We start from the raw sequence: 1,089,970 nt of genomic DNA, 5'->3' as shown, positions 1-1,089,970 counted from the left end.
GCCATTTGAAATTTTATCAGACTTTATAGAAGTGTACAGTCCAAAATGTAAAACATAATGTAAACCATTGACCATGGTCAATAGCAATGCTTCAACATTTTTATATCAATTGTAACAAATGTACCATCCATATGTAAAATGTTATTACTAGAGGAGAGAGGAAAGGAGGGAGGGCATTGGGTATATGGGAAGCCCTTATATTCTCTACATGAGTTTTCTATAACTTAAAATTTCTTTGAAGATAAAATGGGGGAAAAAAGACACTGGGGGAATATATGGAAGAAAAATCTCGCTGTACATACAAGACAACAGATCTTATAGTGATGAAAGACATATTGTCCAAAAAAGGTTTTTTAATTAAAATTTTTTAATTCTTTTTTATTTTTTGTGTTTTATATGTTATTTTAAAAATGGTCATTATTATTCCATTTTCTTATTATTTTTATCTGGTTACTTTCTTGGCTTCATCTTTTTTTAGATCACAGAAGGATCACAACTTCGGCAGGGGAGGAACATTGGTACAGGGTACAGGGGATGAGGGGATGCATGGGAGGGGGTTCATCTGGGGCAAGCTTCTAAAGCATATGAATGTATTCAAATGTTCATGGAGCATTGCCACAGTGAGTGGAGATCCACACAATAACCAAAAAAATATCAAATTCCCATTCTGGGGAGTTCTGCTACATTCTCTAATGGGACAGCAGAATCCCCTGAGTACAGGGGCAGTGCCTAGTGAAGGAGGACAGACCATTGCACCACATCCTTGATATTGATAATTGTACTTATGAACCTTTTCTTTTGAAATTGAAACTTAGCCTAGTATTATATGTTGCCTAAAAGTTACCTCCTGACGGCCTCCTTGTTGCTCAAATGTGGACTCTCTCTAAGCCAAACTCATCACATAAATGCACTACCTTCCTCCTTGGCATAGGACATGACTTCCAGGGATAAGCATCCCTGGCACCAAGGGATTAATACCAAGTACCAAATAGCAATGCACCTGGAAAAAAAACTTGATCATAAAAGGGAATGGTAAATACAAATGAGTTTTATGGCTAAGAGATTTCAAAATAAGTTGAGAGGTCATTCCGGAGGTTATGCTTGTGCACTTCTCAGCAGAACCTCATTGGCTGCCATAGTAAATATTGTCTCAAATAGCAGGGCTCCTGAGGGCTCTAGAGACATCCGGACACTATAGGCAGGGCAGACATTTCAGGAGATTGGCACCCTGCCAGTGGGCCTTACCTTGGCACTTATGCTCTCCAGTATATAACAGGGGTGGACTCATTTGTGGTTTCCCTACACATGACTCTTCTGCCCCTTCTATTTGAATCTATAGTTAGTACTATACTTGATAGGTATATGTTCAAGAGACTTAAATCTTTGGTGTGTCCATGTGCCAGTTGGGCCCTGAATCTCAGTAGAGTTGCAACACCTACTCTCCAGTTCATTGGACTTACCTAGGACAATTAAAAAGTTTATGATGGTGAACAGAGCCCATCCCAAGGAACAGAGAGAGTCTGCAACTAAAAGCAAGAGAGTTCCATCCATCTGCCCCATGGTCTCTAAGCCCCCTCTCAATTAGAGGCAGAGTGGTCATCACCATCCCCAAATCCTCAAGATTGGGGAATGAACAATGGACAAAAGTAAACTTATTATTCTACTGTAGACTCATTGCTATTCTAGAACTGGATGAACTTATATCATCATTGTGGAGGCGGTGGCCACCAGAGATTATGAGGGGAGGGAGAGGGAAAAATAGTATAATATGAGGACATTTTGAGGACATTGGGATTGCCCTGCATAACACTGCAATGATAGATACAGGCCATTATATATTTTGTAATAACTTACAAAATTGCATGGGACAGAGTATAAACTATAATGTAAATTATAATCCATTGTTAGTGGCAATGCTTCAATATGTGTTCATCAATTTTAACAAATGTGCCACAATAATGAAGGATGTTGGTACTGTGGTAAAGTGTGGGAGTGGGAAGGAGTAGGGCATATGGGAATCCCCTTTATTTTTAATGTAACATTTATGTAATCTAAAGTTTCTTTAAAATAAACTTTTAAAAAGCATTATATAAGATAAAGATATTTTAGAAAGCTAAAATGGGGCAGTTCACAATTAGGACATAAAATTTATAAATATTTATTTACTAAATAACATTCATAAAGCAAAAATTAGGTGAACTGGACAGAAATACACCATTAATGGGAGATGCTAAATCACCAACACAGGTCAAATAGATGAAAAATAAGAACATAGTTTTAAATAACATAATTAGTAAGGTAGCTTCAATATATTTTAAACTCATAAACTCTGAAAATAGAGAATAGAATATATCTTCTTTTCAAATGCCCATGAACATTCACAGAAATTGACTAAAGAAAACTTTAGTAAACTCCAGAAATTAACACAATAGACAATATATTCTGGTCATAATACAAAACAGAAATCTAAAGTTTAAGAGGCTCTTTCACCTGAAAATGTGAGACACTCAAGTAGTGTTTTAGCAAAAGAAGAAATACAAACCCAAATTGCAACTTTTCTAGGAAAAGAAGAAAAGATTTACAAAACTAAATAAAAGGCTATTGTATGTAGCTAAAGCAATACTGAAAGGCAAATTTATACCCTCAAATGCTTATGACACAAAAGGGTGAAATGATAACCTACTAATAGATATATGACCCCAAAATTTAGAAAAAGAACAGCATAGGAAAGCATAATGAAAGAATAGATAAAGTTAAAAGCAGAAATTAATTATTAGAAACATTATAACAAATTTACAAAGGATTTATACACCAAATCACCAACAAACTACAGACTGATCTCACTGATGAAAGGTGAGGCAAATCCACAAATAATATATTAATAAACAGAATCTAGCAACACATTAAAAGAATAATTCATCCTGATAAAGTAGGATTTCTTCCAAAAAACTGAGAAAGGTCCAATAACAGGAAATCTTTTAATATAATTCATCATGTTAATATTAATAAATTAACAAAGAAAATTGTAAGATCATCTCCATAGATGCTGAAAAAGGGTATTTGTCAAAATCAGCAACTATTTTTATTCTAAAATAACAATAATAATACGGTATTCAAAAAAATGATTTCTTAACATAATATAATGTACTGCAGCCTGAAAGCCATCATCATGTTTAATGAGGAAACACCAGAGGCATTCCTATCAAAACAGTCACAATAGAGATGCCAACTAGCTCTTGCATCATTTAGCATAATTTTAATGTACTATCCAAAGCAATTTGAAAAGAAAGAAAAAGAAAAGAAAATTAAAGTCATCAAAATTGGAAAGGGGGAGTAAAACTACCATAATTTGAAGATGATATAATTAATTTTGCATTTGGAAAATCAAAGAGATAAACAGAAAAATTAATGAAAGCACAGAAAGGTATTGGAGTATCAAATTAATACACAGAAATTAGTAGCTTCCATATATATTAATACCCCATATAATATAGTTACAAGAATGATAAAATGCCTAGGTACAAACTTAAAACAAATGTATTACAAAACTTTAAAATACCATTGAAGGATAGAAAAGGTTTGAATAAAAGGAAAGTTATGTCAACATCTTAGATAATATCTAAATAATATCAGTTATATCTTAATTTATAATTTAATATAATTTAGTAAAAATTACCAATGAGATTGTTTTAAAACACAAGTTGATTCTAAATTTCATATGGAAAAACAAACAAATTCTGAAAAAGTGCAGTAAAGGAAAATTAGACCTACCAAATATTAAAATAAATTTTAAAGCCTCAATAATTAACCATTGTGGTACTGTTAAATGAACAGATAGTTAGACCAATAAGAAAGCATAAAAGATTCTGAAATAAATCCAATACCTATCAAATAGGCATTTAATATATGATAAAGGAGAATTTCAATGAAAGGGGAAGAAAACAACTAGTCTATAGTTAGTGTTGAGACAACTGTATACCTCTCCGGAAAAAAACCCATACCATGCTTCAGGATAATATCAACTGGATCTAAGATTTAAATATAAAAAGTAAAACAATTACCTATCCCCAGTAAACATACCAAGAAGAAAATATGAAAGGCTTCCCTTATAAATTTAGAGTGAGATAGACCTGCTAACTATGACTCAAAATCCAGAAGTCATAAAAAGTTACACTACATAGAAAAGTTTGAACTACTTAGAGTATGTTTAATTAAAAATATTTTAAGCTAAGTCAAATAACAAATGGCAGATTTCCACTTCCAGTTAGGATGATAGAACATTGCAAAAGACCACTGTCACCTTAAAATTGAGAACAAGTTGGAGAACCTACAGAAAAACATCTATCTTTGTTTGCCAGGATTGCTATGACAAATACTATGGAATGGATTGGCTTAAGCAACAGTAATTTATTGGCTTACAGTTTTAAGGCTAGAAGTCTGAAATCAAGGCATCAGCAAGGCAATGCTTTCTCCCTGAAGACTATGGCATTTTATGGTTGGCTGTGGGCTTGCATAGTTTTTCTGTCCAATGGCAATGTCATCTTCCTTCTGTTTTGGATTCCATTCTAGTTCCATCTCCTCCACATGACTTTCTCTCACTATTCATGAATTTCTTCTGTTTATAAAGGATTGCAGTAATCCAGGTTAAGACCCACCCTGTTTCAGTTGATCATACTTTAACTAAAACCACATCTTCAAAAGGTCCTGTTTACAATAGGTATATACCCACAGGAATGGATTAAGATTAAGAAAATGTTTTTCTGGGGTCTATAATTCAACCTACAGCAGGGCTATTATGAACAACTTTATGGCCATCTGATTCAGCAACCTGAATTAAATGGACAAAATCCTTGATAAAAACTTCACACAAAACTGACACAAGAAAAAACAGAAAATCTAAAAGTCCTGTAATTATCAAATTAAATCACACTTTTGATTAAAAAAAATAAACCCTCCAAGTAAGTGAGTGAATTCTATGAAATATTTAACAAAGAAATAATCCCAGGGAAGCAGACTTGACCCAGTGGCTAGAGTGTCCATTTACCACACGGGAGGTCCACGGTTCAAACCCCGGGCCTCCTTGACCCATGTGGAGCTGGCCCATGTGCAGTGCTGATGTGCGCAAGGAGTGCTGTGCCACACAGGGGTGTCCCCCTCGTAGGGGAGCCCCACGCGCAAGGAGTGCGCCCCATAAGGAGAGCCACCCAGCGCCAAAGAAAGTGCAGCCTGCCCAGGAATGGCGCCGCACCCATGTAGAGCTGACACAACAAGATCACGCAACAAAAATAAACAGATGCCATGCCACTGACAACAACAGAACCAGACAAAAAAAAAAAGAAGACGCAGTAAATGGACACAGAAAACAGACAACCATGGCAGAGGGGAAAGGAGAGAGAAATTAAAAAAATAAAATAAATCTTAAAAAAAAAAAATCCCAGTCACTAACACTCAGAAAATAGAGTAGGTGGGAACAATTCCCATCTCATTTTTTGAGACCAGCATAACCCTGATACCCAAACTTGATAAGGTCATTATAAGAAAAGATCGATATCCCTCACAAGCATAGATGCAAAAATCTTTTAACAAAATATTAGCAAGTTGAATCCAGCAACATATAAAAAAAAGTAAAACATCATAACCAAGGCAGGTTTATCCCAGGAATGCAAGGTGTTAACAATCAAACAATGTAATTCACCACAATAACAGAATAAAGGAAAAAAGGCAAACACGTGATCCTCTCAATAGAAGCAATTTCTTTTTTTACAAATTCAACACGTTTTAAGATTTAAACATAATTCTAGAAACTAGGAATAGAACAGAACTTCCTCAATTTGAACAAGGCCATGTACCTAAAAAATCGACAAATCACATCAAAGTGTGACCCATGAGGAAATACACTATACTCCAAAAGAACTGCATGTATTTTCCAATTTATATAGACAGAAATCAGGGGAATATGTGTGGGAATGGATATTGAGGGTGGTGGAAGGAATATAAAGTTGTATCAGGCTGAATTTATTGATATGGACCAACTAAGCAGCGATTCTGGATTCAATGCTATAGCTTGAGATACTAGAAAGGGCTCAACAGTTTGTTCTGGTGTTTGGCTGAAATAAGGACCAAAAGATGACCAACAGTATCTGAGGTCAAATTGCCAGAACTACCCTGGTATAACGTAGATGATGGGATCCAAAAGTTTAGAAAGATTGGAACACTAGAGTGGATCTATCATGTAAGACCTGCTCACCCACCTCAGGAATGAGCAGAGGACATACCCTTTACGAGGACTGTAAGGAATAAATTTGTGAGATTAACTCCATCTTCCCTAAAGAGCTCAATGGTTGCTCTTCTCTGTAGGTCAGATATTACTGTGGTAACTGCTGTCACTGAACTGGGATCCTTAAACGCAATGGGGATGATCAGATCCCTGGTTGGCAGAAGCCAAGTGCCAGCAGTTAATCACCAAAGACAAGGTGGGCATGACTACCACAAAGCACAGCAGACTCAAAGCAGTAATCAAAATAGTCTGAGTCACAGAGACCTACGGCATTGGCTAGTAGATCGTGGGGTACCTAGAAATAAAGGGATGGGCAGACTCTTAACTTCCTACTTGATCTCTATAAGCAGATGAATTCTAGGTCAAGTGAACAAAAGTCTAACATGAATTATAAAAACAGAGAGTCAAGGCCCCTTAAGCAGTTCCCAAGCCTGAGACAATTTACTGTCCCAGAGACCCTTGAAGGAGGGGAAATGTGGTCGCCTAGGGGAAGGACCCTGTTATACTGCCAAAAATTTATACTGTTAATCTTCCTCCCAGCCTTCCCCAACAAGACCTATGGCCTTTTACCAGGGTAACTATGCACTGGGAAAAAGGAAATGATCAGACATTTTGGGAATTATTAGACAGTGGCTCAAAAGTGACATTAATTCTAAGAGACCCAAAACATCACTGTGGTCACAAGTCAGAGTAGGAGCTTATGGAGGTCAGTGTAATCTATGGAGTTTTAGCTCAGGTTCATCTCACAATGACTCCATTGGGTCCCCATTTCTGGAATGCGTAAGTATACTAGACATACTCACCAACATTGGTTCCCTGACTTACGGAGTGGAAGTTATTATGATAGGAAAGGCCATATGGAAGCCATTAGAACTGCCCCTACCTAGCAAAATAGTAAACCAAAAGCAATACTGGGTTCCTGAAGGGATTGCTGTTGTCTGTGCCACAATCAAGGACTTGAAGATGCAGGGGTGGTAATTCCCACCACATCCCCATTCAACTCTCCAATTTGGCCTGTGCAGCAAATAGATGGATCTTCAGGGATAACAGAGGATTATTGTAAACTTAACCAGGTAGTGACTCTAATTGAAGTTGCTATTCCAGATGTGATATTATTGATTGAGCAAATCAACACAGCCTCTGGTACCTGGTACACAGTAATTGATCTGGCAAATGCTTTTTTCTCAGTTGCTATTAGTAAAGAACACCAGAAGCAGTTTATTTTCAGCTGGCAAGGCCAGCAATATACCTTCACTGTCCTATCTCAAGGGTATAGCAACTCTCTACCCTTCTGTCATAATATTGTCCACAGAGACCTTGATCGTCTTTCCCTCCCACAAAACTATCACATTGGTCCATTATATTGATGATACCATGCTGATTGGACCTAGTGATCAAGAAGTAGCAACTACCCTTACCTTAACTTTTGGTAAGGCATTTGCATGTCAAAGGTTGGGAGATAAATCCAACAAAAATGCAAGGACCTTCCACCTCAGTGAAATTTCTAGATGTCCTATGCTGTGGGGGTCAAGATCCCTTCTAAAGTGAAGGATATGCTTTTGCATCTGGCGCCTCCTATGACCGAAATGGCACAATGCCTAGTTGACCTCTTTGGATTTTGGAGACAACATATTCCTCATTTGGGCATATTACTCCAGCCCATTTACCAAGTGACCAGAAAAGCTGCTAGTTTTGAGTGGGAACCTGAACAAGAGGAGGCTCTGTGACAGATCCGGGCTGCTGTGCAAGCTGCACTGCCACTTGAGCCATATGATCCAGCAGATCCTATGGTGCTGGATGTGTCAGTGGCAAATAGAGATGCCCTCTGGAGCCTTTGGCAGGGCCCTATAGGGGAATCTCAATGCGGATCCTTAAGATTTTGGAGCAAAAATCCTTTGCAGGTAACTACTCTCCATTTGAGAAACAGCTTTTGGCCTGCTACTGGGCCTTAGTAGAGACTGAACACTTAACCATGGGCCACCAAGTTCCATGAGACACCTGAGTTGCCTATCACGAGCTGGGTATTGTTTGACCCACCAAACCATAACGTTGGGTATGCATAGCAGCACTCCATCATAAAAAGAAAGTGGTATATATGAGAGAGGGCTCAACCAGGACCGGAAGGCACTAAGTTACATGAAGAAGTAGTCCAAATGCCCTTGTTCATCACTCCTGCCCCATTACCTTCTCTTTCCCAGCCCACAGCTATAGCCTCTTGGGCAGTTTCTTATAATCAGTTGACTGAGGGGGGACTGGGGGGGACGGACAAAAACTTGGGCCTGGTTTACAAGTGGTTCTGCATGATATGCAGGTACCACCCAAAAGTGGACAGCTTCAGCACTGTAGCCCCTTTCTGGGATATCCCTGAAGGACAGTGGTGAGGGGAAATCCTCCCAGTGGGCAGAACTTTGAGCAGTATACATGGCTGTTAATTTCACTTGGAAGAAGAAATGGCCAGAGATGTGTTTCCATAATGATTCATGGGCTGTTGCCAATGGTTTGACTGGATGGACAGGAACTTGGAAGGAGCATGATTGGAAAATTGTTCATCAAGAGGTCTGGGGAAGAGGTATGTGAATAGACCTTTCTGAATGGGCAGAAAAACATGAGGGATTTGTGTTCCATGCGAATGCTTACCAGAGGTGACTTCAACAGAGGAAGATTTTAATAACCAAGTGGATAAGATGACTCCTTCTGTGGATACCCATTCAGGCTCTTTCCCTAGTCCTTCCCATCACTGTCCAGTGGGCTCATGAACAAAGTCGCCATGGTAAGAAGGACTTTTTATGCATGGGCTCTGCAGCATAGATTTCCCTTCAATAAGGCTGAGTTGGCTACAGCCACTGCTGAGTGTCCATTCTGCCAGCAGCAGAGATTCACACTCAGTCCCCAATATGGTACTATTTCCCAAGGTGACCAGCCTGTTACCTGGTGGCAGATTAATTACATTGGACCACTTCCATCATGGAAGTGGCAGTGATTTATTCTAACTTGAATAGACAAATACTCTGGATATGGGTTTGCCTTCCCTGCATACAATGCTTCTGCCAAAACTACCATCTGTGGACTTATAGAATGCCTTATCCACCATCATGATATTCCACACAGCATTGTGTAATCGAATTTTGTCTAGGTTCTTGACTATGCTGCAGAAATGAATTTCAAGGGCACATTGAGTTATTTAGGCCAATAAATTATTAAGGTAGGGAGGGAAGAGAAATAGGATAAAATAATAGATCATGGGTCCCAGGTAGAGAAGAAGGGACTGAAAAGGGATAAAGGGGGCTGAAAAATGGATAAAGTGGGCTGATTTACAGACTACAATTCCCCAGTATAGATTATAAACCCCTGGGTTTACCTGCGTATTGACCAGGCAGGGGTGAAAAAACCAGAATAAGGCATGAATAGGCACTGGGACAGGGCAAAGGCAAGAGAGCACAAGAGCAAGAGCGATTCAACCTTTGTGCTTTTTAAACCATTAGTTATTCTGCTCCTTTGTTAATGGCCCAGCAAACAGCTGTTTGCTGTTTTGACTGATTACCACACCTATCAATCCCACAGGAGGGCCCAATAATAAGGTCCCTGGAGAACACCCAGGGCTTCTCCTGGTTTCCAGAGGAAATCTCATTCCAAAATGGATTTCTCATGAGTGCCTTCCAGTAGCCATCTTAGGGTTATTTATGTCCACGTGGACTTCTTGCCAAGTTCCAGATCCATCCATTGATTCCCCATCTTACTAGCCTGCTTCAGTTGCTTCTGATCAACTTACCCAATTTATAGCAAATGATGTGCAGGAATGGAATTCACTGGTCCGACCATGTAACCCATCATTTTGAAGCATCTGGATTGAAAGAATAGTCAAATGGCCTTTTGAAGATTCAATTACAGTGCCAAATAGGTGGCAATGCCTCACAGGGTTGAAGCAATGTTCTCCAGGAGGCTGTGTATGCTCTAAATTAGCATCCACTCTATGGCACTGTTTCTCCCATAGCCAGGATTCACAGGTCCAAGAATTAAAGAGTGGAAGTGGAAGAGGCACCACTCACTATTACCCCTAGTGATCCATTAGAAAAATATTTGTTTCCTGTCCCTGCAATCTTAAGTTCTGTTGATCTACAGGCTTCGTTCCAGAAGGAGGAGTCCTTTCACCAGGAGACCCAACAATGATTCCATTGAACTGGAAGTTAAGACTGCCACCCAGCCACTTTGGGTTCCTCATGCTTCTGAATCAACAGACAAGGGGATTACTGTACTGGCTGGGGTGATTGACCCTGACTATCAAGTGGAAATAACATTGCAACTAAACAATGGAGATAAAGAAGAGTTTTTCTAGCATACAGGAGATCCCCTAAGGGTATTTCTTAATACTACCATGCCCTGTGATTAAAGTTAATAGAAAACTGCAACAACCCAGTCCAGACAGGACTAACTATGGCCCAGAAACTTCAGGAATAAAGGTTTGGGTCACCCCATCAGGCAAAGAAACATGACCAGCTGAGGTGCTTGCTAAGGGAAAAGGAATATGGAATGTGTAGTAGGAGAAGGTAATGACAAATATGAGCTTTGACCACATGACCAGTTACAGAAACAAGGACTGTATTGATTATGAATATTTCTTCCTTATTTTGTTATGAGTGTGTTTATATATGCACATAAATCAAATATCTTTTTTTCTTCCCTATCTTAACCCCTTATCATATGACATAAGTTTTTTTAGTTTCATGTAGAAATATTTAAGTTATAGAATATCAAGTTTAAGAGTAACTATTACCCAAGGATTTACACAGTATTCTGGAGTGATTTATTGTGTTTCTGGTTATATGCAGGGCAGTTGAATATTGCTGGCAAAAAAATATGTTATTGTTTTTATTTAAAGATTAAGTATGGTTTAAGATGATGTATATGGCTATCAAAGTTGATAAGGGATGGTCTGTGATGGTTAGGCTCTTGTGTCAACTTGGCCAGGTAATAGTGCCAGGTTGTTTGGTTAAGCAAACACTAACCTAGTTGTTACTGTGAGGATAATTCATTGATTTAAATCATTAATAAGTTGATTGCATCTATAGCTGATTACATCTACAATCAACTGAGGAGATTGCCTTCAGCAATAAGAGACCTCTCATCCACGCAGTTGAAGACCTTAAAAGGAGCAGTGATGATTTCAGCAGTCAGAGGAGACAATTTCCATCTCTGTTTCAGCCAGCCATCTTCTCCTAGAGAATTCATTGAAAATCTTCATCAGAATTCCCAGCTTGCAGCCTGCTCTATAGAATTTGGACTTTTGTATCCCCATAGTCACATGAGACAATTTTATAAAATCTCATAATAGTCACAAATATCTCATCAGTTCTCTTTCCTTAGAGAACTCTGACTAGTACCTAAAAACTACAAATAATATCATATTAATGACAAAATGTTTCATACTTTCCCCCTAAGACCTAGAATAAGGCAAAGATGTCCCTGCTCAGCACTTCTATTTAATGTTATATGAGAATTCTTAGCCAGTGAGTAGGCATGAAAAAGATTACAAAGGAAGAAGTAAATTTTTTCATTCTTTGCAGATGACATGGTTGTTTACATAGAAAACCCTATAGAATCCACAATATATATAATAGAAACATTAGAATAAGTAAAGTTAGCAAGATCACAGATACGAAGTTAATATATTAGGTTGGTGCAAAAGTAATTGCGGTTTTGCATTGTTGAAATTCGCCATTTGACATTGGAATACATTCTTAAATGTGGTTATGTAATACATCATTTTAATGTGCATTTCTCACTTTATGTCTTTTTGTTAATGACTTATTACTTGCTGTTTATTTTATATTTATTTTAGACTATGGAAACGATGTTAGACAAAAAGCCAATTTGAGCGATTTTCTTATTTGAGTTCAAAATGGGTCATAAAGCAGTGGAGACAACTCACAACATCAACAACGCATTTGGCCAGGAACTGCTAACAAACATACAGTGCAGTGGTGGTTCAAGAAGTTTCGCAAGGGAGATGAGAGCCTTGAAGATGAGGAGGGAAGTGGCTGGCCATTGGACGTTGACAACGACTAATTGAGAGCAAGCATCAAAACTGATACTCTTACAACTACACGAGAAGTTGCCAAAGAACTCAACGTCGACCATTCTATGGTTGTTTGGCATTTGAAGCAAATTGGAAAAGTGAAAAAGCTCAATAAGTGGGTGCCTCATGAGCTGACCGAAAATTTTTTAAAAATCAATGTTTTGAAGTGTCTTCTCTTATTCTATACAACAACAAACCATTTCTCCATCAGATTGTGACATGCAATGAAAAGTGGATTTTAAATGACAACCAGTGATGACCATCTCAGTGGTTGGACTGAGAAGAAGCTCCAAAGCATTTCCCAAAGCCAAACTTGTACCTAAAAAAGGTCATGGTCACTGTTTGGTGGTCTGGTGCCAGTCTAATCCACTACAGCTTTCTGAATCCCAGCAAAACCTTTACAGCTGAGAAGTATACTCAGCAAACCGATGAGATGCACTAAAAACTGCAACACCTGCAGCTGGCATTGGTCAACAGAAAGGGCCCAATTCTTCTCCACAACAATGCCCAACTGCACATCGTACAACACTTCAAAAGTTGAACAAATTGGGCTACGAAGTTTTGCCTCGTCCACCATATACACCTGATCTCTTGCCAACCGACTACCACTTCTTTAAGCATCTTGACGACTTTTTGCAGGGAAAACACTTTCACAACCATCAGGATACAGAAAATGCTTTCCAAGAGTTCGTCAAATCCTGAAGCATGAATTTTTATGCTACAGGAATAAAGAAACTTATTTCTCATTGGCAAAAATGTGTTCATTGTAACGATTCCTATTTTGATTAATAAAGATGTGTTTGACCTAGTTATAATGATTTAAAATTCACGGTCCAAAGTCACAATTCCTTTTACATCAACCTAATAAAAAAACAATTGAATTTCTATATATTAGGATTAACAGTTGAAAATGAAATAAAAAGGACATTTACAATAGCATTAAAATATATAGCTGGGGAAGCAGACTTGGTCCAATGGATAGGGCATCCGCCTACCACATGGGAGGTCTGCAGTTCAAACCCTGGGCCTCCTTGACCCATGTGGAGCTGACCCATGTGCAGTGCTGATGCGCGCAAGGAGTGCTGTGCCACGCAGGGGTGTCTCCCGCATAGGGGAGCCCCATGTGCAAGACGTGCGCCCTGTAAGGAAAGCTGCCCAGCACAAAAGAAAGTGCAGCCTGCCCAAGAATGGCGTTGCATACACAGAGAGCTGACATGGCAAGAAGACGCAACAAAAAGAAACACAGATTCCTGGTGCCACTGATAAGGATAGAAGGGGTCACAGAAGAACACACAGTGAATGGACACAGAGAGCAGACAACTATGGGGGGGATGGGGAGAGAAAGAAATGAAAAATAAATCTTATAAAAAACATATCCTATAGCTAGGAATAAATCTAAGAAAATATGTGTTTATACTGAAAACAACAAAATTCTGTTGAGAGAAATTAGAGAAGGCCTAATAAATATATACCATCATTATTGTTAAATGTCCACTTTCCCCAAACTGATCTCCAAATTCAGAATTGGCTCAATCAAAATCCCAGAAGATATTTTTATAGAAGTTGACAAGCTGGTTCTAAAATTTATATAGACATACAAAGAACCTAGAATAGACAAAATGATCCTGAAAAAGAATTTGGAGGACTTACACCATCTGACTTTAAAATTTACTATAAACCTACAATAATCAAGGCAATGATGCATGGTGTAGGCATAGATATAAAGATAAATAGAATGAATAGAGTCCAGAAATAGACCTACACTTAGGTGGCTAATTGATTTGCAACAAATATTCCAAGATAATTCAATGTGGAAAGAATAGTTTTTTTTAAACAGGTGTATTAGTCAGCCAAAGAGGTTGTAGCAGTTTAATATTACTGATGAATTCCAAAAAGAAATATTGGATTATACTTATAATCCGATCTGTACCTGGGCATGATTGAGTTATGATTAGAGGAAAGAGAAGCCACCCCAGGAAGAATGAAACATTGAACCCAGAGAAAAGCAAGCCCTAGAAACATAGGAACCCAGGAAGTCTGAACCCTCACAGACATTGGCAGCCAACTTGCTCCAACACATGGCAATAGACTTTGGTAAGGGAAGTAACTAACTCTTTATGGTCTGGTAACTGTAAGCTTCTACCCCAAATAAATACCCTTTATAGAAACCAACTAATTTCTGGCATTTTGTCTGCCAGGGTTCAGGTTTCCTGGGTTCCTCTCTTCCTGGGGTTCATTTCCTTCCAGGCTCAGCTCCTGTTTCCTCCACAAGGTCAGCTGCAGACTATCCAGTGACCAGCTCTGTCTCTTTTCCCTGCGCTCCATTCTTTCTAGGCTCAGCTGTTCTGCTCCTTTGTGTGCTGAATTCCCAGGCTCCAGCTCAAAACTCCCAACTCTGTCTTTTGCCATGTCTTTTATCTGTGGGGACTCAATGACCCAATCAAAGCCCTAATCATAATTTAATTAAGTAAAAGTGAAACTTCAGACAGACCAGTTTACAAACATAATCCAATATCTAGTTATGGAATTCATAAACAATATCAAACTGCTACAACAGGATATCTGTATGGGGGAAAAAATGAACCTCCCCCAACCCCTGCCTACCTGTACACAAAAATTAAAAAACTTCTAGAAGAAAACACAAGATATTATTTTTATTACTCTGATTTTGGCAAAGAATTCTTAGGACATAGTTAACATGAACCATAAAAGAAAATACTGACAGTATGGACTTCATCAAAATTAAAAGTATCTTCTCTTTGAAAGACACTTTAAGAGCATAACAAAGAACTTATGTCTAGAATAGATAAAGAATACCTATCAACTCAATATTAAGAAGATAATTTAAAAATGGGCAAAAAATTTGAACATATTTCACAAATAAAATATTTACAGATAGCAAATAAACACATGAAAAGATGCTCATCATTAAAAAAGGAAATTACAAATTTAAAACCACAATGAGGTGCCAGTACACATCCACTATAACGGTTAAAATTTAAAAGCTAGGCAAAATCAAGCGTTGGTGAGAATGTGGAGCAATTGAAACACTCATGTGTTACTGATTGAGTGTAAAAGAGTACAATCATTTTGAAAAACAGTTTGGCAATTTCTTACACATAGGCCTATTCCATAACCAAGCAATAGCACTGATAGGTATTTACTCAAGAAAAATGAAAACAAATGGCCACAATTGTACATGACTGTTGTTCATAGACCCAAACTGGAAACAACCTAAGTTTCCATCAACAGGTCACTGGCTAAACAAATAGTAGTTTATTCATATAAAGAAATGCTATTCAACACTAAAAATAAACTACTGATACTTTCAGCAAACATTCGTGACTTTCAAAAACATGCCCGAGTGAAAGAAGCTAGACACAAAAGAATATATACTGTAATGATTCTAAAATATGTGAAGTCCAAAAACAAGCAAAAACTCATCTATGGTAAAGTCAGAAAATGCTTGCCTGGGGAGGGGGTGTGGGGAGTGGGTTAATTAAATAGAACTACAAGGACACTTTCTGGGTTGACACAAATGTTCCAAATCTCATTTTGAGAGTTATTTGCACAGGTGAATAGTCTTGTCAAAACTCATAAGATTGAACATTTATGATCTGTGCATTTTATTGCATACAAATTATACCTCAATTTTTTAAAATGATGGGCATTAGATTTACCAGTACAGTATTAGTACCCAGCAATCATAATGTCATTTTCAAGAGGTGGTAATGGACTATCCTTCACTGTGATAATTGCCTTTTGTCTTATAACTCTTAGTTACTTTATTAAGTGCTGATAAATGTGGTCAACTGAAATAAAGTTGTGAAACATTTTTAAAATGACAACTGACAGAGTGGGAAAATATTTGCAACTCATCTCTCAGAGAAAGGGCTAATCACCCTTATATGTAAGAATTCTAAGAAACAGTTCTTAAAAATATCCTCAATTATCAAAGTAAAGACAGCTTTATTCTAGGGGTTGAGTGTTTTTGTCATAAGTGGATTCCATACTCGGGTGTAGTCACTTGTTTCTGGTTTCACTTCCATCTCTGTAATGGTAATTTGGAAGGAGGGAGGAAAGCAGGAAGGGGAGGGGAGTGGGGGAAGGGGAGAGAAGGAAGGGAGAAGACAGATACAGATACGCTCAGAAAAAGTACTGGATATAAATATACCAACATATTAATAACAAGGGCTGGAATTAAGAGAGTTTTTTTTCTTATAGATTATCTGTGTATTGTACAATGAACATGTATTACTTTCTACTCATTTATAGGAAATGCTATCATGCAAATGAAAATTATTTCTGGCAAATCTATTATACATACAAGTACTTTAAATAATTTTCATGGAGTTCAATTTATGAGTTGAAATTTTATTCCTTGAACAGGCAATGCTTTTATTATTCATTTATCCCCACCCACAGAACAAGGATAAATTAAGAGAGCTTCATGAACTTTTTACTTATAAATGCTGCATAATTTTATATTCCAATAGCAAAGAATATTTTTTTAAGTTCATGTAAATCTACCTAACTTACAGTTGGAGTTTTCTTCCATACTTTTCACCAGAAATGGTACCCATATTATTTCTTTAAAATAGATATAAAAATGGAATCCACTGACTATTTATTTGGCTTTTTAAAAAAAGTCTTTATACTGTACGTTATTTAAAACTTGCAGGAATATAGAGACTTGCTTAGTGAACCCCATGTTACCATCACCTAGATTTAACAAATATTTTGCCATATTTTTTTCATCTTTAAAAAAAAAACATTACATTTCACCCCTGAATACTTTAACATGCATTTATAAAATTTCTTACGTAACCACAAAACCATTTTTATACCTGATAAAATTATAATAATTTCTTAATGTCATCTAATACTTGGATCATATCCAAATATACCCCATTTATCCTCAAAATGCATTTTTCACCTAAGGTCCAACTAACCATTTCATTTCTAAGATCTAGTTTTTTAAAAATCTAGAACAGTTCTTACCAGCAATACCACTTTTTAAAATATTATTGACTTGAAGAAATCTGATCAGTCATTCCATAAAATGTTCCCTGGCAATTTAAAGAATGATTTGAGAATACCACCAAAGAACATCAGATTCCTATTTTAACACCTAAATCTAGCAAAATCTTGGTCTTGGACATTAAGATTTTATTGGGGAGTTGGGGGGGAGCAGGACTTAGGAAAAATATTGTAAAACCAGCTTACAAGTACAATGATCTAGATCTTATTTTTGTTATTAAAGCTCTGATTATAGGAAGAAAGCTGCCTTGTCTTTGGGGTCTCTCAACAAGGAAGAGATACTGCTATTTCCCTTCTGGCCTGGAGCAACACAAACTTATTGCAGCTTGCAGGGGGCCTGACTTCAGCTAGCTTTCGCCTCCTAGAAGGAGTTAAAATGGGAAAGAATAGCACTTTCCTTTTTAGGAGGCTTACCTTGTCACAAGCAACACGGGTAAGAGAAAACATTTTAAGCTGATCTTTATAGCAAACCAGACCTGGTTAAAACAATCCAGTGGACTCCAGTGTGCAAGACTCTTTATTATAAGGCTCATTTATCTTAGAAGGCTCAACCACTAAAAATACACCAACTTCACATTTCTCTGAGTATTAAGCTGGAAGATGAACTCTTCTCCCAGCTGGTTAACTATCTTTAACCCCCAGGCTGCTACAATGTTGTGTGTGTTAATTCAACTCCATTACAAATTCTTTAATATTCAACACAAGAACAACAAGACAAATATTAAATAAAATGGAAGACCACTGTTAGGAACATATTTATATGATGCAACCAAGAACGTCTTCCATGAATAGAAGGAAGAATCCTTAAATCATCCAACATGCAATTATTGAGCATCTACTGACTGGGTCATGCAACTATCTCTAAACTGGTCAGAGGTGCCTAGTAGAGGGTGTCCTTTCTTGCCAGGCCTGGGTCACTTGCTGACCCCTAAGGTCAGCGGTAGAGTCAAAACCTAATGCTGAGAGTGGTAGACAGAGCATTCCCCAAGAAAAGCCAGGGAGGGCTCCCAGCAGAAGGGTTAAATGCAATCAGAGCTCCAAAAACATAGAGAAGAGATCATTGTTGGTTTGTGTCCCCTCTTTTCATATGACTGCTTGGGTCCCTAGTCTTTTTAGCTAACTAGCCTCTGCCCTTCTCCAAATGGTAGATCACTCTCTTAGGACCTGTGTCCCTTAGGTTAGTTGGCCTATTAGGCAAGCTTTTCTAATGTAGCTCCTCTTCAAGGCAGAGAAAAACTTTACCACAAACTAAGCACAGTTTATAAGATCCTTAATGAAATGACCTTAATGGAGAGAGTTTGTAGGTTCCAATCTCTGGAAACATAGCATAGTCAGCCATGTAGGCTGGTGAGTCTAGCCTTATTGGGAGAAATCATGTATTTCTTGATTTGTTCATTCTAGATGTCAGGAGGCAACATAAGAAAAGTCATCTGATATTTCAGTGACAGGTTAAACAAAGGCAGGGAGTTTTCAAATGACTGGAAACTTGTCTTTCCAGAAAAAAGGAGATCCCTTGGAGTAGATATAGCTCAAGTGGTTGAGCACCTGCTTATCTGCTTCCCATGTATGAGGTCGTGGGTTCAATCCCTGGTACCTCCTTTAAAAAAAATAAAATAAAGGAGATCCCTCTCAGACCCTCTCAGAGCTCTTCCACCTCTGTTGAGTGTGCTTGCTTGGTCCTCGCCTTCTCCTTCTCTCCAGCAAGCAGCTCAGAAGCAGCAGAAACACTCTGTAAACAGACATAAGACAACACAAAGATTCCTCGGATGCTCCAGACATAAGACACCACAAAGATTCCTCGGATGCTCCAGGATCACCCATCAGGGCCTTCCAGTGAGGGCTACGTTGTGCTGAAATGTGCATGGCAAAAACTAAGAAGGAAAGTGAGGATCATTTGCAAGTATATGTTTATGCAAAATATTTGTGGAAACATGCCTTTCCACTTTGGAGATTCTACTAATCCATCACCATGACACTAATGTTGTAAGAAACAAATCCGTTAGGCGGCGACCATTACTTTTTAACAGATCATTCCATTTTCAGTGATTACACTAACAAAATCAGGATACAGCCCAGTCTGCTTGCAGAAGATGCAGACTCACAAAGGTTTTGCAAATACTCCCCATACATTTGGGGCTTGCTCACAGGTAGTCAAGATGCAGAGCAGGAGGAGAGATGTCAGGGAATATCCAATATGCAGATTCTTCCAGAGCCTGGCTAACATCTGCATGGGACCTGAATAGCAGGTGCCAAGTTGGCCTTTGTTTTTCATAAAGCTGTTCTCATTTTGCCCAGAAAGGCTCTGCTCAAGGGCTGAGTATATGGCCATAGATTTCAGGTTATTTAAGATACTAAAACACATGATCTGGATCACGTAGGCCAGAGGCTGATTTTAAACCTACTAACTAAAGAACACTAAGAGAGAGAGAGCTACAGAGCTCTTTTTTTAAAGTCTCTGCTGTATTTTGATCACACCAGGATATAATTCATTCATTCACTCATTTGATGGTTACCTCCTAAGTGAGGGGAACTGTGTAATGGAATATGAATATTCATAAGTTCTGGTCCCTGCTCTCAAATGAAAGGGAAAGACACAAACAATTGGCTATTATAAGCATCACAATTAATTAATATAAAACCAGAAGTATAAGTAAGGAGCTATGGGAGCATAAAGAAATAAATTATTATAAAGCTTTGTGTGAATCCAGAAAAACTTCAGGGAGGATGTTTTTTGGACCTTGACCTTGAAGGATCACTAGGAGTTGTTATTTTCTTTTGCTGTCTTTTTATTTCAAAAGTAATATTGCAGTACTAGATAGTCGGTCATTAAAAAAAAAAAAAGAAAAATGAAGAATAAGTTAGGCTCGAGTTTAAAACAAAAAATGCCCGAGTCCGGCCAGCAAAAAAAAAGAATAAGTTAACATGAGAAATCATCAAATCTGATAACAACTAATAACTGAAAAATCTTAAAAACAAATTGCTGCCATTCTGGTGCAGGGCATGGTCTCTTCTGGGAGTGTGTGTACGCTGTCAGTATTCTGACACAAGTCATCATTATGTAAAGTTTCTAGTTTCAAATTCTTGAGCATGGAGGAAGAATTTAGAGATACTACAGAGCAATCCAGGTGCAAACCTTGCTAGATCTTTACAATTTATTTCTGGTCTTCTAGACCTAATTTCATAGCATATTTTTGGTGTGTGTGACTACCATTTATCCAGCCTTTACAAAGCATTCAACCACATTTTTGTAGAAAGATCAGTTCTTTTCATTTTCACTCTCTTAATTCCCCAATTTACCTAATATTTAAATACACAATTAAATGCATAATTATAATAACCAATACAACTAACCTTCAATAAGTTTTAGAGTATATGATTCAATTGGCCAAAGCAGCAAAGTCAAGTCACCAGCAGTAATATTAATAAAACATTCAGGCTACTGTGGAGTTAGGTCAACAGTTTTTACACATGAAATCTGTCAATTCTAGCAAGTTGATTAAAAGCAGTTTTTACTAAATATGACAAACCTTGTCCCATGCCATTATTTTCTAATCCTGCTATAACAAACTTAACAGCTCAAAACAATACTCATTTATTATCTCATTGTTCTGTAGGTCAAAAGTCCAGTGGACTCAACTGGGTTCTCTGCTTAGGGTCTCACAAGACCAAAATCAAGGTGATCAAGGTGTCAGCCAGCTGAGCTCTTATCTCTGGAGGCTCTAAGGGAAGAATCCACTTCCAGTCTCTTTCAGGTGTTGACCAGATGCTGTTCCTTGTGCTTGCAGTCCTAAGGACCCTGCTGGCTATTAGCTGAGGATCCCCTGAGCTCCTAAAGACCATCCAAATTTCTTGGCATGTGGCCCTTCCATCTTCAAGCTGTCAATGGTGTGTCAATTTCCTCTCAAGCTTCACCTCCATGGCTTCCTCTTCAGTGACCACAAAAGAAAACTCTCAGCTTCTAAAAGGGCTAATGATCAGGCCCACTTGGATAATCCCATAAGGTCATCTGCCAAAACACAATGATGGGAGAGATATTGCAACATATCCTCAGGTTCTAGGGGTTAGAATGTGGAATCTTGGAGGCCATTTTTAGAAATCTGCCTATCATTGTCATTAAAATGGGGAAGGAAGGGAAGAATTTTCCAGGCTAAAGGAAGAGTAGATGTAAAGACACAGGAAAGATATGTCATGAACTAACTTGGGGAACAGCAGCACTGTTACCCCCTTCAGTCCCAGCTTTGATGTCCCTCTCTACTTCTATCTTCCCAGCTAAAAACTGGCAAGAGAAAGTGAGGTTATATGAGAAATTCAATTAAGCTAAATTTCTAAACAATATTTCCATGGGTTTCCTTGTGATCTATTAACTTCAATAAAAAAATTAAAATATATATATATATATATTTCCATGGGTCACATCCTATTATTAGTTTAAGAAATGATGAGCTAAGAATCTAAGGAAGTGCCATCACATTGTTTTCACAGAAAACAAGAGCAAAGACTTGGAAACAACATCCAGGTAAGGGACATAGCCAAATCATCTTTTCTATTGAAAAAAAAAAAAGATATAATGGTATTAAAATGCACCCACTTCCAAGCCATCGAAGTAGAAAAAAATTTAATGATAATTTCAATGCTAATATATGGTGGTCAAATGGATATAGTAAAAAATCGCTGGGGCCAATTTAAATAAGTATGATCTATTAAGGATGCAAGTTTTCAATATGCAAAATAGGATAAAGTATGCACACCCTCTGTTGCTACTTTGGGGACTTTATATCAAGGATATAACTCCAAAGAAAAATTTAAAAAAAGCTATGCCCTGGAAATATATTTCGCAGCGATATTTTGCAGAAAATATACTTATGCAGCAATTGTCATAAAACCTTAAGTTTAAAAGTCAAATACAAAATTTTATCTGCCCTACTATTACAACTGTATAAAAATTACTTTGGTGCATAAAGAAGATTTGAGAGAGAATTTTTTAAAATGAAAATAACTGATTGAACAAGATCGTAGGTAAACTTTTTCCTTCATTATGATTTATATTAATAGTGCTATAAGGTTATTTGTGCAATAAATAATAATGATAGTAAGTTTTAAAAAATCATATATGAACTTCTAAAGACTCTGACTACTGTGAATGTCACTGCACTCTCACTGGCTTTAAAAAAACCAGAGACAGTTAATCAAATAAAATGTAGATTATAAGTCAGGGCCATTGTAAAATGAGCCCTCACCTCTGCAAGCCATGTCTCGAAGCAGCCCAACAAAGCGAAATCATAAGACCATTTCCCTTCTATGTCTTTTGCATGTTATTCCAGGGAAATAAGCACATGTAGTATTGAAAATTGTATCGCCTGCCATGTGGAGCAATAAGGACTATGAGGAGGTAAAGAGAAACATTGTAATTCACAATTCCTGGAAAGAGTAAAATGTGGCTATTTGCAAGACTGTGTTACAATGAACAGGGACTAAAGCCTCCTTAATCAGATACATCATCTAGAGAGTTACTAATTACAACAAGCTTTGTTTTCATTATTTGGGAATTCTGGCTAAATACATCTCTTAAATTCACATATCTAATCTGGACTGGGCAGATGTTAAATACAACTATTGGGAAGCAAGTTAAAAAGCAAACAAACTAAAAAATCATGACAATAAGCCAAAAGCTGAAACAAGCTGACCTCCTGTTATTTAGATTTCATTATCTGTAAATACACAATAATGTCTACCTCTTCTGTTCAGAGATGAAAATTGTTTTTATTCTGTTTTCTTCTGGAAACTGACTTTTTTTATAGTGCTACTTGTGCTGCAGTGCCCTGAATCCCGTGTCTGGCAATCCTCGAGCCGACAGCTTATGGTGGAGACGTCACAGTGCCCAGTAAGGTCAGAGACTGACCTACCTCACCCCGATTGATTTCTAATTCCCTCTGTTTTATTTCCATCTCAGAGGCAAACATCGTGAGGAAATAGTTCTATTACCATATTTAAAATTCCTCCACTAGTCAGCAGCACTCAGAACATTCATGTCTCCTCCAGTTCTAGGGGATCTATTGCAAATCCTTTAAATTGTCATATTATCCTCTCATTTGCCTCTATTTTAGAAGGGCAAATGATTAAAAATTAAACTTTCATTTAGAAGCATAATTATTTTAAAGGATGTCAGGGATTTGTGTTAAACAAATTTATCTCAGCAAATAGAATGAGAACTTGGAATTCCGATTGGAGAGTTAATGAAATAACTATAATTTGGTTAGGTGAAGCAACCTACATCACCTTATTTATTTAAACAGTTTTCTCTCATTTGTTCAGTTGCCAGGTTGGTAGCTGTGTTATTTATTCCATCAGTAAATGTCTTAGTTTCAGAGTGAATTAGAAACATTTTTGTGTTAAAACAGGTTGAGGATTTTCCATATACATGAAAATGAAAACTAATTAACGTGATTTCCCTCAAAGAGAGCAGGAATTTATAAATTACAAATGTGCCAATAATACTAATCTGAATTTCTAATCCTTAAGAATTTCCCATGTGATTGAGGCATGATGGCATTTTTTTAAGTGGGCACTCACCACCTCTTTTGCAAAAAAAGCAGCTGAGAAGGGGCAAGATTCTGCATGAGTGAACTGTTTTGGGAACCCCTAGAACAGGAGGCTTCAGGGCATTGATATGCAGGAAACAGGACAAAAAGATAAAAGCCCAAGGAAAACCATGAGTTTCTCAACCAGTGGCTGGAAATGGTGGGTGGCTAAGCCCCACCCTCAAGGCAAAAAGCCACCACAAACCCCCTGACTCCCACCAGTCACCGAGCAGGAGGGAGCATTCTCCAGGAGTAAGAGGGGTCTGGCGAAGGGTGGAGAGGGGTTTCCTTTCTGTGGGTTTGGTTACCTGGATCCCCTTTGAACTTTAGGGAGCATGCCAGCTGGCAAGAGGTGGCCCCAGGAAGAGGGGAGAAGTGAATCTCCTCAAGCAGCCTGTTTTACCTGGCCGACCTGGGAGAGAGGAACTCAGGCTGGGAGAAGGTGGAGTCAGGCAACTGACTGTTCTGGTGCTGAAAACTGTTAAAATTCCAACTCCCCTAAGGGAGGCGGGCTGTAAGAAATGCTTAATAACCGTCCAAGGGCCTATTTAGGGCCCCCTGGGAGAGGGGGAGGTCTGGAAAAGGGTTGAGAGTCATTTCTCTGCGATGAATTTGGAGACCTGGGTCCCATTTGAATTTCAGAAGGGAACTCAACCTGAACAGAAGAGGTAAGGGGGATTCGGATCATACAGGCTATCATGTCTCACTGTCCCGGGAGAGGTGGCTGTCCTGGGAGAGAATGTAGGGAGAATAAAAAGGGAGCAGGGATAGACAGGCTCCTAATCAGCAGGAATCTACCCAACTGCAAGGAATCAACCTGCCCTAGAGAAGGTGACTGGATAGCTCTCTAGCTAACTGACCCAATGGGAAAGTTTAGCTCAGTGAAGGAGTCTCCACTTTGAATATACAAGGTTCCTGGCTCAGTTCCCAGTTCTCCTTAGAGTAGTGATCCACAGGTTATCAAACCTGCAGAAGGTACTTTAGGACAGGGAAACATAGACAGTATTTTTGTATTAGCTTCTATTTTGGTCTCTTATTTCTCTTTTTTTAAAAAGGTTCCTTTTTTAAAATTTAACTTAGTTTATTTGCTAAAACCCAATTTAAAACCTGCAGAGGGCAGGCTGCAGGATAATTCATTGACTAACACTGGAAACCTGAGCGGCTCCTCAGGGGCCGAAGAGGGAAGGCTGGTTTTCCTAAGTTTTTGTTTGATTGCTTGCTTGTTTGTTTTTTGTTCTTTTTATTTTTCTCTCTTTCTCCCCTCCTACGCTGTTTTATTTTTTTAATTAGGTGCTGCTGGCTTGTTTCTTGTTTGCTGTGTGTTCCCCTTCCTGTTTCCCCATTTTGTTTTGTTTTTTCTTTGTATAACAAGTTTGTCTACCTATGCAACTTCTTTTCCTTCCTTCATCTTCCTATCTTCTGTTTTCTGTTTTTGTTTTTACATTCCAACTTCCTTTGTTTAGTCTTCAATTTTTCTTGTTTTTATTTCTATCCCCTCTATTCTCTATTTTCTTTCTTTGTTTTTAACTGTTTTTCTTATTGTCTTTTCTCCTTCCTTCTCTTCTTATCATTCTGGTCTTTCAATTCATTCTAAATATTTTTCTCTATTCAATTTTTCATCTCATTGTTTGTACCCCACTTTTTTATTCTTATTCCTCTGCACTTCTTACATGAGTTAATTATTCATTTTCCTAGGTCTTATATGGTTCCTCTTCTACCTTTTACTATTATTATTACAATTATCCTTTTTCTCTTCTTATCTTTTTCCCTTTCTCTGGCCCTGATATTTTTCTAGATGACAACAAGGAAATAGAATAAGAGGAACAAAGCATCAAAGAGAAAACTTATCACATACACAAAAACAGCAACTAAATAAAGCCCTAGAGTAGAGAGAGAAACTAACCAACTGAAAAAGCCCGTCAAGATAAAGAGATGCTTAAACACCAACAAAAAATTATAAACCATATGTCCAAACAAATATCATGAACCAACTTAATGAAGTGAAGGACGAGATTAAGGATATTAAGAAGACACTAGGAGAAGCAGACTTGGCCCAATGGATTGGGCGTTCATCTACCACATGGGAGGTCCTCGGTTCAAACCCTGGGCCTCTTTGACCCGTGCAGAGCTGGCCCATGTGCAGTGCTGATGCGCGCAAGGAGTGCCATGCCACCCAGGGGTGTCCCCTGTGTAGGGGAGCCCCACATGCAAGGAGTGCGCCCCATAAGGAGAGCCACCCAGCACGAAAGAAAGTGCAGCCTGCCCAAGAATGGCACTGCACACACGGAGAGCTGGCACAACAAGATGATGCAACAAAAAGAAACACAGATTCCCGGTGCCACTGATAAGGATAGAAGAGGCCACAGAAGAACACACAGTGAATGGACACAAAGAGCAGACTACTGGGGGGGAGGGGGGCAGAAGAGGAGAGGAATAAATTAAAAAAATAAATCTTAAAAAAAAAAAGAAGACACTAGGAGAACATACTGAAGATATTGTAAACATACATAAAAAAATAATGGATATGATGGTGATAAAAGGCTCAATCCAGGAAATCAAAAAACACACTGAAAAAACATAACAGCAGATTTGAACAGGCAGAGAAAAGAATCAACAATGTGGAAGGCAGTACGTCTGAAATCAAACAGATAGTAGAACAGATAGATAAAAAGATGGGAAAAAAACCAGCAGGGATTTAGAGATCTGAATGACAACACAAAACACTCAAACATACGCATTATTGGCATCCCAGAGGGAAAAGAGAAGGGAAAGGGGACAGAAGGAGTGTTGGAGGAAATAATAGCGAAAACTTCCCAACCCTTTTGAGGGAGATGGATGTACATGTCCAGGAAGCATAGCACACCTCAAACAGTATGAATCCTAACAGCCCTACTCCAAGACATATATTTGTCAAATTGTCCAATGCTCAAGATAAAGAGAGAATATTGAAAGCAGCAAGAGAAAAAAGTCATCATGTATAAGAGAAGCTCAATAAGATTAAATGCTGATCTCTCACCTGAAACCATGGAGGCAAGAAGGCAGTGGTATGACATAGTTAAGCCACTAAAATAATAAACCTTCCAGCCAAGAATTCTCTATCCAGCAAAACTGGCATTCAAAAATGATGGAGAATTCAAAATATTCACAGATAAACAGAAATTAAGAGAGTATGCGAATTAGAAACCTGCCTGTCAAGAAATACTAAATGGAGTGCTGCAGGTTGAAAGGAAAAAACAGGAGAGAGAATTGGAGAAGAGTGTAAGAAAAAATTAAAAACCAAAAAGAGAAATAAAAACAATATATCACATACATGAATCCAAAGAAAATATGGCTAATGTAAGTAATTCCTTGATGATAATAACACTGAATGTTAATGGATTAAACTCACCAGTCAAGAGATGCAGATTGGCAGAATGGGTAAGGAAATATGATCCATCTATATGCTGTCTACAAGAAACCCACCTTAGATGCAGGAATTCAAGGAGGCTGAAAGAAAATGGCTGGAAAACAATTTTACAAGCAAAAAACAGCCAAAAAAGGGCAGGAGTAGCTATATTAATATTGGGCAAAATAGACTTTATATGCAAAACTAATGGGACAAAGACGGGCACTATATATTAATAAAAGGGGTAATCTTTCAAGAAGAAAGAACAATCATAAACATTTATGCACCTAACCAGGGTACGTCAAAATAGATGCGGCAAACACTGGAAAAACTAGGTGGAGAAATAGATGCCTCTATAATTATATTGGGGGACTTTAATACATAATTATCACCATTAAACAGAGAATCTAAACAGAATCAATAAAGAAACAAAGACTTTGAATAATACAGTAGAGGATCTGGACCTAATAGACATATACAGAATGCTACACCCAAATACAGAGGGATATACTTTCCACTCGAGTGCATATGGATCAGTCTCTAAGATAGACCACATGCTAGGCCACAGAACAATTCTCAATGAATTCAGAAAGATTGAAATTATACAAAGTCAATTTTCTGACCACAATGGAATAAAGCTTGAAATCAGTAAGGACCAGAGAACCAGATTAGGCACAAAGATATGGAAATTAAACAACACACTCTTAGACAAACAGTGGGTCAAGAGGAAATTACAAAAGAGATCAGTAACTATCTTGAAATGAATGAAAATGACAACACAACATATCAAAACATATGGGATGCAGCAAAAGCTATACTGAGAGGAAAATTCATAGCCATAAACACATACATCAAAAAAGAAAAAAGAGCTAAAATCAAAGACCTAACTGCACACTTAGAGGAATTAGAAAAAGAACAGCAAACTAGAAGTAGAAAGAAGGAAATAGTAAAGATTAGAGCAGAAATATATGAAACAGGATAAAAAAAGCACTAGAAAAAATAAATAAAACCAAAAGCTGATTCTTTGAGTAGATCAATAAAATTGACAAACCCTTAGTTAGACTAACAAATAGAAAGAAAGAGAGGATACAAATAAAATAGGAAACAAGGAAGGGAGTATCACTACTGACCCCACAGAAATAAGGAGTATCATAAGAGGATACTTTGAAAAATTATATGCCAACAAGAAGGATAATTTAGAGGAAAAGGACACATTTCTAGAAACACACAAGCAGCCTACATAGATGAAAAAAGAAAAATTGATGAACTCAACAGACCAATCACAAGTAACAAGACTGCATTAATCTTCCCAACTAAGAAGAGACCAGGACCAGATGGCTTCATAGGTGAATTCTACCAAACATTCTGAAAAGAACTAACACCAATCCTGTTTGAACTTCTTCCAAAAAACAGAAGTAGAACATTGCTTAACTCATTCTATGATGCCAACATTACCCTAATACCAAAGCCAAACAAAGACACCACAAGAAAGGAAAATTACAAAACAGTGCCTCTAATGAACCTAGAGGCTAAAATCCTCAACAAAATACTTGCTAATCATATTCAACAACACATCAAACCAATTATACACCATGACTAAGTAGGTTTCATCCCTGGTATGCAAGGATGGTTCAACAAAAGAAAATTAATCAATGTAATACAGCACATAAACAGATTGAAAGAAAAAATCACATGATCATCTCTATAGATGCAGAAAAAGTATTTGACAAAATACAGCACCCTTTCCTGATAAAAAACACTGCAAAAGGGAAGCAGATGTGGCACAAGCAATTGCACTCCCATCTACTATATGGGAGGTCCAGGCTTTGATTCCTGGGACCTCCTGGTAAAGGTGAGCTGGCCCATATGGTGAGCTGGCCTGAGTGGAGAGCTGGCCAATGCAAAGTGCTGGCCTGTGCAGTCAGCTGGCCCAAACAGAGAGCTGGCACAGCAAGAAAATGCAACAAAGAGAGACACAGAGGAGAGACAATAAGAGACGCAGCAGACCTGGTAGTTGAGATGGCATAAGAGATTGAGCACCTCTCTCCTCCAGAGAGCAGACAATGACAGGGGTGGGGAGAAATACATACATACATACATATGTACATACAAATAAATCTTAAAAAAAAAAAAAAAAGAACTGCAAAGGATAGGAATAGAAGGAAACTTCCTCAACATGGTAAAGGGTATATATGAAAAACTCACAGCTAACATCATATACAATGATGAAATCCTAAAAGTTTTCCCTCTAAAATCTGGAACAAGACAAGGATGCCCACTGTCACTGCTCTTATTTAACATTGTGTTAGAAGTACTTCCTTGAGCACTAGGCAAGAAAAATATATAAAAGGCATCCAAATTGGAAAGGAAGAAGTAAAAATTTCACTATTTGCAGATGACATGATCCTATACATAGAAAGCCCTGAGAAATCTACAACAAAGCTTCTAGAACTTATAAATGAGTTCAGTAAAGTAGCAAGTTATAAGACCAATGTATATGGGAATCCCTTATATTTTGTGTGTGTAACATTTTGTGTAGTCTAAGTATCTTTTTAAAAAATAAAAAAATATATTTTAAAAAAGAATTTGCATATAATGTGAAATTTTGTTATTAATAACTGAGAGAAACCAGTTTAGAGTTATGAACTGAAGAAAGCCAATGCCTGGTAGGCTCTAGGTTGAATGAATGAATGAACAAATGAACTAATGAACCAATTAATTGTGGTAGGCAGCCTTCTAAGATGGCCCCTGCTTTTCACGTGCTTGTGTAATCCTCTCCTCTTGAGTGTGGGCTGGCTCTAGCAACTACATAGAGTGTGGCAAAAGTGATGGGCTGCCACTTCTGAGATTAGGTTACAAAAGGCTCTGACTTCAGCTTTACTCATACACTCTCTCTTGCCTTCTCACTTGCTCTCATAAAGCAATCCTCTATGTTCTGAGCTGCCCTATGGAGAGGCCTACATGGCAAAGAATCTATGACAAAGGGGCTACATTACTGTCCAAAACCTCCTTAAAAAGTTGATAGTTGAGCTCTAATTCTGCCTGGCATCTAGTAGGCATGGATAAACATAGTTCCTCAGTCAATATCCAGGGAGGAGCAAGGGCCCTCTGTCCAATAGTCCTCAAAAAACAGAATCCTCCCAGCCACTATGTAGGTGGGCTTGGGAAGTGGCTCCTTGCCCAGTTGAGCCTTGAGATGACAGCAGCCCCAGCACCTGATTGCAGCCTGTGAGGGACCCTGGAGCAATGGATCCAGTTAAGATGCACCTGATTCCTGATCTACAGAAACTATGAGATGATAAATGTTGCTTTTATAAGCCACTAATTTGAGAGTAATTTATTATGCAGCAGTTGATAACTAATATACTCACCAAATAAATTTGTGCATGGCAGATCATCTTTCCCATGGACACATTCATATTGAAATCCCTGGGCTCTACCCAGCAGCTAAATCAGAATTATATCAAGTCAGCTAATCCAGTCAGGACTGTCTAAGCAGTCTGCTACCAGGGTGGTGAGTCCAAGAGCTAGCGGGGAGGGAGGCCACTATGGCAATCACAACTAACACACAACAGAAGTGCCAGCTCTTTCTCTCCTCTCCTTTAAAAGTGTACCCCCACCACTAGTCCAACAGGCCTTTTAGATTTACGTTCATCCCTAAATATATGGTAATGGACCAAGAATACAGATGTTTACATATGTAAAAGTTAAAATCAAGCTATACCTACAGCAAGATATATATTCATTCTCATTGGGGGCTCCCCCAGTCCCCACCTTCTGCCCTCAAAGTTCTCTTCTGGCAAGTCCGCAGGAGTCTGCTCCATTCTGCAGGACCAGTCTTTACCTGTGAGCTTGAGTGGGGTCATAGACAAGCTGGGTCAGGGCAGGTTGGAAGCCAAGCTGATCTCCAGAGCCATGAGTGGACTGGCCCAATTTAGGGCTGAGAAATGTCCCAGTCAAGTTACCCTGGGAGCCAGGTCTGGCCACACAGCTAGTGATAGCTCTTATGCTGAAAGTGCAACCAACTGAGGGCTATCCCACCTGCCAGCCAATAGGGAGAATGTATATAAAATCTCCTCAGTCCTTAGCTAGAGCAAAACAGGTTAACTGAGCTCAGCTCATCCTGCATACTTACCTCACATCACTGCACAACCACCACCCACAATTAGAAGCCCACACCTGCAAGGAGAGCCTGAGGGAGGATTTTACTAAGCAGCAACTGGTTGCTTCATTAGGCAGAGTAGAGTGTCCTGTGGTTTGCAGCCTATGGTGTCTTTCTGCACCTATCAGGTTAAGTTTTTGAAGAACCCATGATTCAAGCCTCAAAAGCAGCATGCACAAAAGTCTACTTTTACTCAAGATGAAATTAATTTTAAAAAATAATAGCAATAATAGTAATAGCTAATGTCCTCTGAGCACTTACTACATGCCTAGCGCTGTGCTGCCAGCTTTCCCAGATGACCTCAGTGACACTTGGGTATACCTCTGCTCCATGGGGAGAACTGTAAGAGAAGGGAGTGAAGTTTCTGCAGGGTTAGCTCCCTGCCTGAGCGAGTGGTAGAGCAGGGAGGACAGCATGACTCAAAAGTGTACCCCCTTAGCCATCCACAGACCCCCTCATCACACTGCATTTCAGAAGAACAAACTGTCCTGTAGGGTCTTCTCCTTGAAGGGAAGAACCTAAGCCCTAAGAGACAGGTGACCTGTCCTAGGCCCATGCCTCCCTAGCCACTGCTCTCTACTCCCTCCACCTACCCCTACTCCAGCCAAGGAGACAGAGCAGAGATAAAGCGAGACCACACAAAGCCTGCTCTATCTCCAGCTGGCCGAGACCTTGGCTTGATTTCCATATCCATCAAATAGGCATGATGAAATTATTGGCTCATTCATCTAAAAGGCAAGTGCACTTAGTCTTTTCACAAATGTACATTCTTCTTTAAAAGAATTACTTACTTCACACTGGAGTACCAAATATGTACAAATCCCATACAAGATATGGGTTTATACAGTTTCCCCATAAAGTCCAGTGTTCAGCAAAGTTAGTCCATCATCCATAATATACAGAAAAAGGATCTATGACAAAGGGGCTAAATCACTGTTCAAAACCTCCTTAAAAAGTTAACAGTTGAGCTCTAGTTCTGACTGGCATCTAGTAGGGGTGGATAAACACTTGAATGAAAATATTTTTAAAGCTTACATTATATATATGTTCTAGCTAATTAGATTGCATACAATATAATTAATATATAAAATTTAATTAATGCTAATACTTATGTAGTATTTGATTAATACCTCTCACCCCTACTAAACTCTAAGTTCATAGGGCAGGCCTATGTCTGTTTTATACACCAGGACCTAGAACAGCGCCAGGCATGTAAAACCTCAGTAAATACGTACTCAGATATTTACACGCACACCTCCTGTTGGGGCTGAATCATGTCACCCTTAAAGATATGTTCAGGCCTTAATCTGTGTCCCGCTGGGTGTGAACCCATTTGTAAAGAGGACCTTTGACGATGTCAGAGCTTCTGCACTAGCTCTGTCTCTGAGCCGTAGTGTTCTCATCAGCAGCACAGTTTAATAATACTGCACTGGCTATTTCATAAGGGTGCTGTGAGGACAAAAGCAGTATAATATCATAGTAATTAACTTAAGATGCTAATGGTTTCTTGTCTGTGTTCCCCCTTTCCCTCACTAGAATACAGGTTTCATGAGGGCAGAGATTCTTGTCTATTTTGTCCACTGAGGAATCTCAAGCACCTGGAACAGTGCCTGACACTTTGTAGACATTAAATAAATACTTCCTGAATGAATTAAATGACATCCCGTGTCAAACCCACCAGAACATGGGTGGCCACTTCCAAAATTGCCAGAGGTACAAAAATGCTTATTTCTAATAGATTCTTCACAGAATGGTCTTTCTGAAACTTCCCATGTTTAAAGTGCTTTTACCACCTCTACCAAGTACAAATGCATTGCCCCATGAATGAGACATATACTATGGGTGACCTGTGAGATGATTTCAGTGGAGATTCTCTTTCAATTCTTCACATTACTCAAGGAAAGCTTCATTTGGGGATAGTAAGTCTTTGACACCTCTCTAATAACTTGCTGGAAATCCAGTTTTAAGAAATTGAAAGCAAGCCTTAGGCTTAAAAATTTTAGCTGGCAGCAGAATCTAGCCAGACTTTAATAATATTGTTTTATTTTCAAAATAATCATCTATGGTAAGCCATACTGTTTTTCCACTAATGATTAAGCTATAAAACTCCTTTCAATTAAAAAAAATGAGTAGCTTTAAACAAAATTAAGCCATCATATATGAAAAACCCACAGATCAAATCATACTCAATGGTGAAAGCTGAAAACTTTCCCTCTAAGACCAGGAACAAGACAAGGATGTCCACTGTCACCACTGCTAGTCACCATTGTACTGAAAGTTCTAGTCAAAGCAAGAAGGCAAGAAAAAGAAATAAATAGCATCCAAAATTGGAAAGGAAGAAATGAAACATACCTTTTTTGTAGATGACATGATCCTATATATAGAAGATTCTGAAAAATCCAACAAAAAATCTACTGGAATAAACAAATTAAGCAATGTGGCAGGATAGAAGATCAACAAGCAAAAATCAGTACTAGTAATGAATAATCATTTACAATAACAACTCAAAGAATAAAATATCTAGGAATAAATAAATATAACCAGTGATGTAAAGGATTAGTATGCAGAAAATTATAAAACATTGCTAAAAGAAATCAAAGAACACCTAAATAAATGAGAAGATATTCTGTGTTCATGAGCTGGTAGACTAAATATTTCTAAGATGTCAATTCTGCCCAAAGTGATTTACAGACTCAGTGCAATCCCAATCAAAATTCCAACAGCCTTCTTTGTAAAAATGGAGCCAATCGTCAAATTTATATGGAGGGAAATTGATTTGGCCTAACGGATAGGGCATCCGCCTACCACATGGGAGGTCCACGGTTCAAACCCAGGGCCTCCTTGACCCATGTGGGCCTGGCCCACATGCAGTGCTCATGCACACAAGGAGTGCTATGCCATGCAGGGGTGTCCCCCTCATAGGGAAGCCCCATGCACAAGGAGTGTGCCCTGTAAGGAGAGCTGCCCCACATGAAAAAAGTGCAACATGCCCAGGAGTGGCGACGCACACAGGGAGAGCTGACACAGCAAGATGATGCAACAGAATGAGACACAGATTCCGGGTGATGCTGACAAGAATATAAGCAGACACAGAACACACAGCGAATGGACACAGAGAGCAGACAACAGGGGCTGGGGGAAGGGAAGAGAAATAAAAAATAAATCTTAAAAAAAAAAAATTTATATAGAAGCATAAAGGCCCTGGAATAGCCAAAGCCATCTTGAAAGAACAACAAAGTTGAAGGACTTCTTGATCTTAAAACTTATTACAAAATCACAGTGATCAAAACAGCATGGTACTGATGTAAGGATAGACATGCAGACCAATGGGATTGAACTGAGAGTTCAGAAAGCAACCCTCATGTTTATGACCAACTGATTTTGACAAGGGTGCAAGTCCATTCAATTGGGAAAGAACAGTCTCTTTAACAAATGGTGTTGGGAAAACGGGATGTCCATATACAAAACAAAAAATGAAAGAGGACCCTTACCTCACACCATACAAAAAAAATCAACTCAAAATGTATCGAAGACCTAACTGTTAAGAACTAGGACTGTAAAATCCTAGAAGAAAACATAGGGAAGCATCTTCAGGACCTCGTGCTAGAAAATGGTTTCTTAGACTTTACACCCAAAGCACAAGCAACAGAAGGAAAAAAATAGATAAATGGGGTCTCATTAAATGAAAAACATTTGTGCACCAAAGAACTTTATCATGAAAGCAAAAAGACAACCTATACAATGGTAGAAAATATTTGGTAACCATATGTGTGATAAGGATTTAACATCTAGAATATATAAAGAAATCCTATGACTCAACAACAAAAAGACAAACCACCCAACTAAAAAATGTGAAAAATTCGAATAGACATTTCCCCAAAGAAGACACACAAATGGCTAAAAAAGCACAGAAATGGATACTTAAAATCACTAGCTATCAGGGAAATGCAAATTAAAAACACAGTGAGATACAATTTCACATCTGCTAGAATGTCTATGATTCAAAAACTAGAAAATTTCAAGTGTTGGAGAGGATGTGGAAAAGCAGGAAAACTCATTCATTGTTAGTGGGAATGTAAAATGGTGCAGCCCTAGAGAAGGCAGTTTGGGGGTCCCCAGAAAGTTAGGTATAGAACTACCGTATGACCTGACAATCCCATTCCTAGGTATATACCCAAAAGAACTGAAAGGAAGGATCAAAACTGACATTTGCACACTGATGTTCATAGTAGCATTACTCATAATTGCCAAAAGATGGAAGCAACCCTAGTGTCCATCAACTGATGAATGGTGGTATATCCATGCAATGGAGCATTATGCAGGGGCAAAAAGGAATGAAGTTCTGATACATGCAACAATATGAATGAACCTTGAAGACATCACATTGAACAAAATAAGCCAGACACAAAAGGACAATATTGAATGATCTCACTGATACAAAATAATTAGAATTAGCAAATCCATAGATTGAGAAGCTAGAATATAGGTAACCGGGGGCTGGATTGGGGGTAGGGAATGGGGAGTTAATGATTAATTCACACAGAAGTTCTGTTTGGTACGATGGAAAAATTTTGGTAACAGATGGCAGTGATGTTAGCACAACATTGTGAGTGCAACACCACTGAATTCTATATCTGAATGTGGTCAAAAGGGAAAATTTTAGGTTGTAAATATGCTACTAGAATAAAAATTAACAAAAAAAAATCCCCACATAGGAGTGTACAACACAAACAGCGAACCCTAATGTAAACCATGGACTGAGGTTAATAATACAATTATTAAAATGTTCTTTCCTCAACTGTAACAAATGCACCACACTAAAGCAAGGTGTAAATAATAGGGTGGTATATGGGAAATTTATATTTTATGCATGATTTTTCTGTAAACCTACAATCCTTCTCTAATAAAAATAAATTAATAAAAATAAACTCTGGGGGGGAAATGAGCTAGTAAAAAAATGTTAAGCCTTGGGTCTGCCTCCTAGCATCCCCTCCTGGCCCTCTCCCCAGCCTCATCACTACATCCAACTGGACCAAAGAAAATTCTCCTCCAACCTTGGGGCCTTAAGCCTGGCTCTGGAGCTGATTGGCCCATGCTAGGTCACTTACTTGCCTTCCCTGCCCCAGTGCTCGAGCCAGGGGTAAGACTTGTTGAAGGGCTTAAATCAATAGAGGCCCCCACCCCCACCCCCACCTCAGAATTAGGTCTCCCCCAACCAAACCATGCTGCGTGGGAGAAAGGGAAGCAAGTCCCCCAAAGAGAAAATCTGGGTGATGGCCAATGAGCACCCCATATTTGGTGTGTGACCAGGGCTACTCCTGGCCTCTAGGTGCCCAGGCATTTTCTCTCAAACCCCAAAGTCTAAACGGGGTTGGGGAGAAGGATTGGGAGCCACACGGAGTAACAGCTCAGCAATCTGAAGCGGGTCGGAGCCTGGTACACAGTGTTGCTCGGGAACAAAGCATGTACAGTCCGAGAGCAAATAATGTTCCGAACAGGTGGATGTCCCCTGCATCCTGTCTGGGCATTTTGTGGGATCTTGACAGCTCTACCTCCCTCATTTTATAAGACCAGGGATAGCACTTCCAAACCTCCTAGAGCTGCAGGGAGATTTATTTCACACACATGGAGAGGGGAGGGCGCTAACCTGAAGGTACTGCTGCCCTCGAGGGGCGCTCTGCGCATCCAGTCGCCCAGGATGTCCCCTGAACTCCAGGCCCCCCTCACCCCACCCCTCACGCCGGTGGTCTAAGCTGTGGCCACTTTTCCACGTGTTGGACGCTTCGGTGTTTTGCTTGACAGGAATGTCGGGTTTATAATACCCAATGGGATGGGCTGCAGAAGTGCAGGAGAGAGTGACGCATGGTGCCCTGGCAGGGGAGGGGGATCCCAGATGGCGTGGGGAAGAAAAGCCCTTAACGAGGAAATAAAGAAAGCAGCAGGTCCGTTTGCAGGCCTGTGACTTCGAGAGGGAGCGGCCGTCGAGGGTCCGCAGGGGCAGACCCAGCTGTGGGGTGGCCGGCCGGCACCTGGAGGAGCCGATGGAGCGCCACCACCAGGGGGCAGCTGGGGCCGCGTAGGGCCGCCCCTGGCGCAGTCCTTAGGGTGCCCCCACCCCCGCAGCTTGGACGCCCTGACTCGCGGCTGCCGTGACGCGCTTCCTGTCTGAGCTGCCTAGTACCGAGAGTTAGACGCAAAGCAGTAAGAGCTCACCAGTCCAGGGCTAGTGGGAACCTGGCACACAGCGGCTTTCCTTTCTTTTCAGTATTTTTCTCATTGCAGCCTTTACCCCTGACTCCACGCTCTCTTAAGTGCATTTAGCTTCAGGAAAAATTGACCTGCAGAAGCCTCTTTACACTGCACCCAAGACAGTATTTGAACTTCCTAATGGCCCTAGAAATCCCCTCAGGGCCCTGCTTCTAATAAACCAAACCTGGGAAGAAAGCGCAGTCTTCGACCCTGCGAACCCTCTTCAAAATTGATATTCAACGAGACTGGCCCGCCTGGGACCTGTGAGCTCTCAGCCACCCCTAGCCCATACCCCCTTCCATCAGTGGAGCATCTGCCAGGGCCAGATCCTTGGCCTAAAGACTAGGGATAAGCCCTTTTCACAAAGAGGAAAGTGGGCCCCAAGGAGGTGAGCGACTTGCCTAAGGTCCACTGCCTAGTAAGATGTAGAATTGGTCTGTGGGTCTCCAGATGCTCTTACCCCTGCTCCATGTCCCCAAAAGATTTGCTGGGTTATCAGCAATTTTAGTCACCACTCACTTTAATGAAATCAGCTATAAACAGAGTGGCTTTTGTTTTCAGTCAGTGGCCGGGTTAATCATTCACCTTTTGTAGGCCACTTGCAGGCAGCTGCAATTTCTGGAAGGCTGCCTTAAAGAAGGCCCTATTTCATTTAGTTGACGCTCCATGGTAGATGGTAAATTTTCCTGCAGACTAGTACATCTCGGTGTTATCTGGCACTTAAGTGTGTGCGCTTTACATAGAAATGCATCTGCCCACACTGACGTCAGTACCGCAGAAAAGTTTAGAACCATGAAAGCATGTTTCCTTGCTTACATTTTCTGGTGCAGATTTTCTCTCTTTAAATGTCCTTGGGCTTAAAGCCATCATAAAGCATTGTAATCTACAGTCACAATGACAATATAGATTTCCTTTTCAAATGTGAGAAATGAGAAAAGCCTTAATCATAGATTAGTACTATAGAGTTTTAAATGGAGCATCTGTCCAAATCTGAGAGTTAGAGCAACGTCTTTCCCAATTCTCCAGTTTTTTCTTTAAAGAAAATTTTCCATTCTTGCAAGACCTGCTTATTGTGTCAGAAAAAATTGCCTCTTTCTTTAGCTGCACTTTTTTTTTGCCTTAATGATGTGGGTAAAAACTAAATGCACTAATAGAGAAATACCAAGGTGCTTAGAAGCAGGAATAAAAGGACTGACAATCTAAGGTAAAAATTAACCTAAATTAAAACAATGACATTAGGCTGTGAAGAGCAAACCTTTTCCCTTGCTCCTTCCCTTAAGGAGCATCTACCATGTGCCAGGTCCAGAACTAGGCATTGGTAAACAAAACAGACACAGTCCCTGCCTTAATGGCCCCTGTCTGTCCTGTGCCACAGGGACCTACTTCAATGATGTAGACCACAGAAGCCAAGCTCCATGAGATCAGGGACCACATCTACTTTTGCTCACCAAATATTCCCAGTGCCAGCACATAATAGGTTCTCACTAAACATTAGCTATTTCTACATTGTTGTCATAAATCTTCATGTTTAATAATCCCCGTTCTCTCCATTTCCTTCCACCTTCTAACTAAATCCCACTTTTCTCTCCCAGATGTGAAGGTCATGGATTCATATGGTTTCTCTAACATATTCTTCCCTGTTCTTTCTTCCCACTTTGCCATAAAATGTATTTAACAATTCTTTGCAGTGCCAAAAAGAAAAGGGAAACCATCCAACCAGAATATAAAGGGAGGAAAACACCAGAACACACATGTCTCTTAAATAAATACCACTCACTCCTGGACTGCTCAAATCTGGGTAGGGCTAGAGGTTATTTACACAACCAACTAGCAAAATTAGGAGGACTTTCTTGTGTGTTTTAAGTGACAGGTAATTTATACCCAAAGGAAGTGATCTAATTCATTACTGAACTCCTCTTCACTGATTGTGATGCCAAAGCTTGAGGTGCCATGCAGATAATGCTGGGCACCCCCAGTGCCAAATTGGTCCCTCTGGGGCTGGAAAATCATTTGGACCCATGGTCAAGGTTGATATACATGCAATTTTGAGTCATCAAAGCTCAACTTTCCACTCTGGCAAAAATCACCAATAGCCTTGACTTCTCAAAGAAAAAAAAGATTGGCATGACATACTCTCCAGATACTCATGCATATGTTGCTTTTTGTTTTGTTTTGCTTTCACATACTGTGGATTCCAGGAGATCATCCTGGAAATCTCCTTAAGAAGCACCTTGTCTTGAAGGTTTATTTTTAAAGACTGAATTGCCCGAGTTCCTCAACCATCTAGGACAATCACCCTTTCTTTAATACCCAGGTAAGATGACTTACATTGTTATCCCACAGTTGGCAGCAAGTCCAAAGACTTCCCCAAGAGGTCAAGGGCACAGGTATTGTCCCCTATTGCTCTGAGTTCCTGCTCAGAGCTCAAGTTTCCAGTCCCTTCTCAAGCTTGAGCAAAGCCATCTCCCTTTCATTTTTCTAAGCACCACCAACCCAAGGCTCAGTGTATAACAGACTTTATAAAATCTGGAGTGAACAGAGGGTAATTATATCACAGGATGGGAAAAAAATTTCAAACTGAAAGCTTGATGCTGACAGTTGCTGAAAATCCATCCAACGTCCCCTAATGAAGAATCTCTCTTTCTGGTTGTATTCTTCTGGGGCCACTGGGTCACTGGCCCTGGCCCGGTTCCTTTCACCTCCTGAGAGCTTTTCTCCCTTCTCTTCTTTCCTCCAGATGAATTCTGCTGCTCCCCTATAATTCAGAAAGCAACTATAGATATTTTCTCAAATTGCAATATTTTCCTCCCTGTTGCTCGTTTACTGAAAGCCCTTCAAGAAGAGGAGCCTGCTTTTAAGTCAAAACCTACAACTTCTGTTTCAAAAATTCAATAGCTTCCTACGCCTTCAGACTTTCTGCCCCTCCACATCTCTCTCCACTTGAAATATTTCTAATGTCGATAAATGGCTCTAAAATGGCCATTTATGAGAACTTTCTAGGTAACAGGCACTCAGTAAGCCTAATCTTATTTAATCTGTATAAAACAGCCCTACATAATTGGCATTATTCTCTCCATTTTACATGTTAATTATAACAGAGCTAAGATTTGTTAAGTGCTTCCTGTAATCACGCTCTATGTGAAGCATTTTGCATGGATCGCCTCACTGAATCCTCACAACTCTACGAGGTTGGGGCTATTACCATTCCCATTTCACAGATGAGGAAAACTACGGCTCAGAAAGGTGAAATGATGGGTTGGCGCCCAGGTCCTCAAGACACCAAGACTGTAATTTCTCTGTCCACTGTCAGGCTTTGGTATGACTGAGCTACTACAATTTCAGAGAATCATAAGCAATGATCTTCCTCAGCTAGCCCTGAGTGCTTACAGGGGTGTCACAGAGGAGGCAGCTGTCGAATGGATAAGATTCTGGTTCAGGTCCAGAGACCACTCATTTCAGAATCTTTCTGTGCAGATGCCCAGGAGGACACGCCTGGTTAAGTGGGCTTGTCCCTCACACTGGGCCTTTCCTGGCTATCAGCCCACATCCCCTGAGATGGTCCAGTTGAGGGAATGCCCATCAATTAAGGAGAAACCTCCTTGCTGAGAGTGCAGCATTAAATTTTCATGGGGAGAAAAAGGGAAGAATTGTGGCTAGCATAAACCAGACTTTTTTTCCTAACAAAACTTGTACCGTTAGATTTTCTTAGATCTGTTTAAAGTGGGTTGGGCAGAAGCAGGATGAAAACACTCTATTGTTCTTGAGAGAGGTGAGAGTTCTCTGTTTTCTCCTGGAAACAGAAACTGGAAAAAATGAAGTTCCTGGCCCCTCCGAACCCAGGGGCTGCGTTCCTGGTGGAGCACCTGCTCTTCTGGTCAGAGCCAGGAGAAGGCTCCCCTTGTCACGGAGCCACTCTCAGCAAAGCTACACCTCCCTGCCCTGCGGATGGGCAAAAGGAATGGAAATGGCAATGCCCAAGATTGGGAAGAGTCTAGAGGAAGGGGTCTTTTGGAGACCACAAGTCAGACTGGCACAGTCCTGATTTCATTTGACCTAGCAATGTAATTTCAAGGAACTTATCCAAAAGAAATGATTCAGAACATGCAAAATTTTAGCTATAAGGATGTTCAATGCACAGTAGTATTTTTATAATAGTATAAAACTAGAAACAACCTAAATGTCCAGCAGCAGAAAATTGGTTCAATTTATTTGGCTTCATCCCTATAGTGGAATACTCAGCACCCATTAAAGCAGTAATGTATGGCCCCATTGGTTGATGTAGAAAGATGTGACATAATGTGAAGTGGATTGATTCAGTATGGTTCTATTTCATGTGGATGTGTGTGTCTTAGCAGTAGTTTATTTCTTAGTAGTATGGTTATGAGGATTTTCTTTTTACTTTTATGTGTTTCATGAAAATTTTACATGCGTGAAAGAATTATAATCATGAAAAAAATCAATAATCTATCTATATATATATTTTAAAGGCTATTTATGAAGAAACCCAAGGACAAAGACTATTTCCAGGAGGGTCCCATACAAGGGTTGTCTGTGGCATTTTAAACCTGAGACTTCACCTGCCAAAATGATAGAAATCAGATCGCTGCTGAACATCCAGATGGAACTGAGTTCACCTCTCTACTCTTACAATAGTAAAGTACTCCCTCTTCCATCAGACTGTGCAGTCAGCATGAACTATGGGTAGGGGGTCTGTGATTTCTCACCCTTCTTCCTGGAGGCCGGCGGAGGGGTTCTGCTGCCCTGTTCTTCAGTGTCCCACCCTCTGGGAAGCCATTCATCCCTTAAGAATTTACTGGGCACTTGCTCAGTGCCAGGCACTGAGATGAGTACTTGGGGGACGGGAAGGTGGTCTCCTGATCAGGAGAGAAGCCTTTCTAAGCCTGCTCCTTGGAATGAGCATTCCCTCCCTGAAGTCCCACTAGCATATGATCTACATCTCTTAGAGCACCTGCCCTTCCCACCTTGTTTTACCTTGTCTTCTGCTTCAAGTCCTCCTCCAATCAGGCCATCTGTCCCTTGAGGGCTCTTTCTGACTCTCCCACAGCATGGCGCATAGCAGAAGCTCAATAAATATTTATGGATTGAATGACTAAATGTAATAACTACCAGAAAAGCATATTTTATTTCCTTTATTTAGATTCATATGAGTCTGATGTCTGATACTTGCTGCCAGTTGGAACTTTTGTTTGGATGCAAATGAAAAAAAAAAAATGCAACCCAAACCATCTAGCAAAAAGGGGAATGTAACTTCTCCCACAGCTATAAAAGCTGTCAGTATAGCTTCAGGCATATCTGCATCCAGGGGCTCAGACAAGGCAGGACTTGGTCTCTTTCTCTTAGCCCTGCCATATCCATGTTAACTCAGTTCTCAGACAGTCTCTTCTCTTATGATACCAACAAAGCTTTTGGTAGGTTCAGGGTTTTACAGATCCAAGACAAGCAGGGGGTAAGGAGAGCACCTCTTTTGAAGTCTAAGCAAAACTCTCCAGAGTGACTGATTGGACCTATTTCTTAGCTTGGGTCAAGGACCCTTCCTGGAACCAGTCACGAGCCGGCCATGCTGTGTCCGGACCGGCCAGGCCTGGGTCAGGAGCCTGCAGCAGCTCAGGCACTCAGAGTGGGTGAGGGGTGATGGCTCCCTGAGCCACACTCAGTGTGCTGGTACCAGGAGGGAGGATGGAATTGGGGAATAAACCCAATAATACCTACTAAGCCTAGATTCCTTGGGCTGAAACAAAACCCGTTCCCCTTGAGCATAAGGATCTTTCGTTTCTCCCCCGTGCAAGCAGCAGAACTGCTCCTGAGTCCACATGGGAAGCTATGCCTGTCTCAAGCTGAACCTCTTCACTTTGGCCAAATGCCACCCATGAATTTGTGTTTGCATCTTCCAGGGTTTAAAGTGCCTGTACATCTGAAGCAGTAATTCTCTACCAGCCCCAGCATTTGAAAAGCACGTGCCTGGGCGCACCCACCCCCATTCTGATTCAGGTGCTTTGGGGGGCTCCTCAGGTCACACAAACCCTTCTGCGGTGAATGTGGAACAGCAAAGAGGAGACAGCCTTGCCTTGCATTCAGACAGTGCTGAAGGCAGGACCCTGTTCTGCCATTTACTAGTGCTGAAACAGCAGGCAAATTTACCTGTGTCTCTGAGCCTCAATTTCTTCATCTGTAAAATGGGAATGATAACCCAACTTTGCAGGGATGCAGTGAGGATTAAATGAAATATGGCAAATATCATTCTTAGGCCAGTGCCGGGCACTGATAAATGATCAACAATACTAATATGAAGATTCCAAACAAAATTGTCAGGAGCATCTATTACTCATACATTGCTTTGTTCCCAGCAAACTTGTTTTTCAAATGTGAGCCACTCATTCCGTGCTTCACCAAGGAAGAACCGTTTGTCAGGATGCTTCATTTAAGAAATCCCTCTTAATATTATCATAATGTAAAGGAATATTTTTAAAAAAGATAGTGTGTGCCAGGCTCGATAGCATGAAGTACAAGAAAGGCATGCATATGCAAATTAACCTTATAAAAAAGGTACTCCAAAGACACTTTCTGAATAATGAATGTGAATAATGGTGAGGATGTTGGTTACCCAAGCCCCAAAATCTTGCTCAGAAACTTTGAACATTTGTTTTATGTATTGTTGACATTATATAAAAGAAAAGGTCACAGGTGAAATGTAAAGAGATTTTACGATTTGAGAGTGGGTTGCAAGCACAGCCTCCCTCTAGCACAGGGATATCTAGAAAGGTTTAAATGTCACTAACAGTCTCAAAATGATTGCAGTGGAGCTGTAGAAAAAGGGATATGAAGGGCCTTTTCCATTAAAAATGTTCTTTGATTTTCATTTGTGGCTTTGGTGGTGTTATTGGCAAGGGAACGATTGAAGGCCAACGTTGATCAGATGGTGGCGGGAGAAAAGGCTGAGAAGGCATTGGCAGTTTACACATGAAAGGAGTTTCACCTCAAAGAGAAGTGCAGACCAGCCAGCTGGGCTCTCAGTGTAGTCATTCTGCTAATTTCCAGAAAGAAAAGAGATTGAGAAGAATTCTTTGGAGCACTCTCCCCTACAAGGAAATCAGTTTTTAAAAATGCTGGTGGCAGTCAGGGCAGCGTCACAGGTTCCTCCCTGCTCGTTAGTCCCACCAGCACTGATGGATGCTTGCCTAAACTCACCCGCAGGCTTGGGCTGAGGCAGGACTCTCAAGGAGCCCAGGGTGTAGTGGGCGCCTCACAGACCGCCACCTTCAGGGAGCGTAACTGACCACGCACCCTCCATGCTGCCTCTGAAATCTTACCCCAAGTTTGCAGTAAGGCTGGGCCTCCCACGGGCTACTCCCAGCCGGTAACTCAGTGCGGCAGGAATACTCATGCAGGCCCATTCCTGGGAGAGGCAGGGACTCCTCTAAGGCCAGGTTTGGCCTGAGAAAGATTTCACTTAGCAGTGCCAAGTAACTGCCTTCCCAGGAGGGCTGAGAAACAAGGCAACACATTAAAAAAAGAGATGGCTGCTCCACCCCTGAAGGCCCTTATGTGGCATCCTTTATATAAATCACCTGACCCAGTGCTGTGCCTGAAAGAGGTGCTTGATCAGGCATGTTACTTTACCTTTCTAAATCAAACTAAATCTTACTACAAGTCCACTCACCCGGATGGTGAGAAAATACAGTAAATTCGATCTCAGTCCTAACTGAGGCTTCCTCCCAGCACTCCCCTCTGTCCAGCAAGGCCATTTGGGGGGTCCAGGTCATATCTGGTCTAGAATGTTCAGAGAAAGCCTTCTGGCCTTCAGTCATCACTGGTCACTGCTGCTACACTCAGGTCCAAGGCAGCACAGCAGAGGCACCTCTGCTCAGGGGTCAGGTCTGGGGACAGGGGTCTCGGGGGAATCCCAGTGCCTCAGGTCCAGCCCTCCAGGACCGCCATGCAGCCATTCCCCTCTGCAGCTCTGTCATCGCCACGTGTCTCTAAGGGAACTGGGAACACCCCACACTGACACATGAGGGAACAATTCTAGGAAACAGACCCAAACCACCAGGACCAAAGAACCAGACTGAAGGAAAACCCAGAAGGCTTTGGGACACGGTTCGGGATAACCTGCCATTAACTCCTGACTCTCTGGTCTGGCCCATGTAGTGGATGCCACTTTGTTTCCAGCAATAACCCCTTTATCCTTCTCTGGCTGATGGCACTCCTATTTCCTTCCGGAGCTCTCCTTTCCCACTCAAGTCCATGAGTTTTAGGTGGAGTTGAATCAATCCCTGATCAGGCTGGTGTCAATGCCCCTGGCAAGGATGGTTGGTTGAGCAATGGGCTTGGAATGAGATATGGCCCTCCTTTCCCATTGGACTTGAGCCTTTAGGGGTACAGACCTGGAGCCATGGGCAGCTATCTTGCCTGAGGAGGAGGCCAACAAAAGTTTACATTGTTCGAGTCCCTGAGTCCAACTAAGCCTGAGTTTGGATACGGCAATAAATCCCATTTTATGCTTCAGGCAGGTTGAGGCTGGTTTCCTGCAATCTGCCCCTTTCAATTGTCCAACCCTGCCAACCCACATATTGTCCTTGCCTTAACTTCCCTGCTGGACCTCAAGGCCCTGCCACACTAGAAGATCGCAGAGCTCCCTTTGTCCTCCTAAAATCCCTCATCCTTGCCTGTAAGTAACCAGAGTCAGAACAAGCCAACAGCACCTCTGGACCCTCCCAGCTGGAAACACTGGTGGCTTTGGCCATCCTGCCCATCTGTGTCCCTCTGCTCAGACTCAGCACTAAGGCCAAGGTTCCAGCTGGGGCCAGTTGCAGGGGTTCCCCTGGCAAGGTGCCCATGTGCTGGAGATGAGGAAGGCAGATCTAAGGCCAGAGCAGCAGGTTGTATGAAGGGTTCCAAGGCCAGGGACTTTTCATCAAAGGTACATTTAGGGGGCAATGAGCACATGCCAGGCAGTGGGCTGAGTCCTGAGCCCCACAAACTCCCCATGATGTGAGCACTATGATTACCCCACTTTACAGGTGAGGAAACCAGATTCAGAGAGGAGGGAGATTTTCAGACCTTTCTCTGTCTTTACCTAACCTATTAAAACTGTGTGGCATGTTAATTTTTATCTTTAAAAAAGTAAGCAGTATAAATGTGTAATTTTAAAATATCATACCATACTAAAGAGTTTAGAGTGAAATGTCTCCCTCCCACCCCTGTGCCCCAGTATTTATTGAATGCTTGCTGGACGCCAGAGCCTCTGCTAAGCTTTTTACATTCTTCATGTCATTTAATTCTCATTATAACCCTATGTGGCAATTATCATTATCATCATCATTGGGGCTAAGGAAGATGAGACAACTTTGCCAAGGTCCCACGGCTGGTGAGGACAGAGCTGGGCTAACTCTGCCTGCCTCCAAAGCTCCTGCTCTCCACCCCACCTGTACACAGAGGCCCCTCCCAGTCGGGCCAGACTTTTCCACTGCAGATTCTATTTGCAAAAGATACTCCCATGCCTCAAGGTCACTTGGCTTCTCTGGGTTGATTTCAGAAATCAAAGCAAATTTCTTTCCACTGCATCAGAAAGACCTCTGTGTATCGCCTGCCAGTCCCAGCTCTTCACTCCATGCCTGTCTGTGCCCTTCTGCTGTCCAGGTCAGCACCACAGAGAGCCCGCTCAGGGGTAACTGGACTCCTGGTGGCAGCCTCAGGCTTCCTTCCTTCGTTGCTTGGAGGAAGAGAACGGTCTTCAGTGATAACCGGGCCTTACTTTAAAGGCAGCCTGGCACTCTGCCATCTGCATCTCCGCCCACTCCAGCAGCCCAGGTGTGGATATGGAAGATCGGAACAGGCCAGGTAATTAATATTCCCCATGGCATCGTAATTCCAGCCTTCCCCTCCGAGTAGAGGGGGCCAGTGGGCAGAACGCCCGGCATCCCTAGCATTCACTGTCAGAGGGGCAGGGACGGGGCCTCAGTGCAGTCTACTCAGTAAGGGCGAGGAAAAGCACGGGATTGCTTCCCCTGGAAGCCCAGTTGGGCGGCATGCCATAGGCACTTAGCATCAAGTGGCCAAAGCACTGAAGACTTCTCTCGTTTCCACCTAGACAGGGCCCCAGGCGAGTGGGGGGGGGCTGGGGAGAGAAAGTGTCTCCTGGCTGCTCCACATTAATTAAATTGTAGTCAGACAAGAACGCGGGAATGATCATATGCCCGTGGGTGGTGAACCCAGGGTACCTGACTCTTAGGAATAGACTGATAAACCCTTGCTGTGAGGAAATGATATTAAAAAATGGGTGACAAATACAGAGCGGGCCATGCTGACTAGCTCGCTGGTGGAACTGAGCTCCAGAAACATGTTCTCTGACAATGCACCTTCAGGAAGCCCATCCTCCCCCACCGCCGAAAGGCAGTGTGGGCTGATAAATGTTTAACAACCAGCTCTCAGGGGAGAAAGCTTCGATTTGTAGCACTGCTGATTTCCACCTACTTTTACCATGGTCAATTTCAGGCTACTCCAACTGGAGTTGGGAAGAGAAGCATAAGAGCACACTATTATATGGTATTTCCACCATCGTGATACAGCAGCCGTAACTAACCTCAAGAGCATAGATTCTAAGCAAATATAAAATAACTAGAAAGTTACGTGTTTTGAGTTTTTATTTCCTTTGTTTTTAATATAATTTATGAGTATATCGAATTTAAGGTTTACTGATGATTTTGCTTAACAACTGGGTCACAAAAATCCAAAGAATTTAGCAACCAGCTCTTGTGAGCCAGTATAAGACAGTCCACACATTACACAGGAAACAAAATTGTTTTTGACTCATCTAGGAGAATCCTAGTGATGAGGGGTTAGCATAATGATGTGCCAGGGAGTGAAGTAGCCACAGACATAGTCGCCACAGGCCACTTGGGTTTCTAGTAGTGGAATGGATACCTAGCTTGGTGAGGAGGTGGAACGATAAGCCTGGCAAGGTTGTGGAGTCAGCCTGAGCCTCAGGGACCCAACTCAGAACATCTAATACTATGGAGCACCACTGTTGTAGGGTTTTGTGCCAAGGATCCTCAGGGGTAAGCTGGTCTTGAGACCATTCTATATCTGGATGCCCACAGCTCAGGCATACTCACTGGTTCAGCTGGTCACACCAGGAGTTGCGAGGATGATCCCAAGGGTCATGCACCGCTGAGCACTTAACAACCCAGAACAGAGCACACCTCTTGGGGCCCTTTCCTCAGAACAGGCTGTGGGCCCTTGAAGCATCACAAATCCTCTGCCACCTCAAAGGCTCCTTCACCTCATCACACTGGGGTAGCGCCATGTGGGACCACTTGAGGGAAGGTTCTGGCTCATTTGGTTCCTGAACTAAGTTCGTTTTATTGCTACATAAATACAGGGCCAGTTGCTCTTCACTCTACACCCTGAAGTTCAGGCACCTAGAGGTAAACACATTGTTTCCAGCCACTACTGGGCTGTGTTTAGGAGGGAAATGCACCATCTAAGCTAAAGTTGCTACTTCCCATGCCATCCCCTCTGTCTGAACTGTTGCCCAGCGTCTTCTCCTCCCTTCCCTGCTTGCCTCCAAACTAACTCCCGTTCCCACTCTGCGTATTTTGCTAAAATTTAAAACAGATGACAACATAGTATACAAAGCCCAATCTCAATTTTGGTATGTACTCATACCACTCATGAAAAAAATAAACATGCACCAAAATGGGAGTGGACAGGGGATTTGTTTTTCTGTATTTTTCGTATTTTTTCTACTGAACATGCATTGATTTTATGAACGAGGAAATGAGCTATTTTGAATGCTCTCCCTAATTTTCTCTGGGAAGTCTTATCCTGCACCCTGCAGCAAGTAAAACTGTCTGTCTTCTGCACACTCTATCTTATGCATCCATCCATAACTGCATGTACCAGAGTGGGTTGTAATTATCCATGTAAACAACGATCTCTTCCACTAGAGCTGAGTGACCTCCCCCAAAAGGGCAGTGGCTTGGCCCCTTGTTCCCACCCCACCCTCAGCATCTGGCTCTGTGCCTGATACAAATAGACCTCAATGAATGACTAGAATCAAACTGGATCTTGACAAAGTCCAACATGGTGCAGTCCGCTTTGACCTGCACCAAAGGGAAGAGATGATTAATGCTGACTTTCCCAGAGTATCAGTGTTGGAATATAGATAATCATGATTCTACTGCCACCATATACTTCATTTATTTCGACCTTCCATCTGTGCAACCATTTCAGATATGAGGAAAATGAGGCCAGAGAGGTCTAGGAATTTTTTCCAAGTCACACGGCAAGTAAGTGATGGAACCAAGAAGATATTCAGGTTCTTTAAGTCGTAATCTTTCCTATCTCACAAGCTAAGAGTATATAGAGAAAATACAGGGTGACAAATAACGTTAACAACAGTTCGCATGTATTGAGGATTTTCTGTCCTCAATAAGCCAAACGACAACACAATGAGACAGGTATTATTATCACTCTCATTTCATTGGTGGAAACACTGAGGTTGGGTAACTCTCCCAAGTTTGCATGGCTGCTCAGTCTTAATGTATCCTGGGTCAAAGCCCCTGTGCTCTTCATCGTAAATAAAACTGAAAGGCCAGAGCTGGGCAACATAGGAGTGCTGTCTTCAAGGGCCTCTAGGGAGCTATGTTAGGATTTGGTTAATGACAATTAGATCCGGGGAGCAAGAGACAGTCACACCAAACCAGATGGGTCAGAATCACATTTTTCTCTACAGAAAAGCTGAGAGGAGCCAATAAAGCTCAGCCACATCTCATGTTCCCTTCTTGGTGTGTTTCTCCTCTGCTTCGTTATTTTGCTTTCCTTTCCTATAAGTTCTGCTCCTTTGGCTTCTCTCCTTCCCTCCCCCCAGTGCCACAGACCTGAAGATCTGCTGGGCCCCCTCACCCCTGAGCCAAAATGGTGGTCTCGCACAGTGTGTGTTACTCACCCCTTCCTAAGATGCTGGCTCATTTACCTTCCATTTTTTACTTCTTCACACTTAGTCCATGACTCCTTTTTTCTTCCACCTTAGACTTAAATCCTGATCTGAGCAACCATCATCACATTTCCCATTCATACATCCCATCTCCCATTCGAACAGCTTCGTGTCTCTGATGTGGGCTCCCAGGCCCTTCTATCTTTGGCTTAACTGGCCCTCTCTTTGCATCCTTGTCATTGTAAGCTCAAGATTCCAACAGCCTTTCTCAGCTCATCTTCAAATCCTTACCATTTAGGAAACTTAATGATTTTTCAGTACAATGGCCAAAACAGAAGCATTTCTAGCCTTTCATAAAATACAAAGTCGGGAAACCGACCTGGCCCAGTGGTTAGGGCATCCGTCTACCACATGGGAGGTCCGCGGTTCAAACCCCAGGCCTCCTTGACCAGTGTGGAGCTGGCCATGCGCAGTGCTGATGTGCGCAAGGAGTGCCGTGCCATGCAGGGGTGTCCCCCGTGTAGGGGAGCCCCACGCGCAAGGAGTGCGCCCCATAAGGAGAGCTGCCCCGTGCCAAAGAAAGTGCAGCCTGGCCAGGAATGGCGCCGTCCACACTTCCCGTGCTACTGACGACAACAGAAGCGGACAAAGAAACAAGATGCAGCAAATAGACACAGAGAACAGACAACCGGGGGAGGGGGGAATTAAATAAATAAATCTTAAAAAATAAATAAATAAAATAAAATACAAAGTCACCAAACTTTCCAACTCGTGTAAGAGCTAAGATGCTCCCCAGAGATATTTCCTTAGCAGAAAAATCACTTTTCTTGTGTCCAAGAATGAGGTGGCATGATGTGCAGACCTGGTTCAAACTTGTGTGCTCTACCCCTTTTCAGCTGTGTGATCTTAAGCAAGAAGCAGCCTCTCTGTGCTTTAATTCCCTCAACTATGCAATGGGGTACTCATGGCTGCTCTTCAGAATGGCCTGGCACACAGCAGTTAGCTAAGAACTGCTGCTCTTGGGAAATTCTTATTCCCTAGAAAACCAGCAGTTTTATGTTGAGGGTACTGCTTTATGTTTATAGGGCACTTCCCCTTCCCTTATCTAACCTAGACCCATATACTCATCATAGTTCAGCTGTACAGAGTATAGAAGGAATTCATTTCGGGATATTAAGTGACTTGCAGGGTCATTGGAAACTGGAAGAAAATGACCCTAGCTCAGGTTTTCTAGTTAGTATAGGACCACTCAGGGCACTTCTGCCTCTTCTATGACAAGGATGCACTGGCTGACCAGGAAACTTCCATTACAACTGCTGGCCCTTTAACCATGCAACCACTACCTTGATCAGATTGCCCCACAGTCAGGAAGTCTCCACCTGGGCTGCCAACCCCATTGCTACATTGCCTGCTACCATCTGCAGCCCCAAAATGGATGCCTCTTAATATAGACAAAGCCAGTGCTAATCCTGCCACAGACACACACACATGCACACACATACCTTCATGCCAGAAGCTGCAGAGATATAGCTGCCACCTCATTTCCACTTTCTAAATCCCACCTGAGTGTATGTGCTTGGCTGAAGGTGGATCATATCTGGAAACCCAGCAGCAAGGGAGTCTGGGAAGAACCATCCTCACTCTTCCAACCCCTGCAGTATAGAAAGGTGCACTGCAAGGATGTCGGAAAGTCAGAATTTGTGCTGATGGCCAATCTTCCATTTCTGCAACAGCCCGACAAATGATCTTCTGGTAGAAATCCTCTGGCATGGCTCCTTGGGCAATCACTCTTTCCCTGGTGGCAGAATTACCTGCTCTGGGAGCTAATGGGGCCCTCAGAGCACTGCCTACTTTGAAACCTCACTGTCTCGAAGAACACAGCTTTCCTACACCTCTCTCAGGTGGAAGCTGCTTTATCTACCAAATGTGAGAAAGATAAATTCCTTGCTCCTCATTTCCACTTCCAGATCACTTCTCCTCACCCGCTCCAGAACCCCCATTCCCATGAAGCCCAGGCCTGCTCTGTATTAGCAGTTTTAGCACCTTGCCCACTGTCTTCTCTCCAAATCTACTCTTTTCATAATTCTGGGTGACTTCTACCCCTACACAAATGATCATCTAGCACCCTAGTCACTAAAGTTCCTTGACCTCTTCACTTTCTGCTGATCTTTCCTTCACCCCAACTCAGCCACCATCCATTCTGTATACCTTATCATTTCCAATATCTGCACTGCACTTCCTCAAGATCTCCACTTCATCCATCCTACTTTCTTAACATGACTTCCTGTGTTTCCAACTCAGTCACTCAAAGATACCCACATTCTTTGAACCCACCAGAACCTCCAGTCCACTGACCCTATGACTTTTGCATTGGTCACCATGGCCTTTCCATTTTCACTGCCCTGCTTAGTAGATACCATAGCCCATCACCACACTAAATCCTTCACTCTATCCCTAACCTCCTGACTCCCTATCCCTTTTATCAAATATCTTTAGCAAAACCCCAATCTTAGTTATTCCCAACTCACCTCCCACTCTGCACCTGAGCAGCTGAATTTGGTCATAGGGAAATACACCATACCAACAGGTCTCTCTGTAACTATGGGACAACTTATCTTAGCACTGCCAAGCAATTTCTGGAGTAAATTTGTTTCCCACCCCTTGAAGATATTTTCAGAAGTTCTCCTTTCCAGTTAAACATCCCAATTCTTTACCCTGTCTCTCTTTCTCAGCTCATGATTATGTTCAGAAGAGCATTTAAAAGAACAGGACCCTGTCATCCCTACACCTAGAAGAACATTGCTAGCTGGATCGATGGGTGCTGCCTTCCCCTTATTAAATGGCTGACCCATCTCTCCTCCTATTGGAATTATTTTCACATCTTCATCTTCTATTATTTCCTATCTAACTCACTCCAGTCAATTGCATTGAATTGCATTGAATTCACTCTTGTCAATGTCACTAGGGACCTCCATCTTGTGCTCATCTTACCATTCTAGGAATGGAATGCCTGACCACTACCCGTACCCCAAAGAGCCACTTGTCTGCCCTGGAGGGTGCTGCCCTTGTTGCCATACCTTCGGAATACCATTTCCTCCTAAAGGCATTTCAGATTAAATTGAATATCCTGGCCTATAGGGCCACACCCACACAAGCACCCAATGGGCCCCGGTCTCTCAGGAGTACCCTATAATAGGAATAGGAAGAAAGGGACAAAAGTATGTTTACACTCTCAGAGTATTCCTACCATGGGCAAACTGCCAAGCTGAAAGTCCCTCTTTGGGCACAGCCATAAAGCTAGCTACAAACAGATGGATTTTTGGAAGTGGAAACTTCAGTGGCTTCCAAGACCAGAAAGTCTAGGGACCATACAATCTAGCCCCCTTGTTTTGCAGAGAAAGAACATGTGTCCCTGAGATGTCAGGGACTTACCCAAGGTCATATAGACAAGGCAGGGTAGTCCTGTTTCAATGGGAAGGATTCCTTCAGCAAATCAAAGTTGATTATTTTTCCTGGGGAGCCAATGTAGCATAGGGGTTGTCTTTGTTCAAGTTTCCTAGAAGCAGAGGTTGAGGGGGATTTGCATAAAAGTCATTTATTAAGGGAATGATCTCAGGAGAAATCTGTATGGGAGGGAAGGAGGTAGGAGAGGGAAGGCGAAGAAGTTAAACCAGGATATAGTTTAGGGAAAATCTAGCCAACCTGATTCTGCAGGGAATTCTGGAGCATAAATTACATCACTGAGCTTAAAACACCTTAAAGCGAAGGAACTGGCTTTAGACTTCTACTCAATCTACTCATTGCTATGACTGTTCCAGGTTTGGGGCAGGTGGCCCAAAATACCTCCAAGTATGGTGGCTTTAGTCTCTGAAGGTCAATATTTCCAAGAAAGTTTCAGTTGTGAGCAGTTAGCAGCAATACTGGCAGCAAGTGTGGGATGGGTGCATGGAATAGAAAAATGGACCCCAGGGAATCTGGATAGGGCACAGATGCTGCAGTGATTAAGAGAAAATTCTTTGGAAACCAGCACAGCTGGAATCAATGTCAACTGTGTGACTTTGAGCAAGTCACTTAACTCTATAAGATTCAGTTCCCAAATCTGAAAATTAGAAAAATATTCCCTCTTAGGGTTGTTGTGAGCATTTAGTGAGCTAATGTATATGAGATGCTTAGCCCAGCAACTGTGTTCAGTAAGTGATATTGTAATTATTAGTAATTACTATTACTATATTACTATAATTATAAGTAATTATAATGACAGTAAAATTTGGTGACCCAAAAAATGGAACCTCTGTGAAGTCATCCTTCATTCTTACCATCCAAGGGTATGTATCTGTCCACATCTCTACAATGAAATTAGGATCATCCAAGGAGTGAGTGGCATTATTTTTATCCACAACGTGGATGTAAATGTGTGCCTTTGGTGCTCCCAGCTCACCACTGAGATAATTAACCGGCAGCAATTACAGTGCACTTGGCAAATTGCAGCTTTGCCCTCTTTGCAAGGGACGTGTTTTATTTATACTTCCTCCCTTGTGGCTTGCTGATTGATCACATTCCAAGTCCAATATTTAAAGGTGAGCTGCTGACACAGACTTTACCTGGGTTTCCCTCAGGGTTCTCACACACTGGGGTCTGAACCAGAAATTTCCCCAGGCCTTTATGAACGCAGCCATCCCTTGGACAGTCAACACACCTGGGTGGACCACAATGCCCCCATCCCAGGCACACATGTGGAGGCTCCCTTGTCGCATATCCATATGCAGTGATCTGGTGCAATGCCTGGAGCTAGATACCTCCTTTCCTCTGCCTAGTCTTTTCCAATTTCAGAACTGCAGTAAGCCAGTGCACTTTTAGAATTTTGTATTTGCAGAAGGCTTTCAAATCTGGACTTTAAAACTGGAGATCCCAGTAATTCTATTTTTGGAAATCTATCTGGAGGACATAACCTGGACTGTGGTTTTATGTCGAGATTTATGTGCAAGATGATCAACTAAGTATTACTCATAATAGCAAGAGATAGGGAAAAAATCTAACAATTTAAGATTAGATGTAATATGCCCAGACAGTGAGAGAGCAGGCAGAATTAAAATAATATAAACAAAGAATGTTTAACATTAACTACTGGCTTTTCTGTACAAAATGAATTTCCTCTATATATTACCCCCAGACCATTTGTATAAGTATTTTTTATTGAAAGAAGTCTGATATCGGTTCTTTGAAACTTAGTGCACTATTAGCATTTTAATAAATAACACTCTCCATATGTACTAAAGGTTCAAAATATTGAAACATTGATTTCTTAACACCTGTATTTGTTCATTAAATGAAATATAAAAATATGAGAACTACCACACCTTGCCTATATTCTCATTTCACTCAATAATTCACAAAAAAAGATAGTTGTATCTTTTTTCCTTACAAAGGGAGATGTATCTTCATCAGTTGCCAAAGTAAGAAAGAGAAAAGGGACACGAGATTACCTTTTGTCCCCAAAAATAATCCCATGAGATCCTCCACAATAATGTGGTAAATTATCATTTAATCACATGGTATTACAAACTAATAATTACCACATCCCATGTTGCCCCTGCCTCCACATTCTGATTACGTCCCCTAGAGGTGTTCGCTATAAAATAACATCTCTTTTACTCTATGAGAAAATACTTAAAACTAACATGGGTAACACTTTCAATTTTGAGTGTTAAATTTCATCTTTGCATGCTAGCAACTAACCTCTATTTAAAATGAGCTTCAGTTACTCATTTTGATTTTAGAAATTATTTATTGAGCACCTTACACGTTCTAGAAATGTATCAGGCCCAGGAAATAAAATGGTGAGCTAATCTCTGCCCAAAAGGAGCCAAAGTTAGTGACAAAAAAAACCAAACAATGTTATTCTAAAAAAATGCTCTTAAAGAAGAATGAACACTAACAGGTGGTAGATAGGAGAGAGATAAAGGAGTTGACCCAGCAAGGGAAATGAGGGTTGAGCTGACATTTGAAAGTTGAGGCATTACCTAAGAGAGGGGACAAGAGGAGAAGAGAAGACCCCAAGAAGATGAAACAGCATGGGCTAAGGCCTAAGGTAGAGAATACAGTCAATAGAAACTAGAATCAAGAAAGCAGGGTGGAGGGGAGGCTGTACAAGAGATGGATAAGGCGGGTAGGGGCAACACTGTGAAGCGCCCTTTTGCTGGACAATGTTAGTTGTCTATTCAGCCTCCATCCCCATCTTTTCCAAGAAAATTACAATGTTGTTTAGGTATCTAACAACCCACCCCATACAGCCTACGTGATGCAGAACTACCCTCAACTCCAGGGATGAGTTCTAATAGATCTAAGTCAAGCATATGGTTCCTTCCAGATCCCAGGTTGAAGAACAGCATGGGACAACTGCTAATGGTGCCAAGGTAGCTATGTGCCTGAACTGGACCAATCGGATCCTTGAATGGCAGAAAGGCCTTTTATTCCATAGATGGTGAAGAGACCTTTTTATCTCCCTCTAGGCATAAATAAGGAAGCCTGTTGTTCTGGTTTCTACTGTCAGCCTTGGAATGACACCAACTGGGTGGACTGCAAAGAGAGAAGGAAAGAACCTGGGACCTTGAAGATATGGTTGTGTTACTAAATCAAGCAATCCTGAATCCTGCATTACCTCTGGACTTCTTGTAATGTGGGATACAATTGTTCAAGCCAGTTTGATCCAGGTTTTCTGACAATTGCCTCCAAAAGCACCCTGCTGAACACAACCCTGTGGATGAGGATTGCTGCCTCTATCACAGGAAGAACAATGCTCTGGAATTTGGGTGCCAGGTTGCATAATTCTAAGAATAAGGTTGGTACATTCTGCACACCACCACCCAAAACACACTAATGTATTTTAGTTTTGCAGGACTGCTATGACAAATACCACACACTGGTTGACTTGAACAACAGAAATTTGTTGTTTCACAGATTTGGAGGCTAGAGATCCAAAATGAAAGTCTCAACAGGTCATGATTTTTCCAAAGTCTGTAGCATTCTGGTGCTGGCTTACCACAATCCTGGGGACTCCTTGGCTTGTATCCTTGCCATCACATGTCAGTCTGCCTCATTCTCTGGCTTCTTACTTCTGGTTATGTCTCTGTCCAATTTCCTTTGCTAATAAGGACTGCAGTCATGTGAATTAAGGCCTGTTCTGATTCAATCTGGCTTCATCTAAATAGGATCTTCAAAGATCCTGTTCACAAATGAGTCCATGCTTTACAAATAACATCTTCAAAGGTCTGGGTACAAATGGGTTCATACCCACAGAACCAGGGGTTAGGACTTGAACTTGTCTTCTGTGGTAGACACAATTCAACCAATGAAAATGTGAAAGATAAAATTCCTTATACATGATCTCATTTGTGTTATAAAGAAAATGCATATAAAGAAAGACTGGTAAGAAAAATACCATGTTAAGTGATAGTGCCTAGGTAGTGAAATTAATACTAGGCTTTTCAGTCTGTTTGGTTTGGTTTGGTTCTTTATGTTCTTCAGTACTTTCTGATTTTTCTACAATGAATATACTTTACCTCTGTAATTGGATATCAAAGGCAATAACTGTTTTCCATCTAAATTTATACTTCCTATCCCAAAATAGGCCACTTTTCTTTTAAAAGGCAATGGCCAAAAGAAAACCAGAAGGTAGCATACCTAAACTCATTTATTGGTAACAAAAACATTTCTACTCTTTATATGGCCATATCCAAACTCATTTATTGGTAACAAAGAAACATTTCTACTCTTTATATACTATATTTAGGCAATTTAGGATTTGAAATCATGAGTACATCCAATTTTCATTTTAAATCCACCACTTATAAAATAGTTACTTTTGCTCATTTTAAAGTTCCATTATATAAAACAGAAAGTTGAAAATTTTGAGACCCTCAGGAAATATCACTTAGCATCTTTGGAAAACAAAATATTTAATTATCATAGCATGAGGTGCTTTTAATGGCACATTCCAACATCGGGATTGAAAACTGATTTCTGTGAGGCAAATTAAGTGACATTTCCGCTCACATGCCTTATTTAAATACAAACTACATGCATAATTATCCTTGATCCCCACTGTCACTTACAAATACAAAAGTGAAAATATAAGATACTGATGGATTTTCTTCTCCTCAGTAACTACAGTCACCAAAAAAGTGATCATTACCAAGTACCCCTAAATGATTCAAGTCTGGTTTGGGGGCCCCGTTTGCTGACTAATGTCTATTCCAAGATTCAACTTCCAAAGCTAACCTTCCCGCTGTCAAAGCCACCCAGGTAAGCTTTATTCCAGGAACGAAAATGGTACTTTTTATTAATTATCTTTAAACAGAAAATTCGCATCTTTGTCCAATCTTTGTTCAATTATGCACTCCTTCCTTTTTTTCTAACAGCAATCAATTGAAGTTATTTTACATCGCGCTTTTGCTCTCTAAGACAGCAGGGACAGGTCTAGAAAGACAACAAAGCCAGCCAGGCAGACAGCCTAACAGAGCCCTCCCGGGCAGGATCTCCCCCTGCTTGCGTCTGCAATGATAGTGGGGAGGCAAGGGACAGCAATAAAGGAAGTGGTGATGGGAATTAGGGCCACTCACAAACATTCCGGTTCTCTGCCTTTCTGTGCACATAGTAGGATTTTATCCCCCCATCTCCTCTAAAATTAGGATGGCCATAGAACATTTCTATGGCCAGTGGTTTGTGTAGAGAAGTGATGGGGGTAACTTCCAGACTGAAGCTTAGCAAACCAAGGCATGAGTCATCACGTCCCCGTCCCTTGTCAGGGAGGCAGAATGAACATGTCAAGGCTGAGTCTCCATCAGCCAGGGTCCTTAAGCGACCACAAGGAGCAAAGTCCCCCTCCCAATCAGCCTGGCAGAAATGCACCTGTGTTGAGGTAAGCCACCGAGATTTGGAGGTTGGTTGTTACTGTATCACCATTAAGCCTATACTGATTGTACAGAAGGAAAAAAAAAAGAATTCCTTCACAGGCCTTCTATGCTCCTGTTGAAACATTCATTTCCCATTTGGACTTGTGATGAATTTATGGGCACCCACACAATTTCCAAGGGGAGTTTTTAACTTGGGCTTTCATGTTGATGATTAAAAATGACTAATAGGAGAGTATGCTGAATCAATTGGATGATCACCCTAAATCAGGCAATGCCAAAGCCCAGGTGTCTTTTTGCATTTACATTTATGTTGATACCCAAGAGTAATAGTTTGTCAAGGGCTCCTTAGAGAAGAACTGAGATGGCTGTAATACAAAAGTACCACAATTGTGTCAACAGAGCTCACAAAAAGCCTAGATGGCCAGTGCCTTGTCTCGAGCAGTGATTTAGTTTCAAAGAAAAACATAACATCTTTCACACAAAATCAGTCTTGTTAATTTTAATTTTCTTGGTTGGATTGTTTGGTTTTTAATTTCACTTGTAATTTTGTGGGGTTTGTTTTATAAAACCTGCAAACATAAAAAGTTCATTTCTGTTTCTCTGTAACATATGTTAAAGTAATATAATACAGAGACTAAAAATCCACACTTTGGTGATGGTAAGGGTCTGAGATAAATTTGGCTTTTAAAAGGGCTGTAACATTGTTCATTTTAGACCACTCTCAAAGTCATTTTGTTTCTTTAAAGGGGTATATTGTTAAGTTATTTTAATTTATTCACCCAAAGTTTATCTAAAAGAAATATCCGAACACAAGAGCAATAGCTCTAGGGCTCCATGAATCTCCACCCTGTGTTTCTGACAGAGGAAGCCAGAGAGAAAAGGCAGAAAGAGACAGGATGCTGTGCAAATGAAGACAGAAGCAGAAATAACTAGAGAAAGGTATTTGTGGTTCTTTTCAAAGACAGGACCTATTGAAGCAAAATATATCATTCTTTGCAGTGACATTAATGGGAAAGGTGGCTCTCACCGTCCTTACATACATGACTCTTCATTATATTGTTAACAGCAATAAAAGATTAATGTGACAGTTAAGAACTGGCTCATTATCTGCTGAAAATATTGGTCGAAACAGCGTATTTTTTTGTTCTTGTAACTTTGCTTTTAGAATTCTTTTCTGTTTAGCTTTTTTTCTATTAGATATTGTTTAAGTTATTTATTTTTGCTAAGTAATTTAGCTAATTTCTTATACTATAATAAACACTAATTTTATTTCTTGAGGCATGTTTCCTCCTTGTACCTTAAATTGTTCATGCTTAACGATGTGCCTGTAGAACAAACAGAACCGGAGGCAGCTCACAGAACCTTGTAGCAGGTTTCAGAGAAAACAGATCCATAGGACCATTCCTCAGATCCCAAACACGTCAGATGAAGAACACAAGCATATACCTGAGATAGGATCATGCCCATGAAAGTACTTAGAAATCTGCACAATGCTTTCACAACATAAGAAGAGATCAATAAATGAGGAGAAAAAGATGATGATGATGAAGGTGATGAAGATGCTGATTATGTGGAGTTTTCATGGGATCCGGTTCATGCACCAGTCACTCTACCTGGGAAAAATGAGGAAGACATGTATCCTGCCATCAGTGAGCTTCCAGGCCAGCAAGGGAGGCAAAAGCAAGGAGATACATGCGTTGTAGCAGAAAACTAACAAAAAGACAGGGATTACTCCTGCTTAGAACAAAGGTGCTCAGCCTTTTTGTTTTTTATCCTAGTTTGAAAGTAGCTTTCATTCCGAGTCTAGTCCCTCAGACACTCTTTTGCTGCTGTGCAACTGGTTCATTCATTCATTCATTCATTCACCCATGCATTCCTTAACAGTTAACAATTTGGTGTTGTGCCAGGCCAGTGCTAGGCGATAAGCACCCAGTGCTAGAGGAAATACTGCATTTCAGCAAAGCTGTTAGAGTAGAACTGCCTCCTATCCTGACCACACAGTCTTATATGCTCATGAAGCAAAATCCTCACGCATTTCCTAGATGACACTACTGTTCTTGGGGGCCAGTTTACTATGGAATTATGCCTTTTACTTCCCTCTTGCAGCACGTGGTAGCTGTGCCACTCATCTCTATATTGTCTGCTAAAATTTCCTCATTATATAGCAAATTAACTTCACACATTGATCAAAATTTGGCGGGTCACTTGTAAAGGATTGAAGCCATGCTCCCCAGTTGCAAACCACTGTCCTGCAAGTACAGGAAGGCATTGCTGCCCATGCCCAGGGTTCCGGATTTGCAGAGCAAAAACACATCTTCCACCTTCTTAAATCCTTTCAACTCTGTATTTTAAAGGTAAAATGTAATTCATCTGACCCTGATTTGTTTGCACTTAGCTCATCACAATGTTGTTTTGAAAAGCTGAAGTACAAAAAGCCTTTTCATCAGCTTTTTGAAGAGCTTTTTCTCTTCAAGGGAAATGAAAAAAAAATGAATCAGACCATGTTTCCCAATGGTAAACAAACTAAAGCCTTAAAAAAAAAATTCAGGTTTTGGTCTAAAGCCTGAACTCACCAGAGCTCAAGGCGGGTTGAAACCTACAGTCGCTGCCTCCTCTCCCGGAAACAGAGTGTGGCCCAGCACCACCTGCCTGGCCTTGCAGACTGGAGCCCGCGAGGTCAGCGCTCATTGAGCAAACCCTACCAAATGCTTCAGAGCTGAGATGTGTGCTTGCTGCAGCCAATAAACACTCCTAATTATGCTCTCCATGAAAGCCCGTGTTTTGAGCCTTGTTTTCTCTTTTCTTTTCATGTTGTTTCTCTCCATGAAAAGATCAAAGCAATGAGGCTACTTTTCCTCCACTCAATCAGGCAAGAGTTCTTTGAAGTAAATATGGTTTTTCCTTTGGTATATTTTTCCTTTTCTCCTTAGAAAAGAACCTTTATAATCAGAGACTGACTTTGTATATTTCCCTAATACTAGTCTCTTAAGAGGTGCACATGTGTCTGAGAAAGCAGAGCCTGCAATATCTCTTTCCTTGGATTTCCCCTTCTTGTTTTACACTTGATGAGAGCCACCGGGTGGATTTTAATGTGCCTGGGATGGATGAGAACATCTAAAGACATCATCCATTCATCAAAAACACATGAAATAGAAGACACAAGGGTTCAGCTGAAAAGAAAACTAAATCAGGGAATTTTGAAAAGGCATTTGTAGTTACTGCTTAAGGCTGTCTTAGGGAAAAAAATCAAAATAACTCCATTAATGATCATCTCAGAAGCAAAATGAAGCTGAAAGCTTGTTACTATGGTTCTTGCTTCCACAGGGAATTCAAAATTTCTTATAAAATATAATAGGATGGTGAATGAAAAAAACGTTGCAAAAGTCAAGTTGAACATGATTTTTTCAGAAGTCTTTCAGTGGCATATACTGAATACAATCAGACATTCCCCAAGAATGGGTACTTTTCTAATGGGTGATAAGTAATTAATAATAGCAGCTAAAGCATATTGAGCACCTACTCTGTGCCGGTCATTGTACTAAGTGCTTTTGTCCATGATCTCATTTATTCTTCACATGAACCCTGTCAGATAGGTGCTTTTATTAGTCCCATTTTGCACAAGAGGAAACCGAGGCTCAGAATACCCAAAGTTAACACAACTCAAAAGTAGCAGAGCTAGAACCCAACCCCACATTTATTTGACTACAACAGCCCAAGCTCTTAACCACTTTTAACAGGAATCTCTCACATATACTCCTTATAGGCCCTAGAACTGCTCTGCTTACTTAAAGGCTGAAGTCACATCTGTGCTGGTTAAAAACCTGAATCAATAATCTAACTTGGACAAAATTCCATTTCACTTCTGATTAACTCAGAGAAAGCAGAATTGTTTTACAGAAGTTTCCTGATATTGCCTCAACACCTTTTTGTATAGTGGTATAAACCTACTTCCGTGTACTTTTTCTCCATCAAGAAGTTAATATAGTTGTCAAAACCTATCAATGCCAGCTTTTAATCATATGTACAAATACCTCAAAAACTTTATTCAAAAATAAAGATCCAAGAATGTTCACTGGGCAGTGCCCCCAATATGATTTTGGCTTCACCATTTCCTAGATTTTATGTTAAATTTTTATTGGGTTGAATGATGTGAAATTGCCATTTGTGTGTGTCAGGACCTTAAGGATCAACTTTAAAAGGTTTTTAAAATAGGGCTAACACACTTGTCCCATGTAATCTGCAGTTATTCTTACCTATTGATTTAGTAATACATTCTGATTTAAATATTTTCTTTTACAGCAAAATCACTAGATCAATGCACTTTCTTTCATTTTCTTCCTTCCATTTGTCCTTCTAGCTTTTTCCTTGAGACACTCAGCTGAACTACATTTCCCAGCCTCCATTGCAGTTAGGGCATGGCCTTGTGGCTGAGTTCTGACCAATAGAATGTGAGCAGAAGTAAAGCTGACCACAAAACCTCCCACAGGCTCTGCTCCACACTTTTTCCCATTCCCCATCTATAGCAGAAGTTAAGCATTCTGACACCTTTGGCCGAGGCACAAGATGGGAAGACCTGGGTCTCTGATAAGAGCAGGGGAAATCATGCGTCAAACCAGCATGTTTAAAGGAGCAAAAACTAAGCTTCTGTTGTCTCTAGCCACTGAAGTCCAGGGATTTATTATTGCAGCCAGCATTGCTTTTACTAACAGTTTTTCTTTCAATAATATTTATTGCAGATTTTCTGTGTCTTTTAGAGAACAGTGAAAGCACCAAAAGTAAGCAAGTGACTCTTCAAGGAAATGCTACAGAACTTTGAGAAATGGATTATTCAGGGTCACTGCAACAAATAAACTTCACATTTGTATTGGATATCTGTTTTCTGCTGCCTGTTATTCATTAACCCATTTCCCAGGAGCAGTTTCCCCATATTTCCTTTGGGAAACCATCCCTTCTCCATTCCCAGGCCTGTGATATAGTCGAAACTCCCATCGATGGAAGTGCTGATCGGTTTAGGCCAACCAAAACATCCTGTCCTTCTGGCTGCAATGGTTGCCCAGTGAATCAAGAGTTGATGAGGAAACATTGCTAAATCCTTCCGGCAAAGAAAAGATTTCTCTTCCTCTGCAAAAGCTAGTGTGAGACACTATTTCAACCTATAGAGTGTGTTGCAATGATGTCAAAGCCTGAAATTCTACAGCCATTTTGCTGCTGCCAAAGAGAACTGATCTGCTGGGATCACTGTGTAAAATCAAAAATGCAGGTGCTACTGCATGAGGAAAATCAGAGAAATTGGGAGAAGTAGGTCTTGGGAAACCTCTTCTCATAATCTGGATCAATCCCAACCTGACTTTCTAATTGTCTGGATTCTCAGTTTTATGAGGCTCTTATTCCCTTATTATTCAAACAGAGTTGAGTTTTCAGTACTAAATTATGCAATTTTGCTATTCATGAAGTCATTCATTCACTCATTCATTCATTCTGAGTTTGGCTGAGTAAGGACAGATACCAGTTTGTATGACTTTGAAAATGGGCCAAAGAAATCACAATACTGAACATACTTTAGAAATATGTGCATATTATTTTCTGCATTATGAAGACTTTTTCTCCTCTCACAATTACTAAAGCTTCCAAACAGAGACTAACTATAGTGATCCAATCACTCCTGCAGTGATAATTGAACCTCAACACTCAGGAAGAATTCAAGCTAGGCAACTGGTAATTGTCAAAGAAATCCATCTTTACAGGTATTGCATTAATTTGTGCATCCTTTATTGTGATACATACTCATTATGTAAGTTAGAGTTATAATCATTTATTCTAACATATTACATTTCAAATTTTACATAGAAAACAACATGTAGCTATAGCTAAGATGGTGTTGCAACCCTAAAATCTTTCACCATCTGCTATTATATTTTCACAGATCATGGTTCATTCAGCCCAGAACTCTGGCCTCCATGGCCATTCATTTATTCATTCATTCTGGAAATGGGTGGATAACTATTGATGGCTTAGAAAAATTAGAAAATTTAACTGCAAAAGGAACATATGATATTGAGCATACCATTTATGTTAGGTTGAATTATATATCCCATTAAAAGACATGTTCTTAATCTTAATCTGAATTCCTGAGGGTGTGAATTTATTTGTTAATAGGATCTTTTGAAGATGTTAGTTTTAGTTAAGGTATGGCCCAACTAAATCAGGGTGGGCCTTAATCCATATTACTGAAATCCTTTATAAGCAGCAGAAATTTAGATACAGTCAGGGAAGACCACATAGGACGAAGCTGGAAGGCAGCAGAAACCAGGAAACCAGAAGAGCATACATGAGGAGAGAGTCCATCATATGACAGAACCAGAGATGCGAGCCAAGGAATCCCAAGGATTGCAGCAAACCAGCACACTGAAGTCTTCAGAGAGAAAGGATGGTCATGCTGATCCTTTGATTTTGAACTTACAGCTTCCAAAATTATGAGCTAATAAACCATCAACTTGTTGTTTAAGCCAACCCATTGTGTACAGCCTGGCAAACTAAGATAGCGTTGAATCTACATCTGCTTTCATTTTATTTTCATTCAATTCTTCATCATTACTCCCTATATAAGTCAATACTCTTTGACAGGGGGCCAAAAAATGCAAAATGACTTGATCAAAAGAGAGAGAAAAAGAGAGAATTTAATGGCTCAGGTGACCAAAATATCCTAGGGTAGATTTGACTTCAAGGATAACTGAACCCAGGGACTTAAGAAGTGCCATTGAATCATCCCTGTCTCACTCTCTATTGGCTCTGCTCTCTTCTGTGGCTGCTCGCAGGCATGTTATCCTCATGTGATGGTACTCAGCTGTTTGCATTCTGATCACAGCTTCAAATCCAGTAAAAAAGTGAGCAGCCCCTTCCCCAAAGGCCTGGCTTGGCTCCAATTTCCATTTCTAAACCAATCACTGTGGCTGGGTGGATGCAATGCTCTGATTGGCCAGGCCTCTGTTATTTATATATCTTCTGGAACATATGGACTTAGAACAACGCTGTTTCCCTCCGACATGGGAATGGACACTGGATGGCTTTATTAGAGTAATTAACATTAGCTGCCATAACAAGCAACCCCAAATATCTGTGCCTTAACATTACATTGCATTTTTACTCATACAAAGTCTGATATGGAGATTTTTCTGGCCAGGCAGCTGCCCTTGGCAGCTCTCTACCAAGCAATGATGTAGGAATCCAAGCCTCCTCCATTTTCAAAATGCTCTTCTCCTTATCACTGTCTCCAAGGTTGTGTGGAAGGGAAAAGTAGGCTGGAAAAGGCCTAAGTGTTCTCAACTGCCTTGACCTAAAAGTGACACAACAACCTATTCTTGCATTCACTGGTGAGAACTTGGTCACATAGCCCACACAGATGCAAGGAAACTGGGAAATACACTTTAGCTGTGTGCCTAAGGAAGATAAAACACCTCCCTGCCCTTCCCCCACCACGACCACCAACTGTGGAAACTTGTTCTTATCAAGCATGATAGCATGGAAAAAATGGTGGGTTTTATAGCCAGGTAGACTTGATTTCAAACCCTAACACCATCCCTTTTTAGATTGGGCAAGAAGTTAAGCTCTCTGAGTCTCAGTTTACTCATCTGCCCAGCCTAGAATAGACACTCAACAAGCATTAGTTTTCTACTTTTTCTCTCATGATTCCCAACTGCAATACCAGTGATACCTGGAGCTTTCCAAAAGCGACTGATAATTAGCCATCTGAGGCCACAGGGGTATATTTTCCCAATTTTTGTGGTTAGGGTACTAAAACAAAATGCATATCCAGTGAAAACTGTATAAGCTCTAAGAGTGAGAGAAAGTGTCTCTTTCTAGAGGAAAATTCACCTTCATATGGTAAATTTTTTATTCCCAGAAAGTACTTTCCTGATTTAATAATTACTGTTCCTATTTAAACTTGGCTAGCTAAGCTAAAAATGGAGAAATAGAGTTAGACTAGCTCCTCTCCCTGTCTTGAGGAAAGATAATAATCTCTTCCTAGGAGGAAGTGGCTCCATTTTTGCAAATCCTGGCCTGATGGACTGCCACCTAGTGGAAGGCCTCAACTTTGTCATTTGAACAAGTAAGACCCTAACTACTCAAGTCTTAAACATAGTGCCTGAAGTTTTAAGCAAACTGTTTAGGTCTAAGCTTCCATTTCCTGGCAAAGGAAACTAAGCTATTTGCAAAGGCAAAGCCTTAACCCATCCCACTAGGGTCAGACCAGGAGACCAGCTCGGTTTCCAACACCCCAAATAGTCATTCTAGTGTTCCTAGCTGCAGAAGCTTTCCTACTCCTGGCAACCCCCAAACTCGAGATTTTTCTTCCCTTCCTTAATTCATCAAAACATATCCGTTATATGGCTCATTTTCTTAGATCTTTGTCAAGCATTTAATCAACCAATCAACTTAATAGTGTGATTCATGGTTGCCCATAATAACTTCCAAACAACATATGTTCCTTTAAACAAAATAACTGCCTCAACATAAAAGAGTACATCTTACAATTCTAGTGAATTAAGTTTGGTTGAGGAAACATTTCTGTACTAGAAATTCTATGAGTTGGTCTTTGGCTAAAAGTATACCATCTAAGGATAAATTGGCAAATGACAACTGCCTTTACAGTTGGCCTTGGGACTTAGAGCTGATAATAATTCCTCAAAGAGTGTTACTACAGATCCTAAATTCCCACAACATTACAGTAAGGTAAAGGAAAAGCCCACTGGCATCATAACTGTATACTTTTTTAAAAATTTGATCACCAGACTACATAAAAGATCATTATAAAGTTTTTATTTGATTTGAAAATTTCAGAGAAGTAGTCTTTATTTTATCTATACATACTTAAAAAAACATTATGGTTTTATCTTCCTAATTCAAGATTTTTGTTAGGAGCTCCTTTATCGCCTCCTCTTTCCTTTAACTGACCTTCAGAGACCCATAAAAGCACGCAGGAAGTATAGAAAGCCAAAACTGAAAAGAAGCATGTATTCAGTCCACATTGGTTTACTCTCATACTCTTAACTTCTGCTTTTAAAAGGTGCATAGCAGTATTACTACATCGGTGAAATTTCTATTCAAGATCTTGTTTGATAGACCATAATTTTAGACTTCAAAAAAAAAAATCTAAGGCAACATTTCCTGGAGGAGCTTACCACCCTCCCACGGGTCCCAAACCTTGGTGATTTGCACCCCAAAATAGATTAACACACATACCTCACTGCTGCCTAATTTCAGTTCCAGTCACACCTGGATCTTACTTGCATTCATAGATACTTGAATATTAGGGACAGTTCTTAGAAACAGACCTGCTTAAACTTCTATTGGCTGGTAAGAGAGAAGACACTGGAATGACTGGAGCTGCTACCAATTCTGAGAACTGACCTCTAAAAAGCAAGAGCCCTCGCTTTTGTCCGAGTTCTTAGGGATGAAATCCCTGTCTGTTAAAGTCTCTGCCTCAGCTCCTACGGTGGAAAGAGCCCTGGCTGAGGAATCAAGAGACCCAGGTTCAAGTGTGTCTTCTGCTACAAACCGGATGCACTGTAACCGTCTCCAGATTGCTCCCTATGCCTCAGTTTCCCTGCTTTAAAAATGAGGTAGGGTAGGGAGAATTTGGCCTAGATCAGACTCAACCTTTTTGTTGGTGAGGGCTTGTGGGAGAGTTTCCTTTCCAAGAAACAGATGAGAAGCATGAATCCTCTCACTAGAAAAATATACAAAGACCCAAAAGTTACAGAGAATTGATGGCACAGTAATACAGAATTGCTTACAAACTCCAAGCAAACTACCTTCCAAACTTTCCTTCTCCTAGCATTATTACAATAAAACAAATCATGATTCTTCTTTCCAAAAATCTGACGATATCCTGAGTCTTCTCTTTCTCTTACCTCTGTCCCTCACAGCCCCACATCTACTCCACCATGATTTCCTATCAGCACTAATAACAAAAGATAGACCCCAAGTGTCCTTTTCTCTCCACCTCCACCACCACCACCAGAATCCAAGCTAGTGCAGAATCTCTCACCTGGATGTCTCTCACTCGGGCCTCTTACAATCCGTTACTCCCCAGCAGCTACGGGGAGCTCCTCCAAACATGTGAGTCCTCTGCACAGTGGCTTTCCACTGCCCTGCTTGATGAGGTGCCAGGCTGATGCACCTGATCTAGCACTCTCCACTATCCAGCCTCACCCTCCTGCTATCAGTTCCTTGTATTTGCCAAATTCAGTCCTGTCTTTTTTTTTTTAAAGATTTATTTATTTATTCCTACCCCCTTGTTTGTGCTCACTGTGTGCTCTCTGTGTCCATTTGCTGTGCACTCTCTGTGTCTGCTTGTCTTCTCTTTAAGAGGCACCAGGAACTGAACCTGGGACCTCCCATGTGGGAGAGAGGTGCCCAATCACTTGAGCTACCTCAGCTCCTAGTCCTGTCTTAATGTCCTTCTTCCTGGACCACTCTGTCCCATAGCTTCACTCAGTTTTAATGTTTCAGCTTAAATGCCTGTCTCCTCCTCTTCGGAACTCCCTCCACTCACTAACTTCCCCATCCACGTGACCTGTCTTAGAGTCTTTACAGCTTGTATCGATGGACTGGAATGATCCTGTTTTTATATCACTTCCTTGTTTATACTTGGTAAGTTCTACCAGGAAAGTGTCCTTGCCTGTCTTGTTCACCTGTACCCTGGCCATTGTAGCTGCTTAATATACATTTGCTAAACTGATTAATTCAATAATAGTAAAATCATTTCTTTCATATTATATAATAAAACTAGTGATCTGGCTCCTGTTTTTAAAATATTTTATTTTATTTTCATAAAGACATCAATAGAATGCCATTAATTTAGCCCCTAGAATTATTTCTCAAGATTAAATTACTCTTATTCCTTTGAGCTTTCTCATGAGTTTTCCTCTCATCCTCTTAATTACCTTCCAGGACCTTCCCTGGAGGTTCTCCAGTTTCTTCTGTCCTCCTGAGAAGTTGCATAACCTTGTTGTTAGCTGGACACACTGTGAACTTACAGCGGAGGTAGGGCAATTATTCTGAATGGCAGAAGGGTTAAGAATTTGGGTTTTTAAACAGATACCTTTCATATTTCACCATTCTCCAGCTCATTAGCCTTGGGTGAGCCCCCTTTCTCAGGCTTGATTACCTCATCTATAAAATGGAGATGACAAAAAGATCTCACAATGTTATGATGAAGTTTCTGTGAGCTTTCTCCTGCAAAATATTTAGCACAGGGCCTGTGTACCCTAAAACTCCAATAAATAACTACTAGTACTACTAATAATTAAGCTAAAAACCATAACCACTTTCAACAAATAAGAGAGCTGATGAGAGGAACAGAGAGAGATACATAGAAGTTGTACAGTATGATTTCAGATTATGTAGGGAAGTAAGGGTAAATGAAAGAAATGGTTATTTATTAAAACAGGAGAATTCCTAAGACCAAGACTGAGAGCAAGCCCAGGACAAGACATGAGCTCAGAAAAGATGGAAAGGACCCTGTATTTTGCATTTGCCTTGGGCTGATCTTCTTAATAGAAGGGCTAAACTATGAAGGAGAGCACCAGCTGAGGCAAAGCCAGTTTTTAAAGAATGTGAAAGATATTTTTTGCCTTGGTTTGTCTGTTTTTGTTACCTCCTGGCATGCAAGGAAATCTCTGTCATATTGCTAACTGGACACAAACTTAAGGTACAGACAGCTCAAAGTTAACACTTAAAAATATTGAAACATACAGTGTACAACAAAAGATTACAAGACAAACAGTGAAACAGAAAATGATGACCTATCCAAAGGAAAAAGACAAAAATCCAGAATCCATGAGCCTTCAAAGACCAGGCCTTGTACATACAGGAAAGACATTTAAAAGTGATCTTCAATATTCTTAACGAGATAAAGGAAAATACAGAGAAAGATCTAAAGGATATCAGGAAAACAATGAATGAACAATAAGAGAATCTCAAAAAGAGATAGAAAGTTTAAAAAGGAACCAAAACAAATACTGGAGTTGAAGACTACAATGACTGAAATGAAAATTTTCCCAAGACAGTCTCAGTAGCAGATTGGAGATGGCAAAAGAAAGAATCAGTGATCTTTTACACAAAACAATTGAAATTATTCAGGCAGAGAAGAAGAAAGGAAAAAGAGTTTTTAAAAAATGAACAGAGCTGAAGAGACCTGTAGGACACCATCAGGCATTACAATATAAACATTATGGGAGTCCCAGAAGAAGGCAGAAAAGGAAAGATGGAATATTCAAAGAAATGATGGCAGAAAATTTCCCAGATTTAATGGAAGACCTGACTATGCACATTCAAGCATTACAATGAACCCCAAACAGGATAAACTTGAAGATAATCATGCCTAGATGCATAGTAGTTAAACTGGCAAATGCAAAGACCAAGGAGAGTTCAGAAAACAGCAGGAGAAAGGCAACATATTATATACAAGAGAGACCTAATAAAATTAAGTGGCCATTTCACTTCAAACACCACTGAGGCAAGAAGAGTGAGGATGGAATATTTAAAGTGCTGAAAGAAAATAATTGCCAATCAAGAATTTTTAATCTAGGGAAGCAGACTTGGCTCAATGGGTAGAGCATCTGCTTAGCGCATGGGAGGTCCAGGGTTCAAACCCAGGGCCTCCTGACCCATGTGGTGAGCTGGCCCATGCGCAATGCTGATGCGGGCAAGGAGTGCCGTGCCATGCAGGGGCATCCCCCGCATAGGGGAGCCCCACGCACAAGGAGTGCGCCCCATAAGGAGAGCCGCCCAGCGCAAAAGAAAGTCCAGCCTGCCCAGGAGTAGCGCTGCACACACGGAGAGCTGATGCAGCAAGATGATGCAACAAAAAAGACACACAGATTCCTGGTGCCGCTGACAAGAATAGAAGCGGACACAGAAGAACACACAGCGAATGGACACAGAGAGCAGACAGCTGGGGTGGGGGAAGGGGAGAGAAATAAATAAATCTTTAAAAAAAAAGAATTTTTAATTCACTGGATTCTCTTGCAAAAATGATGGAGAAATTAAGACACTCACCGTTAAACAAAAGGTGAGGAAGTTCATCACCACTAGACCTTCCCTACAAGTAATACTAAAATCAGTTCTTCATTGAAACAAAAGGCCACTAGACAGTGGATCAAAATGGCCTGAAGAAATAAAGACCTCAGGTAAGGCAACCATATGGATAATGATAAACACCAGTACTATTTGTATTGTATTTTTTTGGTATGTTACTCCACTTATCACTCCTTCTAGGTTTTAAAATGCAAATGCATGAAACATAATGATAAATCTACGGTTTGGGACACACAACGTATAAAGATATAAATTTATAACAAGTACAATAAAAAGTAGGGGGGAGGAAAAGGTATAAAACAGTATATATAAGGTAGATGCAATTACAGTTATATTAGTATCAAATCAAAGGAGAGGGTTATAGATTTAGGATGTCAAGTTTAAGCCCCATGATAACCACAAAGAAAATACATGAAAAATATATACAGACTGAAATGGGAAGGGTGTCAAAATGGTACAATACAAAAAAATCAAATAGATGTGGAAGTAGACATTAACAGAAGAACTGAGGGCCAAAAAGTATAAGATTTACAAGGACCAAATAGCAAAATGCCAGAAGAAAGCTGTACATTATCAGTAGTGACTTTATATGTAAATGGCTTAAACTCCCAGTCAAAAGGCAGAGAATGGCAGAAAGGATTTTTAAAAAGCATGACCTTTTTGTGTGATCTATTAACTTTTAAAAAAAGATAATTAAAAAATTAAATTAAATTTTAAAAATTTGAAAACACATGACCTAACTATATGCTGTTTAAAGAAGACTTGCCTTGAATTCATAAACACAAGAAGCTTGAAAGTGAAAGGATGAAAAAAATATGCTATGAAAATAGTATCCACAAGAGAGCTGGGATAGCTATATTAATATCAGATAAAATGGACTTGAAGTCAAACACTTAAAGAAATTCCCAGATTTAAAGAATCTTTTTAAAGATTTCAAAAAGAAATCCTACAATTCAACAACAAAGAGAGAAACAACCTATGGCACTTTGAAGTTCTTTTTGAATCCCCCAAAAAAAGATTATGCTTTTGAATTAATCCATTCCTGTGGATCTGGAGCCTTTTGACTGGACTATGTCAGTGAAGTATGAACCAGCTTGGGTCTCTGCCCTACTGGTGGGTCTGATATAAACAGAGACATAAGGAGAAAGGAAGCTGCCATATTTGATCCTGCCATGTGAAAAAGAGGACTACAGGGAAACAACAACCCCCAAGATGTTGAGAGGGGTCCCAGAGTCTGGAACTCACAGAGCACAGAGGTGTGGAAAGAGGTCCCTGGTAGACTGGCCCCTAGAGCAGCTCAGGCCCTGCCATGTGCCTGATCACCAAGTGACAGGACATCAGAATCAACAATAGCTGACTTTGGTGAGAAAGCATTTCTGCTGGTGTCTAAATTTGGACATTTCATGACCTCAGACCTATAAGCTTATACCCCAAATAAATCTCCTTTATAAAAGCCAATACATTGGCAGTACTTTGCATCACCAGCCTTTTGGCAAACTAAGACACAGCCAAATTTTAAAATGGGCAAAAGACTTGAATGGACATTTCTCCAAAAAAGAAATAGAAATAGCCAAAAAGTACATGAAAAGATGCTCAACATCATCAGGCATTAGGGAAATGTAGTGTAAGTGAAAACCACAATGAGATACGATTTCACATCCACTAGAATGGCTACTATTAAAAAATAAAAACAGAAAATAACTAGAGGTTGTGGAAAAATAGAAACAGTTTTTTATCATTGTTGGGAATGTAAAATGGTGCAGCCCCCATGGAAAACAGTTTGGAAGTTCCTCAGAAAGTTAAGTATAGAATTACCATAGGACCTGGCAATCCCACTTCTAAGTATACACGCAAAAGAAATGAAATAACTAACAGATATTTGCATGGTGATGTTGATAGCATTATTCACAATTGCCAAAACATTGAAGCAACCCAAGTGTTGTCCATCAACAGATGAATTGGGAAAAAATGCGATATATTAATACAATGGAACATTACTCAACCATAAAAAGGAATGAAGTTCTGATATACACATGACGACATGAATGAACCTTATAGACACCATGTTGCGTGAAATAAGCCAGAGTCAGAAGGACAAATACTGTATGATTTCACTGATGAAATAATTCAAATAATCAAATTTCTATAGTCAGAAATTAGAATACAGGTTACCAGGGGCTGGGGGAGTTAATGCTTAATTTGTACAGAATTTCTGTTTTAGGTGACAGAAGAGTTTTGGTAATGGATTGTGGCTATGGTAGTAACATTGTGAATGTAATTAACACCACTGAAGTATATATTTGATGTTGTTAAAAGGGGAAATTTTAGGTTGTATATGTTACTAGAATTTTAAAAAATAAAGCACTGTACAACACAAACAATGAGTGCTAATGTAAATATGGGTTATAATTAAAAGTATAATTACAAAAATATTCTTTCATCATGTGTAACAAAAGTACCACACTAATGAAAAGTGTTAATAATAGGGAAAAACTGTGAGGGAAGTACATGGGAACTCTTTATTTTCTGTACTTTCTGTAAACTTACTACAGCTTCTCTAATTTAACAACAACAACAACAAAACCTTTAGTAAAGCAAAGGTTAGGACTATGTAAGCCTGTTAGAGAGGAACATATGAAACAGAAATCACTAACGCAGTGTGCACAGTGAAAGTGCAAGCTGGACATGAAATGGGAGCTTGTGAAAGGAACAGAAAGTGAGCTGCTTGAAAGAAAATAACGACTCCTTTCATTTGGTGGAAGATCAGCTAACACAGGAATGTCAACCAGGGTTTCCCACACCTGCCTTTTCAAATGCATAGAACTGCTCAGCCCACTGAGCAATGGCCACAGGATTTCTTTAAAGACATGCCGGGAGCCATCCTTGTTAATGCAAGGCCTTGCAGCCCCCATTTGGCACAGAGATTCCATGAGGGTTACACAAGCACTAAATTCTGAAAGACTATTTACAGCACAGACTTATATTTACAGCACAGACTTCCATTATGACGGCACTTCTAGGCCATCTCAAGGGTCTTCCAGAAATTGTGCACTTCAAACAGAGGTGGGTAGGTCTCAGAAGACATGAGAGATCAAATTCCATCAGGGCAGTGAAATACAAAGCAACCCTGGGCAAAAAAAAAAAAAAAATGATGAGTTGTGAATTGGATTTCTATGTTCTGGCATGGGAAGGTGTCCAAGTACATATTTTTTTAATGACGAAAGCAAGGTGCAAAACTCTCTGTAGGGTTAAGGAGAACCTTACTGTGGCTGTTTGAAGTTTCTGATAAATCCCAGGAAAGATCATGTTCTTGGAGTTAATCCATTCCTGTGGGTGTGGGACCTTTTAATTGGATTGGATTCAGTTGGGGGAGCTTTAATTGGACTACGTCAATGAGGCATGACTCAGGGTGGGTCTTGGCGCTCTTGCTGCAGACTTATATAAACAGAGAACTGAAATCATAGACACACTGAGAAAGAGAGCAGCCATTTTTTAGCCTGCTATATGAGAGAGGACTCCAGGATCACCGAAACCGCTGAGAGTCAGAGAAACCCCAAGAGTCTGAGAAAGAGGCTGGAGGCTGGAATCAGAGGAGCAGCTGGAAGCTGATGAAAGAAACCATGTGCCTGGTTCTCCACAGCTGAGCTCAGGGAGAAAGTGAGCTTGGAGGAGAAAGCAGAGGTTGTCTTTTTGCCTTGCCATGTGGCAGAAGTCCAGAATTGCCAGCCGCTAAACCTTGGTGAGACAGCATCTCTGATGATGCCTTGATCTGGACTTCTTCACAGCCCTGAAACTGTAAGATTTTATCCTAATAAATTCCCATTATAAAAGCCAATCCATTTCTAGTATTTTACAATGGCAGCCTTTAGCAAATGAAAACACAACTTTTCCTTCCTCCTCTTCACTCTGCACACAGTGGAGAGGGGAACAGGAGCAAATATCTCCAGTCTGTCACTCAACCCCTGACTTACTCCTCCCCAGGAGAGATGGCCATCTCCTGGGCCATGTGTCCTGAAGGGAAAGACTTCAAGACCTCCTAGGTCTCAACTGCCTGCTTCCAGGTGTGGCAGATGCTCATGCCATCTCTCAGAGCTGTCCCTGGGCTTCCTGGCTCCAGATGGGGAACAAGTGGGATAGAGAAGACCCATGATTCTCTCTCTCTCTGGTCCAGCTACTCCTCTTGCATCAGGGAGAGGGTTTAGTTATTTCCTATGCTATAGCGTGACTATCTCCATTTCAAGGTGCTATTTGCCCTTACCCTAAGCCAACTGCCCCAATAGAGTTATTACTAGAAAGTTATCAAAATGTAAGAGTATGGTAGACTGACCCCAAAGAATGGCCTTTAGTGATCCCTGCCTCCTGGTACTTGTGCCCTTTTGTAATCTGCTCCCTCTGAGTGTATGCTGGCCCACTGACTGGTTTCTAACCAATGGAACATGCCAAAAGTGATGGATGTCACTTTGCAATTAGGTGACATCAGGTCGTAGCTTCCATCTTGCCAGAAGACTCTCCCTTGTTCACTCTGATGGAAGCCAGCTGCCAGACATTGAGTCCTGCTTTATGGAAAGGCCCACATGATGAGGACCAGAAGGCAGCCTCTGGCCACAGCCAGTAAGGATCTGAGGCCCTGAGTCCAAGAGCCCACAAAGTTTTGGAAGTAGATCCTTCCTCATTCAAATGTCAGAGGAGTCCTCAGTTCTGGCCAACATCTTGATTACAGATTTGTAAAAGACCCTGAGTCAGAGCACATAGCTAAACTGTGCATAAACTCCTAACCCACAGAAACCATGAGATAACAAATCTCATGTTTTCTCATATGATGTTTTAAGTCCCTAAGTTTGTGCTAATTTGTTTTGCAGCAATAGGTAACAAAACAAGTAGCAACAGTAATAGAATAAGAGACTATACAGTATGGTGAAGAACCCAGCTCTGGAGCTTACTGCCTACATTTAAATCCTACCTCCCCCCCTTAACCTCTCTGTGTCTACACAGGGATAGCAATAGCCCTACCTCATGTCCTCATTTTAATGAGTAAGTGAATTCATACAGGTAAACGGCTTAGAACAATGTCTGATCTATGGTAAGAGCCCAAGAAATGTCAGTGCTTGCTGGTGTGGGCCGGCTCTTATTCACTCCTCTCTCTCACCTCTAAAGTGTTTGGAGCAGTTATCTTTAAGGAGGATTATTGTGGGAATTTTCACTTTCTAAGACATACATTTCTATATTGCCTTTTTTTTTTTTACAATGGGCGTTTATCATTTTATATTTGGGGAAAAAATGAAGTTCTTTTAAAAATTCATACTAGCTTTCTGCTAGACACTTCTAAGAATGGGATCTCTCTCAGGTTCCAATAAATTTTAAAAATCCATAAAAACCCATTTAAACAACACGCGGTATGGACTCTGGGGTACAGCAAAGAAAAGGAGAATAGGAAACATCCAGGGGCCTTGGGAGGATGTGGGTATTGAGCCAGGGAGGATGGCCCAGAACCTCCGCCTCTATGACCACACGGTCTCTCTTGACACCTCTCCTTTACCTGCCTTCTTGGTTTCTCTGAACCCACAATAGAAGGTGGCAACCTACACTGTTTACATGACCAGGCATCAGGCAGAAAATGATTAGTTCCTCCAAGTCCCAATTCCAAATTCCCTGAGGAGAGAATCTAAATGGTCAGATCAACGTTGATGCTCGCACAAGCAATGGCTTATAGGTGGGTCCCCTAGAATAAACTGGACTGCTGGGGCTACCCCAGGTAATGGCAGCAAAGGTTACAAATAAGAGTGTTATTTATTCAAAGCCTGCTCCCCCTTTCTTATTAACCAATGGCAAGGAGATTGAGAATAATATTCCAAGAGCTTCCAGGACTTTAGATAAGAGATTGAGTCTACCAAGAACACTGAAACCCACTAGAATTCTCTTATTTGGAAAGAAATTGAGCAAGTTCTTTTACTCAGTTGGATTCACCCTTTCTCCTTGATAATCCGTGATTCATAAGGAATTGCTGCTATTTTATCAGGCATAAAATATCAAAGGCGTAGGAGAATGGCTCTGCCCAGTCAATACCCTGTTGCAGTGTGGTATGTCTAACAAAGATTCATGGGGCCATAGGAATCAGTTCTTTTGAGATGCAAGCTAGTGGGTCAGGGTGCACATTATCTATAACATAACTTAGGGAAGAATGTGTCCAATCCTTGCTTTGTTCTTGTAAAAGTAACAGTTATAAACAGGCCCAGGTCCAAGGCAAAATCTGTATCTTATACAATGATCCCGAAGATAAAAATAATGTTCAACTTGCAATTATACCTTACTTAGTAGAAACATTACCTCCAATTAGCATAATTATCTAATGAGCATTCAAAGAAGAAAAACTAATTACTAGAATCATAGGCTCTCTGATTTGGAAGTAACCTCACAGGTCAGATGTAAAAGCCTCCCCTATTTTCCCCATCCCACTGGTACAGGAATCCCCTTTATTACAATCCTACCAGATGGATGCTAATTCTGCTTGCACATCTGCATTGAAATAGCACCTTCCATTTCTGGATAACTACAATCATCAGGAAACATTGATTAAAGGAGGACCAAAAATTGACCTTCTTATAACTTCTACTCCATAGCACAATGTTTGTCCAAATTTGGCCTCAGGAGCCTCATAAATGAACCCTCTTCTGTATAACAAGCCTTCTCATATTTGAAAGGTGAGGTTATGCCCAGTGGCAAACACACTTGGGTGCCCACCCAACAGCTATTCTTTGTACCCACTTGTTCCAGGTTAAAAGAACATTGATTTTGTTTTGTTATGAGGTGAGGCAGTAATGTTCTTAAGGGAATAAGTCCCCTTCCCCAGCCTTAGGGATGAGAGCTAGTTAGTCTTTGATATTAAAGAGACTAAGAGGAGTGACATCATCAATATGACAATGTAAGACATTCCCTGGATAAATCTCTCTTCAGAATCAGCTAATAAAAGGACAAATCCCACTTGCTTATAACTCTGGAGGATGGTAGAGACTGGAAACAACTCCACAAATGCAGAAAAGAAGAAAAAGAAAACTAATCTCCAAGAACAAGTAGGAAATTTCCATTACAGACCCACCAGTCTCTACCTCTCCCCCTCACTTGGTCCCATGTAGCTTGGGACTCATGCAGAGGCAGCACTGCTTGGGTTTCTCCAGGTACAGAAGCTACTCATAGTGGTGAGTTAGGACCCCAAGCATGTCCTGGCACAGGGACCCAAGTCTGCAGAGAAGCAAGGCAGAACACAAGCTACTGTATGAGCTACAGAGAGGAAGAGTGAGAGAGACTGAGACCACAGCAAAAGTATTGGCAAGAGGTGTGTGCATTCAATTCTGTTTCTGTTATCTGGACCACCTAAATGCAAAACAGACTTTTCTGGAATGACCCACTTTTCTGGATTGACCCCATCTGGCTCCCCAGGGTGGGATACCTAACAGGGAAGAAACCAGAGGCATAAAAGCCTTACATTTTTTAAAAAAGGGAGGAGTTGAACTGCTGTAAGACAGTGCAGGTCCCAGAACTGAAAAGTGTAAGGAAAAGGAGGCACTGAGTGAGAGAGAGAGTTTAAGCAAATCATAGGAGGTGGGAAGAAAATGCACAAAAACAAACAGAACAGATCAAGATTCCTGAAGAAGGAACAGAGGAAAGGAAGCTTTCTCATGGAGGTGAAACAATTGCACAAAAAATACAATCTTGAAAATTGTGCTGCATAATCTTAAAAATTGTACAGCAAGAATCAGATAAAGAAGAGCTGAGGAAATTTGAACAGTTAAACATGGGCTACTCTAAAGGTCCAGAATAATTTGGACCAAATGTCAAAGGAGAGCTTTAACACAAAGCCAATCAACAATATAACCCTAGAAAAGAGGGAGAAACTGACATTCAGAGTTAACTGATCAAAATAATTAGATACCCAGAGAACAAGAAATTACAAGCCATATTAAGAAACATAAAGATATGGCTTAGTCAAGAGAACAAATGGACACTTCAGAGGAGACACAGAATATGGAACAACTAATCAAAGGAGTTCAAACAAATCTCTGCAATCAACTCAAGGAGATAAAGGAAAATAGGGATATAGAGGTAAAGGATATTAAGAAGACAATATGGGAAGTGGATGTGGCTCAAGTGATAAGGCCTTCACCTACCATATGGGAAGACCCAGGTTTGATCCCTGGAGTCTCCTGGTGAAAAAGAAGAAGAGAAAGTGTGCCTGTGCAGCAAGCTGAGTGCCCGTGCAATGAGCCAAGTGCCTGCATGGCGAGCAGAGTGTCCATGTGGGTGTCTGTGTGGCAAGCTAAGTGCCCACATGGTGATCCAGTGCCTGTACAAGTGAATCACACAGCAAGATGGTGACACAGGAAAAAAGAGATGAAGGGGAGAGTCCAGGTGAAGCACAAGAAAGACCAGGAACTGAGGTAGTGCAATTGACAGGGAACCTCTCTCCACATCAGAAGTCCCAGGAGTGAATCCCAGTGAATACTAGAGGAGAAAGATGGGAAGAGAAGACAAAAAGAGAAATAGATACAGAAGATCACACAGTGAATGGACAAAAACAGCAGGGTGGGGGAGGGAGGGGAAGAAAAAAGAATATGAAAGCATAAAAAGAAACTTAACAGAAATTATGCAGATGAAGTCACAATAATAAAGATTAAAAATACACTATAGGCTTAAAAAATTATTTAACCAGGCAGAAGAATCTGAACTAGAAGATAGGACAATAGAAGTCATACAGTCAGAAGAACAGATAGAGAAAAGAATAGGAAAAAATGAGCAGTGTCTCAGGGATTTGAGAGACAGCATGAAGTGCAAAAACATAGTGATATGGGTGTCCCAGAAGGAGAAGAGAAGGGAAAGAGGGCAGAAAGAATACTTGAGGAAATAATGGCCAAAACTTTCCCAACTCTTATTAAAGATATAAATATACATGCCCATAAAGCACAACATACTCCAAACAATAAATCCCAATAGACCTTATATAAGGCACATTCTAATAAGAACATCAAATGCCAAAGGTAAAAGAATTCCAAAAGCAACAATAAAAGCAATTCATCCCATACAAGGGATCTTCAGTAAGATTCAGTGTGGATTTCTCATCAGAAACCATGGAAGTGAGAAGACAGTTCTATGATATATTTAAGGTACTGAAAAGGAAAACTGCCTGCCCAAAATTCTTTATCTGGAAAACTGTCCTTCAATAATGAGAGAGAGTTTGAAATATTCACAGATAAACAGAAATTGAGAGAGTTCATCAACAAAAGACCTGCCCTACAAGAATTCCTAAAGGGAGTTCTGCAGGCTAAAAGGAAAAGACATGAGAGAATGGTTTGGAGTAGTGTGAAGAAATGAAGATCTTCAGTAAAGGTAACTAAAGGATAAGTGCAAAACTCAATAGTACTGTATCCTCAATACACAACTCTACTCTTTAATTCCTATAAAATTCAGAGCAAGTGACCAAGAAAAAGGCATATTTCCTGATAATGGACTTGAAATATAAAGGTAAAGTGGGAAAAAAAGAGGGGAATCAAAGAGATAGGGAATCAGAGAACATTTATGCTATTGAAACTAAATTGGTATCTTTTCAGATTAGTCGGCTATAGATGTCGGCTGTATAATATAAACCACAGGGTAACCACAAAAATGTATTTAAAATATACACAGAAACATAAATGAGAAAGGGATCAGTCAGATATATCAAGAAAGATACACAATACAGAAAAGGAGGTTGCAATAAAGGAAAATAGAGACAAAAGGAGATATAACATAAAAACCAAAAGACAAAATGGCTGAAGTAAATACTAGCTTTACAATAATAACACTGAATGCTAATGGATTAAATTCCCCAATCAAAAGCACAGCTTGGCCAAATGGATATAAAAGCATGATCTGACTATGTTGTTTACAATAAAGCCACCTTGGACCCAAAGACACAAATAGCTTGAAAGTAAAAGGATGGAAAAAGATATTCCATGCAAATAGTAACCAAAAAAGAGCTGGGATAGCTAGCTCTACTAATACCAGATAAAATAGACTTTCAGACGAAAGCTGTCTTAAGGGAAGCAGACTTGGCTCAATAGAGCGTCTGCCTACCCCATGGGAGGTCCACGGTTCAAAATCAGGGCCTCCTTGAACCGTGTGGAGCTGGCCCATGTGCAGTGCTGATGTGTGCAAGCAGTGCCATGCCACGCAGGGGTGTCCCCCGTGTAGGAGAGCCCCATGCACAAGGAGTACACCCTGTAAGGAGAGCCACCCAGCGCGAAAGAAAGTTCAGCCTGCCCAGGAGTGGTGCCACACTCATAGAGAGCTGATGCAGCAAAATGATGCAACAAAAAGAGACACAGATTCGTGGTGCCACTGACAAGAATAGAAGTGGACACAGAAGAACACACAGTGAATGGACACAGAGAGCAGACAACTGAGGGGGAGGGAGAAGGGGAAAGAAATAAAAAATTTTAAAAGCTGCTATAAGACACAAAGAAGGCTACTATATATTAATAAAAGGGGAAATCCACCAAGAAAAAATAACCATCATAAATATGTATGCATCTTAACACAGTGCCCCAAAATACATAAGGCAAACACTGGCAAAATGGAAGGCAGAAATAGACACCTCTACAATAATAGTTGGAGACTTCAATACACCACTCTCATCAACAGATAGAATATCTAAACAGAAGATCAATAACAAAACAGAGAACTTGAATAATATGATAAATGAACTAGACTTAGACATAAACAGAACATTTCACCTGAAAACAGCAGGATATATAATCTTCTCAAGTGCACATGGATCATTCTCCATGATAGACCACTTTTCAGGCCACAAAACAAGTCCCAATAAATTTTAAAAGATTGAAATTATATGAAGTATCTTCTCTGATCATAATGGAATAAAGCTGGAAATCAATGATAGGCAGAGAACTGGAAAATCCACAAATATATGGAAGTTAAATAACACACTCAATCAGTGGGTCAAAGAAGAAATTGCAAGGAAAATCAGTAAATATCTTGGATGGATAAAAAAAGAACATAACATAGCAAAACTTATGGGATATGGGATGCAGTGAAGGCAGTGCTGAGGGGGAAATTTATATTATAGCCCTAAACACTTACATTAAAAAAAGAAAAAGGAACTAAAATCAAAGACTCAACTGCATACCTGGAGGAACTAGAAAAATAACAGCAAATAGCAAGCAGAAGGAAAGATGTTACAAATATTAGAGTAGAAATAAATGAAATTGAGAGTTAAAAAAAACATTAAAGAGCATTAACAGAACCAAAAGCTTTTTAAAAAAAAAAAAACAGATCAATGAAATTGGCAAACCTTACCTAGACTGACAAAGAAAAAAGGAGAGAAGACACTAACAAATAAGAGATGGTGACATTACTACTGACACCACAGAATTAAAAAAGGATCATTAGAGGATGCTATGACAATTGTATGCCAATAAATTAGACAATCTAGATGAAATAGACAAATTCCTAGAAGCACAGGAACAACCAACACTGACTCTAGAAGAAACAAAAGATCTCAACAGACCATTTACAAGCAAATTGATTTAGTCATCATAAACATCCAAAAAAGAAAATCACAGGACAAAATGGCTTCACAGGTGAATTCTACCAATCATTTCAAGAAGAATTAATACCTATCTTGCTCAAATTTTCTAAAAAATTGAACAGGAGGACTACTACCTAACTCTATGAGGCTATTCTTTCAACCAGCCCTGGACAAAGACAGCAGCAGTCATGTTTCAACCCTATCCAGACAAGAGTGGAGGTGGTGGAGATTTAAGAATGCAGTACTTCCTCAGGGCTATGGGAAATAGTTAGATGAAGGGCTTCATTTGCTGGGCAGACTAGGAAAGTTCAGCTTTGTGGAGCCATTGGAGAAGATTTTGGCCCTTCCTGGCCCCCTCCACAGGGCACTTTGAAGGTGATCTGTGCCCCTTTCATGGGTCCCTTGCCCTGTTTTGCCAGGGAAAGATCAAGTTGGGAAAACCCTCCCCAGGATGACAATCCTCCCACAATTTTCTCTCCAGGCAAAAGTAGTGTGAGACAATGAAAGAAGAGTAAAAAATCTATCAAGGCAGGCAGTGTGAGACAAAGACCTGCTGACTTCAGATACCTAGGAGAGGGAGGTTTGTCCCCTGGGAAACAGAGGGAACAACCAAACTCCTATAAACAGGGGAACTACAAAACAACAAATAAGTAAAAGCCCAGGACAACACAGAGGCCTAGAAAGACAGGGAAAGCCTTGCATACTACATTCACCTCGTGAAGACCTTCTGCAGAAGGGAAGCTCAAGAAACCTCTGTCTTAATGCCAGCTGGTTACAAAACCATGAAACACCCATACCAGAGAGTAAATCCAAGAAATAGTGTTTTAAAAATTGTAAATGTGCAGTGTGCAACAAACTAGTAACAAGAAAAGATGGCCAACCCAAAGAAAGAGGATAAAAATAAGAAAATACCAAGGAAGAAGATGAGAATGTGGGCATAGCAAAAAAATCTTTTTTTAGAAAAAGATCTTAAAAATGCTCAAGGAGATGAAGGAAGTACAGAGAAAGAACTCAAGGATATCAGGAAAACAATGAATGAATAATGTGAGAATCTAAGTAAAGAGAGAGAATTTTTAAAACGGAATGAAACAGAACTAACTGGAGTTTAAGACCACAATAATTGGAAGGAAAAATGGCCAGGAGGATGTCAAGAGCAAATTAGAGCTGGCAGAAGAAAGAATCAGTGGACTCAAACACTGGACACCTGCAATGAGCCAGGCTGAGAAGAAGGAAAAAAGAAAAATGAAAATAGCTTAAGACAGCTGTGGGACACCATGAAACACACCAATATATGCATTATGGGAATCTCAGAAGGATAAGAATGAGAAAAAGGGACTAAAGGAATAGTCAAATAAATAATGACAGAGAACTTCCCGAACTTAGCATAAGACATGAATATGCACATCCAAGAAGCTCAGAGAACACCAACCAGAAAACATGAAGAAAAATATACCCTGTCATATATTGATTATACTATGAAATGCAAAGGACAAGGAAAAAGTTCTGAATTCTGCAAGAGAAAAGCAACATGTTATGTATAAGCTAGTTCCAAATAGACTGAGTGTTGGTTTCTCATCAGAAACCATGCAAACAAGAAGGCAGTGGGTTGAAATACTTAAAGTGCTAAAGGAAAGTAGGTGTGAACCAAGAATTTTATATCTGGCAAGACCATTTCAAAAGAGATTAAGACATTCTCAGAAAAACAAAAGTTGAACTTCTTCAACTACCAATAAACCTGTAATACAAGCAATTCTAAAGGGAGTTCTTCAGGCTGAAAGGAAAGAACACTAGAGAGTGATTCAAAGCAGCATAAAGGAATAAAGACCTATGGTAAAGATAACCACTTGGATAATTTATAAGTGCCAGTATTATTGTAGTGTATTGTTTGGTATGTAACTCCACTTTTTCCTAGGGGTGCTAAAATGCAAATACATAAAAAGTAATGCTAAATCTATATTTTTGGAATATAATGTACAAAGATATATAGTAGCAGTAAATACAAAAAATGGAGGGGTTTAGGAAAAGTTTATGTGCATGCTATTGAAGTTAAGTTGGTATCAAACCAAATGTGATTGTTATATTTAGGATGTTAACTTTTAACCCTATGGTAACCACAAGGAATACAGATGAAAAATATATCCAGACAGAAATGCGAAGGCACTCAATATGGTATAACAAAGGAGCGCAAATAAATATAAAGTAGGCTGTAACAGAGGAGAGGAACAAAAAAAAATGTTGAAGACTTACAAAGACTAAATAGTAAAATGACAGAAGAAAATCCTGTACTATCAGTAGTGACCTTAAATGTAAACGGATTAAACTCTTTAGTCAAAAGGCAGGAATTGGCAGTATGGATAAAAACCCTCACCCAAATGTATACTATCTGCAAGATACTCACCTAAAGGTCAAAGAAACAAATAAGTGGAGGGTGAAAGGATGAAAAAATAAATAAACCACAAAAGCAACAACCAAAGGAGAAATGGGGTGGCTATGTTAATAGTGGATAAAATAGACTTTAAGTCAGTAACAGTTATGAGGGCAAAGTTGGTCATTACATACTGATAAAGGGGTCAATTCAACAGGAAGATATAACATTTATAAATATATGTATATACCAAACAGGAGAGCCCCAAAATATTTGAAACAAATACTGACAGATTTGAAGGGAGAAATTGGTGGTTCTACATTAATAGTAAGAAACTTTAACATTCCACTCTCAATAATGAATAGAACATCTAGCCAGAGGATCAATAAGGAAGTATAGGACTTGAATGACACCTTATCCAACTGGACTTAATAGATATACAAAGAACACTGCACCAAACAAACACAGAATACACACTCTTCTCAAATGCACATGGATTATTCTCCAGGAGAGACTACATGCTGAATCAGAAAACAAGTCTCAATAAATCAAAAAATATTTAAATCATACAATATATACACTCTGACCACAACAGAATGAAGTTAGAAATCAGTAACAGAGAAATGGAAAATTCACAAATGTTTGGAAATTAACAACATAGTCTAAAATAAACAATGGGTTAAAGAAGAAATCAAAAGTGCAATCAGGAACCTCAAAACTGGAACAGTGAGGAAAAGAAGAGCAAACTAAATCCAATGTGAGCAGAAGGAAGGAAATAACATTAGAGCAAAGATAAATGAAACAGAAAAATACAACAACAATAGACTCGATCAATAAAACCAAAAATTGGTTCTTTGAAAAGATCAACAAAACTGACAAACTTTTAGCTAGACTGGCAAAAAATAAAAGAGAGAGGATATAAATAATGAAAATCAAATTGAAAAGGGGGACAGTACTACTGACCCTGCTGAAATAAAAAGGAATATAAGTGGATAGTATGAACAACTGTATGCCAGAAAATTATTAACCTAGATGAAATGGACAGATTCTTAGAAACACACAAACTACCTACATTGTCTCAAAAAGAGACAGATCTCAACAAACCAGTCACTAGTAAAGAGATTTAATCAGTCATTAAAAACCTCCCAACAAAGAAAAACCCAGGACCGCATGGCTTCACAGGGGAATTCTAAAAACATTCCCAGAAGACTTAATTACAATTCTGCTCAAACACTTCCAAAATAATGAAGAGGAGGGAACACTATCTAATCATTCTACAAGGCCAACAACACCTTCATACCAAAGCCAGATAAAAATACCACAAGAAAAGTAAACTACAGACCAGTATCTTTTATGAATAGAGATACAAATATCATAAAAAATACTAGCAATTCAAATCCAACAGCATATTAAAAGAATTGTACATCATGATCAAGTAGGATTTATCTCTGGGATGCAAGATTATTTCAGCATAAGAAAATAAGTTAATATAATCACTGTATTAACAGAATGAAAGGAAAAATTGCATGATCATCTCAATCAATGCAGAAAAGGCATTTGACAACATATAGCACCCTTTCTTGATAAAAAGCTTTCAGTCTTTCACCATGAAGGAGGATGTTAGCTGTGGGCTTTTCATATATGATAAAGGGCACATATGAAAAGCCCACAGCTAACATCCTCCTTCATGGTGAAAGACTGAAAGCTTTCCCTTGAAAATGAGGAACAGGACAAGGATGCCCACCATCACCACTCTTATTCAACATTGAACTAGAAGTTCTTGCCAGAGAAATTAGGCAGGAAAAAAAAGTCATCTAGTTTGGAAAGAAAGAAAGAAAACTTCCCCTATGTGCAGATGATATGATCCTATATATGGAAAATCCCGAAAAATCCACAACAAAACTCCTAGAGTCAATAGATGACTACAGCAAAGCGATGGGGTACAAGACCAACACCCAAAAATCAGTAGTGTTTCTATACAAAAGCAGTGAACAATTGGAAGCGTCAGTATTATTGTTTTGTATTGTTAGTACAATCAAATGTTTAGGAATAATTCTAAACAGGGATGTAAAGGACTTCTACAAAGAAAACTGTAAAACATTGCTAAAAGAAATTAAAGAAGACCTGAATAAATGGATGGATATTCCATGTTCATGGAATGGAAGACTAAATATTATTAAGTTGTCAATTCTACCCAAATATATTTAAAGATTCAATGCAATCTCAATCAAAATTACCTTCTTTATAGAAATAGAATAGCCAATCATCAAATTTATATGGAAGGATAAGGGGCCCCAAATAACTAAAGCCATTTTTAAAAAGAAGAATGAAGTTGGAAGACTCACATTTCCTGATCTTAAAACTTGTAGCAAATCACAGGAATTAATAAAGTGTGATATTAATGAAATAGAATTGAGAGCTCAGAAATCAACCCTTACATTTATGGCCAACTGATTTTTGAAAAGTGGCAAAGACCACTCAATTGGGAAAGAATAATCTCTTCCACAAATAGTGCTGGGAAAACTGGACCTCCATTTGTACAAAATGAAGTATGACCCCTAACTCACACCATATACAAAAATTAACTCAAAATAGATCAAAGACCTAAATATAAGAACTAGAACTATCAAACTCCTAGAAAAACTGTGGGAAAAAGCATTAGGACCTTATATTAGGCAATGGTTTCTTAGACTTTATACCTGCAACACAAGCAACAAAAGAAAAAATAGATAAATAGGACCTCATCAAAATTAAAATCTTTTGTTCCTCAAAGGACTTTATCATGAAAGTAAAAAGACAACCTACAAAATGGGCAGAAATATTTGGAAACCACATATCTTATAAAGGATTGATATCCAGTATATAATAAAGACTTCAAGTGAACAACTAAGACACACGACCCAATTAAAAAATGGGCTAAAGGGAAGCAGATGTGGCTCAAGCAACTGAGCTCCCGCCTACCACGTGGAAGGTCTATGGTTCAGTTTCCGGTGCCTCCTAAAGAAGACAGCAAGCTGATGTGATGGGCAATTGCAGCAAGCTGACACAACAAGATGATGCAGCAAGAGACACAAGAAGGAAAAAAAACATGAGAGACACAACAAAGCAGTGAGCAGAGGTTCCCAATGCCTCCTAAAGAAGACAAGCAAGACAGTGAGCTGCAGGTGGCAGACTTGGCCCAGTGGTTAGGGCATCCATCTACCACATGGGAGGTCCGTGGTTCAAACCCCAAGCCTCCTTGACCCGTGTGGAGCTGGCCCACGTGCAGTGCTGATGCACGCAAGGAGTGCCAAGCCATGCAGGGGTGTCCCCCGCGTAGGGAAGCCCCACTCGCAAGGAGTGTGCCCCATAAGGAGAGCCACCCAGAGTGAAAGAAAGTGCAGCCTGTCCAGAAATGGCGCTGCATACACGGAGAGCTGACACAGCAAGATGATGCAACAAAAAGAGACACAGATTCCTGTGCAGTTCACAACAAAAGAAGCGGACAAAGAAGATGCAGCAAATAGACACAAAGAACAGACAACCGTGGTTGGGGGGAAGGGGAGAGAAACAAATAAATAAATAAATCTTAAAAAAAAAAAAAGACAGTGAGCTGATGCAATGGACAGGCATAACGAGCTGATGTGATGGCCAGGTGTGGCAAGCTGATGTAAACAGATGATGCAACAAGAGACACAAGAAGAAAAAACATAATGAGAGACACAACAAAGCAGGGAATAGAGGTGGCTTGAGTGATTTGGCACCTCCCTCTCACATCAGAGGTCCTGGGTTCAGTTCCTGGTGCCTCCTAAAGAAACAAGGAAGACAATAGACACCACAAATGCAAACGAAGAGGGAATGCAGAGAAATAAATAAATAAAATAAACCTGTTTTAAAACATGGGCTAAAGACATGAACAAACATCTCTCCAAAGAAGATATAGTCAGAAAGCACAAAAGGAAATGCTCAATATCATTAGCCACCAGGGAAATGCAAATCAAAACCACAATGAAATACCATTTCACACCCATTATAATGGTGACTTAAAAAAAAAAGGAAAAAAAGCAAGTATTGGATAGGATGCGGAGAAATAGGAACATTAATTCATTGCTGATACAATGTAAAATGGTGTTACCTCTGTGGAAGACAGTTTGGTGGTTCCTCAGAAAGTTATGTATAGAATTTCCAAATGACCCAGCAATCCCACTACTAGGTATATACGCAAAAGACTTGGAGGCAGGCACTTGAACAGACATTTGCACATGGATGTTCACAACAGTATTATTCACAACTACCAAAAGATGGAAGCAACCCAGGTGTCCATCAACTGATGAATGCATAAATAAAATGGAATATTACTCAGCCATGAAAAGGAATGAAGCCCTGAAAAAACAACCTTGAAGACATCATGTTCACTAAAATAAGCCAGACACAAAGGAGAAACACTGTATGATCTCACTGATTTGAAACAATTAGAATAAGCAAACTCATAGAGTCAGAATCTAGAATAAAGGCTACCAGCAGACAGGATGGGAATAGGGAACAGGAAGTTAAGGCTTAAAATATACAGGATTCCTCTTTTGAATGATGGAGATGTTTTGATAATGGGTGGTAGTGATCATAGCACAACATTGTTAATGCAATTCAAAGCACTGAGATATATAAGTGAAAATTATTAAAAGGGGAAATATTAGATTGCATATATGGTAACAGAATAACATTTTTAAAAAATCTATGGAACTACACTACACAGTGAACTCTAAGTTAAACCATGGACTTTAATTAATAGTACAATTATAAAAATGTGCTATCATCAATTATAACAAATATTCCACACCAATGCAAGGTGTTTACGGTAGAGTGGTATATGGGAATCCTGTATTTTATGGTGATTGTTCTTTAAACCCACAACTTCTCTAATAAGGAAAAAATCCATAGTGTTTCTAAATACTAGTGATGAGCAATCTGAAGAGGAAATCAACAAAAAAGAATTCCATTTACAATAGCAACTAAAGGTATCAAATATCTCAGAATAAATTTAACCAAAGATATAAAGGACTTGTACACAGAAAACTACAAAACATTGCTAAAAAGAAATCAAAGAAAATCTAAACAAATGGAAGGATATTCCATGTTCATGGATTGGAAGAGTTCATATCATTAAGATGTCAATTCTACCCATAGTGATTTACAGATTCAGTGTAATCACAACCAAAATTCCAACAGCCTACTTTGCAGAAATGGAAAAGCCAATTATCAAATTTTTGAAAGGGTAAGTGGCCCTGAATAGCCAAAAAAAAATCTTGAAAAATAAGAATAAAGTCACAATTTCCTGACTTTCAGGCTTATTACAAAGTACAGTGGTCAAAACAGCATGGTATTGGCACAAGGATAGATATATGGACCAATGGAATCAATTGGAAAGTTCAGAAATAGACCCTCACATCCATAGCCAACTGATTTTAGACATGGCTGCTAAGTCCACTCAATTGCGAAAAGAAAGTCTCTTCAACAAATGGTGCTGGGAGAACTGGATTTCCTTATGCAAAAGAATGGAAGGCTACTATCTCACACCATATACAAAAATTAACTCAGCATGAACAAAAGACCTAAACATAAGAACCAGGACCATAAAACTCATAAGAAAATGTAGGGAAGCATCTTTAGAATCTTGTGTCAGGCAATGGTTTCTTATACTTCACACCCAATGTACAAGCAACAAAAGAAACAATAGCTAAATAGGACCTCATCAAAATTAAAAACTTTTGTGCACCAAAGGACCTTATCACAAAAGTGAAATGACAACATACTCAATGGGAGAAAATATTTAGAATCCACATATCCAATAAGGGTTTAATATCCAGAATGTATAAAGAAAGCCTATAACTCAACAATAAAAAGACAAACAACACAATTTTAAAATGGGCAAAAGACTTGAATAGACATTTCTCCAAAGAAGATATACAAATGGCTAAAAAGTACATAAAAATATGCTCAACATCACTAGCTATTAGGGAAATGCAAATCAAAACCAGCAAATCAAAACCACAATGAGTTACCATTTCATACCCACTAGAATGGCTAATATTAAAAAAAGAAACAGAAAATTACAAGTGTTGGAGCGGATGTGGAGGAACAGGAATACTCATTTATTGCTGGTGGCAATATAAAATGGTGTAGCCTCTCTAGAAGACAGTTTGGCAGTTTCTCAGACAGCTAAGTATAGAATTTTCCATATGACCCAGCAATCCTTCTAGTAGGTGTATACCCAAAAGAATTGAAAACAGGGACTTGAGCAGATATTTGCACACTGATGTTTACAGCAGTATTATTTATGATTGCCAAAAGACGACAGCAACCCGTGTCCCTCAACCAATTAATGGATAAACAAAATGTGGTATAAACATACAATGGAATATTATTCAGCTGTAAAAAGGAATCAAGTCCTGATACGTGCAAAAATATGGATGAACCTTGAAGACATCATGTTGAGTGAAATAAGCCAGATGCAAAATGACAAATATTGTATGACCTCACTGATATGAATTACTTAAAATAAGCAAATTCATGGAGTTATAATCTAGCATATAGGTTACTAGGGGTTGGGTTGAGGGTAGAAAAGGGGAGTTAATATTGAATTTGTACAGAATGTCTGTTTAGGTTGATTGTAAATTTTCAGAAATGGATGGTAGAGATGGCAGCACAGTATTGTATTGTGACTATAATTAACAGCATGAATTATATATGTGAATGTGGTTAAGGGGGAAATTTTAGGTTCTATATATGTTTTACTAGAATAAAAATTAAAAGATTTTTTTTTAAAGGGCCAAAAGGATAACCATATGCCATAATATGGCTGCTGAGGTATAATGGGAAGCCTACTAAGAAATTTCGGAAAAATTTTTGCTTCCTGACCAAAGAGTAACATGTTTGAGAAGAGTTCCCTGGCTCTTGAATGTGATTGTGTGAAAGTGTGATGACTGGAGCTATGACACTTACTTTGGTACTAAGAGGTGACAAACTAAAGGATGAAAAAGCAATATACTGAGGATGCAGAAACATAAATTTAGAAGGAGCTGGGTCCTGGATATTATCATTAAGCCATTTCCACTTCACTTGGAATGGCCTGCCTCCAGAAATCTTGTTCCATGTGATAATCATATTTTTATCACCTAGGCATCTCAGATTGAGCTTTCTGTATGGTATCATTGAACATGTTTTTGTTTGTTTTGTTTAGTTTAGTTTTCACCAAAACAAATTTTATTTCCAGTGTTTAATTGGATATGCACACAGGTATGACAGGTTTGGATTCATGAAGTCCTTATGCAAAATTATATTCTTCTCAGTAAAGAAGCCAGTTCCATCCAGGATCTGCTATTAACACACCTATGTTACAACACTTATATCAAATCTGGTATCTGAAGAAAAGAAACATATATAATATGTTCATTTAAGTTACATACTTTACAGAAAGATTAAACTTTTGTCACACAAAACTCAAAAACTGTATTAAAAGTCTGAATGTAAAACATATTTTAACCAATAATAAGACTCACAAGAGCTTCAGTACACTAGACTGCCTCCACTGAGATTTACATGACATTTCAGCACCAGCATCCCAGCCTTTCTCCTCAGCACTATCCCTGTTTGTCAAGTGTGGTGAAATAAACTAAACACAAGTGCCCAGTGATGGCCACCCAGAACAGGGCAGTGTCCTACTCATTCTAACGACAGCCCAAATTTCACTAGCTTTCGTGGAAGCCATCTCACACCTTAACGATGTAATTTACTACAACTTATGAATCTTTCCCAGCCTCAGGCTGTGTCCCCTTTCTCCTTCCTGGTGCAACTTAATGTTTGGACCCAAATGCTGGACTTTGTATTTATCTGTTATGGTCCAGGTTGCTTGATTTGACCTGGTTTCCCAGACGGTTGATATTGTTTTGGCTCATCATTCTTTCACCTAGTCTGTTAGTTCCACTTATGACCCCATGGCAGCCTTGAAATGTGATCAACATGCCATCAATATACCCACCCTCACAGCTCTCAAAACAAAAACAAAAAAAAGTACTGAATAAGACAGCAACCAGAGGTTATATCCAAATACAACAGTGGTCTGACAATGAAAACAGCCCCATCAGTGTCTCCAAAAACTCACCAACTTGATATCCATTTGGACTGAAACTTTTCTGGTATTACTGAAGGCAGAAGAAGAAGGCAGAATCCATCTCACAGGAGTTAACACTTCTGAGGGAGGAATGATGCAGGGAGGTCAGCACCTCCCGTGGGTCATTAATATGGCAATGATCAGTCTCTCCATTCTGGTATCCTATTATTGCAACTTATTAAATCATGTGCAACAAAACACAAGTTGAACAGAACTCCCAGAGATTTAAGAGCCATGCTCCAAAAAGACTGCAGTTTATAGGAAATACGGATTTGTTCCATAACAATGGGACACAGTAATAATTTATAAAGCAAAAGAAAAAAAAAGATATATGACCTGCCATTGTATTAATAAGTATTTTTATTCTATACACAATAAGCTGACCCCAAAGTAAAAAAAAAATTCCTAGATGAAAGCAAATATCCCATCAAGACTGTGGGGGATAAAGAAAGAAAAAATAAAATTCCAGAAAAATAACCAGAATAACTGCTTTTGCATCTCCAAAATCTGATTTTCAGTCAGACCTACTTTTGGAGATTGAATCATGTCCACCATAAAAACATATTCAAATTTTAATCACATTCCTGTGGGTGTGAACCCACTTATAAATAGGACCTTGGAAGATGCTATTGGTTAAGGTGTGGTGTCATTTGTGAATACAGTCTTCAAAAGATCCTATTATGAATGAGTCCAAGTTGATTCAGGGTGGGTTTTAATCCATATGACTGGAGGCCTTATAAGAAGAGGAAATTCAGGTGTGGTCAGTCAGAGAAAGCCTTAGAAGCCTAAAGTCAGTAGAAACAGAAAAGAAGACACGAAGAGAGAAAGATCACCATGTGATGGGAGGCAGAGATGTGAGCCAAGGATTGTGGCAAGGCAGCACGAGAATGCTAAGGCCTTACGGAGAAGCCATGGTCTTGCCAATGCCTTCCTGTTGGATTTTTAGCCTCTGAAACCTTGAGACAATAGATGCTTGTTGTTTAAGCTAACCAACACATTATACAGTAAAAAGACTGTCTTAGTCTGCTAGAGCTGCTGACATCCAGCATGTTCAGATTCATCTCCAACACCTTTCCTCCACGCTGTCACAACTCCCACCGCCACTAGCCCGATCACTTCATTATTACCAAAAACCCACCATCACTGGCTCTCCACCACCAACACCATCACTGCCACTATCAACAACAACGCTATTACTCTCTCCCATTTATCACCAACCCCATCAGCAAAATGTATTATCTGCCCTGAACATTTCCTCAGATTCCCTGGAGGACAGAGACTGGGGTTATAGTTCTTGTTCAGCAAATAATTGAACTGATGACCTTGGGCCAAACTAGCTGCCAACTGCCCCTCCTCTCTCCTTCCTCCCCTGGGCATCGATGCCAAGGTCTAACACGATGGGTGTGGTCAGGAATTCATTTACTTTTATCACGAAGCCAAGGGAGAGTTAGACTTTGCCTCAAGCAGGGAATCTTCCTCACACAGGCTTCAAAATGGATTATTTGGGGAAGGGGGGGTGAACCTTCAAAGCAAAACTGGTAAAGTGTTCAGTGAAACCACTCATGGTAGATTCTGATGACTTCTCAGAGCCTTTACTGAAAGTACTAATTCTACACGAAGTGAGAGTTCATTCCAGGCACAGGTTCATGGAAGAACCGAGTAGGGGGTGGACTGTTAGTGAGAGGAAACCATCCCTCCTCCCTGGCTCCCATCAGAATGTGATGGAGCCAGCAGGGGAGCCAGGTCCCAGACTCTCACTGGTTCTGCTGCAGAGGGTGGTTGAGCCAGGTCCACCTCCATGCAGGGCAAATGAGCCTTTCCTGGGCCCACTGGGAAAGGGAGGCTTTCTCCTGGACCAGTGAAATAGCCTCCCCCCACTTCACATGGCAACACTGGATTCAAAGTCAAAGCCTTCAGATGGTCTCAGAGATGCTCTCACCCCTTTCTCTTCTCTCCATTAACCGGATTCCCACCAGGTTATTCTCAGTAATTTAGGAAGACTGCAAATTTCAACCTTATTCATTGTTCATTGCACATTTTCCACCTGACATGGCTCTACGCCCTTTACACATATTAAATTCATTAAATGCGTGGTCGGTAGGTGTTATGACAACCGCCAGGTGTTTGAGGACGCTGAAGCCCAGGGAGGCCAGGAAGTCGATAGTCTGAGCTCTCTTGAAAACACAGGTGACCATCCCGAGCTGGGCCCCTCTCCTTTCGGAGCCAGTGTTCTAGAGTGCACGTCCAGAAAATAAAGAGAATAAATGAGATAATTCGGGAATAAGTAAGAGCGATGAAGAAAACAAATGGAAGAGACTTGCCCAAGCTCGCCCAAGGTCACGTAATAGTTGATAAGAGGTGGGGCAGGCCTGGAACCCAGGCTGTCTGATGAGGCACTGACCTCTGGGCACACACGTTGTTCTTCTCAAAGAAAGAACTTATCTAGCATTCCCAACATGTCTCCTTTGGGGGAATTAAAGTGAATCATTATATATGAAACAACATAGTAAATAACAATATAATAAAGAAGAATGTATAAAAGTTTCTTTTTAAAAACCTTTAGGGGAATGGATGTAGCTTAGTGGTTAAGCACCTGCTTCCCATGTAGAAGGTCCTGGGTTCAATATCTAATACCTCCAAAATAAATTTTTTTTTAGCAAAGAACTGGATGAATGAAAACCCTCTTGCCTAAATATTTGCATCAGATCCATATCTCGTCAAGATGCAATTCAGACGAGGATTTCTGGCTCAAAGTTTCCAAAATCCACAAAAAAAGTTATCTAAAATACAGATGCTTGATACCAACTGTTAAATTATTTCACAAACATTGTACCACCGCACAATTCTGCCAGCACTAAGTATCAGTCATTCATATAAATCTTTGACATTTGATGGTGGAAAAAGGGCATACTTTTTGTTGCTTTAATTTGAATTTCTATAATTATTAATAGAGTTTTTAAAATACTGATTTGAAATAATTTCTCTCTGACATTAAGATATAATTTGTAAACTCAGTGAGGAGAGCATTTGCGAAGGGGATAAGCACCACAAATTTCTAACTTAATTACAACACCATTAAAATGAGCTCTGCACCATGTATCAGGAAATGAGCTTTTGTCTGAAAGACAGATCACGGTCCTTGTGTCTTCTTTTCCAGATCAAATAGCTGAAGGCCCAAGCATTGGCCTCTAAGAGATGAGCCTCCACGCTCACTTCCAAGGCTACTCACCAGTCCTGGTTGAAGACCATGTCCATGGCTCATTCCCAGCTCACAGGAATGCCCATCTTAGTTCTTCAAAGCATGGTAAAGTTTTTAAGAAGAAAGAAACAAGAACTATGTCTCCACTTTTCTGTGTGGATAATTTAATTTGTAGTAATGCAATGATATTTTTCACCTGAATATCCTTTAAGATTAATTTTGAAACAGCAGTAGCCACCTGGAGACATATTTATTGTGAGTTTTCAACACTACACCAGTAGGGGTAAAAAGAAAAATTCTAAAATAACTTCTTATAAAGCTTAAATGAATTTAATTAGACTGCTAACAATGAAAAAAATACTAAATTATAAACCATTGTAGACATGATTAATTACATTTGCATTATGCAGACAGCACAGGAATGAAACTACCCCCACAGCTTTTTCCTTCCATTTTCAGAGGTATATATATTGTTGCCAGCAAGACAGCTTCTAATAGAGGCAAATCTAGACCCAGTGTCTGCAATCAAATCAGTAAGGATTTTGAACAAAAAGAGCCCCTGCCTGCCTCTTCAGCCTCCTGCCCACTGAGGCACCCCTCCTACCTTGGGCTGTATCCTCAGCCTGAAATCCCTTTCCGGCTGAGTTCTGCAGTTGGATCCCAAGCTTTCCCCAATGCCAGGCCTGGCCTGTCATCGTACCCAGTGGCCCCTCTCAACTCAGGATACACCACTGCTTTTGATCTATTCAATAAATATGTGCCCCTTATATTTTCAGGCATTCATTCAACCAATATTTATTGAGCACCTATTATACTCCAGATACTATTCTGGATAAAGGGGATACAACAATGATCAAGACAGACAAAATCTCAGCACTTGAGAAGCTTACATTCTAATAAAACAGCCAGATAATAAATGTAATAAAATAGTAAATCACACAGTGTTAGAAGGCAATGAAGGATAAAAGTAATACAATAAAGGGAGAATGTAATGAGAGGACCAGGTGGGTGTGAGGCTGTAATTCTAAACAGAGTAGCCAGGAAAGGCCTCCATGGCAAGTGGCTCGACAGACATGAGAGAGCACTCCAGGAGGGAACTTCTCCAGCAGAGGAAACAGCCAGTGCCAAGGCCCCGAGGTGAAGTGTGCCTGGCACATCTTGGGAAGAGTGATGAGGCCGTATGGAGCAGAGTGAGGATCCAGGTCACCCAAGGCCTTAGAGGGCATCATGGGGATGTGGGTCTTACTCTGATGAAAGCAGGGTACCTCTGGAGGATTCAGAGCACAGCAATGACAGGATTTAACTTATTTTCAACTGCTTTATTGAAATATAATTCACATATGATACAGTTCACCCATTTAAAGTGTAAAATTCAATGGCTTTTAGTATATTACAGGGTTATGCAGCCATCACCACTATCTAACTCTAGAACATTCACCAACCCAAAAAGTAACCCTGTACCCATTAACAGTCACTCCTCATAGCCCCCCTGCCCCTGGCAACTGCCTGTCTACTTTCTGTCCCTGTGGATTTGCTTATTCTGAGCATTTGATATAAATGTCCTTTTATGTCTTGCTTCTTTCATCTACCATAAAGTATTCAAGGTTCACTCATGTTGTAGCATCAGAACCCCATTCCTTTTTATGGTTGAATAATATTCTATTGCATGGATATAACATATTTTATCCATTTATCAGGTGATGGACCTTTGGAATTGCTTCCACCTTTTGGCTATTACAAATTATGCTGCTGTTAATATTAATACATGATTTTTCGTGTGGACCTGTTTTCAGTTCCTTCGGGCTTTATGATAGCTCTATGTTTAACATTTGGAGGAGCTGCCAACCTGTTTTCCACAGCAGCTGTACCATTTTACATTCCCACCAGCAATGTATGAGTTTCCAATTACTCCACACCTTTGCCAGCACTTATTTTCCATGTTTAACAGTAGTCATCCCAGAAGGTGTGAAGTGATATCTCAGTATGGTTTTGATTTGCATTTCCCTAGTGACTAATGATGTTAAACATCTTTTCATACAGATGTCTATTCAAATCCTTTGCCCATTTTGATTTGATTAATTATCTTTTTATGACATATTTTATATGGCTTATTCTGACTGCTATGTTGAAGTAGTATATATTAGGGATACATATTACTTTTTAAAAGGTAAGAAAAAACTATGAAAGTTAATTTTAGAAATTGGAATCTATTCCAAATTTAGAAATTGGAATCTATTCCAAATTTAGAAATTTGGAATCAAAGGCCCCCACTATGTCTCAGTGCATCCTTGACCAGGTGTGGATTCTCAACCATGTGTGGGGCCCAGAGAACTAGGTCCTCTCTGATCCTCAGTGTCCTCATCTATGAAATAGAAATTCTGAACCCAATTAGGAGATAATGATGATGGAAGGCTCCAGATGAGGAAACTGGGATAACTAGGCCTTGTATACCATAGCACAAGATACAAGGGCAAGGAAGCCAATCTTAAGAACTTTAGCTATTTTGATGGTTTTATGGGAACTAAATTCTGCCTACCAAGTGCCTAAGATCAAAGGTCTTTTCAAACCAAAGAAGTATAGAATGGGAACTTTGTAGTTTGATCATCATGCTTGACTAATATTGTTCTGGAATTAGATGGTAAGTTTGGACTCACCAATCCTGATGGAGAATCATAAAATATAAGAAAAAGCACAAATACCTAAGGAGAGGATGGCTATGTAAAAATGACTGTACACATACCCATAGGAAAGGAAACTAGAAGGAAATACATGTAGTAGTTAGAGAAAGTTGCATAATAAAGAGATGTTAAAATACAATAGCGTGAAGAACAAAGAAATTCATTTCTCTTTCACATAGCGGTTTCAAAGTAAATGGCCCAGGAGACAGGCAAATTTCCCGATGCAGCCTTTCCTTCCATTCTGTGCTTTCCCCTGCTAAGCTCTGTCCTCATGAGCATGGTGCTGGGTGGCAGCACATGCAGGTTCCAGCCATAAGGAAGGGGAAAGAGACTGTGGAGGAGCCCCTTCTACTGTCTCCACTCCAGATCCATAGAGCATCCACAGATCCTCCTCTCCTTTCCATGGGTGAGAAACATGGCTCCTGTTCACTCCTAGCTGTAAGGGAGGCTGGAAAAGGCCATCCAGCTGGGCAGCCATGGCCCAGCTACAGTTCTCTTTCTATGGGGAAAGGAAAGAATGGATTATGGTGAACATCCATAGTCTCTGCCTCAGATGCCAAAATGTTCATGTGGCTATGACTGTGAGGGGGGCTGGCAAGTATTTTTATTTTCTTCTTTACATTAGTGGTAGTTTGAGGCTTTTATGGACCCCAGAAAATGATGTCCTTAAGGCTAACCCATTCCTGTGGGTATAAACCTATTGTAGGTGGGACCTTTTGGTTAGACTACTTCAGTGGGGCATGACCCAGGATGGGTCTTAATCCTCTTACTTTATCAAGAGGATGAATATGGAGAGATAGAAAGAAATCCCCAGAAGCTAAGAAAGAAGGTCCCAGAAGCCAGAAGCTGAAATCAATGGAACATAGAAGCAGAGAAAAAGCCATGGACTAGGATGCTGAAGACAAGGAAGCTCAGAGGAGGAGGGAGAGCTCCAGCAAATACCACCACGTGCCTTGCCATGTAAGAGAGGAGTCCAGGATTGCCAGCAGCTGGTCTTCAGGGAGAAAAGCATCACCTGATCGAAGCCTTGATTTGGACTTTTTCATGACCTCAGAACTGTAAGTTTGTAAGCCAATAAAAACCCCATTGTAAAAGCCAATCCATTGCTGGTATATTGCTTCCGGCAGATTTTCACAAACTAAAACAACAGGTATCTGGATTTTCCTAAAATTTTCATGTGGCCCTCAAGTGATGTACAAAATAACAGTTGTGGTTATAATCACAGGTTCTGGATGCAAATCAGCCTTACTAACTAGGTGACCTTAGACCAAAGGCTTATCCTGGCTGACTCTCTGTTTCCCTCTGTATGGTGAGTAGCATTGGGGTCTAACTAGCATTACCATAATTACAATGGTGATTATTAGTATGAGGTCCTGGTTGTGTTGGGAGCCCCACTCCCCATGAGTGGCCACCTCCTTTTACTTCTCTCTTCTTCCTTCTCCTCATTCCCTTCAACAAATTCATTGATTCTGTAAACACTCAAGAGCCCTCCCTCTGATTTCTTCCACTGACACTCTAACCTCACTCTCCAACCCCCCTTTCTCCTTCACTTCCCTGCAGGTTTCCAAGGTAGAGGGTGCACCCATGGGCCTGCTTGGAGGTAGACATGGTGACCTACACTCATATCCCTGAGGCTATTTAGATCTGATCTCGGAGGGTGAAACAGGGCTCCCACTCGCATCCCTGGGACATTACAGGGAGAAACTAACTCCAGAGCTCATCCCCTTCCTGCACCCGTTACTAGGGCTGAACCCAGCTCTTCTGTCAGCTCCCCGTTCCCCTCTCTTCCTCTCCTTTCATTCCTACACTCAAACATGTGCAAGCTTGGATGAGGACAAATTGAGGAGCCTTTCAAACAATTCATTTAAACTATTAAAAGCTGATAATTGACCTTGGGAAATGACTGTGCAATAGCTTTATTAGATCGCTTGTGGGGAAAAAAAGTAGTTCAAAATTCTGGCTGTCTTACTACTGATTTCTCAGAGCGCTCCATATAAACTTCTAAATTTGGATCTCAAGAATTATTGAGCTTGTACTGGAAAAATAAAACCAGAATCTGAAGTCCTGCCAAAACCCAGAATGACTCTCCAGCTCCTTCTCCCAAAGCCCTTGGTTGCTAGATTTGGGGGAAGGGAAGTGGTCGTCGTCATTGTTGTTCAGTTTTTGTGATAGAAGGTGCATGAGGGAGTCGAGGATCCCTACTAAACTGACGTCTCTCATTACAACCCCAGACAGAATTTCTACAGGCATTCTTGATTGATGGGGGAGTGGAGGGTGTACAAAACACCTAAAACGCATTTGCTAAAGAAAAGCAAATGGTCTAAAACATATTTCAAAGACAAGAGCCCAGAAGCAGTCTTTTGTGGTTTTCTAATAGGTCTATGTGGTGGGGGTGGGGGTGGGAGCTGGGCCCTTGTAGAAAGGAAATGGGAGTGAATGGAGGACACACACACAAAAGCCCCTGTGTGTTCCAAGGGCCCGGGCTGCTTGATCTGGTGTGGCAATCAGGGTCTGAACCAGGGGTCAGAAGGCTGCTCCTCACCCACTCCTCCCGAGGACAATAAGAGTGAACCCTGGACCTCCAAGGCGGCTCGCACTCGGTGACGGTGACGTTTAGCACGGGTTCTCTCAGCGTTTGCTGAGCTCCTTCCCGCAGGGGCGCTGCATTAACCGTGCCCTCGGGCCCTCTGTACTCTTCTCGGTCCTCACATCACCCCCTCCACAGAAGGATCTTCAGAGGAGACTGAGGTGCAAGGAGAGAAAGGCACTTCCCCACACTCCACAGCTCTGACGTAAGGGCGCCAGGGCTCGAACCCAGCGTGAGGTGTGGCCATGTGCGTGCGCACGCGCGCCTGTCAATGGGGAAGAGTTGGATGGGTGACTTTCGTTCGTTTCCTGCCACCCAGTTGCCTGCCTCCCTCATTGCTCCCTCAACTTCTTTTCTCTAATATTCAAACTTCGACCATGCTCCTCTTTGCAGAGGATCCTGGCTAACGTTCCCTAATGGGGACCAGACAAATTGCAGTCTGGGTCTTGAGCCTTTGTCAAGATGCATGGGCCTCAGAGAGTCCCCAAAATAATGTCCTGTTTCCTCCTCTGAAGAATGGCTAGAATGAGAGCTGACACACTCATTGGAGTAATGTTGTAAGAATAAAATCAGATATTTTATGTAGAAGGTAAAGTGTGCAAATAATATGTCAGTAAAGTCAAAGGTGTTTTGGAGAACACTCATTTAGAAGTCTAAATCTGACAGGTTCACATGGGTTAGCTCCTCTTTTCCAAAGCCCATTCCTGTCTTATTTTCACCTTTTCTTCAAAAAACAGGAGGGGGAAAGGAAGGGAAAACACATTTTCTGATAACATACAATTAGGGGGTCCAAATTATGCAATAGAACCACTTGCAGGTGTGACTCCTCTGGAACTCAGGCTTTGTGTCCCATCACGCAGACTGCATCCTTCCAGGCCTGAGTCCCCAGACCACTGGCTTGCTCAGATTGCCAGGGGACCAGGAACAGCCTGTAATGTCCCTCTCCTTGCCCTCAAAACCAAGGAGAGACAAATTGCCATTTCCAGAAGTTCTATTAGTAGGCTCTAAGTAAGAAAGAAAGAACGGATCTAGGAGGGTGCTCACATTCCAGTTTTGGGATGCTTTCCAGATTCGGCAGCTCAGGTTAGCAGGACAGCCCAGAAGCAGTTTCTGAACACAGACCACTGAGGTTCAAATCCTGGCTCCTCCACATTCTTGCTATGTGACCTTAGACAAATTCACTCAGCCCTACTGTGCCTCAGTTTCCCCCCTTTAAAACATGATATAATGCTACTTTCTTAGTAGGATTGTTTGAGGATTAAGTAAAATAAGTAAAATATGTGCTGAATGTTAGCTGGCAATATTATTTCTATGCAAATTGCTTCTTTCCTCTATAGACTCAGACTCAGAAATGGAAACTACAATGAGACACCATTTACACTCTACCAAGTTGTAAAAATTTAATAGTACAGTCTGTTGGGGAGGCTGTGAAGAAACGGGCATTCTCACTCACTGCCTGTGGGAATGCAAAATGGTACAACCCATTGGAAGGGAATTTGATAACATTTAGTAAAATGACAGGTGCCCTTATCCTTTGACACAACAAAATCACATCTAATGATCTCAGAGATCACTGGCAAAAATACACAAAAAGACATGAGACGTATCAACCAATTACAATGCATGGACATTATTTGGAGCCAGATTTGAACAAACAAACTGTTATTTACAAGCCAATCAAAGGAATGTGATGATCCTAAGGAATATTATTACTACTTTTAGATATGATATTGTGGTTACATTTTTAAGAGTCCTTATCTTTTAGAGATACTTAATTGAAATATTTTTGAATGGAATGGAATGTCTGAGATGTGCTTCAAATAATGCAGGAGGAAAGAGTGAGGAAGTAACCAGGACTTGGGGGTTTATGACCCTGTCCTATTTTTGTATAGATTTTAAAGTTTCCATTATAAAATTAAGACGTTATACAAGAAACTGAAAGCCCCCTTGACCCTGCCCTAATCCCAAGACCTTCCTTTCTCCCCAGATAACCACTGTTTTCAGTTTGCTCTAAAGCCCTCCTTTCTTTGTTCTGGGCATTTAAGTATTACAAAAGTAAACCCACATGGGTGAGAGGATAGTTTTTTGTTTTTTTTCAGGACTGCTTTTTCCCATATATGGCAACAATACCATCCTGTACGTATTCTCCTGCCTGGTGCTTTTTCCCCAGCTATATGTCTTGGAGAACTTCCATGTCAGCACACAGAAATCTAGTGCATTCTCCCAACTCTGCACAGTGTTCCACGTTAAGAGTATACCACAGATTTTCTACCCATTCCCATAACCATAGGCATTAATGTTATTTCAATTTTTTGCAATTACAAGCACTGCTGCAAAGAACATTCTTGTGTGTATCTCCTCATATGCAAGAAAGTAGATAGGGTAGATAGTAAGAAATAGCCTATTTTCTGCTCTGCTTAGCTACTAACCCTGCCTTCCCATTACCCCGTCTTCTATCACTAAGGTCTCTGAGCCTTGGTTGCCTCGTTGGCCAAATGGGGCACTCAGTGAATAAGAATGCTATTTTTATTATTTCCAGCATTCCTATCATTTCATTATTTTGTCCCCAGCTCACCTCCAGCTTCTTCCATCTCTTAAAATAGTTGCTCTGGGTTCACGGTTCTCCACCCACTCACCTCTTCTCCCTGCCTCTCTGGAAGACCCCCTGCCATGGCCTGTGCTGGGCTCCTGCCCACCTCTCCAGCCTCACTGTGTGTCATGAACATTTCCCCTGCTCTCTGCCCTCCAGCCACACTGGCTTGCTACTCCTCTGATGTACCCCGACCCCTCCCAGCTTGAGGTTTTGCACAGGCTCTTCCCTCTGCCTGGAATACTCCTGGCCTGTCCCATCTAGTGATCCCAACTTTTTCTTCTGCTCTCAGCTTAATATCACTTCCTCAAGGCAATCAACCCTGACCTCCTGCTCTGCAAGTGCTGGGAAACTTTCATTATAGCACTTAGAGCATTTTCAATAATACATGTATTTTTCAATTAATTTGATCAAGGTCTGTATTTTTGCTTACACTGTATACCTAGAATCCAGCAGAGTACAAAGAACATTCTAGAGCCTCAATAATATTTGGTGAATATGTAAATAAGTAAAGGAACCATGGAATAGCTATTAACATATGGACAACTGCCTTCATTTGCATATTCTTATTTGTCACTACTTCTTTCAGATGGCAATCACCAAGTGGTAGAAAAGACTCAAGCATCCAGTGGGGCTGCTGGCCCAGATTCCCTTCAAGGCCCTTTTGCAGATCTGAAGTTCCATGATTTTATAAAGTAGCATCTTCTTCATGAAAACCTCCTTCAGCTAAACAAAATGCCTTGCCATTGTCTCTCAATTCCTATAGCACCTCTCAAAGAATATTTAGTATTTTATCTGGTTTACCATTTATTCATAGTCATGCCTCCTTGACTACCAGACCTGGCAATTCAAGGTCTGGATCCGAATCATCTTTGCCTCCCCTGGGCCTGGTGGGTGCATGGTTCCTAGTAAGTATTCAATAACATATCACTGAATGAGAAAGGAATAAGTGAAGGAACGATTGGGGCCCTTAAGTACCAGTTTCAAGAAAAACAATTCTGGCCTTCCGATTCCTCTCTGCAGCTAAGTCTACTTCTGATGGGCTGGAATGCCAGGCTGGAAAGACTCTTTATTCCCACAATACCATATGAGCCCTGTTCCTTGCTGGGCCTGTCTGTGCCAGCAATTCAGAGTCCCTGAAGGTGTTCTGTAAGCATGGGCATCTTCTCCCTGTGAAGTTCCCTCTTTAATTTGGCTGCTAGAATGCTGAATGCCAAGTTTTTCTGGGCAAGCCCAACAATTTTCTTGGCTGGCATATCAGTTTTCCTCTTTAAGAAGGAAATTTTTCCCATTTTCCCCTTTGAAAATTCATAGTCCCTAAATTTTATTGTATGACTTTTTAAATAAATTACTTCAGATTCATTTTTTTAAAGCTAGATAAATAAATATACTTAATAAAATTTTACACCTGAGGTCTCCACTTTCTGATTCTAGACTCATGAATTTAGAAAGAATCTCAAGGTTGAAATGACATCAAAGGACATGTCATTCATTCCCCCCCTCCAGAAAACTGCACCATTCTTTGGAGAAATGGGTGAGTCTGGGGCTGGGGCACAGAAAGTACAGGACGAACCTGGAACATCTTGTTGTGCCAGAAAGTAAGGAAGTACTCAAAGAATGGTAAGGACAAAATTTGGTCCAGTTTGAAAGGGATAAAGCTGCAACAATTTGAACATCAAAATAATTGATGAGGGGAACAGATGTAGCTGAGTGGTTTGAGCACCCGCTTCCCATGTAAGAGGTCCCAGGATCCTTGGTACTGCCTAAATAATGATAATAATAACTGATGATAACAAGTGCATATAACCTACTAAATAAAATAATGAATAAGTCTATACTCAATTAATTAGATGGGGGGTTGTCTTTCTAGTGGTAGGAAGACAAATAACAAATGTAATAGGAATGATAGAAGTAGAAAATCATCATTTGGTAAATACCATATTTCAGGCAAGATTCATGATTCATCAGTGGATGAAAAAAATGGTGGGCGAAAGTTTGTAGAGTAACAATATTTAAACAATTTCAAAGTATCTCCGCATAAGATGTATATAAATTACCAAAGGAAAAACAGAGGAATTTCACACTAGAAAAACCTGGCAGAAAGTATCTTAAGGAAGGGATCACAGTTATTTTTACTAGAAATGGGACAAATCAATATCATGTGCTGCCTGATACGATGCTCTGAGAAGAATGTAAAATCCCTTTTGTGATATTTCTGCCAAAGAAGCAAAACCTGAATCTAATCATGAGGGAAACTCAGACAGACCCAAATTGAGGGCCATTCTACAAAGTAACTGACTTGAAAACTGTACATCTAAAAAAGGGTATGTAGATTATATCTTAATAGATATAATTTTGAAAAAATAACTGGCCTACAATTTTTTAAAAAATCAACATAATGAAAAACTTAGAAAGACTAGAAACTGTTCCAGATTAAAGGAGACTAAATAGATATGACAACTAAATACAACATAAGATGCTTGACTTTCTTTTCTTATAACATACAGTATTGGGACAAAGAATGAATAAGATCTGTAGATTAGACAATAATAGTTATAGTATAAATGTTAATTTCATGATTTTGATAACTGTACTATGTTTATGAAAGTGAATAATCTTGTTTTTAGGAAATAAACTCAGATCATTTAATGGCAAAAGGCCTTCATATGTCTGCAACTTAAAATAGAAAGATAGATCAGAGGGAGGGAGGGAAGGAGAGAGAGAGGGAGCAAGGGGGAAAACATTAAAATGTGGTACAATGAAACATGTGGGGAATCTTGGTGAAGACTATGTGGGAAACTTTGTTCTATTTTCTCTAAGTCTGCAGTTATGTCAGAGTTAAAAGAGGCCCCATGCCAATCAAGATAGTATAGTGAGACACTCCAGGGCCTGGTTTCCCTATAGAAACAATTAAGCAACAAAAAGAGCTGGCAGAAATATCTTTCTTAAAATTCTAGTAAACAGTTAAAGGATCACAGTAATAGGGTGAGTACCAAATCAAGAAAAAGACAACTTAAAAATAGTAGACTCTTACAGCGCACTTGCTGGCCCCTCCCCCTACCCTATACCAACTTGACACAGAACTGGCTTGTGCCCCCAGTGTGGGTCCTTGGTCCCAATTCTGTAGGAAGCAGACTAACCTTTATGCACATACTAGGGTGTATATATGTCTGGGTCAATCTGTCTGGTGGCAGTCCAAAGGAATAAACCAGAACACCTGTCAGGCTCACCATCCCAGAATTTACCAGTGTATAGAGGTGGTTCTTAGAGCTCTCCTAATAAATGCTATAGGAAAAGAGTCAGATCACAGCTGTTTGGGCCAAAAGGCTACCAGCTGTGGGGCATACAGCGTGGCACTTGGGACCATGGGGAAACACTGTTTCCTTGGGGAATGAGAACATTTACATCCATGTAAATGGGGAAATTGTTAGGGGCACATATACAGGCCCAGGAAAGGCACACGTACAGAAAAGACCAGGTAAGACCTTAAGCTTTAAACATAGGCTATTCTCTAAAATCCATTACTCGGATGGGTAACTTCTGAAGAAGAGCACTCACACAGGTCAATTTGCAAAGACAGAAATATGTTTCCTTTGCTGTTTTGCAGGGTTTTTAATTTACTTCCTGACATTCAAGGAAATCTCTATAATTAGAGTAGTGGGATACAAGTTTAAGGAACAGATACCTCAGTATCTAAATTCCAGAGATAACACATTAAAGTATCAAATGTCCAGATTTCAACAAAAGATTGCAAAGCATACAAAGAAAGAGGAAACAATGGCCCATGCAGGGAAGCAGGATAAAGCATTATAAACCAGTTAACTAGAAGTACCAGATATACCCTGGGACAAACCAACCAAAAACTTCTTTAAAAAATGGTTCTAAACATGTTCAAAGAGATAAAGGAAATCAGGAAAATGATAAATGAAGACAAAGAGATTATTAATAAAGAGATAGAAATTATGAAAAGGAACCTACCATAGTAGGAGAAATAAGAAATTTCCTAGAAAGGTTCAATAGTAGATGGGAACTAGCTGAAGAAGGAAGGAATCAGTGAATTTGAAGATAAAACAATTGAAATCATTTATCCTGAGGAGCAAAAAAAAAAAAAATCCATTGGATAAAAGCAAATAGAGTCTGATTGATGAATGTATAGTATATCATCAAGCCTAACAATATATTCATTGTGGGAATTCCAGAAGAAGAAGAAAGAGTGAAAGGCACAGAGAGAATATTCAAAGAAATAATGGCTAAAAACCTGTCAAATTTAATGAAAGACATGAATATATATATCCAAGATGCTCAACAAATTCCAAACACAATAAACCCAAATAGACCCAAACCAAGACCGACATTTCTCAGTGTCAAATGCCAAAGATAGAGAATTCTGAAAGCTACAAGAGAGAAGGAAGGCACATGTTCAAGGAAGCTACAATAAGATTAAGGATCAATTTCTCATCAGAAATCATGGATGCAAAAAGGCAATGGGAATGCATATTAAAATGCAGAAAGGAAAAAATTGCCAATCAGCAATTTTATATCTGGCAAAACTGTCTTCCCAAAAAGAGGGAGAGATAAACAAAAGCTGAGGGAGTTCATCACCACTAGACCAGCAATACAAGAAATGCTAAAGCGAGTTCTTCAGGTTGAAAGGAAAGGACACTAGATAATAGATCAAAGGTTTATAAAGAAATAAAAATCTCTGGTAATGATATCAAAATAGGAGAATATAATGCTGGTACAATTATATTTTTGGTTTGTAGCTTCACTTTTTCTTTCTACAGCATCTAAAAGGCAAATGCAAAAAAGTAAAGATAAACCAATGATTTGGGTCTTATAATGAATAATATGTAATCTGTGACAAGAACTACATAAAGGTGAGGGAACAGAGGATTATAGAAACAGAGTTTGTGTATGCTATTGAAGTTAAATTGATATCAAACCAAACAAGATTATAAAAGATATAGGATATTAAATTTAAGCACCATGGTAACCATGAAGAAAATAGAATAATACACACTGAAGAAAATGAGAAGGGATTCTAAAGGGTTCACTGCAAAGGGTCAACTAAATAATAAAATAGGCAGTAATGGATGACATGAGGGACCAAAAAAGAAAAATAAAAGGAAAAGACTTATAAAATCCAATGATTAAAATGGCGGAGAAAAACATTGCATTATCAGTAGTTACTTTAAATGCAAATGGCTCAAACTTTCCAGTCAAAAATCAGAGGTTGGCAGAATGGATTAAAATGCATGACCCAACTATATTCTGTTTATAAGAGATTCAATTTAAATTCAAAGAAACAAGTAGGCTGAAAGTGAAAAGATGGGAAAATAGTCCATGTAAATAATAATCAAAAAAGACTGGGAATAGTTATACTAATAACAGACTTAAGTCAAAAATGATAAAAAGGGACAAAAATGGGCACTATATATATTGATGAAATGGTTAATTCATCAAGAATATATAATGACTATGACCAAAATACATGAGGCAAACATTGACAGATAAGAATGGAAAAACAGAAGGTTCTACATTAATAGTAGGAAACTTCAATACACCATGTCCAATACTCAATAGAATATAAATAATGAAATAGAGGACTGGAACAACACTATAAACTAATTAGACCTAGCAGATCTATATAGGACACTTCATCCAATAACAACAGAGTACAAATTACTCTCAAGTGCATACAATCATTTTCTAAGATAGACCATATGTTAGGTCGCAAAACAAGTCTCAATAAATTTTAAAAGATTAAAATCATACAAAATATCTTCTCTAATCACAAAGGAGGGAAGCTAAAAATTGATAATAGAGGAAGAACTAGAAAATGCACAAATATGTAGAAACCAAACAATATACTTTTAAACAATTAATCAGTCAAAGAAAAAATTCTCAAGGGAAATTAAAAATATCTTGAGGCAATACAAAATAAGAACAAAACATACTGAAAATTATGGGATGCAACAAAGGCAGTGACAGAGGGAAATTTTTACCACTAAATGCTCATGTTAAAAAAAAGATCTCAAATCAGGAATCTAATCTCACTCCAGGAGGATCTAAAAAGAAGAGCAAATGAAGCCCAAAGTGAGCATCAGGAAGGAAATACTAAAGATGAGAGTACAGATAGATAAATGAAATAGAGAATAGAAAAACAATGGAGAGAATCAATGAAACCAAATGTTGACTCTTTAAAAATGACCAATAAAATTGATAAACCTTTAGCTAGACTAACAAAAAAAAGGGGGGGGGGGAGGTCTGCCCAAATAAAAAGAAATAAGAAACGAAAGGGGGACATGACTACTGACCTTTCAGAAAAAAATAATTATAAGAGGATTTTTTTAAGATTTATTTTTCATTTATTTCTCTCCCCTTCCCCCCACCCCTCCGCCCAGTTATCTGCTCTCTGTGTCTATCTGCTTTGTGTTCTTCTGTGTCCACTTGTTTTCTTGTCAGTGGCATTGGGAATCTGTGTCTCTTTTTGTTGCGTCATGTTGCTGCATCAGCTCTCCACGTGTGCGGCACCACTCCTGAGCAGGCTACACATTTTTCCCATGGTGCGGCTCTCCTTACAGGGCTCATTCCCTGAGCGTGGGATTCCCTATGGGGTGGACAGCCCTGTGTGGCACGGCACTCCTCGCACACCTCAGCACTGTATGTGGGCCAGCTCACCACACAGGTCAGAAGGCCCTGGGTTTGAAGCCTGGACCTCCAATGTGGTAGGCAAATGCTCTATCAGTTGAGCCAAATCTGCTTCCCTATAAGAGGATATTATGAACAACTGCCACAAATAAACTGCACAAGCTAAATGAAATGGACAAATTCCTAAAAACACACAAACTTCCTAAGCTGATACAAAAAGAAATAGAAGATTTTCACAGACAAATAATAAAAGAAGAGATTGAAACAGTAATGACATCCTCCCAAAAAAGGAAAATCCAGGAAAAGATGACTTCACCGGTGGAATTTTAACAAACATTTAAAGAACTAACACTAATTCCCTCAAACTCTTCCAAACAAACTGAACAGAAGAGAAGACTTCCTAATTCATGCCATGAGGTCAACATTACCCTAATACCAAAGCCAGGCATATTACAAGAAAAGAAAACTACAGCCCAATATCTCCTATGAATATAGATGCAAAAATCTTTGACAAAATACTAGCAAACTGAACCCAGCTTCACAGCAAAAGGATTACGCACCATGATGAAGGATTTATTCCAGGAATGCCAGTGTGACCAACATAAGAAAATCAATCAATGCAATAATATACCACATTAATAGAATGAGAAAACAAAAACGTGATCATCTCAATTGATTCAGAAAATGCATTTGACAAAATGCAGCATCCTTTCTTGATAAAAATATTCAGAAAAATAGGAAGCTGTATTACTCAGCCAAAAAGGTGCTGATGCAAAATACCAGAAATGGGTTGGTTTTTTAAAAATTTAATTTAATTTTTTAAGATTTATTTATTTATTTATTTATTTATTTTCCCTCCCCCCCCCGCCCCCACCCTCAGTTGTCTGTTCTCTGTGTCTATTTGCTGCGTCTTCTTCTTTGTCCACTTCTGTTGTTGTCAGCGGCACGGGAATCTGTGTTTCTTTATGTTGCATCATCTTGTTGTGTCAGCTCTCTGTGTGGGTGGCACATTCTTAGGCAGGCTGCACTTTCTTTCGGGCTGGTGGCTCTCCTTACAGGGTGCACTCCTTGCACGTGGGACTCCCCTACATGGGGGACACCCCTGCGTGGCATGGCACTCCTTGCACGCATCAGCACTGCACATGGGCCAGCTCCACACGAGTCAAGGAGGCCCGGGGTTTGAACCGCGGATCTCCCATGTGGTAGATGGATGCCCTAACCACTGGGCCAAGTCCACTTCCCAGGGTTGGTTTTTATAAAGGGTATTTATTTGGGGTAGGAGCTTACAGATATCAGGCTATAAAGCATAAGTTACTTCCTTTACCAAAGTCTATTTCCACTTGTTGGAGCAAGATGGCTGCCAATGGCTGTGAAGGTTCAGGTTTCCTGGGTTCCCCCTTCCAGAGTCTGGCTTCTCTCTGAGTTCAAGGTTCCTTTCTTCCCAGGGCTTGCATCTTCCTGTGGCTGGCTTCTCTTTCCTCTGTGAGCTTACTTTCTAGGGCTCCAGCTTAAGACTTCAGCATCAAACTCCAACATCAATACTCCAACATCAGAAAACCCTGAACGCTGTTCTTTGCCATGCCTTTTATCTATGCCCTAATCATAACCCAGTCATGCCCAGGTACAGATCAGATTACAAATATAATCCAATATCTATTTTGGGAATTCATAGCCATATCAAACTGCTACAGAAGCAAAGGGAACTTCCTTAATATGATAAAGTACATATAACAGATAACATCATACTCAATAGTGAAAGACTGAAATCTTTCTCCCTCAGATCAGGAACAAGACAAGGATGCTATTCAACATTGTGCTGGAAGTGCTAGCCAGAGCAATTAGGCAAGAAAAAAGAAATAACAGGATCCACATTGGAAAAGAAGTAAAATTATTCTTATTCACAAATGACATGATCCTATATATAGAAAAGCCAGAAGAATCTGCAAGAAAGCTGCTAGAACTAAAAAATGATTTCAGCAAAGTGGCAGGGTACAACACTAATATGCAAACATCAGTGGCATTTCTATATACCAGCAGTGAACAATCCAAAAAGGAAATCAAGAAAACAATTCCATTTATAATAGCAACTAAAAGAATAAAATATCTAGGAGTATATTTTACTAAGGATATAAGGAACTTGTATGCAGAAAACCACAAATCATTACCAAAAGAAATTAAAGAAGACCTCAACAAATGGAAAGACATTCAATGCTTTATGGATTAGAACACTCAGTATCATTAAGGTATCAATTCTATCCCAAATGGTTTACAGATTTAATACAATTCAACCAAAATCCCAAGAACTTTCCCTACAGAAATGGAAAAACTGATCATCAAATTCATGTGGAGTGTGAAGAGACCCTGTAAAAGAAGAACAAAGTTGGAGGAATCATACTTCCCAATTTAAAAACTTATTACAAAGCTACAGTAATCAAAGTAATATGTTATTAGTGCAAGAACTGACAAATACGCTGATGGAATAGAATTGAGAGCACAGAAATAAACACCTATAACCAACTGATATTTTGAAAAGGGAGCCAAGTCCACTAAATGAGGAAAGAATAATCTCTTCAACAAATGAATGGTGCTGTGAAAACTGGATAACCTTATGCAAAAGTATGAAGGTACATTCCTACCTCAGACCATATCAAAAAATTAATTCAAGGGATCAGCAAGATGGTGGCAGAGTAAGGAGCTCCTAGACTCAGCTCCTGCTACAGGGCAGTTAGCAAATACCCAGAGCTCTCTGGAGCTAGCTCTCTGAAGCACCTGTTTGGGGGCTCCAGGAGATCAGAAGAGCATCTTGCAATATCCTTGAAGGAGTGGAAGGAGGAGACTGCCCATCTGCAGAGAAGACTCATAAGTAGAGCACTCCACACCCTGGAGGCTGGTGCCCATCCTCCACTGGAGGCACAAGCCACCTTGGGAGCTGTTCCATGGCTGGAATTGAAAGCTCCACTTCCCCGAAACAGGGGAGGAAGAGACGGTTGGTTGGGCACCAATTTCAGCTACTGATGAGTAAATTCAGTGGGCTACAGTATAATCCTGAGAACAGCTAAAGTTTGAGCATGTCCAAGTCAGAAAGAGGCTAGGAGCCACCATCTTAACTCCACACCTGGCATGAGGGGAAGCAGGGTGGACTCAAAATTCCAGTGCTGGTTGGGACTGGTTTCTTTCCATCCAGGTCAAACTACAGCTCTAACCTAGGCCCCAGTGCCACCTCTAGCAGGGAGGAAGCTGCAGAGACCTGCACTAGCCTCTCTGGGAAATTACCAGTCAAGCCATGGAGGCTGGTGATTATCCTACTCTGGTGGCATGAGCTGCCCCAAGAGCTATTCTATGGCTGGAATTGAAAGCTCCATTTCCCAGAAACAGGGGAGGAGGAGACGGTTGGCAGCCGATTTCAGCTACTGACTGGTAGAATTGGCTGGCTAAGATATAACCTTGGGAACAGCTGGGGTGTGAGTCAGCCCAAGTGAGAGAGAAGCCGGTAGCCACCATTTTTGACTCCACCCCCAGCCTGAGGGGAAGCTGGACTGACTGAGATTCTCAGTGTCAGCAGGAACCAGTTTCTTTCTTGTAGATCAGCATGCAGCCCTAGCCTAGGCTTCAACCCTGCCTCTGGCAGGGAGGAGGCTGAGGAGCCCTGCACCAGCCTATACAGGTAACTGCAGGTACCTTTGGTTGGCATAGACTGAAATTCAGAAGTCTACCAGGTCAACTGCAGTCATCTTGGACCCGCACTGCATAGACTGCTGCCCACACCTACAGCTCCACCTCCACCCTAGGCAGGGAAGGAAGGGGCATGAATCTTCATCAGTCTCTCTGGGCAACTAAAGTCTAGGCCTGCACTTGGATTATTCCACACAACTGTGACTCTATCCCTACCCCTGGCAAAGGAGAAGGTTGGAAGAAGCCTCATTGGTCCCTGGTGCAGTGAGGGCAGCTTGAGCCTCCACAGCTTACAGCACCAACTACATCCTTGACTCCTACTGCACAGCCAGCAAGGAAGAAAGGATAGGAATTCCTAAACTAAAGAGAAAACTGCACCCAGAAAAAATACTCTAGTAAGCCAGATGCAAAGACACCAACAAAAAATTACAATCCACACCAAGAAACAGGAAGCTATGGCCCAGTTTAAAGGAACAAGATAAGCCTCCAGATGACATAAAGGAGTTGAGACAACTAATCATATATATTCAAACAAATCTCCTTAATAAATTCAATGAAATGGCTAAAGAGATTAAAGATATTAAGAAGACATTAGATGAACACAAATAAGAATTTGAAAGCATACATAGAAAAATAGCAGATCTTATGGGAATGAAAGGTGAAATCAATGAAATTAAAAAACATTGGAATCATATAATAACAGATTTGAGGAGGCAGAAGAAAGGATTGGTAAGCTTAAAGAAATGGCCTCTGAAAATGAACATACAAAAGAACAAATAAAGAAAAGAAAGGAAAAAATTGAACAAGGTCTCAGGGAACTAAATGACAGCAAAAGGCATGCAAGCATACATATCACAGGTGTTCCAGAAGAAGAGAAGGGAAAAGGGGCAGAAGGAATATTTGAAGAAATAATGGTAGAAAATTTCCCACTCCTATTGAAAAACATAGATATCCCTGTCCAAGAAGCACAATGTACTCCCATCCAAAAAAAAACAAATAGACCAACTCCAAGACACATACTCGTCAGAATGTCAAATGCCAAAGACAAAGAGAGAATTCTAAGAACAGCATGAGAAAAGCAATGCATAACATATAAGGGATATCCAATAAGATTAAGTGCTGACTTCTCACCACAAACCATGGAGGCAAAGAAGACAGTAGTCTGATATATTTAAGATGCTACAAGAGAAAAACTTCCAGCCAATAATCTTATATCCAGCAAGACTATCTTTCAAAAATGAGGGTGAAATTAGTATATTCACAGATAAACAGAAACTGAAGAGAATTTCTAAGCAAGAGACCAGATTTTCAGGAAATACTAAAGGGTGTGCCAGAGCCTGAAAAGAAAAGACAGGAGAGAGGGGCCTGGAAGGGAGTGTAGAAATGACGATTATATCAATAAAAGTAAAAGTATCAAAAGAGTGGTGAAAATAAAATATGACAGATAAAACTCAAGTAGTCAGGAATAAACTTAACCAATGACGTAAAGCACTTGTATTCAGAAAACTGCAACACAGTGTTAAAACAAATCAAAAAGCCCTAAATAACTGGAAGAACATTCCATGCTCATGGATCGGAAGACAAAGTATCATTAAGATGTCAATTCTACTCAAATTGACATACAGATTAAATGCAAACCTGATAAAAATTCCACCAGCATTAAAGAAAAAATTGAAAACATGATCATTAAATTTATTTGGAAGAGTAAGGAGTCTTGAATAGCCAGAAACATCATAAAAAGGAAAAGTGAACCCTCTCTCCAGACTTGAAATCATAATTCCTACCTATAGTGTTAAAAACAGCATGGTACTGTCCTAAAGACAGACACAATAGACCAATGGAACCAAATTGATGGTTCAAAAACAGACCCTCACAGGTATGGTCAAGTGAATTTTGACTAGCCTGTCAAACACACAGCTCGGGCAGAACAATCTATTCAACAAATGGTACTGAAAGAATTGGATATCCATAGCTGAAAGAAGGAAAGAGGACCCTGATCTCACATCTTATCCAAAAATTAACTCAAAATGGATCAAAAACCTAAAAATAAAAGCAAGAACCATAAAACTTCTAGGGACATTTTCAGGATTTGGAGTTGTCTTAGGTGGTGCTGCAGGGATGAATGCTGGACATTGTATGTCCTGTTGTGGCCCACTGGGTGGACTGGGGGAGAGTGTAGACTGTCCCTGTGCTGCAGCGGTTCTCCAGAATGTATTCGCCGGGTGCAGTGGATGTGCCACAATGATGGAAGAGTTTGTTTATGTGGGAGGGGTGGCGTGGGTGGTATGGGGGGCACATGGGGACCTCAAATTTCCTGAATGTAACATTTAAAAGAAAAGAAAGAAGAAGAAGAAGAAGAAGAAGAAAGAATCACAAAAATAAAGCTCTTTAAAGCTTAAAAAAAAAAAAACTTCTAGAAGAAATTATTGGAAAATATCTTCAAGACCTGGTGGTAGGTGGTGGATTCTTAAAGGAGAGAAGAGGAGGACTGAGTGAACTACTGATGTTTAATATATGTAGAAGTTTTAATTAGCTTTACTCTAAAAGTGTGGCAATGTATAGAGTAGATGGTAACGCATAGTGAGTAACAGCTAGTTCCTAAATGGGAATGTGGCTGAAAATGGGAATGTGGCTGAAAATGGTCTAGGTATGTAAATGCCAACTGACAGAATGCTACAGAATAATCTAGGAATTGGACAGCACAGTAAACCAAGAGGTGGATGAGAATTGTGGTTGATGGTACAGATGCAAGAGTGTTCTTTGTTAGCTAGAGCAAATGTGTATCACTACTGCAGGATGCTGGGAATGTGGAGAAGCATGGGAAAAATACAGCTGGAGTGACCTATGGACTGTGGTTAGTAGTAATAATATAATATTATTGCATCTGTGCAAAAGATGTACTGCGTTGATACCGAGACAGTATGGAAAATTTGAGTAAATGTACACTATGGACATGGTAACAATCAGATGATACTATTTTATCTGTAGCAAATGACACACCACATTGTGGTGTGTTGATGGAGGGGTGTTGTTTGGGAATTTTGCACATGTGCATGATTGTTTTATAAGTTTACAATCTCTGTCATAAAAAAATATTTTTAAAAAATAATATATTAATAGGGTGGGTTGGGGGAAAAAACACCAACTGTAAGCTAAGTACTATGATTAGTAGTAAGATTTTGACAATATTCTTTCATAATTTTAACAAATGTCTCATGACAATGCAAGGTGTTGGTGGAGGGTTGATGTATGGGACCCCTGTATGATGTTATGCATGTTTACTTTGTAAGTTCACAACTTTCACTATACACTTAATTGCTGATGTTTGTTCATATATATATATGATATAAAGATAATAATAATAGGATTGGTTGGGGAAAATACTTTGTTTAGTAGTAATATTTTAACAATGCTCTTTAATCAGTTAAAAAAGTTTAACAACAATGCAAGTTATTGGTGGTAGGGTGAGTTATGAGAGTCCTGTATGATGTTATATATGTTTGTTTTGTAAGTTCACAACTATTATTATACACTTACTGTTTATGTATGAGTAATATACTTCAATAAATATTTTAAATGATAAAAAAATTAATTCCAAATGAGTCAAAGACCTAAATGTAGGAAACAAAACCATAAAACTCCAAGAAGAAACATCTTTAGGACCTTGTGTTAGGCAGTTGTTTTTTAGACTTTATACCAAAAGCACAAGCAAAAGAAAAAATTAGATAAATGGGACTTCATCAAAATTAAAAATGTTTGTGCATCAAAAGACTTTATCATGAAAGTAAAAATGTAACCTACAGAACGAGAGAATATGTTTGGAAAGCAAATATCAGATAAGTGTTTAATATACAGAATATATAAAGTCCTCCTACAACGATAACAACAAAAAGACAAAAAAAAAAAAAAAAAAAGCAATGGACAAAAGACTTGAATGAATGGAAATTTCTCCAAAGAAGATCTACAAATGGCCAAAAATCAAATGAAAAGCTGCTCAACACTATTAGCCATTAGGAAAATGCAAATCAAAACTACAGTGAGATAACCATTTCACACCCATTAGAATGGCTAATAAAAAATAAAGAAAAATAAGTGCTAGCAAGGATGCAAATAAATAGGAACCCTTGTACATTTATTGCTAGGAGTGTAAAATGGTGGTGTCCCTATGGAAAAATTTGGTGGTTCCTCAGAAAGTTAAGTTTAGAATTACCATGTGACCTGGAAATCCCTCTTCTTCAAAAGAATTGAAAGCAGGGACTCAAACAGACATTTGTACATATGATATTTATATATATGTTCATAGCAGCATTCTTCACAATAGCCAAATGGTAGAAGACACCCAAATGTCTATCAGCAGGTGAATGGATAAACAAAATGTGGTATATACATACAACAAAATATTACTCAACTTTAAAAAGGAACGAAGTTCTGATTCATACTATGTGATGCTTTGATACTGTATGTACCACAGAAAATCATGTCCTTAAAACGAATCCATTCCTGTGGGAGTAAACCTATTGTAAGTTGGTTATCATGAGGTTACTTCAGTTAAGGTGTGGCCCAGGGTGGATCTTAATCCTCTTACTGAATTCCTGTATAAACAGGATGTATACAGAAAGAGAAAGCCAGGGAAACAAGATGCTAAAAGCAACAAAATCCAGAAGAAAAAGGAGAGACCAGCAGATGACACTAGGTGCCTTGTCATGTGGCAGAGGACCCAAGGATCTCTGATAGCCAGTCTTTGGGAAGAAATCATGACCTTGATGATGCCTTGATTTGGGCATTTTCATAGACTCAAAACTGTAAACTTGTAAGCTAATGAATTTCCAATTGTTAAAAGCAAATGCATTTCATGGTATCTGCTTTCAGTAACCTAGCAAACTAAAACATGCTACCATGTGGATGAACCTTGAAGATATCATTTTGAGTTAAATAAGTCAAATACAAAGGGACAAATATTGTATGATTCCATTTATATGAGATAACTAGAAATGAAAATTCATAGAGACACAAAATAAAGTACAGGTTACCAGGAATGGGGATGATGGGTAATGGGAAGTTAATGTACAATGGGTATACGGTTTCTGTTTGGGGTGATGGGAAAGTTCTGGTAATGGATGGTGATGAGGGTAGCACAATATTGTGAATATGATCAATTCTACTGAATGGTATGTTGGGAGAGGTTGAGATGGGAACGTTTATGTTGTATATATGTTTTCACAATTAAAAGAAAGAACAACTAAAGAGACAATGAAAATTAAATGCGATATGTGATCCTGGACTAGATCTAATAATGGCAGAGAAAAGACCAAAATAACATTATTGGGACAATTTTTTTAAATTGTATAGTTTATATCAATGTTAACTTTCTTGAACTTGATAACCATACTTAAGGTGGTTACATAAGCAAATATCCTTGTTCTTAGGAAATGTACTTTATGTATTAAGCATTGAAGGAGTACAATATATTCAACCTATTTTCAGGTGTTCTGAAAATAGATAAGTAGACAGAGGTAATTAGATTCAAGTATAGATGGATAGATAAAATTATATGGCAAATGCAGCAAAATGTTAAAATTTGTGGTAATACATGATTCTAAACTGGAACTAATAATGGAGGAGAAAACACCCAAGAACATATGAAAAATACTTAATATAGACTGTAATCTTTATGTTAAATTTCTTGAACTTAAAACTATACTTAAGGAAATGTACATGAAAATACTATATGTCTTTAAAAATACACATGTAAGTATTATATGTTTATGGAGCATGGTGTATACAACCTACACTCAAAGGTTTATAAGAGATATTAGACAGACAGATAGATAGATAGATAGATAGATAGATAGATAGATAGATAGATAGATAGATAGATAGATGCAGGCAGACAGGCAAATGGATAGATAGATAAAATGTTGCAACAAATGTGGCAAAATTTTAAAAGTTGGAAGATCTGGGTATTTTGGTAGAGGGTATGTTGTAGTTCTTTGTAGGGGGTTTGTATTATGTTTGCAACTGTCTTTTAAGTTTGGAATTATTTCAAAATAAAAAGTTTTTAGAAAAAGAAAAAAAATCCCTGGAAAATGTTAACAGAAACTGGTATCATCAATTGCTTGATTGTCACCACGGAAAACTTGATGCTGGTAGAGAGACAGGTTAAGAGGGAGACTTTTTCACAGTACAGCCTTTTCTATCTTTTGAATTTTGAATCATGTGGATGACTTACCTATTCTAAAAGTAAATAAATTAAATCTAAAAGAGATGTAAGAACAAACTGAAAATGACAGGTGGACATACTACTAAACTTTACTTCTTCTCTTGGAAGGCTACATGATTTCCCACAGCACGCATTTTCAGTGAACACAAACTTAAACCCCTTCCACTGTAATGTGAACTCATCTCCACTATCTTTTCCTCTCTTCACATAATATGCCTCTCCTTCACGGCACAGATCAAGGTTGTAATTTTACATTGACTGGTGTCATTGGGGCTCAGGGCCATCTCTCCTACTTCAGGGAGGCAGAGATTGTATATGGCTTTCACATCCAATGCAAACAAAAATGCGGAGGCCTTGTTCAAAAATTATTAAGTTCAAGCTGGTGCCAGCAGAGCATTAAACCAAGCTCAAGTCCTTCTGTCCACAGGGTTCTATGCAATCGCACGGGTCCCATGCACAGGAAGCCAGTCTGGCCAGCAGAGTAAATGCTTGTTACGCAAATGAATCAATGAGTGAATGACTGAGTGAAAACTACTTAAACACATTTCCAGGGTTTATGTAAAATTGAGGTCTCCTGCAGACAAAACTTTCATATTGGTAATTGATGTAACCCTTCACGAACTGTCTCTGGATGGATTCGGGATGCAGGGGGTGCCTCCAGCGTTCCACATGCCCTCAGCCGCGACCTGGATAGGCCATCCTGGGCACTCAGGCCTGAATCCTTATTCGGGGGCACAGCTTCTGCCAGCCTCCTCTCACAGATCCACTCTTCCTGCCTCCCGCTCCTCTGCGTCTCCTCTTCCAACTCAGTCTCAGCACAGAACTTTCTAACTGAGGAAGGAGACCCCACAGCATTAGCAATGCAAGCTGTTTCAACTGGGTGCTGAGGTGAAGCCACCAAACCCCTCTTGCCTTGTGACCTACATTACCACTGGTTCTGCGGACCGCTCATTCTGCAATTCCAGGGGGAAATGTTACTATGACAACAGCTGTGGGAGCTGCCAGGATGCAAAACACCTACTGAAAAAAGTTCACTTACCCATATGGCAAATGGACTTCATTAGTTGTTTCTAAATCAAATATTCAAACAAGGTCCAAACAAGGTAGGCTGAGAAGAGAATATTCTTATAGGACTAATTCAGATTGCAGCACGAGAAGTACCCATTGAGATGTCCAAGAGTGGAGATGGGGTACCACAGTTTTGTTGTTTTGTTTTATAAAGGCAAATATTATCAAAATTAGGGTGCTCACTGGCTAGTGTGAACTCATCCATATGAAAAGGAAACAGAAATTTATGAGCAAGGACTGATTCTCTCTCTTCTGAAAATTACAACTTTCGTTCCAATAACATTCTCCTCAAGGCTGCCTGGTGTTTCTAGCTCTTTCTACCGCACCATCCAGCAAAGTCCCAGTATGTGATAGAGAGAGAACAGGGTTTTTAGGTCTGAATTCCAGCTTTTTAGTCATGTGACCTCAGGCAAGTTATTTCCTCTGTAAGCCCCAGTTTCTTTTCACTGGAGACACTTACTTATTCGTTCATCCAAACATTCACAAATGTTTCTTGAGCATCTGCTATGTGTTCAAGACTGATGCTAGAGCCTTAAAATAAATATAGAAATCATGATCATTTGATCAGACCTTCTCCAATCCACTACCTAACCAAAATTAATGACAGCCTCCTTTGGCTTCCCACAGCACCACCCTAATTGGGTGCGGTTAGAGTCGTTTCCTCCGTGTCTGAGTGGGCTCCTCAAAGGCAGGGATCGGCTCCTTATCCAGCCCTGGTTCCCCAGGGCCTGGCAGCAGATCAGGTACACCACAAGCTGAACTCTGTATAATTAAGGTAGCTGTAGAGTCAGCATCGGTATGTGCTTTTGTCCTTTTTCTCCTGTTCCTAGTATAATCCCCGAACTCAAATCACACTCATCTTCCAGTGGTGGCTCCAGAATTCCCAATGAGGTTTCTTAGGAGGGGCATCTGGCTGAAGTCTAGAGTACACATGGAGAGCAGCACTCTTGTTTTAAGTAGGTGGCACAATATGTCTGCTTGGGAACACTTGAAGCCACGTTTGCATGCTGAGCACTCTGCTTTTTGCTTGGATTATTTGTATATAGGTTGACTTGGGTGAAGGGTGCAAGGAGATTACGAATGAGCTTAAAACCTAACCCCCTTTGTGGCCCCCAGTCCTTGCCATCTCCCACCTGGGTTTCTATTATCTGAATACTCAGCAAGATTCTATATACTCCAGATGGTGAAACCAGCTAGTAAGATAGGGAATCAATAAATGAATCTGGAACCTGGCAAAGAGTCAGAGTCCACATGGACATCAATATCCCCAAGATGGCTGCTGGAAGACCCCTCCCCACCCCCCCATCCTGCCATCCAGAACAAAGACTTCCTCTGGAAGCCAGGAGAAGTCCCAGATATTCCCCAAGGACTTTATCATTGGGCCCTCAAGGGGAATTGATGGGTGGAGTAACCAATCAAAACAGCAAACAGCTGGAACTCCTCCCCTGCCATTAATAATTAACAAATTTAAAAAGCCAGGCACAAGTCCTGAATGAGTGCTCTCGTGCTTTCTCGCCTGTAGACTCGTGCTGCCCTCTGTGCACTGCTCTTGCAGTTTTTCCTCTACCACGTGGCCACACAAGTAAAACCTGGGCATCTGTAACCTATAATGGGGAATTGTAGTCCATAAATCAGCCCTTTTATCACTTTTCAGCCCCTTCCTCTCTACCCGGGACCCCTGATCTGTTATTTTCTTCCATTTCTCTTCCCTTCCTACCTGAATAAATTACTGGCCTAACTCACCCGACATGCTCTTGAAATTCATTTCTGCAGCAAAGTTAAGAACCTAGTCAAAATCCATTAACAATAGTGAACTGGGACTCTCTTGCCACCTTCTTCCAAAAGCACAAATCTCTTTCACTTCCTTACTTAGCTGAAAGCTCAATCCCACATAAACTCTGTAGAGAAGAAAAAAATCTAAGCAAAACAGGGCATCAAAATTCTGGGGACATGAGTCCAAAACCATGTTATCCTTCCTTAATTTCAGAGTCTCCCTCCCTAGCAAGGCTTGGAGAGAAATGTGAAACATCATTCTGGCAATCCCTTCTGGACACAATTATGTTCTAGTTATTGCCGACAACGACTTATTTGTTATTTCTCATCTTACCCTGATTGCATTCAAAACTTGATTAGATTCTATTGATTCTGTCATAAAAAAATATAAAGTCAGCCTGCTTTCCCCCCTGTAGTCTTTCACTTGCTTAATATAAAAATCCCACCTGTGCCTCATAGGCTTAAACCTACATTTCTTTGCTCCGCTCCATTGCTGGTCCTTTCTCTTTCCCTTCTCAGAGCTGACATCTCCCTCAACATTAGCCTCGTTCAGGGACTTTAGTTTTTATTGCTGTTATTTGCTTCTCTGTTAGGACTATTTGCTCCCTTAGCTGCTAGAAAGAGAAGGAGAAATATTTCTCCATTTCCCAGATAGTATCATTGACCAGTTTTTCAATGATTTCCCCTATATTTGTTGGTTCTAAGTACCTTCCCATTATAAGCACATTCCTTGGATAAAGGAAGGTCTGACTGTGACCTGCTCTTGGGGCCAGGCACCTGGAGGATCTCTCTATTCCCATTCTTTATTATGAGGCAAATGCTTCTAAGATCCAACTAAATGCCCCTACTGTGTGAAGTTGAAAGCAGATGAGAAAGAAGAAAGAAAATCGAGCTGAGAACCCAAAACGGAGCCATGAATGAGGATCAAGGTTACAGCTATAAAGAGCTCATACTGGTGAATGATACCTGGGTTAACCCACTTTTTCCTAAATTTCAGTTATTGTTATTTTTACATCATCTCATGATTTTTTGCCATATCCAAGTACACTTGTACTCTAATTACAATTTTTCTTAAAATCTACTTGTTTTTTTCAACTTTCTTTACATAAAAACACTTTCAAAGAAATCTTAAAATCACTACCAGGATCTCTTGCCATAAACAGAAGGTAACTAGGTAGTTAAATATTCATATGAATAATGAAAACATATCAATGGGATTACATTTTAGCCTACTGAGATGTATTTTTTTAAGATTTATTTTTATTTATTTCTCTCCCCATGTTCCCCTCCCCCCCATTGTCTGCTCTCTATGTCCATTCACTGTGTGTTGTGTCCACTTCTATTCTTGTCAGCGGCCCTGGGAATCTGTATCTTTTTTTTTGTTGTTGTGTCATCTTGTGTCAGCTCTCCATGTGGGCGGCCCCACTCCTAGGCAGGCTGAACTTTCCTTCATGCTGGGCGGCTCTCCTTACGGGGCGCACCCCTTGCGGGTGGGGCTCCCCTACACAGGGGATGCCCCTGCGTGGCACGGCACTCCTTGTGCTCATCAGCACTGTGCATGGGCCAGCTCCACAGGGGTCAAGGAGGTCCTGGGTTTGAACTGTGGACCTCCCATGTGGTAGACGGACGCTCTATCCATTGAGTCAAGTCCGCTTTCCTGAAAGGTGTGTTTTGCATTGGTTTGCTTGTTTCTGTTAGCTCCTCACACTCAAGGAAATCTCTGCTAGATACAAACTTAAGGAACAGATAGCTCAGGGATTACATCTCAGAGTTAACACACTAAAATGTTAAAATGTGTGGCATCTAGACACTATGCGCAGGGCAAACAATCTTGGGAATTTGGCACCCTGTCAGTGGCCTTACCTTGAAATATATGTTCCCCCAATGTAGCAGAGTTAGACATATTTATAATTTCCCTATACATGACTCTTCTGCCCCTCTTATTTGAACCTATAATTAGCACTATACTCATTAAATATATGTACCAGAGACTTAACTCTTCAATCTGTTCATATGCTGGTTGAGCCCTGAATCTCAGCAGAGTTGCAACAACTACTCTCCAGTTCATCAGACTCACCCAGGACAACTAACGAAATGATGATGATGGACAATGCCCATCCCAAAAAACAGAGTGTCTACATCTGCAAGCAAGACAGTTCCTTCCTTCTGCCCCATGGGATCTAAGCCCTCTCTCAATCAAAAGTGTGGACATCACCATCATAAAATCCTCAAGATTGGAGAATGAACAAACATAAGGAGGAATGCAACTATTGACTCAAATAGACATTATTATTCTAGCAAGTGAAGATCTTATAACATTGATATAAAGGCAGCGGTCACCAAAGGTTCTGAGGGGGGGAGAGGGAAGAATAGGTGTAATATGGGGCATTATTGGGCACTGGAGTTGTTCTGCATGATATTGCAGTGATGGATACAGGCCATTATATGTACTGTGAAAACCTATAAAAATGTGCGGTGCAAAGTGTACTATAAAGTAAACTATTGACCATGTTTAGTAGCAATGCTTCAATACATGTTCATCAATTGTAACAAATGTTCCACACTAATGAAAGATGTTGTTAATGGTGAAAAGTGGGAGGGGGGCGTGTTATATGGGAATCCCCTTATATTTTCTATGTATCATTTATGGAATCTAAAGCTTCTTTAAAAATAAATAATTAAAATGTCCATGTGCAACAAAAGATAACAAGGCAAACAAAGAAACAGGAAATGATGGCCCAAAAAAAGGAACAAGATAAAAATCCAAAAATTATCAGTGAAGAAGACCAGACTTTGGACATACCAAAGACCTTACAAAACTGATCTCAATATGCTCAAACAGTGTTTCAACAATGGCAATGGAAGGATACTGGTATGGGATACCAATGACAGGTGATATATGGCTGACAGGGAGCTGTACAGAACATATGTCCAGGGTGCATGGTAATGTTTGGATATACTCATAGTGGCAACAATTAAAAACCACAGCAGGGGGGGTACTGGGTTCCTGGCCAGTGGTGCTCTGTCGTGGTCCCTAGGGGAGCAGCGACAGTCTCCCAGGTACAGTGGCGGGGACCAGGAGGGAGTGAGGGTTCAACAGTGAGCCCCTGATGCTAATGACTATGCTTGTGAGCTGATAAACCTAAAATAAGAACAAGGCCTAGAGCAACATTGTGCCTGGGAATTTCCTCCTGTCAGCCTTCATGTTACTCAAATGTGGCCAGTCTCGAAGCCAAACTCAGCATGTAAATGCAATGCCTTCCCCCCAGCGTGGGACATGACACCCGGGGATGAGCCTCCCTGGCAACAAGGGACCACTATCAACTACCAACTGATGATGCAACTGGAAAATGACCTTATAAGGAAGGTTCAATGCGGATCAGCAGAATATCCACGTCTACATAAAATACCATGACTTTAAAATGCTGTTTGACCTAAAGTAAGGGGGAAATGGAAAGGAGAAATGAGTTTATATGGCTACGAGTTTCTAAAAAAGAGTCTGGAGGCTGGCAGAAGGATTGCCCTCATGCACAACTGAGCAGAGTCAGAGAGACAGATAAAGCAGATACAACCCCCAGATATTGGTTCCTTTGAGGGCTAAAGAGACCCATGGGAGTTATGGTCATGGCCAATGGGGTTAACTACCAGGGCAGATGGCCCCTCTTTGGAAATGGTGTTTATGTGTGATGAATCTGGACTCAGATGGGATCTCTCTTCATAAGACTTTCATGCTAATGTGCTGGAGGTGCAGTTAATGTTGGGGTTTAAGATATATTTAGGGGATTTGAATCTCTGGACTGACAATGTGATAGCCAGGTCCTGAGCCTCAACAGACTCCAGCACCTACAATCTGATCTATTGGACTTACCACACTCAGCTAAGATGGAGTTGAAGAAGGACAACCACCACACCATGGAGCCTAGAGTGATTACAACTGAAAATGGGAGGATTGCATCCAGCATCCATGTGGAATCTGAGCCTCCTCTTGACATAGAGGTGCAATGGACACAACCAATCCAATGTCCACATAGAAGAGGTGGCACTGGATTGGGAAAAGTGGACATGGTGGACGATGGGTATGGGGAAAGGCAGGAAGAGATGAGAGGTGGAGGCGTCTTTGGGACATGGAGCTGCCCTGGATGGTGCTTCAGAGGTAATCACCGGACATTGTAAATCCTCACAGGGCCCACTGGATGGAATGGGGGAGAGTATGGGCCATGATGTGGACCATTGTCTATGAGGTGCAGAGGTACCCAAAGATGTACTTACCAAATCCAATGGATGTGTCATGATGATGGGAACGAGTGTTGTTGGGGGGGGGGAGAGGGGGGGTTGGGGGGTGGGGTTGAATGGGACCTCACATATATATTTTTAATGTAATATTATTACAAAGTCAATAAAAAAATAAAAATTAAAAAAAAAATATGCTCAAACACCTGAAGAAAAACACAGAGAAAGAATCAAAGACTATCAGGAAAACAATGAATGAACAATATGAAAATCTCAGTAAAGAGATAGAAATTTTAAAAAGAAATCAACCAGAAACACTGGAGTTGAAGACCACAATAACTGAAATTTAAAATTTCCCTGGAAGGTTTCAATAGCATATTAGAGCTAGCAGAAGAAATAATCATTGAACTCAAAGATAAGAGAATTGAAATACTTCAGGCTGAGGATCAGAAAGAAAAAAAGAATGAAAAAATAAATGAATGTAGTCTAAGAGACCTGTGAGATACCATCAAGTGTACCAATAAATGCACTATGGGAATCTCAGAGAAGAAAGAGAGAAAGGATCTGAAGGAATATTCAAAGAAATAATGGCAGAAAACTTCCAAATTTTCTCCAAAGACATGAATTTGCACATTCTAAAAGCATGATAAACACTAAACAGGATAAAGTTGGACAGAGCCATGCCCAGACACATTGTACTCAAACTGTCAAATGTCAAGAATAAGGAAAGGTTCTGAAAGCTGCAAGAGAAAAGCAACATGGCACATTCAAGGGATTCCCAATATGATTAACTCCAATTTCTCATCAAAATCCATGGAAACAAAAAGGCAAGGGAACGAAATATTTAAAGTGCTGAAAGAGAATAATTGCCAACTAAGAATTTTATAATCTGCAAAACTGTTGTTCAGAAATGAGGGAAAGATTAAGACATTCCCAGATACACAAGAGCTGGGGCGGGGGCAGGGGAGGGAACAAAAAAATTGAGGGAGTTCCTCAACACTAGACCTGCCGTACAAGCCATACTAAAGAGAGTCCTTCAGACTGAAGAGAAAGGATACTAGACAGTGGACTAAAGCAGCATAAAGAAATAAAAAGCTCCAGTAAAGGAAACTATATGGGTAATCATAAATACCAGTTCTACTGTATTGTATTTTTCTGTATGTAACTCCATTTTTTACTTCTTAAAGATTCTAAAATGTGAATGTATTTTAAATCAGAAACGTCTGACTTTTGGACATACAATGTATAAAGGTATAATTATAAAAAGTACACAAAAATGATGTATAAAGGAAATAAGAAGGGACTCAAAATGATATAGTACAAAAAAATCAAATAAATATGAAAGTAGGCATTAACCCTAATGTAAACTATGAAATATAGTAAATAATATAATTATAATAATGTTGTTCCATCAGTTTTAACAAAAGTACTACACTAATGCAAACTGTTAATAATAGGGAAAACTATATATGTGGGGGAGAGGGTTGTATGAGAAATTTGTACTTTCTGCAGATTTTTCTGTAGACATACAACTTCTCTAATAAAAATATAAAAATAAAATAGATAAGTCAATACTAAACTGAGACTGGCTCCTAAAAACACTGAAAGGACTGAACCAGAATTGAAAAGGGAATTCCTTTCCTATCAAGTGAGCCATGCTCATAGACCACCACCTAAAAACCATCTCGTGAGCCATTTGAAATCCTCCACACACCACTGGTGTTCATACTTTGAGAAACAATGAGCTAGGTGCTCACAGAAGGATACTCCAGAGCAACACAATTACTCTTAATTCTATACTACTCAGAAATTGCTCCCATATTCAATACGTTTCCCCAACTCTAACTTGGGGCTGCATTCCTACAAACCATGGAAGGTACGTCAGTGCTCAGCAGTCCCAGAACATCAAGCTCCTCCAGTAGTAGCCAGAAACTGAGCTAAAATTCTGGTAATACGCATCCAAGATAAAAAATAATTGAATTCAGCTACAAATCATCCCTTCTACACTCACTGAGTGTCTGTCCTTTCTCCCTCTCCAGAGTGTTCTTGATTCAACTTAAACTGGAGAATAAAATCCCTCATGGAGCATCTGTGCAGATTCTACTCCCCAAGAAAACCAAGCTTCACATAAGAGGATCTTTTACGGCATGTGCAATGCCTTCGTTAGTCATAATAATTTCATTATGAGAGCCAAAAATGGCTTGCCTAGCAATAGGATATTTATTTGTCCTGTAATCTGTACAACATCCATACAAGAGAATGTGATGCAGCCATTAAAACTTATATTTTAGGACTATGTAATTGACATGGGGATGTGTACACTGTAGAATCAATTCAAGCAGTCAATACAGCTATGACTATAAAACTTAAGAACAAGTAATTCTCAGTAAAACATTCCATTAGTTCCTTGGGTTATAGAAAATAAGGATCCCATGCTCCAGGACATTTAAAAACTCGAAATTAATCACAGTGAAATTAGCTTCTTCCTACTAGATTTCCTAAACACTTTAATATGCTAATGCACATCATGAATCTCCAAGAGGAGATACTAGAGTGACCTGTTTTCTAAATTTATTTAACCATGATACTGGTATTCTGGAGACCACACTCTGGAGAAGTCAGATAGATGAGTGAGTGCAAGCATCAGTGGATCAATATAGAACTCTAAAAAGTACAGACAAAATATTAATAGTTTTTCTATCTGATTATCAAAATTACATATCATTTTATGGACTTCTTATTTTATTTTGCTGATTTTCCACAATGTACACTTCTATTTATGTGACTTAAAAATAAGAAAGCTGTTTTGGATAAAGTAGATACAACCTCAGATATCGGTTCTTCTGAGGGCTACAGAGACCCACAGGTTCTATGGTCATGGCAGATGGAGTTCAGTGCCATGTCAGTTGGCCCTACTTTGGAGTTTGTGTTTCTGTGTGATGGAGCTGGACTCAGATGTGATCTTTGTCCACAAGCCTCTCCTGTTACTTTTACCAGATCTGTAGTTGGTGCTGGGGTTTAGTGTATATCCAGGGGACCTGAATCTCTGGACTAACCATGTGATAGCCAGGCCCTGAGCCTCAACAGACTTGCAACTCCTACACTCTGGTTTATTGGACTTACCCCACTCAGCTAACATGGAGGTGAAGAAGGTCAACCACCACACCAAGGAGCCAAGAGTGCCTACAACTGAAAGCAGGAGAATTGCATCCAGCATCCATGTGGAATCTAAGCCCCCTCTTGATGTAGATGTGGAGTGGACACAATCATTCCAGGGCCTCAGGATGGAGGAATAGAGTATGGATTAGAGTGGACTTATTGATATTCTATTCATGAACTATTGTGATTAGTTAAAGAAGAAAATGTGGCATTGGTGTGGAGACTGTGGCCATGGTGGCTGCTGAGGGTAGGGAGTAGGAGGAAGATATGTGATGTGGGGGCGTTTTTGGGACTTGGAGTTGTCCTGGGTGGTGCTGTAAGGACAGTTACCGGACATTGTATGTCCTCCCATGGCCACTGGGTGGACTGTGGGACAGTGTGGGCTATGGTGTGGACCATTGACCATGAGGTGCAGCGGTACTCAGAGATGTATTCACCAAGTGCAATGAATGTCTCATGATGATGGAGGAGGTTGTTGTTATGGGGGGAGGAGTGGGGTGATGGGGGTGAGGGGTATATGGGGACCTCATATTTTTTTAATGTTACATTAAAAAAATAAAGACAAAAAAAAAAGCTGTTTTGTTTTTGTTTTTAAAGGTGGCAGGAGAAGGGATGGAGATGGGAATAAGAGTTCTCAGAGCTGGATGCATGATTGCCTTGAACATATGCCAACGTAGATTATTGCTTTTCTAGAGTAATGAAGCCATTTCCCTGGAAGGCTTTCCTATGGTTCCTACAGACCATCAGAGAAAACACTGGATCTTCTATTAGAGTCTAGTAATTGCCTTCATCATTATCATCATCAAAGTAACTGGGTCGTTGATGAGCATTTTTTTTCTTTAAACTTTTAATTTTGAAATAATTTCAGACTTACAAGACAGTTACAAAAATTATACAAACCCCATACAGAGAACTTCAGCATACCCCAATTCCTCCATTTCCCCAGAGCCCCAAATTTTAACATTTTGTCACATTTGCCATATCATTTCATTTATCCATCTATACTTGCATCTACATATCTGTCTTTCTATTTTCAGAACATCTGAGAAAGGATTGTATACATCATGCTCCTTCAACAGTCAATACTAACAATACATTTCCTAAGAACAAGGATGGTCACTTATATAACCACCTTAAGTACGGTTATCAAGTTTAAGAAATTTGACATTGATATAAAACATACAATGTTTTTCAATTGTTCCAGTAATGTCTTTTTGGGCCCTTTCTCCTTCATTATTAGATCCATCCAGGATCACATATTGCGCTGAATTGCCACTATCTCTTTAATTGCTTTCTTTTATTTTTAAGTTGTGAAATCATATATACAACATAAACTTCCCCATCTCATCCCCTCCCAAACATACCATTCAGTGGGATTAACCATATTCACATTGTTGTGGTATCCTTAACACCTTCCATTAGCAAACTTTCCCATCACCTGAGTAACAGAAACCCTACATCCATTATGCACTAACTTCCCATCCCGCCTGCCCCTACGGCTGGTAACTAGTACTCTGCTTTCTGTCTTTAAGAGTTTACATATTCACCAATATTTTCTTCAGTTACCATGGGGCTTAAATTTAATTCTAAATCTATAAAAATCTCCTTTGCTTTGATATCAATTTAACTTCAACAATATACACAAACTTTGTTCCTGTAACCCTCCATTTCCCCACCTTTATAGAGTCCTTGTCACAAATTAAATTTTTTAATGTTATGAGTCCAAAATCAGTGATTTAGCATTACTTGTTTTTTTAACACACTTTTTTTTTTTAAAAGAAACTTTGCTTACATAAACGTAACACAAAAAATATAGGGGATTCCCATATGCCCCACTCCCCAGCCCTCCTACATTTTCCCACATCAACAACATCCTTCATTAGCATGGTACATTTGCCACAATTGATGGACATATCTTGGAGCATTGCTACTAAGCATTGATTATATATTACATTATCATTTACACTCTCTCTCGCACAGTTTTGCAAGTTATTACAAGATATACAATGGCCTGTGTCTGTCATTGCAATGTCATTCAGGATAACTCCCCAAGTCCCAAAAATGCCCCCAAATTACACCTATTTTTCCCTCTCTCATCCCTCAGAACCTCCAGTGGCCACTGCCTTCACATCCATGATAAAAGTTCTTACATTGCTAGGATCACAACAAGTCTACAGTAGAACAACTGTAAGTCTGCTCTAGTTCATCATCCATTCCCCAATCCTGTGATGGTGATGCCCATTCCACCTCTAATTGAGAGAGGGCTTAGATCCTATGGGGCAATGGTTAGAACTGTCTTGCTTGCAGTTGTGGACTCTCTCTGTTCCTTGAGATGGTCGTTGTCAGTCATTATCTCCCTGTTAGTTGTCCTGGGTGAGTCCAATGAACTGGAGAGTGGGTATTGCAAGACTTGAGATTCAGGGCCCAACTGGCACATGAACAACCCAAAGATTTAAGTCTCTTGGACATATAATATCAACTCTACTACTAATATAGGTTCAAATAGAGGGGCAACAGAACCATGTGTAGGGAAAACACAACTGAGTCCAAGTCTATCACACTGGGGACCGTAAATTTCAAAGTAGAGTCCACTGGCAGGGCGCCAAACTCCTAAGCTGTCTGCCTTGCCTATAGTGTCTGGATGTCTCCAGAGCCCTCAAGAGCCCCACTATTTGAGGTAATATTTACTTTGGCAGTCAATGAATTCCTGCTGAGATATGCATTAAGTGTAACCTGTGAAACGACCCCCGACTCACTTTGAAGTCTCTTAGCCATATAAACCCATTTGTCTTTGCCCTTTCCCCATTTTGGTCAAGGTCTTTTCCAGTTGCATTAGCATTACTTTTTATGCATTTATCTTTTAGAACCTGTAGGAAATAAAAAGTGGCGATATGAACAAAAATACAATAGTCCTGTTTATATTTACCCATTTTATTACCCAGATCAGAAATCTTTATTTCTTCATGCAGTGTTTATCTATTGTCTACTATTCTTTCCTTTTTTTGGTGAAGATTTATTTACTTACTTTATTTTTCTTCATTTATCCCCGCCCCTCCCCCTGATGGTTCTCTCATCTGTCTGCTATTGTTCACTCACCTTCTCCAGGAGGCACTGGAAACCAAATCCAGCACATCCCACATGAGAGGCAAGTGCCCAACAGGCTGTAGCATCTGCTAGTTGCAACAAGAGGCAGCGTCTAGCTCATTGCAGCAAGAGGCAGTGTGGAGAGAGGTGGCATCTAGCTCACTGTGGCAGGAAGAAGAGTCTAGTTTGTTGCAGTGGGAGGCGGCATCTTTGCATCTTCTTTTAGGAGGCACCAGGACCTGAACCCAGGACCTCCCATGTGGTAGTTGGGTGACCAACTGGTTGAGCCACATCTGCTTGCCTGTCCTTTCCTTTTAAACTTTTCCTTTTCTTGTAGAGCTGGCCTAGGGGCAACAAATTCTGTCAACTTTTGTTTATCTGGGAGTATCTTAATCTCGTTCTCATTTTCAAAAGACCATTTTGCCAGGTATAGAATTCTTGTTTGGCAATTTTTGCTTTCAGCACTTTAAATATGTCATCCCACTCCCTTCTTGCTTCCATAGTTTCAGGTGAGAAAATGGCACTTAATCTTATTGGAGCCCCCTTGTGTGTGACATATTGCTTCTCTCTTGTGGTTTTCAGAATTCTCTCTTTATCTTTGGCATTTGACAGTTCTATTATAATATATCATATAGTAAGTCTATTTGGGTTTATCCTGTTTGGAATTTTTTTGGTGTTTTAGATGTACATATTCATGTCTTTCATTAAATTTGGGAAGTTTTCAGCCATTATTTCTTCAAATATTCTCTCTGTCCCTTTCTCTCTTCCTTCTCCTCTGGGCCTCCAACAATGTGAATATTTGCATGCTTGATGGTGTCCCACAGATTCCTCAGGTTTTATTCTTTATTCTTTGTTCTTTCTAACTCTCAGACCAAATGATTTCAACTGTCTTATCTTCAAGTTCAGAGTCTTTCTTCTGCCAGCTCCAATCTGCTATTGAATCCCTCTAGGGAACTTTTTCTTTCTGTTTTTGTGTTCTCCAGCTCTATTTGTTTCCTTTTCATAATCTCTCTTTATTGATATTCTTTTTGTGTTCATGTATTGTTTTCCTAATGTCCTTTAGTTCTTTATTCATATTTTCCTTTAGTTTTCTGAGCATATTTAGTACCATTTTTTAAAAAGCCTTTGTCTGGTATGTCCCTGGTCTGATCTCCTCATTGATGGTTTCTAATGCTTTAGTCTTCTCTTCCTGCCTGGGTCATCACTTACTGTTTCATTGTATGTTTGTAATCTTTTGTTGCAACCTGGAAATTGTGGTATTTCAATACATTATCACTGGAATTTAGACTCTAAGGTGTCTATTTCTTAAGCCAGTATCCAGCTAGTGTTATGACAGAGATTTCCTCCAATGCCAGGAGCTAACAAAAAGAAAAAAAGAAAATGAAGGGAAAAACATGAAAACATCTTTCTCTGTTTGCAGATTGACCACAGTGAGTGCTCTTCTTCAGAGCTTAACCATACAACGAGTTTAGAGACTAGCTGGAGACAAAAGCATAGTGTCTCCCCTGATCCTTTCAGTGCATGCATCTTGCCCTGGGAATGCACAAATGACCCTAGGAATTATCCCATTTACTTAGATTCAAATATACCCTCTCACCTGGGAAACTGTTTCTTCATAGTCCCAGGTACTGCACTGTATGCCCTACAGCCATCAATCCTTTGTTCCAGGTATCGGTCATTTGACTCTTCTCCTACAGTGTTCTGCAGGAGAGCTATGTGATCTGCCTTCTATGTGCAAGGCAATTTCTGGACAACAAGCCTACAAGTGTTCTGGTTCAGTCTTTCAGGCTGCCATCAGACAGACTGGTCCAGACCTACATGTTCCCAGTATGTGTACAAGGGTTATTCTGCTCCTCCAGAACTAGGACCAGAGACTCACATGGGTGCCTCTGCACAAAGCCATTCAGTGTATGGGGCATAGATCAGCCAGGGTTCCAGAAGAACCTACCTTTTTTAAGTTTCCTTTCTCTTGATTTGGTGCTTCCCTGTTATGCAGTCCTTTAACTGTTTACTGGAACGTTGAGAAATGTGTGCCTGCTGGTTCTTGCTTGTTGTTCAAAGCTTTGCTGGGGGATGAAGCCCCAGAGTTTCTTATTCTGCCATCTTGTTCAGGGTGGGCAGGCTTTTTTTTATTCAACTTTTTTTTAATTGAGGTAAAATTCACATATCCTCTTTAAAATAAAATTAACCATTTTAAAGTATAATTCAGTGGGATTTAGTACATTCATAGTGTTGAAAAACCATCGCCTCTACTGTTGTGACTGATAGGTTTTGATAAGGATAGCTAGTACTTGAATTTTTGCCCCTTACCTTTTTCCAAAAGGAATTAATATGAGCTTCCAAAAGAAACAAACATATAACAAGGTTAATAAAGAAGAAAAGCTGGGCCATAAGAAGAGAAAGAGATAAATATTCCAACCATGAAGTTAATATCATGTTTGTGATCAAGCATCAAGGGTGTCTCTAAGCTTCCTGGCAGCCAGGGAAAAATGGGAAACTCAACAATAAAAGGCTATTATCAAAAAGGGAAAAGCTTGATATAACTTAAGAGAACTAGTTTTTTAGTGTGAAGTTAATTCTAAAAGAAATGTTTCACTTGGATTTCATATATAGAATATTGATATACATAATAGGCAATGTTCTTGACAATAAGTTTATAACAAATGTACAAGGAAGGATTTTCAAATGCTTGTTTTTCAATAACTATTTACTAAATGAATTAAGAAGTATATGAATGAATAAAAGATAAATCTCCTACCAGCTCAGATGCATTCTCATCACACAAACTTTTATTAATTAAGCCAGCATTCTACAAATAAATGTCCAATGAGAATTGCAACCACTGCTAAACTCGTAGGGAAAGACTTTTAAAATAAAATCTAAAATATATTGCATTTAGTAGGGATTTTAATAAAATGATATTAGGGATGTCTGTAGTATCTCCTAATAGTACTAATATTTGTTGGAAATTCTTGAGTCTTTTAGTACAAAATTGCTTTATAATTTCATGGAGCTTTTACAAAGTGGTTGCCATTCTTCCTCCAAGATATTCACAAAATATTTAATGCTTTTTAGCTAAAGAAGATTCCCAAGTGTTCCTGGAATATTCTTCTCCCCAGACAATCAAACTATGAGAGTTACAACAGTCACCTGGCATAACATCACCCTTTAACCAGTCTAATTCGGTCAGCTGAGCTAACTCATTCTGTTCCACATTCCCAATTTCTCAGTCATTATCTTATATTTCAAGGGAAGAAACTCTCTAGGCCAACAGCAGTTTCATGATCTTTCTAGACTCTAGTCTCAAGACTAAGGCTTAAGAACAAATATTCCTTATCCTCCTGCATTTCCCACCCTAAGGGAGAGATGCACAAGAGTATCTTTCACCCAGACCATGAACGGGAAAAGCCTCGAAGACAGGTCCAAAAAGCTAGCAATAGTTCTCTCCAGGTGTTGACATTACTTTTTATTTTAGAAGTGTTTTTTTTTTCCTTTCCTGCATTCTCCAATTTTTCTATAATAAAAAAATGACTCAGAAAAGTTGTTTGATTTTGTTTTAAGAAGAAATAAGCAGTGGTTGAAAGAATGGGTTAAAGTGAAAGGAGTCATAGATCACAGCTCCTCCCCTCAGCAGCTGCCCCACTTTGGAGAACTCCTTTATTCTCTCACCCCTAAACCCAAGATAATCATTCCTACCTCACAGACGAGCTATGAGGATTAAATGAGATGAGGCAGCACCCAGTGGCTCAGGTTTAGCACGGGTTTATATTATAAAGTGAATATATCACAAATGGTAGCTATTAACATTAATCGATGCTTTTTTTTTTGTATTATAGCAGAATCATTAACACAACAAGAATAGAAGGAAGAAAAATTGTCTATAATCCCATTTCCCCAACAAATCAGTTTTCATTTGCCTACAGCTTCTTCTAGTCCTTGCCAGTACTTCTCACCTGCTTAATCATATTGTAAATATGATATTACGTTCCGGGTTTTGTCTTCTAACCTTATAACATAAGCATTTTCTGCTACATATGAAATGGTGATTTAAAAAGCTATATGTATTCAGGGACAAGATGCAGTGACCCTATCTATGGCATAAGCAGTTTCCTTCATATTTTGTAAATTAAAATCTCTCAAGATGACTGATGCTGGCCCTTGAAGTAAACAAACTTGGTGTAAGAAGACTGGTGGGAAGCAGATGTGGCTCAAGCAATTGAGCGCCGGCTTCCCACATATGAGATTCAGGTTCAATTCCCAGCCTGGTACCTCAAAAAAACACAAAAAACAATGTCACAAGGAGGCAAGCAGATCAGAGCACTTTGGGTGATAATGGAGCCTTAACCCTTTATGATCTTTATAACTGCTAAGTTTCAGTATGCTACAATGAACAAATGTTCCTTGGAATGTGATATTAGGAGCGTACTGCCTTTCTGAATGTCAATGTAGAATGTAACCCCTAGAACCAAGCCAAGAGTATTTGAAACCTACAGATGCAGGCAGGCCACCTCTGGCAGGCTAGTTGCTGCTCTTCCTTCTCCATTTGCAGAGGTTTGGGCAGGCAGAGGTGGGGGAAGAACAAGGCTATAGGAGGCAGCCAGGGCAGAGGTGAGAGAGCACAGAACCCAATTAGGGAGGAAGGTAGAGCTCCTTTAAGCAAGAATATCAGGCATAAATCAGGAGGTAGAGAGGAAAATAAGTGGTCAAATTGGTTGGCCTGGAAAATGGAAAGGCTTGAATTCTGCTAAGGGGCTTGTATGTAATTAGGTGGATACTAGGGAGCCCCTCAAAACTGTTGAATAAGGGAGTGGGCCAGCCTCAGTGCACAGTTGGAAAGAAACAAGAATGAAGTGGTGTGGTAGTAGCAAGAAGAAATCAACTTGGATAGGGGTACAGAAGAGACAGGAATTACCATCTTGGTGATGGCTGATATGTACTGAGTGCTGTGTCCCAGGTTCTGTTCCATGTTCTTTAGGTGTTTTCACTAATTCAATTCTTTTAACACTACTCTGATTTGGGTACTATTATTATAATCCCTATTTTCCAGGTGAAAAGCCAAGGTCCAGAATTATTAGGTGACTTGAGTAACTTGCCAAGGTTGCAAGTAATAAGTGGCAACGCAGGATGGGAATCCAGGCAGCCTGGATCCTGGGCCTGAGGACAACACCCATACCAGACTGTCCAGACAGAAGAATGAGATCCATGATTGCAGGCTAAGGAGAGTCCACCAGGAGGACAGAGGAAGCATTCCAGGAAGATGTGACTGATAAGAAAAACAATGTGCTACGCTGGGGGAAGGGAAAGTGTCAAAGAAGGAATTCCTGGAGAATAAAAATGGACAGGCCAGGGAAGAAAATCTACTTCTTCAAATTTCTATGACTTAAAATGTGAGGGGGCCCATGACAAAGGCCGAGAAGGTCCTGTGCCCCCCCACCCCACCCCATCCCGTGGTTTCCTAGGAGAGCTGTTCCCCAGAAATCTGCACCAGAATTTGGTTTAACTTACTGTGTTGTTTACAGGTGGTAATGATTATAGCACCTGTATGGCGATACTTCCTTCCAACCAGCACATAAATAGCTTGAGTCAAGTGTCTCTGTGTACTGTTGTATTAGTCAGCTAAAGGGGTGCTGATGCAAAATACCAGAAATCTGTTGGCTTTTAGAAAGGGTATTTATTTGGGGTAGAAGCTTACAGTTACCAGGCCATAAAGTGTAAGTTACTTCCCTCACCACTCTATTGCCAATGTCTGCCAGAGTTCAGGCTTCCTGGGTTTCCTCTCTTCCTGGGGCTTGCCTCTCTCCAGGATCAGTTACTCTGGTAACTCCACAAGGCCAGCTGTAGACCATTAGGCAAACATCTTCTTTCTCTTCCTGGGGCCTTATCTCTTTCTTCACCACCAAGCTCCTCTGTGTGCTTACTTCCCAGGGCTCCAGCTCAAGGCTCCAACTAACTCCTCTGCTCTGCCATGGAGTTTTCTCTGTGAGTCCCTGACCACCAAGGTGACAGGTACTCGACATCCTACTGACATGGCCCAATCAAAGCCTTAATCATTATTTAATCAAGTAAAAGCAAAACCACTGAATTCAACATACTCTAATATGCCCAGAGGGTCAGACCAGTTTACAAACACAATCCAATATCTAATTTTGAAATTCATGAACAATATCAAACTGCTACAACTGTACATTAAAACTCTTTGTTTTGTCTTGGGAAAATTTCATCCTACAAAGAAGTGAGCTAATTTAAGCTGCTTCACGCCAGAAAGGATCAGGTTTTACTCACTTGATGCTAATAAAATAAACAGCTAGAATAAGCAATTTCTCCTTGATTAGTGCTGCATAGGAAGCAGAGGATCCAAGCTGATCTTTTCCTTGTTACACTCAGAATTCCATAATCCAAAGCATAGCCAAGAAGCCAGCCCCTCTTCCCTCCACGTTCTTGATCTAAAGGCCATTAAAGGGGGAAGCAGATTTGGCTCACCTGGTAGGGCGTCTGCCTACCATATGGGAGGTCCAGGGTTCAAACCCAGGACCTCTTGACCCATGTGGAGCTGGCCCATGTGCAACACTGATGTGCACACGGAGTACCGCAGGGGTGTCCCCTGTGTATGGGAGCCCCATGTGCAAGGAGTGTACCCCATAAGGAGAGCCGCCCAGCACGAAAAAAGTACAGCCTACCCGGGAGTGGCGCTGCACACACAGAGAGCTGATGCAGCAAGATGACACAACAAAGAGACACAGTTTCCCACTGCTGCTGACAAGAATGCAAGCAGACGCAGAAGAACACACAGTGAATGGACACAGAGAGCAGACAACTGGTGGGGGTAAGGGGAAGGGGAGAGAAATAAAAGGAAAAATAAATAAAGGCCATTAAAGGTGGTTTCCATCATGAGATCTGAAGATGGAGATGCTGCAACCCCAGTTCCTCTAAATCTCAAGGGTGCTTATTCTGAGAGACCTTGTAAGTTCTCTCAGTGGTGGACTCTAACAGGGAAGATATTCAGAGCACAATAGGTTCCATGAAGTCAGGGCATCCACTGGGGTATATCTTGAAAACCAGTGTTAAAAACTTTTGTTCTGCGAAGTGGACATGGCTCAACTGATAGAGCATCCATCTATCATATGGAGGGTACAGGGTTCGATATCCATGGCCTCCTGATCTGTGTGGTAAGCTGGTCCACGTGCAGTGCTGCCATGCGCAAGGAGTGCCGTGCCACACAGGGGTGCCCCCACATAGGGGAGCTCCACACACAAGTAGCGCGTCCAACAAGAAGAGCCGCCCCATGTGAAAAAAAGCACAGCCCACCCAGGAGTGGTGCTGCACACATGGAGAGCTGACGCAGCAAGATGACGCAACAACAACAAAGAAGAGACGCAGTTTCCCGGTGCTGCCGAGAGTGCAAGTGGACACAGAAGAATACACAGTGAATGGACACAGAGAGCAGACAATGGGGGGAAGGGGAGAGAAATAAATAAAATAAATCTTTAAAAAAAGACAAAACTTTTGTTCAATCTTCCCAATGCCCCACACTGTAAACATCAACTGGCCATTTCTCAAAAAGACTGCTTAATTTAGGACTTCAGGTGGCATCAGCAGGACTGGGCTTAGCCTGCCCTGAGGGGAATGCTGAGAATGGCTGAGCCTTTGTATAACCAACAAATGGCCCAAGGCACAACACGATGAGCAGTGATCATGGAAATAGAGGGGCATTTAGAAAAGAAGCAGTGGTAGCAGCAAAGATTTAAGTAGCACAGGTTTGCAAAAGGACCTACATCTCGACTCAAGAAAGAATGCCTCTTATGCAATTAAAATGAGTCTCCCATCTGTCTAAAAACCACTTACATAAAGCAGTCCCTTTCTCCACCACCCACATGGGTTTCTCATCTGTGCTCCGGGTCATGCTTTCTGGCCAGCACACACCAGGCCAATCGCTAATGTGTTCGTAGGGATGCACAGCCCAGAGTGAACTGCTGGGAGAGAAGCCCCTTAGTAGATGACTTGTGTTAAACATACAGAGGAGCAATCCTTATTTGGGGAGCATGCTTCCCCCACATTCATTAGCATATAGTTCCATCTGCACCCCTGCCTCGAGCAGTTTGAAAGTATGATAAAGTCTGAAAATATTACATATGTATGTCTGTACACACACTCACACAGAGCATGTCTGAGCAGAATGGATGAAGAGGTGGCTTTACTGGAAAGGAATCAAATCCTCCCTCTCTCTACCTACACACAGGCATGCACTCATTTGTCTCTTTAAGATGAGAATACTGAGAGGGCTGTTTCCCAAGATGGACTTTCAGATTCCAGGTAAGGTTGGTGGCCTCTATTTGCCACCCACGTCCCAGAGGCTCAGGAACCAGCAAAGCAAACCAGTTGTCAGGGGTGAGAGGGCACTTTTGTCTCACAGAGAGCTGAAGAGATGTTCTCCTAAGCCTCCCTGATGGTCCGCCTAGGTTGGCCTCAGGCTCCCACCAGAGCCCCCTTCTCCCCACTCTCCCATCTGTGAGAAGCCACAGTGCAAGGGTATAAGTGAGACAGTGAAGCAGTGAAGAGATGAACAGCCTGCTCCTGGCAGCCAGGTAGGTAAGAACTCCATACCAAATCTACCAGTTACTAGCTGTTGGATCTCAAAATTGCTCACAACCTCTTCAAATTTCATTTTCCTCCTCTATGAAATAAGAATTAATAATACCTACTTAACAGGTTTGTTATGCATGCAAAAAGTTTACTTCCCTAAATAAGTAAATTCCACAAATGATAGTTCCCACAACATTGAGCAAGCTCTGCTGTCACTGCCTATGTAACTGTCACTTACTAGACTGTAGATTCCTAGTAAGCAGGGTTAAAAGCTGATTAATTGCTGTATCCCAATGGAGAAGCATAGCACCAGTCACAGAGCAGGTGCTCAATAAATGTTTATTGAATTAATATCTAATAATCAATTAAAGACCTGAGCCCCATCATGACAGGACTAGGTCCCATCACTAGCCCCCAATCCGAATAACAGCTACTTGCCAAAGTATTGCTACTTGCAATACTTTGTAAAATATTGTGCAAGTAAAGCTACTTGCAAGTTTATTATTAACCTGCCTCATTGTGGAAGAGCAACCAGCTGTTTACTCAGAAGGAGCCACATCCCATGATATAGAAAAGCCCCCCATCCTGAGCCTGTGTCCAGATACAGTTCATTTCCTCACAATAATAAACAAAAAAGCCACATGACCCCACCAACCCCTCCCACATCCCTAGAATTCACTACCCCTAGCCCACCACCCCTAGCCATCCCTATACATCCTCAGGTCTTACCCAAGCCCCAGCCCACTCCCACTGACTAAGCATGTTCCCACCTATAGATGTACTGTATAAATTCATGACAGCCTCTGCCAGGGGTGGGCTGAAGTTTCTATCTTCAGACCCCTTCCTGTTGGATTTTCTCAATAAATCCTTGCCTGTAATCGCTGGTCTCTGTGTCCCAATGGTCTCACTCTGACATCTAACATTTGGTGGCAAAACCTGGGACTGGGAAAAGGAGACCCCTGCCACCATACCTCACAACCTGGGAAGCAGTGAGCAGTGGTAGTTCACTCTGGCTTACTCCCAGATCCTGGTTGGTGAGCTTGTTACCTGATCTTGGAAAGAGGAAGCAATGGGCAGTGGCAGCTCACCCAGGCTTACTCCTCGATCCTGATCATGCAACTCTGGGTCCTATCCTCCTTTTCACCCTCTCCCGAAATTCCCCAGAGTAAACCCCAGAAACTCTTAGGATTGTGTTGAGACCAGCAGATTGGTGAGAGACCTACACTTGCTGCGGCTGTAGTTCCATCCAACACCAGACTCTGATTACCAGCTGGATGAGTTAAGGGATGTCGCCTCTGGAAGATCCTGTTCTTTCTCCCATTGTCTTAGACAACTCCACAAATCTGAGCTAGGTTAGTGATCCTCTCCATTTGGGGGGACCACAGCAGGTGCCTGCCCTGCATCCCCAGAAGCCCCTCAGGAATCAGGGATGTCTGGTCCTGGGTGTGGACTTCCTGCTGATAAGTTTCTCTGACTAACTTGGGGATGCCTGACTTGCTCATTTAACCTCTGAGAGTCCCTTACATCATCCCAGCTTCCACAAATGGGAAACACTCCTTCAGCTCCTCTGAAAACTACACCGCTGGGCTGCCTCCTTCAGAACCTTAAAACTTTATATACTGAAGGAAATAACAGGCCCGAGAAACTTATCTATTACTCCACTACAATTTGGTTTCAGTACAAATTAGAACATGAAAGTCAATGGCTGGAGCATGGTACCTTTGACATATGGATTCTTAGAGATCTGGAAAACTTCATCTAACACAATGGCAAGTGGCTAGAGGTCCCTTGCGTTCAGGCCTTCCTATTTCTCTGGAACTGTCCTTCTCTCTGTCAGTCGTGTTCCTCTTAATAAATCCTATTGCTCAATCAGAAACCTTCTTATAAGACACCCCCACCTAAAGACTCTTCTGATTTTGATCCATCGGAAATGCTCCCCCTTCTCCATATTATCCACCAGCATCCCCTTCCAAGCCTCCAACCTCACCAGACTCAGGTTCTCCACCTCCATCCCTCCCTCTGCTCCTACCTCCTTTTCTTCCCCTCATACTCATTCCTGCAGAATGCCTCCCTCCACTCCGCAAGCTGAGCCACTCTCAACCCCCCTACTTTCCCTTAGGGAAGTGGCGGGAGCTGAAGGAATCATCCGAGTACATGTTCCTTTCTCACTCTCAGATCTTAGACAGAAGAATGATTAGGCTCCTTCTCAGAAAACCCTGCTATAAACATTAAAGAATTCCAACTCCTCACTTGCTCCTATGATCTCACATATTAGGATATCTATGCCATAGTAACTTCTACAGTCCCCTAAGAAAAAAAGCCGCATTTGAGTTGCAGCCACTGGCTTTGCCGATTCCCTCCACACACAGGACACTCACCAACATGCCCCTGGCACTGATGCAGTTCCTGCAGCCTCCGCTCCATGGGAATATCAAATGCCTCTAGTCATTTAGATTGTATGGCACACTTTCTAACCTACATAATAGAAGGCATGAAAAAGGCAGCCCTCAAAGCAGTAAATTATGACAAAATTCAAGAAATTTCCTAAAAATCAGATGAAAACCCTGCTGCCTTTATGAATAAATTAACTGAATCACTCCTGAAATATACCAATTCAGACCTGGATTCTGAATCCATATGACTACTTTATCACTCAGGCATACCCAGATATCAGAAAAAACTGCAGAAATTAGAGGGGGGCCCTCCAACCCCTCAGAATGACCTAATTAAAGCAATCTTCAAGTTCTTTAACAATACAGAGGAGGAAGCCAAATTAGAACAACATAAACGAGATAAGCTAAAGCCTCCCTCCTTGCTGCTGCCCTCAGAGTTGATTTTCGAAAACCCCAAACCCCTACTTCCCTGCGGCCACCACCCAGACCCAGCTTTAAATGTGAGAAGGAAGGACACTGGGCATGTGCATGCTCTAATCCAAGACTCCCCCTGGGGCTTTGTCTGGTGTGCCCATGTAAAGGCCATTGGAAGTCAGATTGCCCCAAAAACCCAGTTTCAAGGAAAACACCTCCAAAACACCTTATGAGCCTAGAACCGGAATCATCTTCCCTTCCTGACCTACTTGAAATAACACACAGAAGACTGACAGGTCCCAGGTTCAGAGAAACCCCACATCCCCATCAGTAAGTCCAAACTGAGGGTTATCATCAAAGTTGGAGGTAAGCCAATCTTCTTTTTAGTTAACACAGGAACCATGCATTCAGGCCACATATTCAGTCCTTTCAAAACCTTCAGGACCTTTAACATCTTCCTCAGTCTCTATTGTGGAGGTTGACGGTATTCCTTCCTCTCCCTTAATTACATGCCCCCTTCCTTGGACTATACAAAATCTCACATTCTCACACCAAGTCCTAGTTATACCTTCATGCCCCTCCCCACTGTTAGGATGAGACATTCTATCCAAATTGCCCTCCTCTATCTCTTTTTCACTACCTTCCCCCCAAGCTAGCTTCCTTCTTCTTTCCTCCCCAGGCCCAGCCTTAACTCCTCCTGACATCCTCCTATCTTACAACAGGAAGTAAAACTCCCAAGTCTGGAACACTGACTCTCCCTCAATAGCCTCACACCTCTCCCCCGTAAGAATCCCCCTAAAAGACAGCTCTTCCTTCATCAACATTCCCCAATATCCTCTCTCCTTCAGTGCCAAGTGTGGACTTAAACCCACCATCAACAAACTCTTACACCCCACCAACTCCCCATTCAATACACCTATCCTAATGGTGGGAAGCAGACTTGGCCCAGTAGTTAGGGTGTCCGTCTACCACATGGGAGGTCCACGGTTCAAACCCCGGGCCTCCTTGACCCGTGTGGAGCTGGGCCATGCGCAGTGCTGATGCACGCAAGGAGAGCCATGCCACGCAGGGGTGTCCCCCGCATAGGGGAGCCCCACACGCAAGGAGTGCACCCTGTAAGGAGAGCCGCCCAGCACAAAAGAAAGTGCAGCCTGCCCAGGAATGGCACCACACACGCAGAGAGCTGACACAACAAGATGACGCAACAAAAAAAAGAAAACACAGATTCCCATGTCGCTGACAACAACAGAAGTGGACAAAGAAGACGGCGCAGCAAATAGACACAAAGAACAGACAACTGGGGTGGGGGGGAAAGGAGAGAGAAATAAATAAATAAATCTAAAAAAAAACAAAAAACAGAAAACAAAAAAACCTAATGGCAGTTATCGTCTAGTACAAGACCTAAGAGCTATCAACCAGGCAACCCAGCCTATAGGCCCTAGTCCCTAATCCCTATAGCCTCTTATCACATATCCCTCCCCAAACCATACATTACATAGTAAGAGACCTCAAAGATGCCTTTTTCATAATCCTCCTAGACCAAAACTCTCAAAACATCTTTGCTTTTACATGGCTCTCATATTTTTCTTCACCTTTAAAAGCTATGCTAATACCCCTAATAACACCACTAATAACCAATTTTCTCCTTCTCACGTGTGGCCCTTGTTCCCTATAGCTCCTCTCCCAATTCATCCACTGAGTTGTTCAAACAACCACCCAAGAATATGTAAATGGGACCTTCCTGTCATGAGAACAACAATCAATAACCACCTCAGAATGCCAAACCCCACCAGCCTAGCCGCACAAGAAGGAAACCCTCTACGCCCCCTAATAGCAGGAAGCAGCCAGAACGAGTGGACGCCCCCCTTTCCTCCACCCTTCACGTGCAAGCCTGGCTGTCCACTCTTAGACCTACTTTATTTTTTTATTATTATAATAAAACCAGAGAATGACAGGACTAGGCCCCATCCCTAGACCCTAACCCAAATAACAGCCATGACTTGCAGAAATTGCAAGTTTATCATTAATCTGCCCCATTGTGGAAGTGTAACCAGCCCAGCCATTTACCCAGAAGGAGCCATATCCTACAGAACAGTTCCCCACCCAGAGCCTACATGTCCAAATAGAGTTCATTTCCTGACAAGAAGATATAAAAGCCACATGGCCCCACCAACCCCTCCCGCATCCCTAGAATTCACTGCCCCTAGCCCAACACTCACTCCCCCTAGCCCACAACCCCCAGCCATCCCTATCGGCCCTCGGGTCTTACCCAAGCCCCAACCCACTCCCACTGACTAAGCATGTTCCCACCTATAGATGTACTATATAAATTCATGACTGCCTCTGCCAGGGGTGGGCTGAAGTTTCTCTTCAGACCCCTTTCTGTTGGATTTTCTCAATAAATCCTTACCTGCAATTGCTGGTCTCTGTGTCCCAATTGTCTCACTCTGACATCTAAAGCATAATACCTAATCTGCCAATGGAGAAATGTGCCAGAGGGATAGGCATTTGTTTTCCTTAGCTTGGAAACATAGATAATACCAGTGACAGAACTTTTGTAAGCTTAAATAGCCATGAGTCTCACCCATTTACTCAAGTCCTCTCATTTCATGTTCACGCAGGCTTGATGGCTAGGGATCATAGGCCCTATTTCAAGAGATGGGAAATGTAGGGTTCTGAGAAGTCAGGTCACACCATATGGGAGATTGCCAAAAAAAAAAAAAAAGGTTCTAATTCTTAACCCCTCTCTTTTTTCAAGCCCTTTGCTATGTAACACTGTGGTATCCACTGTTAGGCTTTTTGTTTAGTTTGGTCCGGTTTAGTTTTCACTTCCTATTCACCCCTTGGTGAGGAAGGGATCCCTGCCCTGGGGTTACAGAGATGGCCAAACTCAGGACACCTGACCCTGGGCAGATGAGCTTAAGAGCAGTTTATTACTCACCACTGCAGGGAGAAAGACACTGCAGGCCATGAAGGGCCACACAGGCTTGTGCTTGGGAACAGAGTGAAGAGCCAGGGGCTGCGGGAAGCAGGTTTTGTAATAACTAGAGTAAGGTTGCTGTGGTTCACAGGTTTCCATGGGAGGATTTGTTTGGCTTGCTTGAATAATCCCATAGGCTGGCAGGGAACTGAAGACTTCCTCACTACTTGGGGATAAGTTCCTGGTCCCCATGATAAGGATAGGGGACATTATCTGCAAGAGCAAAGGGAATGGGGAGTGTGTGACTAGCCCATTCCAGGTTCTCTCAGTTTTACCACAGATCAAAGCAACACTTAATATTGAACCTTAATTTCAGGCTTTACACGACATCCATCCAACTCTGGGTTCAGCCATGTGACTAGCTTTAGCTAATGGGATGTCAGCAAATGTGCTGCCAGCAGAAGCTTGAAAAGTGCTTGTGGGACTTGGCCTTCCCCACTGTTAGTTTGCTGTTGCCATGAGAACATGCCCAGGTCGGCCAGCTGAAGGATGGAAGCTACATGGCACAGTCAAGTGACCCATCACCCCAGCCTACCCATTCTAGATAATTGAAAGCTAGTCCCCAAGATATGAGCATAAGCTCAGTCAAGTCAACAGAGCTGCTTAGCTGACCACACCAAAGCATGAGAAATAAATTATTTGCATGCTATGGGAGTTTTTGCGGGTTTTGTGACATGGCACTATTGTCACAATACATAATGGATCCTCAATGCCACTGAGCTACCTAACAGAGCCTGCCTAACCCCGCAATCTGAGCTCTTCCAAATGCATCGAAGAGTGTTGGATGTCACCTGAAGGCAGTCTCTGGATTTGGACAAAACTTTTTAAAAGTTGAGAAAAGGGTCCTTTGCAGTTTAGCCTTAAGAGAACAGCAGCAGCAACAGAAAAATGAGAAACGTTTTTTAAAGAACTTGATATTTCAAAAAATAAGCATTGAAGTAGTCATCATAGCTTTTTTAGAATTCCTTCTGCTATTTTATGGTTTGGGACTTTTTTTTTTGGTTTTTTGTTTTTTGGTGAGGATTGCATCTTGGGAGATGGGTGTGTCCCCACAGTCTGTTGTGGTTTAGAGCCCACAAAGGGCCAATGTGCCCACATGTTCTGCACTGTGAAGGCCAAGGACTGTACTTACCTGGGATAGCCACTGTAGGACGTGTAGAGTAGCATATGAAGCAGCTAAGTGTGTATGTGTGTGTGTGTGCATGTGTGTGTAAGGGGGGCCATCCAAGTAAGAGGAGATGGGCTTCTGCAATCTGTTTCCAACTGCTTCTGCCTATGAATCATCTACATCCACACTCCCTCACAACCTTCATGTTACATAAATAACGTACAAAAATGAGCAAAAAAAAAAAAAAATCAAGCTAACACCACAGATGAGTTTGACCTTGAATTGTCATGGAGGAGCTAGGGGAAAGGGCTGCTTTAGAGAGCTGTGAGCTCTCTCCAGAAGGGCAGGTTTTGCTTGGCTTCTTTCTCTACATCACTCATAGATTCTAAATAATCAGTCACCTTCAAGGACCAAGCCCCTAGGAAGCAGTCCTCAATGTCAATTACTTACACAGTGAAATCTCTAAAAAGGAAAATAAAAGTCGGCTTGAATTCCAAGAAGAAAAAGGGGCACAGAGAATCCCAGAGGATTTGGAACGCTAGTGAAATCCAGCTTAGCATGAGGAAATGTGGGAAGCAATGAACACTAAGTAAAAGGGCAAAAATGTAAATACTAGATTCTTTTGTGAATTTGGGGGATAAGACTGATCTCTTCTCTGGACAGTCAAAAGCTATGCAAGAATGTTACTGTCAGGTTGTGTTGAACGTGGTCTACAGAAAGTTTTCCCAGCCATTCCCACACTCTAACTTGCTTACTGGAAATCATGTAAGGAAGTGAGCAGGGAAGACTGCCAATGTCCAGGTTAATTAGAATTATGAGGAGAGAAAGAAGGAGGAAGAGGAAGGTGAAGAGGGGGAAAAAGGGGGAGAAATTTTTATTGAGCATTTACTCTATCCCAAGCATTATCTCATTCAATCTTTCCAACAATCCTATGAAGTCATTATTATCATCATTCTTAGTTTATAGATGAGAATACTGATGCTCATGGAGCTTAAGTAATTTACCAGCTTAAGTTACTAACTCCTAACAAACACCTTAGCTTAAACTCTTACCTTGATATATATGTAAATGTTTCCTGTTTGGAGAAATAAAATTAGAGTTGTAAACCACTTTACTCTGTATCAGGAAATGGTTTATTCTCAAAACATAATGTTTATTTTTGAAGTAAACCTTATTTAACAGTCTTCCTTGGCATGCCTTAAATGAAGACTATATGAACTCATTTTGGTAGAGGAGGCCTCCATCACCATTTTGGGAATCCTATTAACTTATATGGTCCACTCTTCCCTTCTTTCCTCCATCCCTCCCTGCCTCCCTGCCTCCCTGCCTGCCTGCTTCCTTCCCTGCCTGCCTGCCTGCTTCCTTCCCTGCCTGCCTGCCTGCCTGCCTGCCTGCCTCCCTGCCTGCCTTTCTCCCTGCCTCCCTGCCTCCCTGCCTGCCTGCCTCCCTCCCTGCCTCCCTGCCTGCCTGCCTCCCTGCCTGCCTGCCTCCCTGCCTCCCTCCCTGCCTGCCTGCCTGCCTGCCTGCCTCCCTGCCTCCCTCCCTGCCTGCCTGCCTGCCTACCTGCCTCCCTGCCTGCCTGCCTCCCTGCCTCCCTCCCTGCCTGCCTGCCTGCCTGCCTCCCTCCCTGCCTGCCTGCCTGCCTCCCTGCCTGCCTTCCTCCCTGCCTCCCTCCCTGCCTGCCTGCCTCCCTGCCTGCCTTTCTCCCTGCCTCCCTGCCTCCCTGCCTGCCTGCCTCCCTGCCTCCCTCCCTGCCTGCCTGCCTTCCAGCCTCCCTGCCTGCCTGCCTCCCTGCCTCCCTCCCTGCCTGCCTGCCTGCCTGCCTCCCTGCCTCCCTCCCTGCCTGCCTGCCTGCCTGCCTGCCTCCCTGCCTCCCTCCCTGCCTGCCTGCCTGCCTACCTGCCTCCCTGCCTGCCTGCCTCCCTGCCTCCCTCCCTGCCTGCCTGCCTGCCTGCCTCCCTCCCTGCCTGCCTGCCTGCCTCCCTGCCTGCCTTCCTCCCTGCCTCCCTCCCTGCCTGCCTGCCTCCCTGCCTGCCTTTCTCCCTGCCTCCCTGCCTCCCTGCCTGTCTGCCTCCCTGCCTCCCTCCCTGCCTCCCTGCCTGCCTCCCTGCCTGCCTGCCTGCCTCCCTGCCTCCCTCCCTGCCTGCCTGCCTGCCTGCCTGCCTTTCTCCCTACCTCCCTGCCTCCCTGCCTGCCTGCCTCCCTGCCTCCCTCCCTGCCTGCCTGCCTGCCTTCCAGCCTGCCTGCCTCCCTGCCTCCCTGCCTGCCTGCCTTCCTGCCTCCCTGCCTCCCTGCCTCCCTGCCTGCCTGCCTCCCTGCCTCCCTGCCTCCCTGCCTGCCTGCCTTCCAGCCTACCTTCCAACCTGCCTTCTGCCTCCCTGCCTGCCTGCTTCCTTTTCTTCCTTCCTCAAATACTTGTTAAGCACCTACTCAGTGCCAGGCACTGGGCTCATTCTTGGGATGCAACAGATGAGGTTTCTGCCCTGAAGGGGCTCACAGTCTGTACCTGGGACTTTTCAGGAACTCACAGTCTATTGGTGGAACTCGACATGTCAAAAACAGGTTCACAGCACAAGAATAGTAGACCTGGGCTTTTAATAACCAAATGTAGTTGTCACTATATAAACAAATGATTGTCAGACCTCCTACCAAGTCACTCAAAAAATAAAAAAATAAAATAAAATAGCATTGTGCTCACAACTGGCTGCTTCCTCATTTAATTCCACATTACAGCATACTCCTAAAATAAAACAAAAAGAGTCAAATGTTTCAGCTTTCCAAAACTGGCCTAAAGCCAGTACACTGGGCTTCTGCTGTAGAATAACCAAGACCCTTTCTGTAAACCTATAAATAAATCTGAGCAGATGCTTGAAATCAAAGGGTCCAAAATGGAAAACCAACCCACTGCTCCTCAGAACCCTGAGTGCAGCCTCCTTTCCTGACTCCTTTCCAGCTTCAGAAAGCTATGCTTTAGAAGGCTATTAGTGCAGAAAGCAGTATTTCTAAAATGATGGGTTACCCCAGAAAACCCTACTGAAGATGGGTAGCCCCACAGAGAAATGAGTAAGCACTGCATCCTAGCTCCAAGGTCTCTTCTTTTCTGGAGTTATAAAGAAAGCGAGAGGTGAGCGCCCTAGCAAGCCCTTTCAAGATACTACGGTGAGCTCCCTGCAGCTGCTCCATCCCTGGCACTGGCCACTCAGAATGTCAAATTACAAACTGTTAATGCCAACCTCACCCTATCACAGGGTAAGAATGGGCACTGAGTCATCAGCTTCCAGCTCCAGTTTTGCAATGTCACTGGGATTAATGCATATTTAAAAGGTAGCACATAATTTTCAAAACAAATTAATTTTAATTCATTTAATTGGAAAAACTAAGGAATCAGCAACTCTTTCAGGAAGAGTGGGAGCACACAGAGACCCAATAAGAATTAGAATAATAATAGTAATTAGAACAATAATAATTGGGATAAGCTAGAATGTAAACTTCTTAAGGACGGGGACATTTTTTTCATCTTGTTCCCTGCTGAATCTGCAGTGCCTGAACATATAAGTGCTTAATACATGTTCCCTGAATGAAAAAGTAGATGATACTAATCAGGAGTATGTGCCACGGATCAGACTCTGGGCTAAACGCTTCACCCTCGTTATCTCTTTTAAACCCAACCCAATAACCAGGAATCTGTAAATCACCAGTCTGTCATGAGGAAACTGAGATTCAGAACAGGTGTCATTTGTTCAGGGTCACCCAGCTGCAGGGCCGATCCAGATTTTGTGAAACCTAAAACATACAATTTGAGGATGCCCATTTTGAGGTAAAGAATGCAAAAGCACAAATAAAAATTCAGGTGGGTTTAAGTTTCCCGACTGCTAAAACAAATACCATACAATGGTTGGTTTAACGACAAGACTTTATTGGCTCACAGTTTCAGAGGTTGGAAGGCTTGCTCTCTCCCAGGGTGGGTGTCTCCTGGCTGGCCAGCAATCTTAGGGTTCCTTGACTTTTCTGTCACATGGCAATGAACACGGTGGCATTTTCTCCTTTCTCTTCTGGGTTCCCTTAACTTCCAGCTTTTGGCTGCTCCCTGTGGCTTCTCTCTCTCTCTCTCGCTGCCTGAATTTCAGTCTGCTTGTAAAGAACTCCATTAGTGCAGATAAAAGGCGAACTTGATGCAGTTAGGACACACCTTAACTGAAGCAACACCTCCAAGGGGCCTATTTACAGTGAGTCCACACCCATAGGACCAGGGGTTGGGACCTGAATATGCCTTTTGACAGGGACATGACTCAATCACTAACAGTATGTAAGTGAACATTTATTTAGAATGGGAAAAGAAATTACAACAAATTCTAAATGTAAAAGTATTACAAATATAAAATTCAGAAGCTATAATGTTTATCATGTCAACACACTTCTATTTTTTTTTTCTTATGTTTGTTGACTGCAGAGTTCTTCTAAACAGAAAACAGAAAGATAATTTATCTTTCCTCTAGCCTAATTGTTCAAAATTTGTTTATATTATTATTGGAAGTTGAGAAAATTTCTTTCACCTTCATGACATTATTGATGATATTGGATGAATTCTTAGGATTGTTATCAAATTCAAGGAAAGCGCTACTAAGTAGCTTTCACATCTGAGTTGTAAGAGTTTAGGATGTTTCAAACTTTCCTGTCAATAAACAATCTTGAATTAACCTTGCTGAGTTGGCAACACACACCAGTCTGCTGTCAGATATCCTCACTACAGTGATTTATTATGAATTTCATATTATCTTTGTTCCCTGTGAAATCTACAAGAAATTTAAATCTTTTCTCAATATGCTCATATGGTTCACTCCTCTTCATTACTGATTTATCACAAATCCAAGAGCTTTCTCATTATTTCTGGTCACTATTTCTCTCTTGGTGTACAAGAATAAAATTTCTTTCTGTTAATTAATGAGTGTTTGATATGATCTGAAAATAATCTGTTAAAATTTGCCTTTATTGATTTTGATTATATTTGTCACTGTTTCACTTTTCTATCTTTATATAAATTTTCTTTCTATACTTTAATAAGCTTAATAAAGAGGTAAAAAAATAAAGTGCCATTCACATTCATCTAAATCAGACATCTTTAAATTTTCACTTGTTTTATTGAAACATTCCAAAGTGACTTTTCAAATTGCAGTTAAAATGGCATATTCCCCACCCAACTTCCTCTTAGCCAGATTCCCCAAATGCCCTTTTTTCACCCTAGACAAGGAATAGGGAGAATGAGAGAAAGTCAGAGTAGAAAGTATGACCATGTTGGCCACATGGCTAGGGTCCCTTCCAAGGTCTTGGAAGGGGCCTGTGGAGGAGGGACCCTGGAATTTAATCAGCAGCAGCTTCACACTAAACTGACCCCCACATAGCTGGTATATGGTAGAGCCCAATCCAAAGTTGGTCTGAACCACCTGAGCACCTGACTGCTGTTCTACATACTGCCTGTCAGAGAAATTAACAAAACAGAGTGGGAAACTCCAAGAAAGTTAGTCACACTCATCTAGCAAGGGTCTTCCATGAAGTGCAAAGGAATACCCAAGATACACAAAATTTTCAGAAAATACTGGGGCCCAAAGAGCTAAGCTAAAATCCAAGTGAAGAGTCCTCAGACAAATTTAAACTCATCAGACACCAAAAAATAAATACAGAAAGGAAATAGAAATCATTTCTTCATTCCCTTGGGCACTTTGTTTGAAGAAGAGCAGCTGGAAGGGCTTGCCGGTCAACCAGGGCCACAGCCAGTCCTCCCCGCTCCCAGATGGTTCCTGCCTCTAAGCAGCAAACCTCTGTCACAAAACTGGTCTCCTGAGAGTGGAGACCCCCAGCCCTCTGGGAATTGTAAACCTTCCATTCAGTGCTAGAATTGGGGCACATCCGATCCCCTCCAACAAGGACACATAGGAGGCCCACCCCTTTCAGGTATGTGTGTGTTTGTGTGTGTTATAATGAGACTCTTTAAATTTTACATGTACCCTGAGAACCATAAATTAATACAATTAACTAAAAAACTTGTTCTATACCTGAAACATCATTCTTCCCCTCCTACAATTTATTAAAGATATAAAGGGAGCATATAGTCTCCATCTCAGAATCACCAAAATATGCATTGTGTGTGAAAATTCTCATTATAAATTATTTTGTGTCTCAGTTTTTTAAATCATATTCTTAAAATAAGAACTCCACCTACTCATGTCACTAAGGAAATTTCACTGTTGATAAAGCAGACATGTCTACTTTCAGTATATTCACAAGTAAGTAAGGAAGCGAAGATATGTACACAAATACCTATAACCCAATACAGAAAGTGAGCAGTGGCTAAAGAGTTAGCCTGACACAGAACTATGGGAGTTCAGAAGAAACATTTCCAAAAAGGGAATGCCAGAGGCATTTGCAGTCATCTAAATCAAAATTGTATTTTTTAAATGAAAAATTAATACAGTTCAGAGAACTTGAAAATACCTTTAAAATTGAAATTAAAAGAAAAGACGACAAAGCACCCTGTTTTTTCCCTTCTGTGGATTACTTTTATACAAAAATCGATACTGTATTTATTCCGTGTAATTGTGCTTCACTAATCAGAGATCCTCTCCTATCATCCTCTCAATTATCTTGTTTTCCTGCCTCATTTGCTTTCTGCTTCCAAACTCTGGCAATATTATTCCACAACACTATCTCAAAGTAAATTTTAACTGAATTTGCAATTCGAAATCATTGATTTTTTTAAAGTTTAAACAAACGGAAGTAACTGCCAGATATTTCATAAGGATAATCTTCTGAAAGGGGCTGTTAGATTGTTTCAGGGAATTCCAGCCTTAAAAGAGAATTGCTTAAGAATTAGGAATGTGAAATTTTGAAATGAATGTGGAAAACAGGCAACAAGCAGAAGGGTAGGAGCAGGGAATTCTCCCATAGTTGGAGGAATTTGAGATGATCCTCAAATTCCCAGGAAACATTTTGCAAAGACATTCATTTGGCCTGCAACCCCACTTGTCAGAAACTTGTTCTTAAGTTCACTGAATGGGAAGGTTGTAAGAAAATTATGGTGCAAAAGATTATATTTTGAAATTAAAAGTTAAATAAAAGTTGAACTCGATGGAGAGAGGCTCCCACCTAAACAGAAATGGGCTGGGCATCAAGAAGCACCAGCATCTTTTTGAGAGACTGGAGTCAGTGCAATGGAAAAGAACAGAGGGGAGGGGAGGGAACTTCCCCAGGCACCGAGCAGCCGTATTATTAGGACCCCAGTTTCACTGACTCTTACCCAAAGTCCTACTCAGTTACTTCTAAGAGACGGTGTGGTGTCTTACTAGAAACCCTACAGGGACCACTATCAACTACCAACTGATGATGCAACTGGAAAATGACCTTATATGGAAGGTTCAATGCGGATCAGCAGAATATCCCTGTCTACATAAAATAACATGACTTTAAAATGCTGTTTGACCTAATGTAAGGGGGAAATGGAAAGGAGAAATGAGTTTATATGGCTACGAGTCTCTAAAAAAGAGTCTGGAGGCTGTCAGAAGGATTGCCCTTATGCACAACTGAGCAGAGTCTGAGAGACAGATAAAGCAGATACAACCCCCAGGTACTGGTTCCTTTGAGGGCTAAAGAGACCCATGGGAGTTATGGTCATGGCCAATGGGGTTAACTACCAGGTCAGATGGCCCCTCTTTGGAAATGGTGTTTATGTGTGATGAATCTGGACTCAGATGTGATCTCTCTTCATAAGACTTTCATGCTAATGTGCTGGAGGTGCAGTTAGTGTTGGGGTTTAAGATATATTTAGGGGATTTGAATCTCTGGAATGACAATGTGATAGCCAGGTCCTGAGCCTCAACAGACTCCAGCACCTACAATCTGATTCATTGGACTCACCACACTCAGCTAAGATGGAGTTGAAGAAGGACAACCACCACACCATGGAGCCTAGAGTGATTACAACTGAAAGTGGGAGGATTGCATCCAGCATCCATGTGGAATCTGAGCCTCCTCTTGACATAGAGGTGCAATGGACACTACCAATCCAATGTCCACATAGAAGAGGTGGCATTGGATTGGGAAAAGTGGACATGGTGGCTGATGGGTATGGGGAAAGGCAGGAAGAGATGAGAGGTGGAGGCGTCTTTGGGACATGGAGCTGCCCTGGATGGTGCTTCAGGGGCAATCACCGGACATTGTAAATCCTCACAGGGCCCACTGGATGGAATGGGGGAGAGTATGGGCCATGATGTGGACCATTGACCATGAGGTGCAGAGGTGCCCAAAGATGTACTTACCAAATGCAATGGATGTGTCATGATGGTGGGAATGAGTGTTGCTGGGGGGGGGGGAGAAGTGGGGTGGGGGTGGTGGGGTTGAATAGGACCTCATATATATATATATTTTTTAATGTAATATTATTACAAAATCAATTAAAAAAAAAAAAAAAGAAACCCTACAAACAGCCCTTTAATGTTCTTAGACCCCTAGTTGACATCCACTCTCTGCAAAGCCAAGTGAGGGCTGGGACTCACCCCTTCCACTGCTGCTGGTGCCCTCCATGGAAATGCTGGTATCTATGCCTGGGGTACTAGCTGCAGACATCCTCAGATGATACCCCTCTGGTGTCAGGGAGGGCCACATTCCCTGGAGACTTTACTGCATCAGAGCAGCTCTCTGTGCATCCCTGAGGGTCCAACCAGTGCCATTCCTAGGTCCCTGGATAGCTTGTGTTCCCGTAAGCCTCAGCCGCTGTCAAAAATTACTCCTCGGCCTATACCTGCAGCCCTCTCCAAAGGGCTCAAGCATGGCCCAGGGGCTGGTGGGGAAACTCAGACCTGAAACATATAGCATGCTGTTCTCCTGGCCTCCCCTGCCCCTACCTCATCCCTGATGTTCAACTTTCTCTCCAAGCAAGTCTCTCTTCTGCATGTAAAATTAACTCCTGCAAATAGACACAGATGGGCCATCTGCCCCACCGACTCATCAGGCACACCCAGAACTGTCAGAATCCCCACCACAGGCCCAGCCTGGGCCTTCTGTGGTGGGGAGGGGGATCATCAGCATGACGCCTAGCTGCTCGGGTGAAATGTGGGACAAGGAGAGAGGGTTTCAGAAGGCCCCTGTCTGAAATACAGAGAGTGGACATGAGCTCTGGCCATCTCAAAGCTAGGGATGGGGCGTCAGAGCCAGGAAGAACTGAACCAACTAAATGGCTTGGATATTCCAAAAGGATGAAGGAATCAGAGCAACTCTTGTTTTGGGTCAAAGCACAGGTTCCTTTCATGCACTAGATCCACCCACTTCTCACACAATTGTGCATTATATGAACTTCCCGGAGAGTAAACAAAAGCTCTAGATCAGTGATTTCCAGAGATGAAATTAATAATGCTCTTTTGCTTGTAAGTGCATGGCACCTGCCAGGCCCAGGTAGATAATTGGTAATTGATATTTATAAACAGTCCTCTCCACAGCTGGGGGATCTGGCTGGCTGCAGATGGGTCACCAACACACTCCCTCCAAGCCCATCTCTGCAGTCAGAGCCCCTGAAAGGTTTTCCTGAGTCTCTTGGGCTGTTTGGCTATTCAACAGCCCATTTGCCTGGAAGCGGATGTAGATTTTAGGGCCTGAGGAGCTCACCACCCGCTCCTGTTCCACTCTATATCACCCAGATTCTGTTGATGCTTGTCAAAATCTTAATTCACAGGAACACCCTGAACCAGATTCTTTGGAGTTCTCAGAGATCTGGGATGGAGAGTCAGCTCTGCTGCCAAGACCTCAGAAATAGCACAGAATGAAATCTGCCAGCTTGCAGCTTAAAAAAATCAGCTCACCTTTCTCCAGAGAAATTAGCACATAGTAAATGAAAATCATTAATGTTCCTATTCATCTGGCATATTGTTCCCCTTGGATACTAAATGGCTCTTCTCGAGGCTGCGGCTAATGGATATCTTGACCTCCGACCAACTTGTGAGCAACTCACCATGTCAGGTCATCAGCTCTGAAGGACTGGGGAGCCCAGAGCCGCAGCACTGGCTTCAGCTCTCCTGCTGACCACTCTGCCTTTGCAAGCCTGCTCTTTGTCCAGGCCTCCATTTCCCCAGTTCCAGTCAGAGCATAACAAGAACTCCTGGCCCTCCTCTCCCACAAGATGTTAAGTTGCTATGTGGTCTGAGATCTGAACAAATTTTGGTCCTTTAAAGGCAGAAGAAGGAATAGAACAGGGTTGGTTCCTGACTGAATCTCATCAGCTGCCCCACCACACATACGCACACACACATACACAATAAATGGAGACTTCAGTTTAAAAATTCTATCTAGATTCTGACCCTATGAGTTGACCAGGGAATGGGGTAGTAATAGGGAATAAGGAGTCAATGTCTCAATTGTATAAAGTTTCTATTTGGGTTGATGGTAAAGTTTTGGTAATGGGTCCTGGTGATGGTAGCATAACATTGTGAATGTAATTAACAGCACTGAATAATAGATGTGTTAGAGGTTTGCAATAATTAACAAGCTGTAGCTCAGTTTCCCCTGATATGCACTGGGGAAAGGCTAACTTCATGCCCCATAAGCCTACATGTCCAAGGGCACGGCACTTCCTCACAGGTTAAATAAAGAAACCACCTAGAGACGGGAGTAAAGGGAAATGGAAACCTTCCCTACCTACATATCGGAGGGAGATAAAATTCCTACAGAACCAAAAAACATCTGCTCCTGCAGCATTCCAGGAAACCGTAACTCCCTAACCCACTGTCTTCTAGTCACCGTAAGGGAAAGTTTTCACTTCCAGGGCTTGCTATTGGCCCCTGCACTTCACTCAAACCCTCAACCCCCTCCCACAACTATCATTCCCCCGCCTAAAAAAGTTCTGAATAAATTCAAGCCCCCCCCTTCCAGAAGTGGGCTGAAGTCTCTCTTCAAACCCCCACCATGCTGGTGGGGGTCTGAAGTCTGTTCTTCAGACCCCTTCCATTGGGAGAGCTTCTCAATAAATCTTTCTTTGTCTATAGTCATTTCAGTCTCCGTGTCCCAGTAAGTGCCGTATTTTCTCCAACAATATGTGAATGTGGTTTAAAGGATAAAAGTTTTAAAAAGCATAGGACTGCCCAATACAGTGAACCTTATTGTAAAAAATGGACTATCGTTAACAGCAGAGTTATGAAAATGTTCTTTCATGAATAGTAACAAATGTACCACACTAATGCAAGGTGTTAATAATAGGGTAGTGTAATAGTGAGCCAAAGGGGTGCTGATGCAAAATCCTGAAATTGGTTGTTTTTTATAAATGGTATTTATTTGGGGTAGGAGCTTACAGATACCAGACCATAAAGCATAAGTTACTTCCCTCACCAAAGTCTATCTCCACGTGTTGGAGCAAGATGGCTGCCAACGCCTGCGAGGGTTCAGGCTTCCTGGGTTCCTCCCTCCCAAGTTCTTGCTTCTCTTTCCTCTGTGAGCTTACTTCCTGGGGCTCCAGCTTAAGGCATCAGCATCAAATTTGAACATCAAAAACCGTCAACTCGGCCCTTTGCCATGCCTTTTACCTGTGAGTCCCCACCCACCAAAGGGTGGGGACTCAATGCCCTACTGGATAAGAGGTTTACATAATTACTTAATCAAGTAAACCTATGAATCTGATATAATCTAATATGCCCAGAGGAAAAGATCAGTTTACAAATATAATCCAGTATTTCTTTTTGGAATTCATCAATAGTATCAAATTGCTACAGGTGGTATATGGAAACTCTGTATTTTATGTCTGATTTTTCTGTAAACTTACAACTTCTCTTGTAAAAAAAAAAAAACCATCATTGGTTTTGGAGTTGATTTTAATTTGGGGGTGGGAAAGGATGTTCCAGGACATATGAAACTGGCCTCAAGGCAGAGGGCAGGAGCAGGGCTGGCCAGGGAGATCTGCTCTATTTAGGCTACCCTAGTATTTGGAAAAACGTGATCATTTGCATAGCAAAAGGATTCTCTGTAGCACAAAGGAGATTATCAAGCACCTATACACAGCGTTTCAGAGTAGCAGTATGTATTAAAGGGGAATGTATTAAAAGAGTTGATATTTTTATGTTTGAATTTTTTAACAAGAATATGTTGCTTGCTTTTGCAATATCAAAAAATAGATAATATGTTTAAATGTGCTCACCTTTGACCTAGTACAATTATGTCCTCAGGACAAATTCTAAGGAAATTATCATGAATGTGTAAAAATGTTTAGCTAGAAGAAATACATGACAGCACTGATTTTAAGGGCAAAATTGGTGTGACAGAAATCACGAGTTGCTCCACAGTAGTCACTCTCCCCTTTTTCCCTTAGCAATAGAACTTTGAGTCCCTTTCACAGCCTACCTTGCTGCTGAGTATGGACCATTAAAGGAAAGCAGAATTGTTGTGTGGGACTTCCAGGGAGTCTACATAAAGGCAACTGATTTGGCTGAGGAGGACCCTTTGGATCTTTCCTTCCTTTCTCCTCCCCACTGCCTAGAATTTGAATGTTTTGTCCAGAGCGCCTGCAGCCATCTTGGACCAAAAAAGTGATCGCAAGAATGGAGACTATATGAAGAAGCAAAAAGGTAAAAAGAGCCTGAGTCCCTGATGACTGCCATACCAGGCCAGGACTGCGCAAGGCTGCCCATCATATAATGATTCTCTTTACATTAAGGAGAAATAAACATCCAAATTATTTAAGCAACCATTATTTGGAGTTTTCTGTAAATACAGCTGAACCTTACTCTAACTAATACATAGGATTAACAATCTAAAATCTAATTGTAGAAAACGAGTTATATAAATCATATGGAATCAACATGGTAATACTTAAGTGGCCATTTAAAATTATATTATAAGGAAAGATCTTCAAGGTATGTTGGAATTTGATAAAGACAGGTCTGAAAACAATATGATCCCATTTCTGGGAGGAAGAAAAGAAAACTGGTATTCATGGATAGAAAAAAGTCTGAAGAGTTATACACCAAAATATAGCAATCACTACCTATGAATGGTTGGATTATGGTGATTAGTCTATGCTTTTATGCAAATTATCTAATTTCATAAAATGAACATGTATTGGGCATGTAGTATGCTTATGTACCTGAAAACCAATTCACTTCCATTTGGAAAAAAAACACACACACAAAGTAATATTTAGTCACTATTCAAGGTAGTCCTGCCACATGGCACAAGAAGGATGTAGAGGGAGCCACTGTTAAGTTTTTGAAGGTGTAACCATTCTAGCAGGTCATTAGGGAACCACTATAGAATTTTTTTCCTCTCCCCTCCCCCCTTTCCCCACCCCTTATCTACTTTTCCGCCTTTCCGCCCTGCCCCAGTTGTCTGCTCTCTGTGTCCATTCCCTGTGTGTTCTTCTGTGACTGCTTCTATCCTTATCAGTGGCACTGGAAATCTGTATTTCTTTTTGCTGCATCATCTTGTTGTGTCAGCTCTCCGTGTGTGCAGTGCCATTCCTGGGCAGGCTGCACTTTGTTTCGCGCTGGGCGGCTCTCCTTACGGGGCACACTCCTTGCGTGTGGGGCTCCCCTACGTGGGGGACACCCCTGCATGGCAGGGCACTCCTTGCACCCATCAGCACTGCGCATGGACCAGCTCCACACAGGTCAAGGAGGCCCAGGGTTTGAACTGTGGACCTCCCATGTGGTAGGCGGACGCCCTATCCATTGGGCCAAGTCCACTTCCCCACTATAGAATTTAAAGCTCAGCTCCATAAAACAGTTCCTTTAAAGACCTGAAGGGTTAAATACAAAGGCACATTACTTTTCAGCAGCCATATGTGTCTCAAGCAAAGGAAAGAGCCTGCAGACTTGCTCCCAAATGATCAAAGGACAAGTTTCCAGGTCTACAGCTGCGATTTATTAGGGGGCTACATTCAATACCCATACGAATTGGCATACTTATTCTAGAAAACATTGCATTGAAAGCAGATTTAACTTCTAAGGGGAAGAGGGATCATCTACTTTGGAGCACAAAAGAAAAGTCTAAACATGTTTTTTCATCTTGGTAGATCACCTCAGTAAGTCTTCTTCAACTTGGTAAGTATCGTCCACCTCTCTCACCATGGAACTCAATTGCCAGATACACCAGGCAAGGATGACTCTGCTCAGTTGAAGGGAATTGTCCAAGAGCCCTGTAATTAGCATGTCACCTCAGCAATGCCATATAATTAAAGGACTTTGCAGAGGCTTCTACCATAAGTCTCCTATTTTCAAGGGTTATGAGTTTTTCTCTAGCATCTCTTCTTTCACAAATAGCAGCAACAGAGCTGGTAGCAAGAACATTTCAGCAGCTCCTCTGTGCTAGGGTCAAATCATTTTTCAGTCATTTGAAAATCAAGAAGGAAAGACCGCCTGGGTTTCAAAACAGTTTTATGCTCCCATCTGGAGTCCAAAAAAGGCTCATTTAACATAACACAGCCACATTTTTCAAACACCTGGTACTTCCCTGGCATTCTGTTGTAAAAAGTTCTTCCAAAACTAGAGCAAAATCTCAGTTATCATTTAACTGTGTGTGTGTGGTGAGAAATACTCACTATCCCCATGTTTAAACACTTCCGATATGGAACCTCAGACGTTACAATAATCACACTTTACTGCCTCTCAACCCCTACCACCACCGCCACCATCAGCAGCACCATATACTGAGTGCTCACACTTTGTGCTGGGTACTGGCTGGATGCCTAATAAGTTAGGCATTACCATCTCCATTTTAAAAAGGAGAAAGCAGAGATCCAGAGATGTTAAGTTGCTTGCCCAATTTGAACAAGCGGGAGATGACAGAGCTAGGATTCATCTCCACATCTGCTTGACTCTTCATTGCCCAGATTTCCTCCATACTCAAAGTACAGTCCCAATTTGATATAGATGTAGATATAGATGCAGATATAGATTTAGATATAGATGTAAGATATAGATATAGATCTTACAACCACACACAGCCTTTTGTTGACTCAGAATGGAAAGAGAATGTCCATTGAATCAGACAGACCCAGGCTTAAATCCTAATTGCACCACTTATTAAATCTTGTGCAATCACTTCACCTCTCTGAGTTTCAAGTTCCTCATCTGTAAAATGGGAACACTTAAATCCACCTTGAATACATGAGGATTTGAGTTCAAGTGGGCAAAATGACTAGTATGCCTGGCCAGAATGGGCAGTGGATAAATAGCAACTACTTTCCTCCACGTTAACAAATAGAAGAAGCCTGTAGTTTTGATGGGCAAAACATTATGCCTTCTTAGGCTCAATTTATAGATGATAAGCAAAAGCAAAGTCACATTTTTTGGGACAAGTCTGGAAACTTTGGATGCCTCAGAGAGAGAGATCCATAGTCCCAGTTTCTGCCCTGTGCAGTTATGAGTGGAATGGACTTGCTTGACTTGCCATCATTGGCTCTCCCTTGTGCCTTTTCTATAGCCAAGGGACCATGAATCAATCAACCTATTATTTAATAAAGCTTCCTGACTGCACATGGCTCAAAGCACTAAACAACTAAATTCAATTTACCTGGAGTACAAAGAAATGCTACATCTCCCCAGAAGAGTATGAGAGCCTTTAAATACAGAGATTATTTGTTAATCTAGCTGTGGGTCCAAATTGGCTGGAGCCAGTGGAACCACTAATGACTTCAATAGCATAAATGGAATCTATGTGGCCAAAGGTTCTCTTCCTCCTCTCCTCCTCCCCAACCAGAGACCAAGACTGCTCGCTGGGGAGCCGGTGCAGGTCAGTGGCTGAGTGCCGGCTTCATGTGTACAATGTCTTGGGTTCAATCCCTGATACTTCCTTTAAAAAAAAAAAAAAGACTGCTCCCTGCCTTGAGGAGTCTGATGTCCGTGAAGAGATGAACAGGCAGAGTCCAAGAGCTGTGATAACTTGTACCCAGAGGGGCACTTCAAGAAATGTGACTTGATGAGGGTGATTAACTTTCCTGATCAACTTTGCTTCGACAAATGACATTTATTCCATTTAATAATAATAAGGCTACTTAACACCATCACTTGTTCCTCAATGTCATTTTTGCAATTTTGATCTTTGTCAGTAAGTGAAGTAAGTGAAGACTGCTACGGACAGATCTTCACTTTCTTTTGGTAAACTATGAATGCATATTGAGAGGTAGATATACTTTAAAGTTGACTGTAATCAAAGAGTATCCAATCCATGAACCACAACCGCAGGTAGAAACCATCTTCCAAGAATCCTACTCCAACCTGAAGTCTAGAGAAGATTTTTGTTTATATTTCTAATTATAGCAGTAATCAGACACTCTGATTAATGAATTATTCTGATAATTTCCTCTATAAGCAGCATCCCTATCTTGGCTACTTTTCCATGAACGAGGCCATGAGAAGGATGAAGGCATACCCACAGAAGTTGGATGTCCATGTTTTGGGTCCCATAACAAAGTTCAGAGCATCATGTTTGGCTTTTGTGTCCATCTAATAAGTCTAAAGAATCAGACTGACATTTAGAGCATGTGAATTCAATTCCAACCTCCATCTGTAAGTGGAAAATAGTTCATTAAATAAATGTTTGTCAGTAGTACAGTTTGAACATCAAGTCTGGTGTTTTTTCAACCCTGAAGTTTTCTCCAACGATAATAAGCTGGTTCATGATCACCCTCATTATGTGAATCCAGTTTCCTTCAGCAGCAGCTAGGATAAAAGCTGGCGCTGACAGAACCTATTGGTGGGTGAACAGAAGTCCCGGCCTTCATCGTCTGAAGCGCATATTGGTGTGACTGAAAGACTTTGCTCCTAATCTTTTGACCTATTCCCTCATTAGACATGGACAGCTTGCCCTGACTTAATTTGGCTGGAAACAGCATGCAGATAGTTTATATTTTAGGAGGGCAATGAGCACCCAGGAATGTGACTGAAATATTATTGCTGAGCTGATTAGAGAAGTTACAAAACTGCCTGTGTCTGCTTTGGACAGTGTAATATAGTGATTGTTGTCCTCATACTTGATGATTGACAGCTTGTAATCATGAAGAAGAGATCAGAGCTTTTATGGCACCTTAATAATGATTTCCCTACCCAGTCTTTTAGGACAATACCAAGTAAATATTGTTATTTGCAGGGAGGTTTTTAACTCTTAAAATTCTTAAAAAGAATCTTGATTTGAGGATTTCATTAGTCACATATATGCAAACCAAACTATTATCAGAGGTCTTTTCATTCATTCATTCACTCAACAAATATTATTTTAATTCAAAATTTGTATACACTTAAGATGTATCAGGCACCATTAGTTACTAATAATAATACAATAAGGAGATCATATCCTCTATCCACAGAGCATTGGCAATTTTGTGGATGAGAAAGATAAAAATAAGCAACTAGACAGGAAGCAGACTTGGTCCAGTGGATAGGGCGTCCGCCTATCGAATGGGAGGTCCTCGGTTCAAACCCCAGGCCTCCTTGACCCATGTGGAGCTGGTCCACATGCAGTGCTGATGTGCGCAGGGAGTGCTGTGCCACACAGGGGTGTCCCCCACGTAGGGGAGCCCCACACGCAAAGAGTGCGCCCCGTAAGGAGAGCCGCCCAGCGCGAAAGAAAGTGCAGCCTGCCCAGGAATGGCGCCATGCACATGGAGAGCTGACACAACAAGATGATGCAACAAAAAAAGAAAACACAGATTCCCATGCTGCTGACAAAAATAGAAGTGCACAAAGAAGAAGACGCAGCAAATGGACACAGAGAACAGACAACTGGGGCGGAGGGTGGGGGAAGGGGAGAGAAATAAATAAAATAAATCTTAAAAAAAAAAAAGCAACTAGAATAGAGAGTGATAAATGCTGTGACAGAGGTATATTTGTACAGGGTGTGATGGAGCACATAAGACATTCACCCAGTATGGGCATGGAAAGCAAGGTAGGGGTTGGGGTTCAGGAAAAGCTTCCAGAAAAGGGTGAAAACTGAACTGAGCCTTGAAGAAAGAGCAGGATTGGCTCTGGGTTCTGCAGGGCTGGCAGAGGAAAATTTGACGGAGAAGGAAGGAAGCAAGTGTTTGGAGCCTATGAGTCACATGTGAGGGGGGCAATGTGGCTAGAGATACAGGTAGACACCTTGACATATTGCTCACTTGACCCTCATCATGTAGGCTCTAGGACATGCAATGATAGCTTCATTTTGGAGAGAGGACTCTGACTTCTCTGAGGAGAACAGCTAAAACCAATAAATGAATCTCTGGGCAGCCACCACAGACGCCACATGGAGCTTGCTCTCCTACATCTTACTCCCATGGGTCTTACTTCAGGCTAACTTGTAGGGCAATTCAATTGTCTGGTCCACAGACAATCTGCAGTGGGGAGGAGGTAGGGGGACAGGTCAAGCCTCTAGCAGTGGGAGCAGTAAGAGCTACCATATATGGAGAAGTGACAATGTACTAAGTACTATCTCTTCTATCCTTACCACAATTTCATAGGGTAGATATTATTCTCCCCATAAGATCGATGAGGAATCTGAATTTTTAAGAGGTGAAATGCTTGCTCAAAGTCAGATATTTAGTCAGTGGTTGTCAATGGGGCTGAAACTGAGGCCTTTAGAAGCCAACAGCCATGACCTCAACCATTATGGTGCCTGCTGGAGGGAAGAGACTGTTGGCAGCATGACCACAGTAGAAGGCAGACACCAAGTACAGGGTAAAGATGGCAGGCTGAACATACCTAACTAATTTTGCTCCTTCCTGAAATCCCATTAAAATTACCATTAAGAATTCATAAGCCCACAGGAAAGGAGATAATATAAGTAATTTTGGAACCTAAAAGGGCAGGTGATTTAGCAGCCTCAAGGACATTCATTTCTAAGTCAGCAGAGGAGAAAGCAGAGAACCAAATCAATTTACACAGAATCTTCATTGAGAGACAATACAGCAGCATCAATGTCCAATTAATAGGATTTCCAGGAAGAGAAAACAGAAAAAATGAAGGGGTGAAAACGAAAGAAATCATTCAAGGACATTTCCTAGAACTAAGAGGTCTCATCAAGTACTCAGCTTAATGGAGGAAAATAAATTCACATCATGTGAAATATCAGAACACTGGACTCAAAGAAAAACTCTTAAAAGTTCCAGAAATAGAATCAGAGCATACATAAGGGTTCTAAAACCAGAATGGCTTTACACTTCTCAAGAGCAGCACTGGAAACTGGAAGATGATGAAACATTCTGAAGAAAAAATTAGTTCAACAAAGAATTTCATATTCAGTCAAACAAGCAGTCAAGTGTGAGCATAAATAAAAACATTTTCATGTTTAGACATTCAGAGACAAAAAAATTTTTTTCCACACATCCTTCTTTTTTCAGGAGGCTACTGGAAGAGGTGCTCCATCAAAACAAGGAAATAAATTAAGAAAGAGAAAGACATGGGTACAGGAAATAGGTGAACTAGAATAAGAGGAAAGCAGAGAAGCCCTAGGCTGAAGAAGGAGAACCCGGGCCCAGCTGGACAACAGCCGTGCACCCAGTATCAAAGGCAACCAGTTCAAAGGGGCATGGCAGAAGTCTCTGAAAAGCCTTCAAGAAGATAAACTGTTAGAATAGCTAGTGCATTTATATGTACTGAAAGGAGATTTAGAATTGTGCTGCACCATGTATGGTCAGTGAACTGGTGCTGTCCATGAACTCTTTGTTCTAGGAGTTTATTTTTATTGTATTTTATAAAAGTATCCATCTGTAACAGATTAGAATTTTTTTAAAAAGCTGCTCCTTCATCACAGATAGCTTGAGAATAACTTATTTGTATAATAAGTTGAATCAAATATTTAAAAACACAGAAAACTGAAGCTTGTTTAAAAAGAAAAAGACAATTACTAACTTAAGAGAAAATTTTAAAATTGTGCAGGAAAGAAAAATAATTATAGTTTTCTACATGGCTGAGCTTTAAAGAACAGATAGCGTCATAACAATGTAAACACTGAATAGATAACTAAAATGATTGATTAGATTGGGGGGATAGAAAGTGAATATGTCACTGGATTTTATTTAGGTTCTTGGCTGTGCTGCAGAAATGAATTTCAAGAATACTCTGGGTTAGTTAGGTCAGTAATTTATTCAGGTAGGGAGGGATGAGAAAGGGGAGAAAATAACAGATCAGGGGTCCCAGGTAGATTAGAAGAGGGTGAAAAGTGATAAAGAGGGCTGATTTACAAGCTACAATTCCCCATTAGAGATTAATAAATGCCCTGGTTTACTTGTGTGACCATGTGGCAGAGGAAAACTGGCAAGAGCAAAGCACAGAGGGCAGGAATGAGTCCAGAGACAAGCGAGCAGAGAGTGTGCGCACTTAGGCTCTGTGCCTGCCTTTTTAAACTGTTAATTATTCCACCCCTTTGCTAATGGCAGGGAAGGGGTTCCAGCTGTTTGTTGCTTTGATTGATTTTCCCACCCATCAATTCCCATGAAGGCCCAATGATAAAGTCCTTGGGGAATATCTGGGGCTTCTCCTGGCTTCCAGAAGACGTCTTTGTTCTGAACAGCAGAATCTTGGGGGCAGGGGTCTTCCAACAGCCATCTTGGGGGCTATTGATGTCCACGTGGACTCTCTGCCAGGTTCCAGATCTATTGATTCCCTGTCTTACTAGCTTGCTTCAAACCTGTGTGGTGGGGATGGGAAAAGGCAAGAATTAAACCCTCATCTTCCATAGTGGGAAATCAATAGATAAAACCTAGAAAAGAAAACAAACAAGTAGCAACAACACAAGCACATTATTTTCAGATAGGGAAGTAAATTTTGAAAGCCAGCTAAAAAAATGTAAAAGCGGCTGCCTCTAGGGAAAGGAAATACTAATAGGACCAAGGCAGACTGGGGTATACTGTTTTTCTTAACAAACCTTGAAGAACTTATCTCTTTAAACTATGTGCCTGCATAACTCTAATAAAAATTAAAATCTGTAGCCTGGGACCAATTAATGCTGGGGCCAACAATTCTGCATACTTCAATAGGCAATAAGATTGCCTAGGCCTAGAGATTATTGAAAACCATTACATAACACAATGTGATCATCAGTGCGCATAGGGGGCTATGTTCCAGATAATCTGTTTAAGAAGCAGCTAAGTGTAGATCACATAATACCTCTCCAAAACAATGAAAGGAAAAGATTTAGTGCTTCAAAGGGTAAATTTTCAGCCAAATGGAAAAACATCACTATCCAAGCCAAATCATTCCATAAGGGTTCGAGTAGTATATAGAAAATTAACCTTGAGTATCAGGCCAAATGAAAGGTTTAAATAACAGAGTAGATATAGTGATCAGTTTTGACAACTTCTAACAATTCTTGAATAGACACATATATAGTATCTATGAGATGTGGGTTCTTAGAGATAAACTTCAGGGGATATTTAATTAACCCTGTATTGTAAGTTGGAAGCACAGGGTCCCTGGTATAGTCTCTTAAATGTTATCCACCTAATGCTTTGTACACATTTTTAAAATACTGTGAATCTTTCTAAACTTATCAAGATTTACAGATGGCCTTATATCATAGTCCATAGTATTAAATTAGGCATTGTAAAGCATCTCATTGCATTCTGGCCACTGGGAAAAACACAAAGAAACAGCCTTTGCCCAGGACTGAATACTCAAAATAGATGGTGGGGTAATTCAAAGGGGAAAAAAAAAACAAAAGAAACAGCAGCTGAAAAAGGCAGATCCTTGTTCTTTGGATCAGATAAGGTGATTTTAAATACTGAAAAAGGCAAATCTGCTGGAGCTCCAGTAGCGCAATCAGTTAGCACACAGTATTTATACGAAAAAGGCAAATCTTTGTTCACAGAATCATGAAATCACAGAACTTTTGAGCAAGAAAGAGCTTTGGAGACCACCTAACCCATGAGTGTTGGGGGGTAGGAGGGAGGAGTGAAACCCATGGAAAGGTATGTAAATGTTTCACAAATTTTTCTAGGGAGAGGATTCTTGGTCTTCATCAGATTATCAAAGAAATTTGTGAATTTTTGTCTAATCTAACATCTCAGTTGACAGATGTATACATTTTAGAACTAAGGGGACTTAGCCTTCCAGTGTACGCCCTTAGTTACAGGTCAGAAAGGAAGGCCAGGGGAGAAGACAGGCCCTGTCAGAGACACCTGCCTTCCTAAAGCCAGTAGCAGACCTGGGGAGAGAACCTGGCTCCACATTCCCAGTTCTGCATCTCTTCATCCCATCAAGATTGCCTCTAACAGAGAGGCATTGTAGCATATGTCTGTTGACAAATTAGCACATGTTTAACTAATTAAACTAAATGTAAGGAGTTCATTTTCAATAAATGGTCAATGATTTTTTTTTTTTTTTTTTTTTTAAAACCTATTTCTACCCAGTTATCCTAGCCAGAAGCCTGAGCAGGGTCTCTGACTCCCTTCCTCTTTCAACACTTCCTCCTCCACCATCTAAGCCATCATGCAATCTTATCTGTTCTCTGTCCTAGTGAGGCAGGATAGAATAGGGACCTAAGGAGGAAAGGTACATAAAACCTAATAAGCCACACAAACTGACACTAAGGCAATGGCCTGCTGACTTGCATCAGCCTGCTGAGACACACAGGCAAGCTACATACAGCACACACCCAAGGGCTGTGTTATTGAAGGCAGCCAGCAACATCATTACATGGTGGGAAAGAGGGAAGGGGCAGGAAGGGCTCCCCCACTACCCCCAACCCACTTCCAGGTTACTTCACGTCTAGTGGACAGTGACCAGAGACCAGTTACCGCCGACCAACACACACTGCAGAGCTTGTGGACAGCAGCCAGAAGCTAATCATCACTGGACAGCAACACCCACACCCCTAAGCAAATCAAACCACCCAACAGATTTCCCTTGCTTAGTCTCAAATATGCCAATCAACATGGATCCTGGAGTCCTGTACCCCTGTAAAGCAGGGGACCCCAGGGCAGAACTCAGGGCAGAACTTTGCATTTTTCTCCCTTGAGGATGACTGCATTCCAGTCTGAAGGTACATTTCTGTTCTCTTATTTTAGCCCCAAATAAATTGTTTATTTGCTTAATTAATTTGGGGCTTGTCCTTGAATTCTTTCTCGTGATGAAGCCAAGAACCCAGACACCGACTCCAATAACACTAGGTAGCTCTGAAATCATGTCAACCCCCACAACCAAGCCACCAGCGCCTCCACTCCTGACTATAACTGCCTCCTAACCTGACTCCTTAGAAAAGTTGTCTAGAAAAATAGATAAGGAATTCAGAATCCAATTAGACAATAAAGAGATTAAGTTAATCCAATCAAGTGGTGATGGGATTAGCCATAATGCTGGTGACGAGAGTTGAAGGAGGTTAAGGGGAAGTATGTTAAGTGGCGAAAGCCTTCCAAGAGAAATGGAAAGCGTTGGAATAACTCCTGTGGAAGGAATGGTGTGGAGGGCACCCAGCAACAATGGGAGACAGAACCTGGTTCAAAGACAGGGCCCAGCAAGTTCCCCAGTGCTTTGGGAAGAATCATCCAGGAAAGAGGTAATTCCAGGCAGGGCCATACTGCCAATGTCTAATTGATAAGTAACCATATTGTGACCCTAATTTTTGGACCCAGTAAACTTAGCCTGACTAAAGTGGTAAAACTACTCCTCTTATTTAGATAAGTGACTTTAAAACTGAGAAGGTTTAAAAATAAGTACATTGGGAAACGGACTTTGGCCCAGTGGTTAGGGCGTCCGTCTACCATATGGGAGGTCCGCGGTTCAAACCCCGGGCCTCCTCGACCCGTGTGGAGCTGGCCATGCGCGTGCTGATGCGCGCAAGGAGTGCCGTGCCACGCAAGGGTGTCCCCCGCGTGGGGGAGCCCCACGCGCAAGGAGTGCGCCCATGAGGAAAGCCGCCCAGCGTGAAAAGAAAGAGCAGCCTGCCCAGGAATGGCGCCGCCCACACTTCCCGTGCCGCTGACGACAACAGAAGCGGACAAAGAAACAAGACGCAGCAAATAGACACCAAGAACAGACAACCAGGGGAGTTAAATAAATAAATCTTTAAAAAAAAAAAAAAAAAAATAAGTACATTAAGACTACAATTTAATGCTGTTAACTCAAAGATCAAATTTGTAATCATAAAACAATCTGTGTACTTTAAATATTTAAAAGGCATTAGTTAATATGACATATTGGTGAATCTGTGTAATTCATCTTAGATTTCTGATTTTTTAAAAATGTTGTTAAAGAGGTACTAACATTTGATAAGGTTCGTAAAGGATTTTGGAATGTTTAACACAATATGGTTTGTGACATTAAAATTTTTTTCTTTTTTTTTTTTTAATGTTATATTCAAAAATAAGAGGTTCCCATATACCCCCCACCCCACCTCACCCCAATCCTCCCACATCAACAACCCCCACCACTACCACGGCACACTCATTGCACTTGGCGAACACATCCTGGAGCACTGCCACACCACATGGATAACAGTCCACACTGTAGTTTACACTTTCCCCCAGTCCACCCAGTGGGTTATGACAGGATATATAATGCCCAACACCTGTTCCTGCAACATCATTCAGGTCCCGAAAATGCCCCCACGTCACATCTCTTCTTCCCTCTCCCTGCCCCCAGCAACTACCGTGGCCACTTTCTCCACATCAATGCTAAAATTTCTTCCATTACTAGTCACAATAGTTCCATAGTAGAATACCAGTAAGTCCATTCTAATCCATATTTTATTCCTCCATCCTGTGGGCCCTAGGATGGTGATGTCCCCTCCACCTCTATATCGAGAGGGGGCTTAGATCCCACATGGTCAATGGATATGATTCTCCTGCTTTCAGTTGTAGGCACTCTCAGTCCCCTGATGTGGTGGTTAGCCATCTTTGCCTCTCTGTTAGCTAGCCTGGGTGAGTCCAATGAACTGGAGAGTAGGAGTTGCAAGACTGCTGAGGCTCAGGGTCCAGCTGGCACATGGACAGTCCAGAGATTCAAGTCTCCTGAGTATACACCAACCCCAGCGCCAACCACAGGTTCAGTAAAAATGACAGAAGAGGCATGTGTAGAAAGGTCACATCTGAGTCCAACTCCATCATACTCAGGAACACAAATTCCAAAGTAGGGCCAACTGACATGGCACTGAATTCCAGAGCCATTTGCCAAGACCATAGAACCTGCGGGTCTCCATAGCCCTCAAGAGCACCAGTACCTGGAGTTGTATCTACTTTGGCTGTCTCTGGGGTCCTGCTGAGGCATGCATTAAGTGCAACCCCTCTGATGACCTCCGACTCTTTTTCGAAGACTCTTAGCCATTTGTCTTTGTTATTTCCCCCTTTTATTCAAGGTCAAAAAGCAGTTTTTAACACATGATCCTACATGTAGGCTGAAATATTCTGCTGGTCTGAGTTGACCCTTTTATTCAAGGTCTTTTTCTAGTTACATTACCAGCTGGTGCTTGGTAGCAATTCCTTGGTGCCAGGGAGGCTCAACCCCAAGAGCCATGCCCCACTCTGGAGGAAGGCAATACATTTATATGCTGAGTTTGGCTTAGAGAATGACCACATTTGAGCAGCATGTAGGTTCTCAGGAGGAAACTCTTAGGCACCCCACAGCTCTAGGCCTAGTTCATATTTCAGGCACACAGACTCATAAGCATAGTCATAAGTATCAAGGGCTCATTGTTGGACCACTCTTCTTTGCTGGTCTTTGCCATTGCACTTGGGGGATTTTTATTGTTCCATTGGGGAATGTGATAGAGATTTATTACAGTTATAAGAAATGCTTCAATGCTTATGAAGCTGTTGCCAGTTAGGGTTGAAAGTCTTCCCAATCAGGCATTTGGAGTGCTTGAAAAAAGTCAAATATATTAAATAAAGTTATAAATGTAGTATAATGTGTTTAAGGTAATTTAACTAGCTGATTGTTATAATTAGGAATAGTTGTTTAGGGGAATTTAATACATATTAATGAAAGTGATTGCTTTTATTTGCAACTCTAATTTAAATCCCTGCTATTATAAGTAGTTCTTCTTGATGATAAAAATCTTCATTTTAAAACATTAACATTAAAAATCAAACTGTCCCAAGTGCTGGCCTCTCAGCTTCTCCCTGCATTCTGTGGCCAGAGCACATTTCATGCTTTCCCCTCACCATCGGAATCTACTTCAAACTCTTTCATGCAGCCTCTCACCAGCTGCCTTGGCCATCTCTGCCGCATGTCTCTTCACTTTCTGTGCCTCCCTGTCTATACTCTGGCTGTGCCTATACTCTACATGCCTTTCAATTCTTTGCACAAAGAACCTCTTTCGAATCCCCATTGCTGGACTAACTCTTCCTTGTCCTTCACATCAGAGTTTAAATATCCCTTCCCTGAGAGAAGCCTTCCTGAGGGCCAGGCTGGCATAGATGCTCCTGAGGTATGCTCTAGACTTACCATACTACTTTTATTTCTCATTTCCCTGCCTTTCCCCCAACCCCATCCCAGCCCATCCCTGACAGGCAACCCCAACTACTAGATCAGAGTCAGGCACACAATAGGCATTCAAAAATGAACCCATCAGTGGGGAAGCCAGAGTTCCTACAGATGGCATATGTTTGGGAACATTAATAGGGTTATACAAATGAAAGAGTTTTTACAACTGTAAGAATCCACACTACTTCCAAAGAGGGAAAATTAGGGGGAGCTATTTCCATTGAAAAAACATTTTCTGAGTGCCCCCCAAATGCCAGACCATAAATCAGGTGCCAAGGATAGAAAGAAAAATAAGCTATGAGTGAACCCAGCTGTCAACAACCCTGCTGGATATTGAAAACACAAAGCATGACTAAACCATTACTATAATGGCAATACACGTGAAAACAAATGATTACAACCTATAGAGTAGGATTGATCTAATAATAGAAACAAGTTCAAGGCTCAGAAGCAGCACACGTGCTATGCCCACACAAATCACACCTTCTTTACATGTTATATGTTCCTGAAAGTGTGTGCAAATTAAATATTTGTAAATCAAATCATTTCAAATGCCCCCAAGGTACCTCTCTGTTTAAAGAATCCTTGCAGTGACTCTTTTTAAAATCAATCCCTAATTTAATTCTTTTGTAAATCTGACACTTAAATAGAACAATCTTTTTTCGAAAAGCAGATCACAAATTGGATTACATTCTAAGGAGCCAGAATGGCCAGGTCTGGAGGAACACGGTACATTTTAAGAGGATGATTTTTCACTCTAGAGCAGGGGTTTTTAGCAAGGGGTCCATGAGCTTGAACTGAGATTCAAAAAACATTATTACGGTGGGGACGTGTTGGTGTGGGTTTGATATATTTAATAAATAATACACAGTATAGTGTGGACTTAGTAAGGGGCCCATGGTTTTCACCTGACTAGCAAAGAGGTCCGTGGAACAAAAAAGATTAAGAACCCCTGCTCTACAGTTCCCTTATCTGCATTTTTAAAAATACTCCATTAGAACAGCCTGGGTGGGCGGGGAGGGGCGGGCAGAAAGGAGGGGGGGAATTTGGAGGCTCAATGCCTGCCATCTTAGTGCCAGTTCTGGCCCTTGCTTGTTCAGCCACCTTAGGGAGAACACTTGCCCCTCCTGATGTTGCCTCCCCTCCCTCGCTGGGCTGCTGTGAGAGCTCTGTCAACTAGGAAGTGCTCCAAAAGCACAAGGGAGTTCTCCCCTTACACCTTTCAGGGAGAATTTAAATACAAATCTTGTGGTCAAAACAGGCTGTAATCCCTCCTAGGGTCCTAAAAGCAAATAGTCATCCTCTCTAGTCCTCTAGCATATTTACTCACAGAAACATTTCATAGGAGAAAGAATGGACTGGAGAAAAATTACCCTTGAGATGTGAGCTCCCTGGGCAGGACTCAATCAAGGAGGCTCTGTTCCTACTCAAAACAGGGACTTTTGGGAGAACAGGAGAGCAGCTCTTTTTTTTTTTTTTTTTTTACCATATATCCCAGTTTCCTTTATTATTAACATTGCCTGGTACATTTGTTACAATTAATGAGCCTATATTGATATATTTTTTTAGTTGCCTGCTATGGGTTAGCCTTTTTTTAAATTAATTAATTTTCTAAATTGTATTTTTTTGAAGATACATAGATCACAAAAAAATGTTACATTAAAAAATATATATAGGGAAAAGGACTTTGGCCCAGTGGTTAGGGCGTCCGTCTACCATATGGGAGGTCCGCGGTTCAAACCCCGGGCCTCCTTGACCCGTGTGGAGCTGGCCATGCGCAGCGCTGATGCGCGCAAGGAGTGCCGTGCCACGCAGGGGTGTCCCCCGCGTGGGGGAGCCCCACGCGCAAGGAGTGCGCCCATGAGGAAAGCCGCCCAGCGTGAAAAGAAAGAGCAGCCTGCCCAGGAATGGCGCCGCCCACACTTCCCGTGCCGCTGACGACAACAGAAGCGGACAAAGAAACAAGACGCAGCAAACAGACACCAAGAACAGACAACCAGGGGAGGGGGGGAGATTAAATAAATAAATAAATCTTTAAAAATATATATATATATATATATATATATATATATATATATATATATATAAAATGTTCCCATATACCCCACACCCCATTCCTCCCATATCAACAACTTCTTTCATCATCATGGGACATTCACTGCATTTGGTGAATACATTTTGGGGCACTGCTACACCACATGGATAATGGTTTACATTGTAGTTTACACTCTCCCCCAGTCCACCCAGTGGGCCATGGCAGGACATACAATGTCCAGCATCTGTCCCAGCAGTACCACCCAGGACAACTCCAAGTCCTGAAAATGCCCCACATTATATCTCTTCTTCCCTCTACCTACCCTCAGAAGCTCCCTTGCTGCTTTCTCCATATCAATGCTACAATTACTTCCATTACTAATCACAATAGTTCCACAGTAGAATATCAGTAAGTCCATTCTAATGAATACACTATTTCTCCATCCTGTGGACCCTGGGATAGTGATGTCCCCTCCACCTCTATATCAAGAGGGGGCTTAAATCCCACATGGTTGATGGATGTGATTCTCCTGCTTGCAGTTGTAGGCACTCTCGGTTCCCTGATGTGGTGGTTAACCATCTTCACCTCCCTGTTAGCTGACCTGGGTAAGTCCAATGAACTAGAGAGTAGGAGTTGCAACTCTGCTGAAGCTCAGGGTCCAGTTGGCACATGGACAGTCCAGAGATTCAAGTCTCCTGAGTAGACACCAACCCCAGCGCCAACCACAGGTTCAGTAAAAGTGACAGAAGAGGCATGTGTAGAAAGGTCACCTCTGATTCCAACTCCATCACACTCAGTAACACAAATTCCAAAGTAGGGCCCACCGACAAGGCACTGAACTCCAGAGCCATTTGCCATGACCATAAAACCTGTGTGTCTCCATAGCCCTCAGGAGCACTAGTACCTGGGATTGTATCTACTTTGGCTGTCTCTGGAGTCCTGCTGAGGCATGTGTAAGTGCAACCCCTGTGATGACCTCCCAACTCTTTTTTGAAAACTCTTAGCCATATAAACTCATTTGTCTTTACCATTTCCCCCTTTTATTCAAGGTCTTTTTCTAGTTGCATCACCAGTTAGTGATTGGTAATAATCCCTTGGCGCCAGGGAGACTCATCCCCGAGCATTATGTCACATGCTGGAAGGAAGGTAATACATTTACATGCTGTTTGGCTTAGAGAGTGGCCACATTTGAGCAACATGGAGGCTCTCAGGAGGTAACTCTTAGGCACCCTGCAACGCTAGGCCTAGTTGAAAGTTCAGGCACATAGTCTCATAATTGTATCAAGGCTCATCATTTGACCATCCGTCTCCACTGGTCTTTGCCATTGCACTTGGGGGACTGTTGCTGTTCCATTGGGGAATGTGACAGAGCTCCCCTGGCGAGGATATCAGCACTCCCTCAATTCTTGTTTTTAACTATAACTACTATGAAAATATCCAACGAATATTCAAATATTTTTATATACCCTATATACATGCCCTGGAGAACTCCCTCCCAGCCACGTGTCCCCCATCAATAACACCCCACACCAGTGTTCCTCCCCTGCCATAGCTGAACCCCTCTGTGGTCCAAAACTTCTGCAAAACTGAAACCTAATATATTGCCAAATTCAATCAGTAGGAAAATGAAATAGTAATGATAGTTTAAAAGATTAGAAATAGAATACATATTAATTCAAAAAAATGAAAATAAAGTAAAAAATAAATTGGGGTATTAAAAAATGAAAAAATCATAAAACTTTGTTTTTGACATTTTGCCTTTCATCACTGTAATAAGTGTTGCCTTGTATGTACAGTGGCAAGTTAATTTTTTTCATGCCTTCCTCAGTGTCTACTTTTTGTTTTTTAATTTTGTCTTCAAAAAAGTTTTAGATCACAGTAAAGTCACATATAGAATATAGGGGTCTCTCATATATCCAACATCAAACCCTTTTCTCCCTTTCCCAACAATGATCTTTTTACAAGCTCATGTGATATTTCCTGTAGCTGATGTACAGATGTTGAAACATAGCTATCAAACACGGTTCCATTTTGGTTTACATTATGGTTTATATTTCAGACCGTACAATTTTCTAAATTTTTTACTACATTATGGTTTATATTTTAGCCTATAGACTGTTATACATTTCTGGTGAAATTTAACATGTTGTATATCCATCATTGCACAATCTTGTAGAACACTTCCATTGCTCCCCAGTTACCCTGCTTCCATCTATTCTATTCCTCTCTCTCACGTCCCTCGGTGCCCACAGTGACAACCAAGCTTCACTGCTCTCTAGGACCAGATTCACAGGTACTTGCAACAATGCTGAGGGCTTGACACACTAGACTGCCTACTGCATTGGGAGCCACCAATTCTCTCAAGAGACACAATTCCCTATGTTTGAGAACATTAGGCTTCCCCAGGATGGGGGTACAACTTGCCACACATTGTATGGATCTCCACCTAATGATGTAACATACTATGACAAGATGAGCACTCACACACTCCCTAGAAGCCTGTCCCTGTGCCAGATGCCCCCCATTAAGCACCTTAAACAGGAAACTCTTCCTTATTATATTTTCTAAAGAGTTTCCTCAACATTACAGTTTCAACCACATATCCGACAATCTCCCATGTTCATCTGTTCTCCCCAACCCTCCCCCCAATTCCTTGGGCCATCTAACCCATCCTCCAACCCTAGCCCCCCTCAAACCTGCAAAGCCCCACCCAATATCATCTCTATGCCCCCGCCTTATCCCTTCCCTGTACAACTACTTATCTCCACTTTATCATAGATTTCACCTATGTAGGAGGAAAGTAGCTTTTTTAGTCTAATGCAGTGTCTTCCATACTATGTTCCAGCTGCAAGATACCCTGTGCTTCATTACAATGGCATGCAGAGCCCACGAAATGAAGAAAAAGCAAAATCCTTCTCTAGCCTGCTCAATGGCAGAAAATATTTGGAAACCACATATCCAATAAGGGTTTGATATCCATGTTATATAAAGAGATCATACAACTCAACGATAAAAAGATAAGCAACCCAATTTTTTAAAATGGGCAAAAGACTTGAGTAGATATTTTTCCAAAGTAGAAATACCAACGGCTAAAATGCACATCAAAAAATGTTCAACATCACTTGCTGTTAGGGAAATGCAGATCAAAACTACAAAAAGATACCATTTCACACCTTACAGAATGGCCATTATTTAAAAACAAAAAAACAGAAAACTATTAGTGCTGGAGAGGATGTGGAGAAATAGGAACACTCCTTTGCTGTTGGTGGGATATAGAATGGTGCAGCCTCTGGAAGACAGTTTGGCCGTACCTCAAGAAGCTAAATATAGAACTGCCGAATGATCCAGCAATCCCATTACTAGGAATATATTCAAAAGAACTGAAAGCAAGGACATGAACTGACATTTGCACACTGACATTCATAGCAGCATTACTCACAATTGCTAAAATATGAAAACAGCATGCGTTCCATCAACCAATGAATGGTTAAATGAAATGTGGTATATACTTGCAATGGAATACTATTCAGCTGTAAGACGAAATGAAATCAGGATGCATATGACAACACAGATGAACCTTGAGGACAATAAATCAGACACAAAAGGACAAATATTGTACAGTGTCACTAATATGAACTAAGTAGCATGAGTAGACTCACAGAGGTAAACTCTAGAGTATAGGTTACTAGGAGATATAGAATGTGGGTTGAGAATAGGAGCTGATGCTTAATGTATGCAGAATTTTAATAAGGTTTATTGTAAATGTGTATAAATGAATAGAGTTGATGGTAACACATTATAGTGAGTATAACTAACACTGATAATTTATAAATTAGCAAAAGTGATTGTGGTTGAAAGGGGTAGTCCATGGACAAAAATGTCAATTGAAGGAAACTAGAGAATAATCTAGTGATCTGACATAGTTTAACATAGTAATTCAGGTGGTGGATGAAGATTGTGGTTAATAATATAAGAATGTTCTTCTTTCACAAAGTGTAAAGAATATGATGATACATGGGAAAATTACAACTAATGTAACTTATGGACAACTGTTAACAATAATATTGTAATATTTTTGCAGCAATGGCAAAGAAGTTATTATATTAATTCTAAGGGCTAATCATATGGCGTGTAAAGGGGTATGGGATTTTTCCTTTTTGAGTAACGAAATGTTCTAAAATTGGCTGAGGTAATGACAGCACAACTCAGTGAAGAAAATGAGAGCCACTGAGTATACACTTCGAATGGACTGTGCAAAGCATGGGACTGTATAACACAAGCGTATCCAGTGGTGGAAGATGGACTGTAGTTAACAGGACAAATATGAGAACATTCTCTCATGAACTATAACAAGTGTAAAATACTAATACAGGGTGTTAATAATTGAGTGGATTGGGGAAAAAATACAACAAATACATTTTTGTTGGGTTATAGTTAGTAGTAATATTTTGAGAATGGTCTATCATAGTTTATAACAAATGTTTCACAATAATGCAAAATGTTTGTGATGGGGAATGTATGGGAGCCCTGTATGATGATATGAGTATTTGTTTTGTAAGTTCACAACTTTTACTACACACTTATTGTTTATGTAAGTTCATATATGAATGATATATTTCAATAAATTTTTAAAAAAATAATTCTCTAATTACAACATACTCAGAGGCACATGAGAACCCTGTTGATTTCCCTTCCTTCAGATGGACATGTTACAGCAAACCCTCTCAAGCTTCTTTAATGGTATGCAACATCAAATATTGAAAACAGAAAGTACATTTCAACTTTCCAGTGTTCACAGCCTGTCATGAAAGACACTCCACCCATTCATTTATTCATTAATTCAATAAAACTCTTTAAGTACCTACTGTATGCCAGAACTTGCAAGGTAGAGATGCTGGTGATAGAATGGAAGAGAAGAGAGTCACAGCCTCCCCCTCCTGGAGTTTACTTCTAGAGAGATAACAATTAGCTGCATAGGTCAGAAAATCCCAAATAAAAGTGATTTTGTTTATTTCTGTCACACCTGAGAAGTCCAAAGGCAAGAAGTCCAATATGGTATCTTTATAATTCAATCATCAAGGACCCAAGGCTCCTTTTTTTTTTTTTGAGGTACCAGGGAATGAAGCCAGGACCTCATATATGAGAAGCCACACTCAACCACTAAGATACATTGACTTCCCTGAGTTAGCTTTTATGTTTTCTTGTTATTGTTTGCTTTTGTTTTTTTCAGGAGGCACTGGGAACCAAACCCAGGACCTCCCATGTGGCAGGCTGAGCCACATCTGCTCCCCCAAGTCTCCTTTAAAGTTCCTGTTCTACCATCCTGATATGGGGTTTCTATCCAAAATAGCTGCCAAAGCTCCAACCAACATATCTGCATTCCAGATAGAAAAAGGAAGGGAAGAAGGGTGAAAAACAGCATTCCTTTTGGATAAACCAGCTTCTTTGGGTCCCCTCTGGCTGTCACCTAATACTTCTGTTTATATCCCATTGACCAAAACTTAAGTCAAATGGCCTCACCTAGCTGCAAAGGAAGCTAGAAAATATACTTTGTGTTCCAGGGGTAAAGTGCCCAGATAAAACTCAGGACTGTGATACTAAGGAAGAAAGAGAGAACAGACATGGGATAGGCAAGTTGGAATCTCTGTTACAAGTGGTTCCCATAATAAAAAGGGAAAATGGATGTGGGAAGGGACTACTGTGTATACTTATGTCCCTTAGACTCCTACTTTCCTAAATGACACTGGGAAAAAGGGACCAGTTGTGAGTACCCCTGGAGTGAGCAGAAGTAAGGGTGACAGCATCTGGGATATGGAAAGCTCAGTCTATGTGCTCCAAGTTGTCTGCCCTTGAGCCAAGTCTTTTTCCCCGAACCGCTCTGATGAGATCTTTGCTTAACACAAACTAGCTCCCTATATCAAAACCCTGAGCTTCACATCTATATTGTGCAACAAAGTTTTATTTGAAATGGGATTTTAAAACTCCCAAATTGACAAAGAATTTAGCAAAGAAATGTTATTTGTTATGCCCTATTTCCTGAGTCACATGTCTGCCACCCACAGTCTGTCCTTAGGGTTTTCCAAAAGATATTGCTTGTCTCCCAAGCAACAATTCAGGGTCCAGAATGAAAGATTTAATGGAAATAAGGAAACTCATGCAGATTGTGTAAAGCAGAGCCTAACCACAAAGGGTAAGATTAGTATGCCTAGCAATACCAAGAAAAATCTATCTTTGGCAGCATCTTATCTTAATAATTAGATAATATTTGACAACTGCTAGAAAAAGGACAAAGAAAGGAGTGTTGGAGGAGTCCGGTAGAAGGCCAGATGTCAGTGGCCTGGATTGCTCCAGGGAAGAAGGAATAACACCTGAGTTGTGCCATGAGGGACAGCTAAGAGTCTACCTCTGGGGGTGGTAGAGGGTAGGAGCAGATTAGGTATGGGTGTGAAGGTGGTAGTCAGGCCATCCCACACAGACAGCCTACCTGTGGGTTTGTTCAAAAGAACAGTAGGAGAGAAATTTCCCACAGTTTCTCCTGGGATCCCTGGAGCTTGGGTATAAGTTTGTGACGATAAGCTTGACTTAACATTGAAGATGTTCATTAATTTTCCTCAAAGAATAATATTTTTTTAAAGCATGAGTTTTGGAGTCAGATCTGGTTGGGTAAGATTAGTCAAATGATGTAACCCCTGGAAGCCTCAGTCTTTTTGGCTTGCAGATAATAAAACCTCTTCATAGGACTCTGCTTGCATGTGTCACGTACAAAGTATAGTGAGTAGAATGGTTTTAGCCACCTTCCAATCACACCATTTGTGAGGGAGGGGTTCCCACCGTAGGGTTGTGCTGATGGCCAAACACATGGCACCCAAGACTGGAAAGGTGTGATCAAGAGCATTTTATTATTCACATGTACTCATAGCCTGGGGAAGGGGGCAGAGTATACTATGCAAAGCCTCACAGGTGTTGCACAAGCAGGGGCTGTGGAAGGCAGGCTTTGTACCAAAAGGGTGGGGTGCCCCCTGGTTCCTGTAGGAGGATGTGATTGTCTTGTTTGAATAAACCCACAGACTGGCAGGGAACTGAAGCCCACTACTGCAGGATAAGCAGGAACTATGTCTGGTCCCTTAAACAAGGAGGGATGTTTGGCTAGGGGACCTTGTTGGCAGGTGCAGAGTAGGAAGGGGAACATACAGTTAGACCATTTTAGGGCCTCCTGATTTTACCATTTGTCAGGACAGCACTTAATCTTGAGCCTTAACTAGAGGCCTTACACCACAGGCAAATAGTTGGTTCTCAATAAAGAGTGACTATTTTTCTGTACTTTTTATCATTAGTGCTACTCACTGATCACCACGGCTCTCCACCAGTACATAGTAAGACTGTACTTCCTACATCTGCAGTTGGGAACACATGACCAGTTTGACCAATGAATTGTGGGCAGAAGTGATATACGCATCACTCTCAGACCAAGCATTTGCTTGCTAATGCAAGACCCTCCAGAGCTCTCTGCCCCAGCAACTGGCAACTTCCATTAGCCTATATTCCAGAGTAAGAACCATAGTGATGTGGAACAGAGAATCCAGGCCATGTACCACTGATACCTAAGACAAGGGAGAAAAACATCTTTTAAGCCACTGATATTTGAGTTATTTGCCTGCTCTACATTTATGGTCAGGATATCAGAGTAAAGAGAGAAAAGAGTAACTAATGGAAAATCCTAAATCAAATATCACTTGATACTTTTCCTTATGTCAAAGAGGCGATAACTCTTCTGTACAGATTACCTAGTGTGTACCAGGCACTGCCCTGGCATCTTTATATACATGATCTCATTTAGTCTCCCTGAAAAAGAGAGTATCATTATCCTACTTTACAGAGAGGATTCTGAGTTCAAAAACACCTGAAATGTACCCAACACATTGTCATTGTTTTTAATGGAAAGGTCAGACTACAAACCTAAGTCTGTCTGATACCAAATCCTTTGTCCCTTGCTCTGTGCCCCATCACTGCACATAGAACTTGGTAGCCTTCTTTTTCCATCTCTGGCCAATTTTATTCTGGAAAAAGAATGAAGACAGAAAAATTTTATTTCTTGAAGTAAAAGTTCTTTTCATCTCTGCCTGAAAATTTCAAGAGTTTAGTGCAACTTAAAGTTAATATTAATTGTGGGAAGCAGATTTGGGTCAACTATAGAGCGTCCGCCTACCATATAGGAGGTCCAGGGTTCAAACCCAGGGCCTTCTGACCCATGTGGTGAGCTGGCCCACGCACAGTGCTGGTGTACGCAAGGAGTGCTGTGCCATGCAGGGGTGTCCCCTGTGTGAACTCATAGGCATAACCAAGCAGGCAACTGGGAGGGTGATTGTTCTTTGGGGATGTTTGTGAGACGTACTTCTTCTCTTTTCTATCCACAACGAATGGAGATCTGTATACTGTGAGGGTACTTGATGCTTTACTGAGCCTCCGTCTGGGCCAGAAATTGTTCTGCGCACCGGGGAGCACAGGGGAGACAATAGTGAAACAAGCCAAAGCTACTGTCCTCAGGACACTTACAACCCAAAGAACAATTGACAGTACGTAAATAGACACTTAAAACAATTACCAATCAGGAGAAGGGCTAAAAAGATATAGCAAACCTGCCTAACCAATTCCTGCTCAAGTTTCTTTTGGGAATAGCAGCAGCCTTTGATGGTTAAAAGCAGGAAGGAGGGGAAATCAGTTTGGCAGTTGCTCAGAGTTAAACGTAGAACTACCATATGACTCAGCAGTCCCACTCCTAGGTATATAACCAAAAGAACTGAAAGCTGGGACCTGAACAGATATTTGTACACCAGTGTTCATAGTAGTAGTATTCATAACAACCAAAAGGTAAAAGCAACCCAAGTGACCATCAACAGATGGATGGAGCAACAAAATGAGGAGTAGGCATGTGTATTAGTCAGCCAAAGGGATGCTGATGCAAAATACCAGAAATCTGTTGGCTTTTTAAAAGGGTATTTATTTGGGGTAGAAGCTTACAGTTGCCATACCATAAAGCATTAAGTTACTTCCCTCACCAAAGTCTGTTGCCACGTGTTGGAGCAAGATGGCTGCCAACATTCAGCCTTCCCCTCCCTCTTAAGATTCTGTGATATTGGCTTCTTCCAATATCAGCTGTAGGCTGGGATAAATCTCATCTCTCTCCAAGGGCTAGTTTCTCTCTGGGCTCAGCTGCTCTGTTCTCTCCACAAGGTCAACTGTAGACGATCAGGCTCTCTCTCTTCTCAGGGCCTCTGCTGTATCGATGGATCTGTCTCTATATCTCTGTGTTCTTCTCCTGTGTGTTTACTTCCTGAGGCTCCAGCTGAAAACTCCAACCTCCCTTTTCTACAGTGTCATTTCTCATCCTACTGACGTGGCCCAATCAAAGCCTTAATCATTATTTAATCAAGTGAAAGTAAAACCAGTATAATCTATATGCCCAGAGGAACACACCAGTTCACAAACATAATCCAGTATCTATTTTTAGAATAGATAATATCATATTCCAATAGATATTTTGGAATAAACAATATCAATCTGCTGCAGCATGCAATAGAATATTATTTGGCCATAAACAGGAATGAAGTTCTGCTGCAGGCTACAACCTACAACAGGGATGAACCTTGAAGACCTCATGGTGAAGGAAATAAGACAGACCTAAAGGGACAAATATATTGTGTGATTTCGTTTACATGAAATACCTAGAATAAGCAAATTCATAATGACAGATAGTGGAGTGTGGATTACCAGGCACAGGTAGGACAGGTGGTAGGGAGGGAATGGGAGGTTAATGCCAGTGGGTAGAGATTCTGTCTGGGGTGATGAAAATGTTTTGGTATTGGTTGGTGGTGATGGTGGCACGATATTGTGAATATACTTAACACCACTAAATTGTACACATGAAAGTGGTTAAAATGGGAAATTTTATGTCATATATATATGTTACCACAATAAAATTTTTTTAAAAAAAGCAGCTAGAACTCTGCATAACCCCACAGTTATGACTTTGCCTCCAAGTCACTGTGATCAAATCTAGACCAAATTCCTACAAGTGAACAGATATTGTCTTAACAAAGCAGGAAAAAGTCCCCAGCATGTCCACAGCCAGGGAGAGGCCCCCTCTACCCTCTGGTATGCAGACCAGTACCTCACAGTGAAACCCAGTGTGGTTAGACAAGATGCACACACTTGGCAGTAGGATGGCATGAATGGTGGGGCTGCGGGGCATGGACCCAGGAGCCCTGCACTGCTTCCAGCTGTTGGGCTCCTGTTTCCCACACCTCCTCCTGCCAAGGTGGGAATCTCTTTAATGATCACACTCTCATGCAGCTTCATGGGCCTGCGGCCTGTGCAGTCACACAGAGAAGGGTGGGTGTGTCGGTTTATTGCTCTGCAGTCACCATCTTGAAATTCTTAGTTTTATCTTTGAATTTGTGTTTCTAAGTGAAGTTCCATGGAAAATGGAATAGGTACTGGGCCTGCGGCCTTGGCTCACCTATGGTCCTGCCTCCTGCTGACTCCCAGGGACAGGTTCTCAGCCTTCTGCTCCCCACACTCTTGGTGTCCTCTGGCCCAACTGGCCTCCCTGACTTACCCTACTCCTTGCCCCACCCCATGGCTGCTGCCCGCTGCCTCCACAGGGGACCCAGGCATGAGCAGGAGGGCTGCTGGGGTTGGGCACCAGCATCCTGCAGCATTTCTGAGCAGGGCGTGTTGATGGTCTTCCCTGTTCCAGCTGTCAGAACCACAGAGCATTTAGCTGGACTCTGAGCAGAGGTGAGCCTCTAGCTCACACTAATCCAGGTAGTTAGAGTGTCCTGGTGCTGAGATTGTGATAGTCCTGAGGTCAGCTGTCCCCCATGGGCTGGGATGGTGGGCCTGTGGGAAAAGGAAATGCCTGGCTCGATTTATCCTCCCCACTGAGAGTCGGAAGCTAAGAGATTTCAAAGTGAGGCAGGAGGTCATTCCAGAGGCTATACTTATGCACATCTCGGGTGGGTCCCTCTAACTGCCACAGTAAACAGTGCCTCAAACAGGGGTGCTCCTGAGGGCTCTAATCTGGACACTCTAGGCTAGGCACACAACCCCATGAAATCAGCACCCCATCATTAGGTCTTACCTTGGAATATATGACAACCTATTTCCCCAATGTAACAGAGTTAGACTCATTTATAATTTCCCTACACATGATTCTTCTACCCCTTTCATTTGAACCTATAATTAACACTACATGTCCCAGAGATTTAAATCTTTGGTTTGTTCACATGCCTGTTGAGCCCTGAATCTCAGCAGAGTTGAAGCTAACACCTACTCTCCAGTTCATCAGACTAGCCCAGGACAACTAACAAAATGATGATGATAGATAAACCCCATCTCAAAAAGCAAAGAGTATCAACAACTGCAAGCAAAACAGTTTCTTCCATCTGCCCCATAAGAGCTAAGCCCCCTCTCAATCTGAAGCAAAGTAGGCATCGCCATGCCAAAATGCTCAAGATTGAGCAATGAACAAACATAAGGAAGGGAATGCAACTGTGGACCAAAGTAGACTTATTATTATAGTAACGGAAGAACTTGTAACATTGATTTAAAGATACTGGTTTCCAGAGGTTCTGAGAGGAAGAGGAGGGAAGAATAGGTGGAACATATGGCATTTTAGGGCATTGGAAATGTTCTGCATGATACTGAAAGGACAGATACAGGCCATTTTATATTTTGTCAAAACCTATAAAATTGTGTGGTGCAAAGAGCAAACCATAATGAAAACTATAGACCGTGGTTAGTAGCAATGCTTCAGTATTTGTTTATCAATTTTTAAAATATATTTTTATTAAAGTATATCATTCATACATGAACATGCATAAACAGTAAGTGCATAGTAAAGGTTATGAACTTACAAAATAAACATGCATAACATCATACAGGGGTCTGATATATCACCCCTCCACTAACACCTTGCATTGTTGTGAAACATTTCTTACAAAATATGCAAGAGCATTGTCAAAATATTACCACTAACTATAGTCCCTATCTTACATTTCGTGCATTTTCCCCCAACCCACCCTATTTTTAAAAAAATATATTTTTATTACAGAGGTTATAAACTTACAAACACAATCATGCACATGTGTAGAATTCCCATACAACACCCCTTCACCAACACACCACACCGTGGTGGAATATTTGTTACAGATTATGAAATAGTATCATCAGAGGATTATGTTTATGAATTTTAACAAGTGTAACACACTATTGTAAGATGTTATTAGCAGGGGGATATAGGAAAGAGGGAAGGGGTAGAGTGGGCTAGGGATGGAGACAATTAGCTTGACCTTGAGGGCCCACAGAACCCAGTCCAGTGGGCTGGCTCTTGGCCCATGAGCAGAATGGACAAAAAGTGAGGCTCTTCTGGGCCCTTGAAGCTGCTCTGCCCTGGCTCTCCTAGAGATGGAACTTTCACCACCTGGGGCCTGACCACCTCACTAGAAAGCTGTTACCTGGCTACCCTTGGCTCAGCCTGCAGTGCCCAGGGCTGCATGGACCACTGGGAAGGAAGATGGGAGGCTTCTTCCTTTCCTCCAAACGCTGAGAACCCTTGCAAGGCTAGGGTCCTTGGCCCCTACAAGGTCCCCTGCACTGGATGGGGGCTGTACAGGACTGCCGGACTCCCTCTGTCCTAGAGTAGCCCAGGCGTAGTGATGGAAACAGAAGAGAAGAATGAATGCTGGCCCCTCAGACTGAATCAGCCCCGGCGTTCTTAGACTTACTAGAAGAGGGAGGCCTTGGGGAGAGGAAGACCAGACTCTATGTTAACATTAGGGCAGCGGGGATGGGATGCTTAAATGTTACCATTTGAGTCACTACTTTAGGTCACTTTTTGGGCCTCAAATTATGAAACAGAAGGCTCAAATTTCACATGTCAAGGCACTATCATCCTACTTAGAAATTTTCAGAAAGAGAACCACATGGCTTAAGATAGTGAATTATATTTCTCCACTTTCATAAGTCAATTTCACATCACATCTATTCATTCCTTCTTTTCTACCCAGACAATCTGATAGGTGATTGCCTTCTTACTATTATATACTCACATCAACATACACACAAAAATTGATTTGCAGAGAGACACTTTAAAGACAGACCTGATTTAGAAAGAGAAAAAAATTGCATTCACCACTCTCCTCCTTGGACTCAGAGGCAGGTGCCAGATGTGCTATGGAGCTGCAATGTCAGCACTGAAAACAGCATGCTTTCTCTCTGCCTCATAAAGTACCAAAAACAAGTCTTTAATCAGAAGGCCTCATCATCCGAAAGGAGGCTCACGCCTTATAGGCACCTGTGCCTACGAAACCCCTCTGCTCACAATGAATGCCTCTTTCTGTGAAGCAAATTGGAGATTTTTAGAGGGGTTTGCCTGGCAGCAGCAGCAAGGAAGCTCTGCTCTCTGGCTCCAGTGAGCCCTATCTCTTGTACAGGGTTGGGGAGGAGCTTCAAGGAGATGCCCTGTCTATGAGACCCACTCTCTCCTCCAGCCAAGTACTGACTGCTCTTCTCATTGGACAATCCCTGCATCTATTAAGTGCTTGCAAAGGGGATATAGCAGTGGGCAAGACCATCGCAGTTTTCTCCTCACAGAGCTCAGAGTCTAGTTGAGTCACAGGCAATTACAGTAAGGAGTTTTAGGAGCTGTGTGACCATCAAAATCCACACTCCTCCTTCCATATTATAACAATGTCACCAGACAGCAGCTGCCCCTGACAACTAGGTGGCACCATGTTCAGGCCAGTGGAAGGAGAGTGAAAGGAACATGTGACACCTCTATGCCAAGGCAGTAAGAGGCAGATATGCCTTCCAGCCTTCTCTCCCCTGCCCCAGCTGGATGCTGAGGACTGAGGATCCAGAGGATGCCAGAGCTTGGGTCTTTGGATCACCGTGTGCAGAGAACCATCCACCAGCCAAGAGCACCTGCACTGGATGGTTTAGGTGAGTGAGAAATAGAATTCCGTTGCATCAAGTCACTAAAATGTTTGGATTTGTCTCTGCAGCTGGCATTTTCCTAACAAATACAGTACTATCGTTGGAGAAAACAAAGGGTGCTATGGACCACCTCTCAGAGGCACCTAATCTAGTATATGGGTCCCAGAGGGATTCACTTCAGGGCTATCAACTGAAATCCAAGTAGGCATAGGTCAGCCTGATGGATGGAAGGGTAAAAAGAGTTTTCCAGAAGGAAAGAATAGCATGTGCCAGGGCCTGAGGGAAGAAAGGGAGAAAATGGAAAGTTCAAGGAACTTAAACTTAAGGGTAGGGCAGTAGTGGCCAGAGGGGAAGAGGAGAAAACGGGAAGGATGAGGCTGTACAGATAAGCTGAGGGCCTTGTAAACAATACTACAAACTTGCAGTTTTATCCTGAGGGGTATGGAAAGCTATTGATAGCTTTTCAGCAGGGAAGTGACACGATGAGATTTATGTCTTAGAAAGGTCACTGTGACTGCAGTGTGGAGAATGAATTGGAGTGTTCTTCGAAGAACACGTGTTCATTATTTCCTCTCCGTGCCAAACACTTACTAGGGCAATGCCACTGGAAAAATGAGAGTGGCCTACTACTGGAGCCTGGAGGGGTTCCCATGGCCCTCTGAGGCCTCGGGATCATTGGCAAAGCAGGTGCTGGGCTACTGGAGGACAGCATCAGTGATCTTTGTTACAAGATGTCAGGGGGCCAGGTGCAGCAATCAGAGCTGAGATGAGGACCTCCAATTCTCACTGAGGCTCAGAGGTCCCAGTCAACTAAGCTCATGGGGCATCCACCCACCAAGATGCGCTCAGCTCCCACAGGGGAACCTCCTCTTGCCCACCAGCTTGCCTGGCTCAGGCACCTGGACAGCAATAACCCTAAAAGCTGAACTGCTCGTGCACTGGGAGAGGATTGTTCCCACACATGAAAACCAACACCACACCACACCCTCCTCCCTTGCAGTACATCACACAAGCTCAGGCACCTTCCTTCCTCCCAGTCTCCTCTGCCAGGCCTGAGACGTTCTCCTGTTAGAGGAACCAAACCCAAAAAGTAAGAGAGCACCCTCTTTCCTAGACTGTGATGCTCTGCAAAGGTCATGGACCTTTCTGGCACCCTTTCACTAAAGAACAGGGAAAAACACATCAACCTTAACCTCTGCAGGGGCTCAGTTGAGAGGAAACAATATTTATGGAAGATGGCTTGTTCATCCATTTTCTCCCGATACTCTTAATCTATCCTTTGGTTCAACCAGCAATGCCTGAAGAACTGAAATGCATGCTTGTGATCTCCTGTGGAATGTTTCTACTGAATAATGCTGGGGTATGATGCCACAGGCCTCCACTGAAGGATGTGACAAGACACAGCCTAAGGAATTTGTCATAGGTTCAGGAAGGGTATTATTGATGACTTCACTTGCTAAATTGCACAGGGGTCCTCTTTATTGAAGATCCATGGTAGAAATTGCCCTCTGGTCTAAGTTCCAGGAAGTATTGTGCTACTTCTGACCAAGTGACTTGTGACTCATGATGCTGATTATTACCCCTTTTGAGCTAGTTGTTAGAAAGCTAGGGTCAAATTTGTGACCGCCTCTGGCAAGGGCCCTGAGCCTCAGGAAGTACATTTTGTGCTCCCAGTTTCTTATATCTCTCTTCTTTACTTTCTCTTTGCCACAATTTCCTCACTTGCTAGTCTTTGTTTCATCTTGTTATATTACATGTATTTTGCGGCCTACCTTAAATCCTTTTTGGAACAAGGTGGGAGTGAAAATAAATAAATAATAGAGTTATTAGATATTTTTTGCCACCATTATTGAAAAGCAGCTACTAATGTCCAAAATATATCTCTCATGAGCAGAGCATGGCTCCTGGTAATTAAGAATGGGAAGGAGGGAAGAGTATAATGACACGTAGCATAGGTTAGTATAGACAGAAAAGATCATTAGGGGTATTTTATAATTCTCTTCAGTGCACAATTTTAGCAAGTGGAATAGAAAGGATGTTTATCTATTGGGATTGGTAAAAGATAAGTGATCATGGTCCATTTGGGTGTCTACAGTTGGTGTTCTTTGTGTCCTCCCACTGAACCTACAATTGTTAGCTTACAAGTGTTCTTTTTTATTCTGGATCATAGTCTTGCCTCTCTGTATGTTCCAGCCACTAATTATCCTAAATACAACTTTATTGTATTTTACTTGGGAATCTTTTCAGGGGAGTGAACACACACATCCGTAATACATACTAAGTCTTGCATTAATGCTTCATGCAAAGATCGTTTTCATAATGGCACACACAGTCTTCCTTGGAAACTAGGACTTTGCTTCTTACCTTAGCTATCCTCTAGATTCAAGCTGGACAGGTTGTGTGCATTATCCATAATCCTAATCTTTTTATTTTCTAAGCAAATAAAGGCTTGCCCACAAAGTTATTTTCGACCACATCAACCTCAGCTCTCACCAGTTCCAAGTCCATTCTTCTGAATACTTGGAAAGTTTTAGCCATGAATTCCTAGCTCTAATGCCACATGAAATTCTCCTATAAGGGTTGTTTTCCATTTTCTTCTTCTCCCATTGTTCTGCATAAGTTTCTCAACAGATTGACAAGCCCACTTCTGAATAGAATACAAGAGATGCTTCTTCACAATTTTCCCAGAAAATGTGTCCTTTATAGCTTCTCTCTTCCCTCCAGTAACTTTTCAGACTATTTGGAAGAATATTAACAAGAAGAGTATATAATTCCATATTTTTCAAACATGTCTTTCCAAGAAGTGCCAGTCTTCTCCCCTTCTTCTAAAGAAGTTATGGTTCATATATTCAGTTCCTATAGCTGCTGTAACAAATTACTACAATCTGAGTGACTTAAAACAACACAAATTTATCATCTCACCATTCCAGAAGTCCAAAATCAGTTTCCATGGACTAAATCAAGGTGCTGACAGGGCTGCATTCCTTCTGGAGGCTCTAGGGATGAATCTGTTTTCTTGCCTTTGCCAGTTTCTAAAAGCTCCCACTTTCCTTGGCTCTTAGCCCCTTTTCTTCATCTTCAAAGCCCGCAATGTTAGGCTGAGTCTTCCTCTTGCCAACATCTCACTGGTTCTGACCTCTTCTGCCTCCTTCTTCCACTCCAAAGATCCTTTATGATGCTATTGAGCCCATATAGATAATCCAGGATATTCTCCTTTTCTTAAAGTCTGCTGGTGATTTGGGCCCGAAGGGTATTGGGAATGAAAGAAAGAGAAAAAGGAGAGTGAAAGAAAGAGAGAGAGAAAGAAAGAGAGAAAGGGAGGAAGGAAGGGAGGGAGTGAGGGAGGGAGGGAGGGAGAAAGGAAGGAAGGAAGGGAGAGAGGGATCAAGGGGTCTGCGAGTAAAGACTCATCAGACAACTTTATTGTTCACAAGGGATGCTACATATACCCCAGTCTATGAGAGAACAAGCATGCAGTTAATGATTAGCATTACTAAGGAACTCAAAAAATCATATCTCAAGATACAAAATCTAAGTGTTCTATTTACTGCAAAAGGTGTGTGCTCATCTTTTCTTTCAGCCTTTAACAGCTTCATCCTGTTTGCCGGGAATTCTTAATTACTGCATTCCTTAGGGTACAAGCATAGCTGTGGAAACAGCACGTCTCTCCTTGCGAGACCACTGTGCCTCAGTTTCCAGCAAAAGTCAGCTGATTAGTTCTACCTGCAACCATAATTCCCTCTTGTTATATAAAATAACATATTCACAGATTCTGAGGAGGATGTGGGCATCTTTGGGGGCCATTACTCTACCTACTTCAGCCCCTGAGTCCTCAAAGAGAAAGTCCCAGTATAGTCTTCTTTATGCATTTAACAAGTTCATACTTCTGAAGCAACTAAACTATAGAAATTATCAGTAGTTACTTTGACTTGTGGCACAGTTATTTCAATAATCCAGAAGCATCTCCCACATTTATTTCATCACTGTCACACTAAAAAGAATACTATTCAGGGACGTTCATCCATTTTTCCAGTTCGCTAATCAAAGGCAAGAACAAAGGCCTCCTGGATTTCCTAGCTAGTCAACAGATAAGCATCTTGTTTTTCCAATTTTATTGTTGCTTATTAATAAAGCATAAATCCATCCAAAGAGTACAATCAGTGGTATTCAATATAATCACATATTTGTGCATTCATTATCCCAATCATTCCCAAAGCACTTTCATTATTCCAATAATAACAATAAACAAAAAACAAACAAAACGCATCACCTCTCAATCTCTCTATGCCTCTCCTGCTGTACATAGCTGCTATTCTTTTTCCTTCTCTCTAGTATTTATATTTTGTAAAACCAGTCTTATATATGCAATATCCCCCATAATTGTGTTTTATGTGAGGTTTTACTAGCTTATACAGTCCCATGTTACAGTTTTTAGCTTTCCTTCTAGTAATATACATGACCTTAGACTTTCCCTTTCAACCACTGTCATGCCCATGCAATAGCATTGGGAGTCACTAACACAATTATATGTTTTAACTATTTCTATCATTTCCAAAGATTTACAAACAATGTTTTATCAATTCTGCACAGATTAACCCTCAGCTTTCCATTCTCTACACCTCCTATTTTTCTGGTGACCTATATTCTAATTATTAACTCCATGAGTTTTCACAATATATTTAGTTCATAATACTGCAATTATACAGTATTTGTCCTTTTGTGTCTGGCTTGCTTCACTCGACATAATGTCCTCCAGGTTTATCCATATTGTCATATGGACAAGCATCTTTTTCATCAATATCCATTTCTCCTCAATTTCTAGACATCTTAGTCCCTTAAAGGTGAACATGGCCCAGGGACTTGTAATATAACTATGAGCTATAAAATGGCACTCATCGCCTCTACTACATTTCATTGATGGAAGCATTTGTCATTGCTCCACTCTCCAGTCCTCTCTTCCTCTGCCACAGTGATCTCAGAAGAGCATGTTAACATAGATGTGGCATTTAAGATGGACACCTCTTGGAATGACACAGCAACACATGGAGCACAACTGCTCTGAAGAAGCTTTGATTTACAAGAGATTTTGCATGAGTGAGAAACTCTTGTGTGCTAAGCCAGTGATATTTGAGGTTATCTGTTATCATAACATAACCTTGCCTACCTTGACTGATACATGGCCTATGAACTAGAAATATCCTCCTCAGCACCACACTAAAAGGAGGGAAATAATAACTACATCATTTAAAGTAAATTACTGCCATAACACCCAAATGGGAGTTTATCTGACACAATTCCTAAGTCAACAGATTCTGCTCAAAACATTTATGAAAGGAAGCCCTGTCAACCCTGAGGTGTTGTTTGACGTCAGCATTGGCGGCCAGGAAGTTGGCTGCATGAAGATTAACTCTTTGCAGATGTGCCCAAGACGGCTGAGAACTTCAGGCAGTTCTGCACGGGAGAATTCAGAAAAGATGGGGTTCCAACAGGATACAAGGAAGCACCTTTCACAGGGTTTTATGATACAGGGTGGAGATTTTGTTAATGGAGATGGTACTGGAGTTGCCAGTATTTACCAAGGGCCATTAGCAAATGAAAATTTTAAACTTTGACACTCCGCTCCAGGCCTACTTTCCATGGCAAACAGTGGTCCCAGTACAAATGGCTGCCAGTTCTTTATCACCTGCTCTAAATCTGACTGGCCGGATGGAAAACATGTAGTGTTTGCAAAACTCATTGATGAACTTACAAACTGAAGATTCAAAGGAAAGCCCCTTTGGCTAGATGGCTTCTTGCCAAATGCAAGTAAGGGGTTTCAAAGCATTGACAATGGGCTGTGCTTTGAATCTAGAAATCAATTTCATATTAAAGTCCAGTTAAAGTTTTATTTTCTTCACTGCATTCCAAGCAGCCATCAGAAGTACCTAACACAGGTGTTCTGGGCATGGCTGGAATCTAATAAATATTCGTTGAATGTCAGAATGAACTTCATGGCAGCTGATACTCAGAATAATTCTGATACTGCAAAGATACCACCAGAAAATGGAAATTTTGCCCTTGTTGAATGAGTCTAACACTGGTCATGAGAGCAGGTACTCGTAGTGAAAGTCTGCCCTTTCATTTGTGTTTTATGGACTCAGTGGTTTATGCCATTTGCAACCCAAACTTCTGCTCAAATCGACATGCCTCCTCCTGTTGGCTTAGGTCTAAATGATTGCATTAACCATATGGAATATTAACTGCATATGCAAATGAGACATTAGTAATCATTGACTAGTGCACGCAACACTTTTGGTGAGCAGTGAGCTGTTAATTATTTATCAAACGCAAGATTAAGAGACAGTCTGGATCAAAAGTTCTGTTGTAAGGAATTTACTTCAATAAAAACTACTCTAATTTTCAAAATAAAAGAGAATGAATTAGTCAGTCATTACATGACCTTTTCTGCCTGAGGAGTTGAAGTGTCCTGGAGATTGCAAATTGAGGTGCCTGCTTTAAGCCTCAGGCTGCCAGGGTACCTTAGGGGGCAACGAACAAGAGAGAAGTAGCTGGCAGCACTTGCAGAAGGACACAGACCGCATACCGAGTATACTCATACACACATCTGTTGGGCCACATTTATACCTGCAGCATATCTCAAGTTCACGAATAGGCAAGGCACGCACACTCACACAAAGAAGCCAATCTGAGGCCTGTGGGGCCCAATGGGTACAGGGACAGATGGACGGTAAGGAAGCAAGCATCTAAAAATGAAGCTTTTTTGACCACCTTCTCTCTATATTTCATGTGTTGATTTCATAGTTTCTTTTAATGTCTTTTCCTCATAGTCTAAATATAATCTTATCAACATTGGTACCAAGAACATTGCTAATTAAAAAAATAGCCTTTGAGAATGTTCTTAGGGGAAAGGTGCCCCATGCCCTGCTCCTTCCCAGGTCTGTTTCTGTACCTATAAAAGGAGACAGAAGAGCACAGCAAAAGGGACACAGGAGTCCTATATCCCTGTAAGTCTAGGAGGTTGCAGTGTCTTCAGAGTGTAAGGAGAAAAGGAACAAACACATTCCATAGCTCCCAGGCACCATTTACCTTGGTCCTGCTGTTAGAGATGAGCTGTGATTGGTTTATGGCATGAGGGCAAGATTTATTTCTCCTTCCCTATTAAATGAACCCAAGTTGCAGAACTACTCAGCGGTAATGAATAGGCATGGAAGAGCTCCAAGGATTCCCAGACACAGATCTCTCCATCTGCCATAAGGCTGGGATATGGTGATGAATTTTCATGGGGCAGAAAACAACTATACTATATGCTGGGAGGACAGCAAAGAATGAAGGTCATGAGAAATCTGTTTCGAAACAAGAGAAGCTTTGAACACGTTCACACTTAACTGGTATGATCCTGCATAAGCATCAGCCCTTTCTCAAATTAAGTTTACTTCAAGTAATACTGCTGCACATATTTAATTAAAGAGTTAGTTGTTCAGACTTTGCCAATGTCATGCTGAAACAATGGTTTAAAAAAGCAAAACCCAGGGAGTGGACGTGGCTCAAGTAGAACATGGGAGGTCCCAGGTTCAGTTCCCAGTATCTCCTAAACAACAAAAAAATCAAACAAAAAAGCAAAACAAACAAAAAAACCAACTCAGGGCAGCTGTTGTGGCTCAGCAATTGAGCACCAGTTTGCCACATATGAGGTCCCAGGTTCAATCCCCACACCCAGGCACCTCAACAAAAAAAAGTAAAAACCTTTGCCAAAAATTAACTTTTCACTGACATGGTGCCCAAAACTGATTTGGCTGATTTTTAAAACTTGAACTCGCTGATATGGGAGCAGAACTGGCTAAACTGGCTAGATGGGTTGGCAATGTATTGATAAATCTTGGAAGTCTGATAGGTTTCTTTCTCTATAGCAATTGACAGGAAAGACTATCTGGAGCTCAGTATATAAAGGAATTCAGAGATCATGTCCAGTGGAGAAATGTTTGCTAAATAATGAACAATGCCCATCACGGATCGGGGATCAAGGGGTTAAGTGGGTCAGGGGGTGAGGAGCAGCACTTGTCCCATACATGGTGTCATGTTTCCCTGTCAGAGGCAATAAACCAATGATAATGCATCTGGGGCCCCCAGTATTGACAGAGGATACTAAATTATTTTTACACTTAAGGGAATCCTTGAACACTTGGTCCTTCATTTTTTAAAAAAATTGCTTCAAAAATGCATATGGACTGCTTAAATTTCTCCACTGAAGAGCAACTTTTAAGTACATATTTTCCTCAATTATTAAATAAATAAGTCCCGGGACACAACAGCCTTATTCCTGCCATGCAACGGTAACCATGTGCAAATGCTGTATGGCTTTCTTAACTTCTACAGCTGATCTGGCTGTTTGTGTAACTTGACCTTTTTTACTCCACAAGCTGCTGAAGCTGAGGCATTAAGGAACTAGCAAAATTCATAAAAACTGCAAGTCAGAGTCACTCTTCTTTTTGAGAAGTCAACCCATTTAAAAAGCATCACTTGTAATTATGAAGCTATTATAAAAACATTTTAAGACTGTGGAAGTACATTAAATCTACTCAAGAGAAAAGACTCAAGAACATGGCTTAATGTCATCTCTTGGAATAAATTTAATATGTCTAAAGTTGCTTCATTTAAAAATAATGTAAAAAGTCCAAAAATTACATAAGGCATTTTAAAATTACAAGTCCATACTCAGGATATGAACAGATATCTTTTTTTTTTTTTTGGATGCCTTAATAATTAATGCAAATTGTCAAGTAAGTAATTGAAGTGTCTTGAGAGAGGAGTCAAAATGAACGAAAGAAAGGCAGTTCTTCATACTGGTATATAGTATAAGCTGCAGTGGCCTAGCATGAAATCTCAAGTATTTTTGTCTACTTCCAGTTTCATGTATCAGATTTCTTAAAGTGCTACAAGCGTAGGAAGTACAAACAAAGAAAATAAAGGATTAGAAAAATGGGAATTTGATCCTGAAGTTCTCCAAAATATTAATAAAAACAAAGGCTACCATTTATGAATCCTGACCATGTCCGAGGCATTTTATATTTGTTATTGCAGTTAACACTTGAAGTTATTATTACCAAATCCTCAAATTATAGATGAGCAAGTCCCTGTTCTTCAGAGGCATACCCCAAAATCCCACAATTATAATGAAAATTGACTATTAATATCAAGGACAGACTACAAGGATCTGGGCTCTGTTGGCAACCACTAAAGATGGGAAACAAAAACCCACAGGCTTGATTTAGACCTAAACTGCATTTTGCTTGGGCTCCTGCTGAGACTCAGAATAATTTAATTCCCATTGTGAAATCTCTTCTCAATACATATGAACACATTAGTTATTCTCATTTTCAACTTCTCAAAGACTAGTAAATGTCTTTGCAACCATTCAAATATTCCCACCCAAAACTACAGTTTAGTATATATTCGCCCAGACTACCTTTCAATGTACACATATACACACACCTTTTCTTTTTACAAAATTGAAATCAGATTATACATAAAGTTCAGCAATATGCTTTTTGCACTTAACCACATATGTATATTTTTGTACATCAGCAAACACAACTCTACGTTATTTTTTTTTATTTGGTGGGGGGGCAGTATAGGGGTTAGGGATTGATCCCAGGACCTCATATGTGTGAAGCCAGCACTCAGCCACTGAGCTCCACTGGCTCCCCTGACTTGGTTTTTCCATTTCTTTGCTTGTTTTGTTTTTTTGTTTTTAGAAGGTACCAGAGATCAAACCCGAGACCATGTATGAGGGAAGCAGGTGCTCAACACTTGAGCTATATCTGCTCCCCTACCTTATTCCTTCTAATGGCTGTCTAGAATTCCCCTGAATGGATGTACTGTTAGACACTAAAGTTGTCTATAGTTTTTTGCTGCTATAAATATGCTGCAATAAACATCCTTGCAACACCTACATGAGTATTTCTATGGTATAGCAATCTAGAAGTACCAATGATAGATTAAAGAGTTAGCAAACTTGCATTTTGGACAGTTACTGTCAAATTGCTCTCTAAACGACTGCCATAACCAATTTCCTCTCTTTTTCTGCACATGTTCCTCTTCCACGCCAGAGATGGACGTTAGGTTCTGTCTCCCCACCCTCTGCCTTCTCATCTGTCTTCTTCCTTTCACTTCTGTCTCCTTTCCTCCTTCCTTTCACTTCTGTCTCCTTTTCTCCTTCCTGGTCTACTCTCCACTACTGTCTACTTATACCCTATCTTCCTTTACCACCCTATCAAATATATGATATAGAAACATATTTTATATTTTAACTTATTGCCAATCAAATTTCCTCTTTTCACTTGTTAAATAATCAGGTAAATTTAGCCTTCATATGTCTCAAAAAAAAAACTCTAGTAAAACAAATCACAGTAATTAAGGATTTATTTTTTATTTATTTTTCCCTTCACCCCGGTTGTCTGCTCTCTGTGTCCATTCACGGTGTGTTCTGTGTCTGCTTGCATTCTTGTCAGTGGCACCAGGTATCTGTGTCTCTTTTGGTTGTGTCATCTCGCTGCATCAGCTCTCCATGTATGTGGCACCACTCCTGGGCAGGCTGCGCTTTTTACACATGGTGCAGCTCTCCTTATGGGGTGCACTCCTTGCATGTGGGGCTCCCCTATGCAGGGAACACCCCTGCATGGCACAGCACTCCTTGTGCTTATCAGCACTGTGCATGGGCCAGCTCACCACATGGGTCAGGAGGCCCTGGATTTGAACCCTGGACCTCCCATAAGGTAGGCAGATGCTCTATCAGTTGAGCCACGTCCATTTCCCAAATCACAATAATTAAATTGCTTCCATGTAGTCCTTGATCCCAATGACCAATGCAGGGGGAAAAAATGTCCTCCACAGCCCCAGATATATAAATTCAGTATGCAAAATGTCAAAATCGCTTCACAGAGAAAAGTAAGAATTTAGTTGGTGATGAAGTGATTTTGGTACATGGTGCTAAAGCATCCAGATATTTAAACTTTTCATGTTTTAATTAGGGATTCTGTGTTGGTAGTTGTAATAGTAAAAAATATAGGCAACCATGATCACAGAAAGCACTTGGAAGAAATATTTTTTCCAAAAAAACTTTGAGTAGTAGAACAATGATTGCAGAGAATCTGGGAGAATTTCATTTCTGCATAACCAATCTCTGTATAAGAACATGTCTCCACCTGGTCTTACATACCTATCTATCTTTAGGACTTGTTAAACATCCTCTGGGTAAACACACAAAGGATAGTGCAAGTTCTTAGAAGACTATGAAAATCAAATGTGAGGGGTTTTCAATTTAATTATCAGGAAAAGGAAAACTTGACCTTTCTTAAGGTTAACAGTACAGAGAGAAATATACATAGCTAATTTGAGGGGGGACATCCATACATCTATATGGTATATTAAGTAAACAGCAAAGTTAAAGGATAGACCTAGTAAACGGAAAAGATAAATTTCCCTTTAACAACATACAAGGTTAAGAGACGAAGAAGTTACATATGCATGTATGTTGTGAGAAGATGTTTACATTCATTGAAAAATTCTAGAAGGACATACATCCAAATGCTACTATTGGTTATCTCTGAACCGAGATTATAGGTACTTTTTTTCATTCTACTTGTCTGAAATTCCTAATTTTTCCCCAGCAAACCAGAAATAACGTGTGTAAAAAAAAAATCAATAAAATTTTACAATACAAAAGTTTGTAAAAGAGTCAAGCCATGTTTTGCAAAATATATCTAGAACTCTGTCAAATTCCAAATACATATCAATTTGATAAACCTTGTTAGACGCCAAACTTCCACACTTTAACATTAAAGTGAAAGAGTATTCACAGAGCTTATATCTAGTACAATGAACTGTAAAAACAGAAATGCTAATTAAAGATGATGCTGGTTAAAGAATTTGATTGTAGCTAAGTAGTCAATATTTATATTAAATGGTTAATAAGAAATGGTATTTACTCTCAAAGACTTATTTCCAAAATATTTTAGTAGCTCAGAAAAATGAATTATTTCAAAGAGATTCAAACTAATAGGTGCTCCAAATGGAATTTCTTCACAAACAGTATTGGATCAGTTATAATTAGCCATAGCTAGCTTGGATTGCCAAAGGACAAACTTATTCACCTACCAAAAAGGTTCATAGTTTGTACCCTAAATTTACTGCAATTTCAGGGCGACACATTGCAGCATTATGTATAATAACAAAAGACTGGAAACAACCCAGATGAATATCATCAGGAAAATGGTTGCACAAACCGTGATGCATCTACACAATGGAGTACCATGCCACTGGAAAAAAGGGAAGACTTTTACCACTATCCCTGGAATGACCACCAGGATAAATTATTAAGCAGAAAAAACAATAAGCAGGAGAATAAGGTTTATAGTATGGTACTTTTTTGGTAAGAAAGGGTAGGGAAATATGCAAAAATATACATATTTGCTTATATTTGTAAAAAAGGAAAAAATGGCAGAATATAAAAACAAGAACAAATGGTTAGATATAGAGGAAGGGAGGGGGAAAAGTAGAGGGAAAAGGGATAGAAGTTAGACTTCCCTAAATGTTCTTTGTGCAGTTTTGACTTTAGAACCCATTTAAATGTTTTGCATACTTAAACATTTTGAGTAAAAAGGAAAGAAAAGCATCTATTGCATCTTGATTGAGTTTACTTAGGCTAATAAAATCACTTTTACTAAGTTGGGGTTGAATAAGTAGAAATGATAAAGCTCCCTAATTTCATTATCTCTTAAACTGAATATTTTGCCTATTTGACCTGTAAGGTCAAGTTTTATGTTCTTGCTACAAGGTTTTTTTCCTTTACTACCCATTTTTCTGTGCTACTGAGAGTGGACTCAGCATAAAATGGCATCCATAAAGAGGTTAATTCACTCTGATTCTCAGGAGTAGCAATGACATAACCCACTAATCAGGGACATGATTTTCAAAATAAACTGGATTATGTATTTTACAAATGGAGCCTCCTGATTTTAAAACACTTCATAGATGTTCCCAGATGTGACTTCTTGACTGACTGTGCTCTGAGTGCATCCATCATCCAAGTGGAATCTAAGCAACCTCTCGATACAGAGGTGGAGTGGACATAACCATCCCAGGGTCCACAGAATGGAGGAATAAAGTATGGATTAGAGTGGACTTACTGATATTCTATTGTGGAACTAATGTGATTAGTAAGGGAAGTAAATGTAGGATTGAGATGAAGAAAGTGGCCATGGTCTGCTGAGGGTGGGGAGTGGGAAAAAGAGATGTGATGTGGGGGCATTTTCAGGACTTGGAGTTGTCCTGGATGGTACTGCAGGGATAGTTACTGGACATCGTATGTCCTCCCATGGCCCACTGGGTGGGCTGGGGGAGAATGTAAACTATAATGTGGACCATTGACCATGTGGTGCAGCAGTGCTTAGAGATGTATTCACCAAGTGCAATGAATGTCCCATGATGATGGAGGAGGTTGTTGTTATGAGAGGAGTGGGGTGAGGGGGGTGGGAGGATATATGGGGACCTTATATTTTTTTACTGTAACATTTAAAAATTAATTAATTTTTTTTAAAAAGCCCATTCTTGGAATCATTTGTGAACATCATTAGGGTTCATATACCCAAATGGGTGCCATTATAACAGGAATGAACTGCTAACATATATGTGTGATAGTGTGCATTATCTGGGACAAGAGCTTTACATGAGCAAAGAATGCTCTTTCTTATAGTAGTTTTATTCATTGCCATTAGCCTAAATGGGAAACCATACTTACTAATAAATAGAAAATTCAGAATCCCAGAACTCTATAGCCAAGACTTGGGAGAGCACATAATCTAACTCCATTCATCTTTTCATAGGTAGAGAAAATGGAAACTCTAAGAGGGCAGTAACCTTAGCCAAGGTCACAGAGCCAGTTGGTGGCAGGACTTTTATTGACATATTGCATAAGAATCTCAAACCTGCAGTCATATTATCAGGTTTAGGCGTCTGTTCATTTTTAGCATTTTATATACTTATTGTGTTTAAGAAAATTTAGGCTAATTGAGTAAGAGGTCAGCATTATGATTCTAATTTTAAATGTGTAATTGATTTAGGCTTGTGATTTTAAGTTGAAATCTTAATAGGGTTATATACAGAACTGAATACTTGAACTAAAGGTGTAACATATTTATAAGCTTAATGTATTAGATTTATAACTGTTTTTTACATATTCTGGAAGGTTTTTGTTAAATCAGACAATTTCACTACTTAAGAGGAAATTGGATATATTAAGTTTATAAAAGCAGTTTAAAAGGAGTTTAATTAACTTTGTAAGTGGAATCAAGCATTAATCTAAGTTCCCTTAAAACTGTTATAACTTGATGGGCTCAAAAACTAAATAGTAAGATTTGTAATCTAAAGTTAAAAACCGAAGGAAGACAAGTGTTTTTTTAAAAATTCAAACTTTAATAAACTGAAGACTAAAATCAAAGTAAAAATAATCTGTTCTGTTCACAAAAATTATCACTGAGGACCTTAAAATGTCACATTTAACAAGTTAGCACAGAATGTCTCTTGGTTAAGAAATGCTATCTTCAATAGGCACATACAGAGTGCCTATGATATGTCAGACAGGCACCAGACCAAGTGCCAAAGTCTGAAGACCTCACAGGCTCGTGGTGCCCACATGAAGAGACTAAAACAACCAGCCTGTATAGATAGTAGCCAGGCAAGCAAAGGTATTGAGTTACTCAGCAGACTCCATTTAAAAAACCAATCAACTATGGCAGGATAGTATTTTTTTAAACACTTTTTTTTTTAAACACTTTCAAACTTACAGGACAGTTACAAAAACAAAACATACCTTATACAGAAAACATCAACATATCCCTACCCACCCCAGCCCAGATACTCAGATTCACCAATAACACTTTGACAAATTCATTGTGTCATTCTATCTATCCATTTGCTATCTATCTGTCTGCCTGTGTATTTATCAATATGTTTTCTGAACACTTGAGTGTAGATTGTATATACCATGCCACTTGAACACTTAATACTGGAATGTACATTTCCTAAGAACAAGGTTATTCACTTATGTAACCACCTAAGTGAAGTTGTCTATTTCAAGAAATCTAACATTGATATAAAGTTTATAGTCTATAGTCCAATTTTTTTTGTGATCCCAATAATGTCCTGTGATGGTTAGGCTGATGTGTCAACTCGGCCAGGTAATTGTGCCCAATTGTTTGATCAAGCAAGCACTGGCTAATTGTAATACAAGGACATTTATGGGCTTTAGTCATCAGGGAGTTTACTGCATGGATGGCTAATTACATCTACATCAACCAGGGAGATTGCTGTCAGCAATGAGTGACATTTTATCCAATCAGTTGAATGTCTTGAAAGGGGAAGTGATTTCAGCATTCAGAGAAATTCCCACCTCATCTTTGGGTAGCCAACATCTCCTAGAAACTCATCAAGGAGCTTCACTGAACTTTCATCAGAGCCTCTGGTTTGCAGCCTGCCTGTGGAACCTGGACTTGTGCATTCCCACAGTCATGTGAGAGACTCTTATAAAATCTCATACTATTTACATCTCCTGTTGATTCTGTTTCCCTAGAGAATCCTGACTAATACACATCTCTTCGTACCTTTCCCCTCCCTTGTTGGATCCCAACCAGGATCATGAATTGCAATTAATTCTCATTGTCCCTTTAGTTGCTCTTTTTTTCCTATTTGTGGGAAAATATATACAACATAAACTCCCATGTAAACCACTCCCAAGCATGCCATTCAATGGGATTAATCACATTCACAAATATTGTGGTACCCTCAACACATTTCATTACTAAAGCTTTCCCATCTCCCCCAACAGAAACCCTATACCCAGTATGCATTAACTCTCTATTCCTCCTGCCCTGGAAACCTGTCTCCAAGTTTCTGTCTCTATGAGCTTGCATATTTTCCAATATTTTCTTTGTAATTACCATGGGGCTTAAATTTGACATCCTAAATCTATAATAATTTCATTTGCTTTGATACCAACTTAATTTCAATAGTATGCACACATTATGTACCTACAATCTTTTTTCCCCATTTTTATGTAGTTCTTGTCAGAAATTACATGTTTATACATTATGAGGCCCAAACCATTGATTTCTCATTACATTTTATTCATTTTCCTTTTAGATCACATAGGAAATAAAACATGGAGTTATTAATACAGATAAAAAATACAATAATACTGGCTGTATATTTACCCATGTCATTTCTCTCACCAGATAGCTTCATTTCTTCAATCTGTTGTCTACTGTACTTTCCTTTTAACCTACAGGTCTCCCTTTAGCACCTCTTGTAGGGCTGGTCTAGTAGTGATGAAGTCCCTCAGCTTTTGTTTATGTGGGAATTTTTTCATCTCTCCCTCATTTTTGAAAGGCAGTTTTGCTAGATAGAGAATTCTTAATTGGCAGTTTTTTGCTTTCAGCCTTTTAAATATGTCATCCCACTGTCTTTTTGCCTCCGTGGTTCCTGATGAGAAATTGGCATTTAATCTTATTGAGGCTCCCTTGTAGGTGACACATTGCTTCTCTCTTGCAGCTTTCAGAATCCTCTTTATCTTTGATATTCAACAGTTTAATTCTCATATGCCACAGCGAGGATCTATTTGGGTTTATTGTGTTTGAAGATTGTTGAGTGTCTTGGATCTGTATACTCAGGTATGTCATTAAATTTGGGTTGTTTTCAGCCATTATTTCCTTGAATAGTTTCTCTACTCCTTTCTTTCCTCCTTCTCCTTCAGGGACTCTCACAATGCACATATTGGTATTGCTTGATGGTATCCCACAGGTTCCTCAGGTTCTGTTCAATTTTCTTCATTCTTTCTTCTTTCTGCTTCTCAGACTGAATGATTTCAATTGTCTTGTCTTCAAAGTCTCTGATTCTTTCTTCTGCCAGCTCCAATCTGTTCCACTTCCTCTAGAGAATTTTTCATTTCTGTTACTTCATGTCTTTTTGGTTCCTTCTCATAATTTCCATCTCTCTATTGATATTCTTCTTATGATGATCTTAGTTCTTTGCCCATGTTTTCCTCTATGTCTTTGAGCATATTTAGGACCATTTTTTAAAAGTCCTTGACTGATATTTCCAAAGACTGTTCCTCCTCATTCATGGTTTCTAATGCTTTAATCTTCTCCTTTGCCCGGGCCATCACTTTTGCAATTAATTGTCATTGTCTCTTTAGTTGCATCTGTTCCTTAAGCTTGTATTCAGCTAGTATTAATATTATGACAGAGCTTTCCTTGAATGCCAGGAACAAACAACAACAAAAAGAAGATGGAGAAAAAGGAACACCTGAAGATTGGCCTCAGGGTTTATCCATACAATGAGTTTAGCGAATAGCCCCAGGCAAAGGCATAGGGGCCTCCTTGATCCTCTCTACATGTGCTTCTCATCTTGGGCATGCATGTGGCCCAGGAATTTCTGTTTACATGGTACCAAATGTCCCTCTTCCCTAGAAAACAGTTCCCTCATGATCCAGGGCACTGCACTATTTATCCTACAGCCAGCAGCCCCTTGCCCCTGGCAGCACAGCTTGACTGTTCTCCCACAGCATTTGTAGGGGAGCCCTATAAGCCGCCGTCTACACACAGAACAAGTTTTGAGACAGCAAGTCTCTTAGGCCACCACCAGACAGATTGGACCAGACATACATGCTCTCCACATGTTTACAAGAGTCACTCTGCTCTCTCTCAACAGGGACCAGGGATCCAAACTGGGAACACAGGCCTGCTCCTGTGCCAAGCAGGTGAGGCATGGGGGAGGGGCCAACCAGGGTATCATAAGACCCTAGCACTTTAAGTAACTTTTTTCTTAATTTGGTATTCCCTATGTTACTGCAGCTCTTAAACTGTTTTCTGGAACTTTGAGAAAGATTTCTGTCAGTTCTTACTGGTTGTTCAAAACTTTTGTAGGGGAATGGAACCCTGAAGCATCTTACTTACTCTGCCCTCCTAATTGGGGGCCAGAATAGTATTTTAAAATAGTAGAATACAGGCAGCGGACTTGGCCCAGTGGTTAGGGTGTCCGTCTACCACATGGGAGGCCCACAGTTCAAACCCAGGCATCCCTGACCCACGTGCAGCTGGCTGTGAACAGTGCTGATGTGCGCAAGGAGTGCCGTGCCATGCAGGGGTGTCCCCCGTGTAGGGGAGCCCCACACGCAAGGAGTGCGCCCAGTAAGGAGAGCCGCCCAGTGCAAAAGAAAGTGCAGCCTGCCCAGGAATGGCGCCGCACACACGGAGAGCTGACACAACAAGATGATGCAACAAAAAAGAAACACAGATTCCCATGCCGCTGACAATAACGGAAGCAGACAAAGAAGACGCAGCAAATAGACACAGAGAACAGACAACCGGGGTTGGGGGGTGGGGGAAGGAGGGAGAAAGAAATAAATAAATAAATCTTTTTTTTTAAATCTCTTAAAAAAATAAAATAAAATAGTAGAATACAACAAACATAGGGGTTAATGCTTGTCTTTTGAGTTTCAAAAGCCTATCTCTAAATTAGTTAAAAGATTTGGGAGAATTCACAGTGGGTGAAGGCCTTCCAGTCCAACAACTCCTCACCCCTGTCCAGGCTATATAAAAATTCTATAGGCCCATGGGAAGGAAGTGGGAAGGAAGGAAGCAAAAATTAAAAAAAAAAAAGTAATCATCCCTGAGCCAAACTCCTAGTGAACAGAACAGACCTTTCGCAAGTAATCTTGGACATTTGATAGAGAGGAGACCTGTAAACATGTTCCCAGGATGCCTAGAGGTAGCAAGACCCAGAGTTCCTCAGGTCCTGTGTGGTGAGGTATGTCTAGGCACAGAGGTCTGAGGTAGCCTCGTCAAGTGGTTGAGAGCAATAGCATGATTCCATGTGCCCCCAAAGAGCACAGAAATAGCATTTTCCCCAGCCGAGAGTGGGGGATCTTTGTACTTTGCTAAGAACTTTCCATACCTATCTTGTCTCACCATGACAAAAGCCCTATGAGGGAGGTAGTCCCAAAATCTGCACTTTACAGATGAAGAAACGAAGGCTCAGAACTAAATAGCATGCTCAAGAACACACAGCTCATCAGTGTTGGAGTCAGGGCTTGAATGCATTCTCCTAAACCATATCTTATATTGCTATCCATTAAAATCTATATAATAGCTATCACCTATGCATATTACTTTCGTGAGAGATGGATGAGGTGGAGACCTGTCTCCATGCCTTGTATCGCATAGAGAATGGCAGCAAGCCAAAGGCAAGAACCCAAGCAGAGAAAAAGATAATTCAAGTCCTGACTCAGCATTGTTCTTGATGACAGTTAAGCTAATGGAAGCTACAAAACACAGCCAAGAAAATTCTTTTTCTTTCCCTCCATTTGCTGAATAGCATCTGGCTGTTTGGGGGTCATTTAAAGGCCCCAGCATATACGTATTTTTAACAGTGAGCCCAGGTTGCCCTTGTGCCCTTCTTAGCATCCCATCCCTCACTCTGCCTAGTTCTAGGGGGGAAATCCTGCAAGAAGGAAGTGAGGGTTGTTACCTTAAAAATGAAGATAAACGAGTATATTGTTAAATGAAAAAAATTACAAAACAATAAAGGTAGGACCTTATGTTTGGTTTACTGCGCGCTTGTGACTATATTTGCATAGTGAATGGACTCTGGATTGTATGATGATGGGTAATTCTTTTAGCAGCAGGGCTGAAGAGCTGTGGGTTTGGTCTCATTGCAAATCAGACCTCCTCAAGATGTTACTTCAGCTAAAGTGTGGCCCAAATGAATCAGGCTGAGCTTCAATCTGGATTACTAGAGTCCTTTATAAGCAGTATGAAAGTCAGATGGAGAGGGAAGAGCCAGAAGGAGCAGCCAGAAGCTGAAAGTCAATGGAACTCGGAAGAGAGAAGCCAGGAGAGGCTGCCATGGGCATTGCCCTGTGGCCAAAAAGTCAAGGACCAAGGATCACTGGCAGCCAGCTCCAGAATGCTACAGTATTCTAGAAGAAAACATTGCCTTGATGATGCCTTGATTTTGGACTTCTCCTAGGCTCAAAACTGGAAGCCAATAAATTCCCATTGTTTAAGCCAAGCCACTGCATGTTATTTGCTTTACAAACCCGGAAACTAAAACACAACCTCATAGGGTTATTGTGAGGATCATATCAAATAATCCCCGAGAGGTCCTCAGTATATTGCTTGGTACATGGTAAACACTCAGTTATCATATGTGGGGAATTCCACCTTCTGCCATAGACCATAATCCAACTTCCTGATTCCATGTCTACTTTAGAGACACAACCTGGCCCAATCTTGCTCTTTCTACAGACACAGAAACTGAGGCTGACAGAAGGGAAGGGACTTGCCCAGAACCTCAGAGCCAGCAAATAGAAAACCTCCGTCTAGAACCCAGGGCTCCAGCAACTGCTCAGTGCTCTCTCCATCCCTTCAGGGACTTCTCAACCAGCTGGGGCCAATAGCGACTGGCACCAGCAGCACACTCTGCATCAGGGTCTCCCTTTGTCACTCATCAGTCCCTCAGGCTGATGTACTCAGAGAAAATCTGGTTGTAAATAGCCATGGCCAAGGAAATCCAAGCAAACCCTCTCAGATACTTCTCATCTGAAAGGACTTCTGTGTTTCACTTAAACTCGGCACTGACAACTCAGACTATAGAGAAAGAACTCTAGGAACTATTGCATTCTTGTCATGTCACTTGTGTATATGCTAATGAGAAATACTATAACAGACAGAGAGTAGGTAGAATTTAGAAAGAGAAATTTATCTAGTCCCAGTGTGAAAGTCTGAGTTTTATTTTGAGCATATGGGTATCTTACCAGGAGAAATAGAACTCCATGAGACCGCTTTCGAGGACCTTGCTTAGATCTCCCTTTTGAACTCATGCCCTTGCAAGGGGGTTGGGGGAAAAAAAAAGAGATAAGACTATGAAGATATCGATAAGTTCTTAAGAACTACACACCTGAGGGCTATGGAAACAGACAGACATTGGTTTCAATGTCTTTTTCTCTACTTGCTCTGTGTCTTTGGGCAAGTTACCTAACTTCTCTGAGTCTCTGTTTCCTTAACTGAAAGATGAGGACAATCCCTAATCCAGAGTTACGTAAAACTCATAAAAGATAATGCATATATAGAGCCTAGTATACAATAGGATCAAATAAATGATGGTCCCTTTCTTACATAGAAAACTGTCCTAAAAACAGTCAGAAATTTCCATCTAAGCCTTATCAATTCAACTTCATGATGATTTGTCTTAGAAGAGGCTTAATACATAAATTTGGAACCTGAAATTATCCAAACCCAGGTGTAAATCCTATCTGCCATTTACTGAGCAAATTATCTTAGTTTCCTCAGGTGTAAAATGGAAATGATCATAGCAACTAAGTCAAAAGGGTTGAAGATAAAGCTTATAAAGTGCTTGGAATGATCCCTAACCTTCTAAAACTGTTGACTATTTATTTTGTCTTTGTTTCTTTTTCTCTAAGAATTATTCATGTAATTGCCTCATAGTTTTCCTTCAGTTTATCCCTGAAGCCACAAATTTTGGTTCTTTTGCTTTCCACAGCATGGTGCATTTCCGCTGCAACAATTTAATCCATGTAAAGCCTGGACAAAAAAAAAAAGGGAAATGGAAATGTTTATTTGGATAAATGTAAGAAACTGACATGAAAATAATAGAGCCAAACAGATTCTTCATTTTAAAAGCCACCTGACCCAGCCTAAGACAGCTCAAAGGGTCCATCTGCAGACTAAAATGCAGAGCTCAGAATGTGTCCACTAGGAAATGACTTTCTAGTCTACTCAGAAAGAGTGAGTTTGTAAAGCCCTTGGCAGCTCAATTAAGTGTGGGTGGGGATGGAATTAAGGTTTATTAAGCACCATGTGTCAAGAACTACACTTACTTCCTCTCATTCTCAAGTGTACCACTGTAGTTGGTATGTGCCACAACTATACCAGGCACTGTGGGAGTTTTGTTGTGTTGTGTTCTTTTTAAACATTTTATTGAACACTTAACATTTACCAGCTCATCTGGTTCTCTCAAGAACTCTTTGAAGTAGGAAATATCATCACTTATTAAAAAGGAATGAGGCACAGAGAAGTCAAGTAAATTTTCCCTAGGTCACATAGCTAATAAGTAGTAGAGACAGAATTTAAAGCCAGCACTATTATGCTGTCTTGTCAGTGGCGAGCTGATCCTGGTGTAAAGCTGCAGCACCAAAGTGACCTAATGATGTGCTAGCTACACTGTGAGAATACTGTGTCTTAGAGGCTGCAGAGGTTATAATAAGTTTGGGGGTTTTTTTGAAGGGGAGGGGAACCTGGCTATTCTAATATTAATTACTGCTGTTACTGCTACTGTTATTATTAGAATAAGTCATAAATTCATGTGGTCCAAAATTCAAAAGGTACAAAATGTGTACAGTAAGTGCCCTCTCTCCCTGCCCACCCCAGTCAATATTTTGCCTTGGAGGCAAGCAGTGCTATTTGTTTCTTGGGTATCTTTCCATAGATTTCCTATGCATGTACAAGCAGATAAATACATACACACACACACATACACAAAAGGTAATATATTATACATGCATTTCTGCCCCTTGCTCTGTTCATGGGTCCCTATATCTGAGATTACTCCAAATTGGTACTAAGAGAGCTTCCTTATTCCTAGCAACAGCTGCCAAGGATTCCAACCTTAATTGGACAATTTAGGTCATTTCCAGTCTTTTGCTGTTACAAACAATGTAGACTGAAAAACTCTGTACAATAGATCATTTTTCATATTTGAGCGTATATTTACTAACATCTTAGAAGTGGAATTCCTGAGTTCAACAGGATGTGTATTTGATAGATATTGCCTCTTTGCCTTCCCAGATTTTAAATTGTGTAATCCCTGGAACTCATATTTTTCCCCCTTTAGATACATACATATATATATTTTTTTAATTAGAGAAGTTGTGAACTTACATAACAATCATGCATAATGTCTGCCACTCTTATTTATGAGTGTGTGATCTGTTTAATTAAAGGGCTCCTAAAATTCCATCCAAAATAAATTTTTAAAAAATGAATCTTAAAAAAAAAAAAAGGGAAGCGGACTTGGCCCAATGGATAGGGCATCCGCCTACCACATGGGAGGTCCGCAGTTCAAACCCCAGGCCTCCTTGACCCGTGTGGAGCTGGCCCATGCGCAGTGCTGATGCGTGCAAGGAGTGCCCTGCTATGCAGGGGTGTCTCCCGCATACGGGAGCCCCACGCGCAAGGAGTGCACCCCGTAAGGAGAGCCGCCCAGCACGAAAGAAAGTGCAGCCTGCCCAGGAATGGCACCGCACACAGGGAGAGCTGACACAACAAGATGATGCAACAAAAAGAAACACAGATTCCCAGTGCAGCTGATAAGAATAGAAGCAGTTACAGAAGAACCCACAGCGAATGGGCACAGAGAGCAGACAACTGGGGGGGGGGGGGGGAGGGGGGGAGGGAAGAGAAATAAATAAATAAATAATAAATCTTTTTAAAAATTCCATCCACTTAGCAGTATGGTCTGAGATGCTGAAGCTGGTAAAACAGGCAACTTTCAACCATAACTCATGATTTCAAATTTTTATTTTCATTAAAAGGGTATTTTAATGGCTATTAAAGTTTCAAAATTAGAATGTACAATTTTTATATTAATAAAGCCTTGCTTTTATCTGTTTACATGTTGGGATGCTGCCCAAGCACTACCTATGGTTAGAAAACAACAAATGTGACTAGCACCCCCTAGAGTTGTGCATAATTGTACATGCCAACTCTGGCTTTGCCTGGCTAAGTTTTCATTTAGGGGAAAAGTGTGGGGGTTGGAGGTGTTCTACTTAGAGTAAAATCTGAGAACTACCCTAAGTTAGAGGCAGATAGTTACTGTAGAAACGCTGCTTGATGCTGAAGATGTGGTTAAATCCCAGTACTCCCTCTGAGAGCTTACAAACTCCCAAGACATTTGTTACAGCAATCTCAGATGACCCAGCTAAAATGAAACTCAAACCTTGTATGACAAGGAAGGCGCAGCATCAGAGTCATCCTTGCCTTTGTCAACAAGCAGTGCAGAAGAGGTAAACACGGCACCAACAGCTTCCTGACCCCAGGTGTTAAATTGTTATCCACAGGAAGCTAGATGGTGGCACACAGGAGGATCTGTCTTGGGAGATAGAAGGGGCAGCCTCAAGGAGCTAAACTTCATTCAATTTTTTTTTTCTCTCCTCTTCCCTCCTGCCGCCCTGGTTGTCTGTTCTGTGTCTATTTGCTGCGTCCTCTTCTTTGTCCGCTTCTGTTGTTGTCAGCGGCATGGGAATCTGTGTTTCTTTTTGTTGCGATATATTGTTGTGTCAGCTCTCCGTGTGGGCGGCACCATTCTTAGGCAGGCTGCACTTTCTTTCCCGCTGGGTGGCTCTCCTTACAGGGCACACTCCTTGTGCATGGGACTCCCCTACGCGGGGGACATCCCTGCGTGGCACAGCACTCCTTGTGCACGTCAGCACTGTGCATGGGCCAGCTCCACACGGGTCAAGGAGACCCCGGGTTTGAACCGCGGACCTCCCATGTGGTAGGCAGACGCCCTAACCACTGGGCCAAGTCCACTTCCCTCATTAGATTTAGATACCAAACCTGTGTGTTTATCACTCATTCGCTGAGATAGGCTGACTTAGCTCTGCTTTGCTTTGCACCAAGCATCCCTATATCCTAAGTTAGATTTGAGATCAAGCTGATACACATGAGCCTGGCCTCAAAGTCTGGTGTTCCGAGAGGAGGAAGGATCTTTTATACCACAGCAGGACTGCTTGGGAACCAAGGTGTTGGAAATGAAATGCTGTGGAGGCTGTCACATTCACTCAGCCCTTATCTCTGGAATCCTATCTTCACCTTCACAGAAGAGTGACCACAAAAAAGGCACTAGAAAGAGGAAGGATGTTACAGCTCTGTGGATGGAAAAGGATCATGTCTAATCCTGAGCAGCCGCAAGATCTCAGTGCTTGTGATAAAGGGATCTAGCAGTAATCCCACCTCTCAACAAAGAAATTTAATATCCTGAAGGGTGAAATCCACTCAGGTTTGCAGGGTCATCAGCTGATTTCATTCAACCAGGTGTTTTTTTGTTTTGGGAGGTTTTTTTTGGTTGTTTGTTTTAAGATATAGTGACTAAGTTCCTCTACTTGAACTGATAGCATTTTAAGAGTAAATGAATGAAATAATTCACTTTTCGACCTGATTATGTGAGATTTTCATATCTTAAAGATATAATTTGCTAAATAAGCTAATTATGCCTAATTTACTGCTAACCTAAACACAACCATTTATCTAGAGTCTAGAAGCCTTGCAAACGCTGCTTGTAGGTCATTTCCCCTCTTTACTGTGTAGTGTGGTGCCACCTAGTGGAAAAAAGAAGTGTAGCTCCCAATCAGGAGCCTGAAAAAAGTATTTTTACTGACTCTACTTCCTTGAAGGTTATAGAGACTGCACCTTTGAGTGGGCAGAACTGTCCTTTGGGTGTGGGCTGAGACTTTGGTTCCAATTTAAAAGCTCTTGCATGTTCTTTCCATTGCTGATAATAAGTGCAGCCTTATCTACTTTTTAAACCTTTGTGACCAGAATAACGCAATACAGTAAAGAGAATAAACCCTGTTGTGTCCCAAGCACTTCTTCCATAGAAATGACTTACTTTGAGGCCTGATAAAAGTCTGAAGATGACCAAAGAGTAAAATGACTGTGTCAATTAAAGCAAGTGGTTAATTTCATATAAGTAGGCTTTGCCTGCTCCGGCAGTCCAGGGTGGGTTTAAGAATGGGAAGACTGGGAAAGGTTCTCAGTCTGATACCAGGATAGTGAAAAGACTTCTCTGCACTCAAATGCTTCCTATCTCATCAGTCTCCACATTTCCACCACTTTGTAGCTCATTCTTTTGGGACTTGAAAACTTTCTAAGGCCCATAGCCAGCACATAGCTTAGTGAGATCCACTCAGGCTTGCAGGGTCATCCTGCAATGACCTTGAAATTAGTAGTAGTTTAGGTCTTTTTTTTTTTTTAAAGATTTATTTTATTTATTTCTCTCCCCTTCCCCCACCCCAGTTGTCTGTTCTCTGTCCATTTGCTGCATGTCCGCTTCTGCTGTTGTCAGCGGCACAGGAATCTGTGTCTCTTTTTGTTGCATCATCTTGTTGTGTCAGCTCTCCGTGTGGGCGGCACCATTCCTGGGCAGGCTGAACTTTCTTTCGTGCTGGGCGGCTCTCCTTATGGGGCACACTCCTTGTGCGTGGGGCTCCCCTACACGGGGGACACCCCTGCGTGGCAGGGCACTCCTTGCGCGCATCAGCACTGCTCATGGGCCAGCTCCACACCAGTCAAGGAGGCCCGGGGTTTGAACCGCGGACCTCCCATGTGGTAGACGGATGCCCTAACCACTGGGCCAAGTCCACTTCCCAGTTTAGGTCTTAGTAACTTCCTAGGAAAGGAAAGTGAATAAAGCTGAAACCAACTACTTATTAAAGAAGCTAGAAGGAAAATTTACATAATGGATAGAACTGATAGAACTAGATGACCTTAGAGTTCCTTGTTTGGCTATAGCAACTCACTGAGATTAAGACCCTGATGAAACAAAGCGAAAGCAGCTGTGAGAAGGATAGTGCCCTGGAGCAGAGAAATGGAATTGAAACAGGAGAAAGGCAAGAGGAACCCAGGACACCTTTGTTGTCCTCATAGTCTTGCTCAGGCTCTGGATTTAAGACCTCCAAGGTAGTTTTGGAAAAACCTCCCTTAGTAACTTTCACCAGGTCCAAACTATTCAACTGAGCCTTTTAATTTTTTATAATAATCATAAAAGGCCACCCCCCTCCTACCTCATGAGGCTGAAGAACTGACATTATGGCCTCAGGAACAAATGTCTGACAAGTCTCCTGGAGGAAATGTCCAGTACAATATTTGACTAGGAAGTCAGAAAACAAGGGCACAAGGCATCTGCATGTAGCAACCATTCAATAACATATTTTAAAACCAGAGCTAAAATGGGAAAAAGGAGTGACTTCTCAAAACCAGTTTCAAGAAAAAGGAAGGCTGAACCAGAAACAATTCTAGTCTTAAAAGACCCCAACCAACTGTCCCAAATGGTTTGTGGAAATAAGATGGCAGTTACTGCTTATCTAATTGCAGATTCATGCTTGGAGAGAAAATGAGTGACCCAACTAAGTTAAATCATTACCTTTGGTTAGGTCAACTGCAGCCGGAGGAATAGGTTCATATAAGATAAATGACTACCACACCCACACTGGAGATGGGAGTAGGAGCAATAGTTTTTGTAGTAAAAATGACTAATTTGGGAGAAACACTTTTTACTCTGGAGAAGAACATGTCTAATCAAAGGCCCTAATGCAGCAATTTAAACCTATTTCTTCTGGCCTCACTCTCAGGGACTATGAATGACTTAGAAGTCTAAACTGAGGAAGCTGGGTGTTTTAGAGCCAAATAATCTAGCTAAAGTATGAATTTACACATTCCATATAGTCTACCTACCACATCATGATGATCTGACATAGAGGTGGAAATCCAGCTCAGACCACTGCCAGGGCAATGTTCTGGAGTTGCACAAACTTGTATTGACCACTTATTTCTTTCTTTAAGTCAATTTCGCCTTTTTGCATACACATAGGTTTTATAGATTTTATCAAGTGGTGGAGGTAGGGAGGTGCTTAAATCAAAGAAGTGTTCTTTGAAATTGGGTAGTCTCCCTTGCAACTCACTTATCATTATGCCCTAAGATAGGCGAAGACTGCCATAAAATTTCAGGTTATCCAGTATAGGGTCAGTACACTGATCTGTCTATTTGTCTCTATCAGTCAAGGATATACTCCTTGCAGGACATCATTGTTCAAAAATATTCACTCCCTATACCCCATCCCCAACCTTCTTAAAAGGAGTCTATTTCCTTGCCTACTGATGAAGCTTAACCATGTAGCTTGCTTTAGACAATGGAACGTTTGCAGACCTAAAGCAAGCCAAGGCTTGAAATGAGATTACATGCTTATGCTTGTCCTCTTTTGTCTCTGTCATGACCATGAGAAGAGCTTCTCCTGGGCAGTAACTGCCCCCTTTTACCCAGGATGCAGAATGAACATATATGGAACAGATTTGTGGCTAAACCACAGTGAGGAGCCAGCCCAGCTGGCCCCAGAACTTGAAGGGACCAATCTTGATACGTCCCATATGTTGAAGTAGCAAAGATTTTTATAGCATCTTATTACCTTGCTTAAATGGGAAAAGAAAATATGCTTCGAATGAAAGAAAAAGATGGTAAATCTCAGCAGAGAAACAAAAACCATGGAAAATAATCAAATGGAGGGGAGCTGATATGGCTCAGTGTAGAGCACCAACTTCCCACATACAAGGTCCTGGGTTCAATCCCTGGGCCCCAGTACCTCAAAAAAGAAAGAAAGAAAGAAAAAAAGAATCAAATGAAAATTGTAGAAATGAAAAATGAAATATCTGAAATTTTAAAAATCACTGGATAGGATCAACAGAAGAATGGAGATGACAAAAGTAGGATCAAGGAAAGATGAGAGAGCAAAATAAATAAATAATCTAAAAAACAGATAGCTAAAAATAAAAAATAACAACAACCCAAAGCCTCAGAGACCTGTGTACAATTCAGGGACCAATAGCAAAAGGTCTTACATATATGCATTTGGAGTCCTAAAGGAAGAGGAGAGAGAATAAGGCAGAATATATATATATATATATATATATATATATATATATATATATATATATATTTGAAGAAATCACAGGCAAAAATTTGCCAACTTTGTTGAAAGAAATAGCTGTACAGATTCAAGAAGCTCAGCAAACCCCAAGTATGTCAAATATTTTTTAAAGACCACACCTAACTGTATCATAGTCAAATTGCTGAATACCAAAAATAAAGAGAAAATCTTAAAGCAATAAGACAACAATTCAAATGATCCTTGACTTCTCATCACAATGTCCAGTAGAACAACAAAGTCCAGTAGAACATCATTAAAATGCTGAAAAACAAAACTGTCAACCCAGAATTCTATATTCAGTAAAAATACCCTTCAAGAATAAAGGCAAAATAAAAGAAACCTAAGATAAAGAAGATAAAATGAACCTAAGAGAATTCATAGCCAGCAGACCTGTACTATAAGAAATGCTAAAGGAAATTCTTCAGATTGAAGGGAAATTATACTATACGGAAAAATAAATCTTCAGGAAAGAAAAAACATCATAAAGAATTGTAAATATACAGGTAAATAGAACATGATTATTTCCTCATTTCTTAAAATAAAAATGAATATTTAAAACAAAACTTATAAAACTGTGTGGTGGGGGAAGCAGATATGGCTCAAGTGATTGGGCTCCTGTTTACTATAAGGAGGCCCAGGAGGTCCAGGGCCTCCTGGAGAAGGCGAGCTGGCCTACGTGGCAGACTGACCTGAGTGGAGTGCCAGCCCATGCAGGAGTGCTGGCCCACGCAGCAAGCTGGCCGGAGTGAAGAACAGGCACAGCAAGATGACACAACAAAAAAGACACAGAGAAGAGACAAGAAGAGATGCAGCAGACCAGGGAGCTGAGATGGCACAAGAGAATGAATGCCTCTCTTACTCTGGAAGGTCCCAGCAATGGTTCCTGGAGCTGTCTAAAGAGAAGACAAGCAGACACAGAACACACAGTGAATGGACGGAGAGAGCAGGCAATGGGGGATAGGGGGGCAAATGAATAAATCTTTTTTAAAAAACTGTATGGTGGAGTTTCTAACATATATATGTGTTGCTTCTGACAAATATAACAAAGGATGAAGGGGATTGAATGGACCTATATAATTGCAAAGTTTCTACATTTTAAAGTGAAATGATACAGTATTAACTCTAAATAAACTCTGAAGTTACAGATATATATTGTAATCCCTAGAACAAACACTAAGAAAATAATGCACAGAGATACAGCTATAAAGCTAATAGAAATTAAACTGGAATTCTAAAAATCTTCAAATTTTCAAAAGGTAGCAAAAGAGGACCAGAGGAACAAAAAAACAGAGGGGACAAAAAGAAAACAGTAGCAAAGTGGCAGACTATATCAAAAATTAAATTGTGGCGGCGGACTTGGTCCAGTGGTTAGGGCATCCATCTACCACATGGAAGGTCCACAGTTCAAACCCCGGGCCTCCTTGACCCGTGTGGAGCTGGCCCATGCACAGTGCTGATGTGCTCAAGGAGTGCCGTGCCACGCAGGGGTCTCCCCCGCGTAGGGGAACCCCACGCACAAGGAGGGCACCCTGTAAGGAGAGCTGCCCAGCACAAAAGAAGTTGCAGCCTGCCCAGGCATGGCGCCGCTCTCCACACGGAGAGCTGACGCAGCAAGATGATGCAACAAAAAGAAACACAGATTCCCGTGCCGCTGACAATAACAGAAGTGGACAAAGAAGACACAGCAAAATGGACACAGAGAACAGACAACCAGGGAGGGAGGGAGAGAAATAAATAAATAAATAAATCTCTTTTTTTAATTAAATTGCATGTTAATGGTCTAAATCGGCACTATTAAAAATAGTAGCTAGTAGCCACATGTGGCAATTGAAATATAGCTTCAAACTAAAATTACATAAGATTAAAAATTCAGTTCCTCAGTCACACTAGCCACATTTTAACAGCTCTGTTACTATGCATGGCTAGTGTCTACCAAATTTCTCAACATATATATAGACCATTTACATCATTACAGAAGTTCTCTTGGTCAGTGCTGGCCTAAACACACCAATTAAAAGCTAAAGATTGTTATAATGGATAAAAATTCATTTCCCAACAATGCACTGCCTATAAGAGAAGCACTTTAAATATAAACACACAGACAGAGAGAAATAAATTACTAGGAAAAAGATATACCATGCAAACTGCAAGCACAAAGAGACTGGAGTAGCTATCTTAATACCAGATAAAGTAGACTTTGAGGTAAAGAGTATTATCAGAGGTGATATTTCATAATGTTAAAAAGCTCAATTCATCAGGATGACATAATTATAAACATGTATGTGCCTAATAATGGAGTTTCAAAATACAGAAGCAAAGATTGACAAAATTAAAGAGAGAAATATACAATTCCAAAATCATAGCTGGAGCAAAGGCACAGAAGAACTCACCAACACTATCTTCCACTTTGGTCTAATTTATATTTAAAAACTAAACCAACAGGGAAGCAGATGTGGCTCAACTGATAGAGCATCCATCTACCATGTAGGAGGTCCAGAGTTTGGTACACAGGGCCTCCTGGCCCATGTGGTGAGCTGGCCCACATGCAGTACTGCAGCACACAAGGCATGCCATGCCATGCAGGGGTGCCCCCCGTGTAGGGGAGCCCTACGCGCAAAGAGTGCACCTCACAAGGAGAGCCACCCATGCAAAAAACACAGCTCACCCAGGAGTGGCACCACATACATGGAGAGCTGACTCAGCAAGATGATGCAACAAAAGAGATACATCCCGGTGCCACCTGACAAGAATGCAAGCAGACACAGAACACACAGCAAATGGACACAGAGAGCTGACAATGGGGAGGAGGGGGAAATAAATAAATAAATCTTGTTTTAAAAAAATAAACCAATAACTGCAGAATATATATTGTTTACAATTGTACATGGTACATTCATCAAGACAGACCATACACAGTGCCAAAAAAAATGTCAATAAATTTAAAATAATTGAAAGGACACAAAATTTATTCACTAATTCAAAAGGAATTAAATAAGAAATCAATAACAAGAAGTGGACTTGGCCCAATGGATAGGGCATCCGCCTACTACATGGGAGGTCTGCGGTTCAAACCCCGGGCCTCCTTGACCCGTGTGGAGCTGGCCCATGTGCAGTGCTGATGCACACAAGGAGTGCCGTGCCACACAGGGGTGTCCCTGTGTAGGGGAGCCCCATGTGCAAGAAGTGTACCCTGTAGGGAGAGTCGCCCAGTGCAAAAGAAAGTGCAGCCTGCCCAAGAATGGCACTGCACACACAGAGAGCTGACACAACAAGATGACGTAACAAAAAAAGAAACACAGATTCCAGGTGCCACTAATAAGGATAGAAGTGGTCACAGAAGAACACACAGCGAATGGACACAGGGAGCATACAATTGGGGGGGAAGGGGAGAGAAATAAATTTAAAAATCTTTAAAAAAAAAAAGAAATCAATAACAAAAGAAATCTAAAACACACCCAAATATTATAAGTTAAAAAATGATTTGGGATACAGGTAAAGCAGTGCTTAAAGGAAAATGTATAGCTTTAAATGCTTATGTTAGAAACAAAAAATGATCTCAAGTCAATGGTTCCAACTGAAGAAGTTAAGGAAACAAAAAAACAAAAAAATATATAGAAAAAAGATGGTGGCACAAGATGCCTTGGGAGCTATTCCCTGGTTGGAGTTGGAATCTCCATTTCCCAAAAATGGGGGAGGAAGAGAGGTTGGGCACTGACCTCAGCTACTGATTAGTAAATTTGGCTGGCTAAAGTCCAATCCTAAGAACAGCTAAAGTTTGAGCTGGAGGCTGTTAGAAGCTGGACAAAGACTCCATCAACTTTGAATTGAAGAAAGAGAAAAATACCAGCAGGGTTAGTGTGAGGATTAAATTTGAAAAAATAGGAAGGAGGCAAGATGGTCGCTGAGTGAACTTGCCTTTGCGTGAACTTAACCAACAACAAGAAACTAGAATAAGAAGAAAAAAGTGATAAAGAGAAGATATAACACCTATGCAAAAATAACAGCTAATTAACCTCCAAGAGCAGACAAAGAACCTAAGGAACTGATTAAATCCGTCAAGATAAAGAGATGACCAGAAAGCAACAAAAATCTACAAACCAAACCAGTAATCAGGAAAACATGGCTGAATCCAATCAACAAACCAATAATCATGAAGGGGAGCAAAACTTGGCACAAGCAATGAAAGATCTCAGAACATTTATCACCGACAAATTTGACGAAGTAATGAAAGAGGTTAACAACATGAAGACATCACTTGGAGGGGAAATTGCAGACATACGCAAAAACATAACAGATATGATGGGAATGAACACCACAGTTCAAGAAATCAAAAATACACTTGCAGCAAATATCAGCAGACTAGAAGAGACAGAGCAGAGAATTAGTGATGTGGAAGACAGTACTTCAGAAATCAAACAGATAGTAGAAGGGGTCAATAAGAAGATAGAAAAAATCCAATTAGGATTTAGGGACCTGAATGACAATGCAAAACGCTCAAACATACGTATTATAGGCATTCCAGAAGGTGAAGAGAAAGGAAAGGGGTCAGAAGGAATGTTGCAGGAAATAATGGCTGAAAACTTCCCAAATCTACTGAAAGAGACAGATGTACATATCCAAGAAGCACAGCGCACTCCACAAGTCATAAACCCCAACAGGCCCACCCCAAGACATATACTTGTCAAATTATCCAATGCTCAAGACAAAGAGAAAATCCTAAAAGCAGCAAGAGAAAAGAAAACCATCACATACAAGGGAAGCTCAATTAGATTAAGTGCTGATTTCTCCTCTGAAACCATGGAGGCAAGAAGGCAGTGGTATGATATAGTCAAGGTACTAAAGGAAAGAAATTTCCAACCAAGAATACTCTATCCAGCTAAATTAGCATTCAAACATGATGGAGAGTTCAAAATATTCGCAGACAAACAGAAACTGAAAGAGTATACCAACAAGAAACCTCCCCTTCAAGAAATTCTAAAGGGAGTTCTACAGGAAGAAAGGAAAAAACAGGAAAGGCAGAGTTGGAGGAGAGTATAAGACCAACAACAATAACAAAAAAGACAAAAAAATATATACAAACAAAATATGACAAACACAAATCCAATCAAAATATGGCTAGCACAAATAATTCCTTGATAGTAATAACACTGAATGTCAATGGATTAAACTCACCTATCAAAAGATTCAGACTGGGACATTGGATAAGGAAATATGACCCATCCATATGCTGTCTACAAGAGACACATCTTAGGCCCAGAGACGCATGGAGATTGAAAGTGAATGGCTGGAAAACAATCATACAAGCTAACAATAACCAAAAAAAGGCAGGAGTAGCTATATTAATATCAGACAAAATAGACTTTAAATGTGAAACAATTGTGAGAGACAAAGAAGGATACTACATTTTAGTGAAAGGGAAAATCTGTCAAGAAGATCGAACAATCATAAATATCTATGCCCCTAACAAGGGTGCCTCTAAATACGTCAGGCAAACGCTGGAAAAACTAAGTGAAAGAATAGATACATCTACAGTTATAGTGGGAGATTTTAATACACCACTATCAACTCTGGACAGAACATCTCAAAAGAGAATCACCAAAGAAACAAAACATCTGAATAGTATATTAGAGGAGCTGGATCTAATAGATATATATAGATCGCTACACCCAAACACAGCAGGATATACATTTTTCTCAAGCGCACATGGATCATTCTCCAAGATAGATCATATGCTAGGCCACAAAGAAAGGCTGAACGAATTCAGAAAGATTGAAATCATACAAAACATTATCTCTGACCACAGTGGACTCAAGCTGGAGATTTGCAAGGGACAGAAGCCTAGATTTCACACCACGATTTGGAAATTAAACAGCACACTCTTAGAAAAACAGTGGGTCAAAGAGGAAATCTCAAAAGAAATCAATGACTAGCTTGAAACAAATGATAATGATAATGATAACACAACATACCAAAATTTATGGGATGCAGCAAAAGCAGTACTGAGAGGGAAGTTTATAGCCATAAATTCATATATCAAAAAAGAAGAAAGAGCAAAAATTGAAGAACTAACTGCACATTTGAAGGAATTAGAAAAACAACAACAAAGTAACCCAACAGGAAGAAGAAGGAAGGAAATAACAAAGATAAGAGCAGAACTAAATGAAATAGAAAATAAGAAAGCACTTGAACAGATAAACAAGACCAAGAGCTGGTTTTTTGAGATTAACAAAATTGACAAACCTTTAGCAACACTAACAAAGAAAAAAAGAGAGAAGATGCAAATACACAAAATAAGAAATGAGAAAGGCGATATCACCACTGACCCCACAGAAATAAAGACTATCATAAGAGGATATTTTGAAAAACTATATTCCAACAAAAATGACAATCTAGAGGAAATGGACAAATTCCTAGAAACACATAAGCAGCCCATATTGACAAAAGAAGAAATTGATGATCTTAACAAACCAATCACAAGCAGAGAGATAGAATCAGTTATTAAAAATCTCCCAACTAAGAAGAGCCCAGGGCCAGATGGCTTCACAGGTGAATTCTACAAAACATTCCGGAAAGAACTGACACCAATCCTGCTGAAACTATTCCAAAAAATCGAAACAGAAAGAACATTACCCAACTCCTTCTATGATGCCAACATTACCCTAGTACCAAAGCCAAACAAAGACATCACAAGAAAGGAAAATTACAGACCAATTTCTCTAATGAATCTAGACGCAAAAATACTTAACAAAATACTTGCTAATCGTATTCAACAACACATTAAACGTATTATACACCACGACCAAGTGGGATTCATCCCAGGTATGCAAGGATGGTTCAACATAAGAAAATCAATCAACGTAATACACCATATAAACAGATTGAAGGAAAAAAATCACATGATTATATCTATTTATGCAGAAAAAGCATTTGACAAAATACAGCACCCTTTCTTGATAAAAACACTCCGAAAGATTGGAATACAAGGTAATTTTTTGAACATGATAAAGAGTATATATGAAAAACCTAAAGCCAATATTGTTTACAATGGAGAAATCCTAGACTCCTTCCCTCTAAACTCAGGAACAAGGCAAGGATGCCCACTGTCTCCGCTCCTATTTAACATTGTCTTAGAAGTACTTGCTCGAGCACTGAGGCAAGAACCAGAAATAAAAGGCATTCAAATTGGAAAGGAAGAAGTCAAAATTTCATTATTTGCAGATGACATGATCCTATACATAGAAAACCCTGAGAGATCTACAACGAAGATTCTAGAACTCATAAATGAGTTTAGTAAAGTCGCAGGTTATAAGATCAATGCGCAAAAATCAGTAGCATTTCTGTACACTAATAATGAGCAATATCAGGAGGAAATCAAGAAACAAATACCATTCACAATAGTAAATAAAAAAATCAAATACTTAGGTATAAATTTAACTAAAGAGGTAAAGAACTTATACACCGAGAACTATACAAGATTGTTCAAGGAAATCAAAGAAGACCTGAATAAATGGAAGACTATTCCTTGTTCATGGATAGGAAGACTGAATATTATTAAGATGTCTATCCTACCAAAACTGATCTACACATTCAATGCAATCCCAATAAAAATCAATGCAGCCTTCTTTAAGGAACTAGAAAAACTAACTATGAAATTTATTTGGAAAGGAAAGAGACCCCGAATAGCCAAAGACATACTGAAAAAGAAAAACGAAATTGGAGGAATCACACTACCTGACTTCAAAACATACTACAAAGCTACGGTGGTGAAAACAGCATGGTATTGGCATAAGGAGAGACACATAGACCAATGGAATCGAATTGAAAGCTCTGATATAGAACCTCACATATACAGCCACATAATATTCGATAAAGCCACCAAACCCTCTCAACTGGGAGAGAGTGGCCTATTCAACAAATGGTGTCTGGAGAACTGGATAGCCATATGTAGAAGAATGAAAGAGGATTACCATCTCACACCTTATACAAAGATCAACTCAAGATGGATCAAAGACCTAAATATAAGAGCCAAGACCATAAAAACCTTAGAAAGCAGTGTAGGGAAACATCTACAGGACCTTGTAATAGGAAATGGATTTATGAATATCTCACCAAAAGCACGAGCAGCAGAAGAACTAATAGATAAATGGGACTACCTCAAAATTAAAGCCTTCTGCACCTCAAAGGAGTTTGTCAAGAAAGTAAAAAGGGAGCCCACACAGTGGGAGAAAATATTTGGCAATCATATATCTGATAAGAAACTTATAACGTGCATATATAAAGAACTTCTATATCTTGAAAATAAAAAGATAAACAACCCATTTAAAAAATGGGAAAAAGACTTAAACAGACACTTCTCCGAAGAAGAAATACAAATGGCAAAAAAGCACATGAAAAAATGCTCCAAATCTCTAGCTATCAGGGAAATGCAAATTAAAACCACAATGAGATACCATCTTACACCCATAAGATTGGCAGCTATGAAAAAAACAGAAGAATACAAGTGCTGGAGAGGATGTGAAGGAAGGGGAACACTCATCCACTGCTGGTGGGAATGCAGAAGGATCCAACCATTCTGGAGAACAGTATGGCGGTTTCTCAAAAAACTAGCCATAGATTTGCCATATGACCCAGCAATACCACTGCTGGGTATATACCCAGCAGAACTGAAAACAAGGACACAAACAGATATATGTACACCAATGTTCATAGCAGCATTGTTCACTATTGCCAAAAGTTGGAATCAACCCAAATGCCCATCAACAGATGAGTGGATCAATAAAATGTGGTATATACACACAATGGAATACTACTCGGCTGTAAGAACAAACACACTACAAACACATGTGATAACATGGATGAATCTTGAGAACCTTATGTTGAGTGAAGCAACCTAGACATTGAAGGACAAATACTACATGACCTCAATGATATGAAATAAACAAGCTGCCTTAGATAGCAAGAGACTGAACGATAGGCTTACAGGAAATCGGAGGGTGGAGGAAGGATATGAGCCGATGTCTGCAGGGGTGGAATTTAAGATGAGATGGTGGTAAGTATGAACACAAAGAAGAGATAAAAGGGGGGCAAGGGGTTGTCTTTGGTTGGGGCTTTGCGGGTTTGAGGGTGGCTGGGGAGGGACGGATGGGTAACATTGCCCAAAAGTGGGGGGAGGGAGGGGTAGTATACGAACACAGGAGAGGGTCAGATGTTGGTGGAGAGTAAAATGCCGAGAAAATCATATCAAAATATAATAAAGAGGGTTACCTGTTTAGAATGCTCGGAGGGGAGGGTCTGATGCAGGACGGGCTCCTGGGGAATGTCTAAATGCTCATTCTGCCAGAGTGGGTGTCACCACGGGGTAGAAACCCAAGTAGTGAGAGTGGGGGTGGACCCACATCCTGGGGAGGACTAATGCCACCAAATAGAGGGAACTGTATCCCTCGAGAGAAAGGGTGGCTCCCAGGGCACTGGGGCAGTTGAGCAAGTTAGGCCCTGAACACTATTCCATCTTTCTCTGGAAGTGGCTCCTCAGGAAACGGAGGTTGGCTGTCACTGTGGGCACCAAGGTGGAAGGGAAAATGGACGTTAAATGTGTGAAACCAAGGTAAATGGGGGGTAAGAGAGGAGTTTCTTGAGAGTACACAACGATGGATATAAAACATGTAATATTACACCATAACATATAGGAGATGACAGACTGATAATGTCAACCATAATGTAAAACATAGGATAACTAAGAATGTAAAGAACTGTGTATCCTAAAGTATGCACCATAATGTAAGCACAGATGTCACCTTGTTAGAAAGCTAATGTCTCAGACTCTGTACATCACGTTAAGTAAATATGATATGAATAGGGTGTAAGAGTATCGCTGTGGAAGGAAAAAGGTTTTGTGGTGGATGTATGGGAGTGCTATATATTATATATATGCATTGCTGTGGTCTAGGACTCCTGTGAAGAGAAGCTGAATAATTAGGGGGGAAAAAAAAAAAAAGGATGTAGAATTTTTTCAAGTCAACATTCTTTTTTTTTTTTTTTTAATTTTTTTATTTTTTATTGACTTTGTAATAATATTACATTAAAAATATATATGTGAGGTCCCATTCAACCCCACCCCCCCACCCCCCCTCTCCCCCCCCCAACAACACTCGTTCCCATCATCATGACACATCCATTGGATTTGGTAAGTACATCTTTGGGCACCTCTGCACCTCATATACATTGGCTCACATCATGGCCCATACTCTCCTCTATTCCATCATGTAGGCCCTGTGAGGATTTACAATGTCCGGTGATTACCTCTGAAGCACCATCCAGGGCAGCTCCATGTCCCGAAGACGCCTCCACCTCTCATCTCTTCCTGCCTTTCCCCATACCCTTTGTCCATTATGTCCACTTTTCCCAATCCAATGCCACCTCTTCTATGTGGACACTGGATTGGTTGTGTCCATTGCACCTTTATGTCACGAGGAGGCTCAGATTCCACCTGGATGCTGGATGCAATCCTCCCATTTTCAGTTGTAATCACTCTAGGCTCCATGGTGTGGTGGTTGTCCTTCTTCACCTCCATCTTAGCTGAGTGTGGTAAGTCCAATAAATCAGATTGTAGGTGCTGGAGTCTGTTGAGGCTCAGGATCTGGCTATCACATTGTCAGTCCAGAGATTCAAATCCCCTAAATATATCTTAAACCCCAACATTAACTGCACCTCCAGCACATTAGCATGAAAGTCTTATGAAGGGAGATCCCATCTGAGTCCAGATTCATCACACATAAACACCATTTCCAAAGAGGGGCCATCTGCCCTGGTAGTTAACCCCATCGGCCATGACCATAACTCCCATGGGTCTCTTTAGCCCTCAAAGGAACCAATATCTGGGGGTTGTATCTGCTTTATCTGTCTCTCTGACTCTGCTCAGTTGTGCATGAGGGCAAAAGTCAACATTCTTTATCTAAGTTCTTTATCTAACTTTATCCAAGTTCTTTATCTAACCTTTAAATCCATCGCTATATGCCATTCCCTAGTAAGGGACCATGACATTATATTGGGCTTCAAATTTCGGGGAGTTCTGGATCACAGAGTGTTTCAACAATGGCAATGGAGGGATACTGGTATGGGATACCAATGACAGGTGATATATGGCTGACAGGGAGCTGTACAGAACATATGTCCAGGGTGCATGGTAATGTTTGGATATACTCATAGTGGCAACAATTAAAAACCACAGCAGGGGGGGTACTGGGTTCCTGGCCAGTGGTGCTCTGTTGTGGTCCCTAGGGGAGCAGCGACAGTCACCCAGGTACAGCGGCGGGGACCGGGAGGGAGTGAGGGTTCAACAGTGAGCCCCTGATGCTAATGACTATGCTTGTGAGCTGATAAGCCTAAAATAAGAACAAGGCCTAGAGCAACATTGTGCCTGGGAATTTCCTCCTGTCAGCCTTCATGTTACTCAAATGTGGCCAGTCTCGAAGCCAAACTCAGCATGTAAATGCAATGCCTTCCCCCCAGCGTGGGACATGACACCCGGGGATGAGCCTCCCTGGCACCGAGGGACCACTATCAACTACCAACTGATGATGCAACTGGAAAATGACCTTATACGGAAGGTTCAATGTGGATCAGCAGAATATCCCTGTCTACATAAAATAACATGACTTTAAAATGCTGTTTGACCTAAAGTAAGGGGGAAATGGAAAAGAGAAATGAGTTTATATGGCTACGAGTTTCTAAAAAAGAGTCTGGAGGCTGGCAGAAGGATTGCCCTCATGCACAACTGAGCAGAGTCAGAGAGACAGATAAAGCAGATACAACCCCCAGATATCGGTTCCTTCGAGGGCTAAAGAGACCCATGGGAATTATGGTCATGGCCAATGGGGTTAACTACCAGGTCAGATGGCCCCTTTTTGGAACTGGTGTTTATGTGTGATGAATCTGGACTCAGATGGGATCTTCCTTCATAAGACTTTCATGCTAATGTGCTGGAGGTGCAGTTAATGTTGGGGTTTAAGATATATTTAGGGGATTTGAATCTCTGGACTGACAATGTGATAGCCAGGTCCTGAGCCTCAACAGACTCCAGCACCTACAATATGATGTATTGGACTTACCACACTCAGCTAAGATGGAGTTGAAGAAGGACAACCACCACACCATGGAGCCTAGAGTGATTACAACTGAAAGTGGGAGGATTGCATCCAACATCCATGTGGAATCTGAGCCTCCTCTTGACATAGAGGTGCAATGGACACAGCCAATCCGATGTCCACATAGAAGAGGTGGCATTGGATTGGGAAAAGTGGACATGGTGGCTGATGGGTATGGGGAAAGGCAGGAAGAGATGAGAGGTGGAGGCATCTTTGGGACATGGAGCTGCCCTGGATGGTGCTTCAGAGGCAATCACCGGACATTGTAAATCCTCACAGGGCCCACTGGATGGAATGGAGGAGAGTATGGGCCATGATGTGGACCATTGACTATGAGGTGCAGAGGTGCCCAAAGATGTACTTACCAAATCCAATGGATGTGTCATGATGATGGGAACGAGTGTTGCTGGGGGGGGGGGGGGAAGAGGTGGGGTGGGGGGGTAGGGTTGAATGGGACCTCACATATATATTTTTAATGTAATATTAATACAAAATCAATAAAAAAAATAAATTTGAAAAAAATAAAAAAATAAAAATAAAGTTTGAACCTGTCCAAGTCAGAAAGAGGCTGGTAGCATTCATTTTAATTCTGCCCCTGGTATGAAAAGACACGGGGCTGATTGAAAATCACAGTAATAGTAAGGACTGGCCTCTTTCCACCCTGGTTGGATTGCTGCCCAAGCCTGGGCTCTAACCCAGCCTCCAGCAGGGAGGAAGCTGGGGAAACCCAGTTGCCTCCGGGCAACTACAGGTACTTTTGGTCCACACGAACTGGATTGTTGGACACCTGTGGCCCCATCCCATCCCTCATAGGGCAGGAGGTGGGACAGTGCTCCCTCAGCTTCTCTGGGGAACTAAGACTGCTTTTGGTTTGCACAGACTAGATTGTGGGCATACTTTTGGCTCCATCCCTACCCCTGAAGGGAGGAGGGGCAGTATTCCCTCATTCTCTCCAGGTAACTGCAGTCACTTTTGGCCAAGATTGTTGTGCACACCTGTGGCTCCATCCCTGACCCTGGAAGAGAAGGAGGGGGGGCCAGTGCTTCATCAATCTAGCTGAGCACCTGTGGTGCATTTTGACCCACACAATTAGTTTGCTGTCACACCTGTGGCTCCATCCCTGCCCCAGGCAGGGGAGGAAGGAAAATGAAGCTTCATCAGGCTCTCTGGGCAACTACAGACAATCTTGGTCTGCATGACTTGAATTATAGCACATGGATGTGGCTCTATCCCTACCACTAGCAGGAGAGAAAGGTTGGAGAAGATTCATCAGTTGCTGGGGCAACACAGCTTCAGCCTCCATGAATTACAGTACTGAACACATCCTTGGCTCCTACTCTGCAAACAGCAAGTAAGAAAGGACAAGAAACAGATGAAAAGGCTGAAAAATTAAATTGGCTAAACAAGAGCCACTATGGAGTTCCAAATTAAGTTAAACAAAGTATGAAAGAGGGGCTGTGGCACAAAAACCAATCAAATAGAAAGCCCTAAAGAGAGAAATTGAGTCCAAAATAAATAACCTAGTAAATCAGATGCTGACACAACAATAAAAATTACAAACCATATCAATAAACAGGAATATATGGCCCAGTCAAAGGAACAAGCTAAACCTCTAAATGACATAAAGGAGTTGAGACAACTAATCATCGATGTTCAAACAAATCTCCTTAATAAATGCAATGAGATGGATAAAGAGATAAAGGATATTAAGAAGACAGTGGTGAGCACAAAGAAGAATTTGAAAGCATACATGGAAAAATAGCATATCTCATGGAAATGAAAGACATAATAAATGAAGTTAAAAATACAATGGAATATGAAGAAATAAAAAATACAATGGAGGCACATAACAGCATATTTGAAGAAGCAGAAGAAAGACTTAGTGAGCTTGAAGACAGGGCCTCTGAAAGCTAAATATACAAAAGAAGAGACAAATGAAAGAATGGAAAAAATGGAATGAGACATGCAAACATACATGTCATGGGTATCCCAGAAGCATAAGAAAGGGAAAAGAGGCAGATGGAATAATAATGGTAGAAAATTGCCCAACCCTATTGAAGAACATAGATATTCACATCCAGGAAGCACAATGTGCACAAATAGACCTACTTCAAGACACACACTAATCAGAATGTCAAATGCCAAATATAAAGAGAGAATCCTGAGAAGAGCAAGAAAAAACTGATGTGTCACATGCAAAGGATGCCCAATAAGTTTAAGTGCTGATTTCTTATCAGAAACCATGGAGGCAAGAAGTTATGATGTGTTTAAGATAGTGAAGGGGAAATTTTTCCAGCCAATAATCTTATATCCAGCAAGACTGTATTTCAAAAATGAAGGTGAGTTTAGAATATTCACAAATAAATAGAAACAGAGAGTTTGTAACCAAGAGACCAGTTTCGCAGGAATTAGTAAAGGTAGTGCTACAGCATGAAAAGTAAAGACAGGAGATAGAGGCTTGGAAGAAGGTCAAGAAATGAAGACTATATCAGTAAATGTCAGTTAAAGTATAAAAAGAGTGGTGAAAATAAGATATGAAAGTTAAAACCCAAGGGTCAAAATAGGTGAAGTAAAAACTGCCTTGGGAAGCGGCTTTGGCCCAACAGATGGGGTGTCCGCCTACCACATGGGAAGTCCAAGGTTCAAACCCAGGGCCTCCTGACCCATATGATGGGCTGGCCCATGCACAGTGCTGATGCGCACAAGGAGTGCCATGCCACACAGGGGTGTCCGCCTGCATAGGGGAGCCCCACACACAAGGAGTGCTCTCAGTAAGGAGAGTTGCCCAGTGCAAAAAAAAAAAAAAAAAAATGCAGCCTGCCCAGGTGTGGCACCACACACACACACACACACAAAAGAACTGCCTTTACAGTAATAACAGTGACTGTTAATGGATTAAATTCCCCAATCAAAGACACACACTGGAGGAATGGATAAAAAAATATGAGACATCTATATGTTATCTAAAGAGACTCATCTTAGACTCAAGGATAGAAATAGTGAAAGGCTGGAAAAAGATATTCCATGCATAAAGTAACCAAAAATAAAAAGCTAGAGTAGCTCTACTTATATTGGTTTAAATGGACTTTAAAAGCAAAGCTGTTATTAGAGATATTATATGTTAATAAAAGTTACAATTCACCAGGAAGAAATAACAATCATAAATGTACATGCACCTAACTAGGGTACCCCAAAAAATAATATATGAGGCAAACACTGGCAAAATTGAAGGGAGAAATGGCTGTCTCTACAACAATAGTTGGAGACTTCAGCGCATCACTCTCAGCATCAGAAAGAACATCTGGACAAAGGATCAATAAAGAAACAGAGAGCTTGAATAATATGGTAACTGGACTAAACTTAATAGACATGTACAGGATATTGCACCCCAAAGCAGTAGGATACATATTCTTCTTAAGTGCTCATGGATCTTTACCCAGGATAGACTGTATGTTGGGTCACAAAACAGATCAAAATAAATTTAAGAAGATTAAAATTATACAAAGCACATTGTCTGTTCATATGGAATAAAGTTGGAAATCAACAACAGGGAAAATTTACAAATGTATGGAGATTAAAGAACATATTCTTAAATAATCAGTGGATCAAAGAAGAAATTGTGAGAGAAATCAATAAATATCTTGAGACAAACGAAAATGAATACAGTATATCAGAACCTATGGGATGCAGTGAAGGCAGTGCTGAGGGGGGAATTTATGGCCCCTAATGCTTAAATTAAAAAAGAAGAAAGAGCTAAAAACCAAAGGCCTAACTACACACCTGGAGAAACTAAAAAAAGGAGCAGTAAACTATTCCTAAATCAAGCAGAAGGAATGAAATAACAAAGACTAAAGCCGAAATAAATGACATTGAGAACAAAAAATCAATAGAATTAACAAAATCAAAAGTTGGTTCTTCCAGAAGATAAACAAAATTAACAAACCCTTGGCTAGGGTGACAAAGAAAAAAAAAAGAGGAGATGCAAAAAAAAAAAAAAAAAAAAAGGAAGTGAAAATGTGGACATTACCACTAACATCACAGAAATAAAGGAGATAATAGGCTATTATAGACACAGTTCAGTGTTGACACTTCAAGGTGGGACCAAAGTGAGGTAGCGAGGCAGGGGTTGGCAGCTTCGGCAGCATCCATGGCATATAACAGCCTTACAGTTCCCCTCATTATGATGAGCATGTTCTGGGGCTTCGTCAGCCTCTTTGTGCCCTGGTTCATCCCAAAGGGTCCTAACCAGGGAGTTGTCATCACCATGTTGGTAACTTGCTCAGTTTGCTGCTCTCTTTTGGCTGATTGCAATTCTGGCCCAACTCAACCCTCTCTTTGGACCACAATTGAAAAATGAAACCATCTGGTATCTCAAGCATCATTGGCCTTGAGGAAGAAGATGTCCTCTACAGTACTCAAGTTATTGAAGTCATGAAGAAAATTGTTCTAGATGCAAAATCACCTCCAACCCCAGACAACCTTCCCTGACTGGCCCATTTGGGCATCAGCTGCCTTAAACGTCCATGACATATTTGAGTATCTTATTCTAAAATATAGTATTTTTTTCTTTAACCTTTTTTTCACACTTTGATGAATGATATGCCTACTTAAGCTAAACTGTGCCAACTCTACAAATTGTGTATGTGATCTTCTGAGAAGAAAGGTGCTATTTTTTTGAGAAATATGGTACTCTCTTCTTGGAATCTGTGGATTTGAAGATGACTCCTGCCTGTTCACACTATGAGAATCAGTGAAGTGTTTAAGGCCAGCCCAGAAACTGATGCAAGACAACTAAGACTCCAGTGGGGAGGTCAATAATGACAGCATGTTTGGAGGGAAGATCTATTCCCACGTGGTAGATTAAAACCAAACTATATTTTCAGGATGAGTTTCTTATTTCTGCCATCTTTTGGAATAAATTATTTTTTTGCTTTCTGAAAAAAAATTGGCTATTATGAACTATATTCCAACAAACTAGAAAATATACATGAAATGGAAAAATTCTAGCAACATACGAACAACCTATACTGACCCTAGAAGAAATAAAAGACCTCAACCACACAGTCACAAGTAAGAGATTGAAACAGTCATTGGGAAGCAGACTTGGCCCAATGGATAGGGCGTCCGCCTACCACATGGGAGGTCCGTGGTTCAAACCCCAGGCCTCCTTGACCCATTGGAGCTGGCCCATGCTCAGTGCTGATGCACGCAAGGAGTGCAGTGCCATGCAGGGGTGCCCCCCGCGTGGGAGAGCCCCACGTGCAAGGAGTGCGCCCCATAAGGAGAGCCACCCAGCGCGAAAGAAAGTGCAGCCTGCCCAAGAATGGCACTGCACACACGGAGAGCTGACACAACAAAAAGAAACACAGATTCCCAGTGCTGCTGATAAAGATAGAAGGGGTCACAGAAGAACACACAGCAAATGGACACAGAGAGCAAACAACTGTGGGGGAGGGGGGGAGAAATAAATAAATCTTAAAAAAAAAAAAAAAAGAAAGTCATCAAACAACTCCCCAAAAGGAAAAGTCCAGGACCAGATGGCTTCACAGGTGAATTCTACCAAATACTCAAAGAATTCTACCAAATACTCAATCTTACTGAAACTCTTCCAAAAAATTGAAAAGGAAAGAACATTAACAAGCTCATTCTACAAAGCCAATATCACCCTAATGCTAGGTAAAGATATTACCAAAAAAAGAAAATTCCACACCCATGTCCTTAATGAATATAGATGAAAAATACTCCATAAAATACTTGCTAATCAAACCCAACAACACATTAAAAGAATTATTCATCATGATCAAGTGGGTTTTATACCAGGCATGTAAGGGTGGTTAAACACAAGAAAATCAATCAGCATAATATATCATATTAATAAATCAAAGAATAAAATCACATGATCATCTTGATTTTTTCAGAAAAAAAGCATTTGACAAAATACAGCATTCTTTCTTGATAAAAAATACTCCAAGGATAGGAATTGAAGGAAACCTTCTCAATATGATAAAGGACATACATGAAAAACCCACAGCTAGCATTGTACTCAATGTTGAAAGACTAAAAGCTTTCCCATTGAGATCAGAAACAAAACAAGAATGCCCACTGTCACCACTATTCTTCAAATAGAGTTAGAGATTCTAGCTAAAGCAATCAGGCAAGAAAAAGAAACAAAAGGTGTCCAAATTGGAAAGGAAGAAGGAAAAGTTCTGCTATCAGAAGATATGATTCTATGCCTAGAAAATCACAAAACATCTACACAAAGCTGCTAGAGCTAATAAATGAGTTCAACAGAGTGGCAGGATACAAGATAAATATGCAAAAATCAGTAGTGTTTCTATACATTAGTAACGAGCTATCTGAGGAAGGGAAAACAATCCATTTACAATAGTGACTAAGACAGTCAAATATTTAGGAATAAACTTAACCAAAGATGTAAAGCACTTGTATTCAGAATACTACAATGCATTGCTAAAAGAAATCAAAGAAAACCTAAATAAAAGAAGAACATTCCATGTTGATGGATTGGAATACTAAATATAGTTAAGATGTCGATTCTACCCAAATTGATATACAGATTCAATGCAATCCCAATAAATATTACAACAGCCATTTTTAAAGAAATGGAAAAGTCAGTTATCAAATTTATTTGGAAGGGTAAGAGACCCCAAATAGCCAGAAACATCTTAAAAAGGAAGAATGAAGTTGGAGGATGCTGACTTCCAGACTTTAAATCATATTACCTACTTACAGTGGGAAAAACAGCATGGTACTTACATAAAGGTAGACATATATACCACTGGAACCAAACTAATTGTTCAGAAACAAACCCTCACATCTGTGGTCATGTGATTTTTGGCAAGGCTGTCAAGCCCATTCAGTTAGGCTAGAACAGTCTATTCAACAAATGGTGCTGGAAGAACTGAATATCCATATCCAAAAGAAAGAAAGAGGCCCCTAGCTCACATCTTAAACAAAAATTAACTCAGAATGGATCAAAGACCTAAATATAAAAACGAGTACCATATCTAGGAGAAAATGTAGGGATACATCTTCAAGACCTAGAGGTAGGTGATATTTTCTTAAATATTCTATCCAAACTACGACCAATGGGGAAAAAAATGGATAAGTGGGACCTCATCAAAATTAAACACTTTTGTGCTTCAAAGGACTTTGTCAAGAAGGTAAAAAGGCAGCCTACTAATAGGAGAAAATACATGGAAACCACATATCCAATAAGAGTTTGATCTCCATGTTATATAAAGAGATCCTACAACTCAACAATAAAAGAGCAAGCAATCTAATAAAAAAAGGACATAAAACTTAAATAGACATTTCTCCAAAAAGGAAATACAAATAGTAAAAAGCACATGAAAAAATGTTCGATATCACTAGCTATTAGGGAAATGCAAATCAAAACTACAATGAGATATCTCACAACTCATAGAATGGCCATTATATATATATTCACACACATATATACATACAGAAAACAAGTGCTGGAGAGGAAATGGAGAAATAGAAACACTCCTTCACTGTTGGTGGGAATGTAGAATGTTTCCATCTTGTGGAAATCAGTTTGTCATTTCCTCAGGAAGCTAAATATAGAATTGCCGCATAATCGGCAATTCCTCTACTAGGAATATATACAGAATAACTGAAAACAGGGATACAAATAGATATTTGCTCACTGATGTTCATAGCAGCATTATTCACAATTGCCAAAAGATGGAAACAACCCAAGTGTTCATTAACCAATGAATGGATAAACAAAATATAGTATATGCATACAATGTAATACTATGCTACTTTAAAAAGAAATGAAATTGAGTCACATATGACAACATGGATGAACCTTGAGGACATTATGCTGAGTTAAATAAGCCAGACACAAAAGGACAAATATTGCATGGCCTCACTAATATGAAGTAAATATGAAGACTAAACACTTAGAGTTAAAACCTAAAGTATAGGTTACTAGGAGATAATATAAGGGCTGAGAAGGGGTACTGATGCTTAATGTATGTAGAATTTTTAGTTGGCTTGACTCTAAAAGTGTGGGAATGGATAGAGTTGTTGGTAACACATTATACTGAGTATAACTAATACAGCTGATTTATAAATGGGATTGTGACTGAAAGGGGAAGTTTAGGAACATAAATATCAACTTAAAGAAATGTAGAGAATAATCTAGGGGCTAAGTAATGGATTAAACCCAGAGGTGGTAGAGGATTGTGGTTAATAGCACATATAAAGGAATGTTCATCTATGAACTAGAACAAATGTACATCACTGTTGCCAGGTGGTAAAAATATGGTGATGCATGGGAAAAATGCAAATCATGTAATTTATGGACTATAGTTAACAGCAATATTGTAATATTCTTGAATCAATGTCAAAGAAAGTACTATATCAATGCAAGGGTCAATAATGGGGGTATGGAATTATTTCTTTTGGATGTTGTGTTCGAAAATTTATTGAGGCAATAACTGCACAACTCTGTAATGAAAGTGAGAGCCAGTGAGTGTACACTTGATATAGATTTTATAAGGCACGGGACCATATAACTCTGTGAATTACGTGGTGGATGAGGACTGTGGTTAACAGTACAAAAATGAGAGTGTTCTCCCATGAACTATAACAAATGTACAGTACTAACACATGGTATTAATAATAGGGGGTATATGGAAAAATAAACCAAAGTATTGACTACAGTTAGTGGTAATAGTCTAATGATATTCTTTTATAATCTGCAACAAATGTTCCACAACAATGTAAGGTATTGGTGGAGGGGTGAGGTATGGAAATTCTGCACATTATCCATGATTGTTTTGTAAACTCACAACTACTTTAATAAAAAATTAGTATTTAAAAAAAAGAAAATGCAAAGTAAGGAAAAATAAGAAAGTAATAAAGATAAGAGCAGAAACCAATAAATCAGAAAAACTAGCAATACAGAAACTTAACAAAATGAAAACCTAGTTCTTTGAAAGTATCATTAAAATGGATAAACCCACAGCTAGACTAATCAAGACTGAAAAAGGGCACGTAAATTACCAAAATCAGGTATGGAAAACATTAAGGATAATAATGAGTTGTATGAACAAATTTATACCAAAAATTTGAAAAAATTAAATGAAAAAATACATTTAAAAATACAATATATCAAAACAATCAATAGGCAAAACAGAAAATATGAATAGCCCAATAACCACTAAAGAAATTGAATTTCTTATCAAAAACTTTCCCATTAAGAAAATTCTAGGCCCAGATGCTTTCACTTGTGAATTATACGAAACATTTGAGAAACAAATAACATGACAGTTTTACAAATTTTTCAGAAACTAGAGAAAGAGGGAAAAACTTTCCAATTTGTTTCTTGGGAACCATGACCCAAAAATAAACAAGAAAAGTAAACTATGAACTATCACCCCTCATGAAAATAGATGAGAAAATCCTTTACAGAATATTAAAGGAAAGCAAATCCATCATTATATACAGGAATAAACATCATGATCAAGTGTGACTTATTTCAAGATTCAAAGTTGTTTTACATAAAAAATAAATAAATGGAATTCACAAAATGAAGAAAATCCATACAATAACTTCAATAACTATAGGTGACGCACTTAAGAAATTCCAGTTCATCATAAAAAACTTTCAATACATTAGGAATAGAAGGAAATGTCCTCAATCATATAAAGAACATCTATGAAAATCCTACAGCTAACAGCATACTTAATGGTGAAATATTAATGCTTTCCTCCTAAGATTTTGAACAAAGTGGGATGTTTCCCCTTATCATGTCTTTTCACCAATGTATAGAGGTTCTAGCCAGTGAAATTAAGCAAGAAAAAGAAGTAAAAGCCAGATTGAAAACAAAAAAGTAAAATTGTCTTTATTTATAGGTGACATGCTTATTTACATAGGAAATCCCAAAAAGTCTACAAACAACTGCTAGAACTGATTCTAACATGTATATGGAAATGCAAAGGACCTAGAAAACCCAAAGAAATCTGAAAAAGAACAAAGTTGGACATTTAAAATGCATTAAAAAAATCAAAGATCAATGGATGAATTGAGGGATGGGCTGATGGAAAGATATATCATAAAGCAGGTGCAAAATGTTAGTGGTAGAAGTTAGATAGTGGACTTAATGGGTGTTTGCTATAAACTTCAACTTTCCTATACATTTGAAAATTTTTCATAGTAAAATGTGGAAAAAAAAGGTGTAGGAATCTTTATTGAAGGTCCTTGGGGAGAGACAGCATATACCATACAACACAGAGCAAAAATTTCTAGAAAAAAAAATCCTCTACTCATCTATTTCCTAAGTCCCATGCTCAGCTTATCATTGTGAATATCCATTATTCTTCTGTTCTAGGATGTAAGGAAATGTACCTTTTTTTTTTTTTTCAATAAAAAGGGAGCTATCAAATTCAAAGCCTAGGGCAAGTGACAAATTGCATTCCTTACCTTGTAATCACAGGGTGTATCTGACCCCTAATGGAAATTAGATAGAGAGATGATTATGATGATAGATGATAGATAGAATGATAGATCAGAGAGAGAGAGAGAGAAAGATCTATCAGACTTGGTTCCTAGTGACTACAAAGTATTTCCAGAAATCAAATAAACTCTCAAAAGATGAGCTCATTCCACCATTAAGGAAATCTGAACTAATATGATGAAGGTCAAGTAAGACATGCCTAAGGAAGAGTCTCAAACATGTTGTACACAGTAACAACATTGTTAGAATAGTGTAAAACCTCACAAGATAGCAATTCTGTAAAGAGCAATATCCAATTGAAGGTAAATGTTAAGAGCCTTCTAATCAATTGCGTTTTTTTCACATTCTGGCCCAGAATAATAAAGGATGTTCACAAGGATAAGCCTGTGTTCTCAAGATTAAATTACCAGCATACTGTTTACCACAACACATGATATATAATTTTGAAAGACTTCCAATAAAAAGACCAAATCTTTAAAAAGCTTTATGGTTTAAAATTCAGTTATCTGAAGAATTTATTTTGTGGGATTCTATTTTAGAATATAATATATTACTAACTTCATTTCTGGATACATCTTGACATTTTGTTCCTCCTAGCCTGGGATATGATCTTCAAGCCAAGACATCAAATTATCAACTATTTGGACAGGTGTATCAGGGGACATCACAATGTGACCATCAGAGATATATATTCTAGCAACAAAAGGATGGTTAAAAGAGATGACAATTTATGTTTATTTCTGTTTGAACAGTCCATCATTTTGACAGCAAATCCAATGAAAATGTGATATCTCCAAATGGTGTTTGGCCGAATTCAATATTTACAATGCATTTGATACAATGGGCAGCACAAGAGACCTACATGGTTAACTCTTTAACATTAAAACTTTGTTCCTCCCTAGGATTCTGCTAAGTGTTTAAGGTGAAGACATTTGTAATAACCTTAGCACAGTGCCCAATATATTAGGTAAATGCTCCGTAAGTGCAAGCTACTGTTATTTTTTTATGACTTGTGGGGACAGCATTTTAAAGAGTACCACAGGCAGATCAAGAAGGAGAAAAGAAAATGTCTCTGTTAATCAATCCACTCCCATGTATCGTTTTCCAAACATCCAATGTGTCTGGGGTTAATTACACACATTTTTTGGGTTTTGTGCTCATTTTTGCTCAAGACTTACATTTTTATCTTGATTTTAAATTACATGATACAATATTCTCATTAAAAAAACATATTGGGGAAGCAGATTTGGCTCAACTGTTTGAGCGTCTGTCTACCATATGGGAGGCCCAGGTTCAAACCCAGGGTCTCCTGACCCATGTGGTGAGCTCACCCATGCACAGTGCTGATGCGCACAAGGAGTGCCATACCACACAGGTGTGTCCCCCGCATAGGGGAGCCCCACGCGCAAGGAGTGTGCCCCCACAGGCGAAAAAAAGCGCAGCCTGCCCAGGAGTAGTGACACACACACAGAGAGCTGAAGCAGCAAGATGATGCAACAAAAAGAGACCCAGATTCCCAGTGCCGCTGACAAAAATGCAAGCAGACACAGAAGAACACACAGCGAATGGACACAGAGAGCAGACAATGAGGGGAAGGGAAGAGAAATAAAATAAATCTTAAAAAAAAAACAAAAAAAAAAAAACAATATTGAAGCCCATAGAGTAAAAGATGAATGTTCTCCTATCTGCCTCCTAATCCTGCTCCATGACCTTCAGAGAGATGTCAGCCTATATCCATAACCCCCAAGTCATGCATACATGTACATTTAAGCAGCAACCACATTCCACATTCCCACACTGCAGCCAGGCCTCATCATAGGCATTTCAACTTAAGGTTTGGTTTTCTTAATCACAGCATAAAAATGTCAAGTCCTCCCACTAGAGAGCTCCCTCAGCAGCTTTGATAATAATCTCTATACATTTGCAAGGATTTGACAAGCCCATCCACCCCCACCTCCAGAAATACACAGAGCATCTCTGGGTTAATTTAGGAATGCAGGAGACTCAGATACAACAAAAGGCTTCAAAGCCCAGCTCCCTTGAGTACATTCCCCAATCCCCTGTACATCAAAGAACCTGCAAAGAGGAGACTTGAAGGCTCACTGCTACAGTTGACCAAGGGTGTCTTACAATCAGAACAAACTCATTTCTTCTAGGTCTGCTGTCTGTCTGTTCTGCTCTGAGGAATGTAGTAAAAGTTGGGCCACGATTTAATGAAAGTATTACAGAGAGATTCGACAAGGCTGGGGTCTTTTCTTTTCTCTCTATGCAAGTGATCACACAGGCTGTGAAATACAGAAAGAGGTTTGCAAAATTAAATGATTCCACAGTAAATATGCCAAGTATATGATTATAAATTGACAGATTACACTTCTGCCTCTCTACAAGTGTTTTCCTAAGCAGTCGTTTTATTTTGTGAGATGTTGCCCAGTAGCTTTTGGTTTTCCAATAGGATTGATGGCATCCATTTCTTGTCAAATACGGCAGTGTTCAATTTAGCCACATTCAGCAACCCACACTTCAGGCTGCAAAGCCCTGTGAGGAGGGTGGTTTTTTTATCTTAGACCTCAGCTATGCTCCAGGTGGTTCTGCTGAGAACCATGAATACATAAGCCCTGAAGGCTTTGATGAGTAAGAAATAGAACGTCAAAAGTGAGCTTCCTTTTGAGCAAGGTACATGAAATTGCAAACCTAGTGACAGCATCATGTCGCAGAACTAATTTTAAATAAAGAAAAGAAATAAGAGAAATTCGAACTCCACTAAGAAAAGATATATGACATAAAATTAATCTGTAAATTCTTATGAACTTTAAAAATGGCAAGACAAATATTCACATTTCTATAGTCTTCTATATCTTTGTTAAAGTGTTGGCTGACTTCAAAAAATCATAAAAGTAATTTTGAAACTCTAAAACTCTCTTTAGTGAAATAATATATTCCAAGATGTGACATTTCAAATTTCCTTTGGCTCTTTTCTTTGGAGCTTATTATAAACATAATTAGGTACAGTAAAATCACAGTTTTGTGAATGAAGCAAGCCAGACACAAAGGGACAAATACTGTATGACTGTGTTACAATGAACCAAATATATTGTTTAACATATTGTAAGATTCAAAAAAAATTTTTATATGTATCCAGTAAAAAAAAAAATCACTGTTTTGAGCTAGCTCATAGTAGATGAGCCTCACATATAGTAGATACAGAACAAATGTCCTAATTTGGGGAAGCAGATGTGGCTCAATTGATAGAGCATCTGCCTACCATATGGAGGGTCCAGGGTTTGATCTCCAGGGCCTCCTGACCCGTGTGGTAAAGTTGGCCCACACACAGTGCTATCATGCACAAGGAGTGCCGCACCACACAGGGGCACCCCTATACAGGGGTGCAACGAGTGTGCCCTGCAAGGAGAGGCACCCTGCATGAGAAAGCACAGCCCACCCAGGAGTGGCACTGCACACACAGAGAGCCGACACAGCAAGACGACACAACAAAAAAGAGACGTAGTTTCCCAGTGCCGCCTGATAATACAAGCGATGCAGAAGAACACACAGGGAATGGACACAGAGAGAAGACTACGGGAAGGAAGGGGAGAGAAATAAATAAAATAAATCTTTTTTTTTTTAATGTGCTGATTTGAATTAAATCTATCACAACTTCAATAATGAATATGCCAAATAATGGATCCCTTGGAACAAAGAAGATATTTATGTCTCCATCTGTTTAGGTAAACATGAATAGTTTGAATGCATTGGCCTGTAAATCTTTATATTGTAAGGATCTTGAGGGTTAAATATGACCATGACCACATATTGCCAAAACTTTTTCTACCAAGCTAATTAAATGAGAACCAGAAGAGAGACATATTTTGTTCTTATAACCCCTAGTGAAGATGCACAGTGCCACTTACCCATACAATAAAACTGGTCACAAATGAGTTTCTGACCAACAGTCATCAAGAAAGGAAAGGAGAGAAGAAGAAAGGAAGGAATTGAGCCACAGAGTTTATTCAGGCGCAACTCACCCTGCAGCAGGCCCACAGTCCATTCCTCAGACTGCGTACTTCCCTCATTTTCTTGTTTCTTAAGAAACTCTTTACCCTTGCCTACCCTAAAAAAAAAGGTTTATTCAGTAGCTATCTAGTATTAAATGATGGTGCCTTAGTATTAAATGATAATCTTGCCCCAGGAAATCTTGCCATTTAACGCAACACATACTTTTCATATTTTTCAAAATTTCTCTAGTCAATATATTATTTATTTTTCACCTTTCAGTCATTGATTCTTTATTTTACACATTTGTATCACAGCAAAACCATCAGTCCCATATATCATCCTAATCTTTACCCCTGACCCATTATGTTTACATATATATCCTTCAATGGTTGCCAATGTTGTTTTAAAAAAAAATGCTGAAAACACCTCTGGATCCCAGTTTTACCTTAAAAGCAAAATTATACTTATAGGTCTGCAAACCCTGCCTCCAAGTGAAAGTTATTTCTAGATTAAAAACCTCTGACATGTTTTGAAAATCATTGACTAATCAAATTCTATTTACTATCTTCTAAAGCTACAGGTAAAGAAACTCCCTGTACAAACAAGATTTTTGTATTTTTTAATGTATTACTTTTTAAAAATTGAGATACAATTCATATACTATAAAATCCACCCTTTTAAGGTGTATAATTCAGTGGTTTTTAGTATTATATAGTCACAAGATTGTACAACCATCCTCACTACCTATGGAATGAATTCACCATCCCAGAAAGAAAACCTGTACCTATCAACAGTCGCTCCCCACATCCCCAGCCCCTGGCAACCACAAATCGACTTTCTGTCACTGTGCACTTGCCTACTTTGCATATGATATAAATGGAATCATACATTATGTTCCCTCTTGTGTTTTCTCTCACTTAACATAATGTTTCCAAGGTTCATCCATGTTGTGTCATGTATGAGAGCTTCATCCCTTTTTATGGTCACATAATATTTCATTGTATGGATATATCACATTTCGTTTTATACATTCATCAATTGATGGCCATTTGGATTGTTTCTACTTGTTGACTATTATAAATAAATCTGCTATGAACATTCAAGTAAAAGTTTTTACATGGACATGTGTTTTCAATTCTTTGGGGTATATATTTAAGAGTGGAATTTCTGGGTCATATGTTAACTAAGTTTAAGAGTTTGAAGTAATTGCAAAACTCTTTTCCGAAGTGGCTGTACCATTTTACATTCCCATCAGTAATATATAAGTGTTCCAATTTCTCCACATCTTGCCAATGCTTTCCATTGTTCATCTTTTTTATTATTTTGATTTGCATTTCCCTAATGACTAATGATACTGAACATCTCTTCACATGCTTATTGGCCATTTGTATATCTTCTTTAGAGAAATGTACATTCAGATCCTTTGCCTATTTTTATTGGGTTCCTAGTCTTTTTATTGTTGAGTTGTAAGAGTGCTTTATATATTCTAAATACAAGTCCCTTATCAGATACACGATTTGCAAAAATATTTTCTCTCATTCTTTGGGCTGCTTTTTACTCTCTTGATAGTATCCTTTGATATACAAAGTTTTTTAGTTTTTTTTAAGGTTTTTTTTTTAATTCATTTATTTATTCTACCCCACCCCCTTGTTGTTTGTGCTTACTGCCTGCTGTCAGCTCTCTGCAGCAGTGTGGGCCAGCTTGCCTTCACCAGGAGGCCCTGGAAATTGAATCTGGGGCCTCCCATATGGTAGATGGGAACCCAATCACCTGAGCCACATATGCCTCCCAAGTTTTTTATTTTAATAAAGCTCAATTTACCTATTTTTTTCTTTGGTTGCATTTGCTTTAGGTGTCAGATCTAAGAAACAACCACCAAATCCAAGGTCATGAATATTTACACCTAGTTTTCATCTAAGAGTTTTACAGTTTTAGCTCTTACCTTTAGGGCTATAATCCATTTTGCAATAATTTTGTATATGGTGTGAGGTAGGGGTCCAACCCCATTCTCTTGCATTTGTATATCCGGCTCCATTTATTGAAAAGACTGCTTTCCGCCATTGAACTGTCTTAGCACCGATGTTGAAAAATCAATTGTCCATTTGATGTATGACTTTATTTCTGGACTCTCAATTTGATTCCACTGATCAGTATGTCTATCCTTATGCCAGTACCACACTATCTTGAGTCCTGCTGTTTTGTAATAAGTTTCAAAATCAGGAGGGGAAAATGTTCCAACTTTTTCTTCTTTTTCAAAATTGCTTTGACTATTTTGTGTCCCCTGAATTTCCATATGAATTTTAGGATCAGATTGCCAATTTCTGCAAAAAATCTATTTGGGATTTAATAGACTGTGGTGAATAATAAACTCGGGCAGTTGTGGCTTTAATAAACCCCAGAAAAGATCATGACGTTAGAGCTAATCCATTCCTGTGGGTGTAAACCTATTGCAGGTGGGACCTTCCTTTTGATTAGATTACTTCAGTATGGCATGGCACAGAGTGGGTCTTAATTCTCTTACAGGAGTCCTTTATAAATAGGATGAATATGGAGAGACATGTAGTGAGAAATCCTTCACAGAAGACAGAAAGAAAAGAAACAAGAGCAGAGAAAGTAAGCTACAAAAGAAAGAAAGATACAGAAGGAGCAGACAGACGCTGAAAGCATTGGAACCTAGACGAGAAAAGAGAGACTGGCAGATGCTGCCATGTGCGTTCCCATGTGATAGAGAAGTCCAGAACTGCCTGCAGCTGGACTTCAGGGGGAGAGCATTACCTGCTGCCTAGATGTGGACACCTTTCTCAGCCTCAGAACTGTAAGCTTGCCAGCTAATACACCCCCATTGTACAAGAATTATATTGATTTTGGCAGGTTTCAGCAAACTAAAACAGGAGTAGTGCCATCTTAGCAATATTAAGAATTCCAACTGATGAACATGAAATGCCTTTTCATTTATTTATGTATTCTTTCACTTCTTTCAGTGATATTTTGTAGTTTTCAGTGTACAAAAATTCTTTTTAAAAAATGCATTCCTTAATATTTTATTCTTTTTGATGCTATTGTAAATGGAATTGTTGTCTTAACTTCATTTTTGGGTTGTTCTTTGCTAGACAATAGAAATGAAATTGATTTTCTTTTATAGTGGTCTCACATCTTGCAACTTTGCTGAACTCATTTATTATCTCAAAGGGGTTTTTTTGCATGTGGATTCCTTAGGATTTTCTATATGCAAGATCATGTTATCTGAAATGATTTTATTTTTTCCTTTTTGTGATGGCTTGGAGCTGTATGTACCCCAGGGCAGGGGAAACACGTTCTTAAACTTAATCCTTTCTTGTGCACATAAACCCAGTGTAAATAGGATCTTTTGATGAAATTACTTCATTTAAGTAGTGGCCCACCTCTGTCGGGATGGGTCTTAATCTTATTACTGAAGTCCCTTATAAATGGAATGAAATTCAGACACACAGAGAGAAAGCCACAGAGGGAGCAGTCAAAACATGAACATCAACAGAACCAAGAAAAGAAGGGAGAGACAAGGAGAAGCCACCACGTTCCTTGCCACGTGACAAGCTAAGGATCAAGGATTGCCGGCAGCCAGCCCCAGAATGCCAAAATCTTCAAGGAGGAAGCATTGCTTTTATGATGCCTTGATTAGGACTATTTTCCTAACCTCAAGACCATGAGCAAATAAATTCCCATTGTTTAAGCCAAACCATTTGCTTGAGCACCCTAGGAAACTAAAACCCTTTCCAATCCAGATGCCTTCTCTTTCTTTCCCTGCCTGATTGCACTGGCTAAAACTTACAGTATAATGTTGAATTGAAGTGGTGAGAGGGACCATCCTTGTCTTGTTCCTAATATTAGGTGAAAGCATTCAGTTTTCACCATTAAATATGATGTTGGCTGTGGTATGTATATATACATATATTTTTTTATTATTAGAGCAGTTGTGAGCTATTAAAACAATCACACATCATGTGCAGATTTGCTATACATCACCCTACTTTGCATTATTGTGGAATATTTATTACACATTATAAAAGAACATCATCAAAATATTACTCCAAGCTTTGGGCCATAGCCTACATTTGGTATATTTGGTTATTTTTTCCATACACCTCCTTACTGTTAACACATGTGTTAGTATTGTACACTTGTTATAGTTCATGAGAGGATGCTCTCATATTCATACTGTTAACCACAGTCCATCTTCTACCACATGGTTCACTGTGTTATACAGTCCCATGCCTTGTACAATCCATCCAAAGTATACACGCAGTGGATCTCACTTTTATTAGTCATCATCTCAGTAATTTTTAATGTTTTCCTTAGTCCAAAAGAAAAAAAATCCCATACTCCCTATTACTGACCCTTAGCATTGATATAGTACCTTCTCTGACACTGAGGCAAAAATAGTACAATATTGTTGTTAAGTATAGTGCATAAGTTAGATTAATTTAGTTTACTTTATTTTACCCATGCAGCACCATACTCTTACCACCTTGTAATAGTGATGTACATTTCCTCTAGTCCATAGAAGACCATTCTTGTAATTGCACTATTAACCACAATTTTTTTATACACCACCACAATCACTATGTTATTTAGTCCCTAGATTATTCTCTAGCTTTCTTTCAGTTGTCATTTATTTCCCTAAACTACCCCTTTCAATCACAATCCCATTTATAAACCAGCCATGTTAGTTATACTCACTATAATGTATTACCATCAGCTCTATTCATTTCCACCAAGCTATTAAAAAATTCTACATACACTAAGCATCAGTACCATTTCTCAGCCCTTACATTATATCCTAGTAACCTATACTTTAGGTTTTAACTCCATCTGTTTATTCTTCAAATTTAATTCATATTAGTGAGAACATACAATATGTCTTTTTGGGTCTGGCTTATTTCACTCAGAAAAATGGCATCAACGTTCATCCATGTTATCTTACAGTAGCACAGTATTCCATCATAAATATATACCACATTTTGTTTATCCATTCATCAGTTAATGGACACTTGGGTTGTTTCCATCTTTTGGCAAATACGAATAATGCCACTGTGAACATCAGTGTGCAGATGCCTATTCGCACCCCTGTTTTCAGTTCTTCTTCACATATTCCTAGTAGAGGGATTGCCACATCACGCAGCAGTTCTATATTTAGCATCCTGAGGAAACACCAAACTGACTTCCGCAAGATGGAACCATTCTATATTCCCACCAACAGTGGAGGAGTATTCATATCCCCTCCAGCACTTGGAGTTTTCTGGGGTTGTTTGTTAAATAATGGCCATTCTATGAGGTGTGAGATGATATCTAATTGTAGTTTTGTGTTTTTTTAAAAGATTTATTTATTTATTTATTTCTCTCCCCTTCCCCCCCTCCTTGTCTGCTCTCTGTGTCTATTTGCTGCGTGTTGTTCTTTGTCCACTTCTGTTGTCAGCAGCACGGGAATCTGTGTTTCTTTTTGTTGCGTCATCTTGTTGTGTCAGCTCTCCCTGTGTGTGGTGCCATTCCTGGGCAGGCTGCACTTTCTTTCGCACCAGGCGGCTCTCCTTACGGGACGCACTCCTTGCACGTGGGGCTCCCCTACGCGGGAGACACCCCTGCGTGGCAGGGCACTCCTTGCACGCATCAGCACTGCGTATGGGCCAGCTCCACACGGATCAAGGAGGCCCAGGGTTTGAACCGCAGACCTCCCATGTGGTAGACAGAGGCCCTAACCACTGGGCCAAGTCCGCTTCCCTAATTGTAGTTTTGATTTGCAATTCCTTAATCACTAGTGATATTGAACATTTTTTACATATGCTTTTTCACCTCTTGGGAAAAATGTCTAATTATGCCTTTAGCCCATTTTTTATTGGATTGCTTGTCCTTTCATTGTTGAGTTGTAGGATCTCTTTATTTATCAAGGAAATCAAACCCTTATCAGATATGTGGTATCCAAATATTTTTTTCCCATTGAGTATACTGCCTTTTCACCTTCTTGACAAAATCCTTTGAAGCACAAAATTGTTTGACTTTGAAGAGGTCCCATTTATCTATTTTTTCTTTCATTGCTCGTGCTTTTGGTGTAAGCTTTAAGGAAGCACCACCTAACACTATCTGTAAGGGGCTTCTCTACATTTTTGTCTAGAAGTTTTATGGTTCTAGCTTTTATATTTTGGTCTTTAATCAATTTTCAGTTAATTTTTGTATAAGGTGTGTGCTAGGGGCCTATTTCTTTCTTTTGATATGGATATCAAGTTCTCCTAGCACCTTTTATTGAAAGACTATTCTGCCCTAGCTGGGTGGACTTGACAGCCTTGTCAAAAATCACTTGACCATAGATGTGAGGGTCTATTTCTGAACCATCAATTCAGTTCCATTGGACTCTGTATCTTTCTTTATGCCAATACCATGCTGTTTTTACCACTGTAGCTAGGTAATATATTTAAAGTCTGGAAATGAGCGCCCTCCAACTTCATTCTACCTTTTTAAGATGTTTCTGGGCTACTCAGCACCCCATAGCCTTCCAAATAAATTTGATAATTGGCTTTTCCATTTCTTTTAAAAAGGCTGTTGGAATTTTTATTTGGTTTGCATTGAATCTGTATATCAGTTTGGGTAGAATTGACATTTTAATGGTATTTAGTCTTCCAATCCATGAACATGAAATTCCAATTTTTAGGTCTTCTTTGATTTCTCTTAGTAATGCATTGTTGTTTTCTGAATACGGGTCCTTTATGCCTTCATGTCCTTGGATAAATATATTCCTAAATATGTGATTTTTTAGTCACTATTGTAAATGAAATTTTATTCCTGACTTCCTCCTCAGATTGTGCATTACTACTGTATAGAAACATTACTGGGAAGAGGATTTGGTTCAATGGATAGAGCATCCACCTACCACATGGGAGGCCCAGAGTTCAAACCCAGGGCCTCCTGACCCATGTGATGAGCTGGCCCACGCGCAGCGTTGATGCACACAAGGAGTGCCATGCCACGCAGGGGTGTTCCTGCATAGGGGAGCACCACGCGCAAGGAGTGTGTCCCATAAGGAGAGCCGCCCAGTGCAAAAAAAAGTGCAGCCTGCCCAGGAGTGGTGCCACACACACGGAGAGCTGACACAGCTAGATGATGCAACAAAAAAAGACACAGATTCCTGGTGCCACTAACAAGAATAGAAGCAGGCACAGAAGAACACACAGGGAATGGACACAGAGAGCAGACAACTGGGGGGAGGGGTGCGGGGTTGGGGCAGAGAAGGGGAGAGAAATTTTTTAAAAAAAGAAACACTACTGATATTTGCATATTAATCTTGTTTCCTCCCACTCTGATGAATTCATTTATTAGCTCTAGTAGCTTTGTTGTAGATATATTGGGATTTCTAGGTACTGGATCATATCATCTGTGGATAACCAAAAGTTCACTTCTTCCTTTCCAATTTGGACACCTTTTATTTATTTTTCTTGCCTGTTTGCTCTACCTAGAACCTCTAGCACTATATTGAACAACAGTAGTGACAGTGGGCATCCTTGTCTTGTCCCAATCTTAATGGGAAAACTTCCAGTTTTTAACCATTGAGTACAATGTTAGCTGTGGGTTTTCCATATATGCCCTTTATCATGTTGAGAAAGTTTCCTTCAATTCCTATCTTTTGGAGTATATTTATCAAGAAAGGATGCTGTATTTTGTCAGAAGCCTTTTCTGTGTCAATCAAGGTGACCATGTGATTTTTCTTCTCTGATTTATTAATGTGGTATATTACACTGATTGATTTTCTTATTTTGAACTACCCACGCAAGCCAGGTATAAAGGCCACTTGATCATGATGAATAATTATTTTAATGTGTTTTTTTTATTTGATTAATGGGTATTTTGTTGAGGACTTTGCATCTATATTCATTAGGGAAAAGGTTCTAGAATTTTCTTTTTTTGTAGTTTCTTTATCTGGCTTTGGTATTAGGGTGATTTTGGATTCACAGAATGAGTTTAGTAGCATTCATTCCTATTCAATTTTTTGGAAGAGTTTTAGTAAGATTGGTATTAAATCTTCTTTGAGTGCTTGTAGAATTCACCTGTGAAGCCATTTGGTCCTGGACATTTCCTTTTGGGGAGTTGTTTGATGACTGGTTCAATCTCTTTTAAAAAAAAAAAAAAAAAAAGCTGTTTTATTGAGATATATTCACATAACAAACATTCTATCCAAAATGTATAATCAATTGCTTTTAATATAATCATGATGTTGTGTATTCATCACGTGAAAAATTTTTAGAACAATTTCATTACTACAAAAAGAAAAAATCCACACCCCTTAGCAGTCACCTCTCAACCCCTCTATTCTTCCCCAGCCCTATAAAACCACTAAACTAATTTGATCTTAAAAATGATTTACATTTACATTTTATATAAATGGAATTATATGATATGTAGTACTTTGGGTATGGTTTCTTTCTCTTAGCATAATACGGTGGGGTTTTTTTGCCTGATATTAACATCTTGTACCATTAATATACTTTTGTTCAGTTTTAAAGAAAAAATATCTTATATATACAATATTATCCATATTCATATTTCACATGATACTTCACTATGCTATACAGTCCCATGATACATTTTTTTACTTTCCTTTTAATAATATAAATGACCTTATACTTTCCCTTTCAACTAGTGTCATACCTATATAATGGCATTTCTAGTTACAAACCTGTTGTGCTTTCACCTTTTTTATTCATTTCCAAAGATAAACACACATCTTTTATACCAATTCTGCACAAGTTAAACTCAGCTTTCCATTCTCTAAACTCGTTCTATTTTCTGGCGGCCCATATTCAAGTTATTAACTCCATGGGATTACATAATATATTTAGTTCATAATGCAGCAGTCATACTGTATTTTTCTTTGTATCTGGCTTGCATCACTCAACTTAATGCCCTCTAGTTTCACCCATGTTGTCATATGCTTTGCGACTTCATGTTTTCTTACAGCTGCATAATATTCCATCATTGCATACACCACAGTTTGTTTATCCATTTATTGGTTGATGAACAACTGGGTTGTTCCATCTTTTGGCAATTGTGAATAATGCCACAATGTACATCAGTGTGCAGATGTCTGTTTGTGTCACTACTCTTGGTTCTTCTGGGTATGTACCCAGTAGTGGTATTGCCAGGTCATGTGGCAAATCTATATTCAACTTCTTTAGGAACTTCCAAATGATCCTTCACAGTGGCTGTACCATTCTACATTCCCACCAACAGTGAACAAGTGTTCCTCCACATGCTCTCCAACACTTACAGTTTTCTGCCTTTTTAATAGTGGCCATTCTAGTAGGTGTGAAATGATATCTCATTGTAGCTTTGATTTGCATTTCCAAATGCTACTGACGTTGAACATTTTTTCATGTGTTTTGTTGTTATTGTTTGCCATTTGTATTTCTTCTTTGGACAAATATCTATTCAAATCTCTTGCCCATTTTTCAATCGGTTGTTTGTCTTTTTATTGTTGAGTTGTAGCCTCTCTTTATATATCCTGGATAGTAAACCCTTATCAGATATGTGATTTCCAAATATCTTCTCCCATTGAGTTGGTTACCTTTTCACCCTTTTGACAAAGTTCTTTGAGAGAGAGGGTTAAATTTGAGGAGGTCCCATTTATCTATTTTTTTTCTTTTGTTGCATATGCTTTGGGTGTAAGGTCCAAGAAACCACCACCTACCACAAGATCTTTAAGACACTTCCCTACATTTTCTTCTAGTAGTTTTATGGTCTTGGCTTTTATATTTTGGTCTTTGATCCATTTTGAGTTGATTCTTATGTAGGGAGTGAGATGGAGGTCCTCTTTTATTCTTCAGGTTATAGATATCCAGTTCTGCCAGCACCATTTGTTAAAGAGACTGTTTTGTCCCATTAACAAGGACTTGGTAGGTTTGTAAAAAACCAGTTGGTTATGGAGGTGAGGGTTTATTTCTGGACTTTCAATTCTATTCCACTGATCGATGTGTTTATCTTTAAGCCAATAACATGCTGTATTGCTTTTTTTAAGATTTATTTATTTATTTCTCTCCCCTTCCCGCGCGCCCCCCCCCCCCCAGTTGTCTGTTCTCTGTGTCTATTTTGCTGCACCTTCTTTGTCCACTTCTGTTGTTGTCAGCAGCACGGGAATCTGTGTTTCCTTCTGCTGCGTCATCTTGCTGTGTCAGCTCTCCGTGTGTGCAGCACCATTCTTGGGCAGGCTGCACTTTCTTTTGTGCTGGGCAGCTCTCCTTACCGGGCGCACTCCTTGCACGTGGGGCTCCCCTACACCGGGGACACCCCTGCATGGCAGGGCACTCCTTGTGCACATCAGTGCTGTGCATGGGCCAGCTCCACATGGGCCAAGGAAGCCCGGGGTTTGAACCGCAGACCTCCCATGTGGTAGACGGACGCCCTAACCACTGGGCCAAGTCTGCCACCACTATGCTGTTTTAACCACTGTAGCTTTGTAATATGTTTCAAGGCCAGGCAGTGAAAGTCCTCTTACATTGCTCTTCTTTTTAAAATGCTTTTGGCTATTCGGGTGCACTTACCCTTCCAAATGAATTTGGTAATTGCCTTTTCTATTTCTGTAAAGTAGGTTATTGGAATTTTGATTGGTATTGCATTGAATCTATGAATCAGTTTGGGTAGGATTGACATATTCACTATATTTAATATACCAATTCATGAGCATGGAAATTCTTTACATTTATTTAGGTCTTTTCTATTTCTTTTACCATTGTTGTGTAGTTTTCTGCATATAGGTCCTATACTTCTTTGGTTAAATTGATTCCTAGGCATTTGAGTCTTTTTGTTGCTATTGTAAATGGAATTTTCCCCTAATTTCCTCCTCAGATTTTTCAGTACTAGTGTACAGAAACATTACTGATTTTTTGTGTTGATCTTGTATCCTGCCATTTTGCTGAACTCATTTATTAGTTCAAGTACATTGTCATTGACATTTCAAAATTTTCTAAATATAGGATCATATCATCTGTGAATAGTGAGAGTTTTACTTCCTCTTTTCCTATTTGGATGCCTTTTTTCCCCTTGTCTAATTGCTCTAGCTAGAACTTTTAGCACCATATTGAATAACAGTCGTGACAGTGGGCGTCCTGGTCCTGCTCTCAATCTTAGTGGGAAAGCTTTCAACCTTTCCCCATTGAGTACAATGTTGGCTGTGGATTTTCATATATGCCCTTTATCATATTGAGGAATTTTCCTTCTATTCCTATATTTTGAAGTGCTTTTATCAAGAAAGGATGCTGGATTTTGTTGAATGCCTTTTCTGCTTCAATCAATATGATCATGTGTTTTTATTTCCTTCAATTTGTTAATATTGTGTTTTACTTAATTGATTTTCTTATATTGAACCACCCTTGCATTCCAGGACTAAATCCCACTTGGTTGTGGTGTATAAGTCTTTTGATATGCTGTTGGATTCTATTTGCAAGTAGTTTCTTGAGAATTTTTACATTTAGATTCATTAAAGAAATTGGTCTGAAATTTTCCTTTATGTAGTATCCTTATCTGGCTTTGGTATTCAAGTGGTGTTGGCTTCTGTATTAGTCAGCGAAAGGATAACTGATGCAAAATAACAGAAATCTGTTGGCTTTTATAAAGGATATTTATTTGGCATAGAAATTCACAGTTACCAGGTCATAGACCATAAGTTACTTCCCTCACCAAAGTCTGTTGCCATGTGTTGGAGCAAGATGGCTGCCAATGTCTGTCAAGAGTTCAGGCTTCCTGGGTTCCTCTCTTTCCAGGGTTCATTTCTCTTGGGGATCAGCTGCCCTGCTCTTTCCACAAGGCCATCTGTAGACTCTCAGGCAACCAGCTCTGTTTCTCTCCCCAGGGTTCAATTCTCTCCGGGCTCAACTGCTCTACCTCACTGTGTGCTTACTTTCTGGGTTCCAGCTTAAAACCCCAAACTCCCTTCCCTGTAGTGTGGTTTCCCTGTAAGTCCCTGCCCCTTTGGTGGGTGGAGACTCAAGTCCTACTGACATGGCCCAATCAAAGCCTTAATCATTAATTAATCAAGTAAGAATAAAACCTCTGAATCCAATACACTCTAATATGCCCAGAGGAAAAGACCAGTTTACAAACATAATCCAACATTTCTTTTTGGAATTCATCAATAATATCAAACTTCTACAGTTTCATAAAACGTGTTGGGTAATTTTCCCTCCTCTTCAATTTTTTGGAAGAGTTTAAACAGGATTGGTATTAATTCTTCTCAAAATGCTCAGTAGAATTCACCTGTGAAGCCATATGGTCCTGGACTTTTGTTTGTTGGGAGATTTTGGGTAACATTCAATCTTTTAAATGTGATTGGTTTGTTAACTTCTTATATTTCTTGTAGCATCAGTATAGGTTGTTTGTGTATTTCTTAGAATTTGTCCATTTCATCTAGGTTGTCTAGTGTCTTAGCATACAGTTTCTCATAACATGCTCTTATGATCTTTTTATTTCTGTGGAGTCAGTCATATCTTCTCTCTTTTTTTCTTTGTTAGTCTAGCTTTCTTAGTTTATCTGTTTTTTTTATTTTGTATGTTATCTTTTTTTAAAGGTACAAAAATCACACAAAATGTTACAATAAAAAATATAACAGGTTCCCATATACCCCACTCCTCACACTCCCCACTCTTCCTATATCAACAACTTCTTTTCATTAGTGTAGTATATTCATTGCATTTGGAGTACTGCTATACAACATGGATTATAGTTTATGTTGTAGCTTACACTCTCTCCCAGTCCTTTCGGTGGATAATGGCAGGATATATAATGTCCTGCATCTGTTCCTGCAATATCATTGAGGACAACTACAAGTCCAGAAAATGTCCCATTATCACACCTCTTTTTCCCTCTCCCTGCCTTCAGCAACTCCTGTGGCCACTATTAGAATCAACCCAAATGTCCATCAACAGATGAATGGATAAATAAAATGTGGTATATACATACAATGGAATACTATTCAGTTGTAAGAAGGAATACAGTACTAGCACATGGGATAACATGTATGAATCTTGAGGGCCTTATGTTGAGTGGAGCAAGCCAGATATTGAAGGACAGATACTACACGATCTCTCAGATATGAATTAAGCAAATCAAGCTGTTTCAGAGAGCTAGAGACTGGAAGATAGGCTTACAGGAAATGGGGGGGGGGGGGGAGGAAGGTTGTGAGCCAACATCCACATAGGCAAAATCTATGATAAAGTGGAGTTAAGTAGTTGATTAGAGTTTATCTATTTTATTGATCTTCTCAAAGAACAAGCTTTGGTTTTATTTATTTTCTCTATAGTTTTTTTTTTCTCAATTTCATTTATTTCTGCTCTAATATTTATTAGTTTTTCCCTTCTGCTTACTTTGGGAATGGTTTGCTGTTCTTTTTCTAGTTTCTCCAGTTGTTCAGTTAGATCTTTGATTTTAGCTCACTCTTCTTTTTTTATGTAGGCATTGAAGCCTATAAATTTTCTTGTCAGCACAGCCTTCACTGCATCCCATAAGTTTTGATAAGTTGTGTTCTCCTTTTCATTCCTCTCAATATATTTACTAAGTTTACCTACAATTTCTTCTTTGACCCACTGGTTGTTTAGGATTGTGTCATTCAGCCTCTACACATTTGCAAATTTCCCTCTTTCCCATCTACTATTGATTTCCAATATGATTCCATTATGATCTGAGAAGGTGCTTTGTATAATTTCAACCTTTTTATATTTATTGAGACCTGCCTTGGGACCTAACATGCAGTCTATGCTGGAGAAAGATCCACAAGCACTTGAGAAGAATGTATTACCTAACAATTTGGGATGCAATGTTCTGTACATGTCTGTTAGGTCTAACTCGTTTATCATATTGTTCAAATTCTCTATTTCTTTGTTGATCTTCTGTCTAGTTGTTCTATCTAATGATGTGAGTGGTGTGTTGAAGTCTCCAAATATTATTGTAGAGATGTCTATTTCTCCCTTCAGTTTTGCCAGAGTTTATCTCATATATTTTGGGGCACACTGGTTAGGTGCATGGATATTTATGAGTGTTATTTCTTCCTGGTGGATGGTCCTTTTTATTAGTAGATAATGGCCTTCTGTATCTCTTATAACTTTTTTTGCATTTAAGCCCTCTTTTGTCTGATATTAGTATAGCTACCCCTGCTCTTTTTTTGGTTGCTGTCTGTGTGGAGTGTCTTTTTTTTTTTAAGAAATTTTCTTTTTTTTTTTTTATTTATTTCTCTCCCCTTCCACGCCCCACCCCCAGTTGTCTGCTCTCTGTGTCTATTCGCTGTGTGTTCTTCTTGTCTTCACTTGTATTCTTGTCAGCAGCACCCAGAATCTGTGCCTCATTTTTTTGTTGTTGTTGCATCACCCTGCTGCATCAGCTCTCTGTGTGTGCGGCACCACTTTCGGGGCAGGCTGCGCTTTTTTCACGCTGGGCAGCTCTCCCTATGGGGCGCTCTCCTTGCACATGGGGCTCCCCTATGCCGGGGACACCCCTACATGGCAGGGCACTCCTTGCGTGCATTAGCACTGCACATGGGCCAGCTCATCACACGGTCAGGAGGCCCTCAGTTTGAAGCATGGACCTCCCATGTGGTAGGTGGATTCCCTATCTGTTGGGCTAAATCCACTTCCCTGTGTGAAGTGTCTTTTTCCAACTTTCACTGTCTGTCAGTTTGTATCCCTGGGTCTAATGTGAGTCTCTTGTAGGCAGCACATGTGTGTCTCATGTTTTTCATCCATTCTGTCAGCCTATATCTTTTGATTGGGGAGTTTAGTCTATTCACATTCAATGATATTACTGTAAATGCATTATTTACTTCCACTGCTTCATTCTTTGGTTTTCACGTGTCATATCTTATTTTCATCTGTCTTTTTACTTGTTTTAGTTACCTTTTCTGCAATTCCTGCCTTCTACACTCTCCTTCAAGCCTCTCCTGTCTTTTTCTATCAGACTGTAAGGCTCCCTTTAATATTTCCTGCAAAATTGGGTTCATTTTTACAAAGCTCTCTTAGTTTCTGTTTATTTGTGAATATTTTAGATTCACTTTCTTAATGAGTCTGATGAATTTCCCCTTTTTCAACATATAATATCCTCCCTTGCCTCTAATAACAGCTTTGCTTTTAAAGTCTATTTCAACCAATATAAGTATAGCTACTCCAGCTTTGTTTATTTGCTTACTGTATGTATGGAATATCTATTTCCAGCCTTTCTCTTTCAATCCATTTGTATTCTTGGGTCTTAGGTGAGTCTCTTGCAGACAGCATATAAATGGGTCATATTTTCTTATCCATTCTGCCAGTCTGTGTCTTTTGACTGGGGAGTTTAATCCATTAACTTTTAATGATATTACTGTAAATGCAGTTCTTACTTCACCCATTTTTGACCTTTGGCTTTTAGTGCCATATGTTTTTTTCACCACTTTTTACACTTTTAGTTACTTTTACTGGTATAATCTTCATTTCTAGACTCTCTTCCAAGCATCTCAATCCTGTTTTTCTTTTCAGACTGTAACACTCTTGGTTACAAACTCTCTTAGTTTCTGTTTATCTGTGAGTATTCTGAACTGGACCTCACTATAGAAAGACAATCTTGCCAGGTATAAGATTTCTGACCGAAAGGTTTCATCTTGCAGTATCTTAAATATATCATACTATTGCCTTCTTGCCGATATGGTTTCTGATGAGAAATCAGCACTTAATCTTAGTGGGCATCCCTTGTAGGTGATGAATCACTTTTCTCTTGCTGTTCTCAGGATTGTCTTTTTATCTTTTGCATTTGACATTCTGATTAGTATATGTCTTGGAATAGGTTTATTCAGGTTTATTTGGATGGGAGTACATTGTACTTCTTGGATGCAGATATTTATGTCTTTCAATAGGGTTGGGAAATTTTCTACCATTATTTCTTCAATATTCCTTCTGCCATTTTCCCTTCTCTTCTCCTTCTGGGACACCCATGACACACATGTGTTCACGTCTCTTGCTGTTATTTAGTTCCTTGAGACCCTGTTCAATGTTTTCCATTCGTTTCTTTATCTCTTCTTTATTGTGTTTGCTTTCAGAAGCCCTGTCTTCAAGCTTACTGAGTTTTTCTTCTGCCTCTTCAAATCTGCTCTTACATGCCTCCATTGTATTTTTTTTATATATTTTTTACTTTTAAAAGATACATAGATCACACAAAATGTTACATTAAAAAAATATAGGTGATTCCCATATGCCCCACTCCCCACACCTGCCACTTTTCCCACTTCAACAACTTTTTTCATTAAGTGTGGTAGCCATTGTATTTTTAACTTCATTTATTGTGACTTTCATTCCCACAAGATTCGCTATTTTTCTATGTATGCTTTCAAATTCTTCTTGTGCTCACCCAGTGTCTTCTTTTTTTTTTTAAGATTTTTAAAATTTATTTATTTTCCCTCCCCCCCTCCAGTTGTCTTCTCTCTGTGTCCATTCGCTGTGTGTTCCTCTGTGACCACTTCTATCCTTATCAGCAGCACTGTGTTTCTTTTTGTTGCATCATCTTGTGTCAGCTCTCCATGTGTGCGGCACCATTCTTGGGCAGGCTGCACTTTCTTTCACGCTGGGCGGCTCTCCTTACAGGGCGCACTCCTTGCGCATGGGGCTCGGGCTCCCCTAACCAGGGACACCCCTGCGTGGCACGGCACTCCTTGCACACAGTGCTGATGTGCATGGGCCAGCTCCTCATGGGTCAAGGAGGCCCGGGGTTTGAACCGCAGACCTCCCATGTGGTAGGCAGATGCCCTATCCATTGGGCCAAGTCCGCTTCCCCCAGTGTCTTCTTAATATCCTAAATCTCTTTAACTATCTCACGGAATTTATTAAGGAGATTTGTTTGAACATCTGTGATTAGCTGTCTCAATTTCTTTATGTCACTTGGAAGTTTAGTTTGTTCCTGTGACTGAGCCACATCTGGTTTCTTAGTATGGCTTGTAATTTTTGTTGGTGTCTTGGCATCTGATTTATTTGATGCATTTATTCTGGACTCAGTTTCTCTCTCTTTAGTCTAGGGATTTCTATATGATTGGCTTTGTGCTGCAGCAGCCCCTCTTTGGTACTTGGCTCAACTTAATTTGAACTTTATAGTGGCATGTTTTCAGCCAGTCTGAATTCAGCTCTTTTGCACCTGTTTCTTGCCCTTTCTCCCTTTCTGGTGGCTGAAGCATAGCCAAGGATGTGGTTGATAATGTAAGCTTTGGAGGCAGAAGCTGTCATCTTTGCCTCAGGACATGATAAAACTTCTCCCACATTTCTCCCCTGCCAGGGGTATGGGTTTAGCCACAGCTATATATAGTAATCCAAGCCAGGCAGGACAAGATTGTAGTTGCCTGGACAGACTGATGAAGCTCCACACCACTTTCTCCCCTGCCGTGGGCAGGGATGGAGCCATACGTGTACACAAAAATCTTGTTCATATGGGCTGAATGTTGCTGTAGTTGCCCAGAGTGGTTGAGAGAGCACTGTCTGTTCCTCCTTCTGCTCTGTCAGGGGCAGGGATGGAATCACAGGTGTGTCCCACAATCTAGTTCATGTGAGCTGAAAGCACCTACAGTTCCCCAGGGAGGGTGGGGATGTAATCACTGGTGTGCCCAATAACCTAGACCATGCAGGACTAAAGCAACTGCAGTTGCCCAGATAGAATGACCAAGCCCTGGCCACCCTCCTCCCCTGCCAGGGGTGGGGATGGAGCCACAGGTGTGTGCAACAATCTTTTCCACATGGGCCAAAATCAACTGAAATAGCCCAGAGAGGCTAATGTATCACTGCCCCTCCTGCTCTGTCAGGGGCAGGAATGGAGCCACAAGTGTACCCATCAATCTAGTCTGTGCAGGCTGAAAGTGCCTGCAGTTGCCCAGAGAGGCTGAGGGAGCATTAGTCCTCCTCCTGTTCTGTCAGGGTTGAGGATGGAGCAACAGGTATATCCAACAGTCTAATCGATGTGGGCTGAAAGCAGTTGTAGTTGTTCAGAAGGTAGAGGGAGCATTGTCCCTCCTCCTGCCCTGTCAGAGTCAGGGATGGAGCCATTGGTGTTCCCAACAGTCTGGTCTGTGCAGGTTAAAAACACCTGCAGTTACCTATAGAGGCTGAGGAAACACTTTCTCCCTTCTGTTCTCTTGGGAGTAGGATGTAGCCACAGGTTTGCTCAACAATCCAGTCTGTGTGGGCTGAAAGTGACTGCAGTTGCCTGGAAAGGCTAAGGAGACACTCTCCCTCCTCCTGCCCTGTCAGGGAGGAGATGGAGCCACAGGAGTGCCCAAAAATCTGGTCTATGCTCACCAAAAGTGCCTACAGTTACCCAGAGAGGGTAAGGAAACATTGCCCACCCTTCTCCTATTGGGGGTGGGGATGTAGCTACATGGGTGCCCAACAATCTAGTCTGGGTGTGCCAAAAGTGATTACAGTTGCCTGGAGGGGCTGGTGAGGTTCCCCCAGCTTTCTCCCTGCCAGAGGCAGGACTGGAGTCCAGGATAGGGCAGCAATCCAACCTGGGTGGAAAGAAGTCAGTCCCTACCAACACTGTGATTTTCAATCAGTCCTGTTTCCCCACATGCCAGGGATGGAATTAAAATGGAGGCTATTGGCCTCTTTCTCACTTGGTCAGGTTAAAATGCTAGCTGTTCTTAGAATTAGACTTTAGCCAGCCTAGTTTACTAATCAATAGCTGAGGTTGATGCCCAAACTTCTCTTCATCCCCCATTTTTGGGAAATGGAGATTCCAACTCCAGCCAGGGAATAGTTCCTGAGGCATCTTACCCCACCAGTGAGGAATGGGTACCAGCCTCATGGTGTGGAGTGCTCTACTCATGAATCTTCACTGCAGATGGGCAATCTCCTACTTCCACTCTTCCAAGGATGCCACAAGATGCTCTTCTGGTCTCCTGGGCCCCCCAAATAGATGATACTGTTGATAATACAGGACAAATTGACTTTTGTACCTCCCTACTCAGCCACCATCTTGCCCCTCCCTGGCTGTGGTTTATTTGTAGATGCCATTAATCAGATTGAGGAAGTTCAATTCTATTTTTAATTTGTGGGCTAATTTTATCATAAAAGGGTATTGAATTTTTTCAAACGTATTTTCTGCAACTATTAAGAGGATGCAGTTTTTCAACAATGGATATAAGCCATGCTAAATTTCACCAAAAATTTATAAAAGTGTATAGTCTAAAATGTAAACCATCATGTAACCAAAAATTTAGAAAAGTGTGCAGTCCAAAATACACACCACAATGTAAGCCATAATGGAACCATGGTTGGGAATTATGTTTCAATATCTGTACATCAGCTGTACCAAATATAACATCCACATGTAAAAAGATCATTGCTGGGGAAGTTGGAAAAGGGTTTGATGTTGGGTATATGGGAGTCCCCTGTATTGTATATGTGACTGTATTGTGATTTAAAACTTTTTAGAATTAAAATTTTTAAAAAAGGATGTAGACACTGAAGAAGGAATGGAAGAGATTGCCTTAACACTGTACATGCAGGACAACACCTATTACTGTGATGAAAGGCAAAATGTCAAAAACAAAGTTTTATGATATTTTTCATTTTTTAATACCCCAATTTATTTTTTACTTTAGATGTCTAAATTATTATATATTCTATTTCTCATCTTTAAACCTGTCAATACTATTTCATTTTCCTACTAATTGAATTTGGCAATATATTAGGCTTCATTTTTGAAGAAGTTTGGATCACAGTGGGGTTTAACTATGGCAGGGGAAGAGCACTGGTGTGGGGTGTCATTGATGGGGGATGCATGGGCAGGAGGGAGTTCTCCAGGGCATGCATATAGGATATATAGTTATGTTCAGATGTTCGTTGGGTATTGTCATAGTGTATAGAGTTACAAATGACAACTGAGGGAGTGCTGAGTTCCCATCCTGGGGAGCTCTGTTGCATTCCCCAGTGGAACAGCAACAATCCCCCAAGCACAAGGATAAAGACCAGTGAAGAAGGATGGTCCAATGATGGGCCCTTGATACTGATGACTATGCTTATGAGCCTGTGTGCTTGAAATTTCAACTAGGCCTAGAGCTGCATGGTGCCTAAGAGTTACCTCCTGAGAGCCTCCATGTTGCTCAAATGTGGCCACTCTTTAAGCCAAATTCAGCATATAAATGCATTACCTATCCCCCAGCATGGGACATGACTCCTGGGAATGAGCCTCCCTGGCACCAAGGGATTACTACCATCACCAGCTGGTGATGCAACTAGAAAAAGACCTTGAATAAAAGGGTGAAATGGTGAAGACAAATGAGTTTATATGGCTAAGAGACTTCAAAATGAGTCAGGAGGTCATCAGAGGGGTCATGCTTATGCATGTCTCAGCAGGCTCCCAGAGACAGCCAAAGTAGCTACAACCCCAGGTACTGGTGTTCCAGAGGGCTATGGAGACACACAGGTTCTATTGTCATTACAGATGGTTCTGGAATTCATTGCCTTGCCAGTGGGCCCTACTTTGGAATTTGTGCTCCTGATTGAGATGGAGTTGGACTCAGATGTGACCTCTCTACACATGCCTCTTCTGTCACTTTTACTAAACCTGTGATTGGTGCTGGGGTTTGTGTATGCTCAGGAGAGACTTGAATCTCATGTGCCTTCTGGACCCTGAGCCTCAGCAGAGTTGCAAAACCTACTCTCCAGTTCATTGGACATACCCAGGTCAGCTGATGGGATGGTGAGAATGATCAACCACCACACCAGGGAACCAAGAGTGCCTACAACTGCAAGCAGGAGGATTACATCCATCAGCAATGTAGGATCTAAGCTCCCTCTCAATTTAGAGGTGGAATGGACATCACAATCCCAGGGTCCACAAGATGGAGGAATATAACATGGATTGGAGTGGATTTGCTGGTATTCTACTATAGAACTATTGTGACTCTAGCAATGGAAGAAATTATATCATTGATGTGGAGATGTTGGCCACAGGAGTTGCTGAGGGTTGGGAGAGGGAGGAAGAGGCATGATATGGGGCATTTTCGGGACTTGGAGTCGTCCTGAATGATATTGCAGGAACAGATGTAGAGCATTGTTCATCCTGCCATAACCCACTGTATGGACTGGGGGAGAGTGTAAACTACAATGTAAACGATGGTCCATGTGGTGTGGCAGTGCTCCAGGGTGTATTCACCAAATGCAATGAATGTTCTTCACTGATGAAAGGGGACATTGACGTGGGAGGAGTGGGGGGGGCGGATCGGGAGTGGGGTATATGGGAACCTCTTATGTTTTATAATGTAACATTCTGTGTGATCTATTTAAATTTAAAAAAAAAAAAGAGGGTGCTGTTTTTGTCCTTTACTCCATTAATATGGTGGAATAAATAGATTGTTTTAAGTTTTGAACTCACCTTGCATTCCTAGGATAAATCCAAATTGGTCATGTTGCTGGATTCAGTTAGTATTTTCTTGAGAATTTTTGCATCCAAATTCATCAGGGATATTGGTCTGTAACTTTCTTTTCTTCTGATATCTTTATCTGCTTTTGGTATCAGGTTAATTCTAATCTCATAGAATAACTTGGGAAATGTTCTGCACTCTTCCATTATTTGAAAGACTTTGTAAAGGACTGGTATTAATTACTTGGTAAACATTTGGTATAATTCATCACTGAAGCTATCTTGGTTCTGGACTTTCATTATTCAATATCTTTTCCTTTATAGGTCTATTCAGATTTTCTACTTCTTCTTGAGTCACCTTTGGTAGTTTGTATCTTTCTAAGAATTTGTCCACTTTATTGAGGCCATGTAATTTGCTGGCATACACTTATAGCATTTCCTCATGATCCTTTTCATTTCAGTAGTAATAATCCCCTTTCATTTCTAAATTTCACTGATTTTATCTATTGTTTTTCTATTCACTATTTCACTTACCTCCATGATAATCTTTTTTCATTTGTTTTTATGCTTGCTTTGGGTATATTTTGGTCCTCTTTCTAGTTTCTTAAGGTAGAGGGTTAGGCTATTTATTTAAGATCTTTTTTAAAATAAGTATTTGGAGCTATATATTTCCAAGTATTGCTTTCACTGCCTCCCATGTTTTGGTATGTTGTATTTTCATTTTCATTTATCTCAAAGCATTTTCTGCTTTCCCTTGTGATTTCTTCTTTAATTTCTATATATTTCTGAATTTTCTAAATTTGTTATTGGTTTCTACTTTCTTTTCATTGTGTTCAGAGAATATGTTTTGTATTTTTTCTAAACTTTTAAATTTATTGTCACTTTTTTGTTTTTTGTTTTTTGTTTGAGGTACTGCAACTGGGGATTGAACTCAGGACCTCATTTGTGGGAAGCCAGTGCTCAAGCACTAAGCCACATCTGCTCTGTTGTCACTTGTTTTATGACCTCACAGTATCTACCCTGGAGAATGTTCAATGTGCACTTGAGAAAAATATACATATGTTTGTAATTGTTATAGCTTCTTGAGGGGTTGACTTTTATCACTGTAAAATATCATTTTTTATATGTAGTAACTATTTTTATCCTAAAACCTATTGTATCTGATATTAGTATAGCCACTGTAGCTCTCTTTTGGTTACTGTTTGTATGGTATATCCTTTCCCATCTTTTTACTTTTGAATTATTTGTGTGTTTAAATGTAGAATGTATCTCTTACAGGTAGTATGTTTTTTTAAAAAATCATTCTGCCAAGTTTTACCTTTTAATTAATGTGTTTAATCCATTTACATTTACTGTAATTACTGATGAGACAAAAGTTATGTCTACTTTTGATATTTGTTTTCTCTGTGCATTATATCTTTTTTCCTCCACTATTCCTTCATTACTGACTTCTTTTTTGCTAAACAGATATTTTCTATTGTACCATTTTAACTCACTTGTCATTTATTATGTTTTTAAAGTTATTTTTCTAGTAATTTCTTAGGTTGGATTTATATCAACTGAATTTTAATAGTATACAAAACTTGGTTCCTATACAGTTATGTTTCTTTACCTGTCTTAAATAGTTATTGTTAACTATTATTGCCATGTAAATTACATCTTTGTACATTGTTTACCCAGCAATAGAGATTTTAAAATTTTTGTTTAACACAATTTGTCTTTTAAATCAGATAGGAGAGAGTAAGAGTTACAGACAAAAATACATTTATACCAGATGTATTAGCCAAAGGGATGCTGATGCAAAATACCAGAAATCTGTTGGCTTTTATAAAGGGTATTTATTTGGGGTGAAGCTTACAGTTACCAGGCCATAAAGCATAAATTACTTCCCTCACCAAAGTCTGTTGCAATGTGTTGGAGCAAGATGGTTGCCAACATCTGCCAAGAGTTCAAGCTTCCTGGATTCCTCTCTTCTGAGGCTTGTTTCTCTTGGGACTCAGCTGCCCTGCTCTCTCCACAAGGCCAGCTGTAGACAATCAGGTGACCAGCTCTGTCTCTCTCCCCAGGGCTCAATTTTCTCTGGGCTCAACTGCTCTGCTCCTCTATGTGCTTACTTCCTGGACTTCAGCTAAAAACTCCAACTAACTCTTCTGTCATGTCGTTTCTCTCTCAACAGCCTACTGACATGGCCCAACCAAAGCCCTAATCACAATTTAATCACTCTGAGGAAAAGACCAATTTATAAACATAATCCTGTATTTCTTTCTGAAATTCATCAATAATATCAAACTGCTATACCAAGGGTTCTTAACCTTTTTGTTCCACAGACCCCTTTGCCAGTTAGGTGAAAACCATGGACCCCTTACTAAGTCCACACTATACTGTGTATTATTTAATAAATATGTCACTCCCACCAATACGCAAAAGAATAATGTTTTTTGAATTTCAATTCAAGATCACGGACCCCTTGTTAAGAACCCCTGATTTATACTGTTGTTGTTGTTTTATATTTACCTATTGTGATAGTTTGAAATTGGTTGTACCCCAGAAGATCATGTTCTTAAAGTTAATCCATTCCTCTGTGTGTAACTCTATTGTAGATGGGACCTTTTGATTAGATTCAGTCCAGTGAACTTCCTCTTGATTAGCTCACTACAGTTAGGCATGACCCAGGGTGAATTCTCTTACTATGCCCTTTATAAATGGAGAAATAAAAAGCCATAGACACAGAAAAAAAAGCTACAGAAACAGAGAGAAGCCTCTAGAAGTTGACAAACCTGGGAGAAAGAAAAGCCACAGATGGAGCAGTCTGAAGTTGAAGGTGAGACCCAGAAGAGAAGGCAGTGACCGAGACTGGCATATGTCACCATTGTGCCCTGCCACATGAGAGGATGCTGTGACTACCAGCAGCCAGTCTTTGGGAAGAAAAGCATTGCCTGATGTGAAGCCTTGATTTGGACATTCTGACAGCCTCAGAACTGTAAGTGTTTAATCTAATAAATTTCCATTGTAAAACCAACCCATTTCTTGTATATTGTTCCCAGCAGCTTTTAGCAAACTGAAACACCTACATAGGTACATTTACCAGTTGTAGTGGAATGAATGATGGCCCCAACAAAGATATGTCCACATCCTTATCTCTGGAACCTATAAATGTTATCTTTTTGGACAAGAGTCCTTGCAGATGTAATAAAGTTAAGGAAATTTTGAGATCAACCTGGATTTTCAATAGGTCCCAAATTGAATGACATGTTTTTCTAAGAGACTTACAGAGAAGAAAACAGACACAGAGAGGAAGGCAACAGAAAGACAAGGCAGAGTTTTGTGGCCAAAAGACCAAGAACACTGTGGAAGCCACTGAAAGCTGAAAGAGGCAAGGGCAATATTCTCCCCTAGTGCTCCTGGTGGGAACGCAGGCCTACTGGATTTTGAACTTACAGAATCCAGAACTGTGAGAGGAGAAATTTCTGTTGTTTAAAGTCACCCAGTTTGTGTTAAGTTGTTTCAACAACCCTCGGCAACTAATAGACTAGTGCTCCTTATTTCTTCACATGGATTTGAGTAACTGTCAAGTTGTCCTTTCATTTCAGCCTGAAGGAATCAGTTTAGTATTGCTTATAGGTCAGGTTTTCTAGCAAAAAAATTCTCTCTGCTTTTATTGGGAATGTGTTATTCTGGGAATATGTTAATTTCTCCTTCATTTCTAAAAATTAATTTATTGAAGTATATCACTCATACAGAAACATACATAAACAGTAAGTTGTATAATAATAGTTATGAACTTACAAAACAAACATATATAATATCATACAGGACTCTCATAACACACCCTACCACCAATAACTTGCATTGTTGTTAAACCTTTATAACTAATGATTAAAGACCATTGTCAAAATATTACTACTAACCGGATCTCGGGAGGAGGAAGCAAGATGGTGGCTGAGTGAACTTGCCTTGCAGTCTCTCCTGGGAAGAGGCGGCTCGGCGCCGCTGGAGGTTCTCCGAGGATGGGCTTTTTAGGGATTTTTGCAGGGCAGGAAGTGTCTGGACATCGATTTGGTGGAAAGGTAATGGAGAGGATTGGTCTATAAGATATAATTTGGGATCTATTTCCCAGAGGTGAGACCTGCACATAGGTTGCTCCCTCTTTGGGGGTGGGTGGAGCCACGGTACCGGCACGGTGGCTCTGCTTTTTGGTGGCTCTGCGGTGCTGGGGAGTTCGCGAGTCCTGGGCAGGCTGTTGGGGGTTGATGGGATGGGACGCCTTTGTGGATCGATTTGGGGAGACAGACGGTGTTTTGTTGTGAAGCGGGGGAATTTTTGATTGCGGACACAAATAATAGCGCTTCTGCCTGGAGCCCCGCCCCCACAAGCCTGGCTGCCGATCTGCAATGGAATTAGATTGTTGGCAATAAAGGGACGTAATTGGGAGGGTGTTACAGGGTGCAGTGAGGGAGGGAGACACGTCTGGAAGCCGAGTGGGGAATATTTTGTGAAGCCTGGGAATTCTGGTTTTGGAATCTTTTTTCCACGTTTCCAACTGAAGCCCAACCCATGGGCTGGGCTTCGGATCTGCGTCATTAAATTGGCTGCAGTGTAGAGGCACCCTCACATGGCCGTCTTGTGGGAACACAGGGGGGGGAGCTGTCCAAAAGCTGAATTGATGATATACCACATAAATAAACCCTAGTGAATAAGTGAATTGCAGGGTTCAGACATAATTTAGAGTTTGCGGATCTGACTTCCCCCATAGGGCTGGCAACCAGCTGCAGGGATCCCTGAGGGCTGTGTTACACTGCAGGGCTCTTAGGCTTCCTGTTGACCAGATTTGAGGTTGCCAGGTCTGAATCCCCTAAACTCTGGTGGCACACACCCCAGAGTCTCACACCTCTTGAGCCTTCAATAGCTCAGACTTTCCACCCCTGAATCCATCACACCCTGAGGTCCATCTGAGGTACCTGAATGCCCTAGCTAACAACGTTTGCGTTTTTTCTTTAGCGTTTCATTTTGTTTTGTTTTTATTTTCATTTTATCTTATTTTTTTTCTTTTTTTAATGTCCTGATTGCTAATATTGCATTATCCCCTAGTCTTTTCTCCCAGCGTATCCCCCAAAGTCTTTTTTTTTTTTTATTCAGTTATTTAGGGTTTTTTTCCTTGTTGTTGCTGTAGTTGGTGTTGCAATTGTGGTCTGTGTATATCTGTTTTTTTCTTTTTTTTCCCCCCCTACCTGTTCCCCACCCTTTGCCCACCCCCTTTTTTTCTTTCTTCTTTTCTTCTTTTTCCCTTTTTTTCTTTTCTTTTTCTGTTTTCTCTCTCCCTCTTGTCCCTCATTTTCTACTTATTTTATTTTAACTCAATTATACAATAGGTGCGGCAAGGAACACCTCACATTCGCTGGGTTTTCTCATCCTCCACTGCCTCATTTCTCTGTGAACTGATTTAGGCTACCTACACCATCCCCTTTCCCCTACATCTTGATATCCGCCATCATCTACTGTCTCTCCTATATTCCACCTTCCACCTCCCTTTCTTTGATCCACAAAGTGTCTAACTCTTAATTTCTAATACCTTTGTTTTGTTTTCTGTCTGTTACCCACTCCTGAAACTATTACCTTTCTTTCTCTTTCCCTCTCTCACGAAAACAATAGCTTTTTAGCTCATACCATATTCCTCCCATATTCAGTCTTCTACTTCATAATAGGTACTCTACCTACTGCTATAACTCTACACAATTTACATGAATCTAACCTCCATCCTCCCAGATCTCATATTCTTGCTTTGTTAACATATATCACCAATACTACTTTACACTTTTTCCTTGCTTACACAATTGCCTTTCCCCGGCACTAATACTTTCCTTTAAAGTGAACTTAACCAGCAACAAGAAATTAGAATAAGAAGAACAAAGTGACAAAGAGAAGATATAACACTTACACAAAAACAACAGCTAATTAATCTCCAAGAATAGACAAAGAAGCTAAGGAACTGATTAAACCCATCAAGATAATATGATGACCAGACAGCAACAAAAATCTACAAACCAAACCAGTAATCAGGAAAACATGGCTGAATCCAATCAACAAACCAAAAATCAGGTAGGGGAGCAAGCAATGAAAAATCTCACAAGCAATGAAATTCGCACAAGCAATGAAAAATCTCAGAACATTTATCACCGACAAATTTAATGAAGTAATGAAAGAGGTTAACAACATGAAGACAACACTTGGAGGGGAAATTGCAGACATATGCAAAAAGATAACAGATATGATGGGAATGAACACCACAGTTCAAGAAATCAAAAATACACTTGCAGCAAATATCAGCAGACTAGAAGAGGCAGAGCAGAGAATTAGTGATGTGGAAGACAGTACATCAGAAATCAAACAGATAGTAGAAGGGGTCGATAAAAAGATAGAAAAAATCCAGCTAGGACTTAGGGACCTGAATGACAATGCAAAACGCTCAAACATACGTATTATAGGCATTCCAGAAGAAGAAGAGAAAGGAGAGGGGTCAGAAGGAGTGTTGCAGGAAATAATGGCTAAAAACTTCCCAAATCTACTGAAAGAGACAGAAGTACATATCCAAGAAGCACAGCACACTCCACTAGTCATAAACCCCAACAGGCCCACCCCAAGACATATACTTGTCAAGTTATCCAATGCTCAAGACAAAGAGAAAATACTAAAAGCAGCAAGAGAAAAGAAAACCATCACATACAAGGGAAGCTCCATAAGATTAAGTGCTGATTTCTCATCTGAAACCATGGAGGCAAGAAGGCAGTGGTATGATATAGTCAAGGAATTAAAGGAAAAAAATTTCCAACCAAGAATACTCTATCCAGCTAAACTAGCATTCAAACATGATGGAGAGTTCAAAATATTCACAGATAAACAGAAACTGAAAGAGTATACCAACAAGAAACCTCCCCTTCAAGAAATCCTAAAGGGAGTTCTGCAGGAAGAAAGGAAAAAACATGACAGGCAGAGTTGGAGGAGAGTATAAGAGCAACAAAAAAAAGACAAAAATAGGAGGAAAAAAAATACAAACAAAATATGACAAACACAAATCCAATCAAAATATGGCTAACACAAATAATTCCTTGAAAGTAATAACACTGAATGTCAACAGATTAAACTCACCTATCAAAAGATTCAGACTGGGACATTGGATAAGGAAATATGACCCATCCATATGCTGTCTACAAGAAACACATCTTAGACCCAGAGACGCATGGAGATTGAAAGTGAATGGCTGGAAAACAATCATACAAGCAAACAATAACCAAAAAAAGGCAGGAGTAGCTATATTAATATCAGACAAAATAGACTTTAAATGTGAAACAATTGTGAGAGACAAAGAAGGATACTATATTTTAGTGAAAGGGAAAATCTGTCAAGAAGATCGAACAATCATAAATATTTATGCTCCTAACAAGGGTGCCTCTAAATACGTGAGGCAAATGCTGGAAAAACTAAGTGAAACAATAGATGCATCTACAATTATAGTGGGGGATTTTAATACACTACTATCTACCTTGGACAGAACATCTCAAAAGAGAATCACTAAAGAAACAAAACATTTGAACAGTATATTAGAGGAGCTGGATCTAATAGACATATAGATCATTACACCCAAACACAGCAGGATATACAAGTTTCTCAAGCGCACATGGATCATTCTCCAAGATAGACCATATACTAGGCCACAAAGAAAGGCTGAATGAATTCAGAAAGATTGAAATCATACAAAACAATATCTCTGACCACAGTGGAGTCAAGCTGGATATTTGCAAGGGACAGAGGCCCAGGTTTCACACCACGATTTGGAAATTAAACAGCACACTCTTAGAAAAACAGTGGGTCAAAGAGGAAATCTCAAAAGAAATCAATGACTAACTTGAAACAAATGATAATGATAACACAACATACCAAAATTTATGGGATGCAGCAAAAGCAGTACTGAGAGGGAAATTTATAGCCATAAATTCATATATCAAAAAAGAAGAAAGAGCAAAAATTGAAGAACTAACTGCACATTTGAAGGAATTAGAAAAACAACAACAAAGTAACCCAACAGGAAGAAGGAAGGAAATAACAAAGATAAGAGCAGAACTAAATGAAATAGAAAATAAGAAAGCACTTGAAAAGATAAACAAGACCAAGAGCTGGTTTTTTGAGAAGATCAACAAAATTGACAAACCTTTAGCGAAACTAACAAAGAAAAAAAGAGAGAAGATGCAAATACACAAAATAAGAAATGAGAAAGGCAATATGACCACTGACCCCACAGAAATAAAGACTATTATAAGAGGATATTTTGAAAAACTATATTCCAACAAAAATGACAATTTAGAGGAAATGGACAAATTCCTAGAAACACATAAGCAACCCATATTGACGAAAGAAGAAATTGATGATCTTAACAAACCAATCACAAGCAGAGAGATAGAATCAATCATTAAAAATCTCCCAACTAAGAAGAGCCCAGGGCCAGATGGCCTCACAGGTGAATTCTACAAAACATTCCGGAAAGAACTAACACCAATCTTGCTGAAACTATTCCAAAAAATTGAAACAGAAGGAACATTGCCTAACTCCTTCTATGATGCCAACATTACCCTAGTACCAAACCCAAACAAAGACACCACAAGAAAGGAAAATTACAGACCAATTTCTCTAATGAACCTAGACACAAAAATACTTAACAAAATACTTGCTAATCGTATTCAACAACACATTAAACGAATTATACACGACGACCAAGTGGGATATATTCCAGGTATGTAAGGATGGTTCAACATAAGAAAATCAATCAACGTAATACACCATATAAACAGATCGAAGGGAAAAAATCACATGATTATATCTATAGATGCAGAAAAAGCATTTGACAAAATACAGCACCCTTTCTTGATAAAAACACTCCAAAAGATTGGAATACAAGGAAATTTTTTGAACATGATAAAGAGTATATACGAAAAACCTAAAGCCAACATTGTTTACAATGGAGAAACCCTAAAATCCTTCCCTCTAAACTCAGGAACAAGACAAGGATGCCCATTGTCTCCACTCCTATTTAACATTGTCTTAGAAGTACTTGCTGGAGCACTGAGGCAAGAACCAGATATAAAAGGCATTCAAATTGGAAAGGAAGAAGTCAAAATTTCATTATTTGCAGATGACATGATCCTATACATAGAAAACCTTGAGAGATCTACAACAAAGCTTCTAGAACTCATAAATGAGTTTAGTAAAGTCGCAGGTTATAAGATCAATGCACAAAAATTGTTAGCATTTCTGTACACCAATAATGAGCAAGATCAGGAGGAAATCAAGAAACAAATACCATTCACAATCGTAAATAAAAAAATCAAACACTTAGGAATAAATTTAACTAAAGAGGTAAAAAACTTATACACCGAGAACTATACAAGACTGTTCAAGGAAATCAAAGAAGACCTAAATAAATGGAAGAATATTCCTTGTTCATGGATAGGAAGACTGAATATTATTAAGATGACTATCCTACCAAAACTGATCTACACACTCAATGCAATCCCAATAAAAATCAACACAGCCTTCTTTAAGGAACTAGAAAAACTAACTATGAAATTTATTTGGAAAGGAAAGAGACCCTGAATAGCCAAAGACATATTGAAAAAGAAAAACGAAATTGGAGGAATCACACTACCTGACTTCAAAACATACTACAAAGCTACAGTAGTGAAAACAGCATGGTATTGGCATAAGGAGAGACACACAGACCAATGGAATCGAATTGAAAGCTCTGATATAGAACCTCACATATATAGCCATATAATATTCGATAAAGCCACCAAACCCTCTCAACTGGGAGAGTGGCCTATTCAACAAATGGTGCCTGGAGAACTGGATAGCCATATGTAGAAGAATGAAAGAGGATTACCATCTCACACCTTATACAAAGATCAACTCAAGATGGATCAAAGACGTAAATATAAGAGCCAAGACCATAAAAACCTTGGAAAGCAGTGTAGGGAAACACCTACAGGACCTTGCAATAGGAAATGGATTCATGAATATCACACCAAAAGCAGGAGCAGCAAAAGAACTAATAGATAAATGGGACTTCCTCAAAATTAAAGCCTTCTGCACCTCAAAGGAATTTGTCAAGAAAGTAAAAAGGGAGCCCACACAGTGGGAGAAAATATTTGGCAACCATATATCTGATAAGAAACTTATAACTTGCATATATAAAGAACTCATATATCGTGAAAATAAAAAGATAAACAACCCATTTAAAAAATGGGAAAAAGATTTAAACAGACACTTCTCCAAAGAAGAAATACAAATGGCTAAAAAGCACATGAAAAAATGCTCCAAATCTCTAGCTATCAGGGAAATGCAAATCAAAACTACAATGAGATACCATCTTACTCCCATAAGATTGGCAGCTATGAAAAAAACAGAAGAATACAAATGCTGGAGAGGATGTGAAGAAAGGGGAACACTCATCCACTGCTGGTGGGAATGCAGAAGGATCCAACCATTCTGGAGGACAGTTTGGCAGTTTCTCAAAAAACTAACCATAGATTTGCCATATGACCCAGCAATACCACAGCTGGGTATATACCCAGCAGAACTGAAAACAAGGACACAAACCGATATGTGTACACCAATGTTCATAGCAGCATTGTTCACTATCGCCAAAAGTTGGAATCAACCCAAATGCCCATCAACAGATGAGTGGATCAATAAAATGTGATATATACACACAATGGAATACTACTCGACTGTAAGAACAAATACACTACAAACACACGTGATAACATGGATGAATCTTGAGAACCTTATGTTGAGTGAAGCAACCCAGGCATTGAAGGACAAATACTACATGAACTCAATAATATGAAATAAGAAAACTGCCTCAGAGAGCTAGAGACTGAACCATAGGCTTACAGGAAATCGGGGGGTGGAGGAAGGATGTGAGCCAACGTCTGCAGGGGTGGAATTTATGATGAGCTGGCGGTAAGTATGAACACAAAGAAGAGATAAAATGGGGGCAAGGGGTTGCCTTTGGGTGGGGCTTTGCGGGTTTGAGGGGGGCTGGGGACGGGTGGATTGGTAATATTGCCCAAAAAGTGGGGGGAGGGAGGGGTAGCATACGAACATAGGAGAGCATCAGGTGTTGGTTGAGAGTAAAATGCTGAGAAAATCATATCAAAATATAATTAAGAGTTTTACCTGTTTAGGATGCTCGGAGGGGATGGTCTGATGCGGGACGGGCTCCTGGGGATTGTCTGAATGCTCATTTTGCCAGAGTGGGTGGTACCATTGAGTAGAGACCCAAGTAGTGAGAGTGGGGGACCCACATCCTGGGGAGGACCAATGCCATCAAATAGAGGGAACTGTATCTCTCGAGAGAAAGGGTGGCTCCCAGGGCATTGGGGCAGTTGAGGAAGTTAGGCCCTGAACACTGTTGCAAGTATCTCTGGACGTGGCTCCTCGGGAAACGGAGGTTGGCTGTCACTGCGGGCACCAAGGGGATGGGAAAATGGATGTTAAATGTGTGGAACCAAGGTAAATTTGGGGTAAAAGAGGAGTTTCGCGAGAGTACACAAGGATGGATATAAAACGTGTAATATTACACCATAAACATATAGGGGATGACAGACTGATAATGTAAACCATAATGTAAAACATAGGTTAACTAACAATTTAGAAAACTGTATATCCTGAAGTATGCACCACAATGTAAGCACAGATGTCACCTTGTTTGAAAGCTATTGTCTCAGACTCTGTACATCACTTTAAGTAAATATGATGTGAATAGGTTGTAAGAGTATTGCTGTGGAAGGGAAAAGGTTTTGTGGTGGATGTGTAGGAGTGCTGTATATTGTATATATGAATTGCTGTGGTCTAGGGCTCTTGTGAAGAGAAGTTCAATAATTAGGGGGAAAAAAAAGAAAAGAAAAAGATAAGATGTAGAATTTTTCCAAGTCAACACATATTCTATATCTAACCTTTAAACCCATCACTATATGCCATTTTGCTAGAAAGGGATCCTGACATTATATTGGGCTTCAATTTTCAGGAAGTTCTGGATCACAGAGTGGTTCAGCAATGGCAGCGGAGGAATACTGGTATAGGATACTATTGACAGGTGATATATGGCTGACAGGAAGCTATACAGGGCATATGTCCAGGGTGCATGGTAATGTTTGGATATACTCATAGTGGCAACAATTAAAAACTACAGCTGGGGGGGTACTGGGTTCCTGGCTGGGGGTGCTCTGTCGTGGTTCCTAGGGGAGCAGCGGCAGTCCCCCAGGTGCAGTGGCAAGGACCAGGAAGGAATGAGGGTCCAACAGTGAGCCCCTGATACTAATGACTATGCTTGTGAGCCTATATGCCTGAAATAAGAACAAGGCCTAGAGCAGCACTGGGCCTGGGAATTTCCTCCTGACAGCCTCCATGTTACTCAAATGTGGCCACCCTCACAGCCAAACTCAGCATGTAAATGCAATGCCTTCCCCCCAGCGTGGGACATGACACCCAGGGATGAGCCTCCCTGGCACCAAGGGATCACTATCAACTACCAACTGATGATGCAACTGGAAAATGACCTTGAATTGAAGGTTCAATGCGCATCAGCAGAATATCCCTGTCTACATATAATAACATGACTTTAAAATGCTGTTTGACCTAATGTAAGGGGGAAAAGGAAAGGAGAAATGAGTTTATATGGCTACGAGTCTCTAAAAAAGAGTCTGGAGGCTGTCAGAAGGATTGCCCTTATGCACAACTGAGTGGAGTCTAAGAGACAGATAAAGTAGATACAATCCCCAGGTATTGGTTCCTTGGAGGGCTAAAGAGACCCACGGGTTCTATGGTCATGGCAGAAGGGGTTCACTGCCATGTCAGATGGCCCTTCTTTGGAGCTGGTGTTTCTGCATGATGAAACTGGACTCAGATGGGATCTCTTTTCCTAAGGCTTTCATGCTACTTTACTGGAATTGTAGTTGGTGTTGGGGTTTAAGATATACTTAGGGGATTTGAATCTCTGGACTGACAATATGATAGCCAGGCCCTGAGCCTCAACAGACTCCAGCTCCTACAATCAGATTTATTGGACTCACCTCACTCAGCTAAGATGGAGTTGAAGAAGGACAACCACCACACCATGGAGCCTAGAGTGCCTACAACTGAAAGCGGGAGGATTGCATCCAGTATACATGTGGAATCTGAGCCTCCTCTTGACATAGAGGTGCAATGGACACAACCAATCCAAGGTCCACAGAGAAAAGGTGGCATTGGAGTGGGAAAAGTGGACATGGTGGCTGATGAGTATGGGGAATGGCAGGAAGAGATGAGATGTGGAGGTGCCTTTGGGACTTGGAGTTGCCCTGGATGGTGCTTCAGGGGCAATCAGTGGACATTGTAAATCCTCCCAGGGCCCACTGGATGGAATGGGGGAGAGTATGGGCCATGATGTGGACCATTGACCATGAGGTGCAGAGATGTACTTACCAAATGCAATGGATGTGTCATGATGATGGGAGTGAATGTTGCTGGGGGAGGGGGGAGTGGTGGGGTGGGGGTGGTGGGGTTGAATGGGACCTCTAAAAATAATAATAATAAAAAAATATTACTACTAACCAAAGTATTTTTCCCCAACCAATCCTATTATTATCTTTATAGCATTTATATATGAACAAATATCAACAATTAAGTGTATAGTAAAAGTTGTGAACTTACAAAGCAAGCATGCATAACATCATACAGGGTTCCCATACATCAGCCCTCCACCAACACCTTGCATTATCAAGAGACGTTTGTTACAAGTTATGAAAGAATATTGTCAAAATATTACTATTAATCATAGTCCTTATCTTACATTTGGTGTGTTTTCCCCCAACTCACCCAATTATTATTTTTTAAATATATTTTTTATGACAGAAGTTGTAAACTTATAAAACAATCATGCACATGTGCAGAATTCCCAAATAACACCCCTCCATCACTACACCACACTGTGGTGAAACATTTGCTACAGATAAGATATCATCTGATTGTTACCATGTCCATAGTGTTCATTTGGATCACATTTTCCATACTGCCTCATTATCAACACAGTACATCTTTCACATAGTTGCAAGAATATTATAGTATTACTGCTAACGACAGTCCATAGGTCACTCCAGCAGTATTTTTCCCATGCTTCTCCATATTCCCAACACCCTGTAGTAGTGATATACATTTGCTCTAGCTCACAAAGGACACACATCTGTACCATCAACCACAATTCTCATCCACCTCTTAAACTTTACTGTGCTATTCAGTTTCTAGATTATTCTCTAGCATTCTGTTAATTGGCATTTACATACCTAGACTATTATTTTCAGCCACATCCCCATTTAAAAACTAGCAGTTACTCACTATGTGTTAACATCCACTCTATACATTTCCACACGTTACAGTAAAGCTAATTAAAACTTTTACATACATTAAACATCAATAATCCATCTCAGTCCTCCTCTTATCTCCTTTAAGAATCCACCACATACCACCAGGTCTTGAAAATATTTTCCTACAACTTCTTCTAGAAGTTTTATGGTTCTTGCTTTAATTTTTAGCTTTTTGATCCATTTTGAGTTAATTTTTGGTAAGGTGTGAGATAGGGGTCCTCCTTCATTCTTTCAGCACCATTTGTTGAATTGACTGTTCTGCCCAAGCTGTGTGGGTTTGACAAGTTAGTCAAAAATCACTTGACCAATCATGTGAGGGTCTCTTTCTGAAACATAAATTTGATTCCATTGGTCTATGTGTCTCTCTTTATGCCAGTACCATGCTGTTTTTACCACTATAGGTAGGTAATATGATTTAAAGTCTGGAGATGAGGGTTTGCTTTTCCTTTTTACAATGTTTCTGGCTATTCAGGACCCCTTACCCTTCCAAATAAATTTGATGATCATGTTTTCAATTTTTTTTTTTATGCTAGTGGAATTTTTATCAGGATTGCCTTAAATCTGTATAGCAGTTTGAGTAGAATTGATATCTTAATGATATTTAGTATTCCAATCCATGAACATGGAATACTCTTCCAGTTATTTAGGCCTTTTTTTTTTTAAGATTTGTTATTTGTTTATTTCTCTCCCCTTCCCCCCCCCCACCCCTGTTGTCTGTTCTCTGGTCTATTTTGCTGCATCTTCTTTGTCTGCTTCTGTTGTTGTCAGCAGCACGGGAATCTGTGTTTCTTTTTGTTGAGTCATCTTGTTGTGTCAGGTCTCTGTGTGTGCAGCACCATTTCTGGGCAGGTTGCACTTTCTTTCACACAGGGTGGCTCTCCTTACGGGGCGCACTCCTTGTGTGTGGGTCTCCCCTATGCAGGGGACACCCCTGTGTGGCAAGGCACTCCTTGCACGCATCAGCACTGCACATGAGCCAGCTCCACACGGGTCAAGGAGGCCCAGGGTTTGAACTTTGGACCTCCCATGTGGTAGATGGATGCCCTAACCACTGGGCCAAGTCCGCTGCCTATTTAGGCCTTTTCTTTCTTTCTTTCTTTATATCTTTTTTTTCTTCTTTATTTTCTTTTAATGTTACATTCAAAAAATATGAGATCCCCATATACTCCTCCACCCCACCTAACCCCCCTCCGACATCAACAACCTCTTCCATCATCGCAGCACATCCACTGCACCTATGAATACATTCTGGAGCACTGCTGTACCACATGGACAGTGGTCCACATTGTGTTGCAGTTTTCTGAATACAAGTGCTTTACATCATTGGTTAAGTTTATTCCTATATGAGTTTTATCTGTCATATTTTATGTTCACCACTCTTTGGACACTTTGTTACTTTTATTGATATAATCTTCACTTCTAGACTCTCTTCCAGGCCTCACTCTCCTGTATTTTCTTTTCAGACTCTAGCACATCCTTTACTATTTCCTGAAAATCTGCTCTCTTGCTTAGAAATTCTCTCAGTTTCTCTTTATCTGTGAATATTCTAATCTTGCCCTCTTTTTTTTGGGGGGGGGGGGTCTGGAGGATTCTGTCACTTTAAAAAAAAATTTTTTTATTAAAGTATATCATTCATACATGAGCACACATAAGCAATAAATGTATAGTAAAGATTGCAAACTTACAAAATAAACATACATAACATCACACAGGGGTCTCATCCATCACCCCTCCACCAACTCTTTGCATTGGTGTGAAACATTTGTTACAAACTATGCCACAGCATGTCAAAATATTACCAACTATATTCCTTATCTTACATTTGGTGTATTTTTCCCCCGACCCATACTATTTTTTAATGTATTTTTGTTACAGATATTGTGAACTTGCAAAACAATCATACAGATGTGTAGATTTCCCATACAACTCCACACCCTGGTGAAACATTTGTTACAGATTATGAGATAATATCATCAAACTATTACCGCCAATCATGGTCCATAGCATATATTTGGCACACTTTTTCCATACACCTCCATTATCAACACAGTATAGCTTGATATTAATGCAAGAATATTATAGTATTGCTGTAACCACAATTTATAGGTCACATCAATTATAGTTTTCCCATGTTTCTCCATATTCCCATCACCCTGCAATAGTGATGTACATCTGCTCTAGCTAGCAGGACTCTTTTGCATTTGTACTCTTAACCACAATTCTCAACCACCTCTGGGTTCACTATGTTATTCAGTCCCTAAATTATTCTTTAGCTTTCTTTCTATTGACATTTACTTCCCCAGACTACCTTTTTCAGTCACAAACCCATTTATAAATTAGTTTTTACTCACTATATGTCACTATCAACGCTATCCATCCCAAACTTTTACAGTCAAGTTAATTAAAACTGCTATGAACATTAAGCATCCACAGTTCTTCTCAACCCTCCTCTTATCTCCTTATAACCTATACTCTAGGTTTTAATTACATGTGTTTATTATTTGTATTTAGTTCATATTAATGAGACCATGCAATATTTGTCCTTTTGTGTCTGGCTTACTTCGCTCAGTATAATGTCTTCAAGACTCATCCATGTTATCACATATGTCCCAATATCATTTCTTCTTATTGCAGCATAGTATTCCATTGTATATATATACCACATTTTGTTTATCCATTCATTGGTGGATGGACACTTGGGTTGTTTCCATCTTTTGGCAATTGTGAACAATGCCGCTATGAACATTGGTGTGCAGATGTCTGTTCGTGTCATACTTTTCAGTTCTTCTGGATATATTCCTAGTAGAGGAATTGCTGGATCATATGACATTTCTATATTTAGCTTCCTGAGGAACTGCCAAACTGTCTTCCACAGAGGCTGCACCATTTTACACTCCCATCAACAGTGAAGGAGTGTTCATATTTCTCCACATCCTCTCCAGCACTTATTGTCTGTTTTTTATTTTTTTTGTTTTTTTTTTTTGTTTTTTTTTTTTAAAGATTTATTTATTTATTTAATTCCCCCCTCCCTTGGTTGTCTGTTCTTGGTGTCTATTTGCTGCGTCTTGTTTCTTTGTCCGCTTCTGTTGTCGTCAGCGGCATGGGAAGTGTGGGTGGCGCCATTCCTGGGCAGGCTGCACTTTCTTTTAGCGCTGGGCGGCTTTCCTCACGGGTGCACTCCTTGCGCGTGGGGCTCCCCCACGCGGGGGACACCCTTGCGTGGCAGGGCACTCCTTGCGCGCATCAGCACTGCGCATGGCCAGCTCCACACGGGTCAAGGAGGCCCGGGGCTTGAACCGCGGACCTCCCATATGGTAGACGGACGCCCTAACCACTGGGCCAAAGTCCGTTTCCCTGTCTGTTTTCTAAATAATGGCCATTCTATGTGGTGTTAGATGATATCTCATTGTTGTTTTAATTTGCAGTTCCCTTTAGTGATATGGAACATTTTTTCATGGCTTTTTGGCCATTTGTATTTCCTTTTTTGGAGAAATATCTATTTAAATCTTTTGCCCATTTTTTAATTGGATTGCTTGCTCTTTTATTGTTGAGTTGTATGATCTCTTTATATAGAATGGAAATCAAACCCTTATCAGATAAGTGGTTTCCAAATACTTTCTCCCATTGACTGGGCTGACTTTTCACCTTCTTGATGAAGTCCTTTGAATCACAGAAATGTTTAAGTTTGAGGAGGTCCCATTTATCCACGTTTTCTTTTATTGCTTGTGCTTTTGGTATAAGGTTTAAGAATTCACCACCTACCACCAGGTCTTGAAGATGTTTCCCTACATTTTCTTCTAGGAGCTTTATTGTACTTCCTTTTATATTTAAGTCTTTGATCCATTTTGAGTTAATTTTTGTATAAGGTGTGAGGTAAGTGTCTTCTTTCTTTCTTTTGGCTATGGATATCCAGTTCTCCCAACACCATTTATTGAATAAACTGTTCTGGCCCAACTGGGAGGGCTTGACAGGTTTGTCAAAAATCACTTGGCCATAGGTGTGAGGGTCTGTTTTTGGACCATCAATTCAGTTCCATTGGTCTATGTGTCTATCTTTATGCCAATACCATGGTGTTTTTACCACTGTAGCTAGGTAATATGATTTAATGTCTGGAAGTGAGAGTCCTCCAACTTCACTTTTCCTTTTTAAGATATTTCTGGATATTCGGGACCTCTTACCCTTCCAGATAAATTTGATAATTGAGTTTTCCATTAGCTTAAAGAATGCTGGTGGAATTTTTATTGGGATTGCTTTGAATCTGTATATCAGTTTGGGTAGACTTGACATCTTAATGATATTTAGCCTTCCAATCCATGAGCATGGAATGTTCTTCCAATTGTTTAGGTTTTTTTAAATTTCTTTTAGCAATGCATTATAGTTTTCTGAATACAAGTGGTTTGCATCCTTGGTTAAATTTATTCCTAAATATTTGATTCTTTTAGTTGCTATTGTAAATGGAATTTTGTTCCTGACTTCCTCCTCAGGTTGTGCATTATTAGTGTATAGAAACACCACTGATTTTTGCATATTTATCTTGTACCCTGACACTCTACTGAAATCATTTATTAGCTCTAGCAGCTTTGTTGTAGATTTTTCAAGGTTTTCTAGATATACAATTGTATCATCTGTGAGCAGTGAAAGTTTTAATTCTTCCTTTCCAATTTGGATGCCTTTTATTTCTTTTTCTTGCTGATTGCTCTAGCTAGAACCTCTAGCACTATATTGAACAACAATGATGAGAGTGGTCATCCTTGTCTTGTCCCTGATCTCAATGGGAAAGCTTTCATTTTTTCCCCATTGAGTACAATGTTAATTGTAGAATTTTCATATATGGCCTTTATCATGTTGAGAAAGTTTCCTTCAATTCCTATCTTTTGGAGTATTTTTATCAAGAAAGGATGCTGTACTTTCTCAAATGCCTTTTGTGCATCAATTGATAATATCATGTGATTTTTCTTATTTGATTTATTAATGTGGTGTATTATGCTGATTGATTTTCTTGTGTTGAACCAGCCTTGTATGCCTGGTATAAAACCCACTTGATCATGATGGATAATTCTTTAATGTGTTCTTGGATTCGATTGGCAAGTATTTTACTGAGGATTTTTGCATCTGTATTCATTAGAGAAATGGGTCTGTAATTTTTTTTTGTTTGTTTGTAATATCTTTATCTGGCTTTGGTATTAGATTGATATTGGCTTCATAGAATGTGTTTGGTAGCATTTCTTCTTGTTGAATTTTTTGGAAGAGCTTGAGTAAGATTGGTATTAAATCTTCTTTGAATGCTTGGTAGAACTCACCTGTCCAACCATCTGGTCCTGGACTTTTCATTTTGGGGAGCTGTTTAATGACTGTTCCAATTTCTTTGCTTGTGATTGGCTTGTTGAAGTCTTCTATTTCTTCTAGTGTCAGTTTAGGTTGTTTGTACATTCCTAGGAATTTTTCCATTTAATCTATATTGTCTAGCTTTTTAGCATAAAGTTGTTCACATCTTATGATCTTCTTTACTTCTGTGGGGTCAATAGTAAAGTTCCCCTTTTCATTTTTTATTTCATTTATTTGCATCTTCTCTCTTTTTTTCTTAGTCAAGCTAAGGGTTTGTTGATTTTGTTAATCTTCTTGAAGAACCAACTTTTGGTTTTGTTAATTTTCTGGGGTTTTTTTTGTTCTCAATTTCATTTATTTTTGCTCTGATCTTTGTTATTTCATTCCTTCTACTTGCTTTAGGATAAGTTTGCTGTTCTTTTTCTAGTTCCTCCAGCTGTGTAATTAGGTCATTGATTTTAGCTTTTCCTTCCTTTTTAATGTAAGCATTGAGGGCTATAAATTTTCCTCTCAACACTGCCTTTGCAGCATCCCATAGGTTCTGATATGTTGTATTCTCATTGTCATTTGTCTCGAGATATTTACTGATTTTTCTTGAAATTTCTTCTTTGATCCACTGATTATTTAAGAGAGTGTTGTTTAATCTCCATATATATGTGAATTTTCCCTTTATTTGCTGCTTGTTGATTTCCAGCTTTACTCCATTATGATTGGAGAAAGTGCTTTGTATAATTTCAATTTTGTTGAATTTATTGAGATCTACTTTGTGTCCCAACATATGGTCTATCCTGGAGAAAGATCCATGAGCACTTGAAAAGAATGTATATCCTGCTGTTTTTGGGTGCAATGTTCTGTATATGTCTATTAGGTTTAGTCCATTTATCATATTATTCAAGCTCTGTGTTTCTTTATTGATCTTCTGCCCAGATGTTCTATCCAATGCAGAGTGGTGTATTGAAGTCTCCAACTATTATTGCAGAGATGTCTATTTCTCCCTTCAGTTTTGCCAGTGTTTGCCTCATGTATCTTGGGGCATCCTGATTAGGTGCATATATATATATAATTATTATTTCTTCCTGGTGAATCATTGTTTTCATTAATATGTAATGTCCTTCCTTGTCTCTAATAACAGGTTTGTTTTTAAAGTCTGTATCATCTGATATAATTATAGTTACCCCAGCTTTTTTTTTTTTTTTTTTTTTTTTTTTTTTTTTTTTTTTTGGTTACTGCATGCATGGAATATCTTTTTCCAGCCTTTCACTTTCAATTTCTTGGTATCCTTGGGTCTAAGGTGAGTCTCTTGCAGACAACATATAGATGGCTTATATTTTCTTATCCATTCTGCCAGTCTATGTCTTTTGATTGGGGAGTTTAATGCATTAACATTCAATGTTATTACTGTAAAGGCAGTTCTTATTTCATCCATTTTGATCATTGCATTTTGTCTGTCATTTTATATTTGACACTTTTAGTTACTGTAACTGATACAGTTGACATAAACTCTCTTCCAGGCCTCTCTCTCCTGTCTTTTCTTTTCAGGTTGTAACACTCCCTTTAGTATTTCTTGCAAAGCTGATCTTTTTGTTAAAAACTCTCTCAGTTTCTGTTTATCTGTAAATATTCCAATCTCACCCTCATTTTTAAAAGATAATATTGCTGGCTATACAATTCTTGGTTGGCAGTTTTTCTCCTGCAGTATCTTAAATATATCATACCACTGCCTTCTTGCCTCCATGGTTTCTGATGAGAAATTGGCACTTAATATTATTGGGTATCCCTTATATGTTATGCATTGCTTTTCTCTTGCTGCTCTCAGAATTCTCTTTGTCTCTGGCATTTGACATTCTGATTAGTATGTGTCTCAGAGTTTGTCTATTTGGATTTATTCAGATGGGAGTACATTGTGCTTCTTGGACATGGATGTCTATGTCCTTCAATAGGGTTGGGAAATTTTCCACCATTATTTCTTCAAATATTCTTTCTACCCCTTTTCCCTGCTCTTCTCCTTCTGGACACCCATGACACATATGTTTGCACATCTCTTGCTATCCTTTAGTTCCCTGAGACCCTGTTGACATTTTTCCATTCTTTTCTTCATCTGTTCTTTTGAATGTTCACTTTCAGAGGCCATTTATTCAAGCTCACGAATTCTTTCTTCTGCTTCCCAAAATTTGCTGTTATATGCCTCCAGTGTATTTTAAATTTCATTTATTGCACCTTACATTCTCATAAGGTCTGCTATTTTTCTATGTATGCTTTCAAATTCTTCTTTGTGCTCATCCAATGTCTTCTTAATATCCTTAATCTCTTTAGTCATCTCATTGAATTTATTAAGGAGATTTGTTTGAACATCTAAGATTATTTGTCTCAACTCCTTTATGTCATTTGAAGACTTATCTTGTTCCTTTAACTGGGCCATCTCTTCCTGTTTCTTGGTATGGATTGTAATTCTTTGTTGGTATTTCTGCATCTGGCTTGCAAAATGTATTTATTCTGGGCGCAGTTCCTCCCTTTAGTTTGGGGATTTCTTATCTTTTCTCCCTTGCTGGTTGTGTAGTAGGAGCCAAGGATGTAGTTGGTGCTGTGGAGGCTGAAGTTGCCCACATTGCCCCAGGAACTGATGAAGTTTCTCCCACCTTTCTCCTTTGTCAGGGGTAGGGACAGAGCTGTAGCTGTGTATAATAATCCCAGTTGGGCACAGGACTGTCTGTAGTCACCCAGAGATAGCGATGAAACTTCACACCCCTTCCTCCCCTACCTTAGGCAGGGATGGTGCTATAGTTTTGGTCAGCAATCTATGCTTTGTGGGTCCAAAATGACTACAGTTGCTCAGGTAAACTGATGTATCACCAGACCCTCTCCCTACTGGGAGTGGGAATGGACCTTCTAGAGTGCCAACAATCTAATCTCTGTGGGCCAAATATGCCTGCAGTTGCCCTGAGAGGCTTAGGGAGTACTGGCCCTTCTGCCCTTTAGTGAATAGGAACAGAATGACAAATGCTCAACAGTTCAGTCCTGTAGGCTGAAAGTACCCACCATTGCCCAGAGAGGCTGAGGAAGCACCAGCTCCCTCCTATCCTATTGGATAGTAGGGGTGGTTCTATGGGTGATTAACAGTTCAGTCCCTTTAGGCTGAGAATACCTGCCATCACCTGGAGAGGTTGAGGAAACACCAGCCCCCTTCTATCCTCTTGGGCATGGGGTTGGTTCCACAGGCATCCAACAGTTCAGTCCCTGTTGGCTGAAAGTACCCACCATGGTCCAGAGAGGCTATGGAGACACCAAAACCCTCCTATCCTTTTGGGGGTGGGGGTGGATTCATAGGCATCCAATAGTTCAGTCCATGCAGGCTAAAGGTCTACTGTTGCCCAAAAAGGCTGTGGAAAGACCAGCCCCCTTCTTTCCTACTGGGGGGTGAGGATGTGTCTTCAAGTACCCACCAGACCAGGCTGTGTGGGCCAAAAGCACTTGCAGTTACCCAAAGAGGCTAGGCAAACACAGTCCACCTCTTGTCCTATTGCAGATGGAGTGGGAGCCACAGGTGCCCAACAGTCAGACTTGTGCAACACAAAACTGTTGCCCTGAGAGGTTGAGGCAACACCAGCCCCCTCCTATCCTGTGGGGGGACAGAGGTGAAGATGGGCTCAAAGGCACTCAACAGATCTGTGTGGGCTGAAAACTCCTGCCATTGCCCGGAGAGGCCAAGGATACCCAGCTCCTCTCCTTTTCCCTTGGGGTGCAGGGATGCAGTCCCAGGTATCCAACTATTCAGCCTCTGCCAGTGGAGAGCACTTGCACTTGCCTGGAAAGCCTGATGTAGGTCCCACCAGTTACCTCTCTGCTGGAGGTGGGGCTGGAGCCTAGGCTAGGGCTGCAGTCTAATCTTAGTGGAAAGAAGCCCGTCCCTAACTTCACTGGATTTCAGTCAGCCAGGCTCCCCCTCATGCCAGGGGCAAAGTCAAGATGGCAGCTACTGAATTCTTTCCCACTTGGACAGGCTCAGACCCTAGCTGACTCTAGGATTATACTTTAGCCAGCCAAGTCCACTAATCAGTAGCTGAGGTCAGTGGACAGCTGTCTCTTCCTCCACTGTTTATGGGAAATGGAGCTTTTAACTCCAGCCATGGAATAGTTCCTGAAGTGTCTTGTGTCCCTAGAGTAGAATGGGCACCAGCCTCTGCAGCATGGCTTACAGCTTCCCAGAGAGGTGGTGCAGGTCCTCCCAGCTACCTTCCTGCCAGAGGTGGGACTGGAGTTTAAGCTAGACCTGCAATCCAACCTGGGTGGAAAGAAGCCAGTCCTTACAAACACTATAATTTTCAGTCAGTGTCGCTTCCCCTTGTGCCCGGGGCAGGGTCAGAATGGTGGCCACCGGCTTCCCTCTGACCTGGACAGGCTCAAAGTTTAGTTGTTCCTAGGATTCTACTTCAGCCCACCAAATCCACTAATCAGTAGCTGAAGTCTATGCCACACCGTGTTTTCCTCCCATTTTTATTGGGGGAGATGGAACTTTAACTCCAATCACAGAACAGCTCCCGAGGCAGCTTGCACACCATGGGCATCGACCTCCGTGGCATGGAGTGCTCTACTCACAATTCCTCTGTGCAGAGGAATCTGTGCACTGACAAGGATGTTTCAGGACACTCCTCTGGTCCTCTGGGTCCTCCAAAAGGTGCTTTAGGTAGCTCTGGGTGACCACCAACTGCCCTGTTTCAGGAGCTGACTCCAGGAGCTCCTTACTCTGACTCCATCTTAACTCCACCCTCACCCTCATTTTTGAAAGAGAGTCTTGCTGAATATAAGATTCTTTTCTCTTGTAGTATCTTAAATATATCAAACCACTGTCTTCTCGCCTCAATGGTTTCTGGTGATAAATCAGCACTTAATCTTATTGGGTATCCCTTATAAATTATACATTGCTCTTCTCAGAATTCTGTCTTTGTCTTTGGTATTTAACATTCTAATGAGTATGTCTCAGAGTTGGTCTATTTGGATTTTTTCAGATGGGAGTATGTTGTGCTTCTTGGACATGGATACCTATGTCCTTCAATAGGGTTGGAAAATTTTCTACCATTATTTCTTCAAATATTCCTTCTGCCCCTTTTCCCTTCTCTTCTCCTTCTGGGACACCCATGACATGTATGTTTGCACACATTTTGCATCATTTAGTTCCCTGAGACCTTGTTCAATTTTTTCCATTCTTTTCTTCATCTGTTCTTTGTGTTTTTTTTTGTTTTTTGTTTTTAAAGATTTATTTATTTATTTAATTCCCCCCCATCCCCTGATTGTCTGTTCTTGGTGTCTATTTGTTGCGTCTTGTTTCTTTGTCTGCTTTTTTGTTTCTTTGTCCGCTTCTGTTGTCGTCAGCGGCACAGGAAGTGTGGGCGGCGCCATTCCTGGGCAGGCTGCACTTTCTTTTCACGCTGGGCGGCTTTCCTCACGGGCGCACTCCTTGCGCGTGGGGGCTCCCCCACGCGGGGGACACCCTTGCGTGGCACGGCACTCCTTGCGCGCATCAGCACTGCGCATGGCCAGCTCCACACGGGTCAAGGAGGCCCGGGGTTTGAACCGTGGGCCTCCCATATGGTAGACGGACGCCCTAACCGCTGGGCCAAAGTCCGTTTCCCTTCATCTGTTCTTTGTATGTCCACTTTCAAAGGCCATTTGTTCAAGCTCACCAATCCTTTCTTCTGTCTCCTCAAATCTGTAATTATATGATTTCAATGTTTTTTAAAATTTCATTTATTGCACCTTTCATTCCCATAAGATCTGCTATTTTTCTGTGTATGCTTTCAAATTCTTCTTTGTGCTCATCCAATGTCTTCTTAATATCTTAATCTCTTTAGCCATCTCATTGAATTTATTAAGAAGATTTGTTTGAACATCTATGAGTAGTTGTCTCAACTCCTTTATGTCATCTGGAGGCTTATCTTTTTCCTTTAACTGGGCCATAGCTTCCTGTTTCTTGGTGTGGATTTTAATTTTTTTTTTTTTTTTTTTTTTTTTTTTTTTGTATCTTGGATTACTATTTACTTTGGGTGCAGTTTTTCTCTTTAGTTCAGGGCTTCCTGACCTTTCTCCCTTGCTAGTTGTGCAGTAGGAGCCAAGGTTGTAATTGGTGTTATAAGCTGTGGAGGCTCAAACTGCCCTCATTGTGCCAGGGACCAATGAAGCGTCTCCCAACTTTCTCCTTTGCCAGGGGTAGGGAGAAAGTCGCAGCTGTGTGAAATAATCCAAGTCATGCAGGCCTAGACTGTAGTTGCCCAGAGAGACTGATGAAGCTTCACATCCCTTTCTCCACTGCCTGGGGTGGCGATGGAGCTGCAGATGTGGACAGCAATCTATGCAGTGCAGGTCCAAGATGACTACAGTTACTCCAGTAGACTTTTGATTTTCAATCTGTGCCAGCCAAAGGTACTTGCGGTTACCTGGATAGGCTGGTGCAGGGCCTGCCAGCCTCCTCCCTGCCAGAGGTGGGGCTAAAGCTTAGTCTAGGGCTGCAGACCCATCTGGATGAAAGAAACTGGTCCTACCATCACTGTGATTTTCAGTCAGCTGGGCTTCCCCTCAAGCTGGGGGTGACCAGCCTCTTTCTAACTTGGGCAGATTCACACCCCAGCTCTTCCCAGGGTTATAGCTTAGCCAGTCAAGTCTACACAGTAGCCGAAATCAGCAGACAACTGTGTCCTCCTCCTGTTTTTGGGAATTGGAGCTCCCAATTACAGCCACAGAATAGCTCCTTGGGTGGCTTATGCTGCTAGAGTAGGATAATCACTCGGCTGTGTGGCTTGGTTGGTAATTTCCTATAAAGGCCGGTGCAGGTCACCACAGCTTCCTCCCTGCTGGAGCTGGCACTGAAGCCTAGGCTATACCTGAAATCTGATCTGGATGGAAAGAAGCCAGTCACCACCAGCACTGTGATTTTCAGTCTGCCCTGCTTCTCCTTGTGCAGGGGCAGAGTTAAGATGGTGGCTACCAGCCTCTTTCTAACTTGGACAAGCTCAGATTTTAGCTTTTCTCAGGATTATACTTTAGCCTGGCTGAATTTACTCATCAGTAGCTGAAGGTGGTGCCCAACCTTCTCTTCCTCCTCCATTTTTGGGAAGTGGAACTTTCAATTCCAGCCATGGAACAGCTCCCGAGGCAGCTTGTGCCTCCAGTGGAGGATGGGCATGGGCCTCCATGGTGTGGAGCACTCTACTTACAAGTCTTCTCTGCAGATGGACAGCCTTCTCCTTCTATTCCTTCAAGTATGTTGCAGGATGCTTTTCTGGCCTCCTGGAGGGCCCAAACAGGTGCTTCAGCTACCAGATAGCTCTGGGTGTTTCCTAACTGCCCTGTAACAGAAGCTGACTTCAGGAGCTCCTTATTCTGCCACCATCATGCTGGTTGTCCCTTCCTTCCTTTTTAAAGACTTTTTTTTTTTTATGTATACGGATTTCTTGTTTGACAGTTTTTTCTTTCAGCACTTTGGATATGTCATCCCACTTCCTTTGGGCTTCCATGATTTCTGATGATAAATCAGATGTTAATGTTATGAGGGTTCCTTATACATGATGAATTGCTCCTCTCTTGCTACTTTCAAGATTCTCTTTGTCATTGTCTCCAACACAGGGTTTGATTATGATATAGATGCAGATATTTTTCATTTTACCTTGCTTGGAGTTCATTTCATTGTTGAATGTGTAGATGAATGTTTTTTAAAAAAATGTTTAGTCTAGTAACAGCCTATAATTTCCTCTTCTAACCACATTCACACACACAATTCAGTGGTGTTCATTACATATGCAACATTGTGCTTGATAGTCATCATCCATCACCAAAACTTTTCCATCATCCAAAACAGAAACTCTACCAATTAAGCATTAGCTCCCAATTCCCTACCACTATCCTGGCCCTTGTTAGCCTGTATTCTAGTTTCTGACTCTATGGATTTGCTTATTCTAATTATTTCATATAAGTGAGATCATACAATATTTGTCCTTTCATGTCTGATTTATTTCATGCAACATGATGTATTCAAGGTTCATTCATGTTGTCACATGTATCAGAACTTCATTCCTTTTTATGGCTATTATTCCTTTTTATGTATGTACCATATTTTGTTTTCCATTCATCTGTTAATGGACACTAGGTTTGCTTCAATCTTCTGGCAATCATGAATAATGCTGCCAAGAACATCATTTTGCAAATACCCATTCATGACCCTGCTTTCAAGTCTTTGGGGATACATATCTAGAAGTGGGTTTGGCATCAACAATTTGTCTACCATTTGTCCGTACATGATTCTCTTTGAGTTTATCCTGTTTGGAGTTCCCAGGGCTTCTTGAATATATATATTCATGTCTTTTGTTAAATTTGGGAAGTTTTCTGCCATTAATTTCTTTGAATATTCCTTTTACCCTTCTTTCTTCAACTCCCATTGTGTGTGTGTGTGTGTGTGTGTGTATAGACAAGCTTGATGGTGTCCCACTGGCCTCTTAGTCTCTCTTCACTTCTTTGTTCATTTTTCTTTCTTTTCCTCAACCTGATTCATATTAATTGTCTTTCCTTTGAGATTGATTCTTTCTCCCAATAACTCTAATCTGCTACTGAAAACCCCAAGAGGGTTTCACTCTTTGAAATTTTTCATTTCAGTTATTGTAGAATTCAACTCAAGTGTTTTGCTCCTTTTTAAAATGTCTCTTTCTCATAGTGTTCCTTCATTATTTCCTGTTTGTTTAGTGTCTTTTCTGGACTAATTCTTTAAAATCTGTACTCTTTGGCCTGTCTAGCCACTGAAGTCTCTGCTTGATAGCTTAGTGGTCAGCTAATGATTGGACAGAGGTTTCCTTAAACATTTGGAACCAATATGTCTCCCATTCTTTGCCAAAGGGCCCTATATATACATTGGGGCACATCTTCAACACTCAGTCAGGCAGTTGACAATTCAGTCTTAGCCTTCTCTTCCTGCTTGTACAGATAATCAAGATCAGCTAGAAGTGAGAGTAACCCTGAGTATGCACGCAGCCTTAGGCATGCACATAGGCCTACACATGCAGGTGGACTTCTGGATTCAGCCAGAGATTTTCAAAGCCCTTTGGGTATATCATTCTCAAGCTTTTCCTTTTAAGCTTTCTGGTTAACCTGTTATTTACCTCAAATGTTATCCACCACTCAGGCAGCCACTAAGTTAATTGATTGCCTCTAATTGTTTTCAACAGACACCCCAGGGAAATGCCTTTTCCACACTGGGTGAGCACTGAGTCAGGTCAAATAAAGACAGCCTTGCAAGCTAGGTCTCTCAGGAAACCACCAGACAGGTCAAATAAGGACAATTCTATGGTTTTGAGGCTTTGTAGGGAATCCAACTCCATCACTCCCCCTTTGGTGGTTGCCAGGCAGCCAGTTTTCACAGTGATTGAGGGTTGTTGGTTTTAACAACAAACCACAGTTGGTTTACTGTGGAGCTCGAGAGGGGGATGGGAATAAAGCAGGTTAAAACACCTCAAAGATCTTTGTTCTTACCAAGATTCAGTCATTTTTCTTGAATTAAGCACTCTCTGAACTGCTGCAAGCTTCAAGTTAATTTCCAGAGGTCTAAAAAATTGATTCTAACAATGTTTGCCAATTTTCTCATTGGCTTTATGGAAAAGAGAATTTTTGGAGGTCCTTATTTCACCATTTGCGGTGATGACTTCCTAATATACTACTTTTATGACCTATTTTAACTTAAAAATATTTCTTCTTAAAAAGTGCTGTGGTAATAGGGTGATGGTGAGAGTACCTACATGATATTTGGTACTATCCTAGTTTTCAGAAAACATACCACAATATCATTCGCCAAACCAAATCACCAGAACAATGGATTTTTCCTCCAAATCACCAGATGGACTTTTCCCCCATGGGCACAATTTCTATTGGTTTCCTTTTTTATTAAAATGTTACATTCATCTATAAGTTTAAAAGCTTATCAAGGTGTAGCAGTTTGATATTATTTATGAATTTCAAAAATATATATAATGTTTATAAACTGGTTGGTTCCTCTGGTGTGATAACCCTTTGATAGTATTAGATTTGGCTGAAATGTTTGATTAACTTATGTTAAGATTAGGGTTTTGATCCAACCATGTCATTAAAGTACAACTCAGCATCACGTCTCAGCACTCTTGGGGATAAAATAGATGCTCATGCAGAAGTAGACATGCAGGAGGAGAACACAGAGAAGAGAGACAGCTCCATAGACACAGCAGAGGCTCCGGGAAGAGAGAGAGCCTGAAAGCTTAAAGCTGTAGCTGAGCCAAGAAAGAAATGAGCCCTAGGGAAGGAAGCAAGCTTTATTCCAGCCTACAGCTAAGATGGGAAGAAGCTGGGAGACCATGGAGCCTTAAGAAGAGGAAGGCTGAACCCTCACAGAGACTCACAGCCATCTTGTTACAATACATGGCAATAGACTTGGTGAGGGAAGTAGCTTATTCATTATGGCCTTGTGACGGTAAGTTTCTTCCCCAAATAAATATCCTTTATAAAAGCCAACAGATTTCTGGTATTTTGCATTAGCATCCTTTGGCTGACTAATACACAAGGCATGATACAATGTATTTCACTTCTGATTTGAAAACTGAAAGCTGTATACAACAAAATTTGTGACATTAAGGAAGGAATTTTAAACACCGAATATTTAATATATTAAGAAATTATTAATTTTTTGTTGGGAGGGAAATGGCATTGAGATTATATATTCTAAGAGCCCTTGGGTTTTAGAATTGCACATCAAAATATTCACAGAAGAAACTTTAAAGATGTCTAGAATTTGCTTCAAAATAATCCAAAAAGATGGGAGGAAGCAGGTGGGGGTAAAAAAAGACTGGCTATGAGTTGGTGATTGTCTAAGGTGGTTGATGGGTACAAGGGGGTTCATTATACTATTCTACTTGTCAGTGTTTGAAATTTTCCATAAAGTCTTTTTTGTTGTTATTGTTGTTCTGTTTGTTTTATGTTAACCTCCTTCAAGCCTGAGCCTTTAAGAAATTTTATAAATTCTAGTGGACATATATTAAAGCCAAGTTTCCAAACAGGTGACCCATGGGCTGTATATGGCTCACAGACATGTTTGCTTGGAAAACACAGTGTTTTTAAAATACAGGAATTAGTTACCAACTTTTAAAGACAGAAATTTTAGGTAATCATCCAGAGTTTGAACTTCTCTTGAAACTACCAGAAGTTCTGGATACACTGAATCCCCATCAAACATGGTATTAACTGACTGGAGTTGAAAAGTTCTGTCCCCTTATAGCAAGGGAAGGCACTCTCTATCCCACAGTTCTGACTCATCTTTATAATTTCCCATCTGACTGGCCCATGCCACTCCCACCTTATCGTATTTCAAAGGATTGTTGACAATAAGAAATGACAGTGAAAAATGATAAAAAATATATATATACTTGAATTTAATCAATGTATACTGTAGCTTACTTCTAAAGAAAAGTGATTTTAAGATACAACATTCTGGGAAGCGGACTTGGCCCAGTGGTTAGGGCGTCCATCTACCACGTGGGAGGTCCATAGTTCAAACTCCGGGCCTCCTTGACCTGTGTGTTGCTGGCCTATGTGCAGTGCTGATGCGCACAAGGAGTACGGTGCCACGCTGGGGTGTCCCCCGTGTAGGGGAGCCCCACGCGCAAGGAGTGTGCCCCATAAGGAGAGCCGCCCAGTGTGAAAGAAAGTTCAGCCTGCCCAGTAATGGCGCCGCATACACGGAGAGCTGACACAGCAAAAAAGAAACAGAGATTCCCGTGCCACTGACAACAACAGAAGAGGACAAAGAAGAACACACAGCAAATAGACACTGAGAACAGACAACTGGGGGAAGGAGGGGGGAATTAAATAAATAAAATAAAAATCTTTAAAAAAAAAAAAAAAAGATGAGGAGTTTTGACTACTACTTAAGATGGACAATTCTAATTATTAAAATGAAGTGTGTGATCTAAGAGGAAACCAGAGAAGTCATGGGCTTATCCAAGTTTTTGCTGAGGAGTGCAGAAAAATTAACATCACTAAACAGAATGTTAAGGAGCAGAGGGAGACACAAAATTAATAATCACAACTCACAAGTCTTGTTTGTTCAACATAATATATATGTGGAAAGTGCTTAGAACAGTACCTGGCACACAGTAAGTGCTAAATAAACATTAGTTATTATTATTATCTGTCCCATTGCCTAGAATGATGACTTGTATATAGTAAAAGCCCAATAAATGTTTGTCAAATTAAACTGAATTCATATTGGGATTGAATATTTCAATAATTCTTTAAGGTTTAGAGCAAAAAGTTAAATATCCATTTTTTTTTAAAGCTGTCTTTTGAAATCTACAGCTCATTAAGAAGGATAGAGGGAAACGGACTTGGCCCAGTGGTTAGGGCATCCGTCTACCACATGGGAGGCCCGCGGTTCAAGCCCCGGGCCTCCTTGACCCGTGTGGAACTGGCCCATGCGCAGTGCTGATGTGCGCAAGGAGTGCCGTGCCACGCAGGGGTGTCCCCCGCGTAGGGGAGCCCCACGCGCAAGGAGTGCACCCATAAGGAGAGCCGCCCAGCGCAAAGGAGGGAGCAGCCTGCCCAGGAATGGCGCCGCCCACACTTCCCGTGCCGCTGACAACAACAGAAGCGGACAAAGAAACAAGAAGCAGCAAAAAGACACAGAAAACAGACAACCGGGGGAGGGGAGGGGAATTAAATAAATAAAAATAAATCTTAAAAAAAAAAAAAAAAAGGATAGAAAAGAACCTTGAAGCATCCAGAGGTGTTTTTCTGACCCTTACCATAAAAATCAAGCAAGTGTTTCTTAAATAGACATCACATAACCCAGAGGATCAAAGAAAGCTATTTCTTTCATTGGTCTTAGATTAAGAAAAAAAAAATTTTTTTTTTAAATTCTTAAAGCAGAAATTCTGCCTATTTGGAGAGCTGAAGAAAACGAATTTCCCATAGAGGTATTCCAAAGCATGCTTGGTGGGCACTGTGTGGGGCGGCCTCCCCATATTTATAGCCATAGGCATACCCCAGGGTATCTGTGGCCTAATTGCCACTCTGTTTTAGAAGGCCACTTAGTCTCGTATTTTGCTATACTCCTGCGTAAAAGAAATTATTCAGAGAGCTGATGCAGCAAGATGACAAAACAAAAAGGGACACAGATTCCTGGTACCGCCTGACAAGAATGCAAGAGGACACAGAAGAACACACAGCAAATGGACACAGAGAGCAGACAATGGGGGGGGGGGAAGGGGAGGAAATAAATAATTTTTTTTTTTTACATCTTGCAACCACCAACACTTTTTATTGTTGTGAAACAATTGTTACAAAGCATTGTCAAAATATAACTACTAACTATAGCCTATAATGTACATTTGGTGTTTTTTCCTTGAGCACCCAATTATTAACAGTCCATATTAGTATTATATATTTGTTATCATTCATGAGAAAACAGTCTGATATTTGTTCTGTTAACTGCAGTCCATCATCCACCACAGGATTCCCTCTGTTATACAATTCTATGCTTTGTACCATCCATTCAAAGTCTACACTCAGTGGCTCTCACTTTCATCAAAGAATTGTGCTGTCATCACCTCAGCCAATTTCAGAACATTTTCATTAGTCCAAAAGGGAAAATCCCATGCTCCTTTATACTCTCTATTTTTGTCCCTTAGTTTTGAAAAAATATCTTCTTGCCATTGCTGATAAATATTACAGTATTACTGCTAACTATTGCCCATAAGTTACACTAGTTATAATTTTTGTTTATCACCATTTTCTTTGCACTTTTTAAAAGAGCATTCTTATATTTATGCTATTAACCACAATCTACATCCACTACCAAAATTAATTTCCTTTTTTTCATTAAAAATTTATTTATATACAGGGAATGTATAAATAAATTTTTAATGAAAAAAAGGGAAATTATTTATTTTCAGCACTGCTATTTCCAGAGAAAGCCTTCCAGATAGGAGGCAAAAATCATTGATTTGGACTCTAGTTTCTTTCCTTAAAAATAAGACTCAGTTGCTACAATGTATTTTTTTATACCCACTAAATTCCATTAAGGGAAGACAGGTTAGATAAATACTCACACAGCAAGTTTTTTTTAAATTGTGGTAACATATACACAACACACATTTTCCCATTTTAACCACTTACAAGTGTACAATTCATGGTATCAATTGCATTCACAATATTCTGCCATCATCACCACCGCAAAACTTGTTCGTCAACCCAAACAGAAACTCTGTACCTATTAAGCAATAACCCACCATACCCCACCCCCTTCCTGACCCCTGGTACTCTGTAATTTACTTTTTTTTTTTTTTTTAAGATTTATTTATTTGTTTCTCTCCCCCCTCCCCCACATCTGGTTGTCTGTTCTCTGTGTCTATTTGCTGCGTCTTCTTTGTCCGCTTCTCTTGTCAGCGGCACGGGAATCTGTCTCTTTTTGTTGCGTCATCTTGTTGTTGTTGTGTCAGATCTCCGTGTGGGTGGCACCATTCTTAGGCAGGCTGCATTTTCTTTCACGCTGGGCAGCTCTCCTTATGGGGTGCACTCCTTGCGTGTGGGGCTCTCCTACATGGAGTCACCCCTGCGCAGCACGGCACTCCTTGAGCGCATCAGCACTGCACATGGGCCAGCTCCACACTGGTCAAGGAGGCCCGGGGTTTGAACCATGGACCTCCCATGTGGTAGACGGACGCCCTAACCACTGGGCCAAGTCCGCCGCCCTGTAATTTACTTTCTATCTCTATGAATTGCTTATTCTGGGTATTTTTCTAAGTGAAATTAAAAAATATTTGTCCTTTTATGTCCCCCTTATTTCATTTGATATGACATCTTCAAGTTTCATTCATGATGTAACATGTACCAGAATTTCATTCTTTTTTTTTGGACTGAAAAATGGTCCAGGGAAGCAGATTTGGCCCAACTGATAGGGCGTCTGCCTACCACATGGGAGGTCCAAGGTTCTAACACAGAATCTCCTGACCCGTGTGATGAGCTGGTCCACACACAGTGCTGATACGTGCAAGGAGTGCCGTGCCAGCAGGGGTGTCCCCTACGTAGGGGAGCCCCACGCACAAGGAGTGCGCCCCGTAAGGAGAGGCACCCAGCATGAAAAAAGTGCAGCCTGCCCAGGAATGGTGCTGTACACATACATGGAGAGCTGACACAGCAAGATGACGCAACAAAATGAGACAGATTGCAGGTGCCGCTGACAAGAATACAAGCAGACACAGAAGAACACACAGCAAATCAACACAGAGAGCAGACAACTGGGCTGGGGGGCAGGGAAGGGGAGAGAAATAAAATTTAAAAATAAATAAATAAATCTAAAAAAAAAACAAAACTGTCTGTCATTAAGGACCAGTTAGGTACATTTAAAAAAATACACCACAATTTGTTTATCCCTTCATCGGTTTATGGACACTTAGGTTGCTTCCACCTTTTGGCTATTGTGAACAACACTTCTATGAACATAAAGATACATAGCCCTATTTAGAACCTTTTTTTAAAAAGTGGTATGATGGGAGTCTCTGAATGTTTTTATTCAGTAACGTTGCCAAAATGTCATACACAAAATTTGAATGCATAAAGTTTCATTCAGTTTGATCTATTTTGAACTAACTAGCAAGGAATTTAAAATTACGTTTACTTGATTCTTACTAGACTCTATTCATACTTAAGGAAAACCAAAAAAACATTGAAGGGAAGCAGACTTGGTCCAATGGATAGGGCATCCGCCTACCAGATGGGAGGTCCACGGTTCAAACCCGAGGCCTCTCTGACCCGTGTGGAGCTGGCCCATGTGCAGTACTGATGCGTGCAAGGACTGCCGTGCCACGTAGGGGTGTCCTCCACTTAGGGGAGCCCCACGCACAAGGAGTGCACCCCGTAAGGAGAGCTGCCCAGAGCGAAAGAAAGTGCAGCCTGCCCAAGAATGGCGCCACACACACGGGAGAGATGACACAAGATGATGCAACAAAAAGAAGCACAGATTCCCGGTGCCACTGATAAGGATAGAAGCGGTCACAGAAGAACACACAGCAAATGGACACAGAGCAGACAACTGGGGGGGATGGGGGAAGGGGAGAGAAATTTTTAAAAAATAAATCTTTAAAAAAAACATTGAATAACTTACTTGAATGGTGTTCATATGTGTATACTGTGTGTACATATGCAATCAGGCAAAATCAAAGATAAACTTATGAAACAAAATTGACTTTAAAATGTATTCCTAAAGTTGATAAATACTTGAATAAATCCTTTGGTTCTTTAATCACTTCGGCTAGAAAAAAATCTTAAGAAATGAAACCATTACCAGAAAAAAGAAACTATACAAAAGAAAGTAGACATGAACCCTCAGATTCTAACAAATGTAATCATTAAAAATTGACATTTATTTCTAGTTATAAAAGGAATATATATTTACTGTAGAAAAATTGGGAACTATGAAAAAGCACAAAGAAAAAAATCTATAGCTCCCATAACCCCACTTTTAATATATTTCCATATACAGGCATTTCCTTACTTTTACACTGATATTATACTGTGCATATTTTCATAATCTGCTTCTTTCCCTTACTATATAATGGTTTCCTATTATTTTAATGTATAGAATGCTACTGTATTCCATAACTTAGCCAATCCCCCCATTGTTGCATTGTTATATGGCTTCCATTCTTTCATTCCAAATGACATTGGGATAAATATCCTTACACATAAATCTGTTTGAACATCTTTCATTGTTTCTTTAGAATAAATTCTACAAACAGAAATGTTGTTTAAGGATATGAACATTTTTATTATGATGAAAAACACAATTTAGCAGAGTTTCTTTGAAATTTTACATCTCTAGGAACAACTACTCAATTGAAATGGCTAGAGGCATATTCCCATGTGGAAAGAGCCCTAAAGTTGAGCTCCCAAGTACCTGGTTAGACTAGTAAATCAGTGTGAATTGTTTGTGCTGCCACCACTGCCACCTCAGTGAGCCTGAGCAATAGCTCTGTGCCTTATGTGTCAGCCCTGTTAGCATCCTCTACATCTGCTCCCCTCCTTTGCCAGCCAGCTGATTATGGCACAGGAACTATAGAGACCAAACAGCTACCAAGGTGGCTAAATCATTTCTACTTTCTTCTCCACTTTTCTGCACATATGGTTCCCAAACCCCTCGTGAAACATCTCAGTCTGATCATGAAAGACTGGGTGTTGCTAAGGAGTAGCAAAATACATTCAAAAGGAATGAAAAAAATATCAAGTAACACTTTGTTGGTAGCCAGATTCTGTTTTTCAGAGTCTCTGCCCCACACTTCATAGCAAAAGAGATGAATTACTGATAATTGTGAAAGATGATTTTAAAAGTTGAGAACCATATTTGACTTTGGGTAATATTAAATGAGCTGTCTGTGCTATGCTGTAAGAAAAAATAAAATAATATTGAAGCCCCTCTAACCACCTAGTTTGGGCCACAGTAACCTCCCTAACAGTGTCCTTTCAAGCCTAGCTAACAATCCCTTCATGAATAGTCATCATTGTATTATAAAGAATGTTTCCCTAAGAGTCTAGAAAATAAACATATTTTTACTGAATTTGCCATAAAAAGGACAGAGAGTGTCAAACCAAAGTAAGGTTTTATTCATCTTTTTGGATGCATAAAGACTAAAAACAGAATATTTGCAAAAATATTTTTAAACTACCCACACATTTTAGTTTACTACTTGTACCTATCCTTTCTATGCAAGTAATAATGTGTTTTGTATATATTAGAAAAAGTGGTTGTATTAGTCAGCCAAAGGGGTGCTGATGCAAAATACCAGAAATTGGTTGGTTTTTTATAAAGGGTATTTATTTGGGATAGGAGCTTACAGATACCAGGCCATAAAGCATAAGTTACTTCCCCCAAAGTCTATTTGGAGCAAGATGGCTGCCGACATCTGCGAGGGTTCAGGCTTCCTGGATTCCTACATTCCTGGGGCTTACTCTTCTCTGGGTTCAAGGTTCCTTCCTTCCTGGGGCTGGCTTGGCTTCTCTGTCCTCTGCATGCTGACTTCCCAGGTCTCCAGCTTAAGACTTCAGCATCAAACTTCAACATCAAAACTACAACTTCTGAAAACCCTCAACTCTGTTCTTTGCCATGTCTTTTATCTTTTATCACTAAGGGGTGGGGACTCAACGCCCACATCATAACTCAATCATGCCCAGGTACAGATCAGATTACAAGCATAATCCAATATCTCTTTTTGGAATTCATCAATAATATTAAACTGCTACAGTGGTTGTTTTGGAAAATTTGTACATAATAACAGAACTCTTAAAGTCAAAGGCAAAACAGTTTTTAATCTAAGACCCTAATCCATATTACTGTGTTGATTTGGTTAAATATAGTATCAACTTCTCTTTCTGGTTTGGAGGTTTATGTAATTTATACTAACCCTCCTTTTGAGGACAACTAAAAAAAATCCGGACCAAATAATAGGAAAAGAACATTCTAAAGTCATTAGCTTATAAAAGAGTGAGAAATTGTTGGGCCAAGATCCAAGAGAAAATGGAAATTCAGAGAGATAAGTCTGTTATTTGAGGCTACTATTGCCCAAGAGGAATTTGCCAAGCAATGCCCATGACAGCCTCACTGAGCTAGAAGATCTAAATTTAGAATCCTGGATTACAGTGGAAGAAAGCAATAGCCATGGACATTATGGTAATTATGGATATTAAAACAGGCATCACATTAAAAACAAACAGAAAAAGATCCAAAGACTCATCAAATGTCCTGCTCCAAACCATTTACTGTATAAATATGATAAATTATAAGTTTCTTAAAGTCACAATGATAGATACCAATACTCTAATTTTTCAAACTATAAAGCTCAGTCTTTTCTTGATGCCTATAAACACAGTAACACTTTTGTTGCTTTTATTATTTTTCTTATACTCCACTTAGGTTTCTAGAGGCAACACTTAGACAGAAACACATTTTTCAGTAATATAGAACACAATTCTAAAAATATTCATTCCAAATTTGCTTCTTTTTTTTCCTCCGAAGTTTGCTTTCAGTGATGAGTCAATACCCCTGGGGTAGAAGGCAACCAATTCCTAAATCTCTGGTGGTTTTACTTTAAAAATCTGGACCAGTGTTCCCTTCCATCTATAACTATAACAGTTTCCATTACAGTTACTGTGGTTTAAGCTATATGTACCCCCAGAAAAATAGGTTATTAAATTTAATTATTCTTGTGGGTGTGGATCAAGATGTGACCCACCTCATTCAGGATGGGTCTTAATCCTGTTACTGGAATTCTTTAAAAGAGAATGAAATTAAGACAAAGAGAAAAGCCATGGAAGCAAGAAGCTGAAATCAAGGAAACCTGGAAGAGAAGGGACCAACCAGCAAATGCCATTGAGAGAGGTTGTTAGGCTTCTTTCCATGTGGCAAAGGAACCAACAATCACTGGCAGCCTCTTCAGGAAGAAAGCGTTGCCTTGATTACACTTTGATGTGGATGTTTTCCAGGCGTTAAAACCTGAATTCTCATTGTTTAATCCAACCCATTTCAGGGTATTTGCTTTGAGCAGCCTAGAAACTAAAACAATAACCAAGATTACTGAAACTGGATCATGAGTTTAAAATGTTTATAATTATAATTGGAATAACATTTCTCTTCCTGTAATGGAACCACAAGGTTGAGATCTTGACAGTCCTTATTCATTTAAACATACTGTTTACGAAAGCAGATATGGCTCAAGGAGTTGGGTGTCCACCACTACATGGTAGGTCCTGAGTTTGGTTCTTGGTACCTCCTAAAGAAAATGAGCAAGACAGTGAGCTGATCCAATGGGCTGGTGCAGCAAGCTGACACAGTGAGATGACGCAGTGAGGAGATGCAATGAGGAAACATAAACAACAAGCAGGGAGTGGAGGTGGCTCAATCAATTGGGTGCCTCCTTCCCACATGGGAGGTCCCAGGTTCAGCTACCTAGGTCTCCTAAAGAGAGGACAAGCAGATAGAGAAAGTATACCACGAACAGACACAAAGAGCAGACAGCAAATGTAAATAAGGGAGTGAATAAATAAATCTTTTAAGAAAAAAAGATACTGCTTAAATTCAGGCTCACTAGTGAAACTGATAATGTAATTAACTTCTGACATATTTTTTGAGACTAAAGATGAAATACCAAACTTTTTAATCAACCAGTCTCCAAGGAAGAAAGCACTGTGCATTTTTATAAATATTTTCTCATTTTGATGAAGAAAATTAGTTCAGAGAGTTAAAAGGACTTGTAGAGCAATAAAACCATCAGTTGAGCTAAAGGGATGAGATGCTTATTGGTTCAAAAAGATAAGCCCCTGATTTGTGGTTTGTCCAGTTTTAGGCTACACAGCTTAAAAGAAGTAGAAAAAAAAATAGAGATTGTTGTGAAAAGCAACAATAAAGAGTTTAAATTAAAAACTGAGATAGTAAGAGGTAAGATTTCTGAGCCCAGGGGAAGAATAAAAAGGCAATAACATAAGAACACACACATAAAAGGTTAATAAATATATAAATGCCACCTATTTTCCATATTTCCTAAAGGTAGTATTGAAGATATCCTATTGTTTTGATGTAACTCAGCATACCTTTACCATCTACAATGCTACCCCTCTACAACTCCCAAGCCATGTGACTTAGGTGGGATTGACTCCAGCTCTGACTCCAGAGGTAGGCCCTGACTGGACTACCATTCAGACTAGTCCATCCCTCTGGTCAAGGGACTATTGCAGAGATGGGAAGGTAATCCATTCAGAGATGCTTAGGGGAATTTTGCTGGGTTGTCTGGAAAAGAAGGAAACTGTTGGCAGCTACTTTACAACTTACAAAAAACAGACACATTTAAACAGTCTCCAGAGACCATTTCCCATTCTATATAAGCAGTACCATGTCAGGTTATATCCTATTTTAACACTTCTAATCTCTGGAGAGACAGGATAGCACAGGGGTTAAGAACACAAACTCTAGAGCCAGACTCTTGGTCTTAATCTCAGTTTTGCTTCTTACTAGATATGTGACCTTGGGCAAGTTACTTGATCTATGATTCAGTTTCTTCATATATAAAACAGGAATAATAATAGAACCCACTTAATAGGGTTACAGTTTAAATGAATACTTGAAAAGCACTTGGAACAGTGCCAAGCACAGGGTAAGTGCTATACAAATATTATTATTGTGTTGTTGTGAAAATTAAATGAATTCATAATTGTAAAGGGCTTAGATTAGTGCCTGACACACAGTAAATCCTGTATAAATGTTATCCATTATTAATATTATTCATTCATTAACACAATCAACAAAGATTGACTGAGTACCTTTCCTGTGCTGTCCCATAATGTCTACATTCTAGACCAGTGCTATATTGCAACAGAAACATAATGTGAACCATAAATTCAAGCCACATATGTAATTTTTAATTTTCTAGTATTCATATTAAAAAAGTAAAATAAGGGGAGCAGACATAGCTCAAGTTGTTGAGTACCTGCTTCCCATGTACAAGGTCCCAGGTTTGATCCCTGGTACATCCTAAAAAGAAAAACAAATGAATGGAAAAAAACCAGCTCTCATAGGAGAGTAGATGTAGTTTAATGGTTGAGCACTTGTTTCCTATGTAGGAGGTCCTGGGTTCAATCCCCAGTACCTCCTAAAAAAAAAAGTAAAATCAAACAGTAAAACTACTTTTAATAATATATTTTATTTAATCCTAATATACAAAATATTATCATTTTAAAATGTCAATATTAAAATTATTCATTCATTGTATTTTTTCTCATTCTAAATCTTTGAAATCTGGTGTATATTTTGCACTAACAGCACATCCAATTCAGACTAGCCATATCTCAAGTGCTCATAGCTACTTGTGGCTAGTGGCTAATACAGTTCTAGATATCAGTTCTAGACATCAAAGAAGATTGGGGATAGAAGAGAAATGTTATCATTGTCCCCACCCGATTTTACTACTAATTATGTAAATTTTTTCATCTCAAAGTCCTTTTACATACGTATTATGTCACTTGATAGGAATAAACCTTGCCTGATAGGATTGGTTGGATTTTACCACATAGAGAAAATTCCTATCAAGAAGAACCATATGCACAAAAGGAACAAGGCAGGAAAACAAGGGGTCTGTAAGTCAGTGAGATAAATCTAATTACATACATCAGGGAAACCCTCAATGCCAGACCATGGAGGCTGGGTGTTATTTAGCATATGGTGGGGATAAAGTGAAGGATTGTGAGCAGGAAAGAGGCAAGATCTGATGAAACTGGCAGCTGAATATAGCATGAAATGGAATGGTGAGAGGCTAGAGGTCATTCATTAGGACATCACTGCATTACATCTCAGTAAGAAATGATCTAGATGGAGTAATGGAAAGTAGGAGATAGCCTAACCAGTATACTGTGGATACTCCAATGTTAGTTTCCTTCCTCCTTTGCTCACTGGAGAGTTTTTAAGAGACTTTTTATAAATTTCTCTTTCCTTCGATTAACCAACAAATATATGAGTACCTACTACCTGCCAAGGACTATGACAGATCTTGAGGATATAAAAAGGAACAAGCAGATAGGACCCCAGACCTCTTAGAGCTTACATTTTCTTGGAAAGACAAAAATCAAGTAAAGATACAAACAAAACAATTTCACATTGTGATATATACTATGAAGAAAATAATCACAGGGATGAGTGGTCAGGGAAGGGCACTCTAAAATGGGACACTAAGCTGATATCTAAAGGATGAAAGGAGCTGGGTGTGCAAGTCAGAGAAAGGATGTTCGAGGGAGAGGAAAAAAACACATACAATGTTCTAGAGGCATGAAAGAACTTAGGTATTTGAAACACTAAGAGAACAATGTTTCTAGAGGACAATTTTTGAGTGTAGCATAAAGTATAGTGAAAGTGGCAATCAAGAGGACAAGTCATGAGGGGCCTGTATCCTATGAAAAGGAACTGGTTTAAGAGCAATAGGAAATCACTAAATTTTAGTGTCTAAAAGGTTTTAGGCAGGAGTAAGATGATGTCTTAGTTTGCCAGAGCTGCTGTAACAAAGTACCACAGACTAGTTGGTTTAAACAACAGAATTTTTTGTCTCTCAGTTGGAAGCTAAAAGTTCAAAATCAAGATGTCAGAAGGGCTAGACTTTCTCTGAAGTCTGTAGTGTTCTGGCGGTGGCTTGCCAACTATAACTCAGTATCTACCTATCACATGGGTGTCTCTCTGTCTCAAACTGTGTCCAAATTTCCTCTGTTTATAAGGACTTGCCAGTCATACTGGATTAAAGTATACCCTGATTCAATATGGCCTCACCTTAACTAATAACATCTTTAAAAATCCTATTTACAAATAAGTTCACATCCACAGGACCAGGAGTTGGGGGTTAGGATTTGAACATGCCTTAGTGGGGGATATGATTTAATCTATGAAAGTTGATTTTCATTTTAAGATTGCTCTTTGCAGCAGTGTGTAAAAATTCTTAAGGCAAGTAAAGGTATTAACTGGGATTTCAGTTAGAAGGCAATCAGAGTAGAGCAGATGAGAGATCATAGTGGTATGGTCTAGGGTAGTGTAACTAGGGATGGACAAAAGTGGAGTACTTCAAGAGTTCAGAAGTTAAGAGTATCTGGATTCAAATTTTGGTGCCACAACTTTTTAGCCATGTAACCTCACTTTCTTTAGTTTCAACTGTAAAAATTAGATAACAGAATCAAGCCTACAGGGTAGGGATGAAGTTTAAACAATATTCATAAAGTCCTTAGCACAGTGGCTGACTTAGTATAAGCATTGGCTTTAATTCTTTTATAACTATAATTGATGGGAGTTGATGGATTGGATTTAGGGAAAAAAGGAAGGAAAGCAATTGATACTGAATTCAGGGTGTCTGATTTGATAAGTGGGGGGCAGGTGAGGCCATATACTGACATGGGGAAGACAGGGATGTGAATAGATTTTTGGGGAAGAAAGCATCACAAATTCTGGCTGTGATATCATAAACCAGATTACAAAGTTTTAAGCATAGAGAGTGGGTGGAAATCCAGCAAAGGAAGAAGTGCAGCAGGAAGAAAAGGGATGATATGGTCCAAAAAAGATGTTGTAAGGCCAATGCTTTTATTATTATTTTTGAATAGGAAAGACTTCAGTGTGTTTGTAGGAGAAATAGATTTAATATGTTGATGAGAAAATAAATTCATTGTTGGATGCCCTAATTTCTACAAATTAAGAGGAAAGGTTTTATCTGCTGAGGGCTTCAGAAGAGCAAAAAAGGTATGGAACAGCTGCTAAAGGGAATGAGATAAAGATTCAACAAGAGATGAATTTTATAATCAAGAAGTCAGAACCCAAATGATACTTTGATATAAAAATTTTCTTAATACCTTTTTGATAGGAAAACCTTTTTAGTAATAGACATTTTCTAATGAATTATGTGTTCAAGAAATAAATCCCTTTCCCATTTAATCCCTCAAGTGTATTAACTGTCTTTTATCACAAGGTTGTACTTGGGGATCGGTGGTGAAGAGTGTTAGATTACTTCTCCCAAAATATGTTTCCCCATGTGCAAAATGGACTTTATTCCACAGAAGAGTTGGATGAGACACTGCTACAAAACTCCCTGCCTTCTGGTGTATTCCTGATTAACATGCCTTCTCCAAAGGACCCAGAGAACGTTTATAATAGATATTTCTGATCATGTCACTCCCCAACTTAGTACTTACAGAACTCTAAGGATTAACCCCAGCTGAGGACGTCCTGGATGGTCGTGACCCTTTTCACCTTTCTAGACTTACATCTCACCATTCCTCCTCACACTCTAAGGCAGGTCTTTGCACAGGTTGTTACTTTAGAAATTTCTCCTTTACTCATCTTTACTCATCTCAAATACACTTTCTCACAAAGTGTTCCTTGATCACCAAAGCCTGCCAAGAACCCCACTCCCTAAAACCCAGAAGATGGTCATATAATACCGTATCACAGCACTTACTACACTATATTAAAATTTCCTGGTAGTCTCCTCTACTGGTTTACATGTTCCTTCAGACTGGAACTATGTCTTCCTGTTCATCATCATATCTAACAGCTAAGGGCTGAACTAAGTAGGGGTTCAATAAACATGAATTCAAATACTAACAAATTATTCCTTACAATATCCAGACTGTTATAGTACATATCATTCTTTTTAAAAGGCCGCCAAAATTTCCCTTATGTTTCAATGTATTACCATAAAGAAATGTGCAGTACATTTCTATTCAACAGTTGCAAGTAATACCTTACAAAGCAGTAAGAATCATTTGCATCCACAATGCTGGCATGCAGTAGCCATCAATTTATAAAAACAAGCAAAGGGTCCGACGCTACAGCACTGACTTTTTCACTGTTATCGCACAAATGTTGATTTAAAATTCCATTCACTTCTGGTGAACGCAGAGCAAAAATATTGGTTAAAAAAGAGAATGAATACATACAGATGGGGCCTAGCTGTGTATTCCCGAAGGGGCGACAACAAGATTTCTTAATGCTTGGTGACCGCCTAACCCCGAAGGGCACTTTCCTCCTGTCAAATCTCACAACTTCCACACCCTCAAACATCTACACTTTTGGAAAATTAGTAGGAATTGTCTCCTGCCGACGTCTCTTCCCACTTCGCACACGACAGCTTTGCCTAACCCCGAGACTGGGCTTACCAGTTAACTAAAAAAAGCAGCTTCTCCTCCTAAGAAGCGAAAAGCGAGCACAACAGTATTAAATCAGAAAGGAGACCGGAAGTGACGCACTTACAGGCCGACGCCCAACCGTCATATCCGTTCACTACCCCGGCAGCGTCCTTTTTACCGGAAGTGCAGGCGTGACAAGGCAAAAACGCCCGTTGGGGGCGTGTCCTCCTCGGTAGCCAGTGGATTTTGCCCACCTCTCCCTTCCGTCACTGTTTTGTTTGATCCGCCCCTGTGACGCTTAGGGTTCAGCGGCTGGAAGTGCAAACGGAACCCGAGAGGGTTTGGCCTGTCAGTCCCTCCAGGAACGAGGAGCGAGGGGAAAGATGGTTTACATCTCGAATGGTGAGTTGGGGGGAGGGCTGCAGGAGCGGCCGCTGACCAGGGTGGTCGCAGTCCGGGGATATTCTCCACCTTCGCTCGTCGGTCCCGCTCTGCGCCCCGCGGTCAGGCCAAGCCGGAATACGAGGCCTCCCCGGCCTGCGACGCGTCAGCTTATAGCCACCGAGCCTGCTGCCTGGGGCGGAGGTCCCTGGGGTGACGACGGTGCCGGATTCCCACCGCCCTCGAGCTAAGCATAGGGAGCGCAGCGTCCTCCACTTCGTCTGGCGAGCTTCCGATTGTGAATCTGGGGAAGTTGTTCCTCTTGGGCGTCCTTAATTAGTATTGACAGTGATATGCATATTATTTATCATTTATATCGCTTATGCCTCGGCGATTGTTTTAGCGTTACTTGCTTGTCAACTCATTCAGTCTTTACAACAGCCCTTTTTAGGTATTTTATTATCCTTACTTTGCGACTGGAGAAACTCAGGTGCAGAGAGGTTATATAGCTTGCCCAGGATCCCAAAGGGAGTTAATGACCCAATCGGGATTCTAACCTAGGTAGACCTGCTTCTAAGTCTTGGCTATTATCAACTATACTGCCTCTTTATCTAACGGGTAAACAGTCGAAGCCGAACGAGAATTAGATGAGAGCTTTGGATGGGCCTTTTTCCGAGGAGAGGGTAAGTAGCCAGAGTCTTATTTTGTCCCAGTTTCACGGAGGGAGAAGCGCCGTGGCCTCTAGAAGAAATTTAGTTATTCCAGGAATAGATAATCTAAGAGAGACTTGACTAGGTGATTCCAAAAGGAAAATGGCTGTACAAGAATGAATATGTCCAGGTCGGAACAATGCCAGAACTGCCTGCCCCATCTGTTTGATACAGGTGAAATTCCCCTGCGGCAAGTACCCCCTGGGTCGCTGGAACTAGGTCCTGGTTCTATTTGAATCATCTGTTTATCTACAGAAATGATTAAGCTAGTCATTGAGAAGTTTTCTGGCCGAGTACACTTTGCATTTCTTTGCTCTTCAAAATCTCTCACCTCCTTCCTTGTCTCCCACTTAAAAAGCTTTTGAAATAAGTCAGGTACCAAAGAAAGGCACCAAAGTGTCATCTCAGTTTTGAACACTTGTAGATGAGCTTGAGGCTGTTGGCTTCTATTTATCCATACATTTGTGCTGTGTTTTATTATGTATGCATTATTGTATCTGATCCACATGAATATCCCACTAGAAAGGTCCTTTTATATCGCTTTTAAAGTTGAGAAATGCCTATTACATTCAGGCACCTTATTTACCGCTGGGAATTTGGGGGAAGGGAGTGCAAAGAGCAAGAAAGTAATGCAGGTGCATATAATAGATTCTTTAGACTCTCAAAGGAAGAATTGATGGGTTCCAATTAGACCCAGCTTTTTAGATAGGACTGTATTTATCAGCACTTCATTATTTATAAAACACTTCTCTTACTGTCAAATGACTTCCTATCAGCCTAAAGAAGCAGAGCCAGTGAGCAGCAAAACCAAGTCTACCATCCATGTTCTTCTGACTTTACATGTGACCCTTTTATCTCAATAGTTCTTTGAGAATTGAGGTCAAAGTGGATACCTGAAAATAAACTTGTTAAAGAAAGAGGAAAAGTAAACCCTAGTGGAGAGAGCTAGAGGTGAGCATGCTGAAGCCCTTGCGATAGTGGAGAGGAGAGGTAGTTGACAGACATCTGTTCTTCCCCAAAATATCCTTCCTTCTTGATTTGCAAGACTGAAACTCTGTAGAGTACTAACTGTACCTGTTGTAGCTTCTCTTAGCTTAAGTGATTTGAAAAATAGATCCAGTTTTGCTTAAAATAAAGCTGGAGACTATAATTAGAATGAAGAGCATCTTGTTATAGAAACTTGTCATTTTAATGAAGAACAAGCCAAATTGCCCTCATACTTAGAGCACAGATTCATTGATTTCTAAAAATTTATCATAATGATTCTAAAAAGTTCTAAGTATGTATATACAGTCTTTTTATATAGGCAAGAGACTTTGCAAGTGAAAAAAAAATACACTGAACACATTTAGGAAATACGGAGGTGATATAAAGCATTCCTTCATACTTGCCCATCCCATTTATTGCCACCAAACTATAGGTAGGCATTTGACATATTAAAGGGATAACCCCTCTCCATGGAGCTCTACTTCCCAGAACCCACCTTAGAATGATTTGCATGAAGCAGACCTCTCCTTTTGTTCAGTGTTTGTAACAGTAGACTAGTTGAAGTCAGAATCTGTAACTGTTATCTAATTAATTAAATATAATACATCTTATGTCAGGGAATTGTAGCACTAACTAAAGTTTATTCTTGTCATAGGACAAGTGTTGGACAGCCGGAGTCAGTCCCCATGGAGATTATCTTTGATAACAGATTTCTTTTGGGGAATAGCCGAATTCGTTATTTTGTTGTAAGTATAGTAGTGCTCTTAATAGACTAATATTTAAGCTGAGAGAAGTGTATTAAATATATTGTGTTGGGTATCTTAAATAAGCTCAACTTTCCTGAGGCATTTTCAATTGTTACTTTTTTGTTCATAGCTTTACTAAGAGAAATTAAGACTTCTATAGTGGTAATGCTGCCACCAAACATCTTTCTTAAGTACATAGATCACATAAAATGTACTTTACTGTTTTTAATGAAGAGTTAAGGTCAGTGACACAGGAGACAAAATTTAAACTTGTCCATAATGTCAGGCAGTTCTTAAATACAGTTTTGGGTTCTTTCACTTGCTATTTGTCTTGTAAAAATGGTTCATCAACTATTAACAAATCAAAATCCTATGGACAATGAACTGCATGGATGCAAAGATGAGAGATACAGTCCCTTCAGTGACTTTAACAATCTTTGGATTACAGTGCCATTGGAGAGGGGCATGATTGTAGGAATGACATCAGAGGAAATTATTCCAGGTGGAAGAAACCACATAGAAACTAGCATGGAAGTTTAGTGTTTGAGTGGGAGGGAGGGGCACGGGAGTAGTGGAGGGTTTTGGAGATCAGGTTGTGATCTCTACATTTATTTAATTGCAGTTGTGGTAGAGAAAGATTAATCTGATGGTAGCATAAATTAGAATGGATAGAATGTAAAATGGTACAGGCCCTGAGTTCAGTTACTTAGTGCAGAATGTCTTTAAAGTTTCTTACAAATTTTACCCCATATTGTTTATTAAAAATAAATTAAGGAAATGGATGTGGCTCAATCAATTGGGCTCCCATCTACCATATGGGAGGTCCAGGGTTCGATGCCCAGGACCTCCTGGTGAGGGAATGCGGCCCCAGCACAGGATTGCCACCCTGCGTGGGATTGCCGCCCCGCGCAGGAGTGCCAGCCGAGGCAGAGAGCTGGCGCAGCAAGATGACTCAACAAGAGACATAGGGGAGAAAATAAGACTTAGCAGAACAAGGGAGCTGAGGTGGCACAAGAAAGTAATCACCTCTCTCCCATTCTGGAAGGTCCCAGGATTGGTTCCCGGAGCCGCCTAATGAGAATACAACAGACACAGAAGAACAAGCGAATGAACACAGAGAGCAGACAACGGGGGTGGGGGGTTGGGTGGGGGGGGGGTGATATAAATAAAATCTTAAAAAAAAAAAAAAAGAATAAATTAGTTAAAACCTTCCCTTTCTGCAAATAAAATTATATTTAAATAGATTCCTAGAAGCCCTGTACCTTTGGCATACCACCCTCATACCTCCCTTTTCATGGTAATATTAGGTAGGGTATTGGCAGGGGATTCATAGGGGCAATGAATGTGAGATACTGCAAAAGCAGATTATGGAACATGATAACTGGTTTAGAGTAGTCGACAGAAGTTGGTGGTGACTCTTCTTTCAGGCTCTTTCTAGGTGAGTTATTAGCAAATAAAGACAAGGAAGGGTGATTTGGCACAGAATATAGCATGCTATGATTTAGTCATGTGCTTGTAGGTGGCATTGTCCAGCTGGCTGCAAGAAAGTAAGTTGGGAGCTAGGTAGGTTTAGTCATCCTCTCACAGAAAGGATAATTTTTAAAAAAGATTTATTTCCCCCATCCTTATTTGCACTTGCTGTCTGCTCTCTGTGTCTATTCACTGTATACTTGTCTCTTTTTTTTTTTTAGGAGGCACTGGGAACCAAACCCAGGACCTCTCGTGGTAGGTTAGTGCCCAACTGCTTGAGCCACATCCATTTAATCCCAGAAATGATAACTGAAGTCTTGGAAATACATTTTACAATATTGTTGAAAAAGGTACCTACATTGTTTCTGCTGCTTGTTTCAGTTTCAGAACTCTGCTTCAGCAAGATGTGAAAAAAAAGAGGGGCTATGGAAGCTCATCTGATTCCAGATATGATGATGGAAGAGGGTATAGTTTTTTCTTAATATTTTTTTTTTTTTACCCCTCTGGTATGTCTTAATTAAACTGTAAAACATGTTATACATATAGTTAGGCTTATGGAAGTCAGAAGTTTAAATCCTGTTTCACAAAATTAATGTATTACTATAAATTAAAAGCAAGTTGTCTCTGATCAGTTAATTAGCAAAGCTAAAATATACATCCAAGGGAAAAGGCTAAAATAGAGGCCAAAACTGGTGGCCAATATTAAAATCTGGAGATTTTAGTTTAGAAAAGGATTTGTTTGAGTGTTTAACAGGGACTAATTAAAGTTTATCTACTAAACAGGTAATAATGCTTTCTTTTATTAGGCCACCAGGAAACCCTCCCCGAAGAATGGGTCGAATCAATCATCTGCGTGGTCCTAGTCCTCCTCCAATGGCTGGTGGATGAGGAAGGTAAATTAAAATCTGAAATTTATTTTCAAGGAATTTTTCTTTTATTTCCAAATGCTGCCTTAGGAAGGTTTTCTTTAGGAAAATAGAAATTGCCCAACATTATGTAATTACTGAGGCATCATTATTTGAAAAAATGTTTATATCTTAACCCTTGAAAAAAGTATTGGCTTTATTATCAAAGTAGCTTTTTGATATAAACAATGATTATTGGATTTTTTCCCAAACAGATCCAAATTAATAACTAATAACTAATAATAAACTTTTTCTTTTAGGTAAATGTCTGCTCTAAGAAGCAGACAACCGAACATGCACATTCATAGCAGAAGGAAACCATCAAGAAGTAGAGGGTATACCATGCTGGACAGTACATGAATGTGTATGTCTAAACAAGGATTGCTCTGTGTCCTCACAGATGAATGAGGTCATGTTTGGGAATTCCCTCTGCAGGGATCTGGCATGACTGACTTGCAGTTCCATAAATGCACATGTTTGTCTCATCTTTTTTGTATAGTTTATTAAAGTATTAATATAGTTTTAATAAGTAAATATATTTAGGTTGCAGGGCTCCTCATCTTTGTATAATTAAAACACAAACTGAATCTGAAGAAAATAAATAAGTCTGTGTACTTGGTAATCTGTGTCAGCTTTTTCAATTTCTGAAATACTGTTCATTGTTAATTTGTTCTCATTTATAAATAAATCACATTGTATTTATTTCATAATATGCATAGAATATCTGTGCCCTTTTATTCATTTTTATCTTGAAACATTTTTGTCCCATGAAACTTTAATGCAACATGTCTGATTTGCTGTCAAATTTAATTAAGGCATTTATAAAGCCATAACCAGAAACTCTTTAAAATCTTGACAAATTTTAAATGCTCTCTTGACAAATTTTAGTTGTAAACCATTGCTTTAAGGTACTGCCTATTGTCCTTAAACCCCATCTAAATGCTAGCAACTCTCTCAAATTCTTCCACTATAATGGAAGCATAATGAGGTTAGGGATTTTGTCTTAACCCAGTGCTTTGAAGAGTGTCTACACCTAGTAAGCACAGAAATTCTTACCGGGAAAATGAAACAGATGAGTCTAACTCCAGTGTTTTACAGACTTTCAAACAAAGTTTTCAGATGAAAGTATTAAACCCTGCTATGCCAGGAAATGGGGATATAGTGGCACAAACACGGATATTCATAAAGGAACAAAAGTTGTAGGTTAAAGATAATAGTGGCAGGTTATTAAGTACTCAATTCTACATCAGACTTTGTTTTACATATTTTTAATTCTGACTGTGGTAGGTAGATAACTTGTATTTTATGAGTAACTGCAAGGGTTCAGTAAAGTTTAATAACTTAATATTGCATGACTAGTGGATGGCAACATCACTCTATCAAAAATCCACCTAACAAGACCATGGCAAGTGTCATTGTTATTGATGGCGTCCCTGTGCACGTGACCAATGATCCTCTTCTGCCCCACATGACTTACTTCAGGGCTTATTCCTCATGGTTTATCCCAGCTCCTGGCTGCGTTTGGCATTCAGCTGTCCCAGTGGGCTAGATTGCTATAGTTCATAGTTTCTTGGGTAGCTTTTGTTAAAATCTTTGCCTCTCAGTAGTTTCTGATCTTAAGTTGTTTTATGTCATTTTGTCCCAGTTTACTTACTGTACAATGGGGATTAGTTCCTACATTAAAGAGTTAACTAATGTATTTAATCAACAGTGTATTGGGCACTTACTGTGTACTTAAGATAACCGGAATAAGACAAGGTCCCTTTTCTGGTGGACCTTACGTGTTTGTATGGAAGTCAGTGAGTGAAAGACGAAATATTTACAGACTAATTCATGCTTCAAGCAAAGAGGATAATGAGAGGCCTGGGGAAGGTTTCTGAGGAAACATCTGAGTTGAGACTTAAAGGACTGAGAATGAACCAGCCATTGGAAGAGTATCCAAGGCAAAAGAAACAGGTGTAATGACCCAACAATGGGATGGGCTTAGTATGTCTGAGAAGCTGAAAAAAAAAGGATAGCTGGAAATGCCAAGGGAGGCCATCTTAGTTTTCTAGCTGTTAAATACCATACAATGACTGGCTTAAGCAATGGGAATTTGTTGACTCACGTTTTGAAGCTAAGGGAACTCAAAAGTCTAGGCATCAGGAGGTGGATGTGGCTCAAGTGATTGGGCTCCCATCTACCATGTGGGAATCGACAGGGCCTCCTTGTGAAGACAAGCTGGCCCGCGTCTGGGGAGAGCTGACAGCCCGTTCCTGCAGAGAGCTGGCGTAGCAAAATGACACAACAAAGGGAGACAAGCAGACACAGAAGAATGTATGGTGAACAGACACAGCAGACCAAGCAAGCGGCAGGTGGGGGGAGGATAAATAAAATAAATTATAAAAAAAAAACTCTAGGCATCATTTTTGGTAGGATGAGGTATGATGTCCCTGTATGATGTTATGTACATTTGTAAGTTCACAACTATTACTGTACATTTATTTATGTATGTTTGTGTGATATACATCAATAAAATTTTTTTAAATGAGAAAAAAAAAATCTAGGCATCAGGAAGGTGATGCTTTTTTCCCTAGGACCAGCATTCTGGGGTTGGCTGCCAGGGATCCATGATCCTTGACTTTTATATCACATGGTGTTTTCTCCTTTCTCTTCTGCCTTCTGTTGCCTTCCAGCTCTGGCTGCTCCTGTGGCTTCTCATTCCGTGTCCGATTTCTTTTGCTTATGAGGACTTCAACTTTATTGGTTTAAGGCTCACCCGCATTCAGTTGGGCACACCTTAACCAATATCTTCAAAAGTCCTATTTACAAATGAGTTCACACCCAAAGGACCAAGAGTTGAGACCTGAGCATACTTTTTATGGAGGACATAATTCAGTTCCCAAAAGAAGGGGATAGTGATATGTAATGAACTTAGAAATGTGGGCAGGAACTAGATTAAGTATGGCCTTATAGGCCTGGTTAGTTTAGATTTAGTTCTGTGAGCAAAGAGTTGTCACGTAAGGGCTTAAAGCATGTCTGTGACATTCAGTTTTTGTTTGAGATGGCTCATTGGTAGTGTTAAGTGCAGTGTGCTAGATACATAGTATTGATTGTCTTAACTATTTCATAATCTATTGCTTAAGCTTTTGGGTTTTTTTTTGAAATAGTTTCAAATTTCCAGGACAGTTGCAAAAATAATACAAACCCCGTACAGAGAACACCAACATCCCACCTCCAGATACCCAGATCTACCAATTTTAACGTTTTGCCACCTTTGCCATATCATTCAATCTTCTGTCATCTATTTTCCAAACATTTTAGAACAGGTTGCACACATACTCCGTGAACCATGGGGACTCCTTGTACACAATATTTCCATGTATATTTTCTACAAACAGGAGATTCACTTATGTAATCACTTCATATAGTTATCAAGTTCAAGAAATTTAACATTGATAATAAAGCTTCCCTTCTATATTCCAATTTGTCCTTTTAAGACTTTTCTCCATTCTTAGGTCCCATTTAGTATCACATATTGCATTTGTCATTATCTCTTTAGTTAATCTTTCTTCTTTTAAATTGTGAAAACATCTATGCAACATAAGTATTCCCATTCCAACCCCTCCCAAACATGCCATTCAGTGGACTCAATCACATTCGCAATGCTGCAGTATCCTCACCCCCATCCATTACTAGAACTTTCCTTTCACCCCAAACAAAATCTACACTTCTTTTGCATTAACTACCCATTGTCCCTGACCCCACCCCTGGTAATCTGTACTTTCTGTCACTATAAATTTCCATATTCTCCACTAGTGTGTGCGTGTATATGTGTGGTTACCATGGGGCTTTTAACATCCTAAATCTATAAAATTTCATTTGCTTTGATACCAACTTCAGTAGCATATATAAATTATGTTTCTATACCACTCCATCCTCCCACCTTTATGTAGTTCTTGTCACAAATTCCATATTTATACATTATGAGCCCAAAACCATTGATTTATTATTACATTTTATGTGTTTGCCTGTAGTAAATAAAAAGTGGAGTTACAGATAAAAAAATATAATAGTATGGCATTTATATTTACCCAGGACATCTTTACCAGAGATCTTTGTTTCTTCTTGTGGGTCACTGGTGTCCCTTTCAACCTGCAGAACTCCCTTTAGCATTTTTTTTTGAAATGCCAGTCTAGAGGTGATGAAATTCTCAGTTTTTGTTTATCTGGGAATATCTTAAACACTCCCTCATTTTCGAAAGATAATCTTGCCAGATACAGAATTCTTGCTTGGTAATTTTTGCTTTCAGTACTTTATGTTTTTCCACTGCCTTCTTGTCTCCATGGTTTCCAATGAGAAATTGGCAGTTAATGTTATTGAAGCTCCCTTGTATGTGACACATTGCTTCTCTTGCAGCTTTTAGAATTCTGTCTTTGGCATTCAACAGTGACCAATACATGACAGGGTGTGGGTCTATTTGAGTTTATCCTGTTTGGAGTTTGTTGAGCATCTTGGATGTGTATATTCATGTCTCTGATTAAATTTGGAAAGTTTTCAGCCATTATCTTTTTTTTTTTTTTAAGATTTATTTATTTATTTATTTCTCCCATCCCCGCTCCCGCTCCCCGACCCCAGTTGTCTGTTCTCTGTGTCTACTCGCTGCACGTTCTTTTGTCTGCTTTTGTTGTCAGCAGCATGGGAGTCTGTGTCTCCTTTGGCTGCACCATCTTGCTGTGTCAGCTCTCCATGCGTGCGGCACCACTCCTGGGCAGGCTGCACCTTCTTTCGCGCTGGGCGGCTCTACCTATGGGGTGCACTCCCCGCACGTGGGGCTCCCCTATGCGGGGGACACCCCTGCGTGGCTCGGCACTCCTTGCACGCATCAGCACTGCGCATGGGCCAGCTCCACATGGGTCAAGGAGGCCCAGGGTTTGAACCGTGGACCTCCCACGTGGTAGACAGATGCCCTAACCACTGGGCCAAGTCGGCCGCCTTTAGCCATTATCTTTTGAATAATCTCCGTCCCTTTCTTCTGGGCTCCCACAACGTGTATATTGGTACACTTGATGTACTCTCAGGTTCCTCAGGCTTTGCTCACTTTCCTTCTTTCTGCCCCTCAGATGATGATTTCAATTCAAGCTCACTGAGTCTTCTGCCAGCTCCATCTTCTATTGAACACCGCTCCCCCAGAGAAACTTTCATTTCTGTTACTTTGATCTTCAGCTCCGTTTCATTCCTTCTCATAATTTTCATCTCTCTGTTGATGTTCTCTTCGTGTTCATCTACCATTTTCCTGATTTGCTTTGGTTATTTGTATTTCCTTTAGCTCCTTAAGCATATTTAGTACCATCTTTTAAAAGTCTTTGTCTGGAATGTCCCAGTGATTTCTAATGTGTTAATCTTCTCCTTTGCCTGGGCCATATTCTCTTTATTCTATGTTTGTAATCTTTTGTAGAAACTGGGACATTTTGAAATTTTAAAGTGTTACTGCTGGAATTTGGACTCTGGAGCATCTGATCCTTAAGCTTACATCCAGCTAGTATTATGACAGAGCTTTCCTTGAATGCCAGGGGCTATCCAAAAAAAAGGAGAAAAAACACATTTCCCAATCTTTGCAGATTAACTTGTACAAGTGCTTTCCTTCAGAATTTAACCCACACAATGAGTTTAGAGACTAGCTCCAGTCCAAAGCATAGGGGACTTTCTGGTCCTTTCTGTGTATGTGTGCCATTGGCCCATTTCCATGGATACAAAAGTCCCCTCTTTCCTAGGAAACAGTGTTCTCACTGTGGTGGTTTGAAGCTGTATGTACCCCATGAAAACATGTTCTTAAATCCAGGGAAGTGGATTTGGCCCAATGGATAGGGTGTCCACCTACCACATGGGAGGTCCAAGGTTCAAACCCAGGGCCTCCTGACCCATGTGATGAGCTGGCCCACATGCAGTGCTGATGCACACAAGGACTGCAGTGCCACGCAGGGGTATCCCCTGTATAGGGGAACCCCGTAAGGAGAGCCCGCCCAGCATGAAAGAAGTGCAGCCTGCCCAGGAACGGCGCCACACACACGGAGAGCTGACACAGCAAGCTGACACACCAAAAAGAGACAGATTCCAGGTGCCACTGACACAAGCGGACACAGAAGAACGCAGCGAATGGACACAGAGCAGACAACCGGGGGCGAGGAGAAGGGGAGAGAAATAAATAATAAATCTTTAAAATAAATAAATCAAATCCATTCTTGTGGTTGTGACCCCATTGTAAGTAGGATCTTTTGATGAACCTGCTTCAGTTACGGTGTGGCCCAGCCCAATCAGGATGGGTCTTAATCCTATTACTGGAGTCCTTTATAATGTGGAATGGGTGTGGGAACGGTAGCCATGGGGGCTGCTGGGTGTGGGGAACGGGAGGAAGAGATGAGATGTGGAGGCGTTTTCGGGACGTGGAGTTGTCCTGGATAGTGCTTCACGGACAATTACGGGACACTGTAGATCCCCCCAGGGCCCACTGGATGGAACGTGAGAGAGTCTGGGCTATGATGTGGACCATTGACTATGGGGTGCAGTGATGCTCAGAGATGAACTTACCAGGTGCAATGGATGTATCACGATGATGGGAGAGAGTGTTGCTGTGGGGGGAGTGGGGGGCGGGGGCGGTGGGGTTGAATGGGACCTCATATTTTTTTTTTAGTGTAATTAAAAAAAATAATAATAAATATTAAAAAAAAAAAATAAGTGGAATGAATACAGACACAGGAAGAGAAAGCCACAAGGGGCAACCAGAAACTGAAATTCAGCAGAATCCAGAAGAGAATGGAAAGGCTGCTGTGTGTATTGCCATGTGACTGAGGAGCTAAGGACCAAGGATCGCTGGCAGCCAGCCCCAAAATGCCACAGGCTTTGGGGAGTAAGCAATGCCTTGGTTTGGACATTTTCTCAGCCTCACAACTGTAAGCTAATAAATTCCCATTGTTTAACCTAATCCATTCCATTGCATTTGCTTGAGAAGCCTAGCAAACTAAAGCACCCGTGGTCCTCGGCACTGCACTGTATGTGCCACAGTCAAGTTCCATGCCCCAGACAGCTACCAACTCCCTGCTCTCCCCCAGCATTCTGTAGGAGAGCTCTGTTAGCCACATTCCACATGCAGGGCAAGTTCTGGGACAGCAAGTCCTTCAGGCCACCACCAGACAAAGTGGGCCACACATATAATAAATGCTCCCAGTAAGTGCTTGAGGGTTAGTCTATTTCTTTTGGAACCAGGGCCAAGGATTCATACTGAGATTGTGAGTTGGCTCCATGCTGAGCTGGTGAGGGCTAGAGAAAGGACCTGCCAGAGCACCAGGAAATCCCACTGCTTTTAGATAGCCATTTTCTTGATTCAACACCTGCCTTGTTACTGTAGTCCTTAACTTTTCTGGCACTTGAGAAAGGTGTTTCTGCTACTTCTTCTTGGGTGTTCAAACTTCTGTGGGTGGATGAAGCTTCTCACTGCCCTCTTGACTGGGGTCATCTTCATAATTTTTAAAACAAATAACAGATCATAGGAGGGCAAGACTGGAAGCAGGGAATCAAGGGGTTGTTGTGGTCATCCAGGTGAGATGATAGTGGTTTGAACTAAATACCACAATAGGAAAGGAAGGAAGTGGCTGAACTCAACATATATTTGAGAGAGTCAACTCAGGACTGCTGATGGAGAGGATGTATATAATGTGGACAAGAGAAGAAAATGGCATTTACTAAATCGGTGAAGATGGTAGTAGGATTTTTGTGGAGTGGGGTGAGAAGATCATTTTGGGCACATTTAAGTCTGCCAAATTTGTAGAAGTACAAGTGGAGATACCAAATAGGCAGTTGGTTTAAAGTCTGGATCTCAGGAAGAGGTTCAAACTGGAAATAGACATTCGGAAGTCATCTTCACATTTAAAACCACGAGACTGGATAAAATCATGTGTAGAGAGGAGACCCTAACCCCAGGAAACTCCAACCTCAAAAATTGAACCTATAAAACATGACCAATGACGTATGAGATGAATCAGGAGTATGTGTGGTGTCTGAGTAGCCTAGAAAAGAGACACGCGTGAGGATGAAATGAGGTAATGCTAATTATCCATGGGCCCACAGTAAAAGCTTAAATAAAGAAGTTAACAAGTACATTACGTTGGGGGTAAGTACATTTAAAGCTAATCACAGCAAGCCCCGCCCCGCCCCGCCCCCATCCTCCTTCGGCAGCCCCGCCCTCCCCGCTTTTCCGGAATGCTCTGGTGGGAAGACTTCCGCGGCGGCCATCTTAATTGAGGGCAGCCGACAATAGGCCCCGCCCCCGCGGTGGCCCTTCCGCCCTGGAGGTCGCTGTGGCGGCGGGGAGGCAAGAGGCTGGTGGGCTTCGGCGGCGGCAATGACCCAGGCAGAGAAGGGGGACGCGGAGAACGGGAAGGAAAAGGGCGGGGAGAAGGAGAAGGAGCAGCGCGGCGTGAAGCGGCCCATAGTGCCCGCTCTGGTGCCCGAGTCGCTTCAGGAGGTGAGGCGCGGGGGGCGGGTCCCCGGCCTCTTCCAGTTGGGTACGGGAGTCACGGAGCTCCGCGGGTGCAGGGGAAGCTTGGCGGTGATCGGAAGAGGTTCAGGTCCCAACCCTCCAGGCCCCAAGCCCTCGTGGGTGGTGCGAGGTGGTCGTTCCCTTCCCTGGTAGAGTGCCTGCCGGACGCGGAAGTTGAGGACGCGCGGCGAATGGTCCACCACGCGGGGTAGCTCCAGGCCGCAGGGGCCGCAGACCCGGGCACAGATTCTGCTTTCCCACCACCTGGCTGTGTGAGCTCGGGCAAGCGCTTCACCTCCCCGAGCAGCCATCTCCGGAAGTAAAACGAGCCCAAGTTGCTGTGAGGATGAAATGATTTTTGATAAAGAGCTTAGCAGGGGGTCCCCCCCCAACAGATTCGGGCCTTTGTTAAAGAAATCTCAAGTTTCAAAACAAGGACAAGGTAGATATTTGTTTAAATAAAAATTAGGAGCTTGTGTGTCAAAAAGAGAATAGGATTAAGTCAAACTGACCATAAATTTTTTTTTTTTTTGCAGTGACATGACAGGCAGAGAGTGAATAGCCTTCAAATGTATATATTCAGAAAAACTCTTAGGAGTCGTTGAAGAAAACACCAACATTCCTTTGCCCAGGAAAATGGGCAAAGGCCATGTACAAATTCACAGGAGAAATAAGGAGGCATTAAATGCTCAGAATTTCATGTGGGGCACTCCTGAGCCAGCTCCTTTGTGGGTAATTAAGGATAATACCTGCCTGGTAGGCAGCTGTCAAAGGTAGAGCATAGTCTGACAGAGAGTCAGTGCTCAGTGCGGTCATTATTGTTGCACAGCTCTTGGTGTCTGCACCTACCTGATGAGGGACAGACTGGATGGTCTGAAAGGGCTTTGCCCGTGCCCACCCTCTACAGTTCACCCATTCTGTGATGCAAGTTGGGGAACAGGTAGCAGAGCATAGTGTAGAATGAGCTAGTGCAGTGGGGCCAAACAGGTGTCTTGGGCACACTGTATTAGTTTCTTAGCTGCTAAAACAAATGCTATACAATGGGTTGGCTTAACAACAGGAATTTATTGGCTCATGGTTTCAGAGTCTGGAAGGCTTCCTTCCTCCTGGGGTCAGTGTCTTCTGGCTGGCGGGCAATCTTTGGGGTTCCCTGCTTTTGCATCACATGGCAATGCACAGGCGGTGTTTTCTCTTTTCTCTCCAGCATCCTGATGCCTTCCAGCTTCCAGCTGTTCCCATGGCTTCTTCTCCTATGTCCAATTTCTTTTGCTTATAAGGACTTCAGCTGTTTGGATGAGAAGGCCCACTCTCATTCATTTTGGGCACACCTTAACTAATAACACCTTCAAAGGCCCAGTTTACAAGTGGTTTCATACCCACAGGACCAGGGATTGGTACCTGAGCATCCTTTTGTGGGGGACACGATTCAATCCCAGTACACATATAGCAGGTATCTCCCCCAGCCCTGATGGTAGGGAATAGTTTCTCCAAAGGAGATGATATCTGGACTGAGACCAGAAAGATGATTAGGAGTTAGCTAGATGGAGGAGACCTGGAGGCAAGAGAAGATATGAGGTGTTGGAGGCACTAGTAGATCAGGATATCTGAAATTGAGGAGGGAGCAAGAGGTAAGACTGGAGATTTTGGTGTAGACAATACCATAAGGACCATATAAGGCAAAAAGATTGGCCCATCTTGAAGAGAGTGGAGAACCTTGGAAGATTTTACTGTATTATTATTATTATTATTATTATTAAGAACTAGCATTCAGGGAATACTTACTTTGATCAGGTTCTGAGCTACATGATGATTGATTAACTCATTTAATTTTCACAATAACTGTGTCAACTAGGAACTTCATCCGGAGTAAGGATGAATTTGAAGCCTGCTCTGTGACTCTAGAGCCTGGGCCTTTAACCACAGTGACAACATTTCTTTAACTTCAGTCAGTTATATAATAACCTTTTGTTTTTCCATATCCTCTGTGGCACCTGTGTTGTTATTTACTTAATAACGTTTTTACTCAGTCTTATAATATCCAGGAAATTATGTGTGGAGTGTACTTTTCTAGTTTTGTTTTTTTCTTTTTCTTTTATTTTTTTTAAGATTTATTTTATTTACTTCTCTCCCTTCCCCCCCTCCCCCCCATTGTTGTGTTTTCTTCTTTGTCCACTTGTATTCTCGGCGGCACCAGGAATCTGTGTCTCTTTTTGGTTGCATCATCTTGCTGGTCTCGATGTGTGCGGTGCCCCTCCTGGGTGGACTGCTCTTTTCTTGCACTGGGCGGCTCAGTGTGGGGTGCACTCCTTGCGCATGGGGCTCCCCTATGCAGGGGACACCCCCGCATGGCACAGTGCTCCTTGCGCACGCAGCAGCGCTGCACGTGGGCCAGCTCACCACACGGACCAGGAGGCCCTGGGTTTGGACCTCTCATATGGTAGGCAGACGCTCATCAGTTGAGCCACGTCCGCTTCCCTGTTTTTTCCTTTTTCTAATATACATTAAAATAAATAGGTTAATCATTAAAATGAAAGTGTTTGTTTATATTCCTCACTTTGGGAAATTGCATGTGCCATTAATGAGATACAGGTATCCCTGATAGCGAGCAGGTTACCCTCGTCTGCTGGACAAATGTTCTTTTCTTTGGGAATTAATGTTCGGCACCATGCCACCTGCGAGTGATGCCATCATCATTGAGCAAATACCTCCTGAGCATCTGTGTACTGTGTGTGGGGGCAGAATAGTGAACAAAACAGGTGATCACACCCCACAGGGTTTGTTGTCTTTTGGGAATGCAAACAACAAATAGAAGTAATGACTGAAGATTGTATTGCCGGGTGACTATCAAACATAGTCTAATGACATTTATCTTCACCTGAAGGGAGGAATAGCTTTAGGTGGGAGGAGAAAGGACATTGCAGGGAGGAATCACCTATGTGAAGGCCTAGAAACCAACATGGGGAGTTAAAGAATGAGAGGAGATCCAGACTGGGTGGATCTAGAGAGAGGCTTAAGAGGTCGGCAGGGTGTAGAGCTTGGAGGGTTCTGAACTTGATGTTAATTGGAAGCCAAGGAAATGGCTTAAATGGAGGCCTGCCAAGCTGGCACAGCTGTAGCTCCAGGGGAGGGTGGAATAGGTGACAGCTAAGGGGTGGGGCTGGAGTGGTTCTCTGCTGAGGGGTCCCTGTTGAAGGGATTGTCAAAATCCCTTTCCTACCCACTCCTTAGCCCTCAGCAAGTGTAGGTGGTGGAGCTTCCCCAAGTCATCAGATTATGGTCTGCCCCTTGATCATTTTGTAGTTAAAGCAGTTATCTAAAAGCAAAGCTCACAGTCATTCTACTGCCCTGGATTTGTGCTGCTTTGTCAGTCCTTGTTCAGCATCTCCCAAGATTGGATTTTTCAAGATTAGAGGTTCAGGCTGATTGTGACATTCGTTGAAGTTTTCTGACTTAGGGGGATGGAATTGTGAACTCTGGCTTTTAACCCCAAGCTCTTGCCAGCTCACTTAAGTGGCACAGAACTAACAAGAGAAGAACATTTAAAAAATAATGTGTAAAATGCAGTTTGTATACACACTCTCAAGTGGTTGATGTATAAAGCCTTACTTCCTATCATTACAGAGTAGTAATTTTGTCCTTATATTAATTTCTTCCCTGACCCTTTCAGCTGGTGGCTAGCCTGGGTACTAGTCACCTGAGGAGTGTTTTAATTTTTTTTTTTTTTTTAAGATTTATTTTTTATTTATTTCTCTCCGCTTCTCCACCTTCTCCCCCCACCCCAGTTGTCTGCTCTCTGTGTCCATTTGCTGTGTGTTCTTCTGTGTCCACTTGTATTCTTGTCAGTGGCACCCGGAATCCGTTTCTCTTTTTGTTGCGTCATCTTGCTGCATCAGCTCTCCGTGTGTGCAGCACCACTCCTGGGAAGGCTGTGCTTTTTTTGCGTGGGGCGGTTCTTGAGGGGCGTAATCCTTGCACGTGGTGCTCCCCTATGTGGGGGACACTCCTGTGTGGCACAGCACTCCTTGCGTGCATCAGCACTGCGCGTGGGCCAGCTCACCACACGGGTCAGTTGGCCCTGGGTTTGAACCCTGGACCGCCCATATGGTAGGTGGACGCTCTATCAGTGGAGCCAAATCCGCTTCCCTTGAATCTGATTTTACGAAAGTGATTAGGCTATTCAGATTTATGGGCAAGCTTGGAAACTACTGTCTTAGATCATGTTCCCTGAGAAGTCAGGCCATCATCACTCATATACTCCCCACACTCTTTTATTACCTGTTTAACTGTCTTCCTTAGTAAACAGTAAGTTCTCTGATGGTAGGGACTTGGTCTCTCCTGCTCACCAGGTACCCACAGGGCCTGGCACGTAAGTACTCAATAATTATATGTTTTTATCACATAGTTTTTGTTTCATTCATGTAAACAAATATTTGCTGAGCTACCTACTGTGAGTCAGATCTTGGGACCACAGATGGAAAATGAGTGTGCATTCAGGCCAGAGCTGTGGCTGAATTCCTTTCAGAAAACTCCCTTTACTGAATTATTTTGATACCTTTGAGTCCGATAGTCATTACATGAAACTAACATCATAGTTTAACGTATTACCTGTATGTGATTTAACTTGTTACCTTATATTATTTACTATGTTCACACTCCTGTGTTTTTCTTATTTACAGCAAATCCAGAGCAACTTCATCGTTGTCATACATCCAGGCTCAACTACTTTGAGGATTGGTCGAGCCACAGACACACTTCCTGCCAGCATTCCTCACATCATTGCACGAAGACACAAACAACAAGGGCAGCCCCTATACAAGGACAACTGGCTTCTAAGGGAGGGACTAAATGTAAGTCAGAAATGAAGGAGCAGGAGAGAAAGCCCAGGTTGTTTCCCTGGGAGGGCTTACACGCTCCAGTGTAGCAGGTAATCTTGAGTAAACTTATAAAAACATCATTCAGGATTACAAATATCATTTTTATCTGAACTAGTGATTTTAGATGTAAAGAATTAGTTATAAAAATTTTTTTAAAAATCCCTTTAGATGAATTTGGTGATGATCAAGTTTTTTTTTTTTTTTTTTTTTTTTTGAGGTACCAGGGCCTGGAGATTGAACCCAGGACCTTTTATGTGGAAAGCTGGCACTCACCCACTGAGCCACATTGACTTCCCTGAGTTGGTTTTATTGTTTATTTTGCTTATTTATTTTGTTTTTTTCAGGAGGCACTGGGAACCAAACCCGGGACCTCCCATGTGGGAGGCAGGCGCTCAACTACTTGAGCCACAACTGCTCCCTCAAGGTGATTTTCTTTTTCAAGGTGATCTTTAATAGAAGCTATGGAATCGACACTCTTATAAGATGATACAGTCAGGTCTTTATTAATTGATCACCACGTTTTCTCTTCCAGAGTTTAAATCGAGCTTACATTTTTGATCCATTAGCAGATTGAATTGCTGCAATAAGTACTCATTACAATTTTATATTACATCATAATTTAAAGTAAAAAAATCTGTTTTCTTGGAGTAAGCTTTTACAATATCCTATTGTGGATGGTACTCATCAGGAAAATTTTTAGTGATAGGTGTTAAATTTGTATATTCCATCATAATCCATGTTTAATTTTCAAGTTCTAAATCAAGGATAATTTCAGGATCTTGCAGTTTCTGTAATTCTAATGTTAAATCTTAAGGTTCTGTTTTTTCTAGGAGACTGTACTTAAATATCGTTTGGTGATTTAAGAGTTTAAAACTCATTAGACCTTGGATCTTAAAATTCTGCAAGGAATAAATCTTAGGAATAAAATTCAAAAGAAAATAACGTTTCTACGAAGATATTTATGGACGTATTCTTTGCATTATCACGATAATTTGAATACTTGATTAAACAGAATATATGAAGGAATATGACATTGTTACAAAATTGTAAACAAGAATTATATAGGCATGGAAGAATATCTAAATTACTTTGTAAATATAAAGTAGCTATATGCTTTAATTAGTGCTATGAACATTTTTATCAAAAGTCATTGGGGTTATAGGATTTGTTATTTTTTCATTTAAAAAATTTATTGAAGTAAATTATGCGTATATGAACATACGAAACAGTAAGTGCGTAGTAAAAATTGTGAATTCACAAAACAAACGCGCATATCACAAAGGCCTCCTATACATCGCCCCCACCAGTGCCTTGCGTTGTTGAGGAACATTTGCTATAGATGATGGAAGAACATTGTACAAGAGGTTGTAGGTTTTTGTGTATGATTATTTTAAATGTACTATTTATCTATTTTTCTTTTGTTGCTCATGCTTTTGGTATAAAGTCTAAGAAACCACTGCCTAACACAAATGAATATGCTTCCCTACATTTGTTCTAAGAGTTTGATAATTCTATCTCTTAGATGTATGCCTTTGATCCATTTTGAGTTGAGGCATATGATTTATTGTAAGGGTTTTTTTCTTTTTTTTTTTTTTAAGATTTATTTTTTATTTATTTCTCTCCCCTTCGAACCCCTCCAGTTGTCTGCTCTCTGTGTCCATTCGCTGCGTGTTCTTCTGTGACTGCCTCTATCCTTATCAGCGGCACCGGGAATCTGTGTTTCTTTTTATTGCGTCGTCTTGTGTCAGCTCTCTGTGTGTGCAGCGCCACTCCTGGGCAGGGTGCACTTTCTTTCGCGCTGGGCGGCTCTCCTTATGGGGCGCACTCCTTGTGTGTGGGGCTCCCCTACGCGGGGGACACCCTTGCGTGGCAGGGCACTCCTTGCGCACATCAGCACTGCGCATGGGCCAGCTCCACATGGTCAGGGAGGCCCAAGGTTTGAACCGTGGACCTCCCATGCGGTAGGCGGACACCCTATCCATCGAGCCAAGTCCGCTTCCTTTATTTTATTACTTTTTTTTTGTCTTTATTTATTTTTTTAATGTTACGTTAAAAAAATATGAGGTCCCCATATACCCCCCACCCCCTCACCCCACTCCTCCCTCCATAACAACAACCTCCTCCATCATCATGAGACATTCATTGCGCTTGGTGAATACATCTCTGAGCACCGCTGCACCTCGTGGTCAGTGGTCCACACCATAGCCCACACTCTCCCACAGTCCACCCAGTGGGCCATGAGAGAACATATAATGTCTGGTGACTGTCCCTGCAGCACCACCCAGGACAACTCCAAGTCTCCCGAAAATGCTCCCACATCTCATCTCTTCCTCCCACTCCCTACCCCCAGCAGCCACCATGGCCACCTTCCCCACCCCAATGCCACACTTTCTTCGATTACTAATCACAATAGTTCATGAATAGAATATCAGTAAGTCCACTCTAATCCACGCTCCGTTCCTCCATCCTGTGGACCTTAGAATGGTTGTTTTTTATTTATAAGTAAGAAAAGATTACTTGGAATTCCCAAGAATGGTACATATGAGAAATGAATAAGGAAGTGCTACTTGTTGATCAGGGAGCATTTCCTGTTGATAGATTAAATTAATAGTTTGCCAAAGTGCTTTCACTAATCGTTTATACTAATCTTTTTTTCTTTCCCCCTAGAAACCTGAAAGTAATGAACAAAGACAAAATGGCCTTAAAATGGTGGATCAAGCAATATGGTCCAAAAAGATGTCAAATGGGGCAAGACGGATTCCTGTGTCCCCTGAGCAGGTTCAGTCTCAACTTCTCTTTCAGATTTATTCTTTTACCACCTCTCTTATATCATAATGCCATTGACGTGCTCTCTCTTTATCATGAAATGCAAGGTGGGATTTCCTTAAAAATGAAAAAAGAAACATTCATGAGTATAGAATACCCAAATCAGCGTTACAAATGCTTATGCAAGCCAGATAATTTATAAAATGTTTCTTTAAGGCAAGAAGATGAAAGTTTACAGTTTACAAACTGAGTCTAATTTAACTAAATGTATACTTCCAGAATCTTGGTGGGAAGCCATATTCTTACCATGTTCTTCACTTTAATATGATAGATCAGTAGTGTATTAGTCAGCCGAAGGGGTGCTGATGCAAAATACCAGAAATTTGTTGGGCTTTATAACAGGTATTTATTTGGGGTAGAAGCTTACAGTTACTAGACCCTAAAGTGTACATTACTTCCCTCACCAAAGTCTGTTGCTACATGTTGGAGCAAGATGGCTGCCTGTATCTGCAAGGGTCCAGCCTTCCTCTTCCCTCCTTTAGGGCTCCGTGGTCCCAACTTTTTCCAGTATGAGCTGTAGGCTGGAATAAGTCTCGTCTCTCTCCCAGGGCCCATTTCTCTCCAGGCTCAGCTGCTTTGTTTCCACAAGGCCAGCTGGAGACTATCAGGATTTCTTTCCCCTGGGGCCTCTGCCGTGTCTATTTAGCTGTCCTTACTCTGTGTTCCTTTCCTGTGTGTTTACTTCTCAGGGCTCCAGCATTTAAACTCCAAACTCTCTTCTCTGCCATGTCATTTTCTCTGTGAGCCCCATCCCCTTGATGTGGCCTAATAAAAGCCTTAATCATAATTTAAACAAGTAAGAATGAAATCTCTGAATCCAGTATAATCTAATATACCCAGAGGAACAGACCAATTTACAAATATAATCTAATATCTATTTTTGGAATTCAAAAATAACACCAAACTGCTACACACATGAACTGTTAGGAATGGATCTGAGTCTGTATTATATATAATTTTATATTCAATTTTTTTTTAAAGATTTATTTATTATTTCTCTCCCCTACCCCCCCCACCCCGGCTGTCTGTTCTCTGTGTCTATTTGCTGCGTCTTTGTCCGCTTCTGTTGTTGTCAGCGGCACGGGAATCTGTGTTTCTTTTTGTTGCGTCATCTTGTTGTGTCAGCTCTCCGTGTGTGTGGTGCCATTCCTGGGCAGGCTGCACTTTCTTTCGCGCTGGGTGGCTCTCCTTACGGGGTGCACTCCTTGCGCATGGGGCTCCCCTACGCGGGGGACACCCCTGGGTGGCAGGGCACTCCTTGGGCGTATCAGCACTGCGCATGGGCCAGCTCCACACGGGTCAAGGAAGCCCGGGGTTTGAACCGCAGACCTCCCATGTGGTAGACGGACGCCCTAACCACTGGGCCATGTCTGCCGCCTATATACAATTTTTTTAAGATTTACTTAGGTCCCATCTCCCCAGCCCCCCACCACCTGTATTTGTTGCTATGTCCATTCGCTACACATTCTTCTGTGTCTTCTTGTCTTCTCTGCTTGTCTTCTCATCTTCTCATTAGGAGACACTGGGAACTGATCCTGGAACCTCCGGCATGAGAGAGAGGCACCCATTGCTTGAGCCATCTCAGCTCCCGGGTTTGTTGTGTCTCTCATCGTCTTTCCTGTGTCTCTTTTATGTTGTTACGTCATCTTGTTGCATCATTTCATGGCATGGGCCAGCTCTCTGTAGTGTGGGCCAGCTTCACCTTCACCAGGAGGCCCCCGGAATCAAGTCTGGGACCCCCCCATATGGTAGACAGGAACCCAATCGCTTGAGCCACATCCACTTCCCTAATTTTGTATTCAATTTTAAGCATAGTTTGGTATTATTAGACTGAATCACAGCCTAGTTATTAAAATCATGATTGTGGAAAAGGACAAGACAATCCTTTCCTGACCAGTCTGTATTTTACCAAATGTTCTGGATTTTTATTAAAATTTGCCACTGTGTCTGGTCTGTGAAAGAGGGGAAAGAAAGGGAACTCTTACACTCCCTGCTACCCCCCACCCCTTTTCCTTGTGTAATTTCAGAGAAGTTTTGATGTTCTTTCTTTTCAGGCACGTTCCTACAACAAACAGATGCGGCCTGCAATTTTAGATCACTGTTCTGGAAATAAGTGGACAAATACATCTCATCATCCTGAGTATTTGGTAGGAGAAGAGGTAGGAAACTTCTTCACAGTGAAATGGAAGAAGAGAAACCTGATCCTGGTTCTGAAATTCGTTTACTTTGCCATCCAGTTCTAGTTTTCTGTCATTCCTACTTTGAGGACTAGTTGGCTTCTGAAATTTTAGATACTCCACTCTCAATATTTAGAACATTCAGCAAATGTTAATGGTAATTTCTGGCCTGCGATTTTTTTTCATGTAAATAAAAAAAACCCATAGAGGAGTTGTAACAATGTACTTTACCCTGCCTTTCCCTAGGCCTTGTACGTTAATCCACTGGACTGTTATAATATTCATTGGCCTATCAGAAGAGGTCAGTTAAATATTCACTCAGGACCTGGGGGCTCCCTTACAGCTGTTCTGGCAGATATTGAAGTAATATGGTCTCATGCAATACAAAAATACTTGGAAATCCCACTGAAAGATTTAAAGGTGAGCTAAAATTCCCAGTTACTTGGCTTATTTTAAAAATTGGCTAATAAAAGAATACATTACTAAGTTCTTCATAATATAGTGTCCTTCTTTAAGCATTCTCAGCTTGAAAGTGTTGACATTTTTTCTTCTTAATTCCCCTCTGGTGTTTTCCTCCTCTTACTGTGTTTCTTTGGTATTTCTGTCGACTGCCCTATAATCAGCAAGTGGTAGCATAACAAAAATAGAAGAAGCTCGTTCATGTTTATATGTTCTCTCTAATCTTTACTAGATAAATCATTTGTCTTATTTTTATTTCTCAAGTTTTAAACGATTCAAAGGAAAAAAAGAAACAAACTTCATCTTTTTTTGTTTGTTTCCTCATAAAATCCAAAGGATAGCAGAAAGATTTGAGCTTTTATTCTGGGCCTTTAACCTTTGAAGGATCATCTCTGAAGAGAAGTGTGGTGAAATTTGCTTTGACTGGAATTGAGTGTTAACCCTTCTCTTTTTATTTTCTTTTTTAGTATTATAGATGTATCTTGTTAATTCCTGATATCTATAATAAACAGCATGTCAAAGAGTTGGTGAATATGATCTTAATGAAGATGGGCTTTTCAGGTATGTCTGATAATTCCACTGAAATCTACTTTAAATGAACTTGGTTTTAATGACAGAATTAATCCAAATGCACTGATTTATGTTTAAGTGCTTATTCTGAGAGTTACAGCTGTTTACTTGTTTGCCCAGTTGTGTCTAGACTCCTGGCTGTAGAGGACTCTTGGTTTAAGGATCTTTACTGCTCCCAGCTGACACTCCTCCATCTTTTCTTTTTGAGGGATTGTGGTCCATCAGGAGTCTGTGTGTGCCACATTTGGAAGTGGCTTAAGCAGCACATGCATTGTAGATGTTGGAGACCAGAAGACAAGTGTGTGCTGTGTAGAGGATGGAGTCTCTCATCGGAACACTCGGTAAGGAAATTGGGAGGTGACATTCCTGTCCCTTTCTCCTCACAGGCTGTTCAACTGTAAAGCCTCACAAGTTAGAAAGATATTATATATAAGAAATTACATATGCAAAGTCATTGCATAGGGAACCAGCAAGATTGTGGAAGTAAAAATTCTAACAAGGCTATCTAAACATTTACTTTTATTTTTCCTGTTGGAACTCTGTGATATGTTTCTTTTTTCTCTCCCCACCTCCTTGCTGTTTGCACTTGCTGTGTCTGTTCATCTTCTTTGCTTCTTTAAGAGGCACCAGGAACCGAACCTGGGACCTCCAGTTTGGGAGGGAGGCGCCTAATCGCTTAAGCCACCTGCTTTGTTGTGTCTCTCATTTGTTTTTCCTCTTGTGTCTCTTGTTGCGTCATCTTGTGTCAGCTTGCTGTGCCTGCCAATTGCACCCTCATTTTTTTTTTAAGATTTTTAAAGAAACTTTATTTCCCCTCCCCCGCCTCAGTTGTCTGCTTTCTGTATCCATTCACTGTGTGTTCTTCTGTGTTTACTTGTGTTCTTGTCAGTGGCACCCAGAATCTGTGTCTCTTTTTGTTGTGTCATCGTGCTGCATTTCTCTCCGTGTGTGCGGCGCCAGTCCTGGGTAGGCTGCACTTTCTTTCACGCAGGATAACTCCTTACAGGGTGCACTCCTTGCGCGTGGGGCTCCCCTATGCAGAGGACACCCCTGCATGGCAGGGCACTCCTTGTGCACATCAGCACTGCATGTGGGCCAGCTTACCACACGGGTCAGGAGGCCCTGGGTTTGAACCCTGCACTTAGCGTGTGGTAGGCAGATGCTCTACCAATTGAGCCCAAGTCTGCTTCCTTCATTTCTTCTTTGGGAAGCACTGGGAACTGAACCACGGACCTCCTATGTGGTAGGCGGGAGCCCAGTTGCTTGAGCCACATCCGCTTCCTGATGTGATAAAACTTTGCATCAACATCTCTTTTAAGTCCTAATATGTGTTGGTGTGGTTCCCCAGAGTCTTTTTTTTTTTTTTTTTTTTAAAGATTTATTTATTTATTTAATTTCCCCCTCTCCCCTGGTTGTCTGTTCTTGGTGTCTATTTGCTGCGTCTTGTTTCTTTGTCTGCTTTTTTTTTTGTTTCTTTGTCCGCTTCTATTGTCGTCAGCGGCACAGGAAGTGTGGGCGGCGCCATTCCTGGGCAGGCTGCACTTTCTTTTCACGCTGGGCGGCTTTCCTCATGGGCGCACTCCTTGCGCGTGGGGCTCCCCTACGCGGGGACACCCTTGCGTGGCACGGCACTCCTTGCGCGCATCAGCACTGCGCATGGCCAGCTCCACACGGGTCAAGGAGGCCCGGGGTTTGAACCGCGGACCTCCCATGTGGTAGACGGACGCCCTAACCACTGGGCCAAAGTCCATTTTCCCCCCAGAGTCTTTTGCTGTGGTCTGGCTTAAAGAAAACCAATCATACTCTCACAACAAAGCTTTATTAGGCAGGTCATGCAGGAGAGAATGGATTTTCAGGTCTGAATTCTCTAGCTAGCCTAGTGTTTTGAGTATTTGCTTTTCTGTGAATGACAAATAACTTTAAGGTGGCCACATCCATTAATGATGTCATCACCGATACAAGCATTAATAAAATGGCTCTCAGGAGCAGGTTCGCTGCTTGTCCTTCATGAGGTGAGCCCCATGTAGGTGAGCACACTCAGGTACTGCACCTAAGGGTCCTCTGTAGATTTTGTGCTCCTGAGATGGCTCCTTCCTGCCCCTCAGGATGCTTTAATTCTTCTGTCCCTCACTGTAGGTAGTCTGTGCCTCAGAGCGTAGGAGCAAATTTAAAGAGGGCACAGGTAGTCCATGAGGAAGTTTAACCTGCTGCCTCCTGCCGCTACTTACAATGCATTGTAAAGCCCAGTATGATTTCGGCTCACCCTTGTTTGGATTATCTAATGCCAGTGGTTCTCAATTGTGGAGAAGATCATCGACCCAGCTCTCCCACCAACTAAATAGCAGTGGTGTTTCCAAGTCGTAGAACCATTCAGTTAGTAAATAGAGTACTTGCCGAGCTCTTTTCCCTTAAGTTTGTCTTACGGTGTCTGTGCCTGTCACCTTTATATGCTACTGAGTGTAGGCAGCCAAACAGTAAGCATGTATTGACTTGGAAACAAGTAGGATTTATAATAGTGCAGATCCTGTTTCGTGGATACTCACTGCAAACAACATCATCACTTCTAGGCGCCCCACCATTTGTTTTAGCTAGAGTTTCCTTTTTCCTTCCCTCCCAACCAGTCAGTCTGTCTCTTCATTCTGTGATTTAATCTTTCAGTGAGCAAACATTTCTTGTGAGGCAGTGCGACTTCTTGAAATACCCTTTCTACCCTCTTAACTGACAGATTGAACAATCTGCCCTTTTCTTTTAATTCTAGGCTCTGTCTGGCATATGGGGGAGCTGATGTGTCAAGATGTTTTTACTGGCTAATGCAGCGAGCTGGGTTTCCTTACAGAGAATGCCAGTTAACAAATAAAATGGATTGCCTTCTTCTGCAGCACCTTAAAGAAACCTTTTGTCACTTAGATCAGGTAGGGGCAAAAGCAACATTGCTGATTCTAGCACTTTCTTAGTATTCTAGTAGAAGGGGTGACATTTAATCAGTACTGTATATGGGTTGCTACCTTTTTATACTTTTTGTTTTGGAAGACTTTTTTTCAATTTCAAGTAATGTTGAATTTTTTAAAAATGAAAAACAAAAATATCAATAACATTTTCCAGTTAATGAAGAGAATTTGCTTGTTGATTTGGGCCATTTTTCTTTTAATGTATATTGATAAGGAAGAAAGCATAGAAATGCAGATGGTGGAAATTTCACAACTGTTAAACAGGGAAGAAGCTGTAACTTGTATTAAGTTACTGTGAAAGTGGTAGAAAGTTGTAAGGCACTTTTCCATAGGTTATATTTAGATAGTGGAGAAGCTTAAGTGTGTTGTAAAGAGTTTACATGCACTTTTACTGATTCCCTGATTGCATCTTTTCCTGGAATCAGGACATTTCTGGGCTTCAGGACCATGAATTCCAGATTCGACATCCAGATTCCCCAGCTCTACTTTACCAGTTTCGATTAGGAGATGAGAAACTCCAGGTAACATGTGGCTGTGTATTTCCATGAATGTAAGGAAAGCCATCCGGGTTGAATAAAATGGAGAGAATATGTACTTGCTGGAAACCTCATGAGGTCAGGATGTCAGATGGTGGGAGATTATTCACTAATCCAACATTTAAGCCACTGACACAGTACCCGTTAGAACAGAACTTTTTAATTAGTCACTATGTGATTAGTTATTTAGAGAGGGGGCACTGTTCTTTTTTGAAAACTGTAAAGTAGATCACTAGGCACTTATGTTACATTACTTTGAGATTTCTCTCAGTGTGGGGTCATATCAGCTATTCATTTCAGTGATGAGTGAGTCTTCCTTCTGGCCCAGCAGGCACTGGGCCAATCTTATAGCATCTGATCTGCCAGTTTTGTTTTTGGAAGAACAAAATTTTGTGAATCAATTATTATAGGAGGCAGTATCCTTTATTAAGTGCTCTTTTCCTTCCTTGCACAGGCTCCAATGGCTTTGTTTTACCCAGCAACTTTTGGAATTGTTGGACAGAAAATGACAACTTTGCAGCACAGATCCCAGGGTGATCCCGAGGATCCTCATGATGAGCATTACCTGCTGGCCACTCAGAGCAAGCAGGAACAGGTGTGCGGTGTGGGAGGGGACGTGTGCCCTGCAGGAGCAGTTTGTCTACAATTAATGGACCACTATAGTCCTTGACCACTGAAGTCCTGGCAATCTTACAGCATATTAACACTGATGCTGTTTTTAGAGCTGTAGATGAAACGAAGTCAGGATTTTAAATTTGATAAATTTAAATTTATAAATCTGGATAGTAGATTTATTGTTCAGCAGACATTAATCCATTTTTCTGTCCACACTTTTAAAAGTTAATCTAGGGAAGTGAATGTAGCTCAAGTGGTTGAGGACCTGCTTCCCATGTATGAGTCTGTGGTTTGATCTCCAGTACCTCCTGAGGGGGAAAAAAGTTAATTTAATGAAGAACCTCTCTTTTTGATGTATATTATTTACTTGCATGATCTGCTTTTGAATATTCACTCAATAATAACTATTTTCAATAAGAATTTTACCTATTTTAAAGGTTATCCTGTGAAAGCATGTAAAGTGAAAGCATAGGCAAAGAGCTAAATTGAATTTTTTTGTTCAAAGTTGATCCCAATAATAGGATATTCAATACAGGGGCACAAATTAAAGCTCTTATCAGCTGATGAAATGTCAGCAGCTTATGAAAAAAGTAGAAGGTATCTATAAACTTTTTCTAGTGTTTATTCCTGTCCCAGAGGTAAGCATGAGGTGATTTTGATAAGGTTTGTACATGGAGATTCCATAATAGCTACTGATCCATGAATCCCACCAAAATAGTCCACATAAAAATGCAGCTGAAGGTGGGGGAAGTCCTACATTGATATTCCAATTTTAAAGTCCAATCAGTGCTAGCCAGGTTCTGAGACTTTACCCTTCCTGCCAGTGACTGCTTTGGAATTGTCCAAAGGTGCTCATCTTCTGTATGCCACCTTCATTCCCGAGTTGTCTGGGGGTGGGTGCTGGGTGGTTATTATTTACTGTGGTGGATGCCTCCTGCCTGCATCACAGTAGCAGGGTTTTGTTTTTTAGACTTGTGTGGTAGTGGGGTAGGAGGGGTGCGATCTAGCTAGAGAACATCAACAGTGTTGTAGTCATGCCATCTACTTGATTGTCCTTTTGATTTATAGTCTGCAAAAGCTACTGCTGACCGAAAGTCTGCATCCAAACCCATTGGATTTGAAGGGGATCTCCGTGGCCCGTCTTCTGATCTTCCAGAAAGACTTCATTCCCAGGAGGTGGACCTGGGATCCTCCCAGGGAGACTGCCTGATGGCTGGCAATGATTCCGAGGAGGCCCTCACAGCACTGATGTCCAGGAAGACTGCCATCTCGCTGTTTGAAGGGAAAGCCCTGGGCCTGGATAAAGCCGTCCTTCACAGCATCGACTGTTGTTGTAAGCGCTTGTCAGGGACCAGAGGTAGAAATTGAATGAACTGGTTCAGGCTAGAGTTTGTTTGCACAGTGTAGCATAGTCATTCAAAGACTTTTTTATTTTATTTTAAACGCCCCCCCCCAATTGTCTGTTCTCTGTCCATTTGCTGTATGCTCTTCTGTGTCTGCTTGTATTCTCATTAGGCGGCTCCAGGAACCCATCCTGGGAACTTCTGGAGTGGGAGAGAGACGATTACTCTCTTGCACCACCTCTGCTCCCTGTTCTGCTGTGTCTTCTTATTTTCTCTCCTCTGTGTCTCGTGCTGTGTCATCTTGCTGTGCTAGCTCTCTGCGTTGGCCAGCACTCCCGAGCAGGGTGGCTTTTTTGTGCAGGACGGCATTCCCATGCAGGGTGGCACTCATGTGCAGGGTGATATTCCCTGCATGGGCTGACACTTGGGCTCACCAGGAGGCCCTGGGCATCGAACCCGGGACCTCCTATATTGTAGCCAGGAGCCTAGTTGGTTGAGCCACATCCATTTCCCTCAAAGACTGTTGAGGACCTACTTTGCTTGTGTTTCCAGGTGTTGGAAATATGGTCATAAGAGAAAAAAACGGGTTTCTGGCCTTGTTGAGCATATAATCTAATGGAAGAGACCAAAATAAGGCAAATAATCATAAAAATAAATGTGGAAATACAACTATGGCAGGTGCTACAAAGTAGAACTAAAGAATACTGGCTGAGAGCTTCTAATTGAGAGATTTAATAAGGGAGTTTTACTACTGGGGGGAGATGTGGACAGTGGGAGAGGGGGAAGCCTTCCTTGAGGAGGAGAGAAATCTAAGGGGTGAATGGGGTTAGCTACTCACAGGTGGGAGTAGTGCCCCGGGTAGAAGCAGCTGCCTGTGAAGGGCAGTATCGTGGGAAGGAGTGAAGCCTGCGTAGAGGCTGGTGTGGCTGGGTACAGAGAGCTGAGGGGAGCAGGACTGAAGAGGAAGCTGCAGAAGTGGGACTGCTAAGTTGGAGTTGGTAGGCCCCCTTCAAGGTTATAGTCTTAGGTAAGAGCAGGGGTAATGGGCATAGTTGGGAGTGGGGGTCATAGCATGGTCATTTGTCTTTTGCATTGAGGTGGGTTGGATCCTTGAGATTGAGAAGGCTGTTGTAATTGTCCTAGTGAGAGATGATGGTGGCTTGGACTAGGGTGGTGCATATGACAGAAAATTGTGCAAAGAATATCACTATCTTTTCAGCATCCGATGATACCAAAAAGAAGATGTACAGCTCCATCCTCGTGGTGGGAGGTGGTTTGATGTTTCATAAAGCTCAGGAATTTCTGCAGCACAGAATTCTCAACAAAATGCCACCTTCATTCAGGCGAATTATTGAAAACGTGGACGTGATAACACGGCCTAAGGTGTGTTGCTTCATGGTGCAAGTTGGACTGTGTACAAATAAGGTCACCATTGCTGCTTTATAATTATTATATATGTAGCAGAGGAAATCCTGGGAAGCAAGGGCTTATGTCTGGGAAGTTTTTAAGGGCTTGGGTCAAGTGAGAAAATTGCTTTCAATGGGTCACAGATATGATGGCGGGAACTCTGGACTAGGAGACTGAATTCCTGGGTCTAGTCCAATTTTGTGCTCCAAACTCCCATTACTGACATCCCCCTTTCTAAAAGGACCAGGTGGGGCAAAGAGAACCCTGGCTGGTCTCATTCCCTGTCTGGTCAGAACAGCTCCATTTTTCTCTCTCTCCTATTAAGGGTCAACTGCTGGTCCCTGGACCAGATGACCTTTAAGGACCTCTTTGGCTTGAATGATCTTTATGATAAAAGATACTTAAACCTAGGAATTGAGAAACAGATTATATTTTATTAAATTTCACGAACAGTTCCTAGACAATGTGTCTATTTAATTTTCACACTGAGGAAATAATTGTGGAGATATATCTGTTTTACTCAAACATCCAAATAAGTTGTTTTCTTACATATGTTCCTGGCTCTAGGACCTGAAAACTGGTCAAAAGCAGCAGCTACAGTAATAAAAAGTTCTCTTGGCAGTCAGTACACAAAGATGTCTGCAGTTTCATGGGTCCTGCAATCTTTAATGCAGCCTGAAAATCTGGCTTACTGGATATTGACTCAGCAGTTTTGGCTTTTTCTATTCCCCAAATTCAAGTGAAGTTGAAGTATATATCCTGAATCATCTACTTATGCTGAAATATCCTTATCACTCTCTAGGACATGGATCCCCGACTGATTGCATGGAAAGGAGGGGCAGTGTTGGCTTGCTTAGATACAACACAGGAACTGTGGATTTATCAGCGAGAATGGCAGCGCTTTGGTGTCCGCATGCTACGAGAGCGAGCTGCTTTTGTCTGGTGAGACTGGAAGGAAAAAGTCACTGTTAAAGACCAAAAAACAAGCCTTGTGTAAGAGTCTTATAGAAGATATGTATTTTAATTTATTGACCTAGATGCTTAAGTTTCATGGAAAATAAATGAATTTCAACTTACATTGAGGACATGACATTGGTTTGAGATTATAAACTGCTTTGGTAGTCAGGACGTTTGAGAATAAATATAAACTTTTTCTTCAGCTGTAAATTCTCCTGTCCATTTCTCAGGATCTCATAAACTGTCCATGCTGTGAAATGTTACTGTTGAATGGTTCTCACACAGGGAAGCCCTTCATTTAAGTTGGCTTTTAAGTACCACCAGGCAGGCGTCTTGCAACCACAAATGGTGTGTGGTTTGTGTGCTTTAATCATGAAAAGAACCATCTGGTTCCTTTCCATTTTCCCCCTTGCCTCGTAGAGCAGAGTTAAATTCTAAGATCATTGGGGTTGTGTGCATATATAACATGACTCGTATCCTCTTGGAATTCTAAAAGGGAAAAAATATTTCCTCTCCTGGCTTTTTTTTCCCCTTTTATTTTCTATTGGAGGATAAAAAAGATGGGGGTCCATTCAGGTCTAGATTTCCCAAAGCAAAGACTTAAGGGTAGGCTGGTTGGCTTTCGTCACCTGACCTGCTCTAGGGTGGGCTTGGGGAAAGAAAACAATTATTATTTGACCAAAGCAGAGCGAAAGCGGAGTGGAAAATCTTTCCTTTCTAAAGCCAAACAGAAATGATTTAGTATAATTTACAGTTGTTAAATTGTGTTGTAAACAGTTAAGTATGCTTTTAATTACTACTGACAAAATCATTAAACCCCAAATTTTCCTTGACGTGAAGAACCAAGTGAAAGCTTTGAGAGTCCCTTGTGTTCAGTACAACCAGTTGACTTGAACCTGTGAGCAGTCTGAAGCAGAATCACCCCAGGTCCAGGCCTTGTGAGGCCTTCTGAGCCCCTGGCAAGAGGAGAGTGTTTTGTCCTGAGACAGGAGCCAGTCAGTGAGGTCAGCTGGCGGGAGCAGGGGAATGCCTGATGTCTACCACATTCGCTGTGCGAAAGGCGCTTGCTTCCAGGAGGTGAAGAAGACTGGGAACCACAAAAACAGGGTCGGAGAAGAAATGGAGGTGAGAATGGAACGTAGAAAGAAAGATGGTCAGAACCTTAGAAGGGAAAATGCTGGTACTAAAGCATTTCACAGGAATTGGAATGCTCTGTCTCCTCAGTAGGTGAGGAACCAAGAAGAGTCCACCAAAATAATTTCAAGTTGCTAATACCATTTGGGATATGTGCCTTCAATTTAAAAATTGCATGTTCTTTTATTTTATTTTTTTGTATTTCTTAGCAAAATAAACTCGTACAACATTGATTTTGTTTGTTTCAACACACTTTAGTATTGGCTATTTATACGCAAAAGTAGAATGTCTTTTTACTTATAGTAGTTTTGTACATAACACATTGCTCTTATAACTGGTAAATGTTGATTCAGTGAAGTTGGTTTTCATTCCAAGTTTTTACATAAGCTCTGTCGACCTTGTATTACCAGCACTTACAGCACCATGAAAACTGATAATAACAAGTGAGCTTTACCACATTAAACACATTACCTCAGCCTTTACTAAATATCTGCTTGTGAAGCTTTATTTTGTGTTTTTTTGTCCTTAAAAAAACAAAACAAACATGGCCCTTAAGGATAACCTGCAAATATATACATTTTCCATCTGAAACTGATCCACCTTCCTCAGCAGAGTCAATATTGTACTGTGTGAGAGACAAGCATTCGTAGGAAAATATGTAAACTAATATAAAGAAATACATTTTCATGACCTCTACACTAAGAAATATACTTTTAGAAAAATTAAAAGTTGGAACACCTAAAACCCCAAATCTTTTATGTGTTCTGTAACTCTATGGCAGTTTTTTTTTTTTTTCACTTAAGTAAATCAGTATAAGTCACATATAAAAAGACACAAGAGGGCTAACTTTTAGCTTATGAATTGTTTTTTTAAACATGACAAATTAGGTAATAGCAGAGAAATAGCCCTGCGATACCTGACAGTGACCTCTGCTGGTGCAAGTAGACCTCAGGTCTGCAGGTAGTGCGTTTTGGTGTTCACGTTAAAGGCACCTGTACAAGAGTGGGGCCATGAAATCTAGTCTGGGTAGGGAAATGTCCTAGGTAACTACCAAATAATGCTAGGGTTACATAGATACCGGGTCCTCTGGTCTGTAATGGTGGGTTCAGCCTGTGGGTTCCTACTTTTATTGTCTTAGAAGTAAAGATTTTTGCATGTAACAGAGGTTTTTTTGTTTTTTGTTTTGCCTAGCAAGCTATTGAGTGAAGTAGCAAGGGCTTCTGACATTGTATACTCATTAAACTCAACCTTACATAGCTTAATATATTACATTACAAAGCTACACAATTCTGCCTATAATGCAATACATGGACTATTCAAGACTGGACATTTGGCTGGAAGATCCTTTATTGTGGTTTTCTATTACGGTTATTCTTGGTTTTTAAGTATAAAATTTAGTTTTTATAAATTTAGTTTCAGTTCTTAACGCTACAGTAGTTAGTAATATTTGTAACAAAAGTTTTATTGGCCTTTAATTTTAAATTGAGACTAAGGCCTATGTAGTCTGTTTAGAATCTTTGATATTCTTACTGTTAGAGCAGATATATACATAATCTTCCCTACAAGAAGCCTGTACAGTAAATTTCAGGAATGTCATCACAAATGCTTTTTTCCCCCTGGAATGGGGGAATGGGTGGAGTAAGGCAGTGTCACAGTTTCTTGCTTCTCGTGGGTGGGCCATGAGCAGTGCCAGCAGTTGTCTCAGGCTGTGACCTCTTACCTGCTGACACATGTTGCTTGATGTGAAGTTCTTTGCAGAAAGCAGCGGCATCCTTCATGAGGTGGAACTTGGGGCAGACATTGAGAGCACTGTAATTGTCTTTGGTATCAGCCTTTCTAAAATAGACCACCATGTACTTGTGCAGATGAGTCTGACTTCTTAGATCACTGCAGAAGAGGTTAAATGCAAGGGGGAACAGGTCTTGGGAGTTCTCGTCAGAGCCATCCTGGCTCTTGCCACAGGCACCATCACACACGGTGCCGACATAATTGGACAGAAGGAAGATGACTTTGTCTGCTGCTTTCTTCTGAGTGGTAAGCCACTGCACTAAGCCCATCTCGGCTATTTTCTTTTTCTGCCACTTTTCAAGGATGACCTCGCTTCTGCAACGGTTGTGAAGGAATTCAGTGAAGTAACAAACTGTGTGGTGGAAACATATTTCAGGTGGGTAAACCACAAGAACCTTAACGGGGGGCAGTAGTGTGGTAGTAGAGAAGGAAGGCATCTTGATCCTTTCTGTGGGGAGAGAAGAGCACTTGTTATCTGTGAACAGCAAACATCAGGCTTGCACTGTAGTGTAAACTAGTGCTGATGAACGGTCCCTCAGTAGAGACCACTGGCTAAGCCTCAAGGACCTCGTCACTGCCAGGTAGGGAGGATAATACCTCTGATGCTCCTTTTGAACACATCACCTTGAACTACTGAGGCCTAAACCTTAAAGATGTTTTAAAAAATGGGTTTTCTAACTCCTTTTCACAAAATTGGCCTCAATCAAGCCATAAATTTTCAGATAAACTCATAGAAACTGTTTAGGTTTAAGGTACTTTGTTTTAGGTGGGCTGTTGTAACTTTAGTATTTTTAGTTCTCTATATAAACAGGAACATTTTGATCTCTGCACTGCACTTCATGTCATGTTTTGAGTTCAGCCAACTTGGTAGTTGTGCTGTCGTCTACCTGCAGGTGGTAGCGTTTCTTTATAGTTGCATTAAGTTAAAGAGTGACCCACTTGAACCCCTGCACCTTAACTGTGAAATTTTGTTCTATACTGTATTATAAAACAGAAACTATGTATGAAACTACTCTACTGCAGGTCAAACAGTATTCTTTAAATGTAAGTATGCCTGAGGTAATGGCTTTCTTAGCTTAGGACACTGGGTTAATGTTCTGTCTACAACATCACAAATGACACAAAGGGTGCATTCATATTTTCTTTTATACATGGAAAAGAAGCAGAGGTTTTTTTAACAGACCTACCTACCACTAACTATGTATCTATGGAAGTACTTCAATTTCTGTATTCAAATATTTAGAGATTTTGAGTTGGCAAGAAGTTTATAGAGTATATGAATCCAAATTACTGTCCTTACACCTTGGAAGAACTATTTTTGAAATTAGGAGCTAGCATAGAGAACCTATTACAGGTAAAAGGTAACTTGTCATTACCAGTTTTATGCCATGTTGTTACATGTCTCAATGGTAAAATAAAACAGGTGTGGAAGTCCTGATCCCTGCTCAGATTTGGTGTACTTGGCAGAAGTGATTAAGCCGTTATCACATCAGTCTTTTCAGGACACTCTAAGGCTTTATATGCAGTCTAACTCTGGAAAATGCCAAAATGTGACTGCAGCTGAAGGAATCTCCTTTAACAAACTCATTGTATTATTTCTTCACTAAGGTTTCTCTAAATAGTTGAATTCTAACCCTTACCGTGCCTCCACAACAGAAAGATCCCAACTGCTAGCACCGACGTGGCCGCCAGAGCTGGGAGGAGGAGAGGCAGCCAGCCTCCAAGCACGCCGCTGTCTGGAAAAGAAAGCTTATCTGCTTTCAGCAAAACAAACAAATGCGTCCTGTGTTCGCAAACTTATATTTGCACTCTATATTTAATTTTGTAGAGGTTAGGTCCCTTTAAGACCAAGGGCCAGCAGGTCACTAGGAGGCCTGGGGATGGGTGTGCTTTTCTGTAGTGGTCAGGGCTTTCCTGGGATTCTCAGATGGGATGTGGGACCCAGGAGGCTAAGAACAGTCTCTAAAATCACCTTGACTTCTTACTCCACACACACACGGGCATTTTCACTGTGGTTACATTCAGTTTTGTTCTTTGACGAATTAGTATCATTCAGGGTGTGATTACCTACATCCTACAGAGTTGGCGTTTTAAAGGTTGTTTTGTTGGACTGACATTGCCACCCCTCAGAGGAGTGTCAAAGACCAGGAAAGCTTGCAAACCCACAAGCAGGTTGTTAGGCGCTGGGGTGGCTTCAGTTGGAGATTCTAAGAATAACCCCTGCCTACTTTGACCCCACCCTGGCTAGTTGTGGAAACATTGCACTTGTCCATCTGTAGTGAAAGACTAACTGAAACATCTCTTAAGTCCAGAGAGACATTTTCCAGGACATATGCTCTCAGGCACCAGCGAGGCATGTCTTTTGTTGCCAGTGTTCCTAATTTGTTATCCAAATGTTGGCTGTATGACAGTTACAGCTAGGCCCGGGCCACTGAGGCTGATAAGAGAATCAAATTTAAATTTATAAACCCAGGCCTTCTATGCCATTGACTGTTTTCAGTAGATCTTTGTGACACTTTGGACATGTGTTCTGCACTTATTTTTTTTGCAATGTTTTTTTTTCCTTGTGTATATCCTGCTTTGTAAAGGACTGTGAGTGATTTTATGTAATTTTTTCTGATGATAGGCTCTCTGGGACAGCAGTGACATTTTCCCCTGCACCCCAGTTCAGCACACACAGCGGGGACTCTCTCCCCCAGTCCCACCTGCACAACGCCGTCTGAATGGGGTTGGTGACAGGCGGGCCCTTCACGTCCCAAGCCTCTTTGATTATCTCCTTTGAATGTCTGGGTACTTACTATTATCCAGAGGGACAGGGCCACCTGTTGGTGGGCAAAGCATAACAGTTCCTTTGCGTCGGATGCAGTCGTTGCCACAGGTATGGAAATAGGGAGTCAACTAAGGAAAAATGAGAGGCTCAGAAAATTTATACTTTCTGAGTGAAAATTCGACAATTATTCCTACTTCCACCCAAACTTCTCTTCCCTTTCTTTATGGTTTCAACCCCACCTCTAGCATTGTAATAGGACATTTTTTCCCTTGGTCACATTCCTGTAACAAAGCTGTAAAATCCAAACCAGGAAACCGTGACTGAAATACTTTCTGAGATTCCTGATGCAAGCCTAAACCTTGTACATGTTCTCATCTGTCCTTATCTAAGAGGCTTAGGTCACATCCTGATACACAAGCAAAGCGTGCCTCTAAAACAAAAAAAAACCTGCAGTCGAGCTACCTTACATCAGCGCTTTACAATGCAAGTCTCCTGGGACTAGGGCAGGCTGTGGTTCCCTGGAAAAGGGTGCAGTTGTAATAGCTGACTGGGCACCACCTTCAGTTCCAGGAAATGAAAAAGGCTCCTCACCATCTAGGGTGTGGCTGTGTCCCAGGAGGACCCTCCCATGTCCCCAGATCAGAAACGCAGAATTGACAGACACCTGAGAGCACCTATTAGGCCACTTCCTATTGTCCAGCTAAGGGCACTGAGGCCTTGAGAGGACACCACTGCTCTTCAAAGTTCATACAGAGGTCTGGAGCCCAGACATGACTGCAAGTCCTTTGTTAGCTCATTTTGCAGTTAAAACAGGCTTGGGGAAATAAAACAGTACTCCTATCTCAGAATCACTGTGACAGAAAATGGAAGTCAAAGCACTTTGGACAATCAGCAGCCAGTGACAAGGCAAAAGGCACCAAGACCGCAAGCTCCGCTTCTTGACGTGGTCATTACTGTCCCCTAGCGACATGGATGCAGGACTGAAGGCAGAATCCGGGGAGGGAGCGCCTCTACTCCGAATTTAAAGGGCCCATAAAAGCAACAAACGATGTAGAATAAGCAAGTTCACAGGGACAGAACATGATTAGAGCTTACAAGGGGCTGGGGGCAGGGGAAATAAGGAGTCCTGGCTTTAACGGGTAGAGTTTCCATTCTGGGTGACGAAAAATGGATGATGGTGGCACAAGATTTTAAATGTAATTAATGCCACTGAATTGCATACTTAAATGGCTAAAACGGAGATTTGATGGAAAATACATTACCACAACACATTTTTTTTAAAGGTGGAGTCATCTTCCAGTGTTCCTCCCATCCCCAGAGAAGCTCACTGAACTTTACCTGTACCACAGCACCTTCACTTTCCCCAGTCACTGGAATCACCACAGAAGTTCGAGTTAGTTTATTCTGGAGCAGATAAGTGAGACAAAGCCAAGAATTATGAGCCATTATGAGACAGCCAATGCCCAAGAAGCCACTCTTCACAAACCCACTTGTCATTTTAGTTAGATTATGTGTGAATAAGGATTCATTTCACATTCTGAAACTTTGACCTCTGGTGGGGTTAAATTCACAGTGACATTTCCAAGGATGCCCAATGGAACTTATTTTCATCTTTCAAATTAAAGTAGCCCAGCACATTTGAAGCATGTACAGTTAGTCCTGTGTTCTCTCATCCCTGTAGATGAGGGAGATTGGAATTCCCCTGGGCCTGCTCAGGGAATCCATGTTTTTCTCCAACAAGGTAAGGAAAGCCGGAAGCCGGGGACAGGGGTGACTGATGTTAAGGGAACAAGGAGCTGAGTACCTCCAACACCTTAGCAAACCCAATGACCGTGCCGTTCTGGACGAGCGCCATGTATCTGCTTCCTAAGGGACTGGTTGTAAAATTCACTTCTACAGTCTTCTCATTCTTCTTACAAGCAGTGATGTTTGGATCCCACAGACTTCCTATGAGTCAAAACAGAACCTCATGGATGAAGTGGTTAACTTCCCTCATTTAAATCCCCAAAGGCCTTTATAAAAATGAGCCAAAAATACCCAGGCAGGCATCTAAGAGCATCCCGGGACTATAACTGAGCGCACTTACCACTGCTCCCACCATCGCCAAAGGACCTGCTGCCCAAGGTTTGGGGGCCCCCCAAGTCACTCCTTTGCTAAAATAGCCTCCCTGGATTGAGGGTGGTGGGAGGCACAGATAATGTTCTACTCCTCACTTCTGGGCTCAATGTCTGTTTTGAGGTAAGGGCTGGCTGGGGTCACTGTTTTCTCCTTCCCAGGCTGGGGAGGAGGAACCACAGGCTAGATCAGGACTCCAACTACTAGAACATGCTGGGTCCCATGAGCTTCAGTGATCAGACCCTTCCACCAGCCCAACTGGACAGGAAGAAACAAGGAGGTGCCACGCAGCTTAGAGGATACCCTCAGAGGTCGACTCTGCCAGCGAGAGAGTCAGTTGTTTCATCCATGGACTTGCAAATAAGGACTAAGTTAATTTCCAGGAACAGGAGAGAGAATAGCATGAATGATTTTCCCCACCTAGGAGCTGCTTCCGCCCCTGGCTCAGCCGTCTTGAGTTCAGGTCTAGGACTGACCCGAGGCCCTCAGATCTCGTCACCCCCAGCGTCCTGCACACTCCTACCGACCCATCCTGGTCGGGGGCGAGAGGAAGCACGATGCTCCAGGTCTGCCCACAAGGAGGACGCAGGGTGCAGCTCTGATGGGGTACAAGGGGAAGCCTTCTGGGGTGGGGGTGCATTTGCCTAAAATATTGGGACTCACTCCCCCCAGACACCACTAGACTTCTCAGCCTTCTAAGACAGGATCACCCAGAAGTTTTTATAAGTCCTTGGAAATTGGACTCACTTAGGACTGATTATCCTGAGGGACTTACTCAAACCCTCCAGGAGGACGGTCGGGCTCTAAACGTCTGCACAGGGGAGGTGAAGCCCTCTGAGGACAGGCTGTGCCGTGTGTCCAGGTCATCACCTCCAGCCAGTGCTCCCACCTGGGAAATCTGCTGGCCCAAACGTGGGGGGCGGGGGGGCGGGGCGGGGCGTGGTGCTGGTGCCTGAGCAGCGGAAGGGCTGGAAGCTTCCTAGCCAGCAGGAAGGGTCCTTAACTGGCGTCCATGTAAGGGAAGTTTGGGCTAATATGTTAGTTCAGCCCAGGGGGGAGGTATGGTTTTATGCGACCTTTGTTCCTACTACTTAAGCCTCCTTTAGTAGCAGCTGCCTAATTCGGAGAGGAGCACTGGAGGGGGAGCCCGGTGCCCAGGTACTTCTCCCACCTTCATTCCCTGAGCAACTTGGATAAAGAACGCCCCCCCCCCCCACATTTTCCCCCTCCCCTCTCCCCTTTCCCTACTCCCTACCCCCGCCCCCCACTCTAGACCTCAGTAAAAAGATGGCTTGAGCTGTCCTGGCTCAAGTCACAATGTTCTTTTTAGAACAAAAGCAAATACTGTATTTACTTACCTGCCTGGATGCACTTTTTTTTGTATTTCATTACGTGGTCTAGGCAGCCTGGAAATTTGAATTAAAATGTTTGCATTTCAGAAGAAGAGACCTCTGACCCACCCCATACATGGCCGACATATATATATATACACACACACACATATATGAATTGGCAAATCATTCCAGATGTGAGTTAAGACAGCACATTGAAATGGGACACCAATATTTTACTGTTAAACAGGGTATCTGCCCATGAAGCGATGGCCAGAGTCTAATTTAAATACAACCTTTATTGAAACAGTATTTACAATCTCCAAGACAAGACTGAGGAGACTGAAGAGAGCCAGCCATCCTTTAAAAATGAGGTTTGGTAGGACGTGTAAATACTCCCCCTCCAGGAGGTGGAGATTAATTCAAAGTCTGGCCCAATTCACCCCAGAGTGAAGAAGACTTAGTAACTACTTGTTTCCAAAGAATAGAGTTGGGAAAGAGAAACATAGTAACTTTAGCAAAAAATTGGCAGACACTACCTTCTCACCAGGAAGGCCAAGCAGGTATCATATGCCCCAGGTATGACATGATGATACAGACATGCCCCCTAGGCTGTATTCTCACCAAAAGCCCCAAACCCCACCCAAAGCAAGAGACAAACCCAGATGGGGCGACACTGTACGGGATGCCTGGGCAGTCCCTCAAGGTCAGGAAAACCAAGGTGGGACTTAAAAATGGTCACAGATCAGAGGAGACTAAGGAGACACAACAACAAAATGCACTGTGGTTCCTGGGACTGGATCCAGGAACAGAGAGGGGACATTAATTGAAAAGCAGGTGCAGTCCAATGAAGACCGGCGTTCACTCAACAGTAACATGCTAGGTGGGTTCCTAGTGTTGACAGATGTAGATGGCGATGTAAGATGCTAACAACAGGGGGTCTGGGTGAGAGGTATATGGGGACTCTTTGTATTATCTTTGCAATTTTTCTGTAAATATAAAATTATACCAAAACAAAATGCTTATTTTAATAAAAATGAAGAAAGATGGAAACTACCATTTAGCAAATTGTGTGGACCATAATCTCAAAGAAAAATAATGAATTGGACAATGCCCCACTTGGCTTTGACTCTTCACCCGAGATAGACGAGAAAAACTGGGGAACAGAGCAGGTGACCCAGCCCAGATCAGGGTGGGGAGGGGACTGCTGGTGCCCTGAGGGGCACTGCAGGTGAGATAGGGAACTGATCCTGTGTCAGAGGGCAGGTTAAAAAGTACTGCACTAGGGAAGTGGACTTGGCCCAGTGGTTAGGGCGTCCGTCTACCACATGGGGAGTCGGCGGTTCAAGCCCCGGGCCTCCTCGACCCGTGTGGAGCTGGCCCATGCGCAGTGCTGATACACAGAAGGAGTGCCTTGCAACGCAGGGGTGTCCCCCGCGTAGGGGAGCCCCACGCGCAAGGAGTGCGCCCTGTAAGGAGAGCCGCCCAGCGTGAAAGAAAGTGCAGCCTGCCCAGGAATGGTGCCGCACACACGGAGACCTGACACAACAAGATGACACAACAAAAAGAAACACAGATACCCATGCCGCTGACAACAACAGAAGTGGACAAAGAAGAACACACAGCGAATGGACACAGAGAGCAGACAACTGGGGTGGGGGGTGGGGGAAGGCTGGGAAGGGGAAATAAATAAATAAAGAATAAATCTTTTGAAAAAAAAAAAAGGACTTGCATTTGAATGCCAGCTTCCCCTTTACTATGCGAGTAACCCAGGACAAGTCAGTCACCCTCCCAATGTCTTCATCTATACAATGGGTTCTCCCAACCTTAAATGAGATGGCACAGGAGCCGGCAGAAAGGAACAAAAATGGGCTTTTCCCTATACCCCTCTTGATTCACTCCTCACCTCTGCTCTGTGAGCGAGCTGTGGCTTCTACTGTGTCCTATTACAGACGGAGGAACCGGGACTCAGCAAGGCCAAAAGCCTGGTCCAGGGTTCCCTGGGCTCTCAGTTCCTACCCACGAAGCAAGTGTCCCAGCAAGACAGAGAATAACAGAAGAGTGAGGAAGTTTACCTGGTGAGGTGAAATTCACAGACAGGGAAGGGCCATCTTCATTCATATTCGCAGGAGGGATGTTATGGGCCCCGATGAGATACAGGGTGTTCAGCTCTACAGCAAAGCCGATGTAGGAGAACGTCCACTGAAAGGCAAAGTAGGGAACCCCCGACTTTCTAAAATACTGCACAGTGCAGAAGCAGCGCCTCTGACTGTTGCCCTTTTCACTTAGGGTCTCTTTCCTTATCTTGCTGCTGAAACTTACATCTCTGGCCAATGACTACTTAGGGAATGGAGCCTAACCAATTTGCAAGTGAAACTCACAGAATCAGAAAAGTGCAAAATTTTAGCGACAGTATATAATATAAGTTCAATTCCCCTCACCATGCTGATGGGGAAACTGAGGCCCAGAGATGCTGGCTTGCCTAAGGCACACAGCAAAGAAATGGCAAAAATGGGATCTGAACCCAGGCATCCTACTCCATATGTACCAGAGCTGCTCCCCTGCCTGTTTGTGCAGGACATCAGCTATGCTCCCCAGACAAAGGGGCTGGCTTTCAAACAACCAGCTAAGTGGCTGACAGTGCTCACTTTTCCACCGGAGGGTCTGGTCTGACTCTGGAAGGCATCTGTGTAATTGCACCTCACACAACTGTAGGACTGGAAATTGCTTTGGCCTGTCACGCAGATCTTGGTGGCCTTCAACCAGCGGATGCTGGCTGTGGAGACAGACAAGAGAGAGGCCATTTAATTAGCATTTACTAGGTGGTAGATTTGATGCAAGACACTTTACATCCTCACTGCAGTTTATATTCACAGTAACCATAAAAGGTAGACACAATTATAATTACTTTTATTATTATTTTACTTATTAGAGAAGTTGTGGCTTTACAGAACAATCATGCATAACATACAGGATTCCCATATACCACCTTATTATTAACATCTTGCATTGGTATGGCACATGAGTTACAATTGGTGAAAGCACATTTTCATAATTTCATAATTACTATTAGCTACACTCCATGGTTTTACTAAGGGTTCACAGTGTTGTGCAGGTCTATGGATGATTTTTAAAAAAGATTATTTTAGAAACATATACAGCCAAAAATTTCCCTTTTTAGTCACATTCAGATATACAATTCAGTGCTGTTAATGACATTCATAGTGTTGTGCTACCATCACCACCATCAATTACCAGAACTTTTCCATCATCCCAAATAGAAACTCTGTTTAAGCCTTAAATCCCTATTCCCTATCTCCACTCTGCCCCTGGTAACCTGTATACTAGATTCTCACTCTATGTATTTGCTTTTTCTAGTTATTTCATATCGCTGACATAATACAGTATTTGTCCTTTTGTGTCTGGTTTATTTCACTCAACATGGTACCTTCAAGGTTCATTCATGTTATTGCATGTTTTTTTTTCAAGATTTATTTATTTATTTCCCTCCCTTCCCCCTGCAGTTGTCTGTTCTGTGTCTATTTGCTGTGAGTTCTTTGTCCACTTCTGTTGTTGTCAGCGGCATGGGAATCTGTGTTTCTTTTTGTTGCATCATCTTGCTGTGTCAGCTCTCCGTGTGTGCGGTGCCATTCCTGGGCAGGCTGAACTTTCTTTTGCGCTGGGCAGCTCTCCTTACGGGGTGCACTCCTTGCGCGTGGGGCTCCCCTACGCAGGGGCACCCCTGCGTGGCACGGCACTCCTTGCGTGCATCAGCACTGATGTGGGCCAGTTCCACACGGGTCAAGGAGGCCCGGAGTTTGAACTGCAGACCTCCCATGTAGTAGGTGGATGCCCTAACCTCTGGGCCAAGTCTGCTTCCCAGGACTTCATCCCTTTTTCACAGCTAAATAATACTGCATTTTGTGTATATACCACATTTGTTTTTATCCATTTGTTGGTTGATAGACACTTCTGGTGATTGTGAATAATGATGCTGTGAACATTGGTGTGCAAATATCTGTTTGAGTCCCTGCTAAATCTTTGGACTATATACCTAGAAGGGGATTGCCAGGTCAAATGTTAATTCTGTACTTAACTCTGAAGAACTGTCTTCCACAGCAGCTGCACCATTTTACATTCTCACCAGCAATGAATGAGTGTTCCCTTTCTCCAGATCCTCTCCCACACCTGTAATTTTCCATTTTTTAAATAGTAGCCATTCTGGTGGGTGCAAAGTGGTTATCTCACTATGGTTTTGATTTGCATTTCCTTAATAGCTAATGATGTTGAATATCTTTTCATATGCGTTTTGGCCTCGGAGAAATGTCATCTTTGGAGAAATGTCTATTCAAGTCTCTTGCCCGTTTTTAACTGGGTTATTGTTGAGTTGAAGGAGATAGGGAGGTACTATTATTGTCTCCCATTTATAGATAGGGAAAGTCAGGCTCAGAGAGTTTTGGGGAGTTTTGCCTAAGCTTTATAAAAGCTATCAACGGCAGAGCATGGATATATATTTCAAAGCTGAAGTCTTTCCTCATCCGGATGAGCCTCAATTTTACAGGTCCCCTGCAAAGGTGACTCTAGCTTCACCTCAGGGAACCCGCAAAGACCTTCAAGAGTGTCATCAACAAACCATGCCACTGTTGACTGTCCTTTTATGATGCTGATCCTTCTCCCTGGAACACCCCTTCCTCTCCATTTCCTACCTCGCAGTCTTAATCCTTCAATGCCTAACTCACACACCACAGATCACAACCACAAGAGCTCACTCTGGAAGCATGGAGCCAAAATGCCTGATGCATCATCTCATTTGAAATGGTCTTGAAGGCCCTCCCCTGGTCCTCCTGGCTGCCTGACCCTGCAGGTGGAGCTCAGCTCCCTTCTGGGATTCCCCTGACACTGGGCCTCTCCCACCCCTCTGAGAACCCTACGGGCAGAGACTGTAATGGACTCATCTCTGTATGCCTGAATTTTAGCAGATGAAAGCCACAAATATGAGCTTTGGGATCCCAGGACTGGCTCATCGAAAGGAAGCACAAGGTGCCTTGTGCATAATTTTAGGAAATGCCAATACACTCATGATGACATCTGGGAAGTAGACAAGTAATCTGCCACCTGAGCATCCGCTTTTCCTAGGCTTGGGGGAATCATCTCTAGCCTTGCTCTTTATTTCTTCCATGAACTATAATATATATACAGAAAAGTATGTACCCAGCAAAGAACTTTCATAGCCACATAACCATACCCAGGTCAAGATACAGGGCATTCCAACCATCCCAGGAGGCCCCTCGTGCTTCCTTTCAGTCACCCCCCAATTCCCAGGAGTAACCACCATCCTGACTTCATTCACTGCTTAGATTAGGTTTTCCTGGTTTTGCACATTTGGTAAATGCATGTATACCTGTAGGTAGGTATGTAGGTATGTGTGCATGAGCTCTTGTCTTGCTTCTTATGTTTGTGATATCCATCCATACTGTTGCGTGTAGTTATGGACTGTGCATTTGCATTGCTATAAAGGACTCCATTCTACTGTCAGAGTGCTTTCCAGGAAGTTGGGGCTCTCATGAGAAGTACCACCATAAACATTCTCCTATGTGCTTTTGGTGCACGTATGTGCGTATTTCTGTTGGGTGTATGCCAAGGAGTGGGATTAATGGGTCATTGAGTCTGCATATATTCTGCTTTAGTATAAACACTTTAGGAATTATCTTTGATGCAAACTTACCATCTGCCCGGAGTATCCAGCTTATGTTCATCAACACTGAATAGTCCTCTGTCGCAACGGTAGTTTTAATAGGCTTCACTTGGAGGTCCCGTAGGTCTCCTGGGGTCAGGGCATGCTGGACCATCCACTCTGGAGATGGCCCTGGGAGAAGGCAAGACCACCCATGAAGCTTCCCTTTCAGGCCCGGCTTGACGCCACCTCCTCTAAGTGACTGCCCTGATCCATCGCCAGTGCACAAGGCACCACTCCTCCTTCTCTCTGCTAAGGCGCATCAAACATGTCTTGGTACTGGCTGATTGATGGCCACAGTGGCTGCTGACCTGAGAAGTACCTCAGTGTGCTTGTGTGGGCATGTATGCGTGGGTATGGACTGAGCGGATCTGCCGTGTTGATTAGAGTCGGTCCCGCCTTCCCCATGCCTCAGCCCAGGACTCCAGCCAGCTGGCCCACACGATCCCTACCTACCGAGTGCCTAGTCTTTGCTGATGCCACTTCTCCAGCTCACCCTCCCCTGTCTACATTTCTTGGGCAGAAATCCATTCACTCTTCAAACATTGCATCTCAGAGACACTGCCTTCTATAAAACCTTTGCTTCTTGCCTCCAACGTGGGTGATTTCCCTCCCCCAGTACCTGATCGCCCTCTGTGTGGCATCTCTTTCCAACTTGCATGATGATTCCCGCCCACCTCTGGCCCACTCTCTGGCCAGAAGGCCAGTCAACCTGCATCACCTGGGTATTCCCAGAGACAGGTTTCATCTGCACCAGCTAACAAAGCACTCGGTGCCTGGTTGCCAGTGACCTATTGCCTGGATTCAGCCATCCTACAAGTACAACTGTGCTTTCAGTGGAAAGCCCCAAATTCATTTTCCTATTGTACCTACCGGTTTCAGAGCCACACTGAATAGTCTGCAAGGGAGAAAGAAACCAAGCGTCATGTTGAATGCCAACAAACCACAAGCCTTTTTTTGCCAAATTAGATAAAACATGATCATTTTTCTTCAATGTATAAACAAGTAACAAACTTTCAAAGAAAAGATGAGCAGGGTCCACATCCTAGGTGGAGGTAAACTAAGCTGCCCCACTGCAGACACACTGTGAAGGCCCGGATTCGCTGTTAGTACCCTTGACCCTCAGGCCTGCCCAACCATCCCACTTAAAGGCCTGAGGGGGTCCTCCACCCCACCCTGTGCCATAGGCAGGGGCTGACTCTGGGCCACCGTGAAGGGCCCTCCACACTCTAGTATTAACTGTGGGCTTCTGGGCAGTCTGGAATATTCGCCAAGTGCCCCCAGGTTGAGGGCCTGACTGGCTGTGCCAAGAGGAACAGAAGAAAGCTATAAATGCAGCCCATTGGCCTTCCCCAGGATCTTTAAAATAGTCCTTTTCTAATACAAAGGACTCATCTTAGCGATTTAGAAAATCACATGTGGTCATGTTTTTCGAAAAGAGCCTTCAAAAAAAATTATGTATCTCTAATGTGTCCAAGAAAAGCCTGTATTAAACCTTTTGGAGTTAACTGCTCATGTCTTTTCATAAGAAAAAATAATTAGTCTTTGGTTTTAGAAACAAAAAAAGAGCTCAACCAGTGACAAGACTCATTTTGATAAATCCGCCAGCTCTGGAATCTGACCCTTTTCAGCCTCAACATTTCCAAACACCTTTTAAAAAGATGAACTCCAAGGGATATCATCAGAAAGTGTTTTAAACAAATGAGCTGCCAAACTAGGAGCCTAGTTCTTGCCAAAGGACTGATAAGACAAGTTTTAGCAAGAAACAAAGCAATAGCTCTAAACTTTACAGAATTTAAATTGTTTTGGCCTTACAGCAAAGGGAAGAAACTCTTCCTGTGGTGGAAAAGGCCATAGGGACCTCAGAACTGAGACAACTGGCAAGGAAAGCAGCTCAAGACGTCAGGGGTGTGTTGAGGATTTGTCTTCCCACAGCCATCAACAAGGAACCGCCATGCTCTTATGCTACCAGAGCAGGGCTATAATTTTTAATGGCTATTTGAGGGTGAGGGTTTTGGTCTTTGCTCAGAAAATCCTCTCAACCCTTCAAGGAACTGGGGAAGAAAGGAAACGTGCCTGAAGTTTATGAAACAACATGGCAGGTGGTAATGGGGTGGCGGTTCTTGCACCCCAGTAGCTGAGCAGACCCCAAGGCTCTAAACAGGAACACTACTGAGCACCTACTATGCGCCAGGCTCTGAGCACAGCATTGCAGGCTGTGTCGTTCCTCAGGACACCTGGCGACTTGGAAGTTACCGCTAACTTTATCAACGAGGACACTGAAGGAGGCTCGGTGAGTTAAAATGACTGCATCGAGAGCATTTGGTCCCAGGTCTGCAAGGTTCCCACTGGGGCCGACCAAGCTATGAGCGTCTGAGGCCCGCTGAGGCATCCCCAGAGGGTGCAGGCTTGCCTTCTCCAGACTGGCCTCCACGAACGCCTGGAGCATTGGGCTTGAGGAACCGGGACGCGGGCAAGGGGCGGGAGCTTACCGGCTCCGGGGACGCGGTGCCCCAGCACAGTGCGGCCAGGCTCAGCAGCGCGAGCGACATCGCGGGACCGCCGCCCGCCACCACGCGGGGCCGCCGCCCGCCGCGCTCTTATCGCGCGCCCCGGGCCGCCCCCTGCGGGCTCCGCCCCCCATCGCGCCGCCCGGGGAGGGAGCCGGCCCCCCCACCCGCTCCCCCTCTCCCGCGGAGCGGAGCGTCGAAGCGCCCCTTGCCTCCCCCGGGCGCCGAGGGCCGGGCGTGCAGGGCCCGGGGCCCCTCGCGGGCAGAGCGCGGGCAGCCGCGGCGCCTAGCGGGCCCCGCGCACACGTGCGAGCAGAGCGGGGGGCGCCGTCTGCACCCGCGCCTCGGGCCCTCGTGCGCGTCCCGCCCCCCGCCCCTGCCCCGGGGCCCGACCCGGTCCCAACCGCCCGCAGCCCCCTCGCCGCCCGCGGACAGCGCGCGGGAGGCGGGCGGCGCCGGTTAAAGTGCGGCGGGGCCGCCGCGCCCCCCCCCCTCCTCTCCTCCTCCTCCTCCTCCGCTGCCGCCGACTTGCGGGCGCTCGGGCCGCGCTGCCCAGGGTGAGTAGCGGGGGACGCGCCCCGACCCCGGGCCGACCCGCCCCGCAGCGGGGCTGCCCGCACCCCGGCCCCGCCACGCACGGCCCCCGCCACGCACGGCCCGGGCGCCCCGGCGGCCTTGGGGCCGGGGACTTGGCGGCCGGAGGGACCCGGGCGGGACTGTGGGGCGGGGGCCGCACTTTGCTCTACGGCCGAACCCCGGAAGCAGAAGGGGTGGGACGAGGGCCGCGGAGGCCTCCCGAGTTCTTCTTCGCGGGAACTAAGTTGTTCTACGTTATTGGGGTAACAGGAACCCCCTCTCCCCGCCAGCTTTTCTGGTACACGTACGTTTCCACAAAACAAGGTCTGGCTGCTTAACGCTTGCCCCTCCGAAGGCGCTGTGGGTTTTCAATTTTCACCAAGCCCACGATCACGCCGTGCGGCCTAAAATGCAAATTTCTGGGTCCGCCCTCAGAGATTCCTGCTTAGCAGGTTCAGGCCCCGGGGGCGGTGGCCCAGGACCACTCTGTGAGAAACAGTGGTTGGGGGAAGGTTAAAAAAAGAAAAAGATCAGCGGGACTCAGGAACTCACTTGCTTCAGGCCCCTCGGTCTACACACGGCAGGGTTGGGGCTGACCAACTCAGGGTCACTGAGACTTGTAGGCCAGGCTGGCGCCATTCTATAGATGAGAAGACGGAGGGAGGGAGGAGTGTGGGATTTGTGGATGGAGCAGTAGAGATTGTACCCAGTCCAGCAGCCGGTGTTTGCCGAGGCCCCACAGTGTGCCAGGGCTGGCCCACCTGCCGGCTCTGGCCGCACAGAACGGCGCCCAGTCCCCAGCCTCCGCGCCTGCTGGGGGCTCTGGCACAGCAGGGTGGCAGGCGGCTGTCCAGCGCCGGGCCTGGCCCTGACCGAGGAGGGGAGCTTATTGCCCAGGCCTTGCTGGACCTCTTTGAGGTGCTTTGGGGCCTTGTGGTTTCTGAGGTCAGTTTTGGTTCCAGTCTGTCTTTCTGCTCAGCAAACACCCGCTGGGTGCCAGGCACCCTGCCAGGTACTGGGGGTGCAAAGGTGGATGACACGGGGCGCTGGCTGACGGGCGCTCTTGGGCTGCGGGGCGGCCGCGGGAAGTCTGCTCGGGGCACATGCACCGGGTCGCCTCATCTGCAGCCCGAGGTTTGGACTTTGTCCTGTGGCGCTGAGGAACCGTGGAGGGCTCCGTTGTGGCCAGTTTTCGGTTTTCGGAAGGCCAGCTCGTGCTGGCTTTTACAGCCGTGTGCCAATGCTGGCCGCGCTGGGGTGAGCCGGGGACTGTTGGGCCTGAGTGGGGGCTTGGGAGACCACTGGGGACGCCGAGGTCAGGCCTGGAGACACGGTTTGGGAATCAGCCATTTATGGGGGTCAGGTGGAACCCCCGTGGCCGGTGGAGGAGGGCTTCACAGAGGTGAGGACTGGCAGAGGCTGCCCCGGGAAACCCCTTGGGGGCACGGACCAGGGCTGGTCTTTGGCTCAGGCTGTAGCAGCTGGGGTGGCCTTGCAAGAGGGGCCGTGGGAGAAAGTGGACTCAGATGGGGGGGTGGTTTCGTTTTAAGGAAGGGAGGGCCTGAGCTTTCTGTAGAGGAAGAAGCTGGTGAGAGAAGGAGAGAGGAGGGTGAGGTGAGGTGGGAAGGCCCCCTCGTGCCCGGGGCCCAGGACTGGGGTGTGTGAGCTCAGGTGACACTGCCCTGGTCCTCGGGGGCTGTGGGGATGGGGGTGCCCATGGCCAGCTCTGCACACAGGGTCGTGGGGTGGCTCTGGGGTGTGAGGAGGACCCTGTGGCCACTGCTGCTGCTCTTGGGGGCAGACAAGATGTGTCAGGGGTCTGTGCATTGCTCAGAAGGCCGTGCCAGTAAGTGTCCCTCCGTGGCAGGTCCTTGTTGATTGAACGTGCAGCCTCCTGAAGTGGCCTGCTGGAAGGGACACGGTTTGTTTGAATGCCTAAGCCAGACAACTCAGTGGCTTTATAAACTGGAGGCAGGGCCTCTGTGGGTTGGGAGATCCCAGCTTCCTCTCTCTGAACTTGGGCAAGTCACTACCCCTTTCAGAGCCTCAGTTTCCTTTTCTGTAAAACGGGGCAGGTAAGACAGATTAGTGGCATTAGCTAAATTAGGTGGCTCAAGTGTGCAAGGGATGCTCTGGCTTTCCCCTTCAGTCATGGTTTTGAAAGAGCCCGCCTGTGCAGTGTGCCTTCATGACCAGCATGCTTAGCAGGCGCTCACTAAATGTTTGGGTGAATGAATGAATGAGCTCATACCTTCTCCCAAGGCCTCATCCTAAACCTGCCCGCCCGGGGGGCCTCCTCTTCCTCCTTGGGTGGGGTGATGGGCAGGCCCCTACTGGAGCCTTGAGGACTGTTCTGCCCAGTACCCAGTGCCCCTGGCCCCGGGTGCCCTGGGACAGGCTGTGCACGGCTGCCCAGGGTCGGTGCCCGGTTTCACCTGGCTCTGCTCCTCACTCACCAGCTCTTGGCCGTGGCTGATACTCTTGGTCTCTTGGGGCCTCAGTTTCCCCATCAGTAACATGGAGCTGACGTGCCCCGCCTGCCGTGTAGGGCTGTGGGGAAAGTCAGAGAAGACAGGAGATAAGAAAACAAGTTGGAGAATTTGAAAGTGCTGCATGAATATAAGGGCAGGGGGAGCAGGACAATAAAACCAAACAATTATTGGCTCTGTGATTCAAATCAGGAAATTTCCTTGGACCAGAGAGTATCGACAATCCCCATTTCCGTCACTTTATTCAAAACTTGGTTTCTCTGCCCGATCCATCCCTGGGAGAAAAAGGCAAACAGGGTTGTTGACCTGTCCTGGGCAAGCCCCAGCCTCCTCCCTCACAGGTGGAATTTTCCACTAACTTCCTTTTGCAAATATTAATCAAGGCCGGGGCCGGCCAACAGTGGGCTCATTGTTGTGAACAGCAAGCCAGTCTGGCAGACACTGGCAGCCTCCCAGGGTCCCTGAGCTGGGAGAGAAGCAGTTGGGAATACTCCCACCCTCTTCTCCCCCGGACCCCAGTGTTCTGCTCTGGCTGATGGGGCAGAGTTAACTTGAAGGCCAGCTTTGAGCCAGAGAGCCTAAGGGCTTGCACCTCACTGTTCCCGGCAAGCATTTACTCTGCTCCAGTGAGGAGGGGCTGGCTCAGAAAAGCCCACGGAGGTGTTATACCAGTCCTGCCAGTTCCTGGGACGGAGCCCCTGGGAGTGCTCGTGGCTGTGGTCTCCGTGGCCTGCTCAGCCCCTGGTGCTTGCCTTTGACTGTGTGATCACACTGGGGCCTCACAGAAAATCCAGAACCCAGAGAAGGCAGGTGCCGCTGTAAGGAGGATTGCGTGGGATTTCAGGGGGACAGCACTTAGCACAGGATGACTGGCTTTTTTTAAAAGATTTATTTTATTTATTTCTCTTCTCTTCCCCCCCACCGCGTTGTCTGCTCTCTGTGTCCATTCACTGTGTGTTCTTCTGCAACCACTTGCATTATCCAGCAGCTCCGGGAATCTGCGTCTTCTTTTTTGTTGCGTCATCTTGCTGGGTCAGCTCTTTGTGTGTATGGCTCCACTCTTGGGCGGGCTGTGCTTTTTTCACAAGGGGTGACTCTCCTTGAGGGGTGCGCTCCTTGTACGTGGGGCACCCCTACACAGGGGCGCCCCTGCGTGGCACGGCACTCCTTGTGCGCAGCAGCACTGCACATGAGCCAGCTCACCACATGGGTCAGGAGGCCCTGGGGATCGAACCCTGGACCCTCCACATGGTAGGCGAATGCTCTATCAGTTGAGCCACGTCCGCTTCCCTGACTGGCTTTACGACCGATGGTATTTTAATTAATTTGGTAATAGTGTTATTGTTGGTGTAGTTGCAGCATTACCACCTGCACTTCAGGGACGAGGATACAGGCTGAGGGAGGCTGTTCAAGGGGCCAGTAGGGCAGGATCGACTCCAGCCTGTGCTGTGACCGTGAAACCACTGAGTACTTTTGACTGCCCTTTCCAGTCTGTGAAGTGTGTTTTTAGCTGCTATTTCCTTTTGTCCTCAGAACTAACCTACACAACAGGCATCTCGGCTCCCCTTCTGTAGGTGAGGCAACCGAGGCCCAGTGGTGATAACTGACTGGCCGTGGGTCATGCGGTGAGCGGCCGCCGAGTGGGGGACACAGCCCGAGGATCTTGACCGCCAGGTCTTTTTGCCTCTTTTTTAACGTAGCGAAATTTGAACATGGGACCCCAGTCTATGAAACGGATGGAGGTGGTGTTGCCTGTTAGCATGGGTTTATTTTAGAAGTTCACACTTGTGATTTCCCCCCGTGTCGCAGTGAGGACAGTGGTACTGTTTCCACGAGCGCACTCCTGAACCAGGGGCCGGGCTGCCGCGCTGAAGTCACCCTCGCTCCTGATTTACTTCTGAAGTTTGGTTGCGGCCCAGAGGCCTTGTCAGTTCTTACAAAGCGGCTGGAGTCTTCTTAGACAGCTTACCCAGGACCTCCTGCAGTTAAACGGGCCCGCAAGTTTGAGCGGGAAACAGTGGCAGGCGTGTGGGTGAAAGCTGGCCGGCCGTTTAGCGTCAGGCCGAGAAGCCTCCCCATTGCGCTCACGCCAGCCTGCTCTAGGGTGGGCGCTCGGCGCGTGTGCCCGGGCCTCGCTGGTGTTGGCAGAGCGCGGCTCCGCTTATACCCACGTGTGTACTCACTTGCGCAGCACTGCACGCACAAATGTGATTTAGAAGTCAAACGGTCTTTGCAGCACGGCTGCTCTCCTAACAGCGATGAGTTTGTAAGGAGCACAGGAGGTGTCACAGCGCAGACTGAGAAGCACTGTGTCCTGGGGTCTCTGGCAGACAACCTGTGCTGATGGGTTTGTGATTTCCGGGACATGACTGTGGGGCCGTAACAGTGCTTCTCAAACCCTCTGTGCTGAAGGACCTCTTGTTTGTTTTAAAATTTAATGTCAGGGGGATGCGGCTGTGGCTCAATCAGTTGGGCTCCCGTCTACCACACGGGAGGCCCTGGGTTCATGTCCCAGGCCTCCTTGTGAAGGCAGACTCGCCCGCAGGCACAGGGAGAGCCACCGCCCCTCAAGCCCGTGGAGAGCTGACTTAGCAAGGTGACGCAACAACAAAAAAAAGGGAGACAAGCAAAAACACAGAAGAGCGCACAGTGAATGGACAGAGAGAGCAGACAGCAAGCAAGCCACAAGAGGGGGATTAAAAAAAAATTTAATGTCAGGGGTTGGTACTTTAAAAAAGCACCATAAAAATTATTTGTTGGAATAAAAGCCAAAATATATACAATTTAAGCCCATGTGTTTTATTACTAGATCCAGTAGACATAAGACCACTCGGTCACATTGCTATAAAAGCGTCTAAATCCTAACCCTCAGTTTCTGTGGTTATCTGTCTCAGACAGATCTACAAAGAGAACGTGGGCTGGCGGTGCTCCCCGGGCTCCCGGGTATCCTGCGGGTCTGGGTGTGAGGGCTGGTGTTTTTTCACGGGGGTTTTGAGAAGTGGTTTGGAAGTGTACTTGCAAGAGGAAGCTGGCGACAAGCATTTGCAGAACATCCCACACGTCTGTGGCTCATCTGAAATCCCTCACACTCGGTGGGGCCCTCTGACTGGAGCTTCTTCCGCTTTGGGTTCTCTCCCTTGCGCTTTCAGCAGGGCTGTTTGCTTTGTCAAGCAAATGGCAGCAGCAACAAAATCTTATTTATTATGGAAAATTTGAAACACGTCTACAAAATTGACCAGAAGAGATTTTTGAACCACACATTCCCGTCATGCTACTTCAATAGTTATCACCTCCAGGGGGATCCTGTTTTGTTTTGTTGTTGTTTTTTTTATTTTTTTTTTTTTATTTTTATTTTTTTTCAAAGATTTATTTATTTATTTAATTTCCCCCCCTCCCCTGGTTGTCTGTTCTTGGTGTCTATTTGCTGCGTCTTGTTTCTTTGTCCGCTTCTGTTGTCGTCAGCAGCACGGGAAGTGTGGGCGGCTCCATTCCTGGGCAGGCTGCACTTTCTTTTCGCGCTGGGCGGCTTTCCTCACGGGCGCACTCCTTGCGCGTGGGGCTCCCCTACGCGGGGAACACCCTTGCGTGGCACAGCACTCCTTGCGCGCATCAGCACTGCGCATGGCCAGCTCCACACGGGTCAAGGAGGCCCGGGGCTTGAACTGCGGACCTCCCATATGGTAGACGGACGCCCTAACCACTGGGCCAAAGTCCGTTTCCCATGTTGTTGTTTTTTTTAAAAGATTTATTTCTCCTCCCTCCCTCCATTGTTTGCTCTCTCTGCCCATTCCTGTGTGTTCTTCTGTGTCTGCTTGTATTCTCATTAGGTGGCTCTGGGAACCGATCCTGGGACCTCCCGGAGTGGGAGAGAGGCGGTCATTTTCTTGCGTCGCCTCAGCTCCCTAGTCTGTTGCATCTCTTATTGTCTCTCCTCTATGTCTCTTTTTATTGTGTCATCTTGCTGCATCAGCTCTCCGCGTGGGCCAGCACTCCTGCGTGGGGCGGTAGTCCTGCGCGGGGCAGCACTCTGTGTGGGCCAGCTCACCCCACCGGCCAGCTTGCCTTCACCAGGAGGCCCTGGGTAAAGAACCCTGGACCTCCTATATGGTAGACAGGAGCCCAATTGCTTGAACCACATCCGCTTCCCGGGATCCTGTTTTTATCTGCTCTGCCAAACCCCAAATATCCTATTTCTTCTGTCAGTTTTTCTTAGCATATTTATGAAAGGGTCCTTTTTAAGCAACGCAACCACTGGACCATTATCATATCTGAAGAAAAAAAAGATTTCTCTCTCTTTTTTTAAGGAGGTACCAGGGAATGAACCCAGGACCTCATATGTGGGAAGTAGGTGCTCAACCACTTTAGCTCCCCAACAGTGATTTTTTAAAAAATATTTTTTATATAATGGATTTCTTAACATCCTCAAATTTCTAGTCAGTATTCAAATTCCCAGGATCTATTTAAAGCCCACACGTTGTGATTGGTGGGTATGCTTCTTATCTTTCTTTGAATCTGTAGGTTTCCCGCTACCTTTCTCTTAACTATTTCTTACTTGAATTTATTGTTGAGGAAACTTACAGTTTCCCTTATGCCAGATTCTGTTGCCTGTGTCCCTGTGTGCCTTTTAACACCTTCCTCAGCACATCGCCTTTCCTGTGATTTGGTGGATGGATCTAGAAGCATGATCAGATTTGCATTTGAATTTTGCAGCAAGAATGGGTCATATGTGATGTTGCATTCTCTCATTTAGACCTCTGCCGAGATTTTGGGGAGAAATTGTTTTTCGTTGTAGGCGGGTAGCTCGGCCCCTGGTGTGAGGACTCTAGTTTCCCCTTTCGCTCTGCTCTAGATGAGGGCCGCCGTGGAGCCAGCTGGGGAGTGGGAGCATGCACAGAGGGCAGGTGCCCCCGAGGCTGCAGAGGCCAGCGCCCACACGGTGCCAGCGGAAAGCCCTGCCCTGGCCCCACAGCGCGGTCTGTCACCATGACCTCGACGCGGCAGCCTGTGGCGTGTGCTGGCCAGTTGGCCCCGCCCGCGTCCCGCCCTCAGCCACTTCTGCCAGAGGGTCCAGAGGACAAGTGGGCCCTGCCGGGCTGCAGGGGCAGGGCCGCCAGGGGTGCAGGAGCCACGCAGGTGCAGTCTTGTCCACCCCGTCCTGGAGTTGGCGTCAGCAGGGGCTCGCAGTATCAGATCATTAGCTTTTTTCAAGAGAAGAGAAGTCACTTTCTGATTCATTTGTTTATTGGCATCAATATGTGAGAGATCAGGGTCCTAGGAAGAAAAACTTGACTTTCTAAGAAAATGTCTTCTTTCTTTTTTAACTTTTTAAAAAATTGATGTACAGCATATTTGTGGATTTCTTATTTGCCTACTTGCTAAAATGTATTTCTAACCCACAGTCAATATTTGTGTGTTTTCCTGGTCATTTACAGAACTGCGAAAAATTTGAATTGCCCTTTGGGCCCGTTCCCAGCTGGGTGGAATCAGGCCGCGCTCTCCCTTGTTTGGGTTCAGCACTCCTGCCGTAAACAAGTGTCCTTGTTTTGCTTTGTTTTTTAATAACTTTTTTTTTACTTAAAGAGATTGTTGGATTGCAGAAAATACTGAGTCCCCATATACTGCCTTCCGTTAGTGTGGTACCTTTGTTACAATTAATGAAAAATATAATTGAACTAAAAACTATAGCCCCCAGTTTCCATTAGAGTTCACTGTTTGTTGTACAGTCCTATGTTGTTTCTTTTTAAAAATTTTATTCTACTAACATTTATAAACTTAAAATTTCCCCTTTTAACCACATTCAAATATATAATTCAGTGGTGTCACATTCATAATATTGTGTTTCTATCACCACCATTACCAAAACTTTTCCAGCAAATTCTGTATGAGTTAAGCATTAACTCCCCATTCCCTACCCCTACCCAAGCTCCTGGTAACCTGTGTTTAAGTTTTTGAATCTAGAATTTGCTTATTCTGATTATTTCTAATTATTTCATATTAAGATCATATAGTATTTGTCCTTTTGTGTCTGGCTTATTTCATTCAACCCAGTATCTTCAAGCTTCATCCATGTTGTTACATGTATCAAATGTCATTCTTTTTATAGCTGAATAATATTCCATTATATTTATATACCACCTTTTATTTTTCTCTTCATCTGTTGATGCACACTCAGGTTGCTTCTATCATGTGGCAATGCCACTATGATCATCAGTGTGTTAGAATCCCTGCTTTCAATTTGGGATATATACCTAGAATTGGGATTGCCAGGTCATGTGGTAATTCCATACTTTAACTTCTTGAGGAACCACCAAAATGTTTTCCACATTTTACATTTCCATAAACAATACATATGTGTTCCTATTTCCACACCAATGCCACATTTTCTTCGATTATTCTCTGTATCCTCTCCAACACTTATTATTATTTTTAAAATAATAGCCAACCTAGTAGGTATAATGTGGTTTTGCATGGTTTTGGTTGGCATTTCCCTAATGGTTAATGATTGTGAGCATCTTTTCATGTGCTTTTTGGCCATATGTATATCTTTTTTAGAAAAATGTCTATTCAAGTCCTTTGTCCATTTTTAACTGGTCTCTTTCTTTTTGTGGTTGAGCTGTAGGATTTCTTTATATTTTCTGGATGTTAAACCTTTATCATATATGTGATTTCCAAATATTTTCTTCCATCCTGTAGACTGTCTTTTTTCTTTCATGATGAGGTCCTTTGATGCACAAATGTTTTTAATTTTGATGAAGTTCATTTTATATGTTTTTTATTTTCTTGCTTTTGGTATAAAGTCTAAGAAGACATTGCCACACATAAAGTCCTGAAGTTGCTTCCTTATGTTTTCTTCTAGGAGTTCTATAATCCTGGTTCTTATATTTAGGTCTTTGATCCATTTTGAGTTAATATTTGTATGTGGTGTGAGGTAGGGGTCCTCCATTCTTCTGCATGTGATATCCAGTTTCCTCAGCACCATTTGTTGAAGAAACTATACTTTCCCAGTTGACTGGACTGGGCATCTATGTCAACAATCAATTGGCTGCAGATGTGAGGGTCTCTTTTCCCCCACCCACAGCTCCCTCTTCTGTTTGCTCATTGTTTTTGCTCATTGTTTGCACTCTTGTTTTCGCTTGTAGTTTGCAGGTTGTCTTGCTCCCTGCTGATTTGTTTTTGTTTGTTGTCTACTCCTTATCCGCTCATTGTTTGCTCATTGTTTTTCTCATTGTTTTAGTTTGATGTCTGCTGGTTGTTTGCTCATTGTCTTTTTTTTTTTTTTTAAGATTTATTTGTTATTTATTTCTTTCCTCTTCCCCCAACCCTGTTGTCTGCTTTCTGTGTCCATTTGGTGTGTGTTCTTTTGTGTCCACTTGCAGTCTTTTCAGTGGCACCAGGAATCTGTGTCTCTTTGTTGTGTCATCTTGCTGCGTCAGCTCTCCATTTGTGTGACACCACTCCTGGCAGGCTGCACTTTTTTTGCATGGGGCGGCTCTCCTTGCGAGGTGCACTCCTTGCACATGGGGCTCCCCTATACAGGGAACACCCCTGCATGGAACAGCACTCCTTGTGCACACCAGCACTGCGTGTGGGCCAGCTCACCACATGGGTCAGGAGACCCTGGGTTTGAACCCTGGCCCTCCCATGTGGTAGGCGGATACTCTTATCAGTTGAGTCAAATCTACTTCCCTCATTGTCTTCTTTAGGAGGCATTGGGACCCAAATCTGAGACCTCCCATGTGGGAGGCAAGTGTTCAACTGCTTGAGTCACATACATTCCCCCCGAGGATCTATTTTTGAACTCTCAATTCAATTCCATTGGTCTGTGTGTCTGTCTTTGTGCCAGTACCATGCTGTTTTCACAACTGTATCTCTTAAAATAAGAAAGTATGAATCTTCCCCTTTATTCTTCGTCAAAATGTTTTTGGCTATTTGGGGACCCTTACCCTTCCATATAAATTTGATGATTGGCTTTTCCAACTCTGTAAAGTAGGCTGTTGGAATTTTGATTAGGATTGTATTAGTCTGTGATAACTTTGGGTAGAATTGACATCTTAATATTTAGTCTTCCAGTCCATGAACAAAGAACATCTTTACATTTATTTAGTTCTTTTCTGTGATTTCTTTTAACAGTGTTTTGTAGTTTTCTATGTGTAAGTCCTTTACATCCTTGGTTAAATTTATTCCTAGATGTTTGATCCTTTGGATTGCAATTGTAAATGGAATTTTTAAAAACTTAATCTTCATATTGTTTATTACTAGTGTATGGAAACACTACATTTTTGCAGGTTGATCTTGTACCCCACCACTTTACTGAATTCATTTATTAGCTGTAGTATCTTTGTTGTGGATTTTTCAGTATTTTCTATATATAGGTCATGTCATCCAAAAACAGGGAAAGTTTTACTTCTTCCTTTCCAATTTGGTTGCCTTTAATTTCTTTTTCTTGCCTAACTGTTCTGGCTAGAATTCTGGTACAATGTTAAATAGCAGTGGTAATAATGGGGATCCTTATCTTTTCTTGATTATAGAGGTAAAGGTTTCAGTTTTTCACCTTCCATTATGATGTTGACTATGGGTTTTTCACATATGCCCAACTCAAGGTACAAAAGAGGTACTTTCTCACCAAAGTCAGCTGCCATGTGTTGAAGCAAGATGGCGGGCATGTCTACTGGGTTTTAGCCTCTTCCTCTGAGGTTCATAAACTTAATCTCAAATTGTCACAGTCTTCTTATTGAGTTAACCCCTTTATGCATATACAATAATGTTTTGATTTAAAGTCTTTTTAATCTGGATATTAGTATAGCTACTCCAGTTCTCTTTTGTTTACTAGTTGCATGGCATATTTTTTCCATCTTTTTATTTTCAGTCTACTTGCATCTTTGAATTCAAGGTGAATTTCTTATAAGTGGCATATAGTTGGGTCATGCTTTTTATGCTTTCTGCCAATCTCTGCCTTTAAACTGGAAAGTTTAATCCATTTATATTTAACACAACTACTTGTATCAGTCAGCCAAAAAGGTGCTGATGCAAAGTACCAGAAATCTGTTAGCTTTTATAAAGGATATTTGGGGCAGAAATTTACAGTCACAAGGCTCTGAAGAGTCCAACTCAAGGTACCCAATGTCATTTGTCACATGTTGAAGCAAGATGACAGGCAATGTTTGTGAAGGTTCAGCCTTCCTTCTTCCTCTTAAAGCTCCATGGGCTCAGCTTCTTCTGATCTTAGCTGTAGGCTGGAATAAGGCTCATCTGTCAGGGCTTCTCAGCTGCTCTCTTTTCTTCAGCTGCAAACTATCAGGCTCATCTCTCTTCCTGGGGCCTCTGCCATGTCTATGGACTTGTCACTTTTCTTCTGTGTTCTTCTCTGTGTATCTACTTCTGTGTATTTCTTCTTCTGCTTTCTTAATTGAGATTCTGCCTATATAGCCCACCAAGGGGGTGGACACTCAACCCTGCATGCCTTAATGATGTGGTCGAATCAAAGCCCTTACTTAACATAATTTAATCAAAGGAATCCAATACAATCAAAGAGTAATACTGACCAATTTGTAAACTGACCAATTTACAAACATAATGAATATCTCCTTTGAGAATTCTTAAATAATATCAAACTGCTACACTACTGTTATGCAGAACTATCTTCTGCCATTTTGCTGCATAGTGTTTTTTAGTCTCATGCCTCTTTGTTCCTCATTCTTCCATTAATGCCTGCTTTCATATTTATTTGATTTTTAATGATTCTTTTATTTTTTATTTTGAAATACTTTAGATTACATAAATGTTACATAAAAAGTGTAGGGGATTCCCATATGCCCCACTCCCTACCCCTCCCACACTTTCCCACATTAACAACATCATTTGTGGTACATTTGTTAAAATTGATGAACACATATTGGAGCATGACCACTAAGTGTGGATTATAGTTTACATAATAGTTTGCACTTTGTCCCCACAATTTTGTAAGTTATGACAAAATATATAATGGCCTGTGTCCATCATTGCAATGTCATTCAGGACAAATCCAGTGTCCCAAAAATGCCTCCATATTACACTTGTTTTTCCCTCTCCCTTCCCTCAGAACTCTGGCCATCAGTGATTAACGTTTTTCCATTGCTAGAATAACAATAAGTGTATAGTAGAATAACAGTAAGTCTACTCTAGTCTATCATTCATTCCCCAATCCTGATGATTCTGGGATGCCCACTCCACCTCTAATTGAGAGGGGGCTTGGATCTCATAAGGCAGATGGCTGGGACTATCTTGAGAGGGGACTTGGATCCCATAAGGCAGATGGCTGGGACTATCTGGAAAGGGAGCTTGGCTCCCATAAGGCAGATGGCTGGGACTATCTTGCTTGCAGTTGCAGACTCTCTCTCTTTTCCTTGGGATGGGCATTGTCCATCATCATCTCCTTGTTAGTTGTCCTGGGTGTGTCCAATGAACTGGAGAGTAGGTGTTGCAAGTCTGTTGAGATTCAGGGCCCAATTGGCACATGGACAGCCCAAAGATTTAATTCTCTTGGACATATACCTATCAACTCTAGTACTAACTATAGGTTAAAATAGAAGAGGCAGAAGAGCCATGTGTAGGGAAACCACAACTGAGTCCAACTCTGTCACACTGGGGTGCATAAATTCCAAAGAGGGCCCACTGGCAGGGTGCCAAACTCCTGAGCTGTCTGCTCTGCCTATAGTGTCTGGGTGTCTCTAGAGCTCTCAGAATTGAGTCTTTTCTCACTTCTTTCTTTTTTTTTTTTTTGATAAGTTTTCTTCGTGGTTACCATGAGACTAAAATTTAACATCCTAAATCTCTAAGTCATGTTTGATTTGATACCAACTTAACTTCAATGGTACACATATACACTGTTCCTGTACTCCTCTTTCCCAAAACCTTTTCATTGTACTTATCACAAATTATATCTTTATACATTGTATGTCCAAAAACATAATTTTTCATTACTTTTTATGCATTTGTGTTTTAGATCCTATGAGGAATAAAAAGTAGAATTACATACTAAAAATATAATGCAATAGTACTGTACTTATAATTACTCATATGGTTATCTCTGCTGGAGGTTTTATTTCTTTATGCTGCTTTGGTCCACTGCCTAGTGTCTTTTCCTTTCAGTCAGAAGAACTCCCTATAACACTGCTTATAGGGCAGGTCTAGTGGTGATGAACTCCATCAGCTTTTGTGTATCTGGAAATGTCTTCATCCCTCCCTCATTTTTGAAAGATAGTTTTGCTGGATATAAAAGTCTTGGTTCACAGTTTGTTTTCACCACTTTAAATATCCCATCCCACTGTCTCCTTGCCTACATTCTTTCCAATGAGAAATCATCATTTAATCTTATTGGGACTCCCTTATATGTGACATGTTGTTTCTCTAGTGGCTTTCAGAATTCTCTATCTTGGGCATCTGACAGTGTGATTATAATATGCTGTGGTGTGTGTCTATTTGGATTTATCCGGTTTGGAGTTTGCTGACCATATTGTATGTGTACATTTATGTCTTTTGATAAATTTGGAAAGTTTTCAGCCTTTTTTTCTTTGAATATTCTCTCTGACTCTTTCTCTTCTCCTTCTGCAACTTCCACAATGTGTATATTTATATGCTTGGTGGTGTCCCACAGGCTCCTCAGGCTCTGTTCATTTTCCTTTCTTCTTTCTGCTTCTTACACTGAATGAGATCAATTGTCTTATCTTCAAGTTTTCTGATGATTTCTTCTGCCAGCTCCAGTCTGCTGTTGTACCCTTCTAGGGAAGTTTTGATTTTGTTAAAATTGTGATCTTCAACCCTGTTTGATTCCTTTTCATCATTTCCAGTGCTTTATTGATATTTTCTTGGCATTTATCTATTTTCCTAATTTCCCTTAGTTCTTTGTACATGTTTTCCTTTTGCTCTTGGAGCATACTTAGAACCATTTTTTGAAAGTCTTTGTCTGGTATGGCCCAGGTCTGATCTTCCTCATGGGTGGTGTATTAGGGTTCTCTAGGGAAAGACAATCAACAAAATATATCTGTCAATAGTATGCGATTCTTTAAGAGTCTCTCATGCAGCCATGGGGATGCACAATTACAGGTTCCACAGGCAGACTGCAACCAGGGGCTGCAATGAAAGTCCAGTAAAGGTTCTTGACAAGTTCTGGGAGATGTTGGCTGTCCAAAGATGAACTGGGAAGTTCTCTCTCAATGCTGGAATCACTTCCCCATTTAAGGCATTCAACTGATTGGGTTAAGCATCACTCATTGTTGATGGTAATCTCCCTGATTGAGGTAATTATAACAGCTATGATTTACCACTGCAGTAAAGTCAGTGGTGACTAAAGTCCATAAATGCCCTTGTATTACAGTTAGCCCAGTGCTTGCTTGACCAAACCACTGGGCACAATTACCTGGCTGAGTTGACACAATAGCCTAACCATCATAGATGGTTTCTAATGCTTTAATATTATCTTTTGTATGGGCCATTCAAATATTTTTTTTTGTATGTTTTGTAATTTTTTTGTTGAAACCTGGATATTTTGATGTTTTAATGTGTCATCCTGGAATTTAGACTCCGAGGCATTTTTCTTGTATCCAATTAGTGCTATAACAGCCTTCTTTGGAAGTTTTGCAAGTTTTTTTCTTTTAGTGCCTTAACTATGTCCACCACTGCCTTCTTGTCTCCATGGTTTCAGATGAGAAATCAGCACTTAATCTTATTGAGCTTCCCTTGTATGTGATGGTTCTCTTTTCTCTTGCTGCCTTCGATATTTTCTCTTTGTCTTGAGCATTGGACAGTTTGACAAATATATGTCTTGGAGTAGACCTGTTGGAATTTATACTATTTGGGGTGCACTGAGCTACCTGGACATGTACATCCATCTCCTTCAGTAGGGTGGGGAAGTTTTCAGCCATTATTTCCTCCAAGATTCCTTCTGCCCCCTTTCCCTTCTCCTCCCCCTCTGGGATGCCTATAATGCATATGCTTGTGCATTTTGTGTTGTCGTTCAAATCCCCAAGTCCCTGCTGGATTTTTTCTATCTTTTTATCTATCTGTTCTATCTGTTTGATTTCAGATTTGTATTAGTCAGGATTCTCTAGGAAAACAGAATCAACAAGAGATATCTGTCAATAGTATGTGATTCTATAAGAGTCTCTCATGCAGCCAAGGGGGTGCACAAGTCAAGGTTCCACAGGCAGGCAATGAAATTCCAATGAAGGTTCTTGACAAGTTCTGGGAGTTGTTGACTGTCCAAAGATAAGCTGGGAAGTTCTCTCTCAATGCTGGAATCACTTCCCCTTTTAAGGCATTCAACTGATTGGGTTAAGTGTCACTCATTGCTGATGGCAATCTCTCTGACTGATGAATTATAACCAGCGATCTATGATTTACCACTGCAGTAAAGTCAGTGGTGACTAAAGTCCATAAATGCCCTTTTATTACAGTTAGCCCAGTGCTTGCTTGACCAAACAACTGGGCACAATTACCTGACCGAGTTGACACAATAGCCTAACCATCACAGATGTACTGTCTTCCACATTGCTAATTCTTGCCTCTGCCTGTTCATATCTGGTGTTATGTGCCTCCAGTGTATTCTTGTATTCTTGACTTCTTGGATTGTGCCTTTCATCACCATCATTTCCGGTATCTTTTTATGAATGTTTATAATTTCTTTAGTATGTTCTCCTAGTGTCTTCTTAATATCCGTAATCTCTTCCTTCTCTTCATTAAGTTGATACATTATATTTGTTTGGACAGCTTTGATTATTTGTTCAATGGTCTGCATCTCTTCCTGGTTTTTAGTTTGTTCATTGGACAGGGCCATGTCTTCCTGTTCCTTGGTATGGTTTGCGATTTTTTGTTGCTGTCCAGTCATCTTTTTATCTTGATGAGTTTATTGTGTTGATCAGCGCCAGTCTCTACTCTAGGCTTTTATTTAGCTGCTGTTTTTATGTGTGTGTAAGTTTTCTCTTTGACACTTTGTTCTTGTTCTACTTCCTTGCTGATTTCTATGTTCCCTCAAAGGAAAAGATTAGGGCCAGAGAAAGTGAAAGAGGAAAGAAAAGAAAAAGGATAACAGTAATAATAATAGTAAAAGGTAGAAGAGGAACTGTATAGGACGTAGGAAAATTATTATTTAACTTATGTAAGCAGTGTAGAGTAATCAGAATAATAAAGTGGAGTACCGACAATGACATGGGAATCCAACTAGAGAAAAATATATAGAATGAATTAAAAGGTGAGAATAATGAGGAGGGAGAGAGAAAAGAAAGGACAAAAAGAAAAAAAAAGTTAATAAAAGAAAGAAAACAGAATAGATGAGTTAGAAATATAAAACAGAAAGATTGAGGATTAAACAGAGAGGTGAAATGTAAGAATAACAACTGAAAGTGAAATTTAGGAAGATGAAGGAAGGAAAAGAGATGGTGGTGGTAGACAGAATTGTTATAAACAGAAAAGGGGAACTCATGGAGGAAGAAACACAGCAAACAAGAAACATGCCAGCAGCACCTACTTAGAAAAAAGGGGCGCGGGTAAAAAGGAAAAGAAAACAAGAAAATAAAACAAACATATAAGCAAGCAGTCAAGCACTAAGGAAAAAAAGCCTTCCTTCTTAGGCCCCTGTGGGGCTTCCCAGGCTGCAGGTGTTCATCAGTCAGTTACCATACAGCCTTCCCTTTGCAGGTTTTGAAGTGGGTTTTAGTGAGTAAGCTAAGTTAAATTTTTTTTTTAAAGTAACCTTTTTTCAGGAAAAACGAGATGCAAGAGAAGCTAGTACAAATATAACGTCTATGTTTTCCCTGTCCTAACGTATCAGCTGGGTGTTTGATATCCTGGTGGATCACTGCTCTAAGAGGAGCCAGGAATTGAATGAGGGATTTCATATATTCAAGGCAGAAACTCCTCCACTGAGCTCAACTTTCGTGTTGGGTCAGTAAGCTCTTCAGAAAGCTTTCCAGTCACTTTCCCTCAGGTAGAGGTGTCCCTGCCCCCTTTCTATGTCTTACTGCTTTCTCTGCCAGGCTAGCAGGATGCAATAACCTGTGGGAATCCCCCCTCACCTGTCTGGGTCAGATGGAGTTTGCTTTTGAAATTTAAATGGGGCCCTGTAACTGAATTCGATGAAGAAAAATGACTCTCAACCCTCTTCTAAACCACCCCCTCCTCCCAGGGGACCCTAAATATGCTCTTGGAAACTTATTAAGCACTTCCTACTGCCTGCCTCCCTTAGGGAGTTGAAATTTTGATAGTTTTCAGCACAGGACTAGTCCATTGCCGACTCCGCCCTCTCCCAGGCCAGGTTCCTCTCTCCCAGGACTGCTAGGTAAATCAGGCTGTCTCAGCAGATTCGCCTCTCCTCTTCCTGGGGCCACCTTGAGCCATCTGGTATGCTCCTCAAAGCTCAAAACAAACCCACAGAAAGGAAACACCTCTCCACCCTTTGCCAGAAACCTCCTACTCTCAGAGAATGCTAGGAGAATGAGGGTGGGGCTTAGCCTTCCTGTCCTGTAGTTTCCAGCCTCAGGGGCTAGAAACTCAGGGTTTTACCTTGAGCAATTTATCTCTCTCTCCAGATCAATATCCTGAAGGCTTCTGCTCTGTGGGTTCCCAAAACAGCTCACTAGGGCAGGATCTTCCCCCCACTCAGCCACTTTTTGAGAGAGAGGTGGTGAGTGTGCACTTAAATTGACACCGTCTTGCCCTTCTCCACTTAGTCTTATTGAGGTTCCCTTGTACGCTTGTATGTGATGCATTGTTTTTCTTTTACTGCTTTCATTTTCTCTCTTTATCTCTGGTATTTTTCATTCTGAATAGTAGGTGTCTCAGAATAGATCTGTTTGGATTTGTCCTGTTTGGGGTGTGTTGTCCTTCTTGGATATTGATATTTTTGAATTTCATAAGGGTTGAGAAGTTTTCTGTCATTATTGCCTCAAATATTCTTTCTTTTCCTTTTCCAGTCTCTTCTCCTTCTAGGACAGCAATCATGTGTATGTTGGTGTGTTTCGCGTTGTTATTCAGTTCCCTGATACCCTGTTCCATTTTTTCCCATTCTTTTGTCTTTCTGTTCTCCTGTCTTTTCAAGGTCAGATGTTTGGTCTTCCAGTTCACTAATTCTGACTTCCATCATTTCAAATCTGCTGTTATATACCTATAATATATATATATTTTTAAAGATTTATTTATTTCTTTCCCACTCCCCCCCACCTCCTGTTGTCTGTTCTCTGTGTCCATTCATTGTATGTTCTTCTGTGTCTGCTTGTATTCTCATTAGGCGGCTCCGGGAACCAATCCTGGGACCTTCTGGAGGCTATCATTCTCTGCGCCACCTCAGCTCCCTGTTCTGCGGTATCTTCTTATTGTCTCTCCTGCATCTCTTGTTGCATCGTCTTGCTGCGCCAGCTCTCCACGTCGGCCAGCACTTCTGTGCGGAGCAGCACTCCTACATGGGGCGGCACTCCTGCATGGGGTGGTACTCTGCATGGGCCAGCTTGGCATGCAGGCCAGCTCGCCTTCACCAGGAGGCCCTGAGCATCAAACCCTGGACCTCCTATATGGTAGATGGGAGCCCAAATGCTTGAGCCACATCCGCTTCCCCCTTATAATGTATTTTTAATCTCATCCATTATGTTTTTTATTCCCATAAGTTCTGTTACTTTTCTTTCCAGGCTTTCAATTTATTCTTTATGCTCACTCAGTATCTTAATATCTTTATCTCTAAGTCATATTTTCCTTCAACTCCTTGAATTCATTTAGGGGATTTGTGTGATTATCGATGCTTAGTTGTCTTAAATCCTGTGTTTCATCAGGATCTAGGTTTGTTCCTTTGGCTGGGCCATCCCTTCCTTTCATAGTATGACTTGTAATTTTGTGCTGATGTCTAGGCATCTGAATATGTTGGTAACTTTACTGTCAGTCAAATTCTCTTTCTTGCCTAGTGGTTTTGTTTCATGGCTCTTCTTTGATTTTTGGTTCAACTTATTCTAAGTTTTTAATATTATTCAGCTTGAGCTATCAAAGTAGGGCCAAAGGCTCAATAATGAGGCGCAGATCCACCCCAATTGGATCGGGACGAGAGATTCCTGAAAGATTTTCTCCTTGCAGTTTCCTGGCCAGCCAGCAGCTGGGGCTCATTGGCAGCTCTTACCATGGAGGTGTCTCTCACCTTCCACTTACTGGTGATTGTGGTCTGGCCAGAGCTGAGATTCAAAGCGGACTCGATGGCCAAATTCACTGAAGAGAAACCACTACTCTGCCCTCTGCCACATGCTTCTTCTTCCCAGGGAGGAAGATATCTGTTCCCCTCTCGGTTGGCTGCAGTGTGCCATGGATTTTATCCAGGCTGTTTGTCTTGAGGGTGGGGGGTGGGTGCCCTTCTCGGTTGCGGGTGGTAGTAACTCACGGTTTTTGTTTCAGCTTCTTTGTCTTTCGGTCCCTCTCTCCCCCCTGGAGGATGCACAGCAGTCTGCTGCTCTGCAGATCCACAAAGCCTCTCCCTTGGACAGTGTTTGCCCTTCCTCCATTGTTTTTGTGAGAGAGTTGAGCCCTGCCTACCTATTCCAACACCATCTTCCCAGAAGTTGATAGTCTTTTGATGCACAAAAGTTTGTTATTTTGGGAAACGGACTTTGGCCCAGTGGTTAGGGTGTCCGTCTACCACATGGGAGGTCCATGGTTCAAACCCCGGGCCTCCTTGACCCATGTGGAGCTGGCCATGCACAGTGCTGATGTGCGCAAGGAGTGCCGTGCCACTCAAGGGTGTCCCCCGCGTAAGGGAGCCCCACGCGCAAGGAGTGCGCCCTGTAAGGAGAGCTGCCCAGCGTGAAAAGAAAGAGCAGCCTGCCCAGGAATGGTGCCGCACACACTTCCCGTGCCGCTGACGACAACAGAAGCGGACAAAGAAACAAGATGCAGCAAACAGACACCAAGAACAGACAACCAGGGGAGGGGGGGGGGGGAATTAAATAAATAAATCTTAAAAAAAAAAAAAGTTATTTTGATGAATTCCATTTTTTTAACTTTTGGTGGTGGTGTTGCCCATGCTTTGGTATAAAGTCTAAGAATCCACTGCCTAATACAATATCCTAAAGATGCTTCCCTATGTTTTCTTCTAAGGGTTTTATAGTTTTAGCTCTTATATTTAGGCCTTGGATCATTTTGAGCTAACTTTTGTATATAGCGTGACACAGAGATCTCCTTTCATTCTTCTGCATGTGCATATCCAGTTTTCCCCACTCCATTTGTTTAAGAAATGATTCTTTCCCCATTGAGTGGTCTTGTCTCCCTTGTCAAAAATAAGTTTGCCATAGATGTATGTTTCTGTGCTCTCAATTCCGTTCCATTGGGCTGTATGTCTGTCCTTGTACCAGCACCACACTGTTTTGATTTCTGTAACTCTGTAATAAGTTTTTAAATCAGGAAATTTGAGTCCTCGAACTTTCTCTTCTTTTTCAAGATTGTTTTAGCTATTCAGGGCTCCTTGCCCTTCCATATCAATTTGATAATTATCTTTTTCATTTTTGCAAAGAAAACTGTTGAAATTTTGGTTAGAATTGTGTTAATAATTTTGGGTAGTTTTGACATTTGACAATATTCAGTCTTCCAATCCATGAACATGGAATGTCTTTCCATTTATTTAGGTCTTCTATAATTTCTCTCGTAATGATTTGTAGTTTTCTGTATATATGTCTTTTACATCCCTGGTTAAATTTGTTCCTGGATGTCTTAATTCTTTCAGTTGCTACCATACATGGAACTTTTCTTGATTTCATTTTTAGGTTGTTCATTGCTGCTGCATAGAAACACCACTGATTTTGAGCATTGATCTTGCATCCTGCCATTTTGCTGAATTCATTTATTTGCTTTCTTCTAGAATTCTTGGCGTTGTTGGGGTTTCTAACTTCTCCTGTTCCATCTTCTGTCTTGGGCAGGCACCGTGTGCCTTCACCTCATGGGTGGGAGTTTTTCAGATAGTCTCTGTCAGTGTGGGGTCTTTATGGGATACCCTGGTTGTTTCCAGTCTTGTGATTTGATCATTGTTGGGAAAGGATCATCCAAAAGCTATTGGCATTTTTGTTTTACCTCCATTACTCTGCTGAGTAATCTTTGAAGACTGTAGCTCTGACCCCGTTCACTGCCTCAAACCGCTCTAGAACCCCGTCACCCATCAGGCCAACACTTCGAGCTCTGCAGTCTTGTCTCGCCCTGACATTCCTTCAGTTCCTTATTTAAGTCTTTCCATCTCCCCCAAACCCCAGACCACCAGTTCCTCGAGGTCAGATGTCTTGTATTGCCAGAGACACAAACAGTGCCTGCACGTGGCTGGGCCTCGCAGCGTCTGGAGTGGATGGTCAGTGAGTGCAAGTGCCGTCTCCCTTCTCCTCCTGGGGAAAGCCCTTCCTTCTCCTCCCTTCCAGTGGGTTTACTCCTGCCCAGCCCCCAGGTTCATACTTGTTATAGGGAAGCCTTTCGGAGGACCCTTGACTTTGGGAAGGGCCTCTCTCCTGCACCCCCAGCGCCTGCTTACCTGTCCCGGCACAGACCTCACAGTACTGAAATTCCTGCTCCTCCACAGGCCGCCTGGTTCCCAGGGCAGGGGCCGTGAGGACCGGGCCTGCCTCCTCCCGCCCCGGGGCATCTGGCAAGCACGCAGTGGACCTTTGTTGACCAGCAAAGCAGCCGCAGCCTGGGGCCGATTCTGCGCGTGCATGCCCAGTTAAGCTCTTTAACGCCCGTTTCCTGTTTTAGGGGAAGCGAGTCGCTCCATTAGGGTCCGTGGACGCGAGAGGACCCTGGGCCGGAAGCATGTGGGGCGTCCTAGGAGGCTGGCGGTGCCGGCGCGTCGGCCCACTCGGAGCCCTGGCTCGCGGGAGCTGGGGGCAGGGGCGGGCCCCGGGCCTCCGCGCCCTGGCCAGCGCGGGCCCCAGGAGCGGCGAGGAGTACAGCTACGTGGTGGTGGGCGCCGGCTCGGCGGGCTGCGTGCTGGCCCACCGGCTCACGGAGGAGCCCGCCGAGCGCCTGCTGCTGCTGGAGGCCGGCCCCAAGGACGTGCGTGCGGGCAGCAAGCGGCTCTCGTGGAAGATCCACATGCCCGCGGCGCTCGTGGCCAACCTGTGCGACGACGCGTACAACTGGGCCTACCACACGGAGCCGCAGCCGGGCCTGGACGGCCGCGCGCTCTACTGGCCGCGCGGCCGCGTCTGGGGCGGCTCGTCGTCGCTCAACGCCATGGTGTACGTGCGCGGGCACGCCGAGGACTACGAGCGCTGGCAGCGCCAGGGCGCCGCGGGCTGGGACTACGCGCACTGCCTGCCCTACTTCCGCAGGGCGCAGGGCCACGAGCTGGGCGCCAGCGCCTACCGCGGCGGCGACGGCCCGCTGCGCGTGTCGCGGGGCAGGAGCCGCCACCCGCTGCACCGGGCCTTCCTGGAGGCGGCGCAGCAGGCGGGCTACCCCCTCACCGAGGACATGAACGGCTTCCAGCAGGAGGGCTTCGGCTGGATGGACATGACGATCCACGGAGGTGCGCGGCCCCCGCCCGCTTCCCGCGGCTCTTAGCGCAGCCCCCTTCCCGCCCGCCCCCGGGGTCAGGAGGTGTGGACAGTCTGACGCCCGAGTCAGGTGGAGAGGACAAGCCAGCTGCACCCCCGGCCGGCAAGGCCTCCGGGAATCGACTGAGGGCCGGCGCCACCTTGGGTCTCTCTGGACCACCAGCCCCCGTTGGTGTGGGTGACAAGAGAGTCGGCCACTCTGGTCAGAGGCTTACGGATGGGGAAACTGAGGCACCGAGCTGTTAAGGCCCTTGCTCACGATGCCAGGGTGTACCCAGTGCTTCTGCTGGCCTTTTCAGGGTTCTGCCCTCTTTTCTCAGCTCTGGCTCCCCGTGATCCTGTCGAGGGAGTAGGATATTCTGCCACTGTGTCCAGGGGACTCGGGGCAGATGAGGATTTCAGCCTTTTGGTCTTAGCTTTACTTTGAAGACAGGGTTGCAGGGTCAGGTGAAGGGCATTCTCTCTTCTTCCTTCTCTGCCCTCCTCCTGCCCCACGGCCGCCAGGGGGTGGAGAGGGCCAGAGCCGCCCTGTGTTCTGTCCTGCAGGCAAGCGCTGGAGCGCGGCCTGTGCCTACCTGCACCCTGCGCTGAGCCGCCCCAACCTGGAGGCCAAGACCCAGGCGTTTGTAAACAGGGTGCTGTTTGAAGGCACCCGTGCAGTGGGCGTGGAGTACGTCAAGAGCGGCCAGAGCCACAGGGTGAGTGCAGTCCAGCTGCGGGGCCGGGCCCGGGTGGCAGGAGAGGCACGGGCAGTGACCCTGGCGGTCGTGCGCAGCGTGGGCAGAAGGGACGCCCTCCTCCCGCAGCCCAGCTGCACGCTTGCCCCCGACAGCACCGGGACTCCTCCCCATCACGAGTGAGCGGCTGGCGGCACTGGTGTTGCCAGGCCTTCAGGCGGCCCCAGCCCCCTGCAGAGTGGGCGCCTCAGGAGCTGCCACTGCCTGCCCCGGAGCAGTCCCAGCACCTGCCCCTTCCCAGGGCCCTGACCTCATGAGCTCTGCCGTTTTGTATTAGAGGCTGTCTTCACGTGCCGCGCTCCGCTGAGCCCGCTGGCGACTGCTGGGTGCCCCACGAGCCCAGCTGGCCGGCTGCTGGCGTTAGTTAAGCCGTTCATTTGAGTGCCTGTTTTAAGTGATGTCATTTAAGCTCAGCAATCCCATTTTTAAGATCATTTCTACTCTGGCTGTTGCAGGGTGTAATAGCCTGCATGCCCTGCCTTATAACCCCACACCACAGCGCTGCGTGCAGGCTGCTGTCAAGTAACAACACGGCGAGCAGCCGCCCAGGACCCACCCTCATGCCCCGCGGACCCCCCGAGGCCGTGCTCCGGGTTCTGTGGGTGGGCGGGAGCCAGCCCCTGGGCGACTCAGGAGAAGAGCGGCTTTTCAGGGCGGGAAGTGTGGACGTGGGCACCCCTCACCCTGTGCCTGGCGACCTTCTGGCTCTCCCAGGCTTACGCCAGCAAGGAGGTGATTCTGAGCGGAGGCGCCATCAACTCCCCACAGCTGCTGATGCTCTCGGGCATCGGGAACGCGGACGACCTCAAGAAACTGGGCATCCCCGTGGTGTGCCACCTTCCTGGTGAGCCCCCTTCTCCCCGCCCCGTGGACGCCGCTCTGCTGAGGGGCTTCGCTGACTGAGCTCAGTCAAACGATTTCCTTCATTTTACTAGTATGTCCTGGGGAGGCGAGTGGGGCTCCCTGGATTCAGTCCGCCCTTCCCCAGCGCCCGTAGTCTCCCAGTGCTCCCTGGATTCGGTCCACCCTTCCCCAGCACCCGCGGGTCCCCCAGTGCTCCCTGGATTCGGTGCACCCTTCCCTAGTGCCCACGGGTCATCCAGTGCTCCCAGCACTTTCCCTGGGGGGCACAGGCTGCGTTCAGGTTTCCTTCCCCCTCCGTTCCCACTTAGATGTGAGCCCCCTGGCAGGCGGTGTCTGCCCACATAGTGCCTGGGTGGGCCTGGGCCTGGCACCAGCGGCTCTGAGGAGAGAGGGGTCCAGACCTTTGTACTGTCCACCCACTGGCCTCACCAGCTGTGCCGAGCACTGACGGTGCCAACTCAGTGCTCCAGCACATGCTGTTCATATTATGGCAGTCCTTCCAGGCTTACAGGCTACTTTATAAACCGTCTTCTTTGCCCTCGAGGGCCTGGCTCTTTTTTTTTTTTTAATTTATTTTTATTATTGTCTTTTTTTTTTTTTTAAGATAAATAGATCACACAAAACATTATGTTAAAAAACATAAGAGGTTCCCATATACCCCAGTTCCCCCCCCCACATATCAACATCCCCTTTCATCAGTAAGGCCCATTCATTGCATTTGGTGACTGCACCCTGGAGCACTGCCACACCGCGTGGGCCGTAGTTTACATTGTAGTTCACGCTCTCCCCAGGTCCATCCAGTGGGTTATGGCAGGATAAACAGTGCCCTGCATCTGTCCCTGCAGTATCATTCAGGACAACTCCAAGTCCCGAAAATGCCCCATATCACACCCCTTCCTCCCTCTCCCTGATACAATTACTTCCATTGCTAGAATCATAGCAGGGGACTTGCTGGTGTTCTACCATAGACCTGGTGTGACGCTAACAGCGGGCCTGGCTCTTTAGAGCACAAGCTCCAAGGCATAAGAAGTCTCCAGAGGTCGCTGGCAGTGACCTGCCCAGCGTCCCCTCGAGCCTGGACGAGCTCAGACGGTCTGCGCAGCGCAGTTTGCCTTCCTCCCTTCCTGGGCCAGGGAAGGGCTGGGGCCTTCCGTCCTCTGCTGCCAGCCGTTCAGCCACTGCCCTCTGAGCCGCGACTGCTCACCGAGCCTGCCTCTGCCGGCGGGGGCCACCCGCCTGGGCGTGCACTTAGGGCCGGCGGAGGGCACCTGGGTTACGGGTGCTGCCCCAGGAGTGAGTGACAAGGCAGGGGGCTTTGGCAGCACCTGAGAGCGTTGTCCTTGGGAGCTGACCTTTTAACTGAGACCTGGGGAGAGAACAGGAGCTGGCCCAGCAGGCGAGTCGAGTGGGGGTTTCTCAGAATGAAGGGGCTGCCGAGAAGCCAGTGCGGCCCTCTCTGGCTGCCATCCTCCCTCCGCCCTCCCCCGTTTCAGGAGTTGGCCAGAACCTGCAAGACCACCTGGAAGTCTACATTCAGCAGGAGTGCACCCGCCCCATCACCCTCTACTCCTCACAGAAGCCCCTGCGCATGGTCCAGATCGGCCTGGAGTGGCTCTGGGGCTTCACAGGTGGGCGTGCTCACCAGGGACTTGGGCGAGACATCTGTGGGGGGACCGCCTTCTTCCCGAGGGGCCGGGCAGGGGCCCCTGGGCCTGAAGCTGAGCTGTGCCCCTTATCTCCACTCTCGGAGCCCCGGTTTTCCTGTCTACAAAATGGGGATCCGCAGTCCCTCCCTGACGCGGTCACCCATGTAAAGACCTGAGCACAGGGCCTGCGCTTCCTGACAGGAGTACTGCCTGCACACTCTGTGGGGTCCAGGAGCCCGGAGAAGGGGCTCAGAGGGCACCTCTGGGTGCTGGACCGTAGCGTCAGCATTCACTTTTCAGCATTTTCAGTTTTTTCTAGTCGAATCTCCAAGCACTGCCTAGGCCAGGAAATATTGCTTTGAAGACATACACGTTCATTCAACATGTATCTCTCCCACACCTACTATGTGCTAGATGAGAAGAGCCATCAAGGTCGGTTCCAAGGGGAGTGTGCACGCTAGTAGGGAAAGCAGAAAGAAACAAAACACGCCACGTTGTAGGTGTAAAGAGGCAAACAGCAGGATGCCAACTCAGAGGGTGGGGGAGGGGACCGAGGGGCAGGAAGACTCTGCACCCAGGCCTCGGGCAGACATTGGTGGGTGGAGGAATTGAGTTGTTGGGCCAGGGAGGCTGGAGTGCAGCGGGAGGCAGTGGTGGAAGGTCAGATGGGGGAGCGTGCGGGGAGCTTGACCTTGCAGGGCCAGCGGTGTGTGAAGGGTGGGCAGGGGCAACCAGGGCAGGGCTGGGAGACCACCAAGGAGGCACCTCATCTGGTCCTGGCCTGGGGGGCAGGGTAGTAATGACGGGGTGGACTGAAGCCAGGTTTTGGAGCTGGCATTGGTGAGATGGGCTGGATAGTGGGGTTGGTATTGAGGAAGAGGGAGGGATCAGGGCCACTCCAGGTTCTGACTTGAGCTGGTGCAAGGAAGGCGTTGGGGGTGGAGGCTCCTGAGGCACGGAGGCTCGGCCGTGTTGGGTTTGACGTGCCTGTTCAGCCCGCAGGTCTCCCAGGCCTGGTGGGTTCAGGGCAGAGGGCAAAGGTGAAGGCCAGCACTGGGCACGCACCAGGTACTGCAGTCCGTGGTGCTGGAGGAGGCCGCCTGGGGAAAGAGGCCGGAGGGGAGGGCTTGGCTCCAAGTCCAGAACAAGGACAGAAAGAGGAGCAGCAGCCGGGGAGAGGAGGCAGCCAGGGTGAATGCCCGCCCGCCTGCCCTGACCCGCTCCTCTGCCTTGACCTCTTTTGACCCTCAGGGGATGGAGCCACTTCCCATCTAGAAACAGGTGGGTTCATCCGGAGCCAGCCTGGGGTCCCCCACCCAGACATCCAGTTCCATTTCCTGCCATCCCAAGTGATTGACCACGGGCGGGTCCCCCCGCAGCAGGAGGCCTATCAGGTGAGCAGGTGGCTGTCTGCGTGGACCCTCTCTTCCTCTGGGCTGGAGGACGTGTTCTCATCGTGACAGGCATCCTTCCCTCCACGGCAGCAGAGCCCTCGGGGTGGGTGTGCAAGCCCGTCCCGTGCCCTCCAGCTCCTCAGTGTTGGGGCGGGGAGGGGGATGGAGGGGTCCGGGAGCAGCCGCGTCAGCCTGCGTCGTGCGTGGCAAGGCGAGACCTGCGTGGCTCAGGACCGCCGTTCTAGGTTCGGAGCGTTAGAAGTGGACAAACGAGGCTGACTTGGCCCTGTGCCTGCCAAACCCAGAAAGTTTTGGGTAGTGGTGTCTAAAACAAGGGCAGAAACAGAGGTGGCTTTTGTGGAAGGGTGAGAAAGATGCAGGCAAATGCTAAATGCATCTGCTCTTACCTGACTGGATCCCGAGCCCACTGTGCAGGAAACCCGGGCCTTCTGAGCTGCTGAGTCAGGGTTGGTGGCGGCCACTGTGGATGTCTCTGCAGGGACTGTAATGCTTCCTCTGGTTCTTGCAGTTGCATGCGGGGACCATGCGGGGCACGAGTGTGGGCTGGCTCAAACTGCGAAGTGCCAACCCCCGGGACCACCCTGTGATCCAACCCAACTACTTGTCCACAGGTAATTCACCAGCCGCCTTCATTCCCCGCCCCGGGCTTGCTGGGTCATTCACTGAATGAGCGAATCCTTTATGGGGTTCTTATCTGTCCTGGAATCTTATCCCTGGACCACATTTTCTGAGATACAGGTCACGTCCTATATCCTCTGTCATTATTTTAGGCTCTAAACTTCATATGCTGCTCTGCAGGGTCCCAGATCACTCCAAGTAACCCTGGGGTATCAATTTAAGCTTGCATGACTGGAGAGATTTGCAGCTTTCGGAATAATCCAGCAGAAGGTACAGGGGGATTTGGCTGTGTACATGCCAGGTCTTTACACAGAGTTCACGTAGCATTTTTCCAACTGTGAACTCTGAGCATCCTTTAAAAAGGAATTACATTCCTGGACCTGTCCCTTTGCATGCAGCAAAATTGAGAGCTGGCCATTGGGCAGGTTTTGCAGTTGGCCCGGCATCTTAGCAGCACTGCCCGTGCGTAGGTGACCAGCTAGCTGGAGGTGTCAGCCTCCCCATTCCTTAATTGTGTTCTGTTGGGCAGTTTATGAGCCTGTCCAGCTGTGGGTCTTCCAGCAAACCCGACATGGGAGGAGGAGAAGCCTCACCTGTTTCCTCTCCTTGGCAGAAACTGATATTGTGGACTTCCGCCTGTGCGTGAAGCTGTCCAGAGAGATTTTTGCACAGAAAGCCCTGGAACCGTTCCGTGGGAAGGAGCTCCAGCCAGGAAGCCATGTGCAGTCCGATAAAGAGATAGATGCCTTTGTGCGGGCGAAAGGGGACAGCGCGTACCACCCCTCGTGTACCTGCAAGATGGGCCAGCCCTCCGACCCCACTGCAGTGGTGGACCCACAGACCCGGGTTCTCGGGGTGGAAAACCTGAGGGTCATCGACGCGTCCATCATGCCCAGCGTGGTCAGCGGCAACCTGAACGCCCCCACCATCATGATGGCAGAGAAAGCAGCGGACATTATCAAGGGGCGGCCCGCGCTCTGGGACAAGGACGTCCCTGTCTACAAGCCCAGGACCCTGGACACCCAGCGTTAAGGCAGCCACTGCCCAGAGAATGACCAGAGAACTCCCCTGCCAGAGGTCAGGCCGGGGAGGCCAGCACAGCCCTTCCTCCAAATGCCGGTCCTGAAACTGGCCGGAACATTAGGGCCCCGGCGCGGCCTCCCCAGGGACTGAGCAGTAGATGATTTCTTAGCGGCGGAGACCAGCACTGCTCAGCGAGTAAGGGTCTCTTCTCTAGGATTTCCCTGGGGGCTCTTTGGAGAAGGGGGCCCTTCCTGCCTCCTGGAGGACAGCAGAGTGGGGGACAGGTTCAGGAAGCAGGTTTACTCTTGGATGTCCTGTCCTGGCTGCAGCCAGGGCCCTGCCTCCTGCTCACTTCCTTGGCCCTGGCCAGTTGAGAGAACAGGCTCTTTCCCAAGCCCCCTCTTAGAGGCAAGCCCCTGAAGGAGCCGGGTTCTAGGGCCCGTGGCTGTTCTCCAGGGCAAGGGGAGCATCAGTCTCAGGCTGCAGGCTCTCCGCTTTACGCATAGGAAAGTGTCCCTGTTCAAGAGGGGAAGTTGCCTGCTGGAAGAAAAGCAGCCTTTTCCTTTCCCTTCCACTTCCTGATTTTGCTGGCAGTTAGGCCGGGTGGCTCTGAGCGGTTTGCGGCCCAACGCCTCAGATGCTCTGGCTCGTTCAATACAGACCGCTCCGAGGAGTCTGGGGGAGTGCCACTTGGTTTTCACTACCACAGGCTTCGTGATCAAGGGATTTAAAGTCTGTTACCAGGAAGCTGGAAACCTGGAGCAAAGCCCACCCAGCAGAGCCGCTGTCCCCGCTGTTGTGCAAGGGCGGCTCCTCCACAGGCCCGGGAGGCAACGGCACCAGGGCCCGGGCAGGGACAAGGGCTCAGAATCCTTTTCCCTGGACATCACGGGAGCAGACTGGGATGGAGCCGAGAAGGACTGACAAGCAGGCAAAACTTACACCCTGATCCTGCAAAAATGCAGTGGAGTGAAAGAAAAATAAATTGGCGAAGATTTCAGTTGGTGAGAGGGGGAATAAAAATTGATGCAAGCAGCATTTAAAGTGGCTCTTTGATCTTTAGACTTCTTACAATTCAATCATGTAATCCAGTTACTTATTTTTGGACTGGGGTACCTTATCCAAACTTAATGAAGTCAGTGCATTTTGGATTGATTTTTCTGAAGCTACCCAAAGCCACCATCTGTGGCAGGGAAGGAAAGAATTGCCGTATGGAAACTTGTAGCGCTGGGCCCAGAGTAAGGGGAGGAGAAATGTAGGGTGGGGTGTGGGGTGGGGAGTGGGCCTCGACTTCACCTGGGAGCAGTGTCGACTGGAGGCCCTTGAAAACACCTGGGAGGCCTGACAGCTGCAAGTTATGTTTAAGAGTAGAGAGAGGAAAACCTCACTTTTCTTCTTCCTTTTAAAAATTTAAGCAGCTCTTGTTTACTCTTACCTGTTTATCTTGCTTTATTTTCTGTTCCAAGGGAAGGTCAAGAAAGTACGTTCTAAATACGCTGAGAGGTTACTTTCTCCTAAAGAGGTCCCCCCATCAGTCCATAGCAGGAGGCGGCAGGCGACAGAGCTTGGGGCCTTGTGGCTGCCTGTTGGGGGAGCCCATGGCTCTGAGGGCCACATGCCCCCCCTTGGGGCCTTGGGGCTGCCTGTGGGGGGAGCCCACGGCTCTGAGGGCCACATGCCCCCCCAGCAAGCAGAGCTTATCGAGTCAGGCAGGAGGTAAAAAGTTTTGTGACTGTAAACCGGGGAGGGGGGTGTCTTCCCAGGCCTGACCTTTACTGTGATGATTGTCCGTCTCTGGTGCTGATACAAAGTGACAGTTTTTTGTTTTTGTTTTTTTCTTTTGAAGCACAAAAGTTTTTAATTTATTTTTTAAATTATTTTTAATGTTACATTAAAAAAATATGAGGTCCCCATATACCTCCCACCCCCTCACCCCACTCCTCCCATAACCACAACCTCCTCCATCATCATGGGACATTCATTGCACTTGGTGAATACCCCTCTGAGCACTGCTGTACCACACGGTCAGTGGTGCACATTACAGTTTACACTCTCCCCCAGTCCACCCAGTGGGCCATGGGAGGACATACAATGTCCAGTAACTAGCCCTGCAGTACCACCCAGGACACCTCCAAGTCCTGAAAATGCCCCCACATCACATCTCTTCTTCCCATTCCCACCCTCAGCAGCTACCATGGCCACTTTCTCCATCTCAGTGCTACATTTACTTCCATTACTAATCACATTAGTTCCAGAATAGAGTATCAGTAAGTTCACTGTAATCTATATTCCTCCATTCCGTGGACCCTGGGATGGTTATGTCCACTCCACCTCTGTATTGAGAGGGGGCTTCGATTCCACTTGGATGATGGATGCAATTCTCCTGTTTGCAGATATAGGCATTCTTGGCTCTCTGGTGTGGTGGTTGACCTCCACCTCCCTGTTAGCTGGCTGGGGTAAGTCCAATAAACCAGGGGGTAGGAGTTGCAAGTCTGTTGAGGCTCAGAGCCTGGCTATCACATGGAGAGTCCAGAGATTCCGGTCCCCTGAGTATACACTAAACCCCAGTGCCAACCACAGGTCCAGTAAAAGTGACAGGAGAGACTTGTGAACAAAGATCACACTGAGTCCAACTCCATCACACTCAGGACCACAAATTCCAAAGTAGGGCCAATTGACATGGCACTGAACTCCATCTGCCATGACCATAGAACCCGTGGGTCCCTGTAACCCTCAGAAGAACCAATACCTGGGGTTGTATCTACTTCAGCTGTCTCTGGAACTCTGCTGAGTGTGTGTAAGGGCGACCCCTCTGATGACCTCCCGGCTCTTTTTTGGAGACTCATAGCCATATAAACTCATTTGTCCTTTCCCTTTCCCCCTTTTATTCAGGGTCAAAAAGCATTTTTAACTCCTGATATTACATGTAGGCTGAGATATTCTGCTGGTCTGAGTTGACCCTTTTATTCAAGGTTGTTCTCCAGCTGCATCATCAGCTGGTACTTGGTAGTAATCGTTCCATGCCAAGGAGGCTCATCCCCGGGAGTCATGTCCCATGCTGGGGGGGAAGGCAATGCATTTACATGCTGAGTTTGGCTTCGAGATTGGCCACATTTGAGCAACATGGAGGCTTTCAGGAGGTAACTCTTAGGCACCCTGCAGCTCTAGGCCTAGTTCTTATTTCAGGCCCACAGGCCCACAAGCATAGTCATTAGCATCAAGGGCTCATTGTTGGACCATCCTTCCTTATTGGTCTTAGCCATTGCACTCGGAGGATTGTTGCTGTTCCATTAGGGAATGTGACAGAGCTCCCCCGGGCAGGAATTCAGCACTCCCCCAGCCATCATTCCCAACTGTAACCACTATGAAAATATCCAAACATTTTTATGCAACCCGCACATATGCAACCGCCCTGGAGAACTCCCTCCCAACCATGCACCCCCCACCAATAACACCCCACACCAGTATTCCTTCCCCGCCACCATCAAACCCCTCTGTGGTCCAAAACCTCCCTGAAAATGAAGCCCAATATATTGCCAGGTTCCATTAATAGTAAAATGGAATATAGTGATGGGTTTAGAGGTTAGATATAGAATGCATACTAATTTAGAAAAAGTAAAAATAAATTGGGGTATCAAAAAATTAAAAAATGAAAAAGCTTTGTTTTTGATGTTTTGCCTTCCATCACTGCAATAAGTGTTGCCCTGTATGCACACTGGCAAAGCAACTTCTTCCATCTCTTCCTCAGGGCCTACATCCTTTTTCTTTTTCTTTTTTTCTAATTATTAAGCTTGTCTTCACAAAAGTTTTAGACCACAGTAATTCATATATACAACATACAGTACTCCCACATATTCAACATCAACAAGTGACACTGTAATTGAGGCTTACCATCTCTGACCTCTGAGACAAGGGCTGATTAGGTACAGGGGCTGTGTTTTAAGACAGAATGAAAGCTGGTAAAATGAGCCTGTATCTGGTGTATTGCTTGATGAAAATCCAGGCCTCTCTCTCACTCGATTTTCACCTTGTCTTGTTCACATGACCACATGATGAGCCAGACAGGGAACTACCTTTTCAAAGAGAAGACCACGAGTGTCATATGCACAGAAGTCAGAGGGGAAAACTGCTGTGGGGGGTCAGACCCGAAGCTGAGTATATGACGAGCAACAGTTCTGTGGTCCCCATGGCCTCAGGCAGAGGGCACTGTTCAGGCACAGGTGGGTCCCCCCAGAACAGCAGGAGCCCATGTCATCACAACAGGGCAGTCCCAGAGTTCCTCTGCCATGAGAAGGAAAACTTTGACCTCAGAAAGAGGGCGGTGACAGGTGTGACCCTGCAGGCAACGACCTGGTCTGCTTGAGAAACAAGCTCAGGCAGGTGCCTTTGCATACAGCCTTCTGCTCCCAGTACCAGCTGGAGGAAGAGTTACTTCTATAAATTCAAGTGGATTTTCTCTGGCCAAACCATGCCCTTCACTCCAAAGGCTATCCCTATTTCCAATGACAGATCAACTTAATATCAGATCTCGTACACAGTCTTTTTTTTTTTTCAATCAGAAAATGTGCACCTGCTTTGTGACACAGTTACCTTTTCGTCTCTCCGTCCCCGCACATAGGGCATCCTCAAGCTCGCTCCTCTGACTCTTAATCCTGTGTCTGAAGCTGGGACTCCAGGCCTGAGCCTCCTTTCCTGATGAGAAATCTGTACTAAGTCTTACAAGACGTCCCTTGTATGTGATGATTTGCTTCTCCCTTGTTGCTCTCAGAATTTTCTCTTGGACATTCGACATTTTGAGTAGTATGTGCCTTGGATAGGTCTATTCAGATTTATTCTGATTGGGGTATAGTGGACTTCTTGGGCATATAGGTTTCTTTCATGAGAGTTGGGAAATTTTCATGTATTATTTCCTCAAATACTCTTTCTGCCCCTTTTCTCCTTCTGGAACTCCCATGACACACATGTTGTTTTGTTCTGTGCTGTCATTCAACATCCTGGGCCCCTGCTCAATTTTTTCCATTCTTTTCTCCTTCTCTTCTCCAATTTCAGGTGTTCTGTATTTGGTATCACTTATTTTTCCTTTTATCATTTTGAGTCTGTTGTTATATGCCTCTAAGTGTTGTTTTGTGTTTTTTTTTTAAGAATTATTTTATTTCTTCCCACCCCCTTGTTGTTTGCACTTGCTGTGTCTGTTCTTGTTTCTTTAGGAGGCACTGGGAAACAAACCTGGGACCTCCGAAATGGGAGGGAGGCGCCTATTTGCTTGAGCTATGTTCCCTGCTTTGTCGTGTCTCTCGTTTTTTTTTTTTTAAAGCTGTCTCCTTATTTTCCCATAGGCCTTTTTAAAATTTATTTATTTATTATTTCTCTCCCCTTCCCCACCCTCCCCCCCTACGCTGTTGTCTGCTCTTTGTGTCCATTTGCTGTGTGTTCTTCTGTGTCCACTTGCATTCTTGTGAGTGGCACTGGGAATCTGTGTCTCTTTTTTGTTGCATCATCTTGCTGCATCAGCTCTCCGTGTGTGTGACGCCACTCATGGGCAGCTGCGTGGGGCAGCCCTCCTTACAGGGTGCACTCCTTGCACATGGGGCTCCCCAACACAGGGGACACCCCTGCGTGGCACGGCACTCCTTGCGTGCATCAGCACTGCATGTGGGCCATCTCATCACATGGGTCAGGAGGCCTTGGGTTTGAACCTTGGACCTCCCATGTGGTAGGCGGATGCCCTATCCTTTGGGCCAAATCCACTTCCCACTCAGTTTTTCTTCTTGTGTATCTTGTTGCATCAGCTTGCCATGCCTGCCTGTCATGCCAGCTCACTGTGCTCTTTAAGAGGCACCAGGAACCAAACCAGGTATCTCCCATGTGGTAGGTGGGAGCACAATTGCTTAAGCCACATTCATTTCCCTCTAATGTGAGTGTGTGTGTTGTTTTTTTATGTTTTTTTTTATTCCACCCCCTGTGCTTGTGCTCACTCTCTGCTCTCTGTGTCCGTTTACTGTGCATTCTTCTGTGTCTGCTTGTCTTCTCTTCTCATCTTCTCTTTAGGAGGTACCAGAACCAATCTTGGGACCTCCAGTGAGGGAGAGAGGCACTCAATCACTTAAGCCACCCCAGCTCCCTGGTGTGCTACGTCTTTCACTATCTCTCCTCTGTGTCTCCCTTTGTTGTGTCATCTTGCTGTGCCACCTCTCAGCAGCGCGGGCCAGTTTGTGTTCACCAGGAGGCCCGGGAAACGAACCCAGGGCCTCCCATGTGGTAGAAGGGAGCCCATCCACTTCCCCCTCTGTTTTTTTTTTTTTTTTTTTTTTAAATTTTTTTATTTTTTATTGACTTTGTAATAATATTACATTAAAAATATATATGTGAGGTCCCATTCAACCCCACCCCCCCACCCCCCCTCTCCCCCCCCCCCAACAACACTCGTTCCCATCATCATGACACATCCATTGGATTTGGTAAGTACATCTTTTCCCCCTCTGTTTTTGATCCCGCCTATTCTGTCTTTTATTCCCATGAGTCTGTTACTTTTCCATTCAGGATTTCAAATTCTTTGTGCTTGTTCATTGTCTTTTTGATGTCATTCATCTCTTTAGCCATGTTGTCTTTCAATTCATTAATTTGATTTTGGAAATTTGTGTGCATCTTGTTAATTAGTTCTCTCAAATCCTGCGTCTCTTCTGGGGCTTTGATATAGTCCTTTTCCTGGACCATGTCTTCCATTTTCTTAGTATGGCTCCTAATTTTTTGCTGATATCTAGGCATCTGATTAGGATGTAGTTTACTCAGATACTCAATTTCTTTTTCGTAGGGATTTAGTGGCAGGAAGCTTTGTGTTACTGCTGCTCTTTGATTTTTGGCTCAACCTGGATCGTTAGGATTGTCACTGTTAGTTGCTCAAATCTGGACTCTGGATCCAGTAATGGGTTGCACACCTGCTTCCTAGGGCCTTGGGAAGGAGGCTATAAAGGCCAGAAAAGCCTATTTATTTTTAATTTTCTCACGTGCATTACCTTGGTCTGCCAGCAGGTGGTGCTCTTGGCAGGTCTCAGTTCAGTGCCTGGTGGAGTGTTTTTGCTGTTACACGGATGGGATCACTGTGATAGAACTTCCTGCCTGGAGGCTAAGAGCCTTGTCATTGAAACTTTCTCAGAGACAGTTCTCCATCCTTCTCTGGCAGCCCCCTCCCTTTTTCCCTGGGTAGGAAATAAGTCCACTCCCCTCTGCATCCTCAACAATCAGTCCTAGTTAGAAGAGGAGATTGGGAGAGTCAGGTCCCTTTAGGCCCTTGCAGGCTCCCAAGGCAAACAATGGCACAGCTCACCTGGTGTGGAAGGCTTGATGGGACAGAGCAGACCAGATTTGTGGGTCAAAAACTGTCACCCTTAGGCTGTGGCCCTCTCCCTCCCCTTTCCTCGGGTGGTCGATCCCTGGAGCTCCCTTTGTAGCCAGCTCAGGGGCCTGAGAATTCTCAGATGTCTTTAGTGTGGGGGAAGGTGCTGGCAGCAGTGGCCACTGGTTTCATCTCATAGTTTTCCTGTCGCAGTTCCCCTCCTTTGTCCCTCTATGTTCTGGGCGGTGTCATCTTCGCCTGGTGTCCTAAACCTGGAAGAGCTTTTTCCAGGCTGTTTGAGCCTGTCCTCTGGCTATTTTTCTGAAGAAGAGAGTCCCGTGTCTTTCTAGTCTGCCATCTTCCCGTAAGTCCCCCGCCTTCTGTCCTGACCCGTAATCACCAGTTGGGAGGATTAGAAGGAATATCATTTTAGAGAAATAAAATCTTTCAACAAATAGTGGCAGAGCTGGAGTCTGTTCCCTGGCGGTGGGGGTGAGCACACGAGGGGGTGGAGCTCTGCGTGTGACATCACCTCTATCGCTAACCAGCTTTTAAAACGAATCAACTGCCTGACACAACACTAAATGCCTCCATTCGGGGAAAAAACAGGCAATTGACGGAGACACTTAAGACTTTAAAAACAACACAAATAGGCCCTTTAGCAAGGTTGTGTGTTGGTTGTGTTTTGGCAGAAGAGTAGGTGGTGCATCGACAGCCACCAGCTCACCAGATTGCCCAGCAGGCACAGCCCACGCTACACATCGAGGGGCTCTGGTGCCTTTACCACCCACCCTTCCTGGCCTTCAGCCAGTTCCGAAACTTATCTTGGAAATAAGCTGGGAAACTGAGCCCGACCAAGTGGGGTCCTTGTGGTCTGGATGGAATGGAGGGGGCTGCTCAGACGGGGCCTTAATGAGGCTCCCACTGTCAGCTGATGGCTAAATGCCATTTTGTGATTTTATGAAAAATACAAGATAAACAAAATAATTGTACTGTTACTATGGACACACACACAAAAAACTTTTGGGGGAGTGGAGAAGTGGGAGGGGGAAACAAAAAAAAAAGACATTTAATCTTAAAATTTTCCTAACACAAAGGGAAAAAATCATGCTCTACAACTTCGTATTTTCCTTAGAACAATTTAATATTAGATTTGAGATTAAAGCAGATCTTGGGAGAGGGGCTGCCTGTACAAACGCCAGGTAAGCAGGAACTGGAAAAGATGATCACCTCTGCCAGAGCACACGGCGTCTGGGCATGGCAATGCTGGCCTGACCACATTAGGCCACACAGGTCAGAGGCACAGAGTCCGAGATAATGTTGACAGTGGTTTAGCCCTTGAGGAGGAACTCTGCTCGCTGCAGCCAGCATGAAGTAGCAGTGGCATCGAAGGAGCCCTGAGGAGGAGGAGGACACCTACACACTTACAGAACCGCCCTCACACAGTGCCCCTTCTGACACTCTCACTGGCAAAACCCAGCTCTTTGCAAGGAGAGCTCCTAACTATAATAAAAGTATTAACACAGTTTTGTTCTGAAGAACATTTTGCATTTTAATAAAAAAGATTTTATGTCAGGAAATAGTCATTTACAAACCTTGAAGTGTTTTTGCTGGATCTGGAGTAAGAATGTTGTAAGAAGAGGTTTGTAAGGTCTTCATAACAAAGTGTCATTATTTACAAAAAACATTGATTAACAGGTTACCTATGTAATATTTAAAAATTTGAATCAAAAATTGCTACCTGTCTTTTTGATTTGCAGGGAATCCCTGCCAAGGTAACCTGACAAAGTCAGCATAATTCTGTTGACAGGAAAGGTAACCTTGACAGTTCTAATGATCCCAAAGTGGGTTTTCATCAGGAAGCCCGGTGGGAGTGCACTCTAAGGAAAACCTCAGCCCTCGCTGGCCTGCACGTAAAAGCCCTCGAGAACACACAGTACAGCAACGTTCTGTGAAAAGGCAGCAATGCGTGTACAGACCTGAACATTCGATCATTGTTTTTGCTCATTCTGTTACCCCCTGCCCTCCGCCCCCCTCCCCCCCATTTCTTAAGACAAGCAGCATCACCGGTCCCCAGGGGACGAGAGCAGACTCATTTCATTCACCTGTGCAATTACTTCTGCACCAGAGATGCAAAAATATCCTGTGAAGGAAGCCAAGAAAACAAAAACTAGGATTACCACACGGTCCAAGTAGCCAGCTAGACCTACTCCACAATTAACTTAGCAGAGGGGTATTAAATAAAACAAAACAAAAAGTTGCAAGCCATGGTGGATCAAAAGGTACAATATCAAATCATGGACTCTTGCCCAAATAAAAGATTGCAAATAGTCATCTGGTATATCTTGTGTAAAGATCAATTTATGTTGACTCAAAATATTTTAGAAAAATCTCTGCAGTGTCAAGTTCTTTTGAACTCAAAAATTTGATCCCCAAAAGGTTTTCACTGAATAAGTGTGAATTGGCTCTATTTCTTCTACTTATGTATAGGCCAAGTAAAAATACTAATAATTTCTAGATTTCAGAGAGGAACTACAATGATGAGGACCCATGGATATTGCTGCAGTTCAAATACGGGTACAATAATTACAAAATATAGACCATCTCTTTACAAATACAAATTATAGTATATTACAAGTCATGTACAGTAAATCTATAATTGTTAAACAAACTAGTGTATCTAAGTTTACCTGGTTGCAAGTGCATTGTTATTCCAGTTTACAGTTGCCCGTAAGGTGACTGAACTCAACCATCTGAGTGTCATTCTCTTATGTAAACTGGTGTCACATAACAGAAAACCTTGGTGTAAGGTCCTCTCCCCTGTCCTAATGACCGCTGGTAGGTGGATTCTGACATACACCCTGCATATCAGAACAGCTTAACAGGAACCAGGAAGCAGTGTATTTGGGGGGAAAGGGTTTTAAAAAGTGGGTATGTTGGGCCAGTGACTGTCTGGTATGCTCGACCGATGGCTGAGGTAATGACACGGGTGTGATCGTCGTCAGCTTTAACCCTCCCCGTGGTGCCTGCAGGCGGCCGTGTGCGGTGAGTGTCCCTGTGTGCGAGGAGGCGCAGGGGTCCACAGCGTGTGCCCCAGGGCGCGGGGAGGCGGCGCTGACCTCCGCGCTGACCTCTGCTGGGCTGCGCCTGTGCCTCCCACAGGGGCCCCGGAGGCGCGGCTGGGGCTGAGGGCGCGGGGCGGCGAGGGGCAGCGCTGCGCTCGGCTCCGCCACTCGGGGCCTGTTCTCTCCCGGGTTTATGGCTTCCTAAAGGCATGACATCACATGTACAAAAGTCTAACCGAACATTGACTCCAAACTAGTGCCTCCACTTCCCTGAACAGGAGGCCCTGTTCCCCCTGGCCCTGCCCCGCCCCGGCCTGTGGCCAGAGCCAGCCTGCCCCTCCCCAGGTGCTACAAGGTGGTGATGCAGATCATCTCGTCTGCCAGGTCCTCCTCGTATCTGCCAGGGTCTGGCTCTTCGTCGCTGTAGCCGGGACCGAAGTCCTGTAGCTCGCAGTCCTGTGGGTGTGCGATGCCCGCGTCCCCGTTGGCTCGGGGACTCGTGTTCCCGGTAAGCAGGGTGCTGGCTGCACTCTCCATCTCGTCGATGGTCAGGTCGCAGGCATCGGCGATTTCATATTTTGTCGCTGACACAAATTTTGGGTCCCTTGCATACCGTCCTAAGCCTTCAGATATCAGGACCTGCACAGGAAAGACAGCCAATGGCAGGAACGCGTAAGGTTCTGGGGGGCCAAAGTGGCAGAAACCTCAATCAACTCGAGCACCACTGCACATGCGCTTTGGGACTCGGGCCAATCTTGTTCCTCAGACTTTATACATGAGATCGACTTTGACAATGTTCCAGGGCTCAAAAACTAGACATAGCCCAACAAGAGTGAAACCCACGGGGAAAATACTTGAGAATAAACTGGTATTTGCAGAAAGAGCATGCATAATAATAAGATAGCCACTTTAAGCGAATCAGCAGTGGCTGCCAGGTTTTATATTCACGTTTTAAGTAACATTCATCTGCGTGGCTTTTTTTCCTTCTGGATTGCTCGAGATCATGCTAAGAAGCAGGAGTGTCAGGATTTGAACTGAGGCGGCCTGGCCCTAGAGCCTGCTGCCCGTCCTGCCGTGTGTGCTGCTCCAGGATGCACCCTCCGCAGTCGCACGGAGCCCGCCCTACCCTGGCCGAGAGCTATACTCACTGCCTCCACCAGGCTGTCCGCGCTCCTCTGCTTGTCGCTGTTTTTGCTGCGGAAGCTGCTGGGGACGGTCAGGCTGGCTGGTGTGAAAGTCCGATAGGCGATGTCGGGCTCGTCCGTGTACCAGGAGCTGCGGTGCAGGGAGGGCAGGCTGCCGTTGACCTGGTCCAGGGACTCTGACCGCTCCACCTGGATCAGGGGAGTGTAGCAGGGCATCCAGTCCTGGTACGGAGGGGTCGCTGGAGGGGTGGCCCATGACCGGGTCGAGTGACTCGGTGAGTACTTCTGGGCTTTACTCGAATCTAGGCCTGCAACTGCCATGATCTGAAGAGAGAGGGGAAAGCGGAGAGACCAGAGCTGCTCATTCACCTGGCCCCCAGCTTCCTTAAAACTGACCAGTGTGGCTCACTGTTCCACGGGGCAGCCTCCAACAAGGGCCTTAAAAGGGTAGGAGCATACTGGAGTAGATTAACTGACAGGAAACGGTTGGCTTTCTAGCAAGGTTTTTTCTGTTTTCCCAAAATCCATAATGTGGTGCCTGTGACTGTTCCCAGGTGGGAATCAGTTGCTAATTCATGAGATTGCTTTGGAGCGGCGAAGAATCAAGGAAGACACACGAGTAGCAGTGCACAAACATACTGCCCAAGCAGGAGAATCGCATCCAGCATCCCTGTGGAATCTAAGCCCCCTCCTGATACAGAGGTGGAGTGGACATCACCATCCCAGGGTCAACAGGATGGAGGAATAGAGTATGGGTTAGAGTGGACTTACTGATAGTCTATTCATGAACTATTGTGATTAGTAATGGAAGAAATTGTAGCATGGATGTGGAGAAAGTGGCCACAGTAGCTGCTGAGGGTAGGGAGAGGGAAGAAGAGCTATGATGTGGGGGCATTTTCAGGATTTGGAGTTGTCCTGGGTGGTGCTGCAGGAACAGGTGCTTGACATTGTATGTCCTGCCATGCCCACTGTGTGGACTGGGGGAGAGTGTAAACTACAATGTAAACCACTATCCATGTGGTGCAGCAGGCCTCCAAAATGTGTTCACCAATTGCAATGAATGTGCCACAATGATAAAAGAGTTTGTTGATATGGGAGGAGTGGGATGAGGGGGGTGGGGGGTATATGGGGACCTCATATTTTTTGACTGTAACATTTTTTCTTAAATACAGAGGAAAACAAACAAACGAAAAACAAACATACTGCTCAGTTCACTCTGGGTGTAAATAGCCAAGAACATTCAGGAAAAACTGACAACTGCCAGAATGCACAGGAAAACTCACTGGTTCTGCTTCCTTTAGTGTAACTCAGGACACAGCCAGCACTTTGTCCATTCTAAAGCACTGAGTACAAGTCTGGCTTCTTGTGTCTGCAGTTCCACCCTGGGAAACCCTCCCTGGGAACCCCCTCTGCCGAGAGGGCCACCGAGGCCCTGCCTGAGTAAGCCACAGCAGCTGCTGAAGGCAGCGGGAGGTATGACGTGGAGGTGAGACCTGTGGCCAGGCGGGAAGCCAGGTCCGGCCAAGGGAGGCCCCCAGACGCCCCAGCGGGGCCTCATCAGGACGGAGCTGGCGTGCGAAGGGCACCTTGACATGTGCACCCCTGGTCTTTGTGCCTCCTGGGTTCGTGGTCTTTGAGGGCCTACACCTTCCAAAGGGTTGTCCTTCTGTGATCACACAGGACAGAAATAGGAACGAGCCAGGAAGTGAAGGCAGAGAAGTAAAAAGTTGGCAGAGAGATGTGAGGAGATGATCAAAAGAGCACCCTGTGCTCCTGAGCGGGGAGCCTTGGGGGACACATGCGGGGAGGCTGGGCTCTGCCACGCCCAGGGCTGGGGGCGAGGCGCATGACCCGGCTCTCCCTGAGCCCCACCTCCCCACACAAACGGACACCATGGATGCCTCAGTTTCAGAAAGTCAAAGGGTCCTGCTGTCCCTGGTGAAGCCCGGCTGGCTCGGGCCTGGGGCCCTCAGTGTGGACAGTCCTTTCCCAGTGACCACACTCCTCCAGAGCCCAAGGCCCGGCCTGCAGAGCACTCAGGAAGCCTGTTCCAGGGAAGGAACCGCTGCTCAGCGCGAACGCAGGACAGCGATGAGGTTCAGAGTCAGTGAGGCAGCCCCCTCCCGGGTCACAGGCTGCCCAGGGTCTGTCTGTCTCCAACACCGAGGAAAGATGTGGAAAGAAAGGCTGTGCACCAACACGGAGAGGGCCCGGCTCTGGAAGTGGCAGCCTCAGGTTCAAATGGCAACCTGGTCGTTCGGGCACGCTACATATCCTCTCTGATGCTTTAGTCGTGTGTAAAGTAGGGTTTGTAAGCGTTTCTCAGGCAGGGTTGTTCCAAGGACTAAAGCGGGCTGTAAGTGAAGGTTCTCGCCTTCCCTCCTGGAGCTGGCGGCCAAGGGGCAGGGGAGGCGGGGGCGGCTCCTAGGCCGGTGGGTCGACTCACCTGCTGCTGCATCAGGTGCAGAGGCAGCGCCGTGCGGTGGAAGGCGGGGGACAGCGGCGCCTCCTCCCGGCTGCTCTGCCTGCGCAGGCACTCGAAGTTGAAGGAGGACCTCCGGTGCGCTGGAAGGCAGAGCACGGGGTTCAGCGGCGAGACGTTCAGCCCTCGGGACCCCGGGGCTCTCGGGGGGCAGGCCGGCCCGCTGGCCATTCAGCGGGGGCCCACGAGGAAGCAAGCAGAATGTCCAAGAGGAGGAATTCTGTCGTGAGCTCTCAAAACTCTGCAACAGGGGAATGAAGGCCGTAGAAAGGCTCACCCCGGGAGTGTTTTTAAAAGTGCCAGGTCAGCACTTTTAAACGCTGGGCCTGCTCTCGGGAGGGGAGCTAAAGGCGTCTCAGAGGAAAAGGCTTTCTGACTCAGCAGCTCTGGGCCAAAGCACAGGGGAACGCGCTTCAGCAACGCAATGTCGTCCTTGAACCCGACAGCCATCCCCCGACGGCCGGCCCGCCTTCCCGACATCCTAAGCGCCTCTGGGAAGGCAATGCCTTGCTGCTGCTCGCGTGTCTGCACCTCTGATTTAAATGGCATGACTGGCGACCTGCCCTGTTCACTTCCCAGGTAATAAGCAAATGCTTTTGTTGGGAAACACCCAGTAAAACCTTCTCTAGCACAAAGACAAACAGGAATAAAAAGAATAGCTCAGACTGTGAAGGAACAGCTGTCCTGTAGGGAGCTATTTTCTAGAGGTTAGCGGCACCTGTTGAATGATGTCAAGTTGGAATCCTGGGCCCCGAAGCACCTGGCCAGATGCCTCTGCCAGGAAGTCCCCTCCATCCTCACAGGGTCTGGCTCTGTGGGAGCTGCTTCCGGGAGCCTCGCCTAGAGTTTGCAAGGCAGTGGGTCAATCATGTCAACAGCTCCTGCCTTGAACTCTGCTTTCTAAGCTCACAGGCCATTTCCTGTTACCTAGAAAAACTCTTGCCTGCTCCTAATCCCTGCATTAGGAGACCTCTGGGACTAGCGTTGGGGGGCCCCACACAGCACGGGGCCGAACACAGGCTCCAGACACTGGGTTCTGCAGGGCCTGCTCGGGAGGGCAGGAAGGCCAGGGAGCCCTTGGCTGGCCGCTTCCCAACGGACAGGAGCAAGGCAGACAGGCAGTCCTGGGCTCATGGACCCAATGCCACTGGTGCGTGCCAGGACCTCCTTGTTGGCTTGGCTCCATGGGACATAGACGGCTGGACAACAAATGCTGTCCCCATCAGAAAGCTTCCCTTCCACACCACCTGGGGACCTAGTAACTGTACCGAGGACGGGCCTCTCTTACCAGCTCAACCTCTGGGATCAGACGGCGGGAGCCAGTGGCTCAGAGCTAGGCGGAAACCACCTTCTCATTTGTGTGGTGCTTTTCAGTTGCCAAAATGGGGCCATGTATACCCATCCTTTGCTCTCAAGGAGGAACGAGTCCCACTGTGGCTGAGAGCACAGCCTGAGGAATTACGTGTTCTCCCTGCCCAAGACTGAAGCTAAGGGGCAGCAAAGCAAACTCCCCCCACAAATCCAGAGGGCAACTGCCCCTGCCTGCTTGGGCTCCTCGTCACCGGAGAGACAGTGCCTGTGGGTGGGGTCACTGAGGTGGTCGCTGGGTGGGCCAGGCAGGGAAATAAGCAAAGGGCCTCTGCCTGGCCTCACTGTACGTGCTGTATCTAGTATCTATGGGGAACAGAACTGCTGCATTTAGCAGCACATGTTTGGGGCTGAGCAATTATATATTAATCATGTTTAAGTTGATATTTACATTCCCAGGCAGGGCGATGGCAGCTGGGGTGAGGCAGGGTCTGGGTGCCACCAACTGAGCTCTCTTCAGCAGGTTGGGGTTCCCCTGGGCCAAGAATGGGGAACACCCAGCTGAGTTCTGAGGGTCGCCTAAGAGGCCAGAACCTGCACCACAGCAGAGGCCACTGGCAGCCCTGTGGCAAAGATGAGCAAGAAGGAAGGATGGGAATGATCCCTCATAAGGGAATGGGGAGAGATGGACCCCAGAGTCCCAGGCTCCCCTCAGAGCCAGGAGATCGTGTGGGGCTCCCTGGGTTCAAGGCCAGCTCTGCTCACAGCCCCTCCTCGCCCCTCTCTAAGATTCAGTTACCCCATCTGTGAGGTGGAGCTGACAGCAGAAGTCCTTGTCTTGCCTACCTCTCAGGGGCATGAGGCTCAGTGGCAACAACATACACAAAAAGCCCTTTCTCAGAGGCACAGTTGTAGAGCCACATACTGTCTCTATTTGCAAGGAGTGTCAAGACAGTGCTGGAGGGTCTAAGTTCTCTCACATGGCGTGTGGATGAGAAAGAAGAGAAAGCCAACACAGGCTCCCAACTGGGGGGGCTGGTCCCTGGCCCGACAGGCCCACATCCTCACACTGTCCCCGGGGGTGGGGCAGGGGAGGAGGCACCCTGTTGTCTGGATAGCTTCACCCAAAACAAAAAAATCTGGCCTCACATGTTGGGGTGGGAGGTAGGAGGCGTCTCCGTGGAGATCTCCGAGAATCATAGCAAATGGGTGAGTCATCGTCCTCCAAGAAGCCTTGGGGGTGGTGGTAGCCTCGGGGCCTCTCGAAGTCCAGGTGGCTGCCTGGGTATCTGTTGTAGTAGCCATAGTTGTGCCTAGCAGTCAAAAAAGGTCAAAAGAGAGTATGAGGGACACGTGAGAGTCTAATGAACAAGCCCTACCTCTCAACCCTGGCAGACCATCTACAGTCCTCCCCCACCTTCCCTGGACACGGTTGGACTAACTGAAAACAAGGTAATCCTCAGCTTCTTAGAAGATTCTAGATGGAGGGCAAGGGATCTTTACAGGAAGGCTCAGGACTGGTGGTCTGTGATGAGTGATGTGATGGGAGTTTCCATCGTCAGGGCAGCCTTGGACCATCGTCAAATGAAGATTCCAGATGCCCTGTGAGCTCAACTATCATCCCTCGCTTCCTCATGGAGAAACTCCTCCTGAGTGCCTGCCCCTGCCACGTGCATCGGGGACACAAAGATGCATGAAACATGGTCTACACCCTCGAGAAGCTTAGATAATACCAAGCAGCGCAGGCGTCTCGGGCAAGCCGGGAAGCACCACGCTGGAAGGGAGCTCACAGTGGGCTCCAGGAGTTTGTGGGGTGGTGATGACGGGGCTTCAATTCCAGCTGGGGAAAGGAAAAGCATGGCGAGAGAGGGGGCCCTTGAAAAGACGGTGGAATGAGGCCATGCAAAGATGGGGTAAGGGTGCCCAAATGGTAAACAGGGTGTGAGCAAAGGTCTCAAAGAAGGAAGCTGAGAAGATCTGGCTCAGAACCTGTGGTTCCATCTGCCTGGAAGCTGGGCACTGGAGGAGGCGGATGAAGGAAGAGCCGGAGGGGCGGACGAGGGTCAGGCAGCGGAAGGCCTGGAGGATGGGGCTGCGGTTTCTTCCCAGCTCAGATGCCAGCAGTGACCTCAGTGCAGTACCACTTCAATGTCCCCCCCATCATGATGAGATGCAGTTTACAGAAAAAAGGGTGGTAGGTGACCTTTGCCCCCAGTACTGTCCCCCATGTGTCTGAAAGCAAAGTGCCCATTTTAACCACAACCATTTTTTCTGCAGGACAGAGGGTGGGAGAGGCACCTTTGCTGACATGATGTCACTCTGACCTCTTGTCCCCTTCATCCCCAGGAGAGAGCCCTTGACTGGAGCAGGAGGTGGCGCTGACTGTTAAGACCCCTACAAAGGCTATGGCCTGGCCAAGCTGCTATGAAATCAGAGCTCTCAGCATTAAGGAAATACAAGCTGATATCTCTAGATAGGGAGCTGACAGGAAGGGGCTACCCCAGCCGTGAAGTAGGCCCAGCTCCCATTTCTGGAGCTTTTACTAAAAGGCCTCAGAGGCCTCTGGTGGAAATAAGTCAACAGGTCTGAAAGAACAGATTCTGCTCCGCCCCCCTTTGGCCCTCGTTCTCCTCCTCTGACTTTCTCTCTGGCCTGCGTCTGCCTCTGTTTTGCTTTCAGGGGACTCCAGGCACAGCAGTAGGCAGCCCTCAGCTTCAGGAGAAGGGAGAGCACAGGGGCAGGAAATAGGGAGGCCACCTAACCTCCGCCCAAGCCGTGGAGCTCCTTGCCTGCTCCTGGTTGGCGAGCTGTCATTCTCGTAGCACTCCTCACTGCTGAAATACTCCTGCTCTCCCAAGCAGCGGCGGTCCCTGAAGTAGCCTTGTATCTCTGGGTCCTCCCGGCAAATGGTGGGGAGCTGCTCATCTCCTGAGTCGGACCTGCAGTAGCGAGAGAGGATCTGAGAGCCCGGGTGGGCAGCAGGCAGCTTGTGCAGCCAGGCCTTAGCCCGTGCAGTACCACAGCCCCGGGGGCTCCTGCTCCTCTCTGTGCACTGCCTCCAGCTGGCTGAAACGCTCAGGCCTCCGGCATTAGGGATAGGAGCCTGGTGGCGGGAGGGGCCAGGGGATTCCAGGACCCTGTATCGTGCTGGTGCCAAACCTCTGAGCCCAGAGGCCTTAGAGCCAAGATAGTAAATGTAATTTGGGGAAGAGAGCAAGGAAGAGGGACCCAGGTCCGTTCTCCTTCCCACCTCAGACCCCACCCAGTGTGACTTCAGAACATGGAAGAAAGAGGCTCTTTTACTGCTGACTTCCTCTATATCAAAATCCAAGGGGGTGGAAGGAGTGTTGGACGGTGTCCCAGGAGGACGGCTGCCAAGTTTTCAAAGGACGCCCTGCTCCAGGACTGCCAATCGTCTCCCTAAAACCCAGCCTGTCCTGGGCCCAGTCCTCAGGGAACCCAGCTGGGCCCCGTGACATCAACCCTCTCTCCAAGGAAAGGACTGTGCTTCCTCAAAATGCTTACCCCCCTCCTGTGGTCCAAGTTGCTCCTGACTGCGCTTGATGTAATTAAACAGGAAGACCTAGCTCCCTACCCCCAGCAAAAGGCTCATGCCTCCCACAGCTCAACTCGGTTCAGCCACTGTGCAGCAGAAGACACTGTGCGTAGGTCGAGGGCTGTAGAGGAGGCACAGGAGACCTGGTTCCTGGTCTTCAGGAGATTTGGGTCATTGATTTGCGAAGCCTCTTCCCCCTTCCCCCTCCCAAACACACAGAGAAGCTTGGCCCCAAAGAGCAGGAAGGAGGCAGGTACCAGGCCCACAAAACCACCCCGTAAGGGCACACGGGCTCTCCTGGCACCATCACAGGCCTGCGGGAACTAGCCTGTGGGGCATGCCTGGCACTCTCAGTCCTTGGGAACTGAGTCTATGCAGATATGAATCTGAAAGTTCCTCTTCTTAGAAAGAAGCAACTACCTCCAACCCTTGAGGTTACCCTCCTGAGTTATTATAACCCGTTAGGCCAGTTGGCTCAAAGGAAATCTCCTTCCTCAGCATTCAAAGAGGTCAGCAGCTAACACTCATAATACCACTTATTTAACACATAAACGTAGGCAATGAACACATACCTAATGTACGTCTCATAATAGCGGGTTCTATCCAGGAAAGGCATAAAATAGGAGGGAGGGAGAAGATAAAAAGTTAAATATTTCCAACAAAATTTAAATGCAGATATCAGACTACCTTCTAGAGCAGGGGTCAGCAAACCAGAGTTCACAGGCCACATATAAGCTGCCAGCCCATGAGCTATGCACAGTGTTTACATTTTTATAGGATTAAAGGAAAAAAACCAGAAAAATATTTCATCACTTCCATCATTTGAATATATGAAAGTCAAAACTTTGTGCCCATAAACAAAGTTTTATTGGAACACAGTCACACCCATTCATTTAGGTATTGCCCATGGCTGCTTTCTCACGACAGCAGCAGAGTTGAGAGGCTGTGACAGAGACCACATGGTCCTCAAAACCTAAAATATTTAGTATCTGACCTTTATAGAAAAAGTTTGCCAACCCCTGTCCCAGGGTATGTCAGCACCATTGGGGGAAGATAGATTCTGCAGCTGCTGCCATTTTAAGGGGCATCACACCCAGCAGGACATGGGATGGTAGGTGGCCCTTTATCCACTAGGTTCATCTCGTGGCTAATGCTTGAAGAGGTCATGACCCCAGCAGCACTTTCCAGTTGTAATAAAGATGCCTACAGGGAATTTCTCCCATGTGCCGGCTCTTGGAGGAGAAAGAAGACTTGCTCTACAGGACTGGCTGAGACACGGACAGATGCTACATTGCCAAGTGCAAACACATGTGGAAGGTTACCTTTTAATACTGGACCTTCTTTGAGGCTCATGGTCACGCTTGTGGAAGGAATGATGCCCATTTTCAGACACATTCTCAAGGTTCCCAAGGCTGGGCCGCTTTCCATGGGCAGCTTTGGACATATTGGCATTATTGAGATTGGCATTTGTTGAGTTGGGAACTTGCTTTCCTATGGAATTATGGTTATGATGGTTATGACACACCGAATTTCCTGCTGGAGGAAACAGCGGTTTCTCAGTATCACTTGCAGGTGGAATTGAAGGCCTTTGGACATGCAGGGGACGGTGGGTGGTATTGGTCTGCTGAAGGGAATCTCTCCTATCACTATTAACATGATTGACATGGTTTCCAAGCAGGGCACCATTTCTCTGCAAAATAATGGGAGACAACACCAGGTAATTTAACAAGTATTTGATGCAAGCTAGCTCTGTGCTTTCTACACGAAAAGTAAATTCTAGGTAAGCTCCATTGGATCCCTGTAAAACAATCCACGAGTCTGAATGATGAGGGTGAATGTGTTCGTGTGGCAATTGGTTCTCCTTGAAATGAGGAAATTACGGAATCCTGAGCTGGGGAGCAAGTTCTGGGCTGTCACTGGGGTGTACTCTTCCAGTCTCTCCAAGTTTACAAGCTGAGGCGACTTATACCCATCTGTGCTGAGGGCTGGTGGGTCCGTCAAAGAGCTGGCCCAGGACAGGAGAGGGGGGGTAGGACAGCGGCTGGGAGGGCCCAGGGGGCTGATCCACGACTGGCCAGTGGCCGGGACCAAGCTCCCCAGAAGCTGACAGTGTAAGGCAGGGAGGCAAGCTCAGAAGGGAGGAGGCCTGGCCCTGGAAGAGGCGCGGGTGAGTGGGAGGGCCTCTCGGTGGGGAGGGGTGGACTGCAAGCCCTTCAGGCCGCGGGGCTGGCTGCATTCGCCAGGCTCTTCTGTGCACCATCAACTGCCCAACCTGAAGCCCCGCCCCACTTCTGCAGTGGCCAGTGTGTAGTTAGGCACAGAATAATTACTTTGAACACATCTTCTTCTTCTTCCCGTTTTGTTTCCTCAGGTTCATCATCTTGCAAATCACACGATATAGCTCGCCGGATTTCTGGCCCAATGTCGTGAAGTGTCCTTAATCCCGCCTAGATCAATGAAAACGGCAGAACGGGTTAGACAACACGTGTGCGCTGAACCTGGCCTGGGTGTCGGCTTTGCTCCTGCCTGGTTCAGTTGTGGGAGGGGAGGTCTTCTCCAAATGGAAATCTGGGGAACCAATGGCTTGGGGGAACATACCTGGGGGATCCCCACAAACTAAGGGCTGGATGTGGGCAGGATGGTCCCAGCCTGGAAAGCTCGAGGCCTTCAACCCCAGGACTTCCTTGGCAAGTGCCCCCACTTACTACACTGCGTGGCTGTGAGTGTCTGGACACTGCGGCTCCGGGGGCAGTCCCAGGGTCTGATAGCACAGACAGCCCATGCCTTGGGCTAAGCAGCGTCTTCAGAGGAACTGCCCCAAGCCCTGCCCTGCATGAACAGCGCGGCCTGGCTGTTCTAAAGGAAGGGTGACAACGACTCCACTGTGGTGCTTGGGATATGGAAGTCTAGGGGTAGGTGCCAGAGAATCAGCAGACCAAGCAGCCACTGGGGCTGCCGGCTCTGCTGAAAAGCCATGGAATGAGGGAGTGACACCACACATCACAGCCACCCATTCACTCAGGACCATGGCGGACGGGTGACAGGCACACACACCGAGGTGCCATGCAGAACCAGCCTCCGGGGCCATCAGGCTGTGCTCAGCTGCCCCCCTGCTGTCAGGGGACATCCCTTGAAGACCACACGATTTGAAGAAAGCTCACCAACTTCTGGAGGCAGTGCGAGACGCCACCGGGCAGCTTCCTCCAGGCCCTTCTCCAGTCTGCATTTGCCCAAGGCCCTCCCAGCCTTCCTCACCCTGGGACCCTGCTCCTTTGGGAAAGGGCCTGCCTCCCTTGTTCACAGCGCTGTTAAGGGAACATGCCAGGAGGTGTGGGGACTGAACGGGGGGGAGGGAAGCTGGCTCTACTAAATGTTTTGACCACCAATTTGAAGAAAACTAACATGCTGACTTAAAGACTAATAGAGGCCATGCCATTCCTTTCTCCTTCTTGGCAAAAAGACCTGTATCTGAAGCAGGTGTTTCCTCGCTGCCACCCGACAAGCACCTTCTGGTGTGCTGGCAGTCTGTGTGCACGTGAGCAGCCGCTGAAGGCTGGGAGACCGTCTGAGACTGCAGTTGTGCAGGTCTCCCCAGGGGAACTGGGCCAGGGGGCAGAGCCCGAGCACGGAGAGGCCACTTCCTTGTCCTTCCTCCACCACACCCAGCAGTGGGTGGCGGTGGCCAGGACAGAGGTAAAGCGTGACGACCATGCCTGAGACATCGTGTGGTGGAACTGGCACCCAGCAGGAGGAGGAGGGAGGGAATTTCCACAGCCCTACAAAAGGCTGAGCTGGGCTCCACAGTCACAAGAATGCCCAGATCTGGCCTGCAGCCGAAGCCAGTGGTGGTACTGTTACTTTAGGACGTAAAGTTGGACAGAGACTTCCAAGAGGCTCTTGTAAAAAATGGCCTATTCCACAAAAGCACCCAGCCTAGGAGATGATGCTGTTAAAAAATGGCACCCGTGGCTGGGGATGGTTTGAACCAGCCTTTGAATAGGGAAGCAGCAGGTCTCTCCAGGTCATAATCTAAGGGGGTGAAAGAATTGCCAGGAGTCAACAGCTTTCGGGTTCCTGCTCTAGTGGGGGTAAAGGAGACATCCCCCCTGCCCCAGCGCAGGCCTCCGTGCAGCTGGTGAGGCTGCTCCTCGCTCTCCTGTCCCTCTGATGGGAGGCGCAAGACGCACGCACACGCACTCGCGCAAGCACACACGCCCCTGTTCTTGGGATCCCTGCATCCAGAACTTCAGCACCCCGGGAGACATCTGGCTCAGAGGCAGAGCTGCTTGCTCTTCTCATGGAAACATCAAGAAGTCAAATCTAAGGCCATGGTGTAAAAGCTCTTACACAGCAGAGCTGCAGGCATGTGAAGAAAGGTCGTACCCAGCAGGATTAAGTAGCCTGCAATTCACCTCGAATTTTCTAGGGAACATTTTTCAAGGGAATACAGGCTAAGCAAGGGTTTGGTAGAGTCTGACTTTGGATCAACTGGGAAGAATGGTCTGTTAAAGATTTGAGGCCCCCAACCAATTTCTGTATCTCTATGAAGTTTGAAACCTCTGCTGCTGCCTCCACAAAATTAACATAGTTACAATGCACTGAGTCACCATCCCTGAGTAATTATGCACATTAATCCATGTGATAAGGCAGTATGGCCAAGAACCCCTTGGAGTTTAAACAATACATAACCCTATTTAGTGTCATTCAACTGATTGGACTGGGTCTGATTAAAAGAAATAGAAAACTATTTATTTGGATAATTTTTAACATCATCCTCTGTTGACTGGTTGACATTTCACTGAAATACACATATAACATAATCGTATAATAAAAACAAAACCTGTCTCCACAAGCCTTCAATGATACACAAGATTAGGACTCAGCTGATAGGATAATGTGGTGAACAAAAGACAGATCATTTTTTGTGACAGAAATCATGGAGAAGGTTGAATGGTGGTCCGAGATGCCACTTCCAAAGACGAACAATGCCAACGTATTTATTAAAGAGACACCAAAGGGGGAGAGAAAGCATCACGCTTCCCAGACACAAAAGCAGAGGTTTAGAAACCATGACTCTATTTTGCTTGCTCCCCAGAGGAGAAAACACAACTTTGGAGCCAAGGAGTGACTTTGCTCTTCTACGTGTGATCCCTGGGAGGGGGGAATGGCGGAGGAGGGCGGGGGGCGTCTGCCATGTCTGGGACTTGAGGGAAACAGATGTTTCCAAACTTGTGTTGAAACAAAGCTTAAGCACAGCACCCTGAATTTATTACATATCACAAAACATGATAATGAAATTTTTCTAGCACATGTATCAAGCTAAAAGGTAGCTTAGGCTGCTCCAAAAATTCCGTAGGCACAAGTTCCAATTCCAAAAAATTCAGAAAACGATCTTAAACTCTTGAAAAAATTACTTTTTTTCCACAGCCCTAAAAAAGAATATATTCCCTTGAAATAACACTTCACAATCAATAAAATTTTCTATGCTTTGATATTTCCTGTCTACCTCTATCAGCAAAATACTATTTTACTTTAAAATGTGGTCATTAGCACTTAAACCAACGCAATTAAAGCCATATAAAGTCATTCCATTAACATCACAGTAGTATTGTGGTTTTAAATAAACACAGAATTGCTATAAAATATAAACATTATTGACTTGTTTTAACATGACCAATTTTATAAAATATTAAACAGAATCAAGCCTTGTTTCTGGTCAATTTAAAAATGCTAGCTGTTATCATAAATATTTTTTTAAAAAAGAAACATTGGCGCTTTGCCTGTAGACTGCTGCTTGAGATTTTAGACACCATTTAAGTGAAATTTTATAGATATTAACTCTAATGAATGTTCAGTCACCAAAAAATAAACACCCACAAAATCTTTCTAAACCTTTCTGAAAAGTAATAGCATAAAATTATGGTATTTTAACATCAAATTTGAACATTCATTTTCTTTCCTTTCTCTTGCCCACTTTCAAGGTTATGTTTTTCCTACCTGGATGCATTTGAAATGCTTTCGCTGCCTGTTTCTCTAAATGAACTCCGTCAGACACACCAGTCATCCACCAGCTCCCATACTACCACAGCAAGCAAGTACAAATGCCCGCACCCCAGGGACCTACACTGTAACAGTGAAGATAAGAAATGCAAGCCTCGAGTCCCGCCCTGGCCAGGCCGTTCATCTCCAGCATGTGAGCTGCGGGCTCTCGGTCGCCAGCCAGAGGACCCGACACTGGCAGAGCCTGTTCCCATCGCAGGCAGGTTTCACTCAGCCCGGCTGCCCTGCACACAGTCATCTCCTTAATCACAACATGGTTAACCCTTTAGCAGGTGCAGCACGTACCAATTAGAAAGGATAATTTTAGACTAGTGCCATTAGAAGGAAGAACTGGAGATCAAATACTTATAGAACAAACCCTTTCATCTACAAGCTGTTCTCCACCTCCTACACACACACACACACACACACAGACTTCACACACGGACACACCCCTTACTCTGTAATTGTCTTCCTCCAGAGAAAATCTGACAGTGTGGCCCTTTTGGCCACAGGAAGCAGGCCTTGCATTACAGGATTAAATCATGAGCACGACACTCCATTCGTCGCCCACAGTGATTCCGTCCTCACTGCAAAGTTAGCTGTAATGATGCCCCACAAGTGACTCTCCCAGACTTTCCCCAGGGTTGCACTCAGTTGTATAAATCAAATTTGTTACCATCACTTTGAAAGATAAAATAAACTTTTAAAAAATTACCTAGAGTAATATATGACCTTTCCCTGCAAAGCATATTACAGAGCTGTTTTTGTTCTGCCCTGATTCTTGGTGGTAGTTTTTAAAAAATATACTATTTATTTTTTATTTTTAAAGGAGCTTTAGATTACATAAATGTTACATCAAAAATTTAGGGGAGGGAGTGGATGTGTCTCAAGCAGTTGAGCTCCTGCCTCCCACATGGGAGGTCCTAGGTTTGGTTCCCAGTGCTTTCTGAAAAAACAAAAAAACAAACAACGGGCAAAACGAATTAAAAAGACCAACTTAGGGAAGATATTGTGGCTCAGTGACTTGCTGGTTTCCCACATACAAGGTACCAGGTTCAATCCCTGACCCCTGGTACCTTAAAAAAAAAGTTATATATATATATATGGGGTTCCCATATACCCCACCCTTTCCCCCTTCTTGGAGGTAGTTTAAACACCAGAATCAGAAACATTCTTACCCAGTTTTTTGATTAAAGTATGATTTAAAATTTGGGCTCAACAGAAGCTACAGATCACAACTTGTGTTCTCATAACATCTTTATACCTGTCATTATGGGTTCACATAGGTTATTTTGCTAGGTCCTTGGAGGGCGGGAGGACCAAGACTACCTGCCCCAACTAGTCAGAAGCTCAGTAAGGACTCCTAATCCCTAGGCTTGTGCTTCCCATACCACCATGCTGGCCCTGCCCCTCCCACACTCCCACTTGCCCACCACCAAGGGAAAGTTTTGGCATCTACCAGGAAGGAGTGCTGAAATCATGTTCTCTCTCACATAAACAGAATTATGAGGTGCCATTAATCAAAGTGAACCTTCTTTCGAGTGACTAAGGTGAGCTCATTCATCGCTAAACCAAATTAGAAATGACAAATGATCACGAGTTGCCATTAAACTGACCCTGTGCTTGGCATACTGGCATACATCCTTAGTCTCAGTTATGTGATACTAAGGAGTTGAGGTTTTTAAAAACTCTTTTTATCATATACTAATTTAGACCCTTGTCCCTCCATATCAGCACAGGTAATGAGATATGGGTTATAAGACTCTCAGCCTGAACTCAGTGGGACAACACAGGGGCACAGGCCACTCCACATCTACCTGAGTGGGTTGGGATTGGGGAGGGTATGGAAAGAAAGTTCAAATTAAGGGCAGTGCTACTAGGTAGGAGGCCATTTAACAAGGGAGATCATAAAAAGGCTCCAGCACCCTCTTCCAGTGCCCTGTTCCCTTAAGGGAGATTTTGGACCTTTCCTCTGGAGCAGTGGTTCTCAAAGTGTAGTCAAAGGACCCTAGGGATCCCCAAGATACCTTCAGGGGTCAATGAAGTCAAGGTGATTTTTTTTTTCCAGCCATAAAAATTCATTTGTATTTAATATTTCCCCTTTGGTCGAGTATTTCTCCAAATACATCACTAGTTGGCACTTGGTAGTAATCCCTCAGTGCCATGGAGGCTCATCCTTGGGAGTCATGTCCCATGATGGGGTCAGTGTGATTTTTTTTTTTAAATGCCACTATTGGGATGTTCTCTGCCTTCTACACTCCCATTCTCTCCTGAAAGCATGGAGTTTTTCAAAGGCTACTTGACATGTGAAGGTGTCATCACTGGTGTCTTTGTGCTTGCATATTCTTATGTTTTAAAAATTTCTCAGTGTTAACTGGTAAGACAGTAGGTATTGACACACAGAAGTCCTTGAGAATTTTTAAGAGTATAAAAGGGTGCTAAGACCAAAAGGCTTGGGAACTGCTGCCCTAAACCAATTTGTCCTCAGATAGGCAATGTTCTTTCCCTCAGGTGCTGGACACTTTACCCATTTAGAAGTCCTCTGATTCTGCTCACTTTTCTCCACTGTTGAATGAAATGTCCTTCCTATGGGTTCCCTGAACAAGCCTTTGGCACCCTTACTGGCTTGCCTCCACTGCTGCTTAGAGTGATGTGACCACCCATTACCCCAAACAGACCTTTCTTAGGTCTAAGGCATGCTGGAGAGAACAAATCCACCCAGGTACCACCCACCCTGGAACTGTTGGAAAGTTGTAGCAAGCTTCTTTCTGTTGATACTTGGATCATATTGCATTTGGATTAACAAGGGGGTACTAGGTAGGGTATTAAGTACAATCTACACGAATTAAGACCTTTTCCTACTACATAACATAACTTGCCTTGCTTTTCTTTTTGGTAAGTCTATCTTCTCCAAAACCTTTGAAAATAATAATTACTCTCCTCTGAGAGGAAAGATCTCGCCCTCTTTTAAAAAAGAATATTCAGTGCAGTGCCCAATAATCCTGCTGGCCTGCTATTTGGTACCACTTTGCTGTGAAGATTCTGCAAAAATAAACTTGACTCGTCTGTTGCAATTTTTAAAGCTATATTCTTCTGCCAAGCTTTCAAGAAAAAGGACAAAGTCATCTCTGCAATTTAAATTTTAACCAAGTTTCAGGAAAGACTTATTTCCCTTTCATGTCAAGGCCAGAGGCAGCCCTTTTGACTTCAGGATTTCATCAAATGGCCTTGGCCACCAACCACAGCCCATGCTGTTACTCAGCAACGTGGCAAGTGGGGCAAGAATTCAATTCCCTAAGTCTCATTTAGAAAGTTGCCATCTTCCAATTTTCACTTATTTGAAAGGACTGTGGAGAAAGGTGTGTGGAAACCCCAGCCCTGTGAACTGCACAGGGCTTTTCTGCTGAGCTTTTGCCTCCATCTGGAGACCTGAATCTAGAAGCAGTTGGTCACAACAGCCCTCTGAGACAGGGGTAGCCCTGACAGTGAGGTAAGCATGTACTGTTCTTCAGTGTTTAATAAACTTGACATCAGGGTATGTCAGAGACAAAGAGAGGAACTGTCACTCTGATCAGCTCTTCACCTGTGCCCACAGGGCTGACCAGCTTCCCTTCCAGGGAATTGACCAGTCAGAGCAGAAGTAGGTCTTCAGGCAGAGCAGGGTCCCTGAGGCCCTCTGCTATGCCAGGCATTAGCTTTAGGTGCTGGCTCACAGAGGGTTCTGGGAGAAGGGTCAGGACACTGGCAGAGGGAGAGGAGACCTCAAGGTGCTAGGGGCAGCAGCTTCCAACTTCCACGTGGAGATGCATCCTACATCACCATACATGGTGGTACGTGAAGAAGTCACACCTGGTCTGGGGCTCTAAGGACTCTGCTCCGGGAATTATAAAAGCCACTGTGAGTGACTAGGCTGACCACATTCTGCATATGTGGGAGCAGAATGTAGGGCCGGGTCCATTTCCAGAGTGAGGCCAGAGGGTCCACTTGAGTCTAGATGGGTTAGAGATCACTGGGAATAGTGAGCCACTGGGGCCAAAGGGCAAACATCCACAGGCACAAAGGACCTCACTGCAAGACCTCAAGGCTGGGGGCATCGGGTCAGCCATGCATGAGATGGGGCTGCAGGACATGTACTTCCCTTTAGTGAAATTGTTTCCACCCAAAGCCTGGTCTCAGGTCTTCCTGCACTCCCAAGATGCTTGCATGAGCCTTCACTTCAGCCAGGAACAGGGCTTCCCCACATTCTGCTGGATTTCTCCTCTCCTATCTCTCTACTTGATTCTCTAATTTCCCTTACATACACACACACACACACACACACTCTACCAGTCTGCACCAAACAGGAAAAAAGAAAGAAAGCAACTCAATCAAAAGCCATCTTTCTTCTAGAGAGTTCAGAAATATCAGATCCTTCCTCATGACATCTGCATTAAAGTTACTTTGGAATAATGGCTGAAAAACTCAAATTTGTCATTTTGGGCATCTTGAGCTCAGAGTCAGATGTACAGACTCCTTGCACCACTCCCTGGTTTTGGCTCAGAATTTCAGATTGGACTCCTTGACATTCAAAGGCAAGTAACTAAGCTCATCAATCAACTTGTTGAGCAAAAATCTCCAGTTCTTGAGACGTGAAAATGCAACCTGTAAAGTTACCTTTGCTTACATCTTCAGGCATTTCTTAGCTATCTTAAAACAGGGAGAATTCTCTTTCTCAATGGACAACTACCATACAGAATAGAAAAGAGATCAAAGAAAAACAAGAATTTCTTAAAGTTCTGGTAGTAAACAGGCATATAATATTATTATTGTTGTAGTTGTAATAAGCATTTATACGTTCCAGGTGCTTTACAATCACTTAGCTATTCCTCACAACAGCCCTGTGAGGTAGGTCGACATTATTACCCCCATTTTACAGATGGGGAAACTGAGGCACAGAGAGGTTAAGTGTCTTGCCCAAGATCACTCAGCAACAGAATGCTGGAGCTGGGACTAGAATCCAGGTTCCCTGACTCCCAGTGTCCTTGAAACTAGACCACATTGCTTCCAAAGAGGCATCCCCAGACTGGCTCTGAGCACAAATAAAGACGGACAATGTTAGATGAGGTTTGGGTGTGGTGGCATTTCCCGTGGACACATTAAGATGGAACCTGAGGTGTTTCCTGGATTGGTCTGGCATGCGGGTGCATGTGTTAGTTGAAATGGGTGTATCTGAGCTTCCTGTCCTGTCCATTTCTCACTGCATTCTGCACTGGGTTACTGTAGAGAGCAGGAGTCAGACGGTCAGGAGGCCATGGCGCACTGGCATGTAAAAGAAACTGTCAACTCAGCGCCAAGGGGCCTGCCAGTGTTTGGAAGTTCAGGCAAACTAGGGAATGCAGGACTTTGGAACGGAGTCAGCCGCCCACCTTACGCAGGTCTGCTTAATCTTTTTATTACTATTGTTTTCTTTCTTTTTTCTTTCTTTCTTTTTTTTTTTTTTTTTTACTGGCCAGCATCAGGAAGTTGGGTTTGTTCCATTTTCCTGTGGGGCAGCTGCCCCCCTCCTTTGCTCTCTCTCATGCTTTCCCTTTCTCTGAGTCTCTGCTTGGAAGGCAAAACTGTTAAGCCTCGTACGTTCCCTTTCATGAAAAAGAGCCACCGCGAGCAGCATCCGAGACAGGCGGCCGTGGCTCCGCAGATGGGCCACAGCCCGCTTCCACCTCCTGGAGGAGTGCTTTGCCTGGAAGGGATCCCCTGCGACCTTGGGTTTGCTTTTCCTGCATTTCTCCCGAAACGCTGGTTCAGTAGAAATAAGCCCACTTGAGACTTTTCCCTTTCAAGGCCTTAGCCACAAACGCCTTCCGACTAAACGAGCTTGGTGCTGTAGCTCAGGCAGAAAATTCTAAAGCATCCGTTCAAGCATCTGAAACAAATGAATCAGCCAGTGAAATCTCATCTGTTAGCATCTGTTCTCCTCTTAGATTAAAAAAAAAAAAAGCCCTTTTATGGCTTTAGATGGAATCATGCTTAAAAAAGGAAAAATAAATCTTGCCATATTTTAGACTAAGGTGACTAGATAATAGGTATTTGATACTGTCAGTTAAATGTCTGTGGAGTGTCCCAGTTTCCTCTGTCTTTATGCACTGAGCCTCCCTAGGAAGGCCACATTAAGTCACATCTGGGAAAGAGCCACTTGCTTCTTGTGCACACCCACGTTTCCACTTGAGCGCCTACATCATCATCTGTTAGCGGGGGCAGGGGCTTTGAAATGATACATTCTACTACCTAATTCTTTATAGCGAGAAATAATGGTCTCCTCCTTAAACCCCACTTCCAAACAGATAGAAAACCTCTCCGTAAAGTTTTACTCTCATTAATGTCAGCAGGCTCCCATCTGAGGTGAGTGGGAACAGTCTCCTCGGCTTCCACCAGAGTGCAAGCTTTTGCATAGAGGAAATTCTTGAATATTGAAAAAGAGAAATGAACAAAATATTCCCACTAAGGGAGCCTTCCTCTTTCTTATCCAGGAGCTACTCGACTAATTCGTGTCTGGATCCTGCATGGAGATCCTCATCTGGAAGGTCTGATGGGACGTTCACCGTGCGTTCACACTGGCTGTGAAGGGGCTGAAAGGTTTCGTGGCTGCATGCTGTGTTCCTGTATTTACTTGTTCCTCATGGAAACTTGCAGGTCACTTGGATGCAGCAACAATGGATGAAGAGCAAAGGCTGAGTCAAACTAAAGTGAAGATGGCATGGATGAAAAAAAAAAAAAAGGCCTGGTCCAGCTTCTCTCTCTTTCCCTCTTTGTAGAGGGACTTGAGAGAAGGTTGGTTTTAATGATGAAGATGAATGGACAGATGGAAACTACACACTCATCCAGATCACAGAGCTCAGGATAGCAGACGCTGAGCTTGTCCCCACACGTGGAGCCAGGAGCTCCCCTGTCATCTCCCTTCGTGTAGGAGGCAGCCCTGCGGTTAGTTGAATAGAGGAAGTCAGAAGGTGCCCACAGGGCCACAAACCATCATACATCTGTGTGCCCTGGCAAACCATCAGAGATGCAGAGAATTTGGACAGTTCTGAAATCCGTTCAGACAGACTACATGCTAGGCAGCACAAGCACACACAGGCCCAGGTCTCTACTGCTGCGCTCACACGAGGCCGCCCTCCCTCCACTTGCCATTAGCAGTCAGTCTGTTAATCATGGGGCGCTCCTCGCAGGAAGAAGAGGGTTACCCTTCTTCTCAACAGGCCAGGCCCACTTTCAGGGGGCTTTGTCGAGGATTTGCATACTTGCCCTAGTCATTGTCGGCACATTTCTCCCATTGTCATTCACTCCCATCCCCCTAACTGCTACATCATCACAGGACACAGAGCGGAAGAGCCTTTCTTGTGCTAATTAAATGCAGAGAAACAAATCACATTTAAAGCCATTGGTATAGCAGAGGAAGCCAAAAATGTAATTAGAATTATCCTTCAAGGAGGCAAAAGCTTTCTACCTTTAATGTCTGTTTCAGAATCAAATGCATTTCAGAATCTGTCAAGATTATGAACACAATTTTCTCAACTGTATGCTCAACATAAATTGTAGACATAGCCTCAACTCCCAACGGACCATATTTGAATTTCATCAAGGAAGTAAAGTTCTTTCTATGAACATTAAAATGAAAAACACATAGAAGAAAAAACCTCAACATTATTTTAGCACAAAGTAAAAACAGTCTGGTATTCATGACCTATAAATGTAGTTTTAGCATCATGTGACCCTTCAATTTAAGCCTCCGTAAGCCCCATACATGAACTGTGCTAATTATTTAGCCATGAGTTGTTTTTGCATGTTTTAAAACATCAAAAAGCTGGATCCAGCCAGCACAGCAAACACTCCTTTGGGAAGTCAAGGGGGTTCAGAAGAGATATAACCCTGCATCTAGGTGGTTACCACACATGCTTCCACAGAAAAAAGAAGAGCCTCATAACACAGAGCTAACTTTATTGCTGTAAATTATGACACGAGCTATTGATGAAAGACTACATTTTCCCTCCAGAATATTCATCAAGTTCCAGCATTATCAGCTGGGATCCTGGAATGGTTGGCAGTTCTCGCTAAGTAAAGGGTACACCTAACTCTGAAATCTGACCAGCCCTTGTCCTCCAGAGCCAAGGCTACTTTGGGGAAGTATCCATCACTCCTTCTCCACCACCCAACACGGCCATGCTGACCTCAAGAAGGTATGGCCTGGATGCCTGTTCAAATGTGCAAGCACATTTTCTCAGTTTGCTCTACCCCTCTAGGGCTAGTTGTGATCCTTCCTGGGATCCTAGAGGACTGTCACTTTCACAAACTGGACTGGCTGGAGGTGAAAGAGCTCTGCTCACAAATTCTACACCCTGAGGCAGAAATTAGCTACTTTATTGAGCTACCTCTAGGATAGCGGATCAGAGAAAGAGAGATAAGGAATTGTCTTTAGCCAGATTCAGTGCCCAGCCCTGCCCCAAGGCACACCTCTTCCCCCCAAGCTCCGGCAGCTGTTCAGGCAGAACACAGGTTTCATCCACTAACCCACCACGCGCACACACATACCTGCCTTCATTCATTCACACGCTCATTTCACATTCATAGTCATGTTCTTTCTCTCTCAGCAAGATCATAGACAAGCTTTCACTTTGGTAATCATCATCACTTTGAACACAAAACAATGCTAGGCACTTTTCCCCAGAGAAAAAGTAAGTAACCGCCCCATGTTGAACCTACAAGGCCAAATTGAAAACACATGGTGATAACAAGGACATAAAATAATTTTAGGATAAATAGATAAAAAAGGAAAAAAATCTTTATCTTATTCATGATGGATTTAAAGCACTTTGGGTAGCAGAGATGACAGGTCTTTCAAGTGATTTGGACAGTTGTTTCTGACAGATTGCCAACCTCTGTAATTGTCTTTTTCAGGTTCTTAGCATCCTTTCCTCATTCACCCTGCTTTCTCTTTCACCAGAACTCACGGACCACCCTTCCCAGCCCATCTTCCTGCCAGTCTCTACTGTGATTCCCTTTCTTTCATACTCACTACTTCCCATCCCAGAGCTCTGAGCTTCCTGCTCTCTTTCAACATCCCTGGAATGCACGAGAGGGCCCTGACGGTGACATCCACACTTTAGGTGCCCAATGCAAGGCCAAGGATGGATAGGGGTGAGGGGCCAGAGGCTGGCCTGGGCATAAGAGAGCAGCATTTACACAGCAAGTCTCATGGCCACTAGGAGACAGCTTACAGAGACAGACACACCATACATACACTCACACACACATACATACACGGTACACACTAGGAGGTGATGGATGTTACTGAAATGGCCCGAAAACCAACAAGCAGTGGGGTAAGAAACAAACAGAAACAAAACAAAGCACTTGCGTTCGGATGGAGAGCTGGGTGGCCAGAACCACTAAGCTGGGGCTGTGGGAAGCACCCTGGCCTTGGCCCAGCAGCCAGACTTCAGTGTGGGTGCCCGCTTGGAGGAGATGGGGTGCAAAGGATAGCATCCTTCCCACCAGGGGAGGGCTTGCCATGGCTGTCCTGGGGGGCCCTGCCCCAAGGCCGGCAGCAGATTTGGGGGGTGACAGAGAAAACGAGGAGATGGAAGCACTTACCTCGTGGCTCAGAAATACTAGTCCGCATTTTGGGGAGTGTGCAGTATCTCAGTTTAAACAAATTCCTTGTGGTACTGCTCAACCATGAATAGTCAGCTCTCTAGTATTTCAAATAAGCTCGCAAAATTGTTAGTGAAAAGAGAGAGAATAAAAACAACAATTCACCTGTAGGGCAATCGTGGTGTTCTTCGCTGGGTACTTTCCCACCAGTCCTTGTTCTTTCCGTTTCTTGAATTTCCTAAAGTAGTCCTGTATCAGGAAAGTGGCATAGAACTTCCCCACGGTTACCTCATCATCTAAACGGAGAGACCAGACAGAGCTCTCCCAAATCAGCACATTTGGACCAAGAGCCTAAGCACTCACTTCTGGCTGGGGACGGGTGGGGCGGGACAGGACAGGACAGCGCAGAACGCACTAAGCGCTCAGCTTACAATGCAGAGACTAAATCTAGCAAAAAGCAAGGTTTTGCAAAGCAGTTAAGGCTCAAAATTAGAATCAGTTAAATGAATTGATACTCAAAATTGCAGAAAAGAATACAGTTGTAATGGGTTTAATAGAGCAGCATATTAGTAAAGCTATGAAATGCTCTCTTGGCTATTTACTTAAAATAAAAATTACAAAACAGAAGAGGCTTCCCGAGCCATACTTTTGCTCCTGTATGTAGGGATTTGCATGTGTAATTATTATGAACATCAAGGGCAATTAGCCACCTACATCCCAATGCATGGAGACAAAGACAGAGACTTCAATAAAGTTCATACAAGCTCAGAAGGGCAGGAAGGTTCAGAAAGGTGACTACGAAATCCAGATTTTCATAAGCCCCTTTATTCTCTGCCAATAACCTCTGAAAATCATTTTTTGGTTTGTAATTCAGAACTGCTTGTTTTCTGCACTGCAGCGGCAGCTCCATCTAACTGTAAAGTTTAGCTGGGCTAACTTGTGCTTTGTTCAGAAACAACACCCAACATGTATCACTGGGGAATGGGAACTTTGCTGGCAATCTTAGAGGTGATGCATGAGGCAGAATAGAGGCTCTGGCTGTCTCGTGGTAAACCACCGCGGGAGTGCCCGTGGGCTCTGGGGTCTCTGTAAGCTCTGCTCTCCCAGGTGTGCTAGTTGCCAGGTCTGCGGTATGCGGCAGTCTCCTGGGTGGAAAGCGTAGGTCACCTGAGCAGCCCACCCCACGAGGGCCCAGCTGCAGTGCTGGGGCTGGGACTGCTGTGCATGACTTGCAGAGGCCAGGAGAAGGGATATCTTCAGGACATGTTCACTTCAGACAGGCTGCCTTTTCCAGAGTTACATGCTGCTCTCTGACAGGGGCCCCACCTCCCTGACCTTGGGTTTCATCTGTGCGGGGGGTACAGTGAGAGAATCAGCCTCTCCAGGGAGCTGTGAGAACCACAGGAGAGGAGGCACGTAAAGCACTCAGGAAGGGTCCTCCCCATGCCCGGTGCTCAGCGACGGGAGCCATGAGTCACTACTAATTTACAACCTGCCGACAGCAGCATCCTTGAACGAGGTCCCAGAGCACAACAGGTGGCGGGAATGCGGGACACACCGTAGTCCCTAACAGAGTCTCGTGCCCACGTATGAGGTGCCTCTGACTTCTCTTGGCCTGTCTAGAGCCTATTGGGCCCTTCAGGGCATCATGCCAAACTTCCCTGTCAGTGTGGTGGCATGAGAAGGACGGCTTGGGGTGGTCTTGCCTCAAAACAGCATGTTATGTTCTTTCTAAACTTAAACTGGGCAAGTCCTGAAGTGGAACAGGGGCCGCCAATGTGAACTTTAGGCTTTGTGTGGCATGCAAAAACACGGTCCCTAGCTGGGCTCAGGGTTGTCCAAGCACAATCTAACTAATGAAGCATCATCCATAGGAAAGCAAAAGGTGAAGAGAACATCCAGGTTTTGACATTTCACCCCTTGCTTCACTCTCAGGCCTCTCTCCATTTTGCCCAAGATGAGGATGCAGTTCTAGCTACCACCTCCTACTGGGCGTCTATAGGTGCCAGGCCTTGAGTCAGAGGATTTCTTATGGGCTCCTCGCAGCAACTCTGAGATGGTGGATCTGCTCACCCCCTTTCACAGGTGGAGAGAAGTGAAATGACTTTCCCAAGTTGGTAGAGCTGGGACCTGAACTCAAGGTGGTGCTGCTCCTGACCCTGGCTCTTCTCCCCCAAGCCACCTCTCTGAGGGATGGCCAACCTCTGGCCACAATGGCTACCTGCTTCTTTGGAGATATACAAGTCTCTCTCAGTATACAAGTCTACCTCTCTATCACACAGGAAGGGGGCTAACAGCCGACAGCTAGTGGATCCTGAGGAGCTCAGGGGATTCTTTGCCTGGTACACCACTGCCTTCTTAGTCCAGTGTTCCAAGTCTTCTCCATGGGTCCCAAGAAAGGGCACTGACTCTATCTGCAGAAGACCCACCTCACTGGGCGCTGGGATGCTTCCAGCAAACACAGGCCTAAACGTTTCCTCCCTTCAGCCTGGATCATACTAGGCTGGAAGACCTGCAGGAGAGTCTTAGCTCTCCCTGGCCCAAAACTTAGGGTGGCAGCATCCTCACTGCAGAGGGGAACCGTATTTCTGCCTGAGGAATGGCTCTAGAGCAGGAGCAGGCCCAACTAGGGCTCTTCAGGGGAGGATTCAAGAACCACTTGGTCTTCTCCACTGAGACACTGAGCTAATTGGGAGACTGGGCCCTAGGATGAGTTGGTAAGAATAAGAAAAGTCAAAACTATAGCAGGATGGATAAGGAAGGAAGACAAGGACCTGGAGAGAGAGATGGGGTCAACTCTGTGTGCTCCTCAGGGCAAAGGTACAAAAAATCCAGGTCAAAGAATGAAGGTCCAAAGGCAGGGAGAATCTCTGGGGGAGAAAAGGGGTAGATCCCTATAATGGCAGGAGAAGCCTGAAGAATGGGGGTGAGAACATGAGCTGAGATTCAGAGACAGAAATGAGAAGGCTCAGCAGTGATGATGGAGAAAGCAGTAAGGTGATTCCCTCAGCCAAAGGTCCCTGGACAAAGGCTCAGCAGTGATGATGGAGAAAGCAGTAAGGTGATTCCCTCAGCCAAAGGTCCCTGGACCACTGAGAGTGGAGAAAGACAGCTCCAGACTCATATTCCACAGATTCCACAGTTCATTCCTGACTAATGCCTTATGATCAAGCTCATGATGACCCGGGTGCCGCCTCAGATCACATCTACACCAGCAAAGCCTCCTAAGACAAGCAGTCTACTCTGCTCTGTCACCAGAGTTCCACGGGGCTCCCTAGGCAACCACATCTGCCAGTCCCAGGCACTGCGGAGAGGCTAGCCTACTGCTCCCTGATCAGGCTACAGTGTGTGGGACTCTGAACCCCTTAGCCTTGGGGATTACCCACCTGTTTGCACAGTGAGCTGGACAAATACTGTCATTTCTAAGTGTGCCACGATGTGGGAAAACTTTGGAACTAATGGTCTACAGGAAGATGAAAAAGGAATTGCAAGAGAAAAAATGACGAATGCCAGATACAAAATCCTGCCCTGCAACTAACTGTTGCTTAGTCTGTTCAACGATGCTGGAACATTATGTCTCCACAAGGCCCCATTTCTTTCTTTTGGGGTATCGCAGTGCCTGGTGCTGCCATTTGGAATAGAGTAACACATCTTAAATCCAATTCATTTTAAGAAATATTAAGGTCCAGATATGGACCAAGACAGCTAAAGAATATTTAGCGTTTATTAGAAGTCTAAATAGAACGGAAAGTTGGCCACCTTCTCAAAGGAAGGGAGTTTAGATGATGAGCCAAATTCTGGACTTTTTTTCTGATAAAGTTAAAATAAATGAAACTTCACAGTAATGCAGATGACTCTCTCCCAGTGAGTCTCACAAAGATGGGCATTAGTGTGCCAGTTAGACTGGTGGTCATGAAAGTGGGGTTTCCAGAGAGATGTGCAGTGGCGTGGGAGGAGCGGGGGCTCTCCCCTCAGTGTGAGGAAGGTTTACATAGACAGGCACAGCCCGCTATTCTGAAGCATGCATCTGCATTTCAAGAAACACTGTCGGGGAATACAATTGACCAGAGATAACTCTGATTCCATGCCACCACCCTAAAACAGAATTGCTTCAGAATATTCTGAAAGACTGAGAGTTGAAAGGAATGGAGGCTGCAGAAAAAGCTCAAGCACATTGTTACAACAGTTTTTTTTAAAAAAAGCAATTCATCTGAGCCATGCGAGCACTTGGGTGTACAGCTAAAAGGAAAAGAACTAAAACCAAAAAGTTGTTTTAAATGTGCAGTATCAGTTCTCCTGCGGAGAGCCAGGGTTCTCTAGGTGGGAGTTTTGTTTTGTCTTGTTTTCCCTTTATCATCTCTTTCCAGGCCATCTTCCCCAGCTTTGAGCCGGTGGCCATGCCAACTATGAGCAGCTCCCTCCAGCGACAAAAGCTCATACTGCTTCTCGCTTCATGCTGAGGAGCAGAGCTGGCCAGCATGCTGCTCTCTCTGCCCCCCCAGAGCCAGAGGTTGTCACCTTCTCAGAGGGAGCGGCCTTGGCCACCGTCCTGGCCCTGGGTTCCGGAGTCGACTTCCAAACCTGAGCCAGACCAATCTCGAAAGCTGCAGGGGCAGTAACACTATAAAAGTTCGGTTGGTTACAAAACAAACCATATACTTATAATGTCCTCTGGGCCAGGGATGGCTAAAATGCTGGGTAAACGGATCCTGCACCTTTAAAACTTGAAAATAAAATAGTCGAAAAACAACCACCTCAACATCTAAGTCCATGTGTATTCAAACAAAAATGGAAAAACATTACATATTATATATATATATATATACATGTTATATATATATAAAATCTGAAGAAAGTTTAGTCAGTTATTTTATGATAAATAACAAGAGGAAATAAACATGCCTGTTAGTTTGGTCTCTACTCTAAATTCTAATTAAAGAGCGGTTTTGGGGTGTGTGGGGGGGTATATGTGTATATGGAGGTAGATCCAGTCTTGATAAGAACATTTCAAAATACCATTTCCTGAAAAATATGTAGTTTTCACAAGGAGTTTTCAACGATATTGTTTAAGGATAAACAGAAACTAGTTTCAAACATTTTAGTTGGATGGAAAAAAAAAGTGCAGGCTTTTCCTTTTGAGGCAGCAAGCTTGTTCTTGAAGATTAATTCCTCCACCAGTAAGAAAACCCCACTCAAGCTACCTGGATCTTGGTTTCCTTCCCACATGAAGCCTCTCCTTTGTCTGAATGGTCTTTGTATCACCCCCAAACAACTACACCCAAGAGTCGGAGGCCTTTCTGTGGCCCCTGGCCCTAATGCCCTAGCTGGTACAGAAAGCAGTTTACAAATGCTCCCTGGACTTTCTGGAAGCACTGTCATTAAAACCAATGCACTGTCCAAGAGCTATTGAGGAAACAGATTGCACTGACCGCCAGCTGGAGGGACAACTTGGTCAAGTAGCTTCATGCTGGTTTTCTTCCAGATTTTCTTTATCACAGCTCGGAGTTCTTCATTAGCTTGTTCCAGGTTCCCTGAATTCAAAGAGCAAATGGGGAAACAAGCTTTGTTTCTTACACCCAGCTCTCCCTCTCTGCTCTCACCATGGCTGCTTCCACCCCAGCCTGAACCCGGCCTTCCCCAGCCAAGGTCGTCCTCACTTCCTACCTTCAGCAAACAGTGATTGAGACCTCCCAAAGGGGCTTTCACTCCACTGAGGAAACAATGGCATTTCACCCCAGAATTCAAGGCCTACTGCAATCTTGTCCCATCCTATTTTCCCAGTCGAACCCACTCGTTTCCCACTGGCTCCCAGGCTAAAATGCCTTTTTCTCCTTCTCTGGCTGTTCCAGCTCCTGCCTCCATCCTTGATGATCTGGCCTAATTCCAGCTGACCAAGACTTCTCTGGCGTTTGTCTGGGCTGCTGTTGCCACACACATGCTTTGTGTTCTCACCTCTGTGTCTCAGAGTGATGGTGCCAGGCCAGGTACAGATGGGCACACCGTGAGGAGTGCACATTTGCTGGGCTTTGAAGAGACTGGCTTTTCTGGATAGTCACCCTGAGTTCTGGTGTTGACTCTGGTGGGAGTCTCCACTGACTTCCCATGTGGCCCTTGCCTCTTTTCCCTCTCCTCTGCCAAGTGCTTCATAGAGTCAGCTCCCCCGCAACCTCCTCTCACTCACCTCCTGGTTGCTCCTCAACCTGCAGCAGCCTGCCTTCCATCCCACCACACAAGTGACCAATGGACCAAACCCGACGGCCATGTTCCAGGGCTTGTTTTACCAGGTTTTTACCAGGGCTGAGTGTGGCCTGGTTTGGTCTCTCTGCCAGCAAGGTATTCCCCAGCACCCTGATGGAAGTACACTTATTTGCTTTTCCTAGAGAAAGGAACTACAGCTCAGAAGAGACAAATCCCTTGCTGCAGGTCACACAGCTAGTAAGTGGCAGCTGGAGTGAACTCATTTGTGAGGGCTCTGTCTCTGCCCTGACCCCCCACCTATTTCTCTTGCTACGTAACAGGGAGTGGTAGGAGGCTTCCCAGAATGTTTTGAAACAAGATGAAGCACAAAGGAAGGGAAGAAGGACTGAAGGAAGCAGGCGACAGTATAGTTCTCAATACATTCACCAACCCCATCGCCAGGGCTTCCTCTTTGGCAAGAAAAGGCTGAGAAGATGATGCGAGATGGGATATACCAACTCCTCCTCCTCCTAGCACCTCTCCTCCCAGGGAATGATTACCTTCAGTTTTGATTTTAAGAGCAGTTCGAACCAAGGCAAAGAGGGTAGCATTAAACATAACTGTTCCATCACTGTTGAGAGGCATGTTCATGGCAACTAACCTCTGTAAACAAAAAGAAAAGCTTCTTAATGGAATGTGAATAAATGATGCCAGCCATCTCCCTTTTCAAGGTTTGTTCTCTGTTTATCCCTCATCTCTTCGCTAGTCAACCCTCAATTCAACAGCCATTTGGGGAGCACCTACCATCTAGGAGGCTCTGGAATGACAAAGATCAAAATTTTACACGTGAAACATAAATGCTGGCACTTGGGTGCTGTGTTTTGCTTGTTCTGTGAGCAGTTAAACCTCCTTGTTCCACCCCTCTTCTCCCTTTCTTATTACCCAGCTGGCGCTGGCTCTTGGAGTTGGGCCTCCTTTCTGGGCACATCTGAAGGCTGTTGCGAGGAGTAAATGAGATAACAGACAACAAAGGGCCAGACACAGGGTACCCATTGCTACTTCTCACAAAGGGAGGGTCCCTCAAGGAACCTTCCTCCTAGTAAGACCACTATGCTGTGTTCTGTACGAGACTATGTATTTCTTTCTGAGAGTTTGGTGTTTTACAGCAGGAACCACATTTCCCACTTATTCCTCCTGGGTGCTCTAATACCAGCAACCCCAGTCAGAGAGAACTTAAGTCCGTGACTCAGGTGGCCACACCCACAAGGATTCAAGGAGATCATGAACATTTAAGATTTGAGCCCACGTCCAGTACCTGGTAAGTGCCAAATAAATTGTCACTGTCAGTTGTTCTTATTGTTGCCTGACAGGGTGTCCAAGTGCAAAGGTTTTTTGGTTTGTTTTTCTCCTCCTATGCATGGCCTGAGCTCTGGAGTTCTCATGGCCCACCCCACCTAAATTGCTAGCCTTCTACCAACCACTCCTATCAGAATAAGTGCAGGCAGCCAGAAAGCCCTGGTTATTCATTCACTTTTCCCAGCAAGTTCCTGAGTCAGCAAAATGGACCACTTCTTTTTTGAGGACTTAGATCCTTTACATAAAAGGGTTTGGAAATCCAAACACAAGAAGATATCAGTGAACTGGAGCCCATCCTTTTATTGTAAAATAGAAAAGAGGCTAATACTGGGAAATTTATGAGAAAGGCCAACTTCTGTGGCTTATTCTCTGTACCTTCATCCAGAGTACAGCCTGAGGAGGAAAAAAGATGAGGGCAAGGTCCCCAAGGACGTGCCCCAGGACCTCCTGGATCTTCAGGGCAGAGTGCAATCAGTCCGGTTCGGACTTCCTCAAAAGACTGTTCTGTTACTCTGGGTTCTGTCTAGACCTGGTCCAGCAACCCTGGCGTGATAAAGCCCCTGTGCTGGGGTCCCCCTGGGTCCAAGGGGAGAGGAACCAGCTGTTGTGCAGACTGGCTGGAATTCTACAGGATGGAGTTTCAACAGGCAGTTCTTACTCTGATCTTTAAACAGGGGAACCCTTTTCTGTTGCTACAACTGACTCAAAGTGGTTCACGATGAACTCTATGAAAAGAACACAAGTCTCAATGAGTGTTCCCAGAGAGCACGGCCAGGTGTGAAAACTACAGAAATGAGGATGAGGTGGAAGAAAAGGACCCATCCCTGAGAGGTCACAGCTTGAGGCACTCAGAGTTGTGGGCACTCACCAAGAAATGATCGCCACAAAGTTCTGGTAACAGAGGGTTATATGAACCACAGCTTTACCAAGTATACCATCGCCCCCGCTAGGAAACAGGTCTCCTCTCTCTTCCCGCCTCTCATCCAGGTTACCTAGTCTTCTATATCCTATTCTATTTCCTCTTCCACTGCCCTCACTCAGCTCTTGTCATTCACACTTAGATAACTATTAACACAAGGGCCCTGCTGCTTGGCTCCCCTGCCTCCAGTCTACTTCTACATTGTCAAAAGAGTCAAAATGGAACTGTACCCGTGTTCCTTCCCCAGTGCCTCTCCACTCTCCATGGACTCAGCATGAACAGAAGGTTCCTTACAACTGCAGGTAGGCTCAGTTTGAGTCCACGGCCTGCCATTCCCTCTTGTGTTCCAGTCACATCAAACAACTCAAAATGAAGTCCATTCCTCTGCCTCAACATCTGTGCTCCTTTTCTGGAATGTTCTTTCTGCTGACAAGCTCCCACGTCTCCTTCTGGACCAGACTCAAATGTCACCTTCCCTGCCATCTACCCATTGACACATTAAATAACCCCCTTTCTAGTCTTACTGTTGGCTGACAGGCTATCCCTAAGAATTATGAGTCTGAGAGCTCCTCAAGGGCAGGAGCCACACACTGTTCATCTCAGCATCCCTGGACCCTGATGGGGTCTTGGCAGGGGTCACTCAGTAAATGTCTGTGGAATGAAACAGTGACTCCCCCCGAGAGAGGTGGTCAGAGAGGCAAACGGGACACTTACCTTACATGCTACTCGGTGTGGGCATAATTTCCCAAACCCCAGGGGAGGCTGAATGCGTCGGAGCAGAGTGACCACATCGAGGTGTTTGATCCGTCCCCTGGAGGCAGAGTACAGCATGAGGGGTCCAAGGCAGTACTGGCTGGTCTGAGCTTTCAGTCACCCGCCCTCCCCCCAAATCCCAGCAACATTCCAAAACAGAGCCCACCCAAGCCAGATGGAATCCCTTTCAACCTACTTTGCCTCAGGATCGTATTCTGACCATATTCTTTTGAATTCATCTAAATGGTGAGGTCCCAGAATAGACCAGTCCCGGGTCAGATAATCAAAATTGTCCATGATGACAGCCACAAACAGATTGATGATCTGAAAATACAAATCCAAAGGAGGGAGCTTCAGCTGCAGTGGAATGGATCGGGTTAGGCCCTAGTAAATGCTTCCTAATTTTATGGGCCATGAGACATCTGAACCCATTTCTTCAAGAAAGGTTGTAAAAACTGTCCTTCTGGAGAACACTGAAAGGAAGGGCAGGCTTCTTGCTTTTCACAAGGCAGAGTACTAACCACTCTAATCATGGCACACCACCAGTAAGGCAGCAAGCTTTCCAACTCAGCTTTGGTATAGCCCCAGGGGAGGAGAAGGGGGATGCATTAGGTTATTAGCTGACCTTTTGAAGCACACTGCAGTTTTATAATTTCATTGCCATTGAAGAATTCACACTCTTTAAGAGCCTGGTCTGTGGGGTGGCTTTGAAATTTTTAAAAAGTAACGAGCAGCCCTGAGAAGCTGGGGTGGTAACTACCACAAACCTGTTTGCCCCTAAGCCTGCTCACATCAAAGGGGGCAGTGACACGTGCCTGATTAAACAACACTATCTGGCTGCACAGCAGAATCCAGCGCGCTCATCAACATCAAGTACCCCATGGTGATATGTCAGGGCAACATCATGGGTCTGTGTCCAAAATGCTGCCCATACATCTCTAAGTTGAGAGGACACTGTTTAGATCACTTACCAGAAATGCACAGAGCATATAAAAACTGATAAAGTAAACAATGGCAAAGTTGCTCCCACATGTGTACTCCTCCCCGGGGTTATAATCCGCCTCGGGGTCGCACAGCTTCCCAGGGAGGCAGGCCAGCATGATCTCCTGCCAGGCCTCGCCCGTCGCACACCTTTTTTAGATTAAAAGAAAGAAAGAGAGGGAGAGATGTAAGGGCAAAAGGCTTTTTTAAAAAAAATTTATTTCTCCCCCCTTGCCCCCGTACCCCTGTTGTCTATTCTCTGTGTGTTCTTCTGTGTCTGCTCGTATTCTCATTAGGTGGCTCTGGGAACTGATCCGGAGTGGGAGAGAGGTGACCATTCTCTTGTGGCATCTCAACTCCCTGTTCTGCTACGTCTTCTTATTTTTTCTCCTCTGTGTCTCATGTTCCGTCATCTTGCCGCACCAGCTCTCTGTGTTGGCTGGCACTCCTACGTGGGGCAGCTTTCCCCCTGTGAGGTGGCATTCCCACAGAGGGTGGCTCTCCTGCGCAGGGCCACATTCCTGCATGGGCCGGCACTCTGCATGGGCCAGCTCACCGCATGGGCCAGCTTGCCCTCACCAGGAGGCCCTGGCTACCGAACCTTGGACCTCCTATATGGTAGACGGGAGCCCAATTGCTTGAGCCACATCCGTTTCCCAGGGCAAAAGTCTTAATGTGAGCAAGACCGAGGAGATCTAGGGGGAAAGCCAGTTTGAATTAGTGAACATCTGAAAGTCCTACTTGCTTTCAGATGCAACCTATTTCAATGATGGGAGATGCTACTATAATCCCCTTTGCTTTATAACAATAATTTGAAACAAAACATCTATTCTTTTTGTGTACATGGATATTTGTCTTTGTGTCTTATCTACTTCTATCACTTACATAACAGCCTCTTTTTTAAACATTATAAAACACTATTATTTTAAATGACCTAACATGTGCTCTTGGTTAGATCCCCATTCAGTTTTGTTGCAAATGATTTCCAAATTCCAAGTGATGTGTTACCTAGTCACTGAGATCATTGGAAATCGCTTCCATGATTTCTAGGACATTCTCTCACTTGGAGGCATCTTGTTTACAGAGTTAACAAGTAAGGGTTAAAAACAATCTCATTCCTTCTGATGTTGCAATAATGCATACAGGCCATTATATATTTTGTCATAACTTACAAAATTGTGTGGGACAGAGTGTAAAGTGTAAGGTAAATTATAATCTACGCTTAGTGGCAATGCTCTAATATGTGTTCATCAATTGTAACAAATCTATCACACTAATGAAGAATGTTATTAACAGAAGCAAGTGTGGGAGGGGGAGGGACTGGGGCATATAAGAATCCCCTACGTTTTTTATATAACGTTTATACATCATAGGATGTTCCCCACTGGCTATGTAAAAGATCTCTATGTTCCTTCTAAATTTTGATTTTCTTGGTTGTGTTTAAGTACATGATCCCAAACATAAGCATCTATCCTACAACTTTCCTGGTGGCCTTAGTAGACCTGCTAACGCCCACACAGATAAACTTGAAGCTGAATAGTCATGACAGTTTTAACAATTCAGTGAAATTCTTTGAGCTAGGAGCTCTGTTTACACCAGGATCTAACAGAAAAGGTCATGCTGCTTTAATAACACACAGCCTGTCACCCTGGGCAGTTGTTAGGGGTGGGTTGCCCCAGGGCTCAGAGCTGGAGAGATTGAACCCCTGTTCCCAGGAGCTTGTCCTGTGCTGGGCTCAGTCACCTGAAGAGCAGCAGCACCGCCTGAGGAAACGTCTGGAAGTTGTTGTTCCTATTGATCTGATTGTTATCTCTCATGGCAACTTTTCCAAACATCTGTGCAGAGAAAATATCAGGGGAAAACAAATTTGTCATACACAAACTCCCACACCAACGAGGGTGACCCCATGGGGTATGGCATTTTGTCCACCAAGGATATGCGGGGGACTGTGTTGAACCCCGGGAACACAGCGCTTGAGACAAACACAGCCGTAACTCCCAGGGATTCCTACCCTGAGGGTGAGACAAAAGGTGACCAGGCAAGGACAACCCGGCATGATGAGTGCTAGGGTGGTCCACACGTGCAGAGAAGCATAGAACAGGCACATCTTTCCAAGACTAGGGGGCTGGGTCTGCGAAGGCCTCCAGATATAGGTGACATTTAAGCTAAGAACTGAGGGATGTGTAGAAGTTAGGGGAAGAAGTGGAGAAGAGCACCTGAGGCAAGGAGTAGAGGCCAGGCGAGGAGAAATGAGAAGAATGTGAGTGGAGGGCAGGAAATGAAGGGGCCGGCTGGGGAGAAGGGCTGGGCCCAGGATGCCGGGCTTGGGCACCAGAGTAAGGAGCCTGGGCTTGACTGTGAGGGCAACGGGAAGTTAGTGAACAGTTAGTAAACAGCTTTACTCATAAGACATTTCAGAAGAGCTTGATGCCTGGCAAATGCCTCCTGAGTGAATCTGTGGTGGTGTTTGCCATGTAGTTTCCAGCTCTCTGAGATCTCTTTAATATGAGAACTCAGTGTCATGAAAGTGACATAAAAGTGCCTGTGAGGGTACAGAGATTCACATGACACTTAATAGGCCACATATAACAAGGGTTCAAATATGTTCACTCCTGTTTCATAACTCATGGTAAGATTCCCCAAGCAGCTTGCAAATGTTTCTATGCATTCAGAATAAAAAATAAGTATAACCATTTCTCTGCCTCTAGAATCTCTTCACCTCATTTTCATGCACACCCTCCCTTATCTGAAAGAAAGCAGCTGAACAAATGGTCCTGTTGGCAGAGATCTCACACAGGCTAAAGCCGCAGGTTGTTCTCCGACTGCCTCTACTCATGAACCTTCCCCCCATCTACCCACTTCACACTAGGGCTCTGAGGGCCTGGACCCAGTTATTAATGGAATCCCAATTCTTTTCCCATCCCAGGAGGAGCTAGAAAGTAGCCTGCAGCCTCTCAACTCCTAGACCAGGGTCATGAAAGGTTTCATGTCTCTTTTTAAAGAAACATGAGAGTTTTAGAGGCAAGATAATGGTTCCAGTTCACTCCCAGCCATGGCATCTGGAAATATTTTGTCTCAAGAATGTCCCTTGGTTACGATAAAACAGAACTCTTCCAAATATAAACAGGCCTTTGTATCACTCAATACCTTCTGAGGAACACCAGCGCAAAACAACACCCATGTGGATAGTGACGGCTTCTTCTAGCACGACACCTCCTGTTCTGCCGGGCCTCCTAGCACCTGCTGCTGCTCTGGGTAAACGCTGCTCAAATTGGCTACAGCTTTTCTCCTCCAGTTGGCTCTCCCAAGATTCAGGTTGGGGTGGGTAGTGCTATCTAAATCAGCTTTTCCTGGCATCTTCCAGCCCTCCCACCTGCCCAACTTATTAAAGTGCTCTTCTCAGCTGAGCATAAGCTCTTGCCTCTTGCGCTCTCTCATCTCTATCTCTTTAGTAGCCAAAGTCTTTGGTTGAAAAAATTATGACCTCTTTTTTCATTTCACTTAGCCAAAGTACATATTGTCACAGATCTGGAGCTACTCAGCAAGGGGGACCCTGAGGAAGAGGTGGCTGGAGCTTACCTGCATGCCGATAACCGCATAGATGAAAAACAACATGGCTATGAGAAGGGCGACATACGGGAGTGCCTGGAAGGGAGAAAGCATTTGGCTCAGCACTGGCCTCTGGCCCTATGATCCTCAGAAGCGAAGTGGGAAGATCCACACAGGGGCCACACACTTCTGTTCCTTTCCATTTGTCATATTGAAAAGATGCCAATCATCAGGAAGAACTTATCTAGTCCCTTCTCTTACCATTCCAGCACAACTATTTTCAGGGCTGAGTATACCATCGCATGCACATCTAGCATTACAAAGCTGCATTTGGGATGTGCTGACCAGTCACTAACATAGTATCCTGAGCATTTTTCAATAGACATAATGATTTTTAAAGTCATCATTGGATCCTCTGTGAAATAATCATAATCGACCATTCCGTAACTCAGGACATTTAGGTTACTTCCCCTTTCTTTTGTGGGCATCTTTGTGGGGGATTATTGTAGATAATGTTGGAAAGGAGCATCTTTATGCAAAATCATCTTGCTCCTGCTGAAGTATTTCCTTAGGGGGAAGCCTCAGGATTGGAAAATACTGGGTCAGAAGGGAAGAACCACTTTCTGGCTGTTGTTATAGAATGCAAGACAGCTTTCTTGAAATGCACATTTTCTGAAAGAACCACAAAGTTGGGGGGCTGGGTCAAGGAAAAGAAGGAGGTACGTTGGTGGTCACCTTGCCCAGGCTTGTGTCTGATCAGATCTCAACTTCTTCTCTGCCTCATCATGTATGACTGAAGATGTCCAAGTACACGGCTTGCCTCCAGGGGATGCCCAATCACTGCACTGAATTCCTAGCACCCACACGTAAAGCATCCACTTTCACTCCCATCTGTGAAATGTTATCCAATATAGTGGCTAACCAACTGTAGTAGTTGTGCCACATTCCAACTTATGCCAGCTGTGGGCTTGGGACTTCCAGCCTGGTCCAGTGCAGTAGCACCTCCCCTGCCAGCTGGACTGGTTACCACACAGTCTTTCCTTGCCACACCCATAAGCATTTTAGTCCTAGATTACCAAATGTTGAAGTGCTTTGCTGTCAGTTTTTCAGTTTTTATGAACTGCTATTTTGTCATATGAGTATATCTCACCTACTATTACCACACCTATAAAAAAGTTTCACAATTTTCTTAAAACTAAGAATGACATTTAAAGATATAAGCATGAATTCATTTTATTTTGTAGGAGTTCATTCACAAATGTGGGTGCTTTAGTGTTACCAGCTCTTTATGACAGCATCCCTTACAGCAAATGATGGAGACAACCTGCTTGGGGACCTTGCTCCCCCTTGCCAACCGCTGCTCCCTCCTGCCTCTTCTCAGAGCCGAGTCTCAGTTCCTCCTACAACCCCAACCTCCTCCAAGGGCTTGTGATTTTCCTTCTTTGACCTTTTTCATTTACCCTCTACCCTCCAGATGCCAACCCCTCTCCTCTGTACCTGTTAAAATCCTACCCACTGTGGAAAATGCATACTTGGATGTAGACACTGGTTACTGTGGAGGTAGGTTAAGGCCAAATTTGAACTTTTCCTCTGGATAACTTTATTAACATGACTATTACTTTCAAATTTAAAATAATAAAATAGATGAAGATTCATGATTCACTTTCTAATGTTTGTGCATATACATAAATTTCCTGCTTGGGTGCACCACTTAACAAGAGCCTATACTGCCCACTATGGACACAGTCTAGAAGGCTAGACCATCAGGGTGGGGGACTGAAAGGTACAGGAGAAGACGGGCTCTAGCTCAGGAACAGACCAGGAGCAGGCTGCACCTGCCTGGAGAATCAAAGCTGATGACCAAGGCCCAGCTATACCTAAATATTCTGACATCTGTGGTCCTTCTGGGCACTGGGTAATGCAGTGTGTTGGCCCAGAGGAAGCGGTCCGTGTGATTCACATCTAGCTGACAGACAGGAATGCTGCAGCCTTCTGTGGAGATGCCATCCTAGAGAGAGGCCACTCACTTCCAGGGGGTCTGCCATACTCTTGCTCTTTCAGACAGCACGCTTCATCACTGGGCACCGCGGGGAGGGCTGTGGGGCTCAGAGGTCTCAGCTATGTGTCCTGCCTGCTTTCTCTTATGCTTCCTTTAGGTGAGTAATTCGACTTGATTTCCCTAAGCAATATTGGTCCGGGCCTCCCCAGCAGTCCACATTCTCTATTGACAGGTCCACACACTGGTGGTGCAGAAGGGAGTCTGGGTTCTCCAGGGCAGAAGACAATCACTGACTTACACATGATGAAGAGAGAGGCCCGTGGCACGGCTCTTACCTGAAAGGACTTAATGAAAGTCCACAGCAATGTCCGGATGCCTTCTCCCCTGCTGAGTAGCTTCACCAAGCGCATCACTCGGAAAAGACGGAAAAAGGTGATGGAGATTCTATTGCTTTCTTCAGAGTTCTGAAGGGTTATCATGGAGAGGTCAAACCCAATGGAAAGTAGAACATGCAACACTTTCAGAAAAACAGCAACAGATGCAAAGGTGACAGAGGGAAGAATTGAAGAAATGTTTCTAGGGCCTTTTCACCTTGAAAAGCATGATATGAAAGGAAGAGTTACATGCCAACAACACAGGGCTTGAAAACTGCACCCACACAGCACATGCATGTCCACGTGTTCTACTGTGTTAAGAGGAGAACGCTGGGTTGGTCAAGAGTACTGGACACTGATGATGAATGCAAACCACTGCAGACACTGTTCTGGAAGGACAATCATGGAGAATACAGAAAAACCAGTGGAAAACTTGACATGGTCAAATAATAAACTCAAGGAAAAGGCCCAGCCCCTGGGGACTAGTCACTGATCTTACCCCAGGTGCAGCAGTTGGGACAGGGATATTTTCACTTTCAGTTGGCTTTAAGAAATCAAAGATTAAAAAGTGTATTAATGAACTAGAAAGGAAGTAGTGGTTCAGGAGGACATCCCCCTCTTTAAAAAATGGTTGATATCTTAGGACAATGAACCTGCTCCCTCCCTGGGAAAATGCCAGTGGCGTTGCTTAGAACTGGACTCTTAGAGAACTGGCGGCCATTGACATGGGCACAGACACACTACTTTCTAACTCACATCCAAGAGTATGATGTTCCAAGGTTAACAAACACCTAGTAAAAGACAATGCTGAAGACCTCAGTTTTCCCTAAAGATGAAGTGCAGAGTGTGACGTGGCTTCCCACGGGGAGACCAGTTTTCTTCCCTTAGTCAGGGCTTTGGGTCTCTGGAAAGGATTGGCTCTGCAGCAGGCCACTCCTGGTGCTGAGGAACAGAATGACTCCTTTGACCCACAAGCCTCCAGGACCACTCTCTGCTCCCCTCAGACCAAATGCCTGGCCAGTGTGCAATGTCTGGCTAGCTACTGAGGAGCGGACAGACCGAGTCAGTCTGAGTAGGAGACAGCCTTTGCTGTCCAGTCTACAGCTCAGAGAGCTTTCAGAGAAGAGAAAGCTCAGGTCTGTATAGCTCTTTGGAAGCCAAAGAAACACTTTAGGACCAGCTTGGCCTGGGTTTCCGTAGTTCTGCCTCACCCAAGGTCTGGCTACGCTCCGGTCCCTTGGGCCCAGGATGTGAAATCTGTGATCATGGTACATACCTCCATCACAGCATTCATCTCCTCGGGTAAATCTGCCTCCCCCCTCAGACTGTGAGTTCCCAGAGGGTGGGGATCTTGCTTTCCTCCGCTCAGTGCCCAGCACGGTACCTGGCACTTACTGGAGGTTCAATAAATGTTAAAGAGAATGCAAAGAGTTTGTAAGCAAACTCTAACAAAATACTAGGAGGAATCTTTAAATTAAGCAGGAAGGGATGAACAAGAGTCAGGAAATGATGGTCTCCTGTCCCTCCAGTGTTGCCACCTCCACCGAAGCAGCTGGTATATCTGGTAACTGACAAAGAGTAATGAGGCTCTTTCTGGTTAGTAGTCAAGTGCACTGCAGGGCTTCTACACGTGTCTGGGAGGATAAGGGACATATGCGCAGGCTTGGGTTGTAAGCTGAGCTGATGGGTTCTCCTGTCCTAGGAATTACAGGGACAACAAGATCTCAGTTCTGAAGTCTCTCTTTGAGGACTGCCTCTTGAGATGGAACACAGCATTCTATAAAAATCACAGAACAACTGAAATTGAGCAAAGAGACTATGAATGCAGACTACCAGATTTCACCTGGGCCACTGCAACACCTCTGTTGAAGCCCTGGTTCACTACTTCTATTTCCTCTTCCACCTCCTCACCTCAAAACACAGACCCTTATCCTTAAAGGGACAGACAATGGCTTTAACTTGAGAGCTCGAACAAACAGAGGAACTAGTTTGCCAAAGTTCTCCTGCTCTCCTGCCCCATCTCCCTAAGGACTATGCACAGGGGAATATTACTCTTGCCCACGCAGCTAGAGTGTGAGGGTGTGTGTTGGGGGGGTGGGGAGAAAGGGGAGAGAGGGAAGAGGGGGAAGAGAAGGGGGAGAGGGAAGAAAACATGTGAGCGCGAGCATATGCGTGCACACCTCTGCCTGCCTATGCTGGAAGGGACCAGAGAGTGTGCGTAAGACAGAGCATTCCACAATTACACTTTCGAAGGGTCCAGACTTGTGTCAGACCAGCTTGGAGAATAAGGAGGCCTTCTGGCCAGGGAAGACTCTTTCTGCCCAAGTCCCTTCTGCCGGCCCCTCCCTGCCCCGCCCCAAGTTTGACAGACCATTCACAGCCCCTTCCTCATGGTATGTGAAAGCTGACAGCCCAACTTTTGAAGTGTACACCTCTTTTTCAACTGATATCTTTGAAGGATGACAAATCATGGGCTATGAACTTCCAACAATGGGTATTCTTTTGTTTAAAAAAAAAAAAAGGAGGAAACAGCACTTGTGAGGAATCAGGCAGCACAACATGCAAGAAGGGAAAGAAAGAGCAAAGAGCACACCAAGCTACATGCATCCCAGTGTGGCCTGTGACAGCTCCCCCACCCCACCCCACAGGCACCACGTCTGACAGGGAGGTTTGCTTCAGGAGAAGGTGCAGTTGGCAGCATTGGAAAACAGTGCAAGTTGCCAAAATATCTTACAAACTGGAAGGACCCGGAGGATGGCTTTACCCAAACTACAAATGCCAGCCAGGTGGAAAGGTTAGTACTGGGGCTCTCCACCTGGGCTGCACATTGAAACTGCCTGGGATCTTGAACCAAATCTGATGCCTAGGTCCCACCTCAAGCTTAATTGATTTGGATGTGTCAGGGCCTTGGGAATTTAAAGTTTCCAGGTGATTCTAATGTGTGGCCACAGTTGTGCTAGGTCATAAATCAGCTGGTCACCCATGCAAGCTAATTCCCTTTAGGTATGGTGTCCCCATACAAAGTGGGGTTACTAGATAAGTCTACACAGGCTGTTCTGGTTGAGAAGCGGTTTCTTTTGGAGTTGCTGAGGATTCAGTACACAGATGGGCTTTGCTGTCCTCTAACGAAATTAGACTCCATCTCTTCTTCTTACAAGCGATAAAGGTGGCTTGGAAACAAAGGGAGTTGGCTCTCTCTGCCTCATCTACCACGAGAATGAAGACTGTTCTCAGCAACCAGACTGTCAATAGTCCAGAAAATGTCGCTATCATGCTTGAGGGACACACAGGTATTGTGAAGGGCCCCAGAGGAACCCAGTGGAGGCACTTCAATCACATCAATGTAGAACTTAGTCTACTTGTGAAGAAAAAGAAGAGGCTTCAGGTTGACAAATGGGGAAAAAGAAAGGAATTGCCTACAGTTTGCACTATCTGTAGTCATGTACAGAACACGATCAACGGTGTTATACTGGGCTTCCGTTACAAGATGAGATCTGTGTATGCTTATTTCCCCATCAATGTTGTTACTCAGGAGAATGGGTCTCTGGTTGAAATCCGAAATTTCTTGGGTGAAAAATACATTCACAGGGTTCAGATGAGGGCAGGTGTTGCTTATTCGTTATCTCAAGCCCAGAAAGACAATTCTTTTTTTCTTTTTTAAGATTTATTCATTTATTTCTCTCCCCTTCCCGTCCCCTGCCCCCGCCCCCCCGTCCCCGCCCCCTACCCCCCCTCCACCCAGTTGTCTGTTCTCTGTGTCTATTTGCTGCATCGTCTTCTTTGTCTGCTTCCGCTTCTGTTGTCAGCAGCACGGGAATCTGTGTTTCTTTTTGTTGCATCATCTTGCTGTCAGCTCTCCATGTATGTGGTGCCATTCTTGGGAAGGCTGTACTTTCTTTCGCGTTGGGCAGCTCTCCTTACAGGGCGCACTCCTTGCGCGTGGGGCTCCCCTACGCGGGGACACCCCTGCATGGCAGGGCACTCCTTGCGCGCATCAGCACTGCGCATGGGCCAGCTCCACACGGGTCAAGGACGCCCGGGGTTTGAACTGCAGACCTCCCATGTGGTAGACGGATGCCCTAACCACTGGGCCAAGTCTGCTTCCCTGAGTTAATTCTTGAAGGAAATGATATTGAATCAAATTTGACTTGTATCAAATTCAGCTGCTTTGATTCAACAAACCACAACAGTTAAAAACAAGGATATAAGAAAAATTTTGGATGGTATTTATTATGTCTCTGAAAAAGGAACAGTTCAGCAGGCAGATGAATAAAATCTAAGAGTTGTGCAGCAATGGGAACAAAAAGATGCCAGACCTATTTTGTGTTATTTTAAAGATGGAATAAAATTCATCTTTAACTTGAAAAAACAAAACAAAACAAATAAACAATGGGAGTTGGGAAAGGGTGGAGTTAGTGACACTCTGCTGGGCTCCAGGGATGGGTGACAGCCCATTTCTAACCACAGGACACCCCATAGGAATAGAGTTTGAGGAAGGGCTCGCTCCCCGGGCAGCTTTTAAAAGACAGCTGCCAAGGGCTAGGTGATCAGCTTTCAATAGAGAGAATGCCAGTGTCATCTGAGGGGCTGGGCTAGATAACCTTAATAGTTTCTTCCAACATTGAGATGCCACATTCTTCAGTGAGGAACCCTCCAGGGAGATGGCCCCTCAGCTGCAGGAGGCCAGGCAGCAAGGCAGGGTCCAGAAAGCTCCTCAGATCCCTGGGCTCTCCTGATGCTCCCTTCAGTCCTTTCCACGGGGATCCCAAGCAGGCTCTTTACAGTCAACCCCCCTTGCAACTGCAGAAGACAGATCAGTCCTGAATTTCCCAAAGGAAGCCAAAGGGATTACTGCACTTTCTGCAATAATTTTCATCTTTGCCTGAAGTGCTGAGTGGATACAGCTGAAAGTTCAGATGGGAAAAAACGAGCATCACAGAACAGTTAGGCCAGTTTCCCTGAGGCATCCTGGCGAACCCAGTCCTTTGGGGGAAGACATCGACAGAGCCTTCCACTGACTATTTCTGACCTAGCATGTAATACCTCCAGGAGGGAGGACCTCTGGGGATTGCTGGGCCTGAGCCCACAAACCAGTTCCTTGAAGGCCTGGGTCCTGGAAAAGAAGGAGCATAAGGACCGGGAGGGCCTGAACAATGGATGGGTTCAGGACAAGAAGCTGAATGAATCCACTGGCTGCCTGGTCCAAACCGGGTACTTAACAAGTTAGGGACAATTCTTAGGTCCCTGGTACATTCTTCAATATGTAATAACAAGGCAGACATGGCTTCTAAGTTGAGTGTTTTGCCTCCTAGACAATAATGATAATAGGAAAAGTCTGTCAGAAATAATCCCCCCAAACCCCATCAGGGAGACTATGTTGCTGGGTCATTTTACATTCAAGGAATAAACAGGCAACTAAAAGGGGATAAAAGTGAGCCTGCCAGTCCTCGTCTGACATTTTAGCAGCTTGGTGACGTTATTACCACAGGTGATGAAGTCAAGTCCATGACAGCTAGCAAACCATGAACTGGAGGGGGCAGCAGGGTGGAGAGAGCTAGGTGAGCATGCAAGCAGGACAGTGGAAAGGGCCATCCAAAATGTTTTTGCAAAGCATACAAACACGAACTTTCTTCCTCATTTCCAGGCCACATAACACGTTCTTGGAAACTATGTTGGCAAGTCACAGGGGCAAGTGTGACTGACCAACATTCCCCGGCTCCGGCCCAAGGCTAGAGGAAACCAAGTAAGGAATGGGAAACAATTTAGATGACCATGACCCATCCTTAGCACATCCAGTGAAACTCAGTGAAAACCAAAAGTAGGTGAGCCAAAAACAAGTATGCAGTCTTTAGAAGTGGTTTTGCATTAAGAACGACTTCACCGTATATATGTTTATATATACTTGCCGCTACAATTTTCTAAAAATAAAACCAACATGAAAATCAATTAGGCAACAGAAAAGATCAACAGAGGTTTGGGGAGAGAGCGTGGCAGGTTAAATAATGCAAATAATGATGACTTATGGCAGCTACAAACAGCCAGCACTGGGCTGCGGGTGTTCATGCTCAGCTGACCTGGGAGCCAGGAGGCAGGGCCACCAGGCACGCAGAGGGCACTACTGCCCTGCGGAGCCGTGTATATGGGGAGGGATGCAGAAATCAACCGTTTTCCCTTTTTGTATTTGTGTCTTCAGAGGTTAAGGATACTCAGTCGTTCTTCATTTTTGTACCTCCCCAAAGATGAAAAACCCAGAATTGGCAAATGGGAGATGCCCGATAAACGCTTGTTGACTCAATAAATGAGAGGGTGGCCTTGAGCACTCCCTCTGTGCTGAGGCCCATAGTTTAACAAGAATCCAGCACAGAAAAACTGAGATTCCCTAAGATGGTACTCTACTGGCCCAGGGTGGAGAGCTGGCATTGCCATCAGCTGCGGAGAGTTCGGGCTCCAGCGACACCTGAACAGGGGAACGGCCACTAACTGAACCAACAGCGTGGCTGGGAAGGTCTAAGCAAGGCCTGCGAAGAGGCCGAATGAAAGCCTGTTTGGTATGGATCCCCCAATGTCTAGTGCTAACTAGAATATTCAGCACAGGCTTTTGTGGCCTGCCGCTGTCCTGACTGGGGAAGGGCAAAGGAGGACAACACTGACACGCTGATGAGCAAGGCTGGGCCCAAGGGCAAAGGCACAGTGTGCATCTCCCGCAGCAGGAAGGGCAGCCCGTCCTGCCACCCCAGCACACCATGTGGCAGCCAGCCGGGCAGCACGTCCCTGAGCCAGCACCACACGCCGCCAGGCAGCAGATGTGTCAGCCATTAGAAAGCTGGGCTGTCCGTTTGGCAGACAAACCCTTGGTCACATCCTGGTACCTAGAAACTAAGCATTTACACCCACCACCCTGAGCAACATGGTGAGCACCGAGCCCTCCAGGGAGACCTGCTGAAATCACAGTCTGTTGTTTTTTCACTCCCATTACAGACCATCTCTGACTTACAGAAGGGCCTGTTCCAGAATTTTCATGTAAGTACACTTTGATGTAGATTGCAAGCACGTCACATTGGGAGATGATTAAGCAGGCAGATGTCTGGTCACAAACCCTTGGGAAAGAGCCTATGAAGGTCCTGCTGTTCTCCCGTCAGCACCAGGTTATTTTATGGCCAGCATAACATACAGATTACAAACCACAGTAATTTTATAGCTGACTTATGCGGTCCCTCACAGAAAGTGAAACTGACATGTCTGCTCTTAATGAGGTTAGGGGAATGTATGTGCATTGGTCCAATAAATAGCCTTCTAGTATCCTGGCATGGCATAATTTAGGATATAATGAGGCTTAACTCACAACCTCCTGGACATGGCAGTGTCTTATAGTCCATTTCACTTACAACATGGAAAATCTACACTTGCAATAATACCCTTGAATCACCTAAGACTTTGAATTTTTTAGCAAGTCTTTTCACAAGTATCCATGAATTTATCATCACTACATAGTTATGAAGCAGGGCGGGCAGATATTGTTCACTCCATTGGACACATGAAAAAACTGAGGCCCGGATCCAGCACGTCTGTTTTGAACTGGAGCTGCTGGGTCTTGGGTTGTCCCACTATTCTATGCTCCAGAATCAGCTTGGCCCCCACACTGGTGGCATGCAGGGATTTCAACGTCCTTATATTTGATACTGGACATCGGCACCAGGATGGACCTTACAATCCTGCAGATGTCAGTCAGGCAGAGCGTGGTGGCCCCTTCCAGGCTTGAGAGGAGGAGGGGTGAACTGGTAAAGTGGAGCAGAAAGCCAACACTGCATACAGCCCCTCCCCATGCACTGCGCGTCCCTGGAAAGGGCTTTACACGACCTGGGCACACACAACACTGGACACCAGTAAGATGTTGCTTAGGAACTGCTGACAGACTGTGCTGGACTGGGGGCCATTCTGCCTGCCTGGGACCCTTCTGGAGTAGGCATGCAGAAGCCCCGAAAGGAGCCTGGCGGGAGGTGGTGCTCTCCTTCTTTGAGCCACTTAATTTTGAGGGGGGGTGGGGAGAACGCTTCTTGAGGAAGGTCCCTCCACCATCCACGTGGCTACTGTACTTTTCCTTTATCAAACAGTTTGATGGGATATAACAAGGGGGTGATGACACCCTCTTCCTGTTATGCCCTAGGCACTCCTTTCCCTGGCGCTCAGCAGGCAGCTGTCCAGGGCAGCCTTCCAGTCTGCGTCACCCTCTGGGGAGCTGGAATATGGAATTTTTACCAGTTCATTGGCTGGCTTCAGAGAAGCCACAGATTACAGGTGAGGTACCCAGCAGCGGCAGTCACATGCTCAGAGCACAGCTGTGGGGTTTCTTTCCTGTGTCTTCCCAGCACCGCTGTGGGCATACTGGGCACACTTTAGGAAATGGTCTTAGGGACACCTCCCATTCTTGAATACTGCAACTTAACTAAGTACTTAAAAAATGGTCTGGGTATTTAAAATGAACAGAAGGATGTTTAAAAATGTTTTTAACCAAATCCAGACAATTGCCTATGAAAAAGGAGGGGATGTACATACATAATTGCTCTGAGTACCATATATTTTATATATTGTATGTTTAAAGATTTGTAATGATGTACACTTCTAACAAATAGGTTGGTGTAGCTTCAGTACTTGTGGGATCACAGTAAAAGTAAAATTAAATTTTAAAAAGTTTCAAATGTGCTGGAAAAACAGAGGCACAAAGCCACGGCCACATAGTCGATGAGTGAAAAGTGTTCACATACCCACACAATTAATTCCTAGCCTGCCCTGAAAACTTTAAAGATTGCTTGTAAAAATATTTTCATTTCAAAAGGGAAATATCATTCCTGTTTTCCTTTCCTCACTCTTTTTTCAGGTATGGGAATGGAGTGGAGGAGGAGAGACTACAAACTGTTCTTAGTCTTTTAAATAAAGCCTTGCATCTGAATTTCTAGATTGTAAAGAGATTCATGTGTAATAATGGTTCTAGTATCCTCTATGTTAGACTTAATGAAAACGATTACATTATAGGACACAAAGTTGGCTACTTACATTCACTTCAGTTATAGCAATATCAACGACGCTACCAACAACAATTAAGGCATCAAAAGTGTTCCATGCATCAGTGAAATAGTGCTGTTAGGGCAAGCATTCAGAAGACACAGAGGAGAGGAAGCACAACAGGAAAAAAGAAGAAAAGGACAGTGTTATAAAAGGGGAACATTCTAGCATTACACCACCCAGCTACTTGAAAAACGTGCCCTAAAACAAACATGTTACAGAAGATCAGTTTGCGTATTGATTCTAACACAGCAAATAAGAACAATTAGAGACACCCTATCTTGCCTTGCCTACCTTTGATAGGGGTAAATGCTGCAAAAAAGTCAGGCCTCCAAAAGGTGATTTGCATTGAAAAAGGCCTTAGGATACAGGCTCCACCTAATTTCCCCAAAAGAACATCTACCCTTACACACTTGCCTAATTGCTTCTCTGCCTTTTGGCTAAGATCAAGTATACCCTGGCCTCTTTTCTACCTCTTTCATTAGGAAATTCCTAGTTTTAGATCAAGCAAAATTGAGATCTGTGACTTGTCCAGGTGATGCCACTGCAAGGCAGGGAGCAGAATGTGCGCAGACAGAGAGAGGGTGCAGAGGCGGTGGGCGCCTTGCCCAGGCGCATACTCACATCAGCTTCGCTGAGGGCCACGTCTATAATGCTGCCGATTACGATGAGCGAGTCAAACGTGTTCCAGGCGTCACTAAAATACCCCTGAACAGAGCAGGCAGGGGGCAGACGTTTATGAGCACGTATGGAGGAAACGTCACACGGACCATATGGGGACACATCCGAGTCCCTGCAGCACCCATGGCAACCAGGCAGGGTGGGAAAGCCGAAGGGGAGGTAACAATATTGTCCACTGGTGGAAAGGGACACAGGAAGGTGGCTATGTACCCATGGTGTAAGAGAGCACACTCGCCCACACTCGCCCACATACACACACGTGTGTACACATACACATACACACACCACAGACCCATGGTCCTGAGCAGCACCAAACCAAACGGAATGTCTGCAGGAAAGGGAGACATTTTCGCAATCCTGCTCTGGTACCTAGAGGGACAATCCCAAGCCCTCACAAGGTGACAGAAGAGTAAGGCTCTCCTACTACTTCCAAGGGCCTCCAATCACCCCTGCTTTCTTCTCCCACTTAAAGAGCACAGTGGAATTACTGATATTCTATTCATGAACTATTGTGATTAGTAATTGAGGAAAATGTGGCATTGGTGTGGAGAAAGTGGCCATGGTGGCTGCTGGGGGTAGGGAATGGGAGAAAGAGATGAGATGTGGGGGGCATTTTCGGGACTTGGAGTTGTCCTGGGTGGTGCTGCAGGGACAGTTACTGGATATTGTATGTCCTCACATGGTGGACTGTGGGAGAGTGTGGGCTATGATGTGGACCATTGACCATGAGGTGCAGCGGTGCTCAGAGATGTATTCACCAAATGCAATGAATGTCTCATGATGATGGAGGAGATTGTTGTTATGGGGGGAGGAGTGGGGTGAGGGGAGTGGGGGGTACATGGGGACCTCATATTTTTTGAATGTAATATTAAAAAAATAAAGACAAAAAATAAATAAATAAAGAGCTTTGTGACCAGGCATTTCATACAGGAGCCAATATGTCACCTGTAAACCAAACCAGCACTCCATCTCCTCCCTGTGACAGGATGACCAAGACAAGTCCCTGCCTTCAAAGAGCTCTCAGTCTAAAAGGGACACAGACATACAGGTAACGGCTCACAGGGACACAGGTGCAGGGATGCACACAGGTCTGAAGTACAGAACTGGGGCAGAGAGACTCACCGCGAGCTATGGAGATGGGGAGCTCAGTGTAGGGAAGCCAGGGGCAGGCTGACAGGAGAAGAGTACTGAATGATGAAGACGATGTTCAAGGGCTCCCCGTTGTTCTTGGGAAAGCCCTAAATTGCCAACAGACTCCCTCTTCCACCTGGTGCTCTCTTTCTCCTCATCCTACCCTCCAGTCACACAGGGCCCCTTTTTCTCCCTCAAACACACTATCAGGTTCTTCCCTTCTTCTGATGCCTATGCACTCCTATCTAGCCACATTCTCCCCTTCTTAAAGCTGGACTGAATGTCAGCTCCTTGATGGAAACTTCTTAGACCCTTCTGATTCCCCAGCCCTATCAGGTTGATTCTGTGTATCTCTCATGTATCCACCACTGACTTTTATGTCTTTGCTGCAGGTCTACCATGTGAAAGCCCTCTGAGGATGTGGTCTATGCTGTTTATTTTGTCCCATTATCCCCAACCCAATATTCAGCTCAGGGCCTTGAACCCAGTTAGCGCTTGACACATTAGGGTTATCTCTTTCTTCTACTAGCATGCACCCTATTGGTCACTTGGTTTTGCCTGACTTTTGTTATCCAGGTCCTCTTGCAACAAATCTGAACATATAATATCCCCAAGGATTATGACTTAGAAACCCATATGTCCTATACACATGTATGTTTTACAGCTTCTGGGATCAGCACAGTAGGTGCTAATAGTGCCTGTCATCTCCTGACACCCTTGGAAAGCCCTCTATCATCAGAGAGGGTGGTGGTGAAGTACTGCGCACAGAGCCAGGAGGCTTCTGGTTCCAAGGGAAGGACTGTCAAGGTCAAAAACTGTCTATAAACCAAGTGTGCCTTTCCAAAAGCCAGAACATGTTTTGGAAATAAAAATTCGCTTTTGAATTATATAAAAAGGGGCCCAGCACGTTACAACCTGGGTACATTTAGTGCTGTTTAAAGAAAACCAGCACAGAAGGTACTTTGAAGTGTCAGGTCCCATAAACTTGTGAGTAAATGCAGGCCCGGAGGAAGACACTGCAGAGCCTCAGCCTTTTGTGATACTTTAGAAAATGTGGACATTCTGGTTTTCCTAATAACTGGAGTAGAAAGTTTACTCTAGTTACTGTTAATAACTCCAGGGACATTTATGGGGGAGCTATGACACTCTTTGATAGTGTTTGTTTGTTTTTTTAAATATCTTAAATAATGAAAGCTTTTTCTACCCAGTTATCATGGTTTCTTACCTTTCCTCCTCTCTTACAGTCAGAGTGCCTTTCTCATACTTTACCCATGTGGACTGCTTCTCTCCCAGACCCCTATTCTCAGCCATCTTAAGCCAAACAAAAGTAAAGACATCTAACAGCCTGCATCAAGTTTGATGATCTGTGTATAAAAGTCTAATGGGAAGGCCAATTTAATAAACACTTTATTTCACATCTTCTAGCTTTTGTTCTCATGATTCCTGACTCTTGGCTGGCAAAACTGAGGCAAGATGCGCTGAGATCTAGACTAGAGCTATTCAATTACCAGTCAGAGATGAGATAAAGAGCCAAGACACAATAAACAAACTGCTTCCTTCATCAAGAAAGTCTTATAAACAAAAGTCAGGTGAATCTAACCGGGAGCTCAGTGTTAGGATTGTTGTACCTTAGTTGTAAGCATGCTGAGCCCTCTTTCATAATATTTATGCTATCATAGGCAGAGAATGGTTTGCTGACCAGCAGCCATACCACGGACTATGCTTTAAGGGGCAGAGCCTGTCCTTTTCCTCATAAATTCCTGTCACATAAGCCAACTTTAATGGCAGTTAAAAAGCTAAAGGAGGTGTGGCTATTTTCTCCTCTTCCTTTAGAAAGGAACTTATGCCTTAATCAAATGCTTGGTCACCAGAAGCAACTAGACCTCTAGAATACTAACTGAGCAGTAGAAAACCAAGCATTCTGCCTTCTTTTCTGCTGTGGTACATGACTCACAACTGCCCACATCTGTACCACATATTCTGCTGCTTTCCTGCTATGATACGTGATTCTACTAGATGCAAAACCACCACCATTTGTGCATTGGATGTCAGTCACTCTCACCTACTTTGGGTCTTCATTCCTAAAGAGATACCCTCTCCCTTAAGAACTATGAGTTTTCCCACTTCTGGGTCTTTCCCATCAGCTTATGAACTATTCTCCACTGAGGCAATTTTGTGTCCCATGGAGGTGCACAAAATCACTGTAAATTGCCACAATAGGGGTGTAACACCTCTTTGAGGTCATGAAGACGTTTGGCAATCTCATCAGTTCTCTCTCCAGAAAACCCCTCACACTCACAAAATTGTGCCTAATCTAACAACATTACGGACCAAAGGCTGACATCCCTAACCTAGATTACAGAAGGCTGGAGTTGGTGCAGGTGGCTGACATCACAGATTCTGACCAGGTGGCTCTGCCAGGGGTCCAGGGGAAGAAGAAAATGCCAGCCCTCCCTTTCTTCCCACAAACTGTTTCCCTGTTTAGTAGCCTTCTATTTAATAAAATCACCGTCAAGTGAGCATGACTCAGTTCCCCCACACTTTTCCCACAAAAGTCACCATAGTGTCTGGGTAACCAGAATATAAGATACGTGATCCTAGCAGAGGGCCCATCCCCATGCCCTCTTCTCTTAGCTGATGATGACATGTTCTCCTACAACTGAATTCTGAGGCCAAGGCCCCCGAAGTGGGATCAGCAAATTTAGATGACTTTTTTATCCAGCCCACCTGCCTGTAAAGAGCAAGCGAGTCATTCACAATAATATCTATTACTCAGAAACATTTCTGATTCCAGAAATTGAAAATCATAAACCAGACTAATGGAAGCCTTACAAAGCACCATTATATCTAAGAACTCCTTTCTGACCACTGATGCCCACTTGCCTCTTCCAGGCTTTGGGTTCCTGGAAGGCACAGCCTGGGCCCTGACTCTTCCTGGAACTCCAGGACTTAACATAGGATTGGAACATGGTAGGGGAAGAGTGTTTGTGGAATGGCTGGAAATTGGAAGCAAGAAAAGGAGCCTGATTCTCTTTTTGCTACTGGATTATCTCTTTTTGCTACCATAATTCTCTCTCACCTGCACACCTGAAGAAGCCTATACAAATGTCCTCCTTTTGTTGTTTGCTTTGGCAACCAGATCACTTACCCATTTCTGTCAGGGACTGTTGGACAGTATATGACCCAAATGATGAGGCATACTGCCAACCTTTGGCATAAATGATGAAACCATAAATGATGGCTTTCTATCATGCATAAGTCTTTCTGAACGTTAAGCAGGGGCTTAAGGGCAAATGCTTTCACAATTGTGGCCACTCCTCTCTGCCCAAATTCCTGTGACAGAAAAGCAGGAACTGTCTTTGCCAACTCCAGAAGCCATGCCTACAGGCTCATCCATTTATTCCTTCCTTCAATCCACCAGTCTTTACTGAGTACCCACCACATAGCAGTAGCAGGCATCATGTTAGGCACTGGAACCCAAAGACCAAGAAGACCCAGTCCATGACCTCAAGCAGCTGCTCATCAGATGTGAAGCAATGGTGATAATGAAAATGCATTTACGATAAGTATCTAGCAGAACCACATGTGGAAGGCAGAGTTATCTCCAGCTGGCCTGGTGAGAGCAGTGCCACAGAGGAAGTAACATTTCTTAAAAGATGGCAAGGAAGGAAGTGGACAGAGGCATGTGGGTATGCAAAGGTCTAGCATGCTCAAGAACAGCTGGGGATGGAGTGGAGAGGAGGGAATGATAGGGAGTGGCAGGTAGGAAATGAGGCCGAATGGTCAATGGGGCCAAACAGTGTTTGGGAAAGGGTTTTGAACTAAAATTATATTCCATCTCATGCAATGGGTGGCTAGTACCATAATTTCATCATAAGACAGCACAACCCACTCTGGGTTTACAAAGGGAGTATGTGAAGGATGAATGGAAAGGGGCTGAGGCCAGAGGCAGGGAGATCATTTAGAAAGCAATCACAGTAGGTCAGTAGAGAGGAGGGCGGTACAAGTTTGGATGATCTGGAGGTAGCGGCAACCGAAGCGCTAGGCATGCATGCATTTTACAAGGTGAGACAAGAAGATGACCAGGAGAGAGCTCTGAGAAGCCCGATGCTGAAGGGGCAGGCCAAGGGCATGGAGCCTGTGAAGAAGCCTGAATATCTGGCCTCAAGTGTTACTTGACATTAAAATAAATGACCGAGAATATACATGATCACTAAAGAACTGACAAGACGGTATCAAACTCTGTTTCCAGAAAGCAGAGAATGTATTTTAGGAAGTTTGCTGGGGTTTTATTGAGAAGCCTTACCCCTGCCAAGGACTGTGGAGCAGGATGCTGCCCTAGGAGGCAGACAGGACCAGACGACACCGTGCCCTCTGCGCATCAAGGAGGTACAGAAGCACAGAGCAGCACTGACATACCTCTTCCTTCCCCAAATCCTATTGATTTTTTCTTTTCCCATGTCCAAGTAGCCAGAAGTATAAATCAGACAGTTTCACGATAGAACCAAGATAAAATGCTTTAAGGACTAAGACTCAGGAACAAAGTGTGTTCACTGGACAAAAGTCCACAACCAGGGCAGGCAACTGGCCCAGAACACATACCAGATGAAACACCAAATGGGTGACATCTCATAGGATGAGGAGGGGAACTCAGACAGTCCAGGCTTTCCGTCACTCCAAAAAGGGCTTTTTCTACCACTAGAACCAGTACTTTGGAAGAGCCCTTTTCTCCTGAGTCTCCTTCCCTAGAACAAGAGACTAATTGACGAATTCCAGTGGCTTCCTCTGGGGTACTGGAGCAAAAGGCAAGGGAACGGGCTTATCTCTTACGTATATCATGGCCTACTTTTCAATACTCAAGAAAGGCATTACCAGCAGAAAGTACACCCTGGAGTGCACGAGGTCAATTCTGAATAAACTAAATAAGCTGCTTGCTTTTCCCTGCTTATTTTTCTCTTTGGCTTCTCTTCATCTTCCTCTCTTGCCTGACCTGTTCTCACAGACAACTCCTCCCACGAAGTTAGACGTCTCCTCCCCAGTTGCTTCCTGCTCACAGATGCTATATAATCTCACTCCACTGTGCCTTCCACACCTTTGCCCTCTTTTCCCTCTAAATGTGTTCCCTTGTAGGAGGTCCCATTCTTCAACAGGTAATATAAACAGAGTCTCCAGGGCTGGGTTTCTCAATGTTTTTGAACCCTTGCTCCCTGAAATGCCATCTCACCTACCAGTAAAGATTTTGTCTAGTTTTACTTTCTGTATTTGTATTATAAAATAACCATAACCCTGTCTCTTCTAACAGACGGTGACTAGTCCTCCTAGCAGGTGTGCCCCCCAAAGTGGAGAAAGCTGCCCCAAGGGAGCCTGGAGGGGGGGCCCTGATACAAAGCTCCTGCAAGAGAGAAAGACTTTCTTGAGAAGAGACTGGTGAGCCAGCATTTCTCAGTCTTCTGTTCCATGTGGCCATCTCCTTAGAAGACCGTTCCCTCTGCGGCTTTCATGACACTGTTCCTCAGCCTGCTACCCCTCTGGCCACGACCATAAGGCCCACTCATTGAGCCTTGCTTTGGTAACACTGACAAGGAGAATGAGGGAAAAACTCAGGAAGGGTTTTAAGAAGGACTTTGCTTCTTGGTGAACTGATTCTTCCCCCTTCCTCCAAGAACATAATAAGATAAAACCTATGTACCTGGTTCCAGAGAACACAATGACAGTGCTCTTCAAGTGCAGAGATGCTGCTATTGTTGTAAAATTTCTCTCAACTGTCATCTGAGATTGCCCCATGCTTCCAAAATATGTTGCTGAGTAAAATTACAAAGCAGCACAATTTCTAACGGAAATCACCTACTTACAAATTCTGATCTGTCACTACTGATTATAAGTTAGCTACTCATTTCCCTTTGGTATCATTGGTCTACTCTCACATCACTGACCTCTCCTACTAGATTTGGTATCGGTGATTTTCTGGGCACAGCAGTGTGCTACAAGTCACTAATGCAATGACCTACAAGAGGATACAGGTATGCGTACACACAAACACACACACACACACACAGACCATGGGTGAGTGTGCTTTCTCCTAAGCCTGGAACAAGTGTTCAAAAATTCCAGAGCTTAATCACCAGGCAAGGGAAGACATGACACAGGGTATCTAGGAAACATTCCTGCTGGACTTCTTAAGTACTTTCAGTATTTTTACTTTGTAACTTTTCCATCAGTACAGACGAATATTGTTCAAAGGCGTAAAGGACAGAGGGAAGCAAACCAAATTCTCAAAGGAAATTAAGATGAATTTGGAAAAGGACGAAATGTTTATGTACAGAGATATGGACAAGTCACAGTAAATAACATCTGGCTGGCCATGCATAAGGTGCCAAATTTGACCCCACTGCAATCACCCCAATTAATCACTTACAAGTGTCCTTTCTTTTTGGTCTACAAAGACCTGATAAAGATTGCATAGATTCAAATTAAAGAAAGGAACATTTTTGAATTAGAATTCTGTGTAACCGTAGAATATGTGCAACCATCCATTTTCATAATCCATGTATTACTCAAATTAGTATTGCCAGATGCCTTAAGCCCAGTTAAATAAAAACCTGGGCCACTGACCTCTTTCATGCTCTGAGTCTGATGGTTTGGGGTTTTGCTATAAAAGAAAGTGAGGGACAAATGTCCTGTAGCTCAGTCAGGATTTGTTCCTCTGTTTAGGGTTTTAAAATGGAGAACCACCTTAGGGAACACCATTGCTTGATAGTGATGAAGGTGGTGACAGGAGCAGTGGCAGGCACTCTTCTAAGCACTGCGTATATATTAATTCTTTACTCCTCACAACAACCCTCTGAAATTGGACTATTTACTACTCTCAGTTTACAAAATACAATATGCCGGGTAGTCTAACACAATTCAATGAATTCTGTCTTGTTTCGTTTTAAAGTCAGGAGAAATTCTTCTGATTTCTGGTTTCTCACTTCGTTTGGCTGTGAGAGGTCTGCAGCCAGTGTTAGAACTTTCCATATAATGTGAAAAGGATGCTGCAGACCAAGAACAAATAAAGCTCAAGTCTTCAGGCTGGAAATCAGAAAGCGAAATGAGGGCCTAATTCTTTCTGATGGGCTACATTAAGACATTTTCTCCAGTGCTCAAGCAATTAGGCAGGCTTCCCTGAGACAGCATGAAACACGTGATTCTAGAAACAGAAAGTCAGATTTTAAAGCAATCTCTATTCTACACATCCCCAATTCTTTCCTCCCTATTTCTTTTTCTCAGAATTGTTTTTATGAGGTTTTGCAGATTTATTTTCCTATCTGTATATAGATGCCCTAATCAGATTTCACATTCTAAGGTGATAACCCAGTTAGCAGCTGGAACAATGCAGCATAATCAGTAGCAGAAGACTAACAGAAAGCGGGTGCTTCTCCAGCGTGACTCAGCAACAGCTTTTGACAACTGGGCTCAGCAACTCACCTTAGGTTTAAATGCAATGACTTTCAAAACCATCTCGACGGTGAACACCCCAGTGAAGACCATGTTTAGAATGTCCATGGCGTCATTGAACATCTTGGACTGCTCATAGTGCTGTGGATGAAGGCAGAGGCATAACTCTCAAATGCCCATTCCAGAGACGTGGCCGGGATCTGACACTCATAAAAGGAGGCCCACCCAGGTGTCCTGTGCTCGCACACGGAGGCAACCTCTACAATCCAGCACCCTCTCTGAACAATTCCACAGGCACTGAGGGGTCACATGGTTAACCTCCTACAGAGTGCAAGTGGTCCTCAACAAGAGGAGGTGGAATAAGGGGAAATTACGATCTAACGATGAACATGCAAAATACATCAATGTTCTCTGCTCAGGATAAAGGGAACTCCCCCTTTCTTCTGGCAGGTTTACATTTGGGGGCCTGACCAAGGCACAGTACAGATACCAGCAAAATATCTACGAATAAAGGGAGAATTTGGTCAGGGAGAGACTTTATATCACTTAGTTCTGTGTTTAATGAAAAGGAGTACTACCTTGAAATCTTGCCTTTCCCCAGCACAAAACACTATCTGTATGTGGTCCTTTTCATTCATGACGAACTCTTAAATTTAACAAAAGTCCAGAAAATGTATCCTTGACTAACCTTAGAGCACTGAGGGGGGTGGTCTGATTTGTCCAAGTTCTTAAAGTCAGTAAGAAAACTGGAACTATACTTTGGTCTCTGCTTCCCATGCTAGGGTAATACTATTAGAAAACATAACTTCTGAAAATGTCCCACTGTGAGTATTGCATGATAGCCATCTTGACCAGTTAAAGGGAGCTGCATTCCTTGCCCCCAATTGTAAGCAAGAAGTAACTGAAATGTGGATCAACTTCATGGGCTGAGAAACCTCACGAGTTGAGAAATACCCCCCACTGCCATACTAAGAGCTCCTGGAGGATAGGAATGTGACTTGTGTTGTGTTTGTCAATACTGGGTGTTTCCTCTGTATCTCTCTCAGAGCTAAGTGCCTGACAGGAATTATCTAGCACTTAAGTCTGAGGGAGGTGCTGTAGGCGCTCTCATTTGACCAATAAAGAAAGCAAGCCTCATGGAATTCACATAACTTTCTGAAGGTCACACAGCTGGTAAGGAGTAGAGTGAGGATTGCTACCTCCAACTCCAGAGCTTTAGTCCTCAACCACTACCTAGCCACAGGAGACCCACAGTAAATGTTTATGGAATTGAAGGCCACACTCACGCTCCATGGAGATGTTATCTGGGCTTTTGAAGAAAAGAACAATCTTAAATTCCTACCATGCCAAATGTTAACTAGGATGGACCTTTGGCCAAATGATAGCCCACACTCATAAATAAATCAAACCCATTCTCTTGCAAGTGGGGTGGCATTCCACCTTCAAAATTTGGGGCATGGGGCTGTGCAGAAGGCCCAGACTTGACCTCCACAGCTGTCTCCATTTTTACCTGCATGGCCAAGCAGAGTGTGTTGAGCATGATGAGGACAAACATCATGTATTCGAAAGGCGAAGAGTTCACCACGTACCAGAATTTGTACTGGTAGGGGTTTTTGGGGATGTATCTTCGCAGGGGACGGGCTTTCAAGGCGTATTCGACACACTGACGCTGCAACGGCAGAAAAGAGCAAAACAGGGTTCTGAGTACTCCTGTGGGAGGACACAATTCTCATCTGCTCAGAAAGGGCCGACACAACACCTCCTGGGAAGGGACCATGGATGAGGGTGAAAACTACGATGAGCAGCCACCCTTCCTCCCACTGGCACTGCTCTGAGTCTCAGACACAGGGTCCCCACCTCCACTGCCTCATCTGATCCTCAGAGCAACCTAGAGGACAAACAGAGCACCCATTCTGCTTCCATTTTCCTAGCTTAAAAAACTGAGGCTCGGAGCAGTGAATAAGCAGAGGAGGGAGGCCAATAACTCCTTTTCCTCTAGAGAACGGACTATGCCTGAAGTTCTCATGCCTGTGCTGTCCTCCAGGGAAAGAAGGCAAGTAACACGAGGCATGGTCCCTCAGGAATCAGAGAGGCTGGGCTTCCTCCCTGACAGCAGCACCCTGGCAATTCCTGACCGACACGAGACACCTCTTAGCAGCCAGCATGTGCTGACCATAAGCACCTGATGGTGAACTGTAGGTGCAGCTATCTGGGAACTTCTGAGACTAGATCTAGCTGTGCTAATCTCAGAATACCCCAGTACATAGTCAGGAATGGTGGCTGACCTGAGCTCAGGTCATGGCCCACACAGAGCACTCTCTTTCCCACGCATGCTGGAGATGGAGTCTTGTTCACCCTTTGCAGCAAACTCGGAGGGAGCCTCCAGGCCCGAGAGCCTTCAGCTCAGCATCAGGGCCCTACTTGCTTCTAGACCCTAGACTTGCCACCCCACACTCTGGTTTTGACTCTGGGTTCTGACTTCAGACTAGATCCCTACGTTCCAGACCTGTGCCCACTCTGACCTCACAGGCACTCCAGGGACCTCCAGTTTGAGCCTGTTAGAGAGCACACTTAGACCTCTGCTTCTTCCTGGTGGTCCTAGGTCTTACTATGGCACCCCTCCTCCTTGGACAGGCAAGGAGCTGGGCCAGCCCTCCCTCTGTCACTCATGCACTCTGCAGGGACATCCTGACAACTCAGGGTAGCTGCTACAAACCAAGCCAGCACTGTCTTCCAGTTTCCCCCAGTAGGTTAAACGGCAGCTTGAGACAGACTGCCTTATCATGCCATGGCCACTTCCTCTCAGGAAGCCCAGGCTGGCAGATCATCCTTACTCACTGTGTCATATCAAAACAAAGATGCTACTGATAGAGGACTTGGGGAAAGTCCCCAGAACAGAATCTAGACACCACAGACTCATTTTAAGGCTGAATGGAACCCTCAATTTCAAGATAAGACAGCAGGCCCCGGAGAGCATCAGGGATGTACCCAAAGTCCCAGAGCTAGTCCAGGAAGAGCTGGTCTAGACCGCTCAGGCCTCCCAGCTTCACTGCATCATCACATAATCAGAGCCAAAGGTCCTACTTTTTATTTTATCATTTTGGCTAAAATAAAGTGCTGCATAAAGAGAGAATGATGTCAGTGAAATGTGAGTCCCAAATTTATAGTTAGCAACTTTCTCTGAGGTGTTGTACATCCTCCTAAGTCAGTTAGTCTCAACCAGGGGTAATTATGTCCCCCAGGGGACATCTGGCAATGCCTGGAAATGATTTTGGTTGTCACAACTGGGGGGGGCGGTGCTACTGACATCTAGTGGGTTGAGACTAGGGATGCTGCAGACCTGAGCACAGGGAGCACAGAACCATCCAGTCACACTGTCAACAGTCCCAAGGAGAAACCCTGCCCTAAGGAGATACAAAGACTGTTCCCCAATTGGGACTGTGAAAGCTGGAGTGAGTGCTTTCTGGCTCCTAGCTACAGCAACCCTCAGGATTCTGGTCTGCCAACAGTGGGTTGTGATCTTGGCAGGTGGCCTACACCTTCTTTGATTTCTTACCCAAGGGTCTCGGGATGGATTTTATAATTACAAAGTCTAATCTGTATCTGGGAATTTCAGCAATGATGACTCAAAATGGCCGAGACGGTGTTATTAGCAGGGCCCAAGCATCAGGGACAGACAGCAGAGGGGTGTCCTTCTCTGGGTATGGGGAAAGCAGCCAAGTGAGGGCATGCCCCTCTTTCTCAAGGGACAGAAGCCCAAACAGTGTGTGACTTTAACCTGATTTTTGTCCAGCTCACAGTTCTTATACTCTTTTTCTCCCTGCTCCTGAAATGTAACGATGACAAAGCCCACAAAGATGTTCATCATGAAGAAAGCCACAATGATGATGTAGATGATGAAGAAGATGGAGATCTCCACGCGGTAGTTGTAAATTGGGCCGACATTCTCTCCGTTTGAGTCAATGGCTTTATACAGCAACCTGAAGAGCAGAAAAACTGAGTGAGCACCTGTCAACCCCACTCAGCCCCAGCAGCTCACCCCTGCTGGCTTCCCAGATGTCTTCCTCTCCCAAACTCTTCCCATGATCACTGACTTGCTGGGAGCCCACTCCGAGGCCCCTGAACACAAGCCAGGCCTCTGTGAAATCCCCCTTAGCATCAGGTACCATCAGCTCAGCACCTAGAAGGAGCATCTGGGATGTGTTGGCTGACTGTTTGGATGATGGAAAACCAAAAGATTTTGCAAATATTCGATAATGCTCCTTTTTATTAAAAATAGGAGAGGAAGAACATTACATGTAAGACATTGGTAGAAGTGAAAACTGGATACAGCTGGTAAAGACAAAATAAGCAACCAACCTGGGTATCTCCAAAGAGAGGTTCCCCAAGCTTAAAATGAAATATATGCCAAAAATAAAGCCAAATATATGCCAAGAAGAACTCTTAACAGGACAAGGAATGTTACTGCGACACCCCCGCATTCCACTTACTCCTATTCTGGTGTTGATGCAGCACTCCTGGGGCACCCACCCTACAGGTGGCACTATGCTAGCCACTTACATGTCCTCTCACTTAATCCTCACATCCAGCCGGAAAAGCAGACATTATTGTCATCCTCATTTTATGGACACTCAGAAAGGGAACTAAGTGCCCAAGGTCATACATTCTCTCAGGGGCAGAGATGGGAGCTGAGCCCAGTTTTTATGAACCCTAAGTCTCAGGTTTGTTTCATTACCCCTCAGCTGCTACCCTGATTTGCTCAAACATGGTATTCAAAACCTCAGACTGTAGCCAGTGTCTCTGTAGAGGGAAGGGTCTTTCTGCATGCCCCTTTTCTCTAACGAGCAAGCCCTGTCCAACAGTCCCTTTACTTCACAGGAACTCCTGTAAATATTCCTGCCTCTCTCATGCATCTAGAGAGATCCACCATCCCGAGAGGAGCCCCTTTATGAGTGTGTGTATGTTCTGATGGCAGGAGCTGGAGGTTTGTGTGTGTGTGTATGTGTGAGTGTAACGCAAAGGTATGAGAGACTCTCCCTTGTGTATTTGCCCTTCCTCCTTCTTTCTGTTTTTCTTACTTTACCCATCAAAACTCTAATCATTCTTCAAGATCCTCTTCAGCACACATCAATGACATACCAGAATTTCCTGCCTGGTTTGACCCTGATTCCTTGACTAGATTGGGGGTCTCTGAAGGGAGGAACCACATCTAGGCAACTCTGTTTTTATCCAAAGTGCCTAATACAGCATGTTGCATGGAACAGGTTTCAAGAGCATGCTTTTTGAAGGAGCGAGTGAATGCATCAGTGAAAGAAATGCCAAATTGGCAGTAGTCCATGCCCAGAACATATTAGTACTCAACAAGTACCAGATGCATGAATGAATGAATGAATGGCTTGGGACACTATCAAGATTCTCCTTAGGAACAATGGAATGGCAGCTTCACTGATGTGACTGTCAATGGGAATTTGCATCACCAATACCTCTTCTACTCCCTATTCCCTGGGAGTCAGCTGAAACAATCCCCCTCCCTGGAACCTATATTATCCCTGCTTTAAAAAGTCATAGAGTCCTGTGGCCACAAGTGTTAATCATTTGCCTAATCAGCTAGAGGAGCCCAGGGGACCAGAAAGCAGTTAATAAGTCATCCAAAGTTAAAAAAAAAAAAATCACAGGGAACATGGAATGTGTAATTGTGGAGAACAGAAGAAACGGAACTCATTCCAGAAGGGATGGTTCAGCTCAGGGTCCCCAGAGAAGCGAGACACAAAGGAAAGCAGAGAAAACCCTTGCCCCTAAAGTGTCTCCAGAAGTGTCTCTATACTTACGCAGGCCAACCCTCAAACGTGGAGACTGTGAAAAGCGCCATCATGGCAGAAAGGACGTTGTCAAAGTTGAAGTCACTATTTTGCCAGATCCTCTCACGAACTACAGGGTTATCGACCTCCCCATCCTTATAAAGGATGAAAAGTCCCCTGTAGAGGAAAAAGAAGTGTGGGTCATCCTGGCTTCATATATGAAGGGTAAAAATGATATTAAATCAGTCCCATCTGGCCTAATCTCCACTGCATACACTGCCACACTGTCTGCCAGTCTACTCTAAGGGTCAAATAACTGAGTAACTACCAGGGTGATGTGTATTCTCCAGACAAACAAGGTAGATACCCAGCACATCCCTGTTAACAAATGAAAACTACTTAAGAGTAAATATTCACCATACACAATGGGCTCAAAGTGCATTGCAAAAATCAAATTCCATAATCTCTAGGGACAAGTCCAGGTATACTCTTATCTGCATTTTAGTTTTAATCCAATTCCCTCTCTTTGTACTAACAATTTTCCTAATTTTCTTTCCAAGAGAGTGTCATACTCTGGTACACACATTTCTGGTACACACATAAATTTCATTTATGCAGGAACCAAAGGGATAAAGTCCAATATACTTATTGTACAGATGAAGAAGCAGCGGCATAGAGAGGGAAGGAAGAATGTCTCCATATTGCTGCCTGCTGCTCAATTTTGGGGGTGCCAACCACCCTATAGCCTGTATGATGGTGCCTCTAGAGTTGCCCAGTCCACAGTCTACTTTGCAATTGGTGCTCTTTACACCACACCATCTACTTACAAGAAACCCCAAACTAATGCAAGGGGTGTCAGCAGCCAGACTTCAGTTACATCTCTGAAAGACAGACATGGACTTCCACACAATCTCAAAAGTTTAGGTGATGGTTTGTGTCTGTCTTACTTTTCTTCTGGACATCTATTATTACTAATAAGAGGTGTGAATATTTACAACTCTGTTTCCCCTTGTCGGCTCTTCTGAATGGGAATACAGCCAAGATGAGGGCGGCAGGAGCAAGTAGAGAGAGGAAGCCTGGAAAATCAGTCAGAAGAGGGCAGCCAACTCCTGAATACAAGAAAGTCTGGCTTTGAGTTTTGATTTGGGGAGAAATCATCTATATTGCTACAGGGGGAATTTTTTTCTTTTTTCTTTTGGATATTTCATAACTGTTAGGTCAGTTCTTTCTGGTTTACAGATTCCACAACATCAAAAGATATCTACATAGTTTGAACTGGCCTCCTCTCCTTCATGACAAATGCTTCTGAAATGCACGAACAAATCCTTGAAACTTTCTATTTGTGCTTCCACTTTTTCCAGGCTCAACTTCTTAGGCACTCACCTGCATTCTTCAGGGTTACTTTTGGCTTCATCTGTGCAGCGATAGAACTTTCCCTGGGAACAAAATAAATAGACATAGTCATGGTATGCTCCTCTCTAAAGAACTGGAGTTCTATGCCTGAAGACATTCCCCTCTACCTTGAACAACTGGACTCCAATGCAGGCAAACATGAATTGCAGAAGGGTGGTGACAATCATGATGTTGCCGATCGTCCGGATGGCCACAAAGACACACTGGACAACGTGCTGGGAAGAAAAGAGCAAGGAGAGGAGAAAGATGCATTACTTTCCCTTGGTATTTTAGCAATGAGGGGAGCTAAGGTTTATGAATAGTATTTTAATATGGTTTCCCAATTTTTCAGTTCTCTGTGAGAAAAAGTGAGTGTACCCCCCCACCCCATGTGAAGGATGCAGGAAAATGCAAACCCTCTGACCTTTGTACAACATATATGAGAATAAATTTAAAGACCAAAATAAAGACAAAGAAACATTATTAATAATAAAAAGCAAATTAATACCAATCAGATAAAAAAACTGTTAATAAAAATTAAAAAAATAATAATTTAAAAATTCTATCAGCACTTTTTCCAAATGTATAACCCACTTTAATATCCATCAGGCTTCAGAACAGTCAGTAATTATAGTTAATCCCAATTCCAAGAAAGCCTAGCCTGGAGGAAAGGAGTCAAAACCTTAAGTCCTTTTGCTCTGTTGATTGCCCTTAGGGGCCTCAGGACCCTTAAGACCCTCAGAATCTTCACAACGGAGATGGCACTGGATCTAAGGAAAAGAGAAGAAAAAGAAAGCAAAGTGTGTTACAACTAGATAAAATACTTAAAGATTAATTTTTTCACTTGAACTTCACCTTAACACCACTACACAGCTGGCGTAGGACCCTATGTGGAACTGAGCTAATCCCTCCCATGGCTTACATATGATTCCTATTCTTTTCCTTCTAGTCCATGCCCCCTAGTCAGTCAAAAACTCACTTACCCTTGGTTGAAAGTAAATTTCAGAGAGACTAATAGAACACAATTTGGCAATAGGATTGAAAAGAAAACAGAAACATACAAAAATATGCATTGTTCCAAGGCTTTTTGGTATGGGGCAAATTACATATTCCTGGATAACTAAATGCAATAATCAAAATATCATCTTTGGATAAACCACAGTTGTGACTTTAAAAAAAAAAAAATCATCTTTGGGAAACGGACTTAGCCCAGTGGTTAGGGCGTCCGTCTACCACATGGGAGGTCCTTGGTTCAAACCCCGGGCCTTCTTGACCCGCGTGGAGCTGGCCCATGCGCAGTGTTGATGCGCACAAGGAGCGCTGTGCCATGCAGGGTTATCCCCCGCATAGGGGAGCCCCACTCGCAAGGAGTGCGCCCCGTAAGGAGAGCCACCCAGCGCGAAAGAAAGTGCAGCCTGCCTAAGAATGGCGCCACCCACATGGAGAGCTGACACAACAAGATGACGCAACAAAAAGAAACACAGATTCCCGTGCCGCTGACAACAACAGAAGCAGACAAAGAAACAAGACACAGCGAATAGACACAGAGAACAGACAACCGGGGTGGGGGGGGGAGGGGAGGAGAGGGGAGAGAAATAAACAAATCTTTTAAAAAAAATAGCATCCTTTATGAATTATATAGGAATTCCTTTGATAAACCATCCTGCCAAAAGTACAGGGAACAAACTAATGAATGAACGAACACACACACACACACACCAGAATACTCACTGGATCCCAAATGACACCAGAGATACCCCAACAACCAGCATATCCAGCAAGTTGAAGTAGTTCCTGCAGAAAGCCCCTTTGTGGAGGAAAGCTCCAAAAGTCGTCATCTACAAGCAGAATCACGGATGACTGATTGTTTTTGTTCTCCGGAGGAAAAGAAACCTGAGCTCTTTACAAAACCTTGAGGAAAGTATGACTATATTAACAAGGTACATTAGGGAGCCAGAAATGTAAACCAACAGGGCTAAGTATCCAACTAATTTGTTCAGATGAAAGTGGAAAAGGGGCAGCTTCTTATTTCAGATTCATCTTCATCTTAAAAGAGACCAATTTAGACTCTATTACAGTGTTGTCAGATTTCAAATACAAATACATTGCTAGCATGTCCAAAAAGCCCTGGCTCAGGAGACAGTCCATATGACTATGTTTGCCGGAACACAACTGCTGCTGAGACAATGCAGCTTTTCCACAAAATGCCAGCTCCTGGCCTCAGTCTTCCCAGTGGAGCCTAGAAAGAAAGCTGGAGTGGAGAGTGCTGGCTGGTTCTATTTACATGGAAGCCATCATTTTCATTGTCCCACATTGGCCCTTTCTTGCTCCTGAGGGTCCTTACTGATACATCGATTTTAAACTGCTCCTCCAAGTCGCTTACTCTACCATTTACCATGGAGTCTTACCTAAGTTAGTTCCAGTGCTTTCCAGTGACATGCCATGTGTAACTGGAGCACATACTAAAGGTACTCCAATGATGTTTCTAATGGCTATGAAAAAACAGCCAGAATTCACTGTTTACATATTTCAAAAGGGGGGAGGGTAGGGGCTCAGATAAGTACAGGAAAGGAGAGATGGAGCTGGGAAATAATTACAATGAACCATATGCTATTGCCAATATGCAACCATTTTCAAACAACAATTTCATATGGTTTAATCAAATGACCAAAGAGCTCTCTAATCTTCCCAAGGCCACCAGAAACCATCACTGCAGATGCTAGATGTTTCTTGATAAATCTCCATTTTCTGAATCCTTCTTGTTCTAGCTTATCTTCAACCCTCTGAAAACGCCTTTAAAATGGAGAATGGCTTACAAGATTTAAGTCACTGAGGCAAATATACAGAAATTAAAAAGCAACAGTCGTTTAAAATAACCCTGGCTCTCATTTGCCCCAGAGCCCAAGAGTAACTATATTCATTTAACAACTTAAAAATGTGAAAAGTAAAATAAAGACTCATTCAACCAGGCTAACAGACAGACTAAGTAGAATATTTCTTCCTTTAGTTCACAGAGGAGAAGGTAATTTACAAAAAAGCAGCAGCTGTCTCAGCAGCAAGTAAAGGCAGAGTGAGTGTCCCTGCATCCCAAATCCCATGTGTTCTGCTTCTTTAGTTCTTATCATGGAGGCCATGGGTAGAACTTGGTCAGCGACCCCAGCACGATTTGATTTAGGAGAGGTCTGTCAATCAAATTCACTGGCTTAAAGGCAGAAAAACAGACTCGAAGTTTTAGAAGTTTTTTAAACAAAGATTTAAACAGAGGTTGGTTGGTTGGTTTTGTACTAATTTTTTTTTAAACAACACAAAATACCCCATTCCCTGGCAATGTTAATCAAGGCTTCATTTTATAGAAGATTTTGTAAAGAGCCCAAGTTCAACAGTGATCTAGCATAAAACATATTTTTCTTGAGCTGCACACACAAAAACCCAAAACAGTTTCAAGAACATGGTGGTGGAAGGTCTTAATTTCCCAGGCCGTCTCCCTGGAGGAGCCTTGGCTGTGCTGTCAGTTCTCCTGGGCAATGACTTCCCAGCAGGCGATGGTTTCCTGGCTCTCTGTGTCAGTCTCCAGAGCACTGAGTAGGTAAGAAATTGCTCACCCACAGCCAGCTATCACAAACAGTACACAAACTACATGCGGCAACTGTTTGCTCATGCATGGGCAGTACATTCAGGTCACCCTGTTTTGTGGAAATGTAAGCCCATCCATTAAAACAGATACAAAATATATGAACACAAATAGATTGAAGTCATCTTGCAAATTCTGTAGCAAGAAAATAGTGTGTTACTATTTTAAGCCACTAAAAACAAAATTCAGTCAGAGAAATGAAAAAAGATATGCTCCCTTCATAGGACAAAGGTTTTCTCCTCTGACTTTGATGTCAGGAAGGGTGGGAGAAAGTTCACACACAGTCATGTAGCTGTTATCAGTTGACAAATGTCAGAGGATATAAAAATAAAAATTAAAAAAATACACTTCCCAGTCACTGTCATTGAGCAAAGGTAGTTATTACATGCAATCAAAAGTTAAAAAGAAACAGCAAAAACAAGGTAGGATGGTTAAGGAAAAATCCTTTGGTTTGAAAAAAAAAAGTGTAGCTTGATCACAGAAGACAAATAAATAAATAAAAAGTCAAAGCACTTCAAGCTTCTTTCCTGTGTGCCACACACAGGAGGAGGGCCCTTAAGCACACTGCTGTGTAACCTGTTACCTTCAAAATGATCTCAAATGCAAAAGTACCAGTGAAGACATAATCTGCATAACCTAGCATCTGGAAGGTAAACAAAGAATTGCAACTATTATTGCTACAGGTGCTTTAAAACATACGAAGATCAATGAAAAATCCATTACCTTTAACAGGATTTCGACAGTAAAGATGGCTGTGAAAGCATAGTCAAAGTAACCCAGTATCTGCAAGGTACAACATGTGGAAATGAGAAAAGGGCATCCGGACAAACAGCTCTGTGCCCATGGGCAGAACCCCTGCATGCAGTCAGAGACCAGCTTTCCTGGGATAACCCTACTCCTCTGGAATTAGGTGCAGAAATCCTTACCACTGCTCCACATTCGTCTCATGACAGCTCTTCTTTATGACCAAAAAAGAGCATTTTGGAAGCCTTACCTCCTTTAATCACTCATGCTGACTCACTTCCCAGTCTCCCATCTTGGACAGAGGTTCATTTCTAAAAGTGCTTTATTAAGAACCTCTTCTCATCAGAGCACTATATCTACAAATTCCTGTGGCACCAGATAACTTAGTCTCATACCTATTTTGGATTTGTAACTGCTTTTTTGGCTGAATGAAGTATTCTGTCATCCAGGTAAATGTCAGATTGGTTGAGAAATGTAAATAAAGATGTTAGCGGCATCAAATGGAGCTAGAAGCTTCCATATGTCCCCTTGCGTTCCAGTCCATTTATTTGGGAGTAAACGCTTACTCCACCGATGTGCCAGGTTGGTTAAGTCTGTTATGAGAAGTTTCTTATGGCCTTTCTCCTGCTTGGTGCTCTGTACCTAATGCTGTTCTGGAACAGGAAGGGACCTAAGACCACCCAGGCCAACTCCCTTCATTCAACAGATGTGGATGCTGGGGAAAAAAGTGGGGACACCTGCTCAGGACACACAGCAAGGTACAGGCACTGCTAAGCGAGGCGCTGGACCCCTGGACGTGTGGCCTGGAGCCACAGGGTACTCTTGCTTAAGGAGGTGATCCACCGCAGGGTAAGCCTTTACTGCTTCTGTTACAAGAAGGTGAGGACCACTGTGTCAAAGCCTAGCTCTCCTCTGATGACAGTCTCTCTTTAGATGGTATTCATTTTTCATACTGCTTTTGGATTTATACATTTTGTTTGAACACTCCTGTGTATTTCTGTTTCTAGCCAGGCAATGAAAGGCATTTTCCAGTACACTACCAGGACCCTCTCACTTTCTCCTTATTCTTTCTTAGGTCACATCAAAATGATTACTGTTGAAAGCACTTGGGTAGCCAAGAGACACACGGTTGCCTACAAGTCAGCAGCACAACCTGGTGCCTGGGGGTCAAAGTTCTCAGACTTAAGTAGTTCTTATCTTCCATTCACTTTTGACTAAGAACTCAGCTAAAAAAAACCAACACTGCAGTGTTTTAAAATTAATACACATCCATGTATGTACATTATTTAAAAACAATGATAACATTCTTAGAAAGAAGCCACAGGAAGATAAACTCATTGAGAAGTACTTATAATAATAATAATAAAAATAAGAACACGAGGTCCCAATGTAAATTAACTTCTTGTCAATCTAACGTACTAGACTAGCTCCTAACCTAGGAGTCACCTAGGTTCCAAACAGCAAAAAGCTGTGTCCTCTTGCTTCTCATTTTTATGATGGAATTCAGTGACACAGAGGTTTTATTCCATTTGAATGTTTAGGAATCTTTAACAAAAGCCCTAATCTGTGAAATACAGCTTAAGACTGCCTTCACCTTTCCATTAAAATCAATAAGCTGCCTTGGGAGAAAGTTCTTTTCATCTTCTTCCTATCAGAGAATGTGTTTTATCAATTTGATAGATTAGAATTGCCAGTATTCAAAACTAAGAACACTAGAAATGGAAAGAAAACGCATGAGGGCTGGTTGTCAGGACAGAAATCCCAGAAGCACTGGTCTGGTCATTTGTTTTAAGTCCTCACATCTCTGAAAATCTTAGTATGAAAAGAGGCACCAACCGGGCAAGGCAGCAATGCATTATGGTTTTGCAAACTTGCTAGGCTTCCTTCTCCTTGGATGGTTTATTGATAATAACCTGAAACTTCACTACAGTGTCTAGGCCAGAGAGTCAGCCAGCTACTGGCCTTCTGAAACCACCTTGCCTTTGGATTTTCTCACTGCTGAGTTAGTTGAGCTGCTAAGATGGGACTGCTTAGGCAAGAACTAATTTATGTACAAGTTTCTTGCCAACATGGATGCAGTGGAAGGGCATCCCTAAATTATGAAACTGAATCTTAACCCTCTTAAAGTCTAATACCTGTTTTCTTAGTATAACCATCTTCTGCCCTACCAAAACACACAGCTGTTCCTCTCCATGGAACCGCTCAACTCAGCAGCCTCTTGCCTCGCTAAGTTGTCTTTCTCAGGAATGTTGCCAAGTAGCTTTGTGAATTTAAGTCCACATAAGATATGTCTCCCACAACAACCCTAAAAAGAGCTGGTTTCAAGTCGACTTTTTCTCTCTGCCGACTGCTTCCAGTGGGCAGAAATCTCAGGAAAGGTGTGGGTGTGAACTTGGCTGGGCAGGGAACAGAGGGACCAAAATGCTGGCAGCAAGGGGTAAAGAGAAGGAGAAGCAGGGGCCACGAATACAACATAAATTATTGTATAATATTTAAAATGCAGCTCAAAATAAGTCTGTACCAATAAGATTTATGCAGATAAAACCAAGCCTCTCTGACACTTAAAACCTCAACCGTGAAATGTTTCAAGATGAGCGAGAAGCCTACTCTGGCTTCTAGCTTCTCAGGCCTCCACAAGCACTATCTTGAAGACGGCCCCTCCCACCTCTCCCCTCTCAGTGGCTCACAGTGTTCCGGAAGGAGTGGCTGCGGATGGGGTCCTCAGCGGCGAGGGCGGCGCTGCTCAGCATGATGAAGACAAGGATGAGGTTGGTGAAGATGTGGTGGTTGATGAGCTTGTGGCAGCCCACGCGGATCCTGTGGGGGAAAGGCCGCTGCATGGACGCTGTCCCAGACAGGGCCTGAGCAGACAGGCGAGCACCTTCAGCATGCCGAATTGGGGGTCCTTACGAGGGGGCCCGCTCTGGGGTGGCAGGTCAGGCAGGGAGAGTGGTCTGCTCTGCTGCCCATGATCCCACCAGGCAAGTCTGAACGAGCTGACCACTAGCCCAGTGAAACCCACGGACAGCAGTCCCCACATGTCTGTGGTGTGACCAGCTCTGTGCCGGGTGCTTCCACACAGACTATGTCATTTGATCCTTAAAACTGGGGGTTCCATCCCTTTAAAGATGGGGGGAAACTGAGCTTAAAAATGTGAAGGCACTTGCTCAAGGTGGCAGGACCAGGCAGTGGTTGCCCATCCAGGTCTGTCTTACTCTGAGGTTTTTCCGCTCTAACATGAAGCCCAACTATGTGTTTTCCCTGCTTCCAGAAAGGAAACTGTGGTGAGATCGCACCTCAGCAGTCCACAAAGAATGAGACAAGTCCTTGTACTGCACTTCGGCTGTACTAAAATATGATTTGCAGTAAGTTAGGCTTGGTAAAATCTCTTGTTATGTGGAGATACACTGCCATAAATGTTGCTTTTTACGTTTTGGAGTTGACTCATACAGTCATTCCTTAGAAAGGTCAATGAAAGTGACAGAATTCAGTCCTGAGGTCCCGTGGAGGGAGGGTGGCAGCGCGTGCCCAGTACCCCATCGAATGACGGCTCTGTGGACCATCAGAACCTGCTCCTGCTGCTCCATGGTGTGCCACAGGCTAGGAGGTGACTGACTATCCTTAAAATCCTTGTTTGATTCTAGAAATTAAAGATTAATTTTTTGCTTGTAGATTACAGGTAAGTTTTCCTTTGAGAAGATTTTTTTCATCTTTAAAACTATCATCAAATCTCCAAGCCTCTCAGGACTCTGGCATGCCTTGCTTCCCACCTGTATCTCCCCTGAGTCTGTGAATTATACAGAGTTTCTGACAACCAAGAACTAATTCTGCAACTCTAGAGGAGCCATTTATTCCCCTTGGCATTTCACACAATCCCAGATGATTTAAAACCTAGAAACCAGCTAGTTAATAAACTTCTTACTTCTTCAATATTTATAATTACCATGTTCCTGGTGAGCATCTTCTCATTTTAATATAAGAAATGCAGAATATCATAGAGCTGATTTAAATAGCTGTACCTATCAAATATTGTTGAGCAATATTACTTTACCATAACATCCAATAGGGAAAAAATGATCAACTAAATTAGATCTCAGGATGAAGATACGGTGCAGAACTTGCTCCCAAAGTTCTCATACCACAAAGTGTCTTAAAAGATGATCACACATTAAGGTAAGTGTCATGTGGGGAGATATTGCACAGGTGACAGTGCTGGGAACACCAGAGCACCACTGCTCTGCACAACTGGACGAATTTGATGAGCACAAGGTATCTCACCACTGCTGTTCCCAGGGCAGGGCTCAGGGTGGGAGAAGGATCTCCTTCCAGAACCTAGTCCCACCCTTGTGGTCCCTTTGTCTAGGAAAGAGATGAACAGGCAGGAAAGGCAAGGCAGGAGGGGACGTGGAGAGCTCCAGAGATGCTCAGGGTGACAAGGGGGCCGTGAGCCACTTTCCCTCATCCCACACCAGCCACCCTCAAGCAATTAGGTAGGGTCATACATGAGTAGTGGTAGGGATGGACCAGGAGGGGTGTATTTACGGGTTGGTCTTGCTAAGAATGAAGAAAGCACTTCCTTCTGGGATGGGGGCGATTTTCTCCTTCATGTTCAGCTCAGAGATTCTGCGAGGACGGGGACCAGCAGGAACCTCAGGTTCGTCCTCTTCCTCTTCCTCCTCCTCTTCGCCTACTTTAAAGGAAACACTTGGTTTTATAGGCATGAAATAAACAAACCTGCATCTCAGTGAGAATTATCTTTCTCAATTTCACACTAAAATTTGGCTTCAACTTGAACAACATTTACCTGCTCACATTGATCAAAACCTTCCAGTATCTTCGGAATATGGACTGAGTGTACACAGGGGGTGGGTGGCTGGGGGCTGAGAACTGTCCTGACCTGGTGTGTGCTGAGTTATGGGAACGAGGCTTCCCACCAGTCCAAGATGTGACAGCCAAGAGGTGGCAGCAGGAGGAGCCTCGCTGTCATCCTTCTAGCACTGGCTATTTCCCCAGGAACTTTCTTACCCAGCTTGGCATAGAAGGAGGTGGGGAGGACTTCAAGGTCACATACGGTCAGTGCCCCACACTCCCCAACTCCAGAGCCCCGTCTAAATCAACCAATTCAGTGAAAGACACCCATCAAATGTAAAGGGTCTGATGAGTCATAACAACTGTTTGCCTCTTAGGAGTTTTCTCAGCAAAGCTTGGGTTTGCCCTGATCCACCCACACTTTTTCTTCCTACCACTTGGAATCTGGGTTTCATATGCTATTGGGACCAAGGAAAAGCAGAGCTAACTGGTCCACCAGGGGCCTAGACCCATGCCCGAGGTGGCCTTGGCAGCCCAGTGTGGCCCTCGCAGGGCGCAGCAGCCATCCAGTGCGGTAGGAACCACATTGCAGGAGCTGGTCCTCTGTCTCTGGCCTCAGCCACCATACCTGGCACATCACAAGGTGGGTAGGGGTCCTTGTCCTCATCTTCTTCTCGATAGTCATCAATTGTAACCTAGGATGACAGAGGTGTCTTGGGAAAAGGGAGACTCTGGCTTAAATGCACTTCGGAGGACCAATGTGAAGAAACAACCCTGCTGCTCAGCACAGGAAAGAAAAGTTCCCTTCAAAGTATATGTCTGTCTGTACGTGAGTGTGTAGGGACAGGCAAATGTCCCCAGATGATGACTGTACTTAAGCAGATGGCCTGAGTAAAGAGTACAGTTGAGGAGGAAGTGGCCTATGAGACCCGCCCATGGTTAACCAGCGGCACCCAAATATCTGGTCCTTTCCCGACCCTGGCATTTGTCACACACACTGTATGATAACTGCATTTCATTTTCCTGTCTCCTACTAGACTGTGAGTTCCATGAAGGAAGGGACCTTGTCAGTCTTGTTCATTCCTGAATCCCCAGTGCCTGACACACAGCAGCTACAAGTAAGTATTTACCAAACAAACAAATGAACAAAAAACCCATGGCGTCCTAAAGAGGATAGTTCAACAGTGTAGCCCTGAGACCACCCAGGCCACCTGATTCTGTGATCACCTCTGAGAAGAGAAATTGATTAACAATCCTCATTTTAGTCGCCACTCAAGATGCTAACATGATCTTGACCACACAATTCCAATAAGGAAAAACTAGTAGGTCACACCAGTTAAATATTTATCATACTGGTTCTCTGGTAAAATATTGATTTACTACCAGCAGACTGCCTAAGTTCCATTATAAGCCCCCTAGGAAGCCAACACCTACACAGTGTGCCATAATCTACACCAATATACCACAGAAGGCATTCCAGTGGTGGAAATGGTACATTTCCGGAAATACTAACAGATTCTTTTTGAAGTGAGGTGAGAAGTATTTTGGAAAAATACCTTGTTGTCACTGTTGGCTATCTGGTTGACTTCCGGTTTGTTGTTCTTTTTGTTTTCTAGGCTCTCTTTTCTAGAGAGAAAAGAACACAAGAAAGTAAATAACCATACTGTTGAGGATAAAAATGATAATCAGATTCTGAATCAACCATTCCTCCATGAAGGACAGAATTTAATTGGAAACAACAGTGACAGGAAGAACATAGCATGACCCAAACTCAGAGTTTCCTGTTAGTCTCAATGCAATGGATTCATTATACAGATCACCTTATTAAAATTCTCATCCAAGAGCTAATCAGCATTGAATGTGTCATTTATTTTATGATGCCAAAATTAACTGCAGCAATTCTTTAGGCAAGAGAACGTGCAACTTTTACTCTCAGCCCTGAGGACTGAGAGCCAAGGGCCTGGCTTCTGCCCAAGACTCCATTCTTTCTGATCTGCCCTCCACAGCCCTCGAGCAGCTCAGGGAAGAAAATGGGGGCTGCAGTACCAAGGAGGTGTGTGTGACTCCAGCAAAAGCAAGCCAGGCCTCGGCTGTGGGCAGAGCCCTGAGCAAACAGCTCAGGTGGAAAAGGGGCTACCTGGCAATTTTTTTCCTTTCCTTTTCTTCGGCTTCCTCTTTCTGAGCAGTATTCAAGCTTTCAGCATCAGCCAAATTGTCCACAGCAATGGCCAAGAAGACGTTCAGTAGAATATCTAGTTTGAAAAGTTTAAGGGAACAACACATTGCCAAATGCAACTATATCATGGACAACAATGCTGAAGTCACACTCCTCTGCATTCCAGGAAGTGCTGGGAGTAGCTGACTCTCCCTGGCAAAGTCAGAGGACCAGAACTACAAGGAACCCTGGTTTTTAAGAAAACTAGAAACCTATAGAAGACAGTCTAGAAAGAAGCAAAATTAAGTTTCAGTAAAGCCAATGAAAATCTACAGAATTCAATATTCCCCTTTATGTGTGTGCATGTGCCTATACATACATATATCTATGTATCCATAGCTATGATATACATTGTAGAGAACAATCTATAACATAAATTTATAGCCTAACTAAAAAGTTGTGCTTCACTTTGTTTCTTTTAAAACTCACGCACACCATAACATATACAGAAGAGGGCTGCCTCTTTCAAACTAGACCCCTTTATAGGCTGTACATTTTGATACCATTGCACAAGACAGTTGGAGGGGGAAGTGGACTTGGCCCAGTGGCTAGGCATCCATCTACCACATGGAGGCCCACGGTTCAAACCCCGGGCCTCCTTGACCCATGTGGAGCTGGCCCATGAGCAGTGCTGATGAGCGTAAGGCGTGCCATGCCACACAGGGGTGTCCCCCGCGTAGGGGAGCCCCATGCGCAAGGAGTGCGCCCCGTAAGGAGAGCCTCCCAGCACCAAAGAAAGTGCAGATTGCCTAAGAATGGCACCACCCACATGGAGAGCTGACACAACAAAATGACGCAACAAAAAGAAACACAGATTCCCGTGCCGCTGACAACAACAGAAGAGGACAAAGAAGACGATGCAGATAATAGACACAGAACAGACAACCAGGGTGGGGGGGAAGGGGAGAGAAATAAATAAATAAATATTTTTTTAAAAAAAAGACAGTTGGAGGCATTCTCACTTGAAACGGCCTTCAGAGTCTGCAGATAGTTCATTTATTCATTCACTTCACAAACATATAATGACTACCTATAACATGCCTCACTTACTGCCAGGTGATGCTGGACTATACTTTTTAATATTCCCACTGGGGCTAAATCTTTGACTTTTGTGGTTGAATTTCATTTTTGTAAATAGTAAAAAGTTAGGCAATTGAATAAGTTGGTTATCACGTTTTTGGCTCTTACTATAAAGTTGTATGTGTGGTTTCCTTTCATTCTTTTTTTTTTTTTTTAATTTAAGTATTCTGAACAAGGTTCCCAAAACAGAAGATGCCTATTTCTGATTCACCAGTGGTTAGGTACATTTCTTACAAGTACAGGGATCAGAAGGCAACATGGGAAGATGCCCCCTTCTTTGGTGCCAGTTTCTCTTTGGCAGATGCGCTGCCATCTGCACACAGGACTGCCAGGAGCCCAGGCACCCTGAGACAGGAGAGGTACCTCAGTCTCCCACTCGCCCTGTGCAATCAGAAATCTCCAGCAGGGTTGCTGAACATATAAACAAACATAACCTAACAAGGAGAGATGATGAAATATCTGAGAGGGGATATTGTGCTCAACTAATCTATTCAAGTTTTAAAGAGGATAGGAACATGAGAGAATTATATTTATGCTTTCAAAATGCCTTTGATGCACTAGACTGTTTCAAATGGAGATGCTATGAGCCTGGTGAAGCAATTTGTCCTGGGCTGGGAAATGGTTTGGTAACATGAGGACACCTCAGGATGGACATGGGGAAATCATGACTTAGGGATTGGTGTGGGGACTAACTTTAATGAGTATTCCTATCAATAATCACAATGAAGAAACAATAATATCTCTTTCTTTGCAGTAACACTATACTCTTTTGGACAGTGGAAAGCAAATCCAGAGTAATAAACCACAGTACATAACAGAACCTACATGTGGTAAAACAAGAAGTCTGATGGGAGCTCAGAGGTAGAAGAGCTCATCTTTGGGCAGGAGACAGGGCAGTGATAGCTCCTTGGAAGAGAGGGCATTAGAGCTCAGTAGAAGGACCAGTAGGATTTATGTGTGGAGACAGGTGTTTCCATAGAATACCTTTTAACATGCAGCATTGTCCTTTCAGAAAACCAGAGCAGGTTTACACTGGGGTTTCACACTGAAGAAAATTCTTTAAAGACCAAGAGAACACTGAGGAGAGAACAGCTAAAGCTGGGATTCCTGTGGAGAAGAGTCCACATTAGGAGTCTTTAAAATGACTGAGAGGGAGTACTTACATATTTGAAAAATCACTCATTCACCAAGCATTTATTGAGGGCCTCTGTATGCCAAGTCTTACACTAGACATGGATAATAGAGACAGAGATAAAATAGGCAAACAGAAGTTACAGGATCATGAAGGGTCTGACTAAGGTTAAGTAGAGACCTGAGGGTCAATTTCAGAAGTCTAAAATTAGAAGGCAGCTCTTGGCAGGGAAAAGGGGTAAAACAAGTCAGTGAAAAGTTACTCAGTGTGATATGGCAGCTAACCAATGGACACTCGACCCCCCAAAGATGCATAGACTAGCAAAGAAAAATTAGGTTCAGGGAAGCTTAGGTCAGTCCACTGAGGATGGCTCCAAGTCAGCTATAAAGAGACAGATGCAGCCCTAACCACCCAAGAATGATGGTATGGAGAACAATCTGTTATTGCCCCAAGCTAGCCTTTGGGGCCCATACAGGAGATACAAGGTTGAGCTGGAGGACCACTGGTACCAGCACATGAGCTGTGCTCTTCTTCCCCGACTTGTCCTCACTTGGCCAGCTTTCATTCCTCAGGGCCTAACTAGAACTCTGCGCATACTACACCAGATTTTGAAGCAGATATTCAACTAAAAAGGCTAGGGCTTTCATCTCCCCACCGTGATGGCTACCATCACCAGCACTGCAAAGCAATTCAGAGAAAGAAAAATAAAAGAAAACAACGAAGTCCAGTTAGCTCGAAGGATACAGTTACCACAGATGAAGAGGATGATGAAGTAGATGCAGACGATCATTCCTGAAGAGGATGGGCCACCGTAAGCCATAATTCCATCATACATCACAGCATTCCAGTCTTCACCTGTCAGAATCTAGGAAGCCACAATTGGTATCATTAGGCAGGTGGCATCACAGTTCATAGTTGCTATCCCAGGGCTCCTTGGCAGCTGCCTAAATTTGGTTTAGGCTGCCTTTCCCAGTCCATTGTGCACTGAACAAATCCACCTGTTATTCCACAGAATGTTCAAAACATTATTTTTAATTACACAAATATGAGTTAATTCTTTTTGTGAAAAAAAATAACATTACATATAAGACTTATGTACCTTATGTATCTTAGACATATGCAACACCCACCCATTTTCAGTTACCTCTCAAGAGCATGCTGTTGTTATATCTCTCTCAAGACCTTTCTTAATCAATCCATTTATTCACATATATACATATCCAGAGCAAAAAGGCAGTTGATATTCTCTCTGATTTTTTAAATATAAAGGGTACCATAGTATATGAACTTTTCTATAATTTGTTCTCATTTAATAATTTACTCTGGAGACTTTCTATGCCAGTAGGTTCATCTCATTCTTTTTATCTGCTGCATAGTATTCCACACAGTTAATATATTGTGGAAATAGAGAATTACATCTAGGAATTTAGCAGCAGGAAATTTCAAATGCCTCATGTAAATTTACAAACAATCATGAGTAGATGCTATTAACCCCTAAAATTTTCACATTTTATCTTCTCTGCTGATACTTGATAATTCAAGGTATCATGGAATAGAATCAGATGAACATGGGCAGCAGTATAAAAATGCTCTGTCTTCCAGAGAGAGAGCTACTTTATCTTCAATCAGGACTAGACATTTTAAAAATTTAAACTGTCATGGATCACAACCAAACAGAAAATAAGAAAATAATTTGAAAAGATAGAGCAATTCACAGAACAGGAATTATACATGACTCATAGCTACATGAAAAGACATCCAATTTCACTTCTGATATGAGAAATACCAATCAACACTATAACATGATACCGTTTTCACTTATCAGCGAACAATCAAAAAGTAAGACAACCCACTGTGGAGGAAAGGGAGTGAGGCAACAGGCAATGTTCACATTGCTGGTGGAGTATAAATTAATACAACCTTAAAGATAGAATACTTTGGCAATGGTATCAGAGTTTAAAATGGACATATGCCTTAGATCAACAATTCTACTTCTGGGAATTTGCCATACAGGTCGACTCACACATGGACCGCGTGATGTCTGTTCAAGGTCACTCACTGCAGCCCTGTTTATATGAGCACTAACCTGGACACAGCCTAAATATTCATCAGCAGGAGACTGATTTAATGAATTATGGCACATCCACACCCCAGAATTTATGCAGTTCTTAAAAGGAAGAAGCAACTTTTAATAGACCAATAAGGAAAGCTTTTAAGAACACTTTAAGTGATAAAAGCAAGATGTCAAACAGTATGTAGAATAAGCTACCATTTGTATAAATTCATCTACATGTAGGTAGGTAGACTGATTTATATCTAGGAGCAAACATATAAGAAATTGTTTAATTATGATTGTCCCCTAGAAGATGAAATGGGTAGCTAGGGGTGGGGGGTGGGGAGAGACTTAAAGACTTATTTTTCATTTTACATCCTTTTGTAACATTTGAATTTTATATCACAGGCATGTATTATCAGTCAATCCATCCATCAATCAATCAATCATCAATGAATGAATGAATGGATGGCAGGCTTCTTTGAAAGAAATTAGACCAGAAAAAGAACAACTGATCAGTGGCCAACGAATCTTAGATATTCATTCCCTCTAGTCTCTCATTTTTCCAGAAAAGGTTGAGTGACTCATCCACTATCACAAAACTGAGTCACAGAATGAGCTACCATGGAACCCAAAGTCCATTCTCCTTCCCACCATGCTGCCCTGCTCCTCTGGCAGAGCTCTGCAGCATGCGACAAAGGTGGATCGCACTTTTAAACTCATCTGCCAGACTCTACCAAAGGAGGGAATTCAGCTCACAGCATAAGGGGTTAGGAACACCTAAACTTAGAGGCAGGTGCCGTGGGGAGAATGACGCCGCTCTGAGCAGCGGGGTGGCCTGTGCTCCCTTCTCAGCCCAGAGCCAGCAGAGCTCCATTAGCACAGATATCCTCAGAATCTCTAAGTGTCCTCCTTACATCACAGCAGGGAGAACAAAAAGAGACAACAGAAGGCAGTGCAGCTCTTTTGTTACCCTGATTCCTCTGCCTTTAAATCCAAGCACTAGAGCTTTAGAGTTCACATCCTTGCATAAATCAGCTATAACCGGGTTTACAGAACTTGCCTGCAATTAGAAATTAACAAAGAAGAAGAAAATTTGAGAGCCTTTCTCATGCAATCCTCAGAAACCTCACAAAAGCAAACAAAAGTTTTTGGTTTATTGCTTTGTTACATATCTAGTGGTCTTCAAAAAAGACAGAGAAAGACTTAATGAAATCACACTACAAAGTTAACTGGGCAAGAATGAAAAACAAATAACTTGAAAGCACAAAATTTACCAGAGTATTTTCAGGGCAGTTAATAAAAATGGAATTATCTTTTTCCTTATTGAGTTGTAAACAGACAAGAAGGTGTACAATGTTTTGCTGCTGCTCCTTTTGGGCTTTTCAGGGAGAGGGAGAAAGGGCTCACCTGGAACACTGTTAAAAGTGCTTGAGGGAAATTGTCAAAGGTGCTCCGCTTGGTTTGTGTTTCATCAAAGTTAAACTTGCCGCCAAATAGCTGCATCCCAAGCAAGGAAAAGATGATAATGAAGAGAAAAAGCAGCAGCAGCAGTGAAGCGATGGACTTCATGGAGTTTAATAAGGATGCCACTAAGTTGCTCAGGGAAGTCCAGTGCCTACAAGTCAATTTAAGGGTCTGAGCACAGAACACCCAGGCAGGGTGAACACCCTTGCCCAGGGGACATGGTTGACCCCCATGCTTCATACTTAGAAAACACCTGCAGTGAGATGGGGGTCTCCTTACCTGGTCACTTTGAAAATTCTGAGGAGGCGCACGCACCGAAACACGGAGATCCCCAAGGGAGACATGATTTCCAGTTCCACTAAGATCGTTTCAGTAATTCCGCCACACACCACGAAGCAATCAAACCGATTGAAAAGAGAGACGAAATATGCCTGGAGACCCAAGCTGTACATTTTTACCAGCATCTCGCAGGTGAACAGAGCCAAGAGGACTTTGTTAGCGATATCTGTTAAGACAAAGAGGGCACACATCCTCGGAACCTCATTGTCACACATTCCTACTTCTCCCTCGCACCTCCCTCCCTATCATTCCTTGCAGGAAACACCACCTCCTCAAACACAGCTGCCCCTCTGTTTGCTAGTGAGCTCATTATAATCTCTTAGCCCTGGGTAGAAACGTGGCAGTAATGTTTATAGTCTATTTTTCTGCCAGGTTCTAGTCCTGTTCCACTACTACCTGGATGTGTGACCCCAGAGAAGTTCCTTAATTTCCCTGGGTCTCAGTTTCACTATAAAATGGGCAGTTTACTGCCTAATCTCTGAAGCTCTCCAGCCTGAAATGTCTACGATTCTGCACGTAGACCATCATATTATATATTTTGCTTTAATCTCATGCAAGAAAAAACCTGTCCGATCTTGCTCACAGCATCATGATATAAAAAGCAGTCACCTACCAATGTCATTTCTAACAGCAGGAAATATGACCAAGAGGCTGGAGAGTTAGAGGGAAAGAGATTTGACTTGATGTAAGGACTTGAAACTGTCAAACCCAGAACGGGCTGCCTCAGGACAAGAGCTCCTCCCACCCATTGTTAGGGCATTCCAGGCAGAGGAAGAACCACCCCTTGTCAAGAAAACAACAGGAGAAAATAAAACTTTGGATGGGGGCTTGGGAGGAGGGTGATAAGATCCCTCCCAACTCCAACATTTCTTGATCTTTGGTTGTCACAGGATTAGGCCAGCGGTCAGCTTCGAGGTGTGTGACCATGGGGCACAGTCCACACTCCCGCTCCAGGTACAGAGAGAGGAAAGCTGCCATTAGTCATCAATAGAAATGTTCCTATACTGTATTTTTTCAAAGATTTTTTATTTATTTCTCTCTCCATCCCTCCCTCCCCTGTTGTCTGCTGCCTGTGTCCATTTGCTGTGTGTTCTTCTGTGTCCGCTTGGATTCTTGTCAGTGGCACCAGGAATCTGTGTCTCTTTTTGGTGCATCATCTTGCTGCGTCAGCTCTCCATGTGTGTGGCACCACTCCTGGGCAGGCTGTGCTATTTTTGTGCGGGGCGGCTCTCCTTGTGGGTGTGTACTCCTTGCATGTGGGGCTCCCCTATGTGGGGGACACCCCTGCGTGGCATGGCACTCCTTGTGCACATCAGCGCAGTGTGTGGGCCAGCTCCATACGGGTCAGGAGGCCCTGGGTTTGAACCTTGGACCTCCCATATGGTAGGCAGATGCTCTATCAGTTGAGCTAAATCCGCTTCCCCCTATACTATATTAAACATTGCTCAGATGAGGCAAACTGCAGGTGGATAGCCTTAGAAATCTCTAAATCAGAACAAAAAGAGAGAACAGTTTCTGCTTGTACCTTGAATCTGCGTTAACCAGTCAGGCTGGTTGTAGTGCTCAGAGGAAATGGTTAAGGTGTTGAGAAACACCAGGACAATAACAAGCCAGTAAAATGTGACAGACTTCACAGCAGCCCTACATCTTCTTCGATTGAATCGGTTCCAGCGACGCCAGCGTCGGCTGAAAGAGATGTGAGAGTTACTCCCTGGAGCACACACACAGCATCCAAAAAACGCCCAATAAACATTACTAAGAAATAATTTGGCTTTTGCTCTGGCGGTCTAGATTGGGGTGGAGATGCAGGAAGGAAAGAAGAGAATGAACAGCATAGAGATTAATAGGGTTCATAACAAAATTGTGCTGGTCTTAAAATCCAACTTTTGAAAGTATAGTATTGATTATGCTATTAATTTTCTCTCTGGCCTTAGGAAACTCTAGAATCTTCCATATGCAACCCTCAAACAGGTTAGAAAAATCTAGGTATTCATGGATTCATATGCAGATGCAAAGGTGCACTAGCACACACATGCCGTTCATATACCCATCACATGGGACATGGATTTGTTCATGCTATTGGTGCAGAGAGTAATTTAGCTTACTATGTACATCTCTCCCAACATCGCTCCCAACATCGCAATCATCACAAAGAATTCATCAGGCAGCAAAGTGTGCCCAAACCACAGTGTTCTTTTTAGGGCACCTTTTAATCCATTCTTAAATCTCTGAGGTTCCTCTGGAACCTGGCAGTTGTCAAAGCTGAGTAGGACATGAGTCTTCCTACTGAGTCATCAGGTGCCCTTTCTAACTAGTGATGCTCAAAATATACCTTCAGGAAAAGAGCCAATATTGAATCATGTTTTTATAAAAATAAAACGAGCTGATTCAAACAGACAAGTAGCATGTCCTCCTCCCACTTTCAGTTCCTGTTTGTCATTAGGGAAAATATTCCCTCCCTTAGGATGTCTCTTGTGAAAAATGTTCCCTGCCACAAGGGCATGGTTCACTGAAGTGTGCCATGAGCCCTGCTCAGCACCTTGTGTCCTAGGGAAAGGCCAGTTGAGGGGCAATGTCAGTCCTCTCCTGGCTGTGCTCGCTGACAGGGATGGGGAGGCACTTTCTTGAGGGGCCTGAGGCTATGTCTAAACTGCAGCCCTGGCTTACTCAGCTGAGCCCTGTGCTGAACAAACACACACAAAACTGTAACCCGGGGATTGTGTACAGAGAGGTGTACTAACTCTACAAGCAAAGTACATTTTGTGACTCCTCTTGTTCTGTGGTTTCCAATGGTAAAAGTAGGCAGTAACACGATGATCACTGTGCAAAAATTCTACTGAGGACACTGAAGGCTGGTTTTCTCCCGTGATACACAATTCAGCGCACACAAGCAAGGTGGCCTGAACAAGACCCAGTCGTGGGAGTGCGGGAGAGAGGCTGGGACAGCAATTATGATGCCATGGCAAGTCACACGTGTCTCCCAAGTCCAAGAGACCTCATTGGCCCATCCCCTGAATCCTGTGGCACTCCCCATCTTGACCCCCACAGGTTTCCAGTGCCCATGTTGCCAGGCCTGTTCTTTCATGAGACCAGCGTTTCCAAGCACTGACTTCATGCCAGACCCTGAGCCACGTACTGGGCAAAAGGAGATAAAGAAGGCATGGTCCCACGATCCCTGCCCTTGAAGAGTATACAGGGTTGTGGCAAATCAACAATTATATATACACACCACATGCTATTTCCAATTGCAGGGTATAGGAGCAAAGAGAAGGAGCCACAAATGCTCTTTGGAAGAGTCAGGGGAGGCTCCTCCAAAAAGTTGACATTTGGGCTAGATCTTGATAGCTGAGTCAGAGGACACTGCACCCAGAAAAGACTGCATGGCCAAGGTACTGAGGTAAGAAGAAACAGAATATTCTGAAACTGCAAGCAGTCCGTATTGGGAGAGTATCAAAAGATGAGGTCAGAGGGTGATGCAGGGGCCAAATTATGAAAGAAATTATATGCCCTCTGGCAAGAGGGAATCATGGAAAGACTTTTAATTTTTAAAGTCAGGATAAATGAGATACAATTCACATAAAACAAGATTTACCCCTTTTTTGGTATACAGTTGTATAACCACCACTACAATTATAGATAAAGAATAGTTTCATCACTCAAAAAAGTTCCTTCATGACCCTTGATAATCCACTCTCCCCACCCCCAGCTCCTGACAACTATGGATCTGTTTTCTGTTTCAAGATTTTATTTTTTCCAAAATGTGACATGGTAGGAATCATACACTATGTTGCCTTTTGAGACCAGCTTCTTTCGTTTAGCAAAATAATTTGAGATTCATCATATTGTTACATGTATAAGTAATCTGTTCTTTTATTGCTGAATAGTATTCCCTGGTGTAATGTGTACCGCGGTTTGTTTAACCATTCACCACTTGATGGCCATGTGACTTATTCCAGTTTTTGGCAATTATAAATAAAGATACTATAAAGCATTCACATACAGGATTTTTTTGCATAGGCATATGTCTATTTCTCTTAGATAAACACCTTAGAAGAAGGATTGCTGGGTCATATGGGAAATATATATTTAACTTTATAAGAAACTGCCAAGCTGTTTTTAAAAATCATTGTGTCATCTGACATTTCCACCAGAAATTTATGAGTATTCCCACTGTTCTGTTTCCTTGTCAAAATTGGTAATGTCAGATTTTTAAGCCTGATCAATTCTAATAGGTATCTCAATTCTAACGGCATCTCATTTGTGATTTTAATTTGCATTTTCTAATGACCAATGGCATTGAGCATCTTTTCATGTACTTATTTGCCATCTGTGTCTCTTCTTTCATGATATCTGTTCAAATCTTTTGCCCATTTTTTATTGTGTCGTGAGTTTTCTTATTTTTGACATTGTTCTTTCTGTATTATTCTTTATATATTCTAGATACCAGTCCTTTATTAAATAAGTGTCTTATAAATATTTTTCTTCTGGTTTGTGGCTTGTTTCTTCTTTCCTTAACAGTATCTTTCAAAGAGCAGAAGTTTTAATTTTGATGAAACCTAATCTATCAGTGTTTTCAGTTATGGATAGTGCTTTGATGTTGTATCTAAGAAATCTTTGCCTAACTCATGGGCACAGAGGTTTTTCACCTATGTTTTCCTCTAAAATTTTTATAGTTTTAGGTTTACACTTACAATTCAAGTGAATTTTTGTATATGATGGTAATATGTTGTTTTTAATTATAAGAAATAACATCTACATGAAAAAGTAAACAGATCATAGGTATCTGGCTTAATGAGATTTTACAGCTTGAACATGGAACCAACATCCATGCAGAGCAAGAAACAGAACATTCCCAGTACCCCGAAAGCCTCTTGAATCTCCTCTCATATTAAATTTTTCCAGCAGAAAAGTGACAAGAAGTATCTTTCTATAGAAATGACTCTGGGAGGGTGTATGAAGGACTTGGTAGACAAAATATTATTCATTATTGTATTTTTTTTATTTATTTGTTTTGGGGAGAGACCTTCAGCACCTGCTCCCCAAGGCAGGTGCTTAATGTTACTACCCATATAGTAAAAATCAAGTCAAAACAATTCGACCTATAATTCAGACGTTAGAAGTGGGGAAAGCAACACACAGACTAAAGAAACATACGAAGATACTGACCTGAGTTTGGATTTTGAGATGGCTTGACTGAAAGTAAAACAAAAGAAAGATTCCAGTTAAGAAGACTTGAACATAATCTCCTCCAACATTGCAGCTGAGCTATAAAATTCATGCACAGAAGCTTGGGCTTAGCATCCCTGGGTTACTGCAGCAGGCCAACTGGGTTGAGAGAGGAGCAAAAGGCTAGAGGCTGCCAGGGCCAGGCAGGCCAGGGTAAACACTCTCGAGGGCCCAGACAAGACAGGACTCTGAGAGGCCCTGGTAACTGGAAGTGGTGCCAGGGGCTCTTTACCCCCACCCATCTTCCCCAAATGGAGACCAGCAGGGCCTCTCCTGAACGACTCAGTCACTCATCTCAACAATCTCAACAATGGCACCTGCTGCCGCTCTAGCAAAAGGAGCACTGGGCTAGGAGTGAGATGAGCCAGGTTAAAATCCTAGCCCTGCTATCACTGAGTTACCATAAGTAAGCAGCATACCTTTTTGAGCCTCAGTGCCACCATCTATAAAATGGGAACACAAGCCCATTCCATGCCCACATCACAATGTTGTAGGGAGGGCTAACCAAGAGAGTAGAGGCAAATTATGTTATGGGCAGAATGCTCAATGGTTTCCATATGATTTTACCTCCATGCTCTTGAAAGCTATACCTGTGCTTTACAGAGATAAGACTGAAGGATGCTAGTAGGAAGCAAACAAAATAAAACTACATAGGGGCTCCCCCAAAGCAGGCAGCACTGGGTACATTCCATACTGCTGGTCTCCCTGCCACTGCAGCCCAGATCATCTACAAAAAAGCCGATGGGTGTTAATGTGATGGTCTTCTCCTTTGTCAGGAGAGGGTGATGCAGTGCTCCAAAGAAGTGCTGTGAGCAGAGGAAGGCAGGGCCTCAGTATCAAGCTACTATGCATGAGGTTGGAAAATCCCATGAGTGAAGGAAAACTTAAAGAGGCAGCACATTCTAATCAGCAGCTGTGCCATTCAAAAGCACTGATGCCAAAACCACACTTGAAGGAGAATCAGGCCTTTTACCCCCACCGCTGACACCCAGAGGGCCCAGCCTTGGCCGCACCTCTTCTTTTCCACCAGCACCTAGTGAACACAGTGGAATTGCTGGGTTAACTGGTATGCTCTTCAGAGACTCCTCCTCAGCTGGAGGGATTACTTCTTAGAAAAAAACCTGTGAAGTGCTGGGGTGGCCAGGTGGCCTGGGATAGGAGAAAGAATGCTAAGGAATCCAGAGTGAGCCCACCCTTCCCTCTTGTACCTAAGGCTTTGGTTCCAGGTTTCCATGGAAGTCTCAGGTGTCTTCCTCACCATTTGCTTCTTGAAGATGATATGAAGAGAAAGGAGGAAAAGATGGCCTCTATACTTACCAGAGACTTCCACAGCAGCCTTGGTTCTCGCCTTCACCACTTACATTCTCTGTGTTCACAGACTCAGTCTCACTGGTAGGCATGCTAGCTGTGGGGAGAAGAGAACGCTTTAGATAGCTCACTGGAGGAACTGCATGCCTGGGAGCAGCTCATGTACAGAAGTCTTGGGAACCTGGGAGGAAGGTGAAGAAGGGCCCCTCCGGGGCTTGGCCTGTAGAAGTAGGTGAAGAGAAGTGAGGCATCTCCACTGCAGCAGAGCTTTGGCATCTGTGACGTCTTCCACCAGAAAAAAATCCTAGCCATCCAGACGTTTCCTAAGAAAAGAAGCCTAGGGGCCAAAGTGAGTCCTGTTGCTGTGCCTGGCAACAGCTTATTCTCCTGATTTCCAGGTTTACTCTGAGATACCATCAAAACATCTCAGTTACAGCTACATCTTTGCTTGCCCCAACAAGTATATGCTAGAAAATTTGTGAGGACTGCTAATGCTTCATAAATATAGTCCTATTTTAAATGTACTTGAAGAAGAAGAGGTACTATGGGTGGCAGGTAGGATACAGAGAGGTATCATGCACAAAACCTTTTCTTAAAAAATCTAAGAACTTTACTCATTTTTAACAAATTAATCTGATGCCTATGCTTTGCTGAGCCAGTAAAGCTAGTATTCAGAAGACTTTTGCAAATGAGCCGGCACTAAAGTGCCAGGGTAGCATAATCTTAGTGGGAGAAGGAGATAGGGAAGTTTTCCTCCCAACCAGTGGCCAGAGGGCAGAGGTGGCTCTAGTCCCAGGGTCACTAGTGTCTTTGGGTATGTCTCACTCCTCCATGGCAGGATCTTGAGCAGGGGAAGTGAAGGAAATACAGAAATGTACCCACTAGTGTCCAGAAGTCCAAAGCTCCAACCCCACCCCCAAAGCCATCATACAGCACAGGACAGTTTTTCTCATCCATTGGATTCAATCCTATACACATGACAAACATGTATGGAGACCAGGCACGAGGGTACAAAGAGGAACCACATGCCTCACCTATCCTGGAGGACCAGTGGGAGACTCGACACCCAAACATTTCAATGAACTGTAAAATGTGCTACCTCAGGGGTCTGTCAGGTTGTTCCAGAAGCAGAGAGTAAGGAATTACTAATTCTGCTCTGGGGGTGTGAGAGGAGGTCATCAAAGATTGAAATGGTGGTGAGTCATCCAAATACATGCATTTCTCTTTCTTGATGCATTATTCTGAATTGTAGTGATGATTTTTATAAGCCTTGTGGTGTCACCAGAAAGGCCTTGGCAAGATGTCTCAAGTTTCATATATAAGAAACTGGTAGGGGTACTGAAGTGTTGTTCTGAAGATTTTGAGGCCAAACCCACACTTGCAGTGAAAAGGTATGGGATTCAATTAGCTCTGTCTACACAGCTGCATGTCTACTACCCCTGCTCAGGAGAGAGACATAACGAAATTAATGACAAGGAAATGCCTCAAAGAGCCCACTGAGGACACTAAAAAATATCCCTTTCTTTGTGAGTACCCAAGGAACCACTCCACCTGGGTGGGAGCAATAGCCATGTCTGGGAAAATCAAGGAAAAGCTTTCAGAAGCAAAAAACAAATGAACAAAATTACAGAATTGTAGTACACTACTAGTGTAACCTTTTTATCTGTCCTTAATTTAGTCAAAAGACACCATTTTCAAATTTTGGTTCACTTTCTACCACTCCATGCAAAAAAAGAGACAAAAACAAACCAAAAAAACACCACAATCCAATTGTGTAAACACCTTTAACCAAAAACTCCATTGATACACACACACACCAAGAGGAAGCTGCTCATGCAATTCTCTTTTCCATGACTTCTCCATGCTCTGCCTTCAGCAGAGAATAAAGAATGAAAGAATGTAAAACTCAACGAAGCGCATTGTTATGGTGTACCTCTGACTGGATTACCTTTCTCTTCAGAAAGAGGGCAAAGAAAATCACAGTGGGAGACCCTTTACAGATATGGCCATGAGTCATCTCATTTTACATGTTCTTCTCAGTGGTTATGACATTTCGAAAGGAACAGAAGTTGAGGGGAGCATGATGCAGGGAAGAACCGTTAAGAGACTGCAGGCCCTGGCTCTGTTCTGAATTCCCCCGGAGAAAGTCTCGCCTCTCTCCAGGTCTCAGTTTCTTGTCTATAAAATGGTGGCACTAACTGCACACTCTGGAGGGTGGTTTCCATCTCTGACAGTTTAACATTTTATGGAATTGGAAAATTAGTCATTATTTCCAAAGGATCAACAGCATCTGAACAGACTAAATCTTTGTGGCTTTCTACCTTGGGGGCCGTGCCTGATGCCGATATCAGTTTAGATGCTGCATTTCATTCCTAAGTGGTTTTTCAAAAGATCTGATTGAAACAGGTAAACTACATACTGCCTATGGGAAAATGGGGATATTATTATTTTTTAAATATATATATATAATTTTATATCTTTCTTTTTTTTAAAGATACATAGATCATACACAATGTCACATTAAAATATATAAGAGGTTCCCATATATCCCACTCCCCAAACCCCCCACTCCTCCTACATCAACAACTTCTTTCATTAGTGAGGAACATTCATTGCATTTGATAAATACATTTTGGAGCACAACTACACAACACTGATTATAGTTTACATTGCAGGGAGGTGGGGATATTATTTTGCATTTCTTATTCTGTGCCAACTATCAGTAAATGAAATATATTAGTTGCTCCCTAGATTAAGTGGGGGGAAAGACAAGCAATAAAACCGACCTCTCCAAAGAGCAAGGAAGACAGGCTGATGGTTGTGTGGTATGGTGTCAGGGACGGACTGAAGGAGAGGAGCATTCTTCCTCGGAAAAGGCCAGCCCTTCAGGTAAGGCAGGGTTCTCAGGCTGGTCGGATGTAAGGTTAACCCCACCTTTGCTACTGACCAGCTATGTGCCTCCAGGCAAGTGGCCCAACCTTTCCAAGCCTCCACTTTCTCATCTGTCAAATGGGGAGTACCTACCTCATGGGGCTGATGGCAGAAATAAGTTAGAAAAGGCACACAGAGTGCTGGGTCCACAGTGTTGGGCCATTAGCAATGCTCTTACCATCATCTCCAAAAAGCCCTTCTGGAGCTCCCTGGAAGAAAGCAACCTTCTATTGATAGTCCAAGCCCAGTGTCACTTTGCCTTGGCCACTTGCATTACCCCAGAGAAGCGTGAATAACGTTGAGTATTCGTCCATTCTTCTGAATGAGCTTTGGCCATGACTCTCAGTTTTCATCTTTTCTGTCTTAAACGTGGTTATTATTGTCTAATTCAGTAATCCATTCCAGAATGGTGTTGCCAGGACTGAGAAGAAGGAATGGAGGGGGAAAGAGGAAGAAGAGGGCAGTGACTCTGCTAGAATTTGGTGACTTCATGTGGCCCCAGAAATGAACCTTGACCTAGCCCCTGAATCTGGGCATGAGAACCAAGCTCTGGTTAGGGCCCTGGCAGCTTCTCTGTCTGTTCCAGCCTCTCACTTCCTATCACAGTTCAGCACTTCCTTTTCCAAGTATATAAAAAATCAGGCTCAGTGGGCACACCCAGAGAGCTCATCTGTACAATATTTTACCCTCCACTTGCATTAGGCATTTCTTATTTTTTTTGAATGTTAATAAATTGATATGAGTTTCACTTCACTTAGCCTCAACAGGATCTCATCTACATTTCAAAAATCAAGACATAAGAAACAAAGACTCACAGACTATTGGAACTGGAAGAGACTTCTTTTTTTTTTTTTCTTTTTTTGTTGCATCATCTTGCTATGTCAGCTCTCCGTGTGTGCGGCTCTCCTTACAGGGCACACTCCTTGCATGTGGGGCTCCCCTAAGCGGGGACACGCCTGCGTGGCAGGGCACTCCTTGTGCGCATCAGCACTACGCATGGGCCGGCTCCACACGGGTCAAGGAGGCCCGGGGTTTGAACCGTGGACCCCCCATGTGGTAGGCAGATGCCCTATCCATTGGGCCAAGTCCGCTTCCCTGGAAGAGACTTCTAAGGTAACAGCCACAACTTCTGTGATTTCACAGCTCAGGAAATTGACTGCCTTGCCTCAGGACACGGAACTCGGACGTGAGAGAGGTGGCATGAGAACCCAGCTCTATGGACTTCCATCCAACATTTTTTCTACCATACCATACCACCCCCGTGTTTTTGGCATATCTTACTTAAAACTCCACAAATCAAAAAGTTCCCAAAGCAAGCATGTCTGGTTTGCTATTCCAGCGACATTTATTAGTCCCTAGGAACCTGGCATATGGCCAGACTACTTCCAGATCAGCCCAGTAATGGGGTAGTACAAAAATCAAGCTGCTATGGTGACTACTGGGATTTTATACAAATTCAAAAAGCAGAAACCCATGTAAGTAAATCCATGAGGAAATTACTGGAGCACATGTCCTTCTCCCCAACTGGCTGTCATAGCATCATGACTGCCAATCTGGGTGACCACTTCGTCCCCTTAATAGCAGGGATCCAGTGTTATTTGCTGACAAGTGGCAAGCCTCATTGGGGACAGGCAGAGAGATCCCTGGCACCCCACCATGTCACCTGCAGGTACTAGTCACTCCTGCAGAAGTATACCAAGGGGACCACCTACACAGTAGAGAAGCTTGAAGTCCTTTTCCCTGACACATTCCAAGGAATTTAGACTTTGTTGGGGAAGTTTTGTTTCTTAAACTTAAAAACTTTTCAGAGATTCTGGATGAGATGTGGCATTAGAATAAGCCTGTACCCTGTAAGGAGATGGTGATTTCTCCTACAATTTGCCTGCTAGAAATCCAGGGAGGCTCAGCATCTGTCCTCTGCTATCTATTCTGGGCACTGGGCTCTCTGGGGAGAGCTTAGTGTGTGGGTGCACTGAGCAGGTCCTGTGGGCTGCCCTTGGTGGAGATGGCAAAACAGAGCAGTCCCACACATGGAGAACTGTAGCCAAGAGGGGCATGGCCTTCTGGGCAGCCTCGGCTGGGCCCCCATTTGGAGGTCTCCATGTGGATGGTGGGTCACGTCATTTCTCTTCAGCATCTTTTCCTGGGTCCTGGATGCCATCAAGGCAAGGTCACACAAAACCACCCAGGGAGATACACTGTTTCTTAGACCAGCACAACAACTAGCAGGTTTTCATCCATATGCAAGTTTCTCTACTCTCACTCTAAAGGATAACATACTTCTCAACCACACATGCGTGTGGTGAATGAGACTGTGTGTGGGTCCGAGTAGGCAGCCCCCAAATTATTTTCACTGTTAAGAGGCATCTCAAAATTTCAGATCAACTGCCTTCAGTGATGGAGGCTCATGTGGTCATAGACTCTAGCTGACATGTCAGGAAAGCTCAGTCCTCATCATCAGGTGCTGTGGGAACAAGTTCCCTTTCCTCTGAGGGCTGTTACCTGATCTGTACAATGAGCTGCAGGGCAATAGCATCTCTAAGATCCATTCACCTTAGACCCACAAGCTGTCTGGTTTTAGATTAGCATAAAGGGGTTTTCCTTGTGTTCTAACAGCTCTTCAAGGAGGGCAGGGAGTAAGAAGTACTGCAAAGTTCCTGTCTGCCAGCTCTCAGGAGGGTTAGCCAAGAGTACCGTAGTCTGTTCAGGAGAACAGATTTCAAGCCATGCCTGGGCAGAATGCCCTGGGGGGAATGGAGCCGTCCCAGGAGCAGGCCTCAGCCAGCCACACACCACCTGGACCCTCTAATTGAGACAGCCTGAAGGCCTGCTATGTGCTAAACTGAGCCCAAAGGCTCCCCAGCCTCCTTCTGCAACCTGTCACATCAACTGCTTTATTCACAGATGTCCTGGGGCTCTATGAGCCTCATTCCTTTCTCCATTGGACAGGCTTGTACATGCAGGGATTTCTTTGAGCATTTCCCTCCATTTCCTAGCAACCTAAAGCTTCTCACTTTTTCCCTTCAAAGTGGTGGGGATGTGAGACTGGACAAATGAGCCATGGCAGAGTCATGGCTGCCCTGGTAGGAACCAAGGGATATGAAATAAAGATTTTGAGTTTTTACAAGGTCCACTTACCCTATTTCCATGACAAGCATGAGCAGTGCCAAGACATAACTTGCCTGCCAAATCCAAAAGGACCCCAGACATCCCCTGAAGGAATTTTCATGTGCCAGTGGTAACACGTTTGGCTAAAAGGGCAACAGACTCTCACTGTAAAGAGGCCAGACTCTTCTTAGAGAAGGTGGGTCAAGGCCACACCAAGGTTTCTGCGTCTAAAGCAAGAATTATGCTCAGACAGAAACTATTTCTGTATAACCCAGCGACACAGGCAGTGCAACACCCAAACAAGGGTCCCTGCTACGCTCCTTGCCAGCAGCTTCAGGGTCCTTCCTCAGAGCCACAAAGGGCATTTCGGTCAATAATAGATCATTCCCACTCAAAATAAAGTTTCCTGAAAATATTTGGCAGCTACCTCTCCCTGCAGATCTCAGAAGGCTAACAGAAATCAAAAGCACCCCTGAAAAGTTACAAGGTCCAAGCCGCCGTTTAGGAGGCTAGGCATCTATGTGCCCGAGGAGGGATCTCTTTTCTTCTAGAGACAGGAACCACCCATCATCCTGCAGTGCATTCCTAAGCCAGTTTTTAAACACATTTTTCTTAAGACCACAACAATATTTTCTGTTTAGTTGTAGCCCATTATTCTTTTTTCCTTCTCCCAAAGTATACATAATACATATACTTAACAGCATGTAAGAAGACACTGTTTGAGCTTCCTCTGTGGCCAAGGAAGAATTTTCATATATAAAATTTAAAAATCTAAACTTCTAAATAATTTTTATTTTATTTTTTTATTTCTCCCCCCTTCCCCCCACCCTGAGTTGCCTGCTCTCTGTGTCCATTCTCTGTGTTCTTCTGTGACCGCTTCTATCCTTATCAGTGGCACCTGGAATCTGTTTCTTTTTGTTGCGTCATCTTGTTGTGTCAGCTCTCTGTGTGTGCTACGCCATTCTTGGGCAGGCTGCACTTTCTTTTGCGCTGGGTGGCTCTCCTTACAGGGTGCACTCCTTGCACATGGGGCTCCCCTACGTGGGGGACACCCCTGGTGGCACGGCACTCCTTGCGCGCATCAGCGCTGCACATGGGTCAGCTCCACACAAGTCAAGGAGGCCCGGGGTTTGAAACTTGGACCCCCCATGTGGTAGGCGGACGCCCTATCCATTGGGCCAAGTCCGCTTCCCCTAAATAATTTTTAAACATAATACAGATTTAAAACTGTTCAACATTAACCCATGACCCCGCTCCTTGCATAAAAGTCAACCCCAAATCCAGGAGTCACAGTTTTCTGTTCCTAAAAACCCAGCACTGAACTTGATCATCACCTCAAGCTGATGGTTAACAAGAGGCCCTAAAAGAATCTCCGAGGGATGAATGGAAGCATGACCAATGCCGTGTCTCTTATCTACCTGGGCAGCACTGGTGCACCTCTGAGGTCAGGTCCATGGGATTTGGTCCCCACACTAGGGTCCTGGAAGAATGAGCTGGAAGCTTCCCTCATCTTCCCCCTCGAAGGCTGTCCAATAAGCACCTCGGAATTTATTTTTCTTGGGAAAAGGCGCTGGTAACAGCTGTCAGGGCCAAGGCAATAGTGAGAAGTTCAGGTCTCTGCTCTTTGGATGAACTGTGTAAAACATTTCTTTTAAAAGACACGATGTTAAAAATATTACAAAAAACCTCTACAAAATCTGAGGGCCTTTTTTACAAAGGGTTTGTGGGGTGGTGGGAAAAGAGTTGAGGGCCCAGAATTATAACTGCAGCAAACGAAAGAAAGATGCCTTTCAAAGCACATCACGTGTTTATGATGTCTTGCTGAAGTAGCCAGAGGTAAGGGTGACTGCATGAGTAAGAGTGGGAGGGGTGCCAACTCCGGGGGGAGGTTCCTACTGTGCACCCCACCCTGGGCAAGAATGTCTGGCTATAGGGCAGATGTTATGAGTGCCAAGGGCGTCAGGACTCTCCCTCTGAGCCAGGGCAGCTTTCACAACTGACTTCAATCTGGAGCCATGGTAAGTTATCTGAGACTGCTCCTTCTCCTTCATCAGAGCCCCATGCCCTCTGCAGCTCTGCCGTCTTCCTCAGTGCCAGGTGCCCTGTGTTCCTCTTTCTTTGTATCTTTTCTTTGGTCTTGTGTGTAGACCCTAAATGAGTCCATAAACTACCTGATTTCTTCTCCTAAGTATCCCTGTACAGACCTTTACCATTTGCCTGGCAACACAGAGCCTATAGTGTACGTCAGAAAAGGGCTCCCTCTGAACAACTGGGTTACTACTAAAAGCCTTTTCTGGAGAATGTGGTCTTTTTCCTAAGCACTGGTGTATATCTGATTTAGTACTGCTGACTGATGGTCTTGGACATGTGTGCTGACATTTTTCCTCTAACAGATGTTGCACATCTGCAAATTTCTCTGGTGATAATTTGTTACCAGTTCAGTTTTTGATGTTGCTTGCAGATGTACTATCTGCCCTCATGGAGTTCCTAATATTTTTCAACTGAGATTCCACTTCATCAGCATACATAGTCATTTTCATGCTTTTCTTTGGTGAAGGAGTAGAAATCATTTTCATTCTAGATCACTGGAATCTGAGCTGCTGGCACTGAACTGCTTAGATAACATAGCTGGAAGCTCCTCATGGAACTCTACCACCACCCTGCCATCTGCATCCATGTCCCAGTCTTCCTCCTCCTCCTCTTTAATGGGTTCCTCAGGAACATTCGCTAGTCCGGAATGCCAGTGTTCATACAACATCAAGCCAACGTCATCCCCAATCAGAGCTTTCTTCATGATCACATCCCACTGAATGAGACAGGAACGATAGCCTCCCTTCCAAGAACTGATAAGAATTCCTTTCGTGCCTCCATAATTTAGATTCCCATATTTCATATGGTATAGAAGTCATATTTCATTGACTACTTCTGGCTGCTCCAAGTTCCTTTTTGTCATCTTTTGTAGCAAGCCTCATGAATAACCTATTTCCTTTAGCAAGTTTGTTAGCTAAACAAAGATAATTTCTTAACAAAGATTCTTCTTCTACCTGAGATAATGTGTTCAATTCTATATCACTTGCGCTCTCATTTTCACCTTCTCCTTCAGCCTCCTCATCATCTGACCTGTCTTCCTGTTTGTCTTTTTCATTTTACTCAGAAGACTTGTCCTCATTGGCATCCCTGCTTCTTATCTTCCCCAGGGCTGGCAGAGAGCACATATTGATAAGGGTTTGGGCGGCTGCCATTTCATCCAGTCAAACCACATTACAGAATGTATCACCCAACCATTCAATGTAAGCTGGAGGATACTCTTTAAAATCGGAAAAGATATCCTGGGTACTCATTTCATCTGTTCCATAAATGTAGATGGTCTCTAGTCTCAATTTCTTCATTACGCCTTGGTCCAAGGCTACATTTCTTAGGGCAAGATTTACTTCTGATTGAAAACGGAAGTGCTTGGCTCATTGTTCTTTCTTCTCAATTGCTTAGAGGTAACATCAGTTCCTGTGATGAAGCTGCCAGCCTAGTTTTTCTATCTTCTACTTGTGTCCTGGATCAGTTTCTTCAATTAGAGTCACAATGGCATGATCTCCAGCTTACCTTCCTCCACCTCCATGGGCTCTGGCTCTCACCCTCCAAATCAGCCTCTGCCTCAAGTGATGAAAGCCAAGGGCCGGCACCACCAGGACCTTCACCTTCACCGACACTCACAGAACCTGTACGGCCACCATCACCTCCCAACGGCCACACCACTGAGCCTAGCCCATTATTCTTGTAGAAGTTTTTAGGAAGATCTTCTAAATAAACCCTCTGTAAACGCTATGGTTAAACACGCCAGCCCCATCTCTGTCCCTACTCACTGCCCAACTGGGCCACACTATTCTCTCTGAATGACAGGGGTCATGAACCTGACAAGCTCTCTGCTCCTTTCCACTTCAGGCCTTCTGCTGAGACTAGTACTCTAACTTCAGAGAAACAGCGCAGTGCATCCTCTTAGTTCTCTTAGCATTTGGCTTTGTGTCCCTGCAGCTCAAATCTTCTCTAAGAGGCTTTCTCTCCAGATTCATCCAAACAGGTCTGATTTGGTGGCAGTAAATAGGTTAGCTGTGCTGCTGTGCACAGGCAAAGCTTTGTGCTACTGGTAAACCACACGGGTAACTTCGGTACAACACGGCAGGAAGCCAGTTGCTCACATAACTGCCCTGCATGAGAATAGTTCTACCTGCTAACCCCAGGGCTTCTGACAAGGGTTTATGCTTGGTATTATTTTATAGCTTGAAACTTAATTGTTTCTCACATGAGCCCTTTCCTTAGGCCCCTAGCAAAGGCAAATGCCCAAAAAGTATCTTGAAATTGCTACTACTAGCTTTAGCACGCTCCTGGGCAAACTAGCCAGAGACTGGAAAACCAAGAGGTCACTTGAAAAGTGTAACCTGGAAAAAAAATCGAATAGCATTATTGGACTTTCTAAACAGCTCAGATTAGAAAGCAATATTTGGAGAAGAGTGTTTTTAAAAATCTGCTTTTCAGTCTAAAGACTATCCATGCCTGAATCAATTAAATTTTCTGAACTGGTTTGGTTCCTTCTTTAAAAGGTACAGTTCAAATAAAGAAGAAACTGCAAGGCTATCTTGGTAAAAACACACACTTCGGGAAAAGACAAGAAAACAACATGCCCAAGTTTCAAAGAAATAGAGCAATTAAAATGTAGGCATCTTACAAACACATCACACTGGCACATGCATTTCACACAATGCTTATGTGAAAGGAAAAGGTATCACAAATCTTGGAAAAAGAGTCTTTTAAAGAGAAAGTTCAATCGCAGTAATTTACCATGATCTTTAGACCTGCGTTGGCGAAAGCAGCAAAACTTCCTTTTCTTCTTATCCTCTTTTAGCAAGTCGGCCACTGTGACCCCTTCAGGTTGAACACAGGCAATTTCATTATGATACAGTAGAGGGCAGCAAAAGCAATGCAAACAAGAGTCCTAGGAAGGCCAAGTTTGGGCTGCTGGATGCAGCCACGTCCCAAAGTGAACTCAAGGCTACACATCAGTGGGTACTGATACACAAAATCTGAAACTGTCCTCTTCCCAAGGAGAAATCTTCAGTTCAGGGTCCAAACAGTAGAGAGCTATTATACAAAATGCTCGTGTTTAAGAACCTGTCCTAAACAAACCACCAAGTCACTCACTACAGATAAAAGTCTGCACTACTGGGGAGCGGGTATAGCTCAGTGGTTGGTGCCTGCTTCCCATGTACAAGGTCCTGGGTTCAATCTCCGGTACCTCCTTAATAAAAAGAAGTTTCTACTATTTGGCCTTCCATCAAAGATAAGTGTTTGAGAAAGGGCATTTGAGAGGAGTCATGAGTCCTGGGTACTGGAGAGCTGGGTGAGCCCAGTCAGTATGGCTGTACGGGACAGAGTATGGGGGGCTAAAAAGATGGGCTCTGGACTCTGACAGCTGAGGTGTGAAGCCCAGCCCTGCCAGTTACTGGCTGGAGACCTTGACAGGTTACCCGACTTTGCTAAGTTTTAGTTTCCTTGTCTGTCAGATGTTTACAACAGTTGGAGATCTGTACTTCATGGGGTTACTGTAAGAGGTAAAGAGGATAATACAAGCAACGTGCTCAGCTTTCGCAAGGCACCATTCACACTCAACATCTGTCAACTGCTTAGGTTACCTCGACTACTGTGACTCTCCTGTGATCATTAGGTCACAAGCAAAATGACACTAGTATTTCTAACCCCCTGCCAGCTCTGTGACTCCTAGATTACCACAAGCTGGACATTCTTTGGAGTAGAGACCATGCACCACAGGATGGAAACTGCAAAGGCAGTGAGAAGCAGCAGCAAGAATGCTGGAGTCAGCAAGGGTGGGGAAACAGGCACCGGCACACACTACCGGTGGGCATGTAAACTGGTATCACTTGTCAGTAACTCTCACTAAAATGGGCATCCTCTCTGACCCAGCAAAACCCTTTACTGCAACTTCTACAGAAGAGCAAGTATGAGTATGCAGAGAAAGGGAGGCTGAACAGCATGGTGGGGTAATGTGTAGACGGCAGACTTTGGCAGAATCAAGGTTCAAATCCCAGGTCTGACACTTAATAACCACGCAACCTTGGGAAGCCACATTGTGCTTCAGTTTCCTCTTCCGCCCAGTGCTCAACTCACAGAGTAGTATGAGGAATAATGAATTAATGCATCTATGGAGTAATGCATCCATAGAACAGTGTTGGACACAGAGGAAACACTTCATAACCACTCCACCACCAACCACTTGCACTGGTGTGGAACATTTGTTACAACTGATGATAGCACCTTTTTATAATCCTTTTTATAATTGTACTATTACTTAATGTCCATGGTTTAACTTAGGAGTCACTGTAGTTCCATGGATTTTATTTTTAATTTATTCTGTTACCATACAATCTAACATTTCCCCTTTTAGTCACAGGCAGACATAAATTTTAGCATTGTTAATTGCATTTACAATGTTGTACTACTTATTAGAAATAGCCAAAATGTTGTTAAAAGACATAGGAAGATCTCTGTGGCACAGGGTTACATGAAAGGCAAGTTGCAGAACTATCTGTGCTGGGTTATCTTACAGTGGGAGCCTATATTCATGCTGTATATGCAAAATCATATGTTTTTATGTGCATAGAATGAGGTCAGAAAGAATAGGCCCCAACTGCCAAGTCTTTCTCCTCTAAAGAGAGGGAGGGGAGAATTGTATTTCTCATTTATATACTTTGATATTACATAAATCATTTATAGTGAGCAAGTATTTGCAATTTATATATATATATATATTTAAAAATGACAAATAAACACTGATTTGGAAATCCCCAAACCTGGCTGCAGGGCTTGCTCCTTCCATTTCCATGGTGGGGCTATGCTCCACAACCCCTTTCCCATCAGCTCTTAAGGCTTAAGGCAACGACAGATGTGAAAGTGCCTCTGTAAACTACCCAGTGCAAGCAGCTCCCAACACTAGCCAACGAGAAGGCACAGGTCCTCCCCGCAGCCTGCCTAATCGCGGCAGCCCTTCCAGCCGCTCTCCAGAGAGGGCAGTTGGCTTGCGCAGGGCACGTGTTTAACATATGCCGCTGGAACTGCTGCTGTTTGCTTTACAGTTTTTAATTGAATCTTTTCAATTTTGAACTTGTGTTGTGAGGTGGCTCAATTGTGATGGAAACAGCTTTATAAATCAAAATTAAAAAAAAAACACACACAAAACACCTTTCTCAAAAGGACCAGCAAATTGCCCTACCTAATATCTCCAAACAGCTATGTCATCACTGGCTTTCCACCCAGCCCCAACTCAAACAAACACCTCTGTGAGACATCGGGTGAGCGGCACGTGCAGGAGGGGGCAGGCGGCACAGCGACCTCACATGCTGAGCCGTGGGGAGGTCCAGGCACAGTGGGAGGCCGGTAGGGGCGGCACATACCCTCCGGGGCCCTAGAGGCATCGATATCCCTAGCTGCAGGAATTATCGACCACTAATATTTCCTATAGTCAAATTGTCCTGCTTTGCTGGACATAATTTTAGAATGAGCTCCCTTGTAAAAACCATTTCATTATTTTCAGAGCTTTTTTTTCCCACACACAAAAAAGAAGACTAATTACTGACTATGAGAAAGGTTTAAAATAGAATTTTAGGCTTCCAGATTTTTAATGGCCCAAGAAAAACTCCATTGTTAACTCAGAAGCAGCTGCATATGTCTAAAAAATCACTTTGATATTTGGCAGGCTTTCTCAAGAAACTTGAAGCTCAGCAAAATGTTAAATAAATTATCTGTGAAAATTTCCCAAATGCTTGGGAACTAACTTCCAAGGGAATGTTGTCCATTCAATTAACTGGGTAACACCAGCTTTCTGACAGCAAATTTAGAGAACGGACATTTTAAGTAGCCTGAGAAGGCTCAAAACTAGAGCCACCTGTCACCGCAGTCACCACATAGATCAGTTAGGGAAAGACTGCTGCTCCTTTTTTCTTCTTTCATGTGAAAGCATAGAACAGTGTGACAGTCAACCACTGGTAGCAAGAGATCCCAATCCTCAGTGGATCTCCTCAGTAGAACCTCTGCAGAGCTTTAAGAAAAATAGCTGTGCCTGAGTCCCACCCCAGAACAAGTAAATCAGAGTCTCAGAAGGTGGAGTCTGGCATCAGTAAGTTTTCGTGCTCCCCAGATGATTCTAATGTACCCCCAGAGTTGGGGCCCAAAGATACAGACAGTGCCATTTAGTAGATCAGAGAGAAAAGATACTATAAGTGAATCTCCAAGAACCTGATTTGACATCTGTCCTCTGATAAGCACCCGCAAACTAAAATGGACTTCAAGAGTCAGAAAGCCATGCCTATCATGGCTTGAAAATGACTGCGTCAACAGGTTTTTTCCATCAACAATTATGAACCTTAGAGTTTCTGAACTGAAAAGTAGAGGGAAGTGACCCTAAAAAGGGTCCTCAACTTGACACTGGTTAGAGGTCTAGTGGAATCTGTAAAAAAAATTTTCTGTGTAGGTCAAGTTTTGCTCAAATCTGATGACAACAAAAACAGCAAGTACTACTATAACTACAATGGCTTCTACCAGTTATGGAACATTTAATCCTCATAAGATATCTTTATCTCTGCCTTGCAGATAAGGAAACTGGGTAATCTAACAGTAAAGTTCACACTCCAAATCACAAAACTCAGTCTCAGTCAATTCTGAAGAAGGGGCATCAAAATGCCATCCAGCCCAAGCCCTTGCCTCCTGTGGGTGCACGGACATCTGCTGGGATTAGTGACTTCCTATACTCCCCTTTGCTCACCCAGGCTGGGCCTCAACCATCAGGAAGGGCTTCTCAAACTGCCACTTAATTCCTCCATATCTGGGAGGAAACTGCCCAAATCACATCAATGACCCAGTTTAAAAGAGCAATCAGTTGATTTAATAACCTTAGCCAGCACCGAGAAAGTCAGCAGCCCTGGACAGTGCGCTATCCCCTGTGGCAGAAATAAAACAAGAGCAGATCTGGGGTGTATCTTACGAACCCCCCCAGGGAGGATGCTGACACCATCCTGCTGGCATCAGCATTGCCCACGCATTCATTTCCTCATTTCCTGCTAATTCAGATGCACAGAGGCAGGTCCCAGACACCCACAGGCAACACAAAGAACCGCCTAGTGCTCCCGAGAGTGCCTGAGAAACCTGGCATGTGTAGCTGGTATATCAACAACGGTCTGTTGGAGGAGAAGGCCCATGTAGGCCCATGCTGAAACCCCATCCCCTGTGCTTTTCGGGCTATGACAAGACACAAAGGGCTAGCAGCCACAGCAGCCTGCAGGGGGTCTGGGCTCCCGAGGTCTATATTCAGGGAGGTTCACCTCCTCCGCACTGGGAGGAGTCCTGGGGCTCTCTTTTTGAGTCAGTTAAATTTCAAGATGCTCACACAGTCTAAAAATTGTCTTTATTTAAACTCTAATCATCAAGGCTCTGGAAATCTGATGACTCAGGAAACACTTACTGTGAGCCTCACTCCACAGGAAACTCCAGCACCTGGCAAAATGAGCTCAGTGAAGAACAAGGTTGCACCAAAATACATATATTTGCTATTGTGGATCAAACAAGCCAGTTAATCACTTTGGGTTACACATCACTGTATGTAGCAGAAACCACAATGCTGATGTCCCAAAGGTACTGTGCAGCTTTATAGGGTTTGGAGCCCAAGCTGCAAATTTAATTCTGAAGACCCACAACTTTTAAAAGAGCTTTCTTTCTTTGGGTATATTGCTAAGTAATGCATTTAAGGGCTCTGAACATTTGTAAGCTTCTGTCTTTCATGCAAGCCATTTCCTCAGCCTAAAAAGCCCCTCTCACCATCTGCAGCCAAAGACTGCTCATCCCTCAGAGCCCAGTGGGAGTACCACCTCCTCCAAGGAGACTTCCTTGCATTCCCACCCAGCCACCCAATCCCACCAGCATAGACTGTGCCCTTCTCGGTTCCCACAGAATGCTGCTGAGCCTCAATTACAGTGCAGCTTCTCCATTCAACCTTAGACTAAGGCACCATTTCTCTGTCTTCCTTCCTTGCCAAGTTCTCTGACAGGCAGAGGCACTGATTTTTTCATTGTCTGGTCAAGTTCTTTAGAGGCAGTGGCAAAACATAAGAAATGCTGGGTTGAGATAAAGCAGTGAACCCTCAGGCCTACCAGAAGATAATGATTGCTTCAAGTCTTAAGAAAATTCCTACTCCTCAAGTCACAGGCCATAAAAACAACTTCACACTCTACAAATGATGTTAGCAACACTAGAACAAGAGTATCTGTCATTTCTAGAGATGGAGCAATAAAAAGATGAAAGGACATCAACCTGCAAGATGGCCTTAGCTCCCTATGGGACGCATCTAAAAACTAACAAAGAAAGGTGCTCTGTTTGGAAGAAGGGACAATACTTTTGCTGGTTTACACATAATACACTATGCCCTGGGCTTAGGAGAGGTAAGGGAGATAACTGGTGCAGTTTGGAAATGAAGAGGAAAAGAGCAGGGCAGACATCCCCAAGCTTATGCCTAACTGGCTTGCTGACGATTCTGGCAGGTACAGAAGCTCTGCAGAAGGCCGGGGGATTCAGGTTGGCTCAAATGCCCAAAGGAGAGCTTGTGTACCATGTCCCTGTCTTCTTATGATGCATTTATTTGCCTGCAGGCCTGACTTTTGCTAGAAGGAAGCAAGCCTCCTAAGGGAACAAACTGCGTCCTCTCAATGTCAAGGCTTTTCCTGGTATCCAGCATCAGCCTTGTTGATGACTGAGTGACTACATGGTGTCTTGAGGTGCTCTGTGCAAGTGGGGACTTGCTCAACCACTTTCTACAAAGCATGGCCTAACTCAGCTTCCCAGGCTTCTCGACGGACATGTGCCCTCAAAATGTTCTCTAACCTTACTATCAGCTGGTCCAGATTTGTAACAAAGCACAAATGTCTTCGTCAAATCCACCGCAGCATTTCAATATCCACTTTACCTGAGGCAGATAGGCCCAGGAAGAGTAAGAGCAGGTCTGCAGGATAAGTATGTGGTAACACAGACACTTTGGTTGACAATGGCAATTAATTCCTGTGGTTGAGAAAATATCAGGCCCCACTTGCTGCAGGAGAGTGCTCAAGGGTGCTAGTGTCACAGTGTGGGGTACCAGGTAGGTGGGCTCCAAAGCAGCCATCACCGAATTGCATGCCTCTTAATAATTCCCTGAAACGATGATTTGGAATCTTCCCAGCCTCTGATGGGTTAAGCATTTGGCTTCCTGTGGCTAGCACAGATGGGAGCCACTTCAGGAAGCACAAGGGTCAAGAGGGAGCCTGCTCCTCAAAAACATGCCCAATAACACTGAAGGAAACCACAATTTCCTCTCCTATAGCGCATGATGAAGGGTTACCTTACCATGTCCTCTGCTTACTGGAATCTGCCTGACCCTACTCAACTATAAAGCCATACTATTAAATGTGAATCTAAAGCCCAAACTCAGCCAGAAATTCCATCAGGTTAAATACGCATGTTCTCTCTGTCATGTGTGCAGAAGGTACTGGATGACTGAGAAGAGGACATTCATCTCACAGACTTGATCAGAGGTGAGAAATGCCCGCTCTCAGGTTCCAGAACTGCATACAAGGTCTGTCTTATCACAAGTAGGATGGACACTACATACTATTTCGTTTGCCTTCCTCTCCTGCTTCTTCTTCATTCTCAGGATCAATATCTTCTGCTTGGGTAATCCAATCCAAGTAGCCCTTTAGATCCTCTTCTAGCTGCTGCTTCTCCCGGAGCTTCTGGAAATCTCCCCGTGCTTTAGCCTTCTCTCTTTCCTTTGAAAATTCTCTGAGGGAGGCAAACAGAACAAGCACGTGTCAGGACATGCTCAAGGGCCTGCATCGCAGGCCATCTGCCCTGCTGCACAACAGTCTTGTGGCAGGACACACAGCACTGAGTACAGCCACATTAGCACAGCAACAGGAACCACACACGTGTACAGGACATATGGCAGTGCCTTTCTAAGCAAGACTGTGGGTGTCAAAGTTGCAGAGATCACACCAACACACATGCACCATTTCTTAGAAAATGAACTCCTTTCAGGATGACAGCGATCCCAAGGAGCCCGGGCCAAAAACACCATGTGCTGTCATGGAGGGCCTCCCATCACCTCCCACCATGGGCCTGAACTCAGAGAAGTCCCACCTCCCCCAGACCCTCCTAAGATACCCACTATCACACTTCAAAGAGAAAGGGCCCAAGTGGACTGAGCTGTGGTTAAAGGGAGCAGCAAGTTTAGGGTTTCTTCAATACTTTGGGGTAAAACTTGACATTCACATTGTGTGCTGACCTCTTTGTCCAAGCCAGGAGCCCTGAGGTTGGGGGTGAGGGGAGAGGTCCTGCACACTGCCACTGCTAGGTCCCCTCCCCACCACCTGCAGGTTGACACCTGAGCATTGGACAGGTCAGGGCAGATCCCAGAGGGGAAACTGAGCACCGATGTATTTTTCTTAGTCCTTGCTTCTTGCCATAATCTTTTCCCCGAAAGTCTTCCCTATAGCAGGTGAAGAGGCAATACAGTCTGTTGCCCACTTATGGGACCACCTGCCATGGAAAGGCTTTGGCATACATGTAAATGTTCCCAACTGTTGGTTGTTTATTCTAACTTTCATGTCTGCACTCCTCTATCTATGCATATATACAAAATCCCACATTTGCTCAGGCAGGCTTGAGAGGCAGGTAGATGATCACCCAAATTTCATATACAGGGAACCATCTCATTTCCAACCACAAATTGTCACAGGCACCAAGATATGTGAGTTATGAATTTAGTACGTACAATTAAAAAGCTCTAAGAAAGGGTACAGGCAGTGCAGCTTCTACACTCAGACCCCTAGATTCTGGAGGTTACCTGTCCTCCCTCCCACCTTTCTTCCAATCCAAAGCCAGCACATCTCCCTTTCAAGGGAGCCAGCAAATAGGGAAATGACTTGCTTAGATAAAACCAACCTCCTATTCTCTCTCCTCCCTCCTTTTCCTCAATTCTTGGCTGTTGATGGGCTCAATGTATACGTGAACACCCAGTGACACTGACACTTCAGGGAAGAAACTGGAATCCTTGCCAAGGTCCCACACTCTGCTCACATTTAGAAAGGACCCCACTTTTTGCTCCTAAATTACCCCACTTTCAGACCTCCCAGAGCCTATCCATTGGCTCTGGAAGAACTAGTCTGTCTACACCCTCACCATCTGGGAAGTGAGAAGATGTGAGACAAGTCTGCAGGGCATCCAGCTCCAGGGGAGTCAACTCCAGAGGGTTGGAGACCATATACTAAAGACTTTCCCCTTGGGAAGAACACCTTCCTACCTCAGAGAAGAAGGGACTTCGCAGGCAGTGTCTTGCTGCTAAAGCAAACCACACCCTGGGAATGTTTTGGGGCTTCTAGAACTCCTAAATAACTCCTGGATACCAAATCAACCAAATTAACCTGAACATCAAGCGTTTATTAAGTGTTCAAATAAAAAATACATTAAATAATCTGTTTTCTTAAATACAATGTAAAGAACAAGTGGGCCTTCAATTCTATTATTTACCAGAAAATGTATCCTAGTACAAATCTATTTGCATGCTTTGATTCTGAACTAGTACTAAATTTAGATGGCTACATACAAACAGGGCATTCTTATTTTGAAATCATATCTGATCTGATCTTTTGAGAAAAATTACAAAGATAATAAGTACCCTGTGAAGCTTAAGAGTTTTGTAAAAAGAGACTAAGTTTTAATATCATCTTATACGTGGCTTTTTTACATTAAAAATATCAAAACCCCTCTCTAATGAGTTGCATCATGGTTGCACATTCTTGGTGGTTAGGACAAAATAAATGCAGGCATAGATAAAATCCTACTAGGACTAAAACTGCAGAGAATCGAAAACACTGCCAAGTCCTGGTTCATGGCCCATTTATTTTAAATAATAGTCACTATTACAAATGTCCACATAACAAAGCTCTTAATGCAAACCCTCAGGGTTAATATTAGACAGTTCTGACTGGCCTAATATTACTAACAAGCACATTTACCATTTACTGATTTGGACAGAGCTGAGATTTACAAGGCATAAATATCTCTCTGTCAGCTATGAGACAGGGTGGGGAAAAGGGCACAGGAAGGTAGGGTCCTTGTGATAAACTCAAGTGTCTCCTTAGTCCTCCAAGACTCACAGTGGGCTCCAGGTCCAGTCCCAGCTCTGTCACATTTATTTTCTGAGCTTCAGTTTCCTCTCCTACAAAACAGACATAATAATATCTGGTCTACTGTTTTCCAGGGATTAAACAAAATATGAAATACAATAATGCTGTGAAAAATTACAAAGCCCTGTAAAAGTATAAAGTTCAAATGTAAAATAATATATGGTTGTTGAATCTGGGCATAAGAAAAAATTGAAAAGGCAAACAGAGGAGAATTCTCAAATATCAGAGAGAGAAAACCTGGGAATAGCCCTAAATGGGCTCTTAGCTTCCATGATCCCAGGAAAGTTTTGGAGATACCCAGAGGGGCACATGGCTCCTGGGGTGTGGAATGACTGTGAGGAGTGAGCAGTCCCCTGGCAGTGCTGTGTCACTATCTGCTCAGCGAAAAGCAACCCATTCCCACGTCAACAAAATTTCAGTTCCAGGAAATCTCCCTTCAGACTACCCTATCTTGTATCAACCTCAGTGGATGATGGAAAATAGACATTGCCCTATTTTATGTAAGAATTCACCATATTCTAGAAGCCTATTACTAAGGGACTAAATAATCATTTTTACAAGGTTCATTTAACAAAGCTATTGATAGAAACCATCAGACTTTGGCAAGTGTCTAAATTCTAACTTGTTTCACATCAGAATTTTGTTTAGGGTGGGTCCAACAAAAGAGAAGTTAAAATATGCTTGAACAAAAAGCATATATAGTGTGCTACCCTTTGCAGATGAAAGAATGGGAAATAAGAAAACATGCACATTTCTATAATGTATATGAAAGATAAAGCAAAAAACAAGGGGTGGTGATGAAGTAGAAGGGATAAAAGATGGAGTGACACTTCTAAGTATATCTCTTTCTATAGTTTTGACTTTTGGAGCTATGTTAATATTCTGAATATGAACATTTTTAGTCGGGGGGGACACTAAAACTGAAAGCAAATGGAGACAAATGAATCTGACTGTATTTCAAATCAGTTTCATAACCACACTGAAGGGGAAAGACAAAACTATTTCAAGTACTTATGAACATTTGACTGTGTACTCTTAGTTTTGGGCAGAGTAAGGGAAGAACTACAAACAAATCCTGAACACTTTTTACTAGGTTTGTTTTTTGTAGTGATTTGGCTAAAACAATGCTGAAACTATTTTAAATGTAACACAAAACTGAACACGAATACATGTGTTGAAGCTGTTGGGAGCCAGGGTTCTTATTATAGGAGGGACAAAGATACATGGAATGGAAGCAGATGAGAAAGAACCCTCTGGGATGGACTGGAATCAAAGATATTGGCATGAACTCAAAATTTCTAAAAGATGTGTATGTATACATGTTTAAATTTAAGTGTGTGTACGTATATACATAAACTTCCTGGTTCTGTCTATTAAAAGGACTTAGAAGTAAAGACACCCTAAAAACTATGAGCACACCTGGCACCCAGACCTTGGTCTTTAATACCATTCCCATTAAAAGGAAGGAGAGGTCTTTATAAAAATGGTTGATCCCAGAGGCAGACCAGGGTAGATGGAGAATGAAGAAAGTAAGGAAGAGCTAGAAAAAGATAAGAGCGTGACACAAAAACACAGGAGCCAGAGAAGGGTCTCTCCCACTAGTCACATCTGAGATAATTTGTGCAAGAAAATTAAGGCTAGTAATGAATTATAAATTTAAAATCAATCCACATCCCTATTGGATTAAGTGGTGGACAAAGGAGAGTCCATTCTTATAGTCAAATTTTGTGCGCTAACTGGTAAACACAGAGGGAGTGCTGGGTTGGAAAATCATCATTTTGAAACCATCAAGGTAAAGATTATTTCAGGCAAGAATCATCATGGATCTAAGGGGAACTTGTGATGGGAAGAAGAATATCTGCATTAAAGTATCTCCCCACTGATTGTTTGTTAGGTGCAAGGGGAAAAAAAGGATCTAGACAGTGGTTAAGCTTAATAACATCAACAATGAAGGGCAGATGAACAGCATGTGCCCCCAGATACGATGCTCTAAGAAAGACACTCTATCACTCATGGAGTGTTCCATCTGGGAACGCATACCCTGAATCTAATCATGAAGAAACATCAAACAAACCTCCCCCAAAATAATACTGCATAATTCAAAACTGTCTATGTCAAAAAAGATAAAGAAAGGTTATGGGAACATTCCAGATTAATTGAGACTGAAGAGACATTAAAACTAAATGCAAGGGAACAAGTGTAGTTCAGTCATTAAGCACCTATTTTCCGTGCCATGTACAAGGTCCCAGGTTCAATCCATGGTACCTCCTGAAAAAAAATAATAATTAAACTAAATGCTCTACCTGAGCTAGGCTGGATCCTATACTAAGGGAAGAAATAATGCTATAAAGGACATTATTTTTTTCAATTAACAAAACTGGTGTATAGATAATTGATTGGATAAAGATTTTGCATAAATGATAAATTTATAGAAGCTAATAACTATACTGTGGTTATGCAAAAGAATATCCCTACTCTTAGGAAATACACACTGACCTATTTAGGGGTAAAGGTCTATGATATATACAACCTACTCACGAATGAGTCAGAAAAGTCAGATAGATGATTGACAGACAGAGACAAAAACCAATGAGATAAAAATGTTAACAATATGTGAATTTGGGTAAAGGTAACATGGAATTGTTCATTGTGCTATTCTTATTTTTTAACTTTACAGTTTTCTGTACGCTTTAAATTATTTCCACACAGAAAAAAAATTTAAGTGCTTAGAAAATGTAGCTATACTAATCAAAAGCAAAATTATGTCATTTCATATTCATTTTGGCTTTCTAGGTAGACTGTGAACTCCTATGGCAATGGCAACGTTATCCACTTCTTATGCATTTCTTTCTACACACCTCTGCTTCACCCATGGTGAGAGGCATGCAGGAAGGCTATGTACCCAACAAGTGCACATCACAAAATAAGCCCTGCTCCTAAAGAGGCCAGAGCATATCACTCAAGACAGAAGCCCACGACTCCTGGCAAACAACTGTGTCTGAGCCCACACATACCACCTGCAGTAGCCTCCCACACCAGCCTGCCATTTTCCCTTATCACTTAGTCTTCAGGTTGTTGCAAAACCTTCACTCCAGCTCTCTCTTCTCTTTGAGGAGCAATTACTCAGTGAGGAATCTCCCTGCCAGTCTCACTTGACAACCATCTTACACAGGCCAGTCAGCACAGAGGCAGCTGAAGAGGTTGGAGCCGAGCGTGTCATCAGGGTTTGCCTCTCTCTGCTTCCAGTCATGATTACAGGCTTTGACCTCACTGTGGCGCTGCCAAGCTCAAATGCCTCATGACTCCTCACTGCTGCCTCAAGAATCAAGGCCAAATGCCTCAACGAGGTACTTGAGACCTTCCAGCCTGCTCCCACCTGCTATTCCAGCTTTATACTCCCTCTCTTGTAAATGGACACCCTGCGCTTAGGCCACACTCCTCTCAGTTCCCCAGTCTTCTGAGTCTGTCGACGGAACTCCACCTACTTGGACAGCCTTTCCCTTCCTTGAATTTCAGCTCATCTGGCTCATCAACTTAAGTTTCATGGTTTTGGTGACACTTTCCCTGGTGGCTACCCTGTCCAAACAGTTCTGCCCTCCTCTGAATGTAAGTGCACTCAACTTGTTGTACAATAAGACACGGGTATGTGTGTGTCCCCTCCCCCATGTCATATCCTTAATGACCCTAGCACAACGCCTGACCCCATTCACTCTGGCTACAGTGCCTGCTGTAAATTAGAAACTGTTATCACCCCCATTATACAGAAACTGAGGAGACTGGGGCTCTGGGAAGTTGAGCACACAAGCCCATCTAACTCATGTATCTGCACTCAAGTACCTTAACATGAGATGAGTACACGGAAGGCAGAGGCAGGATGCTGAGGAAAAAGAGGGTAGAACATGAAGAAATGAGGGTCAAAAAACAGGTTAAAACCAGTCTGTGAAGGCTCTTAAATAAAATCTAAAGCACTTTAACTGCTTCCTTGTAGGCAACAGGGGACCCACAGAAGTTTTAAAGGAGAAAGTCATTTTCAACTTTGTTTTATAGGACTTATATATGAAGATAACATTGAAATAGGGAGAAAATGGTGGCAGGGAGGCCAGAGGCATTCAGTAAACACTGGGTGATGGGTTGGATTTGACAACAATGAAAACTTGAGTCAAAAATAACATGGTTCTAGCAACAATTCCCAACTTCCTTACGCTACATTTGGAAAAGCACCTATTGGCCTGTCCTTGGTGACTCCCTGACCACCCCACTTCAGCTGTGCTCATGCTGGTTCTCTGGGTCTCACACTCCAGTGTATCCTTCGCTGCTTCCATGGACCTTCTCTTTTGGGGCTAGATGGTACCCCTCTTGCCACGTAAACATTCCTTGCCTTAGTGTTCAGGAAAGAATGAGTGGGGTAGCCAGGGGCAGAGGCAGGACCAACAGGGGCTGAGATGGAGGAGAGATGCTGCACAAGAGCCATATGCCTGGTCCTCATGTTCTACAAGGCCATCACGTGAAAGAGGAATCAGACCCACTGTGGGGAGTTTTAAGTGTGTGGAGTTTTAAGTGTTAAGAAGACACAATATAAGGAAGATGTTTCTAAGAGTACTAGCTTACCAGGAATGAAATGGGCTGCCTGGGGAGGCAGCAAGTTCCCAGGAAAAGTGCCAGCAGCAGAGGTGAGGGGATGAAGAGGGGCAGGGAGGCTGAAGCAGAAGACTTTTTTGGTCTGCCTTCCCCAGGCCTCACATGATGTCCCTTCTGCCCCACGAGTATGTGGCAACACACTGCCCTACCTTGTGTTCAACTACTGCTACAACTCTGGTCTCCTCAGCCTCCTCTGTGGCTCAAAGGAAAGTAGGAAACCTGACTGCCCCTTCCTCATTTTCTGCTCCTTTCCCTGGACAGCAGTCTGGAACCCTCAGACCGTGCAGCCAAGAACATTTGGCGGCATCAACACTCAAGTAGCACAAGGGCTGAGAAAGTTCAGAAGAAATGGCTGAAAGGGGTTACTGACACCCTTACTATCCTCCTACAGCCCCCAAAGACCTTCAGACAGGGAGAAGAATCAGAGCTGAACACACCTAAGCCTCTGGAACAAGCATAGCCGAGCCCACGGCTACCTTCAGCAGTCCTTCATCTGTGGCTGTGGCCACCCTGGGTCCCATCAGATAACCAACAGCAACCTTAGCAGAATCTAAGCCTAAGCAGCTGGGGAACTGACCTGGTTCCCTGTAGGAGAACCCAAGTTTATGCCATGTCCCCTTTCTCTAGTGGTCATGCCATACATAAACCTTTCATTTACAGTCTCAAATTATCTTTATATTCACTGCCCCAGCAGGCTCTTCAAAACTCCTTTGTGGGACAGCCAGGACAAGGATTTTCATGCCCATTTCACAAAGGTCAAAACTGAGGCTCAAGAAGGTAAAGCTACTGGGAGGGGTGGAGCAGAAAGCACCTGCTTACCACCACATTCTGATTTGTTTCCACAGCCCCAACCTAGGAAGAGGAAAGGGTCAGAGCAGCTTTCCTGTTCATCTTACCACCTGCTATCCCTCACTCCTTCTCAGGAAGCACTGCTCCAGGGAGAGAGGCTCTGTCCACAACCGGCTAACCTCTCCCTCAGGAATCCCTTGGAGACTCCCAGGGCCCTGAGCACAGGCCCTAAACCCTGCCCCCAAACCCTGACATTCCCCAGAATTTCCAGGCCCTGACATCCTCAGCCCTGGGAGTCCTGACCTAACACTATTGCAGAGAGAGAGTGCTTGGCCTGAAGCAAGCCACCACATACAAATCCAAGTGCAGATTAAATGCACCCAATGTAAACGCGAACAGATGATGCGCAGCTTGCTCTGGAATTTTTTCTCAAATGACCCTTATAATAAAAGGGGCACTGGAAATCATCTTCATTTAGAGAAATGGGTTCTTCTCTCTTGGGTTGTGACGTTATTTATTTTAACCAGACTCACATAAAGAAAATTTAGAAAAATTAAATGCTATGAAACTTACACAACATACATCTCCAATGAGTAGGACCTCAAAAGAATCATCAGGATTCAGACTTCTAGTTAAGACAGGGGACTCAGAAACTCACTAAAAAACAAAGGTAGCATATATAAAGTCAAAGAGAGGGGGAAGCTGAAGTAACCCACTGATTTTTATCAGTGAAGGCCAGCCTTGCTTCGACCTAAATTACTTCCTCACACAGACATAAAGAAAATGAAAACAGGATGAAAAAGAAATTTAGTTTAAAGAATATTTTTATGTTCACATCTTAGTGAAAGCATATAGGCTCAGTTTTGCTTCACAATAAAAAAAAATTTTAAATGGCATTGGCTCAGTTCAAGGGTCATCAAAACCATAGGCTTTGTTCCAGTTTTCCCATTCCCCTACCTCATCCATGAAAAGTAAGTAGCAGGCTAACGGATGTTTTCCCTGCATGAGGCAGAGTCCAGGAGAAGGTGGGGGCCCTTGGGGCTACTCCTTTGTGGAGGACAAGAAAGCTAACGTTCGACAGTGCTCTTCAATGGCAACAGAGAGGCACTGGCCACCAAGCATGGGCTAGGAATCGCTGGCTAGAAAAAAGGGCAAGGGAAAATAGAAGACCCTTGCTTTTCACAGTAAATATGCTGAGGAAATGCTTCACAACTCATTTTTTGTGTGTGTGGAGGTATCAGGGCTGGGAATTGAACCCAGGACCTCATGTGGGAAGCTGGCACTCAACCACTGAGCTACAAGGGTTCCCACAATTACATTTTAAACTATCTAACCATATTATGACTATTCTTTGGGAATTCATTACTGAAAGAAATTCCATGGCAAAGCTTTTGTAAAAGGATTTGATGCCTCCTAATTTTTCTCTTGCTAAGGTTTTAGTGTATTATGAGATTGTCCTTGTCTACTTTTATTGACTTGAAAGTCTGAACTCACTTTATATAGAAACAGCTTCTATCTTTTGGGGAGATAACCTTTTTCAAAGTAGGTGTTTCCTAGTGTTTAGGGACTAGGTTGAATTATCTGCCACCAACAGAACACAGCACTTTGCAGCTGAGGAAGCCTGCACGGTCCGTACATTGGGGACAGCCTCCCCGCGGCACCTGCCCTTTCAGAGCAGTGAGCCAGGGATAAAGTAAGCAAATCATGCTCTAGCTGGGCTTCTTCTCGCTCTCCTGCTTCCCTGCTGACACTTCCTGCTTGCGCCCTGGGCTCCAGCCTCAGGTTCACTTAGTTCTCATAGGCACTGGGCACTCTTCCGGCTCCAGCCATTGTGAGTGCTATTCCCTTATGTTCGCCTCAACCACTCCTCAGTTACCACCCTCCTTGCTCCTGCCTGCACTAAGGACATTTCTCTAACGCCCTTCTAGTCCTCTGGATGACGGTGCTGCTTTTGGAGAAGTTATTACACGGCCCTGGAATTAGGTATTTAATGTTCTTTTACCCACTAGATGGTAAGCTCTGTAAATGAAGGGCTGTCTCTGTCTTATTTTTGTACATCAATTCCTTACTACAAACTTTGGCCCCTAAGAGTTCCTTGATATGACTCAGTTAAATGAATGAATAAATACACTTTTATAGGCTTGGGTTTTACATTCATGATGATCATGTCAAAGACATGGATATATAGTTCTGCATTGGAGGGATGTGGCCACAAATGCCCATGTAACTTCCCATCACCTAAAACTGCACTCATGATAGCATTAAAAATAAAAAAATAAACAAAACCAAAAGGATCCTGTACAAGTCCTAAAAAACTACCCACAGAAATAAACTCTCAGACATCTTAGAATGAGATACTCTTTCCCTTCACTCCAGATCCTCTCTCTTTGAAAGGTTAGTTCTTTCCTTTCTATCAAAGACGTTCCAATCTAACAGAAAATTTCTCCTAAAGAGAAGAATCCACGCTTGAAGTCACACACCTTTGTTTCAATCTGTTTTTAAACACACACACACACACACACATTTTAAGAGGCATTCTTCAAAAACACCAGTTCTCTTGTCTGACATCATTTGCTCTGAATGAAATATATCACTCAGTCAAATGAGCCAAACCATCATCATCACATCTTTTTATGACAGGCTTCAAAGACTGCCTGCAACTGAAGAAGTCCACACCTTTCTAGACTTAGCAATGTCCAGTTTTTAAAGGAAAATGTGCACCTGAAGTCTGGCTTGGGGGGTGGCAGAATCATTAAAAAATAAACATGCTTCAAGTACTAGCAACCTCAGGGCATGTGCCAGTCATGCACCAACACAGTTTACTGTGTTAAGGGCCTAGTTAAGTTGCCTAAAATGGACTGACAGCTGGACTTGTCATTTCAAAGAGCTGCTGGCAGATTCAGGATGCAGATGAGCAACACGCGCTCAAAAAAAAGGCTGGAACTGAGTTTACCTGTTGGGGTGTCCCTAAAGCAATTATTTGTAGAAAATTCAGTCAAAGTCCCATTTGCTGCCCATGTAAAATGCAAAACAGCAGAAAAGAGGCAGTCAGAGGAGGGGCTCCTTGTTGAAGGATAGGATGGGTGGGAAGTGCCCCCCTCTGAGCTATCAGACTTGGCTGAGTGAGAAGAAGGAATGAACATCATATTATAGAGATTCAAAAGGTCCCAAAAGGACCACTTGAGCTAGAATGGGCCTTGTTCACAACTAACTTTGAAGGAAAAAAAAGAAAGCAAATACTCTTAAGACTCAGTATTCCACTATTCCACTATTCCACTTGGATTTGAGTAACTACTCTGGGGAAGAAAAAAGAAACGGATGGGGTATGAAGAATAGAACGTGTTGCTCAGGATGTATCAGCACAGACTGGGTTCATGGATGGGGTTCCACAAGGCTTGGGAGTTCCCCCTCACCAGACACAGAAAGGGCTTCCAATCGACGAGAAAAGCAGCATGGGCTCTGCAGACAAATCTAAACCGATTTCTTAACTTTACTACGTAAGAGCTATGTGACTTAGAGAAAACTGATTAAACTTTTTGAGCCTTTCCTCATCTATAAAGTGGAGGCAAAGAACACTCACTTCACTAGAGTAAGAGGAAAGACTGAATGAAATAATCTATATAAAGCCTAGCCCAGTGCCTGGGATATATCCTACCTTCTATATTAACAATTACAAGCAATAAAGAAAAATTATCCCACACAGCCCATATCCCAGACTTGACAACCAAATGCACACATCTCTCCTCCTCTGAGAGGCATGGGTGCACACTGTGCCCAGGTCTACTCTCTTCATTTCCATCCCACCACTGCATACTCTAGCCCAGACTCCCTTCATCCACCCCTCACCCCCACCGCCACAGCCCTCAGTCCCAGGGTGCTCCTCAGTCCATCACACCCCAGGCATCAGCTCTACCTTCCAGGCCCAGCTCTCACCAATTACCTTATTGTTTAAACACTGCAACACCCTAAAGAAAATACCCCTGACACCCAAGATGGGAATTCCCAGCTTCTCCTCTTCCACTGCACAGCGGCCAGCATTGACTGCCCCTGTAGCCGCACAGTCACCCTCCCTGGGTCCACTGGGCATGATGACCAGGCCCTGCCATCCTCACCACAGCCGGTATCTGGGACGCCCTGTCTTCTCACCAACCTTACAGACCCTGTTCTTCCTCTGGTGCCCTACCTGTGCTCAGCTTCCTCAGGAGTGCCTTCTCTGCCCTGCTAGCCCTCGCCTGCCCCCCTGGAGCACACTGCTAGGTACAGATTTGATGCTAAAATGTACTCGACTGATAGCCGATGAGGGAGGGGGTGCAAGTGCTGGGATACAGACAGGGTCCTGAAGTCCCTCAACACGTCTCTGCAGGCTTATTCATAAGTGAAAGCCAATGGTTACAGGACAGCGGGCTTCTAGGGACCCTGGGCAGGTACTGTGATCTTACTTGCTGAACACAGATGCAGAGAAAGCCTCCCTGACTCAAGAGCTAAAAAGCCCCAACACTCAGAGATACCCTAAATCAAGGTATTTTAAAGCAGAGTTTCAAGAAAACGATCTAATTCTGAGTGGATTAACATCTTAACCCTGAATTCAAATCAAACTTTTATGACAATCAGACTTAAAGAAATCATGTTAGCTCTTCAAGATCTACTCCAGGTCCTGAAAAGATATGGGGCCCTGGAGAGAAATGCCAGCAAGTGAACGTTCAGACTACAAATAAGGCTTTTCAAAGTCATAGAAACCCTTTCCAAGAAAGGCCCACGACTGGGCTAATGTTGAACACACTTCACATTTGGAAAGGCCTTCCCAGTTTACAAAGTCCCTTTCCATTTATTTCTCACCTTGGTTCTTACAACAGCTCTGTGGGGGCAAATTACATGGTAGATAAGGCTATTCGATTTTAGGGATAAGAATGCCTTGGCTTGGAAGAGAAGTGGAGGATATAGACTGAAGACACATCTCTACTAAGTACGGAACCAGAGCCAGGAGTTCCGACCTCTGAATTTGTGCTCTTCCCACTAAAACATGTAACAAACCAATAACGACAGCAGATAATAACCCTCTCAGCCAAAGCAGCCACTTTAGGCTGGGGCAACACACAGAGATCACAGACTTGAGTACTGCCATAACCCCAGGCAGGGTGGGTATTGAGACCACACTCCCGGAAATAACCAATACCACAAGCTCTCTCTGCTGAGATGGAAGTTTCTGGCATCCCCACACATCTCCTGACATCTCAGGCTGGGTGAGCCAGACCACAGTCATGGGACAGCATCACCCAAGACCAAGTGAGCCAGGGCCTCTGTGAGCCAAGGACCATCCCTCATCAGAAGACTTCACTACCATCAAAGCTTCTCCTCTTTGGGATGATGCCTTTGATCACTGCCCAGAGTTGAAGCCACATGCCCAGCTCCTAACCTCCCATCACCTAGTACACTGCTATCCCTGTGCTAGTCTGAACCTTGTCACCAACTTGGCCTTATTCTTTTGCTCCCTGTACCCCCCACTCCTCAGTCCTTCTCTGTGCTCTCTGGAATTTCTGTTCCATCAGTAGCAAGTTCTCCTTTACGTCAATCTCTTCAAAGGGATCCCACAACCTTGGAGCTTTAACTGAAACCTGGGCTACACCAGAGCTCACTGCTTTGCTTTACTTACAGTACTTTCAGACCCCACCTACCCCATGTTCTCAAGGTGGAGTTGACAGCCTCCTGGCTTCTCTGTTTCTCTTCATATCCAGACCAAAACTCCCTCATTTTGCTATAAAAATTGAACGAAAAAATACTCTTCTTTTGAGGACAGATAACGCCACAGGGCTATGTGACCTTCTTCTCCTTCCTCTGTACTGTCCTCTACTAATGTCCTGAATTGATGACTTGGCTCCTAGTTCCCAGTCATCCTATCTCAAGTTCTACCATCATCTGGGGGATTCCAATTTCCCTTGGTTGACTTGGCCAATCCCTGGCTTGTCAGTTCTTGTCAATCATCAATGACCATCTCCTCCATGCCACCTCAGTTACCCAATCCAGGCCACATCCCAAATTTTATCACTTCAGATCATGAATTCAAGGCTTCTGCTCTCTGACCACAACCTCTGCTTTTAGCTGACTTGTTCAATTACTCCTCCTAAAAACATCTTTAGCCTCTGAGATGTCTAGTCAAATAACCCCACTTTTTCCCAATCTATTAGGCCTCTCCTTTCCTCCGTATCCACATTAGATTTCATGATCCATCATTTTAGTAATGCTCTTGCCAATACCCTAAACCTCTCCTATCTTTTGATATACAGAACTAACAAAACTCTCACCCTGGATGAGCTCAAATATTCTCTTTCCCCATACATAGCTACCAGTGTCCAAGCCCTGCTTTAGAATGTCACATAATGGGATGGATGAACATCACTATAAATTCATGATCAGCTTCAACAGGGCCTCAACACTACCTGACAACCTACCTTATTTCTCTGGTCTACTCTCTCCCTCTCCACAATGATTTTTTCCAGTCTTTTCCACTCTCTTGTGATAATGCTGCTACCTACTCCCTTAACTTCAGCAGTTAAGCCTGGCTCTAACCTCAGAAAAACTAGAAACTCCTATCAGGTACAAATATTCTCAGCTCCCTACAACCAAACCAAATTTTTATTTGTCCCATATTCTCTTCTTATCTTCTCATTATAAAGAAGAGTAAAGTACCTTCTCTTAATAACAGTTTTCTGACATCTTTAAAAATTTGAGTTATCCAATCCATGAATATCATTTATCCTTTTTTTTTTTTAAAGATTTATTTCTTTTTCTCCCCTTCCCCCACCCCGCCCCCCAGTTGTCTGTTCTAGTGTCTATTTGCTTCGTCTTCTTTGTCCACTTCTATTGTTGTCAGCGGCACGGGAATCTGTGTCTCTTTTTGTTGCAGCGTCTTGTATGTCAGCTCTCCGTGTGTGCGGCGCCATTCTTGGGCAGGCTGCACTTTCTTTCGCACTGGGTGGCTCTCCTTATGGGGCACACTCCTTGCACGTGGGGCTCTCCTACGTGGGGGACACCCCAGTGTGGCACGGCATTCCTGGCGTGCATCAGCACTGCGCATGGGCCAGCTCCACATGGGTCAAGGAGGCCCAGGGTTTGAACCGCGGACCTCCTATGTGATAGACGGACTCCCTAACCACTGGGCCAAGTCCACTTCCCATGATTAAGTTTTAACTGAATGATTAAGTCATGTTTTCCTGCTTCTTTGCACACCTGGGAATCTTTAATTAAATGGGAGATACTGTAAATTTACCTTGTTGGGTGCTAGGTATTTTTGCATTCCTATATACATTCTTGTGCTTTGTTCTGGAGTGCAGTTATTTGGATTAAAATGTTTGATCCTTTCAAGATTTGCTTTAAGGATATATTAGGTGGGTCAGGAATAGGGCTCAGTCTAGAACTAATTATTCCTCACTATTAATACAAAACCCAATGCCCCATGAATTACAGTTTTCCCAACCTAGGTGGTAGGAAAAAGGCACTATTCCTGGCTCTAGGTGGGCATGGAATACTATACAACATAAAAATTTCAGAATAGCTTGTCAATTACAAAAAATTAAAATGTAAAGTCTGTTAGGATTTTTAATGGGACAGCATTGAATATGTAGATCTTGAGGAAAATGGATACCTTAGCAATACTGAGTCTTCCAACCCATTAGCATGGTATATCTTCATTTATTTACATCATTTTAAATTTACTCATCAGTGTTCTGTAGGTTTCAGTCTAGAGGTCTTATGTATCTTTTCTTACATTTATTCCTAAGTATTTTAAGTTTTTGATGCTATTGTAAATTATATTTTTAAAAATTTCATTTTCTAAATGCTTACAGCTTATATAACATGATAAAATTGATTTTTTACACTGATCTTGTATCCTGTGACCTTGCTATTTCCAGTAGGTTTCTGGTTGATTCATTAAGATTTCCTATAGTCAAGCATGCTACCTATAACCAGAAATAATTCTTTACTTATTTCTTAACAATTTTTATGCCTTTTAAATATCTTTTGCTTGCCTTAATGCACTGGACAGTACCTCTAGTGTAATGTTGAATAAAAGGGGTGAGAGTAGAATGCTTACCTTGCTCCCAAGCTTAAAGGAAAGCACTGTCTTTCACCAGTAAGTAGTTTTTCTAAGCAGATTACCTTTTTAAGATTGAAGAAGTTCCCTTATATTCCTAGTTTTTTGAGTATGCTCTCATGAATGGCTACAGAATATTGTCAGTTGCTTTTTCTGCATTTATTGAGATGATACAACTTTTTTCCTTTATTCTGTTAATATAGTAAATTACATGTATGATTTTCCAAAGGTGAATCCACCTTAAATTAATATTTCTGGTATAAATTCCACTTGATCATAAGGTATTATTATTGTTTTCATATTGTGAAAGTCAGTTTGCTAAGATTTTTGAGAATTTTATCTATATTAATGAAGGACTTTGTGCCATAGTTTTCTTATAAAAATCTGTTAATTTTTGGTATCAAGGTTATTTTGGCCTCATAAAATGATTTGTGGCATGTTACTTCCTTCTCTATTATTAGAAAGAGTTTTTCTAAGATTGGCATTATTTTTTCTAAAATGTTTTATTAATTCTTTTGAAAGCATATAGATATCTTCTTTGAGGGAAGGATTGTGATTTTGAATTTCATTTAAAAATTTGGTATAGGGCTCTTCAGATTTTTTATTTCTTCTTGAGTTAGTTTTGGGAAGTTGTGTTTTCAAAGAATTTGTCCATTTCTCCAAAGTTGAATTTATTGTCATAGAATTTTTATACTATTCTCTTGTTATTTTGATGTCTATAATACCTGTAGTGATATACATTCTTTCATTTCTAATATTGGTAATTTGTTACCTTTTCCTCAACTTACTAGGGTTTATCAATTTTATTAGGCTTTCAAAGAAGTTTTGAAATTTTGGTTTCATAATTTCATCTATTACTTACCTGTTTTCTATTCTATTGACTTCTGCTCTTTATTATTTCTTTTTTCTACTTACCTTTGATTTAATTTACTCTTCATTTTCTAGATTCTTAAGATGGAAATATAGATCACTTTCTTTAAATCTTTCTTCTTTTCTACTATAAATTTCCCTCTAAGCACTGCTTTAGATGGATCAGATGAACTCCGAGTTGTTAAGGACAGATTGTAGGAAGATGGCAGAGTAGGGAGATCCAGGACTCAGTTCTTTCACCAAATCCACCATTAAACAGGCAGGAAGTGTCTGAAGAAAATGAGTTGGAAACTCCAGAGAAGAAGAACACTGTACAGCATCCAGGGATGAACAGCAGGAAGAACAGTAAAGAACAGCAAAGAACAGTAAAACACTCTCTCCACATGGCAGCTACCAGAGCCCATCCTTCACTCTCTGAGCATGCTGCCATGGAGCCCATCCCCTGGCAAGCTCACTGGTGACAGAAAGGGACATAAAAAATCCTCTTCCCCAAGACTGGGGGTGGGGACATATGATCACTGATTACAGCTTGTGATTAGTGAATTCGGATTACAGAAGGTCCGGCTCTGAGGGTGGCCATTGATTCAACCCTCCAGACAGAGGCAATGGTGGCGGAGACTTAAAGATGCTGTGCTTCCTCAGGGCTGGATTTGCTGGGCAGGCCAGGAAAGCTCAGCTTTGGGGAGCCATCAGAGAAGCTCTTGGCACCCTTCCCGATCCCCTTTCCCAGGGCACTTTGGAGCCACTCTGCACTCCCTCTGTGGGTTCCAGGCCCTGTTTTGGCTAGGAAAAAATGATTTGGGCAAGTTTTCTCTGGTTGGTTCTCCTCCCCAAATTTGCCCTCCAAGCAAAAGCAGCATGAGACAATGAAAGGAGTGTAAAAAAATATAGAGTCAGACAGGCTGGGACAAAGGCCTGACAGCTTCAAACACCCATGAAATGGGGGTCTGCCTCTGGGAAACAGAGGGGACAATCAATCTCCTGTAAAGATAGGAAACACCTAAACAATTTAACAAGCAAAGGTCCAGTACAAGACAGAGGCCCAGAAAGACAGGGAATACCCTGCACACTTCATTTACCTTGGGCAGAATTTCCTGATAAGTGGGTTGAAGCTCAAGAAAATCTCTCATCACTAGTTGATTACAAAACAAAGAAATAGGCTTCTCAGAGGAAAAAGTTCCAGAGTTAATATTTTAAAATATTAAACAGGGCACTGTGCAACAAAAGAGTATAAGATAAACAAAGAAACAGGAAATGATGGCCCAGCCAATGGAAATGGATAAAAATCAAGAAAACACCAATGAAGAAGAATGTGGACATACCAAACAAAGCCTTTTTAAAAAAAATTATCTTAAAAAAAAAGGCTCAAGAAATAAGGGGAGGGTGGGGAGAACATTTGAACATAGGAGATTATCAGGTATGTGTTTGAAAGTATAATGTTGAGAAAACTTTTTTGAAAATATAATAAGGAAGGTTACCTGTTTAAGATATTTAAAGGGGGAAGCAGACTTGGCCCAATGGATGGGGCATCCATCTACCTCATGGGAGGTCCCCGGTTCAAATCCCGGGCCTCCTTGACCCATGAGGAGTTGGCCCATGCACAATGATAATGCATGCAAGGAGTGCCGTGCCATGCAGGGGTGTCCCCCACGTAGGGGAGCACCACGCGCAAGGAGTGCGCCCCATAAGGAGAGCCACCCAGCGTGAAAGAAAGTGCAGCCTGCCCAAAAATGGCGCCGCACACACTGAAAACTGACACAGCAAGATGACACAACAAAGAGAAACACAGATTCCCGGTGACGCTGATAAGGATAGAAGTGGTGACAGAAGAACGCACAGCGAATGGACACAGAGAGCAGATAACTGGAGGGTGGGCAGGTAAGGGGAGGGAAATAAATAAAGAAATTAATCTTAAAAAAAATAAAGGGGAGAATTTGCCACAGGGCAGGCTTCTAGGGAATGTGTGAGTGTTCATTTTGTCATAGTAGGTTATACCATTGGATGGAGACCCACACAATGACATTGAAGGTATATCTACATTCTGGGGAGGATTGATGTTCTTAAATAGAGGGGATTATATCTCTTGAGCGAATTGGTGGCTCCCAGTGGTTTAGGGCAGTCAAGCATGTCAAGCCCTCAACACTGTTGCAAGTATCTCTGAATATGGTCCTTCAAGTAATGAAGATTGATTGTCACTGAGGGGAGGGGGAAAGAGATATTGAATAGATGGACTCAGTGTAACCGTGGGGCAATGGAAAGTGTTCCACAAGATTATGCAAAGATGGATATAGGACACGTTAAAGTACGCCAAAAATGTATAAAAGCCTATAGGCTAAAATGTAAACCATAATGTAAACTCAAGTGTAACCATGTTTGAAAGCTTTGTCTCAATATCTGTATGTCAGTCGCAGCAAATATAATATGAACATGTAAAAGGATCATTGCTGGGGAAGGCACAAAGTGTTCAATGCTGGATATGTGGAAGTACTGTATATTGTATATATGAATTACTGTGATCTAAAACTTTTGTGAGGACAAATTTAATAATTAGGAAAAAAAAAAAAAGGAAAGAAAGAATGTAGACACTGAGGAAGAAATTGAAGAAATTGCCTTGCCACTGTACATACAGGGCAACACTTAAAGCAGTGATAAAAGGCAAAACATCAAAAACAAAGCTTTTAAATTTTTTGATACCCCAATTTATTTTTACTTTAATTTTTCTAAATTAGTATGTATTCTATATCTAACCTTTAAATCCATCACTATATTCCATTTTACTATCAGTGGAACTTGGCAATATATTAGGTTTCATTTTTGAAGAAGTTTTGGATTACAGAGAGGTGCAACTATGGCAGGGGAGGAATACTGGTGTGGGATGTTATTGATAGGGGGCACATGATTGGAAGGGAGTTCTCCAGGGCATGTATACAGGGTACATAAAAATGTTTGGATATTTTCATAGTGGTTACAGTTAAAAATGACAACTGAGGAAGTGCTGAGTTCCTAGCCAGGGCAGGGGGCGGGGGTTCTATCACATTCCCAAATGGAACAGCAACAATCCCCAAAGTGCAATGGCTAAGACCAATAAAGAAGGATGGTCCAACAATGAGCCCTGAATACTAATGACTATGCTTGTGGGCCTGTGGGCCTGAAATAAGAATAGGCCTAGAGCTGCAGGGTGCCTAAGAATTACCTCCTGAGAGCTTCCATGTTGCTCAAATGTGGCCAGTCTTGAAGCCAAACTCAGCATGTAAATGCACTGCCTTCCTGCCAGCATGGGACATGACTCCCAGGGATGAGCCTCCCTGGCGCCGAGGGATTACTACCAAGTACCAGCTGATGATGTAACTAGAAAATGACCTTGAATAAAAGGGTCAACTCAGACCAGCAGAATATCTCAGCCTACATGTAATATCAGGTGTCAAAAATGCTTTTTGACCTTGAATAAAAGGGGAAAATGGAAAGGACAAATCAGTCTATATAGCTATGAGTTTCCAAAAAAGAGTCAGGAGGCCATTAGAGGGGTTGCTCTTACACACACCTCAGCAGGGTCCCAGAGACAGCCAAAGTAGATACAAGCCTAGGTATTGGTTCTTCTGAGGGCTACAGAGACCCACAGGTTCAATGGTCATGGCAGATGGAGTTCTGTGCCATGTCAGTTGGCCCTACTTTGAAGTTTGTGTTCCTGAGTGTGATGTAGTTGAACTCAGATGTGATCTTTGTTCACAACCTCTCCTGTTACTTTTACCAGACCTGTGCTTGGCACTGGGGTTTGGTGTATGCTCAGGGGACCTGAATCTCTGGACTGTCCATGTAATAGCCAGGCCCTGAGCCTCAACAGACCTGCAACTCCCACCCTCTGGTTTAATGAACTTACTCCATCCAGCTAACAGGGAGGTGAAAAAGGTCAACCACCACACCAGGGAGCCAACAGTGCCTACAAGTGCAAGCAGGAGAATTACATCCATCATCCATGTGGAATCTAAGCCCACTCTTGATATAGTTGTGGAGTGGACATAACCATCCCAGGGTCCATAGAATGGAGGACTAGAGTATGGATTAGAGTGGACTTACTAATATTCTATTCTGGAACTATGGTGATTAGTAATGTAAGAAAATGTAGTATTAATGTGGAGCAAGTGGCCATGGTAGCTTCTGACGGTAGGGAGACAAAAGAAGAGATATGATGTGAGAGCATTTTCAGAACTTGGAGCTGTCCTGGGTGGTACTGCAGGGACAGTTGCTGGACATTGTAGGTCCTGCCGTGGCCTACTGGGTGGACTGGGTGAGAGTGTAAATTACAATGTAAACTATTATCCATGTGGTGCAGCAGTGCTCCAAAATGTATTCACCAAATGCAATGAATGTGCCATATTGATGAAAGAGGTTGTTGATGTGGTAGGATTGGGCTGAGGAGGGTGAGGGCTATATGGGGCCCTCATATTTTTAATGAAACATTAAAAATATATAAATAAACAAATAAATAAATAAATAAAAGGAAAGAATAAAAAAAAAAAAACAGCCAAGGGAATGAAGGAAAATACAGAGAAAGAACTAAAGTATATCAGGAAAATGTTAAATGAGCAATATTAGAGTGTTAGTAACGATATAGAAATAGTAAAAGGACCAAACAGAACTTCAACTGGAGTTGAAGACCACAATAACTGAAATTAAAAATGCCCAGGAGATCACCCAAGACAACTAACAAAAGGATGATGATGGACAATGCCCATCCCAAAAAACAGAATAAGCAAGACAGTTCCATCTATCTCCCCCATGGGATCTCAGTAGAATAGGCATCACCATCCCAAAATCCTCATTGAGGAATGAACAAACATACGGGGGAATGCAACTATGGACTAAAGTAGACTTATTATTATTCTAGTAATGGAAGAACTTGTAACACTGATACAAAGACTGTTCATCAGAGGTTCTGAGAGGAGGGAGAGGGAAGAATAAGTATAATATGGGGCATTTTGGGGACAATGGAATTGTTCTGCATGATATTGCAATGATGGATACAAGCCATTATACATTTTGTCAAAACCTATAAAATTGTGCAATGCAAAGTGTAAACTATAATGTAAACTATAGACCATGGTAAGTAGTAATGCTTCAATATGTGTTCAACAATTGTAACAAATGTACCACACTAATCAAAGTTGTTAATGGGGGAAAGTGTGGGAGGAGGAGGGGGTGTGATATATAGTATGTGGGAATCCCCTGTATTTTCAATGTAGCATTTATATATTTTTTAAGCTTCTTTTAAAATAAAAGGGAAAAAATACCCAGGAGAGTTTCAAGAGCAGATTGGGTCTGGCAAAAGAAAGAATTGGTCAACCTGAAGACAAGACACTTGAAATGAGTCAGGCTGAGGAACAGAAAGAAAAAAGAATCATTAAAAGTGAAAACAGCCTAAGATGCATCTGGGTCAAAATCATCATGGGAGTCCTATATGCATCATGGGAGTCCTAGAAAGAGAAGAAAGAGAGAAAGGGGCAAAAGGAATATTCAAATAAATTATGACAGAGAACTTCCCAAACTTAGCAAAAGACATGAATATGTGCATCCAAGAAGCCCAGAGAAGGATAAAGATGAAGAAAAATACACCCAGCATATATTGATCATACTATCAAATGCAAAAGACAAGGAGAGAGTTCTGAAAGCTCAGGAGAAAAGCAGCATATTACATACAAGGGATTCTCAATAAGATGAGCGCCAATTTCTCATCAGAAACTATGGAAGAAAGAAGGCAGTGGGTTGAAATACTTAAATTGCTGAAAGAAAATAACTGCCAGGTAAGAATTTTATATCTGGTGAGACTCTGTTTCAAAACTGAGGGAGAGATTAAGACATTCTCAGATAAACAAAAGCTGAGGAAGTTCATCTCCACTAAGCCTGCCCTACAAGTAATACTAAAGGGAGTTCTTCAAACTGAAAGGAAAGGACACTAGACAGTGGTTCAAAGGGGTATAAGGAGCATAAAGAAATAAAGGGAGTGGTAAAGGTAACCATTTGGATAATTATAAATGCCAGTACTATTGCATCATATAGTTTGGTATGTAACTCTACTTTTTATATCATACAGATGCTAAAATACAATGGCTTAAAAAGTAATGATAAATCTAGGATTTTGAACACACAATGTACAAAGATAAAAGTGGTAACAAATATTAAAAAAAAGGGGGAGAGATATAAAGGAAAGGGATATGTGCATGCTTTTGAAGTTAAGTTGATATCAAATCAAATATGATTACTAGAAATTTAGGATGTTAAATTTTAACCCCATGGTAATCATCAAGAAAACATGAAAAATAAATCCAGATGGAAATGAGAAGGCAATAATTTGGTACAATTTCAAAAAATAAAATAAATATATAAGTAGTCATTAACAAAGTGAGGGACACAAAAAGTGCAAAGGCTAAATTATCAGTAGTTGACTTTAAATGTAAGGGGATTAAACTCTCCAGTAAAAAGGCATATGCTGTCTGCAAGGGACTCATCTGACATTTCCAAAGATATAAGTAGGTTGAAGGTGAAAGGATGGAAAAACATAAAACCGTGAAAGTAGTAATCAAAGCAGAGTTGGGAGACTATACTAATGTAGGATAAAACAGACTTTAAATAAAAAAGTTATGAGGGTCAGAAATGGTCATTATATAGTGATAAAGGGAACAATTCAACAGGAAGATATAACAATTATAAATATATATGCACCTAACAGGGAAGCCTCAAAATATATGAAGCAAATACTAACCTGTAAAAGGGGAAATTACTGGTTCTACATTAATAGTAGGAGACTTTAATATTCCACTCTCAATAATGGATAGAACATCTAGTCAGAAGATCTAGTCAGTCAGGAAGTACAAGACGTGAATAAGATATTAAACCAACCAGACCTAACAAACATATATAGAATGCTTTACCCAACAAAAAATAGAATATACATTCTTCTCCAGTGCATAAGGGTCATTCTCCAGGATAGACCATGTGCTGGGTCACAAAACAAGTCCCAACTAAGTTAAAAAAATATTAAAATCACACAATGTATATTCTCTGACTACAGTGGGATGAAGCTAGAAACCAATAACGGGGAGAAATGGAAAATTCACAACAATCTTAAGAAGAAATAGAAGATCTCAACAAACTAGTAAAGATACTGAATCAGTAATAAAAAAACCTCCTAACAAAGACAATCCTAGAACCAGATAGCTTCACAGGGAATTCTATGAAACATGCCAAGAAGACTTAACTCCAATCCTGCTCAAACACTTTCAAAAAAGTGAAGATGAGGGAACATTCTCTAATTAATTTTAAGAGGCCAACACTGCCTTCATACAAAAGCCAGATAAGAAAACTACAGACCAGTATCTCCAAAAAATACAGATGAAAAAATCCTCAACAAATACTAACAAACTGGATCCAATAGTTTATTAAAAGAATTATACACCATGGTCAAGAGTTAGACTTACCCCTGGTATACAAGGTTGGTTCAACATAAAAATCAATTAATATAATACATCACATTAACAGAATGAGGGGTGAAAATCACATGATCATCTCAACTGATGCAGAAAAGGCATTTTTGAGCATCTTCAGGAGTTTGTGTTAGACAATGGTTTCTCAGACTTTATACCCAAAGTACAAACCACAAAGGCAGGAAAAAGCCAGATAAATGGGACTTCATCAAAATAAAAAACTTATTTCTCAAAGAACTTTATTGTCGAAGTAAAATGACAATCTATACAATGGGAGAAAATATTGGAAGCCACATATCCAATAAGGGTTTAATGTCCAGAATATATGAAGAAATCCTTCAACATTACAACAAAAAACAAACAACCCAATTTAAAAATGGACAAAAGATTTGAAAAGACTCTCCAAAGAAAATATACAAATGGCCAGAAAGCACATGAAAACACGCTCAACATCATTAGCTATCTGAAAAATGCAAATCAAAACCATTTTATTAGAATGGCTGGTATTAAAAAACGGAAAATAAGCATTGGAGAGGATGCAGAGAAATACGAACACTCATTCATTGCTGGTGGCAATGTAAAATTGTGCAGCTGCTGAGGGAGACAGTTTGGTGGTTCCTCAGAAAACAAAGCATAGAACTACCATATGACCTGGGAATCCCACTGCTAGGCGTCTACTCCAAAAAACTGAAAGCCAGGGACTCACAGATTTGCACACTGATATTCAAAGCAGCATTATTCACAACTGCCAAAAGATGGAAGCAACTCAAACCCATCAACTGATGAATAAATAAAATGTGGTATATACATAAAATAGATTATTATTGAGCCAGTAAAAGGAATGAATTCCTGATAACATGCAACATGGGTGAACACTGCAGACTATGCTGAGTGAAATTAGTCAGACTCAAAAGGACAAAAACTGTATGATCTCACTGATTTGAAACGGAGTCAGAATCTAGAATGTAAGTTACAAGGGGATGGAGTGGGGACACGGAATGGGAAGTTAAGGCTTAAAATATAGGAAGGTTCTGGGAAGTGGATGTGGCTCAAGTGATTGGGCCTCTGCCTACCATATGGGAGGACCCAGGTTAGATCCCTGGGCCTTCCTGGTAAAAAAAATTGTGCCCACATGAGTGCCCATGTGGCAAGCCAAGTACCCGCACAGCGAGCCAAATGCCAGCACAGCAAGCCAAGTGCTCATGCAAGTGAGTCACACAGCAAGATGATGATGCAACAAAAGAGAGACGAAGGGGAAAGTCAAGGTGAGGCACAACAGAAACCAGGAAAAGAGGTGACGTAAATGACAGGGAACCTCTCTCCACATCAGAGGTCCCCAGGATCAAATCCCAGTGAATCCTAGAGGAGAAAAACAAGAAGAAAAAAGGGAAAGAGATACAGATCATCACAAAGCGAATGGACACAGACAGCAAAAAACAGCAGGGTAGAGGGAGAGGGAGGGAAAAAACGTATAGCGTTCCTATTTGGAGAGATGGAAATGTTTTGGTAATGGATATGGTGATGGTAGCACAATGTTGTGAATGCAATTAACATCATGAAACACATACATCTGAATATGATTATAATGGGAAAGGTTAGAACTATATACACAGTAACAGAATAAAAGTTTTTTAAAAAGTCCATTGAACTGTACTACGTAAACAGTGATCCCTAAGTTAAACCATGGACCTTACGTAATAATACAATTATAAAAATGCGCTATCATCAATTCTAACAAATGTTCCACACCAATGCAAGTAGTTGGTGGTGGGGTGGTGTATGGAAATACAGTTTTTTAAGCATGCTTGTTCTGTAAACCCACATTTCTAATAAAGAAAAAAAATCATGGAGTTGTATTTTCATTATTATTCAGTTTAATATATTTTTAAATTTTTTTGTAATTATTTCTTTGAATATGTTATTTAGGGATATATTATTTCCTAAATATTTGGGAGGTTTTCTAGACAATTTGTTATTGATTTCTATATTACATCTATTGCAATTAGAAAAAACATACCTTGTAAGATTTCAATATTTTGAAATGTAGGAAGACTTACTTATGACCCAGATATGGCTCATCTTTGTAAATATTCACATGCCCATATGTATCATGCAGTTACTGGGTGTAGGTGTACTGTACATATCAGTTAGGTCAAATTGGTAATGTTTAAATATTATCTATTCTTGCTGTTTTGTGTGTGTGTATCCTTCTTCAATCAACTATTGAGAGGTGATTGCAAAATTTTTCATCTATGTTTATGGATTTATTGATTTTTGTATTTAATTTCAACTGCTGTTGCTTTATGTATTTTAAAGCTGTTATTACGTACACATTTAGGATCAGTGTGTCTTCTTGATGAATTGACATGTTATGATTATGATTATGTTTCTATCTCTGAAAGATGTCTCTAGAAATACTCCTTGTACTGAAATCCATTTTGTGTGATATTAATCTAGTTACACAGCTTTATACTGATAAGTGTTTGCACAGCATATTAGTTCCATCATTTTACTTTTAATCTGTGTCTTTATCATTACAGTGTATAATTCAGTCATGCATTTTTAATCATTTTGACAATTTTTGACTTTAAATGAAAATGTGTATGTTTTCATTTATTTCAATTATTGATATGGCTGGGTTTAAGTCTACCATATTGCTGTTTTTAAAAAACTTATCCTGTATATTCATTGTTCCCTTTTTCCTTCCTTCCTGCCTTCTTTCAAGTAATTAAGTATTATTTAGTATTCTATTTTCTCTCTTCTTTTGGCTTATCGGATATACTACTTGGTTTTATTTTTTAACCATTGCTCTAGAGATTATCACATGCATACATAACTTTTTAGTCTACCATGAATTCATATTATATTCTCATATAATGTAAAAGGTTTATAACAGTAAAGTTCCATTTAGCTCCCTTTTTGCTATTGTTGCCACATATTTTATTGCTACCTATGTTACAGTCATCATAATACCCCAATATTATTTTCACTTTTACCTTTTAAAGAAATTTAGAAATGAGAAAAATTCTTTTATAATTACCCACATCACCCTCTTTGGTGTTTTTTTTTTTAATGTATACCTAACTTTCAATCTGTTATTTCTTTTAGCCTGAAGAACTTCCTGTAACATATATTGTAATGCAGATTAAGTGGTGACAAATTCTTTTGGTTGATTTGGTTTTTCTGAAAATTTCTTTATTTTGCCTTAATTTTTTCCCTGTATACAAAAGTCCAATTTTGTTTTCAGCACTTAAAAGATGGCATTCCATTGTCTCTTGGCTTGTACTATCTCTAAAAAGAAGTCAGCAGTATTTCTCATTATTTTATTCCAGTATGTAATATGTCTTTTTCCTTCTGGTTTCTTTTAAAGTATCTATCGTTTTCAGTAGCTTGAATTTGATGTGCTTATGTGTGACTGTTGTGTATGTGTTACATGCTACGTAGGATTTGTTGCGCTTCTTGCCAATTTTTTGCCATTATTTCTTTAAGACTTTTAAAAAAATTTCTCTCCCCTGCCCCCTGGCAGTTGTCTGCTCTCTGTGTCCATTTGCTGCATGTTCCTCTGTGACCGCTTCTGTCCTTATCAGTGGCACCAGGAATCTGTGTTTTTTTTTGTTGCTTCATCTTGCTGCGTCAGCTCTCTGTGTGTGCGGCTCAATTCTTGGGCAGGCTGCACTTTCTTTTGCGCTGGGCGGCTCTCCTTACACTCCTTGCACGTGTCCCTAAGTGGGGGACACCCCTGCATGGCACAGCACTGCTTGCACACATCAGCACTGTGCACGGGCCAGCTCCACGTGGGTCAAGGAGGCCCGGGGTTTGAACCGTGGACCTCCCATGTGGTAGGCAGACACCCTATCCATTGGGCCAAGTCTGCTTCCCTCCATTATTTCTTTAAATATTTTTTCTTCCCAAATCTCTTTTCCCTCTCCTTCTGGGATTCCAATAGCATGTATACCACATTGCTTATTATTGTCCTAGAGATCACTAAGCCTTCGCTGATTTTTTTTCCCTTGTAGTATCCAATTTGTTGATTTTTGCTTCAGATACTGTATTTGCTATTTCAAAGCTTTTTATTTTGTTCTTTTTTACAGCTTCTATTTCTGTCAAGATTTAGAGCCTGCCCCTATATAATTGTAAATCCTTGAATATATTTATAATAACTTTATAAATCTATAACTATTGATTGTAACATCTCTTAGTTTCTATTGACTTTTTCTCCATTAATTATGGATCATGTTTTACTGATACTTCTCATGTCTTGCAATTTTTTATTACTTGGGGAAACATCTAGAGAAAGTCTGGATTTGGGTGTCTTCCCAAAATTCAGAGTGCTGAATTTTGTTCTGGCAGGATTTAATTTATTGCTCATTTGGCCTGATCCTTTTGAAGCTAATTTTTTAAGCTTGATTAGAACTAGTCTAAAGTAGCACTCACTCTAGGGCTAGAGTAGCCCTAGCTCCTCTGAGGTCTCATAAAGTTCAATCTACTCTGGCTGATCAGGACCCCTAATTCTCCCAGCACTGCAAGATTTCCAGCAGCTCATGCCTCAATAAATCTTGCCTGCACATAAATGGCTTAGTATATGGCCAAAGATTTAAGGAATCCCTATGCAGATTTCTGGGTACTTCTCTCCAGTCCTCTTTCCTGAAAATTCCAGCTTTCTCAGGAGCCCTGAGCTCTGCTCTTTGCCTCTTTAGCAGACAAACTACCATGTTCTGCTGGGCTCTGCCTTCCTATATCAAAATTTAGAAAGTGTCTCCAGGCAGAAAGGTAAGACAATTGTGGGGCTTACTTCATGTGTTTCCCTCCTCTTAACGATTCCCGGTCTGTGCTGCCTATTTCTATTTTCAGAAAACAGTTACTTCACATATTTTGCCCAGTTTTATAGCTTTTTTGGTGAAAGATTCCATTTGATATCATATTTTATTGTGGCTGGAAGCACATTAGAAGTGTCTTAAATTGATCTCCCCACATCCAGTCTTGTATCAATCTAGTCCATTTATACTACTGCCAGAATGATTTTTATAAGATTTTTCCAAAACTTTATTAAGAAAAATTCCAAACATAAAAGTAGAAAAACACTATACAGTGAACACACATATGCCTACCACTAGATTCCACAATTAACATCTGCTATATTTTCTTTATCACAAATCTGTCCTTCCCTCTTATCTATCTATTCATCTTATGTTTTGAACCATTTTAAATTTAGTTGCAGATATCAGAACACAGAATCATCTTTATAAAACACAAATTTAAATCACATAAATTCCTCTTTAAAATTCATCAATGACTTTCCCTACTCTTCAGCTAATGACTAAAATTTTTGACATGGTCTAAAAGGTCATATGTGATCTCTCCAGTCTCTTTTTCGACCTTCCTCTCCCAGATCCCTAGGTTCCCGCCACCCTGGCTTTGTGCAGTTCCTCCAATGTTCTCTGCTCCTATTGCAGGATCTTTGCATAGGATTTTCCCTCAACTGAACTACTACCTGACTATTCAGTAATTCTTCACTGCCTCCAGGATGCTTCCAGTCACTCCCTAGATATGAGGTGCATCCATCAAATACTCACAGCACTATGTACCTTCCCTTCAAAGCATTTATAAAAGTTTTAAATCATAATTTTTTGCCTCCTCCATTTAGATATAAGCTTCATGAACACAGGAATTCTGTCCCTTTTGTCTCACTACTATAATGCCAGAGCCTAGTAAGGCACTTGGCCAATATTTCTACTATTGTGTGGGTACTCAAAAATATTCATTAAATGAATAAATTGTTCTTTCTTAAGAAGTGTAAGAAAGAGAAAAAAGTACCTAGCTAGATTTTTTGCTTATTAGTCTATTAGATTAGACCTAACCAGGTGACACAGAAATATTTAGGGCTTAGCTCTAAATACTGCCTCCAGGACAAGCATAGTGGCCCTATCCCCATAGAGTTCAGAATAAATTCATTCAGAAAACTTTCCAAAGACAGAGAATCCACAATTTTTCAGTCCTCTTCCAGATAGCTTTTCTAAATTCACATAAAACTGTGAACTCATATCCTTATTCTATTCTCAAAGATACAACTCTGGGTATCAGTTTTGTTTTGTTTTTATTCAGAAAAAGTCTTTTAAGAAACTATTATCTGTGCCCAACGACTCACCCGTGCCTCTCCTGTGCTCCCAGCTCACATACTGGGGTAATAATGACTGTACTTTGTGGGGCCTGTGAATGCTGTCTCATACAGGTGGAGGATACTTATGCCTTGGGTGCAAACACTTACTATAATATTAAAATGAAAATCAAGGAAAGGAACGACTATTGAAATTTAATAAAGAAGAATCCCCTGTATTACAGACATACTGGTCTTCGTATGAGCTTCCCTTCTATACCAATATTTGATCTCTGTAAGCAATTTCACCAGCCTGTACAATAATGTTGCACAGAACAAAAAAAAAAGAACAAAAAAAGGTTGACAGAGGCAGTCAGCAATATGTTTTCACAAGAAATTCAATTATTAAATTCATAAACACCCTTTTCATTGTGGAAGTGATGGCAACTGTTAATGCCACTAACTGAATAGAGGACAGAGGAAAATTACAGTTTATTTTGACCATTAAGTACCAGCAGCTGTATAAAGATCTGGGTCTGTGCATGAGGGCATTGTAATGAATTCTCCTCCCTCAGGATCTGGGATTAACAGACTCAAAGGCCTGCTGGGTAGCCCTGATACCCTCAACAGGTTCTGCCCTTCTCCTAAATTTCACATCAAAAAACCAGACTGCAGGTGGAGGAAGGCTGCTGACAGAGCATCTAGTACATAATTAGCTCTCCATTGGCAAAATGGGTACCCAGGAGGGCACAGGTGGCCAGAGATGCCTCCTGGTCCTCAGAGGTCTTTACTGTGCTCTATGAAGAAGAACTTGGTCAGGAACAGATGATAACCACAGCTGACAAGTGAGAGAGCTCTAATGAATCTGTTGCTAGTTCCTAGCTGCTGTCCACTGCTGTTGCCAGGGAAAAAGACATCAGCTTGATGGAAACAAGGATCAGCGAAAACTTTCACTTACCTCGTTTCCACTGATCCCAACAGCCATTTCTATGGAAACAGTAGCTGGGAGCCAGCGACAGAGAGGTTACTACTCACTTGTTAATGTCAGGTGTGGCTACCAGCCTGTGTACCTACTTCAGGTACCATGGTACCTACAGCACCAGAATCCAGCTGCCAATTACCTACAATGGCCTTTTAACTCCACAACCAAAAGTTCAGGGTTTAACAGTATAAATAAATGTTTAATTTGGTTCTCTATTTTAAAAAGGAAAATTTGCATTCTTCCATTTAAATCTAATCAGGGCTTAATTTTTTGTTCTACAAAAGCCAAACCATGTTGAGGTTACTAAAGTACCCTGGGTCTCTCCAGCACCCCAACATCACTATTCAACCCCATTTACAGAACTACCTCAAAGATTGAGAAAAGGTTTGGACAAATCTTTCACATATTAACATAGTCAAATCAGCTAAATAAGAAGCAGCAGAAGTGTTTTGTTACAAGCGATCATTAACGGCGTCTTTCTCTGGCAGTCTGGCAGTTTGATCGTCACCAATTATGCACATCATTTTAAAAAAATCATTCTGTCTACAATGAGCCCTCCACTGTCCCTTTGCTTTTATGTCTTCTTAGTCATTTGCCAAGTATTCTGTTGGCCAAGATATGAAATTAACTCACTAAGTCAGTATAATTTTATTCTACAATATAGTGGTAACAAATCTCACTGATAGCCTGTTATTTCATGACATCAACAATATCCTTTCAATTTTGTAAGCAATTTGATTAGTTTTCTAAGCTGTCGATATGAAAGAGGTGCATGTATAAAAGGATGGTCTGTTCATTTCCTTTCAGCAGATGTGGTAAGGTGCTGAATGAGAAAGAACTCCAATCCCAGCCATGAATAATTTCTAAGAATGCCTACTCCCAGAGGCTATGTCTGAACTAAGAAAATATGCAAAAGCAATATAACAGCCATCTACCTAGTGTGTTCCACCCACTGAGCCAACATTTAAGAAGTAGAAATCAGAGACCATCTCTGATTACCATGGCTCGTAATGGTGTGGATTTAGATGGACCATGATGCAAATTATGATGCCTCAGACCTGAATCTATTGTATAAATTTCTGACATGATGTATTATGGGGTATAAGTTCTGCCACCACCATTGATACCTCTCCCCCCTGCCCATTAATAATATTTTTTAAAAGTTTATAAAAGTAGCCGTGCCTGAGTCTTTCTCTAGACTTGATGTTCGATATACCCAGAATGGGGTGCAGGAAGGCTCCCAACAATGAGATTCAGAAAGATGAGAACTTGTTGGAAAATGACTCTTGCTTTTCTATAATGCTTCACCTCATCCATGTTCCTTCAAAATGTATTAAGATAAACAGGCCTCTACTCTGTTACAGAAATGCCATTCTACTTTCTTTGTATACACACACAAAAACACTGTCAAATAGCACTTCAGTAACAATTTAGGTCTGCATAATGCTTCATAGCTGACAAAGAACCTCCTCATCCTCCTCAGTCACCTCTTGGGTGGCACAGAGTGTGGTAGCAATATGTGTATGAATCATGTTTCTCTTGGTCACTTTCTACATAATTCAGAAAATGCTACACTTTAAGATTTCCAAAGACTCCTCTAGGCTATACCCACTTCACCAGGGAGGAGAGCACGGGAGGTAAAGAGTATTAAGATGAGGATATGTTAAAAGAAGTAAAATCCTTTATATATTTTTCAAAGAACTACCACATTCATTAGTTGATTGAAGCAAACCACCCCATGAGGGAGCCAGAACGACAGAATTATCCCGTTTGGGGGTCAAGGAAACTGAAGTTCAGGATGATGACATGAAGTCGTAGAGTTAATGTGTTACACTGGCATTATTACTTTTCCATCTACCACTCTCTACTCAGGGGTCTGAACCACACCTGCAGAGCCCAGAGAGTTTTCTGCTTCAGGTGCTTGGACACCATTGCCACAGGTGTGGCCTGTGGCAGGTGGGTCGTGAAAGCAGAGCAGCAGGTACCGGTTTCACCAGTCTACTGCCCAGGGTCACCTTTTCCCCTTGGGACTCTGGCAGTGATTTTAAAGGAACAAAAGCTTGAGACACAAATGTGTGCTCTTATTTAGCCTATTTACTGATGAAAGCCTCCAAAAGGACAAGGAATTAAAAGAACCATTTTTAAAGAGAAAAATCACCAAGCTTCTAAAAAGCCAGCTGAAAAGGTGAGACATATCTGCTGAATTGTACACTTAAATGAGACATTCTTCTGCATTCCTGGACATAATGGGGCCATCTCCTCAATGATAACTTAATGTTAAATTGCAACATTATTTATAGACATTCTGAGCTCCTCCCACAGAATGCCTTTCATTACCATCATGTTCATGCTCGGTACAGTTTATAAATTTCATACTCACCTTGAGAAAAAGGGATCTGTTATAAAGCCAAAGATTTTTCCAAAGCATCATAATACTTGAACAATATATAAACACCAAATCAAATATACAGTTTAAAGTCAGATCAAGAATACAATAGGATGGCATGGCCATAAGAAAAAGAAAGGACCCAAAGAGCATAAACAAAATAAAATGGTTAACAGATTTAAGGACACACAGCATCATCTAACGTTTCTCCATTAGAAGGCAGTAACATGGTCTTGAGTTCAGTTTCTAAAATGGGAGCCTTTTAATTCAGTGCTTTTGGGAATACATTTACAGTTAACTGCTCATCCCTAATGGACTTTGTAAGATAAGTCATCTTCCTTTTAATATTTAAGGCCTTCTGGTTTTGTAGCATCTCTGGTGCTCCCTAAAAACAACTGTGAAGAATCTTAAGATTAAAGTAAAAAAAACTTTAATTTGCTTTGAGGAGAAAATAAATACAAATTACCTATTTTGTTGTTGTTGCTTTGGGGGTAGGAAGAACAGGTGAGAACTGGGGAAGGGACTTATTAGGGGAGGTGGCCGGATGCCAGTCCCTCAAATCAGTTTCTCCTGGCAGACATCACCTCCTCTTTCCAGATCCAGCTCATAGACTCATGGCTTTCATGGTTCCTCAGGTCCACACATCTACTCTAACATGTGCCATACTGCACTGCGTAAACAAGTTTCCCCCACTAGACACTGACTGCTTGAGCACAAGGCCTCTGTCTGTGCCCTAGACATCCTGGCACTCCTGGCCTCTGGCCAAGAGCTGAGCACTCAGGAGGAACTCAGAAATTGCTGGCACACTGAGTGCACATGGCTGAGTGGCTGTGCGTTGCAGATGTGGTCCCCCAGCACATTTCCCACCTCAAGTCCTACTTGTGGCCTTACCAGTGGAGAAGAGCCAGGGTCCAGGCCTAGGAGCTAGACCACCAGCATGAACTGATTATTGCATGCTGGCAAGTCTCACGTTTTATTTTAAAAATTCATGTGATATTTGCATTCTCCTTTGTAAGGGATCTAGCTTTGTTCTGATACAAAAATATTTTAAAATTACTTATATATTTTAGTAAACTGGTGGTTCCACGAAGGTGTGTGCTTTCTCTTAATTCTCCAGCGTTGGGTACCCCCATGAGGTGGCATATGTAATCCCTCCTGTTATAATGAGGAGCCTCTCCTTCCATCCTTGTCTTTTTTCTTTCTTTATATGATATGGCTCTGATGGCTGCTTCATCGTACAGGGGTGATTGTTCCTGCTTGGGGAAACTAAAAGATAAGCATGTCACTAGCACTGTTAAAATTGGTGGTTTCCACGGCCTCAGTCAGTGTGGTTGGGTGTGGGAGACATGGGGCACCAAGGAAGGCACAACTGAACTGCTGTTAACCTCGTATGGGCAGTTTCTGTGGCAAAATCAAATGCAGTATTTCTCCAGGGATAAGTTCCACCCTCAACACTAGCCTGAGGCCCCAGAAGTCCAGTAAGAGGAATATGCTTTGACGTTTTAAGTAAAATAGCATGAGGCTTTGGGAGTCATTTATCTGTAGCAGGATGCTTTGGTGGAGGAGGGGGTGTGCTGGTATACCTCCAACTCCCAGGTCTTGTCAAGTTAGGGGCTTGGTGAGGCAGCTTGTGACCGTGGTAGAAAACTAACCATCCCCCCGGGAATTCAAATGTGCTACCTGCTGAAAACAGGCAGGGCAGGTTTAAGGGAAGGCAAAGAAAGGAAGCAGAGATGGGTTATTCACTCTGCTTTCAGCTCTGGAAAAGGCAGGGCTTAGGAAAAAGTGATAAAGTTCTCTGCTCTGACTCAGCACACATGAAGACATCAGTTCCCTGAGATACGGCCTCAGGAAGAACAAGATAAAGTGAGCGAGGAGTACATAAACTCACTTTCGAGCAAGTCTGTCAACAAGTATTTCTCGAGGATGCCCAGGCTCAATGCAGCGCCAAAGGCTCCTCTGGGGGAGAGGGGCACCTACTGGGCCCCCTGCCCAGGCAAGGGTGGTATGTAGGAACTGCTTCTGGGCCCAGACACTCTGAAGCTTCCTGCTCTGGGGTAATGCCCTTTCTGGGCTAAGAGATGGTGAGGATGCAGAGCTATCCACAGGAGCTCTGGGAGGGCATCTCAACTTCAGGAGGGCACAGCCCTGTAACATGATGCATCATCTTCTGGAGCCAGTCTCTGCTGTGAGCCCTCTTCACAGTGATGAGGTGGTGAACAAAAGGAAATTTCAAAAATGGTGACTGACTGATGAGAACTACAACAAGGCCATAGAAACAAATGCTCAAAAGATGATCAACATTTGGAAGAGTCAAGTTAAAATTAAAACGATTTACAGGGAACATTCTCACAGTAACAGCAGCAGAAAGCCAAGCTAATAAATGATCCTGACCTGAAGAACATAAGATTTTGAAATTGTACTAATCTAGGCTTATTTCTCCTCCACAATAAAATCTGAAACACCACTGGAAATATTTCCAAAACGTTATGGGTAACTTAAAAGGGCCGAGTTAAGGAAACTAAACCTCACAAGACAGTAGCCTCTTCCTGGTAGAGGCCAAGGTTGGGGATCCTTTTAATCAACTGCAACCCACCTCTACATGTTTGCATACTAATCGACTGGTGGCTGGCTTCAGGGACGCATTTTCATCTACTTAACAGTGTTTGGCAAGCATCGGAAACACAGAATCTCACAGACAGGTACAGGCAGAAAGAATCACAGTTCAATCCAAAAGCAACATACTGAGGGGACATCAGAGTCCAAACGCATGCAGAGAAGCTATCAGGGAGTAGCTGGGAGACACACAGAGCCGCCTCATATGTGGCAGCAGGAGAATGTGCAACACGAATCCAACTGCTTACCCACTAAGGACACCAAGAACCAGGTTAAGGACGAAAAATGAGCCAAGGATGATCAGACTAACAAAATACACCCATGGCCATTCCCATCCTATCGCATCATTTACCTGTAAAATGTAAGGAGATCAGTTATCAGTTAACCATTTACTAAAGAGCAGAGCCCCAGTTGCAGGTGCAAGACCACTCAGTGCTTTGGTTGAAGGTTAGTCTCCTAGAAGAGGAACTAGGCCTTAGGCCTTCCATTCATTTCTTAAAATAAGGACAAATTCTGCTGCTGAAATCTACAAATCTGGCCTACCCAAAGCCAGGCCTGGACCAGCTCATTTAGTTACTATTATATATCAATTAATCTGCATTAGATTTGGATCCGGACCTATAAAGCAATTATAAATGTAACTCGTTTTAGGACAATAGGGCAAGTGAAGGAAATTATTTAAATCCCAAGCAACAAAGTTGATTAATTTCTGGTCAATAATCTTTCCATCATGAGGGCTGGTACAGTTCCAGGAAACAGCTTGATTTGGGAAGCCACAGCAAAAATGAAAACAGCTCAAAAGACACAAAGTGTTTGGCACCCACCCGGCAGCTCCCATCTAGCAAAGCCTGTGTGGTCTTGGCAACTGTCCTCAGGACTCTGCTTTCAAGATGAAAGAGGTGTAGCTTACCCGCTCAATACACCAAGTACAAGATTTAGTACGAAAAATGACCCAAAGATGACGAGACTGACAAAATACACCCAGGGCAATTCAAATCCCATAGCATCATTCATCTGTAAGAAATAAGATGGTCTCATAGAAGTGGGTTAATAAGAGAATCTAATAAGGAGAGAGGGTCACATTAGAGACAGCATTCTATACATTTAATTAAACATTGACTTAGATTCAAATCAGAGACAACAGGAGCCAATGCACAGTCATTACATATTCCTAACACACACACACACACAAGCACACGAACACATACACACAGGAGAGTCATCAAGGCTTTCAGGTCAAATTAGAGAAGAGTTTGGCCACAGGTAGGGAAGTCAGCTGGGATTTTGCTTTCTCTCACAGGAAACTGCCTTGGTAAGTGATTTTCAGAAAAGACCTTGGTAGAGGCAAAAACTAATGCTTAGCTAGAATCTATTTTCCACCCTGCCCAAGTTGTTAGTACTTTTTTGCTTTTAAAACTTCTGATGGTGGAAAGTCTTAATTATAGAGACAAAGTGGCAACATTTGACTCTATAAATTCTTTTCTTTAAAAAAACCCTAAAATAGTAACTTTCAACTGGAAGTCAGCCTTTCCAAAGAAACCTACACAACCTTAAATCTGAATTATCTGTGATCAATGAGTGCAGGCACAGCTAAAGTTATACAAAAAAGGACAATTTTTTAGCAGTCAATTAGCTGACACATATTCAGGAGTGGCTTTGAAATGGGAATTTTTCTAGCCCACAGGAAGGACCCAGGATAAGGAAGGAAGCCCTTATCCCCCACACCAACATTAACTTAGTTGACCCACCCCAAGGGAACTGGGTCAAGCTGTGAGTTTATGGGATTAGAGGTGACAAGAGGATCCCCGTGCCCCTACTTCTAGGACCAGCTCAAGCAAGCACAGTTAGGCCTGGCCTCCCTTACAGATACGCCCAGGGGAAGTTAGATAGAGAGCACTTTGCAGGTTGGAACAGACAGGTGCTTTACGGTTCGCAGATGGATGGAAATTTCCAGCAGGACAACTGTCAGTGTTAAATGGGGCAAACATCCCTCCCAGGAGGGAGATGTTAAGGACCAATTGGGGTAAAGAATGGATGAACCCAAGCCTGACTTTGCTGAAACACCCGGAATCTTCAGCTAATAAGAATTACCTATATTCTGGCAGATTCATGTCTCTTGCCTTGCTGGTGCAAGCCCTTGGGACTTTCCAAAGCTCCTCCGGAAGCATGTGCTTTCCTGCACGTTATCTGGTTCCAGGTTTTAGCTTTAAAGAATGAGACTTGTGCATTTCACTATGTTTGCCTCATGCAGCAGCCAAACAGCAAAGCAGAATGTTAAAAAATTACCTAACATCTGTTGCTGAAGTCTAGGGAGAGGGCATTAATCCCTTATGAAACACCTGTTTGGCCACATGAAAACTGATGTGCTTAATAGAACTCATATCGGTCTGCACATCTTACATTGGCAATTAGAATAATGAATGAGCCAGGGCCATGGCTGCAATTGTTGGCCTAATTGAATTGGATAAACTAATTTGAGCAGAAGGCAGGGGGTAATTCTTTTTAAAAAACTACACCGTAAACTTATTTTAAAACCCACACGTAGAGAATAAATAGGCAGCCTGGTGTAGTGGCCACAGCCCAGCCTGGGTTCAGGGTCTGCGCTGGTGACCTCTCGGAGCCCGTTTTGCTTTCTGTTGGAAGAGGACGGCATGCTGACGGGGAGAAGGTGTCATCAGGGTGAGGGAAGGATGCACGCGGTGAGGGGAGAAAAAGCTCACTGCTCTATAACTCTGGCAAAGCCAGTTGGCAGAGCCATCTGCTTTACCTCTCTGCGTTCAGGCCTCAGTCTCCTTGTTCTAGAGAATGGCTCTAGTAACAGTTGCCTGCTCCACTTGGGAGGGAAAAATTTCATTGGAAAAAAAAACAACCAAGGCTTTTAATACCTTTAGAGTAGGTGGTGTTCAGCAGATTCTCATTTGCTCAAATCAGAAGCATCGCCTAGGACGACAGCTGGGTGAGGGCTAACCCAAGGTCACAGAAGACTAGCTCCAAGAGTCTGTGCCAGAAGGTGGGGGAGGGAATCAAACCATGGGCTTTAAGGGCCAGTCTTTCTTCCAGCCAAACCCTCTCACCCCAAGCCTCTTTTCAGAGTCTAATATTTCTTCAACCTTACCACATACACAAGGAAAAGTCAGAAGTAGCAATGTGTTCCACAAAGTTTACTCATGAAAATCAAGCCTGCTTGGGATTTTGTCTGTATGGTCTTTATAAATGATGGCAAAATCAGCATGAACTGAAGCACTTCAATTTAAATTATCTTGTTTTATATTATATCAAAGCCATCATGTAGTGACACCTGGTGCCCAGGAAATAATATTCTATTTAGCATCCTTCATTTTAAAGGCTGAACTACACATGTGTGGCTAAATTATAGGCCATGTAATGCTTTATTTTATTTCATTTTTAGTTGTTGAAATCACCACTGGGCACTTGGTACACTGGTTGTTGTAGGTCCTCTGAGTGAAGACTAAGTGGAGAACACAGAAAGGCAAGCCCTAAGCGGATTAACTAGAGAAGAATTTCCCAGTGCCTTAAATGAAGACATTTCTTGTTGGGTTTGACACCCAGCACCTCCATAGGTGTGAGGTGCCCTCATTCAGGAAAGGGCATGGTGCTAAGGTAAGAGGCTATGATGATTTGTATGGTTAGCTCTCTCCTGAAAACAATATTTTAATTAATTTCCTACATTTGAAAAGTTATCCTCTCAGTTGAAAGAAAAAAACATAACTTGTATCATCTAGTCTAATCCCGCACCTTGTAGACAAGAAATTTCATGTCCAGAGAGGTTCAGTGACCTACCCAAGGTCACACTACCAGCTCTATCCAGCCTTACTGTTTTCTCTTTGCACTATACCTTAGTTCCTCTGCAGACATCAAATATGTGTAAGTCAAATGACAGCTTACATTTATGGAACTCACTTTATAAAAGAGCTTTACACTATTTTTTCCATCAGAAATTAATAATCCCACCCCATGCATCCAAATGGTCTCAGTGTGTCTTTTTGCATATTGGAACTGCCTACACTTCCCTTCTCAAAACTCTCACAGCCATTTACCAGGCACACTTAAGAATTAAGGTATAAATGAGTTTGAGAACACTGACTGAATATAAACTTAACTAGATGCAAAACACCTCCAGCAAAGACTTTGCCCACCATAAACAGACTCCAAAAGGACTGAGAACTTTCCCTGCAATCAATAGTCACAACTTAATTTCCTTCTTTATCTCCCAAGATATATCCTTTATGCCTCAGTTATGGATAAGAACAGATATTCAAGCATGGCCCACTGACACTAACGAGGCAATGGAACTGGTACACTTGGGAGATGCTAACACTCACTAGTATTTGCTGAGTACTTGCTTTGGGCCTGGTACTCTGCTGGGTATGAAGGTTCTGTTTGAACACAGCTGTGTGGCTTCCAGCTTTCCATGGTCCATAAAATATCAGGAAGACCTGTCACCTCCGTGCCTGCCTACCTCTATGATGTGTTAATAAATGCAAAAGACAAGTAATAAAAACAATTCTGATGTGCTTCAGTGAACACTCTAGAAGACATTACTTAGCTGCCCCCTAGTGTTCTGGAAGGGCTCACAAACCTCAGGCAAGTGGAAGAATGCAAAAGTGCTGGGTTCTAGGCTAGACCAGGGGTTGCCAAACTATGGCCCACTGCCTAGTTTTGTATGGCCCTTGAGATAAGAATGGGTTTTACACTTTTAAATGGTTGGGAAAAATCAAAAGAAGAACAATAGTCTGTATGGCATTTGAAAATTATACAAAATCCAAACTTCAGTGTCCATAAACAAGGTTTTAGTTGGAATAAAGCAATACCCATTTGTTTATGTATTTTCCATGGCTGCTTTTGTGCCATAAAAGCAGAGCTAAGTAGTTGTGCCAAAGGTCATATGGCCTGCGAGGCCAAAAAGATTTATTACCTGGTCCTTTATAAAAAAAGTTTGCCACTCACTATAGGCCCCTGGGGATGTTAAGTGGCCTCTCTACATCCTACGTTCTCTATCTTCAAAATCCCAGATCTTTTATAATGTAAAGAGATATATACTAGGATTATGTTTATAAATTACTTTGAGTTCCTCCATCAGAATAAAGATGTGATGTAATTATTATATTGTCAAATTAGTAACTGTGATTGTCATATTAATAATAAAGATAATAACTGTAGCATCCTAGGTAATACTTAAAGGTTTGTAGGAAAGCAAGTGGGAAGTTTTGTTTCTGGGTGCATGAAGTTTTCCCTCCTTTAATCACACATTCCCAGAGTTTTCACTTGCTTGACAATAGGAAAATTGTCACTAGAGAATCAATCTGCAGAAATATAACATAAAGTATAAAATTGTCCATTAGTCAAGGCATGTTGGATCAGCAGTTGACAATTCACCATGACAACAGAAAAAGAAAAAAAAACAAAAGCTGAGAGAACTCACGCATTTTTATTTTAAAAAAGAAAAATGGTTTTTGGTACTGTTTGGGGGGAAGGATCTGAGTTTGGGCTATTTAGATTGGCTCATCCAAAATAATCTCCTTCTTCCTCTTCATAAAAAGGAGTTGTTTTATGAATATAAATACATGATGTGCATACCCACACAGACACACAGACACACACACACACACTCATGACAATCAGAAGCAGGGTAAAAGAGGGAAACAAGAAATACCACGTTGTTGATTCTTAAACCTCATCAAATTAGACTCACTTTGGGACTAAAGATAAACACATAACTTCTTTGCATAACATTGAATATATAGGGACCTGTATAATCCTGCAAGCATAGTTTTCACTGGTGAAGGGAAGCAAAAACCTATTTATAACCAATATATGTTATGTTCTCAAGTTATGGAGCAATATGAAGTTATATAAAACATCTACACTCTAGAGACTGTCAGAAGGTACTTCTCAATTTGTAGGCCTTTTAACTAGAGGCTTCCCATTCAAGAAATAATTTTCTATTAATTGTCTTCTAACAAGTCATTAATGGAATCCTGGTTAATCCCATCTGGACTTGGATTTGGGCTCAAAATCTACATGTTAGCTGATTCTCCTAGCAATGCTGTACCATGGAAAACAATTTCCAAACTTCTGTGAGCTTTCCAGGAATCTGGTGTGCCATTTCTACCCTCTCTACCAGAATTCTATACCTCCAAGAGAAAAGAGAATGTTAAGGACCTGTGCTGGGCTGATTTATGGTAATACTAAAGCTGCAAAGGGGAAATATTATAATAGAGGAAAATTGATTTTGGGTATAAGGTTGTACTAAGGTATGGCAGGCATGAAGAGCATCCAATTTATCTTACCAACCATTGTTTTTTAAGATCTAATAGAGCAACATGCCTTAATATAAAAAAGATCAATTTTAGCCAGTGGAAATCCAGGAGCTTCCTGGTATGGGAAATGACCCACTTTTCTCTTAAGAGTTTAATTAGGACAGTCCTAGCTTTCTAGGTTTCCTCCAAGGGGACTACTGGGCACACTCAACAGCAATTCCCCAGGTAGCACTGGGAAGCAGAGGACTAAAAGGCCAGAAGCCAACATCATGCAGCAGTTTTCTAGAACTGCAACTAAAAAGCTCCTAAGTGAACAGGACAATGAGGCCTAGTCTGTGGAGAAAGGTCTGCTTCCCTTCCCAAAGAACTTACTTCCAGGGTCCCTTTTTCAGTCCACTTGCCAACAGATCTAGTTAATGAAACACTTTTATCCAAGGACAGAATATTCCACAAGGACAGAATATTCTCTCCTCCAACTGCTTACTTACCCAGTAAAGTACATCTGTCCAGCCCTCCATGGTGATGCACTGAAACACGGTGAGCATGGCAAAGGCAAAGTTATCAAAGTTGGTGATGCCGCCATTTGGGCCAACCCAGCCACTCCTACACTCTGTGCCATTGGCGGTACACTGGCGTCCATTCCCTGAGAACGCACACGGTGCTGGGTCCTCTTCAGCTACTATATCTGCAAACAGAACAAGAAGGCTTCACAACTCAGGACAGAGACATCAGGAAACCCAAGCCAGCAGATAGTGAAGTACCCTTGCCAGAGCTTAGAACTCTGCTGCCCATTAATGCTGCCTCAGAATCCTATTTGTCCTTTAAAGTCCAGTACAACTGCCCCCTTTTCAGTGGCATTTTCCTTGTTTCCTCCAGTCAGAATTCACTGCTCTATCCTCTGAACCTCTCTTAGAGAACCTTTCTTAAGCCTACGGCTTTGCCTCATGTTCTAGTTTTGGGTGGTCCCTCATCTCACATGCCAGGACACATTATAGAGGAAATCAGGATAGAAAAGAAGATTAAATTCTCATTTATTCTGGACACAATTCACACTCATAAATGTCTCAGCAGACTTTCTGGTATATTTGGAGCTTTCTTTGCCTCTCAGTTTGTTTCAGATTTTGCCAAAATCGCAAAGATTTTGGGAAAACCAAATTTTTCTAATGTTAGGTTAGCTACCATTTTCATTACTCACCTGAGTCAGCAAAAAAACATGTTTTGTGCATTTTTCCAATAAAAAGTTCCAATCCTATAATAGCATAGATTATGATTACAAATAATACCAAAAGGGCTATGTGAAGGAGGGGAACCATGGCTTTTATAATGGAGTTCAGGACAACCTGTAAACCTAGAAAAGAGAAAAAGTAGTTTATGATCCAGGAAGACACTTTAAATGATATGTTCATCTAACTCCTAATGGTGCTTGCTCCATGTATGACAAACAATCATAAAACTCAAAAGATATATTTCAAAACTTTTAATTAACATTAAGCCTGGATGTCAGATGAGCTAAAAAGGAATCTTAAAGATCATCTAATCCAATATCCTCACCTGACAGATGAAAAAACTTAGGCCTAGATAGGGGATTGCCAAATATCAAAGTTAGTCATTCATTTATGTTTTGTTCATCTATTCAACAAAATCTCTAGAACATCTACCATGTGGAAAGCATAAGTTTTAGAGCTTTGGAGAATCCAAAGATACATTGCATAAAGCATCTTCTGTCCAATAGATTATATTATAGAAGAAGACTTAAGAATTAAATATAAGTAACTCTACTCTAAAACAGTACATATCATACACTATTTGGGTAATACTGAGCAGTTAAAACTAAAGAGGGAAAGTCATTGCTTCTGGATGGGGAGAAAAAAAATGATTCTAAAGCAGTTTCACTCTAGGCAGGTCCTGAAGGCTAAGAAGGATGGATTTCCACAGATGAGCATGGGAGAGAGGCTACTCCAGGCAGAGGGAACAACATACCAAAGCATGGAAGTGAGGAAGCAGAGTGCTGGTTTGGGCCATATAGTGGAAAGGAATACCAGGCAGGAAAGACAGACTGCGTCCAGGGAGTATGGGGTTTTGAATTCATGTTACAGAACCAGACCTTGGTCCATCAGCAAAAGGCAACCACTTTAGAAAGAAAAAGAGGGCAGCAGTAGGTGAGACAGACGGAGTACTTCCAGAGGCTCTCCCTGTAGGTCCGGGTAAGGATCAGAGTAAGATCAGACCTCAGAAATTGAGTTTGGACAGAGCAAGTGAAGGAGAGTTGAATAGCTATGGAGTGTTCCAATTATTTCAGCCAGGGTCATGAGTCAAATCATAGTGCCTGAACAAAAATAAGCATATCAAAAGGACACTCCCCTGGAATAAGGGAGGTAGAAGAGGGACAGGGGTAAGGGTGACTTCAGCCATGTTGCATTTTGAACACTAGCATAACATCAAGAAGGAAATAGGTGGCTGCTAAAATGTGGGCCTGGAGAGATGAGGGATGGAAATCAAAACTTGAAAGTTATCTGAAAAGTAATACTCAGAGCCATGATATGGGTAAGGCTGCCAAGGAAGAGGAAAAAGAGAAAACAGAAGGGGAGATGCTGGGGCAACACTCAGGCTAGGGTTAGGTGCAAGGACACAGGAGCCCGAGGGAGAGCAGTCAGTAGGAAACCAGAACCCGTACTAGAAGCCGGCGTCTTGAGTCCCGTGTTTGGAATCCCACATTCTCCCACTACCCTGTGACCTCATTTTCCACTCTATGGGAAGTTCACTCTTTTTCCCTGTTTTCCTTTTTCTTTTACTTCCTGTCCCCATTGTCTTTCTCTCCTTCATACTGTCCCTCTTCTAGTATCTTCTCATTTCCCTAACATATATTCAAAGAAAGAAAAAACATAAGAAGCTGAGATACTTAAGAGTTAAATAAACCAGAAATCAGAATACACAAAGCAAAATGAGTAATAATTATCAGCAATAAAAAGAAAAGTTCACTGTGATAAGAACATGGGAAGAGGCAAGGAAAGGATGGAGAGAGAAGAAGAAGAGGATTTCAGACTCACAAATACCCTGTCATTCCAAGACTTTCATTTTAACTGAACTCCTAGGTGGTACCTTTGGGTATTTAAAGGTTCAAATGATTTCTTTCTTTCTTTCTCTCCCCCCGCCCCCCCCCCCCCCCCGTTATCTACTCTCTGTGTTCATTTGCTGTGTGTGTGATTCTGTGTCTGCTTGCATTATCCGGCGGCACTGTGATACTGTGTCTCTTTTTTGTTGCATCATCTTGCTGCGTCAGTTCTCCGTGTGTGCGGTGCCACTCCTGGGTGGGCTGCACTTTTTCCACACAGGGCGGCTCTCCTTGCGGGGCACACTCCTTGCACGTGGGGCACCCCTACGTGGGGGCGCCACTGTGGTAGGGCTCTCCTTGAGCGCAGCAACACTGTGCGTGGGCCAGCTTACTACATGGGTCAGGAGGCCCTGGGGATCGAACCCTGGACTCTCCATATGGCAGGTGGACACTATCAGTTCAGCCATGTCCGCTTCCCCAAATGCTTTCTTTAAAAAAGAATGATCTTCAATGTTTTTGCCTTCTATATGGAATAAATGGGAGGGGGGAATATCTGCTTTAATCTACTTAAGACAGGTTTTTTTGTTTTAAGACACGGATGGGCCATCAAAAATCATCATCCAAAAGTTAGCTCTTCTAAATTCTATGGCAGTGAGCTATATGTTTACTTATTTTTTTTGTTTAGAGTAATGCTATTTCAGATGAGTCATTTATGAGATAAAACTTTCTAGTTGTATTTTAATGTGAACATGTACACTTTCATTATGGTAGGCTCTTGTGTACATAATCCATGTCTATCTTACGAGGCCTCTAGTCTAGGAGGAAATAGGATGTAATGGAAAGAACATTGGGCAGGAATGAGGAAACCACGGGTGTGGTCCTGTTAGGCCACCCACTAGCTGTGAGAACTTGCCCAAGTCACACCATCTTAACAGGCTTCAGTTTGATAGACCAGATGATCTTCAAGGGTCATCCACTTTGAGATCTAAGATTCTGATAAACATTTACCAGTTAACTGAATGTGGATGGTTAAGAACTCCAAAAATGTCTGAAATACTATCTTTTGAATATATTTCACTGCAGGGATATATATACACATATACATGCACATATTAATACAAAGCTATATCTCAAGGAATGGTACAGATTCTCTTTAGAAGAGACCAGACGATTCCTAGATAAGTGTAAACATTTCTGAGCATTTTAAACAATTTCAGGTACTTGAGAAGAAATCACCAGGTCACAGCTGCTCTGGAAACAGGATGGCCCAGAAATCCCAACCTGTTGCCCCAAAAGTCCATTTGGGTTTGAAGAGAAACTTGAAAGTTTTCCAACATGGAAGTTTCAATATGGGCTTAAAAGTTCTTACACAAGACTCAGATCCCCATTTCTCCCTGATGACCTGTGGGAAGCAGATCTCTGCCAAATTTCAAACAGTGATTTTTTGAGGGGCAATAGGAAGAAATACTTTAAAATTCATTCAAAAGGGAGCATGTGCTAAGTCAATTTGTAAAAACTTCCTTAAGCAATGGAGCCAAAACAATGCTATGTGAGGTCTGAGAGCTTTCACCAGGCAGAGACTTGCATGCACATGTCTGCTCACAGCATATGCCACAGGCAAGCTGCCCTCTCATTTGGTCTTTGGGGGAAAAAAAGTTGACATGTTTACTCTGAAATTAGATTAAGCTATAACAACTAAATCTGAAAGAGCATATTTGCTCATTGAACTTCTCATTTAATCATGTTACACTTAACAAAGCCAGTCATTTTCAAGGTATTTCTATTTTTCTCAATTGCTTCCAGAGAGTTCTCTGGTTTTGACTTGTGCTGATATTTTTCAATGAAAAAAATGAAGCATCTAGAAAAATAAGTGTACTTAACACTTCCTACATTTTAAAATGTTAAATTTAGGAATAGTTTGGGTTTTTTTCTTCCTCTCTAGAGAATTTTTGGTGCGTTCTAAGCATTAACAAGTTTAATAAAATTTTATGAAGAACTTCTGGAGAAGCAAAAAAATTACCTCTACTCTTCTGATGGCTTAAGAGTTGTGAAACACTGGGCACACCCTGCCATCCTGTATCCTTCCTATAGCTTCCTATAGGCAACCATCTCAGAACTACCATTCTTTGGACAGGTGTTAGGACTTCTACCTGCTAAAGTCCTGAACATGGGGATGTCTATGAGGGGGTAGGGCCCAGTGAAGAAAACCTCACGCTCTTTATAGAAGAAAGAGCCCCATGGCTCCCGGCTAGGGCATAGAGGGCATAGACAGGGTATCTCTTCCAACAAAGGTGGCACCCAAGGAGCAAACTAGGGTCTGCCACTGACTGGTATCCTCCTGTCTCTGGATGAGAAAACTGAGGTAGTCACCTCCTCCTTGAGAGCTGGAGAGGCACGATTCCTAGTAGTGAAAGAGCTAAGCAGAATTTTCAGAAGTTCAGCCCCCTGTTGCTCCCTACTTTGAAAAAAGGCAGTCAGTTGAGCCCTCCAACACCCTCATCCACAAAACCTACCACTTTCAGAGGGGCCAGCCTGGTAGTGAAGAAGAGATGATGGCAGCATGTTGTAGAAGGGAAACTAGACTGGGAACAGGAAACTTGAACTCAAGGTCTCATGCCACTACTTAACTTACTAGTCTTTCTGTAAGAGAAGAATTTCTCTTTTATAAAATCAAAAGGACGATTACTACCTGACTCCTTCCCCTGGGATGGCATGGGGATCCAAAGCAATGCAGGTGAAAATATTTTGTAAACTGTGAAGGCCCACATGGTCATCTGCTGAGCCCCTGACAGGTATACAGCAACTCAGCTCGTAGCATATAATTCTGATACCCATCCAGAAGGAAAAATCAGCAAACTCCCGACCCTAGGAAACAAAAAGTGCTTACTGGGCACTCCCGATACTAGTCGAAGTGGTCGTAACACTCGAAAGGCTCGGAGGGCTTTGACATCAAAGCCCCCTGACTTGCCACTAGAGTGGTTACCGCCTTCTGTTTCTTTGGTTAATTGTTCCAAAATTACACTAAACAATCTGAAAGAAGAAGAGAGGAAGAAATGTTAGAGTCTGTCACCCAGGGAAGCAAAACAGGATGATCACAGTAGTTATTTCTGAACAAAGGCTAATTCCGTGTGGCTGCTGCTTAAATAAAAGGAAGGCAAGACAAAAGCCGGAATGGGCTGTGAAATCTGAACATGACTCTACATCTAAAACAATTTGGGACAGGGATTTATCTCATCTGTTTTCATACCAATGGAGCAGCCTAGAACAAGTCACATCTTACCAAAGAGGGGATTCACCAGTGATTCAACAGAGACAAGTCGGATTTGCCCCAAACAGAAATAACAACAATAATCATAGCAGGTACCATGCCTTGAGAGCTCATCAGATGCTAAAGCACTTTACTTTACATATATTATTTCATAAATCCTCACAATAGGTTACACAGCAGCAATTATTATTAATTCAATTTACAGATGAGTAAACAAACTTGAAGAGATCAAGTAACGTGCCCTAAGTCACACAAGAAGTGATGAACTGATAATGAGCCCAAGTTTGTTACCCCCACTAGAATGTAGACTCCATAAGGGCAGTAATTTTAGTCTGTTTTGTTCACTGCAATTTTCCGCAGTGCCTAGAATAGTTCCTGACACAAGGAGGTGCTCAAAAAATATCTGATGAATAGACCAGTGAATGAATATTGACTTCAAAATCCCAAATTGTATCAATGTGTTATATCACTTCCAATACAGTGACTGACTTGCTGTTATTTTGGCAACATTTTCAACCTCATAGGAATATTAGGAAAATAATATAAATCACAGATGTCAAGGAGCTTTGAAAAGCTTAAAAGCAACCATCGAAAGTAAGGTATTAATATCATTATTTTCTTTTTTTAAATGTGAATAATATTCTATCTGGCAGCCATGGTAAGTTTTTTCCTACTCTCAGAAGCTTTCTTGGATAAAGCTATTTTCACGCAATCTGTTCATTTGACAGTTACTTTTGCTCTTTCAAATAAATATTTATTCTTTGGAATTGTTGCTTGTTTTGCAGAATAAATACAAATTTGCCCATTTCAAATAGAATCATCTCTGGCCAATCAGATTACAGAAACTATTGGCCCAGCAACAAAGAGACGCTTTCTAAAATTTAATTAGCAGCCAAAGCAGAAACTCTGCCCTCGCTGGCCTGCCTCTGGATCACCAGGACACTGACTCCACAAAATACAGGGTGGTCTGATTGCAGTCCTGATTAGGCATAGTAATGTCATCCTGGGGTACTTGCACACCAGCCATTTGTTCTCATAACAGTATGGCAATTAGCAATGCACCCAGCCAGTGGGGAAAATAAATCAGTTCTCTTCCTTTTCAAGCTTTATAAGGTGGGCTCACCCTAGTTATGACTGGGAAATACTTCAAATTTTAACTGATTTCTCTTATTAGTATAGTATTTTAATTATTGTAAATCCCTGTAGGAAGATTAAAGTTAGAAATCTCCCCTTCAAAACAAGTTCATAGCTTCACAAACACAAAGAAAAAGGAATAAAGAAACCAATCTCAAACTTCTGAAATGTGGCAACCAAAAGAATTAACATCCCAAGGGTTAGGTAAATAATTCATGCAAGTGGTCGCTTAAGATTGCTTTCAAGTGTCAGTGTTTTGCAATATACGCTTCATGGTCTTTTATCTCCCATTCTTCATCAATGCCCTTGAAAACAGGGGAATATTGTCTCTCTCCCATTTCAAAGGAGTCTGAGTCAGGGAGAGAAGCTGGCTGCTACTGTTTTAGTTATCAGTCATTTATTCCTCTTTATTGTTGAGTATACTACAGCAAGTTTATCCATTCACCTTTGATGGATATTTGGATTGTTTTCAGTTTTTCTCTATTATGAACAAAGCTGCTATGAACACTAATGTACAAGTCTTTTTGTGGTAGAGTAGAACTGGTAGGTAATAAGGGCATTCAGGAAATGTACATTTAACATTATAAGAAATTGGCAAAATGTTTTCCAACGTGGTTGTGCCATTTTGCATTTCCACAAGCAGTGTAGGAGCGTTCTAGTTCCACATCCTGGTTAACATTTGGTATTGTCAGTCTTTTTACATTTAGTAATACTAGTGGGTGTTTGGTGTTATGTCATTGTGGCTTCCTTTTGCAGTTTTCTAATTACTAATGATGAGCATCTTTTCAGGTGCTTGTTGACAATTCATATATATTTTTTCTTTTGTGAAGATCTGTTCAAATCTTTTGCCCATTTATTTATTGGGTTGTTGGCCTTTTTGAGTTTTTTTACGTTTTATGAATTCTGAATACAAGTCCTTTTGTCAGATATATGGATTGAGAATACCCCAGTCTGTGGCTTCTCTTTTCATCTTCTTCACACTATCTTTTCAAGAAAAGCTTTCAATTTTCATAAAGCCCAATTTTTTCAATTATTATGGCTACTGCTTTTGTGTCCTAAGAAATCTTTACCTACCTCAAGGTCAAAAAGAGTGTCTTCTGTGTTTTTTTCCTAAAAATATTTAAGTGTTTTACATTTAGGTTTATGCTCCATTGTAAGGTAATATTTGTATATGGTATTATGTGAAAATAGATTTTTTTTCCCATATAAACAGCAGTTCCAGCATCATGTATTGAAAACACTTTCCTCAATCCATTGATTTATCAAGGCACCTTTGTCTAAAATCAAATGATCACATAAGTGTGGATGTATTTCTGTACTTCCTATTCTGTTTCAATGATCTATATGTCTATTCCTTATGCCAATATTATATAATCTTGACTTCTATAGTTTTATAGAAAGCCTTAAACTCAGGTAGCATAATTCCTCCAGCTTTGGTCTTAAGGATTTCTTTGGCTATTCTAGAGCTTTTCTTATTTACATACGAGTTCTAGAAAAAGCCTGTCAATTTCTAAAAAATTCCTGCTGGGACTTAAATTGTTATTATGTTCAAGCTATAGATCAGTTTGGGGGAGAAATGATATCCTAATACTGAGTCTTCCAATCCTTAACATGGCACATCACTCTATTTATTTAGGTCTTCTTTATTTCCTCTAAGCAAGAGTTGGTAATTTTAAGTACAATATTTTGTTAAATTTATCCAAAAATATTTCATGTTTCTGATGTTATAGTAAATGGTAGGTGACTTTTTAAAAATTTCATTTTCTAGTTGTTCATGGCTAGTACATAAAGATAAATATGATTTTTATACTAACCATTTATGCAGAAACATTTCATTCAGAAAGCATAACTTTGTATGATTTCAATCCTTTTATGTTAATTGTGATGTGTTTTATAGCTGAGAAAATTGTCTCTCTTGGTGAATGTTACATGTGTATATGAAAAGAATGTGTATTCTGCTCTTGTTGAGTGGAGGGTGCTAAAAGGGTTGTAGCAGTTTGATATTGTTTATGAATTCCAAAAATAGATATTGTATTATGTTTGTAAACTGGTCTGACCCTCAGGGCATATTACATTATATTGGATTCAGAGATTTCACTTTTACTTGATTAAATAATGATTGAGACTTTGATTGGGCCATGTCAGTAGGACATGGAGTCCCCGCCCCCTTGGTGGGTAGGAACTCACAGAGAAACCATGCCGCAGAGAAGGAAGGTTAAGAGTTTTTTTGAACTAGAGCTCCAGGAAGTAAACACACAGGAGAAGAACACAGAGAAGCAGATATGTGAGGAAACAGAGAAGGCTCCATTAGACATAGCACAGGCCCTGAGAAGAGATGAGTTGTTCACTGATAGTTTTCAGCTGCAGACACCAGAGTTCTGAGCAGCTGAGCCCAGAAAGAAACAGCCCCAGGAGAGGAACAAGACTTATGCCAGCCTACAGCTGATATTGGAAGAAGCTGGGACCACAGAGCCTTTAGAGAAAGAGGGAGGTTGAACCCTGACAGACATCGTCCACCATTCTGCATCAACACAAGGCAAAAGACTTTGATGAGGGACGTAACTTAAGCTTTACAGCCTGGTAATTGTAAGCTTCTACCCCAAATAAATACCCTTCATAAAAGCCAACAGATTTCTGATATTTTGTATCAGCATCCCTTTGGCTAATACAAGTGTGAACTCATTCAGGTTGGTCAGTGGTATTGTTCAAGTCTCTATATCCTTAGGGATTTTCTCTCTGCATCTTCTACCAATCAGAGAGAAAAATATTAAAATGTACAAAAATAATTGTGGATTTTTCTTTTATCCCTCCTTTCAGTTCTGTTTTTGCTTCACCTACATTTAAGCTCTGTTATTCAGCAAATAAGCACTTAGGATTTAACTGGGAAGATGGTGTCAGAGTAGGTAGGCAGGGCTCAATTCTCTCACAAAAACAACACAGGAAAGCAAAAAGCTGTCCAAGGGAGCTGATTTGTGGATATGAAGACCAGGACAGTGCTGCATATCTTTCTGAGGGTTGAGGAACAGAGACAAAGAAGCCTAAACAAAAACATGAGTTACTCACCCCATGGCCAGGAAGGGCACCCATCCCCCACCCTCAAGCAAATAGCCTGGGTAAAACCTATGGCTCACTGCAGATGTCTACCTCCCTGAGAAGAGGGAATGTATGGCGGAGGGCAGAGAGTAGTTTCTCTTCAGTGGATTTGATCAGCAGAGCCTGCACTGAATCTCAGCTCTGTCCATACTAGAATCATGGGCAAGTGGAGGTTGAAAGAGTCACGTCTGTGGAAGATACACCAATGAGTGCCAAATGATGGTGGGCCAGGAATGAGCAAGTGGAAAAGCTGCGTTTAGGAGTCTCTTGTCCCAGCCGTTGGAGTGCAGCAGTGCCCCATCAGTGAATTCCTAGCCCTATTTTGATAACGTAAGCCAGGTAATTTTAAAACTTAGAATAAGCTGAATGAAAATTTAAAGAAGACCCATAAACAAAACTACTAGGCAAGAGAGAGAAATTGACCTTCACAGTAAATTCACCAACATATTCAGATGCTTAGACAGCAATAAAAACTTACAAGCCATACTAAAAAATGGGATGAGACAAATCAGTCAAAGGAATGAACAAAAAAACGTGATGAGGCACAGGATTTAAAACAACCCATCAACGACGATCACAAAAATCTCCTGAATCAATTCAAAGACAGGAAGGAAAATACGACTAAAGAGATAAAGGATATTAAGAAGACACTGGAAGGGCATAAAGAAACTTTGAAACCCTGCAAAGAAAAGTAGCAGAGTTTATGGGAATGAAGGATATAATGGATGATATTAAAAATATATTAAAGGCATATTATAGAAAATTTTAATAAATAGAAGATGGAATTAGTGACTTGAAGGACCAAGTATCTGAACTTGAAAAGACAGGAGGGGGGAAACGGACTTTGGCCCAGTGGTTAGGGCGTCCGTCTACCACATGGGAGGTCCGCGGTTCAAGCCCCGGGCCTCCTTGACCCGTGTGGAGCTGGCCCATATGCAGTGCTGATGCGCGCAAGGAGTGCCCTGCCACGCAGGGGTGTCCCCCGCGTAGGGGAGCCCCACGCGCAAGGAGTGCACCCATAAGGAGAGCTGCCCAGCGTGAAGGAGGGAGCAGCCTGCCCAGGAATGGCGCTGCCCACACTTCCCGTGCCGCTGACGACAACAGAAGCAGACAAAGAAACAAGATGCAGCAAAAAGACACAGAAAACAGACAACCGGGGGAGGGGAGGGGAATTAAATAAATTAAAAAAATAAATCTTAAAAAAAAAGAAAAAAAAAAAAAAGACAGGAGGGAAGCGGACTTGTCCCAGTGGTTGGGGCATCTGTCTACCACATGGGAGGTCCATGGTTCAGACCCCGGACCTCCTTGACCCATGTGGAGCTGGCCCATGTTCAGTGCTGATATGCACAAGGAGTGCCATACAGAAAAAATAAAAAAAGAGAAAGAATAAGAAAAGAAAAGAAAAGGCAGGAGTATAGAAAGAGAAAATAATAGAAAAAGTGTAACAGGGTCCCAGAGAATTGAATGACAATGTGAAACACACAAACATATGCATGATCAGTGTCTCAGAAGGAAAAAAGCCTGGGAAAGTGGCAGAAAGAATATCTGAGGAAATAATAACCAAAAAATCCCAACACTTATGAAATTTACAAATATGAATATCCAAGAAGGACAACACATCCCTAACAGAATAAATCCGAAAAGAGCTACTCCGAGACACCTACTATTCAGAATGACGAATACTAGAGATAGAGAGAGAATTCTGAAAGCAGCAAGAGAAAAGCAATGTATCACATACAAGGGAATCTCAATAAGACTAAATGCTGATCTCTCATAAGAAACCATGGAAGGGGAGTGGATGTGGCTCAAGCAATTGGGCACCTGCCTCCCAATGGGAGGTCCTGAATTCAATTTCTGGTACCTCCTAAAGAAGACAAGCAGGCACCACAATAAGCAGACACCATAACAATCAGATACCAAAACCATCAGATGCCAAAACCACCGCAATGAGTAGATGATGCAACCAGCAGGCAATGTAACCAGCAGTGTGGAATTGGCTCAAGCAATTGGGCACTAGCCTTCCGCATGGGAAGTCCCAGGTTCAGTTCCCAGTGCCTCCTAAAGAAGACAAGCAGACAGATGAGAGAGCCATCTCGGGGAGGCGGGATAAAAATAATAAACAAACAAAAAAAAGAAACCATGGAGGTGAGAAGAAAGTGCTATGATATATTAAAGGTAATGAAAGAGAAAAACTGCCAGTCAAGAATTCTTTATCCAGCAAAACTGTCATTTAAAAATGAGGGTGAGTTCAAAGTCTTCACAGACAAACAAAAGCTGAGTGTGTATGTTACCCAAAGACCAGATTTACAAGAGATACTGATGGGAGTGCTACAGCTTGAAAGGAAAAACAAGAGCAAGAGACTTTGAAAAGAGTATAGAAATGAAGATTATTAGTAAGAGTAATTTAAAGGGTAAAAAGACAGACAAGAGTAAGATATGTCAATGGAAAGACAAAGGATAAAAATGGATGAAGTAATGCCTTTACAATAATAACATTGAACATTAATGGATTGAACTTCCCAATCAAAAGATGCAGATTGATAGAAAGGATTAAAAAAACAAAACAAAACTGAGCCACCTATATGCTGTCTACAAGAGACACACCTCAAATGTAAGGACACAATAAGGTTGAAACTGAAAGGCTGGAAATAGATATTCCATACAACCAGTAACCAAATAAAATCTGGAGTAGCAATACCAATATCAGAAAAAGTAGATTCTAAATGCAAAACTGTTATAAGAGATGAAGAAGATCATTATATATTAATAAAAAGGGCAATTCACTAAGAAGAAATAACTATAATAAACATTTATGAACATAACATAGGTGCCCCAAGATACATGAACCACACACTGGCAAAACTAAAGAGAAAAATAGGCATTTATACAATAAAAGTTGGAGACTAAAATACACCACACTCAGCATTAGATAAACAGAGAGCTTGAATAATATGATAAATGAACTAGACCTAAAAAACACTTATAGAGCATTATACCCCAAAACACCAGGATATACATTCTTTCCAAGTGCTCATGGATCCTTCTCCAGGATAGACCATATATTTGGTCACAAGAGAGGTCTCAATATATTTTAAAAGATTTAAATTAAACAAAGCACTTTCTTTGATCATAATGGATTGAAGCTGGAAATCAACAACAGGCACAAAATGGGAAAATACACAAATATATGGAGATGAAATAATACACTCTTAAATAATCAGTGAAAGAAAGAAGAAATTGCAAGGTAAATAAGTAAATATATTGCAATGATTGAAAATGAGAACATAACATATCAAAACCTATGGGATACCGCAAAGGCAGTGCTTAGAGGGAAATGTATAGTCCACAATGCTTACATTAAAAAGGAAGAAAGAGCTAAAATCAAAGACCTAACTGCACACCGGGAGGAACTAGAAAAAGAACAGCTAACTAATCCCAAACCAAGCTGAAGGAAAGAAATAATAAATATCTGAGCAGAAATAAATGAAATGGAGAACAAAAAACAACAGAAAAGAATCAACAAAACAAAAGTTGGTTCTTAGAGAAAATCAAGAAAATCAACAAACCCTTTGCTATACTGACAAATAAAAAGAGAAAAGATACAAATAAGCAAAATCAGAAATGAGGGGGATCATTACCACTGACAACACAAAAATAAGAGATCATAAGAGATCATATGAACAACTGACCACCAACAAACTAGACAAGATAGATGGTAAAGACAAATTCTTAGAAACACACAAACAATCTACACTGACCGTAGAAGAAAGAGAAGACAATAGACCAGTCACATGTAAGGAGATTGAAATAGCCATCAAAAACCTCCCCAAAACGGACGATCCAGGAGCAGACGGCTTTAGAGATGAATGCTACCAATCATGCAAAGATGATCTAATAGCAATCTTGCTCAAGCTCTTCCAAAAAAATTGAACAGGAAGGAATGCTATCAAACTCATTCCATGAACCAACGTCACCCAATACCAAAACCAGATAAAGACACTATGAAAAAAGAAAATTACAGACCAATTTCTCCAGTGAATAAAGATGCAAAAATCTTCAACAAAATACTTGCAAACGGAATCCAAAAACACATGAAAAGTTTTATACAGGACGTGAATGTGGCTCAACCAGTTGGGTGCCTGCCTATCACATGGGAGGTCCTGGGTTCAGGTCCCCATGCCTCCTAAAAGAAGATGAGCTAGATGCCACCCCCACTACAATGAGCTAGATGCCGCCCCCACTGCAACAAGCAAATGCCGCAGCCCACGAGGAGCAGATGTGGCTCAGGCTGTTGGGCACTCACCTCTCATGTGGGAGGTTCCTGGGTTTGGTGTATAGTGCCTCCTGGAGAAGATGAGCAAACAATGAGCAGACAGACAAGAGAACTACCTCGGGAAGGGGAGGGACAAATAAAGAAAAATAAAGTAAATAAATAAATCTTAAAAAAAAAGAGCATGGGCATGCTGGCACTTTGATAAGGAAAAAAAGAAGATGACAACTTATATATACCATGATCTAGTGAGTTTTAGCCCAGATATGTAGGGGTGGTTCAACACCAGAAAATCAATTAGTGCAATAAACCACATTAATAAACTGAAGAAGAAAAATCACATGATCCTCTCCATTGACATAGAAAAGGCATTTGACAAAATACAGCAACTTTTCTTGATATTCTTGATAAAAACACTCTTGATAAAAATGATGGGAATAGAAGGAAACTTTCTCAACATGGAAGAGTGCATACATGAAAAACCCACAGCTAGCATTGTCCCCAGTGGTGTAGCTTTTTTTGGGGGGGGGTGGGGGTTAGTTTTTGCATGGTATATCTTCTTCTGCTCTATTACTTTTAATGTATTTTTATCTTTATATTTAAAGTTGGTTTCTTGTAGACACTATAGAGTTGGATCATTTTTTATACAACTGATAATATTTGGATTTTAACCAAGGTTTAGCTTGGTTTGAACTATTATCTCACATTTTTTCTATTTACCCTATCCATTGTTCCTTTTCTCTTCCCTGTTTGAATTGAGATTTTTCTTATGATCCCATTTAATCTCCACTATAGGCTTATTCGCTATACCTCTTTATTTTTCTAGTGACTCTTCTAGGGCAAGGGTCAGGAGAAGTGTTCTTGTAAGTGCTGAATATTAAATATTTTAGAATGTGTAGGAGACAAGGTCTCTGTTAAAACTACTCAGTTCTGCCATTATAGTGCATAAATAATTGCAGACATGAGTGTGGCTGTGTTCCAATAAATCTTTATTTTAAAAATCTGGTAGCCTAAAGTGACTTATAGATCCAATGCAATCCTAATCAAAATTCTGAAAAGCCTTCTTTGCAGGAATAGAAAATACAATCATCTCATTTATAGGGAAGGGATATGGGCCCCAAGGAGCCATATTTTTAAAATATCTTTAAAAAGAAGAAAAAAGTTGGAAGACTCATATTTCCCAATTTCAAAATTTATTACAAATGAACAGTAATCAAAACAGTGTAGAGAAGCAGCTGTAGATAAAGCAACTGACCTCCTGTCTACCATATGGAGGACTTGAGTTAGATCCCTGGTGAAAAAGAAAACAGGCATCGCAGACCAGCACAGTAAGGCACAGGGTCCCACAAGGCACACCAAAAAAAAAAAATGATGATGTTGCAACCAGACAGAAAAAAAAGCAACAACAACAAACAACACAGTGTGGTACTGGCAAAGGACAGGTATATAAGACCACTGGAATAGAACTGAGAGTTCAGAAATAAAACCAGATTATCTATACCCAATTGATTTTCAACAAGGATGCCAAGTCCATTCAATGAAGACAGAATAGTCTCTTCAACACATGCTGCTTGGAAAGCTGGATATCCATATGGAAAAACTGAAAGTGGACCTCTACTTCATACTAAATACAAAAGTTAGGGGAAGCAGACTTGGCCCAGTGGTTAGGGTGTCTGTCTACCACATGGGAGGTCTGCGGTTTAAACCCGCGGCCTCCTTGACCCGTGTGCAGCTGGCCCACGCACAGTGCTGATGCACGCAAGGAGTGCCCTGCCACGCAGGGGTGTCCCGCATAGGGGAGCCCCGTGTGCAAGGAGTGCGCCCCATAAGGAGAGTGACCTAGCATGAAAAAAAGTTCAGCCTGCCCAGGAATGGCACCGCACACACAGAGAGCTGACACAACAAGATGACGCAACAGATGACGCAAAAGAAACAGATTCCCGTGCTGCTGACAACAACAGACGCGGACAAAGAAGAATACGCAGCAAATAGACACAAAGAACAGACAACCGGGGTGGGGGGGAAGGGGAGAGAAATAAATAAAATAAATAAATCTTAAAAAAAAAGAAAAACTAAAAAAATAAATACAAAAGTTAATTCAAAGTGGATGAATAATCTAAATATAAGAGTTTAAAATATATAACACTTAGAAGAATATAAAGGGCAATAATATTTTCAGGACCTTATATTATGTAATAGAATCTTGGACTTTACATCAAAAACATGAGCAATAAAAGAAATAAACAATTAAATCTCATCAAAATAAAAAACTTGGGCATCAAAGGATATTTGTAAAACATATATCTGATAAGGTTATAATATCCAGAATATATATATAAAGAATTCCTACAACTCAATAACAAAAAGAAAAACCCAGTTTAAAAATGGGAAAACAATTTGAAAAGACATTTCTCCAGAGAAGATATACAAATGGCCAATAAGCACATGAAAAGATCCTCAACATCATTAGTCATTAGGGAAATGCAAATCAAAACCACAATGAAATATCACTTCACACCCACTAGGATGGCTATTAAAAACAAGCAAACAAACAAACAGAAAATAAGTATTGGGCAAGGATGCAGAGAAATAGAAATCTTAATACACTGTTAGTGGGAATATAAGATGAGGCAGCCACTGTGGAAAATGGATTGGTAGTTCTTCAGATAGTTAAATATAGACTTATCATATGACCCAGCAATCCCACTTCTAGGTATATACCCAAAAGAATTGAAAGCAAGGACTCAAATAGATATTTGTACACCAATGTTCAAAGCAGCATTATTCACAATAGCCAAAAGGTGGAAGCAACCTAAGTGTCCATCAACAGATGAATGGATAAATAAAATGTGATATATACATACAATGGAATATTGTGAGCTTTAAAAGGGATGAAGGTCAGATACATGCTATAACATGCATGAACCTTGGAGACATCAAATTGAGTGAAATAAGTTAGTGAAAGGACAGCTATTATATGATTTCAATTACATGAAAGAGCAAGAATATGCAAATTTATAGAGACAAAAAGTAAATTACAGGTTACCAGGGATGGCATGGAAGGTAAACAGGGAGTTAATTCTTAATAGGTAGGGAGTTTCTCTTTGGGGTGATGGAAAAGTTTTGGTAATGAATGGCAGTGATGGTAGCACCACATTGTGATTATAATTAATATTATTGAATTGTATGCTTGTGAGTGGTTAAGATGGGAAATTTTATGTTGTATATATGCTACCACAATTAAAATAAACAGGTAGCAAATAAAATTCTTTGTCAACGTGAAAAAAAATTAGGCAGTAAACCAGATTTGGTATATAGGCCAAGTCTGGCAACCCATGCTCCAGAGTTTACAATATTCACTGATCGCAGTCTACTTTCCAATAATACTGTATCACTCCCTCTACTGTATGTGAATTTTTCAATAGTACATGTCTACTTCTGTATTTCTGTCCTTTTTGCTATTGTTGTCATATATTTTACTTTAAAAAAAAATTTTTTTTGTCTTTATTTGATTTTTTAATGTTACATTAAAAAAATATAAGGTCCCCATATACCCCCCCACTCCACTCCTCCCCCCGTAACAACAACCTCCTCCATCATCATGAGACATTCATTGCATTTGGTGAATACATCTCTGAGCACCGCTGCACCTCATGGTCAATGGTCCACACCATAGCCCACACTCTCCCACAGTCCACCCAGTGGGCCATGGGAGGATATACAATGTCCGGTAACTGTCCTCAGAGCACCACCCAGGACAACTCCAACCCCCAAAAATGCCCCCACATCACATCTCTTCTTCCTACTTCCTACCCCCAGCAGCCACCATGGCCACTTTCTCCACGCCAATGCCACAGAAGCTATAAACCCCAAGATATATTGCTATTATTTTTGCTCTGAATGATCAAGTATCTTTAAAGATAATTTTAAAATGATAAAATCTGTATTTACCCATATACAGTAGATCCACATTTCTATCTGGTATCATTTCCTTCAGCCTGAAGAATTTCCTTTAACATCTCTTGAAAGGCAGGTCTACTGCTGATGAGATTCTTGCAGATTTGGTTTGAATGAAAAGTTTTCATTTTGAGTTCAATTTCAAAATATATTTTCACTGAATAAGAATCCTAGGTTGACATTTTTCCTACAGTACTTTAAGATGCCTCTTGAATGTCTGCTGGCTTGCATTTTTGCTATTGAGAAATCTGTGATATCATTTTTTCTCTGGCTGCTTTTAAGATTTTCTCTTTATCTTTGGTTATTAGAAATTTGATTATGATGTGCTTTGGTATGCTTTTTTTTGTGTCTATTTTTCTTGGGCTTGTTGAATGTCTTGTTGAATGTCTTGTGTGATAGTCAGACTATTGTGTCAACTCAGCCAGGTAATTGTGCCCAATTGTTTGGTCAAGCAAGCACTGGGTTAACTGTAATACAAGGGCATTTATGGACTTTAGTCACCATTGACTTTACTGCAGTGGTAAATCATAGATAGCTGATTACAATTATGTCAATCAGGGAGATTGCCATCAGCAATGAGTGACACTTAACCCAAACAGTTGAATGCCTTAAAAGGGGAGTGATTCCAGCACTGAGAGAATTTCCCACCTGGTCATTGGCTAGCCAACTTCTCCCAGACCTAGTCAAGAGCCTTCGCTGGACTTTCACTGGAGCCTCTGGTTGCAGCCTGCCTGCAGAACCTGGACTTGTGCATCCTCACGGCTGCGAGACTCTTATAAAAATCACATACTATCGACATATACCTCTTGTTGATTCTGTTTCCCTAGAGAATCCTGACTAATACATCTGAGATTTGAAAGTATACATTTTTCATCACTTTTAGAAAATTTAGGGCCATTAAATCTTCAAATATTTCTTCCATCTTTCTTTTCTCCTCTCCTTCTGGGACTCAAAATACATGTTCGACCACTTGATAGCATTCCACAGGTCACTGAGGTGCTGTTCTTTTTTTCTCAATCATTACTTTTTTTTTTTAAAGATTTTTTAAAAAATTTCTCTCCCCTTCCTCCCCTCCCGTCCCCCCGCCCTAGTTGTCTGCTCTCTGTGTCCATTCACTGTGTGTTCTTCTGCGACCGCTTCTATCCTCATCAGCAGCACCGGGAATCTGTGTTTTCTTTTTTTTGTTGTTGCGTCATCTTGCTGCGTCAGCTCTCCATTTGTGCAGCACCATTCTTGGGCAGGCTGCACTTTCTTTTGCCCTCGGTGGCTCTCCTTATGGGGCACACTCCGTGTGCATGGGGCTCCCCTACGTGGGGGACACCCCTGCACGGCAGGGCACTCTTTGCGCACATCAGCACTGCACATGGGCCAGCTCCACACGGGTCAAGGAGGCCTGGGGTTTGAACCGCGGACCTCCCATGTGGTAGGCAGATGCCCTATCCATTGGGCCAAGTCTGCTTCCCATACTTTTCTTACTATTGTTGTGTCTTCAAGTTCCCTGCTTTTTCCCTCCTATTGTCTAATCTGCTGTTAAGCCAATCTGATGAATTTTTCATTTTAGATATTACATTATTCAGCTCATAAAATTCCATTTGATTCTTTTTTTTTTTAAAGATTTATATTTTATTTATTTCTCTCCCCTTCCCCCCCAAACCCCCGTTGTCTGCTCTCTGTGTCCATTCACTGTGTGTTCTTCTGTGACCGCTTCTGTTCTTATCAGCGGCACCAGGAATCTGTGTTTCTTTTTGTTGCGTCATCTTGCTGTGTCAGCTCTCCGTGTGTGCGGCGCCATTCCTGGGCAGGCTGCACTTTCTTTCTTGCTGGGCAGCTCTCCTTATGGGGTGCATTCCTTGCATGTGGGGCTCCCCTACGTGAGGGACATCCCTGCGTGGCAGGGTACTCCTTGTGCACATCAGCACTGTGCGTGGGCTAGCCCCACACGGGTCAAGGAGGCCCGGGGTTTGAACCGTGGCCCTCCCATGTGGTAGGCGGATGTCCTATCCATTGGGCCAAGTCTGCTTCCCTGATTCTTTTTTTTACATATAATCTCTTCTCTCTTCATTACATTGTTTCCCTTTATACCCATAAACATATTTATAATAGCTGTTTTAAAGTCTTATAAAATTTTCCTCTACTAATTCCATCATCTCTGTCATTTCTGGGTCTATTTCTATGGACAGAATTTCCTCCTGGATATGGGTCATCTTTCTTCACATGTCTAGTAAGTTTTGACTGGATGTGATATTACTTTGTTGAGTGTCTGGATTTTATTGTCTTCCTTTAAAGAATGTTGAGTTTTGCTTTCTCAGGGAGTTAAGTTACTTGCAAATAAGTTTGATCATTTTCAGGCTTGCTTTCAGGCATTATTATCAAGGGTATAAGGTAGTCTTTATTCTAGAATAGGAGCTGGCAAACTTTCTCTATAAAAGGCCACATAGTAAATAGTTTTAAGTTTTGTGGACTTAAATTCTCAACTCTGCCCAAAACGTTTATTTACAAAAATAGGAGGCAGGCTGTACTTGGCTCATTGGCCATCGTCTGTCAACCCCTGCTCTAGAACTAGATTAGTCTTATTACTACAGTATGGCACTTCTAGAGTATCTACTGAAAACCCAAGGTGTTCAGTGAGGTCTTTCCATACTGATGGATCACAAGTTGAATAGTTCCTTTACCTGTGTGGTCTATGATTATTATTCAGCTTACAGCCCCCAGTTTTTGCTTGTTTTCTAGCAGTGTTCTTTGGCCACCCTTATGGAATCTTGCCCTAGGTAAGTGTAGCTTAGTCTTCAGCCAAAACTCAAGAGGACCCCAAAGCATATTTACAGAGTTCTTTTTCTGCATAGCTCATTGCCTTCCCATACTCTGCCTCTCAAATTTCAGCCCCCTCAGCCTCCCTGAACTCTTGTCTCCATCTCTTCAACTCATTGAAACCACTATGTTCTGCTTGGTTCCCCATCTTTGTGCTGTGCTGTAGTTTGTAAAGAACCTCCACGCAGAAATCTGAGGTGATGAAGGGTGGGAACAAAAGAAATGGAGTTAAGCACCTCTACCTCTACCCTCCAGCTGACCAGAAAGTCCAGTGTTAAGTAAGGCACAGAAAGATTATCCTAGAACCAAGGGATCTGCAAGGGTCCTGCTGGCCATTCTGGATAGAGCTCACCAAATACAGGAAGGCATCTGAATTTGGCACATTATCTGCTACCTGTTCATTTCAACTGTACTATCTCTGTTGGAATGCCTTAGATGCCAATGTGCCGTAAGGGTTCTTCAAAAGCTAAAAATTTCCCCCTTAGCTTTAACTGTAATTAATTCACTATCTGGGCCACTGGACAGTTTTTAATTTTCTAGGTTGAAATGGCATGCCCCCCAAATTGATTCCACTCTTCCAATATCTAGCACTATTAGTCTCCCACGAAAAGCCAAAGGATTCATAATTTAAAAAAAAAATCACCTTGCTCAACTGTAAAAAGCAGTTGAACAAAGTCAGGGAGATGCAAATAGGCCAATTAACAATCTCTCTCTACAGGAACAAACATAATTTTAGGAGCAACTCACTTTACAGCTGAGGTAACTAATACTCAGTGAAGGGATATGCATTACCTTCCTAAGTAAGTATTTGACCCAAATACCCAGCATTCCTCTGACACTGATTCATTTTTTCTCTTGCTGGCAAGATTTCCAGGTGTGGAAGGACCAGAATAACACAGGCCACTACTTTTGATTTTAACAGTCTCCTTTAACTAAAAACTATTGGTGCTTCCTCCCTTTGACAGAATTTCAGAAAAATGCCTGCTTCTCTAAATTTTTCTGGCTTATTTCATTTCATGCCAGATAGCTGACATTATTTAGACACTGTTCTTGCTATTTAAAATGGGATAGTAGTATGCTAGAGTTTCCCCACAAGTCAGCAGAAAAAAATTATAGCCTTGCTCAAGGGATGTTAAATAACACAGTACCTCACTGTTATGAAGGCTTTATTACTTTTTCCTTCCTCCCTCCTTCCCTCCTTTCTACACTTCTTTCTCTCTCTTTCCCTCCCTCTCCCTTCCTTCCTTCCTTCCTTCCTCCCTCCCTCCCTCCCTTCCTCTCTCCATCTCTCCCTCCTTTCTTCCCCACTTCCTCCCTCCCTTTCTACCTTCCTCCCACATAACAGGGTGCTAAGTATTGAAAGCCCTGCTCATTTGACTCTTGTCACCGGCAGAGGTGGCCTATTTGTGGAGATCCAAGCACATTACTGAAAGGGGGAGCAACAATACCACAATACTGAGAGAGTTTCAAACCAGTCACTGCATTACAGCAGCAGCAGCAGTTTTAAAAGAACTCCTGACAAGTTCTTGCTGTGATCACAAGCATAAAAGAATAGCCATGTCTCCTCAAATTCTGCGTTATCTATTTTCCCCTGCCTCCCATTTCCAAATAAACATTTCCCCAAAATAAAAGGGACTTACCCTACTATTACTATAACAAAATCCAGTAAATTCCATCCATTCCTAACATAAGCATTAGGATGTAGCAATAATCCGTATGCTATAATCTTCAAAAACGTCTCGACTGTAAAAATAATCAGGAAGGCATATTCTACTTTTTCCTGTGGAGAGAAAACAATGAAACAAAAAAAGGAAGAAGAAGAAGAAGAAAAGAAACAGGGATTAGAATCATCTCAGAGATCTAAGCATTTTTCTACAAGCAGTTTTATGATGAAAAATGAACAATTACACTACACCTGGGCCAGGAAGACATTTTAATTCTAAGACTGAATTTCTCAAGAGCAACTAAGCGTGAAACACTTCATTCCAGGTGAAGGCTTGCATTTTGCCACCTGCCCTGATGCACGTGCAACAAGCTTGCCTAGGATATAACGGGCAGGTTTGTTATTTGCACACGTTTGCAAAACATGGTAAGTTTTCTTCCTGAAACTGCCAAATCAGGCTCCGGAAAGCAAAAGGGTGCAACACAGATTCCAATGGTGGCTCTGAACAGAATGTCCTTTGGAAGGAATGGAGATGCATCTGTTTTGACCCTCTCTTCCTCTTGGGTTTAACATCTGACTTGCAAATCAGAATCAGCTTTGTTACTGAGCAGCAAGGTGACCCTAGGGGAGTCCCTCCCCTCCTCTAAACATAAGCTTCCCTATCTGCACAGTAAGGGAGGTGAATTCAGGATGGCAGACACTTTGCCTGCTTGTTATCATGCCACCTTTCCAAGGCCAGCACTCTCCCAGGGAACTGGGCTCAGTCTTGGAATCCTCCTCCTCTAAGATTCCTAGCAGTCATCCCCATCTGTCTTCCATATACCTCCAAGGTGCCGCCACTAGGCTGGATGAGCTTGAGAACCTTCTCAGTTCCAACTCATGCAACTCCATGAGCTGGGGGAAACACATCAATTGGCAGCCTAAAAATTTTGACTCTTTCTTCCTTTATAAAGGCTCCTTTACAGCTTCAGTTTCAATAGAAATATGAACTTTCTGGGTATGTAATTAAATTTACAAGAATTCCCTGGCAAGAAACTACTTAAATAATAACTAAATGAAAAACCAATATGATATGGGCCATGAAGTCCTCAACTAATATTAATTAACATTAATATTAATTCTACTCTGTAGTACCTGAGGAAAGTTACCAACACCTTAGGGAAATGCAAGGTAGGGAATTCACTTATTAAGATACAGAGGACAAGGGTTCAAATATATTTGGCTCAGGAGGCGCTAGTGAACACCTCTTCTGCATGAAAGGCACTTTACCAGGAGGTGGAATTAAAAAAACACCCTCACTCGGTCCTTGTCTGGGGTGGTTTGGGGGGGTGGGCAGTACGAATGTGTACACAGAGGCCATCCTAAGAGTCCCAAGGGAGGTAACTGACAAAGAACAATCCTGCGTTCTCAGCCCTCTGTAGATGCCAAAGGGGTTAGTCCACGGCTACCCATACCCTTCCATTTCACAATGATTACAAAAATAGGAGAGATTTTGCTGTGTTATACGTGACTGCTATTGTAGACATGTTTTTATAAATGCAAATTCATGGGGTTTTTTTGGTTTAGGGAAACTTAAGTTTTACAAGACAAACACTTTTTAAAATATGCATTTTAGGATGGTTTCCACAACCTAACACCCTGCAAAACTGTCACCTGATGTTTGCTTGCAGTAGCTCTAATGCCCTAGGTTTAAATGTCAATTCTGCCTAAGCCACGCTGGAGCTCTAGTCCTCCGCTGCCAGAGTGCTACCCACCCCTCAGTTCCCAGTATTCCAGGCTGAATCTCCCCATCTTGCCATTGTATCTCTCCTCCTTACCACCAGGGAAGCCATGGAACCATTTCTGTCTATCCTAGATTCTACCCCCATTCTATACTTCCCACTGGTCAAGCTCAAAATGCCAGTTTACCACACCCCAGAAGCTATCTTGGTTCCTGTCACTTCTAAACTTACCCTTCAGAGCTCCCTTAGATACTGAGAACATTCTCGTAGTCATCTAATAGATTATTTTTTTTTGGTGTAAGCCAACACGTTTACAATTTTAAAAGACTAGCCCAGGCCCAACCTTTAACTCATGCCTCTTTCAGACTTTCCAAAAAGATCATGGTCTCACCCTCGCTCATCCTCTGCCACCAGTACCTCTCCTGGCTGCCATGATGCGCCTTGGCCACCACATCACTACCTTCACAGTCATGCCCTCCGGGCTGGGGAGAGAGGCCATATGAAGTGCTTCAAGAGCAATGGGTAGGGAAGCAGACTTGGCCCAGTGGTTAGGGTGTCCTTCTACCACATGGGAGGTCTGCGGTTCAAACCCCAGGCCTCCTCGACCCGTGTGGAGCTGGCCCACGGGCAGTGCTGATGCACGCAAGGAGTGCCCTGCCACGCAGGGATGTCCCCCACGTAGGGGAGCCCCACGCGCAAGGAGTGCGCCCCATAAGGAGAGCTGTCCAGCGCCAAAGAAAGTACAGCCTGCCTAAGAATGGCACCACCCACACTGAGAGCTGACACAACAAGATGACACAACAAAAAGAAACACAGATTCCCAAGCTGCTGACAACAATAGAAGCAGACAAAGAAGACAACTCAGCAAGTAGACACAGAGAACAGACAACCTGGGCGGGGTGGGGCGGGGCGGGGGGTAGGGGAAGGAAATAAATAAATCTTTAAAAAAAAAAAAGAGCAATGGGTATGGCCCTCTTAGGCCACACAAAAGACCTATAAGAACACCTCTGTTTAATTTCTCTAGTCTCTCTAAATTTCACAAAAGCAGGCCTCTGTCTTCCTGACCACTGTCATACCCCCAAATGGAGAGCTCCCGCAGAGTGGGCACACAATAACTATCTGTTGGATGAATAATCATCTATTCACACTACTCTGAGAAACAGGGATGAGAGAGTCATGAGGCAGTGACATTAACTTTGGAAAGTAAAAGTAATTCTTTTACTTTAACCAGAAGCAAAAATCCCTGAAAATACTAATCCAGTATGCTCAGATTAGACCCTGAACATCCAAATGTGGATCATCAATATGTTTTTGAGACTCAGAGTTCTAAGGGAACAAGATAAGGTAAAAACAACACACTGACTTTACAATTCCTCTTCCCATTTTATCCCTTCTGCTTTATTTACTAGGCCAGACAGAAAAAAAAAGGCTTTCTCTACCATCAATATTCATAGTGGTTACATCCCTACGTCAAGACAGCACTATACTTCAAAGCAGAAAAACAAGGCAGAGAACAGAGAGTACACCTACCAAACACAGTTTGTTTTTCCTCTTTGGTTTTATTTATATGCAATTTTGCCATAATAAAACAAAGGCCATTAGTAAAACTGAACTGTTTAGGGTTCTTTGATTAGCCCCCTCCTCCTTGCCCACTTCCTTCTCCTTTTAAAAAATCTGGTTTCTCTTTCCAAATTATCTCTTTATAAGAAATAAACCTTGCTTTAAGATAATTTTTTTAATAAGATTCTACCACAATGCAAACTGAACAATCATAGTCTGGATAGCACAATATACCACAGTTTACCTAGAAGCCAGTGTCAACCTATTCCCTAATGCTGCCTTCAAAAAGGAGGTTCAAGGAGAGCAGATGTAGCTCAGTGGCTGAGCGCCCAGGTTCAATTCCCAGTATGTCCTTAAAAAAGAAAAAAAAAGGACTTTCATGGAACAAGCATACTTCCACATGAAGCAAATGTAGTGTTAAAAAATAAATCTTACAAAACAACATAATCAGGGTTTTACTTGAAGGTAATGATTTGCTTTACAAAAGAGTTGTTCATTTGAGAAAGGAATGTTGAGTTAGTAATTTGAAAATGAAGCCAAAAAGAAAGTCAGGTTGGTAACTGGGCAATGTGGGACTTGTGCACCCAGCCCAGAGACCCAGGTGAGATGTGGCACAGGAAAAACACCTAGGTCTGTGGCTAGGATGGACAAGAGCAGAGGAAGAAGCAATGGAAGGATGGAAGGGGATGGCAGGAGGAAAGACGAGCAGGAACCTTCAAGAACCAGACATGAAACGAGGAATCCTTTCTCTAAGAGGCCTGGACAGGAGCTGTACCTTAAAAGCCTCACCACAAGCTAAATGTTAAAAAGTAAGCAAGTCCTGCCTTCCAATCTCACTCTATTTGCCAAGCCAGAGCCATGTGCTGCTGGCCCCCACCCACCAGCAGGAATTTCTTCTTGCTGGCAGGAGAGCCTGGGTTGGCAGGGCCAGTCAAACCTCCTTTTAAATAACCATCAGTTCCTCATAACCAAAGATCTATGTATGGGTAAAAGTATCCCACATGGCCTGCAAGCCACCAGAGAAATAAAAGCTCATAATCTAATTCTGAAACCTGATTTATTTTCTTTAAACACTAAAATTTCACCAAACAAGAGAGTCTAAAAACAACAGTCTCTAAACTAGTTAACTCTGTATACAACCTCAAGAAACAGAAACCCCCATGAGCTATCAGGGGGTGGGAGAAGCCAGGGTCCTTAATTCTACTTGGTTCCCTCCTCCCTATCCTCAGCAATCCTTCTACTAATGCTGTGGATAGACGCTTGTCTGCCTGCCCATCTAGCCAGCATCTGTCACTGAGCGTCTGGGTCCTCTGTGCAGAGCCTTACCCCTAGTCTCACAGCTCCCAGCCTGCCGTCAGAAAGTCAACCAAGGATTGATGCAGCCAGATAAGACTCACATCTTGGCTTTTACTCATTCACCCACACGGCCCCAAGTCTCGGAAAGGCTTTCCTGGCTTATACCCTGGCTGTAGCTGTGCCCCTTGGACTCACCCACCTCCTTACACATCCCTTCTGTGCCTTGCCAGAGCCCTGCATCCTAGGCTTCCTCTTGGTAAAGATAATCTCTCACTAGTCTTTGTAACTCCAGCATCTAACACCATGTCAGCATACATAAGGTACTCAATAGATGCTAATAGAAAGTAGGGAAGAAAAAAATCAACAAAGCTATATATAAAAGGGGACTATTAAAAACCCGAGGTTTTGTAATGATAGCATATATATCTAAATTGCCTTTAAATCCTTTCTAGAATAAGCCTGGAAAGAAATAAATGGGCAAACTGCTGAGACAACAGCTGATCTTAATACCTTACCTGGCTAGCCCTTTCAATCACAACCTGTAGCCCCCTGTTAAAGCCCTCATCCTTCCCCTCCTCCTCTAGCTTCCTCTTCCAACTTTTAGACTCTTCTTCTGTGACAGCCTTCTACTCCAGGTCACCGGCCAACCTGAGGCATTCCACACCTCAGATGTTTTCCCACCTCTGGGCCCAACTAGCATGCCTGCCCCCATGGATATAAGCACCCCTCTTCATATGGATAAGCACACGATTCTCTGATATGGAACTAAAAACAAACCCACCAGGAAGTGGACTTGGCCCAATGGATAGGGCATCCACCTACTACACGGGAGGTCCGTGGTTCAAACCCTGGGCCTCCTTGACCTGTGTGGAGCTGGCCCATGCGCAGTGCTGACGCGTGCAAGGAATGCCATGCCACATAGGGGTGCCCCCACGTAGGGGAGCCCCACACACAAGGAGTGTGCCCCTTAAGGAGAGCCACCCAGCACAAAAGAAAGTGCAACCTGCCCAGGAATGGTGCCGCACACACAGAGAGGTGACACAGCAAGATGACACAACAAAAAGAAACACAGATTCCTGGTGCCACTGATAAGGATAGAAGCTGTCAAAGAAGAACACGCAGCGAATGGACAGAGAGAGCAGACAACTGGCGGGGGGGAGGGGGAGGAGGGGAGGGGAGAGGAGAGAGAAAAAAAACCCACCGTGGTTGAGTGGAAAGCACACGGAACTTCGTGTTTTCTGCTAGCCCCAGCTGAGCCACTGATTCACTCTATTGCCCTGGGCCTATCCCTCTTTCCAGAATTGTTGCTTCCACCTCACTTTTCAGCAGGCAAAGTTCTACTTAGCCTTCAAGACTTAACTTAAATAATAGTTTCTCAACAAAACCTCTGCTGACCTCCCAAACAAAATTAGGGCAAGCTGTCAAAACCTGTTCTATATCTTCACAGACCTATTCACAATGGAAATTTTACATTTTTAATATTTGTCTCTTTCAATAAATGATAATTTCTCTAAGGTCAGATACCATTTGTATTTCATGTATCATTGTATTCCCAAGGTCTGTCACAAAAATAGTCAATATTTATAAATCAATAAATAAATGCACCAAATGAAAGTTTTTACCAAAGATTACCGAATGTCCTTTCCTGCTAAGAAGTTCCATAATACAAGGGTCTCTTCGATATTGCCCTGGTCCAGGAAAGCCTCCATAATTAACTGTCAGGAAAAAGCCTCCCAGGGTAGCCATCCTAACCTTTAATCCAGCTATCTCTGCGCAAGAAGGTGGGTCAGGTGTCCTCCAACCAAAGAGAGGCTCACACACAGAGGCTGATTTACAAAGGTCATGAGAGGTTCATAGTGCGTGTAGCACATGGTGTGAGGGATGGGCCAGAAAAGCAAGGTGAGGTGCAGTGGCAGACGAAAGGGGAACTGTGAAAGGTCTCATGTGCCATGCCTCAGGGCTTGGCCTTCAGTTCTCATCTGTAAGATGAGAAGACTGAACCAAATGATCTTTCCCAGCTGTAAAACTACAATTCTCAATGACCTGATGAGCAAATGCCAAACACAAGCTTACTGGTGAGGTTCTGTGGGGGCCCAGAGATCCCGAGGAAGACAGCCAACCAAGAGAAACAATGAACAAGGGCAGCTGCTCTTTCTTCGAGTGGCTGGGCCACCTGAGGTTACTGCAGAGCACCACATTCAGACCAGGCTTGTGGAGAGACCCTCCCCCTCGCTGCCTTACACATTTCACACGTCAGAGAACCGTGGGGATACTATTACATGGCTTTGATAAGCCAACTGAACCTCTAGTAAACCCTGGTGGGTGAACCACAGGAGGTTGACCAGTAGGCAGGCCTGGCTCAGAGCTGCCTGGAAGAAAACAGAGGTAATTCTTATCCCCTGCAGATATTAATGAAGCATGTACTTAGAGGACCCCAATAGACAGTTTAAATTTATATGAAGAAACTGACTAGAAAAAAAAGTTTGCCTTCATTTTTCTTCATTTGTTTTAAACGAACAAATTTTAGATGGCATTTGTGTCCCTAAGTCCAATTCTAGTCTCTATAGCTATGTGATCTTATCAAGTCATTTACCCTTTCTGATTCTCACCTTCTTCATCCATAAAACAGAGATAATCTTATCTTTGCTCTGCCCACCAAAGCTACAGTGACAATCATGTTAAGTAAAAGGTTGGAAAGAGCTTTGCAAACTCTAAAACATTTCACAATCAAAGGACCATCATCACTGCAGCATGAAAGCACACCCCGAATGAAGACAAAGAGGCAAGGCAGCTCTCCTAGACTCTGTGAAGCACAGAACTGACCTTCTCTGTAAGCAGAGCCCTAGCAGGAGGACTTGGAACTTCTCCAAGAAGGTTTTCCCTGAGATTCCACATTAGTCCAGTGACCCCAGTGGCCACCCAAACAGGGCAGGACCTTTGCCCAGGATGTCATCCAGAACATGCCCAGAAATGATAAATGGAGGAAGCCAGCAGGGCTGATCTTGGCTGATGGATCTATGAAGAGCAGCTTCACAGACATCCAGTCTGAAGGAAGAAGAGCAGCATCATGCCTGGGGGCTGAGCATCTGACCTGGAATTCTCTCTGGTTTCAGTCACAGAACAGTCTCTGGGTACAGCCTCCTCACTCATCAGCAGAGCAAAGGCAGCTGCTGCTTTGCTGCTAAGGTTAAAGCAGTCAGCTAGGGTCGGGGTGGGTAACTATGGTTTTGCCACCCAGCACAACTCCCAGGTTAACAGCACCCTGATTTCCTCCAAGTGCTCCTTTCCTATCTCCATTCAGGGGCTACAGGAATAGACATGTGTCCTAGGTTACCATTTCAGGGATAGGCGTATGGCTCAATCCCTGCCAAACAGCATCAGTGAAAGCTAATCCTGAGATTTTCATTTTAGCAACAAGGCAGAAAGTTCTGTCATTGGCTGTACTTAGTCTGAAAAGCTATAAGCCTGGAGTTGCCACGGGGGGGACATGTAGGGTAAGGGCCAAAACCAAGGGAAGTCAAGCCAAAATTAAGGGGAGAAAATGAGACAGAGACAGTCAAACAAAGGCAGAAAGAGGCAATCACGTGGTCCAGATGTCACCAAATGAGTCACGAGATCAAGCTGAGCCTAAAGCCAAAATCTCCCCCCAAATAGGGTTTTTCAGGTACAAAAGCCAATAAATTAAACCAGTTTGGATAGGGTTTTAGGACAACTGAAACCAAAAGAGTCTTAGCTAATAAACTGGGCCTAGAGGATCACTCTGCTTTTCAAAACAGTTGAAGCATCTGGGACAATCTTCAGGACTCCATAATTCTCAAGAGATTCAACTCCTTTGATGAATCCCTTTGATCCTCAGGCTCAGAGATGATAGCTTATACCCAAGACCTATGAATCCTACAAGTCTCCTGACTCTGGGAATTCATCTGGGCTCAGTTTTCCAAGTTTACCCCTTTGATCCTATCTATTCTCGGTTGCTTTCTTCAATTGCAATTGGTTTCCTGTAATCCATATACTCCTGTACACTTGATTCCTTGGACTTGCCTTGCTTCCCATCTTGTTCATGCTGAAGACATGGACTGACAATTCCCTTGGAAATAGGTACATTCTATGGTTGGCAGTAACCCCTTTCTTCACCCATCTTCACTTCTAAGGCACTGCCCATCTCTACCCCATCTTATTTGGCAGTTTAAGTATCCTATTTTAATTTAATTTATTAACATTCACTGGGTATCTACTCTGTACCAGGCCCAGTCCTAAGCACCAGGGATTAAAAAATGGCTAACACATTGTTCACATACTTAAGGGAAATGGCAGATACATATATAAAAATTTTAAGACACAGCAGACAATAATCAAAGGAAAGCAGAGTACTGGGAATCTCCTGTTGGGAAATGGAGAAACTGTGCCTTGAACATTTGAGAAAGCTTCTCTAAAAGCATAGGACTATATCATGTCTAAATTTCTCCATGTGGCATACCCTAGGACCTCTACAATCTGTCTATACTCTACCCACCAACAACAAACTAATGTCTGTTACAGTCCCACCATGTACAAGACCCGGCCCAACCTGATTTCCCTTCCTCCTCCACATCTTCCTCCATTCCAGTCCATCAGTTCCCACAATGTCCCACATATACATACTCACTGGAACCTCTGGTCTTTGTGATTGCTCTTCTCCTAACTGAAAGCTCTTCTGTTTATCTAAATCCTACTCCACCCTTTAAGGGAAGAGTAGGGAGTTTCATTTTCTCTAATCACTATTTTGCCTCCTCTTTTGAAAGTGTGATGCACTTAACAGGATAAACCAATGATCACCATATGCCAGCTGCCTCTGTTCCCCACCCATCCCTATAGTAGGCCTCACTCACCAGTCATTGGTCAACACTCTTTTCCACTGTGCCCTAATGTAATATCACATGGTACTCCAGTAAGATCACCCATTGATTGGAGATGGTATGCAAACTGAAACTGTTTCTCATCCCACAGTTAAAAGTTGTTCCACATATTTTGAAAGTAAATTATATCAACAAATGCTTGTGTACCAACTACATACAAGGACATGACATAGAACAAAGAACGTCAAAGTACCATCTGTTTTTAGGATCCCCTAGTCTAGCTGGGAAGATGAACTTGTCATTTTGCATTATTTGTAGATAGTCTGTGCCTTGAGGGCAAGGACCATTTCATCTACCTTTGCAGAATTCCCTCATGTAACCAAGCAGAGAAGTTAGCCTCAAAAATACCAAGATGCCACTATCCACACAAAAGGAAAAACAAAGCATGTTCTCAAGGCTACATGGCTAAGAGACTTCAAAATGAGTTGGGAGGTCATCAGAGGGGTCACACTTACAAATATCTCAGCAGGATCCCAGAGACAGTCAAAATAGATACAACCCCAGGTAGTGGTACTCCTGAGGGCTAAGGAGACACCCAGGTCCTATAGTCATGGCAGATGGCTCTGGAGTTCAGTGCCTTGCCAATGGGCTCTACTTTGGAATTTGTGCTCCTGAGTGTGATGGAGTTAGACTCAGATGTGACTTCTCTACACATGCCTCTCCTGTCACTTTTACTGAATCTGTGGTTGGTGCTGAGGTTGGTGTATGCTCTGGTGACTTGAATCTCTGGACACTCCATGTGCCAGGTGGGCTCTAAGCCTCACCAGAGTTGCAACACCTACTCTCCGGTTCATTGGACTTACCCAGGTCAACTAACAGGGAGGTGAGGATGATCAACCACCACACCAGGGAACCAAGAGTGTCTACAACTGCAAGCAGGAGAATACCATCCATCAGCCATGTGGGAACTAAGCCCCCTCTCAATTTAGAGGTGGAGTAGACATCGCCAGTCCAGGGTCCTCAGGATGGAGGAATAAAACATGGGTTAGAGCGGACTTACTGGAATTCTACCAAAGAACTATTGTGACTCTAGCAATGGAAGAAATTATATCTTGATGTGGAGACAGCAGCCACAGGAGTTGCTAAAGGCAGGGAGAGCGAAAAAGAGGTGTGATATTGGGGCATTTTCGGGACTTGGAGTTGTCCTCAATGATGTTGCAGGGACAGATGCAGGACACTACATATCCTGCCATAACCCACTGAATGGACTGGGAGAGAGTGTAAACTACAACATAAACTATAATCTATGCTGTGTAGCAATGCTCCAAAATGTACTCATGAAATGCAATGAATGTACCACACTAATGAAAGAAGTTGTTGATGTGGGAGGAGTGGAAGTGTGGGGAGTGGGGTATATGGGAACCTCTTACATATATATTTTTTTAAAGATTTATTTTTTATTTATTTCTCTCCCCCTCCCCCCCAGTAGTCTGTTCTCTGTGTCCATTCACTGTGTGCTCTTCTGTGACCGCTTCTGTCCTTATCAGCAGCACCAGGAATCTGTGTTTCTTTTTGTTGCATCATCTTGTTGTGTGAGCTCTCCGTGTGCGTGGTGCCATTCTTGGGCAGGCTGCACTTTCTTTTGCTCTGGGCAGCTCTCCTTGTGGGGTACACTCTTTGGGTGTGGGGTTTCCCATGCAGGGGATACCCCTGCGTGGCAGGGCACTCCTTGCATGCATCAGCACTGCACATGGGCACACAGGTCAAGGAGGCCCGGGATTTGAACTGCAGACCTTCCATGTGGTAGGCAGATGCCCTATCCATTGGGCCAAGTCCACTTCCCTTATATTTTCTAATGTAACATTTTGTGTGATCCATATATCTTTTTTTAAAAAAAAAAAAAAAGATAATAAATTTTTTTTTTATTTTAAAAACTGCTATTTTAATAAGGATTGCACTGAATCTGTATATCAAATGGGAAATATTGTCACCTTAATATTGTCTTCCAATCCATAAATAAGGGATGGATTTCTATTTATTTAGGTCTTCTTTAATCTCTTTCAATAATATTTTGTAATTATCCATGTACCACAGAATAGTTACCAGTTTTCTACCTCCTTTGTTAAATAAATTCCTAAGTAGCTTATTCTTAAAAAAAAAATAAAAAAAAAAAGGCTGCATTTCTAAGTACCTGGGCCAGAGACCTTGTCTTGCCATCAGGAAGCCCTAGCAGCAGTTATAACATCAAGGCAAGAATTTCACTTTACTATCTCCTACTGAGAGTTACAAAGTTATGCTTTCTTTCTAGACCACATCAGGCCTTTACATCCCATCCTGACAGCTAAGGTCAAACTGGAGGGCAATCAGATGAAGTCATTCTATGTGGGGTTGGTCAAAGGAGCATGCTGTCCTCCTGGGACTCCACAGGACCCCTGTCACGTGACAAATGACAAACACCCATCATCTCAGAAAAGAAGTCTCTTCTTAGCAATGGTTCGTTTGCATGACATTAGCCAAATGTTCCAACATGTCTACGTCCTAGCTGAAAAGTGAGAAATGAACCATCATTTCAAAATGGCAGGAACTGGGTAAGTTTAAAACCAAACATTTTCACTTTGACAAGAAAGGAATCATTTTTTTCCTCACTAAAAGATCTAAAGAAAACCTTCACAAATCGGAATGTGGTTAAACTAACATCTGAATTATAAACAAAATATCATTTTGTTTCCCTGTGAATCTACTTGCACACCTAGACAGCACTAAGGGCTTGCTGAAACACTTTTGGTTCTCTTATCTTAGTTGATTCTCCAAGCTAGGTAAAGAAAGGATTATTATTTACATTTCGTATATGAGATTCACAGACATTGAGCTATATCTGGCCACAGTCAACAGGTAAAACTAAGAACGGCAATAGTGCACTCCGTTTTAAAGAGAACTGATACATCCACCTGGTGGGAAAAGGCACAACTCCACTCTAATCCCATGCTTGTCAAATCACACCTAGGATTCTACATTTTTCCACCTAAGTTAGAACAGGATGATCTCAGCCACTTGAAGGTCTGAGTCATCTAACCAACTTACACTGAGCAACCGGAGGATGCACCTTGAAGGTGGAGTCACCCAGTCATAGTCACTAACTGTAAATGTAACTATACCCAGCAGGCAAGGCTGCTCCAATTTAAGGAAGTTTGCTGAGCTGCTACCACAAGGCAGTCACTGTGCTAGCAAGCGCTTTCACCTTGTACTGTGAAGGCAAAAGTCACTAACTGGTTATGTGGACTCGGGCAAGTGACTTTACCCTTCCTCACCATACCGTGTACAGAGTAAAATGAGAAGAATAAGAGCAGAAATTGCTCACGTTTGTTAAGTGTAAATGAGGCAGCACATGGAAAACAAATGGCTAATGGTCTAAGCATAGCAAATTCTCATGTAATGTTGGCTATTACTATTGTGTCCATTTCAATAATTCTCTGAACTACCCTGGCCACCGCTGAGCATAGTGCCTGGCACATAGTAACTGCTAAATATTTACTAAGTTAGACAAAGACAATTTTCTGACCTCACTGCTGACCCTGTAGGTCTAAACACTGGTAAATGCAGACATGTCCCCCAAGAGAGACTGTGCCCCAGGTTACGGCTGGCTCCACTTTGAGGGAAATGCTCCTATACCTTCCTTTTGCTGGTCTGCCCAGCACAAATCTGTCTGTGGTCTATCAGAGACAGAAAAAGTCTTAGTCAAGTGGTGAAAAAAATGACCCAGCTCCCCAAGCCTTGTGCTACCTCCTCCCTTCATTGTGAATGGATATCTTGAGGTCAGAGAGGAAAATGAGGCCATACCTCACCAGCTGTTAAACTCCAGCATAAAATTTATTTGGGGGATGAACAACTTTAATTCATGGACACCTTTTACTCAGTGAATGTGCTGAAGAAGAGAGGTACAGAGTAATTACTCTCTAAGTAAATTTAAAATATTTAAATTGTGGATACTATAATTGAGATAAAGTGATAAATTACTCAGAACATTAATAACTCTATGCCTATAACTCACCATTGCTTTAGTGTTAGAAAGTAAAGTTAAATTAGTCAAGAGATGTTAGGAGGCTTAAAAACCAAGTACCATCCAACTGTGGGAATCAATATGTATGTCAACAACTGGACAGAATTGATCTGAGCATCTAGTAATTTCCACTTTGATCCCAATATCATTTTCATAGATCTGATCTTACCAGTGCAACCTCACCCTCATTCATTACTTAGCACCTCCCAGAAGCTGGAGGGTGGGCTCTGCCATCATTCCTCAAACTCAGGATTTGCACTCGCTTTCCACAAGCAATTCTACTCCCAGGAAACCTGGAAACCTGACGCACAGCATTTTGTAAAAATATGTATTTTTTCAGCAAACTCATATTTCAGAATACATATATGTATACGTTTGAGAATTAAAATGTATTTATTACTGTTGGCCAGGGTAAAGAAAAAAAGTTGAAAAATATAGTTCTGGATACCAATCATCTGAATCCACCATTAGATACCCAGTGGTACATATCAATTTTCATACGTACTCTCTTTATTCCCTACACACACATCCAATCAAAGTCTTAGGTTAAAAGACATTTAAAGAGCCCCTAAGTATGTGCAGAGTCAAGCACCCAACAATTACAAGGAGCCCATTCAGGAAGTGAGAGAGATGGAGGTAAAGTTCCTGTGGTTGTTTTCTAGAAGAACTGAATCTCCAGAAAAGAAAACAGAGACACAGGTTAGGGTTGAACTGTGAGTTAATTCCTTGCCCATCCTGTGAGGTCCAGGAAGGGCTATGTTGGCAGTCAACTTTCTCTAGGGTCACCTGGAGAGGGAGAAGAGAATGGGTGGGACCAAGATGGGAGTTTATATGAGAAGGAGGAATACAGAATATTTGCCTTGGGGCACAGAGGCAGAAGGCAGTGGCAGGTAGGAAAGAGCACCAAACTGGAGCTTCTGAATCACAATCCAGAGTGCTCACACCAGAGGCACTTCGGAGATCCAATGGCACTTGCCTTCATTAGAAAGATAAACTGAGACCAAGAGAGGGAAAGGGAAAGGGTAGTACCAGCACACTGAGCTCCTGGCAGCAGGAAAAGAAACATGGAAATCCTGGGAGATAAAACATAGAAAGGAGGGAATGTGCCTAGCAAGCATTATCTACCTAACAGCCTGCCCACCTTTCCTGAGCCACTTAAGTCCATAAAGAAAACTAACTGGGGGAAGCGGACTTGGCCCAATGGATAGGGCGTCCATCTACCACATGGGAGGTCCGCGGTTCAAACCCCGGGCCTCCTTGACACGTGTGGAGCTGGCCCATGTGCACTGCTGATGCACGCAGAGTGCCCTGCCACGCAGGGGTGTCCCCCGCGTAAGGGAGCCCCATCCATGCGCAAGGAGTGCGCCCCGTAAGGAGAGCCGCCCAGCAAGAAAGAAAGTGCAGCCTGCCCAAGAATGGTGCCGCACACATGGAGAGCTGATGCAGCAAGATGACACAACAAAAAGAAACACAGATTCCTAGTGCCGCTGATAAGGATAGAAGCTGTCACAGAAGAACACACAGCGAATCGACACAGAGAGCAGACAACTGGGAGGGGGGGATTAAAAAATAAATAAATAAAAAGAAAACTAACCGGGACAGGAAGTGAAACCACACCACTACCATGCCCTAAGCCTGGGCAGCAGGTCAGAGACAAGCAGGGCAGGGCAGCACAGAGGTAACTGGGCCATGGACCCCACCCAAGACTGGAGCCAAGACTGGGCCAAGGAGGGCCCAGAGACGTGCAGCGTCACAGGTGTCCTCTGGCAGGCATGGGGCTCCCTAGCAGTCAAGCACAGAAACACCTCTTCGCTGGTTAGACAGCTGTCTGAGTAAGGGACATCTGTAATTCGGAGTGGAAGGAGGGGAGAGATGTGGCTCCTGTCACCTAGCTGCTGCTTAATGGAAGAGGTGGTCAGCAAAGGGTAAAAGTCCCTCTGCAGCCTGACAGGCTCTACAGAGCCTGAGGCTGTACTTTTTAAGACTGTTTTCATGTCTTCATTCACCGAATGAGATTAATTCTTCCTTTGGCTTTCTTTTGGCAGACTGAAGAGTTCTACCAAAAGAACAGTCTTTTAAGGAAGCACAAGATTGGCTGCCATCCAGGCAGCAGCATGGATAATGAAGAACATGTTCAAATCCGGGTTCTGCCCCTTCCCAGCTGTGTGACCCTAGGAAAAGCACTTAAATTCTCCAAGCAGTAACTTACTCAACCATTCAATGGGGACAGTATCAGCAATTTTGTGGCCTTAAGGATTAATGTAAATGGTGGGAAATGCCTGGCACAGGGCTTGTGCTCAGTATAGTGGTTGCTATCACTTTATTGTTGTGTTGTGAATTTACACAAAAGAGTCTCTAAAAGTTCTGGGAGGTAGGGGAGTATGAGGAGGAAATCTCTTACAAATCCATATTGGAACATTGCTAAGGCCCAAAGGGGCAGATCTCTCGAGTGCCTCTTGTGCACTCTACCCTTCCCAAGTTTGCACTCAAAAAGTAGTATTGAAGGCTCAGAAAACACACAGATGATTGTAAATAAATAAGTACCTTGAAATTACAGCCCATTAAAGTCCTGTTTGACTAGCTGAATGCTCAAAACTACATTCATGCTGCTAATTCGGGTACAGGCAGATGCCCTTTTAATGGTTCCATAATCACTGGGATCAATCATCATTTTAATAATGATTAGTGTTAGAAAAGGCAAGAGGCTTAATCACAACTGCCTCAATTCAAAATTCATTACCACTTGGTGACCAACTGAAATCATTACACTTGAGCTCTACACTTCATAAATGTACCTTCTCAGGGAATCATCAAGCTACTTAATTCCTCTGCTCTGCTTTATTTAAAGTTGCCTTTATATGTCAATATAGTTCACTTTCTGTAATCACTCCCCTACGAATTTTTTATTCAGGCATACTCATATCATTAGGATAACTATGAGACATTTGAACATGAAGAACCTATGAAAGCTTAAGCAGCTAAATAGATGCTATTTCCTAAATATCTAGGTTTATTATTTGTAAAACATCCTAGTGAGTTAGGATAAAATGGAGCAAACAAATACAGGTTTTCCTTTAATTACAGTAATGTTGGTGAATCAGACCTCGAATGTCTAGAAATTACTACTTTCTACAACTTGTGATTCTGTTCAAATGTCAGGCTTCAAAAACCCAAATCCGGAACAAAGAGTTCACTGTAGCATCCAGCCTTGCGTTTTTCAAAGTCCAGACATAAGCGAGTACAGAGCAAAGATGTGGGTTCTGAAAAAAAAAAAAAGTGATCTGTAATACCTCCATGGGCCTACACACCACTGGTCTGCTACTGACTTTTTTTTTTTTAAGATTTATTTTATTTATTATTTAATTCTCCCCACCTCCTTGTTGTTTGCACTTGCTACTGACTTTTTTTTTTTTTAAGATTTATTTTATTTATTATTTAATTCTCCCCACCTCCTTGTTGTTTGCACTTGTATCTGTTCGTCTTCTTTATTTCTTTAGAAGGCACCGGAAGCCGAACCCAGAACCTCCAATATGGGAATGAGGTGTCTTTTCACTTGACCTACCTGCATTCCCTGCTTTGTTGTGTCTATTTTTCCATCCTATGTCTCTTGCTGTGTCTTCTTGTTGCATCAGCTCGCTGTATTCTTTAGTAGGCACTGGGACCCTCTGCTCCCTACTTTGTTGTGTTTCTCATCATGTTTTTTCTTCTTGTGTCTCTTGCTGCATCATCTTGTTGTGTCAGCTTGCCACACCTACCCATTGTGCCGGCTTGCTATCTTCTTTAGGAGGCCCTGGGAACCAAATCAAGGACCACCCATGCAGTACGTAGGAGCTCAGTTGCTTGAGCCACATCCGCTTCCCTGCTACTGACTTTTAAACAGTCAGACAGCCAGTAAACTGAGATGAGAACAACTGGAACCTAGAAGATGACTTCCTGGCCAAAATTTGCCCTAAAATGGCTAGCATAGTGTATCTGGAGTCAAGACAATCTGGATTCAAAATTCCCACTTGGCTAAGCTGTATAAACTTGGGCAATCACTTCACCCTTCTGTGCCTTGGTTTCCCAATCACTGAAAGGAATACACTTTAAAGCATTGTTAAAAGGAATAAATAAGACAATGTGTGCTGCCCAGCACACAGTGTACATAAAACAAATGGTTGTTCTTATTGCTACATTGGGAATTTAAAGTAGAAGTTCAAGTCTTAATCTCTTCTCTGAAATAGAAGCTCTCTAAACTGTCTTCCTTTTTAAACAACTCATCAGATGAATTGTCATACTGCCATAATGGAATGCCATGCCATACTGAAATCTCATGGTTCCTAGGTTATTTCCTAGAAAGCACACACAATTTTTTTTTGTTCCCAACATGGAGTCACTTGTATGTTTAAAAGAATGGATTAACTTTGTTAAATTTGTTCCCAAGTTTATTTCCCTCTATAACTAACATTAGTCATTTTTACTGTAACTACCTAAATTAACTGCATACTACTTCAAATAATGAAATATGAGTATAAAAAGACTTGTTGTTTCCACAAAAACTAGGCTGAATCCTTATGTTGCTAAAGGTTTTGTTGTTGAATCAGATGACAGCAAACCACTAAACAACAACAAAAACAAAAACAAAACAGCATACAAAGAAAATATTCCCACAGGCTATCAATAAGATAAAGCCTTGAAGCCATTGTAAAAAATATTTATAAGACAATTAGGAAAAGTTGAACTGTGTACATTTGTTATTAAGGGACCATCATTAATTTTTTCCAGGTCTGATAGTGGTATTGTGTTTATGTTAAAAAAAAGAGTCTGCTTTTAAGATATGTATTGAATGATGTGATGTCTGGAAATTGCTTCAAAATAGTTGTTGGAGTGGATGGTGGTATCGATGAAACATCACTGATAATTCTTGAAGTTAGGTGATGAGTACATGGGAGTTAATTATACTTTTTTTCTATTTTTGTTTGTCTTTGGAATTTTTCATTTAAAAAGTTTTTAAATTTTAGCAAAAATCAAAACCTAAAAATAAGTAAAAACTTGTCACTGAAAAAAACAAAACAAAAGCAAAAAAAAAGATAAAGGAAAAAATCAAAGTTTTAGAATTGCTCTCACCTTTCTTTGCACACATCTTATGTTCTTCTTTATTTTTAAATAAAATGCAACTGAAAAGTGTAAAGACATTATAGGTATAGTTTATACAATAAAGAAAATGGACACTCTGATCAGTAGATGCATAAAGACTCAAAGGAAGTCTGGCACTACTTACTTCAAAAAATTGGCAAATCAATGTCAGTTATATATTCTAGGTTAAAGTAGTCTTTAAAGTGGGTTTATAGCTCCTTGAATGACTCGTCCGATAACTGACTTTTTAGAATAACCACTCAATCAGGTTAGACATAAGGACAAGTACAGCAGGAGCCCAGGAAGACAAACCAGGGTTTTCTTTGTCCTCATTTCCCATCCATGATCTAGCATTTGACCTTGCTTGCCATGAGTCTGTCTCTAGTAACTGGGCAATGAACAGCAAATGCATTGGTCAGTCAGCAGTGCAATATGTATTTAAATAAATAACATATTGCTTTTAATGGTAACTTTTCAATGCACTATCTATGTACTTGGAGCTTGATGTTGGCAAACTTTCCGAAGTCGCATGCTCTATCACCAACCGCAGTTTCCTTAAGTGTTCCAGAGTGGAGAAAAATATTTGTGTGTGTATGCATATGTGTGTGTGTCAGCATCACATACTGGGTGGAGAAAAATAGAGGAGATGTGTGAGAATAGGGAGAAAGTGAGAGAAAGAAGTATTTGAGCAAGAAAGATCTGTGCAGCATCATACATGGGAAAAGAGGATACTGGGGGAAGTTCGCAACTTGTTAGAGTTTCCTAGAAAACCACCCCAGTGCCGGATGGTCGCTTCCTGACTTTAACCACAACTTTATTTAAACAGTCAGGACATTTTTTTCCCATTCTATATTTTATCCTATGTTCAATACAAAGTTTCTAAGGCTCTGCTGTGTCAGAGGCAGAGTGAAGAATGGCAATCAGGTTCCCTCTCAGAAGCCTATGTAAATTTCTACAGATGCAATGGCTTTCTTATACTCACCCTGAAGACGAGACTAACCTTCTACCCACACTGATGACGGGCTGGATAAGTGCTGGGCTAGTGTGAAGGCAGTCAGAGAAGCAGAGCCCCCTTCCTGGGCTAGATTAGACTATCAGTAACAAATCAAAGTCTGTACATCTCATTAGACCAGGGACTGGACAATTAGGACCTGACTGGCCAGATTTTTTAAAGAAAGTCTTACTGTGATACAGCCACACTCATGTGTTTATGTATTGTCTACAGCTGCTTTTGCATAGTAACAACAAAGAAGAGTTGTTGCACCAGCCACTGCATGGTCCATAAAGCCTTAAATACTTACTATCTTACCCTTTTCACAAAAAAGTTTGCTGGCCTCTTAGTGCCCATGAGATGAAATGTTTTCACTTGCCTACCAAAAAAAAGAAAAGGAAAATGCTAGTGATTATCTAGCCCCATTACTTGTAAATGATTGTTGTAACACTTTTACTTAATAGCTAAGATATGTATAGAATACTAGCAAAAATCTTTGCAAACAGAAACATTTTTAAAAACTGGTTCTGATAGTCCTTCCTTACTGCTTCCTGTGAAAACTTAACAGCAACTAAAATTACAGTGACAGCCAAGGCTTGTCAAAACACACACATGCACGCTCATATATGGTGCTTAGCTTTGTTTGGAGGTACACACTACAATTCTGAATTGCTGGCACAAAAGAAACTGCTACTTAGGGAATATTTGAAAAAAGACCTTGAAGGACCTGATCCCCCATTATTTCCAAAGAAGCTTTCAGGTTTTACTCTGTATTTAACCAAAGTTCCCACGAGACTATAAAAAACCTTTAGCCACTGTGAAAATGAGTTAAAATAATAGTTTCTGCAAAATACTTTAAGTGCCATGGCATTCATCCTTTAGAATTGGGTTAGGGAGTACTATAATTTGATCTGTCAGCACTGATGTAAGCGTACAGCAGACCAGAACAGTGTGACTCTTAGGTTTGGGGGAAGGGAGATTATAATATCCTTAAATCCATCCTTCTACAAGAAGTTACCCTCAGATTTTGATAAATAAAATCATCGAAAAACAGCACCCAAAACAACGAAAAGACAGCCTCAAACAAGGGCCATATGTGACACTTGTGCATATGTGTGTATTAGAAAAGGGCAAGGCAGTGTGGATTAGGATCGAATTCTTCACTTTGTACATAACAACAAGTTGGACATGATGTTTCCTATTACCCAAGTATTACAGAACAGGGCTCCCTGATGAAAAGAAGCAGTACTAAGTACTTCATTTTCTAAGGAACCAACAACTGGGACTAGATACCTCCCCAACCCCAGACCTCTACAATCAACCATCTCCTCCCCACCTCCATGTCCACAGTCTGCCTGAGGCCTGAGGCCTGAGGAGAGGACTGAAAGAGTTGTCAACTTGTCAGTCTTCTGGAGGGTGCAGTGTTGGGGAGAAGAAGAGATGATAGAGGGAGGTCCTTCTTCCTAAATCCAAGTAACAGGGACTCAAGAGAATGACAAAGATGCCCATGCTTGCAAAAACTTAGTGCATCAAACCCAGGGGCTCTTTGCTTCAGTGACAGGCCTCAACTGCCTGCCATTCCACTTCCCTGAGCAGAGGAAAGCAAAATGAAGCAAGATGGCAAGGGGAAAAAATCCAATCATACCCAGTTAGGTAAAAAGGTATTTATATCCTTTCACTGCTATCCCTCCTCCTCTTTCTCAAAATGGAGAAGTTAGAGCTGACACAGTGCAGAGGGGTGGTAAGGAAGAGAAGGACATGGAGGAGAAGAGCTGACCATGCTCCCTTCCTTCAGTGGCACAAGGGGAATCTTAAATCAGATTATAATATCGACGTTTTAGTAACTGAAAACAACTGGAAAGATACAGAATCCACCCAAAATGTGTGGAAAGAGGAAAGGGAGAGTCAACATGGCAGAGCTGAAACAGTGGGTAAAAACCTAAAATCATTTTATGTTGCAAGGTGAGATTCCTTAACAAACCCAGAAAATACAGAGGGGTAAACGAGGCTCAGAGAGAGGAAAGAACTTAGTCAACATCATAAACCAAGATGGTGGCTAAACTGAAAATGAAACCGCAAGTCACCAGTCTCCTCCTTTCCCCTGCACAACGGTACTTCAGTGTGGCTTTATCCATATTTGATATTTAAAAAAATATTTTTTAAAAACTGGCTCAGCCTGTGGTAAGCTGGCCCACACACAGTGCTGCTATGCACAAGGAGTGCCGTGCCACATAGCGGTGCCGCCGTGTAGGGGGCTAAGGAGTACGTCCCACAAGAAGAGCCGCCTCGTGTGAAAAAAGCACAGCCCGCTCAGGAGTGGTGCCGCACACATGGAGAGCTGACGCAGCAAGATGACGCAACAAAAAAGAGACAGTTTCCTGGTGCTGCCTGACAATGCAAGCAGATGCAGAAGAACACAGCGAATGGACATAGAGAGCAGACAATGAGGGCAGGGGAGAGAAATAAATCTTAAAAAAATAAAAAATAAATAAAATTGGCTCAGGGCCTTGGGCCAAGATTACTGACCTTTCCTCCTGGAGGGCTTTTCCTAGAGCTCCTTCTGTAACTCTTCATTTTCCCCCTGGGCCTTTATCTTCTCCTTTCTTTCTCCCATCTTTCATGCAAATTCCCTCCATCATCTAGCATACCTATCTCAATTTTCCCTTCCATCTAGCATGTCCCGATTAAAATTCATACCGTAAAGCTGGGTCCCTAAGGCTCCGGTCCCAGTCACAATTCTGAGCTATTTCCGTAACAGAGAAACCAGGACATGTCTCTAGCCATCACCACCATCTCTTCATCCCTTGACCATGAGGGAGTATGCAAGGACGGCACTGACCAACCCAACCCACTATGCTAAGCCACGGAGTGTCAGACTTGGAAACATCTCTGATTAGCCCCATTCTTAACCAGAAGAATACAGTGAGATTCACACCCTTCTGTTCCAGAATCCACCAAGGCTGGGTAGCCTACTTATCAGGTTCCTGCTTCTAAGCTTATCTAGAGAAATCCAGAACTAAAGATAAAAGTCTTCCACTCTCCAATGTGTGAATTTTCTCAGTTAGCTCCTCTTCTGCTCTGGAGGCAGGGAGTTGGACCAGATGACCTCCATGTATCTCCAGCTTCTCTTTCATCATATCTTCTGAACCTCTATTACACCCAATTAACCTAGTCATATAACAACACATCATCAGGGAACCAGTTGTGCCACAACATGGTTTGTTTTCCTAATCTGTTGCAAGTTCATAAGTGGATTTGAAGGTAAAAGAGAAATCTGAGCAGTGATGAATTATCTACAGTTTTAACAAATTCATTTTATCTACACCTGAGACAACATAGACACTTAGCAGTTAAATAAAATAAAATGGCCACCTGCATTGGATGTTGCCAGGAGAAGGTCCCTTTCTGAGACTGTTTTTTTCTGGAAGACAAAAAATTGACCTGTAGGTTTTTTCTGAGAAAATGGAACACATCCTACAGGGTTGCTAATAAGCAACATCTGGTGATAAAACTAGTTTGGGTCCAGCAGAGATAGTTAACAGATTGGACAAGCATACTAATCAATATATATCTGCTCCCCACTTTGTAAGACCTCCTGTGTTAAAAGGAACCAATGGCAGCCAATCAGAACATTTCCTCACTTGCTTCCACATTCGTTCTATATAAGCTCCCCCCTTTGCATCCTTTGGCGGAGCCCCCTTCTACTTTCTGGAAGGGATGCTGCCCAATTTATAAATTACTCAATAAAGCTATGAGATCCTAAAATGCATGGAAAGAAAGCTATGAGATCCTAAAATGCATGGAAAGTCTTTCTTTTATCACAGCTAATGAACAAATAAATGCATGACTAACCCCCATCCTAAAGTTGACTATATTAGAACAAATGGCACAAATGGGCATGGCGGGGGGTGTTTGTGAGATTATATAGAGGTAGATTTAGGTTCAAATCCCAGTACTCTCCCAAATCCCAGCACTACAATCCTTCTTGGAGGAGTGAACAGTGCTGCTATTGCTCAAACACCCACAGCTAAAGAGTAAAAAGGAGAACAAGAAAATCACCTTCAAGAGAAGAGCTGAAGACATGAGACATGCAGGTGCTGCTGGAAATCAATCACACCTATATCAAGAGAGAAGTACAGGAGACATGGTAGGGTCACCTCCATCAACTCATTTATACCTGGATGGCTCTTCCAAATTTAAGAAGGGCAGATGTCGGGGTCTATTTCACCAGTATCAGGTTCAGTGTTCAGATCCAGCAACCCTCACTGCCTTTCAGGATTACTTTATTTAACAATGTTCCAGGACAGTTTTTAATGCTGGGCCTTCAAGACCCAGCGAAGAATGAGACCAGATCGTTGCCTCTTAGATGCTCTATACTCAGCATAGTCTAGTTTACTGAGCTCTGTCTACTGCCGGGGATTCAGAAGCAGTTAGAGCCCTCTTTACTCAGGGATGAGAACAATGGAAGAAATACATCAGTTGCCATGACACTCCTTTGCAGACTGACTGACTCTCTTTTTCTCCTTCCTTTCCTGTTTTAGTTTCCTAGGCTGCTTAAGCAAATACCATGAAATCGGTTGGGTTAAACATTGGGAATTTATTCATTCATGGTTTTGAGGCAGGGAAAATGTCCAAATCAAGGCATCATCCAGGCGATGCTTTCTCCCTCAAGACTGCGGCATTCTGGGGCTGGCTGCCAGTGATCCCTCTTTCCTCTGTCACATGGTGGCATCTCCTGGTCTCTTCCCGGGGCTTTCCCTTACTCTGTCTGAATTTCATTCTCTTATAAAGGACTCCAGTAATAGGATTAAGACCAGTCTTGACTGAAGTGGGTCACATCTTAATTGAAGAAGCCTCATCAAAACTACCTGCTTATGACGGGTTCACATATAATGCCACATAATGAGAGGTAAACACCAAGAAAGCACATCTTCCAGATGGGCGATTACAGCTGAGCCTGGGCAGGGAGAGGGAGAGAAAAGTCCCTCCCCTCTCCCCACAAAAAAATTACGACTACTTGGCTTGAAAAGGCTAGCAGCCCTAAGTTCCCATGAAAAAGGGGATGGGACTGGTAGGAAGGAAGAGCCAACTTATTAGCCAGAAAGGCTTAGGTTTGAGTTTTGTTGTTTTCATTATCATGCAAGACTTAACTAGTCTATAAGCTGAGTCTCCGTTCTTACAGTTTTCCGTTCCTGTATTTATCATCACACGGATCAGTTCAAAAATTAGGTTCATTGCAAATAAAAATGAGAAAAAATGTTGCTTCTGATTTCATTCCAAGAAAACAAAAAATGGAATGAGTGTAGATCTAATCTCTGTCCTCAGTTCATTCTATGCTTATCTACAGTGGTTTATAACTTCTGCCCACAAAGGCTTGCCCTGACGTTGCTAAGTTGAACGATGCATTTCACATTTTGGCAAAGGTCCTTAAAGTTAAAATGAACAACCATTTTAGCTCTTGCACATCCAGGATATCCACCACTGCGCTAAAGGTGGGTAACTTTCATCAGAGGGAAAAAGATGACCTAGTTCATCTTTTTATAAAATCTTTGGGAAAAAAACCAGAATTTTTTTTGATTGTGAAATACATATCAAATTATTCAGTGAACTCCATGCACTCCCTCTATCACTATTTCCCAATAACCTTTTACTTATTGGCTCCACAGTCTCCAGAATGACAGCAAAAGCAACAATTTCAATGCTACTCTAAGCACTCAGCACTTAGGAAAACACACTTTCAGAATGATCACATTCAAAGGATGGGAAATAATCAGATGCTGTGGGAAAATTAACTAAAAGGAATCCAGGTGATACCAATTAGTATGAAAGGCAGGACAGGTTTTTCTGAATCTAATAAATCAGCTATATTACACAGCCTCCCATGGTGGGTTCTCACGGAATTTTGAAGAAGATGAGCAAAATAGCACTATGCAACAAAGAGTATTAAATCGCATTTATCTTCTATTCATGCTATTACAACTCACATCCTCCACCTGAGCATATCTATTCCAACATTTACTATAAACATATTGAAATATGCAGAAAAGTTGGAAGAATTTTACAGTGAATACCCATATTCCATTATCTAAATTCTACAATTAAGATTTTGCTCTACACACTTTATCACATAGCTGGCCATCTCTGGATTCGTCCATCAATCCATCTTAATTTTTTATGAATTTCCAAATCGTTGCACACCTCAGTATACTTCACCCTTAAACACTTCAGCATGCCTACCATTTTCTAGAGTTCAGTATATGCTCACCAGGTTTTTTCTTTATTTACACATAGTGAAATGCTTAAGTGTACTGTTCAATGAGTTTGAGCAAATGCATAACTCCCATCAAGACAGTGAACGCTACCATCACCTCAAAAAGTTCTCCTCAGCCTCTTTCTAGCCTGCCACCATCCAGCATTTTCTAGAGGCTATTGCTGTTTTGACTTCTCCCATCCTAGATCACGTTTGCCTGCTCAAAACTTCATGTAAGTGGACTGATACAGTATCCTTTCATGAAAGGATCCTTTTACTCAGTGCAATGTTGTTCCATGTCTCAGAGGTTTATACCTTAGCACTTAGCACTTAGTATTCCATTGTAACAATATACCAGTTGTTTTTAATCCATTCACCTATTAGACAATTAGGTTGTTTCTACTTTTTTTCCTATTATGAATTTATCATTTGTGTGTACGTCTTTTTGTGAACATATGTTTTCATTCCTCTTGGTAAATATCTATGAGTAAAATTGGTGGGTCATAAGTCATATCAGAAACTGCTAAAGATTCTTCCAAAGTGGCTGTACCATTGTACAATCCTGCCAACAATGTATAAGAGTTCTGGTTGTTCTACATCCTCACCAACACTTGGAGTTATCAGCCTTTTTAGTTTTATTCATTCTGATGTGTGCATAGTGGTATGTCATTATAGTTTTAACTTGCATTTGTCTGATAACAATGATGTTTAGTATCTTTTCACAAACCTGTATGCCATTTTCTATTCCATACAAAAATAACTGTCAAATCTTTGCCCCATTTTAAAAACTGGACTGCCTATCTTTTTATTACTGAGATATAAATGCCTTATGTCTTTTTATTATTAAGACATAATTTGCTTATATATTCTGGATAAAAGTTCTTCATCAGATATATGTTTTGCATTTTCTCCCAATTGGTGACTTGCTTATTTATTTTCTTAACACCACCATTTAATGAGTACAAGTTTTTAATTTTGATGATGTATACTGTATCAGTTTTTTCTTTTATAAGTTTTGCTCACTGTGTCCTGCCTTAAAACCTTTGCATATGCCTAAATCCTTTGTTTTCTTCAAAATACATTTAACTTATTTACACTTATTCCCTTAATTTGTTTCATCTCATTTCTCTCCCAAGGTAACTTTTGAGCACCACCCATTTGACTTTCCTTATCACCACTATCTCCCCTCTTCCCCAGCCCCAACATCCTCAGCTTTGGACATAAGGAAAACTGGAAAAACACACAGGGCTGGCCCCAGACACTAAAATGACCCCTATTAAGCTCTCTCCAGCTTAATTCTCAAAGAGAAATTTTGAAAAGGGGAAGCAGACTTGGCCCAATGGATAGGGCGTCCACCTAACACATGGGAGGTCCAACGGTTCAAACCCCAGGTCTCCTTGACCCATGTGGAGCTGGCCCATGAACAGTGTTGATGTGCATAAGGAGTGCCCTGCCACACAGGGGTGTCCCCAGCATAGGGGAGCCCCACGCGCAAGGAGTGTACCCCATAAGGAGAGCAGCCCAGTGTGAAAGAAAGTGCAGCCTGCCCACATGGAGAGTTGACACAAGATGATGCAACAACAGATTCCTGGTGCTGCTGATAAGGATAGAAGCGATCACAGAAGAACACACAGCAAATGGAAAGAGAGAGCAAACAACTGGGGGGAGGGGAGGAGAGAGCAATAAATTAAAAATAAATTTAAAAAAAAATTTTTTTTTTAAAGAATGAGACAGTTAGTCAAACCAAGGGCCACCTAGATTTGACCTCAAATAAGGGCCAGAAAGACATAAACTGAGGGAGGGAGATGCAGCCACAGTCACATCCATACTGATTTCTATGGATTCACATCTGATTTACTCCGTTCTCCTTTATGTGAATTTGCAGGTATCTCTCACAATATTTAAAATTAGATTTGTTTTAATTTGTAATAAAGAATATACTCCAAGCTTTTACTTATTTGGAGTGGGCATGGTGCAGAAGAGGAAATGAAATTTCAAACTAGTGTTTGAGGTTTTATGTGCAACTATGTATTTTCTTGCTAATGTAGGAAATACCCTTCTTGGTCCTGGTGCTCTAGGGGTGGGTGGGCTGGGAGCATTCCAACACTCTCGGCTTGGCTTCTTCCTCAGGCCTCACGGCCTGTACTTTCCCACTTGCCTCCCTCCTCAGGCCTCACGGCCTGTACTTTCCCACTTGCCTCCCTCCTCCTCTTTCCTCCCAGGCCTAACCTACTGCCTTTCAAACAACAGAGGAATCTTCCAAAAGCCATCCCAAACGAGTCATTTGTATTGTGCAAATCCATGTATATCTGCTTATGTAATAAATACAGCCCCCAAACCAAGTTCTTTTACAAATCTATGATGGCAAATGTTCCTGGGGAGTTCTCAGTTGGACAAAATAGTACCACACTACAAAAGTACAAATTTCATTCCTTTGAGTTTTCTTTCAGGGACCAGAGCTAGGTTCAAATTGTAAAAATTAAAGATCTCAGCACCTTTCTCAAAAAGGCCACTCCCCCTTCTCCAGGGCCTTCTGCATATACTGCCTGTGGAAAGGCCTCTAGCTAGATGTGCCGATGGGCTCCCACCTTCTCAGAGCCTTGATTTCTCTACTTGTGAAGAGAGAGAGGCTGGGTGGGGGCCTGTCCTGAGCACTGGGAGTCAATCATTTATCTTAGTGTATTCAGATTTTTTTGTGTGTTCTTCTTGTATGGCTATTTAATTTTTCTTACATTTTCTTCATAGGACTTACAATAATCTATAATTATCTTTTTTATATCTTTTCCTGTTTAACTGTCTTGTGCTTGCACCTAGACATTTTCTCTGTCTACGTCACCACTACATTGCCAACTCTCAGCACAGTGCCAGGCATAAAGCGGACAGCCAATAAATATTTGTCCAATAAAGATGTATGAGTCCTACGCACAGCAGTAAGTTTATAAACATCTGGTAGAAAGGAACAGGTCTTCCCCTTCTGTACCTGCCCAGCACTTTACCCACTTACTACAGAAACAGATCAAAAAGCAGCCTTCTCCTCTGGACCCGTGAGCCAGTTAAACCTGTGAAGGCATCCTCCACTGATCCTCCAATCCAGGGTACAAATGCCAGGGGAAAAAAACAAGCAAGAAAGTAGGACAGGAAAAGGATACCCCACTTAGAGCCAGAAATGAGGGCTTGTACTCCAGCCCTCTGTGAGGGTCAAATCAGTCAGCATCAGTGAAGGCACTTGGTAAATGAACATCTCTTTAAGATGCTGTTTTAACTACCAACAACTCATAGTCCCAAGTACATCACCAATGCTTCACAAAGGTCTGCTGAATTAATTGATTAAAAGAAATAACCTGAAACTATGATCTTCCCACAGTAATGGAGAATTTCCTACAACTAATTAAAAAACTATATACTAATTTTCTGAGAGATAAGGCATGAGGAAATTCACACTTTAATTCAACCTTTTTACTGAGGTTTAGTCTACATAAAGCCCGGTACAAGGTTGAGGGGTGGTGGAGGTGTGAGAGGATACAGAGATTAGAAGAAAGGGGTGGGGTGCCAGTTTTATGGGCTCACTTTCTGCCTCCTGAGTGGACATGGCTGCTCTGGGTAGTATCTGCTCTGAAGTAAATAAAGCTGGCTGCTAAAAAAGACTTGACACCAACACAAGAGAGATGACAGTGATAGGAAGTAGGTGAGGGCCTGCTTACTGCCATTTGCAAAGGGCCACATTTCTATTATCTCAAAGAACACTATGATGTAAGAACGATAATCTCCATATCACTAATAATGATACTAAGTCCAGAAAGGAAAGAATTCTGAAGAAGTGGAAGGGGATTTTTTTATGAAAGAAAACATGTTAACAGGGATGGGTCAAAGCCAAAATAGCAACGGTATGCACAGAGGAGGGACAGACGCAATGAACGGCCTATGTGAAAAACCAGAGAAAGGGGGTTCTGGGTGGGCCTTGGGACCAGGAAATAGTCGAGGCAGTTACAACATGGGTTTGGTGATTGGTAGTGAGACATAATAGGAGGAAAGTATGTGGGAGTCAGAGCATCTCAAGGGCCTTAAATGTCACGTTAAGAAGTTTTATCCCATGGCCAACCTGATAGCAGAGGTTTCCACACAGTGGAGATGCAGTGAAGTGTGGCGCCTGTTGTCAGAACTCTCTTATGACTCTGACTAGGCAGTAGCAACAGCAGCAGCAGCAAATCTGGCTGCCAGGGAAGTCTTTCAGCATCAGCACAAATCAAGGCTGTCCACAAACTGAAGTGCTCTTGCAAAGCCAGCCAGCCCCAGGGCACCTGAGGACAGCTCAGCCACACGCTGCCTGCAGTCCTGCCAGCACGTGGGCGACCTTGTTGCCAGTGAGTTCTGTCAGGCCTTTCGTGCTCTCACCCCTGAACCTGGTTCTCCAAAAGCACACCCGAGGTGAAGATGCACACTGGTGGTGTGCAGCTGCCAGGGGGCTTGAGCCTACCAGGCAGAGAACCACAGACCTCAAGAGCTGGCAGCAGCCGTGAAGGTTCAATGCCTCCGTGTATTGAGGAGACCCCTGGGACTCAGAGGACACAAGGAGTTGATCAGGGTCACCCAGGTGAGAGGTCCAGCCAGCTGGGGCTCAGGGCATCTGGTCATTCCAACAGACAGACCGAGCTCCCTACAATGTGCCTGGCCCTATTTGAGGAGCTGGGGACAAAAGGGTGAAGATGATAGACAAGCACCTTCAGAAGAAGCAGCTTCTGTTCTGTCCCCAAACCAAGTGCTATTCCTATTGCAGGCAGGTGCCCCCTCACATGTCTCCCAATTAGGTGCTCTCCTTTCTCCCCAGCTGTACCCTCACTGAGTACCAGAGTCACCTAGCCCTGGGTTAGGCTCAGAGTAACACTGAATAATCCTATTAGTTGACAATCTATGATCCTTGTAAGGTAGCCAATAACTGACTCTACAACTGGACTAAGTCACCTATTCTCCCTTCTCCTCAATTGTAAAATGGGATGGTGATTGTTATCATTAACACCTAACATTTATTGGGCATTTAGTGTGAACCAGTCATTATGTTTACAGGTATTATGTCATTTAATGTCACAACAACCCTAAACTTTATGAAACTGGAAATAATATTCTGTGTTTTACAGATGAGGAAACTGAGGCTTGGAATGTAAAGGGTAAAAACAGGGTCACAGAGAAATGGTAAATCTGTTATTCCAAAGCCTGTGCTCTTGGCAAGACCATTCCCCTTCTCCACCCTATACCCACCTCTACATTCCCTTTAGTATCAGAGGGCTTTAGGGAGAGGCACAGGAGGAAATGGAGAAGAGAACACATCATAAACTCTATAAACACAAGCACTGCCAGAGGTATGGGGAGGTGGTTGTTTCTGTGAGGCAACAGTCACACATGGTTGCGCCTGATAACATCATTTAAGTGCTGGGCCTTGAGGGATTTGCAAGATTTGTTTAAGCAGAAAAGCCAGGAAAGAACATTTAGGAGGTGTGCTCGGGGAGATAGTCATTATAAGGAAAAAGGGCCTGGAGGCTGAAATAGAGATTCAAGACATAGTAATTCAAATTGTCCCAACTATATTCCGTAGGACCACCTGTGACAACCAAGCCCTATTCTTTCCCTTTAACCCACCAGGTACACATAAAACCAGTATTTAGTGCTGGAATCCCACTGAGCATATCCTGTTCCTTTGACCCTCAAACCCAGATCCCAGGAGACACATCTGGGGGAAGAAAAAAAAAAGAATGGCAAAGTTGGCATGATTCCAAATTTAGGCCTTCTGCCTCATTTCCTATAGGCTTTGGCACAGTGTTTATTTGCATGGCTGATTGGATAACAATTATACAGTGAAATATTTTTAGGTCTTCATTTCAAAAAACAAAAAAACAAAGCAAAGCAAAAAAAAAACAGAGCTCAGTATATTTCCTTGTGGGCCTGCTGCAACTGCCAACACCATACAATGGGCCAGAGAGTGGGTTAGGAGGAAGAACTGGAATGGCTGTCTCTTCATTAAGTCTGCTTGACTCCAGAGCAGTATACATCTGTTTTGGGGGGAGAGAGCGAGAGCGAGAGCGAAAGCGAGAGCGAGAGCGGGAGCGAGAGAGAGTGAGAGATTGTGTGTGTGTAGGTCTGTGCATGTGTGCCTCTGTGGAGGGGGAGTGAAAAGAGAGAAGATACAGGCTGGAAATGTCAAACTCCTCCACATTCCTTTTCTGGCCTTCCTTCCACAATGCTGCCCCTTCCCCACCCCCATAAGAAGGTCCTAATCAACCCCCGCAGGAATGAGCACTGATCCTGAAAGTCCTGGAGCAGAGACATGATGTGTGAGGGCCAGTAGACTTCCTTTAGCTCCTGACAGGACTGAAGTCAAGCTCTAGACACTGACAATGCTAATGATAGCATGCATCATACTGCCGCCCCCACTCCTAACCCTCAGAGTTGACAATTCACTTTTAGCTACACTGTCCCATTTGATCTTGCAACAACCCTGCAAAGTCACTGGGACAAGAACACATTACAAGTGGAAGGTTCTTAAAAGGTTCAAGTCCAAACCTCCCACTCTTCAGATGGAGAGTCATAGGTCCAGAGAGAGGAAAAGACTTACCTACGGTTGCACATCAAATCATGGCAGAAAGCAGATAAGATAAGGAAGTGTGAGGTTCAACAAACAAGCTGTAATAAAAAAATAAAAATAAAAAAAAAAGAAACTGCAGAAAACCTGATATCAATATTATTAACTGCCAATGCAGTTCAATACTAAGATATGTCACCCTGAAGCAAATGTTCTAACAAATGAGGAGTGACTTCCTAAAGACTCGGTTGTGGCATCAAGTGGGATAAAACCCCTGAAAAGATGGGGCACTGTTTTATAGGATGCAGTATATGCTTTCAATCAGAAACTATTAAATGATGTGGTCTCTCTGACTGCCAGAATACATGGAAACAGAATGCAAGGTGTGGAAGCAAGCTGTGCCAGTTACAGATCATTTTAGTTTCTTTGTCTGCTCAAGCAAATACACCATACAGTGAGTGGGCTTAACCAATGGGAATTTACTGACTCATAGTTTTGAGGCTAGGAGAATACCAAACCAAGTGCAAATCAAGGCCTCATGAAGGCAATGCTTTCTTCCAGAAGATTGGCATTCTGGGGCTGGCTGCCAGCAATCCTTGGTCCTTGGCTTCTCTGTCACATAGCAATGTACATGGCAGCCTCTCCTGTCCCTTCTTTTCTGGGTTCAATTGATATTCAGCTGCTGCTCCCCTTTGTGGCTTTCTGTTTGTCTGAATTTCATTCCTCTTATAAAGGACTCCAATAATAAGATTAAGACTGCAGTAGTTTGATATTGTTTATGAATTCCAAAAATAGACATTGGATTATGTTTGTAAACTGGTTTGTTCCTCTGGGCATATTAGATTATAACAGATTCAGAGGTTTCACTTTTACTTGATTAAATAATGATTAAGGCTTTGATTGGTCCACATCAGTAGGACACTGAGTCCCTGCCCCCTTGGTGGGTGGGGACTCACAGAGAAACCACACTGCAGAGAAGGGAAGTGAGAATTTTGATCCTGGAGCTCAGGAAGCAAACACACAGAGAAGCAGATAAGTGAGGAAGGAGAGAAGGTTCCATTCGACATGGCAGAGGCCCCAGAAGAGAGACCAGCCATTTGCCTGATAGTCTACACTTCTCCTTGTGGAGAGAAGAGAGCAGCTGAACCCACAGAAAAACGAGCCCCAAGAAGAGTAGAACCCAGGAAGCCTGAACCCTTGCAGGCATAGGCAGCCATCTTGCTCCAACATGTGGCAACAGACTTTGGTGAGGGAAATAACTTGTGTTTTATGGACTGGTAACTATAAGCTTCTACCCCAAATAAATATACTTTATAAAAGCCAACAGATTTCTGGTGTGTTACATCAGCACCCTTTTGGCTAACTAATACAAAGAACCATCCTGATTGAGTTGGACCATATTTTAACTGAAGTAACCTTATCAAAAATCTTACCTACAATGAGTTCACTCCCACAGGAATGGATTAAGTTTAAGAACATGTTCTCTTGGGGGTATACTGCTCCAAAACACCACACACATTACTTGCCTCTCAGCCCCAAATCAGCCCTTTTTTCCTTTTCTATGAAAATGGATCTGGGCCTTTTAAGCATCTTTCCTGGGTCAACTGGAATGAAGCTAAGCTTTGTCACTAGAAGATGCTGAAAAGAAACTGAAGAAAAGATTTTGCCTCTTGGTTCTGGTATGCTCATGTGACAAGCTCCCGCAGTGCACACAGCGTGTCCAGCAGTGGACTCCTGCAGTGTGTGGTGGACACCAGTACCCAGCAACCAATTCTTCACCTAGCACCCCATTCCCTACCTCAGGCAGTTTCAAAATGCAGTACATTTAGTGCGTCATCTCCCCATGAACCTCTTTCCTCAGCACCCTAGAAGGTGAATTTCTAACAAATTTCAGGGGCAGATTTCCAGCACATCTCACCATTATAGCACTGTAGGAACTTCTCTACATCCAGCGTGACATCAGCATGATTTTTTTGCCATTCAGTAAACCATGGCCGGGCCCTATCCAATAAGAGCTGGAGCTTGGTCCTGAGATGGTGTCCTCCCTGAGAGCTGTATTTCAGCCCCAGGGGCAGTGTCTGTCCCTTATTATCTGCTATTTCTTTTTTGTTTGTTTGTTTTTGTTTTTGTTTTTGTTTTTGTTTTTTTTGCTATTTCTATTTAGAGTTCTCTCTATTTCTTATTAGCCAATCCCTTATTACTCTAACCCTATTATAGTTAAGGATTCCTTACATTAAACTTCATCTGTTGAAACTGTTGTGTGGTTTCTTGTCTCCTGCTTGGAGAAAAAAACTGATACAGCAGTATGAGATAATAACGTAGCTATAACAAAAAAGAAGCAGATGAAGGCCTTATATCAGTACGATGTGAAGAAGAACTTTCAAAAAGTGAGAGGCAGTGAGTTCTTAGTACAAGGAGAGGCTGGATGATAACTTTGCAGGGATATTCCACCCGAGATTATTCAAGTCTCAATGATGAAGAAATTCACAGTGACCTCAAAAACACCTTACACTCACAGCATACCTTGAGGTTTCCAACTAGCTCTCACATACTGTTTTATTTGAAACTATACCCACAAAAAGAGTTATACACAACATGGATGACTATGCCAATTACACAAACAAGAAAAATGAAGCAGATACTGAGGGCTTAATTATCTCGTCCCAGGCCACACAGAGAGACATACGGGGCCCCAGAATTGAAATGACTACTTTTTTATTCAGCTCCTAGGCTCTGTCCACTTGGCTAGACACTAAGGGCAATTATCATTATGGGAGGGAGAGAGTGAGGAAAGGAAGAGGAAAGAGAGGAGGAATAAAATGAGACAGTCTGAAAAAGGGAAGCCCTAAACAGGGCTATTTTCCCTATGGTCCAAAGGGGAAATAAAACCCTGGGCCTCCTTGACCCGTGTGGAGCTGGCCCATGCGCAGTGCTAATGCACGCAAGGAGTGCCCTGCCATGCAGGGGTTCCCCCACGTGGGGTAGCCCCACGCACAAGGAGTGCACCCCGTAAGGAGAGCCGCCCAGCGCAAAAGAAAGTGCAGCCTGCCCAAGAATGACGCCTCACACACAGAGAGCTGACACAACAAGATGACACAACAAAAAGAAACACAGGTTTCCGGTGCCGCTTATAAGGATAGAAGCGCTCACAGAAGAACACACAGAGAATGGACACAGAGAGCAGACAACTGGGGAGGGGAGAAAAATAAATAAAAAATAAATCTTAAAAAAAAACAAAACTTAACTGTCAGAACCCAAAACAAAGTATAGAGAAATCACAATAGCTCTGTCCTGCAAGTGATAAGTACTCTGTTGTAAACAATTTAATTTACATGCTTAAGTTCATTTGTTTAGGATTAGACAAAGCAATTCATTAGCACTCTCTATGGTATTTTCACAGAAGCAAGAGGCTGTCTTAGTTGCAGGATTTGGTTATTAACATCTCACTTAAAAACAAAAACAAAAAAACTCAAATTTGATAATCTGCCTTTAAATGCTTTAAATGCAATTCTTAGACTGTTGATGCCCTGCTGAAAAAAAAGAGGTGACTGACTTCTACTTCCGGTCATGATGAAATAAAAAGGACTGAACTTATCCTCTTGCCTTAAACAATTTTAAAAAATGAACGAAAATATGAAACAAATATTTTCAGATACTGGACAACAAAAAATGAAGAGTGTAATTCCTGAGAGAAGGGAAATAAACCAGGTGAGCCCTATGATGACCCTGGCTTTCTGCCTAGAAGTACATTCCTGAACATGGAGAAGGGAAGGAATCAAATGGAAACTTGGATCTACAAAAAGAAATGAAGAGCCCTGGGATGACAAATATGTGGTAACTAAAAAGACTTCCATATATAGAAAAGAGTGATATAAAATAGGTATAGCCAATATAGCAAGAACAGAGATAAAATGGAATGCTAAGGAATACTCAATTATTCCAAAACAAGGCAGAAAAAGAGGGAAAAAAAGAAAGAAGTCTTGACTGAAAGAATACGAAGAATATTCTCTGTGACAAAATTAAATTAAAAATCAGTAATAGAAAAATATCTGGAAAACTCAGACATTCGAAAATGTGAAAGCACATTTTTGGAGAAGGATTTGAGCTAGAGTGGGGAGTCCTTCCTCCATGCTGGCTGACCTAGCATTAAAGTGCTTTCTTTTCTTGAGGAAAAAAAGAGCACATTTTTAAACAACCCTAGGCTCAAAGGAGAGAAATAAATGGTCTTGAAAAGAATGAAAATGATATGCAACATATCAAAAAATTTTGGAATATACCCATCTCGGTGCTTAGAGGAAAATTTATAGATTAAATTCTGATATTAGAGAAAAAGGAAGGTCTAAAATCAATCATCCAAGTTTATGTCATAGAATCTAAAAAATGACCAAAATAGACCCAACATAGGTAGAAATAAGGAAAAACTAAGGGCAAGAGTGAAAATAACTGAAATTGAAAATAGAGAAAATAGAGAAAATCAAAGAAATCAAAAACATCAAAACTTCCTAAATCTCCAGGCAGATTGCTCAAGAGAAAAAGAGAGAATAAAGAAATCAATATGAGAACAGAAAGAAAGGACATTACTACAGATCCTATAGACTTTGAAAATACAATAACATTATGAAAAATTTTATACCAATAACTGAAACTTAGATGAAATGGGCAAATTCCTTTAAAGATACAAGTTACAAAGCACAGTTGGGAAGAATACAAAATCTGGATAGTTCCAAATCTATTTAATAATTTAATACATTGAATTTTTTTTTTCTGGACAGTAAAATATTTAATTTTTTAAAGAAAATCAATTTTATTGATACATATTATTAATGAAGCATACAGTTTATCCAAAGTGCACAATCAATGGTATTTGGTATAATCACATAGTTGTGTGTCCATTACTTCAATCATTATTAAAGCATTTTTGTTAATTCAATAATAATGATAATAATAAACAAAAAGCAAACAAGAAAATTCCTCACCTCTCAATCTGTTTCCCCTGCTGTACAGAGCTGCTATTTCTGGCTATTCTTGCACAATTTTTTTTTGTTTATTAAGTAGTTTTAATGAGATATATCTACATACCATGTGATCCATTAAAGTGTATAATCAATGGTTTTTAGTATAATCACAATGTTGTATATTCATCATCTCAAAAATTTTAGAATTTTTAGAATAACTCTAAAAAGAAAGACTCCACACCCCTTTGCATTCCTTCCACAGCCCTACATAACTACTAATCTAATTTTATCTTTATAAATTAATTTATATTTTCATTTTATATAAATGGAATCATACAATATGTAGCACTCTGTGTCTGGTGTCCTTCACTTAGTATAATGTTGGGTTTTTTTGGTCTGATATTAATATTTTATAGTATAACCAACATTTGTTCAGCTCCAAAATAATGGTCTTAAAAATGCAATTTTACCCATATTCATATTTCATGTAATATATTTATATTTCACATAATATATTTAGCTCATAATAGGGCAATTATATGGTATTTGTCCTTTTGTGTCTGGCTAGCTTCATTCAACAAAATTTCCTCCAGGTTCATCCATGTTGGCATGTTTCATGACTTCATTTTTTTTAATCACTGTATAATATTCCATCATGTGTATACTCTACAACTTGTTCATCCATCCATCAGTACACGTACACCTGGCTTCTTTCCAACTTTTGGCTACTGTGAATAATGCTGAACATCAGTGTGCAGATGTCTATTCATGTCATTGCTCTTAGTACTTCTGGGTATATACCTAGGAATGGTATTGCCAGGTCCCAAGGCAAGTCTATATTCAACTTCTTTAGGAACTGCCAAATATCATTCCACAGTGGCTGTACCATTCTACATTCCCATCAACAGTGAATAAACGTTCCTATCTCTCCACATCCTCTTTAATATTTACAGTTTTCCAACTTTTTAATAGCAGCCAGTCTAGTAGGTATGAACTGATATCTCATTGTAGTTTTGATGTGCATTTCCCTAATCACTAGTGATGTTGAACATTTTTTCATGTGTTGCTTCACCATTTGTGTTTCTTCTTTGGAGAGTTGTCTTTCCAAGTCTTTGCCCATTTTTTTAATCGGATAGTGTATTAGTCAGCCAAAGGGGTGCTGATGCAAAATAGCAGAAATTGGTTGGTTTTTACAAAGGGTGTTTATTTGGGGTAGGAGCTTACAGATACCAGGTTCATAAGCATAAGTTACTTCCCTCACCAAAGTCTATTTTCACGAGCTGGAGCAAGATGGCTGCCAATGTCTGCGAGGGTTCAGGCTTCCTGGGTTCCTCTCTTCCAGGGTCTTGCTTTTTTTCTGGGCTCAGGGTTTCTTTCTTCCCAGGGCTTGCTTCTTTCTGGGCTCACAGTTCCTCTCTTCCTTTAGCTTGCTTCTGTTTCCTCTGTGAGCTTACTTCCCAGGGCTTCAGTTTAAGGCTTCAGCATCAAACTCCAACATCAAAAACCCAAGATCAAAAACCCCTCCAACTCTGTCCTTTGCTATACCTAATGACATGGCCCAATCAAAACCCTTATGGTAACTTAATCATGCCCAGGTACAGACCAGATTACAAACATAATCCAATATCTATTTTTAGAATTCATAATCATATTGTTTAGTTGTATGATCTCCTCATAGAAAATGGATATTAAACCCTTATCAGGTATGTGGTTGCCAAATATTTTCTCCCATTGAGTTGGCTACCTTTTCACCCTTTTGGCAAAGTCCTTTGAGGTACTAAAGTGTTGAATTTTGAGGATGTCCCATTTACCTATTTTTTTCTTTTATTGCTTGTGCTTTGGGTGTAAAGTTTAAGAAACTACCACCAACCACAAGATCTTAAAGATGTTCTCCTACATTTTCTTCTAGGAATTTTATGGTTGTAGCTTTTCTATTTAGGTCCTTGATCCATTTTAAGTTAATTTTTGTATAAGGTGTGAGATAGGGGTCTTCTTTCTTTCTTTTGAATATGGCTATTCCATTCTCCAGCACCACTGAATAGACTGTTCTGGCCCAGCAGAGTGGGCTTAACAGCCTTGTCAAAAATCACTTGACTGTGGATGTGAGGGTCAATTTCTCGAGTTCTTGATTCCATTCCTTCCATTGGTCAATCTGTCTCTCCTTACACTAATACCATGCTCTTTTTACCACTATAGCTAAGTACTATGCTTTAAAGTCTGGAAGTCAAAGTCCTCCAACTTCGTTCTTTTTTAAGACATTTTTGCCTATTCAGAGGCCCTTACGCTTCCAAATAAATTTGAGTATTGGCTTTCTGATTTCTGCAAAAAAGGTTGTTGTGAATTTTATTGGGACTGCATTAAATCTGTAAATTAGTTTGAATAGAATTGATGTCTTAACAATATTTAGACTTCTAATCCATGAACATGGAATGTCCTTTCATTTATTTGTCTTCTTCAGTTTCTTTTAGCAGTGTTCTGTAGTTTCCTGAATACAGGTCCTTTATGTCCTTGGTTAAGTTTATTCCTAAATATTTGATTGTTTTAGTCACTATTATAAATGGATTTTTTTCTGATTTCCTCCTCAGAATGCACATCAGTAGTGTATAGAAACACTATTGATTTGTGTATTAGCCTTGTATCCCACCACTTTGCTTAACACCTTTATTAATTCTAGTAGCTTTCTTGTAGATTTTTCAGGATTTTCTAGATACAGGATCATATTATCAGTGAAACATGAAAGTTTACTTCTTTTCCTATTTGGGTGCCTTTTATTTCTTAGTCTAGCCTAATTGCTCTAGCTAGAATTTTTAGCACAATATTGAATAATAATGGTAACATCCTACAACAAGGTAGGCATCCTTGTCTTGATCCTGATCTCAGCAGGAAAGCTTTCAGTCCTTCACTGTTGAGTATGATGCTACTGTAGGTTTTTCATATATGCACTTTACCATATTGAGAAAGCTTCCTTCTTTTCCTATCTTTTGGAGTGTTTTTATCAAAAAAGAGTGTTGTATTTTGTCAAATACCTTTTTTGCATCAATTCAAAGGATCATGTAATTTTTGATCTTCAATTTATCAAAGTGGTTTATTATACTAATTGACTTTCTTTTGCTAAACCACCTTTGCATACCTGGGATAAAACCGACTTGACTGGGGTATATAATTCTTTTAATGTGCTTTTGGATTCTGTCCACAAGTATTTTGTTGAAGATTTTTACATCTATATTTACTAGAGAAATTTGTCTGTAATTTTCTTTTTTCACAGTGTCTATATCTGGTTTTGGTAGTAGGGTGATGTTGGTTCATGGAATGAGTTTGGTAGCATTCTTTCCTGTTCAATTTTTTGGAAGAGCTTGAGCAAAATGGTTATTAGTTCATCTTTAAATGATTGGTAGAATTCACCTATGAAGCCATCTGGGTCCTGGGCTTTTCATCTTTGGGAGGTGTTTGATGACTGTTTCAATCTTTTCTCTTGTGATTGGTTTGTTGAGGTCTTCTATTTCTTCTTGGGTCAGTGTTGGTTGCTTGTATATTTCTAGGAATTTGTCCATCTTATCTAAATTTTCTAGTTTTTTTGGCATACAGTTGTTCACAGTATCTTCTTATGATCTCTCTTATTTCAGTCGGGTCAGTGGTAATGTACCCCCTCTCATTTCTGATTTATTTGTGTCTTCTCTTTTTTCTTTGTCAGTCTAGTTAAGGGTTTGTCAATTTTGTTGATCTTCTCAAAGACCTAAATTTTGGTTTTGTTGATTCTCTCTACTGTTTTGTATTCTCAGTTTCATTTATTTCTGCTCTGATCTTTACTATTTCTTTCCTTTGGCTTGGTTTGGAATTAGTTTGCTGTTTGTTTTCTAGTTCCTCCAGGTGTGCAGTTAGGTCTTCAATTTTAGCTCTTCTATTTTAATGCAAGCACTGAAGGCAATAAATTTCCCTCTCAGCACTGTCTTTGTGGTGTTCCATAGGTTTTGATATGTTGAGTTCTCATTTGCATGCACCTCAAGATATTTGCTGAATTCTCTTGCAAATTTCTTCTTTGACCCATTGATTGTGTTATTTAATCTCCATATATTAATGAACTTTCCCTTTTTTCACCCATTATTGACTTCCAGCTTTATTACATCATGATCAGAGAAAGTGTTTTGTATAATTTCAATCTTTTTAAATTTATAGAGGTTTCTCTTGTGACCCAACATATGGTCCATCTTGGAGAAGGATCCATGGGAACTTGAAAAGAATGTATATCCTGCTGTTTTTGGGGTATAATACTCTACAAATGTCTGCTAGTTCTAGTTCATTTATCATGTTATTCAAGCTGTTTCTTTTTTTATCCTTTGTCCAGATGTACTATCCAATACTGAGAGTGGTGTATTAAAGTCTCCAAGTATTACTGTAGAAACATCTATTTCTCCCTTTAGCTTTATGAGTATGTGCCTCATATATCTTGGGGCACTGAAGTTAAGTGCATAATTATTTACTATGGTTATTTCTTCCTTCTGAATTGCCCCTTTAACTAATATACCTTCTTCACCCCTTGTAACAGTTTCACATTTAAAATATCTATTTTGTCCGATATTACAATAGTATCACTACTCCAGTTCTTTTTTGGTTACTATTTGGAATACCTATTTCCAACCTTTCACTTTTAACCTGGTTTTATCCTTATGTCTGAAGGGACTCTCTTATAGATAACATATAGATGGCTCATAATTTTTTATGCATTCTATCAGTCTATGTCTTTTGATTGGGGGTTCAAACCATTAACATTCAATGTTATTACTGTAAAGGCATTACTTGTTTCATCCATTTTGACTTGGCTTTCTGTTGTCATATCACACTATTGTCTATCTTTTTATCCTTCAATTTATCCTTTCTTATAAATTTCATTTCTAAACTCTTTTCCAATTCTCTTGCCCTTTTTTTGTCCTTTCAGGCTGCTGCACTTCCTTTGTATCTCTTGTAATTCTGGTCTTTTGGTAACATATTCTATCAGCTTTTGTTTGCCTGTGAAGACTGTGAATTCCCCTTCATTTCCCCCCCCCCCCCCCTTCATTTTTGAAGGACAGCTTAGTTAGATACAGAATTCTTGGCTGGCGGTTTTTCTCTTTCAGTACCTTTCAGCAGAGATACCACTTTCTTCTCTCCTGCATGGTTGCTGATGAAAGGGCAGCAGTTAATTTTATTGAGGTTCCCTTTTATGTGATGCTTTGCTTTTCTCTTGCTGCTTTTAGAATCTTATCTCTGAAATTTGTCATTCTGAATAGTAGGTATCTTGGGGTAGGTCTATTAGGATTTATTCTGTTTGGGGTGTGTTGTCCTTCTTTAATATTGATATATATGTCCTTCTCAGGGTAGGGAAGTTTTCAGACATTATTTCTTTAAATATTCTTTCTTTCCCTTTTCCATTTTCTTCTCCTTTCGGGACACCAATAATGCATATGTTTTTGCATTTCACATTGTTGTTCAATTCTCTGAGACCCTGGTCCATTTTTTTCCATTCTGTTTTCTTTCTGTTTTCCTGTCTTTTCCAGTTCAAATATCCTGTCTTCAAGCTAATTCTATCTTCGAGCAATTCAAATCTGCTCTTACATGCCTCTAATGTATTTTTAATCTTATCAATCATGTCTTTCATTCCCATAAAGTCTGTCACTTTTCTTTGTAGACTTTCAAATTGCTGTTTATGCTCACCCAATGTCTTTGAAATATCCTTTATCTCTTTAGCCATATTTTATTTCAATTCTTTAAATTGATTTAGGAAAGTTGCATGATTATCATTGATTAATTGTCTTAACCCTTATATCTTTTCAGGATACTGGTATGTTCCTTTGGATAGGCCATCTCTTCCTGTTTCCCAGTAAGACTTGCTGATGTCTAGGCATCTGAATATGTTGGTGAACTTGCTCTAATGGCCAATTTCTCTTTCTTGCCTGTTATTATTTTTTCACAGCTCTTCTTTGATATTTGATTCAACTTATCCTAAGTCATTAAAATTGCCCAGCATATGTTATCAAAATCATGCCAGGGACTCACTAATGGGGCAGAGATTTTCTCCTAGAAGTTAGAGAACTGAGAGATCCAATTACAGTTTCTGTCCATGCATTTTCCAGACCAGCCAGCAGATGGCAGCGCACTGGAACAGCTTTCCATGGAGGTATATCTCTTGGTTTTCCTTTGTTTTGGTCTGACCAGAGCCAAGATTCAAAGCAGACTCCACTGGCTGAATTCACTGAAGAAAAGTCCCCCCAAACCCCCTCTCTTTTCCCTTGTAAGAACTGACAGGGAAGAAGACATCTGCTCCCCTCTCAGTCAGCTGCAATGAACCAGGGACTTTACCCCTGCTTAATATGTCAGGGGTGGGGGAGGGGGGTCCTTCCAGGGGCCAGGAGATTTAGTAACTCACAGTGTGTTGTTTCGGGTTCTTCATCTCTCTCTCCCTCACCCTCCTCGGAGTTGTAAAGCACTGTTCTGGTCTGCTCACCCCCAAAGCAGGTACCTAAGGAAGCTTTTGGCTCTTTCTCCATTGTTTTTGTGGGAGAGCTGAGGCTTGACTGCCAATCTGATGCCATCTTCACTTTAAACCTTTCCACAAAGAAAACTCCAGACACAGATGGCTTCACAGGTGAATTCTGTCAAACATTTAAGGGAGAAACAATACCAATCCTACACAAAATCTTACAGAAAACAGAAGGGAATACATCCCAACTCATTTTATGAGTCCACCAAAACAAAGACATTTAAAGAAATAAAACTACAAATCAATTTCTTCATGTGTAAATACACAAAATCCCTTAACAAAATCTTAGCAAATTAAATTCATCACTATATAAAAAGGGTAGTCCACATGATCAAGTAAGGTCTACCCCAAGGAAGTCAAGGTTGTTTTAATATTTGAAAATTTATTGACTATATTGATGGACTAAAAAGGAAAACCTGTATGATCATTTCAACCAATGCCAAAAATGCATTTGAAAAAATTCAGTGCCCTTTCAAGATGAAAAAAAGAGAGAAAAACAAACAACAACAACAACAACAACAAAAAACATTCTTGGCTAATAGGAATAGAAGGAAACTTCCTCAACCTGAAAAAGAACATCTATAAAAACCTACAGCTAACATTATATTTAATAGCGAAACAAGGAAGCAGATGTGGCTCAAGTAGTTGGGCTCCTGTTTACCATATAGGAGGTACAGGCTTCGATGCCACTCTGTGTGGGCCAGCCCATGCGGGATGCCACCACGTGTGGGAACAATGCCCCACACTGGAGTGACCCCTGCTCAGGAATGCCAGCCAACATGGAGAGCCGGCACAGCAGGATAACGTAGCAGGAGAGAAAGAGGAGAGACAATGGGAGACATAGCAGAAAAGGGAGCTGTGGTGGTACAGGAAAATGTTCACCTCTATCCCACTCTGGAAGGTCCCAGGATCAATTCCCAGAGACACCTGGTGAGAAGACAGGCAGACACTGAGGTGTGCATGGCAGGTGGACAAAGAGAGCAGACAACGGGGGGTGGGGTGGGAAATAAATAAATAAAACTTTTTTTAAAAACCAGTTAAACAATAAATGCCTTCCCTTATGATCAGTGATTATGCAAGAACTCCACTGTCACTACTCCTATTCAACACTGTAATGAAGGTTCTAAAGAATGCAATAAGGTAAGAAAAAGAAATTAAAGGCCTAAAGATTAGAAAGGAAGAAGCATAACTATCTTCATTCACATATGACATTATGCCTACATAGAAAATGCTAAAAAGCTACTAGAGATTAACAAGGTCACAGGATACAAAATTAAGGTACAAGAATTAATTTTACTTCTATATACTAGTATGAAAAATTGGAAATCTGAATAACAAATATCATTTACAATAGCATTAGAAGCCATAAAATACTTAGAGATACATTTGACAAACTATATTCTAAAACTGAAAAGTAGAAAACATTATTGAGAAACATTAAATCAGACCTAAGTAAATGATGAGAAGTATACACGTTCATTGGTCACAAAATTCAATACTATTAAGATGTCAGTTCTCCCTACATTGATCTATAGATTTAATGTAACAGCAGTTAAAATCCCAGCAAGGTTTTTTTTGTTTGTGTATGGTTTTTTGTTTTGTTTTGTTTTGTTTCTTGCAGAAATTAATGATCTAACCCTAAACTTATAGAGAGAGAGACACACACAGAAAGATATGTAGAGAGAGGAAGAGAGAGAGAGAGAAAGAAATATAAAGGAACTTGCACAGTCAAATCAATCTTGAAAAAGAAGAACAAAGCTGGAGAACTTACATTACCTGATTTCCAGACATACTATAAAAATAATCAAGATAACGTGGTTCTGACAGAAATACAGACTTGTAGATCAATGGATCAGAAGAGATTCCAAAAATAAATCCATATATATATGATCAATGGATTTGACAAAGAGGCCAATAGGTAAAGAATAGTCCTTTCAACAAGTGGTGCTTGAACTGGAACTTTTTTTTTTAATGAACTTCCAGAGACACCATTAAGGACATGAAAAGGCAAGCCGTGAGTTGTGAGGAAATATCTGCAACACATATGTCTTATAAAAACTTGCATCCAGAATATATTAAAAACCTAAAATTCAGAAAAAGACAAACTCAATAAAAATGCACAAAAGACACAAACATGTGGATCATACCAGATGATATACAGACAAAATCGAAATTAAAGCCATACTGATACATGCACTAGAACGGCTAGAATAAAAAATGTCTGACGATATTGACTGTTAGTGAGGATATGGTGCCACTGGAATTCACACACATTATTGATGACAATGTAAAATTATACAATCCATTTGGAATATAGTTTAGCAGCTTCTTATAAAGTTAAATATATACTCTGTTTATGTATTGGTTTTTTATTGCTGCAGTAACAGATTACCACAGACTTAGTGCCTTAAAACAATACAAATTAATTATCTCACAGTACCGTAAGTCGAAATTCTAGTAGGCTTGGTTGGTTTCTCTGCTCTGAGTCTCATAAAGCCAAAATTAGGGTGTCAGTCAGCCTGGGCACTTATCTGGAAGGCGCTAGGGGAAAATCTGCTTTCAGGCTTATTCAGGTTGTTGGTGGAATTCAGTTGCACAGAGTTGTAGGAAAGTCAGCCAGGGGTCATTTTCATCTTCTAGGGGCTGACTGCATTGCCTGGCTCATGGTCGCCTTTCTCCATCTTCAAAGCCAGCAACGGTGGGTAGATTCCTTCCCATTCTTCAAATCTTTCTCACTTTCTATGCCTCTTTCTTCACTGCATCTCTCTGGCTTACTCTTCTGTCCTCTTCTTATTAAAATAAGTACATGTGATTACACTGGGCCCACGCACTATTAATCAAGGGTAATCTATTTTAAAGTCAGCTGATTAGCAACTTTCATTCCAACTGCAAAGTTTCTTTTGCCATATAATATAACATATTCATAGGTGTATCACCAGGGAAACAAAGACCATGAGGGTCAAAATCTGTCTACCACACCCTATGATCCCGCAACTCCAGTCTTTGCTATTTTACTCAAGAATAATAAAAATGTATTTTCATACAAAGCCTTGTATCCAAATGTTTTAGAAGCTTTATTTGAAATGTTTAGAAGCTTTATTTTAAATAGCCCAAAACTGGAAACAACCTAAATGTCCAACAGCAGTTGAGTGGATAAGAAAATTGTGAGATATTCATACACTGATATACCACTCAGCAATAAAAGGGACAAACCTTTGAGATTGTAAAAAAATGCATTCTGTAGCATTTCATTTACATGAAACTCTGAGAAACACAAATCTAATCTATAATAGTAAAAAGCAGATCAGTAGTTGCTTAGGTCAGAAATTGGGGGTGGGAATTAGTAGACAGGGATACAAGTGAACCTTATAGTATGATGGAAACGTTGTGTACCTTGACTGGCCTGGTGATTACACAGGTATGTACATATAACAAAACATCTAACTGTACACTTAGAGTTATGCATTTTATTGTATGTAAATACCTCAATAAAGGTGATTTAAAAAAAAACAAAAAACTGTGTAACTGTGCCTTCCTCAAGCACTTGAAGGAATCAGACCCCAAACCATACCATACATTACCTCTAATGTAATACTGTGACCCAGATCCTAGGCATCTGTCATTTCCAAATTCTCCCTCTGTTTTTTCTCCCACGGTCAAGGCTACCAAAGCAGTCATCTCCCACCAAGGTGTGTGGGCAATAATGTAGCTAAATGTAGTGTACCATAATTGAAAGTAATTCATGCTGTCACATTTGTTGTAACCAGAGGTCACATCTCTGGAGCCCGAGAGAGAGGCTGCTCACATTAATCGTAACTGACACCAGCTCCCTCCTTCTGGGGAAGCAAGCCCCAGTGCAGAAGTTACTTTTCTTTGGGTTCAAGTAACCCCATCTGGATCTCTGGATCTCTGGGTCTCTGCCTCTTTTTTTGTTTTAAAGATACTTAGATTATATAAATGTTGCATAAAAAATGTAAGGGATTCCCATATGCCCCACTCCTACCCCTCTTTTTACTTTTTAAGTGAAAAGTGACTAACGTTATTAAAAGATAAAAGGAACAGTTGAGAAATTCCAAATTAGCCAATTAACTGTGATAGCAAAGCTTATTTCAGACGTTGCATCTACCAGTAAGTCCAAAAGGATCTGGACACAGTTGTTGGCTTTCTGACTCCTGCACCACCAGCCTTGTTGGTGTTTCCCTACCTGTCCTTGGGGTCCATTTAAGGAGCTGGAAGAGTAAAAACAAACAGGCCCAGAGGCCCATCTCCCCAGAGCTGGGCTCAGAGAATGATGGGGACAGCTCTGGGGAGAGAAGGCAGACATGTTTGGAAAGAACAATTCCTTCTTCCCAAATGGCACAGTCCTGAGAGCCATGGCCTCTAGGGGAAATGCCTCATAGGTGTGGAAACTGGCATTGCAACTCCACACCACATGATCTGACCACCTTAATTTAATTTTTAATGCCTCCCTGAGTTAGGTTTTCTTCTCTTTGAAAGGGGAGAATAAGACCTGTCTCAAAAGGATTCTGTGAACAAAACATGAAATCATATTAGCAAAAGTTCTTTGGAAGACAGAAGTAGCATATCATGCTATTGTTTAAAATTTTGTATTACCATGTTTTAAGGTCAACTACGCTCTCTTTGGTTTGTCACAATGCCCACCAATCTAGCTGTAGTATTCCTAACTGCTTCCTGCATTTTTGCTACTTGTCTGGCTCCTGAAGTCATCAGAGTTCACAATCCCTATAGAAAAACTATCAAAGGAAACATGCACTGCATTGAAATTATTCATATTATTCATAACCAGCTATCTATATTTCAGTGTGCTCATCAATCAGACACGTAAACTCTTCTGAGTCCCTTCATTCTCTGAATAACTCCTATAAAACTGAGGAGCCTACCGTTCATTTGGGCACAAGATCATTTACTGTGTCCCTGAAAAGACAAGGACTTTGTAGGGGCAGAAAATGATACCCCACCTGTCTCCCCAAGAACTTCACATAGTGCCTGGTACATGGGGAGCCCTCCACGATAGTGTCACAGTACATGGTAACTGCAGATGTCTGGAAGGATCTGCCTTCTGGATCTGTGGTTCTCACTTTGAGAAGTGCTGTGTGGTGTAGCGTATGCTATTTTTATCTAACACTATAGTATCAAAATCTGTGAATAGTCTACTGAGCTTGTTTTTAAACCAGGTGGATTCAAGTTCACCTCTTCACTGATGCCACTCGTGCTCACTGTAGTATGGTGTGCTCTCTTGCATAGGAGAAAAAGGGTTCAAGTCACAGCGTGATCTCTGGGCCCTGGGGAAAACCAGTGGCCTAACTGCTCTAGCCCACAGTGAGAAACCATTACAGACATACCGTTAATGGCTATAACCTTCAGTAGTTATCGCAGGGCTCTGTCCTGTAACAGATTTTAGGAAGGTCTATACTCTTACATTTCAAACCATGAAATGGAGGTGCTGCTAAATATTTCTAGATCTTTAGATTAAATGCTTTGTGCCCCTAGTAGCAAGTACCCATACCTCCACATAGGGGCAGATCCACCTGCCAATACCAAGGGGCATTTGTGTCCACATCACAAACAATGTGTCCATATTTGTGAATGGCACTTTACAATTAGCAAAGCACTTTCTTAGCCATCATCTCAAACACTCAGGGCAGCTCTGTAAAGCAGGCATATTTATCCCCATTTTATAGTCAGGACAACAAAACCAAACTAGCTGGTAAATGGAAGAGCTACCACTGCGTACCCATCCTGACATCACATCTCACTTTTATGATACCTTAAGAGTTTTTAAATGACTTTTTAGCCACAGGAAGGAGTAGGGGGTAGGAGAGTGAGGAGGTGTTCAGTGACTCTTCAAAAAGTCCTCCATTTGTAATCTTTCTCCTCTTCAACAATATGCCAGGTCCTCTTTTTATTTAGCACATAGTTCTCAGGCCTCTCCTTGCTCCCAGACTAAGGAGTAGAATGACTCCATACTGAGCTCTATTCTCCATCTGCTGGCCAGTCATCCAAATGCCTTCTTCTAGATTGTTTCTTCTACCTGCAGCTTCCATTTCTGCAAAATTCTACACTCACGGAACCATTTTATCTGCACATTCATATGTTGGACTCCACTGCGCCAGTCACAAACCAAGATCCAAAAAGTACCCACTTCCGAACCCCTTTTCAATTAGTCTTACTTCCTACTCCTCACCTAGTTGACAGACTCCATCATCATTTTTGCCCCACGGCAAGGGGAACTAGCCAGCCAGTAAAAACTCATCTCAATAAGAAATAAATCCAAAATCTCTGATACCTAGGCTTTAGGCATCTTCAGATGTCTAGAATTTCTCTTAGACAAACCCTGCCGGTGTAGTCTCTCCCACACTAGCTGATGGAAATTTATTTAAATGTAGATATCTGCCATCAGACCTTCCACCAAATCTCCCTGCAACTTATTAAAAATAACCAAATAACTCTCTGAGACTACCCAGTCAGAGGTTCCCAAACACTGGTCCACAGACCAGTTGCATTGGAATTGCCAAGAAATCTTTTTATTGAAAAAAAAAAAAAAGTTTCCTAGGTCGACTGCAAAATTCTGATTTAGTTAGTATGGAAAGCAACCAAGGGATAGGTATTTTTAAGTTCCCCAGGGGTTTTAATGTACAACTAAGTTGGGCATCATTCCTCTGGGGAGCTCAGTCATGTTGGTGGGCTCTTCCCAAATTGCCAATTTTAACATTGTTACATGAATGGGGATTATCAGCTACAATTTAGGATAGAACATTCTATTTCTTCACCTTTCGGTATTAAGAGTATTTGAGTATCTGAATGGTATTTTATAACTTAAAAAGCATTCTCATTTGATTTAGAGAACCAAATGATATAAAAATATAATATCATCTACCATATATACTATGTTCCAGAAACTGTTCTACATGCTTTGTGTGAAGAAAGTCAGCAAAAGAACCTCATGGGGTACATTATCTCCCATTTTATAGATGAGGAACCTAATGCACAGAGATTTTAGGAAACTTTCCCAAGGTCTTATAGTTAGTATCAGAGCTGGGACTCAAAGCCCAGAAATTTGCCATGAGAATCCTTGCTTTCAACCAGTATGCTCTACTGCCTCTCAGGGAAAACATGAGTATTAGTCCCACTTTAAAGAGTTTAGGTGATTGGCTCAAGTCCCTCAAAGTATTTTGAAAAATTCATCAAGGAAGAAATGCATCTATTCCTTTGTCAGCTTACACCTCTCAGAAAACTCCAGTGCAAACCCATAATGAAAAGCATAGTTTTATTATATCTAAGTCTGTGCTTCTCTACCAGCCCTCCCAGGCATCATGGTTCTAGGGAGGCTACCAGTGCCACATACTCAGCAGGGGACATAACATACCACTCAACTGCATCTCACTGTCCAAGAGGGACTCCATGTCAGCTACAGAGAAATAATTTGTCAAAATTGCACCAGTTATATAATCAGATGAGTTTTAGAAATGAAAGGGACTATAAAAACCATCAAGTCAAGAAAGAGCAAACAGGTTCCATTTTACATGCCAACTCTGATCAACTGGGGGAAGCTGTTTGAAATACTGTGATGAAAAGGTTTCTGATTTAGCAAAGAAAAACAAAGGAAGAAAGGAAAAAAGGAGAGAGGAAAGGTGGAGAAAGACAGGAAAGTAAAAGAAAGGAAAAGAGAAGAGGGGATGGGGAGAAGAGGAGATGGAAAGGAAAATGAGGAGAAGGGGAAAGGGGATGGGGGAAATGTTTACAGAGCACTGTTGAGTTAGATAATGGATATAATAGAACTGCCGATAAAGGAAAAAATCAACAGGCTCTAAGTGAAAGCCTAAGGGGGATGGCTAGGGGCTACCTGATGCATAAAGAATACATGTATGTATTATATAAGGATTACCAATTTTGATTGTTCAGACAAAAATTCTTCAAGAATTTGGGGTTTGATGCTATGTATCAGAAGGAGAGGTATTTTCATATTATAATTTATAGTTGTTTTATTACTTCTGCTCTTACTATCATATAAACATTCCTTAAGAATAGGAACCATATACAATAAATTTGCACTTATTAGTTGAATGAATGATAAATCCCATAGGGTAAACAGGTACAAAATGTTACAAAAGGCAAACCTTCCATTTTAAGGAGAGTTTCAAGAAAGAAATGCACTCAATTTATTCAATATTCAAATGCAATAAATTTATTCAATTTATTCAATTAACTGAAAGGTGGTATATTTTAGTGATTTAAAGCAACAAGAACAACAAAAATGGAACCATAAACAGCAAAGATTCAAATCCTTGTTCTGTCATTTATTAGCTGCATGTCCTGAGGGCACATTACTCTTGGTACCTCAGTTTCCTATCTAATCTTCTCTCATGGTTGTTGATAGATGTTACATATAAAACATAAGCACTTCCAAGAAGCAAGGAAATAATAAAGATTAGAGCAAAGACAAATGAAATAGAGAATAAAAGCCAGTGGAGACAACCAACAAAACAAAACAAAAAAACTGGTTCTTTAAAAGTTTCAATACAATCAAAAAACTTTTAGCTAGAAAAAAAGAGGACACAAATAAATAAAATCAGAAATGAAAGGAGGAGACATTACTACCAATCCTACAGAAATAAAAAGATTATAAGATGATACTATGAATAACTGTATGCAAGAAAATTAGACAACCTATATGACATGGACAAATTCCTAGAAACAAACAAATTGACTCAAGAAGAAACTGAAGATCTCAACAGACCAATAACAAGCAAAGAAGTTGAATGAGACGTCAAAAACCTCCCAGCAAAGGAAAGCCCAGAACCAGATTGCTTCATTGGTGAACTGTACAAAACATCCCAAGAAGAATTAACACCAATACCACTAAAATTCTTTCCCCTAAAATTGAAGAGGCAACATTTCCTAACTCATTCTATGAAGCCAATATCACCCTAACACCAAAACCAGATAAAGAAATCACAAGAAAAGAATATTAGACATCAATATGCTTTATGAAAATAGATGCAAAAACCCTCAACAAAATACTAGCAAACCCAACCCAACAACACATTAAGAAAATTATACACTACAATCAAATGGGAATTATTCAAGGTATGCAAGGTGGTTCAACAAAGGAAATCAATGAATTAATACAATTTATTAATAGAATAATGGGACAAAACCACATGATCATCTCAATTGATGCAGAAAAAGCATTTGACAAAATCCAGCAACCCCTTCTTGATAAAAACACACAGAAAACTATGAGTACAAGGAAACCTCTTAAACATGATGAATGACATATATGAAAAACCTACAGCTTGCATCATACTTAATGGTGAAAGACTGAAAGCTTTCCACCTAAGATCAGAAATAAGACAAGGGTGCCCACAGTCAACACTTTATTTAACACTGTAGTAGAAGATCTAGCTAGAGTAATTATGCAAGAAAAATAAATAAGACATTCATATTGGAAAGGAGGAAGTAAAAATTTCCCTATTTGCAGATAGAAATGATATAGGATATAATCCTTCATACAGAAAATCCTGAAAATTTTAAAGCAAAGCTCCTAGAACTAACAAATGAATTCGGCAAAGTGATGGTGTACAAGATCAACACCCAAAATTCAGTAGTATTTCTATAGACTAGTAACAATCTGAACAGGGAATCAAGAAAAAAAAATTCATTTACAATAGTAACTAAAAGAATCAAATACCTAGGAATAAATTTAACAAGGATGGAAAGGATTTATACATGTGAAATTACAGAACACTGCTGAAAGAAATCAAAGACCTAAATAAATGGAATGACATTCCATGTTCGTGAATTGGATGACTTAATACTGTCCAGATGCTAATTACACCCAAAACAATTTGCAGATTCAGTGCACTGTGAATCAAAATTCCAAAAGCCTTCCTTGCAGAAATGGAAAAGCCAGGCATAAACATCATATTGAAAAAGAAGAAAAAAAGTTGGAGGACTCAAACTTTCTGTTTTTAGAACTTATTACAAAGCTACAGTAATCAAACAATGAGGTGCTAGCACAAGGACAGACAAAAAGACCAATGGAATTGTATTAAGAGTTCAGAAAAAAGCTGTCACATCTATGGCCAACTGATTTAAATTTTTTATAGAGAAGTTATGGGTTTATAGAAAACTCATTCAGAATATTGATAGACCCATGTACATCTCCTCACACTCATAGAAGAAAACATAGGGAAATATCTTCAAGACCTTGTGCTAGGCAATAGCTTCTTATATTTTACACCAAAGGCACAATCAACAAAAGAAAAAAGCAGATAAACGGAACTTCATCAAAAGTAAAAACTACTGTGCATCAAAATACTTTAACATGAAAGTTTTTATGTCTAGCTCACAGCAGAAGGTTTGGCACCTGCTAGAAGTGTAATAAAAATAGTGTCATTAGCTGTATTGCTAACTATTGGAACTCTTACTATGTGCCAGTTTCTGGCTTTTTTTTTTTAGAGAAGTTATATGCTGGAAGTACCAGGTTTCCATATAACCCCCCCTACACAACACACACACACACACACACAGAGTTTTCTTTATTATTAACACTTTGCATTAGTGTGGGCACTTTGTTACAATTGATAAAACAATATTGCAATAGTTATACTGTTAACTATGGCCAAAGGTTTATATTAGGGTTCACTATTTGTGTTGTACAATTCTGGGGTTTAAAAAAATTGTATTCTGGTAATATATACAACCTAAAACCCCCTTTTAACCACATTACAAAATTCAATTCAGTGGTGTTAGTTTCATTCGCAACATTGTGCTATCATTACCACCATCTGTTACCAAAACTTTTCCATCACCTCAAACAGAAACTCTGTCATTTAAACATTAATACCCATTCCCTACCCACACTATAGCCCACACTATACAGAATATAGTAACCTGTATTCTGGTTTCTGACTCTATGAATTTCCATATTCTTTTCATGTAAGTGAGATCATATAATATTTGTCCTTTGGTGTCTGAATTTCACTGATCATTAAGTTCTACAAGGTTTACTCATATTGTAGCATGCTTTAGAACTTCATTCTTTCTCATGGTTGAATAATATTCCATTGTTTGTACCACCATTCATTGATCAATGGGCATTTGGATGGTTTCCATCTTCTGACAATCACGAATAATACAACTATGAACATCAGTGTGCCAGTGTCTGTTCAATTCCCTGCTTTCAATAATTTTGGGTATATACATAGAAGTGAGATTGCTGGGTCATATGGTAATTCTATAATTACCTTTCTGAAGAACTATCAAACTGTTTACCATAGCAGCAGCACCATTTTCCATTCCCAACAACTATGAATGAGCTGCTCCTATTCCTCCATATCCTCTTCAACACTTAATATACTCCTTTTCTTTAATAGTAGCCATCCAAGTGGGTATGAAATGGTATCTCGTGGTTTTGATTTGCATTTCCCTCATGGCTGATATGAAGCATCTTTTCATGTGTGTATTGGCCATTTGTGTACCTACTTTGGAGAGATGCCTATTCAGGTTTTTCCCCCCATTTTTAAATTGGGTTGTTTGTCTTTTCTGTTGTTGTTGAGTTATAAGAGTTCTGTTTATACTCTGGATTAAATCCTTATCAGATACATGGTTTCCAGATATTTTCTCCCATCCTCTAGGTTGTCTTTTAAACAGTGAGCAGGAGAAAGATGGTATCCACCCTCACAGAGCTTACAGTTTACTAGGGGATCCCAAAAAATGAACAAGCAATTATAATACGATATGATAGGAAAAGTCCCATGCTATGTGTCCTAAGAAAGGCACCCAATCAAGACCTGTCAGAAAAGCAAGTGAAGAGCAACAAAAGGCCGAGTACTGGGGAAAATTTCCAGAGGGAAGGAAATGGGACTTGGGCTAAACCACAAAAAGCAACTGGCTACACTTAGGTAAAAGAGAAGGAGCTCCAGGGCAGCTGTTACTACTCTTTGGGGGTCACACACTCCTTGAGACCGAAAACAAAAACGTCCTCCCTCAAAAGAAATGGAAATGCACAGAATGTGGGCTGCAGAGCCCTAAAGCCTAGCAGTGGGCACAGAATAAGGAACACACTCTGGAAATTGGAGCCTCAAAACTCAACTCAAGCCCAGCTGCCCTACAGTTCTTAGTGTCAGCCCAGATCCTAGACTTCAACAGACAGCAAATATTTAAGTGCTTCTGGGACTCTCATTTAGGAAAAAGAGAGAGTCTGCAAATGTTTCTTCACTCTCAATAAATGAGGAAGCTGACAGAGAAAAGAAATAAAAGCTGTTTTCCGAATGAGATAGGGAAGTTCCTTAAAGCTCACAGTTCCTCACATATAAGAAGTAACTTTATGATACATGCTGGCCAAATGAAGAACTGAGGCTTGCATCAGGACTGGGTGGAATCACCAGTGTGGCCAGGGACAGGGGCCCTGACCCAGGGCACACCCAGGCCCCTTAGTTCAGTTTCACCAAGCTGGCCCTGGTGCCTGTCTGTACATCAGTATCTGCAGAATTTCTCAAGACTGAGAAACCAATTTCTTCCATGCCTGGGTAATTCCAAAACAACAAAATGGATTGCTTCATCTAGCTGTAAATAAGCATGAAAAATTTCAACCTGATTAGTTTGTCTAAACATATAAATGTCTGCAGGCAGGCTTTCAGAATTAGGAGACATCTCAACCCTGGTTTCAGTGCACTAAGATAGAGGGCAGGCTTTCCTTGTGCCTGAGGTGACAGCTAGAGAAGTCATGGGTACAGTGGAGAAAAAACTAAGATTCCATGCTTTTCTGGAGAAGAAGGAGAGATTCAGGTCTAAGTTAATAATAAGAACTTCCCTATAGAAAGTATGTAAACAGTCCAATGTTTTACTTCCATTATTTAATTCAATTAATGCTCACATTTAATTTTTAGGATATTATGTACCCATTTTATAAATAAGAAAACTTAGGTTTGAGATGTGAAGCATCTTGTTCATGGTCTCACAACGGGTTATAGAAGAGCTAGGATTCAAACCCAGGTGGAGATGACTTGAAAACCTGGGCTCTTGACCATTCAATTATTTTAATATCAAAATTTCTAAGTTTTTAATCCCTTTTTAAAATCAACAACAAAGCAAATACTTTGTAACTCATAACAAGACCATAAAATTCTGTAAACTCTTTGTTGTAGCAATTTGATTCCAAGTAAATAGCCAGGGATGTGCAAGGTGATTTCGCTACAAAGATATTGAATGCGACATGGTTTACAGTGAAAAAAGAAAAACTAATCTAAATTTCCAACAAGGGAACATGGATTAAATGGAAAAGCCATTAAAATGAAATACTATGTAGTCAGTAAGAGCAGGTACAGAAGATCAAATAACGTTCCAAAAGATCAAAACACAGTTTGGTTTCAAAAGAGCACATTTTAAATGATCCCATTTTGATACAAGACATTTTACTGTATTTTTGTTCATGTTTTCTATATGCTCTGAAGTGAACATACATTACCTTAAAATATTTTTAAGCTACTGTGAAAATAATAATGCAGGTAGAGCCTCCTCTGCTCACTTGCCTCAGGAGAACCTAATATATAAATAAGTGAATGATTCGTTTCCTTGGTAAACTACTTAAAATTAAATTTACACACAGCTTTTATCAGGAACACACCTGTGGTATAAAAAAAATAACACGTTAAAATGTGACCACCCAAAACTTATCTACTTCCTTGATGGGCTAATCTGCTAGCACCCTCAAGAATATTAATGGCATAAAGTTTCTCAGTTGTCACAATTTAACTATATTTTGACCCACTCTAGCTAGATTCTGGTTCTATATCTGAGTGCCCAAGATTGGCACATACTTTTTCTTCTTTTAATATGTGAGCATTGGCAGAAAAAGCTAAGAAACATTGTTCTCTTTTCCACCTTAAGAGTCTGACTCTGTCCGGACCAGTCTTGAAGTCAAATCTAATAGTAGAAGAAGGTTCTTTTTTAAAATCCCTCCCCGCCCCCGGCAGCTTGCTTGCTGCCTGTTCTGTGTCCATTCATTGTGTGTTCTTCTGTGTATCTGTATTTATTTTTATTTATTTCCTCCCCGCCTTGCAGCTTGCTTGTTGCCTGCTCTGTGTCCATTCATTGCGCGCTCTTCTGTGTTTTCACTTGTCTCCCTTTTTGTTTCATCTCCTTGCTGAGTGGGCTCTCCGTGGCGCTTGTGGGCCGGCGGCTCTCCATGGCTTGTGGGCAGGCCCGCCTTCACAAGGAGGCTCTCGGGCATGAACCCAGGGCCTCCCATATGTTAGATGGGAGCCCAACTCATTGAGCCACAGCCACTTCCCAGAAAAAGGTTCTTAATGAACTACAGATGAGTTTTCCCCAAAGTGACACAGTCGGACAATGACAAAGAGAAGGCTACTCAGTTCTCCTACCTCCTAGCAGAATCTCTTCTCTACACTGGAGATCCCCTTCCTCAGACTCATGGGCACACACGAGTGTACATATGCACACACACTTATATGTGGCAGACGCTATTACTTCAGAGTGAGAAAACAGGGGTGCCCAAAGGGCCAAGGAAAAAGCTGAAAGTCACACAGCGAGCCTGCAACATGGCTGGGGTTGGAATCAAGTTTCCCTAGTCCAGCTCCCTTTTCTCAGTGTTGCAAGGCCTACTATACTGTCTGCCAGAGAGGAGAGCTTCTATAGTGCACAAGTTACTAGGCTCTCAATGCCCATGGACCTTGACCTCATTCTCCACCTTCGTTTTGTATTTAAAGAAACAAGTGGTTAAAAGGCCTTCTTTCTTTAATGATAAAATTCTGCACCTGAAAAGAAACTCCAGGAGCTCAAGAAAATGTACATTTTGAGTTGTTGACAACAGGTGCCACTATTTACTAATACAGTTTAGCAAACACATCTCAGCATTGCCTCCTGCCTACCCAGTCTGGATGAGCCATCCTCTGGGCACATTATCACAGAAATTCCTTCACAGTTAAATGGGCACATGTCCTCTCTACAATTAGACTCTAAACTTCTTGAAGGCAGGGGCCATGAAAACGCTTTGGAAAAAAAAAAAAGGCTCATGAATTCTTACGCTGAATCTATCTTGCTAAATTTTCAACTCCGTTCTAAACAAATTGAATCAGGGCAGGTAGGTGCCAACAGAAACCAGAGTCACAGTAGAATCGTGCCTGAAGGCAGACAGGCAAGGTCCAGGGCCCCAGTGGGTCTAGCCTGAGTCAGTGGGCTAACCCAAGGAGAGCAATCACGGGTGCTACATAGCTCCTAGGGCCAGCCAGAGACTCTGGACAAACAGAAGGGTCTTCTGCTCCTCAGGGGGCTCCACCATGATCCAGGATTTCAGATATGACCCTGTGCTGTGGGTGACGGTTCTTGATGGAGTGGGAGTAGAAGAAAGGGCTATCCTCTTCTTTGCTCCTTGGTTCAAACTCTGGTTCATCCTTTTCTTCCAAATGAGGAACTAGGATTAAGCCCAGGATCCAAATTCTGATCCAGGAAATACAGCACAGTCTTAGTAGCCACCTCCTAAGCCTCTAAACCTATTTCCAGTGTCCTCTCATGACTGTGCCCTTTGCACTCTCCAGTGAGAAACTGTACACTATTTGAGGAAGAGCTGGTGGAGCTGGCTGTCACATATCTAACTACTAACTCGGAGATGATCTGAAACCAAACTTTAAACTCCTTATTAAACAGTTGTTTATAATAACTGCACTAAACTAATACACTTTGTCATTAGTTAAGCAATTAACTTCACTAAAATAGACAACCAGTGAACAACTTGGAAAAAATATAAACTGAAACCTAAGGGAAAAAAATCAATAGGAAAAACAACAGGGCATTAAAGTTGCAAGGGAGCAAACAGTCATGCATAATTCTAGATCAATAGAGAAACTGAAGATGATCTAATTTTCATATTTTGGGTGATTGGGAAGGGAATGACAAGAAAATCTCCAAGTCTCAAGGGATGGGTGCGATGAGGCTGCAACTCTCTTCTGCATGCAAAGAGTAGTACAGACTGGCTATCCTTTTGTTCTATAGAGACATTGCTTTCTGCCTCAAAGCCCATGCATCTTCCTTCTGCTGGAGAATTGTTTCCAGAGCCCCATGTGGCCTTCTCTGACTGCCCTATCAGATACCATCATATCACGTCATTTTATTTCCTTCAAAGGGTTGGTGCTCTGTAAAATTGCCTTCCTTATTTACTTGTTTACAGTTTTCCCCAGTAAAATGTAAGTTCCCATATGGCGCCTGCTCACCATGTATCCCCAGTACCAAGAACAGTGCCTGCTACATGGTTAAGTGCTCAGTAAACATTTGTTAAAGTGATTGGATTAACTAATGGGGAAGCATGGCTTTAGGAATCTGGGATCTGACTTTTCGTCTTGATTTGGGTCTCAGTAACCACGAGCATTTGAGTGACTTTGTCTCCATTCTCGAATAAGGCTTAAGGCAGCCACCCTTTCGGCCAGTGTGGTTACCTAAAATGCTTTAAAGTAATAAATCACACATCTTAAAGCTGTTCTCCAAATTTTGTCAGTAATATGAACCAGACTTTCCACTTACGGGTAAGGACCCTCCTGCTGAAGGGACTCTCCCATTCATTTAGCTTCTACACATACTAAAATGCACGCACACTCTCGCGCTCACATACTCCTAGTCAGATAGATTTTGCCAGGCCTGGTGAGTTCTGCCACTGAACTTAATTTCTGTCCTTCCTTCCTTTAAGGCTCCACCTTATTCACACCCTTCTCTATTTACACCTCTGAAAAAAGCACCAGTTCCCTGAAGAATGGATTCTAACATCATCGTTTCTGACTGAAGCTCTTGAAAAACTAGCTGGGATTATAGCCGAAACTGCTGGTGACCCAGTTGCTGAGGGAAGATATGAGGCCATTATTTCTCAGCCCATCAGCAGGCAAAGCATTTTCTTCTGTCCACCTGTCAGTCCAGGAAAGGGGCAGAGATTGAGCTTAGAAGGAAAGTTACAAATGTTTGGGTAGCCTTTGAGCACCACCTTTCTCATATTTCAAGGGTAAAGAATAACCCTGGCCCCTCCCCTCCTTTCTTGCATTTGCTCTTCCTGACAATTTTACACTCCACAGAGAGAAGGGACCATATCTGCAGATAGAGGGTTACATTCAAGCAACATTCTCATCACCATCAAACGCTCAAGTACAGTAAAGGGAGCACACTGGGCTTGGGTGTACATCTTCCAAAGTGTTTACCTCTTTTATATCTATTGTGAAAGAGAAAAGCAGGAGGCATCTGGGGAGGTTGCTTCATTTTGTATGTGCTCGATTCTTTTTGCTGACTATTTTGGCCTGAAACAATTCCCAGGGAAGAAACTGAGAAGCAAGAAACACCTACTGAAACTTGGAAGATACAAAGTTTCGTATTTCTCACCCTGCCATTATTCCTTCTTTGCAATTAGATGTTTAAAAAATCTATTTTCCTAACATAGCAAACCCAGAGGTGGATGAAAACTGTGGTCAATAGTGCAAATACAAGAATGTCCTTCTGTGAACTAGAACAAATGTATACCACTATTGCAAGGTAATAAGAATGTGGAGAAGCATGGGAAAAATATAATTAATGTAACCTATGGACTATAGTGAACAGCATTACTGTAATATTCTTGCATCAGTGACAAAGATGTACTGTGTTAATAATAGGAGAATGGAAAAAACATACCAAATGTGTGTTATAAACCATAGTTAGTGGTAATAGTCTGATATAATCTTTTTTTAAATTTATTTTTATTTATTTATTTTATTTATTTCTCTCCCCTCCCCACCCCCAGTTGTCTGCTCTCTGTGTGTTCTTCTGTGACTGCTTCTATCCTCATCAGCGGCACCAGGAATCTGTGTTTTTTTCTTTTTTGTTGCGTCATCTTGTTGTGTCAGCTCTCCGCGTGTGTAACGCCATTCTTGGGCAGGCTGCACCTTCTTTCGCGCTGGGCGGCTCTCCTTACAGGGCGGACTCCTTGCGCGTGGAGCTCCCCTACACAGGGGACACCCCTGCGTGGCAGGGCACTCCTTGCGTGCATCAGCACTGCGCATGGGCCAGCTCCACATGGGTCAAGGAGGGCCAGGCTTTGAACGGCAGACCTCCCATGTGGTAGGCGGACATCCTATTCACTGGGCCAAGTCCGCTTCCCTGATCATATTATCTAATAATAATCCGTAACAAATGTTCCACAACAATGTCGTGTGTTGGTGGAGAAGTGTTGTATGGAAATTTCTCACATGTACATGATTGTTCAGTAAGTTCACAACCTCTCTAGTAAAAATACAGTAGAAAAAAATATTTCCCTTTTCTATCCACAGGTAGGGGGCACAGTTTCAAAGCTGCGACTATAAAGTTTCATTCAAATGACTGCTTTTGAGTCCCTCATGTTCAGTTCCTCCATTTATCTTCACCTGTATTAGCTCCTGCAGATGATGAAAAAGGTGTGAATTTATAAATTCTAAACTAAACGTTACAGTTACTTTAGAAAACTGCTAGTCCGAGAGTCTAGCCGAAGAACTCACACATAGGAAGAGATCAATAAAGTATTCGCTGAATGAACTGGAGGCTCCCTTTAACAGAATGGACCCTACCCATAAGGTACTTAGGAAAATGCCCTTCTGTTAAAATATAAGTTAACTTCCCTCCTCCTACAAATGAATTTGCTAGTTTAATTTCTTTCAGCTCACGAGAGAGTTGAAATGACATTATATAAATCAGATTGTGTCCCTCCTCTACTCAAAGCTCTCAAATAGCTCCCCATGTAATTCAGAAAAAAATCCAAGTCCTTAATGTGGCCTAGAAGGCCCTATACAATCTGCTCCCCCTCCCCCAATAATTCTCTGCCCCAGCTCCTCCTACTCTCCCTTCCCTTCCCCCATTCCAATCAAACATCCTTGCTATTTTCCCAAGACAACAAGCACACTCCCATCTCAGGGCCTTGGCACATGCTATCCCCAAATACTCTTTCCCTGGCTATCCACAGGGTTTGATCTCACTTTATTCAGATCCTTGCTCAAATATCACTTCATCTTCCCTGGCCACCCAATGTATGCTAGCACCACCTTTCTCCTCTTCTCATTCCCTCACTCTGTCCATGTCCTCCAACTACAATGTAGGCTTTAATTATGTTGTGTATGTGTGTATGTGTCTGTGTTTATTGTTTGCCTCTTCCCACAAGAAGAAGAGCCCTGCCTGTTTGGTTAGCTGTTGCTCTTTGGTGCTCAGATCAGTGCTTGGTAACTCTTGTTGAACTACTGAATGGAATGGAGCAATAACACCTTAGTGAAAAGAAGAATCAGGCATCACTAAAAAGGAGCAGAAGGAAAAGAGGATCTGCCACCCAATTTTGTCAGAAGTTGGTGACAAAACATGCTAAGTAGCTTGGGGTCACAGGGTACACCTGATATACAGGTATTAACTCCATTAACACCAAAACTGGGTCAACTGGTTATCTCCTTCAATGAACAAGATTTTCCTGAATGTCTAGAACTGAGTTCTTCTAGGCTTTGTGTGGTTCCCAGGGAAGAGGAAGCATCCCTCCTATCTTCAATAGTTTATAATCTTAGAATTACAAAGCAACAAACTAGGGCAAATCTACCCAGCACAGAGTGGACACAGATCAATACAGTCAGCGAAGACATTCTGAAGGACATTTGTGAAAGTGGTATTAAAGGAGATGGTGGACAACATGATGGGACTCACAGAGCATATTTTAAACAGACAGGATAAGAAGAGAAAAAAACACAAGAAGGGAAGCAGACTTGGCTCAATGGATAGGGCGTCCGCCTACCACATGGGAGGTTCGTGGTTCAAACTCCGGGCCTCCTTGACCCGTGTGGCACTGGCCCATGCACAGTGCTAATGCACACAAGGAGTACTATGCCATGCAGGGGTGTCCCCTGCAAAGGGGAGCCCCATGTGCAAGGAATGCACCCCATAAGGAGAGCCGCCCAGCATGAAAAGAAAGTGCAGCCTGCCCAAGAATGGCACCACACACATGGAGAGCTGACACAACAAGATGACGCAACAAAAAGAAACACAGATTCCCAGTGCTGCTGATGAGGATAGGAGCGGTCACAGAAGAACACACAGCGAATGGACAGAGAGAGCAGACAACTGGGGGGTGGGCGGGAAGGGGAGAGAAATAAATAAAATAATTTAAAAATAAACACATGAAGACTCACCTGTCTGGGCAATAGGGAGGGAGAAAAGATGACAGTGTAGAAGCACTAAGGGGGGTCAATCTGAGGGATGTGGGAAGTAAGGAGCTTTTAGATACAGAAAGGGCTTTGAATCACAGGCTCACAAGTTGGAGTTCAGTGGTGCCTTTTCAAAATGTTATTTCAATACATAAATGATGACTAAAAGCCTACATGCAAGAGAAACAAGGTAAGCACAAGGCAGTGGCGCCTTATGTACCCCACAGGGTGCAGAAAACAGCTCACAACAACAGCAGCCAGCATTTCCTGGGTGTTCACCATGTGCCTTGAATGCCTCCATCTGCCCCGCACCTGCATCAACTCATTCAATCCTTTCAGCAATACCAGGAGGTGGGTAGTATTATCATTTTATAAATGAGGAAACTGAGGCCACATGATCCAAGATCATCGTTATAGGTGACAAGATCAGGATTTAACTTGAGCAATTTAGTCCCCAGTCCACACCCTTCACTAATACTCTGTACCACATCTCCACACAGAAGAAATTACAATTAGAATGATGATGACCATGTTTTGTGAATAAAAATCAGGACATTCATGCTGACAAAAGATTTTTGATTGCCTCTGAGTACGAAAGACAGTCTGGGAGATGGCATTTAGATGCCAAATAATAGGATTTCTGGGACATTTCGTGGGTATAGATGAACAGAAGGTCTGAAATTAGGTCCTCTCTATAAAACCTGGATCAGATGTTGAACAGATAAACACACAAATGACAAGTGACAACCATGAGTATAGGAAAATCAGGACAGGAAGGGTGCTAAGAGAGCAACCAGTACCTGATCTCAACCAGGCAGTCAGGGAAGGCTGCCCTAGGAAGTGACAGATGACTTTAAACCCAAAGCAGCAGCAGAGAGTAGATACATCAAGAAATGAGGGAACAGCAATCCAGGAAGAGGGCTCAGAATGTAAACAGGATTGAGGTAGAAAGGAGTTTAACTCATTAGAGGAACAGGAAGTGTGGTAGAAGAGTCAGGAGCACAGGGCAGTGTCTGGCCAGTGGGGCAATCAAAATGACCCTGAATGGGAGAAAGGAGGCTTGGCAAAAAACACCTAGCTAGGAAGAAAGCAACTTTAACTTAGCTTTTCTGTCTCCATAGCCCTGCTCTTTCCTATGCTCTCTCAGAGCTGCATTCCACCCAAAATGTTTCAAGAACAACTACACATTCAGGACAACTCAACTCTCAGAATGCATATGTTCTATTCCCACCCCAAGTGAAGCACACGCTTTAGCAGCCCAACTTTTTCCTGCAGCATCTTTAAGTGTTCATCTAGAAGGAGATGCAGATGTCCTCTCACCAACTCCTATTCATTGTCTCTAAAATGTCGTTCCTCCTTTAGTGATCTCTTAGGTCATGAATTATGCTAATAAGGACACGGTCTCATAAACAACATTAATAATGAAACACAAGACATGGAGTTCCTTTGATAAAATATTTATTAAAGGTTTAATTAAATTGGAAAAAAGACACTCATTTTTGCATGAAGTAAAACCCTACTGATTTGAAGAATTAAAGAATCACACATCTGCCTCAACTCGGAAGCTTTAGCAATTACAGCAGCACTGCTACACAAAATGGAAATATATACAAAGTGGCAAAGAAATGAAAGGCACTCCTCAAAAAATGTGAACATCACAAAATAGTTATCAATACTCTCATTTTTCTACTTGATGAGATATTTACTTTTTTTCACAAAGGTGATCAGAATCTGTTATACTTATTGATGGCTCAAATCAGTAAATCATAGGAAACTTGAAAGTTTCCAATTTTTAGAATGATTCCTCAGGATTGGTAACTTTAAGATCAGAAAGTATGTGGTTAAAAGTTCATATCTCAAAATCTAAAATGTTTAAAAAAAAAAAAAGCTAGCTTGGCAGCATGTGGCATTGGGCATGTCCTCACATGGGCCTTAGCCTGGCTGACTTCTGTGACCCCTGCTCAGCTAGAGTTCTCTGACTGCCAAAGAGACAATATAACACCGAAAGGAGGGCACAGAGTTACTAGTTATCTCCACAAATTCAATTTGTCAGAACCTCTGTGAAGCACTTCTCTACTCTCTCCCAGTCAGAGGGAGGGCCTCCCTTCTCTGAACTCCCCACTACTTCATATATAACTCAAAGTAGAGCTCAGCCTTGGTGGCAATTACCTGTGTAATATCTGCCCATCTCTTAGGCTACCATCCTCTGGCTTTATGCAGGGCTCAAGTCTGAGTCGTGTTTATGTCCCCAGTGGCAAGCAAGCAAGAAGGCACAGAGGGTGCTCAGTAAACACTGATGAATGAGTCAGTGACAGAGTTCTTGCTTCATCTGCCTCACAGAGGGGGTTCCTTTGAAATCCAGAGAAGGCTTTGAGGGTTTCAGTGGTAGAGACCCACAAAGCTCTTCCTTCAGCAAGTCTACAGTTCTTTTTGACACAACCAATTGGTTGCCTCAATAACAATAATGAGTCATAAAAATGTTTGTACCCTGTAACCAAAGAAGGCAGTCTATTTCTGTATATTTATCCTAAAGAACTAATCCAAAATTTGAAAACACTATGATTGTATTTCAGAATTATTTCCCAATGTGAAAGGTACCACAAGGATCTAATTAAGTAAATCTTGGTAGAACAGCTTGGTGGAATATAGGATAGCAATTTAAAAAATCACTACAGAGTCCATGTACTAGCACTCCTTCAATCAATTATTAGTTACTAAATCAGACAGAATATTAAGTTCATTTACTGACTCCATTCCCCTACCAGATTTTCCTCTTGCATTGCAGAATTTTCCCTGGGACCTAACGAATAGCATATATTAAATCAACCACCAAACACGGTTTTATCTACCTTAAAGCAGTGATTCCTAATCTCAGCTCGAGTGGTACACACTCACTCAAGAAGTGTGGTAAGAGTGAAGCTTGAGTGGTACACACTCACTCAAGAAGTGTGGTAAGAGTGAAGCTTGAGTGGTACACACTCACTCAAGAAGTGTGGTAAGAGTGAAATAACACAGAATTTGTTTGGCCTAATTCATGCCCACGATTTCAGTTCACTGAATTGACATATGCAAATGAATACAAAATTTGCACCTTTGGACTAGCTGTCTTCTCTGAGCCACTTGTGCAAGCCCCTACCCAATGTCTCCATTTGGATATTTTATAGGTATCTCAAACTCAGCATGTCCCAAAATGAGCCCATGGTTCTGCCCTCTTTACTGAAACTGGTCCACTCCCCAAGGTTTCCTAATCCTAAGAGGCTCAAATCCTGACAGTCTATCTTTACTTCTCCTTCTCCTCCTCTACCACAACCAAACAATCTCAAACTCCTTTTCATTCTACTCTTCAATAATGCTTGAATCAATCCACTTCTCTCCACTGCCACCACTGTAGTGCAGATCACTATCATTTCTGCCCTGATTCCAACACCTTCATCAATGGATCTCCTGATTTTATTCTTTGCCCATTCCCCATATATTCTCCACCCAACAGCCAAAGCAGTATTTCTAAAACATAAATCTGGCAATATCACTCTTCTAGCCAAAACCCTTCAGTGGCTTCCCACAGCCCTTAGGACAATACTGAAGCCCTTACCCTGACTTGCAAGGTCGTCCACAATGGGACTGTGTGTTCTTCTCCCTCTTGTTCACTCTTGGCCAGCCACATGAAGCTTCATCCAGTTCCTTGAACATACCACGCTTTGAATAATCTTTGTGCCTCTTTACACCTAACAAAGCCTACTTAGTACCCCGGTACTTTTCCCAACCATTATCTCAGAGAAACCTACCCTGACTCCTCAGACGACATTAGGTCCCTTGTAATATACCATTCAGGATCTTAAATTTCTCCTTGCATTTGCTTAATGTCTTTCTTCTCTATTAGATTATAAGCTTCATTAAGCCAACAACAATACCTGTCTTGTTCAACACTGTGCCCCCAGTACAGTACCTGGCACTCAGTAAGTGTCCAAAAACATTGATGGACTGATGACTGACTGATGAATGATCTTGCATCAGCTCAATTATTCACCAGCTGCCAAGTGACTGTGGGCAAGTACCTCATCTTCTCTAGGTCTTAGTGTTCTCTTCTGTAAGATGGAAATACTTAATATCAGTTTATCTAATCCACAGGATTGCTGGAGTGACAAATAAGAGAACAGAAGTAAAAGGAGTCAGATTTTTTAAAATCTTGACAAAAATGTAAAGGATTATTATCCTAACTTTTGGTTTTATAATACTAGGAAATAGTATCCAGCTTTTTCAAATATTTTTTGTGTGGATTACAGTGACTTTAGAAAATCAAAGTGGATTAATTTTGCTTGGTATTTTTTATGATATTCATTCTTATCATTGGAATCAACCTAGAGCGTCACAAAAACTGGGTGAAGAATTGCTGCCTCAGAGAATTAAAAAAGTGAGGTGGTAGACAAGGAGGCTATTGATAAACAGGATATATTTCCTTGGAATTAGGAGCTATGTCTTTGGCGGGGGGGGGGGGGGTGGGGAAGGGCACAAAATTAAAGCAAAAACTACAGAATAGAGGCAAAGAGGAGTCAATGGAAAAATCACCTCATCTACTTTCTTTTGCATGAATTCCTCTGGGCTAATGCAGTTATCACTGGGTTGTCTCTCCAGTCTACGAAGAACTGAAATCTTTTTCCTTATATCCACTAGGGGTCTAGCTATGTCACCAGGATGCTCAGAGAGTACACTTTCTAATGTTTTCCAGAGGAGTGAGTTTTCTAGCCTTTTATACAACAATATGGATATCCAACACACAGTTTGGGGGTTACTTTGTTTCTAAATCGTAGCTGGAACTACCTAACAAGGAAGGGACCAAAGGATCTGGAAAGAAGAAGAAACTCCCGGAGGCAGGGCCTTTGGGTGGGTGCTCTGATATATCCCTGTGGTATGCCAGTTAAACGTTCTCATCTGTGCCTCCTCAGGCCATGCCTGCATGAATTTCCTCCTCTGTAGAAAAGGATAACTATGCCTGGTATGCCTCTCTCACTGGGCAGCTGTGAGAGAGCACTTTTTAAAAGGCTTTGCCCTACTGCATAGGGTAGGTGGCTGTCATTCTCTTCTTGGAGGCGCTCTCACAAGCAGAGAGCAAGTGCCAGGAGATTGGTTCTGTGGAGGCATTAAGCTGAGGCTCAGGCCCCAGCCCCAGTAGGAAAGAAAGCTCCCTCAGACAAGGTCTTCACTCTCTCTTGCTTGAATCAGGTGTTCAATTCATGTGACCCCAATAAAAGCATGTTAGGGAAGCAGAAGCACAAAGTAGGCTTTGATAATGCTGTGAAGAAAACAGGTTGACCTGCTTTAAGATTCAAACCTGGCCTTGACCCAGAGTCTGATTTTTTTTTTTAACTCTTTTTTTTTTAGGGCAATCAGAATTCTTATGGCATTAGGACTTAAGTGGGGCAGCCACACCTGGCAAGAAGCAAATACAAATTTTTGCTACACATTGTTGATGAATGCCCTGGCCTGACTCTAGAATCCCAGACGTCTAAGTACAAATCTGCAGACGACAGGCAGGGAGGGATGCTGACCCAAAGGCCTTTGGGCAGGTAGGAGTCATATCTCACCAGAGTCATCAGCCTCATATTTCACTTTCCTTTTTCTCTTAATTAAACTTAATTTATGAGGCAACCATTTCAGCAGAAGTCTAGGTGTGATCAGACAAAGCCATGTGACGATGGCAGCTCTGACCCACATTGAAATGAATTAGGTAGCTTAAAATTGACACATCCCTTTCTTGGGGGGGGGGGGGGGGAGGAGGAGGGGACAGCAAAGAAAAAAGTCATGAATTGAGTTTTTCATTCTTGGGGAAAGTCTCAAGCACAGGTTTACTTTGAGGATTTTTGCCTATCAAAACAATAATTTTTTCCACATCCTATCCTTCCTACCACCATTCTGGATTTTAGATTTCCAAACCAGAGATAAAAGCCTCTAATACAGACATCTTTGTAACATGGCAAGCAGAAAGGCAGGTATTCTTTGCAGACATACTCTCTTTTATTCCTCTCACTAAGCAAATAACTAGGACTATGGTTCCAGCAATCCACTGACCAACAAAGCTTTTAATTTTCCAAGAAGTTTAAAAAAATACAAAATAGTCTTTGATCTTAGGGAAGCATAGAGTTAGGTTTGGGGGAAAATCCCCAATATACTCCTAACAACAATAAAAGGTAAGCAATGTGATGGTTAAGTTTATGTGACAACTTGGCTAGGTTATGGTGTCCTAGCCATTGTTTGGTTAAGCAAACACTGGTCTGATTATGGTTTTTAATCAGTTAATTGCATCTATGGTGGAGTATGTCTACAATCGATAAAGGAGGTGGCCTTCAGCAATGAGAGAAGTTTCATCCAATCAGTTGAAGGTCTTAAAGGAGAACTGATGACTTCAGCAGTCAAAAAGAAACATTTCTATCTCTACTTCAGCCAATTCTCCTGGGGAATTAATTGAAACATTCATCAGAGTTCCCAACTTGCAGCTGCCCTACAGAATTCAGACTTGCCAATTCCCATGGTCACATGAGCCAATGCCTATAATAAATCTCATATATTTATATATTTGTCAGTTCTGTTTCCCTGGAGAACCCTGAGCAGAGAGTGAGTCTTCTTTCTTTCTGCATTCCAATCTTAGGGTCCTTATTTGTAGGGTGATGAAGGGATGGGTAGGTGGACAGGCAAAAGAACCAGAAGGGTTAGGAATGCAGTAAGATGTTTAAGTGGTATGCTCTAATTCTTAAAGATTCCACAGGTTTTGAATAATAGAAGGAAAATAAATAGGGGCATCTCAGAAGGGAAGAAGCAGGAGAATCAATCTGATCACCTCTCCTCTCCCTACCCGATCCTGCCCTGCCAACACACAGCTCAAAGTTTCTTAAACACTTCTGTGTTATATAGTTGCTTGTGTCTATTCTCTCCTGCATTATAGTTGTTTGTGTCTACTCTCTCCTGGTCAGAAATCTCCCCAAGGGGAGGTCTGTTTATCTTCTCACTGTATCAGAGTACATACTAGTCACTCATCAATGAGCTAGGGAATGAATGAGAATGGCTTAGCTAGAGGAGAGAGTATGTGAGAATAATAAGGGGTGTCCAGATCACACCTGGAGGAGGACATGTCTGACTTGACCCATCACCTTAAAATACTGCATGTAGTAGCAGCTGTCTTTCCAAGACAGTCTGATGCCTCTGACAACATGGAAACCAAATACTCTCCTTGTGTTTTTCTAAAATGGAAAAAATGACTTTGAAAAACTATGAAGGGGCTTGCTCTTCTCCCTTGATCTTGCCCACTGTGTTACAAAGCAGTTGGATGGGAAAACAAATGACTTTGCCAATCCGGCATCTTACAGCTTTATGGTGAACCATTAACTTGCCTACCTATTTAACAAAATACCAAGGAAGCTGTCAATGTCCCTGGCCTCAGATGGACACCTCATACCCACCTGGCAGAGCTCCTGATTATAAAGAGAATGCAAACCCACCAGAGCAGAAAGCCCCTGAGAAGAGTCCCAAGTTAGGTTCCACAGCCACAGGAGTCCTTCTACTACCTAAGAGCTGCTGCTATTGCACTCTTCTCAGGTCAAGGAGGGAGCTGGACGAGATGCACAAGCATGCCTCTCTTTTAACAGGGGGAGAGGCACATTTAGATCTTGCCCTATTTCTGGGGACTATGGGGCTTCAGAGTCCTTTTGAAAAAAAGACAGTTCAGACTACATTTGGCAGGTGCTGGACAAACAGCCTCAGTCCTCAGCCTGCTGGAAGGATGTTGCCTGTCCTGAGGAGGGAGGGGATGGGTAGAGAACATGCAGAGACTGGCAATGGAAATGTCCTTCCTACACAGGGTTGGCTCAGGATCCCAGAGGTGGCAATCAGTCTGAAAATTCCCACCCTAACACAAATCAATGTACATGTGGGTTTATGTCCACATCAAGCCTCTTTTATTCTCTGAAAACTAACTTGTGTCAAGGACCAAGTCCTGGGAACAAGGGAGACAGAAGAGAATGAGATACAGTCCTGCCCATCAGAGACACACAATCTAAGAAGTCTATGGAGTGAACTGTCTCTGAGAATAACGAAGGCTTTAAAGTTGAATGAAACTTTCCCCAATAAACTATACATGCTTTGAAAGAGTTTTTCTTTAATATAGTTTAAAAATTAATCCACATACCAACCTTCTTCTTCCTAGACTGAAGGGAAAAGGAGCACTAACATACAGAGCTGCACGCAATTTCATGGAGTTTCTATATCACCTGAAACCCATTAGAGGGCTCCAAAGGAGCCCTAAGACCCTTGGTCAAAAGCTCCCATCCAAAGCAAAATTAATTACCCAACTTGCCAGGTTATTTGCACCAAGAGTGTTAGATCAAGAAGAGAAAGGTGGGGAGGTTCTTGGGAGTTGAGGTATTCCCCTAGTCATGGCCTGCCCAGATCCCAGGATTTCTGTAGTTTTTCTTGATTGCCCCCAACTAGTCATTAACCCATGTTCCTTGTCATCTTACACTTTTTCTCTGCCTGGAATGATTTTCTCTGCAACCTCTAAATGTTAAATCCTAATCATCCTTTATAAGTGAACTTCAAATGTCCTCCTCAAAAGTCCTACCTGCCCCTCTCCCAAACCCAATAACCATGAGTAAGGTCTCTCACTGTCCCTCTCCTGGGTGACCAACCACTTTCCAAATTGAGTTAGAATTTTTCTAAGTCCATGTCACTTTTTTTTTTATTCTCAGGCCCTTAAAGGCAGGAGTTTTATGTATACTTCACAGTAAGCTTCTGTAGAATAGCCTGGCTGAGGGCCTTAAAACATGAAATGTTTGCTGGTAAATGAATGAAAGCACTGGTTACCTCTGGGTTATCTCTTATGGTTAACTATAATCACTTTTCTGTGATTTGCAAACTTTCTACACCAAAAATGTATCCTATTTATTTATGTATTTATTTATGTAAAATAAAGCCACCAGTTCTCAGAGTGCACTGGGAAAGAGGTCATACATATTAACTGTAAATTCAATATACCAGAGGATTCCATCATGCTTTGGAGACAAGAATGAGCCCTCATATGTGTACAAGACCCAATTTTTCCCAAGCATCTCACATCTACTCTTTCTTTTGAGCCACCTAACAACTCTAAGAATAAGCAGAGCAGCAATTAGTAGGCCGATTTTATACAGCAGGCTCTGACAACAGGTCCAGACAGGTCTACTTACCCAAGGTCTCCAGATTGGATAAGGAGGTGAACGTGGACTTGAATCCAGGTCTTCTAACTCCTACTGAATGCACTTTCCTTACCTACTTCCACTTTATTTCCTGAATAAATACTGAATGACCACATGTGCCAAACACTATGTTGAGCACTGGAGATATCAAAACAAATACAAAAATCTTATGGAGCAAAGGAACATGAGTGGAGGCATTCACATCTGACTGTTTTACAACTCAACATCTACTGTAATGATAAATTACACATGCCTTACAGATAAAAGACAGACAAAAGACAGGTGTGTCCAATTCACACACTCATTCACTTAACAAATATTTATTAAGTACTTACTATATGCCAGGTACTGTGCTGGGAGCTGGGAAATAAATGCTGAGCAAAATAGAAATGGTCCCTGCCCTCACAGTAATTGGTACCAAAAACAGCTAAGTGAGGGTGTGAGGATACTTCAGCACAAAGTTCTCCCCACACCTAGAAGTCACAATTCATACTCTATAGATGATGAATGTCTCCTTTTTCAAAAAAGCTTACAAAAAAGATGAAAATACTGCACATTCATTTATTCACCCAATAAACAAGTGTCTAATTGTGTACAAGATAAGATACTTGGTACCATGGGAAACACAAAGAATCTGCCTAACAGTCTAGCAAGCACTTTCCTTACTTGCTGTGCTAGGTATTGTAAGAGATACTCCTAGCCATCCAGTGCTCATCACTGAGCTGAGCAGTACTCACCATCAGTGTAACAGGAGTGCCAAGATAAAAGCAAATACATCTCAGTCAGTAAAGGCAAAAGAGCAAAGCAAGGAAGACTCTTGATTTTTCACCTCACTAACTTTATGGCCTTCCATTTGTGACACCATGTATTGCTCTATAACCACTTCATAAAGGAAACAGATAAAACCTTCATTTTTAGATGATCATATACCTGGATGATACCAAACTATTCCTTTCATAGAAAAAGATGCATGAGTCAGAGAAAGTCATTTTCAATGACCAGCTATAGGGCAACACCATGAGGGCAGGAAGAGTCACACTGGTGTTTTCTACCTTCCTGGGGCCCATTTTTGAAAAGCATGTGAAAAGGGGTACCAATATGTCCACATGACTGGAGCAAAACCTCTAATCTCTTTCCAAGTCTCACCCTGGTTCCTTCTGGCCCTGGGCTGCCTCCTAGATTTCTAAAAGCCACACCCAGCACAGCATGTGCGGCCTGCACAGCACTGTCTTGACCTTGTATTCTTACAGCAAAAGTGTTTTGCTTGTGTTTATACAAGACAGAACCCAGAATACAGTATTAAGAGAAAAGATTCAGTAAATTGAAACCACACTCCCCCTGTCCCCAACTCACTAACTTAAGCCCTGTTTGCTAAGACATGACCAGTCAGCAGCTAGTTGGGACCCTAAGTTAAATTTCAGGCAAACCTTGATTTACTTGAAGGGTGTTTTTGAAAATCATTAAACACATAGTTCTTGTTAATTTAATTTCTATGTTAACTGAAAAGGAGGAAATAAATTCCCTCATGAATCTTTGGAAGAGACAAAATAACCACTTCCAAAACCTTAGAAAGGATATCATTTCCTAAATGATAAGGTTTTTTGGTTCACATGTCATGTACAAGGCATCTTTAACTGGAGTGCCCCTATAATAACAAGGTCTTTCAAGTAAAAGAAACCAAAATAGAAAACTACTTAGGAAGATGCTTCAAAATTAAATGAGGAAAGAGAAATTGAATTATATTAACTGAAGTTCAAGTTGTGATTTACTGTTTTAATATGATTGCTTGGTCCATCTGTTTGATTCCAATATGCCTCAGAATGTCTTTTCTGGTTATTGTGCATTCATTGAATGAGCCTGCCAATGTCAGCTTCAGCTTACTGTTGTGAGTAAAAATATTAAGACAGTCTTCTAATTTAATTGGGCAAGTCAGCATTCTTCACTAGAAATCACCTGGCTCAGAGGGACCACACTGAAGTCTCCTAGATGGAATGCTGAAGGCTGACCCTGACTCCTCCCTGCCCCCAGCCCTTTCCACTCACTCTGCTGCTCTAGCCCGGCCACAGGGGATCAGATGCGTTCCCTCTCCAGCCTCAGTATACCTGTCTTCCTCTATCTTAACCTTTTTTGTTCCATGCACCCCTTGTGCCAGTCAGGTGAAAACCATGGACCCCTTACCAAGTCCACACTATATTTAATAAATATATCACACCCGCACCAACACATCCAAAGAATAATGTTTACTTAGATTTCAATTCAAGCTCATGGATGCCTTGTTAAGAACCCCTGCTCTAGGCCCTATAATCTCTTCCTCAAAACTATGCAAAAAGCTTTCTAACTACTATCCCACCTCTTATCTTGCTTTCTTCTTCACTCTAGCTGGACATGGTCTAAAGCAGAGCTAGGACTGATCAGATGTCAACCCCTGCCAGGACCAGCTATACAATTTGCAGGGCCAAGAGTGAAGGGTCCCTCATTTCAAAAGTATTAAAAATTTCAAGACAAGAGCAGAGCATTAAACCAAGCACATGGCCCTTCTGAGACAGGGCCCTGTAACAGCTATGTAGGCGTCATGCCCTTGAAGCTCAATCTCCCATCCCCAGTTCTTCATGACAAACTTCTGAGCCTGGCATTCAAGGTTCTCCAACACCCTGTTCCATTTTATCCCTACTGTGTGAGCCTCATGCTTCAGAAATGTAAAAATACTCACCATTTCACAGATTTATCATTCATCATCCATCTATACATGCCTCAGAATGGCATCTAAGCATTCTTAGAGTTGACCATTCCTTCCTCTATTCCTTCACATGACTCCATAAAGACTTCTGAGAACCCAGGATCCTTTATGACATTACTATTATTTGTCTTTGAATGTCAGTGTCAAGTGCAGAGTGTGGCAGAGAGTGAGTCCCAAGAATGAATCAATCTGCTCTCTTCCCCTCACCTCTGCTTGCCTACTCCCTCCCTCCTCTCCATCTTGCTCCCTACCAGCCTATGTGTATAAAACCACATATCTCCTTCAAGACTCAGCTCATATACCACCTCCTCAAACAAACCCTCCTCTGCTCTCCCAACTAGATAGGATCCTGCTCTATTCTGTGCTCCCTACAAATTCCTATTTCCCTTACAGCACTTTCCCATATTCTACCTTATACCCCCAAATCTATGCACTTGACCTACCATCCAAACTAACTGGGCTGTAGACATCCCAGGAAAGAGGCTTTTTCTTGTTTCTCTACCTTCCCCACAGAACTCACAGGGTGCCTTGTGTATGGTAGGTTCTCCATGAATAATTGTTGTCTGGATAACAAAAACATTAAATGACACTTCTTCATACCATACCCCAAGTCCCTTAAAATAAATGTTTCAAAACACTTCAAGGTTGAAGGTAAATAAAATTGAAAGTTTATAAAGGTATTAGGGAACTGGACTTGGCCCAATGGATAGGGTGTCCGCCTACCACATGGGAGGTCCGTGGTTCAAACCCTGGGCCTCCTTGACCTGTGTGGAGCTGGCCCATGCACAGTGCTGATGTGCTCAAGGAGTGCCGTGCCACGCAGCATTGTCCCCTGTGTAGGGGATCCCCATGTGCAAGGAGAGTGCCCCGTAAGGAGGGTCGCCCAGCACAAAAGAAAGTGCAACCTGCCCAAGAATGGCACCGCACACATAGAGAGCTGACACAACAAGATGACGCAACTAAAAAGAAACACAGGTTCCCGGTGCCACTGATAAGGATAGAAGCAGTCACAGAAGAACACACTGCGAATGGACACAGAGAGCAGACAACTGGGAAGGGGAGGAGAGAAGGGGAGAGAAATAAATAAAAATAAATCTTAGAAATAAATAAATAAATAAAGGTATTAAAGGTACAATGTACCTTAATATTTTAAAGAGATTGCTTTGGGACCAATAATAAAGAAGCTTCATTCCTCAGGTAGTAAAATGAGGAATGAAAGAGGATGGATTCCATTTACCAGGACTTCTATATGCCAGGCACTGCACAAGGTTCTTTGCCTGCATTGCCCCACAGCCCTGGCCACCACGAGGGTAGCCGCCATTGTCTCCCACTGCTGTGTATGCTCTACACCACTTTTCCCAGTGAAAGAACCCTCTGTGAGTGATTTTTTCCTCATGCGGTACACTACAAATCCAGAAAACTCTATTCCCCTGACCACAGTGAATACGACAAGAAGAGACATGCTCTAAGACATGCACTAAGAGACCTCTATGGATTTCCCTGATTTTTCTTTCTCTTTTGGCTGGGTTTGCCAAGCCCAGAGGATATGAATTTGGGGCCCGCAACCACATCTGAGAAGAAAGCCAAGCGAAGACAACCACTGCTGAGACAAAGAAAGAAACAGCTCTCTCGCCAATACATCTGAGGCTCTGGAATGGCGCGACATCTGAAGCCAGCTGCATGCCTGATTCCCTCACTACATGAGCTAATAACTCCCCTGTTTCCTGTAAATCAATCAAAATTGGGCTTCTGTCACTTGCATCTTAGAGAATTCAACCGAGGACTATGACCTCCACCTTTCAGATGAGGAAGCTAAGCTTTAGTGAGACTTGGTAAAGTACCCAGACCACACAGCCAGTAGTAAACAGTGGGGTCAGGAATCAACCCTAGGACTCTCTTATACCCACATCTCTCTTTTCTAAGATGGGAGCTACCAACCAGAGGTTCACAGTTCTGAGAGATCCTAGAGCAAGATGTAGGGGAGAAAAGAAGAAAACTGTCAATATAAACTATACTGGTGCCATGATTTAAAGTAATACACTCTTAGAAAGATATTGTTGGAGAAAAACGGCACTCACTGGGACATGGAGACTGATATGGCTGCAGGCAGGAAACTTATTGAGAAGCTCTCTCAATGGAGGTGATCTGAAGAATAGGCTTCAGCCTACTCCTGGAAGGAGGAGATTTTAATTTATACAGTACTTTCCTAAGTGGGGAAATGAGAGTCAGTGAGAGGGGGTTCAGGGTCTGAGTGAGGTGCAGGGGACAACAGGAAGCCCTAGAGGTGAAAATTTTCCCTTGTATGGCTAGAGGGTAATGGGTTAGGGAGTTGTTATGTTTTCTTGGAATGCTGGAGGAACAGGTGTTGTTTTGATCTGCAGGGAGTGACAGTCTCTATCTCCCTTTACTCCCGTTTCCAGGTTGTTTCTTTGTGCAACCTTTGGGGAAGTGCTGTGCTTTCAGACACATAGGCTTCTGGGGCAAGGAGGCTTGTCTTTCCTCAGTGCATATCAGGGGAGCTGAGTCAAAGCTTGTGAATTATTGCAATCCTAGTGAGAGGGAACCTCTAACAGATATAAAGTAGAATAAATCATAGGTGAACAATGGAAGCATTTATCAGTTCTACTTAATGGATCAAATGAATAAGGTATGAAAATCAAATGGAAAAAGGACTGTGATCCTTTGTGAATGACATGGGTAAATTCTGACTGACTGCTACTCAGACTGGCTGCCCAGTTCCCCAGATGGGAAAGGTCAAAAATAAAAACTGCTACAAAAATAATTATGAATAATTTTTCCATAATAGCTTATTAAAGAAAGATAGACCCCTAAGTTTTGAAAATGATGCAGAAATGGTCATCAGGTCCTCCCACAGTGACTCCCTTAATTCCATTCTCAGTGGCAGAACACTGGACTGGAAAAACCATTCATCTGACAAAGGATGGAAATTGTTATGTTCTTTCTAGAAAACACCACAGAAAGCAATAATTCCCTGAACACAATGGCTTTTAGTAATTCTGCACACTGCAGATTTTACTAAGAACTGTCTCATCCATAAACCAAGTTTTATTTAAATCAGTTAAATTTGCACAGAATGCACCAACCAGAAAATGTTCATAGGTCACCATTGTGTTTTAAGAAAACAAACTGACCTACAAGTTAAACTTCAGGTGCCTCTTGCTATTTTTGTAATGTAGCAAATGTCAGTGGCATCTTCCATTTCCTTCATGGGCTGCTGTGATGGAAGCAGATGGTAACATTTCCCAGTTGAGAGACAGAAACACACTTGCTATGCGGGTTGTGAGCCTTGCTGGAACAAGACATCCAGGGGAACCAATAAAGCAAAAATGCTAACGACCATCAAAATTATATGTTTTGTCAAGTTTGTCAATGGTAAGGGGAAGGTTCCCAAGGGACACAAAAGTTTTCTTCCAGCTAGGACATGACAGACAGCGTTAGAGCAAATATTTTCATTATTTGTTTAACCACTTACAAGCTTAATTTTAGGAACAGAAAAAAACTTTGCCAGTTAAGGGACATTTCCCTACCTTTCCAACAAGACAGTTTAAAGGTTCTCTTAAGTACTTCTATTGATCAGAAGGTAAAGATGTGTGGGAGTACAAGTAGTATGAAACGTAGCAATGAACAAACACCAAGCATCTTATCATGAGGTTCTATATAGCACCCTTTAAGATAACGAGAGTTGATTGGTGATTTTCTAAATGGTCTTAACAAATAAAAATCTCTCAAAATAGATTAAACCAACTGGTATGTATCTTTTTTTTCATAAAGTCATAGATAATAATACTTAAAGGGACACTGGACTGTGCCTGTGTTTATAGTTCTACTGGGCTGGGTGAATTCTGTGTTAGTTTAGGTAGCAGTGAACATCATCATCATCTGAAAAATGGTGACTGACCCTGGTAGTGTGCAAAGCTACCACACTTACAGAAATTCAGAAGTTTCCTGACAGGTACTAATATCTCTAATGAAGGCAGAAAGTAGGCAAACAACGAATGAATATGGTAGACAACAGAAATGAAGCTAACCCCAATTAAACCAGTTTCTGTCTATCACTGGCAAGACAAAACAGGAAGCTGCCCTGAGCCACAGTTGCCACCCTGCCTCTGACTCTCTGCCCACCTCTCCACCCATGCACTGCCACACCTCCATGCCCTTAGACTTAATGAGTACCTTTGTGAACTCTCCCTCTCCTCTATCACCCGACCCAGAAAGTCTGTCTGTCTCTCTCCCTCTCTCTCTCCTCTTAAAATTTTCACAATTTATTGAGCACAAAACAAGTATCACATTCATAATATTGTGAAGTATTCAGGAATAGTTACTTCTGCCTGCAGTGTTATCTTATAAGCTCCCCTGAGGCTGGGCCTATGCTTGGCTCCTCTCTGAAGACCCCAGTCAAAGTGCTAGGCACATCACAGGGACAAAAGAAAACCTAGGTAAGTCAACAGAGACCCCATTCTCTTAGATGGTCCTGCCCTATGCTTCTGTCTCAAGGTATCAATGGGATCAGGGAGAAAAGACAACACTGCAACATCCCTGAAGAACCCAGAGCAGGAGACATGATGGAGAACAACAGGAACCTGCCACATGGGTTTGAGCAGGAGACTTCAGCCATGGGCTTTGTAACTTTTAAGTCACCTCATAGCATGCTTTGAGTTCTGTGGGCTTTTTCCTTATAATCCCCAAAAAGTCAAAAGCAGACTGACAGAATGAACGTGGCTGTGTGAGTTTGTCATATGAATACCTGAGGGAGACTATCTGTAGAAAAGAATGCACGGAGTGACAGTGAACACACAAGAACATTCCTGACTTCTGGGTGTGTGTTTAGGGAGGAAGATATACAACACATACCCAAAAAAGGGCTCTTCCCCATTCAAACTACAGTTACCTGAGGGACGGCCTAAAATGATGCCACACACAGAAGCAGGGATTCCCGTAGAACGCAACAAGCCTGTGAGAAGAAAACTGTTTAGGGCTTGAAACAACCCTCCTTCCCATCCATCGGAGACAGTTTCATAATCAGTGGTTCTGACCCATATTTAACATGGTTTTCAATGTGATATGGTTTACTTCAGAATTAAAAAGTAAACCCTGCCCTACCATCAGTGGAATAATCTCCCAAGGAGTTAAGGAGACAGACAGGATACTTCCAAGATGTGGATCCAGTAAGAATGGTTCAAAAGAGAATGGGGCACTTCCCCGTCATCTCATCACATGAGCACTAAGCATTACAAAAGCATATCCTCAGGAGCAGAGGAGAAGGTGTGTGTGTGTGTGTACATGGGGCATGTGTTAGCATGTGCGGGCATGATAGAGAAGAAGAAAGACAGGGCAGGGCCCTCACCATTTAGAGCAGAGACCACATACCTAAAATATGTGTATACTGAATTTTTAAACATGTTGATCACAAGGTAAAGATATGCGGGAGTACTCCAGGTACACAGACTCATCTTCTTACTCACCCCCTCCTCCCTATCTTTTCCATAGCAGTGGAAAGAACACTGGGCTCTCAAGTCAAGAGACCTGTATTTTAAACTTGCTTTGCCAAGAGTCATTCTGCCTTTCATTCATTCAGTTACTTGCTTATTCTTTCATTCTTTCATTTCACAAAAACTTAGTAAGTACCCACTATGTGCCAGGCACTGAGCATACACTGTTCATGAAACAATTTATCCATTCAACAAACAATTATAAAGTACGCACATCTAAACTCTTCAAGATACAAGGCATAAAAAAATAAAAACAAAATAAAACAAAAAGATACTGAGCATAAAGCTATGAAACTACCTTCCCTCATGGAGCTTTCATTCTAGTGGGAGAGACAGGAGACAGACAATAGATAAGATAAATAAGTTAAACTTGTCATATATTAAAAAGTGCTAGATACAAAGGAGAAAAATAAAGCAGAGAAGAGCATCTGAAGTGTCAGGAGTGAGTTCATTTTTAGAGAGAGGGGCCAGAGGCAGCTTCACTGAAAAGGTAACTTTGAGGGAAGACCTAAAGAAAAACCAGACATGTAGATTTCAGGGTAAAAAACTTTCTGGACAGAAGGCCCACCAAGTGCAAAAGGCCTAGGACAGGAGGGAAAGCAAGGGATAAGTGTGGCTAGAGTGGAATGAAAGAGAGTGCGAAAAATAGATGAGTCACAAGGGGGATTCACATGGATGAGCAAGACAGACAGAGGACCTTGTGACAGCAACCAGTATAGAAAATGAACAAGTTAAAGACAACTGTAAATAATGTTATCAAGAATATAAAGTGGGTACAATGAAGGAGAAACAGATGGGAGAACTTTTTAGACAAAGGAATCAGTGAAGGCCTAAGGAGGTGGCTACTAAAATAGGAGGTAATGGATAAAAAGGAGTTTTCAGGTAGAAGAAATAGGTTTGAAGGTTCTGTAGCAATAAAGTTTATTTTAAAGTAATTAAAATGTTATTAATTAATGTGGCTGAGGCATTACAGGAAAAGGGAACGAAGACAGGTAACAGGAGGAGAGGCAGAGATCATGCAGCTCCCTTTAGACTCCAACATGAAGCCTGAGTTCTATTAGAGTAAGAACCATCTAGAAAAGAGTGTTTAAACAGATAACATGATCAGATTTATGTTTCTAAAAGGCCATTCTGGCTACTGTGTGGAAGAGACTGAAGGTACAAAAGATGAAGGTAGCTTAGATTAAGAGAAACATGGAGAGGTTCAAAATAAATCCAGAGGCAGAGAGGACAGGAATGGTTTCTGATTCGGATGGCAGCATCAGAGATAAGAAGGGATGATGAAATTTCCCAGGTTTGTTGTTTTAGTACCTACGCAGATGGGATTCTAGATCATGGAGGAGACTAGGGATGGCCAGGTTTGGAGGGAGATCTGGATTCCATTTTGGATGTGCTGAGTATGAGGTATCTTTGAAACACACAAGTCAAGATGACAGCTAGGTCAGGGGTAGAGATACAAATTTAGGAGTCAGTAGCAAATAGTGGATAAAAAGGGACAAACAAGAAGAGATTCATGACTTCAAACAAACCAGTCCACAGCCTAATGGTAATTTCCCCATCTATAAACCAGGGGCATGCATGTAGGTGATCTGCAAGGCTCTTCCAAAAGTTCTCCACCACTTATTCTTTTAGAGAGCATTTGTCAAGCCTGAGGCCCTGAGTCAGATATCTGTAAGAGACCAGCTGTGGTCTGGAGAACCCCCATCAAAGTGGAACAACTGAGGACAGTCACAACTAATGCCACACAGGCCATGCTTTTTCACAATTAGGCCTTTGCAATGAAGCTCTTTGTGTTATACAGAGAGACACTTAAATTGGGGAGGTCCTAAAGAGACAAGGTTACTTTCCTGGTTAGGATTCACATTTAATTTAAATCCACACCTGCAGCTGCATATCCTCTGAAGAAGGGTAGCTGTCACCATGTAAACAGGACAATCACAGTCCTTTTTCAGGCTCTTCCATCTCCATCTCAGCCTCTCTGCCAACAGAAAGCATCTCATGTCTTAAAGTAAAAGTCCTGCCTAAGACCTCTTGGCGACATGCTCCCAGCTAATACAGCCAACTACAGACTGCTATAGTTTTCTAGTAAACAGTCCAGGGAGTTGGGCAAAAGAATCAATATATGACAACTCTCTCCAGCCACCCCACTGTTCCTGTCCTTGCCACGGGACCTAATACATGTCTTTGTATTCAGTAGGCGGGAAAAGTATTTATGAATGATGCTACTTTTCTCTCTCCCTAAAGCCTAAATATCCTCTTTATTCACTCTCATTATTATCCATCACATCACATCATAGCACCAGTGAGAAACTAACAGTTACAGGTTGCCCTCATGGGCCCATCTTCAAAGACAGTCAGACACACACACAACACTAAAAGTGAAAACAATTCCCCACAAGAAACTTGATCCTAACCTTGATTCTGCCCTACCAGCTTAAGAACTTCAAAACCCACAAAGTAACAAAAGCCCAAGATCACAAGTGGCACACAAGGGTGCAACTTAGGAAAAATGAGCTGTGTTCACAGGGAAGCTGTGATGAGATTACCAGACTTGCCCTTGTTCCCCCAAGAGGTGGATATAGACTTCCCTGAAGGTCATCCATATGTCCCTGTAAAATGGCATCATAAGGCACAATCTGAATCATCCTTCAATGCCCAGCTCCAATCTCACTTTTTCCAGGAAGGCTTCCCTGTCCAAGTATTTGCAGTCTTTGCTAATCTTTCCTTTGAAACCACAGTACATAAGTTTGTCTGTTCATTTGGCACTTAGCACTTACTATCCTATGATATATATTGGACTACAGCTTGCACTTAATATTTGGTTCTTGAATTATCATTTAACAGTTACATGTGAGTGCATGTGTGTTTGCATGTATTGTATCAACATCTTTGCTCAACTTCTTTAGAGCTGGGGTGATTTGTAGTCCTTTTTTGTTTAAATAGATACAATCAATCAATAATTATTATGAATGTGGCTGCTGACATTAGAAGTCAAAGCCAAAAGGCCCCTTCAAGATATTTTTAAGCCTAGGGTGAGTTTTTTTATTAGTATACCTATAGCATAGCTATCACTTAGGGCAATCAATATAGTTGCTCCATATCTCCAGTCCAAAGATAAGCAATAAACAAGGATTTATTGAGAACTCACTATAAACTTTGGAATTATGTTCAGTGTACATATAAAAGCATTTTTTGAAAGAACCTCACTCATAAAATGAACTCCTTTCTCATTAATTATGAGATTCAATTTCTCTAGTACATTCTCCTCCAAAGCAATCTAGTTAAGAAAATTTTACTGAAAGGCAGTTCCTGAACTTTGTCAAAGAATAAAATCCTGGAAAAGACTCTGTAAATTGAAACAATGTAAATCTAACCAAGTTTTATCACAAAAACAATGTTGTATTGGACAATTACATTCTTGACCAAAGATATTTAAAAGGAAGAACTACAAAACTTTTATTCCTGAAATTTTACAATTACATGCAATCCTAAAGATTATCTGTACAGCTAAGGCCAGGAATCCCAATAATCATCATTATCAAATGTCTATTACATTTCAGGAATTATGCTATATACATTCCATATATTTGGCAATTCTCCCCACAATTCTGAATTTGACTTATAAAACTAAGACCCTGCTATGTTTTGACTAAGGTTATACAGCTAGTTAGTGGCAGATCAAGAATTTATCTCAGGGGTATCTGGCTCCAAAGTTGAATATCTTTCTATTACCCCAAACAGCTTTCACAAATCAATCATAAATATACTTAATACTGTACACTAAACTGATCTGATACCAATTAACCAGGGTTATAGAGAAACAATCATATCATTTTACCAAATGAATTTATTAGGAGATTTCCAAGATAAGAACCATCTTTGCTAGAGCATCAGTAGGACTAGGAAGACATGAGATGGAATGAGAACTGTGAATTATTATAGTCATCTCTATATATCAATATTCAACACATTCATTCAATATTAACAAATATTTACTGAGAACTTGCACTATGTGCCAGGCACTCTTCTAGGTGCTGTGGATACAGTAGTAAGCAAAAAGTCCTCTCTTGTGGAGCTTATGTTCTATTAAAGAGCACAAAGATGACAACCACCAGCTAACAAAAATATCTATAACTTGTCAAATGGTGCTAAGGCCTTTGGAGGAAAACGAGCAGGTTAAGCAGACAGGGCATGCCTCTCCAAGGACAGGTGGATATATGAGACGGGAGCACAGAAAGAAGGCCAGGGCTAGAGGTGCATGAGATATTAGTTTCTAGATGTATTTAAATCCACAGACTGGGTAAGATCAGCACAAGAGTAAACACCAATGGAACAAGAGGAGGTCCGATGGCTGTACCCTGGAGCATTCCAACTGATGAGGCCCAGGAAGAGTCAGAGCAGGAAACTCCAATAAGGTATGTGGGGGGGAGGGGGACGGGCCAGGAGAGTGTGGTGTCCTGGAAGCCAGCAGAGGCAAGCATAGGGTATTATACATGGCAAATATATATGGGTCACATACAATGAGGGCTAAAAATTGACCACTAGGATATAGCAACATGAAGATCATTCGTGATCTTGACGAAAATAATTTTGGTGGAGTGATGGTAGCAAAAGTCTGATTATAATGAGCTCAACAAGGGGTATGAGAAGAGGAATTGGCAATAGAGATACAGAAAACATGATAAAATATAGTACCAATGCCAAAGTCATTAAGCGCCTGCCTGAGATCAATGATCATTTTAAAAAACATCACTCGTTGTAGCTGCATGAGTGCAGGTACAGAAGAGATGAAAATTTGCAGTTTATCAAAGCTGGAATCTAGCCAATCTGAGGCTAAATTAGGTTAAATGACCCACTCAGGGTCACATGCTAGGTTTTCTGACTCAGTCCAGTGATGAGCCCACTGTGCCCTGCTACTTTCAGGCATAAAGAAAACCATAAACCAGAAGTCCTCATTCTTTAGAAATTCCTGATACAATCCTGCCTTGCGAAACTGGCATAAACCTTGACTGTGGCTAAGCACCATCCAGCCCCAACCCCAGGGAATGAATACAAGATATGCCTACAACTACCTGGAGAGGAACTTATTAAGCTGTTATTTTGTTGCAAACAAATATTTTATTAGTGAGGCTGTCCTGAACTGTAGGCAGTTGGGTTTACTTAACTTTTTTATGAATACCGAGTATTCTACCAGTGGTGAGCTGTCTGCCTTTGATCTCTTACATTAATCCTAGAGCAGAGGTTCTCATTTTTCTGTAATCAACCACTTGAGGCTTGAACTCTTTTGGGGGAAGAAAAAGGAAAGTAGCTCTATTTTGGAAGGTGTTTGGATACTTTAAGGCCACATTTTTAAGTGAAATAAAGCAGTAATTTACTCAGAGGAGACTTTGAAGTCTGAAAGTTTATGAATTCCCCAATGAGGCAATTGGAGCACATCTCCCTAATCCCTTTTGTCCATCATCACAGCAGGTCAGGTGAGCAACAAAGGCTCTTTCTCAATAAGAAAGCATTTGATTGCAATAGATCCTATATAGCTAGGGTAAATAATTCCTGTAATTTTAAAGTATAATGTTTGACATTAATAATAACAAATTTCACATAAGCAAAAGTTAGCTCCAACAATGAATTATTAGTAAACATTTAGTGAGTGCGGATACCATAAGCCAGGCTCAGCACTAGGCACTGGAGATGTGGAGTATAACGAAGACTTGCCCCTTCTCTCATTGAGATGAAAGTCAATGGGATTTTCTAATATGAAACTCAGGAAAAGTATGCACAGGAATTCAGAATGAAAGTGCTACTTCAGCCAGAAGTTTGCATGAGAAATTTTGCTGCCCAATTTTCTGCTCTCCTCCTTGGGGAAGGCAACTGCCACCTGCATCCCTTGTTAACAAATAGCTAAAGAGTCTACCATGAGCAAAGGAGTACGTAAGGCTCTTCAAATCCTGAAGAAAGAGAGGGTGAATGACAGGGGCAGGGGGATTTTAAGACAGGCCTTGCCTCAAGGAGCTTAGTGTATAATGGGGAAAATATCCACAAAAAGAGCTACCTAAATAGTGCAAGTATTCTAGCAGAGAAGCAAGCAAGATGACCCAGGAGCTCCCAGGCAAGAGCCATCTGGCTCACGGTGGAACATGAGGTTGATCCACTGATGCTCCCTCTGCCCTCCTCCTTTCAGCAAGCAGTTTCATTCACTCAACAAACAGTTAGCAAGTAGCTCCCATGTGCCACGTACTGTCCTAAGCACTGAAGACAAAGCAGTGAAGAAATCAAAGACCCTGTTCTAGTTTGTGTACTGTGGGGAAGGAGGGGGAGACAGAAATGAACACAGTGTGTCAACTGGTGATAATGCACAGCAAAGGGGTTAGAAGGAAGTGGAGGGCAGCGGGAGTGTGGGTGCTGTTATTTTATAGGACAGTCAGGGATGACCTCTCTGAGAAGATGACATTTGAGCAGAGACCTGAGTGATTAGGAGTGAACCAAACATCTACCTGGGGGAGTACATTCCAGGCAGAGGGAAGAGTAGGGCAAAGTCTGAAATGAGTGTCCTTGGCATTGTGAAGAAGAGCAAAGAAACCACTGTGGGTGGAGTAGAATGAAAAGAGGACATTAGTAAAAGATGAAGGGGGAGCAGTGTTGGCAGATCTCATAATTCCTTGGGCCAAATTAAGACCTTTCTATGGTCTGAATGCTAGAAAGACTTCAGACTGTCACATTTACTTAGAGCAATGTCTCTCCATTGTCTGAGAGTTCTCGGCCTCCTGTCAAAAAAAAACATCAATTATAAACTTACACAAAGCCTAATCATGTTTCACTTTGACCGACCAGGTTGGGAAAGGCTATGATGTTAAGTACTGCTGATATTTGAAAGCTGGCTGCTATTTGCAGAATAAACAATACTTACTGCAAAAAGGAACATCATAGGAGAGAACAGTTTGTTCCTAAATAGGGATAATACAAGTTCTAAGTAATATTCCTCCAAGAATTGGGGAGAAGAAATATTCCCAGAGGAGACTCTGTGTGTTCTAATTCAAATTCCTACAACAGAATCAAGACAACATTAAATACCAAACAGTTTATCAGCCATTTAAATAAAATTGGGTGCAATTACTTCTTACGTGGTGAATAAGGCAATTTAATCATAGAAGATACAATATTTTGTATTTCTAACTATGGAATCATACTACACAAGGTACCATATACCTCTGTTTGTTGAAAACACTTCAATTTTGAAGTTCCTCAGCATATTTTCCAGAATTAGCAATGTCCTTAAACAGAAGAGAAGATTAATCCACAAAACCTTCCCTTTCCCTTTCCCATACATTTAACAAGATTTGAAGGCTTCAACAGGTAAGCACTTGAGGGGATTTATGCAGGGATACAAAGGTGAATTCTAGCCATTCAAATGAAATTGTGTCTCCTTAAATTTTAGCTAACAAACAAACCCAGTAGCAATGACAAACCATTTTCCAAAAGTCCAATATGTGGATATATTGCAACAGTCAAAAATTTTCTTGTCATTTTGCTTTCAAAAAGTAAGAACCTTTCTAAGATACTTTTGATTAAGGAAAATAGGATAGAAAGACCTGTCTTAACAGATATCAAGAGTCATTGGGAAATGGATATGGCTCAAAGGATAGAGCTTCTGTCTACCACATAGGAGTTACAGGGTTTGATACCCAGGGCCTCCTGGCCCATGTGGCAAGCTGGCCCATGCAAAGTCCTGCCGCACACAAGGAGTGCTGCCCCACAGGAGTGCCACCCATGCAAGGAGTGCCACCCCACACAGGGGTGCAGCCCACCCAGGAGTGGTGCTGCCCACGGAGAGCTGAAGCAGCAAGATGATACAACAAAAAAGAGAGTCACAGAGAAGAGACAATATGAGATGCAACGAACTAGGGAGCTGAGGTGACACAAGAGAATGATTGCTTCTCTCCTACTCCAGAAGGTCCCAGGATGGGTTCCCGAAGCCATCTAAAGAGAATACAACAGACACAGAAGAACACACAGTGCACGGACACAGAGAACAGACAACGGGGGAGGGGGGAATTTTAAAAAAAAGATATATCTCTTTTTAAAACAAAAAGAGTTATTATAAAGTCATAGTATGGGCCATGATGTGGACCATTGTCTATGAGGTGCAGAGGTGCCCAAAGATGTACTTACCAAATCCAATGGATGTGTCATGATGATGGGAACGAGTGTTGTTGGGGGGGGAGAGGGGGGGTGGGGGGGGTGGGGTTGAATGGGACCTCACATATATATTTTTAATGTAATATTATTACAAAGTCAATAAAAAAATAAAAAAAAAATAATAGGAGAGAATTAGGGGTGAGAATTTCTTCTTTTTGGAGCTATGACAGTGTTCTAAAATTGATTGTGGTGATGAAAGCACAACTGTGATTATACTGAAAGCCATTGATTGTACATTTTGGGTGGATTGTATGGTGTGTGAATAAAACTACTTTTAAAAATAAAAAAAAAAAAGGATAAAATGGTATATACATCTTAAAAAAAAAAAAAAGTAGAAATATAAAAGGTCAAAAAAAAAACATGAAAAAAATGTTCAGCATCACTAATAATTAGAGAAATGCAAATCAAAGCTACAATGAGATATCTTTTCACACCTATTAGAATGGCCACTATTAAAAAAGACAGAGAACTACAAGTGTTGGAGAGGATGTGGAGAGTCAGGAACACTTAATCACTGTTGATGGGAATGCAGAATGGTATGTACAGCCACTGTGGAGGACTATTTAGCAGTTCTTAAGGAAGTTGGACATAGATTTGCCATGTGAACTGGTAATACCAATCCTGGGTTTATAACCAGAAGAACTGAGAGCAGTGACACAAGCACATCTGCACACAAATGTTTATAGCAACATTATTCACGATTGCCAAAAGATGACAACTCAGGTGTCCAACAACCCATAAATGAATAAACAAACTGTGGTGTATTCACACGATGGAATATTATGCAGCTGTAAGAAAGGAAGTCATGAAGCATATGACAACATGGATGAACCTGAAGGACATTATGTTGAGTGAAGCAAGCCAGACACAAAAGGATAAATACTGTATGATTATGCTACTATGAACTAAATATATATATATATATTTTTAAAAAAATAAAATAAATAAAGTCATAGTAATTAACCCATTGTAGTACCAATGCAGAAGATGGACAAATTCACCACCAAAAGGAAAAAGATAATCCATAAATAGTCTGAGGACACAAAGAATAGACTTTTAAATAATCTGTCCTGGAACAATCAATTATCCATACGGAAGAAAATTAAACTAGACCCCTACTTTACACCAAACGCAAAAGTCTAATGCAGGGGAATTAGAGAAGCAGATGTGGCTCAAGAGATAGGGCTCCCATCAACCATATAGAAGGGGCCAGGGTTCAATTCCTGGGGTCTCCTGGTGAAGGCAAGCTGGCCTGCACTGTGAGCTGGCCCAAGCGGAGAGCTGGCCCATGTAGAGTGCTGACCCACATGACATGCTGGCCTGCGTAGGCATACTGGCCTGCACAGCAGTGCTGGCCTGCACAGAGTACTGACCCATGCAGAAAGCTGGCGCCACAAGATGATGCAACAAAAAAAAACACAGAGGAGAGACAATAAGAGACACAGTAGGCCAGAGAGCTGAGGTGATGCAAGCGAATGAGTGCCTCTCTCCCACTCCGGAAGGTCCCAGGATCAGTTCTTGGTGCTGCCTAAAGAGAAAACAAGCAGACACAAAAGAATACACAGCAAATGAACACAGAGAGCAGACAACGAGTTCAAAACAACAGGGGTGGGGTGAGGGGAGAAATAAAAAAATAAATCTCTTTTTAAAAAGTCTATTACAGGGGAATAACATAAATCCTAAATGGTGGTGGAGAATTGTGGGAAGATGGTGAAGTAGGAAGCTCCAGGGATTGGTCACTCCACTGAAACAACTATTAAACAGGCAGGAACTGCCTGAATCAATGATTTGGAAATTCCAGAATCCATTAGGTTACTGCAGTATCCAGGGAAAAGAGGAAGAAAGAAGCTGGTAAATTGAGGTAAATACCAGTGAATTGCTCTCTCAACGTGGCAGTTACTGTCACCCATCCCCCATACGCATGGGCAGCAGGACTGGTGTCCATCCCTGGCTCAGCCTGCTGGTGCCAAAGAGTGACAAAAAATAAAACACATAGTTTCCCAAAAGCTGGGGTAGAGGGGTACAGAGCCATCACTGATCAGTGCTTTTGATTAGCTACTTTGGATTGCTGGGGGTCCAGCTCTGAGGGAAACCATTGTTCCACCCAAGCCCAGACAAAGGCAAAGAAGGGAACTTAAAGAAGATATGCACCCTCAGAGCTGTGGAGGACAGGTAAAGGGCTGCATTTGCAGGGCAAGTGCAAGGCCAGAATGTTCAGTTTTGAGCAGTACTCTTCCTGAACCTTTCTTAATCCCCCCTCCAGGGCATTTTGGAGCTGGCTGGTACTCCATTTCTTAGTCTCTTGCCTTGTTCTGGCTGAGAAAGACTGAGTCAGGAAACTCCTCTACAAAGTGGCCCCACTCCCAAAATCTGACATCTGGACAAAAGCAGCTTGAGACAATGAAAGAAGTGCACAACACAACTGAGGTAGGCAACCTGGAGCAAAGGCTTACCTGCTTCAAATCCTGAAATGGAACAGCTGGAAGAGGGAGAAGGTATGTTTCCTAGGAAATAGAGGGGGCATTCAAATTCCTATAAACAGGGATGGACTTCAAGGATGATGGCATCAGAGTAGGATGGCAAGGCTCAACTATTTTAAAAGAACAGTGGAGAGAAAGGGCAAAAAGTTGCTCAGGGAGCTGCTTTGGGGATATGCAGACCAGGAGAGTGCTGTGTATCAACCAGGAAGGAGAGAGACAGGAGATGAAGAGGTCGAAACGAAAACTGAGTTACTTACCCCATGGCTGGGAACAGAATCCATTCCCCACCCAGTGTGAACAGCTGCAGAAAAACCCATGGCTCAGTGCAGCCAACTGAGAGGGGAATGGAGGTCTTCCTCCCTAGGAAGAGGGAGGGTAAGGCAGAAAGTATAAAACAATTATACACCATGATCAAGTGGGTTTTATCCCAGGTATGTGAAGGTGGTTCAACATGAAAAAATCAATGTGGCTCAAGCAATTGGGCTACCGTCTACCATACAGGAGGTCCAGGGTTTGAAGCCCAAGGTCTCCTGGTGAAGGCAATCTGGCCTGTGTGGTGAGCTGGCCCGTGCAGAATGCCACCCCGCACAGGAATGCTGCCCCATGCAGGAGTGCTGGCCAATGCAGAGAGGTGATGCAGCAAGATGATGTAACAAAAAGATACATAGAGGAGAGACGTAAGAGACTTGGCAAACCAGGGAGCTGAGGTGGCACAAGAGAATGATCACCTCTTTCCCACTCCAGAAGGTCCCAGGATTGGTTCTCAGAGCTGCCTAGTGAGAATACAAGCAGACATAGAACAACACACAGCGAATGGACACAGAGAGCAGACAATGGAGGGAGGAGGGAGAAATAAATAAGTAAATAAACCTTAAAAAGAAAATCAATTACTGTAATAAACCACATTAATAAATTGAAGAAGAAAAATCACATGATCCTCTTGATTAACACAGAAAATGCATTTAACAAAGTATAGCATCCTATTTTGATAAAAAGACTCCAAAAGATAAGAATAGAAGGAAGCTTTCTCAATACTGTAAAGTGCATATATAAAAAACCCAAAGCTATCATCATACTCAATGGTGAAAGGCTGAATGCTTTCTTACTGAGATCGAGAACAAGACAAGGATGTCCTCTGTCATCAGTGTTATTCAATATTGTGCTAGAAGTTTTTGCCAGAGCAACTGGGCAAGAAAAAGAAATGAAAGGCTCTCAAATAGGAAACAAAGAAGTGAAACTGTCGCTATTCACTGACAATATGGTCCTATACCTAAAAAGTCCCCCAAAAATCCACAACAAAGCTACGAACAAATGAGTTCAGCAAACTCACAAGATACAAGATTCAGATGTAAAAATCAGTAGTGTTTCTATACACTACTAATGAACAATCTGAGGAAGAAGTCAGGAAAAAATTCCATTTACAATAGCAACAAAAATAATCAAATATTTAGGAATAAATTTAACCAAGGACTTACAGGATGTGTATTCAGAAAACTACAAAACATTGCTAAGAGAAACCAAAGTAGACCTCAATTAATGGAAGAACACTGCATAATCCTGGATTGGAAGACTAAATATCAAGATGTTAATTCTACCCAAACTGATTAAAAGATTTAATACAATCCCAATAAAAGTTCTAACAGCCTTTTTTGCAGAAATGAAAAAGCCCATTATCAAATTTATTTGGAAAGGTAAAGGGCCCCAAATAGCCAAGAATGTCTTAAAGAAGATCAAAGTTGGAGGACTTTCACTTCCTGACTTTAAAGCATATTACTTAGCTACTACAATGGTAAAAACTGCAAGGTACTGGCATAAAGATGGAGAGAATTCACCAATGGAATCAAATTAAGAACTCTGAAACAGAATCTCACATCTATGGTAAAGTGATTTTTGACTACACTGTCAAGCACACCTAGTAGGTCAGAACAGTCTATCCAAAGCTAAAAGATGGAAAGAGGACCCCTATCTCAAATCTTATATAAAAATTGACTCAAAATGGATCAAGGACCTAAACATAAAAGCTACAACCATAAAATTCCTAGAAGAAAATGTAGGGAAACATCTTCAAGATCTGTAGTAGGTGGTGGTTTCTTAAAACATACCAAAAGCATAAGCAGTGAATGAAAAAACAGATAAATGGGACCACCTCAAAATTAAACACTTTTGTGCTTCAAATGATTTTCTTAAGAAAGTGAAAAAGCAGCCTACTCAATGGCAGGAAATTTTCAGAAACCACATATCCAATAAGGGTTTTTGTTGTTGTTGTTGTTTTCTAATTTTTTTTTTTTTTTTAATTTAAGATTTGGTGGCGGACTTGGCCCAGTGGTTAGGGCGTCCATCTACCACATGGGAGGTCCACAGTTCAAACCCCGGGCCTCCTTGACCCATGTGGAGCTGGCCCATGCGCAGTGCTGATGCGCACAAGGAGTGTCCCCTACGTAGGAAAGCCCCACGCGCAAGAAGCATGCCCCGTGAGGAAAGCCGCCCAGTGCGAAAGAAAGTGCAGCCTGCCCAGGAATGGTGCCACACACATGGAGAGCTGACACAACAAAATGATGCAACAAAGAGAGACACAGACTCCCATGCCGCTGACAACAACAGAAGCAGACAAAGACAACGATGCAGAAAATAGACAGAGAGAACAGACAACAGGGGGCGGGGCGGGGGGGATAAATAAATCTTTGAAAATAAATAAATAAATATTTATTTATTTCCCTCCCCCTCTGCCCCAGTTGTCTGTTCTCTGTGTACATTTGCTGCGTGTTCTTCTGTTTGCTTCTGTTGTTGTCAGTGGCATGGGGATCTGTGTCTCTTTTTGTTGCACTATCTTGCTGTGTCAGCTCTCTGTGTGTGCGGCGCCATTCTTGGGCGGGCTGCACTTTCTTTCACGCTGGGTGGCTCTCCATACGGGGCGTACTCCTTGCACATGGGGCTCCCCTACACGGGGACACCCCTGCGTGGCACGGCACTCCTTGCGTGCATCAGCACTGCACATGGACAAGCTCCACACAGGTCAAGGAGGCCCAGGGTTTGAACAGCGACCTCCCATGTGGTAGACGGATGCCCTATAGACTGGGCCAAGTCTGCTTCCCTCCAATAAGGGTTTTGATCTCCATGCTATATAAAGAGATCATACAACTTAATGATAAAAAGACAAGTGAGAGAATGGCACGGAAGCAGATGGGCAGAGTCTGGCCCTCATAAAAAATTTTTAAAAAGGCAAAGAGAAGGCAGAGACCTATCTAAAGGAGCTGCTTTGGATATATCTAGAACGCGAAGCTGCTCTGAGTCATCTAGAAGGGGACTGAAAAGATAAAGTAGTCAAAGGAAAACCATGGGTTCCACACCACTGTGGCTGGAAATGGCACATACACCCTGCCCTCAGGGCAAATAGCATAGGTGGAATATCTGGCTCTTGGCTCTGAACATTAAGAGGAGGAATTCCCTGGAGGAAGAGGGTCTGGGAGGGTGGAGACTGGTGTCTTTGCAGTGAGTTTGGCCAGCTAAGCCCCCTTTGAATCTTGGAAGGGACCCCAAACCAAGGAGAGGAGAGGATGGAATCTCTTCAGGCAGGCTCTCATGTGTAAACACCTGGGTAAAGAGTGCAATTAGATTAGAGAGGTGGTGGGGACAGATAGGCGCCTAATCAGCAGGGTTCAAGGGAGAGGGGGCAGGATAGTTTCTGAAGGATAACAACTTAGGGAGACAGTTTAGCTCAGTGGAGGAATTCCTGCCTTGCATATACAAACTTCCTGGTTCAATTCCTAGCTCTTCTTAAAGAAGTAATCCACCAGGTTATCAGGTGTCCAGCTGATGCCTTATGACAGGGAACATATAAACAATCTTTTTGTATTAGCTTTTCTTGGGTCTCTTTTTTTTTTTTTTTTCTTTAAGGTTCCTTTTTCCCCCTCCCCTCATTTTACTAACTAAAACTGGGTTCATCACCTGCAGAGGGCAGGCTAAAGGGTGACTGATTGATAAACACAGGCAGCCTGATAAGGTCCTTAGGGGCCCAAGGGGGAAGGCTGTTTTTCCTTGTTGTTTTTTGTTGTTGTTCTTCTTCTTTTGTTTTCCTCTCTCTTTTTTTAATTAGTTACTGCTGTCTTCTTTGTGCTTTGTGTTTTGCCTTTCCTTGATTCCATTTTTGCTTTATCCAATTTTTTCTACCTACACTATTTCTTTTAATTCCCTCATATTTCTATTTTCTGTTTTCTGTTCATCTTTCACTCAACCTCTTTTTGTTTGGTCTTCAAATTCTGTTGTTTTAATTTCTTTCTTTTTTCTGTTTTCTTTCTTTTTTTTACTTTTATTTCCTTTCTTTTTTCTTTTCCTCACTTCCCATCATTCTGACCTTTTAATTCATTCTATATATTTTTCTCTATTTTGGTTCTCGTTTCATTGTTTCTCATCCATTTCTTTTTTCTTACTCTGATGTACTTGTTACTCATGTTAATCATTTATTTTCCTAGGTCTTGTATGGTTCCTCTTCTACTTTTATTATTTTTTTTTCTCTTATCTCTTTCCTTTTCTCTGGTCCTAAATTTTTTTTCAAGGGAACATTCTTCAGGATAGATCACATGCTAGGCCACAGAACAATTCTCAACGAATTCAGAAAGACTGAAATTATACAAAATAATTTCTCTGACCACAGTGGAATAAAGGTGGAAATCAGTAATGGGCAGAGGACCAGATTAGACACAAAGATATGGAAGTTAAAACACATTCTTAGGTAGTCAGTGGGTAGAAGAGGAAATTGTAAAAGAAATCAGTAACTACCTTGGAATGAATGAAAATGACATCACAACCTATCAAAACCTATGGGATGCAGCAAAAGCTGTATTGAGAGGGAAATTCATAGCCATAAATGCCTATATTAAAAAAGAAGAAAGAGCTAAAATCAAAGACCTAACTGCACACCTGGAGGAATTAGAAAAAGAACAACAAATTAGTCCCAAAACAAGTAGAAAGAAGGAAATAACAAGGATTAGAGCAGAGCTAAATAAAATTGAAAATAAACACTAGAAAAAATAAACAAAACCAAAAACTGATTCTTTTAGAAGATTAATAAAACTGACAAGCCCTTAGCTAGACTAACAAAGAAAAAAAGAAGATGTAAATACATAAAATAAGAAATGAGGAAGAGGAAATCACCACTGACCCTACAGAAACAGAGTATCATAAAAGGATACTTTGAAAAATTGTATGTCAACAAGATGGATAATTTTAGAAGAAATGGACAAATTCCTAGAAACACACAAGCAACCTAGACAAAAGAAGAAACTGATGAACTTGACAGACCAATCACAACTAACGAGATAGAATTTGTCACCAAAAACCTCCCAACTAAGAAGAGCCCAGGACCAGAAGGCTTCACAGGTGAATTCTATCAAACATTCCAGAAAGAACTAACACCAATCCTGCTTAAACTCTTTCAAAAAACAGAAGTGGAGGGAACATTAACTCATTTTATGATGCCAGTATTGCCCCAATACCAAAACCAAACAAAGATGCCACAAGGAAAACTACAGACCAATCTCTCTGATGAACCTAGATGCTAAAATGTGCAACAAAATACTTGCTAATCATATTCAACAACACATCAAATGAATTATACACCACGGCCAACTGGGTTTCATCCCTCGTACACAAGGATGGTTCAACATAAGAAAATCAATGTAATACACCACTTAAACAGATGAAAAGAAAAAAATCACATGATCATCCCTATAGATGCAGAAAAAGCATTCAACAAAATACAGCACTCTTTCCTGATAATAACACTTCAAAAGATAGGAAGAGAAGAAAACTTCCTCAACATAATAAAGGGGATATATGAAAAACCCACAGCTAATACATTCAATGGTGAAATCGTAACGGCTTTCCCTCTAAGATCTGGAACAAGACAAGGATGCCCACTGTCACCATGCTTATTTAACATTGTGTAAGAAGTACCTGCTTAAGCACTTAGGCAAGAAAAAGATATAAAAGGCACCTAGATTGGAAAGAAGTAAAAAGTTCACTATTTGCAGATGACATGATCCTATACATAGAAACCCCTGAGAAATCTACAACAAAGTTTCTAAAGCTTATAAATGAGTTCAGTAAAGTGGCAGGTTAAAAGATCAATGTGCAAAACTGAGAAGCATTTCTGTATAACATAATCAGCAAACTGAGGAGAAAAATCAAGAAAAAAGACCCATTTACAATAGGAGCTAAAAGAATCAAAGACCTAGGAATAAATTTAACTAAAGATGTAAATAACTTGTATGCAGAAAACTACACAATACTGTTAAAGGAGATCAAAGAAGACCTAATAAATGGAAGAATATTCCCTGTTCATGGATAGGAAGACTAAACATCATTAAGATGACTATCCTATTCAAACTGATTTACAGATTTAAAGCAATTCCAATAAAAATTACAACAGCAATTTTTACTGAATTGGAAAAGCTAACTAAGAAATTTATTGGAAGAGAAAGGGGCCCCAAATAGCCAAAGACATATTGAAAAGGAAAAAATGAAATTGGAGGAATCACACTATATTACCTGAACATACTGCACAGAGCTACAGTGGTCAAAACTGCATGGTACTGGCACAACGATAGACATACTGACCAATAGAACTGAACTGAGAGTTCTGATATAGATCCTCACATATAAAGTCAACTGCTATTTGACAAGGCCATCAAGCCCACTCAACTGGGAGAGAATGGTCTCTTCAACAAATGGTGCTTGGAGAACTGGATATCCATATCCAAAAGAATAAGAGAGGAACACCATCTCATACCTTATATAAAAATTAACTCAAGATAGATCAAATATCTAAATATAAGAGCCAAGCCCATAAAGATCTTGGAAGATAATGTAGGGAAGCATCTATACAATCTTGTATTAGGAAACGGTTTCATGAACTTTACACCCAAAGCACAAGCAATGGAAGAAAAAATCAATAAATGGGACCTCTCAAAATTAAAAACTCTTGCACTTCAAAAGAGTTTGCCAAGATGAACAGGAGAAAATATTTGGCAACCATATATCTGATAGGGGTTTAATATCCAGCATATATAAAGAAATTTTATGCCCCCAAAATAAAAAGACAAACAACCCATTTTAAAAATGGGTGAATGTTTTGAATAGAAATTTATCCAAAGACAAAATACAAATGGCTAAAAAGCACATGAAAAGATGCTCGACATCACTGCTATTAGGGAAATGCAAACCAAAACCACAATGAGATATCATCTTATACCCATTAGAGTGGCAGCTATTAAATAAAAAGAGAACTACAAGTGTTACAAGTTAGAGGAATGGGAACACTTATCCACTGCTGGTGGGAATGGAGAATGGTGCAGCCATTGTGAAGAACAGTTTGGTGGTTCCTCAGAAAGCTAACTATAGAACTGCCATATGATCCAGCAATCCCACTACTGCATATATTCCCAAGAGAACTGAAAGCAGGAACAAGAACAGATATATGCACACCAATGTTCATAGCAGCATTATTCACTATTGCCAAAAGATGGAAACAACCTAAGTGTCCATCAACAGATGAATGGATAAACAAATTGTGGTATATATATACACAATGGAATATTACCCAGTTGTAAAAAAATGCAGTATATTAATGCACAGGATAACATGGATGAATCTTGAAGACCTCATGTTCAGTGAAGCAAGCCAGGCACTGAAGGACAAATATTACATGACCTCCCTGGTATGAATTTTAAAAATTGAACAGACTCACAGAGCTAGAGTCTGGAAAATAGGTTTACAGGAGATAGAAAGGGCAAAATTTATGATAAGGTGGAAGGGTGTAGTTGTGCAGTGGATAGGTATGACAGTCATGCATTGATGCTATTGGGTTGGGTGGTGCTGGTCTGTGAGGGAGTTAGGGTGGAAAGAATGAGTTGGACTATCCATGGAACTAGGACAAGGGTTGGGGGAAGGAGTAGATGCACTCTGGAGATTTGCAGGTATGTGGTTTGCACATTCCATTGGGAATGTTCTTTTGGCAAATATAGCAGGGGAGGGTTACTAGTTTAGGGTGTTGGGTGTGGGGGGCATGCAGGACAGGGTGCTCCTGGGGCAGGCTTCTAGGGAGTGTGTAGAGTTCATCTTGTCATACTGTGCTGTATCAGTTGGTGGAGACCCACATAATGAGCAGGAAGGTATTGGATTCCCATCCTGGAGAGTCCTGCTGTGTTCTCAAATAGAGGGGCAGGAGTCTCTCAAGAGCATAGACAGTGCCTAATAGGGGAGGACAGACCAGTATGTAAAGCCCTCAATGTTGCTGCAAGTTAACTATGAATCTAGTCCTTCAATTAGTTAATCTTGGTGGTTACCATGGGGCCCGAGGGCGAGGGGAGGGAGGAATAGAATAGATGGGACATTTGGGGGAGGTGGAATTGTTCTACGTGATCTTTCAATAATGGATACAGACCATGTTAAATGTCATCAAAATTTATAAAAGTATATGGTCCAAAATGTAAACCATAATGTATATCATTGAACATAGTTAGAAGCAATGTTTCAATATTTGTACATCAATTGTAACAAATGTACCATCCACATATAAAGTATCATCACTAATAGGGGAAAGGGGGAAAGGGGGAGGATGGTGGGTACATAGCAATGGCCTATATTCTAAACGTGACTTTTCTGTAACCTAAAGCTTCTTTGAAGACAAAATGAAAAAAAATAAACACTGGGGAAATAAATGGGAGAAAATGTTACTGTACACACAAGACAACAGATCTTACAGTGATGAAAGACATAATGTCAAAAAAATCTTTTAATTTTATATTCATTATTTTTTATTTCATATATTTTTTTAAAATTTGTATTTTATTCGTAATTTTTAAACAATCATTATTATTTCATTTTCTTATTAATTGTATTTGGTTATTTTGTTGGCTTCATTTTTTAATTAGTTTTGGATCACAGAAGGGTTACAACTGTGGTAGGGGAGGACCATTGGTGCAGAGTCTCAGAGATGGAGGATGCATGGGAGGAGGTTCACCTGGGGCATATCTATAAGGCATATGAATATGTTCAAGTGTTCATGGGGTATTGTCACAGTGGGTGGGGATTCACACAATAACCAAAAGAATATCAAGTTTCCTCCTGTGGAGCTCTGCCACACTCTTTAATGGGACAGAAAGAATCCTCCAAGTACAGGGTCACTGACCATTGATGGGCCCTTGATAGTGATGACTGTACTCATGACCCTTTAATTTTGAAACTGAAACTTAGCCTAGGGTTACAGGGTACCTAAGAGTTACCTCTTGAGAGCCTCCTTGTTGCTCCAATGTGGCCTTTCTCTAAGCCAAACTCAGCATATAAATGAATTATCTTCCCCTCAGTGTGGGACACAACTCCTGGGGATGAGTCTCCCTGGCACCAAGGAATTACTACCAAGCACCAACTAGCAATGCAACTGGAAAAAGACCTTGACCAAAAGGGGGAAAGGGTAAAGACAAATGAGTTTAAATGGCTAAGAGACTTCAAATTGAGTTGGGAGTCATCACAGAGGTTACGCTTATATACATCTTAGCAGGATCTCATTGACTGCCAAAGTAAATATTGCCTCAAATAGTGTGGTTCCTTAGGGCTCTGGAGACATCCAGACAGTATAGACAGGGCAGAAAGCCCAGAAGTTTGACCTTCTGCCAGTGGGCCCTCTTTGAAATTTATGCTCCCCAGTGGGACAGAGTTGGACTCAGTTGTGGTTTCCCTACACATTGCTCTTCTGCCCCTTCTATTTGAACCTATAGTTAGCACTAGAATTGATAGATGTATGTCCAAGAAACTCAAATCTTTGGGTTTTCCATGTGCCAGTTGGGCCCTGAGTCTCAACAGAGTTGCAACACCTACTCTCCAGCTCATTGTACTCACTCAGGACAACTAACAAAGAGATGATGATGGACAAGGACCATTCCAACCAGAGAGCATCTGCAACTGCCAGCAAGATAGTCCCATCCATCTATCCCATAGGATCTAAGTCCCATTTCAATTAGAGGCAGAGTGGGCACCACCATATCAGAATCTTCAGGATTGGGGAATGAATGATGGACTAGAGTAGACTTACGGTTATTCTACTATGGCTTATTGTGATTCTAGCAATGGAAGAAATGTTATCACTGATGTGCAGGCAGCGGCTACTGAAGGTTCTGAGGGGAGGGAGAAGGAAAAGTAGGTGTAATATGGGGGCATTTTCGGGACTTGGAAATTGTCCTGAATGACACTGCAATGACAGATACAGGGCAATATATATATATATATCTTGTCATACCTTACAAAATTGTGCAGGAGAGAATGTAAACTACAATGTAAACTATAATCCACGCTTTATGGCAATGCTCCAAAATGTACTCATCAATTGTAAAAAATGTACTGCACTAATGAAGGACGTTCTTAAAGTGGAAAAATGTGCAAAAGATAGGGAGCAAGGCATATGGGAATCCCCCATATTTTTTATACAACATTTATGTAATCTAAGCATCTGGAAAAATAAAAATAAAAAAAGCACGTAACCCAGTTAAAAAGTGGGCAAAAGAACAGACATTTTTCCAAAGAATAAATACAAATGGTCAAAAAACACACTAAAAATGCTCAATATCTCTAGTTATCAAGGGAAATGCAGATCAAAACTACAATGCGATATCATTTCATACCTTACAGAATGGCCATTATTAAAAAAACAAAAAAACTACAACTGCTGGAGAGGGTGCAGAGAAACATTCCTCCACTATTGATGGGAATGTAAAATGTTACAGCCTCTGTGGAAGACAGTTTGCAAGTTGCTCAAGAAGCTAAATATATAATTGTCATATGATCTGGCAATTCCTGCTACTAGGAATATATTCAGAAAGGCTGAAAGCAAGGACACGAACAGACATTTGCACGCCAATATTTATAGCGGTATTATACACAACTGCTACAATATGGAAGCAACCCAAGCGTTCAGCAACAGATTAATGGATAAACAAAATGTCATAAATACATATGATGGACTAGTATTCAGCTATAAAAAGAAATGAAGTTGGAATGCATACATCATGGATGAGCCTTGAGGACATTACATTGAGCAAAATAAACCAGGCACAAAAAGATGAATTTGTATGGTTTCACTAATATGAACTAAATACAATGAGTAAACTTATGGAGTGAAAACTATATAGCAGAGGTTACTAGGAGTTAGAAGTGGGTTGAGAAGGGGGAACTGTTGCTGAATGGAATGGAATGTTTAATAAGGTGGATTGTAAATGCATGAAAATGGATAGAGTTGATGTTAACACATTATAATGAGTATTACTAACAGTGCCAATTTATAAATATGAATGTGGCCAAAAGGGGTAGTCTCGGTGGTTAATGTCAATTGAAAAAAAGCTAAAGGGTAATCTAGGGACTGTATAAAATAGTGATTTCAGTGGTAATGATGATTGTGACTATTAGTACAAATACAAGAATGTTCCTCTATTAAAAGATGTTAACTATATATAGAGTTATATGGGAAAAATATAACTAATGTAATGTATAGACAGCAGTTAACAGTAATAGTTAATATTTTTACAGCAATGGAAAAGAAGGTACTGTATCAATGGTAAAGGTCAATAATGGGGAGGTATAATGGGGTAAGGGATTCTTCCTTTTGGAGTAATGAAAATGTTCTGATATACACTGAGAAGATGACAGCACAACTATGTGATGAAATTGAGAGCATACCAAAAGCACACTTTGGATGAACTGTACAAGGTAAGGAAACATATAACACAGTGAACCCCATGGTGAATGATTGACTGTGATTAACAGTACAAATATAAGAATGTTCCCTCATCAACTAAAACAAATATAAAATACTAATATATGTATTAATAATCAGATGGTTTGTGGGGAAAATATACCAAATATAAGCTATGGGCTATATAGATAGCAGTAATATTGGGACGACGTTCTTTCATCATTTGTAACAAATGTGCCACAACACTGTAAGTGTTGGTAGTGGAGCAATGTATGGTAAGCATGAGTGTTCTTTAATTTGAAAGTGAAAAACAAAAAAACAAAAAAAACACTCCTATACCCAGGGGAACTTCTAAGACCACTAGGAGGCACAAGCTGAGTAAAAGATACAGGCCTAGAAAAGATAGGGAAGACTCTACACTTTGCATTCACCTTGGACTGACCTTCCTGAAGGGAGGACATATCAGTGACAGAGAACACCAAACAACAAAAAGCCAAATTTGCAAAGATGCTTAGGGTTTTTTGGTTTGGTATTGTTAGCTTCTGGCTTTCAAGAAAATCTGTCATGTCACTAGCAAGATACAAACTACAAACTCAAGAAACAGACATCTCAGGGTATAAATTCCAGAGTTAACATAATAAAAATATTAAAATATATAGAATACAACAAAAGATTACATACATGATAAAGAGATAGGAAATGATGGTCTGTCTAAAGGAAGAGGATAAAAATCCATAAAACAGCAACAAAACAAACCAGCCTGTGGACATAATGGACAAAGACTTCTTAAAAAATAATCTTCAATATGCTCAAGGAGATGAATAAAATATAAGGAACTAAAAGCAATGAAAGAACAACATGAGAATCTCAATAAAGAGATAGAAAATGTTCCACGCAAATGTAAAATGTTAATAATAGGGTGGCATATGGGAATCCCATATATTACGCATGATTGTTCTGTAAACCTACAACTTTTTTGATAAAGAAAAAAGAAGTCATCACAAAAAAAAAAAAGGAAACAGACAGCTGCAGTCGAAGACCACAATAACAGAAATGAAAAATACTCAGAAAGGTTTCAACAGGAAACTGGGCTGAAAGAAGAAAGAATCAGTGAACTCAAAGACAAGACAAATGAAATGAGTCAGGCTAAGGAGCAGAAAGAAAAAATTACATAACACCAAAAAAGCCTAAGAGAACTGAGGGGCAACATCAAGCATGGTAACACAGGGATACCTTGCCATATTGTGCTTTGCTTTATTGTACTTCCCATATCTTGCATTTTTTAAAAATTTAAGGTTTATGGCAACCCTGCATCAAATATGTCTATCAGCACCATTTTTCCAATAGCATGAGCTCACCTCGTGTCTCTGTATCACATTTTGGTAATTCTTGCAATTTTTCAAATGTTTTCATTATTATTATATCTGTTTGGTGATCTGTGATCTTTGATGTTATTATTGTAATTGTTTTGGAGCACCATGAATAGCACCCATACAAGACAGCAAACTAAACTGATAAATGTGTATTTTCTGACTGCTTCACAGACCAGCCGTTCACTTGTCTCTCTCCTCTCAGGCCTCCCTATTCCCTGAGACACAATATTGAAATCAGGCCAGTTAATAACTCTACAATGGCTTGTAGGTGTTCAAGTGAAAGGAAGTGTCATATGTCTCACTTTAAATTAATAGCTAAAAATAATTAAACTTAGAGAGAAAGCATGTCAAAAACAAGAAAGGCTGAAAGCTATATCTCTTTGCCAAATAATTAGCCAGGTTGGGAATACAAAAGAAAAATTCTTGAAGGAAACAAAAAGTGCCACTCCAATGAATACACAAATGACAAAAAAGTGAAACAGCCCTGTGGCAGTTTGAGATTATTTTATGAATCACAAAAAGAGAAAGATTATTTTATAAACTAATCTATTTCTCTGGGTGTGATACCCTTTAACTGCATTAAGTTCAGGTGAGGGAACTTGAACTAGATTACCTGTTAAGGCTGCTGAGGGCTTTTTATTGGGCTATGTCAGTAAGGCATGACTCAGGTTGGGTTCCCGACCTCTTGCTGGGTCTGGACACTCAGATACAGGGTGACAGAGCTCTGTCATTTTTATTCTGCATGTGACAGAAAGAAGGCAGTCAAATAGCTGAGGCCCTGGGAAGAGATAAGCCATTTGTCTGACAGTTTAGAGCTGAGTTTGGGAAAAGAGCAGACCAGCCAGAGTGATATAGGAGGCCCAGAAAGAGACAAGTCCTAGGCCAGCATGCAGCTGAAATCAAGAAGAGAACAGAGCAGCTGAGCCTGAGAAAGGAAGCTCAGAGGGGAAGGAGAAACTTGGGCAGAGACTGGGTTCTCTTGCTTCACCACATGGCAACACGCCAGGATCAATAGTAGCTAACTTTGTTGAGAAGGCATTTCTGATGGTGCCTTGGTTTGGACTTTTCATGGCCCTGGAACTGTAAGGTTTTACCCCAAATAAATCCTCTTATAAAAGCCAACAGATTTCTGGGACTTTGCATTGGAACCCCTTTGACAAACTAAGACAAGCCTTACTGCTGATAGAGAGAAAGTTTCAGTGATCTGGATAGGAAATCAAACCAGCCATAACATCTCCTTAAGTCAAAGCCTAATCCAGGGGAAGGCCCTGTCTGTCTCTTCCAATTCTATCAAGGTTACAAGAGATGAGGAAGGTGCAGAAAAAAAGTATGAAGCTAGAAGAGGTTGGTTCATGTGATTTAAGGAAAGAAGCCATACCTATAACATAAACAGGCAAGGTGAAGTATATGTTGAAGAAGATGCAGGAAATTATGCAGGATATCCAGCTAAGATAACTGATGAAGGTGGCTACACTAAATCACAGATTTTCATTTACCATTCTGAAAATCCTAGGTCTCTTAACAATTATGTTAAATGAATTCTGCCTGTGCTCTATAAATGGAACAAAAAGCCTGAATGACAGCACATCTGTTTAGATACAGGGGTTATCCTTTCTTGTTCCACAGACCCCTTTGCCAGTCTGGTGAAATGAATACTACTGCAATTTATTTATTGCATACATTCATAAGTGAAGGAAATGCTAGATTTCAGTTAGAGGTCAGAGAAAATAAAGATAATAAGTTGTTTTTTTCCAATTCAAGCTCACAGATCCCCTGGTTAAGAACGTCTGATTCAGAACATGGTTTAATAAATATTTTAAGACCAGTGTTGACACCTACTACTCAGAAAAAAAAATTTTTTTTCAATGTGATTGCTCATTGACATTGCCCCTGGTCACCCAAGAGATCTGATGGAGATGTACAACAAGATGAATGTTGTTCTCATGCCTGCTAACACAACAGCTATTCTGCAGCCCATGGATCAAGGAGTGATTTTGACTTTCAAATCTTATTATTTAAGAAGTACTTTTTGGAGAAGCAATGTGACTCATGATAAGGCCTCTGCTTATACATAGGAGGATCCGGGTTTGATCCCTGGGGCCTCCTGGTGAAAAAGAAGAGAAAGCATGCCCATGTGGTAAGCCAGTGCCCACATGGTGAGCCGAGTGTCCATGTGGAGAGCCGAGTGCCCAAGTGAATGCCTGCATTGTGAGTCAAGTGCCGCACAGTGAGTCAAGTGCCTACATGAGTGCCCATGTGGAAAGCCAAGTGCCTGAGTGCCTACATGGTGAACCATGTGCCCATGTGAGTGCCTGCATGGCAAGCCGAGTGCCCACAAGTGTGCGTGCAATGAGCCAGTGCCCGTGCAGTGAGCTAGTGCCATGCAGCAAGCCCAGTGCCCACAGAAGTGAGTCACGCAGCAAGATGATGATGCAACAAAAGAGAGACGAAGGGGAGAGTCAAGATGAAGCCAGCAGAGACCAGGAACTGAGGTAGCACAATTGACAGGGAACCTCTCTCCACATCAGAGGTCCCCAGGATTGAATCCCAGTGAATCTGAGAGAAGAAAGATGAGAAGAAAAGACAAAAAAAAAAAAAGATCGCACAGCGAATGGATACAGACAGCAAAAACAGCTGGGTTGGGGGTGGGGTGGGGAAGAAGTACATTTTGGAAGGGAATAGCTGCCATAGATAGTGATTCTTCTGATGGATCTGGGCAAAGTAAATTGTAAACCTTTTGAGTCCATTTTTTTTTAAGTGGGATTTATGGGAGGAGGTCAAAATATCAACACTGGAAGATGATCCAAGACTCAAGGAAGACTTTGAGGAGTTCAAGACTGCAGTGGAGGAAATAACTGCAGATGTGGTGGAAATAGAGAGAGAACTAGAATTAGAAGTGGAACCTGAAGATGTAACTGAGTTGGTGCAATCTCATGATAAAACTTTAATCAATGAGGAGTTGCTTCTTCTGGGAATCAGCAAAGAAAGTGGTTTCTTGGGATGGAACCTATTCTTGGTGACAGTGATGTAAACATGGTTGAAATAATGACAAAGGACTTAGAATGTTCCATAAACTTAGTTGACAAAACAGTGGCAGGGTTCGAGAGAACTGACTCCAATTTTAAAAGAAGTTCTACTGTGGGTAAAATGCTATCAAACAGCATCATGTACTATGAGAAAATTTTCATGAAAGGAAGAGTCAATTGATGTGGCAAACTTTGCTGTTTACTTATTTTAAGAAATTTGTACAGTGACCCCAAACTTTAGCACATATTACCCTGATCAGTGAGCAGCTATCAATATCACAGCAAGACTTTCCAGCAGCTAAAAGAGTATGTATGACTCCTGGAAGGCTCAGATGATAATTAGCATTTTTAAAATACAGCATTTTTAAATTAAGACATGTACACTGTTTGTTTAGCACAAGCTAATGAGGGAGAGATTAAGGCATTCCCAGGTAAACAGAAGCTGAGGGAGTTCATTATACTACACCTTCCCTACAAGCAAAGCTAAAAGGAGTTCTTCAGACTGAAAGAAAAGGACACTGTATAGTAGTTCAAAGCAGCATAAAGCAATAAAGACCTCTTAGGTAGGCAACCATTTGGGTAAAGGATAAATGCCAGTCCTATATGTTGGTGTGTAACTTCACTTTTTACTTCCAAAGGATGCTCAAATGCAAATGCATAAAAAGTAATAATAAATCTATGGCTTGGAAATACAATGTATAAAGATATAAGGATAATACAAAAAAGTGGGGGGAAGAAGGGGTATAGGAACAGTATATGCACATGCTATTCAAGTCAAGTTTTCAAAACAATCATAATTGTTATATATTTAGGATGATAAATTTTAACCCATGGTAACCACAAGGAAAAGACACTCCAATAGAAATGAGAAGGGACTCAGAATGGCATAATACAAAAAAATTAATGAATATGAAAGCAGGCAGTAAAGGAAGAATTCATAGACGAGAAAGTATAAGACTCATAAAAATTAAACAGCAAAATGGCAGAAGAAAGTCCTGCATTATCAGTAGTTCCTTTAAATGTAAATGAATTAAACTCTCCAGTCAAAAGACAGAGATTGGCAGAAAGGATAAAAAAACATGATCCAACTATATGTTGTTTACAATAGATTCACCTTAAAATCAGAGACACAAATCGGTTGTAAGTGAAAGGATGGAAAAAATGTATACCATGCAAATAGGAATGAAAATGGGGTAACTAAACTAATGGAGTAGCTATTCTAATACCACCTAAAATAGACTTTAAATAAAAAAACAGTTATAAGGGACAAATATGGTCATTATATACAATAAAGTGTCAGTTTATTTTTAAAAATATGTAAAATTATAAATATATATGCACCAATCAACAGAGCCCCATAATAAATGAAGCAAATACTGAGAGATTTAAAGGGAGAAATAAACAGTTTGACATTTAACAGTAAGAGACTTCAATACACCATTTCCAAAAATGGAAGAATATCTAAGATAGAAGACCAGTAAGGATGAAAAAAACTTGAAGGATACTTTATGCTAACTAGACCTAACAGATATCTATAAAACATTTCCCCTAACAGAAACAGAATGCACATTCTTCTCAAGAGCACATGGATAATTCTCCTGGATAGACCATATCTTAGGTCACCAAACAAGTCTCAATAAATTAAAGGGAAACGGACTTGGCCCAGTGGTTAGGGCGTCCGTCTACCACATGGGAGGTCCGCGGTTCAAACCCCGGGCCTCCTTGACCCGTGTGGAGCTGGCCCATGTGCAGTGCTGATGCGCACAAGGAGTGCCGTGCCACACAAGGGTGTCCCCCTCGTAGGGGAGCCCCACGCACAAGGAGTGCGCCCATGAGGAGAGCCGCCCAGCGTGAAAAGAAAGTGCAGCCTGCCCAGGAATGGCACCGCCCACACTTCCCGTGCCACTGACGACAAGAGAAGCAGACAAAGAAACAAGACACAGCAAATAGACACCGAGAACAGACAACCGGGGAGGGGGGCAATTAAATTAAAAAAATAAATCTTTAAAAAATAAAAATAAAAAAATAAAAATAAATAAATTTTAAAAAAAACATTTAAGTCATACAATGCATCCTCTCTGACCACAACAGAATGAAGCAAGAAATCAGTAACAGAGGGGAGAAACAGAAAATTCATAAATATGTGGAAATGAAACAACTTATTCTCAAACAACCAGTGTGCTAAAGAGGAAATCACAAGGGAAATTAGGTGAATGAAAATAATGATAAACATACCAAAACCTATGGGATGTGGCAAAGGCAGTTATCAAAGGGGAATTTAGAGTTCTAAAATGCTTACATTAAAACAGAAAAGAGAATTCAAATCAGAAGTCTAACCTCAACACTGGAAGAATTAGAAAAGGAGGGGCAAATTAAGCTCCAACTGATCAGAAGGGAGTAAATAACAAATATTAAAGTGGAGACAGATAAAGTAGAGAATAAGAAAACAACAGAGAGAATCAACAAAACCAAAGTTGGTTCACTGCAAAACTGAATAAAATTGATAAACTATTAGCTAGACAGAAGAAAAGGAGAGAGCACACAAATGACTAAAATAAGAAATAAAAAGGGGGGCATTACTACCACCCTGCTGAAATAAAAATAATAAAGAGGATACTATAAACAACTGTATACTAAGAAGTTGGAAAAACAAATTCCTAGAGATACACAAACTACCTACACTAACTCCAGAAGAAAGAGAAGATCTCAACAAACCAATAATAGCAAACATATTGGATTGTAATTTTAAAAGTTGTAGGAGAGTGGATGTGGCTCATGTGGTTGAGCACCTTCTTCCCATGAGAAGTCCTGAGTTCAGTTCCCAGTGCCTCCTAAAAACAAAAAAACAAACAAGCAAACAAAAAAAAAAACCTCAGGGGAACCAATGTGGCTCAGTGGTTGAGCACCAGCTTCCCACATACGAGAGCCCAGGCTCAATCCCTGGCCCTGGTACTTAAAAAATTAATTAAATATTAAAAAATTGTAAACACAGGGAAGCCGAGGACAGTATTACCAAACATTCCAAGAAGAAAAACACCAATCCTGCTCAAACTCTTCCCCAAAAAACTGAAGCGAACACTCCCTAATTCATTCTACGAGACCAGTATTATCTTTTCACCAGAGCCAAATAAAGATACCAGAAGTAAAGACAATTACAGGCTAACATCTCTTATGAAAATAGATGCAAAAATCTTCAAAAATACAAGCAAACTGAATCCAACAGCACATAAAAAGAATTATACACCATGATCAACTGGGATTTATCCCAGGAGTGCAAAGGAGATTCAGCATTAAAAAAATTAAGTAATGCAAATACATCACACTAACAGAACATGCCATTTTGTCCTTTGGTTTTTATTTGGCCTATCTTTTTTTTTGTTTCTCTTTTCCTTTATTGCAACCTCATTTTCTGAATAACTCATCTTTTGATGTACCTGACTTGTCCCTTTCTCCTTACTGTTTCTGTATATTTTAATATACTTGCTTTGTGGTTACATTGGGGTTTATATCACACAACCTACATCTTTAACCTACTAATTTAAATAGATACCAACTTAGCGTCAACAGCAAAAACATTCTCTGCTCTCATATCCCTCTGCTTCCACTCTTTACGTTGCTTTTGTCCTACATGACTTTTTTGTACTTTATGTGTCCATTATCAGGAAATATGCCTCTTCCTTGTTCAATTGTATCATGACTTTTACAGGAATTAAAGAGTAGAGTTGTATTTTGAAAGTATAGTACTATGAGGTTTTTGCATTTATACTTTTAGTTACCCTTATTGAAGATCTTCATTTCTTCACACTACTCCAAGCCACTCTCTCCTGTCTTTTCTTTTCAACTTGCAGAACTCCTTTTAATGATTCTTGTAGGGTAGGTCTCTTGTTGACAAACTCTCTGTTTCTATCCGTGAATACTTTCCTCATTTCTGAAGGACAGTTTTGCTGGATAAAGAATTTTTGGCTGGCAATTTTTCTCTTTCAGTACCTCAAATACACCACACCACTGCCTTCTCACCTCCATGCTTTCTGATGAGAAAATGGCACTTAGTCTTATTGAGGATCCCCTGTATGTGACAAATCATTCTCTCTTGCTGCTTTCAGAATTCTCTATCTTTGACATCTGACATTCTGATTAGTACATGTCTTAGAGTAGGTCTATTAGGTTTTATTCTGTTTGGAGTTACACTGTGATCTTTGGACAGGTTTATGTCCTTCATAAGAGTTCGGAAATTTTTAGCCATAATTTCCTCAAATAGTCTTTCTGCCCCTTTTCCCGTTTTTCCTTTTGGGACACCCATGACAGGTATGTTTGTACGCTTCACACAGTCATTCACATCCAAGATAATGCTCAGTATTTTCTATCCTTTTCTCTGTTCTTCTGACTGTATAATTCTCAATTGTATTATCTTCTAGTTCACTGATTCTTTCTTCTGCCTGCTCAAATCTGCTGTTGCATGCCTCTAGGGTATGTTTAATCTTCATTATTATGACTGTTATACCCATAATTTCGTTTCTTTTAACACTTTCAATTTTTTTAATGCTCACACGTTGTCTTAAAATCATTTAGCTCTATATCCATATTTTCCTTCATCTCCTTGAATTGATTTAGTTAGGAGATTTGTTTGAACACCTCTGATTAGTTGTTCCAAAGTCAGTGTCACCTCTGAAGTTTTCATTTGTTCCCTTGACGAAGTCATATCTTTCTACTTCTTAGTATAGCTCGTAATTTTTTTTCTGATGTCTGGACATCTAATTATCTTGATAAGTTAATTGTGAAGATACATTTCTCCTTCTTGTGTAAGGTTTCACTGTTGACTAGTTTTGTGTTAAGGTTCTTCTTTGATGCTTGGTCTAACTTATTCTGGACCTTTAGAGTATCCTGTGTTCAACTGTTCAGATTTTCTCAGCTCTACTTCATTTGATTCTTTCCCTGGGTATGCAGTACAATTTTTAAGATTGCACATTTTGTGTAATTATTTCACCTCCAGGAGAAAGCTTCCTTTCCTCTGTTCCTTCTCTAGGAATCTTGATGTTTTTGTTTGTTTTTGTGCAGAATTTTCTCCCTAGCTCTTATGATTTGTTTAAATTCTCTCCCTCATTTGGTGCCCCCTTTTACTTTATGCTTCTCAGTTTTCTGGGGCTTGTCCTGTCTTACAGCAGTTTCATTCTCCCTTCCCTTCTTTTTTTCTGTGAGGCTTTTTAGCCCCCAGTTTCTTCTCTTTTAGCCTCCAGTTTCTTCCCAGGGAGTCAGATGTGCTCAATCCAGAAAGGTGGGTCAATCCAGAAAAGTTCACTTTGTAATTTTATGGTCTGGCCAACAGAAACGGGAATGAGTGTATGCAGCTCTTGCCAACAGTTCTGGTGCAGTCTTTCTCTATCCCCCACCCCCACCCCAGGGGCCCTTCTGTATGCAATATGTCTCAGCAGCTTGTGTTCTGCCTGGGTCTCTCCCTGTGGACTTGGGTCCCTGTGCCTGGATATGCATGGGATTCTAACACACTGCTTTCAGGGGCCCTAATAGTCTGTATCTATGGCAGGAGGAACACAGGTCCTGTTGCCTCTATGCAACTCCCAAGCTGCACATCTGTAGTCTTTCTCCAGTTTCCATCATTCTTTAGAGTTCTAAGCAAGTGGGATTTGTCTTTTTATTAGCTGATTCTGAAGGAAGACTTTTCCAGGGGATGTCCTATATCATCATGTTGAAGATGTCACTCCACTTATTTTCATCCTTTTAAATGTAAGCATTTAGAGCTATAAATTTCTCTCTCCGTACTGCCTTCACTGTATCCTATAAATTTTGATATATTGTATTTTCATTTTCATTTGCCTCAAGAGACTTCCTAATTTCACTTCTGATTTCCTCTTTAACCATCAGTTGTTTAAGAGTACGTTGGTTAATATCCACATATTTGTGAATTTTCCCTTTCTCCATTATTAATTTTCAACTTCATTTCATTATGGTCAGAGACTATATATTGTATGATTTCAATATTTTTTATTTTTTTATTTGAAAATTTGTGACTTAACCAAACAATCATGCATATAGCAGTAATACTATGATGATGTTCTTTCATCATTTGTAACAAATGTGTCAAAATAATGTAAGATGTTGGTGGTGAGGCGATGTATAGGAATATTTTTTAATTTATTGAGTCTTGTTTTGTAATCTAACATATGGTCTATCCAGGAGAATGGTTCATGTGCACTCAAAGAGAATGTGCATCTGATTTTGTTGGGTGAAGTGTTCTATATATTTTGGTTAGGTCTAGTTGGTTTAGAGTATCATGCAGGTCTTATATTTCCTTACTTACCTTCTGACTATATATCCTCTTCACTATTGAAAGTGGTGTATTAAAGTTTCCTACTATTAACACAGAAATGTCAATTTCTCCTTTCAAATCTGGCAGTATTTGCTTTATTTTGGGGCTCTGCTGTTAGGTGCATACATATTTATATTTGTTACATCTTCCAGTTGAATTGCCCCATTTGTAAGTATATAATGATTACCTTTGCCCCTCTTAACTGTTTTTCACTTAAGTCTATTTTATCTGATATTAGTATACCTACCCCAGTTCTCTTGCACAGTATATTTATTTTTTCCGTCCTTTAACTTTAAATCTACTTATGTCTTTGAATTTAAAATGAGTCTCTTACAGATAGCAGATAGTTGTGGCATACATTTTTACCCATTCTGCCAATCTCTGTCTTTTGACTGAAAAGCTTAATCTCTTTATATTTAAAGTCTCTGCTGATAATATAGGACTTAAGTCTGCCATTTTGCTATTTAGCTTTTGTCCCAAACTTCCATTATTGCCTTCTTTTATATTTACTTGATTTTTTGTGTTGTACCATATTGAGTACCTTCTCATTTCTATTTGGGTATCTTTTTCATCTGTTTTCCAAGTGGTGACCATGGGGTTAAAATTTAACAAGCCAAATACATAACAATTATATTTGATTTGAAATCAACTTAACTTCATTAGGATGCACACATACTATCCCTGTATCTCTCTATCCTCCCACCTTTTTGGGGTACTTGTTATCACTTATATCTTTGTATGCTGTATGTCCAAAAACCTAGATTTAGCGTTACTTTTAATGTGTTTGCATTTTAGCACCTGTAGGATTGAAGAAGTGGAGTTAAAATCCAAACAATACAATACAATAGTACTGGCAGTCATAACTACCCAAATGGTTACCTTTACCACAGGTTTTTATTTCATTATGCTGCTTTGAACCACTGTCCAGTGTCCTTTCTTCAGTCTGAAGAATACCCTTTAGTATTACTTGTAGGGCATATTTAGTGGTGATGAACTCCCTCAGCTTTTGTTTATCTGAGAATGTCTTAATCTCTCTCTCATTTTTTAAAGAAAGTCTTGCCAGATATAAAATTCTTGGCTGGCAGTTGTTCCTTCAGCACTTTAAGTATTTTACTGCACTGCCTTCTTGCCTCCATGATTTGTAATGAGAAATTGGCACTCAATCTAATAGGGACCCGTTGTGTTATAAGAAACACATTTCTTTTCTCTTGAAGCTTTCAGAATGTTCTCCTTGTCCTTTGCATTAGAGAGTGTGATCAATATATGACAGAGTATCTTTTCCTTCATGTTTATCCTGTTTGTTGTTCTCTGGGCTTCTTGGATATGCATATTCACATCTTTAGCTAGTTTCGGATGTTCTCTGCCATTTCCTTGAAAATTCCTTCTGCCCTCTCTCTCTTTTCTCCTTTTGGGACTCCTGTAATGTATATATTGGTACAACTGATGGTGTTCCAGAGGTATTTTTTGGCTATTTTCACTTTTAATAATTCTTTTCTCTTTCTATTCTTCAGCGTGACTCATTTCAATTGTCCTGTTTTCAAGTTCTCTGATTCTTTCTTCTGCCAGCTCTAATTTGCCCTTGAAACCCTTCTGGGAATTTTTCATTTCAGTTACTGTCATCTTCAACTCTAGCAGTTCTGTTTGATTCCTTTTTAACATTTCTATTTCTTTACTAAGATTCTCTTATTGATTGTTCATTGTTTTTCTAATATCCATTGTTTTTCTAATATCTAATATCCTACTTCTTTCTAAGTATTTTCCTTAATCTCCATCAGCATTTTTAATGTCTTTGTTCATTATGTCCAAAATCTGGTCTTCTTTATTGATGTTTTCTGTATTTTTATCCTCTTCCTGTTTCTGTTTTATATTCTTTTGTTGCATACTGTACATTTTAATATTTTAAAATTTTAAGTCTGGGATTTTCTCCCTGAGATGTCTGTTTCTTGATTTTGTAACCAGCTGGGAATAAGACAGACAGCACTCCTGAAAGGAGTCGAATGCAGTGTGCAGGGTTCTCCCTGTCTTTCTGGGTCTGTGTCTTGTCCTGGACTTTTGCTTATTAGTTGTTTTGGAGTTTCCCTATTTACAGGAATTTGGTTGTCCTCTCTGTTTTCCAAGAGACAGACTTCCCTCTCTTGGTTGATAAAGCTGGCAGGCCTTTATCCCAGACTGTCTGCCTCTACAGTTTCACACTCCTTTCATTGTCTCAAACTGCTTTTGCCTGGAGGGCAAATTTTGAGAGGAGGGACCATACTGGAGAGCTTTCCCAGAAGAAACAGAGCCAGAGACCCAGGGAGATGGTGCAGACTACCTCCAAAGTGCCTTGGGGAGGGGATCAGAAAAGGCACCAAGAACTTCTCCAATGGCTCCCCAAAGCTGAGCTTTTTTGCCCTGCTCAACAAATGCCATCCTTAAACTAACCATCCCCTGTAGCCATGAGGAAGCTCTTAAGTCTCCACAACCTTCACACTTGTTTGGGAAGGTTGAACATATAGCTGCTGTCGCCCTTGTCTGGACAGGCTGAAACAATGGTTGCCGCTACCTTTGTCCAGGGAGGGTTGAAATAATGGCTGCCCTCTGAGCCAGGCCCCCAGGGATCAGAAATCACTAATCAAAAGCGGTGATCAAGAATGAGCCATGTTCACACCTGGTCTTGTGGAAAAATATTTTTATGTCCCTTTCTGTCACCAGCATGCTAGCCAGGGCTGGACTCCACAGCACCCTCCACAAAAATAGGGGATGGGTGACAGTAGTAACTGCATGAAAAGAGTAAGTTTCTGTTCTTTATCATACTTTATCAGCCTCTTCCTTCCACTCTCCCCTGGATGCTTTACAGCTTCCTTCTGGCCTCCAAAGTTTCCAAATTGTTGTTTTAGACAATTTCTGCCTGTTTAATTGTCTGGGAGGAAGGACTGAGTCCTGGAGCTCCATACTCCACCATCTTCCCACAATCTTTTCACAAATTCCAATATTTAAACAAAAGTTCACGTACACTCACAGTTGAAGATGCTTTCTTAGTTTTATACAAGTGTGTTTTCTACCATACTTTTCCACTTTAACACAAGTTTCTAGGTAACATATCCAGTATGGAGATCTCCTGCTGTGAAGAATGATCAGTCTGTACAGGAAACTTTCAACGTAAACTTAACAGTTCTAATTTTCACTCTCTTTTCCAGTGCAGAGTCTGACTGCTGAGGAATCAAATAAGTTGACTACATAGGGCTAAATATTATAGAATTTTGGAGCATGTGTGTGACTTGTGTACATGTGACTTGTGTAGTTTTTTAAAAAAAGACCCTGGTTAGCATTACACTGTTACAATCGCTTCAGGGAAAAAATGGTTCTTATCACAAAACTCTTCTTTTTTCTAATCATAAAGTGTTCCTTGTAAAAATTTTAGAAACCACACACACAAACACACACAAACATCTTACTATGGATATCTGGGCAAGTCCTTGAGGTCTCTTTTGTGAATAAAGATGTATTCACACATGTATATGAATAAACTGTATTTACTTAGTATAATTATAAATTTTATAGTATCTCTTCCTTTCCAGTCCTTGTATTTGCTTTGTCATAGCTATGTGGTAACGCTGCAGAGTTGCACCTTTTGATCACTACTCTGGCACCTCCACTGTTTTCCACTGTAGGGAGCCACCCGCTGTGAGACCTATTTACAACCTCCCCCAACATGGCGGATCTCACAACATGGCGGAGTTCACAAATCTGCCCTGTCATTTCCTTATTCTTCTCCTCCCTGCTTCTTTGTTCTCCCCCTCCTGCCTCTACTCAGGTGACCACAGCAATACGCATGCGCAAGGCGCGAAACTCCGCAGACCCGGTGCGAACTGTCGGCCAATCCCCTCCTTGGACGTCTGCCACCCACAAGACCAGCCTATCACCTATGTACACGTTCCCTTCCCTCTCTATGTATCCCCATGTTTTACCCCCAATAAACGAGACTTGATCAGAATCCTGTCTTGTCTCCATTCTTCTCTCGACTCCTGCCCCACCCTGCTTCTTCCCACAGGTCCCTGGACTCGCCCCCACCAGACCGGAGCATTCCACCTAAACCACAGTTAACCTCATCTGATGATTTTCCCTGACTCGACCTCCAACCCCAGTCCTTTGGATGTGTTTACCCTGTGCCCTCATCCAGGGGTTATGTCCTTTTCAAGTGTATAGGCTCTGATTATTTTTGCAGTCCACTGTCTGAAGCCTAGAGACAAAGTGTAAAGTATTAACTCCTAAGTATTAAAATAAGTAAAAGAGCATTACTTTAAAATAAACTTTTGTTTCCTAAGCTAATATCATTGCCTTAGAGTGGTTCCTATTGGACCTACATTAATGTGTATGAAGGCACTTGATTTGTATCTGCAAGTAATTTTTTTAAATGCCTGAGAGGTTTTTTGGTTTTGTTTTGGGTGGTTTTTTTTTCACCTTTTAAAAAATTTCCACTTTTTATTTTTAAATACTTTCAAACTTACAGGACAATTGCAAAAATCATATAAAATTTATACAGAGAACTACAACATACCCCCACATACACACTTAAATACCTAGATCCACCAACTTTTAATATTTTGCCACATTTGCTATACCATTCTATCTAGCCATCCATCCATCCATTTACTAAATATTTGAGAGTAGGTTGTACATCATGCTCCTTGAACATTTATACTTCCATGTACATTTCCAAAGAACAAAAATATTCACCTAAGTAACCACCTTAAAAGTACAGTTATAAGGTGATGACATTTAACATTGCTATAAACTTTCAGTCTACATTTCGATTTTTGCATATGTCCCAATAATGTCCTTTTGGGCCTTTTCACTTCAATTATTAGATCAGTCCAGGATCATATCTTGCAATTAATTATCACTTTCTCTTTAGTCTTCTAATTGTGGAAACACACATATGACATAAACTTTCCCATCTTAATCACTCATGACTCAGAGTTTTTAACATAACTTGAACATAATTGCTCTCTTATTTAAGTTCAGCATTCCTTCATTCCTTTCTTCTGTGTTTGTTAAACATTTAGCAGGTGCACAGGTTAGAGTTAGGTAGACTGGGGACCCACAGAGGAATAAGTCATAGTTCCTGAATTGAACTTTATAGTTCAGGAAGGAAAAAAATTCCCAAGAACAATAAACCCTTTTAAATAATATGGCAGTTTTAAGTTCAGACTGGAGAGTAAAGTTGTGAAATGTAATCTTTCCAATACAAGACCAAGCAAAATGAATATAAAACAATTAAGAAAAATGCAGAAAGAAAAAAATTAAAATTAAAAAACAAGTACTAGGAGCAAGAAACAGAAAAATGGAAATCAACCTTACCTTTTATATGTCAAGAACAGAAAGAGAAGAATGTAGTGCCAAGGACAGTATAGCCCTCAGGGGCAATTCTGAGAAAAGAAGGTCAATCAACAAAATCCTGAGTTTTCTCACTCAAGAGCTCCAAACAGGAGAATAGCAGACTAAGGAACTAAGCCTGCAGTCTTCAAGAGGTGGAATAACACCCTAGAGAGTAGAATCTCTACACACAACACTGAGGGACCTTGGCAGAGGCAAGAGGTACTCTAGGGTTTGCCATCTTCCAGGACACTGTACTGAGATAACTTTAGGAGTGGGACCCACTCCCAGACGGTAGAATAGGCCAAGTACAGGTCAGTAATGGGACATCGGAAGAGCAAGCAGCAATCAGGATCCCCAGTGAGAGGTATCTTGCCAGGCAAGATGCCACATGCCCACCTTTGCACCCTCAGGCTGCAGAAGAGGACTGAAAAGAACACCCAGCATCAAACCATGGCCCACAGAGAAGACAAACACTTCCAGGTAAGGGGTGAATAGTGCCTGGGAGAATTCACCCACTCACCATGGAAGCCAAGTGAAAGGCCTCTCTAGCACAGTAGCTTAACAATGAAAACATAGTTCAGGGCAGGAGGTAAGACCAGATCATGTGAAACAGGCAGGAGGGGTGGGCAGCAAACAATAGCAGGAGTCGAGACTACACACAGACTTTTCCCCTTGGTGAAAAGGACCAGTGAAGGTTCTTGAGCAGAAGCGTCACAAAGAACTACAGATGTTTATAACTGTTAAGCCTCAAATATGGTTTTAGAAAAATTCATTGTGTATTCCTCCCAGCATCTACCACAGCAGGTCACAAACAGTAGGTACATCATTGTTCATTTACAAGCACCTATTAGGAGCAACATAAACGTGTGAGCCAGTGACCCACGGCAGTGGCCCTGAGGAAACAGGTACAAAATGAAGGTCGGGTTGTACCACGCAACTATGTAGGCTTCTGTACCACTCCCCTTCCGCTCTTGCCAGCCTAGCCTGGATAGCAAAGGATTAGGAACCTGGATAACCTTCTCTGAAAGCTTCACTTTGGGGGAGCTTTAGAGAATCCTGGCTTCTCGAGATGGAGGGCAACCAGGGCATTCAACCTTAAACTTGCCCAACTTTAAAACCAATCAGGAAAGTGGGCATGGCTCAACTGATAGAGCATCTGCCTGACACATAGAGGGTCCAGGGTTCAAACTCAGGGCCTCCTGACCTGTGTGGTGGGCTGGCCCACGCACAGTGCTGATGAACGCAAGGAGTGCCCTGCCAGGCAGGGGTGTCCCCAGGTAGGGGAGTCCTACACACAAGTAGTGCGCCCCGAAAGAAGAGCCACCCCACGCAAAAAAAGTGCAGCCCGCCCAGGGGTGGCACCACATACACTGAGAGCTGATGCAGAAAGATGACGCAACAAAAAAGAGACGCGGTTTCCTGGTGCTGCCCGACAATGCAAGCAGACGCAGAAGAACATACAGTGAAAGGACATAGAGAATAGACAACAGGGGCGAAGGAGAGAGAAATAAATTAAATAAATCTTAAAAAAAAAAAAAAAGATATTCAAAAATAAATAAAACCAACCCTCTGGAAAGCCACCATGAGACCTTGGCCAAGGAAAATTACTCGCATCTTTGCTATTTAAGTGTATATCAGCACAAAACTGAGGGAGAGAATTTTTTTTCTGGGCTGAATTCTGGCACCCTGGGGTTTAGGCCCAATGCAAATGTATTTCTTCAACTATGAAAACAGTCATCTGATTAAAAACCAGCCAAAATAATAAAGAAAACTATATGCTCATCAGTTTAAGATGTTTTTTGGCATAAAATCCAAAAAGAATGCAGCTTTAAAGAAAATCTGGCAAACAATTAGGCCCTAATCACTTTGCCTTGATACCTTTTCAAACATTTTAAACAGGAATGACATCATCAGTTTAATTTTATTTATTTCAGAGGGAGCTGACAAAATAAATTTCAGACAAATTTCCCTTCCCAACTTAAGTATACAATTGCTAATTTAAATCTAAAATGAATGACTGCAAAGAAGACTAAAGAACAACAAATCTCAAGGAACAAATGAAACATTACAACATAGGTATGTCCATGTTTCAAAAAATTTCAAAATGATCCATGAAAGAAACGTCTTTTCACAAAAGAAGCTGGCTATGAACAGGTCATGTGTTCCCCAACCCAATTAAAGGAGAAAGTCTTAGAGTTCTTTTTAAGTCAAGGAATGTAGAGTGGAGGGAACACACAGCCACCAGGGGTGCCACACATGACCCTAAGGGAACAAAACCTTGTCCTGGAAGAGAAATCGGGATCTGCGGTGAAGGAGAAGCCCAAGCTGTTCAAACGTGCTCCATGGTTCCAGGGTGGTTTAGCCCCATCACCTCCTGCCCTTGAACATTTTGGTAATTAGGGAACATGCAAAACACTGCCCAATTCTCTGCACTGCCCAGTCTCAGTGGCTGGAGATTACAGACCCCACGTGCAGAAAGAGACTTGGAAGGCCAGCCAATCCCACTGCTCCCAGCTGCCCTTGCCAGCACCCCTGGAAGGGCATCCCAGCTCTCCCCACTCTCTCCTCGAGCAGGCCCTTCCATGGGAGCCAGTATGGAGAGAGAGGAGGCTCTTTTTCATGAGGGGTAATCCACAACAGGTCAAAACTACATATCACCTCTTCCTTCTCAGCAGCTCTATGGGGTTTGAGCAAGTTTGTTTTTATCCTTCCTTGTTTCCAACTGAAATCTCTTCAACATTAAATCTCTTTATCATTTCTTCTCCTATAGATACATAAAACTGCTCAGGACAAGAATTAATCCTCTGAGTATTTGAAGGGAAGAGGGCTTTCCCCCCATGCTCTCTAATTTACCCAAAGTAAAGACCCAAGGGAAACAGGGAGTACAAGAGTGAAAAATTTCATTAATGGAAAACCTACTGATTTAGACTCTATGATAAATTCATCTTAAATATTCTAAATACCACTTCTGTGCCATCTACAAAGAGAATGTCTGAAAAGCCAATGGAAAACACAAAGAAAAAAAATGAATGAACACCACTCTTAGGAGCAAGTATATCCTTCTAAGAATCAACTTTAGGGACATGGATGTGGCTCAACTAATAGAGCATCCACCTACCATATGAGAGGTCCAGGGTTCAAACCCAGGGCCTCCTGGCCCATGTGGTGAGCTGGCCCATGCACAGTGCTGCCGTGCACAAGGAGTGCCATGCCATGCGGGGATGCCCCCACATAGGGGAGCCCCACAAGCAAGGAGTGCGCCCTGCAAGGAGAGCCACCCCGCGCAAAAAAAAAAAAAAAGTACAGCCCACCCAGGAGTGGTGCCACACACATGGAGAGCTGATGCAACCAGATGACACAACAAAAAGAGACACAGATTCCCGGTGCCACCGAGAATGCAAGCAGACACAGAAGAACACACAGCAAATGGACACGAGAGCAGACAACGGGGGCAGGGGGCAGAAGGAGAGAGAAATAAAAGAAAAAATGAATCAACTTAAAAAAAAAAAGATTTTTGTCAGTTGACCCTTTTTTTTCTCTCTTTTTTTCAAGGTACCTGATCCAGGGATTGAACCGAGAACCTCTTATGTGGGAAACTGGTACTCAATCACTAAGCCACATGGTCAAAAACAATATAAATGGATTTAAATGAATGCATACTGAAGTTTAGGACAATAGACTCCATAAATGAACACAAAGTATTTTGGCATCACTACATGCGAAAAACAAACAACAATTACTGTATGAGCTGTCTTCTGGTCTACAGAACTGAACCCTGAAGCAGCAGTCAGAAGACTGCATTTGCATTTTAACCTAATGTACAGACCCATTTCTATCATCCTTAAAGCTTTTAAGTGTTCCAAAACAGCACAGATTTATGAAGCTCTGTAAATAACCAGATTAGTTATTCAAGAATATTCTTATTCAAACTTTTTACTGTCACTGCTCAACACCCCACCACCACCAATTATTTTTACTTAATGATGCTTAACAAGCATAATAGAAGCCCACTGAATGCTGTTGAATTGATTTCCTATATTTCATACGAGGAGGATATATGGTCACCCTAGTGTCTGCCACTTAGTTCCCCCTTCTGTAAACTAAGGATAATGATGGCACTTATCTCATAGGGCAATCAACAAGAACATCTGTGTAAAACACTATTTCAGTGCCTACAATAAGAACGCACTATATGGTAATGTGTTTCTTGTAATTCTAATTAAACTGCTCTCTTGTTCCTGAATACACAAATTAGAAGGGGAAAGAAATGAGCAAAAGTAAAACCTAACAGTGTAAGGGGAAAAACAGATAGGATAGACCCAGATATAAGAACCTACAAAGTACAAGACTGTGGAACCATTTTTATAGGGGCAAGCAACCTGAAGGCCTTGCTCCCCTAGCGCAGCATAACCTCTGGTGTTCCTAACGATGACCTGGCATGATGGAGAAAACATCAGGTTAGGTTCTGAGCAGTCTGCTTAAGAAGTATGCAATACATTCATAAAATTTCCTTCCAAAATAGATTTTTCAAAATAAGGAAAAACTGTGTTGCTTATACGGAGCAAATCAAGCTTCAGCACTCTATAAAACAGCTCTCTGGAAGGATGCAATCTGTGAAGGAACATCATCATGGTATGTTTTCTTCTTCAGTTATTTTGTGTACCAGCAACTAATCATTCACTAAGCTACTGTATTTAACATAATTCTGCGTAACCATTCTGGCAAATGACCTTTCAGTAGAGAAAGGTGCAAAGAGGAAGGGCAAAGAAAAGGCATAAGGCACAATGAATCAAAGAACCAATGGAGGAAGAAGAAAAACAAAGCAAAGAGAAATTTTCAAATCATGTCAGCTCTAATCCCTGATGGAAGGAAAAGAAAGTTTCATTATTTAATGAGTCCAGACCATCCTTCCACCCACCCATCTGTGAAATCTGGAGCAATCCTCCTCAGCCTGAAGCTTATCTTTTCTGGTACTAACCCTGTTGCTCACATGCAGGAAAGGCTGTCTGGCAATAGCAAGAAAGTAGTAAGCGTTTTAATACAACTTTATCTATGAGGTGCAGAGGTGCCCAAAGATGTACTTACCAAATGAAATGGATGTGTCATGATGATGGGAACGAGTGTTGTTGGGGGGGGAGAAGGGGGGGGGGAGAAGGGGGGTGGGGGGTGGGGTTGAATGGGACCTCACATATATATTTTTAATGTAATATTATTACAAAGTCAATTAAAAAAAAAAAAAAAGAACCATAAAAAAAAAATACAACTTTAGTGGAAAAAGTCTGGAAGGGAAAGGATGTTAGTGGGACATACACAGGACTTTGCCTTGTCACTTCCAATTCTACTGAGAGAAAGTAGAGCAGGATTAAAATTTCACAAGTAGAACAATGAGAGGTCTCACTGAAAGAGCTGTCAGTGTCCCACCTTTCAGGCATGGCAGCCACCAAGAGAGGCAGTCACCCTGGAGGGGCCCACTCCATACTCCCCTCCTCACCCAGCCCCGTCGTTTCATCTTTAAGAGCTGGTTAAAAATGCACCCCTTTTGGGAGTGAATGTAGCTCAAGTGGTTGAGCGCCTGCTTCCCTTGTACAAGGTACTGGGTTCAATCCCTGGCACCTCTTTAAAAAAAATGCACCCCCTTGGAAAAACTCCCAGACTCTTCTCTTCTTCAAATTCTTTCACCCCCAGAAAAGGAACCTCCATGGTCTCTAACTGCTGAGTACACAAAGCCTCAAATACAGGCAGGCAGAACCCTAATGAAGGACCCACCTGAGGTTGCATCAGGATTTCCCAAAAGGAAAGAGAAAAGACAAAGACCAAGAAAAGGGGACTTAGTCTCTCCCCACCTGGCCTCTGCACATCCACAAGATGCAGAGATGAAAGAAGGCAAACTATGTCATGATTTTTCAAAAATCTTCCTCCTCCACTACACTGTGGGCTTCAAGAGAGCAAGAGCCATGTTTGTCTTGTTAACAACACTCCTAACACACAGCAGCGAGCCCAGCTTCTAGCTGCCCTCAGTAAATAACTAGCAAGAGAATGAATGGAGGGTATATAGGCAGAGTGAGGAGAGCAGCTCAACCAACCACTGAAGAGCACACACCTGCCCTAATTCTTTGCACTCAGCACACATTAGTGATTAGAGCACAGGACTAAGACTCAGGATGCCTAGTTATAGGTACTGATTTTGGCATTTATTCAGTAAATGACCCTGGGGAAGTCATTCAACATCTGTGAGCCTCAGTTTTCCTCATTTGTAAAATGGGGAGGGGAGGACACAATCCCTGTCTCCTTACACGAGATTGTTGATGGGATCAAAATGAGGCAATGAAATAAAAGCTTTTTGGGCAAATGTTAAGTACCAAATACATATATAACGTCATTATGCAGTTTACTACAAATCACTTTCTACAGTAGGTCTCACTTTACAAAGCCCTTCACTTGTGAGGTCATCTTATATTTGTAAAGGTTTCTTCATTCTGAATAACTTTTGCATTTGTTTCCTCATAAACATGTTGTGAATTGCTATTAATATCCCTATCATGACAGTGAAAAAAACTGGGACTCAGAAAAGTCAAATCATTTGCCTACTATTAAGAAGCAAGACCATTTTCTCTATTACTTTGCTATGTCTCTGTATGATGCAGCATACTTAGTAATAATCATACTGATGGCCTGAGATGGTGAGTTAATTCCTATAACTAAAATCTTTTGATATGCAAAGCCATAGGTGGCTTGGAGTTGGAGACAAAGGGGACAAATAAATGCAGAAAAAAATGTCCAATCATATGGTAGCAGGATCACTTTGGAGACAGCTTCTTCTAACCATGCTAGCCAAATTCTGGCTCTAACAGTCTTCCAAAGGCTAAATCATGGTGGTCCTGAACAATCAGTCATTAGAAACCTAAGCCAAAAGCCACTCTAAAATGGCAAAACCAAGGAGAGAGCAGAATCTGAACCCTACCATTAAATAACTATATATTCAGTGCCTATACATAAAGGTGCAAACACAGTTTGGCTGGGGAACTCCCACCTCAAATTCTGACCCACGAGGTAAAGATCCTAAAACCATTCTGTTGGGTGCTAGAACCTGCCAAACTTCAAGTCTAGCAGCTAGTATTTCCCAGTGCACACTCTCCCTCCCAGCACTATGACTGAGCAGCCTGATTGCGACCTTCCACGGTTAAGTGGTGGTAACATCTGAATTACAACCTCAAAGCTCAGAAGGAACTCGAATGCTAGAGGTCCTGGCTGAAGAGGTCCAATAACATTTGTGGCCTCCTATGATCACTGTCATTCTTCGATCTCTCCTTCCCTCATCCATGAAAGGAGATATGACATATCTTACATATTCTTCACCCTCTACAAACAGAAGCCTGGTTTGCATCAATCATTCATTCCAGAAGGCACTGATTCACACTGCTGCTGATTGCTTTCCCAGCTTCTGTAACTGCTGTATTAGAAGGGTACATGAATTGGAAAGTGATAAACCAAACAGGGCACTCAGAAAAAGAACTGCATCACACTCAATAGAAACAATCTGGACATTCACTGTTGCCTCCTCCCCATCTCTTACCCCCACAATGTTTTATCTTGTCCCCTGAATCCCAACTGCTTTAAAAATAAAAGAAAATGTCCAAATTTGGCATCAAACAAATTGAATTTTTACATTCTAACAACCTGGAATTATTCTAAGGTCAGACTTTACAAGCCCTTAACATTTTTCTCTGAACCCCAAGTTCCTTTCTTTTTTCATTTATAAATAAAGAACACCATGACCTTTCAAGCTGTCCGAAGCCCATAAATCACTGTTCTACTATGACAGCCCTGGCCTGAAGCTCCCATGGGAACTGTTTCTTGTGAAATCCTCATCCAACTTCTCTAAGAATCCCCTTGATATCTGGTTTTATGGCAAGGGCAGAAACCCAATCGAGGTGCATCCATATTATACACATTCATTTTAAAGAAAACTGGCTTTAATTTTCTAGAACATACTATCTCACAAACTCTGAGGCTTCACAAGGGCAAGTCCTTAAATGTCTCCAAACTTGCTTTCTCATCTGGGAAAATGACAGGAAAAACCATTGCCCAATAAATGTCTGGGAGAGGATCAAACAAGGAAATATTCTGAGAACATTGAATTGAATAAGACACTTTAAAATGACAGACTGTCATGGATAGAATCTGAGATATCACTTAGACCACCCCACCATCTCATTATGGAAGAAACTGTGACCGAAAAAGGTAAGTGACGGGCCTAAGGTCTCAATGCATAGTTTTCTTTGTGAACAAAACGAGAAGAATCCAAACATTGCTTTCAAGCCTTAATATCTATATCTGTCTCTCTGTAAAATTTAAAATATTAGCTAATCTTTATTGAACACTTACTCTGTGTCACTCACTCTGCTAAATGCTTTATGTACCTTATCACATTTAATCATAGCAACAACCTAAGAGCCTATGGTATAGGTACTGTTAGTGATCCCACATTCTACAAATGAGAGACTAAGCAATTTGCCAGGTCACACAGCTAGAAAGTAGCCCAGCTGATATTAGAACTCAAGTCTGTAAAACATTAGGAACCTAAACCTAAATTTAACCAGTGTGCCTCGGTACCCTCAACCACTCCCATCTACTATTCCAACCTTTACATTTAAATATGCCATACACATGTAAAATGAACATCGGTTGATAATATACAGCTCCTTTTGCTATTAATACACAAAGAACCCCTAATCCCCCACTGAAAAAAGGCACAGCATGCACATGACCCCCACCAATGGTCAGGGAAATGTCTGATGACTCACTGGGTAAAGTCCCATGCAAGTTTTCCCTCATGTAGATCCTCCAAGACAGGAGGTTTTCATGGCCTTTTCAAAGTTCATGGAAATTTCTCTCCAATATTTGCAGGTTTCTCTCCAATATTGCAGGGCCAGTCCCAGTCCCATCTGTCCCAGGAAGTCTTTTCTGCTTTCAGTCTTCCCCTACTCCTTACCACCCACCTCACTCCTCTAAAAAATCCCAAATAGTTGTTAGTCCTACACTTTTCTATACTCTACTATATACTTTTTGTGACTGTACATGTTACAGAATTGGCACCTTTACAGATTTTTTTCTTTACCTGTTTCACAGGAGAGAAAGTCTAACAGTTGGAAGAGTAGAGAAAGATGGGAACACAATGGGACAAGTCCTTCCCTGAGTTGAGCCGTTGTGACCGTGTCAGGTCTGTGTCCTCCCTGCTCCCTTCCCCAATCCCTAGCCCATGAAAGAACCGATTTATGACTTGTATGTCCTCAGTCCCAAGGTCCTTTAATGAATTAGTAATGGCCTTCACTGATGCACTGACTGACAGTGGTTGAGTGGATATAAAAATAAATCAGAGGGAAACGGACTTTGGCCCAGTGGTTAGGGCGTCCGTCTACCATATGGGAGGTCCGCGGTTCAAACCCCGGGCCTCCTTGACCCGTGTGCAGCTGGCCCATGAGCAGCGCTTATGCGCGCAAAGAGTGCCGTGCCACGCAAGGGTGTCCCCCGCGTGGGGGAGCCCCACGCGCAAGGAGTGCGCCCGTGAGGAAAGCCGCCCAGCGTGAAAAGAAAGTGCAGCCTGCCCAGGAATGGCACCGCCCACACTTCCCGTGCCGCTGACGACAACAGAAGCGGACAAAGAAACAAGACGCAGCAAATAGACACCAAGAACAGACAACCAGGGGAGGGGGGGAAATTAAATAAATAAATCTTTGAAAATAAATAAATAAATCAGAAGGCATAAAAAACACAGACTAGAAATAAATAGGAACAAAGATGGGCATGTCTGTGTGATAGAATTGTGGGTGACTTTTATTTTCTTCTTTACTCTTTTCCTTGTCTTTTAATTTGTATTAATAAAAATATTAAAATTTCCATGTCCTTTATCTTACCTCAAAAAAATGTTCAGACTCTGGCACTGGACATACCTGGGCCTGAATCTACCACTTATTAGCCATGTGATCTGGGAAAGTTACCCATTGTGGTTTCCTCATCTATAAAATGAAATAAGTGCCTCCATCTTCAATCAAAGAACTAAACAAGATAATGACATTCTGTCACAGGGTTTTTTTCCTGCTTTTACAACAACCTTAAAACTTATAGGCCTAGCACCAAGTAAACAAGTAATACATGTGAGTTATTCTTAGATAATAACTATTATTCACATGCTTATCTCAGACCACATGCAGATAGGCCATAGCAAGAACTAAAAAAATAAGCATGGATTCCTGAGTATCTACCATGCATCTACCTGAAAAGAGGGCCTTGACATACCATACAATTAACATACCATACAATTCATGCATTTAAAATATATAATTCAGTGATTTTTAGTATATTCACAGATATGTGCAACTATCCTCAAATCAGTTTTAGAACATTTCCCATTACCTCAAAAAGAAACTCCCATACCCTTTGGCAACCACCCCCATCCCTCCATTCCCACCACCAGGTCTAAGCAACCACTAATCTACTTCTGTCTCTATAGATGACCCTATCCTATTCTAGACTTTCATCTGAATGGAATCATATAACATGCCATCTTTTGTGCCCGGGCTCAACTGCTTTGATTTAAATTATGTTCTAAAGAGAGCAACAACCAAATAATAGTAAAAGTCCACTACTTCAGTACATTCCATAACCTCCTCCATGAGAATGGAAAGCTGCTTGAGGAGGAAGAGCAAATATCATCAATCCTCCAAATGCTCCACAGCATCTACTATTCCCTAGAACACAGCCAGGTGAGGTATTGAGGAAAGGTGTGGTGCAAAAAGACGTACTCCAAGAATTACTGGAACAAAGAGGGGAAAAGGATTTCAATTTGAATAAAACCAAAGATCCAAAAGGCTGGTGAGTCCCTGCTTTGAGAAAGATTGCTCAGAATGCAACAGTTCTCAAGTTAGTTGTCACGAAGAACATCCAGTCATTAGAAAAGGCTTCTCTGTGCTGACTTTATAGCACAAGTAAGCCTCTGCTTGCCTCCCTGTTCCTTATGATGAACACTATGCAAACTCAGAACTCTCCCATAAAATTTGCTCCAAACTAGAATGTGGCTAAGAGTATATCTGCTTTCTTCCTTTGAAACACAGAGAATGATAGGTTTCAATCTTTTTAAAACAATCATATTGCTTTTTAAAACTAATCAATTAGTACATAGTAGTTCTAAAAACCACTTCACATCCAGATAGATCTACTATGGCCATTTAGATTTTCTAATTGAGGCTATATGAACTGCTATTTTTACATGTATTAACTGAGAGTAATTTGGTAATATCTATCAATATTTAAAGCAGCCAAACTCTTTGATCCAGAAATTCCACTGTTAAGAATTGGCTTTACATATAAACTCACACAAATATGCCAAGATAATGCACAGGAGATTTTTGCAGCAGCAGTTTAATAGGAAATAAAACTAGAAGCAAACTTAATTCCACCAATGAAATACTATGCCACCACTACAAAGAGTAAAGTGGATCAGCATGTGGATGGTATGAAAAGACCACCAAAATAACACTTTATGTGAAAAAGTAAGGTATAGAACGATATAACAGTATCATTCCTTTTATGTAAATTTTTAAAGGGGAATATGCATAGAAAAGCAAAGCTATAAAACTTTTTAAAGATCTTATTACATAAAAACATCTTATATCTTTACTATATTATAATTTCTAACCTATCTCAGGGTAGAGGAAGAGTACTTGGGGGCGTATTTGGGACGTGGAGCTGCCCTGGATGGCGCCTCGGGGGTGATCACCGGACATCATGGATCCTCACAGGGCCCACTGGATGGAATGGAGGAGAGTATGGGCCATGATGTGGACCATTGTCTATGAGGTGCAGAGGTGCCCAAAGATGTACTTACCAAATCCAATGGATGTGTCATGATGATGGGAACGAGTGTTGTTGGGGGGGGAGAGGGGGGGTGGGGGGAGGGTTGAATGGGACCTCACATATATATTTTTAATGTAATATTATTACAAAGTCAATAAAAAAAAAAAAAAAAAGCACAAGAACTTGGGTTAATCAAAAAACACTATAAAGGAAGTGAAAAGATAAGCCACAGAACGGGAGAAGATATTCACAAGACACACAACCAATGAGAATCTATAAGTGATACACATAAAAGTACCTACAAATCAATAAGTAAAAGACAACCCAATGGAAAAAAACAGCCAAAGAATTGGACAGAAACTCACAAAGGAAGAAATCCAAATATTCAATTAAAAAGGTATTTAATTTCACTGGCAATCTGGGAAACACCCAACTAAAAATCACAGTGAGATAACACTTTCCATCAACAGACTGGCAAAAATTTAAGTCTAGCAATTCCAGATGTAGGGAACAATGTGAAAACAACAGGAACATGAAAACACTACAGGTAACCATATCAGTTGGTACAACTTTTTGGAAAGAAGACATACATATAATTTTAAACCTAGCCATTATATTACTCTGTTTATAGTCTTCAGAAATGTACATGTGTACCACTGACGGTACAAGGATAGTCCAAGTAGCATTTTTTAACAGCTCAAAATAAGAAACAACTCAAATGTACATTAATAGAATAAATTGTGGTCTGCGCATTCAACTGAATATCATTTTTCAAAGAAAATGAAGTGTGGTTACATGTAAAAGCATGGCTGAATCTTACAATGTTGAAAAAAGAAGCAAGATATAAAGGAATGCAAGCATTATGATCTATTTGTATATAAAATTCAAAAAGACAAAACCAAAATATATTGCTTAGGAATGCATATAAAAAAATGATAAAACAAATGAAAAACAAGGAAATGATTACCACAAAAGTCAAAAAAGTGGTTGTTTTAAGAGCGAAGGGGAGAGAACTGTAATCAGAAAGGGAATCATTAGGTGGCTTCTGAGCTTCTGCCATGGTCTATTTCTTGTCCCAAGCGGTGGTTAGGTAAGTGTATTTTATACATTTTCTTTATGTGTCGTTTTATTATAAAAATGTTTGTTTGCTCATTTATGGGTATGTACCTCTAAATCCAGATTGAAATCTTGAAATACTAGTTTACACACAAAAGAAGTACAACTCCTGGAGAAATGACTGCTCCCACAACTGGGGCAAGATATGTACAAAATGAGTCCAGAACATTTTATCATACCAGATCCAAGACTACTAGGGTTGTGTCAAAAAGACTCAGGAGTCAACTTGAAAAGGCTCACACTAGCCAAAAATGGGACAATTTGTACATCAATAATTTCAAAGGACTTAAACATATTAAATATGTTTACATCCATAATACTTAAAAAATAAAACCCATACCAGTCACTGTTAAAGGATACTAATAAGCCAACACATTACTTTGAAAACTAGAAAAGAGAGGGAAAAATCAAATATTTCAGTCAATAAAAAGGAGTGATATAGAACCAGAGTGTCACTATTTTACAAGCCAAAATGAATGACTGAATTTAGGCATTAACAACGAGTGGTAATGTCACAAAAAAAGACAACTGGTCGTTAAGTCCCTCCCGTTGGAAGAACCCACCTTCAACTATGAATTAAGTCTAGCAAGGAAAAGGAGGAGGAGGAGGGCGCAAAGGAGGAAAAACCTTGAGTGTGATGAGGTCTGCAGATCCAACTACCTATTTATTTATTTATTTATTTTATTTATTTATTTATTTATCCGCCCCCCCCAGCTGTCTGCTCTCTGTTTCCATTCGCTGTGTGTTCTTCTGTGACCACTTCTATCCTTATCAGGGGCACCAGGAATCTGTGTTTCTTTTTTTGTTGCATCATCTTGTTGTGTCAGCTCTCCGTGTGTGTGGCGCCATTCTTAGGCAGGCTGCAATTTCACGCCGGATGGCTCTCCTTACGGGGCGCACTCCCTGTGCGTGGGGCTCCTGTACGTGGGGCCACCCCTGCATGGCACAGTACTCCTTGCACGCAACAGCACTGCTCATGGGCCAGCTCCACACGGGTCAAGGAGGCCCAGGATTTGAACCGCAGACCTCCCATGTGGTAGGCGGACACCCTATCCATTGGGCCAAGTCCACTTCCCTCCAACTACCTATTTACAGCAACGTCAGAAGACAGAGGAACATGTTAAATGATACCACAGGAATGTGAAACCTCTGTATAACAAATAACTGTTTCTTTAAAAAATAAATTGTATGAAGAAAAACAGGAATGTAGAGGAAACCTGTAGGTAAAAAACAGACAAATGGTAACAGCCAATGACAAGGTGTGAACCTTATCTGGATCCTGATCCAGACAGAAAAAAAGAAATGATGGTATTTAAAAGACAACTGTGGGTAAGCAGCTGTGGCTCAATCAGTGGTGCTCCCATCTACCATATGGGAGGCCCTGGGTTCACGTCCTGCAGCCTCCTTTTGAAGGTAGGCTTGCCCGCATGGTGCGGAGAGCTGCCCGGCCCGCAAGCTCTGCTGAGTCCCACTTGGCCCACAAGTACCACGGAGAGCCAACTCTACTCAACAAGGTGATGCAACAAAAAGGAAGACAAGCAAAAACACAGAAGAGCATACAATGAATGGACAAAGAGAGCATACAGCAAGCAAGCTGCAAGGAGGGAGGGGAAATAAAATAAATAAATATAGACACAGAAGAACATACAGCAAATGGACACAAAGAGCAGACAGCATACAAAAAGCCACAAGTGGGGGGGGGGAGTGCTGATTAAAAGACAACTGTGAAGAAAAAGACAACAGGGAAGTGGACTTGGCTCAATGGATAGAGCGTCCGCCTACCACATGGGAGGTCCATGGTTCAAACCCCAGGGCCTCCTTGACCCGTGTGGAGCTGGCCCATGCGCAGTGCTGATGTGCGCAAGGAGTCCTGTGCCACGCAGGATGTCCCCCGTGTAGGGGAGCCCCATGCACAAGGAGTGTGCCCCGTAGGGAGAGCCCCCCAGTGCAAAAGAAAGTTTAGCCTGTCCACGAGTGGTGCCACACACACACGGAGAGCTGATGAACCAAGATGATGCAATAAAAAGAGACACAGATTCCTGGTGCCACTGACAAGAATAGAAGCAGACAAAGAAGGACACACAACGAATGGACACAGAGAACAGACAACTGTGGCGGGGGTGGGGAAGGGGAGAGAAATTTAAAAAAATAAATCTTAGAAAAAAAAAGAAAAAGACAACAGTGGAAAAACAGACAACTGTAAACAATACCCAATGCTCAAATTTGCATTAAGGAATTACTACTATTTTTTAAGGTTTGTGGTTGTTTTTCAAAAGGTCATTGTCTTTCTTTTAGAGATACATACTAAACGATTTGTAGGTGAAATGATGTACCTGCGATTTGCTTTGAAATAAAATGGCAAGGAAGTAGATGAGGACATAAATGGAACAAAATCAGCCAGGAGTTGATGAGAGGTGAAGCGAATGATGGACACATGGGTTCATTATACTTGTCTGGCTTATGCTGCATGCATTTGAAATATTTCATAATAAAAGGTTTAAAAATTAACTTAAAAATATTTTACTAGTAAATTAAACATATTATGAGAAGCTTTTTAAAAAAAAAAAAGGATATACACATATATCCTGGTATAACCTCAAAAATGGTTTTCAAATGTTAAATATTAATTAACAGTGTTTCCCTTAGGTAGAAGACTTGAGATGGGAAAAATGTAAGAGACAGGTTTTTACTTTATTTTATACTTTCCAACACTGTGTGGAAAAGAAATCTTACCATGTGATTTTATTATTTTTGTTATCCAAAATGTTAAAAGGGTGGTCTGAGTAAGTGGGATTAATGGGCAATATTTGATTTTCCTTCTTTATACATTTTCTTTATTAATAAAAATAAAATAAAGTTCAAAACTGAACTTCAAAAAGAAACCAATGACTACACAGTAAAACTAAAATTCCCCACCATCTAGACCAGGGATTGGCAAACTTTTTCTGTAAAGGTCCAGGCCATAATCTAGGCAGCTACTCAATTCTACCATTATACCATGAAAGCAGCCACAGACGATAAGTAAAAACACTGGTATGGCTACATTCCAATCAAATCATATGGCCACTGAAATGTGAATTTTATATAATTTTCACACGTCACAAACTATTATTAGTTTGGATTATTTTTTAATCATTTAAAAACGTAAAACACCATGCTTAGTTTATGAACCATGCAAAAACTGGCAGCAAGCTGGGTTTGGCTTGTAGGTCACAGGTTGTAGACCTCTACCCTAACAGTTTCTCATATATTTGGATCCTCTCTAGATTCTAGAGGACTATATGGATTGTTGCCTATTTTTTACATCTTTTAACCTGGGAGTTCCCATGCATTTCAACAATGCTTCTGTGAAAAATCAATACCATATGTTAACAGTACTGTTTGTAATTATGTCATTAGAGATAGAATCTATTCTCAGTAAAAGAAAAAAGTGATCAAAAAGGCATGGATTTACTTCAACCCATGCCAAATTCAGCTTAAAAATGATCAGAGTAAGAGAAAAATCTCTGACTCTTAACCTCTCCTGTTATTAATTACAAGATTTAAGCTTCAAACTTGGGAGCAGATGTGGTTCAAACAGTTGAGTACCTGCCTCACACATGGGAGGTCCCAGGTTTGGTTCCCAGTACCTCCTGAAAAATAAAAACAAACAACAAAAAACCCAACTCAGGAAAGCCAATGTGGCTCAGTGGTTGAGCACAGGCTTCCCACATACGAGGTCCTGGGTTCAACCCCCAGACCCTGGTAACCAGAAAGAAAAAAAAAGCTTCAAATTGTTTGCAGAGAAAGAAAAAAGGAAATTCAAAGCTGTCAGCCCTTTTTAGAACCATGAATACTTTCAAATTTTCCATGAAAACAACATAATTAAGACCCTAAAAGTACCAGTGTCCAAAGAAACACAAACAGCATGTGTTACTTAGGTCCAGCCACACTACAACAAAACCAACAGGCAAAAAAACCATTAACCACCCAGGGCTTCAGCAGGCCCTTCAAAAGCCTCACCAGTTACTAATATTTTATTCAACACCTAGTATAAGCTTGGCATAAATTTCTCCTATTTAATCTTGACAAGGACCTGTGAGGCAGAACTTTTTATTCCCCTTGGAGAGCCAAGCAGATGAGGGCTGGGGGAGGATGCATGGCTTGCCTGTCATTGTGCTATAAAACTCAAGACTCTAGAAACTTAATCCAGGGTTCTTTGTATTTCATATCCTGAAACTTGACCAAATTATCTAAGTCTAAAATGCAGTTTTTCTCTCCCAGAAAAGGAATTAAAATTTGTGGTCTAAGACACATCAAGATTTTCTAATATAATTGCTCCAGCTTTCATCTAACTTTTATGGTTGATAAAACAAGATTTCAAGTAATTAGTTTGCTTCCCACTAGTTGGCTTTTTGCAACCTCAAAAGAAACAACATGTTCTAATTCCACTCAGCAGAAAACATTCAGATGATAGGTCCAATGCTGAGTTCTAATTTATAGCCCTGCATGCGAGCCTTTACTACATGGGAGGGAATGCTTGTCAGTCAATCTTCACCCAAAGACCAGAAGTTGGAATTTTAAGCCAAAAATGGATTTTTATTTACCTTTATTTTTTTCCACTTTTTTTATTTTTTAAAAGATACTTCGATTACATAAATGTAATATATTTATTTACCTTTAAGTGGAAGTGACAAGCAAATCCCACATAACCTATTTGAAGACTGGATCCTGGCTTCCTGTCACTCCACTCCCGATGCCTCCCAGATGGGATGGTTTCCCGACCTTTCATTTGGTCAGGAGAATCACCTGGGACTCTGAGGCAAAGCTAGGCTCGGATTGCTCTTGCCTTCCTACCTTTGCATCAGCATGTCCTCAGGGGAGGGTACCAAGGCTCCACTGCAGTCTTATTAGAGAAGGTGGCAGGGACAGTAAAGATGTGGGTATGAAGCTCTATTTTTCTGTTGGTTTTTGTGTGCAGTCACTTGACTGAACCTTTTTTCTCACTCCTCAGCTATCTGTGCATGCCTACAAACAGGGATTTATGGGAACAAAAAGCCTGTTTTGAGTGACTTGTGTCAGAGAGAAAGACACAAATACAGAAACACACAAATAGGGCAAAGAGACACAAACACAAAGAGACACAGAACGAGACTCAGAGACAGAAACCCAGAAACAGAGACACTGAGACAGAGAGGGAACCAATGAGATGCATCAACTTGCTGAGAAGGAGTTGGCCCAACTGGACGTTTGCAAATAGTGATTCGTCCCAGTGCTTAAGCCAAGTCTCTTACTAATATACATATTAAGTGACATATTGATATTCAAATAAGCATATTACATATTTAATTATGCCAAATGGCATTCATGATTTAGATGAACAGATGTGTGAAGTCAAAAGAAATGGGGACCATGTAAACATCACAGAAAGTAAGAAAAGCAAGCAAGCATAAAGGGGCAGAACGGGGGAGGGAAGAGGAATGGATCAAAAGAAATGGAGTAGGCTGAGAGAGATGAGAGGGAACGAGGCCAGGTCCTGGAAGAGGCAAAATATGTCAAGGAAAAGGAAGGTCACATAAAGGAGAAGTTCCAGGGTTGAAGAACATCCACCCCAGCCACCCTCCCACTGCCGAAATGCAGAGCATATGCAAATGTCCCTAACCTCCCTCCCCCTCGGGACTGCAGAGGGAGCCAGGAGGAGTGGAAGGGACAGAATGAGCACAGGCCCTAATGATGCTCTGGATGTACAAGGTTGGAAGGGATAAAATTAGATAAAATAAAGCTTAAGCCAGCAATTTGGAAAGAAAAGAGCAATCAGTTGAGCCATGGGAAAAGGGGATGGGGGTGGGGGACCAGCCTACATATGCTACACTACCCCACACACACACACAGAACTCTGAAAATAGCTCAGGTATCTCTGGGGGTCATAACAAAGGCCATCCCAGGCACTTCTGTTTGTATCCCAAATATATGGAATTACTGTGAAGAAGATTCCAAGTAAGGACTTTCACAGACTAATGGGAATTCTGCTCTCCAACTTTGCCCCCAGGTTAAATGATGTCTCTTGGTTTCTACAGGGGCCTTCATTCCTCTACTAGAGCTGCTGTATACAGCTATTACTATGAGTCTTTTCAAAATTATTCCTCTGAAATTTGTTGCCTATATGACGATTCTATCATATTCGGAATTATTAATGATGCTGCCATCATCATTAAATGACTAAAAATAGAGCAGCCATATCAATGCCATAGAGGGGGTGCCAAATAACTGTTTGTCACATAAATAAAAGCTTCTTCTAACAGCCAGGCTGAAAAAAGGGCCAGTGACACCCACTATGTCCAAAATCCTTTCTTCCCACATTCAAGGAATATTTGCCAGCAGTTGCAAATGCTCAGAGCCTCCCACCACTAGGAGTAGCCCTGAAGGAGGCAGGCTTGGGTCCCCTGGGAAGCTGGAGCAGGACTGTCACAAAGAGAGTGAGGGGTGTCAGTCTGACAACCTCAAGGAATCACAGGTCTGCCTACAAGGTCAGAACTGAGGGTTAACCCACCAGTACTTTCATAATCAAGAATACAAATAAATAATTTTTATGAAGAAAAACTTTTTCCTATGTTTATTACCTCAAATAAGTCAGAAAAATGAGCTGCACAGACCATTTGATAGGGAACAACATGAAACGAGCTTTAAATACAAAATCTGTCCCAAACTTTTTTGATCAATGTTACCCAAGTCTATTTTCCATTTGTCTGATGGCCCTCCTCCCACAGAAATTATCAAAATAATTTAAGGTGATATGCAGTAAAGGACACAGAAACAGTAAGATTATAAAAACTAAAAATGGAAAAAAATCACACAAAAATGTAAAAAATATATATACTGAAAACCTTCACCAATCCAGCAACTATAATTAAGCAATAAATTTAGCTCTAAGCATCTCTGGAGCCAAGACAAAAAAGAAAACATGATGGGAAACAGAGATATATTAACATATCTTATAGAGAGATATCTCAAAAGGAGGCTGGCTAAGACATTGAAAGAAGTTTGATCTAGTAAAGAGCCAGGGTTGGCATGTAAAATTCTCAATCTAAATCTCAACCACTCTTGTTAAGCAATTGCACAGGTGTTTCCAATGCCACCAGATCAAAAACCTTCTCCTAACTCTAAGTAAGTCTGGTCAAGGGACCCAGAGAAAAGGCCACTGGATCAGATTCCCAACACTGACACTGAGTATCAGCACCTCCACCTCCACAATGTGGTACATCAGACAAAAGTCACAAGGCTAGATAACAGCAGAGAAGTGACCAGAATCTAAGTCTACAGCATTCTGCTCAGGATACTCACAGTCTCTCTACAACTCCCAGCTATAAAAGTTTCCACCTCATCAAATATAAGAAAAATACATATTCCAACAAATTTAAAGGCTTTTGGGGAAAAAACAAATGATCAAAAACATCACAGTGTTCTGGCTTCTGTGAGCATATGTAAAAATTTGCCCTTAAACAAAGAACAAAACAAACAACAACAAAAAACAACCATGAAACAAACACGTAAAAGCCAATTTAACAATACTATAATAACAAAAATCTCAAACTACAGCCAATGGGCCACTTATTTTAAAAATCAAGAAATGTGATCATATGAAATGTATTATACATGACCGTATTAAGTGTTCAAGGCCATGATATATATATGAAATGTACAGTGAAGTGTTCAGAAAATGGATGGATAAATAGAAAGACAGACTAATGGACAGACAGAATGATATGGCAAATGTAGCAAAACATTAAAATTTGTGAATCTGGGTCTTGAAGGGGATAAATGTATGTTGGGGTTGTTTATATGGGGTTTGTATTATTTTCGCAACTGTCCTGCAAGTTTTTAGTATTTCAAAGTAAAGTTTAAAATTTAAACTTGTTTGTTTTAAAAACAAATCCTAGTGTTATAAAAGAGTGCTTAAAATGTCTAACCTTTATCTATCTCGTCTTCCCTACCCTGAATATCCACTTTACACTTGTCTCTGAATTTTGCACACATCCCAGTACAGGTTCTTGGAGACTCAGTTTACTCCCCCAGTGAAATAAAAAAAAAAATTGTAGTGGCCCTATGGTGTGACTGTGACTACTGGGTGAGAGAAGTACTCCACAAATGGGGCTTATTGTGGTTAAAGTCCCATGTCTTCCAGGAAGCATCTTCTGTCCACTCCACATTTCCTCACACAATTATTTATTCTCCGATCCCCATGCAAAACACAGACTAAAATACCCACTGACTTCTTGGGGCCTCTACTCTTAGGTGTTGTTCTAATGGCTGTCGTCATAACAGGACTACTATTCTTTAAATGCTATGTTTGCACTGGGTAAGGAGCATGAAGTAATACCTTTCAAAAAATTCAGTAAATTTAAGTGTACAAACCTGAACCCAGCGATCGATACTCACATCTCCCCCGCTATAAACGGTTAAAGTCATCCCTATTTGTAATGTAAATAATACAGTGGGAGAGCATGTGCTGACTGCCTATGATGTGTAAGGCCTTATGGGACCCCCGGTTTAGAACTAGAGACCTGTTATTAGCTGCCATCGGAGTTTCTACCACATGCCAGGCATTGAACATACATTTTTCTCAAACTCCAACAAACACCCTGGAAGGCAAGTTTCATCATTCTTTTTTTAAAAAGGAATAAAGAGCAAGATTAATTTGCTCAGGATTATACCACCTGGGATCAGTGCCCAGGAATGTCTAGCTCCAATACCAATACTCCAAAGAAAACTGTCCGGAGGAGTCTCAATAAGAAGAAAGTTGAAAGATAGAAACAAAAAAGGGAAAATGAAAAAAAGGGAGGAGGGGGGAGAAATGGCTGTGATGCATTATTATGAGTATAGTCAACAACACTGAACTATACAGGTGAATGTGGCTAAAAGTGGAAACTTTAGGATGTATATATCAATAGAATAAAAATTAAAAAGACGAATCATAGGACTATACAACACAGTGAACCGTATTGTAGACAATGGACTATAGTTAATAGATCAAGTATAAGAATGTTCTTTCATGAATTAAAACAAATGTAAAACACGATGATAATAATAGAGTGGTACATGGGAAAAACACAAATAATGGATGATAGAACTATTTTAATAATCTTTCCTCTATTGTAACAAAGGTAACTACTTGTTTTAAAAAATCAGTACAGGGAAACGGACTTTGGCCCAGTGGTTGGGGCGTCCGTCTACCATATGGGAGGTCCGCGGTTCAAACCCCGGGCCTCCTTGACCCGTGTGGAGCTGGCCATGCGCAGTGCTGATGCGCGCAGGGAGTGCCGTGCCACGCAGGGGTGTCCCCCGCGTGGGGGAGCCCCACGTGCAAGGATGCGCCCGTGAGGAGAGCCGCCCAGCGCGAAGGAGGGAGCAGCCTGCTGAGGGAGCAGCCTGCTGAGGAATGGCGCCGCCCACACTTCCCGTGCCGCTGACAACAACAGAGGCGGACAGAGAAACAGGACGCAGCAAATAGACACCAAGAACAGACAACCAGGGGAGGGGGGGAAATTAAATAAATAAAATCTTTAAAAAAAAAAAAAAATCAGTATAATCATAAAAAATCACCAATAAAGGGGCAATGCTAGATTGTATATATGGTAACAGAATAAAAATTTTTTTACAAAATTCCTCATGTGGGAGGCAGGGCATATGGGAATCCCCTATATTTTTTATGTAACATTTATGTAACCTAAGTATCTTTAAAAAACAAAAAATAAGTGTAATATGGTGGCATTTTTGAGACACTGGAATTTCTGAATGATGTTGCAGTAACAGATACAGGCCATTATATATCTTGTCATAATTTATAAAAATGTGTGGGGCAAAGTGTAAACTATAATGTAAACTGTAGTCCACAGTTAGTAGCAATGCTTCCATATGTGATCATCAATTGTAACGAATGTACCGCACTAATGAAGGATGTTGTTAAGGTGGGAAAGTGTGGGAGGGGGATGGAGTGGGGAATATGAGAATCCCCTACATTTTTTATGTAAAATTTATGTAATCTAAGTATCTTTAAAAAAAAAAAATCAGACTTGCCAATCCCCATGGTCACATGAGCCATTCCTATAATAAATCTCTTTAAAAAAAAAATCCATGGAACTACACTACACAAACAGAGAACCCTAAGTTAAACTATGGACTTTAATTAATAGCACAATCATAGAAATGTGTTATCATCAATTGTAACAAATGTTCCACACCAATGCAAAGTGTTGGTGGGGGGGGTGTACAGGAATCTTATATTTTATGCATGATTGCTTAGTAAACTCACAACTTCTCTAACAAAAAAAAAAAAACAATGTATGGGTGAGCTAGTCTAGTCTACAGGCATCCATGTGGGGTGATATTTTATGAAATATTTGAATGATTTTTATTCCATGCAACAGTGTTACAAAATTGAATGTACAGTGTTTGTGAAATTATTCTCCATGTCAGTTCATTTATTCTATTGAATCCTTATGTACCTGTCCTGAAAATTTCTTAGAAAAGACCAAATTTTGGAGAACCTGACATTGCTGCTAGTATTCCGAATCCATTAGCTGTGAATCTTTCAATATTAAGTTGAGGAAAATGGATGTGGCTCAACCAATTGGGCTCCTGTCTACCATATAGGAGGTCCAGGGTTCAATGCCCAGGGTCTCCTAGTGAGGGCAAGCTGGCCGACACAGAGTGCCAGCCCATGCTAGAATGCTGCCCCGTGCAGGAGTGCCCTCCTGCATGGGAATGGCACCCAGTGCAGGAAAGTCACCCCACGCATTAGTGCCATCCAATGCTGAGAGCTAGTGCAGCAAGATGACACAAAAAGACACACAGAGGAAAAATAAGAAGATGTAACAGAACAGGGAATTGAGGTGGCACAAGAGAGTAATCGCCTCTCTCCCACTCCAGAAGGCCCCAGGATTGGTTCCCAGAGTCTCCTAATGAGAGTACAAGCAGATGCAGAAGAACATACAGTGAGTGGACAGAGAGCAGACAACGGGAAGAATGGGGGGGGGCGGGGGAGCAGGGAGAAATAATAAAATAAATCTTTAAAAAATATATATAGGGAAGCAAACTTGGCCCAGTGGTTAGGGCGTCCATCTACCACATGGGAGGTCCACGGTTCAAACCCCGGGCCTCCTTGACCCGTGTGGAGATGGCCCATGCACAGTGCTGATGTGTGCAAGGAGTGCCGTGCCACACCAGGGTGTCCCCACGTAGGGGAGCCCCACGTGCAAGGAATGTGCCCCGTAAGAAGAGCTGCCCAGCACGAAAGAAAGTGCAGCCTGCCCAGGAATGGCACTGCACACACAGAGAGCTGACACAAGATGACGTAACAAAAAAACCCACAGATTCCCATGCCACTGGCAACAACAGAAGTGGGCAAAGAAGAACATGCAGCAAATAGACACAGAGAACAGACAACTGGGGAGGGGGGGAGGGGAGAGAAATAAATAAATCTTAAAAAAAAATAAAATAAAATATATATATATTAAATTGAGTAAACTAGGAAAGTTAAATTACCAAGTCTTGCAAGGCCAGACCTTCTGGCCAAAAGAATGAGTAAGATAAAGGGTAAATATAATGGGGCCAAATGCGGATCAGCAGAATATCCATGTCTACATAAAATAACATGACTTTAAAATGCTGTTTGACCTAAAGTAAGGGGGAAATGGAAAGGAGAAATGAGTTTATATGGCTACGAGTTTCTAAAAAAGAGTCTGGAGGCTGGCAGAAGGATTGCCCTCATGCACAACTGAGCAGAGTCAGAGAGACAGATAAAGCAGATACAACCCCCAGATATTGGTTCCTTTGAAGGCTAAAGAGACCCATGAGAGTTATGGCCATGGCCGATGGGGTTAACTACCAGGGCAGATGGCCCCTCTTTGGAAATGGTGTTTATGTGTGATGAATCTGGACTCAGATGGGATCTCCCTTCATAAGACTTTCATGCTAATGTGCTGGAGGTGCAGTTAACGTTGGGATTTAAGATATATTTAGGGGATTTGAATCTCTGGACTGACAATATGATAGCCAGGTCCTGAACCTCAACAGACTACAGCACCTACAATCTGATTTATTGGACTTACCACACTCAGCTAAGATGGAGTTGAAGAAGGACAATCACCACACCATGGAGCCTAGAGTGATTACAACTGAAAATGGGAGGATTGCATCCAGCATCCATGTGGAATTTGAGCCTCCTCTTGACATAGAGGTGCAATGGACACAACCAATCCAATGTCCACATAGAAGAGGTGGTATTGGATTGAGAAAAGTGGACATGGTGGACGATGGGTATGGGGAAAGGCAGGAAGAGATGAGAGGTGGAGGTGTCTTTGGGACATGGAGCTGCCCTGGATGGTGCTTCAGAGGCAATCACCGGACATTGTAAATCCTCACAGGGCCCACTGGATGGAATGGAGGAGAGTATGGGCCATGACGTGGACCATTGGCTATGAGGTGCAGAGGTGCCCAAAGATGTACTTACCAAATCCAATGGATGTGTCATGATGATGGGAACGAGTGTTGTTGGGGGGGGGAGAAGGGGGGTGGGGGAGCGGGGTTGAATGGGACCTCACATATATATTTTTGATGTAATATTATTACAAAGTCAATAAAAAAAAAAAATAATGGGGCCAAGTTGCCCTATGTTGAAATTTGAATATGAATATTTTTAAAGTTTGGGGAAAATGGGTATGGTGGGGGGGAAAAGGGAACCTCTGTAGAAAATCTTATCATATAGAATGAAAGTAGAGGAAATCAGGCAATAATCCAGGGGGTCACGCCAGAGAATTCAAGTTCTCAAATAATTTAACTATTTCTTTTGGCCTAAATTTTCTGCTCTGATAATCATTATAACCTAAATTTTCCGGTTGTTGCAAATACTTCATTTCCCATTGTGTCACATGAAACAATTTTTGTTCCTGTATCCAAATAGCTATATCTACCTGGGAAAGTCAAGAAAAAAATATTCCATTTTGTGTCACTTAAAAAAAAACAAGGTATAAACTATATCTGCTGGTATAAACCTTGTCTTCTCAATTAAGGGTATATTAAACCATAAACATGCAAAAAGCAGCTCCTAAAGGAAAGAAATAGTGGGACCAAATAGTTAGACAATTCCTGAAGGAGGCTAGACTTGAAACAAGCCCTCAAGAATGCTTCTGGATGGGTGAAGGGCAAGAAAGGAGGGAGATTTTATGCTGGCGGCATATTATATGCAAATATGGAAATGGTCACCAATCCCAAGACCTTTTTTTTAAAAAAATTCTTGTTTGCTAAAGACCCTTTTTATAATGATCACCCAGAGGACCAAATAACACTGCTACAGAAGGCAGCACAGAGGTCAGCCTGTGGTGTCCCAACATACATACTACCCCATGGTCATCTTGTGAACTCAGCCCACCACCCATAGAAATAATGACAAGAGAAGGAAGGAGGTGAAACCTGCCAATCAGAGGTCACCAGTTGTTCCTGGCAGCGCTATGTCCCCGCTTACAGGTGCCAAGGTTGGTCCATATCTCACTTATGATCCTTGGATTTTTTGAAAATAAAATAGGGAAGAAGATCCTTCTAAATGATGTGGGGATATCACTCTCCTTTAAATCCAAGGGCAACAACAAGCACCACAAGTACTGCTGAACACATTGTATAGGATGTGTGTCTAAACATGTCATGCAAAAGACAGAGGTTTAGAAGTTGACATGTTTCCTAAAGTATCACAACACACACCCGAAACACTTCCATAATGATACTCTTTTATCCCTATGCTTTCCCGATGCCTCTGCCCATGAACTATGACTGTTGGAACCAGGAATGGTTACCCCCAATTCCCTCTCCCACTGCTTATTTAACACAAGACTTTTAATTCATCAAATTTGATAGTGTGTTTTCTTCTAACTCCATTCTACACTGAACCTCTGCTCTGAGTTAGACTGAAATTATAATCTTTGTTTTTGAACAGAAGTCTCCCCAAAAGAGAGACCATAGCAATAGCAGCTACCTAGAATGTCACCAAAACAAATGAAAAACAATATTTTTATTTTATATCAATCCATGTAGCCACCTTTATGCAAAATAACACAACAGGTAAAAACATTAGCTGACTTCTCTGCATATAAACTTCTATCTGGGAGAAAATCAAGAGGGGAGAAAGAGAGGGAAAAAAACTAAGACTCAATTATTAACATACAATAAATCTTATTAATTGAATACTGCATAAATTATAAATAAATGACAATCAGATGGGTAATTCATTCCCTCAGTGATAAAAGAAAATTTTCTAATAAAATATAAATGCAATTTTAGCATAAGGGAGCATATATACATTGTTCAATCCACTTAAACTCTTCCCGTATCTTTGATGCATTACTTCAGACACAAATATACTATTCCATATTTATCTTGAATGTTAATAAAAAGATATTCTTAACTGACTGTTAAAACAATTCCACCTCTTTTACCTAACAGCCATCATTATATACACTTAAAAGTAAGAAAACTAGAATTCTGTTACTGATCATGATGGAGTAACTGGTAGTAGACTACTATTCATTTTATGAGGTCAGCATAACCCTAATACTAAAACCAGACAGAAGCATTACAAAAAAGAAAATTATAGACTCAATATCCCTTAAGAATATAAATACAAAATTTCATATCAAAATATTAGAAAATCAAATCCAGCAAAATATAAAAAGGATAAAATATCAGGGCCAAGAAGGGTTTATCCTGGGAATGCAAACTTGGTTTGAAATTCAAAATTCAATGAAATTCCACTTATGAAATTACTAGAATATGCAAAATTCTTAGAGAACAGAGAGTTGAGCATGGGTTACAAGAGGGAGGAGGAAGGGATTGGGAGTTAACACATAATAGATGCAGGGTTTCTGTTTGGAGTGACGGAAAGGTTTTGATAATAAAAATTGGTGAAGGGAGCATAGCGTTATGTCATTAATCTCACTGAATTGTATTCTTGGTAGTAGTTTAGAAGGGAAATTTTATGTTTTATATAAAAGGCCAGAATTTAGAAAGAGAGAGAAAGAGAAACACTAAAGAGCCAATGACAATTACATGCAATACATGAGCCTGGACTAGTTGTAATACTAGAGAGGGAAATACCCAAAAGGTCATTTCTTTTTTTTTTTTTTTTTTTAAGATTTATTTATTTATTTTCCCCCCTTTCCCCTCCTCCTGTCTTGCTGTTTTTGCTGCCTGTCTTGTCTTCTCTTTTCATTTTCTCACCTCTAGGATTCACCAGGATTCCATCCTAGAGATCTCTGATGGGGAGGGAGCTTCCCTGTCAACTGCGCCACCTCAGTTCCTGGTTTCTGTTGCGCTTCACCTTGACTCTCCCCTTTTCTCTCTTTTGAGGTGTCATCATCTTGCTGGGTGACTCACTTGTGCGGGGCACTGGCTCAACATGTGGGCACTTGTGTGGGCACTGGCTCGTCACACAGTGCTTATACAGGCACTGGCTTGCTAAGTGGGCACACTTTCTCTTCTTTTTCACCAGGAGGCCCCAGGGATAGAACCTGGGTCCTCCCATATGGTAGGCAGAAGCTCCATCACTTGAGCCACACCCACTTGCTGAAAAGGACATTTTCTGAGACCCGGGAAAAACAGAATACAGACTGTATGCTTTATATCAGTGTTAAATTTCTTGAACTTGATAACTCTACTTAAGGTGGCCACATAAGAGAATATCTTTGTTATTAGGAAATATACATGGAAGTATTCAGTGTTCAAGGAATATGATGTATAGCAACCTATTCTCAAATGTTTAGCAAATGGCTGGATGGAGGGATGGATGGATAAATTAAATTGGGAAACAAGAAGTAAAACTATATTTGCAGAATGATCATCTTCAAAGAAAATCCTAAATAATCTTCAAAGCAACTACTGAAACTAGTAAGTGAATTTGGCAAGGTGACAGGATACAAAGCCAATATTTAAAAATCAAACGTATTTCCATATACTAGCAATAGACAACTAGAAGATTAATGTTTTAATTCCATTTACAATAACATAGAAAAGAGAAAATATTAGAGATAAATGTAATAGAATATGTATAGGCTCCCAACATTTATAACAATGCTAAGAGAAATTAGAAAGGTCTAAGTAAATGGAGAAATACACTATATTTGATGATGGGAAGACAAAATTAAGATGTCCTTTCCTCTAAACTGATCTATGGATTCAACAACATCCCAGTCAAACTCCAAGCAGGTGATTTTGTGGAAATTGACAAGCTTATTCTAGAATTTATATGGAAAAGCAAGGATCTAGAATAGCCAATTCAACCTTGGGGGACAGGGATGGGACAAAAATTGGTGAGCTAATGCTATCTAGTTTTAAGACTGTCAACAATAAACCTTAAATAATCATAACAGTGTACAAATGGCAGAAAGATGAACAAATAGATCAATGGAACAGAAAAGAAGAGTCTAGAAAAAGAAATTTAAATGGTTGATTGATATTCAGCAAAGATACCAAAGGAAGTCTATGGGGACAGGAAAGTATTTTCAACATATGTTGCCAGAAAAAATGTTATCCATTAGGGGGGGAAAAATGAACCTTAACTATTACCTTACACCAGAGGGGAAAAAAATAATTCAAAATGTACCACAGACCAAAATGTAAGAGGTAAAACGATAAGGAAGAAAACCGAGGAGAATATCCTTGCAACCTTTCTTAGGAACAGAAATCAAGAAAAAGTCAAAAACTGATTTCAAAGTTAAAACAGTAAAACTAGATTTCTTTTCAAATATTCTATAATTCAAATGAAAGTCTTCCCTTTTAGTTACTAGTGTGATCTAGTATGATCTGGCTGTGCACATGAGAATGTTTCCAGAAGGTTCTAAGATCTTTGGAAGGAAAAGAACAAAGACAATGGCTGCATGGATGGTATTTGTAGCAGTTTGATATTGTTTATGAATCCCAAAAATAGATAATGGATTATGTTTATAAACTGGTCTGTTCCTCAGAGCATGATTAAATTTTGAGGGCTTTGACTGGGCCACATCAGTAGGATGCTGAGTCATCACAGAGAAAAGACATAGCAGAGAACAGAGTTTGGAGTTTTAATGCTGGAGCCCTGAGAAGTAAATACACAGAGAAGCAGATACATGAGGAAAGAGAGAAGGCTCCAATAGACCCAGCAGAGGCCCCAGGAAGAGAGATGAGCCATTTGTCTGATAATTTATAGCTGGCCTTGTGGAGAGAGCAGAGTGACTGAGCCCAGAGAGAAACAAGCCCTGGGAGAGAGAGGAGACTTATCCCAGCCTACAGCTGATATTGGAAGAAGCTGGAACCATGGATACTTAAGAGGAAAAGGAAGCCTAAACCGTTACAAACGTCAGGAGTCATCTTGCTCTAACACATGGCAACAGACTTTGGTGAGGGAAATAACTTATGCTTTATGGCCTGGTAACTGTAAGTTTCTACCCCAAATAAATACCCTCTATAAAAACCAACCAACTTCTGGTATTTTGCATCAGCACCCCTTTGGCTGACACACACAGTATTTATGTAACATTACTGAAAAATACATCCATATATACCTAAACCTCTAGCTTCTCCAAGCTAAAGCACCACAGTTCAACAAAATAGAGACTGTCTCAGTGTTTATTGAGAGAATTTTAAAAAAGGAATAAGTAATAAGAAACAAAGGAAAGGTTGGCTGACAGACTTGAGTTGTATAATGTCTTTTACAACCATTATATTATATACAAGGGAATTATTCCAAGATCAGGAACAGTGTTGATTCAGAATACCAGTGACAATATTTGCTGACTCTATCACATGCAAAAATATTCACTGACCCTACCACTTGGTTCAAATATTATCTATGACAAGTGACAGTGAAGTCAAGCAGCCAGGGCTATCCAGTGCCTATGCTAAAGACATGAGGTTAGGAAAGAATATCCTACACCAGTTAAAGAATGGACATGTAGCACCAGCAGCTTCCAGGTCCAGGGAAGTCCTTTCTTAGGGGATGTCTGCTTTCTTTGGCCTTTACATGGGTTCATGGAAAGTTCTAGAGCACCTCTGCTGTCTCAGAATAAACTAAGTAGAAATCAAGGCTTCTCAAAACCTTTTTTTTTCCTCTCCCCTCCCTCCCCTCGCCCTAGTTGTCTGTTCTCTGTGTCCATTTGCTGTGCGTTTTTCTTTTCGTCCACTTCTGTTGTTGCCAGTGGCACAGGAATCTGTGTCTCCTTTTGTTGTGTCTTGCTGCGTCAGCTGTCTGTATGTGCAGTGCCATTCCTGGGCAGGCTGCACTTTCTTTGGCGCTGGGCAGCTCTCCTTATGGGGTGCACTCCTTGTGCGCGGGGCTCCGCCATGCAGGGGGCACCCGTGTGGCAGGGCACTCCTTGCGCGCATCAGCGCTGCACATGGGCCAGCTCCACACGGGGCAAGGAAGCCCGGGGTTTGAACCGCAGACTTCCCATGCAGTAGATGGATGCCCTATCCACTGGGCCAAGTCCGCTTCCCCTCAAAACCTTTTTACTCCTGGTTGAGCTCACAAGCCACTTTTTTTTTTTTGTATTTATTTTTTTATTGTTACATTCAAAAAATATGAGGTCCCCATATACCCACCACTCCCCTCACCTCACTCCTCCCCCCATAACAACCACCTCCTCCATCATCATGAGACATTCATTGCACTTGGTGAATACATCTCTGAGCACCGCTGCACCTCATGGTCAAAAAGCCACTCTTGATGGCAGAAAACTTGTATTTGGGCATTATGTTACGAAAGAAGCCAGATATACATACCGTATGATTCCATTTATGTGAAGCTCATGGAAAGGCAAAACTTAATTGATGCTGATAGAAGTCAAAATAATGAGTCCCTAGCTGAGGGTCTGGGGTAGTGGGATGGGCAAAACCATGAAGGAACCCTCTGAGGGCATAGAAGTACACTCTATGTTGATCCAGTAGTAGTTACATGGATTCATCACTAAGCTACATGCTTCCTACTTATATACTTTATGCACCTCACAATATGTATGGCTTACCTCAAAAACTTTTTTTTTTTAATCTGTGCTTTGGTCTCAGGTACTTGGTATGTACTCCTGCTGTAGGTATCTTTCCAGGGAAATTTGTGTCTGAGTCAAGGCTTTGTACATGTTTATGGAATCATAGTACAGGTCAGTTTCTGGTATATCATGAGCCCAGTAATCTGGTTTTAGTGTCATCCCTCAGGTGTTACTCACCCATCCTAAAACAGCCTAACAACTGTTAAGTGTGCCCCAGAGGACCTGGCTTTTGCTGGTTCTTGTGACAATTCGCTGACACATGAGAAGGCACATGCACAGACATTAACTGTTGCCAAGTTTTGACTAATCTGGTCTACATTTTCAAATGTCTTGAAACAGAGGTCTAACTAAAAGTCCTATATAATACTATTAATAATGTCCTAACAATAGTTCATATTAGCTGCAAGGCACATTCAGGTTTTCTCAACATAATGAATGCCATCATTATTATTATCCAGTACTATAAATACAACCAGTGCATAATGCTTTAACGAGGATAGCAGAGGAAGAGATGGGCTAAATGTTAACAGACCAAGAATTTAGGGTTTAACTATTTTTCATAGGAGTCCAACTTCAGCTAGGCAAGCTTTTCCAGTTCTAATTAGAAAGCTACTAAATATAACTTTGAGATGTTGTAAACTTGACATGTTATTTCTTACAACACAAACTGAGTTAATTTACTTTAATGGAAGGAAAGGTTTGCAATACAATACTGATAAATCAGGCCAATAAACAAAGAAAGAAGCAAAAGGACAATTTTTCTCCCACTAAATGAATTCAAGGCTTCTTATTGTGAAAAACTACACAATATGGCTCTCTAGTCAAATCCACTTGAAACTCTGGAAGATATGAGAAAAATTCAATAATTTATACTAGAAAGGCAAATCCATTCTAGAGTAGCAGAATGCTACAACAGGTACTGGATATCTGGGAAGATTAGGGCCCTAGAGTTTTCCTTACATTTTCCAGCCACTCTACCTTGGGTAAATCTTTAATCTCTCAAAGTCTTGAGTTTCCTTATCTATAAAATGGGAATTGTGATTCCTGCTTTGCTTCATTAGAAGGCTGAGCTATGGCTTATGTGAGAGAATAAACGCAAAGATACTCTGTAAATTAAAAATTGTTGTACCCTCTCAGGGCTGTGATGTTTGAAAATTTTCTAACATCCTACTCTCAATGAAGATGCATCTCAAACTCTGAATGGGGGTGAGCAGCGGAGGAAAGATTTTCATAGATTTATAGACTGTTGAAGCTAAAGCAAACTTCAAAGATTATCTGGCAGTACACCCTACTCATTTGACAGATTAGAAAATAATGATAGCTACCTCTACGGGCTGTTTACTATACTGGGACATAGTAATACTGTGCTTTACTCACATCACCTCATTTGTTTCTCACAACTCTCCGAGCTGGTTACTATTTTACAGATAAGGAACCTAAGACTCAGGGATAAAGTCAGGATATTAAACCCCAATCTTCTTTAAAGTCTAACACCTATACCATTCCCCACTATGTTATACAGAACCACAGAATGATAAAAACATGTTTGTTGAAGTATCGCAGCCAGTTGCAGGGGGAGCCACTGCACCAAGCTGTTCTTATTCACCCTTATGAGTTTGAGAACCTCAAATAATAATCACCATAAAAATATCTAATACTGGAGTCAAGGTCCTAATGCTCACCTGAAATAAGAACACTCAACCCCCACCCCCTGCCCCAGGCAAGAGCACAATGTTTGTTCTCAAGGGAGACAAGATTTGATGTCTAAACACATCGTGCAGTTAGAACCACATGTTAACCAACCAACCAACAAAAAACCTACATGATAACATGCTATATACTCATGATAGAATAAATTCTGACTCAAGGATATGTCAGCAGGGAATACAGCCCTAGGTTCAGCCTGTCCTGAGAATGATCAGCCCAGCATTCCTGTTACCTTTCCCTAGCAATCAATACCTCAGTTTCCCTTGACTCTCAGCCCAGGGACTTAGGGTAGAGGTGGCTCCACTCTGGGTTCAGGGTGAAGCACATGATCTGGGCTTTTAAGTCCATTTGTGCTTCACATTTCCCTGCTCAGGTGACTGGTTCAGGACATGCAAATGATCCAATCTGAGCCAATAAAATGAAATGATACTGTATCACTGGGACAAGGAGTTTCACACAATCTTTTGCTAGAAGTTGAGAGAAGGATGTAGCCCAGAACAGCTGGCAGCCATCCTGCAATTTCAAGGGGAGCATGTGTCTGAGAATGGAGTCAATGCACAGGAAGAAGAGCCAGAATGGGAGAGAGAAACCAGATCATAATGACATCAGTTGAGTCCCTGCAGTGACTCCAGATTTATCTCTAGACTGGTCAGTTATATGAGCCAATAAATTCCTCTTTTACTTTAATCCAGTGTGTGTTAGGTTTGGGCCCATCACTTGCAACCAAAGGCATCCTGATGCACAGGTTCACTAAGGGTCATCTGTCCCCCATTGAATTGAGAGCACCTTGTAGTAACAGACTTGACTTCTCACTCAATCAGCATTCAGTGAATTGGGCTGATTCTTGGCACATTGAGACAGCTCCAAATATACAGGGATTACATAGGTCACCTCCAGGCTCTGCAGAACAAAACCTACACCAAAGCAGAAAACAACAAAACATGGAAAGTCCTATATGGATTATTTAACCCTTAGTTCTAGCTCATTTCTGCTATTTCCCTGGCTGCCAAGCTACCATGTTTTAAATAGCCTACTACTGACTCTTCACACTTGGATCTTCTTAAGAAAACAGTCTTGGAAGAAAACAGGCTGATTTAACCCTTTTTTAAAATATAAAATGGAGATAACACTGTATACGTTTCAAGATGTCAAAAAAACACAGAAAGCCCTTATTACAGGGCTTATGCTCATTCACGAAACCAAATTTCTTACTTCTGCTGCCCAGGAGGGCAAGGCAATAGCTGTGAATTTAGAGGCAAAAGTTGAGACTCAAGTACTAAGTATAGACTCTACCCTGTAGCTCATTCCTGAGAGGAAGGAACAAAAGCCAAGCACTAAATGTTCAGTCCGGCCAGGGTCCCTGTTGGCTCAAGTGAGGAGACACAGACCAATCTCCCCTCTACTACCTACAATTTGGGGCAAAAAGTTTCAAAGACTTTTTTCTCCAAATGAAATCTTCCACAGAAGGGAGGGAAGAAGAGGAGGGTAAGAAGAAAAGGGAGAGTTGCTCTGTGGGAAAGCACAGTTCTGCCCTCCTTAGACTCCCCCACCCCAACTCCAGGCCCTGGAGGCACCAAAGGACCCAAACAGAGGTCTGCCCCAGTGTCAGTTCTTTGCTTCTCAGAAGATATGAAAAACAAAGAATAAGTGGCAAATTAATACTTGAAATTCATGGCTCAAGTGAGTGTTTAAAACCATTTCCATTTTCCTTGGCTGAAAAGGCCAAATATCCACAGGCTATATGAAAAAGAAAACAAAGGCAATGATCCAAGTTATTCAGCCTGAAAACTTACTCTGCCCCACCAGAGAAACTTAGCCCCTGGTAAAAGCTGAACAAGGACTTAATTAAATCAAACTCAAAAAGAGGCTTCAAAGGCCTGGTAGACAGGTTCTCCGACTAGGGTCACATCCCTGCACAAAGATCTCCTCCCTAGAGTCCTGTCCTTAAAAACTAAATTAAAAGGACATCAGCAGAGCCTAACATTCTTTCAATCTGTTTTTAAGATCTTCATGCAGATTCTTTGTAAAGTGCATTTCTAGTGCTAAATTGGTGCATAAATTTATCTTGTAGTTTCATGTGCTGGCACAGCAGTCATTAAGCTTGTCTTTGAAAAGAACTGTTTTCCACCTATAGAGGAGAAAGCAGAAAACTTCCACTATTAAACGAGATAGTCTGTGTTTATGGCATGGAATGCCTTCCACAATTCTGTGCTTGCCCCCTTACTGCTCTGGGAATTCTTCCCAGGATGTACTGTTGGGCTACTTCCACCCACTGTCCAATTCATTAAAAGAGTAACCCTTACATTCTCAGCCCAAATGCAAGGGTTGAAAAGTTTGCTAGCTTTTTTAACTCTCAAAGACAAGATAGGCGACTCCTCCTTAAATAGACAAAAAAAAGTATTCCATTCCTTCTGGTCACAATTTCCAAACTGGAATTGACAAAGTTTCAGGACCATAGGGAGAAGGGACCACATACCTCAGAAAACCAACAAAAGGGGAGTTTTCCTGAAAAAGAGAAATTCCACAGGTATTAACTAAATGAACATTTGATGCCAGTCCCTAAACAGGCTACAGAGACAACACCATCCTTGCCCTCAAGGATCTCACAGCCTGGAGGAGGAAGCTGACCTTAAAAATAACTTAAGTCTCTTTGTTTTCTAGCACTGTCTTTAAAGTCAAGGACATACCTCCCGGCAAAAAAGAGATCCTGGAGATAAGCTGGAGGGAAGAAATGAGAACCCTAGATGGTCTTGACTTAACTAAAGGGTTTTAAGGTTTCTTAATACTTTCTAATTACAAGAGTGGCAAAGAAGGGCCTGAAAGCAGGACCTAGTTTAAAAATAAACTAATATCTAACCCTGGGTAATGTCTCTAAGAGGTCATTTTGTTAGTGTGTGTATGTGCTTTAAGGAGCTTCCCTCGTGTAAATGAAGATACACAATGTGGGATTTTGGATTATGCGTAAAGTAACTAATGCCAGAAGACCTGAAGCCTAATCTCAGTTTTGTCAGAATGAATGTACAGCAACCCTGGGTGAGTCACATCTCCCCTCTGGGACACTCCCTAGGTCTATCTCTGGTCTACCATTCTAGCTTGGTAAAACCACAGTGTCTTCCATCACTAAGACACGGTAGAAAGTCCTTTTAAATAAAGTTCTTCTTTTGAGGTTCTTTTTGTAGCCCAGGTCACCACGGGATCAATATCTAAATAGATGGTCCCCAAGATTATAGACACCTGAACGAGAGTCAACTGTGACGCAGGACACTAAGCAGACCTGGGCCAGAATCTCCCATGTCACTGTCTCAGGATACCCAGAGTCTCCGGGTTCCTCCTGCCATCCTTCACTTAGCAATCCTGCAATTCCTGGAACCAGTTACCTCTAAAAGGCACTGCCACCGAAAAAGCCACCAACTAATTTAGCCAAAGGAAATAAACTCAAGAGTTCTTCAACCTCTTCCCCCTGTCCAAAGGGCAAACCAACTGATTTATTTATTCATTTTTATAAGCTAGCCCCTCCTAGAAAGAACTCATTCCTCTCTCGCATCCTTCAGCTGTATTTCTGCAAGTCACATCACTGGTCTCTTTACAGGCACCTAAGCCCAGAAACTCCTCAAAAGAAGTGCTTCTACCAACAGAGCCTCACAGACCATCTATGAGTAGGGGGCTTCCCAAGAAGCCCAGAGACAGCTAAATAGGAAGTCTGAGTGACAGATGAATGAAGAACATACAGAGGATGGATCAAAGCTGTGAGTCCAGGGCACCAACCTGAGTCAAGGGAGTAAACAGAAAGCCAAGTGGGTTGGGGCACAAATCTCTCTAGGTCAGCACTGTCCAACAGAACTTGTTGTACTGATAGAAGTTCCATTAAGTATGCTATCTAATATGGTAGCCATTAGCCATTTAGGGCTACGGAGCATGTGAAATGTACCTGTGTGACTAAGGAATTGAATTTAAAGTGTATGAAATTTTTAATTAATTTAAATTCTAATAGTTACATGTGACTAGTGACTAGCATTTTGGACAGTGCCACTCTGCGCTATTCTTTTTTTTTTTTTTAAAGATTTATTTATTTATTTAACTCCCCCCCCCCTTCCCCGGTTGTCTGTTCTCTGTGTCTCTTCGCTGCGCCTTGTTTCTCTGTCCGCTTCCATTGTTGTCAGCAGCACAGGAAGTGTGGTCGGCGCCATTCCTGGGCAGGCTGCACCCTCCTTCGCGCTGGGTGGCCCTCCCCACAGGACGCACTCCCTGCGCTTGGGGCTCCCCTACGCGGGGGACACCCCTGCGTGGCAGGGCACTCCCTGCGCGCATCAGCACTGCACATGGTCTAGGCTATTCTTGTGCATACTGCATCCTCTAAAAGAAACAACCAAATTTCTGAAAGGACCATTCTCCAACCATTTTAATACAAATGAACTATGGGGAACGGCTTTAAGGTCAGTCTCATCTATAAGCAGAGCAGATGCTCTGCTGCAAAGGGAATCAGGCTGGCTCACAGACAACCAGTTCTCTTTCCCTATGCACATACCCACACCCTGCCCACCTTCAAAGGCAGTGGGGTAGAAATGAGAACGCCCAAAGATGAAAGGAGACTTGAACTCCACTCCTGATTTTTTTTAGTCTGTGACCTTGAGCAAGGCCCCTCCTCTCTGAATCACAGGGCTCCCTGTTACTAGGAAAAGGAGTTGGAAGAGACAACCTCAAAAGCTATGAAATTCTAAAATAAGAATGTACATGCCACTTATCAAAATGATAAACTTTTGTGCTTCTAATGATACCATCAAGAAAATGGAAAGAAAACCCACTGAATGCAAGAAAATGTCTGCAAATTATTTACCTGATAAGGGACTGGTATGCAGAATATATAAAGAACTCTTATAACTCAATAATTAAAATACAAATAACCCAATTTAAAAATGGGCACAGGATCTGTATAGACATTTCTCCAAAGAAGATATACAAATGGACAATAAGCACATGAAAGATGCTCAACATCATTAGTCATTAGGAAAATGAAATCAAAATCACAGATACCACTTCCCACCCACTAGAATGGCTATAATCAAAAAGACTGACAATAATGAGTACACTAGAGAGGATATAGAGAAACTGGAACCCTCATGCATTGCTGGTGGGAATGTAAAATATACAGCTACATTGGAAAACTGTTTGGCAATTCCTTAAAATATTAATTATAAAGTTACCATGTAGCTCAGCAATTCCACTCCTAGGTATATACCCAAAAGAATCAAAAACCTAAGTCCAAAAAAAAGAAAAGCAACGAAACAACAGAAAACCTAAGACCACTCACAAAAACTTATACATGGTGAGTGGCTACAGCTCAGTGGTTGTGCACCTGCTTCCCAGCTCACGTATGAGGTCCTAGGTTCAATCCCTGGTATCTCTTTAAAAGAAAAAGAAAAAAACTTGTATATGAATGTTCATAGCAAAATTATTTATAATAGCCAAAAAGTGGAAACAAGTCTAATGTCCATCAAGTGATGAAGGAGTAAGTGAAATGTGATATATCCATGCAGTAGACTATTATTCAGTCATGAAGAGGAATCAAGTACTGATACATGCTAAAACATGGATGAGCACTGAAAACATGCTAAGTGAAAGACACAAAGGGCCACATATTATTCAGTTCCATTTACATGAAATGCCCAAAATAGGCAAATCCAAAGACAGAAAGTAGATTAGTGATTGCCTAGGGCTGAGGGCAGTAGGAGAACTTAGGGGGAAATGGGGAATGACAGCTACGGGTATGGAGTTTCTTACCGGGATGAGGACAATGTTCAAAAATTGATTTCGGTAATGGGTGCACAACTCTTTGAATACAGTAAAACTGTTGAATGGTATAATTAAAATTATTGATGAATTGATGAATTTTATCTTAGTAAGACTGTTACAGGAAAAAAAAAAGAATGTACATGCAATATACTTAGTAGAGATCAATTGCTTTTGTTACATATTGCCCTCACGTCCTAGTACCAGGTGCTAGTGACAGTGGCAATCATCTGAACCTAGCTACAGAACACTGACTTAGTCAAAGATGCTTCACTTATAAACAAAGGGGCTATTTTTAAAGCAGGCTTTGTTGTTACAGCTTCACACACAGCAAGGGTGGAGCTCTCTCTGCTATGGTTAAGATTAAAATGTCTAACTTTCCTGGTATCAAAAATGTTTTTAAAAAAGCAAGGAAAAAAGAAGCATATATTCCTCTTAAATCGAGCCCAAGGATCCCTACTGGGAAATGAAGTAACTCTGTTTACTTCTGTAAATCACAAGAATGACAGCCATGGATGGTACGATTGCAACGGCTCCCAAGGACTCCTAATCCCCCTGCAAGGGTCAAGCATTTATCATCACACTGCAGAGCCCCAAGACCAAGGCCTTTGCCCAGGGTATGAGGTAAGCCTTTAAAATCCAGGCTATGACCAGGAGTACAACATGCCACTTCCTCATTTTCCAGAGGCCAAAGGCTAAAGAGAAAAGTCCAGGTGGAAGAATTCTTGGCACAAGGGCAGAATCAGGCCAGATGAGACCGCTGACTTAGAAATGTGCGACTACAGGTCGTAAGGCAGTTCGGCTTACTAAACACACCAAATCGTGCAAGTAAGTGTTGCTCACTTCCAAGGGAAGCTGCACATGTACTTGTGCTAATGCTGCCATTCCTCAGAACATTTCCAAAGCTCTGATTTAAGACCTTCTTCTGACTCTGTGATACATTCCTCACAAGATTCGCAAAGATAAGAAAACCTGGTGCTCTGAAGATAGATTTTATTTTCTTAAAAATAATCAAGAGTTTCTTTAAGAAAAGACTTAGGTCAGTGACCAACCTGAATTACTCCATTTTTAGTCAGAAGTGAAGCAAAATGAAAAGCATAAATTGGCTCTGAAAGCAGCTCTGAAGACAAGCATTCTAGCATCACTGGGGTAAGAGTGTAGCCCTTAGAATGATGACTTTGAAGGGCACGCTATTGCTTTGGTTGTACAGATTCTGTTGTTTTTTCATTAAGCAATCACAATCTCACTCAAAGGGTCCTCTCTCTAAGTCCATGACTGCTGATCCTAGGGTGGAAAGAGAGACCATCAATGCACATTAAGAAAATAGCCAAAGCAATTAAAGCAACCTCTCAGTGCCTGATGTAGACACAGCAATGCTTCATTAAATGGTCAATCATTTACTGAATACTCCATGCTAGGAGCTGTGGAGGATTTAGGAAAGAGGGAAGATTGAGTCCCTGCCCACAAATAGTTCAGACCCTTGTTAGAAATAATAAAACAGCCTAAGATCAAACACAAGCAAGTCTATAGCTCAGATGACAAGGGCTGCTTCCACCCCAGGGGACCAGCCCATCAACAGAGAACATGCCGGCCAATTTCCCTGCCCCAGCTTTATTTAGCAAACTGCATACAAAGCCAGGGTGGACAGCAAGGCCTCCAGGCCAGGAGTCAGGACCCCCAGCCTAGGCTGACTAGCTAGCTTCTGGCCAGAACCAAATCCATTGCTTCAGTTTTTATTGGGGACAAAACAACGAAAGATTTAGGAAGAGAGTGAAAAGGTGACACATCCAAAGAATAAAATAAGATATTAACTATGTTCTTAAAACCAGGAAACATAGCTTCTTGCCTAGAGAGCTGGCCTGGGTTACAAGCCTATCCATTACTAGGCAAAACTGTTTGTGGTTTTCACTTCACAGGCACAATGAATTCCACAAATCTCAAGGAGCTCAAAGAAGTCAAGACCTCAAATAACAGCCGGCCTTTGAAAAAACATAAAGCAGCTCCTCTCTGGAGCCCTGGGGGGCTGGGGTCATCTCAAGTTCTAAGTCTGGTCGGCTTTTTCAGTCCTTTCTATGCCAGCCTTCTTTCCACTCTCCCAGCTTTTCCCCAAACACCCTGAGCGCGATCATTGCAGCTACAGTGGTGGGAGTGCTTTTCTTCTGTGTGCAGGCCCAGAATATGGCACTGGCATTCTGGAGAGAGGAGACCAGATCTGGGACTCAAGGTCTTGCATTACTCTCTAAAGGGATTAGAGGGAAAGGTAAGGTCCAAGTCTTCCCCTTGGAAGTCACTTCCACCAGACAATAATAATAAGGATAATATCTTACATATGTATGTTGCTTTCTAGATTATAAAACATGTTCACACATAATATCCTATTTAAATTTTGACTCTGTGAAAATCCTGTAAAGTAAAAACATCCCTATTTTATGATGTATGGGCAAAAGTTACAGAATAGGAACGCAAACCCAGATCACCTGAATCCAAGTTCAATTCTTTCCCTGGCATTCCTCATGCACACTGCTGGGTGCAGAACTAAAACCACAGGCCCAGTTTATCCCCTTATGGGTTATTTCCTCCACAAAAAGCCAGTTTAGCTAACCCCTTTGAGTACCGATACCAGTAATTACCATATGCCTTGTTAGGAAGACTGGACAAGAACACCCACATAGAAGGCTAGCAAGGGGTCTGAAATCAGGGAGCTGGCCTGAGAACAAAGAGGGGAGCAAATTCCCACCTGAAAAATCAATGTGGCCACAAATACCAACCCAAGAACCTCCAAACTGACTTGATTTTTTTTACTTTCAGTCACCGAAATCTATGAACCCAGGGCTCCCTGCAGCTGAAGATGCTGACTTGAGCACCTTCACAGGACAAGCAGGCGGTCTTTCCCCTGCAGCACCACTCACTCAGTATCCCCACCAGGCTCCAGAGCAGCTCCTTCTGCTGCCAGCAAGCCCTGAGCTTTCAGCGCTAAGGAGCCATTGCTGAAGAACAACTTTTTCCCTCTCCATGGACTGAGCCACAAAAGAAGGAAAAGGATAAAACACCATGGGGTCAAAGAAGAGCAACACTCATGGGAGAACAGACGGATTTAACATGCATGACCTATGACTATGATTTTTAAAAGCTCTACTGCATGCCAAGGGGGGTAATAGAAAAGACAGGTAAGTAAGCTTCCCCAATGCTCAGAATTCACTAGAAGTAGAAGCCTCTCCCTAGGCCTATTCTTTTTTTTTTTTTTTTAATGAAAATTTTTATTGTCTTTTTTTTTAAAGATACATAGGTCACACAAAATGTTACATTAAAAAACATAAGAGGTTCCCATATACCACACTCCCCTCCCCCCACTCCTCCCACATCAACAACCTCTTTCATCTGTGTGGCACATTCATTGCATTTGATGAATACATTTTGGAGCATTGCTACACTGCATGGATTATAGTTTACATTGTAGTTTACACTCTCCCCCAGCCCATCCAGTGAGTTATGGCACGATATATAATACCCTGCATCTGTCCCTGCAATATCATTCAGAACAACTCCAAGTCTCAAGAATGCCTGCATATCATACCTCTTCTTCCCTCTCCCTGCCCTCAGCAACTCCTGTGGCCACTTTCTCCACATCGATGATATAATTTCTTCCATTGCTAGAGTCACTATAGTTCTATAGTAGAATACCGGTAAATCCACTCTAATCCATATTTTATTCCTTCATCCTGTGGTCCTTGGGATGGTGATGTCCACTCCACCTCTTAATCAAGAGGGGCTTAGATCCCACATAGCTAATGGATGCAATTCTCCTGTTTGCAGTTGTAGACTCTCTCAGTTCCCTGGTATGGTGGTTGACCATCCTCACCTCCCGGTTAGCTGACCTGGGTAAGTACAATGAACCAGAGAGTAGGTGTTGCAACTCTGCTGACGCTCAGGGCCCAACTGGCATATGGACAGTCCAGAGATTCAAGTCTCCTGAGCATACACCAACCCCAGCACCTAGGCCTATTCTTAACCTATTACATCTTTTGGTGAACCAGGGCTCCCTCATACGCTATTTTATTGAACTCTCACAACAGCCCCATGCTAAAGGACTGCCATGCCCTATTTTACAGATGAGGAAACTAAGAACAAGGGAGGTAAAATAATCTGCTCAGTCACAAAGCCAGTCAGCAGCAAACCTGGGATGCTAACCCAGACCTGTCTTCCTCCAATATCTCTGCTCTCCTAAGGATGACACAAACTGAAAAGGAGCAAGTCAGTCATGGCAGGTCCTAAAGCCCCATGCTGAGGCTTGGTGTGTAAGAAAGTTAATGGTACAGCCCTTGTAGTTCACAGAAGGTGCCTGTACAAAATCATTGTTAATCCTCTCAACAATGTGGGGCAGGTGTTACAATAATCACTTCCATCTTATAGGTGAGGAAAGTGAGGTCAGGAACCACCTGGCAGAGAAGAAAACATTAACCCAGGTTCTGTCGAGCCCTAGTTCTAACAAATCACATCCATCTATAAGCCTCAGTCTCTCACCCATACGATGTACATGGTGGATTCCATGATGTCCAGGCACAGCTTCTTCCTTGCTGTTTGATCTTGAAAAGCCCCAGGCCTCAGCTATCTCATCTGTAAAATGTGAGCGATACTCTGCAGCAGTAGTGCTTATCATCATTATTCCAATTCTAGAGATTGCCCAGTCTTCCTTTCTAAGAGCACAGCAATCAGGAAAGTTTCCCTGACATCTATCTTGTTCCTCAGCTGTTGTTTTCTTTCCTCTTATCAGCAACCATTTAAGTCAAGAGATGATCAGAGGTCTTCCCAACCTGGGCCAAGTGGAAGCAGGTCAAGTGGATTCCAGGTTAGCTGAGAAAGTGGTCTATGTGTAGACACTTCCAAGCCTCATGAGCTTTGGAAATTTTCACCCTGAGCCAAGGGTAACTGACTATAGAAGGCAGCTTCAGTTTTCTCCACTGTGGTAGAGTCAGATCCTGGCCATTAAACTAGGCATCTTTCTTTCTTCAGTGTTCTGAGGGAAATAAATAACCTTTTCTTATTGTTTAAATAAAGATGGAGCAATGTCCAGGTCTTGGTTCTCCTATGACCTGCCAAAGAACTTTCAGTTCACTCTTCCGCCAGATCTGTCCGATGTCACATGACATATGCCCTCTCAGGCTATTCAGATGGACACATGGAATGGGTCCATTTGGTGAGAACATCTTTCTTTCAATGGCTTTCAATGGGGAAAGCAAACCCCCAACGCAGTGAACCATCCAGGAAATTTTGCTGGTGCAGCTGGAGGGAGCCTAACCTCAACCAAAGCCTATTCTGCCACTCCCTCAGGGCACCCTGGAGCAAATAAGTCAGTTAGTCTTTGGGAGCCTCAGTTTCTTCATTTGTAAAGCTGAGGATAGCAGGACCCACCTTGCAGGACTATTGTGAGGCTTAAGGACAGCTTAAGTCCCTGGATCACAGTAACAGAGATAACCAAATTCTGAATGTTTGCCAGGAGCCAGGGCCTCTTTTAGGTGCTTAATTTTCTCCTTTACAGAAGAGGAAAAGGAAAAGACTCAGAGAGAAAAGTCACTTGCCCCAGTTAAACAGCCAGTGAACAGCAAAGCTGGAGACTGACCCCAGGTGTGCTTGACCCCAAAGTCCATAACCTTAACTGCTTAGTGGACAGCTCCCAGTGTTCAGCAAAGACCTCAAAACTGAAACGAAAAGCTCTCAGACTTGCCATTCACAAGTAAACACTTTTCAAGGAATTCAAATGTAATAAAAATATATTTAATGCCCAAATTTAAACTCCTACCAATCATTCCCATTTTAATTTGATGAATTCAGAAGATACTTCAAAAGGTCAGCAGAGGGCTGCTACAAACCTTTGCCCTGGTTCTCTCCAACCACAACCCCTCATTCCCACTCCTGAACCAGGAAAAGCTTCTGGGGGGTGGGAATGAGGTGATATGGAAAGAGTTTCTATGCCAGTCCCAACCCTAGGTTCCAAGATCTAACTAAAATCATGACCATGAAGCCTGCCCAGACAGACCCACCCTGAGGTTCTGATGTCAGCTCTCCAGGCTCTGCCTCTTGGCCTGCCCTTCCTCTGCCCAGTGTTTAGACAGGATTAGCCTGTGAGTCTTGACTTCCCTTCATGACTAGTGACTGAGTGCAGGCTCTTGAATCAGAAAGCCCAGCTGTGAATACTGACCCTGCCAATTCCTAGAAGTTTGATCTTGCACACACAATTTAACCACTCCCAGCCTTGTTTCCTCACCTGTAAACGAGGATTTTAACAGTACCTTCCTTGGGGTTTATGGCAAGGATTAAATGAGATTATTTATGGAAAGCCAATGAAACCCACTAAATGTCAGACATTAGCTAGTAACAAAGGCCGTTATCTCTATGTCTCTAGACATGGTTAATTATGGTCAAAAAGACACACCATACTAGCCACACTAAAACAAGATAACTAAGGAAAGACCTGCCACATTTATTAACCATCTCTGTTGAGTCTCTCTTGCCCTACTCTATCAACTGGCCAATGCCCTAATTATTTCCATAAAATGAGGCAGTCGACAGCAAAATGATTTCTGCATGCTGGTATATAATGAGGACAGTAACAATAATTTACAGTTAGATGGGAACAAGGGAATGATCAAAACTATCTTTTAGAAGTTATACAAAGAAAAAAAAATGGAGATAATTCAAAGTTGGCACAATGTTCAGCTTGATTTAAAGAGAATCTTTTGTCAACTGATTTTCCAGATGTCACTAACAGTGGTGTTCTCAGACACTGCCCCTAGGTCAGATGGGAAGGGTGTGGCTTCAACCCAGATTCAGAGCTGTAACTGGAGTCAGCGGAAAGCAAACAAACTGGGAGAAAGACACCCTGGCCCAAGTCCCCGCTTGCCTCCTCTCCCATTATGTGACACTGGGAAAGCTGTGTCACTGCTCTGTCTGAAAAAGGAACAAATCCATCTGCAGGTCTCTGAAGTCCTTTCTAATCCCAACCTCATCTGGCCTGAGATTCACATTCAGTCCCATTCAGGGTAAATCAAACCAGGCCATCTAACCTACTATGGTCTCAGCTGGCTCTAATGATATCAATTATCTTATTCATTTGGCCAACATAAAATACACAGTTTTCACTTTGTCACCAATGATTTCTCTACCCCAACCATATCAGTCCCATCCCACTTGGCTTTCTACAAAAAGTTTATTAAATGCCTCTCTTTACAAAATTCTTGCTGGGTATCTCCACTTCTCTGCATTTCAAGTTAGAGTTTCAGATTTTTTTTTTACACTCCTAAAAGATAAAAATTCAGAATTGAGCCCAACATTAATCTTTATTTCAATAATTAAGAATCTGTGAAAGCCCAAAGAGAAGTTCACTTTTGTATTATCATAAAAAAAGGAACTAAGGGGCTAATTACTGTTATAAAAGGGCAGCATTTTGCCCACTTAAGTTGTTTTTCTACAATTTAGAAGAATTTATTTAAATAAAGAGTTTCATTATACCCCATTGTTATCTATTTACTGAAGAACATTCAAGGATATATTTTTTTAAATATTGTCCATTTCCTTAGTTTGCATTAGAGTAAAATAAAACCACATCTCTTAAAAAATGGTATGGTTTTCTGGTTTATTTTGGGGAGGGGGCTGTCTTTAATCCTTTGCATTGTGATTTAAATCAAATTAGGACAGAGTAGGAAATTGATTAATGGGCTATATTTTACTCATAATAAATGCTCAAAAGTGTTTTGTGAATGATTACATGACACGTATAATAAATACGTTTTTAATCTTCTCAGCTTTAATCCTATAATAATTTATATAATCAAAAAGCAAAGTTCTCACAGACTAGAGAAGTGCTTTCATTATATTACAGTTGACTATTGTACCCTAAACCTCTAGAAAATATGACTCCAGAGACACCATCTACTTGCGCAGTATCTCTGACTTTCACAAAAGCACAGCTGAAGACATGGTTCACTGTGCTTCAACAACATGCCTTATACAAGGAACCATGCTGTAGACTTCTCCACGGGTTTGGTTCCTAGAAAATGCTTCTCTAATGAAAGTGCCCCGCTTCCCTTTATTAAAAAGATAAAATCCTTGTAAACTAGGATGTGTCCCCTTTTACTGCAGCTGCTGGAAAACCTAAAGGCCAATTCAATGCCCAGGTGTTGCAATCCATTCACAGTCAGTTCACCTTGAGCACCCTGGCAGGTCTATTTTGTTCCAATTTCCAATTGTCCCATTTTTCATCAAGTTATATTTTCTAAGCCTCCTCAGAGCTTTTGGAAGTAGAGAGGCATAAACCCTATATAAATACAGTAATAATAGCAAGTTTTTACTGTGTGTGAAAATAAAATAATAATCAAAGAATATGGGACAGCAGAAACATACCAAATTGGATATTTTTCTTCCCCAGCTAATGGGGAAAAAATTTACCTATTCTACCTATTAGCTATCTAGAATGAATATTTCACTTAAAAGGACTACAGTACCCATGTGTGTGGCACCTGAAGCAAGGGAAAGAATGATAAGCTTTGGTGCTTTTTATCTGGGTCAGTTGGTTCAAAAGAGATCACAAAACATAAGGCTTGCTCAGGGCTTGTGGACTTTCTACTCTAGCCTGATGCTCCACATGCCCACCAGCCCCAAGAAGAGAGGCCATATCCTATCCCCAGGAGATCCTTTCCTATAACCTAAGATAAAGAACAAATGAGGTTACCCATCGGAGTTAAATGATTGCTGATCTCAAGAAGATGTGGTGTGGAAGTATAAATTGGTACAGGCTTAGTGGAGAACAACGTGACAGTAATATGGAAATTGAAAATGCATGTAACTCTCCAACCCACAAAGAGTTTACTTCTAGGCACCTAACCCAGAGAAATGTTTATTTATATGCACAAAGAAGCACCTACTAGAACATTACTCCATATAGCACTGTTTGAAAGAGCAAAACCTTAGGAACTAACTTCAGTGCTCACCAGAAAGAGATCAAATAAACCATGGAACATTGGAATATTTTACAGCAAATAAGAAATTGTTAGCTCTCTACATACTGATATGCAAAGATCTGGAGGACACATTAAGTGGGAAAAGGAAGCTATATTATACATGTATTATGGTCCCACTTGTATAGAATTTTTAAAAACCTGAATGAATTTACATACATACATACATGCATACATACATATATATATATATTTTTAGGCAGTACTAGGGATTGAACCTGGGACCTCATACATGTGAAGCACATGCTCAACCACTGAGCTATACTCGTTCCCTATATACATACACTTTTTTTTTTAATGCACAGATTATATACACATGCATGAACATACACAGTGGAAAAAATATTCTGGAAAGATCACACCAAACTAATTACTGTAATTCAAAAAAGTTGGTAGATACAGGGGGACTGCCACCTGTATTAATTGTTAGAATATAATCATGTATTACTTATGTAGATTTTGAATGATGATTTATGTAAGAATGCAAAATATGAAAAACTAAGAAGGCTCGTCTCTGAACCCATCTTAGGGTTTCTCCTTAATGAAAAGGCAGCAACAGCCTGGTAAGCCAGGAGCAACACTAGCTGGAAGTCAGGGACACAGGGGTCAGTTGTGTTCTGCACAGTAGATATTTTATATGTAAATGATTGTAAGCAAGGGTTCTTACAGCTCTAAGAAAAGTATCTATGAATCTCTATTGTGCTAGAATTCTCCATGGACAAAGGAAAAAGAAGCAGGTTCGGCCTCTCAGATGTCGACTTAGGCTGAGAAAGAGAAAGAATGCAAGCCCATCACCAGCCTGCTTTGAGTCCTCAAGCAAAGCTAACCAAGTGCATCTCATGAAATTTCCTCTGGCCTTCATTCCCAGGCCGAGTTCCTCCACGGCCCTGGGTCCCACCTCACTATCCCTAAGCAGTCTGCTGCCCATCTTCACTTCCTCAGGTCAGTCCCCCAATTCCCTCCAGCCTGACCCATACATTCACTCAATTCAATAATTTCAACAGATGTCCTGTGATTTCTAAAATTACCACTAAGCCAGCAGGATGGAAGGTAAAAGAAAATTAGCAGTAATAGCTGTGTTGAGGTTCTGGAGAAGACAATTTTCCCAGCCTGCGCATTGTCTGTGGCCCTGCTTAGTTAAAATTGCAAGAAGGTTTCATCCTCCAAAGTGTGTGTGGATAACACCCATCCACATACCCACATGCACACACTTTTCCCCAAGTTCTACACCTATGGAAAGACACACACACACATATGCAGATTTGTGACTGCCTATAAGGTTAGATCACCTCAGTCCGTTCCTCCTCCAGCCCTACCTTTAGGTCTTCTAGTTGTTTCCTCTTTCCCACCACCCATTCCTGGCTTTGCCTGCCCAGCTAAACAGCCTTCCTGCCACAAGAACCTCAGTTAGGAGGATACCAATCTCATGTGCATTAAAAAGGGAAGCACAACATTGCGAATGTAATAACACCAATGAATTGCACACTTGAAATTGGTTAAAATAGGAATTTTTATGTTGTATATATGTTACCAGTGTTAAAAAGAAATAAAATAAAATATAGTTACTATGGTTAAGAGATTTAAATGGAGTGCAGGACTCCATCTGGAGGTTACTCTTATGCATGTCTCAGTCAGATATCAAAAACTGCCAAAGTATGAAAAGCCTTAAGCAACAACATTCCTCAAAACCCCAAAGATATCCAAACCATAAAACAAACCACAAGATAAAGAACTCAATTAACTAGCTATCCTGAAGGATAATTAAAGTACCCCAAATATCCACCAACTTCAATCAACATGTATAATCTTCTTTTCCTTTAAAATCTCTTGCCTGGAAATACCAGGATGGGCCACAATTTGGGTGGCTACACAAATTCGTGCTCCCCAAATTGCAATTCTAAGACCCCAAATAAGTGGCTTTACTGCATGTAGCTTAATTTATTATTTCTTTTTCTTCTTTTTTTGAACCCTGGCAGACCTTGAATGTGGCAAGCTGGCACTCAACCACTGAACCACACTGGCTCCTCCAAGTTGGTTCCCTTGTTTGTTTGCTTGTTGTTTGTTTTTGTTCCTGGGAGGCACTAGGGACCAAACCCAGGACCTACCATGTGGGAAGCAGGCACTCAACTTCTTGATCCACTTCCACTCCCTAATTTATTATTTCTAGGTTGGTATTTCATGGTATCAGAAGTGGGCTTTGAAACGCCCACCAATCTAACTCGGAGTTGTCATTGGATTGGAGCATGGTACCAGCCAGAGCCCCTAGAATTCTGTTGTCTCCCCAACGGCCATGGGCTCCTGTCAGTGAGTCCTCTCAGCTCTGAACTTCCCTCTTTTGGGTTGAGGTTCTAGCCTTTCTTTGGGTCCTTCCAGATAGGGCAATTTGAACTTAGGTGCTTTTGGTTTGGGTTGGGACCAGCAGTCCAGTTTGCGAACTTCATTCATTTGATTTGGGCTTGTGGCAGAAGTCCAGTTCTTTTGGTTTGGGCTAATAACAGTACTGTCTTGGTTTGGTCTTGTGGAAGAAGCCCTTTTGTGTTTGTCTTTTTTGTTATACAAGGAAAATTTCCTTGTCTGGTGAGCACTCAAATGGGACTTTAAAAATTCCCACTTTGGTAATGAGCTCTTTTAAGTGGAGAGATGCCTCCCTAACAATCAAGTTGAAAAACCATCAGATAATTATTTTGGTGGGCATGGGACAGGCATTTAAATGCTATTAGAGTGCTCACCAGTTTTTGATGAGAAGCCTCAGCTTCCAAAGAACAAGGCTCCTGTGAAAATATAAGGTGATCACAGATGGGCTAGACTGACAAAGGTTGCCTGCCACCCTCAAGACAATTTTTGTGCAACTAGGGATACCTGGTCATACCTGATCACTAGTTGTACAACTAGAGCACAGAATGCCCACCAGGTAAAACAAATATTCCATGAAAGGCACACTGTAAAGCATCACACTTCCCCAAAACTTAGACAATTCCTCTCAGGCTTAGGCTTTAGGACTGCTCACAATCAGAACTAACTAAAAGAATGGGTTCCAAGCCATCTAAGAAATCTAATGGTGAATGGTCATCTAGCACACCAGCTGGTTTCATGTACAAAAATTATGGTCCTACCTCATGTAAAATCTTATCCTGCTGGACCTGGCACACTAGAGAAAATCTTGAATTATAATGGCCACAATGGGGCTCTTTTGATATGCCTAAACCGGCATATCATGATATGCCTAAACTGCACACTCAACTAGAAAACAGAGGCTCTAAAACTAAGCAACCTGAATGATACTTATTTTAATTAGTACCTGAAAAGCATCCAAATATATAACTAATTCTAAAATTGCCTCTCTTCAAGAAACAAATACTAAATTAACAAAAACTAACATAGACTTTATCTAAGCACATTATCAAGCTTGAAAATTTATCTGGAACTCCTAACTCTGACTGTTCTAACCCTCTTTAAACACCTTCTGTCTTCCTCCTTTATGTCCTAGCTCAGCCTAACTCCTCTTCTGTAGTGATAAGATTTCCCAAATCCTACTGAAGAACCAGTAGGTTTTCCAAAAGAATTCAACCTTACCATTTAGAGTCTAGATACTCAGACCTTTACCAATTAATTTATATAACAGCTGGTGAAGGTCATGCCAAAATATGGATAAACAAAGCTAATTGGAAATAATCCCTTAAATAATTTTTCAAAATGAAGAGCCACTGACAAAACTGAAGAATTTAAGCTAGCTAGCTAATGAACTTCATAAGGTCATAAGGTCATACCTAAAGTTTTTTCTCCAAATTATTGATTAGGGAAAAAAACAAATCCAACAAACACTCAAAAAACCCAAGGTTCTGCACTCCTAATCTGGGACACCCTAATTGCAAATTACCCTTTTTTTTCCCCTTGTCCACAAACAATAAGGAATGTCTTAGGTTTCCTTACACAAAAGCACAGAGACTAACACAAACCTCTTAGAATATTACAGCCAGCCATTAGATGCTATAGCCAAGGGACTTCCCCTTGCATGAAGTCCATTGCTGTAACAACAAAACTTTTAGAGTCAACTGAAGAATTATGGCATCTCCTTGAAATATTTATGTCCCTTATTCTGTTGAAATCCTCTCTACCAACAGATTAACTTCTCATGAATTCTCTAACTTTCCCCTCTCAATGTCTTCTTTATATTTGTCACAACCTTAATCTGCTACTTTACTTCCTACTAATTCTGACAAAATTCCCATGACTGCATAGCTTTAACTAACACCTGTACAGATAAATTAGAAGGTACTGATTCTTTAACTCATATTTCTCATTTAAAGAAAGCCTCCTCCCTCCCCCCGCCCAGAAATCCATTTCTACCAGGGACCTAAAGCTCAAAATTAGCAAGGATGAGAAGCAGACAGCATCTGATATAGACAGCTATACCAAGATCTAGGACCAGGCCTGTATAATAAATATTACTGTTGATCTTAGGCTTAAGTTACCCAGAAGTAGACAGCATCTGATATGAATGAAGAACCAATACCAGATTTCATTTTCATCAGATTGACATGAACTCAATAATGCCTGCTGTAATCTTCATTACTATCCTATTAGCTCTCAATCATATTTTTATTCTTCCCTCACCTCTTCTTTATACCCTAGTCCATCTCTGTCTCTCCATAATGAATCTTACCTCTTTTAAATTTGTTCTCACCCTTACCCTCTCTTCCTGGTCCCCTTGTCATTCACTATCCTTTTTCCCAGATATATGAAAAGCTGCTGACCTAGGCAATCTATCAAATTCCTAGGTGTATGTTAATTTAGACTCAACAGAAGTGCCACAGTTATTGGCCACATTTATAGTCATTTATTTAATTGGCTAATCTTAGATCTTGGGGAAACTAGATTTGTAACATATTTCAAACTTTGCTTTTTATTTTTTAGTCACTACAATGTCTCTAATTCATTGTCTCATCTCCATAATAATTGCCGAAACTATATCCCAAGTTATGCTAATGATTCAAACCCTTGCCCCTGAAGCATGCACCTATGAAACTTATCTCTATAATAATGAAACAAAGCCTAATTATAATTAATGTCCAAGAGTCACCCCCCAAAAACCTTATTGCTCAAATGTGGTCCCTTTCTAAGCCAACTCTGCAAATAAATTCACTACCTCCACCCCTATGTGGGACATGATTCCAAGGGATGAACCTGCCTGGCACTCAGGGATTAATACCAAATGCTGTTCAGCAATGCTTTCAGAGAAAGATCTTGATCAAAAGGCAGAAATGTTAAAAGAAAACAGAAAAATTAATATTAAAAAACACATTTTTTTAAAACAAGGGGTACCCTTTGCCACTTGCCTTATTTCGATTGCATGGACAGGGCAGGACTTGGGGGACCACACCTTATTATAGCTGATAGCAGAGACTCCCAGGAGTCTGAGCATGGTAGGAAGCAGGGGTGAGAATGCTAACATCCACTCCTTGATCACCTGCCAGTCCAAACCCCTGAGGTGAGGCCAGAACCACTCGTCGGGCATCCCTCCCTCTAACACTCCTTTACTCTATACTCACCAAGGGAATTCTAGACGCTCTGTAATTTCTTTAGGAACTTTCCTTTGTGAGAAGATGTTGGGTTTGTTTGGGAGTTTTTCCCACCACCACCAGTATTTAATTAGACTTAACTGTCTCTACTGCTGGGCAAGTATCAAGTGCTTCTCAAATTTTGTGAGTAGTTAAATAGGGAGAGGACACTCATTAAACAAGTACCAAGAGGGAAGGTTAAAAAAGGAATCTACACACAAATCTGTTACAGGGGTCTCTATTTCTCACAAAATCATGTTTAAATACTGACCTTAGGCTAAGGTTAAGAAAGGAATGCATTTCCCCATATGCCCACCCCTAAAATAGCTAAAGAAGAGGCATACTTAAGGCAGTGTGTGAGGATGACCCACTGGAGTTTAGAGAGACCGGTATCAGAAACCTGAGAGGTGAGGGAGAGTCACAGAATCATGACGACAGCTTTTAAGCCTCCTTTCTACTAGTGTCTGATGCAATTTCTATCCCCCCTGGACTTTTCAGTTAGCTGAGCTAAAAAATTACACACATACTCTCTCACACAAACACACACACATGACATACACACAGTTTATGTTCAGCTAAACCAATCTGCATTGTGTTTCTGCACCTTGTAGTCCAAAGAGTTCTGGTTAATATACCAAATAGTTCTATTATTAAAAAATATCCTCATTCTTACATAAGGTAGTCTGATCTCTTATAGGGTCTAAAAGCAGGGAGATTTCACTGTGTAAGGTATAACTATTAAACATGTATAAAACTTGTTTGTTTCAACAAACTAAAGGAGTGAAGAGTGCTTTGGAATCCTTTTTAAGGAACTCAAATAGTAGCAAATCTGAACTCTTTAAGAGTTGGATTTGATTTCTGGAAAACCATCAGTACTCAATAAAAGTAATGTCTGCTCCATAAAGACCAAGCTAAGTAACATGTTCTTTATCAAAATCAGGTAAGGAAACAGAAGAGTTGCAATTACTTGAACAGCACTTAAACTGGTACACATTTTATTATTACTAAGGAAACCAACATGGGATAAAGTTTTACTGCACAGTCCATCTTCTCTGGTCATTTTGCTGCTTTCCTTCTACCAATCCTTACATGAACTGTGACACTCACATATCCACCCAAATACAATAATTTACAACACGGCTAATGTACAACATGAACACAGAAGTCAGCTTATGGCTTAGGAATTCAAAAAATATCAACAAGCACAAGAAGGCCTTTCTTCTCTCCTGCTTCAGGTGTAAAGAGATAAACTTGCCAAGAAAGAAAGGTATAATCCTGAAATTAAAGGTGAACTCTAACTGGTCTTTCCTGGGAATCTCACTAATACTGGACAATGAAAGTCGGCCTCTCAGACAAACATTAATCATTAGCCAACTACTGAAAATTACTAATGACCCAGAGATATACCATGGAGCCCTTGTATGATTGATCATTTATTTACTCATTCACCACACAGATCCTGATGTGCCTACCATGCACCAGGCGCAGGGTTAGGTTCACAAAGCTACAGAGACAAATGAGACTCCAGTCTCCGCCTCAAGGATTTCATATTCTGGTTTCATCCTAAATCACTCATCTAGTCAGCCAAATCCAAATCCAGGCTGTCAGACACCAAAGCCCATCACACAAGAAGCCATTTCCCAGTAAAAGTACCAAAAAAAAAAAAAAAAAGTGGAAAGGAGCCAAAGTCTGTAAAGAGGAGAGTTTACCAAGCTTATGTGGGTCCAGGGAGGAAAGCCAGTACTTAAGGCCCTACACTTAGGCACATGGGGGTGGAAGGTGAATAATAGACAATTATCAGAGACAAGGATCGGAGACAACATTTGAGCTGTCCCAGAAGAAGTCACAGAGTTTAGGCATGCAGAAATAAAAAATGCACAATTCAAATGGAAAGACAACAGAGCAAAGACACGGTGTAGATGAGGAACAGAAGTCCAACCTTAGGGTTATGAAATTACATTTCAGATATTACAATTCACCCTACTATGTGAAAAAAAATGTGAGATGCTAAATTATATGACAACCATTCATAATCAATGAACTTGCTTAAACCCAGTTAACACTGTAACACTGGGATCTCAGCCATGGAGGCAGGAATGCAATCCAGTAGACTGTCCCATGGCGGTCCTGGCTGTTACAAGGTATCCAGTCCCACTAACAAGAGACCAGTACTGTTCCCCAGAAATGTGCCCCCCAACTCTGTGTTTCTGAGTCCTGGACCAGAGCACAGAATGTTCTAGACTGCTCAACTCTGAAACCCAGCTCTGGGGGTCCTTCAGCCAAATTTAGAAGAGTAATAATACCCTAAGCTTTTCAGGGTCAAATGTTTATAACTACCTACCCACCCCCAGCTATGTGCCCTCCAATTGATCCACAGAGGACCTGCCACCAAAGCAAATCCTGAACATGGCCCAGAGGGAAGAACGGTGAGGCTGCTTCTCCTGAGACAGCTATACAATTGGTAATAATCAACAACACATATTTACTGGACATCCACTAGGTACAATCATTACAGGTACTGTTAGGGATTTGAAAATGGTTCACTAAAAATTGCATTCTGAAGATGCTTGCTATCTTGAGGGAAAGGTAAGATGTGCATATAAATAACTGAAATATAGGGTAAAAACTGCAAAAAGGACACAAGAGAGGTTCAGATAAAGTTGTTTCTTTGATTCAGGGTCAGAAAAATCTTCATGGAAGAGACATAATTTGAAACTATTCTTGAAGAGCTGTAAGGACAGCAACATGTGTAGATAAGGTGGTAAGGAGAGAGAGACATTTCAGATGGAAAAAGTAGTGAAAGGAAAAACCAGGAAGCAGAGCCCCACCCCGAACAAGATGACAGAGAGAAGATTCAGGGCTCTGCCCAGGACAGAAGCTTTGAACAACCAGCAACAACTGGCAGAAACATCTCTCTCAAAGCTCCAGAAAACTGTTAAAGGCTTGCAGTAACTGGGCAGACATCAAATAAAGAAAAAGGCAATTTAAAAGCAGAAGGATCTCATGGAGCTCTGGCTGGCCCTACCCTATTCCCTCATTGGCTCAGCACACAGCCAGACTGGGCCTCTGGTCTCAGTTTGCAGGGAGCAGAGTAACTCTTGTGCATATACTGGGAGCACGAACGTCTGGACCAATCTCTCTGGGGGAAGCCTAAACAACTGAACCAGGACACTTGTTGTGGGCTCACCATCAGAGAACTCGCCCTGCATGTAGCAGGCAGATCACAGAGCTCTCCTACAAAATACGTGGGAGAGGAGTCAAGACATGCTTCTTGGGGCAAGGGATTGCTGGGTTTAAGACAACATAAATTACTACAAACTGGAACCTCGAGAAAACTATTTCATAGGGAAGAGGGCTACACAAGACGCATGCACAAAAAGGATCAGGGAGGCCCTTATGCCTTGTCCTTAAACTATTTTCTAAACTCATTGTACAGATAAACCCTGAAGGAGAACTCTGACACAGATCAGTCTGCAAAGACTGGTAAAGGTGTTTTCTTTCTCTCTCTCTTTTTAAGTTAGCTCTTGGCATTCAAGGAAAGCTCAGCCATATCACAAGTTGGAAACAAACTTAAGGAACAGAAGCTTCAGAGTCTAAATTCCAGCAATAACACGTTAAAATATCAGTATGTCCGTGTTTCAACAAAATATTACAAAACATACAAAGAAACTGGAAGCAATGGCCCAGGCAACAGACAAGATTAAAGTATTAGAAACCATCAAAGAAGACAACCAGATATGGGAAATTCCTAAGATTTTTTTTAAATGGTCCTAAATATATTCAAAGACCTAAATGAAAACATGGATAAAGAACTAAAGGAAATCAGGAAAATGACAGATGAACTCAAAGAGAATATCAATATAGAAATGGAAATTATGAAAAGGAATAAAATAGAGCTGAGGACCACAGTATTACACACTCAAAATTCCCTAGAGGGGTTCAACAGTAAATTGGAGCTGGCATATGAAAGAATCAGTGAATGTGAAGATAAGACAACTGTAGTCATCCAGTCCAGTCTGAGGAGCAGGGAGAGGAAAGAATGAAGAAATGTAAGCAGAGCCTGAGGAACCTGTGGGACACCATCAAGCATACCAACATACACATTGCGGGAATCCCAGAAGAGAGAGACAAAGGGGCAGAGACAATATTCAGAGAAATAATAGCCGAAAGCTTCCCAAATTTAATAAAAGACGAGACATACACATCCAATATACTCAACAAACTCCAAACAGGATAAATTCAAATAGACCCCAGTGGAACTTATCATATTCAAACTGTCAAATGCCAAAAATAGAGAATTCTGAAAGGTGCAAGAGAGAAACAAAGTGTCATATACAAGGGAGCCTCAATAAAATTTGCCAATTTCTCACTAGAAACCACGGAGGGAAGAAGGCAGTGGGATGACATATTTAAAGTGCTGAAAGCAAAAAACTGCCAAACAAAAATTCTATAACTGGAAATACTCCTTCTCAAAAATGAAGGAGAGGGAGATGTGGCTCAAGCAACTGAGTTCCTGCCTGCCACATGGGTGGTCCCAGGTTCAGTTCCCGGTGCCTCCTAAAGAAGGTGAGCAAAAAAAGGTGAGCTGACGCGACAGGCAGGCATAGCAAGCTGATGCAACAAGAGACACAAGATAAAAAACACAATGAGAGACACAACAAAGCAGGGAACAGAGGTGGCTCAAGCAATTAGGCGCCTCCCTCCCATACAGGAGGTCCCAGGTTTGGTTCCCGGTGCCTCCTAACGAAACAAGGAAGATGAACAAATACAGCAATTGCAAACAATGAGAAGATGGGGAAAAATAAATAAAAGAAATCTTAAAAAAAAAAAAATGAAAGCGAGATTAAGACATTCCCAGATAAACAAAAGCTGAGGGATCCAGCACCTTATCACTAGACCAGCCTTATAAGACATGCTAAAGAGAGTTCTTGGGTGAAAGGAAAATAGACAATAGATCAAATAAAGATCATTCCAAGAAGAACTAATACAAATACTGCTCAAAATCCTCCCAAAAAAAAGTGAACAGGAAGGAACACTACCTAACTCATTTTATGAGGCCAACATCACCCTAATACCAAAGCAAGATAGAGATCCTACTAGAAAATTACAGACCAATTACTCCTATGAATATAAACACAAAATTCCTCAACAAAATACTTACAGATTGAATCCAATAGTATATTAAAAGAAGTATACACCATAATCAAAAGCCAGGTATGCAAGGATGGGTCAATATAAGAAAATTAATTAATGTAATATATCAGATTAACAAACTGAAGGGGAAAAAACAAACAAACATCTCAATTGATGCAGAAAAGGCCTCTGAAAAAATCCAGCCATCCTTTCTGGAAAAAAAATACCTTGAAAAATAAGAACAGAAGGACACATCCTCAACATCATAAAAGGCATATATGAAAAACCCACAGCTAACATTCTACTCAAAGGTGAAAGATTGAAAGTTTTCCCTCTAAAATCTGGAACAAGACAAGGATGCCCACTGTTACCACTGTTATTTAACATTGTACTAGAAAATCTAGCCAGAGCAGTTAGGAATGAAAATGAAATAAAAGTCATCCAAATTGGAAAGAAGTAAAACTTACACTATCCGCAGATGACATGATCCTAAATATAGAAAGCCCAAAAAAATCACAACAAAGCTACTAGAGGTAATGAATAAATTCAACAAAGGGGCAGGGTACAAGATCAACATGCAATATACATTAATAATGAACACTTTGAAGAGGAGATAGATTTAAAAATTCCAAATACAATAATAACTAAGAGAATCAAGTATCTAGGAATAATTTTAAGCAAGGATGCAAAGGATCTGTACACAGAAAACTACGAAACATAGCTAAAAGATATCAAAGAAGACCTAAATAAATGGAAAGACATTCCATGTTCATGGAGTGAACACTGAATAACATTAAGATGTCAATTCTGGGAAGCAGATGTGGCTCAAGCAATTGGGCTCCTGTCTACCATGAAGGAGGTCCAGGGTTCAATTCCCAGGGCCTCCTGGTGAAGACAAGTTGGCCCACGTGGCAAGCTGGCCCACACGGAGTGCTGGCCCATGCAGAGAGCTGGTGCAGCAAGATGATGCAGCTAAAAGAAACACAGAGGAGAGACAGTAAGAAACATAGCAGACCAAGAAACTGACATGGTGCAATTGATTCAGTGCCTCTTTCCCACTCCGGAAGGTCCCAGGATTCATTCCCAGTGCCACCTAAAGCGAAGATAAGCTGACAAAGAGGAACACACTGCAAATGGACACAGAAAGCAGACAGCAAGTGCAAAACAATGAGTGGGGAAGAAATTAAATAATTAATTAATTAAATCTTTTTTTTTTTTAAAGATGTCAATTCTACCCAAACTGATTTACAGATTCAATGCAATCCCGATCAAAATTCCAACAGCCCACTTCGAAGATATGCAAAAGCTAATTATGAAAATTTCTGGAAGGGTAAAGGGCCCTAAATAGCCAAAAACATCTTGAAAAAGAAGAATGAAATTGGAGAACTCATACTTCCCAACTTTAAAGCTTTTTACAAAGTTACAGTGGTCAAAACAGCATGGTACTGGCACAAAGACAGACACACAGACCACTGGAATTGAATCGAGAGTTCAAAAACAGACCCTCAAATCTATGGCCAATTGAGTTTTTAACATATATTTTTATTACAGAGGTTGTGAAATTACAAAACAATCATAAATGTCTGGAATTCCTATACAACATCCGTTCACCAACACACCACACTGTTGTGGAACATTTGTTACAGGTTATGAGATAATATCATCAGACTATTACCACTAACTATGGTCCATAGTATACATTTGTCATATTTTTACAGACTCTATTAACACAGTATATCTTTGGCATTGATGCAAGAATATTACAGTCATCCTGTCAACTATAGCCCATACATTATATTAATTGTATTTTTCCCTGCTTCTCCACCTTCTCACCACCCTACAATAGTGACATACATCCATTCTATTTCATAGAAGGACATTCTTGCATTTGTACTATTAACCAAAATTCTTATCTACCTCTGGGTTCCCTGTGTTATTCAATCCCTAGTTAATTCTCTAGTTTTCTTTCAGCTGACATTTACATTCCAGACTATGCTTTACAGCCACAATCCCATTGATAAACCAGTTGCTACTCACTATAATGTGTAACCATTAACTCTATCCATTTCCACACTTTTATAGTCAAGTTAATTAAAACTTTACATATATTAAGCATCAGTACTCCTTCACAGTATGGCCAATTGGCTTTTGAGAAGGAAGCGAAATCCACTTAATTGAGAAGGAATAGTCTCTTCAACAAATGGTGCTAAGAAAACTGGAAATCCATATGGAAAAGAATGAAGGAGAACCTCTATCTAACGCCATATATAAAAATTAACTCAAAATGGATCAAAGACCTAAACATAAGATAAAGGACTATAAAGTTCCTAGAAAAAAATGTTTGGAAGCCTCTTCAGGATCTGTGTTAGGCAACAGTTTCTTAGACTTTACTCTCAAAGCACAAACAACAGAAGAAGAAAAAACAGATACATGGGATCTCATAAAAATTAAAAACTTTCGTGCATCAAATGACTATCGTGAAAGCGAAAAGAAAACCTATACAATGGGAAAAAGTATTTGGAAATTACATATCCAATAAAGAATTAATTTCTAAAATACATAGAGAAATCTTTCAACTTAACAACAAAAAGACAAATGACCCAATTTTTAAAATGAGCAAAAGACTTGGACTGACATCTCTCCAAAGAGGATATATGAACAGCCAGAAAACACATGAAAAGATGCTGAATATCATTAGCCATCGGGAAATGCAAATCAAAACCACGATGAGATAACACTTTTTATCCATTAAGATGGCTGCTATTTAAAAAATGGAAAATAACAAATGTTGGACAGGATGTGGAGAAATAGGAACACTCATTCATTGCTGGTGGCAATGTAAAATGGTGTAGCCACTGTGGAAGACAGTTTGACAGTTCCTCAGAAAGCTAAGAATAGAACTACTATATGAACCAGCTATCCCACTAGTTGGCATATACACAAAAATACTGAAAGCAGGGATGCAAACAGATATTTTCAAACTGATGTTCAAGCAGCATTATTCACATTTGCTAAATGATGGAAGCAACCCAAGTGTTCATCAACTGAAGAATAAACAAAATGTGTTATATACAACCAATGGACTATTATTCAGCTGTAAAAAGGAATGAAATCCTAATACATGCAACAACATAGATGAACCTTGAAGACATTTATGCTGAGTAAAATAAGCCAGACAAAAAAGGGCAAATATTGTTTGATCTTACTGATATGAAATGATTTGAATAAGCAAATTCATAGTTAGAATCTAGAATATTGGTTATCAGAGGCTGGGTTGAGGGTAGAGAATGGGCAGTTAACGCTTAATTTGTACAGAATTTCTGTTCAGGTTGATTATAAAGTTTTAGAAATGGGTGGTAGCGATAGTAGCACATTATTTTGAGTGTAGTTAACAGCCCTGAACTATACACATGAATGTGCTTAAAAGTGGAAAGTTTAGGTAATATATATACTACTGGAATAAAAATTTAAAGAAAAAACCTAGGACTATAACACAGTGAATCCTATTATAAATGATAAACTATAGTTAATAAAACAAGTTTAATATTCTTTCATCAATTCTAAGAAAGGTACCACACTAAAGCAAAGTGTCAACAATGGGGGTATTTGGAAAGCTGTAATTTTCACATGAGTTTTCAGTAAACCTACAACTTCTCTAATAAAAAATATTAAGTAGAGAATTTTTTAAAAGATCTCTGGTAAGTGTAACAACATAGGTAAATATAAATGTCAGTACTGTATTTTTGGTTTATAACTCCACATTTTATTTTCTACAGGATCTAAAAGGCCAAATGCATAAACAATAATGATAATTCAAAGGTTTAGGACTCATAATGAATGCATACATAATTTGTGACAAGACTTATATAAAGGTGGGGGGATGGAGAATTAGAGGAACATAGTTTTGTGTCTTCTACTGAAGTAGAGTTAGTAACAAAGCAAAATACTGATATAGATTTAGGACATTAAATTTAAACCCTATGGTTACTAAAAGAAAATATCAAAAAATATGCAAGCTTATAGAGACAGAAATTACAGTACAGGTTGCCAGAGGTGGAGGGTAGTGGGAATGTGGAATTAATGCATAATTGTGTATAGGGTTTCTGTTTGAGGAGAAAGGAAAGTTTTAGTAATGGAAGGTGGTAAGGGTACCACAATATTGTGAATTTGACTTATCCCACTACATGGTATGCTTGGGAGGGCTTGGTATGGGAAGAATTATGTTGTATGTAAGTATCCACAATTTAAAAAAGGAAAAGAAAGAAACTAAAGAGACAACAATTAAATGCAATAAATGATCCTCAACGGATCTAATAGAGGAGGAGAAAAAGGTCGACAAGACATTACTGGGACACAATATAAAACTGGGAATAGATGTAAACTTTGTATCAATGTTGAATTTTTTTAACTTGATAACTGCACTTAAGATGGGTACATAGGTGATTATCCTTGTTCTTAGGAAATGTACATGGCAGAATTAAGTGTTCAAAAGCATGATGTATACAACCGCCATTCAACTATTCAGAAAATGGACTGATAAATAGGTGGGTGGGATAGTGGGAGGGATAGATGATAAACAGAATGAAACAATGTGGTTCAGAAAGGCAAATGTGGCAAAACGTTAAAACTGGTAAATCTGGGTATCTGGGGGGATAGGAGTATGTTGGAGTTCTCTGTAAGGGATATGTATTATTTTCTAACTTTCCTGTAACTTTGAAAGAATTTCAAAATGAAAAGTTTAAAAAATTAAAAAACAGGAGGTAGACAAGTTGGGAAGAGATGTTTGGGAACTTCGGGTGTACAAATGGGTAGGGTTGTGAAGGGCAGAGGAGGAAGATAAACCAAAAAGGTTAAAAAAAAAAAAAAAAAAAAAAAGGGTAGGGCCAGATCAGGGAAGACCTGGCTATGGAGCATGGAGTCTGGTCTTTCCTCGGTGGGCAGTGAGTGGCCACTGAAGCCTCAAGACCACTTCTCTAGCAAAAGTCATCTGACATCTGACAGGGGAGCAGGTGTAGCTCAGTGGTTGAGTGTCTGCTTCCCATGTACGAGGTCCCAGGTTCAGTCCCCCGTACCTTCTAAAAATAAAAAAAAAACAGTTGGGAAATGGATGTGACTCAACCAATTGGACTCCCGTCTACAATATAGGAGGTCCAGGGTTTGATGCCCAGGGTCTCCTCGTGAGGGCAAGCTGGTCCACGCAGAGTGCTGGCCCATGCTGGAATGCCACCCCATGCAGGAGTGCTGCCCTGCATGGGAAAGCTGCCCCTCGCAGGAGTACTGGCCAACACGGAAAGCTGGCGCAGCAAGATGACAGAACAAGAAACACAGAGAAGAGAAAATAAGAAGACATGGCAGAACAGGGAGTTGAGGTGGCACAAGAGAGTAATCGTCTCTCTCCCACTCCAGAGGGTATGAGGATCGGTTCCCAGAGCTGCCTAATGAGAAGACAAACAATCACAGAAGAACATAGCAAATAGACACAGAGAGCAGACAACGAACGGGGTGGGGGAGAAAATAAATTAAAAAAAAAAAAGCATCTGATAGTGGTATGAAATGTAGATAGATCTAAGGAAGGGAAGCCCTGAAGGCATAAATAGAATGAAAAGGGAACAAGTGAAGGATCTGGTAGAGGGAAAATGTGAATAAACCTAAAAGGACAAACAAACAAATGGGCCTCAACAAGATGAGAAAAAGAGCAGGACAGGGGTCAAAGAAGATCCACAGTGTCAAGAAAGTAAAAAAACCTTTTCACTCAGTTTAGCAGGCATTTACTGAGCACCTGGGCTGAGCCAGGGACTTTGCTAGATTAAAGGATACAGAGGTGTGAGCCATGGGCCTGGCCCTCCAGTCATTTCATGCTGGCTTAGAGGCAACAGGAGGGCACAGTCATTGGCAAATATCAAGAGAATGTTTGTAAGAGCAGATGAGGATCCCTATTTTGGACAATCCTAGTTTGAGGCAGTTCAGTACTACAGAGAACTAGGAAGTAGCCTGTGGAAGGAGAATTTCAGGAACAGGTTGCAATGACTGTTAGGCACATCAATTTGCTTATGAAAAAAGTTTGAGAAAACAAAATAATGCATTTTTTCCTGTGTTTTTCAACACAGTGAAATATACTACTTGTTATCATTCCCACTCTGACACCCAATACAGAAGAGCTCTTCCCCTTGCTGTAAGAAAATAAAATAAATGATATATGCTTTCAAATAAGGGGAGCTGAAGAAATACTACTACTGACTGAACTAAGAGGGACAGAACTATGGGAACTGAGTTGCACCGTTTCCATGGCTTCAGCCTCTACTGTCGCTGCAAGTCCACAAATGAAAACTGCATAGAAACTTGAGATTGTTTACATTAAAAAAAGAAATCTAACCCTGGGAAAACGTGCTGCCCTCAAGGTAGTCTCCAAATCCCTGAAGCTGGCTGAGTTATACACAACCCAAAGCACATATTGGACCAGTGGGGTTGGCCACATTTCTTATCCAACAAAAGTATTCATTTCAGTACAAACAACCTTTAACAGGCAGAAATATCTTCCACAAAGCTGGCCCTGAATCGCACTCTAAGTACTTGGCATTCGCATTTCCCATGGAGCTATCAAGGCAAAGAAAATCACCATCTCCGGGGATGTGAGGAGCTTTGCAACCCCTATCAGTCTTTGTTCTTTGTTTTACCATTCACATTAATTGAAAGCTATTTACTACAGATGAAAAATAAGCTTCGTTCAGCTGCCTCTAAACTGATCCCAAAAATAGAGCAATCACTTTAGTACAAATTGGGTCAGATGTATTTTTAAAAATAAAAAATAAAAATAAAAATTTTAAAAAACAGCTCCCTGGTGAGAGGACTGACATGGCATGGGACCTTGTTAAGAATCAGGGGAAAGTCTGCAAAGATCTTCCCTTCCCACACTGGGAAAGGAAATATTTAAAGAGTCAAGCAGAGAGTATAAACTCATGTGGCCATGTGACCATCCAAGTGAAAAAAAGACACAGACTTGAATGCTATGAGTTTCAGCATACTAAGAAAAGAGGTCAAAGAAATATACACTGGTTTTTAGAAGGCCTGCCAAACTAATAACATCTCCCAAAAAAGTCCAGTGTTTAGGAATTGTCAAGAAGCGATACACTGGAGAAGTGGTGCAAGAGGGAAAAAGAGAGATTTATCCATTTCCTATATTTTATTTCTTCACTTTCTAGCTGAGAAATCAAAATGGTCTGACAGCACTTATATTAGTGCACTGAATTTCCCAGGGAAAAATCAGAGTATTAATTGGCTTACACATGCAGCTACATTAATTATTCCATTGAACTAAATTAATCTGCCTTTCTGAAAGGTATTTATTGTCTAAGTTTGTTTAATCATGTTCTCTTGAGCTACAAAAAGCAACAAACTGGGTCACCATACACGTTGTTAAATTTGGTAACAAGGCTGACACCATCTGTGGCCTAGACTATGATGATCTATCTCCATTGATGGGAGGCTTTTCACTACTTCTGCTTTCCCTTCAGAAAGATAATCCAATGTCACATGTGTACAACCAAATCAAAAGCTATTTAAAAATACCCAAAGCTATGCAAATAATCTCTAACACAGTATAATCATATACTAACAATAAGTGTTTATAGGTATATCCAACTTCCACTTACAATTGTATTTTCAGTAGTGATAAGTAAACTTTTAAAAAAATTCTTTAGAAATCAAACTACAAAAACCCTTACGTGAATAGACTTACGTTACAACTGAAATATGCCACAAAATTGTAAATATAACATGAAATTCTGTACATAAACCATTATGGGTTAATTCACAAGGGCATAACCACAAGAAGCCAGCAGAAATCTGCCCACACTATTCTTGCCTTTACAACCTCATTAAGTTAAGACCATCCAGCATCAATGGGAAAAACTCCCAACAAAGGAACTAGCTAAAGGATAAAGGGAGTTTACTACTATCCAGCTTGGTTCCCTCCAATTATAAAAGTACTGATCCTTGCAAGAAGGATGCTTCAGCACCAGAAAAGTCCTGAAATAGCTTCTGAATAATGAAAAAAAGAAAAAGAAAAAACAGACTGAAAGATGTACAAGGTAAAAACAATCCTAATGATCTTCTCGTCCAATCCCTTAATTGACAGACGGTTGGCAATTCAGAAAGGCTATGGGAATGCCCCAAAACACAACTAGTTGACAGCCAAGTGGGATAAGTGTCTAGGTCCAATCCAGTACTCTTTAGTGCCTTTTTTTTTTTTTAACTATTTTAACCTTTACACACACACACACACAAAGTTCCATATTCTATATAATACTGGTTCCGTGATGTTAAAAGTATTCTGCCAAAAAAATGTTTAAAACAGTCTATGGCCAATTACTTTTAAGGGCTAATTGAATTAAACAAAATGAAACTTGTTTTTTAACTGCAAACCTTCTGTAAATCTTTAAAAGGATAAAAAGTATATGGAAGTATACAAATTTATTTAATCAGAGTCATTTTACCTTGGGACATTTCATAGGAGTAGGAGCTTTAATACCATACCTTATTAGTCTCCATATCTCTATGTAGATTTATTAGTTTTGTTGTATCCTACCTCTCAAAAAACAATCACTCCTATATAAAATCTATGATAACTCTCCACCAATCAGAAAAATGACCAACGCACCCCTCACTCCAAAAATAATAATGGATTAAACAAAAAACAAAAAACTAATATCAGGAAAGGAATGGGAGAGAGCAAAATCCTCTGTGGGGGGAAAAAGGGTATTTTAAAATCTGCTACAAATCTCTTCCATAAAAAGTTTCTATCTTTTTTACACAAGATTCATGACTTTAAATACTTTTATTCAGTAAAAATTTGAGACTACAGGTCAAGAAAGAAAGAAAAAAAAGCACTGCTGCAAAGCTCCAGGAAACATCACATGCATGACTGTAAACTGCAGGCCAAAATAAGTCAGCACCTAGTTTAACTATAGAGGCAAACAATAACCACAAATCAGGACAAGCAGGAACTCTAAGGACACTTACCAAGTTATGATTTGTTGAATTAGAATCATCTTCAGGGAATGGGATGTAAATAGCTAAGGCCACACAATTGGCAAAAATAGCCAATAATATAAATATGTCAAATGGTCTGAAGAAGTTCGTTAAGGTATATACATGTTGAGCAAATATAAACTATCATTCTTATCACACTCCCAATCACATCACTTTTGAGTTGCTTTTCAAATAAAAGTTACATACAAAAATCACTTTTGTTAGACTGTTGTGACTATCAAGTTTCAACAAAAGTAATCGTCAGTGGTCATCTCACAATAGATCTTCCTAGCAAGTGACCTCTCCATGTCCTTTTCTTCTGTTGTAAGGAGCATGTTACACTCATTCTTCCAAAGAGGGCACTGTGTGAACCAGGTTTCTGCATCTTGTTTTTAAAAAGACAAGGGTCTCAATAAAACTGCTTAATCAACAAATAAATAATTGTGCAAGAATAGCCAGAAACAGCAACTATGTAGGAGCAACAGAGATTGAAAGGTAAGGAAATTTCCTGTTTGTCTAGTATTTATTATTATTGAAATAATGAAAATGCTCTAATAAAGATTGAAGTGCTGAATGCACAAGTATGTGATTATAACAAACACCACTGATTGTACACTTTGGATGAATTGTATGCTGCTTTATTAATATGTATCAATAAAACTGATTTGTTATTGGAAAAAAAAAAAAGACAAGGGCCTTGAAAAGCTATATTCCTGGCTGTTGTAGACACAGAGAAGTCACCATGGGACAAGTATCTTCCACGGATCCTTGCCTCAATGTGTTAGAGCTATTTTCTTGGGGACCATACTTGGCTGGGTTAGTCAGAATCTCGTCTGGACTAGGCAGGCCAAGTCACTAGGACCTTCGCCATTCTACCTGTAACTCTCTTGTGGCATATTCCAAAACCCCAGACTTTACAATAAGAAAGCCAAGCTGCAGCTCCTTCCTCTGTTTTCTTTATGAAGAAATCAATGGCTATAACTGTTGCAGATCAGAGCTGGACTAGAGCTCAGTTTATAATGTGCTGTTACTGTGTTCAATTTATAAACAAATTAAATAAAAAGCCACATGAAATCAGCACCAGACACTTTCAAAGAACGATTTAACAATTCTAAATCTTGGGGGTCTGTCCGGAAGAATCACTTGAAGATCAGCCTTCAAGAGATACTTAAACATGTTGCTGTTATTTAGAGACATTGTCAAAACTGGCAATAATCCTTTATGGTTCTGAGCCTTTCCAAATGCCAGGTTTCAGAAGCAACCAACCTAATATGCAATTCTTGGACTTGATTTTACAAGAGTTTGTCTCCCATACACTCAATCCCCAAAAGGTAAGGCTATCACACACTAGTCTGACTAAATACTTTGAGGGACCAAGGATTCAAGGGCATGAAATGTCTATTCTCCAGTTATCTTGATACCCTTCTAGAAAATCCAAAAATGCAAAAGGAAACAAATACCCCTTACCTCTCTGGAGATGCTTTGGGTTCCATAAAACCTCAGTCCCTTGAGGTGCTTCAGTTCTCTTTGATATAATGACATGAACATTCATCCCTAACTAAGTTTGGTGGGTTTATTTTTAAGCCAATTAGCTTTTTTTCATTTTTATTCTTTCAACTCATCTAGCACAATAGTCTCTTATGCAGAGATCTAACTTTAAAACAGACCACCTTAAGGAAACTTCACAATGCCCTTTTCATTCTTCCTTTTGGCTATTCCCCACTGAAATTTAAAAATCCATTGCACCAATGTTATTCTCTATAGAAACACACTTACTCTCTCTCCCCTCCCCCACACCACCATCCTTCCTTTTTAATTTCCTAGAACCTAAACAATAAACCAGCAAATATGAGAAATACCAACACAGTTCAGGAAGGCCAAGTAGAAGGTGTAATTCTTCTTAACACTGGCCCAGTTTCAATCTCCAGGTACTGGTGGATACCAGTATCACAGCCATAAGAATTTTACAAGCCAAGCAGAACAGAGCAATAAATATGTGCATCTAGTCCTAGCCACTCTTTCTGAAATAAGAACACCCCTCACTCGCCCAAAGTGCAGGACACTCTGCCTTACCTGCCTGCAAAAACAAACGAGGCTCTCATTCTCCCCTTGCTGATTGTGCCTGACAGAGCTGACTTTAGAAGGATTTCAATAGAAATTAGAAAGAAATGTCATTTAGAAAAATAAATAGATCATACATCATTTAAGGATCTATTCTACAAACTATCCCATTTGTAAGCAGGCTTCCCCTTGAATTGGCAGCCATATCCCCTAATTCCTATATATACGTGCCTGGCAATGTGGGAAAGGAAGACAGCAGCATGATCCAGAAAATCACTCTGTACACATAAATTACTATATACAAATTACTGTGCACAAAGAGAAACAGCATCAGGCCTCCCACCCCACTCCACATAAAATTAATAACCCCACCGAGAGGTCTTGGTTTACTCAGAGTCATGTCAAGCCAACCTGAGGAGGAGGAGATCTTTCAGGCTAAGTAAAACCACTGCCTGACCCCAGGGATGCCAATGAGGTATGCCTGATTTACCTAGCTCCCTCCTGCAATGACACTAGGATTCTGTCCTCAAACTGGAGAACATAAAAAGAAAATAGACACACACAACCCCAGCTATGTGAGAGACACCATAATTCACTCTAGTGAAGAGACATCTGTTTCAAAACGAAAAAGCACATGAAAAACTCCCAAATCCTACCCTAGCATTTGGCTTCTCTCTCCAAAACTTTTCTAGATAGTTACCTCATTTTAACTCCTGTGCATGAGCAGAGAATATAGCCGCAGAAGACAGAAGGCATGCAAAGAGCTGCCTAGCTAGGTACTCGAATTATATCCTTCCCAGGTAGTATGGCCCCTCCACCCTTCTGGGGGTGGTTGGGGGGAAGTTCTATATTCTTGCTGCCCCATGGTTAGGGACTGTTCTAAGGGCCCTGTCAACCCCAATTACATTTCTGGGAAGGAAATGTTTTATTTTACTCAGACCAGTGAATCATCTGACTAATCGGAAAGCTGTTTGTTCAGAAAGAAGGCCTCAATAACCTTTCCTGAAGGAGGGCAGTGGCTAGAGCTTGGCCACCAGGTTTTGGGAAGGGGATACACAGGGAGAAGCACAAGTTTTCCAAGATCTGGGACATATCCATCCTGGGGCATTTGGAGTTCAGTTTTAAAAATATGAAGGAGACACCCAGAAATATAACTCCAATCCAAGGACAAAGAATTTTTTTTTATAAAGGCAACAACTGCAAATTCCTCCACAGAAAGGGCTGTTCTATAACTCATAAGGGTTCAGGGAGGGGAAGCACACACAAAATTCTCCCTTCACACACTCTCTCATGCTCACATTTCAAATGCTTTTTTGGAACTTTTCAAAAGGAAATTCCAGGAAATCATAGTGTTGATCAGAAAAAAAAAGGACCCCTTCCCTTTCCTATGAAGCAAGTGTTCATATTTGTAGCTACCTGAACAATTAGAATTACTAAACGTCAGAGCTAGAAGCAACCTCAGCATTAGCTGGAGTTGTAAAAGCAAATTCCAAAATATCAGAATAAGGAGATTTTACTAAAGGTCAAAAATGTATTCACTTCCCAGAGAAACTCATACAGTCTATTAAAAAAATAAAATTGGCATACCTTATTTGCAATAGGTTCAATGCTCAAAAGCAACTATGGATTTAAAGACTAACAATCTATTGTCAAGTAATCAAAGGCTAATTTCATATTTTAATTATCTACCATTTTAAGGTTTCAGGCTGTCACTCCCACCACCACTCTATACACACACACACACACACACCCTTCAGTGGGCTAAATATACCCACAGAGCCACCCCTCTGCACTCCAAGGAGATAAGAAGATATATACAATGAAACCTTTTACATACAGCTTCTTCTCTTGCTCACATTCCAGACCACTACTGTTTTTAAGGTGCCATTTCAGAAAGTAAATTCTTTTAAAGTACAGATGGTAAAAGAGAAAATGAGAGACTTCCCAGAAAAAGGATACTTCCATTCCACTATACTAATGCAGGCTCTTCGAATGGGGTTATTGAGTGATAAACAGAAAAGGGCACGGGCAGGTCGGCTGTTGGACGAGTTACCCTGTTTTTTGCTCTTGGCGTATTGCTGACGTTTTCTTTGGGAGAGAGATCCTACAGGTGGGGGTGCGGAGGCGCTCATAGTTTGGGCAGCCTTGGCCTGTCTTGCAGCATCGATTGCAGCTTGCCAAGACAGGACAGTTTGCTTGGAGCTATTCGGTTGTGAAGTTGGTCCTTCACCAGAAAGAGGGAGTCTGGTGCCTCTTGCATAGTTTGCCTCTAGGGAGAAAGAAAAAAAGAAATTTGAAACAACAGCAGCAAGAATCTAGTGTCTGTAAAAAATCAAAGGTTGTCACTCATCAAAAATAAGGGGCATCATTCCCATGTCCCCATTTTCAACCTCATGTGTCACATTTCAAAAGTATGGTCAGCCAAAGCAGCAAGAAAAGTCCACGTGCTCTGCCCTCCCTGAGTGTTAGTCACACAGAATCACCGCTGCATTAAATCCAAGGCTAGTACCTCTCTAAAGCCACGTCTTCATAAGGAGTCTTTAGTGCATTTCTTCTGACAAACCGAGGTCATTCCCACATATATTCTACTTTCTTTTCTTATTTGTCAAACCCATGTATGTCTAATGAGTTAACAGATATGTACGAGTTTTTCTTGAAGAAACTACCACCATCAAACACAAAAAAAAACAGTGCCAAAATTCAATAATCAATCATTTTCAGGGTGTTAAACATCTCCCACAGCCACAACTGCAATTATTTCAGCATTAAAAAAAAAAAAAAAAAAAAAAAAAACACCAATCCTCTACTGGCAGTGGGCAAAACCAAAAGCCTCATAACAAATATCTAGATTATGCACTGACACTTCCTGCAAATGAAAATTCATGGTGCTTGGGACTCATTTCCTCCACAGGCTTCGGAAAACAGAAAACATCTTTAGGGCTTTTTTGCATTTTAAATTGCAGCAAGCAGCCAAGTCAGCATCCAGAGATAGACAAGGCAGTCAGGCTGCACCCCTGCACCTTGCATAGACAGACTGGATTATGCCAGGGGCCCTCAAGGTCTAAGCAGGAATCATCTCAGTGTAGTCTGGATCCTGGAGCACACAGGCGCAGAGCCCCAAGGGGGCCTGACAGCCCGAGCACTTGCCGCCTTCAGCCAAAACCGCCTTATTGAGGCAGAAGCCAAAGAGAGGTTGGCAGGGTGAGAGATAGAGGGATGGGTGTTTGAAAAACCAATTATTATTAAATGAAGAACAAGGGAGAGTTAAAGCAAGCACCGATGTGCCTGCCCAGCAGCCTGGGAAGGGGGCAAAACAGGGGGACAACAGATAGTGGAGCCCAGGGATGGCTGGTGCCAAGCCCTGCCTTGGGGAGCGCGCACCCGGGAAGGCTGTGAGTTGGCAGGGGAGGGGGGTGTGTGTGCGCGTGCCCGCAACCTCCAAGAAAGTGGGGGAGGGTTAGCCAGGAACTGCTCCAGCCTCCCCAGACCCGGCCCGAGCTGGTGTGGAAACTGCACGTGGTCCCCGGGCCCAGGCAGGGAGAGAAGCCCCACAGCGGCAGCCACTCCGCGGGCATTGCTAGGTTACCAGCGTGTTCACAGCCGGCGCTGGGAGTAGGAACACACTCTCCACCGTCTCCCTACCCCCCCCCCATTCTGAGACCGACCCCCGCCCCCCACGCAAAGGGAGGGCTGTGCCTCACCCACCCGCGCGAAGGGTGAAATCGGGCAATCCTAGAATTTTCCGGATGCCAAAAGAGACTTCTTCCTTGCCAACCAGGGGGAGGGAGAGAAAAAGGGGAGAAATGGCTGGTAAGGGGGCTCCGGTTGAAGACTAACCCCCACCACACACACACACACACACACACACACACACACACACACACACACACACACACACACACACACACACACACACACACACACACACACACACACACACACACACACACACACGCCGTTCCATCGCTCCGGTGCGTTGGAGGAAAGTTGAGCCCGAGGACAGTGAACTAGAATCCCCGAGGCTCACCGCCCCTCCAGCCGCACAGGACTCCACAGACTCCACGGGCGCCCCCACCCCACAAATGCAGAATTAACTCTGACACTCAGGGCCTGAAGGGGAGAACGGAGTTCCAGCTGACACGCATCTCCCCTTTCTAGGTAGATGACACCATAACAGAAGCATCCACTCCATCCCTCCAGCCCTCTCAACCCACCCAGAGCATCAAAAACAGGGGGAGGTGGGAAGAGGAGGGTCACGACAAGGATTACATTTGGCAGCGGGTGCCCAGGCTCTAGCTGCTCACCGTTCGCGTGGTCCGCTTGTTGCTGCCGTTGATGCTGCATTTTTTTCATCATCATCATCATCATCATCCACGAACATTTATTGAGCGCCTAAGGTGTGCAGGGCACTGGACTGGGCGTTGGGGCGGGGGAGGAACGGGGGAGGGGGTTACCAACAGCTGGGAGCCGCGGTCCCTGCCCTTATTTCTCAATTCAGCAGGGGGTGGGGAAGGACGGGGACAAATAACAGAAAATAAGGACAATTTATAAAAGCCGCTAGCCACCCACGCTCCCTCTTTTTCAAAAATGGAGCAAAATAAACTTTTTTTAAAAAAATAAAATCAGACGTATATATTATCTTAATAATATATACATGTGATTTTTTGCTGCAAAGGAGAATTGGCTTGGTCCCCTCCTCTAGCCGAGGGACGCCGCGCAAATGCCGGCCTGGCCGCTGGGAACGATCGGGGCGCCCGCCGCGGTGCCCGGTGCCCGCCGCCCGCCGCCGGCTCAGGACCTCGGGCAGCCCGAGCTCACATCCGGGGACGGAGGCGCTCGCTCCCCGCGCCCGCCGCGCCGCGCCGCACGCCGGCTTCGCCCCGGCGACGCTGCGCGCCCCCCCTCCCCGCCCGAGCCTCCCACGGGCCGCGCCGCGCCCCAGCTGCCGGCGGCCGGGCCCGGGCCCTCCCCGCACGGCCCGCGCGGTCGGGGTGGCCGCCGCGTGGGGCTCGGGGCTCCGCCAGCCCGGCTGGCTCGGCCGACCAGCCAGGCCAAGGGGTGAGGCGCGCTGCGGCCGCGCACCGCCCGCTTAACCCGCGCCGCGCCGCGCCGCGCCTCCCATCCCCCACGGCCCCGAAGGAGGCGGGCGGGGCCGGCGGCTCCCGCTGCGGCGGGGTGCGGATTAACCGCTCCTCCCCCGGCCTGGATTCGGGGCGGGGTGGAGGGGATGCTTAGGTGCCGGCCGGGTCTCCGCGGGGGCCCCCGCCTCCGCACACCTGGAAAGAGGCCCCGCCCCCTGGGAGCACAGGTGCAAAAGGACGGTTGTCGCTCCAGTGTCGAATCGCGCCCCTCGCGGGGGCTTTGCCTGACTCCCCTACCTCTCCAGAGCTGGTCAGACGCCCCCTCTTGCCTCTCCCAAGCGGTTGAGGGGCGCGTGGGGGGGAGCCCGGCTCTCTGGAGAGCACTCACTGCCCCGGGTAACCTTTGTAACCAACCGGGTTTCCTGGGCGCATTCCCCACTGGCGACCCCCGCCCTACCCGAGAGGGGTCTGGCGCAGCCTGGGACTCAAGGCGATTGGCGGGGAGGGGTAGCTCGCTGGCTCCCTCCTTCTCCGCGCTTCCTGGGAGGCTGGTAGTGGCAAGTAGAAGCCAAGGTCTTTCAAGCCGCTCTTTTGCTTAAAGAAATAGGTAATGTTCCTATAACAGCTGACTCCCCTCTAGAAGGTGAGAGGAGTATTTTGTTTTATACCTTCACGGTCTCTTATATTTGAGATGATGATGGGGTTTGCAAACAGCAGCCCCTGTCTAGAGAGGAAAATATTGTATCTAGTGGATGATGATAGTTCTCTTCTGGCTTTGTACTGTCAGAAGGACTTCTGTTCCGTTACTTGACAGGATTCGAATTATTTGCTTTTGTTCCGATCTACATCTTTCTGCTGTGTTTGGGAACGTTCGAGCACAGTGGCTTTAAAGATAAATAAGCAAATAAAGCAAAAACTCTCAGCATGAATTTGAAAAAATGTTTATGGGAAGGTGCTACTTGGCCCATGAAGACACACATCGGGCATCCTCAATTGTTGAGAGGCATCTGGTACTAGGGACCAAACAGATTTGCTGAGAGGGATGTCCTGTCTGGAAAAGATGAAAAAATAAAAGCAAGCTTCCATTTTTTTTCCTTTTTCTCATTATTTGGAGAGGAGAAGCGAGGCAGAGGAGTAGCCCCATGGCCTAGTGATAGAACACTGACCTGGGGCCACCTCACCTAAGGCTGTTCTAAGTCAAAAGCTGAAGGGATAGAAAACTGTGCCCTGTGTCCAGAAGCATGTATGAAAGTCACAAGAAACTTGTCACTTTCAGAGCTCCAGGTCTAAATAAGCCTTTCCTCTTGAGACTTTTTCTATAAAATCGCAAACGCACGCTCATCTTTGCTCACAATTCAGCTCAGTTCAGCCAACATTCATGAGGCATGTTAAGAAAGAACAAGGGTCTGGGCTCAGTGTTGTCAAGAGAAATCTAGGGCACAGCTACACTTCAAGGACATACAATCCAATGGAAGAAGAAAAGGGTGTATACATCCCTAATACCATGCAGAACATAAGAGCGATAACATTTATGAAGATAGTACTATGCAAGCATCAAAAGGACGAATTATAATTGGAATCAGAAGTTTTCAAGAAGATGTCAATTTAATTGCACTTAAAAAGTGACTAATTTTATAGGGCAGAAATGGGTAAAAATGAGTTTTGGCGTAAAGGAACAAGAGTGAAAGAATGAGGGCAATCAGAATACAGTGCTGGACATGTCTGAACATAAGTAAAAATGAAGTGTTCTTGAGCTGCCTGAACTATGGGGAGGAGGGAGGCTGGAAAGACCAGGGACCCAGTGGAAGAGGGTTTATGCGCCTAAGGAGACTGATTTCCAGAGTACTGGGAATCATTTGAAGGTTTCTAAGCTGAAAAGTGACACAATTAAAATTGTGACTCGGGTCTCTGGGTTTTACACTTTAGATTTTAATGAGTTTATAGACTTGGAGTTTTTAAGGATTTTCCATCCCTTTTTTAAGGACTTCCATCCAACTTATGAATAAGTCCCATTTTTGCAGTGTCTCCAGCAAGCTTGTTGAGGGCCTTGATTCAGCTCCACAGACTAAATGCTCTGGCTCATTGGGAGGTTTAAATATTCATATTTCTTTATTAAGGTGAGTTACTGAATAAGTGAATAATGATAGCTAATATTTTTAAAGACTTCCTATGTGCCAGACAGTAGTGTAAGCACTTGGAGTGGCTTGGAATTATGTACCCCAGAAAAAAACTTGTTCCTCAACTTAATCCATTCCCATGAGTCTATACCCATTGTAAGCAGGACCTTTTGATACACTTCAGTTAAGGTGTAGCCTAGCTCAATCAGGACGGGTCTGATCCTATTACTGGAGTCCTTTATAAATAGCAGAATGAAATTCAGACAGATAGAGGGAAAGCCATGGGAAGCAAAAAAAAGTGTCAGTGGTTCCCCTTTCCTTCCACATCTGGTCTAAACACCTCTATCTTTCAGCCTTACCATTTCACACAGTCACCTTCACGGTGGTCAGCAGTATCCGCATTAGGCTGTGCACACATGGTGCTCTTTTCTGACTCTCTGCCTTGACTCATGTTTATTCGATGACCTGAAATCCCTGCCTTGCTGACCTATAACTAAATCCTCCCTATTAACAAGGCCTTATTCAAGTCCCTGCTTCCTCCTAGAAGCCTCCTCTGATTACTCCAGCCGTGCACTAGTCTCACTTCCCATCCCCCCACACACACCTCCCTTCCCCTGAGGGCCTACAGCACCTAGTTTGTCCTTTGATTACGTACCTTCTTGAGTCTTGTTTGTTTCTAAGCCTTGCGTCCTGGTCCTGTCTCACCACCCACAGTGCAGGTCCACAGGCGAGGACTACCTCCTTAGCCTCCTCCCCAACCTCCAAGAGTTACAGTCAGAGCAGGCACTACCTACTCCGATTAATCAGAGCAGGATCATAAAAGCTCACAGATATGACTAGAAATTGTCAGCTAATATTTACAAAATTCCCATAAAGTTTACGACAGTACACTTGGCTCTCAGATGGTAAGAATATAAAACAGAAGGGAAATTGGGTCCTTTGCCCTCCAGGAATTCTAATTAAGGAAGACAGGTCCTAAAGGTAATTGTACAGAAAGCTACATGCAGAATGTACCCATAAACACAGGAGGGAGTTGGTCTGAATGAGTCTTTCCAGCCAGAAGCGCTTGTGCTAACAGGATAGCCCTGAACCACTACCAACCACAACATGTGGGTGAGGGGAACAGCGACACGTGGTCCAGGTGGCATGCATAAAGTCAGAGACAGAAAAGCCCAGAACACGTGCAGAAATCAGTTAAATGTGTGGAGGTTAGGTTGGAACCTGGGGGTACTGTGGAAATAGTGATAATAAATAAAAAGGCAAGTTAGAGCCAGATTGTGGAAAGTCTCAAATGTCCAGCTCACAAGTCTGGATGTTAGCCTGTAAGTCAGTGGTTCTCAAACTTTTTGTTCTCAGTACCCCTTTACACTCTTCAAAATTATGGAAGACTCCAGAGAACTTTTGCTTGTGTAGATAATATCTATTTATATTGGCCATATCCAAAATAAAACCTGAGAACACCTTTTAAATTATTAATTCATTTAAAAACAATAAGCCTATTACATGCTAACAGTTTTTTTTCCAATGAAAATTAGCTATATTTTCCAAGACAAGATAAATTAGTAAGAAGAGTGACACTTCTAAATTTTTGCAAATCTCTTTAATGTCTGGCTGAATCGAAGACAGCTAGATTCACAGGTCTGTTTTCACATTTACACATAGTTAAACAGTGTTTGGGTTGAAATATATGAAGAACATCCAGCCTCACACAGATATGTAGTTGGAAAGGGAAGAGTATTTTAATACCCTTTTCAGGTAATTGTGAATATTCTTTATTGCTATGACACCAAAACTCTACTCTTAAAATTTAGTTGAATGTGGAATTTGAAACAATATTAATGAAATTTTTCATATTCTCTTACACTGAAATATATCAGTTTATCTTATATTTTAAACGGAACTTTTACCCATGCATAATTTGATAACATCATGTTTTGGTCATTTAGAAAATACTGGTTCACCGAGTTAGGAAGACTTTCCAAATACTGATGCATTTAATTATATAATATCAAAATATCAATTAATATCACCACCAATCTCATTTTTTAAAAAGTCTTAAAGTATTGAGAAACTGTCAAACTTTCAGGGGTAGAGAATTTTCTAAAATTCTAGATTTTCACTTGAGAGCTCATATTTTATAATTGGCAGAAATTCTGTCAAGTTTTTCTTTGAAGTAACTGGTTCACTTTGTTCATTTTCAAGAAAAAAATCTGCAAAATACCTAAATTTGAATAACCAGAGTTTGTCTGTCTGTAAAAAACGGTGTTCCACGAAAAGGAAACAGTTCAGCTTCACAACTCAAACTACTGCACAAGTGAGACAATCAATGTATGCAGCAGAAGTACTCTATGCATACCTTCCAGTTTGTCATACAGACTAATAAAAAAAGACATCTGCCCGAGGGAAAAGATCTAATAAAATTAATATTTTTTTCTGCTTCATCAGGGACATTCTTAAGTGAAACTGGCAATCTTTTTTACTGCAACTGCATAGCAGAAAATAACACAATGACCATTAGTACAATTTGGTGTCACTATCTTAATTCATGCTTAGACACCAGCAGTTATAACCACCTTTTATTTTGTGCCCTCAGGGCAAAGGTCAGTACAATGGGAAAGGCAAATAAGTCAGTGTTAGTATGAAAATAGCTTTGGCCTCAAGGACCTCTTGAAAGGGTCTCAGACACTCCTGTGTACAGTTGCCAGATAAAATACAAGCTGCCCAAATATTATATGTGGAGAATACTTATACTAAAAATTATTTGTTGTTTATTGGAAATTCAAATTTAATTGAGCATCCTGTATTTTTAATTCCCACAACTGGCAAACTTACCCCTGTGGGAGTCCACAGACCACACATTGAAAACAGCTGCTTGAGTCCATTTTTGAGCAGATAAGTGATATCAGATTTGTGCTTCAAGAAAATAGCTCTGACCCCAGTGGGGAGGATGTATCAGAGGATGGAAAGATTTGTAGGGTGCAGGAAAGTCTGACAGATCAATTAAGATGTTGCTTAACTGTAGTTCTTGAGAGGGGCAATGCTATTCTAAGCAAGAGGAGGAAAAACAGAAAGCCCTGCAAAAAGCAGCTCGCATTCTAGTTTGTAAATGCCTGCAGTGGAGTCAGGTCCCCAATACCCTGGAACTAACTAGCTCCCTCCCCCAACCACCATCCTTCCCACCACCATGAGGAGTTCTTGATTCTGTCTTACACCCCACCCTGCACAATTAAAAACCCTTTCTTTTTCCTTTGGCCTCATTGAAAGTAGAGTCCAGCTGGTCTTTATCCTTCATCAAGTAAGTGTTCACTTGAAAAGTGCAATTTATGTTTCATAGCAGACTAAGTAATTCCAGTTCCTTTAACTATTTCATTCCCATTTCCCTTGACCCAATTTTTAAATCTTTTCCATCATTCCCTGATGCACCACATCCTATTCATGGCCTTCCAAGGGGGAAATCCTGGCAGAGTCTAGTAAGTACTAGTCAGTACCCCACTATTCGCGATGAAGGGGATGAGTCTTAAGTTTCTCCAGCTGTGAAGTTAACTGGTTATAAAACATGATCTCTAATGGTTCTTAACATTCTAATATGATTTATTGAAGAGCCTAGACTGTGAAGCCAGAAAGATCTGGGCTCCAGTCCTGGGGCAGCAACTACATACTAGCTATGTTGCTTTGGGAAAGCCATGTACCCTCTTTGGGGCCTCAGTTTCCTCACCTTTAAATAGGGATAATATCACCCAACTTACTGATTTATTGTGAACATTAAAAATAATATTGTAGAGGCTCTGACACATACTATCAAGCTGAATCATAAAACTTATTTGAAATTAACTATATACACCCAGTTGAGAGCAGGTTGTATGTGTGTGGTGGAGAGGACTATTGAAATGGTGTGGATAAAAATTAATCTTTGGTTGGTTTTAGTTCTTGCCTTCATGCCCTGACTTTAGAACTTAACTCACCTAACTCCCCATCCCCATTAGGATACAACAACTGTAGTGGCTCTCCTTTTTAACAGCAGCCCATCATTCAATATAGTCCCAAAGCAATAGAACACAGTGGGCTTTTTAATAGTCTTTATATTTTGCTTAATTTTAATTTCTGGTACACACTTTATATATAAGATTCAACAGCCAGTACTTAAAACCACCACCACCGCCCATCCTCCTAAGACCGAGAAGAACAACAGAGATAATAGTAAAGTAGATGTGTACACACAATGCATGTGAGTGCACTCCCATGCCGTGAAAGTGGACACACACAGAACACCATCAAGGGGTTTGGTCAACACTATTGCACAGCCACCTCAATGTTAAAAGCATTTGCTGCTGCCCACTGCTCTGACCTATAGAGAGAGCTGCCCAATCCCCATTCCCACCCTTACCCCCAGGCCAGCAGGAACCTTGCTGTGCCCCCTGGGTACACCCCGGGCCTTGCCTTCCTCCCTGCCATCAGGCCCGTTCAACCCCTTGTACCCCCACCTTCATATCCTAGGGTATATTATGCCCTGGACTTGCCCCTGAAGCTGCCCTCTGAGGTCCCGGGCAGGGCTAGCTCCCAGGTCAATTCCCTACTCTGGAAGGGGCACTGGTTGTACAATGCCCGCTCCCTCCCCTGCCCTGCCTTCCACAGGACTCCTTCCCAGGGAAGATGTACCAGTCAGGCCCCTGGACAGGCATTGCGTATTCAGCAAAAACTGCAGGAGGGAGAATGGGGAAGCATTTGCTGGCCATGGAAAATAAAACTGCTGCAGTCATACATTGTAATGGAAAAAAACACACCCACTAATCTGCACCTTTTTAATCACAGAAGAAAATTTCTGGGGGCAAAAAGTTGTTAGGGAGATCCAGAAAGTCAATAAATGTCAGAAATTTTACAGTTCAAACATTATAGTTTCCTTTTTGTTTCTTCAGAGCAGTTGTTTAAATATTCAATTCACAAAACAAAAACTGACCTGGCACTTATTATGAGTGGACCTGTTTGCTTTTCTTACTACTTAAAAAAAACTAAGCCACAAATCCTTGATACTGACATACTTTTCAACTTTTAAATCAATATTATTGAGGACCACGAAATAGGAAACCCCAAAGATATTAAGGATCTTTATTTCCACAATTTTGCTAATAAAACTTTAGAAATAAGCAGCTCAGATCTTCTCTGCTACATACCCTTTGGATTCCCTTTGATTCACAAAGTGTAGAGTACTTAGCTAATTTAGGAACATTTTCTTTCTGTTTGACAAAAATGCAATATGAAAATGCAGTAACCTCTCTCAGCTTCATGTTTATGGTCATAAATGGATGCTAAAAAATGGAAATTGGACTGTGAGTTTGAAAATTTTATAAACTAACAAAATCTTTATATTTCTTAGATTATAGGAACATATACAGAAAAAATGCAACTTTTAAAAAGTTTTCAATTTGAGAAACTGTTATAAATGAAGAACATTGTAGAAGTCAAAGAAGCTTATTTGAAAACAATTCATTATGCAAACTTAGATAAACGTACTAAAGATCATCTGTTTCATGTTTTAATAATTAGTTTGGCACTATATTGCATCCAAAAATATGGAACTTTCTATTTGTCAGTTTTATCTTTTTTGAAGTTGCTATTTTTAATGTGTGTTTATAATATACTGAAGACATCTCAGTCAATCATGTATTGAGCAAAATAATCACCATGGCAGGGAGACGCACATGGTAGTCGTTATTGTCAACACATCTATAAAACTGGATAAATATTTGTTAGTGTTCCATTTTTATAAATACTAGGAACACGTGGGGCCCAAAGTGAAACATATCAAGAGCTCTATAATTTTTCAAAGACCGATACTACTTTAATGGCAAGTAACATAGAATGACAGGGTGTAGAAGGGATTTTGCAAACACAATTAATTGTTCATTGTTACACTACATCACAAACAGAGTAGACTTTTGGTGATGTGGCAGAGTAATCAAATGGCTTTTAAAAGGCTGAAGATTGGACATCATGTCCTATAAAGCTAAATGCCTAAGTGGTATAAAGGGTCTTTCAGGATTCTTACATTTCTGCCCACAGCTTGCTCCCCCTTTCCTTCAGCAGGCCTCTCCTTGGCTTCCTTTCCCAGCTCCTTCGGCCTAATTGGGTTCCTTTCATCAGTCATAAACTTATTGGAAGTTTCCTTCCTCCAGTTCCTTCATTTCCTCCTCCAAATATTTCTTCATAAATCTCTCAAATGTCTCAATTACTATGACTCAATATAAACTGCTGAAGGCATGTGACAACTGCAGGAAATTTAATAAAAAGAATTCTACAGAAGAGTCAGAAGATCATAGTTCTAGTTTTGGTCACTCTCAGCTACCATCCTATTACCCTGCAATGGTAGGACTTGGAACTAGATAAAGAATTGAAAAAGTGAGAGGCTCAGAATCCCAGCACTGCTATTCACTGGCTGTGAGAATTTCAGCAGTCATAGTCTTTCTGAGCTTGCTTCTTCATCTGTGAAGTACCTACCTCATGAGCACACAAATTGTATGAGGATCATAGGAGATCAGTACGGAAAAACATCTAATAAATTAGAAAGCCCAAGACCTGTGTTCTCAAATTGAAGTTCCCACAACAGCAGCAGCACCTGAGAACTTGTTAGAAATGCAAATTACCCAACTTATCCCAGACCTATTCAGTCAGAAACTTTGGGGGTAGAGCACAGCAATCTGTGTTTTAACAAATCCTCTGGGTGAGTCTGATTCATGCTAAAGTGTGAAGACACTGCAATATAAGGTACAGTGCTTTTCATATTTATTTCTTCTGTTTGTTGCTTTGTATGGTTCTGAATACATTTTGCCCATATAAAAAAGTGAATGTCGTTGTGTTTTAATGGTAATTACTGTGTGAAGAACACAATTTGCTTACTCTCTTCTATTCTCTTCTTGATTCTCACAAAAACCCTACAATGTAATGCAATTGGATCCATTTCACAGAGTCTCATAACATTTATGATGTGGATCATATGATTTATGACAGCTTTGAGGGATGGGAAATATTCTCCTACAAGGCCAGTTCAATAACCTCAAGGAAGCCTATGTACAATATATATCAAGTACCAGAAATATCAGTTCATTGATGCCATAAATTCCATCATCACAGCTTAAAGCTGTGGTCCTCTACCTGAAATGCATATATCCCTGGAAATATCACCTCTTTACTTCTCCCATAAGGATGAAGGAAGGAAGAGAACACAGGCACCTTTTTCTCAGGAAGTGGGATGCCCAGCCCTGATTAAGGAAAAATAACCCAAAGGGAGTATCTAGGCTCACTAAAGGCAACATTACTTCCTTCACAATTTCCCCCCAAACCAGCTCACCCTAGCACATAGTGCAAGCAGGTGTGCATCATGGGGGCATAAAAAGCCTTTAGGATTGACTAGAGTCTCAGTCTGAAAGAGAAAGAATGAGTAGACCACAACAGAGGCAGAACCAAATGGGAACATTCCTCATTTTTGGTGTAGTAGGAAAGAGAGAAAAACCCCAAAACTACATGGAAATGGTTCTTCCAATCTCATTCAATCCTCTTCTATCTTTACTATCTATACATTTGGCATTCTAGCAACCCTTTAAAAAAAACACTGTTTTTATATTTGCAAAGCACTCTCACATACAATATTTTGTTTTCTCATCATAACCCTACAAGGAAAATAAAATTCACTTTACCAAGGAGGAAACGTGTACAAGGCCACTGCCAGTAGTGGCAGAGCTTAGGTTTTAATTCCTTTACATTAACGTAACTACTGATAATGCAGGATTTCTTCTGCTATTAAGTCTTATACCACTTTCATATTATTTAACTTCTTGTAGAATACCATTTTGAGTCCCTTCTCCTTTCTGTATATGTATTTTTAGATATTTATATATATATTATTAAAGAAGTTGTGTACTTACAAAACAATCATGCACAATGTATAGAATTTCCATACACCATCCCTCCACCAACACATTACATTGTTGTTGAACATTTGTCAAATATTAGGAAAGAATATCATTAGACCATTACCACTAACTATGGTCTATATCATACATTTAGTGCATTTTTTCCATTTCCCCTTTTATTAACCTTCTTTGACATCGATGCAAGAATATTACAATATTGCTTAACTATAGTCCATAAATTACATTACTTGTATTTTTCCCATGCATCTGCATAGTGTTACCACCTTGTAAAAGTACATATATTCTAGTTCACAGAAGAACATTCTTGTGTTTATACTATAACTACAATTCTCATCCACCTCTAGGTTCACTATGTTCCAGGATTATTCTCTAGCTTCTTTCAATTGCCATTTACGTCCCTAGACTACCCCTTTCAGCCACAATCCCATTTATAAACCAGCTGCATTAGTTATACTCACTATAGTGTGTTACCATCAACTATCCATTTCCACATTTTTACAGTCAAGCTAATTTAAAATTCTATATACATTAAGTATCAGTACCCTTTCTCAACTCTCATCCTATCTCCTATAACCTATACCCTACATTTGTTTTGTTTTTTTTAAAGATTCATTTTATTTATCTCTCCCCTTCCCTGCCCCCCATACACCCCTCCCTGTCGTCTGCTCTCGTGTCCATTCACTGTGCATTCTTCTGCGTCCACCTGCATTCTTTGAGGCTCCAGGAATCTATGTCTCTTTTTTATTGTGTCATCTTGCTGCATTAGCTCTCCATGTGTGAGGTGCCACTCCTGGGTGGGCTGCGTTTTTTTGCGTGGGGTGGCTCTCCCTCTGGGGTGCACTCCTTGCTCATGGGGCTCCCCTATGCAGGAGACACCCCTGCGTGGCATGACACTCCTTGCATGCAGCAGCACTGCGTGTGGGCCAGCTCAGCAAATGGGCCAGGGGGGCCTGGGTTTGAACCCTGGACCTCCCACATGGCAGGCGGACACTCTATCAGTTGAGCCACATCAGCTTCCCAATTTTTTTTTAAGATTTATTTTATTTATTTCTATACCCTAGGTTTTAACTCCATGTGTTTCTTCTTCATATTAAGTTCAGATTAGTGAGACTATATAATATTTGTCTTTCATGTCTGGCTTATTTCACTCAGCATAATGTCTTCAAGGTTCATCCATGTTATCATATATATCCCAATTTCACTCCTTTTTACAGCAGCATGGTATTCCATTGTATGAATATACCATATTTTGTTTATACATTCATCGGTTGATGGACACTTGTTTTAGATATTTTATTTGTGGTTACTGTTGGGGATTGAATCATCCACCAGATCCCAACACCTGGTCCTATGGATGTGCACCCACTGTAAATAGGATCTCTTGAAGATGTTACTTTAGTTAAGGTGTGACCTACCTGAATAAAGTTGAGCTTTAATCAGATTACTGGAGGTCTTTATAAAAATAACAAAACTTAAAGAAAAAGAGAAGCCACAGGGAGCAGCCAGAAGCTGGAAGTCAACGGAAGCCAGAAGAGAAAGGAGAAGATGCCACCATGTGCCCTGCCATGTGATGAAAAAAGCCAAGGAACCCCAAAGGTTGCCAGTCAGAAGATACTGACCCTTGGAGGAAGCAAGCGTTTTAGCCTCTGAAACCATGAGCCAGTAAATTCCTGTTGTTAAGTTAAATGCATATATAGACCACATTTTGTTTATCCATTCATTGATTGTTGGACACTTGTGTTGTTTCCATCTTTTGGCAATTGTGTATAATGCTGTTATGAACATGAGTGTGCAAATGTCTGTTCGTATCACTGTTTTCAATTCTTCTGGATATATTTCTTGTAGAGGGATTGCCAGATTATAAGGTAGTTCAATATTTAGCTTCCTGAGGAACCACAAAACTATATTCCATAGATGTTGCACCATTTTACATTCCCACCAACAGTGAAAGAGTGTTTACATTTCTCCACATCTTCACCAGTGCTTATTGTTTTCTCCTACCATTTTTAAGTTGTTTTTTTGATTGAGTACTCACCCAGGAACTTCTGAGGAAGATAGCTCTGCCAGTTTTTTTAAGGTTTTTTTTTTATCCCCTCCCCACCCCTTTTGCGGCTTGCTTGCTGTCTGCTCTCTGTGTCCATTTGCTGTGCGTTCTTGTGTGTGTCTGTATTTTAGGTATTTATTTCCCTCCCCCACTTGTGGCTTGCTTGTTGTCTGCTCTCTGTGTCCATTCGCTGTGCGCTCTTCTGTGTTTTTACATGTCTTGCTTTTTTGTTGGGTCACCTTGCTGAGTCGGCTCTCCATGGCATTTGTGGGCCAGGCGGCACTCCATAGCGCTTGCAACTGGCCGGCACTCCATGGTGCTTTCTGCCAGTTTTTGCTAGTTATTCAAAGATTCTGTGGGAGAACAACACCCTGGAGCATCTTACATTGCCGTCTTGGTCAAATGGAAGTCCAGAGCTTAGATGTTAAGCCTGGCTTTCCAACTCCAAATCCAGTAGTTTTTCTGCTATATGCTCTTTTACCTTGGTGTCTATTTTCTATCTGGTTTGTACCCTAAGGTTAAGGTGAACCATGGCAGGTAAGCAGCATCACTGCTTAATCCCCACAGACTCTTATAGAGAAGACTACTAGGGCTATGGTGTAGTTGCGCAGAGCAGGCATCCCAGGTTCCCACCTTTCAAGCAGGTTCCCAGTTTGTTCCCACTGTTAACCAGCTTCCTGCTTTTAAAGCACAAGAGCTTAATGACTTCACAGATGGGCAACATTGTTAGCCATGAAAAAGAGATTCTGCTAAACATAATTGTACTCCAAAAATATCACTGCTAAAGTGCATAGAGGAGTCACAGAGTTTGCAGGGGAACTTCACCCAGGCCCTTCTGGTAACAAACACCACAGAGCTCTGCAGGCCAGGGCTTGGTCTCTCTCCAACTCTAAGCAAAGGGTTGTTGAAGCCAAGCTGAAAAGACATTTTTGCACTATCACTGAGGTTAATACATTTGATCCATGCATAGAAGTTTGGCCTAATGTTTTCTAAAATCCTTTCCATCTACAATTCTAACTTAAACACATCAAAGAGTCTTTATCTGCCCATCTTCTACCATTTATATAACTCCATCTCTCACCTCTGTAATAATGGGTTCCAAATTCATATTTCTTGTCCTGCCCTTTAACCTGAGCTCCAGTGCCATATTTCCTAACTCCTGCCAGATGTTGCCATCAAATTCAAGTGGGAATGGTCTAAAACCAAACTAACTTCCTCTATAAACTAACTCCCCACAGAAAATTCCAGCACAACCATTTCCTCAGCCATCAAGACTCAACATGACGGAGGAAACCCCGTGTCTGCGGAGCGGCTGTAGCCTGTGAGCTGCGAGATCCACCGACAGAGTCTCAGCCTCGCCGCCGCCGCCGCCCAGAGACTGCTGAGCCCCGTCTGTCCGTGGCCACCTACTCCAGACACAGAACATCCAGTCATGGATAAAAATGAGCTGGTACAGAAGGCCAAACTGGCCGAGCAGGCTGAGCGATATGATGACATGGCAGACTGCATGAAGTCTGTAACTGAGCAAGGAGCTGAATTATCCAATGAGGAGAGGAATCTTCTCTCCGTTGCTTATAAAAATGTTGTAGGAGCTCGTAGGTCATCTTGGAGGGTCGTCTCAAGTATTGAGCAAAAGACGGAAGGTGCTGAGAAAAAACAGCAGATGGCTCGAGAATACAGAGAGAAAATTGAGACCAAGCTAAGAGATATCTGCAATGATGTACTGTCTCTCTTGGAAAAGTTCTTGATCCCCAGTGCCTCACAAGCAGAGAGCAAAGTCTTCTATTTGAAAATGAAAGGAGACTACTATCTTTACTTGGCTGAGGTTGCTGCTGGTGATGACAAGAAAGGGATTGTGGATCAGTCACAACAAGCATACCAAGAAGCATTTGAAATCAGCAGAAAGGAAATGCAACCAACGCATCCTATCAGATTGGGTCTGGCCCTTAACTTTTCTGTGTTCTATTACGAGATTCTGAACTCCCCGGAGAAAGCCCGCTCTCTTGCAAAGACAGCTTTTGATGAAGCCATTGCTGAACTTGATACATTAAGTGAAGAGTCATACAAAGACAGCACGCTAATAATGCAATTACTGAGAGACAACTTGACATTGTGGACATCAGATACCCAAGGAGATGAAGCTGAAGCAGGAGAAGGAGGGGAAAATTAACCGACCTTCCAACTTTGTCTGCCGCATTCTAAAATTTACACAGTAGACCATTTGTCATCCATGCTGTCCCACAAATAGTTTTTTGTTTACGATTTATGACAGGTTTATGTTACTTCTATTGGAATTTCTGTATTTCCCATGTGGTTTTTATGTTTAATATTAGGGGAGTAGAGCCAGTTAACATTTAGGGAATTATCTGTTTTCATCTTGAGGTGGCCAATATGGGGATGTGGAATTTTTATACAAGTTATCAATGTTTGGCTTAGTACTTTGGGTACATTGTGCATTGTGGCTTCACAAAGGCCAGTGTTAAAACTGCTTCCATGTCTAAGCAAAGAAAACTGCCTACATATTGGTTTGTCCTGGTGGGGGGTAAAAGGGATAATTGGTTCCAGTCACAATGTAGTTATTGTGGGTACTTTTAAGGTTTGTAGCACTTTCAGGGCTGTGGTAGAAATAGATATCCCTTGGATATTACATGTCGAACCATGTGTATCTATGGAATACACAATCTCAGTGTGCACACCTTTGACTACAGCTGCAGAAGTGTTCCTTTTAGACAAAGTTGCAACCCAATTTACTCTGGAGAAGGGCAGAAACGGTTCACATTCCATTATTTGTAAAGTTACCTGCTGTTGCTTTCATTATTTTTGCTACACTCATTTTATTTGTATTTAAATGTTTTAGGCAACCTAAGAACAAATGTACAAGTAACGATGCAGTAAAAAATGAGTTGCTTGATATCCATTACTTCATGTGTATCAAGCACAGCAGTAAAACAAAAAAAACCATGTATTTAAACATTTTTTAGGTTTTTTGCTTTTGTGATTTTTTTTTTGATACTTGCCTAACATGCATGTGCTGTAAAAATAGTTAACAGGGAAATAACTTGATGATGGCTAGCTTTGTTTAATGTCTTATGAAATTTTCATGAACAATCCAAGCATAATTGTTAAGAATACGTGTATTGGGAAACGGACTTTGGCCCAGTGGTTAGGGCGTCCGTCTACCACATGGGAGGTCCGCGGTTCAAGCCCCGGGCCTCCTTGACCCGTGTGCAGCTGGCCCAAGCGCAGTGCTGATGCGCACAAGGAGTGCCGTGCTACACAGGGGTGTCCCCCGCGTAGGGGAGCCCCATGCGCAAGGAGTGCACCCATAAGGAGAGCCGCCCAGCATGAAGGAGGGAGCAGCCTGCCGAGGAATGGCGCCGCCCACACTTCCCGTGCAGCTGACGACAACAGAAGCGGACAAAGAAACAAGACGCAGCAAAAAGACACAGAAAACAGACAACCGGGGGAGAGGAGGGGAATTAAATAAATAAAAAATAAATCTTTAAAAAAAAAAAAAAAGAATACGTGTATTAAGTTGATGTAAGTGGAATAATAGTTTTATGAATGGAAAAAAAAAAAAAGACTCAACATGATGAAATTGTCTTGTCCCTCATTCTGTACATTTAGTTTGTCACTACTATTTTGTTTTCTGATTACACTCTTCATACTGTTTCCTGACCCATCTTTATCAAACTTCTTTCATGGTGCTATTCCCTGATCCAACATTTTCGTTCTTGCTTTACAGTCACAAAAACAGTAGTTCTTAGCCTCAGCTACAAGTTAGAGCTTTTTAAAATTCTAATATCAGAGCTCCATCCCCAGAAATTCTAATTCAGTGGGCCTAGGGTGGAGCCTAGTTATTAGCACGACTGAGACTCACTGTTCTAAATCATATCACTTCTCAAACCCACTGAATGTACTGGGGGAGACTGTAAACTACAGTGTAAACTATAATCCATGCAGTACAGCAGTGCTCCAAGATGTATTCACCAAATGCAATGGATGTGCTGCAATGATGAAGGAGGTTGTTGATGTGGGAGGAGTGGGGGTGGAGAGTGGGGTATGTGGGAACCTCTTGTATTTTTTAAAGATTTATTTATTTATTTATTTCTCTCTCCTTCCCCCCCCCCACCCGGGTTGTCTGTTCTCTGTGTCTATTTGCTGCATCTTCTTTGTCCACTTCTGTTGTTGTCAGCGGCACAGGAATCTGTGTTTCTTTTTGTTGTGTCATCTTGTGTCAGCTCTCCGTGTGGGCAGCACCATTCCTGGGCAGGCTGCACTTTGTTTAGCGCTGGGCGACTCTCCTTACAGGGCACACTCCTTGCATGTGGGGCTCCCCTATGCAGGGACACCCCTGCGTGACACGGCACTCCTTGTGCGCATCAGCACTGCGCATGGGCCAGCTCCACACAGGTCAAGGAGGCCTGGAGTTTGAACCGCAGACTTCCCATGTGGTAGACGGGCGCCCTAACCACTGGGCCAAGTCTGCCGCCCCTTTGTATTTTTTAATGTAACATTTTTTGTGATCCATGTATCTTTAAAAAAAATACAATAAAAAAATAAATGCTCAAAAAAAAAGTTTAAGGTATACATGAATCACCTTCAGATCTTATTAAAATGCAGATTCAGATTCAGTAGGGTTTAGAAGGGTCTGAGATTCTGTATTTCTAACAAGCTCCCAGGTAATGTCATTGCTCCTATTTCCTAGACCACACTTTGGGTATCAAGGTCCCGCAGCATCAAGTATAATCTCCCCCTCTGCCTGGTTTTAAGGCCCTTACTCGTTTCCCAATGTTTCCTAGTCTCATTAGGCCAGCTCCTGACTCCTAACTGGCATGGGCCCTACTTCGGAATGCCTGACTCCCTTCTCTCTGCCTAGTTAAATCTTCTTTAAGGGTTAAATCTGCCAGGATCCGGCCCAGGCCATCCTTCACCATTTAGTCTTCCTCAAGGACTCCAGAGTTTATTAATCTGTTTTTCCTCTAATCTCCCACAACTATAGAAAATATGGTGATCTTCCCATCATATAATAAGCTCTACTGTTGAAGGTAGGAAAAAACTGGACCGAGAGAGATATGGAATCTGGGCACATTTTAACAGCTGGCAAGTCATTTTCCCTTTCTGAAAAATTCCCCAAATGGTGAAAGTCCTCCTGCTAAAAGATAAATCAGATCAGTATTGTTTGTTTGTTTGTTTGTTTTTTAAGTTCTTTTATCTTTAAAACATCCTTAGAACACGGTCCAACAGAATCCTATGTGTATGTAAGGGAAATGGTAAAAAAACAAAATGCAGACATGCCAGTAGCTGAAGTTCTTCCCAAGAAAATTAAAGTTAAGGGGAACTTTAAAGATCACTTGATCTAGCTGTCCCCTCCTACTTCCTACTACCTATTTTACTGATAAGGAAGCTGAGGCCCTAAGAAGAGAAATAGCTACCCCACATACCCAATTACATAGTAGCAGATTCAGAACCAAAGTCCAGGTTTCTTTCTTCCCTCCCTCCCTCTTTTCTTCCTTCCTTCCAGTAACCACATAGCATGTATTTTATAATGAGAAGCTTTTCATTAGAGGTAGCATCCTTCTAAATATTTAAGGGGAGCCACTATTGTATTAAATGTTCTAAGGCACTGTGACTAGCTGGCCCAGATAAACCTAAGGAAACATGTTCAATGGCAAAATGTTACCAAGACAGCAATCTGCAGAGGTCAGACCCCAGTGCCCAGTAAAAGACTCCTGATGATCCAACTGAAAAAAAAATGTTCAACTTTTAACCCCTGCTACAAGGTCCCCTGCAATCTGGCCCAAACCTAAACTCCCAACATGCCTCCCTGGTTCATTCTGCATTCCATATCAACTAGTTTCTCATACATACTTTATGCCATTGCTTATTCTTAAACCACCATGAGCCCATGTGCACATGATTTAAATCTGGTGCCCTCTGAGATGTTAAAAATTGGAACTGTGCTGGGCAACTGATCAGTCTGAAAATGGGTCCAGACCTCACAATGGCTTCACCTTTTAAGGACATGTGGACAAGATCTTTCCAGGATAAAGGAGCTTTTCTTTTCTGTTATGGCTTCCTAATGCCACTTCAGGTAAAGTTCCACCATGTGGAGCCCAGACAATTGTCATGCTGTGTCCAGAGATATTTAATTGTATTCAAAAGATGAGGAAGCAGCAGGGAGCTGATTGTCTGCCCTCTGACAAGACTGAGAGGCAGAGGTGGCCTAGCAGCGCAGAGGTGGAGTGGTCTGCCCAGTGTCAATATTGTCTCCTCATGTGGGGCTGTAAAGTTGAGGGAACAGAAAGGTGACCGTGGCAGTAAAGCCTTCAGCAGATTCAGGGCCCTCTTCTGTTTTCACTCCAAAAAATGGACTCTCTCTGAGGAGAATTTTCCCCCTTTTTTGTTATTTCTTTCGAGAAGTTGTAGGTTAACAGAAAAATTATGCATAAAATATACAGTTCCCATATACCTCCCTATTATTAACATCTTACATTAGCATGGTACATTTATTACAATTCATGGAAGAATATTTTTATACTTGCACTATTAACTATAATCCATCATTCACTGTAGAGTTCACTGTTTATGTTGTATAGTCCTATGTTTTTTTAAAATTTTTATTCTTATAAAATATATACAATTTAAAATTTCTATTTAACGATATTCAAATATATATTCAATGCTGTTAATTACATTCACAATGTTGTGCTACCATCACCACCATCCATTAGCAAAACTTAATGATCAAAACCCAAATAGAAACTCTGTATAATTTAAGCATTAAGTCCCCATTCCCTACTTCCACCCTGTCTCAGAATTCTAGATTCTGACTCTATGACCCGGCTTATTCTAATTATTTCATATCAGTGAGGTCATACAATATTTATCTGTATGTGTCTGGCTTATATCACTCAACATAATATCCTCAAGTTTCATCCATGTTGTTGCATGTATCAGAATCTCATTCCTGTTTATGGCTGAATAATATTCCATTGAATGTGTATACTAGTTTATTTATCCATTCATTGGTTAATGGACACTTGGGTTGCTTCCATATCTTTTGGCAATTATGAATTATGCCACCATGAAAATAAGACTTCCCTTTTTAACTTATCTCTCTTCATAAGATAAACTTCTCTAAGCCCTAATATTAATAATTTATTTTATAAATTTTATAATTGAGCAGGGTCTCAGAAAACTGAATGACAGCACCAAGTGTACAAACATATGTATCATGGGTGTCCCAGAAGGAGAGGAGAAGGGTAAAGGTGAGAAAGAATATTTGAGAAAATAATGGCCAAAAATTTCCCAACTCTTAGGAAAGACATAAATATCTATGTCCAAGCAGCATGATGTACTCTAAACAGAATAAATCTGAATAGACCTACTCTGAGATACATACTAATCAGACTGTCAAATGCCAAAGATAAAGAGCAATTTCAGAAAGCAAGAGAAAAGCAATTAATCAAATACAAGAGATGCTCAATAAGACTAAGTGTGATTTCTCATCAGAAACCATGTAGGCAAGAAGGCAGTGGTATGATAAATTTAAGATACTGTAAGAAAAAACTGCCAGCCATGAATTCTTTATCTGGCAAAACTGTCCTTCAAAAAATGAGGGAGAGGGAAGCAAATGTGGCTCAAGCAGTTGGGCTCCTGCCTACCACATGGGAGGTCCCAGGCTTGGTTCCCAGTGCCTCCTAAAAAGAAGACAAACAGAGAGCAGACAGCGAGCACAAACAACGACGGGAAGGGAGAAATAAATAATAAATCTGTTTTTTAAAATGAGAGACAGTTTAAAATACAGATAAATAGAAACTGAGATATTCATTAACAAGTGGCCTGCACTACAAGAAATACTAAAGAGAGATCTACAAGCTTGGAGGAGAGTGTAGAAATGACAATTATCAGTAAGGGTAATGGAAAGGGTAAAAAGAGAGAGAAAAATAAGAGATGACATATGAAAGCCAAAAGACAAAATGGTTGAAGTAAGTACTGCCTTTACAGTAATAACATTGAATGTGAATGGATTAAATTCCCCAATCAAAAGACAGAGTGGCAGAATGGACATATATATATATATGAGCCCTCTGTATGCTGTCTACAAGAAACTCACCTAAGACCCAAGGATATAAATAGGCTGAAAGTAAAAGATTGGAAAAGGATATTTCCCCACAACAATAACCAAAAAAGAGCCAGGGAAGCTATACAAATATTGGACAAAGTAGACTTTAAATGCAAAGCTATTACAAGAGACAGAGAAGGATATTATATATTAATAAAAGGAGCAATCCACCAAGAAGAAATAATGATCATAAATATTTATGCACCTCACCAGGGTTCCCTAAAATATATGAGGCAAACATTAGCAAAATTGAAGGGAAATAGATGTCTCTACAATAATATTTGGGGACTTCAGTACACCATTCTAATCAATGGACAGAATATCTAGACAGAGAATCAGTAGGAAACAGAGAACATGAAAAATATGATAACTGAACTAGGCCTAACAGACATATACAGACCATTGCACCCCAAAACAGCAGGATAGACACTCTTCTCAAGTGCTCTTGGATCATTTTCCAGGATAGACCACAAGCTGTATCACAAAACCGGCCTCAATAAATTTACGAAGATTGAAATTACACAAAGCACTTTCTCTGATCATAATGGAATGAAGCTGGAAATCAATAACAGGTGGAGAACTGGAAAATTCACAAACATACAGCGATTAAACAACACAAACGATTAGTAGTTCAAAGAATTTGCAAGAGGAATCAATAAATATCTCAAGATGAATGAAAATAAGAAAACAACATATCAAAATTATGGGATGGAAAGTGGATGTGGCTCAAGCAGTTGGATGCCCACCTACCACATGGGAGTTCTGGGTTCAGTTCCTGGTGCCTCCTAAAGAAGATGAGCAAGACAGCAAGCTGACATAACAAGATGATGCAATGAGATAAAACAACAAGGAAATACAATGAGAGACACAACAGGCAAGGAGCAGAGGTGGCTCAAGCAACTGGGTGTTTCCCTCCCATGTGGGAGGTCCCAGGTTTGGTTCCCAGTGCCTCCTAAAAAAGAAGACAAGCAGACATAGAGTGCACACAATGAACAGACACAAAGAGCAAACAGTAAGTGCAAGCAATCAGGGAGAGGAGAAATAATTTAATTTAATCTACAAAAAAAAAACTATGGGATAAAGGGAAGGCAGTGCTGAGAGGGAAATTTATAATTCTAAATGCCTACATTAAAAGGAAGAAAGAAGTAAAATAAAAGACTTAACTGCACACCTGGAGGAACTAGGAAAAGGACAGCAAACTTATTCCAAAGCAAGCAAAAGGGAAAAAATAACAAAGGTTAGAGCAGAAATAAATGAAATCGAGAGGAAAAAAATAGAGAATCAACAAAACCAAAGGTGGTTCTTTTGAGATCAATAATTTTAAAAACCCTTAGCTAGACTGACAAAAAAAAGAGAGAGAAGACGAAAATAAACTCAGAAATGAGAGGGGAGACATTACTTACTACTAACACCACAGCAATAAAAAAAAAAAGATAATAAGAGGATACTATGAACAACTGTATGCATACAAATTAGACATCTTAGATGAAATAGGTAATTTCCTAGAACCATATGAGCAACTAGAAGAAAGAGAATCATATAACTCCAGAAGAAATAGAAGACCTCAGCAAACCAATCACAAGTAAAGACATTGCATCAGGCATCAAAAACCTCCCAATAAAGAAAAGTCATGTACCAGATGACTTCAAAGGTGAATTGTACCAATCATTCCAAGAATTAATACCAATACTGCTCAAACTCTTCCAAAAAATTCAAGAGGAGAGAACATTACCTAACTCATTCTATGAAGCTAACATCACCCTAATACCAGAGCCAGATGAAGATGCTACAAGAGAAAGAAATTACAGACCAATCTCTCTTATGAATATAGATGCAAAATTTTCAATGAAATACTTACAAATTGAATCCAGCAGCATAGTAAAAGAACTATAAACCATGATCAAAAGGGTTTTATCCCAGGTATGCAAGGGTGGTTCAACACAAGAAAATCACCTAATATAATACACCACATTAACAAATCAAAGGGAAAAATACATTTATAGATGGCATGATCTTATATCTAGAAAATTCTGACATATCCACAATATTGAATACTTTTGTGCTTTAAAGTACTTTGCCAAGAAGGTAAAAAGGCAGCCGACTCAATGGGAGAAAATATTTGGAAACCACATATCCATAAGGATTTATTTATTATTTTTAAGATGTATTTTTATTTATTTTATTATTTTTTAAAATTTATTTCTCTCTCCTTCTCCCCCCCCACCCCCGCCCCCAGTTGTCTGCTCTCTGTATGCATTCGCTGTGTGTTCTTCTGTGACTGCTTCTATCCTTATCAGCGGCACTGGGAATCTGTGTTTCTTTTTGTTGCATCATCTTGTTGTGTCAGCTCTCTGTGTGTGCGGCACCATTCTTGGGTTGGCTGCACTTTCTTTCGTGCTGGACAGCTCTCCTTACAGGGCACACTCCTTGAGCATGGGGCTCCCCTACATGGGGGACACTCCTGTGTGGCAGGGCACTCCTTGCGTGCATCAGCGCTGCACACAGGCCAGCTCCACACGGGTCAAGGAGGCCTGGAGTTTGAACCGCAGATCTCCCATGTGGTAGGTGGGCGCCCTATCCATTGGGACAAGTCTGCTTCCTCCAATAAGGATTTAATATCCAGAATATACAAAGAAATTCTACAACCCAACAATAAAAATCAAACAACCCAATTTAAAAATGGGCCAAAGAGGGAAGAGGATGTGGCTCGAGCAATTGGGCACCCGCCTACTGCATGGGAGGTCCCAGGCTCAGTTCCCGGTGTCTCCTAAAGAAGACAGACAAGACATCAAGCTGGTGTGACAGGCTGGCACAAGATGACGCAATAAGATGACACAATGAGGAAACAGAACATGAGATACAACAAACAGGAAACAGAGATGGCTCAAGCAATTGAGCACTCCCTTCCAATGGGAGGTCCCAGGTTCAGTTCCCAGTGCCTCCTAAAAAGAAGACAAGCAGACACAGAGAGCACACAGAGAACAGACAGTGAGCACAAACAATGAGGGGGAGGGAGAAATAAATAAATTAAATAAATCTTTTTTAAAAATGGGCCAAAAACTTGATTAGAAATTTATCCAAAGAAGAAATACAAATGGCTAAAAAGCACATGAAAAGATGCTCAACATCACTAGCTTTTGGGGAAATGCAAATCAAAACTACGAGATATCATTTCACACCTATTAGAATTGCCACTATTAAAAGAACATAAAACTACAAGTGTTAGAGAGGATGTGAAGAAATAGGAACACTCATTCACCACTGGTAGGAAGGTAGAATGGTACAGCTGCTGTGGAAAACAGTTTGGCAGTTCCTCAGAAAGCTATGTGAAAAACTACCGTATGATGCAGCATTCCGCTATTACGTAGATACTCAGAAAAATTGAAAGTAGGGACACAAATAGACATTTGCACAACTGATGTTCATAGCATCATTATTCACAATTACCAAGAGATGAAGCCAACCAAAATGTCCATCAACTGATGAATGGATAAAGAAAATGTGGTATATACATAAAATGAAATATTATTCAGCTATAAGAAGAAATGAAGTCCTAAGGCATGTGACAACATGGATGAGCTTTAAGAATATTATGTTGAATGAAATAAGCCAGACAGTAAAAGGACAAATATTGTATGATCTCACTAATGTGAACTAATTATAATGAGCAAACTCATGGAGTTAATATCTAGAATATAGGTTACCAAGAGATAGAATGAGGGTAGAGAATAGGGAGTTGATTCTTAATTTGTAAAGTATTTTCAATAAGGTTGATTATAAATGTTTAGAAATTGATAGAGTTGATGGTAGTACATTATTGTCGGTGCAATTAACAGGACTGAATGTGTGTGTGAATAGAGTTAAAAAGGCAAGTTTTGGGTTGTGTATGTCACTAGAAGGAAAGCTAGAGGATGAAACATGGGACTATATAGTACAGTGAACCCTGTAATGGATGATGAATGTGGTTAATAGTTCAAACATAAGAAAGTTCCATGAGCTAGAACAAATGTATGTCACTATTACCAGGTGTTAATATGGGGTAGTAGTATATGTGGAAAAAATATATGTAATGCAAACTACTATGGACTACAGTTAATAATATTTTAATATTCTTTTATCAATTGTAACAAAGGTACCACACCAATGCTAATAATAGGGGGGTATAAAGAGTATGGGTTTTTTGAGCACTGAAATTGTCCTAAAATTGAATGTGGTGATGAATGTACAATCCTGTGATTATAATGAGAGCCACTAATTATACACTTCAGATGGATTGTGTGGAGTGTGAATAAAACTGCTTTTTAAAAAAGGAACACATTTGCAGAGTTCTTTTCTAATGCCTTATAAATCTTATGCCATAATATAGTATGCTAATCATTCCATTAAATAATGAATAAACACATTCATCTCAAAGGGAAATAAAAGTTATTAGATATACAAGAACAGAAATGTGATGCATAGCGAAGGGAAAAAAGGAATTAACAGAAATCATAGCCAAGGTGATTCAGGCATTCATACTAGCAAACAAGACTTTTAAAATAGGGAAGCAGATTTGGCTCAACTGATAGGGTGTCCGCCTACCACACGGGAGATCCAGGCTTCAAACCCAGGGTCCCCTGACCCATGTGGTGAAGCTGGTCCATGTCCATAAGGAGAGCTATGCCAGGGAGGGGTGTTCCCCAAATAGGGGAGTCCCACACGCAAGGAGCATGCCCTGTAGGGAGAGCCACCCAATGCAAAAAAAGTGCATCCTGCCCAGGAGTGGCACCGCACACACAGAGAGCTGACGCAGCAAGATGATGCAACAAAAAAAAAAGACGCAGATTCCCAGTGCCACTGACAAACAAGACAAGTGGACACAGAAGAACACACAGCGAATGGACACAGAGAGCAAACACCTAGGGGTAAGGGGAAAGGGAAAGAAATTTAAAAAAAAATTTTTTTTAAATAATTATTATAAATATTTTCAATGACTTAAAGGAAAACAGAGGTATAATAAATGAACAGATAGGGACCTCCAGCAAAGAAATTAAAACTATAAAAAATGAAAAGTATAGGGCTGAAAAAAAATTGGAGATGGCAGAAGAAAGACTCCATGAACTTGAACTGTGACGATTGATCAGTAATAACTTACTCAACCCAAAGTACAGAGAGAAATAGTCTGAAGGAAAATGGATAGAAACTCAGGGACTTATGGTTCAACATTAAAGAGTCTAATGTAAGTCCCAAACAGAGAAAATACAAGGAATGGGGTAAAATAATATTTGAAGAAACAATGTTTGAAATTTTCCCAAATCTAATGGAAAACTTCCACCAAGCTCAGAAAAATTGCAAGCAGGATAAATACAAAGAAAAACCACCTTGATACATTATGGTCAACTACTGAAAACCAAAGATAACATCTCAAGAACAGCCAAAGAAAAAGGTCATATTATATACAGGCTAAAGAACAATAATATGATAGATGACTTCTCATCAGAAATAATTTAGGCCAGAAGACAATAAAATGGTGTTTTTAAAGTACTAAAAGAAAAAGAAAAACAATATTCAACTTAGATTTCCATATCCTGGGAAACATTCTTCAAAAATAAATGTAAGGGAAAAATAGATAGATAGATAGATGATAGATAGATAGATAGATAGATAGATAGATAGATAGATAGATAGATATGTAAGGGGATAGATGTGGCTCAAGCAGCTGAGCACCCACCTCCCTCATGTGAGGTCCTGGGTTCAGTTCCCAGTGCCTCCTAAAGAAGATGAGCAGACACAATGAGCTTATGCAACAAGCTGAATCAACAAGCAAGGAGCAGATGTGGCTCAAGTGGTCAGTCATCTGCCTCCCCATGGGAGTTCCCAAGTTCAGTTCCCAGTGCCTCCTAAAGAAGACAAGCAGATACAATGAGTGGACAGGTGGGGGAGCCATCTCAGGGGAGGGGGGAATGTGTGAAATAAAGTTATCAGAAAATTGAAAATTTGGAGAATTTGTTTGAACAAAACTGCACTACATAAAATGCAAAATACATTTTTTCAGGCTGAAGATAAGTTCTTTAGATACCAGATGGGAAATTGAATCAAGAGGAATGAAGAATACCAGAAATAGTAAATATGTAGGTAAATATAGAATACTATATTTTATTCTTTTCTTCTCTTTATTTAAAAAATGACTAATTAAAGTTAATATTCTAAACCTATATTGTAAAGTTTATAATGTATATAGACATAAATATATGAAAATAATAGCAAAAAGAACAGGGAGATAATTGGAACTATATCATTGCAAGTTTCCCATATTTTACGTGAAGTAGTACAATATTAATTCTAAACTGACTGGGATAAGTTAAAAATGCATATTGTAATCCCTAGAGCAACCACTAAAAACTTGCAAAGAGAGTTAAGAAGAATTAAATGGAATACTAAATGTAATAATCATCTCAAATGAGTAGAAGCAAATGAAAATGAAAGACTTAGATTTAACAATATCAATACTTACTTTAAATATAGAATGACTAAATACTCCAATTAAAAGTAATAGATTTTTCAGTCTAGATTTTAAAAGCATGGTACAACTATATAAGGTCTATAAGACACACTGTAAATGCAAAGATACATACAGGTTAAAAGTAAAAGGACTGAAAAAGAAATTTCATGCAAGCACTAATAATAAGAAAGCTCGAGTGACCAGATTAATATCAGTCAAAGTAAGCTTCAAGATTAGAATTGTTACCAAAGATAAAGAATACTTTATATTGATGTATGGGTCAATTCATCAGAAGGCATAACAGTTATAAATATGTATGGATATAGTAACAGAAACTCAAAATACATGAAACAAAAACTAAAAGAGTTTAAGAGAGAAATAAACAAATCCATAATCATAGTTGGAGATTTTAATACACCTCTCAGTAATCAACAGAACAACTAGATTTTTGAAAATCAGAAATGATATACAAACCCCAAGTACTGGTTGTCCTGAGGGCTATGGAGGCCCACAGTTTCTATGATCATGGCAAATGGCTTTGGAATTCAGTGCCATGTCAATTGGACCTACTTTGGAATTTGTGTTCCTGAGTATGATGGAGTTGGGCTCGGAGGCGACCTTTCTACACATGCCTCTTCTGTCACTTTTACTGAACCTGTGGTTGGTACTAGGGTTGGTGTCTACTCAGGAGACTTGAATCACTGGACATCCATGTGCCAGCTGGGCCCTGAGCCTCAGCAGTTTTGCAACTCCTACCCTCTGGTTCATTGGACTTACCCAAGCCAGCTAACAGGGAGGTGAAGATGGTCAACCACCACACCAGGGAATCAAGAGTGCCTACAACAGCAAGCAGGAGAATTGCATCTATCATCCATGTGGAATCTAAGTCCCCTGGATATAGAGGTGGAGTGGACATCACCATCCCAGTGTCCACAGGATGGAGGAATAAAATATGGATTAGAGTGGACTTACTGATATTCTACTATGGAACTATTGTGACCAATAATGGAAGAAATTTTAGCATTGATATGGAGAAAGTGGCCACGGTGGTTGCTGGGGGCAGGGAGGGAAGAAGAGATGTGATGTGGGGGCATTTTCAGGACTTGGAGTTGTCCTGACTGATGTTGCAAGATGATGTTGGACATTATATATCCTGCCATAATCCATTGGGTGGACTGCGGGAGAGTGTAAACTGCAATGTGGACTGTTATCCATGTGGTGCGGCGATGCTCTGGGGTTTGTTTGCCAAGGGCAATGAGTGTGCCACGGTGGTGGTGGGGTTGTTGATGTGAGAGGAGTGGGGGGGTATATGGGAACCTCTCATATTTTTTAATGTAACATTTAAAAAAGAGAAAAAAAGAATATTTAAATCCTTAAAAAAATGATATATAAGAAGTGAATAACACTATCAACCACCTTAAACTAACTTATGTTTATAGAACACCAAGAACCGCTGCAAAATACACATTGTTTTGTAATGCATATTGAATGTTCATTAAGACAGATTATAGGGAAGTGGATTTGGCTTCATGGATAGAGCATCTGCCTACCATATGGGAGGTCTGAGGTTTAAACCCAAGGCCTCCTGACCCATGTGGTGAGCTGGCCCACACACAGTGCTGATACACGCAAGGAGTGCCGTGCCATACAGGGGTGTCCCCCATGTAGGGGAGCCCCACGCTCAAGGACTGTGTCCCGTAAGAAGAGCCGCCCAGTGTAAAAAAAGTGCAGCCTGCCCAGGAGTGGGGCCACACACACGGAGAGCTGATGCAGCAAGATGATGCAACAAAAAGAGACACAAATTCCCGGTGCCGCTGATAAGAATGCAAGCAGACACAGAAGAACACACAGCACATGGCCACAGAGAGCAGAAAACTGGTGTGGCTGGTGGGGGGAGGGAGAGAATAAATAAAAAATAAGTCTTAGAGAAAAAAAAAAGACATTATATATTGAGCCATATAACAAGTTTAAAAAGAATTTAAAAAGAAAATCTTGCAGACTTGTTTTTTCTGACCACAATATAATTAAATTAGAAAACAATAACAATAAGATATCTGCAAAAGTCCCACATATTTGGAAATTATACAGCACACTTCCAAACAAGCTATGTGACAAAGAAGAAATCATAAGGGAAATTAGAAAATATTTTGAACTAAATGAAATAAAAATATTTTTAAAACACATATCACATTTTATGGGATGCAGTTAATGCAGTGCCTAGAGGGAAATGTTCAGTGCTCATTGCTTATATTAGAAAATAAGAAAGGCTTAAATAAATGATCTAAACTTCAACTTTAACATGCTTGAAAAGAAAGAGCAAAATATACCCTAAATATGTAGAAGGAAGGAATATATATACGAGCAGAAATCAATAAAATAGAAAACAAACAATAGAGAAAAATAAATCCAAAAGCTGAATTTTGAAAAGTTTAATGATATATTTAAAGATAATGTATAAAATTGATGAACCAGGAGACAGTAGTATATATGTAATATTTGTAAATATGGAGAACAATCCAAGGGAGAAAAATAGTTAAGGAAAAGAATTTTTTTAAATCTATTTTTATTTTTTTTATTTTTATTCCTCCTACTTGCTCTGTTATTTATTTATTTTTATTGTGTGTGGCACCATTCCTGGGCAGGCTGCACTTTCTTTCACGCTGGGCGGCTCTCCTTTTGGGGGCGTACTCCTTGCGTGTGGGGCTCCCCTACGTAGGGGACACCCCTGCGTGGCAGGGCACTCCTTGCGCGCATCAGCACTGCACATGGGCCAGCTGCACACAGGTCAAGGAGGCCCGGGGTTTGAACCGCGGACCTCCCATGTGGTAGGTGGACACCCTAACCACTGGGCCAATTCTGCCGCCCAAAGTAAAGAATTAAGAAAGGGAAGCAGATGTGGCTCAAGCAATTGGGCTCCCATCTACAATATAGGAGGCCCAGGGTTTGATTCTTGGGGCCTCCTGGCGAGGGAAAGCTGGCCTGCACAGTGAGCTGGCCCATGTGGTGTGCTGGCCAGAGTGCTGGCCCGCATGGAGTGGTGGTACACCAAGATGACACAACAAAAAGAGACACAGAGGAGAGACAATAAGAGAAGCAGCAGACCAGGGAGCAGCGGTGGCACAAAAGATTGATCACCTCTCTCCCACTTTGGAAGTTCCCAGGATCAATTCCTGGTGCCACCTAAGGAGAAGACAAGCAGATACAGAAGAACACACAGCGAATGGACACAGAAAGCATACAGTGACCACAAAAACAACAGGTGAGGAGGGCAGGCATAAATAAATCTTTTTTTTAAAAAAAATTAAGTAGTTACTTGTGAAGAGCAAACTATGGTTGTCAGGTACTACTGTTTTTACAAGTCTTTCACGATTATTTAACTTTTGAATGTATGCTCACTTTTTACTTTGTTAAAAATAAAAAATAAAAATAAAAAAATAAAACCCAGAACATATACAGAAGACTTTCTTCTCTCCAACTTTCAAAACAGAAAACAGGCCCAGTTTTGCATAAACACCATACATTTCCAGTGCCTAAAGTATAAATTACTATGGTGTGCTATGAGAGAACAGACACATAGGTCCAGCCCTTGAAAAACTTAAAAAGTGGTAGGGGAAAAAGAATATAGAAACTCAAAAAATAAATAGCATATATTACTCTGACTTAATCAGATAAATAGTATGAATAGCCAATGTTACAGGAATTGAGAAGCTGACAGCTCCAAAGACTAGAAAAACTGAAGAAGGCATCACTGAGGACAGGGGATCTTATCTTTGGACTGACGATAGAAACTGGTGACCATGTGTCTTATTTATTAGCTTGCTCACATTCGTCAGAATCTCAGATACCTCAACTCCACTCTGTCTCTTTGCCCACTCTGCCAATCTTCTTGCAGTATACAGAAAGAAACAAGCCCTATGCCAGCCTGTAGCTGAGGGAGAGAAGGTTGAACCCTCACAAGATCAGCAATCATCTTTCTTCAACATGTGGCAACTGACTTTGGTAAGAAAGCAGCCTTGAGTTTGGACTCTTTAGGGCCTTATAACTGTAAGCTTTTACCCCAAATAAATACCCTTTATAAAAGCCAACAAATTTCTGGTACTTTGTATCAGCACCCCTTTGGCTGACCGATACAGTAACAAAGATGGCTTTTGTTCATATGGTCCTTTAGAGGTCATAAAATTTATTTCACTCCATCTTTATAACTCTGTGAAGTAGACAAGAAATTATTAAATCCATTTTACAAATAAGGAATCAGGAGACTTAGTGAATACCCTAATATCCCACAGCAAGTAAAGGGCAAATTGGCATAAAATGTTGTATCAACCTTGTCACTGACTCCAAGGTTGATGGATAAACTTAATCCAAGCAAAACAAATTGGTACAATTCTATCCATGTGCCAGACCAGAAGAGTAAGAAGTGGAAAGAAAGGGAAAAAGTTAGCAATGGAAGTAATTGTATCATTGATGTGGAGACGGTGGCCATGAGAGTTGCTGAGGGCAGAGGAGGGAGGAAGAGGTGTGATATGGGGCATTTTCGGGATTTGGAGTTGTCCTGAATGATACTACAGGGACAGACGCAGGACATTGTATATCCTGCCATAATCCACTGGATAGACTGGGGGAGAATGTGAAGTACAATGTAAACTATGGTCCATGCAGTGTGGCGGTGCTCCAGGGTGTAGTCACCAAATGTAATGAATGTGCCTTATTGACGAAAGGGGATGTTGATGTGGAAGGAGTCAGGGAGGGGTGCAGTGGAGGGGGAGTGGGGTATATGGGAACCTCTTATGTTTTTTTAACATAATGTTTTGTGTGATCTATTTTTTTTTTAAAGACAATAATTTTTAAAAGTTAATTTTAAAAAGAGCTTTAAAAAAGGAATAAAAGAACAAGTGAAGCATTAAAAAAAAAAGGAAGAAAGAAAGAAGGGAAAAAAGATAAGCCCTAAATTTTTACCTCATCCAGAGAATTTGGACTAAAGTTAGAGGAGTTAGGATATTAATACCATGCTTTGTAAGAACCACAATGTGCAATATTCATTGAATCTAACTAAAGGCAAGGAGAGTTGATGAAAGCAGAAATGGTTAGAAAATAGACTAACAGAGAGAAGAAAAGAAAGCTGCAAAAAAAATGGAAGTCAAGTAGCATGTTCAATTCTGAAAATATAAGGGAAAGAATATCTAGGAATGAGGAAACAATCTCACAGATAATGGAGGAAAAACAAAACTCAAGAACACTCCCAGCTGGAGATAGAGAATTAAATGAGTTCTCTGAACAGATCTCAAGGGAGAGCAGAAATAAAAAGCCAGAAATATCACCATCACTCTGGGAAACAAAAGGCAAGGAGACCTGATTCAGCTATAACTTTTAAGCCTGGAAATTAGCTTTCAGGAGGATAGTATGGCCAGGAAAGAGCCTCAATGATTCTAATATTGTCCTTAACTGCCAAAAACAGGTGCAAAAACCAAACAAACAAAAGCAGAAAAAGCCTGACCAAATTCCCAAAGCAGTTGTAAGCTATGGGATATCACCAGAATTCAAACCACAACAATAGTAATACCATCTAGCCGACATATGGCTCTTTGGAGTTTACTACTTTCACATGCATTAACTCTTTTTTTAACCCCCCCCTCCTTGCAGCTTGCTTGCTATTTGCTCTCTGTGTCCATTCGCTGTGCATTCTTCTGTGTGTCTGTATTTATTTTTTTACTCTGTATTTTTTACTGAAGTGTATCATTCATACATGAACACACATAAACAAGTGTATAGTAAAGATTGAGAACTTACAAATAAACATACATAACATCACACAGGGGTCTCATACATCACCCTACACCAACTCTTTACATTGGTGTGAAACATTTGTTACAAACTATGCTAGAGTGTTGTCAAAATATTACTATCAACTATATTCCTTACCTTATATTTGGTGTATTTTTCCTCCAACCCATACTATTTTCTTTTTAAAGTATTTTTGTTACAGATATTGTGAACTTGCAAAACAATCATACAGATGTGTAGATTTCCCATACAACTCCACACCCTGGTGGAACATTTGTTACAGATTATGAGATAATATCATCAGATTATTATTTATCCCCACCCCACCCCCCTTGTGGCTTGCTTGTTGTCTGCTTCTGTGTCCATTCACTGCTTGCTCTTCTGTGTTTTTGCTTGTCTCCCTTTTTGTTGCATCACCTTGCTGAGTCGGCTCTCTGCGGTGCTTGCGGGCTGGCAGCTCTCCACAGCGTGCAGGTGAGCCTGCCTTCACAAGGAGGCCCTGGGATGCAAACCCAGGTAGAGAGGAGCCCAACAGATTGAACCACAGCTGCTTCCCCACATGCATTAACTCCTACAGTTTTTATCCAATTTGATGAGGAAACTGAGAAAAGTAAAATATTAATAACTCATCTAAGGTGATATAGTTATTTAGTAATAGAACTGGACATAAAACTCAGATCTTTAGAATCCCAGTTGTCTTGAGCTTTAAAAAAATTTTCTGAAAAGATTTTGTTTTCAAACCCAGTGTTTTAGTTTGTTAAGACTGCCAGTACCATACACCAGAAATGGGTTGGCTTTTATAAAGGAAATTTATTTGGATAAAAGCTTACAGGTCCGAGGCTGCAAAAATGTCCAAATCAAAGCATCATCAGAGATGCTTTCTCACCAAAGGTCAGCAGCTAGCAGCTCCTGGGGTCCTGCCATGTGGTGAGGCAAGTTGGTGGGTCTGTCGCAGGCATCTCTCCCTGGACCTTGTCTCCTTGAGCCTCTCAGAGCTTCTCCATCTTTCTGTAGCTGTAGGCAAACCCTGGAGTCCTCTCTCACACATGGCAGGGTCAAATGGCAGAGCTCCCTTTCTCTATGCCTCATCTTCTCTTTGTGTGTTCTCAGTTTATAAGACCCAGCAAGAGGGAAACTACATGACCTCAATGATATGAAATAAGTAAACCAACCTGCCTCATAGAGCTAGAGACTGGATGATAGGCTAAAAGGAAATCGGGGAGTAGAGGAAGGATGTAAGCTGACACCTACATGGGTGAAATCTATGATAAGCTGGAGGTAAGTATTTGTACAAGGAAGGGATAAAATGGGGCATAGGGTTATCTTTGGGTGGGGCTTTGCAGGCTTGAGGGGGGATAGGGATGGGAGGATGGGTAATATTGCCCAAGAAATTGGGGGGAGGGTGGGGGAACATACGAACATAGGAGATTGTTAAGTATTTGGTTGAGAGTATAACACTGAGAAAACTTTTTCAAAAATATAATAAAGAAAGTTACCTGTTTAAGATGCTTAAAGGGGATAATCTGACACAGAACAGGCTCCTAGGGAGTGTGTGAGTGCTCATTTTGCCATAGTGGATTATATCATTGGATAGAGACCCATATAATGAGAGTGAAGGTGTATACATCCTGGGGAAGACAGATGTTCTCAAATAGAGGGAATTGTATCTCTCAAGAGAAATGGTGACTCCCAATGCATTAGGCCAGTTGAGCATGTCAAGCCCTCAACACTGTTGCAAGTATCTCTGAACATGGCCCTTCAAGCAATGAAGATTGACTGTCACTGTGGGCCCTAAGGGAAGGGGGAAAGAGGTATTGAATAGATGGAATCAATGTAACTGTGCAGGCAATAGAAGTGTTCCACAAGATTACATAAGGATGGATATAAGACATGTAAAATTACACCAAATATATATAGGGGCTGATAGGCTAAAATGTAAATCATAATGTAAAACATAAGATAACTAAAAATTTAGACAATTGTATAGTCTAAAATATAAACCACAAAGTAAACCCAAATGTTACCTTGTTTGAAAGCTATTGTCTCAATATCTGTATATCATTTTCAGTAAACATAGTATGAATATGTAAAAAGGTTATTGCTGTGGAAGGGAAAAGGGTTTTATGTTGGATATGTGGGAGTACTGTATATTGCATATATGAATTACTGTGATCTAAAACTTTTGTGAAGAAAAGCTTAATAATTAGGGGGAAAGAAAAGAAAAAGAAAGGACGTAGACAATGAGGAAAAGACAGAAGAAACTGCCTTGCCAATTTGCATACAGGGCAACACTTATTGCAGTGATGGAAGGCAAAACATCAAAAACAAAGCTTTTGCATTTTTAAATTTTTTGAAACTCCAATTTATTTTTACCTTAATTTTTCTAAATTAATATGTATTCTATATCTAACCTTTAAACTCATCACTATATTCCATTTTACTATTAATGGAACCTGGCAAAATATTGGGCTTCATTTTTGAAGAAGTTTTGGATCACAGAGAGGTTCAACAATGGCAGGGGAGGAATACTGGTGTGGGTTGTTATTGACAGGGGACACATGGTTGGCAGGGAGTTCTCCAGGGCATATATCCAGGGTACATAAAAATGTTTGTATATTTTCATAGTGGTTACAATTAAAAACAACAACTGAGGGAGTGCTGAGTTCCTAGCCAGGGGTGCTCTGTCACAATCCCTAAAGGAACAGCAACAATCCCCCAAGTGCAACAGTGAAGACCAAAAAAGAAGGAAGGTCCACCAATGAGCCCTTGATATTAATGACTATGCTTGTGAGCCTGTTCACCTGAAAAAAGAACAAAGCCTAGAGCTGCAGGGTGCCTAAGAGTTACCTCCTGAGAGCCTCCGTGTTGCTCAAATGTGGCCAGTCTCGAAGCCAAACTCAGCATGTAAATGTGTTGCCTTCCTCCCAGTGTGGGACATGACTCCCGGGGATTAGCCTCCCTGGTGCTGAGGGATTACTACCAAGTACCAGCTGATGATGTAACTAGAAAATTACCTTGAATAAAAGGGTCAACTCGGACCAGCAGAATATCTCAATCTATATATAATACCAGGAGTTAAAAATGCTTTTTGAACTGAATAAAAGGGGGAAAAGGAAAGGACAAATGAGTTTATATGGCTATGAGTCTCCAAAAAAGAGCCGGGAGGTTATCAGAGAGGTTGCCCTTATGCATACCTCAGCAGAGTCCCAGAGACAGAGAAAATAGATACAACCTCGAGTATTAGTTCTTCTGAGGGCTACAGAGACCCACAGGTTCTATGGTCATGGCATATGGAGTTCAGTGCCATGTCAGTTGGCCCTACTTTGGAGTTCGTGTTTCTGTGTGATGGAGCTGGACTCAGATGTGATCTTTGTCCACAATCCTCTCCTGTTACTTTTACCAGATCTGTAGTTGATGCTGGGGTTTCGTGTATACTCAGGGGACCTGAATCTGTGGACTGACCATGTGATAGCCAGGCCCTGAGCCTCAACAGACTTGCAACTCCTACACTCTGGTTTATTGGACTTACCCTACTCAGCTAACATGGAGGTGAAGAAGGTCAACCACCACACCAAGGAGCCCAGAGTGCCTACAACTGAAAGCAGGAGAATTGCATCCAGCATCCATGTGGAATCTAAGCCCCCTCGATATAGATGTGGAGTGGACACAACCATTCTAAGGTCCACAGGATGGAGGAATAGAGTATGGATTAGAGTGGATTTACTAATATTCTATTCATGAACTATTGTGATTAGTAATCAAAGAAAATGTGGCATTGGTGTGGAGAAATTGTCCATGGTGGCTGCTGGGGGTAGGGAGTGGGAGGAAGAGATGTGATGTGGGGGCATTTTTGGGGGTTGGAGTAGTCCTGAGTGGTGCTGCAGGGACAGTTACCAGACATTGTATGTCCTCCCATGGCCCACTGGGTGAACTGTGGGAGAGTGTGGGCTATGGTGTGGACCATTGACCATGAAGTGCAGCGGTGCTCAGAGATGTATTCGCCAAGTGCAATGAATGTCTCATGATGATGGAGGAGATTGTTGTTATGGGGGGAGGAAAGGGGGGAGGGGGATGGGGGATATATGGGGACCTCATATTATTTGAATGTAACATTAAAAAAATAAAGACAAGAAAGAAAAAAAAGTCCCAGCAAGAGGACAGAGACCCAGCATGGATCCCACCTCACTGACCAAGTCCAATAAAAAGCCCTGAAGAGATATAATCAAGCAATCTAATCAAAAGTCCCTTAACTGAATCTAATCAAAAGGCCCCATCATTCTGTGTTTTCAGGGGCATAGCTTAAGGAAATTAATTTTCTGAGATTCACAAAAGGCAAACCAGGACACCCAGAAATAAGCTTTTCTAAGCATTTGGACAGGTCCCATTTTAATTTGAAGATTGATTAGACCATGTATAAATGGACTCATTTTTATATACATGGGCCATAAGGAATAGCTGAAAAATTGAACTAGACAGACATACTAGATGGGCTCAGAATTCTCATGCATTTGAGGAAATGTTGATTTGACAGGCCAAGTGGATTCCTAGAGGAGAGAGAGAAAGTAAACTCAGTTCTATATGGAGCTAAATATTTCCATTTGTCTCAAAAATCATTCAGAGAGCACTAACATGACCAGAACTTACAAACAAGGTTCACTGCTAAATCCTATAATCCAGAGGCTCACAGGTGACAAAGCCAGCACAAAGCAAAAAGCTTAGCTCTTACACCTCAGCTCCCCATTTCCATCTCCTTAGAGCAATTCTCTCCCATACTCATTCCATCACTGTCTTCTTCCCCTCCCCGCCAATAATTCATCCTCTCAGAAAAGACTCTAGTCTTGGTCACTTGCCCCTCAGCATGTATTTAAGACTTTATATTATTTTTCCCCAGGAGTTTGCACTTCAAGCCTTTTCTTTAATGGAAGAAAAATACTGTACTAGTGAAAAGAATTTCCAACATTAGCCACACTAAAGAAAATCTGTTGCCCTCATAACAGATATGTACACTCCAGTTAAAGAAGCTTCTGCCTACCCCTAAAATCAAAGCCATATCAAACCAAATCAAAGAAATATCTGTATAGGCTCTGTATTAGTCAGGATTCCCTATGGAAATAGAATTTACAGGAGTTATCTATAGATAGTATGAGATTTTATAAAATTGTCTCAAGTGACCATGGGGAAACACAAGTCCAAATACTGTAGGGCAAGTTGCAAGCCAGGAATTCCAATGAAGGTCCTCGATGGGTTCCCCAGGAGATGCTGGCTGTCTGAAGTAAAGATGGGAATTTTCTCTGAATGATGAAATCACTTCTTTTAAGGTCATCAACTGATTGAACAAGATGTCACTCATTGCTTATGGCAATCTCTTCAGTTGACTGTAGATATAATCAGCCATATATGCAATCAACTCATTGATGATTAAAGGCCATGAAATGCCTTTGTATTACAATTAGCCCAGTGCTTTCTTGACCAAACAACTGGGCACCATTACCCGGCCAAGTTGACACATTAGCCTAAACACCACAGGCTCTCTTGGGTATTAAAAACAATGAACCAGACAATTATATACAAGAAAATAAGTAGGTTTGGAAATAATATACCACAACAAAGCCTCTGTAATCATTCTGTGTTCTGGTTATGTCTCCTTATTCCCCCATCACTCTGCCAAATATAAACATCAAAAATAGTAAAATCTATTTCCCATCTCTTCTCCTCTGACCTTCTTATAAACTCTAATACAGTATCTGCTAATGGAAAAGGCATCATTGTATACCTGAATTAAATAGCTCTAGCTCATTGGTACGGAATCTCACATTCTTCTTTCCATGTGTAACATGAGATCCTAAGGCTGTTCCTTTCATGTATATGTTGAATCCCTACTATGGCTCAGTACTATATCAAATGCCAAATATAAGAACTTAGAATATAGATGGTAAGACACACATTGCAATGAAATAAATGCCAAGCAAAACAAGTATGTATTGATTTCTCCATCTTCTGATTTCAAATGACTCTTTCCTGCACACCATTGTAGCAACCTAACTACCCTCATGATGACACCTTGGACTTTATTACCTCTCTCTCTCTCTCTCTCTCACTCACACACACACACACACACACCCCACAAAGTCACTTCTGCTTTTCTAAATTCAAATATGACAAACTCCAACTCCATCTTCCTATTCTTTTGGTCTACTTGCTTAACCCAACTATAGCAATTATTCAACATCAGTTTGGAACTACAATGCATTTTCTCACAACCATCAACCTCTCTCTCGCTTCACTTCCCTCCTTGCATTATGTGCCATATTGTAATTACTTCCTTGCAAATCCCCTCAACCCTCTTGTCCCTCTTTCCCTCTGCTGTAGTACACCCCTTACAAAATCTCAACCCTGCTTGGATATATTCAGGCATCTTAATTTACCAAGCCTGCCTCTGAATAAATGAAGTTGGCTGAAGAAACTCCACATGCAAAATGGTTTCTATTTAAATTCATGATCTCAGTCCTCAAATGGGCTGTCAACACTATGGAAATCTGATTACATTTCTATATTAATCTTGCTTTTATACTCCTTAAAAAGAACATTCCATACCTTCTCCTGCCTTCAGACCATCTACTGCCTCTTCCTCACTATTAACTGATGATCTTACCTCACTTTTTATTGAGAACTCAAAAGCCATCTAATGAGAATTGCTTCATCTCTCCACCACTAACTCCACAACCTACCTACATCTGAACGCCTATTCTCCTTATTCTCTTTTAAAATGGAGGAAGTATCTTTCCTACTTGACCCATCCCTCAACTTCAACACTCAACCCTTACCTTCTTGCCTTATCTTGCCTTACCAGCCTCCATTGGTAACCCCTCGTTCTCCTTAATTGGTCTCACCCTTGTTACTAAATCATACCCAACAGTATATAAAAAACTAAACAAAACAACAAACCACTGGGAAGCAGATTTGGCTCAACTGATACAGCATCTACCTACCACATGGGAGGTCCAGGGTCCAAACCCAGGGCTTTCTGACCATGTTGTGAGCTGGCCCATGCAGAGTGCTGATGCGCACAAGGAGTGCCATGCCACCCAGGGGTGTCCCCCACATAGGGGAGCCCCAAGCACAAGCAGTGCGCCCCATAAGGAGAGCCACCCCGCATGAAAAAATGTGCAGCCTGCCCAGGAGTGGTACCACACACATGGAGAGCTGACACACCAAGATGATGCAACAAAAAGAGACACAGATTCCTGGTGCTACTGACAAGAATACAAGCAGACACAGAAGAACACACAGTGAATGGACACAAAGAGCAGACAACTGGGGGTAGGCGGAATGGGAGAGAAATAAAATTTTTTTAAAAAAAGCCCTTAACACCACATCCCCATCCACAACTGTAGCAAAGAAATTCCCTTTTGGAAGAAAATAAGGCTCACCCAATTGTGGAGAAGAAAAGAATTTATTCTCAATCTTGCAAGAAGGGGCGCATAACCAGAAAACATTGCTGGTGCACCAAACAGAAGAAGATAACACTATTTATATCCCTAAACTTAGCACACAAGCCCTTCATCTGTTTCTCCATAGATTGGATACTTCAGAGGTTACAGCCTATCAGAGGTTTTAATATAGCCTGTGCATGAATTCAAAATTATCTAATTCTGTATCCGAGTGAGCCTAGTTTCTAAAATTAAGTAATACAGACCCGATAGGCTTTAATTTTCAGAAAGGATGTAGACTGAATGTGTATTCAAAGTTACATCCAGACGGAATGTGGGCAATATGTTACTTTAAGCTTACCTGGAGGGTGGGTGATATGTTAATTCAAGTTTACCTGGAATGTGGGGGATATGTTAATTCAAAATATATCTGGGGAAGCGAATGTGGCTCAACCTACCATACAGGAGGTCCAGGTTCAAACCCAGGCTCTCCTGGCCCGTGTGGTGAGCTGGCCCATGCACAGTGCTAATGTGCGCAAGGAGTGCCATGCCATGCAGGAGTGTCCCCCGCATAGGGGAGCCCCACGTGCAAGGAGTGTGTCCCTCAAGGAGAGCCGCCCCATGCAAAAGAAAGTGCAGCCCACCCAGGAGTGGCGCTGCACACATGAAGAGCTGACACAGCAAGATGATGCAACAAAAAAGAGACACAGATTCCCGGTGCCACCAAGAATGTAAGCAAGAATGGACACAAGAGAGCAAACAATGGGGGAAGGGAGGAAAGGGGAGAGAAATAAAAATAAATCTTTAAAAACAAAACAAAACATATCTGGTACTCAGACAAACACTTAAAACTCTAAGAAACTAACAAAGAAAAGTCCGTTTTTTCATAAAAACACAATTTGACTCCCCCACACCTACATCCTCTGTATAAAAGGGACCCAGAAATCCTATTCGGAGCTTGAGTTTTTGGACAGGAGTCCCCAGGCCCAGCTGGCCATTAATAAATTTTTCCTTCTTAAGAATATTCCTGAGTTCTGGCCTTCAGTATGTGATCATTAAATCTCTCTGCTTCCACATTTCCTGGGGGCTCATCCAGGATTGCAACAAAAGCCAGAGACAGTAGCATTTTGCTGCCGCTTTTGGGAACCTCCAAGGAAGCTGGGAGGGCCTGGGTGAATCCCCAGTCCAGGGTGCCCCTGGACTCTGTGTAGTCCAGAAAGAGGTTGTGGGATCTGCCGGAGCCCTCCCGGGTTAAAAAAAAAAAAAAAAAATCAGACACAATGAAGGGTTTAAAAGGGAATCCTGAGAACAAAAAAAAACGTCTGCGTGCCAGATGGGTAAGACCCCCTGGGGGGCATAGTGTCAGGAAAGTCCAACTTTAAATATTAGAAGAGGGGCCTGATCAGTTCCCAAAGAGGACCCTAGTACCTTCAAAAGTTCGGGGGGAAGTCGTCTTCTCCAGGTCTGAAAAGAAAAGGAAAAAACTTGATGTTTGGTTTTAGCTAACTGTGGGTTAGCATTTGGTTCTGCCTTCACTAAGATAGTGAAGGTTTGGTCACAGTGGGAGAGGCGTTGATGGATTTAAGCCCTGCTCACTACCTCACTTTAAAAAAAAAAAGGGAAAAACAGCCTGTTGCCACTGGCCTCTCTCACTCTCTCTCTCTCTCCTTAAAAAAATGAGGAAATAAACCTCAAACTTCTCAGTTTAAACTCAGCTGTGCCTATAAAAGGTGTGAATAGTGATCAAAATTTTTTTAAAAATTTGCTTTTGTCAGTTTGCTTGTGCCTAGGAAATCAGATTTGCGGTTCACCTGTCACAAGTTGGATAATGGTGAAAGGTAACCTAAAAATGAATCTTTAAATGCCAATACTGTCTTACTAGTGGATTTAATGCATAACTCACGAGTGAAACTTATTTGTTGGAAAGGTGGAAGAACTGCACAGAGTTGCTACTAATAAAATTATTTTAATTGCATAGTTAATAAATAAAGGTGCCCAAATTAATTTTAAGTAAAAACTTTCTAGAAACTAAGAGTTGAAATCATTGTATAAGTACCTTTATATATATATATATATAAATTTATAACTGAAATTATTACACTAGAGTAGATGTAGCCTAGATTTCAGCTATTGTAATGGTTACTCTTAAACTAATTTACCTTTGTTTATTGCTACTTCAAGTCTAGCTAGTGCTTACTATAGTAATGATAATTATAACATAACTTAAGCTTACCTTTAATTATGGTTATTTTATAACTAATTTCACCTACCCCTAGACTTCAATTATTGTGATGGTAATTATAAACTGAGTTTGCCTTTGCTTACAGTTACTGGAAGTCTGGCCCACCCCTTGCCTCTGCTTATGGTTCTACAGCAAAGAAAAAATGTATCATAACACTGGAAACATTTTGGTTATAAGCCATTAATTAAGAAAGCCTCAAAGTGGGGAAATAGCGAACCCCTAGTCTGGAGAAGCCAGCAAAAGAAAGCCTGCAGGGAAATCTTTCAAGTGTTGTTTTACAGTTAAACTTGTTTTGTAAAAAAAGAAGAGTTTCAAGGAACTAAGTTGCGTTTCTGTGTCAAACTATTCATGTCTGCCTGTTTGCTCAGCATATATCTTCATACATCAGGATGGTAAAATCAAATTAACAAATAATTCCTTAAAAAAATTTTTTTTCTGAACTCTTTAACCTGCCCAGCCCCCAAGCCCTTCTCTCTTTTTTTTTTTTAAGATTTATTTTTTTACTTATTTCTCTCCCCTTCCCCGCCCCCAGTTGTCCGTTCTGTGTCCATTCGCTGCGCGTTCTACTGTGACCACTTCTATACTCATCAGCGGCACTGGGAATCTGTGTTCCTTTCTGTTACGTCATCTTGTTGTGTCATCTCTCCATGTGTACGGCGCCATTCTAGCAGGCTGCACTTTCTTTCACGCTGGGAGGCTATCCTTACGGGGCACACTCCTTGCGTGTGGGGCTCCCCTACGTGGCACGGCACTCCTTGCGCGCATCAGCACTGCGCATGGGTCAGCTGCGCATGGGTCAGCTCCACACGGGTCAAGGAGGCCCGGGGTTTGAACCGTGGACCCCCACGTGGTAGGCAGATGCCCTATTCATTGGGCTAAGTCCGCTTCCCAAGGCCTTCTCTTTACAAGAGCTCTGAGGGAGGGGCCGAGTTTGGCAGATTAAAAATCTGTCTTCTAAGCTGGGGAATAAAGTCAGATTTTCCTGTAGTTCCCCATTTTAAACCTTTTAACAGCCTTAAATAAGGGTAATTACTAATCCTATCACCAAATTTCAGTGAGTAAAGGAATAGTCCTTAAAAGCTATGAAAAAAATCCTTACTAAATTATAACTAAAGCAAATTAAATAATTATATTATATTCCAGAGCCTAGAAATCAGTATGCTTTTAAAATTATTCATGGTTTAAAATTTTTTTCAAAGACAAGAGGTTTTAAGCCCCTGAAAAGGAAAGAGAAAAAAAAGAAAACATTCTTTGCTTAAACAATAACAGTTTCAACTTATTTGGCTTGGGTGTTATCTCTTTGGTTTATGGGATAACATGTTAATAGGTTAACATTATATGTATTGGATCTTTAAAATGATAAAAACTGGAGATTCATGTTTAATGAAATTGAGTTTTAAAAAGAAATGTAAATCTGCCCTCTCCTAAATGCATAAGGTAAAAATCCATCGGTTGCTAATTGTAATCTAAGGCAAATTAACCAGTCTATTTAATGGTGTTTAAGTATAAAAGGTTTATAAGAGGATCTTCCAAATTAAAGCACTTAAATGGCTAGTTCTAAAAAGCCATTATTAATTAAAAGTCTAAATTAGTATTAATGGCAAAGAGTAACTTCATAACAATAAAACCTGTCTAGAAGTCACCTCAATTTGCATATTCAAGTGTGGTAATGAAAAATTACCTTGATTCCATTGGGAGTCTTCAATTTTAATTTTAAAAATAAAAAGAAGTGGTTTTTCCTCTACTGCTAAAATAAAACACCTGTGTAATTAATGTCTTCATGGTAAAAGTGTAAAAGTAAAAAGCAAAGTTCTAAAAGTTCATTTAACATATAACACATTGTATTGAAAATGTTTGAAATATATATAAAAATCAAGAAATAAACTTCAGTATTGTCAAAGCCTCTTGTGCATTCAAACCAGGCGTCCAGCACACTTCAGGGTACTTCTCTATGTGAGTTATTGGCTAAATTGGTCACTGATCCCTAAAACAATAAACGTATCTACTACATCTCTGGTCGTGCTCCTGAAGTGGATGGGAACTACTTTGCAGTTTCAAACTCCTGCAGCAGCCAACAGTGGCTCAGTACAGCCAAATGTACAATGGATATTGTCTCCAGACTGGCACTGCTTCATAATGCCAGAGAACACTATGCACCAGGCCGGTAAAATCTACTCCCTACTTTCTCTCTAGGGTCAACGTTGCTGCAGATTCTGTGAAGAGCATATGAAGTAGAGCAATGAATACCAAAATACTGTAAGTAGACTTAAACATAATTGGCACTATAGCTTGCTCCCATGGAGAAATAACCTGTATGGTATTGCAAACCTGAAGCTTAAAGCTATTAATTGCAGCTCAGGAAAAGACTTATGCATGAAGTAGTACATTACTTAGTATTGAGTCCTGTACCTATGTCCTATTCTAGTTGTATGTCTGATGACTATGGTAATACTTCTAGCAAATCATATGCATTTAACACGTTGAACATGTGTTAAAAGTCCTGATCAATTTCATTTTCTGAATAGTTAATGAACATGTCTATAAGACAAAAATGGCCACCTTGCCTAAAAGCAGTGAAGCCAATGGCTTTTTAATTGAAAAAGCCACCAAATTAACTTGGGGGCAACCTCTCACAGTCTTCACCCCACACCAGGTAAAGAATGTGCTTGATCCCAGGGCCACCAGTGGCTCATAGGTAGTCGGTTAATTAATACCAGGCTCAATTACTAGAAACCCCTGAGGTGCAAATAAAGGTGTGTCAAACTCTCAACCCAGTTTTCCCTCCTACTCCTTATTCTAGCACCTGTACTAGTATTTAAAGTTCCACAGTGTACCCAGGGTGAATAGACCAGGGCAGCTGGGCTTAGGGTTTATGCTGGAAACTGATGGGTGCTTGTTGGAAATGCTCAGATCTACCTGCCAGGAGCAGTGCAGTAAAAAGTCCTTCATGAACTTCACTAAGGCACTCATCTGGGGAGGAATGCCCTAACACCAGCTTAGCCAAACAGGTTTTCAAAAGACAAAGCCTGGTAAAAACAGTTAAAAAAAATTTTTATCAGGAGTTGCTCAACTAAAGTCAAAATATAAAACCTTTGCTCTGTAGTTCTGATCTCTCCCACAGTTATTAAGGCTAAAGGAATGTCCAGCGTGGTGTACTAATCCTGAATAAAGTCAACTACCCAAGAGTGCCAGTTCACCAGAAGCACCTGACAAAATACACAAGTGCCAGTCCTTGGACAGCTTGAGATACCTCTTCAAAAGACAAAGCCATGTAGTGTCTATGTCAAAATCAACTGTCTACTTTAGCCCAAATGCCTATTGCTAGGAAAAAGGCAAACCAGACTTCCCTTTAAAAAGCTTGCCTTTTTTCCTCTCCTTTAGCTTAACTGAAAAGAGAAATCCCTCTTCTCATTCCTCTCCTCTACCACAAAAACTGATATTAACAATTTATACCTAACCCTGTTGTCTATTGCAATTTCTCTCTGAAGTTAACCAACAGCATAAAATACTTAAAATATAAATAAATAAATAAATAAATATAAAGTTCCCCACCAACTTAAGGAAAACTCCACCTTTGCAGGTGCTGATCTTTTCTGCTTCTGTGGTCTAGTGTCCTCTTAGAGGAACCATATGTTCTCAAAATTCTAATTAAGTTTATTTCTTCCAGAATCAACACCTTGTTAGCCATATAAAAACTTCATCCAGCTTCATACAGGATACCAGATCCGTCTTCCTCCAATCAAAATAAAATAACAGAGTTTTTACACCTTGTCAGGTAGGGACTATAGCCCATAACCAGCAGGAAGTAGCTACAGAAGAAAGATCATCTCCTTTAGTACCCCTTTAAGATGAAAGGTGTAAACTCTCTAAGGGGGGATTAAAGCAGGCTAGTGAGATAGGGAATTAATAGACAGATCTGGAACCTGGCAGAAAGTCCACATGGATATCAGTAACCCCCAAGATGGCTGCTGGAAGACCCCCACCCCCAAGATTCTGCTATCCAGAACAAAAACATCTAAGCAAGGAAAAGCCCCAGATATTTCCCCAAGGACTTTATCTTTGGGCCCTCACTGGGGGATTGATAGGTGGGATAATCAATCAAAACAGCAAACAGCAAAAACTCCTTCCATGCTCTCATCATACTTCCCTGCTTCATCATTTTAATAATCACTAGAGTACACACTTTAATAAATAATGCAGTAAAAACACAGACAGTGGCCCACCTCATAACTCTGGAAATAGTGATGCCAAAGCTTAATAAACTTAAGCTTGGCCTCAAAGGGGGGAATATAATATAGTCTGTGCATGAATTCAAAATTATCTAATTCTGTATGCAAGTGTGCCTAGTTTCTAAAAAGCCAACTAAGTAATATAGACCCTATAGACTTTAATTTTCAGAAAGGATGTAAATTGAATATGTGTTCAAAGTTACATCCAGACAGAATGTGGGTGATATGTTAATTCAAGCTTACCTGGAGGGTGGGCGATATGTTAATTCAAGTTTACCTGGAATGTAGGCGATATGTTAGTTCAAGTTTACCTGGAATGTGAGGTATATGTTAATTCAAAACCTATTTGGTACTCAGACAAACACTTAAAAATCTAAGAAACTAATAAAGAAAAGTCCTTTTTTTCATAAAAGCACCATTTGACTCCCCTGCACCTACATCCTCTACATAAAAGGGACCCAGAAATCCTATTCGGGGCTCAAGTTTTTGGACAGGAGGTCCCAGGTCTGGCCAATCATTAATAAATTTTTCCTTCTCAAGAATACACAGCAAGATGACACAACAAAAAGAAACACAGATTCCCAGTGCTGCTGATAAGGATAGAAGCGGTCACAGAAGAACACACAGCGAATGGACACGGAGAGCAGACAACTGGGGGGGTTGGGGGAGAGAATAAATTTTTAAAAATAAATCTTTAAAAAAAAAAAAGAATATTCCTGAGTCCTGGCCTTCAATAAGCGATCATTAAATCTCTCTGCTTCCACAACAGTTTAACTTTCCCATGCAAGTTCCCCAGTTTTTTATTAACAGCTTCCCTCATCACATTCTAACTGTTTTGGCTTTTACCTGCTCCTTTTGCCAAATAAGGTATGGAATTTAGTACTGAACGGGTATTGACTTAGCTCTTTCTTGTACATCCTTTTTACTGGCTATAGGACTGGCTTAAGCTAGTTTCCTTTGTTCCTGCTTAACCCGGGAGAGGGAGACTGAGGCAGTAGGCTGCCAGGTTACATTAATTAATATTTTCTTACTCCCTGCTTTATATTACCTTTATATGAAAACTAAACTGATCCCCATCTCTTACAAAAACTATCCTATTTTTCTGCTTCCCTTCATAGTCTAACATCAATATAAACTGGCCATTCATGCTATTCTCACTTTCTCAGCATTTACTCACTCATTCACTATCCCCCTTCATGTGAATTTTATGCCAATACAGGACCTGCTGAAAGATTCACAAATAGCTAAATCTTATAGATATTTTTCTCACCTTATCTAGCTCAACATTTTAGCAGCATTTATTTCAGATGATCAGCCCCTCTCTCTTATAATTCTCTTCTTTCTTGACTTCAAGATATCATTCTTGCTTGTTTTTCCATCTATCTCTTAACCTGTTCCTTTTAAATTTCCTTTATAGGTTCCTTCTCTTTTACCTGATATATAAATATGAATGTGTCCCAGGACTCAGTCCTAAATCTTTTTTCTTCCCCAATTACACTCTCTAGGTGTTCTCAATCTATCTGTAGCTGAAATTACTAGGTGACTTCCAATATCTATTCCTTCTTCCCTCTACAACAGAGAACCTGCATTCTTTAGTTGATCACATGGCCCTCTGGAATAAAAACTGCATTCCTAGTCTTCCTATAGCTAGGTGTGGCCAACAGGAAACAAGTGGAAGTGGTATGTGAAATTCCTTTAAATGAAGGTGTGTGTGGCCTTCTTTTCTTTATTCCATTCCACTGGCTGGAAATGCTGATATGTCGAAGATAGACGGAGGGGTTTGGGTGGTCTGGAGTGGCCTCCCTGAGCCATGAAGTGGAACTACATGGTAAGGATGGTCATGAGCCCAGCTAACTGTGGAAAGAGGATGAATTTCCGATGACTGAGAAACTGTCGTATTAGCCCTGGACCATATATCCAGACTCCTAAATTAGAGATAAATAAGATTCTATTCTGCTTAAACAACTGTTTTTTGGGGTTCTCTATTATAAGCAAGCAAATATAATGCTAACCAATATGATATACTCATTGCTTTAAATATTATCTATCTGCAAGTGGCAATTCCCACATTTTATATCTATAGTCCAAACCCCTCTTCTGACTCTAAAACAACCTTATGTCTAATTACCTACTTAATATCTTCACTTGCAGAAGGACGCATAATACCTGGTGAACCTCTTTGGGTTCTGAAGGCAGTATATTCCACATCTGGGAATATCGCTTCAAGCTATATGTAGGATCCAGAGTAAAGAAGAGCTCTATAACAAGTCCAAGCAGTGATATATTCAGCTCTGTAAACTGACCATCCAACCTGGCAGAACCTATGATTCTAGATGTATCTTAGATATCATGGGGTGTTTACGGTAAACCCCTACAGGAGAATCACCACAAAAATACCAAGTATTTTGGAGTAATTCCATGAGATCTGCAGCAGAGAACTATATACCATTTGAAAAATATCTTATAGTATAGATTGTGAGAGAGATGGAGTGTCTGGCTATAAGATATCAAATAACCATGTGACCCAAGTTGCCCATCATGAACTAGGTTCTGTTAGATCCAGCAAATCATAAGGTAGAATGGACCCAACAATAACACATCATAAATCTGAAGTATTACATACAGGACTGGGCATTAGAAGGGACAGAGAGCACAAATAAGCTGCATGAATCAGGCAGCCCAGACCCTATGTTATCTATCATTCATGCAAAGCAATTCCCCTCTGTGGCACTTAGAAGGTCCTTTGTGACCAGCTGACAATGGAGGAAAAAGCAGTGCATGGTTAACAGATACAGTGACTTGATGCATAGGTACAAGTCAAAAATGGACTACTGCTGCACTTTGGGGTGACATTGAAAGGTAGCAGCTATGTGTGTTGCACTTGGTCATTCACTTGATGTAGAAAGCTAAGTGGCCAGAAGTAAGAATATACATAGAATCATGGGCAAGTAAATGGTTTGACTAGTTGGTCAGGGACATGGAAGGAGAAAGTTTGAAAGATCAAGAATAAAGAGACTTTAAGAGCTACCTCCTGAGAGTCTCCATGTTGCTCAAATGTGGCCATTCTCTAAGCCAAACTCAGCATGTAAATGCATTGCCTTCCCACCAGCGTGGGGCATGACTCCCAGGAATCAGCCTCCCTGGCACCGAGGGATTAATACCAAGCACCAGCTGATGATGTAACTAGAAAAAGACCTTGAATAAAGGGGTCAACTCAGAGCAGCAGACTATCTCAGCCTACATGTAATACCAGGTGTTAAAAACTGCTTTTTGACTTTGGATAAAAGGGGGAAATGGAAAGAACAAGTGAGTTTATATGGCTATGAGTCTCCAAAAAAGAGTCAGGAGGTCATCAGAGGGATGATGCTTATGCACGCCTCAGCAGGGTACCAGAGACAACCAAGGTAGATGGAAACCCAAATGCTGGGTCTCCTGAGGGCTGCAGAGACCCACAGGTTCTATGGTCATAGCAGATGGCTCTGGAGTTCAGGGCCATGTCAGTTGGCCCTACTGTGGAGTTTGTGTTCCTAAGTGTGATGGAGTTGGACTCAGATATGACCTTTCTACACATGCCTCTTCTGTTACTTTTACCAGACCTGCGGTTGGCGTTTGGGTTGGTGTACACTCAGCAGTCCTGAATCTCTGGACTGTCCATATGACAGCCAGGCCCTGGGCCTCAGGAGACTTGCAGCTCCTACCCTCTGATTTGTTGGACTTGCCCTGGCCAGCTAACAGGGAGGTGAAGGGGTCAACCACCACACCAGGGAGCCAAGAGTGCCTACAGCTGCAAGCAGGAGAATTGCATCCATCATCCATGTGGAATCTAAGCCCCCTCTTGATAAAAAGGGGGACTGGACATAACCATCCCAGGGTCCACAGGATGGAGAAATAGAGTATGGATTAGAATGGACTTACAAGTGTTCTGCTGGGGAACTATTGCGATTAGTTAGGGAAGAAATTGTAGTAGTCATGTGGAGAGGGTGGCCATGGTGGCTGCTGATGGTAGGGAAATGGAAGAAGAGAGTGTGGGGGCATTTTCAGGACTTAAAGTTGTGCTGGGTGGTGCAGCAGGGATGGATGCTGGACGTTGTGTGTCCTGCCATGGCCCACTGGGTGGACCGGGGGAGAGTGTGGATTACAATGTGGACCACTGTCCATGTGGTGCAGCAGTGCTTCAGAATGTATTCACCAGGTGCAGTGGATGTGCTGTGATGATGGAAGAGGTTGCTGATGTGGGAGGGGTGGGGAGGGTGGGGTGGGGGGTATATGGGGACCTCATATTTTTTTAATGTAACATTTATTTAAAAGAAAATAAGAAAAAAATAAAGAAAAAAGACATTTGTGACCAGAGTTTCTGAGGGGAGGGAAAGGGGAAAATAGGTGTAACATGGGGCCTTTTTGCAAAATTGGAATTGTTCTGCATGACATTGCAATGATGGATAAAGGCCATTATACATTTTGTCAAAATGTACAAAATTGATGTGGAATCTGAGCCTCCTCTTGACATAGAGGTGCAATGGACACAACCAATCCAATGTCCACATAGAAGAGGTGGCATTGGATTGGGAAAAGTGGACATGGTGGACGATGGGTATGGGGAAAGGCAGGAAGAGATGAGAGGTGGAGGCGTCTTTGGGACATGGAGCTGCCCTGGATGGTGCTTCAGAGATAATCACCGGACATTGTAAATCCTCACAGGGCCCACTGGATGGAATGGAGGAGAGTATGGGCCATGATGTGGACCATTGTCTATGAGGTGCAGAGGTGCCCAAAGATGTACTTACCAAATCCAATGGATGTGTCATGATGATGGGAACGAGTGTTGTTGGGGGGGGAGAGGGGGGGTGGGGGGGTGGGGTTGAATGGGACCTCACATATATATTTTTAATGTAATATTATTACAAAGTCAATAAAAAAATAAAAATTAAAAAATAAAAATTAAAAAAAATTTTTTTAAAACTCAAAAAAAAAATGTACAAAATTGTATGGTGCAAAGTGTAAACCATAATGTAAATTATAAACCATGTTTAGTAGCAATGCTTCAATATTTGTTCATCAATTGTAACAAATGTACACTAATGAAAGATGTTGTTATTGGGGGGGAAGTGTGGGAAGGAAGAGGGTGGGGTGTATAGGAATCCCTATGTATTATATATAATATTTACATAATCTAAATCTTCTTTAAAAATAAAGAAATTAACTTCTTGTGAATCTATAACTGAAAAAAAAACAGAATAAAGAGGCTTGGGGAAGAGGCATATGGGTAGATTCATGAGGAAGAGCACAAAGTACAAAGATCATTGTATCAAATATCAACATTACCAGATAACATCCACCATAGAAAAAGCATTAAACAAGTTGACAAAATGCAGCCATTTGACATCAGCCAGTATCTGTCATTGGCCACCCCAGTGCTGGGACAATGGCTCATGAATCTAGTATCCACAGTTCAGGGATTGAGCTTATACATGGGCCTAATAGCACTGGGTCTCATTCAGCAAGACTGAGCTTGCTCCTGATCCTGCCAAATATCTAACCTGTTAACAACAAAGACAATCTCTAAGTGCCCAATACAGTATCATTCTTTGAGGAGACCAACCAGTCACCTGGTGGCAAGCTGATTACACTGGATCCCTTCTACGTGAAAGGCATAACAATTCATCTTGGAATTTGACAGTTTACATTTGTATTTCCTGCCTACAAGGCCTACAACACAGTATGCTGCATAATACTTTATTAGGTCAAGGGACCCATTCATTTAGCAGCAAAAGAAGTGAAGCGATGGGACACATGATCATGAGATCTGCTGATCCCATCAAATTCTTCATCTCTGCAGAAGTTGCCACATTAACACAGTGCTACAACAGCCTGTTAAAGGTGCAGCTTAGGTGCCAGTTTGGAGATGATACTCACAGGATATATGCATTGAATATACCAAAATCAGTGGTCATTATATTGTGCTGTGTCCCCAAAGAGGTTGAGTGTATGAGACTGGAAACCAAAGGATAGAATTAGGAGTGTCTACACTTACTATCACCACCAGTAACCCCTTAGAGAAACTTGTGTTTCTTCCTCTGCAACTTCAGTCTCTGTGAATCTAGAGGTTCTGTTTCCCACAGAAGCAAAACTTCCACCAGTTTACAAATAAGAACCCCTTTAAACTTTAAACTGCACTGCCATACTGTCACTTTGAGTTTCTTCTACAGGCAAGAAAAGCCATTACCATACTGATCTTGCTCATCAGGAAGAGGTAGGGCTACTATTACAAAACAGGGACAGAGCACCCTAGTGATTTCACTGCTGATTCTCTTGGTATTCCCTGCCCAATATGATGATACATGAACAAGTACAGCAGACCTGGACCTTGGATTTTCCAGGATGACCAGGGACTTGGACTTTACCATGTAATACAACTCTTAAACCAGCATATGTGCTAGACAACTGTGAGGAGAATTTAGAATGTGTACAGAGGAAGGAGACAGTATCAGCTGCAGCCTTCAGACTAGCTGCAGAGCGGGGATTATTTCTTCCCTCCAACTTTCCTCTTTTAAGTTTTTCCCAGGAAAAAGAAAGACCAACCGACTCCTTGAGGACTTCTTCCCAGGTGGATTTAAACTTACTATACAAAACAAGTGGACTGAAATGATGCAAGGAATGGACTGTAATAGATGCTGTGGTACACAACTCAGTCACTCCCCTGCAGGATCAAGGCTTCATTCCCCAGTCACTGAGAGTGTTGCCTGTAGCAGCTCACAGATGAATTCCTCTCTGGGAATTTTCCTCAGCTGAAGGAAACCACCTCCCTCAAGGCTATACATCCTTCCTGAAGGACAGCCCAAATCCAGTGATTTGTCAGTGATTGGATAAAAAGGCCCCACTTCTCTTGTCCCAGTTGGGAACAACTCTGAAGAGTCATCCCAATTCCAGAATTTTATGTAGGATAGACTGAGGCCTCTGCTGCAACTGTACTGCAATTCAACTTTCCTTTCTACCCAATTATGCTTCCCTTACTCTCATCTCAGGGTCTGTCTCCTGGGGAACCCAATTTAAGATGAATATGTTCAAACTATTCTTTTTTTTTTTAATAGTCTCTGTAGAGGGTCCATTTTCTAATTCTTGTGCCTTTTTATTTTTATTTTTCCAGGTACCGGGCTGGGGATTGAATCCAGAACCTCTTATGTGGGAAGCCAGCACTAAATAGCTTGAGCCATATCCGCCCCCTTTTTTCTCTTGATCAGCCTCACCTAGTACTAGTCTTTTAAGAGAATTTGAGTTAGCTTCCTTGGTCCTTTCTATTGCAAATGTGTTTCCTGTTTTGTTTATTTTGTCTCTTTATTACCTTCCTCCTTCTCTTCAGTGAGATAAATCCCAGCTCACTGATTTTCCACTTACCTTATTTTCTAATATAGTTATTTGAAGTCATAATTTCCCTCATGGCTTTAGCTGCATCACACAAGGTTTGATATTTTCATTATCACTCAGTTAAACCTATTTCCTAATTTTCAGTATTGACAAGACTAGGCCCCATGCCTAGCCCCCAACCCAAATAACAGCCACAAATTGCAGAAGTTACAAATTTATTATTAACCTGACCCATTATGGAAGTGTGACCAGCTGTTTACTCAGAAGGAGCCACATCCCATGGCATAGAACAGCCCCCCATTCAAAGCCTACTTGTCCAGATACAGTTCATTTCCTCACAAGAATAGACAAAGAAGCCACATACCCACCAGCCCCTCCTGCATCCCTAGAATTCACTACCCCTAGCCCACCACCCCCTAGCCATCCCTATACACCCTCAGCCCACTCCCACTGACTAAGCATGTTCCTGCCTAGAGATGTACTGTATAAATTCATGACTGCCTCTGCCAGGGGCGGGCTGAAGTTTCTATCTTCAGACCCCTCCCTGCCTGTTGGAATTTCTCAATAAATCTTTGCCTACAATCGCTGGTCTCTGTGTCCCAATTGTCTCACTCCGACATCTAATAAGTAAGATGTATTCTTTGACTCATAGGTAAGTCTGAAGTATATTTCTTAATTTCCAAGCATGTGGAGAATTTCTTGTCACATTTTGGAAATGGATTTCTAACTTAATTGCATTATAATCACAGTATACTCTAAGTTTTTGATCCTTTGAAAACTGAGACTTGCTTTATGGCCCAGCATATAGTCAATTTTTTATAAGCGGGAAGTGATGTGGCTCAGCAGATAGAGCATCCACCTACCATATGGGAGGGTCCAGGGTTCGATAGCCAGGGCCTCCTGACCCATGTGATGAGCAGGCCCACGTGCAGAGCTGCCGCGTGCAAGAAGTGCACCCTGTAAGGAGAGCCACCCCATGTGAAAAAGAAAAGTGCAGCCCTCCCAGGAGTAGCACTGCACACATGGAGTGCAGATGCAGCAAGATGACGTAACCAAAAAAAAAAAAAAAAAAAAAGAGATGCAGTTTCCTGGTGCCACTGAGGGTGCAAGTGGACACAGAAGAACAAATAGTGAATCAACACAGAGAGCAGAAAATGGGGGGGCTGGGGGGGAGGGGAAGGGGAGAGAAATAAATAAATCTTTAAAAATTTTTTTTTAAGTGTTTTAGGTATACTTGAAAAGAATGCTTATTCTGCAGATGTTGTATCTGGTGATCTATATATATATTCATTAGATCAAGTTCACCAGTTAGTATTCATGGATTGTCTATTTCTCCTTGTAGGTCTGCCAATTTTTGCTTTACATATTTTGAAGCTATATTATTAGAGCATACATGTTTAGAACTGTCACATCTTCAATTGAGAATTTTTCTTTCAGAAAAGAATTTCATTTTCTCTAGTAATGTTTTCTTTCTTTAAAGTCCATTTTGTTGTTATTAATATATCAGCTTTGTTTTTGTTTGCTTGCATTGCATAACTTTTTCCAGTCTTTTACTTTCAACTCTTCTGTGTTTATATTTTAGATGTGTGTCCTGTAAACAGCACATAGTTTGCTTTTTAAATTATAATTCAGTCCTACAACCTTTGCATTTTAACTGATGTATTTATTTACATTCAATTTAATTATTTATTTATTTGGCTTTAAAACCTTCATTTTACTTACTTGTCCTTCCTATCTGTATTCCTTTTTCTTTCCTTTCTTGCCTTCTTTTAGATTCCCTGCATTGGTTTGAATGTTAAACACATTTTTACTATTCTTTTAGTGGTTGCCTTAATATTACATGCATCCTGATTTACTTTTTGCTTTTAGCAATCTTTTCTTTTTCTTCCCCTTCCCTCTCCTCCACCCTGCTGTTTTTGCTGTCTGTGTCCATTTGCTGTGTGATCTTCTGTATCTATCTCTCTTTTTTGTCTTCTCTTCTTGTCTTTCTCCTCTAGGATTCACCGGGATTCGATCCTGGGGACCTCTGATATGGAGAGAGGTTCCCTGTCAGTTGTACCACCTCAGTTCCTGGTCTCTGCTGTGCTTCACCTTGACTATCCCCTTTGTCTTTCTTTTGTTGCATCATCATCTTGCTGCATGCCTCACTTGCACGGGCACTTGGCTCACCATGCAAGCACTCAGCTCGCTGTACAGGCACCCACGTGGGCACTCAGATTGCTGTACGGGCACTCGGCTCACTGCATGGGCACTTAGCTCACCACGCAAGCACTCAGCTTGCCATGTGGGCACTGGCTTGCTGCTCAGGCATGCTTTCTCTTTTTCTCTTTCACCAAGAGGTCCTAGAGATTGAACCCGAGTCCTCCCACATGGTAGGCAGAGGCCTTATCACTTGAGCCACATCCGCTTCCCTGTATCCTGATTATGAAAATCCATTACTAATTGATATTTGTATTGTCTTCTGGACAATACAAGGACCTTTAGAAATATTCTTTCAACTTATATTTAATTGTCATGTATTTTCATTATATATGTATATTTAAACCCAACAAAACATTATTACTATTGTTTTAACCAGTCAGTATTCATTTAGATTTTCCCACATATTTGCCATTTTCAATTATTTTCATTTCCTTTTCTATTTCTGACCCTCCATCTGGGATCATTCAAGAGTATATTCAAAGAGTGATTCAAGAGAATTTAATTAAAGGGTTATTTATGGAGTTGTGGGGAGGCTTTAAAAAACTAACGAGGAATAGAGAAACACCAAGGGACTAGCAACAGTGGGAATCCATTATCACTTTCAGGCTTGAAGGGTCAAGGGAAAGAAATAGTGTTATGGAACTTAGTGAGTTCTAATGAAAGCCACAGCCTCAGGAAAAAGTCTTCCTAACATGATCCGCAATGACAGGTGGAGGATTTCAGGCAACGCCAGAACTACAGCCTTGTAGGAAGAAAGTGGAGGGAATAAATATTCCTAGCTATCTCTCTTTCCATTCTACAGTATCTTCATGCAGCAATCTGACTCTAATCAGACAATAGAAAATACACTATAGATTGTACAGAGTAAGTTTAATGATAAAAAGAATTATTAACTGTGATAAAAGATTAACTATAAGATATAAGGAAACTCTATATGGTACCTTAGAGCTGGAGGAGATATCCAAAGAAGAACTAGGAAGGGATTTAGACCTCACTGAAGAAAGTGTGATTGACACCAAGCAAAAGCAATTTGCTTCCTCCACATGCATTTTAAAGACCAATTCCTGAGATACTGGGGTTTCAAAGAGAGTTTGTTTGCAAGCACAGGAGCACAGTAGCCATGAGGTCCCATTTGAAACTCTCTCTGGAGTCAAGGGGAAGTCCCAGATACATCCAAACAAAAGGCCTCCTCATTGGTCCCCTGAGAGCTAACAGGTGGGGCAACCAATCAGAAGAGCGAACAGCTGGGACCCCTCCCCAACATTAGGAAAGGGGAGGAAGAAAGGTCTTAAAAGGCCTATATTGGGGCAACCACATGCACGTGACTCATCCTGTAGCACGGCCACAATCCATGTCTCAGAATGTGTATTTATCTCTTTTCTTGTTTCTTAATAAACTCTATACTCCCTTGTCTACCCTACGGCATGTCCTTAAATTCTTTTACACAACAAAGCCAAGTTCCAAAAAGCCCAGAACCCAGAGCGTTCCACTAACAATGTTGTCTTGTCTCTTTATTTTCCTGGTTGTTTTTTTAGTATGTTCTGGATATTCTATTTGCAAAATTTACCATAGAAAGAATTTGAGGCCTAGAATATGATGTCATTTTCCTCCAAAGATAATATTTGATTCTATCAGGGCCGGGACGTAAATAATCCAGGATCACCTGAAATCAGCTTTGAGGATTGAAAAAGTAGAAACTGAGCTGTAGACCTGTTCACTTGCAGATCATATTTCTTCCTTGGGTGTACCCTTCAGGGTCCCTACACAAAACAAAGGAGTTTTACCAGTGCTTCTACCCTTGGAAGGTTCTGCACTCCTTTTCCTATCCCCCTAGTCCTAGATGGCTATTAAAACCACCATTCAGCCCTTCAGCTACCCCCTTTATAATCAACAAACACTCCCAGAGGAAACACTCCAAATGTTGGGCTCATCTCCCTGAGTCTGTTCTTTCCCACGTTATTCTCTTGGTAGTTTCCCCAAGCTTTCAACAGAGTTGTAAAGAATTTTATCCAGTTTTTCTAGTTTATATCTAATTATTTATTTGTTTGTAGAACTGTATGTTGAGTGAGATTTTTTTCTACTGTCCCAGAATTGTAGCTAAGGACCAAAATTGAAGACAATTGCTAAATACCCAATATTCTAAAGAGAGACACTAGGGAGCTGCCAACAACAAAGACCTTTCCCCAATATTTAATAAATCATATATATATGAGAAAAATTGGGGGAAGAACAATAGCCAAATCATTCAGCTTTGTGAGAAGTGTTTAAAGATTACTTCCTATACTCCCAACAAGGAAAGGAAGAACGTATCCCTCTGAAGCCAAACTGGGGAGAATCAGATTCACTTCCTGAGACTGTGGCGCCTCACTCTGTAGCTAGATGCTTGCTAAGCTATAGGATCAACTTAGTATTACTCTAAGACCTTCACTTGGAGAGTTCTTAAAAGAGCTTAACATGTGTCCCCTGGATTTTTGTGAGGTATGTGAACACACTATTGGAAAACATCTGTTTCTGGCCCAGAGATTGCTGAATACAGAAGGCCCACTATAGTAGCCGGAGACAGCAAGATTTGAAGGGGCCAAGGTATTGATTCTGAAAAGAAAACAGGTGCAATCCTCTGCTCATTCCAGTTCTCAATGGTCTTTTGAAGGCATGGAAGAGGACTTGAGCAATTCCCATGGCTCCAAGATAATGAGAAAGGAAGTAAGAATATATCTAAGTGATATCCCAGTTGGAGAGGGTATTGTAAGCATGGATCACAAGTAGGATCACAGAGAAATACATCGGCCCCTTTACTGAAGTCCTCCTCAGTATGAGGGAGAGCCCCCTCAGAAAACCAGAGGCACAATGTAGTATGTAGAGACCATTACATCACCATAGGTACCATCATCAACAGAACCAAACTGGAAAAGAACAAGGCCAATGTCTGGCCAGTTCAGTTAAGATAATCTTCGTCTCCAGCTAGACCCAAAAGAAGAAGGAGTTGAAGGAGTGAAAAGCAGACCATACCTCACTCTGAATCCTTCGAGCTAGCATTAATGGGGGAGGTTCACTTAGAATCAGAAGTCAGGTTGAATTTTAAGCTTGCCTGAACAACATTTTAACCACTCAAATTGACTGGAAAGTTATTGGACCTGCCAAACAAACTCTAAGAGATGGAAAATTGAAAGAGCAAAGTTGAAAGTGGTCATTGGGAAAAATAAAGCTGTTTCAAGTTTATATCCAAATGAATTGAGAATTCTCAATGAACTGTTTATTCTTGTTACTTGTTTATTATGTCTCTCTCACTACTTTGTAATATCCAGGAGCTCAGAATAACTATGTTTGCTTTGATCACCAAGCACCTAGTAGGGCACCTGACCCAACGCAGTTACCAAAACTTGGATGTAGCTGTTATATGTATAAGTGGAGTGATAAATTATATGCAGAGGCTGTAAGATGTGAATGCTGAGGGGACATAATAAGCATTCACAATGACAGAAATACTTCAAGGTATTAACTGGGCTCTGACATCCTTTTTTCTTTTTTTTTAATTTATTTTTATTTATTTCTCTCCCCTTCCCCCCTGTTGTTTGCTCTCTGTGTCCATTCGCTGTGTATTTTTCTGCATCCACTTGCATTATCCAACGGCACTGGGAAACTGCGTCTCTTTTTTTGTTGTGTCATCTTGCTACATCAGCTCTCCATGTGTGTGGCTCCACACCTGGGCAGGCTGCGCTTTTTTCACATGGGACAGCTCTCCTTGTGGGGCGCACTCCTTGCACATGGGGCACCCCTACGTGGGGGCGCCCCTGTGTGACACAGCACTCCTTGCGGGCGGTAGCACTGCACGTGGGCCAGCTTACCACATGGGTCAGGAGGCCCTGGGGATCGAACCCTGGACTCTCCATATGGTAGATGGATGCTCCATCAGTTGAGCCATGTCCGCTTAATTTCCTTTCTTTCCCCTCAGAGGGTAGATAGGTCCTTTTCATTTTTAGCTATAACTTTTTGGTCCTATATAGCTACAAAAATAAGTTGCTCTAAAAACTTTACATGATATATGGGAATTCTTTAGAAATATTACAGCATCGCTCCCAAAAGATTCATCAGTTTAGGGATCACTACATAGTAAACTCCTACTGTGTGCTTAGTGTTGTGCTAAGTGCCTTTCAATAACTAAATCCCCTTGTGATGGTCCATGACGGACTAAGTTAATGCTGAATTCATCTCTACAACAAAGAGTATTGCACTGGGGTTCTAGGATGATTTATTTTATATTTAGAGACTAGTGAACAAAATTTAATAATTAAACCTCCCCCTACATGTAAACTGTAAGCACCGTATCCTCTGCCACATTGCTCCAAGAATATTGAAAAGACACTAGATCTTAACAAGGCAAGTTAGAGAAATAAAAGGTCTGGAATATGAAAGCTCCAAAGCAACTGATTTGGATATTTGACGATGGCCATGAAAATTTTCTCAACAAAGAAACCTCAAGTGTTTGAAACTTATATAAAATCAGAGAATCTCAGCCTATTTTTATTAATTTGTCTTGCTTCTTTATTTTTAGTCCAAGTACCTGTGTCTAACATTGCTACCAAACAAATCCTTCCATTCTTTTAGAAACCCAAGGAAAGTTCACTTCTTTAAGTTTTCAGTAGTCAACTTACAACTTGTTTAGGCAGAAAAGTCCTTTTTGCTAAGTCTGGGTCCAATACACACAGCTTCATTAAATATGTACAAAAGCATAGCTATATTAATAAAATACAAGCTAACAAAAGAGGAAAATCCCCCTATTCTAAAAAGGAGCAGAAGCTATTTATGACACCTGCCTACAATGATCTCTCTCCCTGTCTACCTATACCATACTCAGTCTAATTATTCACTCAATCATAAATGCCTTAGGATCATGTGTCTCACATAACACCTTGCATAATAAGATGCGCTTTAAATGAATATGGGAGATGAAGAGGGAAAATACATAATTACGTAACCTGTGTCAGTTTCTCTGTGTTTGAAGATTCTCTGGAGCTAAAACAGAGAATACAAATAGATACTACTTATCCTCATTAATAATGGAGGTAAGGGCGGAGCTGGGAGAAAGTACAAAGAGAATAGGAGAAAACAAACACATAAGGACATAAGACATGCCCTAATTCAACTTTTGTTTGTCATTCTAACTCCTGCTTCCCACAGGGGCTAGAGGTATCCTCCTAGAAACTTACAGAGTTATCAAGACTGGAAATCTGGTGGATGCCTGCAGTCAAAGTATTAATAACTAACAGTATAGTACATGTGCTCTGCATACCCTGAAAGTCCAACAAACTGGAGGCTTTTCTTATGAAATGAACACACTGGTTTTATGTGAAGTGAACATTTATACATTTTTCCATACTTGGTCAAGCATAGTTCTTTTATTAAAAGTTTGGCAGACTATTGGAAAAGGCCATTCTTTTGATGGACATACAAAGATTATTTTGGAAAGCTGGAAAGTAGGTGCTTATAAGTTTACCAAATAATGTGAAGGAAAGGTAATTAGCTTCCTTGAAAAAGAGTAACTTCTTTATTCCCTTCCATATCTCTTATAGGAGTAATAGGTATCCAAGAAATGAAACAGATTTTTTCTTTTGAACTAATTTATAAACCATAATTTGGTACTTTCTAATCCATATAACACTCATCTTGTGTACCTTAAGAACCTTTTAAAATAGTTTAAAATAAATTAAATGATTTCTAATTTAGCAGTGTCTTTAAAAAGCTTTCTTACAGGAAAGGTAATATGTGCTAGTCTTAATATATTATGAGCACTTTCTCATGTCCTAAAAAGATCTCTCTTAATGTCTGCATAATATTCCAATGAAGGTACCATGTTTTATTTTTCTATGGTTTCTCCAATTTTGATCTTATGCATAGTATTTGTGACGAACAAAACTGCACTTTTATTTTTTCCCAAGTTTCTGATTTTTCTCTTAAGATAGAGTCATGGAATGGCAATTATATTATCAAAAGATTGTAATTATCTGAAGTGTTGACTGTAGAAGATTTTTCTCACCTCTCTCTGTAATCTCATTTAACATTTTGTGTTGCCTTGAATCCTTTTCCTAATGTTCACTTTCAACACAGAATTATGCTCTAATAATATTTTCCATTTGCCATCAATATTTATAAACTTTAAGCCTATCTGGATGAAAATGTTTTTTAATTTTATTTTCAGTATCAAGTTGGTCTTCTCTTCTCAAAACCCTCTCCAAAACAAGAAGAAAAATAGAAACAGAAACTCCATATAAAGTCATAACGTTGACAGAGGAAGCATAAATGAATTAACAGAACAGAAAAAGGTCAAGCCTGAGGGCATACCAAAGAAGATGCCAGTGAAAGAGAAACTAATTCATTCTCAAGAACGCCAGAAAAACTCTCAAAATACAGTATAAGTACCAGATAGAAGGCAGAGGTGAATCAGAGGCAGCAGGTAACCCACCAAATCTCAACTCCCACCTGGCAAATTAAATGATTCCCCTTCCCACAGGACACAGAAGGTAAAGTCTCTGGAGAGACTAAAGCAGAGAAGCTCAAATCTAGAGGTCAATAGGCAGGGGTAGAAAGGATTTGGGGGTTGTTGGTGAATAATAGAACTAAAATCTAGAAGACAAAGTGAAAACCTGCATACTGAAAATGTAAACCTCAGCCCCTAGGGTCCCTCTGCATAGCTACAAAGTAATAGCAGCTAGGCTTCTTGCACCTCTTGGGCAAGAGATCCAAAGATCCTTTCCTAGAGATACTAAATGACATCTCTGCAAAGACCTGATATTTGGGTGTCTCCAGCAAAAAACAGCCTGCCACTCAATTGCCCTATTGTTATGCCCACTAGGCAACAGACTTGTACTTAGATATTCATTTGTTCAATAAATATTTATGAAATGACTACTTCATTTTAAGTACAAGCAATGTAGCAGTAAACAAAACAGAAAAAAAAAACCTACCTTCATCAAGTTTCAAATCTAGTAGAGGATAACAAACAATAAACAAAACAAGTAAGTAAATTACATAATATATAGGGAAATGGAAAGCAGGAAAGAGGTATAGGAAGTACCAGTAATCAAGATAAAGTGCTCAGGGAAGTGTTCTTACAAGGTAACACCAGAACACAGACTTGAAGGAGATGAAAGAGTGAGCCAAGTGGCTGTTAGGAGAAGAGAGTTTCAGACAGAGGCAACAAAAAGTGCAAAAGCCTTAAAGCTCGAGCCTCGCTAGCATGTTAGAATAACAGCAAGGAGACTCCTGTGGCTGTGGCAGAAGATGGGGATGGCAATTGTAGGAGATGAGACCAGAGAGGTAATAGGGGAGCCAAACCATGCAGAACGCTTAGATCTTTTGTGGCAGATAGAATTTTAAGATAGAGCGTCATGACCATCCACCTCCTGGTGCTCATTCCTTTGTGTAATTCCTTCCCCAATTGTGGGTGGGACTGTGACTTCCTTTTACCAAAAGATTATAGAAAAGATGATGGGATGGAAGATAACAGAGTGATACACTTCAGGGCTCTGTCCCCCCACAGAAGTTTTGAATAATCAGCAAGAACTGGAAGAAACATCTTTCTCAAAGATCAAGAAAACAGTTAAAAGAATGCAGTAACAGGGCAAGAGCTGAATCAAGAAAAAGGCCACATAAAAGTGGCAGGATCTCCTGGAACCGTGAATAGCCCCTCCCCTGCCCCATCATCAGCTTGAAATGGAATTGGCCACGTTCCCAATGCCGATCCCTGGTCCCGGTTCCAGAGAGAGCAAAAGTAGCCGTTGTGCACATGCTGGGAGCATGTATGTCTGGCCCAATCTGTCTGCTGGTGGCCTAGGGACTTGCTGTCCCAGAACTTGCCCAGTGAGAAAGTGGCACACAGAGCTCTCCTATAGAAGGCTGTGGGAAAGCAGTCAAGTAATGCTGCCTGGGGTAAGGGATTGCTGGTTTTAGAACAAACACTGCAGTACCTGGGACTGTGAGGAAACTGTTTCTTAGGGAAAAGGAGATATTCAGAAAATTCCTAGAGTCATATAGAAAAGATCAGCAAGTCCTCTATGCTTTGACCTGGAGCTATTCTCCAAACTCTTTGAACAAATAAGCCCTGAAGACAAGGGTGTCTGCAAGACTGGGAAAGATGTTTGTCCTTCCTTCCTTCCTTCCTTCCTTCCTTCCTTCCTTCCTTCCTTCCTTCCTTCCTTCCTGCCTTCCTGCCTTCCTGCCTTCCTGCCTTCCTGCCTTCCTGCCTTCCTGCCTTCCTGCCTTCCTTCCTGCCTGCCTTCCTTCCTGCCTTCCTTCCTGCCTGCCTTCCTTCCTGCCTTCCTTCCTGCCTTCCTTCCTGCCTTCCTGCCTTCCTTCCTTCCTTCCTGCCTTCCTTCCTTCCTGCCTGCCTGCCTTCCTGCCTGCCTTCCTGCCTGCCTTCCTGCCTTCCTGCCTTCCTGCCTGCCTTCCTGCCTTCCTGCCTTCCTGCCTTCCTTCCTTCCTTCCTGCCTTCCTTCCTGCCTTCCTTCCTGCCTTCCTTCCTGCCTTCCTGCCTGCCTGCCTTCCTGCCTGCCTGCCTTCCTGCCTTCCTGCCTTCCTGCCTGCCTTCCTGCCTGCCTGCCTTCCTGCCTGCCTTCCTGCCTGCCTTCCTGCCTGTCTTCCTTCCTGCCTGCCTGCCTGCCTGTCTTCCTTCCTGCCTGCCTTCCTGCCTGTCTTCCTTCCTGCCTGCCTTCCTGCCTAACTTCCTGCCTTCCTGCCTACTTTCCTGCCTTCCTGCCTTCCTGCCTGCCTGCCTGCCTGCCTGCCTGCCTTCCTGCCTGCCTTCCTGCCTTCCTGCCTGCCTGCCTGCCTTCCTTCCTGCCTGCCTTCCTGCCTTCCTGCCTTCCTGCCTTCCCGCCTTCCCGCCTTCCTGCCTTCCTTTCTCTTTTCTTTCTTTCCTTTCTTTCCTTCTTTCCTTTCTTTCTCCCTCTCCCTCTGCCTCTCCCTCTGCCTCTGCCTCTCCCTCTCCCTCTCCCTCTCCCTTTCCCTCTCACTTTCCCTCTCCCTCTCAGCTCCTGGCATTTAAGGACAGCTCTGTCTTAATACTAACTGGACAAGATTTAAGGAACACAAGCCTCAGAGTCTAAACTGAAGCAATAAAATACTAAAATATCAAAATGTCCAGGTTTCAACAAAAGATTACAAAACATGCAAAGAGACAAGAAGCAATGGCCCAGGCAAAGGAGAAGATTAAAGCATTAGAAACTATGAATAAGGAGGAAAAGACCTGGGATATTCCAAAGAATTTTTTAAATGGCCCTAAGTATGCTCAAAGAGTTAAAGGAAAAAAGTGGACAAAGAACTGAAAGAAATCAGGAAAACAGATGAACACAAAGAAAATATCAATATAGAGATGGAAATTATGAAAAGAAACCAAATAGAGCCGAATATCAAAGTAACAGAAATAAAAAAATTCCCTTGAGGGGTTCAAAAGCAAACTGAAACTGGCAGAAGAAAGAATCAGTGAACTTTAAGATAAACAATTTAAATCATTCAGTCTGGAGAGCAGAAGGAGGAAAGAATGAAAAAAAGTGAAGAGCATCTGAGGAGCCTGAGGGACACATGAAATGTACCAATATACGCATTGTGGGAGTCCCAGAAAAAGAAGAGGGAAAGAGCCAGAGACAACATTCAAAGAAATAATGGCTGAAAATTTATGAAATTTAACAGAAGACATGAATATACACATCCAAGATGCTCAACAAACTCCAAACAGGATAAACCCAAGAAGACCCACAATGCACCATGTTATAATCAAACTGTAAAATGCCAGAGAGATTTTGGAATGCTGTGAAAGAGAAACAAGGGAACCTCAATAAAATAAGTGCCAATTTGTCACCAGAAACCACTGAGTCTAGAATGCAGTGGGAAATCCTATTTTAAGGGCTGAAAGCAAAACTGCCAACCAAGAGTTCTATATCCAGCAAAAATGTCTTTCAGAAATGAGGAAGAGAATAAGATATTCCCAGCTAAACAAAGCTGAGGAACTTTATCACCTCTAGACCAGCCCTACAAGAAATGTTAAAAGAAAGTCTCCAGGTTGAAAGGAAAGGACACTAGACAATTGGCTGGAGTTACATGAAGAAATAAAGATGTTCCATAAAGATAATGGCATGGGTAATATAAATACCAGTACTATTATCTTTTTTATTTGTAACTCCACTTTTTATTTTCTACAAGATCTAATAGGCAAATGCAAAACATGTAATTATAAATCAATGGTTTTGGACTCATAATGTATAAATATGTAATTTGTGACAAGAACTACATAAATGTAGCAGAACAAATGGCTATAGGAACGTAGTTTATCTATGCCATTGAAGCTGTTAAGTTGGTATTAAAGTAAATGAGATTGTTATAGGTTTAGGATGTTAAATTTCAGCCCCATGGTAACTACAAAGAAAATATGAGAGTACATGAAAACTCATAGAGACAGAAGTAGGGTACAGGTTATCAAGGGTTGGGGACAGAGGCAATGGGAACTTAATGGAAAATGAGTGTAGAATTTGTTTGAGGTAAAGGGAAAGTTATAGTAATGGATTGTAGTAAGGGAACTGCAACATTGTGAATGTGATTAATCCCACTGAATGGTATGCTTGGAGGGGTTGGAATAGTAAGATTTATGTTGTATATATGTTTCTACAATTTAAAAAGAAACTAAGAAGATGATGAAAATTAAATGCAATGTATGGTATTGGATGGGATCTAAGAATGGAGGAGAAAAGGCTCAAAAGGACATTATTGGGACATAAGAAAAAATTTGAATATAGAAAGTGAGCTTTATATCAATGTTAAATTTCTTTTTTTTTGAAGATTTATTTTATTTATTGCCCCTATCGCTGTTTGATATGGTTATGAATTCCAAAAAATAGATATTGGATTATGTTTGTAATCTGGTTCTGTACCTTGGCATGATTAGGGCTTTGATTGGGCCAAGTCATTAGGGCGTTTGTGAAGGACAGAGTTGAGGGTTTTTGAACGTTGGAGTTTTGATGTTGGAGTTTGATGCTGAAGCCTTAAGCTGGAGCCCCAGGAGGAGAGGAACCCTAAACCTGGAAAGAAGCAGGCCCTGAGAAGGGAGGAACCCAGGAAGCCTAAACCCTCGCAGATGTTGACAGCCATTGTGCTCCAATACAGGAAAATAGACTTTGGTGAGGGAAGTAAATTATGCTTTATGGCCTGGTATCTGTAAGCTCCTAACCCAAATAAATACAACAAATACACTCCGACCAGGCATTGAACTAAGAGCTGCCAAAGAGCCCAATCTCATGGCAAACCAAGGAAGTGCATGCAAAAAGAATTTTTTTTTACAAAGGAGAGACTTTTTCCAGCCTCTATAGCTTCCCATCCCTAGGTCCTAGGAAGTGAGTCTACAACCAATTACTTGGTCCAGTGCCCAGTTTTGAGCAACTATCAAGGACAATCCTAACAATCCAGGTCAAGCCAAGAATCAAAGAACAGTGGCAACACAGTGTCCTGCCATTAAATGCTTACAAAAGAGAAAGAAATTGAGCATCTGAGTAAACTATATCCTAATCAGATGCCTAGAAATCAACAAAAAATTACAAGTCATACTAAGAAAATAGAAGTCATGACCCAAGAAAAGGAATATATCAATGTCCCAGAAGAGATGCAGGATTTGAGAGAACTAATCAGTGAAATGCACACAAATTTCCAAAATCAAATTAATGAGATGAAAGATAATATGGCCAAAGAGATAAATGACATCAAGAAGACATTGAGTGACCACAAAGAAGAATTTGAAATCCTGAACAGAAAGGTAACAGGGTTCATGGAAATGTAAGACAATAGGTGAGATCAAAAACATATTTAGAATACAAATGCTGGAGAGGATGTGAAGAAAGGGAAACACTCATCCACTGCTGGTGGGAATGCAGAAGGATCCAACCATTCTGGAGGACAGTTTGGCAGTTTCTCAAAAAGCTAACCATAGATTTGCCATATGATCCAGCAATACCACTGCTGGGTATATACCCAGCAGAACTGAAAACAAGGACACAAATCGATATATGTACACCAATGTTCATAGCAGCATTGTTCACTATCGCCAAAAGTTGGAATCAACCCAAATGCCCATCAACAGATGAGTGGATCAATAAAATGTGGTATATACACACAATGGAATACTACGCAGCTGTAAGAACAAATACACTACAAACACACGTGATAACATGGATGAATCTTGAGAACCTTTTGTTGAGTGAAGCAACCCAGGCATTGAAGGACAAATACTACATGACCTCAATGATATGAAATAAACAAGCTGCCTCAGAGAGCTAGAGACTGAACGATAGGCTTACAGGAAATCGGGGGGTGGAGGAAGGATGTGAGCCGACGTCTGCAGGGGTGGAATTTTTGATGAGCTGGCGGTAAGTATGAACACAAAGAAGAGATAAAATGGGGGCAAGGGGTTGCCTTTGGGTGGGGCTTTGCAGGTTTGAGGGGGGCTGGGGATGGGCGGATGGGTAATATTGCCCAAAAAGTGGGGGAAGGGAGGGGTAGCCTACGAACACAGGAGAGTGTCAGGTGTTGGTTGAGAGTAAAATGCTGAGAGAATCATATCAAAATATAATTAAGAGGGTTACCTGTTTAGGATGCTCGGAAGGGATGGTCTGATGCGGGACGGGCTCCTGGGGAATGTCTGAATGCTCGTTTTGCCAGAGTGGGTGATACCATTGGGTAGAGACCCAAGTAGTGAGAGTGGGGGTGGACCCACATCCTGGGGAGGACTAATGCCATCAAACAGAGGGAACTGTATCTCTCGAGAGAAAGGGTGGCTCCCAGGGCATTGGGGCAGCTGAGAAAGTTAGGACCTGAACACTGTTGCAAGTATCTCTGGATGTGGCTCCTCGGGAAACGGAGGTTGGCTGTCACTGTGGGCACCAAGGGGATGGGAAAATGGATGTTAAATGTGTGGAACCAAGGTAAATGTGGGGTATGAGAGGAGTTTCGTGAGAGTACACAAGGATGGATATAAAATATGTAATATTACATCATAAACATATAGGGGACGACAGAATGATAATGTAAACCATAATGTAAAACATAGGATAACTAAAAATGTTAGAAAACTGCGTATCCTAAAGTATGCACCACAATGTAAGCACAGATGTCACCTGGTTTGAAAGCTATTGTCTCAGACTCTGTACATCACTTTAAGTAAATATGTTGTGAATAAGTTGTAAGAGTATCGCTGTGGAAGGGAAAAGGTTTTGTGGTGGATGTGTGGGAGTGCTGTATATTGTATACATGAATTGCTGTGGTCTAGGGCTCTTGTGAAGAGAAGTTCAATAATTAGGGGGAAAAAAAGGAAAAGAAAAAGATAGGATGTAGAATTTTTCCAAGTCAACATGTATTCTATATCTAACCTTTAAACCCATCACTATATCCCATTTTGCTAGTAAGAGATCCTGACATTATATTGGGGCTTCAATATTCAGGAAGTTCTGGATCCCAGAGTGGTCCAACAATGGCAGCGGAGGAATACTGGTATAGGATACTATTGCCAGGGGATATATGGCTGACATGGAGCTATACAGGGCATATGTCCAGGGTGCATGGTAATGTTTGGATATACTCATAGTGGCAACAATTAAAAACTACAGCTGGGGGGGTACTGGGTCCCTGGCCGGGGGTGCTGTGCCGTGGTCCCTAGGGGAGCAGCGGCAGTCCCCCAAGTGCAGCGGCAAGGACCGAGAAGGAATGAGGGCCCAACAGTGAGCCCCTGATACTAATGACTATGCTTGTGAGCCTATATGCCTGAAATAAGAACAAGGCCTAGAGCAGCACTGTGCCTGGGAATTTCCTCCTGACAGCCTTCATGTTACTCAAATGTGGCCAGTCTCAAAGCCTAACTCAGCATCTAAATGCAATGCCTTCCCCCCAGCATGGGACATGACACCCGGGGATGAGCCTCCCTGGCACCAAGGGATCACTATCAACTAACAACTGATAAAGCAACTGGAAAATGACCTTGAATTGAAGGTTCGATGCGGATCAGTAGAATATCCCTGTCTACATAGAATAATATGACTTTAAAATGCTGTTTGACCTAATGTAAGGGGGAAATAGAAAGGAGAAATGAGTTTATATGGCTATGAGTCTCTAAAAAAAAAGAGTCTGGAGGCTGTCAGAAGGATTGCCCTTATGCACAACTGAGCAGAGTCTAAGAGACAGATAAAGTAGATACAATCCCCAGGTATTGGTTCCTTTGAGGGCTAAAGGGACCCACGGGTTCTATGGTCATGGCAGATAGGGTTCACTGCCATGTCAGATGGCCCTTCTTTGGAGCTGGTGTTTCTGCGTGATGAAACTGGACCCAGAGGGGATCTCTTTTCATAAGACTATCATGCTACTTTACTGGAATTGTAGTTGGTATTGGGGTTTAAGATATATTTAGGGGATTGAATCTTTTTACTGACAATATGATAGCCAGGCCCTGAGCTTCAACAGACTCCAGCTCCTACAATCTGATTTATTGGGCTCACCTCACTCAGCTAAGATGGACTTGAAGAAGGACAACCACCACATCATGGAGCCTAGAGTGCCTACAACTGAAAGCAGGAGGATTGCATCCAGTAACCATGTGGAATCTGAGCCTCCTCTTGACATAGAGGTGCAACGGACACAACCAATCCAAGGTCCACAGAGAAAAGGTGGCATTGGAGTGGGAAAAGTGGACATGGTGGCTGATGGGTATGGGGAATGGCAGGAAGAGATGAGATGTGGAGGCGCCTTTGGGACTTGGAGTTGCCCTGGATGGTGCTTCAGGGGCAATCACCGGACATTGTAAATCCTCCCAGGGCCCACTGGATGGAATGGGGGAGAGTGTGGGCCATGATGTGGACTAACGACCATGAGGTGCAGAGATACCCAGAGATGTACTTACCAAATGCAATGGATGTGTCATGATGATGGGAGTGAGTGTTGCTGGGGGGGGAGGGGTGCGGCAGGGGTGGTGGGGTTGAATGGGACCTCATATTTTTTTTAATGTAATATTTTTACAAAATCAATTAAAAAAAGAAAGAAAAAAGAAAAAAAAAAACACATTTGAGGCATACAAGAGCAGACTTGAAATGACAGAAAAAAGAACAAGGGAAGCAGACTTGGCCCAAGGGATAGGGCATCTGCCTACCACATGGGCGGTCTGTGGTTCAAACCCTGGGCCTCCCTGACCCGTGTGGAGCTGGCCCATGCACAGTGCTGATACATGCAAGGAGTACTCTGCCACGCAGGGGTATCCCCCGTGTAGGGGAGCCCCATGCACAAGGAATGTGCCCCGTAAGGAGAGCCATCCAGCATGAAAGAAAAGTGCAGCCTGCCCAAGAATGGTGCCACACATACAGAGAGCTGACACAACAAGATGACGCAACAAAAAGAAACACAGATTCCCAGTGCTGCTGATAAGGATAGAAGCAGTCACAGATGAAAAAAAAAAAAAGAGCAAGTGATATATGGGAGGTGGATTTGGCCCAACAGATAGGGTGTCTGCCTACCACATGGGAGGTCCAAGGTTCAAACCCAGGGCCTCCTGACCCATGTGATGAGCTGGCCCACACACAGTGCAGATGCACACAAGGAGTGCCGTGCCACGCAGGGGTGTCCCCCGTGTAAGGGAGCCCCATGCGCAAGGAGTGTGCCCTGTAAGGAGAGCTGCCCAGTGCGAAAAAAGTGCAGCCTGCTCAGGAATAGCCCCACACACACGGAGAGCTGATGCAGCAAGATGACGCAAAAAAAACGAGACACAGATTCCAGGTGCTGCTGACACAAGCAGACACAGAAGAATACACAGTGAATGGACAAGAGAGCAGACAACTTGGGCGGGGGGGGGGGGGGGAAGGCAGGGAAGGGGAGAAAAATAAATAAAAAATAAATCTTTAAAAAAAAAGAACAAGTGATACAGAAGACAGAACAATTTCTCTCTGAAATTGAAGAGAGAGTAAAGAATGGAATACATTGAGCAGGGACTCAGAGAATTGAATGACAATACGAAATGCAACAACATACATGTCATGGGAGTTCCAGAAGGAGAAGAGAAGGGAAAAGAGGCAAAAAGAGTATTTGAGGAAATAATAGCTGAACATTTCCCAACTCACACGAAAGAAATTAACTTACATGTCTAAGAAGCATAACGTATCCCACTCAGAATAAATCCAAATAGATGTACTCCAAAACACATTCTACTCTGGGTGTCAAATTTCAAAGATAAAGAAAAAATTCTCAGAGCAGCAAGGGAGAAGCAACCCATCATATACAAGGGATGCCCGGTAAGATTTAGCATGGATTTTTCTTCAGAAACCACGGAGATGAGAAGGCAGTGGAATGATACAATTAGGATACTGAAAAGAGAAAAACTGCCAGCTGAGAACTCTTTACCCAGCAAAATTATCCTTGAAATATGAAGGTGAGTATAAAATACTCACAAACAAACGGAAACTAAGAGAGTTTGTAAAAAAGAATACACCTGTGCAGGATATATTAAAGGAAAACTTAGAACCTGAAAGAAAAAGACAGGAGAGACAGGTTTGGAGGAGAGTATAGAAGAAAGAATAGCAGAAAGGATAACCAAAAGAGTAAAAAGACAGATAAAAGTATGATATAACATATGAAAACCAAAGTATAAGATGGTGGAAATAAATAGTGCATTTACAGTAATATCATTGAATGTGAATGGATTAAACTCCCCAATCAAAAGATACTGGCAAAAAAACATGAGCCATCCATATGCTGCTTATAAGAAACTCATCTTAGACCCAGGGATACAAAATGGCTGCAAGCAAAAGGCTGGAAAAAGATACTCTATGCAAATAGAAACCAAAAAAAGAGGAGAGGTAGCTATACAGACAAAACAGACTTTAAATGCAAAAAATGATAAGAGTTACAAAAGGCCATTATATATTAATAAAACGGACAATCCACCAGGAAGATATAACAATCACAAATATCTATGTGCCTAACCAGGGTGCCCCCAAATACATGAGACAAACTCTGGGAAAACTGAAGGGAGAAAAAGACATCTCTACAATAATTGTTGGAGACTTCAACACCCCACTCACATCATTAGATAAAACAACTAGACAGAAGATCAACAAGGAAACAGAACTTGAACAATATGTTAAACGAGTTAGACTTAACAGACATATACAGAACACTGCATCCAAACTCAGCAGGTTATACATTCTTCTCAAATGCCCGTGGATCTTTCTCCAGGGTTGACTACATCTTAAGATACAATGTAGCTCTCAATAAATATAAAAAGATGGAAATTATACAAAGCACCTTCTCTGATCATAATGGAATGAAACTGGAAATCAATAATGGACAGGAAAAAGGTAAATTTGGAAATATGTGGAGGCTGAACAACACACTCCTAAATAATCAGTGGGTAAAAGAAGAAATTGCAAGTGAAATCAGTAAATATATTGAGACAAATGAAAACAAGAACACAATGTATCAAAACTTACGGGATACAGTGAAAGCAGTCTTGAGAGGGATATTTATAGACTTAAATGCCTATATTATAAAAGAAGAAAGAGCTAAACTCAAAGATTTAACTGAACAACTAAAGAAATTAGAAAAAGTAACAAACCAATTCCAAAGCAAGCAGAAGGAAAGAAATAATAAAGATTACAGCAGAAATAAATGAAACTGAGAACAAAAAACAATAGAGAAAATCAACAAAATCAAAAGCTGGTTCTTTGAAATCAATAAAATTGACAAACCCGTAGCTAGACCAACAAAGAGAAAAAGAGAGAAGATGCAAAAAATACAATCAGAAATGAAAGGGGAGAAGTACAACTGACCCCACAGAAATAAAAAGAATCATAAGAGGATATTATGAGAAGCTGTATGCCAACAAAGTAGACAACCTAGAAAAAATGGACAAATTCCTAGAAATGTACAAACAACCTACACTGATGCCACAAGAAATAAAAGAACTTAGCAAACCAATAACATTTAGAGAGATTGAATCCATCATCAAAAATCTCCCAGCAAAGAAAAGTCCAGAACCAGGGAACCAGATTTGGCTCAACTGATAGAGCGTCTGCCTACCACATGGGAGGCCCAGGGCTCAAACCCAGGGCCTCCTGACCCATGTGGTGAGCTGGCCCACGCACAGTGCTGATGAGCACAAGGAGTGTCATGCCACGCAAGGGTGTCCCCCACATAGGGGAACCCCAAACACAAGGAGTGCACCCCATAAGGAGAGCCACCCAGTGGGAAAAAAGTGCAGCTTGCCCAGGAGTGGTGCAACACACACGGAGAGCTGATGCAGCAAGATGACACAACAAAAAAGCGACACAGATTCCTGGTGCTGCTGACAAGAATGCAAGTGGACACAGAAGAACACACAGCAAATGGACAAAGAAAGCAGACAACAGGAGTGGGGGAGAGGGGAAATAAATAAATAAATAATAAATCCTTAGAAAAAAAGAGCTGATGGTGATTTGTACCAAGATGGTACAGGCGAAGATGGTGAGAAGTGGCTGGATTCTAGATATATTTTGAAATACACAAACAGCTCTGTTCATCCTTAAATATGAATAGATCTTAGGACCATCAGACATTTGATAAATACTTCTAGTATGTTAAGAGAAAATAAATGAAACAGAAAAAAACAGATAAGGAGCAGAAGAAAACTCATTAAAAATCCCAAAGAAATAAGAAAAGGTATTTCATTCTTGAATAATAACAGGATACTATATTTTAAAATGTTTTAGTAAAAATCCAAGAACAAAAAAGACTTCAAAATTAAAAATAAACGAAATTTTTAAATCTAGGTAAGTCTATAGAAAGTAGAGCCAAAAAGAATAAGAAATGAACAATAATAAAGAAATTAGAAATAATCCAAGAAGTCCAACTTTTAAATAATAGTTCCAGAAAGAGGGAACAGAGAAAACAGTGAGGAAGGAATTATCAAAGACATAACACAGGGAATCGGACTTGGCCCAGCGGTTAGGGCGTCCATCAACTACATGAGAGGTTCCGTGGTTCAAACCCGGGGCCTCCTTGACCTGTGTGGAGCTGGCCCATTCGCAGTGCTGATGTGCACAAGGAGTACCGTGCCATGCAGGGGTGTCCCCACGCAGGGGAGCCCCACGCGCAAGGAGTGCACCCCCTAAGGAGAGCCGCCCAGTGCAAAAGAAAGTGCAGCCTGCCCAAGAATGGCACCACACACACAGAGAGCTGACACAACAAGATGACGCAACAAAAGAGACACAGATTCCCGGTCCCGCTGACAACAACAGAAGTGAACAAAGAAAACGCAGCAAATAGACACAGAGAACAGACAACTGGGAGGGGGGGAGAAATAAATAAAAATAAATCTTAAAAAAAAAAAAAGACATAACAAAGGAAAAATTTCCAGAACTAAAGGACATGATCCTTCTCCATCCTGAAAGTGCCTGCCCACCAAGTATCCAACCCAATACCTAAAAAATAACACATGCCCAGCAAATTATTATAATTTTTTTAAAAAAGAAGTAAAAGATTCTAAAAACATCCAGAGAGGGGAAACAGGTAATCTGCAAAGAACTGGAAGTAAAATGGTATCAGACTTCTCAATGACTTTGAAGCTGCTAAAACACTGGAATAATGGCTTCAAAATTCTGATGTGACGGAAAATTATTTTTGACCAAGAAGTCTATAACCAGACAAACAAGAGTGAAAAATATGTAAGTTTAAAAAAATATATAGGAACAGATATGGCTCAAGCAATTAGGCACCCACCTCCCACATGGGAGGTCCCAGATTTGGTTCCCAGTGCCTCCTAAAGAAGATAAGCAGACACCGCAGCTAGCAGATGCTACAAATGCTGCAACAAGCAGACACCATAACCAGAGACACAACCAGCAGATAATGCAACCAGCTGGGAGTGGAAGTGGCTCAAACAGTTGGGCACTCACCTCCCACAAGGGAGGTCCTGGGTTCAGTTTCTGGTGCCTCCTAAAGAAGCAAGCAGAAAACAAGCAGACAGACAAGGGAGCCATCTTGGGGGATGGATAAATAAATAAACTAGGGAAGCGGACTTGGCCCAGTGGAAGGGGCGTCCGCCTACCACATGGGAGGTCTGCAGTTCAAACCCCGGGCCTCTTTGACCCATGTGGAGCTGGCCCATGTGCAGTACTGATGTGCACAAGGAGTGCTCTGCCACACAGGGGTGTCCCTTGCATAGGGGAACCCCACATGCGAGTGCGCCCCGTAAGGAGAGCCGCCCAGTGCGAAAGAAAGTGCAGCCTGCCCAGGAATGGCGCTGCACACATGGAGAGTTGACACCACAAGATAACACAACAAAAAGAAACAGATTCCCAGTGCCACTGATAAGGATAGAAGCAGTCACAGAAAAACACACAATGAATGGACACAGAGAGCAGACAACTGGGGGGGGGGGGGGGAGGAGAAGGATATAAATAAAAACTAAATCTTTAAAATAAATAAATAAATAAATAATAAACTTAAAAAATATGTATGTAAAATTTCTAAAGATTTATCTCCCATACCCCCTTTTTCAGACAGTTTACTGGTGAATGTAGTTCAACAAAATACAGACATAAACCAAGAAAAAAGGAAGATACAAGAGCCAAGAATCAAAAGATTGAACATAGGGGTGAGGTGAAGTGTCTGCTCAGGATGATGGCAAAAGAAGGCCTATGAAAACAGCTGTACAGCAGTCCTAGAGAATGATAGGTTCAGATTGGAAGAGAATGATGGAAGGCTCCAGAAGGAATGCCTCCAGGAAAGAAAAAACAGAACTGAAAGCTAAATTTTGCATATATTATAGTTGAAAGTCAATAAAAAATGTCTAAAACTGACTCAAGATGGTCGTATACAATATTATTATTTTTAAAATATAAAGAAAAACCTGAAGTAATGGCTAAAGCTGTTGAAAGTGGGTGTCTCTTGGATTGGGAGAAGGCAGGGCACCTTTGTTTTTTGTTTCTAGCCTTACTTGAATTTTAAAAATATGTCCATATATTATTTTTCCAGTAATAAAATTACTCCTAAAAATGTAATGTTATCACTCAGAATTTAGCAACATCACAGGGAAAAATGCAATAGGCTATATAATTAGAGAAGGAAATCCGGTCTTATATACATAGAATAAGCACTAGGTGTAATATAATGTGTGAAGCCTTGGAAAGTCTCCTACCTCAATTCTCCTCATCCTCAACACTAAGGATCATTCACAGAATTTTAGAATATTTGATAGACTCAGATTTAGCACAAAGCTAATGAAATTTAAGCTTGCCCAGGACTCTCTCACTCTCTGTCTCTCACTCTTTCTCTGTCTCTCTCTCTGTCTCTCTCTCTCTCTAGGTCTTTGCAGAAGTAAAATATTTCAAACACACGAATTTTGTCTCTTTCTACCCTGACATTCTTTCCCTTACACTTCTTCTGGAGTTGAATACCATCAGAGTAGAGGTCATTTGGGGAATCTGGATAAGGGGAAGTTGAATCATGGATACATTCAGTTTTGTTTTAATGGGCAATGTTTATTTGGTTCATAGTCTGTGCAGTTAAATTTTTGCTTTTATTTCCAGTGTAGGAATGGCTACCAGGAATATTCCTACTACCCACTATGCTGACTCACCTGGACTCTATCATGACATGAAGATTGTGGGATGATAAGAACACATGCTTTGACACCCAGCACTGGAAGTATGTGGGCAGTGGAGGAAAAACAAGGTTTGAAATGTATATACCTAGAAGCTAGTCTATGGAAAATTCCTCCAATCATCAGACATGTAAAACTGAATGAAGGATAAAGTTTTCACTGAGCCAAGTCAAAAAAAGAAGCTCTCTCCCAAAAAGTATATTTGATTTTAAGGCAGACACAACTAAAAACATACCATTTTTTCTCTTTGACTGATGGGTATCACATAAAATAGAAATTATCAGAATTCTTGTCTTTAAATTTCTTGCTGATTTGACATGCAATACTGACCTTGATGGATATAATATAAAGTTTATTTTAAGCTACTAAAATAAGAACATGAGTGACAAATGGGTTAGTAAGGATTGTCAATTCAAAGAGTATTTACAATTGGTCACCGTACAATATTTAAAAATCTGACAACTTATCTATGAAAGAAGCCTTAGAGTTTATATGTAAAAGAAGCTAGACTTTTTCCCAAATGGTAATAATTCTAAAAATTTATGTGATAACCAATAACAAGTTATGAAGCTGAAAGAAACTTTCTCTAAATTAACACTAAAACAAATTTTGGACAACCATACTAAAAAAAAGACTGAATTATCTTTCCCTTGTCTCTATAGAAAATGATATTCATTGTTTTGGGTTTTTTTAGGTAGTACCGGCCATTGAACCCAGGACCTTGTACATGGGAAGGAGGCATTCAACCACTGAGCTACATCTGTTCCCCAATGAGAGTTGCCTTTTTTTTCCCATTTGTTTGTTTGTTTTGTTTTTAGGAGGTTCTGGGGATCAAACCCAGGACCCCATACATAGGAAGCAGGCACTTAACCACTTGACCATATCTGTTCCCTCACTGTCATTTGAAGAGACAAAGTGTGGAGCCAAAAATGTAAAGGAAAAGTATTAAAAAGGTGTGTTAATTAATTAATAAAATTAATTTTAGGCAGTTAATTTAAAAATACTATGTGTCTGTGATGTTTATGCTATTTATTAGCTTTTTAAATATGTATATTCAGTTGCAATTTTTCTCATTATAAATAAATGTCTTCATACCTAATTTTTTATTTGTAATTTTGATCTTTTTCAAAGGGGAGGCCTCCATATTGAATAGATTTCAGGCCCCATGAGAACCAGATCTGTTCTTGGTAGAGCCTATGCAGATTTAGAATATCATCTAGTTCAGTAATTCTCAAAGGAGGTAGTACCACCCCCCTTCCCCAGAAAGATATTTTTGTTGTTATCCCAATAATTGGAGAACCTATTATTAACAGTATTTATTTATTTATATATTTTTTTAAAGATTTATTTATTTATTTCTCTTCCCTTCTCCCCCCCTCACCCCGCCACGGGGGTCTGTTCTCTGTGTCTATTTGCTGCGTCTTCTTTATCTGCTTCTGTTGTTGTCAGCAGCATGGGAATCTGCGTTTCATTTTGTCGTGTCATCTTGTTGTGTTAGCTCTCCGTGTGGGCGGCACCATTCTTGGGCAGGCTGCACTTTCTTTTGTACTGGGCGGCTCTCCTTAGGGGGTGCACTCCTTGCGCGTGGGGCTCCCCTACACGGGGCACATCCCTGGGTGGCACGGCATTCCTTGTGCGCATCAGCACTGCGCATGGGCCAGCGCCACACGGGTCAAGGAGGCCCAGGGTTTGAACCGTGGACCTCCCATGTGGTAGACGGACGCCCTAACCACTGGGCCAAGTCCGCTTCCCTATTAACAGTATTTAGTGGTTGGTAGTGAAGGATACTCAACATTCTGGAATATGGAGAACAGTTCCACTCATACTTCCCCTTTGACTTTCCAACACCCTGCCACCATCACACAGGTAAAAAGCATCTTTTTAATTATCTGAGCTTAGAACAAAACTCTTTTTTACATACAAGCACACGGTATGTCTTTTTCATGGCTTTAATATATACTGATGTTTTTGTAGAAAAGCAACCACTTTATTTTGTTTGATACTTTACCAAGAACTACTCACAATTTAAGAAAATCACGTCACTGACAGCAATGCTACTAGTTATATATGATGGCCAATGAAAAATGATAAATGAGTGGCCATACCACACTCATAATTTTAACATTTGTAGCTGTCTTTTTTTTTTTAGGAGGTACTGGGGATTGAACCCAGGACCTCATACATGGGAAGCAGGTGCTCAACCACTGAGCTACATCTGTTCCCCTGTAGCTTTCATTTGTATAGTGATTCTACATATAGCTGCAAACATCTGACTAACTGTATCTCCTAGTGTAGGTAGGTCTGAGTATTAACCTATTGAAATATAAATTATTTTATATAAAATACTTCCTTTTGTTTCCTTTTTATATTAAACTTAAGGTATTATGTTGATTTTTAAATTATGTAAGTAACTTACGTTATCTCTAAATGTCATATCAGGATAGTAAAAGGGGAGTTTAAAATAAAAGGGGAACACTGAGTCAGATGGGTTCAAAGCACTAAATAAGTTGAACTGCTCCATTTTGTAAATAAAGAAACTGAGGCTATGCCCACTTCAGTTTATCCAGGTTACAAAGTCCATCAATAACAGCCCTAGGACCAGAACCCAGGGCCCTTATCACTGTCTCTTAGGGCCCATACTACAGGACCAAGCAACTTTCCAGCATTCTCAAAGATATTAAGAAACTGACCCTATTAAAATAAAAATATCACAGAAAAGGTAAATAAAGTAAGTTATGATCCAACATTAATATCTAAAGTCGAATGGTATTATCTTATTCTTTCAAGTGAATAGAAACCCAGAAATTGAGAGAAGCTTCCTGTCTGGATCAGACACTGGAAAGTATGTCAAAGCGGGGAAGGTCTAATAAGAAGGGAGATGGAGAGAAGCAGTAACAAAAATATGCCAAAGACAAACTTGCCCAGCTTTACTCTTTTGCTAAATGTTAATCTTCAAAGTAATCCTACAAGAGAAGACATTTTGATGGCCATTTGACCTAGCAGTAGCTTTGCCATGACCAATGCATTCCACCTATGCAAAGTCTCAGCACATATCGACCCAGAATGGGAGAAAGAATGCATTATCACTAGTCTTACAGATTTTCTTGGAATAGTTGCATGGCCATGACATTTGAGAAGACTCATGTAAATGGGGTCAATTCCAACTACTTTGATTCAGGCTCATAATACCGATTTCCTAGACATACAGACTCTTGCTTGGATTGAAGTGCAAAAAAAAAAATTAGCTGATTTTCCAAGTAGTCCAGAAATCTACCCTGAAAAACGAAAGTAGGGCCTTTCAAATAATCTAGGGATTGACCACGAGGCTGAAGAAGAAGCCAGATCTGCCATTCAAGCATGAGTAACTCAATACTGATACATTCTTATGAATCAGAAAACTAACCATAAGATTATCTTCAGTAGATAATACTAAACATGCATGACTCTTGTGTTTCCCCACCACTATTACCCAAACCAGCTCTGCCTTCTGCCTTCCCCATTTCCATTCAAGGTACCATCATTCTTATAAGATTGAAACCTTAGACTATTCCTTGTCCCTCACTCTGTAAATTTATTGTTACTAGATTTTTTTCTGCAATTTTCTTACATCCTCTTTTTTATGTTCTTTCTAATACTTAGTTTAGATTACATCGTTTTTCACCCAGATTGCTATAGCAACAGCCTAACAGCTTTCTCACTCTCTCTCTCCTTTCCCCATTCACACTGTCTGTTAAATTCCTAAAGCACAGGACCAATTATATCATTCCATCCATGCATTTATTTACTCATTCATTTTTTCATTCATGCATCAAATATCTATGCCATATTACCAGGCAATATGCTAGGCAATGGGAATACAATGATGAACATGTCACAGTCCCTTCTTCAGGATAACTTAATCACTGTCTCTGTGAGGACCTAGAGGCAATAGAAAAGGCAGTATTTGGTAAAATGCAAGTAGCTCATCACTGCAGGTAGTTCATTTCAGTTGGCATGTACCTGCAAGTGGAGATGTGATCATAAATGAGGCTAGAAAGACCAGTGGATAGGCAGATGAAGAAGGACAGTGAAAGTTGTACTAAATCCCTTCAAAGACTTACCAAACTAATACAGTTTCCTCAGTCTGGGACTCAAGACTCTGAACAATATGACTCAATCTACCTTCCTAGTCTTCTCTCTCACTCAGCTGTTTACATTGACATTGTTCTTCTATGATGTGACTCATACCTCTTCCCTCCTCCTCACTCTTAAGCCACTCCAATCTTGGCTATGGTTCTCAACGTGCCAACAATAACAATACACGCACACACACACATACACATGCAAAGCATGTAAAAATTGAGAAGTGGTAAATAGATATATTGTAGGCAGAGGAAAGAAACAGAATAAATTATTCTTCAACATACAAAAAGTTAAGCACAGCAACTTTAAATAATAGTTCCTTTAGTATACTACAGTGTTGTTTTATATACTGTGAATTGTTGTACAAAGTGCCTGAGCTGGAATCAAAAATAGCATCTTAAAGCTTAAAATGTAAGGGACTACTGCCAATGGAAAGCAAATCAGAAATGAAGGTAGGCGTCTTTCTTCTCTGAATGTAAATCAAGAAGTCATATTCTATTTACTGAAAATCATTTAACACATGATTTTAGAAATGTATTCCTTGCTAAAGTAAAAGCACTGAAATTATTCAATAATTTCTTCATTCAACAAACATTTTCTGGGTGTCTCCATGTGCCAGCTGGTATAGTCCACAGAAGGGATACAGCCTTGAACAAGGTAGACTTTCTGAGCTTACTGTCTTTTGGGAGAAGAAATGGTCTCACATCAGGGAAGAGAACAGGCTTATACCACTGGCCTTAGAAGCCTGTAAGGATCAAAGAGGAGCCATTCCAGACCAGATGATTAAGTCAAGCAGGGCGAGGAGCAAAAAGAAAAAAGCGGTTCTAGTCCTGATTCTACCAATAAGCCACTACATGGTTTGGGGGCACGACGCATATATTTTGGGTTTAAGTTTTCCCAATGGAATGTAAGGGAGTGGATCAGGTGATTATAAAGTCCCTTTTACTCCAATACAAATCATAACTGGGAAAAATTATGAGAGGCGTGGCTCTGAATAGTTGATACACCAATGAATTATGCCAATAACTAAGTAGCAAAAAACTAAGCATGGTCACTGTGGATTGGAAGGGGATAATGACATTTTTTCCAATGTTATTATATACTTACTGTATTAGTCAGACAAAGGGGTGCTGATGCAAAGTACAAGACATCTGCCAACTTTTATAAAGGGTATTTATTTGGGGTAAAAGCTTACAATTACAAGGCCCTAAAGAGTCCAACTCAAGGTATGATAAGGAATACTTCCTTACCAAACTCTGTTTCCACATGTTGAAGCAAAATGACGGGCAACATCTGTGAGGGTTCAGACTACCTCTTCCCTCTTAAGGCTCCATGGGTCTAGCTTCTTCCAATCTCAGCTGTAGGTTGGCATAGGGCTCAACTTTCTTCCAGGTGCTTGTTTCTTTCCGGGCTCAGCTGCTCTGGTCTCTTCACAAGGTCAGCTGTAAACTATCAGGCTCATCTCTCTTCTCGGGGCTTCTGCTGTGTCTATGGAGCTGTCTCTATTCCCATGTATCTTCTGTGTACTTACTTCTGTGTTCTCCTTGATTGAGTGTCCATTTATATAGCCCACCAAGGGGGTGGGGACTCAGCTCTGCATGCCCTAACGACATGGTCAAATCAAAGCCCTAATCTTCATTTAATCAAGTAAATGTAAAAGCCTTTGAATTTAATACATTCAAGGGTATTACACCCAGAGGAACAGACCACTTTGCAAACCTAATCAGTATCGTTTTTTGGAATTCATAAATAATATGAAACTGCTACACTTGCACATTATGGTACATGAGCATGATGGTTTCTTTAAGAATCAGTGCTGCCTATAGGCATGATGTGATTCATTTTCCCAATGACTAGACTGAGAGTATGGGGGGAAATAATGTAATAGATATCTTAGAGATGAAGAAACTGAAGAATTGCAAAGTTAAGTGTCCAAGATGATACCATAGATCCACTCTAAAATGTAGAAATAATCTGCAGAAGATCTTCTAGAGTTTCAATGTATTCAGGACTGTGCTCCTCACTTGCCACTACCTGGTATTTGGTCTGTTTATTTTTGACTTTCCCCACTACAGTATCACATCCATGTGGGCAGGAACTTTGTCTGTCTTACTGTATCTGCAATGCCTTGAATTGTGCCTAGTACAAAATAAGCACTTAAAATATTGTTGATTGGATGGATGGATGGATGGATGAAAGGATGGATAGATACTAAGTGTTCTGAGAGAGACATACAATATAAAATATTTTCTCAACTCTGAAGAAAAGTTCATGGGGTACTTTAAACAATATAATTAAACAATGACGTGCTGTAAAGTTGAGAAAGTACAGTAAAATGATCAGTAAATGTTAGAGTGATTAGAGAAGCTTCTGAAAGAAGTGAAACCTTATCAGACCTGAAAGATGGATACCTTGAGATTTGGAATGAGGAGAATTGAAAAGCAATGAGCAAATGCCAATGAAAATGGCTCAAGAGAAAACCAGACATTTTTTTTTGTTTGTCTGTTTTTTAAAGATTTATTTTTTACTTATTTCTTTCCCCTCCCCATCCCCAGTTGTCTGCTCTCTGTGTCCATTCACTGTGTGTTCTTCTGTGACCATTTCTATCCTTATCAGTGGCACCAGGAATCTGTTTCTTTTTGTTGTGTCATATTGTTGTGTCAGCTCTCCATGTGTGTGGCACCATTCTTGGGCAGGCTGCACTTTCTTTCGCGCTGGGAGGCTCTTCTTACAGGGCGCACTCCTTGCACGTGGGGTTCCCCTACGAAAAGGACACCCCTGCGTGGCAGAGCACTCCTTGTGCACATCAGCACTGAACATGGGCCAGCTCCACACGGGTCAATGAGGCCCGGGATTTGAACCGCGGACCTCCCATGTGGTAGGCAGATGCCCTATCCATTGGACCAAGTCCGATTCCCAAAACCAGACAGTTTTAAGGAGAGTTCCATTTAGGGAATAAAATGGGAAGTACAATTGTAAGGACAGGTGAATTATAGATTATGAAAGATCCTCCAAGAAAAGAAAAGTGTTCAGACATGATGTACTAGAAGTCCAGAAATAACAAGATTAAAATCTTGCCTCCCAGATTAGATTGCAGCAACTCTCCTTCTCTTGGGTCCTCAACAATAGTTTACACAGGACTGGTCATACGGTAGTTGTTTAATTAGCACTTGCTGGCTAAAAGAAGTCCAGTCAATCCTTTATTACTCACAGACAGACCCCAATTGCCCTAAAAGGGAAGTTGCACACTTTTATCTCCTATCTATTTTTTTTTAAGATTTATTTTTTATTTATTTCTCTCCCCTTCCCTGCCCTCGCCCCCTCCCCCAGTTGTCTGCTCTCTGTATCCATTCACTGTGTGTTCTTCTGTGTCCGCTTATAGTCCCATCAGCGGTACCCACGATCTGTGTCTCTTTTTTTGTTGTATCATCTAGCTGTGTCAGCTCTCCGTGTGTGCAGCGCCATTCCTGGGCAGGCTGCACTTTTTTTTCGTGCTGGGTGGTTCTCCTTAGGGGGCGCACTCCTTGTGCGTAGGGCTCCCCTATGCGGGGGACACCCCTGAGTGGCACGGTGCTCCTTGTGCACATCAGCACTGCACGTGGGCCAGCTCATCACACAGGTCAGGAGGCCCTGGGTTTCAACCTTGGACCTCCCATGTCATAGGTGGATGCCCTATCCATTGAGCCAAATCCGCTTCCCTTCTATCTATTTTTTCTGCCTTCTTTCACGTCTTCTACTGTTTAGTGAGCAGGAAAAGATACATTAACAACTACCTTGTTGCCTCATTAGGAGGCAGGGTCTGATCTGAAATTAGTCAGAGCAAGACTAGTTAAGTGCTGAAAAATGCAATGTTTAGTCATGGAGGAAATAAAGATTCACCATGCAATTTTAGATGTTTAAATACTATGAGAATTTTAATAAGTAGAGAAACAGTCCATTATTAAGTTTCCCCTCCTTCAAAAAGGGAAAAAGAACAGGCTCCTTAGTACACAAACAGAAAAAAGCTTCATTTTCCCCCATTCCCCACATGTTCTTACTTAAGATTCAGAATGAATTTCAAACTTGCAAGAAGGTGAGAAAGCTCAGAAAGGAGGGTGTGTAAAGTTCAGAATGAAACTCTTTATGAATGACAAACTGGGTGAGCGATTTCAGGTGAGAGTGTGTGGTGAGCACAGTATTCCATGGTTGCCAGTAATTGCTGATTTCTTCAAGGAGGGCAATGAGGCTGCATGCTGAGAAAGAAGAATTATGGAATTCAGAAAGTGGGAAATCACCCGAAAACATCAAAGTGAAATGGACTGAAGTTGATGCCAGTTTTACTTAAGAAGTATCTCAGAATATCTCAGTGGGAATAATTTCCATCTTATCATTTATATGGTATCTAAAAGATAAGTGAATAGAAAATGGAAATTATTTGACTCCATCCATTAGGAAGGCCACTGAAAGAAGCAGGGTGGCAGAATACAAAAGTTACAACATTGTTTTGGCAAGAGATAGAAAATACCTTCAAAATATTTCTCTTCATGATTCCGAGTGTATGGTTTGTTCATTTCTTACATGGACTAGTTGCTTTTCCTTTGTTCCTGGTCACAGACTTTAACTATAACTCCAACAAGTTAGTCAGCAAACATGTACCATATGTCAGAAGGGAAATCAGGACAGAAAAATGAAAGTAGCTCCACTCAAGTTTATGTTCACTTTTGGAGAAAACATCTAAAACATAGCTCTATAGATGGTTAGTCCATCTTATCAGATTCTTATCTAGAAAGATGGTATAAAACAAAGGCCAGGAAGTCATCCCTGTCACAGGCAGGCTTTCCAGAGTCTCAAGCAGTTGCCACTTTCTTTTTTCAAGTGGTACCATCCTTGTCTTATTGAAGAGGATTACGGGAGTGGAGGTTTCCAGGGGCACATTCCTAAATACTTTATTTATTTATTTATTTTAGATTTATTTTATTTATTTCCCATCCCCATCCTGTTGTTTGCACTCACTGTCTGCTCTGTGTCTCTTGTCTACTCTTTAGGAGGTACCAGGAACCAAACTTGGGACCTCTCATGTGGGAGAGAGGCGCTCAATTGCTTAAGCCACCTTAGTTCCCTGGTTTGTTGTGTCTCTCCTTTTATTTCCTCTTTGTGTCTCTTTGTTGCATCATCTTGTTGTATCAGCTCACTGTCTTGCTCGTCTTCTCCAGGAGGCACCAGGAACTAAACCCAGGACCTCCCATGTGGTAGGCAAGAGCTCAATTGCTTGAGCCACATCTGCTTCCCTCTAAGTACTTTAAAGCATATTCATCATTCCCTCCTCTTCTCTCCCAGCTGTAATTGTCTAAAACTGTAGGCCCACTTTTAGCTAGAGCTACACAGTCTGACCCTCAATTAGAAGTTATCTCAAAATTATACTTTTAATGTACATATGTTACTCTCACCTTCCTCTACTGTAAATTAACTTTGAAATGAGGGATTATCTTCAAATGCCTACAAAAATGTCAGGCACACACTTTGGAAAACAGTTTGGCATTTCCTCAAAAGCTTAATATGACCCAGCAATTCCAATCCTAAGTATATACCCAAGAGAACTGAAAACACATATTCACATAAAAAATATGCACATAGATGTTCACAGCAACATTATTCATAATAGCCAAACAATGGAAACAAACCATATGTCCATCAACTGATGAATGGATAAATAAAATGTGGGATAACCATACGATGGAAAATTATTCAGTCAGAAAGAGGAATGAAGTACTGATTCATGCTACAACATGGATGGACCTTGAAAACATGCTAAGTGAAAGAAGCCAGACACAAAGGTCACACATTATATTATTCAATTTATATGAAATGTCCCAGAACAAATAACTCCATAGTGACAGAAAGTAGATTAGTGGTTTCCAGACAGTGGAATGAGGGAGAAATGGAGAGTCACTGCTAATGGGTATGGGGTTTCTTTATGGGGTAAAGAAAATGTTCTGAAATTAGATAGTGAGTATGGTTGCACAACTTTGTAAATATCCTAAAAAACACTGAATTCTACATTTTAAAAGGGTGAATTGTATGGTATGTGGATTATATCTCAATTTTTAAAAATGCTGGGCACATAGAAGAATCAGCCTTTTAAAGTGAAGTTTCCAGAAATATTTTTGGAGGGAAGGGAAGAAATGATGTCTCATGTCTTTGGTACAATTGTTCCTTCCTGTTACCATGTTATGAGCTAGAGATCCTCTCCACTCCTGGACTCTTCCCTGAGAGAAGCTGTGGGGCAGCTATAAAAATCAACTGCTCAGGTCTTCTGCTTCAGGGAGCATAATTGGTTGGTGGCCCCAGCTGCTACCCCTCTGCATTTGCCACCGCATTCACACCACATTTCCTCTGACTGCACCTAACCAATGACTGAGTATGGCAGAGGTACTAAGGTAGGCTCATTCCAGCAAGCCATGGACTTCTCCAATAGGCAACTTTGGCTTGAAGACTCCCCATGAATCTAGCATCTCTAATAAGTTTAGTGGAAGCTCTCCTTTGCAAGTCACAGCTGATGGTAGGAAAGGCAATCACAGAGTTGGGCTTCTTACTATCCATGAGGGTGATGGGTCCCAAAGTAATAGAAGCCAGGGAACAGTAAATGGGGCTTGATATATAGGTGATTGTGGAGATGATTAATAGAGTGTAGAGTCCCTAGGGGCAAAATAAGTGGGCAGCCAACAAAGGTGCTACTTAACATTTACAAACAACAAATAAAAGCAAAAATGGAGTCATGGAAGGCTAAGGATAGTAACCCCAATAAAAAGTCACTTTCCCTTGCTTGGTTTCCTAGACCCAAGGCAATTTTTAGATCTGGAACATTGACTAAAAGAGGTGGCCAGGTTCCTGGGACTCACGACAGTGCAGCAAGTATACACTATGATTGCCCCAATCCTTCCACAAATGATCTAGGGCCATTTACTCAGGTGACTATATAGTGGGGATAGGGACATTTCCAGACTTTTTTAAAACTATTGGACACAGAGTCTGATTGATACATAGAGACCCAAAGCATCATCATGGCCTCCCTGTTATTACCTTATGGGGAGCCATATAATACATAGAGTCCTGATTAAAGTTCAGCTCACCTTGTGCCCACTGGGTCCATGAACCCACCCAGTGGTCATATTCCTAGCACCTGAATGTATACTTGGAAACTGAGCCTGCACAAGCAGAGAGAGAAAATTAAAAACAACATCACTTCAGGGGTTAGGAAGGGTGGAATGGAGATTAGTGCCACAATTAAAGACCCAAAGGATGCAAGACCAATCAAATTTCAATTCAGTTCATCAGTCCAGTCCATGCAGAAAATGAACAGATCATAGAGAATAACTGGTGACTACCACAAGTTCAAGTAAGTGGCAGCCCTGATTGTAGCTGCTGTTCTGGATGTAGTATTATTGCTAGAGCAGATTAATAAGGCTTTAAGTACATGATATATGGGCAAAGATTTGAAAAACTTTCTTCCATTCTGATTAGAAAAGAACATCAGAAGTAGTTTGTGTCCACATGGGACCAATGAAAATATTCATTTACAATTCTGCCTCAGAGCTAAGGTACCTCTCCTACCTTCTGTCATGATATAATCTGAAGAGACTTGGACCACCTGGACATCCCACAAGACATCATACCAACCCACATATCAAAGATCCCATACCAGTTGGAAAGACAAGAAAAAGGTGGCCAGTATGCTGGAGGCTTTGGTAAAACACATGTGTTACAGGGAATGAGAGAGACCTTATGAAGCTAGAGGGACCTGCCATTTTACAGAAATTTGGGGGGATCCAGTGGTCAGGAGGGGCATGCCAAAATATCCCTTCCAAAGTAAAAGACAAATTGCTGCATTTTGCATTCCCTACCACAAAGAAAAAAAAAAAATACAGTGCCTGGTAGGCCTCTTTGGGTTCTGGAGGCAACACGTTGCATTCCCAGGAATACTGTTCCAGGCCATATACCAGGTGACATGGACCATATGGCCCTGAGACCAACTGCTCTGGCTTTGCATGGAGCCTAAAGCAGTAAAGGGCTATGCAGCAAGTACAGCAGACTGCAGTGAAAACAATCCTGCCACTTGGGCCATCCAAACCAGCAGACTCTATTGTATAAAGGGTTTAATGGTGGGGAAAAAAGATACACTGTGGAGCTTATGGTAAGCCCTAGTTGGAGAATCACAACACAGACCTCTGGTATTCTGGAGCAAGGTCATGCTATCTGCAGCAGTGAATGTTATGCCTTGTGAAAACCAGTTATTGGTATGGTACTAAACCCTGTTGGGAGATGGAATGCTGCACTATGGGGTAACCAAGTTACCATACATCTGCCCATTAACTGCTGGATTCTTTTGGACCTACAAAGTTATAAAGTGGGACAGACCTAGCAGCAGTCCATCATAAGATGGAAATGGTACATCTGCAATTAAGTCTAAGTAGGAACAGAGAGCAAAAGTAAGCTACATTAGCAGGTATCCTAGATCCCCAGGTTACCCATCACAGTTGCATCAGTACCACTCTCCCAGCTTGTACCTAGCCATAATGGGAGTCCTATACAACCAGCTGAAAGAGCAAGAAAAGGCCTAAGCTTATTTACAAATGGGTCAGTTATGTATGTGGGTACAAGATAAAAATGGACTTGGTCTTAAAGGACACTGGAGAGGGAAAATCTACCTACTGGGAGAGTTCTGAGCAGTGCATTTGGTGGTCTACTTTGGGTAGAATACGAAGTGGCCTGAGGTAAAAATATATAAAGATTTCAGGCACAGCCAATGGCCTGGCCATTTACTCAGGAACCAAGAAGGAAGTCTGGAGTAATGCCTTCTGGTACTCCTTGACTCATTATAACTGTAAACTGATATGTGCAGCAACAACAGCCCGAGAAGGGTATGACTGCTAAGGGCTCAGACCCTGTAGCAGTTTGACATTGTTTATGAATTCCAAAATTAGATATTGGCTTCTGTTTGTGAACTGGTCTGTTCCTCTGGGCATATTAGATTGTATTGGATTCAGAGGTTTCACTTTTACTCGATTAAATAATGATTAAAGCTTTGATTGGGCCATGTCAGTAGGATGTTGAGTCCCCACCCACCAAGGGAGCATTGACTGACAGAGAAAATGACATGGCAGAGGAGAAAGTTAAAGTTTTGATCCTGGAGCCCAGGAAGTAGGTACACGGAGAAGCAAATACGTGAGGAAAGAGAGAAGGCTCCATTAGACATGGCAGAAACCTGGGAAGAGAGAAGAGCCATGTGCCTGATAGTTTACAGTTGTGGAGGAAGCACAGCAGCTGAGTGTGGAGAGAAGTGAGCTCCAAAAGAGAAACAAGACTTGTCCGAGCCGGTGACTGAGATTGGAAGAAGCTGGGACGACGGAGCCTTGGGAGGAGAAGGAAGATTGAACCGTCACAGACATTGTCCATCATCTTGTGTCAACACATGGCAACAGACTCTGGGTGAGAAAGTACCTCTTTATGGTGCCTTGAGTTGGCCTGGTAACTGTAAGCTTCTACCCCAAATAAATACCCTTTATAAAAACCAACCAATTTCTGGTATTTTGCATCAGCACTCCTTTGGCTGACTAATACAGATCCCTCGGGCTGAAGGTTTGAGTCATGCTACCAGTATACTACCAAGACTTGCCAATGTTATGGCTGAGGATGAGAAGAAATTTAGAATGTACAGTGGAGGAGGGAGAGGATGAATATCAGTTGTGGCCCTGAGTCTAACCATAACAATGAGCACTGGCTTATCTACTACTAACCTCCCTCTCCTAAGTTTCCTCTGAGAAAGAGAGGCTAATGGGAACTTTGGAGGAGCTGCTCTCTGAACCTGTGCAGAGAAGATGTATGCAGAGCAAAGGGTGGACACTAGTGGCCAGGAAAATGCACAGCTCAGATCTCCTGCTATAAGGCATGTAAATGACTGATTAATCAATGATAAAGCACAGGGGGACATCAAGGCAGGCCCATTCAAGCAAGATGCAGGACTCCTCCAATGGGAAACTGACTTGAAGACTCTCCTTCTGAGTGGACTCAAACTAACACAAGCTACACTTTATTGGGATTCTGTGAGCAGAGAATAACTTTGTGAACAAAGCATTTGTGAATGCAGAGGACTTTTATTATTTCCTACTCTGCTCAAAACAGGTGGCATTATTATTACCTCCTTCCAGGAGTTGAGGAGTGATTGAGTAGAGTGCACTGGCTATAATTTAAAATACTAGAGATGATGAATGAGGTAAATTTCAAAATTGTTTTTTACTATTTCTCTTTATCTACTGAATATACAGTGAGCAGTGCCACTATCTGTACTGTTCCTTACACGTACTGCTAGGAATGCTAGGATTTGAAGACCAAAGGACTCTGGGTTTCTGTAGAATTTCATAGATTTGAACTAAGCATAGATAATGTGAGATCTAAGTAGAAAAATAGGCAAGCACCTTTGTTGCTGTAGGAGAACTCCAATATTTAATATAAGCAAGCTTCCCATCAGAGCAAGTCGATGAGAAAAAATCTGCTGAACCAAGCTAGCCCCTGATACAAGTGTCAGTGGTAGAGCCAGGACTAGTCAGTATATGTATAATACTCTCATATGTCTCCTTCCTGGGTCCCCTCTCTTCACCTCTGGAGTTTCTCCCATATATCCTAAGGTGTGAATGAGTGATAAATTAATATACTGCCTTTCTCAAGGACTTAACACTCTAAAAAGACTTCTAGTGAAATGAAAAATTTAAGTGTAAGGAAACTTTTGGAAAAGGGGCTCCTTTCATCAAATATCATTTGTGACAGCATAGGAAACAAGGTTAGGTTGGCAAAAGCTTTAAAATCAGAGATCACTTTTAAATACATTGTCTAATGGCTAATGAGATCCTCAGAATAACAGAAGGCAATCAGGGCAGGGATTGTCATTCCATTTTACAGAGAAGAAAATGGGTTCAAAGGCAAAGGGATTTGCTCAAGACCACAGGGTCAGATTCTGTTTTTCTCACTTTCCTACCAGCTTGCCTTAAAGAGCATTTAAGTCTTTAACTTTAATATTTATTCTTTACTATTAAAACAATCACATCTATTTTATCAACAAAGGTAGATGAGGTCAGGAGATGTCACATTCAAGATTTTAAAAATCATAACTAGTAACTATCGGATGTGATGTTCCACTCTGATCTCCTTTCAAGAACGAAAGAGTCACTCCCAGCTACCAGGAGTGCTGCTCAGCTGTCAGCCCCCTACAGGAATCACCTTGCCAAGTGCCACCACCTTGTCAAGGTCATGGCTTCTTACAGGGGCAGCCTGCATCAGTGACTCATTGACATGGGGTTTAAAAGTTCAGCCCTCCAGCCCCAATTTGGGACAAGTCTGAAGGGTCATCACATTCTAACTTCTGAACTGAGGCCTCCGTTGAGATTTCTTCCCTTCTCTTCCACAAGTTTTGATCCTAAAAGCATTTCCTAATAAATCTCCTGCAGGACTATCTTCAGTTGGTACCCAGAGTAGTTTGAGAGAGCAGACACTGAGTTGGGATTGTGGAACTGGATCATCCAACACCCAAATGGCAATGAGGATTCCATCACTGGTGGTAAGTGGCACAAATTAGCACTGTAGTTTTAAAAACTTATCTTTGGTGAACTGGGTTGGTATAGTGGTGGAAAGAAAGGCATTAGCTAGTGTGATGTATCATGCATTTGAGAAATCTGGGTGAAATAGTAACAATAAGGACAATGACATTGGGTAGCTATTTCTAAATGCAATTGACACTGTGGAAAAAGAAAATGAAAACTGAGCACATTACTAGAATGTCTCCTAAAAGTATAGAAAAGGTGATAGATCACATTAAGTGAAGTAGAAATAACAGAATTTCCAAATAGGAGATGGTGGAAGAAAGGGTTAAAAGGCTGGGGAAGGTGAAGGTACTAGAGCGGATAAATCATAGAAGGCCAAAAAAAAAAAAAAAAAACACCTAAGGACTGTTTGCCATGGGAAGGCCCAGAAGACACACCATTTACTAAAGCAACAAAATGCACCAGTATCACTGAGTAGTTCAATGGTGGCTGACCTCTGCAGTCACAGCTAACAGTAGGAAATGCCATTACAGATCTGGGCTCACTAATAGCAAGGAGGATGAGGGTGATAGGACTCTTTCCTGCCCCCTGCCCACCAACCCCAACTGAAAAAGGTTAAGTGGCAATGCTTAACTGTTAACTGTTAGAATGGACATAAATTACTACAATGAGTGGAAAGTTTGGCAGGGCAGTCAGGGGGGCCTAAGTTATGGAGATGATTAAGAGAACACAGCATTAAAACTATTCCCATTCTTATATGACATGATCATCTATATAGAAAATCCAGAAGAATCTACAAGAAAGACACTAGAGTTAATAAATGAGTTCAGCACAGTGGTGGGATATAAGAACAATATAAAAAAATCAGTGGTGTTTCTATATATTAGCAAGAGCAATTCAAAAATGAAATCAAGAAAACAATTTCATTTAACTAAGGAATAAAATATCAATAGTTTAACCCAATATGTAAATCACTTGTCCACAGAAAACTACAATTGTTACTGAAAGAAAGTAAAGACAACCTAAATAAATGAAAATATAGTTTAGAATACAGATGAATAAATAGATATATAAATTAGAAATAGATAGGTGATAGATGGATGATGCAGGGAGGGAGGGAAGGAGAGAGGAGGGAGGAAGAAAGGAGAGACGGAGGGAGGGAAGGAAGGAGGTAAGGGAGAGAGGGCAAATGTGGTAAAATATTAAAAGCTGATGGGTCTAGGAAGGAAGGAGGTAAGGGAGAGAGGGCAAATGTGGTAAAATATTAAAAGCTGATGGGTCTAGGTATCGGGTAGGGAAATATTGGAATTCTCTGTATTGGTTTTTTTTTTAAGATGTATTTATTTATTTATTTCTCTCCCTTTCCCCCCACCCCCCACCCTGGTTGTCTGTTCTCTGTGTCTATTTGCTGTGTCTTCTTCTTTGTCTGCTTCTGTTGTTGTCGGCGGCACGGGAATCTGTGTTTCTTTTTGTTGCTCATCTTGTTGTGTCAGCTCTCAGTGCGCATGGTGCCCTTCTTGGGCAGGCTGCACTTTCTTTCACACTGGGTGTCTCTCCTTACGGGCTCACTCCTTGCGTGTGGGGCTCCCTTACATGGAGGACACCCTGCATGGCAGGGCACTCCTTGTGCTCATCAGCACTGCGCATGGGCCAGCTCCACACAGGTCAAGGAGGACTGGGGTTTAAACCGTGGACCTCCCATGTGGTAGGCGGACGCCCTAACCACTGGGCCAAGTTCGCTTCCCTGTATTGGTTTTATAATATATTGCCAACTGTCCCGTAAGTGTGAAATAAAAAGTTTATTTTAAAAAGTCATATGGAAGGGCAAGAAACCCTGAATAATCAAAAACATCTTGAAAATGAAGAATAAAGTTGGAGGACTCACACTTCCCAATTGCAAAACTTATTGCAATGCTATAGTAATCAAAACAATTTGATACTGGCATAATGAAAAACATATTGACCAATAGAATAGAACTGAAAGCACACACATCTATGGCCAATTAATTTTATACAAGGGTGCAAACCCACTTGATGGAGAAAGAGTAGCAAATAATCCTTAGAAAAGTGGATATCCATATGCAAAAGAATGAAATTGGTCTCCTACTTCACACTAAATACAAAAATTAACTCAAAATGAATCAACGTCTTAAATATTAGACCCCGAACTATAAAATTTCTAAAAGAAAACATAGGGAAGCATCTTCAGTACCATGTGTTGGGCAATGGTTTTTTAGACTTTATACCAAAAGGATAAGCCACAAAAGCAAAAACTGATGAGTGGGACTTAATCACAATTAAGAACTTATGAATCAAAGGACATTATCAAGAAAGTGAGGGAAGCAGATGTGGTTCAAGTTGTTGGGAGCCTCTCTCCCACATGGGAGATCCTGGGTTCAGTTCCCGGTGCCTCACGAAGAAAAGATGAGCAGATATGGAAAGCACACAGCTAATGGACAAAGAGAACAGACAGTAGCCTCAAACAATGAGGAGGCAGGTAATAAATAAATTTTTTTAAAAAATAAATCTTAATGAAAAAAAGGAATGAATTCTAGTACAGGCTACTATATGGTTTCATTGTGTTGAGTGAAATAAGCCAGAAACAAAGGGACAGATATTGCATATTCCATTTAGATGAAATAGCTAGAATATGCAAATTCATAGGGGCAGAAAGTAGACTACAGGTTACCAGGGGCAGAAGGGAGGGAGAATGCAAAGTTAATGCATAATAGGTCCAGGATTTCTGTTTGGGGTAATGAGAAAGTTCTGGTAATGGATGTAATAAGGGTAGCACAACATTGTTAATGTGATTAATCCCATTGAATAGTAGGCTTGGGAGGAGTTGAGTTGGGAAAGTTCATGTTGTATATGTTTCCACAATTAAAAAAGAAAGAGAAAGAAAATAGACAAAATTAAATGCAACACACAATCCTAGACTGAATCTAATAATGGGAGATAAAATGCCTAAAAGGACTTACTTGGAACATACGAAAAATTTGAAATATAGATTTTAAGCTTTATATCAATGTCAAATTTCTTGAACTTGATAACTGTACTTAAGGTGGTTACAGAAATGAATATCCCAGAAACAGAATTGGCTCAACTGATAGAGCGTCTGCCTACCACATGGGAGGTCCAGGGTTCAAACCCAGGGCCTCCTGACCTATGTGGTGAGCTGGCCCACACACAGTGCTGATGCATGCAAGGAGTGTCATACCATGCAGGGGTGTCCCCTGTGTATGGGAGCCCCACGTGCAAGGAGTACACCTGTAAGGAGAGCCGCCCCACGCAGAAAATGCACAGCCTGCTCAGGAGTGGCGCCACACACATGGAGAGCTGATGCAGCAAAATGATGCAACAAAAAAGAGACACAGACTCCTGGTACCGCTCACAAGAATGCAAGTGGACACAGAAGAACACACAGCGAATAGACACAGAGAGCAGACAACGAGGGGAGGGGGAAGGGGAGAGAAATAAATAAAAAATAAATCTTACCAAAAAAAGAATGAATATCCTTGTTCTTAGGGAAAGTAAGCAGAAGTATTAAATGTTAGAGGACCATGATATATACATCCTACCCTCAAATGTTTAGAAAACAGATAAAAGATAGATAGATGACAGATAGAGAGATAGATAGATGAAAGAGAAAAGAAAGAAAGAAAGGGAGGGAGGGAGGGATGAAGGAAGGAAGGAAGGAAGGAAGGAAGGAAGGGAGGGAGGGAGGGAGGGAGGAAGGAAGGAAGGAAGGAAGGAAGGAAGGAAGGAAGGAAGGAAGGAAGGAAGGAAGGAAGGAAGGAAGGGAGAGAGAGAGAGAAAGAAATTATATAGACAGACACAGGTAGACAGATTGATGATAAAATGATAGAGCAAATGTGGCAAAATGTTAAAAGTTGGTGGACCTTTTTCATAGTTGGAATAAATGTTTCACAACAATGCAAGGAGTTCATGGTGGGGTGATACATGGGAACTCTATATAAGGATATGCATGTTTGTTTTGTATGTTCAAAACTTTTACTCTACACTTATTGCTTATGTATGTTCGTGTATGAATGATACACTTCAAAAAAAATGTTTAAAGTTGGTGGATCTGGGTGGATCTGGATATGTTGGAGTTCTCTCTATGGGTTTTGTATTATTTTTGCACCTGTTCTGTAATTTTGAAATAAATTCAAAATTAAAATTTTATTTAAAGAACAGGAGAGAGAATACAGCATCTATAGGGACAAAATAAATAGAAAGCCAACAAGAGTATTACTCAAAATGTAAAATCAAAAGAAATCAAAGCTAGATAATCAGGAGGTTGCCAGCCATTACCTCAATAAAACATCAAGATCCCTTTCCAAGTTTCTGATCCTGAGCCAGTTTTTAAGCACAGAAATCACTGCCTGAAGGAGAATCCAGAAACCCAAAGTGGAAGGATCCTGTAACACTATGGCAAGTGTACACAAACAGGTTTCTCCATATTTCCTTCCCCAAAGGGGCCCACATCCCCGTTCAGAAGGGAAAAATTACACTGCAGTGAGTGCTGTCCTCAGAAAACCCTCAGCAGTCAATCCCGACACCACCCACCATACCCTGGACTGCCATGGCTGGAGAGCTACCTCATTCAGTGATGATCAGTGGGAGATGTAAAAGCCCAGCCCCCTCACTCTTTCTCAGGGCAATAACCTCAGAACTCCCTGTATAGTCAACTGAGTCATCCTCTGAGATTGCATCAAAGCTCAACACCTCCCAATGCCCAGTCATGCTTTCTTCCCTTCCCATTCACAAGTGTTGATCCCAAGAGCACTCTCTAATAAACCTCCTGAATACTAATCTAAGTCAGAATCTTCTTCCCAGTGAAACTAACTAACCGACAACAGTAACAAAGCAGGAGGGAGTCCTTAGTTGTCATTCCAAACCCTGATGGTGCCATCACTAACAGAGAAATAAATGTGAGCCCACACCTACCACAGTCCTGTCTACTTGCAGACAGAACCAGACACCATTTGCCAGCAGTTTTAAAATTTTTGTGGTGGGAAGAGCTATAGGCCCCTTTGAGATTCTGATGAATGCCCTGGACCCCTTCCCCTGCAAACTGTATATGTGTGTGTGTGTGTGTGTGTACCTATGCACATATATACACATATGCATCAAATATTGCATGAATTTCAGGTAGTTCATGGAATATCTAAAGACACCAAATTAAGAATTCCCAATTTACAATGACTCCAATAGACCCAATTGTTTTTTAGATTGAACCATGACTCCCATGAGACATATTGTAGGCACTCAGTAAATGCTTGCTGATTTGGTGTGATTTCATATATAAGGCGATTGATGAGCCTAAAACAATATTTTCTCTTTGTGCCACCTACCCCCACACAACAGTGGTGACTACCTGAAACTCCACCACTATACACCTGTATGTCTTCAGCTTAAAAGTCTGTTCCAATTAAATAAAAATTCTTCTGAAAGATGTCGAAGTAAGTTATCAAAAATTAGTTTACCTTAGCATGAAAGAGTTTGCATTCAATCTTGAAAAATGGTGTTACTTGAAAGTAAAGGAGAGTTACAAAAAGGAAACTAGTACCAGATAGGACTCAAAAATTGAGTTGGGGATAGCTGAAGAAAAGAGAAATTTGGGGAAATTAGTGTAAACTTTACCAGCTTCAGCTGTTTTGTAGTGGAAGACTAATTCTGCACTCAAAGCAACAGTGTGCCAAAAGTAAACTAGACAAATTATAGTAATCCCCAATTTTGCCTGATAAAAATATATAATTACTTTATAAAATTATTCTTAAGGCAAAACAAAAAGCCTGTTAAAACAGAGCCACAGTATTAATATAACAGATTCTATATTAAATTTAATTTCCTAAGAGGTACAGCATGATCTTTTGATGCCATGTGATTCTTATCTGCCATTCTTATTTTATTTATTCCTCCTGATTGCTTCTTCAGGCCCCCTAGCTGAGTGAACCTGGATACAGAAAGCATTACCCAGCGCCTCAGATCAAGTAGCTAATTTTGATTCTGACACCCTCTGGGTAAGGTAGAAGGAACATGCATAACACAGACCTCAGTTGCAGGCCTCCTGGCTCTCTTTATAAACCATCCCATATATGGAGAGATAAGAATTCTGGACTACAAGCAGAAGATCTGACTTGAAGAACCAGTCCAGAATTCACAAACTGAATTCTGAAACAAATTACTTTACCTATATGTCCCCTAAAATAAGAATATTATCTGTCCTACCCAATTGTATTCTGTAAGGACCAAATGAGATAATATGTGTAAAAGCACTTTATAAACCTGTGATGCATGAATACTCAGGTAAGTTTTATTTCTATCACCTCTGAGCATACTTCTCCACCTCTCCATCTCCTCAGCATCTTGACTTTTAAGGCCTACCACCTCCTTTAAGATCTCTCCAATATCCTGCCCTATTTATTTGAATTTTCTCTGGGTTTCTCCTGTATGTCTCATTATTTCACACAAGTCTGCACTTATATACCATCTTGTGCTATTTACCATTCTTCTCTGCAATTTGAATGTAAAATCATTATAAATAAAGACCTTATCACATATTCTTAAATTTCTCTTGTTCAGCTGAAAATATGATAGATTCCAAATAAATAGGCAAGCTGATTCTAAAATACTATATACACACATACACACACACAAACACACACACATATATACAGAGAGAGAGGAGAGAGGGAGAGAGACAGAATAGCCAAGAAACTCCTGAAGGAAAATAATAAGTTGAGAAGATTTTTGCACCAGATATTAAGACTTAGAAAGTTATAGTAATTAGGTAATGTTCATTGGCACATGAGTAGAAAAAGTAACCAATGGAACCAAACAAAAACAGCCTGAGGGAAGCGGCTGTGGCTCAATCAGATGAGCTCCCATCTACCACATGGAAGGCCTTAGGTTCACATCCCAGGGCCTCCTTGTGAAGGCAAGCTCGCCCACATGCTGCAGAGCACCGTAGGCCCACCCTCGGCCCACCAACACCACAGAGAACTGACTCAGCAAAAAAAGGTGACGCAACAAAAGAAGGGAGACAAGTAAGAACACAAAAGAGCCAGCAGTGAATGAACACAGAGAGCAGACAGCAAGCAAGCCGGAAAGGGGTAGGGGAAAATAAATAAATACAGACATAAAAGAACCTACAGCGAAATGGACACAGAGAGCAGACAGCATGCAAAAAGTCGCAAGGGGGGGGGATAAAAGAAACCAAAAAAACCCAGCCTGAAGCAGTTATATGAATATACAGAAATGCAATATCTGTCAATATATTACATGAAGGAGAGATGGATTATCCAATAAATGGTGTGAAATAACTGGTTATCCATAAGGAAAAAAATCACATTGCAGTCCTACCTCATACCACATATGAAAATCAGCTCCACTGGATGAAGACAAGTTGGAAAGGCAAACTTAAATTTTTAGAAGATACTATCTCTATGATCTTGGAGTAGGGATAGATTTCCTAAAGAAGATAGTGTGGTGGTTTGAAACTCCATGGACTTCAGAAAATATTTTCTTGAAGTTAATCCTTTCCTGTGGGTGTGAACCCATTATAAGCAGTACCTTTTGATGATGTGCCAGTTTGACATTCTTTTATGAATCCCAAAAAGATTGAACAATTATATTTTTTGAACTAATCCATTCCTGTGGATGTGAGACTCTTTTGACTAGACTACATCAGTGAGGCATGACCCAGGTTGAGTCTCCACCCTCTTGCTGGGACTGATAAAGAAAAGGAGATACAGAGACATGCAGGAAAAGGGAGCTCTGCCATATTGATCCTGCCATGTGAAAGAGAGGACTGCAGGGAAACAGAGAAGCCCCTAGAGGCTGAAAGAGTTCCTGGAGTCTGGAACCAGCAGAGCACAGAGGCACAGAAATCAGCCCATGAGGGGCTGGGCCAAAGGAACAGGTAAGGCTGAGGAGATGAGCCCTGCCTATGCCCCATAGCTAACAGCTGAACTCAGGAAGAAGAAACAGAGCAGCTGAGACAGAGAGGAGGCCCTGTAAGAGGCAAGTCCTATGCCTGGTTGCCCACAGTTGAGCTCTGGGAGAGAGTAGATTGCAGAAGGGATGGCAGAGACCTACGCAGAGATCTGCAGCCATCTTGCTTCACCATGTGGCAGGACCCTGAGAAAACATCTTTGATGGTGCTGTGATGCAGATATTTCACAGCCTTAGAACTGTAAGCTTTTAACCAAATAAATTTCCCATTATAAAAACTGATCCATTCCTGGTACTTTGCATTGGCAGCCCTGTGACAAACTAAGACAGATGAGGTTTACTTCAATGGAGGTGTGTGTAGCCGAGCCCAGTTAGGATGGTTCTTAATCCTATTACTGGAGTTCTTTATAAGCAGAATGAATTCAGACATGGGACAGAAAAAGCAACAGGTAGCCAGAAGCTGAAACAAATGAAAGAGAAAGGAGAGACCAGGAGTTGCTGCCATATGCCTTGCCATGTGTGATTGTTAGGCTAATGTATCAGTTCAGCCAAAATAATTATGTCCAGTTGTTTGGTCAAGCAAGCCCTGGGCTAACTGTAATACAAGGACATTTATGAACCTAGTCATCAGTGAGTTTACTGCACAGATGACTGATTACATCTACGATCAACCAGGGAGATTGCTCTCAGCAATGTGTGATGTTTTATCCAATCAGCTGAATGCCTGAAAAGGGGAAGTAATTTCTGCATGCAGAGACAATTACCCAGCTCATTTTTGGACAGCCAATGTCTCCTGGAAACTCATCAAGGACCTTCATTGGACTTCATGGAGCCCCTGGTTTGCAGCCTGCCTGTGGAACCTGGACTTGTGCATCATCACAGTCACAGGAGAAAATCTTATAAAATCTCATACTATTTACAGATCTCTCCTGTTGATTCTGTTCCCTAGAGAACCCTGACTAATATAGCTTGGTACAAGCAGTGGTTTCTGAGGAACAGGATCTTTTTTTTTTTTTTTTTAAGATTTATTTATTTATTTAATTCCCCCCTCCCCCGGTTGTCTGTTCTCTGTGTCTATTTGCTGTGTCTGGTTTCTTTGTCCACTTCTGTTGTGGTCAGCAGCACGGGAAGTGTGGGCGGCGCCATTCCTGGGCAGGCTGCACTTTCTTTCGCGCTGGGCGGCTCTCCTTACGGAGTGCACTCCTTGCGCATGGGGTTCCCCTACGCGGGGGACACCCCTGCATGGCGCGGCACTCCCACGCATCAGCACTGCGCATGGGCCAGCTCCACACGGGTCAAGGAGGCCCGGGGTTTGAACCGCGGACCTCCCATGTGGTAGACGGACGCCCTACCACTGGGCCAAGTCCGTTTCCCAGGAACAGGATCTTAACCATGGGATGTCTGAGGTGGCTCTGGGAGTTTTGCAATTGGTTCTCTACTCTAGTTGGAGTCAAGGGTACTAATGACTCCCTTTCCAATAATGAAGAGGCCACTAACAGTCCATGGCATGAGTTGGCAAGGAAGATATGTAAAGTATCATCACTGAATTTTCCTACTTCCACACTTATAAGAGGCAAGGTTCTGGGTAAGAGTGTTTTCAACACTTTAACAGAGTTTTATAGAGTCAAAAGGTGTAATGATGTTGGCCGGTTCCTCCTAGAGACTCTGGATACAGTTACAAAAGAAAGAGAAGAGGGAAGCAGCTGTGGCTCAATCAGTTGGGCTCTAGTCTACCATGTGGGAGACCCTGGGTTCACATCCCAGGGCCTCCTTGTGAAGGCAAACTGGCCTGCACGCCGCGGAGAGCTAATGGCTCATGTGCCACAGAAAGCTGGCACAACAAGATGACTCAACAAAGGGAGACAAGCAGATACAGAAAAAAAATGCAGCAAATGGACACAGAAAAGAGACAGCAAAAGAAGGAACAAGCCACAAGCGGGGATAAATAACTCTTTTAAAGAAAAAGAAAGAGAAGAGCTATAGGCTTCAAATTTGCAATTTACATGCCACATGAATGATGTGAAAGTTTCTATGTGAGGTCTGAAAGAAAATCTTGTTTCTTGCAGCCACAGGCTTGAGATATCTGAGAACCAGACTCAGATTCTCATGCACAAGTAGCAGAGTTACAAAAGAAACTAAAATCTCAACCCTGCAGGGTATCCATTGATTGGAAAGGAGTGGAACCCAGAGGATTGGGATGGAGACATATGGGATGATGTTAATATTGGTGGGGATATTGGAACCCTAAATTCTGCTGAGGCTTTACCAGACAAACCTGCAATGGCCTGCCCTGTGGAGACCACACTTTGTCAACCTTATATCACCTAGCCTCCTCCAGCCTGCCCCAGGGAGTTCAGACCTCCTTCCAGCCCTGAGGTGGGAACCAGCCAAAGGAAAGCCTGCACTGGCCAGCCTCTTTCCCCAGCCACTCCTGTCACTGACCAATCGGCTCATGAACAAAGTGGCCATGGAGGTAAGGATGGAGGTTATGCATGGGCTTAGCAATATGGATTTCCCCTCACCAAGGCTGACTTGGCTACAGCCATTGCTGGGCACACAATCTGCCAGCAGCAGAGACCCACATTCAGCCCCCAATGTCGCACCATTGCCTGAAGTGATCAGTATGTCACTTAGTGGTAGGTTGATTACATTGGACCACTTCTATCATGGAAGGGGCAGTGACTGATTTTAACTGGAATAGACACATAATCCGAATATGGGTTTGCATTTCCTGCATGCAATGCTTTTTCCAAAACTATTATCTATGGACTTACCAAATGTCTTATCTACTGCCATGGCATTCCACACAGCGTTGCTTCAGATCAAGGAACACATTTCACAGCAAATGATGTGTGGAAATAGGCACATGCCCATGGCATTCACTGGTCTTACCATGTTCCCCATCATTCTAAAGCAGTTGGATTGATAGAACGGTGGAATGGCCTTTTGAAGACTCAATTACAGCACCAACTAGGTGGCAATACCTTCCAGGCTGGGGCAATGTTCTCCAGGAGGTTGTGTATGCTCTAAATTAGAGACCACTTTATGGTGCTCTTTCTCCCATAACCAGTATTCATGGGTCCAGGAATCAAGCAGTGGATATGGCACCAATCACTATCACCCCTAGTGATCCACTAGGAAAAGTTTTGCTTCCAGCCCCTGCAACCTTAAACTCTGCTCATCAACTGGTCTTAGTTCCAAAAGGAAGAGTGCTGCCACCAGGGAACACAACAATGATTCCATCGAACTGGAAGTTAAGACTACTACCTGGTCACTTTGGGCTCCTCTTACCTCTGAATCAACAGGCAAAGAAGGGAATTACTGTACTGGCTGGAGTGATTGATCCTGACTATCAAGGGGAAATAGGACTATATCTACATAATGGGGATAAAGAAGAGTTTGCCTGGAATACAGGAGATCCTCTAGGGCATCTCTTAGTACTGCCATGCCCTGTGATTAAAGTCAATGGAAAATTGCAACAACCCAGTCCAAGAAGGACTAACAATGGCCCAGAATCTTTAGGAATGAAAATTTGGGTCACCCCATCAGGCAAAGCTGAAGTGCTTGCTGAGGGTAACAGGAACATGGAATAGGTAGTAGAAGAAGGTAAATATGAACTTCAGCCACATGACCAGTTACAGAAATGAAGGCTGTAATAATCATGAATCTTTCTTATTTTGTTATGGGTATGACTGCACATAAAATGAATATCTTTGTTTTCTTCCCTAAACTTTTCCTTTATCATATGAAAAGCTGTATTAGTTTCATGTCATAATATTTAAGGATGTCAAGTTTAAGAGTAAATATTACCCAAGGACTTGTACCCTATTCTGTAGGGAATTAATGTGTTTCCAGTTGTATGCGGAGAGTTGAACATTGTTAGGTGGAAATATATAGAGAGAGGTGTGTCTGTTATTGTTTTTACTTAGAAACTAAGTATGGTTTAAGATAATGTGTATGGTTGCCAACTTGACAAGGCAGGGGACTGTGATGGTTAGGCTAATGTGTCAACTTGGCCAGGTAATTGTGCCCAGTTGTTTGGTCAAGCAAGCACTGGCTAACTGTAATACAAGGACATTTATGGGATTCAGTCATCAGTGAGTTTCCTGCATAGATGGCTGATTACATCTATGATCAACCAGGGAGATTGTTGTCAGCAATGTGTGATGTTTTATTCAATCAGTTGAATGCCTTAAAAGGGGAAGTGATTTCGGCATTCAGAGACAATTATCCAGCTCATCTTTGGACAGCCAATGTCTCCCAGAAACTCATAAAGGGCCTTCATTGGATTTTCATCAGGGCCCCTGGTTTGCATCCTGCCTGTGGAACCTGGACTTGTGCATCCCCATGGTCATATAAGAGTATCTTATAAAATCTCATACTATTTACAGATATCTTCTGTTGATTCTGTTCCCTAGAGAACCCTGACTAATACACCATGTGACAGAGGAACCAAGTATTGCCAGCAGCCAGCCCTAGAATACTTGGCTTCATGAAGAAAACATTGCCTTGATGACACCTTGATTTATATTTTCTTTTAGCCTCAAAACCATAAGCAAATAAATTCCCCTTGTTTAAACCAACAAATTCCCTATTTACTTGAGCAGGCTGGAAAGCTAAAATACTTAAAAATTTGACTACATTAAAATTAACAGCTTCTATTCTCAAGAAATCATAAAGAAAATGAAAAGGCAAGCCATAAACTAAGAGAATGTATTTGTAACATATAAAATTAACAAAGGACTTATGTCCAGAATATATAAAGAATAATAAGAAAAAGAAAACTCAGAAGCCATACAAGATCTTCATAAGACAGTTTTGGAGTTTGAGTACTGCCAAGTCAGAGAGGTTTGGGGTGGGTTTGATACAGATATGTGCTTTCTTAAGATCTACCCTACCAAAGTATAAAACTATTCCTACACAAATTCAAGGTGAACAGCCAATAATTAAACTGTCTGCTAAAACAAAAATCATCACTCTTCAGATAAAGATACAAAATACAGTCTCTACAACGTATCAGCAACAGTGTCAGTATGCAATTCAAAATTATTAGACATGCAAAAATAGAGTAAAATATGACCCTGGTATGGTCCAGGTGTTGGATTTAGCAAACACTTTTTGAAGAACTACAATAGATATACTCAAAGACTTAAGGGAGTATATAGTCTTGAGTAAAGAGACAGGGATTCTTAGCAGGGAAATGGAAATTTTTTAAAAGATCTGAAAGGAAATTATAGAATTAAATAAAAACAATAACAGAAATGAAAAATTTCCTAGATGGGGAAACGGACTTTGGCCCAGTGGTTAGGGCGTCCGTCTACCACATGGGAGGTCCGCGGTTCAAACCCCGGGCCTCCTTGACCCGTGTGGAGCTGGCCATGCGCAGTGCTGATGCGCGCAAGGAGTGCCGTGCCACTGCAAGGGTGTCCCCCGCGTGGGGCCCCCACGCGCAAGGAGTGCGCCGGTGAGGAAAGCCGCCCAGCGTGAAAAGAAAGAGCAGCCTGCCCAGGAATGGCGCCGCCCACACTTCCCATGCCGCTGACGACAACAGAAGCGGACAAAGAAACAAGACGCAGCAAATAGACACCAAGAACAGACAACCAGGGGAGGGGGGGAAATTAAATAAATAAATAAATCTTTTAAAAAAAAAAAAAAAAAATTTCCTAGATGGATTTGATATAAGAAGAAAGGGTCAGCAAACTTGAAGACAGACCAATAAAAATGATCCAGTCATAAATATAGAGAGGGGAAAAACCTCAAAAAATATAAACCGAGCCTCAGGAATTTATAGAATAAGGTCAAATGTCCTCACATATGTGTAAAGGGAGCCCCAGGAAGAGGCTAAAGTGGAACAGAAAAAAAATCTAAGTAAAGAATGGCCCAAAAATTTTCTAAATTTAAATTTAAAAATTGACTTACAGATAAATACAAATAGAATAAATATTTTTAAAATCCACACCTAGGCCCATCATTGGTATGTCTTCATCTAAAACTGGAGATAAAACCTTTAAAGTAGCCAGTGGGGGGCAGGGTGGATAATACATTACATACAGGGAACCAATGATACAAATAATAATAGCTGACTTCTCATCATCGACAGTGGACACTGGAATGACATATTTAAAGTACTAAGAGGAAAAAAAATCTATCAACCCATAATTCTATATACATTAAAATTATCCTTCAAAAAATGGTAAAGACATTTTCAAATAAACAAAAACAGAAAATTTGGTGCCAGCAGACTTGCATTATAAGAAATTCTAAAGGATATTTTTCAGACTGAAGGAAAATGATTTCAGATGCAAACCTGAAACTATAAGAAAAAATGAAGAGCACCAGAAATGGTAAGAAAGTAAATATAAAAAGCTATCTATTTCTTATTGATATTTATTCAAATATAACTAATTTTTAAAAGAAAAAAATAACATTGTAAGGTAGTGTTTATATAATGTATGTAGAAATAAAAGTGTATGATAATAGTGCAAAGAAGGGGGGCAGATAAATGGAATTACACTGTTGTTTGCCAGGCTGCCATGACAAATACCACCCAATGAGTTGGCTTAAACAACCATTTATTGTACCATGGTTTCAGAGTCTTAAAAAAAAAGTCTTGCATCCTCCCAGGGTCATTAGCATTCTAGTGCTGTCTCACCAGCAATCTCTGGGGTTCCTTAGCTTTATTTCTGCTGCCTATCACATGGTGATGTCCTCTCCTTTCCTCTTGTTCTTTGGTTTCTGCTGATATCTGACTTCTGGCTCCCTGTGACTTTCTCTTCAGAAGGCCTCCAGTAGTCTGGATTAAGATAGACCCTGCTTGGGAAACGGACTTTGGCCCAGTGGTTCGGGCGTCCGTCTACCATATGGGAGGTCTGCGGTTCAAACCCCGGGCCAAACCCCGGGCCTCCTTGACCCGTGTGGAGCTGGCCATGCGCAGTGCTGATGCGCGCAAGGAGTGCCCTGCCACACAGGGCTGTCCCCCGTGTGGGGGAGCCCCACGCGCAAGGAGTGCGCCTGTGAGGAAAAGCCGCCCAGCGTGAAAAGAAAGTGCAGCCTGCCCAGGAATGGCGCCGCCCACACTTCCCGGGCCGCTGACAACAACAGAAGCAGACAAAGAAACAAGACGCAGCAAATAGACACCAAGAACAGACAACCAGGGGAGGGGGGGAATTAAATAAATAAATAAATCTTTAAAAAAAAAAAAAAAAAAAAGACCCTGCTTTAATCCACCACACTTTAACTAAAAATATTATCTTCAAAAATCCCTATTTTGGGAAGCAGATGTGGCCCATGTGATAGAGCTTCTGCCTACCATATGGGAGGACCTGGGTTCCATCCCTGGTGAAAAAGAAGAGAAAGCGCACCCACATGGCAAGTCAGTGCCCACTCAAGTGCCCGCATGGTGAGCCAGTGCCCACACAAATGCCCATGTGGCAAGCCAGTGCCTGCACGAGTGCCCACGTGGCAAGTCAGTGCCCATGCAAGTGAGTCACGCAGCAAGATGATGATGCATCAAAAGAGAAAAAAGGGAAGAGTCAAAGTGAAGCACAGCAGAAACTAGGAACTGACGTGGGGCAACTGACAGGAAATCTTTCTCCACATCAGAGGTCACCAGGATCAAGGCCTGGTGAATCTTAGAGGAGAGAAAATGAGAAGAGAGGCAACACAGCAATAACAGCAGGGTAGGAGGAGGGGAAGGGGGGGGGGAATAAATAAATAAATCTTTTTTTTTTAAACCCTATTTATAATGAATTCACAAGCACAGGGACATGGATTAAATGTGTCTGAACTGGGTGCATAATTCAATCTATTACAAAAGATTATCAAATTTGGAAAGTAGGAAGAATCGGGTATAAATACTTATAGTCTGAAGTGGTGCAATATTGACTATAAATGAACTTCAATAAGCTAAGGATGTATATCATTAGCCCTGGAGCAACACAAAAATCAATAATAGAAAGAAGTATAACAACCAAATGAACAAGTCTTTAACAAACCAGGGTTGTATTCAGCCATTAGGCCCAAGTGTGAAATTAGGAAGTATGAAAGACCTGCCATACTGATTTAACATTTTTAAAATATTTTACTACTATCCCTAGGAACAGGCATTTCACACACACACATACAAAATTAATGGCAAATAAACATAGTAAGTAGGCTAATGAAATTTAATACCATGATAACATGCCATTTTAAACATACAAGATTAACAAAAATTAAGGGATCTGGCAACACCACATATTAGCAAGGAAGTGAATCAAGGAGAACTCTTATATAACTGGAAGGATTGGAAGGTACAATCAACTTTAGAAAATAATTTGGCATTATCTTCCAAGGCTGAAAATATGCACACCTTAACCTTACAACCTAGCAACCTGTAACAACCAGAATCCAACCAGGAAAGCAAAAACATCTAAGTATTTGTAACATAGGGGAATTAATATAGGTAATTGTTTCTACAAGTGATGGAACATCTGAGAAACCAAACAGTTTTGTGAGGTAGCCAAAAGATTAGCAATAACAGACAGCTACTAGTACCCTTAGGCTAAGAAAGAGTTGGCAAACTATGTGACCTGTAGGGCAAATTGAGTCCAATGCCAGTTTTGGAAATAAAGTTTTATTGGAATATTTACTATCTGACCCTTTATAAGAAAAGTTTGATGATGTTTTGGCTTGAGGGACAAAGGAAAGAAGCAATGTTACTGAAACGTAGGGACAATAGTCACCTAGCAGAAGCTGGAACCACAATGGGCCTATCTGAACATAGAGCTGGGAGGAAACCCTGCCACTCCCAGAAAGACTTCTCAAGACATAGAAATGCCTCATTTCTCTCCTCCTTGTGCCCTCCAATCTTGCCCCAGTGCCTCAAATTGGCTAAACTCAACTGATGCAAAAGTCAGAAAACACAGCCTGCAGGAGTCAGCCCCCCTACAATACAAAGCCAAGCAGCATCAGGAAGAGATGTGGATCTGAGAGTAAATTAAATCAAGAACTGGAAAACACCTTGGAGAAACTCTTGCACATCTGAACCAGGAGACATGGACAAGAATGTTCTAGCAGCTTTGTTAGTAATAGCAACGAGCTGGAAATAATCAGTGTTCATTAGGAGGAGAATGATTTCAAACACTGTGGTATACTTCAAAATGGGAATACTACAAAGCAGTGAGAATTAATGAATTACAGCTACACACAACAGCATTTGAATCTAAAATAAAATGCTAAGTGGAAAGATACCAACAAAATTACTGTATGATATATTCATCTAAAGTTCAAAAATGCAAAACTAAACAATACATTGGTTAGAGATATATACCTATGTATGAAAACTATAAAGAAATGTAAGGAAATAATAAATATAGAATTCAAGATAATGGTTCACTGGGGTGGGAGGATGGGAAATACAGGGATAAAATTAAGGAGAAATTAAAAGGTAGCTTCAACAGTATTGGTTATGTTTTATTATTAAGTTGGGTATTGGCTTTGTTGATATTTATTTTACTATTATGCCTCATAACTTACATATATATAATACATATCCTTTTGTATGTAATAAATATTTTATAACAATTATTTTAAAATAAAAGAAAATATTGTTTCTACTAGAAATTAATTCTTTCAGTCTTTTCTTAGGTGTTTCAAGGCCCCTAGAAAGCTGCCTTGAATTTCCAACAAGAGAATTTCTTCTTCAAATTAGAGGCTTTGTTCCAAGACATTTGTTACCAGAACAGCCATCCGGGTGGCCCCAATCATACTTGTAATAACAAACAAAATGTTTTGAGAATATCACTCTCCCTTTGACTATGGGACATAGAAAAGAACAGATAAATTTTGGAAGGGGAAGGGGAGAAACCAAATATACAAAAGTATTTCCATAGAAGGTCATGTGTACTATATCCTGCTGGAAAGAAAGACTCAGGAGCCTGGAATCTAGTTGGGGAAAGAAGACACAGAACAATAAATACTATGTGACATGAGAGTCTGGAGAGTAGGTTCTCTAGAAAAGTGGAGGGAAAGATCAGGAATGGCTGGGATGGTAAAGGATGGCTTCATAAAAGGGAAGGACACTACCAGGAACTTGAAGAGTGGATGAGATTCCTTCATGTCCTGGCACCTGGGATCCCCAACCCAGTCGATGACTAGCTAAATGACCTTGAGCAGGCCAATTCATTTATATATCAAGTTCCACACAATGAGAGAAGAAAAATGGGAGAAGATATATCTGCTTTCAATGGATGTTTCGGAGAAAATACTTGGTGATGTGGAAAATTTTTTAAACATTTTTTACTGATATGATTGAAAGAAAAAACAACATACCCACTAAACACCACTAAACATACCTTATAACTTTGTCCTCTAAATTCCTGAGAAGTCATCAAAGCAACACTTGGCTTGGCTAGAGAGCAGTGGCTTTTGTGCAGTGTGAGACATTCTGCAAGCCTCTTGAGTTAGTGCCCTGCTTCAGGCATACTGATGGCAGTAAAAATGATAAGGGGGAGTAATTTTAGTTGTAGATTGAAGGCATAGCAGAGTACCTTGCACATAATACATGAATGAATGAATGAACTCCCAGATAGTAATGCTCAGTATTGGGTTCTTCCTTTGATACAAATTGTGGAATTTCAACAAACCTAGATATATTAAAATCATAAGAAATGTCTATGAATTTAACAGGTATGTTAATAGTTCAACATAAATATATGTTAAATTTGCAGCAAATGTTATATAAAGAAACTTGTTCTTGAAAATAGTATATTTAATGCCTCACAAGTTATACTGATGTTTGCTTTTCTTTTTTAAATTAGGCTAAAATAAATAAATCCTTCAACAGCCAAACTAAGAGAGAATCCAGCCAAAAGCCCATAAAAACAGCCTTCTCTGCGCATCCTGAGGGACCCTGGGACCTGGGTCTTGGGGAAGGAGCACACTGTGTGTGTTAGATCACTACTCCTCTGGTGTTCCCAGACACTTAGGGTGTGACATATTGACCCCATGGAAAAGTGAAGCCTGAGCATCTCACTTCACTGAGATAGCAGACGGCTCAAGGACATCGACTTGAATGAATGAGCACGAAGAGATTAGAGTCTGATAATGTCAACATGAAAGTTTCCAAAAGAGATGACTGAAAACACTGAGCTCTTTCTCTGTACTTTAGATCAGCACATCTAATTTGTCACTCCACAACTGATAATCAAGTTTGTCTTTGAAAAACATAGGAAGGAAAATAAGTGATCCAAAACTTTCCACATTCACATATTTACACAAAATTCAGCAGATTTCATGGTTGAGAAGTGAAGTTCTACTTAAAGATCTTCAAATCTAACAGTTCAGAAAGTAGTAATTCTTTCCATGTCCTTTTATTAATTGTTTAAGGTACCATTAAGCACAGGCCACTCGAGGGGGGCTGCCTGGAGTAGAGATCCACTACTAGAGGCCAACAGAGGATATCACTAGGTCATCTGTTTCTTTCCTCTTGCCAGTCCTTGCCAAGGGACATCAGGAGCTGCATATTTCAATTACAATTCGTAAACTGAAATCATATCATGACATCGTGGTAATGTGGTAAAACAAACAACAACAACAAAAAACTTGGACTAAAAATCCAAAGATTTGGGTTGGTACCATGGCTCTGTCACTTTTTAACCAAATTACCTTGAGTAAGTAACTTTCAATTCCATTCCTCGTAAAAGGGATTAAAAACATTTGCCCTACCCTTTTCACAGGGCTCATGGAAAAGTCTAATATATATATAAGCATATATACAGAAAATAATATACACACAAGTGTATACACACACACAAATACAAATTTAAACTATAATATATAAAGTACTAAAGAGGGATCATTATATCATAGCTAATGTATAATCATTTAAAGCCATCAGTAAGCAATAAATTAATGGGTTGTGCTAATGCTCACATTTCAATTTTTCTCAAGTAATGGTTTACTTTTTGAGAGCCATAATTACACTAAGTACATCAAAGGATTAAAAACCTCCTAGCCATTAACCTAAAGCAAGAAGATAAAGAAAAACATCTGGACACATTGTCCAAACCCATTTTTTAAAACTTTTAAAAGTATGTGTTTATGTGTTTAGCTCTATGCCATTGTAACCACCAACAACGCAATCAAGAGACTTAACTATTCCATCACCACAAGACTCTCTCATGCTTATATTAACATCCACCACCACCCACCCATCCCTATCTAATGGCAACCACTAATCTGTTCTCCATTTCTATAATTAGAGTATATCACAAATGTTATATAAATGGAATCATGAAATATGTACCCTTTTGCAACTGGCTTTTTTCCCGCTCAGCATAATTTCCTTGAGTTTCATCCAAGTTGTTGTGTGTATCAATAGTTTGTTCTGTTTTATTCCTGAGTAGTTTTCCATGGTGTAGATGTACCCAGTGTGTTTATTTGCCCATTGGAAGACATTGGGTGGTTTCCAGTTTTACACTATTAGAAATAAAGCTGTTATGAACAATCATGTAAAAGTGAAATGAAAGTAAATTTTCATTTCTCCTATGTCCACGAGTGGAATTGCTGGGTCATATGTTTATTTTTAGTTTCAAAAAGAATTGCCAAACTTTTCCAGAATAGGCTGTGCCATTTTATATTTCCCCCAGCAATGTACGAATAATCCAATTTCTCCACATCCATGTAGTGATATAACATTTGGTATTATTGCTATTTTTTTGTTTTGGCCACTCTAATAGTTGTGTAATTATATCACTTTTTTAAAAATTTAAGTTTAATAATGTTATAGAGTACAATTCAATAGTTTTTATTATATATTCATAAAGTTGTGCAATCACCACCACTATGTAATGGCAAACATTTTCATCACACTCAAAAGAAACCCTTTACCCATTAGCAGCCACTCCCCATTTCATTATGGTTTTAATTTGCATTTCTCTAATATCTAATGATGTTGAACATCTCTTCATGGGCTTATTTGCCATCTGGATAGCCTATTCAGTGAAATGTTTGCTTGTATCTTTTGCCCATTTTTATTTTATTTTATTTTTAAAAATATTTATTTATTTATTTTTATTTACTTCTCTCCCCTTCCCCCCGTTGTCTGCTTTCTGTGTCCATTCGCTGTGGGTGTTCTTCTGTGTCCACCTGGATTCTTGTCAGCAGCACCAGGAAACTGCGTCTCTTTTTCGTTGCATCATCTTGCTGACGTCAGCTCTCAGTGGTGTGCAGCACCACTTCTGGGCATGCTGCGCTTTTTTCACATGGGGCGGCTCTCCTTATGGGCGTACTCCTTGCACGTGGGGCTCCCCTATGCAGGAAACGCCCCTGTGTGGCACAGCACTCCTTGCATGTATTAGCACTGCGTGTGGGCCAGCTCACCACACAGGTCAGGAGGCCCTGGGTTTGAACCCTGGACCTCCCATGTGGTAGGCAGATGCTCTATCAGTTGAGCCAAATCCACTTCCCCCATTTTTAATTATTTTTTTAATGTTTAATTTTGAGAGTCAAGATACTAGTCCTTTGTTGGATAAGTCGTTTGAAAATAATTTCTCCTAATCTGTAACTTGTCTTTTAATCCTTTTAACAGGGTCCCTTGCAGAGAATTAGTTTTTTCATTTATGAGGTTCAGTTTATCATTTTTTCCTGTAAATACCATGCCTTTATGTTAAATCTAAGAACTCTTTGCCCAATCCTAAGTCCCAAAAATTTTCACATGTTTCCTAGATGTTTATTTTTATGTTTTATATTTAATTCTATAATCCACTGTGAGTTAATTTTTGAAAAAGGTATAAGGTTTATATCAAGGTTTATTTTTATGCCTATGGATTTCAAATTACTCCAGAACTACTTATTAAAAAGGCTATCCTTCCTTGAATGAATTGCTTTTGTTCCTGTGTCAAAAAATATTGGGACAGGGAAGCTGATGTGGCTCAACTGATAGAGCATCAGCCTACCATATGGGAGGTCCAGCATTCAAACCCAGGGCCTCCTGGCCCATGTGGTGAGCTGGCAAATGTACAGCACTGCCAGGCACAAGGAATGCCATGCCACACAGGGGTGTCCCCTGTGGAGGGGAGCCCCACATGCAAGGAGTACGCCCCATAAGGAGAGCCTCCCAGCATGAAAAAAGTGCAGCCTGCCCAGGAATGGTGTCACACACATGGAGAGCTGACGCAGCAAGATGATGCAACAAAAAAGAGACATGGATTCCGGGTGCCACTGACAAGAATACAAGAGGACAGCGAATGAAAAAGAGAGCAGACAACTGGGGGGGAGGGGCGGGAAAGGGGAGAGAAATAAATAAAAAATAAACCTTTAAAAAAAAAAAAAGAACTATACGTCATGATCAAGTGGGATTTATCCAGGAATGCAAGGATGATTCAAATTAAGGAAATCAACTGATGTAAAATACCACATTAATAGAACAAAGAAAAAACCCACATGATTTTCTCAATTGGTGCAGAAAATGTATTCGACAAAATACAGCAATGCTTCTTGATAACAACACTCAGATAACTAGGAATAAGAGGGAACTTTCTGAACAAAATAAAGAACATGTATGAAAAACCCATGGCTCATCATACTCAATGATGAGAGACTGAACATTTTCCTCCTAAGATTAGGAACAAGACAAGGATGCCCAATTTTACCACTGCCTTTCAACATTGTAGTGGATGTTCTAGCCAGAGAAATTAGGCAAGAAAAAGAAATAAAAGGCATCTGAATTGGAAAAAAAGTAAAAGTATCCCTATATCCAGATGACATGATCTGATATATAGAAAATTCCAAAGAATGTATAAGAAACCTACCAGAGCTTATAAGTGAATTCAGCAAAGTAGCAGGATACAAGATCAATACACAAAAATAAGTACTGCTTCTATACAACAATAACAAACAAAAAAAGAATGAAAATAAAATAAAACAATTCCATTTCCAAAAGCAACTAAAAAACTCAAATATCTAGGAATAAATTTAACCAAGCATGTAAAGAATTTATATGCAGAAAACTACAAGTTGTTAATGAAAGAAATTAAAGAAGACCCAAGTAAATGGAAAAATATTCTGTGCTCATGGATCATAAGACTTAATATTGTTATCAATACTACCCAAAGCAAGTTACAGATTTAACATAATACTAGCCAAATTTCCAACAGCCTTCTTCACAGAAATGGAAAAGGTAATCATCAAATACATATGGCAGGCCAAGGGACCCTGAATAGCCAATACCATCTTAAAAAAGAATGAAGTTGGAAGACTCACACTTCCTGATTTCAAAACTTATTCCAAAGCTACAGTTATTGAGACAATGTGATCCTGGCACAATGAAAGACATATAGACCAAAGGAATTGATAGTTCAGAAATAAACCCACAACGGAAAGCAGACTTGGCCCAGTGGATAGGGTGTCTGTTTACCACATGGGAGGTCCGTGGTTCAAACCCCGAGCCTCCTTGACCTGTGTGGAGCTGGTCCACGCGCAGTGCTGATGCCCGAAAGGAGTGCCATGCCACGCAGGGGTGCCCCCACATAGGGGAGCCCCACGCGCAAGGAGTGCGCCCCGTAAGGAGAGCCGCCCAGCACGAAAGAAAGTTCAGCCTGCCCAAGAATGGCACCACACACATGGAGAGCTGACGCAGCAAGACGATGCAACAAAAAGAAACACAGATTCCCGTGCCACTGACAACAGAAGCGGACAAAAGAAGAACACACAGCAAATGGACATAGAGAACAGACAACTGGGGTGGAAGGGGGGAAGGGGAGAGAAACAAATAAAAACAAATTAAAAAAAAAAGAAATAAACCCACAAGTCTACAGCCAATTAACTTTTTAAATATTTATTTATTTATTTATTTCCACACCCTTGCGGCTTGCTTGCTGTCTGCTCTGTGTCCATTCACTGCACATTCTTCTGTGTCTGCTTGTCTCCCTTTGTTGCATCATCTTGCTGTGCCAGCTCTCCATAGGCACAGACTGTCAGCTCTCCACAGGCACGGGCGCAGGCCACCAGCTCTCTGCGGGTGTGGGCCATCAGCTCTCCACAGGTGCAGGCCGTCAGCTCTCTGCAGGCGTGGGCCAGCTTGCCTTCACAAGGAGACACAAACCCAGGGCCTCCCATATGGTAGATGGGAGCACAATCGATTGAGCCACAGCCACTTCCCCAACTAACTTTTGATAAGTTATAAAGTGTACTCAGTGGAGGAAAAATATTCTCTTCAACCAATAGGACTGGGGAAAGCAGATATCCACATGCAAAAGAATGAAACTGAACCCCTACCTAATACCATATACAAACAATAACTAAAAATGGACCAGTGACCAAACTTTAAGAGCTAAAACTATAGAACTCTTAGAAGAAATTATATAGTAATATCTTCATGACTTTTTATTAGGCAATGGATTCTTAGACTTTACACCAAAAGCCCAAGCAACAAAAGAGAAAATAGATAAATTGGATTTCATCGAAATTAAAAGTTCATGAACCAAAGGACATTATCAAAAAAGTGAAAAGACAGCCAACAGAAGGGAGTAAACATTTGAAAAGCATCTATCTGATAAGGGTTTAATATACAGAATATATGAAGAACTCCTACAATTCAACAACAAAACAGAAAAACAACCCAATTTTTAAAATACGCCAAGGGCTTGAATAGACATTTCTCCAAAGAAGATATACAAATTACCAATAAGCACATGAACAGATGTTCAACATCATTAATCATCAGGGAAATACAAGCCAAAACAACAATGATTTACCACCTCACAACCATTAAAATGGCTATTATTTTTAAAAATGGAAAATAACAAGTGTTGGTGAGAAATAGGAAACTTAGTGCATTTTTGGCGGTGATTTAAAAGGTGCAGCCACTGTGAAAACAATTTGGCAATTCCTCAGAAAGTTAAACCTGGAAATCCACTTCTAGGTTATGTGCAAAAGAACTGAAGGCAGGGGCTTGGACATATATTTGTACAACAGTGTTCAAAGCAGCATTATTCACAATAGTCAAAGGTGACAGCATCCCACATGTCCAATAACAGATGAATGGACAAACAAAATGTAGCATATACATAAAATGGACATTATTCAGCCATGAAAATGAACTACGTTCTAATACATGCTACAACATGGATGAACCCTGAAGACCTCATATTGAGTAAAATACATCCAGTACAAACAGACAGTTATTGTCTTATTTCACTTATATGAAACATTTATTCTAGAATATGCAAATTAATAGCAACAGGAAATAGACTACAAGTTACCAGGGGAAGGGGCAAGGAATAATGGAGAGTTCATGGATAATGGGTACATGGTTTCTATTTGGGGTAACAGGAAAGTTCAGATAGTGGGTGGTGGTGAGGGGTGTAGAACATTGTAAATGTGATCAATCCAACTGGCTTGTATGCTTGGAAATGATTGAAATTGTAAGTTCATGTTCTATATGTTTCCATAATTTAATGAAAAAAGAGAAAGAGAGTAAAGAGACAGTGAGAATTATATGCAATACATGACCCTGGACTAGATAATTGAGGAGAAAAGGACATTATTGGGACATATGAAAAAAATTAGAAAAAAGACTGTAAGCATTAAATCAATGTTAAATTTCTTGAACTTGATAACTGTACTTAAGGAGGTTACATAAGTGAATATTCTTGCAATATACATGGAAGTATTAAGTGTTCAAAGAGAATAATGTATACAATCTATGCTCATATGTTTAGAAAATAGGTAGATATAAAGAAAGGCATATATAATGACATGGCAAAAGTGGCAAAATGTTAAAATTTGGTGGATCTGGATATCTGGGGGTGGGTATATTATAGTTCTCTGTGTGGATTTTGTACTATTTTTGCAACTGTCCTTTAACTTTGAAATTATTTCAAAATAAAAGTATCAGAAAAAAGAAGTAATTAGGTTATATGCAGAAATATCAACGCAGACCCACTGTGTATCATAAGAAGCAATAAGTTCATGAAGTCAATCTAGTGTTTTAAGATTGACAAAACTGATATCTAGTGTATTCAGATTGCCAATGCTGATTGCCATAGGGCAGAACCAAGGCCTTAAGTGATACTTTACTGTAAAACTGAGAATAGAGACTCAACTAAGAAAAGGTCAATTGATGACAAAATTTCAACATGATCTTACTTACCTTCAGGGTACTGTATTAAGTTCTGAAGGGAAAAAATAAACAGAATTTTAAAATAACCTGGCCCTACCCCAATCAAAATGGTGGTATGACAAGCTCCAGGACTCTGTGACCCCATAGACGCTTTGAACAACCAGCAATGCTGGCAGAAACATCTTTCTCAAAGCTCCAGAAAACAGCTAATTGATTGAAGTAACATGGTCAGAAATCAAGAAAAAGACAACTTAAAAACAGTGGGATTTCCTCGTGCCTTTGCTGGCCCTTTTCACATCATCTCATGGCTCAGTGTGGAGCTGGCCCACACTCTTAGCGCAGGTCACTAGTTCTAGTCCTGGTTCCAGCAGGAGCAAAGTAACCTTCATGCACATACTGGGAGCAAGAATTTCTGGCACAATCACTCTGGTGGTAGTCTGAGAAACTGAACCAAGACACTGGTAGGCTCGCATTGCCAAAACTTGCCAGAACTTGCCCTGCATGTAGAAGTTAGCTCCCAGAGTTCTCCTACAGAACAGCGTGGCTGCCTAAGGAAAGGAATTTCTGACTGTGAGCATAAAGTACCGTGTACCGTGCCTAGAACTCTGAGGAAACACTGTTTCCTAGGAAAGAGGCAACATTTGTATTTGTATAAATGGGGGAATTCCTAGGGCTATCTAAGGAATGTCTATGCATACCCAAGACAAGATGCAAGTGCAGAACAGACAAGGAGGCCCTTATGCTTTGGCTTCAAGCTATTTTCTAAACTAATTATATGGAAAAGTTCTGATGGAAAGCGCTGGTACAAGACAATCTGCAAAACCTGGGAAAGGTAATTTCTTTTTGCCTTCTTTGTTGTTGTTGTTAGCTCCTTGCATTCAAGGAAAGCTTTGTCATAACACTAGCTGGATAAAAACTTAAGGAACAGATGCCTCAGAGTCTAAGTTCTAACAATAACACACTTAAAATATCAAAATGTCCAGGTTTCAACAAAATGTTACAAAAAATACAAAGAAACAGGAAGCAATGGGCCCAAGAAAGATCAAAGCATCAGAAACCACAACTGGGATATACCAGTCAAAGAATTTTTTTTAAAGTGGCACTAAATATGGTCAAAGAACTAAATGAAAATGTGGGCAAAGAACTAGTGGAAACCAGGAAAATGATAGATGAACAAAAGGAAATATCAATAGAGAGATGGAAATTATGAAAAGAAACCAAACAAAGTTGATGACTACAGTAACAGATGAAAAAATTCCCTAGAGTAGTTCAATAATTGACTACACCTGGAAAGAATCAGTGAACTTGAAGATAAGACAGTTTAAATCATCCAGTCAGAGGAACAGAAAGAAAAAAGAATAAAGAGAAGTAAACAGAACCTGAGGAACCTGTGGGACACTATCAAATGTACCAATATATGCAATGGAGGAGGCCCAGAAAAAGGAGAAAGAAAGAAAGGGGTATGTAGCAGTTTGATATTGTTTATGAATTCCAAAAATAGATATTGGATTATGTTTGTAAATGTCTCTGTCACTCCAGGCATATTAGATTATATTGGATTCAGAGGTTTCGCATTCATGTGATTAAATAATGATTAAGGCTTTGATTGAGCCATGTCAGTAGGTCTTTGAATCCCATACAACAAAGAAGGGAAGTGGGAGTTTTGATCCTGGACCCCGGGAAGTAAACATGTAGAGAAGCAGATATGTGAGGAAAGAGAGAAGTTTCAACTGGACACAGCAGAGGCTCCAGGAAGAGAAATGAGTTGTTTGCCTGAGAGTCTACAGCTGATCTTGTAGAGAGAGCAGGGCAGCTGAGCCCAAAGAGAAACAAGTCCCAGGAAGACAGGAACCCAGGAAGCCTGAACCCTTGGCAAATGTCAGCAGCCATCTTGTTCCAACATGTGAGGGAAGTAACTTATTCTTTACGACCTGGTAACTGTAAGCTTCTACCCCAAATAAATACCCTTTCTAAAAGCCAACAGATTTCTGGTATTTTTCATCAGCACCCCTTTGGCTAACTAATACAGGGCAGAAAGACTATTCAAAGAAATAATGGCAGAAAACATCCCAAATTTAATGGAAGACATGAATATATACATCCCAGGTGATCAAATGAACTCCAAACAAGACAAACCCAAGTAGATCCATACCAAGACACGTTATAATCAAACTGTCAAATGCCAAAGGTAGAGAATTCTGACTGCTGCAGGAGAAAAGCAATGAGTCATATGCAAGGGACACTAAATAAGATTAAGTGCTGATTCCTCATTGGAAACCATGGAGGCAAGGAAGTGGGATGATATATTTGAAGTGCTGAAAGAAAAAATTGCAAAACAAGAATTTTTTTATCTGACAAAACTGTCTTTCAAAAAAATTGAGGAAAAAAAAATGGAGAAATCAAGAAGCTCCCATATACATAAAAACTGAGAAAGTTCATCACCATTAGACCTGCCCTAGAAGAGAGGCCAAAGGGAGTTCTGCAGTTGAAAAGAAAGGACAATAGATTGAAGCCTGGTAAAGGTAAAACATGGGTAAATATAAATGCCAATACAACTGTATTTTGGGGTTTGTAACTCCACTTTTTACTTCCTACAGTATTTAAAAGGAAAAATGTATAAAATGTAATGATAAATCAGTGGCTTGAAACTCACCATGTATAAATAGGTAATTTGTGACAAGAACTACATAAAGGTGGGGGGACAGCAGGGTATGGGAACATGGTTTGTATATACTATTGAAGTTAGGTTGGTATCAAAGCAAACAATAGTTATATTCTTAAAGATTTAGGATATTAAATTTAAGCTACATGGTAACCACAAAGGATATATCAGAGAATACAAGTTTATACAGACAGAAAGTAGAGTACAGATTTGTCAAGGGTATGAGACAGAGGGAAGGAGGGTTTAATGAATAATGGGTACAGTGTTTCTATTTGGGAAGATGGAGAAGTTTTAGTAATGGAAGGTAGTGAGGATAGTACAACTTTGTGAATGTGATTAATCCCACTGAATGGTATACTCGAAAGTAACAGAAATGGGTAAGTTTATGTTGTACATAAGCTTTCTTCTTTTTTTTAAAAAGCTACTAAACAATGACAATTAAATGCAATATGTGATCCCAGACAGGATCTAATAAGGAAGGAGAAAAATCTCAAAAGGATATATGAAAAAAAAATTGGGATATAGATATAAGCTTTATATCAATATTAAATTACTTGACCTTGATAATTGCACTTAAGGTGGCAACATAAGTAGTAGATATCCTTGATCTTAGGATATGTACATGGCAGTACTAAGAAGCATGATGTATACAACCTACACTCAAATGTTCAGAAAAAAAGACTAATAGATAGATGATAGAATGAGATAAGAATGATGAGGATGATGAAGAAACATTAGATAGCTATGATCTATAGATAAATTATGGATAGATGATAGAAAGATAGATAGGTAGGTAGGTAGGTAGATAGATAGATAGATAGATAGATAGATAGATAGATAGATAGATAGATAGAGGATGATACAGAAATTATGGCAAAATGCTAAAATTGGTGGATCTGGGCATCTGAGTGATGGGGGCTTGTTGGAGTTTTGTGCCTGGAGTTTGTATTATTTCTGCAACTCTCCTTTAAGTTTGAAAATAAAAAGTTAAAAAATATACTCTGACAATAATCACTTCAAACCCTATGGAAGTGCCACAATTCTCTCCAGAACTGCGGACTTTTACGTAGCAATATACATTGACTTAGGTGCCCCAAAGTAAAGCCTCAGTCATGACTTAGAAGTAGATGGGAAACCAAGAGATTGACAAACTCTTCTGCCCAAAAAACAAAGAGAAAATTAGGGATGAGGTAGGGTAGAGAAGTAAAAAAACATGAAAGTGGCAGAGAAAAGTAGGGGCAGAACAATGTGATAGGAGGCAGGGTGATACCCATAGAGAAATGTTGGTAAAAAAAATAAGGGTCTCTGGGAAGCAGATGTGACTCAGGTGACTGACCTCCCACCTACCATATGGGAAGTCCCAGGTTTGGTTTTTGGTGCCTCCTGGAGAAGATGAGCAAGACAGCAAGCTGGCATGATGGGCAGGTATGGTGAGCTGATGCAACAAGGAGATACAAAGAAGAAAGACAATGAGAGACACGACAAAGCAGGGAGCTGAGGTGGTTCAAGCAATTGAGCACCTCTCTCCCACATGAGAGGTCCCAGGTTCAGTTCCCAGTGCATTCTAAAGAGAAGACACAGTGAATGGACACAGAGAAGCACAAATTATGATGGGGAATAAACAAAATAAATCTTAAAAAAAAAAATAAGGGCCTCTGATAAGCAAAAAATTTTTGTCAGTTCTAAATTTGTTATATTTGTGTATGACATTTTGTGAGAAAGCAACAAAAAGGAGTTGTGTTCAATGTCTAGGCAAGCATCAAGCAGATAGAGAAGAGCATTTTAAAAGAGGTAAGACCTGAGTGATATCTAGAGTTCAGAAGAACACTGTTTTATATCTAGATATGACCATAAGAACATAAACACCCAGAAATTCACATACCAGATGGAATAGAGGGGTGAGGTCAGTTTTCTGTACATCTTTAAGGAGAAGTTATTCTTAGCTGGGAAAAAAAAAAATTGCATTTATGGTCTGTGAGCTAATGCCATTGGAAGATAATGAGGCATCACTGACTACTTCTTTAAGGAAGGTTTCCTTCCAACTCTCTGGAATTACTATGAATTCAGATTTTCACATATTGGACATTTAAAAACAGAATATGGCGGTGGACTTGGCCCAGTGGTTAGGGCATCCGTCTACCACATGGGACATCCAAGGTTCAAACCCCGGGCCTCCTTGACCTGTGTGGAGTTGGCCCATGTGCAGTGCTGATGCGCGTAGGGGAGCCCCACGCGCAAGGAGTGCACCCCATAAGGAGAGCCACCCAGCGCGAAAGAAAGTGCAGCCTGCCCAGGAATGGTGCCACACACACGGAGAGCTGACACAACAAGGTGACGCAACAAAAAGAAACACAGATTCCTGTGCCACTGACAACAACAGAAGCAGACAAAGAAGAAAACAGCAGCAAATGGACACAGAGAACAGACAACCGGGGTGCGGGGGGAGGGGAAATAAATAAATAAAGAAATCTTTAATAAATAAATAAATAAATAAATAAAAACAGAATATAACAGGTTATATAAAATTCTACCGAATCTTCAAAAATTTCAACATGGTCTTTATCATATATGCAGAGTACACATAAAAGGTAAAATACACATTAAAATTCAATCTATTAATTTATAATATAATAGATACTGAGAGCTCTGATATATTTTTCAACTTTAAGGGAAGGTTCTCTTATCTGAGAAAAAGAAGAAATTAAAGAGGTTCAAAACACAGAAAACAAGTTGTTTTAACATATTATCCAAAAGAAAATCCATCTTGATAGAATAAATTATCTGCTGCATAGTCTGTCAGTAAATCTCTGGGGTTTGATCACATAGGAATAAATATATGTCTAAGTTTGCCACAGGGTTGCCAATGCAATGTACCAGAAATGGGGTGGCTTTTATAACAGGAATTTTATTTAGGGTAAAAGCTTATAGCTTCAAGGCCACAAAATGACTAAATCAAGGCATCAACAGAGATGCTTTCTCACCAAAATCAGTTAATAGCGAGTCTGGGATCCTGCTAAATGGTGAAGTAAGATGGCTGCCAATCTCTAATGAGATCTCTGCCTTCTCCTCCAAAATCTACCATCTCCCAGAGCTCAGCTATAGGCAACCAGGCACAGGGCTTGTCTCTTCAGCCTTAAACTGCTCCGTAATGCTCTCCCGGGGGCATTATACTTAAGCTTTGGCTGCTAGTGATCCTCAGGTCCTCTCTCATATGGCAGGGTCAAAAATAGCAAAGCTCCCTTTTCCTGTGTGTATTTCTCTCTGTGTGTCTCCATTTATATCAGACCCAGCAAGAGGATGGAGACCCAAGCTGGCTCACTGCCTCACTGCCTAGTACAATCAAAACACTAAGGGAATCATCAAATAATCTAATCAAAGTCCCTAGCTGAATTTGATATAATCAAAGGACCCTACACCCACAGGAATGGATTTGTTTAAGAACAAAACCTTTTTCTGAGATTCACAAAATTCAAACTGTCACAATATAGAAGGTAAAAATCAAATAATTCGAAATGACTGCACTAAATTCCATAGCTGCAAAACCAGTGAATTCAAAGGAATGCTTGAAATCTTCCTGCTCTCTCACAGAGAACAGGTAGATCCAGGCCCTAGATAGGCTGAAACCATGTGATGGCTGTTGACCATGTTATATAGGACATGGCTGGAAGATTGTGGTGGAGATGGGGGTGTCCTTGGAGAGGATGACCCAATGAAGAAGCAAAACAGGAGACACCAGTAATGAATCTTCTTGTAAAGCTGACCCCATCCCTTAAAGTTAATATGACGGGTGATAAAAAGGACTGACTCATTTGAAAAATGATAAATTTTAACAATCATAGACATTTGTAGATTGATTTCCCTGAGATCTCCACAGATTTTCACATGAATAATATAATTTATAATCCAGCCATTCCTGTGATTATTCTGCTAAGTCTCCCTTATGAGTCTGTGGTATTTTTCCTATATCATAGAAAAGAAAATGAAGGACAGAAAAAGGTACATGGCTTCCTCAAGTCCACATGGGATCTGTACTGAGTGGATGATCTCTGAAGGTTATCAAAACAAATGGCTCTAGAATACATGTAAAACCCATAGTTAAATCATTGAACGCTTCCAGCTTAAACCCTCAAATCCAGTTGTCTAAATAATTAATATATGTGGCAGTTTGGTATTGTTTATGAATTCCAAAAATAGATATTGGATTGCATTTGTAAACTGGTCTGTTCCTCTGGGAGTATTAGATTGTATTAGATTCAGAGGTTTCATTTTTACTTTATTAAATCAAGATTAGGGCTTTTATTTGACCACATCATTAGGGTGACTCAGTTTGAGTCCCCATCCCCACCCCATTTGTGGGCTATATAAATGGATGCTCAATCAAAGACAGGAAAGTAAATACACAGAGAAGGAGAACACGGAGTTTAGTTTTGGATGCTGGAGCCCCAGGGGCACACAGCTAAGTCATTTGCGGCAGAAGTGACCAGAGTCCTGAACACCTGAGAAAGTCTGGAAAGAAATGAGCCCTGGGGAGAGAGATGAGCCTTATGCTTGCCTACAGCTGAGATGGGAAGAAGCCAGGACCACTGAGCCTTAGAATGAGGAAGGCTGAACCCTTGCAGAGACAGGCAGCCATCTTGCTCCAACATGTGGTAAGAGACTTCGGTGAGGGAAGTAACATATTCTTTAGGGCCTTGTGACTATAAGCTTCCCCCAAATAAATACCCTTTATAAAAGTCAACAGATTTTTGGTATTTTGCATCAGCACCCCTTTGGCTAACTAATACAGTATAATTTTAGTTAATATTAATTTAAACCTGAAAGCAATTGATGAAGTGGTTCTTCAAAGAAATAATATGCAATATAAAATGACAATTTAATAATAATACAGCAAGCACTTACATATTGCTTACTATGTACCAGGCATTATTCTAAGTGTTTTGCATATATTACCTCACTTAATCCTCACCTTTGGTGAAGATATAATTATTATCTCTATCACAGGAAGAAAGTGAAGCACAGAGAATTTAAGTAATCAAGATCACACAACTGATAAAAGAAAGACCTGGGATCCAATCCAGGAAGTCTGGCTCTAGAATCTTAACCACCTTCTTATACTGCCTCTTGGTAATAATATATAATAATCCAAAGTGGTACTAATATATAATAATCAAAATTCATATTCCTGAAGTATATCTACAAAAATTGAAAATAGTAGGGGAGCAGGAAAGGAAATAAAACATGCTATACAATTTTTTCATTCTATTCCAAAGGGAACCAATTTCTTCCCTGAATTTGATCATTTGAGGAAAGGCACATTTGGATTTTAGAGACTTGGAAGAAACAAGGGCATTTTTAAGGGTGATGGTAATGTGTATCTTACAGAAGATTGGATTATGTGGGTATATGCACTTATCAAAACTCAGTGAATGCACATTTCAAATTTGTGCCTTTCATTTTATGTAAATTTTACATTAGAAAAAATAAATAAATAAGTATTGAACTCTAGTTAGTGGCATTAAAGTAATGAAGTACCCAAAGTGAAAGAAAATAAATGTTTTTAATTTGCTTTGAAATGAATACAAAAATAATGCATTAATGGATGGATAGAGGATGGATAGATGACTTGATATGTGATGAAGCAAGTATAGTAAGCTGTTAATGATAGAACACTCAGTGAACACTCTTGCAATGCTACCCAGGTTAAGAAAAAGAGTTTTAGGTTTTTGACTTCCAGGAAAGATGGCAGAATATGGAGCTCTGGGACACAGCCCTTTCACCAAAATAATTATTAAACAGGAAGGAGCTGTCTGAAACAACTATTTTGAAGCTACAGAGACCAGAAGAACATTGTACAACATCCAAGGAAAAGCAAGGGGAAGAGGCTGATAAACCACAGTAAATAACAGTAAGTTACTCTCTTCCTGGCAGCTACTGGTGCTCATCCTCCACTCTTGCAGCAGGTTCCCATGGGCTCCAGTAACAGGTTAGTGGTGCCTGACACAGACATAAAAATCCTCTTCCCCAAGAACAAGGGAGTGCATGGCTGATAACTGATCATGGCTTTTGATCAGTGGATTCAGATTGCTGGCACCAACTCTGAGGGCAGATATTGTTTCATCCTGCCCCCAGACAAAGGCAACAGCAGGATTGTTTCAAACCTCCTTGGCAGTTGTGGAGGAAGTGGAAATTTAAAGACACAGGGCTTCCTCAGGATCATGGAGAAAAGTTAGCTGAAGGGCTGCATTTGCTGGGCAAGGCAGGAGAGCTCAGCTTTGAGGAGATATCAGAGAAATTTTTGGCATCCTTCCTGAACCCCTCCACAGGGCACTTTGGAGCCAATCTGTGCCCCACCGTGTGGGTTCCTACCCCTGTTTGGGCTGGGAAAGACTGAATTGGGAAAGTCCTCCCTGGGGTGACCCTATGCCCAGAATGTGCGCTCTAGGCAAAAGTAGTGTGAAAAAATGAAAGGAGTGTAAAAAACTACAGAGGAAACAGAGGGGACAACCAACTCCTGTATACAGGGGACTCTATTTTTTTGTCTTTATTTTTTTAATGTTACATTCAAAAATATGAGGTCCTCATATACCCCCCACTCCCCTCACCCCACTCCTCCTCCTATAACAACAACCTCCTCCATCATCATGAGACATTCACTGCACTTGGCGAATATATCTCTGAGCACCGCTGCACCTCATGGTCAATGGTCCACACCATAGCCCACACTCTCCCACAGTCCATCCAGTGGGCCATGGGAGGACATACAATGTCCGGTAACTGACCCTGCAGCACAACCCAGGACAACCCCAATCCCCGAAAATGCCCCCACATCACATCTCTTCCTCCCACTCCCTACCCCCAGGAGCCACCATGACCACTTTCTCCACACCAATGCCACATTTTCTTTCATTACTAATCACAATAGTTCATGAATAGAATATCAGTTAGTCCACTCTAATCCATACTCTATTCCTCCATCCTGTGGGCCTTGGAATGGTTGTGTCCACTCCACATCTATATCAAGAGGGGGCTTAGATTCCACATGGATGCTGGATGCAATTCTCCTGCTTTCAGTTGTAGGCACTGTTGGCTTCTTGGTGTGGTGGTTGACCTTCTTCACCTTCACGTTAGCTGAGTGGGGTAAGTCCAATAAACCAGAGTGTAGGAGTTGCTAGTCTGTTGAGGCTCAGGGCCTGGCTATCACATGGTCAGTCCAGAGATTCAGGTCCCCTGGGTTACACTAAACCCCAGCACCAACTACAGATCCGGTAAAAGTAACAGGAGAGGCTTGTGGACAAAGATCACATCTGAGTCCAGCTCCATCAAACAGAAACACAAACTCCAAAGTAGGGCCAACTGACATGGCACTGAACTTTATCTGCCATGACCATAGAACCTGTGTGTCTCTGTAGCCCTCAGAAGAACCAGTACCTGAGGTTGTATCTACTTTCTCTGTCTCTGGGACTCTGCTGAGGTGTGCATAAGGGCGACCTCTCTGATAACCTCCTGGCTCTTTTTGGAGACTCATAGCCATATAAACTCATTTGTCCTTTCCATTTTCCCCTTTTATTCAGGTCAAAAAGCATTTTTAACTCCTGGTATTATATATAGACTGAGATATTCTGCTGGCCCAAGTTGACCCTTTTATTCAAGGTTGTTTTCTAGTTACATCATCAGCTGGTACTTGGTAGTAATCCCTACAGGGGACTCTAAAACAACTACCAAGCAAAAGCCCAGAACAAGACAGAGGCATGATAATACAGGGAAAACATGCACAGTGCATTCCCTTTGGGTAGACCTTCCTGATACAAAACCAGGAAACAAATATCCTGGGGAGAAAACTCCAGAGTTAATATTTTAAAATATTAAAATATACAGTGGGCAACAAAAAGTATAAGACAAACAGAGAAACAGGAAATAATGGCCCATCCAAAGGAAGAAGATAAAAATACAGAAAACATCAATGAAGAAGACAAAAATGTGGACATACCAAAAATGATCTTAAAAATGATTAAGGAGATGAAGGAAAGGACAAAGAAAGAGCAAAAGGATATCAGGAAAATAATGAATTAACAATATGAGAGTCTATGCAAAGAGATAGAAATTTTAAAAAGGAACCAAACAGAACTACTGGAGTTTAAGACCACACTAACTAAAGTGAAAAATTCCCAGGAGGATTTCAAGACCAGAATGGAGACAGCAGAAGAAAGAATAAGTGAACTTGAAGACAAGACACTTGAAATGAGTCAGGCTGAGGAACAGAAAGAAAAAAAGAAATATTAAAAGCAAAAATAACCTAAGACAGCTATGAGGCAACATCAAGTGCACCAATAGATGCATTATGGAAGTCTCAGGACAAGAAGAAAGAGAGAACGGGATGGAAAGAATAGTCAAAGAAATAATGACAGACAACATCCCAAACATAGCAAAAGACATGAATATGCACATCCAGGAAACTCAGAGAATACCAAACAGGATATATAAAGAAAAATATACCACTGCTTTTAAATAAATAAATATGTAAGAATAGCCAATAATAGCAGCTTGGTACAGCAGGGGAGCATAGAGAAATTAAGAAGTGGTGTGTTTTTTGTCTGTTTTATTAGTATTATTAGAATAATGAAAATGCTCTGATAATGATTGAAGTGATGAATGCACAACTATGCAATCATGACAAACACCACTGACAGTATACTTTGGATGGATTTTAAGCTTTACTAATATGTATTAATAAAATGTATTTCTTTAAAAAAAGAAAAAGAAAAATATACTACATCATATACTGACTACACTATCTGATGCAAAAGAAGAGAAGAGAGTTCTGAAAGCTGCAACAGAAAAGCAATTACAAACACGGGAAACCCAGTAAGACTGTGTGCCAATTTCTCATCAGAAACCATGGTGATATGGCAGTGGGGATGACTTCTGGAAAGATGGCAGACTAGAAAGACATGGGACTCTCCTCCAGAAAAATAGCTAGAGGACAGGCTGAAAAAGCCTAGAAAACAGATCTTCTAGGGTTTAGGACACTGGGCAAAGGTTGAACACAGCACAGAGGAGAGAGGGACAAAGGAAGGGAATTGTGATCACAGAACTATCAGTTGAAACCAGCAGCTGGTGCTGCCAGCACCATCCGCCCCACACACTAAAGACACTTTAGAACTCTTGGGAGGTCTGGGCCTGGAACTACTGACAAAGGGGGCTCCAGGGATCTACCACCCCAGGAAAGGGGAGCAAGAAGGACACAGCCTAAGGCTGACCCTGTTTCTAACCCACAAATTTGGTCTGCTATGTCCCAGGAGCCCTTCCAGGGTGTGGTTGTGCCATTGTTTGCCTTGGAACTGGCAAGGGGATAAAGATATACTACCCTCCCAATCTCCTCCTCTTCTAACAAGGGATTGTTGAGGACTCAGAGAGAAGTGGAAATATTTTCAACCTGGGATAAGGAAGGGGACTGCAAGAGAAGGCTGGAGAACTGTTTCAGAGAAAGTTTGAATTACAAGGCTCATAGGCTCTAGACAGGAAAGTCCATCACATTTATCCTGTCTGTGTTTCAACAAACACACTCCGACCAGGCATTGAACAGAGAACTGCCAAAGAGCGCCATCTGCTGACAGAACAATGAAGCGCATGTGAGAAAATTAAAAATAAGTAAGAGAGGATTTTTCTGGCTTCTACAGCCTCCCTCTCCAAGGCCCTAAGAAGTGAACCTACAGCCAATTGCTGAATCCAGTGCCCAGTTCCCAGCAACCAGCAGGACAATCCTAACAATCCAGGTCAAGCCAAGAATCAAAGAGCAGTAGTAACACACAGGCTTCTACCACTAAATTCCTACGAAAGAGAAAGAAATTGAGCATCTGAGTAAACTACATCCTGATTAGATGCCTAGGTATCAGGAAAAAATCACGAGCCATCCTAAGAAAATAGAAGATATGGCCCAAGGAAAGGAATATATCAAAGCCCCAGAAGAGATGCAGAATTTGGGAGAACTAATTAGTGAAATGCACACAATTTGCAAAATCAAATTAATGAGTTGAAAGACAGTATGGTTAGAGATAAATGACATCAAGAAGATATTAAACACTTAAATGATTAACTTAATTTTGGTTACATATATTTACATTTGTGTGTGTGTGTATATATATATAAACAAAATTTAAAGAAAATTGGATTGTTCAACACAAACAGTTAATCTGAATATAATTTATAGACTATAAATTATATTTTATTCTATAATTGTCATAATATCAATTTATTAATTGTTAAAAATGTACCACACTAGTGCAAATTATTAATATTAGTAACTGGTGAAGCTGTTTATATGCATTTAGGGTGGTATCTGTGAACTCTGTTCTTTGTCAAGATTTTTCTGTAAATCTACAATTGTTCTAATTTTAAAAATTGTAAACACCCCCCCCCCAAAAAAGAAGAAGAAGATATTGAGCAAGAGCAAAGAACGATTTGAAATCCTGAACAGAAAAGTAACAGAACTCATGGGAATGAAAGACACAATGGTGAGACCAAAAACACATCTGAAGCATTCAAAAGCAGAATCAAAATGATAGAAGAAAGAATAAGTGATTCCAAAGACAGAACAGATAAAATTGAAGAGAGAGAAAATAATGGGAAAAATTGAGCAGGGGCTCAGAGCATTGAATGACAACACAAAATGCAACAACAGGGAAGGAGATTTGATCCAATGGATTGGGCGTCTGCATACTACATGGGAGGTCCAAGGTTCAAACCAGGGCCTCCTGACCCATGTGATGAGCTGGCCCACGTGCAGTGCTGATGTGCACAAGGAGTGCCATGCCATGCAGGGGTGTCCACCGCATAGGGGAGCCCCATGTGCAAGGAGTGTGCCCCATAAGGAGAGCCGCCTAGCACAAAAAAAGTGTGGCCTGCCCAAGAATGGCACCGCACACATGGAGAGCTGACATAGCAAGATGATGCAACAAAATGAGACACAGATTCCAGGTGCCACTAACAAGAATACAAGTGGATAGAAGAACACACTGTGTGTGCCTTTCATTGCGTCTTTCTGCACAGAGAGAGGACAACATGGGGTGGGGCGGGGAAGGGGAGAAAAATAAATAAAAAATAAATCTTAAAAAAAAAAAATGCAACAACATACACAACATGAGAATTCCAGAAGAAGAAGAGAAGGGAAAAGGGACAAAAGAGTATTTGAGGAAATAATACTAAAAATTTCCCAACTCACAAAAGAAATGAACTTACATGTCCAAGAAGCACATCATACCCCAATCAGAATAAATCCAAATAGAACTATCCAAGACACATACTACTCAGAATGTCAGATGTCAAAGATAAAGAGAAAATCTCAGAGCAGCAAAGGAGAAGCAAATCATCACATACAAGGGATGTCCTGTAAGACTTACCACAGATTTCTCTTCAGAAACCATGGAGATGAGAAGACAGTGGTATACCACAATTGGAATACTGAAAGAGAAAAACTGCCAGCCGAGAATACTTTATCCAGCAAAACTGTCCTTAAAATATGAAGATGAGCATAAAATATTCACAAACAAACAGAAACTAAGAGAGTTTGCAAAAAAAGAATCCACCTCTGCAGGAAATATTAAAGGAAGCCTTAGAACCTGAAAGAAAAAGACAGGAGAGACAGGCTTGGAGGACAGTATAAAACAAAGAATAGCAAAAGGATAACCAAAAGAGTAAAAAGACAGACAAAAACAAGATATGACACATGAAAACCAAAGAATAAAATGGAGGAAGTAAATAGTGCATTTACAGTAACACTATTGAATGTAAATGGATTAAACTCCCCAATCAAAAGATAAAGACTGACAGAACGGATTAAAATACATGAGCCATCCATATGCTGCTTATAAGAAACTCACCTTAGATCAAAGAAACAAACCGCTTGAAAGTGAAAGGTGGCAAAAAGATACTCCATGCAAATAGTAACCAAAAAAGAGCAGGGGTAGCTATACTAATATCAGATAAAACAGACTTTAAATGTAAAAAAGTTATGAGATACAGAAAGCCATTATTTATTAATAAAAGGGACAATCCAATGCACCTAACCAAGGTGTCCAAAATACATGAAACAAACTCTGGGAAAATTGAAGTAAGAAGCAGACATGTCTACAATAATCATTGGAAACTTCAGCACCCCACACACATCATTAGATGGAACAATTAGACAGAAGATTAACAAGGAAAACAGAGAACTTGATCAATATGATAAACAAGTTAGACTTAACAGACATATACAGAACATGGTATCCAAACTCAGCAGGTTATACATTCTTCTCAAGTGTCCATGGATCTTTCTCCTGAATAGATCATGTTAGGGCACAATACAGCTCTCAATAAATATAAAAAGAATGAAATTATACAAAAGACCTTCTCAGATCATAATGGAATGAAACTGGAAATCAATAACAGACAGGGGAAAGATAAATTTGCAAATGGGTGGAGGCTGAACACACTCCTAAATAATCAGTGGGTCAAAGAAGAAATTGCAAGTGAAATCAGTAAATATATAGAGACAAGTGAAAATGAGAACACAACTTATCAAAATGTATGGGATACAGCAAATGCAGTCTTGAGAGGGATTTTTTTTCTTCCCCTCCCCCTCCCCACTGTTGTGCTGTCTTGTCCATTTGCTGTGTGATCTTCTGTATCTATTTCTCTTTTTATCTTCTCTTCTTATCTTTCTCCTCTAGGATTTCCTGGGATTCGATCCTGGGGACCTCTGATGTGGAGAGAGGTTCCCTGTCAATTGCACCACCTCAGTTCCTGGTCCCTGCTGCGCTTCACCTTGACTCTTCCCCTTGTCTCTCTTTTGTTGTGCCATCATCTTGCTGCGTGACTCACTTGTGCGGGCACTGGTTCACCATGTGGGCACCAACTTGCTGTGCGGGCACTCAGCTTGCCACATGGGCACTGGCCTGCTTGAGGGCACTGGCTCACCACACGGACATTCATGTGGGCACTTGGCTCACCATGTGGGCACTTGGCTCACCATGCTGGCACTCACATGGGCACTTGGCTAACCACATGGGCACTGACTCACTGTGTGGGCACTGGCTCACCATGCAGGCACTAATGTGGGCACTCAGCTCACCACATGAGAACTCGATCACAGTGCGGGCACTCAGCTCACCACATGGGAACTTGGCTCACCAAATGGGAAGTTGCATGGGCACTTGGCTCACCACATGGGCACTCAGCTCACCGCACAGGTACTTGGTTCACAGCATGGGTACCTGGCTCACCACGCATGCACTCAGCTCACCATGCGGTCACTGGCTTGCCACACAGGCACAATTTCTCTTCTTCTTTTTCACCAGGAGGCCCTACAGATTGAACCCAGGTCCTCCCATATGGTAGGGAGAGGCCTGATCCCTTGAGCCACAATTGCTTCCCTTGAGAGGGAAATTCATAGCCCTGAATGACTACCTATATTAAAAAAGAAGAAAGAGCTAAACTCAAAAATTTAACTGAACAATTGGAGAAACTAGAAAAAGAATAGCAAACCAATCCCAAAGCAAGCAGAAGGAAAGCAGATTAGAACAGAGATTAATGAAATTAAGGGGGAAAAAATAGAGAAAATCAACAAACCCAAAAGCTGGTTCTTTGAGAAGATCAATAAAATTGACAAACCCCTAGCCAGACTAACAAAGAAAAACAGAGAGAAGACGCAAATAAATACAATCAGAAATGAAAGGGGGGAAGTTATAACTGACCCCACAGAAATAAAAAGACTCATAAGAGGGTATTATGAGAAACTGTATGCCAACAAACTAGGCAACCTAGATGAAATGGAAAAACTCCTAGAAAAGTACAACCAACCTACACTGATGCTACAAGAAATACAAGAACTTAACAAACCAATCATATTTAAGGAGATTGAATCTGTCATCAAAAATCTTTGAGTAGGAAAGCAGACTTGGCCCAAAGGATAGGCGTCCACCTACCCCACGGGAGTTTAGAGGTTCAAACCCCGGGCCTCCTTGACCCATGTGGAATGGCCCATGCGCAGTGCTGACATGCACAAGGAGTGCCGTGCCACACAGGGGTGTCCCCCACCTAGGGGAGCCCCACACACAAGGAGTGTGCCCCATAAGGAGAGCCGCCCAGCGTGAAAGAAAGTGCAGCCTGCTCAAGAATGGCGCCGCACACATGGAGAGCTGACACAACAAGATGACGCAACAAAAAAGAAACACAGATTCCCTGTGCTGCTGATAAGGATAGAAGCGGTCACAGAAGAACACACAGTGAATAGACACAGAGCAGACAACTGGGGGGGGGGAGGGGAAAGAATTTTTTTTTTTAATCTTAAAAAAAAAATAATCTTTGAGCAAAGAAAAGTCCAGGACCAGATGGCTTCACCAGTGAACTCTACCAAGCATTTTGAAAAGAATTAACACTAATCCTGTTTAAACGCTTCCAAAAAATTGAAGAGGAGGGCAAACTACCTAACACATTCTATGAAGCCAACAGTATCCTAATACCAAAGCCAGATGAAGATTCTAAAAGAAAAGAAAATTACAGACCAATCTCTCTAATGAACATAGATGCAAAAATTCTCAACAAAATACTTGCAAATTGAACCCAACAGCATATCAAAAGACTTACACATCATGACCAAGTGAGATTTATTCCTGGTATGCAAGGTTGGTTCAACATAAGAAAATCAATCAATGTAATACACCACATTAACAAATTGAAGGGAAAAAAACATGATCTCAATCGATGCAGAAAAGGCATTTGACAAAATCCAGCATCCTTTTTAGATAAAAACACTTCAAAAGACAGGAATAGAAGGAAAATTCCTCAATATGATAAAAGTCATATATGAAAAACCCATAGCCAACATCATACTAATGGGGAAAGGTTGAAAGCTTACCATCTAAAATCGAGAACAAGACAAGGATGCCCACTGTCACCATTGTTATTCAATATTGTACTAGAAGGTCTACCTAGGGCAATTAGACAAGAAAAAAAAATTAAAGGCATCCAAATAGGAAAAGGGGAAGTAAAACTCTCACTGTTTGCAAATGACATGATCCTGTACTTAGAAAATTCTGAAGTAGCTGCAACAAAGACACTTGAGCTAATAAATGAGTTCAGCAAAGTGGCAGGATACAAGATCAGCAGGCAAAAATCAGTAATGTTTTCGTATACTAGCAGAAAATAATCTGAGGAAATCAAGGGAAAATTCCATCTTCAAAAAGACTCAAATTGACAACTAGCAAGATGGCGGTGGAATAAGGAGTTCCTACAGTCAGTTTCTGCTACAGGGCAATTAGTAAACACCCAGAGCTATCTGGAGCTAGCTGAAGTTACCAAGCCATAAAGCATAAGTTACTTCCCTCACCACCTGTATGGGGCTCCAGGAGACCAGTGGAACATCCTGCAACATCCTTGAATGAATGGAAGGAGGAGACTGCCCATCTACAGAGAAGATTCGTAAGTAGAACACTCCACACTACAGAGACTGGTGTCCATCCTCCACTGGAGGAAAAGGCCACCTCAGGAGCTGTTCCACAGCTGGAATTGAAAGCACCTCCCATAAAAGGGGGAGAAAGAGACAGTTGGGGAAGCGGATTTGGCCCAATGGATAGGGTGTCTGCTTACCACATGGGAGTTCCAAGGTTCAAACACAGGGCCTCCTGACCTATGTGATGAGCTGGCCCACACACAGTGCTGATGCACACAAGGAGTGCCATGCCATGCAGGGGTGTCCCCTGCATGAGGGAGCCCCACGTGCAAGGAGTGCGCCCCATAAGGAGAGCTGCCCAGCATGAAAAAAGTGCAGCTGCACACATGGAGAGCTGACACAGCAAGATGACGCAACAAAATGACACACAGATTCCTGGTGCTGCTGACAAGAATACAAGTGGACACAGAAGAACACACAGTGAATGGACACAGAAAGCAGACAACAGGGGGAGAAGGGGAAAGAAATTTTAAAAAGAGAGAGAGAGAGATGTTTGGCACCACTTCAACTACTCATAAGTAAATTTGGCAGGCTAAAGTATAATCCTAAGAGCTAAAGTTTGAAACTGTACAAGTCAGAAAGAGACTGGCAGCTGCCATCTTAACTCCGTGCCTGGAAAAGGGGACGCAGGTTGGACTGAAAATCATAGTGCTGGTAGGGACTGGCTTTTTTTCATCCAGATCAGATTGCAACTCTAATCTAGCAAGCAGGCCCACCTCCGGCAGAGAGGAAGCTGGGAGTACTGTGCCAGCCTATCCAGGTAAAGGCAGGTACATTTGGCTGGCATAGACTGCTTCATTGGAAGTCAAATGAAGCAACAGCAGTCATCTTGGAATCGCACTACGTAGATTGCTGCCCACACCTGCAGCTCCATCCCCATGCCAGTCAGGGGAGAAAGGAGCATGGAGCTTCATCAGTCTCTGTGGGTAACTAGAGTCTAGGCCTGCCTGACTTGGATTATTCCACACAGCTGTGACTCTGTCTCTACCCCTGGCAAAGGAGAAAGTTGGGAGAAGCTTTATCAGTCCCTGGGGTAATGAGGACAGCTTGACCTTCCACAGCTTAAAGCACCAACTTTATCTTTAGTTCCTACTGTACAACCACCAGCAAGGGAAAAATGGCAGGAAGCTCTAAACTAAAGAAAAAAACTGCAACCAGAATAAATACTCTGTATAGTAATCGAGATGCCAAGACACCAACAAAAAATTACAATTCACACCAAGAAACAGGAAGATGTGGCCCAGTTAAAGGAATAAGGTAAGCCTCCAGATGACATAAAGGAGTTGAGACAACTGATCATAGATGTTCAAACAAATCTTAATAAATTCAGTGAGATAGCTAAAGAGATTAAGGATATTAAGAAGACACTGGGGGAAGTAGATTTGGCTCAAGGGATAGAGTGTCTGCCTACCACATGGGAGGTCCAGAGTTCAAACCCAGGGCCTCCTGACCCGTGTGATGAGCTGAACCACGCACAATGCTGAGGTGTGCAAGTGGTGCCATGCCACACGGGGGTGTCCCCTGCATAGGGGAGCCCCATGCACAAGGAGTACACCCCATAAGGAGAGCCGCCCAGCGTGAAAAAAGTGCAGACTACCCAGGAGAGTGGCACACACACACGGAGAGCTGACACAGCAAGATGACGCAACAAAAAGAGACACAGATTCCTGGTGCCACTGACAAGAATCCAAGCGGACACAGAAGAACACACAGCAAATGGACACAGAGAGCAGACAACTGGGGGGAGGGGAGCAGGGAAGGGGAGAGAAATAAAATTTAAAATAATAATAATTTAAAAAAAGACACAGGATGTGTACAAAGAAGAATTTGAAAGCATATGTAGAAAAATAGCAGATCTTATGGGAATGAAAGGCACAATAAATGAATTTTAAAAACCATGGAATCATATAATAGATTTGAGGAGACAGAAGAAAGGATTGATGAGCTTGAAGAAATGGCCTCTGAAAGTGAACACACAAAAGAATTGATGAAAAAAAGAATGGAAAAAATTGAACAAGGTCTCACGGAACTAAATGACAGCAAAAGGCATGCAAACATATGTGTCATGCATGTCCCAGAAGGAGAAGAGAAGGGAAAAGCAGCAGAAGGAATATATGAAGAAATAATGGTAGAAAATTTCCCAACTCTATTGAAGGACATAGGTATCCATGTCCAAGAAGCACAACACACTCTGTAGCAGTTTGATATGGTTATGAATTCCAAAAATAGATACTGGATTATGTTTGTAATCTGATCCGTTCCTGGGCATGATTGAGTTATGATTAGGGTGGGGTGGGGATTCACAGATAAAAGGCATGGCAGAGAACAGAGTTGAGGGTTTCTGATGTTGGAGGGTTGGTTTTTTTTGGGTTTTTTTGTCTTTATTTTTTAATATTACATTCAAAAAATATGAGGTCCCCATATACCCCCACCCCCTGATGTTGGAGTTTTGATGTTGGAGTTTGATGCTGAAGTCTTAAGCTGGAGCCCCAGGGAAAGAGACAGAACTGATAGTCTACATCTGACCTTGTGGAGAGAGGCAAAGCCTAGAGAGCCTCATAGTCTACAGCTGACCTTGTGGAGGAAACAGAGGCACTGAGCCCAGGGGAACCCAGAAAGCCTGAACCCTCATAGATGTCTGCAGCCATTTTGCTCCAATATGTGGAAATAGATTTTGGTGAGGGAAGTAACTTATGCTTTATGGCTTGGTAACTGTAAGCTCCTACCCCAAATAAATACCCTTTATAATGCCAAGCAGATTTCTGGTATTTTGCATCAGCACCCCTTTGGCTGACTAACACATACTCCCATCTGAAAAAATCTAAATAAACCAACTCTGAGACACATACTCATCACAATGTCAAAAGCCAATGATAAAGAGAGAATTCTGAGAACAGCAAGAGAAGAGCAGTGCATAACATAGAAGGGATACCCAATAAGATTAAGTGCTGATTTCTCACCAGAAACCATGGAGGCAAGAAGACAGTGATATGATATATTTAAGATACTACAAGAGAAAAATGTCCAGTCAAGAATCTTATATCTGGCAAGACTGTCTTTCAAAAATGAGGGCAAGATTAGAATATTCACAGATAAACAGAAACTGAGAGAATTTCTAAGCAAGAGACTAGATTTTCAGGAAATTCTAAAGGATGTGCTAGAGCCTAAAAAAGAAAAGACAGGAGAGAGGGGCCTGGAAGAGAGTCTAGAAATGAAGATTATATCAACAAAAGTAACTAAAAGTGTCACAAGAGTGGTGAAAATAAAATATGACAGATAAAACTCAAATAGTCAGGAATAAACTTTTTTTTTTGTAAAAGCAACCAACACAAATGAAATCTTTTATGTTCTTTTTTTAAAGATTTATTTATTTATTTAATTCCCCCCCTCCCCCGGTTGTCTGTTCTCTGTGTCCGTTTGCTGTGTCTTGTTTCTTTTGTCCGCTTCTGTTGTCATCAGCGGCAGGGGAAGTGTGGGCGGCACCATTCCTGGGCAGTCTGCACTTTGTTTCCTGCTGGGCGGCTCTCCTTACGGGTGCACTCCTTGCACGTGGGGCTCCCCTACGTGGGGGACACCCCTACGCAGGGAACACCCCTGCGTGGCACAGCACTCCTTGCGCGCATCAGCACTGCACATGGGCCAGCTCCACACAGGTCAAGGAGGTCCGGGGTTTGAACCGCGGACCTCCCATGTGGTAAACGGACACCCTAACCACTGGCCAAGTCTGTTTCCCAGGAATAAACTTAACCAACAATGTAAAGCACTTGTATTCAGAAAACTGCAACTCAATGTTAAAAGAAATTTTAAAAAGCCTAAATAACTGAAAGAACATTCCATGCTCACAGATTAGAAGACTAAATGTCATTAAGATGTCAATTCTACTCAAATTGATATGCAGATTCAATGCAATCCTGATAAAAATTCCACCACCATTTTTTAAAAATTGAAAACATGAATATCAAATTTATTTGGAAGGGTAAAGGGTCCTGAATAGCCAGAAACATCATAAAAAGGAAAAGGGAGCCCTCATCTCCAGACTTGAAATCATATTGCCTAGCTATAGTGGTAAAAACAACATGGTACTGGCATAAACACAGACACATAGACCAATGGAACCAAACTGATGGTTCAGAAACAGACCTTCATATATATGATCAAGTTATTTTTGACTAGCCTGTCAAACTCACACAGCTTGGGCAGAACAGTTCATTCAACAAACGGTGCTGAAAGATCTGGATATCCATTGCCAAAAGAAGGAAAGAGGACCCCTGTCTCATACCTTGTCCAAAAATCAACTCAAAATGGATAAAAAAATAAAAATAAAAATAAAGCAAGGACAATAAAGCTTCTAGAAGAAATTGGAGGAAGATAGCTTCAAGATCTGGTAGTAGGTGGTGGATTCTTAAAGGAGATAAGAGGAGAACTGAGATAGACTACTGATGTTTAATGTTGTAGAAGTTTTAATTAGCTTTACTGTAAAAGTGTGGAAATGTACAGAGTGGATGGTAACACATAGTAACAGCTAGTTTATAAATGGGGATGTGGCTGGAAATGGTAGTCTAGGTATGAAAATGCCAATTGATAGAATGCTAGAGAATAATCTAGGAACTGAATAGCACAGTAAACCAAGAGGTGGATGAGAATTGTGGTTGATGGTACAGATGCAAGAGTGACCTTTGTTAGCTAGAGCAAATTTACATCACTATTGCAGGGTGGTGGGAACGTGGAGAAGCATGGGAAAGATACAATTGGAGTGACCTATGGACTGTGGTTAGTAGTAATAATATAATATTCTTGCATCCATGCCAAAGATGTACTGTGTTGATAATGGGGCAGTATGAAAAATGTGTGCCAAATGTACACTATGGACATGGTAACAATCAGATGATATTATATTATTTGTAACAAATATTCCACCGCAGTGTGGTATGTTAACAGAGGGGTGTTGTTTGAGAATTCTGCACGTGTGCATGATTGTTTTATGTGTTTACAAATTCTGTCATAAAAAAATACATATTTAAAAAATAATAATAGGGTGGGTTGGGGGAAAATACACCAAATATGAGATAAGGACTATAATTAGTAGTAAGATTTTGACAATATTCTTTCATACTTTGTAACAAACATCTCATGACAATGCAAGATGTTGGTGGAGCATTGATGAATAGGACCCCTGTATGATGTTATGCATGTTTGCTTTGTAAGTTCACAACTTTTACTATACATTTACTGTTTATGTATGTTCATATATAAATGATATAAGAATAATAATAATAATAGGGTGGGTTGGGGGAAAGCAGTTTGGTTAATAGAAATATTTTGACAATGCTATTTAATCATTAATTTAAAATGTTTAACAACAATGCAAGGTATTGGTGGTAGGGTGAGGTACGAGAGTCTTGTATGATGTTATATATGTTTGTTTTGTAAGTTCACAACTATCACTATATACTTATTGCTTATGTATGTTTATGTATGAATGATATACTTCAATAATTTTTTTTAAAGAGACTCAAATACCAAGGAATTAATTTAAACAAAGTAGTACAGGACCTATATGCAGAGAACTACAAAACAATGCTAAAAGAAATTTTGAAAGACCTAAACAAATGGAAAGACATTCCATGTTCATGGATTAAAAGAATAAATATCATGAAGATGTCTATTTTACCCAAACGATACCAATGCAATACAAATCAAAATCCCAACAGCTTACTTCACAGAATTAGAAAAGGCAATTATCAAATTCATGTGGAAAGGAAAGTGCACCTAAATAGCCAAAAGCATTCTTAAAAAAGAAGAGCAATGTGGGAAGAATTTCAATGCCTGACTCTGAAACATATTGCAAAGCTACAGTGGTCAAAACAGCATGGTACTGGCATAAACATAGACACATCGATCAGTGGAAGAGAACTGAGAACCCAGAAAAAAAAAGTCACCTATACAGTCAACTGGTTTTTGACAAACCTACCAAGTTAATGTTAACGGGACAAAACGTCTCTTCAACAAATGGTGCTGGGACAACTGGATATCTACAACCAAAAGAATGAAAGAGAATCCTTATCTCACTTCCTATACCAGAATCAACTCAAAATGGGTCAAAAACTTAAATATAAAAGCCAGGACCATGAAACTACCAAAAATAAATGTATGGAAACATCTTCAAGACCTTGCCAGAAGGTGGTGGTTTCTTGAAACTTAGACCCAAAGCACATGCAAAAAAAGAAAAAAAAGATAAATAGGACCTCCTTAAAATTAAACACTTTTGTACCTCCCAGGACTTTGTCAAAAGGGTGGAAAGGCAGCCCACTCAATGGAAGAAAATATTTGGAAGTCATATGTCAGATAAGGGTTTAATATATAGACTTTATTACAAGATGTTACAACTCAACAATAAAAAGACAAATGACCCAATTTAAAAATGGGCAAAAGTACTGAATAGACATTTGTACAAAGAAGAAATACAAATAGCAAAAAAACACATGAAGAAATGCTCAACATCACTAATGATTAGGGGAATGCAAATCAAAACTAGAATGAGATATCATTTCACACCTATCAGAATGTCCACTATTAAAAAGACAGAGAACGACACGTGTTGGAAAGGATGTGGATATATAGGAATACTTCTTCAGTGTTGGTGGGAATGCAGAATGGTACAGCCACTGTGGAGGACTGTTTGGCAAGTTGAATATAGACTTTCCATGTGACCCTGCAATACCACTACTGAGTATATACCCAAAAGAACTGAGAGCAGTGACACAAACAGACATCTGCACACTGATGTTCAGAGCAACATTATTCATGTTTGCCGAAAGTTGGAAAAACAACCCAGGTGTCCATCAACAGAAGAATGGATAAACAAACTGTAGACTACTCACATGACAGACATTATGCATTATACCCCACAGCAGCAGTATATACATTCTTTTCAAGTGCTCATGGATCCTTCTCCAAGATAGCCCATATGTTGTGTATAAGACAAGTGTCAATAAATTTAAAATTATAGAGAAGTGGATGTGGCTTAAGCGATTGGGCTCCTGTCTACCATATAGGAGGTCCAGGGTTTGATTCCCAGGGCCTCCAGGTGAAGGCAAGCTGGTCCATGTGGTGAGTTAACCTGAGTGGAGTGATGAACCACGCAGGAGCACTGGCCTGCGCAACAAGCTGGCTTGAGCAGAGAGCTGGCACAGCAAGATGACACAACAAAAAAAGACACAGAAGAGAGACAATAAGAGATGCAGCAGACCAGGGAGCTGATCTGGTGCAAGAGATTGGTACCTCTCTCCCACTCCAGAAGGTCCCAGGATCGGTTCCCAGTGCTGCTTAAAAAGAAGACAAGCAGACACAGAAGAATACACAGCAAATGGACACAGAGAACAGACAATGGCCGGGGGAAGGAGGAAAAATAAATAAATAAATCTTTTTTAAAAAAGGAATTATACAAAACACTTTTTCTGATCATACTGGAATGAGGCTGGAAATCAATAATGGATGGAAAAAGGGAAAATTCTTAAATATATGGAGATTAAACAACAAATAATCAGCGAGTCAAAGAAGAAATCATAAGAGAATTCAGCAAATATCTTGAAACGAATGAAAATGAGAACACAACATATCAAAACTTATGGGATACTGCAAAGGCAGTACTGAGAGGGAAATTTATAATCCTTAATGCTTACATTAAAAAAGAAGAAAGTTCTAAAATTGAAGATCTAACTGCACACCTGGAGGAACTAGAAAAAGCACAGCAAACTAATTCCAAACCAAGCCAGAGAGAAATAGTAAAGATCAGAGCAGAAATGAGTATTTCCACAAGGACTTTCCCCTGAGAATTTGTTTTTTTATTTAAAACTTGTACGTATTTAAAACTGAAATGGTGACTTGTGATTGTGAAATTGATAACATTTGGAAGCATTCCTGATATCAAAGAATTGGTGACATGCTTTGAGAGTTTTGTCAACATTGACCTGCCAATGTTCTATGAAACTTTTATAAAGGAATATATTTTTAAAGGAAATACACCGTAATTTATTGTGAACTTGTAGGGTGCACTTCAACAGTATTTGTACAGTGTAAATAGATCATGGAAATAAAATTACATATTCAGTATAACTATTACTGCATAATATTAATATTTGAATATTTGTCTGTGACAAGTATTTTGCCAAGTGACATTTTGTCAAGTGACACTTGAAGTTGTGATAGTATTATTAAGTAATTTAAGTTTAAAGAGTGCCTCCTATGTTCCAGGTGCTTTGTGCATATGTTATCTTTGATCTTCAAACAACCTAGTAATGTTGGTGTTATTATCCTGACTTTACAATAAAGAAAGATTGAATGATTTGTCCAAGGTTACACAGCTAATGAGTGATGAACCTGAGATTTAACCCAGGATACTTGCACTTCGAAATTATCACACTAACCCACTTACACACCAATCAAAATTTATTCATCTTGCAAAATTTATTCATACTGCATTAATTGCTGTCTCTCCCAAGTACTCTTCTGTGGTAGTTGGTGGATATCTTTTCCTCCTTTGATTGTATTACTGCACTTATTACAGCTGCCTTACATTATTATTATTGATTAATTTTCCTGTTAAGTAGTAAGTTTACTGAAGATAAGGATCTTGTACAAAGGGTTACTGGATTTAGCAAATAAAAATATAGCATACCAAGGTAAATTTGAATTTAATATAAATAGCACAGGGAAATGAATGTGGCTCAACCAATTGGGTTCCCATCTACCATATAGGAGGTCCAGGGTTCAATGCTCAGGGCCTCCTGGTGAGAGCAAGCTGGCCCATGCAGCAAGTTGCCCCACATGGAGTGCCAGCCCACATGGGAATGTCGCCCTGTGCAGGGGTGCCAACCTGCATGGGAATGCCACCCAGTGCAGGAAAGCCACCCCCCACACAGGAGTACAGGCTGACATGGAGAGCTGGCTCAGCAAGATGACACAACAAGAGACACAGAGGAGAGAAAATAAGAAGACGTAGCAGAACAGGGAGTTGAGGTGACTCAAGAGAGTAATCGCCTCTCTCCCACTCCAGAAGGTCCCAAGATCAGTTCCCAGAGCCGCCTAATGAAAATACAAGCAGACACAGAAAAATACACAGTGAATGGACACAGAGAGCAAACAATGGGGAGAACAGGGTGGGGGGATAAACAAAATAAATCTTTTTTTAAAGATAGCACATAATTTTTTAGTATATGCAATATCTATCTGGGGCATAATCACATTAAAAGTTTTTTGTTTATCTAAGCATCTCCTATTTTGTCTGCAGCCCTACTTCTATATCTTTTCTCTCTCTAGCTCCTCTTTTAATGTTTTGCAGAGAGTAATCCTCAACAAAATGAACAAGAGGGAGTCAGGAAGATGTAATCCAAAATGTAGTGCAGTTATTTGTATCATTTTGAATAGTAAAAAGGAGATATCACATACTGCCCCAATATTTCCATGATTTGTATACCCTTAAGAGACTAGTTAATTAAAAGACACCACAAATTCAGTGTGTAAGAAAAATTACAGGCATTTCTCTGTGAGTTAAAAAAAAATTACTCCCACTCTAATTGTTTTTTCCCCTTACTGGAAGCCAAAATTTTAAAGATTCTCTAAAATGTGTTTAGTCAAGAATATGAGTCAAGCATATTAAAATTAAAATTTGTAAAAGTCATTAAAAGTGATAGTACCAGTAAAAGAAAGAAAGAGTATTCATATTAGAATGTAAAAAGTAATCTCTATTTTCATATGATATGATGCTATATACAGAAAACCTGGGAAAATCCACAACAAAGCTCCTAGAGCTAATTAAAGAATTCAGCAAAATGGTGGGATATAAGATCAACACCCAAAAATCAGTAGTGTTCCTATGCACAAGCAATAAACAAACAGAATAAAAAAGAAAAAAAAAATTCCATCCACAATATCAACTAAAAGAGTCAAATATCTAGGAAAAAATCTACCAAGGATGTAAAGGACTTGTACACAGAAAACTATCTATAAAACATTGTTAGATACCTGTTTAGAATGCTCGGAGGGGAGGGTCTGATGCAGGACGGGCTCCTGGGGAATGTCTAAATGCTCATTCTGCCAGAGTGGGTGACACCATGGGGTAGAAACCCAAGTAGTGAGAGTGGGGGTGGACCCACATCCTGGGGAGGACTAATGCCATCAAATAGAGGGAACTGTATCCCTCGAGAGAAAGGGTGGCTCCCAGGGCATTGGGGCAGTTGAGCAAGTTAGGCCCTGAACACTATTCCATCTATATCTGGAAGTGGCTCCTCAGGAAACGGAGGTTGGCTGTCACTGTGGGCACCAAGGTGGAAGGGAAAATGGACGTTAAATGTGTGGAACCAAGGTAAATGGGGGGTAAGAGAGGAGTTTCTTGAGAGTACACAAGGATGGATATAAAACATGTAATATTACACCATAACATATAGGAGATAACAGACTGATAATGTAAACCATAATGTAAAACATAGGATAACTAAGAATGTAAAAAACTGTGTATCCTAAAGTATGCACCATAATGTAAGCACAGATGTCACCTTGTTAGAAAGCTAGTGTCTCAGACTCTATACATCACGTTAAGTAAATATGATGTGAATAGGGTGTAAGAGTAGCACTGTGGAAGGGAAAAGGTTTTGTGGTGGATGTATGGGAGTGCTGTACATTATATATATGCATTGCTGTGGTCTAGGGCTCCTGTGAAGAGAAGCTGAATAATTAGGGGGAAAAAAAAAAAGAAAAGAAAAAGATAGGATGTAGAATTTTTTCCAAGTAAACACGTGTTCTTTATCTAACCTTTAAACCCATCGCTATATGCCATTCCCTAGTAAGGGACCCTGACATTATATTGGGCTTCAAATTTCGGGGAGTTCTGGATCACAGAGTGTTTCAACAATGGCAATGGAGGGATACTGGTATGGGATGCCATTGACAGGTGATATATGGCTGACAGGGAGCTGTACAGAACATATGTCCAGGGTGCATGGTAATGTTTGGATATACTCATAGTGGTAACAATTAAAAACCACAGCAGGGGGGGTACTGGGTTCCTGGCCAGTGGTGCTCTGTCGTGGTCCCTAGGGGAGCAGCGACAGTCTCCCAGGTACAGCAGCGGGGACCGGGAGGGAGTGAGGGTTCAACAGTGAGCCCCTGATGCTAATGACTATGCTTTGTGAGCTGATAAGCCTAAAATAAGAACAAGGCCTAGAGCAACATTGTGCCTGGGAATTTCCTCCTGTCAGCCTTCATGTTACTCAAATGTGGCCAGTCTCGAAGCCAAACTCAGCATGTAAATGCAATGCCTTCCCCCCAGCGTGGGACATGACACCCAGGGATGAGCCTCCCTGGCAACGAGGGACCACTATCAACTACCAACTGATGATGCAACTGGAAAATGACCTTATACGGAAGGTTCAATGCGGATCAGCAGAATATCCCTGTCTACATAAAATAACATGACTTTAAATTGCTGTTTGACCTAAAGTAAGGGGGAAATGGAAAGGAGAAATGAGTTTATATGGCTATGAGTTTCTAAAAAAGAGTCTGGAGGCTGGCAGAAGGATTGCCCTTATGCACAACTGAGCAGAGTCAGAGAGACAGATAAAGCAGATACAACCCCCAGATATTGGTTCCTTTGAGGGCTAAAGAGACCCATGGGAGTTATGGTCATGGCCGATGGGGTTAACTACCAGGGCAGATGGCCCCTCTTTGGAAATGGTGTTTATGTGTGATGAATCTGGACTCAGATGGGATCTCCCTTCATAAGACTTTCATGCTAATGTGCTGGAGGTGCAGTTAATGTTGGGGTTTAAGATATATTTAGGGGATTTGAATCTCTGGACTGACAATGTGATAGCCAGGTCCTGAGCCTCAACAGACTCCAGCACCTACAATCTGTTTTATTGGACTTACCACACTCAGTTAAGATGGAGTTGAAGAAGGACAACCACCACACCATGGAGCCTAGAGTGATTACAACTGAAAGTGGGAGGATTGCATCCAGCATCCATGTGGAATCTGAGCCTCCTCTTGACATAGAGGTGCAATGGACACAACCAATCCAATGTCCACATAGAAGAGGTGGCATTGGATTGGGAAAAGTGGACATGGTGGCTGATGGGTATGGGGAAAGGCAGGAAGAGATGAGAGGTGGAGGTGTCTTTGGGACATGGAGCTGCCCTGGATGGTGCTTCAGAGGCAATCACCGGACATTGTATATCCTCACAGGGCCCACTGGATGGAATGGGGGAGAGTATGGGCCATGATGTGGACCATTGACTATGAGGTGCAGAAGTGCCCAAAGATGTACTTACCAAATCCAATGGATGTGTCATGATGATGGGAGGGAGTGTTGCTGGGGGGGGGAGAGGTGGGGTGGGGGGGTGGGGTTGAATGGGACCTCACATATATATTTTTAATGTAATATTATTACAAAGTCAATAAAATTAAAAAAATAAAAATAAAAAAAAAAAGTTAGAAGAAATTAAGATGGGAAGTGGATGTGGCTCAAGTGATTGGGCTTCTGCCTACCATAAGGGAGAACTTGGGTTCAATCCCTGGGGCCTCCTGGTTGGAAAAAAAAAAAAAGCATGCCTACACAGTGAGCCAAGTGCCCACACAAGTGCCTGCATGAGTGCCTGTGTGGCAAGCCAATGCCCTTGCAAGTGAATCAGGCAGCAAGATGATGACACAACAAAGAGAGATGAAGAGGAGAGTCAAGACAAGGTGCAACAGGATCCAGGAACTGAGGTGCCACAAGTGACAGGGATCCTCTCTCCACATTAGAGGTCCCCAGGATCGAATCCCAGTGAATCCTAGAGGAGAAAAATGAGAAGACAAAAAAAAAGAAATAGATACAGAAGATGACGCAGTGAATGGACACAGACAGCAAAAACAGTAGGGCAGGGGGGAGGGGGAGGAGAGGGAAAGGGAAGGGCAGGGGGGAGGGAAAAAGAAAAAAAAAAAAGAAATTAAATACCTAAATAAATGGGAGGACATTCCATGTTCATGGATCGGAAGACTAAATATTGTTAAGATACCAATACTACCCAAAGCAATTTATAGATTCAATGCAATCCCAATCAAAATTCCAGCAACCTTCTTTGCAGAAATGGAAAAGACAATCACCAAATTTATATAGAAGGGTAAGAGGCCCCCAAAAGCTAAAGCCATCTTGAAAAAAACAGAATGAAGTTGGAGGACTCACAGTTCCCAATCTTGAAACTTATTACAAAGCCATGGTAATCTGAACAGCATGATACTGGCACAAAGACAGACATATAGACAAATCGGATAGAACTGAGAGCTCAGAAATCAACCCTCACATTTACAACCAACTGATTTTTGACAAGGTGGCAAAGAATACCCAATTGAGAAAGAATAATCTCTTCAACAAAAAGTGCTGGGAAACTAGATCACCATTTGCAGAAAAAGAAAAAAAATGGAGGACCCCTGCCTCACACCATATAAAAAAAAATTCAAAATAGATCAAGACATTTTAAGAACTAAAACTATCAGACTCCTAGAAGAAAACATAGGGAAGCATCTTTAGGACCTAGGCAATGATTTCTTAGATTTTACACCCAAAGCACAAGCAACAAAAGAAAAAAAATAGATAAATGGGATCTCATAAAAATTAAAAAAATGTTGTTTCTCAAATGACTTTATCATGAAAGTAAAAAGACAACCTACACAATGGGAGGAGGTATTTGGAAACCACATATGTGATAAAGGATTAATATCTAGTAGATGTAAAGAAATCCTTCAACTTAATAACAAAAAGACTAAAAAAGCAAAAAACAAAAAAGCAATTAACAAATGGGCAAAAGACTTGACCAGACCTCTCTCCAAAGAAGATAAACAAATGGCCAGAAAGTACATGAAAAAATGCTCATTGTCATTAGCTATCAGGGAAATGCAAATGAAAACCACAATGAGATACCACTTCATACCCACTAGAAAGGCTGCTATTAAAAAAAATGGAAAATAACAAGTATTGGAGAGGATGTGGAGAAATAGAAACACTCATTCATTGCTGATGGGAATGTGAAATGGTGTAGTCTCCATGGAAGACAGTTTGGCAGTTCCTCAGAAAGCTAAGTATAGAACTACAACATGATCCAGCAATCCCACTACTAGGTATATACCCAAAAGATTTGAAAATAGGGGCTCAAAGAGATATTTGCACACCAATGTTCATAGCACCATTATTCACAATTGTCAGATGATGGAAGCAACCCAAGTGTCAACTGATGAATGCATAAATAAAATGTTGTAGATACAATACAATTGAATATCATTTAGCTATAAAAAGGAATGAAGTCCTGATACTTGCAACAACACGGATGAACCTTGAAGACATCGTATTGAGTGAAATAAGCCAGACACAAAAGGATGAAAATTGTATGATCTCACTGATTTGAAACAATTAAAATAAGCAAATTCAGGGTCAGAATCTAGAATACAGGTTACAAACAGATGGGTTGGGGATAGGGAATGGGACTTTAAGGCTTAAAATGTACAGGGTTCCTTTTTGGAATGATGGAAATGCTTTGGTAATGGATAGTGGTGATGGTAGCACAACATAGTGAATACAATCAACAGCACTGATATATATATCTGAATATGATTAAAAGGTGAAATGTTAGATACCACCTATAGATGGTAACAGAAGAAAAAAAATTTTTTTTAATTCATGGAACAGGGCAGGGGGATGTAGCTCAAGTGGTTAAATGCCTGCTTCCCCTGTATGAGGTCCTGGGTTCAATCCCCGGTACCTCCTAAAGATAAATAAATAAAAATAAAAATTCATGGAACGACACTATGCAAACAGTGACCAAATTAAACTATGGGCTTTAATTAATAGTACAATTATAAAAAGGTGCTATCATTGATTGTAATAAATCTTCCACATCAATGCAAGTTGTTAGTGGTGGGATGGTATATGGGAATCTTATATTTTATGCATGACTGTTCTGGAAAACCTCAACTTCTCTAAAAAGTGGGAAAAAAAGACATAGAACTTTAGACAAAGATGACTATATTACCACTACTGTTTAAAAATACTAAAAGTCTTCGACAACAATATTAAAAAAAGGAAACATGACTATATCACCACTACTGTTTAACAAAATACTGAAAGTCCTCAACAACACCATAAAAAAAAAGGAAATAAGAGGTAAAAGGACTGGTAGGGAGGAAATCAAACCAGCAGAGTATACAGTCAAAATGATCATCTACAGAGAAAGCTTAATAATCAGCAAACAATAAGAATCAGAGTCCATCAAAAGTTTAACGAGTCAACTGTAGTACAGTCACACAATGGAAAACTAGACACAGTCTGCATGCAACTATACACAACAGTATGGATTAATCTCACAAAGGTAATGTTAAGAAAAAGAACATACTATATCAATTCCACTTAATTTATTTTCTTGAAGTAGTTTTTCTTAGGTTAACCTCATTCTTTCCACTTTTTAATAGATCTATGTTGACAGATGATAAAACCTTTACATTTTATAATCTCATTTTTTTTTAACTCTTTAGTCTTTGTTCTATAATCAACATATATTTTATGCTTACCCCCACTACTTGGGTCAATGTCTCTCTTATCTTTTTGGTGAATCTTTGTGAAGCTTGATCTCCAGGAGATATCTTAAGAAGGATCCATGAGAACAATATTCCCTGAGTTCTTGCATGTTGATCACAGTTTCTGTGAAACTTATTGGACATAAAATCCTTTATTCACATTTTCTTTCCTTGAGTAGCTTAAATATGTTACTCCATCTTCTGGCATAATGCTTTTCTGTCAGACTGCCTGACAATAACCTAATTTTTCTCCATTATAAGTCACATGCTATTTGTGCCCAAATGCTCAAAGGATTTTTTTATTTTTTTCTTTAAAATCCAGCAGTTCTTCTGAATATGTGCTAGGGTTGGTAGTTATGGATCAGTATAGTTAGGTATATGTTGTGTTCCCATAATCTGTCATTTAAAATATTCCAGGAAATAGTTCATAAAAGTTTCCTTGAATTTAGTTTTTTGTTTTGTTTTGTTTTTAGGTACCACAACAGGGATTGGAGCCGGGACCTCTCATGTGGGAAGCCAGTGCTCAACTACCAAGCCACACTGATGCTTCCCTGAGTTGGTTTTTGCATTTGTTTGCTTGTTGTTTTGTTTTATTGTTTTCTTTAAGAGGCACCAGGGACCAAACCCAGGACCTCCCATGTGGGAAGCAGGCACTCAATCACGTAAGCCACATCCACTCCCTTTGAACTTAGTTTTTAATACTTGTTCTTTGGTCTTCTTCCTCTCCAGGGACTCCTTCTATCCATAGTTCAGATCTTTCTAATTTTTTATATTTCTCACTTCTCTCAAATCCTTTGTATTTCTGTTTCATTTCTTTTTTAGTTTTAAAATATTTTCCTTTTTACTGTCTATATATCCTTTAAGGTATCATTTGTTATATCTATTTATCCTACTACTTTTAATTTGGTCTTCATTTCTAAAATGAATTTTTTCATCAATATCTATTTTTTTCTTGAATTCTGCCACCTCATTTAAAAGTTTTTCTAATTCTGATGAATAGTGTTCTTTGTGTCTTTTATCGTTTTCTTAATGTCTTTTTATTTCTCTTAAACTGTATTTAACTGTTTTTACAGAATGGCTTTCTGGGGTGTTTTCATTGTCTATACTCCCTTTAATTTTTACATAAAAATACTGAGGCCCACACAGTAGTTACTCATCCACACTCAGTTTTAGATTCTAGTGTTCCCTTTGGAGAAGAGAAGGAAAAGTGGTTTACAAAAACAACCAGTCAACAATAACCATGACTCCCACAAAGAGGACATGCTTACTCCAGACATTGGATTTTCTTTCATTTAACTGCTTTCCTCTTCTATACTTCTAAAACAAACTACTAATTTAGTCAGAAGAAAGTGCATCAAATAACAAATTTTCAAAAAGTCCTAATAAATCTTATTTAATTTCTTCTTCAGTGTCAGTTCAGCTTCTGCTTTTGAGGTAATCCCTACAGAAATGAATCATCTCCGGCTTCTCTGTGTGAGTCAAAGAGAGAGATCAATGACATACTGAATTAATATGAAAGGGGATTTCAAATACAGATGCCATCAAATACCAACACAGAGCATAAAACACTGCCATCATTAAAACATTTAATCAATTGTGTGATGTCAAGCAATGTTATTTAATTAGATATTCTCCCAGAGAGTGACACCATCAAGATGGCAGGGTAAAACATCCCTGGGAACGTTTTCCCTTAAACACAGTTAAATAAAGGGACAGATTCAATTCACTTGAAACTCTGGAGAAAAATACAGACTGGAGAAAGACTCCACAATTCTGAATTGAAGGAGGAAACAACAATAACAATAAAAACAACAATAACAACAACAACAAATAGGTATTAGATTAGTGCAGACCTGCCAGTCCAGATCCCAACTTCACAATCGGTCATGGCACAGTTTAAGAGACACACAGCAGGCAGCTGACTTGGCCCAGTGGTTACGGTGTCCGTCTACCACATGGGAGGTCCGCAGTTCAAACCCCGGGCCTCCTTGACCCGTGTGGAGCTGGCCCATGTGCAGTGCTGATGCACGCAAGGAGTGCTGTGCCATGCAGGGGTGTCCCCCACGTAGGGGAGCCCCACGCGCAAGAAGTACCTCCTGTAAGGACAGCCGCCCAGCACGAAAGAAAGTGCAGCCTGCCCAGGAATGGTGCCGCACACATGGAGAGCTGACATAACAAGATGACGCAACCAAAAGAAACACAGATTCCCGTGCCGCTGACAACAACAGAAGTGGACAAAGAAGACGCAGCAAATAGACACAGGGAACAGACAATTGGAGTGGGGGGGGGGGGTGGGAAGGGGAGAAAAATAAATAAATAAATAAATCTTTTTTGAAAAAAAAAAGTATGGGAGCATTACTTTGAAAAAAAAAAAAAGAGACACACAGCAGCAGAGCTCTGCCTGGGTACTTACTGCCATGGCTGCTGACATACTACCCATGGCAGCAAATTAGAGTCCCACACACATTCAAGTACAGAGACCCAAGGCCGCATAGTTGCAAGGTGGGGCCCTAGTAGTCAGCGTGTGTGAGCATACAAAGCCATGCCCTGGTAATCAGAATGACCCATGGTAGAACTATTGTAAAGTTGTGCACTCTCCCAGCTCAGTCCCTAATTGCTGGTGCATCTAACAAACAAAAATAAACAAACAAACCAAAAAAATCAGGTATTTTTTAAACTGACTTCATTTGGTTCTATGGGTTGGGATTCCCTATGGCAGAAGTTACCAGAGGCAGAAAAGCTGCATGAAATGGGAAAGCTGAACCATTATAAGGCAGATAGGGGAAACGGACTTGGCCCAGTGGTTAGGGCGTCCGTCTACCACATGGTAGGTCTGCGGTTCAAACCCCGGGCCTCCTTGACCCGTGTGGAGCTGGCCCACACGCAATGCTGATGCGCGCAAGGAGTGCCGCGGTCCCCGCGTAGGGGAGCCCCACGAGCAAGGAGTGCACCCGTAAGGAGAGCTGCCCAGCGTGAAAGAAAGTGCAGCCTGCCCAGGAATGGCGCCGCCCACACTTCCCATGCCGCTGACGACAACAGAAGCGGACAAAGAAACGAGACTCAGCAAACAGAGAGAACGGACAACCGGGGGAGGGGAGGAATTAAATAAATAAATAAATCTTAAAAAAAAAAAAATAAGGCAGATAGGATCCAAGGCTGAAGCTGGAGTAAAAAGGCAGCCAAGAGCATAGGAGAAGAATTTAGCAAATCCATAGCCACTGGGGAGGAAAATTTGTATAAAAACAAAGACAAAGTCCAGAACTCCCAGAAGAGGAACAGAGTAAAAGAAATCTCCTAGACGGGAAAGAGTCACACATAATAGGATGATTATGACATTTCTTATACATGCTTAAGGAGAGAGGATATAAGATTTATAAGGAACAAAAGACAAAATGGCTGAAGTAAGTCCTACCTTACTTACACTGAATGTAAATGGATTAAACTCCCCAATCAAAAGACACATATTGGCAGAATGGATTAAAAAAAGAATGATCCTGGAAATGAATAGAAATGGTTAAAACATATCATGGTGTTTGTAACTAGCAGTTACTATTGTATGGGTATGACAGTGGTTGAAAGGGAAAGTCTAAGGTCATGTATATTACTAGAAGAAAAGCTAAAAACTGTAATATGGGACAGTATAACATAGCAAAACCTCATGTAAACACGAATATGGGTGATACTGCATATATGACTTTTTACAAAATATAAATACAAATATATTATAGAGAAGGAAAAAGAATAGCAGCTATGCACGGCAGGGGAAGCATAGAGAGATTGGGAAGCATAGAGAGATTGAGAAGTGATGAGTTTTGGTTGTTTGTTGTTTATTATTATTATTATTACTCTAAGAATGACTTAAATGATGAATGCACAAATATGTGATTGCACCGAATACCACTGATTATACACTTTGGATGGATTTATGCTTTATTAATATGTATCAATAAAATTGATGTTTTAAAAAAAAGCATGATCCAACTATAATTTGTTTACAAAGCACTCACCTTAGACCGAAAGACCCAACAGGCTGAAAGTGAAAGAATGGAAAAAAAGTATTCCATGCAAATAGTAACCAAGAGTGTTGGGGTAACAATACCAACATTGGACTAATAGACTATAAGTCAAAACCTCTTACAAGAGACAAAGAAGGATACTATATATATCAATAAAAGGGTCAATACAACAAGAAGAAATAACAATCATGAACATTTATGTACCTAACTACCATGCCCCAAAATACATGAGGAAAACATTGGAAAAATTGAAGGGAGAAATAGACACCTCTAATAAAAGTTGGAGACTTCGCTATACCACTTTCATCAATGGATAAAATGTGTAGACAGAAGATGAATAAGGAAATGGAGAATTTGAACAATATTATAAAAGAACTAAGCCTAACAGTCATAAACAGAACACTGCATCCCAAAACAGAAGAACATACATTCATCTCTAGCACACATAGATCATTCTATGGGATAGACCACACATTGGTTGCAAACCAAGTCTCAACAAATTTTAAAAGACTGAAATTATACAAATCATCTATTCTGACCACAATGGAATGAAGTTAGAAATCAACAACAGAGGGAGAATTAGAAAATCCATTTAAACAAGACTCTCAAACAAACAACAGGTCAAAGAAAAAATCACAAGAGAACTCAAAATACATACTGAGATCAATGAAAACAGAACAAAAACACTGTATCAAAACTTATGGAACAACAACATGATTTGGGTAGAGAGTGGCCTGGTGGGCATGGCAGCAGTGGTGCTGTGAGGCTTGGTGGTAGCAAGAGTAGTGACAGCAAGGATGACAGCTGGGAGATTGGGTATTTAGACCAGGCATCTCAGGCATTAGTATAGATTCCACTTTTCAGTATGAATGGACTCCCCTTATGTACGCTGCTAGCATTGCCAATGTGGAGCTGAACCAGAGGTGCTAATGCAAGCTTTGATAAGGATAAACAACCCATTTTGATAACTGCATGTTCAGCTCATAGCTCAGAGGAATAGATCTTGAAGTGCATAGAACTACTACTTTCAAGAAATGCTGTTTCAAATGTCACTTGTAGGAAACTTACGACTCTGATCATCTATGCTGCATGAGATAGGCACCCTCAGGTTGTTGCTGTCCTTATTGTTCAGGGAGCAGAGGTTAATACCCAGGATGAGAATGGTTATACTGCTTTAACATAGGCAGCACATCAGGGTGATAAAAATTTAATTTTTAAGTTACTTGGGGCTAATAAAGTGCTACTAACCAATTTGGAAAGACACCAAGTGAAACTACAAAAAGAAATATCTAGAGATCTTCAACTTTCTTTCTTTAAGTTTAAATCCATTGGAAGGAAAGCATCAACACTTAACTAAAGAAGAAACTATTTGTAAACTCTTGACAACAAATTCTGATAAAGAAAAAGATCACATATGTAGTTCATATACAGCATTTGGAGATCTGGAAATATTTTTACATGGTCTTGAACTTGAACATATGACAGATTTGTTAAAGGAAGGGGCTATACCTTTAAGACACCATTTGACCATGAGAAAAGATGAGTTTGCAAAAAATGGACCAGTAGCGATCAGGAGGAAATTCTGGCTGCTCTTAACGAATTAGAAGTGGAAGAAATAAAATTTGGAGAGCTATCTGAAGTGGCAAAGTTGGAAATCAGTGGTGATGAATTCCTCCGTTTTCTTCTGAAATTAAACAGCATGGTCATTTAATAAGAGCAGGTCAGAATATCATTACCAATTTACCTATAAATTCTCACAAGATAGTGCTGGAACTGGCTTCTCCGAAGAATTTTACTTCCATTTGTGACAAAATGGTTAGTAGTGTTGAAGATTTGAGTGAAGAAGTCTACAGTCTAAAAGACTTACTTCAGAAAGTATAAAATGAATGGGAAAATGATCCAACTTGTATACCATAAATGGAAGAAGTATCTACCTAGAATAAAAATTTTAAAGAGGACAGTTTTTACAGTATGTGGATTTGAGTTTCCTCTATGCATTTACAAGCTAACTTTCCAGAGAAAATAATCCTAACTTTTTTTGACTAATGTATGTACATTTTTACTCACCTTATTCATAAAAAAATTTGCTTTTGACCACTTGTCACACATATTACTTCATATTTTTGTCAGTATTCCATAGGAAAATTATGATAGCATAAATCAGAGAGTTGTATTATAAAGTGGTCTGTCAGTCTGAGTTATAAATATAATCTGTTATACTTTTATGTTGATTTTGATCAAGTAATAAATTTTAAGAAATTCTTTAGTTTCATCTTATGACTCTAAACCATATTAAAAAATAAACTTTTATCTAATATTCCTTGACATATAAAAGAATCTTATGGAACACAGTGAAGGTAGTACTCAGAGGGAAATTTATAGCTCTAAATGCTTACATTAAAAAAGAAAAAAGAGCTCAAGTAACAGACCTAACCTCATGAAAGAACTAGAAAAAGAACAAACTAAACCCAAAGTGAGCAGAAGGAAGGAAATAACAAAGATTAGAACAGAGATAAATGAAACAGAGAATAAGAAACAATAGAGAGAATCAATGGAACCAAGAGTTAGTTCTTTGAAAAGATCGATAAAATCAATGAAATTTTAGTTAAGCTGACAAAGAAAAAAAGAGAGAAAATACAAATAACTAAAACCAGTAATGAAAGGGGAGACACTACTACCAACCATACAGAAATAAAAAGGATTATAAGAGGCTCCGACGAACAATGATATGTAAACATATTAGATAACCTATATGAAGTGGACAAATTACTAGAAGCACACAAACTACCTACACTGACTCAGGAAGAAATTAAAGATCTCAGCACACCAATAACAAATAAAGAAATTGAATCAGTAATTCCCAAATCTCCCAACAGAGAAAATCCCAGAACCAGATGATGGCTCCATTGGTGAATTTTACCAACTTTCCAAAAATTCACACCAAGATTGCTCAAACTTTCAAATATTGAAGATGAGGGAACACTTCCCAACTCATTCTACAAAGCCAACATTACCCTAATACAAAAACCAGATAAAAATATCACAAGAAAATTACAGACATCCCTCATGAATACAAATGCAAAAATCACCAGGAAAATAGTAGCAGGGAAGAGGATGTAGCTCAAGCAATTGGGCTCCTGTCTACCATATAGGAGGTCAAGGGTTCAATATCCGGGGCCTCCTGGTGAAGGGAGGCTGGCCCATGTGATGAGCTGGCATGAATGGAGAGCTGGCCCATGCACAGTCCTGGCCCATGTGGACTGCGGCCCCACTCAGAAGTGCTGGCCCACATGGAGAGCTGGTGCAGCAAGATGACACAACAAAAAGAGACACAGAGGACAGACAATAAGAGACACAGCAGACCAGGGAGCTGAGATGGCACAAGAGAATGAGCACCTCTCTCCCACTCTGGAAAGTCCCAGGATCAGTTCCCAGAACTGCCTAATGAGAATACAAGCAGAGAGAGAAGAACACACCGAGAATAGACACAGCAGACAATCGGTGGGGGGGGAGGGGGCAGTTTGGGAGGGAAGACATTTTTTTTTAATTAAAAAAAAAAGAAAATACTAGCAAACCAAATGCAACAGCACATTAAAATATTGTACATCATGATCAAGTAAGATTTATTTCTGATATGCAAGTGTGATTCAATATAAGAAAATCAATTGATGTAATATATCACACCCACAGAATGAAGAGAAAAAAAAATGATCATCTCAATTGACATAAAAAAGACATTTGACAAAATTCAGCAGCACTTCCTGATAAAAACTCAGAAAATGAAGAATAGAAGGAAACATCGTCAAGATGACAAAGGGCATATATGAAAAACCAACAGCTAACCTTTTACTCAGTGGTAAAGACTTAACTAACACTTTCCCCCTAAGTTCAGGAACAAGACAAGCCCAGTGTCACTACTGTTACTTAAAATTGTACTGGAAGTTTTAGCCAAAGCAATTAAGCAAAAATGAAAGAAAGAAGAGAGAGAGAGAGCAAATAGGAAAAGAAAAAGTAAAATTCTCCATATTGGCAGATGTCATGATCCTTTTTTTAAAAAACGTTTTTTTAAAGATTTATTTATTTCTCTCCCCTTCCCCGCCCTGGTTGTCTGTTCTCTGTATCTATTTGCTGTGTCTTCTTTGACAGCGGCACGGGAATCTGTGTTTCTTTTTGCTGCGTCATCTCTCCGTGTGGGAGGCACCATTCCTGAGCAGGCTGCACTTTGTTTCATGCTGGGCGGCTCTCCTTACGGGGCGCACTCCTTGCGCGTAGGGCTTCCCTATGTGGGGGACACCCCTGCATGGCAGGGCACTCCTTGCGCACATCTGCACTGTGCATGGCCAGCTCCACACAGGTCAAGGAGGCCTGGAGTTTGAACAGCAGACTTCCCATGTGGTAGATGGACGCCCTAACCACTGGGCCAAATCCGCCGCCTTCATGATCCTATACAGGGAGAATTCTGTAAAAGACGCAAAAAGCTACTAGAGCTAATAAAGTAAAACACCAAAGTGGTGGGGCACAAGCTCAACCCACAAAAAATAATGGTGCTTAAACACTATTAATAAACAATCCAAGGGAAACGGACTTTGGCCCAGTGGTTAGGGCGTCCGTCTACCATATGGGAGGTCCGCGGTTCAAACCCCGAGCCTCCTTGACCCGTGTGGAGCTGGCCATGCGCAGTGCTGATGCGCGCAAGGAGTGCCGTGCCACGCAAGGGTGTCCCCCGCGTGGGGGAGCCCCACGCGCAAGGAGTGTGCCCGTGAGGAAAGCCACCCAGCGTGAAAAGAAAGAGCAGCCTGCCCAGGAATGGCGCCGCCCACACTTCCCGTGCCGCTGACGACAACAGAAGCGAACAAAGAAACAAGACGCAGCAAATAGACACCAAGAACAGACAACCAGGGGAGGGGGGGAAATTAAATAAATACATAAATCTTTAAAATAATAAATAAATAAATAAATAAAAATAAACAATCCAAGAAGAAATCAAGAAAAAAAAGCCCATTTACAATATCAACTAAAAGAATCAAGTATCTAGGAATAAATTTAACCAAGGATATAAAGGATTTGTGCATGAAAAACTACAAAATATTGCTAAAAGAAATTAAAGAAGTCATAAATAATTGGAAGGACATGCCATGTTCCTGAATTGGAAGACTAAATATTGTTATGATGTCAATTCTACCCAAAGCAATATACAAAATTCAACACAATTCCAGTAAAAATTCCAACAGACTTTTTCACAGACATGAACAAGCAAAGATCAAATTTATGTTCAAGGTAAGTGGCCCCACATAGCCAAAACCATCTTGAAAATGAACAAAGCTGGAGACTCATGCTTCCTGATTATAAAACTTATTACAAAGCTACCAAAATCACACCAGCATATTACTGGCACAAGGACAGACATTTAAACCAATGAAATGGAACTGCGCATTCAGAAATAACACCTCACATCTTTAGCCAATTGATTTTTGACAAGGGTACAAAGTCCACTCAGCGGGGAAAGAATAGCCTCTTCAACAAATGGTAATAGGAGATTTGGATATCCACAAGCAAAATAATGAAAGCTGGGCGGCAAGTATAACTCAGTGGTTGAGCCTGTGCTTCACATGTACAAGGTTCCGGGTTCAATCCCTAGTACCTCAAAAAGGAAAAAGAAAAGAAAAATGAAAGCTGGCCCCTATATACATACAATGGAATATTACCTGGATGTAAAAAGGAATGAAGTGTTGATGCATGTGACAAAATGGACGAACTTTGAAGACATGCTGAGTAAAATAAGCCAGACACAACAGGACAAATACTGTATAATTTCATTTATTTGAAATAAGCAGAATATGCAAATTCATAAAGTCATAAACTAAAATAAAGTTTACCAGGGTCCAGGTGAGGGAAGGGAATGGGAATTAATGTTTCATTGGTACAGAGTTTCCGTTTGGAGTGACGGAAAAGTTTTGGCAATGGATTATGGTAATGGAGGCACAATTTTGAGGATGTAATTACCACTGAATTGTATATGAGAAATGGAATAAAAAGGAAGATTTTATGTTTTATATAAATTATTACATATGCATTTGCATATAACAATGCAAAGCGTTAACCCTAATATAACCAGTGGGCTAAAGTTAATGGCATAATTTGAATAATATTGTTTCATCATTGTAACAAAAGTACCACACTAGGGAAGCAGACTTGGCTCAATGGATAGAGTGTCTGCCTACCACATGAGAGGTCCATGGTTCAAACCCAGGGCCTCCTGACCCTTGTGGTGAGCTGGCCCACGCACAGTGCTGATGCACTCAAGGAGTGCCGTGCCACGCAGGAGTGTCTCCTGCGTAGGAGAGCCCCATGCACAAGGAGTGCGCCCCGTAAGGAGAGCTGTCCCACGTTAAAGAAGTCCAGCCTGCCCAGGAGAGGCAATGCACACACAGAGAGCTGACACAACAAAGAGAGACATGGATTCCCAGTGCCGATGACAAGAATACAAGCAGACACAACACACAGCGAATGGATGCAGAGAGCAGATAACTCGGGGGGGTGGGGGAGAAATAAACAAAAATAAATCTTTAAAAAAAAAGTACCACACTAATACAAAATATTAATAATAGGTAAACTGTGTGAGGGGAGGTATATAGGTGCTCTGTACTTTCTACATGATTTTTCTGTAAACATATAACTGCTCTTATAATATTTCTTAAAATTCCCCCCATCTGTGCTGGGAGTCAGGGATCCGAGTTCTATTATTCTCCACTAACCAGCTGGTAATTTTGAATAAGTAAAATCTTGAAATATGTGGAGTACAAAATCTGGTGTTACTGAAGAAGACACCATATGCAGACTGCCTGCTTTGTAGGTGCCTTTGTGTGTAATTTTTCCCCTTTTCTTCAACCTCCGCCAAATTACCAAGTACTATGGAATCTATTTCCTTAACTCTTTTCCCATCCACTTCCTTTTCTCCATTTCCACAACCCAATGTTTTGACTCAGACCTCCAGCACTTCTGGGTTACTGTAATTGGCTCCTAACCTGTTCTCACTGCCTCCACTTTATGCCCCCTTCCAATCCCCAACCACTGCCAGAATGAACTTTTTAAAAATGAAGTTTTTAGAGTACCACTACCCTGCTTGAAACCCTTCCATGACCCCCAATTTCTTCTAGGATGAAAGCCAGGTTGCTTGACTTGCCATGCAGGGTCCTTGGTGACCTGGTTCCTGCACATCTTGCTAATCTTAGCTCTGCCAAATGTCCACCCAAAAGAGACAGCACACCTTTAGCCCCATGATACATGAGACCAGAATGCTGTAAGTCCTTTACATATGTCACAGTTTCTCATGTCTATGCCCTGCACACACTATTCCCTCTACGGAATTGCTTTCTTCCCCTTCTTCCTACTGTAAATGCCTAGTCCAAAGGCAGTTCATCTGGTTGCCTCTGAGGTGGTAGGGGTTGTGGTACTGACTGGAAAGAAGCCCAAAGGAATTTCTGTTGTGATGAAAATTATTTATATCTTGATGGGGTGGTGTTTACATGAGCGTATACATCAAAATTTATTGAACTATATGCTTCTAATTTAAATGTTCTAAAATGTTAAGCAACAAGAAAAAAAGTCAATTCAAAAGCATCACTTTCTATAAAAAGCTTTCCCTGAGCCCCACTTTGAACACAGGTTGATTTAAGTATCCCTCATGTGTGCCTTGGTAACACTCTCTGAATGCTCCTATGACAAAGGACTTAACTTATCCCATTTTACATACCCAATTATTGAATTTATTTGTCTACCTCACCAGAATGTAAGCTCCAAAGGGTAAGGACCATGTCTTAACAGCTTTATTTCTTTAACACCTGCATGTCTACAGCACCACAAAAAGTACTCAATAAACATCTACTGAATTAATCAAGATGAAACATAATAATGATATTTATATATAGGCAGAAGATGATTGCAGTGGTAAGAGGGAGACAGGAAGAGATTTCTGAGGTAGTAACATAAACCCCCCAAAATGATATTACAACTCAGTAACATGTAATCACCACCTACACTAGAATCAACTTGCAAACCACCCCCACTCTTTGGCACTACCTGCTGTTCACAGATACACATATACAGTCACTCACTGTCACTTTTGTTTACTGTTCTTTTTAAACAGCTTATATCAAGACTAATGTGTTTGAAGATGTGGGGGACACCTTTCCGATGTGATCTAAGACTTGTCTGTTTATTCCCCTCCAGCCCCCAATAAATGGTTCTGAACAAAGGCATTTAGAGTGAACTCATGTCCCATTGAATGATCAATGGGAATTATGGCATATCAATTTTTTGAGAAGGCTTCCCTGCTTGTTGTTTAAGGAATTCACCTCTAATCTTTTCAAAACACATGTCTAAGTGAGTTTTATCATCCCTATAATTAACTTAATTTAGATAAATATTAGTCTCCAGAAATTTTACATTATAAACCTGGCTATGGCTGAGTGCTCTGAGAAGGTCCTAATATGCTGCAGAAATCAATGAAATGTTAACAAGCATTGACAGCTTAGCAGGTGCCACAGAGAAGAGTAGAATCCCAAAAGAATTGCACTATACAAGGCATCTCTATTACACCTGATCAAGGTTATGTTCTTGCTACTCTTCTACTTATAAATTTACTGACCCAGAAGCACACCTTAGCCTAGGTAAATAGTGAAATTCCTCACATTTTATACCTTTCCCCTCCACCCTTCCTATTCAGCATCTCTTCCCATGAAAACCTGTGCCAAGAAAGAACTGAGACTTGTTTAGAGGTAAAATTGATTGATACAGACCATGTTCTCTCCTTAGCAGCTCCAACATCCAAAAGCTCTGAAAAGCAAAAAATAAAAACACAAACAACTTTTTTAAGTTTGACACAAACTCATGTGGCAGCACACCCTGACCTGAACTGGCAGGAGGCTCTTTGTAGTTTATATCCTATTTAATGTAAAGATTCGTCATTGTCTGCTTACAGAGACTGATAGAGAGCTGCTCCAGACCCTGTTAGCAGTACTAAATAATGTACAATACAATCAACACATTACCTTTCTAAAATCTAAAAAATGTTTGGATTCCAAAATATACTTGGCACAAATGATTTTAGATGTAGGACTGTGGGTCTGAGCTCACTATAATGCCAGTTGGATCAATTTGTATTGGGTGTCCACAATGATAATTCTAGTATCAGGTGGAAAGAGCAATCACAATGGTAGCTCCTGGGTGTCTGCCCCTGATGACAGAGCAGGGAGTGGGGTACACCCACCCTGAACTACTCTCCTGGACTCAGAGTATCACCTCTTTCAGGGGGTTCACATTTCAGCAGACCCAATTCATGGGAGCCACAGGTCAGTCATGACCTTACTATTGAAATATAAACAATTATTGGGAGATGACCAGGATGCACTCACTGCCTCAGAGGAAAGGCCCCAGTGCAAAACTCTGAGAGAACCATCACAGTTTTGTCTATGGAAACAGAACATTTCAGAATGTCCATGGCTGTGTGTGGCAGTTTGATATTATTTATGAATTCCAAAAAGAGATATTGATTATGTTTGTAAACTGGTCTGTTTCTCTTAGATTATATTAGATTCAGCTGAGATGCCTTTGATTAAATTATGTTACGATTAGGGCTTTGATTCAGCTACATCATTAGGGTGACTCAGTTTGAGTCCCCACCCCCTTTAGGGGCTATATAAATGGCACTCAATCAAGGAGACACAGAAGAAGATATGTGAGAAAAAAGAGAGCAGTAGATATGCAGGAGAACACAGAGGAATAGAGAAAGTTCACAGATACGGAAGGGGAAAGAACTTGTCAGCTTTGATCCTGCAGCCCTGGGAAGAGAGATGAGCCATTCACCTGATAATTTACAGCTGACTTTGTGAAGAGAACAGAGAAGCTGAGCCCAGAAAGAAACTAGCCCTCCAGCCTACAGCTGAAATTGGAAGAAGCTGGGCCCACAGAGCTTTAAGAGGAAAGAGGAAGGCTGAACACCTGCAGATGTCGCCCACCATCTGGCTTCTACACCTTGCAAAAGACTTTAGTGAGAAACTAACCTTGAGTTGAAGTCTTTAGGATCTTGGAACTGTAAGCTTTTACCTCAAATAAATACCCTTTTTAAAAGCCAGCAGAATTCTGGTACTCTGCATTAGCACCTTTGGCTGACACTGTGCATCCTCTCTAAGGCTACAGATCAATTCAGTGAATTCTGGTCCCTGTATAATCACCCCAGGTTGTTGATAACATGGACACATGCCTGGAGGTTGAAGTGAATTTTTTCTTATTACAGAAGTAGAACACACACGTAGAAGAGTGAATTTTCACAAATTGAACACACCCATGTAATCAGCATCCAGATAAAAAAACAGGAAATCTCTAGCCCTGCAGAAGCTTCCCTCATGGTTCCTTCAAGTCATTACCATCCTCGCCCATTACCAAGGGTAACCACAAATTTCTGAGTTTTCCCAGCTGAATTTTCTAATTAAATTCATCCAATGTTTTGTCATTTGGTAGACAGCGACAGACAGGTTTTCTTCCTGCCTTCTGAAGATGGGACAATAGTTAGCTGGGCAGTTGAGCCCTAGTAACCACAGCATGGGTCCTGATGCAACACAGAAAGCATGTTGCCTAATCCCCACCTGGAGATGCTTCAAAATCAAACTCTGACAAAATATTTTTAAAAAGCTAAGCTTGCTGGCAATAAAAAGCATAAAACTTAATTTAAACAAAATTATTCAATTATATATATATCACTTAAATATATATAAATTAAAGATTGTTGAACGTCATTTTTTAATTGAGATAAAATTCGCTTTTTTAACCATTTAAGCATGCAATTCAATAGTTTTTAGTATATTCACATAGTTGTGCAACCATCACCACTATCTAATTCCTGAACATTTCTATCACCCCAAAAAGAAACCCCTACCTGTTATCAGTCATTCCCCATTCCTCCCTCCACCCATTCCTTGGCAACCACTAATCCACTTTCAGTCTCCAAAGATTTGTCAATTCTACACATTTCATATAAATGGAATCATGCAATACATAGCCTTTTGTCATTTGTTTCTTTTGCTTGGCATGTTTTTAGGGTCCAAACATGTTGTGGCAAGCATCAATACTTGATTCCTCTTTATTGCTGAATAACAATCCATTGTATGAATATACATACCATATTTTGTTTATCCATTCATCAGTTGATGGATATTTGGGTTGTTTCTACTTTTTGAGTTTATGAATACTGCTACTTTCAGCATTCAAAGTTCTTGTGTGAACATATTTTTCGGTTCTCTTGGGTATATATCTAAGAGTGGAATTGTGGGTCAAATATTTAACTTGGTAAGGAACTGCCAACCTGTTTTCCAAAGTGGCTGCATCTTTTTATATTCCCACCAGTAATATATGAAGATTCCAATTTCTCCACATCCTCACCAACATCTGTTATTTTCTCTTTTTTAACTATTATTATTATAGTCATTCTGGTTGGTGAGAAGTAGTAGCTCATTGTGGTTTTGATTTACATTTCTCTAATGATTAATGATGCTAAGCATCTTTTCATGTGTTTTTAGCCATATGTATATCTTCTTTGGGAAAATGTCTATTCAGATACTTTGTCCATTTTTAAATTAGATTGTCTTTTTATTTCTAAGTTGTAATAGTTCTTTATATACTTTGGATACTAGTCTGCTATCAGATATATAAATTGCAAATATTTTTTCCATCCTATTGGTTGTCCTTTCACTTTCTTGATAGTGTCTCTTGATACTCTTTTTAAATTTTGATGAAGTTGAATTTATCTATTTTTTCTTTTATTGTTTGTGTTATCACATAATATTTAAGAAATCCGGGAAGCAGACGTGGCTAAACTGATAGAGCATCTGCCTACCATATAGGAGGTCCAGAGTTCAAACCCAGGGCCTCCTGGCCCATGTGGTAAGCTGGCCCACATGTAGTGCTGACATATGCAAGGAGTGCTGTGCCACGCAGGGGTGTCCCCCATGTAGGGGTGCCCCACATACAAGGAAAGCACCCCATAAGGAGAGCCACCCAGTGGGGAAAAAGTGCAGCCTGCCTAGGAGTGGTGCCACACACACAGAGAGCTGATGCAGCAAGATGACGCAACAAAAAGAGACGAACATTCTCGGTACACACAGCAAATGGACATAGAGAACAGACAACTGGGCGGGGCGGGGGGGAAGGGAAGAGAAATAAATAAATAAATAAAAATCTTAAGGGGAAAAAAAAGCAATAGAAGACCCTCACCCAGAGGAACTGTCCATGCCTGACAGTTGTCTGTTAATGTGTCTTCAAGCCTTGGGGCAAGATGAGTGATAAGCCAGACTTCTCCAAAGCAGAGAAGCTTGACAGGTCAAAACTGAAGAAAACTAATACTGAAGAAAAAAAAAATACTCTCTCCTCAAAGGAAACTACCCAGCAAGAGAAAGAACGTGTCCAAATATCATAAAATGGGGATCTCACAGAAGCAAATTCTCACTTTTGTGTATGTCCTCCTTGCACTCCCTACAGGATAATCTACTTTTAGCCTTCTCCAAGGGGTGTCTCCATTGTTCCATAATAATCATGAAGTTGCATGTTTTTGTAATTTGTCACAGTTAATTTTTATTTCTAACATAGCAATAAACTAAATAAAATAATAAATATAATCCTTAAAAATAAAAAAGAAATAGGAGCTTCAAGCACCCTCCTCATGCTTCACCTACTCAGTGCAAAGTTGGCTCATGCTCCAAGTATGGATCCTTGGTCCTGGTTCCCAAGGGAGCAAAGTAAACTTTATATACATACTGGGAACATTTATATCTGCACCAATCTTTTTCTTGGTGCCCCAGAACTTACCCTGTGTATAGAAGGTGAGCTCTACTAAAGCACGCTGTGGGAGAGCAGTCAAGCAGCTATCTGGGGCAAGGGGTTGCTGACTGTAGGACACACAGTGCAGAGCTCGCAACTGTGAGGAAAGTATTTTCTAAGGAAACACTTCATATCCATGTAAACAGGGAATTCCTCAGACCACATGGGCATAGCCAAGACAAGAGGCATGCCCAAAAAAGATCAGGGAAACCCTACACTTTCGCCTGGAGCTATTCTCCAAAGTCACTGTATGGATAAGCCATGAAAAAGGGCACTCACAGGCAGTGGACTTGGCCCAGTGGTTAGGGTGTCCGTCTACCACATGGGAGGTCCGTGGTTCAAACCCTGGGCCTCCCTGATCCATGTGGAGCTGGCCCATGCACAGTGCTGATGCATGCAAGGAGTGCCGTGCCATGCAGGGGTGTCCCCCATGTAGGGTAGCCCCACGCACAAGGAGTGCACCCCGTAAGGAGAGCCACCCAGCGTGAAAGAAAGTGCAGCCTGCCCAGAAATGGCACCGCACACACGGAGAGATGATGCAGCAAGATGACACAACAAAAAGAAACACAGATTCCCATGCCGCTGACAACAACAGAAGCGGACAAAGAAGACATAGCATATAGACACAGAGAATAGACAACCAGGGTGGGGGGGGAGGGGAGAGAAATAAATAAATAAATCTTAAAAAAAAAAAAAAGAGGGCACTCACACAAGTCAATCGGCAAAGACTGGGAAAAGTGTCTTCTTTTTCTTCTTCTTCTTGTTTCATTGGTCCCTGGCATTCAAGGAAAGCTCTAGCTTGATACAATCTTAATGAATAGATGCCTCAGTGTCTAAATTCCAGCAATAACATATTAAAACATCAAAATATCCAGGTTTCAACAAGAGATTACAAAGCATGCAAAGAAAAAGGAATCATTAGCCCAGACAAAGGAAAAGATTAAAGCTTTAGAAACTATCAATGAAAAGTATCAGAACTGGAACATTCCAGGCAAAGACTTTTTAAAAATGGCCCTAAATATGTTCAAAGAGCTAAAGGAAAACATGGAAAAAGAACAAGAGTAAATCAGAAAAACCATCAATGAACAGAAAGAGATTATCAATAGAGAGATAGAAATTATGAAAAGGAACCAAACAGAGCAGAAGATCACAGTAACTGAAATTTTAAATTCCCTACAGGGACTCAAAAGCAGATTAAAGCTGGTGGAAGAAAGAGTCAGTGAACAGGAAGATAAGACAATTGAAACCATCCAGTCTGAGGAGGAAAAAGAAGAAAGAATGAAGAAAAGTGAACAGAGCCTGAGGAATCTGTGGGACACATCAAGCATACCAATATATGCATTGTGGGTGTCCCAGAAGGAAAAGAAAGAGAAGAGGTGACAGAGACAATATTCAAAGATAATAGCTGAAAACTTCTCAAATTTAACAAAAGACAAGAATATACATATCCAAAACAGTCAACAAACTCCAAGAGGATAAAACCAAATAGCCCACATCATATCATGTTATAATCAAACTGTCAAATGTCAAAGATAAAGAGAGACTTCTGGGAGACTTCTGGGAAGATGATAGCGAATTAGGAAGGCAGGGCTCAACTCTCTCACAAAAACAATAGAGGAAAGGCAAAAAGCTGTCTGAGGGGGCCACCTGAGGGATCTGCAAGGAGAGTGTTGTGCATCCTCCAGAAGGACAAGGGACATGGAGGCAAAGAAGCCAAAACAAAAAAATGTGAGTTAATAACCCCCACAGCTGAGAATGGCACCCATCCTCCACCCTCAAGGAAAACAGCCTGGATAAAACATGAGGCTTACTGCAGCCAACTGAAAAGGGAACAGACATCTTCCTCCCTGGGAAAAAGAAAGGTGCAGAGAGGGTGGAGAGTGGTTTCTCTTCAGGGAATTTGACCAGCAGAGAATGCATTGAATCTCAGCTCTGGTCAGACCAGAATCAGAGAGAGTGGAGGTTGAAAGAGACACCTCCATGGAAAGATTCATCAATGAGCATAATCTGCTGGCCAGCTAGGAAACTGCAAGGAGTAAAACTGCGGTTAAAAGTCTGTGGTCCCAGACCCCTCAGAGCAGGTCTACACTCCATGAAGCCCATGGTTCTATTTTTTTTTCACATTGGTTATCCACATGAAATATACTTTTAATTGGTTGAAAAGGATGTACTAAAACCTTTACTTGACTATTATTCCTTTACTGGTGGGGTAAATATATACTAGTTTATAGCCATTAACTTTCCCCACTGCAAATTGTTCAGGTTTTGTTTTTTCTTTCTTTAAAGACTTATTTACTTACTTATTTATTTGTTATTTACTTATTTATTTATATATCATTGTTGTCTGCTCTCTTTGTCTATTTGCTGTGTGTTCTTCTGTTTCTGCTTGTCTTCTCTTTGGGCAGCATTGGGAACTGATCCTGGGACCTTCCAGAGTGGGAGAGAAGTGCTCAATCTCTTGCACCACCTCAGCTCCCTGGTCTGCTACATCTCTTATTGTCTTTTCTCTCCTCTGTGTCTCTTTTTGTTGTGTCATCTTGCTGTGCCAGCTTGCTGTGTGGGCCAGCACTCCTACATGGACCAGCACTCCATTTGGACCAGCTTGCAACACAGACAAGCATTCCTGGGGGGCCAGCTCTCCACTCAGGCCAGCATGCCATTCACGGCAGCTTGCCTTCACCATGAGGCCCAGGGATTTGAACTCTGGACCTCCCATATTGTTGATGGGAGCCCAATCACTTGAGCCACATCTGCTTCCCCAGGTTTTTATTTTTATACACTTAGATCTGACTTTTTATTCTTTTATTTTTTTTATTATATTCTTCCTTTTTAAAAAAAATTTTATTTTTTAAAGATACTTAGATTACATAAATGTTACATAAAAAATATAGGGGACTCACAAATGCCCTGCTCCCCACATCTCCCACACTTCCCCACATTAACAACATCCCTCATTAGTGTGGTACATTCATTGCAATTGATGAACACATTTTGGAACACTGTCACTAAGCATGGATTACAGTTTACACTGTAGTTTACACTCTCTCCCAAACAATTTTGTAAGTTGTGACAAGATATATAAAGGCCCATATCTGTCATTGCAATGTCATTCAGGACAATTCCCAAGTCCAGAAAATGGCCCCATATTACATGTGTTTTTCCCTCTTGCCGCTTTCAGAATATTCAGTGGCCACTGCCACCACATCAATGATATAGTTTTTCCATTGCTAGAATCACAGTGAGTCTATAGTAGAATACCAGTAAGTCTACTTTAGTCCATAGTTCATTCCACAATCCTGAGGATTCTGGCATGGTGAGGGCACTCGATATTTAATTTAGAGGGGACTTTGATCCCATAAAGCTGATGGATAGGATTATCTTGTTTGCAGTTATGGACATTCTCTGTTCTTTGGTATGGTGTTTGTCCATTATCACCTCCTTGTTAGTTGTCCGGGGTGAGAACAATGAACTGGAGAGTACATGTTACAACTTTGTTGAGATTCAGGGCCCAGCTGGTACATGGACAACCCAAAGATTTAAGTCTGTTGGACATACACTGACCAACTCTAGTACTAATTATAGGTTCAAACAGAAGGACAGAAGAGCCATGTGTAGGGAATCCACACCTGAGTCCAACTCTGTTACACTGGGCAGCATATATTCCAAAATAAGGCCCACTAGCAAAGCTTCTAACTCTAACTCCTAGGCTATTTGCCCTGACTATAGGGTATGGATGTCTCCAGAGCCCTCAGGAGCCCCACTATTTGGAGTAGTATCTACTTTGGCATTCAATGAGATCCTGCTGAGACATGCATAAGCGTAACCTCTGGGATGACCTCCTGACTCCCTTTGATTTCTCCCAGCCATATAAACCCATTTGTCTTTACCTTTTCCCCCTTTTGGTCAAGGTCTTTTTCCAGTTGCATTGCTAGTTGGTGCTTGGAAGTAATCCCTCGGTGCCTGGTTCTATTTTAATAACTTAAGCTAGGCAATTTTAAAGACTTAGAATAACTTGAATGAAAAATCAAAGAAGAGTTGTGAAAGAAAAACACTAAGTAAGAGAAATTAACTGTCAGAGTAAATCCACCAACATATTCAGATGCCTAGACATGAGCAAAAAATTACAAGCCATACCAAGAAATAGGAAGAGATGACCCAGTTAAAGGAACAAACCAAAAAGCCTGATGAGACACAGGATTTAAGACAACTCGTCAATGATAATCACCCAAATCTCCTAAATCAATTCAAGAAGTTGAAGGAAAACATGACTAAAGAGATAAAGGATATTCAGAAGACCCTGGAAACTACCAGAAGAAAATGCAGGGAAACATCTTAAAGACCTTGTGGTAGGAAGTGGTTTCCTAGATCTTATATGCAAAGCATGAGCAACAACAATAAAATTTTTAAAAAATAGATAAATGGGACTCCTCAAAATTAAACACTTTTGCAACTCAAAGGACTTCATCAAAAGGGTGAATTTGTTGCCAACTCAATGGGAAAAAATATTTGGAAATCACATATCTGATAAGGGTTTAAGAGCCTTGAAAGATAAAGAGATACTATAACTCAACAATAAAAACACAAATAATTCATTTAAAAATGGACAAAAGATCTGAATAGCCATTTTTCCAAAGAAGAAATACAAATGGTGAAAAAAAAAACACATGAGAAAAGGGTTCAACATCACTAGTGATTAGGGAAATGTAAATCAAAGCTACAGTGAGATATCCTTTCATGCCTATTAGAATGGCCACAATTAAAAAGACAGAAGGGGGCAGGGAGAAAAAAAACAAAACAGAAAACTACAAGTATTGGAGAGGATCTGGAGAGATAGGAATGCTTATTCATTGTTGGAGGGAATGCAGAATGGTAAGGCCACTGTGAAGTCCATTTGGCAGTTCCTAACGAAGTTAAATATAGATTTGCCATGTGACCCATCAATACCACTACTAAGTATATAGCCAGAAGAACTGAGAGCAGTGATACGAACAGGCATCTACACACCAATGTTCATAGCGGTATTATTAATGATTGCCAAAGGATGGAAACAACGCAGGTGTCCATCAACTAACAAAGGGATGAACAAATCGTGGTGTATAACACACAACTGAATATCATGCAGCTTGAAGAAGAATGAAATCTTGATGCATAGGACAATATGGATGAACCTGGAGGACATTATGTTGAGCAAAGCAAGCCAGGCACAAAAGGACAAATATTATATGACTATGCTATTATGAACTAAATATATTGTATAAACTCATAGAGTTAAGGATTAGAATATAGGTCACCAGAAAATAGAATGAGGTTAGAGAATGGAAAGCTGGGTTAATCTGTGCAGAATTGGAAAAAGGTTGTTTGCTAATCTTTGGAAATGACTAGAAAAATTGAAAGCACATCATAGTGCTTGTAACTAGTAGTGCTATTATTTGGGTGTGACAGTGGTTGAAAGGGAAATACAAGGTCCTGTATATTACTAGAAGGAAACCTAAAAAATTTACAGCATTCAGGACAGTACAGCACAGTAAAACCTTGTGTAAAATAGGAATATGGGTATTATTGCATATATGACAGTTTTTCTTTGAAACTGAACAAATATATGTTAATGTTACAAGATGTCAATATAAGGCAAAAATAAAACCAAAGCAAACTATGGAGAGTAGTGAATAGTAATATGTAATATATTAACAATATTTCAGTATGGGTTAAAAAAAAAGAAATATACTAAAGGAATGAAACTAGACACAAAGAACGACGTATTGCTTGACACCATCTATACAAAATATAAGTAAATAAAATAGAAACAGAATAGCAGCTATATATGGCAGGAAAAGCGTAGATAGATTGAGAGTTGATGAGTTTTTTGTTAGTTGTTTATCGTTATTATTATTGGAATATTGAAAATGCTCTAATAATGACTGACTTGATGACTTTGTTATGATACCAAATATTATTGATTGTACACTTTGGATGGATTGTATGCTTTATTAATATGTATCAATAAAATTGATTTGCTTTATTTTTTTTTAATTTCAAAGTGATTTTTTTATCTTAACAATTTTTTTTGTCTTTATTTTTTTAATGTTACATTAAAAAATATGAGGTCCCCATATACTCCCCTCTCCCTTCACCCCACTCCTCCCATAACAACAACCTCCTCCATCATCATGGGACATTCATTGCACTTGGTGAATACATCTCTGAGCACTGCTGCATCACATAGTCAATGGTCCACATTATAGTTTACACTCTCCCTTAGACCACCCAGTGGGCCATGGAAGGATATACAGTGTCTGGTAACTGTCCCTACAGTACCACCCAGGACAGCTCCAAGTCCTGAAAATGCCCCCACATCACATCTTTACTTCCCACTCCCTACCCTCAGCAGCTAGCATGGCCACTTTCTCCAAATCAATGCTACATTTTCTTCTATTACTAATCACAATAGTTCATGAATAGAATATCAGTAAGTACACTCTAATCCATACTATATTCCTCTATCCTGTGGACCCTGGAATGGTTGTGTCCACTCCACATCTATATCAAGAGGGAGCTTAGATTCAACATGGATGATGGATACAATTCTCCTGCCTTCAGTTGTAGGCACTCTTGGCTCTCTGGTATGGTGGTTGACCTTCTTCACCTCCATGTTAGCTGAGTGGGGTAAGTCCAATAAACCAGAGTGTAGGAGTTGCTAGTCTATTGAGGCTCAGGGTCTGGCTATCACATGGACAGTCCAAAGATTCAGGTCCCCTGGGTATACACTAAACCCCAGTGCCAACAACAGGTCCAGTAAAAGTACCAGGAGAGGCTTGTGAACAAAGATCACATCTGAGTCCAGCTCCATCACACAGAAACACAAACTCCAAAGTAGGGCCAGCTGACATGGCACTGGACTCCATCTGCCATGACCATAGAACCTGTGGGTCTCTGCAGCCCTCAGAAGAACCAATACCTGGGGTTGCATCTACTTTTATCTGTCTTTGGGACTTTGCTGAGGTGTGCATAAAGGCGACCCCTCTGATAACCTCCTGGCTCTTTTTTGGAGACTCATAGCCATATAAACTCATTTGTCCTTTCCATTTCCCCCTTTTATTCAGGTCAAAAAGCATTTTTAACTCCTGATATTATATGTAGGCTGAGATATTCTGCTGGTCTGAGCTGACCCTTTTATTCAAGGTAATTTTCTAGTTACATCATCAGATGGTACTTGGTAGTATGATTTGCTTTTAAAAAAAGAAGATGACAACAACACTGCATGAACAACAACAACAAAAAAAATTTTTTGAAAGCCTGCAAAGAAAAGTAACAGAGCTTCTGGGAATGAAAGACAAAGTGAATGAGATTAAAGATACATTAGATTCATATAATAGCAGATTTGAAATGATGGAGGACAGAATTAATGAAATTGAGGACAGAACATCTGACCTTAAAAAGACAGGAAAGGCACGACACATCCTGTAGCACACCCACAATCCACATCTCAGATTGTGTACTTACCTCTTTTCTTGTTTCTTAATAAACATTTTACAAAAATAAAATAAAAACAGGGGAATAGAAAAACAAAAGAATGTAAAAATTGGAACAGGGTTCCAGGGAATTGAATGACGATGCAAAATGCACAAATATATGCATGATCAGTGTCCCAGAAGAAAAGGATGGAAAAGGGACAAAAAGAATATTTGAGGAAATGAATGAAAACTTCCCAACCCTTATGAAAGACATAAATATCAATATCCAAGAAGGACAATGCATCCCAAACAGAATAAATCTGAATAGACCTACTCCAAGATACCTACCATTTAGAATGAGAAATACTAGAGATAAAGAGGATTCTGAAAGTAGCAAGAGAAAAGCAATGCATTACATACAAGAGAACCTCAATTAGACTAAATACTGATCTCTCATCAAAACCAAGGAGATCAGAAGTGGTACGATGTATTTAAGGTACTGAAAGAGAAAAACTGCCAGCCAAGAATTCTGCATCTGGCAAAACTGTCCTTCAAAAATGAAGGTGAGGATTACAGCAAGATGGCAGCAGAGTAAGGAACTCCTAGAGTCAGCTCCTGCTACAGGGCAGCTAGTAAATACCCAGAGCTCTCTGGAGCTGGCTGAAGCACCTGTTTGGGGGCTGCAGGAGGCCAGAAGGGCATTCTGCAACATCCTTGAGGGAATGGAAGAAGGAGTCTGTCCATCTGCCGAGAAGACTCTAAGTAGAGCACTCCACACCCCAGAGGCTGGTGCCCATCCTCCACTGAATGCACAAGCCACCTCGGGAGCTGTTCCATGGCTGGAATTGAAACCCCACTTCCCAAAAACAGGGAAGGAAGAGACGGTTGGGCACCAACTTCAGCTACTGATGAATAAAATTTAACGGGCTAAAGTATAATCCTGAGAACAGCTAAAATTTGAGCCTGTCCAAGTCAGAAAGAGGCTAGGAGCCAGCATCTTAACTCCACACCTGGCACAAGGGGAAGTGAGGCAGACTGAAATCCCAGTGCTGGTGGGGACTGCCTTCTTTCCATCCAGGTCAGATTGCAGGTCTAGCCTAAGACCCAGTGCCACCTCCAACAAGGAGGAAGCTGCAGGGACCTGCACCAGCCTCTCCAGGAAATTGCCAGCCGAGCTGCAGAGGCCAGTAATTGTCCTACTCTGGTGGGGCAAGCCGCCCCAGGGGCTGAACCGTGACTGGAATCGGAAGTTCCATTTCCCAAAAATAGGAGGAGACGGTTGGCTGATGATTTTAGCTACTGATATGGTAGACTCAGACAGCTAAGGAATAACCCTAGGAACAGCTGGAGTGTGAATTTGTCCAAGTCAGAAAAGGGCCAGTGGCCACCATTTTACTCCACCCCCAGCCTGAGGGGAAGCCAGCCTGACAAAATATCACAGTGACAGTAGGAACCAGTTTCTTTTACCTGGATCAGCCTGCAGCCCTAGCCTAGGCTTCAGTCCCACTGCTGGCAAGGAGAAGGCTGGCTAGCTCAGCACCAGTCTATCCAGGTAACTGAGGGTACCTTTGGCTGGCACAAACTGAATAATTAATGTCCACTGGGGCCACTACAGTCATCTTGGACCTGCACTGCATAGATTGCTGCCCACACCTGCAGCTTCATCCATGCCCCAGGCAGGTGAGAAAGGGGCATGAAGCTTCAACAGTCTCTTTGGGCAACTACAGTCTAGGCCTGCATGACTTGGATTATTCCACACAACTGTGACTCTGTCCCTACCTCTGGGAAAGGAGAAAGTTAGGAGAAGCTTCATCTGTCCCTGGGACTATGAGGGCAGCTTGAGCCTCCAAGGTTTATAGCACCAATTACATCCTTGGCTCCTACTACACAACCAGAAAGGGAGAAAGGACAGGAATCTCTAAACTAAAGAGAAAAACTGAACCCAGAATAAATACTCTAGTAATCCAGATTCCAAGACACCAACAAAAAATTACAATCCACACCAAGAAACAGGAAGGTATGACCCAGTTAAAGGAATAAGATAAGCCTCCAGATGACATAAGGGAGTTGAGACAACTAATCATAGATGTTCAAACAAATCTCTTTAATAAATTCAATGAAATGGCTAAAGAGATTAAGGATATTAAGAAGACACTGGATGAGTACAAAGAAGAATTTGAAAGCATGCATTGAAAAATAGCAGATCTTATGGATTGAAAGGCAAAATAAATGAAATTTAAAAAACATTGGAATCATATAAGAGCAGATTTGAGGAGGCAGAAGGAAGGATTGGTGAGCTTGAAAAAATGGCCTCTGAAAGTGAACATACGAAAGAACAGATGAAGAAAAGAATGGAAAAAACTGAACAAGGTCTCAGGGAACTAAACGACAGCCAGAGATACATGTCATGGGTGTCCCAGAAGGAGAAGAAAAGGGAAAAGGGGCAGAAGGAACATTTAAAGAAATAGTGTTAAAAAATTTCCCAACCCTATTGAAGGATATAGATATCCATGTCCAAGAAGCACAATGTACTCACATCTGAAAAAATCCAAATAGACCAACTCTGAGACACATACTCATCACAATGTCAAATGCCAAAGACAAAGAGAGAATTCTGAGAACAGCAAGAGAAAAGCAATGCATAACATATAAGGGATACCAAATAAGATTAAGTGTTGATTTCTCACCAGAAACCATGGAGACAAGAAGACAGTGGTCTGATATATTTAAGATACTACAAGAGAAAAATGCCCAGCCAAGAATTTTATATCCAGCAAGACTGTCTTTCAAAATTGAGGGCAAGATTAGAATATTCACAGGTAAAAAGAAACAGAAAATTTCTAAGCAAGAGACCAGATTTTCAGGAAATTCTAAAGGGTGTGCTAGAGCCTGAAAAGAAAAGACAGGAGAGAGAGACCTGGAAGAGAGTCTAGAAATAAAGATTATATCAATAAAAGTAACTAAAAGCATCAAAAGAGTGATGAAAATAAAATATGACAGATAAAACTCAAGTAGTCAGGAATAAACTTAACCAATGATGTAAGGCACTTTTATTCAGAAAACTGCAACCCTATGTTAAAATAAATTTTAAAAGTCCTAAATAATTGGAAGAACATTCCATGCTCATGGATTGGAAGACTAAATATCATTAAGATGTCAATTCTACTCAAATTAATAAACAGATTCAATGCACTCCTGATAAAAATTCCACCAGCATTAAAAAAAAAATTGGAAACACAGCAAATTTATTTGGAAGGGAAAGGGGTCCTGAATAGCCAAAAACATTATAAAAGGAAAAGGGAACCCTCATCTCCAGACTTTAAATCATACTACTAAGCTATAGTGGTAAAAACAGTATGGTACTGGCATAAAGACAGATACATAGACCAATGGAACCAAAGTGATGGCTCAGAAACAGATCCTCATATGTATGGTCAAGTGATTTTTAACTAGCCTGTCAAGCTCACACAGCTCAGGCAAAACAGTCCATTCAGCAAAATGGTGCTGAAAGAACTGGATATCTATAGCCAAAAGAAGGAAAGAGGACCTCTGTCTCATACCTTATCCAAAAATTAACTCAAAATGGATCAAAAACCTAAAAATAAAAGCAAGAACCATAAAACTTCTAGAAGAAATTGTAGGAAAATATCTTCAAGACCCGGTGGTAGGTAGTGGATTCTTAATGGAGATAAGAAAAGGACTGAGATGGACTACTGATGTTTAATGTATGCAGAAGTTTTAATTAGCTTTACTGTAAAAGTAGAAAGGACGGTAAAAATAGTAATAGCTGGTTTATAAATAGGAATGTGGTTGAAAATGGTAGTCTAGGTATGTAAATGCCAATTGACAGAATGCTAGGGAATAATCTAGGAACTGAATAGCACAGTTAACCAAGAGGTGGATGAGAACTGTGGTTGATACAAGAGTATCCTTTGTGAGCTAGAGCAAATGTATATCACTACTGCAGAGTGTTGGGAACACATGGGAAAAATACAACTGGAATGACCTATGGACCATGGTTAGTAGTAATAATATAATATTCTTGCATCTATGCCAAAGATGTACAGTGTTGATAATGGGGCAGTATGGAAAATGTGAACCAAATGTATACTATGGACATGGTAACACTCAAGTGATATTATCTTATCTGTAACAAATATTCCACCACAGTGTGGTGTGTTGATAGAGGAGGTGTTGCTTGGGAATTCTGCTTAAGTGCATGATTGTTTTATAAGTTTACAACTTCTGTCATAAAAAAATATATTTTAAAAATATTAATAAGGAGCAGCGGACTTGGCCCAGTGGTTAGGGTGTCTGTCTACCACATGGGAGGTCCAAGGTTCAAACCCCGGGCCTCCTTGACCCATGTGGAGCTGGCCCATGCGCAGTGCTGATGCACACAAGGAGTGCCGTGCCATGAAGGGGTGTCCGCCGCGTAGAGGAGCCCCATGCGCAAGGAGTGCGCTCCATAAGGAGAGCTGCCCAGTGCGAAAGAAAGTGCAGCCTGCCCGAGAATGGTGCCACACACACGGAGAGCTGACACTGCAACATGACGCAACAAAAAGAAACAGATTCCCGCACCGCTGATAACAACAGAAGCGGACAAAGAAGAAGCAGCAAATAGACACAGAGAACAGACACCCGGGGTGGGGGTGAAGGGGAAATAAATAAATAAATAAATATACATATATATTAATAAGGTGTGTTGGGGGGAAAACACACCAAATGTAAGATAAGGACTATAATTAGTAGTAAGATTTTGACAATATTCTTTCATAATTTGTAACAAACATCTCACGACAATGCAAGATGTTGGTGGAGGGTTGATGTGTGGGACCCCTGTATGATGTTATGCATGTTTGCTTTGTAAGTTCACAACTTTTAGTATACACTTAATTGTTTATGTATGTTCATATATAAATGAATAAAGATAATAATAATAGGGTTTGTTAGGGGCAAATACTTTGGTTAGTAGTAATATTTTGACAATTCTCTTTAATCATTAGTTAAAAGGGTTTAACAACAATGTAAGGTGTTGGCGGTAGAGTGAGTTATGAGAGTCCTGTATGATGTTATATATGTTTGTTTTGTAAGTTCACAACTATTATTATACACTTATTGTGTATGTATGTGTGTGGGTGATATATTTCAATAAATTAATTTTTAATTAATTAATTAATTTAAAATGAAACCAATAAAAAAGCCAAATATGATTAATAAGAAGAAAGAAAAATGAAGGTGAGCTTAGAGTCTTCACAGATAAACAAAAACAGAGTATGTTACAAAAAAAAAAAAAAAAACAGATTTACAAGAGATACTAAAGGGAGTATTATAGCCTGACAGGAAAAAACAAGGGTCAAAGACTTGGAGAAGGGTGTAGAAATGAAGTTTATTAGTAAGGGTAACTTAAAGGGTAAAAAGATGGACAAATGTAAGATAGATAGGACAACAGAAAGCCAAAGGATAAAATGGACAATGTAAGTAATGCCTTTATGGTAATAATATTGAAATTAGTGGAATGAATTCCCCAATCAAAAGGCATACACTGACAGAATGGATTTTAAAATATGAGCCATCTATATGCTGTCTACAAGAGACTCATCTCAGATGTAAGAACAAAACCAGGATGAAAGTGAAAGATTAGAAAAGATATTCCATGCAAATAGTAATCAAAAAAGATGTGGAGTAGCAATACTAATATCAGACAAAATAGATTTTAAATGCAAAGCTGTTACAAGAGATGAAGAAGGTCATTATTTACAAATAAAAGAGGCAATTCACCAAGAAAAAATAACTATAATAGATGTTTATGCATTAAACTGGGTGCCCCAAGATATATGAGGCTACACTAGCAAAGCTGAAGGGAGAAATAGATGTCTCTACAGTAAAAGTTGGAGACTTCAATACACCACTCTCACCATTAGACAGAATATCTAGACGGACAAAAAATAAGAAAACAGAGAGCTTGAATAATATAAGTGAACTATACCTAACAGACATTTAAAGAGCTTTACACTTCAAAACAGCAGGATAGGTATGTGGATTTGGCTCAACTGATAGAGCATCCACCTACCACATGGAAGGTCCAGGGTTCAAACCCAGGGCCTCCTGACCTGTGTGATGAGCTGGCCCATGCGCAGTGCTGATGTGCGCAAGAAGTGCCGTGCCACACAGGGGTGTCCCCTGCATAGGGGACCCATGTGCAAGGAATGCACCCCGCAAGGAGAGCTGCCCCATGCGAAAAAAGTGCAACCTGCCCAGGGGTTGTGCCACACACATAGAGAGCTGATGCAGCAATATGACACAACAAAAAGAGGCAGATTCTCAGTGCCGCTGACAAGAATGCAAGCTAACACAGAAGAACACACAGAGAATGGACACAGCGAGCAGACAGGGAGGGGGGAGAGAAATAAATAAAAAATAAATCTTTAAAGAAAAAAAACAGGATATACATTCTTTTCAAGTGTTCATAGATCCTTCTCCAGGATAGTCTATAAGTTGGGTCACAAGAGAAGTCTAAATAAATGTAAAAAATTATAAATTATACAAAACACTTTCTCCAATCATAATAGAATGAAGCAGGAAATCAATAATGTGTGGAAAAGGGGTAATTCACAAATATTTGGAGATTAAGCAATACACCCTTAAATAATCACTAGGTCAAAGAAGAAATTGCAAGAGACATCAGTAAATATCTGAGACTAATGAAAATGAGAACACAACATATCACAATCTATGGGATACAGCAAAGGAAGTGGCTGAGAGAGAAAGATATAGCCCTCAATACTTAAATTTAAAAAGAAAGAAGAGCTAAAATCCAAGACCTAACCACACACTTGAAGGAACTTGAAAAAAAAAAAAAAAAAACCAAGCTAATCCCAAAAGAAGCCAAAGGAAAGAAGTAATAAATATCAAAGCAGAAATAAATGAAATTGAGAACAAAAAAACAATAGAGAGAATCAACAAAACCGAAAGTTGGTTCTTTGAGTAGACCAAAAAATTGAAAAAGTTAGCTAGACTGACAAAGAAAGACTTATGCATTAAACTGGCAAAGAAAGACTGACTAGTTAGCTAGACTGACAAAGAAAAAAAGAGAGAAGATGCAAATAGATAAAATCAGAAATGAGAGGGGGGACATTACACTGACCCCACATAAATAAGAGAGATCATAAGAGAATACTGTGAACAACTACTCCAACAAACTAGACAATGTAGAAGAAATGGACAAATTCCTAGAAATTCATAAACAATCTACACTGACCCAAGAATAGAAGACATCAACAACCAATTGCAAGTAAAGAGATTGAAACAATCATCCAAATCCTCCCAAAGTTGAAAAACCCAGGAACAGGTGGCTTCACGGGTGAATTCTTTCAATAGTTCAAAGACGATCTAATACCAGTCGTGCCCAAGCTCTTCCAAATAACTGAATGGGAAGGAACACTACCAAACTCATTCTATGAATCCAACATCACCCTAATACCAAAATCAAATAAGATACAATGATAAAATAAAATAGACAAATTTCTTTAATGAATATAGATGCAAAAATCCTCAAAAAAATACTTGCAAACTGAATCCAAAATCACATTAAAGAATTACACCACAATTAAGTGGGTTTTATCCCAGGTATGCAAGGGTGGTTCGACACAAGAAAATCAATTAGTAATAAACCACCTTTATAAACTGAAGAAGAAAAATCATACGATCCTCTCAATTGACGCAGAAAAGACATTTGACAAAATACAGCATCCTTGTTTGATAAAAAAAAAATAACACTCTAAAAGATAGTAATAGAAGGAAGTTTTCTCAACATGGTAAAGTGCATACATAAAAAACCCACACTAGCATTGTACTCAATGGTGAAAGACTGAATGCTTTCCTACTGAGATAGGGAACAAGAAAGGATGTCCACTGTCACCACCATTATTCAATATTGTGCTACAAGTTCTAGCTAGAGCTATCAAAAAAAGAAATAAAATGCACACAAACAGGAAAGGAAGAAGTAAAACTATCATTATTCACTGATGATATGATCCTATATCTAGAAAACCCCAACCAATTCACAGCAAAGCTACTAGAACTCATAGACAAGATCAGCAAAGTGCTGGGATACAAGATTAATATGTAAAATTCAATAGCATTTCTATACACTATGGATGAGCAATCTGGGGAGGAAGCTGGAAAAAATTCCATTTATAATAGTGACTAAAAGAATCAAATATTTAGGAATATATTTAACCAAAAACATATAAGACCTATATTTTGAAAAACTACAAAACACTGCTGGGAAAAAAAAGAAAACCTAAATGGAAGAGAGCTAAAGAAATGGAAGGACATTCAGTGTTCATGGACTAGATTACTAAATATCATTAAGATGTCAATTCTACCCAAACTGATTTACAGATTCAATACAATCCAAATAAAAATCTCAACAGCCTTTTTTGCAGAAATGGAAAAGCCAACTGTCAAATTTCCTTGGAAGGGTAAATGGCCTTGTGGCAGTTTGATATTATTTATGAATTCCAAAAAGAGATATTTATTATGTTTGTAAACTGGTCTAATTCTCTGGGCATGATATCATTTGATAGATTTAAAGTTTTATGTTTACTTGATTAAGTCAGGATTAGGGCTTTGATTCAACCATGTCATTAGCGTGTGCAGGGTTGAGTCCCCGCCCCCTTGGTGAGCTGATAAAGCAGACTCTCTCACACAGAAGTAGATACACAGAGAAGATACACAGAGGAAGAGAGACAGCTCTATCAAAATGGCAGAGGCCCCGGGAAGAGAGATAAGCTATCTGCCTGATAGTTTACAGCTGACCCAGTGACTGGACCATAGCAGCTGAGCCCAAAAAGAAACAAGCCCTCCAGACTTCAGCTGAGATGGGGAGGAGTTGGAACCACGGAGCCTTAAGACAGAAGAGGAAGGATGAACCCTCGCAGACATCACTCACCATCTTGCTTCAAATGTGGCAACAGAATTTGGTAAGGAAGTAATCTTGAGCTGGACTCTTTAGGGCCTTGTAACTGTAAGCTTTTACCCCAAATAAATACCCTTTATAAAAGCCAACAGATATCTGGTACTTTGCATCAGCACCCCTTTGGCTGACTAATATAGGCCCAAAATAGCCAAAAATGTCTCTAAAAAAGAAAAACAAAGTTGAAGGACTCTCACTTCTTAACTTTAAAGTATATTGCTTAGCTACAGTGGTAAAAACATCATGGCACTTACATAAAGATAGACATATTGACCCATTGGACCAAATTGAGGACTCAAAAACAGACTCATGTATCTATAGTCAAGTGATTTTTGACAAGGCTCTCAAGCCCACCCAGCTAGGCCAGGACAGTCTCTTCAACAAATGTGCTGGAGAACTGGATCTCCACATCCAAATGAAAGATAGAGGACACCTATCTCACACCCTAAACAAAAATTAACTCACAATGTATCAAGGACCTAAATATAAAAGCTACAGCCATAAAACTCCTAGAAGAAAATTCAGGGAAATATTTTCTAGATCTTGTGGTAGGTGGTAGTTTCTCAAACCTTACACCCAAAGTACAAGCAATAAAAGAAAAAATAGATAAATGGGACCTTGTGAAAATTAAACACTTGATTTTCAAAAAACTTTGTCAAGAAAGTTAAAAGGCAGCCTATTCAATGGAAGAAAATATTTGGAAACAGCATATCTGATCAGGGTTTGATATCCATGTTACATAAAGAGATCATATAATTCAACGATAAAAAGACAAGCAACCCAATTTAAAAATGTGCAAAAGGCTTGAATAAACATTTTTCTAAAACAAAAATACCAATGGCCAAAAAGCACATGAAAAGATGTTCAACATCAATAGCTATTAGGGTAATGCAGCTCAAAACTACAACAAGATACCATTGCACACCTTATAGAATGACCATAATTTAAAAAACAGAAAACTACAGGGAAACGGACTTTGGCCCAGCGGTTAGGGCGTCCGTCTACCATATGGGAGGTCTGCGGTTCAAACCCCGGGCCTCCTTGACCCGTGTGGAGCTGGCCATGTGCAGTGCTGATGCGCGCAAGGAGTGCCTTGCCACGCAAGGGTGTCCCCCGCGTGAGGGAGCCCCCACACGCAAGGAGTGCGCCCGTGAGGAAAGCCGCCCAGCGTGAAAAGAAAGTGCAGCCTGCCCAGGAATGGCGCCGCCCACACTTCCTGTGCCGCTGACGACAACAGAAGCGGACAAAGAAACAAAAAGCAGACAAAGAAACAAGACGCAACAAATAGACACCAAGAACAGACAACCAGGGGAGGGGGGGAAATTAAATAAATATATAAATCTTTAAAAAAAAAAAAAAGATTGGATTTAAAAAAAAAAAAACTACAAATGCTGGTGAGGATGTGGAAAAATAGGAACACTCCTTCACTGTTGGTGGGAATGAAGAATGGTGCAGTTTCTGTGGAAGACAGCATGGCAGTATTTCAAAAAGCTGACTATAAAACTGCCATATGATCCAGCAATCCCCTTACTAGGAACATATTTAAAAGAACTGAAAACAAGAACACAAACTGACATTTGCACACCAATGTTCATAGCAGCACTGTTCACAGTTGCTAAAATATGGAACAAGCCCAAGTGTCCATCAACTGATAAATGATACATTGTGATACATACAATGGAATACTATTCAGCTGTAAGAAGAAATGAAATCAGGATGCATATGACAACATGGATGAACCTTGAGGATGTTATGTTAGGTGAACTAAGCCAGAAACAAAATGAAAATATTATATAGTCTCACTAATATGAACTAAATATGAGTCAACTCTATACTACTAGAGTATAGGTGACTAGGAGACAGAAGGTGGATTGAAAATGGGAGCTGATGCTAATGTATATAGTATTTTTCATAAGATTTATTGTAAAAGTGTGGAAATGAATAGAGTTGATAGTAACACATTATAATGAGTATAACTAACACTGCTGATTTACAAATGTGATTGTGGCTGAAAGGAGGTGTCTGTGAATGTAAATGTAAACTGAAAGAAAGATAGAGAATAATCTAAAGAATGTATAAAATTATTTCAGTGGTGGATGAAGATTGTGGTTAATGGTATAAAAATAAGAATTTTCTTCTTTAACAATATGTTAAGAATAATAGTGATACAGGGGGAAATTACAACTAATGTAACTTATGGATGATAGGTACCATTAACATTGTAATATTTTTGCAGCAATGGCAAAGAAGATGTACCAATTCTAAGGGACAATAATAGGGGTGTATAAAGGGGCATGGGATTTTTTCCTTTTGGAGGAATGAAAATGTTCTAAAATTGACTGAGGTGATGACAGTACAACTCTGTAATGACAATGAAAGCCACCGATGGTACATGTTGAATGGATTGTGCAAAAGACAGGAATGTATAACACAGGGAATCCAGTGGTGGAAGATGGACTGTGGTTAACTGTACAAATATAAGAACATTCTCTCATGAACTGTAACAAATATATAATACCAATACAAGGTGTTAATAATCAGGTAGTATGGCAGTTTGAAATTATTTTATGAACCCCAAAAAGAGAAAGATTGTTTTTAACTAGTTTATTCCTGTGGATGTGATGCACTTTCATTGCATTAAATTTGGTTGATGGTCCTTTGATTAGATTATTTGATAAGATTCATTCAAGGATTTTGATTGGACTACGTCAGTGAGGCATGACTCAGGTTGAGTCTTTACCCCCTTGCTGAATCTGATAAAAATCTTGAGAAACAGACATGGAAAAGGAAACCACCATATTTTTACCCTGCACGGTGAGAGAAAGAAATGCAGGAAGAATAGAAGCCCCAAGAGGCTCAAAGAACTGGGCTCCCTGAAAGAGGACTCAAGGATCGCTTAAGCACAAAGCCCACAAGAGGCTGGGCCCATGGAGAAGTTCAAGAGGAGAAGAGCCCTGCTACGTGCCTGGTAGCTTACAGCTGAACTCAGGAAGAGAGCAGAACAGCTGAGACTGATATAGGAGGCCCAGAAAGAGACAAGCCCTATGCCTTGTTGCCCTCAGCCTGAGCTCAAACCTTTGCAGAGATCAGTGGTGGTCATCTTGCTTCAACATATGGTATCTGACATTGGTGAGAAAGTGCCTCTGATGATGCCTTAATTTTGTATATTTTACAGCCTCAGAACTGTAAGCTTTTATCCCAAATAAATTCCCTTTATGAAAGCTAACCCATTCCCGGTATTTTGCATTGGCAGCCCTTCGGCAAACTAAAACAGGTGGGTTGGAGGAAAAAATATATCAAATGTAAGATATGGGCTATAGTTCATAGTAGTATTTTTTTTTATTTATTTCTCTCCCCTTCCCCGCCCTCCCGCACCCCGGCCCCCGGCCAGTTGTCTGTTCTCTCTGTCCATTTGCTGTGTGTTCTTCTGTGTATGCTTGCGTTCTTGTCAGCGGCACGGGGAATCTGTGTCTCTTTTTCTTGCATCACCTTGCTGCGTCAGCTTTCTGTGTGTGCAGTGCCACTCCTGGGCAGGTTGCACTTTTTTCACACTGGGCGGCTCTCCTTACGTGGTACATGCCTTACATGTGGGGCCCCCTACAAGGGGAACACCCCTGCTTGGCACAGCACTCCTTGCGTGCATCAGCACTGCACATGAGCCAGCTCATCACACGGGTCAGGAGGCCCTGGGTTTGAACTCTGGACCTCCCATGTAGTAGGCAGATGCTCTATCCATTGAGCCAAATCTGCTTCCCAGTAGCAGTATTTTGATGATGCTCTTTTATAGTTTGTAACAAATGTTTCACAATAATGCAAGGTTGTGGTGGTGGGGAAATGTATGGGAGCCCTGTACAATGATATACGTTTGTTTTGTAAATACACAACTTTTACTATACACTTATTGTATATGTATGTTTATATATGAATAATTGCAGCAGTTTGATATTATTGATGAATTCCAAAAGGAAATATTGGATTATGTTTGTAAACTGATCTTCTTCTCTGGGCATATTAGATTATATTGGATTCATAGGTTTACTTGATTAAGTAATTATGTAAACCTCTTTTGCCAGTAGGGCATTGAGTCCCCACCCTTTGGTGGGTGGGGACTCACAGATAAAAGGCATGGCAAAGGACAGAGTTGAGGGTTTTTTTATGTTAGTTTTGATGTTGGAGTTTGATGCTGAAACCTTAAGCTGCAGACCTAGGAAGGAAGTTAACAGAGGAAACAGAAGCAAGCCCCAGGAAAAGAGGAACCCTGAGCCCAGGAAGAAGCAAGCCCCTGGAAGAGAGGAATCCAAGAAGCCTGAACCCTCACAGACATCAGCAACCATCTTGCTCCAACACATAAAAATAGACTTTAGTGAGGGAAGTAACTTATGCTTATGGCCTGGTATCTATAAGATCCTACCCCAAATAAACACCCTTTATAAAAACCAACCAATTTCTGCTATTTTGCATCAGCACCCCTTTGGCTGACTAATACAATAATATACTTGAATAAAATTTTATATTTAAAAAAAAAAGAAAAAAAGAGAATTCTGCAAGCCATAAGAGAGAAGCAACATGTCACATATAAAGGAGACTTAATAAGATTAAGTGCCGATTTCTCATAGAGACAAGATGGCAGTGGAAGATACATTTAAAGTGCTGAAAGCAAAATTTAAAAATTGCCAACCAAGAATTCTGTATCTAGCAAAATAAGGCATTCCCCAATAAACACATCTGAAGGACTTCATCACCACTAGACTGGTCCTATAAGAAATGCTAAAGGGAGTTCTCCAGGTTGAAAGGAAAGGACACTAGATAATTGACTGAAGCCACATAAAGAAAGAAAGATATCCAGTGAAGATAATGATGGGTATATACAAATACCAGAACTATTGTATTTTTTTATTTGTAATTACATTTTTTACTTCATACATTTGCATTTGATCTAAAAGACAAATGCATAAAACATAACGATAGGAAAGCAGTTTTGGCTCAACTGATAGAATATCCGCCTACCATTTGGTGGGTCCAGGGCTCAATACACAGGGCCTCCTGACCTGTGTGGCAAATTGTCCCACGTGTAGTGCAAGGTGTGCAAGGTGTGCCGTGCCACTCAGGGATGTCCCCCACTTAGGGGTGCCCCACGCACAAGGAGTGTGCCCTGCAAGGAGAGCCACCCAGGGCAAAAAAAGCACAGCCCACCCAGGAGTGGTGCTGCACACATGGAGAACTGATGCAGCAAGATGATGCAACAACAACAACAAAAGCAACAAAGTTTCCCAGTGCCACAAGACAAGAATGTAAGTGGACCCAGAAGAACACACAGCAAATGGACACAGAGAACAGACAACGGGGTGGGAGGAAATGGGAAAGAAATAATCTTAAAAAAAAACAATGATAAATCAATGGTTTTAGACTCATAATGCATAATTTGTAATTTGTGACAAGAACTGCAAAAAGATGGAAGGATGGAGGGATATGGGACCATAATTTATGCTATTGAAGCTTTTGAATTGGTATTAAAACAAATGAGATTGTTATAGATATAAGATACTAAATTTAGACCCCATATTAATAACCACAAAGAAAATGTCAGATTATATGAAAATTCATAGAAACAAAAAATAGAGTACAGTTTGCCCAAGGAGGGCAGGAACAATTGGGAATTAATGGAAAATAACTGTAGGGGAACGAGATTAATCCCATTTTATGGTATGCTTGGGAGGAGTTTGGAGGGGAAGTTTTTTTTTTTTTTAAGATTTATTTATTTATTTAATTCCCTCCCTCCCCCGGTTGTCTGTTCTCTGTGTCTATTTGCTGCGTCTTGTTTCTTTGTCCCCTTCTGTTGTCGTCAGCGGCACGGGAAGTGCGGGCGGCGCCATTCCTGGGCAGGCTGCACTTTTCTTTCGCGCTGTGCGGCTCTCCTTACGGGTACACTCCTTGCACATGGGGCTTCCCTACGCGGGGGACACCCCTGCGCGGCACGGCACTCCTTGCGAGCATCAGCACTGCACATGGGCCAGCTCCACACGGGTCAAGGAGGTCCAGGGTTTGAACCGCGGACCTCCCATGTGGTAGACGGACGCCCTAACCACTGGGCCAAGTCCGTTTCCCGGAGGGGAAGATTTATAATGTGTGTGTATATATACATATTTGCACAATTTTAAAAAGAAAGTCTACAGAGTTAATGACAATTAAGTGCAATACAGGATACTGGATAGAATCTAAGAATGGAGCAGAAAAGGCTCAAAAGGATATTACTGGGACATAAGAAAAAATTGGATATAGAAAATAAGTTTTATATCAATGTTAAATTTCTTGAACTTGAAAACTGAACTTAATGTTGATTATATAAGTGTATACCCTTGTCTTTAGGAATGTGCATATATTATGTGTTCAAGGAGTATGATGTGTGCAACCTGCTCTCAAATGTTCAGAAGATAAGTAGGTAGATAGGTAGATGATAGAATGATATGGCAAAAGTAGCAAAATGTTAAAATTGGTTGATCTACATGTGGTGATTTTATCCAGTTCCAACCATGGTGCTGGACCAGCCTTCCTTCAACCTCAAAAGAATAGCCAGAGAGTTTCATACCCTCTGTCAGGCAGGGATTACTGCCCCTGACCAGCAGGCAGCAGCTACAGAAGAATGACCATCACCCTTCAGCTCCCCCCTTAAGAATAAGGGTGTAAACTCTCTGAGGGGGGTGTTGAAGCAGTTTAGTATAGGAAACAGGGAAGGCAGCTGGTCCAAATAAAGCCGTAATAGCTGGGACACCCCTGGTCAGAACATAGCCTTGAGACCCCACCTGGAAACCCCCTTAGGGAAGGCCGCTGCTTGAGAACAAAGCTATAACCTGTACAGCTGAAAAGCCTGCCAAGACCCTGGACACGAGGCACCATTTGAAATTTCCAGGTTCAAAAGAAGCCCTGGATAACTCCAAACAGAAACTTTTGGTTTCCTGAAAGCTAACAGGTGAAGGTAGAAAAGCAACCAATAAGAACAGCAAATAGCTGAGATCCTTCCTTAATATGGTGAAGGGGAAGGAGGAAAGGCCTTTAAAAAAACCTACCCCGAGTGCCCAAGTGCACATCTCACCCTGTAGCATGGCCCATACCCACGCGTTGAGTGTATACTTTTTTTTCCTCATTTATAATAAACTCTTTACTCCCTTACCTACCCTTAAAATTTTTTTGGTAGATCTGGGTATCAGGGGTGGAGGTACATTGCAGTTCTCATTATAGGGTTTGTATTATTTCTGCAACTGTCTTATAAGTTGGAAATTCTTTCAAAATAAAAAGTTTAAAAATGAAATAAAATAATAAAATAAAATTGGAGGCCAAAAACAAAAGCAGTTACTGGAGTCAATTCTATATTCAATTTCTAGTCTCCAAGTCCCAGGAGATCCATTGGAGATTTTGTATCTGTCCTGACTGAAGATGAGCATTCCAAATTGTATATATGCATTCATTCTCCACTAGAAATCATCAATGTGAAAAAATACCAGAAAACTTTGTATAGTCTGATAGAGTCCCTCGCCCTCAAAGCCATAGAGAATCAAAGGGCATGTCAATTGCAGGACTGTCCATCTTCCTAATATTGAAAATACGTATTTAAGCCTGAAATAAAACCAATTCCAATCACCTAGTTTTTCTAAGCTTCAATTTTTCCTCTGTAATATGGAAATGACATTATTGCCTACCTCAAAGATTATAAGGATTAGATGTGTAACATGTGAAAAGAAATAGCATCTGTCACACAGTGTACTCAACAAATTTCAATTATTATTATTTTTTATATTTAATGTACATTAGAATTGTGTTTGTAGTAGTTTTTAAAATAATACATTCCTTGGGCCTTCTCTGTTCCCTCTTGCCCATAAAAAGCATAAGCTCTATACAAGCAACTCATGGGTTGTGCCTTGGGAGAAATCTACTGGGTTGAAGAGATGAACTAGAAACTGTAGACTGGTTAAAGAATAAGAAATGTTCATTTTTCAATTTCTTGGGTAATACTCCGACAACTTGTCCACTAAGCTTTTTGTGTTAACTTTTCCAAGATATTAACTGAACACTTTCCTAACTATTCCCTTGTTTACTGGGGAGGCAGCACAATGTATTCCAAAGAGTAACAATTAGGAATCCTACATTTCGGCTCTGACTGCCACTAACCTTGTGACCCTGGAGATTTCCCTTATTTCTCTGACTCTTGGTGTCCTATTGTTTAAAAGAGAGAGAAAGAAAGATGGGGTGGGGGGTGGGGAGTTGGTGGCTTCCAGTTTTTAAATCTATGATTATTTGAAACTACATTTAGAATCTCTTCATTTCTACTGGGAGCACACAGGTTTGTTCAAGTCAGTTTTCAACTATTTGTGTGTGCTAACCATTGTGAAGCACTTCTCTCAGACTTGGCTTTGTAAGGTAATCCTTAGCCCCCAAAATAATTTTCCTTTCCTTGTTTAGCATCTCTACCCAAAGCCAAGCATATATACATCTGGAGGGAAGGGAGGCTCTGTGCCAGGCTACAGATAGGCATAAATGTTGACTCCCCAAGGACAATGTAGGAGATCAGAGGGGAAGAAGTGATGACTATATGTCTAATAGGGATCACTGTGAGCCTATCGCTCAGAAGGGTTTGGGGTGGGGGGAGCAGAAGAAAGCAGAAGGCCCCTACCTTTAATAGAGTGTCGAGTTGGCCAGCTTACGTCAAGCAGAAGGCAAACAAAATAATGTTTTAAGGTTTCTGCTCTTGCCATTTGTCTCTGGCACAGAGAATAGTAATTAAATAATACATTCACTCATTCAGTCAATATTGAGAGTCTACAATGCGATAGGTACTGTTCTAGGCACAGGGAATACAGAAGGAACAAAATTCAGAAAGTTTACATTCTAGTGGAGAAGACAGGCAATAGACAAGTAAGTACATGTACGCATAGGTATATGCACATATTAGGTATTTTTTATATGTCAGCAAAGTGCTTTGGAAAAAGGAAAGAGGGTAAGTGACAGGAAATGTACTAAGTGGGTGGGGCTCAAGACGCTATTTTGAATAGGATGGTCAGAGTGTGATTCATTGATTATGTAAGATACAAACAGAAAACTGAAGAAGTGAGGAACTGAGATATCTAAAGGAAGAGCATTCTGAGCAGACAGAACAGTAAGTGCAGAGACCTTGAGGTGGAACATGTTTTGTCTTTGAGAAATAACAAGGAAGCTAGTGTGGCTGAATCAAACAACTCAAGATAGAGAGTAGCAGGAGGTAGATATGATGGGGTGAGAGGAGGGCATAATATTTAGAGCTTGTGGGACACAATAAGAACTTTGGATTTTATGCTGAACATGATGGGAAGCCACTGAAATTTCGAACAGAAGGATCTCTCAATTAACTAAGAATATACAGAGAGAGGTTGTAGGAGGGACATCAATCAGGAGTTTATTACAATTTTCCAAACAAAAGATGATGGGGACTTACACAAATGTGACAGCCATGAGGTAATGAGAAGGAGCTGAATTATGAGTATATTTTGAATGAAGAGTCAACAAGATTTGCTGGTAGAGGCAATATGGAGGGTGAAAAAAAGAAAGCAGTCAGGCATGACTGCAAATTTGTTTTTGTTTTCTGACTTTTGGTTGTTTAGGCCTGAGCAACTGGAATGATGGAGTTGCCATTTCCTAACAGAGGGGAAGCTGTTGGAGAAGCAAGTTGGAAGGCAAGAAGGTCCAGTAATTCAGTTTAATTTTGGACATATTGATATTACAATGCATATCACATATCCAAGAGGAGACGAATATATAACTCTGGAAGTCAGAAGAAAGATCCTGGCTAGGGATGCAAATGTAGGAGGTTATGGCATACACATAGGATTTAAACACACAAGACTGGATGATAGTCTCTAGGGAATCAGCATAAAGAAGAAAATAGGTCTGATGTCTAAGCCCTGGGTCTCACCAACATTAAGAGGATGGGAAGATAAGGAGGAAGAATTAAGGAAAACTGAGAGATGCAGCCAGTGAGGCAGGAGAAATTTAAGAGAGAGGGTGCCCCAGAAGTCAAATGAAGAAAGAAGAGAAATTAACCAAGGTAAGTGCTCCTGATACTGAAGGTAAGACCCATGATTCATGCTATTACATGGATGAGACTTACAGTAAGTGAAACAAGCTAAACACAAAAGCTAAATGTTGTATGATTCCATTTATATATGTCCAAAATAGACAAAGTCATAGAAGCAGATATTTGCCAGGAGAAGGGGGAAGGAGGGAATAGGGAGTTACTGCTAATGGGTATGAGGTTTCTTTGTGGAGTAAAGAAAATGTTGTGGAATTGGAGAGTGGTGACAATTGCACAACTTTGGGAATATACTTTTTTAAAAACAACACTGAATTGGATACTTTAAAAGGGTGAATATTATGTTAAATGCATTATATTGCAATAAAAATTTTTTTGAAGAAAGATAAGGACTGGGAAGCAGATGTGACTCAAGCAGTTGGGACCAGGAGGCAAGATGGCGGCTGAGTGAACTTCCCGGTTACTAGCTCCTGGAGGGAATCGGCTGGGAGGCGTCGGAGACTCTTTGGGACCCGGCTGTTTCGGGATTTTTCCTGGTCCCAAGGTGTTTGGACATCGATTTGGAGGGAAGGTAACAGAGAGGATCCGTCTGTGAGGAGGATTCCCTCCTTGGGTAGGCAGAGCCGAGGCAGCTAGCACCGAGCCGAGCCCCGGCGGGCGGCGGCCAGGGTAGCCTAGCTGGGCCGCGGTGGGCAGCGGGGGCGGGGGATCCGAGCCACGCCGCGGTGGGCGGCGGGCGGGAGAGCCAAGCCGCGCTGCGCCGCGGCGGGCGGCAGGCGGGAGAGCCGAGCCCAGCCGCGCCGCGGCGGGCGGCGAGCGGGAGAGCCGAGCCGCGCTGTGCTGCGGCAGGCGGTGGGCGAGGGAGCCGAGCCCAGCCGAGCTGCGGTGGGCGGCGGGCAGCGGGCGGGAGAGCCGAGCCGCGCTGTGCCGCGGCGGGCGGCGGGCAAGGGAGCCGAGCCCAGCCGAGCCTAGCCGCGCCGCGGCGGGCGGCGGGCGGGAGAGCCGAGCCGCGCTGTGCCGCGGCGGGCGGCGGGCGGCTGGCGAGAGAGTCGAGCCCAGCCGAGCCTAGCCGCGCTGCGGCGGGCAGCGGGCGGCGGGCGGGGAAGCCGAGCCCAGCCCGCCGAGCCCAGCCGAGCCCAGCTGAGCCCCGGAGGGCGAGGGGGCCGAGCCCAGCCGAGCTTGGTCGAGCCCAGCCGCGCCGCGGAGGGCGGCGAGCGGGAGAGCCCAGTCGCGCTGCGCCGCGGCGGGTGGGCGGGGAAGCCGAACTCAGCCGGGCCCAGCCGAGCCCAGCCGAGCCTGGCGGCGGGGTTTCTGTTCTTTGTTTTTTGTTTGTTTTTTTTAATTTTTAATTTTATTTTTGTTGTTTTTGTTGTTTTTTTTTAATCCTCTCTTTCCTGTCCCCAATATTCTTCTTATACTATTTTATCTTTTTTTTTTTTTTTTTAAGATTTATTTATTTATTTAACTCTCCCCCCTCCCCTGGTTGTTTGTTCTTGGTGTCTATTTGCTGCGTCTTGTTTCTTTGTCCGCTTCTGTTGTCGTCAGCAGCACGGGAAGTGTGGGCGGTGCCATTCCTGGGCAGGCTACTCCCTCTTTTCACGCTGGGCGGCTTTCCTCACGGGCGCACTCCTTGCGCGTGGGGCTCCCCCACACGGGGGACACCCCTGCGTGGCAGGGCACTCCTTGCGTGCATCAGCACTGCGCATGGCCAGCTCCACACGAGTCAAGGAGACCTGGGGTTTGAACCACGGACCTCCCATATGGTAGACGGACGCCCTAACCACTGGGCCAAAGTCCGTTTCCCATATTTTATCTTAACAATGCAATAGGTCCTACAGGAAATACCTCACATTTGCTGGGTTTCCTCACCCTCCACTGCCTCATTTCTCTGTGAATAGATTTAGCCTATCTACACTATCCCCTTTCCCCTACAACTTGATATCCTCCACCATCTGCTATCTCTCCTATATACCATCTCCCTTTCTTTGATCCACAAAGTGTCTAACTCTTAATTTCTAATACCTTTGTTTAGTTTTCCATCTGGTATTCGTCCCTGAAACTATTACCTTTCTTTTCTCTTTCCCTCTCTCACGAAAACAATAGCCTCTTAGTACGTACCACATTCCTCCCATATTCAGTCATCTACCTCATTATAGGTACTTTCCTACTACTATAACTCTACACAATTTACATGATCTAACCTCCATCCTCCCAGAACTCATATTGTTGCTTTGTTAACATATATCACCAATACTACTTCACACTTTTTCCTCCCTTACACAATTGCCTTTCCCCAGCACTAATACTTTCCTTTAAAGTGAGCTTAACTAGCAATAAGAAATTGGAATAAGAAGAACAAAGTGACAAAGAGAAGATATAACACTTACGCAAAAACAACAGCTAATTAATCTCCAAGACTAGACAAAGAAGCTAAGGAACTGATTAAACCCGTCAAGAAAAAATGTTGACAAGACAGCAACAAAAATCTACAAACCAAACCAGTAATCAGGAAAACATGGCTGAATCCAATCAGGAAGGGGGGCAGGACTTCGCACAAGCAATGAAAGATCTCAGAACATTTATCACCGACAAATTTGATGAAGTAATGAAAGAGGTTAACAGCATGAAGACAACACTTGGAGGGGAAATTGCAGACATGCGCAAAAAAATAACAGATATGATGGAAATGAACACCACAATTCAAGAAATCAAAAATACACTTGCAGCAAATATCAGCAGACTAGAAGAGGCAGAGCAGAGAATTAGTGATGTGGAAGACAGTGCATTGGAAATCAAACAGATAGTAGAAGTGGTCAATAAAAAGGTAGAAAAAATCCAGATAGGACTTAGGGACCTGAATGATAATGCAAAACGCTCAAACATACGTATTATAGGCATTCCAGAAGGAGAAGAGAAGGGAAAGGGGTCAGAAGGAGTGTTGCAGGAAATAATGAATGAAAACTTCCCAAATCTACTGAAAGAGACAGATGTACATATCCAAGAAGCACAGCGCACTCCACTGGTCATAAACCCCAACAGGCCCACCCCAAGACATATACTTGTCAAATTATCCAATGCTCAAGACAAAGAAAAAATTCTAAAAGCAGCAAGAGAAAAGAAAACCATCACATACAAGGGAAACTCCATAAGATTAAGTGCTGATTTCTCATCTGAAACGATGGAGGCAAGAAGGCAGTGGTATGATATAGTCAAGGTACTAAATGAAAAAAATTTCCAACCAAGAATACTCTATCCAGCTAAACTAGCATTCAAAAATGATGGAGAGTTCAAAATATTCACAAATAAACAGAAACTGAAAGAGTATATCAACAAGAAACCTCCCCTTCAAGAAATTCTTAAGGGAGTTCTGCAGGAAGAAAGGAAAAAACAGGACAGTCAGAGATGGAGGAGAGTGTAAAAGCAACAAGAAAGACAAAAATAGAAGGGGAAAATAAAATAATACAAACAAAATATAACAAACACAAATCCAACCAAAATATGGCTACCATAAATAACTCTCTAAACGTAATAACACTGAATGTCAACGGATTAAACTCACCTATCAAAAGATTCAGACTGGGACACTGGATAAGGAAATACGACCCATCTATATGCTGCCTACAAGAGACACATCTTAGACCCAGAGACTCATGGAGGTTGAAAGTGAATGGCTGGAAAACAATCATACAAGCAAACAACAACCAAAAAAAGGCAGGAGTAGCTATATTAATATCAGACAAAATAGACTTTAAATGTGAAACAATTGTGAGAGACAAAGAAGGATACTATATTTTAGTGAAAGGGAAAATCTGTCAAGAAGATCGAACAATCATAAATATTTATGCTCCTAACAAGGGCGCCTCTAAATATGTGAGGCAAATGCTGGAAAAACTAAGTGAAAGAATAGATGCATCTACAATTATAGTGGGGGATTTTAATACACCACTATCAACTCTGGACAGAACATCTCAAAAGAGAATCACTGAAGAAACAAAACATTTGAACAGTATATTAGAAGAGCTGGATCTAATAGACATATATAGATCATTACACCCAAACACAGCAGGATATACATTTTTCTCAAGCGCACATGGAACATTCTCCAAGATTGACCATATGCTAGGCCACAAAGAAAGGCTTAATGAATTCAAAAAGATCGAAATCATACAAAACAATATCTCTGACCATAGTGGAGTGAAGCTGGAAATTTGCAAGGGACAGAGACCCAGACTCCACACAACAATTTGGAAATTAAACAGCACACTCTTAGAAAAACAGTGGGTCAAAGAGGAAATCTCAAAAGAAATCAATGACTACCTTGAAACAAATGATAATGATAACACAACATACCAAAATTTATGGGATGCAGCAAAAGCGGTACTGAGAGGGAAATTTATAGCCATAAATTCATATATCAAAAAAGAAGAAAGAGCAAAAATTGGAGAACTAACTGCACTTTTGACAGAATTAGAAAAACAACAACAAAGTAACCCAACAGGAAGAAGAAGGAAGGAAATAACAAAGATAAGAGCAGAACTAAATGAAATAGAAAATAAGAAAGCACTTGAAAAAATAAACAAGACGAAGAGCTGGTTTTTTGAGAAGATCAACAAAATTAACAAACCTTTAGCGAGACTAACAAAGAAAAAAAGAGAAAAGATGCAAATACACAAAATAAGAAATGAGAAAGGTGATATCACCACTGACCCCACAGAAATAAAGACTATCATAAGAGGATACTTTGAAAAACTATATTCCAACAAAAATGACAATTTAGAGGAAATGGACAAATTCCTAGAAACTCATAAGCAGCCCATACTGACTAAAGAAGAAATTGATGATCTTAACAAACCAATCACAAGCAAAGAGATAGAATCAGTCATTAAAAATCTCCCAACTAAGAAGAGCCCAGGGCCAGACGGCTTCACAGGGGAATTCTACAAAACATTCCGGAAAGAACTAACACCAATCCTGTTGAAACTATTCCAAAAAATCGAAACAGAAGGAACACTGCCTAATTCCTTCTATGATGCCAACATTACCCTAGTACCAAAGCCAAACAAAGACACCACAAGAAAGGAAAATTACAGACCAATTTCTCTAATGAACCTAGACGCAAAAATACTTAACAAAATACTTGCTAATCGTATTCAACAACACATTAAACAAATTATACACCATGACCAAGTGGGATTTATTCCAGGTATGCAAGGATGGTTCAACATAAGAAAATCAATCAATGTAATAAACCATATAAACAGACTGAGAGAAAAAAACCACATGATTATATCTATAGATGCAGAAAAGGCATTTGACAAAATACAGCACCCCTTCCTGATAAAAACACTCCAAAAGATCGGAATACAAGGAAACTTTTTGAACATGATTAAGAGTATATAGGGAAACGGACTTTGGCCCAGTGGTTAGGGCGTCCGTCTACCACATGGGAGGTCCGCGGTTCAAGCCCTGGGCCTCCTTGACCCGTGTGGAGCTGGCCCATGCACAGTGCTGATGCGCGCAAGGAGTGCCCTGCTACACAGGGGTGTCCCCCGCGTAGCGGAGCCCCACGCGCAAGGAGTGCACCCATAAGGAGAGCCGCCCAGCGCGAAGGAGGGAGCAGCCTGCCGAGGAATGGTGCCGCCCACACTTCCCGTGCCGCTGACGACAACAGAAGCGGACAAAGAAACAAGACGCAGCAAAAAGACACAGAAAACAGACAACCGGGGGAGGGGAGGGGAATTAAGTAAATAAAAATAAATCTTAAAAAAAAAAAAAAAAAAGAGTATATATGAAAAACCAAAAGCCAACATTGTTTACAATGGCAAAATCCTGAAATCCTTCCCTCTAAACTCAGGAACAAGACAAGGATGCCCATTGTCTCCGCTCCTATTTAACATTGTCTTGGAAGTACTGGCTCGAGCACTGAGACAAGAACCAGATATAAAAGGCATTCAAATTGGAAGGGAAGAAGTCAAAATTTCATTATTTGCAGATGACATGATCCTATATATAGAAAACCCTGAGAGATCTACAACAAAGCTCCTAGAACTCATAAATGAGTTTAGCAAAGTCGCAGGTTATAAGATCAATGCGCAAAAATCAGTAGCATTTCTGTACACCAATAATGAGCAAGATCAGGAGGAAATCAAGAAACAAATACCATTCACAATAGTAAATAAAAAAATCAAATACTTAGGAATAAATTTAACTAAAGAGGTAAAAAACTTATACATCGAGAACTATACAAGATTGTTCAAGGAAATCAAAGAAGACCTAAATAAATGGAAGAATATTCCCTGTTCATGGATAGGAAGACTGAATATTATTAAGATGTCTATCCTACCAAAACTGATCTACACATTCAATGCAATCCCAATAAAAATCAACACAGCCTTCTTTAAGGAACTAGAAAAACTAACTATGAAATTTATTTGGAATAGAAAGAGGCCCCGAATAGCCAAAGACATATTGAAAAAGAAAAACGAAATAGGAGGAATCACACTTCCTGACTTCAAAACATACTACAAAGCTACAGTAGTGAAAACAGCATGGTACTGGCATAAGGAGAGACACACAGACCAATGGAATTGAATTGAAAGTTCAGATATAGAACCTCATGTATATAGCCATATAATATTCGATAAAGCCACCAAACCCTCTCAACTGGGACAGAATGGCCTATTCAACAAATGGTGCCTGGAGAACTGGATAGCCATATGTAGAAGAATGAAAGAGGATTACCATCTCACACCTTATACAAGATCAACTCAAGATGGATCAAAGACCTAAATATAAGAGCCAAGACCATAAAGACCTTGGAAAACAGTGTAGGGAAACATCTACAGGACCTTGTAATAGGAAATGGCTTCATGAATATCACACCAAAAGCAGGAGCAGCAAAAGAACTAATAGATAAATGGGACTACCTCAAAATTAAAGCCTTCTGCACCTCAAAGGAGTTTGTCAAGAAAGTAAAAAGGGAACCCACACAATGGGAGAAAATATTTGGCAACCATATATCTGATAAGAGACTTATAACTTGCATATATAAAGAACTCATATATCTTGAAAACAAAAAGATAAACAACCCATTTAAAAAATGGGAAAAAGACTTAAACAGACACTTCTCCAAAGAAGAAATACAAATGGCTAAAAAGCACATGAAAAAATGCTCCAAATCTCTAGCTATCAGGGAAATGCAAATCAAAACTACAATGAGATACCATCTTACTCCCATAAGATTGGCAGCCATGAAAAAAACAGTAGAATACAAATGCTGGAGAGGATGTGAAGAAAGGGGAACACTCATCCATTGCTAGTGGGAATGCAGAAGGATCCAACCATTCTGGAAGACAGTTTGGCGGTTTCTCAAAAAATTATCCATAGATTGCCATATGACCCAGCAATACCACTGCTGGGTATATACCCATCAGATCTGAAAACAAGGACACAAACCGATATATGTACACCAATGTTCATAGCAGCATTGTTCACTATCGCCAAAAGTTGGAATCAATCCAAATGTCCATCAACAGATGAGTGGATCAATAAAATGTGGTATATACACACAATGGAATACTACTCAGCTGTAAGAACCAATACACTACAATCGCACGTGATAACATGGATGAACCTTGAGAATCTTATGTTGAGTGAAGCAACCCAGGCATTGAAGGACAAATACTATATGACCTCAATGATATGAAATAAGTTAACTGCCTCAGAGAGCTAGAGTCTGGAAAAGTGGCTTACTGGAAATCGGGGGGTGGAGGAAGGCTGTGAGGTAATGTCTGTAGGGGTGGAATCTGTGATGAGCTGGGGGTAAGTATGAGCACAAAGAAGGGACAAAATGGGGGCAAGGGGTTACCTTCGGGTGGGGTGTTCTGGGTTTGAGGGGGGCTGGGGATGGGAAGAGGGGTAATATGGTCCAAGAAATAGGTGGGAGGGAGGGGAAACATACAAACATGGGAGAGTGCCAGAAGTTCATTGAGAACTAAATGTTGAGTAAAACGTATCAAAGTATAAGTAGGAGGGTTACCTGGTTAGGACGCTCAGGGGGTATGGTCTGATGCGGGACGGACTCCGGAGGGAATAGCTGAAGGCTCATTTTGCCAAGGTGGGTTCTACCATTGGGTGGGGTGGACCCATATCCTGGGGAAGACTAATGCCGTCGAATAGAGAGAACTGTATCTCTCGTGAGAAAGGACGGCTCCCAGGGCATTAGATTGGCAGGCGTTGTGGGCCCTAAGGGGAGGGGAAAATGGACGTGCAATGGATGGAACAAAGGTAAATAAGGGGGCAAAGAGGAGTTATGTAAGTACACGAGGATGAATATAAAACAGCTAATATTACACCAAAAACATATAGGGGACGACAGACTAATAATGAAAACCATAAGACAAAACATAGGATAACTAAAAAATTTAGAAAACTGTACAACCTAAAGTATGGACCACATAGTAAGCACAAATGTTACCTTGTTTGAAAACTATAGTTTCGGAATCTGTACATCAGTTTCAGGAAATATGATATGAATAAGTTAAAAGATTATTGCTGTGGAAGGGAAAAGGTTTTATGGTGGATCTGGGGAAATACTGTATATTGTATATATGAATTTTGGTGATCTAAGACTCTTCTGAAGCTGGCATTATGTTGGGATTCACTTTACGGGAAGTTTTGGATCACAGAGTGGTTCAACAATGGCAGCGGAGGAATACTGATATGGGATGTTATTGACAGGATATATATGGTTGACAGGGAGTTATACAGGGCATATGCCCAGGGTATATGGTAATGTCTATATATACTCATAGTGGAAACAATTGAAAACAACAGCTGGGGGGGTACTGGGCTCCTGGCCGGGGGGTCACTGTTGTGGGCCCTGGGAGAGCAGCGGCAATCCTCCAGGTGCAACGGCAAGAACCAGGAAGGAAGGAGGGCCCAACAGTGGGCTCTTGATACTAATGGCTACACTTTTGAGCCTATGCACCTGCAATAAGAACAAGGCCTAGAGTAGCATTGTGCCTGGGAGTTTCCTCCTGACAGCCTTCATGTTACTCAAATGTGGCCACTCTCACAGCCAAACTCAGCGTGTAGATGTGATGCATTCCCCCCAGCGTGGGACACGACACCCGGGGATGAGCCTCCCTGGCACCGAGGGATCACTACCACATACCAGCTGAAGAAGCAACTAGAAAATGACCTTGAATTAAAGATTCAATGCGGAACAGCAGAATATACCTGTCTACATATAATAACATGACTTCGGGAAGCGGTTTGACCTAATGTAAGGGGGAAATGGAAAGGAGAAATGAGATTATAAGGCTGTGAGTCTCTAAAAAAGAGTCTGGAGGTTGTCGGAAGGAATACCCCTATGTACAACTGAACAGAGTCTAAGAGACAGATAAGGTAGATAGAACCCCAGGTATTGGTTCTTTTGAGGGATAAAGAGACCCACGGGTTCTATGGTCATGGCAGAAGGGGTTCACTGCCATGACAGATGGCCCTTCTTTGGAGCTGGTGTTTCTGCGTGATGGAAATGGACTCAGAGGGGATCTCTTTTCACAAGACTTGCATGCTACTTTATTGGAATTGTAGTTGGTGCTGGGTTTAAGATATATGTAGGGGATTTGAATCTCTGGACTGATAATATGACACCCAGGCCCAGAGCCTCAACAGACTTCAGCTCCTACACTTTGATTTATTGGACTTACTCCACTCAGCTAACATGGAGTTGAAGAAGGTCAACCACCACAACATGGAGCCTAGAGTGTCTACAACTGGAAGCGGGAGGAGTGCATCCAGTACCCATGTGGAATCTAAGCCCTCACTTGACATAGATGTGCAATGGACACAACCAATCCAATGTCCACAGAGAAAATGTGGAATGGGTGTGGGAACGGTAGCCATGGTGGCTGCTGGGTGTGGGGAACGGGAGGAAGAGATGAGATGTGGAGGCGTTTTCGGGACGTGGAGTTGTCCTGGATAGTGCTTCACGGACAATTACGGGACATTATAGATCCCCCCAGGGCCCACTGGATGGAACGTGAGAGAGTCTGGGCTATGATGTGGACCATTGACTATGGGGTGCAGTGATGCTCAGAGATGAACTTACCAGGTGCAATGGATGTGTCATGATGATGGGAGAGAGTGTTGCTGTGGGGGGAGTGGGGGGCGGGGGCGGTGGGGTTGAATGGGATCTCATATTTTTCATAATGTAATTAAAAATAAATAAATAATTTTTAAAAAAAAAAAAGCAGTTGGGCGCCCACCTACCTAATGGGAGGTCCCAAGTTCAGCTCCCAGTGCCTCCTAAATAAGACAAGCAAGACAGTGGGTTGACTCGATAGGCTGGCATGGCAAGATGATGCAACAAGATGACACAATGAAGAAACACAACAAGGAAACACAATGAAAGACACAACAAGCAGGGACTGGAGTTAGCTCAAGTAATTGGGCACCTCCCTCCCACATGGGAGGTCCCAGGTTCAGTTCCCAGTGCCTCTTAAAAAGAAGACAAGCAGACACAGAGAGCAGACAGTGAATGCAAACAATGGAAGGGGGCAAGAGGAGAATAAATAAATAAAATCTTTAAAAAAAAAGATAAGGGCTCAGAATTGACTACTGGATTTAGCATGTAGAAGTCACTGATCATCTTGACAAGAGTGGTAGGGGTAATTGGTGTGGGAATGGGAAAATATGAGCATCAATAAGGATAATACTGTAATGGATTGATACACAATACGTTTAAATACATGAAATCATAATTATATTTGAAAAAATCACAGAAAAGAACTCAAAATCAAATTGGGGCATGCTAAGGAACAACTCTTTATTTTGAAACTAGTAAATAAAGAAAACAATCAAGAATTTATCCTTCATTTCCTATACAAACTCTACCACTGGATAAACAAATAGTAGATGAGTGTAAATTTATTTTAGAAGGTATGCCAGCTAATAAATGAAAAGGGAATGATGAAATTAAAATATCACCATTTTGCAACCTCTAATGAATTAATGAATTAGGCGTTGATCTTCAACAGCTACTAACATCTTAAAAAGAGAAACAAATTTACTAGCCTTTCGATGGAAAAATATACTACCATCTATGAAGTCTTTCTGTCCTGATCTCCTACCCCAAATTAAACCTGTATATGATCAAGCCTCTAGATTTAGCTACCAATTTTAGGAAATATAGAGGACAGAAAAACTATACTACAGCACTGCCATCAGCAAAATTCAGACTGAAAAACTCTAGAAGACAAGTGTCATGGTTTCTTCAACAAACAAATTATAAGGAGGAAAAAAAAAGAGAGGGAGAGAGAAATTAACAGTTGCAATGAATGACCTTATTTGAACTGTAAGACACTGTAAAAAATGAAATTGGAAATTTCAACTTTGAATAGATATTTAATGACATTAAGGAATTATTCATTTTAAGGTGTGATAATGATATTGTGGTTATGGTAAAAGATCCTTTATCTTTTTTTATTAGAGAAGTAGAAGTTTACAGAAAAATTATCCGTAAAATAGTTCCCATATATTACCCTATTACTAACACCTTGCATTAGTGTGGTACATTTGTTACAATTAATGAAAGAACAGTTTTATAATTGTACTATTAACTATAGTCCATCACTTACAATAAGTTCACTGTATTGTATGGTCCTATGCTGTTGTTTTTTAAAATTTTATTCTAATAACACATATATAACTTAAAATTTCCCCTTTAACCATATTCAAATATATAATTCAGCAGTGCTGGTTAATTACATTTACCACTATCTATTACCAAAAATTTCCCATTGGGAAGCTGACTTGGCTCAATGGTTAGAGCGTCTGCCTACCACATGGGAGGTCCAGGGTTCAAACCCAGGGCCTCCTTGACCCATGTGGAGCTGGCCCACGCACAGTGCTGATGCGTGCAAGGAGTGTCGTGCCATACAGGGGTGTCCCCCGTGTAGGGGAGCCCCATGCGCAAGGAATGCACCCCATAATGAGAGCCGCCCAGTGTGAAAGAAAGTTCAGTCTGCCCAGGAGTGGCGCCACACACACAGAAAGCTGATGCAGCAAGATGACGCAACAAAAAGAGACACAGATTCCTGGTGCCGCTGACAAAAATAGAAGTGAACACAGAAGAACACACAGTGAATGGACACAGAGAACAGACAACGGGGGCAGGGCAGTGGGGGAAGGGAAGAAAAATAAATTAACATAAAAAATAAAAAAATAAACAAACTTTACCATCAACCCAAATAGAAATTCTATAAAATTTAAGTATTAACTACCCATTCCCTACTCCCACCCTGTCCCCTGGTAACCTACATTCTAGATTCTGACTCTGTGAGTTTGCTTATTCTAATTATTTCGTATCAGTGAGGTCATAAATATTTGCCCTTTTGTGTCTGGCATATCACTCAACATGGTGTCTTTGAGGTTGCCCTCATTGTTTAATAATACACACTGGAATATTTATGGATAAAATGATATGCATGGGATTTACTTCAAAATATGGGAAAGGAGAAGTGAGAGATGTAGATAAAACAAAATTGACCATGATTGATAATTGTTAAAGCTAGGTAAGGAGTATCTGCAGGGTTATTACACTATTCTCTTTACTTCTCTATTAGTTTAAAACTCACCATAATCATCATCATCAACACCAATAATGTAGAAAGACAGAATGGGGGAGAGTACTTGGAGACAGGTACTACAAGCTACTCTTTTGTGGAGCCAGTGAAGGGAAGAAGAGAAATGGGATGTGGGGTCACAGGAGAATTTTCTTAAAATGGAAGAAAGTCACATGGGTTTGTATTTTGATAAGAATGATCCAGTAGAAGTGGGGGAGGGAGTAAATTTGGAGAAGGGACAATTGCCCGTGCAGCATTCTAGGGCAGGCATTATGCAATTACCTGCAAATAAATGCAGCAAGATGGGCTCACAGTAACATAACACCAGGGATAGCTTTCTTAAAGAGCAACACCATTCCTGAGTTTGTTTTAATTTAAGGGAACTAAAGAAGTGAATCAGGGTTACTTCCTTACCCTTGGTGAAGCATCTTTCTGAAAACACTCTTCTTTCTATGATCAGCTCTTAAATCGACCATGATTACTCTTCATTAATAATAATTCCCACTAACACCTACACAGCACCCTTTTCCAAAAGGTCTTTCATTTTCATTCTAAAAAAATATTTTTAGTTTTTTAAGAGTAAATAATAAAGGAAAAACAAAAACCATAATCCTACTCCCAGATATGCCCTGTTAATATTTTTAACAGAAATAATATAATAAAAAATGGATGCCTCACTTCTTACTTCTAGTTTTATTCCCTAAAGATGACCACAGTTTAATCTTTCTAGTAAATAAAATGCATATACCAGCATTTATTATTTGAATAAACATTCATATACAAAACCATCACACTGTATTATTTTGTCCCTTGCTCTTAATATTTGACAATCTTTATCAGCATATTTATTTTAGTGACTAAATTGCACTTTTTAAAAACAACTTTGCTGGGAAGCGGAAGTAGCTCAACTGATACAGTGTCCGCCTACCATATGGAGAGTCCAGGGTTCGATTCCCCAGGGCCTCCTGATCTGTGTGGTGAGCTGGCCCATGTGCAGTGCTGCTGTGCACAAGGAGTGCCCTGCCATGTAGGGGCACCCCTACATGGGGGTGTGCGCCTCACAAGGAGAGCCGCCCTGCATGAAAAAAGCGCAGCCCGCCCAGGAGTGGTACTGCACACACAGAGAACTGATACAGCAAGATGATGCAACAAAAAAGAGATGCAGTTTCCCAGTGCCGCAGGATAATGCAAGTGGACACAGAACACATACCGAATGGACACAGAGAGCAGACAACCAGGGGAAGAGGAGAGAAATAAATAAAAAATAAATCTTTTTTTTAAAAAAGCAACTTTGCTGTCTAACATATTTTAGTATCATTCAAACACATTGGAAAAGGAATATCTCTATTTTACAGATAACAAAATTGGCCCAGAGTGAGATGAATGATAGGACCGAAGTCTCAGGAGTTGGAAGCTGCGACAATAGTAGATGCCGGGTTCCTTTCACTCCCTGTACCGCAGCGCCTCCTAGTGGAATTACAGATGCTTCCACCCAAACTGAACACTCCACCAGCTCTCAGGAAATTTTTCATTTGAATTAAGATCATTCCAAACCCTAAGATGTCTCTTTTCTTTTAATTTTTTTTTTAGAATCATTGCATCAGTGTTTAAAATTCTAAATAGAATGTTAAGTTGTGTATCTTACAACATCTAACACTCTAAGCCTTCAGTGTGTAAATAGAAGATACAGATGCTCAGAGAAACTTTTTTTATTTAGTACAATATACTAAACATCTTTAAAGATTTGTGGTACTTAACTTTGGTGGGGGGACATGGGCCCTTTTGAGAATCTGATGAAAGCTAATACTCCTCTTGTGAGAAAAAAGCACACACAAAATCTTGCTTTTAATACTAGGGCATACAAGAAATTCTAAAGGCTATCTATCCACAGGCCCCATGTTTAAAGATACTAACAGGGTATGACTGTAGCTTAGTGGTTTGAGCACCTGTGTCCCATGTATGAGGTCCTGGTTTCAATCCCTGGGACCTCCTTAAAAAAAAGGTACTGTAATGATTTCATCTCCTGATTTTGCAACACCCAGGTAGGTCTACATTTTAAGTAGTATCATAACATTCTTTTAAGTGTACTTTTTTTAAATTTATTTTTTATTTATTTCTCTCCCCTTCCCCGCCCCCCAGTTGTCTGCTCTCTGTGTCCATTCACTGTGTGTTCTTCTGTGTCCACTTGTATTCTAGACAGCAACACCCGGAATCTGTGTCCCTTTTTGTTGCATCATCTTGCTGCATCAGCTCTCCATGTGTGCGGCACCATTCTCGGGCAGGCTGCACTTTTTTCACACTGGGCAGCTCTCCTTACGTGGCACACTCCTTGCGCCTGTGTCTCCCCTACACGGGGGACACCCCAGTGTGGCACAGCACTCCTTGCCCGCGTCAGCACTGAGCATGGGTCTGCTCATCACACAGGTCAGGAGGCTCTGGGTTTGAACCTTGGACCTCCCATGTAGTAGGCGGACGCCCTATCCATTGGGCCAAACCGCTTGCCATTACATGCTTTTAATCCATTTCTAACTCTTAACATATATGCCAAATCTTCTCATCCTGACTGATTATTTAGGAAATATCGCGTATGAAAGTTCAACTATGACAGAAATCACAAAATGAAACCATAAAATAGCTTAAGATTTTTTTTAAAGAACAGAATTAAATCTTCCACTGGAAACAAGGTTAATCTATAGCAATATTTATTTAAAATAAGAACTGACCTAGCTTATACAGTGATAACTTGATGCTCAGAATTTACTTAACACTGAAAACAAAACTGAACAAAGTAAAGAGGCAGTCTTTGGACATGGTGGGGAGGGGTTGAAAGGATACAGTTTCATCAGAAAATCAATTAATCATTACCTTCCGAAATTTAATGAACCTCAGAGGCAAAGTTTTCCCTTTGACTTTTGAGGGGACAAAAATACTCCCTAAAGAAAATTCTTTCTTCTACCACCTTTTAAAGCCTCTACTCTAATTAGGATATCTTTTCCTCAGGTGTCTCAAGACATCAGCTTCTTAGAAAGGCATAGGCCCCCACTGAAATGGAGTCCCCATATAACACCATAATTAAGTAACAACATACTATATCAAGTTTTTCTTCACAGAAAAACACTTCCTTTAATTTCCCTTATCTGCCAGGGACTCATCTGCTTTCCAAAGGCCACTCTGAACAAGAGTTTAGTCAGTTGTCACATTAAAAGTTTATCTTAGATGTACTTACCAAATCCAATGGATGTGTCATGATGATGGGAACGAGTGTTGTTGGGGGGGAGAGAGGGGGGGTGGGGGGGTGGGGTTGAATGGGACCTCACATATATATTTTTAATGTAATATTATTACAAAGTCAATAAAAAATAAAAAAATTAAAAAAAAAAAAAAGTTTATCTTAGAAAACTACTCCCCCTCTTCCCATTTAACGGCAGATCTGGTTAATAACTGAGGTAAAAACAGAGAAACAGGGTAGTAGCAATGACATTATTGCCTCACTCTAAGACCCTCCCTTCCCCATTCCCAACACCAATCCTACCCTCATTTACTAAAGAAGAAACACACAAATCCCCTCTCCACCGAGTCACCAAGCATTAGAGCAAGAAATAGGGAACAAACTTGAGAGACGGCGACTTTGCTGTGCCATAAACCCAGCTGAAGCAAATCCTTGGAGCTACAAAAGGTCCCCACTTTCAGTATAAGGAGCAGACTTTAAAACAGGCAATGTTACGTTTTATTGTTGTTGTTTGTTCTGCCTTGGATCTATTTCTCTGACTGGCAGTATTTTCTCAATTGTAATTGTTCTTATTATTATTAACTCAATAGAAACCTTGGAGCATTAGGACACAGGGCTCATAGCTGTGTACCTGAATTACCCTGAAATTACATTTAGCTTTTAATAGGGTGTTATTTTAGCTTGCTGGGTGGCCTCTGATAATACCCAGTTCCTAGGCTTATACCAAACCCCAAAACCAGATTCTCCCCCCTCATGGTGGCTGTTTCCCAATAAAATATCTTCCCTTATTAAACAGAATATCTCTACTTGCTAGTAGTGGGCAGGTTTAACCAATGCATTTGCCCCATCTGATTGCACTATACTATATGCTTTTAGAAAGCCACCCCAGAAAATATATGTGAGAAAAATTACTGTAGCTCCAAGCTGGACTAGCTTGCTGGAAAACTTCTGATTACCTACCAATATGCTTGTCCTTGGCTAAAAAATGTCCTCACTTTTTAACATATATGCCTGGCCTCAGCATTTTTCAGTCCTAAACTCAGCTTTCCTTTCATTCTCTTGACAGCTGGTATGTACTCAAGGGCTTTTTGAAGTAGTGGATGGCAACATACCAGGAAATGTGAATCACAGTGCCACCATCCATTTTCCAGACAGGGATGAGGGTCTTTGGACCAACAGAGGGACCAGGCTTGAGTTTCCAAGAAGGCTGACTCAAATTCCAGAGAAAAGCATTTCAGCAAAGGTACTCTGTTTGCTACCAGGAGCTATGCTTGTTGCTCATAAAACATAATCTGCTGTATATGGCCTAAGAGGATGGAAGAAACCTCATTATTGATTGAGCCCTTTCTATGGGTAAGGTACTATGTTAATTTGCCCACATTTTCTCACCATTCTCTCTCTATAAGCCTGGGAGGTAAAATTGAACTGACAGACAATCTTAATAACCCTTTTTTTTTTACATGAAGGAACATATCCAGAAAAGTTCAATGACTTCTCCCAAGGTAGATCAACTATCAAATGATGGACCCCAAACTGTAGTTCATGTTTGCTTTCCAATTTAGAATGTTCAGATATTGAGTATCTTAAAGCTATCCACGAGATACTGCTTCAGCATATCAGTGCTAATAGGAAAGAAAGAACATTCTTTGTTTCAAGAAATACTACTCAAGATTGTAACCCCAAAAAGGATCTATCTGCTTTTTCCTGAAACAAAAATACATATAAAAGAATGGGACTTGGGAAGCGAACTTGGCCCAGTGGTTAGGGTGTCCATCTACCACATGGGAGGTCCGCAGTTCAAACCCCGGGCCTCCTTGACCGGTGTGGAGCTGGCCCATGTGCAGTGCTGATGCGCACAAGGAGTGCCGTGCCACGCTGGGGTGTCACCAGCGTAGGGGAGCCCCACACGCAAGGAGTGTGTGCCATAAGGAGAGCCGCCCAGCGCGAAAGAAATTACAGCCTGCCCAAGAAGGGCGCCGCACACACAGAGAGCTGATGCAGCAAGATGACACAAGAAACACAGATTCCCGTGCAGCTGACAACAACAGAAGCAGACAAAGAACACGCAGCAAATAGACACAGAGAACAGACAACGGGGGGGGGGGGTGGAGGGAGGAGGAGATAAATAAATAAATCTTTAAAAAGAATGGGACTTGGGATCTTCTCCCCTTTTCCCTGCCTATCATACCTCTATCCATTCACCAACACACAATTCCAGTTCTGCCTCCTCCATCATGGTTTCTCTGAGTGTTCTTCATCTGAACACTTAGCCCTAGTACCATTTATATTGCTAGTTTCTCCTCTTTTAACTTCCCTTCTCAACTCCTAATAACCTAATAGAAATTCTAATTGACAGAAAAATGGTAAGAAAAAAAAAGAAAGATCCTGAACAGTCCACAGATTAGATCATCAGCCTCTCAAATACACAGTGTTGACACTATTTATTATAAGAAGCATCAAGGCTTCATCGCATCCCTCCTGCAGATGAGAGGCAGGCAGGAATAGGTCTTCCAGAGACCACTCCTATGGTGGTGAATGCACCGAACTGTTCATCAGTGAAGCAGCAGGGACAAGGAAGCCAAACAGGCGCGCTCCAGCCACAAGATTAAAAGCTTGGTTAATGACAAACATCTTCCAAAAATAACTTCTCAAAATTTTATGTCAACTAATAACATTTTATGGACGCTAGAATTTTTGTGTTTCTCTTTTCTCTCTTCACAATCCAGTTTTATTACCTTACTAGCAAAAAAAACAAAACGAAACAAAAAACATCTTTCATACTTTCCTAAAACACCCACCAGGAAAGTTTGAAAGCTTCTAGTGGGGTAGCTCAGGTAAAATGTATATTACCTGCCAATGGTCCTCTAGACCACCATTAATACATGAGCGTTTGTTTATACGGGCGGACATCCCAAAAGAGTTCACAGGATAAAAAGGCAAAGGGTTTTGTGGCATGAGCACTGTGGTGATAGTTGCTTTCTCCTGCTCTATGGAGGCAGTTCCTATCACTTCATTTACACAGGTGCCCATTTTCACCTAAATAAGAAAAGGATAGAATATCCTTGCCCTGTCCATATCACTGGGTTAAGAATAAGGAGGTAATACATATGAATGTTCTGTGTAAGGCAGCATATTAAAGATCAAAGTACCAGAAGTACAGTGCTTTGGTCATCATAGCAGAGTTATTTGTGTGTTTTTTTTAATTGAGAGAAATTGTGAGTTTACAGAACAATCACGCATAACAACAGAATTTCCATATACCACCCTACCACCACCACCTTGCATTGTGGAACACTTGTTACAATTAATAAAATAACATCAAAATATTACTAACTATAGTCCTAAGCTTACATTAGATGTATTTTTCCCATAAACTACCCTATTATTAACATCATGTATTAGTATTGTACATTGTTTATGAAAGAATGTTCTATATTTGTACTGCTAACTATACCCCATCATCCCCCACAAGGTTCACTGTGTCATATAGTACCATGCATGCCAGAGTTTTGATGCAGCTTATCAGTTTTCTTATCCATGTATCAAGCCCTGGAACTGCAGAGCCAAAATTGCTTGGTCAATTAATTCTATACAAAATTAAACTGCCTAAATACTTACTGGAAGAAATGCTACTGAGTCCTCAAAGGTTTGCTGCTTTCGTTTTGGTTTAAAGTGAAATATACAGTATTTTAGTATACATACTGTAGCAGTTTGATATGGTTATGAATTCCAGAAATAGATATTGGATTATGTTTGTTATCGATCTGTACCTGGGCCTGGTTGAGTTATGATTAGGGCTTTAATTGGACCACATCATTAAGGCATTGAGGGGTGGGGATTTACAGATAAAAGGCATGGCAAAGGACAGAGGGGAGGGTTTCTGATGTTGGAGTTTTGATGTTGGAGTTTGATGATGAAGTCTTAAGCTGGAGCCCCAGGGAAAGAGACAGAGCCTTTTGCCTGATAGTCTACAGCTGACCTTGTGGAGAGAGGCAAAGCCTAGAGTGCCTGATAGTCTACAGCTGACCTTGTGGAGAGAGGCAAAGCCTAGAGAGCCTCATAGTCTACAGCCGACCTTGTGGAGGAAATGGGAGCTGAGCCCAGAGGAACCCAGGAAGCCTGAACCCTCACAGACGTCAGCAGCCATCTTGCCCCAACATGTGGAAATAGACTTTGGTAAGGGAAGTAACTTACCTGGCTTTATGGCCAGGTAATTGTAAGCTCCTACCCAAAATAAATACCCTATATAACATCCAGCAGATTTCTGGTGTTTTGCATCAGCACCCCTTTGGCTGACTAATACACATACATTTGATGGTAAGGGTTTTCAATAAAACTGGATTAAAAAACTGGACAGAAGATGGGGGTGGGGGGAACAGGTCTGTGTTTTTCCCTCATCTTTTAAAATACTGTTTTCTCCTCATCTGTGCCTTGTGGGACAGGTGAACCCCAAAGCAGATTGTGATGATGAGGCTGCCAGCATGGCCATAACCATGAAACTGTGCAGTGGGCAGTTTGTCCTGCTCAGTCCTATGGAATACTTGGATCTAACAGATATACCCTACCCCGTATCTTCATAAAAGGTCAATTCTCTTTTGTTTCACAACTGTTAATACATGTGCCCTCCAATAGACTAAAAAGAATGACATAAACTCATTGGCTTTGCCTCTGTGACAGTTTAGATTTAGTGAATCCCAAAAAGAGATTACTTTTTTTTTTTTAAAGATTTATTTATTTATTTATTTAATTTCCCTCCTCCCCTGGTTGTCTGTTCTTGGTGTCTATTTGCTGCGTCTTGTTTCTTTGTCCGCTTCTGTTGCCGTCAGCGGCACGGGAAGTGTGAGCGGTGCCATTCCTGGGCAGGCTGCACTTTCTTTTCACGCTGGGCGGCTTTCCTCACAGGCGCACTCCTTGCGCGTGGGGCTCCCCCACGCGGGGGACACCCTTGCGTGGCACAGCACTCCTTGCGCGCATCAGCACTGCGCATGGCCAGCTCCACACGGGTCAAGGAGGCCCGGGGTTTGAACCGCGGACCTCCCATATGGTAGACGGATGCCCTAACCACTGGGCCAAAGTCCGTTTCCCGAGATTACTTTTTTAACTAATCCATTCCTGTGGGTGTGGGGCCCTATTGATTGGACTATGTCAGTGAGGCATGACACAGGTTGGGTTTCCGCCCTTTGCTGGGCCTTATATAAACGTAACACAGGAAGAGATACAGGAAAAGGGAGCTCTGCCATTTTTTATCCTGCCACGTGAGAAAGGACTCAAGGATTGCTTAAGCACGAAGTCCCCAAGAGGCTAGGCCCACAGAGCCACTCAAGGCTGAAGAGAAGATGGGGAAGTGGACTTGGACCAATGGATAGGGTGTCCATCTACCACATGGGAGGTCCACGGTTCAAACCCCGGGCCTCCTTGACCCATGTGGAGCTGGCCCATGCGCAGTGCTGATGCATGCAAGGAGTGCCGTGCCATGCAGGGGTGGCCCCCATGTAGGGGAGCCCCACACGCAAGGAGTGCTCCCCATAAGGAGAGCTGCCCAGTGTGAAAAAAAGTGCAGCCTGCCCAGGAATGGTGCCGCACACACGGAGAGCTGACACAGCAAGATGATGCAACAAAAAAAGAAACACAGATTCCCATGCCGCTGACAATAACAGAAGCGGGCAAAGAAGAACACGCAGCAAATGGACACAGAGAACAGATAACTGGGGTGGGGGGAAGGGGAGAGAAATTTAAAAAATAAAATAAATCTTAAAAAAAAAAAAAAGGCTGAAGAGAAGAGCCACATGCCTGATTGCCCACAGCTGAACTCGGTAAGAAAGGGGAGCATCTGAAACTAAGAGAGGAGTCCTGGAAGGAGATAAGCCCTATGCCTAGTTGTCTCCTGTCCAGGAGACAGCAGATTCTGGAGGGGAAGGCAAGTACCTTGGCAGAGATTGGCCACCATCTTTGCCATGTGGCAAGACACCAGGATCACCAATAGCTGACTTTGTTGAGAAAGCATCTCTGATAGTGCTTTGATTTGGATATTTCATGGCCTCAGAACTATAAGTTTTTACCCCAAATAAAACTCCCATTATAAAGTCAATCCATTTTTGGTACTTTGCATCAGTAGTCCTGTGGCAAGCTAAGACAGCCTCTGAAACTAATCAGTCTCTAGTTTAAAATAACAAAAACCAAACACTGATCCTTTTTTATGGTCAAAGATACCACCCTTTATTTATTTTTTTATTTTTATTTTTTTAAAGATTTATTTTATTTATTCCTCTCCCCTTCCCATTGTCTGCTCTCTTGTATCCATTCGCTGTGTGTTCTTCTGTGTCTGCTTGCATTCTCGATGGCACTGGGAACCTGTCTCTTTTTATTTTTGTTGCATCATCTTGCTGCATCAGCTCTCCGTGTATGCAGCACCGCTCCTGGGCAGGCTGCACTTTTCGCGTGGGGTGGCTCTCCTTGAGGGGCGCGCTCCTTGCATGTGGGGCTCCCCTATGCGGGGAACACTCCTGCGTGGCATGGCACTCCTTGTGTGCAGCAGCACTGCATGTGGCCAGCAGGCCCTGGGGTTGAACCCTGGACCTCCTATATGGTAGGCGGATGCCCTATCAATTGAGCCACATCGGCTTCCCAATACCAACCTTTTAAAAAGATCTTTCTACTGAGGCCTCTCGACAATAGCTACGTGATTGAGTCATCTTGGAAGTAGATCCTCCAGCCCCACTCAAGCCTTCAGACAACTGCAGCCCCAGCTGACATTTTTTTAAAATTATTTATTTATTATTATTTTTTTTTAATTACATTAAAAAAAAATGAGGTCCCATTCAACCCCACCGCCCCCACCCCCCACTCCCCCCACAGCAACACTCTCTCCCATCATCATGACACATCCATTGCACCTGGTAAGTTCATCTCTGAGCATCACTGCACCCCATAGTCAATGGTCCACATCATAGCCCAGACTCTCTCACGTTCCATCCAGTGGGCCCTGGGGGGATCTATAATGTCCCGTAATTGTCCGTGAAGCACTATCCAGGACAACTCCACGTCCCGAAAATGCCTCCACATCTCATCTCTTCCTCCCGTTCCCCACACCCAGCAGCCACCATGGCTACCGTTCCCACACCCATTCCACATTTTCTCTGTGGACATTGGATTGGTTGTGTCCATTGCACATCTATGTCAAGTGAGGGCTTAGATTCCACATGGGTACTGGATGCACTCCTTCCGCTTCTAGTTGTAGACACTCTGGGCTCCATGTTGTGGTGGTTGACCTTCTTCAACTCCATGTTAGCTGAGTGGAGTAAGTCCAATAAATCAAAGTGTAGGAGCTGAAGTCTGTTGAGGCTCTGGGCCTGGGTGTCATATTATCAGTCCAGAGATTCAAATCCCCTACATATATCTTAAACCCAGCACCAACTACAATTCCAATAAAGTAGTATGCAAGTCTTGTGAAAAGAGATCCCCTCTGAGTCCAATTCCATCACGCAGAAACACCAGCTCCAAAGAAGGGCCATCTGTCATGGCAGTGAACCCCTTCTGCCATGACCATAGAACCCGTGGGTCTCTTTATCCCTCAAAAGAACCAATACCTGGGGTTGTATCTACCTTATCTGTCTCTTAGACTCTGTTCAGTTGTACATAGGGGTATTCCTTCCGACAACCTCCAGACTCTTTTTTAGAGACTCACAACCTTATAATCTCATTTCTCCTTTCCATTTCCCCCTTACATTAGGTCAAACCGCTTCCCGAAGTCATGTTATTATATGTAGACAGGTATATTCTGCTGTTCCGCATTGAATCTTTAATTCAAGGTCATTTTCTAGTTGCTTCTTCAGCTGGTATGTGGTAGTGATCCCTCGGTGCCAGGGAGGCTCATCCCCGGGTGTCGTGTCCCACGCTGGGGGGAATCCAGCTGACATTTTGATCACAACTTCTTAAAAGGCCCTGGGCCAGAACTACCCACCAGCTAGGCCACCCCTGAATTCTTGACCCACAAAAACCATGTGATATTATAAATATTTATTGTTTTGTTTTGTTTTTAAAGATCTTTCTATCAAATATCAGGAAAGATTATGCTATTCTAAACTTTAAAAATCAGTCAACCTATTTTCGTCGAGGGAAGAAAAGATTCCTTGTTTATTCTAGGAAAACAGCAAAATACGACATTAATATTGCCTGTCAGTTTCATTCAACTGGTACATTTCTAGCAAATACAAGCTAAAAAGCTCTGTTTCCTTGGTGTGATAGGCCTTTCAACAGATCTCTTATCTGCTTTCTGTAGATGCTATAGCTCAGTTCCCAGGGAGTCACTGACTAAAGAGGTTAAGAATTTTATTCACATAGATTCTATTAACATAAAATGCAGGTGGGCAATTTTTCCTTTAAAGTCTTGGTGTTGGTAGATCATTTTAAATGCAAGAATCTGTAGAAAGCAGAAAATGCCTATTCTGTAATGCTGCCCTGAGTAATCATATTTCCATTACCTTTACTGAACCACAAGGCAATTTAGCTCAAAAACAAACAAAACGGAAAGTTTGAAACTGTATATGATCTTATGTGTTTCATTATTGAAGAATGAAAAGCAATCAATGGAAACAAAAGTAGCAAATGAGTCACTAAATAGAAAAACAAAAACCATTCTATATGAAAGCATCCATTTAGGTCATCAATACTTAGGAAACACATGATTTTTAAACATTTTAAAATAAAAATCCCTAATTTCCCCCACCATCCCTTAAAACTAATGTACAGCTATCACCAGATCATTTACATTATTTTCCTAACTATTATACATAAATACACATCTTTTAAAATACTCCTACCAAAAAAAAAAAAGACTTAGAAATGTCTGAAAGGTTAAAGAAACTTTAACAAATAGCTTTTTAAAACTAGATATAGCTCCTTTTAAGACATAGTTTAGCAGCTTTTACAGCTTGAAGATTTCATATAAAACAAAGTATTTTTCATATAATTCTACCCAGAAAAACATTTATATTGTATGATGTTTTAATGTTGTATCTTCTATTTTGCTTTTTTTTGCTTGTACTTATCTATAATCTACATAAAATAAAACTATGAATATACAAACTACACAAATGAGATTCCATTTGGTTCACATTTTCACATTACCTTTCTATACCATCTGCCTCTGGATTTGATTTGTAAAGCTTCATCTTTGCCAAAAGACAGTTTGTAGGGCTTCAGAAAGTTTCACGCTAATACAATCACAAAATGAAATGCCATGGAGCAGCTTAGGAAGATGCAGAAGAGCAGGTGTTTTATTACATTTCTGTACCAGATCATTGTTTCTAGGAGGTATTCCATAAATTTTTAATCCTTCTAGTGTTCTTAAGCAATGTAAAGAGGACTGCTCTTGACCTAGTTAACTTCTATCACAGTAGTGGCAACAATTTTATTCTGCAAGAGAAATTGGTTATTCTATTATATTTTGGGTTAATGCTTATTGAATGGCAAAACATAATTTTTCTTTAGATAATGAATATTGAGATCTCCTTCAAGGCTGAGACCAGGTAACATTCCTTAAATTCAAGGCTGCAGGCAACATAGAAATGACAGAATGGTTTTATATTTTTGTGACAATCTCCATTCATTTAGTTTCAGTAATTCAAAGGGATTTTTAATGTATTCTATTTAACATCAATTTCTATGTTATAAGTGCAATTGAGTGGAAAAAGAGACTTTTCTAATACTTGGGCCCTCAGGATAAATGAATTCAAGTTATTCCACAGATCACATAAGTAGTTTTAAACAAGAAAGATACCCAATGAATCCTAGTTGGTTTTACTTTAAGTAGACCACATGTTGGAGAACAAAATTAAGACAATGCGCAAACAGACAAACAAAGCAATTGAATCCTTTAAGAATGTAATATAGTGGTTTTACCACAAAGTGGGAGGGTACATAATAATTCATTCTTACCGCCTTTTCATGCAAATTCAACCCATAGGCTTCAACACCTTATCAATATATCCAGCTACTGAACAATCAAATTTCATATCTGAGGGAACTAAAACTAATCAAATGAATTAAATGCATATGTAAGAATGATTGCATGCTAATTTTACTAATTAAATAGTAAATGAATAATGGTAATATAAGACTAGAAGCAACCAAGAACTGAAACTGAGAAGATACAGAAAAAGTCTATAGATTCTGTTATCAGTACTTCTTACACTTTCATATTCATCTGGAAAATCAACAATGAAGGTTTCAGGTTTCAGAGTTGACACAGTAGACAAGCCTTTAATCAAACTCTTCTTATTGAATTGGGTTAAGAACTCTTGTATTTATGTAAGCCCAAGGGAAAAAGAAAGGTAGAATTAAAGGAACTCTGGGAGTATCTGTGAAAACATCCATGGAGAACTGCATTTTAAATGACAGCCTCCCATTTTGACTTAGGTATATTTCATGATGCAATTGCTAAATCAATTGCCTAATGGTATAAGCACAAACATCTCTGATCTTTAGCGACTTTGTGACTCTGCGAATTTGTGCCTTTAAGTGGTTATAAATGCAGAGATCTGGCTAGAGTTCTTTTTAAAATCGTGACTTCTTGTCAAAGCACTAAGCAGTGTGTTCTGGTAAATCATATGTTTAATTTTAATCCTATTTCAGGAGACTCAAGTTTTATTGCTAACTTTCAAAATGATCTGGAACAATGTAATTAGTTGGGATAGGTAGGATGTGATAACAAAGACATCGTAAATTACACAATCTCTCAAATTCAACAGAATCTACTTCTCATTCACATACTAGACTGAGAAGCACACTCAGTCAGCAGGTGGCTTTCTTCCACGTGATCATTCAAGGGTCCAAGCTCTTTCCATCCTGTGCCTCTGCCATTCCGTACAACTTTGCCCTTGCCTGCCCCAGCCAGCAGTAAGGGGAAAAGAAAGAGTGGAGAGGCAATCTGCTCCTTAAAGCCTCAGCTTAAAGATAGTACACAACACTTCCACTAACATTCCAGTGGCCAGAACTGGGTCACAGTGCCATACCTAACCACAACAAAGCTTGGGAAATGAAGCCTAGCTGTGTGTATAAGGCAAGATAAAGGATAAAAGGAATGTCAGAGAACAGCAAACATCTCTGCCACAGGCAAGTCAACTAATCTCTTAGGTCTCTGGGCTCCTTCATTTACAAATCATCTCTGGGTAACAAGTATGTATATCCAATACCAATCTTGAGATATTGTGATTACTTATACCTATGAAACATTTTGAGTTCCATGGATAACCACTGTATCAGTTGAATATATTGCTATTGTTACTTAGAAGATTACACTGGTTATGTAACAGCTCTACCTAAGAACATTATCAAGTATGTGATGCTAAACGCAATCTTGCCTGGCAATAAAAAAATGAACTAAATGGTCTTTTATTCAAAACTACATTTTGCCAAATGAAACAGCCATTTCTTTCTTCCTGGTTGTAAGCATTAGTATATCTGCTTTAGAGCTAACCAACTAAACTAGTTCATCTATCAGAAAATGTAATTCTAGAAAATATCTAGCATCTTTAAAAATAATTTTATAAAGCAACATTTTAAAACACAGAGATTTGAAACCTTTCTGGAGAAAGTGACGGTAAGAATTACCATCCTACGTATCTGGTAAGGACCAGGTAATAACTTTTACATGAAGTCCAAAACTTTTTGGATATCAATCATGTAAAATAAATATTGATGATGAAACAGCAGCATAAGGATAACAAGTTTCATTAAGTAGCCAGTGTAATTTAAGGCTGTATTAGGCAGAATAATAGTAAAATACATAATCTGCCTGGAAGCCAAGGCAGATGCTAATTCCAACCTAGCAAATGAATCATTATATGATCTTAGGAAAATTTGTTATGTTTGGTTTCCTGGGCTTAAAAAAGGTAAAACAGCAATATGCAGGAATTTTTTCTAGAATAAATCTTAAAAAGCAGAGAGAGGGAGAGATGACAGGAGTAGGGGGAGGGGACCCAGATATGGGGAGAGATGCAAGATTGATTGAAAAGGTGCTGAATGATGGATCTGGGGCTATATTAAATTAAAAACAATGTGTTTCCTTCAGGAAGCATAGAGCCTAAGAATCAAAATATATTAACACAAACAAACCAAACATCATTATTTGTTTAGCATTTATGACAAACAAATGCTTTGTTAGATATGGAGTTGCAACCACCACCACTTCTTTCAGGTTTATGTGATTAATTCAATAAATATGTATTTGGCCTAGCCTCTGTGCTAGGCACTGGAAATGTGATGGTAAACAAGACAGACATGGTCCCCAGCTTCACTGAGCCGGTGAGACAGACAAAACATAAATAATTAAAATAATTACAACTTGCAGATAAGTTCTGTGAAGAAAGTGAGGAAAGGAATCATGAGGATATCAGAGGGCTTTCAGTGGAAAGAATATCCCAGAAAGGGGAACAGCCAGTGCAAAGGCCCTGAGACAAGAATGGCTTGGCATATGTACAAGGAACAGCAAGGACAGTGGGCTGGGATAGAATTATTGAGAGCAATTCAGTGAAAATAGGAAAGACAGCAGGAGACCAGACCCAGCAATGTCTTGTAGGCCAAGACTTTAGACTTTACCGAGGAAAAATGGGAAGTCTGTGACTAATTGACAAAAGTTACACAGATGGTAGATTTAGAACAAAACTGATCACCTGACTTGAATTCCAGTGTCATTTTCACCAGACTCCATAGTTTCAAATAGCAAATTTTATTTCTTAACACAGAGCCTCTCAGAATAGGTGGGAGAGGAGTGGACTGACTGAGTTTTTAAGTTGTCCTTTTTAAAAATTATTTTTAATTTTTTAAAAACTGACATACATACATACTATATACAACTTAAAAGTGACCAAAGGTTATTTAGAGTAGAATAAAGCTCCCTCCCACATCTGATCCCAATCTGATCCCAGCCATCCAGTTCCCTCCCCTTCTATGAGTCTCTTCCATGGCCTTAAAGGAGTAGGGTTTTAAGACATTTATTCTAAGAATTTACTGAGGTTCTACTGTATGCCAGGAGCTGTGCTAGGTACTGGAGACCTAGTAGACTACAATCTCTGCCCTCTCAGAGCTTATTGTCTGTGAAACACAAGAGGGAAGCAGACTTGGCCCAGTGGTTAGGGAGTCCGTCTACCACATGGGAGGTCTGCCGTTCAAACCCCAGGCCTCCTTGACCCGCGTGGAGCTGGCCCATGCGTAGTGCTGATGCGTGCAAGGAGTGTCCCTCCACGTTGGGGAACCCCATGCGTAAGGAGTGCACCCCATAAGGAGAGCCACCCAGCGCTAAAGCAAGTGCAATCTGCCCAGGAATGCCGTCCACACGGAGAGCTGACACAACAAGATGACGCAAGAAAAAGAAACACAGATTCCCGTGCCGCTGACAACAGAAGCAGACGAAGAAGACGACGCAGCAAATAGACACAGAGAACAGACAACTGAGGCAGGGGTGGGGGGGAAAGGGAGAGAAATAAATAAATAAATCTTAAAAAAAATAAAAGACACAAGAAAGATCTTAAGGTTTGATTCACAAATAAAGGTTAAACTATGCCTCAAGGTAAATGAAGATGGTTTTCAATTCCAAAATATTTACTTTGTCATATGTATATACATTTTTTTTTGAGGTACCAGTGTTGGAGTTGAACCCATGACCTCATAAGTGGGAAGCCAGTGCTCAACCACTGAGCCACATCAGCTTCCCTGAGTTGATTTTTCCATTTCTTTGCTGTTGTTTTTTTTTAGGAGGCATAAGGAATCCAACCCAGGACCTCCTGTGTGGGAAGCAGTCGCTCAACCGCTTGAGCCACATCTGCTCCCATGTCTTTACTATATCTTAAGAGCTACAATAGCAAAGGGCATAAGAGGCAACATTGACATGTTTTGGGAGCAGGCGAACATGCTTTGTGAAGTGATTTTCTATTCATAATATGAAAACTCCCTAAAATAGTTGGGTGTTCTTCACTAGTCTAGCACAACCAAAAACAGTAATAAAAGGGAAATGTCTTATTTTAAGAGATCTGTGTGAGAAAAAAGCTTTTGAATTTCGTAACAGGTGAATACATTACCTTTTTTAAAAAATACACCTAATTTTTAAAAAATGTGGGTACAGATGTTTTTAACAAATGTACTTTTTATTACCTTTTTTTGAAACATATGTAAATCACATAAAATGTTACAATAAAAAATATAAGTGTCCCATATACCCCACTCCCCACACTCCCCACTCCTCCCACATCAACAACTTCTTTCATTACTGTGGTACAGTCATTGCAGGTTTTTAAAAACAGTAGAGTGCAGGTAGGTAGAAGGGCACGGGGCTGCTGCTTCTAGTCTCTGGGAGGAAAAGAGAAAGCCTGGGTGTGGAAGAAAGGATTTTGGGTTGGAAAGGAGGAGCCCTTGGATTCTAATTCTGGATGCACTCTGCCTAGTGTGTAACTTTGAGCCAATCATTTCTCTGGGGCCTCAATGAAATCATCTGTCAATGAGGGTGACCACATTTTCCCTTCCTCACCACCCGGCTGTTAAATAAAAGGGAGTCCTTACCTTCCTTTGCTGGTGAATTCCTACTGAACCCTGGAGTCCCAATTCAAAAATCACTTCCTCCTACAACCTCCTAGGCTTTCCAGGCCAGATGGAGTCAGTGGCTCCATCCTCTGGGTTTCAGGAATGTCTCTAGCACTATCCTTGCTTCCTTGCATTGTCCTACTTCTTCCAGTTTTCCCCACAGCTAGGAAGTTGTCTTTAACAGATTTCCAAGGTCTCAAAGGGAGCCAGTTCACAGTTGGAAGTTCAATAAATAACTGTTTAACTAAGAATTAATAAACGATGCATGTCTCCTTGTCCGCATTTGTACAGGCTTTCTTACGTGATTCTGCACAGAATCTAAGACATTAAACCTCTTCTAATCCTGGGATTAAAATCATAAACAGCAATATATATATTTATAATGTTATTTGACGAATTTTGTTTTTTTCCCCAACATTTTCCTTCAGTTCCGTTGGGGTATCTTTTCATTAAGAAAAAAAAATGTTGCTTTTAAACAACTCTGGCGAACAGAGCTCCCTGTACTCTTTGCTCTTTGTTGTATTCTTTCGCTAGCAACAATACCTGGCTCTATAAAACGCCTTAAAAGGTTCAACAGATGTTTGCCGAAAGAATGGGTGATCTTTTTAATCTTTTAAATGGTGCATGGCAAACTCAGGCCCTCATGGTGCTTTTCCCAGGACTAGATATAAATATTTACGTGGGACCCAGATGAGGAAAATAGGGAGTGATAGTGGGCAGAATCTTCCGTGAAGTTTCAGGTGAGTTGGTTTGTTTTTTTTCTAAAATTTCCTTCAGAAAACACCAAATTGTTAACTGTGATGATCTGGTGAGATCTGGAGTAACTCCGGGGGTCTCCCCGCTCCCTGCTTTTCTGTACTTTTTAAACAGCCGGTGGCATCTTTCATTCCCACTGCTGTTTCGGGTCTGTGGCCCAGGAGACTTTCCTGCGCGCGAGCCAGAGGGGCGCCCAGGGTCGGTCTCCGGCCTTGAGGGAGAGGAGACCTGAAAACGCGCGCGGGCGGTTCCGATTATGGTGCAGGGCCGTTTTTAGCGCACGGAGAGCAAGTCCTGCGGACCAGCCCGCCAGTTCAGTCACGCCACAGTGGCCACTGCTCGAAACCATTGGGCGAAGAGGACCTGAAGCCGCCGGAACCCGGAGCCCTGGGTGCGCGCACAGCGGAACATAGTGGTTGGAGCACCGCACCGCCACTATTACAGGCGGAAGTCGAAGGTACTCACGCACCTGGGGGAACTTTGCTTCGATAGCACCTTCCGGTCCTCGGCTCCGCCCCCACCGGAGGGGCTCGGCTCCGGGATTCAAGATGGAGTCGCTGAGTCGAGCTGGGCAGGAGATGAGCCTGGCGGCCCTGAAGCAGCACGACCCCTACATCACCAGCATCGCAGACCTCACGGGCCAGGTCGCTCTGTACACCTTTTGCCCCAAGGCCAACCAGTGGGTGAGTGCGGTCCTGCCACGGATGACGCCTGCTCGGCCGCAGCCTCTTAAAGGGGCCGCGCGGGCCGCCGTGGGGGAAGGGAGGCGATGAGGGAGGCTGGGGCGGCGTGGCCGAGGGTCTGCCGAAGTTAGGGGCGAGCGCCGGAGTCTATCCCGGGCGTCCGGGGCTGTGGGGAAGAGGGGCGAGAGACGTAGACTGGAGGCATCCAGGAAAAAGCCGATGGAGGGAAAGGTTAGAAGAGTCGAGGTCCTTGGGGTCCAGTCCCGAGACGTCGGCAACCTGTCTTTGCAAACGCGTGGGGTGATACGAGAGCCGTGGTGTCAGAGAGGTGCCTGGAAGCTTGTTTGAGGCTTTGAGGAATAGTAAGTTACGTATACATAGTTTATAAAATAAACACCCCTTCCCTTGCCTCAGCCCGAAAAAGTGAGAGCCCCGTCCGCAAAGGTCATTTGGATTTCAAGCTTGAAATCCAGTTAGTTTCAATTCTTGGAAGAGGAGGGTGGGGAGTGAGTCCCGCTTTAATCCAACTACACTGTATTTCCAGAGTTTTGGAAAAGATTTCAAGGCACTTCGGAAAAGGGCTTCCATGTTAATCAGGATTCCCTTGAGACCGTTGGAAAAGAGACCCTGAGAATGTGTTCTTTTTCCAGCTGTTGTGCTGCTGTTGTCAGCTCTGAGCGCTCCTAGCCGATTAAGTACATTTTGCCTTCTTTGCACGGGAGGGGGTCCGAAAGGTTGCTTTCATTCTGTTCACTGACTTGTTAGCCCCTGTGTGAACCTTCCTTTGTTGTTTAAATAATAATTTCCCCATTTTCTTGAAATTGATCCTTTTAATTAACTCAGTTATAGCCGTTATGTTTAGAAAATAATCCGTAGATGTTTACTGGATTGAATTAATCTATAGCTGACATTTACATTTTCAACCAAAAATAATACCCTTAAAACTCTGAACAATTATCATTGCAATATGCCCCTTAAAGTTTAGTACATATGCATAGATTATACTTATCAGTAGTTTTTGAAAATCATTTAGCTTTTACAAGCTGTTAATTGGAAAGAAGAGGGTTTTCAAAATCTTGTTTTATTTTCTTTCCTCCACCTTCTGGAAGAGAAGAAGGTTGGGAAGCTGAAAAGAACAAAAGTATAGTTTTTTGTTGTTGTTTTTTAAGTATAGCTGTTCTGGACATTGCCTTAGTTTGAATTGTTAGGGATCATTTTTCTTTTCTTGGTCTACATACAAATTTGTGGTCAGGCACAAATATGCATTGCAGGAAAATGGTGAAGACAGGGCTGGGACTTATTACTAACAAATTTTTATTTTCTAGTTTTTCACAGAGATTTTCAGTACTTTGGAATTTTAATTGTGGAGTCCTGTTTTAAATATGAAATATAAGCTATAACAACCTGAATTGAAAAATAAGCCACCATTGCTTATTTGAATCACGGCACACAGAATATAACCAAAATCTTTTCTTTGTTTACAAGTGAATTGTAACTCTGCACAATAGAATAAGATGAGCAAGCGTTTTTTACTGAGACAGTAGGAAAAAAATGCTTTTTTTATACTAATAATTTAGCATTTTAAAGGCAAAAAGAAGCCTCTGGGGACTTTTTTTTTCAAAAAGAGTTTTCTTTTTCTTTGTCTCATTCAGCTTAATTCAGATGTACTGCCTGAAGGGCCCAGATATTAAAACCTCTGGATACTTAAGAAGGAAAATTTCATGATGATATTTAAGCTAGGGTAATACTCCAAGAAAATCAAGATGATTTTTTTTTCTATCCCAACAAATTCGATTTGATATGACTAACATTTAGAGTTTTGTAATTATTTGTTGATTGCTTTAAAATATTTAGGTTTAACCGAGATTGTGAACTGTCTGCTTATATGGTTATTTCTTGTTTAAAGATTGTAACTGTTTAAAACCTGAATACACTCTTATCCAAGCAAATGAAGCTAAAATATTTTAAAAGTTATTTGTAAGAACTATAATTACATTATGGTTTCAGTGTTCATGTTGCTTCAACAAAGTTCTAAAAATAAGTGTTTCATAGTAATTCTTAATTAACCACAAAATTTGTTATTCATGAAAATACATCAGAATCCCCCAATAATGAAACAAAGTATCCTGTAAACTAAAAACTTTCCCTTTTCTTCTGTTAACTTTGATAAACTTTAAAATTGAAAAAACTGCTGTGCATGGGACCTTGGCTTTAAGATTAAGAAATCTGGCTAAAAGATTTTCACTAAAAAAAAAGTAAAAACGAATTCTTTCATTTCTCCTTTAAAAACTTGGAGGGAAAAAACCTAAAAGTAAATGCTGCAGATACAGATTTATTAGATAAACATTGCATATGCTTGTATATGCATCAATCACATTAAAGGATATATAAACTGGTAAGTGTACTTGGTGAATTTAGAGGGAGACTTTACCTGTTTAAAAGTGATTAATTTTAAAATAAATAAAATAAGAATTGATCTGAAACATGAAGCGTATCTTCTCCATTGGGACTATTTGGGTTTGGATTGTAAGGGATATAGGAGCTACCACTAATTGACTCATTATCTGTTAATAGGAGAAGACTGATATAGAAGGAACCTTATTTGTATATAGAAGGTAAGCTTTTTTTTTTTTTTTTGGTTCTTAAAAATTATATTACTGTTTTTTTTTTTATCTAAACCTGGCTTTTGTCTGTTACTTTGTTTTTGAAGTTGAAATAATGTTTTTAAAAAAAATCTGGTAGTGAACACTGTCATAGGAAATGGTTCCATTCTCTCTTATACAGTTATCTTTGAAACCTTCATACTTATTCCTTCAATTTTTCACCCAGCTCTAGCTATGATATCCTAACCCAATCACCACCCTTCTCTGAGCTTTCTTGTGATTGAGAATAAACAGAACTGGAATTTATTTAGGAGCCTAGCAAAACCATCTCAAGCTAGAAAGCATTTTCAAGTAATGAATGAGTCCTAAAAGAGATGCCTCTCTTCCTCCCCACCCTGCCCCATTAAAAAAAAAAAATAGTATATAGTTAAGAAAAATATGATATATATCTTGGCTCTATAAAACAATGTAGTTGAGAGGTCAGCCCCTCTGTTCTGAGATTACTAAATGACACATCTTCTAAGATTCTGGATTTGTCCTCTTTTCACCCCACCCCCAAAAGTTCTGGATTGTGTACAGTGCCTTTAGTAATTGTATTTTTAGTATGTTTTGGAGTTCTTTAGAAAGCCTGCATTATTCATAACTGCATGTTTTATTTTCAGGTTCTCTGAGCATTAATTGTTATCTTAAAAAGTGATTGGTTTGTAAATTGCAACTTTGTGTTGTTAGGCAAATTTTGTCGCCTAAAAAGTGACTAATAGGATATGATAATCTTGTATTACTTGTTTTCTTGTATCCCTCTAAGGTTCTTTCCCTTGGTTCTAAACCTTAGGGAGTCAGCAGGTGTTATTTCTGAAATTGGTTCATTTCCTTTTTTTTTTTTTTTTATGTAATAAGTGAGTTATCTTTTTAAAATTTCCTTTCTTTGATAATGTTAACTTAAAAGAATCTGTCAGTTGCTAAATTTTGGTGTAAAGTTTTGAAATCTCATCTAAACACATCTTTTTCTTCCTATAAATGTGTTTTGATATTTACATACCAAGGTCTTTCTTGGACATTTTGTTCCCTCTTAATCATTCTCCCTTTCTTAAAAAAAGGTCTTTATACTTCACACACTTCCTTTTCATTACTAGTTTAAACCCCTGTTATAATAGATATCTGTAGATTTTGTAAAATATTTTACTGACTTTATTGTTATAATGCAGATCCACTGATTGTAGAAAATATGAGATTTGGTGTAGTATGTGACTTACTAAAATTCATGGAGGCTTACCTGGTATTCAGTCTAATAAAAGACCAAAGAAGCTCTATCTGGGAAATGTGAGAATGTACTTTGGATAAAGGTGAACTGGGGTCTCAGAATATCACTTTGCAGAAATCACTTAGTATATAGAACAAGGGTTCTTAACCAGGGGTCCATGGACCCCTACCCCCCAAAGGGGCTGTGAAAAAATTTCAGGGGATCCATGAGCTTAAATTGAAAATTTCAAAAAAACCCACATTATTCTTGGGAAGCAGGTGTGGCTCAACCAGTTGGGCACCCGCCTACCACATGGAATGTCCTGGGTTTGGGTCCCAGTGCCTCCTCAAGAAGATGAGCAGACACCCCATCAAGCTAGATGCGGCAACAAGCTAAATGCTGCACCTGCCACAATGAGCAGATGCCACAGGCCAGCAGATGCCATAGCCTGTGGGGAGCAAATGTGTCTCAGGCTGCTGGGCACTCCCCTCCCATGTGGGAAGTCCTGGGTTTGGTTCCTGGTGCCTCCTGGCGAAGGCGAGCAAACACTGAGCAGACAGATGAGAGAACCATCTAGGGGAGGGCGAAGATAAATAAATATATATATATAATAATAAAGTAAATGAATAAACCTTTTAAAAAAACATGTTCTTGTGGGGACATGTTGGTGTGGGTGTGATATATTTATTAAGTAATACACAATATAGTGTGGACTTAATAAGGGGTCTGTGGTTTTTACCTGGCTGGCAAAGGGGGTCCATGCAACAAAAAAGGTTAAGACCCTCTGGTGTAGAAGACAACCTGGATCGTCAGAAAACCTGAAGCTGAATCCTGGTTACATTATTTGTGTGACTCTGGGCATAGGCCTTAATTACTCTGAACTTGTTTCTTAATATGTAAAATAAGATTCTAATATTTCCCCTATGTACTCCACAGAAAAACTAATGAGGAAACTGTGAAGTGCTAGGTATGTGTAAGGAATGTCTAAAGGATTGTGTATTGAATCCCTCTGATGTGGGGACCAAAGACATTTATTATTGTAGGATTCAAGACATCATCCATCTAATTCAGGAAGATTATGTAAATACCTGTTTGGTGCAAGAAAAATAATTACAATACTATGAGCAGTCATTATTTTAACCACCATTCCTGTACCACATTTAAAACAAATGATCCTTTCACTCAGCACATATTTATTAAACATCTACTAATGTCTGTTCTAGGTCCTTGGGGTACATCAGTGAAAAAATAAGATGAACATCTCCATCTGCTTGGAACTTCTGGGTGTGGGGGTGCTGGAGAATGACAACTGTAAAAAATGTGCTAGTGTTTTGTCTAGAAAGACGAAAGACAACAAACATAAAAATAATAAGTGGTATGGAAAAAGAGAAGATTTCGAGGTATTGAACTTGGGGTTGCAGCCGTAAATGGGGTAGCTCAGTTAGGCCTTATTGGGAAGATGACCCTGAGCAAAGACTTGGAGGAGATGAGATAGTTGTATAGATTCTGGGGGAGTAGTTCAGGCAGAGACCTTCAGGTGTGAAAGGATTGGGTAGGAGAGCAGCAAGGAGCCCAGTGTGGCTGGAGCAGGGAGTGCAAGGGAAGAGGCATAGAAGAGGTCAGAGGGAGGCAGATCTGATAGGGCATTGATAGCCACAGGGAGGACTTTTCTCTGGAGGACTGAGCAGAAGAGGGACATGACTTAGGTTTTCTGTTTATATATTTGTCATATATATACTAATGTGTTCTATTTGAAATTAAAATCAAAGAAATAGTATTTCTACAGTAAATAAACAGTGACTACAGATTACTTCTGTTTTTTTTTCCTTTCTATTAAATCTAAGGTCAGCGTCACCTTACCATGGTTTTACCATTGTGAATCGACTGAATATGCACAATCTAGTTGAACCAGTGAATAAAGATTTGGAATTTCAGCTCCATGAACCATTTCTTCTATATAGAAATGCAAGCTGTGAGTATGACTCTTTTAGTACAGTTAATATATTTACATTTAAAATTGAGTGACTTTAGTTTCTATCAACACATGATTTTTGCGTTTCAAATTACAATAAAAATATAATTGTACTTTTTTAAAAATTAGAAATGAGTTTCTTAGTAAAAATCAAACCTTTTATACATGATTCTAGACTGGATCTGATAATGGAGGAGAAAATATCCAAATGAAAAAATGGGAATATAGACTGTAAGCTTTATATGTTATTTTAGTTAACTATAATGTTCCATTTCATAGCATCATAATCCTGTTTGTTTTATGAAAATAAATCTCATTCTTGTTTTTGTTGTGATACTGAATTGCTGGCTCGCCCATGCCCCTGAGCAGCAAAACTTAGTTTGGGAGATAGGTACTGACTTTCCATCAAGGGAGTCTTTGCACTGAGTAGAGATGTTTTCCAATCTGTTTACTTAATTGAGTGTCTACTGGGTACCAGTGCTGTGTCTGGATCTATTGTGCTTCAGTGTTAATGATATAATAACCCGTGGAGTATAAGCAGGCAGTTGGGTTGACTGAGACTCAGAGGTGAGTGACACCTACTCAGTTGGAGAGAAGGTTATAACCTTCCTGGTCCAGGGTCCTTTCAAGTATTTTACAGACTCTAATGGTGATTGGGTACAGTCAGAAAAGTTGGAATCACCCTTTCAAGAAAGTATAGTACTAAAAAGTACACTTGGTTCCTGTATTTCAGTATGGGTGTGCAAGGACAGAGGGCAATCAATTTATATTTATATCAGTTATAGGGATACTAAAACTGGTAATGGTGGCAAGTAATTACACTGGAGCTGATGTCTACAGATATTGCTGGAGAAATGTTGCTTCTAATTAAAAAATAAAAGTTACTGCATTTGAATTTCACTTGACCAGGAGATAACTGGTCTGGGGAAGAAGGAACTGTGTTCAGTATAAAATATAAAAAGCTACTAAAATTATACTCTTTTAATTCCTAAAGAAGAAATAACAAGGTCCGTTTTGAAGCTGGAAGCCTACAAATTCTCCCTACCTCACTTTTAAATAACTAATTGAAATAGGATCTATTTCTTTTTCAGTAAAATTGTCCAGGTAATTACCTCTCTGAGATTTTAACTCTGTGTCCGTATTAGATAAAGCTTTCTAGTACCTGTAAATTCAGGTGGGGTTTTTTAAATGCTATTCTATTTTATGAAATTAGAATAACTTGAGATGACTCTTCTTTGTGCTAAATATTCCATTAAAGGAGAAGTTCTGCAAAGAAACAGACCTTTTTTTTTTTTTCTTTTAAGTGAAATTGGCTTAGCTCTTCTCTTCATTGCCTGGAAACTAAACTAGATATTGTTCCTAGGGAAAGTTTGATTGTAGTCAGTGGGGAAAATTATGAAGGCCCATAGACTTAATTACCACTTAGTGTAAGCCTAAAGTGAGCCATACTCTATTTATTTCACAAGTGAAGGTCCCCATAAAGTTAAAAATAAGATACAGTACAAATTTAATTGAACTGTGCTTAACCAGAACTTTTAAATAATCAGAGCTTAAGTTATTAGAAATATTTCTGTAATCCATGTGTGATAGAAATGAAGGCAAATTATAAGAAAACCAGCTGATGTTAGGTTTTGTTTTGTGAAAATCTAGCAACTATCTAGAGTATAACCTGGAATCACCATAAAAATCTCAATGCTCTGTAAATAATCCCATTGTAATATCATAGATTAATTTGATGTAATGATGGGATAAGACCTTAAATATTAGGGTTATTTATTAATGTTAATTAGAATCATCTTTGGCAGAAAGGTGAACAAATGCATTTTGTTTTAGAAAAATATCTAAAAGTTGAAACTCGAGTCTCCTTAATTGAACAGAAAACTCTCTTACCCGTGTCCTTTCATTCTTTGGTTAATTGAGGCACTGAATCATGTCCTATAGCCCATCCAGTTTCTAATGTTGCAAATTGGAAATGCAAGAGCACATCAGCTTGTTTCAGACTAGAGGAGGGCATGGAAAGGTCAAGAACAACACTGTGGGTGTGTGGATGTGTTAGAAACAGACTGGGGCAGCGGACTTAGCACAGTGGTGAGGGGGTCGTCTACCACGTGGGAGGTCCACAGTTCAAACCCTGGGCCTCCTTGACCCGTGTGGAGCTGGCCTATGCGCAGTGCTGATACGCGCAAGGAGTGCCCTGCCATGCAGGGGTGTCCCCTGCGTAGGGGAGCCCCACACGCAAAGAGTGCACCCCGTAAGGAGAGCCGCCTAGCACGAAGGAAAGTACAACCTGCCCAGGAATGGTGCCGCACACACGGAGAGCTGACACAAGATGATGCAACAAAAAGAAACAGATTCCCCTGTCACTGACAATAACAGAGGCGGACAAAGAAGAAGATACAGCAAAATACACACAGAGAACAGACAAGTGGGGCGGTGAGGAAGGGGAGAGATAAATAAATAAATAAATCTTTAAAAAAGAGAAACAGACTGGGAGGGAATCTTGAGGAAGTGGAGTATTTAAAGGAAAAGCTATATCAGGGAAAAGTGACTCGGACAACATAAAGTGATTCTTTGAGTGTTAAAAAATCTCAAGTATTGAGCATGTTTTGTCTACCTAGTCATAAAAGTAGAAAATAATCTATTCAGCAAGTTACTAAGTAGTTTAGAGATTTGTTCTTTAAATAAAAAGTTCATTAGTGTCTGTGCATACAGGTAATTATGCCTGGCTCTGTAACTTCTATCGTTCTCTTGTGGAAAATATCACCAAGATCCCTGACCCATTTAACTAAGTTACACCTTTGGGCCCAGCTTTTATCATGCAAACCAATTCTTAGAATTAATGTAATAAAAAAAAAAGGTATAACTTTTTCCAGTTTCCTTTTTTTTTAAATTTTTTAATTTTTTTCTTTATCTATACAAAATGCGCATCCCCCACAAAAGATAAACTCTTAGAAAATGCTTGCATTAACCAAGGGCTTAGGTTTGGTGACTGTTTTTAATCTTTCAGAAGCAGTATTTTTATTCTGTTCAAGGGCCTTTTGCCTTTTGACAACCACAAGACCCCAGTGGGGTTGCAGTGAGAGGTGGGGAGGCTACAGGTACTGTAGTTGTTGAACAACAGTGATGTTCCCAGCACCTTATTTCTGATTCCTGGTTTACAGATGAGGAAACAGGAGGATTAGAGAAGTTAAGAGACTTGCTCCCAAGTCACAGAGGAAATAAATGGCAGAGACATTTCAAATCTAGGTCTGTTGAGCTTTAAAGCCCATGTTCTTTACAATGTTCCATGGCAATAAAATGATTTAATTCATCGATCCACATTCTAGAGTAATGCAGTGCAGTGGAATGCTGTGATAATGGGAAAAGTACTCTATCAGCATTGTCTGATATGATAGCCACCAGTTAACTTACAGCTATTGAGTACTGGAAATGTGGCTAGTGTGACCAAGGGGATTAAATTTTTATTATAATTTTAATCCATTTAAGTATAAATAGCCTTATGTGGTCTGTGGCAACTGCAGCAGAAGTGTAGAGCATGGATTTGTGCTCTAACATATCTTTGGCCGTAACATACCTAAAGGGAACAACCACTTGGGAAGCTTTGGGTGTACCTCCCATTTAGTTATTCCTTTTTGAAATTTAGAAATGATTTCTGGATACAAAGAATGTTGAAGATACACCTGAGGCTGACTTTGTCATGGTAACACTTCCTTGGCATGGAATTTAGTTTGCAGACAAGAATTCTCATCTGGGCTTTGCCATTTTACCGCCTCTAACCTTGGATAAATCACTTAAACCGTTGATCTGACCTGCTTAGCTTAAGAGGGCCTCATATGTGTAGGTATTTTGTCAGACCATCAAAAATATAAATTATTATAGATTGTGCCTCTGTCTTGGACTCAAGCCAAATAGGTTTCTTAGAGAGTCATAAGGACTTTCTTATGATCCAGCTTCTCGTGTAAGCCAGGCCTGTCGTAGGCTTCCTCCTATCCCTTGTGACTGGCACCGTGGACAAGCTAGAAGCTCTTTGTTTCTCTTTACAGATACCGTTTTCAAGTATTGTAAGGGCCTTTGTCTGAGGTATTGAAAAAATATGTATGTTAAAAATAAGAAATCCTGTTACTATGCTTTAAGGAGACAAATGTATTAAAACTCTGTAGGAGGTATTCTAATCAGTAGAACATGGTATTACTTTACATGAGAATATTGAAATACATAGCACTCTCCCAGTTAAAACTTGGTGTATTAATATGATGATGTTTTAATTTATGGACACTTACCCTAAGAAACATTGGTGGTAGTTTTTTTATCTTATCTGTGACTGGTCTAAATACAGTTATTTTGCTGTATAAGCATATGCTTTACTACCAATCTACTGATTTGTTTTCATTTGTTAAACAATGCATTTCACTAATTAATTGGATTATAAAACCATTTTTAGGAGACTCTGAAATGTCTAAGACTTCTGTGGTGTAGGCACATCAGAGAAAATATCCTTCAACAGATCTTCCCCCTTGAAATATTTAAAATGCTATAGGGAAGCAGAAGTGGCTCGACCGATAGAGCATCCACCTACCATATATGAGGTCCAGGGTTCGAACTCAGGGCCTCCTGGCCGGTGTGGTGAGCTGGCCCACGTGCATTGCTGCCGTACACAGGGAATGCCATGCCACGCAGTGGTGTCCCCCATGTAGGGGAGTCCCACATGCAAGGAGTGCACCCCGCAAGGAGAGCTGCCCCGTGCAAAAAAAGTATGGCCCGCCCAGGAGTGGCACCACACACACGGAGATCTGACGCAACAAGATGATGCGACAAAAAGAAACACAGGTTCCCAGCGCCACCAAGAATGCAAGCAGACACAAGAACACACAGCAAATGGACACAAGAGAGCAGACAATTGGGGGGACGGGGGAGAGAAATTAATCTTTGAAAAAAGTAAAAAATAAAGTATATAGGGGAGGAGGTGTGGTTCGAGCAGGTGAGTGCCTACTTCCCACATGGGAGGTCCCAGGTTTGGTTCCTGGGGCCTCTTAAAAATACAAAAGCTAACAACAGGCAAACAAACAAGAAAACCAACTTAGGGGAGCTGGTGTGGCTCATTGGTTGAGCGCTAGCTTCCCATATATGAGATCCTGGGTTCAATAGCCTGCCCCAGTACTTCCAAAAACAAAGTTATATAAAATATATGTTTTTTTTTTTAAGTTTTTTTTTTTTATCTCTACTCCCCCACCTCGTTGTTTGTGTTCACTGTCTACTCTCTGTGTCCGTTGTGTGCTTGTTGTCTTTTTAGGAGGCACCAGGAAGCTAACCCAGGACCTCCTATGTGGGTGGGAGGGAAGCGCCCAATGGCTTGAGCCACCTCCACTCCTTATGTAAAATACTAAATTCATAACTCAGCAAAAAGGGAGCAGGGGACATTTCCATGGATAAGCAGCAAAGCAAAAACCAAAAACTGAAAACTAAAGTAGAAGCACATGATAATGCATCAGACAAATATTTTTCAAAGGCTCATACATGATAACATTTTGAGGCAAAAAAGCACCATGTAGATAAAAGTCACCACAGTAAAATAAAAGGAATAAATTACCTACAAGGTAGTTTGAACTGGTGTGCACCAAGTATATGTCAGAATTACAAACTGAAATGTGAAAATCCATAATTATACTGCCAGATGTTAATAACAGGCCCCCTCAGTAATTGACAGAAAATGCAGACATGTAGTAAGATTATAGAATATTTAAACAGTACAGTTAACAAACTTGATCTAAGTAGACATGTAAAAAATGCTTTCCACCTATTTGGGAATTTGCATTTTTTTCAAGTGCATATTACAGCTGTTAAAAAATTATGTGTAGACCACAAAGTAAATCTGACCAAATACCAAAATATCAATATTATATAGTCCTTTGACCTTAGAGCAGTTAAGCTAGAAATCAGTAACAGATAATCAAAACAATCCATAGGTTTAGAAATTTGAAAACATTCTTCTAAATAACCTATGGGTCAAAGAACAAGTTACAATAAAAATAAAATATGATGAGAAATCTTATATATCAAAACTTGTAAGGTTCTGCCGAAGTTATATTTAGAGGGATGTTTATAATCTTAATTGCTTAGATTACAAAAGAAGAAGGAAATAATGAATTAATCACCAGCCCAAGGAGTTAGGGAGGAAGAAAAGTAAAACTGAGTAAAGTTGAAAATAAAGGTAAGTAGAAATTAATGCAATCGAACTGTAGAGAAGATCAACAAAACAAAAATCTTTTATCTATAACTGGATTGATTCAAAAAGAGTACAAGGAAGCACAATAGGCAATGTTGGGAACTATGTATGTATATATGCACAACTACAGATAGAGAACTTGTATTTTTTAAAGACCAAAGGACTAGGAACCTTTTGCCTATAAGATTAAAACTAGATGATATGGACATTTTCTGAGTAGAACATACATTTTAACAAGACGTATTTACGTGTGTGTGTGTGTGTGTGTATGTTTATGTGGGTTTTTTTTTTAAAGCAGTTCCAGGGATTGAACCTGGGACCTCATCCATGTGAAGTAGACATTCAACCACTGAGCTATCACTACTCCCAAGAATTTTACTCATAAATAAGCAGATCTCAGTGGACTTAAAAACTCGAATAAAATAATTGGGTTGGTAATTTTAAATCTCACCCATCACATCTAATGAGAATGTTAAGGGGAAATGTTACATTCAGTAAATGGTGCTAGGACAGTTAATATTCCATATGGAGACCAACTCCTCAAAAACTAGATGCAGTATTTATATTTTTCTGATATTATTATCACAGGAAACTTACTAATCTCTACAGGCCTCTCTTCTCTGGTGAGATTGTTTCTATTATCCACCATTTCTTCATCAAGCATTTGGTGAGCACCCGCTATATACTTCACTCAGTATGTTTCTGTTAGAAGGTAGAAAATTTTCCCCAAGACAAATGTTGAGTCCTCTGATTTTCCCTCTGAGACCTCTAGGAGTGAAAGTGGTATCCTGGAATCTGTTTATCCATATATCTGCTCACCTGTCACTTAATTATGGAGTGCTCCAAGCATATATTGTAAGGTTGGGTTGAGAAATTTTTAAAAATATATAAACCTTAATATGTGAAAAGCAAGCAAAAAAAAATTTTTTTTATAGCTAGACAGTCTACAGTGTAAACTGTTTAATTCGAAATATTAAGATAAAGCTTTATGGTACCATCAAGCCCTGCAAAATCATTTCTGGTATTTAATGATTTTCTTTTGCCATAACCATTTCAGCATTGCCTTCTACTTTGTTTTTAACCAGAATGATTGCTTATTAAGAATTTTATTTTTAGTCCTTCAGTTCTGTTTTTTTTCCTTAGAAAATAATAAGCAGAAGTTATTAAAGTGTGTTAGAGCTTCTCTTCAGAATTCTGCCTTCCTAGTAAGGGTCAAGATTCTTAGTAAAATATGCAGTTTCATTAAGTCCACAGCTGTGCATGTTTATTTTCAAAAACAACCCTTTTAATGGATGGCAAAGGTCTATGATTTAAGAGTTCTCAGTTGTAAATCTGAATGATTAGTCTATTAATAGTGAAAATCTGATCATCCAGAGAGAACCTCGTGGTGTTTTTTTTCCCTTGTCTTTTTCAACAGCACAACTGATCCATTAATTAGAACCTTTTTTGTTCCACAGACCCCTTACTAAATCCACACTATATTGTGTTTATTGAATAAATATATCACACCTGAACCAACATGTCCCCACAAGAATAATGATGTTTTTTTTTTTTTAAATTTAAATTCAAGCTCACAGACCCCTAGTTAAGAACCCCTGAATTAGAAAGTATACTTTGTAGCTTTTCTCTTCTCAGACGAAACTTTGTTTTATGCTTAGTCTATTGTATGGTGTTGGTTTTAGCCAAAAGAAAAGTGGTGGTTTTATTTTATGCACTCTGGTTGCTTCATGCTAGGCTGGGCATCTTTTTACTAGAGGGTAATCATTTTAACAAGGACCACACTTTGTTTCCTCTACCCTGTACCAAAGCATGGATCTCCCACTGAATGTCACTTCTCATATTTTAAAATGTTTCACATAATCTAAAGTGCTTTTAGAAAAATGAATGAAGCCCTTTTGTTTTTCAAAAGAACAAATATGTCCTGAATTTTATTTTTACCTTGACATTTTTAAACAGTAACAAGTTTATGTAAAACACTTTCACAATGATTATACATGGGTAAAGTCTAACCTGAAATTTCCTGAAGAAAATGTTAATACTGTACTTGTCCAGTATGTTTTTTAGTCTGCAGAAAGAGACAATTACCATAACAAGTACAGGTGAAAATAAAAATATTGCTATTTAATATTTTTAAGAACTTACCTCTAAAAGCTTGCGGGAAGTACCCCTTTGTTTCTGCTTCACTTATGACTTTTCCTTTATATCGGACATCAGTCTCTTGATGGAGAACATTTTTAATTAAAATTAGATCACTAGAAAAAGTAGAGAAATTCATTTCCATGTTGTTGAAAATGCAGCTGCCAAGTGGAAAGTTTTAGTAAAGGAAATACTGTAGTGTGTGCTTTTTTTGGTTCTTCTGCTTGTCCTTTCTCGGTTCCAAGGGCAAGGACTCTGAACAGTAGAGATGACAGGTGGCTGTTGGTGTTTGGTGTAGATCTTCAGGCTTAAAGCACGGTGCAGGAAATTTCCTTCCAAGATAAGTTATGTGATTTGTCACGTCAAAAAATGTGAGTTCTACCTCCAAACTGAAACAGGAAGGAAAGTTCCACAGTTCATTCTTTGTGATGTTTGATCTCAAAACAATGCTTCTTAATTTGAAGGGAAGCAGTCTTCTGCCATCAGCTGCAGCTCTGATGTGGTTGGTATGATTCTGTAATCAGTGAAGGAGAGAGGGTCTGTGGCAACTGCATTAGTGTGGCTTTTCTGGGCCAAGATAAGGAAAGAGACTTGCTGTTGCCACGTTTGTAGATTCAAGAGGTAAAAACACCATGAAAACAGAGAGTGACTTAAACTCCAAGGCTGACCTGGTAACATTTTAAGTTGAATGTTTAAAAAATATGGTTTGTTTTCTATCTTGTTATGCGCTGCTGCCTTAGTCTTCTACTAGGGCCTCTACCAAGTACCTTCTTGGCAGCATTGTAAGGCCATGATCGTTGCAGAATTTCCCAGTGGATTCTTTTCATTTTACTTCACTAATGATTACTGGCGCTTTTTTCCCTAATGTATCAATTTTTATCTAACCACTGTGTAGTCTTAAATGTAAAAATTAAAATGCCCCATTCATCCCTTTTGGGTAATTGTTATGGTATTTAATATTTCAGTGTTTTTTCTTTTGAGAATGCACGAAGGAACGCAGTTTTTACTTATAGCTAAGTGGAAGAAATTTTTTTTGTATTGTTGTTGTAAGAAATTTGTTCTTAATACGTGTGTATATAGGTTTTCACCTTGGGCTTACACAGTGAAGTTCAGTGTGGAAATACAAACTGAAACACAGAGTAATCACTAGTTCAGAGAACTGAAGCCACTCTAGAGCAGGCAGAATAAACCTCAAGAGTTTATTTTGATAATTCACGCAGATCTGGGGTACTTGCAAAGTCATTGCTTCCAGGCTTGCTCATCTTTTTCTTTTTAGTAAAAGGAAGGCATTGGATAAGTGTTACCAGCATTTTAAAATTAGGATATTTTACATGCACATGCATACGCAAAACAGGATTTCTAGATTTTCTTTGTGTGATAACTTGGAACACCTGGCCACACAACACCTGCATTCCTGCAAACAGTTAACAGTCAGCGGAATTTTGGGTGAGGCATGCCTACCACTGATCCCACCATTTCCTGAGGTCACTTATACCCCTTTGGGCATTAGATTTTGCCCTGGTTTGAATGACCACTTAGTAAACTGACAGAAAAATTTTCAAGAGGTTAACAAGGAGAGGAGAGGACATAGTTCTTACACCGTTCTATCCCCAACTAACTATTCCCCAGAACTCTAACTATAGATTTTTGAAAGACCAGGAAACAGGAACTTACTCCATGGAGGCCAAGGGCCATGCTTCCCAGCATTTTGTTCTCCCCTAAATTAGAGAGAAAATGATATTTGCATGGGACACTGGAGTCAATGGCACACCAGTGGAGGTTGGGGAGCATCTTGGCACACACATAGTCATTTGCAGCACCCACTTAGGAAGCTGTACCTAAGGGAGTGGCAAGTACTGGACATAAATCCTGAAAGCAGAGATAAAACCCTAGTGTGATTATTTTGTTTGGAGCAGCTCATCATTTAAGAATAAAACTTTTATAAATAGGAATGATCAGTCATTATATTGTTGGGTTTACTTTTGTGTTCTGTCAGAAGTTCAATGTTATTTCATTTTCTGAATCCTATACTGAAATTACTGAGCTAAAAGTGGGGTTATGGAAGCAGTTTTGCTAGAAAAAATTTTTCAGACGTGATTCAATTTAGAGAATAGTACCAAATTTTAAAATTATAAACTGAAGAACTTGCAGAAAGCGTTTTAAAATGACCTGGCCTACATCTTTCAATCAGTGTTCAGTAAACACATACCACATTTTCTATTTTAGAAATTAGACTCTCTTTCTGCCCTATTAGTGTTCGATAGTGTCTGAACAGGTAAGCTTCTAAGTAAATCACATCACACCTACCAGCCTTACACACAACCTCTCCTCACCTGCGTAAGTGTTTGCCATCTACCACAGTCTCCTGTTGTTATCTCAGGTTAGTGTTTGACTCCATCCCCTTTTTCTGTGTGTGTGTGTTCCTGTTCCACCCTGACCTCCCTAACCTCCACCCACAGCCTTTCTCCTCTCACTCTTTTCCAACCCTTTGATATTCATAGGGAGCTGTCAAGCTTAAAATTTTGCTTTTTTACTTGCCAGGGCAGACTTATGTTTATGTAACCTGTTCCATTTTTAATTACTCTTATAATCATAGCAGTCTTCCTTATGTCTAGAACAAATGTTGTTGACTATATTCAAAGTCCATTTTCTTGTTTTTGATTCCTGTTGTAGGAGACCTTTGTCAATATCATGTTTAGAGCTGTCATAACTCTTAACACTATCACTACTTTTATCAAGCCCCTTTTTCTGTTTGAAACCAAACTGAGAAAATCTCCAGCCTCATTTTTAGAAAGTAGGTCAGATCTAAATAATTTATCAAAAAGCAGCATGTGTAAGAGAGATTCCTAGCCCTGTTTTGGTGACTTTTCACAGCATCTCTAGAAGTCTCAACAGATTTTACCAAGTGTCCTAATTAATTCAGATTTTCTTGATCTTATCTGTGCTGTATACCACTCAAGATGAGAAGCAGAATAAAAGGTCACACCAAATTATAATAGGCTTTGGGTCTTCAGATAGGGCTCCCTAGGGAAATGAAAAACTCTAGCCTCTCAGCTTTCAAAAGTTTCTCCACATTAAATAATCCGTATACATTTAATCTTTGTCATTGGCCTTATTTTTCATATTTTCAAAGGAAAAGGACCTTTATTTCAAAAGCTAGGGAAACATTTTAATTTTGAATATTCTTATCTGCATCTTGATATTTTTCTACGAAAGTACAACCTAAAGGCAATTAAATGTCCTGTCATACCCCTATCTTTTCAGTTATTTGCTTCTACAGTATGACTTAAGTCAACTGTTAGTGGTCCTTCGGTATGGTAGCTGTCCAGTAACACTTTGTTCACATTCATGTTGTGAGAAGCCATTTATAACACAGTGCCAGCATTACTTGCCATAGCAAAATGATAATGTATCGCCAAATCCCTTAATCCCATATGGTATAGTTAATCAGGGAAAATTATTTCAGGATGTTTCCACCAGTGATTAGTCGGCAGAATGTATTGGGCCTTAGAGTGTAAGTTCTCTAAAAGAAAGAGCACTTAGCTTTGATTTAAAGACAAGGTACTCTGAGGTTTTAGCTATCTGGCGAACTTGTCTGTCTTTCTTCATGAGTGACAATGACAGGCTCAATGGCAGCTCTCTGGACCTTATTGCCAGTTGCCTGCACCAGGCATTTGATATGCTGGCAGACGGAGCTGATTCTTGGATGCGTGTCTGAACCTCTACAGGTCTGCTTTTGGCAGAATCTAGTGTGACTCTTACCCTTTACCCATTAAGCTATCATTGTGACGTCCTTATCTTTATTTCTTCTGCAAACGTGCCTTTGAGGTGTTTGGCTCTTTTTTGGCAGTTTGTTTGATAATGCAAAGTAGAAGGCATGTGTCGTATTTCTAAATTAGCCTGTGTTTGTTCAGAGGAAAAATGAGGGGACTTAAAGTATGTCATAATAAGTTAACAGCTATGATGGATTTATTTTGATTATTAGTATGGAAATCCTAAATTTGGTTAAGAATCCACTATAAGCAAAATAATTAATTGCCTCTGTTTAGCACCAAAAAAACTTGCATGTTCCTCTCTTGAACCTCATGTATCATAAACTTTTACTTGTCACTATAAGTTGTATGGATATGCCCAAATATATGTAATTTATTAGGGGAGAACCAGAACCTTTTATGTTTGGACTTTTTTGTGTTTTGGGTGTTCCTTAGCCAAGACTGGAAGAGACATACTTAGACAACGGTGGTTATGTGTAATTGCCATATATGGAATCTTTTCAAAGCCCTGATCTGATTTACTCTATTTTGGAGCAAGCCTTAGCTGCTATGAACATAAATAAGACCCTACCGTAGATAATGCTTATTATCTCCTCTGTAACAAGGCTGCTTCTGGTGCTCCTTCCGTTGAGATGTCAAAGCTAAGTTTAATTTATATTGTGTAAAATATACTGAAGTACTTGTTCTTCATTAGGCTTTGATTCTGTTTGCAGCACTGGTAACATTTTGAAATTCTGTTTACAGAGGAAGCACTATGAAAATGGGCTCTGAATATGGGAAGATTCTCACAGCAGGCTCAGAGACTGACCAACCTGGGTGCCTCAGCGTAGTGCAGTCACCTGGGCCTTTTGTGGACTACAGAATGTGTGGCCAGACATGGGCTTCTACAGTCAGGCTAGGGCGGGTTGTGATTTGAGCTTTTTCCTGCCGGAGAAGCCCCATAATGAAAAGGATAGAAGGGGGAAAAACTCTTGTTCATGATCTTAATTCATTAAAATAAAGCCACTCACTCTCAAGATCAATAATGCTTTAACTAACTTTATAATGACAACAGAATAATCTAGTTAAACTTTTATTTACATTGGAAAGAGAACTTTTAAAGTTGTGTTTTGCCATAAAGTCTTTTGTGGCCTAACAGCCTTAATTCCAGGTGACGCAGGTAATTTGTCATTAAAGCAGCTCTTTTTTTTTTTTTAAGATTTACTTTATTTATTTATTTCTCCCCACCCCCTTGTTGTTTGCATTTGCTGTGTCTGTTATCTTCCTTGTTTCTTGAGGAGGCACGGGAAACTGAACTCGGGACCTCCAATATGGGAGGGAGGTGTCTAATTGTTTGAACTACCTTTGCTCCCTGCTTCTGTTGTGTCTCTCATTTTTGTTTTTTCTTCTGTGTTTCTTGTTGCATCATCTTGTGTCGGCTTGCTGCCCCTGCCCGTCACGCCAGCGCTGGTGCTGGGAACTGAACCACAGACCTTCCATGTGGTAGGCAGGAATTCAGTCACTTAAGCCACATCTGTTTCCCAAAGTAGCTCTTACTAATAGTGGCTTTCTAAATTGGTGATATGTATTGTTAGTATCTTTTTAGATTTCAAATATTAGTTATAAAAAAGTTTTAATTTATTTAAAATTTTACATTAGCACTTAATATTTCCAATATTCTGTCATATCTTTTTAGTGTGTAATTTTTAACTTGCTCGGTTTTTTAATAGGCTTTCTTTTATGTGTTGCTTTAGCTTTTAAGCATAATTGAAGCACTCACTGACTTTCTATTTCCATGAAAAATTTCATATTATTTCAACTAATGAGGAAATGGTTGTGTAATGGTAGTATTACTGGGCTGGGCATGAGAAGACCTGAGTTCTAGTTATAGCTCTGAGACTAATTTTCATTTTGATTTATTAATAAGTTAGTTTCCTCCTGAGACTCAGTTTCCTGTTCATTAAAAAAAGCATAATGAGACTTATGGTCCAAACAAAATGGTGTGGACATGTTTCTCTCTGCTCCTCCCTGCTAAGTATAACTATAGAACCTGGGGGGGAATGCAAGAGATAATCGAAGGAGAACTCTGAAAGATGGGAAGAGAAAGATGATCTGATCAGGGAGTCAGGACTGCTGGAAATACACAGCAGTGTGCATATTACAATCTCTAACTCAACAGAAGAAGGCAACCCAGGACTGGTATTTCTCAGCCCCCAACATTGCAACTCAAGCCACCCAGATAAGCTCTTTCCTTCCCCTGGATCAAATGGGAGCCGTATCAGTAATACCAGGCAAGCCCAGCAAAAACCTAGACCAGCAGGCAGGATTGGAAGCCCTGCTAAAAGTAGCTATTCCAATAGTGCTTCCCCTCCCTGCTATGGAAGGTAAGGGATAGTCACAAATAGCAAAGGGGATCACATCTTTACAAGCCTGATCTGGGAACCAATCTTTGTCCCTGCAGGCCAGTGACTCCCTTTCCCTATGTAAAGACACCAGGCCTCCCAGCCACAGGTAACTTCTTTCCTCCTCTACAAGCAGCAGTGGTAGAGAGTTCCACTAAGTTCCTACCTCAGGAAAGTAGAAAATGAAGAGCAGAATAAACCTAAAGCAAGCAGAAGGAAGGAAATAATAAAGAGCTGAAATCAGTGAAATTGAACATAGGAAAATAGAGAAAATCAGTGAAATAAAAGATAGTTCTTAAGGGGAACAGTCAATAAAATTGATAAACCTTTAGCAAGAGAGACAGGAGTTAAGAACAGATACAAATTACCAATAGTAGGAATGAAATTGGAGATAGCACCACAGATCCATTTTAATGCACCTGTTAAAAGGGTAATAAGGGAACCCTGTGAGCAACTTTACACACGTAAATTCGACAACTTGGAAGAAATGCACCAATTCCTTGAAAATCACAGACTACCAAAACTCATCCAAGATTAAAGAGATAACCTGGATAGTTCTAGAACCAGTAAAGAAATTGAATTCATAATTTAAAACCTTCTAAAAATGAAAACTCCAGGCCCAATCTTTATGAAGCCAATATAACCTTGATACCACAATAAGACAAAGACAGTATGTAGTAGTGTTCAGAGCTGTGTGCCCCCAAAGAAACATCTCCTTAAAAGTAATCCATTCCTGTGAGTATGAACCCATTGTACATAGGACCTCCGTTTTATTGATACATATTAATAAAGCATACAGTTTATCCAAAGTGGACAATCAGTGGTGTTTGGTGTAATCACATAGTTGTGCCTTCATCACTTCAAATATTATTAAAGCATTTTCATTATTTCAACAATAAAATAAAATTCCTCATCTCTCTATGTCTGTACATAACAGCTATTTCTGGCTATTCTTGCATAGTTTTCTTTATTTGTTTATTAAGCAGTTTTGTTGAGACATACTCACACACCATACGATCTATCCAAAGTACATAATCAATAGCTCTCAGTATAATTACAATGTTGTACATTTAATCTCAATTTTGGGAATAATTTCATTTCTCCAGAAAGAAATATACCTCTTAGTATTCCTTCCCCAACCTTAGGACCTTTTGATGAGGTTACTTAAGGTGTGGCCCCACTCAAATCAGGATGGGTCTTAATCCTATTACTGGGGTCCTTTATAAGCAGAATGAAATTCAGACAGAGAGGGAAAGCCATAGGAAGGAAGAAGATAAAGGTCAACAGAACATGGAAGAGAGGGAGGAGGCCACCATATACACTGTGTGTGTGACATAGGAACTAAGGACCAAAAATCACTGGCATCCAGCCCCAGAATGCCAGCCTTTGGGAAAAAAGCATCACTGGTGATGTCTTGATTTAGACTTCTCCTAACCTCAAAACCATGAGCCATTAAATTCTTATTGCTTAAGCCAACTCATGGCATGGTATTTACTTGAGCAGCTGAGGGAACGAAAATGCAGTATTAATACAATTTAAAATTTTTAAAAATTGACAACTAAAAAAAAAAATGGAGTATTAAAAATAAAAAAGAAAAAACCTACAAACCATTATCTCTGATGGACATAGCTGCAAAACTCCTCAACCAAATAATAGCAAATCAAATCTAACAACAAATCTGACTTAATTTCCTAGACTGCTCAAAACAAATACCATTAAACAGGTTGGCTTAAACAATGGGAATTTATTAGCTTACAGTTTTGAGGCTGTGAAAATGTCCAAATCAAGGTAAAGACTGGTTGCCAGAGATCCTTGGCTCCTCTGCCACATGACAAGGCACATGGTGGCATCTGCTCTGCTGGTCCCTCTCTTTTCTTGATGTTTCATTGCTTTCAGCTTCTTACTTCCATGGCTTTCTCCCTCTGTATTCATTCCATTTATAAAGGAGTCCTGTAATAGGATTAAGTCCCATCATGAATGAGGTGGGGCATACCTTACCTGAAGTAGCTTTATCAAAAGATCCTACTTACCATGGATTTACATGCACGGGAATGGATTAGATTTAAGAACCTGTTTTTCTGGGGGTATGTACAGCTTCAAACCACCACAATATTTATAAAGAATTATGCACCATGACCAAGTGAGATTTATTCCAGATTTGCAAAACTGGTTCAATATTTGAAAATGAATTAATATGTTATCCTCCGTATCAGTAGCTGAAGAGGAAAGAGCGTACGTATTTTCAGAGTAGTAGACATAAAAGAATTAGGACGGAATAGAGAACCAGAAATAGACCCACACAAATATGCCTAACTGTTACTTGACAGGGATGCAAAAGCAATTCAAAATGGGAGGAGGTTAGCATTTTCAAACAAATAATGTTGAAACAGTTGGACAAAAAAAAAAAAACCTGAACCTTAACCTAAACCTCATAGTTTATATAAAAATTAACTCAAAGTGGATCATGGACTTATATATAAAACCTTAAACCTTTTAGAAAACAAACATAAGAGAAAAATCTTTAGAAACTAGGACTAAGCAGAGTTCTTAGACTCAACACCAAAAGTATACTACATAAAAGGAAAAATTGATAAATTGGACCTTGTCAAAATTTAAAATTTTTGCTTTGGGAACACCTTATTAAGAAGATGAAAAAACAGGTTACAGACTGGGAGAAAATATTTTTAAACCACGTATCTGACAAAAGCACTAATTTCTTGAATATATGAAGAACTCTTAAAACTCAACAGTAAAAAACTACTTATAAGGAGCAAAAGACAAACATTTCACTGACAAGGATTTACAGATGGCAAAGCACATGAAAAGGTGCTCAACATTAGCCATTAGGAAAAAGTGAATTACGGCTACAATGAAATAATATTATAACCTGTCAGAATGCCTAAATTAAAAATAGAGACAACAACAACAAATGCTGGTGAAGATGTAGAGAAACTGGATCCACCAATATATTGTTGGTGGGAATGTAAAGTGATATAGCCATTCTAGAAAAACAGTTTGGCAGTTTATTAACTAAATATGCAACTACCGTATGACATAGCATTTGTACTCTTGGGCACCTTTAACCCAAAGAAATAAGGGTTATGTTCAAGGAAAAACCAGTGCACCAGTGTTCATAGCAGTTTTATGTTCAAGCAAAAACCAGTGCACCAGTATTCATAGCAATTTTATTGGTGAAAGCTAAAAACTGAAAATAACCCAGATGTTCTTCAGTGGGTGAATGGTTAAACAAAGTGGTACATCATCCACACCATGGACTACTACTAAGCAAAATAAAGGAAAGAACTACTGATACACAACGCAATAACTAGGATGAATCTCCAGGGAATTATGCTAAGTGAACAAAGCGAATCCTAAAAAGTTACATACTATATAATTCCATTTATACGACATTCTTGAAATGACAACATTATAGAAATGGACAACAGATGAGTAGTTACCAGGGGTCGGGGGTGTGGCAGAGGGGTGGAGGAAGATAGGTATGGCTATAAAAGGGCACCAAGAATGCTCTGGATGATACTGTTTCGTATCTTGACTTTATCATTTGTACCGTAGTTTTAAAATGTTACCATTGGGTGAACCTAGTTAAGGGGCACACAGGATCTCTTTATTTCTTGAAATCGTATGTAATTATTTCAAAACAAAAAGTTTAATTTAAAAAAACCATAATGATACCAGTCATTGTAAACATCAGCCATTGTAAGAGTTGAGCTGTGAGTGTCCTGATAGGTGCACGTGTTAGCAGTGAGCCGTACCCACCTGTGTTTTGACTTAGTATACTCAATATCTTTACTCTTATTTTTCCAAAACATATTTACATTAGCTTTTATGTATTATTTTTGTTAATGATAAAGTTCATTTATCCACTCAACAAATACTTCCTGAGGGCTTTCTTTGTGCTGGTCACTATAGTAGGAATAAAAAATGATTCAACAGTGAGCCCCTGATGCTAATGACTGTTTGTGAGCTGATAAACCTAAAATAAGAACAAGGCATAGAGCAACATTGTGCCTGGGAATTTCCTCCTGTCAGCCTTCATGTTACTCAAATGTGGCCAGTCTCGAAGCCAAACTCAGCATGTAAATGCAATGCCTTCCCTCCAGCGTGGGACATGACACCCGGGGATGAGCCTCCCTGGCAACGAGGGACCACTATCAAATACCAACTGATGATGCAACTGGAAAAGGACCTTATATGGAAGATTCAGTGCGGTTCAGCAGAATATCCATGTCTACATAAAATAACATGTCTTTAAAATGCTGTTTGACCTAAAGTAAGGGGGAAATGGAAAGGAGAAATGAGTTTATATGGCTACGAGTTTCTAAAAAAGAGTCTGGAGGCTGGCAGAAGGATTGCCCTCATGCACAACTGAGCAGAGTCAGAGAGACAGATAAAGCAGATACAACCCCCAGATATTGGCTCCTATGAAGGCTAAAGAGACCCATGAGAGTTATGGTCATGGCCGATGGGGTTGACTAACAGGGCAGATGGCCCCTCTTTGGAAACGGTGTTTATGTGTGATGAATCTGGACTCAGATGGGATCTCCCTTCATAAGGCTTTCATGCTAATGTGATAGAGGTGCAGTTAACGTTGGGGTTTAAGATAGATTTAGGGGATTTGAATCTCTGGACCGACAATGTGATAACCAGGTCCTGAGCCTCAACAGACTCCAGCACCTACAATCTGATTTATTGGACTTATCACACTCAGCTAAGATGGAGTTGAAGAAGGACAATCACCACACCATGGAGCCTAGAGTGATTACAACCGAAAATGGGAGGATTGCATCCAGCATCCATGTGGAATCTGAGCCTCCTCTTGACATAGAGGTGCAATGGACACTACCAATCCAATGTCCACAAAGAAGAGGTGGCATTGGATTGGGAAAAGTGGACATGGTGGACGATGGGTGTGGGGAAAGGCAGGAAGAGATGAGAGGTGGAGGCGTCTTTGGGTCATGGAGCTGCCCTGGATGGTGCCTCAGAGGTAATCACCGGACATTGTAAATCCTCACAGGGTCCACTGGATGGAATGGAGGAGAGTATGGACCATGATGTGGACCATTGTCTATGAGGTGCAGAGGTGCCCAAAGATGTACTTACCAAATCCGATGGATATGTCATGATGATGGGAACGAGTGTTGTTGGGGGGGGGAGAGGGAGGGGGGGTGGGGATGAATGGGACCTCACATATATATTTTTAATGTAATATTATTACAAAGTCAATAATAAAATAAAAAAAAATAAAAAAATTTAAAAAAAAAAGAAAAAAAAAAAGAAACCTTAATAAATGGCATATATCATATAGAAAAAAAAAAAAAAATGATAGGAAAAGAAATATGATCAACTGAGCTCAATCCCAGCACTTCTTTTTCATCCGTGAGGCGTAGGAAGATCGGGAGGTGTTTATTTTTAAACCTTTGTTTTTGCTGCAACATAATTTTACTTCTAGACTTAAAGTATTATAAAGACTAATAAAAGTTTTGGTATTTTATTAGCCAAATAACCTGGTTTTCATTAATTAAGACTTTTTTCACATTTTAATATCAATTTGGAGCACAGCATTCAATTATGTGTTGCTCTTTAGTTTAGTTGGCAGTATATTTTTCTTCCTTGATGCATAAAATAATGTTATATTTTAGATTTAATAGCATGTTAGGTTCTGGTAATAACATCTAAAACCAACCTATTTTTGTATTTTTCATCTGAATATTTTACCTGTAATTTTATTAAACAGTTTTGGGTGGAGGTTTTGTGTGTGTGTGTATGTGTGTTTTTCCTGTAGAGGGACTGTTAACAGTTTGAGGGTCCACTGGTAAATTCATTGATATTCCATGGTAATGATATATTATTTGCATAGATCCAAATGTTGAAACCTCATTTCCCCTCATCTTTTTTTTTTTTCCCTTTGTTTTTCAAGTGTCAATATACAGTATCTGGTTTTATGACAAGAATGACTGCCACCGCATAGCCAAACTCATGGCCGAGTAAGTATTTCTGTTACTCCATAGATTTAATCACTGGTATGTGAGGGATGAAGAAATGACCTTTTCCCCTACTTCTCTTTGTTACCAGACTCTCCTTACTCATGCCTTACCCCGACTTCCTATTTGTCAAAAATTTGGAAGACAGGAAAGCTTTAAAGAAATCTAAAATCATCTGTAATCCTCTTCTCCCCACCCCACCCCTCACCCCCATGTTAGCATTTCAGTTTGTTTCCTTCCAGTCTTTTACTCTGTGTACATTAGGTTGGTGTGTGTCATTGTTTTTGTTTTCACAAAGATAAGATTATACTTTACATCCTGCTTTTCGTGTCAACAGCGGTTTCCCTCTGCACTAGTATTTGTAATGACTGTGTTGTATCCATTCCTATGGACAGATCATAATTTAGCCAGAACCTTGCTGTTGAACATGTGGGTTAAGGCCACCAAGCTGCCCAGCTCCAGAGGATGACATCTACGCCCGTGTACAGCCTGACCACTAGAGACAGTGTCTCTGATTTAGGTTCCATCCAGATTTCCATTGTAACAAGTGGCACTCTGGTAGCCTGAGAGAGAATTCCTGTACACATCCATGGTTAATTTTTTTAAGTGTACTTGTTTTTGACACACTCAGTTTAATAGTCCCCCAGTCTAGTAATAGAGTGTGTTCCCAGACATTGGTTGGTTGTATGTCAACATCTTGGCATTTGAAAAAGGAATTTCCATTGAATTAACAATCTGAAGGGTGTCTTACTGTCCTTGCTCAAGCTAACCTGCAGCAGCAGCTATTCCTGTGGCTTATCTCTCTGGCTGTGTTACTGTTGATACTGCCAGTCTGGGTTCTGGAAGCCCAGGACCCAGTCGTGTTTGTTAGAAGAGCCCGAGTTGCTTCAGAGCTCTGGGCAAATGCTGAAATATTGTGTTCTTATCCTTTTCTGCTTCCCTTTTAGTTTTGCCTGATCCTCCTCAGAAATGTGGACCTCTTGTCCCCCTTGTCAGATCAAAATTCCCTTTTCTCTCAGGCAAGGTTTTAATTTTTTCAAAGAGATTATTTTGAACAAATTCCCGTAAAAATGTAAATGAATGATTAACTCCCAAGCCTCAGTTCTTTTGCATTTTAAAAGAAACGGCACAGGGCTAAAGTCAAATTATAATCCAGGACGAGAAATGGTGCCCTGGCTGGATGCTATCTGCTCTTTTCTGGCTGTGAGCGTGCAGGGCAGGCCATGTGTACACTGCTGAAGGCCTTCATATTGCAAAGTGGGTTAGCTCTCTAAAACCACACTTTCTTTTTAGGACACTTTTCTCTAAAAAAGATAAAAGCCCCTTTAAACAAAGCCATTTATTTTAGCCACATTCTGGTTTTGTGATTTTGGGGTGAGGATTTTTTTTGTAGTTACCAGCTTATTCCTGGTTACTCAGAAGATGTGGATGTATTGATTGTTGATTATCCAGAAATCCAGAATATTTTTCTTATTTTATCTAAACTTTGGAATATATTAATGAATAAACTCTCCCTCCTGCAAATTTGCAAGTATTTGGGCCCTGAGTGGAGAATCTGGCTCTTTCAACTCATAATAAATAATGAAAGGAAATGATTTTGAGCTTTTTTCTCTGTCAAGGCAAGTGCTACCCAAAATGAACCTTTACTGCATAATAAATGAAGCGGGAGGCTGACAGCCCATCTGAAAATACTGTATTGAACTCAAATTGGGTTGGAGAGGTAGAAGCAAGAAGCAAGGAGGGAAAAAAGCACTCAGGGTTCTTTCACTAAAAATGCCGCAAAGAGGGACATTTACTTAAAATTTTAGCTTGTTTAACTAGAAGCAGGGGAGAGATTGAAAGAGAATGCCCTTGTGAAATAATTGAAAGTTGAGTTTCCAAGTGTCTGGCCTATTTATGGCTGGAGAAAATACCTTATATGTTTAACATGGTGATGATTTTCTGGTCACAAGATGAAAAGATTACTTTGTCTTTCTTTGCTGTAAGTCTTCCTCTGCACAGCTTCTGTTTGCCATGTATTAATATATTTCAAAATATCACCTCTGCTAACCAAAAGTACAGGTAAAACTCTTGGACATATTGTGCCTCTAACTAAATGTGCCTGTCAGTGCCCATTTTGTTAAATTCCATTCTATCACTTTTTGACAGCTGCACTATAATAATAATAAAAAAAAATATTCTCCAAGTTAAAAGTTGATTTATTCCAGAAGATGTTTATAAAAACTGAGAAGCTATGTAGGAGAGTAGTGAGCCTCTAGAGCTTCTAGACCTGTACTATTTCTAAATTTGGAAATTCTTTTTGGGTGACTGGCAATGGCAAAGCTGAAAATCCACTGAACTTGGAAAATGTTGACCCTCCTTAAGGAAAAAAATCCAGCTTGCCAAAAACTATTCTTAATAAATGTTTTGGTAGTTTGCCCACACAGACTGTAAAATTTCAAGAAGTCATGAAAGGGAGCTTTATTCCTAATCTTATCATCTTAGGGACATACTTCCTCTTAGTTTGAGAGGAGGGGAGAAGGGTGAGGTCACTGTTCATAGAGTTTGAATCAGAAGGGACCTAGAGTCCAAGCTTTAGTACTTTCCGTACCATCCCAACAGCTTCTACTTTCAGCAGTGGTGGGCTTTGTAAAGTGGCCTGTTCCACAAGTGGACAGTGGTGATTAAAAATGTCCTTGTTTGGAACCAGAATCACACATCCAGTCTAGGTTCAGGGGAGACAAATACATGCCTGAGGCAGGCAGCATGGCAGGAGGTGGATGGAAAAGGCTGTGTGACAAGAGTCCTTTATGAACTGGTGTGGCCTATAACTGAGTATTAAATAAGGCATTTTAAATAGTATTAGTTCTTTTCTGATTATTGAAGTAGTGCATGTTAATTGTAGAAAATGCAGAAAAGTATAAAAAAAGAAAATGAAATTGTTTTATAATTCATCATCAAGAAAAAAAACACTGCAGAGCAGGTGTAGCTCAGTAGTTGAGCATGTACGAGGTCCCAGGGTCAATCCCCGGTACCTTCTAAGAAAGAGACAGGCAGGCAGGCAGGCAAAAATGTATTTCTTTTCCAAGAGTTGATTAACAATATGGATATAAAATACACTACATTTATTCCAGTTGATATAACCCTCATATCACATGCCAGTCTTTTTTCAGTCTACTATAATGTCTGTGAGTCTACATTTGGTTTTGGAAGTAACAATCCTATTAAAAGCAGTAAGAACTTTAAAGCAGCATGTTCCTGAAGGAATCCTGCCTCAGAGAAGATTCCCTGATCAAATAAAAGTTGGGAAAACTGGGATGGGGTATATGGGAATCCCTTATATTTTTGATGTAACATTTATATAATCTAAAGCTTCTTTGAAAATAAAGGGGAAAAAAAGGTTGGGAAAATCTATAAGCCCACCCTTCTTGGAGAATCACGGTACACTTCAGCATGTTAAAAACTCAGAATGGTTCTGTTGTAAAGAAATCTGTGTAACATTGTTTAAGGCTGTGTCTTCAAATAAAACACCCCTCTCTCTTGCCCTTCCTCCTCTCCTCTCTTCCCCACTAATAACACCTCCACAGGAGTTCCTGGGCAGCAAACTGACTCTGAGCAGCCTTTCTTTTCCTAGCCCTCTATTCCACACACACAAAAAAACCTTTCACTACTGAAATGTTTTATTGCCTATCATCATCATCACTGTCTAGAAAGTTCTCCATTAATGCAATTTAAAAGTTGTGGCTATGTCTGTAATATCCCAGGGTAGGGGAGGCCCATTCAGTATAGTTAGGACTGAAACCTGAATGAATCCTTTTTTTTTTTTTCTTTAAAGTTTCACTTGCCTTATTAAAATTCATTTTATTTTACAAGTGATTTCAAGCTTGAAGAAAATAGAAGAAACAATGTAAGAAATAGCCACGTGCTCACCATCCAGCTTTCAGTTTCTAACATTTTGCTGTAATTGCTTCGGACCTTAGTATGCAGTGGGGAGGGGATATTCCTAAGAAATGAAACCCCACAGATTTTATGACCCCAGCCTTATCAGTGGCATTCTTTACCTGTGACTTTTCTTGTTTCATATTTTTTCAAATGAAGAATTAGCTTAAGTAGCACCAGTCAAAGCAGCATTCCCATTAGCACCCCTGAGCTCTATCACCTACTTAATTATTTTTAAGGGGGAGAATAGGGAGCCCTTTTGTTGCCTTTTAATGCTTTTGGTAGGTAAATTTTGATGATTCACCCAGAGCTCTATTTCTAAAAAACTATTCTTTCTTTCTTCTTGCTAGTCCACTCTCAAATTTATTTCACCAGTTACTTTGACTGGTCTTGGTATTCTGCTAGGATAAAAAGGATACCTTCAGTTTTTAATATGCCTACTTCCACCAACTCTTAGAAGGAATAGTATATTTTTATACTCCTAAAATTGAAGGTATTGGTTGGCACGGCACTATTGTAAATGAGATGGTGAAATGATAAGTTACATATTCCTGAGATGAAGTAACTAAGGCTCTGTGTTTTGTATTGTGAAGAAAGTGTCATCTTGTGGAACTCTTACTGTATCCTGGAAAGATGGATACTAAAAGAATTCTCAGATGTTCTTAAAACTTGGTTCTCCTCCTCTAGTGTGGTAGAAGAGGAGACACGGCGATCCCAGCAGGCTGCTCGGGATAAGCAGAGTCCCAGCCAGGCCAATGGCTGCAGTGACCACAGGCCCATCGACATCCTGGAGATGCTGAGCAGAGCCAAGGATGAATACGAGAGGGTGAGGTTCTCTGAGTGCTGACCAGTAAAGACTGGAAGGGGAGGAGGAGGCGTATAGGTAGGACATGGTCTGGGGAGTCCCTCCAGGACCAGCAGAAGTAACTTGTTCAAACAGAAAACATGCGCTAAATTTTTATGCCTAAAAGATAAAGAAATAAATCTGCTTATCTCAGAGTACTTGATTTTGGCAAGAAAAAAGGATGCTGCTCTTTTTCTCTTCCTATACAATTACTATGGAAGAAAGTGAATTTGGAGTACCTAAGTTAGACTGCTGCAGGTAGTTCTGGGAAAATTCCATGCCTCTGCTTCACTGCTGTAGTCTGTGAAGATGGTCATTGGGCTTAGGAATTTGCGTAGGTATCACTTTCGACTTTCAAAAACGTAGTATAACGTAATATGTATGGCATATATGTATACTATTTTCTCGCAAAAGCTGAATAAAATGAAAGTTGTAAAGCATTTGTTTATTCAACAGCTATATACAAGCCATCAGCTTTGTGTCAAGCACTCAGACAGTGCTTTTCAAAACCTGGTGGCTGTGGAACTAGCTTTTGACTTGACATCAGAGCGTCAGAGTCCCACACTTCATTGGAGTAAGACTGAAGGTTTCCACTGCTGCACTTTGTTTCAGCAGACTTAAAATTCTCACTTCACTTTTTACTGAACACTGGGCTAATTGTTTTTCTTTCATTTTTTTATTTAATCCTCACCTCAACAAAAGTTCCAGGAGCAAAGTTTAGAAAGCATATCTAAGGTGGTGTCACCCAGACAGTCCTATTATGATCCTAGCTTCAAAGTTGCTGACAGTTGGTTCTTGAAAAAAAAGTCCCATGTTCAAGTGAGTTTGACTTCTCCATTCCACATCCTCTTGGGACTTCCCAGTGATCAAGACTTTGAGAGCTACAGAAAATAAAACTGTAGTACTCATTCTAGATTCATTTGCCCACAGGACCATTTTTCATTTTCTACCTGTTAATGTCTCAAGAATCAGGAGTTCAGGCAGCAGCTCTGAAAAATGCTCTCAGGAATGTAGTTTCCTCTAAATAAAAATACATGGTGGGAAGTGGATGTGGCTCAAGCGGTTGGACTTCCATCTATCATACGGGAGGACCCGGGTTCAGTTCCCGGGGCCTCTTGGTAAAGGCGTGCCAGGCCCGCGCAGTGAGCTAGGCCTGCACAGGGAACAACACACAAAATGATGCAACAAAAGAGAGACACGGGAGAAGCCGACTTGGCCCAATGGATAGGGCGTCCGCCTACCACATGGCATGTCTGCAGTTCAAACCCCGGGCCTCCGTGACCCATGTGGAGCTGGCCAATGCACAGTGTTGATGCGCACAAGGAGTGCCCTGCCACGCAGGGGTGTGGCCCACATAGGGGAGCCCCACGTGCAGGGAGTGCGCCCCATAGGGAGAGTTGCCCAGCACGGAGAGTGCAGCCTGCCCAGAAAAGAGAGCTGGGCAGCAAGATGACACAGCAAAAGGAAACACAGATTCCCGTGCTGCTGACAACAGAAGCGGACAAAAGAACACGCAGCGAATGAACACAGAAAACAGGCAGCTGGGGTGGCCAGGGGAAGGGGAGATAAATAAATAAAAATAAATCTTTAAAAAGCAAAAACAAAAGACACAGGAGAGTCAAGGCGAGACGTGACAGAAACCAGGAACTGAGGAGGTGCAAGTGGCAGGGTACCTCTTTCCCACATTGGAGGTCCCAAGGATCAAATCCTGGTGAAGCCTAGATGAGAAAACAAGAGAAGACAAGAAACAGACACAGAAGATCACACCGCGAATGGACACAGCAAAAAACAGCAGGGGGCTGTGGGAAGGGAAAAGAAACTTTAAAAAATAAATGGTTACACGCCACCACAAGATGTGAGGGCATCACTTCCAACTCCTTACCCCCACCAGAGCTTTTTTGAACAACCACCAAGAACTGGCAGAAACATCTTTCTCAAAGCTCCAGAAAATAGGGAAAGGATGCAGTAACAGGGCAAGCGCCGATTCAAGAAAAGGCTGCTTAACAGCAGTAGAACCTCACAGCACCCTGACTGTTCCTCCCACTACCCCTCACCAATTCAGCATGGAGTTGGCCTGCACGTACTGGGAACTGGGAGCATTTATGTCTGACCCAGTCTGTCTGGTGATGGCTTGAGGGACTCGCTGTCCCAGAACTTGCCCTGCAGGTTATCAGGCAGTTCCCAGAGCTGTCCTACAGAACACTGGGAGAGCAGTCAAATCAGCTGCCTGAGGCTAGCTAGAGGACATACAGTGCAGTACCTGGGACTGAGGAAAGGATGAGGGGCCATTTGTATCCTTGTTGGGGGAGGAATTCTTAGGGCCACATACACAGGCCCAAGATAATAGGCATGTGCAAAAAGAATCAGGGAGGCCCCTATACTTTGGCCTGGAGCTATTCTCCAAACTCACTGTGTGAACAAGCCCTGAAGGGGAGAACTTGCATAGGTCAATTTGCAAAGGCTGGGAAAGGTGTGTGTGTGTGTTTGTTTGTTTGTTTGTTTGTTTGTTTGGATAGCTCCTGGCATTCAAGGAAAGCTGCCGGTAACACTAGCATAACACTAGCGGGATACAAGCTTAAGGAACTTAGGCCTCAGTCTAAATTCCAGTGATAACATATTAAAATATCAAAATGGCCAAGTTTCAACAAAAAAATTACAAAACATACAAAGAAATGGGAAGCAATGACCCAGGCAAAGGAGAAGATTAAAACTTTAGAAACCATCAATGAAAAGGACCATTCCTGGGACACATACCAGAAAAGACCTTTTTTTTTTTTCATTTTTAAAAGTTTATTGTAGTGTATTATTCATATATGGACATAACATAAGTATATATAAAAGTTGTGAACTTACAAAACAAACTTGCATAATATAATACAGGATTCCCATACATCACCCTACCACAAATACCTTGCATTGTTGTGAAACATTTGTAATAAATTATGAAAGAGCATCACAGAGTAATACTACCAAATATAGTCCATATCTTATATTTGGTGTATTTTTCCCTCAACCTGCCCTATCATTTTGTTGTTGTTCATAAGCCATATAATTTATCTAAAGTGTCATCAGTGTTCTTTGGTACAATCACCAAGTTTTACGTTCATCATTTCAGTCAATATTAGAACATTTTTATTACTCCAAACCAGACAAAGAATTTTAAAAACTGGTCTAAGTATGCTTAAAGAGCTAAAGAAAAACGTGGGCAAAGAACTAAAGCAAACTAGGAAAACAGTAGATGAACACAGCGAGAATATCAATAGAGAGTCAAAAATTATGAAAAGGAACCAAACACAGCTGAAGACTGTAGTAACAGAAATTTAAAATTCCGTAGAGGAGTTCAACAGAAGATTGGCGCTGGCAAAAGAATCAGGGAACTTGCAGATAAGACAGTTGAAATCATTCCTTCTGAGGAACAGAGAAGAATGAAACAAAGGGACACAGCTGAGGAGCCTGTGGGACACCATCAAGTATACCATTATATACATTGTGGGAATCTCAGAGGAGAAGAAAAAGAGAAAGAGGCAGAGAGACTATTCAAAGAACCAGTGTGGTATGGTGAAGCTCTGGCACCTCTTTCCCACTTCCTGGGCAAGAGGTGTCTGTGGGGCACCCGTTGCCACCACTGCAGGGTACTGGCTCTCTGGCAAGGAGGAGGAGGAACATGAGCTCAGAGACACAAGCACACAAAGGATAATGTATTTTATGAAACAAATCTCCACTCAAGTGTAAGATTTAATGCTTGGCATCTAGACTCCTTTATGCCCTCACTATGCCAACAGCAACTGTAAATCATAGCCAAAGATTCTGTGAAGTTTGGGTTTGCAGTGCAACCTGGATGAAGAAATGAAATTTAATAAAATTATCCAAAAATAAAATTACTTTGCTATGGACACCAAGTTTGCAAGTGTGGTTGCAAGACTTATTGAAGCAGTCAGGAGCAATGCTGACTATCAGTACCAACTCTTGCAGAGTAATGTAAATTTATTAAAGATAATTCAGGGAAGTGGATGTGGCTCAAGCAACTGGGCTCCCATTTACCATATAGGAGGTCCAGGGTTCGATACCCAGAGCCTCCTGGTGAAGGCAAGCTGACCTGTACAGAGTGCTGGCCCATGCAGAGAGCTGATGCAGCAAGATGACACAACAAAAAGAGACACAGAGGAGAGACAATTAGAGACGCAGCAGACCAGGGAGCTGAGGTGGTACAAGATAATCATCATCTCTTCCCCACTCCAGAAGGTCCCAGGATCAGTTCCCGGAGTTGCCCAATAAGAATACAAGCAGACACAGAAGAAAACGCAGTGAATGGACAGAGAGAGCAGACAATGGAGGGAGGGGGGAGAAGTAAATAAATAAATCTTTTTTTTTTTTAAAAAAAAAGGTAATTCAGCTAGGACTGACATTTAAGAATGAGCAAAGAGAATACCTTCCAAGAACTTCAGTGTGACAGTTTAATTTTAAATTTAATTTGATGGAGAACATGTATACACCCAGGACTTACAGAGCTACTAACATCTGGTATCCAGTTTAAGAAACATGATGAGGAAGGAATTAAGACCCCATACTTTGCAGAACTTCTTACGACATCTGGAGTAGTCTTCTATGAAAGGGTCAGATAGTTATCATTTCATAGTGGTTTTGACTTTGGCTCTGTTAAAAATCCTGACCAACTCTTAATTTGCCTGAAGAAGAACTCGACTTCTTTGAGATCTTTTGATTGTTTTTTCCTGTGAGTTAAGATGTGAAGTACCTCACATAAGAGCTGCAAAAATCTGAAAGGTTGGTTACAGGAAGTTGCTGAGCAGTTAGAGCTGGGACAAAAAGGACCACAGCATCAGGCAGGATCTGATTCATTGCTTACAGGAATGGCTGTTTTCAAAATGAGAGAAGTATGAAGACATCAGTATGTTTTTCCCAGTTGGTTTTTAGGTCAAGAGAATTAAAAATCCTATTTCTGGCAAAAAAAGGAAAGGAAAGAATGGCTGAAAACGTCGCAAATTTCATGGCATACCTGAATATACAGATTCAAGACACTCAACCAACTCCAACCAAAATAAACCCCAATAGACTCATACTGTGGCATATTATCATCAAACTACCAAATGCCAAAGGTAAAAGAGAATTCCTCAGGAGAAAAGCAACATGTCATATACAAAGAAGCCTCAGTAAGATTGTGTTGATTTCTTACCAAAAACCTTGGCAAGAAGGCAGTGGGATGACATACTTTAAAGTGCTGAAAGCAAAAATTACCAACCAAAAATTCTATAGCAAAACTGTATTGCCAAAATGATTAAGATATTCCCAGATAAACAAAATCTGAGGGAGTCATGACCTCTAGCCTGGTCCTACAAGAGATTCTATAGAGACTGCAGGTTGAGAGGATAGGACAGTAGACGAGATCGAAGCCACATGTGGAAGTAATTTCTGATGAGGGTAAACGACATAGGTAAACATAGATGCTAGGATCTTTGTATTCTTGGTTTACAGCTCCACCTTTTACTTCCTACAGGGTCTGTGCATAAAATGTAATGATAAATCAATGGTTTGGGACTCATATTGTATAAATATATAATTTGTGACAAAAATTATGTAAAGGTGACAGGACAGAGGGGTTTAGGAACATAGTTTGTATATACTGTTTAAGTTGGTATCAGGGCAAATGAGATTGTTACAGATTTCAGATGTTACATTTAAGTCTCATCATAACTATAAAGGAAATATTGGAGCATATGCAAGCTCATGCAGACAGAAATTAGAGTATAGGTTACCAGGGATGAGACTCAGAGAATCAAAAGATAATGCAGAATAGGTGCAGGACTAATGTTTGGAGAGATGGGAAAGTTTTACTAATGGAAAGTAATAAGGGTACTACAGTATTGTGAAGGTGATTAATCCTACTGAATGGTGTGCTTGGGTATGGTAAAGATGGGAAAGTTTACATGTGTATATGTCCCTACAACTTTTTTAAAAAAAAAGCAAGGAACTTAATGGCAGTTAATTGCAATACATGATTCTGGATGAGAATCTAACAAGGGAGGATCTAGCCCTGTCATCCACCCCACCCAAGTGATGACTCAGTAAAGGTGCCTCACAGAGCAGGAACTGTAGCTACTGCACCCTAGAGCAGACACTCTCCAGGAAGTAGCTTGGCTTACTTCTCAGACTGAGAAGCAAGTAGCCACAAAAGGAAAGAAGGAAGTTAAGCCTTGTTTTTGTATACAAAGCTGTGAAAGAACTCTATGGTCAATTTAAAAATCTGACATGATTTCTAATTATGAAACATCATAGAGAGCATATTTCTATTGTAAAAAATATTCTTCCACAATATGGAATAAATGAACTTTTGCTCATTGTTAGATTAAACCGAAGCCTTTTGGGATTTAGTTGAATCTTTGGTATTTACTTTATAATGTGTTCTGTTTTTTGAAAACAGTCTGTAAATAGGTGGCACTTTTTTTTTAGGTGGTACTTCTTTAAACAAAGAATTTTGTTTGTTTTTTGGTCTTCATTTTCCTGTCATCTAACCAAATGGATCTGTTGATAGCAGTGACCCATGAATTCATATCTTAGAGTTTGAATGGCTTCTCCTTGACTGCTGCTTGATTCCAGATGGCCCCTTTGTTTATCTTTAGATAGAGACTGGGGAGCTTGACAGAGGTCAGGGGCACAGGTGCAAGATGGGCCTCAGTAATGGGATTTAATCCTAGATTCTAAATCTCCCCTGTCCAGAGCAAATAATACAATGACTAAAATTCCAGACTAGGATATTTATGGAAATTAGAAACTTTGAAAGTAAAATCTCTATAATAAGCATTTTCTTCATAGGTGCTAAGGTTTGTTTTAGCCAAATTTCTCTTTTTTTAATGTAAAGAAAGGTATTTGAAACTATATTCCTATACAGTTGGCTTGTTCTTAGTTGCTTCTAGCCACAGAAGATAATTATAGACTTGGGGGAGAGAGAAGGGAGGAGTGTTTGGTTGGTTGGTTTCAGTTTAATTGTAGAAAACAAAGCCAGGATTTTCTCTTCTTAAAAAAAATAGGATGTTATTTTTCTTAGTATGTAAGCAATACATATTACAGAAAATTTTGTATTTAATAATTACAGTGAACAAAAAGAAGAAAAACAGTTCTACCACCTAGAAAAAATCTCTGCTACTTATTATGTATCCTTCTAAAAATATGTATAAGTATGTCCAAGTGTGTGTGGTATGTTGGTCTTATTTAAATGCTCTTTTGTAACCTGTTTTGCCCTGCAGAACAGTGTCTTTTTTATTTATCTGTACCAGTGATTTTCAAATTATGGCCACTAGGGTTCTACAGACATGTGTGAGGGATTGGCCAAGGGGGCAGATGTTGGGCCTCATCTCCCACTTCAATTGAAGTGTTTCTATTCCTTCATTATCTACCTTATCATTATCTGTCTCACTGTGAGATTTCATTTAGGAGAAAGAAAGGTGGGTTTTGTTGTTATGTTGTTACGTTTTGGTTTTTGGTATGTTTTTTATTGTTTTTGTTGTTGTTTTGTTTTGAGGTACTAGGACCAAGAATTGAATCCAGGACCTCTCGATGAGGGAAGCTGGTGTGGCCACAGAGCCACATCAGCTCCCTTATTTGGTTTTTCCATTTGCTTGCTTGTTATTTGTTTTTGTTTTTAGAAGGCACTGGGCATGAATCCAGGACCTCTCATGTGGGAAACAAGTGTTCAACTGCTTGAGCCACATCTGCTCCCCAAGAAAGGTGTTTGAGAAAAGAACTATGGCACTAATAGCAAGAATAGGGCAATATATCCTTGTAGTTAAATCTTCATTTCCATCACTAATTTTTTCTTAATATAAATATTTGAGATGGAATTGGCAGATTAAAGAATATTGACATTTTAAGGTTTTTACTAAATACTATAAAATTACCATCTAGAAAGTTTATCTGTTATTGTCTATTTCTCCCAATTCTTAAAAACACTATGTACATTTTTTAAAAAAACTTGCAAGAAAGACCCTGCACAACTATTTTGAAATTCTTGAGAACTTCTGAAGAGTAAACAAGTCTGACAGCTTATGTTTAAGTTATGTAGAGCAAACTCAAATGCCCCACAAAGCCAGGTAGGTCACACTAGTGAAACGAGCCAGGGTGGACCTGGATCAAACTGAGACCTTGTTCCCTGTGCAAAAAGGTCGGTTGCACTCAGCTCCAGCCAGTTACTGACAGATGAGCCAAGTCATCCATCTAGCTTCTCTCTGAAAATGATAAATCTAGATTTTTATGTGAAACTTAGTTTTTTGAGTATTTCTGAACATTATACCTTCTGTTTTAAAAATTGTTACAAACAATGATTTTAGTTTGTTTTCTGTAATACAATTTAATTCTAAACATCCCCTGTAATGTTTTGGTATTGGTTGGCATTAGTGATGTTGCACAAAGGACAGTATATTTAGAACATGATGATGTTTCGTAGGCATTCACATACTATTTCACCTCTACTCAAATGGCATCACTTGAGTAAATGGTGTTCTGAAATCATATAAGGATTAAGTCATTTGAATAGAAGGCATATTTTCCATTGATTCAACAATTAAGTGCATATTTCTGTGCTAAGCACTTAACTGTAGTGTGATATCAAGAAAATCAGTCTCTTTCTAGACTGCAGTTTGGAGCTTTTTTTTTTTTTTTTTTTAATCTTGTCTCTTGAGTTTTCTAAACTGTTGCTGGTGTCTGTTTAACATGAATAATGGTGACCAGGTGCTGGGTCAGATAGTCCAGATATAACTTAGTTGCTGAAAGCTTTTTTTTTTTTTTTTTTTTTTTTTTTAAGATTTATTTATTTCTCTCCCCTTCCCTCCCCACCCCGGTTGTCTGTTCTCTGTGTCTATTTGCTGCATCTTCATTGTCCGCTTCTATTCTTGTGAGTGGCACGGGAATCTGTGTTTCTTTTTGTTGTGTCATCTTGTCGTGTCAGCTCTCCGTGTGCGCGGCACCATTCCTGGGCAGGCTGCACTTTCTTTTGCGCTGGGCAGCTCTCCTTACAGGGTGCACTCCTTGCGCGTGGGGCTCCCCTACGCGGGGACACCCCTGCATGGCAGGGCACTCCTTGCGCGCATCAGCATTGCACATGGGCCAGCTCCACACAGGTCAAGGAGGCCCGGGGTTTGAACCACGGACCTCCCATGTGGTAGACAGACGCCCTAACCACTGGGCCAAGTCCACCGCCGCGCTGAAAGCTCTTAATCCCGTTTTCATGTAGTGAACATTTTGGGGGAATTCCTTTTTTTTTTTTAAATTTCTCTTATAGGACAGTTGCAAAATAATAGAAAACCACTACAGAGAACTCCAATATGCCCCTTCTCCAGGTACCCAGATTTATTTAATTTTAACATTGTACCACATTTGTTATATCATTCTTTATATTTATCTTTTAAACATTTGAGAGTAGGTTACATATATTATACTCTTTGAACACTTAAAAATACTTCCATGTATGTTTCCTAAGAACAAGGATTCACTTACGCAACCACCTTAAGTACAGTTTATCAAGTTCAAATAATTTAACAATGATAGATTCTAATTTTTTTTTATTTATCCCAGTAATGTCCTTTCTCCTCCATTATTAGGTCCAGGGTTATATATTATATTTAATTGTCATTGTTGCTTTAGTTTCTTTAATTGTGGAAACATTATTCACCTTAAAATTTCCCATCTCAACCAGTCCAGTCATATAATTCAGTGGAATTAATCATATTCACGGGAAGCAGACTTAGCCCAGTGGATAGGGCGTCTGCCTACCACATGGGAGGTCCACAGTTCAAACCCCGGGCCTTCTTAACCCATGTGGAGCTGGCCCACGCTCAGTGCTGATGCGCGCAAGGAGTGCCCTGCCATGCAGGGGGGCCCCCCACATACGGGAGCCCCACGCGCAAGGAGTGCGCCCCGTAAGGAGAGCAGCCCAGCGCAAAAGAAAGTGCAGCCTGCCCAGGAGTGGCGCCACACACACGGAGAGCTGACGCAGCAAGATGACGCAGCAAAAAGAGACACAGATTCCCGTGCCTCTGACAACAACAGAAGTGGACAAAAGAACAACATGCAGGAAATGGACACAGAAAACAGACAACTGGGGTGGGGGGAAGGGTAGAGAAATAGATTAAAAATCTTAAAAAAAAAAAAAATCGTATTCACAATGTCATACTTTCCTCACTACCATCCATTACCAAAACTTTTCCATCACGCTAAACAGAAACTCCCCATTTCCCTTCGCTCCCATCCCCAAAAACCTGTACTATACTTTCTTCTCTATGAATTTGCATATTCTAGTTAAATAAGTGGTATGTTGTATCACATATATTCTTTGGGTCTGACTTATTTCACTCGGCATAATGTCTTCAAGGTTCATCCATGTTGTAGCATGTATCAGAACTTCATTCTGTTTTATGACTAAATAATACTCTATTGTAGGTATTTACCAGTTTACTACGTATTATCCATTTGTTGCTATATACATTGACATATAAGGATTCTTTTTAAGAACAAAAATATTTTTACTTTTAATATCATATGTAAGTTGGCAGGAATTTTTTTAAAAGAAGCTTTATATCACATAAATGTTACATAAAAAATATAGGGAAATCCCATATACCTCACCCCTTTCCCCTCGCATACTTTCCCCCACTAACAACATTTTTCATTTGTGTGGTACATTTGTTAAATCAGTGGACACATATTGAAGCATTGCTGCTAACCATGGTCTATAGTTTACATTATAGTTTACACTTTGCACTGCACAATTTTATAAATCTAGTTTAGTCCATAGTTGCATTCTCCCCTTATATTTGTTCATTCCTCAAACTTGAGGATTTGGGGATGGTGATGCCCACTCTGTTTCTGGTTGAGAAGGGGTTGACAGGAATTTTTAAATACTTTACAACTGTTTTGTCATCTGTAGTAAAATGTAGTTTAATTTTTAAGAATAATTGATGATTTTAACAAATGGTGTTAAAACAATTAGACATCTGTCTGCAAAAAAATGAACCTCAACCTAAATTTCACTGCTTATATAAATATCAACCCAAAATGTATTATGGATCTATATATAGAATGTAAAACTATAAAATTTATAGAAGAAAAATACATCATGATCTCAGTACCACTCATAGGCATTTACCCTAAGGAAATGCAACTTTTGTCCACACAAAAACCTGTACACAAGTGTTTAGGCAGCTATATTAATAATCACCAAAACTGAAAATAATACAAATGTTCTGTGGGCGAATAGTTAAAATGAACTGTTATAAATTCATACAGTGGAATACTACTCAGCAATAAAAGAGAATGAGCTGTTGATACCATACAACAGCTTGGATGAATCTCAAAGGCAATATGCTGAGTGAATGAAGCCAGTCTCAAAAGATTACATACAATATGATTCCATTTATATGACATTCTCAGAAAGACAATACTATGGTGATGGAAAACAACTGTGGCTGCCAGGAGTGGACCTGGGAAGGCATGACTACAACAGGATAGCATGAGGGAGTTTTTGAGGTGATGAAATGGTTTTATAATAACAATTGTTTTGTGACACAAATAGAACTATAAACACCACAAAGCAGTTAATTTTGCTATATGTTAATTTGAAAAATAAAACAGAAAAGAATATGATAAGTAATGTCATCAGCTTTTCCTTAAAACTGGGTGGACTGGGGAGAGTGTAAACTGTAATGTAGACCATTGACTGTGGTGGTGCAGCAGTGCTCAGAGATGTATTCACCAAGTGCAGTGAATGTCCCATGATGATGGAGGAGGTTGTTGTTAACAGGAGGAGTGGGGCAAGGGTGGTGGTGGGGTATATGGGGACCTCATAATGTACATTAAAAAAATAAAGACAAAAAAATAAAATGGTGAAAAATAACAATTTTGCTAACACTTATCTAGAATCAAGTACTCAGCTTTCTAGAAATTTAGTTATATAAGTTATTCATTCACATGAGGATCCAATGCAAACATTTTTAGGAAATTTTTGCTTGTTTTTTTTTTTTAAAACAACATCTCTGATAATTTTTCATGTGATATACTTTTCCTTTTTTCTTTTTTTTTTTTTCTAAGAATCAGATGGGTGACTCAAATATCTCCAGCCCTGGGTTACAGCCAAGTACTCAGCTCTCCAATCTGGGAAGTACCGAGACTCTAGAAGAGACATCCTCTGGGTCACAAGATAAGGTTTGTACAGCTAAAGCCCTAGCTTTGTCCAAGATAACAAAACAAAGACTAATGTTTTGTTTTGTTTTGTTTTGTTTTGTTTTGTTTTGTTTTGTTTTGTTTTGTTTTGTTTTGTTTGAGGTATTGGGCCAAGGATTGAACCTAGGTTGTATGTGGGAAGCCGGTGCTCAATCACTGAGCCACATCGACTCTCCTGAGTTGGTTTTTCATTTTTTTGCTTCTTGTTTGCGTTTGTTTTTAGGAGACACTGGGGATCAAACCCAGGACTCCCCATGTGGGAAGCAGGCACTCAACTGCTTGAGCCACATCCGCTCTCCAGAAGACTAGTATTTTGTAAGCATTTTAATACAGTGTGCAAGTTTGGTTTGTCACTTACCTTTCAAGGTACATACCTGCAGCAACATAATGACATCTACCCAAACTATTTCTCTTGCTCCACATAATTGTCTTCATCTCAGTTTTGCAGTAGTCTCCTAACTAGTCACCCAACATTTGCCCTTACCACTCCCTTAATAACGATCAGTTGTAGGTTTACAGAAAAATCATGCAGAGCTCTCTTCTACCCACACACACACGTGGTTTTCCCTATTAACATTTTACGTTAATGTGGTATAATATTGTTACAATTGAAGGAACAATATGTTTATAATTATAGTATTAACTATATAGTTCATAATTGACAAAATTCACTCTTTGTGTTGTACAGTTCTACAATTTCTGGATTGTTGGGGTTTTGGGCTTTTTAAAATTCTGTAACATAAAAACAACACAAAATTTCCCATCTTATCTGCTTTCAATTTTACAATTCATCGGTATTATCACATTCACAATATTGTGCCACCAATTACCACAACTTTCCATCACCCTTAACAGAAACTCTGTACCAGTTAACGATTAGCTCTGCATTCCCTATCCCCATTCTTTTTTCTTTTTTTTTTTTAATCTCTTCCATGTGTACAATTCAATGCCATTAATTAACCTTACCTATTCTTAACCCAATAACCAGAATCATCCTGGTAAATTGTAAGTCAGATTGTGACATTCCTCTGTTTAAAATCCTCTAGTGGTGTCCTATATCACTCAAATAAAAGCCATGACCATGGCAATAGCCCATGAGGCCATACCTGATCTGATCCTTCTGGCCTCATCTCCTACTCTACTGTCTCACTTGGCACCACCCTCATTGGCTTTTACACTCTTCTTCAAATGTGCCATACATACTGTTGCCTCAGGACAGACCTTATACTTGCCATTACCTTAGCCTGGAATACTTTCCTCCCAGGTGTGTCCTCCACATAGATGAGACCACCTTCTCTGACCACCCTATTTAAAATAACAACTCTCTCCCCCACCCCGTCCCATATTCCTGTCTTCCTGCTATGCATTATTTTCTCCCTGAGACTCATAACACTCTGCCATGGTTTGTTTTTTCTCATGTATTCATTGTTTATATTCCCCACAACCAGAACGTAAGCTCCATGTGAACAGTTTTGACTGCTTTGTTCATTGCTATAGCCTCAGGTCCATTTTAAATGTGTATACCCTCTTTATAACTAATTGATGGCCTGATAAATGAACAGATCTTTTTCATGATCGAATAAAACGCGTGATTCTTAAACTTTATTTTGAGATAGTAGTAGATTAATATGCAAGTATAAGAAATAATTCAGGGAGATCTCATGTACAATTTACTGATTTCCCCACTAATAACATCTTTATTTTATACATTTAATAATTAATATAAACAACAATTTAAAAAGAAAAAATACGGTTGAATAAAAACATACATTTCTCAAGGATACATATAATTTTTAAAAACCATACAATATGTTATACAATATATTTGGTTCATAGTAATGCAGTCATATGGTATTTGTCCTTTTGTATCTGGCTTGCTTTGCTCAACATAATGTCCTCCAGGTTCATCCATGTTGTCATATGCTTTATGACTTCATTTCTTCTTACCACTGCATAATATTTCATCATGTGACTACACCACAGTTTGTTTATCCATTCATCAGTTGATGGACACCTGAGTTGTTTCCCACTTTTGGCAATTGTGAATAACACCCACTACGAATATAGGTGTGCAGATATCTATTTGTGTCACTGCTCTCAGTTCTTCTGGGTATATACCCAGTAGTGGTTAATGCAGGGTCACATGTCAGCTCTGTATTCAACTACTTTAGGAACTGCCAAATAGTCCTCCACAGTGGCTGTACCATTCTGCATTCCCACCAAAAGTGAATAAGTGTTCCTATCTCCCTACATCCTCTCCAACACTTGCAGTTCTCTGTCTTTTTAATAGTGGCTATTCTGATAGATGTGAAATGATATCTCATTGTAGTTTTGATTTGCATTTCCCTAATCATTAGTGATGTTGAGCATTTTTTCATGTGGTTTTTTTTTTTGCCATTTGTATTTCTTTGGACAAATGTCTATTCAGTTCTTTTGCCCATTAGTTGGGTCATTTGTCTTTTTATTACTGAGTTTAACATCTGTTTATATATTCTGGACATTAAACCCTTTTTGAATATGTGATTTCCAAATATTTTCTCCCATTGCGTGGGCTGCCTTTTCACCCTTTTGAAAAAGTCCATCCTGTGAGGTCCAAAAGTGTTTAATATTGAGGAGGTCCCATTTATATATTTTTTCTTTTGTTGCACGTGCTTTGGGTATAAGGTGCAAGAAACCACCACCTATTACAAGGTCTTGAAGATGTTTCCTTACGTTTTCTTCTGGTGGTTTTACGATCCTGGCTTTTATATTTATGTCTGTGATCAATTTTGAGTTGATTCTTGTATAGAGAGTGAGATAGGGGTCCTCTTTCATTCTTTTCTTTGTAGATATCCACTTGTCCCAGCACCATTTGTTGAAGAGACTCTTTTGTCCCGTTAACATTAATTTTGTAGGTTTGTCAAAAACCAGTTGACTCTATAGGCAATGGTTTATTTCTAGGTTCTCAGTTCTGTTCCACTGATCGATGTGTCTGTGTTTATGCCAGTACCGTGCTGTTTTGACCACCATAGCTTTGTAATATGTTTCAGGGTCAGGCAGTGCAGTTCCTCCCACTTCACTCTTCTTTTTTTAGCATGCTTTTGGCTATTCAGGTGCACTTTCCCTTCCAAATGAATTAGGTAATTGCCTTTTCTAATTTGGTGAAATAAGCTATTGGGATTTTGATTGGTATTGTATTGAATCCTTAAATCAGATTGGGTAAGATTGGCATCTTCTCAATATTTATTCTTCTAATCCATGAACACGGAACGTCTTTCCATTTGTTTAGGATTTTTAAAATTTAACATTGTTTTGTGGTTCTCTGCATATAGATCCTGTATTTCTTTGGTTAAATTAATTCCTAGGTATTTGAGTCTTTTTGTTGTTATTGAAAATGGAATTTTCCCTTTGATTTGCTCCTCAGATTGTTCAGTACTTGTGTACAAAAACATTATTGATTTTTGTGTGTTGCTCTTGTGTACTACTGCTTTGCTAAACTCATATATTAGCTCAAGTAGCTTTGTCATGGATACTTCAGGATTTTCTATGTACAGGATCATGTCATCTGCAAACAGTGAGAGTTTTACTTCCTCTTTTCTTTTTGGATGCCATTAATTTTTTTTTCCATGTCTAATTGCCCTAGCTATAACTTCTAGTACAATATTGAGGAACAGTGGTGGCAGTGGACATCCATGTCTTGTTCCCAATCTTAGAGGGAAAACTTTCAACCTATACCCATTGAGTATGATGTTGGCTAAGGGTTTTTCATATATGCCTTTTATCATATTGAGGAATTTTCCTTCTATTCCTATCTTTTGAAGTGTTTTTATCAAAAAAGGATGCTGGATTTTGTCAAGTGCATTTTCTGTGTCGATTGAGAGTATCATGTGCTTTTTTCCTTCCAGTTTGTTAAAGTGGTGTATTATGTTGATTAATTTTCTTATGTTGAACCAGCCTTGCATGCCAGGAATAAATCCCACTTCGTCATGATGTTTAAGTCTTTTTATATGCTGTTGGATTTGATTTGCAAGTATTTTGTTGAGAATTTTTACTTCTATGTGCATTAGAGAGATTGGTCTGTAATTTTCTTTTCTTGCAGTATCTTTATCTGGCTTTGGTATTAGGGTGATGTTGGCTAAAATGTGTTGGGTAGTTTTTCCCTCTTCAGTTTTTTGGAAGAGTTTGAACAGGATTGGTATTAATTCTTTTCTAAATATTTGATAGAATTCACCTGTGAAGCTGTCTGGTCCTTGACTTTTCTTTGCTGGAAGATTTTTGTTGATGGATTCAATCTCCTTAAATGTGATTGGTTTATTAAGTTCTTATATTTCTTGTAGCATCAGTGTAAGTTGATTGTGCATTTCTAGGAATTTGTCCATTTCATCTAGGATATCTAATTTTTTGGCATACAGTTTCTCATAATATCCTCTTAGGATTCTTTTTATTTCTGTGGGGTCAGTTGTAACTTCCCTCCTTTCATTTCTGATTGTGTTTATTTGCATCTTCTCTCTTTTTTTCTTTATTAGTCTGGTTGGGTGTTTGTCAATTTTATTGATCTTCTCAAAGAACCAACTTTTGATTTTCTCTATTGTTTTTTTTTGTTCTCAATTTCATTTATTTCTGCTTCAATCTTTATTATTTCTTTCTTTCTGCTTGCTTTGGGATTGGTTTGCTGTTTCTCTAGTTTCACTAGTTGTTCAGTTAAATCTTTGCATTCAGCTCTTTCTTTTTTAATGTAGGCATTTTATGCATATAAACTTCCCTGTCAAGACTGCCTTCTCTGTATTCCATAAGTTTTGAAATGTTGTTATAAGAGTCAGCCAAAGGGGTGCTGATGCAAAATACCAGAAACGGGTTGGTTTTTATAAAGGGTATGTATTAGGGATAGGGGCTTACAGATACCAGGCCATAAAGCATAAGTTACTTCCCTCACCAAGGTCTATTTTCACATATTGGAGCAAGATGGCTGCCAACGTCCGTGAGGGTTCAGGCTTCCTGGGTTCCTCTCTTCCAGGGTCTTGCTTCTCTCTGGGCTCAGGGTTCCCCTCTTCCTGGGGCTTCCTTCTCTTTCCTCTGTGTACTTACTTCCCAGGGTTCCAGCTTTAAGGCTTCAGCATCCAACTCCAACATCAAAAACCCTCAACTCTGTCCAAAGCCCTAATGATCTAGCCCTATTCATAATCACACCCAGGTACAGACTAGATTACAAACATAATCCAATATCTATTTTTGGAATTCATAACCTTATTAAACTGCTGCAGTTGTATTCTTGTTTTCATTTGTCCCAATATATTTACTGATTTCACTTGCAATTTCTTCTTTGACCCACTGATTATTTAGGAATGTATTGTTCAGCCTCCACACATTTGCGAATTTACTTTTTTCCTATCTATTATTGATTTCCAGTTTTCATGCCATTATGATCTGAGAAAGTGCTTTGTATAATTTAAATCTTTTATATTTATTGAGAGCTGCATTGTGCCCTAACATGTGTTCTATCCTGGAGAAAGATCCATGGGCACTTGAGAAGAAAATAGAGCCGTCTGAGTCTGAATACAATGTTCTGTAGGTATCTGTTAGGTCTAACTTGTTTATTATATTGTTCAAGTTCTCTTTTTCCTTATTGATCTTCTCTCTAGTTGTTCTATCTAGTGATGTGAGTGGGGTGTTAAAGTCTTCAAAGATTATTGTAGAGGTGTCTATTTCTCCTTTAGTTTTTGTAGAGTTTGTCTCATATATTTTGGGGCACCCTGGTTAGGTGCATAGGTATTTATGACTTATACCTTCATGGTGGATTGGCCCTTTTATTAATATATTATGGCCTTCTGTATCTTCTGACTTTTTTACATTTAAAGTCTGTTTTGTAACTACCCCTGCGCTTTTCTGGTTACTATTCGCGTGGAGTATCTTTTTCCCACCTTTCACTTTCAGCCAATTTATATCCCTGGGTCTAAGGTGAGTTTCTTGTAAGCAACATATGGATGGCTCATGTATTTTTATCCATTCTGTCAGCCTGTATCTTTTAATTGTGAAGTTTAATACATTCACATTCAATTATATTACTGTAAATGTACTATTTACTTCCTCCATTTTATTCTTTGGTTTTCATATGTCATATTTTATTTTTGTCTGCCTTTTCACTCTTTTGATTATCTTTTCTGCTATTCTTTCTTCTCTACTCTCCTTCAGCCTCTTTCTCCTGTCTTTTTCTTTCAGGTTCTAAGGCTTCCTTTAATATTTCCTACAAAGGTGGATTCTTTTTTGCAAACTCTCTTAGTTTTGTTTGTTTGTGAATATTTTATACTCACCTTCATATTTGAAGGATAATTTTGCTGGATAAAGAATTCTTGGCTGGCAGTTTTTCTCTTTCAGTTTCCTAATTGTCTTCTTGCCTCCCTGGCTTCTGAAGATAAATCCATGCTAAGTCTTACTGGGTATCATTTGTATGTGATGGTTTGCTTCTCCCTTGCTGCTCTGAGAATTTTCTCTTAATCTTTGACATTTGACATTCTGAATAGTATGTGTCTTGGAGTAGGTCTATTTGGATTTATTTTGATGTCCAGGTCACTTCTTGGACATGTAAGTTCATTTCTTTCATGAGAGTTGGGAAATTTTCAGCTTAATTTCTCAAATACTCTCTCTGCCTCTTTTACCTTCTCTTCTCCTTCTAGAACTCCTGTGATACCTATTTGCACTTTGTGTTATCATTGAGTTCTCTGAACCCTTGCTCAATTTTTTCCATTCTTTCCTCTCTTCAATTTTAGCTGTTCTGTCTTCAGTATCACTTATTCTTTCTTCTATCATTATGAGTCTGCTGTTGTATGCCTCAAATGTGTTTTTGATCTCACCTCTTGTGTCTTTCATTCCCATGAGTTCTTTTCTGTTACTTTTCTGTCCAGGATTTCAAATTCTTCTTTGCACTCACCCAGTGTCGTCTTGATGTCATTTATCTGTTTGACCATATTGTCTTTCAACTCATTAATTAGATTTTTAAAATTTTTGTGCATCTCTCTGATTAGTTCTCTCAAATTCTGCGTCTCTTCTGGTATTTGATATATTCCTTTTCTTGGGCCTTGTCTTCTATTTTCTCAGTATGGCGCGTAATTTTTTGCTGATATCTAGACATCTGATTAGGATGTAGTTCACGCAAGTGCTCAATTTCTTTCTCTTTTGTAGGGATTCAGTGGCAGGAGGCTGTGTATTACCACTGCTCTTTGATTCTTGGCTCAACCTGGATTATTAGAATTGTCTTGCTGGTTGCTCAAAACTGGGCACTGGACCCAGTAATTGGTTGTAGAGTCACTTCCTAGGGCCTTTGGGTGGGAGGCTATAGAGGCCAGAAAAAGCCTTATTTTTTATTTTCTTGAATACATTTCCTTGGTCTGCCAGCAGGTGGAGATATTTGACAGCTCTCTGTTCAGTGCCTGGTTTGAGTGTATTTGTTGCAACACAGACCAGATCAATGTGGATTAAAGCTTCCTGTCTGGAAGCTGTGAGCCTTGGAATTCAAACTTTCTCTGAGACAGTTCTCCAGGCTTCTCTGGCAGTCTCCTCCCTTTTCCCTGATTGTAAATATTTCCATTTCCCTCTGAGTCCTCAACAGTCAGTCCCTGTTAGTAGAGGAGGAGATTGGATGGAGGGTTATATATCTTTAGCCCTTTGCTGGCTCCAAGACAATGGCACTGCCCAGCAGGCCTGGAAGGGCTCCTGAGACATAGCAGACCAAATTTGTGAATCAAAAGCTGTGTCAGCCTTAGGCTGTGTCCTTCTCTCTCCCCTTTCCCGGGATAGTAGATCCCTGGAGCCCTCTTTGTAGTCACAGGCCTAGTGTGAAGATGGTGCTGGCAGCAGCAGTTGCTGGTTTCAACTCACAGTTCTGTTGCTGCGGTTTCCCTCCTTTGTCCCTCTCTCCTCTGCAAGGTGTCCAGCCTTTGTCTGGTGTCCGAAACCTAGAAGATCTTTTTCTCGGCTGTTTCACCCTGTCCTCTAGCTATTTTTCTCAGGATTAATATTATTTCTTCTTTGAGTATTGATAAATTCACCAGTGCTGCCATCTTAACTTTTCTTTTTTGTGAGATTTTGGGTTATTGATTCAATCACTTTACTTTTTATTGGTCTATTCAGGTTTTCTATTTCTTTTTGAGTTAGTTTAGGTAGTTTGTGTATTTCTAGAAATTTGTCCATTTCATCTAAGTTACTTAATTTGTTGGCATACAATTGTTCACAGTCCTCTTATAATCCCTTTTATTTCTGTGGGTTATATAGTTATGTCCGTTTGATTTCTGATATTGTTATTTGTATCCTTTTCTTTTTCTTGTTACTCTAACTAAAGATTTGTGACTATTAGTGATCTTTTCAAATAACCAACTTCTGATTTCATTAATTCTTTCTGTTGCTTTTCTATTCTTTATTTCACTTATTTCTTCTCTAATCCTTTGTATTTCTTTTCTTCTACTCATTATGGGTTTGCTCTTTCATTCCTCCAGATGTGAAGTTAGGTCACTAATTTTTTTTTTTTAGTATAAGCATTCACAGCTATAAATTTCCCTCTGAGCGTTGCCTTTACTGCATCCTGAGTCTTTCTATGTTGTGTTTTCATTCTCTTTTGTTTCAGGTATTTTTCTAATTTCCCTTGTGATTTCTTTGATCTAGTGACTGCTTAAGAGTGTATTGTTTACTTCCATATATTTGTATATTTTCAGTTTTCCTTCTGTTACAGATTTCTAGCTTCTTTATTTAGTGGTTACAGATATTTTTTTGAGGTACTGAGAACAGGGAATGAACCTGGGTCCTCTATATGTGGGAAGCCAGCACTCAACCACTGAGTTATGCCAGCTCACCCAAGTTGGTTTTTCATTTGCTTGTTTGTGGTTTTTTTGTTTGTTTTTAGGAGATACTCAGGATCAAGCCCAGGACCTCAAACATGGGAAGCAGGCGCTCAACCACTTGAGCTACATCTGCTCCCCCCAGAAGATACTTTTTATGATTTCTATCTTGAATTTATTGAGATTCATTTTGAGACCTAACCTTTGGTCTGGCCTAGAGAATGATTTGTGTACACTTGAGAAGAATGTGTTTTCTGCTGTTATTGTGTAACGTATTCTGTTATGTCTGTAGGTCTAATTGGCTTATAGTATTGTTCAAGTACTCTGTTTCCTTATTGATTTTTTGTCTAGGTGTTCTTTCCAGTATTGAAAGTGGTTTATTGAAGTCTCATACTATTAATGTAGAGCCGTAATGTGTATATTGGTACACTTAACATGCTCCACAGGTCACTTAACCCCTTTTCACCTTCATTCTTTTGTCTTACTGCTTCTCAAACTGGATAATTTAAACTGTCCTATCTTAAAATTTGCTGATTTTTTCACCTGCCAATTCCATCCTGCTGTTGATAACCCCGCTAATGTTTTGGGATATTTTGGGTTTTTTCCTTTTGTGGGGATTTTTTCTTTTTAAAGTCTTTGGTATGGCCACTGTGTGGTCTTCCTCATTGATGGTTTCTGCTTCTTTATTTTGTTTCTTTGAATGGACCATCTTTTCCTGTTGCCTTGTATGCCTGCCGGGTATACTTTGTTTTATTTTTGTTGTTGTTTAAATGTGGGCATTTAAATATTTCTATGTTAAATCTGGAAATCAGACTCTCTCCCTTCTCTTGACAGGGTTTTATTTTCCTTATATTGAATGCTATAGTAGTCTTTGATTAGTGATCCGCCCCCCAAACTATTTATGCAAATATCGTATCTTTTGGTGTATACTGCTACTAAAGTCTCTATTCTTCAAGCTTACTTTCCACTAGTATTAATGGGGAAAAGAATGAAAATACCTCTCTCAGTCTTTGCATATTGGTTCTGTGCCTACACTCTCTTCTAACTGTCCTAAAGAACAGCTGGGGTTAAAGCAGGTCTTTTCTGAGCATGCAGCTTGTTCTGGATATGTGAGCCTAGCCTTTTCAGTTTCCCCCATTTATAGGGATTGGAATGGGCCTGGTTTTCCCCTGAAAATTCACAGCTTCTCTTCCCCCCCCGGGTACTGTTACATGTCTGAACTGGTCATTCTTTGCCCTAGGCAGCTGTAGTTTGATTGTTTTCTTAAGGTGTGTTTCTAGCCCTGCCAGCTGCTTTTATGTCCAGAGCAAGTTCTGATACCTGCAAAACAGCAAGGGTCCTGGATCATTCCTTCAGGATGCTACCCGACAGATGAGTCAGAAATATATGCACCCCACTCTTTGCCTTACAGTTACTGTGCTCCCTCTGAAACATGCCCTGGGAGTACAGGCTGGCACCACACCCATCTGGCACTGCACTGAGCTGAGACAGGGTAGAGGAAGGGCCATTAAAGGTGCCTGGGGGTTTTCCTTAATTTGGCACTCTCCCAGTTACTGCAACCCTTTAACTGTTTTCCAAAATGCTGAGAAAGTTTGTTCTGCCAATTTCTGCTGTTTTTTTTTTTAATGTTGTTGTGGGAGTACAGAATCTTGGATCTTCTTGCTCCGCCATCTTACTCCCTCTCTTTCCTCATGTATTTTGAAAATTATATTTTTAGTCCAGTGCAACAAAATCCCATTTCAACTTCATAATTCACTTATTAAAATTCCTCTTTCACTGTTTCCTATCGTTCAGCTTGTTGGATTTTGGTTTCTGTAGTCTAGACTAGTAACTGCCTTAATGTGCCCAGTCCAACAGGGTGGGAAATCTGACATGGACCTAATAAATACAAACAGAAATATGAAATTCTCTAGACAGCAAGATCTTTTGGTTGAGGAAAGAACTAAGTAAAACCTGATATGGTATATTAGAATTTTTTTGTGCACCCAAGGGAAATGTCAGACCTACACTTGATTTAAATAAGGCATTATGAAATTTAATAAAACTTGAGTCCAGACTTTAAGCATTTGCAGACATGAGAAAAAAATGAAATTTCACTTTTTCTGTGATTAATGGAAGGTGAATCCATGAAAAAACAAGTCCAGCTGTGGAAGAATGCCACTCATTTTTCTTATCATAGATGAAGAAGTGTGAGAAATGTCCTCTCAAATCCAGCTACCTCTCTGAAAAACATTGGGGGGTTTGTGTGAAGAGGTGTGCTCTGTTCTCCCAGGCTCTTGTGACTATAATTCAGCCAGGTAGGTATTTCCAAAAGCTGATTCACTTTGACCTATAGCCACATTCTAGTTATTTAAGCCTCAGCTGCACCTCTGATTTCCAGAGGTAAATAGCACCATGTAATCTGCTTAACTGACATCTCAGCATGGTAGCATAATGGTTAAGCACATGGGTTGTATTACAAGAACTGGGTTGGAGTCTGGCTCGGTCAGTGTGCTTGGGCATTGTCTATGTAATGGCAATAATAATAATAATGCACACTATCTCAGTTTAATAGAGTAATGAATGTAAAGTGCTTAGTATGGGCCTCCTACACTGTCTGTGATAGCATCAGCTTCCCGGAGTTGGGTTTTTTGTTTGTTTTGCGTGTTTTTGCTCTTTCAGGAGGCACTGGGAGCCAAACCCGGGACTCCCCGTGTGGAAAGCAAGCATTCAACTGCACTCCCCTAACCTTCTGTCCCTCCTGCATCCTCAGTCCTTATTGCTACCCTCCTTTCCCTGTTGTCTGACATGAATCCCTTGATAAAAGGGATCCCCTTCCCTCCATTTCTCTCACACAAATGCTCCCACTTAAGTGCACTGCTCTGCAGGTGAGTGCCCTGTTTCCTGCATGCAAAACTTTCCCTTTCTGGGAGACCTTTGGGAGAGCATTACTGAGCCTGTACTGTATAGTTACTGAATCTGTGTTACTAGGTGGTGGTGCCATTGTTTGGGCAAGCAGGCTTAGGTAGGAAGGGAGGGCATGGATCAGCGACTAAATGAGAAAAGTCAGCCTTGGAGGAACTTGCCGTCTGCTGTTATTATGATGCGTGTTAACGCTGAGCAGACACTTATGTGCTGGCTTCTATACATTTAAGCCTCCCAGGGATACTCCCTACTTCACAGAGCAGCTAAGACTCAGCTGGTTGACTGATATTCCCCAAGTTACATGGCTAGAAAGAAACAGCGCCTGGCTGCCCTTGGTGCTGTTTGAGTCCCCACCTCTTTGGGAGGGCACTAAGGCTCCATCCCTGCCATCCTTCTTTTGTCCCCATACTCTTCTGAGAGAATACCTTTGCTCCCTTGACCTATTATCTTTGTGGGCTTTTTCTTCCCCTCCCCCGCCCTGCTTTTTTTGCTGTCTGTGTCCATTCGCTGTGTGATCTTTCTGTACCTGTTTCTCTTTTTTTGTCTTCTTTTCTTTCTCTTTTAGAATTCACCAGGATTCAATTCTGGGGACCTCTGATGTGGAGAAAGGTTCCCTGTCAGCTGCGCCACCTCAGTTCCTGGTCTCTGCTATACTTCTCTTTGACTCTCCCCTTTGTCTCTCTTTTGTTGCGTCATCATCTTGCTGTGTGACTCACTTGTGCGGGAACTGGTCACCACACAGACATTCGGCTCGCCATGCGGGCACTGGCTTGCCGCACAGGCATGCTTTCTCTTCTTTTTCACAGGAGGCCCCAGGGATGAAAGTTGGGTCCTCCCATATGGTAGGTAGAGAGAGGCCTTATCACTTGAGCGACATCTGCTTCCCTCTTTGTGTTGTAATGACTTCCAAATCAGTACCTCCAGATCACTTTCTGCAGATTCAAAATGTCAGACAAACCTGTGAAATATTCAAAACTGACCTTGTCTTCCCCCTCCCACCATCAGCCTAGGGACCTTCCTGGACTTGCCTGAAATGAGGGTGTCTCTTGGCTCCCTTCCCCCAGCCACCAACTCCTTTCCATTCTGATGCCTCAGTTTTCACCCTCTTCTCTGCCAGGCCCTTAATTGTTTCTCTACTGGATGCCTGTAATAGCCTGTGTCTCGCTCCTCTAATCTGTCCTTGACATTGCCACCAAAGTGCACATCCTAAAATATAAAGCTGAATGGGTTATTGCCTGAATATGCCACATTGCCCGCCCGCCACCCCTCCCCCCCACTGAATAAAGTCCAGGTCCCTTAATGTGTCTCTGAACATTCTGCAGTCTGACCAGTGCTTCTTTCTTCCTTCCATCACTTCTCTTCCTCAGCCTCAGCCATGGTGAGATACTTGCACCTCCCAGAGTGGCTGTGCACTCCAACCAACTCAGCTTATCCCTCCCCTTGGCTTACAGTCCTCTGGGTGCCTCCTCCTTTCCTATGGGGCCCTGCAGCTTTGCCTTAGGAAAGCCCTTAGCCTTAGTTGTCCGTCCTTGCCTCTTTTCCTCACTCCCTCCCATCACAGCACGATGCCTTGCCTCTAGAAAATTCAGTAATTATTTGTCCAACAGAAGAACAGATATTTGCCTGGGGAAAAATAGGTATGTTTTCCTATAGAAATGTGATCCTACTCCAGTGCTATCACCATTATTCTTCAGATACAGTATATCTTGGGGCCTTTATACTGTCTGAGGCCCTAAAATTCATGTATTTCAGTGAATTATTTTTTTCAATAGAAACATATCTAAACACCTAAATAGCCCACATACTTGAGGAATAAAAGCGTAAGTCAGGACTGCCTGTGTTTTCAAAGTACTTAGTTTGTCTCCCAGTAGAATGTTAGCTCTGTAAGGGTAGAGCTCGTTTCTTTTCTTTTTTTTCTTTGCTTTTCTCTTCTTTTTTTTTTAATATTTTTTTATTTTTAAAGATACTTGTATTACATAAATGTTACATAAAAAATACAGGTAATTCCCATATGCCTCGCTCCCCATACCTCCCACATTTTCCCACATTAACAACATCTTTCATTAATGTGGTACATTCATTGCAATTGATGCACACATTTTGGAGCATTGTCACTAAGCATGGATTATAGTTTACGTTGTCATTTATACTCTCTCCCACATAATTCTGTAGGTTATGGCAGGATATATAATGGCCTGTATCTGTCATTGCAGTGTCATTCAGGATGATTCCCAAGTTCCGAAAGTGACCCCATATTATACCTGTTTTTCCTGGGTAGAGCTTTTTTTTGTTACTTCCCACTCTATCTCTTGGATGCAGGTCAGAACAGGATCTGGCACACTATGAGTACTCAGTAAGGATTAAATGAACATGGCAGTAGTGCTTAAAGATAGGGGAAGGCTCACGAGTGCAAAGCATACATATTTTTCCTTTAAATAGTTGTAATGGTATCAAGCCAAGTTGCTAAAATGTAAGTTTTACATTTTCAGGTTTAAATGTTTTATCTTACAGATTCTGTGATTTGTAGGTAGGGATGGGGATTGGCCTACTATTAAAAAAATAATGGTAGGTTTAGTATCTGGTATTTGGGACCCAGTCCTCAAGGTGAGGTGCCTGGTTTTTTATCAAGAACAGTAGAAATAAAGATAGGAACATTTGGTCAGCATCTGATCCCTCTGACCTCTAGAATGTCGTTTTCCTACATGTTACTAACATGGGACAACTAGACACAATTAGCTTTGTGATAAGGCAGTTGCCTCTTTCTTTGCTTTATATCCATCTGCCAAGAAAAAAGGTGAATTCTAACATTATCTCCTGGAGTCCATAAATTTGAATTTACTTTAAATGTAGATTTAAAGATGCATCTTGATCTTTAACCCCTAGCACATTTTCAGTTGGTTCTATTTCCTTATTTTCAGATGCCGTGCTTCCTTGCTTCTGCAGACTATTAAAGTTAATGGTACTGAAGTTTGGTTATTCTGACTTGTAAGAGAGTTCTTTCATTGGGTGGTTTGATTTGTTTTTCAGTCTGCTCCATCTGGACACAAACATCTGACGGTGGAAGAATTATTTGGAACCTCTTTGCCAAAGGAACAGCCAGTAGTTATCGGCCTGGATTCAGAAGAAGTAGAGAAGCTACCTGGAGAAGCCTCCCAGAAAGAACCCAGCCCATTCCTGTCTTTTTCCTTTGAGCAGTCAGGAGGCACCCCTTGCTCAGAAAACCTGGGTATACAATCTGCTGCCCACCACCCAGTCCAACCTGAAGTCACCACCCCGGTGCTAATCACTCCTGCGTCCATCACACAGTTTCACGAAAAGCATGCCCCAAGCTATACGATCCCATTGAGCCCTGTTCTTAGTCCTACTCTGCCAGCAGAAGCTCCTACTACACAGATTCCCCCCAGCTTACCTCGAAACAACACTATGATGCAGGCAGTGAAGACCACACCTAGACAGAGGTCTCCACTCCTGAATCAACCGGTCCCTGAGCTAAGCCACGCTAGTCTGATTGCCAACCACAGCCCCTTCAGGGCCCCCTTGAACATGACAAGCACAGCTGGTACATCCCTCCCCAGCGTTGATCTTCTCCAGAAACTCAGGTTGACGCCACAGCATGACCAAATACAGACACAGCCCCTTGGGAAAGGTGCAGTGGCTCCCAGCTTTCCTCCAGCAGCTGGCCAGCTGGTCACACCTGAGAGCTTCACAGAGCCTCCCACTAAAACAGCGGCAGCAAGAGCAGCGGCCTCAGCCTCTCTGAGCAACATGGTGCTCGTTCCCCTTCAGGTACTGGTAGAAGGGTGGGGGTGGACAGGGTGGGTGACTAATTAGGTGGGGTGAAACTGCAAAGATCTCAGTTTTAACTGACATTATTCAGGGTGGTTTTAAAGAAGCTACTGTTGAGTGTGTCGGGTTAGAAAGACGAGGTAAGAAACCCTGAAGTGAACAACCAGATAAGTAACTTGGATTCAATTCCATTTCCCCAAACTGTTTCAACTGATAATGACTAAGAAGCCATAAAGGTATTTTAAGATCTTTTGTTTGTTTTATTTTTGTCTGACAGTTCTAGGAGTACTCATTTGATTTGAGACCATAGATCAAAATTATCCAAGCTTTGTTTCATTTCCAACTCCCTAAGTACTCTCATTGAGTGTCTACTTTGTTCCAGGTACAGTAGGCGTAACAAGACCATCCCAGATTTGGAGATGTGAGGTCAAATAAAGTTTCCCAATAAAATCCCAAGATTTGAAGATGGAGTAGATGTTAGCCTTATCTTTCCTAGAAGTGGGAAGAGTACTTGAGGCAGGAGAACAGTATGTGCAAAGGCCAGGAAATTGGGAAGTGGAGGTGGCTCAAGCATTTGGGCACCTGCTTATCACATGGAAGGTCCTGGGTTTGGTTCCTGGTGCCTCCTAGAGAAGACAAGCAAGGCAGCAAGCTAACCCAATAGGCTGGCCCAGCGAGGTGATACAACAAGGAGACACAAAGAGGAAACACAGTGAGAAACAAAATGAAGCTGGGAACAGAGGTGGCTCAAGCAATTGAACGCCTCTCTCCCACATGGGAGGTCCCAGGTTAGGTTCCTGGTACCTCCTAAAGAAAAGATGAGCAGACACAGAGAGCGCACAATGAATGGACACACAGAGCAGACAGTGAGTGCAAACGAAGATGGAGCTGGCATTTGAGGAACCTAAAAGACTGTAGTGTGATTGGATCTATTATGGAAAGAAAGATAAAGGAATAGGTGTTTGGAGATGAGCAAGCCTTTATAAATTGTGTCATGGGTGCAGAGCTTTGTTCTCAGAGCCCTGAGACATCTTTGAAGGACTTTGAGCAAAGGGTGACATGCTGGGAAAGGAAAAGACAGGAGCAGGTTGATAGATCAGGAAGGACGATGTGGCAGTCATCCAGGTAAAGCTGGTAAGGCCCTCACTTTGAAGGAGTGAACAGTGGATTTGTTAAGACATATAATCAATGGAACGTAACAGTAGGTCATGTGGAGGGTGAAGAAGAGGTTTGTCCTTCACAATAATTCATAAGGTTAATGAATTTATGGATGAGGAAATCAGACCATTAGGCATCACAGAAATAAAAGGGAGGAGAATCTTCTAAAAATATTTTGGGATTTTTAGTCTCATGCCTTTTAATAGTAGTAATAATCCCCAATCTTAACATTTTACTAGGTAATAATTGTATATCATTTCTTAGTTAATGGAATATTTGTTCTATTCCTTTGGAACTTTGTGTGCAGAAAGTTACACAAATATCTTAGTTACATCATTATATTATCATTTTTTGACCATCTTTGCTGAGCAGTAGTATAAAAAGGAATATACTTCTGCCAGTATAAGAAGGAAAGAAAATGTTCACTTCAGCAGCTAGGTGTCATGCCCCTGAAATGCACATCCTGCCACTATTCTGGGACCACACTCTACTCTCTAACCTGGCTTCTGGCTGGGGAAGCTTAAATGCGGTTGCATTTCCATTTACTTGATAATTTCTAGGACCTGAGTCTTCATTGATTCGTTGACTTCTAGTGTATTTGCTCTGCAGTAAGAAGTTCTTTCCCTAGGGGGACAAACTTTAGCATGTACAAGTGTGACTCTACATTCCTGTCCAAAATTAAATCACCTTATTAAGAAGTATCAAGCTGCCAGAACCACATCACTACAAAACTCAGCAGCAGTAATGTGCCTGGGCTCCACTGTTGCTAATCATTGTCCTGGGAGTTACAGCCAGAGCAATTAGGTAAGAAAATGAAAAGGCACCCAAATTGGAAAGGAGAAAGTAAAACTCTCATTACTTGCAGATGACATGATTCTGTAGGAAGTCCTGGAAAATCTACAGCAAAGCTACTAGCTAATTCTGCAGCATGGCAGGGTGCAAGATCAACATGCAAAAATCAGTAGTGTTTGTTACTCTAGTAATGAACAATTTGAGGAGGAAAGTATGGGGAAAACATTCTATTTGCAATTGAAACAAAAAGATTCAGATACCTAGAAATAAATCTAAGGATGTAGAGGATTTATACATGGAAAATTATAGAACATTGCTAAAAGAAATCAAAGAAGAAAGAAGAGTCTCTTCAACATATGGTACTAGAAAAACTTGATCTCCATTAGGCAAAAGAATTAAGGGGGACCTTATCTCACACCACATACAAAAATTAACTCAGAGTGTATCAAAGACCTAAGAAGAGGGAAGTGGATTTGACTCAATGGATAGAGTGTCCGCCTACCACATGGGAGGTCCATTCAAACCCAGGGCCTCCTGACCTGTGTGGTGAGCTGGCCCACGCACAGTGCTGCGGTGTGCAAGGAGTGCCATGCCACTCAGGTGTCCCCTGCGTAGGGGAGCCCCATGCACAAGGAGTGCACCCTGCAAGGAGCCAGCCTGCGTGAAAAAAAGCACAGCCTGCCCAGGTGTAGTGCCGCACACACTGACACAGGAAGATGACACAACAAGATGACACAACAAAAAAAGACACAGATTCCCAGTGACGCTGACAAGAATGCAAGCAGATACAGAACAACACACAGCAAATGGACACAGCGAGCAGACAACAGGGGGGAAGGGGAGAGAAATAAATAAAAAATGAATCTTTAGAAAAAAAGAAAAAGAGACCTAAGAAGAACCAGAGCTATAAAACTCATAAAAGAAAACATAAGGAAGCATCTTCAGGAGCCTGTGTTAGATAGGCAATGGTTTCTAAGACTTTATACCCAAAGCACAAGCGACAAAAGAGAAAATAGATAAATGAGATGTCATCAAAATTAAAAACTAGGGGAAACGGACTTTGGCCCAGTGGTTAGGGCGTCCGTCTACCACATGGGAGGTCCGCGGTTCAAGCCCCGGGCCTCCTTGATCCGCGTGGAGCTGGCCCATGCGCAGTGCTGATGCGCGCAAGGAGTGCCGTGCCACACAGGGGTGTCCCCCGCGTAGGGGAGCCCCACGTGCAAGGAGTGCACCCATAAGGAGAGCCGCCCAGCGCGAAGGAGGGAGCAGCCTGCCGAGGAATGGCACCACCCACACTTCCCGTGCCGCTGACGACAACAGAAGCGGACAAAGAAACAAGACACAGCAAAAAGACACAGAAAACAGACAACCGGGGGAGGGGAGGGGAATTAAATAAATAAAATCTTTAAAAAAAAAAAAAAAACTAAAGTGAAACAGTAACCTACACAATGGGAAAAAATATTTGGAAACCATATATCCAGTAATGGTTTAATATCCAGAATATATAAGGAAATTCTACAACTCTGCGACAAAAAGACAAGCAACCCAGTTTTTAAAAATGGACAATGGACTTGAATAATCATTTATCCAAAGAAGATATACAAATGGCCAAAAGGCACATGATAAGGTGCTCATTAGGGACATGCAAATCAAAACCATAATGAGGGGAGCCAGTGTGGCTCAAGCAGTTGAGTACCTGCTTCCCACATGGAAATTCCCAGGTTTGGTTCCCAGTGCCTCCTAAAAGCAAAAAACAAAAACAAGCAAAACAAATGGAAAAATCAAGTCAGGGTTGCTATTGTGGTTGAGCATTGACTTCCCACATACATGGTCCTGGGTTCAGTTCCTGGCTCCAGTACCTAAAAAAAAAAACACAATGAGATACCACTTCACACCCACTAGAATGGCTACTTTTAAAGTAAAAAATAACAAGTGTTGGAGACACAAGAGCACTCATTGTTGGTGGAAATGTAAAACAGTGCAGCCACAGTGGGAGACAGTTTGGTGATTCCTCAGAAAGTTAAGTATACAATTACCTGCTATGACCAGGCAGTCCTACTTGTAGGTATATACTCAAAAGGACTGAAAACAGACTCAGATATTTGCACATCTATGTTTATAGCAGCAGCGTTCACCATTGCCAAAAGATGGAAACAACCCGAGTGTCCATCAAATGATAAATATATAAACAAAATGTGGTCTATTCACACAGTGGAATTTATTCAGCCGTGAAAAGTAACAAAGTTCTGATACAAGGGACTATGTGGGTGAACCTTGACGGCACATTGAGTGAAATAAGTGAGACACAAAGGGACAAATATTGTATGATCTCACTGATAGGAAATAATCCCTAACAAGCAAATTCAGAGTCTGAAACTAAAATACAACCTACCAGGGGCTGGGGAGGGGGAAGGGAATAGTGAATTAAAGCTTAATTATAAGTAGAGAATTTCCTTTGGGGATGAGGAGAAGTTTGAAGTTTTGGCAATAGATGGTGATGGTAGCACAACACTGAGAATGTAATTTAAACCACTGAATTATGTATCTGGATGGGGCTAAAGCAGGGGCTCTTAACCTTTTTTGTTCCACAGACTCCTTTGCCAGTCGAGTGGAAATGACAGATCCCTTACTAAGTCCATGCTGTACTGTGTATTATTTAATAAATATATCACACCCACACCAAGACATCCCCACAAGAATAATGTTGGTTTTTTTTTTAATTTAAATTCAAGCGCACAGACCCTTTGTTAAGAACCCTTGGGCTAAAGGGAATTTTAGGTTGTATGTTATATTCCTAAAATAATTTTTTTAAGTGCCTGGGCTGCCCCCAGCTTCTGTAAGAGGTAAGGGTTTCAGCTTTTTATCTTAGAAACCCCTTAAATGATTTGCTCACACCCCCTATCTCTGGAGAACTGATGAGGGGAGGCTGTCCCAAAGCTTTCACCATGCCGTCATGTTGCGTGGTTACAAGTTCCTGTGAGCTTCTTCCCCCAGAAATCCAGAAACTAGTTGACATCTGAGCTTTTCTTATTGCTAACCTAGATTTTTTATCAGTAACTAGAATAATCTCACCTGAAACCTACTTTGTTTTTCTCTTCACCCTTTTCTTTTTGAATATTGCAGTCTATGCAGCAAAGCCAAGACCCTGAAGTATTTGCTCAGCCTAAGGTGTTATCCAGTGGCATCCCGGTAAGCTCTCCCTTTTTTCTGAAGAATACTGCTTTTAAGTTCTTCTGGCTGGATGTGAAGATAAAGATTGTCACTTTAGTGAAAAGTTTTACCCTTCAAACCTACACGTACTCAGATGTCCGCGCTGTGCCCAGCTCTCCCAGCTCACCGCGCTTATTGCTGTAGGTTCTGCAGGCCTGAAGCCATCCCTGTGTGAATGTCTTCCTGGCTGTGTTCAAGGGCAGGGTCAGGCACAGGAGGGGCACTCCCTCAGTTTGCAAAAGGGCGACTGCCAAGAAGAGAGTATGTCAGTCTGGTTTCTATAAGTAGAAAAGATGCTTTGCCGTTTAAGTACTGTAGTGTCCCTGTTCACAGAGGGTAGAGCTGTTGCCCTGCTGCAGCCTTCTCAGTAGCCTTCCGTTGCTCGGAGGGCTCGGAGGACAAAGCCCAAGTGTCAAGACATGGCCTCGCACTTCTGTCTCTTGCTTGTCCTCCCCTGCCTCATTTTTTAAAAAGTTGCCCCTACCCTCTGTCACCTACCATCCTTGAAACAAACACTGTTTTCTTCAGTTCCGTGAATGTGACATTCCCACTTACCTTTGAGCCTTTGCACCTTTTCTTGAGTCTTAGAATTTAAACTAATGCTAGTTTCTGACAGGTCTTTAACTCCTTTTTTCTGCAGCTTGTCCTACTACATGGTGGTCTTCGGGAGCATTGGCCTTGTATTACATTGCACCAAAACACAACATACACCCTTAAAACTGTGGGAAGCTCTTTGCTGTGTTAAATTAGGAGAGTGACAGACGGAATCTAGAGAGATGGAGACCTTTGTTGATTCTGTCAAATGTGAAAACCACTGAAAATGCTAATTATTACTGGTTTAGTGTATTCTGGTTGTTAGCTATAATTAGCCTAAAACATTTATAAATAAGAGGAGGTGGATGTTAGTTTCATTTTCTTAAGAAATTTTGCTTTTGTTATCTGTAGTGGTATGATAAAACATGGAATGCTGAAGAAGAAACTAATACTTCGTGTAACTGGGTTTTTTTCATTTGCATTTTTTATTGAACCATATTCCAGTCTTTACTGCCTGAGCCTACTCTCAGGTATCCCCTCTGGGCCTGCTTGCTGGCTTCTGCACTTGGTGCTCGCTGACCGTTGTTCCCCTGCAGGTTGCAGGCGCCCCGCTGGTTACCGCAGCGACCACAACAGTATCTTCAGTCCTGCTGTCCCCAAGTGTTTTCCAGCAGACATCTTCAAGGTCCACAGACCTTGAGAGGAAAGCAAGTTCCCCTTCTCCTCTAACTGTTGGAACATCAGAAAATCAGAGAAAGCCTTCCATTATCCTCAGCAAGTCTCAGCTCCAGGATACATTAATACATCTAATAAAGGTATGTAGGACATGAATTTAGTTTTGATTTTTCATTCTTTAATAAAACAAGGCAAATTTTATGAGTTCTTAGAAAATTCAGTTATAGAGTAAATTCAGAAGTCTAGCTTTGAGTAATGTTTCTCTCTTCCTGAGAATATATCCCTGGTGGAAAAATATCTGAAAGGATGAAACTCTAAAATATTAGTCATGGTTGGTTATCTCTGGGTAGTGGGATTATTTAGGTAGGTAATAATTACTTGTACAAATCATTAATACATTTTTTTTTTCCTAAGCTGCTAACAAGAAAGTAAATTCTAATTAGGTTATCTTAGTTTTCCAGCCTGCTGTAGCAAATGATAGGAATTTTTAGGTTTGCATTTTCAAAGGCTGCAAGGCTTGCTTCTTGTCAGGGTTGATAGCATTCTGGCTGGTAGGCAGTCCTTGCGTTACTTGTTACTTGGCTTTTCAGTCACGTGGCAGTGTCCTCATTCCTCTTCTGGCTCCTCCCATGGCTTTTTCCCGTGGCCTTCTCTAGAAGGCCTCCAGTAATAGGATGAACACCCATCTTGATTCGGTTTGGCCACACCTTTACTATAATCTTCAAAGGTCCTATTTACAAATGGGTTCACACCCACAAGTGCAGGCTTGAGACCTGAATATGCCTTTCCTGGGGGGCATGATTCTGTCCTCAACAAAGGTAAATGTGACATTCCATATTCTTAACAATCTTTTCCAGAATGATTCCAGCTTCCTCAGTACGCTTCATGAAGTCTACTTGCAGGTTCTGACCAAGAACAAAGGCAACCTCAACCTATGATGGGAACTAAATAAAGCTGAAGGCAGTGTGTCGACCTCAGAAACAAATAGGCCTCCTCATGGAAACTTCTCAGCAAAACTTTGAGTTTTGAGAATCCTGAAATTGAGCCTATGAGAAAGAGACTCATTTTGTAAGAATGTTTTCCAAGTGACGTTCTCAGTGATAATGGAGGTTTCACTGTGAAGCATCACCAGCAGATCTTTGTTTTTAGGAAGGGAAAAAAACCCATTTGTGTTACGTGGGTGTTTTCATCATCAGATGTAAGCAAGTATGTGAAATAAGGAGTCGATTTTCAGCTTGCTTTCACTTTTGAACTTTTAGGGAGGAGTAGTCACCAGCCTTACAGCAGTCAGATTCAACCTTTACCCCCCACACACACCTGCCATCCCCAAGTAACAGGTCTTCTGGGGCATTAGACTGACTTGTGCAAAGGCAGCTTCAAGTTTTAGAGATCAGAGTTTAAGCTCAGAAATTAAGGCTGATTTGTTCAAGTGAAATGTATTTCATATGAATGCCCCATATGGACCCTAAAAGTTCTGAAATTTCATAATTGTGTTTTGTTTTTAAGTGTCCCCAGCCTGCCTTGCAGTGGGCTCCCTGCACCCTGTTGCTCTTTGATTCAGGCCCTCTCAGGCGCTGTGGTAGTGTGGGAGCCAGGCACATCATACCTTTGGAACAGAGGCTGTGGTTGGTAAGGCCTGAGTCTTATCAGAAATCATTTTAAGTTAAACTCTCCAGTGGTTTTGAAAGTGTTAAGTTTCCATGTGAAACAAAGCCTTATGTTCCTTTTCTGTCTGAACACCAGTTAAAAGTCATTGTCAATTGTTTTCCTTAACACCTTGACAGAAGGACCAATGGACCAATTTGACAAAGCCATTCTGGTTCGACTCCTTGAGAATATTGAGAATAGTTTTAAAACTATGCAGAAAAGGGAGCTGTTAGTCACACTGCCCTTACTTTGTTGTAGAATTTGGATTTTTTTAAATGTGTGAAATTCAGAACTTTACCAGTGTATTCCTAGGCTGTGAGTGCTTTTCCAGCCCAAAGTGTGAAAATATGTAAAGATGCTTTGTTATGCTGCTATTGATCTGCCATGATTTATATTTATTCTTTTATGGCATGTAATGGTGATTAGTAATATTTTAATGTAGATTTTGATTTATTTCAGCAATAGTAATTTTATGATATCCTTTGAATGAAAGTGTCTTCGTTTCTATGATACAGGTCATTTTATAGTATTTAACCAATTAAGATGCACTGCTTACTTTTCTGAGCACTATTTAATGATGGGGTAAAAACCCAGTCGGCTCAACCAGCTAGCATAAGGATGAGCTGTGAATAATGCTGACAGATGTGATTATTCCTTGAGAATGATCATTAAAGCTTTAATGGTTACTCAATCATAAGTCCATAGATTTTTCTAGAAAATTACTTGTGAATTACATACTTGTTTTAGTTTGGTCTTAGTTTTTTAGCATAAAGAATACTTTGATTGGCTTTTATTAATCTAAATGTGCTTCCTGAACAACTTTTCTGCTTCTCAATATAGTCTCTTATTGCTGTCTACCCACTTATGTGTGAATTGTGCAGAATTCAAGGAAGCTTTTAAGTTCTCGTACTCAATTAGGAATAGTTTTCAGAGATAGTGTGCACATTCAACAACCAAAATGAATTGTTTGTGCATCATGTGGGAAAGAGAAAGTTATAGTAAGATACAGAGATTTGCTGACAGAGAGATGGTCTGTCATCTCAGTGAACTTTGGCAAACATAAGAATCTAGGGATTCTTGTTTTAATAGACATTTGAGATGAAATGATGCTTTTGAGTATGTATTATATTATGAAAAGAGTTAAGAAAGAATATCTTAAAGAGGGTCTGTAATCAAATCTGTTAATTTTCACCTTTTAATCCAAGGAATGAATATAGTAGGTAGTAAAGAGAATCTATGGTAAGGTTTCCCTAGTGTGAAACTAAACTGTTAAGTGCCCAAGTCATGGAGACTTGAAAAGGGTAAACCTGTTTCAACTCCCAAATTTATATATTCCAAGCATTTGCTTAAAATTCACAAGCCAGAAGTTCACGGTCATGATTACCAGGAATTTCAGGCCAGAATGAGTCCCCAGAGAAGCCAGGCCAAACCTGGATGGTTGCAGTTGAATGGCCCTGGCCCGACGGTCATAGTTCAGTTGCCTTATTCCTCAATCAGGCTTACTATCCAGAACCTCATGCTAGCTTAGGTTGCATGTTTACATTGCTGCAGTGTCTTTACTGGAATCTTAATTTAAAATCTTAGTTGAGATGCTTCCTGGGTTTTACAGAAACCCCAGAGGTCCTGCGTTCAGGCCACTCTGTCTGTGTGCCTAGCCCACCCCTGTGGTCTGGGTGCAGGCTCTGAGGACAAGCAGCCCAGAGCTTGGAGTGGGGGTGTTTCTGGGCAACAGTGGTGGGGGTGCGCTCTGTTTTTTCTGTGAGGTCTTTGAATGGACTCACACACCTCCCAAACAGCCTTGTTCCCTTAAGGCAGAAAGAAGCTCCTCGTCATTGTGTATCTCTTGAGAGATCTGTGTGAAGGTTGGCCTAAGTGACTCTCAATGTTGGGAGAAGCATTTCATGCTGTTCGCATGTGGAATGGCCACAGCTTACCTTCAAAGCTTATGAGTAGCCATCACAGAGTGGGGTTTTAAGAACCCAAGGTGACCTGGATTCTTCTCGGCCCGAGGACGCACAGGCGTTAGTTTAGAATAGGTATGAATGGATTTTGCATGTCAAGCATTTGTTCTTTTTCTGGCCTGTGTTATCTTGTAAAAAGTATAAACCCTGTCAAATCCTCTACTAGATAAATATTTTTAAACCATGCAGCTTTATTACTCTCCTCTCCAAAGAATGTAGTTTGAGTTTTTCTCATTTTGGTAGTAGAGGCTGCAAACTGCCATTGTGTTACTAATAATGCAATGTGAAATTGAAGGTGCCTAACTTCTTCAAAAACAAAATCAGTCATCATACTGTGATTCAAAACATAGAAATACAGAAGAATGAGAGGTGGCACAGGCACGTGTGGGTTCAGTCTGTGTGAATGAAGAGAACTAAGGAATCATAGGGACATGTCTTGCATTCTTGCTGCACATTTGCTGTTGAGCATGTGTTTCTTACTGACCTTTGGTTTTCTTTAGTTGTATTGAGTATCTTCTGGAACCAGTAATGCCCTGTGTTTTCAAGTGTCTAAATTGACAAGATCTGAAGAAAGTAAAGCAACTTACACTGGGCTTTCTAAAAGCCATACTTGAGAACATTTCCCTGAAGGGGCCAGGGCCTCAAGGAGCCTGGTGTTTTTGTTTGTTTGTTTGGGTTGTTTTGTTTTGAGGTGTGGTTTTGTTTTGTTTTTTGTTTTGGGTTGGTTTGTTTCCAGTAAATTCAGCAGGAGAGATGTGTGCAATGTTTCACTCGGTTTTGTATTTAACATCTTCATTAAAAATGCTGAGATGCAATATCGTTCACATTGAAGTGGGAAAATTACTAAATTGTATTTTCCTTTTATCTGTGTGATTCCTGAAGAAACGTGTTTTTAAAATATGTGTTCTGAATGGTTTTTTAATTCTGTATTACTGCTTTGGCCATGTGGCTCTCATGACTTTAAATGTACCAGATTTTTCAACTCCCTCAGATGTGGGGGGTAAGAAGCTCTGGAATTACAGCGAATGTTTTGTTCCATGAGCGCAGTACTGCATCATTAACATTTTTAATGGTATGGATTTTATACCATCTGTGTATGTTTGCAAATATTAAGTTATTACATGTTTTAAAATGAGCATTTTTCATCCTAAATTTTATATGTTTGCAAATATATTTTTTTAATAAAATTTCAAAACCAAGTTTTAGCACCTACTAAATTTTAATTGTGTTTTTATTTAATTTGTAGTAATAAAAACTTTTCAGTGAGTCACTGCACTTTGCCAGAACCTCATACTGATGAGATGGAATGGAGTGAGGGAACCAAACCAACAAAGAAAACCCACCCACATGCACCCATTGCCAGCGGGTTTCTGGCCAGCAGGCTCAGAGGCCACACCTATTCTCAGATCTGAATACTGATACCTATAAATGAATGAGTCCTTCTCTGTCCGTTAGCCAAGCTTTAAGGCATATGAGTAGACATCTAAGGAACTTCATTTACTCTCTTGGGTCTTCCCTGGTAGAGGGTGCAATTCTGCTAATCATGGCCAAAACACTTTTATAGAGGACTTTACAGTCTGGGTCATTTCCTAGATCCATTCAATTTATGTTTAGTGAGCTCTTCTTATATGCTAGGCAGGTGTCTTGGATGATAAAGAGGGAAGGAGAGAAAGAAAGAGGGATGGAGAGAGGTATAATACCCCATGGCTGGCACCTGCCCAACATTGAGCTCACACTTCAGCCTTCTCTCAGAGGCCTAAACTCTGATGAAGAATGATTTGACCTCAGCCTTCTAAAACCCAAGAATGAGACATCCTTAGAAAACCCAGAGGAGGTAATTTCGGACAAATTGAGCAAGGCTTAATATGGATCCTGTGGTGCTGGAACATTATAGGTCGGGCGTAATTAGCCCTTAAAGCACAGGTTCTTTGCGACTTTTTTTTTTTATATAAAACTTGTGACCACTGGTCACCAGTATTTACAATAAAATAAACAATATACATTTGGGTAACAGTCTGACTACTACTAGGTTAGTGTTTTTTCTGGCTTTTGTTGAACCAAAAACCCAAATACTGAAATCAAGATTGAGCCTACATGTAAGGAATGCATTGGGGGGGGGGCATAAAGAAAAAACATGCAGGTTAATAGTTTAGATTACAAGAGTTGGTTTATCTATTTATGCCAACAGGTCCTAAACCGCAACACCTTTAACCATCTTGTTAGGCTTCCATGAATCATCCTTGGGAATTCGACTTTCCATAAAGAAGTGGCTCTCTAGAAGGAACCTTTACCCATTGAACTAAGCCTTGCTTGGCTAATGAAAACACAACGGTATTTATCTTGTTTTCTCAGCTGGGTGGGGAGATGGTTGTGGTAGATTTTCCTCAGAGTTTTGCAAATATTTTGCATTTATGTGACTACAGATACAGACATGGATTTTGATGTGGCTCCCTTAAAGTATGTAATTCACATTATTGGTATTATATTTAAATTGTCCAATTAATTGCTGAATCAACTTTTTTATTTGAAGGCTTATGACTTCAGAAAAATTTTCAGTTTAACTTGAAGTGATTTCATGGTTTGCTCAGAATGATGGCATCTAGAAGCACCATGGACTTCCACATGGTGAAATGTCATTTTGTGTTTTGACTGGATTTGATTTTGGTGAATATAAAAAATAATAATAATAAAATTTAAATTACATAACTATTTATATAAACATACACACAAATAAACAAAATCCCCAGAATGGTCAGAATGGTTCTTAGCCATGTATGGGTTAGCCACAGTAATGACCAAGGAAATTTTTCCCACATTTAGAAAAGCTGTTCTTTAATGCAGAAGACATAATATACCATGGTGTCAAATGTTCTTTTCTTTGAAAAAGCAACTACAGAAAGCTTTTATTTGTTCAAAGTAACCAGTGATATTGATGAAAAAACAAAAACAAAAAAGCCGCCCCCAAAATCCTAATTTATACATATATATAATCCTATATATATATGTATAAAGCTGTGCAAGCAGTTATTGCGCTTCGTCTTCTTGACAAGAATGCCAAGTTAGTCCCCAAAAAATGCAATTGCGAATAAAAAATAAAAACAAACCAAAAAAAAAAACACAATTACAGTTTGAGAACTTCATGTTTGCCTCTTGCCAGCACCAAGCCTGCCTCATCTGAATTTTTCCATTTCATAAGAAACATTAATTCTCCTCTGCTGTCTGTGGCATTCAGGAACAGACCTAGCAAAGCGTCTTGGTTTGTCAGCAGCATCTCTTCTTTGATTTGCTGTCATCAGATTCACTGTCAGATAAAGATTTTCTTTTTGTGCCATCTTTTTCTTCACCAGCTTTTTGAGAATTAAATGCTTCATTTAATGCTGGGCAATCTAAATGTTCTTCAGGCTTCCAAGTATTGTCAGTACCCGTAAGTCCCTTCCACTTCAGGAAATACTCCACCTCCCCATTCACAACATGTCAATCCAGTATTTTTCCACAAATTCTTCGGGCTCTGCTTCCTCAACTTTTTTACTCATTCCATTCTGCTTCTTTCTGATTTTTTGCAACAGAGTCTCAATTGGAGGCCATTCTTTATTGCAGACTTGAAGAGCTATTACTTACCACCTCCGAGCTGCTCTGGGTCCTGGGTCTGCAGCATCTCTGACTGTGCCTCCAGCTCAACTGTCACTTTTTTAACATGAAAACCTTTCTTCATCAGAACACACAAGGTTAAAAGTAAAACTCATCACAGAAAATAGAGAAAAGTTTAAAGAAAACAAAAAAAAAGGTTTAATCATACCTCTCCCTCCCTAATAATCGCGGTTAACATTTTAGTATATTTCCAAAGGGAATTCTCTACAATGTTTGCTATACCTGCCTGCCTTCGTAGAACAAAACATATGCTAACTCTTGCTTTATGACTGTTTTATATGCACACATACTGCACACCAGTCACAAGTAATGCTGCATGCTCAGTGTTTATAAATTGCTTTCCAATTATTTTCTTGATTTTCACAATAACCCATTTTTAATGAGGGGGAAGTTGAAACTCAAAGTGATTGAAGGATGTGCAAATGTTGCAGCATGAGGCCAGTGGTGGATTGAGTGCCTAGAACCAAGCAGACTGGAGAGCAGGTCTAGAATTCCTTTCTTAGCTCTTGCCTCCTTTAGAAGTTATCTTAGACTACATGTTACTGATTTTTTTCAGCCACTCATGTTACCACTGTTTAGTAAAAGCCAGAGTGGTCTTCTGCTTCTCATTTGCTCTTCAACTTGTCCTGACCTAAGAAACCAGGTAACCTAAGCGTTTATTGGAATTTCATAAAAAACTAAGGTCAAGAGATCCTCAGCAAGAGCCTTAGAGTTTTCAAAATAAAGTGGGTAGGGCTTGGGCCTCTTAGTTGTTTATAATGATGTTTTCACTACAGTTTATGGATCCTGGTTCATATAATAGGCATTGCTAAAAATCTGGTCTCAGAACAATGAGTGTGTGAGTAAGAAATTGTTGAGGTTTCTGGGAAGCAGTATTCATCTTAGAGACCAGAAACCAGCCCAGGCCCTCCTACCAGATGAGACGCTGAAATCAGGCAGCCATTTTGTCACTGGGGGAGGAAGCACCTTCAGATGAAGGCCGGAGGCAGCAGCAGCACCAGATCAGCCCTGAAGCCCACCCTCCACTTCGGTATTTAGTCAGGGTGAATCAGGTGCCCTGTTACCCGCAACATGAAGGGTCCTCACAGGTTTCTAACGGGATTAGGTAAACTTAAGATTCCAAACCTCTTCGAATTTGCTGAGTGGAGTGGGACAAGAAGGCAGCTGCCGTGCTCCCACGCGTGGGGAACCCATGTGGGGCAGGAGGGGCCAGATCCAAGCCCCATAGGAGCCTCACGCACGACTTTTTCAGGTTCCCAATTTGCCTAAGTTAAAGACAACCAGTGTGAGGTTTCTCAGAACCAACAGGGAGAATGGCTTGGGAGGAGACAGTTGTGACAGCCACATCATGTCACTGAGTTCAAACCTTAGTTTCAGAAGAGCTCGAATAAATTTGCAGTGTAATTCCAAACGTCGGGTGCCCCACACCCTCTGTGGATTCTCAGTTAACCCTCTCCACACCCGAGAAGAGGTTATTCAGGTAACCTGACACAAGCGACTCGGGCTTCCTGTCACCCCCAGAAGGGGAAGGGACATTGGCTGTGGTGTGGTTGATAACAGTCCATCAGTCGAAAAGGGACCCAGATGGTCCCCAGGCCTAGAAAGGAGCCAGGGAGGTGGCCGCAGTCCATGGGAACTGCTGTTTCCTTACCTGATGCCTGTCACCCTGGAAAGATGGCTCTGTGGCTCTGGCACTACCTGACCCTGGCAAGGCTCTAAGGAGGCCTCCTCAGCAAACCACCCCCCACTTTACGTGGAGTCTCTCCAAGTATTGACAGTGGTGCCCTGACATCTGAAGCAGGGACAGAGCCTCCTGGCTCCCTACCCACGGTTTTGGTTGGTTGGTTGGTTGGTTTTTAATTAGGAATTTTTTCATGTTCCGAGAATGATGTCAAAATAACAAAATTCAGAACAATGTACAGATTACCTGTCTGACATTTCTATCCCAAAATTATACTTCTTTCCTTTAAAAAGTAAATTCTATAATTTTATGAACATTTGTCCAAAGATGCAGACAATGAATATTGTGAGATAATGAATACATTCAATATTTTTGATTGACCCGAGTAGTTCTTGTTTGTTTTTAAACTAGAAACATGTTATTTTCTCATGTCAGTTTTTATCTTCAATGACATGCAAGATCCAGAATTAAAATGGTTGTCTCCACTCTACCTGTAGGCCACTAAGCTCAGCAGTAAAACAGCCTGAAGTCAGGTTGATGAATGAGTCAGCAGCTTCATGTGGAAAGCAGTATTTTTGGATGAGAGGATGACGATTGCTTCTTAAAAAAGAGCAGCTTGGGGGCAGGTGTAGCTTAAGCAGTTGAGCACCTGCTTCCCATGTATGAAGTCCCAGGTTCAATCTCTAATACCTCCTAAAAACCAAACAAACAATGAAAACCAACTCTCGTTGGGGAGTAGATTGTGGCTCCATAGTTGTGATGGTTAGGCTAATAGCCAGGTAATTGTACCCAGTTGTTTGGTCAAGCAAGCACTGGACTAACTGTAATACCAAGGACATTTATGGATTTTAGTCATCAGTGAGTTTACCGCATAGATAGCTAATTACATCTACAATCAACCAGGGAAATTGTGTCAACAGTGAGTGACAGTTTTATCCAACTGGTTGAATGCCTTAAAAGGGGAATTGAGTTCAGCATTCAGAAAGAATTTCCCAGCTTGTCTTTGGGCAGCAGCCAGCGTCTCCCAGGAACTCATCAAGGACCTTCATTAGACTTTCTTCGGAGCCCCTGGTTTACAGCCTGCCTGCGGAATCTGGACTTGTGCGTCCCCACGGTCATGTGAGAAAATTTTATAAAATCTTACTATTTACAAATATCTCCTGTTGATTTGGTTTCCCTAGAGAACCCTGACTAATACAACTTGGTACAAAGAGTGATTCTTGAGAAACAGAGTCTTATACGTGGTATTTCTGAAGTGGTTCTGGGAGTCTTGCAATTGGCTTTCTACGCTAATTGGACTCAAGGGTACTAATGACTCCCTTTGCAGTAATAAATAGGCCACTAACAGCCCATGGCATGAGTTGGCAATGGAGATTCGCAAAATATCAATCACTGGGTTCTCCTACTTCCACACTCATAAGAGGTAAGGATCTGGGTGAGAGTGTTTTCAACACCTTAACAGAGTTGTGTGAACTCAAAAGCTACAATGATGTTGGCTGGCTCCTCCTAGATATTCTGGATACAGTTACAAAAGAAAGGGATGAGCTAAAGTCATCAAATTTGCAATTTATATGCCACATGAATGATGTGAAAGTTTCTATGTGTGCTCTAAAAGAAAATCTTGTTTCCTGCAGCCACAGGCTTGAGATATCTGAGAACCAGACTCAGACCGTCATTGTGGAGAAGCAGCAGAGTTACAAAGGAAACCAAATTCTCAACCTCACAGGGTGTCTGCTATTGAAGTGGAGACATTGATTGGAAAGGAGTGGGACCCTGAGGATTGGGATGGAGACATATGGGATAACGATAATATCAGCAGGTACATTGGAACCCTAAATTCTGCTGAGACTTTCTTTGCCAGATAAACCTGCCGTGGCCTGCCCTGTGGCGACCACACTTTGTTGACCTTGCATCACCCCACCTCCAACTTGCCCCAGGGAGGCGGACCTCCTCCCAACCCTGAGGCAGTCACTAGCCAAACACCAGCAGGCACTGCCCAACCTCCATCCTGCCTTGAGAAATCTAGTCTTCAGCCTAACCATCACACAACCCCATCTGAAAAGATTAATCCTGTTTTACCAGATGAAAATGCAAAGGAATGCCCTGAGGTCAGTAGTTTGCCAGGAATTTCTAATCTTTCTCCTTACCCACACCCACCACCCCTCTTCTCTTTCAGAAATGTCAGACAGGTAATAGGTACATTGTTCTGAATTTTGTTATTTTGACATCATTCTAGGAACATTTAAAAATTCCTAATTAAAAACCAAACAAACAAAACCTTGGGTTTTGTCCCTGCTTCAGACGTCAGGGCACCACTGTCAATACTCTAAGAGACTCCACGTAAAGTGGGGGGTGGTTTTTTGTTGTTTCTCGTTATGGTTTTCTTGTGACGCTTGTTGCATCAGCTCACCATGCCTGCCAATGCAGGCAATGCCTCTTCAGAAGGCACCAGGAACCGAACAAGGGAGGTGGGAGCTCAGTTACCCAAGCCACATCCCCTTCCCTTGAGTGCTCTTTGAGTCTGCCTTTCATTGAGACCTACTACTAGACTAAAATCACAACAAGCCCCCAAAGGCAAAATACAAAGTGTGACCCATGAAGAAGTACACTGTACTCTAAAAGAACTGCAAGAGTTTTCTAACTTAAATAGAAATCAGGGGAATATGTGTAGGAATGGATACTAAGGGAATGGGAGATTGGTGGAAGGAACATAAAGTTGAATCAGGCTGAATTTATTGATAGGGACCCACTAAGCAGAAATTCTGGATTCAACGCTGTAGCTCGAGGGGGTAGAAAGGACTCTAACATTTTGGGTGGCTGATTGAAATATGGACCAAAAGATGGCCTAGCATGTCTAAGGCTGAGATGCCCGATTTGCCCTGGTATATAGTAGAAGAAGAAATTCAAAGGCTCAGAGAGATTGAGATGCTAGAATGGATTTACCATTTGAGACCTGCCCATCCACCCCACCTTTAACCAGGACTGTGAGGAATAAATTTGTAAGACTAGCTCCATCTTCCCTGAAGAGCTCTGTGGTTTCTCTTCTCTGTAGTCCAGATATTACTGTAGGGAGGGCTGTGATGGAATTAGAAACCTTAAACATTATGGGGATGATCAGATTTCAGGCTAGTAAAAGTCAGGTATCAGCAATTAATCACCAAAGATGTGCAACAAGATGATGCAACAGGTGTGGTGACAGAGTCCTACCTGAGCTGGCTGTTTCAGGGACCTGCAGGGCGGGAGGTGTCTGGACGTCGATCTGGCAAGACTGCAGCAGAACTGATGTTTGCTCAAGGTAGAATTGGGGTTTCTAAGACTGAACTCAGAAACCTTGGGAAGGTAAATCCCTTCCCCTTGGCTAAGAGCTGCGGCGTTCACTGAGAACTGCCAGTCATGGGGCTGAGTTTCCAAGGCCTGTGTTCCCCAAACACATGAACCCCAAGCCTGTGTCCCTTGAACCCCCATGGCCAATGTCTCACAGACCTACATACCTCGAGTCCACATTCTCCCGGGCCTCTGTTTCCCGAGCCCAGCACTCCCAGTCCGGCACTGCCCAACCCATCCCGTCACAGACTAACTCTGGGGGTGGGAGAGTTTAGGTGGGAGATGCAGAGGGGCCAAGGAGTGCAGGTTCAATAATCTGGTCCTCACCTTTTACTGAGTTTGGAGGAGATATTAGCTGACTTGGGGAGAGCCTAGGAAGAGAGAAAAGACGAATCTGGTGAGAGCCCAATTTACCTAAATGCTCTGGGTTAGGAAACTTGGTCTGGGAGAAGGTGGAGTCAGAAAATTAACCAGCCCCCTTGTAGCACACCTAAGGAGAGGGACAGTAGGACGTGCTTTACAGGCTTCCAATACAATTTAGGGTTCCTGTCAAGGGGTGGGTGCTCTCTCGAGAAATTAAGAGTCATTATTTTCTCAGGTGAGTTGGTTCACGAGGGACCCATTTGAATTTCCTACAGGAGCCCTCATGCAGCCTTCCTGCTGTCTTGGAAGAGAGGGAAGGGGGAAGGGAGAAAGGGGGAAGGTCAGACTGCTAAGCAGTTTATTCAATTGCAAAAAGGATTCTTTGCCTGAGGCCTTGTCTGGTCTTTTTTTTTTTTATTGGTTTGTTTTCTTGTTTTTTCTTCTTCTTTATCCTCCCCACCGCTGCCCCCCCCCTTTTTTTCTTTTCTGTTCTTTTTTCTCCCTTCTCTTTTCCTTGCTCTGCTTTTTTCCCCTTCTCTCTTTTTCCTTTTTTTTTCTTTTTTTTCTATTAGTGCTATAGGCAACATTTCTTATTTGCTGTGCTTCCTCATCCTAAATTTTCTCTTTTTCTGTGTGTACTGAATATGGTTACCAATGCATTCCCCTTTCCTTTACATCATTCTCTCCTCCATCATTTACTCTTTCTCTTACATTCCACCTCTCTCTGTTTAGCCCCAATATTTCTGACTTTTTATCTCTAGTACCTCTAATCTGTTTTCTGTCATTTATTCACTCTTTATATTATTTTTTTCTCTTTTCTTTTTCCCTCTCTCCTGACCACACAGACCTTTTAATTCATAGTATATTCCTCCCCATATTCAGTTTCATATCTCATTATAGGTACTCCACTTTTTTATGGTTATAACTATACACAGCTTACATGAGTTCTATATCCATTCTCCTAGACCTCACACATGGTTCTGCTAACATTCACTATCAATACTACTATTATATTTTTCTTTTCTTACCCCTTTTGCTTTCTCTGGACCTAATATTTTCCTTCAAGGGAACTTAGCCAACAAAAAGGAAATAGAATAAGAAGAAAAAAGTACAAAGAGAAGACTTAACATGCACACAAAAACAACTAATTAAACCCCAAGACTAGATGAAGAAGATAATCAACAGAATAGACCCAACAAGATAAAATGATGACCAGACAGCAACAAAAATCTACAGACCATACCAATAATCAGGAAAACATGGCCCAATCCAATGAACAAACTAAAAACCAGGAAGAGAAGTGAAACATCGAACAAGTAATTTAAGCTTTCAAAACATGTATCATGGGCCAATTAAATGAAGTGAAAGAAGAGATTAAGCATATTAAGAAAACACTTGGAGAGCATACAGAAGAAATTGTGACCGTGAACAAAAAGATCATGCAGATGATGGGGATCAATAGCACAATCCAAGGAATCAAAAATACACTCTTGGCGGTGGACTTGGCCCAGTGGTTAGGGCGTCCGTCTACCACATGAAAGGTCTGTGGTTCAAACCCCAGGCCTTCTTGACCCGTGTGGAGCCACTCCATGCACAGTGCTGATGCGTGCAAGGAGTGCTGTGCCACACAGGGGTGTTCCCCGTGTAGGGGAGCCCCACGCGCAAGGAGTGCGCCCTGTAAGGAGAGCTGCCCAGCACGAAAGAAAGTGCAACCTGCCCAGGAATGGCGCCGCCCACACGGAGAAGTGACACCACAAGATGATGCAACAAAATGAAACACAGATTCCCATGCTGCTCACAACAGAAGTGGGAAAAAAAGACGCAGCAAATAGACACAGAGAACAGACAACCGGGGTGGGGGGTAGGGGAAGGGGAGAGAAATAAATAAATAAATAAATCTTTTTAAAAAAATACACTCTCAGCAAATAACAGCAGATTTGAAGAGGCAGAGGAAAGAATTAGTGATGTGGGAGACAGTACATCTGAAATCAAACAGATAGTAGAATTAATCAATAAAAAATAGAAAAAATCCAGCAGGGACTTAGGGACCTGAATGACAATGCAAAATGCACAAACATATGCATTATAGGCATCCAGAAGGGGAAGAGAAGGGAAAGGGGACAGAAGGGGTGTTGGAGGAAATAATGGCTGAAAACTTCACAAACATATTGAGGGAGTTGCATGTACATGCACAACACACCCCAAACAGCATAAATCCAACAGTTCTACCCCAAGACATATACTTGTCAAATTATCCAATGCACAAGACAAAGAGAAAATACTAAAAGCAGCAAAAGAGAACCATCACATACAAGGGAGACTCCATAAGATTAAGTGCTGATCTCTCATCTGAAATCATGGAGGCAGGAAGGCAGTGGTATGACATAGTCAAGGTCCTAAAAGAAAAGAATTTCCAACCAAGAATACTCTATCCAGCAAAGCTAGCATTCAAAAATGATGGAGAGTTCAAAATATTCACAGATAAACAGAAACTAAGAGAATATGCCAACAAGAAACCTGCCCTTCAAGAAACACTAAAGGGAGTTCTGCAGGAAGAAAGAAACAAACAAGAGAGACAGAGTTGGAGGAGAGTGTAAGAACAACTAAAACTATAAAAAGAGAAAGGGGAAAAACAACAACAACAACAACAACATGAGACAAAAACAAATACAAAGAAAATATGGCTAATATAAGTAATTCCTTGAAAGTAATAACACTAAATGTCAATGATTAAACTCACCTGTTAAGAGACTCAGATTGGAAGACTGGATAAGGAAATATGACCCATCTATATGTTGTCTGCAAGAAAGTCATCTTAGACCCAGGGATTCAAGGAGATTGAAAGTGAATGGCTGGAAAACAATCTTACAGGCAAACAATAACCAAAAAAGGGCAGGCATAGCTATTTAATATCAGACAAAATAGCCTTTAAATGTAAAACTGTTGTGAGACACAAAGATGGACACTACATAATAGTGAAAGGGATAATCTTTCAAGAAGAAAGAACAATCATAAACATTTATGCCCCTAACAAGGGTGCCTCCAAATACGTGAGGTAAACACTGGAGAAACTAGTGAAAGAATAGATGCCTCTACAATTACAGTGGGGGAATTTTTTTTTTTTTAAGATTTATTTATTTATTTAATTCCCCTCCCCTCCCCCGGTTGTCTGTTCTCTGTGTCTTTTTGCTGCGTCTCGTTTCTTTGTCCGCTTCTGTTGTCATCAGTGGCATGGGAAGTGTGCGTGGCACCATTGTCTGGGCAGGCTGCACTTTCTTTCACACTGGGCGGCTCTCCTTATGGGTGCACTCCTTGCGCGTGGGGCTCCCCTACGCGGGGGGCACCCCTGTGTGGCAGGGCACTCCTTGTGTATATCAGCACTGCGCATGGGCCAGCTCCACACCGGTCAAGGAGGCCCGGGGTTAGAACTGCGGACCTCCCATGTGGTAGACGGACGCCCTAACCACTGGGCCAAGTCCGTTTCCCAACAGTGGGGGACTTCAACACACCACTATCACCATTGGACAGAACATCTCAAAAGAGAATCAATAAAGAAACAAAGACTTTGAACAATAGATTAGAGGATCCAGACCTAATAGACATATACAGAACACTACACCCAAATACAGCAGGATATACATTCTTCTCAAGTGCACATGGATCATTCTCCAAGATAGACCACATGCTAGTCCACAAAGAAAGTCTCAATGAATTCAAAAAGACTGAAATCATACAAAATGATTTCTCTGACAACAGTGGAGTGAAGCTGGAAATCCACAAGGCCAGAGGCCGAGATCTGGCACCAAGATATGGAAGTTAAACAACACACTCCTAGAAAAACTGAGGGTCAAGGAGGAAATCTCAACAGAAATCAATAACTACTTTGAAACCAATGAAAATGATAACACAACATATCAAAACTTATGGGATGCAGCAAAAGCCGTACTGAGAGGGAAATTCATAACCATAAATTCCTACATCAAAAAAGAAGAGTTAAAATTGAAGAACTAACTGAACAATTGGAGGAATTAGTAAAGAAAACAACAAACTAACCCCAAAGAAAGAAGAAAGAAAGAACAAAGATCAGAGCAGAACTAAATGAAATAGAAAACAGGAAAGCACTCGAAAAAATAAACAAAACAAAGAGCTGATTCTTTGAGAAGATCAATAAAATTGACAAACCCTTAGTTAGACTAACAAAGAAAAAAAGGAAGAAGATGCAAAAACACAAAATAAGAAATGAAAAGGGTGATATCACCACTGACCCCACTGAAATAAAGACTATCATAAGAGGATACTTTGAAAAACTGTATTCCAACAAGAAAGACAATTGAGAGGAAATGGACAAATTCCTAGAAACACATAAGCAGCCTACATTGACAAAAGAAGAAATTGATGCTCTCAATAAACCAATCACAAGTAAAGAGAATCAGTCATTAAAAACCTCCCAACTGACAGCTGGGCAGCGTTGGAGGTTCTCTGGGACCAGGCTGTTTGGGGATTTTTGCAGGACAGGAGGTATCTGGACATCGATTTGGTGGGAAGGTGCTGCAGGGAACACCTCACATTTGCTGGGTTTCCTCATCCTCCACTGCCTCATTTCTGTGTGAATTGATTTTGGCCACCTACACTATCCCCTTTCCCCTACATCTTGATATCCTCCATCATCTACTGTCTCTCCTATATCCACCTCCCTTTCTTTGATCCACAAAGTGTCTAACTCTTAATTTCTAATACCTTTGTTTTGTTTTCTGTCTGTTATCCACTCTTGAAACTATTACCTTTCTTTTCTCTTTCCCTCTCTCACGAAAATACTAGCTTTTAAATTCATACCATATTCCTCCCATATTCAGTTGACTACCTCATTATAGGTACTCTACTTACTGCTGTAACTCTACACAACTTACATGAATCTAATATCTAGCCACCCAGATCTCATTTTGTTGCTCTGTTAACATTTATCACCAATACTACTTTACACTTTTTCCTAGCTTACACAATTGCCTTTCCCTGGCCCTAATACTTTCCTTTAAAGTGAACTCAACCAGCAATAAGAAATTAGAATAAGAAGAACAAAGTGACAAAGAGAAGATATAACACTTACGCAAAAACAACAGCTAATTAATCCCCAAGACTAGACAAAGAAGCTAAGGAACTGATTAAACCCGTCAAGATAAAATGATGACCAGACAGCAACAAAAATCTACATAACAAACCAGTAATCAGGAAAACATGGCTGAATCCAATGAACAAACTAAAAATCAGGAAGGGGAGCAGAACTTTGCACAAGTAATGAAAGATCTCAGAATATTTATCACCGACAAATTTAATGAAGTAAAGGAAGAGGTTAACAACATAAAGACAACACTTGGAGGGGAAATTGCAGACATACGCAAAAAGATAACAGATATGATGGGAATGAGCACCACAGTTCAAGAAATCAAAAATACACTTGCAGCAAATATCAGCAGACTAGAAGAGGCAGGGCAGAGAATTAGTGATGTGGAAGACAGTACATCGGAAATCAAACAGATAGTAGAATTGGTTGATAAAAAGATAGAAAAAATCCAGCTAGGACTTAGGGACCTGAATGATAATGCAAAACGCTCAAACATACGTATTATAGGCATTCCAGAAGGAGAAGAGAAGGGAAAGGGATCACAAGGAGTGTTGCAGGAAATAATGACTGAAAACTTCACAAATCTACTGAAAGAGACAGAAGTACATATCCAAGAAGCACGGTGCACCCCAATCATCATAAACCCCAACAGGCCCACCCCAAGACATATACTTGTCAAATTATCCAATGCCCAAGACAAAGAGAAAATTCTAAAAGCAGCAAGAGAAAAGAAAACCATCACATACAAGGGAAGCTCCATAAGATTAAGTGCTGATTTCTCATCTGAAACCATGGAGGCAAGAAGGTAGTGGTATGATATAGTCAAGGTACTAAAGGAAAAAAAATTCCAACCAAGAATACTCTCCAGCTAAACTAGCATTCAAAAATGATGGAGAGTTCAAAATATTCACAGATAAACAGAAACTGAAAGAGTATGCCAACAAGAAACCTCCCCTTCAAGAAATTCTAAAGGGAGTTCTGCAGGAAGAAAGAAAAGAAAAAACAGAACAGGCAGAGTTGGAGGAGAGTGTAAGAGCAACAAAAAAAAAAAAAAAAGAGAGAAAGGAAAAAAAAAAAAGCAAACAGAATATGACAAACACAAGTCCAATCAAAATATGGCTAACACAAATAATTCCTTGAAAGTAATAATACTGAATGTCAACGGATTAAACTCACCTATCAAAAGATTCAGACTGGGACATTGGATAAGGAAATATGACCCATCTATATGCTGTCTACAAGAGACACATCTTAGATCCAGAGACTCATGCAGGTTGAAAGTGAATGGTTGGAAAACAATCATACAAGCAAACAATAACCAAAAAAAGGCAGGAGTAGCTATATTAATATCAGAAAAAATAGACTTTAAATGCGAAACAATTATGAGAGACAAAGAAGGATACTACATTTTAGTGAAAGTGACAATCTGTCAAGAAGATCGAACAATCATAAATATTTATGCTCCTAACAAGGGCGCCTCTAAATTCATGAGGCAAACCCTGGAAAAACTAAGTGAAAGAATAAATGCATCTACAATTATAGGGGGGGATTTTAATACACCACTATCAACTCTGGACAGACCATCTCAAAAGAGAATCACTAAAGAAACAAAACATTTGAACAGTATCTTAGAGGAGTTGGATCTAATAGACATATATAGATCATTACACCCAAACACAGCAGGATATACATTTTTCTCAAGCACACATGGATCATTCACCAAGATAGACCATATGCTAGGCCACAAAGAAAAGCTTAATGAATTCAGAAAGATCGAAATCATACAAAATAATATCTCTGACCACAGTGGAGTGAAGCTGGAAATTTGCAAGGGTCAGAGGCCCAGATTTCACAACATGATTTGGAAATTAAACAGCACACTCTTAGAAAAACAGTGCATCAAAGAGGAAATCTCAAAAGAAATCAACGACTACCTTAAAACAAATGACAATGATAACACAACATACCAAAATGTATGGGATGCAGCAAAAGCAGTACTGAGAGGGAAATTTATAGCCATAAATAAATACATCAAAAAAGAAGAAAGAGCAAAAATTGAAGAACTAACTGCACATTTGGAGGAATTAGAAAAAAAACCAACAAAGTAATCCAACAGGAAAAAGAAGGAAGGAAATAACAAAGATAAGAGCAGAACTAAATGAAATAGAAAATAAGAAAGCACTTGAAAAGATAAACAAGACCAAGAGCTGGTTTTTTGAGAAGATCAACAAAATTGACAAACCTTTAGCGAGACTAACAAAGAAAAAGAGAGAGAAGATGCAAATACACAAAATAAGAAATGAGAAAGGAGATATCACCACTGACCCCACAGAAATAAAGACTATCATAAGAGGATACTTTGAAAAACTATATTCCAACAAAAATGACAATTCAGAGGACAGGGACAAATTCCTAGAAACACATAAACAGCCCATATTGACGAAAGAAGAAATTGATGATCTCAACAAACCAATCACAAGTAAAGAGATAGAATCAGTCATTAAAAACCTCCCAACTAAGAAGAGCCCAGGGCCAGACAACTTCACAGGTGAATTCTACAAAACATTCCGGAAAGGACTAACACCAATCCTGCTGAAACTATTCCAAAAAATCGAAACAGAAGGAACATTGCCTAACTCCTTCTATGATGCCAACATTACCCTAGTACCAAAGCCAAACAAAGACACTACAAGAAAGGAAAATTACAGACCAATTTCTCTAATGAACCTAGACGCAAAAATACTTAACAAAATACTTGTTAATCGTATTCAACAACACACTAAACGAATTATACACCACAACCAAGTGGGATTCATTCCAGGTATGCAAGGATGGTTCAGCATAAGAAAATCAATCAATGTAATACTACCATATAAACAGATTGAAGGAAAAAAATCACATGATTATATCTATAGATGCAGAAAAAGCATTGACAAAATACAGCACCCTTTCTTGATAAAAACACTCTGAAAAATCGGAATATAAGGAAATTTTTTGAACATGATAAAAAGTATATATGAAAAACCTACAACCAGCATTGTTTACAATGGAGAAATCCTGAAATCCTTCCCTCTAAAGTCAGGAACAAGACAAGGATGCCTATTGTCTTCCCTTCTATTTAACATTGTTTTAGAAGTACTTGCTCGAGCACTGAGGCAAGAACCAGATATAAAAGGCATTCAAATTGGAAAGGAAGAAGTCAAAATTTCATTATTTGCAGATGACATGATCCTATACATAGAAAACCCTGAGAGATCTACAACAGAGCTTCTAGAACTCATAAATGAGTTTAGTAAAGTTGCAGGTTATAAGATCAATGCGCAAAAATCAGTAGCATTTCTGTACACCAATAATGAGCAAGATCAGGTGGAAATCAAGAAACAAATACCATTTACAATAGTAAATGAAAAAAATCAAATATTTAGGAATAAATTTAACTAAAGATGTAAAAAACTTATACACTGAGAACTATACAAGACTGTTCAAGGAAATCAAAGAAGATCTAAATAAATGGAAGAATATTCCCTGTTCATGGATAGGAAGACTAAATATTATTAAGATGTCTATTCTACCAAAACTGATCTACACATTCGATGCAATCCCGATAAAAATCAACACAGCCTTCTTTAAGGAAATAGAAAAACTAACTATGAAATTTATTTGGTTCCCATGCCCCTGATGACAACAGAAGT

At 41.3% G+C, this 1,089,970-nt stretch overlaps 6 protein-coding genes and 5 pseudogenes across 20 annotated transcripts; 8 read left to right on the top strand and 3 right to left on the bottom strand.

The window, feature by feature from the left end:
* The first annotated feature begins 316,223 nt into the window (after nt 1–316,223).
* Nucleotides 316,224–321,782, top strand: SELENOK (selenoprotein K). The gene is made up of 5 exons (XM_071212096.1): nt 316,224–316,363; nt 318,695–318,785; nt 320,637–320,720; nt 321,062–321,148; nt 321,421–321,782. The coding sequence occupies exons 1-5, from the start codon at nt 316,345–316,347 to the stop codon at nt 321,422–321,424; spliced, it is 285 nt and encodes a 94-aa protein (XP_071068197.1). The 5' UTR covers nt 316,224–316,344; the 3' UTR covers nt 321,425–321,782.
* Nucleotides 321,783–329,392: 7,610 nt separating this feature from the next.
* On the top strand, nt 329,393–350,008 carry ACTR8 (actin related protein 8). Of its 2 annotated transcripts, none has more exons than XM_004464463.5 (13): nt 329,393–329,660; nt 334,352–334,522; nt 337,217–337,327; nt 339,430–339,534; nt 339,799–339,972; nt 340,479–340,572; nt 340,790–340,922; nt 343,340–343,493; nt 343,955–344,050; nt 344,520–344,660; nt 345,749–346,013; nt 347,243–347,406; nt 348,233–350,008. In XM_004464463.5, exons 1-13 carry the CDS (start codon nt 329,538–329,540, stop codon nt 348,374–348,376), a joined length of 1,875 nt encoding a protein of 624 aa, XP_004464520.1. In that variant the 5' UTR covers nt 329,393–329,537; the 3' UTR covers nt 348,377–350,008. The 2 variants fall into 2 exon arrangements, with proteins under 2 accessions (XP_004464520.1, XP_004464521.1); XM_004464464.5 differs by having other exon boundaries at nt 329,452–329,660; nt 334,352–334,599.
* On the bottom strand, nt 349,755–367,268 carry IL17RB (interleukin 17 receptor B). Of its 4 annotated transcripts, none has more exons than XM_058288231.2 (11): nt 366,898–367,268; nt 364,133–364,157; nt 363,251–363,391; nt 360,174–360,301; nt 359,601–359,727; nt 357,553–357,600; nt 355,893–356,026; nt 355,418–355,483; nt 354,108–354,207; nt 352,950–353,045; nt 349,755–351,757 (listed from the first exon to the last, which is right to left on the bottom strand). In XM_058288231.2, the coding sequence occupies exons 1-11, from the start codon at nt 366,982–366,984 to the stop codon at nt 351,171–351,173; spliced, it is 1,539 nt and encodes a 512-aa protein (XP_058144214.1). In that variant the 5' UTR covers nt 366,985–367,268; the 3' UTR covers nt 349,755–351,170. The 4 variants fall into 4 exon arrangements, with proteins under 4 accessions (XP_058144214.1, XP_058144213.1, XP_071068196.1 ...); XM_058288230.2 differs by having other exon boundaries at nt 355,884–356,026; nt 366,898–367,266; XM_071212095.1 differs by lacking the exon at nt 366,898–367,268 and adding an exon at nt 366,654–366,748 and having other exon boundaries at nt 355,884–356,026.
* Nucleotides 366,030–396,709, top strand: CHDH (choline dehydrogenase). Of its 8 annotated transcripts, none has more exons than XM_012527535.4 (9): nt 366,030–366,326; nt 388,076–388,167; nt 388,566–389,340; nt 389,915–390,066; nt 390,820–390,949; nt 392,463–392,597; nt 393,867–394,009; nt 394,539–394,641; nt 395,262–396,709. In XM_012527535.4, exons 2-9 carry the CDS (start codon nt 388,165–388,167, stop codon nt 395,678–395,680), a joined length of 1,860 nt encoding a protein of 619 aa, XP_012382989.1. In that variant the 5' UTR covers nt 366,030–366,326; nt 388,076–388,164; the 3' UTR covers nt 395,681–396,709. The 8 variants fall into 8 exon arrangements, with proteins under 8 accessions (XP_012382989.1, XP_023446285.1, XP_004464513.1 ...); XM_023590517.3 differs by having other exon boundaries at nt 388,393–389,340; XM_071212094.1 differs by lacking the exon at nt 366,030–366,326 and adding an exon at nt 367,301–367,747.
* A 7,821-nt stretch (nt 396,710–404,530) lies between these two features.
* On the bottom strand, nt 404,531–774,774 carry CACNA1D (calcium voltage-gated channel subunit alpha1 D). 3 transcript variants are annotated; one of them, XM_058288640.2, is made up of 50 exons: nt 774,241–774,774; nt 771,896–772,205; nt 767,867–767,972; nt 579,592–579,731; nt 562,309–562,451; nt 557,565–557,717; nt 556,858–557,054; nt 550,337–550,440; nt 513,572–513,741; nt 495,847–495,934; nt 495,503–495,562; nt 494,470–494,496; nt 490,829–490,989; nt 489,244–489,469; nt 488,908–489,115; nt 486,189–486,309; nt 483,155–483,269; nt 482,574–482,643; nt 481,646–481,712; nt 480,751–480,895; nt 478,896–479,025; nt 476,188–476,247; nt 473,565–473,671; nt 472,516–472,603; nt 471,962–472,069; nt 471,825–471,877; nt 470,472–470,618; nt 468,422–468,623; nt 466,154–466,312; nt 464,674–464,784; nt 456,019–456,102; nt 455,386–455,469; nt 446,834–446,878; nt 446,296–446,424; nt 443,992–444,057; nt 442,156–442,247; nt 440,403–440,562; nt 439,628–439,755; nt 439,393–439,489; nt 436,964–437,066; nt 435,656–435,757; nt 430,392–430,522; nt 416,891–417,007; nt 415,883–416,250; nt 415,133–415,159; nt 413,767–413,943; nt 412,154–412,317; nt 409,661–409,779; nt 407,218–407,538; nt 404,531–406,708 (listed from the first exon to the last, which is right to left on the bottom strand). In XM_058288640.2, exons 1-50 carry the CDS (start codon nt 774,305–774,307, stop codon nt 406,418–406,420), a joined length of 6,648 nt encoding a protein of 2,215 aa, XP_058144623.1. In that variant the 5' UTR covers nt 774,308–774,774; the 3' UTR covers nt 404,531–406,417. The 3 variants fall into 3 exon arrangements, with proteins under 3 accessions (XP_058144623.1, XP_058144624.1, XP_058144625.1); XM_058288641.2 differs by lacking the exons at nt 456,019–456,102; nt 495,503–495,562 and having other exon boundaries at nt 413,794–413,943; nt 480,751–480,898; XM_058288642.2 differs by lacking the exons at nt 446,834–446,878; nt 455,386–455,469; nt 495,503–495,562 and having other exon boundaries at nt 413,794–413,943; nt 480,751–480,898.
* LOC101443251 (large ribosomal subunit protein uL6-like) lies at nt 449,552–450,627 on the top strand (annotated as a pseudogene).
* On the bottom strand, nt 503,349–513,085 carry LOC139437671 (nuclear cap-binding protein subunit 3 pseudogene; annotated as a pseudogene).
* Nucleotides 774,265–819,420, top strand: LOC101443697 (14-3-3 protein zeta/delta pseudogene; annotated as a pseudogene).
* A 113,406-nt stretch (nt 819,421–932,826) lies between these two features.
* Nucleotides 932,827–934,152, top strand: LOC105746693 (ankyrin repeat, SAM and basic leucine zipper domain-containing protein 1-like; annotated as a pseudogene).
* Nucleotides 934,153–1,003,143: 68,991 nt separating this feature from the next.
* Nucleotides 1,003,144–1,073,355, top strand: LOC101418036 (mRNA-decapping enzyme 1A). Of its 2 annotated transcripts, none has more exons than XM_058288751.2 (10): nt 1,003,144–1,003,355; nt 1,005,930–1,005,970; nt 1,009,043–1,009,170; nt 1,029,622–1,029,688; nt 1,034,291–1,034,429; nt 1,046,541–1,046,654; nt 1,061,408–1,062,166; nt 1,067,240–1,067,305; nt 1,068,457–1,068,675; nt 1,069,393–1,073,355. In XM_058288751.2, exons 1-10 carry the CDS (start codon nt 1,003,221–1,003,223, stop codon nt 1,069,471–1,069,473), a joined length of 1,749 nt encoding a protein of 582 aa, XP_058144734.1. In that variant the 5' UTR covers nt 1,003,144–1,003,220; the 3' UTR covers nt 1,069,474–1,073,355. The 2 variants fall into 2 exon arrangements, with proteins under 2 accessions (XP_058144734.1, XP_058144735.1); XM_058288752.1 differs by having other exon boundaries at nt 1,003,188–1,003,355; nt 1,046,547–1,046,654.
* Nucleotides 1,037,527–1,039,616, top strand: LOC101444145 (CCR4-NOT transcription complex subunit 7-like; annotated as a pseudogene).
* Nucleotides 1,073,356–1,089,970: the final 16,615 nt, after the last annotated feature.

The sequence above is a fragment of the Dasypus novemcinctus genome, chromosome 26 (assembly GCF_030445035.2).
Source record: "Dasypus novemcinctus isolate mDasNov1 chromosome 26, mDasNov1.1.hap2, whole genome shotgun sequence".
In the NCBI taxonomy this organism is placed as follows: domain Eukaryota; kingdom Metazoa; phylum Chordata; class Mammalia; order Cingulata; family Dasypodidae; genus Dasypus; species Dasypus novemcinctus.
This window is presented reverse-complemented; position numbering and strand designations above follow the sequence as displayed.

Excerpts from the sequence above, each read along its gene's own strand:
- LOC101418036 (XM_058288751.2), top strand. The coding sequence starts at position 1,003,221 with ATGGAGTCGCTGAGTCGAGCTGGGCAGGAGATGAGCCTGGCGGCCCTG. Across the intron at positions 1,029,689-1,034,290 it reads ATAGCCAAACTCATGGCCGA|TGTGGTAGAAGAGGAGACAC; the intron begins GTAAGTATTTCT and ends CTCCTCCTCTAG. Across the intron at positions 1,067,306-1,068,456 it reads TGTTATCCAGTGGCATCCCG|GTTGCAGGCGCCCCGCTGGT; the intron begins GTAAGCTCTCCC and ends GTTCCCCTGCAG.
- IL17RB (XM_058288230.2), bottom strand. The coding sequence starts at position 366,984 with ATGGCGCCAGCCTGGCCTACAAGTCTCAGTGACCCTGAGTTGGTCAGC. Across the intron at positions 359,728-360,173 it reads CCAGACCCTCCGGTGGAAAA|TGGACGTTCTCCTACATCGG; the intron begins GTGAGCACTGTC and ends TTTGCCTTTCAG. Across the intron at positions 355,484-355,883 it reads GGTTTGCTAAGGTGTTGGAG|AATAAACTAACTCGAACTTC; the intron begins GTACTCAGCTCC and ends TATCTGCTCCAG.
- CHDH (XM_012527535.4), top strand. Across the intron at positions 390,067-390,819 it reads AGAGCGGCCAGAGCCACAGG|GCTTACGCCAGCAAGGAGGT; the intron begins GTGAGTGCAGTC and ends TGGCTCTCCCAG. Across the intron at positions 394,010-394,538 it reads CGCAGCAGGAGGCCTATCAG|TTGCATGCGGGGACCATGCG; the intron begins GTGAGCAGGTGG and ends TGGTTCTTGCAG.
- ACTR8 (XM_004464463.5), top strand. The coding sequence starts at position 329,538 with ATGACCCAGGCAGAGAAGGGGGACGCGGAGAACGGGAAGGAAAAGGGC. Across the intron at positions 346,014-347,242 it reads TCACAGCATCGACTGTTGTT|CATCCGATGATACCAAAAAG; the intron begins GTAAGCGCTTGT and ends CTATCTTTTCAG. Across the intron at positions 347,407-348,232 it reads ACGTGATAACACGGCCTAAG|GACATGGATCCCCGACTGAT; the intron begins GTGTGTTGCTTC and ends ATCACTCTCTAG.
- CACNA1D (XM_058288640.2), bottom strand. The coding sequence starts at position 774,307 with ATGATGATGATGATGATGATGAAAAAAATGCAGCATCAACGGCAGCAA. Across the intron at positions 557,718-562,308 it reads ACTAGTATCGGGAGTGCCCA|GTTTACAGGTTGTCCTGAAC; the intron begins GTAAGCACTTTT and ends TCTCTTTTCTAG. Across the intron at positions 444,058-446,295 it reads CTTTCATTAAGTCCTTTCAG|GCACTCCCGTATGTCGCCCT; the intron begins GTAAGAGCCGTG and ends TCTCCCTTCCAG.